Genomic DNA, 1,153,433 nt, shown 5'->3' with positions numbered 1-1,153,433 from the left:
ACTATCACCACCAGAAAAGAAGCTGTCAGTTACGTTCCTTACAAAAGATTTTTAAAAATAGTTTTATATTGTTTATGGCACTTTGAAGTTTGAAAATATAATTTCATTGACTATTGATTTTATTTTGGGCTATTTAACAAGCAGTGATATGTATGGAGATTTATAGAACTAACTTCTCATGCAGTAAGATGAGAAAATAAAAAATCCTGCCATTCTTTTGTTTATCATCCAAAAGTAAAAAAAATAAGTTGGTTCCTTGTGTTTGTTTCCTAAATTATTTATTGCACTTCTTCATATTAGTGTTGATTATTTTATAAATTGAGGTTTTAATAACAAGTGGCAATAATCATAACCAAAGATTGATTCTTAAACCCATCTGAATTAATAAACATAATGATTAATACAAACTAAAATACAGGTTGAGTCTAAGTTACAGAAAAAAGGCACATAAATATATACTTATAAAAACAATGTACTCGAGAAAAAAGGAAAAAAAATAAAAATAAAAAATAAAAACAATGTACTCCAGCCACCAATGATTTTCAGTTCAGTTCAGTTACTCAGTCGTGTCCAACTTTTGCGACCCCATGGACTGCAGGCATTCCAGGCCTCCCTGTCCATCACCAACTCCCGGAGTTTACTCAAACTCATGTCCATTGTGTTGGTGATGCCATCCAGCCATCTCATCCTCTGTTGTCCCCTTCTCCTCCCACCTTCAATCTTTCCCAGCATCAGGGTCGTTTCCAGTGAGTCAGTTCTTCACATCAGGTAACCAAAGTATTGGAGCTTCAGCTTCAGCATCAGTCCTTCCAATGAATATCCCAGACTGATTTCCTTTAGGATGGACTGATTGGATCTCCTTGCAGTCCAAGGATTTTGAGAACACATTATTCTTTTCTTTTTTCTAACTCCATGCATTTTTGGAGTTTTTTACAATATGTAAATATGTACAACAAATGCCAACGTTAGGGAGCCTTACTTAATCTAAGTAAGTAAGTATGTTTCTTCTCTTTGAATGGCAATACTTCCTGCAGCAAACAATTTAGAGTATATTTTTGCCCTGCACAACTGAATAGTTAAAGGTATACAGAAATAGAGTACCTATAATCAACATGTAACTTCACTGCAACAATAAAAGAAATATCAGAAGTGAGCCTTAAAGTATACATCTCTGTTCTTTTATAAATAAACAGGATTATCTAAAGCTTATATGTGCTCTTGAAGTTTCCTAGATGGATTCAAAGAGAAAAACATTTGTTCCAGCAAAACTTCAGCAAGAGCTGGAGAAATCATTTATTCCTGAATAAACACAGTAGAGATGGATTGGACTTTTCTTCACTGTCAATTTGTGGCACAACAATGAAGATAAAAAGGTTAATATTATAACTCTTATCAAGCCCAAAAATCAAAGTAGATTCACTCATTAATAGATTATAGAAAAAAGTCATGCATGCCAATGAATTATATACTGGTTATGATGCAATATTATGTAGAAAGGGTGAAAAGTGAGTTGTATATTGTTAAATAAAATTTTTATTTAAAATGTTGTCATGCCAGTAACTTTCAATTAACTTATTGACAGATTCATGACTTAGAGATATTTAGTTGCCAAATATCAACCAAACAAAACCCACCATATTGTTATTAACCAGGGAGCATTTGTGAAATGAGAAAAATAAATGAAAAGGAAGTCAAGTATAAGCGATCATAATCTGGAGGAAGGTAAACTTTTCAAATAACATATTTATAACACATTAGGGAAAAACAAATATTGCCTTGTTTCATAATGTTCTAAAAATTCAAATCAGGAGGAACTGCCATATTTCATATGGTGTTATGGGTTGAGGTATATCTCTTAAAATTCATGTGTTGAAATCATAACACCCAGGACCTCAACATGTGACTTAATTTTTACTGTATTCACTCTTGCCTGGAATCCCAATCCAGGTGATGATTTGGAAATAAAATTGTAGAGGTAATTAGTTACTTTGAAATAATTACAGAGGGATCTAATCAAATATGACAACTGACTGGATGAGGTCCACACATATATTTGAGAACAAATCCTCTTTATTTAAAGTCTGTTGATTATAAATGTTAATTACATTTGCAAAATATCTTGATACCACCTTCTGCACTAGTGTTTGACAAACAATTAGGCAGAGTAGCCAAATTAAGTCAAAATATACAGTTTACCATCATATAGATCTATTGTGTCCTCCTTTTAGATGCAATCTCAAGATGGGTCATTAGTCAAAGTTACTCTCAGATAATAAAAATTTAGGTTATTGTTCTACAAACAATTCTAATTATTAAAATGTCTATTAACAAAAATTTCAAAACTCAACTAATGTTAATGCTTGTAGACATCCATTTACAGATTAAGGAAATATTGTCCTTTCTGTCTTTCCCTCTTGAGTCCACTTGAATAACAGTAAATAGATTTTAGGATATATATAGTCTAGAAACAAATCCAGAGATGTTGTCTATTTAAAACATAGGTGAGGAAAAATGCAAATTTAAGAACAGTACAGCTAAAAATCAGATAGGAAAAATTATCACCATCCCCTATCTTAGACAAAAATATAAATGTTATTAAAGTGTATTGTTCATATAATCATGGATGGTATCATAAAAGAGCTTCTAGAAGAATATATTAATGGCTTTACATTTGCAGTCAAGAAAATTGTATTCATGATATTGATGTAGGTAAATATATCTTAAGCAGGGTACAAAAGTATGCCATGAGAGAAAATATTGATAATTAAACTGGAATAAAATCAAGAAATTTTTTTCTTCAAGTGACATTGTATGGACATAAAAAGGGAAACATTATATTTTAATATGTATAAGTGACAAAGGACAAATATATACAGCATGTAACTTCAGCAAATAATTTTAAAAGACAACCTAATAGATTAATCTGACAAATACTTGAATGGAAACATCACAAAGAGGATATTTACATAGCTATTAAACACATGAAAATGTACTACTAAAGTTCAAAATCATGGAAAAATGGAAATTAAACCATAATATGAAACTTCTAAGGGCTTCCCAGGAGGTGATCCTGGTAAAGAACCCACTTGCCAATGTAGGAGGCATAAGAGATGTAGGTTTGATCCCTGGGTCAGGAAGCTCTCCTGGAGGAGGGCATGCAACCCACTCCAGTATTCTTGCCTGGAGAAGCCCATGGAGAGGAGAGTCCGATGGGCTAGAGTTGATAGGATCACAAAAAGGCAGACATAACAGGAGCAACTTAACAAGTATGCATGAAGCTTCTAAACATACCCCAGATTGAGAAGGAATCTGACCCCATAAGAATCCCCAAAGAATAAGAAATTGATACATATATATGAAAGTGAGGATGAAAGAATAATTGGTTTCAAGTCAGTTTTGATACTCTTTCATTCCCCATGTATTCAGAGTATTTGCCATTGAATATATTTTGGGTTTATTGTTGATAATTACTGTTTCAGTTACTTTCAACTTTATGTGCATTACAGAGTAATCCAGAGAAACCACTTAGTTTGGGATCTATACATTTTACATATGACTAACCACAAAATTCTTCTAGCCAATGTTCTATAGAACAACAAAAATTCAGGCAATATGGGTATACCCTGCTAAAATTGATTCTTTAGATAAGCTGCCCAGTACACAGGACCCTGATTTACTGTTCATCCATCTGCCTTTCAGGTTCTGTAATTACTATTCCCTTTCCTCCCATTTTCTTTGTCCTTGTGGATTTGTGACTTTTACAGTTGTTCTTGAAGTATAATTTGTCCAGAAAATTTCACAAACCATAAATTTATAGCTGGATAAACTATCTAAACTATCAAAATTTAAGAACCAGAGACTAATGAATTGAACAACACCAGTACCTTAATCCCTTTCAATCACTGTCCCTAGTCTTCCTATCACAGTTAATGTTACTCGCTTTCATTGTTTCAAAAATGAAATCAAATTGTAAATACTTTAAGTGTCTAGATATCTACTTTTGTTCATGTTTCAGTATATTTTGTAATCATTTAAGGTTAATAAAGAGTAAGCCAATTTTATGTATTCTCTCTAATGATGAAAAATTTTTAACTTGGCTGTTATCAAGAAAGCCAATGTTCAAAAGAAGTGTGAACATTTTTGTCACATGTGTTGGTAGAATAATTACTCTATGATGTTGAATTTGAGTTATAGAAAATGTTTCAGTATCGCTCTATCAGATTGACAAATAACTTTCAAAAGTATTTTTTATTAATTTTTGGTTTGAATAGAAAATATATTGATGTTACAGTTGCTCCACAATCAAATATTTACTATGATTAGCCTTTTTACATTGGGGGCAAACTGAGTCATGTTTAGAGGCTTCATGTGTGTGTGCTCGACATTCTTGCCAACACTTGTAATTTATTTTTTCATAAGAATCATTTTAACAGGTTTGAGGTGATATATCATTGTGGTTTTGGTTTGCATGTTCTTTATGATTACTGAAGTTGAGCACTTATTCATGTACTTATTGGCCATATGTATGTCTTTGGAAAAGTTTCAGATCTTCTGCCCATTTTTAATCAACTTGTTTTCTTGCTATTGAGTTGTATGAGTTCTTTATATATTTTGGATATTAGCTCATTAATTGATAATATCATTTGCAAATAATTTCTCTCATTCTATAAAGCATCTCTTCATTTTGGTGGTGATGTCCTTTGTTATGCAGAATATTTTTAGTTTGATATAGTTGCATTTTTCTTTACTTTTGCTTCCATTGCCTTGGGAGGCATATCCACTAAAATATCAACAAGACTGATGTCAATGAGGTTACTGTGTCCGTTTTCTTCTACGAGTTTTATGGTTTCAGGTCTTACATCTAGGTCTTTAGTCTTTGTTGTTCAGTTGCAACTGAAACCTTGAGACCTAATGGACAGCAGCATGCCAGGCTTCCCTGTCCTTCACCATCTCCTGGAACTGTCTCAAAGTCATGTCTGTTTAGTCAGTGATAACATCCACCCATCTCATCTTATGTCATACCCTTCTCCTCCAGCCTTCATCTTTCTCTGCATCAGGGTCTTGATTCAGCTGTTCACATCAGGTGGCCAGAGTATTAGAGCTTCAGCCTCAGTCCTTCCAATGAATATTCAGGATGATTTCTTTAGGATTGACTGGTTTTATCTCCTTGCAGTCCTAGGGATTCTCAAGCGTCTTCTCCAAAACCACAGTTCAAAAGAATCAATCCTTTAGCACTCAGCCTTCCTTATGGTCCAACTCTCACATCCAGACATGACTACTGGAAAAATCATAGCTTTGACCAGATGGAACTTTGTTGGCAAAGTAATATCTCTGCTTTCTAATATTCTATCTACGTTTGTGATAGTTTTACTTCCAAGAAGCAAGCATCTTTTAATTTCTTGACTGCACTCACCATCTGCAGTGATTTTGGAGCACAAAAAAATTAAGTATGTCACTGTTTCCATTGTTCAGTTGAGTTCAGTTGCTCAGTCGAGTCCGACTCTTTGTGACCCCATGAACCACAGCACACCAGACCTCCCTGTCCATCACCAACTCCTGGAGTCCACCCAAAGTCATGTACATTGAGTCATGATGACATCCATCTCTCTCATGCTCTGCCGTCCCCTCCTCCTCCTGCCCTTAATCTTTCCCAGAATCAGGGTCTTTTCATTTGAGTCAGATTTTCACATCAGGTGGCCAAAGTATTGGAGTTTCTGCTTCAACATCAGACCTTCCAAGGAACACTCAGGACTGATCTCCTTTAGGATGGACTGCTTGGATTTCCTTGCAGTCCAAGGGACTCTCAAGAGTCTTCTCCAAGACCACAGTTCAAAAGCATCAATTCTTTGGTGCTCAGCTTTCTTTATAGTTCAACTCTCATATCCATACATGACCACTGGAATAACCATAGCCTTGACTAGATGGACTTTGTTGACAAAGTACTGTCTCTGCTTTTTAATATGCAGTCTAGGCAGGTCATAAGTTTCCTTCCAAGGAGTGTCTTTTAATTTCATGGCTTCAATCACCATCTGCAGTGATTTTGGAGCCCCCCAAAATAAAGTCAGCTACTGTTTCCCCATCTATTTCCCATGAAGTGATGGGACCAGATGCTATGATCTTCGTTTTCTGAATGTTGAGCTTTAAGCCAGCTTTTCCACTCTCCTCTTTCACTATCATCAAGTGGTTCTTTAGTTCTTCTTCACTTTCTGCCATAAGGGTGGTGTCATCTGCCTATCTGAGGTTATTGATATTTCTCCTGGCAATCTTGATTCCAGCTCGTGCTTCCTCCAGCCCAGCATTTCTCATGATATACTCTGAATATAAGTTAAATAAGCAGGGTGACAATATACAGCCTTCACGTACTCCTTTACCTATTTGGAACCAGTATGTTGTTCCATGTCCAGTTCTAACTTCCATTGTATTCCCACCTATTTGCCATGAAATCATGGGACCAGATTCCATGATCTTCGTTTTATGAATGTTGAGTTTTAAGTCACCTTTTCACTATCCTCTTTCACCTTCATCAAGACATTGTTTCATTCCTCTACTTTCTGCCATAAGGGTGGTGTCAACTGCATAACTGAGGTATTGACATTTCTCCCAGCAAACTTGATTCCAGTTTGTGCTTCATCCAGCCTGGGATTTTGCATGAGGTACTCTGCATATAAGTTAAATAAGCAGGGTGACAATATACAGCCTTGACATACTCCTTTTCCAGTTTGGAACCAGTCTGTTGTTCCATGTCCAGTTCTAACTGCTGCTTGTTCACCTGCATACAGGTTGCTCAGGAGGCAGGTGAGGTGTTATAGTATTCCCATCTCTTGAAGAATTGTCTACAGTTTTTTGTGATCTACACAATCAAAGGTTTTAGTATAGTCAGTGAAGCAGAAGTATATTTGTGTATGTGTGTGTGTGTGTGTGTGTGTGTGTAATTATCTTGCTTTTTCTATGATGCAGCGGATGTTGGCAGTTTGATCTCTAGTTCCTCTGCCACCTTGAACATGTGGAAGTTCTGTTTATTTACTGTTGAAGCCTAGCTTGGAGAATGTTGAGCATTACTTTGCTAGCATGTGAAATTAGCACAATTGTACAGTAGTTTGAACATTCTTTGAACTGCCTTTCTTTGGGATTGGTATGAAAGTTTATTTTTTCCAGTCCTGTGGCCACTGCTGAGTTTCCAGTTTGTTGGCATATTGAGTGCAGCACATCCACAGCATCACCTTTTAGGCTTTGAAATAGCTCAGCTGAAATTCCACCACCTCCACTTGCCTTGTTCATAGTGATACTTCCTAAGGGCCACTTGACTCGCACTCCAAGATGTCTGGCTCTAGGTGAGTGGTCATACCATCAAGGTTATCTGGATCATTAAGATCTTTTTTGTATAGTTGTTCTGTGTATTCTTGCCACCTCTTCTTAATATCTTCTGCTTCTGTTAGATTCATTTCTGCCCTTTATTGTGCCCATCTTTACATGAAATGTTCCATTGGTACATCTAATTTTCTTGAAGAAATCTCTAGTCTTTCCCATTCTATTGTTTTCCTCTATTTTCTTAGCATTGTTCACTTCAAATTCTTTCTTATCTCTCCTTGCTCTTCTTTGAAACTCTGTATTCAGCTGGGTATATCTCTCCTTTTCTCCTTTACCTTTTGTTTCTTTTCTTTCTCAGCTATTTGTAAGGCCTCCTCAGACAATCGTTTTGCCTTTTAGTATTTATTTTTCTTGGGTATGAGTTTGATCACTACCTCCTGTGCAGTGTTACGGACCTCTCCACATTCTTCATGCACTCTGTCTGTCAGATCTAATCCCTTGAATCTATTTGTCACTTCCACTGTATAATCGTAAGGAATTTGATTTAGGTCATACCTGAATGGCCCAGTGGTTTTCCCTCCTTTCTTCAGTGTAAGTCTGAATTTGGCAATAAGGAGTTCATGATCTGAGCCTCAATCAGCTCCCAGTCTTGTTTTTGCTGACTGTATAGAGCTTCTCCACCTTTGGCTGCAAAGAATATAAGCCATCTGATTTTGGTATTGACCCTCTGGTGATGTCCATGTGTACAATTGTCTATTGTGTTGTTGGAAGGCAGTGTTTGCTATGAGCTATCCATTCTCTTGGCAAAGCTCTGTTAGTCTTTGTTCTGCTTCATTTACTACTTTAGTCTTTATTCTGCTTTGTGTTAAATTTTGTGTAGGGTGTAAGACAGTAGTCTATTTGCATCATTTTGCATGTGACTGTCCAGTTTTCCCAACACCATTTATTGAAGAGTTTACCCTTTCCCTTTTAAATATTACTGGCTTCTTTTCCCTAATTAAATAACCATATGTGTGTGGGTTTATTTCTCTGCTCTTTGACTTGTTCCATTGATCTCTCTGTATGAAGTGTCCCAATACCATTCTGTTTTGCTTAGTGTGGTTCTGTAATAATTTTGACATTAGTAAGAGTATATTACCTTTGTTATATTGAGGTACCCTCTGTACCCATTCTGTTGTGAGGTTTAGTTAGAAATATATCTTGAGTTTTGTCAAGTGCTTTCTCTGTATCTTCTAAAACCAGTGTTTACTTATTGATTTTATGTCTGAATAATCTATCCATTGATGAAAGTGGAGTATTAGAATCCCCTACTATTATTATATTATAGTATTAGGATCCCTTTAATTCTGTTAATATTTGCTTTATATATTTAGGTGTTCATATGTTTAGGGCATAAGTCTCTACTAATTGTTATAGCTAGCCTCCTGTTGGATTGATTATCACTATGTAATGCTCTTGTCTCTTATTATCATCTTTGTTCTATAATTTATGTCTAATATGAATGTAACTCTATTTTTACATATATTTTGTCTGATATATGCTGCAGACTCTCACGTTGAATCTTTTAGACAAGCCAATAGGCTTGTTTCACATAAAAATGGAGGCTGTATCAGTCTACTATCTGTGAAATGGCTTTGCATGGTAGCCTGCTGAGAACTTTCTCTCCAATTGTTAAATTCTCATGGAATCTGAATCACAAGATTCCCTGGTCAACAGAGCCAGGAAATCAAGGGACATCCCTTATTGGGGAAGCATCAAAATCCTTGCCACCATGCATAAAATCAGGGGCACAAGACGTGTAAAACCTCCTCTCTAGAAGATACTGGCACTCTGGAGAGCAACGGGAGAGCATGAAGTTAGTGTCCACCTTCCAAGGTCTCTGGTAAGACAGCAGTCATCTGTTAGATATGTGATTAATTAGAGCCCTGCCCCTGAGATCACAGCTATGAAGGTAAGCTAATAGGCCTCTTTCATAGAAGGACTTGGCTTCGGGAAGATTTTCTTTGCTCTGCCCTGAGGGAGTAGCTGTTTAAGAACTATATATCTAAGCTTGATTATAGTCCAGTGTGACTGTTGAATGTTAGCCTTGGTGATCACCAGAGCAAGGTAATCTAGAGGTGTCCCCAGATGGCAGCCACAAAAATTACGGGACCACAAGAGGGAAGAGCATATATATAAGTGAGCTGGAATGTGGCAGAGAAGACCACAAAGGTGGTACCTACCAGCTGAAGTGAGGCAGAGGGAGAACACACCAAAGATGGTGACCACCAGCCTCCATTTGCAGAAAATACCCCAGGACGCCCCTAGAGATGTATTAAATTTGATGTTCACCCCTGAGGCTGACACCTTAAGACAAAAAAATAATCTCTTTCACCTAATGTCTGGGTACCTGGGAATCTGTTGTCTCAGTTCTGGTCACAAGGCTAAGTGAGTACCAGCATGCATGCCCTTTAAGAACTGTTTCTTAGTTTACTAAGGCCTTATTGATGTGAACCCCATTGGCTTTCAAAGATACTTGATTTGGAGACTCATCTCTCAAGTGCATGTCTTAAAAGTTGAGGAGCTGAACTATAGTTCAAACTCATCACTCCTCAGGGAGAAGCTCCAGATTTTGAGTTCTTTTCTAATTGCAGGCGTACATCAAGGCTGTATATTGTCACCCTGCTTATTTAACTTATATGCAGAGTACATCATGAGAAACGCAAGGCTGGAAGAGGCACAAGCTGGAATCAAGATTGCCAGGAGAGATATCAATAACCTCAGATATGCAGATGACACCACCCTTATGGCAGAAAGTGAAGAAGAACTAAAAAGCCTCTTGATGAAAGTGAAAGAGGAGAGTAGAAAAAGCTGGCTTAAAGCTCAACATTCAGAAAACTAAGATCAAGACATCTGGTCCCATCACTTCATGGCAAATAGGTGAGGAAACAGTGGAAACAGTGGCGGACTTTATTTTTGGCGGACACTGCAGATAATGATTGCAGCCTTGAAATTAAAAGACACTTACTTATTCAGGTAGCTAGTTCCGTCGCTCCGCGGGGAGGGGCTTGCGCTGCCGGGAACATAGGCAAAACACTCTCCGACATAAATCAAAGCAAGATCCTCTATGACCCACCTCCCAGAATATTGGAAATAAAAGCAAAACTAAACAAATGGGACCTAATGAAACTTAAAAGCTTTTGCACTACAAAGGAAACTATAAGTAAGGTGAAAAGACAGCCCTCAGATTGGGAGAAAATAATAGCAAATGAAGAAACAGACAAAGGATTAATCTCAAAAATATACAAGCAACTCCTGAAGCTCAATTCCAGAAAAATAAATGACCCAATCAAAAAATGGGCCAAAGAACTAAACAGACATTTCTCCAAAGAAGACATACAGATGGCTAACAAACACATGAAAAGATGCTCAACATCACTCATTATTAGAGAAATGCAAATCAAAACCACAATGAGGTACCATTACACACCAGTCAGGATGGCTGCTATCCAAAAGTCTACAAGCAATAAATGCTGGAGAGGGTGTGGAGAAAAGGGAACCCTCCTACACTGTTGGTGGGAATGCAAACTAGTACAGCCGCTATGGAAAACAGTGTGGAGATTTCTTAAAAAACTGGAAATAGAACTGCCATATGAGCCAGCAATCCCACTTCTGGGCATACACACTGAGGAAACCAGATCTGAAAGAGACACGTGCACCCCAATGTTCATCGCAGCACTGTTTATAATAGCCAGGACATGGAAGCAACCTAGATGCCCCTCAGCAGATGAATGGATAAGGAAGCTGTGGTACATATACACCATGGAATATTACTCAGCCATTAAAAAGAATTCATTTGAACCAGTCCTAATGAGATGGATGAAGCTGGAGCCCCTTATACAGAGTGAAGTAAGCCAGAAAGATAAAGAACATTACAGCATACTAACACATATATATGGAATTTAGAAAGATGGTAACGATAACCCTATATGCAGAACAGAAAAAGAGACACAGAAATACAGAACAGACTTTTGAACTTTGTGGGAGAATGTGAGGGTGGGATATTTCAAAAGAACAGCATGTATACTATCTATGGTGAAACAGATCACCAGCCCAGGTGGGATGCACGAGACAAGTGCTCCGGCCTAGTGCACTGGGAAGACCCGGAGGAATCGGGTGGAGAGGGAGGTGGGAGGGGGGATCGGGATTGGGAATACATGTAAATCCATGGCTGATTCATATCAATGTATGACAAAACCCACTGGAAAAAAATAATAATAATAATAAAAAAATGAAAAAAAAAAAAAAGACACTTACTCCTTGGAACGAAAGTTATGACCAACCTAGGCAGCATATTAAAAAGCAGAGACATTACTTTGCCAACAAAGTTCATCTAGTCAAGGCTATGGTTTTTCCAGTGGTCATGTATGGATGTGAGAGTTGGACTATAAAGAAAGCTGAGCGCAGAAGAATTGATGTTTTTGAACCATGGTGCTGCATAAGACTCTTGAGAGTCCCTTGGACTGCAAGGAGATCCAACCAGTCCATCCTAAAGGAAATCAGTCCTGAATATTCATTGAAGGATTGTTGTTTAAGCTGAAGTTCCAATACTTTGGCCACCTGATGTGGAGAGCTGACTCATTTAAAAAGTCCCTGATACTGGGGAAGATTGAGGGCAGGAGGAGAAGGGGATGATAGAGCATGAGATGGTTGGATGGCATTACCAACTCAATGGACATGAGTTTGGGTGACTCTGGGAGTTGTTGATGGACAGGCAGGCCTGGCGTGGTGAGGTTCATGGGGTCACAAAGAGTCAGACACTACTGAGTGACTGAACTGAACTGAACTAATTGTGGGTCAGTTCACCAAGGGTAGGGTTTATGATAAGATTGTATCGCAACCTTTCCTACCTGATTTTTTTTTTTTTCTCATTTTCTGATGTGAAGGAGTTGCTAAGCTAGTTTTCAGATTCTTTTTAGAAGAAATGTTTCCATATGTAGCTGAAGGTAGGTTCAGGATTTTGTTCATTACCAGATTGAACCAGAAACCTGGAGGTTTTTATTTTTGAAGGCTGAGCAAAGCTTGAGTACATTGCTGAAATATAGAAACAGGGGCTGGGCTGTACTAAGGGTCTGTAAATCCCAAAACTAATTATATTTACAGTGTTTCAATGGGTTGAATATTTTTGTCACATTTGAATTCAAATGTTGAAAACTAATGCCCAATGTCATATTTGGAAATGGGACTTTGGGGAGATAATAAGATCATGAGACCTTGATGATGGAATTAGAATTAGTGCAATTATAGGTGTACTTTGGATATGCTGCATGTGTGATTCCAGATCACTGCAGCAAAGCAAATATCACAATAAAGTGAGTCACATAAAATTTTGACTTCCCAAATTTTTAGGCATATAAAAGTTATGTCTATACTAGACTCTATTCTATTAAGTGTGCAGTAGCATTATAATTTAAAAAATGTATATACCTCAGAAATACTTTATAGCTAAACAAAACACTTACCTAAAAAATACTTTATTGCTAAAAAAAAAAAAAAAAAAAAAAAGCACTAATCATTTTCTGAGACTTCAGGAAGTCATAATTTTGTTATAATAGTAATATCAAAGATCACTTATCACAGAAGTGAAATTCACTCAGTGGTGTTTGACTCTGCAACCCCATAGACTTTAGCCTGCCATTCTCTTCTGTCCATGGGATTCTCCAGGCAAGAATAGTGGAGTGGATTGCCGTTTCCTACTCCAGGATATCTTCCCAACCCAGGAATGGAACCTGGGTCTCCTGCATTGCCAGCAGATTCTTTATCATCTGAACCACCAGGGGAGCCCCTTGAAATGTTTTGAGAATTAACAAAATGTGACACAGACATGAAGTGAACAAATGCTTTTGAAAAAATGGCACAATTTTATAAGCATAAGTGCACACTTTTCTTATAAAAAATTAAAGTAGAATTACTGCATTGTAGGGAAAGTATATGGTTACCATCAAATATCACCAAATAATTTCCAACTTAATTGTACAATTCTACAATTACACTATAATAAATGAAAATCCAGTTACTGTACATTCTCAGTAAACATGTATTTCCTTAGTTTTAGGCTTTTTGGTCAATGTGTGTGTCTATCCTATTGTGATTTTAATTTGAATTAAGTAATACTCCAGAACAGCTTTTCCTACATTGGCAACTAGATATCATTTCTTTTGAAGTAACTGCTCAATCATTTTGTCCATCTTAAACTGAGTTGCTTTTTTTTTTTTAATATATCTGTAAAAGTTGAAATACTGTTAGTCAGAATTAGTTTTCAGATATTTGGAGTGTAAGTACCTTATCTCAGTATCTGATTATCACTTGCATAATGTTTTTTTTTTTAATTAAAATACATTTTGAAATTTTTGAGTTCTATTTCTCACTTTATCCAATTTTGTCTTTTGTTATAATCTGTTACTGATATGAGAAAACGTCTTTCCCTAATACCATGAAGATATTTAATCTTTTTTATACATCTATGTAATCCATCTCATATATTTTTTGTGTATGGTGTGAGGTATTGAAAAAAATTTACTTTTTCATTTGTAATCCAGTCATTTCAGCACTATATATTGAAAAGACATTCTTTTACCCAAAGTACTTCCTATCAGTTTGCTAATGACTTATTTTTTCCTTTATTTAAGTCATATTCATTTTAGCATTCTTTTATTATTTAGTCTCTTAATGTGGTGAATTGCATTGATTAACTTTGTATTCTTTGCATATATTTGCCATGTCACAAAATGAAAACATTTTATAATTTTTATTCAGTTTATTAAAATATTAAAAACATTGTGTTTAGGAGGGATACTAATTACAAGACTCATTTATTTTAATATCCATGTTAGGATCTGTTATTTTCATTGTGTTGGCTTCATTACATAAATGGGATGTATTCTGTTCTCTTCTGTTGCCCACAAAAGATGTTCAGGATAGATAATATACTTTTCTCATACATGTTTTGTAAGCTTTAACAATAAAGTCATCTAAACTTGAAAATTCCTTCTTGGTAAGATTGTTAAAGTTTTGACAGATATTGAACTTTTTGTGTTTTTTTTTTTTTTTTTTTGGGTTTTGTCATACATTGATATGAATCAGCCATGGATTTACACGTATTCCCCATCCCGATCCCTGCTCCCACCTCCCTCTCCACCCGATTCCTCTGGGTCTTCCCAGTGCACCAGGCCAGAGCACTTGTCTCATGCATCCAACCTGGGCTGGTGATCTGTTTCACCATAGATAGTATACATGCTGTTCTTTTGAAACATCCCACCCTCACATTCTCCCACAGAGTTCAAAAGTCTCTTCTGTATTTCTGTGTCTCTTTTTCTGTTTTGCATATAGGGTTATCGTTACCATCTTTCTAAATTCCATATATATGTGTTAGTATGCTGTAATGTTCTTTATCTTTCTGGCTTACTTCACTCTGTATAAGGGGCTCCAGCTTCATCCATCTCATTAGGACTGGTTCAAATGAATTCTTTTTAATGGCTGAGTAATATTCCATGGTGTATATGTACCACAGCTTCCTTATCCATTCATCTGCTGATGGGCATCTAGGTTGCTTCCATGTCCTGGCTATTATAAACAGTGCTGCGATATTGAACTTTTTGGATCACCTGTTTCTTCTTGTTTGTATTTTAATAATTGTATGTTTTAAGAATATTTCAGCTTACTCAATATGTCTAATTTATCTGTATGAAATTTTTATAACATTATCTTATTTTATTGTCTATACACTACCTAGTGATTTTTATTTATTTATTTTTTCTATCTTTATAATTTTTTTCTAGATCAGTTTTTCTTGGGAATAATCAGCTCTGTGTTTGTTTTTTTTTTAAATAAAAGTTGACTATATCTACTTTTCTTAGCATTTGTGGTATCTAAAATGAAGAAAGAGAAACATGCAGTAGTTATCATATGTAGATATATATTAAATATTAATTTCTTTTTAAACATCAATTTAGCACCTACAAGCTTTGCTGTTTTATGTTTGCCATATATAATATTTTCTTTTTGATAGTTTGTCTTGTGAGCTATTTTTAAGTATGTGTTTAAATTATTTTGGTATGTTTATTATCCTTGTTTCACTCATTTCTAGCTTTATTTCATTGTGGGAGATAACATACTCTGTGATTTCAGTTTTTTAAAATCTGTTGAAATTGGTTCTAAGGAACTACATATGGCCTATTTAGGTGTATTTTGCAACTGGATTTGAAAATAACTTGTATTATTTAGTGGTTTCAGTATTCTATAACAGAATTTGGATCCACTTGAGGACTGTTAATAATGCAGTTAGTTGTAACATAGAACACACATAGGGGAGAAACAGAAGGTCACAACATGAGCCCTAATCATACCACTGGGATTGAAGAGGATTGATGAATTTTAGAAATGCAAAATTTCATGTCTTTTTAAAATAACCTTCAATGTATAGTTTCCTCAGTCAGAATCCTGCTATTTTGAAATGTTCTCATTCACATGGAGATAAATTTTATATACACGACTTAACATTACTCAAACAGTTACTATGTAAGACATATTCAGTCTTGTTTATCTTATGTTGGTTGCATCCCATATTCTACATCTCATTCTCATCTAGGCCTCCTCACTGTTTTGCACCCATTGCCTATTACCACAATCATCTCATGATAACACCCATATGGTTTCTATAATTTGATGACTTTTAAGGAGGGCAGTTTACTCTGCAATATCTGTCTGCAGTGTCATTGCAACACACAATATCTTTCTTTTATATTCAAAGCAAGAAACCAATGACAAGTGTTGTTTCTCAAAGAAATGAAAAACAATGATTAGTATTTTCCCCAGACAATAAAAGAAAACTTAAAATGTAGACAAAATTGTTTTAGCATACTAATATAATTTAAAATATTGTGTTGGATCCTACTATCAAATGTTCAATTTTTTTGTGAGTTTAGCAAAATTGACTGGCATGTTGACTATATACTATGTTTCATACTTAGATTTTCCTTCAATTCATTGAAATATTCATCATTGTCATTCTTATATGATGGTTCAAATGCACTAATTCATTCACTCAGTGAGTGTTTATTATGTGCAATGTGTCCTGATCGCATTTATTAGCAGTTCTTGACTTATAACCAGGAAAGGTAAATTATATTCTAAAACAATGCTCACTGCTCTGGTAAATGAGTGAAAACACACATATCAGTGAAAATTTCTTGGACATTTTCTTTAATTAACTCATACTATCTTACAAAGTATCTGAAACAGTTAATGTTATCTCATAGTTTCTTTACAGTAAGAACTTGACAACAGCTTAGATTACTGGCTCTCCCTACGAGATTGCTATCAGGCTATCAACCAGTGCTGTAGCTGTCTGATAGTCTGAATAAAGCTAAAGAAGGCTCTCTTCCCAAGATGGCTTACTAACATGGGTGTGGGTTGCTTGTTTCCGTTTCTAATTAGTTGTAGGCAGGAACCCAGTGGACTCTTCTTATGCATGCTCTGGTTTCTTTTTCAAATGGAAGCTCACACCAGCCAGGATGAGAGTTCTAAGAGATCACAATGCCTTTTAGGACTTAACCTTAGAAGTCATATATCATCATTTGTGCCAGTATCTCTTACTCATGGAAATCAATTCTGATATAAAGGAGAGAGGAGATAAAATAAGAACATGAAAACCTGGAAATAGAATCACTGAGGACTATCTTGGTGGTTATCTCTTACAGACTTATCTTTCTTACTTGGGAATATGATCCTCCACTTCTTTGTCCCAAAGAATCCCATGACTTTCCAAGATTCAATGATAAAATCCAAATTACTTGGTCAGATGTAAAAGACCATTTTTGATCAGGATCCCTTATAATGAGTCTCCTTTCCTGCCTTATCAAAGGCTACCTAAATTCACTGATGTAATCACTTTTTCTATATGAACTTATTTAGTCCTCAGAAAATCTATGATATTTGAACTATTATTAGTTCCATTTTAAAGATGAAAAAAATAACACAATGGTTAGATTCACCTAGCTAGTTAGTACAAGAAGATAATTAAGGAAGTCAAATAAATCACATTTAGCTGTACTTTTATTCAACTAATCTTGCCAACTCGTCTCTGTCCTTTTCATAAGCCATTCCTTATTTCTGGAATGATCATGTCAGTTTCTCTTCACTTGGAAAGCTCTAATAACTTGGACATGTTCAAGTCATTTGCTCATCAAAGTTCAACTTAAACATTCTTTTCTGTGATTCCCAAACACAAGCTTATTTATTCTTTCTATTATGTCCTTTTGAATATCTTGCATATCTAATTAATTTACTGAATATTGTTTTTAGTTGTGAGGTTTACTGCAAGGTTATAAATACCTCTCATTTATTTATAAGGGATGAAACATACTCCATCATAAATATTTATTAAATACTTGGAATTATTATTGGAGGAATTGACACTGAATTGGTCTTGTAAGATTGATAGTACTAGAAAAGATTGAGATATAAAACAGTAATGTGTATAAGAATCAGAAAGGCATTTGGAATATAACTAGTAATGGGTGATATATTTTTAATACTTATAAAGTAATAAGTATAGTTCCAAGAAATTTTCAAATATATTATTTATTTTCCCTATCATCCTATGGAATATATAATGTTACTCTCACTATTTTGTTGTTATTGTTGTTTAGTTGTAAATTCATGTCCTATTCTTTGTGACCCCATGGACCATAACCTGACAGTCTCCTCTGTCCTTGTTGAGCCATATATCTAGTGAGTGTTAAAAAGGATTCAAAATCAGGACTCTCAATTATATCTGTATCCTTAGATCGGTGATTTAGCAAGTGATTTGGTAAGTTTTGCTTAAGTTTTGGCCTAGACCTCATTTGATAGATAACAAAAGGCCATGGAAGATATTTTAACATGAGAATGATATGTTTAAGTGATATATTATGAAAATATTGTTTTTGTTATGAAAATTTGGCTGAGTTACAAAGAAGCTTGGGGCAGGGAGAGGGTGCAGTTTATAGGTCACAAATTTATTGTTATTAATATGTATAAGGTAATGTCATTTTAAATTCTGTTTCTCAGCAGACTTATATTTCATTATTCTATGAATCAAGAAGCATAGGATAAAGATAACATACTGAAACATAAAACAATAATACTAGTTCATGTAGGTCAAACAAATTGAGAAAATTGAGGCCCAGATCTTGCTTGAGATCATATGGCAATTTTAATAACAAAGCCTACATAAGGAGAACCCAGTTTTCTCAATGTTAGTATATTTCTTCCAATTAAAACACCAGCAGTGATAAGTAGGAAAGTTCTTGCTATGAAAAGTTTAACTTCTAAATCTATGAAAATATGAAATAATCAAGAAAAGCTGACATTTAGAAAGGATCTTCAGTAAATAATTAATACGATGTCAATTTAGATATCATTCTTTAAACTAAGAAATGTGTCAGTGCATATTAAATATGCATGCTTATGGAAAGTAAATAGGTGATTTTCAAGTACTTTGTTTTGTTTTTAGCATTGTTTCAGTATTTGTATTGAGTTTCTAAATTTTAAAGGCTTTTTAAATTACTGTGTTTATTCTTATATGTTCTGGAGTAGAGAAGACAATTTTGCATTTCATTTATTTACATGTAAAATATCACAAATCCATCATGCTAAAATTGCAGTACAACATCGGATGAGGAATATCTTAATGATTTCCTCACATATATTCTAGCAACCCATTTATTATAATAATGAATCTTATGCAGGAAAACCCAAATCCCAAGTGTAGACCAGATTAAGTCTATTTTCTTCCCTCTCAAGATGCAGAAAATGAAAGTTATTAGGGACATTTGAACTTCTATACTGTCTCTCATTTCTAAGTTATGTTAGTAATACTGAAAAATCCTGTTCCATAAAAGTAAGTCTTTTACAAGATTCATGGACTTTGCTAGTGAGCCTTTCACCTTTCAGACTCTTTCAAATGTGGTTTATATCAATTGTGACACAGAATCATTGTGGAATAACCTTGGTTCATGAGAAGTGAACGGGTGATCTCTGTTAAGAGTCCCCATATAGCAGACTACACAATAAATACCACTACGGCTTGTTTCAACACTGAAGTCAAAGACAGTCTGAATAGAGATGAAATTCTATTACATAACTTGAAGAAACAATCAAATTGCCTCAGCCAAAAGTAATATCTTCTTCATCAAAGTTCTCGCAGTAATTTACCTGCCTAGGTTCTATGGTGCTTCCCACTTCCTCCTACCTTGCAGTTTAGCTATTCATAATCGTATTTTCACACAAATCTTTGAGGGCATGATTTTTATATACCTTGAATTGCGTGGACCACTTAACATAGTTGATCAAAATCATATTTATAACTCTACCAAACTTTGTTAAACATGGTGAATTAATCTTACTAAAATGGAATTTTTTCTGTTGCAAAGAGAAAGAGGGTAATTTCAAATAATACTCATGACCTTTTGATTAAAATGATCATTTTCCACTACAATATTGTAAAGTAATTAGCCTCCAACTAATAAAAATAAATGAAAAAAAATTTTTTTTAATTATCGTTTTCCAAATTGAATCAGAGATCAATGAGAGAAACAGATTCATGAGACACATGTTAAGAGAATCATTGAAAGGGACTGATACATGTGAATGTGAGAACAGGCAAGGTAAATGTAAATTCTGTAGAACACAACATCAGGAACATCATACAGGGGCCTATCCACAGGGGGAATTTCTTTTGCAGGTAAGCCTCAGTCTGCTCTTTAAGATTTTTGAACTAATCTAATCGGACCCATCCAGATTACCTAAAATAATCTCCCTTAAAGTCAACTGACTGTGAAGGTTAATCACATCAGCAGAGTATCTTCACATCAAAACCCAAATTACTTTTTAATTGAATAGCCAGAGATTATAGCTTAGCCAAGTTGATACATTGCATAGGTTACACTGACCATTACATCGGTTGGTGAAAGCAATAGCATTCATTTCAAATACTACATACTAATTAGGAAATGTAAACCAGTTATTTGACTGACATGATCAAAATGCCAGCTCATCTAGAGATCCATCAAATATCTCTTCCACTTAAGATATTATCTAGGGTTAGCCGAACTCTTAAGTTTTCATTTCTCCAGATCACTAAATCTGCCCAAGATTTTGCATACCAGCTGTAAGTTGGAAAGTCCATAGGATTACCCCTACTTTGGAGCGACATATTGTTAAGATATGTTTTCTCATAAGCATGTATGCATGTCTGTAACCCATTTCCCAGTTGATTTTCCTACCTTTAACATCTAGCTAGAAGGTCCTAATTATGTCCTGAGACTACTTGGACATGTGATGAGTAAAATTTTACCCAATGCTCCAGGGTATTTCCAAGTTTCTTTTTGAAATTTTCACTGACAGATTTCTAACCAAGCAATACTGAACATTCCTGTTTATCAATAAGAAGGTCTTTGAATTAACTTTTTTGTTTTTGAAAACTTTGTAAACTGTCTTCCTCAAATATGGACATATCAATATTACAATCCTTAAACATTTTGATTTCTTCAGCCTTGGTGAGCTTTCACCCTAGTTCACTTAAGTCTATATCAGTCATGTCTGACTCTGTGACCCCATGGACTGCAGCACACCAGGCCTCCCTGTCCAAAACCAACTCCCGGAGTTTACCCACACTCATGTTCATTGAGTCGGTGATGTCATCTAACAATTTCATCCTCTGTTGTCCCCTTCTCCTCCTGCCTTCAATCTTTCCCAGCATCAGGGTCTTTTCTAATAAGTCAGCTTTGCATCAGGTGGCCAAAATATCAGAACTTCAGCTTTAAACAGGATCAAATGACTTCAAATCTTGTAATTATTTTCTACTAGTAATTGACTAGACCATTTTTTATAGCAGCAAATAAGTTGTAATAGAATTTGAGCAAGAGTGTTCTTCCTTTGTCTACCATTATTGTCTGCACAATAATGAGCAGAGTATGCCAGCAAATAAGCACTGCAATGATTATTAATACTGTACTATCCCAACAGAACTTTCACATCTCACCATTGAACCTCATGCAGAAGATGAAAACTATTCAATATCAAAAACTGTGTAAAGCTGATGCACTTAGAAGATGATGGACTTATTCATAATTATTTTCTATGCTCCTTTCTGAAACTCCAGTATTTTGGCCACCTGATGCGAAGAGCTGACTCATTTGAAAAGACCCTAATGTTTGGAAAGATTGAAGGGAGGAGGAGAAGGGGATGACAGAGGATGAGATTGTTAGATGGCATCACTGACTCAATGGACATGAGTTTGGGTAAACTCCGGGAGTTGGTGATGGACAGGGAGGCCTGGCGTGCTGTGGTTCATGGGGTCACAAAGAGTCAGACAAGACTGAGTGACTGAACTGAACTGATGCTCCTTTCTGTACAAATTCACAGATATTATATAATATACTACTTTGATTTTATTGTTAGCATTTGAAAAAACTAAAAAATCCAAAGGTTAGGTCTGCTTTCACATACCACACAACATTATCATCTTAGGTGAAAGATCATAGCATGTGAATATCTTTCTAAATATTCTGGGTATTGTTTTCATCTAACCTTTCATAATTGACATTTTTCTGTTTGATCTCAGTGGGAAATTATGTTTTCTGTCTTTATACATTGATATACGAGAATTCATGTTCTTTGTCAATGGTGGAACTGTGTAGCTGGTGATCAGTGTTTGTAAACATAGGCAGAATTAAGAATGCAATTTTTTTCAAAGTATAATATCACTTTATTTCTGGATGAAGGAGTATAATACAGAAGCAAAGTGATTCTGCTCACATAATATATTTTCGTCTTATAGGAGATAGTGATTATATTTAACAAAATTACCCAGTACATAATTGAGACTACAGGAAGAAAGAAAAAGAATATGTTCATATTCACATAGTACATTGTTAGAGATGATGAGATAATTTTAAGACAAAAAAAAATCCCATATTCAGTTTTTAAGAAAGATAAATAAAAACTTCTACTTTATGTTTTCATAGTGCTAATTTTAAAATCTGTTGTCTTGCTTGACCCTTACCAAGAAGACTCCAGTGCTTGAAGTCCATAATTCTACCCCCTCTATTAACAACAGGTAGTAAAATAAACCCAAAAGAATGAAAGACTAGAAAGTGATCTGTATTATGCTGCTGCTACTGTTGCAAAAAGGCAGGCAAAGTTTATCATAACAATACTTGTTCTGATGTAATGGCAAATGGTAGCTTTCACAAAAATATCAATCTTCTCAATGTTAATGTGAATGTATATAATCTGCTGTTTTCTATTCTTATAATTGTTGTTATATTGTCCTCCATGACTTGGATTTTCATCTTATTAATTTCCCTTTCAATGATTAGAAGACTAATGGGTTATTTCTCTTCTATTGTTGTTCACGCTTCTTGCATTCCATCCCAAGTTTACCCACTTAATGCCCACCTCAAGTTTACCAAGATTTTCGCCTAGGTATTTAAAGTTTAGGCTATTACATAGAGATATTTATCAAGGTTCAGATAATTTACATGTATAGCTTCATTTAAGGGTCAAGGTATTGCAGTCATCATCTGCAGTGATTTTGGAGCCCAAGAAAATAACCTCACTGTTTCCATTGTTTCCCCATCTATTTGCCATGAAGATATGGGACCAGATGCCATGATCTTCATTTTTTGAATGTTGAATTTTAAGCCAGCTTTTTCACTCTCCTCTTTCACCTTTATGAAGAGGCATTTTAGTTCTTCTTTGCTTTCTGGTTTAAGGGTGGTGTCATCTGCATATCTGAGGTTATTGATCTTTCTCCTGGCAATCTTGATTCCAGCTTGTGCTTCATCTAGCCCAGCATTTTGCATGATGGTATTATTTGCATATCTGAGGCTGTTGATATTTCTCCTAGCAATCCTAGCAATCTTGGTTATACCTCATGATTCATCCAGCCCTGCATTTTGCATGATGTACCCTGCATAGAAGTTAAGTAAGCAGGGTGACAATATACAGCATTCACGTACTCCTTTTCCAATTTTGAACCAGTCCATTGTTCCATGTCTGGTTCTAACTATTGCTTCTTGACCTGCCTACAGGTTTCTCAGGAGACAGATTGTTGGTCTGGTATTCCCTTCTCTTTAAGAATTTTCCACAGTTTGTTGTGATCCACACAGTCAAACAATTTAGCGTAGTCAACGAAACAGATGTAGATGTTTTTCTGGAATTTGCTTGCTTTTTCTTTGATTCAGTGGATGTTGGCAATTTGATCTCTGGTTCCTCTGCCTTTTTTAGGCTTCCCTGGTGGCTCAGATGGTAAAAAATCTCTTGCAATGTTGGAGACCCTGGATTGGCCTCTGGGTTGGGAAGATCACATGGAGAAGGGAATGGCAACCCTCTTCGGTATTCTTGCCTGGAGAATCCCATGGACAGAGGAGCCTGCTGGACTACAGTCTCTGGGGTTGCAAAGAGTCAGACATGACTGAATGACTACACTTTCTTTACTTTTTCTTTCCTCTGTCTTTTTAAATCCAGCTTTTATATAAATCTGGAAGTTCTCAGTTCACATACTGGTGAAGCCTAGCTTGATGATTGTGAGCATTGCCTTGCTAGCATGTGAAATGAGTGCAATCCTATGGTAATTTGAACATTCTTTGGCATTGTTCTTTGGGATTAGATTGAAAACTGACCTTTTCCATTCCTGTGGCCATTGCTGAGTATTCCAAATTTTCTAACATATTGAGTGCAGCACTTTAACATAAACATCTTTTGGAATTTTAAAGAACTCATCTGGAATTCCTTCACCTCCACTAGCTTTGTTCCTAGGAATGCTTCCTAAGGCCCACTTGACTTCACACTCCAGGTTGCCTGGTTCTGGATGAGTGATCACACCATCATGGTTATCTGGGTCACAAAGATCTTTTTCATATAGTTCTTCTGTGTATTCTTGCCACATCTTCTTAATATCTTCTGCTTCTGTTAGATTCTTGCCATTTCTGTCTTTTATTGTGTCCATCTATGTATGAAATTTTCCCTTGGTATCTCCAATTTTCTTGAAGAAAAGCATTTTTCCATTCTATCGTTTTCCTCTATTTCTTTGCATTGTTTACTTAAAAAGGATTTATTTTCTCTTCTTTCTATTCTCTGGAACTGTGCATTTGGTTGTCCTTTCCTGTAGGCTCAGACAGTAAAGAATCAGCCTGCAATGCAGCAGAATCAGGTTTGAACCCTGGATGGGGAAGATACCTTGGAGAAGGGAACAGCAACCCACTCCAGTATTCTTGCCTGGAGAATTCCATGGACCAAGGATCCTGACAGGCTACAGTCCTTGGGATTGCTAGAGTAGGCCATAACTGAGCTACTGACACTTCCACTTTCAGTGCATTCAGTTGGGTATATCATATCCTTTCCTTTCTCCTTATGCCTTTTGCTTCTTTTTCTCTCAGCTATTTGTAACTCCTCCTCAGACAACCACTTTGCCTTCTTGCACTTCTTTTTCTTTGAGATGATTTTGGTCACTGACTCCTGTACAATGTTATGAAACTCTGTCCATAGTTCTTCAGGCACTCTACCAAATTTAGTCTCATGAATCTGTTCAATCACCTCCACTGTATAATCATAAGGGATTTGATTTAAGTCATATCTGAATGGCCTAGTGGTTTTCCCTGAGTGCATGCTAAGTCGCTTCAGTTGTGTCCAATTGTTTGTGACCCTATGGAGTGTAGCCCACCAGTCTCCTCTGTCCATGTGATTTTCCAGCCAAGAATCCCTCAGTGGGTTTCCATGCCCTCCTCCAGGATATCTTCCAACCCAGGGATCATACCCATATCTAATACTTTCTTGCATTGGCAAATTAGTTCTTTACCAGTAGTACCACCTCAGACTCCTGGTGGTTTTCCCTACTTTTTTTCAATTTAAGCCTGGATTTTGCAATAAGGAGCTCATGATCTGAGCCACAGTCAGCTCCAGATCTTATATTTTACTGACTGTATAGAGCTTCTCCATCTTCAGTTGCAAAGAATACACTCAATCTGATTTCAGTATTGACCATCAGTTGATGTCCATGTGGAGAGCCATCTCTTGTATTGTTGGACAAGAGTGTTTGCTATGACCAACATGTTCTCCTGACAAAACTATTAACCTTTGCTGTGCTTCATTTTGTGCTCCAAGGCCAAACTTGCCTGACATTCCAGGTATTTCTTGACTTCCTACTTTTACATTCCAGTATCCTATGATGAAAAGGAAATCTTTATATATATATATATATATATATATATATATATATATATATATATATACACACACACACACACACACACACACACATACATATAGTTCTAGAAGGTCTTGTCGGTCTCCATAGAACCGTTCAACTTCATCTTCTTTGGCCTTAGTGGTTGGGGCAAAGACTTGGATTACTGTGATACTGAATGGTTTGCCTTGGAAACAAACCAAGACCATTCTTTTGTTTTTGAGATTGCACCCAAGTACTGCATTTCAGATTTTTTTTTGTTGACTATGAGGGCTAATCCATTTCTTCTAAGGGATTCGTGCCCACAGTCATACTTTGTCTAAAATCAGTTGATTATATTCTAAGGATATATTTCTGGCTTCTCAATTCTGTTGCATATATCTATGTCTATTGTTATACCAGCATCACACAGTGTTGATTATTATAATTTTACATTTCATCGTTAAGCTTTGAAATTGGGCAGTGTAAGTTACCAGATTTGTCTTAAAAAGAAGCTACTGATATTTTGATACAGATTTCATTGAACATATATAGCCAACTGGGAGAATTTTATCTTAACAATATTGAGTTTTCTATTTCATGAACATGGAATATGTCTCTACTTATCTAGATCTTCAACTTCTCTTAGTAGTATTTTACTAAGTGATGGAAGTAGGACCCGATGCTGTAAAGAACAATATTGCATAAGAGCCTGGAATGTTAGGTCCATGAATCAAAGTTAATTGGAAGTGGTCCAACAGGAGATGGCAAGACTGAACATAGACATTTTAGGAATCAGTGAACTAAAATGGATGGGAATGGGCAAATTTAATTCAGATGACCATTACATCTACTACCCTAGGCAAAAATCCCTTAGAAGAAATGGAGTAGCCCTCATAGTCAACAAAAGAGTCCAAAATGCAGTTCAGTTTGGTTCCGTTGCTCAGTTGTGTTCAACTCTTTGTGGCCCTATGGACTACAGCACACCAGGCTTCCGTGTCCATCACCAAGTCCAAGAAGTTGCTCAAACTTTTGTCCATCGAGTAGGTGATGCCATCTGACCATCTCATCCTCTGTCGTTCCCTTCTCCTCCTTCCTTCAATATTTCCCAGCATCAGGGTCTTTTCCAATGAGTCAGTTCTTTGCATCAGGTGGCCAAAGTATTGGTGTTTCAACTTCAGCATCAATCCTTCCAATGAATATTCAGGACTGATTTCCTTTAGGATTGATTGACTGTATTCACTTATTCATTGATTGAAATGCAGTACTTGAGTGCAATCTCAAAAAATGATAGCATGATCTCCGTTTGTTTCCAAGGAAAAGCATTCAGTATCACAGAAATCCAAGTCTATGCCCCAATCAGTAATGCCGAAGATGCTGAAGTTGAACGGTTCTAAGTTTGAAGGTAAACCAATCAACAGTGGATTCATTTCTATGAATCACCTTCTAAAACTAGTAAATCAGTAAAAGTCTCATTAAACAACTCTCCCTAGGCTAACATCAGTTTCCTCCTGCCGCAATACAACCAGCCTCAGGACAATTGTTCAACCAAAATATTCATAAAAAATTAAAAGTCTACTTTTTTGAAAAGACTGTGCTTAACCATTGTAGTTTTCCTTCATTTTAAATAACATATTAATCTTATTGTTTCAAATACTGTGTGGTAATCTCTGTCTACAGCTATCTCTATTTAAATAATCACAAGATTGTCTTTATTAATTGATTTTCAAGTGTTAATTATCCATTCATGTGTAATCCCTGTGACCAGAAAGTTATGCATTTTTTTCTTAACATTGCTTCTAACTAGTAGACATGACACAGTCTATTCTTTACTCAGAAAACCATGTATCTTTTTCTTCACTTTGTCTTCCCTCACTTTTCCTCTCCCTTTCCCTTTCTCTCAGTAACCTATGTCAAAGACAAATTGAGCTATTATAGTGTAATTCATATATGGATTTCCATAATACCCCAAGAAAATGATAAATATATAGATATAGCTTAATGCTTACATATTGTATAACAAATTTATATTCACAAATCTGAAACAATTAGGAAGTAACCTATTGTTTCAAAGAAAATGCTCCAGCCATTTCTCAAGAAAAAGGTAAAATATTTTATGAATCAACCTTATAAATGTATAAGAAGTGCAGAAAATTATTATATATCAAAAGAGCTTTAAGAATCTCAAATTATTGTAAAAATATTTAGCAGTTTGTAAAATTTTAGCAGATGATGTGCATCTTATTTCAATGTTTGCACTTATTTTAGATTTTGTGAGGGTGTTTTGAATATTTCTGAGGTAATAAAACAGCTCTTCAGAAGATATTCTTATCAAACAATTGTTAGTCTGAAATATATCTTAAGTCATTGACATACTTGGTTTTTTCATGGCAGAGAGTCCATATCCACTGAATGTAATGTGCTGCTCTAAAGCTTTATTTTTTTTCTCATTTTTCATTATAATTTATCAAATTTAGGAAAGAAGTATGTTTTAGCAATTTATATTAGCATGCTCCCTTTAAAGGATATGAAAGAAAGCATGTAGAATGATTGTATCAACTCAGCAAACAAAATTACCTTGTAGACCATGGCATTATGTACAGAAAAACATCTAATATTTACCATGTGTACTAAAGTGAAGATATAATTAACATACCTGATAACTGGATATTAAAGTACAACATAGCCACAGAAAAATAAATAAAATAGTTACAAAGGACAATTGATAGCATCACTTTATTACAAATTATGAGAATGTGCTTTTTTAATGGGCATGAGAAAAGTTCCTACATTAGATTATTGATCAAATAAACACATTGTAGGTTTCATTAAAAATGATGGCAGAGTAAGTAAACTATGATATATTTTGGGACAGTATGGGTTTTCAAAAAGATTTCTAGATAAGCTTGATTAATTTATACATGGCATATTTTAATTATTCCTGTATAAATGTTATCAGCATAAAGTGTTTCTTTAATCTAAAAAAATTATAAGAATCTTGTTGTATTATGTGATATGTTAAGGAATATCCATCTATCATTTCTCTAAACCATGGGCCCACATCAGTCACTCTTATTGTCAAGCTTGCTTTCTCACAGAGTAAGTTATAACATAGTGGGGATACTACTAAAAGCTCCAATTTGCCACTGCTGTTTCAGTCCCCTTGATTATTTACTTGATAAATATGGAGAAGTAAAACTCAACCCTCTCATTCAAATGGAGTGGCTCTAATATAAAATTAATCTTTAACATTAATTAGCATGTGACTTAAGATCAGATTATTTATAACACCTCTCCCTTACCTCCTGACCATCAGAGAAGAGCTTCATCTTCATGGATACTATACTTAAGGCTACAACATAGGAAATTAAGTATATTTCCACAATCTTGGATCCCTTCTAAATATGTTGTAGTTTAAGTCTTATGATTTTTAGCCTATAATTTAGCATATATAAGATTTAATATGAGTAACTTTATATTAAATAGCTTCTGGTATCTGTTTGCATTACTTGGATAAAGTACATCTACACCTCAAAGTGATTTTTAAAAGAATAAAGAATTTACACTACATCATCTATACAATATAGGGCATTAAGTAAAGGAATAGAAACAACATACACATTCTATGTTGGGGTAATAATAAATAGTGTTCCTGAAAGTATTGTGACATCCACATATTTCAAAGTAGAGATATGTTGCCACTGTGAATGCTAAGACACAGAATTCTCTTTCTTTCCCAAAAGAATTATGATCATGTACAATCTATATTGCTTTGAAGATGAGGAAAGAATATGCCTTAATGAGGACCAGAGATCTTCCCTTGGTCATGAAGTGAAGTTAAGTGAAGCTGCTCGGTCATGTCCGACTCTTTGCGACCCCATGGACTGTAGCCCACCAGGCTTCTCTGTCCATGGGATTTTCCAGGCAAGAATACTGGAGTTGGTTGCCATTTTCTTCTCCAGGGGATCTTCCCAACCCAGGGTTCGAACCCGGGTCTCCCGCATTGCAGGCAGACATTTTAACCCTCTGAGCCACCAGGGAAGCCCCTTGGTCATACTAGCCAACAAATCATTGAATTCTTAGCTAAAATAATTGCAAATTGGTATACAAATTATATATTATATTAGAGGATTGGTTTCAGTTAAGGCTATGTTATCTACATATTATGTCTTATATAATATGGATCTTAAAAAATCAACAGTAATCTTTTAGTGTCTTATATATAGTCCTAAGTTAAATAATTTTTTCAAATAGAATCCTAGATGGCGACCAGAAGAGTTAAACCATTAACTAGTACTCATGTCAGAATTTTGTTGCTTAAACTGGGAAACAGTAGATTTTATAAGTGATAAAAACTTATATAACAATTAAATGTTATATTATACAGCATTTATTGTTCAAAACATGGAATGGATATTATTATTTCCCTGACCATTTTAGAGTAAAAGATAAATCATAAAAGTTAATTGCCCAAGGTCACTGAGTTTATGAAGTAGCAGAGCTAGAAGTTGAATCCAAGCATTCTACCTCAGAACACATGATCATAATCATTACATGAGGCAAGTGACATGGTATTTCAGTGAAATATTTTTATCCTTCAGGTGTGATATAGGCAGAGCATTAGGGGGTCAAGCTCCTCTGAAAGGTAATGAAGATCTATAGGTATAAAAATTGACCTATGGAAAGGAATAACATTTTCCTGTGGAGCCACAGGCTTATCTCTTATGAGGGGAAGAAAGCTATACACTTGGGCAAGAAAAGTCAATGCCTTTTGAGGGAAGATACAGTTGATAAGAGTACAGAGAACTCTAAGATCTAGTTTATAACTTTTATAAGAATAATAGAGGAATCTTGGTCATATAAAGCTTGGTCATATAGAGTTTGAGGCCTTAAACAAAACAGGAATATAGGTATCAAATAAAAACTTAAGGCAATGAAATTATAGGTGATACTCTAGCTACTTCCACGTGTGTTCCTGAACAACAGAATTAATTCTGATTTGTTGAAAATGTAAATTTTCAAGCCCATTTTATACCTGCTGAATTAAAATAGGGGTATGAACATGGAATCTGTGGGTTTCAGAAGCTTTCTAAGTGATTCTATAAAGTCTTAGGCAAAAGTGTTACTTTGAAGTAAAGTAAAGTCTTCTTCAAATAGAAAGCCCTTTATATATTTCTCTGGGGTGAAAACCAGAAACTGCCTTACATGAAATTTCTTGACAGGTGTTATAATCAAGAAATTGTCCATTAACTTGTGAAATATAAAAACACATGCACAGACACACACATACATGAATGACAATAGCCTTAATATAAAAATTTTAAAGGGAAATGTTCGTAACAACTATTAGACATTAAGAGAGTTATTATGAAACTTCATATTGTCTCCAAACTATACAAAAAACCCTGTAGTTTGTAGTTTGCTTGTTTCAAGTTATTATTCACTAAACAGGATCCTCTGATTAAAATCATATTCTGTGTGTAAGCAGAATTTTAAAAACTAAAAAGCAGAATACCATTGAAATCTGATTGCTGTTAAGTTTTTATAATATACATGAATGATACTATATGAACATCTAAGAGAAGCAATGGAGGTTTTAATGAAGATCAAACGTTTCTCTGAAGTAAACTAATTAAGAACCTAAAAGAAACTTTAATATGCTTTAAACTTTCTTCTCTTTTACTATTTTGTTTATGAAAAGATCTATGTTACTACACATGTACTTGATATATTTGTTGTAGGCAATAGTTTGTGTACTTTAAAATACTGATGTACAAAGCCAATATAGGTGATCGTGAAAACTATATCAGGGTTTATCAGATGTGATTGAGACCATATTAGAGTCATTCTTCATATCAAAAAATCTCAGCTGCCCAAATAGGAATAAGGACACTTACTCAATGTTAAATATTAGCACACTGACCAATATCTTGGTCTTCCCAGGTGCCTCAGTGGTAAAGAATCCACCTGCCAATGCAGGAGATGCAGGTTTGATCCCTGGGTCGGGAAGATCCCCTGAAGAATGAAATGGCAACTCACTCCAGTATTCTTGCCTGGGAAATCCCATGGACAGAGGAGCCTGGTGGGCTACAGTCCATGGGGTCACAAAAGAGTTGGCCATGAATTAATGACTAAAACAACAACCAATGTCTTAAGTGCTCCAGTAGATACACAAAGAATATGTAAAATGGAATAAATATCCGCTAAATGTATAACTAAACCAGATGGATTATCAGCCTGAATCTAATTTGAAATACATTATCAGTTTAATTATACATAGTAAAAACATTTTCAAATTAGATTTAGCTTTAGAGTCAGTAGTCAAATTTAAGTATAAAAAGTTTGAGAAGCATATTGTGAAATTACCTACATTATGTGCCTTTAAACATTAACCTCCCTAAAATTAAGAAGATACATGAGAAGTAAATAGTTTTCTAGAAAATAGCTTATAGTTGATTAGAAGGCAGAAATTACTTTGAAATCATCAAATTTGTTCATAGTTCTAATACTTCTAAAATACTTCTAATACATTATTTCCATTTTTTATTTGCTCTATATTGTGTCTTTTATAATATATTTTTCCACATTAAGTGAAATATTTTATGAAAAAAATCTTTGACAATATTTAATAAGATAAAGTATGATAATATCATCCATATTCTTTGCTCATGAATAGTAGAGATGGGAAAGTCCTTTCTTGAAAAGATAGTTTGATACTTTTTGAAAATATGTGCCCCAAAACGTCTTAAATTTATTTCTTAAATAGTGTTAAATGGAAAGAAAAGCAAACATTTCAATAGTTTTCTTTCTGAAAAATTTACCTAATGATTATTTGTTACCTAATTTTAAAAACTATTTTAAAATAGTTACTAATGATATTGTATTATTTTCACCTCTTGCCTTAAGAAGACCCTAAAAAAATTAAAATGTGAATACTACACAGATTTGATGGATTTTTTGAAATCAGAAATATGTATTTCAAACATGCCTGAGACATTCATGTGCAGTGTCAGATTTTATATTATTCTCATTGTTCAGACTCTGACTTATTGTATACCTATGCACAAGTTTTCTCAGCATTAATATGTCAGTGTCATCAAAGCATCTATATTATTAGGTTGGAATTTGTTTAAAGAATAGCTTCTTGGCATATTTTAACATTTTAGTTATGTAATGACTTCTTTTGATACTCTATATGTAATAGGCATTTTTAAAATGTCAAACTTAGAAAAATCTCTAATAATCCATCTATCAACTGGCCACCAATAAGTCCTTGAGTCTATCCATATTCCAAAAGTATAGTGGCTATTTCTTTCTAATAATATATGTTTTGGATGTGAGTAGGTGCACTGGTCTGGACATCAGCGAAAAGAAGAAATGCTATAGAGTGTAACTTGTTTAGGATCACCTTAGAGTGTCAGCCATTCAGCTCACTGTAAGTGCTCACTGAAGCACAACATCTGACAATATGGGACAGTCACCCACTGCTGAGAATCAACAAAAGCAGCAGTGTCAGAACTCACCAGTGCAACTGGCAAATCTTTCAAATTGTCATGCTCCTTTCCCCTCAGGGAGGGCCCTTAGAGCTGGTACATGTTGTCACTTGTAAAATTAGAATTGTCTTATAGAAGTTCATCCTGATGCCATGTTTTTAAGTCAGTTTATTCTTTAAAAAATGAAAGAAAGAAAAAGAAACAACAACAAAAAGAACATATGTTTTTCCAAGAGAACAGACAGAAACAAATTATGAGAGATAAAAAGTAAACAAACATAAGAATATTGTAATCTGTGGAAAGACCTGAGTATGCATTGAAAGGCTCACTAAGTTTCAAGATAGATTAATAAGAAAAGATATACCTGGGCATTTCTGTGAAAATTTTTTGAACTTTAAGCATGAAGAATAAATCATGTGTTTCCAGAGAGAAAGTAGAAATTTTCAGCAAAGTAAAAGGTTTCTTTTACCATTAGACTTCCACCTGCGACACTGGGGAGTGAAGTCGAAGGAAATCACTTCTATAACTAAGATATAGTAACTTGCCCTAAAAGTTGTAAGCCTAGGTAAGGCATTGTTATTCTACTAGTGAGAAATACAGAAAACTATTAGAGGCAAATATTCAGATCTTCTGTCACCCAAGAACCTGATCTGAAGCATATATTTCTGAAATAGCTAATGAAACAACAAATGACATCAAAAGAAATGAAGAGAACAAACCATGGTGATAAATGAATCTTGATAGACATATCTCTGTCTCTACAGCTTACAAGATAGATACAGATATAGATGAACTTAAAGATATGGCAGAATTAAATAAATATAAGGGACATAGTAAAAGTAAGGTTTTAATAAGTGCACAACTAACTTAGCAAAATTTAGGAGTTGAGAAGGGAATTTCAGGAAACCTTTCAAGAAACTCATTGAGGAAACAGTAAAAAAAGGAAACAGAGGAAGGCACGTAAATGTCACCTAGTATTTTAGTGTGTAAGTTGTATGTGGGAGCTTGAATAAGTACATTGTGTGAAGCAAGGTACCCAAAAGGAATAAACAGTCCTGGATTGTATACAAAAAATATTAGAATCATCTGTGTCTACTCAAAACTGCAGAGAAAGTCATTGAATTCATGAGGAAACAAGGTACAAGAATGGAGAACAGCAAGAAAATACCTCTGAGATTTCAGTTATTCTAAATATAACCATGATATTCTGCTGGATAAATAAGAACATGCCTAAGGGTACTGGTCATGAATTTAAAGGCCGGATACCCAGCAGGGCTGCCTTTCTCTAGTTAAAGTCAGCTGTGGAGGCACAGATATGAAATAGACAAGGTTCAGAATTTACCAAAGGCTAAATTTCCAGGAAAAAAAAAAAAACAACATAGTCAAAAGAGCTGAAGATATATACATGGAAGAGATTATAATAGGTTGGCTATAAAATAGGAGATGTAAAAGAGGAAAGAAAGAATGAAAAGGTGGTAGAATAACTGAATTTTAAGTCTTGGTAAAGTACAAATATTAGTGGAGTTGAGGTACTGAAGGATGTTAGCAGGAAAAAAACTAGAATATGATCCTTAAGGATAGGAAAATGAGAGACATCCTGATTTATGCCGCTGTTGATATAAACACAGATTTCAGGATGACGATATGATGAAGCTAGGATGGAAAGATAATTTTAGAAGGTAGGTTTGGTAAGGTGAAAAAGTATGCTAAGCTAACTAGAATATGAGAAAATAAATATGCACTTAAAATTAATTGCATGTCTTCTTTGGAGAAATGTCTGTTTAGTTCTTTGGCCCATTTTTTGATTGGGTCATTTATTTTTCTGGAATTGAGCTGCAGGAGTTGCTTGTATATTTTTGAGATTAATCCTTTGTCTGTTTCTTCATTTGCTATTATTTTCTCCCAATCTGAGGGCTGTCTTTTCACCTTACTTATAGTTTCCTTTGTAGTGCAAAAGCTTTTAAGTTTCATTAGGTCCCATTTGTTTAGTTTTGCTTTTATTTCCAATATTCTGGGAGGTGGGTCATAGAGGATCTTGCTGTGATTTATGTCAGAGAGTGTTTTGCCTATGTTCTCCTCTAGGAGTTTTATAGTTTCTGGTCTTACATTTAGATCTTTAATCCATTTTGTGTTTATTTTTGTGTATGGTGTTAGAAAGTGTTCTAGTTTCATACAGATGGCTAACAAACACATGAAAAGATGCTCAACATCACTCATTATTAGAGAAATGCAAATCAAAACCACAATGAGGTACCATTACACACCAGTCAGGATGGCTGCTATCCAGAAGTCCACAAGCAATAAATGCTGGAGAGGGTATGGAGAAAAGGGAACCCTCTTACACTGTTGGTGGGAATGCAAACTAGTACAGCCGCTATGGAAAACAGTGTGGAGATTTCTTAAAAAACTGGAAATAGAACTGCCATATGACCCAGCAATCCCACTTCTGGGCATACACACTGAGGAAACCAGATCTGAAAGAGACACGTGCACCCCAATGTTCATCGCAGCACTGTTTATAATAGCCAGGACATGGAAGCAACCTAGATGCCCCTCAGCAGATGAATGGATAAGGAAGCTGTGGTACATATACACCATGGAATATTACTCAGCCATTAAAAAGAATTCATTTGAACCAGTCCTAATGAGATGGATGAAGCTGGAGCCCATTATACAGAGTGAAGTAAGCCAGAAAGATAAAGAACATTACAGCATACTGACACATGTATATGGAATTTAGAAAGGTGATAACGATAACCCTATATGCAGAACAGAAAAAGAGACACAGAAATACAGAACAGACTTTTGAACTTTGTGGGAGAATGTGAGGGTGGGATATTTCAAAAGAACAGCATGTATACTATCTATGGTGAAACAGATCACCAGCCCAGGTGGGATGCATGAGACAAGTGCTCCGGCCTGGTGCACTGGGAAGACCCGGAGGAATCGGGTGCAGAGGGAGGTGGGAGGAGGGATGGGGATTGGGAATACATGTGAATCCATGGCTGATTCATGTCAATGTATGACAAAACCCACTGGAAAAAAAAATAATAATAATTAAAAAAAAATAAAAAAATAAAAAAAAAAATTAATTGCAGACATTAATATATTAGACTCAACATTCAATAAACTAAGGTCATGGCATCCAGTCCCATCACTTCAAGGCAAATGTATGTGCTTAGTTGCTCAGTCATGTCCAACTCTTTGCAACCCTGTGGACTGTAGCTTGCCAGGCTCCTCTGTCCATGGGGATTCTCCATGCAAGAATACTGGAGTGGGTTCCCATGCCCTCATCCAGGGGCTATTCCCAACCCAGGGATTGAACCCAGGTCTCCAGCATTCTTTATTGTCTGTGCTATCAGGGAAGCCCTCATGGCAAATACATGGGGAAACAAAGGAAACAGTGACCGACTTATTGGGCTCCAAAATCACTGTGGATGGTGACCATAGCCACAAAATTAAAAGATCTTGCTCCTTGGAAGAAAAGCCATGACAAACCTAGACAGCATATTAAAAACAGAGACATCACTTTGCTGGAAAAGGTCTGTATAATCAAAGCTATGATTTTTTCAGTAGTCATGCTGGAGAAGGGATTGGCACCCACTCCAGTATTCTTGGGCTTTCCTGGTGTCTCAACTGGTAAAGAATCCTTCTGCAAAGAAGGAGACCTGAGTTTGATCCCTGGGTTAGGAAGATCCCCTGGAGAAGGGAAAGGCTACCCACTCCAGTATTCTGGCCTAGAGGATTCTATGGACATTATAGTCCATGGGGTTGCAAAGAGTCAGACATAATTAAGCGACTTTCACTTTCATAGTAATTGCTTTCATGTATGGATGTGAGAGTTGGAACATAAAGAAGTCTGGGCACAAAAGAATTGATGCTTTTGAATTGTAATGCTAGAGAAGACTCTTGAGAGTCCCTTGGACTGCAAGGAGATCAAACCAGTCAACTCTAAAGGAAATCAACCCTGAATATTCATTTGAAGGACTGATGCTGAAGCTCCAGTACTTTGGCCACCTGATGCGAAGGGCTGATGCATTGGAAAAGACCCTGATGCTGGGAAAGATTGAAGGTTGGAAGAGAAGGGTGTAACAGAGGATGAAATGGTTGGATGGCATCACTGAATGAATGGACCTAAATTTGAGCAGACTTTGGGAGACAGTGGAAGACAACATGGGGTGCTGCAGTCCATGGGGTCACAAAGAGTCGGACAGGACTGAGTAACTAAACAACAACAAATACTACAATCTTAAAAAGGCAAAAGAAATATGACATAAAAACCTAGCTAGAAATTTATATATTGCTATTTAAACCAGATGAAAATATCCAAAGTATAATCAAGTAACCAGAGGAATTAGATAACAGTATATTTAATTTATACATAAATTAGCATACTTGTATACCCCATAGAATATATTAATAATTTTTCATGTTGATAGACTATTAGAAAATGATTATAGAAAAATGACTATTGAATGTTTTGTAAAAAATAGTTTAATATTGAGAATTTCTAAAGAAAATAGCATGTTCTAGGGAAATTTTTAAATTACTGCAAATTAGTATATATATTATATATATTTTTTACCTATTTTTATTGTGTGCCTCTTTTAAATCAAAGCCAAATTTAAAAAGTATCCAAATTGAAAAAGAAGTAAAATTGTCACTGTTTGCAGATGATATGATACTATACATAGAAAATCCTATAGATACTATCAGGAAACTACTAGAGCTCATCAGTGAGTTTGGTTAAGTGGCAGGATACAACATTAAAACACAGAAATCTCTTGCATTTTTATACACTAACAACAAAAATAAGAAAGAGAAATTAAACAATCCCATTTACCATTACATCAAAAATGTGGAAAATGCCTAGAAATAAACCTACCTAAGTAGTCAAAAGACCTGTATTTAGAAAACTATAACATTCTGATAAAAGATCAAAGATGAAACAAATATATACTATGTTGTTGGATTAGAAGAATCAATACTGTAAAAATTACTCTACTACCTAAAATCCTCTACAGATTCAAGGCAATATGAATTTGATAAGGATTGCATCGAATCTGTAGAGGATTTTAGGTAGTAGAGTAATCAAATTCAGTGACGTGTTTAACAGAACTATAATTTTTTTTTTTTTTAATTTATATGTAAACACAAAAGACCCTGAGTAGCAAATGCAATCCTTAGAAAGAAAATGGACCTGGAGGAATCAGGCTTCCTTACTTCAAACTGTACTACAAAGAATACAGTCATCAAAACAGTATGATACTGGCACAAAAACAGAAACATATAAAGATAGAACAATAGAACAAGATAGAAAGTCCATAAATAAACCCACACATCTATGGTCAATTAATCTATGATAAGGAAGCAAAAATATACAATGGAAAAAAGACAGCCTCTCAATAAGTGGTGCCGGGAAAATTGGACAGTTACATGTAAAAGAATAAAATTAGAGCATTCTCTAACATCATATACAAAAATTACCTCAAAATGGATTAAAGACCTAAATGTAAGACCACACACCCACTATAAAACTCTTAAATACAAACATAGGTAGAACACACGTCGGATTCACCTCCTAGAGTAATAAAAAATAAAAATGAAAACAAATATAATCCTAGCCAAAAGAAAGAACTAAAACTATTTGCAGCAACATGAATATAGATTATCATACTACATATATTATACTACATAAATCAAACTGAGAAAGACAAATATCATATGGTATCACTTATATGTGAAATCTAAAAAAAAAAAAAAAAAAAAAAGATACAGATGAGGTAGGTTTTAGTCGCTAAGTCGTGTCCAACTCTTGCGACCCCATGGACTGTAGCCTGCCAGGCACCTCTGCCCACGGGATCTCCTAGGCAGGAATACTGGAGTGGGTTGCCATTCCCTTCTCCTGATGACCCAGAGATCACACCTGAGTCTCCTGCACTAGAAGCAGACTCTTGACCAACTGACTTGAGAAGACAGACTTCAAAAATAAACTTATGGTTAGCAAAGATGGGAAAAAGGATAAATTAAGAGTTTGAGATGAAACTATACACAGTACTATATATAAAATAGATAATTAGCAGGGACCTTCTGTACACCACAGGGAATGCTACTCATTATTCTTTAATAACCTATGTGGTAATAGAATCTGAGAAAGAAGGGACGTATGTTTATTTATAACTGAATTACCTTGCCATACATCTGAAACTAACACAATATTGTAAATCAACTATACTCCAATAATAAATAAAAATTAAACGAAGCCAAAACACCTACAGATATAAAATTCTTTTTGTATCTCCATTTCTTGTATCGTCCGCACTTTGTTTTTCCATGCTTTTTCTTTCATCCCAGAGTAATTTTTCGCTAGTCAGCTGGGTTCTTGTTTTCCTTTAGTATCAGTACAGTTCATTAAGTCACACATTAAGTCCATGTGATCCCATGGACTGCAGCACACCAGGCTTCCCTGTCCATCACCAACTCCCAGAGTTTGCTCAAACTCGTGTCCATCGAGTCGGTGATGCCATCCAACCATCTCATCCCCCATCATCCCCTTCAGTCTTTCCCAGCATCAGGGTCATTTCCAGTGAGTCAGTTCGTCACATTAGGTGACCAAAGTATTGGAGTTTCAGCTTCAGCAGCAGTCCTTCCAATGAACACTCAGGACTGATTTCCTTTAAGATTGACTGGTTTGATTTCCTTGTAGTTCAAGGGAATCTCAAGAGTTTTCTCCAACACCACAGTTCAAAGTACCAATTCTTTGGTGCTCAGCTTTGTTTACAGTCCAAATCCCACATCCCTAAATGACTACTAGAAAAACCATAGCTTTGACTAGAGGGACCTTTGTCAGCAAAGTAATGTCTCTGCTTTTTAATATGTTGTCTAAGTTTGTCATAGCTCTTTTTCCGAGGAGCAAGTGCTTTTTAATTTCATGGATGCAGTCACCAACTGTAGTGATTATGGAGCCCAAGAAAATACAGTCTGTCATTGTTTCCATTGTTTCCCCATCTGTTTTGCCATGAAGTGATGGGACTGGAAGCCATGATCTTGGTTTCCTGAATGTTGAGTTTTAAGCCAGTTTTTTCACTCTCTTTCAATTTCATCAAGATGCTCTTTAGTTCCTCTTCTCATTCTGCCATAAGAGTGGTGTCCTCTGCATATCTGAGGTTATTGATCTTTCTCCTGGCAATCTTAATTCCAACTTATGCTTCATCCAGTCTGACATTTTGTATAATGTACTCTGCATATAAATTAAGTACACACGGTGACAATACATATTTGATGTAATCCTTTCACAATTTGGAACCAGTCCATTGTTCCAAGTTTGGCTCTAACTGTTGCTTCTTAACCTGCATACAGATGTCTCAGGATGCAGGTAAGGTGGTCTGGTATGTCCATCTCTTGAAGAATTTTCCACAGTTTGTTGTGATCCACAGTTAAAGGCTTTGACATAGTCAATAATGCAGAAATAGATGCTTTTCTGGAATTCTCTTGCTTTATCTATGATCCAACGGATGTTGGTAATTTGTTCTCTGGTTTCCTTGCCTTTTCTAAATCCAGATTGAACAGCTGGAAGTTCACGGTTCAAGTACTGTTGAAGCCTGACTTGAAAAAATTTGAGCATTACTTTGCTAGTGTGTGAGATGAGTGCAACTGTGAGGTAGTTTGAATATTCTTTGGCTTTGTCCTTCTTTGGGACTGGAATGAAAACTGAACTTTTCCAGTCCTGGGCCACTGATGAGTTTTCCAAATTTGCTGGCATATTATGTGAAGCACTTTCACACTATCATCTTTTAGAATTTGAAATAGTTCAACTGGAATTCCATCACCTCCACTAGCTTTGTTTGTAATGATCCTTCCTAAGGCCCACTTGATTTTGCATTCTAGGATGTCTGGCTCTAGGTGAGTGATCACACCATTGTGGCTATCTGGGTCATGAGGATCTTTTTTGTATAGTTATTCTGTGTATTCTTGCCACCTCTTCTTAACATTTTCTGCTTCTGTTAGGCCCATACCATTTCTGTCTTTATTGTGCCCATCTTTACATAAAAATTTCCCTTGCTATCTCTAATTTCCTTGAAGAGACCCCTAGTCTTTCCAATTCTGTGTTTTCCTCTATTTCTTTGCACTGATCTTTGAGAAAGTCTTATATCTCCTTGCTATTCTTTGGAATTCTGCATTCAAATAGGTATATCTTTCCTTTTCTCTTTTGCCTTTCACTTCTCTTCTTTTCTCAGCTATTTGAAAGGCCTCCTCAGACAGCCATTTTGCCTTTTTTGTGTTTCTTTTTCTTGGGGATGGTCTTGATCACTTCCTCCTGTACAGTGTCACAAACCTCCATCCATAGTTTTTCAGGCACTGTGTCTATCAGATCTAATCCGTTTAAACTGTTATTCACTTCCACTGTATTATCATTGAGGTCATATCTGAATGGTATAGTAGTTTCCCTACTTTCTTCAATTTAAGTATTAATTTGGCAATAAGGAGTTCATGATCTGAGCCACAGTCAGCTCCCAGCCTTCTTTTTGCTGACTGTATAGATCTTCTCTATCTTTGGCTGCTCAGAATATAACCAATCTGATTTTGGTATAGGCCATCTGGTGATGTCCATGTGTAGAGTCTTCTCTTGTGTTTTTGAAATAGGGTGCTTGCTATGACCAGTGTGTTCTCTTGGCAAAAGTCTGTAAGCCTTTGCCCTGCTTCATTCTGTACTCCAAGGTTAAATTTACCTGTTACTCCAGGTATCTCTTGATTTCCTACTTTTACATTCCAGTCCCCTACGATGAAAAGGACATCATTTTGGGTGTTAGTTCTAGAAGGTCTTATAGGTCTTCACAGAACTATGCAGCTTCTTCAGCATTACTGGTTGGGGCATAGACTTGGATTACTGTGATATTGAATGGTTTGCCTTGGAAATGAACAGAGATCATTCTTGTCATTTTTGAGGTTGCACGCAAGTACTGCATTTCGGACTCTTGTTGACTATGAGGGCTACTCCGTTTCTTCTAAAGGAATCTTGCCCACAGTAGTAGGTATAATGGTCATCTGAATTAAATTCACCCATTCTAGTCCATGTTAGTTCACTGATTCCTAAAATGTCAATGTTCAATCTTGCCATCTCCTGTTGGACCACTTCCAGTTTGCCTTGATTCATGGACCTAACATTCCAGGTTCCTATGCAGTGTTGTTCGTTACAGCATTGGACTTTCTTCTAACAGCAGTCACATCTGGGGGTTGTTTTCACTTTGGCTCCATCTCTTTGTTTTTCTGGAGTTATTTCTCCATTGTTCTCCAGTAGCATAGTGGGCATCTACCGACCTGGGGAGTTCATCTTTCATCGTCATATCTTTTTGCCTTTTCATTCTGTTCATGGTTTTCTCAAGGCAAGAATACTGAAGTGATTCACCATCCCCTTTATTTGTATTCTTTAGGATACAAATTATCAAAGCCCTTATAATAAGTAATTTACTTGTTAATATTGTATGTCTCAGGATTTTGTCTGTCCTTTTAGCCTTTAGTTCTTGATAACTGTTTCAAATTTAAGATTAAGAATTCACCCCATAAGTGGCTGCCTGTACTTGTTATTTTTTTTTTTTTCCTTGAAGTGAAATAACAGTGAAGCTCTAGATTACAGTCTCTTCTAGTTATGGCTGCTTTAACTCTTAAGCAGCAGTATCTTGGAAATAGACATACTCTTGAAGGTGAGAAATATAAATTATAAATTTAACATTTATGACTTATACATAAAATTTTTGTTACACTTTCCTCCTCCATTTCTCCTGATTTTCTAAAAATCAGGCATGGTTTTTCCTGTTCTGTTCTCTCTCTTCTTAGTAAATGATGTGTTAGTTTATGATTTCCTATGCTATATCCTTTTCTTCTAGAAAACCTAGTATATTTTCTGTTTAATTGACAAATATTATTACTAATATGGTATTAAATCATCTCATTTTAGCTTACATCCATCTATTCACCTTCTTTTATCTGAGGTACATGTCAGTTAAAGCTCACATTCTCCTTTGACATTTAAAAGTGTGAAATAGTAAGGGGCACTGATACATGTTTGCTCTTAGAATGAAAGGTAGACAAAGTTAATCCATGCAGACATGAAACAGTCTAAAATGCTTAAAGACAAAAAGTTTCCCAGGTTATAAAATCACAAAATACATTATTTATAAACTGATTATTTGTACTGATGGGTAAAAAATACCTTTGATAACCTAGTGTAATTATGTGCTTAATAAATGTATTCCTTACTCCTTAATTATAATCATTTCTAAGGCACTAACTAAAAACACTATCCTGGATAATGTAAATTATAATAAACAAACTTTAATCCAAGCTGGGCATGATGCCCAGAGAACCAGCTTGGTGAAAATAGTCAGCTCCAAAAAAAAGAAGGCTAGTGAAAAAGGGTTGCTAAATATTAAATAACTACAGGTATACACACAATCTATCCATTTGAATAATAATCTTTGAGAAGCATTTTTGTGTACTATGGAGCTCAGCAATTACTTGTTTAAAGCTGGGGTTGTCCTTGACTCAGTTTATAAACCCTTTTTAAGAATGAAACCTAAAATTTAAATTACTATAAATCTGGGGAGATAAAAGTGCAATTTTACAAGAACTGCGGTTTCTATTGAAAGCTTATAATAGTGGGAACACAGGTCTTTATGGGGAGCCATAGCTAGGCACTGTTAGCAACCAGTAGCAAAGAATATCAGAGAAATTTAATTTCCCTCCAGAATCTTAAGGTATCAGGGCAATCTTGTCATTGCTTTTCTTTCCTCACACACTTTGAATGATAGTAGCCTTATTATCAGTGAAATATCTTACAGAAACCACTTGGGAGCAAAGGTTAATCTGAAATGTAATATAAAGGGGGAAATTACAAGAGAGGAACATTAAGTTACTATTATTGGTTCTACATGGAGCTGAATACATTCATATCAAAAACAATGTTTTTAACCTTAGCTACATTGTTACAATTACAACAAATCTTATGCAATGCACAAATGAAGACTTTTGATATAAGCCTTGACTCTAATATAGTTGCAATATGTGAGAAAAGAAAGGAGGAGAGAAAAATGAATGAGGAGGAGAAGGGGGAGTAAGAGTGGCAAAGCACAAAGAAAAGGAAAAAGAAGGAGCAAGGAAGAAGTGAATAGGACAGAGATGTGAATTAAAACACTTAAAAGTACCAAAGATCAGAAATACTAATTACAGGATGTAACTCTAGTAAAAGACAAAAACTAGGAAAGGACTATAGAAATCAAAATTGCCACCAACTACCCCACTGGTTACTAATAAAAAAAAAATAGCATGAATTATGATGCCACAATTTATAAATCAAAAAAGTTAATACTACACAAAATAAAATTATATCCATGTGCCTGAAGCTGCTAGAGATTCTTCAGAGTGAGGGAAATTAGTGCAAGTTAGTATGTCATGTATAGTGTTAGATCTTTCTAGATATTTAACTTAAGTAACCTTTGAAAGACTTTATAGCAAATTTCATGTGAATAATTTTAAATATGTTACTCATTTTTAAGTAGTATTTATATACTAAATACAATCATTTTCTTATTAAATTATATTCATTTTTACTATATTTTCACTAAAATAAAGCAAACCACAATAAGTGAAAGTTTCAAAAATTAAAGCATACCCACCAAGTTGTGAAGTGTTTATATGCAAGACTTTTAATGAGGTACTGAATATCTCATAATGATGTAGCAAACTGTGCTATGAGTGAATATCTCTTAAAATTATTGTGGCTACTGAATCAGAAAAAGCACCAGTTCTTACCACACTATGGGACATGTAGAAGCTTTCTCCTACTGTTAACCATCTCATAGTCCATGTTTAATAACATTAGTTTACTAAAAATAGTTAAAGTGTTACTTTCTGAAAACTCAACATTTTAAAAACAAAAGCTTCAAGTTTAAAACTTAATTTGGACAAAACCATTTGAATCCTTGCCTGTCTGTGATTTTGAGTAATCATTTGAAGGAATTTTCAATCTTGAAATAACCTTCAGGAGCTTACCTATTATCTCTAACAGTGCCCACTGATGTACTGACCAACACTTTTAAAATTAACTGCATAGTTTTCTTCAAAATATTCCTTTCTGAGCTCAGTGATATTTCTAAAATGTTCCACCCAATCTAAAATGCATGAACAATCTGTTAACAATAAAAGGAAAAACGACTTCAGAAATCTTTTACTTCCTCACAAAAATAATTAAATCCCCCCAAAAAACATGTCCTGTATCACCCCAAATTTTGCTGCAGTTACATCAAATGTTCCATGAGTTTCAGCTTCATCTTTAATGCAAATCAAAGGAGAGTCTATGCAGGGAATGTTTCTGTTAAATGCTGGTTAAATTAAACTTAGTTCCACTTTAAATATCAAAGAAAACCAAGAATCTATTTTAAATTGAGACAACTGTCAAAGTTATCTGTTCTTTAATTGCCTTCACAAATGAAAAGTTTCCCACTGCCAGTGAGACAAATTACCACCAATTTAGTGGCTTAAACATAAATTTCTTACCATAGTGTGAGTTTACAAGTCAGAAATTATCTCACTGCCCTTCAAAATCAGGGTTTCATTATGATGTGCTCCACCTCGATATTCTGGGGGAAAAAAACCCTTTTCCTTGCTGCTTTTACCTTTTAGAGGCAGCCTACACTCCTTGGCTTATGTCTCCTTTCCACCTTCCAAGCCAGCAATTGCATTGTTCCATTCTCTGCTACCATGTCACATCTCCCCTGACTCTGATCCTCTTGCCTTTCTCTTCCAACTATAAGGACCCTTGAGAGTATACAAGGCCCACTCAAGTCATCCAGAATAATCTTACCAACTCAAATTTCTTAATTTAACTACATCTATAAATTTCCTTTTTCCATGTAAATTAAAAGATTCATATATTCCAGTATTAGAATATGGACACTTTGGTGGAGATGGGGAGGGGACATTCTGCCTAACAGGATCATTTTCCAGCTATTTAAATTAAAATTTTGTATCTACTGATGCAAATTAATTTATAGTATTAATTTCTGAAATATGTATTCTTTATTTTATTTCAAATTACTTTTATAAGTAAAATGGACTAACCCTGTCTTATTAACAGAAAATAGTGCTTTGAAAGAAATTTAACATTTTATTCGATATTACTTACGAATTTAATATTTTCAAATCACTTATATAAGCAAATTTATCAGCAGTTTCACTGGAAAATCAACATTTATACCATATTTTGAACTATTTAAAGTGCAGGTTTTTATTTCTGAATTTTATCAGAGCTGTTTTGCAAATAGGAATTTTAGAGCTATTAAAGAGTCTTTTCAATAATGAAACTTTGATTTATGTACATTCCATATGAGTTCAAGTATATCATCATTTAAACTAGTATAATCTAGTCATATATTTAATGTACTTAGAAGGCTAATATTGTTTTATATTCAGACACTCATATTCACAAATTTAAAGGGGTCAAAATTCTGGCTTTTTAACTCTACCACACACTATATATCTAAATTGGGAATAAAACAATACATTCAGCTTCTAGATTCAAATACCATAATGTTTAGGAAACTCATGGACATCTGAGACAAGATATTATGATACAGACATTTATTACAATCTAATTTTGAATAGCTTTTGTTATCATTGCAATGGAAATATTAATTCAGACTTAAATTGAAGAAAGTAGGGAAAACCACTGGAACATTGAGGTATGACCTAAATCAAATCCCTTATGATTATACAGAGGAAGTGACAAATAGATTCAAGGGATTAGATCAGATAGACAGGTGCCTGAAGAATTATAGACTGAGGGTCCTAACACTGTACAGGAGTCCATGATCAAAACCATCCCTAACAACAAGAACTGCAAAAAGGCGAAGTGGCTGCCGGAGGAAACCTTACAAATTGCTGAGAAGAGAAGGGACGTGAAAGGCAAAGGAGAAAAGGAAAGATATATCCATCTGAAGGCAGAGTTCCAAAGACTAGCAAGGAGAGATAAGAAAGTCTTTCTCAATGATCAGTGCAAAGAAGTAGAGGAAAACAATAGAATGGGAAAGACTAGAGATCTCTTCAAGAAAATTAGAGATACCAAGGGAACATTTCATGCAATGATGAGCTCAATAAAGGACAGAAATGGTATGGGCCTGACAGAGGCAGAAGCTATTAAAAGAGGTGACAAGCATACACAGAACTATGCAAAAAAAAGGTCTTAATGACTCAGATAAACAAGGTGGTGTGATCTCTTACCTAGAGCCAGACATCTCAGAGTCCAGTCAAGTGGCCTGTAGAAAGCATCACTATGGAAAAAGCTAGTGGATGTGATGGAATTCCAGTGGAGTTATTTCAAATCCCAAAAGATAATGCTGTTAAAGTGCTGCACATAATATGCCAGCAAATTTGGAAAGCTCAGCAGCAGCCACAGTACTGGAAAAGGTCAGTTTTCGTTCCAGTTTGAAAGAAGGGCAATGCCAAAGAGTGTCCAAACTACCACACAATTGCACTCATCTCACACACTAGCAAAGCAATGCTCAAAATTCTCCAATTAGGCTTCAACAGTATGTTAACTGAGAACTTTCAGATGTTCAAGCTGGATTTAGAAAAGGTGGAGGAGCCATAGATCAAACTGCCAATATACATTGGGTCATGAAAAAAGCAAGATAATTCCAGAAAAACATCTACTTCTGCTTCATTGACTATGCTAAAGCCTTTGATTGTGTGGATCACAACAAACTGTGGAAAAATTCTTAAAAAATAGAAATACCAGACCACCTTACCTGCCTCCAGGGAAGTCTGTATGCAGATCAACAAGCAATAGTTAGAACCAGACATGGAAAAATAGACTGGTTAAAAATTGTGAAAAGAGCATGGCAAGACTGTATATTGTCACACTGCTTAGTTAACTTATATGCAGAGTACATCATGGGAAATGCAGAGCTGGATGAAGCACAAGCTGAAATCAAGATTGCTGGAAGAAATATCAATAACCTCAGATATGCAGATGACATCACCCTTATGGCAGAAAGTGAAAAGGAACCAATGAGCCTCTTGATGAAGGTGAAAGATGAGAGTGAAAAACCTAACTTAAAACTAAACATCCAAAAAACTAAGACCATGGCAATTGGTCCCATCACTTCATGGCAAATAGAGAAACAATGGAAACAGTGACAGACTTTATTTTCTTGGGCTCCAAAATCACTGTAGATGGTGACTGCAGCCATGAAATTAAAAGATTCTATATTGTGGAAGAAAAGCTATGGCAAATCTAGACAGCATATTAAAATGCAGAGACATTACTTTGCCAACAAAGGTCCGTTTGGCCAAAGCTATGTTTTTTCCAGTAGTCATGAATACATGTGAGAGTTGGACCATCAAGAAGGCTGAGCACTAAAGAATTGATACTTTATAACTGTGGTGTATAAAGAAAACTGAGCACTGAAGGGTTGATGCTTTTGAACTGTGGTGTTGGAGAAGACTCTTGAGAGTCCCTTGGACTGCAAGGACATCCAACCAGTCCATCCTAAGGCAGATCAGTCCTGGGTGTTCATTGGAAGAACTGATGTTGAAGCTGAAACTCCAATACTTTGGCCACCTGATGTGAAGAACCGAGTCATTTGAAAAGACCCTGATGCTGGGAAAGATTGTGGGCAGGAGGAGAAGGGGATGACAGAGGACGAGATGGTTGGATGGCATCACTGACTCAATGGACATGAATTTGGGTGACCTCTGGGACTTGGTGATGGACAGGGAGGCCTGACGTGCTGTGGTTCACGGAATCACAAAGAGTCAGACATGACTGAGCAACTGAATTGAACTGAACTGAACTGTGATGTTGCAGAAGACTCTTTAGAGTCCCTTGGACAGCAAGGAGTTAAAACCAGTCAATCCTAAATGAAATCAACCCTGAATATTCATTGGAAGGACTAATGCTGTAGCTCCTATACTTTGGCCACCTGAGGCAAAGAACTGACCCATTGGAAAAGACCCTGATGCTGGGAATGATTGAAGGGAGGAAGAGCAGGGGATGACAGAGGATGGGATGTTTGGATAGCATCACTGACTCGATGAACTTGAGTTTGAGCAAGCTCTGGGAGCTGGTGATTGACAGAGTGGCCTGGCTTGCTGCAGTCCATGGGATCACAAAGAGTCGGACATGACTGAGCAACTGAACTGACTGAATTTTAGCATCAAATGAAAAGAGATTGTTATTGTTAATGTTTGTGTCCCCACAAATTCATATGTTGGAATTCTAACACCCAATGTGATGGTGTTAGGAGGTGGGTGCCTTGTGGGGTTGATTAGGTCATGAGGATGGAGCCTTCTTGAATGGTGTTAGTACCCTTGTGAATGAGTCCCCACAAAGCTCCCTAGACCCTTCTGTCGTGTGAGTATATAATGAGAAGTCTGCAACCTGGAGGAGTGCCTTCTTTCAACCATGCTGGCACTCTGATCTCAGACTTCCAGTCTTCTGAACTATGAGAAATAAATATCTGCTGTTTATAAACTATCCTGTATGTGGTATTTTGTTATAGCAGGCAGAACTAAGACAGACATACTTACATGAGCAAACAAGACAGAAGAGGAGACAGAGCAATATCAAGCAAATATATCATAAATGAACTGTCATGTTCAAATAAGTTATACCAATGAATTCAGGGTTTTTTTTTTATAGTTTGAAGTTTCATATTTGAAAGCTTGCTCTATTTATCTTGCTACATAATCAAGAATTATGGCTTATATTTTCCAATTTACATAAATGATTTCATACATTCTTTGACAGCTTTACTGCATTATGTTTCTTGGCACATTTCCTCCTGTTTGGGAATTGAGGGGCACATTGCCTTCTGTTCCCTCACTAAGACAATAGTCATGAAGATGGATTATGTAAATTTTAAATCCCAAAGCACCAGACACTTGTCAGAACCTGAAGGATATGGTCCTTACAAGACTATGTAATGATACATAGAAAATCAGCAGATTGCCCCCAGTAGTAAGAGGCACTTAGCTGATTTAAGGGTGGCCCTGGTGCAGAATTGCTCATAAACATAAACAGGAAAATCCTGGAGGGAAAGCATATTTCTGGCCAGAGCACTTTGGAAAGCAGCCCATGCAAGGAAGAAAGTGTAAGATGAAATGTCCCCCTCCCCCCCCCCCCATTTTCTTTTTCTCTTTTTCCCACATAGGCTAAAAGTCTTCTTTACAAAAATGTCACAGTGACCTACCAAAATTACTTTACTTTTAAAACTCTAATAATTATAATAAACTTTCCCAAGTGTCCAGCCCTGAAATTGATATGCTTGTAGTATTCCAGACTATGAGATTGGCTGAAGTAAAGAGTCGCTTATCTAATGTAATCCTTCAGGGTGTTAGCCCTCCAAACAATTAGAAGATGGTAACATGGATCCTGTCAGCTAGCTGTGGCTGTGTAATAAAACTGTCCATAACTCAGTGACTAGCTTAAAGCAACAGTTTGTTTTACTTACTCAAAATCTGTGCTTTGGTTGAGGAACAGCTGGAATGGCTGGCTGGGCTGCCATGATGTTTCAGTCTGTGGACTTGACTGGATCTGGTTCCTCACTGAGGTGTGGTCTCAGCTCTGTTCCATACATGTCCTGTGGCTAGGCCAAGGGAGCAGCAGGCAACCAGGGAAAGCACTTGTCATGGAGATGGCAGAGGCAGAAGAAAAGGAGCAAAACATGCAAGGCCTCTTAGGGCTGACATTCTGTAAAGGCAAACCTACATGTCCACATCATTCAGTTGGCCAGAGTAAGTTATAGGGCCAAGTGCAAATTTCAAGAGTCAGGGGGCATGCCCTGTCTTCAATGGGAAGGCACCACAAAGTTACATATTAGACGTATGTAAAGTTGTCATTCTCTTCCAACTTTCTACTCACTATGCTACATTTCTGTAGGAACCCTGCTTGATTTTAAAAATGGCTCTTTTATTTAAAAAATAGTGTTTCTCCTTTATAATACTTGGAATTTTAAAACATATTGAGTTTAGAAGGCTAATCTCTTTTGATATCAAAATGAAGTAATATGAAAAATAACAAATCAACCAACTAAACTGTTTGTCTTTTGATACTATTTATCATTCACTTGTTTATATTTAATTTTAATGTTCAAAATATGCATCTGTCATACATTTTTTGTGAATTCTTACAATTTTCAGTTATCTAAATAGGATTCAAAGAGACATAAGGAATAAAAAAATGGACTACATGGGAAAAATAATTGTGTTCTTTTGGTATGACCAACTGCTATTGAGCAACATCCACTCTTACCATTTTTCCCTTCTGTCTAGCCACTTGGTCAGACAAGATTGCTCAGCCTCCCTTTAAGTTAGGTATGATCATGTGTACACATTCTTACAGGAGAGAATTTTAAGGGGAGGTGCAATGAAACTAGGACTGTGGTGGTGGATGTGTAACTGTATGCATTTGTCAAAACTATATACCAAAAAAGAGTAAATGTTTTAATGCAGATTTAAAAGATTAACCAGAATATCAAGGGATTCCAGAATGGAATGCAAACTCTGACTGATGAAACTAACTGCAAATCCCTGACTGAATACAGTTTGGGAAAAATGTGCTAATGGCTGTAGAAAATAGTTTTTTAAGAGTATATTTTAAACTAGAGATAAAAAGAATTGTATACACACTGAACTTGGGGAAAATTTGTTTCCTACAGGTTTGCAATTCTGAAATTGCTTCTCTTGTATTTTAAAGTTGAATAAATAAGAATGTTGCAGGTAATAAAAGCCAGGCCTCTCATTGCCAGAGAAAAATGTTATAAAAAAGCAGGGGAGTAGGAGGAGGGGAACTATCATGAAATATTTTATGATGAGATTTAAGTGGGAGATAGCATGAGTTTATATAAATACACACATAATATATCACTATATACACAGAGAGATACATAAACACATATAGGTATATGTGTGTAAAGATATCAAGATAAAGTTATGTATTTTCTAACTGAGCATGTTGATAGGACCTAGAGGCAATGATAAACCAGGGGCAATGAACACACTCATATGCAAATTTTAGCTTCTAATGCCATTTTCCAAAAAAAGGATTCAAAGTGACTTGGAGACATTGCTGTTTCTAGAGGTGAACATGAAAATTAAAAGATAAGTCTGGTTTATTTTATAGTGTCAGAAAGCAAGAGAATGAGAAAAAAAAATAAAGCATTAAGCAAAAAAGCTTATCAAAATGACATTGTCAACATGAAAGAGCTGCCAATTGCCACAACTATTAATAGAATAATTTCAACAAGAACAAAATGATAATGGTGTCAGAATCTAATTCAAAAAGTAAAATAAGAATCTGTGACCCCTATGCTGATAATATCATGGTTATTTTAAGGGTAGATAGTCTCAGTTTTTAAGCAATACCAAGGGGGGAGCATTTTATGTAATTTTGTCTTTCTTCTTCTTCTTTTTTTTTTTTTTTTTGAGAAAATATACACTAAGAGAGAGAACAGCTTCTATAAATAATTAAAGTGTGATTATTCTGGGCCAAGATGGCAAAAGTTGTTAAAGCTAATGTGACATCTGTGCACGATGATTTTAATAGAAAATATTGTTCTCAAGTAAAGCTTTTTAAGATACTGTTCTAATTAGCAAAACCCCAAAATCACATGGTTAGAACTTTTGCAAATAGACTTAAAAGTAAGAATTTATGAAACATACTTGGGCTTCTCTCTTTTCTCATCATGTCAAGCATTACGCACTAGTGGCTGTCACACCTATATACTTGTATAGACATCATGAGAAAAAAAAATCCTCTGTTTCTGGGTTTCCTGCCCACACTGATTCATGTCAAGGGAGAGAATTTGAAAGTCAGTTTCTAAATGAATTACTTCAATTTGCAGGGAAAATTGATTTACAATGAGGCTCATAACCAGAGAGATTTAACAGAACTATGTTATACATGCTGAGAAGTCTGCACTCTGAATGCAAGGGGCAATACGACCAACACAATTTCCTTCTGATCCATGTCTAAAATGCCCCCAGGTATAAATGACACTAGGTTTCTTTTTATTTTACTTTTTTCCCCAAGAAATGATATATACATGTTTGCAAAAGATCATTTTTATCTTTATTTTATACTTTTCTCAGAGTAAGGAAAAAATACTAAAGCTATTCTTTTTTATTCTCTAGTAGTTTCCCCTAAATATAACTCTGAAAACAGATTTTTTTAGATTCTTCCTGAAATATGTATACACAGATATTCATGTGTGTACCTAGTTAAATATAAACGTACTTTAAATATGGTTCTTCATGTTCTTACTTTTTTTTTTCACATTTTTAATGTATCTTGGAGGTTTTTCCACGTGAACACATACATAGTCATTAGTAGAATGTGATTTTTAACATCTAAAACTAAATGAAACCTCACAGATTTCTTGGTATAGTTTTGTGATCACATCTCTATAAATAGAATGTTGGCAGTTCAGTTGCAGTGTCAAAGGGCAATCATGAGTGCCACTGTAGAGATGGTGGTATAAACCAGCATACTGAATTTGCAAATCATATGAGGGCAGCAACAAGTATGAGAAACAAAAATAAAAACATTGTAAGTGAGAAATGTGGCAGAAACTATTTTAAATAGCAAAATAAGCAGAAGAATTTCTGAAGGGAATGCAGATTGAGCAATTGTGTTTGGAGGTAGCTTCAGTTAGAAGCTGATGTGCCTCTGGATCTAGAAAGAGCCTACAAAGTACATCATTTTTAGCTAAAATCCTGTGCACCACAAATTGGCACTTGCCATGGGGGTGCTTGCCATCTACCTCTATAAGGATTAAATCATATGCTGCTGTAGCTACTGATCTCCAACACCTCCTGAAGGAGCTCAGGATGGAGAGCAGAAATGAGGCACTCTGTGCTCTGGAAAAACTGGCAGGACAGGTCTTTAGATAGTTAGATATTCTCAGGAGCTGATTTTATAAGCCTAATTTTTATATCTCCTCACATCTAGAAAAGCACTAAAAATCCTTCATGGTGATGACCATTTTTTGTGATTAGCAGAGGATTCATGAGACCAGAAGAAACTATCTAAAAAAGAAACAAGCTTGATTGCCCCCCTTTACCAAAATCACATATATATTGTCCTCCCCCCTCCTCACCTCTTTGGAAGAGTTTCTCAGAGCTATCTGAGGTGCTGTCTCCCAGGCTGCAGTCCTCACATTGCCTCAAATAAAACTTAACTCACAACTCACATCATGCACTTTTTTAAGCCAACAAGTCATATCTCAGTGCTCAACACCTAGATCCCATGTTAGCAACAGTGGGAATCAGACACATGTGCAGCCAGTGGAGCTTCTCTAGATATGCTTTGGGCCTGACGATCAGAAGAGGAGTTAAATGATGAATCATAAAACAATAACCATATTTAAAAGCAATATTTCTCTGTAGTGGTAGGATAAAAGATTTTTTGGGGGGAAACCTCTCAATGGCTTGTCTTAATTAACTAGGAAGAAGTGAAAGCAAATGAGTTCAAATATTAAGTTCTGGCTTATGAAAAATTACTTAGCCATCTTGATCCTCTCCTTTGATAAACTTTGAGTTAGACAAAATAAAAAATGGCCATCCAAAAATATCCACACCCTAAACCCTATGACCTGCGAATATACCTTTACATGGTATAGTAGGAACATTGTAGATATGATTAGGGTTACAGATGTTGAGATGGGATGATATGGGTTAACTAAAGTGGGCCCAACTTAGTCACATGAACTTTTTAGAGAACCTTTTCTTCAGGGAGAGATGTGACAGCAGAATAATACAGAAAAAGGTGGGGGGTGCTCACCCAGCCATTTCTGTCTTTGAAGATGGCAGAAGGGACACAAGCCAAAAAATGTGGTGACCTCTAATAACAAGAAAATGCAAGGAAGATTTCCCCTTTAAACATCTAGAAAAGAATGCATTCCTGCTGACATTATGATTTCAGTTCAGTGAGATCTGATTTATACTTGTAAATAAGTATACAATAAAAAACAATACAATAAGAAACAAATCTGTATTGTTTTAAGCCTGTAAGTTTGTGGTCATTTATTATATCCACTATAGAAAACTATCAATTTGCAAGAGCTGAAAAATATTGAACCTATATTGGCTCCCACAAATCACTGCTTCCTTTTCTAGTAGTTCACAATTAATTCCATAGGCCTTTAAGATTTTGGAACAGAATTATGCCATCTTCTACAGGTGATTAGTCGCTTCTGAGAAATAGCTTTTAGCTAGTAATTGAGGTTAGTAGTCTGTGACCATAAACTGTCAAGTTACCATACAACATTAGTTGTCCATCATAAACTGTATGTGATTGGACCTACTAAGCCATAAAGATAGACATGCAAAGCAACATGCAGAACACACTTCCATGAAATAGAAGCAGTGTATACAAGGTTAGGTTTAAACAGGTGCTGACATCACGAATAAATTACTTGAACAAGTGGGGCTAATGGCTACAACACTTATTCCTGAAATGTTGCATTTTCTTTGTCAACATGAATGTATTGTTTTAAGAGGAATTGACTATATGGAATAAAAAATAATTTAAACCTAATTTCTTGATGGCCCTGAACAATATGCAACACTAGCAAAAAGATCCATGGTAGCATTGCAACCTGACTCCAACGGGACCCTTAAAGACAGTTTTGAAGGAAAATTCACTTCATAGGCAGATGTTTTCCATTTAACCTGAAGCTTCAGATCTATTATTGTTCATCTAGTGTGTGCACACTCAGTCGTGTCTGATTCCTCGTGACCCCATGGACTATAGCCCACCAGTCTCCACTGTCCATGGAATTTTCTAGGCGAGAATACTGGAGTGGTTTTGATTTGCATTTCTCTGATAATGAATGATCTTGAGCATCTTTTCATGTGTTTGTTAGCCATCTGCATGTCTTTGGAGAAATGTCTGTTTAGTTCTTTGGCCCATTTTTTGATTGGGTCATTTATTTTTCTGGAATTAAGCTGCAGGAGTTGCTTGTATATTTTTGAGATTAATCCTTTGTCTGTTGCTTCATTTGCTATTATTTTCTCCCATTCTGAAGGCTGTCTTTTCACCTTGCTTATAGTTGCCTTTGTTGTGCAAAAGCTTTTAAGTTTAATTAGGTCCCATTTGTTTATTTTTGCTTTTATTTCCAATATTCTGGGAGGTGGGTCATAGAGGATCCTGCTGTGATTTATGTTGGAGAGTGTTTTGCCTATGTTCCCCTCTAGGAGTTTTATCATTTCTGGTCTTACATTTATATCTTTAATCCATTTTGAGTTTGTTTTTGTGTATGGTGTTAGAAACTGTTCTAGTTTCATTCTTTTACAAGTGATTGACCAGTTTTCCCAGCACCACTTGTTAAAGAGGCTGTCTTTTTTCCATTGTATATCCTTGCCTCCCTTGTCGAAGATAAGGTGTCCATAGGTATGTGGATTTATCTCTGGGCTTTCTGTTCTGTTCCATTGATCTATATTTCTGTCTTTGTGCCAGTACCATACTGTCTTGATGACTGTGGCTTTGTAGTAGAGCCTGAAGTCAGGCAGGTTGTGAATCCAAGTTTTTAAAAAATATACACATTTACAAGTTTGAACATTCTCCCTTTTGAACTTCAATTTCTAAAAAGTGAAGTAAAGATGTTTATTTGAAAAAGAATCAATTTTAAGGATAAATGAGAGGTCATGCTCTGAAGTAGCTATGAATTGTAAGAATAATTTGCAGATGCTGATTATGCAATGAAATAAATTTTTCAAAATATCACATCAAATATTGGCAATATACCTTCAGGGTTCTTTAATTTTTTTGTTTTTTCCTTTGTGGGTTGATGGTTTAATTAAATCATGACATTCACGATATTTCTCATTTGCATTTTGAAACTTTGTGAACATATAGTCTTTCCTCCCTCATTTTTTACCAGAAATTTTCAAGTTTCTCATTCTTCTAAGTTTGTCCTTTATCATAAAATGTTTTTAGAGAAGTTTGGAACACATAAGTGAAAAAGTCATGGTTGACTTGTCATCACTATACATTTTCTCAGTTTGTATAAAGAGTTAACTAAGAAGCTTCTGCTCAGCAAAGAAAATCATCACAAAATGAAATGGCAACTCATCAAATGGGGGAAAAGATTTGAGAATCACATGTATAAGTGATTAGAATAAAAAATATATTACAACACATGCAACTCAATAGCAACAAAGGAATCTTATAAAAAAAAAAAAAAAAAACCTGGAAAGATGTTCTGAATAGACGCTTTTTCAAAGAAGACACACAGATGGCCAACAGGTACATAAAAACATGCTCAACATCATTAACCATAAGGGAAATGCAAATCAAAGCCACAGCAAGATATCACCTCATACTTGTTAGAATGACTATTATCAAAATGACAAAAAATAGCAAGCCTTGGAAAAGATATAGAGAAAAGGAAACCCTGTATATTTTGGTGTAGCCACTATGGAAAGTAGTATGGAGGTTACTTAAAACATTAAAAATGCAACTACCAAGTTGCCCAGCAATTCCACTTTTGTGTATTTATCCAAAGAAAACCAAAACACTGAATCAAAAAGATAAATGATCACTGTAGCACTCTTTACAGTAGACAAGTTATGAAAACAATCTATCTGTCCATCAATGGAGGAATGATAAAGAAGTTGTGATATATGTTAATAGAGAAATGCACATCAAAACCACAATGAGATATCATCTCTCTTCGGTCAGAATGAGCATCATTAAAAAGTCTATAAATAATAAATGCTGAAGATAGTGTGGGAGAAAGGGAAACCTCCTACACTGTTGGTAGGAATACAAATTGGGGCAGCCACTACAGAAAACAGTATGGAAGTTCCTTAAAAAAAAAAAAAAAAAACTAAACACAGAGCTACTGTATGATTCTGCAGTCACACTTCTGGTAGTATATCCAGAGAAAACTATAAATTGGAAATATATATGAACCCCAATATTCATAGCAGCACTATTTACAGTAGCCAAGACACTGAAGCAATTTGAATGTCCATTGACAGATGAATTGATAAAGAAGATATGGTGCATGTATACAATGGTATACTACTCAACCATAAGGGAATGAAAAAAATCCCATTTGCAGCAATATAGATGAACCTAGAGATTATTATACTGAGTAATTGAGAGAGAAAAACAAATATAATGTCACTTTATTTAGAATCTTAAAAAAATGATACAAATGAATGTATTTACAAAACAGAAACAGACTCACAGACATAGAAAATGAACATGATTACCAATGGGGATAGCAGTAGGGGGAGATAAATTAGGATTTGGGGGTTAACAGATGTACACATTCTAGACTAGATGAACAATAAGGACCTACTGTATACCACAGGGAACTATATTCAATATCTTGTATAACCTATAATAGAAAAGAATCTGGAAAGGAACATGTATATATATATATATATATATATATATATATATATATATATTTATATATTTATATAAGTATATATGTATATATGCAATGTAAAATGGAATCACTTTGCTGTACATGCATTTGAAAATAATGCAACATTGCAATTAAATATGCTTTAATTTAAAAAGTTAAAAAATAAATTGTGAATAAATGAATCAAACATACATAATGATATGCAATGCAATATTAATCAGCCAATCTTGCCATTTGTTACAACATGGCTAGACCTTGATAATATTATACTAAGTAAAGTAAGTCAAAAGCAAATGCCTTATGATCTCACTTATATGTGAAATCCAGAAAAACAAAAAGCAGAATGAACAAGCTCATAAACACAAAGGACAGGTGGGTGGTTGCCAGAAACGATGGCGATGGTTGAAAGGTGAGCAAAAGATATCAAAAGAAACTTACAGTTTACAACTTACAGTTAGTTGTGGGAATATAAAGAATGGGATGTTGACGACAGTTAATAATATTGTATTGCATATTTGAAAGTTGCTAAGAGTTTCATCCCAATCTCAAAGAAGGGCAATGCCAAAGAATGTTCAAACTATCACACAATTGCGCTCATTTCACGTGCTAGCAAAATAATGCTCAAAATTCTTCAAGTTAGGCTTCAACAGTATATGTGAGAAGAGAACTTCCAGATATTTAAGCTAGATTTAGAAAAGTCAGAGGAATGAGAGATCAAATTGCCAAAGTCCATTGGATCATAGAAAAAAACAAGATTATTCCAGAAAAACTTCTACTTCTCCTTCATTGACTACACTAAAGTCTTTGCTTGTGTGGATCACAACAAACTGGGAAATTCTTAAAGATATAGGAATACCAGACCACATTGTCTGCCTGAGAAACCTATCATTTGTGTATGTGTATGCAGGTCAACAAGCAACAGTTAGAACCAGACATGAAATAACAGACTTGTTCCAATTTGGGAAAGGAGTACATCAAAGTTATATAGTGTCACTCTGGTTATTTAACTTATATGCAGAGTATATCATGTGAAATGCCGGGCTGGATGAAGCACAAGCTGGAATCAAGATTGCCAGGAGAAATATCAATAACCTCAGATATGCAGATGACACCAGTCTTATGGAAGAAAGTGAAGAGGAACAAAAGAGCCTCGTGATGAAGGTGAAACAGGAGAGTGAAAAAGCTTGCTTAAAACTCAACATTCAGAAAAAAAGATCATGGCATCTGTTCCCATCACTTCAGGGCAATAGACAGGGAAACAATGGAAACAGTGACAGACTTTATTTATTTGGGCTCCAAAATCACTGCAGATGGTGACTGCAGTCATGAAATTAAAAGACGCTTGATCCTTGAAAGAAAAGTTATGACCAACCTAGACAGCATATTAAAAAACAGAGACATTACTTTGCCAACTAATTTCTGTCTCATCAAAGCTATGGTTTTTCCAGTAGTCATGTATAGATATGAGAGTTAGACTACAAAGAAAGCTGAGTGTTGAGGAATTGATGCTTTTGAACTGTGGTGTTGGAGAAGACTCTTGAGAGTCCCTTGGAATGAAAGGAGATCCAACCAGTCCATCTGGAAGGAAATCAGTCCTGAATATTTACTGGAAGGACTGATGCTGAAGCTGAAACCAATACTTTGGCCACCTGATGTGAAGAACTGATTCATTTGAAAAGACCCTGATGCTAGGAAATATTGAAGGCGGAAGGAGAAGGGGATGACAGAGGATGAGATGGTTGGATGGCACCACTGACTCAGGTGACATGAGTTTGAGTAATCTCTGGGAGTTGGTGATGAATAGGGAGGCCTGGCGTGCTGCAGTCCATGTGATCTCAAAGAGTCAGACACAACTGAACTACTGAATTGAACTGAACTGAACATATACAGCATATTGAAAAAACAGACATTAATTTACTGACAAAGTTTGGTATTATCAAAGCTATGGTTTTTCCAGTAGTCATGGTATGGATGTAAGAGTTGGACCATAAAGAAAGCTGAGCACCAAAGAATTGACTGTTTTGAACTGTGGTGTTGGAGAAGATTCTTGAGAGTTCCTTGGACTGCAAGTATATCAAACCAGTCATTCCTAAAGGAAATCAACCCTGAATATTCATTGGAAGTATTGATGCTGAAACTCCAATACTTTGGCCACCTGATGGGAAGAGCCAACTCATTAGAAAAAACTGTGGTGCTAGGAAAGATTGAAGGCAGGTGGAAAAGGGGAAGAAAGAGAATGAGATGGTTAGTTAGCATTCAATAGACATGAGTTTGAGCAAGCTTTGGAAGTTGGTGATGGACAGGGAAGCCTGGCATTCTGCAGTCTGTAAGGTCGCAAAGAGTTGGACATGACTGAGGGACTGAACAACAACAGAAGACAGTTCCCATCATAAGAAAATAAAATTTCAAAACATAAAAAATGAGTCATTCTCCATTTACCATTCTTTTAAAATGGAACATCAGGGCTATTAAAAGTTGGTAACTCATTCTTCTTTAATTACAGAATCAAAAATGTCAAGCAGTTGAGTTTCTGCTTGAGAAAAAAAAAAAGATCTCAAAATGCCCTATACCTTTCTTTCTAACTGCCATGCATATTTTTTTTCCAAAATCAAAATATGATAAAATAAATGCATATATGAAATTTAAATCATCTGCTACTTTTTAGGATCAGAAATGCAGCCTAATGAGCCCATAAACCGTTGCTCTCTCTGGACGTGTTTGATGGCACACAACATAAAGTACTGGATTCAGGCAGGCTGAACACATTGTAGGAAATTTTATCTAGAAGAATGGCATATAAACCTTCAGCACATAACACCAAATATTCTCTAGAATTAAAGTTATTACACCAAATGATTTACACAAGGTTTAATTATGATCAGCATTCTTTAGAGACAAAATCATAAATAAAAATCAATATATGGTGTGGAGTCCTTTGTTTCAATATTATTTTTACTTTAAAGCCATCCTATATAAGTGAATTCACAAACTGAGTAAATCAAGTACAAACAAAACTATTTTTCACATACTTTCCTCACACTCATGCACAACCACTAACAATAAGTTGTACAATAACATCAGAACTTGTGAACTAGTTGTGAATAAACAAGTGTTTTTCAACTTTGACTAAAAATGCAATGGTTAATATGATAAAAAGTGACTTTTGAGCTATGAATTATATATGGCAATAGAATAGTATTTATTATTGATTTCTTATTTTATATTATTTATTATCATTTGATTTATTTTTCTCCTCAGCTTCTATAGGCCCAAGAAAGTAAAGTTTCTGTATGTATGCCTCTTAGGAAATGTTGGGGAGTAGGCCTACCTAGAGTTGCTTTCCAAAATCATATCAGTTCAGTTCAGTTGCGCAGTCGTGTCCGACTCTTTGCGACCCCATGAATCAGCACACCAGGCCTCCCTGTCCATCACCAGCTCCCGGAGTTTACTCAAACTCATGTCCATCGAGTTGGTGATGCCATCCAACCATCTCATCCTCTGTCGTCCCCTTCTCCTCCTGCCCCCAATCCCTCCTAGCATCGGGGTCTTTTCCAATGAGGCAACTCTTCGCATGAGGTGGCCAAAGTATTGGAGTTTCAGCTTCAGCATCAGTCCTTCCAATGAACACCCAGGACTGATCTCCTTTAGGATGGACTGGTTGGATCTCCTTGCAGTCCAAGGGACTCGCAAGAATCTTCTCCAGCACCATAGTTCAAAAACATCAATTTTTCGGTGCTCAGCTTTCTTCACAGTCCAACTCTCACATCCATACATGACCACTGGAAAAATCATAGCCAAAATTGTATACACACCAATAAAAACAGAGTTTAAGGAGAAAGGAGTCTAATGCATTAGAGGAAGATAGAATTTGCATAAAAGACATTTCCTTTAAATTGGAAATCTGTGTTTCCCTGGTTTTGGGGTCAGACAAGTAATTCCTGGGACCTACAGGTGGGGACCCTGAATCCTGCCCTCGGGCAGGGTAATGATGATAGAGCATGAGCTCCCTACTTTGTATCAAAAATGTTGGATTTAACTATGAAAGATTCTTGTGACTCACACATGGCTTCAAATAAAGAGACACTAGTATTAAAATAACTCAGGTAATGATGAGAAACCTGTTAACAAGGCCAAATTCCAGGGCACTTGAAAGAAACCCTGGTACACAGCTTGAGGCTGAATTTCTAAGAGTGGTATGAAAGAAACTCAAAACCAACATTACAATAGACTTAATTGTGAGAAATAAAGACAAAATCTTTCATTCACTCCTAACTTTATAGACTGAGATTCAAACACACATAGAATGGTACTTCAAAGAAAAATAATAATAATAAATAAATACTTGTCAAGCAGATGTATTGGATTATCTAATGCTCCACTAATATTAAAAACACAACTATAGTATGATTAAGCTAGAAAATGCGTAGGAAGTATTTATCAAAGTGTGAGCATTGCTTGTCAGCCTCCTTTTCTTTTCTCTTGCCTTGGTCACACAGGTAGGCAAGATTAGAAAACCTACCTCCACCATCAACCCTGAGACTTCCTCTTCTTAACCTCATAACCTTACATACAATGAAATGTCACCCCTTGATTATGCTATATTCATATGAAAGTGGATTTGGGGGGGAATAAATTAAGATTACTAATCAGTTCACCATAAAATGAGAAGATAATCAGGGTGGGCCAATTCAATAACATAAACTCTGTAAAAACAAAGAGTTTTCTCTGGCTGATAACAGGAGAATTCAGAGAGATTTGAAGCGGGAGAATAGAGTACCACTGACTTGAATTTGGAAAGAGCCATAGTCAAGGACTGAAAAGCAGGCTATGAAAGCTCAGAAAGGAATCCAGATAACAGCCAGCAAGGAAACTGGGACCTTTGTCTTACAGCAGCAGAGAACTGTATTATGCCAACAACCGAAACAAGACTAGAAGTGAATTCACAGCCAAAATCTCCAGATAGGAGGTCAGTTCATTTAACACAATTTTAGGTTTTTGAAACCATGGGTAGTAGACTCATTTAGTCAAATCCCTCTATGACTTCCGACCTATAGAACAATGAGATAATAAATGGGTGTTGTTTTAGATTGCCAATTCTGTGATAATTTGTTACATACCAATAGAAAGCTAACACAAATATTGCCAGATATTTTCAGATACCACCTGGTTTTTCCATTCTGATGAAATTAGCTTCTGAGTGTAGTGCCAGTAAATATGATTTAACCCAATATTAATGAACTACCTAGCTTGCATTTTCAGTGATGTAGCATAATCCTAGTATTCACACACACTAACTTTTTGTTCCATTTATAATGGCTACTTTTTTAAAAAGTTGTTAAAACACTCAATATAAAATTTTGTATATGAACCATTTTTAGGTGTTCGTTTCAGTGTTGTTAACATTGTTCACATTGTTGTGTGACAAATCTCCATAATTTCTTCATCATGCAAAACTGAAACTCTATATCCATTAAACGATTCCCTATTTTCCTTCCCTGAGTCCCTGGCAACCACTATTCTACTTTCTATCTCTGTGACTACTGTTCAGTTCAGTTCAGTTCAGTCACTCAGTTGTGCCCGACTCTTTGTGACCCCATGAATCAGCACACCAGGCCTCCCTGTCCATCACCAACTCCCGGAGATTACTCAAACTCATGTCCATCGAGTCGGTGATGCCATCCAGCTATCTCATCCTCTGTCGTCCCCTTCTCCTCCTGCCCCCAATCCCTCCTAGTATCAGGGTCTTTTCCAATGAGTTAACTCTTTGCACTGCAAATGCCTCTAAATACTTCCTATGACTACTCTAAATGGAATCATGCAGTATCTGTCCTTCTATGACTGGTTTATTATACTTAACATGATGCCCTCAAGACTCATCCATGTTATAGCATATGTCAGAGTTTCCTTTCTGCTGCTGCTGCTGCTGCTAAGTCACTTCAGTCGTGTCCGACTCTGTGCGACCCCATAGACGGCAGCCCACCAGGCTCCCCTGTCCCTGGGATTCTCCAGGCAAGAACACTGGAGTGGGTTGCCATTTCCTTCTCCAATGCATGAAAGTGAAAGTTGGAAGTGAAGTCGTTCAGTCATGACCGACTCTTAGCGACCCCTTGGACTGCAGCCTACCAGGCTCCTCCATCCATGGGATTTTTCAAGCAAGAATACTAGAGTGGGGTGCCATTGCCTTCTCCATTCCTTCCTAATAAAGGATTAACTATATTCTAGTGTATGAATAGGTACATAATACATTTATTTGTTCATCTATTGACAGACATGTGTAGTGCTTTTATGCTTTCACCTCTTGGCTATTGTGAATAATGCTGGCTGTAGATTACATCTGGACAAGTCATTATTATGAGTCATGTCTTATTATGGTCATATCTTAATTATTATTTTTTCCCCAAAGAAATATCTACTTTTTCAAGTGCAAGAAATCCTCTGTTTTCATCTGGGTAGTTTGGGTAAAATTCCAATAATATGCTTAAGTTCTAAATTCAGCAACCTACTAGTAATACAATCACCATTATCAATAATAATTTATCAGTATCACTTACTGACTGCCTACTTTGTGAAACTTAGGTATAAGTAATGTAAATCGGAGCCATGACTTGAAAGCACTTGCAATCTAATAAGAGGACCCGGAAGAAATAAAAAGCAAAAAAGATCAATTATAGCACATAGTACATATTATAACACATACTAGAAATACAATGATGTACAATGATGTATCTTTATTTTATAGTAATTCACTTATATTCATATTTTAATTATCTAAATTTATTCTTTCACATCTTAAATTCATAAATTACAACTTTACTTATCTACTTTTACTTATAATTCAAAAATACTGTTATTCATGATACAGAGAAATATTGATTAATTCTCTAAATCAGCAAATAAATATTGCCTTATATCCAGAATGAGCAATAATTATTTTAATTAGCAAAGTATAGTTTGTATGAGTTACATATTTATTAAGCCAAAACTATCAGAGAAATCTGAAAGCAGTTTACCTTATACCTCAAACAACTCTAGATAATGTAATCCATTTCCCTTATGAAGGCATTTGTAATAGCTATAAAGTCAAAATTCAAATAATGAGAATCTTGCCCTGTACTTGGCAATTCTTCAAGGCTGTGAGTCAGAATATATTATGTGTCTTTGTTTCTATTACATTAAGCCACTGAAACTGCACATGCACAGTAGTTATGAGTGGCTGTACCATATAGGTAGAACAGCTGGTTGCCTGGGGCAGCAAAATATTAGGGGAGTAAAGTGTTTTGTGACTGTTTATTATGTGAGTGATTACTTGCTAGAAGGAGGAGACATTTTTCATATGGCCTGGGGTAGTAAAAATCCTCAAGTTGACATTAGTTCTGTTCCTCTAGTAGGAGACACAAGGCATACAATACATAAACGAACACCGCAACTTGACATTAACTGTTAGTAAGGATGTTAACTTTATGTATTCTGGGTGTGATAAATGGCCCCTGATTAGTTTAATTTTTTAATTTGTCTAAATACCACATGATGAATTCATGTGAATATAAGAAGTGTTACTCTAAAATCTGGAACTTCCATGATGTCTTTCACTTTGAAACTCTGCTGTAATATACTATAAAACCCATAGAATAACAAGAATTTTAAATTTGCCCATAAAAACACTGCAAAGGGGATATGCTTGAGATTTATTTTTAAGCATCTTCTATGCAAAAATTAGTTTTCATTTTTGTAATCCCCTGAACAGTGCCCAGATTTGCTTCTTATGTTGAAATATGCTGACTCATGAGTAAACAAAGGAAAAAAAAAAAAAAAATCACTGTCATCAAAGCCTGCTTCAAAAGGTAGAAATAATGGCATGCGAATGTGTTTTGATTACAACTTTGGAGCTAAAAGATCACTTTCCTACAAAAACAAGATGATTAGACAAGAAACATTTTCTGAGAATAGCTTACAGTAGGAAAAAGATAACTTTGTCTACAAAGTGAAATGCAAGAGGAATACCTAGTTCAGGCCGTGATTCTCTTAACATAGAATGAATTTAAATCTCCAGAGGAAAGGTATTATGTAGGTGTACAGTGTTCACATCAACTGGGAAACTATGGAAAGTATGGAGAAATTATATTTGGAAAAGGAAATTGCTACTTTAGTAAATTTAACTCTTTATCTTATTAAGTATAGATATAATTATCAAAATGCCACTATTATTGTCTAAACAGCAACAACCAAAAAGTTAGATTTTATTTCAAAAGATGTTTATTGGCACCCACCAAAAAGAAAACAATAGCCAAAGTGTTACACATGTGATAAGTAGATGAAGTAGGCATTGAAATATATAAAGATATATATAATCCTAACTATTTTAGTGAGCACCATCTATGAAACATTTTACCTATCTTGCAGGGTGTGTAATTAACAAGGACAAATTACAACTTGCCTTTAAAATATGCATTTTGAAAATGCAGATTGATGAAAAAGACTGCCAATAGTTCATATAAATAGGTCAACAAAAACTGAAGGGACACCACTGAAAAATTCCTACCATGACAGATACTGGCCTGACTGTACATTCTATTTTAGATGAGTACCATGATGATGTTGATAGACAATCAATTCTGTCAGTCATCATGGAAGTGATTGCTGATGGATTTTATTGTCTTGGACTCAGGGACATCATCTTGAAAAAAACTCTCCAGACTGAAATTCTTGACATGCAATCAAAGTTGTAGGAGCACAGAAGACTACTGAAAGAACTGTCACTAAAGAACAATTGCTACAGAATGATCTATAGGATCAGGTCAGGGATTTGTGAAATGTTTACATGAGATGAAATGTCAGGGATCTTTAAGTATTTATGTGCAGCTGAGAAATTTTATTTCTCATAAAAGTATCATTTATCATAAAATTACCATTTATATTTGTGTTAAGATAAAAATTAAAATTCTGAATTTTGTTTGTCAATATTTATCATATAAATGAAACACTATCATAATTGATTCAAAGTTCAGCAATGCTGTGGCATACTAATTATTATTTGCTTAATAAATATTCTAGACATTTGAAAGCAAAATAAGTTTGGCATAATTTATACATTTTAAATTGGCTAATATTAGAGAAATTATATATTAACACACACACACATGTAGCCCCTTCATGGATCATCACCTTGTCATGGTGAAGGGGCTTGTGTAACTCAATGATGCTATAAGCCATGCTGTGTAGAACCACCCAAGATGGACAGGTCATAGGGGAGAGTTCTGACAAAACATGATCCACTGGAAGAGGGAATCAAACTACTCCAGTACACTTGCCACGAGAACTTCATGAACTGTATAAAAGGACAAAAAGATATGACACCAAAGGATGAGTCTCCCTGGGTGAAAAATGTCCAAATTGCTATTGGAGAAGAGAGGAGGACAACTATTAATAGCCCCAGAAAGAATGAAGTGGCTGGAACAAAGCAGAAATGATGCTCAGTTGTGAATGTCTCTGGTGATGAAAGCAAAATTAGATGCTGCAAAGGACAGTATTGCATAGGGACCTAGAATGTTAGGGCCATGAGTCAAGGTAAATTGGACGTGGTCAAGCAGGAAATGGTAAGAATAAATATCGACATCTTAGGAATCAGTGAACTAAAATGGATGGGCATGGGCTAATTTAATTCAGATGACCATTATGTCTACCACTGTGGGCAAGAATCCCATAGAAGAAATGGAGTAACCCTCAGACTCAAGAAAAGACTTTGAAATGCAGTACTTTGCTGCAACCTCAAAAATGACAGAATGATCTCTGTTCATTTCCAAGGCAAGCCATTCAACATCACAATAATTCAAGCATATGCCTGTACCACCGAAGCTGAAGACCTAGAAGGTCTCTGAAGACCTAGAAGACCTCTTAGAACTAACATCAGAAAAAGATGTCTTATTCATCATTGGAGATTAGAATGCTAAAATAGGAAGTCAAGAGATACCTGGAATAACAGGTAAGGTTGGCCGCAAAGTACAAAATGAAGTAGGGCAAAGGCTAACTTAATTCTGCCAAGAGAATGCCTTGGTCATAGCAAACATCCTTTTTCAACAACATAAGAGATGGCTTTACACATGGACATCACCAAATGGTCAATACCAAAATCAAATAGATTACATTTTTTGTAGCTGAAGATGGAGAAAATGTGTAGAGACAGCAAAAGCAAGATCTGGAGCTGACAGTAGCACAAATCCCCAGTTTCTCATAACAAAATCCAGGCTTAAACTACACAGAGTAGAAAAGGCCGCTAGGCCAGCCAGGTACGATTTAAATCAGGTCTCCTATGAATATGCAGTGGAGGTGACAACAGATTCAAGGGCTTAGCTCTATAAAATGGTGTGCCTGAAGAACTGTGGATGGACGTCTGTAATATTGTACAGGTGGCAGTGAGCAAAACCATCCCAAAGAAAAAGAAAAGCAAAAAGGCAAAGTCGTTATCTGAGGAGGCTTTACAAATAGCTGAGGAAAGAAGAGAAGTGAAAAACACAGGATAAAGAGAACCATACATCCACCTAAACTCAGAGTTCCAAAGACTAGCAAGGGGAGAAAAGAAGGCCTTCAATAAACAGGGCATAAACATAGAGGAAAATAATAGAAGGGGAAAGACTAGAGATCTCCTTAGGAAAATAGGAAATAGTTTGCCCAAAGATGGGTACAATAAAGGACAGAAATGGTAGATATCTAATAGATGCTGAAAACATCAAGAAGAGATGGAAAGAATACATGGAAGAACTGTACAAAAAGGATTTTAATGAACCTAATAACTATGATGGTGTGGTCAGTCACCCAGAGCCAGACATTCTGGAGTGTGAAGTCAAGTGGGCCTTAGGAAGCACTGTTATGAATAAAGCTAGTGGATGCAGTGAAATTCCACTAGAGCTATTCAAAACCCTAAAGGATGGTGCTATAAAAGTGTTACACTCAATATGTCAGCAAATCTGGAAGAACCAGCAGTGGCCAAAGGACTGCAAAAGGGCAATCTTCATCCCAATTCCCAAGAAGGGTCATAGTAAAAAATGTTCTAACCATTGGACAATTGCACTCATCTCCCATGCCAGTAAGGTCATGCTTAAAATCTTGTATGCTAGGCTTCAGCATTACATGAACCAAAAACTTCCAGACATCCCCTGGGTTTAGAAAAAGCAGGGGAACCAGAGATCACATTGCCAACATCCTTTGGATCATAGAAAAAGCAAGAGAATTCTAGAAAAAATCTATTTCTGCTTCACTGACTACTCTAAAGCCTTTGACTGTGTGAATCATGACAAACTGTGGAAAATTCTCCAAGAGGTGGGAATACCAGACCACCTTACCTGCCTCCTGAGAAACCTGTAGGTGGGTCTAGAAGCAACAGTTAGAACCCTGTATGGAACAGCTGATTGGTTCAGGATTGAGACAGGAGTATGACAGGGCTGTCTGTTGTCACTATGTTTATTTAATCTATACACGGAAATTCATCAACAAATCATTTGAATGCTGAGCAACTTCCACAAAACAATTTCTGAACACCAGCAGAGGACATCAGACACCCAGAAAGAGGCAGACCATTCTCTTTGAAATGAGGTAGGACAAAATCAAAACAGACAAAAGAGTTAGGGAGGGAGATCTGTCCTGGGGAAGGAGTAGTGAAGGAGAAGTTTTCACACACAGTAGGAAACCCTTTCACAGGTGGGTCTGTGTGTGTGTGTGTGTGAGGGGGGGGAGGGGTTGGAATCTCAGAAGGCAACTTAACTGGGAGAACAACAACAACAACAAAATCACAGAATACAGACCTAACCGCAACTGTGGAAAAGAGAACTTTCCCATGAAAGGCTCCTACAACCTAACCTAAAGCATGGCTGGCTCACAGAACAAAGGTTTGAGCAAATACCAAAGGAGAGTTAGCCTGCTGCTACCAGCCCCTCGCTGCCCAGAGTCAGAAAAGTAGATTGTGACAGCCAGAGCTGCTACTGCAATCTCAGCCCCAGAGATGGCATCTTCCACCGAACTGTGAGCAGGCTTCCAGCTGCTAACCATGTTTTCCTGAGATCCTGGATGGTTGACATCTGCCAGGAGGGTCGCAGCCTGAGATCAGCTCTCCAGAGGAGACATACAGCACACCTGAGACGGTGCTCTCATGGCACACTCAGGAAAGCAAGCAGCCAGCTCCAGGGAGGTGATTAAGACGCACAGCCACCTGGAACACTGTGCTTGCCAAGTACCTGGTTGCCTGAGGTACTCAGACCTGGGAAGGGCACAAAACGGAGGCCCAACCCACAGAGACTGAGCCAGAACTGTGTCTGAGTGTCTCCTGTGGAGGTACATGTCATCAGGGGCCTGCTGCAGGGGTTTGGGGGCAGCAGACCTGGGTATAGCGTAAGCCCTCTTGGAGGTCACCATTAACCCCACTGCAGAACAACCAGAACTTACACAGGACTGGGGAAACAGACTCTTGGAGGGCACAAACAGAACCTTGTCTGCACCAGGACCCAGGAGAAAGGAGCAGTGACCCCGCAAGAAACTGATCCAGACATGCCCATGAGTGTCCAGAGACTCCAGCCGAGGCATGGGTCGGTGGTGGCCTGCTTCAGGAGGCCATTTTGTTTGACCCTTTGGACTGTAGCCTGCCAGGCTTGTCTTTCCATGGGATTCTGCAAGCAAAGTACTGGATTGGTTTGCCATGCCCTCCTCCAGGGGATCTTTCCAACTCAGAGATATAACTTGTGTCTCTTACATCTCCTGCATTGGCAAGTAGATTTTTTACCACTCACATAGGAAGACTTATTTCAGGAAAATGTCTCCAGAAGTATTGTGTTGAAGTTCAGCCTAGAGTATGTTAAGGAGTGAATAGATCATATTATAAAATTATTAATAATGGGGGCTACAGAAAGAGCATAGTGATTGCATCTACATTAAGGTAAAGAGGTCCATAGTATCTGGTAGTATTAACTGTGTATTTCTGTTACAATCAGAAAGTCAATAATTTTGAAATCCTCATTGTAAGAATTGATTAAAACAAAGCATATTAATAGATGCTAAAATAAAATGGGTAAAAGACTGTTGAAAAGATATTCAGAAAGTTTCAAAATCTACTATATAGATTATTATACTCTTCACAAAGTGAAAAAACATATTTTTATGCTATTGGAGAGTTGGTAGTTATCATTTAATCAAATGATCAGACTTAGAATTGCCAGTATTGGAGCATCCTGGCATTATATCTGTCCTGAATAACATGAAACTTGCAACATCATCTATAAAGTATCCTTGCCAAAACTAAGTTAAGAGACATAATGAGGAAAATTTCAGAAAGTGGAATATTCTACACGAAAATTGGCCTAGATTCTTACAGAGTAAGTGAAGTAAAATGTTTAAAGGATGGGACTGTTGTAGATTAAAAGCAACTGTGGAGAATAAACCCTCAAAAATGTAACTCTTGAATCTTGACCAAATCCTGAATTAGGGGAAATAGACACTACAGAGACTTTAGGGGAAAACAGTTACTGAAGTTTAAATATGAAATGGATATTACATGATATTGCATAATTATTTTAAATTTCTCTATGTGTGAAAATGGAATGGTAGGTAAGTATGCTTGTTCTTGGCGGGTGTGTGCTAAACTATCTATGATTTCTGTAACTCATCTTCAAGTAATTCAGAAAAACAAAAAGGAAAAACAAACACGGCAAATATTAACAGTTGTTAAATCTATTAGTGTTTGTTTTACTATTTCAAAATTTTAATTACCTATATTTTTTAACAAGATGAATCACGAAAAAGGTGATATCTAGAATCCCTAAAATTAGTACACCATAGGGTGAGAGAGGTCACTTAAGAATGATCAGGACCAACTCTGCAACGTTTTTACTTTTTTGACATTTAAGATTGAGGGGGAGGTTGAGTATTCACAAAAAAGAAAAGAAAAGGAGAAAGACTTAAGGAGAAGCGGACAGTGGGGCATGTGATGTCATACAGACCAAAAGAAGAAAATATCAAATACTATTGAGAGGATAAGAGGCAAGAGAACAGTAAAAGGTAAATAATTTTAGGATTTGTGTATATTCTACTGGAATATTTGTTAAATATATTGATTATAATTGTCAGCTTAGTTATGAGAACATTCTGATTTACTAAGTTTAGTCTAAAACCAAAAAAGCTATGTGTTTTGTGAAATTGAAGGTAATGTTTAAATTCAGAGAAATTTAAGAGACCACTTTTTTAAGACGGTGATATTCAAAGTAGGTTCCCTGGACCAACAATAGCAGTATCAAATGAAAACTTCTAGAAATGTACATATGATTCCATGCTACACAGTCAGAACAATCTGTGCTCATACAAGCCAGACATGGATACTGAACTTTAAGAACTGTTAGTCGAAGATTTTTCATGGAAAATTTCTTAAAATAGTGGAATTTGAATTAAAACTTACATAGAGATAAAAATTATTTAAGTAAGAAGCACAAGAAAAGAAAACATGTCTGCAAAAATAGGCCAGAATCTAGATGCTGAGCCAGAAATCTCACTGATTAGATCAGTCCCATTCAAGTCTGTAAAATTTAATCTTTTCTTTCTCTGAAGCTCTAAAGAATTTGTAGTTCACATCACATTCCTTGCAGTGTAGTCTATATTATATCTGCCTGCATTATTTTTATTCCCACTGTCAACCCCCCCCGCCCCCCCCCCGCCCAACACAAACACACACACACACACACACACACACACAGATACACAAGACCTCAGCTACACACATATTCTTTAGGAAGTCTGTGGTAGGTTGCTGCCTTTTCCTAAAGCAGCACCTGGGATCAACGATTACAATTCATGTGGGTGGTGGTTTAGCCACTAAGTCCTGTTCAACTTTTGTGATGCCACAGACTGCAATCATCTGGGCTCCCCCATCCATGGGATTTTCCAGGCAAGAATACTGGAATACTGCCATTTCCTTCTCTACGGGATCTTTCTGACCCAGAAGTTGAAACTAGGCCTCATGAATTGCATGCAGAGTCTTCACTGACTGAGCTATAGTGGTCCTATAAAACTATGAACTTTTTCATAGAGAGAAAGTATAATGCATAATGGTAATCAATAAGTGCTTGGTAAAAGAAGGGATGCCATATAATTTATCAAATAAGTATATGCTGACTGGCATGATAATTTTTTTATCAATTCCTCCCACTTTTTGGTCATTTCTGGATAAATTGAGGGCTTTTGATTCAACAGATGTTAAGTAAAAGTAAATTTATTTTGAGTTTATTTATTTTAACTATTTATCAATAATTCCTCAGCCTATTATCTATCAAGGAAGTGTATAGGACTTCCCTGGTTGTCAGTGGTTAGGACTCTGCACCTTCAGGGAGCATGGATTTGATCCATGGTTGAGGAATTTAAGATCCTGCATGCGCCATGGTTTGCCCCTCCCCCCTCCTGAAAAACTGTAGATGGAGAGAAGATTTCAGTTCCTGATACACTGATTAAGTTATAGGACTTAACCAAACATAGCATGACATATGAAGACTAAGGAACTTATTTAAGGAAACAAACATCAGTATATCAAAATTTAAGTTGTTAATCATCAAATTTCAAGGTCACATGTTTGGTTCTCACTGAGGTGATACAGTATAGAGGCAGGAGAACAACTCATACTGAGGTCAAGGAGAGAGACTGCCAAATATTCACTTTGTAAATGCATTCCTTCTTACCTGTTCTAAGGCAACAATTATCATTAAGAGTGATGGTGGTAATGGGGAGAGACTTTAGAATGGAGGCTGTTAGGGCTAACATTTTCTTCTATGCCTTGAAGGGATAAACTAATGACTCAATGACTTCAGAGAGAAAACTAAAACTCTTGAAATAGTAGGATATCTAATATCTGAATATCTAACTAGAATTCATATAGTTGAATTAATCTGCTGAAGCAATTTGTTTAGTTAGGAGAAACTGCATGAAGCATTCAAAGTAAACACTTGAGTTACTTATATGGGCTATGCCTGATTTAAAATTTTATGCATTGTGAGGTTTTTTTTTTTACCTTTTTCCTTTTGCTTTTTCTTACCTTAATTGACTGAAGTGAAATATGAGACTATTGGAATGTTTTCTCTTGATTGGAATCACAGAAATTATTTTTCATCAATTTTAAGACACATATTTTCATTTTAATATTTTATATTTATTGTCCACTTACTCTCCTTTAAAAAAAATAGATTAAGGGATCAATCCAAGAGGAAGACATAACAATTGTAAATATTTATGCACCCCCAACATAGGAGCACCTCAATACAAAACACAAACACTAACAGACATAAAAGGAGAAATTGATAGTAACACAATAATAGTAGGGGATTTTACCACCCCACTGACACCAATGGACAGATCATCAGAAAATAAAATAAAATAAAATAACACAAGCCTTAAATAACACATTAGACCAGATGAATCCCATTGATATGTCTTCAGGACATTTCATCCAAAGGTAGGAGGCGGGGAGCCAGCACGCGAGATCCTACCCATGACAAGGTCATGAGGGAGAAAACCTGATGGGCAAGGCGGATCAGGTTTTCAAGGATTCCAAAAAGGCTAGCTCACGAAATCCCACCTATGACAAGGTCATGGGGAGAAAGCCTGACGGGCAAGACGGATCAGGCTTTCAGGGATTCCGAAAAGTTGCCCCAAAGCTGCCCCCGGCTCTCACCTTAAAGATGATATCTGTCTTTCTGATGCCTGCCTCAATGGACTACTTCCTAATTTCTCTGACACAGGCAGGAAGGCCTTCCCCGATCTCTTTCCAAATAAGAATTAATTTAGAACTTTAATCTATAAGTTTTTAGGGTGGTGGTATTTTATGAGATTATTTAGGGTGAAAGGAGTGTTTTAATTTGAGCTCCTTTGCTGGTAGTTTGTTAGTCAAATGCATTTATGCCCTTGGTACTAATATGCATGATTGCTTATGATATTTTAATCATAGAATAGCATAAAGAACCTGATTATATAAAAGCCCTAATAGATATAGAGCATTTTTGAGGGATGAAGGAGTTTAATTAAAAATATAAGAAAAATTATTATAAAAGTGGTTATTGGGTTAACGTTTGCTTGCTGTGTTTTTGCTTTTAGTGTGCTAAAGCTGTGATATGGTAACCATTGTTAATATAGTTAAAGATCTAGAAAAATAAGAGCTTAGCCCTAGTGTGGTAACAATGAGATGGTTGTTAATTGTCAGTCAGGAGTGCTAGGCAGAAGCTGCCTCACCAAAGTCGCAGAGTCAGTATGGGGTAAACTTCTTAGATAAATGCAACTGACAACTTTTGCAGAAAGATTAATTTTTGTGTTAACAAGAATATAATTCTACTCTGTCCCTATGACACTGTTACCTCTCAGTTAAGGTCACCATAAAAACAGAAAATAGGTTTACATTCACCTGACCTGCAAAAATGTTAATAGGCCCCAAGGCCAGAAGATAATGTACAAGACCCTCATAAACAAAGAAGTATGCAGAAAACACCCTGATTTCGTGAAGGACAAGCTGACATAATGTTAAACTATCTTCCCCTTAGAAATGTACTAAATTAGGGTGTAAAAGCTATGGTAAAAAATAAAGCATTGCCAGGCTCTGCCAGACTCTTCCAGACTCTCTGCACCCCCGTCTGGTCATTTCTCTCTCTCTTTCTCTCTCTCTCTCTCCCTCGCAGACTTGGCCCTATCAAGGCTAGTCTCACGTGTCTTCTATCTCTCGCCGACGCCGTTCATCCTGAGGGTACCCCCTGGATCCTGCCGAGGCTGGACCCCAGCAGTAGAAGAATACACTTTCTTCCTAAGTGCACAGAGAATATTCTCCAGGATAGACCACATCATGGGTCACAAATAAAACCTTGGTAAATTTAAGAAAATAGAGATTATATAAAGCATCTTCTCTGACCAAATGCTATGAGACTAGATACCAATTACAGGGAAAAAACAGTAAAAAACACAAGCACATAGAGATTAAACAATACATTTCTAAATAACAAACAGGTTACTGAAAAAAATCAAAAGGGAAATTAAAAATTTGTAGAAAAAATGATAATGAAAACATGACAACACAAAACCTATGTATGGCATGTGGTGAAAGCAGTTATAAGAGGGAAGTTTATAGCAGTACAATCCTACCTCAAGAAACAAAGAAAACATCGAATAGACAACCTAACTTTACACCTAAAACAACCAAAAAAAGAAGGAAAAAAAAACAAAAACAAAAAACAAAGTTAGCGTAAGGAAAGAAATGGTAAAAATTAGAGCAGAAATAAATGAAAAAGAAATAAACAATAGTAAAGATTAATCAAACTAAAAACTGGTTCTTTGACAAGACAAACAAAATTGACAGACCTTTAGCCAGACTTATCAAGAAAAAAAGAGAGAAGAATCAAATCAACAAAATTAGAAATGAAAAAGGAGAGTTTTGTCTGCAACAGACAATGAGACAATGCAGAATTTGTCTGCAACAGACAACATAGAAATACAAAGGATTATAAGAAAATATTATGAGAAACAATATGGCAATAAAATATACAACCTGAAAGAAATACATAGATTCTTAGAAAACTTCAATCCTCCAAGACTGAACCAAGAAGAAATGGAAATTATGAACAATCTAATTACAAGCACTGAAATAAAAACTGTGATCAAAAATCTCCCAAAAATATTAGAAAAAATATAATTTCAAGCTAGCAATCTTTTGTAAATTTTATATTGTACTATATTTCTTCCAGTATAGGATGCTTATAAAAATAATACTTTAGTGTTATTGAATATAGGGCACAGAGGGAGGAATCCTCAATGCTTCTTCAAAATTATTGTGAAACATAGGAAATTGTCATTAAGCATTTAGGATATATTGATTTCAAATATTTAAAATCAGGTTTACATGTTTAGAAGAGCCTATTTAAATCATCATTATAAAGAGGAAAACTTTGAAAGCCAGCCAAAGGAAAATTGTTGTTAATATAAATTTTTTGACTCTGTTATATACTTAAGCATGTAATTCTGACTGCCATTTATAAATGATGTACAATAATTGTTAATCTAAAGAATAAACATGTATAATTGGAATCATAAAAATTGAAAGATAAACTGCTTTTTAAAAATGAATTTCAAATTATAATAGATATATGTGATATTTGTGAAACTTTTATGGGTTTTTCAAATTTAAACTGTAAATAATAATTTTTTTTCACCTCATCTTGCACATTTTAGCTTGAACACTAAGAGGCAGAGAAAGGAGAACACATTTTATATTATATCAATTGTTTTATTACTAAACATCATTTTAGCTAATGGATAAAAATACTATCCCCTACCACTCTAATGGGAGAAAGTGAAGAGGAACTAAAGAGCCTCTTGTTAAGGGTGAAAGAAGAGAGTGAAAAATCTGGCTTAAAACTCAACATCCAAAAAACAAAGATCATGGCATCACTGACTTTATGCAAATAGATGGGGAAACAATGGGAACAGTGACAGACTTTGTTTTCTTGGGCTCCAAAATCACTGCAGATGGTGACTGCAGTCATGAAATAAAAGATGCTCATTGGAAGAAAAGCTATGACTAAACTAGACAGCATATTAAAAAGCAGAGACATCACTGTGCCAACAAAGGTCCATATAATCAAAGCTATGATATTTCCAATAGTCATGTATGGATGTGAGTGTTGGACCATAAAGAAGACTGAGCACCAAAGAACTGATGCTTTTGAATTGTGGTGTTGGAGAAGACTCCTGAGAGTTCCTTGGACAGCAAGGAGATCAAACCAGTCAATCCTAAAGGAAATCAACCCTGAATATTCCTCGGAAGGACTGATGCTGAAGATTCATAATTTGGCCACCTGGCATGAAGTGCCAACTCATTGGAAAAGACTCTGATGCTGGGAAAGATTGAGGGCAGAGGGAGAAGAATGGTTGGATGGCATCACCAACTCAGGGAACATGAGTTTAAGCAAATTCTGGGAGATAGTGAAGGGTAGGGAGACCTGCCATGCTGCAGACAATGGGGTCACAAAGAGATGGAGATGACTTTGTGACTGAACAGCAGCAGTATCTCCTTTTAAGACTCTGAAGAAAAAAAAATAAAGTTCAAACTATGTTGACCTCTTTATATCATACCATTCCTATTATACATGAAGGATTTTTTTGCACTGACAAGGAGTTCTTCCTTGATCAAAATTTAGTCAGGCTCCTTGAACCCTATTCTGCACTAGAGCTTGTCTTTGGCTAGTGAGTTGTGTTTCAGCAAGAATCCTGCTAATCCATTTTAGGAAGTATCACCTCACCCTTAATATAAAATCAATCTCCTCATCACCACCTTACCTTTGGATCTAATCAAGTTCCTCTTAGTAATTTTCTGTCCTCCTCTGACCCCTTCATTCTGCCCATTGGCTACAAATCCCCACTTGTCCTGGCCATATTCAGAGTTGAGCTCTGTTCTATACTGAAGTTTCTCTCATTGCAATATCTCAAAACCTTCTTTGCTATTTTTAACAAGTATCTGGTACAATTTCTCTTTGACTTCAGCCAATTGAGCTTTGAATATGTGATTTTTTCTCTTTTAACCCACACAGGTTAAATGCAATAGTAATGTACAGTTTTATAAAGAGTAAAGTTATTTAGGAATCAAGTTTAAACAAGAAAACATCCTTCTCTAATCCAGACAGAAGAAATGAAGGAGATCCATCAGTTACTCTCTTTGATTAGTCTGTAAAGACATGGTATAGAAAGTGGAATAACAGGAATAATTTAAGAGTAAGAAGAAAAATTTCATTAAGTATATCAGACAAATTCAGTAACTTTACCTGGTAGAACATTTGCATGGTTCTCTGAAATGACCCCTACGATAGCCTCATGAAACTTTTATCCTGATTCAAGTAAGATTATGTGACTATCATTTGCAAAAAAATTTTGACTTAAAATAAGATATCAATAAGATATCATTTCACTCTAATAAATATAAGATTTTGGAACAAACGGTTTTTTAAACTTCTCAGACACAATTTTAAAATAAATTAAGTATCTGACATACCATTTTTAAGACAAAATATCTTAACAGTTTTAGAATAAATTCCTTGCCTTTTCCTCTTTTTTTTTTTTCTTTTCTGTTTTGACTGCTCATTAATATATTTACTTTTTCTCTCTGTTCAGCTGCTTTTTACTTTCTAATTTTTGCTTCTCTACACACCTGCCTCTCTCCTTCCTTTTGTTAAACAAAACTTTAAACCACAAAAGAAGCTGCTGAAATGCAAATGGATGACATGTTCTAGGCAGGTGTTTTTATTTATTCCACTAAATGCATTGAATATCTAAGACTAAAAAAAAAGAAAATGTCACCTTGTATCCTAGATACAGTGATGTTGATGCTATGTAATGTGTAATGCTACTTGTAATTTGAAAGAAAATGCCCAGCTATTATGCAGTAAGTCCTTTTGAAATTGTGGTAATTATGAAGTAGAGGACCCTTCACTATTACTTTATTATGTAAGGCATATTTACCACAGTGTGTTTAAATAATAATTGTAGGACATTTACCTGTGTAGTCATGTTTACCCTCATGAGATAAGTGATTATTGAAGATGTTTACATCAAAGTTACTATCTAATTTTCATAATTTTATCTCTTTTTTTCAGAAACTTGTGCTGAATAACTCCATATAATGAACATCTGAGAATATGGCTAAAATTTTGAAAATATTTTATTTTGAAATTATGAATCATAATGTCAACATTAATCATAAAAACACCCAAGACCAATGTTCATTTTTAGGCTCTAAGAATTTGGGCAAAGATGGCATCTATTATATTTCCTTATCTATGCTTATCTTCCCCTTTCTCTCACCTTGTATTAAACCCCTTTGCTGACATTTTATCCACTCTCATAAACATAACAGACTTCTTAGACTCAGTTTTGGGCCTTCATTTTTTTTTTTTTTCCCTTACATCCCTTCTGGAATGACTTTTGTTCATTTCACTGACCTCAATTACCATGCACATGATCATCATTCCCAAATGTTAATGTATGACTCAGGCTTCTTTTAGCTCCATTATTGTATATCCTATTACCTTCCTAATATGTCTTCTCAGAATTTTTACAGGTACTTCATCTTCATCCACATTCAAAACTAAATGCATTGATAAATCATTTCCCCTGAATACTCTTCCTCTCTGTGCTTCCCAACACAATGTAAGCTGACTGCTGGGTGAATAGTAGACAGATACTCAGTAAAAACCTATAGACTGAATGAATTATTTCATTGGACCTACTTCCCATTATCCAAACCCTGACTGACTTGAAATCTTCCCGTTTTAAAAACGGTCTCATCATTGTTATTAATTTAAAAAAAAAAAAGGGAAAAAATAGCTTTTCAGAGTCAAGCAGTATATCTGCCATGTAAGAGGCAAGAGTGTTAGAAATTGTGTGTATATTTTTCTACAAGAAGCAAACTCCTATGACATTTATTATTTGAAATGGTAAAGACCATTTCATATTCTTTTACACACATTACTGCTCATGTATCTGAGTCTGCTGGTCTCAGGGTAAAAATTTGGGGTATGGAATATATTAGAAAACATAGATGAGGAATGGTTTCCTATCCCATTCTAGTTAGAAGTAGATTTTGGAATCAGATAAATCTTTCTTTGATTTTGACTTCACATTACTAGTTTTATTATCTTGAACAAGTGACTATGCTTCTGAACATTACATTCCCTATGTCAGAAATCTACCTCATAGCTTAATTGGAAGTACTATAAGGTTTCAATAAGTAATTTCGTAAGTATGAATATAACATGACAAAAAACACGGTCAATGAAAGAATACTGGCATTCCAAATATATTAACAACAACAACAAAATTTTAGGACTGAGAGTCTCTAAGACTAACAGTCTTTGGTTATTAAAATTGGTTTCAAATTTTCTATTGACTTTACACTTTGCAGAGGTGTTTATGGAAATTATGAATGTAAGATACCACACTCAACAGAACATTTTGTATTAAAAAAAGTACAAAGTAAATTGAACTTGAAGAATTGTAAAACACTTAAAAATCAAAATGGTATACTTAAAGTGGGAAAACTGAATGTTTGGGTTTTCGGTGATTAAGTGACAAGATTTAGTGAGATTCACTCAACATGCCTTTTCTAGTCTGTTCTTGGTCTAGAGAATTTCACACAGACCAGTTGTGAAGCATATAAAGCATTTATGTGGACTGCTCAGGTAATCTGACACCAATGTCACTGTACCCCTGTTATAATATTTAAGAAAATAAAAAACAGACTGCAATAGAATCAGTTACACAAATGTTATATATATATATATATATATATATATATATATATGTATGTATGTATATACACACACACACACACACACACACACACACACACATCATATATACATCACTGACTCTATGGACATGAGTTTGAGCAAGCTCCGGGAATTGGTGATGGACAGGAAAGCCCGCAGTGCTGCAGTCCATGGGGTAGCAAAAAGTCAGACATGACTGAGCAACTGAACTGAACTGAATATGTGTGTGTGTATATATATATATATATATATATTTATTTAAAAGATACTTTCACATTTTTGTTTTTTATTATTTTTTAATTGTTCTCTCTTTTTCAATAACTTGCTGCCTTTATTTCATTTTCCCATGTAAGGTATTAACAAAGCAAATTACATTTTAAAATTCTCACTACGAGAAACATTATTCAGGAGGACAGAGTGAGAGGTTTTGCTTTTTAAACAAAACCCCGTGGGCAGTCTCAGGCATGTAACCAATTACTTATTCACTTGCCATATATCTTTTGTTATATGAATATTTTTCACAGTGTGAGCATCTTTAAGACTCACAAAGATGCTTTTGGCAGATCATCAAATATCTGTTCCATTTTTTTAAAAAAGGATAGCTACTTGTAATAGGGGCACTGTAATGTCGATCACTGTACAGGGCCCACTGTGTAGTACAAAACGGGATAGGTGGATACCTATAGCAATTATTTCTGCTCTAAGTATAATAAATTTTAGGATAATTTGGAGAGAGCATATGCAGAGTACACTTGAGTTTCCTCATTTTAGTCATGTGCTCCATAAACTGAGCAGAAAGCAATCTCAAGTGGCAAGACCCAAAAAGAATCTACTTAACTACTGGAGGAAAAGTTTTGAAATTAAGGGAAGAGAAAAAAAGCATAATGATATCTATATCCTCAATTAATATGAGAGGCATATTTTCATCTTGTTTGTACTCAAATCTAATAGTCTAAAAATTTTACTTCACTATCCAGACTCTGTCAAAATTGTCTTTAGGTGAATATTAATGTACTTTTTTATTCTCCTTTTACAGAGTCTCTCTCTCTCTCAACTCACACTCTCTCACACACACGCAACCATTGGAAAGACTGATAAAATCCTGCCTGGTTTTAGTGGCTTCCATAGAGATCAATCTTTAAAAATATGACTATTCATGAAGTCTTTAGATTCTCCTGCATAGATTGGGCCCTACTTCTCATACTCCCCTCTGGTGATTGTCATAGTAGACTTAGCACTTTAAAAAATAATAATGGAGTCACTGGAGCATTTCCCAATAGCTTAATAGAACCATATTCTCTCCTTTTCCCTTCTTTTAGCAAATAATTTAGACTTAATACCCATTTCTTGGGTTTTACCTGTATATGATCCTTTCTAAAATATGCAAATAATCCTTTCTCCAAAAGCAGGTTGTCTGATTATGCTGTATTGCCAAGGGCAAAATAACAAGAAAGGCTAACTAGTTGAAGGGATTTTTAATTAATTCTGTAACTTTTACTCAGGTTGAAATTATTCAGTTTTCTCAAATTACTGAGAAAGCTTAACTCATTTTTCATGAGGAACCAATTCAGAAAAGAACTTTCTGAGCTGAACTTTGCAATTAAAATGTGAAGTTGCTCATTCGCGTGCAACTCTTTGCAATCCCATGGACTTTAGCTTACCAGGCTACTCCGTCCATTGAATTTTCCAGGGAAGAGTACTGGAGTGGGTTGCCATTTCCTTCTCCAGGGGATCTTCCTTAACCAGGGATCGAACCTGGGTCTCCCACATTGCAGGCAGATGCTTTACCCTCTGAGTCACCAAAGCTGGTGGTAAATACCTTTCCTTGGTTCTGATGCCAGGCCATGGTCTCCTGTGAAGTTATCAAACATGCAGTGGAGACTTAACTAATCTCAAAATGCTTTAAAAAATCGGTTTGTTTTTAAATCAGCTTGCATTGTGGTAAAAATATATATATGTATATATATATAAAATACATACATACACTATTAAACGCTTTTTAAGTGTATAGTTCATGGCATTAAGCACATTCATATTGTTGTGCAACCATAACCACAATCTACCTTGGGAACTTTTTTCATCTTCCTCTACCAAAACTTTGTATCCATTAAAAAACAAATCCCCTAAGACTCCCTCATACTAGACCCTGGCCTGGCAATCACCATTGTCTGTCTCCATGAATTTGGCTACTCTAGTTGATTCACATAAGTAGAGTCATACCGTATTTGTCCTTTCGTAACTGTCTTTTTACAGTTAGCAAGATGCCTCAAGTTTCATGTTGTAGCATTTGTTAAGATCTCTTTCCTTTTTAAAGCTGAATAAATTTCTATTGTGATTATATACAGTTTTATACATTGGTTTAGACATTCATCTGTCAATAGGTATGCTACTGTATTTCAAATTCAAATTTCAAGATGGTTAATTTGAAATTTTGCAAAATGTATATATAGCATTCCTGTCCTCTGCATTCACTGTGTCCAAACTGTTTTAAATCTGAAGCATTTCTAATTTTTAAAGTATAAAATGTTTACATACAATTAAGGATTCAAGTAGATAATTAGAAATTACAGGTCACATTATTTATAAAAAGGACAGTCAGAAATCTTATAGACAAATCAAGATTCACAAATCAAGGGCAGCAAATAATATGTATTTAATGAACACCTAGTTCTTGTTTTTATTAGGCAAATTAAACTGAGTTGTCCCTCTTCGTAGGGATGTTTATATCGCAGCAGAATCTATACACTATATTTGGGAGTATAAAAATTTTTAATAGATGTGTGCTTGCTCAGTTACTTCAGTCCTTCCCGACCCTTTGCGACCCTATGGACTGTAGTCCACCAGGCTTCTCTGTTCACTGTATTCTCCAGGCAAGAATATTGGAATGTGTTGTGATGCCCACCTCCAGGGGATCTTCTTGACCCAGGGGCTGAACCCGCATCCCCTCTGCCTAATGAAATGTCAGTCAAGCTAGAGGGACAGAGTGGGGGCAGGGTGGATTTAATCCAATTTGATATTTTCAGACCAAGTCAATAATTTAGATAAACAGTCTCTTTAGAGAGTACTTCTTTTAATTTTAAATCATCTGTTTTGCATTTGTCTCCACGCCTCCCTCTCGCTTCCGTATGTTGGCAGGATATAAGATAGCTGAACCAATTCTAATGGCAGCGGGGGAGAGAGGTTTTGAATATACCTCTGACCATAAGGAAGCCTGAGCGCCAAAGAATTGATATTTTTGAACTGGAGTGTTAGAGAAGACTCTTGAGAGTCCCTTGGACTGCAAGGAGATCAAAGCAGTCAATCCTAAAGGAAGTCAGTCCTGAATATTCATTAGAAGAACTGATGCTAAAGCTGAAGCCCCAATACTTTGGCCACCTGATGTGAAGAGCCAACTTACTGGAAAAGCCCCTGTGCTAGGAAGGATTGAGGGCAGGAGGAGAAGGGGGCAATAGTGGATGAGATGGTTGATGACATCACTGACTCAATGCATATAAGTTTGAGTATACTCTGGGACTTCCCTGGTGGTTCAGACGGTAAGGCATCTGCCTACAATGCGGGAGACCCAGGTTTGATCCCTGGGTCGGCAAGATCTTCTGGAGAAGGAAATGGCAGCCCACTCCAGTACTCTTGCCTGGAAAATCCCATGGACAGAGGAGTGTGGTAGGCTATAGTCCATGGGGTCACAAAGAGTTGGGCACGACTGAGCGACTTCACTATCACTATACTCTGGGAGACGGTGAAGGACAGGGGAGCCTGACATGCAACAGTCCATGGGGTTGAAAAGAGTCCGATACGACTGAGTGACTGAACGGCAACTGATATTCTTCTGGGTTTTGTAGCAGGACTCTCCCTGTCCATGTAATTTATAGGAGATGTGTTGGTAAGTGAAGTCTGCAAATAATTATGTTATGATCTCTTCTCCTGTGTCAGGCAAAGATGGAAAGTTCACCATATAGATTTCCAACACAAAACCACTGGTTAGACTGACCTCCTTTACTGAGGTGCCCTACCAACATTTAGCTAGTTTATCAACCTCCTACAGGGTCACAGAGTAAATTTTCAATACCTTCCTTATCCCATTCCTTGGATCTATTCATACCATATTGCTGATTTTTCTCTGAAGTCTCTCTAGAGATCCAAAGTTAGGCAAAGAAAGTTAGGCAAAGATTCTGTGACCTTGTTATTCCTTTCAAACCTATATACTAGTCTTTGGACCGCAAAGGGACATTAGGATACACACTGCTGTTTAGACAAGATTTTTGGCTCATCTATCCCACCATCTCCTACTAGAAAGAAAGGTGGAGGAGGAATTTTATGAAGGTGGTCAAAAGATACAAACTTTCAGTTATAATACAAACAATTTCTAGGGATATAATACACCAAATGATTCATATAATTAATGCTGCTGTATGTTATACATGAAAATCATTAAGAGAGTAAATACTAAGAGTACTTATTACAAGGAATTTTTTTTTCTTTTCTATGTGCGAGGATAAATGTTCATTAAAATTATTGTGGTAATCTTTTGATAATATATGTAAGTCAAAATTTATGCTCTATACCTTAAATTATACAGGGCTATATGTCAGTGATATCTCAATAAAATGGGAAGAAGAAAAAAAAGAAAACTCCACTACAATTTTAAATAAATCCCATCAATATTAGTAGACTATTCAAATTAAACATAAAGCTCAATATACATCAATCCAATGGCAAGCTTCCAAGAAGTAACGTGGAAATAAATCTGCATAGTGTAATTTTTATAGCAGGTATTTATCAACCTAAATAAAATATAATATTGAAATTTTATTTATTTTTTATAGTTAAGATTTTATTTATTTAGTTTTCCATTTATTTTTATTAGTTGGAGGCTAATTAGTTTGCAATATTGTAGTGGTTTTTGCCATACATTGACATGAATCAGCTATGGATTTACATGTGTTCCCCTTCCTGATCCCCTCTCCCGCCTCCCTCTCCATCCCATCCCTCTGGGTCTTCCCAGTGCACCAGCCCTGAGCACTTGTCTCAGGCATCCAACCTGGGCTGGTGATCTAATATTGAAATTTTAAAAGAAAACAACCACAGTTTATATTCAAGTTATTTTCTGACTTTGGGTGAACTAGTCAATTACAGGAATAAAATAAATCAATTATACTTATATATTTTTATGAATGAAAATAAAGAATCATTTTTATAGATTGTTTTTGATTACTAAAAAATAAACACCTCCTTTACTGAAAATAAATAAAACATCACAAAGCAAATTGTGATATTTTCTGATGCCCAAAATATTACTGACAACCCTCTGTTCAATACAAGAATTGATATTTGGATGGTTCCAACACTCTTCATAAGATAAAAACCACTTTTAGCCAATTAGGCTTTAGTATGAATGAGCTTTCAGTTCTCAAAAGTAAGCATGTGCGTGCATTCAGCAATGGGAAATGATAAACCATTGGCATACTTTTAAAATATTGGTTGATTTAAGCTGATTAGTGATTAAAAATAGTAATGTTTGCTCAAAATAATTTTGATCAAATAAAATCTCAATTGTGGTCTACATCAAGTTGGTTTTGCTTCATATTTCAAAAGTAAGCACCATATTTGAAATATAAATGTATATGACAGTATACAGTAAGTGTATATATTTATAATGTATATATTTATACAGTGCATCAATGTATGTAAGATGATCTGGTGATCATCTTGCATTTTTTTCAAGTCGTATAACTATAATTATTTTCTATTTGCTGGCATTTCTACTTAATAGTCCTGAGATAATAAACACATAAAGCAATATAGCATTACTAAGTGGATTTTGATTTTAGCATTTTTGTTTTGCTTTTGTTCAATACTTCATACTTAGGAAATATTACAAATGTTTTTTGCAATCAGTCTTCTGATTCATTTGTTAAAATTAATTTGACATATATGCTATGCAGTAAACCCAGGGGCAGCTACGATGAACTTTTGACATGTATCTCCTCAAAGTGTAAAGCGTGTTGTTGATATGATGACAAAGTGTTCCTATTATCCTAGATAATCAATACCAATGGAAAGAAATCATTTGCATCAGACATTAAAACACTTCCCCACACACAAGCACACCAGAAACCTTTCCTTATAGATTTGTTCTCAGCAAGGAGATTATCAGTATTCAAATTAGTGTGGTAGCACTTTTTCACTTTTCAGAAGAAAATATGCAAAAATCTAAAAGACTGTGAAATGTATTTTGTTTAGATGTGTACATGTGTGGCTAATAGTATTATATTTCATTTGAAATAGGTGCAGATTGAATGATATATGTAGCAACTCAAAATATAAAATTATTATGAGGTACTTTGCTTATTGAAAAATATTACTAGAATCACAAACCTTCTCTAGGTTCCAAATCCATTACACAAATGCTTGAAGTTGCTAACATTTATCTTTCTTTCCTCCAAGTTATCTTTAATCATTAGGGAATACCTGTCTGATGACTGGGTTGATGCTGTTATCAGTATCAGGCAATAGTAAAACATGTTGGTGACTATTAGACTCAACAACTATTGATTTGCTGAGCCTGAAAAGTACTGCCATACTTAGCTTCACAAGCTTTATTACAATCTTTTGAACCCAGGGTGATTATGCCTTTAGAGAAGAATTTAAATTAGAAAAAGGCAAAGGAAAAAAAAAATTTGTCTTGGGTAACAAGTCATTGGCTAACCCTAACTAAACGGGATATTAAGTATGAGTGAGAAAAGCAAATAGATGTTGATTCTTTTATTTCATTTACAATGATCTTTCTTTAGGGGTACTCTCATGTGGTAAATATTCATTATACTTCCCACAAATTAGTCCAATGATGGAGATTTATAATTTATAAGTCAATTTGTAGACTTTTCAGAAAGAAAAAAAAAAAAAATTCCTCTTCAGAAATGTCCCATTCTTTCAGGTACAGCTTCCCCAACAGCCTTCTCAGGTGTGTTTTCAGGCTGTGTGTGTGTGTGTTTAAAATACTTCTTGCCTGTTAGGCTATTAGCTCAAAGAACTCATTGCTCCCCAGTGACACTTCCAGATCATATCTTTTGTTCTCTCTTCAAATACCCTTCTTTGGGAAGGATTCTATTTCTATTATGCCCATCATCCTCTTTTATACTGTCAATTATTGACATCTCATTGAGGATATTAGAATATGGTTCCATTTCTCTTTCTCCATTCTTATTGCTGTTTTCCTTGTCAGGGTTTATTCTAGCTTTTGATTAACTCTTCAGGACTACAGGTTTCATGATGATCCTCAGCTTTCAGTTTGTATTGAAGATTGAAGCATGTCCAGGAACTTGTGACTGGTTTCCTTTGTGATGATCTAGTGAGCAATGATCTTCCTTCTTTTTCTAAGAGGACACTAGTATGTTAGAGCATCTCATTGGGGCCTTTCAGTCTGAGGTCAACAATTCTCCCTTTGTAGAAACAGTATATATCTGGATGTCAACACATTAGCAGTTGAGTAGAAGAAATTGAAAGTTTGGCTCTTTTGACATGCTTTTTAAACGTGGTATTCCAACACCCACAACTGACCTCTGCTCTGCCAGGCTGTTTCTTCCAATGCCAACACCTGACCTCTGATCTCCCTGGATCTATGTTAATGAAGTTTACCTGAGGAGACTGGCAAGCTTCAATTTTGTGGCTTCACATACTGAAGGAGGAAACGATGTTATCATAATTTTACATTTAAATTTTTACTCAAATTCATTGCTTTAGTCACATGAAACATCCCAAGTTTCCATGATGATTGATGATTTCAGGCTCTCATGGCTTTCTACAAGGTGAGTCCACACCCTTCTTTCAGCAAGTACTTTATGTTTTAGCTTCTTTGCTCATCCAATCAGTTATAACCTGTTGGTTTTCCTTACTTGAAATATATCTTGTGATTTAACCACACTCTTTTTTGTTCTTATATACTTATAGAAATTTAATTCATACATGATTTATTTAGTGTGATGGGGAGATGAGAGTGATAACTGATTTATCTGTCATATTTCTTAAGATCCTGGCCAATAGTTGGCCAATGGTTCAGTAAGCTTTAATTTGAGTAAATAGTTTCATACTATCTAGTATATTATGTTCATTGCTAGAGAAGTCCAATATATGGATCATCAAGAACTGTTTATGGAAATATTGATGTATTGATAATGCCATTATTAAGGATAATTTCTCCACATTGATAACTTTTAGGACATTTAATATACAGTTTGGTTTTCTTGACTTTTTCAGTCTTTTTATTATTTGCTGAAAAATTCTCCCTCATTCACATGCCATTTCCCTGCTTCAAAAATAAAATGTCTCTCCATGTAAATAGAGGCATGTTGTAAAATTTAATAAAATATATTTATTTACCTTTTGCACCCACACCGTTGTTAGAAATACCAGATAAATTTTAACCCTGAGTGGGAGGACAAAAAACACCTTAACTTTGGATTAAATTAATGAGTAAATATTATTTCTTACTAAATGCTTATCACTAAAATGCTTCCTATGACTTGTGATTGAAATTACTTTAATTTTGGATTAATTTCTTACTAAAGTCATAACTCAGTTCTTATACTTTAAGACATTCTCTATCACATGAAACATTATGTCACTCACTCATCAATTCCAGAGCTAAACATGCCCCTTGTAATGAAAATATATATAAAACTTTATTATCTTGATCATCAGTCTTTTGTTTCACAAATAGACATTACTTAAAACCCAAAGTTATATGTATATTTTACAAAGGGTCATATAAAGTATATTTTACATATCCAATCTCTAAACCACTCTCCTTGGACACATTTGTCATTAAAATGATTTAAATATAAAGTATACTATATAAAAGATATCAATATCATCTACTTTCAATATTTGTAAACAGGAAAGTAAAAAATTTCAGATCTGACATGTGAATTCTTAAGGATTGTATTACTCTGTGTCTCAGATTTCATCAACATTAAGCTTTAGGATCTATAGTTCTGTAACCAGAAACCAACTTTAGCAATGAATCAATTTTGAAATCCAGCAGTCCCCCAAATAATTCCAAATGATAAATTCATCAGAAAAAAAAGATCAGGATACAGTTTTGTTACAGCCATGGGGAACAAAAGGAAAACAAGTTCTCAAGCCCAGAAGAGAGATAAAGCAACATGTTTGCCATGGATCCTTTCAGTTTCCCTTAGGAAACAATAACAACTCTAAGGTACCCCTTTCTTATAGATTTTATGGGAAGAAGTACAAATAGAGTATAAATGGGAAAGGCCTGTATAAAGTGACAGAAATTGAACTTATGTTACACTTAGGGCCCTCTCATTCCTCACTTAGGGTACTTCAAGTGGAAAACTGACAGGTAAGAGAAGGTCTCTGTTAGAGTATAAAAATCGAATTTAATGACTGAAAAGAAACAGTATTTGCCTTACTTGAAGCAGAAATTCTTGAACATGAAATATGAAAATTCTAGCTAATGTCTTCATTCTTAATATTCTCAGAGACTGTAAAATGTGAGATAAAGTTATTTCATGCAGTGCCTAGCTTAATGAAACAAAGAGCTTCCAAGGAAATTTTAAGGACAGTAAAGTATATGCATAATTGATAATCTCCCAGATGTCAGTATAGATAGTAATCTAAAGTTTTAATGATTTTATGATTTTAGAGACTATAATATAAAGATTGTCAAACATTGGTAATCATTAAAAAAATGGGGTACCTCTCACCTGAGGTTAGGATTATGAAAGACAATCAGGGGGAATATATTTGCTAGTGATTTTCCATGTAGTTTATCTGCAATGTATAAAAGCAGGAATGGCAGATACATAGTTGTGTGTGCAGAAAGAGAGGAGAAGACAGATATATACCTATTAGTCCAAATCTCATGTCTTTAATGAAAAGTATCTCAAGACAATGTAATGAGCCCCTTCAATAGATCAGTTTTCTATTTAAGAGTTCATATAGTAGAAAAGAGAGGACATTACCATAAATATTTATATGACCCAAAACTTCTGAATCCAAACAGTGATTTTTTAAAAAAAAAAGTAGTTAAATTCTTAACATACTTCTTATTTATAACATTTTTATACCTAAGGCAAAAACTTCCCTCAATTAGTGATGAATTTATAAGTAAGGAAAATTAGAGAATTAAGAAAATTCTTAAATATATTAGTGACAGTACCCTCCACGTTTGGTATTTTTACAATGTTGCAAAGATAGACATTCAAACTTTGCCTTAACATCAAAGATAAGATTTCATTGCCTGATGATAAAGGTGATGTTGTTATGATTAAATTAAACAAATACTTAAACTACTTATAATAAAATCTGAAAATAATATAAATTTATTTCAAAGCATAAGCAAGCATTTATTTCAGGAGATAATCAGGCAATGATTTAAAGTAGAAATGATAAAAGAGCAGTTTCAGAAGTATTATTTAATTCCACAGGCTTATGAATAAAAGAAAATAAATTTAAAATTCTTTATGCCCTCTTTCTTAGCAAATATGTTATAGCTGCAGTTGCAGTGTAGGATTAATTTATATATTTTAAAAGTGTAGCATGACTAGAGAGAAGTTTCTACTGGTTCATACAGAATTACCAAATAATGCTTCCTTCCAAATATACTTGAATCCTGGAATAAGATAACTACCATATATCAAAAATAATAATTACTTGCTTGGATATTATTTAGCTACCCTCACATAGCATTCAATATTACATAATAAAAACAAGTCTGTGTATGCATACATGGGTACTTCTCTCAGTTTTACAGATTATATTTGTTATATAACATTTGAATGACAAATCACTCTAAATTATTTTTACTCAGCAATATATGGCTATATGCATAAAAAAAAAAAAAACACTCCTTTATACCCAAGAGAATTTCTTTATAAATACATTATTTTTACTCAATTCTTGTTGGCTTCTATACCTTTTTTCTCTATCTTCCTGTATATTAACTCAGGACTCTGCAGACCCAGCCCCAGGCAACAGATAGCCAGCCTTTTCTATCCTTCATTAAGCTCCCTATTTCTCAGTACTGTTTTCCAAATTTGTTTCAGTATTAGTCAGGTCTCTTCCACTAACTGAAGAATTCTGCCTGTTTCTTCCATGTCTGAGGGTAGAGGACATTTCTATCATTGTTGGGGAGAACAGTTCACAGTACAGCGGACAAAATCACTGGGAAGAGGCCAGAGGGACTTTCAAAAAGCTAGTGGAAGTTTATTTCGCTCATATTTCAAAATATAGGAAAAATGAGGCTACAATTTGAATTTGGAAAAGCATTTTAACTCCCAGTTCTTGGAAGGCATGAATATATTCTTATTCTTCCTACTGTATTGGTTTGTTCTGTGGTAAGGGATATATGGATTAATATGGTAGAGGAAATACAGATTAATAAAAGAAATATTTACTGGGGTGCAAAACTTTCTGTGGTCAGACTTGCTATCAGTAATGATATAATAAATTTTAACACTAGTACAAGTTGTACATTAGCACTTTCTAGATTTGCAGTTTTTCTAACATTTGCACTCAGTATGCTTAGAGGAGAATTTGCAGAAGACTAGTTTTGTGCTGCAAAATGTAACTCTCTCAATTCTCTCAGAGGTTTATTCTGGTCATTCATAGTCTGAATAAAGGCTTGGAGCTAATTGTATACATTTTGGGAGCAAGTGGATGATGAAAGGTGAATCCATTAACGTCATTTCTAAAGTCTGAAATGTCATTAGGTGAAGAAAATTATTTTACATATAGATTTATATCAGGTGCTTATTATTTTTAATATGCCTGTGCTACACTAAGGCAAATGCTTCAATATGCTTTCTTAATTCAACACAATTATATGAAAGACTGCATGTATATTTGCAATCTTTTGTAAAGTACAATATAATTGTACTTTATATTTCTATAGAATTTATTGGCAGTGGCATCTATCTAAAATATCTAAGAATAGTTTTATATCATAGTTTGAGTTATTTTCATTATAATTTAATTAAAAGCTTGAGGAAGAGGAGATTTTTTGAACGTCCACCTTGTGCCTGATGCTTGATGTACATTATCTTACATAATCTTTGTAACACAAGGGTATTCTTGAAGCAGCTGGGGAATATTTGTCTTGGTTGAAGTAAGAAGTCAATGTAATTAATCATAAACTATGACTTTGACCTAGATATTGCCATGTTGATACTTAAGACAGTAACTTAAAGTTATTTAGGTACTGTTGAGAGTAGCCTCTAAATCTAAGTGTATTTTTACTTGATGCCATTCTCAGAATTGGTCAGAAAAATATGTATTTAGCATACTCCTACTGTCACTTCTTCTTCTGTTGTTCCTCTTTGGCTGAGTCTTCTTGTGGCCTTTTAAGACCATCTCTAGGTATTTTCCTCAATCAATACCCTTTAATGCGGCATCTGTTCTAAAGATGTAGAAAGTTTAGTAATCTGTTTTTCCTTAAGTTTTAATAGAGTGGTTTACCTGTTTTCAATTGCTTTTTGAGTATATTTCATATCACAGATATAACACAGCCTTTTAACTTAACTATAAGGCCTTTTTCAAAATCCTTCAACTTGGTAATGAGCTCTAATTTCAGCTTGACCTCACCAGCCTCAGATATCTGAAAAGATGCTCACTTAGGAACTGTTTTATTTCTTCCACTAGTGAATTAAATTATTTTAGACAGCTGTTTTCTGTACTTTTGTCTGGTGATACCCATGCTATTGTGATATTGATGGGGAAGACCAGAAATCAAAGGGGTAGCAAAAGTAGCTTAGCAAAAAGACTATTTACTGAAGGATTAAGGAAGCGATGAAGAAATGGGGAAGTGTGAAAGGACTAGCAAGAATTGAGAGCTATTATTTACCCTAGGCTGAAGGGGAAAATGGGAAAAAGTGGGGTCATCAGATCCTTGGATAACTGGAACAGAACAAGAGGAGCACCCCAAATGGAGCTTCGGCAGTAGAAGCTGGAAGCCATTATCTGAGTAATGTCAGGTTCTCTGCCACTCTGAAAGCTCTCCATTGGCTGAGGGAGGCTTGGGATCTGAGGCAGGAGCCCAGGAAACATTGTCTATAAATGTGAGTCTCCTGTGGTACAGATTAGGACAGCAAGCTAAGAATACAGATAGCAGGAGAGGGTAGTGAGTGTAAAATAGTCAATGTAATATTCAAATGTGGCTGTCCCACTCAGATCTCACCTCTGACTTTCAGACCTCTATGTTTAACAGTTTACTTGATGCTTCAGAAATCAAATAGGATTCTGTGCTATGTAGAGTTCTAAGATGGTCCTCAAGTTTCCTGCTCTCTGGTGTATCTAACCTGAATAACCCCCTCCTTTTGACTGTGGAGGGTCCTAGGAATGTGATGTGAGAGTTGCACCATTGATTAGGTTATGATATGTTAGAAAGATGATGTCACTCCTTGAGTTTTTTACATCGCATAAGATTGCTTGGTAACTAACTAGAGGTATTCTCCTGCTGGTCTTGAACAAATAACTGCCTGGTCACGGAGAGAACCACCTGGCCTGGAATCCTAGGAGCTGAGAATGGCCAGGGGTTGACAGACACCAAGAGCAGCACATGAGCCCTAGAGTTCGAGAACTGAATTCTGCCTGAATAAACTTTTAAGAGTATGCTGTCTCTAGATGAGAATTCCAGAATGGCAGACACTATGATTTCAGCCTTGTGAGACCCTGAGCAGAGGATTCTGTCAAGTCAAGCCCAGACTTCTGATCTACAGTAACTTTAGGATAATGGGTGCCTCGTGCTTTAAGAGGCTAAGTCTGTAGTAATTTGTTACACAGAGCCAAAAAATCTAGTAATATGTAAGAGGCTGAAAATAAACTCCTGACTTCCACTTTTAAATGGTACTTCTGCTCCTCCTCCAGTTTTCCTTAGGTAACTCCATATTTCAACATACTAAAGTCCCCAAATCCTTATTCAACTTTTTTGATTTGACTCAATATTTCATATTTTACAAAGTTCATCTATAAATTCTGCTGGCTCTATCTTCTAAACATATCTGTAATTCTTTATTCTAAATATGCCTGTTAATATCTTACCCTGTGACCATCACTTGGCTTACTCTGGCCTTCATTCCTTGTTTGGATTTTTTCAGTAATTTCCAAACTGATCTGTCTGCTTTTGTATGTGCCCACCAAAATCAACTCTCCACAAGTAGTGAGACTAAGACTTATAAAACATAAATTGCAAAACTTTTCTGTTCAAAACCTTACAGCGATTTCCAGTATCACTCAAAAAAAAAAAAAAAAAAAGTCTCTATAAATGGTCCATAGACATCAGAACAAATGAAAGTGGGATCTGTGGTCCACAAATTATTCCTGTTCATGCCACTTTCATTACCAAGTTATGGATTATGGATTTTGTAACATTTTTCTTTTTCCCTATGTTATACTTGTTATGCTTGTGGTTACTAAAATTTATTTTTATGTTTACTCCAAAATTTGGGTTGCATTTTAGAGATCTACACTTACTTAATAAATTCATGATCTACAGCCATGAAATTAAAAGATGCTTGCTCCTTGGAAGGAAAGCTATGACAAACCTAGACAGCATGTGAAAAAGCAGAGACAACACTTTGCCAACAAAGGTCCATATAGACAAAGCTATGGTTTTTCCAGGAGTCATGGACGGATGTGAGTTGGACCATAAAGAAGGCTGAGCGCTGAAAGAAATTGATGCTTTCAAATTGTGGTGCTGGAGAAGACTCTTGAGAGTTCCTTGGACAGCAAGAAGATCAAGCCAGTCAATCCTAAGGGAAATCAATCCTGAGTACTCATTGGAAGGACTGATGCTGAAGCTCCCACACCTGATGTGAAGGTTCATCTCACTGGAAAAGACACTGATGCTGGGAAAGATTGAAGGTAAAAGGAGAAGGGGGTGGCAGAGGATGAGATGGTTGGATAGCATCACCGACTCAATGGATATGAACTTGAGCAAACTCTGGGAGACTGGAGTACACAGGAGCTTGGTAAGCTATAGTCCATAGGGTTGCAAAGAGTTGGACACAACTTAGCAACTGAACAACAACACTTACTTTAAATTTGTGTTTCTAGCAAATGAGTTTAACTATAGTTTACAAACAGGGATAGGTTTGTGACAAAACATACCTTAAAAATCTCCAGTTGAACAATTTCTTAACCACATAGAGTTTGAGAACCTCTCAGATTTCCTACCACCCCGTTCCTTGCTTGCTAAGCTCCAGGCTCACTGACCCCTGGATTGTTTTCAAACTCCCCAAGTGTAATACAATCTCTGGTACCCTTGCCTGAAATAGTCTTGTCCCAGATATTCTTAAGGCTTTATCTTTCTCCTCCCTCAGGGGCTCACATCATCATCATGTCACATCATCAAAGAGCTTTTAACAATCACCTTTTTGTTTATCATTACCCTTTTGAAATGCAGCAATTCCTCTCCCCTCTATAATCCTTATTTCCCTTGTTTAATTTTGTTTTTCTCATTTAAAGATGTATTTATTAACATTGTTTATATGCATTTATGTGTGGTCATATATATTGTAAGTAAACATGAATGCATTTCTAGGAATATGTGTACATGTATACATGTATATTAATTATTTTTATTGATGCCATAACAAATGACCACAAACATAGTAGCTTAAAATCAGTTATTTTAATATGTTACTATGTTAAGCCAAGGCTTAGGACATGTATATCTTCTGGTGGCTATTACTCTGTTATAATATGAACATATATAAACAAAAATATTGTTCATTTTTCACCCAAAATACTATGAGTTTGTTAGATGTGGAACTTTGTGTAATCAGTACTTGGGACATTTCCTGGCATGTTTTGTTACTATAAAAAAGTAGTTTTATAAGTATAGACAGTCGCTGATTTGATGAAATTATATTTTACATATATTTCCTAGGCATGTGTATGTGCCTGTGTGTATGTGTGAGTGTGTGTATGTGTATATGAACTAAAAGAATGGCAGAACCTTAAAGGTAGCTAAATGCAAACTTACACAATTATTTTGAACTATTGACTCACATTGATTCTAAACATTTGTCATCGATTCTACATTTCCATTTCATAAACAGTAAAAAAGTTTCAGTTGATGATATATGCCTTTTTAAATAGATTTCAGCCTATTCAAATGACTAATTTACTTCTAATTTTAAACCATTTATGCAAAAAAAAAAAAGGTTTTTACTGAGGCTAACTAATAAATCTTATCCTTTATGGTAATGTTAAAAATTTTTTTAGCCACATAGTAATTTAAAAGACATAGTTATAAAGTGTCAGTATCAATGTTGTAGAGATCCCTCTTCTTTCTTTGTACTAGTAGTTACTTAATCTTATGGGGGAAGAGTATTAAATTTTAGCTCTTCAAATAATATAATCTGGCCATTCTTTTAGGAATATTGTTAGGTATACATAAGCAATTCAAAAAATCTTGTTTGTCAATAATGTACTAATAATATATTTGTAAATACTTTTTAGGTAGCTTTTAGTTTCATTTTCCTTTAATTTTGCTTCTGAATTAAGGAGAATAAGGTGATATGATAATAATTACATGTCAGACTTTCCAAATTTTAGTGCATAATACTCACGCTGTTGCTTTGTGATTAATCAATAAGAAAATAAACTTTGATTAGTACCAAAGATATTCATAATATATTTTTCTCTACTTCTTCAAATTGTGTAATTTAAGCCTCTGCCTTAGGTATTAAAACATTTGTTGGTACTGATATTTATTTACAAATTCTAATAAAATTCACATGGTACTGGAGCAATTTAATGGAATAAATAATACCTCAAGCTTTATACAGGGAACCCTTAGGCAAAAATTTCCTCTGAACACAAAGGAAAGGAGGAAATCCATTCATTTGTTCAACAAAGGCCAGATACTGTCCTAGTACAGCAGAACAACCATGAATCAAAACAGACAAATAGTTTGTTTTTATGGAGCTTATGTCCGAGTGGGGCAGACATCATAAACAAGAAATACGCCTATGTCAAGTGAGGATAAGTGCCGTGAGGAAGAACAAAGGAGGGTTAAGAAGTAGAAAGTGATGGCGATGGGAAATTGTCCTTTATATAAAAAAAGAGGTCTATTTTAGAAAGTGAGATGTAAGTAGAGGTCAGAAAGGAGTGAGATGCTCAGGTATGCGAGCCAAGAGCTTTCCATGCAGAGGAAATTTTTTTTTTAAAAGTTTGTGAAACGATAATAAAGATAATTTTCCATCTTTATGTTTTACTTTCAGGAAAAGTATTTTTAGCATAAAAATAAAACTAGAAATATTTGTGGTAAAGTATGATGAATACAGAGAGATTATTTTTACAGAGGCATATGCCTGAAGGTAAGTTGCAACAAAAATGAACTGCCTAGGCAAAGATCAGCCTCCATTGAGTAACCGCTCAGGCTTGTCAGAGGGAAGTTAGAGAATTTGGGTATGTTCTCATATAATTTTCCAAAGAGGATGGATGTGAACATGAAAGCTGCATTGGCCTCTAACTAATTTCTCAGACCCCTTATGACAACCATTACCTCCAATGCATTGGAATGCACTTCCAACTCTTAATGCAGGACAAAGTTCTCACACATATTCTTTGAAATACTGTCTTTTCCTTGAATTATTTTATCTTTATGCCCACTTCAAGACTAATAATTAGTAGTCGAATTTCTTTGTTTTACATAACAAGACAAGTTTGTTAAATCAGACTCATTTCTCCTGAGTCAGGTCATGCTACCCAGGACAACACTACCTCTGATTTAATATACATCTTAAATTTAAAAACATTCAATTCCTATAGCTTTTCACTTACCCATTTCTCTTCTAAAGAAAAAATATGAAAATATGCTATATAAATTTCCAGTTTGCTACATATTCTTTTTTTCCTGTTTGCTGCCTTTTATATAAATAATTTAGAGTTGAATTTGGTCTAGCAGCATTAATTTTCTTTATCCACACCTAGGGTCCAATCCATTCAATCAATTGCCTGGAAACCAATACATGTATATTAACATGTAATTAACATATTCAAAGCACTTTGGTGGGCACATACTCTAAAGCATATATTACATAACAGTGCTCCTTGAGAGTCATTCTACTTGTCTCCAAACATTGAAAGTAAAATAAAATTTTATGCCTGCCCAATTCTGGAGTTAAAAGAAAAATATACAGATCACCAAAATCCAGGGTAATGTGTTTTTTTTCTAAGTTACAAGAAATTACAGACAGTCATAGTGTTGATCATGGGATGCTGAACTTCAAGACTACAATTATGAGAAAGTCAGATTTAGGGGCAAGTTCAAGATGACAGCATAAAAAGATCTTCAACTCACCTCGTCCCACAGACACATTTAAGCTATCACCACATACAGATTCAGTTCAGTTCAGTCGCTTTTTGTCCGACTCTTTGAGACCCCATGAACCACAGCATGCCCAGACCTCCCTGTCCGTCACCAACTCCCGGAGTCCACCAAAACCCATGTCCATTGAGTCATGAAAATAATTGGAAGAATTAAAGTTGCTCTGTCTTGGTAATACTAAGAAGCACATCCTGGTATCCATCATATTCAGACACAGCTTTTGCTTTATGAGGCAAATAATATGAGAATTATGTAGTTCATACTCTGAGCAGAATAAATATCATTAGGCAAAGGAGGCTGCTCTCATAAAATAATTGCAGAGTTTGTTGAAAAAAAGAAAAAACCTGAAATATTAACAATTATTTTTCCTTAAAACACTCAGTTCAGCTCAGTCACTCTGTCATGTCCGAGTCTTCACGACCCTAAGAACCACAGTACACCAGGCCTCCCTGTCCATCACCAACTCCCGGAGTCTACCCAAACCCATGTCCATTGAGTCAATGATGTGATCCAACCATCTCATCCTCTGTCGACCCCTTCTCCTCCTGCCCTCAATCTTTCCCAGCATCAGGGTCTGTTGAAATGAGTCAGCTCTTCGCATCATGTGGCCAAAATATTGGAGTTTCAGCTTCAACATCAGTCCCTCCAATGAACACCCAGGACTGATCTCTTTAGGATGGACTGGTTGGATCTCCTTGAAGTCCAAGAGTCTCTCAAGAGTCTTCTCCAACACCAAAGTTCAAAAGCATCAATTCTTCAGCACTCAGCTTTCTTTATAGTCCAACTCTCACATCCATATATGACCACTGGAAAAACCATAGCCTTGACTAGAGGGACCTTTGTTGACAAAGTAATGTCTCTGCTTTTTAATATGCTGTCTATGTTTGTAATAACTTTCCTTCCAAGGAGTAAGTGTCTTTTAATTTCATGGCTGCAATCACCATCCGCAGTGATTTTGGAGCCCATAAAAACAGTCAGCCACAGTTTCCACTGTCTCCCCGTCTATTTGCCATGAAGTGATGGGACCTGATGCCATGATCTTGGTTTTCTGAATGTTGAGCTTTCAGCCAACTTGTTCACTCTCTTTCACTTTCATCATACAGAATAATCTCCTCTAAAACAAAGCTGAAAACTAGCTAAGTGACTGCTACACATTAAGAGAGCAAGAAAAACCTATAATGGAATGATTAGGAAAGGCTGAGACATAATATCATTGCACACTTTTCCCCCAATTTGATGACCCACAATCTGCAGGGAACTCAAAACATGGAGCTCCTCCCTAAAAAGCAGTGAAGGGCTTGAACCCCATACCTGGTACTCAAACTTTTAAGACCTGCCCCAGAGAGGAACACTCAAAACATCTACCCTTGAAAGTCAATGGGGATCATGTGCATGAAACTCACAAGGCCATAGTAAACTGAGATGTGATTCTTAACCCACCCAAGTTTCCAGTGCTGAAGCAGCCATTTGAAAAATGCCCAGATACTCTGTAAAGGAGGTTTATTTGCTTACCTTAAAGTGCTGGTCTGAGGGGCAGGCATCTAACTTTAACACGCACTTAGAGAACTGCTGAAGCGGAGGCTGGCAGGAGTCGTTATTGTGCTATTTACCTCACTTCAGCAATGGGTCCCATTTTTTTTTTTTTTTAAAGTCATAGTCTTTTCTCACCTTCAGGAGCCCCATCTTTAAACCTTTCCTCTGCCATGCTTCAGAGAGCCAGTATCCCCTTAGGGGTGCTTTTACATGTATCTGGTGCCCCATTTTTGTGGTTGTCACCTAGAGGAGACCTCTTGATCACCTGGCTCTAGTGACCAGTGTGGCCTGCTATCCTAGATACTATGGGACTATAACAATTGGAGAGACAATTCTTGGCTGGCTACCAAACCCAACTGCACGGACAACCAACTCCAACATACTTCCATTGTCCATGCAAAGAAAAAAAAAAAAAAAAAAAAAATCGCCTATTGGCTTGTCCTGGACCTTCCACCTGAGGCACAAGATTTGGGTTTGGCACAGACCAAGGAGCCTATAGCAGTGTTCTCAGGGAACAGAGACCAGTGGGCATCAACTCTGTGATTTTTATTTTCTTCACTCCAGCTTGTTGTTATCTACCAGAATAAAGTTTATTCCCTGCCAGGAAGCTTGATTATTTTAGCTTCTGTCAGGGGATGCCTTTAAATTGCCTGGCCCTAGTGGCCAGTGGGGCATAATCTTATGTGTCCCATAGGACTGTTACCAACAGAGAAAGTGTTCTTAACTATTACCACCAGAGAATCAGCAACAGGTAACCATCCAAAGAGGCCAGTCTTTCTGTATAAGAGGCCCATTAGCTTGTCTACATGGTTGCAGCCTTAGGCGTAAGCTTCTAATAAAACACTTATCTAAGGGCTGACTCTAATTTGTTTCAGACACCTCAGAAGATGGTGCTATCTTTTCAGGCTCCCTACACTGCACTTAAGAATGCCAATATTGCTAGGAAGGAAGCATTTACATGTGTCTGGTGTCTGGTTTTTATGTGTGGTGCTCTGATCTTTTAATGGCTGCCTCCCAGGTAAGACCCTTTGACCACTTAGTTCTGGTGGTCAGTTGGACTTGTGATCTTGGGTCCCCTGGGACTGTAACAAATGGAGAAACAGTTCTTAGCTGCTACCTACCCAGGACATAGCATGGACAGCAGGCTGAAACATATCCCCAGTCTTTCTATGAAAGAGGCCTATTTGCTTGTCCTGGAATTTCAGGCTGAGGAGCATGCTTTTGGTCTGGCACACATGTAGATAGGGGACTCCTAAAGTGCTCTCTGGGGATGAAGCAGGTAGACACCATCTTTGAACTCTCCATCTGCCTCACTTCAGCTCACCAGTATCTCCTGGAAAGAAGTCTGTGCTGTTGTCTTATAACCTGACTTTTATGACTGACATGCAGGGGACACTTCTAGGTCACCCTGATTTAATGGTCAGAGGGACTTATGTTTATATTCACACAGGACTTCATATATTTGCATTATTTTAAAGCTGCTGCCTAAGGAACTAGCTTCCCATCAGCTTCAGTCTATGTGTTGGTTGAGATCTTCCTCTTTGGGACACTGACAGGATGAGCATACCCTCAAGTATGGGGAGCCACTAAAAATAAAATATATTACTTGGACAATCTCAAAAGTTTGAAAGACAACCAAGAGCTTGGGCAGTGTTGGATTGTAAGGTTTATCTCCTACACAAGGCCACTTCCTCAAAACTGAGAGAGGTAAATCTTTTATCTTATGCAAACAAATACACAGAGAGAGTCAAGGAAAAATGAAGAAGCAAAAGAAATGTTCCAAACCAAAGAACAAGATAAAACTTCAGAAACAGTCCTTAATGAAATGGAGATAGGTGATTTAACTGATAAAGATATTTAAAAAGTTCACAAAGAGCTCACCCAACTTGGGAGAAGAATGGATGAACACAGTGAGAACATTAATAAGGAGGGGTCAGATATGAGAAAGTACCAAACAGAAGTTGCAGGACTAACAGACACAATATCTGAACTGAAAAATACACTAGAGGGTTCAACAATAAACAAGATGAAGCAGAAGAAAAGATCACTGAATATGATCAATGAATCACATTCATATCAGTGATTCATATCAGTGAATCACTGAAAGAATCAAGTGAATATAGTTTAAGAGTCTCATGAGACAATATCAAGTAGACAAACATTAATGTTACAGATGTCTTAGAAGAAGAAGAGAAATAGAAAGGAACAGTAAAGTATTTGAATAAATTAATGGCTGAAAACTTCGCTAATCCAGGAAAGGAAACATACCCATATCCATGAAATCTTGAATGCACCAAATAAGAGGAATTCAAAGAGACTCACATCAATACATAGTATAATTAAAATGTAAAAATTTAAAAACAAAGAGAGAATCTTAAATGCATCAAGAAATAAAAAAAATTGCTATGTTCAAGAGAACCCATATAAGACTATCAGAAGAGTTTTCAGCAGAAACATAGCAAGACAGAAAGAAGTGGCATGATACAATCAGAGTACTTAAAGAAAAAACTCCCAATAAGAATATTTTAGACCCTGCAAAGTTGTCATTCAGAATTGAAAGACAGAACTTCCCAAACAATCAAAAGCTAAAGGAGTACATCACTACTAGACTGGCCTTACCAGAAATGTTAAAGGGGTTTGTTTAAGCTGAAATGATAGGACACTTTAATTAATTTAAAAAAAAAAAAACATGAAAATATAAATCTTACTGGTAGAGCTAAATATGTAGTAAAATTCAGAATAATCTAGGTGGTAAAGGAGGTAATACTCACTTAAAAAGCTAGCGTGAAGACAGAAAGACAAAAGTAGAAAATATAACTGCAACTGTATGCCACTTTATAAAGGGATATATAAAAAAAGATCTAAATTGTGACATCAGGAACACAAAATATTGGGGCTCACAAAATGTAGAGCTGTAGAATGTGGTCAAACTTAAACAATAATCAATAAAAACCGATTTTTTTTAATGCAACCTGTTATATGTAAGCTTCATGGTAACCACAAAGTAAAATCAGTAGATACACAAAATATGGAGAGAAAGATATCAAAACACAGCAGTCCAGAAAACCATCAAATTAGGAGGGAAGAGAAGAAGAAAAGAAACTAGAAGATTACAAAATGTTCAGAAAATAATTGACAAAATAGAAATATGTACATACCTATAAATAATTCCTTTTAATGTTAACAGACTAAAGTCTTCAATCAAAAGACACAATATGACTTACTGGGGAAGAAAGAAGATCCAGTTATATGCTGCCTACCAGAGACTCATTTCATATGCAAGGATACCCATAGACTGAAAGTAAAATACTGGTAAAAAAAAATAGGTGAAGCGAATAGACACCAAAATAAAGATAGGTGATTATACTTAAATCAGATAAAATAGACTTAAAAACAAATATTTTAATGAGATGAAGATCATTACATAATAATAAAGAAGTCAATCCAATAAGAGTATAAAATATTTGTAAGTATTAATGCCCCAAACATAATAGCAACTATATATATATATAACAAATATTAACAGACCTAAAGGGAAAAAATACACAACAGCAAACTAATAGGAGATGTTTAACAGCCTGCTTTCATCAATGGATAGATGATCCAGACATAAAATCAATAAGTAAACATTGGCCTTATTAACACATTCAATCAGACAGATTTAACAGATAACACACAGAACATTCTATCGCAAATCAATAGAATGCACATTCTTCTCAAGTGCATATGGAACATTCTCTGGGCCATATAGTGCTTTAGGTCACAAAACAACTCTTAATATATTTACAGGGTTGAAAACTGAACAAGTGTTTCTTTCTAATCACAACAATATAAAACAAATAAGTTACAAGAAGAAAGCTAGAAAATTCACAAATATGTGAAGATTAAACAGCATGCTACTGAACAACTAATAGGTCAAAAAAGAAATCAAGAAAGATAAAAATATGTTAAGACAAATGGAAATACAATATATCAAAACATGCTATGCAGCAAAAACAGTTATAAGGGGGATAATAATAGTGATAAAATCCTATTTTAAGAAACAAGAAAAATCTCAAAAAACCTAACTTTACAGGTGAAGGAACTAGATAAGGAAGAACAAAGTCTTAAATTAGTAGATGAAAGAAAATCACAAAGATCAGAGCAGAAATAAATGAAACAGACTTTAAAACAAAACAACTGAAAAGATCAATAAAACTGAGATATGAAAGATCATAAAAGACTATGATGAAAAAATTATACACTAACAGATTGGACAGTCTATAAGAAACTGATAAATTTCCAGGCACATGCAATCTATCAAGAATGAATTATGAAGAAATAGAAAATCTGAATAGATAAATTACTAGCAAAGGGTTTGAATCATCAAAGTCTAGAAACAGGTGACTTCACTGTGACTTCTACTAAACATTTAAAGAACACCTATTCTTTTCAAACTTTTCAAAAAACTGAAGAGAGAAAAAAATCTTCCAAATCCATTTTATGAGGCCAGCATTACCCTGACTTCAAAAACAGACAATGATGCCACAAGAAAACTACAGGCCAATACCCTGATAAACATAGACAAAAATTCCTCAAAACAATATTAGCAAACTAAATTCAGTGGTACATTGAAAAGATCATAGGAGAAGAACAAAAAGAAACAAGAGGGACTGCATTAATTTAAAAGCTTTTGCATAGCAAAGAAAACTATTAAATTAAAAGGCAGCTTACCAAATGGGAGAAAACATTTGCTAATCATGTATCTGATAAGGAATTAATATCCAAAATATATGTACAACTCGTACAACACAATAGCAAAAAAAAAAAAAACACTTTAAAATTCAAATAATACTTAGTAGAGAACCTGAATATGCACATTTCCAAAGAAAACATACAGATGACCAACAAGTATATGAAAAGATGCTAAATATCACCAATTGTTATGAAAATGCAAATCAAAATCATGAGATGTCATCTCACACCTGTTAGAATGGCTATTTTCAGTTAGAAAAGAAATTTAAATTTTAATGAGGATGTAGAGTAAAGGAAGTCCTTGTACACCAGTAGTAGCAATGTAAATTGGTGCAACCATTATGCAAAACAGTGTGAATTTTCTCAAAACATTAGAAATAGAGTTGCCATATGGTCCACCAATTCCTCTTCTGAGTATTTATCCCAAGACAATGAAAACACTAACTCAAAAAGTTACATGCATATTCACAGTGGCATTATTTTGTAATAGTGAAGCTATGGAAGCAAACTAAGTGTCCATCAGTGGATGAATAGATAGAGAAATTGTCATATACACAGTGAAACATTAATCAGTCTTTAAAAAGAAGAAAATCACAACATCGATAGACTTTGAGGGCATTGTTTTTGTTTGTTTTAGTTGCTAAGTCATGTCTGACTCTTTTACAACTGCCTGGACTGTAGTCCGGCAGGCTCCTCTGTCCACGGGGTTTCTTGGCAAGATTGAGGGCATTAGGCTGGGTAAACTAAGCCAGACAGAAAAAACAAATACTGAATGATCTCACTTATACTTGAAATCTAAAAACAAATAAACACAAACACAAACACAACTCATAGATTCAGAGAAAAGACTGATAGTTGCCAGAGGCAGGGGGAGTCAGCAAATTGATAAAAAAGGTTAAAAGTACAAACTTCCAGCAATAATATAATCATGAGGTTGTAATACACAGCATTGTGAATATAGTTAATAATACCATATGTATATATTTTGAAAGTTGCTAGGCGAGTCTTAAAAATTTTCATTACAAGAAAAATATTTTGTAACTATACATGTTGATGATTTTTAAATAGATATACTGTGGTGATCACTTCAGAATATAGACAAATATCAAATAACTATGTTGTACACCTGAAATTAATATGATATGTATATTATATCTCAATAAAAATATTAATATGATTAGATGGAAACTCTAAAGGTTATTATGCGTAACAAAGGGCAGATTGTGGAAAATAAAATGATTGCCTTCAAATACTCATTTATCATTAATCTACACTCTTTGCCATAAAAGTTTACAGTATCTCTTGTTAGAGTCAGACTATATTTCCCCAAAGTTGACATATTGACAATATTGACAATCATATTGTTCATATGATTCTGTTTGGTAGATGGGTGGTAAGTGGACTTCGTTAATGGATCAGTTCAGTTCAATTCAGTTACTCAATCGGCCCAACTCTTTGCAAGCCCACGAACTGCAACAGGCCAGGCCTGCCTGTCCATCACCAACTCCCGGAGTTTACTCAAACTTATATCCATTGAGTCGGTGATGCATCCAACCATCTCATCCTCTGTCGACCACTTTTTCTCACGCCTTCAATCTTTCCCACCATGAGGTTCTTTTCCAGTGAGTCAGTTCTTCACATCAGGTGGCCAAATTACTGGAGTTTCAGCTTCAGAGTCAGTCCTTCCATAGAATATTCAGAACTGATTTCCTTTAGGATGGGCTGATTGGATCTCCTTTCAGTCCTAGGGACTCTCAAGAGTCTTCTACAACACCACAGTTCAAAAGTATCAAATCTTCAGTGCTCAACTTTCTTAATAGTCCAACTCTCACATGCATACATGACTACTGGAAAAACCATAGCTTTGACTAGACAAATTTTGTTGGCAAAAGAATGTCTCTGCTTTTAAATAAGCTGTCTAGGTTAGTGATAACTTTTCTTCCAAGGAGCAAGCGTCTTTTAATTTCATGACTGCAATCACCATCTGCAGTGATTTTGGAGCCCCCCAAAATAAAGTCTGCCACCATTTCCACTGTTTCCCCATCTATTTGCCATGAAGTGATGGGACCAGATGCCATGATCTTAGTTTTCTGAATGTTGGTCTTTGAGCCAACTTTTTCACTCTCCTCTTTCACTTTCATCAATAGGCTCTTTAGTTTTCACGCTTTTTTCCATAAAGGTGGTGTCATCTGCATATCTGAGGTTATTGATATTTCTCCCGGCAAGCTTAATTCCAGCTTATGCTTCACTTAGTCCACTATTTTGCATGATGTACTCTGCATATAAGTTAAATAAGCAGGGTGACAATATACAGCCTTGACGTATTCCTTTTCATATTTGGAACCAGTCTGTTGCTCCAGTTCTAACTGTTCCTTCTTGACCTACATACAGATATCTCAGGAGGCAAGTCAGGTGGTCTGGTATTCCCATCTCTTTAAGAGTTTTTCCACAGTTTGTTGTGATCCACACAGACAAAGGCTTTGGCATAGCTGATAAAGCAGAAGTAGATGTTTTTCTAGAACTCTCTTGCTTTTTCTATGATCCAACAGATGTTGGTAATTTGATCTCTGGTTCCTCTATCTTTTCTAAATCCAGCTTGAACATCTGGAGGTTCATGGTTTACATACTATTGAAGCCTCACTTGGAGAATTTTGAACATTATTTTGCTACTGTGTGAGATGAGTGCAATTGTGTGGCAGTTTGAGCATTCTTTTGCATTGCCTTTTTTTGGGATTGGAATGAAAACAGATTTTCCAGTCCTGTGGCCACTGCTGAGTTTTCCAGTTTTACTGGCCTATTGACTGCAGCACTTTCACAGCATCATCTTTTAGGATTTGAAAAAGCTCAACTGGAATCCCATCACCTCCACTAGGTTTGTTCATAGTGATGCTTCCGAAGTCCCACTTGACTTCCCATTCCAGGATGTCTTGCTCTAGGTGAGTGATCACACTATCGTGATTATCTGGGTTGTGAAGATCTTTTTTATATAGTTCTCCTGTGTATTCTTGCCACCTCTTCTTAATATCTTCTCCTTCTGGTAGGCCCATAGCATTTCTGTCCTTTATTGTGCCTGTCTGCATGAAACGTTCCCTTGGTGTCTCTAGTTTTCTTGAAGAGATCTCTATTCTTTCCCAATCTATTTTTTTCTTCTATTTCTTTGCATTGATCACTGAGGAAGGCTTTCTTATCTCTCCTTGCTATTCTTTGGATCTCTGCATTCAAATGGGTACATCTTTCCTTTTCTCCTTTGCCTCTCATTTCTTTCCTTTTCATATCTGTTTTAAGGGCTCCTCAGACAACCCTTTTGCCTTTTTGCATTTCTTTTTCTTGGGGATGGTCTTGATCCTTGTCTCCTGTGCAATGTCATGAACCTCCATCTTCTTCAGGCATTCTGTGTATCAGATCTAATCCCTTGAATCTATTTGTCACTTCCACAGTATAATCATAAGGGATTTGGTTTAGGTCATACCTGAATGGTCTAGTAGTTTTCCCTACTTTTTTCAATTTAAGTCTGAATTTGGCAATAAGGAGTTCATGAGCTGAGCCACAGTCAGCTCCCAGTCTTGTTTTTGCTAACTGTATAGAGCTTCTCCATCTTTGGCTGCAAAGAACATAATCAATCTGACTTTGGTATTGACATCTGGTGACGTCCCTTTATAGAGTCTTCTCTTGTGTTGTTGGAAGAGGTTATTTGCTATGACCAGTGCATCCTCTTGCAAAACTCTTGTTAAACTTTGCCCTGCTTCTTTCTGTACTCCAAGGCCAAATTCGCCTGTTACTCCAGGTATTTCTTGACTTCCTACTTTTGCACTCCAGTCCTCTATAAAGAAAAGGACATCTCTTTAGGGTGTTAGTCCTAGAAGGTCTTGTAAATCTTCATAGAACCGTTCAACTTCAGCATTATTGGATGGGACATAGACTTGGATTATTGTGATACTGAATGGTTTTTCCTTGGAAACAAATAGAGATCATTCTGTCATTTTTGAGAGTGCATCCAAGCACTGCATTTTGTACTGTTTTGTTAACTATGATGGCTACTTCATTTCTTCTAAGGGATTCTTGCCCACAGTAGTATATCTATGGTCATCTGAGTTAAATTCACGCTTTCAAGTACATTTTAGTTCGCTGATTCCCAAAATGTCGATGTTCACTCTTGCCATTTCTTGTTTGACCACTTCCTATTTGCCTTGATTCATGGGGCTAACATTCCAGGTTTCGATGCAGTATTACTCTTTACAGCATCAGACTTTTCTTCTATCACCAATCACAGGTACAACTGGGTGTTGTTTTTGCTTTGGCTCCTTCTATTCATTCTTTCTGGAGTCTCTCCACTGTTCTTTTGTAGCATATTGGGCACCTATCCACCTGGATTTTTCATCTTTCCGTGTACTATCTTTTAGTGTTTTCATACTGTTCATGGGGTTCTCAAGGCAAGAATCCTGAAGTGGTTTGCCATTCCCTTCTGCGGTGAACCACTTTTTGTCAGAACTCTCTGCCATGACCCATCCATCTTGGATGACCCTACCTGGCTTGGCTCATAGTTTCACTGAGTTACACAAGGCTGTGGTCCATGTAATCAGATTGGCTAGTTTTCTTTGATTGTGGTTTTCAGTCTGTCTGCCCTCTGATGGAGAAGGATAAGAGGCTTATGAAAGCTTCCTGATGAGAGAGAATGACTGAGGGGGAAATTGGGTCTTTTTCTGAAGGGCGGGGCCATGCTCACTAAATCTTTAATCCAATTTTCTGTTGAAGAGAGGTGCTGTGTTCCCTCCCTGTTATTTGAGCTGAGACCTAACTATGGTGGAGTTAATGAAGATAATTGTGCCCTTCTTCAAAATGTCTCATGCATGAACTGCTATACTCAGTGCTCCCAACCCTGTAGCAGGCCACCACCAACCAACGCCTCTTCCATTGGTTCTTGGACACTCATGGGCAAGTTTGGGTCATTCACTTGTGGGGTCACTGCTCCTTTCTCCTGGGTCCTGATGCACACAAGGATCTGTTTGTGGCCCCCAGAGTCCGTTTTCCCAGTCCTGTGTAAGTTCTGGCCGCACTATGGTGGGTTAATGAAGACCTCCTCTAAGAGAGCTAATGTCATACCCCTGTCTACTGCACCCAGAGCCCCTGTCCCCACAGCAGTCCACTGCTGACCCATAACTCCTCAGTTCAGTTCAGTTCAGTTGCTCAGTTGCGTCCAACTCTGTGATCCCATGAATCACAGCACACCCAGGCCTCCCTGTCCATCACTAACTCCCAGAGTTTACTCAAACTCATGCCCATTGAGTCAGTGATGCCATCCAGCCATCTCATCCTCTGTCGTCCCCTTCTCCTCCTGCCCTCAATCCTTCATAGCATCAGGGTTTTTCAAATGAGTCAGCTCTCTGCATCAAGTGGCCAGTGTATTGGAGTTTCAGCTTCAACATCAGTCCTTCCAATGAACACCCAGGATTGATCTCCTTCAGGATGGATTGGTTGGATCTCCTTGCAGTCCAAGGGACTCTCAAGAGTCCTCTCCAATACCACAGTTCAAAAGCATCGATTTCTTGGTGCTCAAATTTCTTGATAGTCCAACTCTCACATTCAAACATGACCACTGGAAAAATCATAGCCTTGACTAGATGGACCTCTGCTGGCAAAGTAATGTCTGCTTTTTAATATACTGTCTAGGTTGGTCATAACTGTCCTTCCAAGGAGTAAGCATCTTTTAATTTCATGGCTGAAATTTTAAAAATCACCATCCGCAGTGATTTTTGAATCCAGAAAAATAAAGTCAGCCACTGTTTCCACTGTTGCCCCATCTATGTGCCATGAAGTGAGGGGACCAGATGCCATGATCTTAGTTTTCTGAATGTTGAGCTTTAAGCCAACTTTTTCACTCTCTTCTTTCACTTTCATCAAGAGGCTCTTTAGTTCTTCAATTTCTGCCGTAAGGGTGGTTTCATCTGCATATCTGAGGTCATTGATATTTCTCCTGGCAATCTTGATTCCAGTTTGTGCTTCCTCCAGCCCCCCCCACCATTTCTCATGATGTACACTGCATATAAGTTAAATAAGCAGGGTGACAATATACAGCCTTGATGTACTCCTTTTCCTCTTTGGAACCAGTCTGTTGTTCTCTGTCCAGTTCTAACTGTTTCTTCCTGACCTGCATACAGGTTTCTTAAGAGGCAGGTCAGGTGGTCTGGTATTCCCATCTGTTTCAGAATTTTCCACAATTTATTGTGATCCACACAGTCAAAGGGTTTGGCATAGTCAATAAATCAGAAATATATGTTTTTCTGGAATGCTTTTGCTTTTTTGTGGACAAGGAAATGTAAATCCACTCCAGCATTCTTGCCTAGAGAATTCCATGAACAGTGGAGCCTGGTGGGCTGCTGTCCATGGGATCCCACAGAGTTGGACACGACTGAAGCGACTTAGCATGCATGCATGCAATGGAGAGGGAAATGGCAGCCCACTCCAGTATTCTTGCCTGGAGAATCCCAGGGATGGAGGAGCCTGGTGGGCTGCCGTCTATGGGGTCACATGGAGTCAGACACGAGCATCAGCAAGAGCGGCAGCATCTTGCTCTTTCAATGATCCAGCGGATCTTGAAAATTTGATCTCTGGTTCCTCTGTCTTTTCTAAAACCAGTTGAACATCCTCCTCAGGAGACACCCAAACATAGTTCTGTCTCAGTCTCTGTGGGACCTCTGGGTCTTGGTGTGCACAAGGTATGTTTGAGTGCTCTGAGCATTTCTGGCAGGGATGGCATTTGATTTTAAATGTGATTTCACCCTTCCTACCATCTTTCTGGGGCTTCTCCTTAGCCCTTGGATGTGGGATATCTCCTCAGAATCGCTCCAGTGCTGTGCGGCCGCTGTTCCAGTGCCTACTATCTTGCTGGGGCTTCTCTGTCCTTGGACGTGGAGTATCTCCTCACAGTTTGTAATGGATAGGAACTTTGGAATAAGATTAACTTGAGAGAACTGATTATAAAACGGGACAAATATACTCAAGAACCTTTCCCCCCCTACACCCAGACAAGCTGCACAATGTAACAGACACAGACATATAAAAAAATGTGTAATAGATATAACATTTACACATATATCTACATATATACAAAATATTAGGTTGGTGCAAAAATATTTTCAGTTTTTCATTGTTGAACTATGCTGTTTGATATTGGAATACTTTCCTAAATGTGGTTATGTTATACATCACTTTAAAGCACATTTCCCACTATGTTTTTTTTTTTTTTTTTTTTTTACTAATGACTTATTACTCGATGTGTATTTATTTTAGGTTTATTTTAGATTATGTAAATTATGTTAGACATAAACAAATTTGAGCAATTTTCTTATTCGAGTTAAAAATGGGTCAAAAAGCAGCAGAGACAACTCTCAAAATCAGCAACACATTTGACCCAAGAACTGGTAATGAACATACAGGGCAGTGATGGTTTAAGTAGTTTGCAAAATATATGGGGGCCTTGAAGATGAGGAGCATAGTAGCTGGCCATCAAAAGTTGAAACGACCAATTGAGATCCATCATCAAAGTTTATCCTCTTAAAACTACATGAGAAGTTGCCTTCTTAAGCAATGTCGACCATTGTACATTCATTTGGCATTTAAAGGAAATTGAAAAGGTGAAAAACTTGATAAGTAAGCTTATCTCATGAGTTGACTGCAAATCAAAAAAAAAATCATTTTGTACTGTTGTGTTATCTTATTCTATGCAACAACAATTAATCTTTTCTCTATTGGATTAGACATGCAATGAAAAATGGATTTTATATGACAACCAGTGATGACCAGCTCTGGGGCTGGACTGAGAAGAAGCTCAAAAGCACTTTCTAAAGCCAAATTTGAACCAAAAATGGTCATGATCACTCTTTGGCTGTCTGCTGCCAGTCTGATCCACTACAGCTTTCTGAATCCTGGCAAAACTACTACATCTGAGAAGAATGCTCAGAAAATTGATGAGATGTACCAAAAACTGCTATGCCTGCAACTGGCATTGGTCAACAGAAATGACCCAATTTTTCTCCACAGCAACGCCTGAACCCAGGGAACACGAACAACACTTCAAAAGTTGAACAAATTGGGCTAAAGGGTTTTGCCTCATCTGTCATATTCACCTGACCTCTTGCCGACTGATTATTGCTTCTTCAAGCAACTTTGACAACTATTCTCCTTTGCCTTTTGTTTCTCTTCTTTTATCAGCTATCTGTAAGGCCTTCTCAGACAACCATTTTGCCTTTTTGCATTTCTTTTTCTTGGAGATGGTCCTGATCAATGCTGCCTGTACAATGTAACAAAGCTCCGCCCATAGTTCTTGGGGACTCTATCAGATCTAATCCCTTGAATCTATTTGTCACTTCCACAGTATAATCATAAGGGATTTGATTTAGGTCATACCTGAATGGTCTAGTGGTTTTCCCGGCTTTATTCAACTTAAATCTGAATTTGGCAATAAGGAGTTCATGATTTGAGCCACAGCCAGCTCCTTTTTGCTGACTGTATAGAGCTCCTCCATCTTTGGCTGCAAAAAATATAATCAATCTGATTTCAGTATTGAGCAACTGATGATGTCCATGTGTAGAGTCTTCTCTTGTGTTGTTGGAAGAGGGTGTTTGCTATGGCCAGTGCATTCTCTTGACAAAACTCTGTTAGCCTTTGATCTGCTTTTATACTCCAAGATCAAATTTGCCTGTTACCTGAGGTATCTCTTGACTTCCTACTTTTGCATTCCAGTCCTCTATAATGAAAAGGACATCTCTTTAGGGTGTTAGTTCTAGAAAGTCTTGCAGGTCTTCATAGAACCGTTCAAATTCAGCTTCTTCAGCATTATTCATCGGGGCATAGACTTGGATTACTGTGATATTGAATGTTTTTTCCTTGGAAATGAACAGAGATCATTCTGTCATTTTTTAGAGTGCATCCAAGTATTGAAATTTGGACTCTTGTTAACTATGATGGCTACTCCATTTCTTCTAAGGGATTCTTGCCCACAGTAGTCGATCTAATGGTCATCTGAGTTAAATTCATGCTTTCCAGTCCATCTTAGTTTGCTGATTCCTAAAATGTTAATGTTCACTTTTGCCATTTCCTGTTTGACCACTTCCAATTTTCCTTGATTCATGGAGCTAACATGCCAGGTTCCTATGCAGTATTGCTTTTTACAGCATCAGACTTTACTTCCATCACCATTCATATCCACAACTTGGTGTTGTTTTTGCTTTGGCTCCATCTCTTCATTCTTTCTGGAATTATTTTTCCACTCACCTCCCTTAGCATATTGGGTGCCTACCGACCTTGGAGTTCATCTTTCAGTGTCTTATGTTTTTGCCTTTTTGTGCTATTCATGGAGTCTCAAAGAAAGAATACTGAAGTGGTTTGTCATTCCATTCTCCAGTGGATCACTTTTATCATTACATTGAAAAAAACAAAGAACATTGCTCTGCCAGGCCTGCTGGTCCCAAGAGCATGAGAGACATATGACAATCTAGACACAAAATGTAGCTTGGAGATATCCTAGCCAATTCTACTTAAAATTTTCCAACCTGTACAGATTGTAGATGCAGAAATGAGAATAATCTTGCCTTTTCTTTTGGCCACTAAGCTTTGAGATGTTTAGTTAGGCAGCATTATTTACCAATAACACTAGTAAGTTAATAATTAACTGATCAGTTAATAATTACCTGATACAAAATGTATAGGATAATTTGGAACATGGCAGGAGTCCAATAAATTTTTCTTTTATTATATTCATTGCTTAAGCAAAGTTACATAATTAAAACAATATGATATAAATGAAAATTCTCTTTAAAAAATCAATATAATCATTGAGCAAAATTTACATTATTAGTTGTTTTGTAAACTACATTTACTTTACCAAAATATGTTGCTTATATATTTTATCCATGGTTGCATACTTTAATAGCTGAGACATTTTTTCTATAACAGGATTTAGAAAAACACAATAATATAATATTGTGTGGTTGGGTGAGTAAAAAGTTCTCTTGGGTGAACTTTGTTTCAATATGTCTTATCCTAAAGTTCCTATTCATTTCCAAAGTCTCTAATGAGTAGAGTTTACCCTTTAAGACATCATAGTAATTTTAGATACCCCAATTATTCAATTTAATATTTATTGAGATCTTACTATGTTTAATATATTATGTATGATGTATGTTTACATATGTGCTTATTTATTATTTATATCATGTATTATCCTGGTCAAAGGATTTGAGGCAGCTTCCAGCTATGCACATGCAAAGATATATTTAAAATATAAACACGAAGAAAGTAGATAGAGGACCACTAAAAATAGAAAAATTAATTTAAGTCATATGGTAAGTTTATTAAACATGCATATATTAAGTACTGTATCACTGACATAAGCCATGGATTTGTTCTTAGTAGCTAGAATGAAGATAAATTATGGAATGTTATATGATTGACAGAAGGATTTAATAATATCCATAAATTTTATTAGAAACAGTACAGCTTTTCTGGTAATGAAGTGTGAGAAAGGTCTCCTGTGAGCCTTTTTGAATAGGTCATTCCTCACTAATGCAAGCAGTGGCCTTAAAATTATCCTTATTACAAATATAAATGCAATAATGATCTCCTATGGCTGAATGCTATTATAGGCCTTAATGCAAATACAAGGCATCATGCAATACAATGTGATACATAGCCAATGCATTTGATTTTGTGAGAAATCAATTGGTTTAAATATAGAAATGTCTTGATTTCTGGATACATTGAATTACAAAATTCAAAATGGACATAATGCACAGATTTCAGGTAAGTATCGTGGATATTATTTTCATGATTGTAATTTAATGAAAATTTATTAGCCAAAAAATGTTAAGTTCTTTGTGCCAACTTCAGGTGAGAGAAATTCATATTACTGATCTGTTCATTCAACAAATATTTGTTAAATATTTTACTAATGTCTTTGAAAACAATTACTTGTCTTAGAAAGTCTTGTCCTTGTGGCACTAATGTGCATGTCTAATTGAGTGAGTGAGTGAAAGTCGCTCAGTTGTGTCCAAATCTCTGTGACCTCATGAACTGTAGCCTGCCAGGCTCCTCTGTCCATGTAGTTCTCCAGGCAAGAATACAGCAGTGGGAAGCCATTTCCTTCTCCAGGGGATCTTCCCCACCAAGGAATCGAACCAGGGTCTCCTGCATTGCAGGTGGTTTCTTTACCAGCTGAGCTACCAGGGAAGTTGTACTATTAAAGTGCAAAATATTTTATATACATCTTACATATACTGACTGTTTATCAAAAACATTCACATTTGTAATATATATCTTTCTAGGTAATATTTATTTTTCTTGCACAGATGCATGCGCAAAAAAATGTGTCTTTTATCTTTCAGAGATATTTACTTCTTGCTTGTAACAAACAGCAATAGTAAGAAAAAATAACTACTACTCCTAGCTTTGTGAGCAAGTGAATGTGTTTAATTGTGCTTTTTTTAGCTCAACCATTAGAAACAGAGCCAGAGTTGTTAGACACGGAAGATTGCTTAATACCAGTTTTGTCCCCAATAGGGGTCTCAAAAGACCTTGTTGCCAGGAAACAGAGCCAAGAGTAGCACAACAAGCACAGAATGGGTATGGCTGCTTCCAGTGGGACTCTCTGCCTCTTTATTGCTCCAAGAAGTCTATGTTACCTGCTTATCTATTCCCGTGTTTGCAGCCATTTCTTGTTTTCTCATTATTCATCATAGTTACATGATGCATGTTATTACTCTGCTGGGCATTTCCTAATCAATTCTATGATTTCTATTGTCCTATTTTAATTCACACACTATAGTCAGTTAATTTTCACCTTACTAAAATATCTTAAAACCTTCATTTGTATTGAATTTGTTTTTTTCTAATATATTTTTAAGAGATGTCCAAGTCTAAGTTAGTTTCAAATGTCCATGTCTAAATACATAGCTTTCCTTGACCAAATCTTTTCCACAGTAATTGAAATATTGTATAGTGGAATCATCCACAGATTTTTTGACAGCTTGAGTATATTTGCAGGTGGTAGATAATCATTACTCCTTTTGAAATCTGATTTTATAATGATAATAACTAAGAATTATTTTATTAGCTTTAAATAGAGTATATATACAGTAAATGCAGATTAGTCCAGAAAAATGAAAGCAGAAAAACGTGAGGAGGATCGATTTGTATTTTGTAAGACAGTGACAAGAAAAAATTACCTACAGCAATAATAGTATCAAGTTAATTGGTTGTTTGGAAAATAAATTTGATTTAGATGTATCTCTGAGGAAAAAAGACTATGTCCTTTTGTGTTCAAGTAAATCATTTATTACAGTGCTAGATCTGCCAAAATGCTATTTCAACAATAAAGTGACCCACATTGTATGTAAGAAACTATAAAATGAACTATACAAAAGTCTTTCAAAATAAAGATGAATTTTTAATGCTCTTGAGCATTATTGTACTTAAAAAATTAAAGTTATAATAGAAAAAATGTTTTTCCCAGTTTTCACAATATGTATTTCCCTTGCTCTACAACTATCAATTTTATATTGATATAATTAAACATAATAATAAATCCAACTTATTTTACTACCACAAACCAATTAAAATTCAAATTTCACTAACAAAGTAGAGCTTTTTGTGTAAAGATTAGATTAATATTCATTATATTTATATGAACCAAAGGCACTATCATACAAAAACTAAAATATAGTATCTATTTTAAAACTAATAGTTTTTAAATAAAACAAGACAGTCATCTTAAAAATACAATGGTTACCATAGAAATATGAAATAAAAGGGTTTTGGCAGTAAAGTATTGGTACATTTGATTTCCTTTTGCAAGCTAACTACCAGAAAGACATCTTTCTTTCAGGAAAAGTTATCAATTACTGTACACCTACACAAAATCTTTATTAAATTATATGAGTTGAAAAAATACTTTATTTTTATTGTATTGCTTTATCTGTCCCTAAGACATATTCAACTCTTTGTGATCCTATGGACTGCAGCATGCCAGGCTTTCTTGCCCTTCACTATCTTCTAGAGTTTGCTTAAACTCATGTTCACTGAGTCAGTGATGCCATACAACCATCTTAATTCCTGTCACCCTCTTCTCCTCCTGCCTTCAATCTTTGCCAGCATCAGGGTATTTTCCAGTGAGTTGGCACTTCACATCAGTTGGACAAAGTATTGGAGCTTCAGTTTCAGCATCAGTTCTTCCAATGAATAATCAGGGTTGATTTCCTTTAGGATTGTCTGGTTTGATCTCCCTGCTGTCCAAGGGACTCTCAAGAGTCTTCTCTAGCACCACATTCAAAAGCATCAATTCTTCACCACTTAGTCTTCTTTTATGGTCTAATTCTCATATCGGTGCATGACTGCTGGAGAAAAACTTAGCTTTGACTATACGGACTTTGTCAGCAAAGTGATGTTTCTGCTTTATAATATGCTGTCTAGGTTTGTCATAGTTTTTCTTCCAAAGAGCAAGTGTCTCTTAATTTAATGGCTGCAGTCACTGTTACAGTGATTGTAGAGCCCCAGAAAATAAAATCTGTCACAGTTTCCACTTTCCCCCCATCTATTTGCATTGATGTAATGACACTTGATGCCATAATTTTAGTTTTTTGAAAGTTGAGTATAAGCCAGCTTTTTCAGTCTCCTTTTTCACACTCTTCAAGAGGCTCTTTAGTCCCTCTTTCCTTTCTGTCATTAGGATGGTATCATCTGCAAATCTGAGGCTGTTGATATTTCTCCCAGCAATCTTGATTTCAGCTTGTGAATCATCCAGCCTAGCATTTTGCATGATATACTCTGCATAGAATTTAAATAAGCAGGGTGACAATATATAGCCTCAATGTACTCATTTCCCAATATTGAAGCAGTCCATTATTCCATGTTCTGTTCTAACTGTTTCTTCTTGTCCTGCATACAGAGTTTTCAGGAAAAAGTAACATTGTCTGGTATTCTTGTCTCTTGAAGAACTTTCCACAATTTGTTGTGATTCACACAGTCAAAGGCTTTAGTGTAGTCAATGAGGCAGAAATAGATGTTTATCTGGAATTTTCTTGCTTTCTCTTTGATCCAACTGTTATTGGCAATTTAATCTCTGGTTCCTCTTCCTTTTCTAAATCCAGCATGTACATTGGGAAGTTCTTGGTTCACATACGGTTGAAACCTAGCTTGAAAGATCTTGAACATTACCTTGCTAGCATGTGAAATCACAAGTGTACGGTAGCTTGAACATTCTTTGGCATGCCTTTCTTTGGGATTGGAATAAAAACTGATCTTTTCCAGCCCTGTGGCCACTGCTGAGTTTTCTAAATTTGCTGACATATTGAGTGCAGCACTTTAACAGAATTATCATTTTGGATTTTAAATAGCTCAGCTGGGATTCTACCACCTCCATTAGTTCTGCTATTGCAATGCTTCCTAAGATCCACTTGACTTCCCACTCCAGGATGTCTGGCTCTAGGTTAGTGACAACACCATCGTGGTTATCCAGGTCATTAAGACCTTTTTTGTATAGTTCTCCTGTGTACTATTGACACCTCTCCTTAGTCTCTTCTGCTTCTGTTAGGTCGTTGCCATTTCTGTCCTTTATTGCGCACATCTTTGCATGAAATATTCCCTTGGTATCTCCAATTTTGTTGAAGAGATCTCTAGGCTTTCCCATTCTGTTGCTTACCTCTATTTCTTTGTGTGGTTCACTTAAGAAGGCTTTCTTGTCTTTCCTTGCTATTTTCTGTAACTCTGCATTCAATTGGATATATTTTTCTCTTCCTCCCTTGCTTTTTGCTTCTCTTCTTTCCTCAGCTATTTGTAAAGCCTCCCCAGACAACCATTTTGCCTTCTTGCATTTCTTTTCCTTTGGGATGATTTTGGTAGCACCTCCTCTTCAATGTTATAAGCCTCTGTCCACAGTTCTTCAGTTACTTGGCCCAGCAGATCTAATCCCTCGAATCTGTCACCTCCACTGTATTATTATAAGGGATTAGATGTAGGTATATGTGAATGGCATAAGGGTTTTCCCTACTTTCTTCAATTTAAGCTTGAATTTGCAATAAGGAGCACATAATCAGAGCCACAAGACATTTCCAGATCTTGTTTTTGCTGACTGTATAAAACTTATCCATCTTTGCAGCAAGGAATAGAATTAATCTGATTTTGGTATTGACCATCTGGTGATGTCCATGTGTAGAGTTTTACCTTGTGTTTTTGGAAGACAGTGTCTGCAATGACCACTTTGTTCTCTTGGAAAAACTGTTAGCCTTTGCCCTGCTTCATTTTTTACTCCAAGGCCAAACTTCCCTTTTACTCCTGATATCTCTTGTCTCCCTGCTTTTGCAAAAAGTGAATGAGTTTGATGAGTCCACCAGAAATGGCACATATACTGAGTCGATGTAGAAACCATAGTGAATATTCAAAAGATTTAATGGCTTTGAGAGTTGAAATTTCAATTAAAATTAATATTTTTCATCTTCTCCAGTAAATAAATATTTGTTACTAAAGAAATGGACATAGGTTAGGTACATGAAACAGAATAACCAATAAACTTTAGACAAGAAGTTCAAATCATATTATCTGATTTACCTGACATTAGGAAAAAATAAATCTGGGAATATCAGAGCTAATTCTGCGTGAGCATTTGCTGTCATTGGGATACAAGTAGACCATCAAAGAGTCACACAGATAGTTACACAATACACTTGCCCAATCAAACTATTAACTGATGCATACATGCGTGCACACAGACACATACACAAAGTTAAAAAAAAAATCTGTGAAACAGAGGCACAAAAAGTTGAGTTGTGGCACACCATCTGTTCTGCTGGAAGAGCATCTTTTTAATGAAATCTATGGTGTAACAGACATTGATTTTTACTCTGAGCCTAATATATGTTACCTTGTTGGCCCAGGCCCAGTCTCATGTCATATGGGTCTCTGCTTGTCAGAAGTCAAAATTGGGGCCCTAAAGTATTTCTGAATAAAAACTGAAGTCTTACATTTATGCCACCTCTTTTACACATTAGCAGATGGATCTCTGTGGCTTGAAAATCTGGTAAAGATACATTTCCAAGATGTGGCTGGTTATTGCTTCCAGCTTATATAGAATAGGTAATAGACTAGGAAGCAACCTCCTGTCACTCTTATTGAATAACCTCATTGTTTATGTTATGGCAATGCTGATCTGTACCTTGATTTTTATGAATTTAAGATATTTCTTTAGATATTATTTCTCAACCTTCTTTATATTTTCTAATTATTTTATAATTTTCCTAGACTACAACTTTCTGATATGTGTACTACTCATACATGCAATTCTGCAATGTCATGCCATTTGGGGGTCTGTCATTCAGCAAGACAATCTTCCTTAGTCTCTTGACTTTTGATAGAGGAATAGATGGTTTAGAATCAGAGCGCGCACACACATACACACACACACACACACAGAGGAATAAAACAGACAAAAGTAGACAAAAATGTAAACTGCATGTTTAAATCCTGGCGCTTTAAGAAAGCCTGCTATCAAGTTTATGACTGGCTAAATCTCCAGTTGTAGTTATTAGGGCAGAGATCGCAAATTTAAATGATTGTAGATGAGCATGGAGATATTCAGTTTAGATAAGCAATCACTTAAAATTCTGCTCTTCTTGTTGTCACTCATTCCTGCCATCCTCTCATGCTGTAGTCCTCAAGTTTCAAAAGTAAGTTAAGTCTTAACGGACATTCCTCTAATCCAAAAAACTAGACAAGTTGAAATTCATGCTAATAATTGGAATATAAAGAATATTTGAGAAGTCTTCAATTACTTTTGTTTCTAGAGACAAGAGGGGCTTGATTAAAAAAAAAAAAAAAAAAGATTTAGAGGGACCTCCTTGGTGATCCAGTGGGTAAGAATTTGCCTAGCAATGCAGGGGACATGGTTTGATTCTAGTCTGGGAACTAATATCCTACATGCCACAGAGCAACTAAGCCCCCCCACCACAACTATAGAGTCCATGCTCTGCAACAGAAGATGCCACATGATGCAAACAAGATACCATGTGCTGCAACTAAGACTCAATGCAGCCAAATAAATAAATAATTGGGGAAAAAAATAAAAGATTTAGAGAAATTCAAAAAGTCCTATGTAGGTGTTCCTTATATTAAATAAAATGGATTCTAATGGTTTTTAAATTGAAACATTGAAGACATAGCTACATAGCCAGTAGTTCTATATGGTCCCTACATTTATTAGATAATTCTATTGGAGTTAGAGTGAAGCAGATTTGGATAAAATGTTATAATTTATTGTAGTTTTACTAGAAAGTGCAGAAACTAAGAAAGGGCTAAAATAAGATGAATTTTTAAAAAATCACTATATTTTTAAAAGATACCAACATTCCAGAAAATCCCCAGGCATAGTCTTGTTGGGGGAGTGTGTAATTTCTCAGTTCTGTCTCGCCACAGCAAAAATTTGAAACAGTGGACCAGTGTTACAGCTCGGTTACAGTTCAGTTTTATTTGGCAAGCAAAGGAAAATACATCCTCGAGGTGTGAGGGCAGACCAACCCAAAAGAACATAGAGGTTCAATCTTGGCTCCTTTTCTTATATGTTTTTTTTTTTTTTTTTTTCTCTTCCCCCTGAGCCTGCCCTATGTAAACTGGCTAGTCAGGAGGGCTGTTTGTTTCACCTGAGGTTCTCACTCCGGCCCTCAAAACTTCTTTTGTTCCATGTTCATGGGCTTGTCCCTTCTTTGTCTTTTAGCCACTGCCATTTTGGACTCCTTTTTCCTATTCCAACTACCTAACAAGACTATGTCAAGTATTGCGTATGTAGAAATTTAACACCACTATTAGGAGATTTCTTTTTTATAGTCTGCTGAACCTCAAATTTCAATAAGCCCAAATACTGTGAATTAGTTCAACTTACTTTATTATTGGGAATTCCCTGGTGACTCAGTTGCTAAAGAATCTGCCTGCAGTGCAGGACACCTGAGTTCAATCCTTGGGTTGGGAAGCTCCCCTGGAGAAGGAAATGGCAAATACCCAAATACCATGAATTAGTTCAACTTTTTAAATTATTATTATCAGGATAAAATTGAGAAATATTAGTGGATATTTTCCCATGCCACCTTTCCACATGCCCTTTAAACTCCTGGTACTTCTCTGAACAGTGATGTTTAAGACTGTAATTTCCCCCAAAATGAGTTTTCCACCAAACAAAACATGTAATGGCATTCTTGGCTAAAAGTTAAATCCCATAATCCAGACATAAGACAAAGGGATTTGGGTAGAATATCTTATTATGGATACCCATTTCTCCCTCCCAGAGTCCATTTTGCTTATGTCAACACTTGAACTTTACTGCGGCCTATATACTGAATTATTTGCTGGAAGAAAAGACAAAGTTGGATGTTGAGAAGGTTCTCTAAAAGCTTTTTTCTATCTCATCAATATACCTATACCAAGTTAGATCCAAAAGTGTAGAGATATTAAACATCTGGATACAATTAGTAGTTTGAGAGCAATATAACCTATAATGAACTACCCATCTGGTACTCTGAAAAATGTTTGCTCCCAGAATTTCCCACAGTGGAATGGCATAGGAGCAGGAGAATACACATAGCTAAGGGGTATATCAGGGGCAGGAAGCAGCCATGCTTCCTGCTGCCCTTGAATATCCTGTGAGATTAGGCAAAGACCAAAAGACAAAAGACCCAAAGGGGTCTTGCATTCATGCCTAGGGGTAAATTCTGAATTACCAATTTAAATATAAAATGGCTGAGAAAACAAAGAGAACTGCTCATAACAATACTGCAGACAGGCAAAGGAGAGCTAAGAATAGATTCAGAAACCAAGATAAATAACAAAAAAACTTACTTCAGGTCTGAATATGTGATTTGAAATTGTATATAATTTGTTCCTATTGTGTCTTTGATGTCTTTGTGTATGCTAAATGAATCTTCTCCTATTCCATTTTTTTATTTTATTTTTTTTCCATTTATTTTTATTAGTTGGAGGCTAATTACTTTTCAATATTGTAGTGGTTTTTGCCATACATTAACATGAATCAGCCATGGATTTACAATATTCCATTTTTTTAAATCTCTTGTTAATGGCTTTCTTACACAAGAAGTGTAATGAAGCAATACTGGTGGGCTAGTTAAGAGAATGGCCTAGTCCTCAAAGAAGGTTGGATATCTTTCTTTCCCTGATTGGGTATGCATTGGTTTCCATGTGTTAGGTAGTTGGAACAGGAAAAAGGAGTCCAAAATGGCGGTGGCTAAAAGACAAGGAAGGGAAAAGCCCATGAAAATAGAACAAAGAAAAATCCAAGAACCGGAGTGAGGACCTCAGGTAGAACAAATAGCAGCCCTGGCCAGCCCAATTCACATAGGGCAGGCCCAGGGGGAGGGAAAAATATAAAAGAGGAGCCAAAGTTCCAGGGCCTCTCATGCACATGTGTGCACGTTCTCCCTCTCCCTCTCTCCCTCCCTCTCTCCCTTTCTCTCTCCCCTTTCTGCCTCTCTCTCTCTCTCTGTCTCACTCTGTTTCACTCTCGCTCTCTCTTGGTCTCTCTCTCTCTCTACCCGCCCCCCCCCCCCCCCCCCATGCTCTCTCTGTGTGTCACTCTCTCCCACTCTCTTCTTTTCCCTTTTTGGTCGGCATGTCTCACGCCTTGAGGATGTGTATTTTCCTCTTATTTTCTAAATAAAACTGAGCTGTAACATGGAGCTGTAATGCTGATCTGTCCGAGAGCTGAGACATGGTCTGTCTGAGGGCCCGTTGCTTCAAATTTTTGTTGTGATGAGACATAACCAAGGAAATTACACACTCCCCTGACACATGCATTTCAAAGTTTATCTCCTATCACAGATTAAATTATTTAATCAATGCCTTCCTCATTACTTAGCTGGTTCAGAACCCGCCTGCAATACAGGAGACCTGGGTTTGATCCCTAGGTTGGGAAGATCCTCTGAAGAAGGGAATGGCTACCCACTCCAGTATTCTGGCCTGGAGAATTCCATGGACTATGTAGTCCATGAGGCCCAGAGTCAGAAACAACTCAGTGGTTTTCACTGAGAAGAAACAATATTTTTATGAAGAGTGAAAACTACTCTTCTTGGGAACTCTAGAAAGCTAGAGGTTAAACTGCCTTTTCAGAATAAAGAGAAGAGTGATTCTAGGGAGTATTTAAAGAGAACAATGGAAAAACAGAATCACCTTTATGGAAAAAAATTATAGATTCTATGGGAGTTAAGAAAGTAAAATTTTTCTTCCAAGGGCATAATCATATTATAGTATTCAATTTCCTTAAACTATGAATGGAGAAGAATATGTATGGGAAAATCCATGAATTGAAGGTCATACTCAGTAATTTAATATTAAAAAAAGATAAAAAAGATAATTTTGAATATCCCTTTAAATTTTAAGTTTTTAAACCTGTGATGAATAGAAAGAACTCTTTTGACCTGCCTCAATAGTAATAATAGGTAAACTACTTCATTTGCTTTCTTATCATTGTCTTGCATGCCTGTGTGCTCAGTTGTGTCTGTTTCTGACTCCATGGACTACATACAGCCCTATAGGCTCCTCTGTCCATGGGATTTTCCAGGCAAGAATACTGGAGTGTGTAGCCATTTAGTACTCCAGGGGATAACACTTGTCTCTTCACATCTCCTGCATAGAAAGCAGGATTCCTTACCATTCTTCTGGATTGGCTAAAGGTTCATTCAGCCTTTTCTATAAGATGTTGCAGAACAACCAAAGCAAACCTTTTGGTCAATATAAATATAGTGTTAGTCATTCAGTTTTGTCTGACTCTTTGCGATCCCACGGACTGTAGATCACCAGGCTCCTGTGTCTGTGGGATTCCTCAGGCAAGAATACTGGAGTGGGTTGCCACTCCCTTCTTCAGAGGATCTTCCTGACCTAGGGATTGAATGCTGGTCTTCTATGTTGCAGGCAGATTCTTTACCATCTTAGCTACAACAAAGGGAACTATATTCATATCTTATAATAAGTATTGCTATACAGTAAGTTCTTGTTGCTTAACTATCAATATTTTATTTATAGTTCTTGTATCTGTTAATCCCAGACTCCTAATTTATTCCTCTTCCCTTCCCTTTCCCCTTTGGTAACCATAAGCTTCTTTCTATGTCTATAAATCTGTTTCTTTTTTGTATACAGATTCAGGTGTATTTTTTTTTTTTTTTTTTTTTTGAGTCCACTTGTTAATTTATTTTCAAATACACAAAAGAGAAGGAGTGTTACTGATGTTTCATTGATTAGTTCCTTTAGTTCAGTTCAGTCGCTCAGTCGTGTCTGACTCTTTGCGACCCCATGAATTGCAGAACACCAGGCCTCCCTGTCCATTACCAACGCCTGGAGTTTACTCAGACTCATGTCCTTCTAGTCGGTGATGCCATCCAACCAGCTCATCTTCTGTTTTCCTCTTCTCCTCCTGCCCCCAATCCCTCCCAGCATCAGGGTCTTTTCAAATGAGTCAACACTTCGCATGAGGTGGCCAAAGTACTGCAGTTTCAGCTTCAGCATCAGTCCTTCCAATGAATACCCAGGACTGATCTCCTTTAGGATGGACTGGTTGGATCTCCTTGCAGTCCAAGGGACTCTCAAGAGTCTTCTCCAACACCACAGTTCAAAAGCATCAATTTTTCGGCACTCAGCTTTCTTGATAGTCCAACTCTCACGTCCACACATGACCACTGGGAAAGCCATAGCCTTGACTAGACAGACCTTTGTTGGCAAAGTAGTGTCTCTGCTTTTTAATATGCTATCTAGGTTGGTCATAACTTTCCTTCCAAGGAGTAAGCATCTTTTAATTTCCTTATATGTATGATATTGGGAAAGTAATTATTTTGCATTTATAGATGTGGTATATTTTCCTTACCATATCTCCTTTATCAACAGTTTTATCTTCTCCATCAAGCAAAATAATATTTGTTCATGTAAATAGTAAAATTATAAATATTTACAAAATATTAGATGATAGTAAGAGATAATGTGCTAATTATCAGCCTTTGTTTATACCTGTCATTTGTTGTTCTGTCGCTCAGTCATCTCTGACTCTTTGCAACCCCATGGACTGCAGCATACCAGGCTCCACTGCCACAGAACTAAGCAAATAATTTCATGGATCAGTCTCAAAATGCAGTGCTATCCAAAGTTTTGAGTAAATTCTACCATTTTAATCCTTATTATGTGCCAGTATAATACAGTATACTAAGTTTTAGAAATACAAAGATGAATAGAATGGGCAAATACCATTTGTACACAAGTCCATGAAAGGATTGACAGTCTATTTCTTGTTCACTACTGTATATCCTGTTTTTATACATGGACTGGTACAAATGAGATATTCAATAAAACATTTTGAATTATGTAGTGAAGATTGCATTTACTCAAGTATGAGCTGCATATTTTATTAACTAATATTTTAATATTGGTCGCCTGCTATTTTAATAAGTTGAGATCAATCATCATTAATATCTGTGAAAATATAGAGCTCTTTTAATGATTTATATTGATAACTGAGCAGAAAAGTCATTTGACAAAGATTCTAACATTTAAAAGTTTGAAGTTTCTTCAAGTCTATTTATTTTACTTGTACTATTATCCCTATGTATATATTCATATATATATAGATAGATATATAAACACGTGTAAAAGTTATTCTAAATAACAGTAAAACTAAAAATTCTAAATAAAAAACATAACAAGACTTTACTCTTAAGAAAATGTAGTCTCAGAGATTCATTCAGCAATGGTAATAAATAATTGTACTACTTTGTAAAATATAACAGAATACCAAAGAAGGCTGATGATTACAACACAACTGAAGTAGAAAATAAAGATAAATTTAAAATGTGGGAAAAGTGAATAAAAATTTCTGCCCATAGCATTAACATTGTAGGTAACTATTAAGCTTTTCCTGTAACTCTAAAACAATGACAAATCTCAGGAGGGGAACATGAAGTCAGTGTCCTAACTGTTTCTAGCTCTTAGAAAAGAATAATATACCAGGGACCATCACTCAACTCTGAATATTCCAGAGCCTGGGATATTCCAGAGCCTGTCAAATCCACAGTTGTGCTACCTCCTCTTTTTTCCTTTTGTGCAGACACAGACACTATAATTTTCATATTCCAAACTACAAGAAGAACTTGCAACATTTTTAAATGTTTTTTCATGTACATACAATGTCCCCAAGATAAGAAGTTTAGATTTATACTATAAGTAGAAGTAAAATGTATGACAGCAAAAGTATTAAAACTTAGACAAAATAATTAAAAGAATTATTCAATAACTTATTGAATTCAAAAAATTCAATAATATAATTATTCTTTTAATTATTCAAGATTCTTACTCAAGGCTTGAAATAGACTGTGGTAAGTAAAAGACCTATATTATCAACCAAAATCAACTCCTAAAATAAAAACAAAATATGCTTTAGCTAATAAGCCATCAAAAAAGTTAAACTGAATTTGAAAATGTAGTAAATTAACCCAAAAGAAGTCAAAAAATATGGAAAAGGGGGACAAGGAATAAATGGAATAGAAACCAGATATAAAAATTTAATATTTAAACATGATTATACCAATAGCCTCTTTTTATTGAAATAATCAGGTATTATTGATATATGATATTTAAAGAGACAGGAATACCAGATCATCTTACCTTCCACCTGAGAAATTTATAGACAGGGCAAGAAGCAAGATTTAGAACCAGACATGGAACCATGGACTGGTTCCAAATTGGGAAAGGAGTACATTGAGGCTGTATATTGTCACCCTGCATATTTAACTTATATGCAGAGTACATCATGTGAAATGCCAGGCTGGATAAAGCACAAGATAGAATCAAGATTGCTGTGAGAAATATTAATAACCTCAGATACGCAGATGGCACCACATTTATGGGAGAAAGTGAAGAGGAACTAAAGAGGGTCTTGATGAAAGTGAAAGAGGAGAGTGAAAAAGTTGGCTTAAAACTCAAGATTCAAAAAACTAAGATCATGGCATCCAGCCCCATCACTTCATGGCAAATAGATGGGGAAACAGTGGAAACAGTGACATACTTTACTTTCTTGGGCTCCAAAATCACTGCAGATAGTGACTACAGCCATGAAATTAATAGACACTTGCTCCTTGGAAGAAAAGCTGTGACCAACCTAGACAGCATATTAAAAAGCACAGCCATTACTTTGCTAACAAAGGTCCATCTAGTCAGAGCTATGGTTTTTCCAGTAGTCAGGGAGGGATGTGAGAGTTGGACAAGAAGGCTGAGTGCTGAAGAATTGCCACTTTTGAACTCTGGTGCTGAAGAAGACTTGAGAGTCCCTTGGACTGCAAGGTGATCCAAACAGTCCATCCCAAAGGAAATCAGCCCTGAATATTCATTGGAAGGATTAATGCTGAAGCTGAAATGTCAATCCTTTGGCCACCTGATGAGAAGAACTTACTCATTGGCAAAGACCCTGATGCTGGGAAAGATTGAAGGCAGGAGGAGAAGGGGATGACAGAGGATGAGATAGTTGGATGGCATCAATGACTCAATGTACATGAATTTGAGCAAGCTCTGAGAGCTGGTGATGGACAGGGAAGCCTGGCATACTGCAGTCCATGGGGTCACAAAGATTCAGACACGATGAGCGACTAAACTGAACTTATATCACTAATCATATTAAATATATGTGATATAAACACTATATTAAATACTAGACATTATCAGATGAATAAAAAGAAAACCCAAAAGAATAATATATGTTAAAAGTATGACAAAACCCACTGAAAAAATAAATAAATTAAAAAAAACATATTAATAAATGAATAGATACACTCAAAAAAAAAGAATAATATATGTTAAAAGTAAAATAGTAAAGAAATGTATACTGATACTAATCAAAAGAAAGCTAGAGTAGCTATACTTACATTAGAAAAATTAGATTTCAGAGCAACGAATAATGACAATGATAAGAGGTTACTTTATAAAGATAACAAATTAATTGCATGATGATATCACAATAATCCAAAATATGTATGTGTCTATTAATAAATCTTCAAAATACATATAACAGAAACTAGTAGTACCTCAAACAGAAAAATCCACAAATGTAGTTGAAGATTACAATACTATTCTCTGAATAACTGATATCACAAATAGACAAAAACATAGTAAGGAAATAGAAGACTTGAAAAACATTCTGTTATTTCATATAGCTGACGAAACGAATTTACGTCTAACAGCCGAAAGTATAAAGAAAGCAAAGTCCATCAAGATATGAAGAATAAAGGAATTTCTGAACATTTTACAATGGAATACAGCTTGACAATTAAAAAATACTATTTGTACACAGAACACAACATTGAATCTGAAAATACTCTAAATGAAAGAAGCCTGACCAAAATAAATAATTCTATATTTATGTAATACTCTATCATATGGAATCTAATATGTAGCAACAGAAAGAAGAGAAAGATTGCCTGGCAATAAAGTATAGGGAAATTCAACACAGAGATACAAAGCAGCATGAGGAAAGTTTTGAGGGTGATGGATATGGTTATTATTTTGATTGTGATATTTTTATGATGTATACATTTATCAACATTTATTACATACTATACACTAAATATATGTAACTTATTGTATGTTGGTTATACAATATTTATATATGTATTAAATTGTCAAATTGTTTAGTTATAAGAGGGTTCTATTGGATATTAGTCATTCTTCATACACTATTTCTGAGAATGATGACAATTTTCTGGATCTGGTTTTGGAAATTGATGTATTAAGTGGAGAATTCTTGAGATCAAGAGGTTTTGTAGCTAATATTTTTATTAGGCTATTGTTATGAGCATTAAGGTCATGTAAAGTGATGATGAGACTTTTCTAACACAGAGGGGTATATTGCCAAAATCCTCAAAGAATATGTAGTTGGGAAATGAAGAGGGCACCAAGTTATGACTGCCATAAACAGGGAAGAGATTGGTTTAGTGAAATTTCATGAACTTTGGAAAAATACTGTCGAAAATTCTGAAGGACATGGGATTACCAGACCACCTGACCTCCCTCTTGAGAAACCTGTATGCAGGTCAGGAAGCAACAGTTAGAACTGGACGTGGAACAACAAACTGGTTCCAAATTGGGAAAGGAGTACGTCAAGGCTGTATGTTGTCACCCTGCTTATTTAACTTATATGCAGAGTACATCATGAGAAACGCTGGGCTGGAAGAAGCACAAGCTGGAATTAAGATTGCCGGGAGAAATATCAATAACCTCAGATATGCAGATGACACCACCCTTATGGCAGAAAGTGAAGAGGAACTAAAAAACCTCTTGATGAAACTGAAAGAGGAGAGTGAAAAAGTTGGCTTAAAGCTCAACCTTCAGAAAACTAAGATCATGGCACCTGGTCCCATCACCTCATGGGAAATAGATGGGGAGACAGTGGAAACAGTGTCAGACTTTATTTTTGGAGCTCCAAAATCACTGCGGATGGTGACTGCAGCCATGAAATTAAAAGACACTTACTCCTTGGAAGGAAAGTTATGACCAAACTAGATAGCATATTAAAAAAGCAGAGACATAAAAATAAATAAATAAATAAATAAATAAAATAAAAAGCAGAGACATTACTTTGGCAACAAAGGTTTGTCTGGTCAAGGCTATGGTTTTTCCAGTGGTCATGTATGGATGTGAGAGTTGGACTGTGAAGAAAGCTGAGCACCGAAAAATTGATGCTTTTGAACTGTGGTGTTGGATAAGACTCTTGAGAATCCATTGGACTGCAAGGAGATCCAACCAGTCCATCCTAAAGGAGATCAGTCCTGGGTGTTCATTGGAAGGACTGATGCTGAAGCTGAAACTCCAATACTTTGGCCACCTCATGCGAGGAGTTGACTCATTGGAAAAGACCTTGATGCTGGGAGGGATTGGGGTCAGGCAGAGAAGGGGACGACAGAGGATGAGATGGCTGGATGGCATCACCGACTCGATGGGCATGAGTTTGAGTAAGCTCCGGGGGTTTGTGATGGACAGGGAGGCCTGGCGTGCTGCGATTCATGGGGTCGCAAAGAGTCGGACACGACTGAGCGACTGAACTGAACTGAAAGATATTTATAAAATATTATGGCTTGTGTAGGGTAAGGAAGAATGAGAAACCCTTCAGGGAATTTCAAGTAAAGCAGTAACTATTAGAGATAAGAATAAAGAAGAGTACATTTTGAAGATATTTGAAAATATAAGAGAATGTCTTTGCTTCTAGCCCCATATTGTTATAACTATAAGGAAGTTATCTTCCCATACCAAGGATTTGTAGTCTCACTTAGGATTCCTGAATTATCCAATACCCTCTCACTTTAGTTGACATCTTAATCCTGGATATAAAACTTCAAAAGCTTACCTCAAGCACCCATATTCATTAGACTCTATCATATCAATTTATTCTAATTTAACAATGTAAGGGTTAATTTTTTTCCTCTCACTCTGAATCTGCTTTAATCTCATCATATATGATTGATTATTGGTAGCTTTCCTACCTCTTATTAATTCTCTTTCTAAAGACTGCAAGACATCCACTGAAAAATGCCTATTCGGTCCAATCATCTGGAAGAGCATCTGCCATCAGAATTGTTTATAATTCTGTCCCATCTACCTGCACATGGAGATTATGTAAGAAGTCTGCTCTACCAGCTCAGACACTGCCTGGGTAGCCCAGCTGTTCTCTCTCATTTTAACTCATGTTGCTCTGTCAATGTCTCTAACACTACTATGTCCTTGACTTTAGGACTCTAGCGACATTTTTTCATCCTGTCTCAGGATGAAGACATTTACTTTCTCTAATAAGATTTTAATAGAGACCATTAAGAAGAAAAATTCTGGAAATACCTTTGAAAACAAATTAAACTATCAGATCATCTTTCATCATTACTAGAGCAATATACAGGTTCAAGTAATCTATCCTATAGGTCAATGAATAAAGGAAATAATAAACATTATATATAAATTTGGAGATGATTTTTAAAAAGCTATGAGTGAATGCTGATTTCATGTATATGAAAATCAATGTAATTGAAAATCAGTGTAATTGAACAGGAAAATGACCAACAGAGTTGAGGGGTGTCAAAAAATGTTTTTTTTAATTTGTAGCAAAATCAAAATTAGAGAAAGGATAACTTAGTAGCTTGTGCCAATATAGTGAATTAGTGGTAAAGCAGGAAATAGACCATGGTTTTCTGATTCCTACTATATCTGTAAGTGGTTTACAAAGCTTTTATTTAACAGCACAGGTGAAACTGAGTATCACTGTACATATCTATTTAACAACATAATTCTTCTAATCATACATTTTCTTGTTCTCAGACTTTGTCATATCATTGACTTAGGGACCACAGCTAGGTTAAAACTGGCTTATATATTCAGATAAATTTAGGCTAAATGCTCAGACCTTGCACATCAGGGCTAATATCCTTAAAAAGAATATATAGGCAGATCAGGGGTCAAGAATATTTTGAGGAAAAGTTAACTGAAGTATAAATATCTGAGTCCACATTCTATTTCCATTTATGCTGTTTTGCTAAATTTCATTTGTGTATAGGTTCAGTGACATCTGTTTATTAATTTTATCCTCATTATAATCCAATGAGGTAATTCTTACATTCTCCATTTTTGTGGATGGAAAATTGAGATCTGAGATTTAGACTGAAAGTTAAATGTTAGGAATTGTAACGTGGACTTCTTTTATACCAGAGCCCATTTTCTTTTCATTGCTCTGTGTGTTCAGTCATGTATAACTCTTCGTGACCATATGGACTACATCCCTCCAGGCTCCTCTGTCCATGGAATTTTCCAGGAAATAATACTGGAATGTGTTACTGTTTCTTACTCCAGGAGGTCTTCCCAACACAGGGATCAAACCTGCTTCTCCTGCATTTGCAGGTGATTTCTTTCCCACTGAGCCACCTGGAAAGCTCATTATTCTTTCTATTACATCCTGCTATACCTAAAGTGAACCTTAAAAAAAAAGAGAGAGAGAGAGAGAGAGAGAGAAAGCATCTCTTCATTGATATTAATTCATTTACTTACAGCATCATTTCTCACCTCAGTTATGCTTAAAGTACCTATAAGCAAAATCTGATTACCTTTGAATTTGAGGATGGGTTTCTTGATCAGTTGGTAAAGTCTACAATTTTACTCAGCTCTGTAAGTTTCTATATGTGATTATGGTCAAGTCCTTTAACATCTTCAAACCTCCGTTCATGCATCTGAAAGACAGGGATTAAAATAAATGTTTTGCACACACATATATACACACATACATATATCTCTGGTATTTGAGGTAAATGATGATAGCTCCCCTTGCTCAATCTTACCTAAGTATTTTGCTTAATACATCAATGTCCATATCTTCATAGATGTTTAGAAATGTTATTAATCATAGTGTAACTAATAAGTCTGCAATCCCAAGAAAGATACTAAATTAAAGGATTGTGATATGATAAAAAGAATCTCCTCAACAGATGGCTATTCTCTCAGGGAGAAAAGACCTGTCTAAAAAATTAGTAAGACTAACAATTTCTTTTTTCTTTGACTTCAGTTAATATACTCTCACTCCAACCTACTTTAAAAAATAAAGTTTCCCAAATATTTTCATTCCATTACTCTTCAGTCCACAGAGTCTATTCATACTAAATTAGTTTCTTTCATCTAATGGTAAGAATAAATCAGCTTATTTGCTCATTCCAGTTTTACTACTACAACTTCAATAGCCTTAATCTCTTGAAATATACAAATTCAATACACACTTCTCCTGATTGCCATATCCTGTGGCATTAGACAGAGGTGCCTTGAAACTTCTACTTATTGACCAGAATCTTTGAAATGGATTTATTTATTATGTTAATATTTTTCACTTTAACCAAGGTCATTTTTTTTTTCTGCCTGATAATTACATGGAGAATTTTAACCAGGGTTCCTTTGGTATCAACATGTATTGCATAAAAATATTTCCCTAAATTAACAAGGAAATATTTTGAGATTTTTTCCATGTTTTTTTCTTACAAAGATAAACTTTTAAAAAATGGAAAAATAGAAAAGATAATAACCAAAATGATGTTTAGTCATTATTTATGATTTATACTTATTAATTACAATTTATACATGTTGTCTACTATTTTCTTTATACTTGTAAAATAAAATATTCAGGTAAATTTAAAGTTTGCTTTGACACTCATCCTAGGACCATTCCAAATTCATCTACAAAGGTAAGTTAACATGTTGGTGGTATGGTGGTGAGCATAGCTGCCTTCCAAGGGAATCCTCTTATACTGTTGGTGGGCATGCAAACTGATACAGCCACTATGGAGGACAGTATGAAGATTAAAAAAAATAGAAATAAAACTACCATATGACCCACTGTCCGACTACTGGACATATGAGAAATCTTGAGAAAACCATATTTGAAAAAGACCCATGTACCCCAGTGTTCATCACAGCACTTTTTACAATAGCTGGGACATGGAGGCAGCCGAGATGTCCATCAGCAGATGAATGGATAAAGAAGCTGTGATACATATATGAAATGAAATATTACTCAGCCATAAAAAGAAACACTTTTGAGTCAGTTGTTATGAGGTGGATGAATCTAGAGCCTATCATACAAAATGAAGTAAGTCAGAAAGAGAAAAACAAGTCTCATTTACTAACACATGTGTATGGAATATAGAAAGATGGTACTGATGAACCTATATTCAGGGCAGCGATGGGCATGCAGGATAGAGAACAGACTTGTGGAGATAGCAGGGGAAGAAGAGGGTGGGACGAATGGAGATAGTAGCCTGGAAACATATACACCATCATTTGTGAAATAGATAGCCAGTGGGAATTTGCTCTATGTAGAGGGATGAGATGGGGTGGGAACTGGGAAGGAGGTTCAAGAGGGAAGAGACATATGTATACCTGTTGCTGATTCATGTTGATATATGGCAGAAACCAGCACAATATTGTAAAGCAATTATTCTTCAATTAAAAATGAATTTTAAAATGTTTTACATATAAATAGATAAATAAAACTACATCCTAGTAGAGGAATGGCAGAGTTTAGCCTCAACTTCAAGAATTAAAGGATGCAGAGGTGATGAGCCTTATTTTTTCCTCCATTTAATTTACCACTCTGGCCAAACTAAACCAGAATAATTGTCTTTTTTCTCTGCATATGACCTTGATTCTTAATAATAAAATAAAGACTTTTACACATGAATAGAAGAAAAGAAAATGTTGTGTCTCAAATCTGTGTTATATATGCCTTTCTAGACAAAAAATATATTTTCCAGCCTCACCTACACTAAGATTAAACCATGTGTCTGAGTTCTGGCCAGTTTGACTAAAGGAAGTGAAATCCTATGCAAAACTGTTCATACCTTATTGTTTTTAAAGCAAGTATCACAAGATAAAACCAGTATAACTGAGTCAACACATAACATATTGATACACAGCTGGTTTTGGCCTGATGGAGAAATGAATTTTATGTTTTTCTACTGAAATAATATATTGGGCATTTATTACCAATTAATAGAATACCATAGTTTATTCCCATATAAATTTTCAGTTGATTAGCCCTTATTCTTAAATATCTAAATTGAAATGCATATAATTATATGAGACAGGGAAAAGTAAAACATTTTCAGCTGTAAATATAAAATCCTAACTCTTAATAACATTTGACAAACTTTACCTACAAATTTACATTTACAGGTATTATTAAAATTGCCAGTAGTCAAAATACATTTGTAGTGATTTTAAAATTGGAGTGACTAAATTTCAGGTATTTTCTTGTAATATGAGAAAACACATTTGTAAAGTTGATTAGATTTGTATTCACTCTTATAATGATCAGTATAACTGTTAAATAGAAATAGAAAGTATTATAAAGCAGTGGTTAAGAGCATGGGTTCTAGAATGATACAGATTTGGTTTCTCTATTTGCCCAGCAACTTGCAAAATGCGTACTTTGGAGACATTTATTTGCAATCCATAAAGCTTATCTATTTTTTTTCATCATTATTTCATTAATTTCTGTTAAATCCATTATAGGGATACTCTGGTGCCTCAGTGGTAAAGAATACACCTGCTAATGCAGGAGATTCAGATTTGATCCCTGGGTCAGGAAGATCCCCTGAGAAGGACATATCAACCCACTCCAGTATTCTTCCCTGGGAAATCCCATGGACAGACAGGTTCTGAACCATAAGAATCACAGATTAAATGCTTTAAATACATTATAGGGTTTGGAAAAAATTAGAGAATTAAATACCTTTAACAGTGATTCTGGGATATGGTATTAAATTAGAAACACATGGTATTTAAGTAATAAACTATAGATAAGTTGTAACTATTTAAAACAAATGTTGCAAACAGAGAATCATGCATATACACATGGTAATATGTATTGCTATCATTTTTATAAACCAAAATTGCTTGCATGATTGCAAGTTCTATGATGGTCCAACTTTAAGAGCTTCTTTAGAATTTCCATTTTGTGATACTACAGCCTTAAAAATTGTTATTAAAATCTATAAGGTATTCCAATCAATCTTAAGTATACTGACCACCGATATTAAACATAGGTCTTTAGTTTAGAGTGATCTAGACTAGAGTTCAGTTCAGTTCAGTTCAGGCTCTCAGCTATGTCCAACTCTTTATGACTCCATAGACTGCAGTATGTCAGGCCTCCCTGTCCATCATCAACTACTGGGGTTAACCCAAACTCATGTCCATTGAGTTGGTGATGCCATCCAACCAGCTCATCTTCTGTCTTCCACTTCTCCTCCTGCTCTCAATCTTTCCTAGCATCAGGGTCTTTTCAAATGAGTCAACTCTTCACATCAGGTGGCCAAAGTGTTGGAGTTTCAGCTTCAACATCAGTCCTTCCAATGGATACCTAGGACTGATCTCTAGGATGGACTGGTTGGATCTCCTTGCAGTCCAAGGGACTCTCAGGAGTCTTCTCCAGCACCACAGTTCAAAAGCATCAATTCTTTGGCAATCAGGTTTCTTTATAGTCCAACTCTCATATCAATACATGACCACTGGAAAATCATAGCCTTGACTAGATGGACCATTGTTGGCAAAGTAATGTCTCTGCTTTTTAATATGCTGTCTAGGTTGGTCATAACTTTTCTTCCAAGGAGTAAGCATCTTTTAATTTCATGGCTGCAGTCACCATCCTCAGTGATTTTGGAGCCCAAAAAAACAAAGTCTGTCAAAGTTTCCACTGTTTCCCCATCTATTTGTCATGAATTGATGGGACCAGACACCATGATCTTAGTTTTCTGAATGTTGAGCTTTAAGCCAACTTTTTCACTCTCCTCTTTCACTTTCATCAAGAGGCTGTCTAGGTCTTCTTCACTTTCTGCCATAAGGGTGGTGTCATCTGCATATCTGAGTACTGATATTTCTCCCTGCAAACGACTCCAGCTTGTGCTTCATCCAGCCCCCCATTTCTCATGATGTACTCTGCATATAAGTTAAATAAGCAGAATGACAATATACAGCCTAAGCATACTCCTTTTCCTATTTGGAACCATTCTGTTGTACCCTGTCCAGTTCTAACTGTTGCTTCCTGACCTGCATACAGGTTTCTCAAGAGGCACGTCAGGTGGTCTGGTATTCCCATCTCTTTCAGAATTTTCCACAGTTTATTGTGATCCATATAGGCAAAGGCTTTGGCATAGTCAATAAAGCAGAAATAGATGTTTTTCTGGAACTCCCTTGCTTTTTCGATGATCCAGTGAATATTGGCTATCTGATCTCTGGTTCCTGTGCATTTTCTAAAACCAGTTTGAACATCTGGAAGTTCATGGTTCACGTATTGCTGAAGCCTGTCTTGGAGAATTTTGAGCATTACTTTACTAGCATGTAAGATGAGTACAATGGTATGGTAGTTTAAGCGTTCTTTGGCATTGCCTTTCTTTGGGATTGGAATGAAAATTGACTTTTTCCAATCCTGTGACCACTGCTAAGTTTTCCAAATTTTCTGATATATTGAATGAAGCACTTTCACAGCATCATTTTTTAGGATTTGAAAAAGCTCAACTGGAATTCCATCTCCTCCACTAGCTTTGTTCATAGTGACGCTTCCTAAGACCCATTTGACTTAACATTCCAGGATGTCTGGCTCTAAGTGAGTGTGAGTGATCACACCATCGTAATTATCTGGGTTGTAAGATCTTTTTTGTACAGTTTTTCTGTGTATTCTTGCCACCTCTTCTTAATATCGTTTGCTTCTGTTAGGTCCATACAATTTCTATCCTTTATTGAGACCATCTTTTCATGAAATGTTCCCTTGGTATCTCTAATTTTCTTGAAGAGATCTCTCGTCTTTCCCATTGTATTGTTTTCCTCTATTTCTTTGCATTGATTGCTAAAGAAACCTTTCTTATCTCTCCTTGCTAGTCTTTGGAACTCTGCATTCAAATGGAAATATCTTTCCTTTTCTCCTTTGCTTTTCACTTCTCTTCTTTTTTTTTTTTTATTTTATTTTATTTTTTTTTTTCCAGTGGGTTTTGTCATACATTGATATGAATCAGCCATGGATTTACTTCACAGCTATTTGTAAGGCCTCCTCAGACAGCCATTTTGCTTTATTGCATTTCTTTTTCTTGAGGATGGTCTTGATCCCTGTCTCCTGTACAATGTCACAAACCTCCATCCATCAGGCAGTCTGTCTATCATATCTAGTTCCTTAAATCTGTTTCTCACTTCCACTGTATAGTCATAAGGGATTTGATTTAGGTCATACCTGAATGGTCTAGTGGTTTTCCCTACTTTCTCCAATTTAAGTCTGAATTTGGCAATAAGGAATTCATGATCTGAGCCACAGTCAGCTCTCAGTCTTGTTTTAGCTGACTGTATAGAGCTTCTCCATCTTTGGCTGCACAGAATATAATCAATCTGATTTTGGTATTGACCATCTGGTGATGTCCATGTGTAGAGTCTTCTCTTGTGTTTTTGGAAGAGGGTGTTTGCTATGACCAGTGCATTCTCTTCGCAAAACTCTATTAGCTTTTTCCCTGCTTCATTCTGTACTCCAAGGCCAAATTTTCCTGTTACTGCAGGCATCTCTTGACTTCCTACTTTTGTATTTCAGTCCCCTTTAATGAAAAGGACATCTTTTTTGGTCATCTTATAACACACCATCTCACTATGCCATGCACTTCATAAAGAAAAATGCTGCCAAGGAAGGGCATTTAACAGTTATTCATGGATTTCTCACATCTAACTGACCTCTTTTATTTGTGCTTGGCACAGAATTTTATATGAAAATTACAGCTATGCTGCATCTCATTGCTAGGTAGAGTTGGCCTGTGATACTTCAATCTTGCTGTTCTTGCCTCCAACTATGCCTCTAATGTCACATTAACTCATGATCACAATGGAAAAAACAAAAACAAAAACAAAACAAATGTACCTCTCACTTTTCAAAAAAACTTCATCATTTTACCCTATTTGTCATTTTCTTGAGCATTTAAGTAAACAGCCTCATTAATTTTGGCGAGTGACACTTATACAGAAATCCCTCAATGCTGGTAGTCTTTAAATCTAAATATTAAATGGCATCAATTTACCACAAATAAGTAGAATTATTTTATTCAGTTGATATAAACAGTACAAACTTTATCTTGTTCTCTGAAATAAAATAGTCCTAAAAATAAGATATAACAGTTAGTTTGTGATTTGTCCATTAGTTCTACTCCCAAAAACAGTTGAAGAAGAGGTATGGAAATAAATGATACATAAATTAAACTTCATCAGCTTGAAACAACCTTTAATTTTATTCACAAGCTTTTTGAAACTTGATTCTTTCAGTTTTCAACTTGACACAGGCACTATATACTAAAGATAGGGAAGAAGTTTCATGACCCATTTATTATTTTTACAGTCCAATATTTCTGTCGAGTGCCTAACTTCCATAGTGAGAGGCACTGCAGAGAAACATAGATCAGTGCCACAGACAGGAATATGACCCAAGAATACCAACCAGATTTGCTCTGTTTTGTTGTTTTGTTTTTATAATTTTTACCTGGATAAGGCACCCCTTCTCTTTACAAAATATTATTTCTTTGATTTATCTAAAAGATAAACAAACCTTTCTTATTACTAGGTGTAATTCATAATTTTTATGTATAATGAAAATTCCACCTGTGAAAGATAGTTAAAGAGAACTAGAATTTGACAAATGATACTCTTAGGTTTATATTTTTGTCACCATTTATAATCACAGTAAAGAAGTAATAAAGCAAGTTACTAGTTAACTAACCTCCTAAAAAATATCTAATGAAAAATAACCATCAAGCTTGAAAATATCTCCTTCTGTCACATAGCAAAAAAGGAAAAGAAAAAGATTAGTCTAGTAAAATTAAATATAGAAATAAATTAAAGGAAGAATTCAGTATAAAGAATTAGAATATATTATGTGAAGTTATAAAATAACAAATTTGACTCTATGACTAATACTTTGCATTCCATTTGCTTCCAGTCAATTGTGGGAATGATGCTAATTCTGGTGATCATGAGGCAAGATGATTATTTCTAAGTTCTCATCCTGTTTTTCAATTTTGAAAGTCAATAAGGCATTTTTATTGAAAATCTCTTAATACTTGTCCCCAGGACAATATTATCTCTTGGCTATCACCAACTTGAATGCTTAGGACACTCCTAGGTCTCCTTTAATTGCTTTCCCATGTCTCACAACCACTAAGTTTTAGACAGTGCTTATTTCTGTGTATCCTTTATGCACGCTCACTTTTATGATGATCTTAAGGTTTCCTTGGTGGCTCAGATGGTAAAGCACCTGCCTACAATGCAGGTAGACCCGGGTTCAATCCCTGGGTCGGGAAGATCCTCTGGAGAAGGAAGTGGCAACCCACTCCAGTACTCTTGCCTGGAAAATCCCATGGATAGAGGAGCCTGGTAGGCTACAGTCTATGGGGTCACAGAGAGCTGGACACAACTGAGCAACTTCACTTAATGAATACTGCAATTTTTAATGTGTTCTATAAAACTGCTTTTGTCAAAATGTAAATCCTCTCATGCCCCCTGTTATTGATATCACACTACCCAATCTTAACTGGTTTATTTAACGGTTTTATGACTTTTTCTCTTTTTTTCCCCCAGTTTCATTAAAGTGTATTTTAATCCATTAAATTGATTTTGTAATCCAGGGGGCATGAATTTACTTCCCCTTGAATTTTAACTAACTGGCCATCATAGCTGGAAAAAAAAAAACAAAAACAAGCCACTCTGCATTGCATACCATGACAGATATCCATCCACCTGCGTACCTAAACGTGGGTAGGTTAGAACCCAGAGGATGTGGTTGAGTGAGGGAAGTCATAGTAGAAGCAGCCTCAGCAGAGAAGGTGGTGGCAGGTCTGGCACCTGTTCTGACAGAGGAGATGGAGAGTGAAAGAGGAAGTTGGAGTCTGCCTGGCCACATACACTGTAGCTGGAGGAACTCATTGCTCTGCCTGAGGAGAAAGTACATGACTGGGAGAAGAGAGTTAGGCACACCAACAAAACTGAAGGAAAGCATGTTCTGTTGTTTAGCATCAGATTCTCTCCAGAAGACCACCCATAAACCTCTGGAATCTCCAACTTGAACATGACCTTACCAGATAGTGGGCACATCCAAAGCCCCAAATGCTAAGTACACTCTTACCCCTTCTTGTCTACTACCCCCCTTTCTCTCCTCAACTAGCTTTTCTTGTTTTAGGCACCTATTCCAAACTTAAGAGCAAGTCTGCTCCATCAAGAGAAACCAGAAACATGTGTGTATCACCCCCTTCTAGAAAGGCTCCTAATTACCAACCTACTGAATTGTTAGAAAAAAAGAAAGTCTTTCCTAAAGAAGAAAGGGTTCTGTTCCTTCAAATGTGGCAGCAGGGCACTTTTCATCAAAACCATGAAAAAATCATGGTAATAAAAAAAAAAAAAAAAAGTAAATTTCCAGCAACCAACAAAAAGCAGTTTTAAAGAAATTAAGCTATTATTTTCTCCCAATCTGAGGGCTGTCTTTTCACCTTGCTTATAGTTTCCTTTGTTGTGCAAAAGCTTTTAAGTTTCATCAAGTCCCATTTGTTTATTTTTGCTTTTATTTCCAATATTCTGGGAGGTGGGTTATAGAGGATCCTGCTGTGATTTATGTCGGAGAGTGTTTTGCCTATGTTCTCCTCTAGGAATTTTATAGTTTCTGGTCTTACATTTAGATCTTTAATCCATTTTGAGTTTATTTTTGTGTATGGTGTTAGAAAGTGTTCTAGTTTCATTCTTTTACAAGTGGTTCACCAGTTTTCCCAGCACCAGTTGTTAAAGAGGTTGTCTTTTTCCAATTGTATATCCTTGCCTCCTTTGTTGAAGATAAGGTGTCCATAGGTTCGTGGATTTATCTCTGGGCTTTCTATGCTGTTCCATTGATCTATATTTCTGTCTTTGTGCCAGTACCATACTGTCTTGATGACTGTGGCTTTGTAATAGAGCCTGAAGTCAGGCAGGTTGATTCCTCCAGTTCCATTCTTCTTTCTTAAGATTACTTTGGCTATTCGAGGTTTTTTGTATTTCCATACAAATTGAGAAATTATTTGTTCTAGTTCTGTGAAAAATACCATTGGTAGCTTAATAGGGATTGCATTGAATCTATAGGTTGCTTTGGGTAGAATAGCCATTTTGACAATACTGATTCTTCCAATCCATGAACACGGTATGTTTCTCCATCTGTTTGTGTCCTCTTTGATTTCTCTCTTCAGTGTTTTATAGTTTTCTATGTATAGGTCTTTTGTTTCTTTAGGTAGATATACTCCTAAGTATTTTATTCTTTTTGTTGCAATGGTGAATGGTATTATTTCTTTAATTTCTCTTTCTGTTTTCTCATTGTTAGTGTATAGGAATGCAAGGGATTTCTGTGTGTTAATTTTATATCCTGCAACTTTACTATATTCGTTGATTAGCTCTAGTAATTTTCTGGTAGAGTCTTTAGGGTTTTCTATGTAGAGGACCATGTCATCTGCAAACAGCAAGAGTTTCACTTCTTCTTTTCCTATCTGGATTCCTTTTACTTCTTTTTCTGCTCTGATTACTGTGGCCAAAACTTCCAAAACTATGTTGAATAGTAGTGGTGAGAGTGGGCACCCTTTTCTTGTTCCTGATTTCAGGGGAAATGTTTTCAATTTTTCACCATTGAGGGTAATGCTTGCTGTGGGTTTGTCATATATAGCTTTTATTATGTTGAGGTATGTTCCTTCTATTCCTGCTTTCTGGAGAGTTTTAATCATAAATGGGTGTTGAATTTTGTCAAAGGCTTTCTCTGCATCTATTGAGATAATCATATGTTTTTATCTTTCAATTTGCTAATGTGGTGTATTACATTGATTGATTTGCGGATATACACAAGCAACTCCTGCATCTCAATTCCAGAAAAATAAATGACCCAATCAAAAAATGGGCCAAAGAACTAAACAGACATTTCTCCAAAGGAGACATACAGATGGTTGACAAACACATGAAAAGATGCTCAACATTACTCATCATCAGAGAAATGCAAATCAAAACCACAAGGAGGTACCGTTACATGCCAGTCAGGATGGCTGCTATCCAAAAGTCTACAAGCAATAAATGCTGGAAAGGGTGTGGAGAAAGGGGAACCCTTTTACACTGTTGGTGGGAATGCAAACTAGTACAGCCGCTATGGAGAACAGTGTGGAGATTTCTTAAAAAACTGGAAATATAAAAAAAAAAAAAAAAACTGGAAATAGAATTGCCATATGACCCAGCAATACCACTTCTGGGCATACACACTGAGGAAACCAGATCTGAAAGAGACACGTGCACCCCAATGTTCATCACAGCACTGTTTATAATAGCCAGGACATGGAAGCAACCTAGATGCCCATCAGCAGACGAATGAATAAGGAAGCTGTGGTACATATACACAATAGAATATTACTCAGCCATTAAAAAGAATTCATTTGAATCAGTTCTAATGAGATGGATGAAACTGGAGCCCATTATACAGAGTGAAGTAAGCCAGAAAGATAAAGAACATTACAGCATACTAACACATATATATGGAATTTAGAAAGATGGTAACGATAACCCTATATGCAAAACAGAAAAAGAGACACAGATGTACAGAACAGACTTTTGGACTCTGTGGGAGAAGGGGAGGGTGGGATGTTTCGAGAGAACAGCATCGAAACATGTATATTATCTATAGTGAAACAGATCACCAGCCCAGGTGGGATGCATGAGACAAGTGCTTGGGCCTGGTGCACTGGGAAGTCCCAGAGGGATTGGGTAGAGAGAGAGGTGGGAGGATGGATCGGGATGGGGAATACATATAAATCCATGGCTGATTCATGTCAATGTATGACAAGACCCACTGCAGTATTGTAAAGTGATCAGCCTCCAACTAATAAAAATAAATGAAAATAAATAAATAAATAAATAAAAGAACTTAAGCAAGCAACTCAGAAAGGCATTAGAAATAGACCAGACCAGGTGGAAGAGAAAATAACCAAGTTAGAGGATAGGATTATAAAAATGATTCAGTTTTATGATAAGAGACAGCTAAGATTTTAAACAACTAATAAGCCCTACAAGATCTATCTGACTTCATTAGGAAAGCCAAGATAAATCAATGGATATAGTGAAAGGATATGAGGGGGATAGGAAAAGAGTGAGCATACTTTTAAAAATATATGAAAACTCCCCAAACCTAAAGAAGAACTCAATATATAAGTGCACAAAGTGATAGAACACATTGTAACCTCAGTGCAAAAGACTTCTCTCAGATATATTAAAGAAACTGTCAAAAATCAATAAATCCAGAATTTTAAAGTCAGTCAGTGAGAACATGTGGCTCAGTAGGTAAAGAATCTGCCTGCAGTGCAGGAGACCTGGGTTCGATCTCTGGGTTGGGAAGATCCCCTGGAGAAGGAAATGGCAACCCACTTTAGTATTCTTGCCTGGAGAATCCCATGGACAGAGAAGACTGGTGGGTTATAGTCCATGGGGTCACAGAGTCAGACACGACTTAGCGACTAAACTACCAACCACCAGTGAGAACAAGACAGTAATTTACAAAGGAAATACTCCCCACCTTAGGTTAGCAGCAGATTTTTCAGCAGAAACCCTAGCAGGAGAAAAACTGCCAGCCAAGACTACTCTATCAGAGAAAGTTATCTTCCAGATATAAAGGAAACATAAAGACTTTCTCAGAGTCAGACACGACTTAGCGACTAAACTACCAACCACCAGTGAGAACAAGACAGTAATTTACAAAGGAAATACTCCCCACCTTAGGTTAGCAGCAGATTTTTCAGCAGAAACCCTAGCAGGAGAAAAACTGCCAGCCAAGACTACTCTATCAGAGAAAGTTATCTTCCAGATATAAAGGAAACATAAAGACTTTCTCAGACAAACAAAATCTGAGGGAGTTCACCACCAGATGTGTATTATACAAAATATTAAAAGGAGATTTTCAAGCTGAAACTAATTAAATTACACAAAGCTGTGATCAAAGTGATAAAACAGAATTTAAAATGTGTAACTTTTATTAAGAATCACATATTAAACTCTTAATTATAGCATATAGTTTAAAAGAAAAGCACATTAAAAATAACTATAGCTACTACAAACTGACAATAAAACCACACCATTAAGAGAAAATTGGTGACTTGAAAACATAAAAGGGAAAGAATAAAAAGATGGAAACTTCATAGGCAAATAAAGATATATTCTTGTCAATAGAAAAAAGGACTATTTTATCTTTAAGTTGTTTAAGGAAAACCTCAATATAACCACACAGTCAAAGACTTTAGCATAGTCAATAAAGCAGAAATATATGTTTTTCTGGAACTCTCTTGCCAATGAATGTTGGCAACTTGATCTCTGTGGATCAGCATAAACTGTGGAAAATTCTGAAAGAGATGGGAATACCAGACCACCTGACCTGCCTCTTGACAAATCTGTATGCAAGTCAGGAAGCAACAGTTAGAACTGGACATGAAATGACAGACTGGTTCCAAATAGGAAAACATCAAGGCTGTATATTGTCACCCTGCTTATTTAACTTATATGTAGAGTACATCATGAGAAATGCTGGGCTGGAGGAAGCACAAGCTGGAATCAAGATTGCTGGGGAAATTATCAATAACCTCAGATATGCAGATGTCACCACTCTTATGGTAGAAAACGAAGAAGAACTACAGAGCTTCTTGATGAAAGTGAAAGAGGAGAGGGGAAAACTTGGCTTAAAACTCAACATTCAGAAAACTAAGATTATGGCATCTGGTCCCATCACTTCATGGCAAATAGGTGGGGAAAGAGCGAAACAGTGGCTGACTTTGATTTTTGGGGCTCCAAAAATCTCTGTGTGTGGTGACTGCAGCCATGAAATTAGAAGATGCTTGGTCCTTGGAAGGAAAGTTATGACCAACAGAGACAGCATATTAAAAAGCAGATATATTACTTTGCCAACAAATATCTGTCTAGTCAAGGCTATGGCTTTTCCAGTAGTTGTGTATGGATGTGAGAGTTGGACTATAAAGAAAACTGAGTACCAAAGAATTGATGCTTTTGAACTGTGGTGTTGGAGAAGACTCTTGAAAGTCCCTTGGACTTCAAAGAGATCCTACCAGTCCATCCTAAAGGTGGTCAGTCCTGGGTGTTCATTGGAAAGGCTGATGTTGAAGCTGAAACTTCAACATTTTGGCCATCTGATGCGAAGAACTGAACTCATTTAACAAGACCCTGATGCTGGAAAAGATTGAAGGCAGGAGGAGAAGGGGATGACAAAGGATGAGCTTGTTCGATGGCATCACTGACTCAATGGACATGAGTTTGGGCATACTGAGGGAGTTGGTGATGGACAGTGAAGCCTGGTGTGCTGCAGTCTATGGGGTCGCAAAGAGTCGGACATGACTGAGCGACTGAACTGAATATGATAACCACAAAGCAAAATTCTTAGGCAGAGACAAAACAACAACAACAACAACAAGTTGTGGGGAAGACTGAGCAAGTCATCATGAAACCACCAGCTTACAAACGTGGACAGCAACAGAAGGGAAAAGAAACAATGAAGAAACAAAATAATTAGAAGGGAAAATATAAAATGTTATGTAGTTAATTCTTATATAAAAATAATCACTCTAAATGTAAATGGCTTGAACTCACTAATCAAAAGGAACCAAGTGACTGCATGGATAAAGAAATAAGACCCAACTACATGCTACCTATGAAAGACTCATTCAAGCTCTAAGGGAACACACAGACACAAAATGAAAATATAGAAGATGATATTCCAAGCAAACATAAACAAGAAGGCAGGTGTAAACATACTTTTATTAGGTCAAATAGACTTCAAGTCAAAACCATAATAGGATACAAAGAAGGACATGATATACTAATAAACGGGTCAGTACATGAAGAAGATATATCAATTGTAAATATATACAAGCTCCTAAAACTTGAACATCAAAATATATCATTTGAACAAAAAAAAGATCTTGAAAGAAAAATAGACAACAATAGAATAATTACTGGAGACTTCAGTATTCCACTCAGCAATGGATAGCTTGACCAGACAGAAAATCAACAAAGCAAAATTTGAACTGAACCACACTATAGAACAAACCGACTTAATAGAACACTGCACCCAATAGCAGAATATACATTCTTCTCAAGTGCACATGGAACATTCTCCAGGATATACCATATGATAGGTCACAAAATAAATCTTAGCAAAATTAAGAAGACTGAAATCATGACCATAATCTTCTCTGGCCACTGTGGTGTGTGAAACTAGAAATCAACAATAAGAATAAAGTGAGATCTAAACGTATTTGAAATATAACCATTCAGTCAAAACAGAAATTCAATAACATTTTAAAATATCAAGACAATTAAATGAAATTAAAGAGAAATACAACCTATCATACACTGTCAGTTAAGTTCAATCACTCTGTCGTGTCTGACTCTTTCCGACCCCATAGACACAAAGTCTTCCCTGTCCATCACCAACTCCTGGAGCTTACTCAAACTCTTGTGGGATGCAGCAAATGCAGTTCTCAGAGGAAAGTTTGTAGCAATAATTTCATATATTAAGAAATTAGAAGGATATCAAATAAACAGCCAAACTTTACAACTCAAAGATCTAGAAAAAGAAAAAAATTAATTGTAAATAAAAGGAAGAATGATAAGGTCCAGTGATAGAAAGAATAAAATACATAACAGAAAAACAATAGAAAGGAGGAACATAATTAAGAACAGGTTCTTTGACAAGATAAACAAAATTTGCAAATCTTTAACTAGACTAAAGAAAAAGAGAAAAGACTCAAAATTCACAACAAAAGAGGAGACAGTACAACTTATACCACAGAAATATATAGAATCATATAGACTAGGGACAATTATACGCCAACAAATTACATAACCTAGGATAAAGGGATACATTTTAAAACATACAACCTACCAAGACTGAATCAGGAATAAACTGACCCCAAGGTCTTCCAGGCTCCTCGATACATGGGTTTTTCCAGACAAGAATACTGGAGGGGGTTGCCAGTTCCTTCTCCAGGGAATATTCCTGACCCAGGATTGAACCCAGGTCTCCCCCATTGCAGGAATATTGTTTGCCATCTGAGCCACCAGTTAAGCCCCAAGAAAATTTGAACTGACCAATAATGAACTAAAAGATTGACCCATCCAACAAAAATCTTCCAACACAGAAACTCCAGGAATGAATGGCTTCACTGGAAATTTCTACCAAAAATTTAATGAAGAATTAAGACCAATTCTCCCTAAACTCTTCCAAAATATTGATAAGGGAACACTTTCAAACTCATTTTAGAAAGCTGATTTTATCTGGTTTTGACATCAAAATCAGGTAAAATGCCACAATTAAAACTATAGTCTGGCTTAAAACTATAGAAACTATAGTCAAATATCTCTGATAAGTATAGACACAAAAATTTTCAAAAAGATGTTTGTGCACCATGTCCAAGAATACATTAAAAGGATTATGAACCACAACCAAGCAAGATTTATCCCTGAGATACAATAATGGTTTATCATAAGAAAATCAGTAAATATGTACATCACATCAATACAATTAAAGATGAAAATTACATGATCATTTTAGTAAATACAGAAACAAAACATTTGACCAAATACAACATCCTTTCATGGTAAAATCAATCAATCAATCAATAAACATTTCTTAAGAGACTGGGTATATAATATATATATATACACATATATATATGTGTGTGTGTGTATATATATATATATATATATATATATATATATATAGAGAGAGAGAGAGAGAGAGAGAGAGACTGGGTATAGAAGGAACATACCTCAACATAATAATGGCCATATATAACAAATCTACAGCTAACATTACACTAAGTGGAGAAAAATATAACAGGTTTCCTGTAAGATTAGAAATAAGCATGGCCACTCTCATGACTCCTATTCAATATAGTATTGACTAGTACTGTTGCTTCTGCTGCTAAGTCGCATCAGTCGTGTCTGACTCTGTGCGACTCCATAGACAGCAGTCCACCAGGCTCCTCTGTCCCTGGGATTCCCCAGGCAAGAACACTGGAGTGGGTTGCCAGTTCCTTCTCCAATGCATGAAAGTGAAAAGTGAAAGTGAAGTCGCTCAGTCATGTCGGACTCTTCGTGACCCCATGGACTGCAGCCTACCAGGTTCCTCCATCCATGGGATTTTCCAGGCAAGAGTACTGGAGTGAGGTAACAGTGCCTTCTCCACTGACTAGTACTAACTAGGGCAATAAGATAAGGAAATAAAGGCATTTAAATCAGACAGGATGGTGTAAAATTATCACTATTTGCTGATAATATGATTTTGCACATAGAATATCCCAAAATGGGTAAAAAATAATGAACATTTTCAGTACAGTGGCAGGATATATAATCAACATACACAAATAAATTTCATTCTTTTACACTAATAATGAAGCAATTGAAAAAGAAATTTTATCCCATTCACAGTAGCAACAACAAAATATGTAATACTTAGAAATAAATTTAACCAAGGGAGTGAAAGGTATGTATAATGAAAACTACAAGTATTTGCTGAAAGAAACTGAAGACACAAACAGATGGAAAGACATCTTACATTCTTGGATTATAATAATAATTATTGCTAAAATGGCCATACTATCTAAAGCCATCTACAGGCTTTAATGCAATCCCCATCAAAATACCAAAAGCACTCTTCATACAAATTGAAGAAATAACCTCAAAATGTGTTTGGAATCACAAAAGGCACAGAATAGCCAAAGAGATTCTGAGAAGGAAGGAAAAAATTTAGTAGTATTATGCTTCAAGATTTCAATCTATACTAAAAAGTCATAGTAATCAAAATAGTATGTTACTGGAAGAAATAGACACACTGGCCAATAGATCAGAATATTAACCCAGAGTTAAATCTCAGCATATGCAGTCAACAATACAGTCAAGAGAGTCAAGAATACCCATGTAGGGAAAGGATAATCTTTTCAAATGATGCTTGAAAAATTGGAGAAATAGATGTGGAACAATGGAAGTGGACCCATATCTCAAATCACAAAAAATAGCTCCAAATGAACAAAAGTCTTACACTAAAGATCTGATACCATAAAATCCCTAGAGAAAAACAGGCAAGAAACTCTCTGATATTGGTTGTGGCCATGGTTTTTTAAACATGTCAAAGGCACAAACAATGAAAGCAAAAATCAACAAATAAAACTATGTCAAACTCAAATGTTCTGCACATCAAAATAAACAATCAAAAAATATAGACAAAGAACAGTAGAAAATTTTGCAAATTACATGTAGAATAAGAAGTTAATATTGAAAATATATAAAGAATTCAGTCAACTTAGTAATAGCAACAATAAAAAATGAAATAATCTAGTTAAAAAAAATAGAAGAAGTAAAGAGATACTTTTCAAAGAGGACATCAAAATGGCTGATAAATACATGAAAACATGCATAATATCATTAATCATCATGGAAATCAAATGAAAACCACAGTGGGATATAATTTCACAATAGTTAGAATGGCAGTTTCAAGAAGACAGGAGACAATGGCACTAGAAAATGTAATGAAAGGGGAATAATTATACACTGTAGAGGAGAAAATAACTTGGTCAATCATTTTAGTAAATAATAGTAAATAGAGCTTTCACAAAATTTACAACTCAATCTACCATGTGGTCTCAAAATTTCACTTCTGCATATATACTGAAAGGAAATTAAAACAGGGTTTTAGTGAAAAATATGCGCTCCCAGTCTTTCCAGGTAGTGCTAGTGGTAAAGAATCCACTTGCTAATGCAGGAGACCTAAGAGATGTAAGTACAATCCCTGACTGGGGAAGATCCCCTGGAGGAGGGCGTGGCCACCCACTCCAGTATTCTTGCCTGGAGAATCCCATGGACAGAGGAGCCTGGAAGGCAACAGTCCGTAGGGTTGCACAAAGGTGAACACAGGAACATTTAGAACTAACACCCAAAAAAGATGTCCTTTTCATTATAGGGATTGAAATGCAAAAGTAGGAAGTAAGGAGATACCTGCAGTAACAGGCAAATTTGGCCTTGGAGTACAGAATGAAGCAGGGCAAAGGCTAATGGAGTTTTGCCAAGAGAACACACTGGTCATAGCAAACACCCTCTTCCAAAAACACAAGAGAAGACTCTACACATGGACATCACCAGATGGTCAACACCAAAATCAGATTGACTATATTCTTTGCAGCCAAAGATGGAGAAGCTGTATACAGTCAGCAAAAACAAGACTGAGAGCTGACTGTGGCTCAGATAATGAATTCCTTATTGCCAAATTCAGACTTAAATTGAAGAAGGTAGGGAAAACCACTAGCCCATTCAGGTATGACATAAATCAAATCCCTTATGACTATACAGTGGAAGTGAGAAACAGATTTAAGGGACTAGATCTGATAGACAGACTGCCTGATGAACTATGGATGGAGGTTCATGACATTGTAGAGGAGACAGGGATCAAGACCATTCTCAAGAAAAAGAAATGCAAAAAAGCAAAATGGCTGTCTGAGGAGGCCTTACAAATAGCTGTGAAAAGAAGAGAAGAGAAAAGCAAAGGAGAAAAGGAAGAAAGATATTTCCATTTGAATGCAGAGTTCCAAAAATAGCAAGGAGAGATAAGAAAGCCTTCCTCTGTGATCAATAAACAGAAATAGAGGGGAAAAAAATAGAATAGGAAAAACCAGAGCTCTCTTCAAGAAAATTAGAGATACCAAGGGAACATTTCATGCAAAGATAGGCTCAATAAAGGATAGAAATGGTGTGGACCTAACAGAAGCAGAAGATATTAGGAAGATGTGGCAAGAATACACAGAAGAACTATACAAAAAAATCTTCACGATGCAGATAATCACGATAGTGTGATCACTCACTTAGAGCCAGACATCCTGGAATGTGAAGTCAAGTGGGCCTTAGAAAGTATCACTATGAACAAAGCTAGTGGAGGAGATGGAATTCCAGTTGAGTTATTTCAAATCCTAAAAGATGATGCTGTGAATGTACTGCACTCAATATGTCAGCAAATTTGAAAACTCAGCAGTGGCCATAGGATTGGAAAAGGTCAGTTTTCATTCCAATCTCAAGGAAAGGCAATGCCAAAGAATGCTCAAACTACCACACAATAATTGCACTCATCTCACACGCGAGTAGAGTAATTCTCAAAATTCTCCAAGCCAGACTTCAGCGATACTTAAATGGTGAACTTCCAGATGTTCAAACTGCTTTTAAAAAAGGCAGAGGAACCAGAGATCAAAATGCCAACATTAGCTGGATCATTGAAAAAGCAAAAGAGTTCCAGAAAAATATGTATTTCTGCTTTATTGACTATGTCAAAGCCTTTGACTATGTGAACCACAATAAACAGTGGAAAATTCTGAAGGAGATGGGAATACCAGACCACCTGACCTGCCTCTTAGGAAACCTGTATGCAGGTCATGAAGCAACAGTTAGAACCGGACATGGAACAGCAGACTGTTTCCAAATAGGAAAAGGAGTACGTCAAGGCTGTGTATTGTCACCCTGCTTATGTAACTTATATGCAGTGTACATCATGAGAAACGCTGGGCTGGAAGAAGTACAAACTGGAATCAAGATTGCCGGGGGAAATATCAATAGCCTCAGACATGCAGATGACACCACCCTTATGGCAGAAAGTGTAGAAGAAATAAAGAGCCTCTTGATGAAATTGAAAGAGGAGAGTGAAAAAGTTGGCTTAAAGCTCAACATTCAGAAAACTAAGATCATGGCATCCGGTCCCATCACTTCGTGGCAAATAGATGGGGAAACAGTGGCTGACCTTATTTGTTTGTGCTCCAAAATCACTGCAGATGGTGATTGCAGCCATGAAATTAAAAAACACTTACTCCTTGGAAGGAAAGTTATGACCAACCTAGACAGCATATTAAAAAGCAGAGACATTACATTGTCAACAAAGGTCCGTCTAGTCAGGGTTATTATGTTTTTTCCAGTGGTCATATATGGATGTTAGAGTTGGACTATAAAGAAAGCTGGACACCAAAGAATTGATGCTTTTGAACTGTGATGTGGAGAAGACTCTTGAGAGTCCCTTGGACTGCAAGGAGATCCAACCAGTCCATCCTAAAAGAAATCAGTCCTGGGTGTTTATTGGAGGGACTCATGTTGAAGCTGAAACTTCAATACTTTGGCCACCTGATGCAAAGAGCTGACTCATATGAAAAGACCCTGATGCTGGGAAAGATTGAAAGCAGGAGGAGCAGGGGATGACAGAGAATGAGATAGTTAGATGGCAGCACCGACTCAATGGACATGTGTTTGGGTAAACTCCGGGAGCTGGTGATAGATAGGGAGGCCTGGCGGCTGTCCTTCGTGGGGTTGCAAAGAGTCAGACACGATTGAGTGACTGAACTGAACTGAACTGAAGTGTCTTAGCATGCATATTTACACTCCCACATTTATTGCAGGATTATTCACAATTGCCAAGATATTTAAACAACCCAAAATCTCATTAACATATGAATATGTTAGGCAAAAATCTGGGCATGAGCAATGAGGGGTGGCCTAGCTGAAAAGGATACAAACTGATCTCTAAACCCCAGACTAGACATGCCCAGGAAAGTTCACAGATATGCTACAAAAATAACCACAGAGGCTTTCCAACTCCTGTGCTTGTGCCTCTAGGCACACAGTAGATACAAACTAACCAAAGGGGTTTCTCCAATTCTGGCAAATGCATATCTGATACACAGGAATGTCCTCAACTAACCTTAGGCAACCAGGAGCCCATTAAGGGTTCATAAACATTTCATACTACTGATAGTAACAGACTGAATTATGGGAAAGACATGGATAATAGAGCCTGTCATTATGTAACTTGCATCTTTCAATCAAAGCTCTTAGTCCATGCCAGCCTAGATGAATATGAAAAAGTCCTGTTTTGCATGTATCCAGATACTCCCCCTTCCCTGATTGGCCTTGAGCATATACCCATTTGAATTCCCTTTCCTGATTGGTGGCAAGTATGACTGAGGGCAGGAGGAGAAAGAGATGACAGAGGATCAGATAGTTGGATGGCATCACCAACTCAATGGACGTGAGTTTGAACAAACTCTGGGAGACAGTGAAGGACAGGGAAGCCTGATGTACAGCTGCACATGGGATCACAAATACTCAGACACAACTCAGTGACTGAACGGCAACAACAACAAGCCCTGTTTTGCACAATGCAGAACCAAGAGGAGGAGATGGGAAGTATGAAAAGGAAAGCCAAGATGGAACATTGCCGCTCCTTTGGAGTCAGCCTGCTCCCATGTTTTGGGATGTACTATCTGCTGTCTATTTAATAAAAGTTCTGTCTGCTTGAGCTCTAACTGAGCTGTAACTAGTCTATTGTTTCAAGTTCTTTCTATGATGAGACAAGAGTTGAGAAATCAGCCTGTGTGATCTGCAATTATTCCATCGTTCCAAATCATTGTTAAGATGAGACAAGAACTGAGGGAGAGAAATAAACCAACTTAACAAATGGATATAAAGATGTGGTACATATTCACAAGAAATATTCAGTGATGAGGAAAGAGGCTGTCCTTCCAGTTTTTACAAAATGCTGAGCACTATATGCTAAAGCAAGGTAAGTTACATAGAGAAAGACAAATACTGCATTATATCACTTATATGCGGAATCTAAAAAAGGTAAACTTGGATAAAACAGTAAAATGGTGGTCACCAGGAGATGGAAGAGAATGGATAAGGGTGGATTTTGTTTAAAGATACAAACTTTTAACAAGTAGTAAATAAGCCATAGAGATCTAAGACACTGTACAATGAATATAGATAATAAACCATACTATAATTATGTAATATGATAAATCACAACATTGGCAATGATATTGCAATATAAAAATATATCAGATATGTTGTATACCTTAAAATTACATAGTGTCACAGGTTGTTTATTTTAGTTTTAAATAGGCAAATAAATTTAAAACATTTATATATTAAAATGTGATTTTAATATATATGTAAAAGACCAAATGGCACAAAAAGTTGCTCAAAATATGTGTCATTAGAGAAATGCAAGTTAAAACTACAATGAGATATCACTTCACACCTGCTAGGATGGCTTAATTAAAAAATAGACAAAAAATAGAAAGCGTTAGAAAGCATGTGGGAATTGGAACCCTCGGATATTTCTGGTAGGAATGTAAAATGATTCAGTTTTTCTGGAAAACAGTTGAGCAGTTCCTCAGAAAGATAAACATAATGTTCCATATGGCCCAGAAATTCTATTTCTATAATAGGTATATACCCAGGAGAATTGAAAAATGTAAGTTCCTGCAAAAATGTGAACACAAATATTTATAGCAGCATTACTCATAATGGGAAAAAAGTAAAAATTGACAAATACATATATATGTATATATATATTATTTATACAACAATATATGCTTCAGCTAAAAAAGCAACAAATACATTCTGGAACATGGAAAAATCTGGAAACCATTATACTAAATGAAATAATCCAAATACAAAAGATCATATATTGTAAGATTCTATTGCTATGAAATGTCCAGAAGAATCTAGAGAGACAGATAGCAGATTAATGGTGGAAAAAGACTGGGGAAGGAGGTTGAAATGGACAGTGATTGTTAGAGTTTGTTGAGATCTCTTTACTTGTCTAAGAAAAATGTTCTAGAATTACAAAAAAATGATAGTGGCATAGCTATGTGAAAATAATAAAAATCATTAAATTATAGATATATAAAGGTTATTTTATAGCATACAAACTATATTTCAATTAAATGATGATAAATAACTATCAAATTCACCTACTTGTCATCTACTTGATTAATGTGAAAGTTATTCAGTCGTGTCCAACTCTTTGCAACCCCATGAGCTATATGTGAAAGTGAAGTCACTTAGACCTGTCATACTCTTTGCGGCCCCATAGACTGTAACCTTTCAAGCTCCTCTGACCATGGGATTTCCCAGGCAAGACTGCTGGAGTGGGTTACCATTTTCTTCTCCAGAGGACCTTCCCAACCCAGGAATCAAACCTGGGTCTCCTGAATTGCAGGCAGACACTTTACCATCTGAGCCACAAGGGAAGCCCCATGAGCTATATAGTACATGGAATTCTCCAGACCAGAATACCGGAGTGGGTAGCCTTTCCCTTCTCCAGGAAATCTTCCCAACCCAGGGATCAAACCCAGTCTTCCACCCTGCAGGCTGATTCTTTACCAGCTGAGGCACAAGGGAAGCCCAATAATACTGGAGTGGGTAGCCTATCCCTTCTCCAGGGGATCTTCCCGACTCAGGAATCGAACCGGAGTCTCCTGCATTGCAGCGGATTATTTACCAACTGAGCTATCAGGGAAGCCTACTTGATTATTAGATATATCAAATTTACTTTCTGAAACTCAGTTTTTTGTCTGCAAAAAATATCAATAAACACTAATGACAACAAGGAAATACTCCTTCCAGTTTTTCAAAATTTAGTGACAAGTCTATTTGCCAGTTGTCCAAGTCAAAATCTTAAAAGTATTACTTGCTTCTCTATCATATCGTGATAGTAAATTACAGAAATCTTACCTTTCAAAAATGTCCATTTAAAAAAATTGAAATAAAATCCACATAACATAAAACTAATTTTTCAAGTTAAATAATTTACAGGTTTTTAGTATAGTTAAAAGTTGTGCAATCATCACTATCTAATTACAGAACATTTTCAACAGCAAAATAAAAATAAATAAATTTTAAAAAATTAAAAATAAATAAATAAATAAATAAAAAACTTAGGACTTGCTTGTCCTATTCCTGACTTAGAGGACAAACTTTCATTCTTGCACAATTAAATATATCTTGTATGTGCTCAGTCATGTCTGACTCTTTGCAACCCCATGGACACTAGCCTTCCAGACTTCCTGTCTATGAAATTTTCCAGGTAAGAATCCTGGAGTGGGTTACCCCTTTCTACTCTAGCGCATCTTTCTGACACAGGATCAAACCCACCTCTCTTGATTCTCTTGCATTGGCAGGTGGATTCTTTACAACTGTGTCACCTGGGAAGCCCAAAATATATCTTAGCTCTGAGTTTTTCATGGATGTCCTTTTTCAGGTTGAAGAATTTTCATTTTATTTCTAGTCTGTTGGATATCTTTATCCAGAAATAGTGCTGTGTTTTATCAAATACTTTTTGAATGTATTGAGATAATCATGCATTTTACCCCTAAATACCCATATCTAACTGCTTACTACTTCTCAGCAACTTCCAATTACTACTTGGATCAAACTATTATCATTTATGTAGGCTATGACAATATCCCACTAAGTGAACTTCCTCCTATTTTTGTCCCTCACTACTATGTACTCCTCAAACTACATGTGATACTCTTCTAAAACATAAATCACATTATGTCACTCTTTTCCTTTCATTTTCCAAAGGCTTCTATTTCCCAAAGAGTAAAATCTAAATCCCTTACCACAACCAAAAGACCTTCTGTATTATGCCCCTGTCATCCTCATACCTCACATCCTACAACATTTTATCTCTTAAAATACTGTTCTACAAATGTACTTGTTACTTTACTATACAGGAGTCATTTATTGGATGTTTAGTAAATGTCAAACATCCATGACAATTATTATGAAAGATACAAAAGTTAAAAAGTTCCAGACTCTAAGCTAAAATTATCTTAAGTTTTCATAGTAAACAACTAGATACACAAATAAGTAGTTAAAATAAAACTTAATATACTACAAAAGTTAAAAGTTTTTTTTTAGATATCCTAGAAGTTTAATATAGTGAGAGATTTCCCTAATGGATAAAATCAAGAAAATATTGATTGGCAATAAAATATTTTCAGTTGGCCTGGAAGAATAGGTTGGATGGAAAAAAGAACAAAAATAGCTTATCTCTCATGGATGGAAAACAAGAGATGGACTTTCTTTTTTCTTAATTCTTTGTTCCCCAGAAATTTTTAATGATATAAGAAATATCCTTTGCATAATTTTTAAGTACTGCTGAAAATAATATTATTTTATATGTTTTGGGAATCAACTAAAATAATAAGAGGAATGTAACAGAATATAGAACACAAAGTAATCCTTGAACATATTATTTGTTATTATGAATTATTTACATGGTTATTTCAAAAGCTCTTTCCAAAATGCAAAATTAAGAATACCAATATTAATGAGAAAATATACTTGCATAAAATTATTTTATATTGTTATACAGACAAATCAGAGGACGTTGGTGATGTTATTAATTCACTACTCTCTTTGTGGCATATGTGATAAGAATTTTAGTACAATAATGAAATGAATTTATACTGTACTTTCAGGGCAATATTTCACTAGTTATAAAATATTCACATTTTGGTTTAATAGATTATAATGGGCAGAGTTGTAATGGCAGCATAAATGAAAGGGAATTTTCATTCATACATAATTTCTACACTGTAATTTTGGCTAATATTAAAGTTACTTGAACTGAATTCAAATAAGAATTGAAATTCATTAACTGATCTCATGAATGTGAATGATTATGAGGAAAAGTAAAGATGTATTGAATATGACAATTGGATAAAATTAGCCAAGTAAGAATTGTGTGGTTTAACAAAGTACAATTAGTCGACATTACTTAAGGTTGACAAAAATGGCCATTTTCAAGATTATGTATAGTTATGAAGGAATTACCAGAATAGTGAAAATGGATTTTAAATAATTCTTTGCACCAAGATTTTGCATATTTGCACATGAACTGTTCTTTTTCTGGACTTCCCTTGTCTAAACAAGGTTGATTCTTACAAATAAACACAAGAGTATGTGGCTAGTTCAGGTCACAGAGTTATAGAATGCAGATGGGCATTGCCATGTTGAGGAACAATGAAAGGTTGGCTATATAAGTATTACTGCAATGATCTCCTCTAGAGCCATCTGGCATTGTTTTTCAGATGTACCTCTGGGGATTCATCAGAACCTTAAAGCAGTAACTCGTTTCTCACAATCAAAACTACTGTAATAGAATCTGCTGGTATTTCTATGTCAGTAGTCTTTAGGAAGTTTCCCTTTAAAAATTATATTTTCTAGAGATTGATGCAGGGTTCTATTACCATTTAGGTTTCCCCCTTTAATTCTCATTCCTTCATATTGGGAACCTGATGATGAAATAGAAAGGCCAGTAATAAGGAAGATACTTAGGTATAATGTGACAAGTGTATGTGTTTGTGTATGTGCATGCATCTGAGTACAAATATATGCACATAACACTTTACAACTTAGAGCAATAGAAATTGTGTTAGAAATTTTTATTGTTGAGGGTAACTGAGGGGATTCCTTGAAGAAATACATAGTCTAATTGCTAACATTGAAATCCTACAAAATACAAGTAATGCTATGATAATTTTTTGAATATCTGGATAAAAAAGATATAAAGTTAAATCACTGAAATAAAATAAAGCTGAAAAGTTTACAAAGATATAACTTCCCTTTCTGTGGGTCAACATTATAATCTTATAGGTCTAATATGAAATTGAAAGCATAGATTTTTAAAGCTTTATTTCCAAAGAGTTGGCAAGATTTTTAGGTATAATCAGTTTTGAGGTCTTAATCATAATTCTAAAAGACGCTAAATTTACTTGCTGTCAAGGTAACAAAATGCAAAGAAATCAACATATCATTGCCAAATTTTAACCTTAAATATTCATTCAAGGTTATTACATGGGGTATTTACAACTCTTTAAATAATAGATGATAATGAGCATATATTACTTAAATGAACAATTCTGGGATTACTTAATTAAAAATGTCTATAGGAAAAAATACTACTTCATTGGACTTTATACATAAATGGAAAACAGGTTAAGCACAAAAAGAACTAGAAAATAATAACTCTTAAATTAAGACCTTAGGAACTGTTTGAAGAAAGTTTAAAAAGGAAATAACAGACTCTTAGACAGTGTCAATATCATCTGGAATGGAACGTTTTTTGTTTACTTTTTTATAGAAAAAGTAAAGCTTAAAACCAAAAACAGAAAGAACTGTTTTTACTGTGAGAAAGTTAATATAAAGTCATCTTAAAAAGTGAAAGCAGTATCCAAGTAACAAACCATGAAATATATATTTCATTGAGTATACCAAAATGATTAAAGTTAAAATTCTAAAGTAAGATTTAATGAAATAATGATTCTAAATAAACAGACAGCTATTGGAATCATAATTGAAAAATAATTTTCTGGTAATGAGATATTTAAATGTCTTAAAATTCCTTTAAAATAAACAAAAAAAGATCTTTAGAAAAGTAACAAACACCCGAATTTATATCTATAGTCCAAATTTATAACTATACTCCAAAACAATAGTAATCAAAACAGCATGGTACTGGCACAAAAGCAGATACATACATAAATGGAACAGAAGAGGGAGCCCAGAAATGAACCAACATCTATATGGTCAATTAATCTACCAAAAAGAGGGCAAGAATATTCAATGGATAAAAGACAGCTTCTTCAACAAATGATATAGTGAAAACTGGAAACTTACATGCAAAAGAATCAGACTTAGTTTCTCATGCTATATACAGAAATAAGCTCAAAATGGATGAAATGTAGGACCTGAAACAATACAATGTCTAGAAAAAAATATAGGCAGTAAACTCTTTGATATAGATATTAGCAATATTTTTGGATATGTTTCCTCAGGCAAACAAGAAAAACAGAAGCAAAGGCAAAAATAAATAGAAAAGACATCAAACTAAAAAGTTTTTACACAATGAAGAAAACTACCAATAAAGCAAAAGGCTGACCATTGAATGGGAAAAATTATTTGCAAAATATATGTCTGATAAGGAAATAATATTTATTTATATAATATCCAAAATACACAAAAATTCATTTAGCCCAACATAAAAGAAAGAAATAACCTGATTATAAAATGAGCAGAGGACCTGAATAGACATTAGTCTAAGAAGACATACAGATGGCAAACAAATACGTGAAAAGATTCTCAACATCACTCATTATCAGGGAAACAGAATCAAAACCTCAGTGAGACACCACCTCACACCTATTAGAATGGCTATTATCAAAAGACAAGAAATAGCAAGTGTTGACAAGGATGTGGAGAAAAGGGAACTCTGAAGCACTAATGGTGAGAATGTAAATGTATACAGTTACTATGGAGTTTTCTCAAAGATTGAAAAGCACACTAGTGTATGATTGAATGATTCTACTTCTTTTGGATAATTTTCCAAAAACTTCCCAAAACACTAATTTGAAAAGATATATGCACCCATATGTTCATTGCAGAATAATTCACAGTAGCCAAGATAGGGAAGCAACCTAAGTGCCAATCAATCGAAGAATGTATAAAGATGTGGCATACATATATCACACACATTCACACAATGGAATATTAATCATCCATAGAAAAGAGTGAAAATTTGCCATTTGCAACAACATGGATGTATTGTATTTTGCAAAATGAAATTACTCATAAAAAGACAAACAGAAAAATTTATTTCACCTATATGTGAAATCTAAAAATTTCTCCCCAAAGAGCCACAAGTCAGAGTCCCATATCTGGCTCCCTAGCCCAGGAATCTTATATTGGGAAGTTGAGACCCCAGAACATTTGGATTTAAAGACCAGCAGGGCTTTCTTTCGGGCTTCCCAGGTGGAACTAGTGGTAAAGAATCCACCTGCCAATGTGGGAGACTCAAGAGATGTGGGTTTGCTCCTTAGGTTGGGAAGATCTCCTGGAGTAGCAAATGACACCCCACTCCAGAATCCTTGCCCAGAAAATTCCATGAGGAGAGAACCCTGGCAGGCTACAGTCCATGGGGCTGCAGAGTCAAACAAGGCTGAGTACGACAACAGGGCTCTTTTCTGGGAGACTTGGGGACTCTGGGAGACAAGAGACTCCATTCTTAAATGGCACACAAAATTTTACATAGTCTGGAACCCAGTGTAGAAGCAGTAATTTGAAAGGAGCCAAAGTCAGACCCACCTGCTGATCTTGGAGACTCACTGGAGAGGCAGGAAGCAACTGGAATTTGCCCTGGGGATACATACACTGGTGCCAGCCATTTTTGGAGACTCATTCTATCACAAGAACACTGGTAATAAAAAGTGCCATTCTGTAATCTCCCCTCTAGCTTATTAGTAAATGAACCCATTCCATCCTCCTCCTTTTCTATACCAACATTGGGACACTTCAGGCCAAGCAATAATCTAGATGATTACACGTCCCCACCTATTAGCAGGCATGCTCTCTGTCCCCTGAGCCCACAGCTGTCCTATGATGTGGCAGTGTCCACAAGAGGGCCCATGACCCAGTTCCGTACACCAGTAAGCAGATACTAGTTCTAGGACCTCCAGGACCTTATAGCCAGAGACCCTGTGGCCCAGCTCTGCTCACCAGTGGGCAGGCACCAGTTCCATGGGCCCCAGCCCTGTAGACACACCAACTCCAGATTACCCAAGGCCCTACAAAAGAGGCTCTGGGATATAGCTCTGCCCATTGGTGAGCTGGCACTAGCCCCAGGACCTCCTGCACTAGGACCACTGTAGCCCCATAGCCTGCCTTGTCAGAACCCAACTAACACACCAGCAAGCTGGCATCATCCCTGGAATATCTGGGCCCAGGATCTGCCCACCAGAAGCACATACCAGCTCAGGGACTCCTTAGGCCCCTTAACCAGTGGCTGCAGTATCCAGTCTATCCACCAACAGGCTAACACCAGATTCAGTATCCCCAAGGCCGTGGAGCCAGAGATTCCAGCGTGAGGCTCTGTCTATCATAGAGCTGATACTGGCCCTGGAACCCACTGGGATTCCATAGCTAGCTTTCTCATGACCCTTCCAACTAGCAGTCAGCAACCTCCACAAAAGGCAGGGCCTGGCAACAAACCAGACCAGGGACCCAATCAGGTCTACCATACTGTCTGCAGTAATCAGTCATCCACTATAAAAGGACCCATGCAGCCCATATATGGGATACCCTGAGAGCATATGGCTTTGGTGATTAGACAGAAGCATGCACTTGGATGCCCAGCACATCTCTTACAAAAGAGAAATCTCACATCTCTTTCTCCAAGACTGGGAAACTCAGCAGCTTACCTGATACATAGAAATAAAAAGAGCAAATTAAGCAAAATGAGGCAATAGAGGGACATAGTCCAAATGAAGAAATAAGATAAAACCCCAGAAGGACTAATGAAGTGGAGATAGATAACCTATCCAACAAGAGGTCAAGGTAATGATCATAAAGATGACTGAAGAACTCAGGAGAGGAAAGGATGAAGAGTACAAGATACTAGAAGTTTTCAACAAAGAGTTAGATAGTATGGAGAAAAATCAAATAGAGATGAAGAATATAATAACCGAAATGAAAAATAAACTAGTAGGAAATGAGCGTAGTTCAAATGATGCAGAAGAACAGCTCAATAAACTGAAAAAAAAAAAAAATAAAGATTAGTGGAAATCACTGAAGCTGAGCAGATAAAAGAAAGAAAACTAAAAAGAAACGAAGGCAGTTCAAGAGACCTCTGTGACAGAATCAAGTATATGGTATTTGCATTATAGAGGTCCCAGAAAGAAAAGAGAGATAAAAGGCCAAAAATTATATTTGAAGACATAGAAGTTAAAAACTTCCCTAACCTGAGAAAGGAAACATACAGGTATAGAAATCACAGAGAATCCCAAATGGGATCGACACAAAGAAGACCACACTAAGATACATTTCAATTAATTAAACAAATTAAAGATAAAAAAAATATTAAAAGCAGCAAGATAAACACAAGCTATATATGAGGAAACTACCTTATATAAGGCCCATCTACTTTTCAATAGATTCTACAGGTGAGAAAGAAGTGGCATAAAATCTTAAAATAATGAAAGGGAAAGCCCTACAACCAAGAATACTCTTCTTAAAAAAGCTTTCACACAGATTTTGTGGAAAATTGAAAGATTTAAGATGAGCAAATGAAAAATGAGTTTAGCATCACCACTCTAACTTTACAAGAACGGTTAGAGGAAATTATCTAAGCAAAAAAGGAAAAGATCACAACTAGAAACATAAAAGTAGTGGGGAAAAAAAGCTAATTGTTGAAGGCAAATATACAGCAAATGTAGTAAATCAACCATGTACAAAGCCTACAGAAAGAACAATAGACAAAAGTAGTAAAATTACTATATCAGAAGTAAGCACTTTATTGACACATAAAACAAAAAGACATAATATATACTAACTAAAATGGTAATCATGGAGGAAGGGGAGTAAAAATCAGGATTATCAAAATGTATTTGAAATAAGAAATCAGCAAGTTGAAACACACACACACATACATATCTGTAGATATACATTGCAATTACAAGCCTGAATAAAACTAAAGAGGTAAAAGATCTATATTTGGAAAAACATAGACAATTTTGAAAGGAACTGAAAATGATACAAACACATAGAAAAAATATATTACATCCCTGGAGTGAGAGAATTAAATAACAATAACACTCAAGCCTATCCACAGATTCAATGTAATTCCTTTCAAAATACTGAGTGCACTTTACTCACAACCAGAAAGAATAGTTCTAAAATTTGTTTGGAAACACAGAACATAAATAACCAAGGCAATCTTAAGAAAGAAACACAGATCTGGAGGTATCACACTCCTAGCTTTATGTAACAAAGACAAAGGAATCAAAACAGTATGGTACGAGCACCAAAACAGACATATCAATGAAATGGACTAGCAAGCCCAGCCATAAACGTATGCACTTATGGTAAATTCATTATGACAAAGGGGCACGAATATACAATGGGCAGAAGGCAATTTCTTCAGGAAATGGTGCCAGGAAAACAATACCTGCATGTAAAATTTAGTATGAAATTACAACATTTTCTCACACGATTTACAAAAATAAACTCAAAGTGGACTAAAGACTTAATAATAATTAAGACCCAAAATATCAGAAAATGTCTAGAAGAAAACATATGCAGAACAATCTTTGACAGAAATGGTAGCAATTTTTTTTTTTTTTTTTTTTGGTATCTGTTTTCTAAGGCAAAGGAAACAAACAAACAAAATGAACATATAGGACTTAATTTAGCTTAAAATGTACAGCAAAGGAATCCATCATTAAACAAAAGATAACCTACTGAATGGGAGAAACTATTTGTAAATGACAATGAGTGCATACGGAGTACATACAGCTTAATATCCCAAAATACCAACCCAATTAAAAAATGGGCAGAAGTTGTACATAGGTATTTTTCTTAAGAAGATATGAAGAGTCCAACAAGCTCATGATGAATATTCGACATCACTAATCATTGGAGAAATGCAAACTTAAACCACAATAAACCTGTCAGAATGGCTATCATCAAAACACTACAAGTAAAAAATATTTGCAAGGATGTGGAAAAAAATGAATATTATATATCGTTGTTGTGAGTGTAAATTGGTGCACTTAAGGAAAACAGTATGTAGGTTCCTTAAAAAAAAAAAAAAATATATATATATATATATATATATATATATATATAAATATGGTCCAGAATTTCAATTCCTGGGTATAGATCTGAAGAATACATGCATAATAATTTGAACAGATACATGTATACCAATATTTATAGCAGTATTATTTATAGTTACAAAGATAGGAAAGCAACTAAGTGATCATCAACAGATGAATAGATAAAGAAGATTTATACATATATAATTATACATACACACACACACACACACATACATACACAAAATGAAATAGTATTGATATTTCATCTTCAAAAAAGAATGAAAGTCTGATATTTGCAACAACACGGATGGACCTGAAGGATATAATACCTATTGAAAAAAGTCAGAAAAAAGAAAGAAAATGGTATGTTATCAATTTTATGTGGAATCCAAAAAGTAAAACAAATGAATGTAACAAAAAATATGGTTTCTTCTGGATATATGCCCAGGAGTGAGATTGCTGGACCATATCGTAGTTCTATTTTTAGTTTTTAAGGAATCTCCATACTGTTCTCCATAGTGGCTGTACCACTTTACACTCCTACAAACAGTATAGGAAGGTTTCTTTTTCTTCACATTTTCTCCAGCATTTATTGTTTTGTACATTTTTTGATGATGGCCATTATGACTAGTGTGAGGTAATACCTCATTGTAGTTTTGATTTGCATTCATCTGACGCAAAGAGCCAACTTATTGGAAAAGACGCTGATGCATGGAGGAATTGAAGGCAAAAGGAAAAGGTAGCAGCATAGGAAGAGATGGTTAGTTAGCATCACTGACTCAATGGACACGAATTTGAGCAAACTCTGAGAGATAGTGATGGACACAGGAGCCCGGCATGCTATAGTCCATGAGGTTGCAAAGAGTTGGACAGGACTTAGAGACTGAAAAACAACAACAACAAATAGTTAGTGATGTTTATCATCTTTTCATGTGTTTTTTGACCATCTGTCTGTCTTATTTGGAGAAATGTCTGCTTAGATCTTGTACCCATTTTTTTGATAGAGCTTTTTGGTTTTTTGATATTGAGCTGCGTTAAGTGTTTGTATGTTTTGGAGATTAATTCCTTCTCTAAAACAGACTCACAGATATAGAGAACAAACTGGAGATCTATTATCAGTAGGGAGGGAGGTAATGGATTAAGAGTTACAAACTACTATAAATAAAATAGATGAGATATAAATATATATTGTATAGCCCAGGGAATATGGTCAATATTTTATAATAAATTTAAATGAAATAATATTGAATGACTATGTTGTACACCTGAAACTAATATTGTTAATCAATTATAATTCAATTTATAAAAGGACAAATAGAACAAAACAGAAACAGAGCTATAGATATAGGGAATTTAAAGGTGATTTCTAGAGGGGAGGTGGATGATGGATGAGGAAAATAAAAATTAATAATATATTTAAACTATTTTATATGGGGCATTAATAAAATTAAAGTAATGCCCATCTTTTGATTTTGGGAACAAATACAAAATAATATTTTGAAAGAAAATTTGAATAAAAACTTTGATTATAATACACTACTTTAACAAGACACCATTTATGTATGACTTATGACTCATCAATGATCCCTGTTTGTTAGTTTCAAATATTTTACATAATATATACCTGTGCTTCTTATCAAGTAACTGGCACAACAATTTCCCAGGAAAGGGAATTGATATTGTAATAAAATTTCTTTCTTACTATAAAATTATTAAAAGATCATTTATACATACACACACTGCCAATATATTAACAATGTAGATTTTTGTGGTAAGGCGTTGTGTATTATTTTTATATGGATAATTAGATAGTTAAAACTGAAAGATTTAGGAAAAATAAATTATAAGTTGTGTGCAGGTTTATTTATGGTCTTTTACTCTCATAATATGCAGTGAACATTATTTAAATATATCACTTTTTTATTTTTATTTTTATTTTTTATTTATTTATTTATTTTTTTATTTTTTTATTATTATTATTTTTTTTTCCAGTGGGTTTTGTCATACATTGATATGAATCAGCCATGGATTTACATGTATTCCCAATCCCGATCCCCCCTCCCACCTCCCTCTCCGCCCGATTCCTCTGGGTCTTCCCAGTGCACCAGGCCGGAGCACTTATCTCGTGCATCCCACCTGGGCTGGTGATCTGTTTCACCATAGATAGTATACATGCTGTACTTTTGAAATATCCCACCCTCACATTCTCCCACAAAGTTCAAAAGTCTGTTCTGTATTTCTGTGTCTCTTTTTCTGTTCTGCATATAGGGTTATCGTTACCATCTTTCTAAATTCCATATACATGTTTCAGTATGCTGTAATGTTCTTTATCTTTCTGGCTTACTTCACTCTGTATAAGGGGCTCCAGCTTCATCCATCTCATTAGGACTGGTTCAAATGAATTCTTTTTAATGGCTGAGTAATATTCCATGGTGTATATGTACCACAGCTTCCTTATCCATTCATCTGCTGATGGGCATCTAGGTTGCTTCCATGTCCTGGCTATTATAAACAGTGCTGCAATGAACATTGGGGTGCACATGTCTCTTTCAGATCTGGTTTCCTCAGTGTGTATGCCCAGAAGAGGGATTGCTGGGTCATATGGCAGTTCTATTTCCAGTTTATTAAGAAATCTCCACAAAGACAGAAATATAGATCAATGGAACAGAATAGAAAGCCCAGAGATAAATCCACGAACCTATGGACACCTTATCTTTGACAAAGGAGGCAAGGATATACAATGGAAAAAAGACAACCTCTTTAACAAGTGGTGCTGGGAAAACTGGTCAACCACTTGTAAAAGAATGAAACTAGAACACTTTCTAACACCATACACAAAAATAAACTCAAAATGGATTAAAGATCTAAATGTAAGACCAGAAACTATAAAACTCCTAGAGGAGAACATAGGCAAAACACTCTCTGACATAAATCAAAGCAAGATCCTCTATGACCCACCTCCCAGAATATTGGAAATAAAAGCAAAACTAAACAAATGGGACCTAATGAAACTTAAAAGCTTTTGCACTACAAAGGAAACTATAAGTAAGGTGAAAAGACAGCCCTCAGATTGGGAGAAAATAATAGCAAATGAAGAAACAGACAAAGGATTAATCTCAAAAATATACAAGCAACTCCTGCAGCTCAATTCCAGAAAAATAAATGACCCAATCAAAAAATGGGCCAAAGAACTAAACAGACATTTCTCCAAAGAAGACATACAGATGGCTAACAAACACATGAAAAGATGCTCAACATCACTCATTATTAGAGAAATGCAAATCAAAACCACAATGAGGTACCATTACACACCAGTCAGGATGGCTGCTATCCAAAAGTCTACAAGCAATAAATGCTGGAGAGGGTGTGGAGAAAAGGGAACCCTCTTACACTGTTGGTGGGAATGCAAACTAGTACAGCCGCTATTAAATATATCATTAATCATTTAGTTTATTTTCAATTTTTCATGAGTATCTAGAAATAATCTAAAATAAAATATAAAATGTTATATTTCATGAAATAAATTGGCTTTGAATTCATATTTGAATGGGCAGAATAGATTGGATAAATGGTCAAAATATAATTAGTTTTTCATAAGGAAACATTCTTAATAGGGACTACTATGCTAAGAAATAATAGAGGATACTTAATTTAGCCAGTAATACCAAATTAGCAAAATCAATAAAAGAAAAAGTCATATTAGACTATTTAGCAAAGTATCAATTAATATGTCCATATGTGTAAAAAGTAGGTTGCTCTAGCTATAATAGGAATTACTGGGAGTTGCTGTAAGTTGTGATGGATCTGAAAACCAGAGGAGCAAGCAAGACTTTTAAAGGTATTGGCTTTCTGTAGATGGAGATAAAGGAATAGAGTTTTGGCAACAATATAGAGAAGTTGTATCTGTGTAGTCACAAATTTAGCACTAACACACACACACACACACACACACACACACACACACACCCCAAACTATACCAGTGATAAATACGGGAAGAATTAGCAGTCTTGACTGGTACAAAAATATGTGACATCTTTTAAGTATACACTCTGGTGGCTCAGAGGGTAAAGCGTCTGCTGCAATGCAGTAAACTTGGGTTCGATTCCTGAGTAGGGAAGATCCCCTGGAGAAGGAAATAGCAACCCACTCCAGTACCCTTGCCTGGAAAATCCCATGGATGGAGAAGCCTGGTAGGCTACAGTCCATGGGGTCGCAAAGAGGCAGACACGACTGAGGATTTCACATTCTTTCTTTTTTTCTTTCACTTTCCATAAGGCCATTACCTTCACCAACCTATGATCACAAGAATGATATGATTCCACGTATTCAGTATGCTTGGACAGAAATCTGAGTCAGAAATTCTACAATAACCATGTGCCTACAAACGCATAATAACAACAAACAGCCAGTGAACACAGAATTTAGAAGCTGAAATTCTCCTGTGCAGAGAGAAGCAGATATGAAGAAATGGAAGGAAAGAAGCTGCCTGATCCCTGACACTCTACGTGTCCCTACTATCAGTCCTTTCAAGGTCCAGCTAAATTTCCTCTTCTTTTGTAACATATATCCTTAAGAAAGATAACCTCTGCTTAGGGCTATTTAAACTGGGCTTAGCATACTTCCAACCAAAAGAATCTTTATTCAAACTTTCAACCAGTACAGAGAAAATATGTTAGGGGTGTCTTAATTTGATGACATAAATGAATTCATCCTAAATGTAAAGTGTAAATAATAAATTTAGTATTCCTAAATCTATCCAATTATCCATGAAATATAATAGGATTATAATTTGAAAGTATAGAGAGTGAATACATTTTACATGAAACTGAGAACAGTGATTAATAAACTGAACAAGTGAATTATTCTGTGAACCATATAAGAAATGATACCTGACATTTAATCACGAAGCAGGGGTTGCTCAAAATCTCTAACTTGTGTTTTTCTGAGTATTATTTGGATAAAAATACGTAGCGACAAATGTTATTTTAAGCATGAAGTACAATTCTTTAAGTGTGGGTGATTTCAACAAGTCTCAGATAACTTATGAGGTTCATGTGGGTTTAAAAGTGACTTTCAGAGACATTGTAATGATAATAGGAGCTAATATTGAACCATTTGACCTCTTGATACTATGTAAAAAGTTGCAAAAGGAAGTTTTGCAATATAGTTAACTTTCATAAAAAAATCTATAAATCAAATTTTACTGTTAGTCACCTTCAGCAGAAGACATTGAGGAACAAGAAAGTTTGAGAAACTGATCAGCTAAACAGAAGTTACAAATTATTCAGTCTGAGTTCAAAATTAGAACCCCTGCCTCCCAAGTCAGACTTTTAAAACCCTTAGGCTGTATCTCTTCCTTGATAAAGAACATAGTGTAACAGAAAGATCACTGAGCCTAGAATTAGAACACTTAATTTCCGTTCTTAATTCTGCTAATTACTATTTCTGGGTCTCTAGCAGAAAACTTAATCTCTCTGCTTTAATTTTCTTAATCTGTATACTAGAAACAAGAATTGATCTCTTGAGAATCAAATTGTGACAATATAAGTATAAAGTGTTATATAAAAGAAAAGTTTTATAAAAACAGTTTGTGTTTCCTTTGAAACATCCTAGGTTGTGCCATAGTGTTTAAAATATACAATCTTCATAAATACTGATTTGATTATAAAGACTGTGTTGAAGCAGAGAAAATACACAGCTTTAGCCCAGTTGACAGAAATAAATTTTGTGCCACTAACAGAAAAAGAAAACTAAAAGAGAAAAAAAGTAATTTTTGTGACAACATGTAGAACTGCTATATTGGACAATTTAAAATACAGGGCAAAAGAAGAACTTGTACTGATCATTCTCAAACATTTCCAAAAGATTGAAGAAGAGGGAACACTCCCAAAGTCATACTATGAAGCTATCATCAGCTTGATACCAAAACCAGATAAAGACAATACTAAAAAGGAAAGTTACTAACCAATATCTTTGAAGAATATAGATTCAAAAATTCTCAAGAAATATTAGCAGACCAAATACAACAACATGTAAAAAAATCATGCGTGCTTAGTCACTTCAGTTGTGTCTGACCCTGAGACCCTATGGACTGTAGCCCACCAGTCCATGGGATTCTCCAGGCAAGAATACTGGAGTGGGTTGCCATGCCCTTCACCACAGTCAAGCTGGATTATCCCAGGATCATAAGGATGATTCAACATATACAAATCAATGTGATTCTCCACATCAATAAAGTTCAGTTCAGTTCAGCCACTCAGTTGTGTCTGACTCCTTGTGACCCTATAGACAGCAGCATGCCAGGCCTCCCTGTCTATCATCAACTCCCGAACTTCCTCAAACTCATGTTCATTGAGTCAGTGATGCCATCCAACCATCTCATCCTCTGCCATCCCCTTCATCTCCCACCTTCAATCTTTCCCAGCATCAGGATCTTTTCAAATGAGTCAGCTCTTCCCATCAGGTGGCCAAACTACTGGAGTTTCAGCATCAGTCCTTCCAATGAACACTCAGGACTGATCTCCTTTAGGATGGACTGGTTGGATCTCCTTGCAGTCCGAGGGACTATCAAGAGTCTTCTCCAACAGCACAGTTCAAAAGCATTAATTCTTTGATGCTCAACTTTCTTTGTAGTCCAACTCTCACATCCACACATGACTACTGGAAAAGCCATAGCCTTGACTAGATGGAACTTTGTTGGCAAAGTAATGTCTCTGCTTTTTAATATGCTTAGGTTGGTCATAACTTCCCTGCCAAGGAGTAAGCATCTTTTAATTTCATGGCTGCAATCACCATCTGCAGTGATTTTGGAGCCCAAACAAATAAAGTCAGTCACTGTTTCCCCATCCATTTTCCATGAAGTGATGGGATCGGATGCCATGATCTTAGTTTTCTGAATGTTGGGCTTTAAGCTAACTTTTTCACTCTCCTCTTTCACTTTCATCAAGAAGCTCTTTAGTTCTTCTTCACTTTCTGCCATAACGGTGGTATCATCTGCATATCTGAGGTTATTGATATTTCTCCAGCAATCTTGAGTCCATCTTGTGCTTCATCCAGCCCAGAGTTTCTCATGATGTACTCTGCATATAAGTTAAATAAGCAGGGTGACAATATTCAGCCTTGACAAACTCCTTTCCCGATTTGGAACCAGTCTGTTGTTCCATGTCCAGTTCTAACTGTTGCTTCCTGACCTGCATACAGATTTCTTGATTCTCCACATCAAGAAAAGAAAAGACAAAAATGCATCAACATCTCAATAGATACAGAAAAAGCATTTGAAAAATTCAACATCTATTTATGGTAAAAACTTCTACCAAAGTGGGTATAGACAGAACATATCTCAACGTAATACAAGCCATTCATGACAAACCCACAGCTAATATAATACTCAAGGGTGGAAGTTAAAAGGATGTCCACTCTTATTAAACATAGAATTGGATGTGCTAGCCATAGCTAATACCAAAAAAAAAAAAAAAAAAAAGTTGTGCAAATTAGAAGAAACAAGATAAGATTGTCATTATATTCAAATGACATGATACTGTATAGAGAAAACCCTAAAAACTCCACACAAAATTAGTATAATTGATCAACAAATTCAACAAGGTAGCAAGATACATGATTAACATATAGAAATCTGTTGCATTTCTTTATGCTAACAAGGAAGTATCAGAAAAGGAAAATAATAATAATAATAATAAATCCTTTTAAATCACATCTATCTATCTATCTATCTATCTATCTATCTATCTATCTATCTGTCTATCTATATGCATACACACTTAGGAATAAACCTGACCAAGTAAGTGAAATATTTATATGTTTAGAACTATAAAACAATGATAAAGGAAATAGAAAATTATCCAAAGAAATGGAAAGATGTTCTATGCTCTTAAAATGAAATAATTAATACTGTTAAAATAGGCATGCTGCCCAAAGCAATCAACAGATTTAATGTGATCTCTATAAAATTACCCATGATGGTTTTCACAAATCTAGAACAAATAATCCTAACATTTGTATGAAACCATAAAAGACTCAGAATTGCTTTGAAAATTATTCTTTTGGTAAAATAATAAAGCAGGAGACATAGCCTTCCCAGACTTCAAGTAATACTACATTACTGCAAAGGTGCAGTAACCAAAACATCATGGCATTGGCACAAAAACAGACATACACATCAATGGAAAGAAATAAAGAATCCAGAAATAAACCCATACACCTACAGTCAATTAATCCTTGACAAAGGCAAGAATGTGCAATAGAGTAGAGACAGCCTCTTCAGCAAGTGATATTGTGGAAGTTCGACAGCCTGAAGTCAATGAAGTTAGAACACACCTTCACATTATAACCAAAAATAAAATGGCATAAACATTTAACCATAAAACATGGCACTGAAAACTCCTAGAAGAGAACATAGGCAGTACATTCTCAGACACACATTCTACCAATGTTTTCCTAGGTCGGTCTTCCAAGGCAACAAAAATAAAAGCAAAAAAAAAAAAAAAAAAAAAAAGGAATTAATCAAACCTATAAGCTTTAGGACAGCAGAGGAAACCATAAACAAAACAAAAAGACAACCTAAGGACAGAAAATATTTGACGACAATATGGCTGACAAGGGCTTAATTTCCCAACTACACAAAAAGCTCATACAATGCAATAACAAAAAAAAGCAAATAACCCAATCAAAAAATGGGCAGATGACCTAAATAGACATTTCTTCAAAGACATACATTTGTCCATAGGCACATAAAAAGATGCTCAACATAACTAACCACTAGAGAATACAAGCTATGACAAACCTAGACAGCATTTTAAAAAGCAAAGACATTACTTTGCTGACAAAGGTCTATATGGTCAAAGCTATGGTTTTTCCAGTAGTCATGTATGCATTTGAGAGTTGGACCATAGAGAAGGCTGATTGCTGAAGAACAGATGCTTTTGAACTGTGGTGTTGGAGAAGATTCTTGAAAGTTCCTTTGACTGCAAGAAGACCCAACCAGTCCACCCTAAAGGAAATCAGTCCTGAATATTCATTGAAAAGACTAATGTTGAAGTGAAACTCCAATATTTTGGCCACCTGATGTAAAGAACTGACTCATTGGAAAAAAATCCTGATGCTGGGAAAGATTGAAGGCAGAAGGAGAAGGAGATGAGAGTGGATGAGATATTTGGATAGCATCACCAGCTCAATGGACATGAGTTTGAGCAAGACCTGGGAGATGGTGAGAGACAGGGAAGCCTGGTGTGCAGCAGTCCATGGGGTTGCAAAGAGTCAGATATGACTGAGGAACTGAACAACAACAAAAGAGAATACAAATCAAACTACAATGAGGTATTACCTCACACCAGTTAGAATAGCCATCATTAAAATGTATACAAGTAACCAATGCTGGAGAAGATGTGGAGAAAAGCAAATCCTCCTACACAGTTGGTGGGAATATAATATGATGCAGCCGCTATGGAAAAAATAGTATGGGGGTTCTTAAAAAAATTAAAACTAGAGTTACCCTATGATTCAGCAAACCCAATCCTAGGCATATATCCAGAGAAAATTCTAATTAGAAAAGACACTTGCACCACATTGTTCATAGTGGTGATATTTATAATAGTCAAGATATGGAAGCAAACTAGATGTCCATAAACAGATGAATTAATGGTTAAGATATGATATATTATACACACACAGATACAATGGAATACTAATCAACCATAAAACAGAATAAAATGCCATTTACAGCAACATGGATGGACCTGGAGATTATCATACTAAGTGAAATAAGTCAGATAAGGAGAGACAACCACCATATGATATCACTTACATGCAGAATCTAAAATATGACACAAATGAACTTAATTGCAGAACAGAAACAGACTCATACATATAAAATAAATTTATGGTTGCAAAAGGGGAAAAGGGGTAGGAGAAGGATAAATAAATAAATTAATTAAAAGGTTATAAGTCTGGGTTTAGCAGATACAAACTACTACATATAAAATAAAATAAACAGCAAACTCTTCCTGAATAGCACAGAGGACTATAGTCAATATTCTGTAATAAAACATAACAAATGAGAATATGAAAAAGTATATATGTGAAAAAATATGTGTATATATATTCAAAAAAAGTGTTTATGTGTGGCCTGCCAGGCTCCTCTGTCCATGGAATTCTCCAGACAAGAATACTGGAGTGGGTTGCCATTTCCTATTCCAGGGCATCTTCCTGACCCAGGGACTAAACTCACGTTGTCTCCTGAAGCTTCTGAATTGGCAGATGAAATCTTTACCTCAGCCACTTGGGATGCTAATACACACACACACACACATACATATAACTGAGTCACACTGTTGTACACCAGGAAGTAGCACAGCATTGAAAATCAATTAAGCCTCAATAAAATAAAAATAAATAATAAAATAATAGGAGCAGATATATGTAATTTAAAGAAACTTAAATTTGAGATGCTTGCAAAATATGAGTGAAGCTTCTTGGAGAAATTGATATTGGAGATGGATTTTAAGGCATCAGTGTATAACTAGAATATATTTGCCTAAACTTTTATTTGTTTTCTATTTCTATCAGATAAATTTCCACAAACTTTATGGTATTAAAAATACACCTTTATTATCTCAAAGTTTCCTGGATCATGATTCTGAATATGTGTTAACTGGGTCCTATGCTCAGGATATCACCACACTGAGATAAAGGTCTTGACCAGGGCTGCAATCTGAAATGAAGTTGGCATTCTATTCCATGCTTAGTGGCTGTTGAATTTCTTAAATCTACATAACTGGAAATCTCCATAACTAAACCTTGCCCTGTCCATATGATGATCTCTACAACGTGGGAATTTGTTTCTTCAAGGAAAACAGCAGAACTTTGCTTCTGTTCCTTTTCATTTTAAGGATTTATCTGATTAATTCAAGCCTATCTAGGATTGTTTCCTTTCTGATTAACACAAATTCCCACTGATTAGGGAATTTAGCTACATCTGAAAAACACTATTTTACCATAATATGTAACATAATCATGAGAGTGATATTATATTCATAGGTTCCACATTCATCTAAGGGGAAAGGATTATATAAGGATATCAGGGATCAGGGTTCATCTTAGCATTCTATCACCAGAGAATCAATATTCTTTCATTCTTTTTTTTCTGATCTCTCTGAAAACACAAGTGAAGATAATAGATCATGAGCAAAGAAATCAAATTATTTCAGTAAATAAGAGAAGTCTTCATCTTATGTGAAGTTTATATAATGAGACAATTATAAAACAAAAATAATTTTAATTTTGTTTTATAATCTACCTACAGTTTGATATTTTAATAAATTTTATTTGCAAAGGACATCATAAAATTTTCAATACATTATTAGCAGTACATAATAAAAACTAAGTCTTGGGTTTTGGACATTTTCAATACATTAAAAGTATGGTTTAAAAAGACCTTGAACTGATAATTGGAAAACATTCTATGAAATATGGCTTGTGCATTCAATGAGGAAACTCAATTAACTAAGAAACAGGTGAATTCATATCATTTAAAATATATTTGTTACTTGAATGAAAATTTCAAAAGAAATTAAATAAATGTTCTGAATTAAGCCATGTGTTTTTAAACTTTTTAAAACTGGCTCCAGGACTATATTTATAAAGATGATACTCTGAGTTGACAAAATATTAAAGCAAAGCTACATAGCAAACCTCTTGACAAAAGAAAAAATAAAAGTAAAAAATTACATACATGGATATATAAACAAGCAGGATAGAACTATTAAAGAAAGGAAATATTAAAATACTTTGATGCCTTATGTTATAATGGCTGCTGGAACATATAGAACACTCTAGAAAAACATGAGCAGCACTTAATACCCACCAAATATGATTATGTAAAAAAATACAACTCTACAAAATTCTGAATATCTCACCATTATCATCAATTTGGACAAAGAAACAATGTGGGAAAAGATAAATAGTACACCCCAACTTTCTGTTTGCCACCATGAATATAAAAAGAACTAAAATATAATTATTATTGTATATGCCTTTAATATATAATGTACTATCACAACACTGAAAAATAATTATACAATTATATTTAAAATTTTCCCCTTCATGGATCACTCTCTTGTCATGGCAAAGGAACTGGCTTAAGGCAACCAAGTTATGAGCCATGCAGTGCAGGGGCACCCAAGATGAACGGGTCATATTGGAGAGTTCTGACGTGATCCACTGGAGGAGCGAATGATGAACCACTCCAGTGTACTTGCCATGAGAATCCTAGGAACTGTATAAAAAGTCAAAAGAATGACACCAAAAGATAAGTCTTTCCAGTCAAAAGGTCCAATGTGCTACTGGGAATGAGCTGAGGCAACTACTAATAGCTCCAGAAAGAAGTGACTGGGCCAAAGCAGAAATTATGATCAGTTGTGGATTTGCTTGGTGATGAAAGTAAAATCTGATGCTGTAAAGAACAGTATTGCGTCAGTCAATTCAGTTCAGTTCAGTCGCTCAGTCGTGTCCGACTCTTTGCGACCCCATGAACCGCAGCATACCAGGCCTCATTACCCCATCACCAACTCCTAGAGTCCACCCAAACCCATGTCCATTGAGTCAGTGATGTCAACCAACCATCTCATCCTCTGTTGTCCCCTTCTCCCCCTGCCCTCAATTTTTCCCAGCATCAGGATCTTTTCAAATGAGTCAACACTAGGCATCAGGTGGCCAAAGTATCAGAGCTTCAGCTTCAACATCAGCCCTTCCAGTGAACACCCAGGACTGATCTCCTTTAGGATGGACTGCTTGGATCTCCTTGAAGTCCAAGGGACTCTCAAGAGTCTTCTCCAACACCACAGTGCAAAAGCATCAATTCTTTGGCGCTCAGCTTTCTTTATTGTCCAACTCTCACATCCATACATCACCACTGGAAAAACCATAGCCTTGACTTGACGGACCTTTGTTGACAAAGTAATGTCTCTGCTTTTTAATATGCTGTCTAGGTTGGTCAAAACTTTCCTGCCAAGGAGTAAGCGTCTTTTAATTTCACAGCTTCAGTCACCATCTGCAGTGATTTTGGAGCCCCCAAAAATAAAGTCAGCCATGGTTCTACTATTTCCCCATCTGCTTGCCATGAAGTGACAGGACTGGATGCCATGATCTTAGTTTTCTGAATGTTGAGCTTTAAGCCAACTTTTTTGCTCTCCTCTTTCACTTTCATCAAGAGGCCCTTTAGTTCTTCTTCACTTTATGCCATAAGGGTGGTGTCATCTGCCTATCTGAGGTTATTGATATTTCTCCTAGCAATCTTGTTTCCAGCTTGTGCTTCCTCCAGCCTAGCATTTCTCATGATGTACTCTGCATATAAGTTAAATAAGCAGGGTGACAATATACAGCCTTGATGTATTCCTTTTCCTATTTGGAACCAGTCTGTTGTTCCATGTCCAGTTCTAATGTTGCTTCCTGAGTTGCATACAGATTTCTCATAGGAACCTAAAATGTTAGGTTCATGAATCAAGGTATATTGGACATGGTTAAGCAAGAGATGACAAGATCACATTTTAGGAATCCTTGAACTAAAGTGGATGGGAATGGGTGAATTTAAATCAGATGACCATTGTATCTACCACTGAGGGCAAGAATCCCATAGAAGAAATGGAGTAGCCCTCATAATCAGCAAAACAGTTCTAAATATAGTACTTGGGTGCAATCTCAAAAACAACAGAATGATTTTGGTTCATTTCCAAGGGAAACCATTCAACATCACAGTAATCCAAGTATATGTCCCTACCCCTGATGCCAAAGAAGTTGAAGTTGACTGGTTCTATGAAGACCTAGAAGAACACCTAGAATAAACACACACACACACACATGCACACACACACACGCGCGCGCCTATGATGTTCTATTCATCACGGGGGATTCAAAAACAAAAGAAGGAAATCAAGACATGCCTGAGTAACAGGTAAGTTTGGCCTTGTGTACAAAATGAATCAGGGAAAAGATTAACAGAATTATACCAAGAGAACACGCTGGTCATAGCAAACACTGTTTTCAATGACACAAGAGACGACTTTACACAAGGGCATCACCAAATGGTCAATAATGAAATCAGATTGATTACATTCTTTGTAGTCAAAGATGGAGAATCTGCATACACTCAGCAAAATCTATACTTAGAGCTGTCTGTAGCTCAGATCATCAGCTCCTCCTAGCAAAATGCAGGTTTAAACTAAAGAAAACAGGAAAAACCACTAGGACAGTCAGATACAACTTAAATCAAATCCCATATGCACATACATTGGAGATGACAAATGGATTCAAGGAATTAGATCTAGTAAACAGAGCCAGTTTCTGCTTCATTGACTACACTAAAACCTTTGACTGTCTAGATAACAGTGAACTGTGAAAAATTCTTAAAGAGATGGGAATATCAGACCACCTTACCTGTTTCCTGCAAAACCTGTATGCAAGTCAAGAAGCAACTGTTGGAACCAGACATGGAACAAATAGTTGAGGAAAGTTGAGGAAAGAAGAGAAGCAAAAGGCAAGGGAGAAAAGGAAAGATACACCCAACAAAATTTTACAGTTTCAGAGAACAAGAAGGTCTTATTCAATGAACAGTGCAAAGAAACAGAGGAAAGCAATGGAAGTGGAAAGACTAGAGTTCTCTTCAAGAAAATTTAAAATGTCAAAGTGATATTTAATCCAAAGATGAACACAATAAAGACAGAAACAGTAAAGACCTAATAGAAGCAGAAGAGATCAAGAAGAGATGGCAAGAATACCCAGAAGAACTGTACAAAAAAGATCTTAATGTCCCAGATAATCATGATGGTGCGGTCACTTGTCCAGAGCCAAATATTCTGGAGTGTGAAGCCAATTGGGCCTTAGGAAGCACTGAAGCCAATAAAGTTAGTGGAAGTTATGGAATTCCTGTTCAGCTATTTAGAACAACGGACTAGTTTAAAATTGGAAAAGGAGTACATCAAGGATATATATTGTCAGCCTGCTTATTAAACTTATATGCAGGGTACATCATGTGAAATGCCAGGGTGGATGAAGCACAAACTGGAATAAAGATTACTGGAAGAGATATCAATAAGCTCAGATATGCAGATAACACCACCCTTATGGCAGAAAGCAAAGAAAAATTAAAGAGCCTCTTGATGAAGGTGAAAGAGGAAGGTGAAAACACTGGCTTAAAACTCAACATTAAAAAACAAAGATAGCATCAGTCCTATCACTTCATGCAAACAGATGAGGAAACAATGGAAACAGTGGGAGACTTTATTTTCTTGGGCTCCAAATCACTGCAGATGGTGACTGCAATCATGAAATTAAAAGACGCTTGCTCCTTGGAAGAAAAGATATGACCAACCTAGACAGCATATTAAAAAGCAGACATTACTTTGCCAACAAACATCCATATAGTCAAAGCTATGGTTTTTCCAATAGTCATGTATGGATGGGAGAAATACCAATGACCTCAGATATGCAGATGACACCACCCTTATGGCAGAAAGTGAAGAACTAAAGAGCCTCTTGATGAAAGTGAAAGACGAGAGTGAAAAAGTTGGCTTAAAGCTCAACATTCAGAAAACTAAGATCGTGGTGTCTGGTCCCATTACTTCATGGCAAATAGATGGGGAAACAGTGGCAGACTTTATTTTGGGGGGCTCCAAAATCACTGCAGATGGTGACTGCAGTCATGAAATTAAAAGATGCTTACTCCTTGGAAGAAAAGTTATGACCAACCTAGACCACATATTAAAAAGCAGAAACATTACTTTACCAACAAAAGTCTGTCTAGTCATGGCTACAGTTTTTCTAGTAGTCATGTGTGGATGTGAGAGTTGGACTGTAAAGAAAACTGAGTGCTAAAGAGTTGATGCTTTTGAACTGTGGTGTTGGAGAAGACTCTTGAGACTCCCTTGGACTGCAAGGAGATCCAACCAGTCCATCCTAAAAGAAACCAGTCCTGAGTGTTCATTGGAAGGACTGACATTGAAACTGAAACTCCACTACTTTGGCCACCTGATGTGAAGAGCTGACTCATTGAAAAGACCCTGATGCTGAGAAAGATTGCAGGTGGGAGAAGAAGGGGATGACAGACGATGAGATGGTTGGATGGCATCACTGACTCAATGGACATGGGTTTACGTAGATTCCAGGAGTTGGTGATGGACAGGGAGGCCTGGCGTGCTACAGTCCACGGAGTCGTAAAGAGTCAGACAAGACTGAGCAACTGAACTCAATTGATGTATGGATGTGAGAGTTGGACAGTAAAAAAAAGCTGAGCACTGAATAATTGATGCTTTTGAAATGTGGTGTTGGAGAAGATTCTTGAGAGTCCCTTAGACTTCAAGGAGATCCAATTAGCCAATTCTAAAGGAATTCAATTCTGAATATTCATTGGAAGGACTATGCTGAAGCTGAACCTCCAATACTTTGGCCACCTGATGTGAAGATCTGACTCGCTAGAAAAGACTCCAATGCTGGGAAAGAATGTAGACAGGAAGAGAAGGGGATGAGAGAGAACAAGAGGTTGGATGGCATCATCAACTCAATGGACATGAGTTTGTGCAATCCCAGGAGGTGCTTACAGGAAAGCCTGGTGTGCTGCAGTCCATGGGGTCACAAAAAAAATTGGACATGACTGAGCATCTGAACAACAACAACAACTAAACAGAGTGCCTGAAGAACTATGGGAAAAGGTTCATAACATTGTACAGGAGGCAGAGGATAAAATCATCCCAAAGAAAAATAAATGCAAGAAGGCAAAGTGGCTGTCTGAGAAGTCTTTACAAATAGTTGAGGAAAGAAGAGAAGCAAAAGGCAAGGGAGAAAAGGAAAGATACACCCAACAAAATTTTACAGTTTCAGAGAACAAGAAGGTCTTATTCAATGAACAATGCAAAGAAACAGAGGAAAGCAATGGAAGTGGAAAGACTAGAGTTCTCTTCAAGAAAATTTAAAATGTCAAAGTGATATTTAATCCAAAGATGAACACAATAAAGACAGAAACAGTAAAGACCTAATAGAAGCAGAAGAGATCAAGAAGAGATGGCAAGAATACCCAGAAGAACTGTACAAAAAAGATCTTAATGTCCCAGATAATCATGATGGTGCGGTCACTTGTCCAGAGCCAAATATTCTGGAGTGTGAAGCCAATTGGGCCTTAGGAAGCACTGAAGCCAATAAAGTTAGTGGAAGTTATGGAATTCCTGTTGAGCTATTTAGAATCCTAAAAGATGATGCTAATAAAGTGCTGCACTCAATATGTCAGCAAATTTGTAAAAATCCAGCAGTGGCCACAGGACTGGAAAAGGCCAATCCTCTTCCCAATTCTTAAGAAAGGCAGTACTAAAGACTGTTCAAACCACTGGATAATTATACGTATCCCCCATGCTAGTAAGATTATGCTCAAAATCCTTCGAGCTATGCTTCAGCATTATGTGAACTGAGAATTTCCAGATATTAAAGCTGCATTTTGAAAAGGTAGAGGAACCAGAGATCAACCACCAACATTCACGGAATCATAGAGAAAGCAAGGGAATTCCAGAAAAACATCTACCTCTGTGTCATTGACTACACTAAAGCTTTTGACTGTGTGGATCATAACAAATTGTGTAAAACTCTTAAAGATATGGGAATATCAGGCCATCTTACCTGTCTCCTTAGAAACCTTATGCAGTCCAAGAAGCAACAGTAAGAACCCTGTATGGAACAACTAACTGGCTCAGGATTGAGAAAGGAGTACAAGTCTGTTGATTGTTACCCCGTATATTGAACTTATACGCAAAGCACATCATGTGAAATGCCGGGCTTGGTGAGTTGCAAGCTGGAATCAAGATTGCTGGGAGAGATATCAACAATTTCAGGTATGTGAGTGATACCACTCTAATAGTAGAAAGCAAAGAGGAACTAAAGAGCCTTTTGATGAGTGGGAAGGAGGAGAGTGAAAAAAAAAAAAAAACAGCTTAAAACTCAGTATTAAAAAGAGAGAGAGAGAGAGAGAGAGAGACACTAAGATCATGGCATCAGGTCCCATCATTTTATGGCCAATAGAAGAGGAAAATGTGGAAACAGTGACAGATTTCCTCTTCTTAGGCTCTAAAATCACTGCAGAGGGTGACTGCAGCCATGAAATTAGAACACAATTGCTTCTTCGCAGGAAAGTGTTGACAAGTTTAGATAGTGTGTTAAAAAGCAAAGATATCACTTTACTGACAAAGGTTCATACAGGCTATGATATTTCCAGTAGTTGCGTACAGATGTGAGAGCTGGATCATAAAGAAGGCAGAAGGCCAAAGAATTGATGCTTTTGAACTGTGGAGCTGGAGGAGACTCTTGAGAGTCCCTTGGACTGCAAGGAGATCAAATTCGTTAATCCTAGAGGAAAGCAACCCTGAATATTCAGTGGAAGCTGAAGCTAAGTTCCAATATTTTTGCCACCTGACACAAACATCTGACTCATTGGAAAAGACCCTGATGCTGAGAAAAATTGAAGGCAGAAGGAGAAGAGGCCAACAGAGGTGAGATGGTTGGATGGCAGCACTGATTCAATGGACATGAACTTGGGCAAACTCTGGGAGATGGTGAGGGACAAGGAAGCCTGCTGTTTTTCAGTCTAGGGGGTCATGAAGAGTTGGACACTACCTGATGACTGAACAACATTAATTCTTCTAGAAAGAGATTTTTTTTTTTAAAGGACAATGTACCAATTACCCTTATGAATCAAAATTCTATTACTTTCAATAATGAATAGATTTAAAAATAATTAGAAACTAAAGGGAAAACAAATATGACAGAACTCACAGGGAAGAAAGTTACCAGGTAGCCTGAGGAAAAAGAATGCTATCATTTCCTCACACCATTATGGCTTAATAAAAAATGGCCCCAAACCAAGATGTTAGTCATCATGTACCTGCTGCACTTTTAAATGAGGTGTAGGTTTTATGGAGAGATTTAATGATAAAGGAAAAATAATTCATTGAAATAGACAGTATTTCTAAATCAGAGATACCAGGGATTCCCAGTAAGTAAGAAAATAATCTAACTGAATAGAGATACAAAATATCTCTGAAGAGGTGGAATAAAACCTGGTATAAGAATTTAAACAAAACTGCATAAAAGAGAATAATATTCATATCCAACAAAATGACTATTCACATATTTTCTCCTACAAAATACATACTTATACATCAAGAATCTATTGAATTTGACTCTGTAATGTTAGACAATAGAAAAACAAAACAGAAATTCAGTACTCTCCTTCAAATAAAGAACTGAAGGTAGAAATAACAAATTTTAGGTATGAGAGACATGTGTTCTATAGGAATTCTCCAAATTTAGATCAATGGAAATCAAGAGAGAGACCTTTTTAAATATGACTAAAAGTTAAGACAAATATGGTAAACAAAAATTACTGAGGATAAGAGCATATGATATGAATGCACGCGTGCGCACACACACACACACACACACACACACACACACACACACTCAATAATAGAGTCATTTTACAACACTCTTCTTCATCATAAATTCAGTTCAGTTCAATCACTCAGTTGTGTCCAACTCTTTGCGACCCCGTGAATCACAGCACGGGGCCCCTGTCCATCACGGGGTCCCTGCTGCCCACAGCAGTCCTCCCTGTCCATCAAAACTCCCGGAGTTTACTCAAACTCATGCCCATCAAGTCGGTGATGCCATCCAGCCATCTCATCCTTTGTTGTCCCTTTCTCCTCCTGCCCCCGATCCCTCCCAGCATCAGGGTCTTTTCAAATGAGTCAACTCTTCGCATGAGGTGGCTAAAGCATTGGAGTTTCAGCTTCAATATCACTCCTTCCAGTGAACACCTAGGACTGATCTCCTTTAGGATGGACTGGTTGGATCTCCTTGCAGTCCAAGGGACTCTCAAGAGTCTTCTCCTATACCACAGTTAAAAAGCATCAATTTTTCGGCACTCAGCTTTCTTCACAGTCCAACTCTCACATCCATACATGACTACTGGAAAAACCATAGCCTTGACCAGACGGACCTTTGTTGGCAAAGTAATGTCTCTGCTTTTTAATATGCTATCTATGTTGGTCGTAACTTTTCTTCCAAGGAGTAAGCGTCTTTTAATTTCATGGCTGCAGTCACCATCCGCAGTGATTTTGGAGCTCCAAAAAATAAAGTCTGACACTGTTTCCACAGTCTCCCCATCTATTTCCCATGAGGTGATGGGACCAGATGCCACGATCTTAGTTTTCTGAATGTTAAGCTTTAAGCCAACTTTTTCAGTCTCCTCTTTCACTTTCATCAAGAGGCTTTTTAGATCCTCTCTACTCTCTGCCATAAAGGTGGTGTTATCTGCATATCTGAGGTTCTTGATATTTCTCCCAGCAATCTTGATTCCAGCTTGTGCTTCTTCCAGCCCAGAGTTTCTCATGATGTACTCTGCATATAAGTTAAATAAGCAGGGTGACAATACACAGCCTTGACGTACTCCTTTACCTATTTGGAACCAGTCTATTGTTCCATGTCCAGTTCTAATTGTTGCTTCTTGACCTGCATACAGATTTCTCAAGAGGCAGGTCAGGTGGTCTGGTATTCGCATCGCTTTCAGAATTTTCCACAGTTTATTGTGATCCAGACAGTCAAAGACTTTTGCATATCCATAAAGTAGAAATAGATGTTTTTCTGGAACTTTCTTGCTTTTTCAATGATCCAGCGGATATTGGCAATTTGATCTCTGGTTCCTCTGCCTTTTCTAAAACCAGTCTAAAACCATATAACCCTTATGACTATACAGTGGAAGTGAGAAATAGATTTAAGGGACTAGATCTGATAGACAGAGTGCTTGATGAACTTCTTCACCATAGAAAGTTTTAAATGACAAAATAAAGTAAAACAGAAATGTTAAGCCAACTAAACAGAGATTCAATGAAAATTTCAAGGTTTAAGAAAGGCATTCAAAGGATATTAATATAGAATTGTTAAAGAAAATATAAATAGCAAAAATTTAACCAAACATAGCTTAAAATCAAACTAGTAACATGGAGAATATAGTTCAAATTGTTTTAGAAATTTAGAGAAAAAAATAGAGAAGTCTGTAGATACAAAAGGTAATACAAATCAATAAATGTAAAACAGACTTTTACTGTCTTAGGAAACTTGGAATTGAACAGATTTTCCTTTCTAAATGGAGAAATTGTTTTTAACAAAAGGAAGAATTTATCTTCAAATTAAAAGAATTGATAAAATCTATTACTATCAGGCAAGATTGTTCAACATGAAACAATAAAACAGAAATTTGATTTAAGTCATGACAGAGTAAGTTACATGATTAAATGATAGCCTTCTTACATAGATAATAATAATAATTATATGACACCACAGTTCCTAGACATTGGCTGTTAACACAAGACACATCTCTAAAATAAGTGCCTTAAGACAGTTTAGCATCTCTCTGGGGCAGTTTTCCAACTGCAGTGGAGGGAAGTAGGGTACAAGTAAAGCACTTTTTTTGTTTGTTTGTTTGTTTGATTTTAACTGAAGAGTCAGATGTCAGAGTGTGGGAGTTGTAACACTACTGGAATATGTGAGACTGACAAGAGGAGAGAAAAACTCATAAATGTAGGCTCTACAAGTCTGTGTGGCAGCACCTGATGGGTCTCTGGCTAAGGGTTTGGTTACAAATGCAAATGGAAAACATCATGAGGTGAATCAGATGCAGATGTTATGGGCCTGAGAGGAAACTAGTGCTAGAATGTTGAAAACACACAACACAAAACTAAGTAAATTGAAAACAGAAATAAGCATAGTAATAGACTTTTGTTAACACTGAGATTAAATGACCAAATAAATTATTAATTACTTTTATGTGCTAAGTTTCTTCAGTCATGTCTGACTCTGCGTGACCCTGTGGACTATAGCCCATCAGGCTCCTCTGTCCCTGGGATTCTCCAGGCAAGAATACTGGAGTGGGTTGCCATGCACACCTCCAGGGGCCCTTCCTGATCCAGGGATCAACCCTGCATTTCTTATGTCTCCTACATTGGCAGGTGGGTTCTTTACCACTAGTGCCAATATCATCACATGATTTTTATATAGTTGACAGGATAATGGTACATATAACAACTTCAGAATGAGCACATGGAACTTTCACCAAGACATTTATAATAGCATAAAACCCCATACATACAAATTTTACAAGATTTAAATTATGCAAAGCATATTATTTATCAGAGATGATTCAATCTGGTAACATTAAGGTATTTTTTGAAGCTCTCAAATTTATGGAAGACAACATACACTTAAATAACTAGAGTTCAAAGAAGAACTCACAGTAGATGTATATTTTTAAATGAATGGTATTACAACATAGTATATCAACATTTGTGAGATAGAGTTAACCAGGGAAAAGTAAATGTATAGGTTTAAATGATTATATGAAAAAGAAAAGTTTAAAAACAAAATTCTTACTTTCAGTTCTGGCAATATTGCTGTCACTTTCACTAATTCTTTTGTTCACTACAAAATTGGATGAGATACATGAAACTGTTATTTTCTTACTTGGACCACAGGTAGTATGTGAATGTGATGCAAGAAGAAGGAGGCAAATGAGCTGTGCACAATGAATACCTCAGTATTCTCTGGAGGCATCTTCCAGAATTAAGTATAAGAGAAGGGAATCCAAGAAAAGCATAGTAGCGTTACTGAGTTAACAAGGAAGGGAGCAGAATGTGTTAAGGCTTAGTTCGCTGGAATTGGTGGAATAGAGAATCAACAGGAGGAAATTATGACAGAAACATAGCTCTTCTAGGGCCTTTGCTACATACAAGCTGATCATGGGCATGGTAAAACGCTATAAGACCTTGTATACATGTTCTGGGAAGGTATAAACTAAGCAATTTACAGATTTCACACATTACAATCAAAATTCAAATTCCAACCAGCCAAAGTCAAGTGCTGATTTAATATACAGGGTATTCAGTAGAAAACTCCAGAATGTTCTTGCATCAATAATTGAGCTAAAGTAGCTTTATAGGACAATAAAATGCCACCTTAAGAAAACTTTTCAAAAGGAATTGAAAATAAAACTGATGTGCAAGTTTCTTACATGCCTACTTCAAAACAAGTTCAAACATTTCGTTAAAGGAAGATAGCAAAATCCCATATTCAACAGTGAGACTTCCTTTATACTCAATAAATCGAAGATTACTCAACATGCAAAGAAACAGAAAAAGAACCTCATCCAGGCAGTAAAACTATCCATCATTAGGAAAAGATAGATCTAGAAATGACAGGAAAGAATTTCTCTGACAAAGCTTTTTAAAGCTGTATTATACATAGCTGAAAGATTTAAGAGAAAACATAACCAAATGTGGAGATAAGTGGAAGACATAAAAATTTAAATTGTATAGGTGAAAATTAAATATATATGATTAGAAAAGTAATTGGCATAACACAAGATAAGACACAGCAAAACAAATGAAAACACTATAAAACTGAAGTGTACATGAAAACAATAACCAGGAAAAGAAGTCTCAGCAATCCTAGAGAAGTACACATATTGGAGTGGCAGAAAAGAGGAGTAAGAAAATATGTGATTAATTAATGACAAAACAATTTCCCAATTTCATAAAAACTGTAAACCCAAAAATCCAGCCAGTTCAATAAAAGACCAAGCAAGATAACCACAAGAAACATGACATCAAGGCTTGTGATGATAAAAGTACTAATAAAATAACCTAAAGAAAACAACAGCAGAGTGGGAGTTTTCTGATTTCCCTACAATAAGTTAGGAAATCAAAAGATAAGAATAAGACCAAATTTGTCAGTAGAAATGATACATACCAAAGAAGAAAAATAAAATAAATAAAAAAGGAAAATAAAAAAGCAATAACCACATATGATCAGTATTAGCAATAGAACATATAGGACATGGGGGTGATAAAATTTTGTGCTTTTTTTTTCAATAGTGAGAGATTCAGTTGGAGATTGCAGTATAAGATATACTCTATCAGGTGATGTTTTCATTTGAAAATAGTTAATATTTTAATACCAAAATTTATGTGGCTTTATTTTTTGATCTAAATATATTTTATGTGTCCTAGTATAGTCACATCAGTTCGGTTTAGTTCAGTAACTCAGTCATGTCTGACTCTCTGTGACCCCCTAGACTGCAGCACATCAGTCTTCCCTGTCCATCAGCAACTCCCAGAGCTTGCACAAACTCATGTCCATCCAGTCGGTGATGCCATCCAACCACCTCATCTGTCATCCCCTTCTCCTCCTGCCTTCAGTCTTTCCTAGCATCACGGTCTTTTCCAATGAGTCAGTTCTTTGCATGAGGTGGCCAAAGTATTGAACCTTCAGCTCAGCACCAGCCCTTCCAATGAATATTCAGGATTGATTTCCTTTAGGGTTGACTAGTTGGACCTCCTTGCAATCCAAGGGACTCTTCAAGAGCCTTCTCCAACACCACAGTTCAAAAGCATCAATTCTTCGGCACCCAGCTTTCTCTTTGGTCCAACTCTCACACCCACACATGGCTACTGGAAAAACCACAGCTTTGACTAGACAGACCTTTGCCGGCAAAGTAATATCTCTGCTTTTTAATATGCTGTCTAGGTTGATCATAGCTTTTCTTCCAAGGAGCAAGCATCTTTTAATTTCTTGCCTGCAGTCACCACCTGCAGTGATTTTGGAGCCCAAGAAAATAATCTCTCACAGTTTCCATTGTTTCCCCATCTATTTGCATGAAGTGATGAGACTGGATGGAAAGATGTTAGTTTTTTTAAAATATTGAGTTTTAAGCGGGCTTTTTCACTCTCCTCTTTCACTTTCACCAAGAGGCTCTTTAGTTCCTGTTTGCTTTCTGCCATAAGGGTTGTGCCAGCTGCATATCTGAGGTTAAGGATATTTCCCCTGGTAATCTTGATTCCCGCTTGTACTTCAACCAGCTCTGCATTTCACATGATGTACTCTGGATATAAGTTAAATAAACAGTGTGCCAATATACAGCCTTGCCATACTCCTTTCCCACTTTTGAGAATCCATTGTTCCATGTCTGGTTCTAGCTGTTGTTTTTTTGACCTGCATACAGATTTCTCAGGAACCAGATAAGGTGGTCTGGTATTCCCATCTCTTAAGATTTATTTTTCACAGTTTGTTGTGACCTACACAGTCAAAGGATTTAGTGTAGTATAAAGCAGAAGTATATGTTTTTATGGAACTCCCTTGCTTTTTTGATGAGCCAACAGTTGTTGGAAATTCGATCTCTGGTTCCTTAGCCTTTTCTAAAGCCAGCTTGAACATCTGGAAGTTAAGGATTCACATACTGCTGAAGCCTCACTTGGAGAATTTTGAGCATTACTTTGCTAGCGTGTGAGATGAATGCAATTATGGGTAGTTTGAGCATTCTTTGGCATTGCCTTTCTTTGGGATTGGAATGAAAACTGACCTTTTCCAGTCCTGTGGCCACTGCTGAGTTTTCCAAACTTGCTGACATACTTAGTACAGTGCTTTCACAGCATCATCTTTTAGGATTTGAAGTAGCTCAACTGGGATTCCGTCACCTCCACTAGCTTTGTTCATAGTGATGCTTCCTAAGGCCCTCTTGACTTCACAATCCAAGATGACTGGCTCTAGGAGTGTGATCACACCATCGTGGTTCTCTAGGTCATTAAGATCTTTTTAGCATAGTTCTTCTGTGTATTCTTGCCACCTCTTCTTAATATCTTCTGCTTCTGTTGGGTCCATACCATTTCCGTCCTCTTTTGTGCACATCTTTACATGAAATGTTCCCTTGGTATCTCTAATTTTCTTGAAGAGATCTCTAGTCTTTCCCATTCTATTGTTTTTCTCTGCATTCTCTGTTGTTTTTCTTTGCATTGATCACTAAGGAAGGCTTATTTCTCTTTGCTCTTCTTTGGAACTCTGCATTCAGATGGCTATATCTTTTCTTTTTTCCTTTGCCTTTAGCTACTCTTCCTTTCTAAGTTATTTATAAGGCTTCCTCAGATAACCATTTTGCCTTTTTGCATTCATTTTTCTTAGGGATGGTCTTGATCACTGCCTCCTGTACAATGTCATGGACCTCCATCTAGAGTTCTTCAGGCACTCTATCAAATCTAATCCCTTGAATATATTTGTCACTTCCACTGTATAATTGTAAGGGCTTTGATTTAGGTCATACCTGAGTGAGCTTCTCCATGTTTGGCTGCAAATAGTATAATCAAGCTGATTTCGGTATTGACCATCTGGTGATGTTCATGTGTAGAGTTGTATCTTGTGTTGTTGAAAGAGGGTGTTTTCTATCTCCCTACTGCTATGACCAGTATATTCACATATTAATCATGTAAAACCATTTCATCTATTTCTTTCTCTCTCTCTCTCTCTCTTGCATGGATATATATATATATATATATATATATATATATGTATCCATGCATCTTTGCATATATATATATATATGTATCCATGCATCTTTGCATATATATATATATATATATATCCATGCATATTTGCATATATATATATATATATATCCATGCATATTTGCATATATATATATATATATATATCCATGCATCCTTGCATATTTCTGCTTATTTTTCTATCACTTCCACTCATTCATCTACCCTTATATTCATTCTTTTAGCTGTATATTCATTCAACTGTAAGATACATATATATATGAATTAGCAATGATGTTTTTATAATGATATACTGTTTATGTCTGCATGGTGATATCTTGGAGATTAAATGTTTTACAAAATAATATTCATATTTTCTATTGCTTTTACTCAAGTATGTTAGTTATTACATTTGCAATATTATTAAAATGATTACATTTCTCACATACAATTTTTATTGCCATAGGTGCATGCCTCTCAGGGAAGGGTTACTTTCTGCTTAGTATATGGAACTGTATGTGTCAATATTCCTATTACATATATAGTAATTCACTGCTAAATAGGAAGTGTGTTTTTAGAAGATGTCACTCAGAGGGAAAATGTATTAAACAAACCCATTAAGGTTAGACAAACTAGCTGTGATGAGACTGTGCTTCTGAATATTTCTGCAAGAACTCCTCAGAAGCTTAGTATCCCATGCTGTTCAACATCTTGGCTAAAATGATATTAATACTTGATTTTTACCTGCTCTGGAAATATAAACAAACTTATTTTAGCTGCCTGATATAAATACCTTTATATTCTAAGAAATTTTAATTCCACACTGAAGAGGAAAATTAAAGGGTGAAACTACTGATAAATATGCCTCGTGCTCATATTTATTGATATGTAAACTGAATTTGGTCCATAAGACATTTTCTCCCTAAGAAAGTAAATCTATTTTAACCCTGTCAATGTTAGTAAAATGTCTAAAACATGCTATTTATGAGAGGCTAACATTGCCATTTCTTGTAATTATGCTATTTAACCAAGTAACCTCAACTTAGAGAAAGGTTGCTTACCTGGAAGTTTAGACTATAGCTCTGTTCAGTTTCTAGGGATATTTATAATACTGAAAATGTGATGAAGGGCTACACCACATGTCGAGTTCTTCAGTATAATTTGCCACTAGCTGTGGGCCTTATGCAGGGAGGCTTGATGAAAACCTTGTATCGTCTTTACGAATGATTTTTAGTCACGGATTCTTACAATCTTCCCCAAATGACTTGTAGTGCTCTTATTTTCATCTAACTGCAGCAATTTGCAGCCCTGAACTAGTTATTTTCAGCACATGCTTTGCCTGGCACTATTATTTTAAACAATGAGTTTGGATTTCCTATTTATTTCTGTAGTGTTTAAGGATATTGTTGAAAGAAGCCTCATCTATCCTGTCAGGAGGAAAATCTACGCCCAGTGAAATAACATCCTAAACTGATTATTGATGGTGACTAGACAACACGACTAGATATTTCTTACTTCACAGCACATTATTCGTGATTAGCAACAATATTAAGGTTTCTTTTTTTAAATTACAGATGAAGTGAGGTTGCCATTAATTTTCTACTGAGATTTAGTGGCAACCACTCAACGTGGTTTAAAAAAGGCAGACACTATTATCAAACTGACTAGATTTGGAATTCGATTTCATCTTATCTTCTCTTTGTGGAACTAGACAGTTTGGCTAAAACTCAACTTTCAGAAAATTAAGATCATGGCATCTGGTCCCATCACTTTATGGCAAATAGATGGGGAAGCAGTGGACACAGTGACAGAGTTTATTTTGGTGGGGTGGGGGGTGGTGTGCTCCAAAATCACTGCAGATGGTGGCCGCAGTCATGAAATTAAAAGACATTTGCTCCTTGGAAGAAAAGTTATGACCAACCTAGGCAGCATATTAAAAAGCAGAGACATTACTTTGCCAACAAAGGTCCATCTAGTAAAGGCTATGGTTTTTCCAGTAGTCATGTATGGATGTGAGAGTTGAACTATAAAGAAAGCTGAGCACTGAAGAACTGATGCTTTTGAACTGTAGTATTGGTGAATACTCTTGTGAGCCCCTTGGACTGCAAGGAGATCCAACCAGTCCATCCTAAAGGAAATCAGTCCTGAATATTCATTGGAAGGACTGATGCTGAAGCTGAAACTACAATGCTTTTGCCACCTGATGCTAAGAACTGACTCATTTGAAAAGACCCTGATGCTGAGAATGATTGAAGACAGGAACAGAAGAAGATGACAGAGGATGAGATAGTTGGATTGCATCACCGACTCAATGGACATGAGTTTGAGTAGGCTCTGGGAGTTGGTGATGGACAGGGGAGACTGGCGTGCTGCAGTCTGTAGGGTTACAAAGAGCTGGACATGACTGAGTGACTGAGCTGAACTGAGACAACTTACTGAGCCTTATTTGTGATTTGATTTCCTCATCTTTAAACTGGGAGTAAATTTCTTTTTGTACAAGTATATGCAGGTATATGCTGTAATACATATAATCACCACAGGTATATGCTGTGGTGATTACATGTATTAATTCATTTTAAAATGTCTAGTTCTATATGTCTCTGTGTTAACTAAAAATAAGCTCTAAGATTGATTTATCTGTCACTTATTTTTACCAAATATGCTAACCTATTCCAGAAATTATAAAACTAAGCCAAGATTTATGCCCTAAAATTAAAGAAATAAGGATTGCTACCCAAATATATTCACTCTCATAATTCCATCTGAATAAATACTAATACAAAGAAAATCCTTCTTTGGCACTTGACAGATATAGAGCTCTGAGACTTACCTCTTTAGAGCTCAATGAAAATTATTTGATTTAGTAAAGATGACCCAACTATTATTTCAATACCCACTGGAATAACTTCAATATCTTTGAAAAATGATTCTCTTTGTATTTAAATATTAATAGATGGAGGAAATAAAGACATTTTTAATTTATAGAATTTCTTTCATCCTTTGGAAGCTCTGTAACTGTGGTTGCAATGATTTATAAAATTGCCTGTGATACAAATGTTACAGAAAACCTACACCTTCTTAATATGTTTACTGACTTGTGACAAAAAATAGTATCTAATTCCTAAGGAACATAATTTTGTGGGAGTTTAATGCAATCATCGCCTTCATGGATCATAGCCTTGTGGTGGTAAAGGGGCTTTGTAATTCAATGAAACCATGTAAAGAACGATATTGCAGAGGAACCTGGAATGTTTGGTCCATGAATCAAGATAAATTGGACATGATCAAGCAGCATATGACAAGAGTGAAGAATGACATCTTACGAATCAGTGAACTAAAATGGATGGGAATGGGAGAATTTAATGGTCATTCTGATGATCATTATATCTACTACTGTGGGAAAGAGAAGAAATGGAGTAGACCTCACAGTCATCAAAGAGTCTGAAATGCAGTACTTGGGTGCAATCTTAAAAATGACAAAATGAGCTTGGTTCATTTCCAAAATAAACCATTCGCATCACAGTAACTCATGTCTATGCCCCAACCACCAATCCTGAAACAAACAAAGTTGAACGGTTCTATGAGGAGCAACTCAAGACCTTCTAGAACTAGCACACACACAAAAAAGTCCTTTTCTTCTTAGGGGAGTAAAAAAGAAGTAAGTCAAAAGATACGTGGAGTAACAGGCAAGTTTGGCCTTGGAGTACAAATTGAAACATGACAAGGCTAACAGAGGTTTGTCAAGACTGGTCATAGCAAACACACTTTTCAAACAACACAAGAGGGGAATTTATACATGGACATCACCAGATGGTCAATACCGAAATCAGATTGATTATATTATTTGTAGTCAAAAATGGAGAAATTCTATACAGTCAGCTAAAACAAGACCTGGAGCTGACTGTGGCTCAGATCATGAGCTCCTTATTGCAAAATTTGGGCTTAGATTAAAGAGAGTAAGGAAAACTACTGGACCATTCAGGTATGACCTAAATCAAATCCCTTATGATTACACAGTGGAGGTGACTAATAGATTCAAGAGATTACAGCTGGTAGACAGAGTGCTTGAAAAACTATGGACAGAGGTTTACAACATTGTACAAGAAGCTGTGACTAAAACCATCTGCAAGAAAGCAAGGTGGTTGTCTGAGGAGGCTTTACAAATAGTTGAGGAAAGAAAAGAAATGAAAAGCAAGGGGAAAGAGAAGGATATGTCCAACTGAATGCAGAGTTTCAGAGAATAGCAAAGAGAGATAAGAAAGCTTTCTTAAGTGAACAGTGTGAAGAAATAGAGGAAAACAATAGAATGGGAAAGACTAGAGATCTCTTCAAGGAAATCGGAGCTGTCAAGGGAACATTTCTGGCAAGGATGCACAGATAAGGGTAGAAAATGTAAGGACCTAACAGAGGCAGAAGAGATTAAGAAGAGGTGGCAAGACTACTCAGAAGAATTGTACAAAAATGTCTTAAAGACCCAGATAACCATAATGGTGTGGTCAGTTGTCCAGAGCCAGATATCCTGGAGTGTGAAGTCAAGTGGGCCTTAGGAAGCATTGCTACAAACAAAGCTAGTGAAGGTGACAGGATTCTGGTAGAGCTTTAAAGTCCTAAAAGATGAAGCTGCTAAAGTACTAATCTCAATATGCCAGCAAATGTGGAAAACTCAGCAATGGCCACAGGACTGGAAAAGGTCAATTTTCACTCCAATTCAAAATAAATGCAGTGCTGAAGAATGTTCTAACTACTGGACAATTGTGCTTATCTTGCATACTAGCAAGGTAATGCTCAAAATCCTTCAAGTTATCCTTCAATAGTATATGGACTGAGAGTTTCCACGTGTTTAAGGTGGATTTAGAAAAGGCAGAGGAAGAAGAGATCAAATTGCCAACACTTGTTGGATCATAGAGAAAGCAAGGGAATTTCAGAAGAAAAAAAAAAATCTACCTCTGCTTCATTGATTATGCTAAGCTTTCAACTGTGTAGATCACAACAAACTTGGGAAAACTTCAAGAGATGGGAATACCAGACCACTTTACCTGTCACCTAAGAAACCTACATGCAAGTCAAGAAGCAACAATTAGAACTGAACATGGAACAATGGACTGCTTCAAAACTGGTGGAAAAGTATGTTAAGGCTGTATATTGTCACCATGCTTATTTAACTTATCTACAGAGTACATCATGCATAATGTTGGGTTGGATGACACACAGCCAGAATCAAGATTTCCAGGAGAAATATCAATAACCTCAGATAACTCTCTAATGGCAGAAAGTGAAGAGAAAATAAAGGGCCTCTTGAGGGTAAAAGAGGAGAAGTGAAAAACCTGCCTGAAAATTCAACATTCAAAAACCTAAAATCATGGTATCCAGCCCTATCACTTCATGGGAAATAAAAGTGAATAAGTAGAAGCAGTGACATTTTATTTTCTTGGGCTCTGAAATCAATGTGGATGGTGACTGCAGCCATGAAATTAAAGACATTTCCTCCTTGGACATCAATTTGCCAACAAAGGTCCATATAGTCAAAGCTGCTTTTTCCGGTAGTCATGTACAGATGTGAGAGTTGGACCATTAAAGAAGGCTGAGCACCGAACAACTGATGCTTTTAAATTGTGCTCTGAAGACTCTTGAGAGTTCCTTGGACAGCAAGGAGATCAAATCAGTCAATTCTAAAGGAAATTAACCCTGAATATTCATCGGAAGGACTGATACTGAAGCTGAAGCTCCAATACTTTGGTCACCTGATGCAGAGTTGACTCATTGTAAAAGACTCTTATGCATGGAAAGATTGAGGGCTGGAGGAAAAGAGAGCAGCAGAGAATGAGATAGTTAGATGGCATCACCGAGTCAATGGACATGAGTTTGATCAAACTGCAGGAGGCAGTGAATGACAGGGAAGACTGGTGTGCTGTGATCCATGGGATCTCAAAGAGTCAGGCATAACTTTTAGTTAGTATTATAATTTTTACTCATTGGACCATTTCTATCTGCAAAATATTTGCCTTAAATTTTCACTATTCTTTTTTTATTTTTATTTTAGGATAAAGCAATTATTATGCATGAATGCATAAGTTAAAACAATTCTTTCATTTACCTGTGTGTAGAGACTGATGACTAAAAATAACTAGTTTCAATCAAGATTAGAGGTACATAAGCTTGTCCAAAATACTAAAACCCAACAATACATTCTCTGTGCAGCCTAAACCATCATAAAGTTGAATACTACTGTAATTAGATGATACATTACACTTACTGATTTAAAGATGTTGTTATATCTTGAATTCCAGAGATAAACTCCCAATTTGGTATGATGTATTATCATTATTATACACTGATGGATTCAATTTTGCCTCTTTATTAACATGAAATATTAGTGTATAGCTTGTATTCTTATGATGACTTTGTCTGATTTTGCAATTAACATGAGACTTCACTATTTTCCACAGGATTGTGAAATAGTATTATTTTTCCTAAGATGTTTCTGACAGAAATAATTAAGACATACAAGCCTAGAGTTTTCTTTGTAGAAATGCTTTTAATTTTAAATATAATTGCTTATATGATTTACAATTGTTTTATTTCCCTCCCTCCAGGGAGAGGATAAGTAAATCTTGATTTTTTTCTTAAACTAATTCATCAAGGTTGTCAAATTCATTGGCATAAAATACTTCACAAGTGTCTTTTTATTATTTTATTTTCTGAGAAGTCTGTAGTGATGTCCTCTATGTCATTCCTGATTATGGCAATTTGTGTCTTTCCTTTTATCTTGCAAGTCTGAAAAGATCTCTAGGTGTTATTATTTTTTCACAAAGAACAAGTTTTTGGCATTATTTTATTTTCTATTGATATTCTATTTCATTTATTTCTGTCCCAACTTTGCATGTTTCTCACATCTGTTTCTTTTTTAATGTCATTTTTATGTTAAATTATTATGTTGGACATGTATAGAAACCTTTGTTTCTAGTAAAATCTTTCATAACTATATATTTTCACCTATGCATAGATTTGGCTACTTCCTAAATATCTTGACATATTTAGTTCAAAATATATTCTAATGTTACTTGTCATTTCTCACATCTCATCCAATGTTAGAATTATTTATGGTACATCTATGCACATTATAAATTGTACAATACACAATATTATAATTATTACTCTTAAATAAATATACTTAATACATAAGTTAATGGTGCAAAAATATTTATTTTTGTACTGATTCAGATATTTATCATTTCTGACGTTTCTCATTCTTTTCCAAGGATATGAGTTTTCATGTCATTATATATGACTGTGAAGAATTGCCTTACCTTGCCTATAGTGGAGGTCTACTCCTGATTAATTGTTAATTTTCTTTTATCTATTTCACCTTCATTCATGAAAGACATTTTTTCTGGATGTTTTTCCTTTGCTTTTGTGTTTTTTGAAGTTGTTTTTCCACTATGCCTGGCTCTATGTTTTCTTTTTTAATACGTTACCCATTACCTGGATCATTGTTGCCCTCTACGTAACACTGATTTTTCTCTTTCTTCTTCCAAGCTTTATTATGTGTTTTTTGGCCTTCAACAGTTTAAATATGATGTTTCTCAGCCTGAAACTTATTTGCATTCATGCTGCTTGGTGTTAATCTTGTGTTTGCAACTTTCTTTCAACAAATTTGGAGAAATTATGAGTACTTATTTTTTCCAATTTTTCCCCATTCTTGCTGTCTTCCCCATTGTTTTTCCAGTTATAAATATGCCTGATCTTCTGATATCATCTGATACTCTGTTAATATTTTCATTGTTTCTATCTATATTCTTCACCCTAGATTATGTCTGTTGATACACATTCAGTTTACACTTTCCTTTGTCATGGGTACTTAGCACTAAGTCCATCCAGGGAATATATTTTTCAAAAATTTCCATTTCCAGCTCAGGAATCTGTTCAATTCTTTTCATTGTTTCTTTCTTGAAGGTTCCTTCTTTTTTACTGACATCTCATGCATTAAAAATATATGTTCTTTTTAATGGCTGAGTAATATTCCATGGTGTATATGTACCACAGCTTCCTTATCCATTCGTCTGCTGATGGGCATCTAGGTTGCTTCCATGTCCTGGCTATTATAAACAGTGCTGCGATGAACAAAAGGTAGAGAGGGAAGTGGGAGGGGGGATCGGGATGGAGAATGCATGTAAATCCATGGCTGATTCATGTCAATGTATGACAAAAACCACTGCAATATTGTAAAGTAATTAGCCTCTAACTAATAAAAATAAATGGAAAAAAAAAAAGAAAGAAATGGAAGAAAAGAAAAAGAAAAAAGTGTATGAAGAAAATTTAAAATATATATATATATATGTTCTTAAAAAAAAATATATATATATACACACACACATACATACATATATGTGTGTGTGTGTGTGTGTGTTTAACTAACTGAATACAGTTGTAACAACCACTTGAATCACTTAGTTCTAATGGCTGATTCTTCACATGGCCAGTCTTGATTGCTCTTCTTTATCTTGGTATGTGTTCTGTACTCCTGACTCTTTGTATCTTGAGCAATTTTGGATTTTATTTTAGATATTCTGCATAAACATCATTTCTTCTTTTTAGTTGCAGAGATTTATTATTGTTGTTATATTTTATTCAGTGAATATTCTTTCAGCATGTAATTTTGTTCACCTGGTTTGATAGTGTACTCTCTCCTCTGTTAAGCATAAATTTTATCTTTAGTTGGGACTGCTTGGGTCTGTTGGAAAAAAAATACAAGACTACTGGGTTAGATAGAGGTGTGGGTGAACACAGCTTGTGGATCTTCACCTTTTTTTTTTCCCCCTTAAAGTATTTTTCCTACTCTGTTAAGTGTCATGTCAGGCCCCTGCCATTCCCCAAGCCAGAAAAACTGTGAGCTTTTGACATGTGCCCTCATATGAAGTTGTGTGAGATATGTGTACTATCCATGGCCACAGGCTAAAAGCCAAGGATGTGGGAGCTTTCATGTACAGCTCCATCTCTCCCCTTCCTCAGACAAGTATGCGCTCCCAATAGAGTCTGTCAGTTTTTGTTCATTCTCCAGTACCTTTGGACAGTCACATTTTGCCCTATAGGTGGAGGGGTCTAATAGTAGAGTCTTAGCCTGTCAGATGAAGAAACAGGACCAGCCTCAAATAATATTCTGTGAATTTAAAAAATTCATACTCTATGTTATTAATTAACTTTACATAATTGAAATATAGCTCACAAGTTTTTAATGTGCATCAAATTAAATGATAATGTAGTCAGATTGTAGAAAAAATAAAATACCCTATGCAAAAAGAAGAGGTAATAGTCATCAGTCATCATAACATGTGAAGGTAACATTTTTGAGATTTTTGGTGTTTAATTCTCCTTTCTAGTTTTTCTGTGAATTATATCTTATATTTTCTCCTTATTGGTATACTTTAATAGTATGAATATCCTATTTTCCTTTTAACTCAATTGCAGCAAATATCGAGTTATGTTTAAACATTAATTTCAACTTCAATGCATTAACACATTTACCATAAATACATATATAGTTATATATGTTTCATAAGATATGCAGCAATGCCAAATTCCTATCTTTGACATTAAATACTCAAGCTGATTAGTGTGAAATTTGTTGCGCTAAATAGCCTGAGAAGAGGAGAGCATGAAATTGACTTGACATGTTAATATCATATTTTACAGTGAGCCACATTATAATTAAATGGGAAGTTCATTGTAAATACACATGGTGCCTTTGCCTTCAGAAACTACTTTGATTTTAAATAATTCTTTGGGAATATTAGTGGTCCCCAAAGGAGATACGCTTATTTGAAAACTACTGAAGTTTCCAAGATTTACATATGTCCAAATTTAGAGAAGATCCATAGTGTTTAATTATTCATAGTGTGAATGGAAAATAAACTAATGAGAAAATCAGAGCAAGTGGTGTTTAAACAAATGATACCTGTATTTTTAAACTGAAGCTGGTAAATATTTTATGCCTGATCTAGGAAATTTACCTGTTTCAGAATAAATGCTAAAGTGATACCTAAAGTTAATGTCCAAACTGAAACCACCAGCCATTAATGAAAATAAGAATATAATTAAGCTTGCATCATTTTAACAATGAGGGAATTGTCCAGTTTCCTAAATTTTTGCTCCCTCTCTAGTCAAATTTGAATTAACTTTTTTTTTAATATTTGTAAAACCAGGCTTACTATCTAATTTGTATGGAACTGTGTATACATGTATTTTTTACATAGGAATCAGATGACATTTTAGTTACAGTCTGTATCATTATAAAAAGGGTTACATTTATTACAACAATTCCTCTGCTCATAATTAGAAGCATGCAAATAATGTTGACAGCTGGGTTTAATGCCTTTTTATTTGATTTTAATGGGTTTATCCCTAAGAACAAAGTGATGATCAAAGAAGTTTTAATTTTGTCAAGGTCACAAATTGATTTGCACATGGTTTTGGTGCCAAGTCATAAGTTCAATCCCAAATTTTTCATTCCCATCTCCCCAAATCCTTAAAAATCTCTTGTTAACTGCACTCAGTAAAATTATATCTTCAAAATCCATAAATATGGGCTGATTTCTTCATAAGAATGCTATGTTGAGTAGCATCTATGAATTGAATATTTTCATGACAGGGTTTTTAAGTTCAATATAAATGAATGGTAGCTGCATAGTTTTTGTTTGTTTGTTTCTGCAGTCAGCTAATGGCTTATTCATTGTGGAAGAACAATACAATGTAGTGGTTAGAGCATCATCTCTGGAGAAGCATTATCTAGATTTAAAGCTTTGATCTGTGAATTACTATCAGTTTGATACAAGGCAAGTTATACCAAAATCACTATGGATGATGACTGCAACTTTGAAATTAAAAGGCCTATGCTCCTTGGAAGGAAAGCTATGACAAAACTAGACAAAGTAGTATAAAAAGCAAATAAATCACTTTGCCAACAAAGGTCCGTATAATCAAAGCTATAGTTTTTCCAGTAGTTATATACAGATATGAGAGCTGAAGAGACCATAAAGAGAGCTGAAGAATTAAAGCTTTCAAATTGTGGTGCTGGAGAAGACGCTTGAGAGTCCGTTGGACATCAAGAAGATCAAACCAGAAAGGAAATCAACCCTGAATACTCATCAGAAGGACTGTTGCTGAAGCTGATGCTCCCATACTTTGGCCACCTGATGGGCAGAGCTGCCTCTTTGGAAAAGGTCCTGATATTGGGAAAGATGGAAGGCAAAAGAAGGGGGTGGCAGAGGATGAGATGGTTAGATAACATCACCGACTCGTTCGACATGAATTTGAGCAAGCTCTGGGAGTTAGTGATGGACAGGGAAGCCTGGTGTGCTGCAATCCATGAGGCTACAATGAGTTGGACCACTAAGCGACTGAATAACAGCAACTAGTTACACTGTGCTCAATTTTCCTATCATCAAAATAACACAAACATAGACACATCAAAAATTTATGTAGGTTTTGGGGAATTAATATTTAGAAAGCATATAGAACGGTAAATAGTGCTATTCCTATTATCAAGCATACATGGTATGACAAATATTATTATGTCTTGCTTGCTCTTTTAACCATTGCATATCCCCAGATATTTTATAAAATCTCCAATGAGCAATTACCATTTACAATGATAAATTACTTGCTTACAAAAAAGTGGCTAAATATTTGATGATCCCATTCTATTTTGATATCCAAAAGTCTCTGTTCCTAGTGAATTTAAAAAAGTATTAAATAAGATACACCCTTACACTTGACAGAAGAAACAGCTTAATTCAGTACAATCTGAATAATGGAAGACAGAAAATTTAAAATAGAGTATCAAAGAGAAAAACAAAGGAGGACTATCTTTCAACACTATCAGATAGAACTCTGTGGATGTATTTGTGGGTGTGGAAAGCTAGTCAATATTTCTGTATTCACTCAAGAACTCTGCATTGCAGTGGCTGCATGCCCAGATAATAAAGTCTGGAAACAGTTGGACTTAAAACTTCAAGGCTACATCTGGTTTGCAATAAATTGAAGTCACCAAAAACAAAACAAATCAACAAAACAGCTTTTTTTGGCAATGACACACACGAAATTATATGAAAGAATATGTAAGAGATTGTATGGATCAAACGGCTAATTGAAGACAGTATATTGTGCCTAGTTTTTTCTTTTTTGGCTTTCTGTTTAGGTAGCCAAAAACAGTCATCCAACATTTTTGAGGATCTGGAGAATAAAAAATTTCTAAAGTTGATTTAAGACAGATGCTTGGAAAATATTGTACTGAGCAAAACCAGGAGAACACATAATTTTTCTTCTTGATTGAAAAGACTCACTATTAAATATTATTCATAAAATGGACATTGGTGATATAATATAAACATCAATTTAAACATTGAAAATACTTGCCCCTCAGTCACAACAGAGAACTACTGCTTTGATGGAAAGTCTATTTAATTAATGAAATGATTCTGCTGGCTTGAGTCTTCTTTTTTTTTTTTTTGCCTTTGAAAGTCGGGTTGAATTTCTATGTTGAAATAGAGACATGAACATAAACTGAAATTATGATTTCAATATAATCAAATTTGGCATTTGAAGATCTATAAATATGCAGGCTTACATTTATATGTTTCAAAGAAAATTATCACTTTAAAATTATTAACCTGCTTTTCTATAAGTGAGCAACATCAGGAATTTAAATCTTAGAAGTTTATTAAAATTATCCAGTTATTATTTAAAACAAATTCTGCTTATAGTTATTGTTCTCAGCATTGGGAATAAACAGAATGATTCTGGTTCTATCCTGTGGACATTGCCATATGTAACACCAGCAGTTTCATAATGTGAGCATGAACACTCTCTAAATTTTTGAAAATTTTTAAATTTGAAAATTCATTATTTAAAATTTGAGCCAAGATTTTTTCTTTCCAAACTCATTTGTTCACTTGAACTACAAATTACTTCATATTATGATGGAAATGCCAAACTATATCTGCTTAGAAAGGTATTAAATTTATCATAACTAATTAATGTCTGAAAGTCTTAGGGAAACTATTTAAATAAAACTCACAATGACCCATATTGCAAGTCAGAGTAAAAATGTTTACAAACAGAAACATGTCCAAAAAATGACAACTTAATGCAGTAAAATAAGGATAATAGTGGAAAACATAGAGCAATGAATAAAAAGTGAATGAAGAGCACCTAGGGTCACACCCAGTTTATTCATTTATATATTCATTTGACAAATATTTATAAGGGGCTGATTACATGACAAAATCTTTGCTAAGTACTGATGACATGGGATGGAGAATATATGTGCGTGTTTACCTCTTCATAAAATGCAATACCTAATGAAGAAGGGTTTTGCAGAGTGGCAAAAACATGAAACAGAAACATATATTTCACACAGGTGGTTATGTGTTTCTTTTACTGGTTTATCTTCTGATTTTTAAATGGACGGCATTTGGTCAATATATGCTAAAAATGCCTGGCAACCTGGTGAACATATAAGTCGAGTTTAGAATCATAAAGAAAATTTTGCTTCTCTAGAGGAATTTGCTTATTTTTTTCTTAAGATTAATAGTAGTTAAAATTATTATTATTGTATAATTAGTCTACTTTAGATTGGTCTTTAGTAAGTTCAAAGACAATTATATGGAATAATTTATAGAGACCTTTTGTAACATGTATTTTCTACATATAATCTCCCAGACTTCATCTGACTGCTTTTTATCTTAATTATGTATTTTATTTAAAAGTTATCATGTTGTATGTATACATTTATATAAAATTTTTATTTTAGAGTAGACTTAAATTTTGATAAAAATGATAAGGCTAATACAGAAAACTTCCATATACTCCATACCCAGTTTTTTCTTATTGTTAATATCTTAATATCTCATAATCACATGAGATATTTTTCACCACTGATGTATTTCTCACCACTGATGAGCGAATATCAGTACCTTAATGTTTGTAAAGGTCATGGTTAATTCAGATTTTGTTAGTTTTTATCTATTATATTTTACCTGTTCCAGAATCTCATGCAGAATCCCACATTACATATTGTTTCCTTCATTTCCTTTTGGCTGTGGCAATTTCTCTGGCATTCTTTGTTCTGATATTCTTGACAATATTGAGAGATTTTGGTCAGGTTTTTAGAATGTCCTTCAACTGGGATTTATCTCATTTTTTCTATAATTAAAACTGGGTTTTTGTGAGCTAGTCCATAGAGAAATACAGTTCTGTTCTTGAGACATTCTTCCAAGGGTACATACCTGTCTCATGAACCATCACTGTAGATTTTAAGTCTGGTCAGCTGGCTGAGGTGGTTATTAGATTTCCCCACTCTAAACTTTCCATGTTCTCACATTGTACTCTTTGGAAAAAAGACACTATGAGCATCTCACACTTAAGGAATGGAAGGTTATACTTCACATCCTTAAGAGTCAAATATCTACATAAACCCATTTGGAAGTATTCTTCACAGGAGATATGTCTATTCCCTTCCATTTATTTATTTATTCAACCATTTATTTATATCAATATGGACTATTAATTTTGTGTTTTGGATTAAAATTCAACTTAGTTTCTCTGTTCTCTCTCTCTATTTTGTTCAAATGGTTCATCCTTGGTCACTCAAATTCTTCCATGGACTGCTGTATGCTTTTACCTTACTTCCCCCCTCTTCATCTGAACACTTTCTTACTTTCTGATCTAGATTCATCATGCTTATTTACTATCCCAGTCCTAAAATTTGCCAAGGAGCTCTGTTTTTAATGAAAGAATAGTACTAGAAACCAAGAGTTGAATGTTCATTGTGTTCATTTCTCCTGGGGTGTCATTGTCTTCATGTCCTCTCAAGTGGCCAAGCAAGGAGATGTAAATATGAAAGCCAACCTGTGTATAGATACATATCTGTAATTATTTCTACATGTGACCATCTGCGTCTATATTAAGCTACACATAAGTTCATACTGGTACCTCTAACCCTGATCCATTACCATGTACATCATTCTAGCCTCTTTCCTTAGCTCATCTGAACTTCCCACATCTACAGTGATACTTCTGGCTCCAGCCATTCATGAGTCATTTAATTGAGTGTTCAGTTCCAGTATACATATATAATAGTTTCAGAGTTGCTAACCTACACCATGTGGGACGAAACTTCACAAGCACAATACAGTGCTTATGCACAATTCCTTTTGTGATTAGTCTTACAGACTCCATTCATTTCCCAAGTCAAAAAGGTCAGCACCTTATTCTCCAACTCCCTTCACTAAGAAAGTTTCATATAATTTTAATACATTTAAATAGTTTGCCACATCCTGAATTCCCTTCCTGGATCCTCTGACCTCATAAATGATTTTTAAAAATTTTCATTTATGAATGAGTATTCTTTGTGCTGTAAGTTCAATGAATTTTGACAAATCTACATTTTATATTCACCATAACAGTAGTAAAAAGAACAATTCCACTGCTCTTATAAAAATGCCCTGTACTTCACCTATTCCATCCCCCTGCCTTCTACAATCCCAATCTCCATTATATGTGCCCCCCTACACCTGACAACCACTGACCTAATATCTTTAGATGTATTTTCCAGAATAGTATGTGCTGGGAATCACACAGTATGTAGATACTTCAAAATTTCCTCTTATTTAGAAATATGCACTTTTGATTCATCCATCCATTTTTGTGGTTTGATAACTCATTTCTTTTTATCACTTCACAATATTTTATTCTCTAAATGTTCCAGAGTTTATTTGCCTATTTCCTTCACCTATTGAGGAAAATTTTAATTGTTTCCAATTTGGGACATAATGAACAAGCTGCTATGAATATTTATGTGCATACTTTTATGCTCAGACATTTTTAATAAGTTGGGTAAACATTTAGAATTGTGATTGCTGAATCTTACAGTAAAAACTAAGTTTACTTTTATTAGAAACTGCAAAATTGTCATTGAAAATAAGAGTACTATGCTTTATCCTACCAGCAATGAATGAGAGTTTTTTAAGAATGTTCAGTATTGTCAGATTATTTGGATTTGAGTTACTCTAATAGGTACATACTTGCATTTGCCTAATGACATTATACTAAGCACCATTTTATGTGCTTGTCATTTGTACATCTCTTTTAGTGAGGTGTCTGTTAAGATAATCAATTCATTTTAGGTACATTTATAGAGATGATTTTTAAAAACTCTATATATTCTGTATATAATTCCTTACTAGATACGTATTTTACAGATATTTTCTCCCAGGTTCTCTCCTATTATTTCATTCTCTTCAGAGTGTCTTGTTCACAATGGAAGTTTCTAATTTTAATAGAGCTCAATTTTCATTTTTTCTCTAAGTTATATATCTGATATATCATCATCAAAACCAAGATTATGTAGTTATTGTTATGCTTTCTTCTGGATATTTTATCTGTCTGTAGTTTATATTTAGGTCTATGATTCATTTTGAGTTGAGTTTTCAAAAAGGGTGAGGTCTGTGTCCAGACTTCTTCTTCTTTTTTTAATATGAATATATCATTGTTCTCGCACCATTTATTTAAAAGACTTTTATTTCACAAGTGACTTATTTTTGTCCAAATTATCAGCTGACTATATTTACATCAGTCTATTCTATACTTTCTATTCTGTTGCACTCAGAATACAATGTGTCTATTTTTTTTCCCAATATCAATCTTACTTAATTAATATAGCTTCATTTTAAGTCTTAAAATCAGGTGTTTCAAACCAACTTTCTTATTCTTCAATATCGTGTTGGCTATTCTGAGATTTTTTCTCCATATAAACTTTAGAATCAGGTGGTCAATAACCACTAAAGTAACTTCCTGAGGTTTTGTGTGAGATTGCATTGAATTTCTAAATGAAGCTGGAAAAGCATGACAGCTCAACAATTTTAAATCTTCCTTTTCATAACCACGGACTAGTTCTTTGTTTATATTGAATCTTTTATTCCTATCATCAGTGTTTCATTGCTTTCTGCATAGATTCTATACATATTTTATTGGATTTATACATACATAACTTTGGTATTATTATAAATGGTATTTTTTACTAATTTCTAATTTCAATTGCTCATTAGTGATATATTGAAAATAAGCTCAATTTTTAAAAAATTTACATTCTGTTACACTGTTATGTCATTTATTAGTTTCAGGAATATGTTTTTAGATTCTGCTTTGTAGATATTCAATGTTGCCATCTATGAATAAATCCAATTTTATATCTTTACTCTCTACCTCTGATTTATTTTGTATTAAGTGAAGGGTGCTGAAGTGTTCAGCTGTAACTGCCAATTTGTCTATCCTTTATTTCAGTTCTATTAATTTTTGTCTCATGTATTATTGTGCTCTGCTGTTACTAATGCATACCTAGTTAAGATGATTATATATGTTGGAAGACTGACACTTTTATCATTACTGAATATCTTTTTCATCCCTCATAATTTTCCTTCTTCTGAAGTTTGCTTTGACTGAAATTAATATTACAACTCCAATATTACAATTACTTTCTTTTAATTAATGCTAGCATGTATGTCTTTTATCATTCCTGACAGGCAAGCCTGGCATGCTGCAGTCCATGAGGTCACAAAGAGTTGGACATGACTGACTGACTGAACCAAACTGAATGCTCAACATATCTGAGACCCAGCATTTAAAGTGGATATTTTGTAGAGGAGAGATGAGGATGGTGGAATATGAGGACACTGAGCTCACTTCCCCCCATAAACACATCAAAATACATCTATAGTAAAGATAACTCTTGCTAAACACAACTTCAGTTCAGTTCAGTCGCTCAGCTGTGTCTGACTCTTTTGTGACTCCATGGACTGTAGCACCCCAGGCTTCCCTGTCCACCTCAACTCCCAGATCTTACTCAAACTCATGTCCATCGAGTCAGTGATGCCATCCGACCATCTCATTCTGTGTTGGCCCCTTCTCCTCCCACCTTCAATCTTTCCCAGCATCAGGGTCTTTTCCAATGAGTCAGTTCTTTGCATCAGGTGGCCAAAGTATTGGAGTTTCAGCTTCATCATCAGTCCTTCCAATGAATATTCAGGACTGATTTCCTTTAGGGTGGGCTGACTGGATCTCCTTGCAGTCCAAGGGACTCTCAAGAGTCTTTTCCAACACCACAGTTAAAAAGCATCAATTCTTCAGCGTTCAGCCTTCTTTATAGTCCAACTCTCACATCCATTCATGACTACTGGAAAAACAATAACTTTGACTAGACAGACCTTTGTTGGCAACTTGGAGACTGGCATAAAGGCTTTTCTACAATCAAGATTGTAAAGAAAGATCCTCATGGAGTCAGGGAGGAAAGGAAGAACAATAGGGTCACGGACCTCTGTCACCAGCAGGGGACACAAATGAAGAAGGGGATATCATGGGCTTAAAGATCTTCTCTGAAGAGTGAGGGGTTGAGTCACACATTGGGTATCCCAGAGGTCTGACACCAAGAAGATAAGTATCCTGAGTTGGCTTGAAAACCAATGGGACTTATCAAAGGGCTGTAAGAAACCAAGACTTTAGTTGTTAAGAGTGCATGCATATGCTTACTTCCTTCCAGGTGTAGCATGGAAGATGCATATTGAAAACTGCAGGGGTTTCTGGCCATTTTCCCCTGACAGTCTTAGCAAGCACCCAGCTTGCATTGGGTGTTTAGCCCCTTTGCTCTGGCACTTCTCTCCACTAGGGAAGAAGTGCTGTTGTCAAGAAGAGTGTGCATATTTAAAGGGAATTGGGTTGGCTTGAACCCAATCCTGCCCCTGAACAAGGTCAAGGAAAGCAGTATCAGTGTGCAAAGAAAGAGAAGTTTGAAAACTGCCTGTGGCTCTGAGTGGCTTGATGAACCATCCCAGAACACACCCCAGCCTGTGCTGGATCCTGCTCCAGCACCTCTTGGTACAGCTCTGCCTTCTACTAGGGTAAAGGCTGCTGTTGCCAAGCAGAGTGTATATACCAATACTTAGAGGGAACAAATCCAGGTTAGACTGAAACCTAAGAGCTTCTGCTTCAGTACCTTGGGCTCTGAACTCATACCTTGTAGAGTGATGACTGACACTGAATACAGGAAGAGTCTTGGATCACAACCAGCTCTGGCTGTAGGTCCTCTATCTCCAATCTATCTTTGACTGAGGATAGTGTCTGCCAGCATGTCCCAGGGAAAGAAATGACTCATAGTCACTTCAGCTCCAGCTTTCCCACCAAAACCATTGGGCATACACTGACTACATAGGATGATCACCTCCAAGGACATTCTTGCAAGACTAGGATAGATATCAGTTTCACCTGCTTTCATAGAGACAGATAAAGTGAAACAATAAGAGATAACAGAGGAATATGTCTCAAGTGAAAGAATAAGGAAAAAACCCTGAAAATGCCTATAATGTAATAGATACATTATTTATCAGATAAAGAGTTCAAAGCAATATTAAGATTACTAACTGAACTTTGGAAAAGAACAGATGAACATGGTGAGAATTTTAACAAGGAAAAGGAGGAACCAGGGACTGAAAGCTGAAGAACAGAATAACTAAGATGAAAAATACACTAGATGGTATCAATATTAATAGCAGACTAGGTGACTCAGAAGAATGCACAAGTGATCTAGAAAATAGAATAATGAAAGTCACCAAATCAGAACAGCAAAAAAAGAAAACAAATTTAAAAAATAAGTGTAGCGTAAAGGACCTCAATCAACATAAAGTACTAACATTTGCATTATTGGGGGTCCCAGAAAAAGAAGAGGGAGAAAAAAGGATTGGAAATATATTTGACAAAATTATGGTTGAAGACTTCCTTAAACTGAAGAAAGAAACAGACTTTTAGGAATCATAGAGAATTCCTATAAAGATGAACCCAAAGAGATCCACATCAAGACATATCATAATTAAAAAGGAAAAAGTTAAAGAAAAGATTTTTAATGACAGCAAGAGAAAAATAGACCCTCACATGAGGGGATTCCCATAAGGCTATCAGTTCATTTTTCTGCAGAAAATGTGCAGGCCAGAAGAAAGTGTCATGATATATTTAAAGTGATGAAAGGGAAAAACATACAACCTAGGATAAGGAAAGGTTATTACTCAAAATTTAAAAAGAGATAAAGAACTTATTTGTCAAGCAAAACTAAAAGAGTTCATCAGTACTAAACTTACAAGAAGTATTGAAAGGTCTTGTTTAAGAGAAAACAGTAAGAATTTATAGGAAAAAATTCACTAATTAATGCAAATGTATAGTAAAGGCTGTGGATCAACCACTTAAATAAGCTAGTGTGACAATTAAAAGACAAATATTATGAAATCAACTGTAACTACAATTAACAGTTAAGAGATAAACACAAAGATGTAAAAATATATATTAAAAAAAACATGAGAAAGTAAAAAATGTAAATCTTTAAGAATATGCTTGAACTTAAAAGACTATCAGTCTAAAATAAGTTGATGCATTTATAGATCAATATATACAAACTCTATGGCAAACACAAATCAAAAACTTATAATAAGATACACAAGAACTAGAGAGAAAAGACCACAAGTTATAAAGAAAATCTTTAAACCACATGGGGAGAAATCAAAAGAAGAAATTAGCATAGAGCTAATGAATGAATTCAATAAAGTTGCAGGATAAAGATCACTATTAATATACAGATAATATGATTTTTCTTTAGATAAATAATGAACTGTCAGAAAAAAAAATCAAATAAACCGTTCCATTTAAAATTACATGAAAAAGAATAAGATATCAGAAACAAACCTAACCAAAGATATTAAAGACTTCAACTTTGAAAAACATGAAACATTAATTAAGGAAACTAAAGGTGATACAAAGAAATGAAAAGATACCATTTTCATGGATTGGAAGAATATTTTAAAGATGTCCTTACTACTCAAAGCATAGCTTTAATGCAATCCCCAACAAATTTCACATTTCATTTTTCACAGAACTAGAACAAACATATATGGAAATAAAAAGACCTTAAATAGCCAAAACATTCTTAAAAAAAAAAAGAAAGAGGAAAGATAAGGGTAAGATAAGAAGTAAAGCTATTATATACAAATTAAATAAGATACCATCATATATTACACATAACAGGAAATATATATTCAATATTAAAAGAATAAGCCAAAGATACCAACTTTTTTATTTTGTTTTTAATTTGTTATTATAGTATAGTTGACTTATTAGTTTCAAGTGTATAACATACTAATTGAATATCCCAGCTGTTGTCAGCTACAGAATGCTTGGCCACTCCTTGAAGAGTCATTCTTGTCTATAACATTATTCTGATCTAAGTGTTGGTAAGTTTGATAAATTCTTTTTCAATCCCTCAGATGCCATGGCTTGCCATTTCTTTGATCTATTTATCTATAATGCTCTAGTCTTCACCCTCTTCAGCTATATAATTCATTTTTCAGCTTCCTGACTTTGCCATTGTTAGACATCATTTCTAATGTGAATTATAATTCTACATTTTGACATCCACTTTATTTTCTTTAATGTTGTCAATCTCAACAAATTTTGACTTCTAATTTATAGACTATAACACTTTAATTTTTTCTCATTCCTTTAATGGTCTTGCTTTCTTCTTAGTCAAGTTAGACTGCTGCCATCTGATAAATCAGTCAGTTCAGTCACTCAGTTGTGTCCGACACTTGTGACCCCATAGACTATAGCAGGCCAGGCCTCCCTGTCCAACACCAACTTCCAGAGTTTACTCAAATTCATGTCCATTTAGTCTGTGATGCCATCCAACCATCTCATCTTCTGTCTTCCCCTTCTCCTCCCACCTGCAATCTTTCACATCATCAGAGTCTTCTCAAATGGGTCAGTTCTTTGCATCAGGTGACCAAAGTATGGGAGCTTCAGTTTCAGCATCAGTCCTTCCAATGAATACTCAGGACTGATTTCCTTTAGGATAGACTGGTTGGATCTCCTTGCAGTCTAAGAGACTCGTGAGAGCCTTCTTCAACACCACAGTTCAAAAGCATCAATACCTTGGTGCTCAGGTTTCTTTGTAGTCCAACTCTCACATCCATACATGACCACTGGAAAAAACTATAGACTTGACTAGATGGAGCTTTGTTGGCAAAGTAATGTCTCTGCTTTTTAATATGCTATCTAGGTTGGTCATAACTTTTCCTCCAAGGAGTAAGCGTCTTAATTTCATGGCTGCAATCACCATCTGCAGTGATTTTGGAGTCCAAAAAATTAGTCTGTCACTGTTTACACTGTTTCCTCATCTATTTGCCATGAAATGATAGGACCGGATGCCATGATCATAGTTTTCTGAATGTTGGGCTTTAAGCCAACTTTTTCACTCTCCTCTTTCATTTTCATCAAGAGGCTCTTTAGTTCTTCACTTTCTGCCATAAGGATGGTCTCATCTGTATATCTGAGGTTATTGATATTTCTCCTGGCAATCTTGATTCCAGTTTGTGCTTCATCCAGCCCAGCATTTCTCATGATGTCCTCTGCATTTAAATTAAATAAGCAGGGTTACACTAAACAGCCTTGAAGTACTCCTTTCACTATTTGGAATCAATATGTTCCAAGTACAGTTATAACTGTTGCTTCTTGACTTGCATACAAGTTTCTCAAGAGGCAGGTCAGGTGGTCTGGTATTTCCATCACTTTCAGAATTTCCCACAGTTTGTTGTGGTCCACACAGTCAAAGGGTTTGGTGTAGTCAATAAAGCAGAGGTAGATGTTTTTTTCTGGAACTCTCTTGCTTTTTTGATGATCCAATGGATGTTAGCAATTTGATCTCTTGTTCCTCTACCTTTTCTAAAACCAGCTTGGATATATGGAAGTTCACAGTTCATGTACTGTTGAAGCCTGGCTTGGAGAATTTTTTTTTCTTTCCATTTATTTTTATTAGTTGGAGGCTAATTACTTCACAACATTGCAGTGGGTTTTGTCATACATTGACATGAATCCTGGCTTCGAGAATTTTGAGCATTACTTTACTAGCATGTGAGATGAGTGCAATTGTGCAGTAGTTTGAGCATTCTTTGGGATTGCCTTTCTTTGGGATTGGAATGAAAACTGACCTTTTCCAGTCCTGTGGCCACTGCTGAGTTTTCCAAATTTGCTGGCATATTGAGTGCAGCACTTTCACAGCATCATCTTTCAGGATTTGAAATAGCTCAACTGGAATTCCATCACCTGCATTAGCTTTGATCGTAGTGATGCTTCCTAAGGCCCACTTGGCTTCACATTACAGGGTGTCTGACTCTAGGTGATTGATCATTGTGATTATCTGGGTTGTGAAGACTTTTTTTTTTTTTTTTATTTAATAGTTCTGTGTATTCTTGCCACCTCTTCTTAATATCTTCTGCTTCTGTCAGGTCCATACCATTTCTGTCCTTTATTGAGCCCATCTTTGCATGAAATGTTCCCTTGGTATCTCTAGTTTTCTTGAAGACATCTCTAGTCTTTCCCATTCTATTTTTTCCCTCTATTTCTTTGCATTGATGGCTGAGGAAGGCTTTCTTATCTCTCCTTGCTATTCTTTGGAACTCTGCATTCAAATGGGTATATATTTCCTTATCTCCCTTGCTTTTAGCTTCTCTTCTTTTCTCAGCTATTTATTAAGACCTCCTCAGACAGCCATTTTGCTCTTTTTGCATTTCTTTTTCTTGGGTATGATCTTGATCCCTGTCTCCTGTGTAATGTCATGAACCTCCATCCATTGTTCTTTCAGGCACTCTGTGTCTCAGATTTAATCCCTTGAATCTATTTCTCACTTCCACTGTATAATCATAAAGGATTTGATTTAGGTCATACCTGATTTGTCTAATGGTTTTCCCTACTTTCTTCAGTTTAAGTCTGAATTTGGCAATAAGGAGGTCATGATCTGAGCCACAGTCAGCTCTCAGTCTTGTTTTTGCTGCTTGTATAGAGCTTCTTCTTGTTTAGCTGCAAAGAATATAATCAATCTGATTTTAGTATTGTCCTTTTGGTTATGTCCATGCATAGAGTCTTCTCTTGTGTTGCTGGAAGAGGGTATTTGCTATGACCGGTGCGTTTTCTTGGAAAAACTCTGTTAGACTTTGTCCTGTTTCATTCTGTTTTCCAAGGCCGAATTTTCCTGTTACTCCAGGTATTTCTTGAATTCCTACTTTTGCATTCCAGTCCTCTATAATGAAGAGGATATCTTTTTGGGGTATTAGTTCTAAGGCCCTGTGGGTTTTTATAGAGCTGTTCAACTTCAGCTTCTTCAGCATTACTGGTCAGGGCATAGACTTGGATTATTGTGATATTGAATAGTTTGCCCTGGAAATGAACAGTGATCATTCTGTTGTTTTTGAGATTGCATCCAAATACTGATAAATGAATATGCCTTCTAAATTCACGAATTCACCAATTGTATAACACTTGTCCATTAAAAATACAATAATGATCTGCAGTCTATTTCACTATTAGAGAATGCAAAAGTAAAAATGCAGAAAAAATATTCACAATGTTCTGAGTGGATGAAAGTTGAAGAAATGGAGGGCATAAATAATTGGAAGTGATGTCCTTATAAAGAAATAGCTCATATATACCAATGGGATGGGGGATGGAGAATAGATGGGCACACATTCAGGGAGTAAAGGAGATAAAAGTATTTAATAAATTTGTGTGAAATGTGATTTGGAGTTAAATTTCTAATGTTTAGGATTACACTAGGGTTAAAGAGCAAATTATATATATTGGAGCTATAGGCATTGCTATGTAGTAATTCTTCATAATGTTTGGTAGACTGGGAACAGAAAAAAATCAAACAAAGAATTGTGACTGCCTGGATTTTGTGGACTGGAAAAAAAATGACAAAATTTACAAAATGTAAGCTCTCTATATATTATATATATCTACATAGTATCATTTAAAAAAATCTGCTGACTGATCCATGAAATTCAATCTTTTGAATCTTATTTGGGGGGAAAATAAAATCAAACATTGGTAGTTTGATAGAAATAATAACAAAAAATGAAGTAATAAAATTCAGAAGATTAAAGGTCAAGAGAGAGTATATTATTGAAATGATCTAAGTGAATTTTGTGTTCCACTTCTGTACAAGGCACTTAAGCTCTGTCAAAGTTTTGGGATGTGGATGTTGCAGTCTGAACCAATGATTTATAAGGATCAGTTTCAGTGAATTTGAAGCTTGCCTAGCCATCTGGGCTTGTCAATTCCTTGAATGGAGATTATATTTTATAAGATTATGCAAATAATTCACAATTTTTCTGTCTGATAATATTGCCACTCTATTGAAACAAAACCACATAGTTCATAATTTGACCCTGAACTATGTCAAATATGAGTTTCCCTGGTGGCTCAGATGGTAAAGAATCTGCCTGTAGTGCAGGAGACCCGGGTTCAATCCTTGGATCAGGAAGATACCCTAGAGAAGGAAATTGCTACCCAAGTCCAGTATTCTTGCCTGGAGAATTCCATGGACAGAGTTGCTTGGCAGGCTACAGTCCACAGGGTTGAAAAGAGTTGGATATGACTTAGTGGCTAAACGACAATATCTCAAATATGTACACCTAATACAAACTCAAGTTCAGAATTAGAGAAAGCATGATTCATCCACATACCTTACTTAATAAATAAAGGCTTTATATAACTGGCACCTGTAAAGTTGTTCAACACCACTAATCATCAAAAAATCTAAATCAAAGCCATAATGAGATCCTACTTCTAACCTATAAGAATGGCTATCATCAAAAAGTAAGCAAATACCAAATGCTGGCAAGGAAGAGAAGAAAAGGGAGCCCTCACACACTACAGGTGGTAATGTAAATTTGTGCAGCCACTGTGGAAAATGGGAAGCTTTCTAAAGGGGTGGGGAGGAAACTAAACTAAAAATAGAAATATGATGTAAACCAGCAAGTCCACTCCTGGATGTATCTCTGAATAAAAAACAAAAACACTAATCTAAAGAAAGATACATAGACCTCAATGTTCATAGCAGCATTATTTACAATTGCTAAGACATGAAACAACCTTAATGTCGTACAACAGGTGAATGGGATACATACAGATATATGTGTGTGTGTATATACATATATATGTATATAATGGAATACTACTCATCCACAAAAAGAATGAAATTTTGCCATTTGCAGAAGCACTGATGGGCTTTGAGGGAATTAGGCAAAGTGATTTAAGTCAGAAATAAAATATATATTACTTATATGTGGAATCTAAGAAGTACAACAAACCAATGAATATAACAAAAATGAAGCAGATTCACACATCTAGAGAATAAACTAGTGGTTACCATGGAAAGAGTGAAGAAGAAGGGAAAATATAGGTGTAGGAGATTAAGAGTTACAAACTATTATGGATAAAATAAGCTACAGAGATAAATTGTACAATACATGGAATATAGCCAATATTTTATAAAACCTATACATGGAGCATAATCTTTAAAAATTGTAAAACCCTGTATTACATACTTATGTAATATTATACATCAACTACATTTCAATTAAAAAGTCTTATGTGTGTCATCAAGTATATCCAATATTATGTAAAACTCATATGTGAACTATCAAATTAATTATGAACCTAGCTGAATTCACAGTTGTTTAACTTAGCATGTTTAGAATACCAATATTCTTGACAAGAGAGATAAAAACTCACAAATGCACTCACATAACTTTTTAAAACGTCATCTTTCTCAACAATAATTTCTTTTTACAAAAAATACACTTGAAAAATTAGCACACTGAAATGTAGACTTCATCAAAGGCAGCTTCCCTAGGTCTGAATTACATTAGTCCAAGTTCTAGTGGTAATTATTAGAGATGGGTCATTTGACTGGCCTGCAATTAGAATACCAATGAGCCAGTTCTTTTAGAAAATTTCCCTACCGTAGACAGACACCTCTTCAATTTGAATATTTTAGTCATAAAAGCTGCTCTCTATTCAAGGTATATTATTTTCCAGATTGAAAAAGGAAAATGTGTAAGCAGGCCATCCTTATAACCCCTTAGGAAAATCACCCTAGGTATTCTAATGCATTTTTTCAGCCATTAGGTAGAACTGACAAACTTAGACAACTGATAGACCAAAGTTTTCTGGGCAAAGAGTTCCATTTTAAGGAGTTAGGAGGAGGGTGATTATGATACATTGTATCATTCATTAGACCCACGATCTAGGGTAAATGACATGATGAATGTCAGCTCTCCTGGGATCAGTGGGAAAAAGAATTCTGGTGAGCAATAATTAATCTAGCTTGAAAATCAGATTTAAATAATATTTGAGTCAAATCTCGATAAATGTATTTTTTCTAGACATTTGATACTTTGCAGTTATGAGTGCTTGAATAAATGATGTATTGAAATGAAAATGTATATATATAGCTCAGAATGATTTCTCACAATAACAGTTTTTCAGGCTAATTTATTTATACATTCTCTTTCTCTCCTTCCTTTTTTCTCTCTTTCCATTCTTTCTTCTGTATTCTGTTTCTGTATCTGTATGTGTGTGTGTCTGTGTTTTGCTTTTTCACTTCAGTCTTAAATGCAATGAAGCAGGCACAGAATAAAAATGGTTAGCATCTACTCACTCTAGAGGCACCATAAATTCAATTTATATAGACTATGTTTTGGCCCAGTTCTTCCCATGTCCAATTCTAGGTTTGACCTTTCATTTGGTTCTGAGACCCTCTCCTACCATCACCATCATCATCATCACCACCACCATCATCACCTTTAGTAGATTTCCCTATTGCATAATTTAATTGGAGCCACCCTTTATAACAACCAAATAATCTGAGTGATTCTAGGGTGTTTGATTGGCTGGTTATATACATTTTTAATATCATATAAAATGAATGCATATGCCCACCTTTAAGGCAAGAGTTTTGTAAATCTTTTCTCAAAAACTTTTCCTGTAATTTGAATTGCTATAGATAGAATGAGACATTCTATGCTGTGGCATAGGGATAAGCTGTATAACAAAATCAACATATCATTTTTTTTATTACGTTCTAACATAATCTGATCACTCCCATTTATTTGCCATATGTAATACTTGCTATTCTATTTGCATAAGGATTTATCGCTACCTTTGTAAACAACTGACCAAGATAGTTTAATGTATTTAATTTTCAATGTAAAATAGCATCTTTTTACAAAAAAGGATTTAAGATTTTCTAATGGAAAAGAGTTAGCAAATTATATTATTTTAAAGTAATCCAGAAATCAAAAAATGAGAAAAAAAAAAAAAAAATCTCTGGGTATAGATACCAGAGCAGCAGCACTAGAGACTGCTAGGGGCAAAAAAAAAAAAAAAAAATCTGGGCAAGAGTTATTAAGATGTATTTCTAGTAAGTGTGTTAGTCACTTGGTCATGTCTGACTCTTTAGGACCACATAGACTGTAGCCCGCCAGGCTCCTCTGTCCATGGAATTCTCCAGCTTAGAATACTAGAGTAGGTTGCCATTCCCTTCCCAGATTCTTAGTGAAATCCTGCATAATTATCCTCTGTTCCAATGAGTTACTCTATCTTTTTGCTTAATGGTTATTTGCCAGGGTATATAAAATCCTAAAAGAACACCCTTTCTGTCTGTCTACTACCTAGTTCTTCTGATGACAAGTCAGAAAAGGTGGCTGCAGGGATTCTCTTGGCAATATTCTCTGTTTGAAAGTTTTACTTTATCTGAGTCAAATCCCTTATGGTGAATGTCAGGCACATGCCCTCATTTTGTCTCCAGAAGGAGGAAAATTCTTAAAGCATAATTTTCAAGAACAGTTGCAATATTGTAGTGGTTAAGAGCACCAGTTTCTAGAGTCAAAACCTTACTTCTTTCTTGTGTTATCTTTGTGATTTTATGCGATCTGTTTCACCTATTGAAGCCTTCATTTTTCATATGTAAGGCAAGAATATTAAAGACAACTACTACATTCAGGAATTTGTTATGGTTAACTGCATAATATATGTAAAATAATCAGTACACTAAATGGCATGACTCTGCTTTTATATGATTTTTTATACATTAATTTTAATTGTATTTATGTAGCCTGTATTTATATAGACAGGCTGCCCGGCGCTGTAGCAGCTGAGAGGAGATATCCCACATTCAAAGTTAGGAGCAAACACTTGTAAATCCATGGATGATTCATGTCAATGTGTGGCAAAAACCACTACAATATTGTAAAATAATTAGCCTCCAACTAATAAAAATAAATGAAGGAAAAAAAAAAAAAAAAAAAACAAAGTCAGGAGCAGCAGCTGTCAGGGGATAGCCCACGCCCAAGGTCAAAAAACCCCAGTAAGATGGTAGACACTGGAGCGGCTGTGAGGAGATACTCCACATTCAAGGACAAAGGAGAAGCCCTGGTAAGATGGTAGGAGTCGTGAATTCGCATTTAGAATCAAACCCTATTCCTGCCAGAGATGCTCTGAGGGCTAAAACAAATCTTGTGTGCACCAGGACCCAGGACCCCACAGAGACTGAGACAGAACGGTGTTTGAGCATCTCCTGTGAGGTACGGGTCAGCAGTGGTCTGCCGCAGGGACAGGGGCTCTGGGTGTGGGTAAGGCATAAGTCCTCTTGGAGGAGGTCACCATTAACCCTACTATAGAGCTGCCAGAACTTACATAGAACTGGGAAATAGACTCTTGGAGGGCACAACAGAAACTTGTTCACCAGGACCCAGAAGAAAGGAACAGTGACCCCACAGGAGATTTGCCTGTGGGTGTCCAGGCGTCTCTGGTGAAGGCGTGGGTTGGTGGTGGCCTGCTGCAGGTTTGGGGGTATGGACTGTGGCAGTGCCTGCCTGGGATCTTTTGCGGGATGTTACCATTAACTTCATTACCTCCACCATAGTTTGGCCCCAGGTAAATAGCAGGGAGGGAACACAGCTCCACTCATCAACAGAAAATTGGATTAAAGATTTAATGAGCATGGCCCTGCCCATGAGAACAAGACCTAGTATCCCCTCACTCAGTATATCCCATCAGGAAGCTTTCATAAGCCTCTTATTCTTCTCCATCAGAGGACAGAGAGAGTAAAACCACCATCACAGACAACTAACCAATCTAATCACATGGACCATAGCCTTGTCTAATTGAAAGAAGCTATGAGACATGCTGAGTAGGGCCACCCAAGACAGACAGGTCATGGTGGAGAGGTCTGACAGAGTGTGGTCCACTGGAGAAGGGAATGGCAACCCACTTCAGTATTCTTGCCTTGAGAACCCCATGAACAGTATGAAAAGGCAAGAAGATAGGACACTGAAAGATGAACTACCCAGGTTGGTAGGTGCCCAATACGCTACTGGAGATCAGCGGAGAAATAACTCCAGAGAGAAAGAAGAGACGGAGCCAAAGAAAAAACAACACTCAATTGTGGATGTGACTGGTGATGAAAGCAAAGCCCAATGTTATAAAGAGCAATACTGCATAGGAACCTGGAATGTTAGGTCCATGAATCAAGGCAAATTGGAAGTGATCAAACAGGAGATGACAACAGTGAACATCAACATTTTAGGAATCAGCGAACTAAAATGGACTGGAAAGAGTGAATTTAACTCAGATGACCATTATATCTACTACTGTGGGCTAAAATCCCTTAGAAGAAATGCAGTAGCCCTCATAGTCAACAAAAGAGTCTGAAATGCAGAACTTGGATGCAATCTCAAAAACAACAGAATGATCTCTGTTCATTTCCAAGGCAAACCATTCAATATCATGGTAATCCAAGTCTATGCCCTGACCAGTAATACTGAAGAAGCTGAAGTTGAATGGTTCTATGAAGACCTACAAGACCTTCTAGAAGTAACACCCAAAAAAGATGTCCTTTTCATTATAGGAGACTGGAATGCAAAAGTAGGAAGTCAAGAAACAGCTGGAGTAACAGGCAAATTTGGCCTTGGAGTACAGAAAGAAGCAGGGCAAAGGCTAATAGAGTTCTGCCAAGGGAATGCACTGGTCATAGCAAACACCCTCTTCCAACAACACAAGAGAAGACTATGCATGGACATCACCGGATGGTCAACACCGAAATCAGATTGATTATATTCTATGCAGCCAAAGATGGAAAAGCTCTATACAGTCAGCAAAAATAAGACCAGGAGCTGACTGTGGCTCAGATCATGAACTCCTTACTGCCAAATTCAGACTTAAATTGAAGGAAGTAGGGAAAATCACTAGACCATTCACAGATTTCCTAAATCAAATCTCTAATGATTATACAGTGGAAATGAGAAATATATTTAAGGGACTAGATCTGATAGACAGAGTGCCTGATGAACTATGGATGGAGGTTTGTGACATTGTAGAGGAGACAGGGATCAAGACCATCCCCATGGAAAAGAAATGCCAAAAAGCAAAATGGCTGTCTGAGGAGGCCTTACAAATAGCTTTGAAAAGAAGAGAAGTCAAAAGCAAAGGAGAAAAGGAAAGATATATCCATTTGAATGCAGAGTTCCAAAGAATAGCAAGGAGAAATAAGAAAGACTGCCTCAGTGATCAGTGCAAAGAAATAAAGGAAAACAATAGAACAGGAAAGACTAGAGATCTCTTCCAGAAAATTCGAGATACCAAGGGAACATTTCATGCAAAGATGGGCTCAATAAAGGACAGAAATGGTATGGACCTGATAGAAGCAGAAGATATTAAGAAGAGGTGGTAAGAATACAAAGAAGAACTGTACAAAAAAGATCATGACCCAGAAAATCACCATGGTGTGATCACTCACCTAGAGCCAGACATCCTGGAATGTGAAGTCAAGGGGGCCTTAGGAAGAATCACTATGAACAAAGCTAGTGGAGGTGAAGGAATTCGAGTTGAGCTATTTCAAATCCTGAAAGATGATGCTGTGAAAGTGCTGCACTCAATATGTCAGCAAATATGGAAAACTGAGCAGTGGCCACAGGACTGGAAAAGGTCAGTTTTCATTCCAATGCCTAAGAAAGGCCATGACAAAGAATGCTCAAACTACTGCACAATTGCACTCATCTCACATGCTAGCAAAGTAATGCTCAAAATTCTCCAAACCAGGCTTAAATAATACGTGAACCATGAACTTCCAGATGTTCAAGCTGGTTTTAGAAAGGGCAGAGGAACCACAGATCAAATAGCCAACATCTGTCGGATCATCAAGAAAGCAAGAGAGTTCAAGAAAAACATCTAGTTCTGGTTTATTGACTATGCCAAAGCCTTTGACTGTGCAGATGACAGTGAACTCTGGAAAATTCTGAAATTAAAAAAAAAAAAAAGAAAGAAAGAAAGAAAGAAAAGAAAATTCTGAAATAGATGGGAATACCAGATGACCTGACCTGTTTCTTGAGAAATGTGTATATAGGTCAGGAAGCAACAGTTAGAACTGGACATGGAACAACAGACTGGTTCTAAATAGGAAAAGGAGTGTTAAGGCTGTATACTGTTACCGTCCTTACTTAACTTATATGCAGAGTACATCATGAGAAATGCTGGGCTGGATGAAGCAAAAGCTGGAATCAAGATTTCTGGGAGAAATATCAGTAACCTCAGATATGCAGATGACACCACCCTTATGGCAGAAAGTGAGAAGAACTAAAGAGCCAGTTGATGAAAGTGAAAGAAGAGAGTGAAAAAGTTGGCTTACAACTCAACATTCAGAAAACTAAGACCATGGCATCTGGTCCCATTACTTCATGTCAAACAGATGGGGAAACAGTGGAAACAAAGGCAGACTTTATTTTCTTGGGTTCCAATAATACTGCAGATGGTGATTGCAGCCGTGAAATTAAAAGACACTTACTCCTTGGAAGAAAAATTATGACCAACCTATACAGCATGTTAAAAAGCAGAGACATACTTTGCCAACAAAGGTCTGTCTGTCAATTCTATGGTTTCTCCAGTAGTCATGTATGGATGTGAGATTTGGACTACAAAGAAAGGTGAGCACCAAATAATTGATGCTTTTGAACTGTGGTGTTGGAGAAGAGTCTTGAGAGTCCCTTGGACTGCAAGGAGATCCAACCAGTCCATCCTAAAGGAATCAGTCTTGAATGTTCATTAGAAGGACTGATATTGAAGCTGAAACTCTAATACTTTGCCTACCTGATGCAAAAAACTGACTCGTTGGAAAAGACCCTGATGCTGGAAAGATTGAAGGCAGGAGGAGAAGGGGACGACAGAGGATGAGATGGTTGGTGGCATCACTGACTCGATGTACATGAGTTTGAATAAACCCGGGGAGTGGTGATGGACAGGGAGGCCTGGCGTCCTGCAGTCCATGAGGTAGCAAAGAGTCGGACATGACTGAGCAACTGAACTGAACTGAAATGAGCCTGTAATAAAATATGAATCAGATATTTTTATTATGCTAAAATATTCACTAAAAAGACAATATAGGTAAAATGTGTTTTTCTTTCAACAACACAAACATTTAAGTATCTCCTGTGTAATAATACTGTTAGAATTAATGAAATTTCATAGAGGAAAAGTAGATCATACATGAAAATATCTAACATAATTGGCTGATTTTTAAGAGGAGTAATTACTAACATCAATTAGGTCTATTTGGTTTGCAATTCTCAAACAATTTGATGAGCAGCTGTTGAACAAGAACAGCATAAATTTCTAACCCAGTATTTTTTTTTTTCTAAACCAAAGGACATTACACATTTTACCTGCTATAACACTATAAAGCCTTTTGAATACAAAGCCTCTAGTGCATGAAATGATTGATGATGGTACTTCTGATGTTGTAAAGTTATAATCTGTCTCTTGTTCAAATGGGATGCCAAGACAACTAATAAATTTCCCAACACAGAAGAGAAAGGCCTGTGGCATGTAGAGGGTCAGTTGGAAGAGAACAGATTCCTTTTCTCAGCTTGCTCAAAGTACAGATCCAAAATCCATAATTCACAAAAACGTTTTTCATAAATTTGTTGCAATCTTATTTGGCAGCCAAACCTGATGGGAAAGATGAGAGGATTGCAGTCTTTAGTCTATAGTCCTTGTGGTAAATATAATATTGATGTTTTTTTATTAGTGTGCTGCTATAGACTCCACCAAGAATGTTACAGAGTATCTAGTTTATATATTACATTGCCTTTAAAAAGTGAAAAATGTTTAATTCTAGAGTATAACTGGACTCAAGGGTTCTAAATAAGTAATTGTGAACTTTTTTAAGAAACTGGAAATGTTCTTTTCTTCTTCTAAATTTTGCTTTCCCATATTTGTCAGTCACTACATCTGTGTGTTCATGTTTTAAAGATATTTCATATATAGATATACAAGATATGCTATACATGTTTTAATATTCAAATAGATATATATTTTTACAATATTCTTATAAAATGAGTGTAAAAATACAGAGTTTTATAGTTCATGAATCTAGTAATAAACTGTTTCAGGAAATTCATATCATTTTTATAGCCTTGATTATTATAAATGTGATTGCATATTTTTCAATATATTTCTAGGATTTTTATTAAAATAGAATTTTTTTATACTCCAGTAATTTACATTTTGTCTTTGTGCCTATTTCACACATATAACTTGCCCTGTTTTAGGTCAATAGCCATTTATCAATTTTATTATTTTACAGTTATATTACTTCAATATGTGTATTACAATTTTTAAATAATATTTGTGAATACAGATATGCACTACACATATTTGGATAGAAAAAATAAAAAAAAAATTCTCCCTTAAAGTGTATATTTTGAGGTTTTTACACAGATTTCAGTTAGTTACCAACAGATCTCTTTCTTATGCTAAAGATTGCTAACTTTAGCTATTTTAACAATGCTGATATTTACTCCTGTGTAAAATGTGAAGGGAAAGAATTATATTTTCCTCAAATAATTAATTTCCCAGAGGTCTTTAGTTTTCATTTAGAGTTCTTATTTAGTTAAATCACTATACTTTTAAAATTAGGAGAGGCAATGCTAATGGACTTTATCTTTTATGCCAGTTTTGATCAAATGACTGCAAATATGCAATATGGTAAGAATAATTGGAGTTCCATGTCAAGAATCAGCAGCAGAGAGTGCCAGGATGAATTAGCCAACCCTCATTGATGAAAGATAGGAAACTATTGACAGTTACCTGTATTTAAAAATACAAGTTTAGGAGTTTCATTTCTGCTTCTTTTTTTCCAAATTTTTGATTAGTATCAAATCTTGGGCCAGCACTATTATATTGGTTGTTAAATTTTCCATTTTATTTAATATCTAGTGTTAAAATTATCACATTTTCTTTTTCTCAATATTTTTTTTCAGTTCTCATATTTCATACTTTAAAATAAGCTTTAGATTAATAATATGCATTGAAATGCATTTTAACTAATATATAGCAGAGAATGTGATTAAAATGTCTTTAAATCTGCTGTTGTTCTTCTTCAGTAGATAAATCTTGTCCAATTCTTCGTGACCTCATGAACTGAAGAATGCCTGGCTTCGCTGTCCTTCACTATCACCTGGAATTTGCTCAAACTCATGTCAATTGAGTCAGTGATGCCATCCAACCATCTCATCCTCCGTCACCCCCTTCTCCTCTTGCCTTCAATCTTTCCCAGCATCAAGGTCTTTTCCTGTGAGTCAGCTCTTCGCATCAGGTGGCCAAAGTATTGGAGTTTCAGGTTCAGCATCAGTCTTTCCAATGAATATTCAGGATTGATTTCCTTTAGGATTCACTAATTTGATCCTTTTGCAGTCCAAGGGACTCTCAAGAGTCTTCTCCAGCACCACAGTGCAAAAGCATCAGTTCTTCAGTATTTAGCCTTCTTTAATTGTCCAACACTCACACCCATCAGTTCAGTTCAATCGCTCAGTCATGTCTGACTTTTTGCAACCCCATGGACTGCAGCATGCCAGGCTTCCCTGTCCATCACCAACTTCTAAAGCCTTCTCAAACTCATGTCCATCAAGTCAGTGATGCCATCCAACCATCTCATCCTCTGTCATCCCCTTCTCCTCCTGCCTTCAATCTTTCCCAGCATCAGGGTCTTCTCAAATGAGTCAGTTCTTCAGATAAGGTGGCTGAAAAATTGGAGTTTCAGTTTCAGCGTCAGTCCTTCCAATGAATATTCAGGACTGATTTCCTTTAGGATGGACTGATTTGATCTCCTTGCAGTCCAAGGGACTCACAAGAGTCTTCTCCAACATCATAGTTCAAAATCATCAATTCTTCAGTGCTCACCTTTCTTTATAGTCCAACTCTCACATCCATACATGACTACTAAAAAACCAAAATTTTGACTATCAGGATGTTAGTTAGCAAAGTGATGTCTCTGCTTTTTAACATCCTGTTTTAGGTTTGTCATAGCTTTTCTTCCAAGGAACAACAGTCTTTTAATTTCATGGCTGTAGTCACCATCTGTAGTGATTTTGGAGCCCAAGAAAATATATTCTGTCACTATTTCTCTTGACTCCCCTTCTATTTGCCATTAAGTGATGGGACCAGATGCCATGATCTTATTTTTGTGTGTGTTGTTTTAAGCCAGCTTTTTCACTGTCATCTTTAACCCTCATCAAGAGGCTCTTTAGTTCCTCTTCTCTTTCTGCCATAAAGTGGTATCCTCTGGATATCTGAGGAGGTTTATATTTCTCCTGTGTTCCAGCTTGTGAGTCATCCAACCTGGCATTTTGCATGATGTACTCCACGTTTAAGTTAAAGAAACAGGGTGACAATATACAGCCTTGATGTATATCTGCTACTCCATCCATTTTCACTATCTCTTCCTCTCATGCTCTGCCAAAATAGAAACAGTCTGTGTATTCTGTCTTTCTTCAGAGGTGTTGAACATTCTTTGGAATTCAGTCATTTTAGTTGCATGGTGACCTTAACTCTCTGAGAATTTAGAAATAGTATGATGTTGTAGGTTGTTTGGTTTTCTCCATTATTAGAATAGATACAATGTTAGTTTTTTTTCTGTACTTGAAGCAGAACTCTACATGTTTATGGCATAATTTTTCATTAAAGTTTGTGCAGAATATTTTCTAATTTTCATTGAGATTATTATTCATAGTCAAGCTATTTATGTACTTATTATTTAATTTCAAAATATAAGAGGATTTTCAAATTATAATTTGGTTTTTCTGTTGTGATTGTTTCTGGTTTAATTCCACTATGCATTTCAATACTTTCATACTTGTTGAGACTAGCTTTTTGTAATAGAATTTGGCTAAATTTTCTCATTATTTGGTGTGTTTAGACAGTCACACACACACACACATATATATAGTGTGTATGTCTATGTGTGTATATATATATATATATATATATATACACATTATATACTGAATATACATATACATATATACATATACATATATACTGAATACATATATATTCAGTTACATACACAAGAGGAGAGAAATTGCTATCCTAAATCAACAATCAGGTAAACTTTTGTATGTGAATGATTACTGTGTTATTTGCATAGCTTTTACTTTCAAGATAACCAAGTCTAGATGTCACATCATTTAATGAATTAAACTATCAAACTGCTGTTTATAACATGTGAATGCACTTAAACACTGAGTCGAATAATGCTATAATTATGATTTGTAAGATTTCTGATAAAAGTTGAAAACAAAACTTGACAATGAAATTTCAGCTTACACTTGGAGCACAAATTTAAAAATAGTAAAAAATGGATTAGCCCTTGAAACCAGTTGTACTCTTTACTTTTCCATGGTTCTAACAACAGCCAAGAAAATTTATTTTTCCTAAGTTAATTCAAGTTGAGTTTTTCATTTGCAAGCAGAGCTCTTCTTAGTCAAGTGGCTATACAACATGTGAAAATCCCTTTATGCTTCAGGTAGCCATATAATTTATCATCTAGGCTGGGATACTTGTGAGAATGAAAGGGAATGCTACTGATAATTTATACTTGGAAATAGGTATAAACCCAAGCTGTTCAAGGGAAACTGGAATGTCTTTACCTATAATCAGACACCATCAGCTCTAATAGTGGCAACGATATATTTTACCACCAACATTAATATTTCTCTTTTACTACTGAAACACACATATAAGTTGAAGTTGCCTAACTAACTTAATAAATCTTAATTAAAATGAACTCACAAATGAGACATTTATTATTTCTGCTTCTGATTCCTCTTCTACCTTTAAAGTTCATGTCAGCATTGTTTCTAGTGACCTCCCTTGATTACTCTAATTTAGGGTGATGGAGATTTTCTAGGCATGCTAGGATTCAGGTAGATCCTTGTTTTGTATGGAAGTAATGTTATGATACCATTAAGATCTATTTCTATTCTGAACGCCTTAATAAAATTTTTATTAAGGTGGCTAACAGTTATTCTGAAATTACACAAATAGAATCAACAATGTGATAGTTAATTATATGCATAAGCAAGCCAAGCATTACATGTCTTTAAGTATGAAATGCCATAAATAACTTAGTAATTGAAAGTTTGCTATATGACAGTCGCTATTTTAAGTACTAGGTGTATAAATCAATTGGTCTTAGACCACCATATTTTAAAACTCCTGGAAACATCATTTACATGAGAATGGTACCTTTAGACTTACACAATTGTGTGGTCTTATTTAACTTTCCTAAAAACCCTGTAAGTTGGTACGCCTACCATTCTTATTTTATGAATTAGTATAGTACAACTGGAAACATGTAAATGTCTTGTTCCAAGTATTTGGGCTAGTAAGTTGTGGAGCTAGTTTCAAAGTTTACATTTTAAATATGTTCACTCATCAAAACATTGTTTATTAAGCACCTCCTTCACTCAAGGCACTATACTAAGCACTGAGAATATGATTGGGATGTGTTGTTAGAATGGGATCTCTCTCTCTATTCTCCAGCAAAAATTGTGTTACTAGTGTATAAAAGGGATTTTCTTGAATAGGTTTAATAATTTAATTTAAATCACTGTATTGAGTCCATGATTGAAATTCAAAATATAAATATATCAGATTTTAGAATTGTATTTACAAAGTATATAGAATGTATACATACATCAGCAATGTCCCATTTCTCTCTTTTTTTTTTTCACTTCTGACATTTCTATTTTAATGTAAAATATTACAGAAAAAAATTACATCCTGAGAAAATATCACTGTAATTGAGTGGGGCAGAAAATATTGCATGTAAATTTGTTTGGTTTTAGTTTGTGTTTTGGGATTTGATAATGGCTTTATTGAAATTTAAAGTAAGATTCCAAGATCATTTATTTAGTAAGAAGAAATGTCATGCAAAATATTATTTGTCATAAATAACACATTACACTGAAAATACTTGCTTCTTGAACCTGTAATTTGAACAAATCAATTACTTCTAAGTAACGTATTGTTCAAGGAACAATTGCTAAATATTTCCACTATGTTTTGCCATAGTCGTAATTTTTCTAATTTATATGTTTTTTTCTGTAAAAATATGTGAAAATAAGGCATTTTATTTTTTTGTAATAATTGCAAGAGTGCTTCAGTAATGTTTGATATAGAGTTATATAAAAACTCAGGTAAATGGAATTATCCTTTTCTTCCTTGAAATCTTTACAAAATAGGAAATTATTTTGGATTTGAAATGTGATAAATTGTCTGAAACAACATGCTACATTATTATTGGTATTTGAAAATCTTCCTATCAAATTTATAAAGATCTTCGTCTTCTTAAATGTGTATTATTAACCTTTGTATGATCCGGTGCCTGAAAGCTGGTTAGCCACAATACATACCAGCTGCAATTCCTTTTGAAATGCATTCAATGACTCAGTTCATTTTTCTTTTCTAATACAAATTAGAAGCAGATTATTGGCAATTTCCAGTTATTGCGCTTTGTCAAATCCCTCATTGACTACAATTTGTTAAATTTTCACTTTAGATGCAGACAGAGTAGGCCTGGGGAAAGTATACCAATAGTTATTTTTCATGATAATTATGGAAAAAGTATAGTTTATTAAAATGTAGTACCTTGATAGACTAAATTCCTGTATAGGGATATCACTTTAAGTAATTTATTAAATGTCAGTTTAGAAATAATACTAAGTGCATGGTATAAAACTTAAACTTTCTTATAATATTTCCCAATACTATCAATAATTTATTCAATAGTTTTAAATATTTTTTATAGTTAAAAGACATGGAAGAGAACTAGAAAGAGAGACATAGAAAAACTCAAAAGTTTCCAAAACTTCTTGTCATTATTACTATGTGGAAAGCATTCTAATACTATACTTTCCTACTCTCAGTTGTTTCATTTTGTAAAATGCTACTTATGATAAATTAATTTCATGATGAATGCCTATAACAGTTATTATAGGCTATTACCAAAATATGTAGGCCTGTGATAAACATATGTGGAATTGAATTGATCTTGGATGTTAAAAATTTTTCATTTTCCATAGCAAAAATGTAAATAGTATTTTCTTCCCAAATGTTAATTTTTAAATTTATGTATTTGTATATTAACTCCAGGTATATTTATTAAATATCTAACATATTCCCTTCTATAAATGCATCATAGTAAGATTTCAACTTCTTCACCAAGTCTACAAAGCAGACTTCATTACAATAACTTAAAGATAATAATGATTTTCATTTACTATGGGTCATTAAGCAATACAAATTTATCTAAAATATGGAGTTAAAGTGAATCAGTTCTACTTACAGGTTAAAAGTATTAATTTTTATAGGGAGATTTCCCTAGATCTTAAAAATATAAAAGGACAAAAAATGCTTTAAGCTTTTATACAGCACAGACGTTACATATTGGTATTGTTCATGTCTATAATTTTCAATAGCTTTCAATTAAATATCCCTTTCATATACTCTCTCAAAATAATGAAATAAATGCAAAATAATAAGAAATGTGTCACATGTATGCACAAGGAAGGAAACCAAATTTATTTTTGGAAAAATATTCTAAGAATTGAAACACAAGAGACTAGAATTAAGAAAAAAGGTATCAATTAGTCTGTGATTTGGCACAAATTAAATAGGGCCCAAATGGAATCCCAGAAAAGATTTTAATACATGGAGGATTAAAAATATGATTTTGAAGGGGGAAGATGGATGAGAACTAAAGGGAAAAGCATTTCCTTAATTAAGTAAATTTTAAAATAAACATACCTAAACACATACTGTTGACAACATTAAGATATAATTCCATCCACACAATACTTATGCCATGCGGTACTCAGTTGCTTTAGTCATGTCCAGCTCTTTGTAATCTCATGGACTGTAGCCCACCAGGCTCCTCTGTCCATAGAATTTTTGATGCAACAATACTGGAGTGGGTTGCCATGCCCTCCTCCAGGGGATCTTCTGACCTAGGGATCTAGCTCACAATTCTGTGTCTCCTGAATTGCAGGCGGACTCTTTACCACTGAGCCACTGGGAAGTCCACACAATACATATATACATACATAAAGTACAGCATCATCTGTTATGCTACCCACCATGGTTCTACTTTTATGTAATATGAAGCCCAAAGTAACTGAGGCAGTGTACCCAGCTCTATTAGTCAGTAAAGATAAAATTCTTAAACACCAAATCCTACCTCTCTTATCTTCTCAAATGTAGGCAATTCAGAGTTGCTGACAATATAGGAAAGCCCAATCAACATAGACATGCTTATTATACATATATTTGCTTTATGTTTTACAGCTGTATATGTGTCACTTAACAATCTAGTTGAGTTTCACTTATCTTACAAGAATGGAGTTATTCTTTGTGTACTCTTTGGTCATTTGCTTTTCTTGCATAATATTTTGTAGAGAGATTGCTTTGTGCAGTTGTTTGTGTGAATCATTCATTATCTTTGCTGTGTTGCATTATTTGTGAGAATATGCCACATTTTATTTTCTATTCTCATATAGTTGAATTGTTTCTATTTTGAAACTATTGCAAATTTTTCTCTGATGAACATTCTTATATGAGTATGGGCATAAAAGACATTTGTGCTTTTTCAGACACACACACACACACACACACACAAATCAAGGTCTTTCAGAAGATACAAAGACAAAATATTTATGAGAAGAACAAAATTAGATGACAGATATTTTCTGACTTTAAGACTTACTGTAAAGCTCTAGTAATCAAGACAGTGTGGTATTAGAGAAAGAATAGATATATCAATGGAGCAAACTTGAGAGCTCAGAAATAGATTCTCATAAATATAATCAATTGCTCTTTGACAAAGGAGCAAAGGCAATAAAATGGAGAAAAGATAGTCTTTTCAACAAATGATGCTGGAAAAACTATATACCCTGGTGCAAAAACATGAATCTCAATGCAAAACTTATACCCTTCTAAAAAATTAAGAAATTGTATCTCAAGCTAAATGTAAAATGAATAGCTGTAAAACTCCCAGGAGATAACATAGGAGAAAACCTAGATGGCCTTGAGTATGGTAATGACTTTTAGATATAACACCAAAGACAAAATCCGTGAAGGATATAATTGATAAGCTAGACTTCATTAATATTAATATTTTTTATTCCATAAAAGATACTGTTAAGAGAATGAAAAAAACAAGTCAGACTAAGAGAAACTATTTAATATATATAAAATTTTCACTTATCCAATCAAAGATTGTTATCCAATATATACAAAGAACTCTTTAAACTCCAAATAAGAAAACAAGATTTTTTTAAAAATGGCCCCAAATTCTTAACAGTCACCACATCAAATAATATACATAGATGGGAAATAAGTGTATGAAAAGATACTTCACATTATTTGTCATCAGATAAACAAAAAAAACAACAACACAATACTACTACACACCTATTAGAATGGCCAAAATCCAGAACACTTATGTTAAATGTTGGTGAGAATGTGGTGTAACAGGAATTCCCTTTCACTTACAGTGGGAATGCAAAATGGAACAGCCTCTTCAGAAGACTATTTGGAGGTTTCTTACAAAGTTAAAATGCTCTTAAAGTATAATTAAGCAATCTTGCTCCTTGGTATTTTCCCAAAATTTGGGAACTTCCTTTGTACCTCCATACAAAACCTTGCATACAGATGTCTACAGAAGTTTTACGCATTATTGCTAAAATACAGAAGCAACCAAGATGTTTTTCAGCAGGTGAATGGATAAATAAACTGTGGTACATTCAAACAGTGGTCTATTACCCACACTAAAAATAAACGAGCTATCAAATATTGAAAAAAAACACAGAGAAATTTTAAATGCATATTAGTAAGTAAAAGAAGCCAATCTGAAAAGATTACACACTGTAGGATTCCAATTATCCATTTCAGAAAAAGCAAAACCACCTAGACAATAAAAATATCAGTGGGTTCCAGATGTTATGGGGGGGCGGAGACATGAATAGACAGAGCACAGAGCATTGTTTGGACAGTGCAATTTTTCTGTATGTTATTGTAACAGTGGACACACGTCATTATATATTTGTCCAAAACCATAGAATGTACAACACCTAGAGTGAACCCTGATGCAAACTATACATTTTGAGTGATAGTCATGTCAAAGTAGATTCATCAATTATAATAAATATATCACTCTGGTGGGGATGTCTATAATGGGGGATGCTCTGCATGTATGGAGGCAAGGGGTATATGTGAAACCTCTGTACTTTATGCTCAGTGTTGATTGCTGTAATTGTAAAATTGCTTTAAAAATAAACTCCATGTTAAAAAAAAGTTGCAAAGATTTTGTACTCTCATTGGTATCCATTTTTGAATGTTCTAACATACAGAAAATTTTTAAATACCAAGAGAAAATTTTAAAAATTGGGACAACATTCATTGAGAGATGATGTTCTTTCCTCTCAAAGCTCAATGAAATGTACAATGATTTGATCAACAGAATGTGGTGGGAGATGAGCAATAGAAAGTGATATAAACTCCACTTCATTTTCTCTCAGAACACACTTTAGAAGCTCTAATCCTAAAATATGAGAATTTAGTCCATTCCAACCATGATGACCAGATCACCAGTTAATATTCTCCTCTATTTAATATACAATAATATGGTATGATATATAACATAATATAATATATCACTGTATTTCACAAGGCTTCAACAGAAATTGCCTTTCCACAAAATATTCTTAGAAAATGTTCAGGAAATATTCTGAATTTTGTAAATTAGAATGGAACATTGAGAGGAACAGATTACGTAAAGGTAACATAAAGAGAAAAATTGACATTATAAACTGTGAATCAGAGGGAAGAGAAAACTAAACTAAAATTTATGTTTAGATTAACATTCCAAATGGCCATGTTAAAATTGCAATTCAACATTATAAAATAAGCTCAGATACCTGTAAGAATTCAAAGATATCAAAAACATCATGTCTCATTTCAAATAATGGCTGCTGCAAATATTTTCCTGTGGTTCACAATCTAAATTTTGCTTTTACAAGCCTTCCTTTAAATAGCTGATAAACTCAGATTCCTGTGTTTATACTAACCACTAGGCAATTCATTCTCTTACACATATTTCTTTATTGAGCGATATTTTTCTTTACCCTTCTCAGAGATAGTCAGCACATATTCATGTGACTTAAGTATAACATACTCAGGTTTATTACTGCCACGGTGACATACATTGGTTCAGTGGGCTAAAGGGTGTGTTCAGTCACGTCCGACTCTTTTGGAAATACTATGGACTGCCACCTGCCAGGCTCCACTGTCCATGGAATTTTTCAGGCAAGAATACTAGAGTTGGTTGCCATTTCCTCCTCCGGGGAGTCTTGCTGACCCAGGGACTGAATCCACATCTCCTGCGTCTCCTACATTGACAGGAGTATTCTTTACCACTGAACCACCTAGGAAGCCCCTTCAGTGGAATAGTGCTATTCAAAATTAAATTTCTCTTAATGATGATCATTTTATAGTTGTCAGCCTGACCATGAAATGTCAGTAAATGCTACTGACCTACATATTTTCTGCATCATAATGTCCCTGAGTCTTAGTAGTCAACTATATGCTAACTAGAAAAATAAAAACATTTGAAAACTTTTAAATAAAGACTTTTAAAAGGATATGTATTTTTTCAAAACTGATGAAAAAGCTGTCATATTGCTAGTATTAGGACTGAACAGCATAAATCTTTAGAAAGCAGTATGAAAATATGCATCCATAAAAATTATTATATTTGTACTCATTTCTGGTAATTTGACATTAGACAATAATGAAAAAATGCATAAATATATTTGTCAGAATTTTAATAAGATATATATGAAATTTATTATATATATTTTACTGTAATATAATTTTTAAAAACTCATATTTTGAGAGAGTAGATGATACACGAGAGAGGAGTAAAATGTGTAGAATATATATTTTCTTTAAAACATGGTTACAATTTATTTACTTAATTTTAAGTATAAATAATTTGCAGAAATGATATTTTAACTGAGAAAGTAGAACTTTCTATAAATACTCAGTGACATATGGACTCAGATTGGAAGGCATGAGCATAATACGTTAGTGTGTTAGAATTTTTGTAATAGTTTCTTCCTATTTCTAGATATCCTAAAAAATAAAGAATTGAATTTTAAGCTATTTTAATTATCTCAAATTCTTCAAAACAAAAAAAATTGTATGATTAAAAATAAAAGTGTTTCTTCTTATTATTATTTGCCAAAAATTGATGGTGTAAAACAATAGTAATTAATTATCTCATAAATCTGGAGGTTGGAAGTCCAAAGTCGAGGTGTTGACAGAGTTAGTTTATTCTGAAAGTTATGAGGGAAAGACCTGTTTTAAGCCTCTCTCCTCAGCTTATAAAAAGAATTCTTTAGCCTCTCTCCTCCTGATAGAATGAATTCTTTATCTTCATACTATCTTCCCTCTATGCATGTCTGTATCTGTATCCAAACTTCCTCTTTTACAAGGATATCATATTGGACTAGGGTCTACCCTAATGATATCTTAATTATATTTGCAATGACACATAAATAATGTCACATTCCAAGGTACTGGGGATTAGGGCTTTGTTATATGAATTTGGAGTAAGACAGCATTCAACCCATAGCACTATGCTTTCTTGCCCCCTAATACTTATGCCCTTTTAATGTGCAAACTGCATTCACCTCATCCCAACATTTCCCAAAGTCTTAACCCATTCTAAATCAGCTCCAAGTCTGAAATCTCATCTAAATAGCACTTAAATCAGGTATGAATGAGACGTAAGTCATAAACCATCTTGAAGCTAAATTCCATTTCATCTGTGAACCTACAAAATCAGACAAGTTGTTTGCTTTGAAAATGAAAAGGTGAGACAGGCCTAGGATAGACATTGCAATTCCAAAAGAGATAAATCCGAAGAAACAACGGGGTCATAGACCCTAAGCAAGTGTAAAATCTAGCAGGCACATTCTGTTTGATCGTAAGGCTTGAAATTAATGTTTTAAGCTTGCTGCTCTGTTCTCAGGTCCAAAAGCATGGGAATCAGTGAATTAAGCCCACTTGAACTTACGGAGAGATAGCCCAGTTTTTCAGGCCGATCTCCAGGTCTGAGTCTTTTTGCAGTGGTAACCTTCCTCACTCTGATTTCTGAATTAACTTTGCAGTCATTCTTTCCTTTTTTTTTTTTTTTTTTTTTCTTTTTTAAGGATAACACATGTTCATGACTGACAACCCCATTAATTCATTTTCTGTCTATAGACAGAAATTTCATTTTCTTTTCTATGCTGGAAATTCAAGACCCTTCTTCTATTTTGTTCCACCTTTTTTCCCTTCAGTCAAAGCTAGAAGCATTGCTGCTAAGATGATTGATTAGATCCACAAGTCACATACCAAATCTCTAGCAAACTCATCCACTCAAACCCTTGGCATTCTCTCCCGAAATATATTCATTCATTTGTTGGATATGCATAGGTTAAGGATTTCCAAATAATCGGTTTAATTTTGTTTAATAGCTTCTTTTAAAATTTATCTCTATCCTCTGGTATTGCCCCGCTTTATTTTGTACTCCAAGGCCAAATTTGCCTGTTACTCCAGGTATTTCTTCACTTCCTACTTTTACATTCCAGTCCCCTAGAATGAAAAGGACATCTTTCTTGGGTATTAGTTCTAAAAGGTCTTGTAGGTCTTCATAGAACTATTCAACTTCAGCTTCTTCAGCGTTACTGGTTGGGGCATAGACTTGGATTACTCTAATATTGAATGGTTTGTCTTGGAAACAAATGGAGATCATTCTGCCATTATTGAGACTGCACCCAAGAACTTCATTTTGGACTCTTTGTTGACTGAGGGCTACTCCATTTCTTCTAAGGGATTCTTGCCCACAGTAGTAGATATAATGGTCATCTGAATTAAATTCACCCATTCCAGTATACTTTAGTTCACTGATTCCTAGAATGTCAATGTTCACTCTTGCCATCTCCTGTTTGACCACTTCTAGTTACCTTGACGCATGGACCTAACATTCCAGGTTCCTATGCAATATTGTCCTTTACCGCATCGGACTTTACCTTCCATCATCAGTCACATCCACAGGTGGGTGTTGTTTTAGCTTTGGCTCTGTCTCTATATTCTTTCTGGAGTTATTTCTCCACTCTTCTCCAGTAGTGTATTGGGCATCTACTGACCTGGGTAGTTCATCTTTCAGTGTCCTATCTCTTTGCCTTTTCATACTATTCATGGTATTCTCAAGGCAAGAATACTGATGTGGTTTGCTATCCTCTTCTCCAGTGGACCACATTTTTTCATAACTCTCCATGACCAGTCTGCCTTGGGTAGTGCTACATGACATGACTCAGTTTCATTGAGTTAGACAAAGCCATGGTCAGTGTGATCAATTTGATTATTTTTCTGTGATTGTGGTTTTCATTCTGTCTGCCCTCTTATGGAGAAGGATAATAGGCTTACTGAAACTTCCTGATGGAAAAGACTGACTGAGGGGGAAACTGAATCTTGTTCTGATGGAAGGGGCCATGCTCAGTAAATATTTAATCCAATTTTCTGTTGATGGGTGGGGCTGTGTTCCCTCCCTGTTTTTGACTTGAGACCAAACTATGGAGGAGGTAATGAATATAATGTCAACCTCTTTCAAAAGGTCCTGTCAACACTCTGCCACACTCAGTGCCCCCAACCTTGCAGCAGCCCACCGCTGCCCCCACACCTCTGCAGGAGCCTCCTGGACACTCACAGGCAAGTCTGGGTCAGCCCCTTGTGGGGTCACTGCTCCTTTCTCCTGGGTCCTGGCACAAACAAGGTTTTGCTTGTGCCCTCCAAGAGTCTGTTTCCCCAGTCCTGTGTAAGTTCTGGTGGCTCTGTGACAGGGTTAATGGCCAACTCCTCCAAGAGGGCTTATGAAATACCAGGTCTGCTGCACCCAGAGCCCCTTCCCCTGAGGCATGTCACTGATGACCTGTAACTCCACAGGAGACACTCAAACATTCAAGGGCAGGTCTGGTGCAGTCTCTGTGGGGTCTTCAGGTGCACACAAGGTTTTGATTGAGCCATCTGAGCATCTCTGGTAGGTAAGGGGCTTGATTTTAGATACAATTTTGCCCCTCCTATCATATTTCTGGGGTTTCTCCTTTTCCCTTGGACATGGGGTATCTTTTTTTCATGGAATACAACATTCTCCTCTAAATGGTTGTTCTGCAGCAAGTTTTAATTTTGGAGTTCTTGCAGGAGAAGATGAGTGCACATCCTTCTACTCCGCCATCAGTTCAGTTCAGTTCAGTCGCTCGGTTGTGTCCAACTCTTTGTGACCCCATGAATCGCAGTATGCTAGGTCTCCCTGTCCATCACCAACTCCCAGAGTTTACGCAAACTCACGTCCATCGAGTTGGTGATACCATCCAGCCATCTCATCCTCTGTCGTCCCCTTCTCCTCCTGCCCACAATCCCTCCCAGCATCAAGGTCTTTTCCAATGAGTCAACTCTTTGCATGAGGTGGCCAAAGTATTGGAGTTTCAGCTTCAGCATCAGTCCTTCCAATGAACACCCAGGACTGATCTCCTTCAGGATGGACTGGTTGGATCTCCTTGCAGTCCAAGGGACTCTCAAGAGTCTTCTCCAACACCATAGTTCAGAAGCATCAATTCTTCAGCGATCAGCTTCTCTTCACAGTCTAACTCTCACATCCATACATGACCACTGGAAAAACCATAGCCTTGACTAGACGGACCTTTCTTGGCAAAGTAATGTCTCTGCTTTTTAACATGCTGTCTAGGTTGGTCATAACTTTCCTTCCAAGGAGTAAGTGTCTTTTAATTTCATGGCTGCAATCACCATCTGCAGTGATTTTGGAGCCCAAAAAAGTAGTCCACCACTGTTTCCACTCTTTCCCCATCTATTTGCCATGAAGTGATGGGACCAGATGCCATGATCTTAGTTTTCTGAATGTTGAGCTTTAAGCCAACATATTCACCCTCCTCTTTCACTTTCATCAAGAGATTTTTTAATTCCTCTTCACTTTCTGCCATAAGGGTGGTCTCATCCATATATCAGAGGTTATTAATATTTCTCCTAGCAATTTTGATTCCAGTTTGTGCTTCTTCTAGGCCAGCGTTTCTCATGATGTACACATGATGTGCATATAAGTTAAATAAGCAGGGTGACAATATACAGCATTGAGTTACTCCTTTTCCTATTTGGAACCAGTCTGTTGTTCAAGTCCAGTTCTAACTGTTGCTTCCTGACCTGAATAGAGATTTCTCAAGGGGCAGGTCAGGTGACCTGGTATGCCCATCTCTTTCAGAATTTTCCACAGTTTATTGTGATCCACATAGTCAAAGGCTTTGCATAGTCAATAAAGCAGAAATAGATGTGTTTCTGGAACTCTCTTATTTTTTTGATGATCCAGTGGATATTGGAAATTTGATCTCTGGTTCCTCTGCCTTTTCTAAAGCCAGCTTGAACATCTGGAAGTTCACGGTTCTTGTATTGCTGAAGCCTGGCTTGGAGACATTTGAGCATTATTTTACTAGCGTGTGAGATTACTGCAATTGTGTGGTAGTTTAAGCACTCTTTGGCATTGCCTTTTTTAAGCACTGGAATGAAAACTGACCTTTTCCAGTCCTGTGGCCACTGCTGGGTTTTCCAAATTTGCTGGCATATTGAGTGTGGCACTTTCACAGGATCATCTTTCAGGATTTGAAATAGCTCAACTGGAATTCCATCTCCTCCACTAGCTTTCTTTGTAGTGATGCTTTCTAAGGCCCAGTTGACTTCACATTCCAGGATGTCTAGCTCTAGGTGAGTGATCACACCATCGTGATTATCTGGGTCATGAAGATCTTTTTTTTTTTTTTTTTATACAGTTCTTCTGTGTATTCTTGCCACCTCTTCTTAGTATCTTCTGCTTCTGTTAGGTCCACACCATTTCTGTCCTTTATCGAGCCCATCTTTGCATGAAATGTTCCCTTGATATCTCTAATTTTCTTGAAGAGATCTCTAGTCTTTCCCATTCTGTTGTTTTCCTCCATTTCTTTGCATTGATCGCTGAGGAAGGCTTTCTTATCTCTCCTGGCTATTCTTTGGAACTCTGCATTCAGATGGTAATATCTTTCCTTTTCTCCTTTTCTTTTCACTTCTCTTCTTTTCATAGCTATTTGTAAGGCCTCCTCAGACAGCCATTTTGCTTCTTGGCATTTCTTTTCCATGGGGATGATCTTGATCCCTGTCTCCTGTACAATGTCATGAACCTCCATCAATAGTTCATCAGGCACTCTGTCTATCATATCTAGTCCCTTAAATTTGCTTCTTACTTCCACTGTGTAATCATAAGGGATTTGATTTAGGTCATACCTGAATGGTCTAGGGGGTTTCCCTACTTTCTTCAACTAAAGTCTGAATTTGGCAATAAGGAGTTCATGACCTGAGCCACAGTCAGCTCCTGGTCTTGCTTTTGCTGACTGTATAGAATATCTCCATCTTTGGCTGCAAAGAATATAATTAATCTGATTTCAGTGTTGACCATCTGGTGATGTCCATGTGTAGAATCTTTTCTTGCGTTGTTGGAAGAGGGTGTTTGCTATGACCAGTGTGTTCTCTTGGCAAAACTCTATTAGCCTTTGCCCTGCTTCATACCATACTCCAAGGCCACATTTGCCTGTTACTCCAGGTGTTTCTTGACTTCCTACTTTTGCATTCCAGTCCCCTATAATGAAAAGGACATCTTTTTTGGGTGTTAGTTCTATAAGGTCTTGTAGGTCTTCATAGAACCATTCAACTTCAGCTTTCAGCATTACTGGTACTCTGCCATATCCATTGCCTAATCCCTGATGCTGGAAAGATTAAAGGCAGGAGGACAGGGGCACGACAGAGGATGAGATGGTTGGATGGCATCACTGACTCAATGGATATGAGTTTGAGCAAGCTCCAGGAGTTGGTGATGGACAGGGAAGCCAGGTGTGCTGCAGTCTGTGGAGTTGCAGTCAGACATGAGTGGGTGACTGAACTGACTCTGGGTTTTCACTGTAAGTAGCCCAGGGAAAAGGGCTTCACCTTTCAACAGTTTGCTTGGAAATATCCTCAGCTATATATGTAAGTTTATCACTTACAAATTTTACTTTCCATTCAACAGAACACTATTCAGTCAAATTTATTGCCAACTTATGACAGCGTTTATTTAAGCAAATACTCTTTACCAAAGAAAGGTACAAAGCACGTTGTATAACATTTTCTGAAAGTACAATTAAGTTTTAGTTGTTTGTTCTTTTCTTTAGGAGCTCCAAACACTCTTTGCATTAAAGATGCACTCAAGGAAAATGTACTGATAGGTAAGAGGGAGAGACTATTAGTCATAGATAACACCTACTCACAAGAAATCTGTCAAACTAAAGGACAGACGGCTGTCAAGTTCACTTAGGAAGTAAGATTTAGATACCGTTAATAAAGGTCTTCCCTGATGATAAATGGGATTCCCTAATAGCTCAGTTGGTAAAGAATCCACCTGCAATGCAGGAGACCCCAGTTTGATGCCTGGATCAGGAAGATCTGCTGGAGAAGCTTAGGCTACCCACTCCAGTATTCTTGGGCTTCCCTTGTGGCTCAACTGATAAGGAATCCACCTGCAATGTGGGAGACCTGGGTCTGATTCCTGGGTCAGGAAGATCTGCTGGAGGAGGAAAAGGCTACCCAGTCCAGTATTCTGGCCTAGAGAATCCCAAGGACCGTATAACCCCTGGGGTCACAAAGAATCGGACACAACTGAGCCACTTTCACTTTCAATAAAGGTATGGGGTACAATCTTGGCTAGATTCTTATTTCATACTCATGAAAATTCAGACACTGTAAAACATTCTGGTCAACCCACAAGCTATGAATATCCAATTTCAGTGTGTACCTATTCTAAAAATTATTATAACAATCAATAGGTCATTACTTTTAACTCCATCAATATTCACACATTATAGACATTCACAGAACTGATTAACCATCTCATTGATAGAAACTAAAGGAAGCTGAGGTGCTTATAGTACTAGAGTCTAACCTCTTTCCTTCTTTATAAAATGATGGAATCCTCTGATGTTCAAATATGAATTCTTGATGCGAAAGTCACTGTGCCAGAGCATAATTTTAAGCAATATCCATATATATAGTGTCACACTATCTTGAAGGGTTTTAACATAAATTATTGTTATAATGAAATTATTGAAACTGATGAGTCTAAGAAATAATATAAATGATGTTAGGGAAAATGTATCGAAAAGAATGCATTTTATGAGAAAGGAATAGAGCAATAACTACAAAATATGGAGATGATAAATCTAAAATAAATTTTAACAGGTGATTTATTAGTCTACATATATGTATGTCCTGGCTTAACACTTGATGGCTAGCCACAAAATTAATTTTTGTAACATATGATCCGACTCCTTCATTATCAAGCTTTGATATAACACTTTTGGCAGCATGGAGACTGGTTGTTTTGAAAAGGTAGTACAATCTTTCACCTACTACAACATTTTTTAATAGTCTGTCTTCTATAAAGTTAACACTCTATTTTGAAGATGAGTATAATTTAATCTTGAGGCAGGGGTCAAATTCAAATATTTTTTTTAAGTTTAAAGTGTCTCATATTTTAAATTTATGCTTCCCTAAATTTAGTCAGACAGTGAAGAAGAACTAAAGAGCCTCTTGATGAAAGTGAAAGAGAAGAGTGAAAAAGTTGGCTTAAAGCTCAATATTCAGAAAACTAACATCATGGTATCTGGTCCCATTACTTTATGGCAAATAGACGGGGAAACTGGAAACAGTGGTCGACTATTTATTTGGGCTCCAAAATAACTGCAGATGGTGACTGCAGCCATACATTAAAAGACACTTACTTCTTGGAAGGAAAGTTATGACCAACCTAGACAGCATGTTAAAAAGCAGAGACGTTACTTTGCCAAGAAAGGTCCATCTAGTCAAGGCTGTGGTTTTTTCAGTAGTCATGTATGGATGTGAGAATTGGACCACAAAGAAAGCTGATCGCCAAAAAACTGATGCTTCTGAACTATGGTGTTGGAGAAGACTCTTGAGAGTCCTTTGGACTGCAGGGAGATCCAACTAGTCCATCATAAAGGAAATCACTCCTGAATATCCATTAGAAGAACTGATGTTGAAGCTGAAATTCCAACAGTTTGACCATCTGATGGTAAGAACTGACTCATTGGAAAAGACCCTGATACTGGGAAAGATTGAGGGCAGGAGAAGAAGGGGATGACAAATGATGAGATGGTTGGATGGCATCACCGACTCTATGGACATGAGTTTGGGTAAACTCTGGGAGTTGATGATGGACAGGGAGGCCTGGCGTGTTGTAGTCCATGGGGTCACAAAGAGTTGGACATGACTGGGCAACTGAACTGAACTGAAATATTGACACACTTCTCTTGCAGTACTAAAGATTATATTGTAGCATTTTGAGATTATTTTCCTGGAAGTAGTTATTAATAATTTTCATTGTATCTGACATTCTACTTTTTTGTTCCTGATTCCCACATTATTGAAATGAGCATTTTATTTATAAATAGATGCATTTTTAAACAATTTGCATAAATGTCTGTTTATTCTATTAAAATGAAACAATTCCCATAGAAGAATTGAAAACTTGTGGAATATATTAACAAAGGGAAAGTTTATGTAAATTAACCTATGTATCTATAGAGTTTTATATTATTCTTACAAACAGATGAAAAACACATCAAAAAATGATTAAACAGAACCTTGCAAAAATCAGTATCAAAAGACAGCTTTATATTTTTATGACTAACAACCATATTAAATGTGACTAGAATGTAATAATACACTTTGATCCTAGTTGCTTAACTTTAATAAAACTGTAAATGTGGCATGCAATTATTGACTGAAGTCATTATATTAAGTTGGTTGAAAAGTAATTCTGGTTTTGCATTGTTGAATTTTGCCATTTGATATTGAAATGCATTCTTAAATAAATGTTGATAATGTTATACATCATTTTAACATGTATTTCTTGCTGTATGCTTTTTACTAATAAATTATTACTTGATGTTCATTTTATATGTATTTTAGACTATGGAAATGATGTTACAAGTAAGCAGTTTCAAGTGATTTTCTTATTCTAATTCAAAATGGGTTAAAAAGCAATGGAGACAACTTGTAACATCAACAACACGTCTGCCCCAGGAACTGCTAATGACAATAAAGTGCAGTGGTGGTTCACGAAGTTTTGCAAAGGAAACTAGAGCGTTGAAGATGAGGAGTGCAGTGGCTGGCCATTGGAAGTTGACAATGACCGACAAAGAGGATCATCAAAGCTGATTCTCTTACAACTACGCGAGAAGTTGCCCAAGAACTCAGCATCAACCTTTCTATGGTCGTCTGGCATTTGAAGCAAATTGCAATGGTGAAAAAACTCAGTAAGTGGGTGCATCATGAGCAGACTGCAAACCAAAAAAGTCATCATTTTTGAAGTATCATCTTCTCTTATTCTTCACAACAACAACAAACCATTTCTCAATTGGATTGTGATGTGCAATGAAAAGTGGATTTTATATGACAACCAGCTCAGTGGTTGGACCAAGAAGCTTCAAAGCACTTACAAAAGCCACACTTGCACCACACACACACACACACACACACACAAATCATGGTCACCTTTGGTGGTCTGCTGCCTGTCTGCTGCGTGTCTGCTGCTGCTGCTAAGTTGCTGTGGTCGTGTCTGAGTCTGTGTGACCCCATAGAAGGCAGCCCACCAGGCTCCCCCATCCCTGAGATTCTCTAGGCAAGAACATTGGAGTGGGTTGCCATGTCCTTCGCCAATGCTGCCTGTTTGAGCCACTACAACTTTCTGAATCCAGCAAAACTATTACATCTGAGAGTATGCGCAGCAAATCGATGAAGTGTGCGGAAAACTGCAACACCTGCAGCTGGCACTGAACAACAGAAAGGGCCTGATTCTTCTCTGTAACAAGGGCTGACCATACATCACAAAACCAACACTTCCAAAGTTGAACGAATTAGGCTACCAAGTTTTGCCTCATCTGCCATATTCATTTGACCTCTCACCAACTGACTACCATTTCTTCAAGCATCTCGACAACATTTTGATGAGAAAATGATTCCACAACCTGCCAGATATAGCAAATGCTTTCTAAGAGTCAGTCAAATGCTGAAGCACGAATTTTTATTGCTACAGGAATAAACAAATTCATTTCTCATTTGCAAAACAATTTTATTTGCAAAAAAAAAAAAATTTGCAAAACAAGTTTATTGTAATGATTCTTATTTTGATTAATAAAGATGTGTTTGAGCCTTGTTATAATGATTTTAAATTAAGGCTCCAGAACCGTAATTACTTTTGCACCAACATAATTTTTATAGAAGCTATTGTAGACATGTATTAATAAATTCAAGTAAGGACAATATGACTAAATTGTTTTGCGTTATTTGAGTTAATGGTATTCTTTGTTAGAATTATATTCTGAGCATAGACTTGACTCAATTTTGGCTAGAAATACAGATTTTATTCTATATAAAAATTGAATATTATACAAATATATTTTATCTTAACTTATGCAATTACTAGGTTCAATTACACTTTTGATTTCATATTTCTAATAAAGTTGTGTCCATCCACTTCAACTGTCATAGCTTGGGAATGTTTTTGGGAAAATGTTATCTATCCATCCATCCATCCATCCATCTATCAATAATGAATCTTGCTATAAGTAATGCATCAATGCTATAATTTATAACTTGAATTTTAATTGCAGAAAGGAGTAGAATCAAATTAAATTATTGCAGGTTGGTGCTGACCTTTCTTTAGCAAGCAAAGCTTCAGCATGTAAACCTCCCCTGTTATATTCTTTATTAAGCAGAAGTTAAATTAGTTAATTTAGTATATTTATAAAAGATTACATATAAAATTCAATAATATTATAATTGCTTAAGAGCATTTCTGCCAAATTAAAGAGTAAAGTCCATATTATATATTATTTTCTTTTAAGATGGCTATGTGAGAAAATCCTGATTGTGCTTCAGAATTCTTTTGGGAGACAGTTGCATGCTGGATTACATTGGCTAACTCTTTTAGTACATTACCTTAGAGCTGTATTCCCAGCCAATGCAGCCTGAGGATTGAAAAATACATCCCTAGATAACAGCTTCTTGATTACAAGGAAGCAATTAGTATTAGAATCTACATTTACATTCCTTAGACAGAGAGATAAAAAACTTATGAGCATAATTCAGTAAGCTGCATTTCTAAGAAAGCCATACCTACAAGCACAAAATGCTTGCAGGGGAAGAAAATAATGTGTAATATCATCAGTGTATTTAGGTACATTTATTTAAATTTATCTCAAATTTATTTTTCCATGATATTTTAATATAATATATTAGAACAATTAAGGTTGAAATTCAATGTAAACCATAATATAAATTATTTGATTACATATATATTCCATTATTTTGAGGAATTATCTATCATTGTAAAGTATTACACTTTTCATTTTGTTTTCAAAAAATTAAGAATTTCTACAAAGAAATAAGAGAACATCTGCAAAACATAAAGAAACAAAAAATCTCTATTCAACCATATGCTAAATAAAGACTATTAATTTTCCCATACACTTTATTAAGAGCATATTAAGGATTTAAGTCACAAGAATTTTTTTAAAACTAAGAATTATCCTAAAAGATCAGTGGAATTAGTGATTTATTTAATGAGGTATCCCACTGATCTTGCCAGATTATTTTCATCTTTTTAAATGAAAAATTCATTTCATGGAAAAATGGTGGTACCTATTCTATCTTAAAGGTTTTTTTGTTGAGTACCAATTTACATAATAAATGTCAAATTGATTACTCCAACATAAGTTACTGTTCATAGGTTGAGGAGGTATTTTACCTCCATCATTTTTTCTACTTTATAAACATAAATCAACATCCTTTAAGGTTATATTATTATGACCATGTTGTGAGTGTGAAAATAAGATTATTTAGCTAATTATTCAGTCAATTAGGATCACAATGGGATTCAAGCAATTTGTATACCAAAAAAAACGATACAGGGCTGAGAGCTTGTATTGCTCCACCTCTTTACTGGGGTTTATTGCCAAGCATCTAACATATTGGCCTCCATTTAATGTCCTCCTTTCTCAACCGATTGTTCACATTTCAAACGACTGTGACCTAGAGTTGCCCAACTACCTCTCTGAAACTATTCATATTGACATTATTTAGCTGTTCAAATACAGATGACCCAACAAATTATTTTTTCAACTTTTAAGTTACTCATTCTCATTAAATTGTAATGCTTTCAGCCACACTCTCTTTATTAAGGAAAACAAATATCTCTTATATTTCTATAATATTTCTCTTGATTCTCAATCTAAATTTCCAACGAGGCCTTCCTTGTGGACTATATTTTTCAAATATCGAATGTTTAGTGGTTAGTGTTCCCTACATTTCTCTGCTCACTCCTGGCACATCCAGCAGTGAAATATTCCAAAGAAGGCCACGATTAATAAATTACATTATTATAACTCCTTTTTTTTTTTTTTAATAGCCAATGGAGAGTATCTCACTGGAATCCATATATATGTTTTTGTCTTTCCCCTACATACATCTACTGTATGGCCAAAAGGAGACTCAGTCATATTCCAAATTGATTTTCATATTTTCTTGATAGTTCTAAAACCTGTTCTCTCTGATTTATTGGATTATACTGCCATCTACCTAATCCAAACCCATGAAAGGTGAGATGATATTATTACATGCATATTTATTGTAACAGATAGATCATCCAGAAATCTTAAAACATCCTTAAATAGTTTTATACCTCTCAGTTACTGTTATAATATCCATCTATGTATTTGGTATACTTATAAATGATAAAAGATTCAAGTTAAAGTAAAATTTAGTGTATTACAAAATAGAAAGTAAAACTTATTTTTTAATATTATATTTTCAAGATAAGAATGCATTGACTATAAATTTATATAAACAAAACAATTCTATAGCACAGAATGTACCATTAATTGGTGAAAATCTTTTCACATTATTTTAGCCTTTGTACAAATTCTTCCCTCTTACTTAAAATATAGTGAATTAAGAAATGTGTCAAATTGATTTAACGGTTAGGGCAGTCAGTTCTCTGCAGATGTGAGTACTGCTGTAAAAATGCTGCTTTTCTATCCCTGAAAAGTCATATTTTTTGACAAGCTTGACATTTCTTATTGTGGGTTTTGCATTTCTTCAGACAGTATCAAATACTCAAAGATTTGATATAAATCTACTTGCATATCTTTAAACCAATTTAATTCAAATGGGTGAAAAAGGCAATCCCTGAAAAATAAATGCTTCTCCCTGGCTTTTGGCATTTGATGAAAAGAGACTGTGCATATCTCAAATAAATATACACAAGAGACAAATTTTCAAATGAATCAATCAAGGGCCTTAGGATGTGTGATGTACATTTCTACTTTGAGAAAGCCATGTATAGAGATAAAATGGTTGGGTTTGTAAAAAGTTAGATGACAGTAATGTCCCTTTCTCCTGGCTACCTCACAAATTTTGTCTTAATCAAAGCTCCAAGAGGATAGCAGATGAGATTAAACAGATGACTATTCAACAAACTGTTCAAGTCACAAACTGTTTTGTTTTACAGTTCACTTTTCCTAGCTGTCCCTATCCAATCCATCAAAAGAGTTTGATTATCTCTATATGCAAAGCAATCACAAAGGTGTCCCCTTCTCATCAGCTTAACCATTACCTCCCTAGCTCAAGTCATCACTATCTCTCTCTTGAACTGCTACAATAGCCTCTGTGCTGTGCTGTGCTTAGATGCTCAGCTGTATCCGACTCTTTGCAACCCTATGCACTGTAGTCTGCCAGGCTCCTCTGTCCACTGGATTCTCCAGGCAAGAATAATGGAGTGGGTTGCCATGCCCTCCTCCATGGGATCTACCCAACCCAGGGATGGAACCCAGGTCTCCCACATTGCAGATAGATTCTTTACCAGCTAAGCCACCAGGGAAGCCACAATAGTCTCTAGAGGTAGATAACCCTACTGCTACTTATAAATTACTAAAGACCATTCTTCACACTGCTGCCAATGTGATCTTGAAAATAATCAGATACTCTTATTCCCTGGTCATGGTTTCTACCAGAATCAACATGAACAGTGGTAGGACACAGTCCAGGGCAAGATTATAAGTGGTGGCAAAGATACCATGTATCAAAATTTGCCTGAATATTTTAAAGTTATTTGTAATGCCAATAACATGTTAAATAAACTACATTATCTGCCTGGCTTGATAATATGTCATTGTAAAGGTTTGATTTTGAAGCTTGTGGATTCTTTAGCATTCTGAATGTGGTCTTATGGGACAAGGTGTTCACCAGACACCAAGACTCTGACCCAAGCTCTCCCCCACTTTTCCCCCACACTCTTACTTTGTTTCAGGTCTCAAGGCATATCCTGTGCCTGAATTTGGACATCCCATCTCTTACATCCAAGCTCTGTCCATATTCCGTGTCCAAGGGGTACTATTTTGGCCACTCATTGAGACTGAAGTAAGCACACACTCTACAGAGTACACCTTCCAAATAATGGACCTGAGTAGACCTCTGAGGCCAACTACATAGACAGAAAATTCTGGAGTCTTGGGTACCTGAAGTATGTAATGGGTAGGTCAAGAAGAGTACCCAGGACGAAGCCCACCTTTGATCAAATGTATGTATTTCTCAACTTTTAATGAGTAGCACAACTGGGAGAGACAGAAGGGACCTTTTGAAAAAACAAGGGAATGGCAAGAGGCCTCTTCAGCTTGGATTATGAACAACACCTAGAATAAAATACAAACTCTTTACCAGGGTCTACACACCATACTTGATATGACTCTTCTCCATCTCTCAAACCTGTTTATAACACTGTGTATTACTTACTTGCTGAAAATATCTGTGAATCTGGAATTCTGGTCATGGCTAAGCTAGGTAATTTGCTTAGATCTCAAGAAGCTGCAAAAATGTATCAGCTTCATTTTCATCTAGAAATGAGAATTTGTGAATTTAATGGTGTAAGTGGACAACATAATAAGAGACTGTTGGAATCCTGTAAGATATGGGGACAGTTTCTGGTTGAAAGTCAGCGAAGAATTTAATTCTGCCAATAATCTCAATGAGTTTGTAAGTGGATCCCTCCAAAATCAAGCATCCCAATGAGAATGCAGTTTAGCCAACAACTTGATTGTAGTCTCATGAGACCCTGAGCAATGAATCAGCTAAGAGGTGCCAGATTCCTTACCCAGGATTCTGAAACAATAATTGTATTTATTTTAAACTGCTAAATGTTGTAATTTATTATGAAGAAATAGAAAATGAACATAGACAGTGTTTTACTTTTACTTTTCTTCTCTTTTGTGTACTTCCATTCCTGATTGCATTTCTTTCCTTCATCTTTCCAAAAACATTGCTAAATATCCTTTATGTGCCTGCTTATTTTGAAGTCCTGGAGGTGTTGAGATTTGGACCAGGCATTGGGAATTTTCTAACAACTTTAGTCTCAGTAATCTACTTTTACTCTACTTAACTCTTGAAGGATTTAAGGAAATTAACAATGAAAAGACATATTTCAGTACAAGACAACAACAACAGGGTTGGGGTCACAGAGTATAGTATGCATTGGACCTTTTGAAGGAGCTCTGCATTATCTGCATTATCCATTATCTGCATTACCTCCTCCATAGTTTGGCCTCAGGTCAAACAACAGGGAGGGAACACAGCTCCACCCATCAAAAGAAAATTGGAGCAAAGATTTAATAAGCATGGTCCCACCCATCAGAACAAAACCCAGTTTACCCCACAGTCTTCAGTCTCTCCAATCAGGAAGCTTCGATAAGTCTCTAATCCTTCTCCATCAGAGGGCAGATAGAATGAAAACCACAGTCACAGAAAACTAATCAAACTGATCACATGGACCACAACCTTGTCTAACTCAATGAAACTCTGAGCCATGTCACTTAAGGCCACCCAAGACAGACTGGTCATGGAGGAGAGTTCTGAAAATGTGGTCCACTGGAAAAGGGAATGGCAAACCACTTGAGTATTCTTGCCTTGAGAACCCCACGAACAGTATAAAAAGGCAAAGAGATAGGACACTAAAAGATGGCCTCCCCAGGTCAGTAGGTACCCAATATGCTACTGGACAAGAATGGAGCAATAACTCCAGAAAGAATGAAGAGACAGAGCCAAAGCAAAAATAACACCCAGTTGTGGATGTGATTGGTGATGGAAGTAAAGACTGATGTTGTAAAGAATGATATTGCATAGGAACCTGGAATGCTAGGTCCACGAACAAAAGAAAATTTGATGTGGTGAAACAGGAGACAGCAAGAGTGAACATCGACATTTTAGGAATCAGCAAACTAAAATGGACTGGAATGGGTGAATTTAACTCAGATGACCATTATATCTACTACTATGGGCAAGAATCCCTTAGAAGAAATGGAGTAGCCATCACAGCCAACAAAAGAGTCCAAAATGCAGTATTTGGATAGTCTCAAAAATGACAGAATTTCTTTCTTCCTTTCCAAGGCAAACCATTCAATATCACAGGAATCCAAGACAGTGCCCCGACCAGGAATGCTGAAGAAGCTGAAGCTGAATGGTTCTATGAAGGCCTACAAGACCTTCTAGAACAAACATTGAAAACAGATGTCCTTTCCATTATAGGGGACAGGAATGCAAAAGTAAGAAGTCAAGAGATACCTAGAGTAACAGGAAAATTTGGCCTTGGTGTACAGAATTAAGCAGGGCAAAGGTTAACAGAGTTTGGCCAAGAGCATGCACTGGTCATAGCAAATACCCTCTTCCAACACACAAGAGAAGAATCTATGCATGGACATCACCAGATTGATTATATACAGAAATCAGATGGATTATATTCTTTGCAGCCAAAGATGAAGAAGCTCTATACAGTCAGCAAAAACAAGACTGGGAGCTGACTGTGGCTCAGATCATGAACTCCTTGTTGCCAAATTCAGACTTAAATTAAATAAAGTAGGGAAACCACTAGATCATTTAGATATGACCTAAATCTAATCCCTTATGATTAGATGTAAGTGACAAATGGATTCAAGGGATTAGGTCGATAGACAGAGGGCTTTAAGAACTATAGACAGAGGTTCATGACATTTTACAGGAGGCAGTGATCAAGATCATCCCCAAGAAAAAGAAATTCAAAACAGCAAAATGGTTGTCTGATGAGGATTTACAAATAGCTGAGAAAAGGAGAGAAGTGAAAGGCAAAGGAGAAAAGGAAAGATATATACCCATTTGAATGCAGAGGTCCAAAGATTAGACAGGAGAGATATGAAAGCTTTCTTCAGTGATCAATGCAGAGAGATAGAGGAAAACCACAGAATGAGAATGATTAGAGATCCCTTCAAGAAAATACAGACACCAAGTAAGACAGTAGGTGTTGCGAGAGGGCATCAGAGGGCAGACACACTGAAACCATAACCACAGACAACTAGCCAATCTGATCACAGGACCGCAGTCTTGTCTAACTCAATGACACTAAGCCATGCCGTGTGGGGCCACCTAAGATGTATGGGTCATGGTGGAGAGGTCTGACAGAATGTGGTCCACTGGACAAGGGAATGGCAAATCACTTCGGTATTCTTGCCTTGAGAAACCCATAAATAGTATGAAAAGGCAAAATGACAGGATACTGAAAGAGGAACTCCCCAGGTCAACAGGTGTCCAATAGGCTACAGGAGATCAGGGGAGAAATAACTCCAGTAAGAATGAAGGCATGGAGCCAAAGAAAAACAATACCCAGTTGTGGATGGGACTGGTGATAGAAGCAAGGTCCAATGCTGTAAAGAGCAATACTGCATAGGAACCTGGGATGTTAGGTCCATGAATCAAGGCAAATTGGAAATGGTCAAACAAGAAATAGCAAGAGTGAATGTCAACATCTAGGAAACAGCAAAGTAAAATGGACTGGAATGGGTGAATTTAACTCAGATGACCATTATATCTACTACTGTGGGCAGGAATCCCTTAGAGGAAATGGAGTAGCCATCATGGTCAACAAAAGAGTATGAAATGCAGTACTTGGATGCAATCTCAAAAACGACAGAATGATCTCTGTTCATTTCCAAGGCAAACCATTCAATATCACGGTAATCCAAGCCTATGCCCCAATCAGTAATCAAATAAGTTGAATGACTCTATGAAGACTTACAAGACCTTTTAGAACTAACACCCCAAAAGGGTGTCCTTTTCATTATAGGGGACTGGAATGCAAAAGTAGGAAGTCAAGAAACACCTAGAGTAACAGGCAAATTTGACCTTGAAGTACAGAATGAAACAGAGCAAAGGTTAATAGAGTTTTGCCAAGAGAATGCACTGGTCATAGCAAACACACTCTTCCAACAACACAAGAGAAGACTCTACACATGGCATTACCAGATGGTCAACACCAAAACCAGATTGATTATATTCTTTGCAGCTAAAGATGGAAAAGCTCTATACAGTCAGCAAAAATAAGACCAGGAGCTGACTGTGGCTCAGGTCATGAACTCCTTATTGCCAAATTCAGACTGAAATTGAAGAAAGTAGGAAAACACACTAGACCATTCAGGTATGACCTAAATCAAATCCCTGATGATTATATTGTGGAAGTGAGAAATAGATTTAAGGGACTAGATCTGATAGACAGAGTGCCTGAAGAACTATGGACAGAGGTTCGTGACATTGCACAGGAGACAGGGATCAAGACCATCCCCAAGAAAAAGAAATGCCAAGAAGCAAAATGGCTGTCTGAGGAGGCCTTACAAATAGCTGTGAAAAGAAGACAAGCAAAAAGCAAAGGAGAAAAAGAAAGATATATCTATTTGAATGCAGACTTCCAAAGAATAGCCAGGAGAGATAAGAAAGCCTTCCTCAGCGATCAATGCAAAGAAATAGAGGAAAACAACAGAATGGGAAACACTAGAGATCTCTTCAAGAAAATTGGAGATACCAAGGGAATATTTCATGCAAGACGGGCTCAATAAGGGACAGAAATGGTGTGTACCTAACAGAAGCAGAAGATATTAAGAAGAGGTGGCAAGAACACAGAAGAACTGTACAAAAAAGATCTCCATGACCTAGATAATCACGATGGTGTGATCAATCACCTAGAGCTAGACATCCTGGAATGTGAAGTGAAATGGGCCTTAGGAAGAATCACTAAGAACAAAGTTAGTGGAGGTGATGGAATTCCAGTTGAGCTATTTCAAATCCTGAAAGATGATGCTGTGAAAGTGTTACACTCAATATGCCAGCAAATTTGGACAACTCAGCAGTGGCCACAAGACTAGAAAACATCAGTTTTCATTTCAGTCCCAAAGACTGCTCAAACTACTGCACAATTGCACTCATCTAACATGATAGTAAAGTAATGCTCAAAATTCTCCAAGCCAAGCTTCAGCAATATGTGAACCATGAAATTCCACATGTTCAAGCTGGTTTTAGAAAGGGCAGAGGAACCAGAGATCAAATTGCCAACATCCGCTGGATCATAGAAAAAGCAAGAGAGTTCCAGAAAAACATCTATTTCTGCTTTATTGACTATGCACAAGTCTTTGCCTGTGTGGATCACAATAAACTGTGGAAAATTCTGAAGGAGATGGGAATACCAGACCACCTGACCTGCCTCTTGAGAAACCTATATGCAGGTCAGGAAGCAACAGTTAGAACTGGACTTGAACAACAGACTGGTTCCAAATAGGAAAAGGAGTACCTCAGTGCTGTATATTGTAACTCTGCTTATTTAACTTATATGCAGAGTACATCATGAAAAATGCGGGGCTGGAAGAAGCACAACTGGAATCAAGATTGCTGGGAGAAATATCAATAACCTCAGATATGCAGATGATACCACCCTTGTGGTAGAAAGTGAAGAAGAACTAAAAAGCCTCCTGATGAAAGTGAAAGAGGAGAGTGAAAAAGTTGGCTTAAAGCTCAACATTCAGAAAACTAAGATCATGGCATCTGGTCCCATCACTTCATGGCAAATAGATGGGGAAACTGTGGAAACAGTGGCTGACTTTATTTGTGCTCCAAAATCACTGCAGATGGTGACTGCAGCCATGAAATTAAAAGAGGCTTACTCCTTGGAAGGAAAGTTATGACCAACCTAGATAGCATATTAAAAAGCAGAGACATTACTTTGCCAACAAAAGTCCGTCTGGTCGAGTCTATGGGTTTTCCATTGGTCATGTATCGATGTGAGAGTTGGACGGTGAAGAAAGCTGAGCACAGAAGAATTGATGCTTTTGAACTGTAGTGTTGGAGAAGACTCTTGAGAGCCCCCTGGACTGCAAGGAGATCCAACCAGTCCATCCTAAAGGAGATCAGTCCTGGGTGTTCATTGGAGGGACTGATGTTGAAGCTGAAACTCCAATACTTTGGCCACTTCATGCGAAGCGTTGACTCATTGGAAAAGACCCTGATGCTGGGAGGGATTGTAGGCAGGAGGAGAAGGGGACGATAGAGGATGAGATGCCTGGATGGTATCAGCGACTCTATGAACATGAGTTTGAGTAAACTCCGGGAGTTGGTGATGAACAGGGAGGCCTGGTGTGCTGTGATTCAGCGGGTAGCAAAGGGTTGGACACGACTGAGCGCCTGAACTGAAGGAAATATTTCATGCAAATATGGGCACAATAAAGGACAGATATGGACCTAACAGAAGCAGAAGATATTAAGAAGAGGTGGCAAGAATACACAGAAGAAGTACACAAAAAGTATCTTCATGACCCAGATCACCATAATGGTGTGATCATACACCTAAACTGGATATCCTTGGATACAAAGTCAAGTGGGCCTTAGGGAGTATCAACACAAACAAAGCTAGTGGAGGTGATGAAATTCCAGTTGAGTTATTTCAAATCCTAAAAGATGATGCTGTGTGAGCTGAAAGAGACATGTGCACCCCAATGTTCATCGCAGCACTGTTTATAATAGCCAGGATATGGAAGCAACCTAGATGCCCATCAGCAGACAAATGGATAAGGAAGCTGTGGTACATATACACCATGGAATATTACTCAGCTGTTAAAAAGAATTCATTTGAATCAGTCCTAATGAGATGGATGAAACTGGAGCCCATTATACAGAGTGAAGTAAGCCAGAAAGATAAAGAACATTACAGCATACTAACACATATATATGGAATTTAGAAGGATGGTAATGATAACCCTATATGCAAAACAGAAAAAGAGACACAGATGTACAGAACAGACTTTTGGACTCTGTGGGAGAAGGTGAGGGTGGGATGTTTCGAGAGAACAGCATGTATATTATCTATAGTGAAACAGATCACCAGCCCAGGTGGGATGCATGAGACAAGTGCTCAGGCCTGGTGCACTGGGAAGACCCAGAGGAATCGGGTGGAGAGGGAGGTGGGAGGGGGGATCGGGATGGGGAATACATGTAACCCCATGGCTGATTCATGTCAATGTATGACAAAACCCACTGCAATGTTGTGAAGTAATTAGCCTCCAACTAATAAAAATAATTGAAAAGAAAAAATAAATAAATAAAATCAGTTAAGAGGAAAGAAAATCTGTATTTAAACTGTATCTTATAGTTAGATACCTTTTCCTGTGGTATTTGTTTTTCATGTTAATTTGAATTACCATTTGGGGATGCTTGCTTTCAGTCTGAAAAAATTCCTTTAGCATTTCTTATAGGATATTTGAATTTTTTATTTCTCATAAAACGATTTGTTCTACCAAAAAAAAAAGATGATGCTGTGTGAGTCCTGCACTTAATATGCCAGCACCTTTGGAAAACTCAGCAGTGGCCACAGGACTGGAAAAGGTCAGTTTTCATTCCAATCTTTAAGAAAGACATTGTGAAAGAATGCTCAAACTAATGCACAGTTGGGCTCATCTCACACAACAGCAAAGTGATGCTCAAAATTCTCCAATCCAGGCTTCAATTGTATGTGAACTGTGAACTTCCAGATGTTCAAGCTGGTTTTAGAAAAGGCAGCGGAACCAGAGATCAAATTGCCAATATCCTCTGGATCATCAAAAAAGCAAGAGAGTTACGGAAAAACATCTATTTCTGCTTTATTGATTACACCAATGCATTTGACTGTGTGGATCAAAGCAAACTGTGGAAAATTCTGAAAAAGATGAGAACACTAGACCACCTGACCTGCCTCCTGAGCAATCTGTATGCAGGTCAAGAACAACAGTTAGAACTGGACTTGGAACAACAGACTGGTTCCAAATTGGGAAAGGAGTACACCAAGGCTGTATATTGTCATCACGCTTATTTAACTTATATGCAGAGTACATCAGGTGAAATGCCAGGATGGATGAAGCACTGTCTGGAAACAAGACTGCCAGGAGAAATAACAGCAACCTCAGATATGGAGATGATACCACCCTTATGGCAGAATGCACAAAGGAACCAAAGAGACTTTTGATGAAAGTAAAAAAGTTGGCTTACAACTCAACATTCAGAAAACTTAGATCATGGCATCTGGTCCCATCACTTCATGGCAAATAGATGGGGAAACAGTGGAAACATTGACAGACTATTTTTGGGGGGGCTTCAAAATCACTGCAAATGGTGACTGCAGCCATGAAATTAAAAGACACTTGCTCCTTGGAAGAAAATTTATGTCCAACCTAGACAGCATATTAAAAAGCAGAGATATTACTTTGCCAAGAAATGTCCACCTAGTCAAAGCCATGATTTTTCCAGTAGTCATGTATGGATGTGAGAGTTGGACTATAAAGAAAGCTGAGCACCAAAGAATTGATGCTTTTGAACTGTGGTGCTGGAGAAAACTCTTGAGAGTACCTTGGACTGCAAGAAGGTCCAACCAGTCCATCCCAAAGGAAATCGGTCCTCAATATTCATCAGAAAGACTGATGCTGAAGCTGAAACTCCAATACTTTGGCCAACTTATGGGAAAAACTGACTCATTTGAAAAGATCCTGATGCTGGGAAAGATTGAAGGCAGAATGAGAAGGGGCTAACAGAGAATGAGATGGTTGGATGGCATCACTGACTTGATGGACATGAGTTTGGGTAAGCTCCATGTGTTGGTGATGGACATGGATGACTGGCATGCTACAGTCCACAGGATTGCAAAGAGTCCAACACAACTGATTGACTGAACTGAACTGAACAGTAATCACAATTAAAATAACACATAAATCAGGACTATTACTGAGAAGTATTATTTATTAATCTACTTAGAGAGATTAATTATATGAGTCATACTAGTTTGAAAATTCTACTACTATATGAAGTTTTATGTTTCCAAAATTTTGTAAATTTAACCTTGTATGCATCTTCAATGATCTATTAGAATTTTAAAACCTTGCCTTTGTTTTTCTTTTTTTGGTGCTAAGTTTCTATTATTTTGATGTAAAATATTTTCACAAGTTGTGCCATTCTAGACCTTACAACAAAATTGGGATAATTTTTTCTCAATAATGAATCAATACCCTCTTATTGAGTTTTATTTTACTCAAAACAAAAGATTCGCTTCAGGGATATCCTAATTCATGTGGATATTTGAAACTGAGTTTAAAACCCACTGAGTCTGTATAAATCAAAGAAGCGACATGGAATACTAGAAAAGGTAGGAAATTCATTGTCTTAAGGTTTGCATTCTGTCTCAGTGTAAGTCACTTATTAGCATTGTAACTTGGGATACTGTTTTAATTCACTGGAGCCTTGTTTTTTCATCTATAAAAGATTAAATTTAACATCCACAAAATTGCTTTAAATTTGTATGCAAATTCAAAATATAAGTAATGAAATACTGAACTAACCATATTACCTATAAATCAGGATTTTGTTTAAAATGCTATTTAAATGCCTCCAAATTTGTCGCTCCTTAGAGGTAAAAGTCAGTGTAAATCTTACTCTGGTTACTTAAGAAATATCAATAGGGATGAATTAGGATGTCAATTAGGAAATTTTGAAGCCTGCTTGACAGCACACTTTTATGAATCTAGAAAAAAGGGAGTGACCCTTCTTTTACTTAAACTGATGACTGATTACTTAGTATGGAAATCTGACTGACAAGAGGACTAGGCCATTCAAATTGGCAGAGTGAACTCTTGAGAGATAAGACTTAGAACTTAGGGCTTGATGGGGTTACTAGAAAAACAGATATGGCAATCCTCAAAGTTACTAGCAATTTCAGTTGATTTTTCTGCTTGAAAGGCTCTCGCTGATGACCACAAATCAATTATAGTTAACTTATTTTTCCCCACTGTTCGAAGATTAGACTTGAACAGCAAGGGTCTTGTTTCTATGAACAGAGGGTATGACGAACAATTGGGAAAATTACTCTCTCAGTAGGGAGCATTGGTAAATTGAAATAGTTACAGGGGGGGAAAAAGCCTTCAAAAAAACTTAGGGAAAATTCTGGACACTTTATTTCAAGAAATATCTAAGCATTTCTTTAGAAAATTTGTGAAGATATACTCAGTATATAAATCAATCTCAAATTCCATCTTTACCAGTATCTATATATCTGAATGTATTAAGCATAAGAGCCACATTTTTAGAAAAACATATGCACTGCAAGAAAATGGCTTGTTTGCCAAAATATTTCTAAAATAATATAGTCATGGCATGGCACATTTAGAATTTTAAAAAAGAGTACTTTCAGATATCTGATAACATGGTATTAGCTAGAGGTCATAAAGTGAAATATTTGGTATTTTATTCATTTATTCCTATGTTTAGAGATTTTAAAAAATTAAATATTCAGAATTATGCTGAGACCTTAATTCAAAGTACACACGTGTACATAGTAGAATGTGGGTGCAGATTTGGAGGAAAGAGAATTAAAGTAAGAAGATTAAGCAGAGTATTCCTCTTATTCAATATTGCCTATGTGATGGTCATTTTACATTTCCAAATCTCAGTTATCTATAAGATAGATATGCAGACAATTATTTTCCAATAGAATTACCACATTGCAATAGTAGTGTAAGGTCATTATAACTAGAAAAATACACCAGATATACTAATTTTCAAAGGTTATACATTTTACACAAGCATTTATGGAACTGTTAATACACTGTTGTTGTTGTTCAGTTGCTAAGTCATGTCCAGTCCTTAGCAACACCATGGACTGCAGCGCTTCAGGCTTCTATGTCCTTCACCATCTCCCAGAGTTTGCACAAACTCAAGTCCATTGATTCGGTGGTGCATCCAACCATCTTGTCCTCTGTCATCCCATTCTTTGCCTGTCTTCAATCTTTCCCAGCATCAGGGTCATTTCCAACGAATCAACTGTTCATATAATGTGTCCAACATATTGGAGCTTCAGTTTCAGCATCAGTCCTTCCAATGAATATTCATGATTGATTTCCTTTAGGATTGACTCATTTGCTCTCCTTGCTGTCCAAGTGATCCTCAACAGTCTTCTCCAACACCACAGTTCAAAAGCATCAGTTCTTTGGTGCTCACCCTTCTTTATGGCCCAACCCTCATATTCATACATGACTACTGAAAAAACCATAGCTTTGACTAGGTGGACCTTTGTTGGCAAAATAATGTCTCTGCTTTTTAATATGCTGTCTAGGTTTCTCATAGCTTTTCTTGCAAAGAGCAGGCACCTTTTAATTTCATGGCTGAAGTCACCATCCACAGTGATTTCAGAGCCCCAGAAAATAAAGTTTGTCACTGTTTCCACTGTTTCCCCATCTATTTGCCATGAAGTTATGGGATCAGATGCCATGATCTTAGTTTTCTGAATGTTGAGTTTTAAGCCAGCTTTTTCACTCTCTTCTTTCTTCTTCATCATGAGGCTCTTTAGTTTCTCTTCACTTTCTGCCATAAGGGTGATGATGTCATCCGCATATCTGAGGTTATTGATATTTCTCCCAGCAATCTTTATTCCAGCCTGTGCTTCATTCAGCATGTCATATTACATGATGTATTCTGTATATAAGTTAAATAAGCAGGGTGACCGTGTTCAGCCTTGACATACTTCTTTCCCATAATGGAACTAGTCTGTTGTTCCATATCTTGTAATAACTGTGGCATCTTTATCTGCATACAGGTTTCTCAGGAGGCAGTTAAGCTCGTCTGGTAGTCCCATCTCTAAAAATTTTCCACAGTTTGTTGTGATCCACACAAAGGCTTCAGTGTACCCAGTGAAAGAGAACTAGATGTTTTTCTGGAATGGCCTTGTTGTATGATCCAACTGCTGCTGCTGCGTCATGCTGCTTTAGTCGTGTCCGACTCTGTGCAACCCCATATATGGCAGCCCACCAGGTTCCGCCGTTCCTGGGGTTTTCCAGGCAAGAACACTGGAGTGGGTTGCCATTTCCTTCTCCAACGCATGAAAAGTGAAAGCGAAGCCACTCAGTCGTGTCTGACTTTTCGTGACCCCATGGACTGCGGCCCACCAGGCTCCTCCATCCATGGGTTTCCCAGGCAAGAGTACTGGACTCGGGTGTCATTGCTTTCTCCGTACGATCCAACAGATGCTGGCAATTTGATATCTGGTTCCTCTGCCTTTTCTAAATCCAGATGTTCATTTGGAAGTTCTTGGTTCATGTACTGTTGAAGCCTAGCTTGAAGGATTTTGAGCATGACCTTGCTTGTACATGAAATGAGTGCAGTAGTTTAAACATTCTTTGGCATTGTCCTTTTTTGAGATTGGAATGAACATTGACCTCTTCCAGTCCTGTGGCCACTGCTGAGTTTTCCAAATTTGCTGGCATATTGAGTGCAGCACTATAACAGGATCATCATTTAGGATTTGAAATAGCTCAGCTGGAATTGCATCACATCTCCTAACTTTGTTCATATGATACTTCCTAAGGGCCACATGGCTTTGCACTCCAGGATGTCTGTCCCTCGATGAGTGATCATTGTAGTTATCCAGGTCATTATGCTTTTTTTAGTATAGTTCTGTGTATTCTTGTCATCTTTCTTAATATCTTCTGGTTCTATTAGGTTCATACGATTTCTCTCCTTTATTGTGCCCATCTTTACATGAAATGTTCCCTTGGAATCTCTAACTTTCTTGAAGAGATCTCTAGTATTTCCCATTGTATTGTTTTCCTCTATTTCTTTGTATTTTCACTTAGGAAGGTTTTCTTATCTCTCCTTATGTTCTTTGGAACTCTGCATTCAGATGGATGCATCTTTCCTTTTCTACTTTGCCTATTCTCTTCTTTTCTCAGTTATTTATATGGCCTATTCAGACAACCAGTTTGCCTTTTTGCATTTCTTTTTCTTATACATAGTTCTCTTTTTTATCTAGGTATGATAATTCATGATTGGAATTTTCAGGCTCTTGCCTTCATTAGTGTATGTTTTTCTGATAATTTCATCAGTCATTATACCCTATTAGAACAATTTGATATTCAGGAAAAGAGTCAGAATTTATAAGCAGTTATATAACTTTAATAACTATAGTAACAGTATTAACAAACTTCATATGAGGCTTGAGAATAGCCAAAAGTGTTCATATAGTCTATATTTAAACAATAAATATGTAACATTATGACCATTACTATAATGAAAAGAGATGCATTTTCATTTTCTCATGTTGGTTGACAAAATACAATCTTGAAAAATCTGCTGCTAAGGGAATGAAAATGAAGAATATAATTTGTATAAACACTTTGAAAATACTCTTTGATATGTTAACTGGGACAAAATGAAAAATTGTATTTCAAATAAGTTTATTTTAATTGTTTAAAACATGTTTTTTACCATAAATAGTATCTTCAGGAAATATGTGAAGAGAACTACTAACGCTTTTTGTCATATATTGGTTTCCACATAAACAACATTTAGATATTTAGTTGTGTCTAGATATATATGAGCTACAGTCCATGAGTTCACAAAGAGTAGGACATGACTGAAGTGATTTAGAGAATAAGCATGCAAGCAGATATATTTTGGTACTGCATCTTTTTTTTAATGACTGGGGAGATAAAAGAAATGCAAGCATAGACATTTTATTTTTATCTTAAAATATTCCCAGAAGTAACAAGATAGCACTTCAAGTTTCACAAAAGTAAAAATGAGAGAAAAGTTGCTCTCAAAATTGATAATTACTCCTCTGCTGCGAAGTTATAATTTCAGTTGACAATTTTTAGTAGACAACTGATAACAATATTATCTCAGCAAATGCATCTGTAGTATGCAATTTGAAGGATTTGTTTTTATAACAGTTATTGTTAGCAGAAAAAGAAAAAAAAAAACTAAGTAATTATATTAATGGATTGAATCCAACCTGCCTTACATCCTCCTCACTGTTAACCTTCATATTCCAAAAGTCTTCTCTGTTGTAAGAAGATAACATGGTTCATAACTGAGTATCACATCTATACTAAATTGGTTTAAAAAACTGTTAAAAACAATTTTAATATTTTAATTTTTCATTCATTATTACAGGATACTTAAATTATGAAAACAGGTATCGATGATAGACTTAAAAATAGAGATGAATACACTGTTTCTCAGTATTTTTTCTCATATTCTAAGATAAACTTTTGGCCAGGAAATATGGCCAGAGTGGCTCTGACTTATAGGTAAAACTAAAAAACATGTAGCTAAATATATGGGTTTATGACATTCTGTAGAAATAATATGTAATATTATATATTTGATTGATTATAACCTACTTGTATAAGGTCCTTTCCCTGAATGTAATCCACTTGTAAAGCAACGTTGAAATTTGTAGTTTTAAGATATGACTGATATTTGGGAGACTTATAGAATCAGTATTTAACTTATAATCACAGTTTCTTTGAGGTAGATGATACAAGATATTTTAAAATATTTCGTATAATCTATTGTAACATTATTGACTCTGATTCTAATAAAAATGTAATTTTAGAAGGTGTTAATGTATTTCTGAGTGCTTTTGGATAAATTACTTTTATATTTAAGATACTGCCATTTAATCACAATAGAAAATAATCCAAGTAAGTAAAGTTGTTTAGAGGTTAAAGGTCTTAGTTATAACAATAAGAAAATTAGTTGCACCTGATAGACTTATTCAACATGCTTGACAGTTGCTATTAAACATTCAAGACCCTGGTATTTTGATAACAAGGAATAATATGAACAATGGGCAGTATTCTGTTTGAATGTCAAGGGTGAAGATGGTTAATTAAGCTGTCCAGATATCTACAGAGCAGATGAAGCAAAATCAAAATGAATAGGTGCAAACAATAAAACATATTCTAGGGAGAAGTTCATGTAATTACTCTTCATAAATACAGGCCAAGAGTAACATTAGCCAATATTCCTTTGGGGAATAATGTTAGAAAAATTACACCAAAAATGTTTAAAAAGCAGATATCTATTCATTAAATCCATAGTCAAGACCTCAAGGAACATTTATTGATGCTTTCAAAATAAATAAGAAGGAATCTGTGATAATAATGTTAAAGATAAAAGAGTAAAATCTTAAGAACTTATTTTCCAATGCAGAAACCATTTAAGTATCACTTATTTAAGCATCACTAATTTCAAAGTAAGGGTTTAAGAAACTCATCATTAACAAAGAGAATATATACAGAGCATTTTATTTAAAACAAATAGTAACAGCACAAACTCATAAGAGGTTTAGAATTCAGGGCAAATAAATTATTAGGAAATGGAATTAACTATCATAACATAATGTGTGTAGAATTAATATACACTTTTTAATAGCTCTTTAGAGTTGGAGTCTATAGATAGAAAAACCTGAGAACAAGGAAAATAAACTATTTACCTAAAATCACAGTTAGTCAATTGTGGAACAAAGACAAAAATCCATATTAGAAATTCATTAAAGAAAATTAACAGTTATTGAGTACCTTATGAAAGAAAGGTGGTAGGGACTTGGGACAGAAAGATGGCTAAGATAAAAGAGAAAGCCTCAAGAGTTACTTTGGCAAGTAACATCCAACAAAGTATCATAAAATGATATATGAATGGACTTCCACTTCTGAAAAGACAGGATATACCAAAATTTTCCTGTTCCTCACATAAAGTACTACATAAAACTCTAAGTTACAGCATACACTCACATACACATGACTGGAAAGTGGAAAATGAACAAATATAGAATAAGTAGCAACTTTAAAACACAAAGAAAAGCATGTCTTTTTGTATTCCCTTCATTTTTGTTTGTTTCATTTATTACAGACATTGTACTGAAGAAGCCAGGAACCGATAAATGTCAATGAGCACAAACTCAAAAAATCCACGACAAAGTCTGCTGACTCAAGTCAAAGGACCTATACAGGAGATCCTAGCAATGAGACAGTATCTCATTATGGCCCTGATTTGCATTTCCCTGATGACTAGTAATGTTGAGCAACTTTTCATATGTTTGTTGGTCAGTTATATATCTCCAGAAAAATTTCTATATCAGCTCTTTGCTCATTTTTTAATTAGGCCCTTTTGTTGTTCTTGTTCAACAGTAGGAGTTCTTTATATACTGTGGATTTAAAACTCAAAGTATGATTTGCAAATATTTTCTCCCATTTCATTGGTTGCTTCTTCACTCTGTTGGTTATGTCCTTTATTGCACAGAAGATTTTAAGTTTGATGTACTCCCACATTTGTCTACTTTTTCTTTCACTGGCTGTGTTTCTGGTGTTAATAACCAAGAAATCGTCCTAGGTTTAATCCTAAGTATTTTCTTCTTTTTGATATGATTGTAATGGGGATTGTTTTATTAATCATTTTTTTAGATTATTTCTAATGTATAGAAGCAGAACTGATTTTTGTGTATTGATTTTATATCACATAACTTCACTGAATTTGCTTATTTGTTCCACCAGTTTTGAGTGGGATCTTTAGGGTTTTCTAAGATCATGTCATCTTTGGGTAGAGAATAATTTATTTGTTGCCATTTTAGATGTCTTTCATTTCTTATTTTTCCTAATTACTCTAATTAGGACTTCAATACTATATAATGAGGTAATGAAAGTGGTCATTCTCAGAAAGATAGTTTTCAGGATTTCACCACTGAATTTGATGCTAGTTATGGGCTTGTTTTGGTGACTTAAAAAACATATTGTATTGTTGAGAAGTGTGAATCAATTATACATATATTGACTCTTATTTAGATTATTCTTCCCTGTAGACCATTACAAAGTACTGAGTGGAGTTCCTTGTGCTGTACAATAGGTTCTTAGCTATCTATTTTATATCTGGTAATGTGTCTATGTCAATCCCAGACTCCTAATTTGTCCCTCCCTGTCATTACCTCCTGGTAACCATAAGCTTGTTTTCTACATCTCTGATTCTACTCCTGTTTGATAAATAAGTGAATCTGTACCTTTTCTTAAGATGTCACATGTAAGCAATATATGCTTGTCTTTCTCTGACTTACTTCATTCAGTGTAACAATCTCTAGGTCTATCCATATTCCTGCAAATGTCACTTTCTGTTCCTTTTATGGCTGAGTAACATTCCATTGTACAGAAGATAGGTTCAAGATGGCACAGTAGAAGGACATGTGCTCATCTCCTTCGTGAGAGCACTGAAGTCGCAGTTGGAACCCACCGAAAAGGATATCCCACACCCAAATATAAAGGAGAAGCTGCAGCAAGACTTTTAATTGAGGTATATAATTTAAAAGTTAAAAGCACTTTGAATGTATAATCTCACTCCCTGCTTTGTACTATTTTTGATAAGAAATTTGCAGATAATCTTACGAGAATTCCCTTCTATGTGACAAGTTTTTCTCTCTTGCTGCTGTCAAGATTTTCTCTTTGCTTTTGGTTTTTTGCCAGTTTGGTTACAGTGGGTCTCAGTGTGGGCTTCTTTAAGTTTATACTGGCTGGGATTCTTTAATGGTCTTGAATGTGTGTGTCTACTTCCTTCTGAGTTTTGGGATATCTTTGACCAATATTTCTTCAAATTTTCTTTCAGTGTCTCTTTCTCCCACTTTTCCATCTTGAATTTCCATAATGCTTATATTAATCTTCATAATAAGGTTCCACAAGTCCTTTTGGGTTTCTTCACTTTAATTCTTTTACTCCTTCCAATTCTATAATTTCAGATTACCTATCTTTGAGATCACTTGTATTTACCTTCTGCTTGATTATGTCTGCTGTTGCAAAACTCCAGTGAATTTTTCAATTCTGTTATTGTATTTTTTCAGCTCTAGAATTCTCTTTGGTTCTTTTTATAGTTTCAATTTCTTTGTTGATATTTTCATTACGTTCATGCGTAAGTTTTCAGATTTTATCTGAAATTTTTAGATTTTATTAAGATTTTATTTATGCTCTCTAGTCTCTTGATAAAGGTGAAAGAAGAGAGTGAAAAAGTTGGCTTAGAACTCAACATTCAGCAAACTAATGATCATGGCATCTGGTCCCATCACTTCATGGCAAATAGATGGGGAAACAATGGAAACAGTGACAGACTATTTTGGGGGGATCCAAAATTGCTGCAGGTGGTGACTGCAGCCATGAAATTAAAAGACACTTGCTCCTTGGAAGAAAAGTTATGACCAACCTAGACAGCATATTAAAAAGCAGAGACATTACTTTGCCAACAAATGGTTGTCTAGTCAAAGCTATGGTTTTTCCAATAGTCATGTATGGATGTGAGAGTTGGACTGTAAAGCTGAGTGCCAAAGAATTGATGTTTCTGAATTGTGGTGTTGGAGGAGACTCTTGAGAGTCCCTTAGACAGCAAGGAGATCCAACCAGTCCTTCCTAAAGGAAATCAGTTCTGTATATTCATTGGAAGGACTGATGCTGATGCTGAAGCTCTAATACTTTGGCCACCTGATGTGAAGAACTGACTCATTTGTACAGACCCTGATGCTGGGAAAGATTGAAGGTGGGAGGAGAAGGGGCTGACAGAAGATGAGATGGTTGGATGGCATCTCATGGGACCGACTCAATGGATATGAGTTTCAGTAAGCTCTGGGATGGACAGGGAAGCCTGGTGTACTGCAGTCCGTGGGGTCACAAATAGTCAGACACGACTGAGCGACTGAACTGAACTGAGTGCCACACTGAACATCTTCAACATGAATATTTTTTAAATTCTTTATCACATAAATCATAGATGCTAAATTTCTTTAGGTCTAGTTTTTGCAGATTGTTGTTTTGCATGGGCTATGATTTCTTGTTTTCTTCTGTGCCTTGTTATATTTGTAGTGATTTGTGCATTTGAAAAAAAGACACCTCTCCCAAGCTTTTGTCTTCATATAAAGAAAGAACTTCACCAACCATTTCATCTTGAGATTCTGATAGCTTCTCAAACATTTTGTTCAGATGTATCTTTTCTGGGCTTGTTTGTAACTTCCCAATTAGAGAAATTTGCCAGTTTTTTTTTTTTTTTTCCTTTCCCCCACATGCTTGGCATCTCTTGCTCTATCAAGGTCTCTGGGCTGGGCTGCAAAAAGCCACCCAGGTACATTTTTTTTTTGTTGTTGTTGTTCTTAGCATCCCCCAGGCATTTAAAATATGTCAATTCCCTGTCAGTGCTCTGAGTTGGGCAAGACAGAACCCAATCCTTCTTGAGACTCCCAGATAGGCTGGAATGTGTGATATATATTCTATACAATGTTTCCCAAGGGAGAAGCTACAAGCTGGATACTTTCTCCTGATTGTTTTAAGCTTTGCCAGTGTGGAGGAAGGACTGACATGGGTGAAATGGATCACCTTTATTTATCCACTTAATTGTGGATGTTCTTGGCTTTGAGCTTACCTGGGGCATTGTTATTTCTTAAAGTTTTCTCTAATTCTTATAATTGCTTTTTGGATCATATATTATTAATTCAGCATGGAGAAATGAGGTCTGGGTCTTCCTGTCCTACCACTTTCCACTTAAAATTGACTTGATAAATGTGCAAAATTAACTCAAGGCGGGGGGAAGATAAGATTTTAACAAATGTTGCTGGAGAAACTAGACATCTTCAAAACAACAAACCTAAATAGAAGTCTCACACATATATATAAATAGATCACTGTTATGAACTGAATGCTTTTGTTCCTCCAGATTTCATTTTTAAAATCCCACCCCTGAATGCGATATTATTAGGAAGTAGCACGTTTGAGGATAGCTGGATTAGATGAGGTCACAAACTCAGATCTCTAATGAATGTGATTAGTGCCTTAATAAGAGTCATGAGAAAACTTCTGGCCCTCTGCTCTCTGCCATGTGAAGATATAAGGGAAAATGAGTAGTCTGTAGAAGAGCCTTCACCAGAACTAGACATTGCTGTTTCCTGATCTTGGATTTCCAGACTCCAGGACTGTGAGAAATAATTTCTGTTGTTTATAAACCACCCGCTTTATGGCATTTCTGATACAGCAGCTCAAACAGATGGAGACAATCATGTCATTACATAGAATGTAAAACTAAAACTTGGATAAAAATTATTGGAGAAAATTTCCCTTATCTAGGACTAAGCTAAGAATTCTTAGATACAAACCAAAAATGTAATCAATAAAAGAAAAGTTTGATAATTTAGGCTTTCTCAAAATCAAAGAAAAAGGTTTTGCTCTGTGAAAGACCCTTTAAACAGGAGAAAAATACAAGCGTCTTTTGACTGAAAACTGGACATTAGATATTAAGCGTTGTTGTGGTTCTAGGCTCTATTTTGTGCTCTCTGTGGTTTCCTTGCTCTTAGGGAAGTTACTCTTCGATTCTCAGTTGATCTACCAGCCTCAGGATCTGTCTTCTGACATCTCCAACCGGTAAGATTTCTATTGACAATGGCCCAGCTGTTGCACAATTGGGAAATGCACTCATATGAAATACAAGATGAAGCAACAAAACCCAGATTTTACCCCATGCAACTGTACATTTAAAAAGCACAGTCCTCGTTTCCTTTTAGCTAAAATTTGCTGTTCCTCCTGCTGTCGTTCCCATGATTCTGAAGTTCAGATACCAGCCAGGAATATGGTCAAACTTACACACGGATTTTGGATCTTACTCTTTTTGCCATTCTCTAGCTGCCACAATTTGTCCTTTCACTTCTCAGTTATTCTTCTGGCACTAACCTCTGTTTACTAGTATCTTCAGTGGATAAAAATGAAGTTTTCTCTGCTTATTGTTTTAACAGCCTTGGGGGTTGGGGAGAGCACTCAGGCCAGAGAACCAGAGACTTACAATTCTCCTCCCTTGAGTTGCAGTACTTTAAAGAATAAGCTCTCTGGTAACTATTTCTCTTTTGATTCCATGATTTTTGTCTTTTTAAAGTTTATATGTGGGAGGGTTCAAACTATCAATGTTACTAGAAGTTCTGCAAGTATAAATTTTTATGCCAAGAATTTTTTTAAATCCTCATTTTTATTGATTCAGCAAATAGTAGAATATATTTTGCTTAGTAGTCTTCTGGAAATGAGAGGTAAGAAATACTTATGTCCTAAAATAAGTTGTTAAAATTTACTGATAAAAATAAGAAGAATTTGCACATTATATGAAACCCAGTACAGTGAATTTTTAGGTCCCTGTCTGGAAGAGATGCACTGCAAGTAAAAGGACATTACAGCTTCCTTACAGCTGTAGTGTGGAGGTATTCATTTTTCTCCCTGTGTTCCTGTAAGGAAGGGTCTAAAAATATTAACTTATGCCTGTTGCTACTGGCACCTCAAGATCTACAAAGAAAACTGCTATATTAAAGTAAGCATATAAATAGAAGAAGATAAGGAAATAAAACATTTAGACACTCTTTTTTTTTTTTTTTTTTCATTTATTAGTTGTAGGCTAATTACTTTACAATATTGTAGTGGTTTTTGTCATACATTGACATGAATCAGCCATGGATGGGGAATACACGTAGACACTCTTTTCTAATGCTGCCTCCCTTTCACCACTATCTCTTTCCCAAGTCTATTGGCAATTTTTTCACAAGTGCCCCAGTCCTCTTCACACAATAAATTTGCTGAACTTGTACTGCTAGTATCTTCTGAAAGTTATAAAAATGCATGTATCATGTTTTTATGTTCAGGATGTGCAACTGACTGATGACCCTAGCTAATGCACTTTAATAACTATCACTGTGTTTACACAAAAGCCATACTTCCCGTGGCCAACTTTTAGCCAATGACTGAGCACAGAAGAGATACTAAGGCCCACCCATTCCTAGGATATGGAACTTTGCTGATGGGCAGCTTTGATTTGAAGACTCTCTAATGATTTTGCTCACAGATCAAATACCTACACTGCAGGCTAAGTATCTCCTCCTCCTTTCTTCACTTCCTCCTCCTTTCTTCTCTTTCATATAGAGTCAAGCCTGAATCATAATTTAATGGCTCTTAAAATCTGACCTGGATTCCACCCTATTGTCTCGAATACTTACCTTGCACACCTAAGCCTATCTTGGTATCTACTTCTTAAAAGATCCAAAGTAATGTAGATCTTAATCTATACCAGCCACCATGGAAAAATTCACCAGATAAGGTATATTTTTAATGTTATTATTTTTTTTTTCTTTCTTATTCCCCACATATAGGGAAAAACAAACCAAAAAATAGGTAGAATATAGAGGGGAGAATTAATGGAGTGACAACAAGAGAAAACATTTTAAATTTTGTTTATATTTCCAAAATACTGACAGTAAAATTCTCAAAGTGATGTGTATTTGTTTAATTTTAGAAAAACATTAGGGAAATTATGAGGAAAAAAAATCTCAGTTTTTCAGTGAATGAAATTTTTAGGAAGTTGACCAGTTCCTGAATTTAAAATAATAAAATAGAGAGATTCTTGGGACATTTGCAATGAAATAAGATACACCTTATTACTTTGATCACTCACAATTACATAAATTTTCCTCATATATTTATTTTCGGAAATAGTCTTTACTATGTTCTTAGTAACTAGTCAAAATTAAACTACCATCCAAAACCGACATGACTATGAATGCTGATAAAAGCATCACACATAAGTTCTGTTTCTGTTTGGTTAAAAATATGATCGCCCCCAGATTATCCAGATTCCATTAGTATATTTCAAGGGTAAAATCATTTTAGACAACACAAAATAAACAAGAATATAATAGTAGACCTATATGTATGCAAGGACTGTAATTTTAAACCAATGTCTTGGAATTGAGGCCATTTCTAAATCCAAACTCTTCATGATGTGGCTACCATTTCCTTTTCTAAACTTAGGTTCTGTCTGAAAGCAGGAAATGTTCAAGAAAATCATAGTACATGAACTATTCCATAAGAACTGATATTATAAAATATTAAATGATACATAAATGTAATTTTTGCTGAAAAAAATTGAACTAAAACCTTGTTTAATTATATTATCTTAACTATATAAAATATTAAAATGGTCCTAATCACTGCTGACGAGATTAAGAAATTCTTCCTATTTTCAGAGTATAGATTTTTCATCTCCTTGGTTAAATTTCTTCTTAGGTATTTTATTCTTTAGATGTGATTTTAAAAGTGATTTTTAAACTTTCTGTTTGTGATAGTTCATTATTTGTATATTGAAAATCAATAGGTTTCTCAATTAATTTTGTATCCTGAAACTTTGCTGAACTCAGTTATTAGTTCTAATAGTTTTTCAGTGGAGATTTTAGGATTTTCTATGTAAAATATCCAGTTTTACTTTTTGCCTTTCAATTTGGATGCCTTTTATTATTTTTTTTTTCTTTTCTGGTTGCTGTGGCTAGGATTTCCACTACTATGTTAAATAGATCTGGCAAGAGTAAGCATGCTTGTCTTGTTCCTAATTTTAAAGGAGAGGTTATTAGCTTTTTGAGTACAATGTTCGCTGTGAATCTGTCATAAATGACCCTTTATATTGAAACATGTTCCCTCTATACCCTCTTTATTGAGAGTATTTATCAAGAATGAAGGTTGAATTTTGTCAATTTTTTTGTCTATTGAGATGATCATCTGATTTTTATCCTTCATTTCATTAATGTGATGTATCACATTGATTGATTTGTGAGTGTTGAAACATTCTTGTGACCCTATGGTATATGGTCCTTTATATGTATTGTTGTATTCAGTTTCTTAATACTTTGCTGAAGATTTTTGCATCTATATTCAAATATATAGGTCTATAGTTTTCATTTTTGTAGTATCTTTGTCTGATTTTGGTATCAGGGTAATGGCCTTACAGAATGATTTTAGGAGTGTTTCATCCTCAAGTTTTTTGGAATAGCTTGAGAAGGATCTATATTAGCTCTTCTTTATATGCTTGGTAGAATTCCTGTCTGAAGCTGTCAAGAACTGGATTTTTGTTTGCTGAGCGTTTTCTTCTTTATTTCAATTTTAGTACAAGTGATTAGTCTTTTAAAATTGTGTTCCTTCTTGATTCATCTCAGCAGGTTATTTGTCTTTAGAAATTTATTTCTCCCAAGTTATCTGATTTGTTGACATAGCTGATCATAGTATTCTCATGATTTTTTAATGCCTATGTGGTATCAGTTGTTATTTCCCTTCTTTCACTTCTTCCTTTGCTTTTTGGATCTTTCCTTTCTTGATGGGACTGGGTAAGATGAATTTTACCTATTTTAAAAACTGGTTCTTGGTTTAATTGATCTTTTCTATTATTTTTATTGATCTCTCTTTTTATTTCTTCTCTGATCTTAATTATTTCCTGTCTTCTGCTCACTTTGCACTTTGGTCTTTTTTCTACTTCTGTTAAGTAGTATGTTAGATTGTTTACTTAAGTCTTTCTTGCTTCTTGAGGAAGGCCAGTGTCCCTGTAAATTTCTCTCTTAGAACTACTTTTGCTGCATCTTAGATTTTTGGAGTATTGCATGTTGATTTTCATTTGTCTTGAGGTGTTTTCTGATTTCCTCTTTGATTTCTGCATTGACCCACTGGTTTTTTAGTAGCATGTTGTTTATTCTCTACCTGCTTGTTCTTTTCCCATTTCTTTCTGTAATTTCTGGTTTCATACATTTGTCTCAAAAAATGTTTGATATAGTTTCTAATTTCTTAAATTTGTCAATGCTGGCTTTGTGGCCTAGCATGTGCTTTATCCTAGAGAATGTCCTATGGATTTGAAAAAAATGTGTATCCTGCTGATTTTGGTTTTAATATCCTGAAGATATCTATTAAGTCCAAGGGGTATGCTTTGTCATTTAAGATATTTGCTCATATTTTAAATTGTTTTCCAAGTTTTAAAAAAATTTGTTCCAAAAGTATTTAAAATTTTTAATTAATTGATGAAATGTCATCATTTCCAGGAGTGTTATAGGATGGAATACCAGTGTGCTTGCTGTACTCAAGATTTTTGTAACCCTGTAATTACATTTCCGAGAAAAGCATTTAAGTAATTCATGTCATTTATTCAACAGGAAAAAACATTTATATTGTGGGAATGAGAATGGTTGGAACTTTATAAGACAAGTTAATTGTGAATGCATTTTTTCATGTCACCACACTTTTTCTTTCACTCATGAAGAGTGTAAAAATGTAGAAGTGTAATGTCTCACAGAAAAACAAATCTTTTCTTAAGCCTAAATAGCATTATTCTTTGTTTGAACAGTAGAAAAGGGGCAAAGCAGGTCAGGCCAAAGAAACTTTTATAAAACATAGTCTATATATAATCAGAGGCTGGAAACTATTTAATTATCTTATGACAATGTATTATTTTATATTTGTCTTGGTGGTAATACACAAATGGTAGTGTGGAAGGCCAATACAAATTCAGATACTTATTACTGGCATTTTACTATATTTCAGTTAACACTGCTGCAATAAGACAAACGTCTTATTTCAGTTTTGTTTTGCTTTTATCTTGTTTTTCTCTACTTATTTTGAAGATATTTTATCTGAGAGCAAAAATACTTTAATATTTGATCACATAGTCTTTACTCAAGTACTCCTGGGCAATTTACACTTGGTAGATGTGGATCACTGAGCGAGGAAAAAAATAGTTAAGGCATTAATAAAAATAATTGGATGAATTTTCTTGAAGTCTTATTCAGCTGTAAATATGACAGCTCAGTTCATTTGGTGCAAACATAGCCTTCAGTGGTGGCTGTATTACAAGGTCTGATTCAGATTGATAACTCAAAGAGTGTTAGACAGTTCAACATTTACTTTAGAAATATCAAAAGCAATTAGGTCAAGAGTTTAGCATTTCATTAAAGCATAGTCTATTTGAACTTTTTACACACATAAGAGAAGGATCTGCAATCAATAGAAATCTATTTTATTAAGCTCTGGAAATTCCTACTGATTTTCTCTGAGAAATAATCAGAAGAAAAAATAGAAAATAAATTATAATTATAAAAACATTTTAGGATACAGTATTTGCTATTCATTTCACCTTTATTTGGTTTACTATGAAGAACTAGAGATAAAATTGGATATAGGAACATATGCTTCTATAACATGAGATGATTATCAATACTAATGTCATTTTTTACAGCATCCTACTCTGAAATACCTAAAAGAACTTAAATGTTATGTCTTAGAAGATTATAAGAATTGGAAACTTGCCTTCCTACCAACATCTTCAAAAGTACACCTGGGGCAGATTTTCAAGATATGATCATGTCGAAAACCTGAGAGAAACATGCAGAATGCTAGCAGATGGAGCTTCAAAGTCAAAGAAGGCAGAAGGCAAGAAAATAGGTAAGAAATCTAGACTATAGCCATATCTAAGCCAACATCCAAAGTCACTAAAAACTATAATTTTCCTAGTGGATAAAGCAAAGTTTCTGCAGCATGCATTCATTATCAGTTATATGCATTTTCAGCTACAAGTTAGAAGTGGAATTTATGGTGGATGACTCTACTCCTATGCCTTTGTATACTCTCAAGATGATGCAATGCACAAGAACCAAGTTATACATGTACAGTGTAATCCTATCCCACAGGGAGATTGACCAGGCTTGAATGACAATGAGCCAGTGTTGCTCTAATATGTCACATAAACTTAGTAGAAAAGATACAGAGCATAGAATTAGATCCAAACCCAGCAATCATGGTACGGAGTGCCTTTATCAGGAGATAGATAGTGTTGGAGATACTGGGATGGTAAAACATTCAAGAAGGTTCTTTCTTCAGAAGACTGGAACTATCCTTTCCTGGTGGAGAAAATATTGTCCTTACCCTTGTGAGCTAGGACAAATGTGGTGTATAATTGTCTGCAACCCTGTGGAATTTCTAAAGAAAGTTTAACTGTTTGTTTTAAAAGAAAGGAAGTCTAATAAGAAATAGATGGAATGGAAGGGAGGACACAGACAAGTTTCAGTCCCACTTACTTTGCAACATTCATTTATATTCTGGTATAAATAACAGGATAAGCAATGCAACCTGGGCTGAACACTTCTGCTAAATATACATGCAAAACATTCACAGGCAGTGTCTAATAAAGGAAGAGGGAGATAATTGGGATTAAACAACAAAGAACCATGTTACAGGAATTAAATGATCAGGAAAAAAATGTAGGTAGGCTTTCAAGCTTTATAGTGCACATTATTGAGAAGCTTCATTAAGCAAAATGTAGGGAAAGAAATTTATCTGGGATTGATAAGTTCCTGGCCCTTGAGCAGAGTAAAAACACTGAGGAAACAGTATATTGTCAAATAGCCTGAGGAATTATGATGCTCTAGTCTGTAAATGAACATGGAAATCTTTATTATGGGTACTAGAAAAGAGTTGCTAGAACACCTTTAGGAGAATATCAATCAAATACTACTGGACCTACCTATGCTAGGACTGAGTAGCAAATATCTTATGTCAGAAGCCTAAGACCCACACATTAGCCTCTTTTCCCCCCACACACAAAGGCATGTGCACCTTACTCTGGGAATAATGTGTTTTTTAATTAAAAAAAAAAAAGGCTGTTAGGCAGATATGGAAATCTTCAGAATATAGATCAAGTTTGGAAGATTCTGGCTTTTGGAGTAAATGTGGCTCACTACATGTTTTGGGAAGCAAAATTATATTGGAACATAACCATGCTCTATTATTGCCTATTGTCTATGGAGGCATTTGTGTTATAATGGCAGAGCTGAATAGTTATGACAGAGACTGCATAGATCCAAAAGTTCTAAACTATTTATTATCTATCCCTTTATAGACAAAGTTTGCCAATTCATGTATAAGATGGTAGGGTCAAGCAGTAGTTTGAGTCCAAAGCTCAAACTGGAAAAAGTCTCATATTCATGTGCTACTTAACCCAAAAGGCACTGGATCTCTACTATGGGATTCTTGGTCTAGGGATAAGAAGTTGCTAAGGATACTATGGTTTTACTTTCTAATTTTTAATGACTAGGAGAGAATCTCAGCTGCTCTTGACCTACTTGGGGTAGGACGGAAGGAAGTAGATGGGGAGTATCTTACTTTGCACAGCTAAGTTAAGGAGTAATACCCAACCAGCAGGTAATATCTACATCGTGGGTAATAAGAACAATGCAGCACATCATTTTGAATCTGCTATCACTAACTACATAACACAATAACTCCAAACTTAGTGACTTAAAAATTGCAACCATTAATTTTAATCATGATTCTGTGAACTTGCAAGTTTAACCAGATTCAGCTAGCTCATCCCGCAGCTTTCATTCATGGGTCTGCAGACAACTGAGAGTCAATGGTCTCTCTCCATCTGATGGCTAACAGGGATACATGCTCTTCTACAAGTTAATCCAGGCTTGTTCTTATGCTTATGATCACAGGGCTCCAGGGAGAGAGAAAATCTCAAAATTAAGCACTTATAAGTCTTTGTTTCCATCAGCTTGCTGCAGTTTTATGGATCAAAGGTCAGACAAGTGGCCAGACCAAGAATAAATGTGGGTTAGGACCACCCAAAGGTGTGGATTATTGCAACAATTTAGCACATAGTGATTTTCTAATAAGGCACTAAATTTTTTAGACTAGTGAAAGAAACTTGTTTTAATGAATACAAGTTAGTGTTATTTACCCACTGAGGAAGATAAGGGGATGGCAGACCCATACGAGTGCAACGTAGTATCATAATCTGATTAACAGGTAGCACCTCACAGCCCAGACAGAAGCCTCTCCCTCACACTGACAAATGATAATGACCAGGAAGGAAGTGCTAAATGTCTCTATGGGGATGGCGGCAGAGGGAAATGTGACAGTATTTTAGCACTGGGAGGCAGAGTTTTCTCTTAAATTTTTTAATCCAAGGTTCTCAGAATTTAGCTAGTTTAGAAACTCTGTTCAGAAACCCTCTTCCAACAATACAAGAGAAGACTCTACACATGGCCATCACCAGATGGTCAATATCAAAATCAGTTGGTTATATTATTTGCAGCCAAAGATGGAGACACTCTATACAATCAGATAAAACAAGACTGGGAACTGACCATGGTAGATCATGAACATATTGCAAAATTCAACTTAAATTGAAGTAGGGAAAACCACTAAACAATTCAGGTATCACTGGATCAAATCCCTTAGATCATACAGTGGAAGTGGCAAAGATTAAAGGTGCTCGATTTGGTAGATAGGCTGCCTGAAGAATGATGGTCCGAGGTTGGTAACATTGTACAGGAGGCAGTAATCAAAACAATTCTCAGAAGAAGAAATGCAAAAAGGCAAAATGATTGTCTAAAGAGGCCTTACAAATAGTTGAGAAAAGGAGAGAAGTGAAAGGCAAAGAGAAAAGGAAAGATATATCCATCTTAATGCAGAATTTCAAAGAATAGCAAGAAGAGACAAGAAAGCCTTTCTAAGTGATCGTTGCAAAGAAATAGAGGAAAACCATAGAATGAGAAAGATTAGAGATCTGCTCAAGAAAATTAGAGATACTAAGGCAACATTGCATGCAAAGATGGATACAATGAAGGACATAAATGACATGGACCCAACAGAAGCAGAAGATATTAAGAAAAGGTGGCAAGAATACACAGAAGAACTATACAAAAAAGACCTTCATGACCCAGATAACCACGATTCACCCACCTAGAGCCAGACATCCTGGAGTGTGAAGTCAAGTGGGCCTTAGGGCACATAACTATGAACAAGGCTAGTGGAGGTGATAGAATTCCAGCTGAGCTATTTCAACTCCTAAAAGATGAAGCTGTTAAAGTTCTGCACTCAATATGCCATCAAGTTTGGAAAACTCAGCATGGGACACAGAACTGGAAAGGGTCAGTTTTCATTCCAATCTCAAAGAAGGGAAATGCCAAAGAATGTTAAAACTACCACACAATTGCAGTCATCTCACATGATAGCAAAGTAATGCTAAAAATTCTTCAAGGTAAGCTTCAACAGTACATGAATTGAGGACTTCCTGATGTACAAGTTGGATTTAGAAAAAGCAAAGGAACCAGAGATCAAATTGCCAGCATCCACTGGATCATAGAAAAAGCAAGGGGATTCCAGAAAAACATCTAATTCTGTTTCATTGAGTATATTAAAGCCTTTGACTGTGTGGATCACAGCAAACTGTGGAAAATTCTTAAAGAGATGGGAATACCAGACCACCTTACCTGCCTCCTGAGCAACCTATATGTGGGTCAAAAAGCAACAGTTAGATCCAGACTTGGAACTTCAGACTGGATCAAAATTGGGGAAGGAGTCAAGGCTGTATATTGTTACCCTGCTTATTTAACTTGTAGGCAAAGTGCATCATGCTAAATGCTGGGTTGGATGAAGCACAAGCTGAAATCAAGATTGCTGAGAGAAATATCAATAAGCTCAAATATGCAGATGATACCTTCTTAATGGCAGAAAGTGAACAGGAACTAAAGAGCCTCTTGATGAAGGTGAAAGAGGAGAGTGAAAGTAGTGGCTCCAGCCCCAATACTTTGGTCACTTTGATGCAAAGAGCTGACTCATTGCAAAAGACCCTGATGCTTGGAAAGATTGAGGGTAGGAGGAGAAAGGGGGGACAGAGGATGAGATGGTTGGATGGTATCATTGACTCAATCAACATGAGTTGAAGCGATCTCCAGGAGATGGTGAAGGACAACGAAGCTTGGCATGTGGCAGTTTCTGGGTTCACAAAGAGTAGGACATCCCTGAGCAACTGAACAAGAACAAGGAATACACAAGTAGTAAAAAAAGAAATCTGTAAGTATTTACCTGTCACTATTTTTACTTCTTTACTATCATTATCTAGAACTCCACCTTTAGATGTACTGATCTAGTTGTTGTGGAATGGGGTCTGAAAGCCTATGAATGTTTTAAAACACCATGCTGTGTAATTCTAACTTGTAATCATCTAAATTAATCCTCATCATATTTTATTCAGGAGACACTATTACATTCTCTTTTAAAGATGTGAAAACTGAAGTAGAATGAACTAATGAATATGCCACAGATGCACTAGTTCATTATAAAACATCTTCCATTATAGAACATCTTCCATTATAGAACTGGTACATGTCAGCTTCAGGATTTGAACCTAGGGATCCTGATTCCATATAGCCTTGGCTAATACTTTCTCCTAACTAGAAATGTTTAACTCAAAACTATTTGCTCTTCTGACAGCACTACTTTCTAAAAATAAGTGAACTGAAGTGATGGTCACTTAGTCGTGTCGGGTTCTTTACAAGTCCATGGACTATAGCCCACCAGGTTCCTTTGTCCATGGAATTCTCCAGGCAAGAATACTGGAGTGGGTTGCCATTCCCTTCTCCAGGTAATCTATATGGCCTAGTGATTGAACCCAGGTCTCCTGCATTGCAGGCAGATTCTTTACCATATAAGTTCTAAATAGTAAGGCCTAGACAGTTTGAACACTGAGTAATATATTTCTGAGTTAAGAGTTGTGTCAATTTCTTCTCTGACCAGGACTGGAACAGGCACTGGAAATTTGGAAATCTGCAGACCATAGCTTTAATCATCTTGTCTTTATGGTAGTACCGCAGAAAGTCTGCTGATAGAATAGCATCCCTTAGTAGCAAACAGGCTTTGGATCACAAAGTGTTGCCTAGTAGGTAGCATAGATTTTAAATAGTTGTGTTTTTTCTCAGAAAGATGACCTTAGGAATTGTAACCCCAAGCTAGACAAAGATTTGGAAAGCATACAGAATTCAATTGCATATAGTCTTAACATTCATAAGATCATTAAAGGTAAAATGACAAAAAAATGAATGAAGTATAAACAGATTATTTAAATACAATTAAATGTTACAAGAAATAGGGTTGGATTTACATACTCTAATTTGATTTGAGAAGTAATGATGACTCAAATATGGGGATATGACCACATATTTCTTCCTATATTTTAGTCCATGATATGATGAATGTAACACACTCAGCACTCAGCGCTTAGAGTCATGAGAAAAAATGTGTTTATATTCATAATTAAAAACTATAGTACAGACTGAATCTCTGAACAATAAAAATCTCAGAAAGCCCCCAAAATTTGCTTGAGAAGGCCAACAGTTCTCAGGATCTTACTTTTTTAAAATGAGTCAGTATTATTAACTTCTGGGAGACTTAGAATTTAGTGTAGAAATGGATTTAAAAAAATCTATAATGTTAGTATTATTTGTGTTAAGTTTAGAAATCATGTATATTTTCTACTTAAGTATGAGTGATCCATGTTAAAATCTGACATTTTATCAAATGTCTTAGTCTTATAATTCCGATTAGTCTTTTTTTTTTTTACTTTTTTTTTTTTTTTTCCCAGTGGGTTTTGTCATACATTGATATGAATCAGCCATGGATTTACATGTATTCCCAATCCCGATCCCCCCTCCCACCTCCCTCTCCACCCGATTCCTCTGGGTCTTCCCAGTGCACCAGGCCGGAGCACTTATCTCGTGCATCCCACCTGGGCTGGTGATCTGTTTCACCATAGATAGCATACATGCTGTTCTTTTGAAATATCCCACCCTCACATTCTCCCACAAAGTTCAAAAGTCTGTTCTGTATTTCTGTGTCTCTTTTTCTGTTCTGCATATAGGGTTATCGTTATCACCTTTCTAAATTCCATATACATGTGTCAGTATGCTGTAATGTTCTTTATCTTTCTGGCTTACTTCACTCTGTATAATGGGCTCCAGCTTCATCCATCTCATTAGGACTGGTTCAAAAAAAAGAGTCAATTACAAATGAATAATGCAATGAATGAGATCAAAAACACTTTGGAGGGAACCAAGAGTAGAATAACGGAGGCAGAAGATAGGATAAGTGAGGTAGAAGATAAAATGGTGGAAATAAATGAAGCAGAGAGGAAAAAAGAAAAAAGGATCAAAAGAAATGAGGACAACCTCAGGGACCTCTGGGACACTGTGAAACGCCCCAACATTCGAATCATAGGAGTTCCAGAAGAAGAAGACAAAAAGAAAGGCCATGAGAAAATACTCGAGGAGATAATAGCTGAAAACTTCCCTAAAATGGGGAAGGAAATAGCCACCCAAATCCAAGAAACCCAGAGAGTCCCAAACAGGATAAACCCAAGGCGAAACACCCCAAGACACATATTAATCAAATTAACAAAGATCAAACACAAAGAACAAATATTAAAAGCGGCAAGGGAAAAACAACAAATAACACACAAAGGGATTCCCATAAGGATAACAGCTGATCTATCAATAGAAACCCTCCAGGCCAGAAGGGAATGGCAGGACGTACTGAAAGTAATGAAAGAGAATAACCTACAACCTAGATTACTGTATCCAGCAAGGATCTCATTCAGATATGAAGGAGAACTCAAAAGCTTTACAGATAAGCAAAAGCTGAGAGAATTCAGCACCACCAAACCAGCTCTTCAACAAATGCTAAAGGATCTTCTCTAGACAGGAAATGCAGAAAGGTTGTATAAACGTGAACCCAAAACAACAAAGTAAATGGCAACGATTAGTCTTATAATTCCAATTTCAACAAGTGAAATTGAGAAATTAATATAGATTTTTCTAATTTTATATTCATTGTTGTAACAATTAAGAGAATTTATAGCTTCATTTACCATATTAAACTTATATGTTATTTAAGTATTCAGGAAGGTTTTATTTAATTAGACAATTGGAATACTTAAAAAGAAATTGAATATATTAAATTTATGAATGTTGTTTAAACTTTTGAAGGTATTTAATTAACTAGGTTTGTAAATGGGACCAATCACTATTTAAAGACCCGTTAAAGTAGGTGGTAAAATTTTACTAGATTTAGAAATATAATTTTCTTATGGAGAACTTAAAAGCTTAAGGAAGAACTAGTTCTGGGATTTGCAAATTTAATAAATTGAATACTAGTTTATGAAAGCTAAGTAAACTCTAAATGATATTCTTAACATCAAAATATCATTTGAGATTATTAATAAAATGAATTTTATAGTGTTACTTAATTTTGTAGTGTTTTGGGGTAACACATGACATGGTAGCTTTGCCTTCTGGCTAGTTTTTCCCTCTAGTTGCTAGTATATATTCCCATTCCATCAATGAAAAAAGGCTTCCCTGGTAACTCAGCTGGTAAAGGATCCACCTGCAATGCAGGAGACCCTAGTTCGATTCCTGGGTCAGAAAGACCTGCTGGAGAAGGGTTAGGCCACCCACTCCAGTATTCTGGCCCAGAGAGTTCCATGGGCTGTATAGTCCATAGGATTTCAAAGAGTAGGTCATGACTAAGCAACTTGCACTTCCATTCCATCAATGCACAGAAAGCCCTGTGCTAAACTCCGCACCGGGCTTCAGATCGAATGCCAAGCTTTTAACTATTCTTCCTAGAAGATCTGATGATTCTTGTACTCTCCAGAAGGTAACTGACTCCCTGCTTCAAAGTGAATTAAGCCTAATGGAACCAGAACTTTTCCACCTATTCACTAGCTCATTGATTTGTAAATGCTTGAAGGCATACCCTGTCAAGCACATCCATCATGCTAGAAGCAAGTGGTTTCCTGAGTCTGGAGGGAACCAAATCAATTTCAGTGCCATCGTTTTTATCCCACTTGTCTCTTCTTGCTCATCCTTTATGCCTTCTGCTTTGATTCTCTTTTCCCCCATGACACATTCAGATGTCCTTTGATTGAGGCTTTGGTATGATTGATATCTGTGATCTTAATAGAAAAAAATTTTTTTTCCAGAAATGTTAATATAAATGAAGACTTTATCATCATATCAAGCTTTGCATAATTTCTGTGCCTGGGCTTGAGAGAAGTAATCCATCTTTAGTGTCACCAGTTTAGTCCAAGTGATCTCTCTATCTTGATCTAGAACATACTAATGGTCTACTAGTTGGATTTAACTAGTTTTCTCATTTTCATTTTTGATCAATTCAACACAAAATCAGTTCTTCATACAGATGAAGTTTACTGTTTTAACAATTCTTTTCTGTTCATAATATTCTTACATTTAAAACAGCTTAATAATCATTAAGCCTCCATCTCCTTTTTACTAGGAATTCCAAAATCATTTGAGGGCCTACAGTATTTGGCACACATCAACACGTCTAAACTTCCTGCTTGTCACATCACCCGTGGTTGTTTTTGAATATCTTCAGTGACTATGCTTCCAACCCTTCCGACTAAACTCTCAGACAAAAGGGACATTATAGATATTCCTTCTGGATGACTTGACAGATATTAGAAATATACCTGCCTCCAGGAGGCAAGCTGAATGTCATCATAGATATACTGATACCTATGGCAAAGTTAAAAGTGATGAAATGAAAGAAATAAAGGGAGAGGGGAATTTTCAGACCTACTGTCATCTATTTTCATTTGTCAACAGAGAAAGATGTATCAACACTGTCCATTGACCTTAGAATTGGTGATATAACAAAAACAAGAATCCCTGGCAGCTCAGCTGGTAAAGAATCCACCTGCAATGCAAGAGACCCTGATTTGATTCTTGGGTTGGGAGGATCCCCTGGAGAAGGGAAAGGCTACCCACTCCAGTATTCAGGTATGGAGAATTCCATGAACTGTATAGTTCATGAGGTTGCAATGAGTCAGACACACCTGAGCACCTTTTAATTTCATAGAATGCTTTAGTTAAAAAATTAATGTTATATGGTAAATCTATTTTTAGTATATTGTCTTGGTTTCAAAAGAATATTTGCCTTCAAAACATTGAAATTTATAGGTTATACTAGCTAGTAGATAATTATTTTGAGAGTATGAGTAAGACAGACAGATATAAATATTTTTTTCTTTATTCTTATTTTTAATTTATTTTATTGAAGTATAGTTAATTTTAATGTGTTAATTTCTATTATTTAGCAAAATGGTCTAATTATGCATATAACATATTCTTCCTTATATTCTTTTCCATTATAGTTTATCACAGGATATTGAATACAGTTCCCATGCTATATAGTATGACATTGTTGTTTATCCATTCTATGTGTAATCATTTGCATCCGCTAAGCCCAAACTTCAAATATATTTTTAAATTATTAAAATGAAGAAAATAAAGATTATTTTTCTGGTTTAAATGGTAACTGAAGTTTACAGTCAAAATGTTCCTGCAAGCCATCATAAACCTCATTAGGAATGAGCAATTATTTAATCTTATTGAAAATGTATTTAGATTTATTTTCACCCTGCTATCAATCTCTGGATAAAATTGTATAATTTGATGAGATGAGCTATTTCATTAAAAGTTACATTGAACCAAAATCATAGGACTAGGATAAATCCCCAACTGATTTGGATTTCATGAATTAATGATAGGTGATAATATAAATAGCTTGAATATGCATAATTAAAAATAAAGTGTACTTAAAAATTAATGTACATGATATAGGAGGAAAAATAATTAAAGTGGAAATTATTTTTCTAGTTCTTGGTGATTTTCATTTGTATAAGAGTAATGTGTTATTTTACATAACTATTTAGTGTTCAATGAAATTAAAAGACACTTACTCCTTGAAAGGAAAGTTATGACCAACCTAGATAGCATATTAAAAAGCAGAGACATTACATTGCCATCAAAGGTCCATCTAGTCAAGGCTATGGTTTTTCCAGTGGTCATGTATGGATGTGAGAGTTGGACTGTGAAGAAAGCTGAGTGCCGAAAAATTGATGCTTTTGAACTGTGGTGTTGGAGAAGACTCTTGTGAGTCCCTTGGACTGCAAGGAGGTCCAGCCAGTCCATTCTAAAGGAGATCAATCCTGGGTGTTCATTGGGAGGACTGATGTTGAAGCTGAAACTCCAATACTTTGGCCACCTCATGGGAAGAGTTGACTTATTGGAAAAGACCCTGATGCTGGGAAAGATTGAGGGCAGGAGGAGAAGGGAACGACAGAGGATGAGATGGCTGGATGGCATCACCGACTAAATACACATGAGTTTGAGTAAACTCCAGGAGTTGGTGATGGACAGGGAGGCCTGGCATGCTGCAATTCATGGGGTTGCAAAGAGTCAGACATGACTGAGTGACTGAACTGAACTAAACTGAACTGAAAGTTGTATATCTGCAGAATATTCTTTTGTCAAGAAGTTGTTAGCTGTTTGTTTGCTCTTGATATTTGAAATAAGGAAACAACACTAACATACTAATTTTAATATATTATATACTTCAAACTTATGTTTATCCCAGTTATCTAAATTGACTCTGATATTTCATTTCTGACCTGATGTTATTCCTATCTAGTGTCACTTAATGTTCTGACTTTAAGAAATAACTCCTAGTTACAAAACACCAGTAAAATTGTATAGGCATAATATATTTATGTATAAAACATCGATGCTATTTAAACATTGTTTCAATTAAAAAATGTCTTAATAATGTTACACTGTGTAAATATGATTTTGATATACTATATTAACTGTGCTTTATTTTTAAAATTTGGTATTTCAGGTTATTTTCATTACCATTTGCTGTCCTTCTGCAGTTTTCACGAGGTGGACTGGTTTCAGGAACTACTATACCTGTAACAAAATTTATGATGCTAAACAAAGTGTGGATCAAAATAAACTGTGGAAAATTCTGAAAGAGATGGGAATATCAGACCACCTGACCTGCCTCTTGAGAAACCTATATGCAGGTCAGGAAGCAACAATGAGAGCTGGACATGGAACAACAGACTGGTTCCAAATAGGAAAAGGAATACGTCAAGGCTGTATATTGTCACCCTGCTAATTTAACTTATATGCAGAGTACATCATGAGAAATGCTGGGCTGGAAGAAGCACAAGCTAGAATCAAGATTGCCGGGAGAAATGTCAATAATATCAGATATGCAAATGACACCACTCTTATGGCAGGAAGTGAAGAAGAACTAAAGAGCCTCTTGATGAAAGTGAAAGAGGAGTGTGAAAAAGTTGGCTTAAAGCTCAACATTTAGAAAACTAAGATCATGGCATCCAGTCCCATCACCTCATGGCAAATAGATGGGGAAACAGTGGCTGACTTTATTTTGGGGGGCTCCAAAATCACTGCAGATGGTGAATGCAGATATGAAATTAAAAGATGCTTACTCCTTGGAAGGAAAGTTATGACCAACCTGGATAGCATATTAAAAAGCAAAGACATTACTTTGTCAACAAAGGTCCGTCTAGTCAAGGCCATGGTTTTTCCAGTGGTCGTGTATGTATGTGAGAGTTGGACTATAAAGAAAGCTGAGTGCCAAAGAATTGATGCTTTTGAACTGTGGTGTGAAGAAGACTCTTGAGAGTCCCTTGGACTGCAAGGAGGTCCAACCAGTCCATCCTGAAGGAGATCAGTCCTGGGTCTTCATTGGTAGGACTGATGTTGAAGCTGAAACTCCAATACTTTGGCCACCTGATGCGAAGAGCTGACTCATTGGAAAATACCCTGATGCTGGGAAAGATTGAGGGCAGGAGGAGAAGGGGACGACAGAGGATGAGATGGTTGGATGGCATCATTGACTCAAAGGACATGGGTTTGGGTGGACTCTGGGAGTTGGTGATGGGCAGGGAGGCCTGGCGTGCTGCAGTTCATGGGGTCACAAAGAGTTGGACACGACTGAGCAACTGAACTGAACTGAAAGGAAGTGAAAGTGAAAGTTGCTCAGTCATGTCCAACTCTCTGCGACCCCATGGACTATACAGTCCACTGAATTCTCCAGGCCAGAATACTGGAGTGGGTAGCCTTTCCCTTCTCCAGGGGATCTTCGCAACCCAGGGATCCAACCCAGGTCTTCTGCGTTGCAAGTTGAGCCACAGGGGAAGCCCATGATGCTAAAGTCCCTTACTAAAATGATGTAATACAGTCAACCTTCTGGATTCAAGGGTTTTGCCAGTGTGCTTTAAACTGACTGAGAATGGAAATTTCAGTCCGTGCTTGGTTGAATATGTGTATGTGAAACTCAAGAATACAGAGTGCTAACTGCATACTTATTGGGGGGTGGGGAATCCAAGTATCAATGGACCCACACAGTTTGAACCCTTATTTTTCAAGGGGTAACTCAATTTAGTTTCACTGTCAAGGAAAAAAAAAAAAAAAAGGTACTTTCATGAAAGTTAATTCTTTATTTTTTTAGAAGAATTTAGAGAATATATTACATTTTGAAGTTTCACTAGTAAATGGGTTCCTTGAAAATTCTCTTGTAGCTCTAAATTACCTATGCCAAATATACTAAGATCTAATCCATAGACCCGGATACTGGGAAAGATTGAAGGTGGGAGGTGAAGGGGACAACAGAAGATGAGATGGTTGGATGGCATCACTGACTGACTCAATGGACATGAGTTTGAGTAAACTCCAGGAGTTGGTGATGGCCAAGGAGGCCTTGCATGCTGCAGTCCATGGGGTCGCAAAGAGTTGGACACGACTGAGCTACTGAACTAAATCCATAGTATGGCATTTTCCTAGTGGTTCTATGGATATATCTTGCTGGAAAATGGAGCAGGAAATGGAATGTTGTTATAGTTAGTTTAGTTGCTCAGTTGTTATAAGTTGTTATAATCATCTTTAAAATTAAATTGTTGAAAGCTTAACTCCTAATTGCCATATATTTAGGAATAAAATGAATCCTGGGTGAGTAAAGTAAAATTTATAGAGTATTATTTTCATTATTATTAAAAACTAATACTGAGGAATGTCCATTGTGAATGAAGATAAATTTGTGTATTAAACAGACTGCTTAGGTTTATACTTTAAATGCAAAAAATAAGTTGATCATTTTTTAAATTTATGGGTCTATGCAAGAAAGAATCTCAAGAGGGAGTTACTGGAAACCTTAAGAAGCAAAATAAAAGAGTTCCAATTTTCTATACCTGGAATGTATGGATATTTTATAATTCATTAAAATAGAATAAAATAACATTAAAATTATTAACATATTCATTAAATAGAATAAAATAACATTAAATTTAATAACATTAAAATAAAATAAAATAACATAAGAAGAATAACCAAGAAAAGATGACATAGGAAAGGGAAGGCCTAGTTTTGGGGATTGACTGTATCTGGATTTGAATCACTACCACTTACTAAAGCAAATTATTTAACCTAAACAATTACATTTTGAAAAATAAACTAACTTCCAAGAAAACTGGAGATAACAAGGCTACATTTCATGCAAAGATGGGCACAATAAAGGACAGAGACAGTAAGAACCTAGCAGGATCAGAAGAGGTTAAGGAGAGATGGCAAGAATACACAGAACAACTGTACAAAAAAGATCTTAATGACCTGGATAGCCATGATGGTGTGGTCATTCACCTAGAGCCAGACATTCTGGAGTGTGAAGTCAAGTGGACCTTAGGAAGTATTACTATGAACAAAGCTAGTGGAGGTGATGGAAATCCAGTTGAGCTATTTCAAATCCTAAAAGATGATGCTGTTAATGATGCTGCATTCAATGCGTCAGCAAATTTGGAAAACTCAGCAAGATGGGGAAAGGTCAGTTTTCATTCCAATCCCAAAGAAGGGTGATACTAAAGGTGTTCAAACAACTGTACAATTGTGCACATTTCACATGCTAGCAAGATTTTGTTCAAAATCCTTCAAGCTAGGCCCCAGCAGTATGTGAACCAAGAACTTCCAAATGTACAAACTGGATTTAGAAAGGCAGAGGAACCAGAGATCAAATTGCCAAAATTCACTGGATCATAGAAACTGAAAGATCATAGAATCTTTTCCAGCATCAGGGTCTTTTCCAGTGAGTTGATTCTTTGCATCAGGTCGCCAAAGAATTAGAGTTTCAGCTTCAGCATCAGTCATTCCTATGAAAACTCAGGACTGATTTCTTTTAGATGGAATGGCTGGATCTCCTTACAGTTCAAGGGACTCTCCAGAGTCTTCTCCAACACCACAGTTCAAAAGCATCAATTCTTCAGTGCTCATCTTTCCTTATGGTCCAACTCTCACATCCATACCTGACTACTGGAAAAACCATAGCTTTGGCTAGATGGACTTTGTTGGCAAAGTAATGTCTCTGCTTTCTAATATGCTGTCTAGGTTGGTCATAATTTTTCTTCCAAGGAGTAAGTATCCTTTTAATTTCATGGCTGCAGTGATCTTGGAGCCCCTCAAAATAAAGTCTCTTGTTGTTCCCATTGTTTCCCCATCTATTTACCATGAAGTGATGGGACCAGATTTCACAATATTAGTTTTCTGAATGTTGAGTTTTAAGCCAACTTTGTCAGTCTCCTCTTGCACTTTCATCAAGAAGCTCTTTAGTTCTTCTTAACTTTATGCCATAAGGATGGTGTCATCTGCATATCTGAGGTTATTGGTATTTCTCCTAGCAATCTTGATTCCAGCTTGTGCTTCATCCAGCCCAACATTTTGCATGATATACTCTGCATAAAACCTAAATAAGCAGGGTGGCAATCAAGATTACCAGGAGAAGTATCAACAACCTCAGATATGCAAATGATACCCAGTGGCAGAAAGTGAAGAGGAACTAAAGAGTCTTTTGATGAAGGTGAAAGAAGAGAATGAAAAAAATTAGCTTAAAATTCAACATCTAAAACACTAAATAGATGGGGAAACAGTAGAAACAGTGGCAAACTTTATTTTGGGGAGGCTCCAAAATCACTGCAGATGGTGACTGCAGTCATGAAACTAAAAGATGCTTACTCCTTGTAAGAAAAGTTATGACCAACCTAGACAGCATGTTAAAAAGCAGAGACATTACTTTGCCAACAAAGGTCTGTCTAGTCAAGGCTATGGTTTTTCCAGTAGTCATGTATGGATGTGAGAGTTGGACTGTAAAGAAAGATGAGTGCCAAAGAATTGATGCCTTTGACCTGTGGTGTTGGAGAAGACTCGAGAGTCCCTTGGACTGCAAGGAGATCCAACCAGTCCATCCTAAAGGAGATCAGTTCTGTGTGTTCATTGGAAGGACTGATGTTGAAGCTGAAACTCCAATACTTTGGTCACCCTATGTGAAGAGCTGACTCATTTGAAAGACCCTGATGCTGGGAAAGATTTAAGGCAGGACAAGAAGGGGATGACAGAAGATAAGATGGTTGGATGGCAAGACTAACTCAATGAACTTGAATTTGGGTAAACCCCAAGGATTGGTTATGGACAGGGAATGCAGTCCACAGGGTCACAAAGATTCGGACACGACTGAGTGACTGAACTGAACTGAAAACACTAAGACCATGGCATCTGATCCTATAGGGATAGGTGGGGAAATAGATGGGGATAAAGTAGAAATATATGGGGAAATGCAGAAATATGACAAGTTTTATTTTCTTGGGCTCCAAAATCATTAAAAATGGTGACTACAATCATAAAATTAAAATATACTTGTCCTCTGGAAGAAAAGCTGTGACAAACCTAGACAGCATACTAAAAAGCCGATACTTTACTTTGCTAACAAAATTCCATCTAGTCAAAGCTGTTTTTTTTTTTTTTGTTTTTTGTGTTTTTTTTTTTTTTTCCCCAGTAGTCATGTAAGGATGTGAGAGTTGGACCATAAAGAAGGCTGAGCAGTGAAGAATCGCTGCTTCTGAATTGTGGTGCTGGAGAAGATTCTTGAGTGCCCCTTGGACAGGAGGGAAATCAAGCCAGTCAATCCTAAAGGAAATCAACCCTGAATTTTCATTGCAAGGACAGATGCGGAAGCTGAAGCTCCAATACTTTGGTCAGCTGATGTGAAGAGCTGACTCCTTAGAAGAGACCCTGAGGCTGGGAAAGATTGAAGGCAAAAGGAGGAGAGGGAAGAAGAGGATGAGATGTTTGGATTATATCACTAACTCAATGGGCATGAGTATAAGCAAACTCAGGGAGATAATGAAGGACAGGGAAGCCTGGCATGCTACAGTTCATGGGGTTGCAAAGGGTCAAACACAACTTAGTGACTGAGCAAGAGCTTTAGTTCGTGAACCAGAAATTATCTTAAGACCATTAGAATATATTAAGCAAAACTTTAAATACGAAAACATTGTTAGAGAAAGATTTTTCTTTTTTTCTCCTTAAAGAGGTGGAGCAGAAAAACAACAACCACAAAAGCTCAATATTGAGTCATGTGGTACATTTTGGCTTTGTTCCTTGTCTGTTGTGTCCATCAAAGAGTAATGTTTTCATTCCAACTATATTTATTAGTCATGTAGACAGCAAATTAAAAAGCAGAGACATTATTTTGTCAACAAAGGTCTGTCTAGCCAAGGCTATAATTTTTCCAGTAGTCATGTATGAATGTGAGAGTTGGACTATAGAAAAAGCTGATCGCTGAAGAACTGATGCTTTTGAACTGTGGTGTTGAACTCTTGAGAGTCCCTTGGACTGCAAGGAGATCCAACCAGTCAATCCTAAAGATCAGTCCTGGGTGTTCACTGGTAGGACTGATGTTGAAGCTGAAACTCTAGTAGTTTGGCCACCTGATGCAAAGAGCTGACTCATTTGAAAAGACCTCAATGCTGGGAAAGATTGAGGGCAGGAGAAGAAGGGGATGCCAGAGGATGAGATGGTTGGATGGCATCATTGACTCAATGGACATGGGTTTGGGTGGACTCTGGGAGTTGGTGATGGACAGGGAGGCCTGGCATGCTGCAGTTCATGGGGTTGCAAAGAGTCAGACACGACTGAGTGACTGAATTGTACTTGATTCTGTAATATCTACCCTTTGCACATATTGTAGACATGCCTTTTCTTGGACAACCCAGTTATATACCAAAGTTTCCTTGCTTGGTTACTCCCTTCCACAGGAATTATCCTCCTCCTGGGGGATGTTTTTCAAATACAAACCAACCAATCCAGGATCCATACCTCTACCCACTTCCGCTGTTGGGCTCTCACACTCTGAGGCACTATACTGTAACTGCCCTGATCATCCCAGGGCCAGGTACATCCAGGGACAGTCCCTAGCAGCAGAGACTGCTGAAACTGACACTAGCCAATCCTAAACCTGTTTATTATATTTCACCTTTTCAATCCTGTGGAAACCACAATCAACACTCTTGCCCACAGTCCACCTACCCTCTGGCTGCAATCACCCTCTGTGTTCTCCAAAATGGCCCTGTTATCTAGATGTGCCCTCTTCTTGCAAGAACTCTGAGTAATAAACTGTTTCTTTTAGAAGCAATTGTCTGATTTTGTAGTCTCACTGTATCTCAGATGTTTTATTGACACACTAGCTTTTAAAACAATGATATGATTTTTTTATCTCTTGCTCTATATCAAAGGCTATAAAGAACATGAAACCAGTCAGCTCTCATAATGCAAATATTTTCTTTAACTCTGTTTTTAATTTAGCCTACCTTTGACTTAGTTGATAGAGGAAGAACTAATTAGATTTCTAGTCTTAATAGTTTTTCTTAAATATATTCCTTTATTAGCTTTTAATTTTTTAAGTATGTATGAGTTAGACTACATATGATATAGGCTACATATAAGTCAGCCCATAGAAGACGGACTTATCCTAGTAGCTAAGAGTTTATCCTTGAGGGCAATTTGGACAGAGGAAAATTAAGTATTACTGCTGCCTTGGGAGATCTGTCTGGTAACCAGTTAAGAGCATTGTTCATTTAAAATATTTCAGAAATAATTGAGACAAAATTAGAATTACCATTATCCAAAATAGGCATTCAATATTGTGATTATCATTCCTATTATTCTTGTTATGATCACTATATCAGGTTTAATTCTGATTGGTATATGGGATTATTCACCAAGTAATTTCTACACAATCACATTGGTTATTCTGTTCTATATTGTCATTGTTCCTAAATACTTTAGACTGATTGTTTTTCCAATATACATTGTAATATATTGTTTACATATGAATAGAACACATATTGATTTGTTTACAAACATTACAAAAAGACCATCACTGCAACACATGATAAAAGACAATATTAGTATTGTGGGTCTAAATGTTAAAGAGTCCATAGAGTCTGATCCTCTATACTTTCTTATATTATATTAGAAAGTATAATATCTGAAATGATTTAACAGGTTTTTCTTTGAAAGTTAACCTTGAAAGTCTAAACAAGACAATTGAATAAGAGTTTCTGAAGCATAATGATCTGCCAATATTCACTGGAGAATTCTACCAAACATACAAAGAATTTACACTGATCCTTCTTAAACTCTTCCAAAAGACTGACTAGGAGGGAACACTCCCAAAGTCATTCTATGACACCACCATCAGACTGATAACAAAACCAAATAAAAACACTACCCCCAAAAAACAAAGAAAATAACAGGTCAATGTATTTGATGAATATAGATACAACAATCCTCAACAAAATATTTGCAAATTGAATCTAAAACATGAAAAGGATCATAAACCATGATCAAGTTGGATTCATCCCAGGATCACAAGGATGATTCAGTATACATAAAACAATGTGATACACCACATCAAAAGAAGAAGAGACACAAACCACATCATCATCTCAATTGATGCAGTAAAAGCATTTGATAAAATTCAACATCCATTTATGATAAAAACTCTTACCAAAGTGGGTATAGGGGGAACACACCTCTAGCATAATAAAAGCTATTTATGATGAAACCACAACCAAGATAATAGTCAATGATAAAAAGCTGAAAATCTTCCTGCTAAAATCTGGAACAGGATAAAGATGCCCACTCTTACCTCTTCTATTTAACATAGCATTGGAAGTCCTCACCACAGCAATCAGACAACAAAAATAAATAATAAATATCCAAATTGGAAAGAAAGAGGTAAAAATGTCATTATATTCAGATCACATATATAGAAAATCTATATATAGAAAACCTATGGACTCCACACAAAAACTATTAAACAAATTCAGCCTGGTAGCAGAATATAGCATTAACAGAGAAATCTGTCACATTTCTTTACACTAACAATGGAATATCAAACAGAAAAAAAAAAAAAAAAAACCTTTTAAAATTGCACCAAAAAAATAAAATGCTTAAGAATAAACCTGACGAAGGAGATGAAAGACTTACAGGGTGAGAACTATGAAACAGGAATAAAAGTACTTAAAGATTATTCAAGGTAGTGGAGAGATATCCCATGTTCTTGGGATGAAAAAATTAATATGATTAAAATGGCCATATTTCCCAAAGCAGTCTACAGATTTAATATGATCTTTATCAAATTAGCCTTGACAATTTTCATAGAACTAGAAGAAATAATCCTGAAATTTATATAGAACCATAAGGCCACCTGATGTGAAGAGCTGACTCAATTGAAAAGACCCTGATGCTGGGAAAGATTGCGGGCAGTAGGAGAAGCGGACGGCAGAGAATGAGATGGTTGGATGGCATCACTGACTCAATGGATATGAGTTTGGGTAGGCTCTGGGAGTTGGTGATGGACAGGGAGGCCTGGCATGCTGCAGTTGATGGGGTCACAAACAGTGGTACATGACTGAGTGACTGAACTGAACTGATGAGAAACCTAGAAGTGCTAAGGCAATCCTGAGGAAAAAGAACAAATTAGGAGGCATAACCCTCTTAGACCTCAGATAATACTACACAGCTACAGTAAACAAAACAGTGTGGTACTAGCATGAAAACAGACATACGGATCAATAGATTAGAATAGAGAATCCAGAAATAAACCCATATACCTATGGGCAACGGATCTTCAACAAAAAAGGAAAGAATATACAATGGGAAAAAAGACAATCTCTTGAGCAAGTAGTGCTGGGAAATTTGGGTAGCTGCATGTTAATCAATAAAATGAGAACACACCCTCACACTGTACACAAAAATAAATTCAAAGTGGCTTAAAGACAAACATAAAACATGCCACCATAGAACTCCTACAAGAGATCATAGGCAAAACATCCCCTGGCACAAATCAGACTAATACTTTCTAAGGTAATTCTCCCATGGCAGTAGAAATAAAGGCAAATGACAAAAACAGCAAAACAATCAAACACACACCAAAAACCAAAAAAAAAATAAAAAAACAACAAAAAACCTACAAATGTGATCTAAGCAGACTTAAAAGCTTTTTCATAGCAAAAGAAATCATAAACAGAATTCTCAGTTCAGTTCAGTTGCTGTCGTGTCTGACTCCTTGTGACCCATGGACTGCAGCACACCAGGCTTTCCTGTCCATCACTAACTCCTGGAGATTATTCAAAATCATGTCCATGGAGTCGGTGATGTAATCCAACCATCTCATCCTCTGTCACCCCATTCTCCTTCTTCCCTCAATCTTTCCCAGCATCACGGTCTTTTCAAATGAGTTGTTCTTCACATCAGGTGGCCAAAATATTGGAGTTTCAGCTTCAGCATCAGTCCTTCCAATGAATATTCAGGACTGATTTCTTCTAGGATTGACTGGTTGGATCTCCTTGCAGTCCAAGGGACTCTCAAGAGTCTTCTCCAACACCACAGTTCAAAAGCATCAATTCTTTGTCACTCAGCCTTCTTTATAGTCCAACTCTCACATTTATATATGACTACTGAAAAAAACATAGCTTTTACTAGACGGACCTTGTTGGCAAAGTGATGTCTCTGCTTTTTAATATGCTATCTAGGTTGGTCATAGTTTTTCTTCCAAGGAGTAAGTGTCTTTTAATTTCATGGCTGCAGTCACCACCTGCAGTGATTTTGGAGGCATCCCTTCCCCCACCCCCCAAAAAAGCAAAACAAAATGGAATCATAGGTGGCAACAAAGTATGTACTTAAATAGCAATATCATGAGATGGTATTTAATATTTCTTGTGACTGGTGGGTGGTTAAAGATGAATTCTTTGTGTGTGTGAGGTACCATCATGAATCCTTCCCTATCATCACTAGTGGTCTCTCACAAACTATCCGACTAATTTGGGAGAATGGCCACATAGAGCTCTTTCATACTTGGAAGTCCAAATGAACTACTCCTCTTCTGGGTTTCATCTCCCCTCTAAGTAATCCTCTTGGAGGCAGTATGGAACAATCCCAGACCAGATCTCTTTCACACACATGGCCTGCATATGGTACATGTAAAATACTAATGGGTTTTATCTAAACAAGCTCTTAGAGAACATTCCACACCAAAGATTTTATTTCAAGGAAGCAATTCTGCCACATGTATACAGATTTGTTAAGCATATCTGACATCAGCCTATTAACCCAAGATGTAGAAAGCAATGTCACACTCATTGAGTGGTATTATAAATATTTAGAAATTAATATGATATATATATATAATAAGCAGTTATATAGTATTAATATTATATATTTAATAAATATAATAAAAGTAGTATCTATTACAATTTTGTACTAAAAATGTCTAAGGAAAACACTTTCAGAAAACAGTTCCATGTAATGGCCAATGATTTCATTTTGCACTTCAATGTTATTTTCAATGTTATAGTAAAATAGATTTTATTGCATTGAGATAGACATTTCACCCTTAAAGAACAACATGGTAGTTTTCCTATGAGGTTGAATTACATAGACTCCCCCAGGAAATAGAAAATGAATTAAATTCTATTTCTTAGCGTGATAAAAACAAATGTTATCTATCTTGGCTCTGTATAGCTAGCAGTTTTGTGCCTTTAAGAAAATATTGGTTTGACCCATTACTATGAGTCTATATTAATATCAATTACATACACATATATGTATATATACAAACATATATCATGTCTCAATGTAAATATCTATTTAAAGCTAGAAAAGTACTCAGGCTTTAAGAGCACCTTAACTTTAAAAAATAAGATTTTAAAATTAATATTATTATATAGATGGAAAATTTGGTAACTTGTTAGCAATGCATGGTTACTCTAATAAATCAATATGTGAAAGAAAGTAATTTTCCATGGCAAGGGTTTTAAGTCCATTGTAAACATGGTCTTAAATAAAAATTGGCAATTTTCTTAAAGAACAGGAAAACATACAGGAAGGAAAAACAAAATCTTCCCAGATGGCTTTTACAATATAAAAATGACATCTTCAAATATGGCAAATCACCTTGTAGACACACACAGATAGAGAAACATCAATGCTTTTATCTATAAAATTTGAAATTGGTATATTCATAGATGGAACAATTTTTATCTGTACAAAATTAAGCAAATAAATCTCAATAAAATATAATTGTAATATGAATATGCAATATTTAGCTGAACATATTAAATCTTTAGTCTATTAGCTCATTAAAATAATATTTTTATAATTTAGTCCTTTGAAAGACAAGTGCTAATAATAATGGTGTTGGAACATCTTTAATAAGATGTTAACTAAAGAGTACATAAAGCATCTTCACAATTCTCTTGTGTGGTAGTATTTTGATATACAAACTTGCAATGTGTCTGTGCTGGTTTATATTATAGTATATAAGTCATAAACATAATTAGTTCTTTAAATAATACTAATAACATTTTAATAAGTGTACAGTAATCCATCATATATGATTGGTTTTATCAAAGGTAGTATAATAAATACTATTGCAAGTGGTATAGATATTTATTCATTTCTCATTTTCTCCTCATAAGAATGATTCCTATAAATGGAAGAAGTACTGTGTCATAGAGTAAAAATTTATGGATGCCTCTTCTGTATTGCCAAATTTCTTTTAAGAAAGGATGTACCAATTTAGATGTCCAAATATAAAGTAAATATTCTTGTAGCACAGGGACATCACACATTGTATATGAAAGGTAACATGTGCACTTCTCTGAGCACTGAACAAATGAGAACAAGAGAGAATTTCATCTGTGAATTATCCTGCTTTCATTGCTGTTTTTTGATTATACCAGTTTTGCTATTGATTTATTATTGTATTTTTAATGTCTAAACTTTGCTATAACCTGCTTAAAATACAGAATGCTTTTCAGATATATAATTTAAAAGGGAATTAAGCAAAATTTAACAATACATAATAAAGAAAATGGCTTCTTAAAAAACATTATGATTCGGTTCTTTGTTTTATCAATAAACTCTTAGGAGTTATTATGGAAAATTATTGCCTTCAAAATAGCAATAACAACAAAAATAAAATAGATATATGTGGTAATAAATGAGCAGAAATTATGACTCACGTTAAAAATTGGAAAAGTAATGACAATTATTTAATATTTTGAGAAAATTTAAACATAAAAAAATAACAGATTTTCTTAATCCTCAATGTGTAGACTTAACAATTGCACCTTGCTAAACACCTTTATTTTTTTCTGATGATCCCTGTTAAATTGAAAGTTAGTAGATGTATAAAAACAAACAAAAACAAACAAAGAAAACAGAGAAATGATAAATTTAATTGTAAGAATTATAATGAGTAGTATCCCAACTGTGATAGCCAAACAGTAACACATTTGAAAGGAATTAAACAATATACTTTACGTAAGTAGTAGACAACAATTGAAATTAAAAGGTCTATAGATAAAACATAATGTAGGAAAGGTTCACTTAGCAGAGGAAACAAAGACTAGATAAAAGATGATAGTGGAGGAAATTTACAAGGAAACATTTAAAAAGTGCATTATTTCATCAGGCCTCAATTTCTAGATTGATTTTTTAGCCAAATATAGACTCATTTGCACTTAAACTCAAAAATAAAGTTTATCACAGAAAATCTACCTTCAGGGTAAAGTGAAGCCTGAACAGCAAGAATACTTTGTAATGCATGGAAATTATATATGTGGAAAATGGATTAAAATTCATTTAAAAAATGCCATCTGTCCATTTCTTTTAATTGGTGTATGTATGAAAAGCAGAACATTTTGTCTTCATGCTAATAAGTGCACAATTCAAAAAATATTTCGCATGTGACAGTCTCTGACAAGAAACTGCTTTTTTGAGTAAACTGAAGCATGTGTCCTTCAAATGTTGAACTGTTAAAATGTGGCTCCATTAGCTTAATATTTTGGGTAAAAAATTTTTATCAGTCTTAAAAAGGGAAAATAAAAGACTTCTGTCCAACAGTACAGCTAAAAGATTTTCTGATAAAGAAACAAATTTATTTTTACTTTATTGATTATTTTAAAGAAAGTAGCCCACATTATGATACTTTACCACTAAGAGGTTTACCATTCATATCTAAAAAAGGAGAAACATTTTTTAATACAAACAAAATACAAATAATACAGTCTATGTTTTTCCCCCCAATTATCCCTTAACTATCTTTTTAATCATTAACTTCAGTGTTGATATTTTGACCATTAGAAGATTTATTTAGAAATGAATTGGACTTCACTGAAACACATTTCAGATCTAAGACCAATGGATAGAAGTTACCATCATATAGTCATATTTCTGCCTATTTTGAAGAATTTTCCAGAATTACAATGACCTGCCTAGTAAAACAGTACATTTCTATGTGCTGTGCTATGCTTAGGTGCCCAGTCATGTCCAGCTCTTTCCCACTCCATGGACTGTAGCCTGCCAGCCTCTGCTATCCACTGGGATTCTCCAGGCAAGAACACTGGAGCAGACTGCCATGCCTTCCTTCTGGGCATCTTCCCAATCCAGGGATCGAACCCAGGTTTCTGCCATTGCAGGAGGATTCTTTACCATCTAAGCCACAAGGGAAGCCCAAGAACACTGAAGTGGGTAGCCTATCCCTTCTCCAGAGGAATTTCCAGACCCAGGAATCAAACAGGGGTCTCCTGCATTGCAGGCAGATTCTTTGCCAGCTGAGCTACAAGGGAAGCCCAGTAAGTTTGCATATATTTAAGCAAAAGCTGTCTGGCCACTTGTAAGGAAAAAAGTAGTGAATATTAGTCAACCTAGATGAGAAGTTGAGCAAAAGTGCCTTCACTTCCATGCTAAGGGTCAATGATTTTGTGGAAAGTGTCATTGCTATATTTCTTCCGTTTCCCATGATTAAAGTAGCTTTAAAATATGTAAGGCAAGTGAACTGTTACATTATATTTAAAAATTAAATGTTAACATAAATACAATGCCATTGTTTCACTTATTTTTCACTAAGTTAGAAACACTTCATTGTATCTTTTCTTACATGAGATATACAAAATTTTAAAAATAGTTAATTCTCTGGCCTGAAACCACCAGAACAAAATGTGTGTGTGGGATGTGTGTGTGTGTGTGTGTGTGTGTGTGTGTGTGTGTGTGTGTGTTTTATCTTAGTAGAGGGAGAAAAAAAGAGAGAGAGATCTACATAGATCATGATGACTGGCAAAGAATCACCTTCATGTAACCATTGGAGTACTCATCAATAAATATGTGAATAAACTACCAAGTAAAGATGCACATGAATAATTCAGATAAAATGTCACATTCACAGGGCTGGGAGTAGTTCCTGCTCCATCAGCCAGACTGGAAAACCTAACAATTCATCAGGCATGGGGTAGAGTACACAAGAGGGTTGTCTTCATATCAGGAAATAGTAAACCTATAAGGAGCACTGTTCTAGTCCTCCCTAAGTTTTCTTAACAGGAAGATCTCAAAGGATCAAATGCTCCAAGAAACTTACACTACCCAAAAATAAAGTCAACAAAGTATAAAAATATAAAAATAAAGATTCTAACAAGGCAAAATTCATGCTCTTTGCAGTTTAATAATACTTTAGAAGGTAACCATGGAGCATAAAAAGTACAAAACATAATAAAGAGATATATCACTTAGATGAACATTCAAAATTGAAAAAGATAATAGAATTTTCAGAAAAACATGTTAAAAGTCACTGGAACTTTATGTGTTTAAACAATTGAGAGATTTAAAATACACACAGGGGCCAAATTTAATTTCTTCAGGTGAAAAGTACTCTGCATATGATAAAGAATACTCTGAAGGAGATAATTAGAGGAAATCATTGGAAAAAAATGAATAAACTTGAAGACATAGAAATATTTTTTCCTATCAAAACAGAGACATGGCGGTTTAGTTGCTAAGTCATGTCTGACTCTTGTGACCCCATGAACTGTAGCCTGCCAGACTTCTCTGTCCATGGGATTCTCCAAGCAAGAATATTGGAGCGGGTTGCCATTCCCTTCTCCAGGGGATCTTCCCCACCCAGGGATCGAACGCAGGTCTCCTGCACTGCAGGTGGACACTTAATAGACTGAGCTATATAGACAAAGCACCAGAGAGATGTGAGACCATTAAAGTGGTATGTGTAACTGGGATCCTTGAAGGAGAAGTAAAGGAGAAGAGAGGTGGAAGTAAAAAGGACAAAAAAAAGAAAAAAAAGAAAAGAAAAAAAAATAGATCTTTGGATCTTTGTGACTTTCACTTCAGTTCAGTTCAGTCCCTCAGTCGTGTCCTACGCTGTGACGCCATGAATCGCAGCAGGCCAGGCCTCCCTGTCCATCACCAACTCCCGGAGTTTACTCAAATTCATGTCTATTGAGTCGGTGATGCCATCCAACCATCTCATCCTCTGCTGTCCCTTTCTCCTCCTGCCCTCAATCCCTCCAAGCATCAGGATCTTTTCCAATAAGTCAACTCTTTACATGAGGTGGCCAAAGTATTGGAGTTTCAGCTTCAGCATCAGTCCTTCCAATGAACACCCAGGACTGATCTCCTTTAAATGAACTGGTTGGATCTCCTTGCAGTCCAAGGGGCTCTCAAGAGTCTTCTCCAACACCACAGTTCAAAATCATCAATTCTTCGGCACTCAGCTTTCTTCACAGTCCAACTCTCACATCTGTACATGACCATTGGACAAACCATTGCCTTTACTAGACAGACCTTTGTTGGCAAAGTAATGCCTCTGCTTTTTAATATGCTATCTATGTTGGTCATAACTTTCCTTCCAAGGAGTAAGCGTCTTTTAATTTCATGGCTTTAGTACATTCTAAATTTCAGTGTATATCAGATCTAATCTCTTGAATCTATTTCTCACATCCACTGTATAATCATAAAGGATTTGATTTAGGTCATACCTGAATGGTCTAGTGGTTTTCCCTACTTACTTCAATTTAATTCTGAATTTGGCAATAAGAAGTTCATTATCTGAGCCATAGCCAGCTCCCAATCTTGTTTTTGCTGACTCTCCATCTTTGGCTGCAAAGAATAAACTCAATCTGATTTCAATATTGACCATCTGGTGATGTCCATGTGTAGAGTCTACTCTTGTGTTGTTGGAAGAGGGTATTTGCTATGGCCAGTGTGTTCTCTTGGCAAAACTCTATTAGCCTTTGTCCTACTTCATTCTGTACTCCAAGGCCAAATTTGCCTGTTACTCCAGGTATCTCTTGACTTTCTACTTTTGCATTCCAGTCCCCTATAATGAAAAGGACATCTTTTGTAGGTATAAGTTATAGAAGGTCTTGTAGGTCCTCATAGAAGCATGAAACTTCAGCTTCTTCAGCATTACTGTTTGGGTCATAGACTTGGATTACTGTGATATCGAATGGTTCTCTGGGTTGACAAATAGATTAAAGGGATTAGATTTGGTAGAAAGGGTACCTGAAGAACTGTGGATGGAGCTTTGTGACATTGTCCACGAAGCAGGAATCAAAAATATCCCCAAGAAAAATAAATGCAAAAAAGCAAAATGCTTGTCTGAGGAGACCTTACAAATAGCTGTGAAAAGAAGACAAGTGAAAGGCAGCAGAGAAAATGAAAGATATACCCGTTTGAATGCAGAATTCCAAAGAGTAGCAAGGAGAGATAAGAAAGCCTTCCTCAGTGATCAGTGCAAAGAAATAGAGGAAAACAATAGAATGGGAAAGATTAGAGATCTCTTCAACAAAATTAGAGATAACAAAGGAACATTTCATGCAAAGAAGAGCACAATAAAGGGCAGAAATTGTATGGACCTAATAGAAGCAAAATATAGAGGTGGCAAGAATACATAGAAGGAGTATACAAAAAAGATCTTCACAACCCAGAAAATCAAGATGGTGGATCACCCACCTAGAGCCAGACATCCTAGAATATGCAGTCAAGTGGGCCTTAGGAAGCATCACTGTGAAAAAAGCTAGTGGAGGTGATGGAATTCCAGTTGAGCTATTTCAAATCCTAAAAGATAATGCTGTAAAAGCACTACACTCAATATGCCAGCACATTTCTCAAACTCAGAAGTGGACACAGGATTGGAAAAGATCAGTTTTAATTCCAATCCTGAAGACAGACAAATGCAAAGAATGCTTGAATACCACAGAATTGCACTTATCTCACATACTAGTAAAGTAGTGCTCAAAATTCTTCAAGCAAGGCTGCAACAGTACGTGAACTGTGAACTTCCAGATGTTCAAGCCAGATTTAGAAAATGCAAAGAAACCAGAGATAAAATTGCCAACATCCATTGGATCATCAAAAAAGCAAGAGAGTTCCAGAAAAAAACATCTACTTCTTCTTTATTGACTATGCCAAATCCTTTGACTGTGCGGATCACAAAACATTGTGGGAAATTCTTCAAGAAATGTAATACAATACCACCTGACCTGCCTCTTGAGAAATTTGTATGCAGGTCAGGAAGCAACAGTTAGAACTGAACATGGAACAACGGACTGGTTTCAAATAGGGAAAGGAGTACGTTAAGGCTGTATATTGTCACCCTGCTTAAATATAACTTATATGCAGAGTTCATTGTGCAAAATGCAGGGCTGGATGAAGCACAAGCTGGAATCAAGATTGCCAGGAGAAATATCAATAACTTCAGATGTTTAGATGATATCACCCTAAGGGCAGAAAGTGAAGAAGAATTAAAGAGCTTCTTGTTGAAAATGAAAAGAGGAGAGTGAAAACGTTGGCTTAAAGTTCAAAATTCAGAAAACTAAGATCACGGCATCTGGTCCCATCACTTCATGGCAAATAGATGGGGAAACAATGGAAACAGCAGCAGGCTGTATTTTCTTGGGCTCCAAAGTCACTGCAGATGGTGACTGCAGCCATGAAATTAAAAAACACTTGCTCCTTGGAAGAAATGTTATGACCAACCTAGATACCATATTAAAAATCAAAGACATTACTTTGCCAACAAAGGCCCATCAAGTCAAGGCTATCGTTTTTCCAGTAGTCATGCATGGATAAATGAGTTGGGCTATAAAGAAAGCTGAGCACCAAAAATTGATACTTTTGAACTGTGGTGTTGGAGAAGACTCTTGAGAGTCCCTTGGACTGCAAGGAATTTCAACCAGCCCATCCTAAAGATAATCAGTCCTGTATATTCATTGGAAGGAAGGATGCTGAAGCTGAAGCTCCAATTCTTTGGCCACCTGATGTGAAGAACTGACTCATTTGAAAAGACCCTGATGCTGGGAAAGATTGAAGGCGGGAGCAGAAGAGGATGACAGAGGATGAGATGGCTGGATGACATCACTGACCCAAAGAACATGAGTTTGAGTATACTCCAGGTGTTGTTGATAGTCAGGGAGGCCTGAGGTGCTGCAGTCCATGGGGTCACAAAGAGTTGGACACAACTGAGCGACTGAACTGAACTAAGTGAAATTTCAATGTATTCAAATCCTTATAATAAAGAAAAAACTATACAACACATCTTAATCATATTGCTTAAAACAAACCAAAAAAAACCAGGTGTTGTTTGCCAAGGAAGAAATATAGGAAAGACATATTTCTCATTGAAAAAAAAATGTAAGCAGAAAAAAAACTAAGAAAATAAATACTGAAAGAAAACAAAAGCCAGTCTAGAATTCTATATGTAGCAAAAAGATCTTTCCAACTTGGATTAAGAAAATAGATTTTATGCACACAAAGGCTAATATAAATATGTATATGTCATGTATATATACACATATGCATATAAATATGTGCATAAGAAGAGGATACTATAATATATAGGAAGTCTTTTAGTCTTGAAAAATTAATAACAGAAAAGAATCTAGGTTAATATAAAAGAAAGAATAGGCAATAATAATTAAACAGTTTAAAAATTAAGTAATAGAAGTATACTAATGCAAATACACTATTGTTGTCCCACAACATACAGCATGAAATAATACAGTATGAATGAAGACTAAGATAAGTTACTGCTATACACTATATACTACAAACCATAAAACAATCATTAAAATAAGCAAATAGCTAACAAACAATAAGGTGTTATTAATTTTACATTAACTTTGCATAAATAATACTAAATTAGGCAGAAAACAGGTATTAGAAAAAGATGCCTGATAGAAAACAAAGACAAAATTATATAACAAAGATAAAGTGATACAATGGAATCTAATCACATTAAATATAACAGTCTAAATCTCCAGTTAAATGGCAGAGATTGCCAGATTTGATTCTTTCAGAAAGGAAGATACAACTATATGTTATCCAAGGAAACACACAAATAAGTTGAAAATGAAAGAATGGTAAAAAAATTTACTAATCAAAAGAAAGCTAGAATGTCTCTTAATAACATAATCAATTTCTGAGAAAAGGATATTACCACTAATAATGAAAGTCATTTAATAAGGATAGAGGGACCAAATTATTTATAATGCAAATAATCCTAAATATTTATCTACCTAAAAATATTTTCAAAATACATGAAGCAAAATTAATAAACTGACAAGGAAAATAGACAAATTCACACTACAGCTGGATATTTCAGTAGCCTTCTCTTAGTTAACTAGGGAAGTAGAGTGTAGCAAATCAATGAGATTATAGAAGATAGAGTGTTGAACATTATTAAACTAAGCTAAATGACATTAATAGAACACTATATTCAACAATACCACAATACAGATTCTTTTAAAAAAGCATAATATTTTTTACTAAAGGGAAGTTATATTAAATTTAAAGCATTCAACTAATAAAGAATGTTCTTTGGCAAATTGGTGTTACACATAAATGACAGACATACTATTTCTTGAATTTGACCATATATTTGGAAACTAAGTAATGTAATTCATAATTGCATGGGAGTCAAAGAAGAAAACTATTAAAAAAAACATGAAAATAAGGATACCATAATATAGGACATGCCTTTAGAATATTATATAGGAAATATGTATAACACAAAATAACTATGAAAAGATTAAAGGCTTCTAATCAATGAATTCTATTCTGAGAATTTGAATAAATAGGACAAATTTAAAGAAATTAGAAGAAAGAAAAGTATCAGAGTCAAAAATCAGTGACATAGAGCACAGAGTATTTTTTAATAAATCAAGACCTATTTTGTTGAACATATCAGTAAAACTCATATATCCACAGAATATTAAAGGGGAAAATAAAAGATACACAAAACCATAGGGAATAAAGCAAGTTATATCACTGAGACACATATAGATATTAAAAGGATAGTAAAGGCATATTATATATAAACTCATGCCAATAAAATGACATATTAAATGTACAAGTTTCTTGAAAGAAACAAATTGACAAAGCTTATTCAAGAATAATTGTCCTGAATAGTCAATTGGTACAAAACCATTTGAGTATGCAGATAAAATCACTCTCATACAGAAAATTCCAAATCTACAAATGTTTAAAGAAAATTATAAAAATGTCACAAAAACTTATCCAGAATCTAAGAGATAAGTTTCCAACTAATTTATCATTACCATGATACCAAAACCATATAGACAGTACAAGAAAATTTCAGAGAAGTGATTTTTATAAACATAAATAAATTAGCAAATTGCATCCATGAAAACACTAAAGTATTCATACACCATGACCAAATGGGATTTATCCCATTTATGCAAGAGTTCAAAAATCTAAGATTAATGTAATACAGCATAACAACAGACTAAAAAAGAAAGTACACACTAATATATCAATAGGTGCAAAAGAATTATTTTTAAAAGTCCAACACCTATTTATGATTAAAAAAAAAAAAAAAAACCTCTTAGAAAACTAGAAATAGAGAGAAACTTTTGCAACTTGTTAAGGACTAAGAAAACTCTGCAATTAACATTACAATTAAAGGTGGAAAACTGACATAGCCACTAAAACCAAGTACAAGGTGAGGATGTCACCTCTTACCACTCCTTTTCAACATCATAGTTGAACTCCTTACTATTTTAACAAGGCAATAAAAGGAAATAAAATGTATAGAACTTAGATAGGAAGACATTAAACATCATTTTTTGATGATGACATACATCTACATACAAAATTTTAAAGAACTGACAAAACACTCAATATTTTTACAATATTCAAATCTCCCCAAATTGTGATTAGATTTAATGCAATTCTATTTAAAATCCAAGTTGGCATATCTTTTTAAATAAATTGACAGTTATTATAAAATTAATAAAAAAAATTCAAGTGATCTAGCATAACTTAAACAACTTTAAAAGAGGATAACAATTTTGGAGTACTACCTACCTGAATCAAAGATCTATTATAAAGCTACGGTAGTTCACAGAGTATGGTATAAAGGTAAGCAAACAGAACAGTGAAACAGAATTCAGTGTCCAGAAATTGCCCCACACATATAGGAAATTGATATCAGATAGGTGCAAAGGCAATTCAGAAAAGAAATGTCAATCTCCAACAAATTTCCTGATAGTTTGGACAACCATATGAAGAGAAGAAAACTTGTATCTATACTTAACAACATAAAAACTTTAACTCAAAATATTATTGACACAAATTTTTAAAATTCTGACCCTAAAAGCATTATTCATAAATGAACCAATTATTGAACTGGACCTCAAGTTAAAGCCTTCTGCTATGTGAAAGACACTCGTAAGGCTACATAAAGGTAAACCACAGATTGAGAGAAAATATTTGGAAAGCATATATCTGAAGATCTATTCAATATATTAAAATGTACTCTGAACGTAAAAGAAAAGCACTATAATAATTTTAAAAAATGGTCAAAATGGTTTACCAGTCATTTTACTACAGAAGATTGGCAGCCTGAAGTAGGTGGAAAGATGCTCAATACCAATAGAGAAATGAAAAAATATAATTTAAATTTGATACTGCTACACATTATAGAATGTCAAAAATTTAAGATTATACCAACTATCAGGCATTACACGGAGAAACTGGAATTCTTGTAAAGAGTGGCAGAAATGTAAAATGATGCAACCAATTTGAAAAACTGTTTAATAGTGTCTTAAAAGTTAAATACTTAACTAAAACATGATTCAAAAACGCCACTCCTAGGTATTATTCATTGAAAATGAAGGCATATGTCCATACAAAATCTTGAACATGAATGTTCATAGCAGCACCTTCATAAAATATGAAAAAAAAAGATGCCTTTCATCAAGTAAATAAACAAAATGATAAGCAAAATGTGGTGAACCAATAGAATGTGCTATTTCTCACAAATAAAGTCATGACCACATAGACCACCACCTTCTCTAACTCAATGAAACTATGAGCCATGCCATGTAGGACAGAAGGGTCATCATGGAGAGTTCTGACAAAAAGTGGTCCACTGGAGGAGGGAATGGCAAACCACTAAACTATGCTTGCCTTGAGAACCCCATGGAACAGTATGAAAGGGCAAAAAGATAGAACACTGAAAGATGAACTACCCAGGCTGGTAGGTGTCCAATATGCTACTGGAGAAACAACCCCAGAAAGAATGAAGAGACAGAGCCACAGCAACACCACCACCCAGTTGTGGATGTGACTGATGACGGAAGTAAAGTCCGATGCTGTAAGAGCAATACTGCATAGGACCCTGGAATGTTAGGCCCATGAATCAAGGCAAATTGAAAGCGGTCAAATAAGAGATGGCAAGAGTGAACATCGACATTTTCAGAATCAGCAAACTAAAATGGACTGGAATAGGTGAATTAATTCAGATGACCATTATATCTACTGCTGTGGGCAAGAATCCCTTAGAAGAAATGGAGCCGCCATCATAGTCAACAAAAGAGTCTGAAATGCAGTATATTTGGATGCAATCTCAAAGATGACAGAATGAACTCTGTTCATTTCCAAGGCAAACCACTCAATATCATAGTAATGCAACTCTATGCCCTGACCAGTAATGCTGAAGAAGATGACGTTGCACGGTTCTATGAAGAACTACAAGATCTTCTAGAACTAACTCCCCAAAAGATGTCCTTTTCACTATAGGGGACTGGAATGCAAAAGTAGGAAGTGAAGATATACTTGGAGGAACATTAAATTTGGTCTTGGAGTACAAAATGAAGCAGGGAAAAGGCTAATAGAGTTTTGCCAAGAGAACACACTGGCCATAGCAAACACCCTCTTCCAATAACACAAGAGAAGACTCTATACATGGACATCACCAGATGGTCAACACCAAAATCAGATTATTATATCCTTTGCAGCCAAAATGGAAAACTCTATACAGTCAGCAAAAGCAAGATCAGGAGCTGATTGTGGCTCAGATCATGGACTCCTTATTGCCAAATTCAGACTTAAATTGAAGAAAGTAGGGAAAACCACTAGACCATTCAGGTATGAACTAAATCAACCCCCTTACGATTATACAGTGGAAGTGACAAATGGATTGAAGGGATTAGATCTGATAGACAGAGTATGTGAAGAACTATGGATGGAGGTCCATGACATTGTACAGGAGACAGAGATCAATACTATCCCCAAGGGAAAAAGGCAAAATGGCTGCCTAAGAAGGCCTTACAAATAGCTGTTTAAAAAAGAGAGGGGAAAGGCAAAGAAGAAAATGAAAGATAAGCTTTTGAATGCAGAGTTCCAAAGAATAGCAAGGAGAGATAAGAAAGCCTTCCTCAGTGATCAGTGCAAAGAAATAGAGGAAAGCAATAAAATGGGAAAGACTTAGAGATCTCAACAAAATTAGAGATACCAAAGGAACATTTCATGCAATGATAGGCACAATAAAGAACAAAAATGGTATGGACCTAACAGAAGCAGAAGATATTAAGAAGAGGTGGCAAGAATACACAGAAGAACTATACAAACTAGATCTTCACGATCCAGATAACCACAGTGGTGTGATCACTTGCCTAGAACCAGACATCCTGGAATGTGAAGTCAAGTGGGCCTTAGGAAGCATCACTATGAACAAAGCTAGTAGAGGTGATGGAATTCCAGTTGAGCTATTTCAAATCCTAAAAGATGATGCTGTGAAAGTGCTGCCCTCAATATGCCAGCAAATTTGAAAAACTCAGCAGTGGCCACAGGACTGGAAAAGGTCAGTTTTCATTCCAATCCCAAAGAAAGGCAATGCCAAAGAGTGCTCAAACTACTGCCCAATTGCACTCATTTCAAGTGCTAGTAATGCTCAAAATTTTCCAAGCCAGGCTTCAACAGTGCATGAACCATGAACTTCCAGATGTTCAAACTGGATTTAGAAAAGGCAGAGGAACCAGAGATCAAATTGTCAATGTCTGTTAAATCATTGTAAAAGCAAGAGTTCCAGAAAAACATCTACTTCTGCTTTTTTGACTACCCTAAAGCCTTTGACTATGTGCATCACAATAAACTGTGGAAAATTCTTAAAGAGATGGGAATACCAGACCACCTGACCTGCCTCCTGAGAAATCCGTATGCAGGTCATGAACAACAGTTAGAACTGTACATTGAACAACAGACTGGTTCCAAATCGGAAGAGAGTACATCAAGGCTGTTTATTGACACTCTGCTTATTTAACTTGTATACAGTGCTGGACTGTCTGAAGCACAAGCTGGAATCAAGATTGCTGGGGGAAATATCAATAACCTCAGACATGCAGATGACATACAGTGGAAGTGACAAATAGATTCAACGGATTAGATCTGATAGAGTGACTGAAGAACTATGGATGGAGATTCGTGGCATTGTACATTGTACATTGACACCACACTTATCGCAGAAAGTGAAGAACTAGAGAGCCTCTTAATGAAAATGAAAGAGGAGAGTGAAAACGTTGGCTTAAAGCTCAACATCCAGAAAACTAAGATCATGGCATCTGGTCCCATCACTTCATGGCAAACAGATGGGGAAACAATGGAAACAGTGGAAGACTGTATTTCTTTGGACTCCAAAATCACTGCAGATGGTGACTGCAGCCTTGAAATTAAAAGACCCTGCTCCTTGGAAGGAAAGTTATGACCAACCTAGACAGCATCTTAAAAAGCAGAGACATTACTTTGTCAACAAAGATCTGTCTAGTCAAAGCTATGGTTTTTCCAGTAGTCATGTATGGATGTGAGAGTTGGACTATAAAGAAAGCTGAGCACTGAAGAATTGATGCTTTTGAAATGTGGTGTTGAAGACAACTCTTGAGAGTCCCTTGGACTGCAAGGAGATCAAACCAGTCCTAAAGGAAATCAGTTTCAAATATTCATTGGAGGGACTGATGCAGAAGCTCCAATACTTTGGCCACCTTTTGCGAAGAACTGACTCATTTGATAAAACCCTGATGCTGGGAAAGATTGAAGGCGGGAGGAGAAGGGGACGACAGAGGATGAGATGGTTGGATGGCATCACTGACTCAATGGACATGAGTCTGAGTAAACTCCTCAAGTTAGTGATGGAATGGGAGGCCTCGCATGTTGTAGTCCATGGGGTCACAAAGAGTTGGACATGACTGAGTGACTGAACTGAACTGAAAGTCATGAATCATAATACATACTGCAATTTGAAAGAATTTTAAAATAACTTTGCTAATGAAAGAGAAACAAAAGACAGCACACATTTTTTTCCCATTTACATTAACTTCTAATATATATTTTTATAAATCCTGTCCAAAGAATTTAAAAAACCCTATCAATTTTTCCTAGAGAGTACTGCACTATAGCCTCAGGTGTTCTTAAGTGCTAGGAAGGAATAGAATCAGCTGGTGGAGAATTGCTACTATCTGAAAGTTTCTCAGAAGTCAGTTTAGAATTAGATTTTTGCTTTGGTTTCCATCACCACCACAGAAGAAAAGAAATAGCTTTCACTTTTGAATTGTCACTGTTTCCATTACTTTAAAACCTTATCCAAACACAAAGATTTTGGCAAGTTGTAATCCAAATAAGCAATAAAACAAAACAAGTTTTAGCACTTAAGGGTACATTTAACAGTGTAGAAGCCTAAACTAAGTTTATTGCGTTGGAGTGATGTATCATCACCATGATTTTGTTAATTGAAACCCGGCACCAAAAAAATATATGAGGGAAATTTAGAATATATTTAGACATCATTTAAATATCTTTAAGAGTCCTGGGGAAAGAGAGAGCGAGATAATAATCCAATTCAGCCAGAAATTCTTCTGTTTTCAAATACATATTTTTAAAGAAGTCAGTGAAATAATACAGGACAAACACTGAGGAAATGGTACTGAAATTACATAAAATAAAAGTAGAAGTACTTCTATAGTTGAAAGTGGGTGATGCAAACTTACTTCTTGAAACTAATATTCACATTAAATAGTTTTTAAAATAATTTAACTGGTAATTAAGAATTGGGCTTTCCTCGTGGTTCAGTGGTAGAGAACCTTCCTGCCAATGGAGCAGACACAGGTTTGATCCCCGGGTTGGAAGGCCCCTTGCAGAAGGAAATGGCAACCCACCCCAATGTTGCCTGGGAAATCCCATGGACAGTGGAGCCTGGTGGGCTACAGTCCATAGGGTCACAAGAGTTGGATGTGACTTAGCAACAAACCAACAGCACAACAACAGGTTGAGAGTTAAGTGAAGGAATTAGCCATGCTTTGGGAGTGAAGTTTTAGATAAAATCAGTCAGAAGAAACAGGTCGTCATACACACTGAAGTCAGAAAATAGATTTTGAAGCCAACCCTTTTTGAAGATACTTGCTTAAAATATGCATGCATGTCTAGAAAAAGAATAACTGAGAAAAGATATATTTTTTAGATCCAATATGAACATCCCAGCTTAAGTTTTGTGTATTAATATACAAAAACACAAGAGGCCTGGGGATCAGGTTTTAAAAAATTAAGGTGTATATTAATTTTCTATTACTGAGTAACAACTTACCAGTAAATTAGTTGCTTAAAGTAACACCCCTTTAGTAATTCAGTTTGTATGTCAGAAATCCAGGTGGACTTGAGAGTTTTCGGCTTAGAATCTCATAAGACCAAAATCAGGGTCTCAACCAGGCTGGATTCTTATCTGGAGTATCCAGAGAACTTGCTTGAAAACTTACTCCAGTTGTTGGTAAGATCCAGTTCTTTGGGGTTTACTGAGGGCTCCATTTCTTAGTTGCTTTTAACATGGTGTGCAGTTAGTTCTAAATGCTATCAGTCCCAGTTCTTTTTCATAGAGCCCCCTCCATCTTTAAAGCCAAACAACAGCGTAGTGAATCATTCTTGCACCTTGACTCTGTTTAACCTTTCCTTCTGCCAACAGGTGTAGGTAGTTCTCTGCTTTTAAGAGCCCTTGTGATTAGCTCAAGCCTACCAGATACTCTGCTTTTTTTAAAGGTCAACTGTGCAATGTAACATAATCGTGAATGCAATATCTCCTCATGCTCTCAGTGTTTAGGGATTAGGGTCTCGTATCTTTAGAAGACATTTTACAAATAATGTGTTCTAGGGAGGTAGGAACTGGGCTTGGAAGCTGAATTAGTATCATTCATCAATACCAACAGTCTTAACCTAGAATACAATTTAGAATCAATCACTACTCCTGCTTGAGTTCTTTCTTAGAACAACGAAATTAGAATTTCTGAGGGTGGAGACTAGGTGTCAGCACGAAGCTTTCCAATCACCCTAATGTGATGATGGTATCAGCAGTTGCAGGTTAACTTACTTAGGGTGATATATGTAGCAGCAAAAACAAACAGTTCGAACTAACACCAGATTTTCTCAATCTCATATGACTTTAACTGATGATTTCCCAGTGTCTCTTTCTAATTTCAAAGATCCTGAGTGTTCTAATTAGGTTGAATATCTGTGTGCCCATTATGGCCCACATATGAACAGTGCACATGTGCACATAGGAATCACTCTACAGATGGACAAGCAGGGCTTGCCAAATTTGGAAAATCATTTAAAAACATTCAAAACCTGCTGAAGCATAAAATCATGTTCAAAGGTGGTTTATGCATCAGGAATATCAGGTTTCTGTGTGAGACAGTAGACCCATTAAATATATCTACAAAGCCTGTAAGCATTAGGAATATTATTTGATATTTTAGAAAGGTATATGCAAACCTTTGTAAAACTGAAAGTCTTTCAGCTTAAATTTTTCTATAGTTATATTTACATAAAGTCAGAGATTATTATTGTAATAACTAAATGATTCCAAATTATTCCCTAAATATAGTGAAGCTCATCTGATCATTCATAAATAATGAATTTATTTCAAAATGATCAATTTCTAAGGAAACATCTGAAAGCACCACTAACAATGGCCATAACATAAAAAAATAAATATATTGACTATATTAAAATATTTACATCCTTGTTATATTTGAATCTGAATATATGTCCCATATTACAAATATATAACTGACCTGTTCAAACTGTGAAAATTATTCTAAGTTTCTGAAAAATTAAAAGACAATTATTATGCTTAAGGACCTCAGCAATCCAATGTGGGAGGCAGAAACACTAATGAACAATGACACTAATAGTAAGAATAATTAAGTGAGTGATATTGGTTGAAAGGTTCAAAAACATTAACTAATTGAATCCTCATACCCCTCTGTGGCCTTGATATTTTTGTTTTTCAAATCTCATTTCATAAGAAAATGAAGCCCAGAGAGTTCCAATAACATGGCTAAGATTATACAATTTTTTTAGACACTGTGGGAGTAGGATTTTAACTCAAGTGGTAAAGCTGCAAAAAGCATACTTGTAGCCACTTTGCTCTACAGACTCCCAGAGTGGTAGGACTGCCTCTAACAAAACTACGATTTGGAGGAAGATGCATGAAGGCTACATGCAAATGTGTATTATTTATTTAGATCTGAGACACGACATTTGAATTGAAGGTAGAATTTCATCAGTTATGAAATTTAAGGAGGGAGAGGATTCAAGACATTGGAAGTATCATGTAGTGTTAATTAGTAGTTTGAAGCACTGAGATAGCATTGTTATCTTTCTTTTATCAATCTCAAAGGGGTGTTCATTATCTGCTTCCTTTATGACAACATCTTGTTGTTGTCTATTTGCTAAGTTGTGTCTGACTCTTCTGTGACCCCATGGACTATAGCCGGTTAGGCCCCTCTGTCCATGGGATTTCCCAGGCAAGAATACTGGAGTGGGTTGCCATTTCCTTCTCCAGGGGATCTTTCTGATCCAAGGATTGACCCTGGGTCTCCTACATTGGCAATCAGATTCTTTACCACTGAACCATTCTTAAAATATTTTAATTGACTTTTAACAATTTCATATAAATATTTCCTCCCCATTATCTTTCTCCACTTTATTAAAATCATTGGGTAAAATTCCATAAAATTTTATTGTCAAATTACATGACACAGAAATCATATATATTTGCAAACCTATCATAAGCATACAAGGAACCTAAATGCCAGAATTTAAAAACATTTCAACATTTAAAGTTACTAATTATTACCTTATTTTGATGACTTCTTTTAGAATGGAAGTTTCTTAATATAATAAAGGCATACATATACACTACAACTAACAACTACCTAGTGGTAAACTATTAAACACTTCCCATTATAATTGGAAACAAAAATTATGTTAAATTTACGACTTCAATTTAAAATTTTACTGGAGTATCTAGTCAGCATAATGACAAAAAATACATAAGGATTCAATGAGATATTTTCTGGTCCCTTGCATTCAAAGGATTGTGTTTTGAACTGAGCTATTGTGTCCTCTAGAACAAGATTGCACCATGCTGGAAAGTAGGGTAGGGGAGACAATAAGTAAAACTGATATGAAATTCCTTACTATTTTCAATGTGGTTTTTTTCCTTGAGTAGGTATTCACTTGGCTGCTGTAGACCTTTAAGTTTTTTCCAGAGTTCTTATAAAATAACTTTAGTCTCTAGTTTAGTAATTTTTGTTTATTTGTTCAGTTTCAGTTCAGTAAATCTGAACTTAAAGCTTCCTAATCCACCATTTCAGTTCAGTTCAGTTGCTCAGTCATGTCTGACTCCTTGCGACCCATGAATCGCAGCACACCAGACCTCAATGTCCATCACCAACTCCCGGAGTTTACTCAAACCCATGTCCATCAAGTCGGTGATGCCATCCAGCCATCTCATCCTCTGTCGTCCCCTTCCCTGCCCCCAATTCCTCCTAGCATCAGGGTCTTTTCCAATGAGTCAACTCTTTGCATGAGGTGGCCAAGGTATTGGAGTTTCAGCTTCAGCATCAGTCCTTCCAATGAATACCCAGGACTGATCTCCTTTAGGATGGACTGGTTGGATCTCCAACTTTTTCACTCTCCTCTTTCAATTTCATCAAGAGGCTTTTTAGTTCCTCTTCACTTTCTGCCATAAGGGTGGTGTCATCTGCATATCTGAGGTTATTAATATTTCTCCCAGCAGTCTTGATTCCAGCTTGTGCTTCTTCTAGCCCAGTGTTTCTCATGATGTACTCTGCATATAAGTTAAATAAGCAGGGTGACAATATACAGCATTGACGTACTCCTTTTCCTACTTGGAACCAGTGTGTTGGTCCATGTCCAGTTCTCACTGTTGCCTCCTTACCTGCATATAGTTTTCTCAAGAGGTGGGTCAGGTGGTCTGGTATTCCCACCCCTTTCAGAATTTTCCACAGTTTATTGTGATCCACACAGTCGAAGGCTTTGGCATAGTCAATAAAGCAGAAAAAGACTTTTTTCTGGAACTCTCTTGTTTTTCAATGATCCAGTGGATGTTGGCAATTATATCTGGTTCCTCTGCCTTTTTAAAACCAGCTTGAACATCTGGAAGTTCACAGTTCACATACTGCTGAAGACTGGCTTGGAGAATTTTGAGCATTATTTTACTAGTGTGTGAGATGAGTGCAATTGTGCGGTAGTTGAGCATTCTTTGGGATTGCCTTTCTTTGGGATTGGAATGAAAACTGACCTTTTCCAGTCCTGTGGCCGCTGCTGAGTTTTCCATATTTGCTGACATTTTTTTTTTTTTTTTTTGGTTGCTATCAAAGACTTTTTTTTTTTTTTTTTTTATTAGTTGGAGGCCAATCACTTCACAACATTTCAGTGGGTTTTGTCATACATTGATATGAATCAGCCATGGATTTACACGTATTCCCCATCCCGATCCTCCCTCCCACCTCCCTCTCCACCCGATTCCTCTGGGTCTTCCCAGTGCACCAGGCCCGAGCACTTGTCTCATGCATCCCACCTGGGCTGGTGATCTGTTTCACCATAGATAGTATACATGCTGTTCTTTTGAAATATCCCACCCTCACATTCTCCCACAGAGTTCAAAAGTCTGTTCTGTATTTCTGTGTCTTTTTTTCTGTTTTGCATATAGGGTTATCGTTACCATCTTTCTAAATTCCATATATATGTGTTAGTATGCTGTAATGTTCTTTATCTTTCTGGCTTACTTCACTCTGTATATGGGCTCCAGCTTCATCCATCTCATTAGGACTGGTTCAAATGAATTCTTTTTAATGGCTGAGTAATATTCCATGGTGTATGTGTACCACAGCTTCCTTTTCCATTCGTCTGCTGATGGGCATCTAGGTTGCTTCCACGTCCTGGCTATTATAAACAGTGCTGCGATGAACATTGGGGTGCACGTGTCTCTTTCAGATCTGGTTTCCTCAGTGTGTATGCCCAGAAGTGGGATTGCTGGGTCATATGGCAGTTCTATTTCCAGTTTTTTTAAGAAATCTCCACACTGTTTTCCATAGCGGCTGTACTAGTTTGCATTCCCACCAACAGTGTAAGAGGGTTCCCTTTTCTCCACACCCTCTCCAGCATTTATTGCTTGTAGACTTTTGGATAGCAGCCATCCTGACTGGTGTGTAATGGTACCTCATTGTGGTTTTGATTTGCATTTCTCTAATACTGAGTGATGTTGAGCATCTTTTCATGTGTTTGTTAGCCATCTATATGTCTTCTTTGGAGAAATGTCTGTTTAGTTCTTTGGCCCATTTTTTGATTGGGTCATTTATTTCTCTGGAATTGAGCTTCAGGAGTTGCTTGTATATTTTTGAGATTAATCCTTTGTCTGTTTCTTCATTTGCTATTATTTTCTCCCAATCTGAGGGCTGTCTTTTCACCTTACTTATAGTTTCCTTTGTAGTGCAAAAGCTTTTAAGTTTCATTAGGTCCCATTTGTTTAGTTTTGCTTTTATTTCCAATATTCTGGGAGGTGGGTCATAGAGGATCTTGCTGTGATTTATGTCGGAGAGTGTTTTGCCTATGTTCTCCTCTAGGAGTTTTATAGTTTCTGGTCTTACATTTAGATCTTTAATCCATTTTGAGTTTATTTTTGTGTATGGTGTTAGAAAGTGTTCTAGTTTCATTCTTTTACAAGTGGTTGACCAGTTTTCCCAGCACCACTTGTTAAAGAGGTTGTCTTTTTTCCATTGTATATCCTTGCCTCCTTTGTCAAAGATAAGGTGTCCATAAGTTCGTGGATTTATCTCTGGGCTTTCTATTCTGTTCCATTGATCTATATTTCTGTCTTTGTGCCAGTACCATACTGTCTTGATGACTGTGGCTTTGTAGTAGAGTCTGAAGTCAGGCAGGTTGATTCCTCCAGCTCCATTCTTCTTTCTCAAGATTACTTTGGCTATTCGAGGTTTTTTGTATTTCCATACAAATTGTGAAATTCTTTGGTCTAGTTCTGTGAAAAATACCGTTGGTAGCTTGATAGGGATTGCATTGAATCTATAGACTGCTTTGGGTAGAATAGCCATTTTGACAATATTAATTCTTCCAATCCATGAACACGGTATGTTTCTCCATCTGTTTGTGTCCTCTTTGATTTCTTTCATCAGTGTTTTATAGTTTTCTATGTATAGGTCTTTTGTTTCTTTAGGTAGATATACTCCTAAGTATCTTATTCTTTTTGTTGCAATGGTGAATGGTATTGTTTCCTTAATTTCTCTGTTTGTTTCTTCATTGTTAGTATATAGGAATGCAAGGGATTTCTGTGTGTTAATTTTATATCCTGCAACTTTACTATATTCATTGATTAGCTCTAGTAATTTTCTGGTAGAATCTTTAGCGTTTTCTATGTAGAGGATCATGTCATCTGCAAACAGTGAGAGTTTCACTTCTTCTTTTCCTATCTGGATTCCTTTTACTTCTTTTTCTGCTCTGATTGCTGTGGCCAGAACTTCCAACACTATGTTGAATAGTAGTGGTGAGAGTGGGCACCCTTTTCTTGTTCCTGATTTCAGGGGAAATGCTTTCAATTTTTCACCATTGAGGGTGATGCTTGCTGTGGGTTTGTCATATATAGCTTTTATTATGTTGAGGTATGTTCCTTCTATTCCTGCTTTTTGGAGAGTTTTAATCATAAATGAGTGTTGAATTTTGTCAAAGGCTTTCTCTGCATCTATTGAGATAATCATATGGTTTTTATCTTTCAATTTGTTAATGTGGTGTATTACATTGATTGATTTGCGGATATTAAAGAATCCTTGCATTCCTGGGATAAAGCCCACTTGGTCATGGTGTATGATTTTTTTAATATGTTGTTGGATTCTGTTTGCTAGTATTTTGTTAAGGATTTTTGCATCTATGTTCATCAGTGATATTGGCCTGTAGTTTTCTTTTTTTTTGTGGCATCTTTGTCTGGTTTTGGAATTAGGGTGATGGTGGCCTCATAGAATGAGTTTGGAAGCTTACCTTCATCTGCAATTTTCTGGAAGAGTTTGAGTAAGATAGGTGTTAGCTCTTCTCTAAATTTTTGGTAGAATTCAGCTGTGAAGCCATCTGGTCCTGGGCTTTTGTTTGCTGGAAGATTTTTGATTACAGTTTCGATTTCCTTGCTTGTGATGGGTCTGTTAAGATTTTCTATTTCTTCCTGGTTCAGTTTTGGAAAGTTATACTTTTCTAAGAATTTGTCCATTTCTTCCAAGTTGTCCATTTTATTGGCATAGAGCTGCTGGTAGTAGTCTCTTATGATCCTTTGTATTTCAGTGTTGTCTGTTGTGATCTCTCCATTTTCATTTCTAATTTTGTTAATTTGGTTCTTCTCTCTTTGTTTCTTAATGAGTCTTGCTAATGGTTTGTCAATTTTGTTTATTTTTTCAAAAAACCAGCTTTTAGCTTTGTTGACTTTTGCTATGGTCTCTTTAGTTTCTTTTGCATTTATTTCTACCCTGATTTTTAAGATTTCTTTCCTTCTGCTAACCCCGGGGTTCTTCATTTCTTCCTTCTCTAATTGCTTTAGGTGTAGAGTTAGGTTATTTATTTGGTTTTTTTCTTGTTTCTTGATGTAAGCCTGTAATGCTATGAACCTTCCCCTTAGCACTGCTTTTACAGTGTCCCATAGGTTTTGGGTTGTTGTATTTTCATTTTCATTCATTTCTATACATATTTTGATTTCTTTTTTGATTTCTTCTATGATTTGTTGGTTATTCAGAAGCGTGTTATTTAGCCTCCATATGTTTGAAGTTTTAACAATTTTTTTCCTGTAATTGAGATCTAATCTTACTGCACTGTGGTCAGAAAAGATGACTGGAATGATTTCAATTTTTTTGAATTTTCCAAGACCAGATTTATGGCCCAGGATGTGATCTATTCTGGAGAAGGTTCCGTGTGCACTTGAGAAAAAGGTGAAGTTGATTGTTTTGGGGTGAAATGTCCTATAGATATCAATTAGGTCTAGCTGGTCCATTGTGTCATTTAAGGTTTGTGTTTCCTTGTTAATTTTCTGTTTAGTTGATCTATCCATAGTTGTGAGTGGGGTATTAAAGTCTCCCACTATTATTGTGTTACTATTAATTTCCTCTTTCATACTCGTTAGTGTTTGCCGCACATATTGTGGTGCTCCTATGTTGGGTGCATATATATTTATAATTGTTATATCTTCTTCTTTGATTGATCCTTTGATCATTATGTAGTGTCCTTCTTTGTCTCTTTTCACAGCCTTTATTTGAAAGTCTATTTTATCTGATATGAGTATTGCGACTCCTGCTTTCTTTTGGTCTCCGTTTGCATGAAATATTTTTTTCCAGCCCTTCACTTTTAGTCTGTATGTGTCTCTTGTTTTGAGGTGGGTCTCTTGTAGACAGCATATATAGGGGTCTTGTTTTGTATCCATTCAGCCAATCTTTGTCTTTTGGTTGGGGCATTCAACCCATTTACATTTAGGGTAATTATTGATAGGTGTGGTCCCATTGCCATTTACTTTGTTGTTTTGGGTTCACGTTTATACAACCTTTCTGCATTTCCTGTCTAGAGAAGATCCTTTAGCATTTGTTGAAGAGCTGGTTTGGTGGTGCTGTTGCTGACATATTGAATGCAACACTTTCACAGCATCATCTTTTAGGATTTAAAATAGCTCAATTGGAATTCCATCACCTGCACTAGCTTTGTTCGTAGTGATGCTGTCTAAGGCCCACCTGACTTCACATTACAGATGTCTGGCTCTGGGTGAGTGGTCACACCATCATGATTATCTGGGTCGTGAAGATCTTTTTTGTACAGTTCTTCTGTGTATTCTTGCCACCTCTTCTTAATATCTTCTGCTTCTGTTAGGTCCATACCATTTCTGTATTTAGCTAATACAATACTAGAAACCTAGAACTTCCTGATATGGTTTATTTCTTAATAAATTTTGAGAATTATTTAAAAGAATTAATACTATGATATTCTATTTAATGTAAATCAGGTATGACATTAACATTACCAATTTTGTTAATCCTTCAAATCTCAGATGAAGAAAAGGTAAAGGTGCAAATAATTAAAGCATTTTTTTTCTAATATTAACTTTCTCTGTAACTTACTGACAATACTGGGGATTTTTCTTTGTGTATATTTCATAGGATCATTTTATTAATGCCATGATTATTGAATTTAAGTTCAGTTTCTATGATATTGCTATTGTTCAATCCTTTGAAATTGCTACTGTTATTTTTATGTGAGTATACTAAAAGATCCATATTTCATAGTCAATTGGCTCCAAAGTATGGATTTTTTACTAAGCCATATTTTGGGCCAATATTTAACATGATGTTGTAGCATCTAATATTACTCTCTAAGATAGTAAGGCAATATTAATGTGGTATGATCTAGCAGCCATGTTGATGTCAAACACTGGTAAACATAGCCCTCAATTTTTAATTTCCACTTGTATAACTTTAACAAAAAATTATGGTGAAAGAAGTTACAAAAGCACTTTTTTAAGTGGGGAAGAAGCTGTAAAGGAGAAGGGTGAAAATTTATTTAGAATATTATTATTTCTACAGGTATATTTTCTGAGAACTTCCTAGCAAAAGAAAGAAATATTATGATCAACATTGTCATTTTAATTTTTTCTAAGGTACATATTTTCCTGCAAGCAAGCTATAATTCTGTCAGGCAAAAAAGAAAATATGTTGAATAGTTTTATTACATTTTGCATGAATATACTCCATGTATTTTCCAGGTCTCTGTGCATTTAAAATGCTAAGAAAATTTTAAAAGATAAAACAGACAAATACAAACATATTTAATTCATACACTCTTGAAATGCAAATAAACTTTGGATAAATGAGCAAACTATGCTACTTGCTACTAACTCATCTATTTTAACATATTCTGAAGTTCTAAATTTGGATATTTTCTATATTCTAGATGTGTAAATATTCAAGTCAAATAAATATACAAACACAAATCTTTTAAAATCTACTCTTATATGCAATACTACATATTTGGCATTTAAAACTAAAATGATTCAAATCAATTAAGTTGTTGCTGTTCATTGTTGCTGTTCAGCCACCCAGTCATGTCCGACTCTTTGTGACCCCACGGACTACAGAACACCAGGCCTTTCTCTCCATCACTGTCTCCTGAAGTTTTCTCAAGTTCATGTCCAGTGCACTGATGATGCCATTCAGCCATCTCATCCTCTCATGCCCTGGTCTCCTTCAGGCCTCAGTCTTTCCCAGCATCAGAGACATTTCCAGTGAGTCAGCTGTTGGCACTAAATGACCAAAATACTGGAGTTTCAGCTTCAGCATCAGTATTTCCATGGAGCATTCCTTGATTTACTGAACATGGCCCCACCTGTCAGAACAAGACCCAGTTTCGCCCAGTCAGTCTCTCCCATCAGGAAGATTCCATAAGTCTCTTATCCTTATCTCTCAGAAAGCAGACAGAATGAAAACCACAATCACAGAAAACTAACCAAACTGATCACATGGATCACAGCTTTGTCTAACTCAATGAAACTATGAGCCACGACATGTAGGACCACCCAAGATGGATGGTCCATGGTGGGGAGTTATAACAAAATATGGTTCACTTGAGAAGGGAATGGTAAATCACTTCAATATTCTTGCCTTGAGAACCCCATGAACAGTGTGAAAAGGCAAAAAGATATGACACTGAAAGAAGAACTCCCCAGGTCAGTAGGTACCCAATATGCTAATGGAGAAGAGTGGAGAAATAACTCCAGAAAGAATGAAGAGGCAGAGCCAAAGCAAAAACAATACCCAATTGTGGATGTGACTGGTGGTGGAGGTAAAGTCCAATGATGTGAATAATAATATTGCATAGGAAACGGGAATGAATCAAGATAAATTAGAAGTGGTCAAATAGGAGAAGGCAAGAATGAACATCGACATTTTAGGAATCAGCAAACTAAAATGGACTGGAATGGGTGAATTCAATTCAGATAACCATTATATCTACTACTGGGGGCAAGAATCCCTTAGAAGAAATGGATTAGCCCTCATAATCAACAAAAGAGTCTGAAATGCAGTTCTTGGGTGCAATCTCAAAAACAACAGAATGATCTCCGTTCATTTCCAAGGCAAACCATTCAATATCACAGTGATCTAAGTCTATGCATGAACCTGTAATGCTGAAGAAGCTGAAGTTGAGTAGTTCTATGAGAACATACAGGACCTTCTAGAACTAACACCCAAAAGATGCCCCTTTCATTATAGGGGATTGGAATGCAAAAGTAGGAAATCAAGAGATACCTGGAATAACAGGCAAATTTGGCCTTGGAGTACAGAATGAAGCAGGGCAAAGGCTAACAGAGTTTTGCCAAGAGAACACACTTGTCATAGCAAACACACTCTTCCAACAACATAAGAGAAGTCTCTACACCAGATGATCAATACCGAAATCATATTGATTATATCCTTTGCAGCCAAAATGGAGAAACTCTATAAAGTCAGCAAAAACAAGACCACAAGCTAGCTGTGGCTCAGATCATGGACTCCTTATTGACAAATGCAGAATTAAATTCAAGAAAGTAGGGAAAACCACTAGACCATTCAGGTATGACCTAAATCAAATCCCTTATGATTATACAGTGGAAGCGACAAATAGATTCAAGAAATTAGTTCTGATAGACAGAATGCCTGAATAACTACGGACAGAGGTTCGTGACATTGTATAGGAAGCAGCAATTAAGACCATCCCAAAGAAAAATAAATGCAGAAAGGGAAAATGATTGTCTGATGAGGCCTTACAAATAACTAAGAAAAGAAGAGAAGCTAGAGGCAAAGGAGAAAAAGGATACATCCATTTGAATGCAGAGTTCCAAAGAATAGAAGGAGAGATAAGAAAGCCTTCTTCAAAAAAAAAAAAAAAAAAAGAAAGAAAGAAAGCCTTCTTCAGTGATCAGTGCAAGAAGATAGAGGAAAACAATAAAATAGGAAAGACCAGAGATCTCTTCAAGAAAATTAGAGATATCAAGGGAACATATCATGCAAAGATGGGCACAATAAAGGACAGAAATTGTATGGACCTAACAGAAACAGAAGATATTAAGGAGAGATGGCAAGAATACACAGAAGTATACAAAAAAAAAAAAAAAACCTTCATGACCCAGATCACCACAATGATGTGATCACTCACCTAGAGCCAGACATCCTGGAATGTGAAGTCAAGTGGGCCTATGAGCAAAGCTAGTGGAGGTGATGATATTCCAGTTGAGCTATTTCAAATCCTAAAAGATGATGCTGTGAAAGGGCTGTACTCAATATGCCAGAAAATTTGGAAAACTCAACAGTGGCCACAGGACTGGAAAAGGTCAGCTTTCATTCCAATCCCAAAGAAAGGTAATGCCAAAGAGTGTTCAAACTACTGTAAAACTTCACTCATCTTACACACTAGCAAAGTAATGTTCAAATTTGTCCAAACCAGGCTTCAACAGGACATGAACTAAGAACTTCCAGATGTTCAAGCTGGATTTAGAAATGTCAGAGGAACCATAGATCAAATTTCTAACATCCAATGGATCATCAAAAAAGCAAAAGGGTTCCAGAAAAACACCTACTTCTGCTTTATTGACTACACCAAACCTTTTGACTGTGTGCATCACAACATATTATGGAAAATTCTTCAAGATATGGGAATACCAGACCATCTTACCTGCCTCCTGACTATCTGTATGCAGGTCAAGAACAACAGTTAGAACTGAACATGGAACAACAGACTGGTTCCAAATCAGGAAAGGAATATGTCAAGGCTGTATACTGTCACCCTGCTTATTTAGCTTACATGCAGAGTACATCATGCAAAATGTGTGGCTCGATGAAGCACAAGCTGGAATCAAGATTGCTGGGAGAAATATCAATAACCTCAGATATGCAGATGGCACAACCCTTATGGCAGAAAGTAAAGAAGAGCCTCTTGATGAAATTGAAAGAGGAGCATGAAAAAGTTGGCTTAAAGCTCAACATTCAGAAAGCTAAGATCATGGGGAAACAGTGGAAACTGTGGGTGACTTTATTTTGTGGGGCTCCAAAATCACTGCAGATGGTGATTGCAGTCATGAAATTAAAAGACACTTACTCCTTGGAAGGAAAGTTATCAACAACCTAGACAGCATATTAAAAAGCAGAGACATTACATTGTTAACAAAGGTCTGTCTAGTCAAGGCTATGGTTTCTCCAGTAATCATGTATGGATATGAGAGTTTGACTATAAAGAAAGCTGAGCACAAAAGAACTGATACTTTTGAACTATGGTGTTGGAGAAGACTCTTGAGAGTCCCTTGGACTGCAAGGAGATTCAACCAGTTCATCCTAAAATAGATCAGTCCTGGGTGTTCATGGGTAGGACTGATGTTGAAGCTGAAACTCCAATACTTTGGCCACCTGATGTGAAGAGCTGACTCATTTGAAAAGACCCTGATGCTGGGAAAGATTGAGGGCAGGAGGAGAAGGGGACGACAGAGGATGAGATGATTGGATGGCATCACCGACTCAATGGACATGGGTTTGGGTGAACCCCGGGAGTTGGTGATGGACAGAGAGGCCTGATGTGCTGCGGTTCATGGGGTCGCAAGGAGCCATACATGACTGAGCAACTGAACTGAACTGAGGGAATTCCAAAAATACACCTACCTCTATAACATTGACTACATCAAAGCCTTTGACTGTGTGCATCATAACAAACTGTGTAAGGCTCTTGAAGAGGTGGGAATACCATACCATCTTACCTGTCTCCTGAGAAACCTGCATTGGGCCAAGAAGCAAAAATCAGAATGCTGTATGGAAGAACTGATTGGTTCAAGATTGAGAAAGCAATTGTCTGGGCTGTCCTCTGTTAGCCTGTTTATTAATCTATACGCTGAGCACACCATAAGAAATGCCAGACTGGATGAGTTACAAGCAATTAACACATATAATACCTCTATTTCTATGTGAAGCTTTTATGAAATAAATAATTGCTTAAAATTGTTCGGATAAACAGAGAACACCATTTTTATGGTGGCTGAACTTTATGAATGCTATTAAAATCAATTCAAGTTCTAAATGGAGTTAATTATGACACTGAGTCATAATGGTGTTTCTTTTTGTAAGATGGCAGAGAAGTGTTGTTAATAATAGAGATGTGAAGAACTTGACAGTAGTTGTTAAGAGTTAAAAGTACCCTTTAAAACTACAGTCCAATTTTCTCTTGGCTCAGAAATTTTAAGTGACTCTCCTAAACTTCTCAAGGTGTCATTGAATACTGGATTAGAGTCCAGCACTTTTCTTTTTTCACAAAAATATTTTGTCTTTAAATGATGTGCTTCTTTTACTTCCTCCAAATATTTTTATGAAATTATTGGGTAATGAGTATACTTAATATGTAGGTAAACAGTGAAAGATGAACCGCTCACCAGCTTTACTGTTTGATTTTTCCTTCTCAAAACCAGCCAAAGAAGAATCTGTCCCCATGTGTCTATTTAGTCTATATATGTTAAGGAGACAAAATATCCCTAAGTGACAATGATCAATTCAAGATTTTCATTTTATCATCTTACTTGTTTTTCAGCAGTATTTGAAACAATTGATCAGTCCTACTTTCCACTAAGTTCCCTTTTACTTCCCTGTTACTTCTTTATGTTTTTAATTTCCTGAATCATCCTCCTTGTCTCAAACCCTAAATGATAGAAAACTTCACAGTGTATCTTTCGAGCACTTTTATTTTTCATCTATGGTCTACTGAAATATTCAAGCCTTATGGATTTAATTAGCATGTATTCGCTAATTTCCAAATCCTTTTATCAACCCTCAGTTACCAATTTTAGGTGTTTTTGTGTAATTACTTATAATACACAGCTTACATTAATAATAGAGATGGATCTACTCTTAAAATATAGCTTGAACTTAACCATATGGCACCATGCATAGGTATAATCCTTGCCCAGGCCCTCATTTCCTTTGATCTAAAGTCCATATCTTTTTTCTATTCAATACCCTCATAACTAATCTCCTACTTACACTAACAACTCTATGTTGTCTATTCTCCATTAATCAGCAAAGCATATTGTATTGTTTTCCTGCTTAACATGTTCTGTGGGTTCCTACGCTAGAAACCTACTAGAAAGTTAGAACAAAATTAAAAGTACTATCAGGCTCTAGATAATATGGTCTCACAGTTTCATATTACTACTGTAACAAACAAGTTTGAGCAAACTACATGAAACAGTGAAGGGCAGGAAAGCCTGGTGTGCTGTAGTTTATGGGGTCACAAACAGCTGGACACAACTGAGCAACTAAACAACAACTGTAACAAAGTACCAGAGATTTATTGACTTCAAACAATACAAAATTGTTATCTTGTAGTCCTGGAGATTAGAAGTCCAAATTGGGTCACTGGGCTAAAATCAAGTGGTCTGGAGTGTTGTGTTACTTCTGGACACTATAGGGAAGGATTTATATATATATATATATATATATATATATATATATATATATATATATAATTTTTTTTTTTTTTACTTTATCTCAAGAAAAACCCTTGGGAGTCCCTTGGACAGCAAGGAGATCAAAGGGCTAAAATCAAGTGGTCTGGAGTGTTGTGTTACTTCTGGATACTATAGGGAAGGATTTATATATATATATATATATATATATATATATAATTTTTTTTTTTTTTACTTTATCTCAAGAAAAACCCTTGGGAGTCCCTTGGACAGCAAGGAGATCAAACCAGTTAATCCTAAAGGAAAACAACTCTGAATATTCATTGGAAGGACTGATGCTGAAGCTGAAGCTCCAATACTTTGGCCACCTGATGTGAAGGGCTGACTCATTGGAAAGGACCCTGATGCTGGAAAAGATTGAAGGCAAAAGGAGAAGGGGGAGGGCAGAGGATTAGATGATTAGTTAGCATCACCAACTCAATGGGCATGAATTTGAGCAAACTCTGGAAGGTAGTGGAGCTGGCATACTACCGTCCATGGGGTTGCAAAGAGTTTGGACATAACCTAGGGGCTGAACAACAACTTTCTTTCATCTTCCCACATTTCTTGACTTATAGCCACTTTTCATCTTTAAAACCGACAGTGGCTAGTTGAGTATTTCTTATTTGTATCACTGACACTAATGCTTCTGCCTCACTCTTTTAATAAGGATCTTTGTGATTACAGTTGGCCAACAAAGATAATCCAGCAGAATTATCTCATCACAAAGTTAGCTGACAATAACCACAATTTTGTTTGCAATCTTAATTCTCTTTTGCCATGTAATGTAACACATTCAAAGATTCTAGTAATTAGGATGTGAACAACTTTGTTGGGCCATTATTCTGACTAGTCCATCGTCCTTGGCTACATCCACACTCCTAATCCAAAATACTCCTCCTGCTTTATTCCACACATTAATGCTAATAACCATAATTTTCTTCTAACATATCAAGTTTGCTCCTATATCAGGGAATGTAAATGTCTGCTACTTTCTACTTGGAACAGTCTTCCCACATGCTTTCAAATAATTTTTTCTTCTTTCACTCAGATTCTATCCAAATTCACATCTCAAGAAGTTTTCCTTTATCATTCTACTTATAATTTGCTTTGATCTCTTCAGTCTTTTTCCAGTTAGCCATCTTTATTATTTATGTGTAGCTTGTGGGGCTTCCCAGGTGGTGCTAGTGGTAAAGAACCCACCTGCCAATGCAGGAGACATAAGAGATGCAGATTCATTTCCTGGGCCAGGAAGATCCCCTGCAGGAGGAAATGGAAACACACTCCAGTATTCCTCCCTGGAGAACCCAAAGGACAGAGGAGCCTGGTGAGTTACAGTCCGTAGGGTCGTGAAGAGTCAGACTCGACTGAAGCCACTTAGCACTCACACACGCACATATCTACAAGTATCTATCGATCATTACATTGTATTTTTATATAATAGTGTATCTATGTGTGTGTATATATATTTTTTTCTGAATTCCCAAATTGGGATATAAACTAACTGAAGTTGAAAAATAATTTCATATTACTTATCAACATCTTGTCAGTAATTGAGATAGTGCTTGGGACCTGATAGGTGCTCCATAAACATTTATCGAATAAAGAAAATACCTTTAAAAATCCTTTGTAATTACAGGCTTTGTTATTATTTATTTGCTAAGACGTGGCTGACTCTTTGTGACCCACGGACTGTAGCCCAACAGGTTCCTCTGTCCATGGGATTTCCGAGACAAGAATACTGGAGTGGGTTGCCATGTCCTTCTCTAGGGGAACTTCCCAAACTAGGGATCCAACTCTCATCTTCTACATTGGCAGGCAGATTTTTTTTACTATAGAGCTACCAGGGAAGCCCTGATTATAGACTACTGAGAGGGTAACAGGCAGGAAGGCCAGTGGTCTTCAAACGGAGGAAATAGGCTGCAAGTGCCAGACATTCTTATTTCTCTTAAGCGGCAGGAGGAACCAAGCTAGGGATATATATATATATATATATATATATATATATATATATATATATATATATATTTTTTTTTTTTTTTTTTCCTTCCTTCTCTATACAAATTTAAAAGGAGGTTTCTCTTCAAATGCTGTTTTGCCATGACACCTGGTTTCTCCTGAAGCTAACTATTCTCAAACCTTAAGCTAACCAATATATTTTTTCTTATGGAAATATTTGTCTTAAGCTATGTTAATGTACCCCAGACTCTGTCTTCAAGTTCCACTAAATGGCTCAGAACCTCTTTGACAAACCAGTATGTTATACTCAGATATCGTTCCCCTAATGTATGTAAACGAAACTATTTGTATGGTAATCTGCTTGAATCTTCTATAAGATTCAAGTCAATCATTTTATGGCCTGGGATGAATCATCTGGTGCCAGGATTATCACAAAATGCAATTTATGGATGAGGGGCCTGGGGCCATTCTGAGTTTTAAGACATTCCTTTCTTTTCATTAACAGACTGCTATTGACTATATAACATCCAGAGGAAGACTAGCAGGGGGGTCTCTTTCTGCCCCCTTGTGATGCCTATGTCAGAAGCTTTCTCTATCTCCTTTATACTTGAATAAAACTTTATTACACAAAAGCTCTGAGCGATCCAGCCTCGTCTCTAGCCCCGGATTGAATCCATCTCCTCCGGAGGCCAAGAATCCTGGCATCTTATTGTTCAGCAACAACCTTTCACTACCATCTGTTAATCTGCACTATCCATTTTATACCCTTCAAGAAAAAGATATTTTTTGTTTCCAAGAAGAAATATTACAAGTTACTGAAGTACTAGAATTGGGAGACTAATATTTTGAAGTGTTGCTCAAATTTACATCAGTTCATGTCTGGGATATAACTCTTACTTTTTTGCTTTAAGCATCTCAGAAAATTTTAAATGTAACACTTTGTAATTAGATCATTGCTAATGTTAACTTTTATTCAATGGCTTCCTTCATAGTTCAGTTGGTCAAGAATCTGCCTACAATGCAGGAAACCCCAGTTCAATTCCTAGGTCAGAAAGATACCCTGGAAAAGGGATAGGCTACCCATTCTAGTATTCTTGGGCTAACTGTGTGGCTCAGCTGGTAAAGAATCCGTCTGCAATGCGGGAAACCTGGGTTCAATCCCTGGGTTGGCAAGACACCCTGGATAAGAGAAAGGCTACCCACTCCAGTATTCTGGCCTGGAGAATTCCATGGACTGTATAGACCATCGGGTCCAAAGAGTTGGATGTGACACAACACTTTATAATTTGATCATTTTTAATGTTGACTTTTACTCAATATGGCAAATTCAAGTTTGTGTGAAAGACTCTTAGTTTGTCTCTTTTAATTTTGTCTCTCAAAAGATATAGCAGTTAATATACAATCATTTTAGGGAAAAAAAAAAAAAAAAGTTTAAACCAGAAAAGAAAATATTACAAAATCAGAAAGATAAAACAGAAATCATAGTATCACAGCTGATATTTGTGAATAGGACTTAAATGCAAAGAAATCACAGGTAAATCATAATTGTACACATACCCAAACAATTAGAAATTGGGATGTATAGGGACAAGAAACAAGTACTTTACTTTTGCTGTGAAGTCTGGATAAGTGTCATCACATAAAGGCAGTATTTAAAATTAGCACATCACCAAAATTAAATTCAGAACTCCTTGCTGACCATTCAGGATTAGAAGTAAAGAGACAGAGAAATCAGAACCTTAAGTACGCATCATTCTTGGAAATCAATTCTAAATTTATATTACCTAAAGGGTGAAAAAACTTCAGATACATTTGCATGACACTATGTTATGACCTTGTATAGTAATCTCTAATAAGTTAAAATGTGAGCACAGGGGACTGGGATAAATAAAAATTATATCATTATAAGGTTGAACTAAAAGTAAAAAAAAAAAATAAAAATAAAAATAACAATTACAGCAGAGTCAGGTTATTCAAAAAACAAATAAAATGTATTTCATCAAAAGAATGAGCAATAATGGAAATTTTAAAGAGTCATTGAAATCAGTATTTTCAAAATTTTCACAGATATAGTATCACTCATAACTTAAAAATTGATTATGAAAAATAATCTATAATTTTTTATGTATATCTGAATAAGACTAAGATTACAGAAGTTAACATATATATTCACTTAAAGGAGAATTCTGAGAAGATGGCAAAGTAGGAAGCCTGAGGAAATTGTTTCCCTACTGGATAATTGCAATGGCAAAATCTCTCTGATGTAATTATTTTGGAGCTCAAAATCCTACTGAAGGTTTTCAACTTCCAAAGAAAAGATGTGGATGGTAAACTGCACTTAATTTTGGTGAATTTTAGCTCTTAGCATAGTAGGAATTTTCTATGTCCCACCCCCAGACCTGTGACAGGCATCTGTTCACTGGTCACTGGAGAGATCAGTGCAGGAGCCAAGATAGGTGAAAAAAGGGCCTTGTCCTCCAAATATCTAGTCAGTGCTCTGATAACTGGTTCCTGCTTCTGATCACAGAAATACCAACTAAAGTCTCAGCAGCCGTTGTTCTGCTTCCCCACATTGTGGCAGGTTCCTCTGTCTTTCGCTAAAGTGATTCCCAGGAGACCGAAATGGTCAGTGCTCTTTCCTGCCCTTCATTTTTCTCTTTTCTTCTTTCAGAAAGCCAGAGATTCCAAAACAACTGCCTATATACCGGGAAAATAAAAAGTGACCATACGTGCTCAGGATAAGGTGAAGACTCGGCAAAGACCAGAAAAGACCTTAAATTTACACTTCAGGTTGATTCTTTTTTTTTTTTTCCATTAGTTGGAGGCTAATTACTTCACAACATTTCAGTGGGTTTTGTCATACATTGATATGAATCAGCCATAGATTTACACGTATTCCCCATCCCGATCCCCGCTCCCACCTCCCTCTCTACCCGATTCCTCTGGGTCTTCCCAGTGCACCAGGCTCGAGCACTTGTCTCATGCTTCCAACCTGGGCTGGTCATCTGTTACACCATAGATAATATACATGCTGTTCTTTCGAAATATCCCACCCTCACATTCTCCCACAGAGTTCAAAAGTCTGTTCTGTACTTCTGCGTCTCTTTTTCTGTTTTGCATATAGGGTTGTCGTTACCATCTTTCTAAATTCCATATATATGTGTCAGTATGCTGTAATGTTCTTTATCTTTCTGGCTTACTTCACTCTGTATAATGGGCTCCAGTTTCATCCATCTCATTAGAACTGGTTCAAATGAATTCTTTTTAACGGCTGAGTAATATTCCATGGTGTATATGTACCACAGCTTCCTTATCCATTCATCTGCTGATGGGCATCTAGGTTGCTTTCATGTCCTGGCTATTATAAACAGTGCTGCGATGAACATTGGGGTGCACGTGTCTCTTTCAGATCTGGTTTCCTCAGTGTATATGCCCAGAAGTGGGATTGCTGGGTCATATGGCAGTTCTATATCCATTTTTTTAAGAAATCTCCACACTGTTTTCCATAGCGGCTGTACTAGATTGCATTCCCACCAACAGTGTAAGAGGGTTCCCTTTTCTCCACACCCTCTCCAGCATTTATTGCTTGTAGACTTTTGGATAGCAGCCTTCCTGACTGGCATATAATGGTACCTCATTGTGGTTTTGATTTGCATTTCTCTGATAATGAGTGATGTTGAGCATCTTTTCATGTGTTTGTTAGCCATCTGTATGTCTTCTATGGAGAAATGTCTGTTTAGTTCTTTGGCCCATTTTTTGACTGGGTCATTTATTTCTCTGGAATTGAGCTTCAAGGTTTGCTTGTATATTTTTGAGATTAATCCTTTGTCTGTTTCTTCATTTGCTATTATTTTCTCCCAATCTGAGGGCTGTCTTTTCACCTTACTTATAGTTTCCTTTGTAGTGCAAAAGCTTTTAAGTTTCATTAGGTCCCATTTGTTTAGTTTTGCTTTTATTTCCAATATTCTGGGAGGTGGGTCATAGAGGATCTTGCTGTGATTTATGTCGGAGAGTGTTTTGCCTATGTTCTCCTCTAGGAGTTTTATAGTTTCTGGTCTTACATTTAGATCTTTAATCCATTTTGAGTTTATTTTTGTGTATGGTGTTAGAAAGTGTTCTAGTTTCATTCTTTTACAAGTGGTTGACCAGTTTTCCCAGCACCACTTGTTAAAGAGGTTGTCTTTTTTCCATTGTATATCCTTGCCTCCTTTGTCAAAGATAAGGTGTCCATAAGTTCGTGGATTTATCTCTGGGCTTTCTATTCTGTTCCATTGATCTATATTTCTGTTAAACTAGAAACAGCCTATAACAAAAAAGAAAAAGAAAAAAACTGGGCAAGGAGGAGAGTCTGATTACCAGAGCTATCAGATTTAAATGTCCAGTTTTGTACAACATCAACAAAAATCACAAGGAATTCAAAGAAATAAGAAGGCAAAAGTCAACAGAAACTTCCCCTGGAAAAGACCTGATAACATATATACTAGATAAGAAATTTAAAATAACTGTCTTAGCAATGCTGAAAGAACTAAGGGAAGAGGAAGAGAAATTCAAGAAAACAATGTTCTAACAAAATAAAAATATCAATAAAGAAATAGAAACCCTAAAAATAGGAAACAAAAAGAAATTCTGGAGCTAAAAATTATCATAATTGAAATTTTAAAAATTACTAAAAGAATTCAAACACTGAGTTGAGCAGGAAGAAGAAATGATTCACAGGCTTGAAGATAGGACAAAGGAAGTTGTTGAGTCTGAGGAACAACAACAATAAAATCTAATTCAAATATAAGCAAAAGAGGTGAATTGACATGTCTCCAAAAAGAAATAGAAATGGCAGTAAGCATGTGAAAAGATGCTTAACATCTAATCATCAGCAAAATGAAAATTAAAACTACAGAGACATAGGAGTTCACTCCTATTAGAAAGACCACTATCAAAAAAAAAAAAAAAAGAAAACTATGAGAATTTGGAACCCTTGTGCATTGTTGGTGGAAATGCAAAATGGTATATATATATATATATATATATATATATATTTTTTTTTTTAATTAACGTGGAACTAACAAATGATCCAGCAATTCCACTTCTTGTTATATATCCTAAAGAATTTAAAGCAAGTTATCAAAGAGATATTTGTGTACCCACGTTCACAGTATTCACAATAGCGTCAATGTGGCAGTAACCCTGTGTTCACTGATGGATGAAAGGATAAGCAAAAGGTGGTATATAGATACAATGGAATGTTAGTTAGCCCTAACAAGAAAGGAAATTCTGACATATGCAATTACATGGATGAACCCTGAGAATGTGCTAAGTGAAATGATAGCCACAAAAAGATAGATACTGTACAAGTCTACCTATATGAAGTGTTTAGAATGGTCAAAAATCATAAAGACAGAAAGTAGAATGGTGGTTGCTAGGGAGCAAAAGAGAGTGTTAACTCTTTAAGTTTAAAGACATCTTTAAGTTTCAAGTTCATAATATTAGTATTTTACAATATGAAAAGAATTTATGGAGATGAATGTGGTAATGGTTACATAATGTTTTGAACGTATTTAACACTACTGAAGTATATGCTTAAAAATAAGATTTTTTTTTTAATTTTTTTTTTTTTTTTTTATTAGTTGGAGGCTAATTACTTCACAACATTTCAGTGGGTTTTGTCATACATTGACTTGAATCAGCCATAGAGTTACACGTATTCCCCATCCCGATCCCCCCTCCCACCTCCCTCTCCACCCGATTCCTCTGGGTCTTCCCAGTGCACCAGGCCTGAGCACTTGTCTCATGCATCCAACCTGGGCTGGTGATCTGTTTCACCCTGGATAATATACATGTTTCGATGCTGTTCTCTCGAAACACCCCACCCTCACCTTCTCCCACAGAGTTCAAAAGTCTGTTCTGTACTTCTGCGTCTCTTTTTCTGTTTGTATATAGGGTTATCATTACCATCTTTCTAAATTCCATATATATGTGTCAGTATGCTGTAATGTTCTTTATCTTTCTGGCTTACTTCACTCTGTATAATGGGCTCCAGTTTCATCCATCTCATTAGAACTGATTCAAATGAATTCTTTTTAACGGCTGAGTAATATTCCATGGTGTATATGTACCACAGCTTCCTTATCCATTCATCTGCTGATGGGCATCTAGGTTGCTTCCATATCCTGGCTATTATAAACAGTGCTGTGATGAACATTGGGGTGCATGTGTCTCTTTGAGATCTGGTTTCCTCGGTGTGTATGCCCAGGAGTGGGATTGCTGGGTCACTAGTACAGCCACTGTGGAGAACAGTGTGGAGATTTCTTAAAAAACTGGAAATAGAACTGCCATATGACCCCAAAATAAGATTTTAAATGCTATGTTTCTTTATCTTACTATAGGTGAATATATAAGTAGATATATGTATGTATATATCTGTATATTCATTGATACTAAAAAGACACTGGATAAATTAAAACACATACAAGTGAATGTATACCTATACTTCCCTTGCTAATCAAAGTTTCCCTACCTGTCATTCATAGGTAATAAGACATTCTTTACCTGGATTAATGGCTCTCACTGGCCTTGTCTCCAGAAGTTGCATACAAATAGAAAGCCAAACCACAAGCCCCACTGTCATTATCCCTTAGAGTTAAATTCTAGAATGCTTCAGGAGGCCAATAAAGCCTGAGGAGATACAAACTACCAAAAAAAAAAAAAAAAGAAAGAAACAAAAAAAGCAAGACATGACTAATTTATAGGAGCTCATTTATGAAGAATATTTGTGGATACGTAGTTAAGCAATGGTGGACCACAAGGTGAAAAAAAAAAATGTTTTGGCTGAATATATTGATTTAATTCAGTAATTCTCATTCAGACATGATTTTGCCCTCAAGGAGACTTTCAGTAAATTCTGGAAGCATTTTTGTTTGTCAAAACTAGGGGAGTTTATAATTGTCATCCAGTGGGTAGAAGCCAGGCATGCAGCTAAATATCTTATAATGAACAAGGCTGATGTCCTACAATAAAGAATTTTCAAGCCCCGAGTGTCAAATGTGCCCAGATTAAGGAAATGTGACATAGATGTGTTTGCTACACAATTTAGATTTAATATGTAAACCTAAGCAGCTAGTCCTAATTGTTTATTTGGTTGGTTCAATGTGAGGATATGAAACAAGATTGAGTTATCATAAAATCCTTAGAATGATGTGATAAATATCAATAAAAACTATTGAAATAGGTTATAATATAATAACTATTATATAACTTATTCCATAACTATTCCACTACCATACTGTTCAACTTAAAGACTGAGAAGATTATTTTACCATCAAGGCATTGAGAAATTAAGCACTGTTATGACAATTTCTTATAGGCTAAGGATATTGGTAGATATGGTAGTAAAAATGGAAGATATTTCAAGGGAAATGATTTGACCTAAGAGTGGCAGGGACATACTAAAACACTTATCTGACAGAGTTAAGATATTGGACAGAAAGATCAAAATAATGATCAAAGAGTCTACCCTGTAAGGACAAAACCTGGTATATAAAAATTAACCAGGGTTCCACTAGGACCAAAATATGGATATCTTGTTTAAGTTCCTATTTTAATTTCTACAACCAAAAGAAAATGCTACATTTTGATGATTAAAATGGTCAGGCTTGAGTTACCAAGGCTTTTGGAATGATTTTACCTAAATTCTAGATCTGACTCATTTCAGAGCCTCAGGGCCTTTCAAATGAAAGGGGAAAGAAATATTGAAAAAGAAACCTGAAATGATATGACTGGTATGTATAATGCATTTCCAACCTATTTCACATCTGCAAAGAGACCTGCAGCAATTTAGCAGTTTGCATGATAAAACAAAAGGGGAAAAATTTTGAAATAAAAGTATTGCCATGTGGAGCAGATTCATAATATTCCTGAGAATATAATGACTTGTATAAGGATGTCAGTCATCCAACTTCCCCTATAGCCTCGGGCTTGCTGAGGTCTTGAGACAAATAAAATGAAGTTAGTCTAATAGTACAGTGGAGACTATTCAGAAACTTATCAAAAGAGACTTCACCTCACCAAGAGGGATCCCATCCACTATTGAAGGCACAGTACCTCATCTTCAAGTCTCTCCAATGGATCATAACTCAGGATTTGTTGACAGATGAAATTGGCATGGTAACCCACTCCAGTATTCTTTTCTGGAGATTCCCATGGACAGAGGAGTCCATTGGGCTATGGTCCACAGGATTGCAAAAAGTCAGACACAACTGAAGCAATTTAGCATGCATGCATGAACGAATTTTACCCATTTTTCAAATCACACATGGGATTTATTTATTCAGTAAATATTCATTTAAATAAAGTAATGAATTCATTCCATAAAGTAGGGACTTTCCTGGTGGCTCAGATGGTAAAAGAGTCTGCCTACAATGCCTGAGACCTGGGTTTGATCCCTGGGTTGGGAAGATCCCCTAGAGAAGGAAATGGCAACCCACTCCAATACTCTTGCCTGGAAAATCCCATGGATGGAGGAGCCTGGTAGGTAGCCTATGTCCCCTGCCCAGTCCATGGGGGCACAAAGAGTCAGACATGACTGAGCAACTTCACTAAATATTCATTTAACCCCCAGTTACATATAAAAGATAGCTCTGATTTGAGGTGGCTCAGATTATAAAGAATCTGCCTGGGATGTAGGAGACCCAGGTTGGATTCCAGGGTCAGGAAAATCACCTAGAGAAGGGAAGGACAACCCACTCCAGTATTCTTCCCTGGAGAATTCCATGGACAGAAGACTCTTGTGGGCTACAGTCCATGGGGTCACAAAGAGTCAGACACTGGCTGAGTGACTTTCACAGCAACAGAGAAAATGCAATAAAAATAATCAAAAGTCTTTTCTTTGTAGAAAGACTTGCTCTTGCTGGAGTGCAAGGCAAAAATAAGCAATGAGTATCATAAAAAACTCAGTTATATATTGTAAGCCAATAAATATGATGGAGGACAAAAGTAAATCTGAGTTAGAGAATTTTATTGTGTCTGTTGCTGAGATAGGGTAATTAGGGTAGTCAACTCTGAGATCATATTTGAATAAAGATTTGAAGGATACTGGTACTGAATCAGGTGGATAATTGGAAAAACATTGTTTTGAGCAGACGGACCTTTTCATGTAGTTGGTGCATGAATAAGAATGACACGGAGACCAACATAATGGGGTGAGAATAAGGAGATAAGGGGGATAGTCAAAGGAGAAGTCAAGTCAGAGAGGTAAAATGAGCACATGGCAGGGACCTGTATTCCTACTATATTCCTGAAACACTGGATGCCAGAAATAATCAGCAAGTAGTACTGGGGGCAGGAGAAGAAGGGGGCGACAGAGGATGAGATGGCTGGATGGCATCACCGACTCAATGGACGTAAGTCTGAGTAAACTCCGGGAGTTGGTGATGGACAGGGAGGCCAGGCCTGCTGCGATTCACGGGGTCGCAAAGAGTCGGACAGGACTGAGCGACTGAAATGAACTGAACTGAACTGAGTACCGGTGACTACCACTGTGTGGTCTTCTGTTTTCCCAATACTTCACTCACTTCTCTCCTCTTCTTCCTTATAGCTAGATATGGCATCAGCCTCAAAATCCATGTCCTGTGTATGCTGTGTGGTAGTCTTGCTATCCAGTCTAGGTGCCCCTCTGTTAGATTCTATGGCCATGAATTGAGAGGACAAGCTATGCCCTCAGACATCCCAAACACAATAGTGAAATAAGGACAATATGACTACACTATGCAATTTCCATCATAGGAAAAGGGTAAGACATACACAGTGACAAGCTAGTGTCAGAAAATATTGACTTCCAAGTCCAAACTATTAAATTTGCAAGAAATTTGTCAGTTAACATTGCATTGGTAGTTTGAAATTGGCTGTGGTGGGTATACTTCTACCAGGGAAATCAGCAAATACTAAAAATCAGGGTTATATTTCCCCAGGGAGCTGGTTGTCAAATATTTACTTATCAATAAAAAACTGAGGCCTTCCACAGTCATTTAAAAAAATTTAACAGTATATAGTTTGGGAGTGTTCATTACCCTGGGGATAGGAGTGATCTCTTGTTAATCTTTGATTCTGCTTCTGGAAATTAGAGAAGACCACACTCCCTCTGTGACGGCAGATTACTCAGTTCGCTTTCTGGAAATTCAGGGCTAGGGGAACAGGGGTAACTTTTGGCCTCAAATTGTCCAGACCACTGCTTCTTGAGAAAGCACACTGCTTTCAAAAATCCAGAGGCATCATTCTTCTTTAATTCCAATATATTCTTCATGCCAGAAATAATACACAATACTATTTTTGAGATACAAATTTTACATCTCTCTATTTTTTGGATTGCTAACTCATATGTCTTTTTCTCTATTTCTTTCCAGTTATCTTGAAACTCTTAAGCTTTAGTGAGAAAGTCACATACCTATTCTTTTTTTTCCCTGAGGCATTTTGTACATTTGAAAGGATATAAATTCAAGTAGGCTCTACATTCTTAACTTGATCTTTGCACTGAGACACTTTAATCTATTCATTGGTTTTTAAAAGTGACAGAAAGCAGGTCAGCAGTTGCCTGGTGAGGCTGTAGAGGAGGGGTGGATTACAAACAGCACAAGAAAACTTTAGGGGGAGCTGGCATTGGTCCTATTCCTGTTTGTGGCAGTGGTTTCTTGGATTGTATACATATGTCAAATCTCATCTTCATATATACTTTGAAATATGCAGGTTATCATATTTCATAGTAATAAATGTGAAGTGTATATTGTTTACAAAAAGCTTTTGCAGTTTTATCTTTTTCTGGTTGTGTGGGGCATGGAAGGGTTGGGGAGTAAAAAATGCCCACTCCTTAGTGTTCCTGTAGACTTTATACTTATTGCGAATGAGCTAATCGTTTTTTAAAGTCATCTTTCCCTTGTCAGTGCCAAAAGTAACCAATACACACTATTTTTTATAAATGTTCTATTATTTTTTTTTTAAATCTTCAGCTATATTTAGGTCTTTGATCTTTTTTTGAGATCATTTTTGTGTATAATGTTAGAGAATGTTCTAATTTCATTCTTTTATATAACCAGTTTTCCCAGCACTACTTCTTGAAGAAACTGTTTTTTTTTCCCCCATTGTATATTCTTGCCTCCCTTATTAAATATTATGTAACCATCAATGTGTTGTTTTATCTCTGGACTTTCTATCCTGCTCAATTTGTAAACTCAAAATGAATTAAATACCTAAGTGTAAGACTGGACACTATAAAACTCTTAGAGGAAAACATGGTAGATCACTCTCTGACATAAATTGCAGTAAGATCTTTTTTGATCTGCCTCCTAGAGTAATACAAATAAGCAAATAGGACTGAAGTAAACTTAAAAGTTTATGCACAGCAAAGGAAACCATAAACAAAATGAAAAGGGATCCCACAGAAGGGAGAAAATATTTGCAAACAATGCAAATGACAAGGGATTCATCTCCAAAATTTGCAAATAACTCATGTGATTCAATATCCAAAAAAACAAATATTCCAATCAAAAAATAGGCAGAAGACCTAAATAGACATGTCTCCAAAGAAGAAATACAGATGGGTAAGAGTCACATGAATAAATGCTCAACCTTGTCAATTAGTAGAGAAATGCAAATCAAGAACTGTAATGAGGTATCACCTCACACAAGTCAGAATGGCCAACATCAAAAACTTTACAAACAATAGAAGGTGTGGAGAAAAGGGAACCCTCCTGCACTGTCGGTAGGATGTAAGGCTGGTACATCACCATGGAGAACAGTATGAAGGTGCATGTGCAGTAAGTCGCCTCAGTCATGTGTGACTCTGTGCAACCCCATGGACTGTAGCCAGCCAGGCTCCTCTGTCCATGGCATTCTCCAGGCAAGGATACTGGAGTGGGTTGCCATGCCCATCTCCTGGGGATCTTCCTGACCCAGGGGTCAAACCAGCATCTTTTACATCTTATGCATTGGCAGGCGTGTTCTTTACCATAAACACCACCTGGGAGAACCCTATGAAGTTTCCTTAAAAAACTAAGTATAGAACTACCATGTTAGCCAGCAATCTCATAACTGGGCATATATCTGAAGAAAACCATAATTTGAAAAGATATAAGCACCCCAAAATTTATTGCAGCACTAGTTACAATAGCCAGGACATGTAAGCAACCTAAACATCCATCAACAGAAGAATGGGTAAAGATGTTGTACATATCTACAATGGAATATTACTCAGTCATAAAAAAGAACACAATAATGTCATTTGCAGTAACATGGATAGACCAAGAGTTTGCCATATTGAATAAAATAAATTAGACAAAGACAAATATCATATGATATCCCTTATATGTGGAATCTAAAAAAAAATGGTAAAAATGAACCTATTTACAAAACAAAAACAGAGTCACATATATAGAAAACAAGCTTATGGTTACCAAGAGGGGAATGAGGAAGGGATAAATTGGGAGATTGGAATTGACATATACAGACTACCATAGATATAATAGGTAACTAGCAAAGTGTTGTGTTAGTCACTCAGTCATGTCTAACTCATTGCAACCCCATGGAATGGAGCCCACCAGGCTCCTCTGTCCATGGAATTCTCCAGGTAAGAAAATAATACTGGAGTGGGCTGCCATGCCCTTGTCAAGGGGAGCTTCCCAACCTAGGGATTGAACCCAGGTCTCCTGCCCTGTAGGCAGATTATTTCCTGTTTGAGCTACCCAGGAAGCCCTACTGTATAGCACAAGAAACTCTACTTAATACTATATAATGCAAATAGAATCTAAAAGAGTTTATATATATATATATATATATATATATATATATATATATATATATATATATATATATATTATATATATATATGTATAACTGATTCACTTTGCAGAAATAAACACAGTATTGTAAATCAACTATCCTCCAATAAAACTTCATTTAGCAAAACTCTTCACCTAAATCTGTATTTCATTAAGTCAAATATTTAACTACTGACTAACACCTGCAAGCCTCTAGTATCTTCATTTTCTTTTGCCAGGTCTCTAAGCCACAGTCATGTAAAGATAGTTTTATGTCACATTACACTTCTAGGAGAACATTTATTTTTCAGTCATAATAGTCTAGGTTATTCAGTGTAGCAAATAACTTCCCTGATATTAATTATTTTAAACATCATGAAATTATATCTTACTAACTTTTGCAGTTAGTGTAGTGGCCTTAGAGTAAGCATTTGCCAAGCAGAGAGCAAAACAATAAAGAGGATTCATGCAAGTACAACAGTGGATTGGCAGAGAATTAACTACTCGTCTTTACTCTGAGATTCAAGTTACCAGACCAAGTGCTTTGTGGAACTATGTCAATAACTCCCTGTACAGGCAAGTAGTAGAGATAGATTTGTTGCATGAGAAAGTAAGAAATAATAGGTGGTGTTTGGGGTGTAAGAATGCTTGTAACTGTGATTATGGAAGCCTTCTGAATATTGGCAATGACAAGGTCTAGAGTATGATCATGGTGGACATAGAACAATCAGAGGACAAGATCATTAGTCAAGAGTATTTCAAACAACTGAAAAACCAACGCATTGGACTTTTCATCTAGGTGTGTAATGACATTGCTAAAAATTAGTTCTGGAGTAGAACTGGAGACAGCAACATAAACCATGAGCTAAAATTATTAAGAAAGGAAATGAAGTGAATTGAGCTCACAAATATTCTCTGTTGCCTTGAGGAAAAAATAAAGTATAAGCACAATGATGATAGCTACTCATATTTTTTTTTTTTATCAGTAGTGTGTTACCAGTATAACTATATTTTAACAAATTTTACATTTATATTAAAGTATTCCCCACTAACTTTTACACAATTTAGGTCATGATCAAATTTACATTTTGGTTCGTTGATGACAATATATTGATATGTGATCATAAAGTGACATAAAGGAGAATGGAAAATTGTAGAGAAAATAATCTGATAAACTTTAGAGTTGAAGAGAAAGAGAGTGTATTTCCATTTGTGCTGGTAATGGTATATTATATAGAGAAAGATCTCAAAAGAAACATGTCTAAATTGTTGAATTGTATTGAGTCTTTCATCAGTCAGGGACCTGAAGGTTTGAAACTACTTTTTATTGAGAAATGTTGCACATTATCAGAATTCATGGAAGGTATAGTCTATATCCCACTATGGAATGAAAAAGGATACTGCTCATCCTTTCTTGCACATTGGACAATATGGGATACTATGTTTCCATTAAGAAGGGAGAGGGAAGCATCTTTTCAGATAGGGCACAGCAATATTCAAAAGTCTCAAGAATTCAGTGGAAGTGGTTGTAAAGCTCATTTCTGGTGTCCAGTGTTAGTGGTATTGACCATGCAGATAACAAACTGTCATATTCAGCAATGGTGGCAAGGTTCTCTCTCGCCTTCTTTTGTGGCATGCTCTTTTCTGCCATTGCTTCACTCTCTTGTACTTATACTCATCTACTGATTTTTATTTTTCTGCCTCCTTAAGTCAGAATTTTTTTTTTCTTTTCCTTAACTCAGACAGTTTTTTTCACTTGCAATTAAGAACACTAACTGTAAGGAGTCTCAGAGATATAACAAACAGAATGGGAGGGGAGAAATCCTCATAGAAATCAAGTCTGAGCATTATCTCAAATAGAAGAAAGACATGAGTCCTTAATTTAAAAGATCACATCAAGTTTTAAGTAAGAAATACAAAAATACTTTCACCTGAGACTCATCAGACTGAAATTACAGAATATCAAAGAAAAAAAAAAAAAAAGGACTTCTTTAAAAAGACTGAAAGACTGGCAGATTTCTCATTTGGAACAATAGATTCCAGAGACAGTAGAATAATGCATTCAAAATAATATATTCAAAATAACTGTCAATCTAGAATCTGATTCTTTTTTTATCAACCATTCAAGGATAAGAAGAATTAAAAGTCTTTTTTTAGGCTAAAATTATAATGTTACCCCTCATAGGCCTTTACTAAGAAAAGTGCTACAGTATAAATTTCAAAAAAGAAAACAATTAATACAAGATGATTCAAAATTAATGATGATTTTTTAAAAAAATGATAAAATTGATATTATGTGGTAAATAAGTATTCAGAGCAACGATTAAAAATAATGCTTTTAAAAAATAATGTTTAAATACAGCTTACAATCTAAAGTGTATCTACTTTGAAGTATATATTTAATATAGTTTGAAAATTTTTATGATGGTTTATAATCACCAGAACAATAGAGACAAAAGCATTGCCATCAACCCAAAAGCTCCTTTATGTCGCATTTCTGTCAATTCCTGTGTAGTGACATAGAAGTAAATAATCTGCTCAGCTCTTTCAAGAGAACATGTTAGAGGGAACGTGGTTGTGTCCTCTCTGGATCCACAAATGCTCTCATGACAAGATTATGCTTCCAGGAGGCTACTCTCAGCAAAAGATTAAGCACTGCAGAAATGCTAATACTGTCCCTTTCCTGGAGGTTGTGGGACACCTCCAATAATGTCCACACTAGGCTGGTAACAAATGAAAGCTCATCAGCAGTCACCTGTGACCCTTCCTACCCACCTTACTTACAACGTCTCCTTCCCCTTAGTCTTAACAGGCATTTCCTCTGTTAATATCTTTCACATCAATTCCCACTTGGTGTTTGCCACTCAGTTCAGTTCAGTCGCTCAGTTGTGTCCAACTCTTTGTGACCCCATGAACCACAGCACGCCAGGCCTCCCTGTCCATCACTAACTCCCAGAGTCCACCCAAACCCATATCCATTGAGTCGGTGATGCCATCCAACCATCTCATCCTCTGTCGTCCCCTTCTCCTCCTGCCCTCAACCTTTCCCGTCACCAGGGTCTTTTCCAATGAGTCAACTATTCGCATGAGGTGGCCAAAGTATTGGAGTTTCAGCTTCAACATTAGCCCTTCCAAAGAACACCTAGGACTGACCTCCTTTAGGATGGACTGGTTGGATCTCCTTGCAGTCCAAGGGACTCTCAAGAGTCTTCTCCAACACCACAGTTCAAAAGCATCAATTCTTAGGCATTCAGCTTTCATTGTAGTCCAACTCTCACATCCATATATGACCACTGGATAAACCATAGCCTTGACTAGATGGAACTTTGTTGACAAAGTAGTGTCTCTGCTTTTTAATATGTTGTCTAGGTTTGTCATAACTTTGCTTCCAAGGAGTAAGTGTCTTTTAATTTCATGGCTGCAATCACCATCTGCAGTGATTTTGGAGCCCCACAAAATAAAGTCAGCCACTGTTTCTACTGTTTCCCCATCCATTCGCCATGAAGTGATGGGACCAGATGTCATGATCTTAGTTTTCTGAATGTTGAGCTTTAAGCCAACTTTTTCTCTCTCCTCTTTCACTTTCATCAAGAGGCTCTTTAATTCTTCTTCACTTTCTGCCATAAGGGTGATGTCATCTGCAGATCTGAGTTTCTTGATATTTCTCCTGGAAATCTTGATTCCAGCTTGTACTTCATCCAGCCCAGCATTTCTCATGATGTACTCTGCATATAAGTTAAATAAGCAGGGTGACAATACACAGCCTTGACGTACTGCTTTACCTATTTGGAACCAGTCTGTTGTTCCCTGTCCAGTTTTAACTGTTGCTTCCTGACTTGCATATAGGTTTCTCAAGAGATGTGTCAGGTGGTCTGTTATTCCCATGTCTTTCACAGTTTTCCACAGTTTATTGTGATCCACACAGTCAAATGCTTTGGCATAGTCAATAAAGCAGAAATATATGTTTTTCTGGAACTCTTGCTTTTTTGATGATCCAGCAGATGTTGGCAATTTGATCTCTGGTTCCTCTGCCTTTTCTAAAACCAGCTTGAACATCTGGAAGTTCACAGTTCACGTATTGCTGAAGTCAGGCTTGGAGAATTTTGAGCATTACTTTACTAGCATGTGAGATAAGTGCAATTGTGTGGTAGTTTCAACATTCTTTGGCATTGCTTTTCTTTGGGATTGGAATGAAAACAGACCTTTTCCAGTCCTGTAGCCATTGCTGAGTTTTCCAAATTTGCTGACATATTGAGTGCAGCACTTTCACAGCATCATGTTTTAGTATTTGAAATAACTCAACTGGAATTCCATCACCTCCACTAGCTTTGTTTGTAGTGATGCTTCCTAAGACCCACTTGATTTCACATTCCAGGATGTCTGGCTCTAGGTGAATGTGAGTGATCATACCATCGGGATTATCTGGGTCACGAAGATCTTTTTTATACAGTTCTTCTTCTTGCCACCTGTTCTTAATATCTTCTGCCTCTGTTAGTTCCATACCATTTCTGTCCTTTTTTGAGCCCATCTTTGCATGAAATATTCCCTTGGAATCTCTAATTTTCTTGAAGAGATCTCTAGTCTTTCCCATTCTATTGTTTTCCTCTATTTCTTTGCATGATCGCTGAGAAAGGATTTCTTATCTCTCCTTGCCGCTCAGAGGACTCAAAGTCATACGAATGTAAAGAGAGGGACCCAAGAAACAGTTTGTAAAATTAGATTTTGAAACTGACTCATTTATCTGTCTGGAACACCATGTTTAGATTTGCTTTCTATAATTTTAGAGTTCTATACACATATACACTTTATATTATTGAATCTGCTTCTCTAAATTATGCATGACCCATAATTCCAATATCTCAGATTTAGATAAGCCCACATATTGCTCCCCAGCAAACTCCGAAGGAGCACTCTTTCCCCAGTGTACTTGATGGTTAATAATTATTCTGTTAAGATATTTCCTCCAATGAAAGTAGTGACTAAGTAAATAAACTTAGTGTAGCAAAAATCCCTGAAAGAATGTTATGACAATTAATTTTAAATGATTCAGCTGTATTTTTTATTCTCAGTTAGCTTTTAAAGGCTAGGCTATATTGTCCTGCAGTTTCTCTTCTTTTGTCAGTTATTATTGTAATGGACGATGAATCACTGTGAACCCACATCCAAAGCTGGTTGTGTATGTACATGTTACATAAGCAGTTGATTTGGTATTCATAATTGACAGTTCTGGAAAGCAATTTATGCAGTTTTTCTTGCCAGTCCATACTGATACTTGAGTTTTAGGGTCTTATTATTTTTGTTTAAGGTTTGTTTTTCCTTACATCAGAAGTAAACTGGAAGTCAAATCACTGCAAGTCATTCTAAATACTTACACCTAAGGACAAAATAGAAGGCTGGAGAGAGCAAAAGAAAGCGCTATTACTGAATAGCGACTTCAATAATGTAGAAAAAGTAGCTTGGAAGCAAGACAATAGCAAAACACTATTCGCAGCAACAAGAGAAATATCACTAGTCCGCTTAGTACTGGCCCTTTTTGTATTTTACTTTGTTGAAAACAAATTTGCAATTTCTTAAAAAAAAAAAATATGTTTTGAGCTTCCTTGGTGGCTCAGTTGGTAAGGAGCCCACCCGCAATGCAGGAGACCGCCTGCAATCCAAGAGACATGGTTTCAATCCCAGGGTTGGGAAGATCCCCTGGAGAAGGAAATGGCAACCCACTCCAGTATTTTCTTGCCTGAGAAATCCCATGGATAGAGGAGCCTGGCGTCCATGGGGTCACAAGAATTGGAATGACTTAGCGACTAAACCACCACCAAAAAAAAAAAAAAAAAATGTTTTGAAGATTGTTTTATAAGAATCAACTTCGTTTGTTTCCATTTAAACATAATTTTTTTGGTTGAAAACATAACCTTCATATTTCCTGGAAATAAACGACTAAAATAAAAGTCTCTACTTCTAAAATTAAGTAAAACAATATATTCTAAAATAGCTAAAAATAGTGATATTCATCTTATAGTTAAACATAGCACGCTGCTTTTTATAAAAGAGTTGGGTTCCCTCATGATAAATACTGCAAAAAAAATTCATGTTCCGGCTAGAAGAAAATTGGCAATAAAGATTAAACTCACATTATACTAGAAAGGCAAGGGATTTCAACTTAAGCCTCAAGCAACTAGAAGTTCTAGTTAGAAATATGTCAGTAAGATTAAATGGTTCAAGCTTTCCTCTGGGTAATGTGGACAGGACTGAATTTTCAAACATACTTTATTGTTAAAGAATGGGAGCAGATATTGGAAAGTAACTTTTGTTCAATAAATACTAATAAGTCCTTATTACATGCTAGGAACAGTTCTAGGTTTATAGCAGCAAACAAAAGCAAACAAAACCTCTACATTACACAGCTTAAATTTTAGTAAGTCAACTTCTAAGTCTGGACGTAAAAATTTCCAGTGTAAGGAACTTCATATACTCTTTTTTGAGTATTTATATTTAAATTTGGATAACAAACAGATTCCCAAGGCTGTGATGAAAATATAACTCTTGCATTTATTTATTATAAAACCAAAAATTTCCCTCTTGTCTAAACATAATTAGGTGCCACTCAAACAAAAATTAAAATTTCCTTGGAAACGTTTTATCATGTGTGTGTGCACGTCTGTGTAACTGACTGAATTACAACTTAGTGCTTTTTAAAAAATTATTGTAAAATGTAGAACTAAAAAGGAATTCCATAAGAACATTACATAGTTCAAAATCCCTGTATCACCTAATGAATATTTTGAGGTAATCAGTTCATTTTTATTTCCCCAGTAAAATATTTTTGTTTATTGTAAAATGGTATAAACTTAATTTTCTGAACAGCTGCTATGTTCCATGAAAACATCTGAATTAGTACTAAAAATTAGAAATTTTAAAAGATTCTATTCAAATATCAGGTTGTCTATGAGTAACAGTAAAGTTGATTTTTAAATTATTTCACTGCTAGTAGTACAGTTTTTTTTTAATTAAATTAAGCCTCAGAATTATAATAAAATTTATTTATAGATCTGTAGGATAATTTTCTACTCTAGGTAACTCTGCAATATTTCAGCTTGTAAACTAGGCTTTTACAGGTCTTTACTTGGCTAAGAAATATGAACCATTCAATTCATGAGAAAATGTATTATTTGCAACCATCATTATTAGCTTATGATTAATACCAGGTCATATTTATTTGAATCTAAGTTTGTTCCCATAATAATCAAGTAAATATTAAAAATTAAACTACAGGAATATAGGCAAATAGCAAATGAACATATCTCATTGAAGGAATATTGCTCCAGTATAGATATTGATTTTGAGGTCATTTATACAATATACCTAAAAGCCTTTCTAAGTTAGCTGGTATGGTTAACGATGGAGTTTAAACTTAACTCTACATTTCCTTGCTGCTCTGATTTCCATTTAGACCTTTAACATCATTTCAACACTATTGTTTTGGTTCAGTACCTTCTTGCTAAGCAGCTCAGAATTTCCATCAGGGTTCCTATGAGCTCAAAGCAGGACCCACTAAAACCTTCTTTGACAAATAACCTTCTGGTAAGTGTGACTTGTGTGGTAAAAGCACACTTATTCATGGCTGACATAGTCTTGTGTCAAAAGAACATAAAATTGAAGTTATAGTTAATAACCTGCCACTTGGTATTACACCTGAATTTTTGGTCTTTTTACAGCTAAGGTTGTAAGAGTATTTCCATTAAAAATTGATTTTCAGTGGTTTGTAACTTAACTGCAAATGATCTGTCCATGAGAGATGAAAACTGATATATGAATGCATCCCTTAGGAGCCAATGCATAATTAAATTTGCATGGTTGTTTTAAAGTTAAATCACAGTAGGTTAAGGGTAATATAAAAAAGCCATGGATTTAGGGGAATATTGTAAATTAAATTTAGGTTACATTCCTTTAATTTTTAATTAGCAAATACTATTAATTTAAATAATAATTTGATTTCATAGAAATTATAAAAATATCAAAGTGCATAACATTTTCGCCTTTAAGAATGTGGAGGTTCAACCACTTGTTGGTTATCAATATTAGGAACATTCTACAAAGAACATGCTTTGGATTTTGCTGTTGATATTCACTTTATACAAATTAACATTATATATAACTTTAAAAAGCACTTATTATTTGAACCAATAGATAACTATCACTTACTTTCTCTGCACAAGATACTATACCAGTTGTGGAGGCTTCACAAATAAATAATACTGTATCTGCATGAAGGAGATAACAGTCTGTCATGGTGGAAAAGAAAATCACACTTAATAGAGTGATAAAGGCATACAGAAATGGTCTCAGAAGAGGAAGTCAGGACTGGAAGTTGGAGGGTAGAGGATTTTAACTATTTGTCCACAAAACAAGTGAATTTGGAGATAATAGATTCACCAAAGCCATAAATGGAAATGTAAGCTTCTTTTTGAATGATCTAGGGACAAACTACAGGAAAGGAAAAATCAGGATAAAAATCAGGCATAGGGCCACATTTCATTACTAGGCAATAGAACATCACTGACTGTGTTTAAGCAGAATTTTGTCAATGTCAGAAGACTATCTGAGCAAAATTAATCTGGAAATACTATAAATTGGCATTATCATATTTTGTCTGAGTGTGGACTTAGGTCAGATTCCTGTGCTTCAATTCTAGAAGCAATATTCCCTTGCTATGTGAATTTGGAAAAACCTTTTATCTCTCTGGTCTACAAGTGGTTTACTGCTGAAGTGCAGAAAATAAAAAATAAAATACCATACCTCTTGTGTGCTATTGTAAGAATTAAATGAGAAAATACACAAAAGCACATGGTGCTATGCTTAAATATATGATAAGTACTAGCTATTATTATTATTATCAAGGTGAATGAACAGAAAGAAAGAAAATAAATAAGACAAAAAATTTGGAAATAAATACAATTGTTCAAGATAGAATTACTGATGAGCCTGAATGACAATTTTACTCAACAAGAATCAAAACAAAATTATGCATTAAATATATAAAGTGTGAAGGTGAAATAAGCAAGACTAGGAAATAGATTGGATTTGGGTGATGAAAGAATTGTGAGTAAAAGAATTATGTCCAGATTTCAAGCCTGGATGACAGGGAGTGTGAAGGTAGTTTCATGACCATAGAAGGGCATCATTAATCATAACGATATGGTTACAGGATGAGTTTAAATATAAATGTTAAAGCTCCATGTGTTCATTGGATATATAACTATCTAGAAGGTAGCTGTAAATATGATGAGGAACTTTAGTATAAAGTTTCCTTTAAAATATATAAGAAAAAATTTAAGTTTACAACTGCAGTATATAGAGAAACACAATCACCATTCTAATTCTTCATTGCCCATGTTCATTATCCTTGCATTATAATGCACATAAATAAAAGTAATATGGAAATTTAAAAAATATACATGTATAATACCAAAGATGGCAATGTGTTTAGTAAATTGGAAATATATAAATAGGTCTCCAAAATTTGGGAAGAGGTAATAATGTAAATTACAAAGATGAAATAAAAGTATAAACAAAACACAGTCAAAAAAATCCTTGACTTTCCTAGGAACAAGAAATGCAAAGCAATAGGATATATTTGCATATATAAGACTTAAAAATGACTGTCTTCAATAAATAATATCTACAGTTTTCAAGATTATAGGGAAAGCAATGTTATCCTCCAACACAATATTCTGAATATATTAGTAATGCAACTATAGTATTAGTCCTGAATCTTTTATTATCCTTTTTGATATAATTTTGCTATATCTTCTTTCATTTCATGGGGGTATTACTAAATCAGTTGAGGAATATGCATCAGGTTCTGTTATTCATGTATTTCAGGAAGGAATTAAAGATTCTGTGACTGCCATATGGGTGATTTACTGTTTGAAAGTTTACCAGTTTTCTTGGTCAAACTATATTTTTACCACTACATGTTCCATGTGGTCATTAATTCTTGAGCCAGGCTCTTGTGTCTCAGGGGAGGCTGGGAGACAACAGCTTTTCTACAAATAAGAGGCAGGCAGAATACATGGGCCAGGTTGGAGGGATGTGGGTCTGTCTAGGAAAGATTCCATAGAATCTGGTTTGGTTACATTATTATCTTTTCTTTCAGCAGCAAATGTGAGTTCTTTAAATTATCTTGTGATCTTAATTTATTTCCCAGCACCAGTGTTTGGAGAATATTTTCTTTAAGATCTATATTGAATCATCCCTTAGTTTCCATTATGAATCCTACCACAAAATATAGGTGTTTTAAACTAATGGATAATTACAAGTATTTTTACACTTTTCTTCATCCCTCTAAAATGTCCTTTATCCAATATATTTTTCATTCTGTTCTGAGAACAATATTTCTAAAAATTCCCAAAGGTTAAATAATGTATTCTTCAATAATAACATGCATGTTGTATAGAGAGGAACCAAGAAACATCAAAAAGGAAAGACTTCTTTGGCATATTTATTCCCCTTGAGATAATACTAATTATAATAATACTGGTAATATTTCTAATAATAATAATTTTACTGAAAAATATATGCCCTTTTATGCATAGAGAGTAACAATGAGGAAGATATATTATTGATCAAAAAATTATGGCTAAGGGAACCAAACATGTAGAAAAATTTCCCTTTGCTCTTATCAACTATGATCTTACAGTACCTATTTCTTATCTAAATCTAGTCACTTCATTGGATGGCAGATACCGGTGAAGCATGGAGAAAAGCCAGTCAATCATTAAAGAGAGAAAAAATGCAATGAATAAACCCTCAATGAGCAAAACAAAACAGAAATAATTTTTGACCATCAAACACACACACATTCACATACACACACACACACACACACACACACAAACAGGATTTAAATTGAACTCAAGTTCCACATCAATAGTTTGTATATATCACCCATCTAACATAATATAGCACAGTGAAACACCTGCAGAAGGTAAAAATATGCAGGAAGTATAGTGAAAAGAAAGAAACATTTCTTAAGAAATAAAATAATTGAGAGACAGGTAATATATGAAATTGCTATTACTTTCTAATAGAAATTGCAGTTAGTGGTCATCAAATAAATGTGTGTGGGGAGGTAATGAACCGTGAATATAAAAATGGACATCAGAAAACAGAATAAGTCAAAGTAACAGAACACAGATGGGTAGTGTAGAAAGAACACAAGTTTGGAGACAAAAAATATGATTTTGAGTTGCTGTTTCACTGCATATTTACTGTATAAGCCTGGGGAATTCACATCCTTTCTTTTACTATCTATTTCCAAATCTATAATATAAAGTGTTAAAAGTATGGTTTATCTATCTAGAAATACACTGAGGTATGGAGGAAGAGGGTGTGGCAACCCATTCCAATATTCTTCCCTGGAGAACCCCATGAACAGAGGAACCTTGCAGGCTACCATCCATAGAATTGCAAAGAGTTGGACATGACTGAAGCGACCTAGCCTGCCTATGGAGTTAAATCCAGGTGCCATAGCAATATCACAGCCAAGACAGGGCCTAGGTTGGTCTTCTTCCAAAGTCTGTGCTTTCTATTACTGTAAACAACAATGACTAAAGCAACAGGAAGAAAAAGTTTACATCAAAAATGTGCAGATCTAAGTGGACAGCACAGATCACTTGGCCACCGGCCAAGGTGTCCAGGTATTAATTTGTTAGTTCACTCACTAAACATTTATTAAACTTTTATTAAACATTTGTCACTCACTAAACATTTATTACCATAAACCAAACATTGGATCAGACAGCAGACGGGGAATCTGATGATTTCAAACTACTGAAAGAAAAGGATTCATGATCAGTAAAAGACTGTAAAATAGTAGTCACAGAAATGACACATGAAAGACTGATATTAGAAGAGACAACATTGGCAATGAGGACTTCAGGAGGGTGAGAAGGACTGTGACAACTGTAATGGAAGTTTTGAATTCCTTTAAAGGCATCTTGGGAAGTAACTGAGATTATGCATTACTGGGCTTCAAAAGTACATGAACTGTGAACATCCAGATGTTCAAGCTGGATTTAGAAAAGACAGAGGAACCAGAGATCAAATTCACAACATCCATTGGATCATACAAAAAGCAAGAGAATTCCAGAAAAACATCTATTTCCATTTTATTGAGTATGCTAAAGCCTTTGTGTGGATCATAACAAACTGTGGAATATTCTTAAAGAGATGGGAATACCAGACCATCTTCCCTGCTTCCTGAGAAATCTGTGTACAGGTCAAGAAGCAATAGTGAGAAGTGGATGTGGAACAATGGACTGGTTCCAAATTGGGAAAGGAGTATGCCAAGGCTACATATTGTCACCTTGCTTATTTAACTTATATGCAGAGTACCTCATGCAAAATGCCGGGCTGGATGAAGCTCAAGTGAGAAACAAGATTGACGGGAGAAATATCAACAACCTCAGATATGCAGATGACACCACTCTGATGGCAGAAAGCCTCTTGATAAATGTGAAAGAACCTCTTGATGAAAGTGAAAGAGGAGAGTGCAAAAGCTGGCCTAAAATTTAACATTCAAAAAACTATCATCATGGCATTGGTCCCATCACTTCATGGCAAATAGATGGGGAAACAATGGAAACAGTGAGAGACTATTTTCTTGGGCTCCAAAATCACTGCAGATGGTGACTGCAGCCATGAAATTAAAAGATGCTTGCTCCTTAGAAGAAAGTCTATAAACAACCTAGACAGCATATTGAAAAGCAGAGACATCACTTTGCTGACAAAGGTCTGTATAGTCAAAGCTATGGTTTTTCCAGTAATTACATATGGATGTGAGAGTTGGACCGTAAAGAAACTGAGAGCTGAAGAATTAATGCTTTTGAACTGTAGTGTTGGAGAAGACTTTTGAGAGTCCCTTGGACTGCAAGAATATCAAATCAATCAATCCTAAAGGAAATAAGTCCTAAATATTCATTGGAAGGACTGATGTTGAAGCTGAAATTCCAATACTTTGGCCACCTGATGGGAAGATCTGACTCATTGGAGAAGACCCTAATGCTGGGAAAGATTGAAGGCAGGAGGAGAAGAGGGCAACAGAAGATGAGATGGCTCGATTCAATCACCGAGTTAATGGACATGAGTCTGAGCAAGCTCTGGGAGTTGGTGATGGACAGGAAAGTCTGGCATGCTGCAGCCCATAAGGTTGCAAACAGTCAGACATGACTGAGCAACTGAACTGAATTGAAACTGAGAGTTGTCTTCTTTTAATTCTTAAGGTACGTTTATCAAGTAAGCATTACTTTTGTGCTTATGATAATATACTGAAATATTGAGAAAATCATAGTGTTTAAGTTGTCTAGTTTTGAATATTTTATGAAAAATAGCAATAAATAAGCAAAAAAAAGAGACTCCAGATATCAAAGAAACTATCTTGTGAAGAGAGCATATTTTGCTAAAACAAGAAACAAGAATAAATAAAACTTTATCAGTATAGACCTTCAGAAAATCATAATTACAAATGCTATTAAGGAGAGTGTGTTATAGATAAATTACATTCCAAATAGAAGATTCATCTAGTGATTTATAAGAATTTATTCATGTGTTTCAAACATAAATTTTTTGATGTTATTACCACTAATGTTTTTGCAATCCAAGAGCTCATAGTTGGACATTACATTGCTGCTAAATATGTTGCAACTAGACCTTTTGTGATATCTACATTCTTCCTGTTAATTTGTAACATCACATTGTTCTTTAAATATTTTACACACGAAAGTTCATATATCCCATTCCTCCTTATTATTCTCTATAAATTTGTTACTGTTTTCATTCTTCCTACCATTTTTTTTGGTATGCAAAACTAATATTTTCAATGGGTTGAGGAAATTTCCATGCAACTAAACTTTATATGGAGGGAAAATCAGATGTGGAATTACTTGACTTTAACCAGTTAGGTTAGCTGTAAGTCTCCTTTTAATTATTGTCCTAATCCTGTCAATTCTAAGTAAGACCTGGTTTTTAATATTATACTCCTCGACTTTTAACTTTTGTTCCAGCATTCATTTTTTTTTATTAACCTTTATGTCAACATTTGATACTTTCCTCTCTGCATTTTAAGTACTTTTTTTTTTTTCAGATGTGGCACAAAATGTCAACACATTTCCATTTACACATCACAGCTGCCATCTCCCTATTTCACATTAAAAAATAATTTTTCTATGGCCAACTCAAAACCATGGCATAATCAGGACGCTCCAATGATTAAAATATTCTAGAAACAAAATCTATAGTATATCCCTGATATTCTTTCTCTAATACTACTTCATTGAGAAAAAAAGTGATTTTAAGTCACTTTATTATCCAACTTAAAAGCATTTATTAATAGTTTCTCCCTCTCATTTCTCATTTTATTATTTTTCTAGTCATTTGTCCTTTGGACATATCCTGATATGGCAAAAATATCTGCAACTGGTAAAGGATATTTTGCTTTTGGAATAATCTTCATATTTTCCTATATATTGATTTACCTTCCTGTAAAATAGATAATAATATGTGACTAACTTGCATGGCCAGCAGGCTTCTTTGACTTTACTAAGGTCTTTGAGGCACTTGAATGCAAAAAGAAATTGAAATCCAGGACGTTATTACTGTTGTTATGTAGAAAAATGATATTAAAATACAACTGTATCTTTATACTTCCCCTGGGCCATTGTCCTTTATGTTTTCACTTTATTCACTTTTCTCTGTGTTAGACTGCCATGAATATAAATTTCATAGGAGATCAAAGGCTACTAAGCACAATGCGTGTACTTGAAACACCCCCTGTAAGGCAAGAATTAGTTAAGCTTTTTGGTCTCCTCCTCCTAAATCTATATAAAGGCCTATGCCTTTGGTAAGTATATTTTATTTTCATGGGACTATGATTTAGTCGGTGTATGTATAACTACATGGAGATACTGAATGTGTTGGAAAGATAAAATATGTTAGCTTAAAATCTAATTTTTCACATGAATTACTTGCCTTAGTAGAGTGGATGGCGCTTTCTTAAATCATGCATGACAGAAATTTATTTTCTCTTTTCAGTCATTTACAATAAATGTTTTGTCTTGTGATGGTTTTAATGTTAGTCTAAGTGTAAAATGAAATTTAAAAAAAATACATCTGAGAGAGGAAAGTATACGGATGTGCATATTTTCAGGTTACTTTTTGACCCACATTTTCCAGAGATGATATATGACATTTACATTCCCCTGGTTTCCTTTCAGAGCAATGGGTCATGATTGTTTGGAACAAAGTGATACAGCTTGGTGTAAAATCAGTTGCCATGTTGCTTGGATAAGGACAGCAATCTCAAGACTCCTGAGACTTTCCAACAAGGTTAAAATGTGCTTACAGATGTCAAAAGCATGTATACAAATTAGGGAAGAAAGAGAGTGAAAAAATGTGCAAAGAGTTTTAGTGGTGATAGACACTAAAATTTTACATCAGCAACTGTTTTGAGGGCTCCAATTACATAACTTTCAGAGGAAACAAAATTATCCTAAACGTTAAAAATTAACACAAAGACCTGAAGTTTGTAACTGATTTCCCTTTGTGTTTAACATTCAATAATTTGAGGTCAGAAAAAAGTGCTTATCCTTTCAGGAAAAAAAATGTAATTGCTATAAATTTATTATTTATTTTTTCTCTTCAGTATTTCTGACATAATTTCAAGTTCATTAAAAAGTTATAAGAATCATACAAATTATTCCATTAATTCCCTTCCCCAAATGTTAGCATCTTAATACACTTGAAAATAAGTTTCAGGTATATTGTTCCTTTACCAATAAACTGTGGAAAATTCTGAAAGATATGGGAATACCAGACCACCTGACCTGCCTCTTGAGAAATCAGTATGCAGGTCATGAAGCAACAGTTAGAACTGGACGTGGAACAACAGACTGATACCAAGTTGGGAAAGGAGTATTTCAAGGCTGTATATCAAGGCTGTATATTGTCACCCTGCTTATTTCACTTATATGCAGGAAACCTATAAACATCCCATAAACATGAGAAACACTGGGCTGGATGAAGCACAAGCTGGAATCAAGATTACCAGGAGAGATATCAATAACCTCAGATATGCAGATGACATCACCCTTATGGCAGAAAGTGAAGAAGAATTAAAGAGTCTTTTGATGAAAGTGAAAGAAAAGAGTGAAAAAGTTGGCTTAAAACTCAACATTCAGAAAACTAAGATCATGGCATCCGGTCCCATCACTTCATGGCGAATGGATGGGGAAACAGTGGAAATAGTGGCTGACTTTATTTTTCTGGGCTCCAAAATCACTGCAGAGGGTGACTGCAGCCGTGAAATTAAAAGATGTATACTCCTTAGCAGGAAAGTAATGACCAACCTAGACAGCATATTAAAAAGCAGAGACATTACTTTGCCAACAAAGGTCCACCTAGTTAAGGCTATGGTTTTTCCAGTGGTCACGTATGGATATGAGAGTTTGACTATAAAGAAAGCTGAGCATGAAAAATTGATGCTTTTGAACTGTGGTGTTGGAGAAGACTCTTGAGAGTCCCTTGGACTGCAAGGAGATCCAACCAGTCCATCCTAAAGGAGATCAGTCCTGAGTGTTCATTGGAAGGACAGATGTTGAAGCTGAAACTCCAATACTTTGGCTATCTGATATGAAGAGCTGACTCACTTGAAAAGACCCTGATGCTGGGAAAGATTGAGGGCAGGAAGAGAAGGGGACGACAGAGGATGAGATGGTTGGATGGCATCACATACTTGATGGACATGAGTTTGAGTGGACTCTTGGAGTTGGTGATGGACAGGGAGGCCTGGCGTGCTGAGATTCATGGGGTCACAAAGAGTCTGACATGACTGAGTGACTGAACTGAACTGAACTGAACCTCTAAATGCTTTAGTATATTTCCTAAGAACCTGGGCCAATAATAAGATTAATCTCTTTTCTGTTATCGCAGTACAAGCAACAATTTCAGGAAGTTAACTTCATTATGCTCCCCACATGGCTCAGTGGTAAAGAATCTGCCATTGCAGAAGACATAGTTTCAATCCCTGGGTTGGGAAGATTCCCTGGAGAAGAAAATGGCAACCCACGCCAGTACTCTTGTCAGGGAAACCCCTTGGACAGCCTGGCGGGCTACAGTCCATGCAGTCAAAAAAGAGTCTGACATGACTTAGCAACCAAACGACCACCTCAATATGGTACTGTTATCTAACATACATACGTTATTAATATTTCATCAATTGTCCTGACAATGTCCTTTCGAGCAAAATACAATGTAGGATTACGTATTGCCATCAATTGTCATGTCTCTTTATTATTTTAATCTGGACTAGTTCCTCAGTTTTTAATTGTTTCATGCATTGATATTTTTAAAGCTAATAGTCCATACATTTTGTACAGCGTCTCTCAATTTGGGTTTGTCTTATATTTTAACACGATTATATTCAAAGCATACAGTTTTGTCAGGAATACTTGTAAACATTACTGTCATTTTCTCTTAGCAGGCTATGGAATTTTTTTGTTCCTTTTCTGGTGATGTTACAACTGATCACTGGGGTAAGATGGTGCAAGATTTCTCCTGATATAAAGTTAAATGCAACCAGGCTTCCCAGGTTGCACAGTAGTAAAGAATTTGCCTGCCAAAGAAGGAGATGAAAGATACTCTGATTTGATCCCTGGATTGGGAAGATCCTCTGGAGAAGTAAAGGGCAACCCACTCCAGTATTCTTGTCTAGAAAACTTTATGGACAAAGGAGCCTGGAGAGCTACAGTCCAATGGGTCGCAAAGAGTTAGACCCAACTGAAGAACTGAGCAGGCACGCACACAAGGTTAAATGTAAACATTTGTACATAGACTGTTTGTATATAAGATTTGCCAAGTTTCCATTATCACTTTCAGTAAAGTCTTACCTGTTTGTTTTCCCAAAGTGTATGTAAAGGTAAGGTACATGAAATATATTTTTAAGAATAATAACGTGAAATACACAAAAGAAAAAAAAAAAAAAAGAGAGAGAGACAAAAGGAAGAAGAAAAGGGAGAGAGGAAAGGAGGAAGAAAAACAAAATGGCTTTTGCCTCAGGCAGATCTGTGCTTAGAATGTCATTTTGAAGTGTATTCTAAGTTTTGTTTTGTCTTCTGAAATACATGGATACAATTTTTACCTTGCTTGGTTGTTTTAGATTAAAAATAAAATATATATTGGCACAAAGAGGGCAAGTACTCATTGTAGGTTAGATAGCAAACATATTGTAAGCTCTGATCAATTACCCAAAATAATTAGGAGTTAGTGTGAATTTCTATTAGAATCCAAAGAAGACAAAGTAACCTGCAAATATAATATCTGATAAAGCTCATAGTAGGCCCTTCCCTGATGGGTCTGATGGCAAAGAATCTGGTTCAAACCCTGGGTTGAGAAGATCCCCTGGAGAAAGGAATGTCTACCCACTCCAGTATTCTTGCCTAGAGAATTCCATGGACAGTGGAACCTGGCGGGCTACAATCCATGAGTCGGACATGACTGAGCAATTAACACACGAAGCACATATTAGTTGTGGAATCCTTGGTCTCGATCATTCAAGCTAGAAAAAGAATATGTGATGAGCAAAGTCCTCTGCCAATTATTTTTTATTTAAGTCTTCTGCTGTATCTGACTTGTTGAAATATACCAAAATATGCAAGTCATTCCATACTTCATATTATTACATTGTCAAATTCTCATGATAACTATCTTTCAGACATTAATAACAATATATTCTCTTACTTTAATTTTTATCTTGGTACTTCAGAAAAAAAAAGATGGTACAAAACTTTGAGAGTATTATTGTCTATGATAAAAATACTGAAAATGTAAATATTATTTCAAAAGTAATAGAATAGCAGCTCATTGTAATAATGTTAAAAAACATGCAATTGAGCTCTATTTTAGATCTCAAAGATAAAATATATAGAACATGTACATTGTTAGATGCATTCTGTTCTCCAGAAATCATTTTATTATCTCAAATAAATTAACAAATGCATTATACTTCTTAATTATTTGGATAATCCAAAATTTTTATTTCATTGCATTTAATTTATATGGGAGAATACATTTTGTTTAAGAGTAAATGTTTTGTTTAGAAAATTGAACAAATGATTATTGTAGTAGTGTTTAATCTAGAATTCCTCTGAAACAAATGACTACTTTCAGTTGAACTATATGTAGCAGAAAAAAGTTATTGCAGAATTTATCAAAATGGTAGACTTTCACATATATTTTTCAATGTTTCCTTGAGGATATTTTATAGCATATATTGTTGGTAGCTTTCTAAGCATCCTCCATCCTCTTTCTTCCTTGTTACCAAAAAATTTATTTTATATGCCAGGTGGCTATATCTTTCAAGGCAACTTTCTGGCCTCAGGAAGTAAGTTTGATCAATCTAAACTACAACAGATATATTAGGAATAGGAATATGCCATAAGTATGAGGATATGGTGTATTTCTCAAAAGCAGGTCAGGAGAAGGTATCTGATAAGGCCTTTTAGAAAACAGATGGAAGGAATAATGTTTGATTATGACCGTACCTCCAAAGTTGATATTTTTGTGATGATGAGAGCAAGCTAGATCATAAAATCTACTCATTAAGGATGATAGGGAAAAAAAAGAAAATAAAAGAAATCTGAGTACTTGATAATATTGTAAAACTTCAATTAATCAATCTTGGAATTGCAGGCTTTTTCTTATGTTTAAGAAGTAATGTAGCTTTATTAAGTCATTTGTGGTTTGTTTTTATGTTAACTGCAGCCCCAACAATCCTATTTGTGTTGCTTTGATAGGAAAGTAAAGAGATAAATAACATTGTTCATTCATTAAATAATATTTTGAGCATTTAATGTAACTCCAAATCACTGTGCTGGGTAATAAAAATACCTTTAGATTAAGACATGCTTCTAGCCATTAGTTGATTTTCATAATATTTTAAAATATTTAAAGTAAAAAACGAGTACTCATTAAAAATTAAAACACGCACATACACTTCAATGAACAAATACAACATTAACTGTACATTATCTTAACTAGCTCTCTGCGTGTGCTTGGTCGCTCAGCCCTGTTTGACTCTTTGTGACATCATGGACTGTAGCCCACTAGTCTGCTCTCTCCATGGGGATTCTCTAGGCAAGAATTCTGGAGTGGGTTGCCATATCCCCCTCCAGGGGAAGTTCCAAACTCCAGGATCAAACCCAGGTCTCCCACACTGCAGGCAGAGTCTTTGTTGTCTGATCCACCAGTGAACTCACTCTAAGAGGAGTCCAATGAGATAATCCTGCAAAATTCCAGGCAGATCTTGGCACATGGTAAGCCCTGATGACTTAATTAATAGTAGTAATATTTAAGTGTAAATATTACTAGAAAAAGGCTTTGATATAATTACATATTCTGAATTGTAATAAAACATCTTTTTTAAATATGAGGATAAGTTATGTAAAACAGTAAACAATTGTTTAATTTTTATTTCAAATCAAATGCTTTTGAAAGAAAAAAAATCATCACTTGAAACTGCACTTAAAAACATCCAACTATTTAACACTTAAACACTGCAATAAAAATGAACAACTTCTTAAATTAGGGTGGTGTTATTGTGCTACTATATGAAGTTCCAAGAATCTGAAAATTATAGAACTCTATGCCTTTACAATAGAATCCATGCATTTGTGGTTATTCTCAGGGAGCCCTGCTTTGTGTAAGCAATATATTAACCTTCTTCAAAATGTTTTTCCAAAATCTTGCTTAAGCAAGTGAAATTAAGCCATTCTCTGATGCTAGCAAAGAAGAAAGTAGTGTCATGAAAATGGTAATATCAATGAATTTTAACAAAATGTTAATAAATCACTAGCCCATGGGTAGAAAGGTAATCCTACCACATATTCTTAAATCCTTCATCAGAACAGCCCAAACATCTGAATTTCCATTTCTGTTTACATTTCCCTCCACCATAATTGCTAGTTTGTCACTATTTTTTACTTGCTTGGAGGCATTATTCTAAATGAATACATTCTGTGTGTAGAGACGAATCTTCACTCATCAAGACTGTCAATTTTGCCACTTTTTCTTTTAGTTATTCTTGTTAGTTACTCTCCTTCTGCTTTTACTTACTTAAGACATGTCACTCATTCAGCAGATGCACTGACAGATAGTTGACTGACATGTAAATTTATTCACAGAAAAGAAAAGAACATTTTTGTTCTGATGTTTTATTTTTATCTCTGTGTGCCATCTTTATTTGACAGATTATAAAGCCATATTCATATTAAAAAGCATCTTTAAATAAAGAGCAATTTGTCATATCAATATTGTCTTCCCACTTCTTTTATTTCCATGGCCTTAGAAGGCTTACTGAAAATAACACTTCTCACATGCAGAGATGATAATCCAAGTAATGGTGACTAGCCACTGTTCCTATCTTTTCAAAATTCATTTCTGGTTTATTCAGTGTACACAGGGAAAAAATGTATCATCTTTCTACACATGGAAACAAGTGGACTGGCATATATGCTGCTTGTCCTTTTCTGAAATGCTGGAAGAGACTGTAACTTATGGGCAGTAGGAAAAAAAGTAATAGTCAATTCCAATAACCTAGGAATAGGAATCAAGAAGAAAGTCTCTTGCATTTAAGAAAGACCCTATACAGAAATGACAAGCTCTCCTTTGCATGTCAGTGAAATGAGAAAAGGGGGGGTCCTTAAAATTAAAGTGTATTTATTTCCTTTAACAGCTTAGGCATTGAAATCTCATAGCTCGTTGGTGAAATGGAGTCTAAATATATATATTTTTAATATTAAAAGTACATATATTTAGTATAATCTTTTTTAAGGAAAAAAAAATTAACAGTCTTCTCAGCTGTTAGAAATGAGCCACTAGTCATGCTTAACGAGCACATGCCAAGTCAAAAGCCACCCACACACAGCACTCATGGACAGCCTAGTAGCAGTTTTAGACACAAATGAAGTAGATGCTATGAATGTCTGTCAGATGCTGTACATGACACTTTGTCCCATTAAACTTATTCTTTCCATGACTATGATTGCTCAAATGGTTCTTAAAAGCTAGATGGTCTCCATTTGAAAGGTCACTTAATTGTTTCTAAATAACTTAGGGGATATTCATGTCAATATAATAATGGGGGTGAAATAATGGGAACTCTCCCTTTCTGCAGTAGGCTATTAGTATTTGTTGGGTATGTAAGAGTTTACCACTTATGAAACCTTTCTCAGATATTTACTAGTGCAGTATATTTATTTGATACTGTTGTAAGTCTAGAAGTGATATACTAGAACCAAAAGTTGTTCAAAACTTCAAAGAAATACTTCACATTACAATGTGGATTTTGGAGAGAGGAGTCCAAAAGAAAAATATGTGAGAAAAATTAATATGAATAAATGTAAGAGTTTGAAAATGAATAAAAAGAGACTAATGGAAAGTTTTTTTTTAATAAATTGCATGAAGGTTAAAATTCATTGTTTTGCTTAACATTAGATCCTGAGTGTCTAATGCAGATGTTGCTAGCATGTAGTGAATACTTAATGATTGCTGAGTGAATGAATGAATACCCAAGTGCTACAGTTTGAAAAGACCCATACGAGCCACTACTTTAGCTAAATTCTTAATATTTTCATCTTTTCAATTTGCAACTGTGAATTGCTTTTAAACCTAAGTTTAAAAAATCATCAGTTTATAACTTTCAATTGGGTGTTTCGGTAACAAGAAGGTATGTACTCTTTTCAAAAGAGTTCTGTTATCTCTGATGTGTGTTAGTCACTCAGTCATGTCTGACTCTTCACAACCTCGTGGACTATAGCCCACCATACTCCTCTGTCCATGGAATTATCCAGGCAAGAATACTGGAGTGTGGTGCCATGCCCTCCTCCAGGGGATCATCCCGACCCAGGGAACAATCCTGGGTCTTCTAGATTGCAGGCAAGTTCTTTATTGTCTGAGCTACCAGAGGCACTTATCTCTGGTACTCTTAACATGAAGTTAAAAATCACTGCTCCAATAACTACTCATCCACATTTCATGTACCTAGTTGACCTATTTTTCAGAATTCTTGAAAATAAAGGATCAAGCACACTTGACTATATATTGACATGAGCTAATACAAGGCAAGGAAAACTTGTTATTAATGAACACAAACAGTTTTCCAGCTCTGAAATGGTAAAAGAATTTGCACCTCGGTTTTTAATTGAATTTTTTTTCCCTATTACCGGGGGGACACCATTATGAGCTGACACTGGTTGGAAGAAGTTTGCTTGACCCTTTCAGCTCTTTCTTCTGTTGCATTCATAGCCAGTTGCCAGATATGCTCATTGGACAACTGATTGCCTGGGCTTGGCTATAAATGCTTCATCTTGCACTTGGATATGAATTTTACATACAAAATACTGAGGCAGTCATTTCTTTGGCATGAAAAAATATGAATCCAAAACCTCACTGCTTCGTGACAAACCAAGATGACTGATGAATCATAATTTCTCTGAAAAGTTGACTTGAACAAAATAAATGTACCTCAGGACACTTATGCATTCCCAGTTCCCTGGTATTTATGCCTTTCTGTCCCAAATGTCTGGGATAAATTCATCTCATTTGTGACTATTTCCATAGACAAGAACCCTAGATAGAGTCTAATTTCCTTTTGTCAACATTGTTTTAATACTATTTGTTCAACGTCTCTTTAGTATTGACAGTTCTGTTTAATGTTTCTATAACAGTTCTTCCACAGGAAGCTATTTTCTGAATAACTTGAGAAATATTTTAAAAATTAATGGCCTCATGAAGAAAGAAAACATTGGTCTTATAAAGAAGTTGAATGATTTATGTGGGTTAATGTGACATTTTAACTTTTATTGCAGAATATTTATTCATTGTAGAATATGAGAATAACGAAGAAAGTAGTAAGGAAAAAATTGGGGCATTCACCGTATTTGCTCTATTTTTATTCTATGTGTAGACTTCTAAAAAATATACCTCTGTAAATGTGTAAGTGGATATATCTCACATGCAATGTATTATCATTTTTCCATGTTATTGTACATTTCCATCAGTTTCTATTTTAAAAATTTTATAGCACAATTGCTATGTATGCTACAAACCTTTTTCTAGCCTTATTCAATGTCCAGCAACTTGTCCATTTCTTTTCTAATGAAAACTATGGTTTTAAATTTTGTACCATTTTTATTCCTGGAAATTCCACTCTCTTCAACTTGTCTTATTTTTGTGATAATTTAAAAATGCACATGAAATATATTTAATTAGATGGGTCAATAACAATTCTAGGTGAGTTGTTATATGTAACTTTCTTTTTTATTTTTCCTTACACTAGGTTATATAGCCTACTGCTATTTTGAATATAATATTTAACATAGTATATTATCACTGGTAACATAATGTATGAAAATTGTTTGCTTTGTGTTTATTATTTTTGAATTTATCTTATTAATCAGATTCATATTTCACTTGATTATTATAGATTTTTTGGACATAAACTCATATAAAGTGCAAATAATATTAAACTTCCTCTTTTTTTTTATACAGTATTTATCACTGTTCAAAAGACTATTTTTAGCTTTTACTGCCTAAGTGTAAATGAAAGTCACTCAGTTGTGTCTGACTCCTTGTGACCCCATGGTCTGGAATTCTGCAGGCCAGAATAATGGACTGGGAACGCCACTGGTTGGGATCTTCCCAACCCAGGCATCAAACCCAAGTCTCCCGCATTGCAGGTGATTTCTTTACCAGCTGAGCCACAAGGGAAGCCCTTTACTGCCTAAGTTCACACTTAATATAATACCCATCTTCTGTACCTGTTTATTTTGTGAATTGGGAAGCTGAATTGCTTCTCTGCCTGGAATGTGAGTATTCCACCTCTCAAAACTGAGAAGTATAGTGCAATTTATGTGCAAAGGAACCCATCTTTATAGATAAACTTGCAAAATGAAACACAAGTGAGAGCACTTATTCATAAGATTGGTATGCTACCCCCACACATAGAGAACAAACATCATTTTGCCAGCCCAGTCAGTATGCCTTTGTCCTTTTCTTGCTATCTATAGAACAATATTCCCTCAGAAGTAGTTATAAACTTGCTCCATCACACACAGTTCTATCGAGAATGCCAATAAAGGCACTCATCCCACTCTGGCAAAATGATGGGCAAAGAACACAGGCAAGAACAATCAGTGTCTCTTGACCCTGAGAATCAGGATCTTCCAGCTATATAAGGCTGGAAAATGATGGGTTTGTTTCAGTAATCTAAGTTCCCAGAAACATTTCCTGCTAACTATAGTCCCTTTCCTGACCATTGAAGTTCATAAGTGTTTTTGAATCCACTGAGATGTTTTCTACTTTTCAAAAATTTCTCTTTTCTCTTTTTTAAAATGTTTATACAAAACTAAGCCACACATGGTATCTGGTGCTTAAACAGGGAGGACCCTGAAATAATTTGTAAGAAAAATTTTAGAAAAAAATGTAATAACTGTAATCATTTAAGGTTAACTCCATATTTCTTACACTAATAATTTGAGACGTGTTTTGAAAATAACTCAAGAAGAAAATATTGATTACTAAATAACAAGATTCTATTTTTAATTTTTAAGATTTTTTTAATGTACATATACACACATACTTGTTTGTATGTGTGTGTGTATAACATATATAGATAGATCTATATTGTCAGATGTGCTTAATAGTGTTAAATAATAATGTTAAAAATTCTATAATTTTATATGTCATATATTATTATATACTATACAATTATATGTGCTATTATATATTATTATATATTACATATATTATATGTATACATACAGACACACAAGTTTGCATTTTTTTTTTTACAAGTTTGCATTATTAAACACACAATTTTATAGCCTGTTCTTTTAATATAATAAATAATGTATTGTGTAATTTAACCTCTTAACATTGTTTCTGGGCTTCCCTGGTGACTCAGTGGTAAAGAATCCACATGCTAACACAGGAGATGAGGGTTCAATTCCTGGGTCAAGAAGATCCCCTGAAGAAGGAAACAGCAGCCCACTCCAGAATTCTAGCGTAGGAAATCCAATGGACCAGAAAGTCTGGCAGGCTGCAGTCCAAGGGGTCTCAAAAGAGTTGGACATGACGTAGTGACTAAACAAACAAACATTGCTTCTACAGACACTTATTGTTAAAAGTTTTATGTGTATTATAATATCACTAAGTAATTCCTAACCAGGAATATTTGGAATATTTAAAAATATAGTTAAACATTTTATTTTCTACCAATGCTGTAATTAATATTAAATGGTAAAACTAATTAGTTCTATGTCTCACAATTTTCTTTGAAAATTGATTAGAAAGTGAATTATTTAGTTTATAAGAAAATATTTTCTAATTTAAATAATGAATGTAAGATTCTGATCCCACACATGAAGGATCAATGCTAGGTACATTATAGGTAAGTCTTTTATATTTTTGTATATTGGGACAAATAATATAAGGGGGAAGATGAGGCAAATATTTTTTATAATTTTAGTTTCTTTAAGAACTTAATCAAATTCTTCAAAGAACTTTAAAACAGGCATTTACGTAAATAAACATGCTTTTAACTTGTAACTTTACATTATATTAAAAGAAAAAAGAAAACCTTTGTGAACAGCAATTCAGTTCAAATTAGATTTTTCCATTAGTCTAAAGGGAATAAAAACATTAGGTTTGATTTGCCAATCATTAGCCAGCTCTTCTGTATGTGGCTCTATGTACTTTTACCAAATTATATTTTCAAATTAGTTTAATTATAGGGTATTCTCAACAATATTAAGTGTTACATAAAAATAATAGCAATCAGAAATTAGATTTTCACAAAAAGAGATGAACAACATTTACCAGCAAGCAAATCATAAGCTGTCTTCAACCAGTGCCTCAGGCCATAGGGACTGTTGAAAACTTATTTTTAGATTCTTTTCAGAAACTTTGCATCTGGATTCCATAGTTCATGTTCATATAGGCATTCATACTCTTCTCCAAAGTTTTCAAATCTCTCTATATAGAAATATCTTTTTTCAGAAAGCATTATTTTTTTAAGGAATATGTTGCAAATACTGTGTTCCTGTCTGTCTGGTGGTTCTGCCTCAGGCCTGCCTATTAAACCACCAATTTCTACACTGAAAAGGCTTTCCCATGATGAAATGTTATTGTTTCATGTATGCTAATGACTTTTCTTGAAGGGTACCAAGTAAAAATAAAAATGAGCTACCCATTCCTGGTATATATATGCATAAAGGCTTTCCAATTAAATGTCTTCTCCAAATGACTCCTGTGTAATTTACCGAAGCTATATTTTCTGATCAGGTTCGACCTTTACATTGATTTGATCTCTCAACATGAAATAAAATTCACCTTTGACCAAACAGAAACTTGAAGAAAATAAGAGTTCTATAAGCCAGTAGCCAGACAGTGTGTGTCTGTATAAAGGTTTGACAAAGGATTGATACTGTCAGTCAGCTTTCTAATTAAGGAATAGAACAATGTGGGGAAAAAAGTTTTTGTGAGTCTTTATTTTTCCTTCAAAGTTTTCTATATGGATTCTTGTTATGGGGTGATGTGAAAGACAGAGAAAGAGATGATTATGAAAAATCATTCAACTTTTCCACCCAATATTTCAAGACTTTGGATTACAACTGTCAGTTAAAATCCATTTACTTATATTTTAGTCTTGAAAAAAACTTTCACATAGAAGTATCAATTATTTTTAATTGTACAGAAAATATTAATTATATTAATTTAGTATCTCATAAATATTGATTAAACTAAAATTTTATAAATATACCAAGCTGGCTCATTAACGTGAGATATATGTTTCTTTCCTCCATTTTAGCATTATGTTTTAAATTATGATGGTACACTTCTAATATTTTCTTATCTGTTACCATAAAACAAAAGTCTGAAAAGAAAGAACTCTCACCTTAATATTAATATTAAGGAGAGTATATATATGGAAGATCTCTAAAAATCACTGTTATTGAAATACATTTACTGTGCAAAAATGTTTAGCTTTGAAATTGATATTAAAAAGCTGCTATTTGTGTATTGTTGTGACCCAATAGGGAAAACACATAGGCTGCCTATCAGTAAATAATTAATAAGGTTAATCTGATTATTATTTTATTTTATAAATTACAGAAAAAGACTTTAAAATATGATTATGGTGCCTATAATTCAAGATTCTGCTATAAATGTCTAAATATATTTTTCAAATGTGATTATATCAAGAAACCAGATTAACCTAGCTAAACTGCTACATTTTATATTTTTATTTTTTTTCCATTTATTTTTATTAGTTGGAGGCTAATTACTTTACAATATTGTAATGGTTTTTGTCATACATTGACATGAATCAGCCATGGATTTACATGTATTCCCCATCCCGATCCCCCCTCCCACCTCCCTCTCTACCCGATCCCTCTGGGTCTTCCCAGTGCACCAGGCCGGAGCACTTGTCTCATGCATCCCACCTGGGCTGGTGATCTGTTTCACCATAGATAATATACATGTTTAGATGCTATTCTCTCGAAACATCCCACCTTTGCCTTCTCCCACAGTGTCCAAAATCTGTTCTGTACATCTGTGTCTCTTTTTCTGTTTTGCATATAGGGTTATCATTATGCATCTTTCTAAATTCCATATATATGTGTTAGTATGCTGTAATGTTCTTTATCTTTCTGGCTTACTTCACTCTGTATAATGGGCTCCAGTTTCATCCATCTCATTAGAACTAATTCAAATGAATTCTTTTTAATGGCTGAGTAATATTCCTTGTTGTATATACAGCTTCCTTATCCATTCATCTGCTACCGTTTAGAAACCACTCACTTCTTTATCAAATATTAATTGAAATCTAATATTTACCAGTGATCATATAGGACTCTGGAGATACAGGAATAAGTGGGCTAAACAAAGCAGGAGACACATAGAGTAAATTTTCCACCAGGATCATATAGAAAAGAAACATAAGAAAACTGTGGCAATTTTAGATGATAAAAGTGATATTAAAGAAAGAAATTTTAGACCATTTAGGCATTGTAGGCTGAGAATTAATTTATAGAGCTTGATAACAAAATTTCTGTCTGTATAGAACTGAAACTTAAATGGCAAAAGACAAGAGGTGAAAATTGTTCTAGCAGAAAGAATCGCAAGATCAAAGATCCTGACATAGATTTATGTGCAGTATTCTTAAGGCACTGTTACAAGAAGGATTTGGCTGGAATCTCATGAACAAGAGAGGAAAATGATAGGAACTGACATTGGAGATATAGCCTGGGATCAGATTAGGTGAGGCATTTTAGGCTTTGGTCTGGGATTTAGAATTTGTTGTATGATATAAGCCCAAGAGGAAGGGAGAGCTTTAAGTCAAGCTTTAGGTGGTTTGTACTGGGATGTTTCACAGCGGAGCTTATGAGAAGTTTTAAGATTCTAGATAAAGTTTGAAGCTATTAGCATTTGATGTAGAGACAAATATGACCAAAAGTAGGGTTGGAACACTTAGCAAATAGTATGCCCATGTAATTTTTAGAATATACGTATATCATATTATTTGTTGTTTTTCTGAAATTCCATTTTGTTTAGGTACACTAAATTTTATCTGGGAAACCTAAAATCTCTGACATTCTTTTGAGCATTTTGGGAAAGGAAGGTCCCGTGGACTTGGAAGGGGAAGACTAGAAAAGAGCATTGGTCTGGAGCTGGGAAGGTGGGGGACAGAACACATAATTCCATGCTGAAGATGTTCTGTATGAGAAGTTGACTAGCCATGCAAATGGAGATGCTTGAGAAAAGCTCAAAAAAGAAAAGAGGGTTGGAGATATGTTAGTCATCAGCATACAGTTGCTATTTAAAGTTTGGGGAATACCTGAAAGAAAATTGCTGGAGAAGGTCACAAGAGAACCAGGAGGCAGAAGAAATCTCGAGGATGTGGTTTCACAGAAATCTAGGGAAAGTGATCAACAGCTAAATGGGGAGGGGAAATTTAGTAAAATAAGAACAGAAAGCAGACTACTGGACTTCACAAAAGGTGGCTGTTGATGTTTAAGTGGAGTGATAAGGAAAGACCCCCAACTGAGGTGTGTTAGGATGGAAAGGGGGTGAATAAGAGGAATATAAACCATGTTGAGAAATTGGGCCACAATTGGAGAGAAAGAGAGTGGGGTCAGAGTAGATCACAGGGGATCATGGGATCAAGAAAATTTTATTTTTTTCAAAGTGAGTATGATTAATGCATTTTCTCATGTGGATGATAATTTTTTGTTAGCAGTAGAGGCTGAGGCAGCCTCAATATACAATGTGTGTGGGCCAGTACATGTGAAATCCAGAGCTCAGATAGAGGACGTATCTCCAAGAGAGAATCAAAAAAGTGCTTTTGTTGTTCCGGCAGAAAATGCAGACTAAGGAGGAATAAATCGGTAAGATAGTGACGAGTGGTCAGAAGCAAAATAGTTCTCATCTCATCATACGTATCTACTAAAAGATAATGCTATACCGTTCGAGGATTGTAGAGTGAATTAAAAAAAAACAAAAACAAAAAACAACCAAAACAACAACATCTTAGGGACACACACACACTTCATGTCTTCATCTCATCTTTAAGTCTGGTTCAGAGAACTCTCTATGGAGCTTTTAAAACTCTTCTCAATACAAAAAACTTTGTACTTTAATTTCCATTCTATTAACACAGAGTAAGGATATTTAGTATTCTCTTCATAACCCTGGTTATGCCATTAGCCTTTAGAAATTTTAGTGTATGATAAATATGTGATGAATGAAGGAATTAAAATTTTAACAAAGGTAAAATGAATACATGTGTCTCTGGAATTTTAGGCAAATCACTGTTTACCCTACAGCCTCTAAATAAATTTTTTTTATAACATTTGGAAAAGTAAAAGTAGCATGTGCATTGTGTATCTTTGACAAATCACTTTTCTTTTCTGTGTTTTAACAATTTGACAAACTTAAAAAGAACTTTAGAAAGTACTCTAACTAAAATTATATCATTTGCCATTTGTGGAGTTTTATCATCTAATGCTTCTTTAGACAAACCAATTATATACAAAAATAGTCTTAAATTTCAAATCAGTTCAGTTCAGTTCAGTTGCTCAGTCATGTCCAGCTCTTTGTGACTCCATGGACTGCAGCACGCCAGGCCTCCCAGTCCATCACCAGCTCCCGAAGTTTACTCAAACTCATGTCCATTGAGTCGGTGATGCCATCCAGCCGTCTCAACCTCTGTCATCCCCTTCTCTTCCCTCCTTCAATCTTTCTCAGCATTGGGGTCTTTTCAAATGAATCAGTTCTTCACATCAGGTAGCCAAAGTATTGGAGCTTCAGCATCAGTCCTTCCAATGAATATTCAGGACTGATTTCCTTTAGGATGGACTGGTTGGATCTCCTTGCAGTCCAAGGGACTCTCAAGAGTCTTCTCCAACACCACGGTTCAAAAGCATTAATTCTTCGGCTCTCAGCTTTCCTTAATAGTCCAATTCTCACATTTATACATGACTACTGGGAAAGCCATAGCTGTGACTAGACAGACCTTTGTTGGCAAAGTAATGTCTCTGATTTTTAATATGCTGTTTAAGTTGGTCATAAATTTTCTTCCAAGGAGCATTTAATTTCATGGCTACAGTCACCATTTGCAGTGATTTTGAATTTCAGTGATTTTGAATTTAAAGTGGTATTGTTCAAATTTATGGTGATAGAAAATCAGAATCTAAAAAATAAAAAAAAAATTAAAAAAAAAAAAAAGAAAATCAGAATCTAGAGTGTTATTTTCCATTGAGTGACATTATGGTGTTTAAATACTGAACTATTTTAATTAATGAATGCCAGGTTCTATTGATGCTTTCTTTGCTAGAACATATCTTCTAGGGATATGTATTGTATCAATGGTGATCTAAATTGAAAAGGTTTAGAAGTCACTACATGATGTTTTTCTTAATTTTTCAGAAATACATTATGGTACCCTCTGAAACAAAATAAATATTTAAAATAGAAGGATACTTATAGAATATCTAGTTTATGTGACTTTAACCTACATCTATACAATATTGAGACAAAGTATATTCATATTTACCTTACATCACACTAAACTGTCATTATTATTAGAATTTGAAAGAAGTTACAAAAGGCATGTTTGAGGGCAAAAGCCTGAAAAAATTCAAAATTCAAATTTTTTCCTTTTTATTTGATATAAAAGATATGAATTTTTTCTTGAAATTCCAATGAGAATGATTCATGGTATTTAAATACTGAAATTAATTTAGCAGTGTTATGATTATGTATATTACTATTTAGTATTTCAGAGACGTGAGACATTTTTTAATCTGATATTTTGAAAACTTAAATTCATTCTGGGACTGTATTTTTTTCAAAAAAATTTCATAATAACATGAATTAGTGATTAATTTTAAATGTTATCCAAACTTATAAGCAAAATAAGAAATATATGTTCTTTTAATAAATTATCATTTATTTAACCTCAGCACCTTAAGGTGAAAGAAAATATAAGTGTGTGATCTGCCAATTTCCCTTCCTGGTTATGAGTGGTGGTTTTGTTTTATCATTTACAGCTACTCATGTAGGCAGTCTCTCAAAGTACACTGCCCACTGTTCTAAGTCACTTCACTGGCAGTGCTTGATGACTAAGTAAATTTTGCTGCCTAGAAATCTTTGGATATTTCACAGCATCACTCAGAATACTTATATTTACTTTGTTCATACTCAGTTTATGTTGGCATTTTAGATTTTACATTATAATCATATCTGGACTATCACTTTATTTGGATCATTATTTGATAGAAATGATATTTGAATCATTTACATAAATTGAATCTCCATTACTAATTTAGAAGAGTATCTAACTCATAATTCCAATTACATCACTGTGCACCTTAAGAATTGGTCTCTCATGTTGAGGTATGGTTTCTGGTTTAGTCAGAATTGCTACAGCGTTCTCATTAAGAACAGATGAGACATATGTATAATATATATACTATATATATATATATGAAAACTATAAAGTGAATAGTTGAAAGACAATATCCTATAGTATTATATCATCTTTTCTGATAGAGATCAGTGACTTGAAATTTCCAGTAGAATTTTAATTAAAGCTTGATCATTATACTTAACCTTATTGCTGTTTTTATTAGCATTTAATTGTTCCATTTATTGGCATAACTCCTTTCATTTTGTATAAAAATATTCATTTTGTGTAAAATTATTCCATCTAGATCAGATTTGAATCCTATTAGACTTTTTGTGATCTTTTCTTATCATTAATCATTAATGTTCAACACATTCTAGTTAGTCTAATTAACATAATTCCACATAATTACAGGTGTGGAACTGACACAAGTTATTTCCAAGTTACTTTACTCATAACATATCAAAGGAAATCCTAAAATAATGTCATATCTCAATTTAACTATATAAGAATATTTGAATTTTTAAATGTGTTTTTTTGATTACATAATTTTTTCTCATAGGCAAGAAACTGGAGCAATAATTTTACATATAACAAAATTAATATTAAATTATTTTCCTCAAATTTTAAGGAATCAGTTTTATGTAAGAAATGAGGATAAGAACTTTTTTTCTAGTCAACCAGGTACACTTTTTCCCCTACAAACATATACTGCATTTTGTCTATCAGTTAAAATTTCAAAATATAAGGTCATAACAGAAATGATTTAGTGCAACCTACTGTAATTCTGTTCAAGCTCTGATACTTAGGAGGAATCGAATAGGGATTTCTAGTGGTAATCATTTTTTCAAACTACTATTTCTCAGACTGCTAAGTGAAAGGAAAAAGACAACTGCGACTTTGTAGGTATGATACAGACTAGAAAAGAGAAAACTGAAAGGTTTATTTCTGATTTTATTTTAGGTTAATGATACTTGTTCATGTTAATGGATTGAAAGTATTTTCACCATTTTTAGAGACCACCCTTAAACAGCCCATCACCCAAAAAAGAAACAATACACCATGTAACTTAATTATAAAATGTCAAAGCTTAAGAGCGAGTGTTCACAAAGCACCATTATGAGATTTCAATAGCACTGAGACCTGTTCAGGTTAACCTGCCAACTATGTCCTATTTGCAAGTAAAATTTGCCCTCTTTCCTAATCAACTGCTCTAGAGTTGATTATTTCCCATTTATTTAATGCTATCTGCCAGGCCTCCTGAATGTTTTAGTCCTTATTTTAGACCATCTCAGACTCATTAGCCTTTTGCCTGACAGTGCCAATGTGACTGTCTGACAGCCTGAAACTTGGAGATGTTATGCCATTGAGTGTCAAGATCTTTCCAGGAAAAAGGTGGTTTTTGTTTTTTTTTAAATGAACATATATTTAAATAATGCCAATTTATGCAGCAAGTTAGAAAAGCCAAATATTTAAAATTATGTCTGATATGCCAGAATATTATTTTTTCAAATGCAAATAGAATAAATTGATTTTTTTTTCCCATGATTCTGAAAGCAAGATCCCTTCTGAAATTTTTCATGACTATGTATCTATGTATTCCTTTTGCTGTAAACTATATGCTATGAATAGTTTCAGGATAATAATCTTTGAGCATATTTAAACATTAATTTTTCATTTTTGATATTTTCCCTACATAATCAAAGAGCAGCACTTTTATATGGTTTAATTTAATATAATATATATATAAGGTACTATATTATAGAAACACATTTTTCACATTGATAGATAAATTTTGTTTACAAGACAAATTAAATCTCCTATTTTCTGTTGTATATTTCTCAAATAATCAAAATTAATTCATCAGTGATTTAAACCAGCAAGGTCTAAACTAGTAAAGGAAAAAAGAAAGTCTTCTCTAATTGTGAAAACATATTTTGACCAAAAAGTAATTTTAATATTGATCCAAATCTGTAGAAATTAGCCATGTATCTAATTAATTTTGATTGGGTTTTCATGCTGTTTTGAGCGCCACCTGCATTAGCTTGGATTGGTACCCTACATTGACTAGGTCACCTTAGGGAAAACCTAAACCCTCTAAGACCACTATGATCTGGAGAAAAATAAATCAACTGAAGAAAGGTAAAGAGAATGTTATATCATAAATTTACATAAAAGAGCCTTAAAAATCCCATTATCTTATAACTTTATGCCAGGCACTTTGAACATAATTATGTAAAGCTTCAGAAACGGTAAAAAAAAATCTATTAGAAGTCATACAGGTAATCTTGATAGCTGAAGATCCAGGCGATCCCAAAGCCTTGGATTCCCACTTTATCTCACCCTGATTTCTTAAAACCCCAGGGTGTGCATCTGTTGAGTGTTTAGCTAAACTACAACTTGGGATTGGAGTCTCGTGTCTATTTTGTTTGACCACTGGGCTTGCAGGGATCTTAAACCGACATTAGACTCCTCATGTAAGCTCATGCCCTAGATACAAGCAAATGTAAGTCACTGAGATGACTTCCTCCACAACCCTTTTGGTCAACAATCTCTCTTACTTCCCAGCACCTGTATGTCCTATGTGGTCCTTGCAGGATTTACCAAAACTCCACTCTTTTGGTTTGAATTGACCTGTCAGTTCAGAGCCACAGTATCAATCCCCAATGCCGGCAGAGATGGACACTAAAAAAGTCTTGTATCCCTAGTCCTGTCTTTGTCTGCATTCTGCCTTGACCTTTCCTTGTGGCCCCTCACGGCATCCCTTTAATTCTTCCAGGATTTAAGAACTGTGTGCAATAAACCTCTATTTCAAATTTTCTTTTGGTCTATTTGTAAACCCATGGTTCACCATCAGACACCCTGTGCTCCATTTAACAAATGTTTATTTAATAAAGCCATACAGTATGTTATTATTATTATATTAAAGGGGGAAATCAATGGACCTGACAACTACTATAAATATATATACTATCTATATCTATATACCTATATACATATATGCATAATCATTTTGGTTTATTAAATACTTTTATAACAAGATTTTTGCTTGTTATAAACTACAGATCATGTACTAGTGATATATTGGTATATAATTTCAATTACTAGATAAAAGTCATTGGTTAACACATGTTCCAAAAAATCACTTTCATATGGGAAAATAGATTTCAAATTAAAAAAAAATATGTAAAATTGTCAGGCAAATAGAACAAAAATAAATCTTAATTCATTACTGGGAGCCAAAGCAAGACCAACATAAATTTAGGATGCCATAGTTAACAGTGTTAAAAATTGTATAAGAGAACAATCCCAAAATAGCTGTTTCAATATGGTTCCAAGATGGCTGGCACATAAATGTCACCATACACCTCTGAAAACACTCTTGTAATCTTTAACAGCAGAGAATTTAAAGTTTATTTTATAAACAAGATCAAATGAAAAAACAAGTAAAAGCTTAAGGAAAGGAAGAAAGTAGTCAAGGTTACTATTAAAAGATTTTAAATAATGAAAGTCATCATTAATTTGAAGGAAAGTAGTTCTTAAGTAGAGTGTGAAAAGTAAAATATGTCAACATATTTCAAATTTATTTTAATAGGCACACACATATATATTACATCTACATATAAATATCTTTCTATACAAATCTATATCTATACATTTACATATAATCTCTGGAATAAAGGGAAATATAATGATCATTTTCAAGTCTGATCAAATCTAAGAATCCTTCAAGAAAAAGCAATCCAATGTCTTTCAACACATAGATTGCAAAAACATTTATCAGGGTCATACTAACAGTATTTGGCAATATATTATATTTATAATATCTAAACTATAAAACTGACAGAAAAAAGTTATGGACCTTGCCTTTAACATGTTCCAGAGGCAATAACCCAGAGAAATTGATTCCAACATTATAGACTTTTAAAAATATGGCCCCTTTTCTACAAGATTTTTGTGATTTCATTCTACTTCATTTCCCCTTTCTCATTATAGTTCATGCCATTGCTTAGAACTGTGTTATGACTTTATTTCCCTCTTGTGAAAATTATGTACCAGCTCTGGGTAGATTTTTGGTGTTCCCTGTCCTTCATCGTTTCTTTTGGAAAATAAGCTAGACTTTTGCTATCAGGTCATGAGGTTGGGGGGGGGGGGGTGGCGGGGGTGGGAAGGCTACAGACAAACTGACCTTTCTGCTCCCTGCATAGGCATTATAGATGGGCTTACAGCAAGTTCAGCCTAGAGAGCTGTGATCCCCTGCTCCCACACTGAGAACAAAGTCACCTTCGCAGTATGCAGAGAACTTCTGCTGCTCTTTCTGTCCCTCTCTGTGGGGAGAAACCTCACTAGTGAGCCTTCTGAACCTGACCTTCCAGCATGACAAAACAATCTTCAGGATACCATGCTGCTTAGATGGCTGAAACCACTGTTTCACACTGTTCAGAATTTCACCCTTTGACCCACTACACAATCTTTAAAGTCTAGAAATTTAGTCTTAAAATGGTCTTGGCTTTCTTCAAATTAGTTCAAGTTATGTCTTTTGCCTTTCTTAACTTTAGCGGTAGCTAGAGTATTTCACATCTCAGCAGCATGATTCTCAACTTAATAGGTAAGAAGATACACGACTGTGGCAAATAACATATTTCCTTATCCTTCTTTCTTTATCATTTACTTTAATTTTTTAAATTAAAAAAATACAACTAAATAAATATTTGATACCAATGAAGAGACAGTAACAGAGGTTATATTTATACTTTTCCCTGTAACAAACAAAGCAAACATTAAAACAGATGAAAACATTTAATTTAATGGTTTTCAAGACAATGGACATCAAACAACAGAAGACATTGAACACGTGGATACTGGAAAGAGATGAGGTAAGCCCTAACAGTCTATTTTGGGAAAGTTTTAAAAATGGTACCAGGAAAAGAAATCTAAGTAGAACCCAGAAATTATAATATTTGAAGAGACAGAGTCAAGAGTGCAGCGAACCAAAGTAGACAGAGTTGTAGGATATAGTTCCATTTACTAAAAAGTGGTACAGAGAAAGAAAGCTGCAGACATTCAGCAGAATGTACGTCTTAAGTACTCAGCAGAATGTTGATCGTTGTACTGCATATAGTAAAACTCCTTGAAAACATTTATTTATGAATATTTGTGTCTCCTGAATGTTCATGTTGAAATTTAATCCCCAGTGTGATGCTATTAGGAGACAGCGCCTTTGGGAGGTACACAGGTCATGAGGGTCGAATCCTCAAAAATGGAAGCAGTGCTTTTAGAAAAAGAGGCCAGTGAGCTAGTTTTCTCTCTATCCTTCTTGTGAGAATACAGGAGTCTACAGTCTGTAATCTGGTAGAGAGTCCACACCAAAAATCATACAATTTCAGCACACTAATTTTGGACTTCTAGCCTCCAGAACTATGAGAAAAAATTGTTTATTGTTTAAGCCACTCAATGTATGGTAACTTGTTATTGTAGTACAAACTAATCTGGAAAATGGTAATAAGAAGTAGGGTGTTGATGTAAGAAATAACTAAAAATGTGGAAGCAGCTTTGGAACTGGGTAGTGAGAACAGAATGAAGCAGGGCAAAGGCTCAGAGAGTTTTGCAAAGAAAACGCACTGGTCACAGCCAACACCCTCTTCAAACCACACAAGAAAACTCTTAACACATGGACATCACCATATAGTCAATACCAAAATCAGATTGATTATATTCTTTGCAGCCAAAGATGGAGAAGTTCTATACAGTCAACAAAAACAAGACCAGGAGCTGACTGTGGCACAGACCATGAACTCCTTATTGCCAAATACATACTTAAATTGAAGAAAGTAGAGAAAACCACTAGACCATTCAGGTATGATGTAAATCAAATCACTTACAATTATACAGTGGAAGTGAAAAATAGATTTAAGGGATTAGGTCTGATAGAGTACCTGAAGAATTATGGATGGACGTTCCTGACATTGTACAGGAGGCAAGGATCAAGACCATCCCCAAGGAAAAAAATAAAAAAAGGAAAAATGGTTGTCTGAGGAGGCCTTACAAATAGCTGTGAAAAGAAGGGAAGTGAAAGGCAAAGGAGAAAAGGAAGGAAATACCCATTTGAATGCAGAGTTCCAAAGAATAACAAGGAGAGATAAGAAAGCCTTCCTCAGGAATCAGTGCAAAGCAATAGAGGAAAACAAGAGAATGGGAAAGTCTAGAGAGCTCTTCAAGAAAATTAGAGATACTAAGGGAACATTTCAGGTGAAAATGGACACAATAAAGGATAGAAATGGTATGGACCTAACAGAAGCAGAAGATATTAAGAGAGGTGTCAAGAATACACAGAAGTATACAAAAAAGATCTTCACGACCCAGATAATCACAATGATGTGATCACCAACCTAGAGCAAGACATCCTGGAATAAGTCAAGTGGGCCTTAGGAAGCATCACTATGAACAAAGCTAGTGGAGGTGATGGGATTCCATGAAATAGTTGAGCTATTTCAAAACCTAAAAGATGATGGTGTGAAACTACTGCACTCAATGTGGCAGCAAATTTGGAAAACTCAGCAGTGGCCACAGAACTGGAAAATGTCAGTTTTCATTCCAATCCCAAAGAAAGGCAATGCCAAAGAATGCTCAAGCTACCACACAATTGCATCCATCTCTCATGCAGTAAAGTAATGCTCAAAATTCTCCAAGCCAGGCTTCAACAATATGTGAACCATGAACATCCAGAGGTTCAAGCTGGACTTAGAAAAGGCAGAGGAACCAGAAGTCAAATTGCCAACATCTACTGGATCATAGAAAGAGCAAGAGAGTTCCAGAAAAAAAAATCTACTTCTGCTTTATTGACTATGCCAAAGCCTTTGACTGCATGGACCACAACAAACTCTGGAAAATACTTAAAGAGATGGGAATACCAGACGACCAACCCACCTTTTGAGAAATCTGTATGCAGGTCAAGAAGCAACAGTTAGAACTGGACATGGAACAACAGACTGGTTCTGAATAGGGAAAGGAGTATGTCAAGGCTGTATATTGTCACCCTGCTTATTTAACTTACATGCAGAGTACATCTGAGAAATGCTGGGCTGGATGAAGCACAAGCTAGAATCAAGATTGCTGGGAGAAACATCAATAATGTCAGATATGCAGATGATACTACCCTTATGGCAGAAAGTGAAGCAGAACTAAAGAGCCTCTTAATGAAAGTGAAAGAGGAGAGTGAAAAAGTTGGGTTGAGGCTCAACATTCAGAAAACTAAGATCATGGCATCTGGTCCCATCACTTCATGGCAAATAGATAGGGAGACATGGAAACAGTGACACACTTTATTTTGGGGGTCTCCAAAATCACTGCAGATGGTGACTGAAGCCATGAAATTAAAAGACCCTTGCTCCTTGAAAGAAAAGCTATGACCAACCTAGATAGCATATTAAGAAGTAGAGACATTACTTTGGCAGTAAAAGTCCATCTAGTGAAAGGTATAATTTTTCCAGTAGTTGTATATGGATGTGAGAGTTGGACTATAAAGAAAGCTGAGCACCAAAGAACTGATGCTTTTGAACTGTGGTATTGGAGAAGACTCTTGAGGGTCCCTTGGATTGCAAGGAGATCCAACCAGTCCATCTGAAAGGAAATCAGTCCTGAGTATTTATTGGAAGGACTGAAGCTGAAGCCAGAACTCCAATACTTTGGCTACCTGATGTGAAGAACTGATTCATTTGAAAAGACCTTGGTGCTGGGAAAGATTGAAGGTGGGAGGAGAAGTGGGCCATAGAGGATGAGATGGCATCACCGACTCAATGGACATGAGTTTGAATAAACTCTGGGAGTTGGCAATGGACAGGGAGGCCTGGCGGGCTGCCATCCATGGGGTTGCAAAGATCAGACATGACTGAATGACTGAACTGAGTGTGAACAGGTTGGAAAAGAATTGAAAATAACTCTAGTAGAAGCCAAGGTTGTTGTAAAGGAATTTTTAAAAGCAAATCTGAAGAGGTCTGAAAAATGTAAACAAAACTGATGTTTTCTTACAGACCATATAATCATATACCAAATATTGATAGAAACATGGACAATAAATGTTATTTTAATGAAGTCTCAGGAAGAAATGATGGACTCTTATTGGACAATAAAGAAAAAGCTTCAGAAGGGAATGGCAACCCATTCCAGTATTCTTGCCTGGAGAACCCCCTGGACAGAGAGGTCTGGCAGCTACAGTCCACACAGCTGCAAAGAGTCGGTTCGCCTGAGTGACTAACCCACACACTCACAAAGAAAAGGTGACCCTTTTTAAAAAGTAGCAAAGAAATTGGCCAAATTGTGTTCTTGTTCCTGTATTTTGTGGAAGGTAAAATTTGCAAGCAATGAAAGTAGACATTTAGGAGAGGAGAAAATTATTGAAGGAGCACTTTGGTCCTCCTGAAGGCTTATAGTGAAGCACAAGAAGAGGGAAATGACTTGAAGATTGAACTATTGAGAGGAACTGGACCTTAAATTTGGAAAATTCTCAGTCTACCCATATTGCAAAAAAATGAAGAAGCATATTCAGAAGAGAATACTAAGGGTATGGCTAAGCAACTACTTGATAAGGACATTTGGATACTTATGAACCCTGGATATAACCAATTACCTTAAAAAGAAAACTACAGATTCAGCTAAAGAGGAAGGAGACAAGACAGAATTAAGAATGGCTTTCAGACTTCAGAAGTTTATAGGGTGGGAACACAGAGCTATTTGGCTATGAACATACTCTATTTTTTAATTTAAGAGAAGAATGACCCCTAAGAGACTCAGTAGTTATCAGAGTTGCTTCTTCAGTTTCAGAAGTGGGGACCATTGCCTCATTTTCAATAGGGCAGTCAATCTCTGCCCAGTTATGGGGGCTTGACCCCCACTCAGCAGAGATATAGGCCAGGAATCTCTCTTGCTGCACTGTGGCAGCTGGACTGCTACCATAGTGAGCCTGAAGGGAAGAGCAAGGAGCAAAACAGTTTATTCTCAATATTTAATATCTCATGCCTTGCTAGTTTTGTACTTGTTTGGGACCATCATCATTTTCTTCTTCCTTGTTTATCCCTTTGGAATGGGAATGTCTAACCTATTCCTGTTCTATCATTTCATTTTGGAAGCATATAACTTGCTTGGTTTTGTAAGTTGACAGCTGGGGAGAAATTTTGACTCAAGATGAATCATACCTTGAGTTTCATCCATGTCTAATTTAGAATATATTTTAGATGAGACTTCAGATTTTAGACTTAATGCTGGAATGAGTCAAGACTGTTGGGAATATTGGGCTGGAATGAATGTAATTTTTAACATGAGAAGGACATGAATTTTAGTTACCAAGGGCAGAATTTTATGGGCTATTTATGTCCCTTTAAAATTAATATGCTGAAATTTGATTTCTAAAACCATGGCATTATGAAGTGGAGATCATGATAGTAGAGTCCTCATGAATGGGATGAGTGTCCTTACAAGACCAGATAACTAGCTTTCTGTTTTTCTGCCACTTGATGATACAAGGATAAGTCTGCAATCTGTAAAGTCATAGAGAGGTCTCACCAGAACTTGACCATGCTGACACCCGGTTTCACATTTTTAGCATCCAGAACTGTGAGAAAATATTCTTTTTTTTTTTTTTTTAACTAAGCCATCCACTCTCTGGTACTTTGTTATTGTAGACAAGGCTGACTAAGACACATAGAAAGAACTATACAAAATAATTAAAAAGAATAGTATCTGGCACTCACAAAAGAAAGCTTCAAAATTCACAGAAAACTGGGAAAACTACCCATAATGGTCCCCTCAGTCGGGGTTGGGGGGAATGATTAACTCTAAAGTTCTTGTCCCACTTAACAACTGCTAAAAGCAAGAAAGATTAAGCATAACTATGTTCCAGAGCAAAGCTCTGTAATAACTGCAGCACTACAAAATATCCAACGCAAAAAAGTGCAATACACAGTGTCTGGTGTATTAGTTAGGGTTCTCCTTAGAAACAGAACAGGATGTGTGTATATTTGCCTATTTATTTATGTATGTATTTATCGAGAGATTTTAAGGAATTGTCTTAAGTGATTGTAGAGTCAATCACTTGTTTGGTAAATCTAAAATCTGCCATGGGGACTGGTAGGTTGGAATCCCAGAGAAAAGTTGCAACTCAAATCTAGCAGATCTCCTTCTTGCTTGAGGGAGGTCAGTCTTTGTTCTGTTTAGGCCTTCAACTGACTGTATGGTACTCATCCATATTGCATAGGATACCATATGTAATACTTTACATAACATCCACTGATTTAAATGTTAATCTTATGCAAAGAAACACCTTTACAAAGGCATCCAAAGTAATGTTTGTCCAAGTATCTGGACACTGCTGCCTACCTATTTTGACACATAAAATTAACTATCACATTAGGCAATCAATGATATAATATTCAGAATGCAAAGAAGCAGGAAAATATGATGCCATTAGGCAGAAAAATGTAATCAATTGAAATCATCCCAGAATTGACACATATCAAAATCAACTCTCAAGAATATTAAAAGAATGTATATCACTATTGTGTGTTTACATACATACACACACATAAACACACACACACATATAATTTATTTTTAATTGAAGGATGATTGCTTTACAGTATTGCATTGGTTTTTACCAAACATCAACATGAATCAGCCATAGGTTTACCTATGTCTCGAGCTTCCCTCCCACTTCCAGCCCCATCCCACCCCTCTAGATTGTTACTGAGCCCTGGTTTGAGTTCCCTGAGTCATAGAGCAAATTCCCATTGGCTATCTATTTTACAGATGGTAATGCATGTTTCCACGTCACTCTCTCCATAGATCCCACCCTCTCCTTCCTTGTTGGTCCTTTAATGGACCGGAACCTGGTGGCCGGGAGAGTAAGAGAGAGAAAGGCTGCTGTCCCCTGGTTTACGGGAAAGCCAATAGAGCCCCGTTCTTAGGGCTCGCGCTGGTGCACGGAGGCGCCGGGCGCCCTCTGAGCGGGTGAAGGCGCAGGGCGCCTTCTCTAGAGGGTCTCAGAAGCCCGGGCAAGAGAGTGAGCTCAGCGGGCCTCCGCGCTCCAGGGAATTAGCCAGAAATAGAGAGAGAGAAAGACAGAAAGAATAGAAACAAAGAAAGAAAGACACGGGGACCAAAGCTCTGATGGAGCAAAAGTGTTTTAATCAACATGGCGTGGGCATACACACTGTCTTACAAGGTGGTTATTCTCAGCAAAGATAAAGATTAAAATTCCAGACTTACAAAACAGAAGACAATCCCAATCAAAGAGAGAATTACAAATAATCACCTTTTACCGTTTAGCTCATAAAAAGGAAGAGGGTACTTATCACCGTAATGAGAAATGCCTGGATTCCTCAACCCAGGGAAAGGCGTGCCTCTCCTTTTAATTCCTGAATATTCAGGAATTAATAAGGGCCAGAGGGTTCCTGACAGATCCAAAACAGCACACAGAAAGCCTCTTGCTAAATGCTTCCTGACACTTCCTCCTCTTCCAGCCATGTTTATAAGTCTCTTCTCTATGTCTATGTCTCCATTGTTGCTCTGCAAATAGGTTCATCAGTACCATCTTTCTAGATTCCATATCTATGCATTAGTTTTATTGTATATTTTTAAGTTAAATAGATTTTGAAAATATAAATTAAATTGATAAGCCTCTAGCTTGGTTAAGAAAAAAAAGGACATTAAATTGCTAATACCAGAAAAATGAGACGTCATAATTACCAGATCCCATGGACATTAAAAGTATAATACCTGAATAATATAAATAATTCTATGTCCACAAATTTGATAACATAGATTACCAAAAACCCCACAGCTAACTCCCTACTTAATTGTAAGAAACTGGAAGCTTCCCCTCTAAAATCAGTAACAAGGCAAAGATATATTCTGTCAACACTACTTTTCAACCTTGTACTGGAAGTATTAGCTAATGTAATAAGACAAAAGAAGGAAATAAAAAGTATACAGATTGGAAAGGAATAAATAAAACTAGATTTGCTTGCAGATTGTATGATAGTCTAAATAGAAAATCAGAAAGAATTGACAAACATCCCTGGAACTAATAAGCAAATACAGCATAGTTGAAAGACACAAATTTAATAAACAAAATCAATTTTGTTTGTATCTTTATAAGGACAACTATAAACTCTATGAACAAAACCAAAGAACTAAATAAATGAAGAGACATTACATTTTCATGGTTAGGAAGAATCAGTATTGTCAAGATGTCAGTTTTTCCTAACTTGATCTATACATTCAATGCAAACCTTATCAAAATCCCAGCAAGTTATTTTATGGATATCTATTTTTTTCCCTAAAAAATGGTGTGGCAGCAGATTCAGTACAGTAGGCAATATTGAATGAGATGAGCAAATTTGGAGGAGAGACATTACCTGACTTCAAGACTGTAAAGCTACAGTTATTAAGATAGTGCAGTATTGGAGAGGTAATAGACAGGTAGACCAATGGAACAAAATAGAGAGTCCAGGAATAGACCCCTTTAAATACAGTCAAATGGCATTTGATATAGGAGCTCAATGGAGTAAAAGAATGTATCTCCAAAAAATGGTTCTATACCATCTGGCTACAAACATGCAAAACAGTGTATCTAGACACATATTTTAAGCCTTTCATAAAATTAACTAACAGATGAAAAAACTAAATGTAAAATCAGTTGCATAACTATAAAGCTCCTAGAAGATAACATTGGAAAAAACCTAGATAACATTGGGTATGGCAATGGATTTTTAGATACAACAATAAAGACATGTTCCTTTAGCTCTGCAAAAGGTAATGTCAAGGGAATGAAAAGATAAACAACAGAATGAGATTAATTATTTGCAAAGATATGTATGATAAAGAACTATTGTCCAAAATACACAAAGAACTATTAACACTCAAAAACCAAAATCTGGATTAAAAATTGGCAAAAGAATGAATAGACACCTCACCAAAGAAGATATACCAATGACAAATAATCATATTAAAATATCCCCTACAGTTTATGTCACCAGGGAAATGAAAATTAAGACAAAGACGAGAACTACTATACATCCGTTAGATGGTCAAAATCCTAAACTCTGACATCATCATCTGCTCATGAGGATTTGGAGCAATAGACTCTCTCATTTGTTGCTGGCAGCAATGCAGAGCAGTACAGCCTCTTTAAAAATAAGTTTGATACTTTCTAACAAAATGAAGCAGAATCTTATATAGCCTGGTTATTACACTCCTTGGTATTTACCAAGAAGCTGAAAGCTTATATCTACATAAAATCATCATAAGAATGTTTATAATAGCTTTATTCATAATTATCCATCTCAGAAGCAACCAAGATTTTAGGTGAATGGTTAAATAAACTGTAGTATACTCAGATCATTGTACACTATTAAGAGCTAAAAAGAGATGAGTTATCAAGATGTGAAAAGACATGGAGGAATGTTAAATTTGTATCGTTAAGTGAGAGAAACCATTCTGTAAAGACTGCATACTGTATATTTCCAACATTATATGACATTCTAGAAAAGGTAAAACTAAGAAGAAAATAAATATATCAGTGATTATTAGAGGGTGACGCAAGGTAAGATGTTTAGGTGAAACCCAGGATTTTCAGGGCATTGAAAATACTCTGTGTGATACTATTATGATGGATGAACCTCATCATGAAAACAGTTAGTTGCTCGGTCATGTCCAATTCTGCAACCCCATGGCCTGGAGCCTGCCACATTCCTCTGTCTGTGGAATTCTCCAGGTAAGAATAATGAAGTGTGTAGCCATTCCCATCACCAGGGGATCTTTCCCACCCAGTGATCGGACCCAGGCCTCCTGAATTGCAGGCAGATTCTTTACCATCTTAGCTATCAGGGAAGTCCGACATGTAATCATGCATTAGTCCAAATCCCTAGACTGTACAGCACCAAGAGTGAACCCTAACATAAACTATGGTCTTTGGTTGAATTTGATGTGTCAGTGTAGTTTCATCAATTATAAAATATATACCTCTCTGGAAAGGGATATTGATAATGGGGAAGCTATGTATGTGGGGGAGCAGAAGCTATATGAAAAATCTCTGCACCTTGCCCTCATATTTGCTCTGAATCTAAAACCACTCAAAGAGAAAAATAATGTCTTAAATAAGAACCACTCATATGCAGTGATTCATAGGTATATAAAGAAGGAACTTCAACTTGAAAAAAAAGATATCTATGAAATGTAAGAATTTCATAGTTTATAATTAATGAAGATTTTCTAAGTTCTATAGCAAACATGTTTGCTAAATCTTACATGTGTTTGTGGGTGCATGCTTTCATAGTTTCTAATTCCTTCAGAGGTCTGAGTAAAATAATAATAACTTGATTTTCCTGTAAATTTTTTATTTTAGAACTAGTTTTAGATCTTCACTAAAATTCACAAAATCTTTGAAGTTTTATCGTGAAAATAATGAAACTTAACAAATAGTTTCCTTGACTACAAGGCAAATTTTATGGACATGAAAATAAAGTTTAAATTTAAAATAGAATTATTGGATAATTTTAGAAGAGAAAATGGATTAATATATCTTTTTGTCTGCTCTGCATTGTACTTTTTGATCTATGTATCATTACTTCAGTTGACTGCTATTTATTGAAGATTTAAAAGCAAAAAACTAGAAATTATTCTCAGGAGTTCTGTATGAAGCACTGAACGAATGCTATTGGAGCATCTACCATGACCCAGAAACTAAGCAACAGAAAGAAAATCAGATCATTTTATTGACATGTGCTTCACATTATCTGATACACAATCTGAATCCCATATTGAGATACCATATGTGTGACATTTTCTGCTGTTTGTCCTTTTATAAAGTCTTCGAAAGACTAATCAAAATATCAGGATTATATAAAGGATTGTCAGCTGTAAGAAAATGCATTTCAGTTGAGTTCATATTTCTTTAGGGGAAAAATAATCATCTGAATCATATTATGCATATTTGTCACCAAAGCCACTATGAGGATTTTTACTGGTGATGATTATTAATGCCCTCTACATGAGTTGGAAACTGAAGTGATTGACAAGATTTTTTTTCTAGAACCACAACTGTCAGATGTTTAAGAAGAAAAGACATAGTTATGAATATGTTTCTTTGTATTTTCAAAATAAATAAATCCATATCATTGAGACAGTTAAGTTTTTTTTTTAAGTTTTCTGCTTAAATGGGACAATTTACACTTTAAGTTGAAGTTTCTAAAACTTAAATGTTTGAATAAAAATTTCCATTTGAAGTGAGCTCCTTTTCCCCTATCTTTAACATTCACACTCTGCCTTTCAACTTCTCCAGGCCCAGAAACAGTGGGAAGCAAATAGGAAAGCTTTGTCTCTTTTCCTGTTTTTCTTCAAATTTGAGTGACCTGGAATATTTCATATTCAATGAGAAGTCACAAACTACTTAATGAAATCAATGAAACAGTAATGAATCAAGAACATGTGAAGAGGAAAAAACAAAAGAACAACAACAAAACGCTGGGCTAGAAAGTGAGGAATCTGGTTCCTGGCTCAAGAGCTTGTGTGTGTTTTTTTAGGCCTGACTACATGCAATTACAGAGGCTGTACCTGGCAGGCTTCAAGGGCCACCAGACTCACACACGGACTTTGCCTTGCCTTCTCCAAAGGGAGTTGCAATCAAGGATTCAGAGTCCCCAGCTGGCCAGGCTATTATACATATCTGATATATATATAATATGTATACATATTTATACATAATAAGACATATGTAATATGTATAATATACATATTATACCTATTATACATATTCCTTCCCCCTGATGCTTTTGCTCTAGAACATTTTAGAGAGGGAACTGGAGGGAAACTTAGAGACATGTTTCTCTACTCTTACTCAACATCAAGCAGTTTTCTAGTCTTAGTCCTTACTTCTGGCCTTTCCCACTGACCATCAGATGTCACTTGAAAGTGAAAAGATCCCCGTGTTTGTGCTGCCTGGACCTGGCATTGTGCCATGGTGGAAAATGGATGTGGGGAGAGCCAACAATTTCTTAGGTTTGGCCACTTGCTTACACCGTGGGAGTAAGTGATTAGAAACTGGAGGGTTTTCATTTTGGTTCATTGTTACAATACTGACTATTCCTACACCAAGCCGCTTAGCTCTCAAGTTCATTCTAAAATTTCCATTTGGGTTTTCATTATATATTTATCTTTTGTTGAAATGTTCCATATTTTATTCTGAGACATATTTTTTCACTCATTTCAGGCATATTCATAATTGCTGGTCAAAGCATCTTTATGGTATCTTAAAAAAAAATCTTTGTCAGATAATTTTAGCATCTTTTGTTATCTGGGGTTTGGCAATGACTGACTATCTTTTGTGTTCAGCTTGAGATCTTCCTGGTTGACAGTATTGAAATCATCACATGTCACGCAGCTTTCTCTGACCCTGTACACAAGTGACATCTACCTATAGCCCAGTGACAATAAAAGCTCAAGTTTGCCACTCCGCCAGAAAAAGGGGACTCCTCATCATTGCTGGGTGGGAATAAATGTTTCGTCTCCCATATAGTCATCCACTGATACCTCTTTGGCTGTGAGAGATGGGGGTTCCTTGTTACATTCCCAAAATGACTTTCTCTGACACCAATGTGAGGGAAGTATGCCAGGGAGGGGTGAAAATCCAGGTTCCTTAATTTTTAGTCTTCTCTGATCCTATTCTGGTTGGATGAGAGGTTTGCAGAGGGTGGAGGGTACTTCTTTATTGGCCTGGTGGCTCAGACAATAAAGAATCTGCTTGCAATGCAGGAGACCTGGATTTGACCCCTGGGTTGGGAAGACTCCCTTCGTGAAGGGAATGGCTACCCACTCTAGTGCTCTTGCCTGGAGAATCCCATGGACAGAGGATCCTGTTGGGCTACAGATCATAGGTTTGCAAAAAGTCAGACACGACTGAAGCAACTAACACTATATTGACCAGGAAAAGTTGAAATCTGTGCTTATCCCCTGGCCATTGGTGTTTTGGGTCTGGGTGGTCCAGAGTTTGCTGTGTTTAGTTTGTTTGTTTCTGTATGTTTTGGGGGTATTTGGCTATAATGGTGCAGTCATTTTCTAAAGGTTGCTGGTTTAGATAAGTTCCCGATTTCATGGTCTTTGGATATGAAAAGCAGGATTTGTTTGGACCACTTATTTTCTGTGTCTATTGGTACTTCCAAGTTATTGGCTTCTTTAGCACCCATTTTGGTTAACTGAGGCAAAATGAAAAGCTTTCCTGTGTCTGTTCAGTTGCTGACTGATGTCCGTCTCTATGCAGTCCTACAAATTGTAGCATCCACATTGTTCTGTCCTTCAGTAATATCTCCCAGAGTTCGTTCAAATTCATGGCCATTAAGTAGGTGATGATATACAACCATCTCATCCTCTGCTGTCCCCTCTTCCTTTTACCTTCCATCTTTCCCAGGATCAGGGCCATTTCCAATGAATCAGCTCTTTGTATCAGATGGCCTAAGTATTGAGGCTTCAGCTTCAGCATCAGTCCTTCTAATGAATATTCAGGGTTGATTTCCTATAGGGTTGACTGGTTTGATCTCCTTACTGTCCAAGGGGCTCTCAAGGGTCTTCTCCAGCACCAAATTCAGAAGCATCAATTTCTCAGTGCTCAGCCTTCTTTATGGTCCTACTTTCACATCCATACATAACTACTGGAAAAACCATAGCTTTGACTATATGGACCTTTGTTGACAAAGTGATGTCTCTGCCTTCTAATATGTTATCTATTTTATTGTAGCTTTCCTTCCAAAGAACAAGTATCTTTTAATTTTGTGGCTGCAGTGACTTTGGAGTCCAAGAAAATAAAGTTTCTCAATGCTTCCATTTTTTCCCTCATCTATTTGCTATGAAGTGATGGGACTGGACGTCAAAATCTTACTTTTTTTTTTTTTCTTTTTCTTTTTTAGCATTGAGTTTTAAGCCAGCATTTTCATTCTCCTCTTTCACTCATCAAGAAGCTCTTTAGTTCCTCTTCATGTTCTGCCATTAGGGTGGTCATCTGCATATCTGAGGTTGTTGATATTTCTCCCAGCAATCTTTATTCGAATTTGTGATTCATCCAGCCCAGCATTTGCATAATGTACTCTGCAAAGAAGTGAAATAAGCAGTGACAATATACAGCCTTGTTGTATTCCTTTCCCAGTTTTGAAGAAGTCCATTTTTCCATGTCTTGATCTAACTTGCTTCCTGATTTCTCTGGAGACAGGTAATGTGTTCTGGTATTCCCATCTCTTTAAGAATTTTCCAGTTTGTTGTGATCCACACAAAGGCTGTAGCATAGTCAATGAAGCAGAAGTAGATGTTTTTCTGGAATTCCCTTGCTTTCTCTATGATTCAGTGGATGTTGGCAATTTGATCACTGGTTCTTCTGCATTTTCTAAACCCAGTTTGTACATCTGGAAGTTCTCAGCTCATGTACTGCTAAAGCCTGGTGTGAAGAATTTTGAGTGTAACCTTATTAGCATGTGAAATAAGTGCAATGTACTATAGTCTGAAAAGCTAGGGAATTCAAAATCATATTTGTGTTTATGCACAGAGGTCACTAATTTTTCTTTTTTCTTTCCAATTTTTTTTTTACTCTGTTATGTTTGTTTTACACATAATATCCAAGATTTTTATACTAGCAGGCAGGATATATTTGTTTGTATTATTTTCTACTATGCAGAAATGTATGGAGAAATAATATGGAGAAATGTATCTGCTCTATCTTTCTGAAAGGAAGCGCCAACACATAGTTTTGCTTTTTTTGTTTGTTTGTTTTCTCTTTAGTCAAAACTGTTAATTCAGAGCAATTATATTTAAATATAATAATTTATTATTTTGGATGAAAATTTTAACATCATTTCATGTGTGTTGAAGGATGACAACGTCCTTAGGGTAATTACAAATGAATATAGTGAAAGCTAAAAATTTGCAGAAGTATTTTATTTCTGTTATGCTATGTGTATATATATATATAAAAAACATATTTATATATATATTTTTTAAATTACTTCATAGAATATTTTCAATTCCTTTGTTAGCTCTATGTACTTTGCATGAGAGATAAAAAAAGAAAATACTTCTTCTCTATTTGCATTGATATTGGTAATGAGAACAAAAGACTTCATCAGCATTTTCTGGTCTATTTTAGAAGGTGAAGCACTCCTTACTTCCATTTAGAATTATCTCACAACTAATCAGGTAAAAAATTGGAAATCTATTATGGAACTGAGCCAGATTTTCCTATTCATAGTTTCTCTCTTGTTTGAGACCACATAAATCTCCCTACTTTCTCCTGCCACTATTCAATTTTAAGTGTAGTGACTTTCACCTTTTGAAGTAAGAAATAAGGAAAACACTGCCATTTTAACAACAACAAAAAATGTTACTATTTTGCTTTAATTTAGCAACATACTATAAATAACAGGTGCATCTAATTTGGTTTTATTTATAATAACTAGAACACATTGAAAGATACACTGAAGTTTTATAAATCAAATCCAAATGAAATGATAATATATGGAAAACTATTTTACCCTTTATGCATGAACACATAATTTCCACTTTTGTTTGGTATTTATTTGATACTTCAGTCCTTTGATCAGAACAGAGAAATGTGTGTTTAACTTGATCACACGTTTGAAAATAATTTCCAACATGTTTTATGTGTGACTGGTGGAGTTTATTATGTACTTCTGAATGTGAATCAAAGTTTTAAAGCTAATAACTATAATAAAAATCATTATGCCTTTGACATCATAGTAATCACTGGTATTTTGGGTATTACCAGCACATAATATAAAGCAGAAAAAAAATACACAAATGCATAAAGACCTACTGTAGTGAAATATCTGACTATAGAACCTGGAGCAGGGATATATATTATATGCAACTTCATCTAGTCAAGTTTTCCCACTCCAGTTCCTGATTGTTGAAACAAGTTTCTGATCTATGTGGCTTACATATGCCTGTCAATGTTGAAAACATTTTACTTTTAAGACATATTTTCTACTCTCATCATTGTTCTAATGTTCATGTCACCATTGGAAAGAAATTTAATCATCCTAGGACTCAGCATCATCTGTCAATAGGAGGGTTTTAGATAACCAATGAGACCTTCTTACTGTGTCTAGCAGTCTCCGATACCTATGGGACTCAGTCAAGGTAAGAATTTTTGATCTCTTTACATGTAGTACTTTTCAAGCTTATAAAACCTTTCATTCCTTTTGTATAACAAATATTTTGTAACATTCCTTACATGGAATAACAGTCAGCGATACCATAACCAATCTGCACAAGTCATTTCAGAAAAATCCACATCAATTTAACAGTGTACCAGTAAAATAGAGAAGGTAAAGGAGGAAGATAATTGAAAGTAAAACAACGTGAATTCCAATAGCCAAGTGTTCTAGTAGAAAATATAATGACAGGGTGAAATGCTTACACCTAATTCTACAGTACTATGCAGAGATATGTGTTGTTCTGATGATGCAAGTATAACGAGCATTGTTGCTGTCCATGGCATGACTCTACCAAATAGGAATAAACTCAAAGGGCATCTGAACAGAATCAAATACAAATTATCCTTGGTTTTAGTCCAGTTTTGGAAATTCTATGTATATCTTAAAATTGTGCAAAAACATTTGACTAGTAAGTACAAATTATTGTCTTCTAGTCTTATTCAGCAACATTTCACACACATGGCTAACAATTGTTTGTTAAGATAGCCCACCGTCATCACTGCAAGGTGTCCAGCAATATGCCCTTCAATTGATGCTCATCAGAAACTGCTCGCAAAACTCTAAAGTGTCCTTTGGGTAGCTGCACTAACCCCTTCTGAAGCTGTTATTCTAATGGGACACACAGTCTGCAATTCAGAGAGATTCTGGATAAAGGTATTATAAAAAAGCATAGTCAGAAAAATTTAAATGAAACTGAATATCCAGGAAAGGAGTGTTTTTATGTTCTATCTTGTATGTGTTATCCATCTTGGAGTAGACTTCTATGTATCAGTACTTCCTAAATTGAATATCCAAATCTTCACTACATACAGTAGTTGTTTATATATTGTGTTAAATAAGTTTCTGGTCACCCAAGTGTTAAAACCCCTTATAAAATTTTTTTCTGAAACACTGAGGACTCTTCTGTACTGGTCATGCCTCAAGGATGGAATTTAAACTAGTCCCATTTATCCAATATGATCTTTGAGCCTCCAACATAAGAGGAGCATCTACTTTAAAACATACTGCTTGGGGAAAAAAAATAAATTAAAAGGAGAGTGAGAAGGAGAAGAAAAAGGAGAAGGAAGAGAAGTTATAATCAAAGGAGCTACAGAAGGAGAAATAGCACAGAACACATGTGTGTATACATATGTATGTATATATCTGGTTAGAAAGATACATTTTCAAAATTATTTCTGAAAAGTACTATAGTGGAAGATTACACTTCCCCATAAAGACTTATGGGCAAACAAGTTTAAGACCTTCAGAATATGAAATGCTTTCTGAGGTGCCACACCAAGTTTATACTCATGAATCTGAATACTCTCTCCACTCAATCCTGTGTTTCTCTCTTACTTTCAACCAACTGGCTGTCTCAGTTTTATGCATGCCTATTTGCCGCGCTGTATCACATCAGCATATGAAGCCAGGGATCCTACTTGTTTCATCTTACCGATACACCAGGCCCATGGAATCCTGCTTTATATTCAGCAAGTAAAACATGCTAGATTTAAAGTGAGTTGTGTGTGTGTTTAGTCACTCAGTTGTGTCTGACTTTTTGTGACACCATAGACTGTAGCCCAACAGCATATGCTGTCCATGGAATTGACCAGGCAAGAATACTGGGGTGGGTTGCCATCTCCAACTCCTGGGGATTTTCCTGACCCAGGGACTGAACCACAGTCTCTTGCATCTCCTGCAATATCAGGCAGATTCTTTCCCACTACACCTGCTGGGAAGCCCATTAAAGTGATTCTGAAGATGTCAAATCCAATGTCTTCTCCTTTGCTCAGAATATAGGAGCAGTATGCCAACTGATTGGTCTCATCACCTGCCCCACTCTTGACAACGGTCAAGATGAAACAGTATCTCTGGGGCCAACACATCTGATGAATGAAGCTCCTAACTATGCATCCTGACCTCTTAAAATAACATTTTAAACACTTTAACCAGATTAAGTTGCTTAACAAAGAGTTTATTAATCACAGTATGCCTTATGTAAATAAAGTAATTGAGGGACAGAATAAGCCTATTTAAAATTCTCTCAGTGTAAAAAGCATGGGAAGAAGGTAGTAGGATGTGCTAAATTTCTGTAGCAAGTGTTAGAAAATACTGCATTTAAAAGAGACTGCAGATCTCCTAACGTAAGTATAGAGATAATCTCAATGAAATTGTTCTTTCTTTTTCTCCACTTTCTTACATACGTTTATATAATAGAACCTACTTACCTTGACTTGCCAAAGATGAGTGGCTGAGAGAAGGGAAGTAATAAGAATCCTGAAAGACTTTGAACACTTTCTGCTTTGTGTTGCAATTCATTTCTTTCACTAACTTCCCAACTCTAAGAGAACTAAAACTTTTAATGATTATAGAGCAATATTTTCTTTCTGTACGAACTAACCCACATTTTTCTTTTTTCCCACTGAGAGCTTTGGTTTTGCATTTTTGCAACACCTTTGCTTCAAGGATCTCAAGGTATTATATAAAATATGTCAGTAAGTCTAAAAACCATGGAGCATATGGGGGTGGTAATGTGTGTATTTCTGTGCTTTCCAGAGATTCCGTTTACAATCTCTAGGCATTATTTTTGGCTGTCTAAATCTCTGTAACCTCCCTCTCTCTGTCTCTCTCTCCCTCTCTCTCTCTCAATCTCTATTTGTTCTCAATCTATTCTGAATATGAGAAAGGAGAATGTAGATTCTAAAAAAGAAAACACTCAGTCCCCAAATAGCCACCCCTGATTCTTAAACTTGCTAATGCTTAACCCTTAATTGTATTCTTTCTTGCTGCAACCAAGTTTTAATCCTGTGATTCCAACTGTAGCTTCAGCAGAATTATGTGTGGCCACATAACTGATTCAAAATAGAAAACTTGGCTTTCATCACTTCAGTTAATTACTACTACCCAAGTGATCCTGGGTTTCCAAGTCTTTTATGGAGGTGTGCCCCTTATTAAATTGCCAGGGAAAGTCCACATGCCTATGTTTAGAATTGGATTTTTTCCATGGTTCACTTGTCTTTCCATGTTTGATTTATTTACATTATTGTTTGAGGAAAGCAAGATACTGGTGACCTTAAAAGACTCTTAAATAGGTAGTATCCCTCTTGCCAAGTAAGCAAAAAGGCATTTTTATTAATCATATTAAAAGCCAAATTGGCATGTCACAAGTTTTACTTATAAAGTGTTGTTGTTTTTGTTTTTGTTTTTGTTTTTTCCTGCTTATATAAGGGTTCAAGTTTTTGGCCTTACTTTTCAACAATATCCTACTAATTCATGCAGCTCTGTCAAATAAATCTTCTCCTATCAGTGTTGCTTATTCATATAATTTCTAATTATAAACACAAATGCTTTTCTTTAATATTTCTTGCCTAAGACAATTCACAAACTTAAAAATAACAATGCTATCTAAATAGGGGAAAGGATGAAGATAGATACAAATTGTTTTAAGGGCTGTGTGAAAGTTCAGAGTTACTCAGATTTGTAGTTAACTATATATGTAGAGTTAAAATATATGTTATGATATAAAATTTCATAATAGGAGTCTGTTGTCTATTTGATACTAGAATTTAAATGCATAGTTTTATATGTCCCTCCAGTCAAAGAGGGCTTTCCAGGGGGCTCAGTGGTAAAGAATCTCCCTGCAATGCAGACAAGGGTATGATCCCTGAATCAGGAAGATCCCCTGAAGGAGGCAGTGGCAACCCACTCCAGTTTCTTATCTGGAGAATCCCATGGACAGAAGAGCCTGATGGGCAAAAGTCCATAGGGTCACAAAGAGTCAGACATGACTTAGCAACTAACATACACACACAATCAGTTTATCTGACACTGATATTTTGAAAACTATTTAGTTAATTTGACTAAACTTATGACATTATCTACAGAAAGAAGGAAGAGATGGAGCCGAAAAGAAAGCAACATCTGTTTGTGGAGGTGACAGTGATAGAAGTTCGATGCTGTAAAGAAAAATATTGCATAGGAATCTGGAAATTTAGGTCCATGAATCAAGGTAAATTGGAAGTGGTCAAACAGGAGATGGCAAGAGTGAATATCAACATTTTATTAATTAGTGAGCTAAAATCAACCAGAATGGGGGAATTTAAATCAGATGACCATTAAATCTACCACTGTGGGCAAGAATCCCTTCAAAGAAATGGAGCAGCCCTCAGAGTCAACAAAAGAGTCTGAAATGCAGTACTTGGGTGCAGTTTCAAAAATGACAGAATGATTTATGTTCATTTCCAAGGCAAGCCATTCAATATCAGAGTAATCCAAGTCAATGCCCCAACAATAATGCTGAAGAAGCTGAAGTTGAATGGTTTTACGATGACGTACAAGATTTTCTAGAACTAACATAAAAAACAGATGTCCTTTTCATGATAGGGAACTGGAATGCAAAGGTAGGAATTCAAGACATATCTGGAGTAATAGGCAAGTTTGTCCTTGAAGTACAAAATGAAGCTGAGCAAAGGCTAACAGTTTTGTCAAGAGAATGCACTGGTCATAGCAAACACCCTCTTCCAACAACACAAAGGAAGACTCTACACATGGACATCACCAGATGGTCAATACTGAAATCAGGTTGATTATATTTTTTGCAGCTGAACATGAAGAAACTCTATATAGTCAGTAAAAACAAGACCGGGAGCTGACTGGGGCTCAAGTCATGAACTCCTTATTGCCAAATTCAGACTTAAATTGAATAAAGAAGGGAAAACTACTATTTAGGTATGACCTTATACAGTGAAAGTGACAAATAAGTTCAAGGAATTGGATCTGATAGACAGAGTGCCTGAAGAACTATGGAAAGACATTTGTGACATTGTACAGGAGGCTGTGATCAAGATCATACCCAAGAAAAATAAATGCATAAAGGCAAAGAGGTTGTCTGAGGAGGTCTTACAAATAGCCGAGAAAAAAATCGAAGTGATACACCAAGGAGGAAAGGAAAGATATACCCATCTGGAGGCAAAGTTCCAAAGAATAGCAAAGAGTGATAAGAAAGCTTTCTTAAGTGAACGATGCAAAGAAATAGAGGAAAACAATAGAATGGGAAAGACTAAAGATCTCTTCAAGAAAATGTGAGATACCAAGGAAATATTTCATGCAGAGATGGGCACAATAAAGGACATAATCAGTAAGGAACTAACGGAAGCAGATGATATTAAGAAGTGACAAGAATACACAGAAGAGCTAAACAAAAAAGACCAGATAACCACAATGATGTGGTCACTCTCCTAGAACCAGACATCCTGGAATGCGATGGGCCTTGTTAAGCATCACAATGAACAAAGTTAGTGGAGGTGGTGGAATTCCAGTTGAGCTATCTCAAATCCTAAAAGATGATGCTATGAAAGTGCTGCACTCATTATGCCAGCAAATTTGGAAAATTCAGCAGTGGCCAAAGAATGTTCAAACTACTGCACAATGGCACTCATCTCAAACGCTAGCAAAGTAGTGCTCAAAATTCTCCACTGAGGTTTCAACAGTATGTCAACTGTGAACTTCCAGATGTTCAAGCTGGTTTTAGAAAAGACAGAGGAACCAGAGATCAAATTGCCAACATCTTTTCGATCATAGAAAAAGCAAGAGAATTCCAGAAAAACATCTACTTTGTTGACTATGTCAAAGCTTTTGACTGCATCGATCACAGCAAACTGTGGAAAATCCTCCAAGAGATGGGACTATCAGACCACCTGACCTGCCTCCTGAGAAATTTGAATCCAGATCAAGAAGCAACAGTGAGAACTGGATATGAAGCAATAGACTGGATCCAAATTGGGAAAGAAATATTTCAAGGCTTCATATTGTCACCTTGCTTATTTAACTTCTATGCCGAGTACATCATGTAAAATGCTAGGTTGGATGAAGCACAAGCTGAAATCAAGATTGCCAGGAGAAACAGCAATAATCTCTGACATTCAGATGACACCACCCTTATGGCAGAAATCAAAAATGAACTGAAGAGCCTCTTGATGAAAGTGAAAGAAGAGAGTGAAAAAGCTGGTTTAAAACTCAATATTCAAAAAATTAAGATCATGGCCGCTGGTCCCATCAAATCATGGCAAATATCTGGGGAAGCAATGGAAACAGTGACAGACTTTATTTTCTTGGACTCCAAAATCACTGCAGATGGTGACTGCAGCCATGAAATTAAAAGACGCTTATTCCTTGGAAGAAAAGCTATGACCAGTCTAGACAGCATATGAAAAAGCAGAGACATTACTTTGCCGACTAGACAAGTCAAAGCTATGCTTTTTTCTGGTAGTCATGTACGGATACGAGATTTGGACCATAAAGAAAGCTGAGTGCCAAAAAATTGAAGATTTCCAACTGTGGTGTTGGAGTAGACTCTTAATTAAGAGTCCCTTGGACTACAAGAGATGAAACTAGTCCATCCTAAAGGAAATCAATCCTGAATATTCATTGTAAGGACTGATGCTGAAGCTGCAATACTCTGACCACCTGATGCAAAGAACTGACTCAACAGAAAAGACTCTGATTCTGGGAACGTTTGAAGGCAGGAGAAGAAGGAGATGACAGAGGATGAGATGGTTGGATGGCATCACCCACTCAATGGACATGAATCTGAGCAAGCTCCAGGAGTTGGTGAAGGACAGGGAAGCCTGGCTTGCTGTCATCCATGGGGTCGCAATGAGTTGGACACAGCTGAATGACTGAACTGAACTAAACCGATGACATCATCTAAATGGAGCCTGATGTGTAAGTGGTCTTATGTCATATGGTGATCAAATATTAGTGGAAAAGAACATCAGTTATGGGTTCCTTTGAATTATGTCCTCTTAATTTGACTTTCATTTTCTGCTATAGGAAAAAGGAAAAAAGCTTTAGATAAGACCTGGTGACATGTGGATGTTTTTGCTTATGATCACAAATTGCATACTCCTCCAAATACAAAAATATTTTCCAAGTGAAGGCTTTACAAATTTCAGAATTTTAATTGTGTATGTAGTATATGCAAGTGGATGATTTCTCTTATCTTTAATGCAATGATTGACCATCTCTACCTGTCACCAGAGACTTTTGGTGCCTTAGTATGCTTGACTGATGTAATATTAAAAATGGCAATCTCATAAAAAGCATAAAAATAATCTGAATACTTTGGTTCTTTCTCCTATTTCTTTAGTAGTAGTAGTACACAATCCATAACTGTCCTAAACTACTATGATCTCTTGTGAAAAGAAAAGTATTTCTAATGGGTGAATCAGGTAAAAAATAGAAGCTGCTTGATACTATAAAGTGGCATCAGAATGTATATTCAGAAGTTAAATTTACTAAACACAGAAAATATAAATGGATAAAGTAGGAAAAGGGAAAACAAGACATCTTATAGTACCACAAAGAACTACAGCTTTAGTGTTAATTCTTCCTTACAATATGCCCACTGAGACACAGTAATTTGATCCTGAGTGCCTCTCACAATGAAGGTGGAATAGAAGTAGCAATGGATATGATCAATGGCAGCCTCTGGCATATTGTTTCTGCCCACATACAATTGTTTCAAAGTACAGGGTGTGCTAACTTCGAATGAACTTTTAAGGTGCATAAAACACAGACATTTGAAACTAATGTTAAAAGAGAATTTATTTTCAAGAAAAAGCAAGTGTTAGAACCAAGACCTAAAACATACTAAATGTTGGCCTTTTTAAAGCACAGACAAGAAAACTGTTGTGAATTGGCTTCCTACAGAGAGTGATATATCTAAAAAAATATTTACAGTATACACAGTTAGTATCTGCTAAATGCTATAGTAGTTGTATTATTAAAACACTCTGCATGGAAGTACACAAAGGAAATATCACATTTTATGTGTGTGTTAAAATATTTTAAGCAGTTATCAAATCCCACCAAGCTGCATCTTCCAACAATGACTGACTTAAAATACACGAAGAGTCACACTGATATCACCTAATTTACCAACAGTCAGAAAAAATTCTCAATTCATTGGTTCCATGCCAAAGAAGGTATCTACTTTTTGTCAAGATATCTACTTTCCCATAGAGAACAAAATAAAAATCAAAAAGATCTGTAGGGAGAAACTTTTTATGTTGACAGTTCTAGGACACGCTTGATTTTCTTTCAACCTTTAATATGAAGAGATCCAGTAATGTATGACAGGTGTAACTCAGCTAATTAAAGGATTTAACCCTACCATCTCATAAATCAATATTCAGGAAATGTTAAGACTATATTTGAGAAATCTATTCATAAATCAACTTCTAGTTTGCTTGCAAAGTAAAACTAACCAATATTTCTTTTGCTGTGTTGAAAACTGCATGCTAATGAGTGATAGTTTAATACTTTTGGATGGTGAGAAAGCTAATTTATTTTATCTGGAGAAAACTGAATAACAACTACTGTAATATGTTATATAGAAATACTGCAAAACCCTAAACCAAAGGTCAGCAAGCATATTCAGTAAAGGGCCAAGCGGGAAACTCTTTAGGTTTGTAGCCCAAGAGGGGAAATTGAAACTCAAACTCTTATGTAGACACTTACATAACAAGAGATTCAAAAACATATTCCTTTTTCCTTCAAAAAAAAAAAAAAAACAAACAAAACAGTTTACACTAGGTATTTAATATGAAAACTTAGCATCTACAGGTTTTTTTTCCCTTTGTCATTCTGTTAAATATCCTTCCATCCTGATAGAGATGGATTTGTGTATATCTATTTATAATTCTGTGGTTTGTCTTTATATATAAGAACTGAAGAAAGAAAAAATAAATATATTTTTAATTACAGATGATAGCTATTTTTGTCTAACTTTAGGTACTCTTGTCAGGGTTCCTTATGTTACAGTTCTGATAGACCACAAGAGGACAATCAGCTAGAGTAAGTGATAGCTTAATAATTGATACTGTTAGTAAATATCTTATGAAAATTTTCCAGTAATCACTTTAAGATGAGCTTTGCAAAATATATTGTGTATGCCATATGTATTAAAAGAAATAAGTTGACCTTTTAGTACTAAAGTGATTCTCTGCATTTTATTTTCTCAAGTGTTTTTGATACTTTGAAACTCACCTAATCTTTGGAGGGTATCATTTCATTGTGGGTGAGGTTTGCTATATTTCTTGTTTACTAAAATAACATGAAAGAGAATAGACTTATATAAATTCAAGGTCACTAAAATTTGCCAGTTGAATGAGCTTCAGAGTTTTAACTTGCTTTATTCCATGTAGTTACCTTAATTAAACTTGAAATTTTTAAAGCATTCAATTTATTTTTAAAAACTGACATTGTAAGATTAACTGCTTGGGTACCATTGTGGATAACTGGCCTTTCTAAATAACATGTTTTCTTCCCAGAATTACCTTTGAATTATTGGAATAAATTTTCTGAAAATAATTTAGCAGAAATTGTAATTAAAAAAATTAAATTTGCTTTGTTCCAAAAGATACTGACCATAAGAAAGTTCAACTTTCTGTTTGCCTTTTATAGTATGTGTTCTTTCTACCTTCTGAAATGTTTTTTTACATAGTGTCTCAAATGTTTGAACAGATGCTTTTAAGGAGCCTTGTGTGTGCACTAGTTACTCAGTTGTGTCCGACTGTTTGCGACCCCATGGACTATAGCCCACCAGTCTCCTCTGTCCATGGAATTCTCCAGGTAAGATTACTGGAGTGGGCTGCCATGTCCTTCTCCAGGGGATCTTCCCAACCCAGGAATTGAACCTGGGTCTCCTGCACTGCAGACAGATTCTTTACCATTTGAGCTACCCAGGAATACCTTTAAATAGCCATCATGTCTGACTCTCTGTGACCGCATGAACCGCAGCATGCCAGGCCTCCCTGTCCATCACCAACTCCCAGAGTCCACCCAAAGCCATGTCCATTGAGTCGGTGATAACATCCAACCATTTCATCCTCAGTCGTCCCCTTCTCCTCCTGCCCTCAATCTTTCCCAGCATCAGGGTCTTTTCAAATGAGTCAGCTTTTCGCATCAGGTGGCCAAAGTTTCGGAGTTTCAGCTTCAGCATCAGTCCTTCCAATGAACACCCAGGACTGATCTCCTTTAGCATGGACTGGTTGGATCTCCTTGCAGTCCAAGGAACTCTCAAGAGTCTTCTCCAACACCACAGTTCAAAAGCATCAATTCTTCAGTGCTCAGCTTTCTTTATAGTCCAACTCTCACATCCATAGGTGACCACTGGATAAACCATAGCCTTAACTAGACAGATCTTTGTTGACAAAGTAGTGTCTCTGCTTTTTTAATATGTTGTCTAGGTTGGTGATAACTTTCCTTCCAAGGAGTGAGCATCTTTTAATTTCATGGCTGCAGTCACCACCTGCAGTGATTTTGGAGCCCAGAAAAATAAAGTCAGCCACTGTTTCCACTGTTTCCCCATCTATTTGCCATGAAGTGATGGGACTGGATGCCATGATCTTAGTTTTCTAAATGTTTAGCTTTAAGCCAACTTTTTCACTCTCCTCTTTCACTTTCATCAAGAGGCTCTTTAGTTCTTCTTCACTTTCTGCCATAAGGGTGGTATCATCTGCATATCTGAGTTTATTGATATTTATCCCAGCAATCTTGATTCCAGCTTGTGCTTCATCCAGCCCAGCATTTCTCATGATGTACTCTGCATATGAGTTAAGTAAGCAGGGTGACAATATACAGCCTTGACGTACTCCTTTTCCTATTTGGAACCAGTCTGTTGTTCCATGTTCACTTCTAACTGTTGCTGCCTGACCTGCATACAGGTTTCTCAAGAGGCAGGTAAGGCGGTCTGGTAGGTAACTCCAAACAAAAAGACATGAATTGTTAAGGACACACCTAATGCTTGGTGATATTAATAAATGCAATATTAAAAATTTCCAAGAAAAAAAATGTTTTATATAAAATCCACTTTAAAATACTGCCTTCCTGAAATTTTAGTTTAAATAAATTATCCCCCTTCTAAGCTCTACAATTCCAAACAGTATTTATACTTTTAATAAACTATGGGGTTCTTAAAAACATATTTTTTAAGAACATTATAAAAACACATGATTGTATATGTTTATTCCTGTTTTTTATTGGTTTTCTAGAAAGCATAATGCCTCCATACTCTGTATCCTTTTCTTCCTTTCTAGCATATTTGGGGGTTCTTTTTCACAATTTCTGAAAATTCTGCCTTCTTATTGGTGTCTACAATGCTTGTCCTGCTAGCATTTATAAAAAGTGTCTAAAGAATTGATGCTCTTGAACTGTGGTGTTGGAGAAGACTCTTGAGAGTCCCTTGGACTGCAAGGAGATCCAACCAGTCCATCCTAAATGAGATCAGTTTTGATTCATTGGAAGACTGATGCTGAAGCTGAAACTCCAATACTTTGGTCACTTGATGCGAAGAGCTGACTCATTTGAAAAGACCCTGATGCTGGGAAAGATTGAGGGCAGGAGGAGAAGGGGATGACAGAGGATGAGACGTTTGGTTGGTATCACTGACTCAATGGACATGGGTTTGGGTGAACTCCAGGAGTTGATGATGGACAGGGAGGCATGGCGTGCTGTGGTTCATGGGGTCACAAAGAGTCAGACATGACTGAGCAACTAACTGAACTGAACACATAGAAAGAGCTTAATACATATTTACTGTGGTAGGAAGAACTTGAATGAATGATGAAAAATTAAATTTCAAGGTAAAAATAAAAGCTGTGCAGAAAGGAAGTGATATTTGGCAGAAATCTAAATAAGATGATTCTGTAGATAATAATATATTATTTTTTGTTTTACTTGGGATTCGTCATCTTTTCAGGAAAATGGGAAGAGAAGGTGATAAAAATATAGATTGTTCTATTAGGCTCTGGGGGAGAAAAGAATCTGTGGTGTGTATAGTGAATTCCTTGAATTCCTTGGCCTATATTCCTTACTCTGCTCTCAACTATACCAGCTTCCAGGCTGAAATCCCATCACAGCTGGGCTCATAAAATTACACACTCTCTAACAGGGATATTTCTAAGGCATCTTGTATATTTTGTTGTCTGGTTAACATCTTCACTTGGATATCTAGAGGGCATTTCAAATTTTATATCATAATAATTAAATTCTTGCTACCCCACTCAGATTGCAAACTTACTGCTTCCTGTTCTACCACATCCCAATTGTTAGCAATTTCATGTTTTAGTTTTTGGATCAAAAACATCACATATGTCTTTGACACTGAATGCCTATTCAGTCAGTAAATCTTTTATTTGCTCTAATATTTTTCTTAGATCTGACTATTCATCTTTACCACTACCACCTCCTGAATCTACAGTACTTTTATGGGTTGAACTCTGTCCTCTTCAAATTCCGATGTGCAAGCCCCAACCCCAAGTACTTCACAATGGGACTCTATTTGGGAATAGGGACTTTAAAGATTTGACAAAATTAGGTTGAAACCATTAGTCTGGGTCGTAATTCAATTGGACTGGTGTCCTTGTAAGAGAAGAAGATAAAACACGCAGAGAGACACCAGGAAGTATGACCACAAAGGAAAATCCTTGGAAAGACACAGCTAGAAAGTGACCATCTGCAAGCCAAGGGAAGGGCTTCAGAGGAAACCAGACCTGACAGCACTTTAATTTTAGACATCTATCCTCTGAAACTGTGAGAAAATAAATTTTAGTCATATAAACCAACCAATCTGTTGTTGTGGGGAAAATAGCATGTGGCTAAATGGTGCCAGTAAGGCTGTCTCACCCCATGTTCTCACGCCCTCTCACCCCGCAATCTGTAAACAATGACTTTGCATAGTTATGTAATAGCTGAGATCACTTATACCCACTGTGCATGCACTTCACATTGGACTTGCTTGGCCACGGCCACCTTTTTTCTGTACAGGTATATAAGTCCCACCCGAGGAAGCTCCTTTTAGAGTTGCCTGGAGAGAATATACATGTCTATGGTTCCTACATCTCCTCAAGTTTTCTTCCAGCTTTCCTGCCTACCACCTTGCCTACCCGGGGTTCAGCAAACAGTGTGAAACAGTGAGACAATGGTACTTCGTGATAGCAGCCCTAACAAACTAAAAAAGACACTATTATCTCCTACCCAACTGTTGCAAGGGTGCCTGCTGTTCCTGTTTTTCTGGAACTCTCTGTATTACTCACCACACAATATTGACATTCATTCTTTCCAAACAAATTTTAATACAGGACTTTTCAGCTCAAGGGGGTGTGAGTATTTCCCATCTCACTCAGAATAAAATATGTAATTTATTCCTTTGAATTGCTGATGTGTTTAATCTCTCCCAGATCTACTCCTCTGGCCTAGGCTTCTTCCAACACCCCCTCCTCTCCTTACACAAACCACAATGGATCCCTAGTGTAACCAAGAAGGACCCCACAGGGCCTTCCCAGGACAGATACCTCCATGCCCTCTGCTTGCCTCTTCTTGTTTATAGGAAAACATTAGCTTCCTAGGTCTTTCGAAGTTCCAAAAAATGCCTGTACTTAGAGAAGGGAGAAAATGCAGAAATAAAGAAAAAGAGTTAAGCAAAACAAAATAAAAGTCCAGCCACTAAACAAAGTCAAGGACCTTCACATCCTCCTCAAGGGCCACAGATAATCTTCTGAGCCAAATCCTCTGAGCTATTCTGTAGATACTGAAAACCCCATCTGGTGGATCAAGTTAACTGTATGCTGCCCACAGCAGGTAGACCCCCACTCTGGATGGAACTAGAAGGTTGATGATTTTGATTCCCAATTACCTCACCACTGATTAATCAGGAGAATGTCCACAGACTGATCACACACACCACAACCCCTCTCACCTCATCTTTAGGAACTTTTCCCTGAAAGCCACTTGGGAATTTGGGTCTTTTAAGCACTAGTTGCCTGGACTACTTGGTTGGCACCCTCCAATAAATGCTATAATTTCCTTAACCAAAACTCCACATCATTAGATTGATTTTACTGTGAGCAGACAGTGGTTTGGTTCAGTGAAGTGAAGGGAAATTTGCTCAGTCGTGTCTGACTCTTTGTGACCCCATGGATGACACAGTCCATGGAATTCTTCAGGCCAGAATACTGGAGTGGGTAGCCTTTCCCTTCTCCAGGGGATCTTCCCAACCCAGGAATTGAACCCAGGTCTCCCACATTGCAAGAGATTCTTTACCAGCTGAGCCACAAGGAAAGCCCAAAAATACTGGAGTGGGTAGCTGATCCCTTCCCCAGCAGATCTTCCATACCCAGGAACTGAACTAGGGTCTCCTGCATTGCAGGCAGATTCTTTACCAACTGAGCTATCAGGGAATCCTTTTGGTTCAGTAATGCTAGCTATTATTTTAACACAGCTAGCATGCTTTTGTCTCAGGGCCTTTTCACATATGGTTCTATCTGCTTTTAACTCTTTTCCCACAGTTTTCCATACTCTGCACCTTGACCTTCTTTCATATTTCTATTCTAATATAAACTTATCTGAGAGACCTTTCCTGACAACTCTCTTTAAAATAATATCTACCTTTCTATACCACTTCCCATTTTATACTTCTTTTCCAGTTCATTATCTTCACAGCAAAAATATTTACATGTGTCTGGACTCTTCCATCACCAAACATAAGCTGCATTCCCAGTATTTAGTGTAGTTCATAGCACATAGGGTGGCTCAGCAATAAAGAATCCACCTGCTAATTAGGAAATTCAGGTTCCATCCTTAGGGTCGGGGAGATCCCCTGGGGAAGGAAATGGCAACCCACTCCAGTATTCTTGCCTAGGAAACCCCATGGACAGAGAAGCCTGGTGGGTTAGAGACCATGGAGTCTCAAGAGTCAGACATGACTTAGCACTAATACAAATACCATTGTCAAATATATAAATTATCCAAATAGTTTCTTAAGAAAAGGTATCAATACAGATCACCGTGTTTATTGTTTGGCCTATTTCTCTTAGTTGTTAAGTCTGCCCTTACTTCTGTAGTCTGATTACTATGTAGTTTTTCCCCCTCCTATTTCTATTTTTTCTAGTGTTGAGTTTCATGCTTTTACATAGTCTTATTTTTTTTTTCCTTCTGTAGCAATTTGCAATCTGTTCCTGGTATTGCTTGTCTCCTCAGTCACAATTACTTGTAACTGTAAAATATGATCTTAACTCTCATTCATTTAATTATCTAAAATTTATTTTGTAACAATGTTTATCATCAAAATAGTTTTTCAGTTCTAGTCTTTTGTCTATTTTTGTTGTTGCTATTGTTACCTGTTCCTTTTGTTTTCTTCAAAAGATATCAAGTATTTGATTAGACAGAAAATGGGGAGTGACTGGAGATGGTTAACTAAAATACAATATATCCCTTTTTTCTCTCTTCATCCAGTATCATCTGATATAACCTATCTTACAAACATTTCAATTTCCTTATGCTGCTTCCTAGCTCAGGATTGTTTCCAACATCCATCACTTTTGGCACATGTCTCCTTACTTGTATTTAGTATCCCTTAAAGGAAATATAAAAGTGTTGCACATACAAAAGTTGTGTCTAATCCTAAGAAGAAATCTGAGAGATGACTATTTAGTTTAAAGATAACAATTGTGAAATACTTGGTGCAAGTAAATATACTGTGTGATGTAGGTCTGACCTGAGGCTGACACCTATTTCCTGTTTACATTTCAGTGTCTCCTGAAATTGAGATTTTATTACAAAAGAAAAGTGAAACTCGGGAATGTACTTTTGCTGAAAATTAAATTCTTAGCCTATCAAAAGTAGCAAATGTTTTGCTGGTATTACTATATTCTGATCTCTTGCTTTCATAATAACAAATATGAATCATTTTTATCTAATTTATTTGGTTTCACATTTCAAATAATGTTGCATCCTGTAACTGCATTATATCACTGAGTTTTACACATGGATGATAAAAAATAAAATAGCTTATATAAGCAGCAAGTTAAAAATATCCCTCAGAAGTTTAAATTTTCAGATTGAAAGCTCAGCCACATCAAACACAATATGACAAATGAGTTCCATAATTAATCGCCCACAAAATCATGACAACCACAGCAGCCAAAATATAAGACTCCTAGAAAAAAGACTTCTAAGTAATTCAGGGCATGACTGACTTCACATATTACATTAGTTTCCTAGTGCTACTGTAACAAATTATCTCAAATTTAATGACTTAAAACAGCACACATTTATTTTCTTAGAGTTCTGAAAGTCAGAAGTCTCCAATCACAGTGTCAATTGGGTTGCATTCTCTCTAGAAGCTTGAGGAAAAAATTGTTTCCTTGTCTTTTCCAGTTCTTCCAGGCTACCTGTATTTCTTGACTGCTTCTTAGCATCACTACAACTTTGAGTCCTAGCTTCTAATACCAGCTGACTCAGTTGCCTCATTCTTAAAAGAATGCTAGTGGTTACGTTGGGTCCACTTAGATAATCCAGGAAAATTGTATCTCCAATCCTTAACCTTAATCCCTCATACCTGCAAAGTCCTTTTTACCATTGAGGTAACATATTCACATGCTCTAGGCAGTGGAAGGTAGCTATAATTGGGAAGAGTATATTCTCTCCACCACACATGCAAATAAAATTTGAATATACACACACATGGGTATGTGTAACTGTTTATGGATATATATCAAATTGCCCCAATGAAGCACTGGATATATTCAGTTGATTCAGCTGCATTATGGAGTACTAGCAGATAAAAATGCCAAAAACAGATAATCTTTTTTGGGAGTTCTGTACAAAATATTTTGCATTCTTCTTAGAATCAGCAAGTCTGCAAATGATTTTCTGTTTTCTTTTTTTGGTCTCTGACAGTCTCATTGACAATTTTCTTGTTTGTGCTGGGAGAATTTTAGTGTTGCCTTCTAGGCACACTGGGTAGTCAGACACATTGGTCACTGTCTGGTATTGATTACATTTCACTCTATCAAAACTCACAGTATATCTCAGCTCCTAGATTTCAGCACATCACCATGTTGAGGCTACTTCAACAATCTTGTCATTTCAATTTTTCACACTTTTTCATTTGTTTGTTATTTTGACAATCATATATCGCAACACATACCAATAGGTAATACTGTAGAAAAATATGAAAAACTTCAGTATCAAAATTGCTCAACTTCAAGTCATAGATAAAATCACTTAAAAAAAAACAGTGGTTCAGGAGTATTTCAGAATCATGTATTTGATAAGCTTCTCTTAATTTATTATACTTTTTACCACTCTGTTATTAGTGGAGAGGAGCACTTTCAACCTGAATATCAATGTCTCTTCTTTCCATTCCGTCTTATGTTCATTTAAAAGTTCGCAGTTTGGCAGACTATAGTCAGGCCAATTCTTCCCATGACCCCTTGTTTAAATATTGACCATGACTGTTTTTGCCCTATAGAGACAAAGTTAAGCAGTTGCAACAGAGACCATCTATCTAGATAGTTTCTATCTGGTCCTTTACAGATGATTTTGCTGATCCTTGTTTAAAAGGATTAAATCTCAGCATTGAGTAGGCAGTGATGTTTTTAAGGCATTTAAACTGTATTTGTTAGACACATTTATACATATACATACATACATATATATATATATATACACACATTATATTTGATGCCAAGTGATAATTTATTAGCACAATACCAAATAGTAAAAACAGCTTAATGTAGTTGAATATGCTCAAGTCCAAGCTAGTAATCAAGCAAGTGGCAAATTTGTATCTATTCCTATCTGTACCACTGTGCTCTGTCATCAGTTCAGATCTCCTGATCGGCACAGATGTAGAGAATGGACTTGTGGACACAGCAGGGGAAGGAGAAGCTGGGAAGAATCGAGAGAGCAGCATCAACAGTTGTATACACCACCACGTGCGAAATAGACAGCTAGTGGGGATTTGCCGTTTAACACCAGGAGCTCAGCTCAGTGCTGTGTGCAACCTGAAGGGGTGGAATTAGGAGGTGAGAGGGGGGATCAAGATGGAGAGGATAAATGTATGCATACAGTTGATTCACGCTGTTGTGCATCAGAAACTAATACAGCACAGTAAAGCAATTATTAAAAATAATAATAATAATCTGCCCTGGTCCTGTCTGGGGTTGATTGGGAAACAGAATAACTTTTGACAAGATATCGATAGAGGTGGAGATAGAAACAGAGGTAGAGGTGATAGAGATATATATTCTACATTACCCTTCATTTCCTCTCTTAAGAATCAGGTTGAAACCAATATTGTCTTTCAAATATACTGTTACACATCCACTTTGTAATCCTCTAACTATTGCCATAGAAAGCCAATATATACCTCATAAAACTCAAAGCTGATGCTTTCACTTCTCTTTGCTTAAAACTCTTGAGTGGGTTTTGTTGTTGCTAGGATAAAATTAAAATGATGAGGATGACCTACAAGCTTCTGAACTTGAAACCTACTCACATTTCACTCCTCACTCAACTATGTTTAAGGTACACTGTCCATCTATTACTTCCTAGAATGATCTAATCTCTTTTTACTCCTTAGAGACTTCTTTCTGCTCATGCTTCAGGTCTTAAATTTCAGAGAAGGAAAAGTGCTTTATTTTATTGACCAATATGCATTAAATCACTCCACTGATTTTTCTCATAACATTCTATTATTTTCCTCCACAGCACTTAATATAATTTATAATATTGTTTATATGTGTCTATTTCTTTATTTAATGTCAGTATTCCCCAGGAGACATCCCAGAGTAGATCATAAACTTAACAAGGAAAAAAGCCAAGTCTGGCCTACACTATCCCCAACTCCTTGCCAAGACCTGGCATAAGGCACAATAGCTGGCTGACATTCAATAAATAATTCTTGAATATTTCTTTGTTATATTTATCTAGTGTTTTCTGGTTTTACTACTTTATGTTTGATGTTTTAGAAATTGTTTTCATTCCTCAACAAATTTCTCTCCTTTTATTTTTGGACTTTGTCATCTGCTTAGCTTTCAGAATGGCCTTCTCAGCCCATGTGAACTATTGGCTATCTTAGAAACCCTACCACTACACGTTAACTGTATCTATGTTTCTCAGCTCATTTAATACAAATTAGAGATATATTACAGAGTCAGAGATATATTTCTTCTTTTCTCTCAATAAAGCGACTGAAATCACACCCAAAGAGCACAACTGAAATTATTTCTCAATTGACTTGTTCGAAAGAAAGACAAAAATTAAATACATAAATAAATAAATAAATAAAAGCAGTTAGCCTAGTGTAGTCCAGAACAACAGACAGACCAGATATTTCTCATCCTGATTCATCCATTGAGTAGACATAGTACAAATTTGCTAATCAGTTATAAAAGAGAAAGGAGATGAGAAAGAAAGACCAGTATATATAGTGGACCTATTAACTTAAGTATAATCACCCAGACCAAAAAATTGTTACTCTAATTAATATCTGTAGATACAGCACCATACATTCAATAATTACAGTACTCCAAAGTAAATCTCTATGGCTAACAAATGATAAATCATAAATATAAAGTATAAATAATATATAAAATATAAATCTATGTTATATAAATGATATATACATTTATTTTATATAAATAAAATATAAATAATATAATATTTTATATTATAATATTTATAATATAAAAGGAGTTTAATTTTATGGTTCTTACTTATTTGTTTTATGCCAGAGAGCAAGTTCTAAGAAAGTAAGGATTTTTATTTACATTGTGTACTTTTATATCCAACGTCAGTGGAACAATAACTGATACATAGTGGATATTCAATGCTTTTTTGAATTATTGAATCAATACTATTTTTGACATATTTAATATTTTATCTGTTTCAAAGGAAAAATCTTTTTAGCTAGGAGAAAAATTAAGCTTCACAAGTCAACAAACAAACCCCCTTTTTCCATAATTCTATTTAGAACATTTCTCATACAAATTAATTTCAATTTTAGAGAAACCTGAAACAAGTTGAAAATGTAATCTATGAGCCTGTAACACTAAGTTTTCCTTTGTTTCCACAAAGTAAAATATTCCTGAAATCTATCAGTATGATTTAAAGTTTCAATAATCTAAAAAGAATGCCAACTTTTCTAGGAACTATGAACTTTGATAATTATTTTGATTTCTTTTGATTCCCTCCTTTTCACTGAGTTCTGATGTCTTTATCTAGATTTGGGTGATCTGAGGACAAAGAGGAGGTATTTTCACATCTTCTATTTAAAATGTTTCCCTGAATGTCTTAAGCAATGGCATTTCATATGGAATTCTTACCCACACAAGTCCTATAAATAAACTGTGCCTATAAAGTGCCAATATGACTTGTTGCACAGTTTAAAAAAATGACTTTTTTGCATGACACAACAGATTTTCAAAATGCGAAAAAAAAATGTTTTGCAGTCCTCAGAGATGTTACTCGTATGTTAATAATTCAGAAAGTACTCAAATAATAGAATCCATTAAAAAAGTGTCCTCTCTTTGCCAGGGTACAGAGTGGAGAGAATTTTAACAGTCAAACATGAACAAAGAAAATGTATGTGACAATATCAGAAGATAAAGATCTCTCGGATGTAAGAATAAGAGAAGTGCACTGAGATGAGTACGTAGGGCAGGTACTCCTGAGTTTCTGCCCTGGACGCTGATGAGGGATGAAAGAACATGGGAGCAGCCACAAGGGCTATGGCTCACCACCCAAAAGTGGAATCCAGAAGTTAGGCAGTTAAATCCCCTTGAATTGAAAATTGTGTCCCTAGTTATTTCAGAAACTTTGCTACAAGTTATTTTACCAACGCGAGTCTCTACAGTACATTCTGGGCCTCAACCCCCCATCTTTGGTGATAAGAATGTGTCTTCCTCTCTGGTATCAAGAGGGCATCTTTCTCACAAGGGTTTTATCTCCTGCTTTCGGGAAGACAAAGGATAGTTCAGAGAACCCTTCTTACACCTGCTGTTTTCTAAGTGTCTTTAGCTCAAAATAATCTTTATGCCATAGTGATATATTTTAGGGTAACAAATTCCATCACCTTTCAACCCATTGCACAATATATTCACAGGTCCCAGTGACAGTGGACATTTTTGGGGAGTGCCAGTGTTTTATCAACACTGGTAAAGCTGAAGATTTGGCGTATGTTACTCTCAATTTGTACTTTTTCTGTGAATGCTTTATTTACTGTTTTTGCTATTTTATTAGAGAGGTGATAACTTTCTTCTTGATTTTTAAATGTATCTTTAAAATATATGTTAACCCTGTTTACACACCTTTTCCTTGAAATTTTTCATTCACCTTTTAATTCTGTCATATTCTTACACTCTTAAAAATATGGTTCTATACATTGATTTCCACTGCTTTTAATTACACTTTTGGTTACTCATCTCTAGTTTTCCCTTTATTGCCACATTTAATATCATAATAGTACTTATTTTCTTCCTATTTTTAATCATCTTCTTCTAATTTCTTTTAATTCTATCTGTAAAGTCTTCATCCAGAACACATAACTATTGAAAATTTCCAATATTTGCACAGCAATGTTTTCTTTATGAATAAAGCATTTGCAGATGTAGATAATATTCATCTTAAGAATACATTGCTTCAACTTTTATTATGTTCTTTTTGTCTGATACACAACTTTAGTCTTTTAATTAGTTTGAAGTTCATTAAGTATATAAGATGTATCTTCAATTTTGTTTTTATTCCTTCTGTTTCTTGGTAAACAATGTTCACATAAGAGTTGTATTGACATATAGAAAAATACTAACAGATTCACAGGATTTTAGCTAAAATGTGGTAACAAATTTCACAGTTACTGTCAGAAGTAACACCAAATCACACAGCAACAAAGTGGTGTGATATCTTTGTGTCTGTCATGATTATGTTAATAAGACACCAGGAGAGTAAATTTGAATAGCATTTATTTAAGGTTTAAGCTGAGAAATTGAAATGCAAATGAATTATATATTTTCAAATGTAGGTGGTCTTCTGAAGTGAATATTGTCATTCTTAGTTGATTTTATTATAATTTAGAATTAATTTAGTTCAACAAGAACTTATCTTAGAAATTAAAAATCTAGCACATTAATTTAATATATATGCATTTTAAGTTTAGAATTGACTTTTGGAAAGTAGTGTGTTGTGTATAAAACAGTCATATTGCAAATATGTTTATTGAAATCATATCACTTTGCAAGCTTTTAGGTTATTACTCTAGCTTCTTCCCAATTGTTTCAGTATGACTCATATGTTCCATTAATTAAATTTCTCAGGTTATCTTCATGGCTAGTTATTAATAGTATAATCAATACCATTGGTCAAGAGTATAAAGCTACACTACAACTATCTTCTCATTTTTAACATGTCTTTTTTGGTTCCATTTTTAATTTTGTTAATTCAGTAAATTTGTTCTTTGTGTGGTTTAAAGGAATAGTCATAATTATCCTCTGACTTGAAAATGAAGAGATGAGAGAATTAGTTTCAGCCCAACGTACTAGATTTCTCTGAGTACTGTAGCATGCTCAAAACACATCCTATGTGATATTTATTACAACTGGAATAGGTAAATAGCAGAAGTTTCAGAAAATTTCCCTGAATGAGAATTTAAATATGATTTTAACCACATTAGTGTGCTTGTGTGTGCAAATTTAAAAAAAAAGTCTACACACAGATATAATTCATTTTCATGAAAAATTTAAAACCATAAATGGATAAATTCATTTAACAATAAATATTTATTTATTGTATCAGTGACACAGTCTGCATCCTAGTGATAAAAACAACATAAATATTTAGAATATAATTTGGAAAAAAAACAGGGTTATGAATACAGAACTCTGTAAGTATGAGGACTGTTTGATTTGTAAATCAAAAATGGTCTTGTATTAGCCTGAGACTTCAATGAAGTAAATACAAGGAAAAAGTTGTTGAGCTAGAAGTACAAGAGATTTATTGGGGATTATACCTGATAAAAGTTAATGAGTAGATAGGGCAGAAGTTGTTAGAACTTCAGACTGTGATGAAGATCTGACCCCTGTGAAGTAGAGGGGGAAGAAAGGAAGATTGATTGGAGTAGCTTCAGTATTGAATGCATGTCTGAGAGGGCCTAACCACCCTAAGAGTTGGCTCCAGTGCAAAGATTGTCCATGAGGGTGTCAGTGGGGCCAGGAACTAGAATTTCTACTGTGTACAGTCATTGGAAACTGGGGAGAGGATGGCCTCACCTCCAATGCTAGGATGAATCCACGAAGTGCTACAGCTGAAGACTATTGGCTAATTGCAATCTGTGTAGCAGGTTATCTCTTGAAGAAAGTTCAATGCTTTGCATCTTCATGGTTGCTGTAGATTTGTAGAAAATGTGGCTCTAAATTTAATCTTCCCACATTAACAATCATTTGTTGAATACCTATCCCATGTCAGATAATGGAAACATTTCTCCAAGTTGTTCATCTGTTCTATAACGGGTACAAAGGAGTTCATAAAGAGGAACTACATGCATCATCAGTGTTATTGAAGGCTTCCTACTGTATTGCGTGGCCTATAACTTAGTGTGATTGGATAAGGCATGGGATAATAAGTTATAAGCACAGGTTAACTTTATATGATGGAGGGGGCTTATACTCAGTGCTAAAAACTTTGGCTTTTATTCCAAAGATAATTGTAAACAATTTTACCAGCAATGTGACAAAATCAGATTTGGTTTTAATAACAATGTAGTTGTCTAGAGAATTGAGCTGAGAGAGAGGAAAAGGATAGTTGTGTGAAAATCAATTAAAAGGTATTATTCCAGAAACAAGAAATATAGGAAACATCTGAGGGGAAACAAAGAGAAGATAAGGACTAGAGAAATGTGCAGGACTTAGCAAATGGATATGTAACACTCTAACTAAAGAGGAGATAGAGAAAGTAGCAGGTCTGTTCTGAATCTTTTTCAACCAGCAACTGCATCTTCTTCATTATCATCAATAATCTTTGACTGAGGTGTGGGCAAGATGAAGGAAATTAGTCTTTTGATACAGTGAGTTTGAATGACAATTTGAATGAGTTTGAATAGAGTTAGGTGGAGATGCAAGTAGGCAGTTGAAAATACAGTGTGCCTTAAAGTAGGCATTTGATAATATGTTTGGCAAACTTTCCTTCATAATGATAATTACATGGCACTTTGGGAATAGATACAATTATCTAGGGAATCTAGAGAGAAAAGATAAATATTAGAAACAGAACTCGAAAGAGTTTTTACATATGCAGAGAATCAAGAGTGGAGTAGTAATTAAAGAGAGCACTGGGGAGCCCTTTGGAATGTTCTCATCATGGCGGTAGACATTGAGGATCAGCAGTTGAAGGGTGAAGAAATCAAAGTACATGATCCTTTCTGAAATTTAACAGTAAGCATTAAAAAAATATATAGTTCATTGTATACTGGTGTAGAGTAAAAGTTAAATGCTAAGTCTGTTAATTTTATTATTGTTACTATAATTATTGTAGTTGAGGATAAAATTTCTTGAGTATACAAGTAACCTGAGAGGGAGGAATTCATGGAAGACAGATTATAAATACAAAACAGAAAAGGATGATTAATAAATGAAACTCTAGAAGAGATAAATTAGAAAGTTTCACAAATGTAAATAAATGTGTCCTCACATTTTAAATACTTCCTTTTTCCTTTTTTTCCCCAATGATCATTTCATGTGAAGAAAAGATCTGGATTCTGTTCTCAGTAAAAACCAACATTAGGTTATATCATAGCACCTTGAAATTTTATGATGTGTGTTCATACCATAGTAATCTGTGCATATGTGTTCAGTCACTCAGTGGTATTTGACTCTGTGACCCCATAGACGGTAGCCTGCTAGGCTCCTGTGTCCTTGGGATTTTCCATCCAAGAACACTGAAGTGGGTTGCCATTTCCTCCTCCAGGGTATCTTCTAACCCAGGGATCAAATCTGTGCCTCTTGTGTCTCCTGCATTACAAGAAGATTCTTTATCACTGAACCACCAGGGAAGCCCTTAATATATGCATAATACCAAGAATTTCTGTGAAGAAACTGTGTTTCAGATTCCTCAGGTATAAAATAGGGATAAAAATATAACTATATATAAATTATTAAAATATAACTTTAATCTATATATGTTCAGTTCAGTTCACTTTAGTCACTGTTGTGTCCGACTCTTTGCGACCCCATGAACCACAGCACGCCAGGCCTCCCTGTCCATCACCAACTCCCGGAGTCCACCCAAACCCACGTCCATTGAGTTGATGCCATCCAGCCATCTCATTCTCTGTCATCCCCCTTTCCTCCTGCCCTTAATCTTTCCCAGCATCAGGGTCTTTTCAAATGAGTCAGCTCTTTGCATCAGGTGGCCAAAGTATTGGAGTTTCAGCTTCAGCACCCGTCCTTCCAATGAACACCCAGGACTGATCTCCTTTAGCATGGACTGGTTGGATCTCCTTGCAGTCCAAGGGACTCTCAAGAGTCTTCTCCAACACCACAGTGTATATGTTAAATTCATATGTATAGGGATAAATCATATATATATATTTTAATAAATTTTACTTAAAATATTTTTTAAATTATCAGTAAGTGCACTGCTTTAGTAGTTCAGTGACATAATTTAATGATTTTTAAGACATTTTATTTTGAGGTTGAATGGATGGGTTTAATGCCTCTTACACTGATAACAATGTATGATTTTGCTACACGACTGAAATGTGTTATTTTCATACCCTAGATAATATGTCAGGGAATCAAGTGCTGAATCAGAATCATATTCAGTTCTGAATATTCATTGGAAAGACTGATGCTGAAGCTGAAACTCCAATACTTTGGCCACCTGATGAGAAGAACTGATTCATTTGAAAAGACTGATGCTGGGAAAGATTGAAGGTGGAAGGAGAAGGGGACAACAGAGGATGAGATGGCAGTATGACATCACCAACTTGATGGACATGAATTTGAGTAAACTCTGGGAGTTGGTGATGGACAGGGAGGCTTGGCATGTTGCAGTCCATGGGGTCACAGTCAGACACAACAGAGCAACTGAACTGAACTAGATTTTGTACAACTTGAGTGAAAACAATCCAAAAATATCATACATTGCAAATTTTGCCAAAGTATTTTTTGCCAGATTATTTTTAACAATATACGAACATGTAAATACAACTGAAGTTTGAATTTTGCTAACTCAGTGTCATGTCTGCCTCTGTGGGAATCATTTATTTTGTCCCAGGACTGCTTTTCTTAAGCTATGTATTTTCCCAAAACTCCGGCTGCTTGAGAGCAGATTATAATGTAATTTTTAGTGCTGCTCTTGGTAAAGATAGAAACAAGAGACATAATTCTTTGACATCTTTAATTTACTACTATTCCAGTGTTGAGTCTGCTAAGGATATAAAATGAGCAACTTATTTGTGTGACATCTTTGATTTACCACCATTTAAGTGAGTTCATTTGAAGAATATTATTAGTATATACACAGTAAATAATTTTCAATTTCATCAAGGTGGTAGGGATGTCATTTCATTTGACTCCTTTCTAACTAAACTGGTGTGTCATATTTCTCCAAGGTAAATGAAATTTTTATTAAATGTTTAGAATTTTCCAGTGTGATATATCTTTTTTCTTTTAATATGGGGGAAATGATACACAAAGCATTTAACAGCTAAAACTGTTGAGTGATATCAGACTAAGACCAAAATTAAGAATATTAAGAGAATGGGAGGTAATAGAGAGGTAGAATTACCTGCAGGACACAAGAATAAAGTTTTGTGAGTACAAAATAAGGAGTCTGAAGAATTCTAAGGAAGAAAAATAGGTACTATTGTTGCTCTATATTCCTGAGCAATAGAGAAAAGTATTAAAAGGATACTGTCTTTACCAATGACACACACAAATCTGATGTCGTCAAACAAATGCCATTCATACATCACCTGACACATCAAATAAACAAAACTGAACACTTGAAATAAAGTAAAATTCAATTTATAAACATAATACTACTTATTTTCTGCCAGATTCTTTGCTAGCTGTGGTTCGGCTGCAGTAAAATCCTATAAGGCAAGGGTTAACATTTTCTTCTGTTGGGGTTATTAGGATATTGTTCTATTCTGAAAGATTCATGTGTGAGTTCTTTAAAAAAAAGCTAATGAATGATTTCTACAGAAATATCAGTAGGCATTTATCTTGTTCCTATTTATTTTTTTTTGTTTCAACTTTTGCCTTTTTAACAGAAGAGCATACACTAAAACAGCAATGGTTTTCCATTAGTAAAAATCATAGATCGTATTTTACCACTGGACCTGCTATTAGGTTATTAAATCTATATACTCTGTAGGGCAAGGTAGTTTAAATAGATAATGTGATTACACTTCCCCTTGTCTTTTTTTAATCAAATGCTCCCAGCAAGAGAGAGACATTTAAATAGTGTGCATTATAAATTATAATATTCACTGTTAGATACGTTTAAATTACTTTTATATTTTCATTTAAGTTTTGCCAGTCACTTGCTGTGTGACCTTAGGCAAGATACTTTTTTCTTAAATAAGAAAAAATTCTATGTATTTGCCAATGCATTTGAGTACCTTTTTTTTTTTTTTCTGATGGAATGCAAGGCAGTGTTTTAGTGTAAATGGTATTCATTTCTGTGGATTGATGGAGCTGCACTATTATATAAGCTCTTGGGTGACTAGAAAGCATGGGAATGAGTATAGAGTTTTATGTTCAGTTGTGTTGGGTTTGAAATTTAGCTTCAGTACTTATTAAATCTGTGATTTTGGAAAAGTTTGTTAACCTAAATGGAGAATATGTTTTCTGTAAAATACGGGAATTATAACAGGTATCATGAAGATTAAATAAGCTTAAGTATGAGAGTTCAGTTAAAAGTCATTAGGTCTCATTGCTACAAAATCCTATACCCTATATAAAATATAATTTATAAAGAAAAGTATTGATTTTTCCTTTGATTTAAACTATATTGATTATAGAGAAGAACAAAGAGTTGGAGAATAAAAAGGTCATTTTTTTCCCCCAGAAATTTCTATCCCATCTTTCTCATGAAAAAGATTGTGCATGGGATATTTTCCTGGTTAAAAAACAAAAAACAAAACAAGCCTGCTAAGATATCTCAGAGTATATTTATAGGCCCCCCAATTCAGTATCTCTTTGGGAGCAAAAATGACTTAGAATATAATCACCTATTATTTAGGAGAGAGATGCTACATAGATTTTTATCTCCTCTCTTTTTTTTTCCTGATAAGACATCTGTAAAAATTCATCTTTCTCCTGCAAGTAAATGCTATTAGAAATAACAAAACACAATCTATAGGGTCTCTTACTTACTTAAAGATAAGTGCTAAAAATTAGAATGTATTTTTCATTGTTAACTTAATAGTATCTGTTTCTATAATTCTTTTGTGTTCAGCATGGAAATTTACTAGGTTGGAACCATAGGAAACTGCTTTTTAGCCTTGGAATGGAAAAACTATTCTTAGAATTTTAAAGGAAGATGTCACTCAATTCTGTATGTCAAATTTGTTCTCAGGCACAGAATTCTTTAGTAACTTAAATCTGGCTAGTCCTGCTTCTACTTCTTGCATATTTACTTAATTTTAAACTCCAGTGTAAATGAATGTTATATAAATATTTAGAGTGCTATGATTGGTGATGGCCATAACTCAATCTTACATCAAGAAGATATGGCATTTGATGGGTACCAATTAAGATCAATGTCAACACTTGGCTTTCCAGAAAATGACATGGTAAATCCTTGGCAGAATAACAAGCAATGCCTCCCATTCTTCACTGAAAAGACATGTATTTCCTTGCAAGCTGCTTTGAGTGCAAATCTAATAATGCACTGTCCAAGTCCATTTTTAGTTAACCATTGGTCAATGACAAGAGAGATTGTTAAAAATAATATGGTATTTCTTGAATTATATGATCAACTAAGTTAATTTCTATATTCAAAGCTAATTTGAAGTCATAAGGAAACACGATATTGTATGTTAACAAAATTAAGCTCTTTGAACTAATCCACCATATTTATGAACACAGTTATGGGAAAGTGGCAATAACATCAAAACATACTGAGATTTAATAAAATCTGACTGAGTAGGAAAAATGCATGGGTATTTTTATAAGAGAGCTGGTTGAAGATAGTTATGAAAGAGAGAAGAAAGGATGAAATCTTTCTGAAAATAAGACCAGATAACCAACACCATTTTTCTAGGAATCTCTTTCTTAATTCAATCCAATATTCATGTAGCATACTTGTACCCTTACTCTCTTTATAGCCTACATCTAAGATTTGAAGGATTGGAGCTGTGAAAAGAAATGAGATGTATGAAAATGCATATAGAAATAGGGAGTGCAAAAGGGTAAAGAAATTAAATCATTTAAAGCTTTATCCCATTTTTAAACCCAGTAAAATCACCTTTCTGGACTCTCTATTTCTGCTCTTTTCCTTTCTGACTAGAAAGCTTAAAGTTTTCATAGAAATTTAAAAAGTTTTCCCTTAACATTAAAAAAATGCTGTTTATTTTTAAAATGAGTTTTTTCTCTAAGCATTCTTCTCATATTTGTTATCTTTAATTCTTCAATGTGCATTTAATTCTACCTTTTATATTTAGGATTATTTTTTCCACAATTCAGGAACAGTTATACAATGGTTGAAAACAATAGTAATTTCATTGTTCCATTAGACTTCAATTTGTAAGTTAAAGTATGAAGGAAACAAAATTATCTGTGTTTTTCTGCTACCTTTTAAAGCTCGGTATTAATTTTTTAAAAATTTCCAGAAGTAAATAAAGGGTTATTATTGAGATATATTTACTATATTAATATACTGTTTTCAAAAATGTTTTCCTCTCACACAAAGATGTGTGTGCTCAGTTGCTAAGTTGTGTCTGACTCTGTGACCCCATGGACTGTAGTGATAAATCCATGTTAATATATAATTTCAGCAAAAAGGACAGTGAATGATATAATTTGGTAAGTGGTTAGTAGGTGAGCCAAAGTATCACAATACCTGCCTTAAGATTAGAACTAGACTTTTGTGCTTCATTTTATGAAATGATCTCCAATGTGAAGACAGTATTGAGAAACCCCAAATAAATCTGTGCTGAAAATTTAAGGGCTGGTGAATATGGAAAAAAAATATGTGTCATTGGTACACAAGTCACTTTTGTTACATATCATACATTTTATTACAAAAAGTTTACATAAAATATGATTAAGTGATTTGTGAACCAGGCATTTGATAGATTAAAACATGATTGAGGTGAATTACTTATTTGGGTATCTGACAATCATAGCAGTTTTTTCTACTGGGATTCAACATAGGTCCTTATCAAAGCAGGTTTGCAATAGAGCAATATATTTTTATATGCAGCCCCCACCCTAATTAGCACATTTTAATCTAGCTTTAAAGAAAACCATAAGTAGCATATGGCTTAAAACATTTTATTGTTAACAACTGAGCAGTATGCCTTACCGTAAGATGAAAATTAAATCTTTCTTTGCTTTGATTGAGCCATGCTCCCTGACATTTTATTTTCATCAGATAATTAAATAAACAAGATGAAATGAGTTACTTAATTTTGTTAGAAATTAGAGGTAATTTAGATTTGAGAAACTACTTTTGTAAGTATCAGAATGCTTTCCTCATGTCAACTCTCCTGACCTTGCTAGTATCTAATTTATTTTATTTCTGACATTTAGATCAAATACATATTGTACTGAATACTTTTATAGTAAGTGAATGTATTTATGTTTAGATTGTCTTTAAAAAATCTATTTAATATCCTAAGACTGTATCACTTTTAAAATAATCATCAAATATGAAGAATAGCCTGTAATAAGCTTTATTTTATAGCATGCTTCCCTGGTGGCTCAGATGGTAAAGAAATTGCCTGAAATGCAGGAGGCTTGGGTTCGATCCCTGGGTCAGGAAGATTCCTGGAGAAGAGAATGGCAACCCACTCCAGTGTTCTTGCCTGGAGAATTCCATGGACAGTGAAGCCTGGTAGACTACAGTCCGTGGGGTTGCAAAGAGTCAGACACAACTGAGTAACTAATGCTTTAGCTTTTTTTTTTTTTTTTGGATAAACAAACAAACAACTCAAAGTACCAATTTTATATGTTGGTATTAGATAAATATATTCATGCATTGAGGGTCTGCATCATTGAGAGAGTATGCTGATGCAGGTATGATGGATGACCTGAGAAAAACAAGCTGTACAGAGAGCCAGTCATGAAACCATAGAAGTCCTTTTTTCCTTGGTCTCCCTCCAATTTTCTAATTTTCCATGCTCTGCCAAGGTTACTGCTTCTTTGTTCTATCACCTTCTGTTCAGGCCATGGAGAGAGCTGACCTACTCCCTTTTCCAATTTTGGAGGGCAGTGGTGGACTATACAGTTGTTTAAGACTGAAGTGTTTATAAAGAAAAGAAATCAACTTCTCATTTGCTAATATTGATCACTAATCCTTACGTTATTAAAGAAAAATTCTCCTTCACACTGGAACTGAAGGTATTGAGAAAAAGAGTGTATGCCACTTTCCCTTTGGTAGAATAATTCAAATCATAGTAAAAGAGAGTGATGCTTCTTACTTTCTTTTTAAATACAAAAGTCAGGAGTATAATACGACTGTGTTCTCCAGACGAGGCTGTATTTAGCTGTCCAGGTGGACACAATTCTGTGGACACAATTGGTTTTAGGTGATGATGAATCTTAAGGAATCTCCAATTGCATCTGCATAAGTAGTCCTCCAGAGTCTTTGTTTGGACACCAATAGATTATCTGCATTCTCACTCTCATACCATTACCTTGAAAGTTTGAGGTCTTTTGATTAAGGTTAAGAGAGAGGCACTGATATGCCATAGTGGTGTTGGAGAAGACTCTTGAGAGTCCCTTGGACATCAAGGAGATCCCACCAGTCCATCCGAAAGGAGATCAGTCCTGGGTGTTCATTGGAAGGACTGATGCTGAAGCTGAAATGCCAATACTTTGGCCACCTGGTGTGAAGAACTGACTCATTTGAAAAGACCCTGATGCTGAGATAGATCGAAGGTGAGAGGAGTTGGGGATGACAGAGGATGAGATGGTTGGATGGCATCACTGACTCGACGGACATGAGTCTGAGTAAACTCCAGGAGTTGGTGATGGACAGGGAGTTCTGGCGCGCTGCAATCCATGGGGTTGCAGAGAGTCGGACACAGCTGAGCAGCTGAACTGAACTGAACTGATATTCCAGTAAAACAGCGCAAATGACCCAAATTCCCACAAACTTGGAGAATATGGCATTTGTGTTTTTCCCTCACCCTCTTCCTCTCTCCACTAAAGATGGTTTGCTAATCCTTTTGCTGTCCAGTGATTAGGTGAGTTCTATTTTTCCCTTTAATTCTGTAAGGGAAATGTTGCAATGCAATATTGTATCAGTTATGTATGGTGGGACTTTATATACTGGTAATACATATTATGCTTTCTTCTAATAAACCACTAACATATATCTACTTATTGCCTAGAGCATGAGTCTACTGAAAAGATTCTTCTATATCCACCTATCCAAAACAGAGTGTTTTTCTTTGTGGTCCTATGCCAAGCTGTTAGAGCCATCAACTAATAAAGATTGCCTCTCATTAGGTAAAGTTCTTCGAGTCTTCATCCTTAATACTAACACCAATATGGGAGACTAGTAAGCAACCCAAGATCTTCTCCTGCATTAAGTATCATAAAGGAAGGATTTCTGTTACCAGAAACAAAAGACTATTTGAACCACTTCTACTGAAAACAATGAGAAGTGCTAAATAAAATATTTTCTAAATCCTTTAAGCATATTTAAGACATATCCTGCATTAATAAATGCAGGATAAAAAGAAACTATTTGTCAAAAAAGAAAAAAAAATATAAGTATAGAGATTGTATGAAAAGATCTAAATGATAAACTCTTTTGTCTTGAGAGCATCTGTTGAAAAGGCTTTCTTGAACTTAATATGATGTCTACATGAGAAAAGGAGATGGCATAAAGGTTATGCAACTTCCCAAAGAGTTTAGTTTAATAGAAGACTACAGCATATTAAAATGGGATATTAATGCATGTTTTTAAGATAATGATAAAAGACAAGCAAACCTGACCTCTGACACCCAAACATAATTTTGCCCTGTCGCTGAGAAAAACAGGGGTCATAAAGGGGAGGGAAAAAGGATTCTGAAATGCTGTGGAAATAACTGGCTCTTCTATATATTAGCAGTTTTGATTTCCCTCACCAGGGAGGTCCAGGTGACCTTAAACTGTGAGCTGGGTTGAGGATCCAACTGATTTGGTAGTGCCAAGCTGTTTAGTAGAAGCAAGTAAAAATCCACCCTGGAGAAAAGTACTTCTGACATAGGTTTCAAATTATTGTTCAAAGGTAATAAGTGTACTGCAACAGCAAAGTGATATATCATACATGGAAACAAAGTGCGAGGAATCAAGATAACCAGAAACATTATAGGGAAAGACTTTAGATACTACAATTATCAGTCACATCTTATAAGCTATTACACTGAATATGGCAAAAGAAGCAAAATGAAAACTTCAAAATATCAATAAGGAATCTGACAGGATAAAAGGCTGTAGTAGAAAGACAAAGAATCAGATAGACCTTCCAGAAATAAAAAATACAATTTTCAAAATGAAACATTTAAAAATTGGATTTAACAAGGTGTTAGATGCAATTGAAGAAGAGAATTTATACTAGAGTTTACATCAGAAGAAAGGTAGTGCACAAAAAATAGAGTCTAGTTTTAATGGACATTCCAAAAAATGAGACAGATAAGGAGGAAAGAGGTAATAGTAGAAATTATAATGGCTGAGTTTTTCCATGACTATCAAAAAACACCAAACAACAACCTGAGAAATCAAGTTAATCTCAAAGAGAAAAGTAAAAGTAAACCCACATGTGATCATATTGTAATAAAAATGATAAAACCCAGAGCAAAAGAGAAAATCTTGAGAACAGGCAGGAAAAAAAGATTATCTTCAAAGGATACACAGCAGACTGACAACTGATTCTCAAGATCAACAAAAAAGTGAGTAAAAGAATTCAGTTCAGTTCAGTTCAGTCTCTCAGTCGTGTCTGACTCTTTGCGACCCCATGAATCTCAGCACACCAGGCCTCTCTGTCCATCACCAACTCCTGGAGTTTACTCAAACTCATGTTTATCGAGTCAGTGATGCCACCCAGCCATCTCATCCTCTGTCGTCCCCTTTTCTTCCTGCCCCCAATCCCTCCCAGCATCAGGGTCTTTTCCAGTGAGTCAACTCTTGGCATGAGGAATTAAAATAAATTTAAATTTAAATTATTTAAATTAAAATAAAATTTTAAAAAATTAAATACTCAAAAATAAATTAACTATCAATCTGGAATACTTTACTCCAGAAAGGTACCATTCCCAAATTAAAACAAAATAGAAAATTCACCAAGAAAACCTGAGATTTCCCCACAAAGAAAGCTCCTTAAGAATAAATTCTGATGAAATGATTTTAGACAACATTTCAGATAAAAAAAATTAAGATGAGAGAAGAAATAAATAATCCACATACAAAATAATGAATTCAGACTTCTATCTTATACTACATACCAAAAGTAACTCAAAATGAATCAGAGATCCAGATATGAGAGGAAAGGAAATACAATGGAGCAAAGACATTCTTTTAAAAAAATGGTGTCAGAAATACTGAACATACAGATGCAAAAAGAAAATAATCTAGATACAGATATTATAACCCTCAAAAAAAAGTAAATCAAAATGTATCATGGGCCTAAATGTAAAATACAAAACTATGAAACTCCTAGAAGATAACATTGGATAAAATATCTATATGAAATTGAGTATGGCAATAAGTTTTAAAATGTCATAACAAATGCACCATGAAAGAAATAAATGATAAGCTGGACTTCATTAAAATTAAAAACTGCTGCTTTGCCAAAGACAATGCCAGGAGAATAAAAAGACAAGTCATAGTTTGGGAGAAGACACTTCCAAAAAACACATCTGATAAAAGACTGGTGTCTAAAACATACAAAGAAATCTTAAAACTCAACAGTAAGAAAGCAACCAACCTGATTAAAAATAAAGGGAAATGAATGTACATCACTCCAAAGAAGATATACATTAATAGAAGGCAAGTAAACATATATTATTAGGGAATCACAAATTAAAGCAATTAGATACCACTGAACACCTATTGTGATAAATTGCTTCAGTTGTGTCAGACTCTTTGAAACCACATGGACTGTAGCCCACCAGGTTCCTCTGTCCTTGGGATTTTCCAGGTAAGAATACTGGAGTGGGTTGCCATTATCTTCTCCTGGGGATATTCCCAACCCAAGGATCAAATCCTAGTGTATTATGTCTCCTGCATTGGCAGATGCATTCTTTACCACTAGCACCATCTGGGAAGCCCAAACACCTATTAGAAAGGCTAAAATCCTAAAAAGAGAACAGACTCTGTATGATTTCAATACCTTCAGAACGTGAAATTTCTGCACCTGGTTGTATGTGTCGAGATGTGTCCCAGCGTCTCCTAGTTTATTGTCTATGGGAACTTGAATAGAATTTGTATCCTACTGTTGTGTGAAAATTGTATCAATCTTAGTTATGTCATATTGGATCACAATGCTTTTCAGATCTACTATATTCTTCTACTTGTCCATACAATCATTCTATTATTTTCTGAGTTTTTGATATTGAAACTCAAAACTAAAGATCTTAATTTTTCTACTTAAAACAAGCCATTGTAATATATAGTAGGCTATATGTAACTTTGTTCTGTATTTTCCAAGTCTCTTGAAAATGTGCTATCATATTTTCATAATTTAAAAAATAAAAAAGAAGGATAGAAAAGGCTAAAACCCAAAAATGCTGACCATACCAAGTGCTGTCAGGATTTTAATTAACAGGTGCTTTCATTCTCTGATGGTGGTAATGCAAAAGGTACAGACACTTTGTTAAACAAAATGGCAGTTTCTGACTAAATACAGTCTTACCATACAATTATGATCATTGCTATTTATCCAAATGAATTGGAAATGTATACACACAAAAACCTGCCCGATAGATGTTTATAGAAGCTTTATTCAAATTGTTCAATCTTAAAAGTGTTCAACATGTCTTTAGTAGGTGAAAGGATAAACCATGATACACCAAGACAGTGTAATATTCAGCACTAAAAGGAATGAGCTATCAAATCATAAAAATATGTGGAGGAACTTTAAATGCATATTACTAAGTCAGAGAAATCAATTTGAAAAGACCACATACCTCTTGATTCCAACTATATGACATTTTGGAAAAGGCAAAACTATAGAAACAATAAAAGAATCAGTGGTTGTTTGGGGTTACAGGGGAGAAAAAGATTAACTGTCAGAGAACAGAGACTTTTTAAGACAGTGAAATTACTCTGTATCAGTGCAATAATGTCACTATACATTTGTACAAAAACATAGACTCTACAAAACCAAGAGTGAGCCCATATGAACTGTGGACTTCATATGATAAAGATTTATCAGTATAGATTAGTTAATTATAACAAATGTATCAACAGTGAGGGATATCAATATTGAGGGAGACTGTTCATCTGCTAGACTAGGAATATATGGAAGGGGATATGGAAACTCTCTGTACTTTCTGCTCAGTTTTATTGTGAACCTAAAGCTTCTCTAAAAAATTTTAAAAAAATGCTTATTAAATTTTTTTAAAAAGTAAGGGAACTGCTTGTACACACAACAACATGGATGAATCTCAAAATAGCTATGCTGAATGGAAGAATTCAGACAAAAAAAAGTACACACAAAGGGCTGCATTTATGTAAACTCTAGAAGAACAAATTAATCTACTGCTTAGAAATGAGAAAGGAGGGGATAAATGCATTCCTAATATGCACTTCATAAACATCTTGCCAGTTTCCTCAGTGTGCCTCCAGAATTTTAATTAGGATTGCATTTTGCCTAGTCCAATTTAAAGAAATGTGGAAATTTAACAATATTGACTACAAGGTTATTTAAATTCCACTCCCAAATATGGAAAACCTACATGATGGATCATTGAAAGAATCAGAAATGTAACAAGAAGGGCCACTTCCCCTACTTCTATTCAGAACTTCACTGGAAATCCTAAGCAGTAAAGTAAAGCAAGAAAACAATTGGAAATATAAGAAATATCAGGAAATAAATAAGACTGCCATTATTTGCAGATAATATGGTTTTGTTCAGAGGAAAATCCAAAGATCTGCAGATAAATTATTATCATAATAAAGTTTATCAGGGATGCTAGATAAAAAATCAATGTAGATATATATTTTTTTCTACCCATGAAAATATTAAAGATACTATTCACAATATTAGAAAAATATGAATTATCTGGAAATAAATGTCACCATATATGTATGAATGTTCTATGGGAAAAATCATAAAACTTTATTGAGAAACATTTAAAAAGGTCTAATTATATAGAAAAACACAGCATGCTTATGGATTGTAAAATTATTTCCAAACTGATTTATAGATGCAATGCAATCACATAGAAAACCTAGTTTGTTTTTTTTTTTTTTTAAGAGACTATCCAATATTTTTCTTGAAGAACAACATGGAACATTCACTTTTTTTATCGGCTAAAATGTTTAGTATTAAGCTATAATAATAACATACCATGGTGCTGATTTAGGAAAAAATAAATAGAACAGATTAAAAAGCCCAGTTCAGCCATAGCCTTCTCCAGGAGATCGTCCCAACCCAGGGATGGAACCCCAGGTCTCCTGCATTGCAGGTGGATTCTTTACATTCTGAACCACCAGGGAAGCCCAAACTATAATAATTAACATACCTAGGTGTTGGTTCAGGGAAAAATAAATAGAGCAGATTTTAAAAAACCCAGATACAGACACCCAGGGATATGAAAACAATATCCAACAGAGACCACATCACAAACCAGTGAAGAAAAGACAAATTTTTCAATAAATGAAATGATGGAATTGATTTTCCTTATGTGATAATATGTACCTTGAATAGTGTCTTACATCACAAGCAACAATAACAGAAACAAAGATAAAGACATAAATGTCTCTTACAGCTTTCCTTGAGTTTAGAGCTGGCCCATAGTTTTGTTTGTTCATTTTTTTCAAGGCAATTTCAAGGCAATTAACAGGCATTGGATATGGCCCAATGGACTATAGCCCACCAGGCTCCTCTGTCCATGGGGATTCTCCAGGCAAGAATACTGGAGTGGGTTGCCATGCCCTCCTCCAGGGGATCTTCCCAACCCAGGGATGGAACCCGTGTCTCTTACATCTCTTGCACTGGGAGATGGGTTCTTTTCCACTAGTGAGGGTGACCTATAGGCAATGGAGATTTACTTCTCATAGTTCTGGAGGTTGGAAGTCTGCGATAAGCTTCAGTTATGGTTGGATGAGGACTTTTCCAGGTTGCAGGCTTCTTACATCCTAACATGATAGAAGGTGAGAGGGATCTCTCTGAGACGTCTTTTACAAAGGCATTAATCCCACAACAAATCCCACTCATGAGGTTTCTGTCTTCAGGACCCAATTGCTTCCCAAAGGCATCACCTTGGGCATTAACTTATCAGTAAATGAATTTTAGGAGAATACAAATGCTCAGTTGCTGCTTGCCAATGAGCTATCTAGTTCTAGAATTCCATCCTGAGGGTGTATTTTTTAGAGTTACTTTTCTATGGTTTCTCTTAAAGTAAACAAGATCTCTGTGTTATTGCTTTATTTTGAGAACTGATCCCTACATAGAAGAATGAGATACCAGCTAGCATAAAACGAGAAAGAAGGAAGCCAGTTGAAAGCCGGGCAATCAAGCTGTTAACAGCTGTGTGGAAATAGGACTCTACTTTCCACGGGGATTCTCTGAGGAGTGATTTTGAATGTGTCTTATAATTTTTCTCTCAGGCAGGGTTTGGGAGATAAAATACAGAGTACTAGGTAAATCTGAACTTCAGATAAACAACAATTTAAAAATAAATCCAAAATAAAAATAAATCCAAATGTTGCATGGAATTTACTTATGGTAAAATTTCCTTTTGTTGTGCAAAAGCTTTTAAGTTTCATTAGGTCCCATTTGTTTAGTTTTGCTTTTATTTCCAATATTCTGGGAGGTGGGTCATAGAGGATCTTGCTTTGATTTATGTCGGAGAGTGTTTTGCCTATGTTCTCCTCTAGGAGTTTTATAGTTTCTGGTCTTACATTTAGATCTTTAATCCATTTTGAGTTTATTTTTGTGTATGGTGTTAGAAAGTGTTCTAGTTTCATTCTTTTACAAGTGGTTGACCAGTTTTCCCAGCACCACTTGTTAAAGAGGTTGTCTTTTTTCCAATGTATATCCTTGCCTCCTTTGTCAAAAATAAGGTGTCCATAGGTTCGTGGATTTATCTCTGGGCTTTCTATTCTGTTCCATTGATCTATATTTCTGTCTTTGTGCCAGTACCATACTGTCTTGATGACTGTGGCTTTGTAGTAGAGTCTGAAGTCAGGCAGGTTGATTCCTCCAGTTCCATTCTTCTTTCTCAAGATTACTTTGGCTATTCGAGGTTTTTTGTATTTCCATACAAATTGTGAAATTCTTTGGTCTAGTTCTGTGAAAAATACCGTTGGTAGCTTGATAGGGATTGCATTGAATCTATAGACTGCTTTGGGTAGAATAGCCATTTTGACAATATTAATTCTTCCAATCCATGAACACGGTATGTTTCTCCATCTGTTTGTGTCCTCTTTGATTTCTTTCATCAGTGTTTTATAGTTTTCTATGTATAGGTCCTTTGTTTCTTTAGGTAGATATACTCCTAAGTATTTTATTCTTTTTGTTGCAATGGTGAATGGTATTGTTTCCTTAATTTCTCTTTCTGTTTTTTCATTGTTAGTATATAGGAATGCAAGGGATTTCTGTGTGTTAATTTTATATCCTGCAACTTTACTGTATTCATTGATTAGCTCTAGTAATTTTCTGGTAGTAGACAATCCAAATTTAATTGGTGTCTGATATTTTTATTTGCTAACCTTGGCAACTTTGCTTGCAAGAAACACAAAAGATATATGAGCGTCTGCTCTCAACTGGTCACTGGCTGCCCCTTACAGTGTCAATTCCCTGGAATTTCCAGGCTAACCAATGAGTTGGAATTCTTGAACAGATTCTTACAGGTATTCCACCAAGAGAAGCCCCCGAGCAGAAAGCAAGAGGCATCTAACACAGCTGAAGTCAAATGCAGTCAAGTACCTTCTGAACATGACTACCTTGGTACTTACAATGGGAACAAAATCCATGTGAACTTGAGCACTAGGTTTACCTCCCATAGACATCTAAAATCCAAACCATTCATTGCAAACAGCATTGTTTTGTGGGTCAGATTTCTAGCAAGAGACATTTTCTTCTTATGGCCCAGCCAGGTGACATGCTTCTGTGATATGTTCCCAGACACAGTTGTAGAGTTTTCTAGGCCAACTGACTGATTATACAAGCTTTCACAGGCCTCAGCTTTATCAGGAGACCTCTGTTCTAACTCTCTGAGCATCTGGGATTGCTTTCTGAACTCTCCACGCCCTGTAACCCTGGGATCATAGCTAGATGGTTGTCAGTTTTGCGTCACTGCTGATTTCAATTCTCCCTGACTATTGTGACTTGGAGTCAGCTTTTTGTTTCTTTCAGCTTAGCTTTTTTTTTTTTCTTATTTCCTGCTATGAAGGTTGACCAAGAATTTGTGTATATGTAGGGTTTTCCTGATAGTGACATTTTTCTGCTATCAATTCTGTGTGGTTGAAATGGGAAGGTTTCCTTTCCATTTTGGCTCAGCCTTGCATAACAACAAAACATTCATGTTTATTTCTAGTTTATCTTTGTTGTGATCCAAGACTCCAAAAGAAGTCCTTGAGTTGCCAGGTGGGGCTTGCTTGGAGTCGTTTTGGCAGCAAGAATTCAGACTGTTGTGCCTGTTGGCCCAGCTGTCTGATCCTAGAGCCCAAGTCCATTCCCTCAGTTATAGCTCCAGCCCTCTTGGTTTTCTCTCAATATTGCAGAGGAGTCTCTAAAGACAGAATAGATCCTTCTTGTCTCTCCTGGTAAAACTATTTGGGTGCAATTGCTAAGGATGCTCACTCCATCTAAAAGTGTCAGAGCAAGGAAATGAAGCGCCTGGCTGTGAGGAAGTTCTGAAAACAATGAAATATACATTTCACTTCTTAAAGAGAGAACCTCACATGGGGGCTCTGAAATTTCTTTTATCTGGGCCTTTTACCTGCTGCCTTAACTTTCACCTTTTATTCTTTTTTTTTTTTTTTAAGACCTTATTTTTTATTTATGTTTTGACCCAGGCTGACAGCAGTTCAAGTCCTGAGTCCTAACCACTGGTCTCAGGGAATTACCAATATTTTATCATTATATTTTGTTTATGCTTGTGGCTGCACCAGGCAGCATGTATGATCTTAGTTCCCTGACCAGGGATCAAACCTGTGCCCTTGCATTGGAAGCACAGAGTCTTAACCACTGGACTTCCAGGGACGTGCCCAACTCTCACATTTTTAGAGTATCATTGCTGGTCCTGTTATGGGCATTTTAGATAAGTAACTGGATCATTAGATTCAGTAGTGTGACTACGCGAAGACAATAAATTCATCTTGCCAATACTAGTAATCTTTCATGATATAAAACTGGTGATTATCTTGCTAAAATTCTCTCTCTGCCAAAGAATATTGGGGAGGCATAAAAAGCTCTAATAGGGACAAGTATTTCATACTATTCTGTGAAATCACGTTTGTGTATGTGTGTATGTATGCAGTTAGTACATGTATAAGTGAAGTAGAAACAGTCTGTTGAAATCTATTTTATCACTTTCAATTTTCCATCTCTGTATCATTTGTTTTAACCTCAGAAATAGTGTTTAAAATTCTTAAATGCATTGTTTTGCCATAAATTCCTATTTTACCCAAATTATTGCTGAAATTTAGAAATTCTAGGACTTCGTCATTATACATAATTTTGAGATGCAAAAAAGTTCTAAGAGCCAAGTATCTAAAAAGAAGGAACGGCCTGTTTTCCTCCAGTGCTTGGTCTGGGACCTGTACCAGGAACTTGACTGATGCTAGTGGCTGGAATAATACTTGAAACAAGAGTTGTGGAGAGTACAGGTGATTTTTTAACCTTTATTGTGTCAAAATTGTTAATCACAGTAAGTTTTTCAGTACCAAGGAATGACAAGCCTTCTGGAACATTAGAGGTGAGGGAGAGCAACAACAGTTTCTTTCTTTTAAAATGTATCATTCACAAAGTTGAGAATATATTACGTTGTTTTTCTTTAGTCTCATACACACACACACACACACACACACACTCTAGAGGAAGCAAATTAGATGGCTTTCTCCATATCTCGTGCTACGGAGAATAAGACCTGAACTATAGAATTGGAAGTAGGATTAGGTCTAAAAGTGTGGGATTCGGAGCTGGAATTGAAAGAATTGTTAACAAATTAGATATCATCTTAAGGTAAGAAGAAAAACTGAAGATAAATTCTGTGTTTGAGTTTGGGGAAGATACAATCTAGCTATGTTTTTGTCCATGTATTATCAAAGGAAGGATGTCAGGGGAATTAACAAGCTTAGTTTTGAATAGCCTATATAAAAATGACTCAGAAATAAAAATATGTACTATAAAAGCAAGCACAAAAATTTAGTTAGGTAGAAGAAACTCTACTCCCATTTGGTCATTCATCTGAGACTATGTACTCATACTTTAAAATATATATATGGAGATAGATAGATAGATATAAAATGCAATTACCTTGTTCCTACTACAAGTACATTTTTAGGAGATGAAAATACCAGTAAATATATAAAACCACAATTGTTAATAACTAAATAATTAAGGTTGTTGTTTAGTTACTAAGTCATGTCTGACTCTTTTGGGCCCCCATAGACTGTGGGCTTCCCTCATAGCTCAGTTGGTAAAGAATCTGCCTGAGATGCAGGAGACCCCGGTTCAATTCCTGGGTCAGGCAGATCCACTGGAGAAAGGATAAGCTACCCACTCCAGTATTCTTGGGCTTCCCTTGTGGCTCAGCTGGTAAAGAATCCATGTGCAATGTGGGAGACCTGGGTTTGAGCCCTGCGTTGGGAAGATCCCCTGGGGAAGGGAAAGGCTACCCGCTCTACTATTCTGGCTTGGAGAATTCCAGGGACTGTACAGTTCAGGGGGTCGCAAAGAGTCAGACACGACTGAGTGACTTTCACTTTCTTTCACTTTCAGACTGTAACCTGCCAGGCTCCACTGTCCATGGGATTTCCCAGGCAAGAATACTGGAGTGGATTGCTATTTCCTTCTCCAAGGGATCTTCTGGACCCAGGGTCAAACCCATGTCTCCTGCATAGCAGTTGAATTCTTTACCACTGAGCCATCAAGGAAGCCTCCTATGTATTAATAGTTATAACAGCTTTGACTGGTTAATAATAAATCATTCTTATTGAAAGTTTAATATAAAACTATACTTATTAAAATGTTTATATATATTTAGTAATTTCTTACACATCTATGATGTAATTAACCTTATCTCCATTTTACAAATAGGGAAACTAAGGTAACAAGATGCTAAATAAGTTGGTCAAAATTCCATAGACAAGACCTAATGTTTAATGTCTCTCTTCAAACACAAAACAAATCTATCATAACTTCAAAAAACCACAGTTATTTTTGTTGTTGTTGTTGTTCTACTACCTACAGTAGCTTTAGAAGGAACTGCATTTCTATAAAAGAGAAACACTATTATGTATAGTAAATTCCTAAATGAATAATTCTTGTTAGAATATGGTTTAGCTCATGAAAAATAATATCATAACAATTAGAAAGTAGATGAATAGACTAAAATACTGCCATAAAGGAGAAATAATAATTCAAGAAGATCTGGCAACCTATGGCCACTTGGTGTAAGGGACCAACAGCTCTATCAACATCTACAGTCTCTGGCACATCATTATCTTTGTAAAACATGAAAGTAAAGTTTATAAAGTATATCCAGAGTTGAGGAAATAGTTTAAATTACATCCACAATATGATATTTAAGAAAATAGAGGCAAGATTTATACATTCAAAACCTATTAATGAAAAGCCCTGCCACTCACTTCTTATTGGAGAAAATTGCTTAAGATCCATGTGAGTTTCCTGCAGTTGCTGTAGCCACAATTTCGTGGCTTAAAATAACAAACATTATTGTCTCATGATTCTGGACCAGAAATTCAAAATCAAGTTGTCAGCAGGGCTGCACTCCCTTCAAAGGGCCTAGGGGAGAAGCTTTTGTGTCTCTTCCAGGTTCTGGTTGACGAAAAACATTTCTCACAGCTCTGTCACTCTAATCTCTGTCTCTGTCTCCACATGCCCTTCCCCTGTGTCTGTATTTTCATTTCTGTCTCTCATACAAATGCCTGTCATTGGATTTGGGACCCACCAGGACAATGGAGATTGATCTCATCCTGAGATCTCTAGTTTAATTCATCTGCAAAGACCTTTTTTCTAAATGAGGTCACACGCACAGTTCCTGTGGACAAATCTTTTTTGGGGCCACTATCCAAGCCACTGTGATATAGTTTAGATAGTAGAAGCAACACAGAAAGCAGTCAAACTAAATCAAATGGGAAGATATTGTTATAATGATACATATGAAGCTATGAGAGTTTTAACAAGACTATAATAGGGTAGGCTGAAGAGAATCGAGCAGGAGAGCAGTTTTAGATTCACACTGGCCCAAGTCACCCTAGAGGGAGAAGGTCACGAGTCACTGACTGTTCTAATCTTTTGCATATATGTTTCTATTGACAATATGTATGTCTGCTTTATTCATCACACTTTGAATTGACTTATTCTGCTTGCTCACAGACTTTGTTTTCCCATTAGTTTGTCTTTTACATGATGTATCATAGTCTCCCCAATCATGCATTTACACATATTATTTTATCCTCTTACTTTTAAGTAGACAGTTCTTTCTTAGATTCTGAATTTAGCTTTCTGAATTAGAGAATCTGATTGTCTCAACTTACCTTGTCAAGTGAGGATGAAGTGGCTAGATGATATAGGTTAGATTTTGCCTTCTAGTTTAGTTAATTAGCTGTGGTTGGGAGTGAAAAGTGGATAACTTTATGGTACAAAGTCTTTCTACTGCAGAAGCAAGACTTGAGGATCAGGAATTGAAATCTGGCCAGGATACGTAGCAATGCTTTGACACCCATAGTAAAAAGAAAAATAATCGGTTCTTTGAACATTATATGAAACCTTAAATTTCTTTATAACATTACATGAATAGTATTAAAAATTCATTTCAGCATGATGGAAATGATGTTTTCCCATCATAATAATAATTTGTGCTGTTTTAAAATTTTATAGAGGAGAGAAAAAATGGAAGTTCTAATACATGATCAATTTCAAATTTTTAAATATAAGATAAAATATGTGTATTATAGACCATTAGGAAACTATTCAACATATATTTTTCAAGAATTTGAGCTTATTTATAAAGGAATAACAATAACATCAAAAACAACACAAATTTGGTCTCAAGATTATGTCTTAACTTGAAAGTAATATTAAAACACATGCCAGTGCTTAACTTTAGCTTTTAAGGTACAAAAAAAAAGATATTTTAATCATTTTCAATAATTTGATTGCTAAAAGTTTGTTTGCATATCAAAAAATGCAGTTTTGATAACTGCTTTAACAAGAGGTGGCAAGAATACACAGAAGGACTGTAAAAAAAGATCTTCATGACCCAGATAATCATAATGGTGTGATCACTCACCTAGAGCCAGACATCCTGGAATGTGAAGTCAGGTGGGCCTTAGAAAGCATCACTATGAACAAAGCTAGTGGAGGTGATGGAATGCCAGTTGAACTATTTCACACCCTAAAGATGATGCTGTGAAAGGGTTACACTCAATATGCCAGCAAATTTGGAAAACTCAGGCCACAGGATAGGAAAAGGTGAGTTTTCATTCCAATACCAAAGAAAGGCAATCCCAAAGAATGCTCAAATTACTGCACATTGCACTCATCTCACATGCTAGTAAAGTAATGCTCAAAATTCTCCAAGCAAGGCTTCAGCAATACATGAACCATGAACTTCCAGATGTTCAAGCTCGTTTTAGAAAAGGCAGAGGAACCAGAGATCAAATTACCAACATCTGCTAGATCAACGAAAAAGCAAGAGAGTTCCAGAAAAACATCTATTTCTGCTTTATTGACTATGCCAAAACCTTTGACTGTGTGGGTCACAATAAACTGTGGAAAATTCTGAAAGAGATGGGAATACCAGACCACCTGACCCACCTCTTGAGAAACCTATATGCAGGTCAGGAATCAACAGTGAGAACTGGACATGGACCAACAGACTGGTTCCAAATAGGAAAAGGAGTGCATCAAGGCTGTATATTGTCACCCTGTTTATTTAACTTATATGCAGAGTACATCATGAGAAACGCTGGGCTGGAAGAAGCACAAGCTGGAATCAAGATTGCTGGGAGAAATATCAATAACCTCAGATATGCAGATAACATCACCCTTATAGCAGAAAGTGAAGAGGAACTAAAAAGCCTCTTGATGAAAGTGAAGGAGGAGAGTGAAAAAGTTGGCTTAAATCTCAACATTCAGAAAACTAAGATCATGGCATCTGGTCCCATCACTTCATGGGAAATAGTTGGGGAAAGAGTGGAAGCAGTGTCAGACTTTATTTTTTGGGGCTTCAAAATCACTGCAGATGGTGATTGCAGCCATGAAATTAAAATACACTTACTCCTTGGAAGGAAAGTTATGACTAACCTAGACAGCATATTAAAAAGCAGAGACATTACTTTGCCAACAAATGTCGGTCTAGTCAAGGCTATGGGTTTTCCAGTGTCATGTGTGGATGTGAGAGTTGGACTGTGAAGAAAGCTGAGTGCCAAAAAATTGATGCTTTTGAAACTCTGGTCCATGCTAAAGGTCCATGCTAAAGGAGATCAGTCCTGGGTGTTCATTGGAAGGACTGATGATGAAGCTGAAACTCCTATACTTTGGCCACCTCATGGAAAGAGTTGACTCATTGGAAAAGACCCTGATGCTAGGAGGGAATGGGGGTAGGAGAAGAAGGGGATGACAGAGGATAAGATGGCTGGATGGCATCACCGACTCGATGGAAATGAGTTTGAGTAAACTCCAGGAGCTGGTGATGGGCAGGGAGGCCTGGCTTGCTGCGATTCATGGGGTCACAAAGAGTCGGACACGACTGAGTGACTAAACTGAACTGAACTTAATTATTTAGTAAAATTTTTAAAAAGTTTTAAGCATAACATGTTGATAGAGATTTAAGAAAAGACACTACAGAAGATATTTAATTCCAAAACTGTATAAAATCCTTTTGGGAAAAATATGACATTTCATATGCTTTCCTTGCCTTGGAATTTAGGCATATTTTCCACAACCTTGGAATTTTTCCCTCTTTAATATAACTTTAAAATTTCCATTTAATGCTTTTGTACGCCAAGTCAAATAGCTGGCACATAGAATGTGCTCAATAAATTCCTGATGAATCAGTATTATTCTCTAACCTGTATCCTTAGTATTTCATAAAAATCTGTGTCCCATCTCTATTTCCTAATTTTCTTAACCAACCCTTATTGTTTTCCTCAACTAGTTCCTTTTCATATGCTTTAAATGTCAAATATTTCAAGAAAATTGGAATAAAGAAATATATACTGTACTACTAAATATGGGCCAGTTGAAATTAGTTTGATGTTAATTTCCTATGTAATTTTTTCCCTATATACCATGGACTCTCTTAACTATTACTTTTTCCTCCTCTATCATAATTGAGAGTATTACACAAAGAACAATTCTATGTCCTTAGTTTTTACCATTAGTTTTTAAAAACATCTTATGTTATCAGACACTGATAAACAAAATGAATAATTTTATTTAAAGTCTGAAAGTTCCTAAATCTCTGAGAATGTGGGTTATAAAATCAGCTTATACCAGATCACATCAAATAATTGTCAAACAATCTGGAAAAAATGGACAGCTTCCACGTAATACCTAACTCTGCCATGCTATTATTAAAAATGATTTAACAAAATTGGTATTCCCACTAAGGAGAAAGGAGAGTAAGACCGAAAACAAGTACCTGAAAAGGGACTTTTTAGAACTCATTAGTTAAAAGCACATTGACTCCAGTGGAATAACAATCAGGCTTCTAAAGACATGATAAGGATGAGGAACGATTTGTCACACTTACTGTTCCATGGATTAAATGTATTTTATGACTTTCCAACATCCTCCCCCTTGTTCAAGTCTTTCAAAGTAACCTCCCACTCAATAATTCTTCCTCTCAAATAATTTAGTTGAAATCAAATGAAAAAGTACGTCCTAAGAGCTTACTACAAAGCAGATACTATTCAAGGCAGAGGTGTTACATCCTTGCCTTCATGTAGTTTATATACTAATATGAGATTATGGGTAATAAACAATTGATTAAATATATTAGCAAAGTATATACCATCTTAGAGAATAGTGTTATGGAAAAATGAGGTCAGAATGAGGGATCATCTTGGGTGTGGTTTGGTAAGGAGCTGTAATTTAAAATGAACCTGTCTGGGTGTTCTCATTCCAAAGGTACATTTTAGGTAAAGTCCTAAAGTAAGTGGGAGAGAAAGTCACGTAGATATTGGAAGAAAGAGAGTTTGGTGAAACGAGGCGAACGAAGGCTGAGGAATGTGTATTAGGTGAGTGTCTGGTGTTCATGTGAACAACAGGGAAGCCAGGGCAGCAGGAGAGGAGATGGTGAGGGTGAGTGGAGAGTCTTTCTCAACAGAGGAGGTCAGGGTGGATGACGGAGAGCCAGGCCATACAGAGCCCCGGATGCCATGAGGAGACTGGTTTTCACTCTGAGAGTAGGAGGAGGTTATAGGGCGTTTTAAGTAGAGAACTGACATTCTATGTGAGGTTTTAATTTATTATTGAGAAAGAGGGTGGCCAATAGCATAGCATTCTGGATTCTCATATCAATCGTTTGTTTAATTAAATCTTAGTGTTTCTAGCTCACGAAACTCTCTAAGGTCATTGATAAGACCAACTTTTCGTAAGTGAAATTACATGAGTCAGACTGTGGACTCTAGAAAATGCTCAACTACATTGCTACTTAAAGTATGGCAAATGGGACTTCAGCTTGGGAAATAACTTGGAATTTATTTGAAATGTAACATTTTAGGTGTTATCCTAAACCTTCTGAAATATTTGGAAAAATATTCTTGATAAGCATCAAGATCCCCAGGGGGTTCTTTGGCACATTACATTTTTAGGAGCTCTGCTCTGAAATAGTTGTATTCTTTGAAATATCTTGACAGGCATCCAGTTTTTGTGGGAATACAATTTCATTTATCACAAAAATCTCAGAAGCTTGCTCACTGGATACTTCAACTGGTTCACAAAGGTATCCCAACACCGTACCACACTCTGATCTTCCCATAACAATTTTTTTTTTAATTTTTCTAATCATGCTTGAGGCATGTAGTAGTATCAGAATAAAACTAGATGTTCTGTCACTCGAGTAGCCACTCAGGAGTAAGACACCTATCACCCAGTTTACCCTATTTAGGTTGCCATGTTCAGCCAATTAAAATGCAGGAAGCCCAGATAAACTTGAAGTTTTAGGTGAATAATAGCTTGTTTATTATAAGCATGTCCCAAATATTGCACAGAACATGTTTGAAATACAAACATTCTGTTATTCATCAGAAAGCCATAGTTAACTAGGCTTTCTGTATCTTATCTGACAATCCTACTATCATCTTTTCTCCAGGACTTTCTAATTTCTGCAGATGACGTTCTTGGATCTTTCTTCAGTTGGCTCTGGATAGGAAAAAATCACATGAGAGAAGGAAATACTATACATTGTGTGATATTAGTATTCTTCAAAAAAGAGCGACATGATTGTTTTCACTCCTTATTTTCTGAGGAGAGCTTAGGGATATGGCTAATAATAGAGCTATTTCTCTCAACTCCCAGTAAGGCCTTTAACAGAGTGACTGATTCCTATTTTGGAAAAAGGGCCTTTCAAGATATCCTCCTCAGCACCGTGCTTTAGTTGTGATTACTGGACAATATACTCACATATCCCACCGGAATGTACAATATCTCCCCATATTGGAGCATTCATTATTTTGGAAAATAGTCCCAGTTTTTAATTCAGACAGACAAGAGATAATTCATTTATTGTATAAAACATCTCCCAAATTCATAATTCATGATATTTCTACTCAGTAAGATGACAAGTAAATATTATCATCTTTCTTTTGATTTTCAGGGTGTCTCCAAGTCTTATTAAAGCTTTCCTCTTAATTTTTCACATAGCTGACATTAGTCTGCATTGCTTTAGCCCTAAACCAGCGTTCTTATTCAGCCAAACTCAGCCTGAAACTAAAAGTCTATAAAGTGATTCCTTTTCTAACCTCTTCAGCCCCAGCTTCTGCTCCTCTAATCTATTACACCCAGCAGCAACAGAAATCATCTCTTGAGAGTGTCATTTTGATAATGTCACTCTTTTACTAAGATTCTGAAGTACACCAGGCCAGTTTTTGAAGTAAAGGAGTATAACTCTGAACTATGATAAGTTTTGTAAATTGTGTCTACTGTACTAAAATGCCCTGTTTGTGCAATCTGAAAGGATCTTTTGAACAATTATTGGTCATCAAGAACCATTAGTCAGTCACAAGCCTTCCACTAAGAATCAAAATCAGCTTCATAAGAACTGCAAGTACCTATTAGAAACAGCTTCACAAGGAAAACGCAAGTTACCTTTTCCAAAGTGATTTTGAGCAATACCTGCAAGATACAGTCACAATGTGAGCATTTGTTGTTCTGTCAAGGGTAAAGGATGGTTCTGTCACTAACAATCAAATAGTTTTCCATGTACCTAAAAGAAAATCGATCATCAGGTAGTATTCTAGTGCTATCTTTTCATTCTTACTGAAAAGAAGGCAACCATAAGCTGGTTCTGATTGCATGCATATCTTCAAGATATTGATAGAGAATTATCCATAATAGTATTATCTGGGTAAGAAAAATATTTATTTTAAATGGCTGCTTCTTTCTACAATTATCCATGATACTAGATAGTTCATATTTAAAATATGCAGAAATGATTCACCTACTGAGAACACTAGGAGAACAACATGGCAACCTACTCCAGTATTCTTACCTGGGAAATCTCATGGAGAGAGGTACCTGGTGGGCTACAATTCATGGTGTTGCAAGAGTCGGACACAACTTAGCAACTAAACCAGCACCACCACTGAGAACACTGGTGGACTGAGTTATTCTATATAAGTGATTTTTCGTACAACAGAAAATGACTAAGTTCCAATTAGTTTTTAATGTGTTAATGTATAAATATGGGGTTTGCTCTAACATATATTGGATGCATCCCTGCTTTATTACATTTAATATATTAGACATAGTTTTGTATTTCTGGCATTTTCATGATGATATTATAATAGTAAGTCTGAATTATTATGCTCTGTGAAAATATATAAATCACTGCAGAGTCTACATAGCATTGAGTCCCTTCACTAAAAGTTGACTCACTGGCATCACTTTTTGATATTTAAAACAGTCTTTTACTTTTCCCCAGTCTTCTCTATTTTTTTTTTTTTTTTTTCAGCTTTTATTCATTTTGTTAAAACATCTACCTCTGGAATTTTTACCATAACACTTTTTATCTCACCATTATACATGTCAAGTGAATAAACTCTGGGCCTAATTTTTGGCCTGAGGTGATAACTAGTGAGTAAGTTTGTACAATAATTGAATTCATAATGCTTTCAGATGGCCTTTGCGGGGGGTGGAAAAAAGGCTTATCTGCATTAGTCAGTAAAGTCTACCTAGTCTAGATGCTTCCTTAAAATTACATGAAGAACTGTTTTCAGCTATAATATGTAAAGTCAGCTTGAAAGTCATCACTCCTGTTCTTACAACAACAACAGAAAAGCTGACAAATTATAAATCAAATACTTTTCTTGGATCTATCAAACTGTCAATCTGTCACCCCAAAATCTGGAGTGTCAGGTGAATACAAAGACTCACAACTGAGATCTGCTTCCCTGGAGAAGCAGCTGCTAAAGCAGCTTAAATAGTGGAAACACTTAAATGCTAATTTTGACAATTTGCTGAAGGCTGAGTCTGGACTAGTCTGTAGCACTGAAGAATTGACACTTTTGAACTGTGGTGTTGGAGAATGCTCTTGAGAGTCCCTTGGATTGCAAAGAGATCCAACCAGTCCATCCAAAAGAAAATCAGTCCTGAATATTCATTGGAAGGACTGATGTTGAAACTGATACTCCAATATTTTGGCCACCTGGTGAGAAGAACTGATTCATTTGAAAAGACCCTGATGCTGGGAAAGATTGAAGGCAGGAGAAGGGAACAACAGTAGATGAGATGGTTAGATGGCATCACCAACTCAATGGACATGAGTTTGACTAAACTTCAGGAGTTGGTGATGGACAGGGAGGCCTGGCATGCTGCCGCCCATGGGATCGCAGAGTCAGACAAGATGGAGCAATTGAACTGAACTGAACTGAGTCTTGACTAGTATGAAAATGATAAAATTCTGGGGGCCTCAGTCTTAGGGGGACCTCCACTTATTCATGAGTCCTATCTCCAGGAACCCCATCAAGTCTTGAAAAATATCCTTATATTTCTGGAAAGGGTAGGAAAACCACTTTAAAGTATAGTCAGAAAAAATAAAATAAAATAAAATATACCCAGAGCATTATCCATAACACAGCTCTACTTTTCAGGGAAAAAGTTTCCATCAGAATCTTGTTTATCTGGAAACAAGTGATGTCAGTAAGAACAAAGGCAACATGAGTAACACACAAGCACTGTACCCTAGTAGATGCAATTGTTTTCCACAGGTGAAATGGTTGACAATTCTGATACAGATATATAAATGTACTGGAAGCACAGACTCAAGGAAATGGATTGGAGATTGAGGGAGCCAGGTACTCAGTACTGGAGTGGGAATTTTTAGATAAGTAAAAGTAGTAGGCTAGAATGATCCATATGGTAGTGAAAGAGTTAATTCTTAGGTAGGTTGATAACAAGTCCAGGGTCCCAGAGGAGGGGAAAGGGGTCTGGGGCTCAAAAGGAAGAGAAAAGGACAAATGTCTTGTTTGTTTGTTTTTTATTTTGTTTTTTTCTACATTGCTTTGTCTTAGTCACTTAAGCTTATTTTCTTTAAGCCCAGAGCATTCAGGTATCAGCTAAATCAAATCCCTTATGACTATAGAGTGGAAGTGAGAAATAGATATAAGGGACTAGATCTGATAGACAGAGAGCCTGATGAACTATGGACGGAGGTTCGTGACATTGTACAGGAAACATGGATCAAGACCATCCCCATGGAAAAGAAATGCAAAAAGGCAAAATGGTTGCTTGAGGAGGCCTTACAAATAGCTGTGAAAAGATGAGAAGCAAAAAGCAAAGGAGAAAAGGAAATATATTCCCATTTGGATGCAGAGTTCCAAAGAATAGCCAGGAGAGATAAGAAAGCCTTCCTCATTGATCAATGCAAAGAAATAGAGGAAAATAACAGAATGGGAAAGACTAGAGATCTCTTCAAGAAAATTAGAGATACCAAGGGAACATTTCAGACAAAGATGGGTTTGATAAAGGACAGAAATGATATGGACCTAACAGAAGCAGAAGATATTAAGAAGAGGTGGCAGGAATACACAGAAGAACTGTACAAAAAAGATCTTCACGACCCAGATAATCACAATGGTGTGATCACTCACCTAGAATCAGACATCCTGGAATGTGAAGTCAAATGGGCCTTAGAAAGCATCACTACAAACAAAGCTAGTGGAGGTGATGGAATTCCAGTTGAGCTATATCAAATCCTGAAAGATGATGCTGTGAAAGTGCTGCACTCAATATGCCAGCAAATTTGGAAAACTCAGCAGTGGCCACAGGATGGAAAAGGTCAGTTTTCATTCCAATGCCAAAGAAAGGCAAAGCCAAAGAATGCTCAAACTACCGCACAATTGCACTCATCTCACACGCCAGTAAATTAACGCTCAAAAGTCTCCAAGCCAGGCTTCAGCAATACATGAACCGAAAACTTTCAGATGTTCAAGCTGGTTTTAGAAAAGGCAGAGGAACTAGAGATCAAATGCTAACATCCACTGGATGATGGAAAAAGCAAGAGAGTTCCAGAAAAACATCTATTTCTGCTTTATTGACTATGCCAAAGCCTTCGACTGTGTGGATCACAATAAACAGTGCAAAATTCTGAAAGAGATGGGAATACCAGAGCACCTGACCTGCCTGTTGAGAAATCTGTATGCAGGTCAGGAAGCAACAGTTAGAACTGGACATGGAACAACAGATTGGTTCCAAAGAGGAAAAGGAGTACCTCAAGGCTGTATATTGTCACCCTGCTTATTTAACTTATATGCAGAGTACATCATGAGAAACGCTGGACTGGAAGAAGCACAAGCTGGAATCAAGATTGCCAGGAGAAATATCAATGACCTCAGATATGCAGATGACACCACCCTTATGGCAGAAAGTGAAGAGGAACTAAAAAGCCTCTTGATGAAAGTGAAAGAGGAGAGTGAAAAAGTTGGCTTAAAGCTCAACATTCAGAAAACTAAGATCATGGCATCTGGTCCCATCACCTCATGGGAAATAGATGGGTAGACAGTTGAAACAGTGTCAGACTTTATTTTTGGGGGGCTCCGAAATCACTGCAGATGGTGACTGCTGTCATGAAATTAAAAGACGCTTACTCCTTGGAAGGAAAGTTATGACTAACCTAGATAGCATATTAAAAAGCAGAGGCATTACTTTGCCAACAAAGTTTGTCTAGTCGAGGCTATGGTTTTTCCAGTGGTCATGTATGGATGTGAGATTTGAATTGTGAAGAAAGCTGAGTGCTGAAAAATTGATGCCTTTGAACTGTTTTGTTGGAGAAGACTCTTGAGAGTCCCTTGGATTGCAAGGAGATCCAACCAGTCCATCAACCAGTCCATCCTAAAGGAGATCAGTCCTGGGTGTTCATTGGAAGGACTGATGCTGATGCTGAAACTCCAGTACTTTGGCCACCTCATGCAGAGTTGACTCATTGGAAAAGACCCTGATGCTGGGAGGGATTGGGGGCAGGAGGAGAAGGGGACGACAGAGGATGAGATGGCTGGATGGCATCACTGACTTGATGGGCATGAGTTTGAGTAAATTCCAGGAATTGGTGATGGACAGGGAGGCCTGGAGTGCTGCGATTCATGGGGTTGCAAAGAGTGGGACAGAACTGAGGGACTAAACTGAACTGAACTGAATGATTATACAACAAAACAACTCATCTTGCTCAAGGGTATGTTTTTCCTTAAGCTCTGTACTAATGATTATATAAAACATGTTATCTTGATTGAGGAGGACAAGTTTCTCCTTCTTAACAAGAACCTTTTGATTAATACTACCTTAAGACTTTGTTGTGGGACTGGGTCTGGTAAGCCCTTTCTATTGCTAGTCCCAATCTTGTTAATTTAAGATCTGTGTTATGGGAGTGGGTCTGGTAAATGTATATAAGGCCTTGATAAGACTAGGGAGCAGGGGCACTCTCCATCCCTCTTCTTATAGTAATTAATATTGTCATAAAAACAAGGAAATTCTGAAAAACTGTTCCAGTCAGGAGAAGCCTAAGGAAATATGACTAAACTAACTAAATGCAATATGGTGTTTTGGATGAGATCCTATAAAAGAAAAATAAAATAATAAAAAAAAAGAAAACTAAGGAAATCTAAACCATGAACTTTAAAAATAATATATTAATACCAGCTCAGCAATTGTAGCAAAATTATTATACTAAAGTAAGATGTTAATAAGATAAACTGGATTTTATGTTTATAAAAACTATAATTATTTCTCTATTTTCTTGAAATTTAGGATTGTACTAAACAAAGTCAACCAAAAAGATGATGTTCTTTTGGTTAAGGTCTTCATAAAGTAGTTGAAAGACTGGGTATACATGGAGAATGAACTATTTATGATTTACTGGAACATTAAATGAAAAATGTATTTTTATACATATATATGCATATATGTATGTGTTTTATGTGTATACATACATACATACATATATATGTATTCATATGTGTGTGTAGGTATATGAGCGAATATTGTAGCCTCTGTTTGGAAGGGTGAAGTGTTCATCTAATTCAACAAGCTATTGAAATAAGTCAATAGATAAACTGAAATAAATAGTAAACATAAGGAGAAAAACCTTGGGAGTAACTGGAAGGGGCATTTAATAGTGGTTGGATGGAGGTTGGGGGCTCAGGATATCCAAGCTAGGAAATGATTACAGTCTGAGTAGAAGAAATTCATCAGACAGAAGATTACAGAGGTAGAACAGAGAGATAGAACCATGTCAAGATGGGGAAGATGTAAGAGTTTTAGCTTAATGAGAGAAAGTTGAAGCCTTTTCTGTTTGATTACTTCCTTACTATCTTTGAATTAAGACTGTAAATCATTGGATGAGAATCAATAGGGATATCACAGGGTTAGAAGTTTAAAAAAGTGAAAAATGATTTAATAAGATAGTAGTGCTGTCGAGGGATTAGAGAAGATTATTAGGTAGAAGAAAAGGTGAACAGAGTAACTAAGTTAAGGGAGCCAAAAGGACATGAAATTTTTAAGTGAGATGGGTAATGTGATTCTGATACCAATTACAATGTGTTTCCTCTCCCCCCAACTCAATGAACACCAAGCAATTCTTAGACACCAGTGGGCTCTCTTATAATTCAATTCCATTCTGAGACCCCACAGCTTAAGGCTTTAGTCCTATAAGACTGGCTCCCCCACACCCACTTCACACACCAATCTCAAGGCCAGATTGTCACTTGCACTTCCTTGTATCTATCACCTGTGCTGACTGCCTGGCTATAGACTGGAAGTTCCCGAGATCCCTCATTGGGTTTGATTAATTTACTAGAGAGTTTCACAGACTCTGAGAATATTTTTTTCTAGATTACCGATTTATTTCAAAAGGATCTAACTCAAGGATAGCCAAATGGAAAAGATGCATAGGGCAAGGCAAGGGAAAGACTGAGGAGCTTCCATATCTTCTCCAAATGCATGGCTTTCCCCAAATCTCCAAGAGTTCACCAACCAGGTTCTCTGAACACCATCCTTGTTCTCCTTTTTATGGAGGCTTCATTACCCTCACATGATTGATTAAATCAGCCTCTGGTGGCTGAACTCAATCTTCAGCCCTTCCCCTCTTCTTGAATGGAGAGGGGGTGAGGTGAGACTGAAAGTTTCAACCTTCTGGTGACATGATTGGTTCCACTGACAATCAGCCTTCATCTTTCCATTTGACCCAAAAGCCATCATTAACATAACAAGGGACACCTTAATCACTCTCATTACAGAAGATTCTAAGGTCTTAGAAACTCTATGCCAGAAATGGGGATGGCCGGAAGAACAACTACATACAATAGACTCCCACCTGCCTCTATAAGGATTAAGTCACAATATACTATAGTCACTGATCTTTAACACATCCTGAGAGGAGTTTAGAATGAAGAACAAGAATGAGGCATTGGGTACACTGGCAAAAACTGACAGAACAGGTCTTCCAATATTTAGGTATTTCCAGGAGATTTTATGAGCCCAATCCTTGCATCTCCTCATATTGAGAAAAGCATGAAAATCATAAATGATGGCACCTGCTCTTTGTGACTAGCAATAACCTTCAGGAAGCTAGCAGCATCACTCTTCTGCAAAAATGTATGCTTGATTGTATGTACCCCCTTCACCAAAATCATGTATATACTGACCTCCCTCAACTATCTCTTGGGAGCTGTCCTTCAGAGCTATCTGAGATGTTGTCTTCTGTTGTATAGTCCTCATTTTGCCTTAAATAAAACAACTCACAACTCTCACATTGTGTGAGGCTTTTTTTTTTCTTCTTTAGTCTTCAAAGCGCTACAAAGTAGATATTGGTGTGTCTGTGTATGAGGGCTGTCTAGCTATCTATCATTTTTGTCTATTTATGTTTCCCCAAAACATTAATTGTATGTAAAATACTTTGAAAATTGTAATCCACTTTTAATATTCTAGGTATTTAACATTACTGAAAGGTAATAGGAAACCTGGGAAATATTATATTTTGTGTTTATCTTTAGCACGTTGTCAAATATGCTGAAGCCAAACTATGTACTTAAGCTGCTTGTGCCATAATTACATAAGTTAAAATAAAGTTACAATTTGGGTGGTTTATATTATGATTAAATTATTTTTCAAACTCTCTTTAAATAAGTTGAAAATGGCCATAGACTTTGTTTCTCAGTAAAATCACCACTTGTCCAGTTACATAAAGGATGTCATTGAAAGCAAACTCAGAGACTCATCAAAAAGGATTATTTCTTCCAATTTAATTCATCATAGAGTCAGTGTGACTTTTATAGTGACATTAAATTTTTTAGCAGCAGTGAACAAAGATCATCAGATTTTTTAAAAAATAAAAAAAAGATGCCTTTGGGTAATTAGAAATTCGAAAAGTATGTGAATACCTACAGAGCTGGCAAGCCTTTTCTATTCTCGCTTTACCATACTTCATAGAAAAGTTCCCAAGATGTTTTAAGCTATTACATTAGTTCTTGACTGGGTAAACTGGCATGTCAACTGGATTTAAAAGTAAATCTTTCACACTCTCCTCTTTGACTTACATCACCTTGTTTCTTAAGCATTTTGACTTTTCTGGTGGTTAATAATTCTTCAAAGTTAAACCAGCTTGTCTTCATTGATTCTTTTCCCCATCAGCTGCTCTTGCTGCTCTCCTGTGCTTTTTGGGTTGTTTCTGTGAACTGTTATGGCCTTAAGGTGATCAACTTGAAAGAAACGGGAAATGAATGCTTGAATTTTCTACTAAATAAAAATGAATCTGGCTTTTCTCCTGTGCTGTGCCTACCTTTTGTTTTCCACAGGGCTTTATTACTTTCCTTGGTCTTTCATCCTTTTCCAGGTTTCAGGTTTTATTTTTTCCTTCTCCTCCTATGTGTTTTATCTGTTCCAGGAAGAATTGTACAGTGATCTGACTGACATGCTTAGCTTTCCTTCACTGCAGTGCTGAGCCAGGTCAAGCATTTATTTTATGTTTGTCTTTTTGCTTTCAATAGCTTGCAGCCAATGCAGCCTTGTTTGATTTGACAACTGCTTTCAGAAGTATATCTAGCAGAGAGCAATTTTGCAAAATCAGCTCAGACCCCAGACTCTTGAGAGCTCCATGTTGTTGAATCCTATCTAGTCACTGAAAGAGTCACTTTGCAAAGACAGCTTTGCAAGCTGACGGTAAAAAAAAAAAAAAAAATCAGGTGGATGTTATCTGAACGTTTTCAAAATCAATCCAGAAACTGCTATCATTGTGAGAACAAAGAAACTCTTTCTTGTTAATACATAGATGTCAGATTTCCCGCTCTGTGAATTATTTGCTTTCTTTATAGTTGTTACTGATGTTAATTTTAACTAGATTTTACTCATATCCAATAGGTAGGGTAGGAGGAATGCTCAGGATCTTCACAGTGTGATTTGCTCCAGTTTCTGTTATTCTTAGAGATGATGCTTAGTCTCTACCATACTATTGTTTTCCTGTAAGTTAATTTTCATTTTCTTTATTTCTGCGTTAGTACTTCTGTATATAACATCATCACCTTTAACATAAATAGGTACCACAAACTCATAACTAGTTTCCCCAACTCCAATTTCTCTTTTCATCATTGCTAGACTATTTCTTTAAAAAAAAGAAAAAATTCAGAAAAATTCTAAAAATTTCATTGCTCAGAAACTTTTATTTAATTTTTATTTCCAATCATTAATTTCAGTACATCTTTACTCTTAACATAGCGTCTAACCTTATTTCACCTTACCTACCTGAATATATTTCAGATTTATTTTTTGTTCATAACAACTTAATATCCTTCTTGCTCTAGACATATACCTCCTCATTATACATTCATGAGTTTTAGTGCATTCACCTGTGAGTTTCTCTGTCCAACCCTCTGCCTATCTAAATCCTATATATTCCCAAGCCCCCCAGAAAATCTCTATGTAACCCCTCCCACTAATTCAGTGCTTATTAACCTTCCCCTCCCTGAATACTTAGTTAAAATCATTGGGGCACAAAGTTTAGCAAATTGATATCTGTTTATTCTGTTCTTGAATAGTTTAAGTGGTTGTTGGATCCACGATTATATATTATGCTCTTTAATATAACAGTCTCATGTCTTACCTTTTTGTCTGGAGACTTGTCTATATGCATTGTACAGATCTTGCTGAAGGTGAACAACATACCATTTATAATGTTGTCTACTCATTTAAAATATATTTTTCTGTATATTATTTCAATTATTCCTCACAGAATTTGGGCCAGGTTAGTAATATCAATTCCATTCTATATCTTGGAAAGAGTCTGAAGGAAGTTGAGTGAATTACCCAGAACCTAGGGTTAGAACTTAGCCAATAAGTAATTACATTCCGAGTAATCATCTTAGAAAAGCAAAGGCCACTGTGTTTTCACTAGAAGAAAAAAAATAAATAAACCTAGTTTTATGTAGGACTTAATTTTAGGCACTTTAACTGTTAACATCAATTTCTTAAAAATTGAATGTGTCAAATATAAAATACATTATTCCTTTTCCACTTTATCCCCTATCTTAAGGAAAATATGAAGCCACTTTTTCTCTTTGTTTTCTACAATGTCTGACCTAATAAGATGGAATGACAAATGTGAAATATTAAAGAAAGACAGCCTCCCAGTAAGACTTGAACATTTCCTGTTTCCCGGTTGTCCGATATGTGTGCTGGAATTTTAGCCCTGGTCACAGCCAGTGAGAGCGCTTCAAGTGGCAACATCTCAGCATCAGTGAGCAAACCCGCAATGAAGGTTGTAAGGAAGCTCCAGAAGCTATTCAACTGACACAGAGTTCAATGGCAGCTTGACATTGAGCTGAAAAGGTATGCGTATCAGCTCAGCTGGAGAGAGTTGTGTGGGAAGAGCTTTGGATAGCCTCATATTCCCTTAGGGAATGACATAGGGATTATCCACTTTTACAATATAAAGCTGCAGAAGCAGGAGATTTTCTATACCCTGTAAGATCTGACTAAACAAAGTGTACAGTGGAGTTTCTGAAAGATGACTGCGCATGCCACGGAATGATTAAGTTTGGACCACATGACCTCAGCAGTTCTCAGTTCCTCAGAAAAATGTCTTTTCTTTATTTGTACTTTACAGGGTGTATTTTTTTTTTTTTAATTTTTATTATAATTATTTTTTTTTCCAGTGGGTTTTGTCATACATTGATATGAATCAGCCATGGATTTACATGTATTCCCAATCCCGATCCCCCCTCCCACCTCCCTCTCCACCCGATTCCTCTGGGTCTTCCCAGTGCACCAGGCCGGAGCACTTATCTCGTGCATCCCACCTGGGCTGGTGATCTGTTTCACCATAGATAGTATACATGCTGTTCTTTTGAAATATCCCACCCTCACATTCTCCCACAAAGTTCAAAAGTCTGTTCTGTATTTCTGTGTCTCTTTTTCTGTTCTGCATATAGGGTTATCGTTATCACCTTTCTAAATTCCATATACATGTGTCAGTATGCTGTAATGTTCTTTATCTTTCTGGCTTACTTCACTCTGTATAATGGGCTCCAGCTTCATCCATCTCATTAGGACTGGTTCAAATGAATTCTTTTTAATGGCTGAGTAATATTCCATGGTGTATATGTACCACAGCTTCCTTATCCATTCATCTGCTGATGGGCATCTAGGTTGCTTCCATGTCCTGGCTATTATAAACAGTGCTGCGATGAACATTGGGGTGCACGTGTCTCTTTCAGATCTGGTTTCCTCAGTGTGTATGCCCAGAAGTGGGATTGCTGGCTCATATGGCAGTTCTATTTCCAGTTTTTTAAGAAATCTCCACACTGTTTTCCATAGCGGCTGTACTAGTTTGCATTCCCACCAACAGTGTAAGAGGGTTCCCTTTTCTCCATACCCTCTCCAGCATTTATTGCTTGTAGACTTTTGGATAGCAGCCATCCTGACTGGTGTGTAATGGTACCTCATTGTGGTTTTGATTTGCATTTCTCTAATACTGAGTGATGTTGAGCATCTTTTCATGTGTTTGTTAGCCATCTATATGTCTTCTTTGGAGAAATGTCTGTTTAGTTCTTTGGCCCATTTTTTGATTGGGTCATTTATTTTTCTGGAATTGAGCTTCAGGAGTTGCTTGTATATTTTTGAGATTAATCCTTTGTCTGTTTCTTCATTTGCTATTATTTTCTCCCAATCTGAGGGCTGTCTTTTCACCTTACTTATAGTTTCCTTTGTAGTGCAAAAGCTTTTAAGTTTCATTAGGTCCCATTTGTTTAGTTTTGCTTTTATTTCCAATATTCTGGGAGGTGGGTCATAGAGGATCTTGCTGTGATTTATGTCGGAGAGTGTTTTGCCTATGTTCTCCTCTAGGAGTTTTATAGTTTCTGGTCTTACATTTAGATCTTTAATCCATTTTGAGTTTATTTTTGTGTATGGTGTTAGAAAGTGTTCTAGTTTCATTCTTTTACAAGTGGTTGACCAGTTTTCCCAGCACCACTTGTTAAAGAGGTTGTCTTTTTTCCATTGTATATCCTTGCCTCCTTTGTCAAAGATAAGGTGTCCATAGGTTCGTGGATTTATCTCTGGGCTTTCTATTCTGTTCCATTGATCTATATTTCTGTCTTTGTGCCAGTACCATACTGTCTTGATGACTGTGGCTTTGTAGTAGAGTCTGAAGTCAGGCATTCACCATTGCAACAAAAAGAATAAAATACTTAGGAGTATATCTACCTAAAGAAACAAAGGACCTATACATAGAAAACTATAAAACACTGATGAAAGAAATCAAAGAGGACACAAACAGATGGAGAAACATACCGTGTTCGTGGATTGGAAGAATTAATATTGTCAAAATGGCTATTCTACCCAAAGCAGTCTATAGATTCAATGCAATCCCTATCAAGCTACCAACGGTATTTTTCACAGAACTAGACCAAAGAATTTCACAATTTGTATGGAAATACAAAAAACCTAGAATAGCCAAAGTAATCTTGAGAAAGAAGAATGGAACTGGAGGAATCAACCTACAGGGTGTATTTTTAACAACAGTTGACTGCATTTGTGTGTGGCTTCATGGGCTACCAAGTGTTTTCATAGGCACTTTCCCTTGAGAAGTAGGTAGGGCAGGGATTCTTAATCATGTTTCTTATACACTGGAACAGAATACAGGAGGGCGATTAAATTTGTTTCAGCGTCACAAAGAAATAATTTAACTTATATCCTTTGGTTTCAAATTCAATACTCCTCCCCCATGAATGGGATATTTCTAATGTAACTGCCACTAACTCTTGCCTGAGCAAAATTCTAGCTTGAATATAATAAAAAGTATTTAAAATTTTCATTTACTGGGAATTCATTTTGATGAGAAATCCCACTGTAGCACTAAATGGAATGTGAAACTATGCCTAGAAACTCAATAATTGATTGTTGATTTTAAAAACTATGTATCAAACAGATAATTTAAAATCAGATAAAAAAGCAAAATATCTAATTAGTAGACCTATGTAGTTTTAATGTAGGAAATCCAGAGATAGAGAGCAAATTCCTCTCACACAGTGCATAAAAATTACCTGCCTTTCCAAAAAATTAAAGTATGTGAATATATTAAGCAAAAAAAAAGGAGGAGAATCAGAGGAAATTACCTTACTTTGACAGGTAAGGAGAAAAACTGATAATAGCCAGCAATAAAGCTTTTAACTTTGGAAGGAACCTGTTACCTGGAACAGGGAATGAGAATCAGGCTAAAATGAGAAAATATCTCCTGGAAAAATTGGAAGAATTCAAATCAGAACCTCCTCGTGTCATGTGTCTTGAGGGTAATTAAGGAAATGTCAGATGTCATTGATGAGCCATTTGCCATTATCTTGAGGAAACCATGCAGGACAAGGAGTCCCTGAGGACTGGAGAAAGGAAAATGTTGTGTCCATTCTTATTTTTTCTTAATGACCCTGTTATATATTGATCAGCTGAAAATCCATTCCACAATAAATCATTAATCCCAAAGATTTCAGTCAAGTTTTCTTGGAAAATCATAGACTGCATGTCTAACAAGATAAATACTAAAAAATTCTATTATTTGATATTCTGTGCAAGAGCATGATTTGTGAAACAAATGTCTTTAAAAGTAATTTTTGAATAGAAATTGAGAGACACATATCTGCACTAAATATTCTGACTGACATAATCTGAACTTTCAAATAAAATTTACAAAATGCACCAAAAGGTTTATAGGTTGATTAATAAGCAGACAATTCTTATATCTTGGAAAATATTTTAAAAACACAGATGTTTTAGTTGTAAATTTTATTAACAAAAACCCAACTGCAAATAATAGGAAAGTACAAATAAACTAAGAATTATATCTGAACCTAATTCCTGCAATCATTAAAATAAATTTATAAATTTTAGAAGCTGCTAATTAAATGCATTTATATAAGGGAAACTAAAGTGAGATATGATCCATGAATCCCTACTTTAGCTAAGTATGTATGTAAAAATCTATTTACAATGATAGTAATATAAGTGTGTAATATCTTCATGTATATTAGAAACTGCCACAAAATATATGGCCTTGGAAAATGCATATCATACAAAAGAATGTTTCCTTAAAATGGATATAGAAATCAGAGAGAATCTAGAAGACAAAACTAAATTCAGATACTATTTATAGAGTCAAAGGAACTACATGTATAGGTTGACTTTCTAAGTTAAAAAAGAAATTTATTTATTGTAATCATGATTTTCATTATTGAATGAAATAGTACATGAGGATGTCACAGGTTTGGTTTTAGACCACCACAATAAAGCAACTATTACACTAAATCAAGTCATGCAAAATTTTTGTTTTCCCAATGTATTTAAAAGTTATGTTTATACTATATTTTAGTCTATTAAGGGTGCAGCAGCATTATGTCTAAAATACACATACTTTAAAAGTGCTTTATTGCTAAAAAATGCTAACCATTATCTGAGATTTCATCAAGTCATAATCTGCTTGCAATAGTACATCTACAATCACTGATCTCAGATCGCCATAACAGATACACTAATAATGAAAAAGTCTATAATATTGTGAGAGTTACCAAAATGTGACACAGAAACATGAAGTGAGCAAATACTGTTGGAAAAATGGTGCCAAGAGTCTTACTTGAGGTAGGGGTGCCCTAAACCTTCAATCTGTTAAAAGCACCAGGTCAAGTGCAATAAACCGAAGCATGCCAGTACTAACTAAATGGTGATGATTTTTATTATTTTTTTCCTTTATGATAACTGTCAGATAGCATAGACAAGAACAAAGCAATCAATTGAATTGAATTCTAGAAATCTGAATAGGTGCTTACTTTGATGGTCTTAGTAGCTTTCATATTGACTTTTGTTTCAAACTGTTTTTATTTTACCAACAAAACTTTGACCTAGCTTCTAAGTCTGCTCATAGAAGACTGTGGGAACATTTGATGATGAATATGATGCATTCTTGCCTCTCAGATGTCTCTGACACACACTCTTATGCTTTGTTCATACAAAGAGAATAGACACCTTCATATGCCATCCACTTTCACACTTCATATTTCAGACTCTGTTAGAATTCACACATGGTTTTAGTCTCCTGCTTGGAAGTTTAGTAGCATTTTTGTATGGCTAATCAGAAATCACTATGTAAATCTGTGCCTATTACAACAAAATTGTTAACAACTCTGCTTATTCAGATTCTGGACAGTATCCTTGGTGTTGATCTCTACTTATTAGTTCTGAGAATAGTGACTCTGGTGATCAGAAATGGGCAATAATGCTGAACTGGAAGAGTGGTTGCGGGTAGCCAAGCATCACCTCAAGATCAAAAATTGTGTAGTATTCAACAGGATACATTATTTTCATTCAGTGACAATATCTAGATGATGTGGATAAAGGAATTGCCAATATGCTAAATTCACAGATAATAGTACTGTGTTATATAGCTAATGTTTCTAAAAGCTTTTAAAAAACTAACCTACATTACCTTTAAGATTTAGTTAGCTATTCAAAATACAATAAATAAAATCCATTAGAGATAAACACAAGGTCACCTATTTAAAAACAGGAAGTAATGTTACCTAGGACAAGCTGTTGCCGCTGTTGCTGCTGAGTCGCTTCAGTCGAGTCTGACTCTATGGACCCCACAGACGGCAGCCCACCAGGCTCCCTCGTCCCTGGGATTCTCCAGGCAAGAACACTGGAGTGGGTTACCATTACCTTCTCCACCTAAGACAGGCAGAGATAGTAAAGCAAGAAAGTTTTAAAACTGAATACAAATAACTAATATAATATTTTTATAACTTCTAAACATATATTCAGAAAAATAGAGTAAACTAAATGATGGTGTAATTTGAAAAATGTTTAATAAAAAAGAAAATTTTGTCATGATTGCTTTATGTTAATAGTAAAAAGTAAAATATTACTGATAAGGTTGAAATCAAATTTGCAATTATACCAATTCCTTTTTCCTCTCTTCTTTCATTACCATAGTCTACCACTACTATGAATTTGGTGTGTGAAGTCTATGCTTTGTGTCATATTGCATATACACATGCATGTACAAATTTCAAAAGAACTGATAACACTATTAATATTATACAAATTTCCATAAATGTTATCATACCATATATGTCTTTCTGAAAGATGCTGTTTCACTCATGTTATGATTTTGAGATTTATCTATATGATTCATACAACTAAGCTTAATTTTAGAAGCAATATTTCTTTATGAATGAGCCATATTTTTCTTAATGTTTTCTATGCTCCTTAAATTCTTTTGGTTTCTGCAAAAATTTCTAAAGATAATCCTCAATTAAAGAGTCAAGAGACTAGAAGAGATTTGACACCCTATAATGATAGAAGAGCCCATCAGGATAAAAACTTCCTCTTCTTTCTTGGTAAGATCTCAGGCAATGAGGAGTCATAAATTCTTGATTGCTTTAGTTTTATTAGATGGAGCAGAAGTAGTTTAGGGTTCAATTTGCCCCACTATTAGAACAATACATCTAAGTTGTTATTATTCAGCCACTAAGTTGTGCCCGACTCTTTGCGATCACATGGATTACAGCATGCCAGATTCCCTGTCCTTCACTAACTCCCAGAGTTTGCTCAAACTCATGTCCATTGAGTCAGTGATGTCATCTGACTACCTTATCCTCTGCTGCCCCCTTCTCCTTTTGCCTTCAATCTTTCCTAGTATCAGGGTCTTTTCCAATGAGTCAACTTTTTGCATTAGGTGGCCAAAGTGTTGGAGCTTCAGTTTCAGCATCAGTCCTTCCAGTGAATATTCAGGGTTGATTTCCTTTAGGGAAAATTTTTTCCTTGCAGTTCAAGAGACTCTCAAGAGTCTTCTCCAGCACCACGGTTTGAAAGCATCAATTCTTTGGTGCTCAGCCATTTTTATGGTCCTGCCTTCACATCTGTACATGACTACTGGTTCTGTGTGAGCAAGGTGACTCCATCTGCTGCTTTTGGGTGCTTATTTCTTCAGTATTGGTTCATGTCCTGACCCACATGCGCTGATACTTTTTAACTGAATATTAAGAGAAGAACCCTGAAGATCTCTCAAACTCTTTCTGGAGCTCTTTGCTTTCTGGCTCACTGTCTTGCAAACATTATCTGTTCATCCTCCCTGAATTATTTTCAGTTTGATCCCCTTAACACATAAATCCTGACAGGTTCCTCCTGGCTTCCACCTCCATGTGATGTGACCTGGAGCTCTCTGCATCAGTATCTTGGGCCAATCATAGCACTCATTTTATTTGTTTTGCCTCTGTCATGGGTTAGAGTCCCGAACCACCTGATAAATCATATCTAAAAATCATTGTTTCCTATAAATTTTCCAAATTTTAAGTGGGTTCATGCAAAAAGTAAATGTGGTCCCTGTTACTGTCTTGGCCAGAAGAAGAAATCAATCGTGAATTTTTCCATAAGTGAATTATAATTCAATAGACCTAACTATAAAAAATAAATAAGTAACTAGTTAAAAACTATATATATATATATTTATATTTGGCTATGTCAAATATAATCGGCTATATATATATATAATATATTGGCTATGTCAAATATATTTGGCTATATACATATATTTGTCATGCCATCTGGGATGTTAGTTGCCAAACCAGGGATCGAACCTATGTCCCCTGCATTAGAAATGTGGTGTCTTAACCACTTGACACCAGAAATGTCCCAGTAAATGTTTTCATTGAAAGAAGGGAAGATGTTAACTCCTTTAATGTTGCTATAAAGAAGAATTTTTTGAAGACCTGTTTGAAAACTCTTTGGCAATAAAATGTATACATTTTATTGAGAAGAGATATATATGAAAGATGCACAAGGACTGGATGGCTAAATTCAGCTGTGCTTAGCTTTCAGAAATGAATTTTAATAGCATAAAAGAAAGTGCTTAGAGCATAATTTCAAGGACATAGGAAATTACCCAGATTCAATATAAGATTTTTTGGGCCAGAATACTGTTTCTCATTAAATAAGCAAACATATCCTAGATATTTAAACCTATCAATTCTTGCCACTTAAATGCTGATTCATTATTTACTGCACATAAAAATAATATATTTTTTTGAAAATTAATTTAATGTAGTACCAAATGAAGTGAATTTTATCAAGGAGAGAGACAGTGAAGAGTGGACTGTTTTTGCAAGCAGCCAAAGTTGTGGGCTTGGGCGGGTAAAGGAGAGAATTAGAGAGGTTAGATAGAAATCCATGAAGGGGGTTAAAGTCTGTTTTAAACCCCACAACTTTTCCAGGAACTTTGACAGGAAGAATATGTCCACTGACTTGCATTTCTCAGAAAATCTGCAGCACCAGCCACAAATCGTTTACCAGCTCAAGGTTTTGAACTCCTGGGGTCAGTATCTGTGTCCTGACCCTCTTATTTATCTCCTTTTAAAAATGTAGTAAATCACAACTGCAGTTCCGTCCGTCTCGCCATACAAGGAAGACATGCTTGCTATTAGTAATATATCGTAGGAAGTGTATAAAAAAAAATTAGTTACTGGACAATATTTTCCCTGTGCCACCACAGAAATAGCTATTATTGTGTGTCTCCACTCTAGCATAAATAATTGTTGCACTTATATTGTACATGCACTTTATATCCTGAATATTACAGTCATTATGACAATTTCTTACAGCATGTATACATTTCACAAACATTTTAATGACTGCACAATCATCCACCTTCTATTTCTGGACACTTAGATTGTTTTCATTTTCCAGTGTTATGAATAAACGTGTGATAACCTATAAATCTTCATTTCTACATCCCTTTCTTAATATGAAAATTTGTACATGCCATTTAGAATCTGATAGAGTTTCTGGGGTAATTTCCAGGTTATCATTATATTGTACTATCTTCAGGTATTATATTTTTCTCATTTGTGATTACATGTGAGTTTACCTTTGAGTATTTAATGAGGTTATTTTAAAAATAATTTGCATAGAACTTTCATATAAATTAAAAACTCTGCACCACTAAATAACAACTTGCCTTTTGTGTCTTGGATCACCTTTATTACAAAGTTAATGTCACTGCTCTTGAGATTTTCTACAACCATTGACAATTAACATTAGAAAGAATTCTGATCCACACAAGTAAACAATCTCATAACTTTGGAGGCATTGTTTTTGAATTTAAATAGGATTGTGGATTTTGGTAAGAACTCTTAGCTATTTGAAAAAGTGAAAGTCATCTTTCAAAAATAAAAAGCTGGTGGTAACAACATTCTGGTAGCCGATAAGTTTTGGTAGAACAAACACTTTCAAAGGGCCACTCTCTAAAATAGTTCTATAAAGTTAGCATACTTATAGCTCCCATAGCAATTACTTGAAGGGGATAAAAGTTTACAAGAATGTGTAGAAGTTTGTGTGTTTGTTCATGCCGCTCATTTATAATATTGCAACGTTTAGTGGTATTACAAACTATAAGAATTAACGTGGCATAAGTTAAGTACATTTAACTCAATCTCTTGAAAATTGCAGTTGTGCGATTAAATAAGGAAAGTAGATACTTGCAACATTCTAAACTGCTTGAGTGCCTATTTGTAGAGGTTTCTTGCTTTTTTGTTTTTTTTTACCCTGGATCTCATTAAAGAAATTACTGTTTTTTAGCCTATTCATTGTTTCTGGGTGCCTACCCCACTACCTTTGGAAAGACAAGTCCCAAAGAAAGCAGGACAATTGTGTAGCTCAATGAGTGGTGAGAATAAATAACTCCCACTGAATCATTTTATACAGCATCATTACACATCTCTAATTTGGCTAAAGGAGAAGAGGGGAAAAAAAATCCATTTTGGATATCTAATTTTCTCCCTCTTATTTTGCTCAAAGAATTCTGTTTGTTTTACCTAAAATATAAGCATCAATATATTCAGATATCTTAACAAATCATTTTGATATATTTTAATGAACTCTGCTTTTAAAAATTGTCATAAACCTTATAAACTCTGTTTCCTTAATTTGGACTCAAATACAATGAGAGTTCCCAAGAGAACTGTACACATTTTCTAAGATAATTATCAATATTAATGAATTCTAGTGCTAATATTAAGTGTTGACTTTGAGAAACAGAACGTTTGTTGTGGTGAGAGATTATGAATGTTTTGGTTTTCTCTCACATCCATATAGGGCATTTCTAAACATTAAAACACAAATTTATTAAAAAACAGTAAACAACTTACGTTATAGGTAAATTGAGCAGTTAAATACAAATTTAGTGACTGCTGACAAGTAAACTTACTTGAGAACTAGGCTTTAGAGTTAATCCAGAGTAAACCATTTAAAATATTGTAAAAGGATAACATAATCAGGAGGAAACAGCACACTTTATTAGATATGCAATTAGGTATAGTCATGCTATTCTCTATTTTCTCTTATCATAACTGAATTTTAATATGACCATATATAACAGTCATATAATATTAAATGGTAATAGTAAAAAGATGGTTTGATGGCATCACTGACTCAATGGACATGAGTTTAAGAAGCTCTAGGAGATGGTGAAGGAAAGGGAAGCCTGGCGTGCTGCAATGCACAGGGTCGCAAAGAGTCAGACACGAGTGAATAACAATAATAGTAACATTATCCCTTGGGAGATAGAGTGTCACATGAATGTGACTGGAAAGAGGACAATGATAAGGATTTCTTTTGAGTAATCTTAAGGGCAGAGACTTAGAAAAACTCAAGGAGATTGTGAGGGACAGGGAGACCTGGCATGCTGCAGTCCATGTGGTTGCAAGGAGTTGAGAAGGGATAAGCTACTACTCCGGTATTCTTGGGCTCCACTGTGGCTCAGATGATAAAGGATCCACCTGCAATGCGGGAGACCTGGGTTCGATCCCTGACTTGGGAAGATTCGCTGGAGGAGGGCTTGGCAACTCCTCTAGTATTCTTGTCTGGAGAATCCCCAAGGACAGAGGAACCTGGTGGGCTGCTGTCCATGGGGTTGTAAAGAGTTGAACCCGACTGAGGGACTAAATACAGCACAGCATGTTCATGTTCAAGTGCAGTCTGAGTGCAAGACACCCATCAACTTCAAGTCACAAAGGTAGTCTAGCTGAAAATTGATCACCTAATTCTCTATCAGCTTCCAGTGAATGTTTCTCCCACATTCCTCCTTCACCCAACCAATATTAAGTTCTCCCTTTTTTAGTTCCAAAGTAACATAAATACTCACTAATTACATTTTGACAATGGTTTGTTTACTTTCAATGTATTAGTTGCTTATTTAAAACATTTTACTGTTCAACTGATTTTTCTTTCTCTTGGCTAAAATCATTTGGATATTTTGGGTTCAATCATAATTTCTTCCTCTAAAATTTATGGAAGTGTTTTATACATTTAATGGATTTTTAGTTTGTACCAGATATCTCAGAAACAAAGTTTAAAAAATGAGAGGTGGTCATCACTTTAGCACAAAATAAAACAGTAAAACTAGCAATTCACTTAAGTTGCCAAGGAAAATGTGTGTTCATGCTAGGCAGTCTTGGGAGAAAACAATGCTGTATTCTTGAGGGCAAAATTCCAGAAATATTAGCATAAGTATAACTTTGATGTTTGTAGAATAAATATTCAGTTCCATTCAACATTCAATAAATAAAAAGGCAATTTCACTAATATAATGAACTACCGAAGTCTTCTGTTTATAAAATTCAAAATCCATTGCTTCGGATACAATGCCCCAGGTACACATTGAAATTCATAGCACTATTTGTTATATCCTGCTCCAACCATGAGGTTCCTAATTATTCCTTGAACATATTAGTTAGGAGGCACACTCTTGCTTTGGCACCTTTGTTTAGATGTTCCCTCTTCTACCAAATATCCATTTGATTTACTCTATTACTTCCCTCAAGAATTTGTTGATATTAACTTCTAAAATAAAACCTATGAAGACCATCAGTTAATATTTCAACTTGAACCTGCCTCATCCTGTCTAGCATTCCTAATCCTCTTTTCCTGTTCTATGTTTTATTTTTCAATAGAATGTATCACTGTGTAACATACTATATACCTAAGAGTTATCTTATACTATAGCTTTTACAAAAAGACTTACTGTGGATAATAATGTCTATTGTTTAATACCTGTCTTCCTCGTTGGAATGTAATCTCACTGAGAGGATAAATTGTTGCCTTTTTATTAATTCACATAGTTCAAGCATTCAATAAATATTTGTTGGCTAAATGAATGAACAGACTACTTAGAATAATGGGCAACTAGATTTTGTTTACCTATATTTATCAATCCCTCTCTATTGTTTAGGATCTAATATGTAATAGAATAAACATTGAGATTAAAGAGAAAGTTTAATATAGAATCCCGGATAATAGTAGACAAAAATATATTTGTTTAACTTGACCCAGAAAATGAATTTAGATTTCCAAGTTAACAATAAATTGAATACCTATTTTTATTTATTCCCTTGTGATACTCAAGTTGAGAGGAAAAAAAACAAAAACAAAAACAAACCTCTCCTCACTGCCAAAAATGTATAAGGATATAAAAACATATGAGGAATATTTGGGGCAATGATAATGATATAAATAAATTAGCCAAATAAAATAAAATAACTGAACACCAAACCAGAACAAATGAATTATAATATGAAGTAACTTTAGTCTCCTCATAGAACCTCCCTAGTAGCCAGGGCTTTGTATGCTCCTATTAACTGGGGAAATAATAATATTGAAGCATTGACATATATGCATATCATGTGTCAAACACACGCTAGTGGGAAGCTATTGCATAGAACAGGAAGTTCAAGTTTGTGCTCTCTGACTCTAGGGGGGTGGGGAGGGGGTAAGAGGGAGGCTTTTGAGACAGGGGATACATGTTTACATACAGTTAGAGACTAATCATACTTCAGTTTAAAAATAATATTGAAACATTATTTGTAAACATGAAGGCCATAATCACACGCAATAACTAAAACTGATGAGAATCTTTCTATCCAGGGAGTGAAAATAGAGTGGAATGGACAAAACTCATAAATATTATTTGAATTTTTAAATCATTGTATATTTTATTTGGTAAAATAGTAAAAATGTAACTGTTAAGGCAGAACAAAAGAGGAAATAACTAGACTTTTAAGATTATAGGACTATAATACATTTCAAGCTTTACTTTAAGCAATTTTTACAATATTTATTCATTAGCACCAGTGGCATAAGTTGAACTAGCAGTTAATTTTTTTTTTTAACTGGAAACAAGATTCTTTCCAGTTTTTTTCCCACAATAATAAAACTCTCAGTTGAAATTGACTCCAATGATGATCTAATCATTTGAAAATGCTTTGGTAGAATTATATTTCCATTTCCTTATTTACATTGATAGCCACAAGTATGTCATGATATTTAGTTGCTGACAATGATCATATAGCATAGTTTTTGTGGCTTTCTCCAACTTATGTAAAAAAATAATTCATATTTTTATAATTGATCACTTTCTTTTTGTTAGCAATAACATTAATTTTCCAGTATAGTTATCAGTTGTGCTGTTTATTATAATGGAAAATGCTCAATTGGTAACTCTTTTTGAAGACTGGTGAATAGAGATGGTATTTGCAATATTCTGGAGACATTAATTTAATGTGGGGGAGAATTATATACCTAATATTTTAAATTTGATAATATTTCTCTTCCTACATATGATTCAACATAGTATTTCATTCCCTTCAGACTTGGTAATTCCAGCCACTCAAACTCCTCTTCTCAGACTATTTTAAGGAATGTCTTCCAATTAAGCATTATGGAAAGACCAAACACATTTTTTTTTTACAAATATCAGCATGAAACAACACATCTTTGTGCAATTTATAACACATTTTAATTGGATACAAAACAATGAAGCATAAATATGCATCAGGATCATGAATATGAGCTGTTCTTGCCTCGAGGGAAGGTAAGAATATAGATTGATTCATAAAGTGCAATGTTAATGGACTAACTCCTAGAGGATAAAAATGCATATTATTTTAGTTGTTTTTAAGCAAATTTGGCAAGATTAAATTAACAAAGTTTAGAGAATGCATTTGGATCTTTCAGATAAAAAATAGTAGGAGTGCATTAAAATTGATATGTTTAGTATATTTTGAAACTCCTCTCATAATATTCTGTCTCTGTACTAAAATAACTAATTAACTTGTAGGGTGATGTTAATATCATCTTCTTTAATAATGTAGCACTAAATTTTCTTTGTGAATGCCAAAGGACAGTAGGAAATATGATGATAACTGATTTTTTTTAACCCAAGTGATATACCAGATTTGGTATCTAGGAACAGGAAGAAGAAGCAATAATTCAAAAAGACTCCTTAGCTGGAATTCAAGGGCAGCATATTGTTTAGTGCCCTGATTTAAGGGCAGATGCACCAAACTTCCCAAACAGAGTTTTGTATAACTTTACTGATATTTCTATTTTTGCACTTAGGAAGTGGTATTGTATAGTTTGTTATAGACTTTTCAGTGTCTTCTACTTTCTTTTCTGAGATTAAGAAATACATCCCTAATGTCTTTGAATTCATAAAAATTAAACCAGTGATTTTATGTAATAGGTACATATAAAAGCTAGGCTAAGGAAGAAAAGTTAATAGGGAATGATATTTTGGAGATGGGTAGTTTATATTAGAAACTTTCTAGTATTTTAATCTTCAAAAATAGCAATATAAATATTATTTAGATCTAGATTTCAGTCACAAAATATCTGACAATTGTATTTGAATTTTTCACTTAATATCTTTGAAGATCTCTTTTCAAAGTGAACAAAGATCCCATTTAGCCAAATCAAACAAATAACTTACTGTCTTAAATATGTTTCACCAACATATTACAGTATAGATGATCAGTCATTTGGTCTTTTCTAAATATTTTTTTATCTTAGCATCTTTGACTTAACTTTTTAGGCTTTTTTGGCCTCTGTTGCTGACTTTTACTCTGTTAAATATTGCATTGCACCAGGACTTATTATGAACCTTTTGATTTTCTCTATATAAATTATTTTTCTTTCTGGAATCATTCTTGGCCTTGCTGTAAGTCATTTTCATTGATGACTCTTACCCTTCTCTTTCAGATAGCAGCAACATTGATTTGACCTCTCTATTCCTAAATCTAACATGTTTCTCAAACTTACCATGCTTGGGGAAAAAAACAAAAAAAAAAGATCATTAGATTACCAAGACCACCCCTTATTTTTTCTCTAAATATTTTTATCTCAAGAGATGCTATCACTATACACCCTGTTGTTTGAGATTAAAACCCAGGAGTCATTCTTAATTTCCCTCTTTTCTCATTCCTCCTACCAAGTCTTCTAGATTCTATCTTATATGCCAAACTCAAATCCATCCCCTTCTCTAGTCCTGCCACTACCACTGAACTCAAGTTAAAATGTTTCTCACATGAACCTTAGAAACTTTGTCCTAGTCACATTCCCTGCTTCAGTTTTTGCCCCATCCTTTGACCTATTTTCTATATAGAGGCTAGAGAATTTATTGTATAAGTCAGACAGCATCTTTCTAGCTTACAACCTCTTAAGAGATATATGATACACTCAGAATATAGTCCATGTTCCTTACCTGGAGGGTTCTATATAGGCATATTTCATTGTATTGCACTTTGCTTTATTGTACTTCTCAGAGTTGTATTTTATAAACTGAAGGCAACTCTACTTTGAGCAAGTCTATTGGTGATATTTTTCTAGCAGTACTTGATCATATCATGTCTCTGTGTCACATTTTGGTAATTTTTGCAATATTTCAAACTTCATTTTTATTACATTTGTTATGATAATCTGTGATCAGTGATTTTTTATTTTACTAGTATAATTGCTTTGCGGTACCACAAACCACACCCATATAATATGGTGAACTTGATTAATAAAATTGTGTGTGTGTGTTCTGACTACTCCACTAACCATTCCCCTATCTGTCTCTCTCCTCTCAGGGCTTCATATTCCCTGAGACACAATGATATTGAAATCAGGCCAAGTAATAACTAAAATGACCTCTAAGTGTTCAAGCGAGAGGAAGAGACACACATCTTTCAATTTAAATCAAAGGCTGGAATTGATTAAGCTTAATGAGCAAGGCACATCCAAAACAGAGAGAGGTCAAACACTATGATTATTGTGCCAAACAGTCAAATTGTTAATCCCAAAGAAAGGAAATTAAAAGTGCTACTCCAGTGAACACATAAATGGTAAGAAAATGAAACAGACTTATTGCTGATAAAGAGAAAGTTTTAGTGGATAAATAAGTCACAATAGTCCCTTTAGCCAAAGTCTAATCCAGAATAAAGCCCTAACTCTCTTTAATTTCATGAAGCCTGAAAGAGCTGAGGCAGTTAGAAGAAAGGCTGAAGATATCCAAGATTATTTTGTGAGATATAGGAAAAGAAAGCCCTCTCCATAACACAAAAATACAAAGGGAAGCAGCAAGTGCTAATAAAGCTTTCCTAGTAAGTTATCCAGCAGATCTAGATAATTAATTAAGATGGTTAAGCTAAACAAGAGATATTCATTGCAGACAAAATAGCATTATATCAGAAGAGCATGCCATATAGGACTTCCATAGCTAGAGAGGAGAAGCCAATGCCTGACTTCAAAGGACAGGCTTACTCTCTTTTTTGGGGCTAAAGCAGCTGGTGATTTGAAGTTGAAACCAATGCTCATTTACCATTCTGAAAATCCTAGGGTTCTTAAGAATTTTGCTAAATCTACTCTGTGCTCTATAAATGGAACAACAAAGCCTGAATGCTAGCACATCTGCTCACAACACAGTTTACTGAATATTTAAGCCCAATGTTGAGGACTACTAGTCAGGAAAAAAAAAATTATTTCAAAATATGACTGCTCACTGACAATGTGCCTGGTCACCCAAGGGCTCTGATGGAGATGTGCAACAAGATTCATGTTGTTTCCAGGTTTGCTAACACAACATCCATTTTGCAGCTCATGAATTAAAGAATCATTATTACTTTGAAGTTGTGTTATTTAAGAAATGCATTTTATAAGGCTCTAGCTGCCACAGTAGTGATTTCTCTGATGAATCTGGGTAAAGTCAATTGAAAACCTCTGGAAATGAGTTACCATCTAAGATCATTAAGGACATTCATGATTCATGGAAGGAGCTCAAAATATGAACAATAACAGGAGTTTGGAAGAGATTAATTCTAACTCTCGTGGATGCTTTGAGGGGTTCAAACTAGTTGAGAAAGTACCCACAGATGAAGTGGATGCAGCAAGAGAAGAATAATTAAATTGGAGTCTGAAGATGTGACTGAATTGCTACAATCTCATGAAAAACTTGAATGGACTATAGAATAGCTTCTTATGTATGAACCAAGAAAGTGGTTTGCTGAGATGAAATCTACTCTTGGTAAAATTGTTGCAAATATTTTAAAAATGGCAAAAAAGGATTTAGAATACTACAGAAACTTCCTTGATAAAGCTATAGAAAAAAATTAGAAGATTAACTCCAATTTTGAAATATGTTCCACTGTAGGTAAAATGCCATCAAACAGCATTGCTTCGTACAGAGAAATCATTTGTGAAAGGAAGAACAAATCCATGCAACAAACTTCAGTACTGTCTTATATTAAGAAATTACCACAGCCACCCCAATCTTCAGCAGCCATCATCCTGATCAGTTAGCAGCCATCAAAGCTGAGGCAAGTCCCTTCAACCAGCAGAAAGATTATGACTCATTGAAGGCTCAGATGATAGAAGTTTTAGTAACAAAGTATTTTAATTAAGGCATGTACATTGCTGTTTTACTCATAATGCTATTGCATGCTTAGTAGATTACAGTAGAGTGTGAATATAACGTTTATATATACTAGGAAACCAAAAATTCCTGGAACTCAATTTATTGTGATATTTGCTTTATTGTGGTGGTCTAGAATAAAATCTATGATATCTCCAAGGTTCGTCTATACTTTCTGGCTTTGCTTATCTCTCTAACATCATCTTGAACCGTCATTATCTTCACTTACCAAGATCAAAGCACAATGGCACATTTATTTAGCCAGCTTAGTCTGAAGCAAAACCTTTCTGGATTCAGACACATCAGTTCAGTTCAGCTCAATCACTCAGTCGTGTCCAACTCTTTGCGACCCCATGGACTGCAGCACGCCAGGCTTCCCTGTCCATCACCAACATCCGGAGTTTACTCAAGCTCATGTCCATCGAGTCAGTGATGCCATCCAACCATCTCAACCTGTCATCCCCTTCTCCTCCCGCCTTCAATCTTTCCTAACATCAGGGTGTTTTTCAATGAGTCAGTTCTTCTCATCAGGTGGCCAAAGTATTGGAGTTTCAGCTTCAGTATCAGTCCTTCCAATGAATATTGTGGACTGATTTCCTTTAGGATTGACTGGTTGGATCTCCTTGCAGTCCAAGGGACTCTCAAGAGTCTTCTCCAACACCACAGTTCAAAAGCATCAATTCTTCCACTCTCAGCTTTCTTTACAGTCCAACTCTCATATACATACATGACTACTGAAAAAAACCATAGATTTGACTAGATAGACCTTTGTTGGCTAAGTAATGTCTCTGCTTTTTAATATGCTGTCTAGGTTGATCATAGCTTTTCTTCCAAGGAGCAAGTATCTTTTAATTTCATGGCTGCAGTCACCATCTGCAGTGATTTTGGAGCCCAGAAAAACAATCTCTCACTGTTTCTACTGTTTCCCCATCTATTTGCCATGAAGTGATGGGACCGGATGTCATGATCTTAGTTTTCTGAATGTTGAGTTTTAAGGCAAACTTTCACTCTCTGCTTTCACTTTCCTCAAGAGGCTCTTTAGTTCTTCTTCACTTTCTGCCATAAGGGTGGTGTCATCTGCATATCTTCAGACACTTACCTGATCCATTGGATGTTTTGTGTCTGGATTGTTTAGTTGGAATTTTCATTTCATTCAAGTCTTAGTTTCAATGTCACCTCTGTTACAATTGCCAGCTAAAATACAGGATGCCTAGTTGAACTTGAGATTAACAATAATTTTTACTGTAGAAGTGCTACAACTATTGCACAGGATACAAATATACAAATAAAAAATATGTTGGCTGTTTTAAATTAAATATAAATGATGACCTGTATTTTATTTGTTCAATCTGGTTATCCAACTCTCAGAGGCCTTCTGTGGCCTCCTGCATCACACCCTGAGTATTGCTTTTATTGTGCTTAGCACATCTTGTGATTGCTTTGTTTATATATTTACCTCAGTAGATTACAAAGACCCAGGGGGACAGTGACTTTTTCAAATTTAATTGGGTCCGCCAGAGACAGACACTGCCTTAAGCCATATAAGGTCACCATAAAATCACAGGTTGGGGCCCACTCAAGACTCTGTAGCTGTGAAGGCCATGAAGCCACACAAGTGCCCTGGAATGAGAACAAACCAGGGGCTCACTCACACACACATTCAGACCAGAGTTTATCACAGTGCCTCCCCTCTCTGGGAAGGTCCCTAACTTGTGGTCTTCTTACTGAAGACCGTAGGAGGTGATCAAACTCCTCTTCCACCCAGAGATGGGACCTGACTTGGTTTTGTCTTATATGTGGAGTATAATAAACAAAGAAATAACAAGATAAACATAATAAATAACAGATTGTTGCTTTTGAAAGGCAGATGGTGGGGGTAGCAGGCAGAGAAATGAGTAAACTTGTGTGTGTGCATGTTTTTTTTTCTTAATTTAATTTTAAAATAACCTCTTATTAACTAATCTAATGGCAACTTTTCCAATTCTGTTTTGATTTTTCCCCTAGTCTTATTGAGATATAACTGATATAAATCAATAAATTGCACAATTCCCACAATAAGCTTAGCTAGCATTCATCATCTCACATAGATACAATAAAAAGAGAAAAAAAAAAGAATCATTTTTGTGATGAGAAATTTTAGAATTTTTTTCTTAATTTTCTTTTGCATTATATATAAGTATTAACTGTAGTCATCATGCTGTATATTACATCCCTACTACTTATTTATCCTATCCCTGAAAGTTTGTACCTTTGACCACTCTCCTCCAATTCCCCCTCACCCAACCCCAGACACTATTTTCCTGAATTCCTAGAAGCATTCCACAATGTTAACTACATAAGAATACTGATAATGAATATATAGTGGTAATTTTTAAAAGGCCAATTTGTCTGGTGGTATCCAATATATGAGAAGATATAAGTTGCACCTTAATGCAGTTCAAGACTAAAGATATAACTTTACTAGATGAAAAAAAAATCTGTGAAATACTATTTAAAGAAAAGTTAAACTGCTTTTCATTTTCTTTAATTTCTCCACTATTATCTCAAATATAAGCAACTAAGGTTGTGTGAAACTGAATCGAAAGCAGTATGTTTTTCGGAATCTTCATTAGTCATTGGGGGGATGAGTGCCACACTAAAATTTTAGTTCAATCAGTAGAATAACAAACTTCTGTCAATGTGTGAGCATCACAGATCTGCAGCAAAGAGGAAAGGTGCTGTTGTTAAAACCCCCTGGAGCCCAGAAGAGATGAGTCTATAGCAAAGATGTACAGTCACATGTTCCCATATCCTCTGGGCTACTTTCCAACTAAACTTGCGGAACGAGACAGCTGTGCCCTTTAATCTGTTCCCTATTGCCTCTTTACATGGTTAGTTCCAAATGCGATATTTTGCCTGGTGCTTGGATTGTCACTTTATGGATTCATGTCTAGTTTTGTGAAAGCACAATGTGTTGGTTTTAATATTTATTGATCTTTCACAATATGTTAGGAGTGATGCAGAAAATACGTCCAACATGGTCTTCAATTTCTAGGAATTTATATTTGAAAGTATTACATATATTGGTTACAAATAAATACTACAGACACAAACCTGCTCTACTTTTTTTGTCAGTGACTATTTGTAAAGTGTATTTATCTGATATGACATAAGTACTTCGGAAAAAATGGTTGGTCAATAGTTTTAATGATACCAATCTCTTCAGCCAAGGCAGTTAAACTGTGATGGCTTGCTGCCAAAATATTTTTGATGTAATTTATATCGGAGAGCATTCATTTGGTAAATGTTTCATCAAAAAAACAAATAAACCAAATATCTTTCCTTCAATATCTTTGGATGCTAGACAATTTTCTTCTTAAGGAATTTATTCTTAAGGTACAGAATTTAAAAAGAAAAGCTGAAACTGTTTTTTAATGGATGTATTTAACAAATTAAAATGTGAAAAGGTAAATGTCCATGTCTCAGTACTTTGGTTAGTTCTCTAAGACATTAATTGATGTATTTATCCCTCACTCCCTTAGGTAAATATGATGATCACATTTATATAGAAAAGGTAACTAAAGTTTTTCAAAATTAAGTAAATTATTAATATTTTCAAACTGTTTGCAGAGCCAAAAATCAAAACACAAATCTTGATGATTCCAACCCAAAATTATTAATGAGTTCTCTCCTAAAGAAGCATAAAAGATCTGATAACATCGTGGTCTGAAAGCTAGAACTGAATGAGTAATGTATCTTGTGTGTGCTGTCTCTTTAGTCGTGTCTGACTCTGTGACCCAATGAACTGTAGTCAGCCAGGCTCCTCTGTCCATGGGATGGGATTCTCCAGGCAAGAATACTGAAGCAGGTTGCCAGGACCTCCTCCAGGGAATCTTCCAGACCCAGAGATCTAACCTGTGTCTCCCATGGCTACTGCATTACAGGCAGATTCATTACCAATGAGCCCATAGTTGTAAAGGGCTTCCCAGGTGGAGCTAGTGATAAAGAATCTGGACATAAAAGACACTGGTATAAGGGACTATCTCCTGAAGTAGTAAATGTCAACTCATTCCAGTATTTTTTGCCTGGAAAATTCCATGGACAGAGGAACCTGATGGGCTACAGTTCATGGGGCTGCAAAACGTCAGACACAACTGAGCAACTGAGCGTGTGCGTGTGCGCGTGGAAGCTCATGCACACACAAACACACACACATGCACACTAGTTTAAAAAGCAAATGGACGGTTGGAGAAAAATGGTTATTCAATTTATGTTTATAAATTTCCTCAAATCCCCTTACAGAAACAATTGAGCAGTTAGGATGTCAATAAAGAAAAATATTTCAATAAAACTAGTGGCATAGTATGCTCAAGCACCTTAGAAGGAAGGGGGTCTTCTAAATCACTTATAACAAGATCGGTAAGATCCACACTGTACAGAATAATGAAAGGAAGGTAAAGACGAGCCCTTCAGCCTTTCCCTAATGCATTCAGACATTAGGGAAAACGATATCAAATGGTGGACACTGGTATAAGGCCACATCCTAGCCACACAAGAAGCTGTCTCTTGGCTGCTGCGATCCCTGAGCTTTCAGCAGACCACTTCATTGTTCTGTAAATACAGTTGTTACTGGATAATGGAACATGTGGTAGGATCAGTGAATTCCATGGACCCATTGATAGCTGACATTTTGTTTTGTAAAATGTGTTATTTGCACTCACAGAGGCAACATTATGAGATACCATAGCAATGAATAGGCATTTCTGTAAGCTTATAGATGATAACGCTGAAAAGAATTGAGAACCACAGAAAAAATTCATATCTGGAATCAACTTTTAAACCCATATGGAAAAAACTACCCTCACCAGTATAATGATTTCTAACATAATTCATTTTGCACAGTAACCATAAGAAAAAATTAAGTGGAAACCAATGAATGTAACTTTTAAATCAATAGCATCATAATAACACATAGAATTATTTCATGATTGTATATTCTTATTGATATTTACACTAAAGCAATAGCTAAAAAAATTCTTAAACTGTATCATGTTCTTAATTTTAGTAAAGACAATGATATTATGAAATATTACAAGTTAAAGCAAATAGGAATTAAGTAAATGTCATTAGAAGAAAACATTTTGTAGGTACACAAAAACAAATATAAAATATAAGAAATTAATTCAACTTAGATCTGAATTAGAAAGAAAACACATTTTTTCCTATTTTCTAAAAAGTAACTTTTTAGCTCTGTCTTTATAAACATTTTAGAATCATGACAGACAATAAGCACATGGAAAATTTAGATTGAGATCTTTAAGTATGATTTTTCACCAAAAGAACAAGAAATGGGTGAATCTAGGTCTATGTCAGAAAATATACAAGATCAGCCTGGAGTATTTTATTTTGCCAGAAAGCATGGAAAATATCAATGTCCTTAAAAGAACATAAAAGTCAAGTTGAAGAGGCAGTCACTGGCCATGGCTGACAGGTGGAGCATCAAACAAAATAAGGACTGTAACTCACTGAAACACATGTAATTAGCAATTCTGAAAATGATAAATGCATGACTGTAATCAAGCATTGATACTGCATTTCCTGTACAACTCAATTTCAGGATAACTATAGCTGATGAGTGAGAGTTCTTAAATGAAGGACTCCAAGTAATAATTGCAGAAGCACGGATAGGATTAGAAAATCATCATTGCATCATTTACAACCAAATAATTAATCTAGGCAAACACATCAATTGTTAGCAAAACTAGTTGGAGAAAAAGTAAGAGGACAATGGATGAATTAGGATAACATCAGAAATTATTGATCAAACTGTACTTGAGTAAGTGTCAGAAAATCAGACATGATGTGCCACCTGATTTGCTGAAACACAGCATAAACGGATTTGTTAAAGTGCTTTGCTGCTAAAATTGTTAAAAATTTTAATCAGGCCTCCATAAAAAAATGGCTTGTAATAAATATAGAAAATAGAAGTATATGTTAGAAAACTCCACAAAGTTGAAATTCGTCAAATTCTACACAGCAAATTATCTAACTTTTTCAACCAAAAACTAGGAGTAAGAGGAAGGGAAGATGTTACAGGATGGAAGAGATATGAAATACATCAGACCCATTTAAAAAGTCATATAAATGGCCAACAGGTATATGAGAAGCTGCTCAACATCACTGTCAGAGAAATGCAGATATTAATGATCATGGGATGTCACCTCACACCTTTCAGAAGGGCTATTGTCATAAAGACAAGCGATAACAAATGCTGAGAGGATATGGAGAAAAGGGAATCCTTGTACACCAATGGTGGGAATGTAAATTGGTTCAGCCACTAGGGAAAATGGTATGAAAGTTCTTCAGGAAGTTAAAATTAGAACTAACATATGACCTAGCAATTCCATTTCTGAGTATATATTCAAAGGAAACAAAACTATATCTCAAAGATATATCTGTACTCCCATATTCACTCTAATAGTCACGATAGTCAAGGTCTGGAAACAACCTAAGTATTCATCAATAGATGAATACATCAAGAAAATTATCTATGTATATATGTGTAGATATATATGTTATATATATAATGTCCATGTATGAGTATGGAGATATTTGTATGTGAATACATAAATATATACAGATATATTTATGTAAACATAAATAAAATATTTTTTAGCCTTAAACAAGATGGATATCCTGTCATTTGTGACAAATAAATAGGTTGACCTAGGTTGCATTATGTAGCTAAAAAAGCCAAACATAAAAAAAAAAAAATAACGCATGGTATCACTTATATATAGAATCCAATATTTTTAAAGAAAAAACAGATGAACTCATAGAAACAGAGTAGAAAAGTAGTCACCAGGGACTGGATGCTTGTGGAATAGGAGGAGACTGTTAAAAAGTTTCAAACATTCAGATACAAGATGAGTAAGTTCTGAGGGTCTAATATATAACATGGTGACTGCAGTTGAAAATACTGTAGTGTATAACTGAAATTTACTAAGAGAACAGAATTTAAATGCTTTCACCAAAAGAAAAAAGCAAATATGTGAGAAGAGGAATGTGATAATTAGCTCAATGGGGGGAGTACTGCCACCAAATAAATTCATATCCGGTTTCCATGCTGTATATATAAATATCTTACAATTTCATTTGTCAATTATATCTCAATAAAACTGAAGAGAAAGATACATATCAAGCAAACACAACTCATTTAGCTCTAACTTCAAATATCTACTGCAAATAAATTTTCACAAATGAAAGAAATACAGAAATTTGAATGGAAACAAGGTTTTAGAAAGTGTTGAGTAAATATTAACTAGCTCAGTTCAATAACTTCATTGACATTATTTTAACAAAATATTTATTTGAGGTGAATGTCGCAATATGCATGGGAAAAATAAAGTCATATCTATTATTTTTAGGACCAAAATGTCAAAATGATGATAATAATAATGCTTGGAATTTGTTGAAGATTTGCAAGTAGTGGTAACTGTGAAAGCTGAGTGATGAGGGGTCACAATACACCTATCTAATTTACAATTTTATAAAATATACAAAATATAATAGAAAATATAAAACTATAATAAATAAGAATCAGGATGTGCCTCTCTATTGGCACATCTTTCTAAAGTTGCATCTTCATAGCGTTACTCAAGTTAATACACACACAAGTACATCCACATTTCAGGGATGTTTAGGGAGTTTAGGGAAAAAAAAACAACTTAAGATTTAGAAAAGTTTATAGAGAAAGTCTGTAGAATCCAGAGTTCATAAAAATGTTAAGAAAATAAGGATATAATGTCTTCCCATGTATATACTTTAATTACTAGCTCTTAACTTATTACTGGTCATGTAAGTTGTGAATAGAGAACTAGTGAAACTACTCTTGACAGTACCGCAATGCTAATGCACGTGTTTATTGGGCTTTGGCTATTGGCAGACTTGCTTTGACCTCACTCTTACTCATTATTAAGCCACAGTTTCTTCACACTATTTTTATCTACACCCTGCACTTTTTTGAGTTTAAGACTCACCACTTTTATGAACTATTTCCTGATTAGCACAATTAACATTATTCTCCACTTTGGGGGATCTTACACAAATAATTATTTCACTATTTGCCATATAACTACATATTGTCTTATTTTAACAGTTTGTGCACTTTCTTACTAAAAGAACCATAAAGTTAGTATTTAATCTATAGTGCTTATTTTGTATCAAAATTGCGTGTACATTAGGTTCTTTTCTCTATTCTAGAGCCTTCATACATGTATTTGAGTTTATCTTCTTTATTATCTGGGACTTTCCTGGTGGCTCAAAGGGTAAAGTGTCTGCCTTCAATGCAGGAGACCTGGGTTTGATCCCTGGGTGGGGAAGATCCCCTGGAGAAGGAAATGGCATCTTTATTATCTAGCTTCATATTAGGTTTTCAATGAAATTTATTAATTGAATAAATTTTAACAGTTTGGAAGAAAGGAAACCAAAATATACTGAACCCTAATATGCCAAGCATCATGCTAGGTTCTTAATATATAAGTACTATTATGTTATTTTCCCAAGTTTAGAGAAGAGAAAACTAACTTGCAGAAAATGTTGTTTTCTAAGTTGCTAATAAGTGGAGTGATTGAGATGTGAACCCAACATTTTAGTCACTACATTTTTTTTTTATTGTTTTTGTTGTTTCTGTGGAAGTAAACTTTTTTTTTACTTTTACTTTACTTTTACTTCCACTCCTGTGGAAGTAAAAACTAATACAAAAATAGAGATGATAATAACATGAACACTTCCAAATGAATTGGTTTTCTTATTTAAGAATGTTTTGTTCTATTTTCACACACATTTTTTTTTTTCTCTTCAAGAATTTTACTTCCTTCTTAGTGGCTTTCTCTCTGAAACCTGGTTTCCACCTTATCTGTGTACCATTCTCTAGTCTTGTGTGTGGTCATTGATACATCACAGGAATGTATGGGAGTGAGCTCTTCTGATTTTTAAATAAAAATTGTGTTTGCAGTCAAGCCCTAAGAGATTAACACTCTCATGCCAAAACCCAGAACAGTGTGATCATCACTAGTGTCTTCTCTTTAGTTATGTGTCCACTATGTTGTCTACAACATTTTCACTCATTTGAAGTGTTTCTGTAGGAAAGCACCCCTAGTTTCCTTACCAGCAGGGAAATGAGTAATGCAAGAAAGTTAAAATTGCTTCATGAAAGACACTCAGAAACACCTAGCTTTTCTTCTGGGATTGTCTAGTAATCTGAATAAGGAACCCTGCTATGCCACCCAAGAAATGTATTCAACCAACTTCACTCTCCTCCTGTCAAATCAATTTTACCTTTGACAGAAGGCATGCCATCCTGCCACATCACTGTCCCCTTACTTGGTTCAGTAGGAAAGTGCTATTATTACTCTTGTTTGTCTTCTGCTATACTCAGTACTTCTGGCTCTTCATAGGGCAGGATTATTGCCACCAAGTTGTCTATGAGAACAGACCAGGAGGAATGACAGTATATAACTGAGAAAAAAAAAAAAAAAAAAGGAGACAATGTTCTTCCATTTTTATCTCTATAATTGTATTAAGAAGTTTCAAAAGCATGGCTACTACTTATTTTCTCCCATATTTTTTTCACTATTTCCTATAGCTGCTCCATTATGTTTATTTCCCTTCACCCCAACCTTTTTTTGACAATTTTTACCTGCAATTATTAGGAACATTAGACGCATGTAATTTTCCTTCACCTTTTGTAATACATCAAAACAAAACCTGATATGAAGAGAAAAGATTCATTATGTCATTTAAAATGTTTATATGAAATTAATATCATCCAACTATTGTAGGAGAGCCACAGAAGAATTGAACATAAATAAAATGTAGCTTGGATTATCACTGTAGCAATGGTTTTGAAAATTCATCTGAAAAACTGAATAGGTTTTCAATGACCTATTCCTTCTCCCAACATCAAAATTCATGTTTTTCATTTATCAGTAAACTTCTGAATTTTCAGGGAAGATAGAATACAGTATCAATTTTAATCTTGATACTTTTGTAAGTAATTCTTCAAATCCATTTACAAAAAAAAAAAATTTCTATGTTCCAGCCTATCTAACACCTTACTCAGACCCAGGACCATTCTTCTCTTTCATCCCCATCACATCAAGGCTCTGTGAGTTTCTACTTGAAGCAGGCTCAAGGAGAAAGATCTCTCCCATTACCCACAACATGTAGGAAGCACCTTAAACATGTTAGAGATTAGCAAATATAGAATTAATACATGATACCATCTTTAAGTGTCTGTCTCTTGGTAAGAAAATCTGTTTTAGTGTATTTGCAATTCATTGTGTAGTGGGAAATTACACAATAAATATGAAAAATGAAGACTGCTAGAAATAGCACTTTGGGACATTTCCTGAATCATGATGTTTTGATAGTAAATGTGTATTCCATTTCTGTTTTCTATATTATGTCTGTGACACTGACCAACTGAACACATTTGTTCCCAACAGTAAAGAAGACATTTTCCCAGCATAGATCCTGTCCTAGCTATTTAAGGTATATTTTGACCTCTGTGGGTTTTCTTTTGCCTATTTTATGAAATTTTTGTGTGTTTTGAACAGGTAAAATTTTTAACTCATTTGTATTCTCTCCATCAATATAGCTTCATGCAATTGATAAAGAAGACACTCAATATTTATTGATAGAATACATGCATTTAAAAAGTCAAGTAAATATCACTTGTCAAATTTTCTGTTAAGTCAAAAAAAATCTTTAATATATTTGCATATTTAAGATTATATTATATTATAGAAAAAGTCTCTAACATATTTAGTTGATGACATGTATACATTTTATACCTAAATTATTAGTGTTCCAAGTAGTCTGCTGATGGCTAGCTTTTTGCTCTACCATCAAAATTTAAGTTATCTACAAAAGGAATCTATGATGCATATTTATAACCCTATAAAGATACTTTAAATATTACTTAAACTTTTTAAGAGTCACTCTTGTGTACATATTTCATCTTTATAGTGTGAAAAAGCAAATATAACTATTGCTTTTTGGCACTGTTATTTACTAAAATATTCCTATGGGAAATTAAGAGACATTTTCCCAGTATATTCATAATACAGAATTTCAAGTTTTTATTTCAAAGTTATTTAATAATATCTACAAAGATGTATATGCCTATGTAGTATACTATCCTGTTTAGCACCAAAAATTTTGGTACTTTTTCCTAGAGTTATAAAATAACATTGTCAGTTGAAGATTCACTTTGCTTTATAAACTCTCACTTTAGAAAATACCATAATAAGCTGTACTAACAAATTTTAAACAAGCTTACAATAGATAGTGTTAATATTTTTTTCAAAAGTACAAATGCAGTATACCTTTGATATTGATAAGTCTGGAGAAACTTAAGTACCAGAGCAAAACTGCTGATATGAATTTAAAACCAGCTCCAATGGATATTTTGACTATAGTTTATTTGTTAGATAAGATTGTACCAATAATAAATTTTCTGTTTATAAAATACTATATATTTTTATGAATTTTTGTTGGTGTATAATTGATTTACAATTTTGTATTAGTTTCTGCTGTACACCAAAGTGGATCGATTATACATATATCCACTCTTTCTTTTTAGATTCTTTTCCCCATAGGTCATTGCAGAGCATTGAGTAGAGTTCCCTGTGCTACACAACAGGTTATGAGTGATATATTTCATGTATAGTAGTGTGGACATGTCAGTCCCAATCTACCAATTTATCCCTCACCCACTTTCCCCTTTGAGTAGTATATAATTTAAATACTAAAGTATTAAGATGTTTGCAAGTAGTTTCAAATGATCCAGCAAAACAACAGAGAAATCAAGAGAGAAAGAGAAAAGTGTGAATATCAGTGAAGGTATGCTTATACCTTTTTTTTTCCCCACTGTTTTGCAGGTTTGAAAATTTTTCAAGTAAAATGCTGGGTAGAAAAGCATAAATTATTTATCTAGAATATTGTGTGAAAATAAGGGCCACTGTTGTATTAATTTTTCATTTGCTTGGTAACATTTACTAATTGCACATCACAGAATCTGTTAATGAAGAGTGCTACTGAATTTTCTTTTTTTAGAATATATATTGAATTAGCACAATAGTTATTGCAGAAAGTAAGCAGCAGGTTTTTTCCCACAATTCTGGGTATAGATACCTTACATTTTGCTAATATTTTTTTCTCATATTGAAGAACTGTTAGAGAAATCACTCTTCATAATCCCCCACTGTATTTCACACAAGTCAGTCTAAATAAACTTGGGAGCCTATTGTATATATTAAGTTACACATTACATTATAGGCAGATGGATATTTGACACATGGCCACATTATAATGAAAGCATGCAAATCTAGGTAATAAATAAGTCAGACTTTCTTGGAGTTTGACATTGGAGTAAGAAGGAGAGACTGAAATAACAGGCTGGTAATATTCTCCCATGCTTAGATGGAGACTAGGACCTAATATTCCAAAAAGCATTGCAACATTTGTTAGCTCTTTACAGGGCACTCTGAACATGGTATATATTTTTGAAAGGAATCTCAGAGGTCTGCTGTTGAATCTCAGTGTTCGTATTTATAGATTAAGGCATTAGACCAAATAATTTCTTATTAAAAAAAGAAAACCTCTATTTTTAATAAATGTAATCCTACGAGCTATAGTAATAATAGTAGGCATATACTTGCCGCTATGCTGTGCTGGGCTTAGTCACTTGGTCCTGTTCAGCTCTTTGCAACCCCTTGGACTATAGCCTGCCAGGCTCCTCTGTCCATGGATTCTTCAGACACGAACACTGGAGTGGGCTGCCATGCCCTCCTCACTTGCCATTATGGGAATACTTTTATTCAATATAAACTGAGAATATGTTTGAAAACCTACTGTGAGCTACACTTCAAAGTATTTTTTCTTATGTCCTCTTTATACAGCTCTGTGGGTTCTACTTATTCTCCTCATTTTCCAGTTAAGAAAACTTAATTGCAAAGAAAAAGAATAGTTTGCAGAAAAATCTCACAGTATGTTAGTGGAGGACTTGGAATTTAAACCTGAATGTATCTGGTTGCAAAGGAATAAAGGCATATATTCACATAGTTTCTATAACATAAAATCATCCATCCCTTTAGATCCTAGGGCATACTCTATTTACTTCACAATTAGAAATTCATTCTTCTCTATCTAGTTCTGAAAGCATTTAATGTGTTTGCTTAGAAATTACAGCAATAGCTTAACTTCCTTTCCAGCCCATAGCACCTAACACAGAACTGAGCTAAGAGCAGCCATTAAATAAACAATTGATGATTAAATTAATTGTTTCCATTGCTATTTCAACACCAGAGGAGGTGGCTCTCCTGATTATGTTTTAGTGTTATCCTTTCAGGCAGTTTTAGATACAATAAGCCATCTCTCTCTCTTTCTCTCTCTCTCTCTTTTTTTTTTTTTTTTAACAGTTCAGAGATTTGTGTTTTTAAATATCAAACTGTCAGCCAATTGCTAATCAACAAATATATACAGAATGACCTCAGGGTACATTATCAGAATCTTCAACAGTAATTTCCATAAAAATATAAATTTCTCCAAAAATAGATGTAAATTTCCTTACTGGTCCAAACTTGCTTTTCCCAACAGATCAGCACTTTTCCTATGTACTTATATAGATGTTTATTTGAAATAACTGCCTTACTTCTAAATCATGTTACCCTAGCTCTCTGCATGTCCTTGAGATTCCTTTATCATCCGCATCATTGTGCTGCATGTTCAGCCCTATTAGTTTTGAGCTTAATGCTGTGCAGTTTAGCTTGCTGATAAAAGCCTTATTGTAGTGTTTTTAATACCTACAGCGCCTCTGTGATTTTGCACAAATTAATTGTTCTTTTGTAGCTATTTTAGCTTTTTAGTACTTTGAAGCTGTTACTGAGGAGATAGACAAGGGGGAACTGTGGTTTACAGCACGACAGCTTAATTTACATAGGCAATGTGAAGTGGAATGATGAGGAAATTAAATCAAGGAAGAAGAGAAAAAAAAAAAAAAAACTGCACAATTGAAAAACATTTGTATTTGACCTGAATGATCCAGCTTGAAAAACTACCTAAAGAGAACTACCTAGATGATTGCTGTGGCCTTCAGTTAAGTTTATCTGAATAATAGACTGAAAGACTAAAAGCTCATATTTCTTTAAAAAACAGAAACAAACAAGATTTATGATCTTAAGAAACACTCAATTTGAATGAGAGGGTAGGAAGATAATTTATCATATATGAATATTATCCAGAAAATGATAAAGGAATTATCTGAGCCTGGGTACCATCCACGTACAAGAGAAATAGAAAGGGCATTTTTCCAATCACCTCTTTTATTTAATGAGTCTGATGAATTCCTCACATGCTCTCTCCCTATGTATGTGACTCTGAACTAATCCTTTTCAGATTTTATTATTTGTGCTTTCTCATCTCTTGCTTTATTGTAAGGGACTAAATAGTCAATCACATGGAATGTTTTAGTACTCTTTATACCATTAAGAATTCTTGCAATGCATTTTTTAATTAAGCAAACAAACCACTTAGGTGTTTAAACTTGGAGCTAGGAAGAAAGGAATGAGCAGAAGCAGCAAAAACCTACCTTAGGGGAGCTTATAAATGACATAAACATAAACACAAAGTATGAATACACAATTGCAAATTAAAACATAAAAAAATTATAAGTATTGATATTAACTATTTCAATTCAATATTATTAAAATTATGGCTGCAGAGATTATGGAATCATGGAGAAGTTAGGAAGAATGAACTTACTGGCTGAGGTGATTTCCCACATGTGATTTGGAAGTAGATGGTATTAGAGAAGAGGCCAGGATATGAACCACTCTGGGCCTCCCTGCCGCTTTGCTTTTGTTGAATTGGTTTGCTGTTGCTGTCGTTTAGTCGCTAAGTCTGTCCAGCTCTTTACCACCCCATGGACTGGGGCACACCAGGCTCCTCTATCCTCCACTGTCTCCCAGAGTTTGCTCAAATTCGTGTTCATTGAGTTGACTTAGCACATCCTTATCATTTTAATCACTGTTAGTTGGTTCTTCCCTTACATACAATGAAAGTAGTTTAGCCATCTGTTTAATGTTAAGTAGTACAATTAGAATTAAACCATTAATATTAACATTTTTTAATTATAGGAATCCAATTTTACAGTTTGCCATTTGTGAAACACTAAACTTAGAAAACATATTTAAGGGCAGGGCTTATTCTCCAAAGATTCTTGTTTTATAAAAAGGATTATTCAGAAAGATTTGCTTCATTTAACAGTAACCTGTGTGTACATCATAACCTGTGGGCATGTTACACCAAAAATAACTTTCCCTTACTTAAACATTTTGTATGATTTTTTGAGGGGCTTCTAATATACCAGAAATGTCTGGGATCAACCAGAATTTAATTCATATAAAGAGTCATAATCATGAGACTAAAACTCTGAAGCATGATTGCTCCTTAGTCATCTTTTGTTTCTAGAACCCTGGGGACTGTGTGGAACTGGTTCATTTACTTTCAGGACTGGAAAGAAAGTGAAGAAAGAGATGGTGGTGGGAAAGAGACTTAAAGAAAAGGTAGATACATAGAGAAAGAAAGAAAGAGGAATACAGAAAGAGAAGGAAGAAGGAGACAAGAATGAAAGAAAGAGGGAGGGAGAGGGATGGAGAGAATTTATTGGGAAAGATTGGCAGTGATTAAGGATTAGGGCAAAGCTGAAATGAAAATTCTGTAGGAAGATATCTAATATTATGCTACCTGATATATAGGTTTTCCAGTACAATTTTATTGATACTATCACCACTTACTATTTTCTTGTTTCTGACTCCCCAAGATACAACATTATAAAGAACTGTTGGAAGCACAGCAAGTTCACTGAGGCAAGGATGAAATAAAGAAAGAATAGCTGACAGTATCAATGACTATCAAAAGCATTATTTTTTAATGAATATTTGTTCTTAGAAAAAGAAATTCTTTTCATAATATTAATGGTCATTCATTCAATTTTTCTAGATCTGGACACCAAAGAGTCATCTAAATACTATGAAGTAGCTAATGTATTGATTTCAAAATCTGTTTTGGTTCTGATATGAATCAGATTTTTAAATTTCTTTTTAAACTATATGTCAGGTTTTAATAGTAGCAGAACACTCTGAACAACCTAATGTGAAACTCCTACATTTATTTTCACAACTTTTAAAAACTTTTCAGTTCTCTAATATTCTGTCACATTAATTATATTTTAACATAATTTTACTTCTATGAATTTATGGCAAAGATCAAATTAAAAAAAAAAAAAAAAGATCAGGAGTAGGCCAACATTTTCCATAAAGAGCTGCTGCTGCTGCTGCTGCTAAGTCGCTTCAGCCGTGTCCGACTCTGTGTTACCCCACAGACGGCAGCCCACCAGGCTCCCCCGTCCCTGGGATTCTCCAGGCAGGAACACTGGAGTGGGTTGCCATTTCCTTCTCCAATGCATGAAAGTGAAAAGTGAAAGTGAAGTCGTCAGTCGTGTCCGACTCTTTGCGACCCCATGGATTGCAGTCTACCGGGCTCCTCCGTCCATGGGATTTTCCAGGCAAGAGTACTGGAGTGAGGCCATAAACAACTAGAGAGTAAATACTTGAAGCTTTGCACATTTATAAGGTTTCATCAGAAGTATTCAGCTCCATGAGTATATCATAGAGTAGCCACAGGCAATACCTCAGCAAATGGTCTGTGTTTCGCTAGAAGTTTATTTACAAAAGCAGGAGACATATTGGACTTAGTGCACAGGCCCTGGAAACGTCTGGATTGGATTCAGTCCTATTCTGACAACTTATTAACCAACTACCTGTAAACTTTTACCTGAAAATTTTACGTATTTGTAAACACATATTTTATTTACTGCCGCTGCTATTTAGTCACTAAGTCATGTCTACTCTTCGTGACCTCATAGACTGAAGACCTCCAGGTGACTCTACCACAGGATTTCCCAGGCAGAATACTGTAGTAGGGTGCTATTTTTTATCCAGTGGGTCTTCTTGACCCAGGGATCAAACACACGTCTTCTGCTGGCCGGTAGATTCTTTACCACTGAGCCACCTGGGAAATTCATTTATATACCTCAGTTCAGTTCAGTCACTCAGTCGTCTCTGACACTTTGTGACCCCATAAACCGCAGCACGCCAGGCCTCCCTGTCCATCACCACTTCCAGTAGTCCACCAAAACCCATGTCCATTGTGTCAGTGATGCTATCCAACCATCTCATCCTCTGTCGTCCCCTTCTCCTGCCCTCAATATTTACCAGCCCCAGGGTCTCTTCAAATGAGTCAGCTCTCCGCATCAGGTGGCCAAAGAATTGGAGTTTGAACTTCAACATCCGTCCCTCCAATGAACACCCAGGACTAATATCCATTAGGATGGACTGGTTGGATCTCCTTGCAGCCCAAGGGCTCTCAAGAGTGTTCTCCAACACCACAGTTCAAAAGCATCAAACTTCTGCTATCAGCTTTCTTTATAGTCCAACTCTCACATCCGTACACCACTAGTGGAAAATCCATAGCCTTGACTAAACGGACCTTTATTGGCAAAGTAATGTGTCTGCTTTTAAATATGCTATCTAGGTTGGTCATAACTTTCCTTCTGAGGAGCAAGCATCTTTTAATTTCATGGCTGCAATCATGATCTGCAGTGATTTTGGAGCCCCCCCAAATAAGTCAGCCACTGTTTCCCCATCTATTTGCCATGAAGTGACACAGGACTGGATGCCATGATAGTTTCCTGAATATTGGGCTTTAAGCCAACTTTTTCACTCTCCTCTTTCACTTTCATCAAGAGGCTCTTTAGTTCTTCTTCACTTTCTGTCATAAGGGTGATGCCATCTGCATATCTGAGGTTATTGATATTTCTCCTGGCAATCTTGATTCCAGCTTGTGCTTCCTCCAGCCCAGCGTTTCTCATGATGTACTCTGCATGTAAGTTAAATAAGCAGGGTGACAATATATAGCCTTGATGTACTCCTTTTTCTATTTGGAACCAGTCTGTTATTCCATGTTCAGTTCTAACTGTTGCTTCCTGACCTGTATACAGGTTTCTCAAGAGGCTGTTCAGGTGGTCTGGTAGTCCCATCTCTCAGAATTTTCCACAGTTTCTTGTGATCCACACAGTCAAAGGCTTTGGCATTGTCAATAATGCAGAAATAGATGTTTTTCTGGAACTCTATGCTTTTTCATTGATCTAGCAGATGTTGGCAATTTGATCTCTGGTTCCTCTGCCTTTTCTAAAACCAGCTTGAACATCTGGAAGTTCACAGTTCATATATTGCTGAAGACTGGCTTGGAGAATTTTGAGCATTACTTTACTAGCGTGTGAGATGAGTGCAATTGTGCAGTAGTTTGAGCATTCTTTGGGATTGCCTTTCTTAGGGATTGGAACGAAAACTGACCTTTTCCAGTCTTATGGCCACTGCTGAGTTTTCCAAATTTGCTGGCATATTGAGTGCAGCACTTTCACAGCATCATCTTTTAGAATTTGAATTAGCTCAACAGGCATTCCATCACCTCCACTAGTTTTGTTCGTAGTGATGCTTCCCATGGCCCATCTGACTTCACATTTCAGGATGTCCAGCTCTAGGTGAGTGTGAGTGGTCACACCATGATTATCTGGGTCGTGAAGAACTTTTTTGTACAGCTCTTCTATGTATTCTTGCCACCTCTTCTAAATATCTTCTGCTTCTTTTAGGTACATATGATTTCTGTCCCTTATTAAGCCAATCTTTGCATGAAGTATTACCTTGGCATCTCTAATATTCTTGAAGGGATCTCTAGTCTTTCCTGTTCTATTGTTTTTCTCTATTTCCTAGCATTGATCACTGAGGAAGACTTTCTTATCTCTCCTTGCTATTTTTGGAACTCTGCATTCAAATGAGAATATCTTTCCTTTTCTCCTTTGCTTTTCCCTTCTCTTCTTTTCACAGCTATTTGTAAGGCCTCCTCAGACAGCCATTATGCTTTTTTGCATTTCTTTTTCTTGGGGTGGTCTTGCTCCCTGTCTCCTGTACAATGTCATGAACGTCCATCCATAGTTCATCAGGCACTCTGTCTATCAGATCTTGTCCCTTAAATCTATTTCTCACTTCTTCTGTATAGTCATAAGGGATTTGATTTAGGTCATACCTGAATGGTATAGTGGTTTCCCCCACTTTCTTCAATTTCAGTCTGAATTTGGCAATAAGGAGTTCATGATCTGAGCCACAGTCAGCTCCCAATCTTGTTTATGCTGACTGTATAGAGCTTCTCCATCTTTGGCTGCAAAGGATATAATCAATCTGATTTTGGTGTTGACCATCTGGTGATGTCCATGTGTAGAGTCTTCTCCTGTGTTGTTGGAAGAGGGTGTTTGCTTACTTTTAGATTATTTCTCATTACGTGAGATATGCAAGAGAATACTATTTGGATACCAGGTGATAAAAAGAAATAACATTTTAGACAAAATTAAACAGTGTTGAATTCCTTAAAAAGAAAAACAGTTGGAAACATGCACAAACTAAATTGTTTTGTTCATTAACTCAAGCTATTAATATTTTTGACATTTTATTTCACATGTTTTATATAACAAATCTTTTTTTCATGTATTACTCTGCAATGGTTATACATCTTTCATGTTTTAATGATTTCTAGGGTTTTATGTTAATAAGGTAGTTCATACATGTTTTGGAGTTAATTTCCTGTAATAAAGAAGATCTATAATGGATAAAAGAGCCTGACAGACTGCAGTGCATGGGGTTACCAAAGAGTCAGATATGACTGAAGAGACTAAACTATAAAAAAGATAAGTCTATCATTGACGTTTGATCAATATTTGTTGCACAATATGCTACTGGAGATCAGTGGAGAAATAAACCCAGAAAGAATGAAAGGATGGAGGTAAAGCAAAAACAACAACCAGTTGTGGATGTGACTGGTGATAGAAGCAAGGTTTGATGCTGTAAAGAGCAATATTGCATAGGAACCTGGATGTTAGGTCTATGAATCAAGGCAAATTGGAAGTGGTCAAACATAAGATGACAAGGGTGAACATCGACATTCTAGGAATCAGCAAACTAAGATGGACTGGAATGTGTGAATTTAACTCAGATGACCATTATATCTACTACTGTGGGCAGGAATCCATTAGAAGAAATGGAGTAGCCATCATCGTCAACAAAGGAGTCTGAAATGTAATACTTGGATACAATCTTAAAAATTACAGAATTATCTCTGTTCATTTCCAAGGCAAGCCATTCATATCACAGTAATCCAAGTCTATACCCCGACCAGTAACACTGAAGAAGTTGATGCTGAACAGTTCTATGAACACCTACAAGACCTTCTAGAATTAACACCCCTAAAAGAAGTCCTTTTCATTATAGGGGACTGGAATGCAAAAGTATGAAGTCAAGAAACACCTGAATAACAGGCAAATTTGGCTTTGGATAAATTTGGCTTTGGAATGAAGCAGGCAAATGCTAATAGAGTTATGCCAAGAGAATGCACTGGTCATAACAAATACCCTCTTCCAACAACACAGGAGAAGACTCTACATGTGGATATCACCAGATGGTCAACACTGAAATCAGATTGATTATATCCTTTGCAGCCAAAGATGGAGAAGCTCTATACAGTCAGCAAAAACAAGACGAGGAGCTGCATGTGGCTCAGATAAGGAACTCCTTATTGCCAAATTCAGATTGAAATGGAAGAAACTGGAGAAAACCACTAGACCATTCAGGTATGGCCTAAATCAAATCCCTTATGACTACACAGAGGAAATGAGAAATAGATTTAAGGGACTAGGTCTGATAGAGAGTGCCTGATGAACTACAGACGGAGGTTTGTGACACTGTACAGGAGACAGGGAGCAAGACCATCCCTAAGAAGAAGTGCAAAGAAGCAAAATGGCTGTCTGAGGAGGCCTTACAAATAGCTGTGAAAAGAAAGGAAGTGAAAAGCAAAGGAGAAAAGGAAAGATATATGCATTTGAATGCAGAGTTCCAAAGAATAGCAAGGAGTGATAAGAATGGCTTCCTCAGCGATCCATGCAAAGAAATAGAGGAAAACAATAGAATGAGAAAGACTAGAGATCTCTTCAAGAATATTAGAGATATCAAGGGACCATTTCATGCAAAGATGGGCTCAATAAGGGACATAATTGGCATTGACCTAACAGAAACAGAAGATACTTAGAAGAGGTGGCAAGAATACACATAAAAGCTGTACAAAAAAGTTCTTCACAACCCAGAAAATCACGATGGTGTGATCACTCACCTAGAGCCAGACATCCTGAAATGTGAAGTGAAATGTGCCTTAGGAAGCATCACTATGAACAAAGCTAATGGAGGTGATGGAATGCCAGTTGAGCTATTTCAAATCCTGAAAGATGATGCTGTGAAAATGCTATACTCAATATGCCAAGAAATTTGGAAAACTTAGCAGTGGCCACAGGACTGGAAAAGGTCAGTTTTAATTCTAATCCCTAAGAAAGGCAATCCCAAAGAATGCTCAAACTACCGCACAGTTGCACTCATCTCACACTCTAGTAAAGTAATGCTTAAAATTCTTCAAGCCAGGCTTCAGCAATGCATGAACCATGAACTTCCAGATGTTCAGGCGGGTTTTAGAAAAGGCAGAGGAACCAGAGATCAGATTGGTAACATCCACTGTATCATAAAAAAAAAAAAAAAAAAAAAAAAAAAAAAAAAAACAAGAGAGTTCCAGAGAAACATCTATTTCTGCTTTATTGACTATGCCAAAGACTTTGACTGTGTGGATCACACAAAAAAAATGTGGAAACTTCTAAAATAGATGGGAATGCCATACCACCTGACCTGCCTCTTGAGAAATGTGTATGCAGGTCAGGAAGCACCAATTAGAACTTGGACATGGAACAACAGACTAGTTCCAAATAGGAAAAGGAGTACATCAAGGCTGTATATTGTCACCCTGCTAATTTAACTTATATACAGAGTACATCATGAGAAACTCTGGGCTGGAGGAAGCACAAGCTGGAATCAAGATTGCCAGGAGAAATATCAATAACCTTAGATATGCAGATGACACCACCCTTATGGCAGAAAGTGAAGAAGAACTAAAGAGCCTCTTGATGAAAGCTAAAGAGGAGAGTGAAAAATTTGGCTTCAAGCTCAATACTCAGAAAACTATGATCATGGCATCCAGTCCTGTCACTTCATGGCAAATAGACGGGGAAACAGTGGAAACAGTAGCTGACTTTATTTTGGGGGGCTCCAAAATCACTGCAGATGGTGATTGCAGCCATGAAATTAAAAGATGCTTACTCCTCGGAAGGAAAGTTATGACCAACCTAGATAGCATATTAAAAAGCAGAGACTTTACTTAGTCAACAAAGCTCCATCTAATCAAGGCTATGGTTTTTCCTTTGGTCACGCATGGATGTGAGAGTTGGAGTATAAAGAAACCTGAGTGCCGAAGAATTGATGCTTTTGAGCTGTGGTGTAGGAGAAGACTCTTGAGAGTTCCTTGGACTGCAAGGAGACCCAACCAGTCTATCCTAAAGGAGATCAGTCCTGGGTGTTCATTGGTAGAACTGATGTTGAAGCTGAAACTCCAATATTTTGGCCACCTGATGCGAAGAGCTGACTCATTTGAAAAGACCCTGATGCTGGGAAAGATTGAGGGTAGGAGGATAAGGGCATGATTGAAGATGAGATGGTTGGATGGCACCACCAACTCAATGGACATGGGTTTGGGTGGACTCTGGGAGCTGGTGGTGGACAGGGAGGCTGGTGTGCTGCAGTTCATGGGGTCGCAAAGAGTCAGACACGACTGAGTGACTGACAAATGTTTGATCGTTTCATCTTAGGTTGACTCCCTGGTTCCCTCTCTGCTTCTTGCACACCTGCCATCTTACCATCTTTGGGACTTATAAGAAAGATCACCCATGTATGCCCTTTGGTTTTGCGGGCGGGTGGAAAGGTCAGAAAGCACAGCTTCTAGCCTTCTTGAGAATCCACATTATGGTTCCACTTCCTACCCGCGATCAAAACTCTGATGCTACCCTTCTCTTATTTTCGTCTTCAGATGTTAGAGTGAATTTCCCTCCTGGGAACCCTCAACTTGATATGAGCACGGTTGCTTTAGTTGCTCGCTCATGTCTGACTCTTGAGATCCCATGGACTGTAGTGCACTAGGTTCCTCTATCCTCGTAATTTTCCAGGCATGAATATTGAAGTGGCTTCCCATTTCCTTTTCCAGGGAATCTTCCTGACCCAGGGATTGAACCTGGGTATCCTGCATTGCAGGCTTATTCTTTACCAACTGCACTACCAAGGGAAGCCTGATAAGAGCACAAAAGGCATTTTATTTTTACTTACTGGTGATTAATTTGTATCACCTCTCTTTTCATCCACATAAATTACAGGATGTGTGACCATGCCAGCTTTTAGGCTGAGTTATCAAAACATTCACTTATATCAAAGGATCTCCTAATTTCAAACTCTTTGCAAATGATCCTCCATCTGTCTGGGACTTTTCTGCATCTGAGAGTCGAATGTCTTCTACCTCTTTTTTCTGGTATCTGTTCAATTGTCCCATTATTAGAGAACATTCCTGACCATCTTCTATAAAACAGTAACCCCCAAAGAGCTCTCTTCCTCACCAGAACTCTTACCATCTTCAAATATATGCCTTACATTTATTTACTTGCTTTTTGACCCTTTTAGATTATATGCTTCATAATGACATTTTCAGTTTTGTTTGTTGCCAAAACTCTAGCATCTAGAACATATTACATATGTTAATATGTCCTTCATAAGTTAATAATTCTAAACATGAGAGCACTGAGGTTGCATTTATTTTTGTTATATATCTCTCTAATATCCCTGTGATATTCTAATATTATAGTGTATATTTAAAACATAAGTATAAGGACTGAAACATGAGATAGCTTTTAGATGTACTTGGTCATTCAGTCATATCTGACTCTGCAACCCCATGGACTGTAGCCCACCAGGCTTCTTTGTCCATGGGATGCATCAGACAATAAAACTGGAGTGGGTTGTCATACTCTCTGCCAGGGTGTCTTTCCAGCCCAGGAATTGAACCCACTTCTCATGTCTCCTGCACTGGAAGGCAAGTTCTTTACCACTAGCGCTACCTGGGAAGACCCTAGCTTTTAGATATGAGGTAATAAATTTAGAAATCCCCAGTAATATCACATCCATTTATTCTCTACTTGGTGGTGCAAATTTCTTTATAAATTTTGGTTCAGTGCATTATTTTATCACATGTCTTAAGATGTAATGTACTCAACTACTTCCAACATACATCGTTAAACCAATTACACTGCTTCCTCTTCATACCTAAAATTAAATAACTTATTTTATTCTGAAAGTTACTGCAGCAAAATGCTTTCAGAAATAACTACTAGGCTTTCTTCTTCCCATATATTACCTTAATTTATGACATAATTCAATTGTTTTAATAACATCAATGATGCTTTAAATTATAAAATATATCATCATCATATATGACAATTAAAACATGATATGATGCTTTCATTAGAAAGTAATTGTAAGTAATTGCATTTGTCATAATAATATATGGTCAAGAGAGCTATTTTAGTTTTATTTGCATAATGTTAGATGTATATAAGTAAATATTATTAATAGAGATGGGAAATAAATTGGATGGGGAATCCCTAAAACATCTTTTGAATCTTATCTTCTAAGCATTTTTCTACTTAGCATTGTTGAATTTATATTTCTTCAGAAGATATTCTCTGTGTATCAGGATGCAGAATTTCTGCAAAGTTTTACATTACTGTCAACTGGAATTTTTTCCAAACTGTAACTCTCATTCAGCAAATTTTGGAAGATCACTTTACTTATCAGACCAGAAAATTTCATCAGAATGCATTTAAACAATAACCAGGATTCATGTTACTTTTTCAGATGATGCTTAAATTGTGTGTTGACTGAATCTATAAGAGTTTGCCTTTATCCATTTGTGAAAAGTACCCTAGTTTATGCAATTACAAGCAACAGCAATTACAAAATGGTTGCCCCTGAACAAGAGCAAGGGGAATTCAGAGATGTTAATATGAGAGGTCTTCAAATGGGCCACATATGTCATACCACAAGTCATTAATTTCATGAACCCAAAAGATTATATGCTAGAACCCAGGCACATGAGGGAATTCTTGCCTGCCCAAATTAATTTGTCTGTAAGTAACTGACCTAGGACTAACTTTAAATCCTATATTGCTACATGATACTTTGGAATAAATTATGAATATACTTAAGTTATTTGAGTTATAATGCAAAGTTTTGCAAAGTTATATGCAAAGATTTGTTTGTATTTAGATTTTTCTCATGTTACAATTGTAAAAATATGCAATCCCAATGATGTTTCTCTAGGACTTTGAAATTTTTGAAATTCTACTTTTCCTATTGTTTGAAGCCTTTTTAAACTACTGATTAGATTATGAAACAGACGTGGAACTTTACTTTTTTTGTTTTAAATATCAGTGAAAAGAAATATATTTGACTTGTAAAAATCCCTTACTTATTTTTAATCTAGATGTTTGATTTAATGGCAAAAACATAACCTTAACCAGAGTAACCAACCTTTGTTAAAATTGCTCTCTAAGCAGAGACAACTTTGTATACCTTCATTCGTGGGTAAAAGTAAAGTATTTTACAAACAGAAAGTATTTTCCAGATATATGATCTGTAGAAGAATTTATCATTTTTTCAGTGAAAAATCTGTGAACTAAAAGGTAAATAACCTTCTCAGTGTCACAATGCTGATTAGTGTCTGTATCCAAATAAAATCCAAGTCCTTGAAACAGAATTTGCTTGTTCTTCCTAGTACTTTATGTGGGGTGGATTATGTTTGTGGATTTTGAGTCCCATGACTGAAAGTATTTCATATTTTTCCTCTATATATCCCTTTGCCTAGCACAATGCACTGTTATGAAGTAGGTATTCTTAGATTTTCAGATCAATGAACTTAACCATTAGATCCCAAACTAGAGTTTAAATGGGACAAATACTTTAGGAATAGCAACACATTTTGTCTAAATAACATTTTTTTATTTTTAAACATAGATTTTGGGGCTATTTTGCCATTGCCTAACTGTAAAAATAGCCACATCAGTTATATATGATATATATACACATATAAATATATGTATATATGTATATATATATATATAGTATTTATCTTTCTACATAGTGTATATGTGTGTACACACATACACTAAAAATCTGGTGTAAAAATGCAAGACTAAATCCAAAAGTTTCTACACAATCTTCCAGTTGCCCTGTAACAGAGTGGATAGAGTCCAGAACCCATATACAAGATATAAGAGCAAATAAATAGATTGATAGGTAGATATAGATATACATAGTTATGTTATCTATATAGATATAACATGTGTCAACCTCTCAGAGAGGCCAGGCCTCTCTGTCCCTCACCATCTCCTGAAGTTAGCCCAAGTTCATGTCCATTGCATCAGTAATGTCATCCAGTCATCTTATCCACTGATGCTCTCTTCTCCTTCTGCCTCAATTTTTCCCAGCATCAAGGACTTTTCCAATGAGTTAGCTGCTTGCATCAGATTCTGTTGCTGCTGCTAAGTCACTTCAGTCGTGTCCAACTCTGTGGGACTCCAAAGGTGGCAGACCACTAGGCTCCTCTGTCCCTGGGATTTTCCAGGCAAGAGTACTGGAGTGGGCTGCCATTGCCTTCTCCCAGTTCTGTTAGGTTACTTAAAAAAAAAAAAAAATCAATTAAAAAATTGAATATGTTACTCTTATTTTTGAGGGTATAGTCTTAGTTGGTATCAGTCTCTAATCCAGACTGATTATTATATAGGTATAATAGATGTGTGTGTACATGCCCCCCCACACAAACACATACACAGTTTATCATTTTTTATGCTATTATTGGCACATCAATTGGAGAACAGAGAATGCTATGTATTTTACTAAAATCAAGTAAAAAGTGATTACTTTCTCTGAAATAATATTGAATCAATACCATGATTTAACTGTGTGAATAGTGGTTATGCAAATATAGTTTCCAAAGTTATTATCAATCTGTTAAGCTCTTATCAGTTAAATAAAACAAATCTCACTGCCCAAGTATATTTTTAATGTTTTTTGCAATATATAATTAAAATTGCAACATCTTTCATCAGACTATAAGCAGTTCATCAATCAAGTGTTAATTTAGTAAGTTTATGTTTCTATGAAACTATTTTCAACAAAAGTTATTGCATTAGTGTCTCTGTAGTTCTGAGGGCATATCAAGGTTTTGAACAGCAATTATGAGGAACACCTTGAGTTAAGTGCAGTGGAGGTTGACTTTGAGATTCCCTCAGTCAAGCTTAAAATTAGCCACCTATTTAATCATATTAAAAGGAAAAGAAAACTGTATTTTGTTTAAAAATCTAAGGTATCAACATTTAAAAAAAAATATAGCAAGGTAGATATCACAGGAAAAATCACTCTTTAATATATTTAACAGTTCTTAGTCTCTCTATTGACATGTTTTACTAAGTATTATGCTGAAATAATTTTGAAAATATTCTTTCCATAAATATTTGTTATATTAAAGTGATGTTTCAACCATAAAGAAGGCTGAGCAGCAAAGAATTGACCCTTTCAAATTGAGGTGCAGGAGAAGACTTTTTAGAGTCCCTTGGACAGCAAGGAGATAAAACTAGTCAATCCTAAAGGAAATCAATCCTGAATATTCATTGGAAGGACTGATGCTGCAGCAGAAGCTCCAATACTTTGGCCACCTGATGTGAAGAGCTGACTCACTGGAAAAAATCCTTGATGCTGGGAAAAATGGAGGGAAGGAAGAGAAGGGAGTGACAGAGGTTGAGATGGTTGGATGGCATCGCTGAATCAATGCACTTGAGTTTGGGGAAACTCCAGAGACAGTGAAGGGCAGAGAAGCCTGGCATGCTGCAGTTCATGATGTCACAAACAGTTGGACACTACTTAGTGACTGAACAACAACAATTCATGTCAATGTACAAAGTAAGTAGCATTTTCTTAAATATGCATTTGTTAGAAAAGTTAGGCAGAAAATAATTAGATTGGTTGTTTGAAATTTATGGTGAGGAATAATGAAAAATAAAAAAGAATTCTGAGTGCCTTGCAGATGTGGTTATGCATAAAAAAACTATGGCTTACCAGTCACATCTGGCTTTCTACCTGGTTTGCTAAAGTATGTTTTATTGGAACACAGTCATATGCATACAATTTGATATTTTTCTATAATTGCTTTTGTACTATACTGACACAATTGAGTAGGTAAGACATATACCATGTGTGCCCCACAGAGACTGAAATATTTACTATCAGTTCTTTACATAAACATTTTGCCAAGCCCATGGTAGGAATCTGAGGAAAAGAGATGTAAAGAGTATCCCTCATTTGGGCTAACACTGCCTTTTTAAAAGTATGGCCCTTGCATTCTTACAGGAACATTACCTTTGGTTTCCATCTTTCTATTGAAGTTATTTTGAACTGCTCTTTCTTTGGCTATCTGAATAGCTCACTTACTTCCTAATTCAGGTCACCACAAAAATCTCCCAGTCAGGCCTTTCTGAAAGATCACACTTAAAATGTTGTCTACACACTTGCCCCTATTATATATATATATATATATATATATATATATATATAAAAGAAAGTGTCACATATTGCTGAGACAAAGTTAGATGTTCACCAAATCTATTTCTTATTCCCTGTGGGTGTGAAGATCTTATTTCTCAGTGTTTCTTGTACTTAACAAGTCACTAATGAAATACAGCTGAAGGGATTCAGGGCTGGTTTCCAGAATCAGAAGTTTCTAGAAGGCACAATTCTCCAGATGCCTTCTCCTTTTTCTATCTACCAGGCAAATGAGGAATCTATAAAAACCATAGAACCACACAGTTACAGAGCCTGGGTGCTAAATGACTGTTCAGAGAAGAGAGCACACCTCACCTTGCCTGCCATTGCCCAGCATTATTTGTGACATGATTGAAAAATAAACTGTTTTATTTCAAGCTCTGAGATGATGATGTTGTTTGTCAGTTGATGCCTACCCCAAAGTTTACCACTTGAAATTGTATGTATTTATTACTTCACTATTTGCTCCTATAAGTAAAATGTATGCTTCATGAAGCCAGGATCTATTTCTGTTTACTACTATATCACTGTCTGGCATGTAATAGGTGCCCTATAAATGTATTCAATTTGTTTGTGGAATAAATAATTGAATAAATGCATGAAGGAGGTTAAACATCAGAATCACTCTGAGGATTTGTTCCAAATGCATGAGGAAAATTGCAAAGAGTTTACTGTGCTCTCTTGAAAGTGTTCTTCCTTTTTGATCATTGTTATCACAAGAAAGTGTTCCTGCTGATAGTGAAGGTACTGGTAACAGCAGCAACAGGAAACATTTACTGAGTATTTACCAGACACCAGATACTTTCTAAGTCCTTTCATACATTATCTCATTTAATCTTTATAATACATAGCAATGTAGGAAACATAACTCCATTTTATATATGGGTAAACTGAGCTGAAGTGGCCCCTAAGTAAGTCTGTCTTAGATTACACAGCTAATAAGTGGCCAAGCCAGAATTTTAACTGAGGCAATCTGGATATACTGTATTCTTAATTGATGAACTTAGATGATGAAAGTTCATTAAGTAAAATGGGAAAAATATTACACTGGTTATAAATTACAACTATTCAGAAATACAAGGGAACCATGGGGATGGTTTCATTTTAATTTTCTTTACCTTTTTAAACTAAACTTAACCAACACAAAAAAGAATCTGCCTGCCAATGAAGGAGACACAAGAGACGTGGGTTTGATCCCTGAGTTGGGAAGATTCCCTGGAACAGGAAATGGCAACCCATTGTAGTATTCTTGTTTGAAAATTCCATGGACAGAGGATCCTGGAGGGCTACAGTCCATAGTGTCACAAAGAGCCGGACATGACTGAGTGCACACGTACACACAACCAACACAAGCTTTTTTCGCTGTTTAGTGGCAATAGGATAATTTTATTAAAGTGGGATAGTTACTCACACTCTTGTCATAAACTTAGTTTCTTTCAGTGAGTTCAGGGTTTTTTTGTTTGTTTGTTTGTTTTGCTTTGTTTTAATAATCTGTTTGGCTCCAAAAAGTTTCATCAAAGACAACTGCCCACGTTCAAGTCTTGTCTGGATTCACTGCCCTAGCTCTTTCTCTCTTTTTCTCCACTGCTTAATACTCATTGTATGTGGGGGCGGTCCCAAGATGGCTGAGGAATAGGACAGGGAAACCATTTTTGCCCCAACAGATTCATCAAAAGATCATTTGAGTGCTGAGCAACTTGCACAGAACAACTTCTGAACACAGGTGGAGGACACCAGGCACCCAGAAAAGCAGCTCATTCTCTTCTGAAGGAGGTAGGACAAAATATAAAAGACAAAAAGAGAGACAAAAGAGTTAGGGATGAAGACCGGTCCTGGGTAGGGAGTCATGAAGGAAGAGAAGTTTCCACACAGTAGGAAACCCTCTCACAGGTGGGTCTGTGGGGCAGTTTTGGAATCTCAGAAGGCAACATAACCAGGAGAGAAAACAAAACAAAACAAAACACAGAATAGGTGCCTAACCACAACTGCCAGCAGAGAAGTAGCTCAGATGCTCACGTCTGCCACCAGCAAGGGGGGCTGGACAGGGAGGTGCGGGCTGCATAATCAGGGCTCAGGGTAAGGACCAGGCCTGAATGCCCTGAGGACAATCTGAGCAAGCTAACGTGAGAGGTCTACCCAAATTGTGGGATCACCAGAGAGAGAGAAAAAAAAAAAAAAAAGAAGAAGAAGAAGAACTTTCCTATGAAAGGCTCTAATGTGCAGCCTGACCCACTCACAGAACAAAGGATTGAGTAAATACCAAGGAGAGCTAGCTGGCTGCATACAGGCCCCTCCCCCAAGCCAGAGGCAGAGAGACAGGTGTGTGACAGCCAGAGCCAGAAGGCAAGGGGCAATCTCGGCCCCAGAGACCTGCATTCTCCACCAAACTGTGAGCAGGCTCCCAGTTGCTGACCTCTTCTTCCTGGGATCACGGATGGTTGACATCTGCCAGGAGGGTCACAGCCTGAGATCAGCTCCCAGAGGAGACACATGGCACACCTGAGACGGTGCTCTAGCGGCACACTGGGAAACCAAATGACTGGGACCAGGGAGGTGATTAAGACCCACAGCCCACCTGGGACAGTGTGCTTGCCAAGCACCTGGTTGCCTGAGTTGCTTGGACCTGGGAAGGGAAAAAATGCATGCCCAACCATGTCTGTGCCCTTGTGGAGTACCTGAGAATCTGAGTGGCTTAGACCTGGGAAGTGCACTAATAGCAGGGCCCACTTTGGACAGTGCCCCTGAAGAGCACCCTGGAGCCTGAGCAGTGTAGACATAGAAAGCACACACAGCCTTGAGCTGGGGCAAACCCAGTGTACTCCATACACTGCGAGCATGCCCCACACATGACAGCAACATTTGTTTGCAGTATCCCTCCCTCCACACAACACAACTGAACAAGTGAGCCTACATAAGTGACCACCCTTATCCCTCTGTGTCAGGGCAGAAATTAGACATTGAAGAGACTTGCAAACAGAGGAAGCCAAAATAAATAAACAAAAGGGAACTGCTCTGGAAGTGACAGGTGCAACAGATTAAAATCCTGTAAACATTGACTAAGCATTGGGAGGGGCCTATAGACCTTGAGAACAAGTACAAGCTGGAAGAGGGAACTATCTGAAACTGAACTGATACCACACTGCCCTCAACAGCTCCAGAGAAATTCCTAGATATATGTTTTTCTATTATCACTTTAATTTTTTTCTAATTAAGTTCCTTATTACTCCTTTAATTTTCATTTTATAACCTACTATTACCTTCCAAGGAGAAGGCAATGGTACCCCACTCCAGTACTCTTGCCTGGAAAATCCCATGGATGGAGGAGCCTGGTAGGCTGCAGTCCATGGGGTCGCTAAGAGTCGGACATGACTGAGCGACTTCACTTTCATTTTTCACTTTCATGCATTGGAGGAGGAAATGGCAACCCACTCCAGTATTCTTGCCTGGAGAACCCCAGGGGCGGCAGAGCCTGAAGGGCTGCCGTCTATGGGGTCGCACAGAGTCAGACACGACTGAAGTGACTTAGCAGCAGCAGCATTACTTCCAAAAAAAAAAAAGGACTCTATTTTTAAAACTAAATTTCATATATATATATTTTATATATATATATAAATATATATATATAATTTATATATATATATATATATATTATATATATATATAAATATATATATATAATTTTTGTGATTGATTTTGTTTTGTGTTTTTAATATTGTATTTTTGAGAATCTAACCTCTACTCTAGATTTTTAATTTTTGCTTTTTAGTATTTGTTATCAATTTTGTTCCTTTAAGAATCTAATCTTCAATATCCATGTTCACTTAAGGGTGTGATTACTGGCTTGATTACTCTCTCCCCTTTTGACTCCCCCTCTTCCCTCTTCTCTTCTCCATGTAACTCTGTGAAACTCTCTAGGTGTCCCTTGCTGTGGTGAAGTTGTATCACCATTAACCTAGATGATTTATCATTTGTGCCACATGAATGCAGAAGTCTTAAGGCTACTGTAAGAATAAGACTGAAAGCAAGAGGCTGGAGGCTTAACTACAAAACTTGAGAACATCAGAGAACTTCTGATTCCAGGGAACATTAGTAGACAAGAGCTCACCCAAAAGCCTTCACTGCTACACTGAAACCAAGCTCCACCCAAGAGCCAGCAAGTTCCAGAGCAAGGCATACTATGCTAATTCTCCAACAAAGCAGGAACACAGGCCTGAGCATTAAAAGACAGTCTTCCTAAAGCCATGCCAAACCCATAGACACCCCAAAAACTCCCTACTGGACACTTCATTGCACTTCAGAGAGAAGAGATCCATCTCCACCCACCAGAGCACAGACACAAGCTCCCCTCACCAGGAAACCTTGACAAACCACTAGTCCACCCCCCTCCAACACACACGCACACAGGGAGCAGGCTCCAAAATAAAGAGGAACCATAAACTTCCAGGCTATAGAAAGGGCACCCCAAACACAGCAATCTGAACAAAATGAAAAGGTAGAGAATATTCAGCAGGTAAAAGAGCATAGTAAATGCCCACCAAACCAATCAAAAGAGAAGGAGATAGGGAGTCTACCTGAAAAATAATTCAGAATAATGATAGGAAAGATGATCCAAAATCTTGAAAACAAAAATGGAGTTACAGATAAATAGTCTGGAGACAAGGATTGAGAAGATGCAAGAAATGCTTAACAAGAACCTAGAAGAAATAAAGATGAGTTGATCAATAATGAATAATGCAATAACTGAGATCAAAAGCACTCCAGAGGCAACCAACAGTAAAATAACTGAGGTAGAAGATAGGATAAGTGAGATGGAAGATAGAATGGTGGAAATAAGTGCAACATAGAGGAAAAAAGAAAAAAAGAATTAAAAGAAATGAGGACAACCTCAGAGACCTCTGGGACAATGTGAAACATCCCAACATTTGAATCATAGGAGTCTAAAAAGAAGAAGACAAAAAGAAAGGGAATGAGAAAATACTTGAGGAGATAATATTTGAAAACTTCCCTAAAATGGGGAAGGAAATAGCCACCAAATCCAAGAAACCCATAAAGTCCCAAATAGGATAAACCCAAGGTGAAACACCCAGAGACACATATTAATCAAACTAAAGAAGACCAAACACAAAGAGCAAATATTAAAAGCAGGAAGGGAAAAGTAACAAATAACACAAAAGGGGATGTCCTTAAGGATAACAGTGGCTCTTTCAATAGAAACTCTTCAGGCCAGAAGGGAATGGCAGAAAATACTTAAAGTGAAGATAGAGGAAAAACCTACAACCCAGATTACTATACCCAGCAAGAATCTCATTCAAATATGAAGGAGAAATCAAAAGCTTTACAGACAAGCAAAAACTGGGAGAAGTCAGCACCACCAAACCAGCTCTTCAACAAATGCTCAAGGATCTTCTCTAGACAGGAAACACAGAAAAAGTTTATTAACTTGAACTCAAAACAACAAAGTAAATGGGAACATGATCATACTTATCAATAATTACCTTAAATGTAAATGTGTTGAATGCCCCAACAAAAAGACAAAGACTGGATGAATGGATACAAAAACGAGACCCCTATATATGCTGTCTATGAGACACCCACCCCAAATCAAGGGACATATACAGACTGAAAGCAAAGGGCTGGAAAAAGACATCTCATGCAAATGGATAATAAAAGAAAGCAGGAGTAGCAATACTTATAAAATAAACCCTGATAAAATAAACAAATTAATTAATTAAAAATAAATAAATAGAATAGACCCTGAAAGAAAGGCCGTGACAAGAGATAAAGAAGGAAAATACATAATGATCAAAGGGCCAATCCAAGGAGAAGATATAACAATTATAAATATATATGCACCCAACACAGGAGCACCTCAATATGTAAGGCAAATACTAACAAGTTAGAAAGGGGAAATTATTAGTAACATAATAATAGTGGGAGACTTTAATACCCTACTCACACCTATGGATAGATTAGCTAAACAGAAAATTAGCAAGGAAACACAAAATTTAAATGATACAATGGACCAATTAGACCTAATTGATATCTATAGGACATTTCACCCCAAAACATTGAATTTCATCTTTTTCTCAAGTACATACAGAACATTCTCCAGGACAGATCACATCCTGGGCCATAAATTCAGCCTTGGTATATTCAAAAAAATTGAAATCATTTCAAACATCTTCCCTGATCACAATGCAGTAAAATTGTCAACTACAGGAAAAAAAAAAAAAGCTATTAAAAATACAAACATATGGATGCTAAACAACATGCTACTGAATAACGAACAAATCATGGAAGGAATCAAAAAGGAAATAAAATATGCATAGAAACAAATGAAAATGAAAACACAGCAACCCAAAACCTATGGGATTCAGTAAAAGCAGAGCTAAGGGGAAGGTTCATAGCAATATAAGTTTACTTCAAGAAACAAGATAAAAATCAAATAAATAACCTAACTTTACACATAGGGCACCTAGAAAAAGAAGAACCCCAGGGTTAGTAGAAGCAATGAAATAATAAAAATTAGAGCAGAAATAATTAAAAAGAAACAAAGGAGACTATAGCAAAAATCAGAACAATTAAAAGATAGTTCTTTGAGAAGATAAATAAAATAGACAGCCATTAGCCAGACTTATCAAGAAAAAAAGAGAGAAGAGTCAAATCAACAAAATTAGAAATGAAAATGGAGAAATCACAACAGCCAACACAAAAATACAGAAGATCATAAGAGACTACTATCAGCAACTATATGCCAATATAGAGGACAACTTGGAAGGAACGCACAAATTCTTAGGAAAGTATAACCTTCCAAAACTGAACCAGGAAGAAACAGAAAATCTTAACAGACATATCACAAGCACAGAAATCAAAACTAATCAAAAATCTTCCAACAAACAAAAGCCCAGGACCAGATGGCTTCACAGCTGAACTCTACCAAAAATTTAGAGAAGAGCTAACACCAATCCTACTCAGATTCTTCCAGAAAATTGTAGAGGAAGGTAAACTCCCAAACTCATTCTATGAGGCCACCATCACCCTAATACCAAAACCAGACAAAGACAAAAAAAAAAAAAAAAAAAAAAAGAAAAAAGAAAAAAGGAAAAGAAAAGAAAAAAGAAAGAAATCTACAGGCCAATATCACTTATGAACATAGATGCAAAAATTGTCAAAAAAAATTCTAGCAAACAGTATGCAACAACATATTAAAAAGATCACACATCATTACCAAATGGGCTTTATCCTAGGGATGCAAGGATACTTCAATATTTGCAAATCAATCAATGTGATATATCACATTAACAAATTGAAAGGTAAAAACCATATGATTATCGCAATAGATGCAGAGAAAGCCTTTGACAAAATTCAACACCCATTTATGATGAAAACTCTCTGGAAAGCAGGCATAGAAGGAACATATTTCAACATAATAAGAGCTATATATGTTAAACCTATAGCAAACATTATCTCAATGGCAAAAATTAGAAGCATTTCTGCTAAAGTCAGGAACAAGACAAGCGTGCCCACTCTCACCATTACTATTTAACACAGTTTTGGAAGTTTTAGCCACAACAATCAGAGAAGAAGAAGAAATAAAAGGAATCCAGATTGGAAAAGAAGTAAAACTCTCACTGTTTGCAGATGACATGATCCTCTACATAGAAAACCCGAAAGACACCACCAGAAAATTACTAGAGCTAATCAATGAATATAGCAAACTTCTAGGATATAAAATTAATGCACAGAAATCCCTTTCATTCCTATACACTAATAATGAAAAAACAGAAAGAGAAATTAAGGAAACAATCCCATTTACCAATATGATAAAAACAATAAAATACTTAAGAATAAATCTACCTAAAGAAACAAAAGACCTATATATAGAAAACTATAAAACACTGATGAAAGAAATAAAAGATGACTCAAATAGACGGAGAAATATACCATGTTCATGGATTGGAGGACTCAGTATAGTGAAAATGAGTATACTACCCAAAGCAATCTATAAATTCAGTGCAAACCCTTTCAAGCTACCAACTGTATTTTTCACAGAATTAGAACAAATAATTTCACAATTTGTATGGAAAATCAAAAAACCTAGAACAGCCAAAGCAATTTTGAGAAAGAAAAATGGAACTGGAGGAATCAACCTGCCTGACTTCAGACTATACTACAAAGCCAGTCATCAAGACATACGGTACTGAGACAGAATGGTACCTATGGTACAAAGACAGAAATATAGAACGGAACAAAATAGAAAGCTCAGAGATAAATCCACATGGCTATGGACACCTTATCTTTGACAAAGGAGGCAAGAATATACAATGGAGAAAAGACAATTTCTTTAACAAATAGTGCTGGGAAAACTAGTCAACCACTGTAAAAGAATGAAACTAGAACACATTCTAACAGCACACACAAAAATAAACTCAAAATGGATTAAAGATCTAAATGTAATACCATAAACTATAAAACTCCTAGAGGAAAACACAGGTAAAACTCTCTGACAGAAATCACAGCAAGTTCCTATATGACCCACCTCCCAGAGTAATGGAAATAAAAGCAAAAATAAACAAATGGGACCTAATTAAACTTAAAAGCTTTTGCACAATGAAGGAAACTATAAGCAAGGGGAAAAGACAGCCTTCAGAATGGGAGAAAAAAATATCAAATGAAGCAACTGACAAAGAATTAAACTCAAAACTATACAAGCAGCACATGCTGCTCAATTTTAGAAAAATAAATGACCCAATCAAAAAGTGGGCCAAAGAACTAAATAGACATTTCTCCAAGGAAGACATGCAGATGGCTAACAAGCACATGAAAAGATGTTCAACATCACTCATTATCAGAGAAACGCAAATCAAAAAACCACAATGAGGTATCATCTCACACCAGTCCAATTGGCTGCTATCAAAGTCTACAAACGATAAATGCTGGAAAGGGTGTGGAGAAAAGGGAACCCTCTTACACTCTTGGTGGGAATGCAAACTAGTACAGTCACTACAGAGAGCAGTATGGAGATTCCTTAAAAACCTGGAAATAGAACTCCCATATGACCCAGCAATCCCACTGCTGGGCATACACACTGAGGAAACCAGAATTGAAAGACACACATGTACCCCAATGTTCATCGCAGCATGGTTTACAATAGCCAGGACATGGAAGAAACCTAGATGTCCATTGGCAGATGAATGGATAAGAAAGCTGTGGTACATATACACAATGGAATATTACTCAGCTATTAAAAAGAACACATTTGCATCAGTTCTAATGAAGTGAATGAAACTGGAGCCTATTGTACAGAGTGAAGTAAGTCAGAAAGAAAAACACCAGTACAGTATATTAACATGTATATATGGAATTTTGAAAGATGTAAGACAGCAAAAGAGACGCAGATATTAAGAACAGACTTTTGAACTTGATGGGAGAAAGCGAGGGTGAGATGATTTGAGAGAATAACATTGAAACATGTATGTTACCATATGTGAAATAGATAACCAGTCCAAGGTCAATGCATGAAACAGGGCACTCAAAGCCGGTGCACTGGGACAACCCTGAGGGATGGGATGGGGAGGGAGGTCAGAGAGGGTTTGGAATGGGGGACACATGTACACCTATGACTGATTCATGTGAATGTATGGCAAAAACCACCACAATATTGTAATTAGCCTCCAATTATAATAAATTAATTTAAAAATGCTCATTGTATTTATCTTCTGAATTCCTCAGTGTCTTATTTCTTATCTGGTCAAGAGTCTGTACGTATCACTCAGTGGTCTCCTTACCCTGACTATGAAACTCTTAAAATCTACAGACAGTCTCCATGTAACACTGACACCCTTTTGGTAAACATTGGGGAATTTCTGAGCACTCTCATGTAACTACAAATCTGTAATAAATTCAGATAGATGACCATGCCATATCATATGTAGTCTATTGTTATTGAATCATGCAAGTTGTGAGGGGATTCTGGAACCTTGCTGATTTTCTCAATCCTATATGGGAAACAATGTTCAGAATTCCTCTGTACCAACTCCAAAATTTAATTGAGGATTTCATCCTATCTTTGGGTTTTTTACTTCTTTGTGAGTCACAAAATCATTCCCAGAACTTCTCCTAGGGGACTTTCATCAGCATCTAAGTATATCTGATTCTTGCCTTTTGCTTTCATCTTCTAGAATCTGATTTCATCTCTGGAAAGGAAAGATTGCCTTTTGTTTAGACCTTTTGAATGTCAAAATTCAATATCACCTTTTATTTTTCTCTGCAAAATATGATGTAACAACCAAGACCAGTGAGCATAGACACCCTCTCCCCTCATCTTCCTAAATGGGATAGGGTTTCTGTTATCAGAATATTTCTGAAACAAAAGGAAATATTAATCTTGTAAAACAATATCAGACCACAGACCAAAGAATCTATGGTATTCATCCAACTGATATGAAAATCTTATCTGTTAGGAGACAGGAGTTATCTATGTTTTAATTCTATTCAGAATTTTAAGAATAAACAATAGCTCTAAATAACTTCCATAAGTGGAAGCCATATATATATATGGCATACATGTAAATGTAAATAGCAAAGATATTGTGAATATGAAATAGAAATCAAGGGGAATAAACAATTGCAAAGCCAGCTATCAGCCCACATCTAAGCACTTTTATATAGGGCATCATCTACCCCTTAAAACCATCCTTCACAGTGGATTCTCTTGTCCTCATATTATATGTAAGAATGGAAAGAAAAGATAGATTTAGGACTTTAACCAGGCCTTCCTAAAATTAAACTCTGAGCTTATGCTGTCTTTGAACACTCAATTAAAAATTGATCAACAATGGCAACTTTTGTTCAACATAATTCCTTAAAACTATAAAGAACCATTGCATGTTGAGTCTAAGGAGATTGAATAAAAGACAATAATTTTATTTTGAAGGAATATATTGAAATTGTTCATGACTTTAAAAGGAAGTAGAGTACTGTAAAAAAATGATGAACATTGGTCTAATTGATTCAAATTCTTACACTAAAATTTACCACTTATGTGATCTTGGGAAATAATCCACACTATAAAATGTATTCTGCTTTTTAACATATGGGAATAATAATAATAATTATATATGTGTGTATGTGTGTGTGTGTGTATTAGATACTGAGTTTAAGTTTTTAAGATGGTGTCTGACTCATTGGAAGCACTCTTTCAATGTTAATTACTGATATTATTAACTCAAAATGTAATTAATCTTTCTATAGCAGCACTTTAATTTCTTATTCTGTCCAGTGATACTTCCAACCATCAAGAACCTCTAACAGATGGATACTTCATCTCTAGGTGGTGGTGGCCATGGCAAGTAACATGATTAGTCTGAACAAGGGCATTATCACATTTCATGTATTTCTTCAGGGCTCTCTTATCCTGTGTCAGCTTCAGTTGACTATATGTTCAACTCTGTGACTTTTTATTGCCAATATTTTACCAGTATTTTGTTTACACTGCTATTTTTTCACTTCAGAATATCCCCTAGATACATGTTTACTATATAAAGCATAATGTAATCTATATCAGTTCAGTAGGCCTCTTCTCTCTTTCTTGGACACTTGCTTGGCACTGTTCTAATTTCAGCAACATGAAATATTCACATAAAAAGTAAAATTTAAAAAAAAAAAACACACTAGTTTTCAAATCCCTTTAATGAAGTGGACTCTCTTTTCAAGATATCTTGATCAGAAAAAAACAACACTAACATGGCTGAGATAGAAGGGCAGATCTTGAGTTTGGCTGTTGTGTTTCCCCTTTCAGTTTCTGCCTAGCATCTGAGGCATCCTGAGTTGCCCAAGAGACAAAGTTTAAAAACCAGTGCTCTAAGTCTACCCCTGCTTTTCCCAGTGGACTTCTGCTATCTGCTCCTTCAACTTCCTTTATATTACCACCAAGAACAAAGAACTCTTAAAGTGTTTCTGGCCAATTCATATGTAAAGGGGTTGGGACATAAAAATGCTTATCTTATGGACTGACTAATACCTAGCCCTCAGTTTACATTATCATCATCAATTATAAATCCATATGTATATTTACCTTAACACTTTTTCAATAAGTAGATAATTTTATCTTGCATGGACAAAGTTATCACTTTGAACAATTTTTTTTTTTTTTTTTCTCAAAGTTCACCATCCTATAATTTAGGTATGTATTATGTCTGGAGGCAACTTGTGAAACTTCTCAATCTAACTTTCTCTGTCAATAGGCAGTAAAGTAAGGTTTTTTAATTAGGAAATAACAAAGATCACAAAAACATGATGATTTATTAATTATTTTCATCTACAGTAAGGAGGGAATGCTAACAGATTTCTAAAACTTGCATTCCATCATAGTTCTAAAATTCAAACTTGGTGCTTGATAGAGCCCCATAAGTAGACACCGTGGCTTAGGGGAACAAATGTTCTCATAACACTTTACTGTTCATAAGCACTCTGTTTACATTGTCCAATTTTACCTTTAACATAACCTTTTGGTATAGATCAGAAACACATTAATATTTTAAACCGAGGTATAATGAAATTGATTTTCAGACAGTTTAAGTGTCATGCTTAAAAGCATTTACCTGCTAAGAGATAACACTTAGGTGACCTAAATCCACTAAATCCAGTATCCTTGTTCTTTTTACTAGAGCATCCTGCCAATTAAGTCTTACATATTCAGCTAAAACTAGGTGAGCTTTCAAACTCACAAAAAGAGAAGGCAATTAAGTATAATTTTGAATAGTCCATCTAAGGAAAACACATTTTCTTAATTTGTTAAAAACAAGACAAGTTGATTGAGACAAAGAAGAATGTGCATAAGGATAGAAAGCTGACTGTGTTAATAGTACCAAGTAATCATATTATATAAATATTTTTTTTTCTTGAGCAAAGACTTTTACCAGATATTCATACAAAAAAAAATGCATCTAGGAAATAAACATATGGTTACCAAAGGGGAAGCTGGGGAGGGATAAATTAGGAGGTTGGGATTAACATTTAGACACTACTATACATAATACCCTGGTGGCTCAGTGGTAAAGAATCCACCTGCCAATGCACGGGATACGAGTCTGAGACTTTGATCCTTGGGTTGAGAAGATCTCTGGGAGAAAAAATGGCAACCCACTCCAGTAATCTTGCCTGGGAAATCTTATGGACAGAGGAGCCTGGGGGCTACAGTCTACAGGGATGCAAAGAGTCAGTCACAGTTTAGTGACTGATCATAATGACAATGTTACATAACCAACAAGGATGTACTGTATAGCACCGGGAATTATACTCAATACTTTACAATAATCTATGAGGGAAATGAACCTGAAAAAGAAGATATACATATATCTGAATCACTCTGCTGGACACCTGAAATTAACACGATATTTGAATCAACTTCCCTGGTGTCTCAAACGGTTAAGAATCCACCTGCAATGTGGGAGACCTTGGATTGATCCCTGAGTTGGAAAGATTCCTGGGAGAAGGACATGGCAACCCACTCTAGTATCCTTGCCTGAAGAATCCCTGTGGACAGAGGAGTGCGGTGGGCCACAGTCCATGGGCTCACAGAGAATCGGACACTACTGAGCAATTAAACAAGCACACACTTCAATTAAAAAAAAAGTGGTGTATATGTTCAGCTTTGCCATTTTTTAATCTAAGAGGAGCAATAAAATTGCTGTGTCATTCTTTTCATTTCATCTGTATATATTTACATCCTACTCTAAGCCAAGTAGTAAGCTAGAATCTTTGCTTTAAAAATTAATAAACCAAAGTGTTTCGTGGAGCACCTTGCCAGAGCCATCAAACCTCAAATCCTCCTCCTCTTAACCACAGAGCTAGGTGTGTCTGAGTTTTCTAGCCTTTAGGTGTGGTCTTGCGGCTAAATTCTCTACAATAGAATGTAAATGGAAATCAGATGGCTAACCATCTTGTTTAGAATTAAGGTGATTCTCAGGATATGGGAATTTAAGTGCAGAATTCACAAAAGAGGCAAGCAAAACTGAGTTGCGGTTGTCTCCTAAAGTGGAAATGATGTCTCCTGCTCTCTGGCCTGGTCTCTAAGAACCTTTTCTATGATCTTCTCTATGTTCTTTCCCCTTTCCAGCTGGTGGGCATGGAGATAACTGTGGTGACCTCAACAGCCACAGTTGAATAAAGTCCACACTTTGACAGCCTGGACCCCTGTGTGACCACATGGAGCAAGGCAACCACAGATGAGGAGCCTCAAATCTAGAATCCCCAGTGTAGACTTGTTACAAATAATAGCGGTAAATTACTTTTTGTAAGTCACTACAATTTGTGTGTACTTTTTAACCACATCTAACCTTGCCAAAATAAGATAAAGATCTTTAACTTAAATTTCTAACAGTCATAATGTCAAAAAAAAAAAAAAAAAAGGCAGAGTAGATGGCTATAAAAAGAGAGTGAAAATAGTAACAAGTTGAACTTTTCATTTAGTGACACTTAAAATTGAAATGGAATTGTTTTATTATATATCCAAACATTTAAAAGGACTTTTCTGGAAACATGATTACTTAAATAGATGATGGATGTATTCACTAAAAGAAAGGTACAATTTTGCCTACTTTAAAAAAAATAATAATAAAGAATGCAAATGAAGGAGCTATAAGTAGACTCTTGAGCATCCCTTGGACAGCAAGGAGATCAAACCAGTCAATCCTAAAGGAAATTGGTCCTGGATATTTATTGGAAGTATGGATGCTGAAGCTGAAACTCCAACACTTTGGCCACCTGATGTGAAGAACTGTCTCACTGGAAAAGACCCAAGGTCTGGAAAATATTGAAGTCAGGAGGAGAAGGAGATGACAGAGGATGAGATGGTTGGCTGGCATCACTGACTCAATGGCCTTGAGTTTGAGCAAGCTCCGGGAGCTGGTGATGGACAGGGAAGCCTGGTGTGCTGCAGTCCATGGGGTTGCAAAGAGTTGGACACGACTGAGCGACTGAGCTAAACAGTGAAGTTTTGTTCTTTTGTTCCTACAACCAAAGCACTGTTAAAACAACAAAGGAAAACAGCGCTTTGATTTAAACTAGGAATAATCTTATAAACTCCACTTCATTTTGATCTATGGTTCTTTTATTGGCAGTATAAATAAAAAGAGAGTCCAAGAAAAAGAAATGCAAAAAAGCAAAATGGCTGTCTGAGGAGGCCTTACAAATAGCTGTGAAAAGACCAGAAGAAAAAGCAAAGGAAAAAAGGAAAGATATACCCATTTGAATGCAGAGTTCCAAAGAATAGCCAGAAGAGATAAAAAAGCCTTCCTCAGTGATCAATGCAAAGAAATAGAGGGAAGCAATAGAATGGAAAAGACTAGAGATCTCTTGAAGAAAACTCGAGATACCAAGGAAATATTTCATGCAAAGATGGACTCAATAAAGGACAGAAATGGGACGGACCTAACAGAAGCAGAAGATATTAAGAAGAGGTGGCAAGAATACACAGAAGAACTGTACAAAAAAGATCTTCATGACCCAGATAATCACAATGGTGTCATCACTCACCTAGAGCTAGACATCCTGGAATGTGAACTCAAGTGGGCCTTAGGAAGCATCACTATGAGCAAAGCTAGTGGAGGTGATGGAATTCGAGTTGAGCTATTTCAAATCCTGAAAGATGATGCTGTGAAAGTGCTGCACTCAGTATGCCAGCAAATATGGAAAACTCAGCAGTGGCCACAGGATGGAAAAGGTCAGTTTTCATTCCAATCACAAAGAAAAGCAATCCCAAAGAATGCTCAAACTACCGCACAATTGTACTCATCTCACACGATAGTAAAGTAATGCTTAAAATTCTCCAAGACAGGCTTCAGCAATACGTGAACCAAGAACTTCCAGATGTTCAAGCTGTTTTTAGAAAAGGCAGAGGAACCAGAGATCAAATTGCCAACATCCACTGGATCACCGAAAAAGCAAGAAATTTCCAGAAAAACATCTATTTCTGCTTTATTGACTATGCCAAAGCCTTTGTCTGTGTGAATCACAATAAAATGTGGGTAATTCTGAAAGAGATGGGCATACCAGACCACTCGACCTGCCTCTTGAGAAACCAGTATACAGGTCAGAAAGTAACAGTTAGAACTGGACATGGAACAACAGATTGGTTCCAAAGAGGAAAAGGAGTACGTCAAGGATGTATATGGTCACCCTGCTTATTTAACTTATATGCAGAGTACATCATGAGAAACGCTGGGCTGGAGGAAGCACAAGCTGGAATCAAGATTGCCAGGAGAAGTATAAGTAACCTCAGATATGCATATGACACCACCCTTATGGCAGAAAGTGAAGAAGAACTAAAGAGCCTCTTGATGAAAGTGAAAGAGGAGAGTGAAAAAGTTGGCTTAAAGCTCAACATTCAGAAAACTAAGATCATGGCATCTGGTCCCATCACTTCTTGGCAGATTGATGGGGAGACAGTGGAAATGGTGGCTGACTTTATTTTTATGGGCTCCAAAATCACTGCAGGTGGTGACTGCAGCCATGAAATTAAAAGATGCTTACTCCTTGGAAGGAAAGTTATGACCAACCTAGACAACATATTAAAAAGCAGAGACATTACTTTGCCAACAAAGGTCCATCTAGTCAAGGCTATGGTTTTTCCATTAGTCATGTATGGATGTGAGAGTTGGACTATAAAGAAAGCTGAGTTCTGAAGAATTGATGTTTTTGAACTGTGGTGTTGGAGAAGACTCTTGAGAGTCCCTTGGACTACAAGGAGATCTAACCAGTCCATCCTAAAGAGATCAGTCCTGGGTGTTCATTGGAGAGCCTGATGTTGAAGCTGAAACTCCAATATTTTGGCTACCTGATGCGAAGAGCTGACTCATTGGAAAAGACCCTGATGCTGGGAAAGATTGAGGGCAGGAGGAGAAGGGGTCGACAGAGGATGAGATGCTTGGATCGCATCATTGACTCAATGGACACGGGTTTGGGTAGACTCCAGGAGTTGGTGATGGACAGGGAGGCCTGGTGTGCTGCAATTCTTAAGGTCATGAAGACTCGCACACGATTGAGTGACTGAACTGAACTGAATGTTTTAAGGAAAAATAATTGTTAATATTTCAGGTTTTTTCTTTTTTCCAAAAAACTCTGCAATTATTTCGTGACAGCGGCCTCCTTTGCCTAATGCTACTTATTCTCCTCAGAGTATGAACTACATAATTCTCATATTAGTTGCCTCATAAAGCAAAAGCTGTGTCTGAATATGATGGATACCAGGATATGCTTCTTAGTATTACCAAGACAGAGCAACTTTAATTCTTCCAATTATTTTCCTAACCATGGGAATTGATTTCTTTAATTTCAAACAAACTGGGTATTGCACTGAAATGTTGGATTTATCTTCTGTGGTCAGGAACAGCCCTGTACAAAATTTGATTCCGCTTATTTAGAAGAGAATTTCATAAAGACCTATCACCAAAGAATAATTAAATGTGACCTAAGAAAGAGATTTACATGGACTTCTGATAATTCAAAACACTTACTAAGTATTGATCCACAATTATATCTCATGTAGTCACTTTCAGATCATTTTTAATCAAAAATCAACAGATAAGGTTGATATATCTTAAGCAGATTAATGGTTGATTTCCTCTATTAAACTATAGATATTTAGCTTTTCTCATAATGAGTAACTATGGACTATGAAATCATTAATATATGACTGCTTTCTCAAAATACTAAATGCATTACTGATTCATCTAAAAACAAGACAAACAAAAGTATGTAATGAGAAAATCTTTGGAACAATCAAATAGCCACTGGTATATTTTTCTTATCATCAAAACTCTAAATAGAATCCTTTACTGAGCATTAACTTATAAAATACATTTGCTGGAGAAGGAAATGGCAGCCCATTCCAGTATTCTTGCCTGGAAAAGTCCATGGACAGAGGAGCTTGGCGGGCTGCAGTCCATGGGGTTACAAGACTGAGCACGTGTGCACGAGGGTGGAGGGAGATGGGTTGGTAGCAATAAACTGGTAGAACTAAAAAATATAAATAAATAAATAAAATAAAATACATTTGCTCCTCAAACATACTTTCTTTCAGGATACACTGGTGAAAATAGGGCAAGCATGAGTCTAGGTAGCTCATGAGAACTGAGATGGGTTTTTATGCATATGATCTTTGACCTTGGTGGATTTTCTCTGAATTGATTATGTCCATGTACATGTTGCACAGTACCTCAGAATATAAATAATACAGCAAAGAGCTTTGAACAATTTTCAAGTTGTAGAAATTATTTAAGAAGCAGAGACTAAAAATAAGGATGATACATCAAGGTATGTGAAAATTTAAGTTTTACAATGAATACTACTATTAACCTGAAAAATAAAACACTATGTTTTCAATTAAAATACCAGAAAACATAAAAAATATATTAATCTGCAATCACAAGTGCAATTAATAAATCACCTATAGATCAAGATATGAAAGTTCAGTTAGTTAGGGCTGATAAAAAGAATTTAATATAATTAGTCTGGAGCCATCATATACATTTGCCAAATGAAATAAATCTCAGTATTAGTAAATATAAAAGGAAAAATTATAATTTTACATTGAAGACAAACTTTTCTCTCTCTCTCTCTCGCTCTCTCTCGCTTTCTCTATATAAACAAACCATAATTGGAATGTAATATAAAGTTCAGAAAGATTAACTAGAAATAAAGAGTTCCTAGCTAGCAAAAATATATCAGCACTTATTTGTAAAGAAATATTTTCTATTTGCTAAGAGATTATAGATGTTTTAAATAGAATGTTTTATTTCATCTAAAACCAATATAAAGTTAGAATAACAAATTAATATTCAGAGAAATTATTATTTTACTATAGATCTTTCTTGTAATATAAATTGTGTTTATAAATTTTATTTTCCTTTTTGTTTATGAATTCTCATTAACAAAGTCAAAACATAAATGTAAAAACACTTCTCTACACTGAAAAGCTGAATGGTCTCTGAAGTAGCTTGCAAAATTTATTTGCATATTTACATTATAATATGTAATTTATATTATGGATACCATCTAAGATATAATATCACTAACTAAACCTCTTCTTAAGCTCTAACAAATAAATTCCATTGAGTTTAGCTTCATTATGTCTATGTAAGTTGATCTTCCATAAATTAAAACACAACCAAATTACAGATAATTCTAATGGTATATATGACAATTAAAACCAAATATTAAAATCTTACAACTAGTCATCTAAATAATACAATTCTGAGGAAAAAGAAAAAACAAATTGAAATGAAGCATTTTCTATTGCAGAGAGGTGTTTCTGTAAATTAACTGGTTAAATTATATGTGAACTTAATGTAGCTCACTTTCATTGTTGAGGTATGAAATATCAGCATAAGTTTGTTTTTTATCAATGTGAATTTACACACTTTCTCTCTCCACACAGTCACATTTTGCTACAAGAAAATTGCCTTTAAATATAAAACACTAACATAAGTATTGGAAGCAAGGAAAGGTATAAGAAGTTTTCTGGAGAATTTACATATAGATAGCTAAGTTGGATAACAGAAATCTAAGCAACCATTTCCTAAAAAACAATTTGTTTTCCTGAATTAATCTGGATAATTGTCTTAATTTCCCTCCAGTTTTGTAGAAATATTTCAGAATTTTTGTGAACCATTTTGCATATAAGAAAAAAAAAAAAAAAAGTCTTTTAAAATTCAGTGCACCGGTTTAACTCAGACTGTATCTAAATATTTTAACTTTTCAAATGTGTTTGGGCAGAAGAAAATTATTTTTATTGAAATATACTTTTCAGTCAACAGAGTCAATAAGAATGTGAAAGCCCTAAAATATTGGTACATCACATTTTTGGACAGTAAGTGGATATGATTATTAAAACACTGTATTTGGGGGATAGAAGCCTTGCATTATGGCACTCATTTTAAAATGAGTTTTATTTTATTTAAAATGGAAACCAGACACCAGATACTGTGCCAGGGACTCTAGCATGAGGGAATATATGTGGTTGGGAGAAGGGAAACAGAGAGAAATTACTTAGAAATACAAAAGTTTTCTCAGCAAAAGATCAAATGATAATGTTTACAGAGTATGTACTTAGAAAATAGAAGGTAGGAGGTGGAGTACTTTCTTAAGCTTTATTTTAGCCTTATTTTAAAATAACAGATGAGTAGCTTTATAAGAATTCAAGATTATTTAATCACAAAATGATTCATTTTGATAATCTGATGGTGGCAACACAGGACTGGAAAAGGTCAGTTTTCATTCCAATCCCAAAGAAGGGCAATGGCAAAGAATGTCCAAAATACTGCACAAGTGTACTCATTTCACATGCTAGCAAGGTAATGCTCAAAATGCTGCAAATTAGGCTTCAACAGTATGTAAACTGAGAACTTCCAGATGTACAAGAGTGATTCAGAAAAGGCAGAGGAACCAGACATCAAATTGCCAACATCAATTGAATCATAGAAAAGGCAAGGGAATTCCAGAAAAACATCTACTTCTTCATTGACTACACTAAAGCCTTTGTGTGGGTCAAAACAAACTGTGGAAAATTCTTAAGGAGATGGGAATACCAGAGCACCTTACCTGTCTCCAGAGAAACCTATATGCAGGTCAAAAAGCAACAGTTAGAACTGGACATGGAACAATGGACTGGTTCCAAATTGGGAAAGGGGTGTGTCAAGGCTGTATATTGTCACCTTGCTTGTTTAACTTAACTCAACTTATATGTAATATGTATCAAATGATATGCCGGACTGGATGAAACTCAAGCTGGAATCAAGATTGCCAGGAGAAATATCAATAACCTCGGATATGCAGATAATATGACCTGCATGGTGGCAGAAAGTGAAGAGGACCTAAAGAGCTTCTTGATGAAGGTCAAAGAGGAGAATGAAAAAGCTGGCCTAAAACTCAACATTCAAAAAGATAAGATCATGGCATCTGGTCTTGTCACATCATGGCAAATAGATGGGGAAACAATGGAAACAGTGGCAGACTTTATTTTCTTGGGCTCCAAAAATCACTGTGGACAGTGATGGTAGCCATAAAATTTAAAGACATTTGCTTCTTGGAAAAAAAAAAAAAGCGATGACAAACCTAGACAGCAAATTAAAAGGCAGAGGCATCACTTTGCTTACAAAAGTCTGTATGTCAAAGTTTTGATTTTTCCAGTAGTCATGTACAGATGTGAGAGTTGGACCATAAAGAAGGCTGAGCACCAAAGAGTTTCTGCCTTCAAACTGTGGTGCTGAAGAAAATTCTTGAGCCCCTTGGATAGCAAGTAGATCAAATCAGTCAATCCTAAAGGAAATCAACCCTGAATATTCATTGGAAGGACTGATGCTGAAGCTAAAGCTCCAACACTTGGCTACTTGATGCGAAGAGTTGACTCATTAGAAAAAACTCTAGTGCTAGGAGAATTGAAGACAGGAGAAGAGGATAACAGAGAATGAGATGGTTGAATCGCATCACCATTTCAACACAAAGAGTCAGAAACAGCTGAGAGACTCAACAACAAAAACAAATTTACCAAATTAATATGCTGTAATAGAATAATTCTATGTTTTCTGCCAGAAAAAAAGAACAAAAACTTTAGGTATATATAAGTAGTATGAAGTGTTTTACTTCTAAATAAAATATTCCCTTTATATATTGTTGCATTAAATAATCACATGCATGTCAATGAGTTTAAAGTAGAACATTTTCAAACTTTCCCCTCAACTTAACTTCAAAATGTAAAGAATAAGTAGCTCTTCAACTACAAAAGTATTTTATTTTATTTTTTTTGGTCTCAAACAAATACATTAGAAACAATTTTTCATATAAACTTCAGATTTAGCTACAGTACTTCTGTAAATAAAGATATTTGTGAATAAAAGACAAGATAAAAGTTATCAGTTGTTTTCTTTTCTTTGTCTCTATGGAGTACAACGAAGGAAAAAATCCTCAGGGAAAGCAAATGGCCACAATCCAACAGGACACATTCAAGATGGATTTATGAGATAAATATTAAGAAATTAAATAAAAATTACTAAAAGATAATGTAAGTAAATATTCATCCAGTCCCAAAAGAGGAAGGGAGCTTCTGTGTGAAATCAAGAAAAATACAATATGTTTGGGGTTATAAAATATTAAACTATACATAAGAACATCTAATTGAAAATAGAAGATGAGCAGAAAAGCAAAAATACTTATGAAATGTATGTAATACATTAAACTTGCTAATATATATCATAAATAGTGATTAATAATATATCATAAACCTCATTTGAAACAAGGAAACAGATGAAAAGTACACATTATTAGCAATGAAAAATGTATTTTCTAGATATCTTGTACTAAATTAGTATATTTAAAACCAAGAAGAGTGCTTTAAAATAGAAAATTTATGTTGGGAGTAATGGCAAAATAAAATAAGTGACTAAATAGCACGAGTTTTTCATAAAACAACAACAAAAAAAGGCATTGAAAAGTACCTTGAAATAAGATCATTTTTCAATCTGTTCTTCTAGAGTTCTGAGAGACCCTCACACTTTCACTTTGGTTTCTTAACCATTCATTTGAATACAACATTGTTATTCCAGGCCTCAAGAGATAGTAGTACCAGTTGCTTAGAACTAGGAAATGCTCATTTTTCTCCACCACCAGCCAGAGATCAATAACAATAACAATAGAGAGATAACTCTCTGAAGGAATTACCTTGTTGCTAAGCATGTTTTATTCACCATGCTAACAAAGTCCAACAGTTTGTGTTTAGAATGTGCATTTGCTTCTTTATGAAGAAATAGTTCTTCTGCCTTTTCTTTTTTAATAATAGTAGTATATCCAAAGTCTTTGAAGGCAAGGAAGCTCTGAGGGCTAGAAACTAGACTTGGGACAGGTATGTTTCGATGCCAGGCATACAAGAATGAAAATGACAAATCTTCAGTGCTGTGGCACAGCCAAGGTGGTGGGGAGGATGTCCAGATCTTGGATGATATAGTGCCTGAGACAAAGGATTAATGAGAGAGGTAGTGTGCTACAGCTTCAAGCATGTAGTGAAAGGAAACACCAGATTCACATCACTCGACCTTGGGTATAGTGATTAATTTTCCTGAGTTTGTCTAGCCATGTGGAAAATATATATAGTAACATTTAGCATTGCATAACCATTATGTGCAAAAACTTCCAGACAGCCTGAGTCCAAATGCCAGATCTACCTCTTACTACCAGAATAACGGTGGGCACCTTACTTAAGCGCTTTGTACATAAGTTCCCTTCTCCACAATGTGAGATAATAATAAAGGTATTTCACAAGGAGGTGAGACAAATTAGTTTATGCATTTAAAGTGCTGGGAAGAGTACCTGGCAGCCATTAAGTACTTAATAAATATTAGCTATTTTATGAGTAGTCTTGGTCAGAAAATTTCTTGAAATTGCCTTCAATTCATGATCAGTGTTTCTATGTATCTGAGAAATTAATAAAATGTCAGGATGCACTTATGGAAGACTTACAGGGAGTGATCACCAAACGAAATTATCAATGAAGTCTGCCTTAGTTTTCTGTCTAGGCACGGTTTTGAAGCTGATTAGACAATGCATTGTCTTATATGCTATAATTTTGCTTTACTCAAACTGACTTTGTGCTCATAGATGAGAACTGCTGCAACTGAACTTTTGTTAAGCTACTATTTCAGTGCAATGCAGTTTCTTGTGTGGTTTCAGAAATCACAACACGACTCTGTCCAAAGTCTCAAGGTCAAATACAATTGAAAGCTGAGGTATAGAAAAGATATTTTACTTCCTGAAAAAATAAAACATATGATATCAACATTGAATTGGTTTCTCAGCTTCCACTATAATATCACAGTGAGATTTTTAAGACATTGTTACTTGGATAACATTTAACTTCCTAATGTATGAGTGTTTTATTTCTCAGTCAATAGACACAGTCAGTGACTACATAAAATGTAACACTCCTAAAGTTATAATTTAGATAGTCTAACTATAATACATGTTTCTTTTCCTTATGGATTCCAGGAGATGCTTATTCAGTAGGTTTGTGGTGGGACCTAAGCACACACATTTTTAAGCAGTTCTTTAGAAGTTTTGCATCTGTACCCCTGGTTGGAAACCCTGACCTATGTGATTTGCTTCAAAACCACTGAGATATTATAATTAACTGATTCATGTCTGCCTTAAAAATACCTTAACTATTTTCAGTTTTATTATACACACATCCAGTTGTGGGCAATCCCTATCACTTTTATTTCCCATGACTCCTGTCTATTTTTAAAGGAATTAGGGAGAAATCTTTTTCCCTTTTTCACTCTGCATGTCATTGTTTTGACATCTGTAGCTAAGTTTGAAAGATATAAATGTATGTCAGTGGGCAGAAAAGCTACAAGTAACCATTGTTTGTATTTTACTTACAAGAAAGCTTTATTTAGGGAAAAATTATATTTAAAACATATCATCAAGAGAGGATAATTTGATTATGTCAGAAACACATTTCAAAGACAATATGGAAGAAGTGTATATAAAAGCTTCAGAGGCAGTATTAATTTGAGAGTAATTTCAAACTGAGTTGATAAAGCAGTTAGCCAACACAGAGATGCAATAATAAAAAATCTCATAAATTTGACACCATATTGATTTAAATGTATTTTGAAAATTTTGTTTAAATGTTCCAAGAGACAGAAACAACAAGACAACTATCACACATCTGAGATGAAAACAATTAACTTGACTTGATTGAAAGCTATTATGGGAATGTTCTGAAATGGTTTTGTGAAAGTAGAATTAACTTTGAAATATTTTAGATTAATACTTTGTAAATACAATATTTAGTTAATAAATTTTCAAATAAATTTTCAAATAATATGGAAATAATATTTACAAAAAGCTTTATAAGAAAAATTCAGTTCAGTGCAGTTGCTCAGTCATGTCCGACTCTCTGCGACCCCATGGACCACAGCATGCCAGGCACCCCTGTCCCTCACCAACTCCTGGAGTTTACCCAAACTCATGTCCATTGAGTTGGTGATGCCATCCAACCATCTGATCCTCTGTTGTTCCCTTCTCCTCCCACCTTCAATCTTTCCCAGAATCAGGGTCTTTTCAAATGAGTCAGTTCTTCGTATAAGGTGGCCAAAGTATCGGAGCTTCAGCATCAGTCTTTCTAATGACTTCAGGACTGATTTCCTTTAGGGCTGGTTTGATCTCCTTGCAGTCCAAGGGATTCTCAAGAGTCTTCTCCAACTCCACAGTTCAACAGCATCAATTCTTCAGTGCTCAGCTTTCTTTATACTCCAATTCTCACATCCATGACCACTGGAAAGACTATAGCCTTGACTGGATGGAACTTTATTGGCAAAGTAGTGTCTCTGCTTTTTAATATGCTGTCTAGGTTGGTGATAACTTTCCTTCCAAGGAGTAAGCATCTTTTTATTTAATGGCTGCAGTCATCATCTGCAGTGATTTTGGAGCCCCCCAAAATAAAGCCAGCCACTGTTTCCACTGTTTCTCCATCTATTTGCCATGAAGTGATGGGACCAGATGCCACGATCTTAGTTTTCTGAATGTTGAGATTTAAGTCAACTTTTTCACTCTCCTCTTTCACTTTCATCAAAAGGCTCTTTAGTTCTTCATTTTCTGCCATAAGGTTGGTGTCATCTGCATATCTGAGGTTCTTGATATTTCTCCTGGCAATCTTGATTCCAATTTGTGTTTCATCCAGCCTGGTGTTTAGCAAATCATTAAATATAGTTTAAAATGCAGAACTTTTCTGAGATTCTATATGCTTTGATAAAGCAAATTGATCTCTTAAAAATGTTAAATGATAGAATATTTTTATTATATGTTGGCATTCATTCTGCTTTTAAAAATTTTTGATAAGAAACTTGGATGAAACTTTAGTTCATTTAAATGTATGTAGAAAGACCACACATAATATATGTTTAAAATTTAAAAAATATTAAATGGTAGAAATGGAAAAATGATATGGAATTTAATCTTAATATGCGAAAAAAATAAGATATTTACCTTATTAAAAACAGTTGTTCTATTTATGATTTTTTTTGTTTTCATTTTCTCACATTACCAAATGGTGATACTATTGCTTCAAATTTCTGAATTTATAATCAGTTATTGATAACAAATCAAATCATTGTAATCCTTACCCAGGCTTATTGTTTTACTTACAAGATTTTAATGATTTCAGAGCCACTTATAGAAGTAAGTACTAAGAAATCTTTTTAACTGAATCTTTAATTCATTCATATAAAGATGTATTAAGATGCAAATATCTTCAAGGAACTTATATCTTTTCAAGAGAGATGAGATATTATTTTTGAATAATTATTCTTGTGTTTGGCATTGTATATAGCATTGGAGCAGAGAAGGCAATGGCATGCCACTCCAGTACTCTTGCCTGGAAAATCCCATGGATGGAGGAGCCTGGTAGGCTGCAGTCTATGGGATCGCTAAGAGTCGGACATGACTGAGTGACTTCACTTTCACTTTTCACTTTCATGCATTGGAGAAGGAAATGGCAATCCACTCCAGTGTTCTTGCCTAGAGAATCCCATGGACAGAGGAGCCTGGTGGGCTGCCATCTATGGGGTCGCACAGAGTCGGACATGACTGAAGTGACTTAGCAGCAGCAACAGCATAGCATTGGAGATACAATGTTCCTTTGTTAAGCTAAAGGTATTAAGATCAAAGGATTTATACAATTTAACTAAAAATTTAAGAGATATTAGATTAGTTGCAATAAAAATGATAAATGACCAAAATGTTTGGGTTAAGATATTGGTGGTCGCCAGTAAACATATATAACATAACCTTTTATTAGCAAAATTAAATAGCATTTTACTCTTCTCATACCCTGAATATATATTGCTGCTTGACTTTATCATTTCATTTCTGGGAAGTAAGAAATTAAAATGAGTAACATGTAGAGCTTTAAAATACTCTGAGTTTTCATTATAGTTTCTATTTACAAGTTACATGAAATTGAAAAAGTGACTTAACCTAAGCCCCAATCAATTCATTTGTACAGTGGGGCAGGAGTACCAATGGGCATCTAATTGCCATATATCTAGTTTAAAAGTGATAAATAAAATTCAAAAACTGCTAAATAACATGTTTTATTCTTCTACCATCATAAACACAGTACACCACTACAACTTGCAAGGTCAGCTTTCTGTTTAAAATTCTGAGGTCTCTCAAGAGTTCTATGCCATTTGTAGTAGGTTAGGGAAGCTGGTCCTCAGCTTACCTCACTTTTTTTGGACACCTAGTTCTGTCTTTGACCTTGTAGCTTCTTTCAAGACGTGAGGAATACCTCAGCCAGAACCTCCAATCTCCATCCAGTTGCCTCAAGCAGCTGCCCCTTCATCATCATGTGCACCCCAAATCTGGCAAGATAGTAAGTACTGGGAGAATGGACACCAGAAAGAGGCTTACACACACCGTAAAAGTGAACATGGGTAATTTCAGAGAGAGAGTTTCAGATTCTGGGTTTCCTCAGAGCATAGTCTGGGATGAGAAATATGAGCTACAGGTAGCCACATACCACTGAGCCCTCAGACCCTTTGCCCTTTGGAGAGGGGTGTGTCCAGAAGAGGGACAGAGGAGGCTGGCAAAACACTGGCCTCAGGGTATAGGTCCCCTCCCCACAAAATGGTGATGATTATAGTTAACTCAAGGAATTTTTGAAATAATAAATGAGATAATGGATTCAAATGATGCTTGCTATAAGAGAATGAAACTGAAAGTTGCCCAGTTGTATTCGACTCTTTGCAACCCCAAGGACTGTAGTCCATGGAATTCTCCAGGCCAGAATACTGAAGAGGGTAGACTTTCCCTTCACCATGGGATCTTCCCAATGCAGGGATTGAACCCAGATCTCCCACACTGCAGGCAGATAAGTTCTAAGGGAAGCCCAAGAGTACTGGAGTGGGTAGGCTATCCCTCCCCCAGCAGATCTTCCTGACCCAGGAAACAAACCTGGGTCTCCTGCATTGCAGGCAGATTCATACCAGCTTATATATCAGGGAATGATACATGTTAAATGTTTATCAAATAACAGCTTATTTTCACACCTGATTTATATAGGTGTGTGCTCTTATTTCTGGATAACTGTCTTTAAACACCCATATGTTTATTGCAGTATGATTTATTTTTATCTTCTAGTTATAAGACTTAGGACATAATAGAATAAAACTTATATGAAAATGTCTGGATTTTCATTTGGTAAGAGAACAGGTATCAAAATTCAACATCTAAGAGAATTTTATAAACAAAATAAAGCTCCTTATGTCATTAAAATGTTTTAATTGCCTGTTTAGAAAGTATTGTTGTTTGTTCAAAATATACAACTATAAGATCAGATTTTCAATATTTTATCAGAGCCCGAGAAAACTGCCTACTTATTTTTATTTTATGCTATTCTCAATTGACTGATTTTCTTTTTTTTTAATTATTGGAGTGTAGAATAGAAGATGGTGGAGGAATAGGATGGGGAGACCACCTTCTCCCCCACAAATTCATCAAAAAATCATCTGAACGCTGAGCAAATACCACAAAACAATTTCTGAATGTTGGCAGAGGACACCAGACACCCAGAAAAGCAGCTCATTGTCTTTGAAAGGAGGTAGGAAAAAATATAAAAGATAAAAAGAGAGGCAAAAGAGTTAGGGATGGAGACCCATCCTAGGGAAGGAGTTGTAAAAGAGGAGAAGTTCCCAAACACCAGGAAACCCTCTCACCAGCAGGTCTGCGGGGAGTTTTGGAATCTCAGAGAGCAACATAACCGGGAGGAAAAAATAAATAAATAAAACCCACAGATTACACACCTAACTGCAACTCCCAGTGGAGAAGTAGCCCAGATGCTCGCATCCACCACCAGCAAATGTTTGCTGAACAGGGAGGCACGGACTGCATTCCTTAGGGTAAGGACCAGGCCTGAATGCCCTGAGGACAATCTGAGGGAGCTAACGTGAGGGAGCTAATATCCCCAATCTGTGGGATAGCCAGAGAGAGAGGGAAAAAAAAAAAAAAAAAGAAAGGAAAGAAAGAGAGAGAGAACTTTCCCTGAAAAGCTCTAACCTAAGGCACTGCCCGCCTGCTCACAGAACAAAGAGCTGAGAGAATACCAGAGGAGAGCTAGCCGGCAGCAGACCAGCGCATCCCCCACCCGCCAGGGCAAACTTGGCCCCAGAGATGGCATCCTCTTCCAAACTGTGAGCAGGCTCCCAGTGGCTAACCAAATCTTCCTAGGATCCTGGATGGTTGATATCTGCCAGGAGGGTCGCAGCAGACATCAGCTCCCCAGAGGAGACACACGACCCACCTGAGACGATGTTCCCACTGCGCACCCAGGAAACTGAGTGGCCAGACCGGGAAGGTGATGAGACGCACCACACCTGGGGAGAGTGCGCTCGCCAAGCACATGGTCACCTGGGCTGTCCGGACCTGGGAAGGGCACAAAACGCAGGCCCAACCGAGTCTGTGCCTTTGTGGAGTACCCAAGAACCTGAACCTGAGCAGCATAGACCTGGGAAGTGCACGCAATCCCGGGCCCACCTTAGACAGTTCCCCTGCAGAGCAACCTGGAGCCTGAGCAGTGTAGACCGGGAAAACACACACGTCATGAATGGGGGCAAACCCAGTGTGGCTGAGACACTGCGAGGGCTCCCCACACATGCCAGTGATACTGGTTTGCAGTGCTCCTCCCTCTCCACAGCACGACTGAACAAATGAGCCTAAATAAGTGACCACCTTCACCCCCTTATGTCAGGGCAGAAGTTAGATACTGAAGAGACTTGCAAACAGAGGAAGCCAAAATAAACAAACAAGAGGGAACTGCTTTGGAAGTGACAGCTGCAACAGATTAAAGCCCTGTAGTTAGCACCGGCTACATTGGAAAGGACCTGCAGACCTTGAGAAGAAGTATAAGCTGGAACAAGGAACTATCTGAAACTGAATTGACCCCACACTGACCTCAGAGCTCCAGAGAAACTCCTAAATATATTTTACTATTATCATTTTTTTTTTTTTACTTTTTCTTTAATTTTTAAGTTCTTTATTACTTCTTTAATTTTAATTTTTAAAATCTACTATTACCTTGTTTTAAAAAATACCCTATTTTTAAAGCAAATTTCATATTTTTTTTATAACTTTTGTGACTTTGTTTTGTTTTTTAATATTGTATTTTTGAAAGTCTAACCTCTACTCAAGATTTTTAATCTTTGCTTTTTGGTATTTGTTATCAATTCTGTACCTTTAAGAATCCAATCTTCAGTACCCATTTTTACTTAGGAGTGTGATTACTGGCTTGATTGCTCTCTTTCCTTTTGACTCTCCTTTTTCTCCCCCAGGTCACCTCTATCTCCTCCCTCCACCCTCTCATTTCTACTTAACTCTGTGAATCTCTTTGGGTGTTCCAGGCTGTAGAGAACACATAGGGAACTGATCACAGGCTAGATTGGTCTCTTTTCTTTGGACACCTCCTCCTCTACTCCTGGTCACCTTTATCTCCTTCCTCCCTCTTCTCTTCTCTATGGAACTCCATGAAACTCTCTGAGTGTTCCAGACTGTGGAGAGCAAATAGGGAATTGATTACTGGCTAGATTGCTCTCTCCCCTTTTGATCCCTCCTCTTCTCCTCCTGATCACCTCTATCTCCCACCTCCCTCTTCTCTTCTCCATTTAACTCTGTGAACCCCTCTGGGTGTCCCCCACTGTTGAGAATCTTGTCACCATTAACCTAGATGTTTTATCATCAATGCTGTATGGATGGAGAAGTCTTGAGGGTACTGTAGGAACAAGACTGAAAGCCAGAGGCAGGAGGCTTAAATACAAAACTTGAGAACACCAGAAAACTCCTGACTTCAGGGAACATTAATTGACAAGAACTCATCCAAAGCCTTTATACCTACACTGAAACCTAGCTCCACCCAAGAGCCAACAAGTTTCAGATCAAGACATACCAAGCTAATTCTCTAACAAAGCAGGAACATAATCCTGAGCAAAAACTACAGGTGGCCCAAAGTCATACCAAACCCATAGACACCTCAAGCCTCATTACTGGACATTTCATTGCACTCCAGAGAGAAGAGATCCAGCTGAAGCCACTAGGACACCAATGCAAGCTTTCCTAAGCAGGAAACCTTGACAAGCCACTCATTCAACCCCACCCCCAGGGAGGAACCTCCACAATAAAGAGGAACCACAAACTTCCAGCATACAGAAAAGCCACCCCAAACACAGCACCCTAAACCAAGATAAAAAGGCAGAGAAATACTCAGCAGGTAAAGGAACATGATAAAAGCCCACCAAACAGAACAAAAGCAGAGGAGATAGGGAGTCTAACTGAAAAAGAATTCAGAATAATGATAGGAAAAGTGGAACTGAAAGTGAAGTCATTCAGTCATATCTGACTCTTTGTGACCCTATGGTCTGTAGCCCACCAGGCTTCACCATCCATGGGACTTTCCAGGAAAGAATACTGGAGTGGGTTGCCATTTCCTTCCCCAGGGGATCTTCCTGACCCAAGGATTGAACCCGGGTCTCCCGCATTGTAGGCAGATGCTTTGTAGTCTGAGCCACCAGAGAAGTGATAGGAAATATGATCCAAAATCTTGAAAACAAAATGGAGTTACAGATAAATAGTCTGGAGACAAGGATTGAGAAGATGCAAGAACAAGGAACTAGAAGAAATAAAAAAGACTCAATTAATAATGAATAATGTAATAACTGAGATCAAAAGCACTCTGGAGGGAACCAACAATAGAATAACTGAGGCAGAAGATAGGATAAGTGAAGTGGAATATAGAATGTTGGAAGTAAATGAAACATAGAGGGGGAAAAAAAAAGAATTAAAAGGAATGGGGACAACCTCAGAGACCTCTGGGACAATGTTAAACACCCCAACATTCGAATCATAGGAGTCCCAGAGGAAGAAGACAGAAAGAAAGGCCATGAGAAAATACTTGAGGAGATAATAGTTGAAAATTTCCCTATAATGGGGAAGGAAATAGTCACCCAAGTCCAAGAAACCCACAGAGTCCCAAACATGATAAACCCAAGATAAACACCCCAAGACACATATTAATCAAATTAATGAAGATCAAACACAAAGAACATCTATAAAAAGCAGCAAGGAAAAAACAACAAATAACTCACAAGGGGATCCCCATAAGGATAACAACGAACCTTTCAATAGAAACTCTTCAAGCCAGAAGGGAATGGCAGGACATACTTAAAGTGATGAAAGAGAAAAACCTACAACCCAGATTACTGTACCCAGCAAGGATCTCATTCAAATATGAAGAAAGCAAAAGCTTTACAGACAAGCAAAAGCTGGGAGAATTCAGCACCACAAAACCAGCTCTTCAACAAATGCTCAAGGATCTTTTCTAGACAGGAAACACAGAAAAGGTTTACAAACTCGAACCTAAAACAAAGTAAATGGCAGCAGGATCATACTTATCAATAATTACCTTAAATGCAAATAGATTGAATGCCCCAACCAAAAGAAAACTCTTTGAATGGATACAAAAAAAAAGACCCCTATATATGCTGTCTACAAGAAACCCACCTCAAAACAAGGGACACATACAGACTGAAAGTGAAGGACTGGAAAAAAATATTTCATGCAAATGTAGACCAGGAGTAGCAATACTCATATGAGATAAAATGGACTTTGAAATAAAGACCATGAAAAGAGACAAAGAAGGACATTACATAATGATCAAAGGATCAATTCAAGAAGAAATTATAACAATTATAAATATATATGCACCCAACATAGGAGCACTGCAATATGTAAGGCAAATGTTATCAAGTATGAAAGTGGAAATTAACAGAAACACAATAATAGTGACAGACTTTAATACCCCACTCATATCTATGGATAGATCAACTAAACAGGAAATTAGCAAGGAAACACAAACATTAAATGATACAATGGACCAGTTAGACCTAATTGATAGCTATAGGACATTTCATCCCAAAACAATGAATTCCACCTTTTTCTCAAGTGCACACTGAACCTTCTCCAGTATAGATCACATCCTGGGCCATAAATCTAGCCTTGGTAAATTCAAAAAATTTGAAATAATCATAATCTTCCCTTCTGATCACAATGCAGTAAGATTAGATGTCAACTACAGGAAAAAAAAAAAAGTATTGAAAATACAAACATATGGAGGCTAAACAACACATTTCTGAATAACCAACAAATCACAGAAGAAATCAAAAAAGAAATCAAAATATTCATAGAAATGAATGAAAATGAAAACACAACAACCCAAAACTTATGGGATTCAGTAAAAGCAGTGCTAAGGGAAAGGTTCATAGCAACACAAGCCTACCTCAAGAAACAGGAGAGAAATCAAATAAATAACCTAACTCTTCACCTAAAGCAGCTAGAAAAAGAAATGAAGAACCCCTGGATTAGTAGAAGGAAAGAAATTATTAAAAATTAGGGCAGAAATAAATGCAAAAGAAACAAAGGAGACCATAGCCAAAATCAACAAAGCTAAAAGCTGGTTCTTTGAGAAGATAAATAAAATAGACAAACCATTAGCCAGACTCATCAAGAAACAAAGGGAGAAGATTCAAATCAACAAAATTAGAAATGAAAATGGAGAAATCACAACAAACAATGCAGAAATACAAAGGATCACAAGAGTCTATTACCAACAATTATATGCCAATACAATGGACAAATTGGAAGAAATGAACGAATTCTTAGAAAAGTATAACTTTCCAAAACTGAGCCAGGAAGAAATAGAAGATCTTAACAGACCCATCACAAGCACAGTAATTGAAACTGTAATCAGAAATCTTCCAACAAAAAAAAGCCCAGGACCAGATAGCTTCACAACTGAATTCTACCAAAAATTAAGAGAAGAGCTAACACCTATCCTATTCACACTCCTCCAAAAAATGGTAGAGGAAGGTAAATTTCCAATTCACTCTATGAGGCCACCATCACCCTAATACCAAAGCTAGACAAAGATGCCACAAAAAAAAGAAAACTATGGCCAATATCATGGATGGACATAGGTGCAAAAATCCTTAACAAAATTCTAGCAAACAGAATCCAACAACATATTAAAAAGATCATACATCATGACCAAGTGGGCTTCATCCCCAGGATGCAAGGATTCTTCAATATTCGCAAACCAATCAGTGTGAAACATCACATTAACAAACTGAAAGATAAAAGCCATATGATTATCTCAAGAGATGCAGAGAAAGCCTTTGACAAAATTCAACATCCATTTATGATAAAAACCCTCCAGAAAGCAGGCATAGAAGGAACATTCCTCAACATAATAAGAGCCATATATGATAAACCCACAGCAAACATTACCCTCAATGGTGAAAAATTGAAAGCATTTCCCCTAAACTCAGGAACAAGAAAAGGATACCCACTCTCACCTCTACTATTCAACATAGCTTTGGAAGTTTTAGCCACTGCACTCAGAGAAGAAAAAGAAATAAAAGGAATCCAGATTGGAAAAGAAGAAGTAAAACCCTCACTGTTTGCAGATGACATGATCTTCTACATAGAAAACCCTAAAGACTCTACCAGAAAATTACTAGAGCTAATCAACGAATACAGTAAAGTTGCAAGATATAAAATTAACACACAGAAATCCCTTGCATCCCTATACACTAACAATGAGAAAACAGAAATTAAGGAAACAATTCCATTCATCATTGCAATGAAAAGAATAAAATACATAGGAATAAATCTACCTAAAGAAACAAAAGACCTATATATAGAAAACAATAAAACACTTATGAAAGAAGTCAAAGATGACACAAATAGATGGAGAAATATACCATGCTCATGGGTTGGAAGAATCAATATAGTGAAAATGAGTATACTACTCAAAACAATCTATAGATTCAATGCAATCCCTATCAAGCTATCAACAGTATTTTTCAGAGAATTAAAACAAATAATTTCACAATTTATATGGAAATACAAAAAAACTCGAATAGCCAAAGCAATCTTGAGAAAGAAGAATGGAACTGGAGGAGTCAACCTGCCTGACTTCAGTTTCTACTACAAAGCAACAGTCATCAAGACAGTAAGGTACTGGCACAAAGACAGAAACAGATTAACGGAACGAAATAGAAAGCCCAGAGATAAATCCATACACCTATGGACACCTTATCTTTGGCAAAGGAGGCCAGAATATAGAATAGAGAAAAGATACTCTCTTTAACAAGTGGTGCTGGGAAAACTGGGCAACCAATTGTAAAAGAATGAAACTAGAACACTTTCTAACATCAATCACAAAAAATAAACTCAAAATGTGTTAAAGGTCTAAATGTAAGACCAGAAAGTATAAAACTCCTAGAGGAAAATAAGAAAAACACTCTATGACATAAATCATAGCAGAATCCTCTGTGACCCACCTCCCAGAATAATGGAAATAAAAGCAAAAATAAACAAATGGGACCTAATTAAACTTAAAAGCATTTGCACAATGAAGGAAACTATAAGCAAGGGGAAAAGACAGCCTTCAGAATAGGAGAAAATAATAGTAAATGAAGCAACTGACAAATAATTAATCTCAAAAATATATAAGGAACTCCTGCTGCTCAATTCCAGAGAAATAAGCGACCCAAACAACAAATGGGCCAAAGAACTAAACAGACATTTCTCCAAGGAAGACAAACAGATGGCTAACAGACACATGAAAATATCTTCAACGTCACTCATTGTCAGAGAAATGCAAATCAAAACCACAATGAGGTACCATCTCACACTGGTCCGAGTGGGTGCTATCAAAGTCTACAAACAATAAATGCTGGAGAGGTTGTGGAGAAAAGGGAACCCTCTTATACTGTTGGTGGGAATGTAAACTATCACAGCCACTATGGAGGTTGGTGTGGAGATTCCTTAAAAACCTGGAAATAGAACTGCCATATGACCCAGCAATCCCACTTCTGGGCATACACACTGAGGAAACAAAAATTGAAAGAGATATGTGTAGCCCAGTGTTCATTGCAGCACTGTTTACAACAGCCAGGACATGGAAACAACCTAGATGTCCACTGGCAGATGAATGGATAAGAAAGCTGTGGTACATATACACAGTGGAATATTACTCAGCTATTAAAAAGAACACATTTGCATCAGTTCTAATGAGGTGGATGAAACTGGAGCCTATTATACAGAGTGAAGTAAGTCAGGAAAAAAAAAACAAAAACACCAGTACAGTATATTAACACATATATATGGAATTTTGAAAGATGGTAACGATGACCCCATATGCAAGACAGGAAAAGAGACACAGATATTGAGAACAGACTTTTGGACTCGGTGGGAGAAGGCGAGGGTGGGATGATTTGAGAGAATGGCATTGAAACATGTATATTATCATATGTGAAATAGATCGTCAGTCCAGGTTCAATGCATGAGGCAGGGTACTCATGGCTGGTGCACTGGCATGACCCTGAGGGATGGGATGGGGAGGGAGGTGGGAGGGAGGGTAAGGATGGGGAACACATCTACACCCATGGCTGATTCATGTGAATGTATGGCAAAAACCACCACAATATTGTAAAGCAATTAGCCTCCAATTAAAATAAATAAGAACAAAAAAATAAAAATAAAACAAACAAAAAAAATTTTGAAGTATAGTTGATTTACAATGTGGTGTTAGAACAAGTATTTTTTAACAACTTATTTTATTATTGTCAATTTTGTTTTTTAAATATTTTTCAAAGGAAAAAAAAAAAACAACTTACCAGTTACAAGGGGCTAAGAACAACAGTGTTATTTCTCACTTATGTCTGTTGCCTGTCTTGATTCTCTTATGGTTTTGGTACAACTTGTCTGTACTCAAAGATCTGAATTAATGGAGCCCTCTTTCTTCAGAGTACTTATTTTGTTATGATACACAGAGATTTGCAAATTGCATTTCAGTTCCTAAATGTTCAAAGGGAAAGCAAGACATATGGCTACAACTAGATTTAAGTGGAAGGGAACATCACTCTACTGTATCACATAACTAGAGCCTTAGTATATATGCAAACACTGAGCTTATGAGTCTGTGGATCAGCTGGGTGATGGCTGATTTAGGCTGGCCTGGCCGGAGAGCTCTGCTGTTTATGTTGGGTTCATTGATATCTCAGACCTCAGCTCTTACTCAGATATTTATATTCCTTGTCCTGGGTCACAGGCCTGTTCAGGCAAGTTCTGCTTTTAATAATAGTAGAAATCCAGGGAGGTAAGCATATGTATGAAAGTCCTCCTAACACCTAGACTTGGAACTGGCACAATGACATTTCTATTTTATTCAAATGTCCACAACAAGTCATAAGCCCAAACATAAATTCAGAGACTGGAAAATATGTTCTTCCTATTTAGTAGGAGAAAATGACATTGCATGGCAAAGATTGCAGATACATGAAGGGGTAAAAAATGGCAACCATTATTGTAGTCTACCACACCCGGCATGTGCCCAATGGAAGGAAGTAGAAATATCTGCCAATAACCCTTTACCTACAACAGTGTACTTTTCCCCTATAAAATAAAGAATATTAAAATAGATTCACCAATATTCAAGTAAAGCATATTTCTACCAAATAATAAATGCATTCTTAAAGAATGTCTCCTTACAAATTGATGAATCATGTAATTTCCACACCATTAATATAAATATGTAGAAGGGGGGCGATTTTATCTCATGTAGTATTCTTTTGATTGCAAATGGCAGAAAACCTGACAAGCTTCTGATATGTGAAAAATCAGTTTCTTTTGCAATCCAGAACATCTTCTAAAATGGATAATATAAAGAATATCCCTTGTGGGATTCTTCTTTCAGGGTCTACTGCTCTTTAATAGGCCACTGACTGTGGCCTGGGACTTTCAATGTGTCTAGTAATAACTGCTCTACCTATGACTTGATAGCTTTGTGACTTCTGCCCCCAGGGTAACTTGAAATCATGGCCAGGGGTGGTAGGCACCATTGCCTCCTTGACTACATAATGCATTCATCAGCATTCTTTTGGGTGATGAAAGCAAACTTTATGTGATACATTAATCTTTATGGGCAGAAAGCTAGTTGGAAAAGATATTCAGACCTAAGAATGACATAATCTCCAATGTCTTCTTCAGCTTTATCCAAAGAAGGCAGTAGGGGGAAACAACAACAACAACAACTAATCTTCCAGAGGGCAAAACCAAGAACTGATTACAGGGAATAAAATCTGGGCATTATAAAACAACATTTTATACCACCAAGAGAGAAGGTCCTCAAAACATCTGCCCAGCAGTATTTTAACCTTGCTATGCAGCTCTATTGTCTACTCTTTTATAGAATATGGCAAAGTGTTTATGGTAGTTATCTGACCCTCCTGGACCATTCTGTGTTATCATATTTTTGTTCCTAGGTATGTAAATCGAGTGAAGATATAACCAGACCTGATGTATGGATTATCTTGACATTCTAGACTTTGAATCTGAGTCTTGATGGGGTGGAAATTTTGACATCTTCCTTGAGTATATGTAGATATGTTTTGTATACAGAGATAGGAAATGAATATATGAAAACAAAACAGTAGACAGTATATTATATTACTGTTTATAGTTATTTACTTTCTTACCATGAAAAAGATTATATATTCCTGGTCATTCCCACATCCATGTAATATACTTCTCCCCCTTGTGATCATGTGACTTGATTAGGTGTCCAATAGAAAAGAGGAAGTAGAAGTAAGGTATGCCATATCCAATCAGTAGATTTAAGAGCCATTATGTGCTTTATTAATGGCTTTTTTCCTTCTGTCACAAAACCCTTTAGATTGAATCCCAAATTAAAGGATAAGTGAATCAAAGCTACAAAGCTGCAGCCAATGTATAGTCAACACGTCATATGAATGAGCTTCAAATATCTGCTAAATGTATGATACTGAATTTTAAGGATTGTTACCATAGCCTAATATCCTTTGCCTCTTTAAAAAATAAAATCATCTCTATAATAAGAACTACTTTTAGGAATTTGTCTCTTTCTATGAAAAACTTCACAAAAAATAAAAAAATTGAAACTACAAGAAACTAACTTCCTGACCTTTTTCTACTGAGTATTCTAATGCTATAGACACAGTAGGCACAGGATTCTGGGCCCTGAGTACTATGGAAAATAGCAAAACAATTATTTTGTTAGTGTACAAAAACAGAATTATTTCTCTGTTATAGAAATAGTTTTGCTTCTTTCAGTTCAATCACTCAGTCATGTCCAACTCTTTGTGACCCCATGGACTATAGCCTACCAGGCTCCTCCATCCATAGGGTTTTCCAGGAAATAGTACTGGTTGGGTTGCCATTTCCTTCTCCAGGGGATCTTCCCGACCCAGGGATCAAACCCGGGTCTCCCACATTGTAGACAGATGCTTTACCATCTGAGCCACCAGGGAATTCCTAACCCTACTTAATCTCAGTCAGTTTTACATTTTGGCACATGTCATTTACCATTAAAATAATATTAATGTATTTACTTGGAAAACTGATATAAAAATACATGATAAGAAATATGGAGAACATAGCAATAACTGAGGAAGGCAAATTATAAGTGATCTTAAAATATGTTTGATTTAGATGTAATATTCTTTCATATCTATTAAATGTCTTTCATTTTCTCATCTCTTGTAACTATATTTTAATGTCTAAATCCTAGTCTATTTTTGCCCTAATAGATTATTCTTGTGATATTAGATATAAAATTATTACTTTGCCCATTCCAGTTTTAAGTTTGTGCTACTGTATTAATTTTTTATTGTGCTTACCTAGGAAAGTAATTTTTGGCACATGCTAGAAATCTAAACTCTAAAATTTAGGAGGAATATTCCTATTTTAACTTGCTTACAAAGTGCTTCACTTTAAAATACATGATTTGGGTTTAATTTTTATCTTGAATACTGAAAGTGTGTGAGACATTGACAGAAATTTTATTTGGAGACTTAGTCATTATCTCTTTAAAATGGAATTACAATTCAGCTTATAGGGTGGTATTATGAGAAGCGAATGATAAAACGTTTCTTAAAGAACTAACTTGATGTCTGATATATTATGAGCCTTCAACTTTTGTAAGGACAACTGTTTCCATTAAAAACAATAATGACATATTTGTAGCTCAGTTTGTAATAGGAAGTCAACAACACACTTGAAAGGTAAGTCTAACTTTCAAAAATGGCTCAAGTCTCAGGGAAACCTGCTCAGAAGACAACACAAAGATATAAAACCAGGGAATTGATTCCAGGTAAGGCCAGCAACAAAGCAAGTGGGATGCAATCATCAACAGTCTAACAATGCAGGAACTAAGTTCTTGGGAGATATAGGTGGGAAAGAAGTGGTGTGGGGATTTTAGAAATAGTGGGGAGCTAAGCAGAACTCAAAGGTAAGGATGCAGACAAAAGTTTAAAAACAAATTAACAAGCAAATGAAAAATAGGTGATGAAAGTGGTAAAAAATCTGCCTGTCAATGCAGGAGACTTAAGAGCTGCTAGTTAAATCCCTGTGTTGGGGGTTCCTGGGTTGGGAAGATTGCCTGGTGAAGGACATGGCAACCCACTCAAGTATTTCTTGCCTGGGAAATTCCATGGGTAGAGAAGTCTGGTGGGCTACAGTCCACAGGGTCGCAAAGATTCGGACACCAATGAGCATGCACACGCTAGACTAACAAGCAAGTGAAAAATAGGTTTGCACACAGGAATTAGAGTGCAAGGTATGGGTCTGGCACTGGGGATCTTTGCAAAACCTTATTTATAAGAACCAGGTTAAAAAATGAAGGCCAAGCCTATTATAAGACAAATTAGATGCTAACATTATAAGCTACTGATATAAAGGTCCATATACTTTTCTCCACTTAAAACTAGTTCAACTATATTTCAATAAAAATTAAAAAAACATAAAAAAAAAAAAAATAGTTCCAGTTTCAAAGATTAAGCAGTTCCTTGGAATAATCTCTTTTGCCTTTACTCATTGTCATGTATAATCATTGGTTAATGTGTCTTTGTTGACATGCTCCACAGGTAATGGATTTTCCCTCACCTCATTTCAAATAAAAATTGCTCCAAATAATCCAGATAGCTGTTTTTTCTATTAATATTTACACAGATATATATAATGTGTATGTATAAGTGTGTATTTGAATGATGGGAAAATTTATGAGGGAGATTGAGAGAAATAATGCAGATTTGGTGTGTGTGTGTGTGTGTGACAGAGAAATTGAGAGAGATGAACTTTAGAAACAACATGAAGTAACCCAGTTCACTCATCATCCACCCAGTATACCAAGTCACACTACAACAATTCTGGCAGTTCATGTGCCACCTCTAAGTTGAGGAAGTCAAAAAGGCAAGTTTAAGAAACATGCCTTCAATTTCTGAACAGTTCTGATACTAGAAAGCAGCCTTTTGTTTTATAACAGAAATTTCCTTCCTGCAATACTTCACATCATCTTAGCTATACACTTCCAAACTATCTGGATATTTTTTAATGTGGCAACTCTTCAAATACTCGAAGTCTGCACTCATATACCCATGTACTTTCCTCACTAAATTTTATACATTAAACAGTCCCATTATTTTCTATGTATTTCAATATCATAACATCATAAATCTTTATCCTGGATTCCATTTCTAGAATGGCCCTACTTTGAGTTATTTTTAAAATGTAATAGCCCAAAGTGAGAAATGGTCCAAATATAGCCAAATTTTTAAACTATTATGAAATTATTTCCTTCATTTGGAACCCTAAATATATGCAAATCCAAGCTAGATTTTTTTGTTTAATTTTTTGGCAGTCATCACACTGTTGACTCATATTGATCTTGTAATCAATACAACACTCTGTCATCCATTAGATTTCCCTTTAAATCATTGACATACACATACATTATAGCACTTTTCCTATTTTATGGTAGTTATTTACATCTATCTTCCCTACTAGACTGCGAGTTTCTCAAAGGTAGAAGCTATGCCTTATTCATTTTGGACATAGTAATTTGATAATCTAATGTTTGTTGAATAAGAAAAGAAATACAAAATTTTGAGGGGCACATTTTATCTTTTTTTTTAATTCAACACAATGAATACATTTATCATGATAGCACAAGAACATACACCTAGAGATCTCCCCTCAGGTTAATGTTCATCCTTAAAAACCGTCTTTTTAAAAGCCTTTTAATAATTCCTAAGTATATCTAACTATTCATGCATATGTACAAAATGTACCCCAAAACATGAAGATTTTTGAAATCATTGTCCCATACCTCAAACATTCTCTTGAACTAGGAATCTGACAGTGTATTGAAAAACAAAAAAGGAAAGGAGATTAAAAATTGCATGGTTTTTGAGAATGCATTTGATCACTTGTAGTTTTCCTATTTCTTTTCTATTTCTTATTTTTACTATGTTCCCCAATTGTCACATAAGCTCCATTTAATGAACAATTCTAGAGTTTCACTATAGAAGAGTAACAATTTACTGAATTCACCATATCCTTCTCTGAAAATTATAGCATCTTATTCTTCTTCTGGATCCTTCACTACTACTTAAGAAAACAATATAGCTTGGCAGAATGTAGCTTATGTGGAGGATAAAAGTACAAAATGAACTCAGATAATTTAGACTGTATTCTTCCTTCCTTTTCTTTCTTTTAAATCAGGAAAGGATTTTGGCCTTTAAATTGTAAGAAATCTCTAAATTTCAGTCTAGTTCCATGTCCATCTGCTCTAATATTTAAATCTAAGTATCTCTTTTAAAATGATCCCCAAAATAGGTGGTGTTTCTTTCAGTCACTCAGTGTTTAATCCCATGGGCTTCTAAAGATTGTTTCCCTGAGTAGTTCTTGCTCATGTTACAAATACAATTAACTTCCTCAGTGGTTGAATACATAATCACATTTTATTTTAGTCTTCTTGCCATTATTTCAATGTCTTGTGATTTTTTTTTTAAACTATACCTGTATATGCTGAGCCACTGTCTAACAGGCAAGCATTTGATGTTAGCCCTTGCAGCTTTATTCTCAAGGAAAAACTGCATATTCTCACAATACGCTATGTTCAGAGGCTCCCTTGCCCCAATAAAAATGGGGAAATGAAATCTCTGGGACAAAGGAATGAACTGTGATACTTGTCTTTTCAAATATCTCCTACAGAGGTTGACAATGGCAGAGATTAAGGGCAGAGGTTTGCCTGTAATCTTGCAGAAGCACATAGGCTACATGATGAAGGGATTAATCAGAAGATCTTTATAAAAACTGGAATTAATCTGACCTTTTAAAGGGAAAGTGATCTTGGATAGGACCCAAGTGATGGAGTATAGGGAACATTCAAGTTATACTTGCAGATATCTTTGGGGATGGGCAGAGATGGTGTTAATGCAGATATGTAGGTGTTGAGAGTATTGCTTAGACGTAGACATTCCTACAAATATAGAATACCTGTCCTCACTGAGAGGTGAAGCCCATGAGACATTAGTTATATACCAAATTATGAAGAGCTGCCTTTTGGAGATGAGGTTGAAGTGCCAAAAGAGCATAACTGTGATCCCTTCTTGCATAGTTTTTATTCTTTGATAGTTTGCTATAGGTATTTAAGGAACTTTGATTTTGATTACATGTCTATAGCAATACTGACCTTACTGCATAAACCTTATTTGAGATTTTACTTACTATCATGGCTACTGTGAACAAGAACTAGAATGATCTGCTGTTTGAATTCCTGGACAGTTTTGACCATCATTTCTTTCCCTACTGGTCTGAGCTAGAAATGCCAGATCTATATCTGTTGGCTATTTACCGTCAGTAGAGATGGCACTCTTTATCTTACCAAGATGATGTGTCACAATAAAAAAAAGGACCTTCAGCAATGTTTTTCTAGAAGGTGTATTGCCTAGTAAAACAAGTATTTTCATTTTATAACTCTAATTAGTTACCTAACTCTCTAACTATGCAAAATAAGCATACTAATAATATCTAGTTTATATGCCTGGCATTATAAGAGCATAGTGACTTTTAATAAGGGTGCAATAAATGATAGCTCTCATTACTCACCTACAATTTCTTGTGTGTTTTTTCAAAATTCAACATCTTCTTCCACAGCTAAGAAAGAAGAAACAAATAATGTACTTAGTTTGGTTGAAATGATCTGTTTTAGAATCAAAGGGACAGAGGAAGACTAAAAATATTTTAAAATTAAATTGCACTCTTCTACTCACATTGATTCTGAAATGTACATGCATATTTACCTAAATATTGCAAAGGTGTAAGCACATTGGAAGAGGAAATGGCGCCTCACTCCGGTATTCCGGCCGGGAGAATCCCATGAACAGAGGAACCTGGCAGGCCACAGTTCATGGGGTTGTAAAGAGTTGTACACATGTGAGACACAAACACATTAATAAAAGTATGTTTTCTGTTTTAGAATATACAAGAATCTCACTTTGTATAAAGTATAATACTTTCATATGTTTCTAGATAAGCCATTTCCTTAATAGATATTTATTGAGTACCTGGTATGTGATGAATGAAATAAACATGGTCCTTACTTTCATGGATTGCGCTTTCTAACAAAGGAGACGTAAAATAGTCAAAAATCTCAAATAAAAAGAAACTTGCAAATTAATATAAATTACAGAGAGGGAATAATTAAGATACTAGTAAATTGCAGAAGAAGCAATCTAATTTGGACTTAGGAAGGCCAGGTGATAAAGAGGTGGGAACTGAAAATTTATGGGCTACAGGTTTGCACCCTATGCCTATACTATGTCTTATGGAACATTCTTTTGTGATGAAAATGCTATTTAATTTTTATTATGAAAATATATTTTTGAAGTCCATGTATATGTGTGTTTCTCATATATGCAAATGTGAGAAATGAAAAAGACAGGCTTTTGTACTTCCTGAAACTTAGAAACTTTGGAGATTTAATATTGCGAGAGTTGTTTTTTTCTATGCCTTGGTAAATGAAAGCATTATTTATCAACAGTGCAAGAATTAATTAGCAAATGTTTGTAATGTTTTGAATAGCTGATTAGTGCTAACACCACTATTTATAATGTAGTCTTGCTAAAATTAACTTGAAATTGTACGCTTTGTTCCCAGGCTAGTTGCTAGAGGATCTAAAACTTTCTCAGTCTCTGTGAACACACTGTACTTAGCTGACAGGTCACCTGTCATTTATAATTAATGTCAGAAAAGCAATAAAACAAAATGACGAGTCTTGCTCCTGATATAACTTATCTTCTGTCAGGTCTCTCCTTAAATCTCTTATTGCTTTTTATCTTCACTGACATTTACTTTCTACATTTTGCTTCATATTGTGTTGGTTAAAAAAAAAAATCTTTAGCCATTTGATTTTATTTATTTGTGTTGTGCTTTGGTATCATGCAACAACATTTTCTTAATTAAGAAATAATTAAATTCAGATGTCATTTACAAATACCCACTTCTTATTTCTTCTTGTACTTCACTGGAGAAGACAATCTGTTGAAACAGCTGCATGAACCATAAAATAGTCTTTGTACTTAGAGGCTAAACTATTTTAACAGCAATGAAAGTTGCACTACAATTGCCAATACCCAGAAGGACATTTTGTTTCATGGTCTTATCTATTTTATATCTCTCTGAGTAGCAGGAGATCTCAACACCCCTGTGCCAGACCTCATTTCCATTTTGCCAGCCTTTCTCAAAAGCTTTAGAAAATCAGCAATGGAAACTAAATTCAAAATAACAAGATGAGAATTTAAAATAAAGGGTAGGGGAAATATGCCTGAGAAATAAAAATATCTGACGCGAAGATAGCACATATCTGAAAAAAGCAGCGGATAAAAAAGACACTTAAGAGATATTAGAAAATATGCCAATCTCTTGATGCACTTTAGGTAATTTTCATCTGTCAGCGGATATATCACTTTCCCCAGATGGAATACCATTCGCAAAACTAAAAAGAAAAGAGAAAAACAAGATATCACCACCAGCAGAAATCAAATCCCAATCTCTAATGTAAGTAAAGGTGAATAGAGAAGAAAATGTAAACATCTAGAAAGAAAATTAGTCATAAATATTAGCTTATTAAAATGAGATTTTATGTTAACCAAAACCACGCCTCACACCAGTTGGAGGACTATCATCAAAAAGACAAGTGATTTCAAGTGTTGGCAAGAATGTAGGAAAAAGGGATACACTGTGCAGGTTGATGGGAATGTAAATTGGTGCAACCACTATAAACAGTGCGGAAAAAAAAATGCTGATTTTGAGGTGCCTCAAAAAAGTTAAAAATAGAACAATCATATGATTCATTGATTCCTCAGGGTGTATGACCAAACAAAACAAAATCAATATCTTGAAGACGTATCTAGATTCATATCTGTTGCAGCATTATTTATAATAGCCAAGGCATGGAAACAATCTAAATGTCTGTCAATGGATGAGTGAATAAAGATGTGAGACTTATGTATTCAATAGCATATTATTAAGCCACAGGAAAAAGGAAATCCTGCCATTTGTGACAACCTGGCTGGATCTTGAGGGCTTTATGCTAAGCTAAAGAAACCATATAGAGAAAGACAAATACTGTGTGGTATCACTTATACATGGAATCTGAAAAAAGTAAAATTTATAACAACAGAGATTAGAAAAGTGGGTGCCAAGGGCCGGTGGTGGGGGAATTAGGAAGAGGTTGGTAACAGGATACAAACTTTCAACTATAGAATAAATCAAGACTTATGTATAACATGATGACTATAGTTGATAACCAGCTTCCCTGGCGTCTCAGGTGGTAAAGAATCCACCTGCACTGCGGAACGTCTGTGTTTGATCCCTGGGTTGGGAAGATCCCCTGGAGGAGGGCATGGGAACCCACCCCAGTATTCTTGCCTGGAGAATCCACTGGACCGTGTAGCCTGGAAGGCTATAGTTCATGGGGTCACAAAGAGTCAGACATGACAGAGCGACTAAGCATAGCACATGGTTGATAACACTGTATTATATAATTGAGATTTGCTAAGGGTGTAGAACTTAAATGTTCACACACACACACACACACACACACAGATTAATGTGTGAGAAATGTGAGCTGATGGATGCATTAATTAACTAGTTGGGAAATTCTTTCTATATATATCTATATATCTATCTATATATATATATCTCAAATTATCACAATGTACACTTTAAATATCTTACAAATTTGTTAATTATACTTCAATAATTATTTTTCACTGAAAATTTGAGATTTTAATTCTTTGCAATAAGGCCTAGTAGGTTGCAGTTTATTGTTTAACTTCAGTGAAAATCTATGTAAGCTGTTTGAAATAGATAGACTTGGATTAAATACGTACTCAGTACTCAGAAAGAAGAGAGTTGAGGTAAACTAGATAAATGAATTATACTTTTATGTGAGACTAAAAAGGCCAAGAATATACTGACTTTCTCTAAACACAGGTTTTTAGTAGGAAGTGTAGGGATTAATGTAAAAAAAAATTCTTTTTTCTTCAATGAATCACAGTCACATTGGTGAGATGGCTAAGCTCAGTGACTTCTAAAATTCTATGTACAGGTCAGTATTTAATATTTTTACATATCAAATTTATACATAAAATTAAACCTTCCAGCCAGGAAAATAATGTCACAGTAGTATTCAGAGAAGAAAATCATGACTATTCACATGATTTGAAGGTTTATATTTTGATTATTTCATTCTCTATGCACTTTCAGTGAACTGCTGGAGATAATATTCTGTGTACTGAGCATTATAATTTCAAATCACATATATATCCCCAAATACTAATCTCTTAAATGAATTTAATTGCTTGCTTCCTTTCAAACACATAAATTTTTTATCCCTAATTGGTCTGCAAGTGTTTCAATATCAACATCCTTAAATATCTTCCTTTTGTATTACCTCTACTAAATATTTTGGAAATAGTATGTGTATAGCAAATAGTAATACTATTACTTGAGTGAAATTGGATACTAAATTTTTGAACACTTTCACAAATTCTGAGTACAAATTTTGTTAATATCACATTAAGTTATTATGGGAGAGCAAGATCACCTAAAGCTCACATCAGTGTTAATACAATACAAAGATATGAAGGTTTTATTTGAAAGATACACTACAATTGTTTGAGGTTATTTAGACATGAAGGCAATTTCTGTTTTTTGGAAAGAAAATATTAATTATTCAAATTAAGAGAGTATAAAGAGAATATGTTTAGGATTAAGTTAAATATTAAAAATTCATATCCTGTTTTAAATTTTGTTAGTTATTAACATCATATGGAAGCTCCTATTTTATTTTTAACAGTCAATTAAGATATGTCTATTGTAGCAATATTTCAGCAGAGTGCCAAAGTTGGTCAGTAACCATCAATCTGAATTCTGCTGTGTAGCCAATTGAATGTGTTCAGGGGTTACTCAGTACTAAGCGCCATCAACCCTTTGAGCTATATCTCTCAAGGCATAATTTCTCAAGGCATAATTCTTCTGCCAGAGCTCCAGATGGAAGTCCATTTAATCATAATGTATCTTATAATTATCACAACTGACACTTTGACATTCCATTTTGGCCTGGAAGATTGACCCAGCTGTACAGTATATGATCTTTTCAGCATATCCTCTCTAATTTTTGTGGCATGGAAAAATAGCATCTCTAAATTCTCTAACTCACTGTGTGCTTGACAAATAATATTCTAACATCTGCAGTCTTGCTGTAAAAAGCAGGTACATGGGTGACAGCAGTTTCAATCAAATCATCTACCAATTACTCTCAACTAGATGCTAGATTCTAGAACAATTTCAATGCTAATAAATGGGCACAGATTGACAAATGTGGAGGTTGAAGCTCTCTCTGCCTCATTCCCGGAACAACAAAAGCCAAGCTTGCCCATCATCTTGGTAAAGTGCAGAATTCATTCATTACAGAATATGCTTCATTTTTGAGCAAGATTTTGTGAGTGATTATATTTTACTATACAGCTATTTGACTACATTGGACTACAGAGTAAATTAATCACAGTTTCATTAAGTAGAATTGACCACTAATCTAATATCTTCACTGCATGTCTATAAGGTCCTCACTGAAACTTTCCCCCAAAAGAGAAATCTCCTTCAGTCAAAATCTGAAGTCTTTGAGATTTTACCATACTTGCAGACTAACAACTTATCCCACCGTGGTGTCAGAGATGATGGCAGAGGACATCAGACTTCTGGGTCAGAGATAAATGACTTCAGTACCTATAGCACAACAAATGCCATATGTTTTATGTTTACATGGTCTCCCTTACCTGATAGTCCCATGGTGGGGAGTGGTGCAGATAAAAATCAGAAGAATGCTATAAAAAAACATTCTTAAAAAGATATTCTAGGGAAAAAGTTATCACAAGATATATAGAAATACATTGAATAAGCATCCCCTCCCCATACCTTTCTATATGAAAAAAATAATTCACTATACACGAGATTTCAAAAAATTATATTGTTGTTCCATCCCTAAGCCCTGTCTTTCTGCAACTTCATGAACTGCAGCATGCCAGGCTTCCCTGTCCTTCACTATTTCCCAGAGTTTGTGCAAACTCAACCTCTGTCACCCCCTTCACCTGCTGCCTTCAATCTTTCCAAGCATCAGGGTACTTTTCCAATGAGTCAGTCCTTTGCATCAAGTGGCCAAAGTATTGGACCTTCAGCTTCAGCATCAGTCTTTCCAATGAGTATTCAGGGTTGATTTCCTTTAGGATTGACTGATTTGATCTTCTTGAAGTCCAAGGGACTCTCAAGAGTCTTCTCCAACACCACAATTTGAAACCATCAATTCTTTGGCACTCTTCCTTCTTAATGGTTCAACACTCACAGCCATACATGGCCACTGGGAAAAACCATAGCTTTGACTATATGGACCTTTGCTGGCAAAGTGATATCTTTGCTTTTTAATATGCTGCCTAGGTTTGTCATAACTTTTTTTCCCAAGGAGCAAGAGTCTTTTAATTTCATGTCTGCAGTCACCATCTGTAGTAATTTTGGAGACCAAGGAAATAAAACCTGTCATTGTTCCCACTTTTTCTCCATCTATTTGCCATGATGTGATGGGACTGGATGCCATGATCTTAGTTTTATGAATGTTGAGTTTTAAGCCAACTTTTTTCATTCTCCTCTTTCACCCTTATCAAGAGGCTCTTTAGTTCTTCTTCTCTTTCTGTCATTAGGGTGGTATCATCTGCATATCTGTGGTTGTTGATATTTCTCCTAGCAATCTTGATTCCAGCTTGTGTTTCATCCAGCCTGGATTTCTCATGATGTACTCTGCATTAAGTTAAATAAGCAAGGTGACAATAAACAGCCTTGACACACTCCTTTCCCAATTTGGAAGAGTTTGTTATTCCATATCCAGTTCTAACTATTGCTTCTTGACTTGAATACAGGTTTCTCAGAAGATAAGTAAGGTTGTCTGATATTCCCATCAATTTAAGAGTTTTCCACAGTTTGTGGTGACCCACACAGTCAAAGACTTTAGCACAGTCAATGAAGCAGAACTAGATAATTTTATGGAATTGCCTTGCTTTTTCTATGATTCAATGGATGTTGGCAATTTGATCTCTGATTCCTCTGCCTTTTCTAAATCCAGCTTGCACATCTGGAAGTTCTTGGTTCACATACTGCTAAAGCCTAGCTTGAAATTTTTGGAGTATTACCTTGCTATCATGTGGAATGAGCACAATTGTGAGGTACTCTGAACAGTCTTTGGCATTGTTCTTCTTTGGGATTAGGATGAAAACAGACCTTTTCTAGTCCTGTGACCACTGCTGAGTTTTCCAAATTTGCTAGCATGTTGAGTGCAGCACTTTATCAGCATCATCTATTGGGATTTTAAATAGCTCAGCTGGAATTCTATTGCCTCCGATAGCTTTGTTTGCAGTGATACTTCCTAAGACCCACTTGACCTCACACTACAGGATATCTGGCTCTAGGTGAGTGACAATGGCATTGTGGTTATTCAGTCATTAAGATCTTTTTTGTGTAGACATTTTGTGTATTCTTACCACCTCTTCTGACAAAACATGGTCCACTGGAGAAGGGAATGTCAAACCACTTATGAATGCTCAAAACCATAAAATAACATTCTGAGAAAAATAACTTTTTTAATACTTTGCAATAGGAAAAGTAGAAAAATATGGAGATAAAGCCATAAGAAGAAGAAAATTATCTCCATAAAATAAGAAGAGAGTATTTCATTTCATTTACAATGTTAATATATGGAAGTATATTTGGAAGAATAAGAATATAGTCTGCTAGATAAAAATGAATTGGAAGAAGGAAAGAGAAGAAATGTCTTTTAATGTTTGTGATTCTGTCATTTAATTCCAACTTTGGGTGGAAGAAAGGGTCATTGAAAATGTCTTTATACATTCAGAGGTAAAGATGACAGCAATTTCAGATTATTGGTGTCTTTTTGTACTAATCGTAGGAACTCATAACAAATTTGGCAACATTTCAAGCTCATTCCAGTCCAATGTTTTATGAAACAAAGAAAAATAATTCACCCTTTCACTTCTGAAATACTCTGCACAGAAACATCTTTGTTTTCTAAATTCTCAAAATCTATATGGACTGGCTCTCTTCCGAGATGATTTCATATCTTTATATGTAAAAGAAGTCCTTAAAGAAACATTAGGTATATTTAGTCAGATCAGTTTCCCTATCTCTATACTCATATTAAGTTTTTTTTCTTTTTTTCTCCCATATATTGTCTTCTTTCTCTAAGATGCCCTTGCTTCTTCTCTGTTGGAAAAGATCCTGATGATGAGAGAGACTGAAGGCAAAAGGAAAAAGGGGAGGCATAGGATAAGTTGCTTAAATAGCATCACTGACTCGGTGGACATGAATCTGAGAAAACTCTAGGAGTTAGTGAAGGACAGAGGAGCCTGGCATGCTACAGTCCATGAGGCAGCAAAGAGTCAGACACAAATGAGCAACTGAACGACAACAAACCAACCTACCGAGTAAATTTCCTTCATGAAGCCATTACTTAGCGCTCCGACTCTTCACTGAGCAGGCTTTTACCTAGAGGTCTTACCCTTCACTGAGCAGTAGTGTACTAATATATAGTTGTTGTTCAATTGCTAAATCCTATAGAACTCTTGTGACCCCATGGACTGTAGACTGCCAGGCTCCTCTGTCCATGGAATTTTCCAGGTGAGAATACTGGAGGAAGTTGCCATTTCCTACTCCAGGGGATCTCCCCGACCCTTGGAATCAAACCCCCCATCTCTTGAATATCCAGCACTGGCAGGTACTACACCATCTGTGAAGACCACCTAATATATAGTAATATATAATATTAACAAAGAGTTACTGTGTAACAAAAATGAAATTACTTTAATACACAACTTTATTGTTTTTAATTTTCTTATCCTGTCTATCCAAAGATTATAAATTATTGAGTAGAGGATACTATGTTGGTTCTATGAAAATCTGAGCATATTAGAGTTAGTTGTAGAATAGTATTTGAGTAATTCTAATATTTTATGTGATATTGTATTCAATAGATGTTAATTTTCCTAAACCTTTTACTTATTTTCCAAATTTTCAAATTTTTACTTAAATATAATTTTAAAAGATTATTAAAAATTGAGAATGCTGACATCTTTGATATAATAAAAATAACTCCTCAACAAGAATACTTAATTAAGAGAATGATCCCTGCCTTTTTCAGTTATTTTCTTAAAAGAGTCCAATAAATGATACAGAGGTTCTTTGTAATATTTCTGCCGTATACCATGTATGATAAATTTTATGTCACCTAAAGACTAAATTCCAAGTGATATACAAAAATTAATTCAGGAGCATCTGCCTCCTTACAGATAAGAAGCTTCTTTTATATCTCTGCTTTATGAAAGTGTTGACTGGTAAAATGATATTATTTCTTAATATCAATTTAAATAGAAATGTCCTTTTAAAATTTTTACTTCCTTTCTAGTTTATTCCAACTTATGTTGGACTATTTCAGGGCTATTCTTTCAATTAATTTGAATTGAAGTTGAAAAATAATTTTGGAAGATTTGACCATTTTCTAGAAGTTATTGAAAACTTTAATGGGTAGAACTTATGGCAAATCAACATTATTACAGTTTCTTTAATTATATAAAGTATAAGTAAAAAAGATAATAGTTTTGCTGTGACAGAAGTGAAGAATTTCATAAATCACTTTTGGAAACATATAATATTATCACTTCTATTTTGGCATACTTTTCTAAATTTGTCAGTATATACTTGGGAATTAATTAGATATCAAAAGAGGTGTTTTTTGAATGAATTTTCTCAAAAGTGAATACTTTGATACCTACTAAATATTGCCTTTTCAGCTAAGTAAAATCAGAAAGAAGTCTATGCTTAAAATTCACTTTAATTTCTAATTTAGTTTTATCTTCATGCAATGTATACAATAAAATAACTTTATAATGAATGTGAAACAAGAAGCAAAAGAGTAAATCAAAAATATATAAAAATAGTTGAAAATACCTTCAAAACAGTCTCTCAGGGAGCACTCCTAAATTATTTTTCAGGCTATCATTGTAAAATATATTTTTATTTTATTTTTAATAAACAAATATGATGAAAACAGTAGCATGTGTTTTTTACATTAAACTTATACCAATATGCTGAAATACCAAAGAATGACATGTCCTTTATTCAAGAACTTTCCTGGCACATGAGTGTTTTATTGAACTCGGTGAAAGGCAGATGAGTAAAATATGGCCTATTTAAACCTCTGAATCAAACTGCTCAGTCAAACAGTGGTTTCTGTATATTTGGCATGCTGTTCATTATATGCCAGATTTATGTTTCTGTCATACAACCAAACTCAATCAGACAACAGTAAGCATTCTTTAAAAAAGTGAACTTGACTTTAAACTGGGGATTCAGACACAATGGGAAGCTCATTCGACTTCCATGTGGATTAAGTTTGACCCTTTCAAATGATCGCCAATCATTATTCCTCCTACATGGAATGTTGCTGTGTGCTTCTCATCTGAGTAGGCTGCTGGGGTACTGGTGTTCTGTCCAGACTGCTGCCTACACTGACAGGGAGCAGTTCATAAGGCAACAGCTTGATGTTTGGATCTTGAATAGCTAAGAAGGAAAAGTAAACGTGCCAGTGGACTGTTTGCCAGAAACTGAAGTAGTAATAGAGCCCTGTTGACAGACTCATCTTTTCCCTGTCCCACCTGTTTTCAAGGTAGTACTGGGAAGTATTCCAAAATATCGCTCAAGAAAGGAAGTGTTAAAACTATCTCACCAAGCAGGGCTCTTCATTTTGAAACGTTGCCACCAGCCCCATCAAAATTGGCTTTTAATACAAATGGTTATGACAAGCAAAACAAGGAAGTAAAGAGAGATACCATTGGGGTCTAAGTACACCAGTTAACTGCTGTAGTTTCCAAAAATATACTCATAAGCAAGTATCTATTCAACTACTAACACTGACTGAGTACTTTCTAGGTCTAGGAACTGCAGATGCAGAAATTAATAAACAAATAGAACATGAAACAGAATCCAGAGTTGGGATTTATTATATATAAACTATTATATATTGTGAAAGCATGTACTACATTTTCACATTTTAGGATAATTATCTCCAAGTGGTCTATAAAGCTGAGTTTATTAACTAATTGACATTATCCTCCTCTGGTCCAATGAAAAATCACATCCGTTGACTTCATGATATACTATCCCAAAGAACCAGGCAGGTGTTGAGCATTTGGCAACTTGAGCTAATACTTTCTACTTAGGATTCAATGTTCTAATTTACAACTGCAATTATTATGTTCTCCTGTTGGCTATATATATATATACATATATATATACACACACACACATATACACACACACAGAGAGAAACAAAATTGTTTATACATATTTGCAAGAGGGAGAAGGAAGTTATTGAAATACATGAAAATATTTGATTTAGATTTTATTATATAGATGGGCTTCCTGGTGGCTCAGACAATAAAGAATCCACCTGCAAGGGAGAGACCTGGGTCTGAAAGCTGGGTTGGGAAGATACCCTGGAGGAGGGCATGGCAACCCACTCCAGTATTCTTGCCTGGAAGAATCTCATGGATAGAGGAACCTGGTGGGCTACAGTCCATGGAGTTGCAAAGAGTTGGACATGACTGAGCAACTAAGCATATATAGGTATGTGTTTGTAACTCCTGTATACCATTGACATTTGCTATACAATTCATATATTTCTTGTCAAACAATCTAAAATAAAATTTCTCAAGATGGTATAAGAAGAACCCATGTAATTGCTAAAAGCATTGAAATGCAGATCACATCTGTCCTAATTAAATTTACATTTCCAGGTGTAGGTATTAGAGACCTTCTTCCAAACAATGCCTTGAGAAATGCTTAGGCAATCTGAAGTATGAAATTAAACAGAGATTTAGTATAGTAACAGGGAGTCATATGAGGTTATTTAACTAAGTTTTAAATTTCTACTTCCTAATTTGAACCAAGGACATTTCATTAGCTGCCACAGAATTTCTCTCCCATATAAGAACTTATGTAACAGATTTCTTTATAAGGTAAAGCTATATTGATTGGCTGTTTGAGAATAGATAGAGAAGGATTAGACATGGTAAGAAAAGCAGATGATTAAAATTCAGATTACATAGTGCCTGTGGTAGAAAGATGCCATTTCTGCAGTTTAAAACTGGTGCCGATGGACTGCTCACTGAAGTGCCTGAAAGGGTTTTCTGACTCCTTGCGCAGAGCTGCAAGAAATATTTTTCCTTTGCCAAGTAATTTCAGAGATTCTCTGTAAAGCACACATATGCCTATCATTGAGCTATTGGATTTCCTGCATTAGGATATGAAATGGGTGCAGCCATTAACATATTCTGACTGCTTGAATCTAACTGTTAAAGTGTGGATATGCAAATGAACAGCAGGCAGTGGGTTATTTCAGGTGAAGAGTTTTCCTTTTTATATGCAAAGTTCTCTAATTACCAGTTTTATATTCAAGTTGAAATGCATTTCTAAGTATATTTTACTCTAATGGCATCTAGATTAATTTTTCACTCAAGAAAAATCAGCTGAATGAATATTGCATAATTTTGAGAGCATTCCGGAGACTGAAGCCAAGAGAGAAATCAATGCCCCTTGCTCCCAGACCATCCCTCTGAAGCATACAATCATGAGAATCCAAATGTTGGGAAGTCCAAATTGAGTCAAAAGCAGAGAACAACAGATTTTTTTGAAAAATGAGCCTCCTGGGTGCCTAGGGAAGCCCTTCTGCTTGAGCAAGCCTGGAAGTGTAAGGGAATTCACACCTATAAGCACTCCCTGAGTAGAAAAGAATAGAAACTTAGATCCATTTTCTGTTTTTTGTGTAGACAGTTCTAAAGTTCATGCCAAGTCTCTTTGGAAGGTCTAAATGGGGATGAACCCATTTATCCCAGCAGCAACCAACTCTTTCACACACCTTTTGTTGTCCCTATTTGTATCCTTCATTCTTCAAGGTCCCCAACTCTTTTCTCATGATATTACTGAGGCAGGAGGTAGATAGCCCCACACCCCAGGCTAAGGCGAATGGAGATTCATTCCTTGTGGATGGAAATTTAATACAAGAAGAGCAGAACAGTTGAGAAAGGGGGCTTGACCCTGCCCAGAGCATATATTTCTCATTCTCAAAGACAGGAGAGCTCCCAGACTACACACGCACAGAAAGGCTCCTTTGAGGTCAAAAGGGGAGTGATGCCAAGGCATGTTCTACCCATATGCCTTTTTGGTAGAATCCATCTTGGCTAAGAGATGAGTGCACACACGTGGGAGAATCTTGAGATATATCAGATATGGATTCTGAATCAGGCAAATGAAAATGATTGGTCAGAGGAAAACCAGAAGAAATAGCTGATAAAAGTAATTCAAACTGCTATGAGGGCATGACTCAGTGACTCTTTCTCTGTCTGAGTCTGCCCATGTGTCTGTCCAAACATATTGCACTCTTTTTCCTCCTAATAAATACTTTACTTGCTTCACTACTTTCTATCTTTGTGGGAATTCTTTTTATGCAGAGCCAGAGGGCCAGGACCTTGTTACTGACCACTGGTCTAGCAGCTAGGATTTGGTGCTCTCACCACCCTGACCCAACCTCAATCTCTGGCTGGTGGACTGAAGCCCTACAGGCCAAGGCCACCAGAGATCATTATTTACCAAAATAAACACATATCACTCATGTTCTTATTATTTTCAACCCACAAAAATACTTGCATTTTATTATCCTTTTCAAATTCACACTTGACACATATATCTTAAAAATCTTTTCTTATATATGTATTTTTCTCTATATTATCTGTTGACTTAATTTTTTTTTTCACAACTTAAAAGTTGAGAGTTATATTTTATTCCATGGGAATTTTTAAGACTTCAAGCCCAGTAGACAGCATTGCAAGTGACCCTGAGAGAACTGCTCCAAGGAGGTGAGAGGAGGAACCAGGTTATATGGAAGTTTTGCAGCAAAGGGCAGGTAGTCTTAACATCAAAATGTTATTGTTAATCAAAGAAAATGAGATATCCCAAGTGAAGGAATTTAGTGCTTTTCTGTATATGGGAGTATGCAAGAGTCTGAGCTCACTGAAATCATTCATTTCATATTCACCTCATCTTTTGGAGCCAGTATCCTGTGTTTGTAACACCCTGAGCTTTCTTGTGGCTCGCCATAAGGAATGGCTGCAGTCTGATGGCCGGTATTTTTCTCCATTGAAAGTGCCCTTAGGGCACACTAGCTTACATTGAAACGTTGCAAATACTGATGACTGTGACATTCTTGTTTACTGATAGGGCAGAAAACATTTCAGAGCTCATATCCCAAAAGTGATAGTAGTTGTTTAAGTACAGGCACAGATTATGTGTGTATGATAATACATCACAAATTGATGAAGGTCACATTTGCAGTACTATGATGATGTTCTACTAAGAATGCACAAATCAATGTTAAAGCAAGAAATTAACATATTATTATGATGCATAGCATATGCCAATAGGTGGCTCAGTGATAAAGAATCCATCTGCAATGCAGGGGATGTAGGTTCATCCCTGGGTTAGGAAGATACCCTGGGGTAGGAAATGTCACATCCTCCAGTATTCTTGCTTGGAGAATTCCATGGACAGAGGAGCTTGGCAGGCCACAGTCCATGGTGCTGCAAAGAGTTGGACACGACTGAGAGACCGAGTAAACATACATAGCAAATACTATTACTTGAGTGAAGTTACACCCTAAATTTCTGAACATTTTCATTTGGCTGGGTCCGAAACTTAAACTGATAAAGACAGATTAACAGAAGAAAAGCATACAAACCTTCTTAAAGTTTTACATGTACAAGGAAGCCTTCATAAGAGAATGATGACCCAAAGAAGAGACCAGCTCAGGAAGCTGAGAAATTATAGATTTGTGAAGAATTGACAAGACCTGGCAGTTTGGTCTCTGGGTAGTCTGAGTAGGTCTACTTGGTCCTTACTTTACCTAACTAGAAAGATAAGAGTGAGTTTAGCATGGATTGCTTCCTTTCAGATTCCCTTGACACCCTCTCCTAACAAGAGTCTAGGCAAAAAAAAAAAAAAAAAAAAAAAATCCTACCTTTAAACACAAAAGTGAAAGTGGAGTCGCTCAGTCCTGTCTGACTCTTTGCAACCCCGTGGACTGTAGCCCACCAGGCTCCTCTGTCCATGGGATTCTCCAGGCAAGAATACTGGAGTGGGTTGCCATTTCTTTCTCCAGGGGATCTTCCTGATGCAGGGATCGAACCTAGGTCTCCCGCATTGCAGGCAGACACTTTAACCTCTGAGCCGCCTTCAGCTCAAAATAATTTCTATGTCAAAGAGGCATATTTCTGGATGACATATTCTGGTTTCCTTCAGTAGGGAGGCAAGAACACTAATAAGTGAATCAGTTAGAGTTATATCATGGATACTGAGATGATGGATGACCATGGATAAAGTTAGTGATAGTAAAAATATAAAGCATGCATAGGTTCAAGATAGGGGCTTTCCTTGTAGCTCAGCTGGTAAAGAATCCGCCTGCAATGCAGGAGACCCCAGTTTTATTCCTGGGTCTGGAGGATGCCCTGGAGAAGGGACAAGCTACCCACTCAGTATTCTGAGTCCACAGGGGCTCAGAGTCAGACACTACTGAGCAGCTAAGCACAGCACATAGGTTCAAGATATACTGGCAAGAAGTCCATAGAACCTGCTGATATTTTGGCTAAGAGGAGAGATACTTAAGCTTCAAAAGAGACCTGAGAGAAGGAAGACTAGAGAAATATTCTAGGTGGTTGGATAAAGTCAAAGATTCTAATTTAACCTTAGCAAATTTGACATGCCTATGAAACATCTAAGTGGATATAACAAGCAAGTGGTATGGCCAAAAGTCTGGAGCTTAGAAGAGTGAACAGGCTGAAATTAAAAATTTGAAAGTCAATGATGCATAGAAAATACTTAAAGTTGTGAGAATGGATATAATATCGAAGCAGAATCAAAAAAAGAAGGCATCTCTGGAAGGAAAATATGTATAAAGAAAAATGCTGTTCAGAACAACCAGCAATTTAAAACTTTTGAATTATTTATTTCTAGAATTTTTCATTTAATACAATCAGACCGTGGTTGACCATTGGCAACTGAAACTGTGGAAAACAAAACTGCAGATAAGGGGTCACTTTTGTATCTTAAAGTACAAATATAATATGCAAGGCTTAGTTTCATGTCAAACAATTGGCTATGTAAATTATGTGTCACCATATATCCACATATATGAGATGAAGATACAATTAGAAAAATCTGTCTAGCAGTATTCTTCTCCAATATGTTAAATGTTTTTCTAATGCAGTAAAATTAGTAACACAAAAAGCTAGACTATGGAAAAGTTAAAGACTACATTTAACAAAAATAAGGATACTTATGACTAAACTTTTGTTCAAGTACTGAGTTTACTGTGCATTTAAAGAACTTAAAAAAATAGCATGTGTATCCAAATAACATCACATAAATATAAAATCAATTTGAACATGTATGATCTTAGGTCTGATTAAGCATATTTACTTTCAGTTCAACTGTTCTTGTTGTTATTTTAAGGGAAAATAAAGATTTTAACACAGAAGGTAACAAATGCAAGTAAAACAATAAATGAATGCTATGTATGTTAAGTGAAGATTCAACAAAATCATTGTCCTTAAATTTACATGAAAAAGTACTTTCATTTAAGTATTCATAATGTTCCCATTACAAAATTTTTTGTGGTAGTAACAAAATATTAAAGTAATGTGTCCATTTAAATGTTAAGATATTATTCCAAATTTCTTGAACTTGAATTGTGTTTTTCAGTAGGGTTTATAGAAGTTAAATATGTCCTGTCGGTCTACAAAATAATCCAGAAATTCTAGTCCTTCCCTGTATTCTTGTAAGTAAATAACAATTACCTGAATTTCAATTTTATGTATAACTAAAGACTAATTCCTGGTAGCCTATAGCGTGAGTTAGGGTATTCTAAAAGTTATTATTCATACATTAAGTTACTATTTTGGTACGGTTTCCTGAGACCTCTAAACCAGCATTTTGCCAAGAAATCTGTCCACCATTTGGCAAAGTATTTTCCATACGTGTGTATCACAATAAGGCAGATGATTCAGAGAAGAGTTAGGATAAAAGTGCATTATTTTAAATGGACTGTGGTATTCTCATTTTGCAATGTTTATATTAAACATATTTTAGGGATAAAAGATTTTTTGTTTTCTATCTCCTTGTTATTTTTTATATGCTCCATTTGAACACACTGATAATTCTGTTGATAACCATTCAACATGTCAGGTCTTCTCTATTCTCTTTTTCACTACTTTTCAAGCAAAATGTATTGTTTTTGGATTTCTTTTGCCCTTCTTAAGCAGACCATGGTCAAAAGCTTCTCTTGAGTAAAAAAAGAATTTGCAAGAACACTGAGATTTCCCTGACCAACTATGACTTCTTATATTTCATTTAGTAAGATTTGGCATCTGGCAAGTCAGCGGTAGAATAGGAGATAACATACAGTTTGCTGTTGGTTGCTGCTATTACCAAACCCAAAGTAAATGCATTTCTTCATAGTCAAAGCTATTAGAATATAAACTATAGAAGAGCTTACACTTACTCCTTGCAGCCTTTTGAAGTGTGACTCAGGTTATTTTTCTCTATGATTGCCCTACTGAAAACCATTCAATGGCTTTTCTTCTTTTTTTAACATGATGGATTTATTACACATGGATGTAGCAGATGTCTTCTGCCTCTTTCTTTCTCTGGCCATGCCACTCAGCATGCAGGATTTTAGTTCCCTGACTAGGGATCAAATCCACATCCACTACATTGGAAGTGTGGAGTCTTAATCACTGGACCCCCAGGGCAGTCCCAAATGACCCCCAGCCCCATAATTAATATAACGTCTAAAACTCTCGCCATTGGCTTGCCACGTTCCCCCTGACATGGAAATAAATCTCCTGGACTTAACCTCATACCTACAATTCTCCGGCCTTTTTTCTCTCTTCTCTGGTAATTTTTCACAGATAGGCAAAGCATTTTTCCAACTCAACACTGCTGACCTTGCTGTGCCCTTTTCCACAAGTGCTCTTCTCCATATATATAACTCCTATATCTTCAACTTCGGAGATTACTGCTCTCATTGCTTCAATGTCCCTCTTCTAAAAGAACTCCCCTGACCATCATCAAAAAAAAGCACCTCCCCATCATATTTTACCCCATATTTTTCTCTTGTTTTTCCTCCATAGCACAGTTTACTACATGACATTCAATTCTGAGTTATATTTTTAGTGTCTTTTTCACTACATTGCCACCCCCTGGGGGCAGGCACTCCTGTATTCTTAGCACATAGCTCCGTGCCCCACAAAAATCTGCTAATGAAACCTGTGCCTAACGGAGGAAGAAATTGCTTAATATTTAGAGTTTTGCACACTCTTATGAATAGTCTTAAGAAATATTTGTAAAATATTGAAAGTACTCAATGAGTCAACAACTATCAATGTCTAGGAAGCAGCCACTCACCCCTTCATTTTCCTTCATATTTTGTTTAAAAGGCAAGAAACAGATATAATATCATCTTACCCAAATTCACTTGTACATTTCCTAGGCCTGTTTGTGAATATAAGTGTGAATTAGTGAATGTAAGTGTACTTAATGAGGAACATCCATGAGAAAAATTATTGTTTCAAAATTGTTTCATTTCTGGTTCATGTTATTCTGCACTGTCTCTTCTGAAGGTCAGGCTGGTCTCTCTGTTTTTTTTTTTTTTTTGATACTCTCAATTCCTGATATTGATACTTCTAGGAGTGTGGCTCCATTTTAATATCAGCTCATGTGAATATCAAATGAGTGTTCATAAGCTTCTCCCACAGCAGAGTTTTGACATTAAGAAAATTAAAATATGCCTTAATCATAGAATGTTTTAAATGTTGTCTGACATTTTAAAGGATTTTCTCATGAATTTCAGAATAGATTATACTCCTGCTTGGCTTCTTGGGTATAAAAAATAATCTTCTAAGTGATTTAAACTTTATTTCTAATTTATAATAGAAAAAGTATAAGAGAAAGAGAGACAGAGAGGTAGTGACAGAGATAGAGAATCCGTATGAAGAGGAGCTTTCTTTGTCTATGTATTTGCCTTTTTGCCTCACAGGGAGCAAGGATTTTTTTCTATTATAAAATCATATATAGCTTGTTATTACAATTAACTTGAGTCCTGCAGGGACATAATAGACTTATTTTAACGTGAATACACTTAGGTCTTTGCAAGGGCTCCAAGGAGAAAAAAAAAATTCTGTTTTTTTAACACTTTTGTATGAGGCCAGACATTTAATTATCCTTAGGGTATTTTTTTTCTTACAGGGGAAGGAGTTCACATTTTAAATATTTCTCTCTAACCATAGTTAAGCAAGCTGAGGTAGATGTTCATGCGGCAATTTTACACCTCTGAGTAACACTTACTATTTAAGAGTATTAATATTTGTCACTTGACATACATTTTTCATATTTTAAGGTAAGCCTTGGGTTTTCCACTTATTTATTTAAGATAAATGTATTCCTTGTATTTGGCACATGGAGTCAGAATGGACTTTGTACTATTTTAGAGTGATTTCTCTCCAGTCTTGCTATTCCAGCTCATGTATTCTACCAGTTCAACCACTTCAATTTTCCAGACTGTCATATGGCTGCTGCTTTGCTATATATTCGATAAATATTTATTGAGCAATGACTATATATGTGAGACACTACTTTCGGCATTTGGCATACATGAATAAAAAAAAAAAAAAAAGCAGGAAAAAAATTCCTGACTTTATGTAGCTTAAAATCTTGGGCGTAGGTGACATTGTAGACAAAAATATAATAATAATAAAAATACTAAATAAGTATTTTGCATACTATGTAAATAAGTAGTAAATGTGCCTACTAAATGTGTCAAAAACAGAGTGTGGATAAAGGGACTATGAGTACCATAAGGGGAATTTTGTGACTTAAATTCAGGTGATCAATTTGGATAGCATTGAGAAGGTAGAATTTAATAAAACATTAAAAAAATAAGTAAAAATCATGTAAAGAAAAGCAGATAGACCATTAAGTCCAACAGTGCAAAAAATAAATCTAGTTGTCATGTCTGAGGGAAAACAGAACATTCTGGGTGGAGTCAGGGGAGGAGGGGAGGTTCACAGAGGTCCTTTTAAGAACGTTGGTATATATGGGATATTTTGTCATTAATGTATAAAATGTCAACATCACAAATGAACTCTACAAAAATTTCCTCTTTTTTCCCCTGCCTTCTCTGTTGGACCATGATATGAACTTTTCTAAATTAAAGAGTTTTCAACTGTATTAAGTTGGAACATTCTTTTAAATAGCCAATATCAAAATTTCAAATAACTACATGGTAATTTCTCAAATTATATGTGCACTATTTTATAAAAGTAAAGCATCATTATAGAGATAAAGGACATTTGCACATGAATTCCTACCATGTGTAAGACTTTGTTACTAAACCTTCATACCTTTTTATCTGTAAAATGGGAATAATTTTAGTTTCGTTTCAGAGTTTTTGTGAACTTCAAGTGGGAACTGAAAATAGCACCTGGAATATAAGAATGTAGTAAATGTGAGTAGTCAAATTTAACCCTTAAATTTTCATTTCTTATAATGTGTTTCAGGCAGACTTCTAACATTTGATAAAAATGCATTTTTGTCTTCATATTAACTAAAATTTAAATATTTTGTTTCAGTTAGAATCACATAATCCATAGCTATGTTAAATGTTACAATTTATTTGAAATAAAAGAATTTGTAAAATTGAACCTAAAATATTGTGGTTATTTTTAACTGGGCATTATTTTTGTTATATACTTGATATCAAAAGTAATCTTAAGAGCAGTCTCTTTCAGAATCTATCAAATTTATAACAAGTGAGCTTTTTTCTACTAACAATTTTGACAGTATTTCTGAATAAAAATTATTAAAATGTTTTCTTCTATGCTGAAAAATTTGGTAGATAAGAGGCCCTTTAAAATATTTATCTACTTTTGTCTAAGTATATTGAAAGAAACTTGCAAAATATTTACCTATGCATTACCTTAACCTAACAAAAATGTGAGCACATAGTTATAATTAATTTTTTAATTTCTAGCACCTAGATATTTTTACATCTTCTAAGCATTTAGAGCATTATTGTGCTTTCATCCTTGGATCTATATGGTTGCTATAAAAAGGAAGAGTCTAGTAGAAAAACTAGGCAAAAGGGGTTTGATGTCAGAGAAATAGAATTTAGATCTCTGATCCCTGTATTACTTTTATTTTGACTAAGCCACAATCCTGATTAAATCCAACTTTCCTCCTATCCTGTAAGTGTGTGCATGCTTTGAAACAAGGCTAAAGCAAAAAGTGATAATACTGTGCTGACTGGTATTTGTTTATAAGCACTTATATCTGTTATCATGTGTTTCAAGTAGGTCTTAATGTCGCCAGGCAATCATATTACATAACCCTAGTTCTTTCACCTTCCTAAATACCTATTTTATAACTTCTCCTCTCTCCTCAAACTTCCAGCTTCCCTTACTCCAGTTTTAATCTCTGTTAATGAGTTTTTCATCCCATTATATTAGGAAAAAAAAAAGAAATAAAATAAGGATTTTTATAATCTGCAGCCATATCTATCCACTTATCTGATTTGAATGCATGCATCCCATCTTTAGATGAGCTTTCCACACTCTATTTAAGATAAATTTCTATATTTGTCCACTTGAATATAATCACTTTTTGCTGACTTAAGGTCATGATTTCAGCAACTCTTTTTAAAATTTCTTTTTACTTCAAAATTCCCCAGTCTAGAAACTCATTCCTATTAATAATAAAATGTGTTCCCACATTAAAACAAATTGTTCCAATTCTTTCTTCAACTAATTCCATAATTCTTTTCATTCATTTGGAGAAAAACACCGAGAAGGAGTTCTTTTTTATTCACTGTTTCCAATTTTTCCCCTCTTTGTCTCCTTTAAACTTCTTTTGATAAGGTTTTCACTCTCAACTGCCAAGGATTCACATTAATTCTGTGTTGTTAAAGGTTCTTTTTCAGGGTTCATCTCATGTGGCATATTAGCAGACATTTACATAGTTAATCACTGTATCTTCTGTTTTCCTTCTATATTCTGGATATTCTCTGGAAGTTTCATGTACTGACCCTATATCATCTCCCCAGTCTCTAACTCTGCAAATACCAAACAGTGCCATACTTTTGTCTACTCTTCACTGGCTACACTCTAAGTAATAAAATGTAATTTTATACTTGTAAATATCACAGAAGTAGATATATAGATATGTGATTATATAGGTGAATTTTATATACTATATATAATAGATACACACATATATATATAGAGAGAGAAACAATTGATAGATAAGTCTAAGTTGATATCACCAGAATAGAATGCTGTCCTGAACTTGACACATTTTTTCCACATTGATAGCCTCACTTGGATGTTTAATAGAAATCTCAGCCTCAACACTTCTACAATTGAGCTCCCATTAGTCCATATCCAAACATGCTTCTCTTTCAACCTTTCACATCTTAGTTAACATAAAATCCATCTTCATAGTTGTTTAGGCCAAAAATATTGTTGTATACCATCTTATCACTCCTTTCATGATGAGTATCATCAAATTCTGTTAGCACCAGCTTCAAAATATACCCAGCATTAGAACACATCAATTAAATCAGGAAAATTGCAGGATACAAAATTAGTATATGGAAGTCTATTGTATTTCTATATATTAACATGAAATATCAGAAAGAGAAATTAAGAAAAAAAACCCATTCATTGCAACCAGGAGTAAGTTACCTAGAAATAAACCCACCTAAGATTCTGTATCCAGAAAACTAAAAGACTGATGAAAGAAACTGAAAAAAGAAACAGATGAAAAGATGTACCATATTCTTAGATTGAAATAATTAATATTGCTAAAATGAGCATATTACCCAAGGCATTCTACAGATTCAATGCAATCCCTATCAAAATACTGGTAGAATTTTTTACATAAATAGGCAAATAATTTTAAAATTTTTCTGGAAACACAAAGACCCCGAGTAGCCAAACTAATCTTGAGAAAGAAGAATAGAACTAGAAAAATCAGGCTCTTTGACTTCAGACTATACTACAAAGCTATGATCTTCACAACAGTATAGTACAGGCACAAAAAGAGACACATAGATCAATGGAACAGAATAGAGTCCAGAAATGAACTCAGGAACTTACGGTCAATCAATTTATGACACAGCAGACAAGAATTTACAATGTAGAAAATACAGTCTCTTCAATAAGTGGTTCTGGGAAAACTGGACAGCTACAGGTTAAACACACACACACACATGAAGCTAGAGCATTCTTTAACAAAATATATAGAAATAAATACAAAATGGATTAAAGTCCTAAATGTACAACCAGATACTGTCAAATTCTTAGAGGAAAGCATTGGAAGGAAACACTTTGATATAAAGTGCAGCAATATGTTTTATGATCTATCCTCTAAAGTAGTGGAAATAAAAGCAAAAGTAAACAAATGGGGCCTAATTAAACTTGAAAGCTTTTGCATAGCAAAGGAAATCATAAACAAGATGAAAAGACAATGGACTGGGAGAAAATATTTGCAAAAGGTGCTACTAACAAGGGATTAATTTTCAAAAGATATAAAAAGCTCATATAGTTTAATATAAAAAAATTCAATTAAAAAAATGGACAGAAGATCTGAATAGATTTTTTCCAAAGAAGAAATATAAATAGCTGGCCAAAGAAGCATATGAAAAAAAAATGCTTGATCTTGCTAATAATCAGAGAAATAAATGTGAATCAAAATCACAAATATATATCACCTCACACCTATCAGAATGGCTGTCATGAAAAAGAAAATAAAAATAAATGCTGGTGAGCATGTGGAGAAAAGTGAAACTTGTACACTGTTGGTGGAAATGTAAACTGGTACAGTCACTGTGGAAAATGTTATGGAGATTTCTCAAAAAAAAAAAAAAAAAAAACTAAAAATGGAACTACTGTATGATCCAACAATTCAACTCCTGGGTATGTGTGTGTGTATATACATACATATATAAACTAATTCAAAAGATAAGTGTATCCCAATGTTCATGGCAGTATTATTTACAGTTGCCAAGATATGGAAGCAGCCTAAAATGTCCACCAGTAGATGACTGGATAAGAAGTGGTATACACACACGTACACACTCACATACAATGCAATACTACTCAGTCATAAAAAAATGAAACTTTGATGTTTGCAATAACATGGATGGACTTGGAGGGTATTATGCTAAGTGAAATAAATCAGAGAAACACAAATACTACATGAGAACACTTATATATGGAATCTAAACAAACAAAAAAACTAGTGAGTATAACAAAAAAGGATCAGACTCACAGATGTAGAGGACAAATTATTGGTTACCAGTTGTGAGAGGGAAAAGTGAAGTGAAGTGAAGTCGCTCAGTTGTGTCCGATTCTTTGCGACCCCATGGACTGTGGCCCACCAGTCTCCTCGGTCCATGGGATTTTCCAGGCATGAATACTGGAGCAGGCTGCCATTTCCTTCTCCAGGGGATCTTCCCAACCCAGGGATCAAACCCAGGTCTCCTGCATTGTAGGCAGACACTTTACTGTCTGAGCTACCAGGGAAGCCCCATGAGAGGGAAAAAGGAGGACTAAAGGAGGGCCAAAAAAAAGTGTCGGAGATTTAAGAGACACAAAAGTAAAAGTGAAGGGTGTTAGTTGCTCAACTGTGTCTGACTCTTTGCAACCCACTGACTGTAGCCTGCCAGGCTCTTCTGTCCATGGGAATTTCCAGGGCAAGTATACTGGAGTGGGTTGACATTTCCTTCTCCAGGGGATCTTCTCAACCCTGAGATCAAACCCACATCTCTTGTGTCTGCCTGTATTGGCAGCTAGGTTCTTTACCCCTGGCACCACCTGAATGGGTAGCGCAGCCATTCCCATTCTTTCTCCAGGGGATCTTCCTGACTCAGGAATTGAACTTGGTTCTCCTGCATTCCAGGCAGATTCTGTACTACAGGAGCCACCAGAAAAGCCCAAATTATTATGTATAAAATAAGCTATAAGAGTATATTGTAAAACACAGGGAAGATAATATAGCCAATATTTTATAATAATCATAAATAGAATAGAACCTTTAAAAACTGACTGTGAATCACTATACTGTACATCTGTAACTTATTGTAATCCCATGGACTGTAGCTTGCCAGGTTCCTCTATCCATGGAATTCTACAGTAAGGATAATGGAGTGGCTAGCCTTTCCTTCCTCCAGGGCACCTTCCCAGCCCAGGGGTCGGATCTGTGTCTCCTGCATTGCAGACTTATTCCTTACATATTCCTTACCAGAGAAAACCTGTATCAACTATACTTCAGTTAAAAAAAAAACAAAAACAACCAGCACACGCCCACTTCTCAGCATCCTTGCTACTATCGTCTTGGTCCAAAGCACTGTGATCTCACAATTCGATTAATGAATGAGCCCCCAACAGGTCTCCCTGAATTTGCCTTGTTCCTGGTATGCTCTGTTCTCAACACTGAAGACAGAAAGAATTTTTGCCAGCTCTTATTAAAGTATTTACACTTTAAAAACCTGCATGTAAAGTGTTCAGCTGGATATGGTTCAGCATACGTATCAGTTCAGTTCAGTTCAGTTGACCAGTCATGTCTGACTCTTTGCAACCCCATGGACTGTAGCACACCATGCATCCCTATCTGTCACCAACTCCAGGAGCTTGGTCAAACTCATCTCCCTTGAGTGAGTGATGCCATCCAACCATCTCATCCTCTGTCATCCCCTTCTCCTCTTGCCTTCAATCTTTCCCACCATCAGGGTCTTTTCCAGTGAGTCAGTTCTTCACAGCAGGTGGCCAAAGTATTGGAGTTTCAGATTCAGCATCAGTCCTTCCAATGAGTATTCAGGACTTTAGGATGAACTGGTTGGATCTCCTTGCTGTCCAAGGGACTCTCAAGAATCTTCTCCAACATCACAGTTCAAAAGAATCAATTATTCTGTGCTCAATTGTCTTTGTAGTCCACCTCTCATAACCATGCATAACTACTGGAAAAACCATAGCTTTGACGAGATGGACATTTGTTGGCAAAGTAATATCTCTGCTTTTCAATATACTGCATAGGTTGGTCATAGCTTTTCTTCCAAGGAGCAAGTGTCTTTTGCAGTCACCATCGGCAGTGATTTTGGAGCCCCAAAACATACAGTCTGTCACTGTTTCCATTGTTTCCCCATCTAATTGCCATGACGTGATGAGACTGGATACAATGATCTTTGTTTTTTGAATGTTGATTTTAAGTCGGGTCTTTAACTCTCCTCTTTCAATTACATCAAAAGGCTTACATCTTCAGTTCTTCTTTGCTTTCTGCCATACAGGTGGTGTCATATGCTTATCTGAGGTTATTGATAACTCTCCTGGCAATCTTGATTCCAGCTTGTGCATTATGCATTCTGTCATTTCAATGGTGTACTCTGAATGTAAGTTAAATAAGCAAGGTGACAATATGAAGCCTTGGCATAATCCTTTCCCAATTTGGAACTAGTCCGTTGTTCCATGTCCAGTTCTAACTGTTTTGACCTGCATACAGATTTCTCAAGAAGTAGGTAAGGTGGTCTGGTATTCCCATCTCTTGAAGAATTTGCTACAGTTTGTTGTGATCTACACAGTTAAAGGCTTTGGCATAATCAATAAATCATAAGTAGATGTTTTCCTGGTATTCTCTTGCTTTTTCTGTGATCCAACAGATGTTGGCAAGTTGATCTCTGGTTCCTCTGCCTTTTGTAAATCCAGCTTGAACATCTGGAAGTTCACAGTTCATGTACTGTTGAAATCTGGCTTGGAGAATTTTGAGCATAACTTTGCTAGTATGTGAGATGAGTGCAATTGTGTGGTAGCTTAAACATTCTTTGGCATTGCCTTTCTTTGGGGTTGGAGTGAAAACTGACCTTTTCCAGTCCTGTGGCCACTGCCGAGTTTTCCAAATTTGCTGGCATATTGAGTGCAGCACTTTCACAGCATCATCTTTTAGGATTTGAAATAGCTCAACTGGAATTCTATCACCTCCACTAGATTTGTTTATAGTGATGCTCACTAAGGACTTCACATTCCAGGATGTCTGGTTCTGGGTGATTAGTCACACCATCATGGTTATCTGGGTCATGAAGATCTTTTTTGTGTAGATCTTCTGTGTATTCTTGCCACCTTTTCTTAATATCTTCTGCTTCTGTTAGGTCCATAGCATTTCTGTCCTTTATTGTGCCCATCTTTGCATGAAATGTTTCCTTGGTACCTCTAATTTTCTTGAAGAGATTTCTAGTCTTTTCCATTCTGTTGTTTTTTTCTGTATTTATTTGCATTGATCACTGAGGAAGGCTTCCTTGTCTCTCCTTGCTATTGTTTGGAACTCTGCATTCAAATGGGTATATCTTCCTTTTCTCCTTTGCCTTTAGCTTCCCTTCTTTTCTTAGCTATTTGTAAGGCCTCATCAGACAATCATTTTGCCTTTTTGATTTCTTTTTCTTGGGGATGGCCTTGATCACTGCCTCCTGTACAATGTCATGAACCTCCCTCCTTAGTTCTTCAGGCACTCTGTCTTTCAGCTCTAATCCCTTGAATCTATTTGACACTTCCACTGTATAATTGTAAGGGATCTAATTTAGGTCATACCTGAATGGTTTAGTGGTTTTCCCTACTTTCTTCAATTTAAGTCAGAATTTGACAATAAGGCGTTCATGATCTGAGCCACAGTCAGCTCCCGGTCTTGTTTTTGCTGATTGTATAGAGCTTCTCCATTTTTGGCTGCAAAGAATAAAATCAATCTGATTTTGGTATTAACCATCTGGTGATGTCCACGTATAGAGTCTTCTCTTGTGTTGTTGGAAGAGGGTGTTTGCTATCACCAGTATGTTCTCTCGGCAAATCATATAGCACATGTATACATTCATGAAAACATCACAACAATCGACATGCCACTATCAACTTCAAATGTTTTCAACAATTTATGTTTAAAACATAAATCATGTTCCTCATGTGCTTTCCTCTTCACACAGTAAAAGTCAGAATCCTTTGAGCTAGGAGGACTACATCATTTGACTTATAACTGTTGAATCATGTCCCATCCCAGGTCACTCTTCCTCCTCCATGGCTCTAACAAAATTGCCCACTACTCTTTCTCAAACATACTCTACCCACTCACAGCCCATCTCCTTGCTGCTCAAGCACCTAAAATACTATATTCCCACATTGTATAGAGCTAGTTCCTCACTGTCCCCATGTTTTTATTCAAAATGATACCTTCTGGTACCATCATATTCACTTTGAAGTCTCACTGCCTTTCTCTATTTTGTGCCTCTGCTTAACAGGTAACACCATCTATATTACTATATATTTGCTGCATATAGTAACTCTATATAAATTTCTAATATAGGCTTTATTGGGTTGACCAAAAATTTGTCTGGGTCTTTTTGTAAGAGGGTATGGAAAAACCAGAACAAATTTTTTGGCCAAACCAGTATTTGAATAGGCTATATAAATTACTATTCATTTTGCTTAACTAACTTGCTCCTTCTCACTCCTCCATCTAGAAAGTAAGGTCCATAAAAACATGTGCTTTGGTTTGCTTTACTCCTTGTCTCTTTCTGAAGTACCTAGAGTAGGGTGTGTGCATAGTAAGCACATACTTAATATTTGAATAATTAGTCAAAACTTCACAGGTAAATTATCTAGAGTGTTAGACATGCATTCTTTACACATAATTATAATTGTGTCTAGTATCTATTTTTACAAAGCAGTATTTTACTCTTCTGCTATCACTTCTGGGATAACTGTTACACAGTTTGCCAGGAATCGTATTTGTATTTTTGTAGCTCTCCCTACCTACCAGTACTACTAGTGCCTATCTTGCCACTCATCTTACTTCTTCTCTTTTATTTTATTTTCATGTCCATCTGTTACTACTGTTTTAGACTACTGACAAAACATAGTGGGATGAGTCAGAAGTTCTATTATACCTTGTATATAAAACATACATCCTTATTATTATTTCTATAATTCCCAGAAAGAACAGAGAAATAATCATAAACTCTTCAAAGTCATGGCCTTATCACGACTTTAATCACATCATATTCAAATTATTCACCTTATGCAGATTTTTTGTTAGTGCAAAATTGCTAATATAACTTTAGAATATTTTTAAACATTTTCCAGATTTGCTTTCCATGGTTTGATTTGTGTGTTGTTTCCCTGATTTGAAATAAACAGGATTACTCAGAACATATTTTATAACTTTTCTTTCATAAATTAAATACTAAATGTTTAGTCTGTACCTTCTGTGAGCTTTAGAGGGTCCCCTGACAGAGAACTATCATTTGGAACTTTGGTCAAACTTGAACCCTCACTGAAAAAAGTGAGAAAATGTTAGGCTAAACTCTATAGTAATTCCACTCTACCTATCATTGAAATAAGGTGTGAATGGACAGCAGAAATTGTCTATCACTCTTCCATACAGTATGTCTGTGAAACAGTATACTTATGACTGAGGCACTTGGAAAATGGCAGGGCCATTCTTCAAGATTTTTGTGGTCCTTTATATATTTTTCTATTATTTATTTCCTTTCAAATTTTATTTCCTTCTTTGATTACATTCAAAATTTAAAGTAGGAGCTTTGCTTCAAATCACTCATTTTTTCAGTGATCACAGAATCAGATAAATACATGAAAAATAATCCTTGTATAAAATAAAAGGAAAAGTATATCTGAAATATTGAAATACTGACACTTGGTTATTGAGAAACTACACAAGAAATTGTAAAATTCTGTATTCAAAATTAAAGCATGCTATAAATAATTGTCTAAGAGACTAAATACTTACTGTGTATTACATGTCATAATTTATCTTATATTTAAATTTATCAGCTTATTTTCTACCAAAAATTTAGCAAAATGAGAATGACACATTTTTATAGTATGGTTTTGTCAATTTTAACTATGAGAAAGATGCACAGACAAAAGCACAGAGGAGACTATAGACTCTAAAAAGTGAAAATGTTACTCAGTTGTGTCCAACTCTTTGCAACCCAATGGACTATAGTCTGTCAAGCTCCTATGGGATTCTCTAGGCAAGAATACTGGAGTGGGTAGCCATTCTCTTCTCTGGGGGATCTTTCTGACCCAGGGATCAAACCTGGTCTTCTGCATTGAAGGCAGATTCTTTACCATCTGAGCCAACAGGGAAGCCCCATAGATGATGGATAAATGCAAATAGAATTCCAAAAGCTTCCTGAAGTAGAAAATCTCAGAAAAAAAAAAAAAAAAAGCCTACAGGGAATGATGCCTTGTACCTACTTTTTGGAGAAAGAAAATAAAGTCTATAGGTTTCTGGGATAAAAATACTAATATTTGGAGTCTCTGTTTAAATTTTTTTTTTTTGAAAAAAAATTCACTGAAGCATTCTTTAAAAAATTCTGGGCCACAAAAGAAATAATTTTAAGATGATATATGTTCCATTTAATACTTATATCTATGTATACATAAATACATACATAGCAAGTAGCACTTTAGAAATGAAAGAATACTGTATTTCTAGCACATTGTCATCAAAAGATATAAATATAATAAAATTACAATGATAACAAATCATTTTATTAGAAATTAACAGAAAACTCATTCCTTTATTCTAAGTGTATATAAATATTATAGGTGGTAATTGATTAAATTAGGATCCAGCCCCCTTCCCTCAGAAAAGTCAAGAATTTTTACTTTAAAAAATTTTTGTTTATTCAAAGTATATTTAGAAATTAGTTGAGTGTCTGGCTCATAAATGCTCAATAAATATTTGTGGACTAGATGAATGAACCTAGAAGACTTGGAGCAGTGAAAGCCTTGAAGCATTGGGAAGAAAACAAAGGAATGAAGAAAATCAAATTACTTTTATCATCTAATTTTCACAATGCATACATGCTTCAGAAGTATTTGACTCTTTGCAACCCTATGAAGTGTAGCCTGCCAGGCTTCCCTGTCCAAGGAATTCTCCAGACAAAATACTGGAGTGGGCTGTCATTTCCTCCTCCCGGGGTCTTCCTGACCCAGGGATTTACCCCTTGTCTTTTATGTCTCCTCCATTAGCAGGCTGGTTCTTTATCACTAGGGCCACCTGGGATTTTCACAAGGGTCAATTCTAAACAGAAATAAAATATATACAAAAACATATTAATAGATAAAAGGAAGACCATGGGTTTTCATGACTTCAATCTATTCTCAGTATACAAGGCCTGATGACAACAGGCGATTCTTTTGACCAAAGAGGTGGGACTGGACACAATGCATGAAAACACAAAATAAAAGAAATAAGGAGGTTTCCACTTTGCATTATTTACAGGTATTCAAGACAATATGTATTCTCTATTAATATTGCTACTCCTTTACCTGCTGGAATTCACTTACTATTAATCCCTATCAGTTCAGTTCAGTTGCTCAGTCGTGTCCGACTCTCTGCGACCCCATGAATCGCAGCACACCAGGCCTCCCTGTCCATCACAAACTCCCAGAGTTTACTCAAACTCATGTCCATCGAGTCGGTGATGCCATCCAGCCATCTCATCCTCTGTCGTCCCCTTCTCCTCCTGCCCCCAATCCCTCCAAGCATCAGGGTCTTTTCCAAGGAGTCAGCTCTTCGCATGAGGTGGCCAAAGTATTGGAGTTTCAGCTTCAGCATCAGTCCTTCCAATGAACACCCAGGACTGATCTCTTTAGGATAGACTGGTTGGATCTCCTTGCAGTCCAAGGGACTCTCAAGAGTCTCCTCCAACACCGCAGTTCAAAAGCATCAATTTTTCGGCGCTCAGCTTTCTTCACAGTTCAACTCTCACATCCATACATGACCACTGGAAAAACCATAGCCTTGACTAGACAGACCTTTGTTGGCAAAGTAATGTCTCTGCTTTTTAATATGCTGTCTAGGTTGGTCATAACTTTCCTTCCAAGGAGTAAGTGTCTTTTAATTGCATGGCTGCAACCACCATCTGCAGTGATTTTGGAGCCCAAAAAATTAAATTCTGACACTGTTTCCACTGTCTCCCCATCTATTTCCCATGAAGTGATGGCACCAGATGCTATGATCTTAGTTTTCTGAATGTTCAGCTTTAAGCCTTTTTCACTCTCCTCTTTCACTTTCATCAAGAGGCTTTTTGATTCATCTTCTATATTTACTCCTAAAAATACAACACATTTTTTTTCATAAGCAACCACTTGTGGCATTTCTGTTATTTTAATAATAGCTAAGGTTAGGCATGTGTTCATCACAGTCATAAACACAATTTCCCTCAACTGGTTTATTTATACTTTGTGTTTATTCATATTTGTACTGTTGAATATTCATACACATATGTGTATGAATACACACACACACACATATACATATACATATATAATTATTTAAGGTCTTCCCTGGTGGCCCACGGGAGACTCAGGTTTGATCCCTGGGTTGGGAAGATCTCCTGGAGAAAGGAATGGTAATCCACTCCAATATTCTTTCCTTTCCACTCCAATATAATTCCATGGACAGAGGATCCTGGAGGGTGGGCTACAATCTGTGGGGTCACAAAGGGTTGGACACGACTGGACACTAACACTTCCATTTTTACTTTCATACACACACACACACACATGTTTGTGTTTACACACATGTGTGTCTCATATATGTGCATATGTGTACATATGTGTGTGCATGTGTGTATATGCATGTATGTTGACACATGTGCATGTGTGTCTAAAAAATCACAACTAGTCAGAAAAGCTTCCACAAGACCTCCATAGACTCCACATTTGCCACTTCATAAACAGCAAACCAGAGAAAGCCCTGCCTGTTTTCAGCAGTTAAAAAGAAACCCCCTCTGATTTGCTCAAAACAGTAGCTTTAGAGAACAAAAAGCTTTGGTAAGCTTTCAACACCATTACAAAATTAATAAGATTTCTTAAAGCTCTCTGACCATTTTATTCTTTTAACATTTTTGACTCAACTATGGAGTGTAAACTATATGAGAGCCAGCAAAATAAATATCATCTGAGGCAGTAATCTTTCACTGGTGCCAAGCTGAAAGTCAGTTGTTTGGGGAGATTGAATCTGTCATAATACTGAACTGCTTTCTTATCAACAAGCCATTCCTTTTTAATAGGAGTAGAATCTTAAAAGGCATGGAAACAAATTAAAAGAGGTTTATCAGTACTCCCTTCAAGATGTTATTGCACAGTCTTCATTTGGGGACAATTTCAAAAGAGAAAGCAAACAGAATGTTGCATCTGAAAGAAGTAATTAAATCCTCAATTTGCCTACAATCATTTATTTGTAATGGTAGCAATTCCAAATTTGATTAATAGCATGATCTCCTTCTGGTAATTAAACGTTCTGCCAAATTTCCTAAAATTAAGATGTTTACAAAAAGCCACACAGACTTCCAATATGCTTCAAGAAGAATTTTTCAAGACTGATGTTCTAATAAAGGGTTTCAGAACTCCCATATCACTATGTACGTTTAGAGAACAGCAAGACAACTGACGTTGAGGCTGATGTACATGTTCATTACTCCATATGACTTTTCCCTCTGACTGCAACATCATGCAGCCCAGATATCAGAAGTGGTTCTGATAATATCATTGGGTTTAAAAATGGTGGTGGTATTAGCAGGATAGAAACATGTACAAACATCTTGCCATGTGTAGAAACATGGTTGGATCTGGAGATTGTTATACTAGGTGAAGTGAGTCAGACATAGAAAGACAAATATCATATGATGTCACTGATATGTAAAATCTAAAGAAAAGATACAGATGAATTTATTTACAAAAGAGAAGTAGTGTCATGGATGTAAGCAATAAACTTCTGGATACCAGGAGATAAGGGGTGGAGGGATAAATTGGGAGACTGAAATTGACATATACACAGTACTGTATATAACACAGATAACTAATAAGAACCTGCTGTAGAGCACAGGGAACTCTACTCAATTCTCTGCAATGGCCTATATGGGAAGAGAATCTAAAACAATAAAAGGATAGTGGAAATACATATATGTATAACTGACTCACTTTGTTGCACACCTGAAAATAACACAGCATTGTAAATCAACTATACTCCAATAGAAACTATAACGAAATCTTACATTTGGCCCAATTAATGGTCACTTTCTTAAGCTTTGTAATGATTTTTAAATCATATAGTTCCATAATTTTTTTCAATATCACTAAGATAGGTAATTTTGAAAAAGATAGACATCTGACCTGAACCCATCTTTGCAGAGCAGTATTGAATGATGGAGAAAAAGCAGGAATATGAAGCCTCAGAAAACAAAGACAGAATAAAAGAGTCAGAGAGAAAGTATGAATGAAGAAAGCAGGAGCTAGAGTATTAAAAAAAAAAAAAAGAGTAGAAAGGAAAAGGAAAAAATCAAGGACACATAATGTAAAATGAGACCAAGAGTCTCATTCGGTCTTCATGGATTCAGCCTAGAAATATTTATCTCAGCAGGTATACTAATGAGTTATCAACCACCTAGTAAAATTGCTTATAAACAGTTAATTGAAGAAAGAAGGCATTGACATAAAAATTTTGTTTATAAAAATACTTTCAAAATAGTTAATATAAGCATAGGAATATAAAATTCTATAGATACAGGTTTATTATATGTTAGCAATTCTACTTTTTCTATTTTATGATTAAAAGGTAGACTTTTAAATAGGTCATCTAATGGACAGCTTTAAAGAGAAGTGTTTGCATAAGTGAAAATATAATTATGAAGGGGCTGAAATGCATGAATTAAAACATAATTATGGAAAATAAAATTTCTTAATATCTAATGTGAAGATTGATACCTAACAACAAATATAATTAATTTTGAATTTATGCTCCTAAACAGCAATGGTTAATGTCAAACTAGGAAAGAAATGAACTTGCTTTGGGTTCAGAATACTCCCTTCCCACTTCCTATACTTTATTTCTGCTCAGTTAATTCTTGGTTATCTGTACTAAAGAAGGAAAGAATTTCTGCAGAAAATATAATTGATATATATTCTGGTATGTATTTTCCACATCAAAATCTAGAAATTAGCAATGACATATTATTAAAACTATTCATAATAGAATACGTGTAAATCTATGGCTGATTCATATCAATGTATGACAAAACCCACTGAAATGTTGTGAAGTAATTAGCCTCCAACTAATAAAAAAAAAAAAAAAACTATTCATAATAGTTATCTATTGTAGCATCAAAAAGTCATAAAACTTAAAGACCTAAAACAACAAATATATTTTATTTTCACAATTTCTGTGGGTCAGGAAACTGGCTTAGCTGGGTCTACAGTCATAATGTTGCAGTCAAGGTATTCTCTTGGGCTGTGGTCTCATCTAAAGAATCAGTTGAGTGAGGGCCTGTTTCCACGCCCACTCACATGATTGTTGACAGATTGTTAAACTAAGGAACTCAGTTCCACACTGGCTATTGGTCAGGCTTCCCTCATATCTTTGCCAAATGAGCCTCTCCAAAGAGCAGATGACAACCTGGGGCCCTCTTCCACCAGAATGAGAAAGTAAGATAGCAAGTGATGAACAATATGGAAGACCCATTCTCTTTGTAACCTAATCTTGAGAAAGGCATGCTATCACTTTTGCCATATTGTTTTCATTAGAATGTGAAATTGTTAATCACTCAGTTGTATCTGACCCTTTGCGACCCCATGGACTATAGCCCACCAGGCTCTGTCCATGGACTATTCCAGGGAAGAATACTGGAGTGGGTAGCCATTTCCTTCTCCAGGAGATCTTCTCGACTCAGGGATCAAACCCTGGTCTCCTGCATTGAATACAGATTCTTTACTGTCTGAGTCACCAGGTAAGCCTTGCCATATTGTTTTCATTAGAAGTGAGATTTTAAGTCCAGGTCACACTGAAAGGAAGAGATTGAATTAGGATGTTAATCCTATATACCCTCTAAGGTGAGGGTATGTCCCATATCATTTAATCTTTATTCTCTCTTCAAATTTTATCAAGGGTATAAATAATGTCATTTATAGCAAGAAGTTCCCATTTAGTATTATCCATTGCAGTTAAATGTCTTGTTTCCCTAGTCTCTTTCAGTACAGAATATTTCTTCAATCTTTCCTTGATTTTCATGAGTCTGACACTTTTGAAGGCTATAGGTAATTTACTTTGTAGAGGGTGCTTCTACTTGGGTTTCTCTAATATTTCCTTAAGATTTACGTTATGCAAGTTAGGAAGAAATATCAACCAATGATGGCACATTTTTTTCACTGTTTCCATCAAGTGATACATAATATCAGTTTGTCTCCTTACTGATGATGTTCTCTTGGATCACTTATGGTTTTACTTGCCAGGGTTCTCCACTATAAAGTTACTTTTTTACCCCTTTGTAATTAATACAATTTTTACAGAGTGATGTTTTTAATCTATACATATAGATTACCATTCCTATACCATTGCTTATCAAACAATCTTATTTATTCCCTTACTTACATTTGTATGGACTCATGATTTTCTTTCTTATTCACTACAAAATAAAATCTGTTATTACTATTATTTTGATACTCGTTATTCCCAATTGGCCAGAGGGAACCAACAAAACTGGTTTTTGTGTTATTTAAATATAACTCCTTAAATCTTTAAACACTCATATTTAGGGGTATGAAAATAGGTTAGAGGCTCATTTTCCTGTCATTTCCCTGGCTCAGCCTCCAAATTAGTCATTTCTATAAAGCCCTAGTTTCTTTTCCAATGAAATATTTTTACTCATTGCTATTGAGATTATTCCCAAACTTTCTAAATGAACAGATCTACATTTTATATGTGTGTGTGTATCCACGTATTCACCCATATGCACAAATATACACATATATGTATATCTTTATGTGTTCAAAAATATATAGAAATATATCCAACAAATACATGTATCTAACAAATATATACTATCACAATTAATGTATATTTTATACCTTTCTTTATCTACTAGTTCTTCCTTCAACAGTAAGAAATCTGGCTTACATTATACTTGTTATACTTAATTTCTTGATTAATTCTCTCATATGTAACAAATGTCCTGTTTTCACTGTCACCACTTCCCCTATGTAGTTACTCTTCTTCCTCTGCTTGGGCTTTGACCTCTTATGCAGACCACGCACCACTTAGACACCCTCCTGACCTTGCTTAGACCCTGAAATTCACACCATTAAATCTCTATGGGAAAGTCTTCCTCACCCTTCTCAGTCTCTGGAACTGCATATCAGCCTCGCTAATGTATGAATGACTTTCTCATCTCATTTGAGCTCCAAGTCACCATACCAGTCTGATCATACACTCTAAACCCACCCACCCTATTACAACCCAAATCTGACAATTCTAGGAGGCATCTCTTCTTTTGATCAAGTTACAACAAGTTACAGATCACTGGCTCCATACAGATACCCCTATGCTCACTTCTTGAACTCTAGTATCACAAAACGGTCGTCATTCTCCCAACATGCAGCCCTTCCTCATGGTGCTTTGATGTGACACCTCAAACCAGGCCACCATCTTCACATTCTACTTTTTTCACATGGACTGCCCATTCTTCGGTGTGGACACCCACCCCACCCTCTTCAAGGCCTTACCTCCTGCTCTAGGTCTGTGGTTTCTGTGGTCCCCATGTCCCTGAACCATGGGCATTTATCTTACTTTGCTTCTACTAATACATTTGGGACTGAATTGTTCAGGATAGGAAGAAACAAAAAGATAACGGAAACGAAAGGAAGGCAAGAGGAAAAGAAAAAATATATATATTGAAGTTTTTGTTGAATATTTTATGAAAACAGAGAGATATGGAACCCAGTGATTTCACACAGGGAAGAGGATCACCACAAATGCCTGCATTTGTATGAATACTTCAAAGTGTTCATTATTGTAAAGTAATTAATTATTAAGTTTAAAATATTGTTTGTGAAGGAATGGAAATTAAAGTAAAATCATATATCCATCTGGCCTTTCAGAGGATCTATTAAGAGCAGTTCCCATTAATGTTCACTCAGTGATAAATCATTCCCAAGAGCTCTGCTGGTGATGACAACAGGCTTTGTAAATCGATACAACATATAACTTCAATTTCTTTTTTTTTCAAATGCCCCAAGAAGACATACATCCTTTTACCAATATAACACATCAAGAAATTGGTTCTGAGGAAATTATTCAACAATTGAACAATTTATACATTGCATTGATAGCTAATTGAGAATATGGGATCACCAAAACAATTATGTTATATATGTATAACATAATGCTAGGAACTTATTAAAATTATCATGTAAATATATATTAAATCATAGAGATGATAGTTTACAATTTTGTTACAAAGATATAAGTAAGAAAAGAATATGTAAATTGTATTAGATATTTTTTAACGATCATATACCTAAACAGATTCTGTGAGATTATTCATCAATTTGTGTGTATGCTTAACCCCAAGATGTTTCTACCTACCTTACCTCCTATTTTAGATATGTTAACTTATCTAATCTCTTTCCTTTTGCTACTTGATTTAAGTTACATCGATTAACTACAAGATTCAAGATTTAATTTGAGTTGGAGAGGCTTTTTGTTCCATGCTCTCAAAAATACAATATCCATTAATGTTCTCGGAGGTTACTATTGCATCATACTAATTTCTCACATGACCCACAAGAAATCCACCTTTACTTAATTCCATACTTGATAATTGAAAGCATATCAGTCTTAAGAGCACTATACCACCACACATGGATAGAAATAAATTAAGTTTATGTTTAAAAAGGGAGTGGGTGGGGAAAAATGATGGGAAAGATGGTTTGCAAATTAACAGTAAAGTTTGGAAATAAAACTTAACATTTATTCTTATTAATTTGTTGTTTATGACAACAAAACAATGGTTGAACCCTGGAGAATAATTGGTTAATTAATGTGGATTGTATTTTGCATTTTTAACTTCTCATGACATTTGAATTTTTGTCACATTATATCCTAAACATTTTTATGGTGTATTCCAGTGCAGTAAAAAAGAACAACATAATTATAGAATTTTTTGGAATAATTGTGTATTTAGAAGTCCAAATGATATTTTGATATATTTGAAGAGTTTACAAAGGACTAGTACCAAACATCTTTTTGGTGAGGGGAGGGGTATTATTGTGATGGCAATTATGGCATCTCAGGGAAGAAAATATGAAGTCTCCTATATTATCTAAGCCCTGCTCATGATACTGCAGAAGCTTCTGTTAAGAGTGGTTTCCAGGAAGCATTCATAAGAGCTATATTGGATCAAAAGGTGATAGTTACCCTGGTTGGGCTTAAAGGCAGCTTAGTCACAAAAGTCCAAGTAATACTCTAAAGAAAAAGGGAAGTGGTATCAAACTTTGGGACTATGCAATGTATGAAATATTGAGGAGTGAGAGAATGAGGTCAAAGCCTGAGAATAATGATTAAGTTATGAGGCATACTTGATGTTAATCTTGGAGGCAATGAATACCCAGCGAAGTTCCAAGTGGGTGGCACTTGAGTCACCACCGTTCTTTGTTATTTATGTTAGTACTTAATATTCTTCTTTAGGTAAATTTTTCTTCAAAATTATTTTATGATAAATATATTTTGATGAAAATTAATTTTAGAAATCCAGTAACTCTATGTTTCTAGAGTTAGAAATCTAGAAATCCATATAATCATCTCAAAATCTATAAAGCCATATTTTTTAAATTGTAAAATCATTACATAGGGTTATAAATGTTTTAGACTAGATATTTGTGAATGCACACCAACTCAGGAATGATTCAGAAATCTTGCTGTCCATCTAAACTTCCTGTTTAGTAAGCTGCTCAGTTTGACCAGGTTTAGTAGATTGCTTGATTGGGTTGTGCCACTTAGATTCTTACATTTTAGAAGATGGAGGGTTTGGGGAAAGTATAATGTCTATGGAAAAAAGCTACCCTATTTCCTTACTTCCCTAAAGAAATTGGACATGGCACTTCTAAATTGTAGATAGTACTTCTTTGGAGTAGGAAATGGCAACTCATTCCAGTATTCTTGCCTGCAGATTCCATGAACAGAGGAGTCTGGTGGGTCATCGTCCATTAGGTTGCAAATAGTAGGATACCACTGAGCAACTGAGCATGCTCCCACACCCAGGGAAGGAGAACTTTAAGAAAAACATCTGGAATTTCTGATTGCCTTTCAAAAGCTAGGATCAACACCTTACTCCATTTAGATGTATGTTTATGTACAGCATGGGCTAATCTGTGTAGGAAAAGGACAGTGTCGACAAAAAACTGTGCTGTAATGAGGCAGGGAGAGGGAAGACATCAATTCTGACTCTCATGTCTTAAAAAGGTAAGGAAAATGTATTCTCTCTTTGCTGGCTGTGCCCTGAACTGGAAACCTGGAAGATGGTTGAGATCAGGGAGTGTGGAATCAGTAGGAATTGAGCCTATCTGAGTAATGTGGTGTGATGTCACCATGTGGAAAACAGTCAGATAATGCAGTCATATCTCTGAAAGAACCACCAAATCCTAGGGAGATGTTCACCAGCAAGACCTGTTAGGACCTCTCTACACTATACACAACCATGGACTGAGCCATAAACTATGAAACCACTGGGATGAATACCAAAAGTCAGCAACCCTGCCTTCACAGCTTTGAAATTACTCACAAAGTAAGCAACATTTATTACTGACCTGAAAGATAACCTACTCCCTAAGAGTGCTGGTATAAGAAATCTTCTTTTCTTTTCCCCCTCCTCTCACCAGGAGACAGGAGAAAATCCTAGAGAAGTGGAAGGAATTGAACGAGAATAACAACTGCATATCCTCAGTCCAGAGCTATGGGTCTCACCTATGCTGGAGTAGGAGGGATTAGTTAAAAGATCAATATTAGATTGAAATCTAATTGACCACACTAAATTCCAGACCTAAGTTACTATTCAAAAAAGGAATCAAACTGAAATTTTATCCAGGGCATTCATTTTCTACCACCAAAGAGAATTTTACATTGGATAGCTATGATATGAGAAAAAGCAATGCATTTCTATCTGGATGTCTCCAATGAGTTGAAAGACCTCTGTCGAATCAATTACAAGAATTTACTGAGAGGTGATTCATTAGTACTAACTGCCTTCATTTATCCCAATTGCAACCCCTTTTATTTATCAATTTTCCAACTGGTATAAATAGCAGGACACGACTGGGTGGCTGAACAACAACAACATAAATGGCATTATCACGTATGGGGTAACAGTCTTAAGATATATGGTTGAACTCTTTTTGATAAAAATGAACTGACTTAAAGGAAAATAAGTTATTACAAAGAAAATACAGTTTAAAAAGCCTTTACCTACTTATGGAATGGAAACACAATTGCTCAGTAAGAGGACTTGAGGGTTATCATTTAGCCCTCTTGTGGCAGGCAAATCCTTCTGCTCTTGAAAGACTGTGATTCAATTTCTTACACTTCTCTCACATCAGTCACAAGAGATACAATAGAAATGACTCGTTGCTCTAAAGGCCCAAGCAAGGAGGTAACATTTTTGAATGGGTCTTTCAAAGAATAAAGCTGTAAAAGAAGTGAGGAGGAGGAGGAAGGAGCTTTATACAGAGACATGCGGTACCCACTGCTCTATTAGGAGACTGGAAGGCAGGAATATCCACCTTACGGAAACCTGAAAGATCCTCACAAGGCCAAGTCCCTGTTGAGCAGGCTCACATCTTTCAGAAGGGACATGATGAAGAATTCATTAAGCATGTGAGAATAAAACAAGTGTTCCAAGTGTTAAATGCAAACAGCATGAGGGAAATAATTGAACATTTTAAAGTAATTTTAGGCATTTTACAAAATACTCTGATAATGACCCATTCAATGTATGCTATTCTAATAATTTTTAAAGATTTTTTTTAAGATTATGTGTACTTCTTATTGCTTAAAAAATTTTCCAAGCTTTGTTGAGGCATGATTGACAATAAAAATTGAATATATTTAGGAAAGAGAAGAAATAAATTAAACTACAGTATAAACACGGCTGTCAGAGAGCTGTAACTGTGAAAATGAAGCCAATGGCTTAATGCATTTATTTTAGGATTTGGAAATACTTAAGCATTAAGGATCTGCATCCTGCCATTTTGTAATGTATTTTTATATTCTAGATTTCTCTAAAGCATAATTAAATGCATAACAATTTAATATGTCACCACCAATATTGTTTATATTTTAGTTGCATAATCGGATTAGCAAATTCATTATCTGCTGATTAAGAATGTATGCATCTTTAACTTTCCTAAAATTTAAAACTGTCAGTCTTTCCATTGTTAATAATAAAGGTAATAAGAAGAAGAAGAACAAAACTTGGATGAATTTCTATATGAAGTGACAGTTTCCAAAAATGAAAGGATAAAGTGCTGGACAGTACAAAAATTTTAAATAAAAAATGAAGAGTGGGAAGTGATAGGAAATATCATTTGGGAGGAAACATTTTAAGGTTGAACCGCTTCTGCGAATCCATTCAAGGTTCCTAAGGAAATTATTTTCAAGGTAACCTTTGGGAAGTAGTGCCCTAGTAATTTCGTCAGTGTCCTCTGTGACTACACTCTCCATGTAACTGAAGAAAATTTCACCTACTCCAGATGGTTTCGGTCAATTAGATGTTATAAGTTATTTTCTTATTTTCCCAAAATGCCTCAATCCTTCTAACACCCCAATCTTTGATTCCTCTTCTCTCACCAATGCTAGCTGATGAATTTCTTTTTTGTTGTTGTTCAACCCAGAGATCCCTTGAATTGAATGTGCCATGTATTCCCAATGCCGTGGCTAGAATTTAGTAAAGAGGAACTATTACCTTCCTACTCCCTGATATGATTGCTCTCCATATGAAGTCTCAAATTGTATTAGATTTTGTCACTGTATAACATTATATTGTAATGCCTCCTGTGCCTTCTGTGTTCACACATGTCTTACTTCAAATGTAGGATTTTCAGGGGCACTAGTTTTCAGTTAATTCATTTTATGTGTGTGTGCATATGTGTGTGCACTTTCATACTGTTAAAGCTGAGAGTGACTTTACACTGTGTTATATATAAAAGTTTCTAAGAAATAGAAGTCTTCTCATGTCCTCAGGCATTCTTTCTAAAACATAAATGGCAATTAATAGACTGTCCACATCTCATTATGTGATAACAATCATATTAAGTGTGTGATAGTTTACCTTACTTGTTCTTTTATACATAGAAGTTCCATCTTTTTTGCTTAAACTTATACATTGGCTAAAATATACACTCTGATAAAAGAATTATATTCAATCCTGCTATTTCCTCAAATCATCCCCAATATTTGCTTCTCTCTTTTATGGCATAAAGTGAAGAAGAACTAAAGAGCCTCTTGATGAAAGTGAAAGAGGAGAGTGAAAAAGTTGGCTCAAAGCTCAACATTTAGAAAACGAGGATCATGGCATTTGGTCCCATCACTTCATGGCAAATAGATGGGGAAAGAGTGGCTGACTTTATTTTTCTCGGCTCCAAAATCACTGCAGATGGTGGCTGCAGCCATGAAATTAAAAGACACTTACTCCTTGGAAGGAAAGTTATGACCAACCTAGACAGCATATTAAAAAGCAGAGACATTACTTTGTCAACAAAGGTCCGTCTAGTCTAGGCTATGCTTTTTCCACTAGTCATGTATAGATGTGAGAGTTGAACTATAAAGAAAGCTGAGCACCAAAGAATTGATGCTTTTGAACTGCGGTGTTGGAGAAGACTCTTGAGAGTCCCTTGGACTGCAAGGAGATCCAACCAGTCCATCCTGAAGGAGATCAGTCCTGAGTGTTCATTGGAAGGACTGGTGATGCTGAAGCTGAAACTCCAATCCTTTGGCCATCTGATGAGAAGAGCTGACTCATTGGAAAAGACCCTGATGCTGGGAAAGATTGAGGGCAGGAGGAGAAGGGGACTGCAGAGGATGACATGGCTGGATGGTATCACTGACACAATGGACATGGGTTTGGGTAGACTCTGGGAGCTGGTGATGGACAGGGAGGCCTGGCGTGCTGCGGTTCATGGGGTCACAAAGAGTTGGACACAACTGAGTGACTGAACTGAACTGAAATTAGTAATAAAAGTTCTTAAAATAATGTTTGTTAATTTATATTATCTCTAAATGTATCCATCCAAAGACGTACGTTCTACTATCAAGCAGATATGAGAATAATACTGAGACTACAAAGATAAAAAGACAAAATCTCTGTCCTGAGTGAAATTACAATTAAGTAAGAAACACTCAGGGATAGTACAGGGTAACTCTTTGAGATATTGTCTTTTTCTCCAGCTCTTGTAAGAAATCTCTATGGTAGTTTTAAAAATGCATATCAAATTACCACAATCAGCAGTTTAAAAAATACCCGTTTATTGTCTCACAATTTCTGTAGGTCAGATGTCTGTATGCTGCGGAACTAGGTCTTCTGGTCAGACTTCAACAAAAGTGAAATCAATGTCAAACAAGCCATGTTCTTATCTAGAGTTCAGGATCCTTTCTAAGCTTACTGACTGCTTTTAAATTTTATTTCCTTGAAGTTTAAGGATGAAAGTCCCTGTTTTATTGTTAGTTATCAGCTTCCCAGATGGTGCTAGTAGTAAAGAATCTGCCTGCCAAAGCAGAAGACATAAGAGACGCAGGTTCGATTCCTGGATTGGGAAGATCCCCTAGAAGAGGGGATGGCAACTCACTAGAGTATTCTTGCCTGGAGAACTCCCTGGATAGAGGAGCCTGGTGGGCTATGGTCCATAGGTTGCTAAGAGTTGGGTGCACCTGAAGTAATGTAGCTTAGCCTATCCTAGCCTATCTGCTGAGAGTCACTCTGAGATCCTTAAGAATGCTCACAGTAGCCCACCACACAGCCCTCTTCATAATGCAGCAGTTTGCTCATTTAAGATCTGCAGAAGAGCATCTGATGCCACTTTAAATCTCTCTGATTTCCCATGTCTCTGAATTATGACCTTCTTTTAGAATGTTTTTCACCTGATTAGGTCAGGCTCACTGATACTTAAGTGGAGAGAATTATACAACTGTCCACACCAAGGAGAAGGAATCATGGGATCATCTAAGAATTCTGTTTTCAACATGTCCATCCTAACAAGATTGCTAATGTTTTTTTGTTTTTGTTTTTTTCTTTCCCCACAGAGGTTGTTAACAAATTTTACTTTTGAGGAACAAAAGGAAAAGTCAGAAAGTATCTAAAATTTAACCCCTACCCAGATTAATAAAGCAGATGGAATTCAAGAAGGCAAACATGCTGAAGTTTAGAAGTGACAGAATGATGTCAATTTGAAGGGGAAAAAAATTAAGTAATTTTCTTGAGGCAGGGTGGCTATGTGGCTCAGTAATAGCTGGGAAGTGACGTGTATGAGATACCAGGCAACCAAGGTTCAGTGAATTACTAAAGGAAACTGAATTTTAGGCATCAAGCTTCTGGCTTCAGCTAAGACATCCCTGTCCAAGCTTGAGAGAGAGCAGTGGAACCTCTCCCAATTCAAATAGAGAGGGATTTTTCTTCAATGTGTTTGATCTCATAGGAATCTTTCCTAGCTTTAAGGAGGAGGAAGTTCTTTAAACAAGGAAGCTCTTTAACAAGCCTAGAGTTGTAGTTCCCTCTGGATAGGAAGTTGCAGCACTGGAACAAATGATATGAATTAAAGATCAAATTTAGAGATACAAAGAAATTAAACACTTCCTACTGCTGCATATTATAAAAATTCATCCCCACTATATATGTGAAACAAAACATGTAACATATTAAAAAAAAAAACACACAAACACATAACTCAGTGTATAATGGCTATAACACAAACAGCCACATAAAAACTTGGGAATACAAAAAGCTCCAAGAGTGACTCTAGAACATATCCTCCTAAAGGAAATAATAAATCTCAACTTTAAAATGAAGAGAAAGTAAGGGATAGATAGAAGTAATGAAGATGAAAATGGAGGTAATGAAGTAGGGAAAGAAGATCTTTGCATCTAATTATTTTACACTTACAGATATAGACATAAAGTTTCAAAAAGTTGGGAGTAAGAGGACTACATGGCCAAATGGTGATGCTAGAATGGCCATCCCATGATTGAGAAGTTTTTAGAAAGAGACTTGTGTAGAAACAACAACTTATATAAACAGAGGTTCCATTTAAACACTTCTGTTTTATAAAGATTTTGAAAGATTTAAAGTGTTGAATGTTTTCAAGTATTTTGAATTAATACATACCAATGGGAGATATTGTCTTATCAATAAACATGTTAATTGCGCTTAGCTGACAGTTGAGAGAGGAAGATATGTAATAGGGGTCACAAACTCAAATACCCACAGGACCATGCTGTTAATGCAAATTGCAGAAACATCTAAGTTCAAATATAATGCAAAGGAGGCTAGAAGAGGCTCTGTAAACTGGGGACCACATGACCTTTCTAGAGGAGCAGCTTCTAGTCAGTCCTCAACAATCACTGTCATGTGGGAAGGCAGAAATAACAGGCTAAAAGTTGCTAATTGCTTCTAAGAAAAGCTGTAAATCTAGATTTAAGAACTAGTATTTGCTGCCAATTTGTGTTTCCACAGTGCAAGCACCAGGCAAACATCTAAGAACTGCATGTTGTGTGGAGCCAATGGTTTATGACCTCTTTTAGAAAACATTGAAATATGATATAATTTCTTGGACAGCAAGGAGACCAGACCTGTCAACCCTAAAGGAAATAAACCCTGAATATTCATCGGAAGGACTGATGCTGAAGTTGAAGCTCCAATACTTTGGGCACCTGATGCGAAGAGCCGACTCATTGGAAAAGATCCTGATGCTGGGAAAGATTGAGGGCAAGAGGATAAGGGGGTGACAGAGGGTGAGACAGTTGGATGGCCTCACCGACTCGATGAACATGAGTTTGAACAAACTTTGGAAGAAAGTGAAGGACAGGAAAGTCTGGTGTGCTTCAGACAAATTTAGTGACTGAACAACAATAGTGATATAATTTGCATGAGTTGGGGGGATTTATAAAAGAGTTTGGGGTAGTGTAGACAAAGGGCAAGTAGTCTGAGAGGAATGAGAGATTGATAAGGAGAGAGGAGAATGCCAGAAATAAACTTCATATACACCAGTGCCATCTACCAAGAAAAAATTAAAGGTTTATTACAATCTGTGTTATGATCCAAGCTTTCTAGACCAAATTATCAATGGAACACATTGCAATTTTGTCAGGCAAGTAATAGTAAAATCTATTTATTCTCATATCAAATCTAAACATGATGTCTGGTGGAATGTTTCATGAGCACTATCTCTGCCCCTGAAATGAACAGAATTGGAATATCGGATCCAGCAAAAATGATTACATGCTTAACATTTTGTGTGTGTGTGTGTGTGTCCACATGCAAACATGTTTATCTATAATTCTCAATTCTCTTAGGAAAAACTTAAATATCTGCTTATGTATACATAATTAAAATAACAATATTACAGTCTTCTCTTACTTTGTTATGATTCCATATGCTGCATAAAGACATACGACTGCATAAAGACAAAGCAAATAATTTATGCTTCTAACTAGTCCATTTTGGCAGCCAGAGTAAAGTGAGATTTGTTTACTCTCCTCTGTCAAAATCACAGGGGCATTTGTTTGTCTGACCAAAAATAATTCACTAAACTTTAGGTATTATTTGTTTCATAGGACTGCAAATTAGAAGAAACATCAATATCAGCTCTGGTTTACTGAAAATACAAAAAAGTGTTGGACTAAATAAATAAGACCTAGTTCAAAAAGTGTGGTATTTGGATGAGAAAATCATGTGGTTTTCTTTCACAGAAAGTTATTATATTTTTTTCAGCATAAGTAGAGTTTTTAGGAAAGTCAGAAAAAGTTGACTTTAGAATTTCCAGGCTGGATTCTTCAGAAGATAATGTTTGGAGAGTCCCATTTCTGTCAAAGATTAGTCTCTTTCTCAGCTTAATCAGACATTTTGCCTTCTATAGCACATTTGTTGCCTCTGCTAAGCTCAGATGCTGTTGAAATCCTGCCTCGTTTATTTGCTTCATCTCATTGGTAGGTAAGAAAGCCATCTATTTTTAACATACTTCGTTGTTGTTTAGTCATTAAGTTCTGTCAGACTTTTTGTGACCCCATGGACTGTATCCCACCAGACTCTTGTCCATGGGATTTCCCAGGCAAGAATATTGGAGTGAGTTTCCATTTCCTTCCTTATTAATATAGTTCAGTTCAGTTCAGTCGCTCAGTCATGTCCGACTATTTGCGACCCCAAGAATCGCAGCACGCCAGGCCTCCCTGTCCATCACAAACTCCCGGAGTTTACTCAAACTCATGCCCATTGAGTCTGTGATGCCATCCAGCCATCTCATCCTCTGTCGTCCCCTTCTCCTCCTGCCCCCAATCCCTCCCAGCATCAGGGTCTTTCCCAATGAGTCAACGCTTCGCATGCGGTGGCCAAAGTACTGGAGTTTCAGCTTCAGCATCAGTCCTTCCAATGAACACCCAGGACTGATCTCCTCTAGGATTAACATAGTTAGGTGGTATTAATTTGATAAATGATATATATAATAGAAAGAATAGTCTTACACTGCTTCATTTCATTAGTATATCTTATGGTGGGGCAGGGCATTTATTTTTAAAATAGTGGCAAAAGTGACACATTGACATTAAAATCTTTTTAAAGAAACAAAGTATTGCTAAGTAAGTAAACTGATCTGAAGGGGTTATTAGAATTTCTAAGATCAGTGTTTTTCAAAACAGGATTCAAACCACTGAAGAGGGATAAAAGGAGACAGAGAAAGGTTTCAAACAACTTAGAGAATGACTGCAAGAGGGGCTGGAGTTATGGAGAAACTCTGGAACTCATCTATCTGTCCAGTGTTTTTCCTGTCACCAACACATTAGCTTTGGGATTCCCTCGATGAAAACAGATTCAAGGCCCTGACCCCATAGTCCTATTGGGGATCTTGCAGATGACGGGGAAGTTAGTAGGTGACTTCAGTAAACTTCTGGCTTTGAGACTCTGACTGCTTCCTGTTGACATTCTAGGAAGAAATTTGATAGGAATTGGAGCCCTAAGCATGACTGCATTAAGCCACTTTGCATCCATTTTTACATGGCTTCCCTGGTGGCTTAGATGATAAAGAATCTGCCTGCAATTCAGGAGACCTGGGTTCAGGGTGTGGGTCAGGAAGATCCCCTGGAGAAGGGAATGGCAAAACCCACTCCAGTATCCTTGCCTGGAGAATTCCAGGGACAGAGGAGCTTGGTGGGCTATAGTCCACAGGATCACAAAGAGTTGGACACGACTGAGTGACTAACACCTTCACTTTCACTTTTACATGGATAGAAGATCCAGGCTCTAGTCCCCAATTTCACATGGTAAAATTGACTTTGGTGACCTATAATCTCGGGAGGAACATTTCAGTTCTCAACTATGCCACAGATAATGACCTCCTGGCCTCTCTTTTCTGCCTCAAGTCTTGCCCTCCAGCCTCAGGCATTAGCCTTATCTTGTTGAGTTTCTATTTCTGATTCACTAGGATGTTTAACTTATTTTGGAGTATGGTCTTATATTCTTTTTTCTTTTAAAAAATAAATCATTTATTATTTATACATGTTGAAAGGAAGGGGAATTTTTACAGCACATTTCAACACCATCTGGGCTAAAAGGTTAACATGTTTTTCTGATAGATAACTGCAAAAAAGTTCACTTCCTTTCTTTTTTATCTTGGAAGAATGGCTTTATATTTGAAAGGATTGTATCAGGTATATGCGCCTTTATTTTGTTAACTACCTGAAAGTGTTTCAGGGCAAAATAATTTGCTAAACCTGGGCTCCATCTATAAATAAAATAAGCTGAACATAGTGTGTATCAATAATGCTAAAAATATTAAATTTCTCTATAAAGTGTGTTTCCACAATATTAATAGTATTAAAAGTCAGTAGCAATTAAAAATTTAAACATGCCCTGTGGCAAACACTGCAGGTTGCATCCTGCTCTACTTTAACAAAGGAATCTTAGCATAGTTTTGGGTACCAATGTGCTCAGGTAGAAAATTGCACCTACGGGCATCCTTGCAGGTAGTGGTGGCCATGTGATATGATTCTAAACATCAAGATCTAAGCATAAATCTCCAGAGGAAGGCTTCTGTGAAAGCTATTTCTTTTTCTCCTGATAAAAGAAAACAGTCATCAACCATCTTTACCATTTACCCTTTTCCCTTTGTGTCTGATGCAGAATCTCACACCTGTAGTGCAGCTACCATCTTATAACCATGGCGATGAAAGATGCAGGCTAAGAATAGTGAAGAAGAAAGATAAAAGGAGCCTGGGACTTTGAGCAGCTATTCCAGTCCTGTAATACCTACCTTCCAAGTACTTGTAACATGAGAAAGACAAACCTAATTACCCATTTTACCCGTTTGTCATTTTATGTCAGGTATTCATTATAGGCAGCTGAACTCTATCCTAATTTATCTGTGTTTTTATTTTGATCTGGTACACATAAGATCAAGCTATCATTCAATACCCTTCAGTTATATATAGTTGATATATATTTATATATTTTATTTATATATATTTATATGTAGTTTATATATATATATATCTCGTTAATTTTTCTATGATGTCAATGTTGAGTTTATGTAAAATTACAGTCACTTTTAAAACTGTCAGATGTATTTAACTTCTATAAATGTTCTTATTAAGAATATAGGAACAAGTAACAATAGGGCAAACAAAGGATTTATTAAAATTGTATTCTCTGATAGCATGACATCAGAGAACAAAGTTGTGTTAAATACAGAGTTGCACCTCTCTTTCCAAGGAAGGATTTGTTGTACAGTTGAGGAGAGCAGAAAGTACTCATTCTCCAGATGTGGCCCTCCTGGAACTGTCTCAGCTACAGAGATCTCAGAGCACCCCACATCTTGTGGCTGAGAGGAGTGCCACAAGGGTTGGGTTTGATGTCCTGGCTTGATGTAGGAATATCTACCGGGCTCTTAGTCACATGGATCAAGATGGGGGTGGGGGTTGCAGAACTGAAGCTCAACTACTTCTTCTGCCCAATAATATTTCTTTCATCTTCCTTCCATTGGTTATGATCTCTAATAACAACCTTACACTTTAAACTGAATCTTAGTATCTGCTGCTAGAGAATGCAACTTGCAATATTTGCACTGGGAGTACATGGTTCAAGGAAGCAAATGATAAAATGAGGTCTTAGAGTTGGATGATTCACCACGTGGCTGGCAGTAAGGACTGTATGACTATTGATAGATGAAGTTCAGGCAGTCACTGGCACAGTTTGGCAGTCCAATTGTTAAAACTTTCACCAGTGATGAATTATGAAGCTATTCTTGTGGAAGAGAGTGCACTAGCCCACGTGATATCAGACATTAGAAATGTATTGAAAATACAGTAGCTATAAGGATAAGGGATTGAAAGAGTATTGTGAGGCACCCCAGCTCTCTATTTAAAGACAATGAAGAACAGAGGGTGGGTGACTGGCAACTGAAAGCCAGGAATAAAAGCCAGACTCCTCCTTACACAGAAAGAAGCTTATCTCCTCTAGTGAGAAGTCAAAGGATAAAGAATACCAACAATAAAACTGGAGAGATTTTTTTTTTTTTAACTTGGGGAGCCTCTCCAAAGAGAAAATATTTAACATCATGGCAGAGACCCCAGGAAATGGTGTCAATTCATTATTAAGGTGCTTCTTAGATGCATGGAAAAAGCGACGCTAATTTCACTGAGTAAACTGAAACACCAGAATTGCCATGGCAAATGCTAAAGAATGGTGTGAAAAACTTTGGGTAATGAGGCATGCACCTAATTATACTTCTTATTTTCTTACATCCCTAGGAAGTTCTTCAATTCCAAAACACTCCAAAAAATTTATATGAGAGACTGTTATAGAATATAGCTTAAAGGAAGCATAGGGAAGATAGAACACAGAAACAATAGAAATATTTAACATCCAGAAGTCCAGGGGTTGGGGTGTCACAATTATTTTAACAATTTACAAGGTCTAAGTGACACCCCAAAAGTTCTGACCTACAGAGAATTATGGAGATGTCTAATGAATCATATTGTCCTTTATGGCAAAATAAATGGACAGTTGACAAGCGTAATACTATGCAGGAAAAAATCAAGGATAAGTGATTGGATAGTTGAGGCCATATACCCAATACGAAACTATGATTTTTTGTTCAGTTTCCACAACTGAGCCATTTGACTACTGTGGAATCTATTAACTGAACATGTGGCTGGGTATTCAGGAGGAGAGATCCTATTACAATATGGCAAGTGTAAAAAATAATGGATCTTTCAGTAATGTCCTCAAAATTATGTATGGCCATTTACATAGGTGCTAAGTATACAGTGAGCAAGGAAAAATACCCAGACATCGTGAAGATTCATAGATACTCAAACTGGGAGGACATTCATAGCCAGTACCGTTATCATGGTACCTTTGGAGTGTGAGTACATAGGGCTGGGACAATAAAGGGAGTCCTGACCAAAGTCTGATTGGCAGTGTATACTTTCATTTTGCAAAGACAACTGGTGATCATTTTCCTGATCCCCAAATAGATAATTAGCACAATCTCTATACTGGGTTCATAGTCTTAGGGTATAGGCTAAGAAGTCTTTGAGATTACATACATCCAGGCAAGATAGTAAATAAAAACCAAGATCTTATCCTGGTTAGTCTTTGGCAAAAAGTAGTGGTACTCTTAAGGATCCAAAGTATTCAGGTGGTGTAATCTGTCCAGTCTTCATTTATTTCACCAGTGTGATCCCTGCAAAAGCAAGATGGCTGCTGGAGAATGATTATAGACAATTTTAAGTTCTACAATATTGTATCCCCGACTGTAGCCAGCATGCTATAGGTGGTATTTTTGCTAGAAGATATTAAAAATCCTCAGATAAGTCATTTTAGCCATTGATTTGAAAACTGAACTCTTCTATCCTTATAAGAAAGGACAATTAGATACTGTAGCACTAATGTGAAGCAGCTAGAAGTACACATTTTCATTTTCCTCCCAAGGACACATTAATTTTCCACCCTGCCCTCTGTTACAATACAATACAAAGTGACCCTGAGAGTCTGAATATCTTAAAGAATATCATATTGATCTCATATTGATGACAGTGTATTGATTGGGTAGGCCAAGCAATAATTGGACAGACTGCAAATCTTGGTAAGATGCATACACTCCAGAGACCAGGAGATTAATCCTTGGAATACCCAAGCATCTGTTATAGTCATAAAATTTGTAAGGGTCTAGTGGGCATGTAACAGTGAAGACAATGGCAACCCACTCCAGTATTCTTGCCTGGAAAATCCCATGGATGGAGGAGCCTGGTGGGTGGAGGCTGCCGTCTATGGGGTCGCACAGAGTGGGACATGACTGAAGCGACTTAGCAGCAGCAGTGGCAGTGGGCACATAAAACTATAATCTATGAAACAAAAGACAAATTATTGCACCTTGTACTTCCTACCACAAAGAAGGAAGCACAATTTCTGGTGGACCTCTTCTAGTACTAGAAATAGAAACTTCACACCTGGGGTATGCTCTGGCTATTTACCAGGCAAGCAAAAGACTTCCAGCTTCAGGTGGGACCTAAAGAGGGAAAGGGCTCTGCAATAGCTCCAAGGTATTGGACGAGCATTCCTGCCACTGTGGCCATATTGTCTGTCACATCACATGAACTTGGTGAGAGTTTGTGGCAAGAATATTAGAAACATTATGACACAGGCTATAGTTTCTGAAGGAAGGCCATAAAATTTCCACCAGAGAATTATATACCTTTGGAGAAACAACACTTTGTATGTCTTTAGACCAACAGTCCCCAATCTTTTTGGCACCAGGGACCAGATTTATGGAAGACGAGTTTTCTATGGACCAGGGGTTGGATGGGATGGGGTGAGGTGGGGATGGTTTCAGGATGATTCAAGCACATTACATTTATTGTGCACTTTATTTCTATTATTAATACATCAGCTCCACCTCAGATCACCAGGCACTAGATCCTGGCGTCTGGGGACCTCTGCTCTAGACCCAGATAAGCAGAGAAGACTTGATCAGTCAGTCAGTCAGTTCAGTTGCTCAGTCATGTCTGACTTTTTGTGACCCCATGGACTGCAGCACGCCGGACCTCCCTGTCCAACGCCAGCTCCCGGAGTTTACTCAAACTCATTTCCATTGAGTCGGTGATGCCATCTAACCATTTCATCCTCTGTCGTCCCCTTCTCCTCCTGCCTTTTCCAGCATCAGGGTCTTTTTGAAAGAGTCAGCTCTTCGCATCAGGTGGCCAAAGTATTGGAATTTCAGCTTCAGCATCAGTCCTTCCAATGAATATTCAGGGATGATTTCCTTTAGGATGAACTGGTTGGATCTCCTTGCAGTCCAAGGGACTCTCAAGAGTCTTCTCCAACACCACAGTTCAAAAGCATCAATTCTTCAGCACTCAGTTTTCTTTATAGTCCAACTCTCACATCCATACATAACTACTGGATAAACCATAGCCTTGACTAGATGGCCCTTTATTGGCAAAGTAATGTCTCTGCTTTTTAATATGCTGTCTAGGTTGGCCATAGCTTTTCTTTCAAGGAACAAGTGTCTTTTAATTTCATGGCTACAGTCACCATCTGCAGTGATTTTGAAGACTTAATCATGGGACACTAAATGACCAATTGCCATCATGAACTGGATTCTGTCAGACGTACCAACCCATGTCCCAGCAATAATAGATTTCAAGATAAAGTAGTAAAAGCATAAAGAAAATAAGCTGTTGTAAGTATTATGACATCAACCATCTTTGCACCAGTAATCTTCCCTCAATATCAGCCTATGTTTTTATGGAAGAATGCCATATGGCCAGTTGAAGGAAGAAGAAACAAGCTTAGTTTACAAATGTGAGTACTAACTGAAATAGACAAAGGCTGTATTCTACTGAGTTAGTTAGTCAGTCAGTTCAGTCGCTCAGTCATGTCTGACTCTTTGCAACCCCATGAATCACAGCACACCAGGCCTCCCTGTCCATCACCAAATCCCGGAGTTCACTCAAACTCATGCCCATTGAGTCGGTGATGCCATCCAACCATCTCATCCTCTGTTGTCCCCTTCTCCTCCTGCCCCCAATCCCTCCCAGCATCAGGGTCTTTTCCAATGAGTCAACTCTTCACATGAGGTGGCCAAAGTACTGGAGTTTCAGCTTCAGCATCAGTCCTTCCAATGAGAGGTGACCATAAAAGCATTATCAAAGGGAAATTCTCCTAAAGACTGGGAAACAAGGAAGATTGGGGTGAAATCATGTGTGGGCATATATGAGTGGGTATAAAAGTAAATTGGCATTACATTACCTTTCTAATGCTCACTAGAAAGCATCCATCATAGAAAAGGTAAAATGATTTAGACCATTAAAATAAACTATTCAGTCACTGTGCAACCCAGTTCATTGTAATGGATACATTACATGTATATAGTGTGAAGTGGCCACTGTGACAGAGAAGGACTCTACCATGTTTGATACCATGAATCTATGCTTTTCTAAAGTGAACCATTTCTGCTGATACCAAACTGCCAGCAACAAAGAGCAGTGCTGAGCCCCTGTTATGGCACAATTCCTTAAAGAGACCAACAATTACATAGTTTAAGCTGTTCTCATTTGGAATCTCCCATCCTGGACTAGTAGCACTTTATTCTCATAGAGATCATCACATATTCCATCCATGCCTTGACCTCCTCTGATTGCAGGGCCCAGTAAGCACTACAATATGAGAACCTGTGGAAGTGTTTGCTCTTTTAACATGGAATCTCACATAAGATCACTTCATACTTGTGCTAAGTTGCTTCAGTTGTGTTTGGGTCTTTGTGACCCTATCGACTGTAACCCAACAGGTTCCTCTATCAGTGGCATTCTCCAGGCAAGAATACTGGAGTGGGTTGCTGTGGCCTCCTCTAGGGGATCTTCCCAACCCAGGGATCAAACCAGCATCTCTTACATCTTCTGCATTGAGAGGTAGGGGCTTAGTTGCTCCACAGCATGTGGGATCTTCCTGGATCAGGGATCAAACCCATGTCTCCTGCATTGGCTGGCAGATTCCTTACCATTGAGCCACCAGGGAACCCCCAGTGTGGTTTCTTAACATACATCTTTTATCTGAAATTCTATCTCAGCATCTCCTGGAGAGCATAACCTGTGACAGAATCTTCAGTAATATTTTTGCTCATGAGTAAAGGGATAATCCAGCTGTTAGGGAATAGTTATAGGCAGCCTTGTATAGGTGCAAACTGTGCAAAATGCTGTGAATTATATATAGGAATAGTATAGTATCATATACTGTTCTTTGCTTAAAGATGATATGACTCTTCCAATAGTCAGTATTGAATATACAACTGGATATCACAGGGAAACTATGGAGTCATGAAAATGAAGGATGAGTAAAAGAAAATAACAGGTAAGAGTTGAAAATCTAACTCTGGAAGGCTTATTAAGATGTTTTTTGTTTTAATAAGCATGTATTCAATTTGCATTTTTAATTCACAAATTAAAGAAGATGTTCTTATACCTCTCACATAGTCCTATAAGATATAAAGAAGAATCATGATTGTGATTATTCTAAATGGCACCAATTACTTTAAAAGTAGTATTAGAGCTTTAGTTTCATTCCTTTTACATTCCAAATCCTAATATACTTTGTAGTAAGCCTTCTGTTGCCTCTCTTTTAGATCTTTAAATTAATGACTATAATAATTTTCACACCCAATATGCTAAATGTAGCATGAGGCCCATCTGTTACAGATTATTTCTCATACTATATAACATGAACATTCAGTATGGAGCTACAGAGGTATTGAAGAGAACCTTAAAATAATTTACTAACATAAGCAAAACCCAAAGTATTTTCTCACCCAGTAAAGTTAATCCTATAGAGTCTCTTCTTTCTTCATGACTATTTTTTTCCCAAAAACTGTTGAACAAAGCTATCATTGGAAAATTTCCAGTAATTTTCTCCTTGCTTCTTATCCATTCACTTATTACTCTGCATGTAAAACTCTAAATAGACAAATTACTCAATTTTTTATTCTCTTTTTTGTTTGGTTTTTCCTTTTCTGCAGGTAGCTAATATACAGTAAGTGGAGCGATTCTAGGAATATTGCTTGATACAAACAGCTTTGTATATATCCATGATATGGCATAGTTTCAGTATTCCAAAAGATATCACTATCTCACTTAAAATCAACACCCAACAAAAAATGATCAGTTTTCTAATGTGGGATCATAGAAAAAGCCAGAGAGTTCAAAAAAAAACATCTACTTCTGCTTTATTGACTACACCAAAACCTTAGACTGTGTGGATCATAGCAAACTGTGGAAATTCTTAAAAAGATAGGAATATCAGACTGCCTTACCTGCCTCCTGAGAAATCTGTATGCAGGTCAAGAAGCAACAGAACTAGACATGGAACAACAGACTGGTTCCAAATTGGGAAAGGAGTACATCAAGGCTGTATATTGTCACCCTGCTTATTTAACTAACATGCAAAGTACATATGCAAAATGCCAGGCTGGATGAAGCACAAGCTGGAATCAAGATTGCCGGGAGAAATATCAATAACCTCAGATATGCAGATGACACCACCCTTATGGCAGAAAGTGAATAGGAACTAAAGAGCCTCTTGATGAAAGTGAAAGAGGAGAGTGAAAAGACTTGCTTAAAACTCAACATTCAAAAAACTAAGATCACGGCATGCTGTCCCATCACTTCACAGCAAATAGATGGGGAAACAATGGAAACAGTAACAGACTTTATTTTCTTGGGCTCCAAAATCACTGCAGATGGTGACTGCAGCCATGAAATTAAAAGATACTTGTTCCTTGAAAGAAAAGCTATGACCAACCTAGACAGCATATCAAAAAGCACAGACATTACTTTACCAACAAATGCCCATCTGGTCAAAGTTATGGTTTTTCCAGTAGTCATGTATGGATGTGAGAGTTGAACCATAAAGGAAGCTGAGCATTGAAGAATTGATACTTTTGAACTTTGGTGTTGGAGAAGACTCTTGAGAGTCCCTTGGACTGCAGGGAAATCAAACTAGTCAATTCTACAGGAAATCAGTCCTGAATATTCATTGGAAGGACTGATGCTGAAGCTGAAACTCCAATACTTCGGCCACCTGATGCAAAGAATCGACTCATTTGAAAAGACCCTGATGCTGGGAAAGATTGAAGGCAGGAGGAAAAAGGGATGACAGAGGATGAGATGGTTGGACTCGATGGTGATGGACCCATCACCGACTCGATGGACATGAGTTTGAGTAAGCTTTGGGTGTTGGTGATGGACAGGGAATCCGGCCAGCTGCAGTTCATGGGTTTACAAAGAGTTGGACATGACTGAGCGACTAAACTGAACTGATCATAAATACCCTCATTTTCTCTCATCTTTTTTTCATATATTTTTAAAATTTATTTTTCTCTTTATGTTTTATTCTCGATAGTACTTTGTCCAATTTAGTTTTATTTTCAACACTTTTATTTTCATTCTATGTATTCTAATTGATTTTTTTACAAACTGCTTTGTACTTTTATATTTTTCTGCAGAATCGTCATTACCATATTAACTATATTACTTATTCAGTTTGTTTACTTGTGTTTTTGTCTTTCTGGAGCTAGTAGAATGTAAGCGGTAGGAAAGCAGCGTTCTTATGATTAGTACATAGATACAGCTCCTGACTAGAACAGATCTATTTTCATAGTCCATACTAATTTTTTAATAATGTGTGGGTCAATTAATAAAATTTTCTTGGACATCTTCATGTCTCAGCACCATTCTAGTTGAAAGATCGTTTACCTCATCTCAAATACTAGCACAATCTTTTGACTTGTGCCTCCCTTCTTTTGTTTCTTCCACACCTAAATCCATTCTATAGTGCTGCACCCAGGTTATTTGCCTCTCTGTTTGAAATCTTTTAAACCCTTAATATTTCTCTTAAAATAATAAAATTTTAACATATCCTACAAACCTCACACAGTTGGATATCTGGGTGTTTCTCCAACCTCACTCTATGCCACAATACTAGTGACTTTTTAAAGTTCCTGTGAAGTACCAGTTTCCACCTGTTCAAGCATCTTGTTTCTTGGTCATCCAAACTAACCTCTAGGCTCATTATTTTCCATTAATATTTTGTTACAGTTCTCATTAAGATTGTAAATTTTCTGAGGAATTCTTAAACACATAGTTATTCAGCTTTCAAAACCAACATTTCTCAAACTTATCATGGACTACCTATTAACTTCACACAAAAGATTGGGAAAGACATTCCATTTCTGTCTATGAATCCATACAATTTTCCATACTCAGTAACTCAGGTATGACAGCCACAGGATGTATCAGAATATGCCTGATAATCTAATAATCCAATTAATCATAAACATGTATATTTAGAACAATGAAAGCAATAGAACTTAAAAGTCTTTTGTATTAAAGTGACTGCATCATACTGTGATTTTGATGAAAGTTAATTCATATCCAGCACACATACATTTACTTATTTATTCTCATTTTTGTTACACATCCTCAAAAACTCCCTTTTCCCCTTTCTGTTTCTTCCTTTTTTTAGAGCTGATGTCTTCTTTTCAGGGCCTGAGACCCTGGAGAATGTAGTGTATATTTGGATTTCTCTGAATGGCTAAAATCAAGTAGAGTACAATTGATATTATTGATAAAGTTAAAAAAACAAGCCGTGATGCTGACATTTGTGGAACACCTTGCCAATAGACATGGGTAAAGATTTCCTATTCTTAGCAGAGGTGAATCATGATATTGTGCTTGCTATGCAGAGGAGTTTTGATATTCTGCCCTCCAATAGCCTACAAGAAGGATAAGTTTTGAGAAACTCTTCTGAAGTTGGTGTTGATTGTCTCATGGTGAATATCACTGTTTTACTGACTATTGTGGATTACAGTTATTACCATTTATTTTAAGAATATCTGCAGTGAAACATGGTCCTGCTCACAGTATAAAAGTTATAGGGTGTGGACCCTGTGTGCTTTGGAATTCTTCATTAGTGATGAAATATTTTATTTATTATCTCTCTCTTTTCCTCTGCTTTTTCACATATAACACTATTTTCTCTCATGCTTCCTACATTTTGTCTCATCACTTGTTCTTACATCATAAATTTTCCTCCAGACTTCTTCATATCACACTAGAAGCATTTTATAAGATACTGGAAACACTGCTGCTTCCATAGAAGCCCCTTATTCATTGATTGATCCTGGTTTGTTTCTTATACATCTATCCTCTTAGCTAAAGATCCACCTAACTGGAAGAATCAGAAGCGCTTACTGTCACAAAGAATGTATATATGCAGGTTAGTAGATGGATGAAGCCAAAGCAGCTGAAATGAGTTTCAAGGAGCCCAAATCAGGAGCAACACTTTTTCTCCTCTTACTATATGTTATTTTTATACAACTGGCACCTACAAGCCAGATGTATACAAATATTAATATTTTTATTACACAAACTTCTTCTAAAGGTACTCATTACTTTTGGCAATGACAGTAAGATAGATAATTTTAAGTTAAGGGTTTTATGCTTTCAGTCTAAATCTAGTATTTCTTGGACAAGGTCTGTAATCAAATTCAAGAACTAACATTATAGCATTAAAACAAGTACATTACCATATGTAAAATAGATGATCAGTGCAAGTTGGATGCATGAAGCAGGGCACCCAAAGCTGATGCTCTGTGATGACCCTGAAGGATAGAGTGGAAGGGAGATGGGAGGGGGTTCAAGATGCAGGAAACACATGGATACCTGTGGCCAATTCATGTTGATGTATGGCAAAAACAATCACAATACTGTAAATTAATTATCCCTCAATTAAAATAAATAAACTCCTTAAAAAATAAGGAACAACTGTTAGGAAAAAAAAAGAAAGCTAACATTGAAGTCATGATTAGAAATGCCCTTGCTGAGTTTTCACTTCTTCTGAAGAGCTCTTCTGCTCATCTGTCCTCCCTCTTTCTGGCCCATCCCAAAAGGAAACAGGGAGAGAGATATAGGGAGAGATTGCTGGAACACACAATCGTCATAGGAGACCCACATCTGGTCTTGCAGTTCTTAGCGGGCTTTCTCTGCTAGTGTTCCCATCAAATCCCAGCTAAGACTGGGTGATGTTCAGGAGCTTAGGCTCTGCTGTCATACTCTCATGGATCAAAAGGACAACCAGTGATTCCTCTGTATTGAGACCACCTTTGGGAGAAGCTTAGGAGACCTTGCCAGGCAGTCTCCTTAGTGGAAGACTAGTATCTTCATGAACCCAAGTAACTTTTATATCTACTCAAGCTAATGAGGAACCATATCCTCATCATAATCCTTTGGTGAAAAAAAAAAAAAAGTAATTCTGGATATGCCAGCAGATTTTTCCAGATAACAATTTCCAAATGGGAAGTGGCCAATTTCATAGTATAAACATTATTCTTTTTTTTTTTTTTCCAGAAGTGATCTTTGGGAGCGTTCTCATTTTTGTAGATTGATGTAATATTCTTCAACAGTTTCCTCTCTACCTTCTTTTCCAACTCTTCTTTAGCTCTCTTTCAATATGAAGGTTTTCACTTAATTCTTTCATAAATTAAATTCCTGTGTGTATGTGTGATTTTTTCTTTGCAGCTTTCTATTACAATTCATGGGTCTATTTGTTGATGAAAGTGAAAGTACTAGTCACTCAGTCATGTCTGACTGTACAATCCTATGGACTGTAGTCTGCCAGGCTCCTCTGTCCATGGAATTCAACAGGAAAGACTCCAGTGTGGAGTGGATATATTTGTCTATCCTGAGCCTTAAAACCCTGTAAAACAAATCCTCAAATTTTGTTCTTTTTCAAATATACCTTAACTATGTTTTGTCATTTTCATCTAATACATTTTAGAAATAATTTTTAGCGATGTTTATATCAGCTTTGTCCATCATAATCAAAAAATGAAAATGGTCAGGAATCCATCAGTAGCCACCTTACCTGCCTCCTGAGAAACATGTATGCTGGTCAAGAAGCAACAGAACCGGAGATGGAAAAACAGACTGGTTCAAAATCAGGAAAGAGGTACATAAGGCTGTATATTGTCACCCTACTTATTTAACTTATATGCAGAGTGTGAAATACCAGGCCAGGAAAAGCTCATACTCAAATCAAGATTGCCTGGAGAAATATCAATAGCCTCAGATATGCAGATGACACCATTGTAATGGCAGAAAGCTAAGAGGAACTAAAGAACTTGATGAAGGTGAAAGAGGAGAATGAAAAAGCTGGCTTACAAGTCAATATTCAAAAAATTAAGATCATGACATCCAGTCCCATCACTTCATGGCAAACAGATGGGGAAAAATTGAAAATAGTGGCAGACTTTATTTTCTTTGGCTCCAAAGCTACTGCAGACAGTGACAAGAGCCATGGAATTAAAAGATGCTTACTCCTTGGAAGAAAAGCTATGACCAAGCTAGACAGCATATTAAAAAGCAGAGACATTACTTTGTGACAAAGGTCTGTATAGTCAAGTCTATGGTTTTTCCAGTAGTCATATGCGGATGTGAGAGTTTTACCATCAAGAAGTCTGACTGCCAAAGAAGTGATACTTTCAAACTGTGGTCCTGGAGAAGACTCTTGAGAGTCTCTTGGACCACAAGGGGATCAAACCAGTCAATCCTGAAGAAATCAACCCTGAATATTCATTGGAAGGATGGATGCTGAAGCTGGAATGACAACACTTTGGCCACCTGCACAACTCATTGGAAAAAAACCTATGAATAGAAGGCTAGATTTTTAATTTAAAAAAAAGATATGCAACTACAACAAAGCTTTCCTGTATAGCACAGGGAACTATATTCAATATCTTCTGATAACCTATAATAGAACATAATTTAAAAAATAATATATGTGTGTATGTAAAACTGAATCACACATACAAAAAGAATTCTACTCTTTGAAATTTAGTAATGTTCATCTTTTTGCCAGTTTTTCTAAATGTCATATGGACATCCAATAACAATGTATGACAAAATTTAAATATATTTGTGTAGGACATAAGATTAATATAAATTCATTAAATATAAATCTGTGCTGTGCTTAGTCACTCAGCCATGTCCAAATCGTTGAGACCCAGGGGACTGTAGCCTGCCAGGCTCTTCTGTCCATGGGGATTCTCTAGGCAAGAATACTGGAGTGCATTGCCATGCCCTCTTCCAGAGGATCTTCCCAGCCCAAGGATTGAACCCAGGTCTCCTGGATTGCCATCTGAGCCACCAAGGAAGTCCTCTGTTATATTTAAATTACTAGTGACATCAATCAAGATACTCCTATTCTTATTTTTTCTGGACTTGATAAAATATTCTCAGAGGAATGTTAATATGTCCCACTATGTTTATATATTTTTTCTTTTTGTAGTTAATATGTTTCACTATGTTTATGCTTCTTCTGATTTTTGCTTTATGTATTCGTTTCTATGTTGTTAGGTGTCTAATGGTTTATAATGTCAATCTTCTGTGTGAATTTTATTTTTTATATTAAAAGTATTCATCTTTGCTCTTTGTTTCATTTAAAATAAATAAATAAATAGATTTAAATGGCTAAAAAAAGAAAAGAAAAAAAAAAGAATCTGCCCTCAGTGCAGGAGATGCAGGTTCAATCCCTGGGTTGGGACTATGCCCTGAAGGAGGAAATGGCAACCCACTCCAGTATTCTTCCCTGGAGAATACTATGGACAGAGGAGCTTGATGGACTATAAGTCCATAGGGTCACTGAGTTGGACACAACTGAATCAAATTAGCCCAAAGACTTATCATGATCATTTTGTAATATACAAAAATATCAAATCAATTTGCTGTACACTTGAAACTAATATAATGTTGTAAGTCAATTATATTTCAGTTAAAAATATTTTAAAAAATGAGTATTTATACTGGGAAAAAGCAGAGATTGATTAGAAGGGGCTAATGTTCTATACTTTGATAGGGTTACAGTTGCACAGGTTTATACATTTGTCAAAACTTGCTGAATATTCACTTATGATTTGTAGTATTCAATAAATGCAAGTTTTACCCAATAGAAAAATGTATGTAAAAATTGATCTCTGGTTAACAGCATGCATGCTAATTAGGGAGAACTATACTGATGTCTAAAATTCACTTTCAAATGCATCAAAAATAAGATGGGTTGATGGCTAGATAGAGGAATATTTAGATATTTATGTGATAAAACAAAGTATGGTAAAATATTAGTGATGAGTATTATTAGGTAATATTAGGTAAAATATTAGGTGATGAGTATATGAGTGTTCATTATAAAATTCTTTTTACTTTTCTATATATTTTAAATGTTCATAATAAATTGAATAAAATTTTTAGATTTTCTATATACCATTGTGCTAGCTTGGATAAGTTGTAAGATTCTCTAGGAATTTGTTCATCTAAGCTTTCAAGATATTGTCATTAGGCTTATCCAAGTATTCTTTTACTATACTGCTAACATATCCAGGATCTAGAGGAATTAGTCTCTTTTAATCCCTGATCTTGATTGTATTGTCCTATCACTGTTCATCAGTCTTAGTATGCTCAAGAAGCTGTAATACAGCTTTGTTAATTTTTTTATTAGATGATTAATTTTGTTACTTTTTTCATACATATGTTTATTTATATATATAAATAACATCAATTTTATGTTTATAATTTTTCTAACATATGTATTTGAGGTTTTAAGTATATCTCATAATTTTTATATTTACCTTCATACAAAAAATATTTGGATGTTATATTTTCATTAACTATCTGTTTCAAATTATTTCAGATTTCAGTGGTGCTTTTTTCTTTTGCCATGAGTTACTGAGCATCAGGAAGAGCCCATGGAGAAGGAAATGGCAACCCACTCCAGTATTCTTGCTTGGAAAATCCCATGGACAGAGGAGCCTGATAGGCTATAGTCCAAACAGTCTCAAAAAGTCAGACATGACTGAGTGACTAAGGAACAACAACTGCAAACAATAACTTCATATTGAAACCTGTAATGGATTTATATTTTTATTTGTTCATTTAAATTTAGTTTATTTCTGTATTCCATTTACTGGTTACTAAAGTCTTAATTTTAGCTAATATATTAATATATAGTTTTTATTTAATACTTTTTCAAAGTTGCTATTACCATTTTATGGATTCCAACTTTCTGTTGAAATATTTAGATGTTTAAGTCATTGAATAAAAAAAGCAGAGTGTTGTTTAAGTCAGTTGTCTGAAAATTCCAATATCTGGATCCATTGTTTGTGGACGATACTGTATTTAAGAAATCGTAGAAATAATTTGAGATCTGGGATGATGTTTTACTCCCCTAAAGAAGATTCTTAATTTGCTTCTGACAGATGCTCAAAGACAATAAAGGCAAGCTTCTTGCCAAGGGTTAAATTGTCTTGGGTCACCCTGATGACTCATGGAGAAACTCCAGTCAATTTTTTTAATCTCCCCTTATTTCTAGGATATAGGTTTTAAAATTTCATTCCAAAATGATGAGAGTTCACTATGGCATTTCCTGTATTTTATGTCCTACTAGATCTTCAAGACTGTCAAAAGAACTGTACAATTTTAATCCATGTCTTTGAGATCAGTAATTCACCAAAGGCAAAAATGGCCCTAATCCAAATTGATAAAAACTTTGGATTTCTATCCAGTTCTCAATTTGGACCAGTATTTATTTGCTATCTGGTTAGTTTGCCAGTTCTCTCAGGCAGGCATTTCTAATATTTCACACATTTTATTCTAAATGTCCTCTAAAAGGGAGTTGGTCTGTGTCATTGAGTCTTTCATTTTAAGTGTATTTACTACAGTGTGTTGATGTTTAAAAATATATTGAATGTCACAGCTCTTTTTCAATGCTTTGATTATACCAATAAAGAATCTAAAGTCCAGATTTTATAAATACCCTAATTCACACAGTGAATTTGTGACACTTTCAGGACTCACAGGAAATGCTGTTTATACTGCAAAAATCAGTTTTGTTACTGCTTCTACTTTTGGAAATAATCTTGTAAGCTTCTATCTTTCTATTAAGGTTGTCTTTATAAAAAAGAAAGAATGTCAAACAAATGTCATGATGCACCTTCTTCATTCTTCAGTAGCCAAGAGAAAAATTTATTGTCTGTTACGGTTTGCACATTTTTGATCTTTTGATATAAAACATATATTTTATATCATAAGGGGTAATAGTAAATGAATGTGTGTTGTACATACTATATATGTTTATAGTATAGAATGTATTTACGTTGTGTGCATTCACACCTACGTGAAAGATATATATATGTGTTTGTTTCTGTATATGTGTACATAGCTGTGTATGTGTGTGTGTGAGGCTGTTTATATTACTTGAATAGAAAAAAAAAAATCTAAGGAAAAAATAGTAGATGTCAACATTTAAATTTATGCCATTACAGTTATCAAGTAATTCATTTTTCTACATTTACCTTAAAACACAATGTCATAATAGTCTAAGTATATAACTACAGTTAACCTTTGAACAATGCAGGAGTTAGGAGCACAGACTGTGCTGCCAAAAATCTACATATAACTTTACACTTAACCCGCTTGGTTTCATTGTGGAACCAGACAATCATGGATTGTGTAGTACTGCAGTATTTACTATAGAAAGAATTTGTGTATAAATGGATGCCCACAGTTCAAACCCATGCTTTCCAAGGGTAACTGTATAATAAAAACATTAATTTGCCTATAAACATATTGCAGAGTACATGGAAAATATACTGCATTATAGACTACATGTAATAATCTGAAAAAAGTGAAATTACTCAGAATATCATGTCATGTTGTAAAGAAAACTGCAAATAAAATTATGGGTTTACTGACAAAAAAAAAAAACAAAACTGCAGTCTATATTAACCAAAATAAATAAATAAATAAACACACAAATATTTTTCACTTTTCAAATTATATCATAAAACATTTCTTTGGTATATGAAAATAACAGTCAGTCAGTTCAGTTGCTCAGTCGTGTCTGACTCTTTATAACCCCATGGACTGCAGCACGACAGGCCTCCCTGTCCATCATCAACTCCCGGAGTTTACTCAAACTCATGTCCATCGAGTCAGTGATGCCATCCAACCATCTTATCCTCTACCGTCCCCTTCTTCTCCTGCCTTCAATCTTTCCCAGCATCAGGGTCTTTTCAAACTAGTCAGTTCTTTGCATCAGGTGGCCAAAGTATTGGAGTTTCAGCTTCAACATCAGTCCTTCCTATGAATATTCAGGACTGATTTCCTTTAGAGGGGACTGGTTGTATCTCCTTGCCGTCCAAGAGACTCTCAAGAGTCTTCTCCAACACCACAGTTCAAAAGCATCAGTTCTTTGTGTTCAGCTTTCTTTATGGTCCAACTCTCATATGCATACATGACTACTGAAAAAACCATAGCCTTGACTAGATAGACCTTTGCTGGCAGAAAATAAAAAATAATGGCTAATATAAAAATGTTACATCTTTCTGATTTAGAAAAATTTACCCAATGTATCTTAAAAAGAAGACAAAAGCCATTTAAACATGTAGACAAAATAATCAAGCTAATTAAACCATGGTTTTCAGGGCTTCTGCACATGGTCCTTCTACCTTTCAACTTCAGCTGTGGTCCCTGATTATAGTGAATCATTACAAACCTCGAGAATGCTAAATCACTAATGGACAACTTTTAAATGATATATGAAGTGTTTAAAATTTAAAATTATATAAAATATCTAAGGTGTTTTATATAATTTACAAAATGATGAGTGAGTATTACACATGGTACTTAAAATTTTGTTCATTCCAAGTTCTAAGGCAATAAAAATTATTTAAAAATCAAGATTAATATTTCATAAGTAGAAAGGCCAAAGACAGCATTCTGAGTGATCATAATGCATTTATTGTCACAGTCTTTAGCTGTGATCATGGTTCAATTATTGGATTATAAGTTACTTCAACTGTAACACTGCATTAAAAGTAATTTGCATCTAGATATTTTAAATACATGTTTTTAAAAATCTTCAGTGATACAAATTAAATTTTATTTGGCTATCAATCACACAAAATAACTAAGGAACAATGATATTCATGTTTGTTTCACCATGATCATAAACATAAATGACCTTTATATATTTTAGATGACATATGTTTGGTTTATTTTTAAAATGTATTTTTAATTGGAGAATAATTGCTTTATGATGTTGGGTTGATTTCTGCAGTATAACAATGTGTGTGTTTCTTAGTCACTCAATTGTGTCCAAGTCTTTGCAACCCCATGGACTGTAGCTCGCCAGGCTGCTCTGTCCATGGGATTCTCCAGGCAAGAATACTGCAGTGAGTAGCCATTCCATTCTCCAGGGTATCTTCCAAACTCAGGGGTCAAACCTGTGTTTTCCACATTAGTGATTCATAAGTATACATATATTCCTTCCGTCTTCAGCTTCTCTCTTTCTGCCTGATAAAAATTAATGGAGATTACATTTTATCCAATCCATTCTAATTGAAGCAGAAGAAATTTCTCAAAACCTTATAATGCTAGTTATTTTTATACACAGGGTACAAAGGTACTTGGGTTAAAAAACTTATCTCTTTCTGCTATTAGGATACAACATAGAGATTGCAGAAATATGATTGAAATATCTGAGTGACTGGAAAATTGAATTTTCTTGGGAGAGAGGCCAAGTCAATCTTGCTATCCCATATAACACCTAAAATAGATGTTTCTTGTTAAAAACTATAATAACAATTTTATTTAACTAACAGAAGGGAAAAGGGAGGAAAGATGCAGGTCTAAAATAAAATAGTTAATAAACTTACTATTAATGACCTCAACACACTGTAAGATTTGAGAGTAATTTATAAAGTATGAAAGAATGTATATGAACCATATGTGTTCTTAGTGTTACAATATTTGCATGATCTCTTATTTGTTAGAAAATAATTCATGTATAGATTATGATTATGCTAAGCCTATTAACAGGAAAACTTGAACCTGACTGCCTCATCCCCTACCAGATCAAAGAAAAAATGCAATTATATTTAGTGTGTTTAGAAAAAAAGTCATTGATAAGAATTTGGTTCAATGGTATCAGCGTGGTGTTATTTAAAAGAGGAAAGTCTTGGTACTTAAAAGAGGAAAATAATATTTCTGGTAAGGGGGAAATATGATTCAAAAAGTGATAAGAATACATGTGGTCAGAAATAACTAAGACCAGATCCTGGATGAAAGAAAAATCAACTATCGCCTCAATAGTGACTATAAATAAAGAATAGAGACCATTTTATACCCAAGCCATCAAAACCAAAAATATTTTTAAAGTACTAAACAATTATTATGATCCTAGAAATACTGCCCTGGTGAATATTCTTTCAAACAATGGGAAGTCCTATTAAAAATATCAATTATCAACTAACACTCCTTTTGAAGCAGAGATAAGCAAACTTCATCTCATACATAGGCAACAGAGAAATTGAATGGCAAGGTTACTAAATCAAATGATATTTTAACAGAAATTATGTTTTCTGACTTGAAATCAATTTTTTTTCTGATAAAATCTCTGGAAGTATATTATGAATTAAAATTATTAACATATACAGGTGATTGCATCTTAGAGCATGAAAATCCACCAACATAGTTTGTTCAATTTTAGCTTGAAATAGGACACATTTGCACTCTAAAAGTAAGCACAAAAAAGAAGCTCTTCATATAAAAGCAATAACCAAACTAGAAAGTATACTTAGATCTCCAAAATGATTTCATGTCAGTTCCAACTTACATATAAAGCAAATATTGTTTATATTAGAAAATGTAGAATAGCATTTAAAAATTAATTTCTGACTCTTGAATAAGAATATAGTTCTGAATGTTCATGAATAAGTTAGTCTAATTTCAAAGTTATTTTTATGTGTGTTTTTACATGTTATTACACAAGCCAACCCAGAAGACACAGCAGGGCATAGATTATGTATGTGTAGACAAACCGACCAAAAGGAAAAGCATATTTCATTTCTTTAAGGTTTAAAGCATTATACAAATATTCTGATTCAGATTGACCAATTGTACATGAAGAATTTGATAATACAGTCTCACTTTTTTCAAATGTCTATATCAATGCTTCTAGAGCATATTATCACTTTTGTTTGAAGGTTTCCTATCAAGGTTTCCTTAATCAAGAGATTAAGTTCAAACATCTGATATCTAGTGGATGGTGGGCGATAGCAATTTAACTTATAATGTTGAGAATGTAGGACTTACTGGCTCTGACAAGTAGGAAACAAAAGATAACATCTGCTACCCTTATTTTCCTATTCTATTCTCTTTTGTTAATATGATCCTTTATAATATTCATCTTCTCCCAGAAATAATTTCCACACTGAGTAATTTGCATATTTTCATGCACAATCAACATTTTTTTACCTTTTTAAAATTCTGAACTACCCTAGATATCATTGGCACACAATTCAATTATGTTGGTGTTTGCTTCTCCTTAACTGGTTTACTAGATTAATTTCATCTTCTAAGATGCAATTGGAATGATCTGCTCAACACACTATAGAGAAGTTTCATACTGAACAAATATCCTTTATCCTTTCCTCCCTTGTCTTCTCTTAACCATCAGTATCCACCTTATGGGCTATTTTTATGTCCTATTCTTTTAATATTCAGTTTGCCTGCTAAATGGTCCCATGATCTTTACTCATCTGCTGCTACCGTTGTTCACATGCTCATTCTCTCACAATGGACACTGATACTAGCCTTGTAACTCAGTCTCTTCCCTTCTCAAGTCTATCAAGTACAGCCAGGTAAATTAACCTTCTTAAAATATGGTGTTGATACTGTCACTCCAACTTCTTTGATTTTTCATTGTCTACCAAATAGAGATTTCCTCCCTAGCTTCCGATTTCTGTTACATTGGATTTTTTTTTTTTTTTTTTACATTTTATTCATGTAACCAAAATTTGTTACAGGAAAGATAGAGTGATGGATTCTGGCTGTCCAAGATGAAAAAATAGGATTATTCATCTTAAAAAATTTAACATGTATTGAGAGAAGCAGACATATGTAGTGCTAATTTTTAGATGATAAACACTAGTCCACTATTATAAATAAAGGGAATAATTAAATCTGTTTCAAACAACAACAACAACAAAAATTTAGTTAGACTTGCATATTTAGTTGGGAAAGTTTAGTACATATGGTTAGTATTCTATATGTTATTTAAAGAATGCATCTCTTTTTCATATGTGTCATTTTACTATCTTTACTAGCTTAGTGTTCCCTCAAATCGAGATACTATTTTCTTAACTTGTCTCCATGGAAATTATTTCTCCTTTACCATTTTGCAAACTTCGGGATGGAAGTTAGCCTGCTTTGTATTCTCCAACTTTAGAGCCCCTGGAGTTCTTAGTACAATGCCTTGTATTTAATGAATACTCATTGAGATAAATGTTGAATAAATTTAAAACACATGTAAAATGAGGTCTCCTTGTGGTTTTAATTTCCATATATTTGATTACCAAAGAGAGTAAACTTTGTTATTTTTATCCTCCTTTACTTTATTGTTTCCTCTTCTGGAAAAAAAAAAAAACAAACCCTCATATCCTTTGACTCTTCCCATCTATTTTTCATATTGATTTGTAGGACAGCTTTAGAGATCTGACCCAATACTTTTATTAGTTACACATCTTACATGTTTCTTTTTCTCCCAGCCACACACATTTTTGGGTGGTGTTCTATAAACACAAGTTTTGTTTAACAATAATTTTCATTTCATTCATTTTATTTTGAATGATTTTTATACATTTAAGAAATTTTGCAGCTATTATCTTTTTGAATATTTGTTCTCTGTAATTCTCTTTACCATTCAGTTCTGGAATTCTCTTTTAATATACGTTGTACTCCATTTTAGTCTTCATGATTCTGAACATGACTGAATTATATGGAGTAATTTTTAGGTGTATCTTTAAGTCTACCAATTCTTTCTTAATCTTTGATTACTATTTAAACTAGCCCCCCCCCCGCCCCCTCCCCCCACCATTGCTGTTTCAATCACTGCAGGATTTCCTAACCTTGGATAGATAAATACATTCTGCCTTGTCTGGCCCACTAAACACAACTTTTAAGTATCACCATGGAGTTATATTTTGCCTTTAAAAATAAGTAATATCAAATGGATCAGAAAAGAAGACCAGAATTCAAAGTACTACTCAATGGGCATGAAATTATCAGGAGGGAAAGAAAGTAACAGAGAAAAGTTAGGAAATTAATGATAAGTAAATAATTAAATATTGAAGTTTTCTGATTGAAAGTTTTACAAAATTTATAACAAAGAAGATTATAAAATGATAAAGCCCTGGGTATAATACTAAACATATAAATAGGGTTTCTGACAAGTTACCATACATCTTTTAAATAATAGGAATTAACACTTCCCTGGTGGTTCAGTGGTTAAGAATTCATACTCTCAAAGCAGGGTAAACAGGTTTAATCCCTAGTAAAGGAAATAGATCCTGCAGGCCACAACTAAAAATCCCCCAGATGACAACAAAAAATTATGTGTCACAACTAAGACTCAATGCAGACAAATAATTTTTAAAAACCTAAATAAATAATTGGAATCAATACATTTAAATGGATATAGCATAAGTAATAGTGTTTATAAAATTATGGGGAAAGAATGTCAATTCCAAATACTTCTATATCTAATCTGAATATCATTCAATTATTATATAGTTAAGAAGTATAAATGTTTTCAGACATGTAAGGAAGAAGAGAAGATATCAACATACACTCTCTCCAAGAGCAATATTTAAGAGTTTAATCCAAAATAAATACACAACAAATTAGGTATGGGTAAATAGGAAAAAAGAAAAAATTAATGTGAGCATGAACTTTGTAAAAAATAGATAAATCAAAATAAGTAACTATATCACTTTGAATATATAAAATATTAGTAACTTGGTAATATTGGTGTGTTTGAAATCTAAATAAATATGAACAGTGGCATGGCATCTGTTAAAAATATAGCTTACTAAGGATTTTTGATACAGAAGAGACATAATTCAAGAGAAAATATAATGTGCTCTGAAACTAAAATTAGAAAATTATTATAATAAAATCTAAAGGTTAAACGGCTAGAGAAGGGGCAAAAGAATGTAAAAATCACCATTTATCAGCATGAACATAAGGAAACAATGAGGAAAAAGGTCTTCTCCATGAAGGATTAGGAAAAAAAAGAAGGAAATAATCAAAACAATAAAGAGTAAAAGAAAAAGTTAAATATATCAATCATTGCAGTATACATAAATAGATTATCTTCTCTAACAGAGACTTTCAGTAAAAAATTGAAACCTAACTCTATGCTAGTAAAAGAAAATTCTGAAAAAAGGATGAAGTAAGTTTATAAATACAAGCTGAATAAAGAGATACTAGACAAATTCATGACAAATGGATACTAGACAAATGGAGAAGGAAATGGCAACCCACTCCAGTATTCTTGCCTGGAAAATCCCTTGGATGGAGGAACCTGGTGGGCTACAGTCCAAGAGGTTGCAAAGAGTCACACACAACTGAGAGACTTCACTTTCAGACAGATTCAAATAAAGAGAAAGAAGCAGAGGCAATAATGAATAATGCTAAAGATGAATTTTAAGTATCACTAAACAGAAAATAGTGACATATGTAGACAGAATAGTCAAACATGTAAACGGCAATTAAGAAAAAAAGAAAAAACTGTTAGATAACTAACCTGTTCAGATCCAATCCTGAAAAACAAAGACAGAGAAAGAGAGAGAATTGCTCACAATTCCCACGCAATGTAATTGTGAAAGAAAGAAATCAGATATGCATCCCATCAACAGTACAGAAAACTAGAAAACAGTGAAATACTTACACACTGATGGGAGAAAATGATGCTAAGGCTCTAAAAGCCACAAAGATGTAATAGCAACAATGTCTCTACAGGAAAAGTGGGACAAAGAGATGAAGGAAAGAGAACTCAACACTCCAAAGACTTAATAGCGTTGTGTCATAAAATTTACACTTCTCCAAGATGTGGAACAAACTTCACATCCGTGTTGTCTGCTGCATGAATGGTAGGTAGTTCCTTGGCTGATGGCAGTATCACCATAGATCTGGTTGGTTTCCAAAAGGCAAATTGGGTGATTATAAATAAAGGATCTTACTGACAAACTATTTCTAGATTAATTGTGCTTCTGTAGAGGAGCCTGGTGGGCTGCAGTCCATGGGGTTACGAAGAGTCAGACACGACTGAGTGACCTCACTTTCACTTTTCACTTTCATGCACTGGAGAAGGAAATGGCAACCCACTCCAGTGTTCTTGCCTGGAGAATCCCAGGGACGGAGGAGCCTGGTGGGCTGTTGTCTATGGGGTCGCACAGAGTCGGACACTACTGAGGCGACTTAGCAGCAGCAGCAGTACAGAAGAGAATCTTTGCTCTATGAAATACCCAACAAGAATATTTTTTTTTTCCACTGGATAGGGAGAAGTCGAATAAGAACCAAAACACATAACTGTGCCCCAAGAAATATCCCAGCCTGAAACAGGACCCTGATACTTCACTACCACCAAGTTAAATAATAGTTATCAGCACGTCCCTGATGGTTCAGTGGTTTTATTCTCCTACTCAAAATAAAAGCAGAACACAAATGAAACATTCCCCACAAATAAAGTTGACATTACAGGAAAATAAGTAAGATAGAGGTCATAGGAAACAAAGCAAGGTGTCCCAAAATATAGATATCCTAAAAAGATTAACTGAATCAAAGAGAAGCTGGTAGATATAGAAGATGGGAAAAGAATGACCTACATATATGAACATAAATGGGATCTTCAAAAAGAGAGCAGAATAACAGAACAAATCATGAAAGTACAACAAGAAAAGACAGATGCAAATTTTTCAAAATATAAGTGGGAGATCCATCTGGCCTCAGATTTCTCCATAGTAATGTTCAATACTTGAAGAAAACTTGGGAAATTATTTGTAAAAATTTCAACTGAGAAGCATATCTACTAAAGATTTTATACCTAAACTACCACTCAAGCATAAAGTCAAGAAACGGCAACACTGGATAGACAAGAACTGATGAATACTGCTCTTGTAATAATATGTTGAGGATATTAAAATAGGATAAACTCTGGACAATCAAGAGATGTGTGGAGACAGTTGGTCAAAAGAGATGTTTATGAGACTTCATTGGAACTGGAAAATTCAGGGGAAAAATAAAACTGCTTGTGGGGATTAGGATAACAGAACAGAGGAACAAATAAAATAATCTTTATAATGATATTATTTTTAAATCTGGAAGATCCAAATGAATCAACTGAGAAACTAATAGAAGTTTAAAGAGTGGTGTGAAAACAATATATAGACATCAATATGTTATATATTCAAATTAAACATACACAAATTGTAAGAAAATTAGGATTCTCAAAAATCATAAACATGCTCTTTAACCTACGAATAATATCAAGAAGTGAAAAAAAAGTGAAATTTTAAAATGCTTCTGAAGGATTAAAATTCTCTTCACAGATTAAAAAAAAAAAACAGGCCATCTTCTTGGATGAAAGAAAAATCTATGCAGAAAAATTATTCTAAGAAAATTAAGACAATGAACAAATCAGAAAAACATGATATGTACAACCCTTATTAAAGACAAGGGTGCCTATTTACCATAAATTGCACCATAACATTAACAAAATCTAAATGAAAACATGGAAAGTTCTTTGGGCTAGAAAAGATTCTAAAGTTTTATGGAAAAAGAAAATTATATATATCTTGAAAATTATGAAAGTCTTCCCTTTCATAAACAGATAAACAGGAGGGTCTTCTTATTAGTTATAAAGTCACAGAAATGTAAAGAACATTCTAATGGCATATGGATAAACAAATAGGTCCATGGAACATAGTTTAAAGTCCATGAAAAAGCCAAAATATACTTTCACATTTTCTTTTTAATAAACACACCTCAAGTCATTGAGGGGCTTCTCTGGTAGCTCAGATGGTAAAGAATCCTCCTGCAATGCAAGAGACCTGAGTTCAATCCTTGGGTTGGGAAGATCCCCTGGAGAAGGGCATGGCAACCCACTTCAGTATACTTGCCTGGAAAATCCCCATGGACAGAGGAGCCTGGCAGGCTACAGTCCATGCGGTCACAAAGAGTCTGACATGACTGAACGACTAAGCACAAGTCATTGAAGGAATAAATGATATAGGAATATCTGATCGAAGAACTGATGTAAAGCTAAGTACCCTGCCGTATATAGTGAGTGAAGTGAAGTCGCTCAGTCGTGTCCAACTCTTTGTGACTCCATGGACTGTAGCCCACCAGGCTCCTCCGTCTATGGGATTTTCCAGGCAAGAACACCCGAGTGGGGTGCCATTTCCTTCTTCAGGAGATCTTCCCAATCCGGGATTGAACCCAGATCTCCTGCATTGAACCCAGATCTCCTGCATTGTAGGCTGACGCTTTATCATCTGAGCCACCAGGGAAGTCATATATAGTACACCTGATCAATTCAAAAAGGATTTAAATCTTAGATATATAAAACATTCATAAAATACTAGAAAAAATCATGGCGGCATTGTTATATAAGTCTCCCTAGTGTCTCAGAGAGTAAAGAATCTGCCTGCAATGCAGGAGACCCCAGTTCAGTCCCAGGGTTGGGAAGATCCCATTGGAGAAAGGAATGGCTACAAACTCCAATATTCTCCCTTGGAGATTCCCATGCACAGACGAGTCTGATGGGCTACGGTCCTCGGGGTGGTAAAGAATCAGACATAACTGAGCAACTTTCACCATCATCCCATCCAGGTAATAAAGGTTTTTCTAGCTTCCACACAAATCCCAGACGCTATAAAAAAGACTGGTGAAAACAACTGCATACAATTTTAAAACTCTGCATAAAAATTATCATGAGACAGATTACATGAGTAAAAACACTAGGAAAATTATTTACCACACTTACATCACAGCTATGTCTCTAACTTTTCCATATCAAACACCCTTGGGTAAATGGACTAGTTGATTGAGGTTCAACCAGGAACCCAAGAATCTTGGATACAAGAAAATTAAGACACAGATAAATCTTGTTACCCCATTCCAGGCTGCTACTGGAATGCAACCAGCATACCGAGTGGAAAGTTCTTTAGTACAGAGCTCCCACATTAGGCTAATAAAAATATGAACACCTCAATACGGAAAAAAAGACAAGAATATATACATTATAGAAGACAAATTTACAGAGAACAGGGTTAAAAGGGAGGATTGTCAATATATTACCTTCCATATATTTTGAATTTTGAACTTAAATGCAAAAGAAAAAAAATTAAATATGTTTCTGACTATGCCTAATTAAAACTGTAATAAAAACTGAAAATATATACTATCTAGGATCTCAGTACAACGTAGATATTAACACACTAACTGGTTTTCCTAAGTTCTAATATGCCACCTATTAAGTGTGTGAGCTTGGGCAATTTTTTTTTAAATGTCCAAGCTTTAGTTTTATATTCGCAAGATGGGAAAAATAACACATACTGCAAAAAGATTTTCTAAGGATTTACTAAAATAATACATATAAAATGCTAAAAGAATATCTGATCCATAAATACAAACTTAGCAAGCAGTGAAATTAATATTTCATATAAAAATGGGTCACAATAAAGCTTAAGCTCTTAAGTTGTTCCCAGAAGAAAATGTATAACCTTAAGTATTTTTCTCAATTAAAGAAAGGAAACTAGAGTCATTTTTATTTACATATATTTGGAATTAAATATTTAAGTACAATTTGAATGTTTGCCTGGTCTTTTGTCAAAACTCTCATTCACCAGTTTGTTCATCAGTAGTCAGCTTGCTTCATTTCTATAGCAGGAGTGTGATAAATAGGCTTTCCACCATAATGTAGGTATATTGTTTTATTGCAGTACAATTAGAGAGAACATTTTTGCTATATACACATAATACATAGACATGCTTGTGACTTTTCAAATCTTTGTGGAAAAGAAAATAGTATACCTAAGTTCAAATTGTAGAAAAAAATATGTACCAGCCTACAGCACAATGAAATATTATCTATTAATATCTGGAATTTAAATTGAAAGTTAAACTCCTGTAATATACTAAATATTTAGCATTTTTGTTCTTTACAATTATTATGTAATAATACATGATTATAAAAATCTTTAAATCTAAGAAATTAACTAAAAAGAGTTATGTAAATTCCATAATTCAGAAGTAACCAGTATTAATATTTTAGTATATATACTTCCCTGATGGCTCAGCAGGTAGAGAGGCCATCTGCAATGCAGGAAACACAGAAGACATGGTTTCAATCCCTGGTTGGGAAGATCCCCTGAAGGAGGAAATGGCAACTCAGTCCAGTATTCTTGCCTGAAAATTCCCATAGATAGAGGAACCTGGTAGGCTACAGTCCAAAGGATCACAAAGAGTCAGACTTGACTGAGCAGCTAAGCTTGCATATATAGTTTTAGACTCTTCCAATCTATGGGGAAAAAAAAAAAATCTATAAATCCACATATTATAGAATTAAATGCTTTTAATTGAATAACTTCTGCTTAAATATGAACATATATATATATATATATACACACACACATGTGATTGTAAGACTGAATTATGGGAAGACATACACAACAGAGTCTGTTGTTATACAACTTGAAATTGTCAGTTGGCTTTGAGCATACACCCATTTGAATTCTCTTTCTTGACTGGTGGTGGGAACAAGCCCTGTTTTGCATAAGGCACAACCAAAAGGAAGAGATGGGATGTGTAAAAGGGGGAAGAAAAGAAGGATTGTTAAAATGACTCCTTTGGGGTTGTCCTGCATCCATGTCTTGGGAAAAGTAAAAGTGAAAGTCGCTCAATTGTGTCTGACTCTTTGCCAGAATTCTCCAGGCCAGATTACCGGAGTGGGTAGCCTTTCACTTCTCCAGGGAATCTTCCCAACCCAGGGATTAAACCCAGGTCTCCCACATTACAGGCAGATTCTTTACCAGGTGAGCCACAAGGGAAGTCCATGTCTTGGGAAGGTCTGTATAGTAAAAGATTTGTCTGCTTGAGCTGTAACTGAGCTATAACTTGCCTGTTTTTTTGTTTTCTTTTTTTAAACCCTTTAGTCCACATTCCAAATTTTTGTTACAATGAGACAAGAACTAGGGGAGAGAAATAGACCAACCTGACAGAATTATTATAGGTTTGGTTCCAGACAACTGCAATAAAGTGAATATCACAATAAAGTAAACCATACAAATTTTATTTGCAATATACCATAGTCTATTAAGTGTTCTATAGTACTATGCTTTAAAAAACAACTTGTGTACATTAATTAAAAAATATAACTGTTAAAACATACTAACATCATCTATGCCTTCATTGAGTTATAATCTTTTATATAACCTACTGGCAGATAATTTGAAATACTGCAAGAATTACCAAAATACGGCACAGAGGCACAATGTGAATAAATGCTGTGTGAAAAATGGAATTAGTAAGCCTGCTCAACATATGGTTGCCACAAACTTCCAATCTGAAAAAAATACAATACCTGTGAAGCTCACTAAAGTAAAGAACAATAAAATGAGGTATGTCTGTAAATTGATTTGAATATTTATCTAGAGTTACACTGGGCAATTATCTAAAACTAAATTTTGAAAATAATATACAGATTAGCTTAATTCTATTAGCATTTAGCACATAAAGAACAAAAACAATTTTTTCTACATTTTCAAAATAAGAATGTTATTCTCAAGCCATTAAAATTTCAAACATTAACATTATTATATTCTAATACAAAATATTTAAAATGATATATCTATTGTAGTTTTTCAAATGCAAAAAATCATCCAAATTCAATTATTTCACATAGAGAATAGTATTCTAATTTTAGAAATGGAGAAAGTTGAAGAAAACTACCAATATGATACTTATTGTGGTATTTATTAGTTTTTGTGGTAGGCAAAATATGTTGCTTATAATTTGAATATTGACAGATAATGTTGTGGATGTCACTCATAAGAAAGCTAGATTTCTTTCAGATGGCATTTTGATTATAGACAAAGAAAATAGGTAATAACTATAATATTGTAACATGCATGGTTTATGAATAAACACTGAATTTTTCAGTAAAACAGTAGATTACCATTGAGTTAAACAGCTAAAGGCAGATATGGCATTTCTCCAAGAAATATTCTTGTAGAGAGAGAAAATATTGAAGCAGGGACTTAGAGGTCTGATTTCTTTTCATTTAACTCCTCTGAAGAAGGTAGAGCAATAATTCTAATTTATAGCAATAATCTCTTATATGATTAACTAATGGTAGATAACTCAGGAGGGTGTATAGTTGTTTATGATGCAAATGTGGCAGAACGAGAGTAACAAAACTCACCAGCCTGTGATGTCAATTATTGTTTTAAAGCATAAGTCTACTATCATTATATTGTCCTTTTAGGATTTGCATCTAGAGATTAATTTACAAGAAATAATTGCCACTGAAGTTAACTACATCATAAAGCTGAAAATTATCCCTCTATAGAAACATATCCATAGATTTATGTACTTAAAATGAGAAGGGACCAACAGAATTAGAAAGGAAAATACACACGCCTTATTGCAGCATTGCCACTTGACTTCAATAACACAGAACTTTCATTTAAAAAAAATTGGGAGGCTTCCCCAGTAGCTCACTGGTAAAGAATCCACCTGCCAATGCGGAAGAAATGGATCCATTACTGATCTGGGAAGATCTCACAGGCTGCAGAGCAGCAAAGCCCGTGGGCCACAACTATGAAGCTCATGGGCCCTGGAGCCCATGCTCCACAGCAAAAGAAGCCGCCCCAAAGGGAAGCCCACACACCGCACAGAGCAGCCCCCACTCACCGCAACTAGAGAAAGTCCACCCAGCAATGAAGACACAGCACAGACAAAAATAAGTATATTTTTTTTAAAGAAGACTCTTTAAAGAAAAAAAAAATCTGACCTGAAGGTAGATTTATGAATCAGTATCTCAAGGAGAAAGACTGAGCAATCTGTATGTGATCCTTGTGCCCGAGAATGTTTGCAACACTGTTGATAGTGACAAAGTGAAAATGTTAGTTGCTCACTTGTGTCCAACTCTTTGTGATCCCATGGCTCCTGTGTCTATCGAATTCTCCAGACAAGAATAGTGGAGTTGGTAGCCATTCCCGTCTCCAGGGTATCTTCTCAATCCAGGGATAGAACCCAGGTCTCCTGCATTGCAGGTGGATTCTTGACCATCTGAGCCACTAGGGAAGTCTCTTGCAATACTGTCTTCTATAGCAATTCTTAAAAATACCCTTCGTTTAAGATTTTACAACATCACTTAGCAATCCATTACAGAGTTTCAGAAACTTGATGAAAGATTCATTTTTTTCTTTAACCTCTATTAATCTATTATCTGACATTTATTTATTTTTCTATTTCTCACAGAAACAGACAAGAACACTTTTTTCCCCCATCAAACCCAAGATAATGTCAGCAACTTCACAATATCATCATTTAAAAAAAAAAAAAAGCAATATGCATTTTCCCATTCCTTCCATTATTCAACAATTTCTATTAATTATTTCTGGTAAACCTTTGCTTTTGTATCTGAAATAGACACTTCTGTAGGTATAGTAGAGATTCCCAGCACTTGCTTGCCTCCAGTTCTCTTTTATTGCTCACAGAAGGCTTGCGCTTTTTTGACCCTTTGAAGTTAGGCGATCATATGACTATATCTGAACAACCGACTCTGACAGGAAGAGGTGTATGTTACTTCTGAGTCAAAACATTTGATTGTCAGCGAGAGGCTCTCCAGAATTCTCTTTACCTGCTATCTTGCCGCAAAAGCAGAATCATGTGTTGAGACGCAGGTGCTATAGGACTGAAGCATCTTAAATCAATGAGCTCTAACTTCAAGGCCAGCTGTGCTGGAGAGTTGCTCAGACCTATGGCATAAATGTGTGAGCAAGTATGTTTACTGTGTTTACTATTAAGATATTGGAGTATATTACTGTAGCATAACCTAGGTTATCCTGTAAATAAATTAACAGCATGCCATTATACAATCACAGCAAAACTTCAAATGAATAGACAACAATTTTTCAATGTCCTCTCAGTTATTCTTTCCAAATGAAGGAGTGACTAAACTCAATCCCCTTTGTACACACACATAGCTAAGTACAGAATCTGTGTGCCACTGAACAGTTCACATCCTTCCCTGGCTGCCAACATCATTTCATCTGTTCCCAGGGCCTTGAGAGTCTGTACTGTGCTGTCAAATTCCTCCCCTGAATCACAGGAGACAGTGACAGCGAGAAATGGTAGAACCTTATGTCACAGGCAGGAATTACTAGGACTGCCTACAGTGTGACTGCTGCTCTCAATATGCTTTTCCAAAGTGTAAGGGCATGATAATTTCATCTCGCCTCCTTCCAACCTAAATGCAAGGGGACTTTCAGTAACTCGGTGAGGCTCACAGTGAGAATTTTCTCTTTTCCTTATTTATATCCTCCTTAAACTTATTTCTTCTTTTGCACTATATCAATTCTGTACTAAATATATAACCAGATTATTTTACCACTTCTTATCATTTAAAGAAGAATGGAGGAGGGAAGTGAGAGAAGAACCTGTTTGATTGATTTTACTATTAATATAATTACCATTTTTGAAAATATTATGATATTATGAGATAAATGTAAATTGTGTAAGGAATTATGCTGTGCTGTGCTTGGCTGTGTTCAACTCTTCGCAATCCCATGGACTGTAGCCCTCCAGGCTCCTCTGTCCATGGGGATTCTCCAGGCAAGAATACTGAAGTGGGTTGCCATGCCCTTCTCCAGCAGATCTTCCCAACCCAGGGATCAAACCCAAATCGCTACATTGCAGGTGGATTCTTTACCATCTGAGTCACCAAGGAAGCCCAAAAATATTGGAATAGGTAGACTATCCCTTCTCCAGGGGAACTTTCTGACCCAGGAATCAAACTGGGATCTTGTGCATTGCAGGTGGATTCTTTACCAGCTGAGCTACCAAGGAAGCCTGTGAGGAATTATAGCTATGCCAAATTTCAGGCTTTTCAAATTTGCATGTAACTCAAGTTTCTTGGGTCAAAAAGAAAGACTAGATTAGTATGATACCTAAGATACTTCTATTACTTTTCCTCCATTATGTCTGTGATCTATAATAAATTATGGGTTTCCCAAGTGACACTAGTGGTAAAGAACCTGACTGCCAATGCAAGAGACGAAAGAGACACGGGTTTGACCTGGGTAAGGAAGATCCCCTGGAGGACGGCACGGTAACCCACTCCAGTATTCTTGTCTGAAGAACTCCATGGACAGAGGAGCCTGGTGAGCTATAGTCCATAGGGTCGCAAAGAGTTGGACATAACTAAAGCAGCTTAGTATACATGCACATCATAAATTGTGCATTTCTTGTGCATTTTACAAGATAAATGCTCATGTTGTTAACAATCTATCTGATTAAGTTTAATTTACAAATTTTGGGCCCATTCCATTTTTTTATTTTCAGTAAAGTTGATTCTCTAACCATATTTAAGATTATGTATGAGAAATGTGGATGAAATCTCTGTAAGCTTTCTTAGGTGCATATCAGCTTTTGGACTTCACTGCTGATACATCAAGGGTTGCACTGTAATTTGTGGCAGGCAATATAATGTGTTCTTCTACAAGAGTTTCAACTTCTTCAGGAAAAAGAAAAAATCCCCATGATCTTGATTTGAAAAAGAGAAACGGTACTTTTTGGAAAAGAAGATGCTTGAATTGTGGCATTCTAGGAGTAGAACAAGGAAAATGACATGGTTGTGCATTACTTATAGCTTCCACCAAACTCTTTGGTTTAAGACTCATATACTTTATTTTATCATCCATCCATCCATGCATTTATGCTCAGTAGCATCTGACTCTGTGACCCCATGGACTGTCGCCCACCAAGCTTGCTGCTTATGGAATTTTCCAGGCAAGAACATTGGGTGGATTGCCATTTCCTCCTCTAGGGTATCTTCTTAACCCAGAGATCGAACCCGTGTCTCCTATGTCTCCTTCATTGGCAGGCAGATTCTTACCACTGAGTCACCTGGGAAGCCTCACTCTTACTTCATCAGGATAAACACCCTCTTTATTTTATTCCTTTATTTTTTGTGTGAGTTTTAGAGAGAAAATAATGAGTATAATCAGTTTAATATGTTTTACTGAGAATCCTTTCTAGTTTAATTACTTTTCTTTTTCTTTTTGAAAAGGATCCCATTCAGTGAGTGCATTTCTTATTTTTGCTAAGAAATAGACTATTCAAAAGGCAATGAAATTCCTTGCCTAATAACTCATTTTTATTTATCTTAAATTAACCTATGTCTCCATTTTCCATTAGTTCTATATCTATCTAACTCCATAAGGGGATTTTTTGAGAAAAAATTTAACAAGTTGAAATTTTAAAAAATATCAAGGAATATAAACTTAGATAAACGGCTGCAAATTGGATATTTTATGAAATATTGCCTATATATTTGATAAAGGGAAGACTTTAGACTGGAATATGTAGATAATACATATCAGATGCTTTGCTTGCCTGTCCAAAGGACCCAGGAAATGCTGTTGTTTACCAGCTAGGTAGACACTTTCTTTCCCCCCTAAGATTTAAAGTTCTATCGTTTGTGGATTTCCATTTCCAGCTCCTTACATAAGAGGCTAGGGGTTTACCACTTGTCCTAAAAACAAATGAAAAAACTGACCAGACTGAAAAACAAACACCTCTACTCCAATCTATAAGAAGGAAAAACATAGGACAAACCACTATCCTTAAAACTGGAGAGCCAGAAAGGCAACAGAACACTGGGCTTTGTGGCTTATCAGCACAGCTGCTCACAGGTGGAAGTCCGTGGGAGCCAGTGCCAAGGTAGGGAAACTCAAACTGTAATTGACAATTTGCTGGAGTCTCAGCATGCCCATGTCTGAGAGTTAAAATCTCCATGGGCAACCAGGCATAGGGGAACCCTCACACTATCATGAAATTTACCACCAGAAGCCTGACCAGATGCCCACAGTAGTTATCTGAGAAAAATCCCCTCAGTTTCTGGCAAGGGAAAGGGAAAAAGAGAACCATTCTGAAACACACTGTGTTTAACAAGTCCTGCCCTAAGGGAAAACTAGTTAACCTGCTGGGTATTATCAGAGCCTAACTAAACTGAGGGAAAGAAAATACCCAACTCTAGCCTATTCTAGCCATGCTGTTTCACTTAAAGGGAAAAATGACTAAGAAACTCTTGTGGAATTCAAAGTCCAGAGACATAGATTCACTGAAGACTGAGACCTGATCATAATATTACACTATGGAATTCTGATCTCTCTGGATGTAGCTCTAGGTGCCTAAATAGATTATGATGACGTAAGTGTAAAGCCTTGACTAAATTGGGACCAGAAAAAAATTAGGCTGTGATTTCTGAGAGCTGGAAGAACATATACATCTTGCATATGACTGAATTTTACATATGAAACACATTACTAGATCTGTGTCTCTTTCAGGGCTATGAAGAAGAGTGAAGATTAAACACGACAGGACTTCTATATGCAACTGACTCAAGCAATTGTATATAAATTAAAAAAGCAGTATATTCACTTAAATATCATTGTAAGCTCTGAAGGAAAAGGTAGTGGTATTTAATTGCTCCTTGATGTCAGGGACTATATCTCTATATAATGAACACATCATGAACACTCAGTGCATGCTTATTAAATAAATGAATAAAGGAACAAATGAATGAAGAAGAATGATAACTGGCTTTCTATCATATTTTACACAGAACCATATATAATTATTAGTCATGAGAGACATGCAGAGAATGCTAGGAGATTTTTAGATTCTGAGGAGGTATGCTATGAGGAATTTACCCTTGTGATGTATTATTACATGACTAAGGCATTTCAAAGCAAGTTTAATATTGATTACAGTACTCACCCAGAAAATAAGGGATAAACAGTGGAAGCTAATGAGTTTGGAGTTTCCTCTCAGAATTTTAATAAACACAAAGAAATTTCTGGGAATCAGAGACTATTTTAAATGTTTCATGAAGGGAAATTTTGTTTGGGTGTTGTATCTTGCTGGTCTTTCACTTGGACTTTTAAAGTAAAAACTAGGCTTAGAAACCCACTTACAACAATATTAGTTGTATTACTTTTTAACAATTACTAGTTGTATTACTTTCTTTTGAATTGTCTTCTGAGATCCCAGGCTAATAAAAAACATTTGAACTTCTTTGCTATTCTTTGGTTTTTAAAAACAACATATCAGACAAGTATCCATGGAACTAGAGGAAAAGTTTAGTTAGCAGGGTAAGACTCAGTGAAAAAACAAAACTCATGTTGAAGTTTTAAGATTTTACGATAGTATACTTAGGAGAATATCTTGTAGAAATTAGCAAATGTTGGATTTTTTAATACAGAAGAAAGGTGTTAGTCGTCTTTCAGATGTAATTATATTCGTTTGTTTGCTTGTTTTTTGACTTACTAGTGCTAAATGTATGGACCAAGTTTCAACGTTCCATGCTCATTTCAGCTTTTTCTCTTTTCTCTTTTATAGGTTTCCTACTTCCTTTCAAAAAAATCTTATGTACTTCTAACTGCCTCAGTGTCTGCTTCACGATCTTCCTGCATGACCCAACTAAATCAGGAAGAAAGATTATAGGCTTTAGTGTTGTACATTCCTTTGAGACACTTACAAACTTGAACAGATAGGACATCGAAAAGACAGTATGAAGTAGATACAATTAGGCTTAGATAAAATGACAAGAGGTTGAAGGGGTGGGCAAGATGTGCATGGATGTCATGATAGTAGACAATAGGACAGTCTTAGTCAACACCAAGGATGTTTCAGAGCAAAGATGATCTAATAGAAGAGTCCAGCATTATGCAGAAATAAGTCAGCATGAAGATGCCCATCACACTGGCCAGTTGGTTAGGGGTGCCCCAGAAGAGTTCAACCCCTGCTCAAAAGCTGAAGCAGGTCCCAATGGTTCAAACACATAGAGGCTAACTAAACTCCTTGCAGCGAACAGCAGTCTATGCTTTGAAGGAAGTTACAGTGATACAAGTGATACAGCTTCTCAGGTGGGGCAGCCGTCTGCCTGCTAATGCAGGAGAGGTTGGTTTGGTCCCTGGGTCAGGAAGATCCTCTGGAGCAGGAAATGCAACTCACTCCATTATTCTTGCCTGGAGAATTCCATGGACAGAGGAGCCTAGTGGTCTACAGTCCATGGGATCGCAAAGGGTAGGACACAACTGAGTGACTGAGCGTGCATGCACAAGTGATGTAACCCCATAACTGACATGTCTCCAGCCTCAAGGATGCCTGAAACTTTGCGTCTTGGTTAAACTTTCAGTATCAGCTCAGTTAATGTATAGAAATGCACCAGATCTAAAATAAGCAAGGACTTTTTTTCTTGCTATGTAGTCTACACTATTCTAAATTAGAGCACAAACACAATGTACTTGAGGATTTTGAGATTGTTTATTTTATAACCTGTACTGAAGAGCAAAAGGTGAAAGCTGAAAGAACACCACTGGTTTGTTTTTCTGAGCTGAGATAGGTCTTGCCTCAATTACTCATCTGCCGAGACAAAGCATACCTCTGAACAATGTCTGCTTGGGTTCTAGAGATGCATTTGAGAGTCATAAGACTGCCATTGCATTGATGCTATGATGCATTGATGATGGGATTCTTAACTTGGCCATTTTTTTTTTAAACAGACCACTGTTTTCAAATAAGATGCAGCAACTATGTCAGGTTTCCTCTCCAACCTGAAGCAGAAATCCTACAGGAGGCTTGATAAACAACTGTAGTAAATTCATATCATGGAATAGTCTTTCCAAACAAAAAGGAATAAAATACTAATTCATACACCAACCTGGCTGAATGCTCACACATTCATGCTGAGAAGCTAGACTCAAATAGTACCCACTATATGACTGAACACAAATAATGTTTTGGAAAAAACAACTTTTATCCAGTATGATAAGAGTAAGAAGAGTAGAGAAGGTAAGAACAGAATGTGAAAGGGTAAGAAGAAACATCATCTTGATAGGCATGTAGATTACTCAGATGGAAGCATTTGTCAAAAATCAAACTGTACATTTATGATTATTTATGCATTTCACTGAATACAATTTATACCTCAATTTAAAATAAAGTTTCTCTAAAACCATCTATTGAATGGCCCTAGAATAGCATTCAAACTTTTGACTTTTAATAATATCCATTTGTGTGGTACCTAAAATGTTGAGTCATTGAGATTATCAACAATTTTAACTTTAATGTATGATAATAGCCCTAATTCCTAAAATTATCTCTGTTTGAATAGCTTATGTATTTTATTTCAAATTAATATTTATTATGTATATCCCAATGTGCTTCAACATCAGGAATAGAGAGAATTCAAATAAGAGGACTAATATACATGTAGAATTATATTTGAATCATTTTTTTGAGATGAATATACAATTTTTGTATTGTTGGAAATGTTCAGCCATTGGTTCTCACAGTTTTCTTCTCTATAACAATTAGCAGGAGGACACTTTAAATAATTATGAAAATTGAAATAAATAACATATTATTGATAATAAGGGACATCTTTAAAATGGAGCAGTTCCTTGGAACCGAATGATAAAATGGATTTAAAGAAGGACATCACTGTAGGCAGACTGGAACATACATAGCACCCATAAACATGCCGAAGCTCTGTCTTTTGAACTGACGATAGAACTTCCAGAAAAACTGATAGCCTCTCTAGGTGAATCTAAATGCTGTTATTCCCTTTCTTCTAGACCAAACGAAGCTGCCCAGTTTATTGATGGAACTTCCTGAGCCTGAAAGAGGTAAATCTTTCATCATTTTCAGAGCAGACACTGAAACTTTGTTGAAAAGGGTATGGCGATTCTGTACAACAGGCATAAGAAAAGGCATCAGACTGGTTGTGTGTCCTAATTGGACTCTTCATTTTGGTTTTATCCAGAATAGATACTTATTCTATTTTGTGCAACACCTACCCTGTAATCCAAGTGACAGTTGAGAGAAATAATTAGGAGTTTGCAATAATGGATTGTGGACAAATTCTACTACCTCTTAAGATTACATTTCAGTAGAAAAACATATATTTTACCACTCCACAGGACAAAAACTTAACTAGGAAGCACAATATCATTGGCAATCACCTGTCCTACCACTGGTATGGTAGCAATTTGATTGAGAAGCAGAATTAAGTAGCTCAATAAAAATAGATGGGCAAAAACTGGAAACAATGTCCTTTCTTAGGTGAAATAATGCAGAAGAGAGTATATGTGTATGAGTGTGTGTGTGTGTGTGTGTGGTGGTGGTGGTGGTGGTGATGGAGGCATTCAAAGAGTGAAAATCATTTCAGAAAATTTGTAATATAGGGTATATGGCCACAGTAAACTGATTTTCTATACAGGGAAATCCGAAGCCGTATTGTATGGTTCAGATTTTGATGATCATTAATATTTTACCATACTTCTTTTCATGAATCAAATATTATAAAATTTGCTGTTACAGAAATAATAAGTATGCATGAGAAAATTATAAATGTTTAACCAGTCATCTGGTTGAATAAAGGCCACCCTGATGGCTCAGCGGTAAAGAATCCACCTGCAATGCCGGAGATGCAGGAGACACAGGTTTGATCCCTGAGTTGGGAAGATCCCCTGGAGGAGGAAATGGTAACCTGCTTCAGTATTCTTGCTTGGAAAATCTATGAACGGAGGAACCTAGCAGGCTACAGTCCATGGGGTTGCAAAGAGTTAGACATGATGGAAGTGACTGAGCACTCACACATGGTGATTGAATAAAATTAATTAAAATATTAAAAGCAGCATTGTTTCCTTCCCTCTCAGCGATACCTGATAATTTGACCTTTAACTAGCAGTTGGTTACATCATTGACTTGAGAGATATATCATAGAGAGTGCTGTTCTGTATTCAGTTGTACCTGACTCTCTGCGACCCCATGGACTCTAGCCCACCAGGTTCTTCCATCCATAGAATTCTCCAAGCAAGTATACTGGAGTGTGTTACCATTTCCTACTCCAGGGGATTTTTCTAAGCCACAGATCAAATCCTTGTCTCTTCTGTCTCCTTCACTGGCAAGCAGATTCTTTACCATTGTGACATCCGGGAAACCCCATAACGGAGTGTGGACTAAGGTAAATGAAGGTCTTGTGGAGGGTGCTATATTCTGTGAGCTATTCCAACAATAACCCAAGCACACAGTACTACCTGGCTGTCAGTATTGTTTGCTGTAGCGTACATGAAATAAAATGCAACTGCAACACATCCCAGAAAGAAAGCTTGTCACATGACCCTGAGGGAACTGTATGATTAGGGTTTTAAAAGTCAAAGGGGAGACAGCTGTTATCCAATCTGAACTGAGGTAGTCTATACTCAAATCAGTCTCATTTCTTAGGAGTTATAAGAAACTGCATCTAAGAATCAGAAATGGGTTGATTTTAAGAAATTCTTCATGAGCCGGAGGGCAACCCTCTGACAAGAAGATGAAGGTGCTAAGTTATTGGGTATAAATGTAGCCAAGGGTAAAGGAACCCAAAAGAATAGAAGCAGAATTTCGAGGCCACTGCATCAAATTCAGCAGAGCAAAAGCCAAGATACTAAAGGTTGACACTTCCTACTCCATCAGACTCATGGACAATTTTTCACCAAGTTCTATTGATTTTATTTCTTCAGTACCCCTCCAATCTATACACTTTTCTCTCCTGCTGCTACCTAAGTACTACAGCACACAACTTAAATGGATTTCAGCAATATGTTCAGAATTAATCCACTCATGAGTTTTGCCCTTCCTTAGTCAAATTTGCAAACCTCACCCAAAAACATATTTTCAAATTTATAATCACAACATCTCCTTGCTTCCATAACTCATCTCCTTTTCCTCCTTCTGTTGAAACGTTTTGATGGTTTTCTATTGCCCGAAGGTAGGGACCAACCTCTATGATATCCTACAGTGGCTTAGATCCAAACCTCTAGCTCATTCACTATCATGCTAACCTGTGTTATTTTTTTGACCCAGACCCACCATACTTCTTTAAGTCCCTCATATGAACAGCGAGCAGTAGTAATTGTTGATCACTGAGACTTGCTTTTACTGAATGAGTCTCTTTTATTGAGAAATTCTACCATCCTCACTTGACTTGTTTATTTCCTGCTTAGTCTCAGATGAAAATAGGACTATCACTTCCTCAGTGAAGTCATTCCAGACCTCTGCTTCATTTCACTGAAGGTGTGTGTGTGTGAATATATGTGTGTACATATGTATGAATGTGTGTGTATTTTTAGATTAACATTTTTGTTCACTTGGAACTTTATGTGATACAGTATTAGGAAAAATTGTGTCTGGTAATGCTTACAACATAATCCCCAGTACCAAGCATAGTCCCTGGATTACACATTCTATAAATTAGCAATGGTCAATAGAGATTTGACTTAAAGAGATGAATGAACAGCATCATTTATTTGTGTATTGTATTTCTAGTATGTCTTTCCCATAGTTATTATATCCCTGATCATTTGCATTCTGAGAGCACCTTGTAGGCAAGTGACTTACTATGTTGATGACTACTTATTGTTCCAATTTCATTTTTTTAATGTTCTTAGTGCTTTTAATAAAAGTTATCATTTCCTTACTTTCATATTTTTTAAATTGTTTTTCACACAGTCTGCCAATTACCTTTCTTTCTCATTCTACATTATTATCTTCTCTTTAACTCACAATTCAGAGTTAAATATTGCAGTCTAAATTTATTTCTTATTCCTTTAGGAAATACTTTCACAAGTATGTTTTCAACCACTTATTGAGTTCTATGTGTCTTATTTCTTTATGGTATAGAATTTTTCACAAATGTATCAGCATTTCCCTAGTTATTTCTGAATGAACAATGATAATTCTATCTAGACTTGAGTAACTTTTTCTCACTAATATAAGCAGATTTGGTCCATCACTCTACCCTAGTGTCCTGATCCTTTTATTCTAGATATAAGTAAATATTCAGAGGTTCAAATGAAACAGGTAAATAAGAGAAAGTTAAAGACACAAATATCCAAAGAGGAAAATTCTAAAGCTTAGCACTTTTATCTCTTGTTTGGGTGAAAATACTGTGAAAATGTCAAGCCAAGTGTAGTTTCCTTTATCCTGCTGCCTGGTGTTATATCACATATTTGATTTGATCTTGCTGAGGTGGTTTGTGGAAACCTAGCCAAGAGTTACCTTGTAACCAGTCTTGCTGATGATATTCCCAAGCCTTGGACACAGCTGTCCTATTCCCTTGGTTTTTGTTACTAGTCTTGCTGTCTTTTTCTCTTCTGCTTTTGAGGAAAATGTCAGCTTCTCAAATGTCATTATTACTTCAATGATACTTTGGGTAATATTTTATACTGTAAGGGATGCTAAAATAAAACACCACAGACTGGGTGGCTTAAACCACACAAGAATTTTCTTATTTTTAGAGGGTGTAATTCCAAGATCCAGTGGTCATGCATGGATGTGAGAGTTGGACTGTGAAGAAAGCTGAGCACCGAAAAATTGATGCTTTTGAACTGTGGTGTTGGAGAAGACTCTTGAGAGTCCCTTGGACTGCAAGGAGATCCAAGCAGTCCATCCTAAAGGAGATCAGTCCTGGGTGTTCATTGGAAGGACTGATGCTGAAGCTGAAACTCCAATACTTTGGCCACCTCATGCAAAGAGTTGACTCTTTGGAAAAGACCCTGATGCTGGGAGGGATTGGGGGCAGGAGGAGAAGGGGACGACAGAGGATGAGATGGCTGGATGGCATCACCAACTCGATGGGCATGAGTTTGAGTAAACTCCGGGAGTTGGTGATGGACAGGGAGGCCTGGCGTGCTGCGATTCATGGGGTCGCAAAGAGTTGGACATGACTGAGCGACTGAACTGAACTGAACTGAATTCCAAGATCAAGTTGTATGACTGGCTTCTGCCTCGAGAAGAAGGCTTGTCTCTCTGGCTTGCAGATGCCACCTTCTTGCCTTGTCCTCACATGGTCTTTCTACTGTGCCCACACTGGATGTCTTCTCCTCGCTTCATAAGGACACAAATCCCATTGGATTAGGGTCATAAATTCATGACCACCTTAATCACCAAATATAGTCACATTGGAGATTAGGGTTGCAATCTATAAATTTGGGGGGGGACAAACAATTCAGTTCATAAGAGGTAACTGCCATATTTTTCAGTAGTACAGTGGCCTAACAATGCTCCATGACCTTTGACTAGATAATTCAACTGTTGAAATAGAAAAGAGTTTTACAGAATAATTTCCCAAGTCACCGATATCCTTTGGCCTGGAATAGTATTTTGTGACTCTGATACAACACATTGTATATATAATAGCTATTATACATAACTATTGTAAAACTGCATACACAATGGTTCTGTTTAAATCACACTAAGAAAAAGTCATGGAATGATCAACTTTTATGACTTACCATCATCACCATCTCTCATCCTACTAAAATAGGTGGTATTTAACTCAATAACTGCTCCATTTGTTTTGTCTGACTTATTGTCAGGAAGGTAAATTACAAGTTGACTTTATTAGCTTGGTTTTTATCATTTATTATATAAATAATGGCAATCTGAAATTCCTTAAAATTCAAAACTTTTGGATCTACCTACCTGCCATTAGATTCTACCTCTGATTTTTTCACTTAAAATTCCTGTATCATTGTGTTTTTCTTTATTATTTATTTGAAATGAGAAAGTGCTGGAAAGATAAATGACAATTCTTAAATTCATCTTGGATTATCTGTCACTTTTATTTCATTTTCTCTTGTGCTTTTCAGGTTAGATTTTAAACTTTATGCAAGAAAATCCCCATCTTTTTTGTCATTCCCCAAGAGCACTTAGCGAAATTTTGTAAAATGATAACAAAATAGTAGACATGTTTGTACAAAATAAGAGTCCTTGATTAATTTAAATTTAATAATATAACTATTCAAATTACAATATAGATCAGTTGAATGCCAAAATTGAAGCTCATAATGTTTCAAAGAGATGTTTCATTAGTTGATTTGATGGGAAAAAGACACAAAAATGGATCTCTAATGTTTATAAAGCAATTTTAACATTTCTTATTCTCTTGATTCTATGATTCTGTTCTATACTTTGAACGAGGATTTTTTTCCTAGTTTTACAGAAGATGTAACTGAGGTTCTTAGGGAGGTATGGATTTCCTAACACTATGTGGGAAACAAAGGGTATAGCTCAGACTCAAACACAGTTTCTCTGACTGTAAATCCCCTGGACTTGTCACTAGAATTTGATACTCCAACATTTCACACAGAAAAGAAAGAAAGCTCTCTTTGAACCTAGAGAAAAATGAGGAACGTGTATTTCTGGTTGATTCATTAAGTCATACTGGAAATACAAATCTATAAGGAGTACTGTTGGACTTAGTCCGCAGTTCAAGGGAATTTAGGGAAAGAAAGTATTTATTTGGGAAATATAGTAGCATGAATAAGACAAGCATGAGGCATGAGATTTAGAAGTGCGACATGAGAAGAAACACATTCAACATTGGTATAACTATGAGAAGACAAGTTTCTTTTGGGGCAATATGGATGCATGAGCCTTGTTCTCCTCTTAATTCAAGGTTGAACTTATTTAGACTCTAAACTATTAAGTTCCAGTTGGAATGTCAGGTACTATTGTAGTTGTTGGCATTACAGAACTGAACAGAAAAAAAAAAACAAAAAAACAAAAAACCAAAAAAAAAAAAAAAAAAAAAAAAAAACAAAAAAAAAAAAAAAAAAAAAAAAAAAAACAAAAAACCTCTGTTTTAAGTACTGTTCACATTTTACTGGGGTTGGTATAAGCAATGGCTTTTAGGTAATGATAAAAGCAAAGATAATAAAATGAGGCAGAAAAAGGAAGAAAGGAGGGGACACATCCATCGAAATTCTTCTTTTGCAATTAGATAACTACTTTAACCCCAAAATTGCACTCTGCTAAATAGGTTTCTCAGGAAACCTGAGACCTGGGTTCCATCCCTGGGATGGGAAGATCTCCTGAAAGGAAAGGCTATCCACTCCAGTATTCTGGCCTGGAGAATTCCATGGACTGTGTAGTCCATGGGGTTGCAAAAAGTCAGACATGACTGAACAACTTCACTTTCACTTTCAAATAGGTTTCATTTTCCTACCAGCCTACATGACAGTCTCAAAAGCAGTCCTTATTTAGGCATGAAATATTGAAGAGCCTTCTTAGAATGGAAAAAAAGAAAGGGGGGCGGGTTGGCGGTAATTTAGAAATGCTACACTTAGTTTTGGGCTTCCCTGTTGCTCAATTGGGCTTCCCAGGTTGGTGCTAGTGGTAAAGAACCTTCCTGGCAATGCAGGAGATGTGGGAGACACAGGTTCAATCCCTGGGTCGCAAAGATCTCCTAGAGGAGAGCATGGCAACCCAGTCCAGTATCCTTACCTGGAGAATGCCATGGACAGAAGAGCCTGGTAGGCTATAGTCCATAGGGTCGCGCAGAGTCAGAAATGACTGAAGTGACTTAGCATGCAGTTGGTAAAGAATCTGCCTGCAATAGGGTTCGATCCTCACGTCAGGAAGATCCCCTGAAGAAGGAAATGGCAACCCACTCCAGTATTCTTGTCTGTGAAATCCCACAGACAGAGGAGCCTGGTGGCCTACAGTCTCTGGGAGCACAGAGACAAACATGCATTGGTAACTAAGCCATACTGAGTTTATAAAATTATTTAGCTAATCATCTAGCAAAGGTAATAGTAAATCAGTAAATTTTTACTAGAAGGATAGGAAAAAAAAGGGAAAAGAAAATGAATTATTTTACAATAGCTGATAGTTTAGTATGAATGTAATTCAAAAACAAAGGATAGATATTACTTCCATCTTAGAAAAGTGTTTCTGAACCTGCAGAGGTGAGTCAATGCTTATGAAATCCAACCTGCATCACCATGTTGCTCTGATATTTTATCTTCATATTCTCTTTTAATCTCTCTAATTATGGTAGTTTTTGTGAATCAACATCCCTTTTGATGTTTATATCTAAGCCTATGTTCTATTGTCTACAATACTCTACAATTTAAAAGGAAAGAATTTGCAGCAACATGTTAGTTGAGCCATTAATTTTTCGTTATTAATGAATTGGCCCTTTGAATTTATGCATGACACAATCAGGTGTATAGTAAGGGAAAAGTAAATTCTCCCTAGGAATTGTTGTAAATCAGAATTATTTGTATTTTGCCCATAAATCTCTAATTTGAGGAGAATATTTAAAGTTCTGAAGGAAATGGTGCAGAAGATGCTTTATGAATCTGATCCTTACTGTGTAATATAACTCATGGAGAATAATTAAGGCATCAAATAGTCTCAAGGTATTTGTTTGTCATTTTTATTGGGACCAAAGCAATTAAGACAATTTTAATGAAAGACTTAATTATACACACCTAGTTATGAGTATTTCAAAGAAATAAAAGTACCAAAAATGGAGTCCTTATAAGGCTAATAACAATCATTTTAAACCATAATCAAAGATTTTTTAGGTGATTCAGCAAGAAACTTTCAAAAGGGATCGCTCTAATCTGCAATTTGGCAAGAAAGAGAAAAACAACAATTTATTCCTACAGACAGCTTCAGTGAGTAAATAACACAATCAAATGTAAATATAAATATATTTTTAACAAGAAAGGAAATAGAAAAACAAATTAATTTACCCACTTTAAAAATGGCAGATTATATGAATTTTCTGAAAAGTTTGCAATCAATTTTACATCTTTCTGTACCATGACCTGCAAGAATATAGGGTTCAGGCAAAGTAGTTTTTATGTTACAAATGTGCTCAAAATCAATGAACTTGGTAGAAATTAGAGAGTGTGTATGTATGTGTGTGTGTGTGTGTGTGTGTGTGTGTGTATATATGCTGCTGCTAAGTCACTTCAGTTGTGTCCAACTTTGTGCGACCCCATAGACGGCAGCTCACCAGGCTCCCCCATTCCTGGGATTCTCCAGGCAAGAACACTGGAGTGAGTTGCCATTTCCTTCTCCAATGCATGAAAGTGAAAAGGGAAAGTGAAGTCGCTCAGTCGTGTCCGACTCTTAGTGACCCCATGGACTGTGGCCTACCAGGCTCCTCCATCCATGGGATTCTCCAGGCAAGAGTACTGGAGTGGGGTGCCATAAGGATTTCTGTAAGCAGTATTAAAAAATACACTAAATAAATCTGAAATTTTAAGTCTTAGAATAGCATTACTCTGATATCCTATAGCATAATTGAAGAAAAAATATCACAAAGTTATATAAATGTCAAAAACATTGTATACTGTGTATTGAAACAAACAAACACAAAGAAGAGCATACAGTGTTGACCAGGAATCTAAGGAAAAAATATAAATGCCTTTCTCTGTATTGAGTAAGTTTCCTATTTTTATTTCAACGAAAACAAATCACTTTGGTGGGTAGCAACACGGCTCAAATAAACACTGAATGTAATTTGGATGAAACAGATTTAGGGAATTTAGAGGTTTCACATCCTCTCAGTTTTGTAAGTTGAAGAATCAGAGTATAATATGTCTAGGTCTCTAGTCATAAGAGAATTTGATGCAGTCACACTAGAAATAAATGTATCTTGTTATGTGAATGTTTCCAAAACATTTGAGTTTTTATAGGTATAAATACATTGTTAAGATTTGGGTTGGGAAAATTACTATGATGGGATTTATAATTTTAAGATATGTGGTTCAATATAATCTTATTTTAGGGGAAAATACACTAAGAAGTTTACCATTATAGTTTTACATATAACTTAAACTCTCTCACACACATATATAAAGGGAAGAATAAAAACAAACAAAAACATTCAGAAACAGAAAAAAAAAAATTCAGAAACAGACTGGAAGTAAAAGCATGCTCTGGAGATTCGTTGTTACACAATGTGTCAAACTTAGAAAATAATCAGTGATAGAAAAGTAAATAACTGTGGTACTTGAAATATATCATTTAGAGAATTAACTGTAGGTCATAGAGAAAAATAAGTTCATGTATGATAAAGGAAGCAGAAAGTAGTAACTGAAAGAAAATAGGTATGCAGTAAAAATTTTATTTATAATGATTGACACAAGGATCTAGACTGGAGACAAACTGTCTATTAACATACAGGACAAGTCAAAATGTGGAAAATATAAAAATATCAAAATTGCCTTCAAGGATATATATGTATCTGTGTATGTATCTATCATCATTTATTTACTCCTCAGTCCATCTTTACTTGTAGAGGGGAAAAAGGAAAGATTACACACTCAGAAATTCAGATTTGTTTAGTTTCAGAAAATAGGGAAAATTCAAGCTATTTAATTTTGTAATATGAAAACAATATGTATATTTCCAATTTATCAGTATAAAGTTATATCAAATAGAAGATATCTGAATATTTAATATATATGTTCAAATCCATATCCTTCTCTTGTGAAGCTCTACCTTTGCAATTAACATTGTTGTACAGTGACTTTTTAAATGAGTTAGCACAAATTTTTCTTATAAATAAAATTAATACAATTGCAAAGTGATAGCCTGATTTACTTTGTGCTATTTGTTCATTATTTGAAGTGATTAAGGAGCAAGAACACATGTAAAGTTGGAAAGTGAATAGATAAAGAAGGTAATTTGCATTGTTTCATTTCATTGTTTGAACAAAGGAAATCACATGTTCTTAGCACACTGTTTACAATAGTCAAGACATAAAAACCACCTAAGTGCCCATCAACAGATGATGTGGTATATATTTCCAATGGAATATTACCCAGTCACAAAAAAATGAAATATTATCATTTGCAGCAACATAGATGGGCCTAGAGAATATTATGTTTAGTGAAATAAGTTAGAATAAGAAAAATACTATATGATATCACTTATATGTAGAATCTAAAACATTACACAAGTGAATCTATATACAAAACCAGCATACAGACATAGAAAACAAACGCATGGCGACCAAAGGGGAGAGTGAGAGAAGTCAATCAGGAGCATGGGATTAACAGATATAAACTAATGCACATAATATAGATAAGCAACAAGGATTTACTATACAACACAAGGAATTGTATTCATTATCTTTTAAAAACCTATGATAGAATATAATTCACACAAAACTGGAAATACAAAGTAACTGAATCACTATGCTGTTCTTCTGAAGCTAAGGCAAAGTTATATACCAACTATACTTGAAAAAGAAAACAGTGAGATTACAAAGCAAATATTCCCTTAGAAAAATATGTGGAAGGGCTGGAATTTTATCTTTTTTTCATATTCATGGTTGCGTGAGTTAGGATAAGGAGGGGATATTATTTTCTGGGTATAGGATGTATAAGCTTCTGGAATTATTGGCACAAGTTTGAAGATCCACTATCATTTTCTCTAGTTCACCACTAAATTTCCTGAGTCAGTCTCAAAAGACTACATATGGAAGAGAATATTTCTAAATTATGGTATCCAGGGTAACCTTCCTAATCGTCCCCACACTTAAGACAACTCTATAAAGAGATAATATTGTAAGTCAGGTTGCTTAAGGACAGCATAGGCTCTGATTTACAAAGAAGAGAAAAATGGGAATTTAAGAAAAGGATTTTTCAGGGTTCTGAGGAAAAGAAAATAGTCTCCAGGTTTATGGTCCTTTATACATCCTAAAGTTGTACATTTGAAGCTCCTCAAGATATCTTATTTTGCTAATAATCATGTATACATATCCTATTATGTTTTCTATGTAATTGGATGTGAAAATGTAATAATTTTTATTTGATTTTTATTTAATTATTTGTAATAATTTTTTTAACTTTTATTGTGAATTATTTTAAATAATTCACAATAAAGAATGATGAACAGAAAAAGTTCACCTTTTATCTGAGAAGAGTGACAAGTAGTGGTAGAGAAATCAGCAAAGCAGAAAACAGGTAGTTTCAGTGTATTGCAGTGATTCCACTAACTTCAACAAAGAGATTCAGCAGACATCATGGCTCCCTCTGAGTCTTGCTCTAATTTACTCTGTGACCTTGACCTTGACTAGCTTACTTGGATTTTCTTGTTTCATAGTTTTCTCAATAAATTAAAAAGAAAAGAATAAATGGAAAAAGGATTACTAAGTCTTATCACTATATAACATTATGGAGGGCATTAAGAAATACAGTTAAAACTCATCATGCCTCCAATGAAAACTCCTTGTAAAGATTTAGTATATCATTTTTTATCTGTGGCATTTTCCCCTTGTTGTTGTTTTGGAACTCTTTTGAACGTAGATCTCCATGATTGGCAATTTGTGCAGTACATGGGTGATTTCTGGAACCACTATACTTCCCATTTGTAAGTCAATATAAGTAAATGTGACCTTCAGGTCTTCAGAGATGAAAAGAGACAGACTTAAAGTTAATTTGCTATGTCACCTAACCTCTCTCCCCTTCAGGTAGAAAAAGATATTGAGTCTTCTATTTTAGCAAATTTAAATGTGTCACAGATAAAGGGCATTTTGCATGACATATTAAATGCATTTCTAGTTGAACTTTAATACTGGTAAATTCTATTTAATATTGTATGCTTAAATAGCAAAGAGTCTTCTGATAAAAAATAGGTTGAAAATATAAAATTAAGATGCTTATACACACACACAAACTTAAATAAATATGTATCATTACTAAGATGGTCTTTGGAATAAAAACCTTATCACATTAAGCAATAATGAGGCATGACATTTAATCCTTAACTCTTTAAAAGTGTCTCAAAATGAAACAGTAGTATTCTCTTTGACAGAATTATATACAGTGGAAAAGACAATGCTGAGTAGATGAGTTATTTATTTTTGCTGACTCAGTTAATTTTTTCCCTTTCCTTTTTAATGTTTGCCATTCAAATTGCTTCAGAATATGATCTTCATTAGATATGTCAGTGTCAGCAATAAGGATAAAAAAGATTGGAAAGATTAGTTAGACTTCACAGAAAATGTGGTGATAATGCAAGAAGCAGGTGATAGAATACTACTGAAATGCATCTTATGCTAATATATGCAGGTAGTAGTAGAAATAAAAAGTAAAAACTAAAATGATTATTGCTTAAATAATTATACAGAGTAGTACTTTTTATATAGACTGCCTTACTTGAATCATGTAATACAGAAAAATAATATACATTATCACTACTTTATATGTTAGAGAAAGTTATTTTAAAGATCCAGTAAAGAAGATGATTCTATATAAGCAAAACTGCACTAAGTCCATTTAGATATATTGTCTCTTGTCATTAACATAAGTCAGTGGGTAAGTTCTCAATCTTTTTCTTTCACACATGTGGAAACAGGGCTCAAGGAAATATGTTATTTTTCCCAAATCATACAGTACATAAAAAAGTCAAGCTAGGATTTAAAATAAAATCTACTCACTTTAGACAGTCTCTTTCCATTAATCTATATTGTCTATAAACATATTTTCTATTTCTATAAACTCTTCTCATTAAGTTGGAAATACTTATGGATAATTATAAGCTTCAGCAGTTATCTTAAATAAAGGACAGCTTTGTTTAACTACCTGGCTGATTGTGTTACTAAACATGCTGTATTCTGAATCCTGTCATCTTCAGACATGCCTACCTGGTCACAGACAGTCCAACTTCATGAACAGGTAGAAGTTATTGTTTGTATGTATTAAATAGGAGAGAGAGAGCTGTCCATCTCCTTATACAATAATTAGCTTTCAAGATGTTTCCCAGCCATATTTCTGAGAATCCACATCTCCAAAAGATTCATTTCTTAGCACATATTTTTCTCGCTTTGTGATGAACCCTTTTTTTTTTTTTTAGAGAAATACATACAGGACCTTCCCCCGTAGCTCAGTTGGTGAAGAATCTGCCTGCACTGCAGAAGATCTGGGTTCTATTCCTGATTTAGGAAGATCCCCTGGAGGAGGGCACGGCAACCCACTCCACTATTCTTGCCTGGAGAATCCCACCGACAGAGGAGCCTGGTAGGCTAGAGTCCATGGGTTTGCAAGAGTCGGACATGACTTAGCAACTAAACCACCACAACTACCACCATACATGCATACGTGCTAAGTCACTTCAGTCGTGTCCAACTCTTTGTGACCCTGTGGACTGTAACCTGCCAGGCTTCTCTGTCCATGGGATTATTTTGGCAAGAATACTGGAGTGCGTTGCCATGCCCTCCTCTGGGGATCTTCCCAACCCAAGAGAGAAAACCCACATCTCATAATGTCTCCTACAATGGCAGGCCAGTTCCACACCACTAGTGCCATCTGGGAAGCCTACATAAATACATATATAAATATATACATGGGCTTCCCTGGCGGCTCATGTGGTCGAGAATCCGCCTCTAGTGCAGGAGACCCATGTTTGATCCCTGGGCCCGGAAGATCCCCTGGAGAAGGGAATGGCTACCCACTCCAGTATACATAGGTATAATACATATATATGTATATACATAAATACATATAGCTAGAGAGTCAAAGAATTGCTCAGAGAATAACTCAGAAATTACTATTTTCATATAATAGCATAGAGACTTACTCTGACATAAAGCATAGTGCAGTTGAAGTTTACTCACAAATGAAGATCAATTGTGTAGATTGTCTCACTGACAAAACAGCAAAGACTGGTTTAAAAGGCTTATGCACAGATGATCTGTGGAAATAGGTCTTGCTTTGGTTCATTTTGTTTTATTTTCCCTCTGAGTAAACTGACTGCTTGGAAATCAAGAAGGGCAGTTTGTCCTTGATCAGACTGAGTGAGGGAAGGCACTTTCAGATATATTTCCTGAAGAAGGATTTCATTCAATCTATGAAGTAAATGACATGCTCTTGGCTAGTAATAATGGCTGCTATTGCCTTTTATGGTCCCTTCCACTTACTTAATCTGGGTTTGCACCAAGATGCTTTTTCTTGAGTTGCCAGTGTATGTGTTTTTGAGTAGTACCACTTTCTTTCCCCCACCACCCCCAAGTACCCAATAGGTGTTTTTTTAAGAAGACGAGATTCCCTGAAATAGAATGCTGAGATAAACCATTCAGTTCATCCCATACTTTAGGTAGCTCTATGGAGAAATTGTAAGCCACACTGCTAGTGGATAATTTATGAGCCATAACTTGTTTTGTTTTGAACCCCATAATATTCTAACTCAAAAGGGGGGTCTACAGAATAGCTCTCTTTTTAATATTTTTCCTGTGTGTTGCCTCTTTCTTTAAATAAAATTTCTATCTGACTTTACTTTAAAAATGCTTTGATTTTTCATAAGGCTTAATTTTTTCAGAGTTTTAAGTTCATAGCAAAGTGAAAAGAGATACAGAAATTTCCCATATGCCCCCAGCTCCCACAAATGTATAGCCCTCTTCATTATCAATTCCCCCCACCAAAGTGACACATTTGTTACAACTGTTGAACCTCCATTATAATTACCAAATATCTGTAGTTTACATTATAGTTCAATCATGGTTTTCAACCCTGGTGTATATTTTATGAGCTTGGACAAATGTATAATGACATGTATCTATTATTATATACCATCTGCATATTGTTGTTTCACTTGCTAAGTTGTGTCCAACTCCTTCTGGCCCCATGGACTGTAGCCCACCAGGCTCCTCTGTCTGTGAGATTTCCCAGGCAAGAATACAGGAGTGGGTTGCTATTTCCTTCTCCAGGGGATATTATTGATCCAGGGATCAAACCCATTTGTCCTACATTTGCAGGCTTTACTATCTTCATATTATAGCTTTGCATTTTACAGAATGTCTTACAGTTGGAATCATGCAATATGAAGTATTTTTCAGTCGGTTTATTTCCCTTAGTAATGTGCATTTAAATTTCTTCTATGTCTTTTCTGGCTTAATAGCTTGTTTCTTTTGAGCCCTGAATAATATTCCATTGCCTGGAAGTACCAGAGTTTGTTTATCTATTCCCATACTGAAGGGCATTTTGATTGGCTCCAACTCTGAGCAATTGTGATTAAATCTGCTATAAACATACATGGGCAGGTTTTTGTGTGGACATAAATTTTCAAATCTTTTCAGTAAATACCAGAAAGTATAATTGGTGAAGCATATGGTAAGAGTATGTTTAGTTTTATAAGAAACTGCCAAATTGTCTTCCAGTGTAGCTGTGCCATTTTGCATTCCCATTAGCAGCGAGGGAGAGTTCCCATTGCACCACATCTTTACCAGCATTTGGTGTTTTCAGCTTTCCTGATTTTGACCATTATAGATAGTGGTATCTCATTGCTATTTTATTTGCATTTTTCTGAAGACATATGATGTGGAGCATCTTTTCACATGCTTACTTGCCATCTGTATGTTGTTTTGGTGAGGTATCTGTTAAGAACTTTGGCTCATTTATAATTGTGTTGCTTTATTTTCTTATTGTTGAGTTTAAAAAAATGTTTTTTAATTTTTTTGTATTTTGGATTGCAGTCTGTTATCAGAAATGTCTTTTTCAAATAGTTTCTCCCAATCTGTGGCTTGTCTTCACATTCTCTTGACAGTATCTTTCACAGAGCAGACATTTTGAATTTTAATGGACTTCAGTGTTCAATTATGGAACTTTCATGGATCATGGCTTTGATGTTGTATCTAAAAAATCATGACTTTTTCTCGGGTCATCTAGGTTTTCTTCTTTGTTATCTTCTAGGAGTTTTACATTTTACACTGATGTTGGTGATCCAGTTTGAGTTCATTTTTGTGAAGGGTATAAGGTCTGTGTTTAGATTCATTTTCTTGTATGTGGATGTCTAATTGTTCCAGCACTATTTGTTGAAGAGATTGTCTTGACTCCACTGCTTTGTCTTTGCTCCTTTGTCAAAGATCAGTTGACAGTATACATGGAAATCTATTTCTGGGCTTCCTATTCCATTCCATTGATTTGTCTGTTCTTTCGCCAATACCACACTGTCTTGATTACTAGAGCTGCATACTAAGTCTGAAGTTGAGAGGGTGTCAGTATTCTAATTTTGTTCTTCTGATTTAGCATTATTTTAATAACTCTGGGTCTTTTACCTCTCCACATAAATTTTTGAATCAATTTGAAAATATTCACAAACCACTTTCTTTTTAATATCTAAACCTTATAAAATGTATGTATCTATCAATACATTTTTCAGGGTTTTTTTTTTAATATTTATGCAAAAGTATGTGCTAGCAGAGTCTTGAGTTACTTTCCTTATACAATTAGTAGAGCAACAAAATAACAAGCAATTTTTAAATCACCAAGTGTCAACAAAAGAAATATGTTACTAGATCTAGGAGAGAACATATGCCATCTTCCTATCTGCAAAGCAATACTTGTTAATTCCCAGACTGATTAGTGATCAGGAAATGATTATTTAAATGTTTCTTCTTAGTTTCATGAAGTCTTCTCACCATTAGAGATTACTATCTTTAAGATGCTTCATATAACTGCTTTCTACTACTCAATTAGCTGGATCTCTATGGAGCAAAACCATATTCCAAAATTAGAATTTTGTAACACTTGTTTTAAGTTGAAGAAACAAAGCAGTCTGGGGAAACCTGTGGCAAAACAGATTATTAACCTAAGGGGTACCTGCACAACAGCTGATGTGCCAAGGGACATGTGGCAAATCCAGTTTCAGTAGACCCAATAGGCCTTTTTGCCATTTACCATTTGGCAATGTCTTATTTGTCTCTGAACAAATGGAATTTTAAAACTCTTATGAGGAAAACATGACACTAAGCTATTCAATCCTCATGAGATAATATACAAAAACTATAATTAAAAAAAAGAACAGAAATTTTTATGTATTTTAACTATGCCATGAGAATTTTTATGTTTGCTATTTTGTGATAATACAATTAGATAATAGAACTTTGTATATGAATAAGAAATAAAACACTGTTATGATTGTCATTTTCATCAATTCTTAAGTATAAATAAAGGGTGCATGTTAATCCCAAACATTAGGGAAGCACTGAACAGTTGCTATTCATGGACCTTGACCCTAGATTAACATATCTATTTATCCCCTTTTTAAGGAGATATGGAAGGAAGGGGAGGCTTTGCAGCATTTCGCAGACCCATGAAGCAGTTCAGGAGAAGAAGTCTCCCAGCAAAGAGTGAATTCATATTTATTATTATCATGAATAGAAAATAAAAAGACAGTGGGGAAAAGCCCTTCTAAATGATGTCTATCACTTAAGACCTCTGATCATGTTTATTCACTGCCTTATACAAACAAATCTACCAATTATTTGTGGATTAGAAAATAGAATTCTCCCTCAGTATTTGGTAAAAAAAAACTCCTTTAAAAGTTGGAATCCTTTAAAAGTTTAAGTGCAATCAGTGTTTCCCTTAAATACTTCTAGACAATCGGGAGGTCTCAGGAAATGAGTAAATAGTAACACACAAATTAATTTATTCTTAAAACACCTACTGAATATCTTCCATATAAATGGTGCAATGGGTATAAAACAGTGGAAAAAATAAAAACCTAAACTTTCATGGAGCTTACATTCTAGAGTATTTTCTACCACATTTTCTCTCTGATTCTTTGCTATTCACTTGTAATATCTTCTGCTCTTTTTTTTTCTCCCTTAAAGAAACAGTATGGTATTTCCCACCAAGGTGAGGAGACAGGAAATTAGATAGGCAATAGGAAATCAAGAAGACTATCATGTGAGTCAATTTGCTTGGGGAAAAAATAAAGAGCTATATAAATTATTATACAACATCATAATATATATTTTAATGGAAATCTCGGTGCAAAAACAAATATTTTAAGGAAAGAGAAATAAATAGAAAATTAGAAAACAAATAACAGAAAATGGAAGAACAGTGTTGATGCTTCAGTCTGTGGTTGCATTTCTTCTAAAAATTCCCAGAGTGCTGTAGCTCATTACTTTAGTGAATATTATTTTAGAATATTTGTTTCAGAAGATTTCATTTAGAAATTTCAGTTTTCAAAAAGTCAAATCTAATAAACTTTGTTTCTCTTGCAAGTACTTCTGATGAATTCTTCATGATGATTTCCCAGTATGTCTATATTTAGACAATTAAAGACTCTTTTTGTGAGAGAAGAAAAAAATCAGATTGGAACTGCATAAAACATTCCCAAAATGAAAGCCCAGAAATAAAAATAAATTTATCCTGGGTCAAGAAATCACCTATATTTCTGGAATACAGTAAAACTCATGCATAGATTGGAAATAAATATATGGTAATAAGCTGCAGTATTGTCTAGGAATTTTGCTTCAGTAATCAATGTGTAATGATGGTAAAATGTTTACTACTGGATCCTCCTGGATCTCTATTAGTTTTATCTGTTATTATCTATTTTACTTAAGTAATTTTATAATGTAAGGTTGTTCAAAGTTTTAACATGTGACTAGAAATCAATTATATTCTAAATTTCAGCAAAAACTTCTATTAACAAAGTTGTTTAATTAGTTAATTCTATACAGAACCAATTGGAAGCTAAGATATTATTTTCCTTACAATTCCAAATTGTAAATTTGTTGCACATAACAAAAGTTAGGAACCTTTCAAAGCCTGAATCTTTATTTGTCTCATTAGATGGACTAATTTAGTTTCTATTTAGGAAAGTTTTTCAACAGATTAAACACAACACTGTAGGATTTTTTGAAAAGGTGAAAGATGTTGAAAGGTATCTGCCAACTCTCTTCTATTAGTTTTCAACAACTTCTGTCCCAAAGATTTATTAAGATTATTACTTCAGAATACAGTAAAAGTGGATTAAAAAAATAAGAATTAAAAAAAAAAAAAAATTTGCACTTCTGACCCCCAAACAATTCTTGCAATATACAATGTAAGGAAGAAGTATGTGATAAATTTGAATTTTTATATCTAGGTAGAGGGTTTAGGGTATACATGAACAATTAGCAGGCTGAGAAGTTCTTCCAAATTCTGAAATTTTATTCAAGTATACTACTTTCTAAATACAATGAACCACAAAGTGAAGACATGGAATTGAATACCTGAAATCTTTTATTTTTGCGAAGAACTGTCATCATTGAAATAGAGAAAGATGAAGTAGCTAATTAACCTTCAAAAGGCTTTTCAATCCAGACCTAGTAAAAAATCTTTACAGTACTCTGATTTATAATGCTTCCTTAGTCTTTGAAAAATGATGTAGAAAGTTTAACTGTGATATAGAATTTGAGTTTGTGTGACTGTGATACCAAGTTTGTGTTTTCCTTTATGACATTCCATCATATGCTGGATGATAGCTTTATATCAGCAGTTCTTCTCAAGTCAACTCACATCACTTCCTTATTTCTATTAAAAACCCCATCTCCCTTTCCCTACCTATCTTTCCTCTTAACAGCAGAATTCCTGTCCTAATCTCCTCAATTAAGTGTATTGCTCACCCTGTAATTCTATTATGTATCTGAGTGTGTATGTATGGGGGGGGGGGGGGGGTTCTTTACAAATTTCTGTGATTTGTGGCTTTTTCTTCCATACATTAGTTCCCACCACCGCATGCCCAGGGGCCATTGCCTGGCATTGTCACATGCTGGGATCATTGGGGAAGTATAGTGAAATTCATTGTCCTCTGTTTTGGAGAGTCTTATTTTTGCATAAGTAGTCCATCCTATACAGATTGCTAACTAACTGTGTATTCCCCTTGCCCCTATGGCTGCTGGTGTAAATAAACTGCATCTCCTCATTGGTAAATGATGACAATAAACAAGATTTTAAAAATGAAAAAAAAAAAAACCCATCTCAGTTAAATAGAATGAAAATACTTCTGCTGAGCTTGCTCAACCCTTTTTTCCTCTTTTTATGTTTAAAAAAGCAGACAAATGTTGCTTTGCTTTATTTTGCTTTGACAGTTTTCCTGTAATTGTTGAAGTGCAAAGTTGCTATAACCAAATGATGCCATATAAGGTTGCATTGGTATCTGATGCTATGTGGAACTTTCTTTGTTTCTCTGTTATTTGATGTCATGCTATGGGATTTTTTTTTTTTAAGTGAAAAATCAGTTCTAGTAGGAACAGTGAATATTGCTTTAACTGTGCTGTTTTTTTCCTATAAACCTAAAGCTTTGAGGTGTGAATGACTTCCACAAGATCACCAAGATATTAATAGGCAAAGAGTGGAGATTGACCTCCTATTCCAAGTAAAATGTTCTCTTAACCTTTGGTTAGTCATAACACGGAATGTTAATGAGGAGACAACAACATCCCAACTCCTTAAAATATTCCTTTTAACTAACTGAATAGTTACCCTCAACATGGAAATATACATGAATGCCTAAAATATGCTGAGATATTTTCCTTCATTAGCATATAAAATGTCCCCTCTTAACGCAATAATAAATTCATTTTTTACTTCTTTCCCTGTTTTAAAATTTCTTTTGTTGTGATTATTGCTATCTTACTGTTCCATAGCATTGACTATTTCACTTGACTGACTCCTTTGTTGCAGTTGTAATAACTGCATTTATTTTTAACTTTTTTTAATCTGAGGAGAAAAAATATTATTGTCCCGTTCTCAATCAGTTAATCAGAATGTCTACAAATAAAGACGTCTTTGAGAAACTTTATTTCTACAATTTCCTCTTAACTTTAATGCCAAATACAGTGAAAGTGAAGATTTTTCTTTTCAGTAAAAGATACATTTTCTTTGTATATTTTAAAAGCCACTTTAGCTCACCTTTAAGAAAAAAAAAAATGTCTTTATGTTTGAATAGAATTCTCTTGTCTTCATTTATTCATCATTAGGCCAAGTGCTGGAAGGAAATCCTTTGTGATTTATTCATTTTAAATCATCTTTTATTAATTAAGGTGGAAGTACATTTACAACAATCACTGGTAAATGATGTGAAAAAATATTTAGCCCACTTTTCTTGATTGTAATATATTTGTTGAAGACTTTTCATGGTTTTCAAATTGGCATTTAGAAACTGCTTGGTTTAAGTGATGAATGTTTTGCTTGATATAAAAATACAGGCGCTAACCTGGTGTCTTCCCCTTCCCAATTTTCAGAACAGATTTTCTAAGTGCTGACTGCTTACTCCTTGAAATGACAAAGGAGAGGACATGCAGAGAATATTTAACATTGGGAAAGCTTAAGTCCCAATTTACAGAACTATCATCCGGATTAAATAACCTTTTAAATGCCAAGGGTAATTTTATATTATTTTCTTTACTTGAATCTGATCTCATCTCTTTTATTTTTATTTGTTTACACCCAAATTCATACCTGATGTCATTCAGATAAAGATATCAGGCAAGCTACTTTATTTAAGCCCTTAACTATCATAGCAGGTGTCTCCTCTGTGAAAGGAGAATGGAATATTGAGCCTTGAGCAGGAACATCTAGTGATACAATAAGGCACATGTTTGAAACAGAAATAGTCTCATTAGTTGTGTGAATTTTTATCAAATAGCAACTAACCTGTTATAATAACTATCTAGTTTAGGCAGCTGAGTTTTTAAAAGGAGTATGTTTACCTATATTGTTAAGATCATTATTTATTTAGAGTAACTGGCAGTTTATTGTTGATCTCAAAAAAATTGCCTCTTATGTCTGGATTGTCTTAAGCTACTTCTTGCTACCCATTATACTTAGATTTCTCCATCTTATCCAAAGGTCACAGACACTGTGAAACTGATCAATACAGTTCCTATCAGAGTCAACAGGAATTATATAGAGCTACAATTCTGTGACTTTGTGAAAACGCTAAATTATAGTCAGTAAAGAAAAGATCAAAAGTCTGCTCTGAAAAAATGATTTTATCTTAATTTGTCTAAAGCAGCTAGTTACCTCAGTGGAGGCAATATCTGAAATCTAGGATGTAAAACGAAAACAGAAAGTCTTAATTCAAAGTTTCCTCTTGTTTTTTATCATGAAAACGAGACCTATCAGTGTTTAAGAAATGATTACACCACACTGCTTTTGAATTTGTCATTTTAATAAAATTTATTTTTGTTCTCTAGGATCCAAACAATTCATTAAAATATGTTTTTCAAAAAACCAGTGGCTGAACTCATATGTTGCAAAATTGTGGTTGTTTCTAGCACTTCATTCCATTTGCTAAAGTTCTGCTAAAGTTATTTAATCATTCACACCAACTTTCTTTTTCCTATCTAAAAGTTCTTCAAACTATTCAAGAATTTTAAAAGAAGATGAGTTTTTATAAAATATATCTTTCTTTATAAAACATTTAATGTATAGAAAATACATACTTTTTCCTCCAAATGTATTAATAACTATTGATATTAATAAATTATTAGAGCCTTTGTGACCTAGTACCTGTGCTTCTGTGCCTTACAAAAAAACAAAAGATAATATAAATCCATTTTCTTGGCTCTGTTATATATTACTCAATTGAATTCAGGGTAATTTCCAAATAGCCTGCCTGCATAGCAACCTGGGACAAGCTGTTAGGTTTTAATACAAGTGATTTTTTTTCCTTATAACAACATTTTGTTTCATGGAGAGATAAGTACAGAGCCTTTCTGATTTGGGGAAAAAAAATTGCTCACTATCTGAGTTTAGAAAATAATTTTGCAACTTCTGTTCATTTTTTTTTTTCAAAGAAACTCAGATTCTATACTCTGACAGTTTTTTATCAAAATGTTTCTTAGGTTAGGCTATGAGAAATAAAAATGCTTTGGCAATTAAGGAAATTATTTTACTCAGGTTATTACAATTGGGTGGTTTTCATTAATGGGAAATAATTCAAAGAGAATGAAAGGAACCTGAGTTGTTATAGAGGCAAGTACAATGAGGAGGTATATACAGGTAATTCATGAGAGTCTTGAAAAATAGTGAAGACAGGATACAGGTGATAAATTCTTAGGATATGCAGAAACACCTTTTCAATTTGAATTTTCTCAGAATACAACAGTCTGTTATATTACTCAGCTATCCGTGAAATTCAGTATTTATGGGGCTATACTGGGGCTTCCCAGGTGGGTGCTAGTGGTAAAGAACCTGCCTGCCAGTGCAGGAGATTTAAGACACTTGAGCTTGATCCCTGGGTTGGGAACATCCCCTAGAGGAGGGCATGGCAACCCACTCCAGTATTCTTGCCTGGAGAATCCCCATGAACAGAGGAGCCTGGAGGGCTACTGTCCATATAGTCACAATGAGTTGAACTTGACTGAAGCGACTTAACACACACACACACACACACAACACACACAGGGCCATATTATATCTGAATGGAGTAGAAAATGACAACTCCCTCCAGTATTCTTGCCTGGTAAATTCCATGGAAAGAGGAGCCTGGCAGGCTACAGTCCACGGGGATTGTAAAGAATTTTAGCTCTTTCAAAACTGAGACCTTTGTTCTCAGAAGTAACTGAGGACATGATCAATCAACATAAAGCTCAGACAATTCTTCCGCTAAAGACACGGAGTCTTTTCTCCCATTTCATCATTTGAGATGTGGAGGCAAATTATCCTTGCTAAATTGTACTCTTTCTTGGTTCAAACAACTTTCAGTTTTCACTTTAAATATTTACTTGAACAGCTTTAGTACCCTTTTAAATAACATCTTTGCATGACTTTTTATAAGTCATGTTTATAAGAAAATCATGAGTGTTTCGCATTTGCAATATTCCTTCTCTTCCATAGGATGACAAATGTTTGTTTGAAGGGGATTTATTGCATTCTGATGGTTAGATAGCATCACCGACTTAATGGACATGAATTTGAGCAAACTCTGGGAAATAGTGAAGGACGGGGAAGCTTGGTGCGCTGCAGTCCATGGGGTCACAAAGAGTCAGACACAACTTAGTGACTGAGCTTCAACAACACGGCTGCAGGGAGCTATGTGCTGGTCCCTGGACACTTGGTGAGCTCTACTTTAGACTAAGTAGACTGGTCCACTCCATGGATTGGTTGCTGCCCTGCACTCTCTGGATAGTATGGGTAGGTATATTTTCCACAGCTCTCAGACTTCTGCCTCTTCTTTCTAACCCCAAAACTCTGCACCCATTCTAGTCTGAGCACCTCCATGGCTCTTTCCTGGGAAACACCAGGACTTCTGGGATCCCTGTATACTAACACGATTGTAAGAGGGACCAGAATGATTCATCAGAATGGTGACTCAAGCCCATCTATCATTTAACCTCTCACTGCTATCTTCAAGTCAGGATGTATAAATATTTATATGTCAGTCTATACTTACAAAGACTGAATCAGATAGAACCTTTCTGACAGACAGATCCACCTACTCACAACTCTTGTCGCCTCTCAAAGAAAGCCAAGAGAACCATTTCAGACTACAACAAAGGATAAGCTATCTTTTTCTTCTGGAATTGACTTCTATCTTGAACTTCTCCAGGTGCATACTCAGAATGACAAGTGCTTGTCACAAGTCTGACATTTTCCTTGTTATTTCTTCCCCAGAACAAGGTTAGACATTTTCCCCAATAGCATACATTGTTCACATTTCCCGATCATAAGATAGCCTCTTTGTACTCTATAACACACACTTTGTGTAAAATAAAGTTATCTCTCAGTTGAACTGGAAGAGTTCTATGCTCATTTTGGGTGATATCCAGAAGCCTAGTTCAGACTCTTGGTCAAGATAAGATTATGGAGTTAGGTGAAAATCTATAATCTGCCGTTTAAAGTTCAGAGTTCCCCTGGTGGTACTGAGAGTCAGTGTTTTTGTTTTGTTTTTTTACATTGTTTGAGGATGGTGGCTTATTCCTATTTTAATGCTTCATGTTTGGCTTGGCTACCTAATCAATTGTACAAAAAAATCCCATAGAGTATGGTTTTTCCCATGTCTCTTTAAACCAAGATTCCCTGCATATATCTTGGTCCTACAAAATCCAGAGGTGAAACACTGTCTGTGCAATTATTAAAGGATCCTGAACTCTGGGCCAGCAATTCTTGCCTGTGCTTCCTTTCTCTTAATATATTATAACTTTATCTTGGTTGAAGTCTTTATATAAGTACATCTTGTGGAGTCTTGTGAGTCCTTTCAATTATCTGTACAGATACAGTCACTGGGCTCTTTAACTATGATCCCATCTCTTAAATCAAGGCATAATAACACAGAGAAATAACACTGAAAAACCTATCACCCCAAAAATTAAATCAGATTTTTAAGGATATGGTAAGACAGAGAAAAACTTTCTTCTCTGGGATTATAAAGAGCAATGATGTAGTTCTAAAATACTTTTACAGCAATGTTCTCAACTTTACCATCTTCATGGAATTTATCTTTAGCAAGTCAAAGGTGGTTAGGATAACATGCAAAGAAATTATAAATTCTGAAGGAAAGATACAATGAGATGACAGAAACAGAGAAAAGCCTATAATAAATGCAGAAGACTTTTTTTCTTTTTTAGGGTTTTTAAATTTTTTTTTTAATTGAAGGATAATTGCTTTACAGAATTTTGTGGCTTTCTATTATGCATCAACAAGAATCAGCCATAGGTACACCCATGTCCCCTCCCTCTCAGACCTCCCTTCCACCTCCCTCCCCACCACACCCCATCCTTCAGCCTGTCACAGAGTCCCTGTTTGAGTTCCCATTAGCTATCTGTTTTATACATGGTATTGTAAATTTCTATGTTACTCTCTTCATAAATCTCCCCTTCTCCCTTCTCTCCTCCCATCTTGTCCATAGGTCTGTTCTCTATGTCTGCTTCTCCACTGCTGCCCTGAAAATAACTTCATCAGTACCATCTCTTCAGATTCCATATATATGTGTCAGTGTATGATACTTATATTTCTCTTTCTGACTTACTTCACTCTGTATAATGGGCTCTAGTTTCATGCACCTCATTAAACAGATTCAAATGTGTTCCTTTTTATGGCTGAGTAGTATTCCATTGTATATATGTACCATAGCTTCTTTATCCATTCTTCTGTCGTTGGACGTCTAGGTTGCATCCATGTTCTAGCTATTTTAAATAGTGCTGCAGTAAACACTGGGGTTCATGTGTCATTTTCAGTTTTGATTTCCTCAGGGTATATGCCTAGGAGTGTGATTGCTGGGTCATATGGTGGTTTTATTCCTAGCTTCTCAAGGAGTCTCCATACTGTCTTCCACAGTGGCTGTATCAGTTTACATTCCCACCAGCAATGCAAAAGTATTCCCTTTTCTCCACACCCTCTCCAGCATTTATTGTTTGTATACTTTTTGATGATGGCCATTCTGACAGGTGTGAAGTGGTGTCTCCTTGTAGTTTTGATTTTCATTTCTCTGATAATGAGTGATGTTGAGCATCTTTCCATGTCCTTGTTAGATATCTGTATGTATTCCTTGGGGAAATTTTCTCTTTAGGTCCATTTCCCACTTTTTGATTGGATTGTTTGTTTTTCTGGTATTGAGTTGTAATAGCTACTTGTATATTTTAGAAATTAATTTTTTATCAGTTGTCTCCCTTGCTAGTATTATCTCCCGTTCTGAGGGTTGTCTTTTCACCTTGTTTGTAGTTTTCTTTGCTGTGCAAAAGTTTGTAAGTTTAGTTAGGTCCCACTTGTTTATTTTTGTTTTTATTTCCATTACTCTAGGAGGTGGGTCAATGAAGATCTTGCTTTGATTTATGTCATGTGTTCTGCCTATGTTCTCCTCTAAGAGTTTAATTGTTTCTGGTCTTACATTTAGGTCTCTAAGCGATTTTGAGTTTATCTTTTTGTATGGAGTTAGGTAGTGATCTAATTTCATTCTTTTGCACGTAGCTGTCCAGTTTTCTCAGCACCACTTATTGAAGAGGCTATCTTTGCCCCATTGTATATTCTTGCTTCCTTTGTCAAAAATAAGGTACCCATAGGTGTGTAGGTTTATTTCTGAGACCCAGAAGTCTTAAAATTAGCTTTATTGCTGGACTCTTCAGTTATTTGAATGATAAATTCTCATTTATGTTTAAGTAGCATGAGTGGTGTTTCTGTCACATTTAATCAAAATAATTTTGACCAGTACATTATTAAAAAAAAAAAATCATTATTTATTTATATATGCATCCCAAATTTTAGCATAATGCCTGGCATATTTTAGGTAAGGTACTTAGTAAATGTTGTATCAAAGAATAAAACTAATAAATGTCTTAAGACCATCTTAGATGAATACTTTTATATGTTCCCAAGTTAATGAATGATAAACTGAATTCAGTCTGCAAATCTCCATTAAAACAGACATAGGCTGATAATATCGAATTTAAAGCAATTTGGGCTATGTATACTAGAGATATATTAAGTCTGCAATCCAGTGAATAAGCATTGCCTTTGGATGAGTATCCAGGAACTACTATTAACTCTCCTTTTCATTTTAATTAATTTGTTAGGCTAATTCATGAATATTTCTAGAAGAAATTTTAGGGAGATTCCATAGTTTCTAATCACTCCCTGTCAAAAAATATCCTCTGATCAAAAGTTAATAAGTCTCCAAAACACTGGGATTACTAAACTGGCGAGAATGTGGAGCAACAGTGACTCTCGTTCAGCACTGGTGGGAATGCAAAATGACACAGCCACTTTGGAAAACAATTGGACAATTTCTTAAAACACTAAATGTGCCCTTTCCACAGGATCCAGAAATTATACTTCCCAGAATGTACCCAAGTAAATTAAAGATTTATATCCATACAAAAACCACTACTTGGATATTTGTAGAAGCTTTATGCATAATGACCCAAATTTGAAAGCAACCATGATGTCCTTCATTAGATGAATAGAAAATAATCAGTGGTACATGCAGACCACATTACTATTGAATGTTAAAATAAGTTGAGCTATCAAGCCATGAAAAGACATGAAAGAAACTTAAATGCATGTCACTAAGTGAAAGAAGTCAATCTGAAAGATATACCTTCTGTGTGATTCTTATTATGTGACATTCTAAAAGAGACAAAAGTGTGGAAACAACAAAGGATCAGTACTTGCCAAAGGTTAGGAAGTGGGAGACATGATTAGCATGGAAAATTGTTATGGCAGTGAAACCCTTCTTCATGATACTATAATGGTAGATGCAAGTCATTATACATTTGTCAAAAGCCATAGAATATATAGCACCAAGAGTGAACATTAATGAACATGTGGACTTTGGATGATAATGATGTGTCAATGTAGGACCATCAACTGTAGCAAATGTACCACTCTAGTATGGACCATTGATAGTGAAGTAGGTTGTAGGTGTGTAGAGAGAGCAAATTTAGGGGAACTCTCCATAACCTCTGCTCAGTTTTGCTGTGAATCTAAAACTGCTCTAAAATAAAAACATTAAAAGTAATGACTATATTCATTACTTTTAAAATAATGAATATTTTGAACTTCATTTCAAGGCAAAACTTTCCCATTCCCCCAAGACAGACTTGATAAGCCTTACTATGCATGGTGAAGTGGAGTGGAAGCTGATTATTTTATCTTGTTCCACTTTCCAAATCTAAGCTCGTTCATTCACTTGCCAATTTCTATTTTATATCCCTTCAGGATAGAGAGGGACAAAAGAGCATAAAAGATTCACAGGGGGAGACAGGGAGGAACAGGAGAGAAAAGTGGACAAAAAGTTCCAGCTTGTTTAAAATTGTAGGGGTACAATGTCATCAACTCTGGTTGACTATTTTTGAAAGCTAGCTTAACAATGGAATTCATTTGTAAGTTTTTCTTTTGCAGTGATCATTTGTAGTTCCATTGTCTACTATGGCTGGTGGCTCACTCTTGCCTTAGGCAGTGAAAACCCAGAGTCAGATGTAGCTTCTTTTTTGTTGAGGTCCATTTGCCATGGAAGTTGTACTCTTGGAGAGCAACTGAATGTATTGTATGCCTTGCTGGTATGTGCAATACACAATTTCTCCTCCAGGCATGGTCATACATTCTTGGCACAGGATTATTCTGGGGATGCAAATTTCCCTGCCCCATTGTGTTTGCAGGCATGAATTAAATACCAATCTGCAGAAGACAATTTTGAAACTTTCTGAATTGTCACTATAAAGGTCAAATTGTTTCTTGAACAAGTATACAGAGAAATAAATCCATACGGAGGGCAAGATTTGGCTCTCACTTAAACTTCACTTAAAAAAACAAAACAGAACAGAACAAATTTTTGTCATCCTCCAGTGTCACCACAGTTTGTATGTCTGGTGTGGATGAAAAGATTTAAGCATACAATATTAGGCTTGTACTGTGCTTTTTGAGCCTACTGCTAGTGCCTAGAAAATTTAGTTTGTTGTTGGGTTTCAGTGGAAAATTCTACTTGAACATGACATTGTGTCTGCAAGAAAAAAATAACTTCATAAAAATCTTGTTTCACAAAGAGTTTAGAAGCTTAGGTTCTGAAAAGAGACAATATGAGTTCAAATCCACCATTTTTTTTTTTTTAATCAGATTTGTGATAAAACTGTTGGTTCACAGTTTAAAGATACTAAGCCTCATTTTTCATCCCAAAAGTGGAGGATAGAACAGTACATTATCTCATGGTATATTGATAAGATAAAATAATTTAAAAGCCAATGTATCTGTAACATGGTAAAATCTCAATAAATGTTAATTAAATAATCATCAGTTATCATTAAAATTCTCCTTCTGGTCCATATATACAACTCAGATGTACTTTATTCTGAACAGTATTTTACTCAGAATGTGATAAAGGAAACAAAACTAAAAGAACACTGTCATTATTCAAACTAATGCAATTTGAAGAATAAAATATTTCTGTGATACTTCAATATGCATTTCAGTTTTTCACCTCTTTCCTTTTGTATTTTCCATCTGTTATTTCTGTATCCCTTTATTTTATTTTAAACTTTTTCTGTCTTCTCGTTATTTGCCTTATTTTCAAATATCTTCTTTCTCTTCTGTCCCTTACATATAAACTCTATCCATGCTTAGGTATAAGTCAAGAAATCCTGCAGCTTTTAAAAGTTGTTAGCAAGTACTTATATTTTGAAAATTTTTTGAAAACTCTAATAAACTGAAAATGTCTGTGAGCTCTATGTCTTGCCTGAGAACACAACTATTTACAAACAAGACTCATCAGCTATGGATAAGACAGAAAAAAAAACAACAACAGTTTAATTCTTATTAGATCTAAATGTAAAGTTAGATACTCATATGGCAAAGAAGTCCCATTTATTTCATAAAAACTCTAACATCTACTGTCTGTCTCTGAAAGCTGTCTGAACTGATCACAATAAACATAAGAGTTTAGCAGAATGAATGTCTTTCATAATCATGCTTTACATGGTTGTTGGAATAGGGTGATAACTTCCTGTTCTATTCTATTTTATAGGAACAGGAGAAATTACATGGATGAAAGGGATCAAGTAGATTATTCTCTTTAGTTCTCCTAAATTTCTTATATTTAAGTATGGTATAAGACAGGGAGATGGAAATAATCAAGTTAGACACAACATTGAAAGCATAGCACACTACAAGAAGAAATCTTTATGATCAAAGCTGAGGAAAATTTTGCAGACAAGAAGTATGATAACAAATGACCAAGTCATTTAACAGAGTTTCAAAATTTATACTGCCCAGAGCTAGATAAGGAAGAGGGTATAGAATTTTCTTTCTTCTTCCAAAGAACAGAATTTAACTAATCCTTCCCCCAAACAATCCCTAACCTACATTTTAAGTAACAATGTTTATCTTCAGCTGCTTCCATCCAACATGTCCCCATGTTTTATTCTCATTAGAAAACATATTTAACAGTTCAAAAAAAACAAGTCACCTTAGGGGAGACAGCAATGCAAACAGTTCTGTGCCATCAATGATTTGTAAGTAATAATTATAAATAAGGGCTTTGGTCTTTTCCCATTTCTACTCAATTGATATTGATCAGTTTTTAATATCCATATTCATACTGCCCTAAAGGTAAATGCATGATTTATAGCCACATTGATTTCTTTTCTTCCATTCTTTCTCCTTTCTGGATCAATGCAAAAAGAGCTAGATTGACAGGGATATATAGATAGATAGATAGATAGTTGTTTAAGCTGAAAAAGAGGAACCCTATAGGTATTCATCTGTGAGCTTATGTATGCAGTGTCCCTCTTTTCTTCTAAAGGAAGAAGAGAAACTCAATCTCCTTGATGAAAATAAATTGCCTTTGGGGAAAAAAAACAGGAGGAACCCTGGTTCTTACTCTTGGAATGTAAATAAATCTTTCTAGGGAAAGATAGGCAGAAAGATAAGGCATTCAAACCTTGGAATGTTTCTGGATTTATCCCCCTTTGACGTTTAGTGAAAAATGCACTTTCACAAATGTAAAAAACCCTTACTGTCTATTCAGTCATCATCAACAAAATGATTGTCATTTAATTCAGGTCCCAAATTTCTGTTTTAGTTCTGTTCAGAAAGCCCTAACTGTACAGCAACATGAAAACATTTTCTCTACAATTTCACAAATATCACATATCCTATATCATTCTTTTATACACATTTTTGTTATTCACTTTTTTAAAAATTCTGACTTTTTTCCTCTCATATTGACACTCACTTTTTGTTGATCAAAAAGTTAACTTTTCATTGTAGATGTCTCTGGTCTTTGCAAAAGCTCTTCTTTTAGCTCAGTGTGTAAAGCTCAAAGGCTTAGGAGATTTCTCTTGTTGCTGTTGTTCTAATGCTATCAGAGAGGAGAGGAGTTGAAGGCATCAAGTTAAGTAGAAAGAGTAGAATTAAAAGGCTACCCAGTGCAACTGAAAGTGACCTGATCTCAATACTTCATCTAGGAAAACGGTAGAAGGAGAGATGTAGTGATGAGGTAATTTGTCTGGGAAGTTTGTTTTGTGAGCTTTCAGTGTCATTCTTACATGCTACTCAGGATAAGTAAAAAATAATATATCAATAGAATAATATTACATTCAGAACATTCTGTTTCAGTCGTAAAACTTAAAGATTATAACAAGTAAAAAAGTTTACCCCAAATTATCTAAAAATAAAGTAAGAAATTATATCATCAGCTAATGGATTGGGCATTGTGCCAGTAACCTAAAAGCCTGATACACTCTTCCATTGAGTAGGAAAAGAAGACAAACTTACACCCACAGAGGCATAGTTCTGTCAACTTTTTCAGTGATTACTCATAGGGACTTTTATCCTAGCTGGTGTCCAAAGGACATCATATATATTAATATTAATCTCTCCTCTAACTCTAATTCTTCACACTAATTCTCTCCATATATTAATATTCTTCAAATACTCTTTCCATATACTAACAAACTACAATATCAGTAAGTACTTCTGAAGTGCTGGGCATGGTTCTGGTACTTGATGTGCTTTACAAACTAATTATTCACAATTAATTATTATCCCCATTTACAGATAAAGCTCAAGGAGACTAAATAATGTACTCACCATCCCTCAGCTAATTGGAACTTGGTTGGAGGTTATGTGTCCCCAGAGCCCATAGCCCTCATCAGTATGCCATACTGACTGTCATTAAACACAAGCCCAAAGTAAGGTTAGTAAATACATTGTACCAACTCAGACCAACTGGTAGAGGACAATATAAAATAAATATTTCAGATGAATTGTAACATCAGAGATCTTAACAAGCAATAACTTCTAAGTTTCATACAAGCAGTTTCAAAACTGGACAATGCTTTTTTTAATTGCTGGAAAAATGGCAGTCTTTCACAGAAAGTAATTTGTCTGGGGAAAAGAGGCAAAAGTTTCAATCCATGAGGGTTATATAAACTTTGCTTTTCTCACCTCTTGCAACATGATCAACGATCTCTTAAAATTCTTCTTAAATGTGTTATAGATAGTTTTATACTGTTAATATCACTCACATCATTAAATTCTGCATTTGTACTTAAGACAATATTCTCTCAACATTTTAAATTGTATTTCCCATAGCATGTTGTTTTATGATACATTTTAACACAAAATTATCAGAATTATTCACATGCAAAAGATATTCAGTCATGTACACAATCATTTACCTCATTAAAAATATTTAAGTATTAATACCTCCTTCATGCAGGAATTGGCCTTAGAAATATAATGCTAAAAAAGGTGAACAAAGTCTCTGCATTATGGAGCCCATAGAGTGAGTGAGTGTGGGAAGAATTGAAGAATATTGCTAAAAAAAATAAAAATGAAGAGTGGAAATCAGTGTATGTTATTACACTAGGGACAATTGTATAAATTTTGGTAATATTCTAACAAAACGAAAATACAAATGACATATATTCTCTATGGCGGGGGGAGGGGGGGGGCGGTGGCAAATAAGATTGTTGATATTGCCAGAACAGAGTCTTAGATTATTTAACCATTGACCACATAGACTGTCTAACAAATATGATGTTAACCTTAAGAAAAGATTTTTCTTAAAAGTCTATGAGTTAAGAATTGTCAATTCTTAATTATCTGTGAGCAATGCGGGAGACCTTGGCTTGATCCCTGGGTTGGAAAGATCCCCTGGAGAAGGGAAAGGCTACCCACTCAAGTATCCTGGCCTGGAGAATTCCATGGACTGTATAGTCCCTGGGGTCACAAAGAGTCTGATACAACTGAGTGACTTTCACTTTCAATTTATGAACTGACCTAGCTAAGGTTACAATATTGACTTATATAGAGGCAAAAATGATACTGCTGTTAAACCGCTGTACTCAATACATCAGCAAATTTGGAAAATTTAGCAGTAGCCACAAGACTAGAAAAGGTCAGTGTTCATTCAAATCTGAAAGAAGGCTAATAGCAAACAGTGTTCAAACTACCATAAAGCTGTGTATGATTCACAGCCTAGCAAGGCTATAGTCAAAATCTTTCAAGCTAGACTTTAGCAGTACATGAATCAAGAACTTCCAGATGTAAAATCTGGGTTTAGAAAAGCCAGAGGAAACAGAGGTCAAATTGCCAACATTCACTGGATCATAGAGAAAGCAAGGGAATTTCAGAAAAACATCTACTTCTGTTTCATCGACTATGTGAATGTTTTTCACTGTGTGGATCACAACAAGCTGCGGAAAATTCTTAAAGAGATGGAGATACCAGATCACCTTATCTGACTCCTGAGAAACCTGTATGCAGATCAAGATGAAATAGAACTAGCCATGGAACAATGGACTGGTTCAAATAGAGAAAGGAGTATGTCAAGCCTGTATACTTTCACCCTACTTATTTAACTTATGTGCAGAATACATCCTGTGAAATGCTGGGTTAGATGAATCACAAGAGGGAATCAGGATTGCTGGGAGGAATATCAACAACTTCAGAAATGCAGATGATACTATCCTAATGTGAGAAAGTGAAGAGGAGCTAAAGAGCCTCTTGATGAGAATTAAAGAGAAGACTGAAAAAGCTGGCTTAAAATCAACATTCAAAAAACTAAGATCATGGCATCTGGTCCCATCACTTCATGGCAAATAGAAGGGGAAAAAGTGGAAGCAGTGACAAATTTTACTTTCTTGGGCCTCAAAATCACTGCAGACAGGGACTGCAGCCATGAAATTTAAAAGACTCTTGCTCCTTGGAAGGAAAGCTATGACAAATCTAGACAGCATATTAAAAAGCAGAGACATTACTTTGCTGACAAAAGTTCATATAGTCAAAGCTATTCTTTTTTCCAGTAGGCATGTATGGATATGAGAGCTGGACCATAAAGAAGGCTGAGTGCTGAAGAATTGTTGATTTTGAATTGTGGAGTTGGATAAGACTCTGGAGAGTCCCTTGGACTGCAAGGAGATCCAATCAGTCAATCCTAAAGGAAATCAGCCCTGAATATTCATTGGAAGGACTGATGCTGAAGCTGAAACTCTAACACTTTGGCCACCTGATAAGAACTGACCTACTGGAAAGACCCTGAAGCTGGGAAAGATTGACAGCAAAAGGAGAAGTGGGTAGCAGAGGATGCGATGATTACATAGCATCACTGACTCAATGGACCTAAATTTGAGCAAACTCCAGGAGATAGGGATAAGAAAGCCTGGTATGCTGCAGTCTGTGGGGTTGCAGAGTTGGACACAGCTTAGTGACTGAACACAACAGAGGTAAAAATGCAAAGGAAAATGTCAGAAAATCATCTGAATCAAGCACTATTACTAAACCTAAATGTAACCCAATGCAGAAGGCAGTTGTTGCCTTTTTCCTCCTACTAAGTTTCTGTACTCCACTCAACCTAAAGCAAGAACAATTACTTGAATACATGAAGCATTCCAAAGTATCAGGCTGAACCTCTTCTTGTGTGTGTATACATATATATATACAAACACATACATAAATGTACATATATTCACAAGTATACATATATGTATAAGTATAAACATATGTGAAACTAGGAGAGAAGGAGGGGTGGATGAAGAGGCAATTGTGAGTGGAAATTCTTTCCCTGTCTTCCAAGCTTGAGTAGAAGTCTCTCTAGCTATCCTTAACCTAAATTCAACATTTCCCACTCCAGTTCGTCCTGTAGGCTTCTGGTCAACCCAAGGTGCTTCACTCTTTTTTCACTTCTCATAAGAAGATATGCTGGGGCAGGGTCTGTATCTGGAATATTAAATTAAGAATACACAGATTATGAACCTAGTGAATGAAAGGGCACAATCCACCCACACAGAATGGACAGGTGGCTCCCCCAGCACCTGAGTTCCCACTTTGGGGAAATGAAACTCATGAGGTTTTGAAAAAAGCGCAGTTTTCACACACTCTTACAAAGGAAGAAGCCCCATGGTTTTTACTTACAGAAAGGGATGATGTGGTAGTTTGGACACAATGAGCTGGGAGGCGGACAATCAAGTGACTAAGAGATAAGTGAGAGCAGGGTAGCAATTACCTGCTACTTGGAAGGGGGTTGGGGTGGTGGTTTTTGAGACTTTAAATCTAAGTAGGTATTTTAAGAGATGCCCTGGGAAAAGCACAATGGGAACTGATGGCAGGAACTCTATACTTAAGTTCTTATCTATGTGTTCAGACTCTGGGTGTGAGCAGGGTTATCATATTCTAAAATGCCTACCCAGCAACTCAGAAAAACAAAAATTATTTTTCTTATCATAGAAGAACCTGTACTTTTTTTTATGTCTAAAGTCAAGGTATTTTCCTGTTCTCCTTACTAAATTAGGGTCTCCTCTGCCTTAGGACTCTTTTTCAGAAACATAACCTCTATGTGCAACTAGGCATTTTGCACAGCACGTGACTCTCTTACTTACAGTGTATTTCTGGAAGGATATTGCCTTCTATACTGACTTTGATCTATGAGCAAAATTATTGTGGGGCAAATCTGATATCCTCATTTTATTTATTGGAGAAAAATAAAAAGGCCATGTAAGGATTAATAAAATTCTTAATGGATAAAAACGAAATGGAAAGGAAAAGAAAAAGAAAATCGCTTGATTAGCATTGAAGGAAAAATGTGGATGGAATGGTGAGAATCTTTATAGGGGGAAAAACATTTTATCAATATTTTTGGGTGTCACTGATATTTCAAAATCAGCCTTTGCAACAAAACTGTATCTTGGCTTGGGGAAGTATTTTACTTCATCAGCTCAATTGTTGGACAAATGAATCACAGTTGAAATGTATAGTTGAATACATAGGAAGGCTGAGGCCAATAAAATTACAAAGTATAATAAAAATATTTTGGAATAAGGACTTCTATATGATAAGACATCAAAATTTTAAGAGTTGTGGACATTGCTGTTGTCTTGAAATGATTATTTCTTCAATAATAGTTTTAACTTTTAGCTAATTGTTATCTTTTTATTTTGAAATAATTTCAAATTTTAAGAAGAGTCATGCATATAGTATAACAAATTCCATAGACTCCTTACCCCAATAAATTCAGTAACTGTTAATATTTTGCCACATGCCCTCTCTCCTCACCTTCTAGTTTTCTTTCATAATATTGACTTCTTGGGGGATTACAGGTGAGTTGTTTTGTGGGTTATATCATAATTTGATTTGAGTTTGTCTAATGCTTATTCATGACTACATTTAGGTAGTTAATATTTGCAGGAATACTCATGGTGTTTTCACTCATTCTTACCATTTCTCTCTCTGTGTGTACACGCACACATATACATTACTGAATTAGTAGTAGACATGTCATCACTTTACCCATAATTCTGCATTAAAAAAAACTAAACAGAATGTAAGGGTATATTCTTTTATATTTGGTACAATAATTTTTTTTACATTCAATGTATAAGTTTGTTTCAGTGTTCTTTATGGTAATTTTCCCTCACTCATGATTCAATATATCACACATTGTATTTAGTCAAAATGCCTCATGTAAGGGATTATATTCCTACTGAAAACATAAGAATTAATGAATAAATAGGAAGGGAGGGAGAGAACTTTATTATATTAGAATTTCAAGTTATAAATATTGAGAAGAACAGAGTTAGAAAGTCATCATTTTGCAGCACTCAGAGCATCAGTCGACTCAGGCAAGAACCATCAACAGTTAATAAAACATTTGGATAAAAATTTGAAGAGAAACATGATACTTACAAAGTCTAGAAGCATTTCTCATACATTACATATTAATTGTAAGGATAAAAATGATAATATTATGGTGTAAAATCTAATGAGCCAATTTGACCAAGCAATCAAAATTAACATCATGACAAAATGTCCCTTTTGAATGTGATACACTGAGAAACATTTATTCCTGCCAAATATATTTGATCTGATTCTACTGATGAGGAAATATATGTAATCATTTGTCTAGAGGGATAGAATGTTGTCAAGATGGTCAAAACAGTTACCCTAATGGAGCCCATACAATGAGGCATTGGGAAGAACAGAGGAAAGCTGCTTGAGGAAAATGAAATTGGAAAATTAAAAATCAAAGTATGAATAATGACTTCCCTGGTGGCTCAGATGGTAAAGCCTCTGCCTACAATGCAGGAGACCCAGGTTCAATACCTGGGTCAGGAAGATCTCCTGGAGAAGGAAATAGCAACCCATTCCAGTATTCTTGCCTGGAAAATTCCGTGGACGGAGAAGCCTGGTAGGCTACAGTCCATGGGGTCGCAAAGAGTCGGACATGACTGAGCGACTTCACTTCACTTAATAATGTAATACCATAGCAACAAAGAATAAACATAATGAAACTTATACCCTGCTACAGTTCAAGTCTGATTACTGAGGATAGTATATCTGATAAACGAATTGAGGGGTATATGCAAAATTATGACATGCAATCTTCAAATCTGTCAATATGATAGAAAATGGCAAAAGGCTGAGGGCTTTACTCCATGATTTATCAAATTTATCTATAACCACAATCTCAAAAAGTTAAGTAGAAATTAATTCATAATGAGTAAAACTTTCTTAGAAATAACCATTCTTATAGCAAGTTTCAATTAAAGTAGGCATACCCACAGTTCAGTATCAAGGTTTTGATGATATTATAAATATGTTAACATTTTGTTTTGTTTGGCAATGATATTTTACAAGTCTTTTAATGCGCTATAATCCTGGAGATCTTGATTCATCTAATAATTATACTGTGCATAATTATCACACATTGAATTTTTTCAATAGAAATATTAATTTTCAGATTTTATTTATGAAAAATATCTTAATAGTAAATTACAATAAATGAGAAGAGATGTAATGTTTATTAGTGCTTATTTCTATTTAAGATCTAAGATATAAATAATTGTATTTTTATTAGGAATATAGCTACATTTATAAAAATAGATTTACAGTCATGTAAATAAAATTACTTTTAAGTTAAAACATGAATAGTGAATAAAGTAATACATATTTTTTATAAATGTATATGATGGTTAAGTACCAAATCTAGTCAAGTTAAGTAAGTGGTTTGTGAAAGAAATTGATAGGAACTCTTAAGAAAGTTGCAATCTCATTCTCTAGTTCAAAAAGAGGGTTAAGTACTCAGGTATGTGCATCTAAACAAAGCATAATAAACAACCTGCTATTTACTTTTTGATACAGAGTTTCCATTTTTCAACAATTTACTCAAAAAGAAAGTTCCAGGTATTATCATAGAGGGAACATTTTGGAAATGTATAGAATCATTTTTGGTTGACACAACAATTGGTATGGCTCCAGAAATGTCAAATAATTTTACTAAGTATTCATGTGGTTACAAAGACTATGTATACAATTTGTACTTTATTTGGTTTAGAACTTTATATATCCCAATTTCAAAATATCAGGTCATCATCAGATTGATGTTGTCATTTGAGTTGCCAACACACAAACTAGTACATATATACACTTCTATCAATTTTTATTTAAAATTCTTGAATATGCAATCATTTCATATTCAGATAAAAACATTTGATTGTTCAGTTATACAACTTTTTGTGCAGAGATAGACAAACTAAGATCCAGGCCAAAGCAAGCCCGTGATCTAAATTTGCAAATAAAGTTTTATTGGAACATGACACTGTTGTTAATTCGCCTATTGTCTATGGCTTTCTTTTCTGCTAAAATGCCAGAGTCATACAGTTACAACAGAGACTGATTGGCTGGCAAAGCTAAAAATTATTTAGTAACTGACCCTTTATTGAAAAAGTAGGTACACTTATGTTGTATTCCATCATTTCTCTAGCATTTACATATTTTAAATTTATATTATTTCCATAAAATTTATCTTTCCTTTATTTCGCCACTATATTAGAGTACGATATACAGATTTTTAAAATTGCTATGCAGTTTTCTTATAGTATGTGTGAATTTCATTATAGGATACAAAAGGAGGCATTATGAAATAAATATATCATACATAAAAGAAGTTTGGGGACTGAATTGTAAGTATACTAACAAAAGCATCAGAGATAAACAAAAGCAATTAAGTACAAGATTATTACAATAATTATTATTTAGTTTGCAAACACTGGAGAATATGAGGAACTCCAATATTTAAAGCATGCCTGTCCATACATGGACATTTATGACATGTCCATATAATGGGAAAATCTGCCCATTCAAGTATAATCTTTATAATGTATTATAAAAAGCCATGTCTGACTTTGTATGACCCCATGGACTATAGCCTACCAGGTGCCTCTGTCCATGGAATTCTCCAGGTAAGAATATTGAAATGGGTAGTCATTCCCTTTTCTAGGAGATCTTCCTAACCCAAGGATCAAACCTAGATCTTCTGCATTGCAGGCAAATTCTTTACCATCTGAGTCACTAGGGAAGCCCATAATATATTCAAAAACTTGAAATTATATGCATAATGGCTCGGATGCTAAAGAATCTGCCTGTGATGCAGGAAACTTGAGTTCTATTACTGGGTCGGGAAGATCCCCTGGAAAAGGGAATGGCTACCCACTCCAATATTCTTGCCTGGAGAATTCCATGGACTGAGGAACCTGGAGGTTGCAGAGTCCATGAGGTCACCAAAAGTCAGACACAATTGAGTAATTAACACATTTTTCAACAAAAGACTTGGAATTATATATATACTCATTTTATATATATATATGGAAGTATATATATATATATATATATTTATGTATATTATACTCATTTAATTTTTAAAATAATTTAAGGTATTACTATGTTCATGTTGTTATATAACAGATTTCTAGAACGTTTTCATCTTGCACAACCAAAACTCTTTACCTATTAACCAATCTCTTTCACCATTTCTCTCTCTGTCCAATCCATAGAAACCAATATTTTATTTCCTGTCTCTATGAGTTTGATTACTTCAGATAAGTCATATAAGTGGAGTCATGTGATATTTTTTTAATGTCACTGACTTACTTCACTTAGCATAGTGTTGTCAAAATTCATCTACTGTTGGAGCACAGATTTCCTACATTTTACGGCTGAATAATATTCCATTCTATGTGTATATCACATTTTCCTTATATATTCATCCATGTAGATGTAAGATGTTTTTATGTCTTGGCTACTGTAAATAAGGCTGCAATGAACATGCATATGGAAATACTTCTTTAAAATTTTATTTTTAATTATTTTGGTTACATACCTAGAATGAGACTTTTGGCTCATATGATAGATAAGTTTACTTTTAATTTTTTGAGGAACCTTCATATGGTTTTCCATACTAGCTTCATTTTACAAGCCTAACAACAGTACACAGGTGTTTTAATTTCTCCACTTCCTTACCGGCACTTATTTTCTTTTTCTTTCTTTAACATTGTTCACCCTAATGCATGTCAGATGATATCTCATTATGATTTTGATATGTACTTTGATGATTAGTCATGTTGAGCACTTTTCTGTATGCTTGCTGATTATTTGTATATTTTTTTTTGGAGAAAAATCTCTTTGATGTTCCAGCAGCAAACCACCCCACTCTTTGCTCTCAGAACTCCCTCGGCATCAAAAGTATGCTGGCTGGCTGTCTTCATGTGGGTCAGTTGAGAGAGATACCAGTCTCTCTTTAAAGCTAGAACACAAGAAATATGCTCCCCTTTTCTCCTTCATGGGAGAAGCCAGAAGTTGAGTGCTTTCATATAACCTCACTGAGATATGCCAACATCTATCTATAGTATAGAGGGCCCTCTGGTGCCACAAGCAAATCACTTTCTCTCTCCCCCATTTCTGCAGGCCTTGGACATACAAAACTATGCCAGTTCCATTCATATGTTGACTCAGATGAAACAAACTGATCCCTTAGGCAGTCAGGATTTGGAACTCACATTTCACTCTTCTCTTTCTTCCTCAAGGGAAAACCTACAATCCGAACAGAGGTATAACAGCTTTGGGACAATGATGGGTAAAAATGCTGTTTTATCTATTTTAATGTGATTATTCTCAGATTTGTATGTACCTATTCTTGCCTGGAGAATCCCATGGATGGAGGAGCCTGGTGGGCTACAGTCCACGGTATCACAAAGAGTTGAACACGACTGAGTGACTTCACTTCACTATTTTCGTATGTAATGAAACTTAATTCATTTCTGCAGTTATCCTAAAGGTATTTTGTTCCATACATATTCTTAAATCAGGTCAGTTCACTCAGTCATGTCCGACTCTTTGTGACCCCACGGACTGCAGCACATGAGGCCTCCCTGTCCATCACCAACTCCCGGAGTTTACTCAAACTTATGTCCATAGAGTCGGCCATGCCATCCAACCATCTGATCTTCTGTCGTCCCTTTCTCCTCCCGCCTTCAATCTTTCCCAGCATCAGGGTCTTTTCAAATGAGTAAGTTCTTCACACCAGGTGGCCAAAGTATTGGAGTTTCAGCATCAGCATCAGTCCTTCCAATGAATATTCAGGACTAATTCTCTTTAGGATGGACTGGTTGGATCTCCTGGCAGTCTGAGGGACTCTCAAGAGTCTTCTCTAACACCACAGTTCAAAAGTATCAATTCTTTGATGCTCAGCTTTCTTTATAGTCCAACTCTCACATCCATACATGACTACTGGAAAAACCATGGCCTTGACTAGACGGACCTTTGTTGGCAAAGTAATGTCTCTGCTTTTTAATAAAGCTGTCTAGGTTGGTCATAACTTTTCTTCCAAGGAGTAAGCATCTTTTAATTTCATGCCTGCAGTCACCATCTGCAGTGATTTTGGAGCCCCCCCAAAATAAAGTCTGTCACTGTTTCCATTGTTTCCCCATCTATTTGCCATGAAAGGATGGGACCAGATGCCATGACCTTAGTCTTTTGAATGTTGAGTTTTAAGCCAACTTTTTCACTCTCCTCTTTCACTTTCATCAAAAGACTCTTTAGTTCTTCTTCACTTTCTGCCATAAGGGTGGTGTCATCTGCATATCTGAGGTTATCGATATTTCTCCTGGAAATCTTGATTCCAGCTTGTACTTCATCCAGCCTATAATTTCTCATGATGTACTCTGCATATAAGTTAAATAAGCAGGGTGACAATATACAGCCTTGATGTACTCTTTTTCCTATTTGGAACCAGTCTGTTGTTCCATGTCCAGTTCTAACTGTTCCTTCCTAACCTGCATACAGATTTCTCAAGAGGCAGGTCAGGTGGTCTGGTATTCCCATCTCATTAAGAATTTTCCACAGTTTGTTGTGATCCACACAGTCAAAGGCTTTGGCATAGTCAATAAAGCAAAAATTGATGTTTTTCTGGAACTGTCTTGTTTCATTCTTAAATCAGTGACTCTAAAGTCAGCACTGGGGAACAACAGCTGGGACCTTCTAATCTGCCTCTTTCTGATATCACTTTTCCCACATGATGTACTTTTCAAATCACAATTGTATTGGTGATACACCAAAACATATACTTTCTCACTCACAGAACATTCTTCACTATAATTCCTGGGTTATAGAAAATCCCAGAAATCGAGAATTTTATTTCCTTCTACTTCTTAATACGTTCTATCAGGATCATTTGTTACTTTTGCAAAGAAATTAATGTTTTTTGGATATCTAATACGTGGTAAAGAATCTACCTGCCAATGTAGGAGATGTGGGTTTGATCCCTGGATGGGGAAGATCCCCTGGAGAAAGAAATGGCTACCTACTCCAGTACTTTTGCCTGGAGAATTCCACGGACAGAGGAGCCTGGCGGGCTACAGTCCATGGAGTCGCAATGAGTCGAACACGATTTAGCGACTAAGCACCCAATATAGTATCAGATGTCAAATTGAATTCATGATCTTCCCCTTGAATTGAATTGAATTTATGTACAAAAAAATCTCCTACATTCACAGTCTTCCCATATAAGTTGATTTATATGCAATCCTATCATTTCAGTTGCTCAAGTGAGAGAACTTAAAGTTATCCTTGGAACATTTTCTTCTTTTATACTCCATACCTAGTCTTTCAGGAAACCGTTTTGACTCCATATGTAAAATATATCTAAATACAACTAATTCATGCTGCTTCCATTGCTCCCACTTTGTTTCAAAGCAGCAACATCTCTAGCCTGATTGCAGGAATAAGAGTAAACAGGACTCTAGACAAGGAAAGCCTTCAAAAGTTTCTAAATTGGATCATGCTCTAGAAATACTTTATGCCAAACCTCTCTTGATTAGACTCACAGTAATAACCAAAGTCCTTACAATGGTCTGCCTAATTTCTCCATGATCTAGACTCCCACTACATTAACTCACTTTGTCCTTCTTCCTCTTCCTGTTCCTAGATTGTGGCAGCACATATTTCATCTCAGGCATTTCATTCTAGCTGTTCTCTCTGCTTGGATGTTCTTTCTCCATTTAACCCTTGGTTTTCTCCCTAGCCTGCAAGTTTTCCACAAGTATCACCTTCTCAAGGAGGCTGACACACAAATGTCTATACATTACTACACATTGTCCTCTATTCAGGATGCTTATTTATCTAGATGTACACTTTTTTCTTCTCACAGTTAAACAACAACAAAATCAACATCTATTATACTATTCTAATGGAAAGAAGAAACTGGCACATTTTATATGCAATCCTACCCTGAAACTTGTTTTTAATTGCATTATTTTAAAAACAGATCAAAATTGTTAATGGCATTTTACTTTGATTAACAATAAACTAGTTTATAATCATTGTGTGTATCACATCTGATAATGGGCAAGCATGTATCCATGGCTGCTACAGTATAGTAGACATGAATCAATCAGAAAGTTAGTATCTGTGAATAATCATTAAGGATATATCAGTGTCTACAGGCTAAACAGCTTTCTGTAGTAGACAGGAATATACCAGATGATTTAAAATATTCTCTATGTTAGTAAACCACCAAGAAGATAATCCATGCAGGGATATTTAAGTATCTAATAAGTGATAAAATGCTCTAACAAGTTATTTTTTCTTAAATACCTATAAGCTTCAGATACACCTATGCTGATTCCTATGACAGTAAATTAATGTTTCAGTTTCTGAAGGAAAAAAGAAAAGCATGTGGTAAATATCAATAATACCTATCATTCTGATAATTAATTCAATGGACTTATTGAGCATCTAGTGATGCGAAGAGCTGACTCATTTGAAAAGACCCTGATGCTGGGAAAGATTGAGGGCAGGAGAAGAAGGAGACGACAGAGGATGAGATGGTTGGATGGCATCACTGACTCGATGGGCATGAGTTTGAGTAAACTCCGGGAGTTGGTGATGGACAGGGGGGCCTGGAGTGCTGCAGTTCTTGGGGTCACAAAGAGTCGGACATGACTGAGTGAACTGAGTTTAGAAGAGTTATTGAGACAGATAAAAATATTGGTACAATTAGGGAGGTCATGAGCTAGGAGGGAAACAGATCTACACAAAACTGTTTCAAAAGTAACAAAAGGTTCTAACTAACAATGTGAATACAGTAGTAAGGGACCATAAAGTGGACAAATGACAGAATGATGTGACAGACTTATAAACATTTTAAGTTTCCCCACAAGATCCAAGAAACAATAATGTTATTCAACATCACTGTTTATCATTTATCTTAATCATCCTTTCCCCCTCTTAAGTTAGTGTTTTATTATACATTAGTTTTTTTCACTGTCTTGTAGCTATTAAAGAAAATGGACATCATTTAGTGACCAAAGGAAATATTGATTTTAGGAAAAGAAGGTACTAAATTCCACCTAGGAAGAAAATGCAGACATTCCAGCAGTGTTGTTAGCTAGAAAATCAATAGACATCTCATCTCATGTCATTGTGGGACCTTGGCTATGCATGTGACTACATGTGGTTTCCATAGACTGAATACTTTGATGAAGCCTGAGTGCCATATATTTAAGATGACAGCCGTGTATTTACCCTGTCATAAATTCCAGGTTCAATATCTGGTTCACTTAGTAACTTCATATTACTGCTACTGTGATATGATAGAAAACTCAAAACGGCATATGGTAGAACAGTGATCCTTTCTTGAAGGTATCTGGAAAATAAGATATATCAAAGGGAGATGATATCCAATGGACTGTTTTCTGTGAAATGAGTTACCCTAATATATTTTGATGACTACAATTTGTTAATACTTTCTGATAACTGAGTTTATCAATGAAAGCAAAATATATCAGATTAGTGAAAAAATAAAATTGAATTTTTTTAAAGCAGTTTTTCTGTAGCTTCAAAATTATATTCTTGCAAAAGAATAAGGGAAGTAAATGCCTCTTTCTCCTCCAACTTTCAGAGCTGAACTCTTTGATATATAATTTAAATTTTATTTCCAGTGTTTTCTGGTTGAACAGGAATTTTCCATAGACAAGAAAAAAGGCATATCCTTATTTTTTTTTCCTCCCTTGCAAGACTTTTTTTTTTTTCCCCTTGCAAGACTCTTAAACTGAGAATTAGAATTACATTTTAGAAGCAATCTATTAATTGTTAATCGACATATAGATTCTAATTCCATTGCTAATCTTCCAGGGAGATTTCTAATGACTTTACAAGGTCATTAAAGATTTATATAAGCTTTTTTTTTTTCTAAGTTAGCATTTAAAACTCCACAATCATATCATTAACGTTTAGCCCACCTAAAGAGTCAGAACATTTTTTTTAATCCTATATATGACAAGAGATCATAGTAAGAGAATTTTCAAATCAAAAGAGTCAGAAAACCTTAAATAGAGACTACTTATAGCATATTAAATTGTGTCCTTAACAAAGACTGACTTACTCTACATTCAAGTGTGATTTTATTTAGATTGAATTGGACATCTAAATGACATCACTATAGTTCTCTACAAAAAAAAAAAAAAAAAGAATGCCTTTTAATTTCTGAAAACTTATTTACCCCAAGAAAACCTATAGGATTTTAGGAACAAATGTTTTTCTTTTTTTTAATTTTATTTCTTTTTAATTGAAGGATAATTGCTTTACAGAATTTTGGTGTTCTTACTTTGCTGGGTTATTTCCTCCTCCTCACCCATGAATGATGTGTCAAATTTAATTAGTAGGAAGGCACAAACTCAGAAATGTGCACAAAGTTGGATTCAAGTATAGAAGTAATTGGTAAATATACTCAGGAGTATGAATTTTATATATTTGAATTAGAGAGACTGAAAAATTTGAACAGAGGACCAATGTGATTAATTTACATTCTGGCCAGATTAAATTTGAATTATCTGTTACTCATCCAAGTGAAATATGAAGTAGTAAGTCAGAAAACCAGTCTGAGAGCCTGTGCATCTCTGCTTAATCCTGTTTGGTTCTTTGTGACCCCATGGACTGTGGCCTGCAAGGCTCCTCTATCCATAGAATTCTCTAAGCAAGAATATTGGAGTACCCTACTATTTTCTACTCCAGGGGATCCTCCCAACCCAGGGATCGAACCCTGTCTCCTGCATTGGCAGGTGAATTCTTTACCACTGAGCCACCTGGGAAGCCCAGTCTTAGAGTAATTTCATTAAAAACTCATTTCAGTAGTTAAAATAAAATTAAGTTTGATTTAAAAAAAATTAAAAAGATAACACCCTATTGGATTAGAGCAGCATGTTTTACAAATTTGAAGTAAACTTATTTGGCTTTATTCCTGTATCACCCTAGAGGTCTTAGGAATTCATACTCTTCTCATTAGTAGTACAATCATGAGTGGGTTTTCAGCATCGTGGTTTCATAATTTTGCTTTGCAACCTTTTAAAGCAATTAATTTTGTGTCATTTTCTAAAATAACAGTCTTCTTTCTGTACAACCAGGTAGAATTAATAGTCTATTTGTTCGAAAGTTATCTATATAGAATATTTTATTTCTCTCCTAAGTGAATATGAAGATATCCACTAGCATAAACCACATTTTTCAGTTATGGATATGATTATCTGTGATTCTCCACAAAGAGAGAAAAACAGAGACTTTTTCTTTATTATTAGACAAAGTTGTGAACCATATTGCACCCTTGCTTGGTATTTCCAATCTTTTAAAAAAAAATAAATGCTAGTAAAATTTTATCAAAATTCAGTAAGTACATGAAGACAATCGTTTACTATATATCATATCATATAGCATCTACATTAGTGCATGGGCACTGTGTTGACAAAGAAAATCCTGTGATCCACAAACAACTATTTTTCCTTTATAGCAAATCCCTATTTAGGTGGTTCACACACACACATGGACACACAGACTTCTTTTTAAAGAACGTTTGTGAGAAAACACTAAAAATCAAGTCCAGAGTGATTCCTAACTTTGGATCTTACAAGAAAAAATGACCTTGGGCAAGACATATAACCTCTGTCAGGCTTATTTCCATAATGAAGTAATGAGATAAGATGGATGTCTCCTGTACTGCAATATGCTCAAGAATAAATTGACTCAAAATACAAAAAATATTGATGATATTGTGGGCTGATGTTGTGAGAAACAATTATTTAATTTATTTAGGGTATATTATTAATCACAACATTTAGTGCTTATTTCAGGCATGTAATTCCAGCAGTGACTAAATGAGACAGTTTCTGCCCTCATTGTCCTTATATTCTAGTGAGAGGAAACAAACAACAAAGAAATATGCAATATGTGAGATGGTGATAATATATGGGAAGGGGAAGACAGCATTGGGCAGTTGGGTGATATTTCAAATTGAGTAGGGTAGTCTGGGAAACTTCCACAGATGTTATTAATACAACGCTTGAGGAAAAATCTGTTGGAAGTAAAAGAGTAAACCACGCAAAGGCCTTAGTTAGGGGCCTGCTTCCACCTCAAAGGAACCCTGACAGAAACCAGAAGAGCTAGATTAAATTAAGTGAGGAGATAATGATAGAAAATTAATCCAGAGCAAAAGCAAGGCTAGAGAAACTGGAATACAATCAGATTACTGTGAAGACTTGTTCTTTAGCTATGAATTAATTAATCATCAATAGAAGGGTTGGAAAAGGAATGATCTGCTCTCACTTTCATCTTAAACGGGTATTCTGGCATCTGTATGGAAAATAGAATGAAAGAAGAAGAGATTATTCAAGCCTCACTAGTAGGATCATCATTTTGACTTAGAAAATGATCCTAAACAATGAAAATCAATTATATTATGCAACAACTACTGTATTAAGGTCTTAAAATTTTCTACAATAACTAAGTTAATGCTGGTATTGATGTAAAGTTATACACATCCAGAATAGAGAGTATAGATGCAAACCCAAATGTATATAGTCAATTGATATTAGAAAATGGCACCAAATCAATTTATACATATTGCTGGAACAGATGAATATATGTGCTAAAAAACCAAAAATATCTCACTCCAGATGATTTAATTTGAGATGAGGCATAAACCTAAATGTAAAACCAAAAATCTTAAAGCCTTTAGGAAGAACCCCAAGAGAACTGCAACACAGTTTCCCATGGGTCTCCTCTTCTCACAAATCTTGTAAGGAGAACCACTCGCCGCTCTTCATTTTGCACTACGCTTTAAAGGATGCTTGTACAGTGATCAGTCTTAGAGGTCGTTTCTCCCTCTGAAACAAAGGTCAGGTTTGTTTATGTCTCAAAAGATAAAGATAATATATCCTTCTGGAACAAAGGCATGGTCACTGTTAGTATAATGAAGTTAAGGTTTTCTCCAGAATACAGGGCTGGCAAGATTACTGCCTACTATAAAAGATTCAGATTTCCTAAGTGTGGAGTTTCTTTCTTATAACTCAACCCTCTGAGTGTATAAATTCCAATCTTGGCCCTTCCATAATACGAACATGGAATTTGGGGCCAGAATATCCTAGAAAAATATGTTAATGTCCATGCTGTTTACTGTTTCTTGACTATTAAAGTTTTTGTGTCTGACCCAAGTACAGGATATTCTAATAGCATCCATGAAACTGTAGTGATTTAATTTATCAGACTGCAACAGGGTAAAATCTCAAACTCTTGATAGTTCTTAAAAAGAATACCTTTATAGCTACAGGGTAGGCAAAACAATCTTTTTTCCCATCAGAACAGTAGCAATAACAAAAAAATCCCTAGCCTAAAAGACAAAAATAATAGATAAACTGAATGTCTTCAGAATTGACTATTTCTCCTCATTAAAAAATATATTTGACACAATTATTAAAGAAGGCAGAGACTGAACAATTTCATATGACATCTCTCTCACAAATATGCATTCAGTACATCATAAAATCCTAAAAAGCATCCAGGAAAAGATAACTTTATTTTTAAAAAGGCCAGAAGTGAAGGGCTATAACACTAAGTAAAATACATGAATGGCCAATAAGCACATGAAAAGATGCTAATCATCATTAGCCACTGAGGAAATATTAATTAAAACTACAATGAAATTTCATTTCATAGTCACTATGATGGGGAAACAAAACCTGACAATGTCAACTGTTGAACAGGGTCTGGAGTGACTGGAAGTCTCATACATTGCTAATGGAAATGCAAAATAGTAACAAGCAATTTGAAGGATTGTTTTGGAAGTTTCTTATCAAAATAACTCTAATCCTATTTACTAAAGGGAAACACAAGCACCATTAATGTAAAGACTTGTACAAAGATGTTAAAGCCTCTTTATTCATAGCAACTAAAAAACCAAAGAAAGAAAGAAAGAAAACCAAATATTCCTCAACAGAAAACAGAATAAGCAAATATTGGTATGTCCATATAATGGAAAAATAGTAGGCAATAAAAAGAATGAACTGCTAATACACCCACCTCATCAAATTGAATAGTTATAGTCTGAGAATTTTATTGTATGCTTCTTTTATTTCAATAAAAATACCTTTTTCTGAAACACAAAATAATATGAGACCATAAATAATATTTTTATAGAATAAATATGAACATACCACATACCCTCACTGAGCTTTAGTTTCTTCATCTGTAATATAAAAGAGAAAACAGCAAAAATGTAATATTTGCTTAGTTACATATTGTGATCAGGGATTATTTATTTATTTATTTATTTTTTATTAGTTGGAGGCTAATTACTTCACAACATTTCAGTGGGTTTTGTCATACATTGAAATGAATCAGCCATAGAGTTACACGTATTCCCCATCCCGATCCCCCCTCCCACCTCCCTCTCCACCCGATTCCTCTGTGTCTTCCCAGTGCACCAGGCCCGAGCACTTGTCTCATGCATCCCACCTGGGCTGGTGATCTGTTTCACCATAGATAGTATACATGCTGTTCTTTTGAAACATCCCACCCTCACCTTCTCCCACAGAGTTCAAAAGTCTGTTCTGTATTTCTGTGTCTTTTTCTGTTTTGCATATAGGGTTATCGTTACCATCTTTCTAAATTTCATATATATGTGTTAGTATGCTATAATGTTCTCTATCTTCTGGCTTACTTCACTCTGTATAATGGGCTCCAGTTTCATCCATCTCATTAGAACTGATTCAAATAAATTCTTTTTAATGGCTGAGTAATATTCCATGGTGTATATGTACCACAGCTTCCTTATCCATTCATCTGCTGATGGGCATCTAGCCACTATGGAAAACAGTGTGGAGATTTCTTAAAAAACTGGAAATAGAACTGCCATATGACCCAGCAATCCCACTTCGGGGCATACACACTGAGGAAACCAGATCTGAAAGAGACACATGCACCCCAATGTTCATCGCAGCACTGTTTATAATAGCCAGGACATGGAAGCAACCTAGGGATTATTTATTTTTAAGGAACACATATAATTCAAACTGACTTTGGAATGAAACTAACTAGAGAATGCAGGAGGAGGGGAATGGCATGCCACAATGCCATGCAACAAAGTGGCCAAATGAAACTAGAATCAGGGCACACTTTTTCTTAAATCCAAATTTAATCATCTAAGATATGGGAAACAGAGGCAACCTTAACTTGTATATTGCTTTTTAGTCATTGTATTCTCCGATGGGTGATTTATTTATTGTTCCTGAAGCAAATGATGTTTGAAATAATATCTAAAACTACTGATAATTTTCTAAAGCTTAGACTTTCTTTAGAAGAATTAAAAATACAGCTTTGCATTTTTTGAGCCCAGATATATTTATTTAAGCCATTCTAAACAAAATGAAATCTGCTTATTTTTGTGTAGGCACATGAAACAACTGTTTTACTATGATAGAAAAATATCTCCTGTGTTCAAACAGAAAATTTGTGTCCCACTTTGTATTATATACCATTAATCTTCAAAAGTAAACTGTGAATAAATTGCCAAATCAATACCAAGAAGTCTATGATGAGGTTAATGCAGAATTGAAAGGTGACTTAATAACTTTCAGTTAAGTACAAAGCTAAGTTAAATATAGAAAATAACATATATTAACCTAATTTATCTCAGTTTCATTTAATCTGAAAGTTTCTATGTAATAGATTCAATTTATATATGAATATGATTTAATAGGAAAGAAGTCATCATTTAGGAACAAAAAGAGTACTGCTTGATTTAAAAGAAACTTTGCAGTCTTCTGGATCATCTACAGTTTGAATACTTGAATATATTACCTTTACAGTTTGAATAGTGCTAGCATGTGGAAATTCTCTACCTCCTCAAGCAATTCACTTTCTCTCCAGAATGCTCTGGGTTACATGTTAGAGCATCAGCAAAATAGGGTCAAAAACATGATGATGTTTTCTGAAATAATTCAAATGCTGATGTATCAAAGAAATAGTATTAATAGTAACAGGAAAATACAATCATTTTTGTCTTCTAGTCACACTTTCCATGTTTCAAAGCTGATATATTTTGAATTACATATGAAAGCCGTGGTTCCATAAAGTGCTTGGGGCCTCTGAGGTTCATCAATTCAGTTCAGTTGCTCAGTCGTGTCTGACTCTGCGACCCCATGGACTGCAGCGCGCCAGGCCTCCCTGTCCATCACCAACTCCCGGAGTTTACTCAAACTCATGCCCATCGAGTCGGTGATGCCATCCAGCCATATCATCCTCTGTCGTCCCCTTCTCCTCCTGCCCTCAATCTTTCCCAGCATCAGGGTCTTTTCAAATGAGTCAGCTCTTCGCATCAGGTAGCCAAAGTATTGGAGTTTCAGCATCAACATCAGTCCTTCCAATGAACACCCAGGACTGACCTCCTTTAGGATGGACTGGTTGGATCTCCTTGCAGTCCAAGGGACTCCCGAGAGTCTTCTCCAACACTGCAGTTCAAAAGCATCAATTTTTCAGCACTCAGCTTTCTTTACAGTCAAACTCACATCTATACATGACTACTGGAAAAACCACAGCCTTGACTAGATGGACCTTTGTTGGCAAAGTAATGTCTCTGCTTTTTAATATGCTATCTAGGTTGGTCATAACTTTCCTTCCAAGGAGTAAATGTATTTTAATTTCATGGCTGCAATCACCATCTGCAGTGATTTTGGAGCCCCCCAAAATAGAGTCAGCCACTGTTTCCCCATCTATTTGCCAGGAAGTGAAGGGACCAGATGCCATGATCTTAGTTTTCTGAATGTTGAGCTTTAAGCAATTTTTTCACTCTCCTCTTTCACTTTCATCAAGAGGCTCTTTAGTTCTTCACTTTCTGCCATAAGGGTGGTGTCATTTGCATATCTGAGGTCATTGATATTTCTCCTGGCAATTTGGATTCCAGCTTGTGCCTCATCCAGCCCAGCGTTTCTCATGATGTACTCTGCATATGAGTTAAATAAGCAGGGTGACAATCTACAGCCTTGACATACTCCTTTTCCTATTTAGAACTAGTCTGTTGCTCCATGTCCAGTTCTAACTGTTGTTTCCTGACCTGCATACATGTTTCTCAAGAGGCAGATCAGGTGGTCTGGTATTCCCATGTCTTTCAGAATTTTCCAGTTTATTGTGATCCATAGAGTCAAAGGCTTTGGCATGGTCAATAAAGCAGAAATAGATGTTTTTCTGGAACTCTTGCTTTATCGATGATCCAGCAGATGTTGGCTATTTGATCTCTGGTTCCTCTGCCTTTTCTAAAACAGCTTGAACATCTGGAAGATCACAGTTCACGTATTGCTGAAGACTGGCTTGGGGAATTTCATAATGTGGATATATCTGCGGCCCCCTAATTTTCCAATTTTTATAGTAAATATTCCTACTCCTTTACAACATTCCTCATATGCCACTGCTACAAGTCCATTCAAAGCACTGGCCACTTGTCTCTGAATGTGCATCATGTTTTTTACTTTTAAACTGTCATACAATAGAATGGAACACAGAGTTCCATTTTTGGTCTGACAACAGATTGTGCAAGGTGGAGTGGGACTATCACTTCCCACCAATTATTACTAATAACGAAGCCTAAGATTGTATCAATTTGGCAACCAGACTGCTGCTGGCTCATATTAACTTCCCAGTCAGAAAGCCTCCAAATGTATTTATATGTATGTATTCTGGGCTCTCACATACTACATTGTACAGATGGATATTTTGAATACAAATCTGATACTCAATTATTTCTATTAAACTTCATTTTGTTACACTCAATTCTCTAGCACATCTCTGACTTCTTTTTGATTGCTGATTCTGTTACAATTTGTAACCAAAAAGCAAGAAGATAGAAAGAAAGAAAAAAATAACACATTCTTCTAAAAATAACACATTAGTCAGTTGGTTATGACTTGATTCTTCTATGAATCACAAGAATTAAAAAGTCCAATCCACATTCTTCAACTTGTAACCAAAAATCCAAACTTGTAACCAAATATAAGTGGATAATTACAAATTTATTTCATGTGAGTTAATTACATAAAGTTACCTAATATTTAATCAATACCTTTTGGAGAGGAATTACTATGGCTCTAAAATTTGAAGTTCTCTCTTAACTGCTTCATCTCTTTTTAAATAGAATCCAAAGCTTTCATCTCCATAGGATGAAAGTTAGAACAGAAGCTATATTCCTAGTTCTGTGACCATGCCTTTCTGCTAATAAGATGTTGCAAAAGGCTCTTTAACTAAAAAATAAAAACATTGAGGACTAACAAAAGAATGAGGTGAAAATTATCTTTATAACACAATGAAAATAAGTTGGTTAGAACAAAAATATATAAATTCCAACTACATTTTAGGTCAAATAGGGCTTTTGGGGTTAACCTATAGATATTAATAAAATAACAATGTATTTTTAAGAAAAACATGTCTTAGTTTTTAAATCACTTTTGGGTTAGTACCCTTTTACTTTGAAGGTCATATTTAAGTACATAATAATATATATTCTAGCATATTTAGGTGTCACTGCTAGCTTTTAATTACAGAACTCTGACAGGTTTTAGTAGTTTTTAGCTTCCCTATAGCTTCTTCACAGCAGGATTATTGGCTTGATCTTACATTCTCCTCCCACATCTATAGTTTTACAGCTTTTCTTCCCCCACTTAAGAGTCTATTTCTAAAAATTTTACCTTCTTGAAAAGCAAAGCTAGATTTTCTTTGCATTAATAATCACTTGGCTGCTCAAAGTGACCTTCCACCATCAGAATATGTCTTGTGTTCTGCATAAATTAGTGTGATCTTTACAGTTAAAAGGGACATTCCCTGGATGCTTATTTTACAATCAGACTTCATTTGTTGGTTTTGTTTCTTTCTTTCTTTCTTTTTTAATATTTAAGATGACCCTAATTTTCCTTCAGAGAAAGTAATTCTCCCTAGTGGGATGACTCATGTACATCTAAGCAAGAGTAGCTGTTTTTAAAATGACCTCCTGCCATGTTTGCTCAGAGGTCCATGAAGTGCCTGCTCTCTTTGGACACTGGGCCTAGATGCTTCCTCTGTGTAGAGCCGCCTGAATGGACTGATATTGAAGTCAAGCTCTGTTAAATAGAGCACTACCTTTCTATGAAAAGATTTCTCCTTCAGATCTCCTGCTTCCTCTTCTGGGGGAGCTCATTCTCTGATCTGCACTTGAATATGTGTTGACCTCCAGGTCTCCGTAGGTGGATCTGTCTCCATTCACTATTAGTTTTCTTCTGGTATGATGTTGCTTTTATCACATTTTCAGGGAAAAAAAAAAAAAAGCCAGTTTTTCATCTTCCTTTTCTCTGCTGAATGTGTCAGATCCTAGGAACATTTCCCTGAAGCGGTGTTACGGAGACCTCTGGTGTCACCATCTCATCCTGAATGACCACAGAAAGGAAATGTTTCTTTTTGTCTACAAGAGTTGAATTAAGTTACTTTAAAAGTAGCACATGAACTTGTTGAAAAACATTATGTCAACTGAGGTCCAAGTAAAACAGGGCATGTTGTAAATACCTACTGTAGGGAGAATAGGAAGTGGACCAGTCATTTTGAAGAAACAGCTGCAAGTAATAACAGTATGCTTATGGCCCAGGTGGAAAAGAATCCGCCTGCAATGTGGGAGACCTGGGTTCTATCCCTGTTTGGGGATGATCCCCTCTGAAGGGAAAGCCTACCCACTCCAGTATTCTGGCCTGGAGAATCCCATGGCCTGTATAGTCCATGGGGCTGCAAAGAGTCGGACATGACTGAGCAACTTTCACTTTCTTTCACTTTCAGGATATTTAAGCATCTGGCAAAAAAGAGGACTTCTAAGTTGTATTATACAACAATGTCAGGAGAGATTAAATATACAGGGGACATCTCATAGAACATGGCAACAAAATTGTCTCTTCTCTTCAGAGCTATTTCCAGAAGTCATTTGGAAGAAACCATTGCATTGCATCATATGAAAGATATGTTTTTGCTCTTTTTCTTGTTGAAAGCAAAATATTTAATTTACTCTATGAAATGAGTACAATAGATTGACCAAAATTAAACAAACAAGAAAACCTCTTTGTTCTTCATTTCTATCTCAAACCTCAGTTCTCCTGCTTAAAGAAGACTTCTTTTTCTGAATCTCCTGCCTTACTTCTTACAGTGAGTTACAAACACTGCCAATTTAATCTCCAAAATGCTGCCTTTGTTCTCACTGCACTTTTATTAACAAAATATCAACCAAGCTAAAATAAAGAAGATGCACTTAAAGGAATCAATGACAAAATTATCAGAATATGAAAAGAGAGGGTATAATACACTATTTAAACAAACTTCTATATTTGAAAAAGAGCCATAAATGGATTTATCCAAAACTTTTATCATAGCATCAAATTGCCAGATGATAGAAAGAGTAACTGTATAAGCCTGCATTTTCTTCCTGTTGTTTCTGTCTATTCTATTGATAATATTCTTTTAAAAGTAAGAGCTAACCTATGTGAAGGATAGAATGATTGCACATAGATTTGCTGCAGGTAAAATTTTCAGTCAAAATGTATCTTAACCTCTGGAATTCATCACTGTATGCCCTATCCTTAGGATTCTCCAGATGATTATACTGGAGTGGGTAGTCATTTCCTTTTCCAGGGGATCTTCCTGACCCAGCAACTGAACCTGGGTCTCTCGTATTTCAGGCCAATTTTTTACTGACTAAGTCACCAGGGATGCCCCGTAGAATTCATAGGTAAGATAAATTATGTTTGATCATTAACTTCTGTGTCTGAGGAAACTTGAAGAGCCAAAGATTTTCTCCCTATATTTTCTTTCTTAGTTAATAGCACAACCATTTTACCCAGAAGTCCAAGTCAAAAAACTAGGAAATATCCTCTACTTATTTATTTTCTTCTTGATACTTAACAAAATATATTTGCTAAATTTCCCTTTGTGATTCCATTTCCTGTTTTAGTTGCAATGGCTTGACATAAACACAGGAACTGCAATGCTGTGATACACTTTGTTTATTGTTTGTCTGCTAATATACCTTATAGTCAACAAAAGAGTCCTAAATGCAGTACTTGGGTGTTCACTTCCAAGGCAAATGATTCAATATCACACTAATCCAAGTGTATGCCCCAAACACTAATGTAGAAGAAGCTGAAGTTGAATGGTTCTGTGAAACCTATAACACCTTCTAGAACTAACACACACACATGCACAAAAGTGTCCTTTTCATCATAGAGGACTGGAATGCAAAAGAAGAAAGTCAAGAGACACCTGGAATAACAGCCTAGTTTGGTCTTGGAGTACAAAGGCTAACAGTGGTTTTTCCAAGAGACCACACTGGTCATAGCAAACACCATCTTCCAACAACACAAGAGATGACTCTACATATGAGCATCACCAGCTAGACAATACCAAAATCAAATTGTTTGTATTCTTTGCAGTTGAAGACAGAGAAACTGTATACAGTCAGCAAAAGCAAGAGCAGGAGCTGATTGCGGCTCAGATCATGAACTCCTTACTGCAAACCTCAGAGTTAAATTGAAGAAAGTTGGGAAAATCACAAGGCCATTCAGGTAAGACCTAAATCAAATACCTTGTGATTATAGAGTGAAAGTAACAAATGGATTTGAGGGACTATATCTGATAGACAGAGTGCCAGAAGAACTATGGACAGAGGCTTGTAATGCTGTATAGGAGGTGGTGACCATACCCCCCAAAAAGAAATGCAAAAAGGCAAAATGGTTGTCTGAGGAGGCCTTACACACAGCTGAGAAAAGAAGAGAGGCAAAAGGCAAAGGAGATAAGGAAAGATATAACCATATGAATGTGGAGTTCCAAATAATAGCAAGGAGAGAGAAGAAAGCATTCATTAGTGATCAGTTCAGTCACTCAGTCATGTCCTACTCTTTGCGAACCCAAGGACTGCAGCACTCCAGGATTCCCTGTCCATCACCAATTCCCAGAGCTTGCTCAACTCATGTCTCACTGTTTCCATCGTTTCCCCATCTATTTGCCATGAAGCGATGGGACTGGATCCTATGATCTTAGCTTTCTGAATGGTGAGTTTTAAGTCAACTCTTTCACTCCCCTCTTTCACTTTCATCAAGAGGTCTTTAGTTCTTCACTTTCTGTCATAAGGGTGGTGTCATCTGCATATCTGAGGTTATTGATATTTATCCTGGCAATCTTGATTCCAGTTTGTGCTTCATCCAGCCTGGCACTTCTCATGATATACTCTGTATATAAGTTAAATAAGCAGGTTGACAATATAAAGCCTTGACATACTGCTTTCCCAATTTGGAACCAGTCTGCTATTCCATGTCCAGTTCTAAGTGTTGCTTCTTGACCTGCATACAGATTTCTCAGGAGGGAGGCAAGATAGTCTTGTGTTCCCATCTCTTGAAGAATTTTCCACCATTTGTTGTGATCCACACAATCAAAGGCATTGACATAGTCAATAAAGTAGAAGTGGATTTTTTCTGGAACTCTCTTGCTTTTTCAATGATCCATCAGATGTCAGCAATGCAAACAAACCTCAGTGATCAATGCAAACAAATAGAGGAAAACAATAGAATGGGAAAGACTGGAGAATGTTTCAAGAAAATTAGAGATACCAAGGGAACATTTCATGCAAAAATGGGCACAATAAAGGACATAAACAGTATGTACCTAACAGAAACAGAAGATTAAGAGGTGGAAAAAAATATAAGAATAATCATATGAAAAGGATCTTCATGACTCAGATAATTAAGTGTGGTCACTCACCTAGAGCCAGACATGTTGGAGTGTGACGTCAAGTTGGCCTTAGGAAGCATCACTACAAACAAAGCTAGTGGAGGTGATAGAATTCCAACTGAGATATTTCAAATCCTAAAAGATGATTCTTTTAAAGTATTGCACTCAATAAGCCAGCAAATTTGGAAAACTCAGCAGTGGCCACAGGACTGGAAAAAGTCAGTTTTCATTCCAATCCCAAAGAAAAGCAATGCCAAAGAACATTCAAACTATCACACAATTGTACTCATTTCACATGCTAGCGAAGTAATGTTCAAAATTCTCCAAGTTCAGCTTCAACAATATGTGAACTGAGACCATCCAGATATCCACGCTGAATTTAGAAAAGGCAGAGGAACCAGAGATTAAGTTGTCAATATTCATTGAATCATAGAAAAAGCAAGAGAATTCCAGAAAAACATCTACTTCTGCTTCATTGACTGTGCTAAAGCCTTTGACAGTGTGGATCACAAAAAAAGAAAAAAAAAAAAAAAGAAACTTGGAAATTTCTTAAAGAGATGGGAACACCAGATCACCTTCCATGCCTCCTGCAAAGCCTGTATTCAGGTCAAGAAGCAATAGTTAGAACTGGACATGGAACAATAGACTGGTTCCAAATTGGGAAAGGAGTATGTCAAGGCTGTATATTGTCACTCTGTTTATTTAAATTATATGCAGTGTCCATCATGTGAAATGCCGGGCTGGAGGAAGCTCAAGCTGAAGTCAAGTTTTCTGGGAGAAATATCAATAACTTCAGGTATGCAGATGACACTATTCTTATGGCAGAAAGTGAGAGGGACTAAAGAGTCTCTTGATGAAGGTGAAAGTGGAGAGTGAAAAAAAAAAAGAAAAAAAAAAAAAAAACTGGTTTAAAACTCAACATCCAAGTAACAAAGATGAGGGCATCCTGTTCCATCACTTCACGGCAAATAGATGGGGAAATAATGCAAACAGGGCAGACTTTAGTTTCTTGAACTCCAAAATCACTGCAGATGCTGAAAGTAGCTGTGAAATTAAAAGACATTTGCTCTTTGGAAGAAAAGCTATTACAAACCTAGATAGTATATTAAAAAACAGAGACATCACTTTGCTGACAATGGTCTATAGAGTCAAAGCTCTGGTTTTTCACAGGTTTGAGAATTGGATCATAAAGAAGGCTGAACACAAAAGAATTGGTGCTTTTAAACTGTGTTGTTGGAAAAGACTCTTGAGAATTCCTTGGACTGAAAGATCAGACCAGTCAATCCTAAAGGAAATCATTCCTGAAGATTCATTGGAGGTACTGATGTTGAGACTAAAGCTCCAATTCTTTGGCCACCTGATGTGAAGACCTGACTCATTGGAAAAGATCCTGATGCTGGACAAGATTGAAGGCAGGAGGAGAAGGGATGACAGAGAAGGAGATGGTTGGGTGGCATCACCAACTCAATGGACATGAATTTGAGCAAGCTCAGGAGAGAGTGAAGGACAAGGAAATCTGATGTGCTGCAGTCTGTGGGATCACAGAGTTAGACACAACTGGAAGAACAACAGCCACAAATATATCAGCCACTGTTCTAATGTTGTACACATACTGGTAAGAAAAATTAGCCACGTCTGCATTCATGGAGCTTTAAAGGTGTTTTTTGTCACACAGTCTTGTATCTTTCACTACATTCCATATATTGCTGTCACAGTTATCACTGCCCAACTTGAAATCAACTGAGTATGTTACCCAATGCATTTTAGAACTGTGAGTATTGGTTAATAGTAGTGAAAAATAACATTTAAAACTGTAGATTCAAGAAAATACAAACCAAAAACAAACAAACAAACCATAAAACAACTCTAAGTACTGTGTTGGCTTCATTTTTGTCCAATATAGTGAAAATGATGATGATCGTGATGAAAACTATGATATACTCTTTGTTAATATATCAAAATTCATCTTCTACAAAGATTGTACAAATATTCTGTGTTTGAAATTTTCTAGAAATAGTGTGATAAATTGTTTCCTTGTTCTTTAAAATCTGTCATATAATTGCCTCCCCTAATATTCCTTGCCAACTCACAAAATTCAACATAAATGTTATTATGTTGGTAATTTTCTCCTACCTACAACATCTGTTGGCTGGATTAGAATCTTTCTGTGTTTCTGCAACTCCTTAGACATATATAAATACAGAATATGATATGTTCTATTATAATTTTATTTATAAAAGTATTACTCACAAATTTATAGAGTCTTTGAATGGAAGAATAATGTCTGATACATGGGTACATAATCCCTTATCCAGTATGTTGCATACATTAAGTAGATCTGTAATAAATCTTGATTGAAGAAGTGAATCAGTGAATAAATTCAACAAGTAAACTCTGACTCCATTTTTCTTTTGTCCTAGAAATCTGACACCTCTTATTAAATTTCTCAAGGCTACTGGGGTCAATTTGTTTTTATAAATCATTTACAAACACACTATTTCTCAATGATCAATTCTAATTTCTATGCACAAAATAGCGTGTTGCACAATATTGGCATGCACACCATTTCTTCAGTTCTTACAGTGGAAATAGATGTGTAAAATAAAACTATTTGGGTTAGGAATTAACAACACTCATTAATCCTATCCAATTTTCAAGACATTCTGGAATTTCAGAGGCAAAACTCTTTTTGCATGTATTAGAAATATTAGTTTCTTATTCTATTTAGATATCAGAATGTAGGAAAAACACTTGTATAGCATCTTGCTCACAATAAAGTGTCAATTTATTTCATTGAGTTAAATGACTAACTCTTAAAGAAACTGATTAAGTGATACTCTTTACGTTTTATTTTTATTACTTTACTTTAAGTAAAGAACTCATATTTAAGGTGAAGTATCTATACATTTTCCAGGATTAGCTATTCAGATTTTACCTCATATTTTCCAAATTTTATTTTGAAGTTACACATATAAAATACACTTAAGAAGACGTTCCATTAAAGCATTATATATTTTAAATGCTTTTGTAAGTATTCTATTTTGTCAAGAATGTGGTTTCTTTTTTAGCAATTTCAGACTTTTAAGTAGGGCAGTTTGGCTGAAAGCTGTTACTTGTATGATTAATCACTATTGAAAATTAATTCATGCTGTATAGTTATATTAATTTTTTTTAAATAAAAAGACCAGTGAAAAATGAAATAAATTCATTAAAAGTTAATCACCAGGATGGTGTTTTTTCAACATAAATATATGTGGTTTCTTCTGTAACCAATCAATCAATGAATAAACAAGACTGACACATGTTGAAAGAAATTTGATGGGGGATTACTTCAATAAGATTTCTTAAGCACACACACCAGCTCATGATGGCATTTAAAAATTCAGGCTGTTTTGAAAGAGTAAGAATCCTAAATCTGCCTTTGGAGCACACTGATAACTGATTCTTTGGGTTCAATGGTATTCATAGAATTGGCCTGAGTTATAGGTAATCATGGAGATAATTAATTCTCATTCATTAAACTTTTAAATGACCTTGTATAACACAGAAACTAACTCCATGCTCTAAGAAGGGCAAAGTTGCTCCTTTTTGGAGGCATATTAATTCATACAATCCACAAGAGGCCCCTGAAACTACTGTGAAACATAATCAGTACAGTTAAAATAGGATAGCTTGATGCATTATAACCTCCCTTCACTCCATTCTAATAATTACCTACGGTATTTGGGCATTGGAACTACATACACATGGAAAGATTTCTCTACCAGTTTCTTGTTCAATGTGATATGATACAGAGCCCATTAAAATCACAGCAGAAATTTAAATGTAAAAAAAAATATGTGGGGGGAAATATATATTTTTAACTGATAAATAAAAAGAGGTTTGTTATCAAGTTCAAGCTCACTCTGCTCACCACACAACAGGCCAAGTCACTCAGAGAAAAGATGTTGAGGCAAGGAATACTACTTTATTCAGAAAGCTGGCTGACCCAGAGGATGACAGACTAACGTCTTAAAAGAACCATCTTATCAGGGTCTGGATGCCAGGTTCTTTTATAGAATAGAGATGGGGGGAGGTGAGGAAATAAAGTAAAAAAAGCAATTAGTCTTGCAAATGTCTCCTAGAATGCCACCTTCATGAATGGGATGTATTAATTTCTTCTTCCCTGCCACCCACACATAGACAGGGCCCTAAACAAAGGTACTTTAGTTTACCAGTCAGGCGGAGGCACAGGATTTTCTGAGGCAAGGTATTTTGCACGATTATAATAACAAAAGCAAGTCACAAAAATAGTTCCAACATACAGTCAGAATTGGCTCAGCCCTGCAACAGTCTGTGAGTGTCCAACCTGATGAAATTATGGCCACATCCAGATTACTAAATAGTGACCTTTACCATGCTTAAAGTTTATCAAATAAACCAGAAAGCAATACTGTGCTTTAAAAATGTATATAAGTAACATTTTTTGCTCCTTCTGTTTAATTTCATGTTCTCAAATTAGTAAAATAGCTATTATTATTAAAAAAAAATGTTGAGAGGAGGATGAGGGTAGAAAGATTCCTTCTAAAGTTTCAGAAACAAGCTTTAGACTCTGAAAATTAGAATGCATTATATTTCTTTTATATACAGAAAAAGTTCTCTGGTCTTATCTTGGTAGTAGTTTATATAGCTACAGTTAACTATTAGGTGTTATTCCAGCCACTTTCTGGTCATAGTTTTGTCTCTACTATTTTTTTTTTAATGTAAAATCTCTCATTATGCAATTAAGAAAGTGATGACTACTGAATTCAAAGTTGTACCGTTAGGGGTTTTAATTTCAACTAACTGAAACTAACATTGCCCAAATATCCCTGTAAAAGGAATTTATAATTTTCCCTCTCTGCATTTTGAAGTCCACAGAAATCTGTTAACAAATGAAATATAACTGAGAATGTCATGAAATCTAATATGAACTTAAAATGAATCTAATATGAACTTAGAATGAAATGATTCAATAAAACAAAGACTATAAATAAAATTACATGGAGGTAAAATTTACCCATAGATCTTACATATTGAGTTGAATGGTCAACTGTGTGTGTATGTTTTTTAGGTTGTCATTTAGCACTTTTACTCTGCTATTTAAAGAGAGTCTTGATATTGGCAAAGAACATCTACATTTTATATCACTGTTTAGCTTGATAGTGTCATTTCACATAAGAGGGGGAAAATCAAATGTAAAGAATTTGAATTCTGGCTGGGATTCTGTATTTTCCTTTGTTATCTAAATATATATGAAAGTGAAAGAGAATAAAGACATGGTAAAATTGAAAGGTACAACTTATAAAATGAATGATACTTGAGTCCTTGAGGGAGCTTTCAAAGCCAAAAACAAGAGTCAATTTTCATTCAGAGAGTGAGAAAATTGAGTTAAACCTGTTAAGAGATTATGTTGCAAAGTTAAGCAATTAGGAAAAAGCACAGGCAGAAGAAAATAGAAAATAGTCTCTCTTTCTGAGAACATAGCTTCAGTGCAATGAATTTTTTTTTTCAGAAATCTAAGCTAATCGTGATACGATAGTTACCCGATATATATTGGAATGGCAGCGTTTTAAAGATTAATCAAATCAGTCAAAAAAATTACCAAAATTCTAGGTATTAAAATATACATCTTCCTTTGACTTTCCTGCCACTTTTTCTCTCTCCTCCCATTATTTTTCGTTTGAACTTCTCCAGTTTTATCCTGATGGCTTACTTCACTGACATAATCTCCACTTAACCTTTAATATCATTAAAATGAAATCAACATCACTCAATTTGTCTGAGAGAACAAAGGTAAGATGGAAAAGAAAACATGCAGAGGAAATGTGTGTTAAGAATATGATAATTGAACAGATGTCAACCTACATCAGAAAAGATCAAAATGTATTAATAAATCAACCAAACAGAAGTCATCCAAACATAAAGTAAAAAGGTGTTGTTTTAGCTGGGTAAACATCCCTTCTTTTCCATTTTTTTTTTTTTTTTTAATCCAGGTTAAATATAGGCAACTCCTTAAAATGTATATGTTTTCTAACTGATAAATACAGAACTACATTTGTAGTCTTTGCTAATACCTAATGTGTGAAACAAATGCTAGAAAAAACAAACAAAAAACCCTTTATCTCCTAAGACCATACAGTGATTATAACCAACAAAAGTTGTACCAATCGTTAAAATGATCAAATATTTCTTTATCGATTGATTTGCAGAGTTTTGGCCACAGTGGCAGTTAATAGGACTTGAAAAAGATGCTACTAGTTGTTGCTAAGTGTTTTAAGATGACAGGTGACACAGTCAAATGCATATGCTGTGTCCACCCATATTGTTCCAAGGAAGTTTAACTTCATGGGGGCAATGCAGCAGATGACAAAGCAGGCAGCATCTTTGGAAGCGTTATCAGTAATCACCAAGGTCTTTCTGAGACCAGTCATTATGTGAAGCACTCACAAAATGTATATGCACCATATTGGACAGCTGTCATTGCACCTGGGTGCCCTCTGGTACAACAAAGGCAAGAAGCTTGGAAAATCAGAGCATAGGTTTCTTTTACACAACTTATTTTATCACACTGGGCCCAGATAAGGGCATGTTTTACTTAGTGATGTCACTTCATATAATTTTTAAAAATAAAAAAATGATCTGAAAATTATTAGAAAGATTTCTTGAGTTATTTCCACTGCAGAGTATACCTTTGATAATCAGTTTCTGATATATGTAGTTCATTTTTTAAAAGTGTGCTGTCTAATATGGGAGGCACCAATCACATATGGTGATTTAAATTTTAAATGAATTGGAGTTAAATCAAATTAAAATTTATTTCCTGAAATATATTAGCTATATTTCAAATGTTCAGTAGCCACATGTGGGTAGTGCCTACCATACTGTATGTGAAAAAACATTTCTATCATTGTAAACAGTTTTCTTAGGCAAAAATGATTTAAAGAGTAAAATGGAATATGCTGTTATTTGTATACAGCATCATAAATTGATTTACAGTTCCAATTAGTAACAATTTAATATATCCTTGTAATAAACAATGATACTATTTCAGAGAGAAGAATTGTCTGAAATATTTTCAAAACATAAGAAGACAGTGAAGAATTATCTGAAATATTTTCAAAACATAAGAAGAAAGCATTTCTGAAGTCTGTTATGCTGCATAAATACATCTATAAAATATCTGTATTCATTAGCAGAACTCAGTATATCAAATTACAATTTGGAAATGTTAGCACCTCACTCACTCTTTGAAAAAAATAAGTCTTCAGAGCTTCAACATATTTATTTTTCCACTATTTAAATTATGGCCTCTGCATTAAAGTCACTATTTTGAATGTTATTTATTATCTTATATACATGTTAGTAAGTGACATACTATTTGCTAAAAAGCTAATTATTGCTTGATCTGATATCATAATAAGAATCTATTAAATCTCAGAATAAGTACAATTATTATCCAGATACCAAACTTTCATTTCTATAAAAATTATTCTTTCAAATATTCTATATGGCCTAAGGCAGTCTACAGATTCAATACAATCCCTATCAAATTATCAGTGGCATTTTTCACAAAACTAGAACTTTCTTTTTTTAATTTATATGGAAACACAGAAGAGACTGAGTAGCCAAAGCAATCTTGGGAAAGAAAAACAGAGGTGGAGGAATCAGACTTCCTGATTTCAGAATATACTACAAAGCTACAGTCATCAACACAGTATGGTACTGGCACAAAAACAGAAATATAGATCAACAGAATAGTATAGAAAGCCTAGAAATAAACCCACACATCTATGCTCAATGAATATATGATAAAGAGGTAAGGATGCACAATGGAAAGAAGATATTCTCTTTAATAAGTGATTCTGAAAAATGTGGGCAGTTACATGGAAAAGAATAAAATCACAACATTGTTTAATACCATACACAAAAACAAACCCAAAATGGATCAAATACCTAAATTTAAGGCCAGACTTTATAAAACCCTTAGAGAAAAACATAAGCAGAACACTCTTTGACATAAATCACAGCAAGATCATTCTTAATCCACTGTCTAGATTTATGAAAATAAAAACAAACAAATGGAACTTATTCAAACTTAAAGGCTTTTGCACAGCAAATGAAACCATATATAAAGCAAAAATACAACCCTCAGAATGGGAGAAAATATTTGAAAACAAAGCAACTTACAAAGTATTAACCTCCAAAATATGTGAACAGTTCATACAGCTCAGTATAAAAAACAAACAAACAACCCAATCATAATATGGGCAGACAATCTAAGTAGATATTTATCCAAAGAAGACATATAAATGGCCTGAACACACATGAAATGATGTTCTATATCACCAATTATCAGAGAAATGCAAATCAAAACTACAATCAGGTATATAAATTCATACTTGTCAGAATAGCCATCATCAAAAACTCTTCAAAGAATAAATGCAAGGAAGGTGTGGAAAAAAGGGAACCTTCCTACGCTGTTGGTGCAGATGTAAACTGGTGCAACTGCTATGGAGAACAGTATGGAGATTCCTTAAAAACTAAAAATAGAACTAAACAGATGATCCAACAATCACATTCCTGGGCATATATATGGAGAAAACTGTACTTTGAGAAGAAACATGTACCACAATGTTCATTGTAGCATTATATACAACAGCCAAGAGGTGGAACCAACCTAATGGAAGCCTGGCATGCTGCACTCCATGGGGTCGCAAAGAGTAGGACATGACTGAGTGACTGAACTGAATTTAACTATGAGTATACATACTAGCCGGAGAAGGAAATGGCAACCCACTCCAGTACTCTTGCCTGGAGAATCCCATGGACAGGGGGCCTGCCTGGCTGCAGTCCACGGGGTGGCAAAGAGTCGGACAGGACTGAGCGACTTCACTCACTTCACTTCACTCACTCACTCATACATACTAGTCATTGTCCTCATCTTCTTAGATGCCCCATAGATGGTCATTCTAAAACAGTTTGGATTTCAGAGCAGGGAACACTGGATGATAAAACCAGCTCATTGTGCACAGACTCAAGGGAACTTCAGTTCTAACTGATTCATGGATAAGATTGTTTTTCTTTTTCAGTTGCTAAGTCATGTGTGACTCTTTGTAACCTCATGAACTGCAGTATGCCAGGCATCCTTGTCCTTCACTATCCTCTGAAGTTTGGCCAAACTCATGTCCACCTAATCAGTGATGCCATCCAACTACCTCATCCTCTTGACCTCAATTTTTCGCAGCATTGGGTCTTTTGAATGAGTCAGCTCTTCGCAGTTCAGTTAAGTTCAGTTGCTCAGTCATGTCTGACTCTTTGTGACCTCATGGACTGCAGCACACCAGGAATCCCTGTCCATCATCAACTCATGGACTTTCCTCAAATTCAAGCCCATTGAGTCGGTGACACCATCTAACCATCTCATCCTCTGTCGTCCCCTTCTCCTCCTGCCTTCAATCTTTCCCAGCATCAGGGTCTTTCCAAATGAGTCAGATCTTTTCATCAGGTGGACCAGAAGGAGAAGGAGATGGCAACCCACTCCAGTATTCTTGCCTGGAGAATCCCATGGACAGAGGAGCCTGGTGGGCTGCTGTCCATAGGGCCGCACAGAGTCAGGCATGACTGAAGTGACTTAGCATGCATGCATGCATGCATTGGAGAAGGAAAATGGCAACCCAGTTTAAAGAGCTTCTTGATGAGGGTGAAAGAGGAGAGTGAAAAAGTTGTCTTAAAACTCAACATTCAAAAAATGAAGATCATGGCATCTGGCCCTATAACTTCATGGCAAATAGATGGGGAAAAAGTGGAAGCAGTGACACATTTTATTTGGGGGGGGGCTCCAAAATCACTGTGGATGGCCACTGTAGCCACAAAATTGAGATGAATGCTCCTCTAAGGAAAGCTATGACAAACCTAGACAGCATATTCAAAAGCAGAGACATCATTTTGCCGACAAAGGTCCATATAATTCAAGCTATGATTTTTTCAGTAGTCATGTATGGATGTGAAAGCAGGACCATAAAGAAGGCTGAGCACTGAAGAATTAATGCTTTCAAATTGTGGTATTGGAGAAGACTCTTGAGAGTCCCTTGGACAGCAAAGATATCCAACCAGTCAATCCTAAAAGAAATCAAACCTGAATATTCATTGGAAGAACTGATCCTGAATTTCCAATACTTTGGCCACTTGATGTGAAGAGCCAACTCAATGCAAAAGACCCTGATTTGGGGAAAGACTGAGGGCAGGAGAAGAAGGGGGTGACAGAGGATGAGGTGATTCGATAGCATCACTGACTACAGGGACATGAGCTTGAGCAAACTCCGGGAGATAATGAAGGGCAGGGAAACCTGGCATGCTGTCATTCCTGCAGTTGCAAAAAGTCAGACACAAATTAGCAACCGAGCAACAACAAATTCACTGTCATAGGTCTTTTGCTACTTTGCTGCCAACTCACAGCATGAGTCCATCAGCATCTCCTACTCTGACCCTCTGTTTCATTTCCCAAAGGAGAGGGTTGGATAGGACTAGGCTGCTCGATAGTTTCACTCAATACAACCAAGATTTAATCTTTTCTTAGTAGTTTCTTTAAGAAAAAAACATATGTCCTTACATCCCGAGATTACATACTTATTGATTTTGCCTTTTTTAAAATTTTTAACTGTGAGGTCACTCTTAAAAATTAGTTTCATCACTATGTAAAATCTTATGCCATTTTCTCAAGATGACCTGTTTGGGCTTGGTTAGCTGATGTTTCTGTTCCACTGTTTGTGTGTTTTTGGCCACACCTCAGCTTATGGGAAGGAAATGGCAACCCATTCCAGTATTCTTGCCTGGAGAATCTCATGGAGGAGCCTGGTAGGCTACAGTCCATGGGGTCGCAAAGAGTTGGACACGACTGAGCGACTTCACTTTCAGCTTATGGGATCTTAGTTCTCCAAGCAGGGATTAAGCCCAGGCCTTCCACAGTGAAAGCATAGAGTCCTAACCATGGAACAACCAAGGAATTCCCTATATCGTATATTATTTTTTTAATCATGTCATGGAGCATTAATATGACTCTTATCTGTTACTCTATTGAATCAGGTGTTCAGCAATAATATGAAAAACCAGATTTGGGAGCACTGGATATAATTCCTCAGTTAGCAATTGTATAGGACCCATGCATGTTAGTGTACATTTCAATTTTAATTCTTAAATGTTGTTGTATTTTGTATTCTTTGAACTGTATCTTTCCCACATTTAGAATGACCAATTGATCAATACTGTTCTATGTTGTCTGTAGAGCAAAATATCTCTTCCTCTGTTTCTCACTTAGGGAGTTCAGAAGCTCCAAAACCACTTGGCAGGGAGCAAATGCCTGATATGTAATCTTTCCCAGTCCTTTTCCATATCCCCCGGTGTCTTTTAAGCCACAATAAGTATTAATGTAGATGTTCCAGATGCTTACAGTGGACAAAGGTTAGTGATGCAGCAAAGCGCAAGGCACTGTAAACTGATTCCTCACTAGGTCAACAGCTGTTGACCAGTTGGTCAGTTTGCTGTTAGCGCAGGACTCTCATAGGGAGGGATACGCCACAAGAAAGGTGAGTTTGAGAAACAAGGAAGAAAAAAAAAAGAAATCTTACCTGTCTGTAGTTAGCATGGACTTTATACAAACAGAGCCATTCATTTTTAAAAATATATATGAATTTAAAATATATATGTATTTTCCTGTATTTATTGATTTAAACATGAAAAAAGCCCTTCCATAGTTCCTAGACACTCATTGTATAATGTATAATTGTATAGTCCAGAAATATATAATTATATAGTCCAGAGATAGTCTACTCCCATCCCTTCCCTATACTCGCAGGCAATCAGGATTGGTCTAATATGTCTCATGCATGTGGCTTTTCACACTTCCAACATGGCAGTACAAGAATGTAATACCTGATTCCTTCTATCCAGTAGGTCTGAATCACAGAATAGAATTCAGTCTAGGACCAAGCTGAGAGCTTCAAAAAGTAGTCTGTGTTGTTCCAGAAAAAGAAATGGCTTTAAAATATTATTCTGGCATGATAATAGTGATCTGTATTTAACATCTTTCATCATAGTTCTGTGATTTTCTGTAAAGTATTTTTTAAAAATAATAATAATAAAGACCAGGGAAACTGACAGATGCTGAAGTGGAATTAAAGAATGCTCTTCACTGTGATTCAGTTTCCAAATCTGTAAAACATTTACTGTATTGCTTGAATGCTAAAATTCTTCCAAGATGTAGATATTTAGAAATCTCTGTGCTTAGGATAGGGCTTCTCGGGTAGCGCTAGTGGGAAAGAACCTGCCTGCCAATGCAGGAGACTTAAGTGATGTGGGTTCCATCCCTGGGTCAGGAAGATCCCCTGGAGGAGGGAACGGCAACCCACTCCAGTATTCTAGCCTGGAGAATTCCATGGACAAAGAAGCCTGGTGGGCTACAGTCCTCGGGGTCACAAAGAGCGGGACATGACTGAAGCATCTTGGTACAACATGGCACACAGTTAGGCTATGTTAATCAGAATTTATTTGAATCATCATTGTAAAACGTATACAGAATATTTTCCTAGTCAGATAGCCAATGTTAAATTATTTTTATTATAAATTAGTGCTCAAGATGAACAGACTATTGAAGAACATTCTTCAAAGATTATGCCAAGGGTGCCAGTTACGATAGGAAGCTATATAGTAGTTTATACAAAAGTTATCCTCATCCCCAGATGTCTCATCTACAAACTCAGCTTTAAATCCCAGTTCTTGCCATACATTGACATGAATCAGCCATGGATTTACATGTGTTCCCCATCCCGATCCCCCCTCCCACATCCCTCTCCATCCCGTCCCTCTGGGTCTTCCCAGTGCACCAGCCCTGAGCACTTGTCTCATGCATCCAGCCTGGGCTGGTGATCTGTTTCACCCTTGATAGTATACTTGTTTCAATGCTGTTCTCTCAAAACATCCCACCCTCGTCTTCTCCCACAGAGTCCCAAAGTCTGTTCTGTACATCTGTACAATATTGTAAAGTAACTAGCCTCCAACTAATAAAAATAAATGGAAAAAAAAAAAATAAATCCCAGTTCTGAGCCTCAGGGCTGAGTATTGAGAAGATTAAAAGAGAATTCAGAAATAAAATGCTAAACACAGTAATCAACCCAAGTTATGAAAGGAAAAAAAAGTTTTATCTCATCACTTTTTCCATTTCTGTGCTTTTTCACATTTTTTCCTAGTTTTCACCATGAGTGCCTTCTCAGTGGTCACCTACAATGGCCACTGTGGAAGAAATGTTTCTTTACTTTTTTTCCTCATCAGTATTCACTTTAAATGTGACAGAAAGGAAGATTTCTCTCTCTCTTTTTTTGGCTGCAACATGCAGCTTGTGGGATTTTACTTCCTTGACCAGTGATTGAAATATCTTCCTCAGTCTGGCCACTGTGCCCATATTTTTCAGCCCATTCATGTTTTCAAGATCTAGATTTTATTTAATGCTACTGTTAAATAAAAGACATAGAAATCCTTTGAAATGGCAGTAAGAGTAAGAGAGAGAGTATAAGAATTGACCCACAGGTTGAGATTTTTATGAATTGTTACTTCATCATTTTTTTAAGAATATTTCTTAAAACAAAATCACACTATGATGTGTATCATATTATTATCCTAGAAACTTCATTTAACCCTTCATGCCAATTTATTTTCCTATATATCACATACTTTAAAGCATATTTGATAAAGAATTAATACTCTAATTTAATTATGTTCTATAATTGTATTACTAAATATATTTTGCTATAATTTAATAATATTAAGCTCTCTATAATTTTATTTCCTTCTTTTGGTTATTATAAAAAATGCTGTGAAAAATATTCTTACAAATAGTTTCTAATTACTTTTAAAAGGATATCGCCAGGGAAGAAAAAATTTCAAGTTGAAGACTATGGACATTATGAAATCTTTTATAATATTGCCAAATTCCTGTAAAAAACATGTATAATCATATAAAGTCACCAAAGTTTAGGAAAAGTAGTTTTAGCACTCCATTTCACAATTTATGTTCATATTTCTTAAAGTGGAACATAAATTTTAAACAGGTATATAAGAATTTTGCATTTATAAAAAGTTATTTGTTAACTTTTTGGCCTTATTGCCATTGGAGAATTATCCCTGCTTTACTGATATATAAGACTATTTTAATAGAGATCATATATTTCAAATATTTCTTTCTAATTTGCCATTGATGTATTAAATTAATTTTGATGCTTAATATTAAGCCATATGAAAAATATACTTAGGCAAAAACTTTTCAAGTCTTTATATACCTTTCCTCTGAATCTTTGCCTTTTATTGAAACTTTAACCTGAAACCTGTAATCCACAGCTAAACAAAGACATCAAATCACTAACAGCAAACTAATCATAGTTTGTCTTGGCCAACACACATCTATTGAACCTATCTGCAGTGCTGGAGGGGGGATCGGGATGGGGAATACATGTAACTCCATGGCTGATTCATGTCAATGTATGACAAAACCCACTGCAATGTTGTGAAGTAATTAGCCTCCAACTAATAAAAAAAAATGAAAAAATAAAATAAAATAAAATTCAAAGATCAGATGCAAATTTAAATTCTTTCCAACTTGAAATTTCTTGCTTTAGAAATTTATAACCAAAAATATTTTGTTAATGTAATAATAAGTCCAGCTTTTGGCAATACATAGATAGCTTTCTCTCAAAGTCCTTAATGACATCTTGTCCTAAAGTGATTCCTACTACTATTTTTACAAAACTTTATCATTTTAGAAAAGATTTAGTTTCTCCATAAAATTGAAAGGAAGAGATTTCTAGTATACCCCAGGCCAGCATTCATAGGTCTCCATTATCAACATGGAGATAATGCTGGTATAAGCGTACCTACCAGAATGGTACATTTGTTACAATTGATGAACCTAAACTGACACGTTATGAACATACCAAGTCCATTTATGTTAGAGTTTACTTTTGATATAGTACAACCGGTCTATTGTTCCATGTCCAATTCTAACTGTTGCTTCTTGACTTGCATACAGGTTTCTCAAGAGGCAGGTCAGGTGGTCTGATATTACCATCTCTTTCAGAATTTTTCACAGTTTATTGTGATCCACACAGTTAAAGGCTTTGACATAGTCAATAAAGCAGAAATAGATGTTTTTTGGAACTCTCTTGCTTTTTCGATGATCCATCAGATGTTGGCAGTTTGATCTCTGGTTCCTCTGCCTTTTCTAAAACCAGCTTGAACATCTGGAAGTTCTCAGTTCACATATTGTTGAAGCCTGGCTTGGAGAATTTTGAGCATTACTTTGCTAGTGTGTGAGATGAGTGCAATTGTGTGGTAGTTTGAGCATTCTTTGGCATTTCTGTTCTTTGCGATTGGAATGAAAACTAACCTTTTCCAGTCCTATGGCCACTCCCGAGTTTTCCAAATTTTCTGGCATATTGAGTGCAGCACTTTCACAGCATCATCTTTTAGGATTTGAAATAGTTCAACTGGAATTCCATCACCTCCACTAGCTTTATTCATAGTGATGCTTTCTAAGGCCCACTTGACTTCACATGCCAGGGTGTCTGGCTGTAGGTGAGTGATCACACCATTGTGATTATCTGGGTTGTGAGGATCTTTTTTGTGCAGTTCTTCTGTGTATTCTTGCCACCTCTTCTTAATATCTCTGCTTCTGTTAGGTCCGTACCATTTCTGTCCTTTATTGAGCCCATCTTAGCATGAAATATTCCCTTGGTATATCGAATTTTCTTAAAGAGATCTCTAGTCTTTCCCATTCTATTGCTTTCCTCTATTTCTTTGCATTGATCACTGAGGAAGGCTTTCTTATCTCTCCTTGCTATTCTTTGGAACTCTGTATTCAAATGGGTATATCTTTCCTTTTCTCCTTGGCTTTTCGCTTCTCTTCTTTTCACAGCTATTTGTAAGGCCTCCTCAGACAGCCATTTTACTTTTTTGCATTTCTTTATCTTGGGGATGGCCTTGCTTCCTGTCTCCTGTACAATGTCATAAACCTCTGTCCATAGTTCATCAGGCACTCTGTCTAGCAGATCTAGTCCCTAAAATCTATTTCTCACTTCCACTGTATAAGGGACTTGATTTAGATCATACCTAATGATTTTCCCTACTTTCTTCAATTTTGTCTGAATTTGGCAATAAGGAGTTCATGCTATGAGCTACAGTCAGCTCCTGATCTTGTTTTTGCTGACTGTATAGAGCGTCTCCATCTTTGGCTGCAAAGAATATAATCAATCTGATTTTGGCATTGACCATCTGGTGATGTCCATGTGTAGAGTCTTCTCTTGTGTTGTTGAAAGAGGGTGTTTGCTATGACCAGTGTATTCTTTTGGCAAAACTCTATTAGCCTTTGCCCTGCTCCATTCCATACTCCAAGGCCAAATTTGCCTGTTCCTCCAGGTGTTTCTTCACTTCCTACTTTTGCATTCCAGTCCCCTATAATAAAAAGGACATCTTTTGGGGCTGTTAGTTCTAAAAGGTCTTGTAGGCCTTCATAGAACTGTTCAACTTCAGCTTCTTCAGTATTACTGGTTGGGACATACACTTGGATTACCGTGATGTTGAATGGTTTGCCTTGGAAATGAACAGAGATCATTCTGTCATTTTTGAGAATGCATCCAATCCAACTTGGCTGCTTCCAAGTTTTGACAATTACAAATAAGGCAGATATAAATATTCAAGTACATGTTTTTCCTTGGTTATTTCCTTTGGGTAAACACCAAGAAGCATGGTTGCTTGTCTGTAAGGTAAGAACATCTTTAGCTTTGTAAGAAACTGCCAAACTGTATTCCAAAATGACTGCTCAATTTTGCATTCCCATCAGCAATGTCTAAGAGCTCCTTTTGTCCACATCTTAGCCAGCACTTGGTATTGTCAGTGTTCCAGACTGTGACCATTCTAGTAGATGCATTTCATTGTTATTTTAAATTGCATTTCCCTGATTTTGCATGATGTGGAACATCTTTTCATATGCTTTTTTTGACATCTGAATATTTTCTTTAGTGAGGTATCTGTTATAAGATTATATTTTTCTCCTTTCTTAGCATATCATTTAACTTCTTTGATGTTTTTCCTTTCTTTATGGTGATCTTAAGTTTCTGACATATTTTCCTTCTAACTAGAGAATTTCATTTAACATTTCTTTCAAGGCAGATCTACTGGCAGTACATTCCTCCAGTTCTTCTGCATCTGAGTCTGTATTTATTTCAATTTTAAGGGTAATATCACAGAAAACAGAGAATTCTATGTTGATAGCTCTGTTCTCACAATAAGTATCTCACACCTCTCTCTTCTTGCATGATTTCTGAGGAATCAGGTGTAATTCTTATCTTTGTTTCTCTGTAAGTAAAGGGGTTTTTTTGTTGTTGTTGTTATTTTTTTTCCCCATTCTGGTTTATTTTGAGATTTTTTCTCCTTTGATTTCTACAGCTTAAAAGTAACTTTCCTAGGTGTAGGTTTTTCTGTTATTTTTTATGTTTATCCTGCTTAACATTCTCTGAGTTTCTTGAATCTGTGAATTGGCATCTGACATTTATTTGGTGACATTCTTAGTCACTATTGTTTTGAATATTTATTTTGCCTTTTTGTCTTTCTTCTCTTTCTGGTATTTCCATTATATGTATTGTAGCCTTTGCAATTATACCATAATTTTTGAATATATATATATTTAATTTTTGTTCTCTTTGCTTTTCAGTTTGGGAGGTTTGTATGGTGATACCTTCAAGCTCAGAGATTCCTTCCTCAGCCATGTCCAGTCCACTAATAAGCTAGTCAAAGTAATTTAATATTTCATTACTATTATAGAGTGTTTTTGATCTTAAGCATTTCTTTTGATTTTTTCTTAGAATTTCTAACTCCTGCTTACTTTGTCCATCTCTTCCTGCAGGTTATTTTATCCATTAGAGCCTTTAGGATATTAACAGCTATTTTAAACACCCAGTCCAATATCCCTGCCATGTCTGGTTCTGGTGCTTTCCCTGTCTCTTCAAATTGTCTCTGAATTCTAAAATTATATTTAAATTCTAAAAAAAAAAAAAAGAAAAAAGTGAATGCTGTCCTATGACTTGGTCCCCCTGGAGTTCTTAGCTCTCAGATATGCCTGCACTGAGCCTCCAGCAATATGTCAATTACATTTCAGATTTTCCTAGCTGGGCACTAGTTCCCCTGGTGACTTCCCCTTGTAAGTCCCTGCTATGACTTCCTATGTTCACATGTCTATCTCTCCAATATTGAGGAAAACAATTTGTCCTGTACCCTTCTCTTTTGGATCCAAAATGAGTTGTTTACTTTTCAGTCTGTTCAGTTTTTCATTTGTTCAAATGAAATTGCCACTTCCAAGCTACTTACATGTGGAACGGGAAGGTTCTACTGTATCTCTGTTAGCACAGGATCAGTTAAATTCTTCATTTGTCAGGAGATACTTCATCTAGAGTGCAGAGTCACCCCAAAGCTCTTGGGCTTTCTGGTCAATATAATAGTCTGCAAAAATTGACTGAAACCTTTTTATTATGGAATGTGGTATCATGTGTTTACAAACAATTTTTTAAATAGTTTCATTATTTACACAAGAGGAAATATATAGTCTTTAAATATATATATATGTTTAATAATATATTAGAATATAGGCATCTGGCTATACAATTAGATAATCTGTCTTTAAAGCCAAGATTATTCAAATAATCACTTTGAATTTTTCTTCCTTTTGTTCTTCCTTCCTTTCTGTAATTCATGTTTCCATAGTACTTATGCATTATTTATCTTTAACTTTGTTTTCAGAATGCCTATTACAAGTCAACATATTGGGAGGAAAAGCTGAAAATGAACATATTCCTGGGCTTAGGAAAGGATGAATACTTCTTATCTATATAGATGAACTGTATTTAAGGCATGATCTTCCCAATTCTACTACTGGCTCTTGGAAAAACTCTGGAAGAACTAAGCTTTTCTGTAGGAACACTCTCACACTTTTATTTTATTTTATTTTATTTTGTCTTATTGATAATGCTTTATGACTTTTTAAAAACAAAACAGCATTCATGTACCCAATGAGTTTAGGTGAGACAGCTACATATATTCATTTATCCATGAAAATATCCAGTCTACACATCACTGCTCTTACCAATGTGCTCAATCACTCAGTCGTGTTCGACTCTTCATGGCTCCATGGACTGTAGTCCGCCAGGCACCTCTGTCCAAAGAATTTTTCAGACAAGAATACTGGAGTCAGTGGCCACTTCCTACTCTAGTTGGTCTTCCCAACACAGGGACTGAACCCAAGTCTCTTGCGTCTCCTGCACTGGCAGGCAGGTTCTACCACTAGCGCCACCTGGAAAACCCGAACTTACCAATATGACCCCATATATGGGACATATTCTAACGTTCCTCTGTTCATATCTGTTTATTTTGTGTTCATCTCCCTTTGAGCAAACACTGCAATAAATTAATCAACTACTAAGTTGAAAAAGATGATACTAGATTAGTTGCTATCCTTTAGTGGCAGCATTTTACCCCTGTAGCAGGATATTTGCCTGTTTATTTTCCTGGATTTGCAATGCCTTCATCCAGAGGAACCAATCTTCTGATAGAAAGTTAAAGCAAAACCAGTCATTTGGTTGAACTGAGGGAATTGGTATCTGTCGACTCACAGCATGTGAGTAGCTGCCACAATCTTGCTTCCTGCTCTGAAGCTTCCTTTTGAAGAAGAGCAGCATTAATATTCTCCAGGAAAAATAATTATCGTGCTCCACCAATACAACATACAAATGTGCCATTTTTACTGTTCTGCGTCAGTAACAATACCTTGAACACCTGTAAGACAGCTCACCTTCTCACACTAAGGAATGAATCAGATTTGCTGTATAGAGGTGATTATCCCTTTCTATTTTTTCCTCCACTATCATTTAAGTCTAAGGCCAGCATATATCCTCCCTGTCATTTTTCTGTAGGAAATCCTCAGTGATAAGGTGACAGAGTTTGACAATCCATTTACCTCCCTGGTTACTATCACTCATTTTACTGAATGCTCTGTCTTTATTGTAGAGATATGTAGGTAATTGCCTCTTTCTTGAAGATTTTGCAAGATAATCTTGAGATACTGAACAAAAAATCACAAATGAGACTCCTAGTTCTAACCACTTACTTTCTCAATGTAACTTCAGAATTATTCTCATACTACAACACTTTAAAATTTTTAATATTATAGATAAATAGATGAGATCTTCACAAAAACATGAAGAGTATACAAAAAATTTTGCATTTCTCAATTTTTAAAAATCAAATTAATCAGTAATTTAGAAAAGAACAGAAAATATTCACCTCATCCTTATCATCATCATTCCCTGATAAGTTTACTCATGTGTTAAAGCATGTAATTTCCAAAGCTATATTAGCTTTTCTCATTGTAAAGTTCTTAGCCACAGAGATTTGAAATGTGGTTATTTTAAATAGCACATTGTTTCAAATATATTTATATGTTTATTATCTAAATACATTACTTAACAATAAAGTATTTGAAACTAAAACTTAGAATATCTGTATTTCTCTATCTAGACCTTTATTACATTTTGCACATTATATGTTTATTTGCACATATATAGCAACCATAACATCTATATTAGCTCATGGAATCTCAGACTCATCTACATTTTAAACACAAACTAATATTTTTATCCATTGTGATCAAAATAATCAAACCAACCTACTTTTGTCTGAATTAGCTGGTGATTTAGAATAACTGAATGTTAAAATAATCAAATCAGTTGTGTAAGAACTAAATCCCACTGTTAATGTAACTTGTAAATAAACAGGAAAAAATTCTCACTTGTCAAGAAAAGCTAAGTTCATAAGGTTTGTTTTGGGTATTAGAGCTCAAAAAGATTTCTTCATTATGAGAAGAAAGAAACATATTTCTACTACAAAGATGATTTAAAATGCTTATATGATATTTGTGTTTTCTTTGGTATGTGTGTTCTATGTTTTAAAATTTTAATTTCCATGAAGAGAATACTTTGCAAAATTGCAGTTAGCTCTCATAACTCAGTCCTCTTTGAGAACTGTCTATCCTCTGATAAAATTGGTCCTAGTCTCCATATTAAAACAAAACAAAACAAACAAAACACTTTTTACGGACTCACATCTAATCACCCACCCAGAACTGTTATGGCAGAAACCTGAATCAAGATAATGCAATCAGATTGTCTCTGCAAGTAAATTAGAATTAGAATCCTGCTACTTGATGCTGAATCTCATGAGTGAGAGATCAGAAAGTAAAAATATCTGGTGACATTAACAAGACTAGTGATGCTAAAAGGAGAGTCAAAAGTTAAGTATAAGTGAAGCCAAAAACATACGTGAGACGACATAGAGGAAAAGAGAAAATAATCACGGACTGAAACTTGCTGATTCCTATTTCTTGGATGTACTTGCATGCAGAAAATGATTTCCATTTTATAGATAGCAACTGCTAATTTTATGTTAACTAATGTGAAAAAATGTAAGTTTATTATTGCTTTATAATAATCTAATATCTTAAGTTCCATTTATGATATTCATGATATATTTAGTCACTTCTTGCTTAAATTGCTATATTTGTTGAGTTATCACTGTATTCAATTCAGGATTTTCCTTCTTACATACCTCCTAGATTTCTACCTGATGGTGATTAACGTTAAGGCATACTGACATGTTGCTTTGGTATTGAAAATGAAGCCTACGACAGACACTCTCAGTCATTCCAGTTCTCCAAAGTTTTCCAATTGTGGAATTTCCATCTAAGCCAGGCAGTTCACTTTCCTTACATACCTCTGCATTTTCCACAGCTCAGTAATTCTTGGGTTAAACTGAGTGTTCAACTTTTGAATTGTTGGTCATCAGAACACTGCTTTTGGACTTGTCTCACAGCCTGGCCTTTGCAAACTCAAAGCACTTTGACTTTCAAGGCTATTGACTCTGTGATGATCTTCAAGAGGCTATTTGATAACTTGGTTCTTAACAGTAGCTGTCTCCTCTTGAAATCAGCACTTACAGAATTCCATGGCTGCTCCAGAATCGCTGAAGTAATAGTGGCAGTGTTGTGAAAGGACTAGAGGGACAGGAAGTAAATAATGTCTTAAAAAATTATCTCAAAACATATTTTTCACTGGATATGTATTGTTATAAGTTTGTCCAAATCCATTATTTGAACTATGACCCTGGGTGAGTCATAGTGAACTATGGACTATGGATTATGATATGGCAATGTAGATCCATCAGTTGTAACAAATGTGCCTCTCTGGTGGAGGATGTTGATAATGGGAGAAACTATGCAACTGGGAGAGCTTTAGGTGAGTTCTCTGCACTTTTGCATTAAATCTTGCTGTGAACCAAAAACTACTCTAAAATAAAGTCTATTAAAATTATGCTTTAATATTATCACTAAAATTAAGTACACTTATCATAAAGCTCAGAATCTGGTATACAGTAGCAGTTCTTTAAATGTTTGCTGACAGTCTAGAGGCATAAACAAATTGGTGGATAGATTCAAGAATAAAATAAGATCAGACAAAGACATGCATAAATTCAAGAAAGAAGCAATAATTTTAGTAGTAAGCAAGTAAAGGATAAGTATTTTCCTGTAAAGAGTAATGGGGAGATCACAATAAAAAAAAAAAAAAATGGGATGAAGTACAAGTAAAATGACTCAGACTAGCATCTTTCCTGGTATAAATGTTCAAGTCTATTTCCAAAAGTCAGACAATAGTAGGTGCTGTAAATCTATGCATGTGTATTCATTTCAAATTATTTGATATCAGTACATCTAATTCCTAGGTTGCATATAGTAAGAGATTTTCACTTTATTTTTAATGCAAATAGAGTAGAACATTCTGCCCCCACATACACGTGGATAGAGTAGATAGATACAAATGGATAGAGTAAGTGCTCTCAATATTTCTTTAGACATAATTTCATTTAAAAATAACCCATTTGGAGTAAAGAGCTTCCCAAGTTCCTTCCAATTTTAACAGTTCATTACTAACAATATGAGCTCTGGGTAAATAGCAGATAATTGTAAAACTGATGCAAATTTTATCCCCTTGAATTTTAATTTTCTTAAATGTTTAAATTTTTGAATACATTCAGTATTACATAATTAAGTACTATCAGGGGACATAAAATATGTGAGAATGATTATGGAGAGAAACAGTGTTGGCGTTATAGATGCAACAGAGAACTAAGTTTTATATTATTGTTTCCTTTTGACACTCCTTGGTGAATGTAAAATGTCTTCTACTATAGAAAGCACAAAAATAAATTCAAAATAGATCAAAGACCTAAAAGTAAGGTCGGATACTATAAAATTCTCGGAGGAAAACATAGAACACTCTTTGACATAAATTAAAAGAAGACCTTTTTCTATCCACCTCCCAGAGTTATCACATTAAAAACATAAATTAAAAATGGGGACCTAATTAAACAAATCTTTTGTACAGCAAAGGTAACCATAGGCAAAACGAAAAGAAAACCTGCAGAATGGGAGAAAACATTTGCAAACAGAGCAACTGACAATGGGTAAGCTTCAAAATGTACAAAGAGCTCGCCTAGCTCAATAGAAAAAAAACAAAAACAAAAAAAAAAAACCAAAAAAACAAATTGCTCAATCAAAAAATGGGCAGAAGATCTAAATAGACATTTCTTCAAAGATGTACAGATGGCCAAAAAGCACATGGAAAGATGCTCAACATCACTAGTTATTAGAGAATGAAATTGAAAACCACATTGAGGTATATCATCTTACACCAGTCAGAATGGTCATCATCAAAAAGTCTACAAGTAATAAAGGTTGGAGAATATGTGGAGAAAAGGACACCCTCTTTCACTATTGATTAGAATGTAAATTACTGTAGCCACTATGGACAGCAGTATGGAGTCTCTTTTGAAAAATAAAAATGGAGTTACCTTATGATCCAGCAACCCTACTCCTGGGCATATATCCAGAGAAAACCCAAATTTAAAAAGATACATGCACCCCAATATTCACTGCAGGACTATTTGCAATTGCCAGGACATGGAAGTCCATCAACAGAGGGATGATTAAAAAAAATGTGCTCATATACACAATAGAACATTACTCAGCCATTAAAAAAAAAAAAAAGAATAAAATAATGTCATTTGCAGCAACATGGATGGACCTAGAGATCGTCACCCTGAGTGAAGTCAGACAGAGAAATATCACATAATGTCACTCATATGTGGAATCTAAAAAAGGGGGATACAAGTGGACTTATCTACAAAGCAGAAATAAAATTATAGATATAGAAGACGAATGCATAATTATCAGAAGGTAAGGGAAGAGGATAAATTCGGAGATTGGGTAAGGCGTATACATAGCTTAGCTCAGTTCAGTTGCTCAGTCGTGTCCGACTCTTTGTGACCCCATGGACTGTAGCATGCCAGGTCTCCCTGTCCATCACCAACTTCCGGAGTTTACCCAAACTCATGCCCATTGAGTCGGTGATGCCATCAAGCATCACATCCTCTGTCGTCCCCTTCTCCTCCTGCCTTCAATCTTTCCCAGCATCAGGGTCTTTTCAAATGAGTCAGCTCTTCGCATCAGGTGGCCAAAGTACTGGAGTTTCAGCTTCAACATCAATCCTTCCAATGAACACCCAGGACTGATGCCCTTTAGGATGGACTGGTTGGATCTCTTTGCGGTCCAAGGGACTCTCAAGAGTCTTCTCCAACACCACAGTTCAAAAGCATCAATCCTTCAGCTCTCAGCTTTCTTTACAGTCCAAATCTCACATCCATACATAACTACTGGAAAAACCACAGCCTTGACTAGACGGACATTTGTTGGCAAAGTAATGTCTCTGCTTTTTAATATGCTGTCTAGGTTGGTTATAACTTTCCTTCCAAGGAGTAAGCATCTTTTAATTTATGGCCACAGTCACCATCTGTACTGATTTTGAAGCTCCCAAAAATAAAGTCAGCCACTGTTTCCCCATCTATTTGCCATGAAGTGATGGGACCAGATGCCATAATCTTAGTTTTCTGAATGTTGAGCTTTAAGCCAACTTTTTCACTCTCCTCTTTCAGTCTCATCAATAGACTCTTTAGTTCTTCTTCACTTTCTGCCATAAAGGTGGTGTCATCTGCATATCTGAGGTTATTGATATTTCTCCCAGCAATCTTGATTCCAGCTTGTGCTTCATCCAGCCCAGCGTTTCTCATGATGTACTCTGCATATAAGTTAAATAAGCAGGGTGACAATAAACAGCCTTGACGTACTCCTTTTCCTATTTGGAACCAATCTGCTGTTCCATGTCCAGTGGTAAGTCTTGCTTCCTGACCTGTATACAGATTTCTCAAGAGGCAGGTCAGGTGGTCTAGTATGCCCATCCCTTGAACAATTTTCCACAGTTTATTGTGATCCACAAGGTCAAAGGCTTTGGCACAGTCATTAAAGCAGAAATAGATTTTTTTTCTGGAACTCTCTTGCTTTTCTGATGATTCAGTGGATGTTGGCAATTTGATCTCTGGTTCCTCTGCCTTTTCTAAATACAGCTTAAACATCTAGAAGTTCACGGTTCTCATGTTGCTGAAGCCTGGCTTGGAGAATTTTGAGCATTACTTTGCTAGTGTGTGAGATAAGTGCAATTGTGTGGTAGTTTGAGCATTCTTTGGCATTGCCTTTCTTTGGGATTGGAATGAAACCTGACCTTTTCCAGTCCCATGACCACTGCTGAGTTTTCCAAATTTGTTGGCATATTGAGTGCAGAACTTTCACAGCATCATCTGTTAGGATTTGAAATAGCTCAACTGGGATTCCATCACCTCCACTAGCCTTGTTCATAGTGATGCTTCCTAAGGCCCACTTGACTTCACATTCCAGGATATCTGGCTCTAGTTGAGTGATCACACCATCGTGACTATCTGGGTTGTGAAGATCTTTTTTGTGCAGTTCTTCTGTGTATTCTTGCCACTTCCTCTTAATATCTTCTGCTTTTGTTAGGTCCATACCATTTCTGTCCTTTATTGAGTCCATCTTTGCATGAAATATTCCCTTGGTATCTCTAACTTTCCTAAAGAGATCTCTAATCTTCCCCATTCTACTATATATAAAATAGATGATAACTAATAAGGACAGCATAGCTAACTCTACTCAAAACTCTGTAATGGTCTATATGGTGAAAGAATCTAAAAAAGAGTTGATATATGTATATGCATAACTGAATCACTTTGCTCTACACCTGAAATTAACATGCAAATTAATTCTATTTCAATAAAATATTAAAATATATAAACAAAAATATTTCTCCCTCCTCCCCTCAAAAGACAAATGGGCCATGACCTACTTTGCATAAGTTTACTATTCAGTAAGCCCCTTTTATATCACATAACTTTTTCTCTGCCATCCCAGCAGGATGATTCATTACCAACAGAGAAATTACATCACACTCACAATAGTGTCATGATCACTGCACACTAAAAGAGAGGAGGATGAACATGCTGTGAATCCAGGGTTAGGTATCTGGGTACCATCACCACTGGAAGCAGCTATGAGACTGTTATGATCAGCAAGCACTGAACACTACAAAGTCTGTAGTTTTTAGATGTGTACATAGTACTGCCTTCAAGGCTTTTTTTTTTTAAATTATTTGTCAAACCTGGACATGTGTTATGAGCTGATAAACTATTAGATGAGAAATACTACATCTGCAATATCTAATAGAAGACCATATGCTTCAGGGTCTTTTCTGATTTCCAGTCACAAAATAAATGTTTTCTTTGATTTTTCTTTTAAACATTGAAGTGAAAGCATATTGAGATTCAATAATCACAAAAATAGGCCAATACAGTTTCAAAAGTTAGCTATTCATTTGTCCATTACTGCTCTTCAATTGAAGCCAAGTTAAAGCATTGGTTATTCGGGAGGAAATAGACATTCATCTTCTAGCTTGTTACCCTATCTCTCAAATTCAGGACAGTTAATCTCCTAATCTTATATTTTCATCCCTGAGTATTCTATTCCATCTCAACGTTCTTATGCATCAATTTTCCCTGAGAATATTTTAGAGTATCCCATACTTTGCAATCATTTTTAGATACTAATTATCTTTTGGAGCTTACCTGTTTCCAAATTCATCTTTCTTCTTTTATATTCTTTGGTCTTTTCAGTCTTCACTTCAAAATATTACTCTGAAATAACTCATGCATGCAAACTCAGTAAGGTAGTACTTTAAGTATCTTCTTTCTTTTTCTATCACTAAAGTCATTATCGTCTGTCTCAATAATTAATCTTACCTTATCCTTGACCTTCAATTTCACTCCTCTATAAAATAAATCTAAAATATATGACTTTTTCTTATCTCCCAATATAAAATTTTATTCAGAAAGTTGGGCATCTTTAATTTTGTCTTGCCATCTGCCTGTCCTTACTCTGCATTTTGAAATAATAAAATGCAGTTTTTAGGATGTTGATTAAAATGAAATGAACAACCATACTCTACACTTCAGGTTAATACAATTCTATACAAAATTGTTTTACAAAGAAATTTACTGAGAAAATTTTAACTGTATATTAATACACACTAAAACCTTATGAGTTTTAGACAGAATTAAAAGATGGTTTTATAAGTAGATGTGATATTTATAGGGATTCCCCAGTGGTTCAGTGGTAAAGAACCCTCCTGCCAATGCAGGAGACACAGGTTCAATCCTTGGGTTGGGACGATCCCTGGAGGAGCATGTGGAAACCCCCACCAATATTCTTGCCTGGAAAATCCCATGGACAGAGGAGTCTGGTGGGCTACTACTCATAGGGTTGAAAAGAGTTGGACATAACTGAGCGACTGAGCATGCATATGATATTATGCCCAGTTATTAAATAAGAAACTATTGTCCTTCTCTCGCCTGTTATCATAGTCTTATTTGAACTAACCTGTCCTTCTTTCAGTTTCCTCTTGTCTTAGACTTTTCGCTTTGATCTAACTTTCCTGTAAGATCCATATGTTTCTATCATTAAATTCTGTTACTGTTTTCTACATTAGTGATGTTAATTATATTAAAATTCAATACAAAAATTTGAGACTATCTTGTGCTAAATACTCATGACTGACAAATCTATAAGCATTGAAAAAGTATTGATATAAATGTATAAAGAGATATGTATTGTGAAATATAAATTTTCAAGGAAATCAACTTTAATATGAACATTTTCTATGATACCTTTCATTGCTTTTTCAATGGACTTAAAAACATCTTCAAATGATTGATGCTGTTTAATTATGTTTTCACATTTAATAATATAAGGTGACATACTAATATTTAAGGCTACTGAGCATATAAAGAAAATCAGTAACAAATATAAGACTATATTTGCTATAAAATAAAAGAAAACTAGTCTGACTACCACATATGTTGATAATAATTCTCCATATTTATTAAAGTAAGGGATATTATATTACCTCTTAAAGTCTGTATTTTGGTTGTTATAAGAATAAATAATCAATGAAAAAGTTGAATATAAAGATTTAGAAAGTTCAAAAGCTACATTGCCACATTCCTAACGTATGAAGAAAAAGGACTTAATAGAAGGTAAGATTTTACTATAACACTTATTTTGCTTTTTTCTTTCAATAACACTGCAAACATAGTTTTGTTCATCCCACTGAGAATATATTGTATATGAAAATAAAACCCACTTGTATGATTTTTGTAAGTGATAAAACATTAAATTGGCATCTTCTTATACAAAGAAAACCAGTTATAATACTTGAAGCTACTGCAACAGTCTCACTGCCCACCAAGCTCCTCCTATGTATCAGCTAGCAAATGATTCTGCTCTTTATTAACTTGGTTCAAGCTTCTGCTGTGACTTTTAAAACATGATCCCTCATAGCTCAGTCAGTAAAGAATCAGCCTGCAAATCAGGGGACACAGGTTTGATTCCTGGGTCGGGAAGATCATCTGGAGAAGGAAATGGCAACCCACTCCAGTATTCTTACCTGGAGAATCCCATGGACAGGGAAGCCTGACAGGCTACAGTCTATGGGGTCACAATAGTCAGACACGACTCAGCGGATATGTAGTGTAGTGTATATCATTTAAAAGGTAACAGGGAAAACTTTTTCATTACTTTAAATTAAAAGTATTTATAAAGAATATCATTTTGGAAAAAAAAAAAGAGAATATCATTTTGTCCTTCAGCAAAGATTGTTGCATTCTTACTATTGTTAGAAAACGATGCCTATTTATTTAAAATATTATTAAATATTATCTATTAAATATGAATAAATATTATTAAAAATAAATCTTTTACATTTATTTTGATCCCACTGAGATACTTGTTTAACAACAATGCTTTCTTAAATCTCATTATTTGATGATGTGATTGACATATTGAATTTCATTGAGATAACATGATTGGAATTTATGTATATTCTATACTCCTATTGTTTTTAAACTGTCATAAAAATAAAAATTTCCTTTGAGAATGATGTTTCATTTAAAAGTAAACCAATATCAGTCACTTTTGAAATAGTTATTGAACAATTTTAGGTAAACATTTTTCTCTCACCATCAGGATTTCTTATAAGCTCTGTTGATACATAAGATTATATGAGACATACTACACAGAATATTGCAGTTGATTAAATTCATGCATATGTCATGATAGCAAATCATAGGTAAATACTAACTAGACATATCATTGTATTTTGCTCATGTCAAACTAAAAGTTTATACATTTACACATGCATATGCTCTAAATTTCAGATTACCTCACCTTACCTATTTCTTACAGTACAAACATGTACATGTTATTAAAAACTTGAGTGTCTGTCCATTAAACTGAACATTTTTTCTATTGTGAGATTCTATCTTAATGAGAAGTATTAAAACAAACAGTCTGAAGTAATTTTATTTATAAATGTGTTGCATAGAAATCTATAAACATTCTCTAGAATTTTTAATAGAAAAGTCTCTTGCCTACCCTATGTCTCCTTCCAATATATTTGGTGGAACATGCTTCAGCTGGTAGTCTAGGTATTTTTCCAGGCTGCAGGTTTTTCCTACAAGTATATAGTACAATTTTAAGACAGTGGCTAGTATACTTTCTTCCACTGGTTTGCAGAGTTCTTTCTGTTTCTGAGAGAGTAGGGAGGAGAGGTTGAGTGGTGAGCAGAGTATGAAACTGTTTCATAAGGCTTAGAATTGTACAAATCCAGTTACAAATGCCCACCAGGAAAATGTAAATTTTCTACGATATGAACAACAGAACCACAAGTTTGCATGATTGTATGGGATGTGTATGGGGTTTGGTGGTGAGCAGTCTGTCAAAGAGACTAATGAACTCAGTTCCCTGAGTGTTCTTTGGGTTTCTAATAGCCCTACATCTGCAGGAGGCCTCCCCACTGTTCTGTCCCTGATGTTGCCTAGCTATATCCCTGTGTCAACCTAGTTTTAAAACATTGCCTCTCCACAAGAATTTCAATCACCTCAAGACTTTTCTAGAAACACTGAAGATTTCAGAAACAGGAGGGAGGAATCTCTGGTATAGCAATCAGCAATCTGTAGCCTGACTCTCCCTCCAATGTTCTGGCTCTTTCTGAAACCTCCACCTGCCCCTTGCCCTAGGTCCCAACTCTTTTCATTTTGTTATGTAGAGTTCCTTCCATCTTGCCTGGGATCCTGGCAGTCAGCCATCACCTGACCTCTGTACTTCAACGAATAAGCCTAGAAAGGTCAGTAAGGCTTAATCTCGACTTTGGCAAGCACATTGCTATGAGAAATGATCAAGGTGACTCCCTAAGGAAAATAATTTTAACTCTTCATGTAAATAAAGATTTGATTCAAAGCATATTTAAAATCTGATTTCTTTTCACAATTTCCAAGTCACCACATTTGTGATATTATAATTTATGTGTATAAGAAACATATATTTAGTCTTAGTACACCGTTCCTGGAACAGAGCTCCTAAATCCACTGGGATTTTCTAAGTGAGGAGAGTGATAAAGAAGAGTGCGTTTTATATGTTAATGAGATCATTTGGGAAGCTCATAGCCTTATCACCCTCTCTTTAAGATGACAGAGTAGAAAGACATGTGCTCATTTTCTCCTGAGAGAACTCCAAAATTACAACTCGCTACTGAACAACCTGGCTTCCCTGGTAGCTCAGAGGTTAAAACGTCTGCCTGCAATGCGGGGGACCTGGGTTTGATCCCTGGGCTGGGAAGATCCCCTGGAGAAGGAAATGGGAACCCACTCCAGTATTCTTGCCTGGAGAATCCCATGGTCGGAGGAGCCTGGTGGGCTACAGTCCACGGGGTCGCAGAGAGTCGGACACGACTGAGCGACTTAACTTTCACTTTCACTGAACAACCATAGACAGGAGAATGTTGGATCCCACCAAAAAGAGATACCCCATGTCCGGGGGCAAAGGAGAAGCCCCAGAAAGACAGTGAGAGGGGCAAAATTGCATTTAGAATCAAACCCATACCCACCAGAGATGCTTGGAGGGCTCAAACAAACCTTGTGCGCATTTCGACCCAGAGACCCCACAGAAAGTGAGGCAGAATTGTGTCTGAGTGTCTCCTGCAGAGTATGGGTCAGCAGTGGCCTGTCACAGGAGCAGGGTCTCTGAGTGAGGCAGACCTGGGTATGGCATAAGCCATCTTGGAAGAGGCTGCCATTAACCCTACCATAGAGCCACCAGAGATAACACAGGACTGGCGAAACAGACTCTTGGAGGGAACAAACAAAATCTTGTGTGCACCAGGACCCAGGAGAAAGGAGCAGTGACACCACAAAAGACTGACCCAGACTTGCCTGTGAGTGTCCAGGAGGCTCTGCTGGAGGTGTGGGTCGGCAGTGGCCTGCTGCAAGGTTGGGAGTACTAAACGCAGCAGTGTGTGCATGCAACATTTTGAAGGAGGTTGCAATTATCTTCATTACCTCCACCATAGTTTGGCCTCAGGTCAAACAACAGGGAGGAAACACAGCCCCATTTATCAACAGAAAGTTGGATTAAAGATTTACTGAGCATGGACCCACCTTTGGAACAAGACCCAGTTTCCTCCTCAGTCAGTCTCAAACAAGACTGGGAGCTGACGATGGCTCAGATCATGAACTCCTTATTGCCAAATTCAGACGTAAATTGGAGAAAGTAAGGAAAACCACTAGACCATTCAGGCATGACCTAAATCAAATCCATTTCCATTATACAGCGGAAGTGACAAATAGATTCAAAGGATTAGATCTGATAGACAGAGTCCCTGAAGAGCTATGGACGGAGGTTTGTGACACTGTACAGGAGGCAGTGATCAAGACCATCCCCAAGAAAAGGAAATGCAAAAAGGCAAAATGGTGGTCTGAGGAGGCCTTACAAATAGCTGGGAAAAGAAGAAAAGCAACAGGCAAAGGAGATAAGGAAAGACATAAGCATCTGAATGCAGAGTTCCAAAGAACAGCAAGGAGAGATAAGAAAGTTTTCCTCAGTGATCAATGCAAAGAAATAGAGGAAAGCACTAGAATGGGAAAGACTAGAGATACCCTCAAGAAAATTAGAGATACCAAGGAACAGTTTCATCCAAAGATGGGCACCTAAAGGACAGAAATGGTCTGGACCTAACAGAAACAGAAGATATTAAGAGGTGGCAAGAATACACAGAAGAACTGTACAAAAAGTATCTTCATAACCCAGATAACCACGATGGTGCGATCACTCACCTAGAACCAGACATCCTGGAATGTGAAGTCAAGTGAGCCTTAGGGAGCATCACTACAAACAAAGCAAGTGAGGTGATGGAATTCCAGTTGAGCTATTTCAAATCCTAAAGATGATGCTGTGAAAATGCAGCACTCAATATGCAGCAAATTTTGAAAACTCAGCAGTGGCCACAGGACTGGAAAAGGTCAGTTTCATTCCAGTTCCAAAGAAAGACAATGCCAAAGAATGCTCAAACTACCACACACTTGCACTCATCTCACATGCTAGCAAAGTAATGGTCAAAATTCTCCAAGCCAGTCTTCAACAGTACATGAACTGTAAACCTCCAGATGTTCAAGCTGGATTTAGAAAAGGCAGAGGAACCAGAGATCAAATTGCCAACATCCACTGGATCGAGGAAAAAGCAAGAGAGGTCCAGAAAAACAGCTACTTCTGCTTTATTGAATATGCCAAAGCCTTTGACTGTGTGGATCATAATAAACGGTGGAAAATTTTTGAAGACATGGGAATACCAGACCACCTGACCTGCCTCCTGAGAAACCTGCATGCAGGTCAGGAAGCAACAGTTAGAACCAGACATAGAGCAATAGACTGGTTCCCAATTGGGAAAGGAGTTCATCAAGGCTGTTTATTATCACCCTGCTTATTTAACTTATATGCAGATACATCATGTGAAATGCTGAGCTCGATGAAGCACAAGCTGGAATCAAGATTGCTGGGAGAAATATAAATAACCTCAGATAAGCAGATGACACTACCCTTATAGCAGAAAGTGAAGAAAAACTAAAGAGCCACTTAATTAAAGTGAAAGAGGAGGCTGAAAAAGTTGGCCTAAAACTCAACATTCAGAAAAGTAAGATCATGGCATCTAGTCACATCATTTCATGGCAAATAGACAAACAATGTAAACAGTGACAGACTTTATTTTGGGGGACTCCAAAATCACTGCAGATGGTGACTGCAGCCATGAAATTAAAAGACACTTGCTCCTTGAAAGAAAAGCTATGACCCACCTAGAGAGCATATTAAAAAGCAGAGACTTTACTTTGCCAACAAAGGTTTGTCTAGACAAAGCTATGGTTTTTTCAGTACTCATGTACAGATGTGACAGTTGGACTATATAGAAAGCTGAGTGCCAAAGAATTGATGCTTTTCAACTGTGTTGTTGGAGAAGACTCTTGAGAGTCCCTTGGACTGCAAGGAGATTCAACCAGTCCATCCTAAAGGGAATCAGTCCTGAATATTCATTGGAAGGAGTGATGCTGAAGCTGAAACTCCAATACTTTGGCCACCTGCTGTGAAGAACTGACTCATTGGAAAAGACCCTGATGCTTTTTACGGCAGGAGAAGGGGACGACAGAGGATGACATGGTTGGATGGCATCACCAACTCAATGGACATGAATTTGAATATGCTCTGGGAGTTGGTGATGGACAGGGAAGCCTGGTGTGCTGCAGTCCTTGTGGTCACAAAGAGTTGGACACTACTGAGTGACTGAACTGAACTAGGTCACCTAGAAGTGTGGGCTGATTGCCAGCATCACCAACCATTTGATCAGTGATTTGGAAGTTTTAGTCTTACCCCGGAAAGAGGAGAAGGACTGGAGATTGATTTTAAATCCAAATGGATACTGATTTGACTAATCATGCATATGTGATGAAAGCTCCATAAAACCCCAAAAGGATAGGGTTCAGTGAACTTCTAAGGTGATGACCACGTGGAGATCTGGGGAGAATGGAGGATATAGAGAGAGCATGAAAACTCCAGGTCTGTTTCCCATATCTTGCCCTATGCATATCTTACAAGTGACTGCTCCTGAGTTATATTCTTTTTTTAAATAAACCTGTGATGTAGGTAGTAAAATGTTTCTCTGAGTTCTGTGCACTGCTCTAGCAAATTAATCATACCCCAGGAAAGGGTCCTTGGAACTTCCAATCTACAAATAGCTAGTGAGTCAGAAGTACAGGTGAAAATCTGGACTTGCAGTTGGCATCTGATGGGGGTTGGGAGGGAGTTTTGTAAGGACTGAGCCCTTCACCTGTGGGATCTGAAGCTATTTCCAGGTATGTAGTGTCAGAATTGAGGTGAATTGTAGCACACCCTGCTTGTGTTGCTAAATAGGTGGGTGGGTGTGTGTTTGGGGGTGGGGGGAGAACACCCATCAGAAATGGTGTCAGAATCGTACACATCTGCTAATGGCTTTGCTTTCTTCTTGTCTTACCTCTTACCTCTAAGCCACACATGGTGACCTTAGAGACTACCCTCATGAAATGAAAGACAAGTAATGTCCCTGTTATGTAAAAGATGTCACTGGTGTCCTATTTTACCCAGAGTAGAAGAAAATGTGTCTTTGTTTTTCCTTCTCTGCTACTACACCCTTGCTTATGCCAGTGTAACCTCACTTTGCATCATCTACCACATCAACTCATTCCTACCAGAGCCTCTGGATCTGCTGTTCCATCCCTATAATGCTTTTTCTCAAGCCATCTGCATAGGTTACTCCCTCTATCATGTTTCATGACTCATTGTCATCTTCACAGTGAGGACAGCAAATAATAGCAAGCAATCCTCTACATCCCACCAGCCCACAGACTCACAAATGCACTCATATGCCAATCTTCCTTAACCTATTTTATTTCTCTTCCTAACACTTATCACTAACCTTTAATCATAAACTAGTATCTTAATAAATGCCAGCTGAGTATTGACTTAAATCTCAGATTTCTTTCTTTGCAAATAGAATATAAAATATTCTTGCAATGCATGCAACATGCATTTTATTTACTTATTCATTTACTCTGCAAATTACTTAGTTTCTGTATGCCTCAGTTTATTCAACTATAAAATTGAAAAAATATTTAGCAACTGTTATTTACAGTGTGTTAAGTAATACAAATTAGAAGATAAATTTAACTAATTGGCTTAGTGCCTTAGATTAAATTACCAATCAATATTGATCAATATTGTAATTTTACTAATGACAAATAATTACATTAATAGCAAATAAATGATAATATCTATTTCTATTAGTAGGTGCTTTAAGGTCTTAAGAAGCATTCCCTGAGATGGGGATTCTTGTTAGGAAGAAGAATTGGAGGGACACACTCAGAAGAGAAAGTGAGGAAAGTAGGATGAAGTGGCAGTGTTGGGGGAGCTAAGTTATGTGGCGTCTGTGAGAATAACTCAGGCTTGATCCCACAGGGAACACTGATGCACAAGTTACACCACAGAATCCCACCTAGAGGCAAAGGGGTCAAATCTTTGTACACATATGACAGTCAATTATGGTCACAGGGGACATGGGGCCCTCAGAATAGAGGCTCCCTGGAAAGGTAGCCCACCTCTGCCCGAAAATGATTGTCTTGAGAAGAGAGTATCTGTGAGTTGCTAGTGGCCAACACTCACAACTACCAAAGGATAGGTGCATGCCTGCTAACGAGATCTGGATAGGTGTGGAGTGAAGGGTGGTGGTGATGCTGGTTTAGTGGCTCAGTCGTGTCCGACTCTCATGACCCCATGGACAGTAGCCTGCCAGGCTCCTCTGTCCATGGGGTTCTCCAGCTAGAATATTGGAGTGGGTTGCCATTTCCTTCTCCAGGAGGGAAGGACAAATTATAATTTAGTTTTATTGGAAAACAAATATGCAGTTTGAAATGGGTTTGAGGCAAATTGATCCCTAAGCAGATTTTTAATAAATGGTGAAACCAATGTTTAAAAAGCAAGTAACAATAAAATATACGTTTCTAGTAAAGGACCAGAAGTACAAAAAAATAGTGTACAAGTCCCTGGATAACGCACCTGTTTTGCAATAGTGCATCACACAGTCCCCAACTCTACACTTCCACAGGGACAGGCTGATGGTTCCTAAAGCCCAGATGTTCCCTTATTTGACCAATTCTAACTTTGTGCAGGAACGTTTAACAGTGTACAGAGTAAGACACATGCAACATATTACTTGATCATACAACATATTACTTTTCTAAAACAAGGTTTTGGGACAATGATAGTAAGATAAGGGAAGAAACACTGCCCACAACTTCCAAAATTTTATCATAATTTCAGAAATTAAAGATACTGTACTCAGAGTTTGAAATCCATTTATGAATGTCTCCATATACGGTTCAGTAGCCCTTTCTACTCTCTTCCTACCTTGTAATTGAACTCCAGTTTTAGATTGGTGATCACACTCAATTTTCTAGCCTCCCAGGAATCCCTGAAACTAGTGGAGTATGCTGTGGGATGGTGATTGATTTCTTTGGGTTTGTTTATCTGAAATTTCAAGGAGATTAACAGATGGAATGTCAGATTCAAATGAAGTTTTATTGCTTCAAGTGAAGGAGCAGCAATTAGATTGTTGTCTAAGTAGATTAACACTCTGAACCCCTCCCTACCTGTTCCAAATACTTAGCATTAGGACGTGCAACTATAGATTCTAGGCAGCTGAAACAGCAGCGAAAAAAACATCCTCAGCCATTGATAAAACTTTTTCTCCTTGAATTATACTTTCTGTTGAATCCCTCTGCCAATAATAATAGCTCTTCTGTTATTTATTGCCCAAATATATGCTGAATAGAATCCATTTTAAAGATTTTGATGTTCTGTGTTAAAATATGATAAACTGAGAAATGTTTAATGATTAAAGTGTTAACAATTGCAATGCAGACCATAAAGCACTTGTTGTAGCAAATAAATAATAGAAATAGCCCCTGGATTATTGAGAAGTCAGGAGTATTTTAAAAGGTCCATTTTAAAATAATTAACAATCCACTAAGATTTAGCACCTCATGAACCTCTTCTTGTCTCAAGCTTAGCTCTTTGGTTTTATAGAAATAGATGTAGTGAAAAGGGTTTACAATAGTTCGTACTATTGTATATTTTACATCACTTCCAGATAGATGGCCATTCTTTATCTGATTTACTGGTCAACAATTCTTGCTAAAGAAATCTATGATATGCTTCTTTCAAAAGACACATAGAATCAATAGTGCAAAGAGTGACAAAATGAAATTCATGAGCATAATTATATACATACCGTTGATAGAATTATTATAACTACTTGCCAAGTATTGAATTAAAAGTGGCTAAATACATGCAGTATCTTAGAGCAGGGTTTCTCAAACTTGGCACGTCTGAAATCTGGGAAAGATAATTCTTTACTGTAGGAGGCTACTCTGCACATTGTAAGTCTGTGGGTATATATATATATTTTTTATCCCTACTCACTTGATACTTATCAGCAGTCTTCTCCCCAAGTTGTGACAATCAAAAATGTCTCCAGATATTACCAAATGTCATAGAGGGGAAACCCCCACATGAAGACTGCTGCCTATTAATATTCTCTGTCTGATGATATATATAAAATTATGTTAATTATTGAGGATACAGAAGAGGCTTGTGGGTTTAGGGCTCAGCACTACTACTGCTTATTCCAAGGCTTGTTTATTTCAAGGCTATGAGAGACTCTGGGCTGCTAAAGATTTAATCTTAGGTAAATTGAACAGTCAAGGAAGGCTGGCTGGTAGAGACGGCTTAGGAGAGGATATTTAGTTTACTTTCTTATGAGCCAAACAATGTGCAGCCCAACTCCCCAGAAGCACCTCTCAGGCAAAGAAAATAAGCAACCTTACTGCATTAACAGGATTCACTATCATGTTATGAACAACATGTAGACAACTTAGGAAGCTGTCTATTATTTATATATGTGTGTGTGTGTGTGTATAACTATAACATCTCTGACCTCCAACCACTCCTGACTGTATGGACAAGTCTGTATGGATCATGTTCTGTGAACTCACGGTTGTAATGCATGCTTGTGTGTGTTTGTGTATAACTAAAGGAAGTTTTAATTTCCTAGATTCCTGTCTTAACTCTCAGCACAAAAGTTCTTTATGCAGAAGTTTTTTAGTACCTATATATTAGGTAATTAAAATATATGAGAGAATATTAAATTTTCTTTCCCAATATTTCATTAGAATGCTAAAGGGCATCCCATAACAGTTTTAGAAATCTAGGAAAAATTTTCAGGAGTCGGTCACATTTTCACATGTCTTGCCTCCAGAGATATTGACTACACTTATTCCAGATTATCTTTCCATTGATATTTGGATAGTGAAATCCCTTAGAAGGTATAGCTAATGTCTTCATGCAGGGACAAGAAGAGGCCATCTATCCTGATCTTCCTAGACTTTTCCAAGTTTAGCACTGAAGATTTCACATCTAAAGAAATACTCAGGTCTTGGAGAAACAAGGACATGTGGTCACCCTACAATGCATAAGCAAATTTACTCTTCCTTCTTTTTCTTTTTCTTTTCTTATCTTTCTTATTTTCTTTCGTTCTTCTCCTCCACTTCCTTCTCTTCCCTCTTTCCTCTCTCTCCTTATTTCTTTCCTTTTTTCATCCTATTTAATTATTCAATCAGAGTTTTAAAAAGAAGACAAAGAGCTAGCTTCACATGTTGGTCATCAATAAGATATACCTTTAGAATAGGAACAGTGGGTTTCATAATTAATTGAGAAACTGCTGGGAACAAATTCTTGATTTAATAATTTTTATCTTTACTATAAAATATTTGCTGACTATATTTGTGGGAGAGTTTGATCCTCATCTCATTCACTGGATTTGAATATGTGATTTGAATGCTTCTTTCTGGGGGATGGGGGGTAGAGCTTCTCATTTCATTGAAATTAGAATTGCCTCTCTGATTTATCTTTCTTTTTTTTTTTCTTTTTCTTTTTATTAGTTGGATGATCTGAGAGAATAGCATTGAAGCATGTATATTATCAAGTGTGAAACAGATCACCAGCCCAGGTTGGATGCATGAGACAAGTACTCAGGGCTGGTGCACTGGGGAGACCCAGAGGGATGGGATGGGGAGGGAGGTGGGATGGGGGGATCAGGATGTGGAACACATGTAAATCCATGGCTGATTCATGTCGATGTATGATTTATTTTTCTTTAGCCAAGAAAATGTGGGTAAAACGACACATAGCCCTTTCCAAAGAAAACTTTCAACAGCTGGAAAATTATTTCACCAGTGCCCTTTGTCATTTGCTCCCAGATTGGCAATGTCTCACATAGGGCCAATGTCAAAATCAGAACCAGTTATCTGTCTCCTGTACATTGATATAAATACACAAAATTATAAAGATATCAACTTCACTCTTTGTTAATATCTTTCTCATTCTCTATCCATTTTAGCTTGGGCAAGGAAAGTTATTTACCACATGTAACAGTTAGTATTTCTGATAAATTAGTTACCAAAGATTGGTAACACAAGTCCAGGAAAGATTCTGTACCTGATTTTTTTTAAATTGATTTTTTTAATCATGTCATATTTTTGTAATGTAATTTATATTGTAAGATATATTTTTTTCCTGGACTACTCTATGTATTTGAGGAAATTCAGTCTCTGAGCCATACAAAAATTAAGAAAACAGAGATAATCAATGCTGTGTTGTCAAATTTTAGTTGAGACTAATTTAAGAAAATCATTATAGTACTGATATCTATAATAAATTATGACAATATATTTATGATGAAAATAATATAATAATGGGAGGAAACAAATACACAGAAAGAGTATGTTCATGTATGTGCAGTCATGTCTGACTTTTTGTGACCTATGGACTGTAGCTGCCAGACTCCTGTGTCCATGGGATTCTCCAGCAAGAATACTGGAGTGGGTTGCCATTTCCTTCTCTGGGAAGAGAGAGTATGGAAATTACTAATATCAAAAATGAAATAAGCAACATCATGATAGCTCCCATGGACATTAAAAGAATAACAAAGGAATACTGGGAATGACTTCATGCACACAAACTTGATAACCTAGGTGAAATGGACCAACTTATGGAAAGAGACAATCTTCCAAAATGCACAAAAAATTAATATACAATATGAAGAGAAAGTTCCAGGAACAGATAAGTTCACTGGTGAATTGTACCAAATGTTTAGGGAAAACGTACCTATTCTCTACAATCTGTTTTAGAGGAGAAAAGCAGAGGGACGACTTCTCTCATGCTATGAGTCCAGATTTATCCTAACATAAAACAAGACAAGACATGTCTTAAAACATTGTAAGAAAACTTATTGGGAAAGACCCTGATGCTGGGAAACATTAGAGGCAAAAGGCAAAGAGGGCAGCAGAGGACGAGATGGTCAGAATAGCATCACTGACTCAAAGAACATGAACTTGAGCAAACTCCAGGAGATAGTGGAGGATAGGGAAGCCTAGCAAGCTGCAGTCCATGGGGCTGCAGACAGTCAAAAATGACTGGGCGACTAAGCAACAGCAACTGTAAACAACAGACCAATGTCTCACATGAACATAGATGTAAAAGTCCTTAACAAAATATTAGCAAATTAAATCCAAGGGGCTTCCAGGTTGTGTCTGTGGTAAAGAACCTGCCTGCCAGTGCAGGACACATAAGAGACACGGGTTCGATCCCTGGGTTGGGATGATCCCCTGGAGAAGGAAATGGCAACCCTCTCCAGTATTCTTGCCTGGAGAACCCCAAGGACAGAGGAATCTGGCAGGCTATGGTCCATGGGGTCACAAAGAGTTGGACATGACTGAAATGACTTAGCACACACACAGGATTTATCCCAGGTATACAACTCTGATTTAACATTTGAAAGTCAACTAATGTAACTCCACACATCAACATGCTAAAAAAGAACAGTCACATAATCATATAAATTGATACCAAAAAAAATTATTTGGCAAGATCCAACATCCATCCATGATAAAAGCTCTCAGTAAAGTAGAAGTAAAAGGTAATTTTCTCAACTTGATAAAGAATATAAGTGCAACAACATCTACAGCTAATATGTATATAATAGTGAGAAACTTAGAATTTTCCACTAAGATCAGGATCTAGGCAAGGGTGTCCTCTCTCACCAATGTTTTTCAACTTTGTGCTGGAAGTCTTAGCCAATGAAGTAAAACAGGAAAGGACTTACTAGGAATATATATTGAGAAGAAATGATTAAAACTATTTTTTTTCCATGGATGACATATCATTTGATTCAGAAAATCCCAAAGTCTTGACAAAAACAAAAACTCCTGGAACTAAAGCAATTATAGCAAGGTTACAGGATACAAGGTTAGCATGCAAAAGTCAATCTCTTTCCTGCATTTCGGCAATGAACAAGTAGAATTTGGAATTAAAAGCAAAATCCCATTGTGTATATGTGTCACATCTTCTTAATCCATTCCTCTGTTGATGGACATTTAGTTTGCCTTCTATAAACATGGAGGTATATGTATCTTTTCAAATTGTGATTTCTGCCTGGATATATGCAATGCGATATTACTCAGACATAAAAAAGAATGAAATAATGCCATTAGCAGCAATATGGATAGACCTAGAACTTATCATACTGAGTGAAGTATAGCAGGCAGAGAAATATAAATAACATACGATAGAGCTTATAGATAGAATCTTAAAAAAAAAGTACAAATGAACTCATCAACAAAGCAGAAATAAAGTTATAGATGTAGTACACAAACTTATGGCTAACAGGATGAGTGGAGAGGGGATAAATTGGAAGATTGGGGTTGACATATACATACTCCTCTACATAAAATAGATAACCGATAAGGACTTATGGTATGGCACAGGGAACTCTACTCGATACTCTAAAGTGGCCTATATGGAGAAAGAATGCAAAAATGAGTGATATATGTATGTATAATACTGATTCACTTTGCTATACACCTGAAATTAACACAACATTGTAAATCAACTATATTCCAATATTTTTTATAATATCATCTACATTCTCAACCTCCCAAATGAAATATCTAGGTATATAATTATTTATTAACAAAATATATATAAAATCTCTATGAGAAAATTTATAGGACTCTGATGAAAGAAAGCAAAGAATAGCTAAATCATTTGAGATATACTAATGGTCTTGAAAGGAAAGACTCAATATTGCCAAGATGTCAGTTCTTTCCAACTTAATCTAGACTCAATGCAATTGCAATCAATCAAAATCTCAGAAGTTATCTGTGGATAACATTGAGTTGATTCTAAAGATTACATGGAGAGGCAGAAGACCCAGAATGATTGACATAATATTAAAAGAGAACAAAGTTGTATACACACACACACACAGTTGTTTCCAGGGGTTAGAGAAGAGGGATGGATGATTAGATGGACTATAGAGGATTTTAGAGCAGTGTAACTACTCAGTGTAGTGAAGTGGACCTGTTCAGTAACCTGTAGCCTTCCTTGGTGGCTCAGAGGTTAAAGCATCTGCCTGCAATGTGGGAGACCCAGGTTCGATCCCTGTGTTGGGAAGATCCCCTGGAGAAGGAAATGGCAACCCACTCCAGTATTCTTGCCTGGAGAACCCCAAGGACAGAGGAGCCTGGCAGGCTATGGTCCATGGGGTCTCAAAGAGTTGGACATGACTGAAATGACTTAGCACACACACAGGATTTATCCCAGGTATACAACTCTGATTTAACATTTGAAAGTCAACTAATGTAACTCCACACATCAACATGTTAAAAAAGAACAGTCACATAATCATATAAATTGATACCAAAAAAAATTATTTGGCAAGATCCAACATCCATCCATGATAAAAGCTCTCAGTAAAGTAGAAATAAAAGGTAATTTTCTCAACTTGATAAAGAATATAAGTGCAACAACATCTACAGCTAATATGTATATAATAGTGAGAAACTTAGAATTTTCCACTAAGATCAGGATCTAGGCAAGGGTGTCCTCTCTCACCAATGTTTTTCAACTTTGTGCTGGAAGTCTTAGCCAATGAAGTAAAACAGGAAAGGACTTACTAGGAATATATATTGAGAAGAAATGATTAAAACTATTTTTTTTCCCATGGATGACATATCATTTGATTCAGAAAATCCCAAAGTCTTGACAAAAACAAAAACTCCTGGAACTAAAGCAATTATAGCAAGGTTACAGGATACAAGGTTAGCATGCAAAAGTCAATCTCTTTCCTGCATTTTGGCAATGAACAAGTAGAATTTGAAATTAAAAGCAAAATCCCATTGTGTATATGTGTCACATCTTCTTAATCCATTCCTCTGTTGATGGACATTTAGTTTGCCTTCTTGTCCTGACTATTATAAACAGCGCTGCTATAAACATGGAGGTATATGTATCTTTTCAAATTGTGATTTCTGCCTGGATATATGCAATGCGATATTACTCAGACATAAAAAAGAATGAAATAATGCCATTAGCAGCAATATGGATAGACCTAGAACTTATCATACTGAGTGAAGTATAGTAGGCAGAGAAATATAAATAACATATGATATAGCTTATAGATAGAATCTTAAAAAAAAGTACAAATGAACTCATCAACAAAGCAGAAATAAAGTTATAGATGTAGTACACAAACTTATGGCTAACAGGATGAGTGGAGAGGGGATAAATTGGAAGATTGGGGTTGACATATACATACTCCTCTACATAAAATAGATAACCAATAAGGACTTACTGTATAGCACAGGGAACTCTACTCAATGGTCTAAAATGGCCTATATGGGGAAAGAATGCAAAAATGAGTGATATATGTATGTATAAAACTGATTCACTTTGCTATACACCTGAAATTAACACAACATTGTAAATCAACTATATTCCAATATTTTTTATAATATTATCTACATTCTCAACCCCCCAAATGAAATGTCTAGGTATATAATTATTTATTAACAAAATATATATAAAATCTCTATGAGAAAGTTTATAGGACTCTGATGAAAGAAAGCAAAGAATAGCTAAATCATTTGAGAGATATACTAATGGTCTTGAAAGGAAAGACTCAATATTGCCAAGATGTCAGTTTTTCCCAACTTAATCTAGGCTCAATGCAATTGCAATCAATCGAAATCTCAGAAGTTATCTGTGGATAACATTGAGTTGATTCTAAAGATTACACGGAGAGGCAGAAGACCCAGAATGATTGACATAATATTAAAAGAGAACAAAGTTGGATACACACACACACAGTGGTTTCCAGGGGTTAGAGAAGAGGGATGGATGATTAGATGGACTATAGAGGATTTTAGAGCAGTGTAACTACTCAGTGTAGTGAAGTGGACCTGTTCAGTAACCTGTAGCCTTCCTTGGTGGCTCAGAGGTTAAAGCATCTGCCTGCAATGTGGGAGACCCAGGTTCGATCCCTGTGTTGGGAAGATCCCCTGGAGAAGGAAATGGCAACCCACTCCAGTATTCTTGCCTGGAGAAGCCCATGGACAGAGGAGCCTGGCAAGCTACAGTCCATGGGGTCACAAAGAGTCAGACACGACTGAGCAACTTCACTCACTCACTTATAATCTATAATGGTAGATACATGTCACTATATATTTGTTCCACCTCACACAGAATGTACAACACTAGGAGTGAACCCATTGTGAACTACGGACTGTAGGTGACTATGATTTGTCAGTGTAGGTTCATTAATTGTAAGGAATGTACCATGCTGGTGGGAGATATTGATAAGGGAGACTATACATAGATGGGGGCAGGAGGCATAGGGGTAACCCCTGTACCTTCCACTCAAATTTGCTGTGAACTTAAACCTGCTCAAAAGAAAAAAAAAAATACATAGTCTCAACACACAGTACTGACAGCCTGGATACCTGATGCTGTCCTTGTTTGCCATAATTAGCTGTTTGATTATATGTAAATCACAACAGATTTCTGTATTTATTTCCTTATTGAAAGGTGAAATGATTAAGAAGGTCACTAAAGTTCCTTTAGAGTCGGACTTGAGTTAGCAACTGAACAACAAAGTTTTCTTCAATTATAACACTCAGTAATCTCCACTTCAATAAAAGTATTAACTTTTATGACAGTAATTTTTTGCTTTTATAATCAGAATATATATTTTTAAATGCTATGTTCTGAAATTGGAGTTATCCTGCCTTTCTCTAAAACTCTTGAGTGTTCAAGTTTACTTTATCCATTGGTATAAGTAGTCAGTGCTATTAATGCGAAATATACCATTTAGGACTGTTTTCAATATCATTGTTGTTCAACTAGTGTAGATAGACAGAGTAGCTGATAAGTTCAAGACCAAATATTGTTCTTTACTATTTGGACATATTTTTACACAGAGTTCAAACTCTGCTATCACCATTGTTAAGATTAAATGAAGATGTAAGAATTCAATAGGATTCATCATGTCATTCTGAAGAAACACAGTTGTCATGAGTCACCATTTGAGTCGAAACTAATTAAGGCTCAAATTACTACCTTCCTAAATGGCATGCTGGCTCTCCATGGGGAGAAACAATAGGCTGTATAAATGAGGAGTCGATTTAACTCTCACTATGTGTGATAAGAACCATTCTACTGTAAAAAGAATAAAAATTAAGGTACATTTAGTTCTTTCTCCAGATCATAGATGGCTAGAGACTCCAAATGAGGTGTTCTTCCAAAGATTAGAAACTAGTAGGAAATTTCACTCTGATATTGAAGCTGGAAAGATTCAACATAAATTAATGAGATTAGCCATCTGCAGAAGTGACCTATTCTAACAGATGGTTCCTAAATGTGAGAATGATTACACAAGGGGGCTTCTCAAATCTCATTAAAGAGACTCAAATAAAGCCAATATAAGATAAACTGTGACCTAATTAATTGTAACTTCTTCTATGTAATGTCAGAAGAAGGCTAAAGCAGGACTGAAGTCTTTGGGAAAGAAATGGAGAGCCAAGGGGCCAGAATTTGACACTGGCATCCATTCAGGCAGCATTTCTTGAGAGTCTACTTTGGGCCAAGCGTTTAGCAATATGTTGGCTCTTAGCTAGAGAATAGGAACCACAACACTGAAGATAAATGTTTGTATTTGCTTGGCAAATATGTTTTATTTTTGTTTGTAAAGTGTTGAATTAAACTACCAGATTTTATTAATGCTACTAATTAAAAATCTCAAATTTCCTCCAGTCAGATCTTTTAATAAGATAAACTGATCAACCAGTATAAATATTTTGTTTACTTATTTTTTTTTAAATCTCATCATATTGAATTCAATTATTATTTTATTGAAAAAAATACTTAGTAGAAGACACCTTGCATAAATCTATGGAGAATGCAAGAATTGATCTGTCAGTGTCTTATTTACTATCTTCAGAGTGTATAATCATAGGGGAAATAAATCCATGAAAATATAGCTATAATATTAAATGAAAGGATAAAGAAAAGAAATAATAATTCTTCATTTGGTATTTGGAAACTGGGGGTAGAATAGGGGAAACTTTCATGAAAGGAATAATATTAGCTGAATCTGAAAAGACTCAAATAGCTCTTGCAAAGAGAAATGGCTTGCCAAGTGGAGGGTATAATGTAGTTAATTCATAAAAGGAAAAGGAAAAACTGGAAAAAAAGTTCTGGAATATAGCAGGTATGGAGAGAAGTAATTACAAATAAGTGGACAAATATGTTCAAAATAAGGTCACTGAGTGTTACATGCCAAGATAAATATAATAAACTTAACTCTTTAGCATGCAGGAAGCTATTAAAATATTGAGTTAGCACATAAACAGAGATCATGATTAAACATTTGGAGGTCTCCATGCACAGTTGTAAAATTGCTTTCTGACTTTCAAATTAGTCTACTGTTATTTGGATGAATATACTAGCACACGAACATCCCTAGATAGACTGATAAAAATCAATATCCAGATTATAAAATACCAAGAAACAGACTCTGGTCCCATGATATAAATGTCTCATGAAGTCATAAGATAACAAAAAAATTGTTGTAGATATTTTTACTCAATCATTTTCCTTTAGACTATGGTAAAGCCCATATTTTTATATGCTGAATTATCACTGAATTAAAAACTGAATTTAGTCAAACTAACATTAATTTACTGAAATAATAAGTCTTCATTAAAATAAAACTTTTTTCTCCCTCAAAACTACTTAGATAATTACATTGCTATACATGTATTCTCCTTAGAATTTGAAATTTCACATACTTTGAGATTAGAATGTTATTTCAGCTATCTCCTTTTTAATGGAAAAAAAAATCTTTTGAGAGTAACTTTTAAATATATATTTTAATTTGTACTTCAAGTCAGAGATTATAAAGTACTTCTCCATTTGTTTTATTCAATGAAAATTTTTAATATTGACATTAATAATTTTTACCTAGCTACTTTTCTTCCTCAATGTATCCCTGAATGAGAGACTTAAGTGTCAAGTTATGTGCTCCTAGAGTTCTTTTTTCAGGGAATCATCATGAACTCTAAAAAAAACAAAAATAACAAATTTATTAACTTCAATGTAAATGGAATACTTTTCTTTTCTATTCTTTTAATTACTTGATTCAATATCTAAATGAAAACTCTCCTTGATATCATAGATTTTAATACAAAGTTAAACTGAGAATCATTTCATACTTACGTATCACTTGGCTATGTGTGTGCTAAGTCACTTCAGTTGTGTCCAACTCTTTGGGACCCTATGGACCATAGCCCGCCAGACTCCTCTGTCCATGGGACTCTCCAGGCAAGATTACTGGAGTGCGTTGCCATGCCCTTCTCCAGAGGATCTTCCCAACCCAGGGATTGAACCCACATCTCTTACATCTCCTGAATTGGCAGATGGGTTCTTTACCACTAACACCACCTGGGAAGCACTTCACTTGGTTATACATTATAGCATAAACAGTATGTTTGTCTGGAAGCACTTTTTAACTACCTAATGAAAGGATACTGGTATATTGTTCTTTTCTTCTATATAAGCTAGTGTATATCACTATAGTGATTTTTACAGAAATAAGAAACAAAAACAGAAAATTAAAAATCTAAAAGTACTTCCATACCACCAAAATAAGGGGTGAAATAAGAGTCTCTCATAAGATCATGTAATATTAAGCTGCCAGAACAGTGCTAATGCTATGATTTTGGTGAACTGTCACTCATGTCAGAAGTAGGATTACTTTAGAGCTCACGTTCTTCAACAACTCATTGCTAACCCTTGGACTTGAGCCACACGTGTGGGCTAAAAGAGGTCACCCCCATTTGATTTCAACCAGGTGGCCTATCTAACTTCCACAACATTCAGGAGCCGTTACCCTTACCGCTTCTGCAAGTTCCATGTCGAACATCAGGCAGTCATCCAAGAATAGTATTCTAGACTGAACTATGACTCTCTAAAATGTCTTGGAGTCCTAATGCCCAGTAGCCGTGACCGTGACCTTATTTTGAAATAGAAGCTTTGCAGGAGATCAAGTTAAGATGAATTCATTAGGATGAACACTAATCCAATATGTCTGTGTCCATCCACAGAGGGTAAATTTGGACACAGACACTGAGAGACAGAGAAAATGTCATAGGGAAACTGTAATTACATTGCCACAAGCCAAATAAGACCAAAGATTGCCAGCAAACCACCAGAAACTAGGAGACAAGCAAGGTACAGTTTCTCCCTCATAGTCCTTGGAAGAAAAAATCCTAGTCCCTAAAGGAGTGAGATAATAAATTTCTGTTGATTAATCCATATAGTTTGTAGTTCTTTGTTATGGAAGGCCTGTGAAACTAATACAAGTGACCACAACTGTCTCCTCTGAGAGAATAAGACAGTTGCTCCACAATACTAACCAGTCTTAAAATCAATGTGGCCATTTCCAGCATTTCCTAGAGTGGTCTTAAACTCTTCTGGATAAAGGACAAACACTCTTATTTATTATCTCTTCTGATGGTGGGTGCAAAAGACACAGGTGCAGTTAAAATTGGAAAGGATTCCAACCTAGAAACGCAATGGTTATGGTCTAAAGACCTTCAGAGTGATATTTTTGGAAGATGTGTTATTCTATGCTAATTTTATAAAATTCTAAATAGTTAACTTATCATGACCAAAAACTGAATTATTGTTCACAATTTTCTATTCAGGGTAAGACTAGATTTGTGGGTACCATCAGCAAACACAGCAACAATTTTTAAGAGTCATCAGGAGTCAGCTTCTATGGGCAGTGCTATAGACAACCAACATAATGAGTAAAGATGAAACCCTAGAAATATATAAATATTAAAAAAGAAATGTAAAGGCAAAAAGATTCATATGGCTTCAACAGACAAATTTTGTATTGAATATAGAGGTATGGAACAGTTAGTATCAGCCAAGTATCTATCTTTTTCTTGTGATGAGATATATCAGATAAGCCAGTTGCTGTAGAATCTCTGTGTTTCCCCCTAATTCATATGTTGAAATCTAATCCCCAATGTGATGATGTTTGGTAGTAGGCTTTGGAGATGTGGTTATGTCATGAGGGCAGAGTCCTTATGAACGGAGTTAGTGCCCTTATTACGGATCTCAGAGTGCTCCTTCAGCCCTTCATTCATATGAGGACCCAGGGAGAATACTGCCATCTGTAAGCTAGGAAGTGGGCCCTTACCAGATGTTGCACCTACTGGTACATTGATCTTGGATTTTCTAGCCTCTAGAACTATAAAAAATAAATATTCATTGTTTAAGCTACCCAGTCTATGCTTTATTTGTCACAGCAGCCAAAATGGACTAAAACAACCAGACATGATGCATTTACAAATAAAGAATGCAGAGAGATGATTCTTGGACCTGAATAAGAAGAGATGGTACTTGAATATTCTCGTACACTGGAGATTAAATGTGTAAGTACCTCTTTTATAACTATTATTCTAAATCTTCACTGATAAATTGCTACTTCTCACAAGAGCTCATAGACTGTAGGCATCCCAGGGGGCTCTGTAGCAGAGAGTCTCCCTGCCAATTCAGGAGCTACAGGGGACATGGGTTCAATCCCTCCATGGGGCAGGAAGATCCCGTGGAGAAGGAATTGGCAACCCATTCCAGCATTCTTGCCTGGAAAATTCCATGGGCAGAGGAGCCTGGCAGTCTACAGTACATGTGGTCACAAAGATTCAGACACAACTGAGCAACTGAGCACATAGATCTTATACCACATTTTTTTTAACCAGGCTATTTGTACAACAAAATGTGTTAGAAGTGATGGTTGCTAGTAGGCAATGGGTGGGGAGAGTGTTCCTCCAGAAACAGGGCCAGTATTTTATGTTACAAGATCAAGATAGATCACAAGAATTAGTGATCCTTTGAAAATTATTCCCACATCTCCTTGGCTGCCCTCATAAGCATCCATTCCCCTAATCTTCTCTGCACTAGAAAGCACCTGACATGTGCCACTTTAAAATTTCTAAGTGTCAGTTTGTTGGTTGCAAACTAGGATTTATCTTTGGGAGATACTGGTGGAAAATTGGAGGGTTGAGGACAAACTTCAGGCTACTCCCGTCACAGTTTCAGCCTTTGATGGCTTTCTGGGCAAGGCTGCTTCCTCTCTGTGGTTTCAGCTCCCACTAGGTAAGTCCACTGTGTGCATGTTTCACTATCCCCAGGGCTTTAGAGATACTTCCTCCATTCAGTTTCTCTCTAGCTTAAGGGTATCAAGTGAAAAGTGAAAATGAAAATCACTCAGTCATGTCCAACTCTTTGCCATCCATGGACTGTAGCCCTCCAGGCTCCTCTATCCATGGGACTTCCCAGGCAAGAGTACTGGAGTTGGTTGCCATTGCTAAATGGTCACCTGAGATACAAATCTCTGGAGGACCTCAAAGTGTTTCAGACATCAGCTTTTGATTATGCAAATAACCAATTCCTTGAATAAATTCCATTATAAATATTTGTGGCAATCCCCTTATTTATCCACACCAGTAGTATTTATGTACTCCTACGCTGAAGCTGAAACTCCAATACTTTGGCCACCTCATGCGAAGAGTTAACTCATTGGAAAAGACCCTGATGCTGGGAGGGATTGGGGGCAGGAGGAGAAGGGGACAACAGAGGATGAGATGGCTGGATGGCATCACCGACTCGATGGACATGAGTTTGAGTAAACTCCGGGAGTTGGTGATGGACAGGGAGGCCTGGCGTGCTGCGATTCATGGGGTCGCAGAGTCAGACACAACTGAGCGACTGAACTGAACTGAACTAAACTGTCTGATGGTGCCTTCATTTTCCATGTGGTACACCAACTGTGGCAAATCAAGTCCTGTTTCTGGATTTTTTTTCCATGCATTCTTTTAAGTCTACCAATTCTGCACCCATGGCCCTGAGTATGGCATGGACAGGACAGGAGCCCCACTTGAAGGTGGTATTATCTGAAAGGATATAAATGTCAATAAGGCCCAGAACAACACAAGGGCTCTTGTAACTAACTAGTCCCAGGTACCCAGAAGATGCAGACTCCATGTACCCATGACAGTGTAGCACTGACAGTTTCCTTTTCACTTGTGCTAATGGACAGCTGAAAACGGGTGAGAGAATTCCATCTTAGAACATTTTTCTGTTAGTTGATGCTGTTTTTCACAGCCATTTCTTTTAGAGATGGGGGGGGGGGGGGGGGAGGGGCGCGGTGTAGCTGAAGTGAATGGATATCAGTCCCCTTTTAAGAAAGACCAGAGCAGCACTATCCTTTTTCCCTAAATGTTTTTGGGTCTTGGGAGATGAAAGGTTGATTGGTGACATGGCAAAATCACTCCTTGACTTGACAACTGCAATGATGATTTAGTAAAGTTCATAGGAGAAGTCTGCCTGGCTGGATTGAATAGGTTAAACCATCACTGATTCGCCTGCTTTGGTGTAGATGGCTGTCGTCCACTTGGGGTGGTTCACTGCCAAGGTTGATTCCAAACAAAATGGTAGGCTAGTCAGAGAAAAATGGCAATACACTGGCTAGTGTGAGGATGCTGTATGTTAAAAAGAAAGTGTTTGTTGCAGGGATAAATCTGTATGCCATGTTTAGTTCGGAAAGGAATTCTTCTCTGGCTACTGAAACTCTTATTATGCCAAAATAAAACAACAGGATATTTGCTTTTCTTCATTCCTGTCTTGAGACAGAAGTATGTGCAAAACTACACACAAATTATAGGTATGTCTTTCAATTTTATTTCTAATAGTAGAAAACTACAGTTTTCTCTGTAAAAATAAGAAAAAAATCAAGGAGACATAAGACAAAATTCAGTAATTAAAATTTTCACAAAGGAATCAAATAGGAACAAATAACTCTTACACTATCAGGAAAATATGAAATTTTCTCATTCATATTCCAAATAATATTAATATTTCCTCTTTGAAATAAGAAACACCAGCCATACAGAATGACAAAATAACTACTGTGGTGAGCAATGACTTTTCACTCTCCCTTTCCTGTCTTTTATTTTTAGGGCTAGTGGCTATGGATGGTCAATTACTCCAGCTTTGAAGATATTTTGTACTTTTCGGTGCCTAACAGTGTTAGTTATTTCCTGTTGTGCTGCTCAAAGATGAAGCATTCTGTACCTCTTCAGGGCTTTGTTTGTTTTCTTGTTTTGTGTTGTTTTGTTTGGGATTTGTTCCAGGGTCAGATGGTGGTGGTAGAACAGATCTTCCACAGTTAATGTGTTTTCACAGCACACTGGGTTGCTGCTTGTAGCACCGCAGGGTCTCCCAGCCTTCTTCTTTAAAATCCAGTAATTTAATGATACATTTCTGCAGTTCCATATCACAATTCTTTAATTTGGCAATTGAAGTCATTCATAAATAATGATCAGCATAGGATGGAAAGTGTCTGTTCAACATTAAAATGATCTCAACTTCAGGTCTCTGAAAATTGCTGATGATATAGCTGTCTTGACTAAACTCTGAAGTTTAATTTATCAAACATAGTTTCTATAAGCAATCTGGTTGTGAAAACAATATTTTTCTCTTTATAAATCAATACATACATGATATTTTTTCTGTGTTAACAGTCAGAGGTTATAAGGTGTATTTTCCCTGTAAGAACTTCAGAGAATAGTCATTCTGTCTTGTCTATATTCTCTAGAAGAAAACTGTGTTCAAACTGAAGCCCCAGTAATGAAAGTTTTGATTTTTTTTTTTTTTTTTCCACTGTTACAGAGAGGTCATTTTTAAGGAGGTATCACAGACGGAAACTAGTCTATGGCACCGAATCCTTTAAGAAACTAGCCCTGGAGCCTGAGATAGACGTTTCCATCCTGAACTTCTCAATGATTTTGGGGGGACTGTTTCTCAAAATTCAACTTATCTATCAGCAAGTACCAGTTGAGCTCCAACAAACCTAAGACTAGGCTCAGTAATGTAGAGAATATAAAGAAAATGTCAGTTTCAATTCAAATTCTTCAGTAGCCCTTGAGAGTTCTCTTAGCTGACTCCCTTACTCTTTTATCACTTCTTTAGACAAAATTGTATCAGAGATGATGAAGACTACAAGTTTGGAGGCATCAACATTTCTCTCCTAATTCTGGAAATCCTAAAGATTCGGTTTCAGGTAAGTACTTATAATTCACATGTGTTCCTAGTTTCTAGAGGTGATGAGTGATTTTCTGAATATGTCTAAACACTGTCAACTTCCTTGTCACAGATACTCACTTTTAACCACTTTGTTACCACTACATAATGTAAACTAACAATGTAAAGTAATGAGTCAGTTCCCAAATATTTGAAAATCAGGAGACTATGATTTCCAGTTACTTAAGGAGAATTTAGGTACATAATTTTGTGGAATCCTTATTATTCAAAGAACAAGCATTAAATATAATTGACATATATATTATGATATATATGATATATAATTGACATATACTATACTACATCTTTATTTATATAAATGTAGTATATATTTATATATACTACATATATATACTACATTTATATATATATATACACACACATCTTTGATATATAAATACATTCATGTACTAAGTTACCTCAGTCATGTCTAACTCTTTGCAACCCTATGGACTTTAGCTCACCAGGCTCCTCTGTCCATGGGGTTCTCCAGGCAAGAATACTGGAGTGGGTTGTCATCTCCTCCTCCAGGGGATCTTCCCAAACCAGGGATTGTACTAGCATCTCTTAAATCTCCTGCATTGGCAGGCAGGTTCTTAACCACTAGTGCCACCTGGCATGTTATAAAATGTACATCATTCAGAGAATTTAGATTTTTAACTCTACCTTGACACAGATTGTAAATTCTCAAATACCTTGACACTCTTTTCTCTTCTCTAAAATAAAGAAATAAACTTGGCAAATTTTCATATTCTTTATTGATTTTATGTACAGAAAATCATTTGGTGATAGCTATTTGTACCTAAAGTCCTGGAAGCTCAATTGGCCAAAAATATCTATAATAATCACAGATACCACTGGAAATGGTCAAAACTAAGCAATATGGCTCAGTCTTGGCTACTTAAACCTTATCCCTAGCTTCAGCTCATATTTGAAATAATTACTTATAATTTGTATCCTCAATTAGATTGAAGACATGCCAGCAACAATATTTGTTAAATAAATTATGATATATAGTTGATGGAATATCTCTTTAGCAATTAGTAAGGATGTGCCAGGATGTGGATTGATGACATTATGTCATCACATACATGTTTCTGGTGAGTAGAATATGGCTCCTCAAAGATGTTCATGTCCTAATCCCAGGAATCTGTAAATATGTTACCTTTCCTGGATAAAGAGACTTTGCATATGTGATTAAAAGTTAAGGATTTGGGATAAGAAGATAATCCTGGATTATTCATGTGGGCCCAACATAATCACAAGGGTCCTTATAAGAAAGAGGCAGGAGAGTGAGAGGAGCTGTGACAATTAAGCGGATGTAGTGTGATTCAGCCATTAGCCAAGGAGTCCAAGCAGCCTCCGTAAGCTGGAAAAGGTAGGGAATAGATTTGTCCCTAGAATCTCCAGAAGAAACTCAACAGTGCTAAGACTTTTAGTCCCATAAGACTCATTTTCAGACTTTTCTACTCAAAGTTACAATATTTGTATTGCCATAAGGCACTAAGTTTGTGGCAGTTTGTTACAGCAACAGGAAACTAATACATTCTTTGGTTTCAGAAAAATCATGCTAGAAAGTTTTGAAGTTAGCAGAAAGAGCAACCTTATCTGCCCTCTAGTTCCCCCTAACCTGTTATGCCATGAATTAAAAAGTATTAAAGTCTGTAACAGGGAAGAGTACAGTTTTCACAGCAAGGATGGGTCATTAACATGCAAACAAAATTTAAAATATATCTGACAGGTTGAAAATTAAGGCATACAAAAAGAGAAGAAGTTGCAATTTTGCACAAAAATACAAGATAGCAAGAGAAGAGGTGGGAGGTTATTATTTTTTCTTTTTTTTAAAGCCCATGACTTTGGGACTGGTAAGATTTGACAGTGGGAACTAGTAGGGCAGAAAATGGACTGTGGTGTTCTGTGGTAAAATTTGCTAAGTCATTTGGCCCAACTCAGCCTCCATCCACCAACTCAGCTTAAATAGAGCTTCAGCACCAGATGCTTTTCTTAAGGAAAATACTGGAGTTGTGTTCATGGAATCTGAATGGCTAGGAGAACAAAAAAAAAAAACAAAATCTTTTCTAAGATCAAGTTAGGACTTCAGAGTTATTTCATCTCATTTGAAGTTTGCAGGGCAAGGATATGAGAAATAGCATTACTGCTTTTGGTTTCAACATACCATTACCAAAGCTTGCCTGAAAGTCCCACGGCTCTCCCCAATATCTTCATCTGCCAGTCCTGGATGTAGGCCTTTGGAGAAACTAAACTTCAATACATAACAACAAAGGAAGCCCAAGACACCTATTTATATTGATCAACATGCAAATACTGTTAAAGTATTTCTAGCAGATTGAATAACAAGGCACACATATTGAGAAACTTATTCCAATAGAGGAAGCTATGATCCAAAGTGAAAATTGGTCAGTCGTGTCTGACTCTTTGCAACCCCCTCGACTGTAGCCTGCCAGGCTCCTCTGTCCATGGAATTCTCCAGGCCAGAATATGGAGTAGATAGCTGTTCCCTTCGCCAGGGGATCTTCATATCCCAGGGATCAAATCCAGGTCTCCCTCATTGCAGTAGGATTCTTACTGCCTGAGCCACCAGAGAAAACCAACAGATTGGATAACAAAGCACACATACTGAGAAATTTATCCAAATAGAAGAATCTGTGTTCCAAACTAAGTCTTTATTCTTGGATATTAACAGAAAGCCAAAGTCACTGGGTCTTTGAGAAAATAGTACTTTGGATAACAAGGAAAAAAACTAGGGAAATTTTTACAATTTTAAGTTTGTATCCTCAAAGCTGTTTGATAAGTTGTTGAGACCATAAAATATAAACAAGAAAAGTTTGTTGTAAAATTGTGGAAAGCAAACGAAATTTGCAAATTTGGGATATATAATATATATAAGTAAATATAGTCCTGTTGGAGTAATGGCAAAGAGGAAGAATGTGAAAAAAAGTTTAAAAAATAGATTGATCAAGGAAGATAACACTCACCTAACAAAATAAATAAAGAGAAAAAATTAAAAATAAGCAAATAATGCACCCAAATACTAAAAGGACTTTCCAAATTTAACAGGACACCAAGTTCCTAGTGGAGTGGATAGTCTTTCCTTTCTCACTACCCACGCCAGTATTCTGGCCTGGAGAGTTCCATGGACTGTAAAGTCCATATGGGGTCACAAAGAGTTGGACACAACTGAGCGACTTTCACTCACACCAAGTTCCTAGAGAGTGAAGTATCAGAAAATCAAAAGAGAACCAAGTCCAACAGCAACAACGAAAAAAGAGAAGATTCCAACTGGTATCACATATTTTTGTAGTTCATGTACAAGAAACTTTAAAATGATAAATGATAAACTTATTGTTGGAAATAGCTTTTAGTAACATCTAAACAAGTTCAATAGCTTTCTAAGCAATTGTTATTAACATACTGCAGCTAAATGCGTCTCTCTAACACTTGGCCCTATCTCTCCTCACTTTCCCACAATCTGCCTCACCTGTGTCTGGTTCCCAACCTGAATGTTGCCTCTTGTTTATCATCAAGCTTTGTCCCTCTTGTCATCCACACATGTTTACTCAGCAGGTTCCAGGTTACTCTCAAGGACTCTGGATCAACTTCGCACACTGACCTTTCCCCACTGTGAATCACTTCTGAGGGCCCCAGACTCTCATATCCTGCCAGCCCAATAAGCAACCAGTAAATCCCTTACTTTGGGGAGGATGGAAAAATCTTAGGATTTTTTTTTTTAATAGCCAAATTTATTTTAATCCATCAGGTGCATGTGACAAATTTTTGATGAGGAGCAGGTTCTTATTCTTCTTGCTTTGATTTTAGTTTATCCCCTCAGTTATTGAAATGACATATATTTTTTCTTGTAGTATTTCTGTCAATTTTCTTTCAGTCATCCAGAGTTTGCTCACTATAAAGTATGTTTTTGAGCCATCTGCAGCTACAATTCACAGCCCATTTATGTCCAGATCAGCAAAATGTATTTCAGTAGACATAAGTTGAATGATGATAGATTCAGAAATGACACTAATGGAAAAGCTCCAAATACAAGATTTGTTGCCTGTCGCATGGCCAAAAATTACAGCCATAATGAAAATTAGGTATGCATGTGGCACAAGTCCTCAAAGCCTAAAAAGTTTCTCATCCTAAGATGGTTTATAATAAAATGCTACATGATTTAAAAATGCGATCATTCATGAACCCAGGCAAGAAAGTGATGTGACAACTATTGTGTGCAATTTTATATGTAACCATAGCAGTCTCTTGTTACTGAAGGAATGAGGTGGTAGAGACCTTCCCAAGAAGAGATCCTGAGTGGCTCAGAAGTCTAAAATCAGCGCTTACCCATGTTTTTAATAGCACTTTGATTCCACTATTGATTGAGTTTATTGAAAGTTCCCACTGGCCACTTTTAAGTATCAAGTTAAATTGAAAGCTCCCAGTGGTGTTCCTGAAATCTACCACTAGCAGGCACCCTTGGTTTTTCAGAGAGCCAATGACCCTAACTATCACTGGCTGCTTAAAACCCTTGGCAAGCAGCCAGAGGATTTCTGAAATTAGCTGCTTTTCTGGCCTGTTTTCATTGAATTAAAAAAAAAAAAAAGCTTTATAGAAAGTAATTACAAAGTCTTTACATTAATTCTAGTAATTAAATGTGACGACACCTATTATTATCAGCTTCTGTTCTTTGCTGCATTACTATAGTCAAAGGGAGTTCAACATAAGAGTTTATGCCTGGCTGGGCATGAATTATTTAAATCAAATAAATGGACATATTACAAATGTATTCTATTCGAATAACTTGGAAAAGTGAGAAGTTGTATTTTGAGTGTAAAGAGTTATTAATATCATAATGAAAGCAAAGTGGTGTGACCAGGCCAAAGAACACTAAAATGACCAAATCCCATTTCCTGGTTCAAGTATTTTTTAAAGATAAAACTAGTGTCAAGAATATCAGGAAATCAGAGACTGACAGAACTGGATTCTCTTTCCTAAACTATCTATCTTAATTTGGAAAACAGCACTCTGGAGAAAAAAAATGTATGTCTTCCCTTTGCTCTCTTCATATGGTGTTTATGGCATTTTGACTAATGTTCATGTACTTAAGAACATCTTCCAGAACATTTTAGCATAAGATGAATGAACAAAAACAAGATTCAGAAGACCTTTTTATTTTTTAATTTTTTTCATTTATTTATATTAGTTGGAGGCTAATTACTTTACAGTATTGTAGTGGTTTTTGCCATACACTGACATGAATCAGCCATGGATTTACATGTGTTCCCCACCCTGAACCCCCTCCCACCTCCCTCCCCATCCCATCCCTCTGGGTCTTCCCAGTGCACCAGCCCTGAGCACTTGTCTCATGCATCCAACCTGGACTGACGATCTGTTTCACACTTGATAATATACATGTTTCAGTGCTATTCTCTCAGATCATCCCCACCCTCGCCTTCTCCCACAGAGTCCAAAAGTCTGTTCTATACATCTGTGTCTCTTTTTCTGTCTTGCGTATAAGGTTATTGTTACTATCTTTCTAAATTCCATATATATGCGTTAGTATACTGTATTGGTGCTTTTCTTTCTGGCTTACTTCACTCTCTATAATGGTCTCCAGTTTCATCCACCTCATTAGAATTGATTCAAATGAATTCTTTTTAATGACTGAGTAATATTCCATAGTGTATATGTACCATAGCTTTCTTATCCATTCATCTGCTGATGGGCATCTAGGTTGCTTCCATGTCCTGGCTATTATAAACAGTGCTGTGATGAACATTGGGGTGCACGTGTCTCTTTCAGATCTGGTTTCCTCAGTGTTTATGCCCAGAAGTGGGATTGCTGGGTCATATGGCAGTTCTATTTCCAGTTTTTTAAGGAATCTCCACACTGTTCTCCCTAGTGGCTGCACTAGTTTGCATTCCCACCAACAGTGTAAGAGGGTTCCCTTTTCTCCACACCCTCTCCAGCATTTCTTGCTTGTAGACTTTTGTATAGCAACCATTCTGACTGGCGTGAAATGGTACCTCATTGTGGTTTTGATTTGCATTTCTCTAATAATGAGTGATGTTGAGCATCTTTTCATGTGTTTGTTAGCCATCTGTATGTAGAAGGCCCCTTTATATGGTCATTTTATGATAGCTGAATTAATATCTACAAAGTAGTTGTTTCTATGACATCCATTAAGTCCAGTATGGAGAAGCAAAAGCAATTTATGTAATATTTTAATAATTATTTATTTATTATTTATCTCATCTTGGCTTTAAACTATTTAAAATTAGAGCATTTGACATGATATTCTCAGAAGGAGACAGTAGGAGATTAATAATTGCAGTGGATACGTGTTTGTTTCCTTCCAAGCACACATTGTTACTACTTACTGTTTACCATGGTCCCAGTTTATTATCATCCCTAGTTTCTAAGTGCTATTCCAGGTAGGTTAACCAAACTCCCATCTAGGGAAATAAGCATGAATCCTTGACTGTAGTAATCAACACAATCCCTTCTGTGATCACAAGTATTTACTTCAGTGATGAGAATGTGTTTTAAGTTAAGATAAAAATGTGTGGTCCAATCAAAGTGAAACATAAAAATTCTGCTCACAATTCTGATATATATATATACTCTCCCCAATCAAGATGATATACTGGAAGATGAACTACAGCCATTTTGCTATAAAGTAAAAGGCAATCTTCAGATGAATTTGATATATGGAGAAGGCAGAGCTTTAGAAAACATTGAATGGTTGAGATGGAACCTAGACTAGGCCAATCTTGGATCCCACCTCTTTTATTTATTTATTTTGCAAACTCTTAAATCAGTTTGACTTGGATTATGTTCTTGTAATCAAGAGTCTTGACTGTTACAGTGATAGGAGGAGATAATAAGAAAGTAAGTTCCCTGTGAAATTAACAAAACATTTTTAAACCAAAAGAAATGGAGTAGAACAAATATTCTTGACACAGAGCTACTCAGAGTACCATCTAACGGTAATGAATCCCAAGACCTCCACAGTCCTATCAATAAATTTTAGTTAATACATAATGTGTATTTTGGTAAAATTGAGTATATTCATTGTTTTGATGAAACATAAAACACTTTTTATGCTACACATAGGTTTTGTCAGTTGCTTGTAGACTTAATCAAGAATTTGAACTCCAAGTGTGTTCTGTTACAATTAAATGTAGAAAAATTTAAATTTGGGAGTAGTGACTAAAAGCACTTCTACTACCCATATCTCAAACAATACTATGCTTTTTCCAAACAGAATAATAAATCTTAGAAATATGTCTCTATTGGTAAAATATAACTAATGGCTTGTTAATCACCATGATGTATAGTTATTAGCAAGGGGTTGTCAGCTGAAGTAATAGTATTCAAGGTATGTAAACTGACTAAAATAATTAAGAACCACTCCTCATCTTTGCATTATTAAAGCATAAAATTCTCACAAAACTTGATCATCAAATGGTTGGTCTTATGTTCAACCATTGAATTCAAAATTTCTAATTTTTGTTACCAACTAAAAGAGAATTTTATCTCTCTAGAATAGTAGCATGTCTTCCTTCTGCGATGCTTCATGGTGTAGCTGAAGCATCAAAAGGTCAGAGAGCTGGGGTTTCACTGAATTTACAAAATAAGTGGCATGAACTCTTTTATATCTACCTATTCATGTTTGCAGAGAAGGAAATGGCAAGCCACTCCAGTGTTCTTGCCTGGAGAATCCCAGGGACGGCGGAGCCTGGTGGGCTGTCGCCTATGGGGTCGCACAGAGTCAGACAGACTGAAGCGACTTAGCAGCGGCAGCAGCATTCATGTTTGCTTTGCTTAATTAATTTCTGTATATGTGGCTGAAATTGACCTAAGAGTTTCTTTCCATTTAACAATATAGCAAGATTCTAGGGGTAGAGCTAATCTTCACCTGGCTCAAAATTCTTCAGAGGTTATCATTATCCAGCAAAAAGAACCTAAGCTTTGTGAAGGGCCAAAATGACCTAGAGCATTTTTTAACACCTATTGTTAAAGCAGCGTCTCTTAGATAACACTGTGATGCATGCCTTTGATGATACAGTTTAGAGTGAGACACCACCTATTTCAAGACATAGATAAGAGTTATAATCTGGTCAAAATTATGTAGAACTGCAAATAGTTATATTCTAATGCTGACTTAAAGCTAAATGGTAACTAAATGAACATTAGGCCTGGGGTTATCTTTTTTTTTTTTTTTAATCAAAGCTATTATTGTATTATCTTAAGCTAATTTGTAAACAAAAATTCTAGTAATCTAAATAACATAATTTTCATAGAAAAATATTAAACTATTGTACCTAAGAATAAAGTCACAAATATTGCTTTTAATACCACCAGTCTTGGTCTCATTATTGATTACTAATAGCTGTTCATCCCTCATAATTATTTCTATGTATTTACAAATACACACACACACACACACACACACACACACACACACGAGGTCATGGGAAATAGACACATTATTTAGGAGGAAAGAAGAAAAGTTAAGAAAATAGTATATTCTTTTTCATCTAGAATTGTCTTAGCAATGTAATGCACAAAATTCTAACATTGTTCTTAATCTAATCATATTAATTGCCATTTATTTATTTTATTTTTCTATTACAAACAATGCTGTTATAAATATCATTGTGATTTCTTCCTGGGTTAACGAATTTAAGCAAACTCTGGGAAATGGTGGAGAACAGTGGAACCTGGCATGCTGCAGTCCATGAGGTTACAAAGAATTGGACAAGCCTTAGTGATTGAACAATTTGTTTTTATGTTAATATAGCAGTATTTCTCCTAGTCTAAATTCCAATAATTTGAAGTAAAATTGCTAAGCCATAGAGAATGTATTTGTAAAATTTTAATGGATGTTGCCATTGTCCTTTAAGTGATTTAGTAGGTGAGAGAACCCATTTCCATATACTGTCAATAGTTGATATTGTCATATTTTAATTGTTTGCTAATATCACAAAAAAATCAGTATCCCATTCATGCTTCAATTAGCAATTCTTTGCTTTCTTGCAAGGTTACAAACTGTTTTTTTCCGCTTCTATAAATTCCTTGCTCATATTTCTAGCCTAGAAATGCTTTCATAGGAACTTTGAAAATTGTACACAGAACTGGTAATTAATAATGATTTCCAACTCGTTTGATGTTTTGACACTTTTAATTCCTCAGTGGTATCACATATTGAAACAATCTAGTGTTTTAATGATTCACAACAAAAATATTATTGTGAATCACTACTAAAATTTAGTAAATATTTACATAAATTCATACATCTATAATAAAAATTTGCTCAGTGTCCGTGAAGAGGAATTATGGGAGGAAACCACTAACATTTTGTTCTTTTTAAAATATATTTTATATCCAAAGGCAGGAAAAAACAGAAGTAATTTGTTTCTAAATCCCAAACAACAAATTACAGGTATGAAAGGTCTATTTCTCAGAAAAAGACATGACCAGAAATTTCTTATTTTAATGTAAAAAAATGCATCCAGAAAGAAAGAATATTCAGTAATTTCATTTTATCCACAGTTCAGTAATACCAAAATATTTGTATCAAAATATTAGTATTTGGAGTCTTACTTAATTCTAATTTTTCTTCTATGCCTTAAGCAAATAGTTTAACCTGTCTGGTTTTCATTGTCCTTGTTTGCAAAGTGGTAAAATATTTATTCCATGTTGTTTTAAATCATTGCACTAAAAATAGAAAAAGTAATAATTATATAAGGATGTAGAATTAATTAAATATTAATATTAAAATATTATAATTTGAGAGTAAGACAGAAGCAAAAAACCCCTTCATTATATTTTAGAAGGTTTTAAAAATATGAGGAAGTAAACCTTAGTGGGGGAAGAAAAAGATATATTCTTCCTTAACTTTCATCATCATCTCTAAAAATTCTGGATAATTTTGTCTTTTTAAAAGTTTTAGATTTTTAAAAAACATGGCTGTCAGGTACATTCTAACACATTTTGTGCTAGTATTTCCTTAAGACATTTTGTCTGAATTTTCTTAGAATATTTCATAAAAGAGATACTACAGCATGGATACTGTAATATCTTACAGACTTATGTAATAGGAATTCGAATTTAGGGTTCAATTAGGAAATCATCAACAAATGGCTGATTCGTATCAATGTATGACAAAACCCACTGAAAAAATAAATAAATAAATAAATAAAGGGAAAAAAAAAAACAAATTTCGTCAACAAATCGTCATACAATTTCATGTATCTCTATATTTCTTCCTCCTTTTGCAAACAATGCCATCTTCTTACCAAAAAAAAAATAATAATAATAATAATAATAAAGTCCAATTATTTTATTATCCAACACAAAAATATCCATTTTCAACCTATTACTTTTGCTCTTTTGTGGTCTCCTAAAGTCATTGTCTCCATTTTTATAGGTTTACAGTATTTAATTAGGTACTACCATAGGAAGTATGATGTTTTCTTTTTGAAAGAGGCAGTTTGTTGCAAGTTTTAGCCTGTAGGTAATTTCCCTACCTCTGTTTTAATATTCCTATGCTCTCCATTCTGCAAGATTTCTGATTATTAGAATCAATGGTACTCTTATAGTTTGTTTGAGGAGCATTGATTTATCAGTCATGCAACCATTTTTTAAGAGTGTCTCTGACTGTTCAGAGTGATTTCCAAGGAAATTCACTGTTTTAGAGCTGTTTAAAACAACATGAATAAAAGTTCTTCTCTATGGTTCAATATACCAAGCTGATATCTCTATAGATTTTTAGGAAAATGATTAGGAGAGTTGTGAAAGCAATTTAAGTTTTGCCTCCCGCTCTCCGTAATTTTTTTCTCACTTTCAATAATATATTTGGTTGAAAAATCTTTGACTATGCCAGGAACTTACAGAATAGCTAGGGAAGTTATACAAATAGGTTTTAAGTTAGACTTGAAAAATATAGTTAGGAATTAACTTATTACCCTTTAGTTTGACTTAATTAAACAGAAAGTTAAATTCATGGGGTCGCAAAGAGTCAGACATGATTGAGAAACTGAACTGAACTAAACTGAATACCAGTAGGAAAACTAAATCCTCACTGTAACATAATATCAAATTATTAAAGGAAAATTATAAAAATACAATGATGTCTTTATTATCTGCTACCAGTAGGCATCCATAAATGGCCTAAAAACACTTCCTTATAAAATATTATATTAAATTATCACTAGTGATTGTCCCTCACTGAGATATCTGGAAAAGATGCTTCAGAGATAGGAATGTTACTTACAAATGTCTGAGACAGGCATTATTCACAGAAGGTTTTTAGAAGATTATGTATTGTCCCATTAGAATACCTGACCAATGAATGACTTGCTTATATTTCAGACAGAGAAAGTGATACTTTCTAACTTTATGTGTAAATTGTCTTTTCTATAAATTTAGGCTTCATGTATGCTATTCTTGAAAAGAATATATTGTCATTACTCCCTAAATAATTTTTTTAAGGACATGATATTATCACATGATAAATGCAGTTATTTTGTTTTCTTTCAGATTTTTCCTTAATTTTTTTAAAAAATTAAGCTTTTTTTTATTATTTACTTTTGCAGGAGGCAGAGAAAACCTGGAGAAAAGGTCCATGCTGGAAACTAACATGTTTGCCAAAATAATTTTGTTATTCAGAAATAAAAATAATATACTATTTTTCAGATGTTTTCTATGTTGGAGTTTTAATTATAGCATTGGTGGCAGCAACTTACTTTGTTTTTCTTGTTCTTATACAGGACCTAGGAAGTGATAAACTAGAAATAGAAAATATTAATGAATAAATAGATTATTTATTTTATTTATATTCTTGCTGAAATTACAGAGACTGATGATTTTACATGATTCTAATATAATGGCTTTTGACTTCATAAGTGAAAATTGCTCAGTCATGTCCAACTCTTTGCAACCGCATGGATTTTAGCCTGCCAGACTCCTCTGTCCATGGAATTCTCCAGGCCAGAATACTGGAGTGAGTCGCAGTTCCCTTCTCCAGGGGATCTTCCCAACCCAGAGGTCAAACCCAGGTCTCCTGCATTGGAGGCCGATTCTTAACCAACTGAGCCAACTGAAAGGTGAAAATAATTAATCTAGATAAGTCTAGAAGTGTACTAAATTATACAACAAGATCAGAAGACAAATCCATTTTTAAAAGTGGCATCATGAAGATTTCATTTCAGTCAGACTCTTTCCTAGTCTTATTTGGATAACAAAGAAGTTTGCTTTAAGAACTATTGTTTTTTATATGCTGTTTTGAATGCTGCATTTTACCCAAAAACTTTTAAATATATAACAGAATATAAGCATATAAAGAGTTCATTTTAGAAGATCAGTCCTTACATATTTTGGGCTTCCCTGGAGGCTCAGTGGTAAAGAATCCACCTACCAATGCAGGAGACAGGGCTCAATCCCTGGGTTGGCAAGTTCCCCTAGAGAAGGAAATGGCAACTCCAGTATTCTTGCCTGGGAAATCCTGTGGACAGAAGACCATGGCAGGCTACAGGCATGGTGTCACAAAAGAGTTGGATACAACTTAGTGGCTAAACAACAACAACAATCTTGTATATTTGGGTGTGCGCAGACCAAGAATGGCTCTTAGGGTACAAAATATCACCCAGTTGAACACTTATTAAGTTCCAAGAGTCCTAGGCTAAGTGGTGAGGAAACAAGGCCATTAGTATGTACCCAGTCTAATCGGCCATCCAGTCTAACTGGGCACCCAGTCCAATAATAGTGCATACCACATAAAAGAAGAGATGGGTTTGTAAGCAATTAACAACATAAGTGTTATAACCTAACCCTATAACTGAAGTAGTTATAGAATCATAGAGGAAGAGCTAAATTAATTTCTGAGTAGAAAGACTTCATAGAAAAGATGGGCCTTAAAGGATGACTGGCATTTCTTCAAGTAAAGGGTAAGAAGGATAGGAAGATGTTCTAGGCAGAAAGAGGAACACATCTAGGTGCAAAGAGCATCTGGAGTCACAGGACCCTCAAGGAACAGTTATAGGAAAGGAGGCCAGATTTTGAATGCCAATACATTCATCTGGACTGTGATTAGCCACAGAGGGAATGATGTGTTACAGTAAGTGATGATAATCATTGTGGGTATTGGAGAGGGAAGGACTGGAAGCAAGGTTGTCATTAGGAGAGCCCTGAAATAATGTTGAGTAAAAGATGATATCATCCGGATAAAGACAAGTAGAAGGGGAATGAACATAAGTCCTTAGGGGCACTATCAGTTCAGTTCAGTTCAGTTCAGTTCAGTCGTTCAGTCATGTCCGACTTTGCGACCCCATGAATCACAGCACGCCAGGCCTCCCTGTCCATCACAAACTCCCGGAGTTTACTCAAACGCATGTCCATCGAGTCGGTGATGCCTTTAGACATGAATTTACAGGGTCTGGGGTAAAATTGCATCTAGAGAGTGAAGCAAAGGAATAAAAAAGCCACAAGTGTGTCTGTTGGATTCCTGGGTACATGGGAATATATTACATTAACTGAAATAAGAAACCCAGAAAAAGGAATTTGTGAGGGTGAGTACAAGTGAATATACTCCTAGTTGAACTTGGTACACTTGACAAGAAGACCACATGTACCCAGGTGGAGACAGTCAGTTGAAATTGGACATATGCATCTGAATTTGACAAAATTGTTTGATCCTGCAGCTAGTGCTAGTGCTTTGGGAATCATTGGCATACTGGCAGTGATTGAAAAGGGCTCAGCTTAAGTGTCAATACTTCGGATAAGAGATAGAAGGTCTCAGCTGAAAGCTTGAGAACTTTACCAGGAGCTCTCTTTCATTGCTCAGCAGGTACTCTCATCTTTCTCCTAACTCTGGACTGCTGAAATTTCTGCTTAGCTTTTGAACCTTTTAATGGTGCTTTTAGTCTTGTTTCTTGGAATCTGGCCCCAGATATGTAGCTTTATATTCAAGTTATTGACCTTTTAAGCCTTGACTGCTTCCATAGCCCTGAATCCAATAGTTTTCTACTCAGCTCAGTGAGATACCACAAGCTTGAGGCTGTTACTTCCTCTGCAGGTCTGTTTCTTGTAGTGAATAAACAAAATTCTGTGACAGGAAATGTCTACAGAAAAATTCAGCTCACCACAACATATTTTCCTTCTCTCTGGTATATTGACTACTAAATTCTTGGCTTTTTTTTTTTAGTTTTCTTTTTTTTTATCATTTATTTTTATTAGTTGGAGGCTAATTACTTTACAATATTGTAGTGGTTTTTGTCATACATTGACCTGAATCAGCCATGGATTTGCATGTGTTGCCCATCCCGATCCCCCCTCCCACCTCCCTCTCCACCCGATTCCTCTGGGTCTTCCCAGTGCACCCTAACCCTAAATTTTCTAATGGCTTCAAATAGTCATTTTTTGAAACAATATTATATCTAGATTCTGTAGTTTGTCATGATGGGATGATTGATCTGGTAACAAGGATTCTATCACAGGCAGAGGTGAAAGTCGCCCCTGTAGAATCTTGTATGTAGCTATTAAAGAACCACTGCAATATTCTTTAGTTATAGCTATAACTCTTTCTCTTACTAGACTTAAGGACAGGGAATTGTTATTTACTTTATCATATTTTAATTCATGGGCCTTCCTAGGTAGTGCTAGTAGTAAATGCAGGTAGAAGTGAAGAGATGTGGTTTGATCCCTGGAGGGGGGCACAGCAACCCACTCCAGTAGTCTTGCCTCAAGAATCCCATGGACAGAGGAGCCTAGCAGGTTACAGATCATGGGGTCACAAAGAGTCGGACACAACTGAAATGACTTAGCACACAGGCTCTCATTTTACGTTATATCTTCTTTCTAGTTCCAGCATGTAGTATCTGGCATTGATAAATAATACAGGGGTAAATAATGAGCTTTGAAGAGTACATAAAATTTTCTGAGAGCTATAGGGTAAGGAGATCGTCTGACCCTGGTGTTTAAAAAAAAAAAAACAAAACAAAACCCATCTTTAAGGAGAACATAGGCAAAACACTCTCCGACATAAATCAAAGCAAGATCCTCTATGACCCACCTCCCAGAATATTGGAAATAAAAGCAAAACTAAACAAATGGGACCTAATGAAACTTAAAAGCTTTTGCACTACAAAGGAAACTATAAGTAAGGTGAAAAGACAGCCCTCAGATTGGGAGAAAATAATAGCAAATGAAGAAACAGACAAAGGATTAATCTCAAAAATATACAAGCAACTCCTGAAGCTCAATTCCAGAAAAATAAATGACCCAATCAAAAAATGGGCCAAAGAACTAAACAGACATTTCTCCAAAGGAGACATACAGATGGCTAACAAACACATGAAAAGATGCTCAACATCACTCATTATTAGAGAAATGCAAATCAAAACCACAATGAGGTACCATTACACGCCAGTCAGGATGGCTGCTATCCAAAAGTCTACAAGCAATAAATGCTGGAGAGGGTGTGGAGAAAAGGGAACCCTCTTACACTGTTGGTGGGAATGCAAACTAGTACAGCCGCTATGGAAAACAGTGTGGAGATTTCTTAAAAAACTGGAAATAGAACTGCCATATGAGCCAGCAATCCCACTTCTGGGCATACACACTGAGGAAACCAGATCTGAAAGAGACACGTGCACCCCAATGTTCATCGCAGCACTGTTTATAATAGCCAGGACATGGAAGCAACCTAGATGCCCATCAGCAGATGAATGGATAAGGAAGCTGTGGTACATATACACCATGGAATATTACTCAGCCATTAAAAAGAATTCATTTGAACCAGTCCTAATGAGATGGATGAAGCTGGAGCCCATTATACAGAGTGAAGTAAGCCAGAAAGATAAAGAACATTACAGCATACTGACACATGTATATGGAATTTAGAAAGGTGATAACGATAACCCTATATGCAGAACAGAAAAAGAGACACAGAAATACAGAACAGACTTTTGAACTTTGTGGGAGAATGTGAGGGTGGGATATTTCAAAAGAACAGCATGTATGCTATCTATGGTGAAACAGATCACCAGCCCAGGTGGGATGCATGAGACAAGTGCTCCAGCCTGGTGCACTGGGAAGACCCAGAGGAATCAGGTGGAGAGGAAGGTGGGAGAGGGGATCGGGATTGGGAATACATGTAAATCCATGGCTGATTCATATCAATGTATGACAAAACCCACTGGAAAAAAAATAATAATAAAAAATAAAAATAAAAAAAATAAAAAATAAATAAATAAATTCAAAAAAAATAAAATAAAATTGTGTAACCTAATTATAACTTTAAAAAAAAAAAAAAAACCCATCTTTACATTTCCCTTATTCTAAACTTTCTGATGGCACCTTCCTACCACCCTGTCTTTTAGCCACATTTTATTGATATAAAATAATCTATTTTGCTTTTCTTTATCTCTCTATTAAATTCCTTTTCCTTCTTTAAATTCTGGCTAAGCAACATCTCCTTGGTGAAGGCATCCTCAGCCTTCTCCCTTCCTTGTGCTACTTTAATATTTTTAATTTTTACTGTTACACTTACTATGGCTGACATGCTTGACTCTCCTGTAGAGATAACTGAATGTGGTGGAGTTTGTACTAACCGTTCCCAAACTCATGGGACTGTCTTTAGCCAGTCTCCATGTAGGACTTGTAGGCTATGGATGAGTTTGCTTGTTTTTCCCTTTAAATTTTACACACAGAGACACATACACACAGACACATACTTTGATGTATGGATTATTAGGTTCATTTTATAAAAGAAAAAAACTGAGGTTCAGAGAATTCAGGAAAACTATCCAAGTCAATAAAGATAGTAAGCAACATAACAGGTATCAAAACACTTTTTGTTAATTTCTATTCTTGCTCCTCATGGTGGTGTCTGGCACTAGGTAAACACTATATAAATCTTGTGGAACAGAATATATCTACTTTATCATATCATATTAATTACACTATTGTGCTATATTATGTTAACATTATATTGCATTACTTTGTAATGAGATATGTCAGGATTATTTTATCATCAAGGTTACCCATTTGTAGGTTAATCACCAAGCAATGAGTCTGATTTATCATCAGTTATTTTAGGCAAAACAATGAAAAGACAGCAATGAATCATTTACTCAAGAAAATCAATCACATGAAAACCAGAACATTTAATAGGTTATATAGATATGCAGTTTTCTTAAAATTGTAGAACTTCCAGATACAAGGAACATGTTAGTAAAATGTATTACTTCAACAATTTGAAAAACCTGGGTGAAGGTAAGTTATAAACTGACTTCATTTATAGTTCAACAAAAGCTCCATCATTGAAATAACATAAGAGATGACTACTTGTGACAACATATGAATGCAGGTAAGAGATTTGGGGCTCAAGTTTTAGCAATGCCTCCTGAACCTTAGTGGACTTTATTAGTCACATTAGTCATTTGCATTGGCTGCTGAAGGAATTTTTCATGTTAAAGAATGTTAGAATTATTTTTTGAGAAACAGCTAAAGCTAGGCAAAGGAAAGAGTTTTCCCTCCATGAGACTAGAATAAGAATCATATTACCATAAGCTCAACAGAAAGAATCATCAGAGAGTAGTGAGTTATCTTCATGAAAAATCTACTATAATTAATCATGTATTATATACACGATTATGTACACATAATACAAAATACAACTTAAGTACATGATACAAAGGATGCTAAAGAGCTATGCTATTCCCTGAATCACTTTTGATATCATCACATATTGAACTGCATAGTAAAAAAAAAAAAAAAAAAAAAGTGGTAATACATAGTATTTCAGGATCAGAATTAAAGGACATACAATCAATAGGCTTACACTCACACACACACGTGTGTGTGCAGACTCTGCACCTTTCTTGGTGAAAGGTCAGCAGTTTAGTATGTTAGTTTGTTCTTTTTGCACTGTGACCTAGCACTTTCCCAGGCTGTCTTGTTCCCTACTTATTTTGTGTATATTGAAAGAATTTGAAATAATTTCAACCATTTGAGAACTAATTTACTCAGGTAAATTATAAAACACCACCTAAAGTAAATAGAAAGAGTCTGATTATCAAAGCTCATTTTTATGTACTTATCAATGAATCCACTTTATGAAGAGATTAGCAAGCTACATGTAAGCAGTGCTAGTGGTAGTTTCCAAAGTTTCACACAAGCTGCTCCCAGGTTTGAGTTTGAAAAGAAAGATAAAATAAACAGCACATGTGAATCAATTTTCAAGTTGCCTTCATTTCTTGCATTAATTGGGTTGCATACCTCATTAACGGATGGAGACAAGACTCATTGATACTTTACCACTGAGGCACCTGGAAATCTCCATATATATGTGTATTATATGTGTATATTCTTTGTGGCTGTGTATTATATGTGTATATTCAGCAGTATACATATGTGAATATACATATATATATAGACTTTCCACATGGCTCAGTGGTAAAGAATCTGCCTGCCAATGCAGGAGACTTAGGAGATGTAAGTTCAATACCAGGGTTGGGAAGATTCCCTGAAGAAGGAAATGACAATCCATTTCAGTTTCCTTGCCTGGGAAATCCCATGGAGAGAGACACCTGGGGGAGGGGCGGCACTACAGACTTAGACATGACTAAGCAGGCTAGAGTCCATGGGATGGAAAAAGAGTCAAACATGAATATATTAATATTATTGGCTCCCTTTTCTACATACCACCTCTAGGCCAATGCTAGGAACAAATATGAGAACATCAATATAAAGAAATCAATGTGGCACAGAGAACATGGTAATCAAAGTACCTTCCTTCCTTTGAGCACTACTTTCTCAAGTGATACTGACTTGAAGTGGACTATGGATTCCTCTCAGTAGACCTTTGCTTTGGAAAGTGAAGGCAGATTTGGATATGACACAAGCTGCAATGAAGGCATCACAGGTACAGATTTAGAGAGACAGAGGTGAAGGAAGAAATCAGAAGGCTTCCATGATATCAAGGACATGTAAGAATAGGAAAGTAAATAGGATTCAGCAGAAACACTAGAATTTTCAGAAAGTTACATTTAACTGACTCTTGTTTTTAGTTTTCAAAGGAGGCCTTATAAATAGCTGTGAAAAGAAGAGAAGTGAAAAGCAAAGGAGAAAAGGAAAGATATACCCATATGAATGGAGAGTTCCAAAGAATAGCCAGGAGAGATAAGAAAGCCTTCCTGAGTGATGGCTGCAAATAAATAGAGGAAAACAACAGAATGGGAAAGACTAGAGATCTCTTCAAGAAAATTAGAGATACCAAGGGAACATTTCATGCAAAGGTGGGCTCAATAAAGGACGGAAATGGTAGGGACCTAACAGAAGCAGAAGATATTAAGAAGAAGTGGCAAGAATACACAGATGAATGGTACAAAAGGGACCTTCATGAACCAGATGATCACGATGGTGTGATCACCAACCTAGAGCCAGACTTCCTGGAATGAGAAGTCATGTGGGCCTTAGGAAGCAAAACTACAAACAAAACTAGTGGAGGTGATGGAATTCCAGCTGAGGTATTTAAAATCCTAAAAGATGATGCTGTTAAAGTGCTTCACTCAACATTCTAGGAAATTTGGATAGTTCAGCATGGCCACAGGACTGGAAAAGGTGAGTTTTCATTCCAGTCTCTAAGAAAGGCAATGCCAAAGAATGCTAAAACTACCACACAATTGCACTCATCTCACATGCTAGTAAAGCAATGCTCAAAATTCTCGAAAACAGGCTTAAACAATACATAAACTGTTAACTTCCAGATGTTCAACCTGGATTTAGAAAAGCAAAGGAACCAGAGATCAAATTGCCATCTGCTGGATCATCAAAAAAGCAAGAGAGCTCCAGAAAAACATCTATTTCTGCTTTATTGACTATGCCAAAGCCTTTGACTGTGTGGATCACAATAAACTGTGGAAAATTCTGAAAGAGATGGGAATACCAGACCACCTGACCTGCCTCCTGAGAAACCTATATGCAGGTCAAGAAGCAACAGTTAGAACTGGACATGTAACAACAGACTGGGTCCAAATAGGAAAAGGAGTGCATCAAGGCTGTATATTGTCACCCTGCTTATTTAACTTATATGCAGAGAAACATCATGAGAAACATTGGGCTGGATGAAGCACAAGCTGGAATCAAGATTGCCGGGAGAAATATCAATAACCTCAGATATGCAGATGACACCACCCTTATGGCAGAAAGTGAAGAAGAACTAAAGAGCCTCTTGATGAAAGTGAAAGAGGAGAGTGAAAAAGCTGACTTAAAGCTCAACATTCAGAAAACTAAGATCATGTCATCCAGTCACATCACTTCATGGCAAATAGATGGGGAAACAGTGGCTGACTTTATTTTGGGGGGCTCCAAAATCACTGCAGATGGTGATTGCAGCCAGGAAATTAAAAGACGTTTACTCCTGGGCAGGAAAGTTATGACCAGCCTAGACAGCATATTAAAAAGTAGAGACATTACTTTGTCAACAAAGGTCTGTCTAGTCAAGGCTATGGTTTTTCCAGTAGTCATATATGGATATGAGAGTTGAACTATAAAGAAAGCTGAGTGCCAAAGAACTGATACTTTTGAACTGTGGTGTTGGAAAAGACTCTTGAGAGTCCCTTGGACTGCAAGGAGATCCAACCAGTCCATCCTAAAGGAGGTCAGTCCTAAGTGTTCATTGGAAGGACTGATGCTGAAGCTGAAACTCCAATACTTTGGCCACCTGATGTGAAGAGCTTACTTATTTGAAAAGACCCTGAAGCTGGGAAAGATTGAAGGCAGGAGGAAAAGGGGATGACAGAGGATGATATGGTTGGATGGCATCACCAACTCAATGGGCATGAGTCTGAGTAAACTCCAGGAGTTGGTGATGGTCAGGGAAGCCTGGCGTGCTGCGGTCCATGTGGTCTCAAAGAGTTGAACACGACTGAGCGACTGAACTGAACTGAACTGAATTTTAACAGCTGGGGTATTGGGGGGAAAAGTCAAAATAAAACAGTCCTAGAGCCTTGAAAACTCCAGAAATTACTTCATACCAAGAATTTCTTAAAGTTAAAGAAATACATAGTAAATTTGCCATATATTTATCATGTCTATAACATACAAACTTTTTGCAAAGGCCCTATGTGGCAAATATCTTTTGAATACAGAATAATGTCCCTAGAATTTATATGTTTATGTTTATGACCCTGATCACAAACAAAATAAAATATGCTTAAACTAAAATTCTTAAATCATACAGTGAGGTTAGGCAAGAGCAAAACATAAGACATGCAGGTAGAAACTCTTCATTATGCCTAAATGGGTTTCCCATGTGGCTCAGCTGGTAAAGAATCCACCTGCAATGTGGGAGATCTGGGCTCGATCCATGAGTTGGGAAGATCCCCCGGAGAAGGGAAAGGTTACCCACTCAGTATTCTGACCTGTAAAATTTCATGGACTATACTGTCCATGGGGTCGCAAAGAGTCCGATGCGAATGAGAGAATTTCACTTCACTTTATGGCTGTATATTTTCACAATTGCTTCAAAATGTTTCTTTAATTCTTTGCATACATGAAAATGTATTGTTTGTTCTTCTTTGTTGTTCATATTTTATAGTGCTAACATTAACACAGCCACAATGAATAACTTAATATAGGACAAGGCTGTCCATTAATGTTTCTAAATTTGCCAAACATATTTTGTTACACCACTAAAACTAGATAAAATGTTAGAGACAGCTTTATGAGCTACATTTAGTGATCATTTACTACACATGAGCCATAGACATAGTGTACTATGTATTCTCTACATATTCTTTCAGTTCCGTTCAGTTACCCAGTAGTGTCCTACTCTGCGACCCCATGGACTGCAGTACTCCAAGCTTTCCAGTTCGTCACCAACTCCAGGAGTTTGCTCAAATTCACGTCCAAGGAGTCAGTGATGCCATCCAACCATCTCAGCCTCTGTCATCCCCTTCTCCTCCTGCCTTCAATCTTCCCCAGCATCAGAGTCTTTTCAAATAAGTCAGTTCTTCGCATCAGGTGGCCAAGGTATTGGAGTTTCAGCTTCAGTCTCAGTCCTTCCAATGAATATTCAGGGTCGATTTCCTTTAGGATTGACTGGTTTGATCTCCTTGAAGTCCAAGGGACTCTCAAGAGTCTTCTCCAATACCACAGTTCAAAAACATCAATTCTTCAGCACTCTGCTTTCTTTATAGTCCAACTCTCACATCTATACGTGATTACTGGAAAAACCATAACTGACTAGATGGACCTCTGTTGGCAAAGTTATATCATACTCCTTAAAAAGTCATTAAAAAAAAAAAAAACTCTTTAAAAAGTCATACATACTCTTTAAAAAGTCAAAAACCCAAGGGGAAAAATAAGATAAAATAAGACTATATTTTCTTTTTATAGAGCATCTAGTGTAAGTTCATACAGCCAGCCAGTGAACATAACAACACCCTGAGTGTAAAATCTTCACTCTTATTACTCTAAAAAATCTACATTGATAACTTCTGTTTATATAGTATATACTGCATAGCCATGTGTTTTGATTATATTTTCCTTTTATTTTTCAGATCACAAAATTCAATAAAATCAAATATTGAGGGTTAGAGATTTCAAGTTCCAGTGATCTGGTGAAAGTTCCAGTGACTTTCCTGGCAATTAATATGAAACTTTTAAGTTTAATAACTGACTGAAATAATACAGGACTGAACTTTTAAAACTCAATCACTAAAGAAAAATATATTTATCATTATGAAAATATTATGAAATATTTATCATTTTCTTATGTTAAACTGCTAAACTAAATTCTGCAGTCTTTTATTATATAAAATAGATAATTAATAAGAAACTTTAGTCAAAGACCTATATGGGAAAAGAATCTTAAAATGAGTTAATTATATATATATATACATATATATATATATATGTATATATATATTCACTTTGTTGTACACCTGAAACTAACATTCTAAATCAACTATACTCTATACTCTCTCTCTCTCTCTCTATATATATATATATACTATACTCTAATAAAAACTTTAAAGCATTAAAAAAATTGAATAAAAATCGACGGTTGTTTTCTACTTTTACAAGTTTATTGTAGAAGAAGAACAGTGAGAGCAATTCCACATTCTTTGGAAATGATACGTGGGGATGATATCAGATATCTGGACTGCTTTCACACACTGTATTATAATGAAATTATATTAGGTAAAGTGAATCAGGGTAAGGAATCCCAGTCAAGTTTAACAGTAAGGGCATACTTTGACAAGCAGAAAGACAAAACCCTAACCTGGGGTGCAAATAGCATTAATCACAATTTAGATGTCAGTAGGTTTCACCTACGCCAAATCTTGAAAGACAGATTGTGTTGGGGAGGTAGGTAATTGTGAGGAAGAACTAATTTTAAGTTAAAATGAGTTACATATATTTTGGGGACAATATCTAAAATAATTGTCCTGGCAGGTTACTATCATTATAAAGTATAAAAGGAAAATGGCAGTATAAAAGATCCCTATGCTGTGTGATAATAAAACACCTGGAGAGGAAAGAATAAAGTTATTTATAACATATTCATTAGACATTAAAATTACAGAGTGGAAAAAAATTGTTCAAGTTTAATAATAAAGTAACAAAACACAATGGAGAAGAACTGAAATACCATGCTGCTACCCCCTTAATTTTCCAAGCTCTCTTTCTTCAGAAAAATGTGGCATCATGTAAGGAAGATTCATCTCCACTTTAGATCTGTGATGGCCCACTTAGAGGTCACTACGCACACAGTATCATGGGTTATCTTAGAGCCTTGCAGTCAACATATCATCCCAGAGATTAGGTTTATCATTCTGAAAATATCTTTAAAATTCAGTTTCATTCTATTCTTTCTCAAAATCAAGACCATGAACCCAGACCTAAAAAGTGAACTCTAAAGATTTCAAGAAAAATGAGAAACATTTTTTTTTTCTTCCAAGAAAAGGAAGTGATTATCATTTCAGTTACTTTTCAGACTCAAAGTAAAACTTGAAGGCAGAAGAAAGCCCTGATATATTTAATCAGGATCATTAATACCTGAATAGAAACCAAAAATTGAGAGAAAATTTTTAATTAATTCTACTGATATGACACATGGATGAATATTCTTCAAAACAGATAAAATTTAGGTTATTTAAATAAAAAATTTAATTCCTCTACATTTAGAATACATTTAGAGATTTAGAATACAATCTCTAAATTTTTTCTTTTTCCTTTTTTTTTTTTTTTTTTTTTTTTTGCTACAAGGAGTGTCATGTGGATTTGCAAGTTCACATTCTATAGTTATAGAGTGTGACTAGCTGTTAGGTGCTTAGATGCTTCCTATGGAGGTTGAGGGTGGATATAAGTGAGAATTTAGGATGAAAACTATATTAATATTAATTTGACAAGGAAACTAGTCTAACTGACTGATGACTCTTATTTAGATAGGGCAGATTCACTTCCAAAAGAATTTATAAACATGGAAAATATAGTTTTAATTAGAAATGACATAAAGCACTGTATTTACACTATGATAAGAGACTTATATTAGACTTTAAGAGTTAATATTTCTTATTTTTCTAGAAGACTGGACATGTATAAAAGTAAAAAAGATACTTGGAAAATGTGTTTAGAGGACTTGATTTTTTACAAAAGCTAACAAAATATGCATGCTATTGGTCTGGGTTGTAAATTATTCATTAATCATATTTGTTAGAAATACATAAAAAACTTCCATATCATTGGATGCAGATAAAGAAAACCCATCATATTTTTCTGACAAATAATAAACATAACAATAAATTCTGTAGCACCTACATAAATCACTTTGTAATTTATTCCTTCAGATATAATATATTGTGCTCAAAATATTCTATTAGCTATTCTACAATTAAGTGGCTGATTTTTAAATGCAGATTATATTTTCATATAGTCTCTATTTATATAGAGTAATTCTTGAAGCAGAAATATATATTGTAATATGAACCTTCTGTTTCTCCTATTAAAGATTGTTCACAATTTTTCTGAATAAAATACAAATACTATAGTATATTAACATATGTTATTTTCACCACAGCTTATAATTGGCATTTCAAAATGAAGTGAATATGAGTGTTTCTCATTATTTTATACTAAAATAAACATTAAGACTTCTGTCAATGATATACCTCTTCTATTTTATTTACTCTAATTTGGGTCCACACTTATTACATAGATTTGTCAGAAGTACCTTTTGCTTCTTATGGAACAGCAGCATCTCTTTCTCTCTCTCTTTTTCTTTCCTAAATTATTCCTATTCTTTGACTATACATTGAAGTATTATGCATATAAGTAGTTGTGTCTTTTTTAATGAAAATTCTGGGCACTAAATATAGATTAAAGGACACATTCCCTTAGGCAACAGTGTCGTAGCAACCAAAGTTCTAAACTAAAGCAATCAGAATGGCAAAATGATGTGATCTGGACAAGTATTTCAGAACAAATGTGTATGACAGTCATAGCTCACCATCAAACTTGCTGAGTTTACACTCCATGCATAGATCCTCCATGAAGAGGCAATTTTCAATCCTAGGATTTCAAACACATTCCTGGATTCTAGAATGATGGAGACTATAAAGCTGGAAGCTTATGTCTCCCTAACTATGGTCTAATTTAAGATGGAGGGATCTGATTGATATACACATGTCAAAGTCATCACTGCTTTTAATCCCAGATACAAATTACTTTTCTAATGGGAAAAAAGTCTATTTAATATCATGAAAGAAAAAGCCAGAAAATTCAATTCATTTATCTGTCTCTATTATTCATGTGTATATATATATATATATATATATATATATATATATATATATATATAGAGAGAGAGAGAGAGAGAGAGAGAGAGAGAAGTGGCTTCCAGAATGAAAATGCTTCATTCTATTCATTTTGGGACTTTAGTTTCTTCACTTTGTTTTGCAAGTCATGCATTACAAACTAAACAGTCTTTTAGAAAACAAATTTTCTAAAATGGGCAGTCAAAGGGAGGAAGCATGGAGGAGTGAGTACATAAGATAAAAGAAACCATTCCAAAATGAAGCTAACAAACTGAAGGTGGTCACAGATGTTTAGAAGCAAAGAAAACAGTTCCATTTCCAATATGTCTCAAATAATTAGGAAAAAAAAAAAAGCTAGCACTATTTTAATTTTCCTTTTCTGACTCTCTAGAGACTCAAGATACATCTGCTTCATCACTTTAGAATGATGTAGGATGCCACAATTATCAATGATCAATCAGTCACAATACCCAAGAATCTTAAATTTTACCCGTTTGTTATTTTTTTCTATTTCTAAAAAAAAAAAAAAAAAAAAAGAGTATTCAAATGAACTCAGCTGCCTATTAACAATGCTAACAAAGTGAATTTGTTGCCATGTCATACTTTGTATCAAAAGTTGTTAATTGTTGCCTGACCGAGAATTGGTAAAAGTATATTACCCATTTTATTATCAGTATTATCAATGTAGCATTACCAATATTACAAGTACTGAGTAAAATAATTTAAATGGGGCAGAAAATCTGAAAAATTAGCCTGAGAGTTCAGAGATGGAATTAACCAGAGGATGGATTCCCAGAGCCCACTGATGATAGAGGAGAGGAAAAAGATAGGCTGAAAATACATTCCCCTGATCTTTCATTCCACCCATCACTCTGAATTACTTTATAATGTTGTTTTTATGTGTGTCTTACTGCTTTTAACTCTTCTTCTCAGAATCCTTTTTGAATTTCTGCTGTACAGTCTATTACATAAATGTTGGTGCTCCTGGGATTTCTGCTCTTGACCTTTCTCCCTTATCACTTCATATTCTCTCCTTCAGTAGCCTAATCCACCATCACAATTACAAATATTGCGGTGATTTACTTAAAGATCATTTAATTCAAGTGCCCATCATTGAACTAGTTATCTAACCACCAAAAATGTTTCCCTCCCCTATATTCCTCACTTGGGTACAAGATTCCATGATCAATTTGGTTGCTCAAATTGAAAAAAGGATGACAGAATTTCATTAATTTCCTTTAACAAAGAAGTCTAAGTTCTTAGGTGGCACAACCAGTAAAGAATCTGCCTGCAATACAGGAGACCCAGGTTCAAACCCTGAGTCAGGAAGATCCCCTGAAGAAGGAAATGGCAACCCACTCCAATACTCCTGCCTGGATAACTCCATGGACAGAGGAGCCTGGGAGGCTACAGACCATGCGATTGCAGAGTTGGACACAACTGAGCAATTTTCTTTCTTTCTTTTATTTTTTTCCTGAGTTCTTATGCTTCCATGACAGCTTATTTTAATTCTGTTTCTTCTTTGCCATTATTATTATCTTTGCTTGATGTTTCTTATGTTAAATACCACAGTGTCCTTCAGAAAATACTTCATATGCCTTTAACTTTAAAATGCTTTCCAGTTTATACTCCACTCTCCCACCCCAAAGCCAGAGGGATGTTTCTAAAATGCATAATTATGATACTTCTCTACTTTAAATTTCTTCAACACTCCACTTGCATATAGGATAAAGTTCAAATGCCTTTGCATAAAATGAAAAGGTTTTTACCACAGTCATACAGAGCAATCTCGTTTTTCCTAAATAGACTACATAACATCTTCCACCTGTTTCTTATGTCCTTAATGACATTTTATACGCATCAAGGCTGATTTACAAACATAAAACCATTCTTCAAACTGCAACTTATTTGACACCTACTCAAGGAAAACACTCTTGCTTCTCCAGTTAAGTATTTCCTCTTGTGAAATTTCCTAACCACTTGATTATGGCCTTTATAACACTTCTCACATTAGTGAGGATTTATAATAATATACTGTGTGCCATCCATCTATGTATTCTTGGTCATTAGTGGTATTTTAATAAATTATGGCAAAGAAAAGTAGGGAAAGGAGAGTGGAGAGAAGGAGAAATAAGAACAAAGGAGTTTTACCATTAATTCTAATTTCAGATTGCTCTTAACTCTCCTCTAATTCTACTAGCATTAATGTTTGACATTATTTCTATCACATATATACATTGTGGTAATTAATTTTATATGTCAGTTTGATTGGGCCACAGGGTGTCCAGACACAGTCAAATGTTATTATGGGGATGTCTGTGAGGGTATTTCTGGATGAGATTAACATTTGAAAGTATAGACTGAATAAAGTCCATTACCCTCCCTAATATGGGCAAGCCAATTTAATCAGCTGAAGACTTAGAACAGAAAGGCAGTTATTCCCATAAGGAGAATTTTCCCCCTGCTTGACTGCCCCAATCTGGGATATCATTACTTTGTATTTTTTTGTTTGTTTGTTTGTTTTGGTTTACCTGTTTTTTTTTTTTTTAACCACCATTAGACTTTAACTGATCATCAGCTCTTATTGAATCTTAAACCTGAAGGCATTTGGACTACAACTGTACCATTCACTCTCCTGGGTTTCCGGTTTGCTGCCTGCAGATGTTAGGAGTTGTCAGCCTAGATATCAAGGGGATTAATTTCTTATGATCAATCTCTATAACCTTCCTACTACTATAAACACACTTTATTCATGCTACTTACTTTAGTTAACAATTTCCTTAAAAGATTATACTATCATTATTTCCAATATATAGATAGGTTGAAGCTTCCCCAGTGGCTTTGCGGTAAAGAATCTGCCTGCAAGGCAGGAGAAGCAGCAGAAGCCAAGGGTTTGATCCCTGGGTTGGGAAGATTCCCTGCAGAAGGAAATGGCAATCTACTCTAGTATTTCTTGACTGGAAAATCCCAGGGACAGAGGAGCCTGGCAGGCTATAGTCCATGGGATTGCAAAAGAATTGGACACGACTTAGTGACTGAACAAAACAACGAACAGGTTTTTCTAAGGCGCAGAAAGTTAAGGAAAATTTTCTAACTAGTTCATAGAACTAGAGAAAAGTAGAAACTAGTTTCAGTTTGGGGCCTGTGTTCTCATGATTATTCAATTCTACTGCTCACATTGTATTAAAAAGCCAAGCAAGTAGGCACCTGCCCGCAAAGACAAATAACAAGGAAAAAGAGCACTGTTTTCAGGATTTCACAAATACTACATATTTAAATATTATTACAATAAGTGAGTATGTTCAAGTCAATATCCCATTTCTGTCAATAGATGGAGAAATATAAAGTGTTTCTATTTCCACTAAAGGATATTACTTTCAAATGGAAATTTACTATTTTTTTAAGACCTTTCTGACTCATGTTGCCTGCCCCCTTCTCCCCCCACCTAGATATGTAGTGAATATTTAAGAAAGATGTTCCCAATGGATAGTCTGTGAAGAGTGCCAATTTATGGCAGTTTATCCTGATTAAGGTATCTGTCCCAAAGTGCAAAGGAGTAGACAAATCATTATTTTCATGACAAATTGCTGACAAAATTACATGGCAGGGGATTTTTTAACCAGGGGGTAAAAACAAAGTGGCAGATAGAGAGAGTCAGCAACTGATGCATGTGAAAAAATCAGCTTCATAATACCCTCAGGTTATCACAGGTTCATTTCCTTGCAATTGCAGAACTCATGATCACTTTCTTCTTTAAAGTCAGTGGAAGAATCTCTGTAATTCTGAGTTTCTGACTTCTAGACTCTTTTAAAGGGATCACCTTTTGTTTAACAGGCATAAATACTCTGCCTTGATTTAATATCAGCTTTGATTAAGGTCAATTGATTTGGAACCTTAGTACATTTGTATAATTCTTTCACAATTTTTTTTTTTTTTTTTTTGGTTAGAAGGAACAAACTTCAGAGAAGTGGATTATTCAAGGGAATTTGTCATTGGGAGGGGCCATCTGGGAATTCTTCCAGCCTATATATACCAAGAGAAGTGGACTGATCAATTAATACAAAGAATTTTCATCTCCAGGTGCTTTCCTGTCTAGCCCAGATACAAACTGAACTAATGCTAGTTAAAGCTTCTTACTTTTAATAGGTAAATTACAGGTCTCTTCTCTTGTCAATACTGCCAATTAAGTCTATGCTATTATATTCTGACTTTCATGGTAACAGGAAATAATCAGTATTTTCTTAAAATACTCCCTTATTTATTTCTAGCTTCAAATTTTCTTGATATCACTAATAGATTACATTTTTCATGTAAACACACTTTTCCATTTGTTTTATATTGGTCCTTCCAGCTTTTCAAAATGTCTTTTAAGTAAGTTGAAACCTCAACTGAATATGAGGTGAGCCTAAGAGGGCTTAATATATGTTTGCATTCTAACAAACACACTTTCTGGGATTTATAAATAGTAGTATAGGGCTAATATATTTTCAACTTACATTGCATTCAGGAAGTAAATACTTTACTGGTATTATCAGTACAAACTATTTTTCAATTTGTATTTGTTAAATATTAACTTATACCATTTTAAAATGTTTTGTGATGATTTTTTCCTAATATTTTACAAGAGTTTAGTATGCTAACCCTATCCTTAAAGAGTACACTTTCCAAGCTGTTATCTAGGTCATGAATGAAAATGTTAAATAGAACTGGGCCAAGTCTCTATAGAGCATTTCTTATTATGTCTTCCAGTCTCACCCTGAACTATTGATAATGATATTTTAGATAAACCAGCCACACTTATTCTACAACTGCATTTTTGTCTAATAGTTCAGTTGAACAATGTGCCTTTTCCCAGTCTATTGATGAATAAGTCATGTGGAACAAAATGAAAACTCCTGTTATTATGAAGACTGATTACATTTATTGTTTTTCTTGGATATTCTGAAGCCATAGTATGGTATGACTAGAGTATTTAATCTTAAAATATCCTACAGTGCATCTTTCTTTAACTACTAGAAAAATTTTTATTTTGTTGGTTAAATTGCAAGCACAAAAGATAAACTTCCCCTTTAAGCAGAAGTTCTTTGTTTTTTATTTTAGTTATATCTAAAGGCTTCTCAGATATCTTGCTGATCCTCAATGAGTGATAAGAAACATCTGTTAGCTCTTTTCATGTTTCAAATAGTCAGTGCCTAATACATTTAATATGCCCAGGATTTGTACATTTTTATACTGTGCTTGCTCTAGCTCATTCCTTTCCACGTTGCATCTTGGTTCTTTGCCTTCTTTCTCTATGGGTCCCCATTTTAATTGCTTTTAATGGCCCAAGTTAAAATAATCAACATTAGATATCTTTGCCTTTTGAAAGTGTTACCTGTTATTAGCTTTACCTGTTTTTTTTTCCTAACTCTTGCAACCCTGCTCCATGAAAACAATGTTTTACAATTCCCTTTATGTCCTGTGTAATTGCATCTCATTTAGTTTTCTTTTTATATTTTTTCCTCTTCAAACATTCACTAATTCATTTGCATTTTTTTTCTTTGATAACACATCTCTTTTAGCAGTCGAGTTAAGCTCTTACTATTGTGGATTTAATCGAAAGGTTTTATCATATCATTTTATTGGTACAATGATTGAGTCCATACAGTACATCCTTTCTAAATAATAACAGTGGTTTGAATCAAAGTGTTTTCAAAGTTTAGTGAAACTGGAGGATAAAAATCTTATTCAGTAAGACAGTGTTTTGCAACTTTGAAGAAAAAGGATGGTGACATGTTTAGTAAAACTATGAATTTTGTTTAATCTTCAATATATATATCACCAATGAAATTAAATACTTTTGCTATGCCAAATTATGTATTGATTTCCATGTAAACAAAGCCTTCCATATCTAAGGCAATGTGATAAAAATTCAAATAAGGAAGAGAAAATATCGATTTCTGACTTCCTCTAGGACAAGATAATTTTTTTCATCATTGGGTATGCATATATCTATCTTTATTAGATAATGTTAAAATGTATATCAATATTTTATACCAAGTATTACTCCCACCAGCATTACCTGGTATCACCAGATATACAGTATTACCTATATCCTTATCCAAATATATGTTTGTCAGATTTGAAATTTTAGCCTATCCTATAGTATCTGTTTCTGCTTTATTGACTATGCCAAAGCCTTTGACTATGTGGATCACAATAAAGTGTGGAAAATTCTGAAAGAGATGGGAATACCAGACCACCTTACCTGCCTTTTGAGAAAGCTGTATGCAGGTCAGGAAGCAACAGTTAGAACTGGACATGGAACAACAGACTGGTTCCAAATAGGAAAAGAAGTACGTCAAGGCTGTATATTGTCACCCTGCTTATTTAACTTATATGCAGAGTACATCATGAGAAATGCTCAGCTGGAGGAAACACAAGCTGGAATCAAGATTGCCAGGAGAAATATCAGTGACCTCAGATATGCAGATGACACCACCCTTATGGCAGAAAGTGAAGAGGAACTAAAAAGCCTCTTGATGAAAGTAAAAGAGGAGAGTGAAAAAGTTGGCTTAAAGCTCAACATTCAGAAAACTAAGATCATGGCATCTGGTCCCATCACCTCATGGCAAATAGATGGGGAAATAGTGGAAACCGTGTCAGACTTTATTTTGGGAGGCTCCAAAATCACTGCAGATGGTGATTGCAGCCATGAAATTAAAAGACGCTTACTCCTTGGAAGGAAAGTTATGTCCAACCTAGATAGCATATTAAAAAGCAGAGACATTACTTTGCCAACAAAGGTCCGTTTCGTCAGGGCTATGGTTTTTCCAGTGGTCATGTATGGATGTGAGAGTTGGACGGTGAAGAAAGCTGAGCACTGAAGAATTGATGCTTTTGAACTGTGGTGTTGGAGAAGACTCTTGAGAGTCCGTTGGACTGCAAGGAGATCCAACCAGCCCATCCTAAAGAAGATCAGTCCTGGGTGCTCCTTGGAAGGACTGATGCTGAAGCTGAAATTCCAGTACTTTGGCCACCTCATGCGAAGAGCTGACTCATTGGAAAAGACCCTGATGCTGGGAGGGATTGGGGGCAGGAGGAGAAGGGGATGACAGAGGATGAGATGGCTGGATGGCATCACCAACTCGATGGGCATGAGTCTGAGTAAACTCCGGGAGTTGGTGATGGACAGGGAGGCCTGGCGTGCTGCGGTTCATGGGGTAGCAAAGAGTGGGACACGGCTTAGACTGAACTGAACTGATGGTATCTCATACTTGTAATTTGCATTTTCCTGATGACTATTGAGGTTAAGCATTTTTATACATATATTCTTATAATTCCTATCAAACTTTTTCTTTTCTATAAGTAATGTCCTCTTCATAATCTTGGTTTATTTCCAATTGGCTTGTTGAAAAACAATTAAAAAATTGTCCAGTTTATCTTGTACTGAATCTGAATAACAGCCCTTGCAGGCTGTCAGATCTTCTGAAACTTTGTTTATGCTTTACTTCCTCTGTGCTATTATTTCAATTTAAATATAATTAAATTTAGCAACATGTCTTTTACAGTCAGTGATGTTTGTGAATGTGTGTCTTGCTTATAAATCCCAATCCCAATGAGTTAAAAGTACTTTCATGGTTTCTTATAAGTATAAAAACACTTATACTTCTTTTAAATATTTGTATTTAGCTCTTTAATATATCTAGAATATGTTTCAATGAATTAGGGATGTAACTTTATTTTTCTAAAGACATAGCCACATGTCTGATATTTATCAAAAAACTCATCTTTTCCTCACCGGTTTATAATGCTGCATCTGTCATATGTCAAATGACTCTGTATGCTTTGGTGTCAGTTTTGGGGCATTCTATTTTGTTTATTTGATGTATTTGTCTATCTATGTGAAATAAATAATTTTAATTAACATAGCTTCAACTTGCTATTTAGTTTTGCTCATAAACCACATTATTCTTAATACTCTCTTAGATATTTTTAACCCACAAGTACTTCATATTTATTTTAGGATCTTCATTCAAATTACAAATATTTTAAAATGATAGGATTGTGTTTGGACTAGCTTTGAATTTATTAATTCAGAGAGAATTGATACCTTAAAATATTGAAATTTCCCATTCATGTGTGTACCACATATTTGTATGTATTATATTTTCCAGTTCTTTTAAGGAAGTTTTCACTATTAATTCATAACATTTTTATGTCTTGTTACATCTGATCTTATATGCCTTACATTCTTGTTACTAATGTAAAAAGAATCTTTTTAAAATTATATTTTTTAGCTATTTGTTGCTTGTGAGAACACAACTGCCTTTTATATACTAAGTTTGAATCTAGCAAACTTGTGTTTATTAACTCTGATTTTCTTCTGTATATTTTTAAACATAACTATTTATTTCTTTTCAATATTTATGAACTTGCTACAATATTTCTTTGTAATCTGCTGGACAGAACATCAAATACAACAGTGAATAGAAGGTGTAATAACTCAAAACCCCTTATGTTATTTCTAATTGTAAATAGAAATACTTGTAATTTCACCCTTGTATATAAAGTTTACTGAAGGATTTTTGCTACTCTATAAGACTTTCTAGAATCTCATGTAATTTTTTTCTATTGCTGAATTTGCCATTTTAATATTTTATTTAGGGTTTTTGCATGTATTTATATCAATGAGATTTTCCTTTAAATCAGCTCTTATAATGTACTTAAAAGTTATTAATATCAAATACATACTAGCTTCCTAAAATAAACTAGGTAGGTTTACCAAATTTTTCTATTCTTTAGAAAATGTTATATAGTATAGGAAACAAATGCTCTTCCTTGAACATTTGATAGAATTAACTCATAACAATTTAGAATTGACTGACAGAATGATTAGTATATTTACCAATGCAGAAGTATGGAGATTTTTTTTTTACATATTACTGAGTTTTTATAGATTTATTCAGATATTCTCTTTAGTAAATTTTGGAATCTACATTTTTTTTCTTACAATTGTTCAACTTTTTAATATCTTTCAAATATATTGAAATTTTAGAATACTTATAGGAATATAGAATACTTATCAATGTTATCTTGTTTATTTCATACTTTGATAATACATATTTATGCCTTCTATTGCATATTGCTGTACCAGTAAGATTGTAGTTTTGTCTTTAAAGAAACTTCTCTGTGAAATGTTACATGGTTTTCTTAATTTTCTCCTGTTTTTCATTTTATCTCAATTTCTACTCTGACTTTCATTATTTTACTTTCATCAAGCCAACTCTATAATTTCTTAATATAATGAATTGAGCAACTTACTCACTTTCAGTCTTTCTTCTTTGCAATGTATTCATTAATGATTTTAAACTACCTTTAAAATATGCCTTATCTATATCCTTGAAGTTTTGTCATATAGGGTTTCCTCTTTCTTGGGTCTGAATAGTACGTAATTCTATTATAATTTATTCTTTAACAAATATACTGAATTTTATTACTTTTCAAATATATGACTAATTGTTAATTAGTTATTTTTGAATTTTTTTATCCATAGAAAACTTAAATAATATTCAATAAATTCTTGCTTTTTGGCCCTAGGCACAAAAAAATTCTGTACTGTTACATTTGTGCTTGAAAATAAGTAAAATAAAATAAATCAAAATAAATTAAAAAGATGTACTTCATCCTAACATGCAATGTATAGATTATTTCCCTCTTTTGTGTTCTCATACCAACATATCAAGGTTTCCATTCCAGTGCTTTTCACACCATATTATAATAACCTGTTACATATTCATTCCCTTCACCACATTTTGAGTTTTATATATGTTGGGGACCATAGTATGTGGTCCACTCATGTATCTTCAGTGTCTAAAATTTTCCAAAAATTATCTATAAATATCAATTGTATTAATAAATTAAGAATAAATATTCCATGCTCAATTGAAAGCTAGGTAAGTACCAGACCTACAATTTCCCCGCACGTGTTTATAATATCAGTCACTTGAATTTGTAACATAATGTGTATATCTAGTGCTATTATGAATTATTTGTCTATTTCTTAGTCTATCTATACAGAGAGCTTTCAAAGGAAAAATCATTTGTTTTTTCATATTTTCACTCTGCCCAGTGTCTGACACACACTAGGTTTAATAATTATCTATTGATTAAATTACTATGAATTTTGCATTTGTAATTTTTTCATATTATATTATTTCTTCTTCTTCCATGTTATCATTATCATCCTTACCTAGTGTTTAATCACCCATTTGTATTATTGCTGTATATTTTTAATTGCTCTTCCTTTCTCTGCTTTCTCACCTTCCAGTTTATTCCACATACAGCTAATCAGATGATAACATGAAAAAATTTTCTAAAAACCCACTTTTCTAATGTCATAACTCAACTCGGGAACTATACATCTTTTAAGACAAATTCTAAGCTCCTTAATATATCTTGAATTTCAAAACCTTCTATTGACCATATTCCTTGCTGGCTATGGGGTAAGTAACCATGCACTTTATTTATAATTATCCATGCCTGTACATAGTATTTAACCAAGCATATCATGATTGCTTAGTGAGAACTTATGAATGATAAATGTGTTTATTGACACTGTGCTCCCTAAATGACCCCATGGAAAACATTTGTACATGACTAAGAACTTATGTCTTTAAAGATGTCTATTCAGAAGTAACTTAATTTGCAACTTCTACAAGATGATTTTTATAAGTGAAAAAGACAAACATTTGCGTAGCACTTACCTTGATTTAGAAAAACTGTAAGAAGACCCATTCACTGGTTTAATTATTAGCATCAATATAACATCATTTAAACTTCAGCTTGGATGATATTTTGTACACTAGATAAATGATTAACTGTCTGTTTAGAATATCACTATGAAAAGAAGAGAAAATAGATGGAAACAGAAATAATCTAAGAAGCTTTGACATAGGAGACCAACATCAATAGGTAGGAAGATACTAATCAAAAATAGCCAAGCTCCAGATAAATATTCCAGACCATTTGTGAATGAGAGGATGTTCATGAAATATTGTGAAGCAGTTCATAACCAGTTGGGAAGAAAGCAAAACAAATATGCAGATTTTATCTTTACTTCACAAGTTACACAAAAGGATATATCAAGTAAAAGGTTATAAGAAACTAAATGAAAGGGAAGTAAATTTATGAAATTATGAAAGATGAAAGTAAATTTATTATATGCCAGGTAAGGAATTTCTAAATTCAAATACTACTGGCTAAATCATAAAGAAATATTGCTTGACTATAACAAATGTATAGTTTTCTTTGTTAAAATATGAAGTCAAATATCTCATACTTGCTACAAAAATTACAGAAAAAAGCTTAAAATTATAATATGAATGTCACTAATACTGATGCCTGAGAAACATATTGGTAGTTCAAATAGAAACATGGAGCTTAGCCAGAGACTTCCCTTATAATAACAAATACAAAAGGTAAACAAATATATGATAAAATTTCTTCATAGCCAATAATCATAGAAATGAAAAATAAAATATAAATTATTTTTTCTCATATAGCATAATAACAAAACTTGAAAAATCATAAAACCCAAATCTGACAAACATCAGATAAACTACTTTAAAAAAATCACTAGAAGCAGCATAAATAAGGAAAGCTTATTTAGGAAACATTTATAGATATCTTTAATTATCTTATTATAATATGGTTGTTATAGCTCTCTCTCTATATATATATATACATATATATATATAGAAAACATGTATTATTAACTTATAAAAGAGGGCTCACTGGGATTTGATTGATACTGCACTGATAATTGTCATTTTAATGTTAAGTGTTCTCTGTGTGTATATGGTTGTCTCTCTATAGTTTAAGTCCGCTTTACTCTCTCATCAGTGTTTTGCATTTTTCTATTTAAATTGCCTACACGTATTTTTTCAGATATATAACTATTTTATACTTTGATATAAACTGCAATATTTTGTCAATTTGCTCATCTCATGTATTATGTTTAAGAGCTTTTTTTTATCGCTTTCGTTGGATTTCTAAATAAACAATCATGTTGTCTGAGAAGGAAGACAATTTCTGTATTTCCTGCCAATCCAGAGGTATTTTATTTCTTTTATTTGCTATGTTGAATGGTGAGGATTATTAGTACAATAATATTGTACTAACTATTGTACAAATTATTTGTACAAATATTATTTGTACAAATAATATTGTACAAAATTAGTACAATAAAGTGATGAGACCAGTCATTTTAAGGTTGGAAGATGACCCCCAAAATAAATAAATTAAAAAATGTTGTTTGCCATTTATAGAGAAAGAATTTGAAATGTTATTGAGTTATACAAAATCCCCACATTATTAAAAACACTAAGTTAAAATCTATAGCAATTTTAACTTCAAATCCAAGGAACTGTGTATAAGCTGTGGATTTCCGACAGTTGAACTGATTTATGAAAGGAAGCACTATTTTTAATAGAAAGAAAAAAACACTAAAATATGCCGTAAAATCGAAGTGTTAATATCTTACCCTAACTTTGTGTGTGTGTGAGCTTTGGTCTGACTCTTTGCGACCTCATGTACTGTACCCCACCAGGCTCCTCTGTCCATGGGATTCTCCAGGCAAGAATACTGGAGTGGATACCCATTCCCCTCTCCAAGGGATCTTCCCAACCCAAAGATCAAACCTAGGTCTCCTGCATTTTAGACAGATTCTTTACCATCTGAGCCACCAGGAAAGCCCTAACTTTAGTAACTGGAATATCAGTATTACGGAATTTAGGTAAAAGAGTCTTTAAAATTAAGCTAGTTTTACAGCCATTTAATAACTGAATTCCCTCTGCAAAGTATTTCAATATGTTCATTGACAAAAAAATTTTCTATGACTAGAATATCTATCTTTGGGTTTCACTGTTTGTTAACATAGTCATTGTTAAATCTTCTGTTGAAAATGTCTCTCTTAGCATATTTTAATCCACTGATCCTTTTTCTAGTCTTTTTTATTATCTGAGACATCTGTTTTCTATGTAAAAGTTAATACATGATAGCAAATATTCTTACGATATAGTTCTAGACCCCCTCCCTATCCTGATCTATCTTCTGAACAAAATTTAATGTTTTTTAACCCATTATAAAAGTGTCATGTGAAAAATTGATTCCACTTTACATATGGAAAATAAAAGAATCCCCAGTTCTTTGAAACAGAATAGCAATTTGACATATATGTGTTCTGCAGTGTCTTTGCTCCATATCTGCTCTTTTCAGTGGGGGGAAAAAATCTTTCTGATATCAGCCTATCCTATTCAAGTGAAAATAGTGATTTCATCTTTGGCTAATTTATATGGGGTTGTGGGTGTAATGATTGTTCATTCACTCATGAAGTATTTACTGTGCTTAAATTAAACAAGCTCTGAATCAAACCCTCAGTTCAGTTCAGTTCGCTCATTCAGTCATGTCTGACTCTTTGTGACCCCATGGACTACAGCATGCCAGTCTTCCCTGTCAATCACCAACTATTGGAGTCCACCCAAACTCATGTTCACTGAGTCAATGATGCCATTCAACCATCTCATCCGCTGTTATCCCCTTCTCCTGCCTTCAATCTTTCCCAGCATCAGGGTCTTTTCCAATGAGTCAATTCTTCACATCAGGTGACCAAAGTATTAGAGCTTCAGCTTCAGCATCAGTCCTTCCAATTAATATTCAGGACTGATTTCCTTTAGGATTGACTGGTTGGATCTCCTTGTTGTCTAAAGGACTCTCAAGAGCCTTGTCCAACACCACAGTTCAAAAGCATCAATTCTTTGGTGCTCAGCTTTCTTTGTGGTCCAGTTCCCACATCCATACATAACCACTGGAAAAACCATAGCTTGGACCAGACAGACCTTTGTCAGCAAAGTAATTTCTTTGCTCTTTAATATGCTGTCTAGGTTGGTCATAGCTTTTCTTCCAAGGAGCAATCATCTTTTAATTTCATTGCTGCAGTCAGCATCTGAAGTGATTTTGGAGCCCCGCCCCCCAAAAAAAATAAAATAAAATCTCTCACCGTTTCCATTATTTCCCCATCTATTTGCCATGAAGTAATGGGACTGAATGACATGATCTTAGTTTTCTGAGCACTAGAATTACCAAATGAAGAAAGCAAGTTCATACTCTCAGAGGTTCATAAGATAGGGGCCTTTACATTTCAATACATAAGTGTGACATAGAAGTATATATGGAAAGTTAATAATAAATAGACAAGAGACTATTTAAGCCTGACTAAGAACCTAGAAGAAGATGTAACATTTCATCTCAAGAATGCTTAGGAATGATTAGAAGTAACTGAGTTGGAAATGGATGGAAGGGCATTCCAGGCCAGGGAGCTGTGTTGACATGGAAATTGAGTTACAGCAACTTTAAGAGTTATAAGACCTGGGTCCTGAGTTATTTTATACTTCATAATTGAATTTTTAAGCTTTTTCTTTTGTTTGGTTTGGATATGAGTCTCTGTCTTTGGAAAATACTTGAGGACTAGCTATTTTCCCACCTTTATTCATGGACTAACATGTGGAGGAATTTTGGTGTGTCTAAGTACAGCCTATTTGTAAGTTTTAAAAAATGTTCTTCACTGACATAATACACACATCAGGAAAGATAGTAGCCTGAGTTCTAACACTTTAATTAAATGGTGCAAATGCTAAACTAGACAAAACAGTGACACTGACAGAGGCCATGTTAAGAATCTAATTGAGATTGGCAATGTCACTGGATTGATGAAACATGTTGGCACCGTTTTACATTAATAAAAATAAAAGTCTTTGTGAAAAGCTTTAGCATTAGTACTTTTAGTAAAAACATCTGTTGTGTCTGTCTTTGCTTTAGCAGCTGTTTCATGTAGGTGACAGGCTGACAGGAGAACAATCAGGGGTTTATTTCTGGTAGAATTTTTAGTTTCTTCTTTCATTTGTGGGTTATTGTTTGAAAAGAAGTGTACCCATATTCTCTGCTTTGTCAGCAGTCTTCCTTTTCAAGTTTTTGAAGCTTGTCATAGATAGCTCGCAAACAACTGAAATTTTTAAAGCTTTCTATTATATGTGCATGATGTCCTCTGTGACTTTGAGTTTGAAATAAGTAAAATGAAGTTATCCATGCTTAAAAATTGGGTTTGGGCATATATGTAGCAAAACTAGCTTAACCTGCATAATAACTGGTATCCTTGTAGAACTGTACCTCTCTGGCTTACCCAGTGCACTATTGCCACACAATCAGTATTGGAATAAATCATAATAATGGGATTTCGAATCTGATTAGAATTAGAGTAATCCTGTCTTATTTTGAGGATTTACTTTTAAGTGTATAAGTGATTGAAGTGATTTATTTTTAAGTGTATAATTGCTAACCCCACATCTTCATTAGCTGGCAAACTTTTTCTTACGAATTTTTTTCCAAGTAGATTAAGACATTTTTGAAATACATTAATGCTCTTAGTCTAGAGTACCAGTTAACTCACTACAGAGGTATTTTTCCAAGTGATATCCTAGCTCACTAAAAGAGTTAATATGCCTAAGCATTTCTAAAATCAACAATTCTGACTGGAAGTTCCTGGATATTTCCTAATAATTATTAAAAACAGTATAGCTTAAAACTAAAAATCTTGCTTAATATAGGTTTATTTATAAGTCAGGAATGATGGGTAATAATTCCTTCTAAGATCTCATAAAGCTCAGGGAAACCTTTAGAGGAATATTAAACCTATACAGACTTGGCAAGGAAGGGATTGCCATGATATTACACAATGCAGATTATTCCACAAAATAGAAAAAAAAAAAAAAACAACAACACACACATATGCTCTTACTGTGAATAATGGGCACAATATTTCTCATTACTTTGAAATGACACTTACTGGGTGCTTATTATGTATGATGTACATACTTTAAATGCATCACCTCATTTAGTTACTATAAGAAATAAAAGCTAGGAAATTAATTATCTTTATTTAATAGATAAATAATTGTTTTTCAGAGAGGTTAAGTAAACTAAGATTGATTGCAACTACTGCCAATGATTTTAAGGATTAAAAAAATTGCTGAGCACAGGGTCAATGATCTTATATAAATTCTTTTTGCTATTTGATTAAGAAAACACTTGCCAACTAGCAATATTTTTTGATACATTATTCAGTTACCAAGCATTCATTGGGCAGCATTAAACTTGTTGATAGACAACCCAAAGAGGTTCACAAAACTTTATAGTCATATAATTCTAAAAAACAAAAAAGTGAATAGCCCAAGAAGAGTAAATTCTTAGGACAGCTAAGTTTTCAGTGAGTTTACCATTCTTATTAGAAGGGACTTGGAAACGAATGTCCTGGAATATTAAAATGTATTTTAGGCTATTAAATTGGTAATGCATTATTTCCATCATAGCATTCAAAGAATGAGTATATTTAAAGTACATTTTATTTTTATTTTATAACCCATTCAATAATTAAGAAAAGAATACTATAATATACTTCTTTCACACATGCAAAGCTTTTCCTTTCCAGCTGAAAGAATAGTCATAAATACTTTAAAACCAGCTGAAAGTAGGAATAGCATATGAATGAACTAGGTTGATGATAATGGGGACAGAAAGATTGGAGAGCTTTAAAAATATAACTAGCTCACAGTGGTATAACAACAAATATTATAGCCTGCTTCATCTCAGTTATATTGTAAAATGAAAACATGCAGAAATGCTAAATTTGGGTTAATCAATAGTTATGGTGTAGTACTTGTGCATTAGGGTGCTCCAGAGAAGCAGAACCCATAGGATATAAATAAACAAGATTCTCTGCAAAGAGATTTTATATATATATATAATTTTATTAAGTCATCTGATATATATATATACACATATACGTACATATATATATATGTATATATATATAACATACATATGAGCATCTATCAGCCAGTCAATCTGACACATTAAAAATTAACCATCACAACATGTTAATTGAAAACAGTTTCATCAGACTATACAAGGGTAATCACAGTTAACATTTTTCTGTACATCATTTATCTATGGGTGTGAAACTATTTGTAGATCACTTACAATGTGCATGCATTCTACCAGTCAACAGGAACATATTCCTGCCCTCACAGATACTACATTTTGGCGGGAAGCCTAGGCACGTCTACAGACAGCTTGATAAGTCTGTGGATAGAATTGCAGTAATGCTTGGAATGAGACCCTAACCCAGATTTTCTGACCATCAAGAGATTTCTGAATCAAATGATGCCAAAACTAAAACCCAGTGATTATAGCTCAGGGGAAGGACCAGAAAAGGAGACAGAAGAAACAGAAGAAATGTTTCTCACACAGAGAATATTATATGCAGAGATCTAGAGATGAGGGAGAATAGCACTGTATTCAAGAAAATCTGTTTTAAAGTTCAGTTTCTTTTTTGTTTACATTTTACTTTTTTATTTTATTATTAATATAAATATTCACTTACATGCACTTATTATTTATATAATATATTTATTATCATTAAATATATGCTATGTATAGGACATATAAGTGGTGGTCTTCATTTAAACTTGCTTGGTATAATTTGTTTTTGTTTAGCAATTTCTGAACTTTCTTCACTTTAAGAAAATTCTTATCTCTTATCAATTCAAGTATTGTCACTTCCTGTGTCTGCTAAAGTTCAGTTTCTATAACAAAGTTTTCTAAAAGTGAAGTGGAAGGAAATAAGACTAGAGAGATAAATATGAGAAAGTTCACATAGGGTTTTTTAAGTGATAATAAGAACTTTGAATTTCATTCTAAAAGCAATGGGATCACAATAGACTTTTGAATAGGCAAGTAACTGTGAGGAGATTCACATTTTGGAGGGATTATGTTGCAGGATGCTAAACAGTGCGCAGTCAGGTCACTGAGAAAGCTGAAGCAATAATTCAAGTAAGAGACTGTAATGACTTGAACTAGGTTGATGGGGACAGAAAGAGATGGATCTATTGGAGAGCTTACCTTTTGGTTTAAGAAAAATGTATTGTTGAGATGTAGGAGAGAGAGAAATAAATCAAAAAGGAAGACAAGGCTTTTGATGTGGCATCTGGGTAAATAAAGTCACCATTGGATGAGATAGGTCATCTAGAAGGATAATCAGATTTAGTAAGAAAATTGATAATTCAGTATTAGAGATGCTAAATTTGAGCTTTTGATATTCTAGTAGCCACATCAGCAGATAATTGAAGGTATGGATCAGGATCCAAGCATCAGTGACATAATTACCAGATTTGTTATTAGGAAGAATGGGGAGGATGAGAAAAGAACATAGGCCATATTTAGGGCTGGGCAGATGTAAAAGAAATTATGATGTTATTGTTAAAATGTTAGAGAGATCCACCCAATTATTTTCTATATACTTATTGGACATCTGAGAGATGGGCACTGTTTTCAGATGTTGTTGTTCGGTCACTAAGTCATGTCCAACTCTTTGTGACCTCATGGACTAAAGCACACCAGCCTCCTCCATCCTCAATTATCTCCCAGAGCCTGCTCAAATTCATGTCCACTGAGTTGGTGATGCTATCTAAAAATCTCATCCTCTGCCACTCCCTTCTCCTTTTTAGGTGTTAGGGAACTGTAATAGTCTGAGATTCCTGTCCTTAATGCGGGATATGCAAATCAAGAAAGAGGACACAGTGCCTCAGGAAGCAAATGGTTGATATTTAAGTTTTAAAAAACTATATAGTAATCTTTCCAAATATTCCAGTCTTACTCATTCAACAATAGGAGTCTATCAAAATCTGGTATTTTCTAGATTTAGAATGACTGGACTCCTTAGATGCCCTCACATTTATGCTAGATTAGGTTAGATCCCTCAGATCCTCTTAGAGGACCTACTGATATTAGTTTAAATATCTTTGGCAATGTTTGGGGGCTGGGGGAGCTGTATTGTCTGCAAGAGAATGTCATCTTTGTATATGTCATCTCTCTGTTTGCAAAAGACCTTATACTGGGAACTTTTATTGACTTGGATCCCTCTAGAACATAGCGTGTCTGTGTCTGCAGAAAACTCCCTGCCCTCATGTTTTCTAAATGGCTGTACCACTGGTCTTCCTCCTGCTACTATTACCAATCTGCTTATCTTTTTTTTTTTTTTTCATTTATTTTTATTAATTGGAGGCTAATTACTTTACAATATTGTAGTGGCTTTTGCCATACATTGACATGAATCAGCCATGGATTTACATGTGCTCCCCATCCCATTCCCTCCTCCCGCCTCCCTCCCCATCCCATCCCTCTGGACCAGCCCAGGTTGGATGCATGAGACAAGTGCTCAGGGCTGGTGCACCGGGAAGACCCAATCTGCTTATCTTTAAGGGCAAAGACAATCCAGGAGGAATGTTCATCACACTGCCAGTACTAATGGTCTCTTTGTCTTTCAAACTCTATGGCTAAATTTTCCTCTACTCACTTCTTGTGATATTGTGCTCCTTTCTCAGGAAAACAATATTTCATTTGGCTTTCTCTATTGTGATGCTGCACCCAGTTACATGTGGGGGGAGGCAATTTTCCTGTGCCACCAAGAAATTCTAGAATACTAGCTGTCTGTCCTATAATTCAATTCAGACTCTACATAAAGATAGCATCAGGTCCCCCAGGTGAAGAGTCCTACATGATGGCCCCCTACTCCACTTTATATGACAGTCTCGAATCTAGGTTTACACCTGTGCCTCTGACCCACCAGCTGAAGACTGGGGGTTCTAATGACACCCTCCTTGGTTTTAATTTGCTATATCTGCTCTCAGAACTTAGAAACACATTTTGCTTACTAGATTACCAGTTTATTACAAAAGAATGTAATTCAGAAGAGCCAGGTAAAAGATATGCTTAGGGCAATATGGGGAAAGGGCACAGAACTCCCAAGCTCTCCCCAGACACAACATTATCCCCAAATCTACAGTTCATCAACAAAGAACCTCTCTGAACCAAAACCTTTTGGGTTTTGTAGAGGCTTATTCCATAGGCATGATTGATTAATTCATTGGCTAGTGGCAACCAATTCAACCTCCAGCCTTTCTTCACACTCCAGAGATCAGGCGGCAAGACTGAAATCTCCAACCCTCCAATCATGTGATTGGTTCTCTTGGCAAACAACTAAAATTACCCTACTAACATAACAAAAGACACCTTTATGCTCTCATCCCTTAAGAAATTCCAATGCTTTTAGAAGCTTGGTGCCAGAAAGGATGAAGACTAGCTATATAATTATTATAAATCACATAGCAAAACTATTTGAAAACCTTGATATTTCAAGCACAGCCATGATAAATGAACTTTGTTTCTGAAATGGGCCATGTTCTTCTCCCCTTATTTTCAATTTTTTAAAACATATCAGTGTTAAATCCTGCTTCAATATTGAATAATAGATAGATTAGGAGGTGAAAGAAGAAAACTCATAAGTTTGTTTTTTATAGTGTTTTTGATAAATATTCTTTATTTATTTAAATTGATTTTTTTCTTTTCTTTTTTTTTTCCCCATTTATTTTTATTAGTTGGAGGCTAATTACTTTACAGTATTGTAGTGGGTTTTGTCATACATTGACATGAATCAGCCATGGATTTACATGTATTCCCCATCCCGATCCCCCCTCCCACATCCCTCTCCACCTGATTCCTCTGGGTCTTCCCAGTGAACCAGGCCCGAGCACTTGGCTCATGCATCCAGCCTGGGCTGGTGATCTGTTTCACCCTAGATAATATACATGTTTTGATGCTGTTCTCTCGAAATATTCCACCCTCACCTTCTCCCACAGAGTCCAAAATTCTGTTCTGTACATCTGTGTCTCTTTTTCTGTTTTGCATATAGGGTTATTGTTACCATCTTTCTAAATTCCATATATATGCGTTAGTATACTCTATTGGTCTTTATCTTTCTGGCTTACTTCACTCTGTATGATGGGCTCCAGTTTCATCCATCTCATTAGAACTGATTCAAATGAAGTGAAACTCATAAGTTCTTAAGCTACTTTAAATTCCTCAAATTGGGAGGGGGGATCGGGATGGGGAACACATGTAAATCCATGGCTGATTCATGTCAATGTATGGCAAAAACCACTACAATATTGTAAAGTAATTAGCCTCCAACTAATAAAAATAAATGGAAAAAAATAATAAATTCAAAAAAAAATAATAAATTCCTCAAATTACCACAAAATTGACAAAAAAAAATTTGAACACCAATAGGTACATCAGTTAAGAATTCATTCAAAATATCAGAGACAACAAGAATTTGATATTTCAAAGGTAATACAATTTATATTAAGTTATATAAGAAGTAGCCTCTCTTATATTCTACATAAATATCAACTTACCATAAAAATTTAGCACAGCTTCACCCACTACCATGACATTCAGGAACACACTGCACAATTTTGCCCCCAGAGCCACTGCATCTTGAACACAGGCAAGGATTACTCTCAGTTCAGTTCAATTGCTCAGTAGCGTCTGACTCTTTTTGACCCCATAGACTGTAGCATGCCAGGCTTCCCTGTCCATCACCAACTACTGGAGTTTACTCAAACTCATGTGTATCAAGTTGGTGATGCCATCCAACTATCTCATCCTCGGTCATCCACTTCACCTTCTGCCTTCAATATTTCCCAGCATCAGGGTCTTTTCCAATGAGTCAGTTCATCACATCAGGTGACCAAAGTACTGGAGCTTCAGCTTCAGCATCAGTCCTTCCAATGAATATTCAGGACTGATTTACCTTAGGATTGACTGGTTGGATCTCTTTGCAGTCCAAGGGATTCTTAACAGTCTTCTCCAAAACCATAGTAGAAAATCATCAGTTCTTTGGTGCTCAGCTTTCTTTATAGTCCAAATCTCACATCCGTACATGACTACTGGAAAAACCATAGCTTTGACTAGATGGACCTCTGTTGGCAAAGTAATGTATCAGCTTTTTAATATGCTGTCTAGTTTTGAGATAAATCCTCTCTCAAAGAGCAATTGTCTTTTAATTTCTTGGCTGCAGTCACAATCTGCAGTGATTTTGGAGCCAAAAAATTGAAATCTTTCACTGTTTCTATTGTTTCCCTATCTATTTGCAATAAATCAATGGGACTAGATGCCATAATCTTAGTTTTCTGAATGCTGAGTACGTTGGGCCAACTTTTTCACTCTCTTCTTTCACTTTCATCAGGAGGTTCTTTAGTTCTTCACTTTCTGCCGTAAGGGTGGTGTCATCTGCATATCTGAGGTTGTTGATATTTCTCCCAGCAATCTTGATTCCAGCTTGTGCTTCATCCAGTCTGGCATTTCACATGATGTACTCTGCATATAAGTTAAATAAGCAGGGTGACACTATACAATCTTGACCTATTCTTTTCCTAATTTAGAACCAGTCTGTTGTTCAATGTCCAGTTCTAACTGTTGCTTCTTGATCTGCATACAGATTTCTCAAGAGGTAGGTCAGGTGGTCTGGTATTCCCATATCTTTAAGAATTTTCCACAGTTTGCTGTGATCTACACAGTCAAAGGCTTTAACCTAGTCAATAAAGCAGAAATAGATGTTTTTTTTTTCTGGAACTCTCTTGCATTTTTGATTACCCAGCGGATGTTGGCAAGTTGATCTCTGTAGCCTACCTTTTCCAAATCCAGTTTGTACATGTGGAAGTTCAAGGTTCATGTACTATTGAAGCCTGGCTTGGAGAATTTTGAGCATTAATTTGCAAGCATGTCAGATGAGTGCAATTGTACAGTAGTTTGAACATTCTTTGGCATTGCCTTTCTTAGGGGTTGGAATGAAAACTGACCTTTTCCTAGTCACTGCTGAGTTTTCTGAAATTGCTGGCATATTGAGTGCATCACTGTCACAGCATCATCTTTTAGGATTTGAAATAGCTCAACTGGAATTCCATCACCTCCACTACTTTTGTTCACAATGATGCTTCCTAAGGCCCACTTGACTTCACATTCCAAGATGTCTGGCTCTGGGTGAGTGATCACACCATCGTGGTTATCTGGGTCATGTAGATCTTTTTTGTACAGTTCTTCTGTGTATTATTTCCACCTCTTCTTAATATCTTCTGCTTCTGTTATGTCCATACCATTTCTGTCCTTTATTGCATCCATCTTTACATGAAATACTCCTTGTTTTCTTTAATTTTCTTGAAGACATCTCTAGTCTTTCTCATTCTGTTGTTTTCCTTTATTTCTCTGCATTGATCACTAAAGAAGGCTTTCTTATCTCTCCTTGTTACTCTTTGGAACTCTGCATTCAATGGGTATCTTTCCTTTTCTCCTTTGCCTTTCACTTCTCTTCTTTGATCAACTATTTGTAAGTTGATCAAACAACCATTTTGCCTCTTTGCATTTCTTTTTCTTGGGGATGGTCTTGATCACTGCCTCCTGTACAGTGTCACAAACCTCCATCCATAGTTCTTCAGCACTCTGCCTATCAGATCTAATCCCTTGAATCTATTTATCATTTCCACTGTATAATTGTAAGGGATTTGATTTAGGTCATACTGAATGGTCTAGTGGTTTTCTCTACTTTCTTCAATTTAAGTCTGAATTTGGCAATAAGGAGACCATGATCTGAGCCACAGTCAACTCCTGGTCTTGTTTTTGCTGACCGTACAGAGCTTCTCCATCTTTGACCACAAAGAATATAATCAATCTGATTTCTGTGTTGACATCTGGTGATGCCCTATGGAGTCTTCTCTTGTGTTGTTGGAAAAGGGTGTTTGCTATGACCAGTGTGTCCTCTTGGCAAAATTCTGTTATCATTTTCCCTGATTCTTACTGTACTCCAAAGCCAAATTTGCCTGTTATTCCAGCTACTTTTTGACTTCCTACTTTTGCATTCCAGTCCCCTATAATGAAAAGGACATCTTTTTTTGGTGTTACTTCTACAAGGTCTTGTAGTTCTTCATAGAACTGTTCAGCTTCAGCTTCATAATTACTCTATCTCATCCCTTAAAGAGTTTGTTGCAAACTCTATCACCTTTTCAGAGAAGCCTGTCCAAACAACCTTCTATTTATTCATTATATTATCACAGACTGGTCTACTATACATTTATTTGTTTATATTATTTCTACATCTACCAGTTTCATACTTCAAGATAAAAGCATTCTGGTTATTTCAGTGATTGATCTACTCACAGTGTCAAGAACAGAGCTTGGCTCATTGTCATCACTCAAAAAATTGTTGAGTGAACCAATAAGTCATTTATCTCCTATTGTATATATCACTTGGCACAATGTTATTATTCCAGTTAAATAAACAAAACATAAGACTGCTAAAGATGGTTACATTTTACTTTTTCTTAAACAGTTATTACCTTTATATACATATCATCTGCTTCTTGGAGAACAGGGAGAACCAAAATCTTCATGAAAAAATGTAGGAAAATGTTTAAAATGTATATAACATTAAAAAAACAGCCTACTCAAACTTCTCAATAATTTTATCATGTTTAGTTGTTATCACTTGAGCTTTAGCCCTGATTTCTCAGCTGTGTTTCATGTACCCTTTCTCTGCAAGAGACTCCAAGGTCTGCTCCCATTTATTTACTCAGATTTTATGCACAAGGATAAGTTATAACTCCTTGATACAGAGCATCTCATTTTCCAAGACACCCCACAGATATCAGCAATTACACTGTTACACAAAAGGTTTCCATCCAAGCAAATAATTTGTTTTCTAGTGAGGAATAAAGGATATCTCACCTCTGAAGAGAGATTTTGTTTGTTTGTTTGTTTTGTAACTGTGAATGACCTGTGAGACCCACCTGGTCTTTCCACAAATGAAACAAAGAAAATCCTTCAAGGGTAAAATATTACTTATTCTATGAGAAAACAATTTTACATAAGAAAAAGAAAAGAAAGTGTTTGCCTTGTATCACGACATGTGCCTGATTTGAATCACTTTCAGCTACTACTGTTGTACCACTTAAAATATTTTTGTTGTGTAATACATATGTAAAAGGAATAAAATATTTTATTTCAGAATAAGCATTTGCAATAAGCATGAAAACCATTCTCACATTATCAGAGTAAATGAAATATTGTGCATGAATATTTTATAGCTTACTAACAAATAAAGTCAAATAATGCCTTTGCACCTATACACATTTTTTTCTATGAAAAAGTTCCAAAATTATACTGAAATATATCTCTTCCTTATATAAAGGATGGAAATCGTAAGTCAGCCATTTTGCAGAATACATAAAATTGAATGAGCCAAAATAAAACATAGTGCTTCCATGATTGTGGAAACACATAAAATAGTTTTAATTAGTTTAATTTTAAATGTCTTTCACTGGATTATTTATGCACCTAGGTAATAATTTTTCATCAAGTATTGCTTCGGTTAATTCTGTAGGAGCTCAACATTTTAGGTCACATGATTAAAAGACATTCACATTTTATGCCAAAGCATTTGTTTCTCTTCCTTTCACAGGACGTCCTTGGCTCTAATCTCTATTATATTATATCTGGATATTTTAATCATCTCCCAACTTATGCTGCCAATAATTTCAACTCAATTCAAGTGCTATTCAACACCACTTTTAGATAAATCTCTAATATAGTGGAAAATGTAGTACTGAATCAAGCTGTATATAATTTTAGAAACCTTTTCTAGATGCATGACTTTAGATAAATCAACTAACCTTTTTGATTCAGTATCCTTGTCTGTAAATGAAAGATGATATCAGCTCTGGGATTTCTATGAAAATAAAATAAGGTACAATTTGGTAGAAAGTATCAGATGTTGAACATGACAAGTGTTAACAATGCTAGCTCTGTTTCTTTTCCTTCCTGGGACATAAAACCACTCAAGTCCACTCACTGGTGTCTTCCCATCTCCTTCATAATAAACTTCAAAATCACTAAGGCACACAAGCTCTCCATAATATACCAATATTCCCAACATCATTTCTCCTTATATTTTCTTCAGAATGCACCGGATGCAACAGTAATAGGTAGGGCTATGCAGCTACACAAGATTATTTTTTGTGCTTTTAAAAAAAATAATCTGCAAGTTCTTTGTAAGGAGACACTGTATTTTGCTACTTAAAATCTGTCCAAATTCAGAACTTCCCACTGTTGCTGATTAACTAGAAAGCTATCTCCTTAAAATGATTCTTGCCTACTTATCCTTTGTGATACTTCATGCAGTCTCAAGGTACCCTTACCTCAGTTTGAAGAATAAGCCAACAGTATTATTTCCACAGATAGTACACACAATATAATGGCATAATAATGTTAAAATATCAAATGATATGAAATAGGCTTTGGACAAATTAACTTATCTGCAATACAGAAATTGAGTCACAGATGTAGAAAACAGATTTATGGTTACCAGGAGGTAAGGGATGGGAGAGAGAGTTAAATAGGAAGATAGAGATTAGCATGTATACACTACTATACAAAAAATAGATAATAAGGGCCTACTGTATTAGCACAAGTAACTCTATGCAATAGCCTGTAACGGCCTACAGTGAAAAAGAGTCTAAAAAAAGAAGTGAAATATGTATATGGGTAACTGATTCAGGGCTTCCCTGGCAGCTCAGTTGGTGAAGAATCCACCTGCATTGCAAGAGACAAGGGTTCGATCCCTGGGTTGGGAAGATTCCCTGGAGAAGGAAATGGCAACCCACTCAAGTATTCTTGCCTGGGAAATCCCATGGACAGAGGAGCCTGGTGGGCTCTAGTCCATTGAGTTGCAAGAGTTGGACACAACTTAGTGACTAAACCTCCACCACCCACAACTGATTCACTTTGCTATATGGCATAAAGTACCACACCATTGTAAATCAACTATATGCCAACCAAAATTATAAAAAAAAAAATCAGATGTATGCTTAAGGATGGCAATTAAAATATTTTACTAGTTTTCTCCACAGAAGACAAACCATAAACTATAGATATTTTAGTACATTTTCAAGTTAGTTGTGTTAATAGTAACAGACATTATAAAAATCACTTAATACTTCTGGTATCCCAGATAGTTTCAATGTAACTTTCAAAACACATCATCCACAGAAAGAGACTATTTCCACAAACCCTAAATAGAGGCTAGCCCTGTGGCTTGCTTTGGCCAATAGAACATTTCTGTGAAATTCTAAGTGGGGATCTCATTTCTAAGTGGGGATCTTTAATACTTCTACCCAGAACCTGGCCACTGCCAACTTAACAAATCCAGGAAAGCCTGTTATATTATGAGGTGATGTGGAGAAGATTCTAACTGTCACAGACGAGGAAATCAAAGATTTATATAAAGATATGTGACACTTGAACATAGGACATGGCTCTTCAAAAATTAGTAGAGCTGGGCACTCAAAACAAGGTTGACACTGAAGTCAGCCCAGATAGCAACCAGGTGATCTATAGACTTGTGAACACTAATGAATTTTTTACACTGCTGTAATTTCAGGTGATAACTATTCAACTTTGTACACTGTTCATTCACATTATTCACCCAGACTATATGTAATACAACACTCCAAGAACCATTGCGAGGAAATTTTTAAAATGTGAAAATAAATTTCATATTTATCTCCTTATACCAATGCAAAATATTTTAGCCATATGTACATTTTACATTGACTCCTTACTATACTTTATAATGCTTTCTTCTGTTCTTTATTATGGTTTATACTGCTTCAGTTGTCAGCTCACACTGGATACAGAAATAAATGTCTTGGCAATCACAGTAATTTATTCAAAAGATATGTATTGAGCCCTTGCTGAAGACAGAGGCAGCCTATTCTATATCAAGAGTAGAGAGGTTAAACAGTAACCATCTTAAGATATCCCACCAATGAATGAATCTTTTTACTCAGGACAGTCAAGAAGTATATGCTGTCCTTGGCTTTGGTAACTGGAAAATCATTTTCATTTCACACTCCAACTAGGACTTTCCATTTCCTACCCCCAAAAGGCTAACAACATCCTCATCCCTCACTGTCCTGTGACATGCTGTTGTTTACACCAGAATATGACAGAGCACACCACTTCAGGGCATGATGTTCAACTCAAATCAGACAGATACCACTATAGCTCCAATTATCCTTCCCAGGATATAGAAGAAAAGCTAGAATTTAGCAGCATGGAATGTATGACATAAGAAGGAAAGTCTTCTATAACAATGTCATTGTTGTTTATCACATATCATTAAGGATTGTGGTGTAGGAAGATGTGAACCCAGTTTAAAACACATAAAAACAGATGAGCAGAATTTGGAGAATTCCAGAAAAAGATGATCAATATACACTGTACAAGACTATTGTCTCGATCAGAATGGCTTAAGGATTTTCAAAGAACAAATCATAAATAATACCATTGAGGAAAACGTGAGAAATTTTATAGCACAGAATCTATACTTTGTTGTATTTAAACTTAAATTAACAGAGTAGTAAAGTTATACTTATATTATAAAACTGATTTTAAAGTACAGCATGACTTTTCTAAAAGCTTGGATTGTCATCGTACAGTTTTGAACCAACTCAGCTTTCCAGGTAAACTACAGATACCTATACCAGTTGTATGTTGATAACAATTATTAAGAGGACCCTTCAAGAAATACTGTTTGATAAGGTTTCTTTATTTGTTTATTTCTGTGTGTGATATCACATGTTACATAATCCACAAGCTGGGCAATGACAAAAAAGGATTAACATGACACAATGCCCTGTACTCAGAGACTTGCAATCTAGCTTTGAGGCTTCAAGAATATTGGCATTACAGTTAGAAAAGGCCTAGACTAGTAATAGTATTAAGAAGCACTTTATAGTACTTAGCATGCCTCAGGTTCCAATTGAAGTGCTTTATCTAGGTACACTCATTGAATTATCACAACAAATTTGTGAGCTAGACCACTTTTAAGCTTATTTTGCAAATGAGGAAAGTAAGGCACACATAAGTAATTGCCATTAGAAACTTAGCTAGAAAGTAAATAAAATGGAACTCGAAGCCAGCCAATCTGGTTCCAGTGTGAGTGCCCTTAAACACTGTACTATAGAGACTCTCTTGCACCTTTAAAGTACCTTGGAGAGCAGTCATTTGCTGCAATTTGTTAAGAGTCATTCTAGGCTGGCACCTTCATACCTCACAGTCTATATTGCTAAAAAGCTCTTTAAGAGCATCTCAGTCTATAAAAATATTTTATTTATTTATACAACTCACATCAGGATAAATTATGCAGGATATCTTAATATGGTTAAGCAAGGAAATAGTTTTTTGATACATAGTCTGAATAAGAGGCATGTTTTCCTTCACTGGATCTGGAAATGAGATTTAAATGTATAAGCAGTCCAATGAGGCTAATTTTCAAGTTGTTACATGTTTGTACCCTAAACTTGAAATGAACTATCAAATGACAAAAGTAGATTTTATATTCCCTTTCAGATTTTGAGCATTTTTTCTCTTCCTTTAGCTTCTTCTCTATTCTGCTTTTTCTCTGACCATGTTTGACATTAAAAAATATATATATTTTTCTTTTTTCATGGATTTATAATTTATCTGGAAACAACATACAGGCATAGGACTCTAAAAATATGCCTTATGCTCTAGGAATTAAGAGAAGATCAAAATTATCAAATAAATTAAGAATCATTTTAAGATTGAACTTATTGAACACTTCAAGTATTGCAATACATACAAATATATAGAAGATTGAAAATCCAGCTAGGTTTTCTGAAGCCAATAGTTTGCACTGTGATAGAAGGGCTCTTAAGATTATACTAGTAGTATAGAATGAGATCACAAGGGCTATGTAAAATATTTCGAAGAATTTGAGACCAGTTAGCAAAACTTTAAAATTTGCTATTTTAGTATAAAATATTTATACATGTACTATATATTTAGTTATTTATATAATATTATTGCATTGATATAAATATTTTCAAAGACAGTGTATCATGTTCATTATAAATATATACAAATATAGAAATTAATATTATCACATACAGAGGAGTTAAGTAACATTTTAAAATATGAAGCCATACATGATGTTACCAGTAGCTCAAATTCCATTTAAACTTAGGGAAAATTTGTAATTGTAAATATTCAGTATACCTCCTGAGAATTTCTATTTCAGGGATGAATTATTTTCATATAGCATTGTCTTATATTAACAACGTACTGGCTGAATTCATAAACAGTGCTTAGTGTAATGTTAGATCTGCTTATTTCTTGTTCAAAACTCTGTTGATTCAAGCTGCTAACTAGAGGAATCATCTTAGAAAATATCAACATTCTATGATGAGAATTATTCTGAAAATATATAATATACACTTAAAACTTACTTCACTGGATATGGTTAAATTATAATACATAGAAATCCACTTAAAAGAAAAGAATGGAGGTATCACTATCAAGCCCTCTGTGGTGTGAAAACTCAAACATTCTTCCACATGCCTGTGATACCTTGTGTTATACATACAAAAGCATTAATATTTATGTAACTTATATAAAATAATTATAGATTTTAAGTCAAAACGTTGAGGTAAAGATAAATTCTAATTTTTCCTTTCCACACTTGTAGAGGTAGACTGGGTAACCAGGGTTTAATGCAACCAAATTTAACATCAAACTTTAGAAGGAAACAATATAAGATGTACAGGTTACTAAGGCTTCAGACAACAGAGCAGTTATAAGAAATTTATAAGAAGATAGAGTCTCCTGTTAAAAACTGTCATGTGACTTGAGGGAAAAGTGCTCAGGAAAAAGAAAAGTTGAGTAATCAGTGCTCAGCTGATTCCTGCCTGATGATGCTTTTGCTTTGCCCACTTTTTCCTGACTGTTTATTTTCCCTAAGGTTGCTGACATTAGCATGCCTTCCCCAATTCTACAAGGAATATTGAACCCCATTTGTAATTTTAGCCTGGGATCTTCAATTTAAAGTCATATTCATGAAATTATAGAAAAATCATTAAAATGGCATAATCCACAAAGACAAAGAGACTAGAAGATGATCTAGATGCAGAAAACAATGTTTGGGCTGTGTCAATGACTTTGGATTTGAGGAAAGTTGGCAAAACAGCTTTTATTCTTCTCCAGGTAGAGAAAAATTTTTGATGAAATAAAGGAAGGGGAAAGACATGGTTCAGGTTTTAGTCTAATTAATTTAGATTAATTCATTTAAACTAATTAATTCAAAGTTTAGAGAAAAAGCAAAATGAGAGTTCAGAGGACAAAGAAGTTAATGAGATGTCTAAACACATAACAGAGGTAGAAAAAGAAGAAAAAAGGGGCAAAGAAAGAATATGAAAAGGAGAAAAACACATTCTAGATTTAGAACCCATTTAGGACAAGGTTAAGAATGGGGTCTTGAATGTGTTTGATAATGTGTGTTAAATTGAAATCAGAAAAAGTTCTTTGCTTTTACTCCCATAATTATATGAGTTTTAACTTCTCTCCACTGGATGACTCAGTTTACCAATAAAATTTGGCAGAAGTGATGCCCTGGGCTTGCTATTTGTTGCTGCTCGATTACTCAGTCAAGTCTGACTCTTTGCAACCCCATGGGCTGCAGTATGCTAGGCTTCCCTATCCTTCACCACCTCCCAGAGCTTGCTCAAACTTACGCTCATTGAGTCGGTGATATCATCCAACCAGCTCATCCTCTGTCATCTCCTTCTCCTCCTGCCTTCAGTCTTTCCCATCATCAGGGTCTTTTACAGTGAGCTGGCTCTTCACATCAGGTGGCCAAAGTATTGGAGCTTCAGTTTCAGCATCAGTCCTTCCATGAATGTTCAGAGTTGAATAACTTTAGGATTCACTGGTTTGATGTCCTTGCTGTCCAAGGGACCCTCAAGAGTCTTCTCCAGCACCACAGTTCAAAAGCATCAATTCTTCAGCACTCAGCCTTCTTTATAGTCCAACTCTCATGTTCATACATGACTACTGGAAAAACCATAGCTTTGACTACACAGACATTTATTGGCAAAGTGATGTTTCTGTTTTTTAATACATTGTCTAGGTTTGTCATAGCTTTGTTCCAAAGGAGCAAGGTCTGTTAATTCCATGGCTTCAATTACCATCAACAGTGATTTAGGAGCTGAAGAAAATAAAATCTGTCACTGTTTCCACTTTTGCCATCTATTTGTCATGAAATTTGGGACCAGATGGCATGATTTTAGTTTTTTAAATGTTGAGTTTTAAACCAGCTTTTTCACTCTCCTCTTTCATCTTCATCAAGAGGTTCTTTAGTTCCTCTTCATTTTATGCCATTAAAATAGTATCATTTGAATATTTGAGGTTGTTGGTATTTCTCTTAGCAATCTTGATTCCAGCCTGTGTTTCATCCAGTTCAGCGTTTCACATGATGAACTCAGCATATAAGTTAAATAAGCAGGGTGACAATACAGAGTCTTGACATACTCCTTTCTGAATTTTGAAACAGTCCATTGTTCCATGTTTGGTTCTAACGGTGCTTCTTGACATGCATACAGGTTTCTCAGGAGGAAGGTAAAGTGCTCTGGTATTCCCATACCTTGAAGAATTTTCCAAAGTTTGTTATGATTCACAACGTCAAAGGCTTTAGCATAGTCAGTGAAGCAGAAGTAGATGTTTTTTCTGGAATTCACTTTCTTTGTCTATGATCCAGTGGATGTTGACAATTTGATGACTGGTTCCTGTACCTTTTCTATATCCAGGTTGTACATCTGTAAGTTCTTGTTTCACATATTGTTAGTGCCTATCTTGAAGGATTTTGAGCATTACCTTGCTAGCATGTGAAATAATTGCAACTGTATGGTAGTTTGAATTTTTTTTTTTTTTTTTTTGCATTGCCTTTCTTTGGGATTGGAATGAAACTGACTTTTCCAGCCCTGTGGTCACTGCTGAGTTTTCCAAAGTTGCTGACATACTGAGTGTAGCACATTAACACATCATATTTTAGGATTTGAAATAGCTCAGCTGGAATTCCATCACCTCCACTAAGTTTGTTTGTAGTAATGCTTCCTAAGGGCCACTTGACTTTACACTCCAGGATGTCTAGCTCTAGGTGAGTGACCACACCCTCATGGTTATCTGTGTACTAAGACCTTTTTGTCCAGTTATGTGTATTCTTGCAACCTCGTCTTGCTTTCTCTTCAACTTCTGTTAGATCTTTGTCGTTTCTGTCCTTTACTGTACTCATCTTTGCATGAAGTGTTCACTTGGTACCTCCAATGTTCTTGAAAAGATCGCTAGTCTTTCCCACTCTATTGTTTTCCTTTATTTCTTTACATTTTTCACTTAAGATGGTTTTCTTATTTCTCCCTGCTATTCTCTGGTACTTTGCATTCAGTTTGGTATACATTTTTATTTCTCCTTTGCCTTTTCATTGTCTCCCAGAGTTTGCTCAAATTCATGTCCATTGAATTAGTGATGCTATCTAACCATCTCATTCTCTTTCACCCCCTTCTCCTCTTGTGCTAAATCTTTCCCAGCATCAGGGTCTTTTCCAATGAGTCAGCTCTTCACATCAGGTAGTATTTGGAGCTTCAGCCTGAGTTCTTCCAATATATTTAGGGTTGATTTCCTTTAGGATTGAGTGGTTTGATCTTCTTGCTGCACAAGGGACTCTCAAGAGTCTTCAGCACCACAATTCAAAAGCATCAATCCTTCAGCACTCAACCTTCTTTATGGTCCATCTCTCACATCATGCAAATAGGTCTTCCAGCTCTACTGAGTCATTCTAATTTATGCTACAGAAGGCCATATATCTTACAAGCCATATATTTTGCTCAATTCTTGAGACCTAGCACAGTGACACATAGAAAACATTTAATGTATATCATCAATTGATTGAATGAACACAAATACAATGTTGTACAATGAAGTATGCTTAAAGGCATGTTTCACTGACCAGTTGATCTTTATAAATAAGAAATAAGTTATCACTCACAAATCTCAAGAGGAGTTTCTCCCCTTCAACCTTCAAACTTATCTCAGATTTTAAGTTTCACTTTGTTGTGGCACAGGAACCACAACATGGCCATTTTGATAATGTGGCCATTTAGAAATAGAGCATAAAATACTTAAAAGAAGACTGTTTTCATTGATGACTGTTTCCACTCATCAGTCAGAATTGGCACTCTAGTAGAAGCTAATAACCAACTTGACCAAGATTCTAGAATATGACTATTAGAAAAAAAAAATTAATGTACTTTATGCATCTTGAGGATATTAAGTTGTAGCTCTAAAAATCCCCACCCCTTTTTCATTAGGTTCTGGAGAAAGAAATTAGAATACATAGCTTCCCAGTAACTCAGAATGTAAAGACTCTACCTGCAATGCAGGAGACATAGGAGATATAGGTTCAGTCCCTGGATTGGGAAGATCCCCTAGAAAAATCCCATGGCCAGAGGAACCTGGCAGGCTACAGTCCATAGAGTCACAAAGAGTCAGACACAACTGAGTAAGCATGTAATGAATTATAAAGCTTTTTTTATTTTATGGTTTAATAAATGTATTTTCTCCTGAAAATTGTGTCTTCATTAAAAATAAATTTAGACTTCTAAAGCTGATATTTGAATCCTAGGTGTCACATTTTTCAATGTAACATAAACATTTGTGTTTAAAGTGTACATTTTTAAAACTTTAAAAAGTTAAAACCAGGTTTTATTCTTTCAAATATTATCTTTGTTCATACCTATGAAGGCACTTCATGAAGCCAGATTCTACTAGGAAATGTGAAATGAAATATAATTTGTCAGTATTTAATACTGCAAAGTATAAATTATTATTCAAATGTATAAATGTCCTACTGAGGATGATGACTAGTACACTATGGATAGGATTTCACAGCATAAAATTTGTATTTTATTTAAAATGCTTTGCAAACTAAAAAGTATAGATAGTTTAACATAGAGATATAATGTCTCAAGAAAAGGCAAAGTGTAGATACTATTCATGCCTATTCTAGCCTTTTTGTACATTTTCTCCATTCAACATGCTACTACAACCAATTAATTCAAACTTCCCTGCACATGGCCGTGTTTTTCAAAGTTCAGGTCATGAACTTATCATGATCTGTGAAACAAGTACAGTAGCAAATCTTATTTATACTACTACTAACAATTAAAATACTTTTTGGTCTCATAATAATAATACTTTAAATATAGGATAAAAATAGAGTGAATCATAGTAACTGCAAATGTGCCTTTAGGAACTTTTGCTTCACTGTGTGTGTGCTGATATCATGTACTATGAGTAAGTTACAGTGAAGAAAATGAGAGCCATTGTATTGTAGAATGATAGCAGGTTGAACTGGATATTCTGTCTGTTATTAGAATTAGAACTTGTGCCAAAGCCAAGATTTCACTGAACAGAAGTCAGCTGATACCCATTACTGAGTTTCTTGTTCTTAGAGAGGAAAGATTACCACTTCTTATTAGGTATGATTTAGTCTATTTCCGCACTTCAAATATTTAAAGAGACTACTTTCAGGGTTGCTTTGTAATTAAGTGATACACTACTTCAATCTGGTAATCTTTAGACTAGTTGTGAAGTTCTTGGAAGTGTCATCATGCTTCAGATACTTTCACCTCCATCAAGACTGAAGTCATCCAGTAGAAAAATCCCCAGAGCCCAAAAGGGAAGAGGAGGCAAGCAGGGCATTCCAGCTCCTAGTCAAGGCTTCCAGAATAGGCTAGCTGCCTCAACATGCCTTTTATCATAAAGGCACTGAATTAAAGGACAAAGTCAGCAATGAGAAATGTTACATGAATTATATGGAAAGGAGTTCATAAGAAAACAGAAGATAATAAATTTGGATAAGCTTAATTTAGGCTATTAAATTGATGTAGACACTAAAATACATTTCAAAATGAAAGATAGAGGTAAGCGTTGATGAAAATATAATAAACTCTGGCCTTGAAGTTATGGGAATCCACAATCACTCATTTTATATTTTACTCAAGAAATATTAAAGACTAAATATCCCAAGGAGAATATAATGATGAAAATTCTAATTTGAAGGAGGTTTTGATAAAAATATGATAGAAATATGAGCCAAGTACATGTAATCCCCAAAAAGCCTAGCTACCTGCAGTCAATTCTGAGCTTCATGTAAAATTCAAAGAAATGTGAATCAATTCAAGATCTAATAAGGATATGAAAGGCATTAACGAATATTTACTGTTCCTTAAAAAATCCAAATATAACTTATTATAAAATCAATTTTGCAATTTATCATGGTTATGAAAACTTATCTACCATATATTCATATCTTTCTTTCCTTAATTTCTCTAAAACTTTCCCCCAAACTAAGCACATACTGATTCCAATCTTCTCTGTTCATCTCATCTTTAAATCTGTTAACTGATCTTCTGACTGAGATAGTCTGTACTTGCCTATTTATTTATTTAATTGGAGGATAACTGTTTTAAAATGTTGTGCTGTTTTCTTTTTCTGCCATACAATAATGCAAATCAGCCATAAATTTATATATATATGTACATCTCATCTGTCTTAGGCCTCTGCTCTTGCCTATTTAAAACTACCAAAGTTATAAATGATTATATATACTTCCTATTTTATATAAAAATAAAGAAAATAAAGTATGGGAAAATTATATACTAATAGAAATAAAGGTTATTAAAAAGTAAAGTTGAAAGAGAGATTAATTCAGTGACAGAGGCATTAATGCAAGTTGTTGGTAAAATTCAAAATGTATATTTCCAAAGAATACTTTCAACTGTTGGGTAAAACCTTTAGAGAGAGGCTACAGTTGAGGTAAAACATTTGGATTTGTAAGAACAGAGAGGGCTTCCCAGGTGGCTAAGTGGTATAGAGTCTGCCTGTCAAGCATGAGATGTTGAGTTTGATCCTTGGGGCAGAAAGATCCCCTGGACAAGGAAATGGCAACCCACTCCAGTATTCTTGTCTGGAAAATCCCATGGGCAGAGGAACCTGGAGGAATACAGTCCATGGGGTCGCAAAAGACTTGGACGTGACTAAACAACAGCAAGAATAGGGAAGTATTGTTATATCACGAAGTGTGTGAGACTGCCAGGAGTGAGAATTTTGGTGACGAAAAGACAAGCTTTAAGAAAGATTCCTGGGAAACAACTCTATGAAGTGAATAAGACAAGGAGAATGTGTCAGATAACATGGAAAGAAGAAAAGAAGACTGAGAAATGCTGCGTCAGGTAACAAAAACATTAAAAACAACAGATACCACAAAGAGGTCAAGGCGTGCAGTGTTATAGGGCTATATAATATATACAATGAGGCTACTCTTCTGCTATGGGTAAAATTTCCCTTGAAACACATAAGAAATGTTATCAGGAAATTGTTCTTTTTTTTCCAAAGTATTAAAAACAATTTTGCTTACTTTTGAGAAAACTGATTGTAGAATATGAACTGTATGCTGACTAAAATGAAAATTACAATATAGTAATGCCATATTGTATGAATGCACTTGGTAAATGTTTTGCTTGCTTGCTTAACAGTGGTTTCTTTTTAAAAATTAAGATTAGTTATCAAAGAAGAAAAGATGTACAATTACACCTAAATAAGTCTGCTTAGAAAATAATATAAAAAACTATCTCTTTGACTCAAAAAATATGTTAGTGCATATTTTCTGGGAAAGAATTAATATAGATACAGGAATTGCTGTTTTGTCTTTTTTCTATAAGTAAGCATTCAATTCAGTTCAGTCACTCAGTTGTGTTCACTCTTTGTGATCCCATGGACTGCAGCATGCCAGGCCTCCCTGTCCATCAACAACTCCTGGAGTTTACACAAACTCATGTCCATTGAGTCAGTGATGTCATCTAATCATCGCATCCTCTGTCGTCCCCTTCTCCTCCTGCCTTCAATCTTTCCCAACATCAGGGTCTTTCTCAATGAGTCAGTTCTTGACATCAGGTGGCCAAAGTAGTGAAATTTCAGCTTTAGCATCAGTCCTTGAATATTCAGGACTGATTTACTTTAGGATGAACTAGTTGGGTCTCCTTGCAGTCCAAGAGACTCTCAAGAGTCTTCTCCAACACCACAATTCAAAAACATAAATTCTTCAACATTCAGCTTTCTTTATAGTCCAACTCTCACATCCATACATGACTAAAGGAAAAACCATAGCTTTGACTAGATGGACATTTGTTGGTAAAGTAATGTCTCTACTTTTTAATATGCTGTCTAGGTTGGTCATAGCTTTTCTTCCAAGCTTTTAATTTCATGGCTGCATCACCATCTACAGTGATTTTTGAGCCCCCCCCCCCCCCACCAAAAAACAAACAAAGTCTGTCACTGTTTCCATTGTTTCCCCATCTATTTGCCATGAAGTGATGGGACCTGATGCCATGATCTTAGTTTTCTGAATGTTGAGTTTTAAGCCAACATTTTCAATCTCCTTTTTCACTTTCATCAAAAGGCTCTTAATTCCCATTCTCTTTCTGCCATAATGTGGTGTCATCTGTGTATCTGAGGTTATTGATATTTCTCCCAGCAGTCTTGATTCCAGCTTGTGCTTCATCCAGCCCAGCATTTCTCATGATGTACTCTGCAGTTAAGTTAAATAAACAAGGGACAATATGCAGTCTTGACGTAATCTTTTCCCTATTTGGAACCAGTCTGTTGTTCCATGTCTAGTTCTAACTGTTGCTTCCTTACCTGCATATAGATTTCTCAGGAGGCAGGTCAGGTGCTCTGGTATTCCCATCTCTTTCAGAATTTTCCACAGTTTGTGGCGATCCACAAAGTTAAAGCTTTAGCATATTCGATAAAGCAGAAGTATATGTTTCTCTGGAACTCTCTTGCTTTTTTGATGATCCAACAGATGTTAGCAATTTGATCTCTGGTTCCTCTGCCTTTTCTAAAACCAGCTTGAACATCTGGAAGTTCATGGTTCATGTACTGTTCAAGCTGTGATCCATGTGATCAGATTTGTTAGTCAAGTAAGCTATAGTAAATGCAATTTCATATTCAATTTTACATCAAACAATAATTGACAAACTTAGATCCAATCAATCCTAAGTGAATTCAGCCTTGAATATTCATTGGAGGGATTGATGTTGAGGCTGAAATTCCAACACTTTGGCCAACTGATGGCAAGAACTGACTCACTGGAAAGGACCCTGATGCTGGAAAAGATTGAAGGCAGGAGAAGGGGACAACAGAGGATGAGATGGTTGGATGGCATCACCGACTCGATGGACATGAGTTTGAATACTCCGGGAGTTGGTGATGGACAAGGAAGCCTGGCGTGCTGCTGTCCATGGGGTAGCAAAGAGTTGGATATGACTGAGTAACTGAACTGAACTGAACTTTTCCTACGTCCCCCTTTTGCTACATTTATTTCATATGGAATAATAAATAATAGAAATTAATAAAATAGTTATACCTCTTTACTTACTCTAATATGTGAAACACTCAATTTAAGCAATAAAGTAACTTATATCTAAAAATATTACTTCTCTGACTTGTTAAAATCAGTGGCTTCTTAGGTTATCAGATGGACTTATAGAAGATAAACAGCTGAGCAACTCTCATGTGGTATCTAACAGTTAAGGACTGCAAAATGACATCTGTTGGGTTTCATTCACCACAGTGAGACAAACTGTAAACAAAGCCAAGGAAGAGTGAAAACATGGGGCAACAGACTGGCTTCAAATTGGGAAAGGTGTACATCAATGCTGTATATCATCACCTTGCTTATTTAACTTATATGCAGAGTACATCATGTGAAATGCTGGGGTGGATGAGGCACAAGCTGGAATCAAAATTGCCGGGAGAAATATCAGTAACCTCAGATATGCAGATGACACCACCCTTATGGCAGAAAGAGAAGAGGAATTAAGAGCCTTTTGATGAAAGTAAAAAAGGATATTGAAAATGTTGGCTTGAAACTTGACATTCAGAAAACTAAGATCATGGCATCTGGTCCCATCACTTCATGGCAAATAGATGGGGAAACAATGGAAACAGTGACAGACTTTGGGGGAGGGGGGTTGGGGGAAGGGGTGAGGGTGGGGCTCCAAAATCACTGCAGATGGTGATGCAACCATGAAATTAAAAGATGCTTGCTCCTTGAAAGAAAAGCTATGACCAACCTAGACAGCATATTAAAAAGCAGAGACATTAATTTGCCAACAAAGGTTCATCTAAGCAAAGCTATGGTTTTCCCAGTAGTCATGTTTGGATGTGAGAACTGGACCATAAAGGAAGCTGCGCGCCAAAGAATTAATACTTTTGAACTGTAGTGTTGAAGAAGACTCTTAACAGTCCCTTGGACTGCAAGGAGATCCAATCATTCAATCCTAAAGGAAATCAGTCCTGAATATTAATTGGAAGGACTGATGCTGAAGCTAAAACTCCAATACTTTGGCCACCTGATGCTAAGAACTGACTCATTGGAAAAGACCCTGATGCTGGGAAAGATTGAAGGCAGAAGAAGGGGATGACAGAGGATAAGATGGTTGGATGGCATCACCGACTCGATACACATGAGTTTGAGCAAACTCTGGGTGTTGGTGATGGACAGGAAAGCCTGGTGTGTTGCAGTTCATGGGGTTACAAAAGAGTTGGACAATACTGAGCAACTGAACTAAAGAGTGAAAAATAAGAAATTTTCTCCTAATCTAAGTAAACATAAAACCCTGAAGCTAGGAACTACTGCAGAAAACTAATTCTTCTTATTTTTTTCCTGGGTTTTCAGGTTTGGTTAGCTGAGCTGGTCTGAGTCAATTTTAAGATTAATCCAGGTAGGGTTTAACTGACCAGATGATGACTGAAAGTCTTTGGTAAACAAAGGGTCCAAGAATTAGAAAGTGAAAAGTTCAGTACTACTAGGCAAATTTAAACTAGGTAATTTAAACATTTTCTACAATAGCTCCTTATAAATATAAATATACATATATTTATAAAACCTTATGTGCTATGTATTTGCACTTATAAAAAGTTAATGATATTTTATTGAAAAAAAAATGATTACATGAATACATTCTTATAGTTTATGTACCCTTTGAAGAATGTCATGTTTCAAGTTTTTGTTTTTACGTTATTAGCTTTTAAGCTCTTTTTTTTTTTTTAACCCATATTATTTCACTTTTGTCTTTCTAACACTTTGGTTTTGCCTCAGTGGGATTCAAACTTTTCAAGTTTATACCTGTCATAACACACTAACCTATAAAGCCTCCATATCCATCTAGTTATCTGGACCTCAGGTTGTCAATTATAGGTGCAATTTACGATGCATCTACTTTTTAAAAAATTTTACCAGCACCAGTAAATTATACTTCAGTATTACTCTATGTCATTTTTTTCCCATGTTATTTTCCCTAATTACTTACCTGGAATCCAAATAATTGAGATAACCTGTTCAAAAGTCAAAAGTTTGAAATCATTTTTACCCCCCATTGAGGTAAAGGGTTTTAGGAAAGCTCTGAAGGCATTCTTAAAAAGTAGTAATATCAACCTGTCTCGTGCATTCCATATGTCTCCAGTGATACTAGATTTTAAACCTGACATGTTATAGCAGGCAACCAACTTTATTGAAACTTGTTAACAAAGAATCTAATGCCTATGTAACCAGAAAATGATTTGATTTTTGTTTTCAGTCTAATCCCTAATATTCTTATTTTACCAATCTCCCCTTCAGTAAGCATGAAGTCATTCTACTACTTTCAAAGTTACTAGTTACAGGATGTCTTTTCTTTTGCTTCATGAATAAATTTATTCATTTAAGTAAAAAAATATTCAATTTCTCTCAATCTAATGCATTATCATTCAGCATAAAAGGATTGAAACTGTGAATTTAACATTTAAAAGGGGGCTTGAGAAATAATAACTAAAAGGTAAATGTCACATTTGGACCTTATGCCAGAAGGCCCACAACTTTTACTCTCCTACATGAGGGGAAATCATATATAAAAATATCATCAGTTCTAACAAGTAAATGAACAGTCATATGCTGAGAAAAGTGTTGTTAAAGAAATGATGATGGTTTCACAAGACATTATTTTAAAATCTTGATTCATTTTGGGAGGAAAGAATAGGAAAGCTGACTCTAGGAAATGAGCATTGTCCTGGATTTGGAGAGTGAACTTACTACCTCAGTGAAGTTATCTCAATTATATTTCCTTACACAAATGCATAACTTTTAAAGAACTTATAACACAATACATGTAAGGAGGGTTTTAAAAATAGGGTGATATGTTACCCAGGACTCTCTCAGCTTCAAGAATGAGAACACAGTTCTTATCATTAGGCTGAAAAGAAGCAACAGTATGTTAACAGTTGAGATCCACCTGTTGAATCCAACTGCCAAGATTAATCCCCTGCTTCTTGTGAAATCCTAAAAGAAACACTTACTGTGGTAGACACAGTTATGTATCATCCAGGTCCCCATTCACCTGATGGACTTGAGGCCCCGTCTGGGGAGACTGCCCCTGGCAGCAGCTTTCAACTGTTAATCCCTCCAAGAATTGTCTCAAGTGAAGAGATCCACATTGTCTCAAGTACCACCCTCTTCCCTAGATGACTCAAAACTAAGAACTGATGAAGTGGGTTATAAAGAACCAAAATCTTGCCCAACAGCACATCTTTGTAGTAGTATCATGACCCCAGAGCTCCTGGAGACAACTCGACGACTGCCTTTAGGTCTACACTACAGTTTAACTTCTCTGTCTTCCCACTAGTACTTGCTACCCTTCACTTCCACAAGGATTAGTCTCAAGAGCCCTCCTTAATAAACAGCCTGAATGCTGAAGTCCATACAAGATGCTGTTCCCTGGGAAATGCCATCTGGGACACCTATACTCTCTGACCTCTATTTCCTATCTACAGAAAGAGAATAATAGAACATTTCTCCCTGGATTGTCATGAAATTTCATTGAGGACACTCACAGAAAGTACTCAGTCTGATGATTTATATACAGTGTACAGTACACTTTATATGCAGTACATTTATATAGAGTCTATACACTTTATGATGTTGATGATTATGATGATCGGGGAAGAGAAACTGGGATGTGCAGGTATGGTTGAATTCAAGATTCCAAATGATATCATTATCTTCTATCACTTTCTTGCTCTCTCCATTTTAATTTTTTTTAATGAGTAACCATATGTTCTCAGCTTTGTGTGTTTCCCTCATTTGCTCTAACTACCAGCCAGCACCATCCAAGTGGTAAGAAAAGGCAAGACATGAACTGAATGACAACATAAATCTCTTCTTGCTCCACTCCAGATGGGATGTACTTTGATTTTAAACCTAACCTAGTTCATCTAATGTTGTGTATTACCCTCTAACCTTTACCAGAACTCAAGATAAAATCTACCTGAAATGTTGACAATGGTCAAATTTTTTTTCTGAAAAGTTAAGGCTTTTGTCCTTTTTGAAGTAGTCATCTTCCATAAAGAACTAATTTTTTACATAGTTTAAGAGATGAATGAAACTTTTTCTCAGTTTGTTTCCTGAGAGAAGATGCTAACAAAGAGAGTAAAGCAGAGAAATGAAGGGTTTCCCATACGGAAGGTCTGGAAATAGGGGGAAGGGAAAAGAACTAAGAAGCTTAGAACTCCTAAAAATACATGCCCTATTCTTGAAAATACAGAATTGGGCTAGTATTATATCACACTGTCAAATAAAAATATTTGAGCATGAATATGTTCTTCCTTGATGGTGACATCAAAATTTGTATTACTATTATAAAATACAATAACAACATATTCAAAAGATGTTTATCTGTTAGGTATTTGGAAAACAACCCGTGAAATAATATAATAAAATGGAAAGATATAAATAAAAAGTGTGTCTTTTTCCTCTTCACAGTCATAAAGTGAGGACACTGGAGGAGAAAGGTGATATTACAAGAGAACTCAAGAACCCTGACCTGTCTTTCAATTTAAGGACCCAGAGGAGACTGTTCCCTTGTTGAAGGAGATGCTAGATTAGAGGAAGATAAAAACAAAATCTCTGGACATAGACATTCAAATTTGTCTTTCAAAAATAAAAATTCCTAAATTGCAAAGTATTTTTTATCTTGGACTCTGGTGGTTTGGCTTTCTACCTCAGTAAATCATGTAATTTAGCTTGCCCAGCAGAATAAAGCTTTGTTACTATTGTTTAGTTGCTACATCATGTCTGACTCTTTTGTGACCACGTGGACTGTAGCCCACCAGGCTTCTCTGCCCTTGGGATTTCCCAGGCAAGAATACTGGAGTGGGTTGCCATCTCCTTCTCCAGGGGATGTTTCTGACCCAGGGATCAAACCTGCGTCTCCTGCTTGGCAGGCAGACTCTTTCCCACTAAACCACCTGGGAAGCTGGCAGAACAGAGCAGCCTCAGGTTAAAAGAAAAGTCTTTATTCCATTCACACATCTGAGCACTCAAATTTCCTCAATTAGCATTTTGTATTTGCCTCTTGACTTAACTTTCTGTACACCTAGATAGACAAGTCTTTTTTTTTAATTTTAAAATTTAATTATAAAAACTATTAAACATAATTAGGATGCCAGAAGAAAATGATTAAAATAATTATAATCCAACAATCTTACTATAACTCTTCCTATTATTTTAATATATCATTTCCTGGTCATTTTCTTCCTCCAAAGCATATTATTGTCATTGAATGATATTTTGTATCCTGCATTTTTGCACAAGTAAATGCTTATTATTAAGATGTTAAATTTTATAATAAGTATTGTGTAATACTTATAATATTTGTGTATTTACCAAGGTTTTATAACCCACTTTTAATGGTTGCAATTATTCTATCAAACAAATTTATTATTATTTTCCTAATTTCCCATTATTAGACAGTTTGATATTTTCCAACATCCACAAATATAATTAATACTTACCTGGCAAAAATTTTTAAGCACACAGGGTTTTTTCTATATTTTGTATTATTTCTTCTTCAGGATATAGAAGAAATATATCTAATTAGATATTGCTGAATAAATTTATAAGTGTTTTAAAATAGGTGAGAAAAAATTGTGTATGTGTAAAAGTTCCAAACCTCAGAGTAACATTTCCTTTTAAGGTGAAAGCTCAGTGGTCAGAGACACCATCCTGTGTTCTCAAGCACTGCTTACAGCCAGTCTGCCTGCAAGCTATTCTCCTTTCTTTGGAAGTTTCTCTCTTACAGTCTCAGAACACCCTCCCCTCAACCTGATGCTGCTCTTCCTGGGGGAACTTGGTTTCCTACTCAGGGCACAGAGGCAAGCCTCAGTTCCTTCTATGCTGCACATTTCACTGAAAGCTTAGGAGAAAAAAAAAAAAAAAACTTAATTACAATAAAAATATAAAAACATTAAATAGGGCTTCCTTCAGAGTCTAAAGGCCCAACACATCCTATAAAATTTCCCACAGATTTTCAGCTTTTTCTGAGCTTCTGTCTTGTTTCACTGAAGCAGATCACAATCACATCTGGTCAGCATTCCCATCCATGGTGAGGAAGGCCCTGGGCATCAATTCCCCCTGTTATGGTTCAAGAACCCATCTCTCCAAAGAGTAGAGAGAGGCAACTCTTCACCCTTCACTCCAATGGAGTCTTACCCTCCAAGTATTAATCTCTTCCTAGAGAATTAGCTTTGGACACAAGAGGGATCATCAGGTGACCGTAAACACCACCTCCAGCCTCAAGAGTATGGTTATAAAAGGACAAATGTTTAACCTCCAAAGTTTACAAACAGCTCATAAAACTCAACAAAATAAAGAACCCAATTGAAAATATGTAGAAGATCTAAAGAGACAATTCTACAAAGACACACAGATGGCACATGAAAAGATGCTCAATACTGCTAATTATTAGAGGAATGCAAATCAAAACACCACCTCAACCAGTCATAATGGCCATCATTAAAAAAATCTACAAATAACAAATGCTGGATAGGGTGAGAAGAAAAGGAAACCCTCCTACATTGTTGGTGGGAATGTAAATTGGTGCAGTCACTAGGGAAAACTGTATCTCAGAGGTTCTTCAAAAAAAAAATCAAAATAGAGTTACCAGCAATTCCACTTCTAGGCATGTATCCCAACAAAAGTATAATTAAAAAATATACTTGCACCCCTATGTTCATAACAATGTTCACAATAGCCAAAACATGAATGCAACCTAAATGTCTATCAACAGATTTGATAAACAAGATGTGGCACATAAATACGATGGAATACTGAGTGCATGTTCAGTCTACTTAGCCATAGAAAAGGATGAAATGTTGCCATTTTCAGCAACATGGATAGACCTAGAGATTATCATATTAAGTCAGTCAGAAAGAGAAAGACAAATATCACATAATTTCACTTATATATGGAATCTAAAGTGAAAAGTGAAGTCTCTCAGTCGTGTATGACTTTTTGAGATCCCATGGACTGTAACCTACCAGGCTCCTCAGTCCATGGGATTTTCCAGGCAAGAGTACTGGAGTGGGTTGCCATTTCCTTCTCCAGGGGATCTTCCCAACCCACAGATTGAACCTGGGTTTCCTGCATTGCAGGCAGACGCTTTACCGTCTGAGCCACCAGGGAAGCTGTGGAATCTAAAACATGACACAAATTAACTTATCTATGAACAAGAAAGGTTTACAGACACACAGAAGAGACTTGTGGTTGCCAAGGGTACGGGTGACTGGGAGAGGGATGGGTTGGTATTTTGGGATTAGCAGATGCAAACTGTTATATATAGAAAGGATAAACAACAAGGTCTTACTGTATAGCACAGGGAACTAGATCCAACATCATGTGGTAAATCATAATGGAACAAAATATGAAAAACTGTATATGTGTGTGTGTGTGTGTGTGTGTGTGTGTGTGTAATTGAATCACTTTGCCATGCAGCAGAAATGAATATAACATTATAAATCAACTATACATCAATAAAATTATTTTTTGTTAAAAAAAAATTATGGTTACAAAAGGAAATAAAAAATCCAGTCCAATTTCAAGGCATTTACAATGGTCTAAGTTATTTGGTGTGAAACAATGACATAGGACTTCACAGTATAATCCCTATTGCACTGAGGAAGGCTATTTTCTGCTTCCATTTGGTTTTTTCCAGGCTTTAGGTAAGAGCCTGGTATGGCTCTATATGTCTTCTGCCAGCTTCTCCCTGTGATGGTCCAAGTAATGACATGCAAAACCTGAATACAGATATGATCATGCATAATCATGGCACTTGTGGGGAGGCAAGGTGTGACTCTATATTTTTAAAACACAGTTATACACCATGAACATAATCTATCAAGGGAAAATTACCTTAAAATACAACTAATTATTTTACTAAACAGAACTTAATTCCTTAAGAAGAGCCTTTGCTATTGTTTAAATTTTACATGCACTTAATTCAGAAGGTCATTCAAAATTTTTTTAAATAAGTGTGAGACAATTGGCTCCAAAGTTAAAAAAAAAAAAAAAAAAAACTACTCTTAGAAAGCAGAAGCTGCTAGCAAATTTATTTTCTTTTTACTTTTTAAAAAATTGTTCCTGGAATATAGTTGATATACAATGTTGTGTCAGTTTCAGGCATACAGTAAAGTGTCAAGCTTTTTCTTTCACATTTTTATTGCTATTTCTGAACATGTTTGAAAGTTAATAACAACAACAATGAAGACATCCTGCTATATTGGGACTTTTCCACATAGATATCTGAGAAATTTGAAGTTTTAAAATGAATAGCTATCTGGAAATGTTAAATAGAGGTGATGAAAGCTGCAAAGTTTGAATGAAGAGTGCTGAAGTTTTCAATATATTAGAATGTTTTAAAGGGTGATATTCACTCATTTGAGGACTAACTGGGTTAAAGACAGTTCTTAGGTTTGGGGTAGGCTGTGGCTGTCAATTATAAGGCAGATAAAATGACTTATATACACCAACACTTTGCTGTCAAATTGTAATTAAAACATATATAAGACCAAAGTTTGCCACATTTTTATCATACAAACATTTGTTAAGCAATATTAGTAAGAATGATTAACAAATGTTTGTACAATAAAAATGTGGCAAACTTTGGTGTAAGTCATATTTTGATTATAATTTGGCAGCAAAGTGGTGGGAAGATAAGTAAGAACATGGACTTCCCAGGTGGTGCTAGTGGTAAAGAATCTGCCTTCCATTTCAGGAGACTCAGGAGATGCAGGTTTGATCTCTAAGTCAGGAAGATCCCCTGGAGGAGGAAATGGCAAACCACTCCAGTATTCTTGCCTAGAAAATTCTATGGACAGAGAAGCCTGGGGGGCTACAGTCCATGGGGTGGCAAAGAGACGGACATGACTGAGCGTCTGAGCACCATGAGTAAGAATGTACACAAAATAATGTATTTTGCTCTATATATTATATAAAGTCAGATTTTGGTCATTTAAGTTGCTCTGAACATTACCTTGTTTTTTATGCCTTTTATTTATTTCAGACTTACCAGTCAATGCTTTAAAAGGAGGACTCTGCTACATTTATAGTTGACAATAGGCATTCAGTGTATTCAACATTCTCAGCCAAACAAATTTATTTGGGAATTGAATTTGGAGTATCAATATGTTAGTAAATTTGGAAAACTCAGCAGTGGCCACAGGACTGGAAAAGGTCAGTTTTCAACCAATCCCAAAGAAAGGCAATCCCAAAGAATGCTCAAACTACTGCACAATTGCACTCATCTCACATGCTAGTAAAGTAATGCTCAAAATTCTCCAAGTCAGGCTTCAGCAATACGTGAACCATGAACTTTCAGAAGTTCAAGCTGGTTTTAGAAAGGGCAGAGGAACCAGAGATCAAATTGCCAACATCTGCTGGATCATCGAAAAAGCAAGAGAGTTCCAGAAAAAATATCTATTTCTGCTTTATTGACTATGCCAAAGCCTTTGACTGTGTGGATCACAGTAAACTGTGGAAAATTCTTAAACAGGTGGGAATACCAGATCACCTGACCTGCTTCTTGAGAAACCTGTATGCAGGTCAGAAAGCAACAGCTAGAACTGAACATGGAACAACAGACTGGTTCCAAATAAGAATAGAAGTAACTCAAGGCTGTACATTGTCACCCTGCTTATTTAACTTGTATGCAGAGTACATCATGAGAAACGCTGGGTTGGAGGAAGCACAAGCTGGAATCAAGATTTCCAGGAGAAATATCAATAACCTCAGATATGCACGTGACACCACCTTTAAGGCATTAAAAGTGAAGAGGAACTAAAGAGCCTCTTGATGAAAGGGAAAGAGGAGAGTGAAAATATTGGCTTAAAGCTCAACATTCAGAAAACTAAGATCATGGCATCTGGTCCCATCACTTCATGGCAAATAAATGGGGAGACAGTGGAAACAGTGGCTGACTTTATTTTTGGGGGCTCCAAAATCACTGCAGATGGTGATTGCAGCCATGAAATTAAAAAACACTTACTCCTTGGAAGGAAAGTTATGACCAACCTAGAGAGAATATTAAAAAGTAGAGACATTACTTTGTCAACAAAGGTCCATCTAGTCAAGGCTATGGTTTTTGCAGTGGTCATGTATGGATGTGAGAGTTGGACTATAAAGAAAGCTGAATGCCAAAGAATTGATGCTTTTGAACTGTGGTGTTGGAGACTTTTGAGAGTCCCGTGGGCTGCAAGGAGATCCAACCAGTTTGTCCTAAAGAAGATCAGTCCTGGGTGTTCATTGGAAGGACTGATGTTGAAGTTGAAACTCCAATATTTTGGCCATCTGATGCGAAGAGCTCACTCATTTGAAAAGACCCTGATGCTGGGGAAAATTGAAGGGAGGAGGAGAAGGGGATGACAGAGGATCAGATGGTTAGATGGCATCACCAACTCAATGGATATGAGTTTGGGTAAACTCGGGGAGTTGGTGATGGACAGGGAAGCCTGGCGTGCTGTGGTTCATGGGGTCGCAACAAGTCAGACACGACTGAGTGACTGAAATGAACTGAATTTGTAGTATCATCCTTAAAAATATATGATATGTGCCTAGCAGAATTGTTTGTCCCTTTAATGTAATATTTGGGGGTGGGGGATCTGTAAGATACTTCAGTCATTCAAATATGTAGAAATACCACTCACTTCATACATGAATGTCCAATTCTAACATTTGTTACATTAATTAGCAAAGCCTTGCTTTTGATTGAGATATGGATTACACATCTCCATACGGGCTTCCCTGGTGGCTCAGGTGGTAATGAGTCCACCTGCAATGTGGTATACCTGGGTTCTTTTCCTGGGTTGAGAATATACCCCGGAGGAGGGCATGGCAACCCACTCCAGAATTCTTGCCTGAAGAATCACCACAGACAGAAGATCCTGGCGGGCTACAGTCTATGGGGTCACAAAGAGTCAGACATGACTCAATGACTAAGCACACAGCACATGCATTACAAAAGCAATTCTTTATAGCTACCTGTGGATTAGATAGATCACTACATAACTTTGTCTGAAATGTGATTGCCTTTTGATGAATTTTAATATGAGTTAAGTCCTCCAACTTTGTTATTTTCTCAAAGTTGTTTTAGCTGTTCTAGACCCTTATACTTCTACATGAATACTAGAATCAGTTTGTTGGTTTCTACAAAAAAAAAAAATGCTTAATAGGGTTTTGATTTAGATAACTATGAGTCTAAACATTAATTTGGAGAAAATTAACAGTTTAACAACATTGAATTTTCTGATCCATGAACATATCACACACTGCCATTTATTTATTCTTTGATATACCCCAGAAATAATTGGTATATTTCAGTGCATAATTTTGCAGTCTTTTAAATCATGTTTATCCCAAAGTATTTAATATTTTTGATACTAATGTAAATTAGATTGAATATTAATTTTGATAGCCTAGTGTTCCCTGCTAGTACACAAAAACAATTTGAGTATATGAATATTTTACCCCATAAAACTATTAGTTTCTACTACTATTAATACTAAAATATTGTTATTTTAGCAGTTTTTTGTTGATTCCATACAATTTGTCTATAGATGACTTTCTGAGAATAAAAATAACTTTTACTCCTTTTACCAAATTTCTTTTTTTCACTGCAATGTTGAATAGAAGTTTCAGGAGAAAATGTCAGGCTTTTACTTTCATCTTTTTAATTTCAGTTTTACTGAAGTATAATTGACATACAAAATTTTAAGGTATTTAACTACAATCATGGCATCTAGTCCCATCACCTCATGGGAAATAAATGGGGAGACAGTGGAAACAGTGTCAGACTTTTATTTTTCTGGGCTCCAAAATCACTGCAGATGGTGATTGCAGCCATGAAATTAAAAGACGCTTACTCCTTGGAAGAAAAGTTATGACCAACCTAGACAGCATATTAAAAAATAGAGACATTACTTTGCCAACAAATGTCCGTCTCGTCAGGGCTATGGTTTTTCCAGTGGTCATGTATGGATATGAGAGTTGGACTGTGAAGAAAGCTGAGCGCCGAAAAATTGATGCTTTTGAACTGTGGTGTTGGAGAAGACTCCTGAGAGTCCCTTGGACTGCAAGGAGATCCAACCAGTCCATCCTAAAGCAGATCAGTCCTGGGTGTTCATTGGAAGGACTGATGCTGAAGCTGAAACTCCAGTATTTTGGCCACCTCATGCGAAGAGTTGACTCATTGGAAAAGACCCTGATGCTGGGAGGGATTGGGGGCAGGAGGAGAAGGTGATGACAGAGGATGAGATAGTTTGATGGCATCACCGACTCGATGGGCATGAGTTTGAGTCAACTCCGGGAGTTGGCGATGGACAGGGAGGCCTGGCGTGCTGCGATTCATAGGGTTGCAAAGAGTCGGACATGACTGAGCGACTGAACTGAACTGAACTGAAAGTATCATCATTGATTTGATATGTGAGTACATTGTGAAATTAATATTTCTAATTAATAGTTAATTTTTAATAGTTAATTGACATACCCACCAGCTAACATAATCCTTTTTCTTTCCCTTTTTCTATCTTTTATTTTCTTTTTATTTTTGGTGAGAACAGTTAAGTTCTATTCTCTTACAAAACTTCACTTACATGGTACAGTTTTGTCAACTATTGCAATAATGTTTTACATTAAATCCTCAGACCTTATTCATATTATGTTTTTCTATTAATTTTGAGTGAAAAAAATCATTCTTTCACAATTAAATATATTTGCTTGTGTGCTAAGTCACTTCATTTTTATGACTCTGCCACCTTAGAGACTGTAGCCCACCAGGCTCCTCTGTCCATGGAATTCTCCAGGCAAGAATACTGGAGTGGGTTGCCATGCCTTCCTCCAGAAATGTGATAATAAATAGATTTACTTTATGAGACAGAATTTTATCTTTTATTCACAGATTGCTGGGATTTTTTAATCAGTTATTTTTTCTGCCTCTAGTGAAATGACCACATGCATTCCCATTTGCATTCTTTGAATGGCAAACTATCTTTGCATTCCTGGAATAATCCTCACTTACTTGGGATATAGAATCAATTTGCTGTATTGTTGAATTCAATTTGTTAAGATTTTATTTAAAAATGTTATACCTACTTCTGCTTCATTGACTACACTAAAGCCTTTGACTGTGTGGATCACAACAAATTGTGGAAAATTCTTAAAGAGATGGGGATATCAGACTACCAGACCACCTGATCTGCCTCCTGAGAAATCTATATGCAGAAGAAGCAACAGAATTGGACATGGAACAACAGACTGGTTCAAAATTGGGAAAGGAGTACGTCAAAGATGTATATTGTCAGCTTGTTTATATAATTTATATGCAGAATACACCATGCAAAATACTGGGCTGGATGAATCACAAGCTGGAATCAGGACTGCCAGGAGAAATATCAATGACCTCAGATATGCAGATGATATTACCCTAATGGCAGAAAGTGAACAGGAACTAAAGAACCTCTTGACAAAGGTGAAAGGGGAGAGTGAAAAAGCTGGCTCAACATTCAAAAAACTAAGATCATCGTACCTGGTCTCATCATTTCATGGCAAATAGATGGGAAAACAATGGAAACAATGACAGACTTGGGGAGCTCCAAAATCACTGTGGATGGTGACTGCAACCATGAAACTAAAAGATGCTTACTCCTGGAAGAAAAGCTGTGACAAACCTAGATAGCATATTAAAAAGCAGAGACATCATTTTGTTGACAAAGGTCCATATAGTCAAAGCGATGTTTTTCTCCAGTAATCATGTATGGATGTGAGAGTTGGACCATAAGGAAGGCTGAGTGCCAAAGAATTGATGCTTTCAAAATTGATTCTGGAGAAGATGGAGATCAAACCTGTAAATCCTAAAGGAAATCCACCCTAAATAATCATTGGATGGACTGATGCTGAAGCAGAAGCTCCAATATTTAGGCCACCTTATGGGGAGATCTGACTCATTTGAAAAGATCCTGACACTGGAAAAGATTGAAAGCAGGAGGAGATGGGGTCAACAGAGGATGAGATGGTTGGATGGAATCATTGACTCAATGGACATGAGTTTGAGCAATCTCTGGGAGATTGTGAAGGACCGGGAAGCCCGATGTGCTGCAGTCCAAGGGTTTGCAAAGGGTTGGATATGACTTAGTGACTGAACAATGACAAAATGTCTTTTTTGATGATGTGTATTTATTCTCCAGTTTTCTTATAAAACCTTTGCATTGTTTTTGTATCAGGTTAAATTCTGGCCTCATAGAGTTAAGTTGGGAAGCATTCTATCCTCTGCAATTTTCTGCAAGAGTCTGTTTAGAATTGTTTTATTTAATTCTTTCTTAGATGTTTATTTCATAGCATTTGACAAAGGTAACCTGTTGGTATTAATTTACATATTCTAAAGAAATCATGGCTGTTTTACTTGCCATTATATCTTTAGAGTCTCAAAGAATGCTGACTTCATATAAGCAGCCCGGGAAATATTTATGGATTGTATAAAAGATTAAAACAAACAAACAAACAAAATAAATGACTCTCTTACCATGTTCTTTGCTGCTGATTTAGGAAACAGAATTTTTATCTTAATATTAATTCAAAATTCTGTTACCATTAATTAATTTCAAAAAGTACACCTGAGGTCTTATTTTATACATTTATTTACTTTTTATAGCTGGCATACTTTTAATAATTTAATGGTAAAATTACTTACTGAAAGTAATTAGCAGCTTCAATATGTAGACATTTAAGATACCTATAATCTTTTCTGCCTTTTTCAAATAACAGCATTAGTCTGATTATTGTATTTATATCTTACTAAAAAGGACATAATATGTTTAAATGCTTACATATTTCCCATTGCACATGCCAAAGAACAAGTGGTTTAATAGTGTTTTCTCAGCTCCATGTTTGTAGTTCAACAACATCCAATGTTTCTGTTCAATTTCATTACTAAGTATAAATTTGCAACTTCAACCTGGTATTTACTAATTATCCAGCACCCTGACATCTAATTTTTTAAAATAATTTGAATTTCTAAATCACTTCAAAACCTAATGGAACTCAAATGCTATTACAGCTGAAACCACTTAATAGAGCCCTGTTAATAAAGACAATCTAGTTAAATTAGGCACTTTTACTGAATATATTTTATCTTGGCCACTTAATGTAATCCAAAATAATAATAATGGCTAATAAGTACATCTTGATAATAGCACATTTTCTCCATTAACCATTTGCCTGGACTGTTGGGATTTTTCTGCTTCAGAGTTAATAAGAATCATTGATTTGAGTGATTCCTTTATAAATTGTAATTTGTAGTTTACAGAAAACAAGTACTCATAATTCAGGGATATCAGTATAATTTAGGTATGTATACAAAAGCCTCCTCAGTAATATGTAACTGTCATACCCCTTCCTAGAAAACTAACATATATTGCTCTTGAAATAAGTCATTGTTATTTTTATTTTACCTCTATTAGGTATCAGAATTGAAATATCACAAACTTTCATGAACATTATTTTACATGGGTGAAACATTTTGCAAACTGCAATATTATAGCTATTAACTTTAAGCTATTTAAGATAAAACACAAGGTTATAGTACAGCTAACAGTTCAAGCACAAGCTAGAATCAAGATTGCCAGGAGAAATATCAATAACCTCAGATATGCAGATAACACCACCCTTATGGCAGAAGGTGAAGAGAAACTAAAAAGCCTCTTGATGAAAGTAAAAGAGGAGAGTGAAAAAGTTGATTTAAAGCTCAACATTCAGAAAACTAAGATCATGGCATCTGGTCCCATCACTTCATGGCAAATAGATGAGGAAACAGTGGAAACAGTGACAGACTTTATTTTGGGGGGGCTCCAAAATCACTGCAGATGGTGATTGCAGCCATGAAATTAAAAGACGCTTACTCCTTAGAAGGAAAGTTATGACCAACTTAGATAGTATATTAAAAAGCAGAGACATTACTTTGCCAACAAAGGTCCGTCTGGTCAAGGCTATGATTTTTCCAGTGGTCATGTATGGAGGTGAGAGTTGGACGGTGAAGAAGGCTGAGCACCGAAGAATTGATGCTTTTGAACTGTGGTGTTGGAGAAGAATCTTGAGAGTCCCTTGGACTGCCAGGAGATCCAACCAGTTCATCCTAAAGAAGATCAGTCCTGGGTGTTCATTGGAAGGACTGATGCTGAAGCTGAAACTCCAATACTTTGGCCACCTCATGTGGAGAGTTGACTCGTTGGAAAAGACCCTGATGCTGGGAGGGATTGGAGGCAGGAGGAGAAGGCGATGACAGAGGATGAGATGGTTGGATGGCACCACCGACTCGATGGACATGAGTTTGAGTAAACTCCAGGAGTTGGTGATGGACAGGGAGGCCTAGCGTGCTGCGATTCATGGGGTCGCAAAAAGTTGGACACCACTGAGTGACTGAACTGAACTGAACAGTTCCAAAAGTTATCACAAACACTGAAAATCATAGTGTCATAGTATGTCATATGTGTCATAGTAGCATAGTTTTTCTATCTGTTCAGTGTAATTTAGTCAAAGATTAAGCTGCTTTTGTAAACAGTGTGACACTTCACTAAAGCACATTTTATATATTCTGTTAAAGAAGGATAAAGGAGTCACGTCATTCAAACAAACGTTTTGCTGAATATCATATAGCCCTTTAGTTTTCTTATTCTAAAATTTCTTGAATCTTTAAACTAATTTTTACAACTATTTCCTTACCAGAGCTGATTTTTCTTTAATTCCCTCAATATTTATCAAGTACTAACTATATGTTAAATATTATGCTATCTTTCAATAGCATAAATATGAATATTGCAAAATTTTCTATTGTCAAGTTGGCATTATTCTGCCTATGATTTATTCTCTCCAACAGGGGAGAAGTTTAGAACTACCTTTATCTGAATTATTTTACACTATTATTCTGGGTTAGATCTACCAATGAGGGGGTTTCTACTCATTTTTCTATAGCTGTGCTGTGTTCAGACAGTTAAGATCTTCTACAATGTCTTCTCCTAGCTTTCAAGGGTCCTTCTGGAAATCACTGTTTTGAGAATCTAACTAACATCTCCAATGTAGACTTCTCTAGGATTCCAAATTGATAAGGTGGTTACTCTGGAAAATCACTCACTAAGGGGGTTTAGGTGGCTGACACCACTAAAAAAAACATGCCAGCAATTTTTGCACCATAAGATATCTTGGAAAACACTTTTCTGATCTTAGGTTCCAAACCTCCCAAAGATTGTATAATTTCTAATTCCTGTTTTAAATTATTTTTCTGTTTAAGCTTTTAGTTAAAATAGGGCAACATGAATTCACCCTCTCATCTAAAATTAAAAAATGAGATAAACTATAAAGCATGTTTTTCAAGGATTGTGTACCAGGCAGTTAAAAACCATCTTTGAGAGACAGATCATAAACAGAATCCAATGTTCGGCTCACTGTACTGTCTAGAGAGTATTTTCCAGTCACCAAGGATAGGGAGCACAGATGGACCTGGGTGGTATCCCTGAGCTGAGAATATGGAGAAAAGTATTCACATACTTACCAAAAACTTGATGACTTCAGTTTGCAAAGCAGCATACCAAAGAAGAGAGACTGACGCAGCCTCTCTGGAGGCTTCTCCAGAGATCTACAGAGGATCCCTTTTGAATCTTTAGTTTACTACAGGTGAGCGCACATATGTGAAAAAATTACCTGAGATCTACCTAAAAGGAACATGTAGAGTTATCCCCAAAACTTAGGTAGGGCTGATCTCAGATAACCTAGAATCTTTTTTGTTTTTTTTCAACACAGGAAGTAAATGTATGATTACCAAAGGGAAAAGGTAGGGTGGGGGAAGATAAATTAGCTTGGGGCCAACATATATACACTACTGTGTATAAAATCATAACTAATAAAGACCTATTGTATAGTACAGATAACTATACTCAATATTCTGTAATAAATAAGTGACAAAAGTCTGAAAAAGTACATGTGTGATACACATGCACGCACATACACACACACACACACACATACTCTCTATATATATTATAGAGAGAGAGAGAGAGCTTTCCAGGTGGCGCAGATGGTAAAGAATCTGCCTGCCATTGTAGGAGACACAAGAGACAGAAGTTCAATTCCTCTGTTGCAAAGATCCCCTTGGAGTAGGAAATGGCAACCCTCTCCAGTATCCTTGCCTGGAAAATCCATGGACAGAGCAACCTGGAAGGCTATAGTCCCTGATGTCGTAAAGTTGGATACGACTGAGCAATTGAGCATGCGCGCGCGCGCGCGCGCGCGCGCACACACACACACACACACACACACACACACACACACACATGAATAACTTTGCTGTATGCCTGAAACTAACACATTTTAAATCAACTATATTTCAATTAAAAAAAAAAAAAAAAACCCTAAGGAAAACAGTTTTTATTGAATCCAGAGAGATGTACAGGCTCAATAGTAGAAGTAAGAAATATAACTAGCTATATATACAAACGTGTACAACACAGTAAGTTACAACAGTAGTCTGAAGAATATGAGCATAGGCAACTAAGTTCTAAAAATAGATAGTCAATAGGGAGAAAGTAAATAGCTCAGCATAGCCAACATAGAGGAGGAGAGTATAGAAAAAATAAAAAGCTCAATAGATAAATATGAAACCAAACATGAGCATCATTTTTTTTTATTATTATTATTACTTTTTTCCAGTGGGTTTTGTCATACATTGATATGAATCAGCCATGGATTTACATGTATTCCCAATCCCGATCCCCCCTCCCACCTCCCTCTCCACCCAATTCCTCTGGGTCTTCCCAGTGCACCAGGCCGGAGCACTTGTCTCGTGCATCCCACCTGGGCTGGTGATCTGTTTCACCATAGATAGTATACATGCTGTTCTTTTGAAATATCCCACCCTCACATTCTCCCACAAAGTTCAAAAGTCTGTTCTGTATTTCTGTGTCTCTTTTTCTGTTCTGCATATAGGGTTATCGTTATCACCTTTCTAAATTCCATATACATGTGTCAGTATGCTGTAATGTTCTTTATCTTTCTGGCTTACTTCACTCTGTATAATGGGCTCCAGCTTCATCCATCTCATTAGGACTGGTTCAAATGAATTCTTTTTAATGGCTGAGTAATATTCCATGGTGTATATGTACCACAGCTTCCTTATCCATTCATCTGCTGATGGGCATCTAGGTTGCTTCCATGTCCTGGCTATTATAAACAGTGCTGCGATGAACATTGGGGTGCACGTGTCTCTTTCAGATCTGGTTTCCTCAGTGTGTATGCCCAGAAGTGGGATTGCTGGGTCATATGGCAGTTCTATTTCCAGTTTTTTAAGAAATCTCCACACTGTTTTCCATAGCGGCTGTACTAGTTTGCATTCCCACCAACAGTGTAAGAGGGTTCCCTTTTCTCCACACCCGCTCCAGCATTTCTTGCTTGTAGACTTTTGGATAGCAGCCATCCTGACTGGCGTGTAATGGTACCTCATTGTGGTTTTGATTTGCATTTCTCTAATAAGATGTTGAGCATCTTTTCATGTGTGTTTGTTAGCCATCTGTATGTCTTCTTTGGAGAAATGTCTGTTTAGTTCTTTGGCCCATTTTTTGATTGGGTCATTTATTTTTCTGGAATTGAGCTGCAGGAGTTGCTTGTATATTTTTGAGATTAATCCTTTGTCTGTTTCTTCATTTGCTATTATTTTCTCCCAATCTGAGGGCTGTCTTTTCACCTTACTTATAGTTTCCTTTGTAGTGCAAAAGCTTTTAAGTTTCATTAGGTCCCATTTGTTTATTTTTGCTTTTATTTCCAATATTCTGGGAGGTGGGTCATAGAGGATCTTGCTGTGGTTTATGTCGGAGAGGGTTTTGCCTATGTTCTCCTCTAGGAGTTTTATAGTTTCTGGTCTTACATTTAGATCTTTAATCCATTTTGAGTTTATTTTTGTGTATGGTGTTAGAAAGTGTTCTAGTTTCATTCTTTTACAAGTGGTTGACCAGTTTTCCCAGCACCACTTGTTAAAGAGGTTGTCTTTTTTCCATTGTATATCCTTGCCTCCTTTGTCAAAGATAAGGTGTCCATAGGTTCGTGGATTTATCTCTGGGCTTTCTATTCTGTTCCATTGATCTATATTTCTGTCTTTGTGCCAGTACCATACTGTCTTGATGACTGTGGCTTTGTAGTAGAGTCTGAAGTCAGGCAGGTTGATTCCTCCAGCTCCATTCTTCTTTCTCAAGATTACTTTGGCTATTCGAGGTTTTTTGTATTTCCATACAAATTGTGAAATTCTTTGGTCTAGTTCTGTGAAAAATACCATTGGTAGCTTGATAGGGATTGCATTGAATCTATAGACTGCTTTGGGTAGAATAGCCATTTCGACAATATTAATTCTTCCAATCCATGAACACAGTATGTTTCTCCATCTGTTTGTGTCCTCTTTGATTTCTTTCATCAGTGTTTTATAGTTTTCAATGTATAGGTCCTTTGTTTCTTTAGGTAGATATACTCCTAAGTATTTTATTCTTTTTGTTGCAATGGTGAATGGTATTGTTTCCTTAATTTCTCTGTCTGTTTTTTCATTGTTAGTATATAGGAATGCAAGGGATTTCTGTGTGTTAATTTTATATCCTGCAACTTTACTATATTCGTTGATTAACTCTAGTAATTTTCTGGTAGAGTCTTTAGGGTTTTCTATGTAGAGGATCATGTCATCTGCAAACAGTGAGAGTTTTAGTTCTTCTTTTCCTATCTGGATTCCTTTTACTTCTTTTTCTGCTCTGATTGCTGTGGCCAGAACTTCCAACACTATGTTGAATAGTAGTGGTGAGAGTGGGCACCCTTGTCTTGTTCCTGATTTCAGGGGAAATGCCTTCAATTTTTCACCATTGAGGGTGATGCTTGCTGTGGGTTTGTCATATATAGCTTTTATTATGTTGAGGTATGTTCCTTCTATTCCTGCTTTTTGGAGAGTTTTAATCATAAATGAGTGTTGAATTTTGTCAAAGGCTTTCTCTGCATCTATTGAGATAATCATATGGTTTTTATCTTTCAATTTGTTAATGTGGTGTATTACATTGATTGATTTGAGCATCATTTTGGTACAAAGAAGGTTTATAGGTATTAAGAAATCATACAGGATGTTTGTAGGAAAGCAACATGGAGGTATATAATTAAGATAAATGTAGAAATATTAACTGTAATTTAGAAACTTTCAGCTGAAAGTAACAGAAAATTCCTCAAATTGTCTTAGACAAATAAATTTTAAAATGTTATTGGCTCATATATTGTTTAAATTTACTTTTAACTTGAAGATAACTGCTTTACAATGTTGCCATACAACGACATGAATTAGCCAATAAGCACACATATTTACCCTCCCTCTTGAAACTTCCTCCCACCACATTCCCCATCCCAGTCCTCTAGGTCATCACAGAGCACCAGGTTGAGTTCCCTGTGTTATATAGCAACTTCCCACTACCTATCTATTTTACACATAGTAATATATATGTCAATGATACTGCCTCAATTTGTCCCACACTCTCTCTCCCCTACTGTGTCCACAGTCTAGTTTCTACATCTGTGTCTCTATTCCTGCCCTGCAAAATAGGTTCATCAGTACTGTTTTTCTAGATTCCATATATATTCATTAATAGACAATATCATATACTTTAAAATGAACTATTTGGCTAAATGACTGCTTGATTCAGAGACTAAACTGATGTCTCTGGATAGTGTTTCTCTCCATTATTTTTCTCTTCAATCTCCAAGCTGACTTCCTTCTCAATCTCAATTTAGTATTAAGATGATCTACCAGTAATTCTCATTCTACAAATTCCAAGGAGTAAAACCAGTAGGAAAATGTTCATGTTTCCTGTCCAGTAGTCCTAAAAAACATTTATTTGACTCTCAATAGCATTGACTGAATCAAAGATCTATGGATCAATTATAGACTTCTATGTCAAGATAATGATATAAGTAAAGTAAGCAAAGTAAAGCTCAAAATTCTCCAAGCCAGGCTTCAACAGTAAGTGAACCATGAACTTCCAGGTGTTCAAGCTGGATTTAGAAAAGGCAGAGGAACCAGAGATTAAATTGCCAACATCCACTGGATCATCAAAATATCAAGAGAGTTCCAAAAAAACATTTACTTCTGTTTCTTCACTACACTAACACCTTTGACTGTGTGGATCACAACAAACTGGAAAATTCTTAAAGAGATGGGAATACCAGACCACCTGACCACTTCCTGAGAAATCTGTATGCAGGTCAAGAAGCCACAGTTAGAACTGGACATGGAACAACAGACTGGTTCCAAATAGGAAAAGGAGTACGTCAGGGCTATATATTGTCACCCTGCTTATTTAATTTATGCGGAGTACATCATGAGAAATGCTGGGCTGGATGAAGCACAAGCTAGAATCAAGATTGCCGGGAGAAATATCAATAACCTCAGATACGCAGATGACACCACCCTTATGACAGAAAGCAAAGAGGAAATGAAAAGCCTCTTGGTGAAAGTGAAAGAGGAGAGTGAAAAAGTTGGCTTAAAGCTCAACATTCAGAAAACTAAGATCATGGCATCGATCCCATCACTTTATGGCAAATATGGGGAAATAATGGAAACAGTGAGAGACTTTATTTTCTTGGACCCCCGAATCACTGCAGATGGTGACTGCAGCCATGAAATTAAAAGATGCTTGTTCCTTGGAAGAAAAGCTGTGACCAACCTAGACAGCATATTAAAAAGCAGAGACCCAGAGGGATCGGGTAGAGAGGGAGGTGGGAGGGGGGATCGGGATGGGGAATACAGGTAAATCCATGGCTGATTCATGTCAATGTATGACAAAACCCACTACAATATTGTAAAGTAATTAGCCTCCAACTAATAAAAATTTAAAAAAAAAAAAAAAAAACTAAAATTAAAAAAAAAAAAGCAGAGACATTACTTTGCCAACAAAGGTCCATCTAGGCAAAGCTATGATTTTTCCAGTAGTCATGTATGAATGTGAGAGTTGGGCTATAAAGAAAGCTGAGCATGGAAGAATGGATGCTTTTGAACTGTGATGTTGGAGAAGACTCTTGGAAGTCCCTTGGACAGCAAGGAGATCCAACCAATCAATCTTAAAGGAAATCAATCCTGAATATTCATTGGAAGGACTGATGCTAAAGCTGAAACTCCAGTACTTTGGCCACTTGATGCGAAGAACTGACTCACTGGGGAAAAAAAAAAAACAACCTGATGCTGGGAAAGATTGAAGGCAGGAGGAAGAGAGGACAACAGAGGCTGAGATGGTTGGATGACACCGCTGACTCGATGGACATGAGTTTGAGTAACCTCTGGGAATTGGTGATGGACAGAGAGGCCTGGCGTGCTTCAGTCCATGGAATCTCAAAGAGTCAGACAGGACTGAGTGACTGAACTGAACTGATGTCAAGATAGTGCAAAGCTCTGATCGTCTAACTTGCAAACAAATCATATACCTATACCTGTTAGGCTAAGGGATGTAGTGGTTGCACAGAGGGAAATTTGGATAATATCAGTAGACAAATGGAAATGAGATGCAAATGAAAAAAACAATAGGGATAAATAAAAGCTTCTTAGGGCGGAAAATGTGTAATGAGTGCATGTGTAAAGGCATCTCTAGCTCCAGGGACTGTTACCTGTGGGCTGTAACTTCCTTTTCTTGGTGCTCTCTGGGAAGGTGACAAATATTATTTCAAAAAATATTTATTGAGTGCCCATTGAGAGCTAGTAATTTTGCTATGTACTAAAGACACTAAGTCAAACAAGATGTGGTTTCCGCACTCAATAAATTTATAGCTTAGTATAGGATATAAGTAAGTTTGTTAAATACTACAGAAAAAGTGTGTAAGGGGTCACAGGAGCTCAAGAAGAACTTCAAAATCATATTGGGAGTTTGCATGGTTGATACTTAAGCCAAATTTGGAAGAGCAGGAGTTAATTAAATGAAACAGTGCCACAGAGTAGGAAAAATAAGAGTATTATAGCAGAGGGATCAATGGGAAGAGAGAGATGAAAATAGTTAAAGGCTTGGCATATTAAGGGCACTGATGTAGAGAATAGTGGAGTGTGGGAATATGAGAGTAAATGAAGTTAGACATATAGGCAGCATATCAACAAAGACTGTAACTAAGCTAAGAAATTTGAATCTTTTATGAAAAATATTGTGAACCTACCAAATTATTGCAGTGAGGAAAGATATAATCAGAGTGACATTATAGAAAGGCCCTTTTGACAACTGATTGGAAAATATATTGAAGAAGGTCCATAGTGTCAACCGGGAGATTCTCTAAAACGTTTTGGCAATAATTAAGATGAGTGACAGAGGCAGCTGAGCAGGTATTAAAGTAAAAGACACTATACTCTATGGGAGAATGGAGGCTTTGGTGATTTCATTTTTATATCAGTCTAATATAATGCCCTGGAGAAGGAAATGACAACCCACTCCAGTATACTTGCCTGGAGAATTCCATGGACATAGGAGCCTGATGGACTACAGTTTTTGGGGTCACAAAGAGTTGGACATGACTGAGTGACTAATACACACAATATAGTGCTCATCAATTGTATTGGTCTTTCAAGGAAACATTTCAATAATTTCTATTTTATATCTGTATTCTATTTAATTCATTTCTTCTCTAATGATTATTTTCTTCCATTTATTTTTTATTTATTCCATTGTTCTTTTTGTATTTTTCTGAGATGGAAGTTTATTAATTTTCCACCCCATATTTGTAAAATTTCTGACTTGCTAAAGTTTATTTGTTAATAGATTACAGGCTGAGTGTTTGTGTTCCTCCAAATATCTGTACATTAAAACCTAATCCCCAGTGAAATGGCATTTCAAATTGGGGTCTTTGAGAAATGATTAGGTCATGACGGGGAAATGCTATGAAGATAATTAGTGCTCTTATAAAAGACACTTCAGAGAGTTTTCTCAGCTATTCTACCACAGGAGGAGGATGCAACAAAAAGACATCAATCTGTGAACTAGGAAGTAACTCTCACCAGATATTGAATCTGCCAACACCTTGATCTTGAACTTCCTAGCCTCCAGAATTGTCAAAAATAAATTTCTATTGTTGCTAAGTCACCCAGTCTATGATAGTCTGTTACAAGAGCTAGAGAGACTAAGACATAACTCTCAAATCAATACTTCTGGTGTTTTTGTAATCACTGTGGAAATGCACAAAGATGTGAAATAGTTGAATCTCTTGTGTACATGTTTCCAGTTGAATGAAATGAAATGACATTCTGCACCCTTGTTTCAGTTCTCATGCTTAAATAATTGCCCTTTTCGAGGTCTATTTAAATGTCTCATCTTGGTATCATATTTTACCTGTTTTTGCTTTTTGTAGGTGATGTTGCTGTTTAAATTACCCACAAGTAGATGGAAAATGATACTTCATGCAAACAGGAATGACAGGAAAGTGGGGGTCGTGACACACATATCAGACAAAATAGACTTTAAAACAAAATTTATAAAGAAAGATAAAGACATTATAAAAGAGAAAGACAAATACTATATGATAACATTCATATGTGGAATCTAAAATATGGCACAAATAAACCTATCTATAAAACAGAAACAGACTCATAGACATAGAGAACAGACTTGTGGTTGCCAAGGTAGCTGAGTGAGGAAGTGGGAGAGAGGGATGGATTGGGCGTTTGGAGTTTAGTAGACGGAAACTATTACATTTAGAATGGAAAAGCAATAAGGTCCTACTGTATAGCACAGGGAACTATGTACAATATCCTGTGATAAACCATAATGGAAAATAATATTTAAAAAGAATGTATATATGTGTATAACTGACACTTTGCTGTACAACAGAGATTGGCACAGCATTTTAAATCAACAATACTTCAATAAAAAAACAGAAATAAAAAGAAAGGCATTACATGATAACAAAAGAATACAAGAAGAGGATATTACATTTGTCAATATATATGCACCCAACATGAGCACCCAAATATATTAAACAAATACTAACAGACATAAAAGGAGAAATTGATAGGATATGATAATAGTAAGAGATTTTAACATATTAATCACACATATTAATGGACAGATTTTCTAGATGAAAAATCAGTAAGGCAAGAGAGATCCTATGTGATACAACACAACAGAGAGACTTAACTGATATTTGTAGGACATTACATCAAAAAACACCCAGAATACACATTCTTTTTCAAGTGCGTATGGAGCATTCTCTAAGACTGACCACATTTTTCATTGTTGTTTAAACACTAAGTCATGTCTGACTCCTTTGTGACCCCATGAACTGAAGCCCACCAGGCTTCTCTGTTCATGAGAATTTTCCAAGCAAGAATGCTGGAGTGGATTGCCATTTCCTTCTTCAAGGCATCTTCCCCACAGGGATTGAACTGGAGTCTCCTGCATCATAGGAAGATTACCACTGAGCCACCGGGGAAGGGCCACATACAAGGGCACAAAACAAGTCTCAACAAAGGTAAGAATATAGACATTATTTCAAATATCTTTTCAAACAAAATGGCATGAAACTAGAGGTGAACTACATAAAAAGAAATGAGAAAAAAAAATTCCGTGGAGACTAAACAACGTAATACTAAAAAACCAATAGGTCACTGATGAAATCACAGGAGAAATTAAAATGTCCCCCAAGTATAGTGCTGAAATGCTACTTAGTATTCCTAAGCATAAGAAGGCTCTCATGTGCCTTACAGAGATAATAAGTGTGTTAGATAATGTTTATTCAAGCATGAGCTATGAATAAAGTGCTAAGTCACTTCAGTCATGTCCAGCTCTGTGCATGGACTGTAGCCTACCAGACTCCTCTTGTCCATGGGTTTCTCCAGGCAAGAATACTGGAGTGGGTTGCCATGCCCTCCTCCAGGGGATCTTCCCCACCCAGGGATTGAAACTGTGTCTCTTACGTCTCCTACACTGAAAGGTGGGTTCTTTACCACTAGTGCCACCTGGAAATCATGAGCTGTAGAGCTTTTGATTACAAGTTTAATGTTAATATGTATTAAAGCGTTGTTAAAGGGAACCAGGACTGCATATAGAAGATGGTGGAGAAGAAAAGTATGTCCTTATCTTCTCCTGCGAGAACTCCAAAATCACAACTCACTGCTGAACAACCCAAACAGGAGGATGTTGGATCCCACCAAAAAAGATACCCCACATCCAAGGGCAAAGAAGAAGCCCCCAAAAGATGGTAGGAGGGGCAACATCATATTTAGAATCAAATCCCATTACTGCCAGAGATGCTCAGGGGGCTCCAACAAACCCTTGTGCTCACCAGCACCCAGAAACCCCACAGAGATGGAGCCAGATCTGCCTTTGAGTGTTTGAGTGTCTCCTGAGGAGGCATAGGCCAGCAGTGGCCTGCTGTGGGGAAAGGGGCTCTGGCTGCAGTAGAACTGGGAGCTGTGGGGTGTGGCATAAGTCCTCTTGGAGGAGGTCGTCATTAGCCCAACCACAGAGCCGCCGAGCAGAGGACCCATGAAGTAGAGAACAACTATACCAAATAAGTTCTTGCACTGCTGCAAAGGCTCTGGGGCCCACAACAGATTTTCCAACCTGGGAGATATGGCAAAGGGACTGAAAATCTCCAGGGAATTTGACTTTGAAGGACAGTGGGGTTTGATTACAGAACTGCCATAAAACGTGGTGAACAGTCTCTTGGAGGGCACAAGCAGGATCCAGTAGAAAGGAGCACTGACCCCACAAGAGACTGAGGCAGATGTGCCTATGAGTGTCCAGGAGTCTCTGACGGAAACGTGGGTCAAAAGTGGCTGGCCACGGGGTCAGGGGTACGGAATACAACAGTCCTGGGAGCCTAAATCATCTCCTTCTGCTTTATTGACTACACTAACACCATTGACTCTGTGGATCAGAATAAACTGCAGAAAATCCTTAAAGAGATGAGAATACCAGACCACATTACATGCCTCCTGAGAAATCTGTATGCAGGTCAAGTAGAAAGTTAGAACTGGACATGGAACAACAAACCAGTTCCAAATTGGGAAAGATGTACGTCAAGACTGCTTATTTAACTTATATGCAGAGTACATCATGTGAAATGCCAGGCTGGATGAAGCACAAGCTGGAATCAAGATTGCTGGGAGACATATCAATAACCTCAGATGATACCACCCTTATGGCAGAAAGTGAAGAAGAACTAGAGTCTCTTGATGAAAGTGAAAGAGGAGAGTGAAAAAGCTGACTTAAAACTCAACATTCAAAAAACTAAGATCATGGCATCACTTCATGCCAAATAGATGGGGAAACAATGGAAACAGTGAGAGACATTTTTTTTGGGGGGGGTGGGGGCTCTAAAATCACTGCAGATGGTGACTGCAGCCATGAAATTAAAAGACGTTTGCTCCTTGGAAGAAAAGTTATGACCAACTTAGACAGCATATTAAAAAGCAGAGACATTATTTTGCCAACAAAGGTCCATCCATTCAACAAAGCTCTGGTTTTTCCAGTAGTCATGTATGGATGTGAGAGTTGGACTATAAAGAAAGCTGAGCACTGAAGAATTGATGCTTTTGAACTGTGGTGTTGGAGAAAACTCTTGAGAGTCCTTTGGACAGCAAGGAGATCCAACCAGTCAATTTTAAAGGAAATCAATCCTGAATTTTCATTTGAAGGACTGATGCTGAAGCTGAAACTCCAGTACTTTGGCCACCTGATGTGAAGAACTGACTCGCTGGAAAAAACCCTGATGCTGGGAAAGATTGAAGGCAGGAGGAGAAGTGGATGACACAGGCTGAGATGGTTGGATGACATCACCAATTCGATGGACATGAGTTTGAGCAAACTCCAGAAGTTGGTGATGGACAGGGAAGCCTGGCCTGCTGCAGTCCATAGGGTCACCAAGAGTCAGACACAACTGAGCAACTGAACTGAACTGAACTGAGAAAAAAATAGAAAGGGCTTCTCAGGAGACACTAGTGATAAAGAACCACTGGCCAATGCAGGAGACATAAGAGACAGGAGTTTGATCCTTGGGTCAGAAACAAGATCTCCTGGAGAAGGAATTGGTAACCCACTCCAGTATTCTTGCCTGTAAACTTCCACGAAAGGAGGAGCCTAATGGGCTACAGTCTATGGGGTCACAAAGAGTCAGACACGGCTGAGCATGCACACTTACCCTACAATGAGAAACACATAAGACAGGGTTATATATTGATAATCTGATGAAAATATGGCCAAGGGCTTAGGAGAACCTAATCCTGTATTTCCCTTTGGAAAAGTGGTTTAGTATTCACCAATTCAGTGATTAAGAATATTTTTAGAAAACAACTTCTATGAAAAATTAAAATCTACTGTTAAAACTTAAGTATTACTTTCAAGAAGTCTTCTATGTATTTTTCTTTCTTTTCTCTTTGTTTTATTCTAGATATTTTCTTCTGATTTATCAGTTCAGTTCAGTCGCTCGGTCATGCTTGACTCTTTGCAACCCCATGGACTGCAGCACGCAAGGCTTCCCTGTCCATCACCAACTCCCAGAGCTTGCTCAAACTCATGTCCATTGAGTCAGTGATGCCATCCAACCATCTCAACCTCTGTCGTCCCCTTCTCCCACCTGCAATATTTTCCAGCATCAGGGTCTTTTCCAGTGAGTCAGTTCTTCCCATCAAGTGGCCAAAGAATTGGAGTTTCAGCTTCAGCATCAGTCCTTCAGATGAATATTCAGGAATGATTTCCTTTAGGATGGACTGGTTGGATCCCCTTGCTGTCCAAGGGACTCTCAAGAGTCTTCTCCAACACCACAGTTCAAAAGTATCAATTCTTCAGCACTCAGCTTTCTTTATAGTCCAACTCTCACATCCATACATGACCACTGGAAAAACCATAGTTTTGACTAGACAGACCTTTGTTGTCAAAGTAATGTCTCTGCTTTTTAGTATATTGTCTTGGTTGGTCATAGCTTTTCTTCCAAGGAGCAAGCATCTTTTAATTCCATGGCTGCAGTCACCATCTGCTGTGACTTTGGAGCACAGAAAATTAAAGTCTCTCACTGTTTTCATTATTTCCCCATATTTGCCATGAAGGAATGGGACCAGATGCCATCACCTTAGTTTTGTGAATGTTGAGTTTTAAGCCAACTTTTTCATTCTCTTCTTTCATCAAGAGGCTCTTTAGTTCCTCTTTGCTTTCTGCCATAAGGGTGGTATCATCTGCATATCTGAAGTTATTGATATTTCTCTCGGCAGTCTGGATTACTGCTTGTGCTTCATCAGCCCAGCATTCTGCATGATGTACTCTGCATATAAGTTAAATAAGCAGGGTGACAATATGCAGTCTTGATGTACTTCTTTCCTGATTTGGAACTAGTCTCTTGTTCCATGTCCAGTTCTAGCTGTTGCTTCTTGACTTCCATACACATTTCTCAGGAGACATATTAGGTAGTCTGGTATTCCAATCTCTTTAGGAATTTTCCACTGTTTTTTTGTGGTCCACACAGTCAAAGGCTTTGGTGTAGTCAATCACCTCTTGAACACATAATTCATTTATCTTACTTTCTGGTCATAGAATATCTAAACTTGTTGCATTTCCTTTTATATAATTGTAATTTATCTGGAAATTTCTCAAGGTTGAATTTTTTATTGAATATGTTAATTAAAAAAAATCTATATCTGATAATTCCAAATAACAGCAACTCTCATGTGCCTGTGTTTACTGGCTCTTGTTTCACCTCTCACTCACTGTATTATTTCATTGGATGGTTTTTGTTGTTTCTTTATTGTTATTGTTTGCAGGACACGGCATTTCAAAAATTACAAAAATGATTTTAAGACCCAGGATAATGTAATTTCAAAGAGGTTTTTTTTTTTTTTCTTTCTTTTCCCTCTCACAGGTTCCTGGGGATTTGTAGTAGTTGCTGTTGTTCAGTTGCTAAGTCGTGTCCGACTCTGTGACCCAGTGGGCTATAGCCTGCCAGGCTCCTCTGTCCATGGCATTTCCCAGGCAAGAATACTGGAATAAGTTGCCATTTCTTTCTCCAGGGGATCTTCCTTACCCAGGGATTGAATCTGTGTCTCCTGCATTATAGTGGAATTTTTTTACTGCAAAGCCACCAGGGAAGCTCCCTCCTGGGCAAATAGGAATGCCCTATGACCTGAATCCAGTTTCAAAGATTGAGATGATTCAGATTTGGTCTGTAGTCCCTATGGAGACTGAACTACTTGAGATTCACAGTTATTTCTATTGTATACTTCTTTGGAGTCCTTGTCAGGCACCAGTATTCAGCTTGTATCTTGCTACAGCAGAAGGCTGACAAAAACACCATGCAGCTTCTTACTCTCTCAACCGCCAATTGTGACGTCAGCAGTCATCCCTAGGTGAAAAGTGGCTCCAAACATCAGACTTGTCTCTCTAAATTTTCATCTTATTTCAGATATTGGCTTTTAAAAGGCTGTTTTAAAATGTGTATTTTGCACATAAGAAGCCTGTGAATTATTGTGGCAGGGGCAAGCAATAACAGATTCCAAGTTCTTAAGATGGTCACATTAACAGATACCCATTCCCACTTGCTTTTCTCATAATATAACAGATACCTTTTGTTTTTCCTTTTTTTTTAAACTTTTTATTTTGTATTGGAGTATAGATGATTAATAATGCTGTAACAGTTTCAGGTGAAAAATAAAGGGATGCAAGTCATACATATACAGAAATATATTTTGATCAGAGTGATAAAATTGGCAGAAAAATACCTAGTCAATCATTACTGGATTTTTTTTCAATATTCAAGTATTTATTACTTCCAGATTCTCTAATATTTATTAAACTCATTTAGTTTAATAATTTTATTATCTTTTACTTTCACTCACTTATATTTTTATTTAGATTAAAATATTTATCTTATGTTCTATGATTTTACAGTTTCTTAATTTTGTTACTTCTGATGACTCCTGATCATATTGGCTTATTACTTTTGGGTTTAGCAACTTTTAATTATAAACTTATATTTCTTTGAAAACTATTCAGGAGAATCTTATTATATTTGTGTTTAAACTATATTACTAAACAGACAGTTTGATTTGATCCAGTACTTTTCTTTTTTTAAATAGCAATATAATGAAAAATGCCTATATTTAAACATTTGCTTACAAGTTTAATTATTTTCTTAGGACAAAATACATTTGGGATTACTGGGTCAAAGTAGTATATATTACATTTTAATATGTATTGCCAAATTTATGTTCTAAAGGTCACTGTAATTTATATTGCAGCAATATTTGGACTCTGTATTTTAAGATGAATATTGGCAAAATTACTTATCCTGAAAAGGGTAACTAGGGTGATGATAAAACTGAAGCCCAAGCTCCATATAAAAAGATAAAAAAGAATATCAGTGTATATACTATTATATATTTTTTACCTGCTAACTTTTTCAAACATAAATCTAGGCAATAAACACGCCAAGTTTAGGGTAAATTCCCTTTGTATGTATTGAATAATACACTTGCTTATTCATTTAATAATATTTTCTGAATGACTAATATATGTCAGTCCATAAACTAGACATGAGGAATTTAACTACAATTTAGTATGGAATTTACAATCTAGTGGAGGAGGTTCTTAATAAGCAGGTTAAAACCAAAAGATATAAAATGAATTTTTTTAAAAAGGTACAGAACACTAGAGTAGAGACTCCTGTTAGTTTGCTTACCTAGAGTTGTTAGAGAAACTCTCTGGTACTAAGCATCACATAAGTGTGTGTAGGTGATGCATTAATGGTAGAAGCCAACCCCCAGAAAAAATATGAAGTTCCTGAAGAAAGATGCTTGCATGGTGACAAACTTAGTGATAGAGTGACATGAGGTTAATTTGCAAAAGAAAAGCAGTGATGAAGTTAAGCAAAATTCCATAGATCAAGGTAAGGAATTTGGATATAATTCTCAAGATTCCAAAGCATTTTTGAAGGTTGTTTTTAGCAGATTTATCATACAAGCTGACTTTAAACTTTTTTTTTTTCCCCCAAGAATGGCTTGTTGACCATCAGGAGTGGAAGCAGGAAGACAAAGTAGGAAATTATTACAGCATTCTAATTGAGAGATGATAATGGCTTTGAATGCATAGCTTGGAGGGAGACTGAAAAATATGAATGCATTCAAAATACACTTTAGAGTATACGCAGCAAATCTAAATGATAGATTTAGGCTTTAGATAGATAGGCTAAGGGAGTGAGGAAAAAGGTAGGATCAAGAAAGATTCTGTTTTCCAGCTTGAACAACTGACTACATAATGGTTTAAATGAATGATATGGAAACAGAAAGAGAGGCACCTAGAATCCTGTATGCCACCCTATTCCCTTGTTTATGTCTGTCCAACACAATGGTCTAAGCTTCTCCTGGACAGGAATTTTCTTGACCTATTCTTGCATCCCTATCGCCTAGCACAATGACTAACATAGGTAATGCAACCTGTAAGTACTTGATGAATGATGGGTGAATAAATTATTAAGAGAAAAAATTATTATCCTTTGTCTTTTCATACTGGACAACTAGAAGTAATGGCTCATAATTACAGGAAGACAGATTTCAGTTCTATGTAAATATTGCCAGATAATTAGAACTCCACAAATGGAAGAGTTTGATTTCAGAATAGCATGTTCTCTGATAACGAGAAATATTTAAACAGAGTTTTGTTGAAAATATGACAGGTGTCTAATTTTGAAATACAATTGGAAATTAATTCAGGCAGAAAATATTAATTCTTCTAACCTTCTACTTAATCCTTCTTTGAGTTCAGAATACTTTTCATTGTCCATACCTCTGAACAATGACTTTTTATTTCCTGTTAATTGAGTTAGTGAACTTATGCTAAAAGAATGTCTTCAAATGCCAGAAGGAAAATTAAAATAACTGCTTTCTCTTTTTAGATATATAAAATGTAGGGCTTATATTTTTCAGTGTTTGGCCAGGGTACGGAGATGTCTGGCCCAACTGATCTTAACTAAAGAGAAAGTATGAGGCTTTTGCTTGTTCCTCCTAAGATTTTTTTTCCATGCCTTACCAAGTAATAAAGATAAAGGGAGTTAGGGCATTTTGTTTAGAAGATTGCTAGGACTGTAGGACTGTACTTAATAAGTTTGTAGGTTTTTTTTTTTTTTTCTTTTTGAGTTTAGGAAATTTTGCATAAGCTTCTATTTTATAATACACTGGACCTAAGACTCTGCTTCAAGAAGGAAATGACAACCCACTAAGGAATTCTCACCTAGAGAATTCCATAAACAGAGGAGCCTGGAGGGCTACAGTCATGGGGTCACAAAGAGTCAGACAGGACTGAGTGACTAACACACTAAGACTCTGCTTAAGCCCCATAACACAGAGAAGGCAAAGGACCTAAAAATATCTAATTCTTCCAGAAAGAGTATATCTTTCTCTTGTATTCTTATTTATAAAATCTGGGGACCACAGCTATGAAAATAAATAGGTCTTGGTAACCATGATTCTGGTTGAATATCAGAATGTTCTTTAGATGGTGGGGGAGGGGACAATAGAGTGAATGGGATCCCAAGGAGCCTCCAACTCTTTCATCTCAGTCAGTCTTTACAGTCAGCGTATTTTGCAGAAAAGAACTATACCTAGAAAGAGTCTCAACACCAGTGGATGGTTTCACTGATGTGACATTTTATATCATGAATGTCCATGGACATGTCTCACTATTCAACTTACCTAACTACTCAGGCAGCATGGCCTTTCTATACTGAGTACTTTGATGCTTTGATTCAGATATATAGAATGTAGAAAATAAATTAGAATTACATGTTATTTCACTCTTATCAAATTTAATCAGGAATTTTTAGAAACTCTGCATAAAAGAGGGAGCCCCCAAAATTCAGCACTTTAAATTCTGGCATACTGAGATGAAATTCCTCTACATCAAGAGTGTGAAGTAAGTACGTCTTAAAATGGTCTTCGTGCAGCTGTGTTACTCTGGTTTTGTGAATTAGTAGAGTTGATTTTTTTAGATCATCTAAACTTTAAGTTTTTTATCATGATGTTAAAAAAGTTTTCCAGATGTTCCTTTATATAACAAGATTTTGCCTAGTTTTTAAACTATATTTTAATCACATATAAAAAGCATGAATAGACACAAGGAACATAATGAAAAGCTACCAATGTCATCTCTCCATAGCCAGTCAGCCACATATTGCAACATGTTTATGGGTAAGCTCTTTATAATTACTTTTAGAGTGATTGAAAAAGGATTCCCTTTTTTTTTTTTCCTTTGTTATTACCTACTTGTAATATTTTAAATTCTCTCCTAATCTCATTTTACTTTTGTAGTCCTGGTCCTACATTTAGCTTTTCTCCTTTTATCTATGCCATTAATATATCTCCTTATCACACCCTTCCATGGAACTGGCAATACCCTATAGGAATGTTTAATAAGGATTTTTCTTAACCTTTGAAATATGTGTCCCATTCCTAAACACATTTTCCTCTGCAGAAGACAGTTATTATACAAATTTTTATAGTTATTATAAAAATAACAGTGAAAATTAGGAAGCTCTGAAAAAAATTGTCTTGAAATTACCCTTGTCAAAATGCCTGGATCAAACACAAGTAGCCTGAGAATTACAGCAACAATGATAATCAAAATATCACTAAACAGCAAATATAGTGTGCATTAGTTAATTAATTCATTGATTCATTTATTCAACAAACACATATAAAAAACACCTTTTATATCAGTACACCCTTAGATGTTAGGGATACAGTAGTGATCATTTCCCACTTACTAAATCTTTATAATCTAAAGAGACAAGACAGAAAAGGAAGGAAAATAATATGATTTCAGTCAAAAATCAATAAAGAAAATAAAGCAAGGTCTTGGTAAGGAGGATCACAAAGAGATTGATAATTATGCCTGGTAGAATGGTTAAGAAGTCCTGTCATCCGGACAAGTCTTATCTTAAATAGCCTTTGCCTGACTCCACTGAGTTTATTCCTACCATAAGAAAATAAAGAATGTTTCATAATAGAGTCACTGTAAAAAGATATGAGTTGGAAAGAGGAGATAGAGCAATAATCTCTGAACAATCATTTCTGAAAAGCTGGGCAGTGTCCATATACAGACTAAACCTGACTGTAGAATGCACTTACTTTTATATTACACAAATATTTTCCCAAACAGCAACTTAATATTCCAGATCCATATTGGAGGGAAGTGATGGAAAGAGACTTTCATCAGGAGAAGCATCTTGCTGATCAATGCTTGGTTCTTCGCAGATTCCAAGGTGCCCAAGCCCAACATAGGAAAGCATACACCCTACAGTTTGTGGATCTGATAATAGAAAGTGGTCATTTTAAACTTTTCTACAGTTTTTGAAGGCATTTCTTTAGTATAACTTTGCTAAATCAAAATCAGGGAAAATTCTCAGGGCTTTGGCGACATCAGTTCAGTCGCTCAGTCATGTCTGACACTTCGTGACCTTATGGACTGAATGAAGCATGCCAGGCTTCCCTTTCAATCACCAACTCCCAGAGCTTCCTCAAACTTATGTCCCTCAAGTTAGTGATCCCATCCAACCATCACATCCTCTGTCATCCCCTTTTCCTCTTTCCCTCAATCCTTATAAGCATCAGGGTCTTTTCAAATGAGTCAGTTCTTTGCATCATGTGACCAAAGTATTGGAGTTTCAGCTTCAACATCAGCCCTTCCAATGAATATTCAAATTGATTTCCTTTACAATTGACTGGTTGGATCTCTTTGCTGTCCAAGGGACTCAAGAATCTTCTCCAAGATCACAGTTCAAAAGCATCAATTCATTGGCACTCAGCTTTCTTTATGGTCCAGCTCTCACATCCATACATGACTAGTGGAAAAACCATAGCTTTGACTAGATGGATCTTTGTTGGCAAAGTAATGTCTCTGCTTTTTAATATGCTGTCTAGGTTGGTCATAGCTTGTCTTCCAAGGAACAAGCATCTTTTAATTTCATGGCTTGCAGTAACCATCTGCAGTGATTTTGGAGTCAAAGAAAATAAAATCTGCCACTGTTTCCATTGTTTACCCACCTATTTGCCATGAAGTGATGGGACTGGATGTCATGATCTTAGTTTTTTGAATGTTGAGTTTAAACCAAATTTTCACTCTCTTCTTTCACTTTCATCAAGAGGCTCTTCAGTTCCTCTTCACTTTCAGCCATAAGGGTGTGTCATCTGCATATCTGAGGTTATTGATATTTCTCCCGGCAATCTTGATTCCAGCTTGTGCTTCATCAAGCCCAGCATTTCCCATGATGTACTCTGCATATAAGTTAAATAAGCAAGGTGACAATATATAGCATTAACGTACTTCTTTCCCAATTTTGAATCAGTCCATTGTTCCACGTCCAATTCTAACTGTTGCTTCTTGACCTACATACAGATTCCTCAGGAGGTAGGTAAGGTGGTCTGGTATTCCCATTTCTTCAAGAATTTTCCACAGCTTGTTGTGATCCACACAGTCAAAGTTTTGACATCATCAATAAAGTAGAAGTAGATGCTTTTTTTAGAACTCTCTTTCTTTTTTGATGATCCAACGGATGTTGACAATTTTATCTCTGTTTCCTCTGGCTTTTCTAAATCCAACTTAAACATCTGGAAGTTCATGGTTCATGTACTATTGAATCCTTGCCTGGAGAATTTTGAGTATTAATTTGCTAACCTGTGAGATGAGTGCAACTGTGGGGTAGTTTGAACATTCTTTGGCATTGCCTTTCTTTGGGGTTGGAATGAAAACTGACCTTTTCCAGTCCCGTGGCCATGCTGAGTTTTCCAAATTTGCTGACATATTGAGTGCAGCACTTTAACAGCATCATCTTTTATGACTTGAAATGGCTCAGCTAGAATTCCATCATCTCCACTAGCTTTGTTCATAGTGATGCTTCCTAAGGCCCACCTTTGCATTCCAGAATGTCTCACTCTAGGTGAGTGATCACACCATTGTGGCTATCTGGGTCATTAAGATCTTTTTTGTACAGTTTGTATAGTCTTTGGTATTAGTGTTTTCCAGTTTGTGAGTTGCCCACTTAGTCAGTATAGGATTTGATTTTATCTCAATTGTTTCCCTTCTACAATTTCATTGTGGTTTCTCCTTTGTCCTTGAATGAGGTGTATCTTTTTTGGTGGGTTCCAGTATCTTCCTATCTATGGTTGTTCAGCAACTAGTTGCAATTTTGGTGCTCTGTCAGGAGAAGATAAGCACATGTCCTTCTACTCCATCATCTTAATATGTCTCCTATTCACTTTTAAAGAAGTGACTAGTTAAAGTAAGATCATTAGGACAGGCTCTAAAGCAATCTGACTGATATTCTTAAGAGAAAACTTAAACACGCAAAGGACATCCAGGGACACACAGGCACAGAGGAAACACCAGATGAGGACACAGTAAGCAGGTGGCTATCTGTAAGGGGAGCGTCCTCAGAAGATAGCAACTCTGCCAAAAACTTGACTTTATTCATGTGGTCTATAGGGCTTTGAAAATGTTTCTATTGTTTAAGCCATCCAGTGTATGGTGTTTTGTTATGGCAGTCCTAGAAAACTAGTACAGAGCAGAATCATAGAACAGGTTCACAAAGCTCTCTCAACCCAAAATAGCACTCATTGAAAATCACTCTCTGGCTGGACAATTATTTTGGCCAACACTACACATACTGCTTTAAAATAGTATTGCACTGTTATTTTATTCATATTCATATTATTTTTAATTCTCCCCAGTAATCATCACTGTGTCTTGCACAGTCTTCCACAGTTGTATTTTTTAAATTGATCTTGCCCTACCCCACCACTATTTCTTACCTGTGAAATGAGTTTTTTAAAATTAAAAAAAAAATAGACTTGTGTAGCATTCAAATATTTTCTCATTCCTATGACAAGTGTAGCTCAAGGATAAATGGATATAAAAGATATGCAAGAAAGATTTTATTATTAGAAATGTCTAAAGGAGAGAGTCAAAGCAAAAGAATATGTATCTACCAGATCATTTATTAAAACCTGTTTTAGAATTAAACTATTTGGGTATTTGACATCCTGTGTTCAAGCATCTATTAACTTTAAATATTTTAGAGCTAATCTCATGTTACATAAACTCTCTTTTCTTTTCTCAGCTTAGTGTTTATGAGAGCTATTATACATGCAAGACCTATAGCTAATCATCTTCCTAGAATCCCTCATTGGAGTACAATCTACTTAGGTTTCAGAACAGATCTGGTCTAAGCCAGAGTATCTGCAGTGAGTACTACTTAACACTAGGTAAAATACAGATTTTCATGCTAATTTACAATAGTGTATACCCAATCTTTTCCTTCATGATTGGTTTTTCACTCACAGTTTGTTAGTGTGACTTTAAGATTCAAATAAGTCTTTTAGTTCTATTCACTGGCAGTCCAAAAGACTTTATAATGGTTTAAAAACACTTCAGTTATATCTTAATAGGCTTTTTCTTAAGAAGCTTTCAGAAATATTTGACTCCAGGCAAGTCTAACAATTTGCCGTATTTCAACAGGGTAGAACCAACCAATACAAGTAAATGTTAGACAAATGACCCACAGAAGAGCTGCAGAAATTCACTGTTAATAAGGCATTGTACAGAATGTTCTACATAGACAAGATTCAATAAATTCTGTTTTCTTATGTACCTGATCATAAATTTTTCTATTAACTCTATCCTCTCTGGAGATAAAACTTTTATTATCATTACTAAGTCATTATTTGTTTTGAAATAAAACCTTTCTGTTCAAAGTTGTTTTTCATGAACTATAAGCATCAATATCACCTGAGAGCTGGTTAGAAACAGAATCTCAACCTTCTTAAATGAGTGGAATGAGAATCTTCATTTTTAATCATGTTTCCAAGTACTTAGTCTGCACCTTCATATCTGAGAAACACTCAATGGAAGAATTTAGTCTTGGTATCCAATAAACAGTCCTGAAATTTAAATTTAAACAGATATCTTATCATTCAAATATAGAAAATAATAAAAGAATGAAAAATAATTTAAAATTTGATGTTAAAACAAAAAGAAGAGAGATGTCCATTTGGGTTAAATTCACTGGGAGCTGCTAATATTAAAAACAACTTTGTGATCTAACTTAAATAAATATATATTTAAGTTAGATTGCATGCTATTTATGTAAAATATAAAACAAAGTTTCTTCATTAAAATGAAGGAAAGCAGAAATTCTGCCTCTCTCGTAAGTCTTAGTCTCTACCTCTGTCTCTGTCTGTCCATCCCTCTCACACACACGTGCACATGGATATTCCTGATGAATACAGTAAACCAATGTGACAGTCCTATCCTCTTTCTTATGCCATTTAACATCTGTCCCTCTATGGCATTAACACTTGATCTCTTTAAAAATTTTTATAAAGTTAAAAATGTTATATATCCCCTGTAGCAATATTTATCATAGTACTTTTTCTTTCTCCTTTCAGAACTGACACATTATAAGTTAATATACTGAACATTTTTCAGCTTTGCAAGAATGAGAAAGAAGGTAAAACAGGGTTAGAGTTACTATTTATACAAAAAATGAATGAACATTCTTTGTCTGTTTTATTCTTGGAAAGTCAAATGCCTAGTCATAAGAATGGTTGCTGTTTGATTTCAGGTTCTTTTCTCTTTCTGTAATGAAAAGAAAAAGTACATATATCAGAAATTGTCAGTTTATAAACTCTCTTTCTCTCTCCACATACACATATTCTATATACACATATATACACACACCCTAAATTTGTCTACTTATATGTACATACTAAATATATAGTATAGATAGTAGTATGTATATATTTATAAAAATAAATACACATTGTATAGATATACACATACACACATATATTGTACATATGTACATGTATACCTACATATACACAGTAACTATATACTTTCTAGGACTTCCCTGGCAGTCCAATGGTTAAGACTCCATGCTTCCAATGCAGGGGTTGCAGGTTCAATCCCTGGTCAGAAAACTAAGATCCCACATGCTGCATGGCAAAACCAAAAGAAAAGAAAATGTGTGTGTGTGTGTGTATATAGATAGACTCTCTCTCTCTCTCTCTCTCTCTCTATATATATATGTATGTATGTATGTATGTAGACTCATACACTCGAGAAAATTACCAGTAAATTAAGAGTATTTAAAATTGAAACTTACATTTAAAATGAAGCAATATAAGATGTATGTAATCGATTTTAAAACAAATAAAAATAGGGCAAAATTAAATGTACTAACATTATAAATCTTTGACCACTTTGCTTTGTAGTATGTGAGTAGTTTCTAATGCACTAACAACATTGCAAAGATAGGGCATTTCAAGTTGTTGTCATGAACACTTCGGGGAGGAGAGAACCAAGGTCAGCCAAGCAAGAAAAACAGTTAAACATGTAAACTGAACACAACTGTGATTCAGCAGCCCATCTAAGTGGCTGATTATAGTTTGTCTGCCTACTTAAACTTGCAGCTGTGCTTGGGGGAAAAAAGTAGGGAGGGAGTGGAACAGCTATGGAAAAATCCTAAATAGACTGCTTTTGAAAGTGAGATTTATCCTATACCTAGGCAAGTTTCTTTATGTGCTTTCAGAAGGAAATGTCTGATCAAGGAATATATAAGTGATCTTAGCAATGTAGTGAGACCTGATGCAACAAAGCTTTATCCCAGCATCATGGACTAAATTCCTTTCATAGGAATCACAAAAGCCATTCTCATTTGAAAACCAAAGTGTTTCAGTTCTGTGTTTCATTTTACTTATCATACTATGAGAAGTCTCATGAAATTTAATTCTTTTTTTTAATTGTGCTTTTAATTTAATTATTTCTCACTATAGACCATTTTGAATATGCTTAGAATTACAAGTATGTGTATGGCTGGGGTGGGCATAGTTGTGTGCTGTGGCTAGGGAGAGAACAGGGTTGGACAGAAATGGGTAAGACAATTTCACAATATAAACAGACTATTAACATTGGATAGAGGCTTAAAGACTACTTAGTTCCACTAGTCAAGGGCATAGGCTAAATAGGTAAATACCCTCATGTACATACATGCCATAATTATTTAATAGTCAAACCAGAACTAAATTCTAGCTTCGCACTTTCTAATCCTGAGGTTCTGTACACTGCTTTAATCTTTCCAGGTCTTGAATTTTTTTTTTTTTTTTATCTTCAAGAAAGGAAGGTAAGAAAGATGTAGAATTCTTTACTGTCAAGGTTCTTTCCACTTTCATTTTATGATTCTACAAAGTTAATCAAATTATGACTCCCAATTAAAGTGAATGAGAGAGTTAACTCTTCTTAAGTATCAAATCTCCATCCATCATTTATTTAAAAGGTTAATATCTTAATGAATTTAGCTTACCAATAATGTCATTATCATCAATTCCTTTTGATAAATATGAAATTTACCACTGAAATCAATTACATAACTTGAGATATATCAGTTATAAATAGAAGATCAATTATTTAAATCCAATTCATTCCATCAGACACTAAAAGCCATCAGATGCTTTTCCCATTAGCTCAAACTGCTTTGTCTGAATGTCAGCCCCACTTACAAGAAAAAAGTGTGATAGTGTGGAACCATGGTAGATACCACTGAATATATCACTGATCAATCCATTCATTCCTTCATTAAATATTCTATCAGGTGTCTCCTATGTGATCACAAATATATCAATATCCTACCTTCAAGAAAGTTATGAGTGGAACTTCCCTGGTGGTCTAGGGGCTAAGACTCAGGGTTCCCAAGGCAGTGGGCTCAAGTTCAATCGCTGGTCAGGGAGCTAGATCCCACATGCCACAACTAAAGATCTGGCTTGCCACAGCTGAGACCTGGCACAGCCAAATAAATAAAAATAAATACTAAAACTTTTTAAAAAGTAAGTTGTGATCTAGTAAATTTCACTGAATGGACTCCAGGCCAGCACTGTAGCTGTGAATACTCAAGAATATCTTAGGTTTGTCAAACTACAGCCAATGGGGCAAATCTAGCCTGCTGTCTGTTTTTATTAAAAATAATTTTTAGAGTGTGTTTATATGATTGCTTTTGAGCAGAGTGGAATGTTACTAGAGATATTATGACACATACAGTTTAAAATATCTACTATCACATACAGATGGCCAATAAACACATGTAAAGATGCTAAACATCACTAATAACTAGAGAACTGCCAAGCAAAACTAAAATGAATGATATATTACCTCACACCAGGCAGAATGCCCATCATCAAAAAACTTACAAACAATAAATGCTGGACAGGGTGTGGAGAAAAGGGAACCATTTTACGCTGCTGGTGGGAATTTAAATTGATACAGCCACTATCAAGAACAGTATGGCAGTTCCTTAAAAAACTAAAAATAGAGCTAATATATGACCCAGCGTACATCACCTAATTTCCCTTATCACCCCAGGTGATATATCATTCTATGACAATACATTCATGGCTTATATTTGAATGAATCACTTGCTAGGTAAATCTGCCCTCAGTTTCAATAGTTACATGAATTGGATATCTCTGATAAAAAAAAATTGACTTATGAGAAAATATGTGAAAAATTTTAAATATGTATAAACAAATATGTTAAAATATAGTTATTCTTTAAATATGGTTCATATATATATACTTTATATGTCTATATATATATGGTTCATATGTGTGTGTGTGTGTGTATATATATATATATACATATATATAGATACACTTTAAAGTCAAAGTCATATGCCTTTGTCTCTTTTTTTCCGTTAACCATCATTATATCATGGAATTCCCAATGGAACTAAACTTTATTATATTCTCCCCTGAATCACTTAAACCAATGCATGTGCTATGCTGTGCTTAGATGCTGAGTAGTATCCAACTCTTTGCGACCCCTGGTTCATAGCCCACCAGGTTCCTCTATCTATGGGATTCTCCAGGCAAAAATACTAGAGTGGGCTGCCATGCCCTCCTCCAGGGTATCTTCCCAATCCGGGGATCAAATCCAGGTTTCCCACATTGCAGGCAGATTCTCTTCACCATCTGAGCCACCAGGGAAGGCCAAACCAATGTATATACGTATATGTGTTAGTCGCTCAGTCATGTCCAACTCTTTGCAACCCTGTGAACTATATAGCCTGCCAGGCTCCTCTGTCCATGGAATTCTCCAGGCAAGAAGTCCATGGAGCTTCCCAGGTGGCACAGTGGTAAAGAATCCACCTGCAAATGCAGGACACACAACAGATGTGGGTTAGATCCCTGGGTCAGGAAGATTCCCTGAAGCAGGAAATGGCTGTATTCTTGCCTGGAGAATTCCATGGATGGAGGAGCCTGGTGGGCTACAGTCCATGGGGTCACAAAGAGTCGGACACGACCGAGAGACTGATTACACATGCAAGGTATACAGCATTACACAGAGGAATCAAGTTTATGATGACAGGGAAGTAATAAAGTGTTTTATAGCCAAACAAAATGAAGTCAGAAGTTGAATACTTGACTCTTAAACAACAGGTTCGAACTAAGTTCACTACAGTACTATCATGATAATAAATACTACTATGATAATATAGTGCTAGCCATCATACTATAGTATGATAATATAGCTATAAATAATAACTTCTAGTTATTTTAATAGTGGATTTGAAATCAAGGATATGAAGGCCTATTATAAGCTTTATGCAACTTTTTGATAACGCGAACTCCCATGTTGTTCAAGCGTCAACTGTACATGTTTGAAATTCCTTAAGGAAAATGTTTACTACTCTGGTCTAAATTCTTTGTCAGTATGAACTACTATTTTTATTTATTCTCTTCTCCCATCTCATCTCCCATCTACCATTTATTCCTTGCTTTGTTTAAATAAGATTATTAATATTTTTCATCTTCCCAACATGAACGATTTAAAGCCTTCTTAAGTAAGTTGACCTACATAAAATGTCAAGCTGAGTGATATCCAAGTTAAATATAAGCATGCCTAGCTGGTTAGTAGATCATATAGTTTCTTATATCACCTCAACTAATATTTTAAATATCAAAAGCCAATGATATTAGGATTTTTAAGACATTATGAAACTGCTAATATCTCTGTTTTTGTAAATAGTACCATTAATCTCTCAGCAGATCATGTTTAAATTTTTGTATTATCATTGATTCCATGCATTCCTTTCCCTCAAGCATGACACAAATAATACAATACTGTTTTCTAGGTCTTCAAATTATCTTTTTGTTACTAATTGTTTATGTTAGATCATATATGTAACAATAGTCTCTTAATTAGGATAATTAAAATGAAAGATTTTTGTACTTGGCAATCTTTTCATTTACATAAAATAAGATATATCAAAGAAGTACTCTAACTCAATTTAGCTTTCAAAAAGTTTGCTGAAATATATATTACACTACTCAGAAATAAAATGTGAGTGTTGTTTCATGAATTTTGATAAATGAAAATTTTTTCTAAAATAAGAAAGTAGATTCAAATATCTCTATCTTAAATTTTGATTTTTTTTTTCCCACTTATTTATTTTATTACTTATTGACTCCAGTTTTGGACCACAGCACCTTATCTATTGGTATTTCACATAATTTAAAGATGTTGAAATGTATTCAAAAATGTTTACATTCAGAAAGAAAATCTGTGTATTTATCTGCTTGATTAATAAATATAAGTACCATTAGCTATCAATGATTTTAGCAAATAATTCTCAAAAAGTTTTTACCTTCTGACATCTATCTAATGGATCACTTTAGTAATTGACTACATGCCTGCTAAGTCATTTCAGTCAGGTCTGACTCTGTGACCCCATGGTCTGTAGCCCACCAGGTTCTCTGTCCATGGAATTCTCCCTACAAGAATACTGGAATGGGTTGCCATTTCCTACTCCAGGAAATCTTCCCAACTCAGGGATTGAACCCACATCTCTTGTGTCTCCTGCATTAGTAAGTGGGTTTTTTTACCACTAACACCACCTGGGAAGCCCTAAACACCCTCAAACAACTATAAAATATCCCCTTACATATACCAGACATCAGAACTTCACCCCTTCATTTCACAATACTCATCATTTAGTGGGTGCAATAATAAGCTGATGAAACAATTATCTGAGTAGTAAGTACAGCAAAACATGCAGTGGAAATATATTCTATTTGAAGAATTTTGCTGTAAAATAATGCATGATTATATGGTATTTTGTTTGAACAAAACATCAATCAAAACATCACTATCTTCAGTCTGCAAATTCATAATAAGAATTCTTTTATAAAATGTAGAAGTATGAAAAAAAAATGTAGAAGTATGAAATACAGAAAAATATCTAGTATATTCAATTTTAGTGTTACTTGATTATCAAATGTGATGGGAGACAAATGTGTATATGACATATTTTTTTTCTTTTTTTTTTCCATTCATTTTTATTAGTTAGAGGCTAATTACTTTACAGTATTGTAGCGGTTTTTGCCATACACTGACATGAATCAGCCATGGATTTACATGTGTTCCCCATCCTGAACCCCTCTCCCACCTCCCTCCCCATCCCATCCCTCTGGGTCATATTTATGAAGCTCCAGTGTGTCACAGGAAACAATGCATTGTTGTAAAGTACTTGGTGTGAGAAGCAAAGAAAGTGTATGTCTGAGACAGTCTCTGTGACTTCATGTAGGAATTATGTGTCATCCCTCCAAAGCAAAGCAAAAAATTCTTGCAAACTCTATTTTGCAATTTCTTCTTAACCAATGCAATGAAATAAAAAAATAAGTGCTTTTCAAACTTTCAAAGTCCCAGATTCAATTAAAAATAAAACAGAGCAGTTCCCTAGAGCTAAGAATTGTCCATTATTGAGCTTGCACATCAACAAAGAAAGAAACCGCCCAAAGAATAAAATTAGAATATGGAAACTGAGCAGAAAAAAAGTTTAAAATTTCTGCTATAAATAGGCTACTTGCAGAAGCTAGTTTTCTTTTATAGCCAATTTACTTGAGTTTCTTACCTTTTCTAGAAGGAATGCAGAAAGGATATTGGACAACAATTAATATGTTTTTTCTTTCTAGTTCTGATTTTTCCTTTCATTTAACTTCTTCCCATAATTTTTTTTTTCCATTTATTTTTATTAGTTGGAGGCTAATTATTTCACAATATTGTAGTGGGTTTTGTCATACACTGACATGAATCAGCCATGGATTTACATGTATTCCCCATCCCAATCCCCCCTCCCACCTCCCTCCCCACCCCATCCCTCTGGGTCTTCCCAGTGCACCAGGCCTGAGCACTTGTCTCATGCATCCAATCTGGGCTGGCGATCTGTTTCACCCTTGATAATATACATGTTTCGATGCTGTTCTCTCGAAACATCCCACCCTCGCCTTCTCCCACAGAGTTCAAAAGTCTGTTCTGTGCATCTGTGTCTCTTTCTGTTTTGCATATAGGGTTATCATTACCATATTTCTAAATTCCATATATATGTGTTAGTATGCTGTACTGGTCTTTATCTTTCTAGCTTACTTCACTCTGTATCATGGGCTCCAGTTTCATCCACCTTATTAGAACTGATTCAAATGAATTCTTTTTAATGGCTGAGTAATATTCCATGGTGTATATGTACCACAGCTTCCTTATCCATTCGTCTGATGATGGACATCTAGTTGCTTCCATGCCCTGGCTATTATAAACAGTGCTGCGATGAAAAATGGGGTGCATGTGTCTCTTTCAGATCTAGTTTCCTCAGTGTGTATGCCCAGAAGTGGGATTGTTGGGTCATATGGCAGTTCTATTTCCAGTTTTTTAAGAAATCTCCACACTGTTCTCCATAGAAGCTGTACTAGTTTGCATTCCCACCAACAGTGTAAGAGGGTTCCCTTTTCTCCACACCCTCTCCAGCATTTCTTGCTTGTAGACTTTTGGATAGCAGCCATCCTGACTGGCGTGTAATGGTACCTCATTGTGGTTTTGATTTGCATTTCTCTGACGATGAGTGATGTTGAGCATCTTTTCATGTGTTTGTTAGCCATCTGTATGTCTTCTTTGGAGAAATGTCTGTTTAGTTCTTTGGCCCATTTTTTAATTGGGTCATTTATTTTTCTGGAATTGAGCTGCAGGAGTTGCTTGTATATTTTTGAGGTTAATCCTTTGTCTGTTGCTTTGCTGTTATTTTCTCCCAATCTGAGGGCTGTCTTTTCACCTTGCTTATAGTTTCCTTTGTTGTGCAAAAGCTTTTAAGTTTCATTAGGTCCCATTTGTTTATTTTTGCTTTTATTTCCAATATTCTGGGAGGTAGGTCATAGAGGATCCTGCTGTGATTTATGTCAGAAAGTGTTTTGCTTATGTTCTCCTCTAGGAGTTTTATAGTTTCTGGTCTTACATTTCGATCTTTAATCCATTTTAAGTTTATTTTTGTGTATGGTGTTAGAAAGTGTTCTAGTTTCATTCTTTTACAAGTGGTTGACCAGTTTTCCCAGCACCACTTGTTAAAGAGGTTGTCTTTTTTCCATTGTATATTCTTGCCTCCTTTGTCAAAGATAAGGTGTCCATAGGTTTGTGGATTTATCTCTGGGCTTTCTATTCTGTTCCATTGATCTATATTTCTGTCTTTGTGCCAGTACCATACTGTCTTGATGACTGTGGCTTTGTAGTATAGTCTGAAGTCAGGCAGGTTGATTCTTCCAGTTCCATTCCCTATAAGCTACCAACGGTATTTTTCACAGAACTAGAACAAATAATTTCACAATTTGTATGGAAATACAAAAAACCTAGAATAACCAAAGTAATCTTGAGAAAGAAGAATGGAACTGGAAGAATGTTTCCATAATTTTATTGTGTATAAAATGGGGTTTACAACTAAATTTTTCATAACGACAAAATCTTTGAACTTGTTTTTCTTCCTTATTCACATGATTTTCTTAGGTCATTTTATAGTCTCACTTTATATAGTCCCTTTAATTTGCCACCAAAAATACATTAAATAAAACCTGTTCTCTCAGCTCCATATTTGACTATTAACTCAAGTACCCAATGGTCTCAACTTAAGTACCCAGTGTCTCAAACTAACTTATACAAAAAGAAACTCTTGCCTGCAACCTCAGTGTTCCTCATCTGCCCAGTACATTGACAATAACACAGTAGGTAACTTTGAAATGTCAACATCATACTTGTCTATTTTTCCTCGTATCTCATGGCAGGGATGACAAACTCTCCCATAATGATTCATTTCTCATTTAGCTGCCCAAGAAGCAACTTGTAATCCCCAGCCCCTGTGAATATAATTTAGGGCAGAGTAGCTCATTTTGATCTACTGGAAAGCGATGTTTCCCTAAGAAAAGAACATGATTAAGAAGTGAATGTGCCATCTCCACTCATTCTTTTTGAATCAGCCAGCTGGATATCAACAACCAGGCAGCCATGGAAGCTACATGTTGAGGTTAGCAGGGTCTCCATCACCTTGCTTCCCTGAATGACTGTGTGGCAAGTCCTCACCCTAGCCACTATCACCACCACTCACACACTGACCAGAAACATCCACAGTGGACTGTTTAGAGAGCAAAAGGAAACTTTAGTTATTCTAAGCCACTGTCAAAATGGAGTGTGTCTATTACAAAGATGGTGTTTCACTGACCAACATACCTCATATATAGGGAATTGAAGTCACTCAGTTGTATCTGACTCTCTGCGACCCCGTGGACTGTAGCCTACAGGGCTACTCTGTCCATTGGAGTTTCCAGGCAAGGGTACTGGAGTGGGATGCCTTCTCCAGGGGATCTTCCTGACCCAGGGGTCAAACCCAGGTTTCCCTAATTGCAGGCGGACACTTTACCATCTGAACCACCAGGGAAGCCCACCTCATGTATAACCCAACAGCAAATCCTTCAAAACATATACCAAATACAGGCATCTCTTTCCACTTCACACAACACTGGTCCAATAGTCCAAGCCACCAAGAATCTTCACCTAAATTACTGCAATAGTCTACTAACTGGCCTCCTTGCTTTGACTTTTAGCTGTTTTTATCTTGAATCCATTCAGTAGCTAAAGTAAATCTTTTGAAACAGAAATATGCTTGTGTAACTTTTCTGCTTGAAATATTTCAGTGTGTTTCTAGTACATCTAGAATGGAATGACAAATGCTAACATGATTGCAAGATCCTATGTGATCTGAGTCCAGCTGCATCTATAGTATCACCTCTTTCATGTCTCCTCTCTTCTAGCTCATCCTCAAACAGTTCACACTGCTCTCACTCTAGATCTTTGCATTCACAACCTCTTCCTTCAGGTCCATATGACTTGTTTCCTTACTTAGTTCATGTCTTCATTCCATTCTCACTTCATTAGAAGATAATTTCCTGATTTAAATGGCCATCTTATCTTATGAAGCATTGCAGCACAAATATACCACCAAAGAGATATTTATTTACATCTACTACTTGTGCTTAGTTTCTTTTCCCCCTGCCTTTGAAAAGAGCTCCCATAATCATGTCATGCCATGGAGTTTTTTTCTTACATTTGATCTTTAGTCTCAACAATATAATATTCTGGAAAAGGTAAAACTATGCAGATAGTAATAAGATCAAAAAGGTTAGCAGAGACTTGGGAGAAGGGAAAGATAAATCAATGGCACACAGGTAATTTTTAGGGCAGTAAAAATATTCTATATGATACAAAAACTATAGGTATATGTCATTATATATTTTTCAAAGTCTATTGAATTGCATAAAGATGGACCCTAATGTAAACTATAGACTTTATTTAATAATAATGGATCAATATTGTTTCATTGATTGAAAAAATGTACCACATATTTTCCTCTCTGTCACAAAGCAATAATTAGGACAAAATTTCCTTTTACCAATTGGATTTTTACTGTTTATCTCCATTCACCATTAATAAATAAAAACCAAGCTTTTTATCTGCCCTCTTCTTTCTCTCCTACATGCTTCCATCAGAAATAAAAAAGCTAACCTGTCTAGATTATTAACCAAATAGCAATAATAATTCATAAAAAATACAAGATGCATTATCTGATGCTTAGTTCTTAAAAGTATGCATCAAAAAACTGTTATATTTGATAGTAAGAAAAAGATCCTTAGCTTAAAACATGACATGTGGGCTTTTTGTACTCAACGTACTTTTTAATTCTAGAGTCTTATTTTAAGGTCTTATGAAAGAAAGATGCCATAAAGCTAAGTAATTCATTTTTAATCATAAGGTACATTAAATTAAAAAAAAATTGTTCATTGTAAACAGCCTCATTTTGTATAGTGTCTATGACAGAAAGGATTGATATTTATTTTCTTAAAAGTATGTTGACTTATTCAATTTAAACTTTTATATTAACCACTTTTATAACAGTTAATCTAAGTGAATGACCTCACAGGTTTGTCATGATTCTTCAAAAATATTTGCATTGCTTCTTTTAAACTATTATTTCTATAGGATAATCCTTTGCCATGTCAAATTCCATGAAGCAAAGAACAAAGCATATAAGAAATACCAGTTAACAGTATACACACAGTGATACTCAGAAATGGTCTCATATCCTTAAATATACACATAGCAGGTATAGATATGTGAAAAGGTATACATATTAATATGTCTGTTATATTTAATATAAGTAGAATGATTGGAACTACTTTAATCATCTAATTTAAAACATGCTTACTTAATTTATATCACTTATTTTAATCAGCTTTTAGTCCCTAGCAAAAACCTCACAATTTACCATACATCACTAATTTCTTGTTTTCTTCCCAAATTGAAGTGAAACAATTATATCAGCTCCTTTAAAAAGCTCCACAAAGTAAGACAAAAATTGATTTTGTCATTTAGTGGGCACCTACTATTGTGTCCAACTTAAAAACCATTAGTAGTCATGATTTCTAAGAGGCGTCTTGCGTTTTTCCTTGATTTTCAATTTTATTGTGTTCCAGCGTCATTGATTAATATGTTTGATATACAACATGCGTGCTGTACTAAGTCGCTCAGTCATGTCTGACTCTTTGTGACCCCATGGACTGTAGCCTGCCAGGCTCCTCTGTCCATGAGATTTTCCAGGCAAGAATACCAGAGCGGGTTGCCATTTCCTTCTCCAGCGGTAGAACCCATGTCTCTTAAATCTCCTAGATTGGTAGGCAGTGTCTTTACCAGTAGTGCCACCTGGGAAGCTCAATATACAGCATACTTTCCCTTACCTCAGAAAAAAATATTACATTAAAATAGTATAAATAAGGCCTCTTTCGTAATTTAAATGAATTGTATTCACATTCAAGATCAATTTTTAAAAACAAAATGGGGCTATTTTTTTAGAAGATGTAAAATAAATTCAGTAGAACAAATGTGTCTTAGATTAACCCAAGTTTAAAATAACTGTCCTGTATCCAGTAACATTGATATGTGAAAATTCCTCTTTATTCCTACCTCTGCAATTTGATTATAAATTAGGCCCTCAGTTCACGTGAGACCAAGTGAATGAGACAGTTGATAAATGTATAGCTTATTTATTTTAATTGGAATCTAACTACTTTACAATATTGTGTGGATTTGCCATACTTTGACATGAATCAGCAAATGTTATAATTTAAGAGTAAAGAATCAAAGCATGCTCATCTATTTGTTCCATCTAAATGAGTTAAGTCCAATCATTTTAAACCAGAACCATTTTTTGTTTTGTTTTGTTTTAAGATATTACTGATCTCAATCAATTAATCAGACATAATATAAATCAGATAATCATAGTAACACTGAAAACTAATTAAATTCAAAACTATATACAGAGGTATATTAAGGGTTCATGAATTTCCTTCTAGATGCTTTGATACCTCACTCAGTATCTAAAAAACCAAGCAAGAAACAAAAATCATGATGTAAATGATCAGATTTCATCTTATTTTTCTATGTTTGTCGATTATTTTCAGAACTTCTGTTGATTCCTGAATAGCCTTTCCCCTTTAAGAAGGTGACTCTAAAAAGCTGACTGTTGCTGCCTGTGGGACTGAGTGCCTACGAAATCAGGCCTGGCTGCCAGTGATCTTGGAACCCAAAGGTGAGAAGAGGAGAGATGTCACTCTTCCTCACGCAGACTTCCCCTTTGCCCCACCAGTCTCAGTGAGACACTTTACAATCTACACCTGTTGTCCCTTAGTCCATAGGCCTCCTGGTTCAATATCTCCACAGGATAAAGCTCCTGGATCCTTTTGAAGTAAGGAATGAAGAATAATGTATGGCTATGAAGAATGTGATGACAGTCCAAGGCCCTATACATTTATAAATACTTTTAATAAATCTTTCAATTTCATCCCCATGTCCTTTCCTTACTCCAAAGCTCCACCAACTATAGGAGGCACGTGGTGCTTTAGATTTGAGCCTTTCCTCATTCAATTCATTTCAGTTCAGTCATTCAGTTGTGTCCAACTCTTTGCAACCCCAGGACCCGCACCAAGCCAGGCCTCCCTATCCATTACCAAATCCCAGGGCTTACCCAAATTCATGTCCATTGAATCAGTAATGCCATCCAACCATCTCATCCTCTGTTGTCCCCTTCTCCTCCTGCCTTCGATCTTTCCCAGCATCAGGGTCTTTTCAAATGAGTCAGCTCTTCGCATCAGGTGGCCAAAGTATTGGAGTTTCAGCTTCAACATCAGTCCTTCCAATGAACACCCAGGAATGATGCCCTTTAGGATGGACTGGTTGGATCTCCTTGCAGTCCAAGGGACTCTCAAGAGTCTTCTCAAGCACCACAGTTCAAAAGCATCAATTCTTCATGGCTCAGCTTTCTTCACAGTCCACCTATCACATCCATACATGGCTACTGGAAAAACCGTAGCTTTGACTAAATGGACTTTTGTTGGCAAAGTGATGTCTCTGCTTTTTAATATGCTGTCTAGGTTGGTCATAACCTTCCTTCCAAGGAGTATGCATCTTTTAACTTCATGGCTGCAATCACCATCTGCAGAGATTTTGGAGCCCCAAAAAGTAAAGTCAGCCACTGTTTCCCCATCTGTTTGCCATGAAGTGATGGGACCAGATGCCATGATCTTAGTTTTCTGAATGCTGAGCTTTAAGCCAACTTTTTCACTCTCCTCTTTCACTTTTTAGTTCTTTGATTTCTTCAGTAAGGGTGGTGTCATCTGCATATCTGAGGTTATTGATATTTCTCCCAGCAATCTTGATTCCAGCTTGTGCTTCATCCAGTCCAGCATTTCTCATGATGTACTCTGCATATAAGTTAAATAAGCAGGGTGACAATATACAGTCTTGACATACTCCTTTTCCTATTTGGAACCAGTTATTGTTCCATGTCCAGTTCTAACTGTTGCTTCTTGATCTGCATACAGATTTCTCAAGAGGAAGGCCAGGTGGTCTGGTATTCCCATCTCTTTCAGAATTTTCCACAGTTCATTGTGATCCACACAGTCAAAGGCTTTGGCATAGTTAATAAAGCAGAAATAAATGGTTTTCTGGAACTCTCTTGCTTTCTTGATGATCCAGCAGATGTTGGCAATTTGACTCTGCCTTTTCTAAAACCAGCTTGAACATCTGCAAGTTCACGATTCACATATTGCTGATGGCTGGCTTGAAGAATTTTGAGCATTACTTTACTAGCATGTGAGATGAGTGCAATTGTGCGTTAATTTGAGCATTCTCTGGCATTGCCTTTCTTTAGGATTGCAATGAAAACTGACCTTTTCCAGTCCTGTGGCCACTGCTGAGTTTTCCAAGTTTGCTTGCATATTGGGTGCAACACTTTCACTTTTCTCAATACCACAGCATAAATGGGTTTATGTATTGACTTTTCCAAAGTTCCACTCCTACTTGCTTTACCCATTCATCTGTTGATGGATGCTTAGGCGGCTTCCGTGCCTCAGCTATTGTAAATAGTGCTGCTGTGATCATAGGGTGCATGTATCTCTTCCAATCATAGTATTGTCTGGATATATACCTATGAGTTGTATTACTAGATTGTATGGTAGCTCTACTTTTAGCTTTTAAAGGAGCTTCCATATCCATAGTTGTGGTGCCAATTTATATTCCCATCAACAACGTAGGAAGACTCCCTTTTCTCCACACCCTCTCCATCATTTGTTATTTATAGAATTTTTGATGATGGTCATTCTGGCTAGTGTGAAGTGATAATCTCATTGAAGTTTTGATTTGCATTTTCCTAGTAATCAGTGATACTGATTTTCATATTTTCATGAGGCTGTTGGCAAATTGTATGTCTTCTTTGGAGAAATATCTATTTAGGTCTCCAAACACTAATAGTCACAGTGTAACACAAAGAGGGGCAAGTGATGTTGCAGTGGGTTATATAAAATGAGAGGGATTTTTGAGTTTAGGGGGCCCCACTTTTTCATAATATCCAGAAAGATTGCCTGAATTTTGTCTTGAAGATATTTTCTTTACTACTCTGTCAGGAAATAAGTCTACTCTGTAGGCAAGAGGGACACATGGCTTCTGACTTATAAGGCTATCTATAAACATACTTGAACAGTTAGTCCAGAAAGGATTCAGTGATTCTACTCACAAGATGGATAGAAAAGGAAGAAATCAACTGAGAATTGTCTCCTAATGCCTTTATGTACCCATTAACATTCTGATGCATATACAAAGGACAGTCACAATAGCAGGAAACTGAAGACTTTGGAGTATAAGACTAGCAGTATCTTTCAGTCACTTATCAGTCTAATTAATATTTATAAAGTGTCTCCCACAGCCCAGACACTGATCAAAGTTCTGGTGATTGAGTAGTGAACAAAACAGCGTTTCTGCCTTCTTAAATTTTACATTTTACAAAGAGAAGAGTCAGCTTGATTCCAAAATTTCTAGTCTAATCAATTATAAGCAGGAAAAACCAGTCAGCAAGATACTACATAATCACCCATTTTAATTATACTCTTATACTCTGCCACTATATATTTCTGAAGGCATACTTTTTCAATATTATCTTATCATGTTCCATATTTTTCATTAAATTCCCTGCAATCATCAAAGTACTTAGAAAGCTCCAAGCAAACTCTATTAAGTGTAGGATGTTCTAGATTCTAATTTTTATGTTGAAATGTATAAATATTTTAACCCAAGTATTTTCATAGGTACTATCTTTTCACTTGCATTAAAAAGGCTCTTTGACAAATGTTTTGCAAAATAATATTTTTCAAATAAATTATCTATATCAATTATTTTGCATACTATGCCAATTTGAGGCTAAAAATTCATAGGAATTCTCAAGTTAATTCCATTTTTATAAGAATATATCTTTATACTAGCAAAACAGAAATTCTATAAAATATTTTCCTACAAATGGAGATATTTTAAAATAAAATCATAGGATTTTAGTGGCTCAAATACTTCTAAATTATAATAAACACCATACAGAGAAAGTTTATACTGCCAACACTGAAAGAGGTTTTCACTCTGAGACAATCTAGAGGGGCGGGATAGGGAGAGAGGGAGACTCAAGAAGGAGGGGACATATGTACACATACGGCTGTTTCATGCTGATGTATGGCAGAAACCAGCACACTATTGTAAATCAACTATCCTCCAATGGAAAATACATTTATAAAAAACATAAGCTTTCCACAAATATATTATAGTATGTATAAAAACATTTCTTCGGTAGCCATAGTTTCTATTTCAGTTGGTAGAACATCATCTCTGTGTCAATTCAGGTCATTTGAAAAGGAGAAGCCAAAACAGGGTAGATGTGCAAGGCAATTCTTAGGAATCACCAGTGAAGCCTAAAAGGCAGAGAACAAGGGGAGGCAGGAGAGCTTTAGACACCAATGCAGATCTGACACATGGGAAAGAAAAGCATAAAGGAAGTAGGACTGGGTAGAAAAAGCTTCAGTCGATACTTTCGCTGCAGTTTTGAGAGTCTCATTCAGGCCAGTGGTGATGGGGGGGTGGGGTGGGCAGGGGTGTTCTTGAGTAAAGACTGCTCAAAGGAGCTGACCTGCACTGGAGAGGAACTGTCTGGCTTCAGTACCACCTCCATGTTCAGAAACTCGTTGGACAAAGTTGGGATCAGGGAGCAGGGCTTTGACAGGAAGATCCCAATGAATCTGAGGAAGCATAGATTCAACGATACTCCCCACAGCAGGTTCTCTTGAAGGGAGAGCTGAGCAGTGTACCTCAGTTTCCATGGCCTCTGATTGGAATTAATTGGTATTCTTTATGAAATGTAAGGTAACATTGAGAAAAACCTTTCACTCCTTAACTCTTTTCAGATATTTTATTCTGCTTTTGGAGTCAACTAAGCAAGTGCTGTAACTTCGATTTATATGTGAATGAAGAAAGATTGGCATCAACAATTAACAAAATTAATTTAGAAGAACATTTTTTGTACTAACTGAAATATGTTTCACAGAGTGATAAGTAAACACAGCTTCTTCAGCTGCATGTGTTAAATTGTCATCTCTAAGCACATCCTTCTGAAATAACTGATTTTTGTAGTAGAAGCTTGCATTTCTTGAACAGATTTGTGTCTTCTGGTTCTCTTGTGGGCACTATGCTCCTTATGTTGGATCATAAATGTTAAGATACATTTTGTGCGAGTTAATTTTTCTTCATCAAAACATCCTTACTCTTAAATTATAAAAACCATTTTCATTTTTCTTATTACTTACTGATGGCAAATGGGGGGGGGGGTTCATTACCAAATATAAAGCATTACTAAACACTAAAATTAATTGTTGTAGACTCATATCTGCAGTGAGAGTAAGTTTGCTTTCTATACAACCACATCATAACTGCTGCTCAGACTTTATCCTTCATTCATGTTTCATGTACATCTAACCTGTCATTTACCAAATTTTCCAATGATCCCATCAACTGTTGGCTGTGTATGGATCACTGCTAGCCCTTGCATGGATCACAGCAACCAGCTGTTACATACACAGTCAACAAGACTACATTAACAACCATTTCTCTCATCACTGCCACATACCAGACAAAGTTAGCTGTCCCCACTTCTCTTACATAAGCATCTTTCCTTCCATTAATGTGCGTCCTGCATGCTCTCTTGAAAGAAAGAGTTTAGCTAAATAAAGTTTGAAAACGGTCAGAAAAAGAGAGACAGCTATTCTTTCAGATTAAACCATATGTTAGAAGAAGTGAGAATTATGTTCACCACATATGAACAACACAAATTACTAAATGATATTATGACAAAAAACTAGAATTACATGGCAAAGGTCTCACTAACCTATCCCAGCTCATTTTCATGGAACTATTAATCATAATAGCACATTGTTAAAAAATAAAGAATTCAGGAAAAATCCTAATGAAAATAGTACACTGAAACAGGCATAAGCCAAGACTGCATCTGGCAAACTGAGACATAATCACTCTAGGAGAACCAACATTTCCTGGACAGGAAATACATATATTCAATAGCAATTGAGGATAATTTTGAACACTGCCCATACTAAAGAAGGATTTAAGAAGGAATAATGATAGTAGCAAGCTTCCAACCGAGACTTTTATTCTGAAAAGAAAAAGTCAATCAGAAAACCCTAGCATGTTTGAAAGAGATTTAAAAGTAAATGATGTGGAGGAGGAGATAAAGATGGCAGAGTAGGAGGATGCAGAACACACCTCCCCCCAGGAATACATCAAAAATACATCTACACTGGAACAATTTTCACTGAAAACTGACAGAAAAACTCCTAGCCAAAGCTGTAAGAAAGATCCACAAAAATCAGGCAGGAAGGGAAAAATTGGTCAGATCAGGACCTAAGCCCGTGGGAGGGGACTCAGAGGGAAAAATGGATTACATGGGTAGAGATCCTCCTCACAATGAGCTCTTAGCATCACATTTTCAGTGCCCCAGCCCTGAGATCTGACACAGAGGGGATGAGTCTCCTGTGTTGGTTGAAGAGCTAATGGGACTAACAGAGGGCTATGGAAAGCTTAGACTTTGGTCATGAGAGGTGCTTGCACAATTTGCTTGCTCCCAAAGAAGGGGGAGAGGACAGATTGAAAACTGCTCCTGCACCTGGCCAGCTTCCTGCAACACCCCCCCCGACCCCCACCCCCGCCATGTGCCAAGTGAACACTCCAGCCCCACTTGCTTCACGACTCAGCTCCACCCTAAGGTCAGGATTCAGCTGTGAGACTCAGGGGAGGATCAGGTCTGAAGTAGCATCTGGGCAGGGTGGGGCAGCCATTACTGGTGCTTGCTCTGTGCTGAGTCATTCAGGCTTGTCTGACTCTTTGTGGTCCAAAGGACTGTAGTCCACCACGCTCCTCTGTCCATGGAATTTTCCAGACAAGAATACTGGAGCAGGTTTTCAGTGCATGCTCCAGTGGTTCTTCCTGACCCAGGGATCAAACCTGAATCTCTTATGTCTCCTGTATCGGCAAACTGATTATCACTAGTACCACCGGGGAAGTCCTTACTGGTTTCTACATAGTGCCAACTGGGCTTCCCTGCTGACTCTGATGATAAAGAATCTACCTGCAATGCAGGAGACCTGGGTTCAATCCCTGAAGCAAGAAGATCCCCTGAAGAAAGCAATGGTTACCCACTCCAGTATTCTTGCATAAGAGAATCCCATGCCCAAAGGAGCCTGGCAGGCTACAATCCACGGGGTCACAAAGTCAGACATAAATGAGTGACTAGCACTTTCTCTTTCACATAGTGCCAAAATCAGCTTGGGTCTTTGTTCCAAAACTGTATCCTGACTCAGGGCAAGTACCCATGCTGGTCCCTCTTACTCTAGCGCAGCTCCCTCCTAGGGCAAGGGTTTCAGTGCTGGAAAAGGGGGGAGCATACAATTATAGGGAAAGAACCAGCTCAGACAAGACCCTCAGGCCTTCTACTCCAACAACCTGGAGGCTGATCACACTCCTGATAAGATGGTTATGGCCACTGAGCAAGGGGGAAGCTCTGGTTCACACAAGGCTCTAGTCTTGGCCCCTCCACCTCAGCCCACCTCCTACCAAGGTAATAGAGTGTAAGCACGCACTGAGGAAAGATGTGACTTGTGAACACAACAGATTCAGTTCTCTCACCAAAGTCATTGCACACACAGAGACTGTATAGTGACACTCCCAAATAAGGACACATTTTCAGTCCTGCAATAGTTAACTATTTCACCTAATTTCATTGAGACAGAGAGAGTAAACCAAAATTAGAAGACAAAGCAATTTGTCTCAAAAATACTGAAAAAAACACAATGAAATAGAAATAGAAATATATCAAGGATTTTTTCCCCTACCACAGTGATATGTAACTAGGAACCACCTACAGAAAAAAAGAAAAAGAAAAAAGAAAGAAACAGAACAAACATATGGAGACTAAACAACATGCTTCTAAAAAACAAATGGGTCAATGATGTATTCAAGGGGAAATCAGAAAGTACCTCAAGACAAAGGAAAATAGAAACACAACTTTCTAAAATCTATAGGTTAAAACAAAAGTAGTTGCAAGAGGGAAGTTCACAGTAATAGAAACTTTATCAATAAACATGAAAAATCTCAAATAAGCAATTTAACATACCTAAAAGGATTAAAAGAGGTATAACAAAGCCCAAAGTCAACCAAAGCAAGGAAATAAGGAAGATCAGAGAGGAAACAAATAAAATAGAGATAAAAAACATAGAAGATCAATGAAACCAAAAGCTCTTTTTGTTTTAAGATAAACAAAATTGATAAATCTTTAGTCAGGTACACCAAGGAGAAAAGAGATAGGACATAAATAAACAAAATTAAAGAGGAGAAATAACAAATGATACCTCAGGGAATCAAAAATTCATAAGTAAATAATATGAACAGTCACATGTCAAGAAATTAGACAATCCAGAAAAGATGAAGAAATTACTAGAAATATAGAAGATCCCAAGACTGAATCAGGAAGAAACAGACAATCCAAACAGACTGATCAATAGTAGTGAAATTAAATTTACACACACACAAACTTCCCAGGAAATGAAAGTCCAGGACTAAACAGATTTACAGGGAGATTCCACCAAAAATGTAAAGAAGAGCTAATAATTATCTTCCAATACTACTCTGAAAATTGAAGAGTATGGAACATTCCCAAATTCACTCTATGATGCCAAAATACTCTAATAGCAAAATCAAGAAACATACAAAAAATAAATTTATAGGCAAATAGCTCTGATGAATATGGGCACAAATATCCACTACAAAATATTAGCAAATCATTTTCGACAATGTACTGAAAGGATAATATACCATAATCAAGTGGGATTTATTCCAGGGGTGTAAGAATATTTCAAAATTCACATCAATCAGTGTGATATAACACATTAGCAAAAGAGAGGATAAAAATCACATGTTCATCTCAATATATGCCTGAAAAGCATTTGACAAAATTGAATATCCATTCATGATGAAAATTTTCATTAAAGTAGGTGTAGGGGGAAGATATATCAACATAATAAAGGTTATTTATGACAAACCTATATCATACACAAAGATGAAAATGAGAAAGAAGTCTTTCCTCTAAAATCAGAATTAAAACAAGGATATACATTCTCACCAATTCTATATAATATAGTATTGGAAGTCCTAACCAGCAGTCCAACAAGAAAAATAAATAAAAACAATCAAATTTGGAAGGGAAGAGGCAAAACTGTTACTATTTGCATTTGACATGATATATCTAGAGAAATCCCTAAAGTCTCCACATAAAAACTATTACAACTAATAAACTAATTCAGTGAAGTTGCAGAATACATGATGAATATGGAGAAATCTGTTCCTTTTCTATAAACTAATAATGAACTATCACAAACAAAAAGTAAAAAAATAATCATAATAATCCATTTAAAATTCACTGAAAAAGAATAAAATATCTAGGAATAAACCTACTCAAAGCAGTGTAAAACTAAAAGCAATACAACATTGATGAAGAAGTCTGAAAATAATACAAAGAAATGGAATGGTCAGTCAGTCAGTCAGTTCAGTTGCTCAGTCATGTCCAGCTCTTGGCAACCCCATGGACTGCACCATTCCAGGCCTCCCTGTCCATCACCAACTCCCAGAGTGTACTCAAAATCATGCCCATGGAGTTGGTGATGCCATCCAACCATTTCACCCTCTGTCATCCCCTTCTCCTCCCACCTTCAATCTTTCCCAGCATCAAGGTCTTTTGAAATGAGTTAGTTCTTCACATCAGGTGACCAAAGTATTGGAGCTTAAGTTTCAGCATCAGTCCTTCCAAAGAATATTCAGGACTGCTGGAGAGGGTGTGGAGAAAAGGAAACCCTCTTACACTGTTTGTGGGAATGCAAACTAGTACAGCCACTATGGAGAACAGTGTAGAGATTCCTTAAAAAACTGGAAATAGAACTGCCAAATGACCCAGCAATCCCACTGCTGGGCATACACACCGAGGAAACCAGATCTGAAAGAGACATATATACCCCAATGTTCCTCGCAGCACTGTTTATAATAGCCAGGACGTGGAAGCAACCTAGTTGCCCATCAGCAGATGAATGGATAAGAAAGTTATGGTACATATACACAATGGAATGTTACTGAGCCATTAAAAAGAATACATTTGAATCAGTTCTAATGAGATGGATGAAACTGGAGTCCATTATACAGAATGAAGTAAGCCAGAAAGATAAAGACCATTACAGTATACTAACACATATATATGGAATTTAAAAAGATGGTAACAATAACCCTATATGCAGAACAGAAAAAAAGACACAGATGTATAGAACAGACTTTTGGGCTCTGTGGGAGAAGACGAGGGTGGGATGATCTGAGAGAACATCATTGAAACATGTATATTATCAAGTGTGAAACAGATCACCAGCCCAGGTTGGATGCATGAGACAAGTGTTCAGGGCTGGTGCACTGGGAAGACCCAGAGGGATGGGATGGGGAGGGAGGTGGGAGGGGAATCAGGATGGGAAACACATGTAAATCCATGGCTGATTCATGTCAGTGTATAGCAAAAACCACTACAATATTGTAAAATAATTAGCCTCCAACTAATAAAAATAAATGGAAGAAAAAAAAAACAAAAACCCAAACTGCGACTCTGCAGATTTAGATATTCAGCAGAACTTCTCTTGAAAACCAAGTGAGCTTGTCACTTCAAGGAACACAACTGACAGTATTTGTTGCTAATGATGAAATTAAACCTTTAAAGAAAAAAGAATTTTGGAAAACTTATCCTCTTTGAGCTTGACAACTTCCGAATACTTAAAATGCTTTTCTAATTAGATTGGTGGTAATTTAAAAAATAATGAAATATGTAAAAAAAAAAAAAAAACTGACAGAGGTCATGCATTCAGTAAATGATTTCATATTGAAAGTTTGAGATCACCCAATCACTGTGAAGGAATTCTAAAAATTCTATCCTTGTAAAGATTCCACATCTTCTAGTGTGCAGTAATAATTAAGAGTCTTGTAACAAAATCTAGTTTAGCAAGACTTTGTAAGGACCATCCAGTGCAATATCATATGGATCATTCAGTTTGAACAATAATTTTTCACCTGATATCCTCTGCAGCCAGCCTTTCACATAACAATGCATCTTTGGTCCAGTCTCATGCTCTACTGGCTTTCAAATGTCTTGCACTACTGGCTTTCTGAATTTAACTGATGTATCTCTAGTGTTAAGGAAATTCGCAGAGGATGTGACTTTTTGCATAATATTGCTTCTTTAAACCAACTTACACAAAACTTCAGTCCCTAGGTTCTCATCAAGCAAACATGTTTTACTGCCATTAACACATTGATGTTAAAGCTCTGCAAGACTAAGAACAAGAATAATAACTACCTTTATTTAAAGCTTACTGTTTGCTGTTGTCTTTAGTGCTGACCTTTCTCATCTCACTATTTTCTACACATTTTGCATAAGTGAATTGAAGCTTAAAGAGGAGAAGTAATTTGGAAGAGATCATGGATCAGTAAGTTGTGAAGCTTGGATCATAGGAATGCAGTCATGACTTCAAAGTTTGTACTCATCAGACCACCCACCTCTTCAGACCACCTGCCACTCTTATTTTGTGCTCATCTTTCTGACATCCAAAGAAAATAGTCTCAACATACTAAAGAAGAAAGAAACATATAATTTAATTTTAAAATAGTGATTCATAGTCTTATGAGAAGCAGATGGTTGTTCATTCCCCAAGTCATGTCTGACTCTTTGTGACTCCAGGCACTCCAGGCTTCCTTGTCCTTCATTACCTCCCAGAGTTTGCTCAGACTCATGTCCATTGAGTCCATGATGCCATCCAACCATCTCATCTTCTATGGCCCCTTTCTCTTCCTGCCCTCAATGCATGAGAAGGCAGAAGTGAAACCATTTCCATGTTTAAGGGTTAGTATAGGTGCTGTTTTGGAGAAGGAAATGGCGACCCACTCGTCTTCTTGCCTAGAGAATCCTATGGACAGAGGAGCCTGGTGGGCTGCTGTCCATAGGGCCGCACAGAGTCAGACACGACCGAAGCGACTTAGCAGCAGCAGCATCATAGGCGCTGTTTCTCAACACAGTTTTCAGTGTTGCTTTCCACAAGATTTTTTACTTAACTTTTTCCGGAATTGACCTCTCCATCCTCTTGAGATTAAATACCAAGGATCAAGACTTTGCCTACTTGGACTCACTTTGGAGGACCAAAACTGTATTACTGAGCAAGTGGGCTGGTTGCGTGTCACACAATGGAATGACCAAATACTGAGGCAATGGTCTATAGAGATAAAAAGTCTTTATTTCAGGATCATCAATCAAGAGGACAGGAGACAAACCTCAGATGGCTCTCCAATTGGCTGTTAAGTGGGGTATTTATCATGGAAGCATGAATTAACAGAGGGAGGGGCCTCAGAAATGATTGTTAGAAAGTCATTTGGAAGTTTTAAGAGTTCTCTGACCAGGTGCAACTGCTCTTCATGACATTTCATGGGTTACATGTGAAAATTTGGGAATGTTCTGTATGTAACATACAGTGGATTTTCTGCCAGTGAGATCAAAAGTTCACCATCAGTCATCCTGGGCCCTAGTTCTTACTCCATCTGCATGATACTCAGTCAAAGGGGCTATGAGTAAGTTGTTTCCACACCTGTGGTTTCCCTGGTACTCTGCAAGAGTGGTGTTCTTGGTATATCATTTTGTTTCTGCCTTATAAGCCTTGTAACTTATAGGGTACAGTTTCAACTACTGTAATAAGATTGTTTTTATTCCACCCCCAAGTCAGTTTTTTTCTCTTGGGAAGGAGAGGATATCCCCATTGATACAGAGTCAATAGTGTTGCTACTTATGGAGGCTGCCATTAAAGTTGGCTCATCCTGTTCGCCTAGGGCACCAGCTGCTCTTGCAGCTTTGGCAGTTCCTGATACATTTCCTCTTCGTTTCCTCCTTTCTTCCTTCTTCTATCTACCCTAGGTCAAGTACACGTACAATTCTGTTCACAAAAGGCAATAACATACTCTACATATCTCCCATAACATCAAGGTTGCAGGAGGTAAGAGAGAGGCACATAGATTCTAGTTCATCCTTTTGGATTTCATTCTTGCAAATTCCAGTTTATCATCATTTTCCTCATCTTCATGTCCATCTTTGTTTTTCCTACTGCTGACTCTGTTGACTTCAGGCCCAACACAAGAGGAGGAGCAAGACCCTGAATGGAATGGTTTAACCTCCTCCCACAAGTGGATAAGGACAAATACTTGTGATACATGGCTTATTACATATTACTCCCAGGTGTTTTCTTTTTGTCTGGATAGAATGCTACTTAAAAATAGGTGATGGTTTTACAATTTATCAACTTAAATACATTAGAATGGATATAAATAACATTCTCAGTTCTCCTTCCTTTCATTACCTCTCCTAAATTCTTATTAAATTAAGTCACTAAAATAATTAACTAAAAAAGGGGTGGGGAGAGAAAATCTCTGTATACATACAGCCTCACTTTGCTCTTCATGTAATTATTTCCATTTTTTTCCAGTATTTAATACATGGTTCCAATGTCATTAGCACATTCAAAATGATTTAGAGAAGAAACATTTTTTGATACACATGTTCTTTCTAATTACAACACCATTTGTCACCAGTGTTTGTAAAATTACTCTTTCATCTCTCAGTTTATCTTGCACGTGAAAGTATTTTAAATTAAATGGATCTCAATTTGCGTTATTTCTCATTGAACAGTAATATAAACCCTTTTCTGTTTTCCTTCCTCACACTCCTGGGACACAAGGGTTGGATAAAAATTATTTATCTCAGTGTTTAACTGTTTCTTCAAATCATTCATGATCTTCAAGATTACCCAATGGCTACAATAAAATAACAAAAGATAATAAGAAATAAAAAATAAAAGACATTTCCTAGGAAGTAAGATATAAGATCAAATGAGTTGGACAAAGAAAAGAAAATGCTTTCTCATTTCTATGAGGAATCAGTCTAATATGAAGAAAACATGTGTAAATCTCTCTGAATGATAACTCCTAGTCTCATTCTCAGGGTGAGAATCTCTGTTCCAATGGTATCTACTGAATGAAAAATGTATAATATAAGATGGGATATGATTTTCATATGGTTTGTGTTTTCATACAGTTTGAATGTGTAATCAAAAATTAAAATAAATGAATTTATTTAAATAGTAATCATCAAAATAAATACATCTGTGTTTATTGCAAATGCTAGAAATACTCAAACTTTTAAGAAGCTATTATGAATTCTACTCTTTGGTACACTGTTTAAAATTGCTCAAAAATATTGAAGATACCCTTCAAAATATTGTATGTGTGTATGTATACATATATACACATATGTATATAAATGTGTGTTATTATAGAAACAAAAAATTTCAATATGATTTAATTTTATCTTAGTCAAAGTTTTACAAATCAACTAAGATATTCTATTATTTTTCTGAGTAAAGGAAATTTAAAACATATCATGTCCAGATAATTGTATTCTTAGAAAAGTTGTCTAACTATTAAGGCTTTTGATGGCTAAGTCAAAGATCTCTCTTGGTGAAAGTCATATTGCACATTAAAATATGTAGGTTATTTTCAGATATCTTTTTATATTGATTTCTAACATAATTCCACAGTAATAAATAGAACAGATTCTGTATGATTTCAGTACCTTTAAACCACAAAATTTTTGCACCTTGTTTTATGTCCTTGGATATGTTCCAGTAACTCCTAGCTGACAGTCTATGGGAACTTGAATAGAATTTGCATCCTACTGTTGTGTGAAAACTGTATAAATCTTAATTATGCTGAATTGATTCATAGTGCTTTTCAGATCTACTATATCCTTCTACTTCTCTGTATATTCATTCTATTAATTTTTGAGAGTTTGATATTGAAACTCCAACTAAAAATCTTAATTTATCTACTTAAAAATTAATTATGATATAAAAGTTATCATTAAGATTAATCTCTGCTCTTTCCTAATTATGACATCTTTCTTTCAATATGCTGTTGTTAGAGCACATACCTTTAGACCCAATTTTCAAACATATGAAAAATGTGCCTTGAAACTTAGTGTTAATATTTGAGCTACTTGTCCTTTCATTATATAATATGTCAGCAATTATGAAATAAAACTATTAAGATATGTCAGTGGAAATTTTAGCTAGCAAAGTAGCATACAGGCTCTTTTTCCTCAAGAAAAAAAAAATAGAACATTTGTTGTTATTGCTTCTTTACTCATTAAAAGAGAGATTCCAATTATCATAGTCCTAGAGGGAAATCTATTTGTGAAAATAAAAACAAAAATAATCTCTTTGCAAAACCATTTTGGATTATGCTATAAGCAACTAAAGAAGTTCGCTTTTCAAACTCACTTCAATTTGTTTAAAATACACATAACAATTACATTATTTTTCCTATAACTCTATTCTAAAACTACATTTTACTATGACTCTGATTTTTGTACATTTACTCCTTAATTATCCTAAAAGTACTTATCCTATTCTTTCCCAAAACTCAATTTGAGTAAATCGAACATGTCAAATACCTTTTCCCCAGAGTTTCTCATAGACAGAAATTAAATCAGATAGCTCACCAAGAATTGAAAATGTGGTCAATGCTATATATGTGTTAGCACGGTCACAAAGATAATACAAAGCAACACTTAGCTTCAGGGAGTTTTAAAACAGGTACTTCCTGGCAATAGCTTCACAGACAGTACCTACCTTCTATGAGCAAGTGTAATGACCAGCCCAGTGTTTCTGCACTTGACCAAGAGAGGTGTATTGTAACAATGAGAGCCAAAGCAAATAACGTACCAGTGGTCTGGACAAGGAGACCCAAGACTAGACACAGTGTGGGTCAAGGAACCTACACCACAATATGCTTCCTTGTGGATGACAATGTGACCACACACTTACACATTTACAATCATAGAAATGCAAATACAAATAGTAGAGTTTTCACTGATTTTTATTTCACTCAGTTTAAAAGATTATTAATAATACATGTACATTTCTTCAAATAAAACATCTGGCACATAGTTCTAAAAGTACATTTAGTTCATCTAAATGTAAAATCAACCAATGACTTGACTCTCATCATTACTCCTAACACTTTATTCATTTTATATTTTCTGAGACCTCAACTGGAAGACTTGAAAGCTGAGGTCTGGGTTATTTTAAGATTTGTTCAATCATGTTTGACAGATGATGGTGGCTGTTGGCCTGGCTCCTCATTTCCTCTCTGTGACCTTTCTTTATGGTCTAGCTTGGGTTTCTTCACAGCATAGTAGCTTGATTCCCAAGTCAAGTTTCCCAAAGGAGAATCATATGTATCTTTTATTCTCTTTTATTGCCTAGTTTTACAAGTCATATAGCATGATTCCTGCTGTACCTTATTGGTCAGACCAATAATAACCCTTCAAACAGACGCAAGGTTAAAAAAAAAAGAAAGACCTTAATTCTCAGTGAGATCTGAGAATGAGGGGTAGATCAACTTGAAAGGATAGGTTGAGTGGCAGGTGGTATTACAGTTTTTTTTTTTTTTTTATATATAATCTGTCACAACAGTTAGGAGGTACCATATAAAGTCTAAAACTGGAAATTATCCTTCTTTCAATGAATCTCTTCAAACTCATTCTCACATCTTTTTCCTCTGTTCACTGTAAGTCTTCAAACAGTAAAATGATTAATTTATATATCTCTAATTACGACATTACTTGGTTGACTTATTTCTGCTTGAAGAAGTATAATTCTAATCCACATAAAGAAAAATAAGTTTTAATTTTAGAATATCCCATGCAATATTTATGAACATATCATGTGATGTGCTGTGTGACTGACTATTGTGGGGCTATAGTCAAATCATGTAATTTTAACAGCATTTAAGTTTTGAGATTTTAGTTATTTAAAGTGAAATACTTTAGAACACAAATTTTTTAGGATCAACACCATTTATGAGACAAAGAACAAAATGCAAGCAGCCTTGGTTTTGAGGGATAGATTTGAATTTTTGCCAAATTAAGAAGTTACGGTTTTCTGATCTGCCCCGGGACAATCTGCAGGGCATTTTGTCCTGGAAGTGGGGCATTTATTCCCTTTTCTTTGTAGAAGTAGTCACCTTCTTGATGTATATGCTTATACAGCCCCTTCTTTTGGACATAAGCATCATGGAGATGTCTTGGATTGCATATATTTATCACCCAAAAGATAGGTAGGTATATAGCAGCATTGTCAATGACAAATTTCTGGTGAGTTCTAGAAAAGGAACTCTGGGATCAGAGATCTAGTCACAGATAGCAACCTGCTCATCTGTTTCAGAGACACTGCCTACCTGCCTCCTAGGCAAGCAGTGAAGGAAATCAGTGGACCCTAGAGGTTATGACAGTTGACAGTATCACTGAATTTGTGGGAGTGGACTGGACTGCAAAAAAGAGTGCAGAGAGAAGAGACAAAGACTTAAGGGCAGACATTCAGGCAATTCATACATTTAGAGAGGTGGAAAAAAAGGAGGTGCATTCATAATTGTAGACAATCTCATGGGCTAAGATAACACTTAGCTTGCAATAGAACTATTTGACTCTGGAGTAATGACCATCTATGTTAAAAGCATAAACTATGGCCTGAGCTTAAAAACAAATGCAAAGTGTAAATTTTCTGTGATTAATTCTCATTTTCGTACTTATGCCAGGGAAGGAGAACAAAAATGAATGAGTAAAATAACCTTATATTCATCTTTATTCCTGATTTGCTTATGATAATGAAGATAATTTGACAATCTTATTACTTTTTTAAAAAAGCTTATAAGCCAATAAACTGATGGAATATATTCATGGCTAAATTCTCATGTGATCTAAAGTAAAAAAATAAACACCAGCCAAATAAACTATAGATAATTTCATTTTAAAAGAAAACTTAAGAAAAAGGGTTTTTCTAAATTTAAATTGTAATCTTTCTCTACCAAATTCCCTATGTTGAAAAGAAGCCAACAGTCTGAAAAAATAAAAATCAAAACTCTGCTTATATCTCCAGGTTTTTTTTTTTTTTCTTCTGCTGTTTAGAGAGCCTCACTTAAACCATAACAAAAAGGGAACTCTGAACATGACTTGCCAAAATGTTTAAAAAATAAAAGAGCATGAAAGAGCCATCAGTCCAATGTCAACTTTCTAATGTGATGGTAGGCTACTTAAGTCACCAAAAGACAATTAGCAGTAGGAGAAGAATCCTTGGTGTTCAGGTTTCCTTCTGAAAGTAAAAATAAGGTTTGTTGGACTCTTCACAACTGTCAAGCATTTTATCACCAATCTTTGCAACATGGGCAAGGAAAACTTTAAAACAGAACAATGTAGATTAACATCCCTCATGCAAGTTTTTTTAATGTGTCACCATCAGGAAAAAAGCAGGCTAGTATGTCAATATTCAAATAGAAAACTACATTTTATTAATATATAAAAGATAGTCAGATGGATATAGATAGATACTGTGATGTTATACCTAAGCCATAGCATTATTTTGTGGAATTAAAAAGTATGCTTTTAAGTTAGGACACTACATGTTGAATTCATTCTACTTGCTCCGTCTAAAGGGTTGTATCACTAGCATATTTTTGGACTTTCCAAATTTATATACTCTGAATGCAGGAACTGTAAGTCCAGAATCTGCTCTTTGTGATTTTATAGAGAAGGGTGTTCTGTCGCTGTCAGTAATATTAATAACTATGCATGCATGCTTAATCATTCAGTCATGTCTGATTCTTTGCAACCCCATCGACTGTAGCCCACCAGGCTCCTCAGTCCATGGAATTTTCCAGGCAAGAATACCGAAGTGGGTTGTCATTTCTTTCTCCTTGGGATCTCCCCAACCTAGGGACCAAACCTGCATCTCTTCATTGGCAGGTGTATTCTTTACCACTGAAACACCTTGGAATTATTAATAAGTATATTGGTTTATTCAATAATAAATTCTTTAGGCCAAAAACTATTAAGGTAAAACATAAAGTCTAAAAGACTTTTCTAAGTGTGAGGTCTTATTATTAATTTGCAGGGTTCTGAACAGTGACAACCCTGATGAGATAGAGCTTTGTACATAGAAAGTCACTAATGCCATGTGTCATGCCTGTCTGGGTACATGTAAATGTATTTTTTTTAAAAAAATGAGCAAAGGATGAGCATGATCTAAATAAACTGTGCCTGGTTAAATGAACAAGCAGAAATTCAAGGCAGAAGTCATGCGTGAATATACCCTAAAAAGTAAACATGCTATTGTGAAGCCAGCTACTTCAAGAAAGCTGGCAGTGATCACACAGAAAAGGACTGTAATAGTGTGATAATCTGCCGTTTCACTGGCTTTTCTATCTACCTTGTCCTTGCTATCATCTTCCTCAGCCTTTTATAGATGTCATCACATCTTTCTTCCTTATGATTTTCCAATACATCTTTGTGTGCCTTTATTATGTTGCAGTTTCTCCTACACTATAATTTAATGAGGTACAAGCAAAAAGAAATGGAAAGGAAACCATTCAGCTTTTGAACATTATTTAGTATGCCCTAAATTGGTGGGTATTGGACAATTAACAACAAAACTAGAGGAAAACAGAAATTTTCAGTGGTTTATCTACTGAGCTAAATTATATTGTTTGAAGTATTTCTGGACTAGGAAAGGGTAACAGGCTTAGAATCCACACAAAACTGAAGGAGCGATATTTGGGGAGTTATACGGCAGTCGTCAATGTGAAAACGGCCAAGCACCCATAAGCTCTGTGCCTATTTGTTCTGCTATTTTAGAGGATGATTTAGTCTCTGCCTGAATCTAAGTTGCTCTATTGTAGTTGTTCATGATTTTAAAAGACACCCACGTTTACTTTCTTGGTGTGCGCACAGAGCAAACAAACATTTAGGTATTTACTCTGCACCGCTCAAATCCATGGCTCTTCTACTGTCAATACCCCAAATCCATTAGGCAAATGCCTGGAAAAGAATGGAAAGTAAGCAGCTAGAATCATCAACAAACAAGTACAAAACTCCGTGGAAAGATGCTTATTTTGACCTTCTAGTTTACTGCATAATATCAGGCTGGTGAACAGAGCAATGGACAAACTAATGTTCTCTGAGGATGAGCAAGGATTCCTCTGATTAATCTTTTGGAGCCTTATTAGCTGCAGTTACTGGGTTCTATAAACAATGTCTCTTGTGCCAGCACGTTTTCACATGCCCAACACATTATCCAAGAATAGGCGGAATAATTGACATTTCAATTTAACCTCTGCCTATCTAGCCTTTAGTTTCTGAATAGTTTCTACTGCCAAACTCCTGAGGTTTCTCATGCCCCTGGCCTCCAAGTGTTTTCATTGCTTGAGCTTTGCTTGCCAGTTCCAAGCTTACATGACTTATAAGGTTTTACAAGGTTATGTAAAATAATGTGAACATACAGATAAAAGGTTATTGAGCAACTAATAAGTTCTAGTATATGTGATCTAGCATATATGATTATGTATGCATTGTCTCATTTATACATTACTCAAATCTTTTCAGAGAGATATTATCCTCATTTCATAGATAAGGAATTCATGAGATTAAGGGACAGGGCAGGTACAGTAGCAAAGCTGACTGACATAAGAAACAAAATCCCTGAAGATATGTCTCTAAGACTTCTACTTTTTCTGCTCTACCAACCTGAGAAACAAATGAATACCTTGTAATGTGTCCTATCCTGTAATGTGTACCTTAAGTTGGTACACTTTCTGTCAGATTGGGGATTTCATGGCGGCTCAGACTGTAAAGAATTTGCCAGCAGTGCAAGAGATGCAAGTTTAATCCCTGGGTTGGGAAGATCTCCTGGAGAAGGGAATGGCTGCTGACTCCAGTATTCTTGCCTGGAGAATTCCATGGACTATAGCCTGGTGGGCTGTACACCATGGGTCACAAAGAATTGGACACGACTGAGTAACTAACATTTTCTCTTTCTGTCAGATTAGAAAGGAAAAAAAAAAAGGAAGAGAGCAGAGGTGGCATCTGACTCCAGGAAAGTCAGTCCTCAGAGATGATAGTGTTTCTGTTTTGCATTCCTTTCCTCTTCTCTAGGTGAATGAAGCCTGGGCAGAGCCTTCCATTTCCTTTCTCTCTCCCCAGTCACACCGGTGGCCAGCTTTCCTCCTTGTTTTCTGTCATTGGGTTCTGTCGTGTTTTCTAGAGCCCATATTACTTTTAATGTATTGAATTACAATCTCCCCAAATTCATATGTTGAAGCCCAACCTGAAGTACCTCAGAGTGTGACTGTATTTGGAAACAGGTCTTTTTTTATTTTTTTTATTAGTTGGAGGCTAATTACTTTACAATATTGTAGTGGTTTTTGTCATACATTGACATGAATCAGCCATGGATTTACATGTATTCCCCATCCCGATCCCCCCTCCCACCTCCCTCCCCACCCGATTCCTCTGGGTCTTCCCAGTGCACCAGGCCCGAGCACTTGTCTCATGCATCCAGCCTGGGCTGGCGATCTGAAACAGGTCTTTTAAGGAGGTAATTAATTTAAGATGAGGCCTGGTATCATTGTAAGAGGAAGATTGGTATACTTATAAGAGGAGGAAATTAGGACACGGCAGAATGTATGCAGAGAGGAATCACCATGTGAGGACACAGCAAGAAAGCAGCCATCTGCAAGGCTAGAAGAGAGGTGTCAGGAGAAACCAGCGCTGCTGACGCCTGGACTTTGGACTTCAGGCCTCTAAAATTACGACAAATAAATTTTTGTTGTTTAAGCCACCTAGCTTGGGGTATTTTGTTATGGCAGCCCTAGCAGGCGCATACACTGGTTTTAAACACAGGGCTTACCCAGGTTGAAAACAGAAGGGAAGAGAAGTAGGAAGCTCCCCTGTGGATGCGTTGTTAGTCAGATACTTCTCTCAAGAGCTCTGAATGAGGTTAGAGACATCTGTGTGTGGCTGAGAGGTAATGGTTGATAATTTATAAAGACATCATCCCTAGCATTTTTCTACAGGCTTCTGGAAAATCATCCTAACCTTGAGGAAAGTTATGAAGGATTTCTCTTTGGATACTTTCCCTGGAAGAAGTGTGAGAAAAAAAAATTTGAAAGGAGGAAGGGCTCCCCAAATTAATTTTATTCTGTCTATGGCATCTGGTTGTATCTTCATAAAAAAATGCTGAAAGTAAGTAGAATGAAGGGAAAATCTATTATGATTTCCAAGTCTGATGAAACTATGATCAAGGAACTCAGAGGATAACAGAAAAGTAAAGACACATTTTTAAAGATTCCCAAATAATAGCTAGAGGCATAATAAAAGGAGAGTGTCCCTGTAGTTCTCCCAAAGCAGGTATTGTTGCAAGGACTTTGGTGTAGGCAGTCTGTTTGGGAAGTAATTCAGAAAAATACATAGAATGGGAGGCACGGTAGGTAAAAAAAAAAAAAAAAAAAAAGCCAAAAAGGTATAGATCAGCTGGAACTCCACTTCACAGGCAATAGCCCTAAGGAAACTGGAGCATCTATCTTGAGTCCCATCCTCTAGGCATTGAGGACTGCCCCCAGGTATGTTAAAAATTCCTAAAATGCTGCACAAATCCTTTATTAGAAAAGAGTGACAGACATGCCCTTGAGATGGGAAGCTGTAAGTTCATAGTGAACTATCCACAATTACAAGCAAACCCAGGTGGATCAAGAGACTGGGGGCCACAGCATCAAAGGCATTTGATAAATTGGCTGTACTCCAGTTTTATAAATTAGCTAAATTATGGGCAATCACAGAGGTTTTTATTATTATTAAAGTGTTATGCAAAATGATTATGGTCTATTTAAAAGAATCTACAATTGAATATCTCCATTTTATATGGAAATGACAAGGTCAGTAGAGTAAGATATGTAAGGTTGAATAATGTTGCTTGAGCAACAAGAGATCCATGAAAATGTTCACATCTAATGATATTCATCAGGTCTAGTCATCTTAGGTCATTATTTACAATGCTTTAATTTATATGGCCTGGTACAAACTACATGGGAAAGGGGGAAAAATTAGCTACATGATACAATAGTGGCAATGTATGTAAGTGTGAATCACAACTCATTATTTTATTGGCCAGTTCTATTGCCTGGGTTCTTAGTTTGGGCTTTGTGGGAGGCAAGGGAAAGTGTGTATTATTAATGAAATAAAGATATGTACAAGAAAGTAAAAAAATTGTAATCACATGCTACAATACATTTCTATAAGATGAATACCTACTTACGAAACCCTCACCCATAACATGAAGTTTAACAGGATCAGCACCACAGAAATCCCCTCATCCTTCTTTTCAGTCATTCCTACAGAAAGGGGAATGACCATTTCAACTTTCAACATCACAGATTAGTTTTATCTATTTTTGAGCATGATGTAAGTGGAACTACAAGTATATACTTTTCAGTTCCTTGTTTTGTTCACTCAGGAGAATTTCTGTGAGATTTATCCATATTGTTGCATGTGGGTGTAGTTCATTTATCCTCTTTATAACTTGGAATTCCATTGTGAGAATACAGTAATTTACCAATTTTTCTGAACAAATGTGAAGTGTTATCACATAGAAGTGCACTGGTTCATGGGAAATTTGAATTTTACATTTTAGAACAAAATTAGTCTACCATTGTTTTTAGAGCTACATGCAATCATAAGAAATGTCCATTTCTTGCTAAATTGAAACTATCATGACTTTTCACTATGATTAATACTCCCCATTTTTTTTTTTACTTTCACATGTATGAAATTATACATTTTGTTTGTTAAATTTACCAAGTCATTCCCTCAATATATAAATAATTTTGAGCACCTACTGTAGGCAAGTGATTTTGTTATGTATTAGAGCCATGATAGGGCTCAGCAGTAAAGAATCCACCTGCAATGAAGGAACAGCAGGAGATGTGGGTTCAGGAAGATCCCCTGGGGGAGGGCATGGAAACCCACTCCAGTATTCTTGTCTGGAGAATTCCATGGACAGAGGAGCCTGGTGGGCTACAGTCCATGGGATTGCAAAAAACCAGACTTGACTGAAGCAATTGAGCACCCAGTCACGATAAAGAAAAGAAAATCTGGTGCTAGTCTTTCCTGAAATAAATTTATCTGAAAGGGCACATACAAAAACAGCAAGATAGCCATCATGACCCAATGTGTTAATCAAAAAATAATAATAAAAATAATGAGACACAGCACTCTCAATGACAGGGGCCTAAGTTAGATTTCAGCTCAAGGAACTAGAACCCACATGCCCTAACCAAGAGTTTGCATGCTGCAACAAAGATTTAAGATCCTGAGTATCTCAACTAAGACCCAGTGGAGCCAAATAAATTTAAAAAATAAATAAAAATTAAAAAAAAAACTGAAACTGATGTCCAGTTTGCTCTGGAAAAACAAAGAGAGTGCTAATCCACATTTGTTGGAAGGCAGAGTTCAGAAAAAGGAGTACGTCAAGGCTGTATATGGTCATCCTGCTTATTTAACTTACCTGCAGAGTGTATCATGTGAAATGCTGGGCTGGATGAAGCACAAGCTGGAATCAAGATTGCCGGGACAAATATCAATAACCTCAGATACGCAGATGATACCACCCTTATGACAGAGAGCGAAGAAGAACTAAAGAGCCTCTTGATGAAAGTGGAAGAGGAGAGTCAAAAAGCTGGCTTAAAACTCAACATTCATAAATCTAAGATCATGGCATCCAGTCCCATAACCTCATAGTAAATAGATGGGAAAACAATGGAAACAGTAACAGACTTTATTTTCTTTGACTACCAAATTACTGCAGATGGTGACTGCAGCCATGAAATTAAAAGTTGTGTGTTCCTTGGAAGAAAAGCTATGACCAACCTAGACAGCATATTAAAAAGCAGAGACATTGCTTTGCAACAAAGATCCATCTAGTCAAAGCTATAGTTTTCCCAGTAGTCAGGTATGGATGTGAGAGTTGGACTAAACAGAATGCTGAGCGCTGAAGAACTGATGCTTTCGAACTATGGTGTTGGAGAAGACTCTTGAGAGTCCCTTGGGCTGCAAGGAGAACCAACCACTCCATCCTAAAGGAAATCAGTCTTGAATATGCATTGGAAGGACTGATGCTGAAGCTGAAACTCCCATATTCTGGCCACCTGATGGGAAGAACTTACTCACTGGAAAAGACCCTGATGCTGAGAAAGATTGAAGGCAGGAGGAGAAGGGAACAACAGAGGATGAGATGGTTGGATGGCATCACTGACTCAATGGACATGAGTTTGAGCAAACCCTGGGAGTTCATGATGGACAGAGAAGACTGGGATGCTGCAATCCATGGAGTTGCAAAGAGTAGGACACGACTGAGTGACTGAACTGAACTGAGGGTTCAGGGAAAGCTTCCTGGAGGAAGAGAAAAGCTTAGAGTTACTTAAACAAGCTGGAATATGTTCAGGAAAGAGCAACATCAAGTGCTCAGGTCCTAAAGTGAGAAAGTAAAATGTTGAAGAAAATGAGAGCCCTTCAGTTTGTTTGGGACTTAGGGTCATTTATTTTTCTCATTCATAAAAGAAATAGATTAAGTGAGCAATAAGCACTCATCTTATGCCAATATTTGTAGAAATGCTACAAATGCTAATGGGATGATGTGAAATACACAGAGGTCCAGCCAGTGTTGTTTAATGATTTATGGAACAAAAATAAATTTCCACGAAGTTTATTAGACGAAGTTGTCTTATCTCAGTTTTGATGATCATATACTTAAGGATTATGTAAGGTCCTCAAAATTTTTGATATACATGAACAAATTTGTTCATTTCAGTAGAACAACAAAATCTAATTATTTGTCTAGCTTTCAAGTGATCATGGGGAAGACGTGGAGAGCAAGAGAGACAGGACTAAAAGAGACCCTCACTGGAGTGGTGGATGACTAGCAGAGGTTTTCATTAAAGTGACCACTTCATGACAGAAACAAAAGCATGCTTCATTTCATAAATAACTTTAAAGAAAGCTGAGCCCCAAAGAATTGATGCTTTTGGACTGTGGTGTTGGAGAAGACTCTTGAGAGTCCCTTGGACTGCAAGGAGATCCAACCAGTCCATCCTAAAGGAGATCAGTCCTGGGTGTTCATTGGAAGGACTGATGTTGAAGCTGAAACTCTAATAAATACTTTGGCCACCTGATGTGAAGAGCTGACTCATTTGAAAAGACCCTGATGCTGGGAAAGATTGAGGGCAGGAGGAGAAGGGGACGACAGAGGATGAGATTGTTGGACGGCATCACCAACTCAGTGGACATGGGTTTGGGTGGACTCCAGGAGTTGGTGATGGACAGGGAGGCCTGGCATGCTGCGGTTCATGTGGTCGCAAAGAGTAGGACATGACTGAGCAACTGAACTGAACTGAACACTTAAAGAGACCAATCATGAGCCAAATAGAGAACACTGTTAAAAGAAACATGGCTAATGCTTTGGACAGTTTTGTGAATCACTTTTGTTAAGGGCTGGATCAGAATAATAGCTCCCTTTCCACTCACTTTGCCCCTACACTCACACACATTTGGGAGCATTTATGAATTGTCCTTGAGACTTACTGAACAGAAGGTGCTATGAGCCTCCCTATCAAATTCAACAAATTCATAAACAACTTATAAAGGAAATAGAGAAATTCCATAGCTTCTGTGCATACATTAAATTTTCTTTATTTATACACTGTTAGACTTGTTTGAGAAGATTCTCAATTTGTCCAAAAGACAAAAAACATATTAGTATCCTACTAGACTTTTCTTCTGTATATAAGAAAGACATCATACTCCCTAATCCCTATTTCATGCATATTGGGTCCGTGTCATGAAAATATGTAGGCATGTTAACTTTGCCACCCTATTAATCTACTTCTAAAATAAATATATATTTGTTTTTTATATACATAAATATGATTTGTTTCATTTCTGATCATAAAATAAACAGTATCAATGTACATATTTAAACATTTTATTTTTTAATTAGTGGAAAATTGCTTTAAAATTTGGTGTTGGTTTCTCCCATGCAATAATATGAATTGGTCATAATTATATATATATCCCTTCCCTCCTGAGCCTACCTCCCCTCCCCCAACCCACTTCTCTAGGTCATCACAGCACCAGGCTGGGTTCCCTCTGTTATTTAGTAACTTCTCCCTATCTATCTATTTTGGGCTTCCCTCACAGCTCAGTTGGTAAAGAATCTTCCTGCAATGCAGGAGACCCAAGTTCAATTCCTGGTTTGGGAAGATCCCCTGGAGAAGGAAATGGCCAGTATTTCTGCCTGAAGAATCCCATGGACAGAGGAGCCTGGTGGTCTACACTCCACGGGGCCACAAGAGTCAGACATGACATAGCAACTAAACCATCATCTATCTATTTTACACATGACAGTGTATATATGTCAATGCTACTTTCTCAACTAGTCCCACCCTCACCTTCTCCCACTGTGACCGCAAGTCCATTTTCTACGAGGCTCATCAGCACCATTTTTCTTGATTCCATATGTGTGTGTGTGTGAATATATGATACTTGTTTTTCTCTTTCTAACTTACTCCACTCTATATAAGAGACTCTAGATTCATCTAGCTCAGTACAAATGACTAAAATTGGTTCCTTTTTATGGTTGAGTAATATTGCATTGTAGAAATGTACCATGACTTCTTTATCCATTCATCTGTCAATAGACATCTAGTTTTCTTCCATGTCCTGACTATTGTAAGTACTGTTGCAATGAACATTGGGGTACATTGTCTTTTAGAATTGTGGTTTTCTCAGGGTATATGACTCAGTAGTGAGACCACTGGGTCATATGGTAGATTTATTCCTAGATTTTTAAGGAATCTCCATTCTGTTTTCCATAATGGCTATATCAGTTTACCACCAACAGTACAGAAGGGCTCCCTTTCCTCCACATCCTCTCCAGTATTTATTTTTTGTAGATTTTTTGATGATGGCCATTCTGACTGGTGTGAGGTGATACCTCACTATAATTTTGATTTGAATTTCTCTAATAATGAGTGATACTATTAGAGCTTTCTTTTCATGAGTTTATTGGCCATCTGTTAAGTCTTTGGAAAAACTGTACATTCTAAAATGTGTCAGACAGACAATTTTTCAAATTGTCTATAATTATAACATGCTAAAATTTCTAAAATTAATTTTTGGTGTGTTTTCTCTTAATAACTAATTTATTAATTGATTTGAAGAATTGGGATCTATATTTGTTCAGAAGCATGCAGTGGAAACTGATTACAGTGGCTTAAAAGGGAAGATGTGTTTCTTAACTTTTCCCAACTTTTTGCTATTATTCTATTTTGCTTTGGCATAACAGCCAGTACAAATATAGGCGGTCCAGGGTTGCTACAGTGCCTCCAGATACTGTGATGCACTGTGCTAATTCACTTCAGTCATGTCCAACTCTGCAACACCATGAACTGTAGCTACACCAGACTCCTCTGTCCATGGGATTCTCCAGGCAAGAATACTGGAGTAGGTTGCCTTTTCCTTCTCCAGGGGATCCTCTCAACACAGGGATTGAACCTGCATCTCTTACATCTCCCACATTGGCAGGTAGGTTCATTACCACTAGCGCCACCTAGGAAGCCCATTCTATATACAATTTTCTCAAATTCAAAAATTTTATAAACATTATTGCAATGGCTGCATGTCTGTGCAATCACTTATTCAATCCATTATTTTTGAACATAATTTTTTCTTTTAATATTAATTTACTATATTTGTGGCCCCTTGATGTTTTATGCAAAGGATTATGTCAATTAACAAGTTGGTATTTTAGACTTTTAGGTTTGATTTTAGATTCTGTTCTTTTTCCAGTAACATAAGAAAATATACTATCTTAATTTTAAAAAAATCATTTTTCCAGTAAATTTTCTATATGTGTATTTCTTTGTCTAGCCTTATCCTTAGCTTTCACATTATTTTAAATCATGGTCTTAATGATTACCCTTTAAAATTGAGTTGGGATGGGCAAACTTCAAAAAGACTGGTGTTTTGTTTTACCACAATTAAATATAGAACCCATGTATTAAAAATGTATACTATGATTTAAAATCTTGTATTAGCTGGAACCTCGGTAGAATCACTAATATTAGATAAAGGGAATATGAAAATAAGAGCTAATCTGTCCTTTTATTATAAAAGGAAAATGAAAAATCTTTCAATTGAGATTTCAACTGTTTTTAATAAATGATAATTAAAAATTTTAGTGCTCTTTTTATTACTAATGATTGAGAGATTAAATATGAAATCAAGAAATTAAAAGCAACAAAATTCCTTGCCCTATATTAATGCCTGGCCAGGTATACTTTCCTGTCCCTGTGTTAAAGAATGCTGGGACCAAGTACTAATAAAATAACTTATCTTCTTGATGCATAAAATATCAACTACTATAAGCTAAGATTATAGTAACTAAAGAGTTTACTTAATGGCTTGCTCCTCAGTTCTCTTCTTGTAAAACCTCACCTTTCAGTATCCACCAATCCAAAGCCGCTGCTGCTAAGTCGCTTCTGTAGTGTCCGACTCTGTGCGACCCCAGAGACGGCAGCCCATCAGGCTCCCCCATCCCTGGGATTCTCCAGGCATGGGTTGCCATTTCCTTCTCCAGTGCATGAAAATGAAAAGTGAAAGTGAAGTCGTTCAGTCATGTCCAACTCTTCACGACCCCATGGACTGCAGCCTACCAGGCTCCTCCATCCATGGGATTTTCCAGGCAAGAGTACTGCAGTGGGTCACCATTGCCTTCTCCAGTCCAAAGCTACTATATCCTAGACTTTGACTAATCCCTGCAAATTCCCAATCTTCCAAGACCTGACTTAACATTACCTAGCTCAGGCCCTCAGACTCTAATATATCTTCCACTTATATCCTACTTTGAGATACTAAGTCTCTGTCAAGATGCTGTTCTTGCTCACTGCTACGAATCTATTAATACTAAATTTAACTCTCCCTGATTCACAGAATTTTATGATGACTCCTGGAGTGACAATAGTAATCACTGCATAAGTTTATGGCCTGGGATCGAAAATATCAAAAACATCTAATGTCATATGATTAAACACAGATTTACCTTAAACCTAGATCACTTCACTTAGTAATTACCTGGTGCTGATTAGCAATAAAAATCTTAGGGTGACCACTAGGAAAACTGATAAAGGCAGCGTTGTATTTGTTTTCCAAAAACTAACAAAAACTCTGACTTTTTAGCATATTTTGATCATTCAGAATGCAATCTTGATCAGTAACAATAATGAACTCCCCCATTCAATATTAAACAAAAAGTGGCAAAAATAAGCCAAAAACCAAAATTGGTAAAGATCTTTACAACACAGTATTTTTTTAAATTAATAGAACACTGCAATAGTTTAGATTTAAGAGATGATGTTTATACTGTTTGGATACTATAAACTGGAGTGAAAAGTTTGACAGGCCATTTGGCGCTTTTGTAGCATTCCAAGTCAACTTTCTCTGAACTGGTAAAGCAAGCTACCCTGACATAAGGAAAGAGAATGCATAGCTCCCCCTCAGTGGGTATCTTGTGTTTAATAACCATCACTATCAGAAATGTCTGCTTTCCACCAAATTAATTTCCTGCTTGGTGCCTTCTGACAAGCTGATTTTCTCTCATTCTAACATCAGAAGGCAGTGGTATCAATCTCTGAAGATCTCTTTGCGGTAGGACACATGGGAACGTTTTGGCAGGGTAACGTTTCATTCTGGATCGAAATGGTGAAAGGATAGATAGAAAGGAAAGAACAGGGGAAAAAATTAGATAGAGGAGCCCTGAATGCACTATCAGAAGGTGAGATAAAGGAAATTCTGGGAAAGTTGCCCACACTCACAGACATTCTATCATCCCCTCCCCCCACCCTCCCCCATTTTCTCTTATTTAAAGACAATGGAACAGAAATCAAAATTGCCTTTGAGAAAGGTTAATTCATTTTGACTCAATTACAAAGCTTCTATATAACTTGAATTCCATTAATAAGACAGTCTTTAACCTTCCAACCTTCCCCTTAGACTAAGGAATTCAAATTCCTTTCTTCGTTGTTTTGCTCTATCCCCCAGGCTTATCAATATTCTCTATCTGCATCCAACTCTTCAGCAAAAAATCAGAGAGTCTTCCAAAGGCCTAACTAGATTAGAGGCATGTACTCCTTTTTCTATATTGGTGTCCCCTTTTGTTTCGCTCTTGCAGAATATATATACAAATATATGTTTCCAGGGGTAGCATCATAGCATGTGGCTATGTTGATTTCCTCCTGAAACCAGCAGTCCAAGTTCATACAGCATGTATCTGGAGCAGGATAGAATAGGAGCAGGTTGTCTTTCTAAGATAACTGTGTCTAGCATTTCTTGGAAACATTCAAAAGTGCATCCTTAGAGAAGGCTCTAGGTTAATAGGCGACATGCTACTGAGCTATCTAATCAAAAGAAGCTCTTGAAAACATGCTCTTCTGTTTCTACTGTAAATGTTAGCATAATTCATTAAAAAAAAAAGTAAAAAAAAAAAAAAAATTACCCACCCCTGTTTTTGCAGATAATTTAAACTCTATGGAAATCAATACAACACAGAAAAACAGGTGAAAAAAACACTGTGTTAACATAATGACTTCTTAAATCACAGATCTAATATTGTTCCTGAGAACTCTGGCAAGAGGAAAAAAGTATCAAGAAATTTGGATAATAACTTTTTTGCTAGTGGACTGCAGCAAAAATTGACTGCCATAAGGTGAATGAAAACATGTATCTTTAATTAAACATTAATAAAAAGTCTGAATATAGTCCAAAACATGAAGAGTACCTAAATAAAATGCCTGAATGCATGGTTGCCTTGTTAAAGGCTCTCTTCAACTCAAATGATATGTTAAAACCCAAAATATATCAAAGTCGGAGGTGATATTTCTCTTAAAAATTTACATACAAAGGAAGACTGAAAGTGAAAGTTGCTTAGTCGTGTCCAACTCTTTGCAACCCCATGAACTATAGCCTGCCAGACTCCTCTGTCCATGGAATTCTCCAAGCAAAAACACTGGAGTGGGTAGCCTATCCCTCCTCCAGGGGCTTTTCCCAATCCAGGAATCAAACTGAGGTTTCCTGCATTGCAGGTGAATTCTTTACCAGCTGAGCTCCCAGGAAAGCCTAGATCCTGCCATAATCAATAATACTGGAATTAGATATAAGTGTCTCAGTTGTGGGAAACCCTATCTGATCAGCTAGCCCTTAACAAACTGTGAGCTATTTACCCACATAGACTAAGACAAAGCTCCGTGGACTAAAACTTCCTTCATAAGATCCCTCATCAAAATTCTTACATTCAGAAGGGATTGGGCAATTCACAAACTATAAATACAACTACAGGCATATACAGTGAAAAATATTCAATCTTACTATAACCAGAGAAATAGAAATTAATAAAATAAGGAGAAGCTGTTTCCATCTATTGCCTTGGAAAATTTATATGACAGTACCCAATGCTGATTTGGGAAAGAAAATTGGTAATATGCATCAAGAGTTGTAAATATGTTCATATTCTTTAACTTTAATAATCATAGTAAAAGTATATGACTCAACATCTTTATTGCCTGAGATTTATCTCCAAATCAAGAAGCTGTGCATTTCCAAGGAATTGGTTTGATTTCATTTTATAATACTGGTAATTGAATAACTAAATCTCTATATGCTAACCAACACTCCCTATCCCCTAGTTGACTATTAAAATCTCAAAATCTAATTTGTTGTACATTTCTAATGAATGTGTAGAACTTGACAGTATGCATTTCATACTTCTTGCTCCAATTTTCTCTATTTTTTCTATCCTTATTTTCTCATCTCACAGATTTCTCAGGTGCTCTTTTCATTATGTTATTTTATACTTTTTGTAATCTATTTTATGTAAAGACTATTGAGAATAAAACAGGATCTGAATAATTGTTCATCAAATAAGGTGCTCTGTGGAAAATAATTTTAATAGTACCCAAAGTATGTCTGAAATATAAGAAATGTCTGAAAACTTGAGTTAAAAGATAAGAGATTATCTCATTCCACTTGCATATGGAATATAAACAAAAAAAGAAAAAGAAAGGAAAAAACTGAACTCAGAACAGGTTAGTGGCTGGCAGAGTTGGGAGAGTGGCAAAAATTGGTGAAGGTGGTCAAAAGGTACCAATTTCCAGTTGTAAGATAAATCCTGGGGATGCATTGTAGAGCATGGTATATAATTAGATATTATTAACTATTGTCAGTCAAGATTATTAATACTTTTTTGTGTATTTAAAAGTTGCTAAGAGTAGATATTAAAAGTTCTCTTTACAAGAAAGTAAGATTGTAGTAACTACATATGGTGATGGATGCAATTAGACTTGTAATATATACATATACCGGAGAAGGCAATGGCAACCCACTGCAGTCCTCTTGCCTGGAAAATCCCATGCAGCCTGGTAGGCCGCGGTCCATGGGGTCGCTGCGAGTCGGACACGACTGAGCGACTTTGCTTTCACTTTTCACTTTCATGCATTGGAGAAGGAAATGGCAACCCACTCCAGTGTTCTTGCCTGGAGAATCCCAGGGACGGGGGAGCCTGGTGGGCTGCTGTCTATGGGGTCGCACAGAGTCGGACACGACTGAAGAGACTTAGCATCAGCGGCATATACATATATCAAATTGTTATGTTGTATACCTGAAACTAGCTTAACCTTATATGTTAGTTACATATTAAAAGTAAAGCTTTAAAAACTTACAAAGAAAGCCATTAATAGAATGCAATATAACCTGTAAAAACTAAGATAAACATAGAAATAAAATGGAACATTTACAATAAAAAATTTAAACTGATAGAAATCATAATATAAATTTAAGTGAAAACATAGGTGGTAAGTAGAAGTACACAAGTTTGTGCATTTGAGAGAGAGGGAAAAAGAAAAGAGAGAATATATGTCCATGTGGACCTACAAGAAGAAATACTTGAAAATGTCAACATTCTTATTAAAAGAGATTTGCTTGCTGTTTTATTATAGTTTCAAATACTGTTTCCACACGATTGCCATAACATAAAATCTTCTCTCTTTTTAACAGAATTAAATGTTGTCAAATTTTGTTAAACGTTGAATATTTTTACCTTACTTTTATAATGAAGTGAATTTAATAACTTTTACCTGGCCAAGGCCACGGTCCTTAGGCAGACAAATTCTACAATTTACATTTTATTAATGAGGCATTTGAGACCCGGATCATCAAAGAGACTTCCTGAGGCCAGAAACGTTGCTCAAGCTAGGCAGAAATTAGAGCTCCAGAACCCTGGCAGATTTCCGTTCTTATGGCAGTGCTTTTTCTACTGCAATTAGGCTCCCTGTCTCTTCTTAGGCCTGTCTCCTAAGCCTGCTCCCAGATAACCTTTGAATCAGACTTACACATGATGTAGGCATATTTGTAATGCTTATTTTCACAAAGTTTAAATTAATTTGAAGCTTAGTTGAACCACACTGTCAAGTATATGTTGGAGGAACCCCTGACATTCATTCAGAATTTCATCCTCTGTTTGGAGGAGACCTGTAATCACTCCACGGAGATGAGAGTGGGCACAGACCAAGGAGGTGCGCGACCGTTAAACTGGGAGGCGTGAGTGGGCAGAGGGGGTATGTTTGAGAACCTCTGAAGCTCCTAACAGAGACAGGAGGCCAGCGAAAGGGAGAAGGGAAGTGGCGAGGTCTGGCGTCAGGCCGACAGCAGAAATGTGAGGGGAATCTGTTCAAGTCTGCTCAGGCTGAAGGCAGCTGGACGCTGACAGGGAAGCCGCAAGGGTCGCTGCCCACACGGCACTTGTGTGTGACTGAGGGAGCTGCGGGGCCCGGAAGAGAGAACGCAGCTGAGCTGCGAGGTGGATCCGAGTGCGGAGGCAGGAAGCAGGCCGTCACAGGAGGAGGAAGCGACGAGGCCCGTGCTGTGGAGCATCTGCCCCCTCAGGCCGGCCCCTGTGGAAAGGCTCTAGGAAGATTAACATGGAGGGGGAAAAGCATTTATTCTGACTAATCATCCTCGAAAACAATTTTGACACCTAACAATGCAGTAAGGCAGGGCTACTGTGGACAACAAAGCAAGAAATGTAGATTTCTCCAGGGCTAAGTTGTCTCAGAAAGAACGATGGCTGCACACACACGTCCATGAAAGATGAGGTGGTCAGGGAGGAATCCTTCCCTTACTTCTGACTGTTCAATTGACTGATATGCGCCTCCAAGCAAGCTGCTAAATCTTTTCGAACCTATCTTCCTATTGTTTAAAAAAAAAAAAAAAAAAAATGGATATCTGGCTATTAAACACATTCCACTTTCCAGAGAGTAAAAGTTCCCAAACAGAAAAACTACATATGCAAAATACTCACTTTCAAGAGACAATGTATTTGTGTTGTTGTTACATATACAATTAAAATGAAATCCTCTTAATATATATATTTTTTATCTCTAAGAGCACATTCTGAATTATTGAATGGAACCAGCCATGTTGTTTTTTGTTTTTACTTTAAACAATTTCTATTATATTTAGAAATAGAGAAAATCAGACTTGTAAAACTCCCTTCATGTTGGCTATTTTAATGGAGATAAGTAAAAAGCACATTTCAAATTATTCCTTCCCACATACCCAAGGAAGATAAAATTTTAGAATGTGCTGTCTATAGAGACTAAAACATTCTGTTGTTTTGATGAGAAGGTCCTAGTCTCATTGCAACATAGATACACTTTTGACCAAAAAATAAATAAATAAATATAAAACAGAAAGGCAGAGCCATTGTTATACTTACTAGGAAAAAGGTGAAATAAACTGAACATGAACTATGTCATTCTTGCAGTTTTGTGCATTTTTAGGGAAATATTTAAAATAAAGAAACTGTTACTTTCAATGAAGCAGTACTACACACACAGAGGACTACTTTAAGCCCACTCCTGTATTAACTTCTTCTAAAGTGTTTGCCAAACTTAACTAATATTGCACACAAATTTCCAAATTCCCACACCATAAATTCTGAATCAGTACATCTCAGGTAGGGCAAAGTAATCTGTATTTTTAACAAGTACCATAGGGAACAAGGAAGTTTAAGAAGCTTTGCTGTAAAAGACCACTTGGTCCTGCAGTAGGTAAATAACTCAATTCACCTAGACTGTGTCTAAGAACAGACCATCTGTGACAGTACTAATAAATTGTGCATGAAATTGATTTCATCTATATTGGAGACATAATTTGTCCTGCAGGACGTCCTATATACTTTTGATTCACACTTTCATTTCAGTTGTTGTTCGTTTGTTCTCTGATCTTGTGTATAACCTCACTTACAGAGAGGATTTTAATTTTTCTCAATTACAGAGTTTGCTTTTCTCATTCCCTTCTGTTTACTGATTTTTTTTTCCCAGTGAAGAGATCTCCAGTCCTGGAATCCAATTTCTTCTAACTGATTTCAGTCCAAAGTAAAAGCTTAAACCCAAACAAAGCTCACTGCAAAGAACATGGCCAGAGCAGAATGGAAGTTGCACTTTTGATAATCCTATCTTTTGTTTTCTGCTTTGTAAATACCTTTTCACTTAATGTAAATTAGAATGGATGTTTGAGTGAAGTTTAGACACAAATAGTGTGGTCACCCTCTTATTATCATTGCCACCTTGCTCATTGGTGCTCTATTATAATAGGATTAGACTAAAACAAGAAATAGCCATTTGAGTTTGTTTCCTTGTTTTACAACCTTTTCACATTCCAGCTTCTTCACATAAAAGGATTAACGGAACAGAGTGCACTGTACCAGAATACTAAATGTCCTCACATTCTATGTCCTTGAGCAAATTTGAACTGGGGGAGAAAGAAAAAAAAAAAAAAATTTTTGTTAAAAGAAATACAATGAAGTAACAGGCATATGCACAAAGCTAAATTCTGTAACTCACTATCTCATCTCAACTATGTATTCTGAATAAATAAAACACTTAAAGAAACCACACAAACTCCTTTGATCACTAGGTTTCCATTCTGTAAGTTGCTGCTGTGAATTTACATTCTACCTAATTTACAACCAGTGAAGATGTAAAGCAATGAGAGAATGGAGTCATATTCCGATTGTCATATAGGTGCTCATCCAAGTTATGCATTATGTTTGAAACTATTTTTCTTACAAAGATAAAGGTAGAACAATCATATCATTTGTTATTACTAAGAGGATTGTGAATGTTAAATCAGTTGAGATTTGTCCAAATAACTAAGTTTTAAGATTTGTGAAAGAAAGGTTCATTTATTTTCAGTAATAATAAATAAAGCATCTTTTAACCAAAACTACAGTTTTTATTTCTTGAATATCTATAAAGTAAAAAAGCATGAAGAAATCGTCAATAAAATAGTCCATTACAGTTATAAAAATAAAGCTGAAACAGTATCATTCTAAATTCTCACAACATGAGAGAAAAAAAAAAAAATTGTTGCTAAAAGAAGTATGCAAACCACAAACATAGAAGAAAAATATGGACTTTAAATTACAAATTCTTCCCTTTAATTCCCTAAGAAAACTTTAAATTACAATTTCTTCCCTTTAATTCCCTAAGAAAACATAAATATTTAAAACCCAAAATAAATTATATTTAAGGATATATTTTCTAAATAAAATATATGTAAATATTAAGTGATCTCAAGAGTAGTTTTAGAAGCCACAGTAATACTTTTATTTTATTTTATTTGTGACTCTGATAAGGCCAAAGGATGAATAGATTTTTTTGACATTCAGTACCAACAAAATTTTTTATGAAACTTGACAGGCTGATTTTAAAATATATATGAAAGAGTAAAGTGTCAAGAATAGCCAAGAAATTTTTGCAGGAAAAAAAAAGAGTGGGAACTTTCTCTACCAGATATCATGGCTTATTAAAAGCTATAATAAATAGGGTAGTGTAATCTTGTGCTGGGAATTTACAAACTAATAGTTTAAATAAAATAAAGAGCATAGAGACACAGATTCAAATATGGAAATGATATATGAGAATGGCGGCATGCAAGATCAGTTGAAAATGAAAAATATTCAGTTAGTGGAACTGAAGAAAAATGACCATCTGTATGTAAAATATTGTAGAAAATTAGATCCATATCTCATATTTTACATATAAGCAAATCTACATAGATAAAGAACATACATATTAAAAGCTAAGTTTTAACTTTTAGTATAAGATACAGATTAATATCTTCCTGACCTCAGGACAAAGAAGGTTTTCTCACATAAGACAGGAAAAAGGGTTAGATAGGATATTACTGATAAAACTGACTATTTAAGTTAAGAATTTCAGTTTATTCAAAAGGTACCTTAAAATAGGAGAAAATACTAAGTAAAAACTTGTAGGATATATTTGCAATAACGTAACTGACAAGGGAATAGGGTCAAGGATATATTGAAAGGAAAGGAACTTTTCTAAAAATCAATTAAAAAAAGACAAATGATGCAATAAAAAAATAGGTAAAATATATGAATATGAAACACAGATGACCTTTAAGGATATGAAGACATGCTTAATCTCTTTCTGGTCAAGGAAATGCAAAGTGAGGCCACAATGAGATATCATTTCTTATTCATTTGGTCGACAAAAATTAAAAATTTTGATAACACTACATGCTAGTGTGGTTAGCTTCAACCCTGGAAACAGGATCTTCACAGAAATAAATAAGGTAAAATGAAGTCATTACAGTAAGCACTAATCCAATATCACTGATATTCTTCCTTATGAGAAGAGGAAATTTGAAAACAGACATATGCAGAGGAAAGAGCATGTGAAGATACTGAGAAAGGACAACCATCTCTGAGAAAAAGAAAAACACTTCAGAAGAAAGCAAGCCTGCCAACATTTTTGACTCTGGACTTTCAGCCTTCAAGACTGTGAGGAAATAAATTTTTGTTGGTTAAGCCACTGAGTCTGTGGTATTTTGTTACGGCAGCCCTAGAAAGCTAATACAACACACAAAACTTGATCTTAGGTAGAAAGCAAGGTGTTCAGGGAGAATTGATGATTCCAGGTCACAGAAAACCATTACGACTAAATTCCAATACAAAATACAGAAGGGCAACTGGTGGACGTACAACTAACTTGTCAATATCTTTTCAAATCCAACTCAGACATACAAATCAGATACATCTATCCTCATTAGGAACACAGGCCTGACGTTGAGAGGAATTGGCAGTTTTCGTTCAAGAATTCCTTAAACTTTCATATAAATGCAGATCAATTTTCAGGATCCACAATGCCACACCACCATAGGAACAAGACACTTATATTTCTTGCTTATTTGTTTTGTCTGTTCCCATCTCACATCCACTTTATTTCTTAAACTGTCCCTCAGACTTCAAGATCTGGTGTCACTTAGCCAAATACATGGGCATGTGACATAAAGGCCATGAGATGCTTCTTATCAGGAAATAAATCTTTTCCAGTGACAACAGGTACAAATATTATGACTTTCATTGGCCCCATTGATTTTGTGGTCCTTTTCTTTAATTAAAAAGATAATTATATTCTGCAACTATGTCAGCATAATGATAAATATTATATGAGCTAGATTATATTAATTTTTTCTTCTCATTTAAAAAAAAATTTTGTGGGCATTTAATAGCTTTGTGCTTGGTAGGTAAGTTAGCCTTACCCAGAAGTCTAGAGAAGGAAGGAATTCACTCTCTATGCTAAGGTGATCTAAGAAGAATCCTTGCCTTGACCTTTACCAGAGCTCCTACTTTTTAGCCTTATAGAGTATTTTAAATTGCCTTTTCAAGTCAGAATGATGTGCTTTTAGACTCCTATCTTGTCCTTTAAAAGTGGAATTAAGCCTTCACAGTCTATGCATCCTAAAACAAGTTTGCTAGTACAGAATGCTCCTGCTATCTGACACCAATCAGTATTTTAAGCACCAGAGTTGTTTCTGAATTTAGAGGAGACTGTATCATTTTCAAACCACACACCATGTAAGTGAACCCTCAGTTTGGTTTAAAAAATATATTATCTTTATCAAGTGTTCTCTTAGGTATCAATAAAAACATCAGTTCAATTCAGTTCAGTCCCTCAGTCGTGTCCAACTCTTTGCAACCCCAGGGACTGCACGATGTCAGACTTCCCTCTCCATCACCATCTCTCGGAGCTTGCTCAAACTCATGTCCATTGAGTTGGTGGTACTATCCAACCATCTCATCCTCTGTCATCACCTTTTCCTTCTGCTTTCAATCTTTCCCAGCATCAGGATTTTTTCCAATGAGTCAGTTCGTCACATCAGGTGGCCAAAGTACCAGAGTTTCAGCTTTAGCACTTGTCCTTCCAATGAATATTCAGGACTGATTTCCTTTAGGGTGGACTAGCTGGATCTCCTTGCAGTTCAAGGGATTCTCAAGAGTCTTCTCCAACACCACAGTTCAAAAGCATCAATTCTTTGTCACTCAGTTTTCCCTATGGTCCAACTCTCACATTCATATATGACTACTGGAAAATCATAGCTTTGACTGGAGGAAACTTTGTTGGCAAAGTAATGTCTCTGCTTTTTAATATGCTGACTACATTGATCATAGCTTTTCTTCCAAGGAGCAAGTTTCATGGCTGCAGTCACCACCTGCAGTGATTTGGGAACCCAAGAAAATAAAGTCTCTCACTGTTTCCATTGTTCCCCATCTATTCGCCATGTAGTGATGGAACTGGATGCCATGATCTTAGTTTTCTGGATTTTGAGGTTTAAGCCAGCTTTTTCACTCTTCTCTTTCACTTTCATCAAAAGGTTCTTAATTTCTCTTTGCTTTCTGCCATAAGGGTGGTGTCATCTGCATAGCCGACTTTATTGATATTTCTCCCAGCAATCTTGATTCCAGCTTGTGCTTCATCCAACCTGGCATTTTGCATGATGTACTCTGCATATAAGTTAAATAAGCAGGGTGACAATATATGGCCTTGATGTATTCCTTTCCCAACTTGGAACCAGTCTGTCCAATTCTACCTGTTGCTTCTTGACCTGCATACAGATTTTTCAGGAGGCAGGTCAGCTAGTCTAGTATGTCCATCTCTTTAAGAATTTTCCATAGTTTGCTGTGATCCACACAGACTCTGGTGTAGTCAATAAAGCAGAAGTGGATGTTTTTCTGAAACTCTCTTATTTTTTCAATGATCTAGCATGTTGGCAATTTGATCTAAGTTTCCTCTGACTTTTCTAAATCCATCTTGAACATCTGGAAGCTTTGGTTCACATACTGTTGAAGTCTCACTTGGAGAATTTTGAACATTACTTTGCTAGTGTGTGTAATGGGTGCAGTTGTGAGGTAGTCTGAACATTCTTTGGCATTGGCTTTCTTTGGGATTGGAATGAAAACTGACCTTTTCCAGTCCTGCTTGTGGCCACTGTTGAGTTTTCCAAATTTGCTGGCATACTGAGTGCAGCACTTTAACAGCATCATCTTCTGGGATTTGAAATAGCTCAACTGGAATTCCATCATCTCCACTAGCTTTGTTCATAGTGAGGCTTCCTAAGGCCCATAGTCAAAAAGAAAGCAAATCTTCAAATACTTATTATTTTCTGAAAAATCATATGTTAAGACAATTTAGCACCCAAACACCCCCAACTCATGAGAAATACAAATAGAATGAAAAATGAACAGCATCACAATTTTTTTTTTCCCCATATGAGCAAGGTGACCTAACACTAAACACTAATGCATCGGCTTTATTTCAAAAGCAATTATACTTCTACAGTACCTGGTGGTCTAACAATAATACAAATATAAGTCAAAGGGCTGAGATTAAGGTGAGGAGGAATGAGGAACCTGAATGAAAATTTTCAATGGAGACCCAGGGCCATATAATTGCTAAAATATAAATTTTACTTTATAATTTCAGGCTAACCCTGACCCTGAAATTAAATAAATACATGCTTAAAATTTATACTTTAGACCCCTCACTTTCCTTATCTTCGTCCCAGTCCTCATAAGCCAACATGTTAGCATACTCACAGAGGCAAAGACAAAATATGGTTGTAATACTTGATTCAGTATTTTTAAAGCCTTTCAAAAATTTGCTTTAAAATCAATTTCCTATTCTCTAGAAGCTGGAGATGAAGAAAAAATAATGACTAGTCATATTCTTGCAAATCTTTTCGAATACAGTAAGATAAAGAGGTATTAACTATATAGCCTGATTTATCCTTTTTCTTCAAGTCTTCATGCTCCCAACACTTGCATCTCTCATACCTTTTTAAAGTTATTTTATTCTCTGCCAGGTGGCTCAGATGGTAAAGTGTCTGCCTGCAATGCGGGAGACCTGGGTTCGATCCCTGGGTCAGGAAGATCCCCTAGAGAAGGAAATGGCAACCCACTCCAGTACTCTTGCCTGGAAAATTCCATGGATGGAGGAGCCTGGTAGGCTACATACAGTCCATGGGGTCGCAAAGAGTCAGACAGGACTCACCGACTTCACTTTCACTTTTATTCTCTGTGGTCTTCTCAGAAGTTACATTGGCTTAACTATGTAACAAATATTGCTGAATTGTAGATGAAGAAAATCACTAAACTATAAAATGTCTACATTAATTTATAACCTTTGTTGTGAATATGTAGTTCAGCCCAAAAAATCAAGTGTTAAAAAATAGCATTTTCTTTACTTTTCTGTTGTGGAAATTAGTTTCTGACTCTGTGCCTCTGTGTGCCTAATAGAAAAAATTTAGTCTTACTCATGCTTCAGTACCTCCCTTCACCAACCCCAGGATTGCTCACTAATTCTAGGATCTCAAACAGTGCCAAAGCTTTCAGGTAGGGTTGGAGCACTGATACAAGGTCAACAATCAGAGTTCACAGAGTTTATCCAGGCTTAACCTTAAAAACAATACCATTTTCAATATAAACACAACACAATCAAATAATATATCTTAAGAGGTATTATTACAGGGTCAATACTAGTGAAAAGCTCTTTGATAAAAAAGATGCATTATCAAAGAGAATTCATTGTTAACCAATAAACAAAGTGAAGAAAAGATATAACTGAGAAATTATCAATAAAGAAGAGAGGTCAACAGCTAATTGAGGCATTAAGCAAAGACCAATCATGGAAAATGATTGCAATTTCCCAAATATTGCTAAAACAAAATCTCTGTTTCTGCTTCACCACGCCACAGCTAATTAATTTTCATGCCAGAAGGAGAATTTAGGTGAATGAGCATTTTTAACTCAAATTTTAGTTCCACTAATCAGGGTGTACTTCAGAGTTGACCTCTAAGAAAAGTTCAAAATGGTGGGAGAAACAGGAGAGGAAAATTTCTCCATTAATGTAAGAAACAGCCTGAGGGTTTAATTCAGTTTCTTGCTTTTCAAAGGCAAGGGCACTTAGGAAAGGATTAAAGAGAAAGCAAGTAAAGTAGGATCCATCTCTTGCTACCAGTCTTGTAATCTCATTTGACATTGCCTCTTTCCACTGAAAGTCCCACCTGATTTCTAAATATAAGGAACTTTGCCTGTTGATTTCCAAACAGGTATCCTAAATTTGCCTTTTTTATTGCATTGATTCTAACATTTTAAATGGATAACAGAGAATACTCTTGATTGTTCATAGTTCTTTTGAAGAACTACTTTAGAAATAATTTCCTAATCTGCAGGGAAAAAAGGAGAAGAAAGCATTAGGCATACTTGAGCTGATTTAAACATAATCTAAGTCAAAGACATGAGTTTCCTCTGAGACAAACTACTTTTAAGAGAACATTTCGATCTCTGCTCACTTCCTATCATAAATAATTAAATCAAAGATTCAGTAAAATGGCAACTTCCATTTAGTTCGTATTAATCACTACTACAGAGTAGTGAAAAAGTGACATGTGGTTTTAAAACTATGATGTGATTTTGCTTTATAAAAATGTATAAGTACCATGGTTTGGTTATAACAGCCTTCATGTAAGTGTATGAAAGCAGAGAAACACCAAACTTCAGAAGTAACATTTCATAATAGGCTATAAACAAAATTTATTAAAAATCATTACAACATCAGAAACTCAAAAACACTTTTTTTCATTATAAACAATAATTTAAATGCAATTTTATACATGTATAGACACATACTTATAAATGCATACACACACATGAATATTAATATAACAGGTGGAACTTTTTAGGTTATCATCACAAATATTGCATTCTGTAGTCACTGTTATTCTGGAGTTATCTCCTGAAAATAACTTTAAAGCAAAGATACTTGAACAAAGTTTAAAAAACAAAAGTGAAACAGGAGGGAAGAGGGCAGGGCACAGCCTTTAAAAGGTTGTTCTTTTAAAAGGTATGTCATGGCCATAGTAAAGTAAAGTAAAGTTGCTCAATGGTGTCTGACTCTTTGTGACCCCACGGACTGTAGCCTACCAGGCTCCTCTGTCCATGGGATTTTGCAGGCAAGAGTACTGGAGTGGGTTGCCATTTCCTTCTCCAGGGGATCTTCCCGACCCAGGGATCAAACCCAGGTCTCCAGCATTGCAGGCAGAAGCTTTACCGTATGAGCCACCAGGACGCCCATGTCATGGCCATAGGACATGACAAAGACTGGTTAAAACCAGCTGGATCCAAGATGGCAGAAGAGTCAACTTCCATTAGACCTTGAGCCTCATCACAGGCTATAAAATATTAGCATGCTGAAAAAAAAAAAAAAAATATATATATATATATATATATATATATATATATATTAGCATGCTAATGGTATGCTCACTAGGGCCATGACAGTTTGGAGGCTGATCATAAAAGGCCAAAAAGTGGGTGGTGGCCCAACTCCTGGGAATCTCCACTGAGCTGTGCTGAGTTGCTCAAGTCTAGTCGGACTCTTTGCAACCCTATGGACTGTAGCCTGCCAGCCTTCTCTGTCCATGGGGATTCTCCAGGTAAGAATGCTGGAGAGGGTAGCCTAGCCATTCTCCAGGGGATCTTTCCAACCCAGGAACAAAACCAGGGTCTCCTACATCGGAGGCAGATTCCTTACCAGCTAAACTACCAGGGAAGCACAGGAAATCTCCACTCCTTCCCCCAAATAACTGGAATTGTGCTCCCATTCTGACTCAGTGGGCATGAGTTTGAGCAAACTCTGGGAGACACTGAAAGACTGCAGGCATGCTGCAGTCTCAAAGAGCCAGACACGACTTAGCGACTGAACGACAACAGTATCCTCTCATTCATTAACCTATAAAATTGCCTGGCCCGTAGGAACTAACCACAGTCATATCTCGAGGCCTTCTTGCTATCACGTGTGCACATGAGGTCAGTCCCTCTCTCTCTCTGTCTGCCTCTTCCTCTCTCCCTCCCAAGTGCTCTCTCACTTTCTGAGGTGGCCCTCACTCTGTCTGTGGAGTGTGTGCCTTACGCTGCTGAAAATGGGGAGAAAAGAAATCTGCTAGGCATTTTCCAACTTTCCCACTAGGTCTTCCACTTCTTACTGTTACATATGTGTAGAGCATGTCAGGGAAACTTTCTAGCCATGCTCACAGGCAGTTAGGCCTCTGGGTTTGCCTTACCCACCATTTAATTAACTGTTAACAGGTCCAAATGTTTAAAATATGAAATGCAGCCTTACTTAGAGCTTGTACAATAATTACAACAGCTACAATCCCTTTAGGAGCTCCCTCGAGTGAAAGGCAGTCTGTGTGTGCACACCCCTGGGTATTAGGAGAGGGATGGTCCTGTGTCCTGGCGTTGGGACACATGGCGTTGGGACCATCATTCACCGTTGGTTTCCTGATGTTTTGCTGAGCTCCCTCCTGCGCCTCCCTTGACTCCACCTCCACTCTGCCCTTTCAGGGTGGGGCATGTGACTCAGTGGCTTCCCAAGTGGCTCAAGTGGTAAAGAATCTGCCCGGCAATACTGGAGTTGCTAGCTGGATCCCTGGGTTGGAAGATCCCCTTGATGAGGAAATGGCAATGGGCTTCAGTATTGTTGCCTGGGAAATCCTATGGACAGAGAAGCCTGATAGGCTACAGTCCAGGGGGTCATAAGAAAGTAGTTAAGTACCCCTTAACTACAGTCATGGTACCTCCACCTTGCCTGCCACATACACCCCCGTACCCAGCCCCACAGCCCAATGGCCGAAACACGTGTGGGAATGGCTGAGGGGAATGATGGCATCAAGGCCCCAAGAGTGCCACTCACAAAATGGAAAGTAAAACAGAGGTGTTTTTTGTTTTTGTGTTTGTTTTTTCCACAAACCATCTCCTTTAATGGCCAGTGCCTATTTTTGAAAACTTAGAGAAAAAGGCTGGGACTTACAGGTCTTACAGCCATGACAATGTCCATTACAGGGAAACATATCCTGGAACAAGGGATTCATCTATGGCATCTTTACACAGGCCTTCAGGAGAGTCTCCACCCAGATACAGCAGATGCCAGGATAGGGCACAGGCCCCAGAACACTGGAGTCAAGAGGACCACCTTGGAGAGGAGATAATCCCCAAAGTCAACAGGACTAGGTAGATGGGGATGCCTGAAACCCATCTTGTCTTATAGCACCCCCACAGGACCTCATCATCCTCACACTCCTCTCTGGTACAGGAGCATCCTGTCCCTGAAGGAATGAAGGCAAACACCTCCTCTATTCCCAACAACTCACCCCTTGGGTGCATTTTAAGTCACTGGCACAAGTTTTCTCTAGACTAAAATGAATAAGAAGCTCATCTGCTTTCGAAACAAAGCCTGACCCCACTATAAACTTCAGGACAATGAGGCCTGGCCAGAAAATAAGCACCTCAACTATAATACCATTCTACAGTTAGACATCTTTTGCAAAAGGCAGGACAAATGAAACGAAGTTCTTTATGTACAGGTTTTTACAACCCTGAGAGAAAACAGAATTGTGTAAGTCCTATGCTAGGGAACCTTGCTGGCTGGAACCCAATCAGGCTGCACAAAAGCCCACTCTATTGGCAGCCCTGGAAGACAGGAGCCCCAGACAGAAGACCCAAGCCTCAAAACTCTTTCACCATCTTCAGCATCACCTGATGAGCCTCTTTACCCTTCTGTACCAGAAATGCAGCCAGAGCCTCTTTACTCCCTTCAGGAAGTAGTAGCTGTGCCTTAGGGAATTACTGGAGTTCGCACCCCTTTTTCTTTGTCTGAACTTAATCAATCCTGTTCCCACTTAGGCAGATTCTCGGAGGGCCCTAGCCAGTTCACCAAAGAATTCCAGGCCAAAAGCTTGTCATGGGACCCCAAACCCCACTCAACAGTCTTACTGACAGAGCCTTCAGTATTTTTAACTGAAGGAGGAAAAGACTCCAGACTCAGGAGGAAAAGAAGAAACAGTGTGACTTAAGGAAGGAACGACAGCAAGACAGGCTTTTGGTGGCTGTCACCACAAGACCTAACTCACTTCTTGTTCACCCCAAAAGTACTCCCAGAAGACCTCCATCAGGGAAGAGAGCCAGTTTCAGCCATGGGAGTCCAAAACACTGAAGCATGGAATTTTCAGGAAACAGGTCCCAGCCTACACACAAAATGCGATGCCCACATCAAGAAGATGAGTCTCTAGAAGAGGGAATTCCCCCAGCTCAGAAGGGAGTGAGGAACTTCTCCCACACTAGTCATGGCAGTGGCTGACAGACCCAGGAACACACAAAGCACCCAAGAAGACAGTTATCATCACAAGTGAGGAACACAAATGACCACCGACATGACAGATAAGCTTGTCCAATTTCTTGTGGACATGGGAGCCAGTTTCTCTATCTTGACTTCTCATACCGGGTCCCTCGCCCCTGAAACCTCCTCTATTGTCAGGATCAAAAAGGATGCCAAAACTAAAACATTTAATTACTCCTCTAACTTACAGGAAAGACTCATATTGAATAACTCACAGTTTCTTGTCATGGCTGAATTCCCCAGCCCACTATTGGGGAGGAATTTTTCTCTCAGCCTTGGTAGAAATTCTTACTCTTTCTAAAGATCAAAGCCAAGGACTGCTTTGTGAGCTACATTTTATACAGGGGCCTCCCAGGTGACACCAGTGGTAAAGAACAGTCAATGCAGAAGCCATAAGAGATGTGGGTTCTATCCCTGGGCTGGGAAGACCCCCTGGAGGAAGGCATGGGAACACACTGGAGAATCACCATGGCCAGAGGAGCCTGATAGGTTACAGTCCATAGAGTCACAAAGAGTTGGACATGACTGAAGCAACTTAGCATGTACACATGTATTATACAAAACATGGACAGTCCAACCCAAAATATTCCCTCAGAAACTGAAAAACTTATAGATCTGCAGGTCTGGAATCAGGGAATCCAGGGGAAGACAAAGTTTGTCACTCCTATAAAAATCACCTTAAAGGAAACTAATACATTCCTATAAAAGTCACCTTAAAGGAAACTAACAACTTCCCTCCCAGGTCCCAATACCCCATAAAATCAGAGGCTTAACAAGGCCTTCAATCCCTAATATCAAAATTCATTAAAATTTGGTGCCATGCAAATCTCCCTGATATACTCCAATCCTACCTACTTTTCATCAGGAACCCTTACCTCTGCCATCTTTTTAAAATGTAAATTTTGAAAAAGGGGGCAAAATTATTCATAATTTGACTTGTCAAGGATAAATAGAAATTCTATCTGTCTTTTCTGTAAACATTGATAAAAATACTTTAGCCATCTAGACAGGTGACCTTGATTTATTCCAACTGCCAGAAGTCAAATTTGAATCCAACTCCTTATAACTGATGAGTTTTACATTTTTGTACATGACATAGGGCTGAAATTTTGAAATGAGAACTATGAGGTCTTTGTTTATTTCTTTGTATGTATCATGTGTGGTATAGATGTATGGTATTGCCAAAATTAATTCACAAAAGAGCTTTATTAAATTGACTTAAAGGATATTAAGTGCTTATAAATACTGAGAAATACAGAACTGACCAAAATGAATTTCAAGTTCATGTCATCTGGGAAATATTCAATATTAAACTATTATCTTGTATTTAAGGTGATTTAAGCTTATTGGTCAGATCAACATAGACATGACTTTAGAGTCATCAACTTAACTTGTACCTAGGTTTGCATGTGCATGCTTGTTTGCTAAGTCTTACTAACTCTTTGCATTGGTAGACTGTAGCCCACGAGGCTCCACTGTGCATGGAATTTTCCAGGCAAAATATTGGAGTTGGTTGCCATTTCCTTCTCCAGGGGATCTTCTGGATCCTGGGACTGAACCGTGTCTCCTGCATCTACTGCATTGGCAGGCAAGTTCTTTACCATTGAGCCACTTGGGAAGCCCCTGTACCTAGGTTTTTTAAGGTCAAATAAGACCTCATTCTATCTCTTACGAATCTGTCACAAGAAAAGTAACTCAATGTGAAAATTTAAGGAAAATAGGTTGTGTGAAAGAATCTACTTCCCTGAAAAAAGGGTGTTTGAATAGTCTGGGTTGACTAAGTTTAGAATAAATTTAATTTAGTAAATTGGCCATTCTATTAAAAGGACAAGTTTTTGTTTGTTTGTTTTTAATGTTGAGCTACCCTTTGAGATAACAGATTTTAAGTTTCATTACTTTTTAAATGATCTATTCTGTATTTGCCTTTGAAATTTTTTATTGTCACTTTGGTTAAGGAAGAAATACTGTTTCACAGTGACCTTGATTTTATTTGACCAAATGCTATATTAAAACTTTTTGACAAACTTCCTAAATATCAAATTTTAGTGAAAGTTCTTTTGATTTACAGCTAACTTTGAGTGCTTTAGGAGGCCCCTGGGCTTCCCCGGTGGCTCGGATGATAAAGAATCTGCCTGTAATGAAAGAGACTCGAATTCTATCCTTAGGTAAAGAAGATCCCCTGGAGAAGAGAATGGCTACCCACTCCAGTATTCTTGCCTGGGAAATCCCATGGACAGAGAAGGCTTGCAAGCTACAGTCCATGGGGTCACAAAGGGTCAGACACAACTGAGTGACTAACAATTTCACTTCCTTTGGTATATTAAATGTAATCAGTCATAATTCTGGTTATTATAACCAAGTTTCTTTATCCATCACACTGTAATCAGATGTTTATTCATATCTGTTAAGTCTTTTTGTCATTTACAGATATTTTTGTATTCTGATGCTCTTATAAGAAGTGCTTCACATGAAGAAGAATCATAGAAAGGCTATGGAAGTTATTACATATCAAGTTCCACTTGACACAGTTCCATATCAGGATAATGGTATGCAAAGATATCACCCCATACTGACATAAAGCAAAGAGCTGCCTGCTTCTGATGATCCTAGATGAGGCATCCAAAGAGTTTACTCCTTGACAGACAGTATCAACACCCCTAGTCAGCCTTGAAGCAGTTACAGGAAATAGAATGTCACCCTTTTGCTTCCCATAAGAATATGGGAGTAAAATCTCTTAGGTGGGAATAAAACAGGAAGGAAGGGGTCAGGGCACAACCTTTAAAAGAATGACATGACCACAGCACATGATAAAGACTGCTTAGAACCAACGGGGTCCAAGATGGTGGAAAAGTCAACTTCTAGTAGACTTTGAGCCTCATCATATGTTCATTGTAATACATTAGCATGTTACATGATACACCCACCAGGGCTGTAAGAGTCCTAAAGTGAAAGTGAAAGTTGCATCTGACTCTTTGAGACCGCATGGACTATACAGTCCATGGGATTCTCCAGGCCAGAATACTGGAGAGGGCAGCCATTCCTTTCTCCAGGGCATCTTCCCAACCCAGGGATTGAACCCAGGTCTCCTGTATTGGCAGGCAGATTCTTTACCAGTTGAGCCACAAGGGAAGCCCACAAGGCTATCATAAAAGGTCAAAAAGTGGGTGGTGGCCCAATTCCTGGCAATCTCTGTCCCTTCCTCAAAAAAAAAAAAAAAAGAATAAGCTAACCCTAACACCAAACTTCAAGGCCCTTTCACTCCCTCTCCCAAGCTCTCTCTTATCTTCTGAAATGGCCCCATACCCTGTTTGTGGAGTGTGCTGCTCTCTCAATAAATTCACTTCTTACCCATCACTCATGTAGTCTCCAGATTCTTTCATGATGAAGCAAGAAGGTCAAATTCACTGGCAACAAAAGTAATAATATAGAAAGAATATGTTGTGTATATATATGTGTGTGTGTGTGTGTGTGTGTGTGTATAGTTGTTACTAGTGTAAATAAGGGAAGCATGAGAAGGAATAGAAAGAATGTTGCAGCATGTTACTCATTAAAGCATCATCTGCTCATCCTGCTGCTTACATTTCAGAAAAAAATATCTAATTATGAGGTGAAAAATAAGTAGTATCTATTCTTCCATGGATCTGTCAAATTTTAATATAAGTATATTGAGGTGGAAGAGTTGGTGGAGGTTACCTTAAGGTTTTAGTGTTTGTTGGAACCACGTATATCACTTATATTATTAAAATGAATACCCTCATCTCTACTCCAGAGTTATAAACTCATTTCTTGGAGTTGAACTTAGAAATCAGAATTTTTAAAAAGCAATAAGTGTTACTCATGTATACCAAAGTTGGAGAATGACTTATCTCTATGTTTTACTCTATCTTTTAATGAAAGATTTACATAGTTTGATTCAAATACAACTAGACTCAGAATATCATTGCTAAAGCAACTGAATATCTTACTGGCAGACCAATTCGGGAGGAGCAGAAAGAAATTCATAATAAATATATTTTGAAGTCACTTCTTATCAAAACTACTACTACCAATTTAAAAATGTCTAAAGTCAATTAAAGCATGCTTCAAGTATTTTGCGTATTATTCTGTGACAATAAACTTCAGAGAATACAATCCTCTGGAGACTATGGTTTACTTATATAATAGCCAAACTAAGGTATCTAAAGTAACTACAGACATATTTGATCCAGATGTATTTGTTAACTGATTTTGTATGGACACAACCCATGTCCATTATTGGGATTGTTCTTTTGACATGGGAATTGTCACTGGCCCTATGGGATACCCTTTAACTTGGTGTTAGTTCTTAAGACTAAGGTATATAGATGAAGATAAGAAAAGATAAACTTCAGAGAGATAAAAAACTTTTACATAGAAGTTGATCATGTCAGTAAAAAATCTAGAGCAATTCTTTACCTCAAGGCTGAAAGAAAAAATACACTATATGGATTCAGAATTTGTGGAGACCATATGATTTTTTCAATCTATGATCTTGAAATCACAAACTCTTGAGATCGTTGGTGTTTATCCACAAGATATTCTATTACTAAGAACTATTGCCATAATGAATAACCATTATGAACTATTTATTTTGTAGTAAAATATTCATAACACAGACTTTACCATTTTAAGCATTTTTAAGTGTACATTTGTGTAAAGTACATTCTCACTGCAGTGTATAGGCATCATGAACTATTAAAAATAAAGGTATTTTGACCTTGAATCCAGAGTGTCTAACAGTAGGTCATCATTTACAAGTATGCATCTCCTTTCTTAAAAATTGTTCTACAGGTGACTGACAGACAACCACACATTACAGACACTAATTTAATTCCTTCAATTAACTCACTCACTTAATCTCTTGATCATTTATTGGAACAACTGCAATTTGTCAGAGTCTGAACTAAGTATTGAGTACACTAAAACTATAATTAGCATTATCCTTGGCATTTTGGTTCAGAATCCACCTGCAATGCAGGAGACCTGGGTTCAGTCTTTGGGTTGGGAAGATCCTGTGGAGAAGGGAAAGGCTACCCATTCAAGTATTCTAGCCTGGAGAATTCCTGGGGTCACAATGAGTCGGACACGACTAAGCAACTTTCACTTTTGTCATTTATTAAGTGCAAATGATATATCAGTTGTTATTCTGAAGGAAATATATATTTAATCTATGTATTTGATTTAATAGCATGACCAATAGAAAGGAGTTTTTAAAATATATTAATTATATTTAGTTCTTGAATTTATAGAAAGCAAAAATTGGTACAATTATATTACATAACATTAGAAAGGTGTATTTATCTTTTCACACCAGAGAAAAGTTTTATGCATTCCCAGAAATGGGAATACCTAAGCCATTGGTAACAAAGGATAATGCTGCTGATAGAAGGAGTCCTTGTAAATTTTAAAAGTTTTTCTTCTCTGCTGCTAGCTATTAATATTTTGGGATGATACCAGTCCAGTGGAAAAAATTCAGAACATATAATGCACATAGAATAAAACTTAGAACTTAATAAAAACAGATGCATGTTTTGTATCAAAAAATAAAAAAAAAAAAGACAGCTCTATCAATGCAAATTTCCTGCAAAGTCATAATATAAATGAAAAACTATTAAAATTAAAAAGTCTATAAATGCCTCCTAAACCTGGTACATACAAAGATAATGACAAACATATGTTTTTGACCCTTACATATACTTTCCAACTAAGGAATTATTATCCCATTTTTAAGATATCTAAGAAACTTGCACAAGATCAAAGAAGTAGTACTAAAGAAAACAAGCCTTTGCATCTCCATAGTCAATGTTCTTTCTGTTGTTGCAAAGATTGTACAGTATGGCTGTGTGATGCTCACTCTATGTTAGATTATAAGAAATGTGAACACATGACCATTATGAAAAATAGAGGAGGCACAGAAAAGGAAATGAAGAATTTGTGTAATTCAGAGAATGTGTCTCATAGAATTCTTAATCTGAGAGCTATGGGATATATTACACATTTCTGAGGACTGGAGAAAAATGGTTATTAAAGCAGATGGACCAGCCTATGTAAAATTCTGGAATCATAAAATGACAAGATTCAGAAAAACAGTAAATAGTTGAGTCTGACTACAACGTGAAGTTTAGGTAGGGAAGCAGGAGCTGTTAAGAGAAGCAGGTAGAGTTGAATATGTAGATAACACTGTTGGCAATTAAACTCTGATAGCACTTTTATTCATAGGACCAATAAGAACAAGTATACATTTTTAGAAAGATCATTTTGGTGCCTCTGTGCAGAACAGAATGTAGGAAGAGACTCTGGGAGTTGGGAGGTCACATAGTCTACTTAAATAGTATGTGAGACAGAAAAGAAAGGAAACTTTAAGGTGTCAACTACAAATTGGTGCTTGACAGAATGAAAACCACAATCACAGAAAATTAATCAAACAGATCACATGGACCACAGTCTTGTCTAGCTCAGTGAACTATGAGCCATGCCATATAGGGCCACCCAAGACAGACAGGTCATGGCAGAGAGTTCTGACAAAACATGGCCACTGGAGAAGGAAACGGCAAACCACGTCAGTATTCTCACCTTAAGAACCCCATAAACAGTGTGAAAAGGCAAAAGGGTATGACACTGAAAGATGAACTCCCCAAGTCAGTAGGGGCCCTAGATGCTCCTGGAGAAGAGTGGAGAAATAACTCCAGAAAGCATAAAGAGATGGAGCCAAAGCAAAAACAACACCCAGTTGTGGATGTGACTACTGATGGAAAGAAAGTCCGATGTCATAAGAGCAATATGGCATGGGATGTTGGGTCCATGAACCAAGGCAAATTGGAAGTGGACAAACAGCAGATGGCAAGAATGAACATTGACAATTGAGGTATAAGTGAACTAAAATGGACTAGAATGGGTGAATTTAACTCAGATGACCTTTATATCTACTACTGTGGGCAGGAATCCCTTAGAAGAAATGAAGTAGCCATCACAGTCACCAAAAGAGTCTAAAATGCAGTACTTGTTTGCAATCTCAAAAATGACAGAATGATCTCTGTTCATTTCCAAGGCAAACCATTCAATATAGCAGCAATCCAAGTCAAACCAGAAAGAATGAAGAAGCTGAAGTTGAACAGTTCTATGAAGACCTACAAGACCTTCTAGAACTAACACCGAAAAAAGATCTTCTCCAATATAGGGGACTGGAATGCAAAAGTAGGAAGTCAAGAGATTTCTGGAGTAACAGGCAAATTTGGCCTCGGATTACAAAGTGAAACAGGTCAAAGGCTAACAGAGTTTTGCCAAAAGAATGCACTGGTCATAGCAAACACCCTCTTCCAACAACACAAGAGAAGACTCTACACATGGACATCACCAGGTGGTCAATACAGAAATCAGATTGATTATATTCTTTGCAGCCAAAGATAGAGAAGCTCTATACAGTTAGCAAAAACAAGACTGGGAGCTGACTGTGGCTCAAATCATGAACTCCTTATTGCCAAATTCAGATTTAAATGGAAGAAAGTAGGGAAAACCACTAGACCATGGTATGATCTAATCATGTATGACCTAAATCAAATCCCTTATGATTATACAGTGGAAGTGACAAATAGATTCAAGGGATTAGATCTGATAGACAGAGTGCCTGAAGACCTGTGGACGGTGGTTCCTGACATTGTACAGGAGGCAGTGACCAAGACCATCCCCCCAAAAAAGAAATGCAAAAAGGCAAAATGGTTGTCTGAGAAGGCTTTACAAATAACTATGAAAAGAAGAGAAGTGAAAGGCAAAGGAGAAAAGGAAAGATATACCCATTTGAATGCAGAGTTCCAAAGAATAGCAAGAAATAAGAGATAAGAGAGATAAGAAAGACTTCCTCAGTAATCAGTGCAAAAAAATAGAGGAAAACAATAGAATAGGAAAGACTAGATATATCTTCAAGAAAATTAGAGATCCAAGGGAACACTTCATGCAAGGATGGGCTCAATGAAGGACAGAAATTGGTATGGACCTGACAGAAGCAGAAGATATTAAGAAGAGGTGGCAAGAATACACAGAAGAACTGTACAAAAAACATCTCCACTACCCAGATAACCATGATGGTGTGATCCCTCACCTAGAGCCAGACATTCTGGAATGTGAAGTCAAGTGGTCCTTAAGAAGCATCACTACAACCAAAGCTAGTGGAGGTGATGGAATTCCTCCATCACCTATTTGAGCTATTTGAAACCCTAAAATATGATGCTATGAAAGTGTTGCTATAAATATGTCAGCAAATCTGGAAAACGCAGCAGTGGTCACAGGACTGGAAAAGTCAGTTTTCATTCCAATTCCAAAGAAAGGCAATGTCAAAAAATGCTCAAACTACCACACAATTGCACTCATCTCACACACTAGTAAAGTAATGCTCAAAATTCTCCAAGCCAGGCTTCAGCAGTATGTGAACTGTGAACTTCCAGATGTTCAAGATGAATTTAGAAAAGCCGGAGAAACCAGAGATGAAATTGCTAACGTCTGCTGGATCATCGAAAAAGGAAGAGAGTTCCAGAAAAACATCTACTCTTGCTTTATTGACCACGCCAAAGTCTTTGACTCTGTGCATCACAACAAACTGTGGAAAATTCTGAAAGAGATGGGAATATCAGACCACCTGACTTCCCTCCTGAGAAGTCTGTATGCGAGTCGAGAAGCAACAGTTAGAACTGGACATGGAAAAATAGACTGGTTCCAAATTGGGAAAGGAGTATGTCAAGGCTGTATATTGTCACCCTGCTTATTTCATTATATGCAGAGTACATCATGAGAAACCCTGGGCTGGATGAAGAACAAACTGGAATCAAGATTGCCAGGAGAAATATCAATAACCTCAAATACATAGATGACACCACACTTGTGGCAGAAAGCGAAGCAGAATGAAAGAGCCTCTTGATAAAAGTGAGAGTGAAAAAGTTGGCTTAAACCTCAACATTCAGAAAACTAAGATCATGGCATCCAGTCCCCTCACTCCATGGCAAATAGATGGGAAAACAATGGAAACAGTGAGAAACTTTATTTTCTTGGGCTCCGAAATCACTGCAGATGGTGACTGCATGAAATTAAAAGACAACTCCTCCTTGGAAGGAAAGCTAGGACCAACCTAGACAACATATTTAAAAGGAGAGACATTACTTTGCCAACAAAGTTCCATCTAGTGAAAGCTATGGTTTTTCCTGTAGTCATGTATGGATATGAGAGTTGGACTATGAAGAAAGTTGAGCGCCAAAGAATTGATACTTTTGTGGTCTTGAAGAAGACTCTTGAGAGTCCCTTGGACTGCAAGGATTCCAATCAGTCCATCTAAAAGGAATCAGTCCTGAATATTCATTGGAAGGACTGATGCTGAAGCTGAAACTCCAATATTTTGGCCACCTGATGGGAAAAACTGACTCATTGGAAAATACCCTGATTCTGGGAAAGGTTGAAGGTGGAAGGAAAAGTGGACGACAGAGGATGAGCTGGTTGGATGGCATCACCAACATGATGGACATGATTTTGATTAGGCTCCAGGCATTGGTGATGGGCTGGGAAGCCTGACGTGCTGCACTTCATGGGGTCACAAAGAGTCAGACAAAACTGAAAAACTGAACTGAACTGAAGGATATTTGCCATCTGCCTCTACAGAGATTATCTCTTCCCTATTGGCTCATTAGGTAAAGAGTCTGCCTGCAGTGTGGGAGACCCAGCTTTGATCTCTGGGTCGAGAAGATCCCCTGGGCAAGAAAATGGCAACCCATTCCGGTGTTCTTGCATGGAGAATCCCATGGATAGAGGATCCTTGCAGGCTACAGTTCATGGGATTGCAAAGAGTTGGACAGGACTGAGTGATGGAAACCAGCCAGTCTGCAGAGATTAAATCTTTTGCTACTGTAGCTGTTGACATTTGACATGACCTAAGGGCATGCTGTGATTCATGGGGTCTCAGAGAGTTGGACACGACTAAGCGACTGAACTGAACTGAACTGAACCGAAGGGAATTTAGGTTGGAGAATGAGGCATTTGTCCTCCAGGGAAACTGGTGGAACAGTTTACCAGTAAATTTTCAGGAACTGATTTCATGCTCCCAACCCTTGTCTCTCTCATATCTAGAAAAGCATAAATCCCTTCACGGTGACATCAACTGCTCATGACTAGCAGAAAACCTTTTTATTTGATTGCATTGAACTCCTCTTTCACCAAAATCTTATATATTGACTTTTACCCACTACCTCTTTGTAGCAGTTTCTCACAGTTATCTGAGAAGCTGTCTCCTGGGTGGCAGTCCTCACTTGCCCCAAATAAAACTCAACTCATAGCTCTCACATTTTGTATCATTTTTTGTCGACAAAGGTATGTAAAGATGATAGGATTGTTAGAAATCAGAAAATTATTTCTTGTGAAAGTATTTGAGTAAAAAGAATGTATGGTAATTGCAAGAATAGGGTTGGACAATTGGGTTGTTGGTTATGATATCAGAATTGAGAATATAGGTGAAGACAATGGTTTAGGGGAAAATAATTCAGTAATATATTTATTAAGTATAAATATATAAAGTATATATATATATGTATATAAAAAAGTACTTATATATAAGTATAAATAGATAAAGTACTTGCATTAAAGCAAGGTACAAAATGTCTCATAAAAAGGTGACAAAGCATGTCTGGAACTCAAGGGATGATCTGAGTCACAGATGTAAATTTGATGCTATTGACATGTAGGAGATAATGGAAACCATGAAGAAGAGTAAAACCAACAACTAAAAAGGTCTGGAAGAGTTGTGAACAAATGTCATGTATCTGAGAAAAAGATATAATGATTGATTTATGACTCAAGTCACAAGTACAAACTAAATTTTCAGAGTCGTCTCTAGCATATGTCAGTGATCAAGATTTAAAATAAATGAGTAGAACTCGCAAACCATAAAGAACCATGTGTTTGTTAATTTTACTTTATTCATCTCCTTTAAGTAATCACAAAAAGAATCCCCTATTGAAAAACACAATGGCTTTTCTGATGAAAGAGAAAAATGTGAGTATTGAAAATGAACAGGACCTTGGGCAGGCTCCTGGGCAGAGAAGCTTTTCAAACTGTTGCTTCTCAGGGAAGGGAAGGGATGCAGAGACAAGTAAGGAGCAGCCAAGAAATAATAGTGCAGCCTTGGGGCAGGATCCTAGTTCTACCTCAAGATATGCATGCCTGCTCAGTTCAGTTGCTCAGTTGAGACTTACTCTTTACAATCCCATGGACTGCAGCACACCGGGCTTCTTTAGGACCCTGTGGACTATACCCCTCTAGGTTCCTCTGTCCATGGGAAATTTCAAAGTAGGAATATTGTAGTGGGTTATCATTTCCTACGTCAGGGGATCTCTAGACTCAGGGATCAAACCCACACCTCCTGCATCTCCTATGTTGGCAGGTGGCTTCTTTACCACTGTGCCACCTGGGAAGCCCCACCTCAAGGTACACAAATAACAATATCTTGGAGCTCTTTAAAACCCACAACAAATAGAAGGTGTTAGCATTCTTCATTCCAGAGAAGACCACCTGAGGCCAAATTAAAGGAATGCAGGCCCTTCACAGATCCTAGTCCTTACTAGCAACCCTCTTGAATCATTGCTATAAATTGTTGGGGCTTCCCTGGTCGTCTCAGACAATAAAAGATCTGGCTGCAATACAGGTGACCTGGGCAACCCTGCTCTTGAACCATTGCTACAAAAACTCCTCATCAAATCTTCCCAGATTGGGACACACAGTTTTTGAGGGCATGGAGCCTGCTGTGTTCTTGTTTTCCTGGCAAAGCAATAAAGCTGTTCTTTTCTACTTCATCCAAAACTCTGTCTCCAAGATTCAATTTGGTGCCAGTATACAGAGGCTAAGTTTTCAGCATCAGTATTCATACATGTTTAGTAGAAGTCAATGTCATGGGAAAATGTACAGCTTAAGGGACATGAATGAGGAAAATAAAGCACATGAATCGTAAATGTCTTGGGTAAAGTAACATTCCTAGTTAGTGCCAGCCATCAGGGTTTACTCTTAAGTTGCAAAATAATTTCATTACTAATATATTTATTTCTTAGGATCCAGGATATAGCTTAATTAAAACAACAGGAAAAAGTATCCAATGTGACTACTGCCTTACAATTTGTCTCTACAAAACTAATCTTTTTTTCTGACCTAATGTAGAGAATAATAGAGTTCCACCAGTAGATTAATCCTCTTAACTCAGTATAATAAGCCCAAGAATAAAGACACAAAGAATACATTTGCTGCACCAGGAGGGAATTGCATAATCGCTGAATGGGCAGTGGGGTTTTGCCAGCTACCTAAAGAATTACATCATGCAAGCAACAAAAAGTAAGATATTCCATTAAAAAGAAGGTAGATATGTGGTTTTCAGTATTTCATTTAGCAAAAGTGAGACTGCAACTTTTATAGAAATTTTCTCAGTGAACAAAGAATTAAAAACAGAAACCCATAGGGTTTATATATTAATATTTTTGGTGGTCCATATATCACAACTTTTTTCTTAAATATAGTGATGTTTCTTATGCCTTTAAAATATTTGGTATTCCAATTGTACATAAGATAATATAAAGTGTGTATTTACATGAAGACAGGTATAATGGCCTAAGATCATAAATTTAATCCTGATTTTCGAGGGTTTTCTTCACAGCATATCAGTAATAAGTTTTGGGGCTTGCTTTGTTTGTTTGCTTTGGTACCTGAATTTCACCAAATAGAAAAGTAGGGATTAATAAAAGCCACCTAAGAAAGAAATACTTAAGTTTATCATCACAGATATGGATTTCATATCAGAAATTTGGACACTGTGGAAAGTAAATCACTATGCAAATAACCATTTTTTGTCCTCATAGTAAAGAAAGAAGTAAGGACCACATCCTTATTACATTAAAATAAGAGTCATGAAATGACAGTGACCTACATGTAAGATGTGCCCAAGTCAAAGCCTGAAGAAGTGGAGAGCACAAACCTCACCCACTGATACAGCCCCAGTTGCATTGAGAAGATGTTGGATGTATTCACTGAACAAAATAATCAAAGGCACATAATGATGATAGAAATAAGTTTCTAGATCAGACTAATTAGATCTAGTGTAGTTAGATCAATTCAAGTGAATTTCTAATTAGTTGTCTAAGACTATGAGATATAAATTATACAAGGAAAGAAATATAATATTTGGACTGAAGAACAATATGGCCTAGTAATTATTTATGAAATATATGAAGCTGTAAATCCAGAATATGTAAAATAAATAAAATCAAACAAGAAGATTAAAAGATTGCCATTAAATTTATCCCATTATTGCTGAATTCCCCACTACATAACTATTTGTAATAATGTTTTATTTACTCCTAATTTTACCTGTTTTTTCTTTGTAAAGAGAAATATGTATAAGTATATTGAATTACGATAATATTTTATTGAAATTTATCAAAAATTTAAAGTTGTGATTTAACATTTTTACACCTCTCAGCACTCTGACTACAACCAACTTACAGAGTTGATTAAGATCTATTCATATTCTTGATATGTTTCCTCTTATTCCAGTGGACAAAATTTGAAAAGTTTAACTAAAATGTTGAAAGGTCTTAAAATAGCTGTCTCAAGTACAGTAACTTGAAAGAAGCACTCATGTTTCCCAATTATCTTGCTTGTATGTTAATTCATCCAATATATTTTATATATTGAAATAAAAAGGTACACATAAACATTGATCTAAACAAGACAGTTCAGGTTGTGGGGGGGACAAATGCAGGGACAATTACAACAGTTTTTGTCATGGTCAATGCACTGGTTGGAAAGGAATTTCCAGACAGGAGGTAGAATGAAAGGAGAATAAAATTTATTAAGAGCGGGGTTGGGGCTAGGATTGCTGTCAGTACAGTGACCTGACTTCCTGATAACCAGGGAGACCTGGCCTTGAAGGGTCCTTGGTCTGTTTATTTTAACCAGGGGATGAGGAGTAGGTTAGGGGTCTTGTGAGTCATTTGCTGATTGGGTGAGTTATGTATACTGGGTGGGAGAAGAGTAAGGCAAATAGTTTTTTTCTTATACATGGTAGGAGGGGAGACAGGCCATACTACCCAAGAGGGCTCAAAAATTCTGCAAGGGTTATAATCTGGACTGGGACTGGGGGGAAGCGATAAGGGTCTGTTTTTTTTGTTTTGTTTTTTTTTCTGTTCCTGCATTCTTAGACCCTTCCTGTTCACCTGTTCTTTCACCCTTGGGGTACCACAGTTTTGATGTTGGAGGGACAGAGAATGTCTGTGGAAGACAAAAGAGGGGGAATAGGATTGGGCAGACCTGACAAAAACTCAACAAAGCCATTGGAAACCTCTGAGTGTGCCTTGGGTAACCGGGGCTCAGCCATTGGCTGAGTGAAGGGAGCCTCCTGAGAAGAACTTGGCCTTGGCACAAATGCTGAATGGGATTCCAAAGATGCTATAGCTGGAAAAGTGTGAGCTAATTGCTCTCCACAGGTGAAAGGCAAGTGCTTTCTTGTTAAACCAAATAATAAAGCATTCTTGCATTAGTAAAGTTTTCTTAGAGACTTGATCAACTCTACCTCATACAAAACTTCAGATAGGAATTTTTCAGTAACAGTTAGGACATCAACATTCCCTAAAACTTCTACATCACTCATCAAGTAGTCATAGAAATCATTTCTACAAACAAAATCTTATAGGAAACTCTCATACTATTTTTAAGATTTTTTGAAGATTGACTTTATTAGTATAAATTCATTCCTAAATTCAAATTTACATATATTTACTGTAAATTTAATTAATGAGAACCATAAGGCTACCTCAGTGAACAAAAAACATTTGGAATTGGAGGTTATATATGACAATTATAGTAATATAAGCCCTTCAAATCCAGTGTAATCTTAGATTTCACTTCCATTGCACAAAATCCAGGAAATTTGATAATTAGTTGGAACTGATCATTGTTTTTACTTCTTTCTTAATAATTGCAGAACATAATTCAATAAGGTTAGCAAGAGAATTTTCAGTGCAGATAAAATAATACATCGGTAGTTTCTAAATTGTAAACATTTGAGGGTTCACAAGCTCAACATTCAGAAAATTAAGATCATGGCATCCAGTCCCATGACTTCAAGGCAAATAGATGGGGAAACAGTGGAAACAGTGGCTAACTTTATTTTTGGGGACTCCAAAATCACTGCAGACGGTGACTGCAGCCATGAAATTAAAAGACACTTACTCCTTGGAAAGAAAGTTATGACCAACCTAGACAGCATATTAAAAAGCAGAGACGTTACTTTGTCAACAAAGGTCAGTCTAGTCAAGACTATGCTTTTTCCAATAGTCACATATGGATGTGCTGCTGCTGCTGTTAAGTCTCGTCAGTCATGTCTGACTCTGTGTGACCCCATAGACAGCAGCCCACCAGGCTCCTCTGTCCCTGGGATTCTCCAGGAAAGAACACTGGAGTGGGTTGCCATTTCCTTCTCCAATGCATGAAAGTGAAAAGTGAAAGTGAAGTCGCTCAGTTGCATCCAACTCTTCACTACCCCATGGACTGTAGCCTACCAGGTTCCTCCATCCACGGGATTTTCCAGGCAAGAGTACTGGAATGGGTTGCCATTGCCCTCTTCGGTATGGATGTGAGAGTTGGACTACAAAGAAAGCTGAGCGCAGAAGAATTGATGCTTTTAAACTGTGGTGTTGGAGAAGACTCTTGAGAGTCCCTTGGACTGTAAGAAGATCCAACCAGTCCATCCTAAAGGAGATGAGTCCTGGGTGTTCATTGGAAGGACTGATGCTGAAGCTGAAACTCCAATTCTTTGGCCACCTGATGCAAAGAGCTGACTCATTGGAAAAGACCCTGATGCTGGGAAAGATCGAGGGCAGGAGGAGAAGGGGACAACAGAGGATGAGATGGTTGGATGGCATCACCAACTCAATGGACATGGATTTGGGTAGACTCCAGCAGTTGGTGATAGATAGGGAAGCTTGGCGTGCTGCAGATCATGGGGTCATGAAAAGTCAGACATGACTGAGCAACTCAACTGAACTGAACTGAGGGTTCACATTAATTATGCTATAAGTTTTAATTATTGAGGTATATGCATGTATATACATATATATGTGTATATATATATATGGATTCTTTACCATCTGAGCATATAAATATATGTATATATATATGGATTCTTTACTGTCTGAGCCATATGGGCTTCCCTGGTAGCTCAGATGGTAAAGAATCAACCTTCAATGCAGGAGACCTGGGCTTGATCCCTGGGCCAGGAAGTATATAGATATGAAAATCAGATTAAAAATATACAGAATCTCTGAAGCACACAGCTTCAGAGAAAAGTTTGAAAATTATTACTCTTAGTTATAATAGTTTCATAGCAATAGCTTTTCTAATTTGCAAGTATTAAAAAGTCTTGAATACTCCTGAATTAGTAGTAATTTACATTCCAAAAGAAATTGATAAAATAAGTAGTCAATAAATTTCTCCACTTCTCTTAGGCTGCACCAGATCTTTTAAGTATTGTTTTTAATTTAGCAACCAAATAAAGACAGAGAGCATAAGAGAGGGGTGTAGGCATATTCTTAAAGCATCTAAAATTAAATCTGATTTTCTCAGACATCTATAATTATTATGGCAAAAAAATAAGATACATTCATGGTTGTCAAGATAGGGAAAAAAAAATAAGATACATGTCTGCTTTGATATTTCTATACATTTAAAGAACACTGTTCTGCTTTCTTTTTTCTCCTTATATTGTTACAAGTAAGACTTCTTGTTTTTCTTTTTAATTATCATTTTCTACATTTGGAGAATCCCTAGTATACATTTTCTCCAAATAAATCTCTGTTCACTAATAAATAAAGGGTCATAAACTCATCTATGTCTATATAAGATATGAGCCTCAACAGTGATTTCTTAATTGCAGACAACTTTCTTAAGGAATGAATAGAAAAATAAAAGAAAGAGATTATAAGCTTGTAAATGTGTGTTACCTGAGTAACTAGGGGTTGCCCATTTCTTTGATTTCAACTTCATAGGTAGATCAGTGGACTTCTAGAGATCTTGCCCAGTGGGCAGGACTGGTGGAGAAGGGGAGATTCTTAAGAAAATTACCTATTGAAACCAAACTTTGATAGTAATGGGAGGTCACAGCAGAAAGGTGAATTTCTGTGACCCCCACTGCCCTTTCACCCCCTCAACTGCAAAGGCACACTTTCTCTCTCTGTCCCCCACACACACACCCCAAACACAAACACCCACACATTTTCCCACCAAATTTGTTCTCATGATTTTATCCTACTTATTTTCTGACATGTTGCAAAGGAGAGCTAATCAATAGGTTTTGAGTGTGCAAGAGCTATTTATCTCTTTAGCATTAGGACAGAGGTGGGACCTGGGGCAATCCCATCTAATGAAACTTCCATGTACCACAATGAACATATGAATACTTCCACTTTCCATGTTGATATTAACTTGAGAAAACTTTGTAAACATTGGAGAGTATCAGCTTATCCGGGAGATCTATTTATTTGTTTAAGTATTTAGTTCTCTGTTTTACTTTAAATTTTATACATTGTGTTAGAAATAGGAAAGTTAATACAAGTTAGAAATAACTATAGGCATATTTCCTTAATATTGATTATTGCATAAGTTACAAAAATCAGATTCTAGAAGAGTGCATTTTTTGAATACTTCCTGGAAGTATGAATGCTAGTTTTCTGTCATGGAAAAATTAAATACTGTGATCATTTTTTAATGATTTTTCTTACTAAGAAGACTGTAATATTACATAAATTTTAATAATAGAAAAGTGGACTAAAATCTCCATTAATTCATTACTTTAGCACATTTTTATTTCACTTACTTGTAATACACTTTTTCTTTGAATATACATAGTTTTTCCTAAAATTTCAACCATTGTATGCATACAAATCTATATATTGCTTTTGTCAAAGTTGAATCACTTTATAAATATTTTGTTTCTAGATGTGTATTTTGCCTAACTGGACCTATTAATGACTGCATAATAATCCATCACAGCATATTAAAAAGTTACAAAATAAAAAGCAGAGACATTACTTTGCCAACAAAGATCCATCTAGTCAAGGCTATGGTTTTTCCAGTGGTCATGTATGGTTGTGAGAGTTGGACTATAAAGAAAGCTGAGCAATGAAGAATTGATGCTTTTGAACTGTGGTGTTGGAGAAGACTCTTGAGAGTCCCTTGAACTGCAAGGAGATCCAACCAGTCCATCCTAAAGGAGATCAGCCCTGGGTGTTCATTGGAAAGATTGATGTTGAAGCTGAAACTCCAGTACTTTGGCCACCTGATGTGAAGAGCTGACTCATTGGAAAAGACCCTGATGCTGGGAAAGATTGAAGGCAGGAGGAGAAGGGGACAACAGAGGATGAGATGGCTGGATGGCATCACCAACTCAATGGACATGGATTTGGGTGGACTCCAGGAGTTGGTGATGGACAGGGAGGCCTGGTATGCTGCTATTCATTAGGTCGCAAAGAGTCAGACATGACTGAGCAGCTGAACCGAACTGAATAATCTACCAAGTTGATATACCTGGTTTTATTAATCATGGAACAAATATTTCTAAGCCAATGTATGTTTACTTAGTTTCAATTTTCCCAATATATAACCTCAACATGAGTGTTTGATTCTGTGTAGATGGCACCACACACATACCAAAATGAATGAACATATAGATGGTTCTTGATAGCTTTTGTCACAATGTTTTCCAAAGAACTGTGCTGAATTTCACTGTCACAAGTGACGTATGAGATAATATTTTAATGGCACTCATGTCATCAGTTAGTCTTTGCTGTTAACTCTTGGATTATGTTTAGCTTTAAGAAGACTTGTAGTAAACATGAATTGAATTCTTCCTTCTTTTCTCATACCCCATGCTGAATTTGTGCATTGGTCTTGTTCTCTGATTATTCATCATAGCAAGAGCAGCAAGAATGCTCCTTTTACTTCCTTATAATCAAATTAGTTTTCCCATCTTGAGTTGTCTGAGAAGCCAGACTAATGTCAGCTGGACTGTGGGGGATGCTGAGCAGCAGCAGGAGGAGACCAGGAAAGACCAGGTAGCAAGCACAGAGATGCCTCACTTTGCAAAGGTAAGTTTCTTCTCCTCTAGGATTTGTCAATTTTGATTTTGCAACTCAGTCAGCAATGCCATGTGCTGTTTGCCTCCTGTCTGAGTTACGAAATAAAGAGTCATTTTCTCTTCCAAGGTGACAAGTTTGAAAAAAAAAAATGAAAGCCTCAATCTCTCTGTATCTATTATATTTTCTACCTGAATGACGTAAACTTTTGAAACATGTGAACCCTAGAAACTGAAGAAAAGGAGCATGTTACAGCATCTTTTGCTGCATCAACAAAACTCAACTCACATATTATTGGTCACCATTATAACTATTATATGATGATGGTGGGTAATGAGATAAAATGTAGTGAATGAGAACAGATTTTCTTATGATTCATTATTAATATCAAAATCTGAAATTTTAAAAAGTAATGTAACTAGTCTAAATAGGAGCATGTTATCAGCAATCACTAATAGAAGGATAAAAGTTTTAATACAGATCTTATGACATTTTCTTCTGGGCTTGCTTGCTCATATGCTGTTTATATTCTAATTTTTAAGATTCTGTTCCTCTTTGTTTCTATTATTGTTATTTTCAACATAGTTTTTAATTGTTAATATCACACATCATATATATATATATATTGTCAAAATATTCACAAATGCATTATTTTTATGATTGCCTATTTATTAATAAATGAGATCTTTGTTTTTAATAAGTGAATCTCATTTAAAAAGGCTAAACAGGTTTGCATGTTTATAGAATATCTGTATTATTTTATTAATTTTAATATACATAAGGACTTTCTTTCATTTCATTAATACAATCAATAAAGTAAATCTCAACTATGGTAACAAACCATTGATTTCAACCTCCTGGAGCCCTGGACCTCAGCCCTACCCACCAGTGGTTCAATACCAGCTCTGAGACTCTGAAGTCCAGCAACCAGAGAACCCACAACACTCATCCATCCATCAGTGCTTGGGCATCAGCCCTGGGGTCCCCTGGGCCTCAGTGCCACTAACTAGCAGGCAGACATCAGACCCAGAACCACCATAGTACCACAGCCAGCCATGTGAGGAACTATCCCAAACCTCAGCAGGATTATAGTAGCTTTGTGACTATCTGGCCTCTGGCCTGGCCCACCAGCAATACAACACCAGCTCTGAGACACTTTGGCTCCCTCAGCCATCTAGCCTGTGATCCAACCACCCACCCCCTGCAGGCTGACACCACCTTTGGGACACTCCAGACACTGCAGCCATCTGTTTCAGGAGCTGACTCAACAGTGGGCTGTAGACAGAGATTCTAAGACCTGACTTTGTCAACCAAAAGGGTAGACACCAGCCCTGGGACCCCCTGGGGCCCTGGCCCCACCCACCAGCAAGCCAACACAAACTTTGCAATACCCTGGACGTGCAGCCTGCCATATTAGAGAGCACCCTTGCAAATAGGCAAACATCCTTGAAAGCAGGCCAACACTAGATCCTGGACCCCTGAACTCACAACCATCCACCTCACCAAAAATCTACTAGAGCTCATCAGCGAATTTCGTGAGGTTTCAGGATAAAAAACTAACATACAGAAATCTACTGCATTTCTGGACACTGGCAACTATCAGAAAAATAAGAAAATAATCTCATTTATAATCACATCAAAAAGCATAACACACCTAGAAATAAGTCTAAGGTAGGAAAGACCTGTAGTCAAAAAATTATGAGACATTGACCAAAGAAATTAAAGATGATTTAAAAAGATGGAAAGATATAACATATTTATGGATTGAAATAATTAATATCATTAAAATGATCATAAAATGACCCAAAGCAATATTCAGATTCAATGCAATTCCTATCAAAATACAAATGATATTATTCATAGAACTAGAACAAATTTTCTAAAATTTGCATGGAACCCCAAAACACCCTAAAGAGGCAAAATAATCTTGAGGAAAATGAACAAAGCTGGAGGTATCACTCTCCCTTATTTCAAAATATACTAAAAAGCTACAATAATTAAAACAGTATAGTACTGGCACAAGAAAAATAGATACATAAATCAAAAATCAGTAGGACAGAATAGACAGCCCAGAAATGAACCCATGCTTATACTGACAAATAATCTATAGCAAATGAGGCAAGAATATACAATGGAGAAAAGATATCCTCTTCAATAATGGTGTTGTGAAAACTGGAAAGCTATATTAAAAAAATCAAACTATTCTCTCACACCATGCACAAAAATAACTTAAAATGTATTACAGACTTAAATATAAGATCTGAAATCATAAAACTTCTAAAACAAAATATGTACAGTGCATTCTTTGACATAGTCTATGTAATATTTTTTGGATATGTCTTTCCAGGCAAGGGAAACAAAAGCAAAAATAAACAAATGGGACTACATCAAACTCAGAAGCTTTTGCACAGCAAAGGAAACTATCAACAAAATGAGGGGAAGATATTTTCAAATAATATATCTGATAAGGAGTTAATATCCAAAATGTGTGAAGAGCTCATACAACTCAACAACAACAAAAAACTAACCAATCAATTGAAAACTGGGAAGATCGGAATAGACATATTACCAAAGAAGACATACAGATGGCCAGCCATCACATGAAAAGATGCTCAAGTCCACTAATCAGGGAAATGAAAACCATACTCACTCAACCACAGTGAGGTATCTCCTCACACCTGTCAGAATAGTTGTTATAAAAAAGACAACAAATAACAAGTGTTGGTAAGGACATAGAGAAAAGAGAACCCTCTGCACTGTTTATAGGAGTATAAACTGATACAGCCACTATAGAAAACAGTATGAAGATTCTTCAAAAAATTAAAAATGGAAATACCACATGATTCAGCAATTCTACTACTGGGTATTTATTTGAAGAAAATAAAAACACAAATTCTAAAAGATATGTGCACCCTTTGTTCATTGCAGCATAATGTATGATAGTCAATATGTGGGAGCAATTTATCAATTAATGGATAAAGATGTGGTATATATATATTCAATCAAATATTAACCAGCCATTAAAGGGATGAAATCTTTCCCTTTGCAACAGGAATGCACCTACAGGGTTTTATGCTAAATGAAATAAGGCAGACAGAGAATGAGAAATACTGTTTGACATCACTTATATGTAAAATCTGAAAGGAAAAAAACACAAATGAACAAACAAAAGAGAAACAGAATTTAGACACAGAAAAAACAAGGGGTTGGCAAAGGGGAGGGCATGGGGAGAGGGAAGAAACAGATGAAGAAGATTAAGAGGCAAAGTTGTTAATTGCAATGTAAATGAGTCAGGGGCATGAAATATACAGTCTATAGGGAATCTAGTCAACAAGTATGTACTATCTTTGTAGGTTGACGAATCATAACTAAACTTATCATCATGATCATTTTGAAATGTATAGAAATATCAAATCATTATTTTGTGTAATAGTAGCTAACACAGAATTATAGGTCAGCTTTATTTCAAAAACAAACCCTTAGAAAAGAAAATCAAATTTGTGATTACCAGAAGCAGTCTAAAGCTACTTTCAGTTATAAGTTAAGTACTTGGGATATAATGTATAACATGATAAATATAATTAACTCTATGTTATATGTGAAAGTTGTTAAGAGAGTAAATCCAAAGATTTTATCAGAAGACAAAAATTTGAATAAATAGATAATGGATATTCACTCAGCTTATTGTGATAATCATTTAATAATGTATGTAGATCAAATCATTATGCTGTACACCTTAAACTAACATAATGCTGTATTTCAATTATATCTCAATAAAACTGGAAGAAAAAGAGTTGATAACATCCCATTTAATGTGATTCCTTGAGGTTCGTAATCCACTAACAGTATTCAAAGGGGTAGAGTTCAAGAAAGCCATATTCAGAAATATAGAAAAACTACCTTTGGCACAGGTAGCAATGAAAAAACAGAGTACTGCCCTTATTTTGGTTGTTACGATTAAAATGTTAGTGCTCATCTAGAACGCACTTATTCTAAAAATCTGAATTTTTATATTCAATTAATGCCTTAAACATAAGCAAGTACCAATGATACCATGTCATGTATGTCTCCAAAGAAGATGTGTCCCAATTTCCTCTGTTAATTATCTCGGAAACTTTTTGTGTTAATTTTAATTGCTATTTCAAAATGTTTTCATATTTCATAGTTTAGTAATTATGTGATGACTTATCAAAATGGACCAGATTTTCATTTGCTGGTTTAGTAAGAAAATATGTGAAAATGTAGCTTGTGCAAAATCATGTTTTAAAGCAAAGAACTTGTTTTGATATGAAATATTGACAAGAACCTTTCTAATCTTACTAGCTAGCGTAGTCTGATTATAAAAAAAGAGTAGTAAACTTTTCTGTTTTTAAACATTCTCTTGAAGAAATAGCTAGAAATATATTTCCTTTTTTTTCATTCTGGGATAGACTCTAGGTTATTGATGAAATGTAATTGTCATAAATGAATGATAAGAAATGCTCACCTCTGGTGTTATAGGTGAGCCCCAGTTAAATCTACCTTTAATACTGAGGAAAGTTCTTATTTCTCATGCAATAGCTGTAAGAAAGAAGGGAAGGAAAGGAGAGGAGAGGAAAGGTGAGGAGAGAGAAGGAGAAATAGGGGACCAGAAGGGAGGAGGTGAAAGAAGGTAGGGGAGGAAAGAGGCAAGGAAGAGGCAGGGAGAGGTGAAGCCAAGAGGAAATAAAACCAAGTGCCAACGTATAATTTATACATGGGTGTCACTTTCAAGAAATAATGACAGGATTTAGAAATGGTATACTTTTTACAAGCATAAAACTAGTCTCCAGTAACTAACTAGTAAATTTTTTGTTAAAAAAAATAGCCCACAGACTTATTTTTTCTATGTATGAGATCCAACAACTTGTACTCCATTTATTCTCCCTTTTTGCCTGACTGTCTGGTGTGGTTATCCTCAGGCAAAATTGGCTAATTTGACTTCAGTTCCCTTTGAGATTCCTTGTGAATTATCTCTTGTATATTCCAGGAACCTTGCCAGAAACTTTTAGCTGATCCTTCACTGTGTAGAACACCTCATTCACAGAACTCTTTAAAAGGACAAAAAACAAACAAAAAAACTTTGTTATAAACTTCTTCTTTAGAATCATAGGGTAGGAGAGGCCTTTGGATTAATCAGAAAGATTAAGTGATTTACTCAAGATTGTGTGACCACTAAGAAATCAGGGATTCTGATTTTATGTTCTTTGTTCTTTGTGGGTCTTTACCCTCAACATATCATACTCACAAATCTTTTGTCCATAAGACCATTGCACCAGTGTATTATCATATTGGAATGTATCAGAAAAAAATCATTTATGGCAAGCAGAAATGACTGATAATATAAAATGCGATACTTGCCAGTGATATATTTTTATTTTAACCCAGGGTAACTGATTACACCATAGTGGGCAGTTAGTCAAGTCAAAAACATTAGTTTATTAATGTATAAATTAACAATGCTTTTTAAATACTGTTATTTCTAATTAAGCTTACTAAGAGGAGATATCAGTCAAAGAGAGAGAGACTCAGATCACTCATTAATTCTGTTTTATAGTAATGTTACTGAGGAAAAATGGTGAATTTAAAGCTAAAATGAAGTAGACAATACTGTAACTTCAATATTTATCGACCCAGTGGACAGGAGTTTGGGTAGTCTCTGGGAGTTAGTGATGGACAGGGAGGCCTGGAGTGCTACAGTTCATGGGGTCGCAAAGAGTTGGACACGACTGAGCAACTGACCTGAACTGAACTGAATATTTATCTAATCCTTCTTACATTTAATATGATTAACTGGAAATTCCTTGTAGTTTATTTCATATAATCATTTTTACAAACCTTATTTTTTCTTTGAATTACAGCTGGAAACTAAGTGACCTCTGACCTTACCAGGCTGTAACAAAAGTGGGTTCATGATGACATTTATTTTCCCTTCCACTGGATCTTACTTAGCTCATCATTTTTCTGCCTGAAGTCGCCCCCCTGCTATTTCAGGGAGTCTACAAAAATCCCTCTCAGTTGCAGTCTCCTTAAGTGTCCACCATTCAACTTCTCTTCTTGCTCAAACTTTGTCTTCCATGTCTTCTGCCCATGAAACAGCATCTGTCACTGAAAGGATTCCAGTGTCCACACCAAAGGTGCTATTCCCTCCTATAAACAAGGCCACCCGTGCCCTGGGTGCCAGGAGATGACTGAACTTCATGCAGCAGTAGAGAAAATACGTCTCTCTTCTCTTCACTCTGTGTAACACTTTTCATCCAGATGCTAAAGCAGCTGAGTTTATGTTCACATTACCACAAATCTTATAAAATTACCATCATCACCCTCACTCTGTAGAGGATTGAATAGTGGTCAACAAAAAATCTACTCAAGTCATAACCTCTGGATCCTATCAAAAGTGATCTTACTTAAAAAATGAATTTTGCTGCTGTGATTTATTGAAAGATACTGAGATGAACTCATCCTAGATTTAGCATGGACCCTAAATCCATTGACAGATATTTTTGTAAGAAAAAGGAAAGAGAAATCTGAGACCCAAGAACAGATGAAAAAAAGCTGAGATTAGACAACTTCTGTGCAGACAGAAACTGGGATTAGAGTCATGCTGAGCAAACCAAGAAACTACATCAGAAACTACAAGAGGTAAGAAGAGATTGTCCCCTAGAAGCTTCAGAGGGAGCACTGCCTTGCCAAGATTTAATTTTAAACTTCTAAAACTGTGATAGAATAAATCTGTATTGTTTTAAGCCTCAAAGTTTGTAATCATCTTTTGTGGCTGGAACCTAATACCCACTCCTCTTAGGACACAAACCTAGGCAAAGGAGCAGGGCAGGGAGAAGATGGCATGCTTCCATTCAGTTATTTATTTATTAAATAAAATTTCTATTGGACAGCTAATAAGTCCTAAAACTAAGACTTCATGAGTAAGATAAACATAGCTGTTTCCCTAAAGAAGCAATCAATCCACAAGGAGGGAAACACTAATATAGTGAACACTGAATTAGAACACGACTCCCTTTATGACAAAGGAATAGAGTATTATGGGACATTAAAAGAGCAAGAAAGACTTTGGAAAGAAGTAATATTGGCATTGAGACCTAAAAGCTTATTGTTGTCGTTGTTTAGTTACATCGGACCCTTGCGACCCCATGACTATAGCCCACCAGGCTCCTCTGTGGAATTTCCCAGGCAAGAATACTAGAGTGGGTTGCCATGCCCTTCTCTGGGGGATCTTCCCAACCCAGGGATCAAACCGGGGTCTCCTGCTTTGGCAGACAGATTCTTTACCACTGAGCCACCAGGGAAGCCCTAAAAGCTGATTTGTGGTTTGGTGGTTTAGTCGCCAAGTCGTGTCTGACTCTTGCGATCCCATGGACTGTAGCCTGTCAGGCTCCTCTGTCCATGGGATTCTCCTGGCAAGAATACTGGAGTGGGTTGCCATTTCCTTCTCCAGGGGATATTCTCCATCCAGGAATCGAACCCAGGTCTCCTGCATTGCAGGCAGATTTACCAAGTGAGCTATGAGGGAAAGCTGATTAGGAATAGTCAAATGAAGTATTTGGGGTGGAGATATGTCCAGAAGTGGGGGTGCTAGCATTACAGTGAGGAGAACTGAGAAGGCTTGGGGTGAAAGAAAAGAGAAATTATGACATTTTGAGGAACTGATATGTACCTACTGTTGCTTCATAATAGAGCAAGAAGGGAAACATTAGAAATGTAGAAACTGGAAAGATACACAGAGCCCAGACCTAAAAGGCTTTACAATCCACCTAAAAAGTACAATATGAATCTTAGAATAATGAAAATCTGTATTTGATTTCTAGTTTCCTAGATCTGTTGTAACCAAGTACCACAAACTGAGTGGCTTAAAACAAAACTTGTATTGTCTTTCATTCAGTTCTGGAAGTCTGAAATCTAAGATGGTGATTGTCAGCAAGGCCATGCTTCCTCTGCAGATCCCGGGTAGGCACTGTCTTCCATGCCTCTCTCCTAGTGTCTGGTGGCCATTTGTCTTGGAGATTGTTGTTTTAGGCGCTAAGTCCTGTCCAACTCTTTTGTAACACATCACCACAATGCTCTGTCTTCACGTGGCCTTCTCCCTGTGTGTCCTCATATGTCTTCCTTCGCTGTGTGTGTCTGTCTCTGAATTCAGATTTCCCTTTTTTCTAAGAATACCAGTCATACTGCGTTAGAGCCCACACTGGGTGCTTCCCCACTGGCTCAGCAGGGAAAGAATCTGCCTGCAATCCAGGAGACACAGAAGACCGGAGATTTGATCCTTGGATCAGGAAGATCCCCTGGAGGAGAAAATGGCAGCCCACTCCAATATTATTGCCTAGAAGCCCCATGGACAGGGGATCCTGGTGAGCTACAGTCCATGGAGTTGCAGAGTCAGACACAACTGATCGACTTCCACTGTGTTAGTCGTTCAGCTGCGTCTGACTCTTTGTGGCCCATAGACTGTAGCCCACCAGGCTACACAGGGTTTCTCAGGCAAGAATACTGGAGTGGGTAGCCATTCCCTTCTCCGGACGATCTTCCCAACCCAGGGACTGAACCCGATCTCCCAAATTGTAGGCAGATTCTGTACAGTCTGAGCTGCCAGGGAAGCCCAGGGCCCACCATCATGACTTCCTTTTTACTTCACTACTTCTGTAAAGACCCTATTTCCAAATAAGGACATATTCTGTGGTACTTGAGTTTGGCATTTCAACCTATCTTCTTTGGGGGTATAATTTGAATAATAATAACTGAAATTTAAGAAATATTTTAAGAAAGAAATAAATGACTGGATTACTAAAAGATGGCTGTGACTATAGGGAATTCTAATATTAGAAAAGAGTGATTCCAAGGGGATTACTAGAGGCTTCTAAACTTAGTTCCTATGCAATATGATGAACCCCCCCCCGCCCAGGTAATGCCTAAATTTTCCTTCTTACTCAAGACCCCATCCCCCCAAAAAATGCACTGTGTTGTTTGCTTTGTCACTCAGCCATGTCTGACTGTTTGCAACCTCATGAATTGTAGCCCACCAGGCTCTTCAGACCTTGGGAATTCTCCAGGAAAGATTGCTGGAGTGCGTTGCCATGCCTTCCTCCAGGGGATCTTCCCAACCCAGGGATCAAACCCAGATCTTCCACATTGCAGGCAGGTTCTTTACCATCTGAGTCACCAGGAAACCTAGAAAAATGCACCTCCTGCCCTAATTACAAAACAAAACTCCACAACTACCAGTGATTGCTAAGAAATCAGCCTACATAGAGGGGAAGGAAAGAGGAGAGAATGTTATCGATATTAGTATCACTAGAGTCTTTAGATTAATTTTCAAACAGTATGAAAATTCTGTTCCCTTATAGTTTATCAATAAAAGTTGTTTGGTTCAGTATTCTAAATATATTCTAAGCTTATAGCTATTTTAACCAATATTAACATATTAAACCAAGTCTAAAATGTGATTATCACTCAGGAAAAGGAACTTCTCCTACATGATTTTCTTACTTAAAGGATTATGTCATTTCAAGATTATCTTCTTGAAGATGGAAAGCATTTTGGATTCATGTCATGCCACTTGTCATTCATTTCAACATAATAAAATGGTCATTTTCTGTTTGTATTAGTGTGTGTATATGAACTAGAGGATATTACAATATTCAGGGAGTAGACACAAATGCACAACCATGTTAGGGAGGTGTCCAATTTATAGGAAGATAATGAAATGTATGTTTTATGAAGGGCAAGTGAATTTTCTCAAGGCTTATTCTTAAGGGAATCATGTCTGCCTGAAAGAGTACACTCAGAAAGCAAAATCTATACTGTTCTACAGCAGACACTATAAAAATGCAAATTAAGTTTGAAACATGCCTTATTCATGAATTTCTTAAAGTATTGAATTTGAATCTCTTAAAAATACAAAGCTAAAAATGGTTTTCGTTTTAAAAGCTAAAAAATAAAATATGTATTTAAAGGGATAAATTATACATAAGCATGATTTATAATTTATTGCCCATAAAACTTTTATCAAAGAAACAAGGAGAGTGGTATGTATGCAAATATAGGGATGCAAAATAAACATAGTTCTATAAGCTGTGCACCAGAGAAGAAAGGGCACTTGACTTGTATTGGTTTTCTCTTTCAAATGTGGCTACAGTCCAAATATTTTTTTAAATCGTAAAGCTTAAGGTACTGCTAAAACCAGAGATGTGCTTTTTTGTGCTTGTGCTTTGGTATTAAATCAAAATATTTTGCTTGAGTAGGGGTACCTTCTGTTCTGTTTCACATAATCTAGTTAGTGGCAGCAACATATGCATTTATGAAGTCTTTAAAGGCAACTTATTTTCTGTTGTTTGAACATTTCTTGAGCCCTTATTTTTTCCTGACTTATTTCCATAAATGTCTCATGCTTGACAGTCCCACATATTTAATAGTCAAGGAGGATATCAGAACCATAAAGCAAGCTTAGATTTTCTAATCCACTACGTCTGGCCTTTTAATAAGCGCCTTTGTGAGAACTATGCCAACTACGTCTGTAACTTTCCACTTTCAATCTCTTCTTCAGGTTTATGATAATGAAAAAATGTAGTCTGTATCTGGATCTGTTACAGAAAATTATAACCATAGTTTGAAACTTAATGGACTATAGCATCAGTTCAGATTCACTCAGGATTTGTTATCAGCTTCAAGAGATTTGTTATATGTAATACACTATCACACATCCATTTTGACAATATTGAATAAATAGAGAGAACATAAATAAAACCATTAACTATTTTTAAACTTATATTTCCTCCTATCATAACATGAGTAAATTTTCAGGATCTCAAACATGCTATAAAGAGAATACATGTGCATCAAAAAAAAAAAAGCCTTCCTTGAAGTGTATTTATCAAACTCTCTGTCTTCAAAGGGTATATTGCCCATGAAAAGTATATATTCCATTCCAAATAAAAAATGCATCAACTGCTGCCAACTTTGAACATGAAAATAGATGGCACTAAAAAAAAAAAAAAGAAAAAGAAAATAGATGGCACTTAGAAACTGTCAGAAAGAAATACATAAATTACAGAGCAATAACAGCAAAAAATTTATCTTCCCTATAGTAAGTGTTGAAAAGAAAAAGAAGAAACCAACTGACAGAGCCTTTTCTAATTACAGTGCTTATTCCCTAATATATTCCCTAATATATTTCTTTGTTTAATTATGATTGCTCATAATTTTTCCTAGCATTACTGTAGTCAAATATCCAGATAAGTTTCCCAATTAGGCTAATTTTATAATTTGACTAAAATGATATTTGCAAGACTCACCTGGTCTTAGATACTATATGCTCACTATTCTTAATAATTCATTTTACTTCATCATACTGTCTGAAGTTTTACCATAAACTTATCCATATATGGCCTGTTTTACAGTGTCATAACCCATAGTCATCAGTTACATATTAGCCAATCTCATGAACAGTCCCATGATATAAATAATACTGAGGGAGTGAGGTATTTGATGAGGGAGGACAAGGCAATTTAATAGCTTGGGAGGGTATGGGGTGGGAGTAGGAATGAAAGCTGAGAAAAAGCTGAATGTGATATGTAAACATGTACTGGGATAGAATAATTAGGGGCATGGCACCTGAAGATTATGAGATGAAAATTCTAAAAAGTTGGATAGCACACAAAATTGAGTGAACAGGAAAATACTATATTATGTCTAACATCAAATTTCCATAAGCATGTCTTTGAATTATTTGCAGTATCCATTGATTAATACCAAATCTCATTTGTACAAGGCCTTGTTCCTATTTCCCCACATTATTCTGCAATTTTATTTTTTTGCCCGCTAGATTGCCATCACATTTTGTGTTATTGGTCAATTTACTGTGGTTCTTCAATTATTATTCACATATTATTAATGAGAATGATGACCCTGAGTATATATGAATGAACAGAAAACATGCATAACCAAATGCCTTGCCTTTTGTGTCATAAATATAATCTATAATGAATTTAAAAAGATATTTTAAATAGATCTTCATTGTTTAGTTTTAATTACTAAAAAATTGTCATTTCTCCCAAGAAAATCTTGCAGAAAATGCGGCTAAGTATCATAGTTTGACCGATCTCGATAAGGATCACCTCTCTGCTGAAAACAAACTAAAACAAACAAACAAAAAATCTCCACTTTCATTTCCACTTTAAGTAATTGTTTCATTCTATTTAACATTGTTATCAGGTTGCAATCTCTTTTAAAGTATAATTATAAACAGAGGGATGATGACAGCAATAATAAAGAAAGGATGATAGTAATAACTGTCTACATTTGAGTCTCTCTAAATTATTTACAATTGATTTATCTACATTATTTTGTTTCATTATTATAAGATCACTATGAAAGAGGCAGGAAAATTACTATTGTATCTAGTTAATAAGTAAGTAAAGCTTGCAGGGATTTAAATTATCTGATCTAGGGAGTCAGTTCAGTTCAGTCACTCATTTGTGTCAGACTCTTTGTGACCCTATGGACCGCATCATGCCAGGCCTCCCTATCCATCACCAGTTCCTGGAGTTTACCCAATCTCATGTCCATTGAGTCAGTGATGCCATCCAACTATCTCATCCTCTGTTGTTCCCTTCTCCTCCTGTCTTCAATCTTTCCCAGCATCAGGGTCTTTTCAAATGAGTCAGCTCTTCACATCAGGTGGCCAAAGTATTGGAGTTTCAACTTCAGCATCAATCCTTCCAATGAGCACCCAAACTGATATACTTTAGGATGGACTGGTTGGATCTCCTTGCAGTCCAAGGGACTCTCAAGAGTCTTTTCCAACATCACAGTTCAAAAGAATCAGTTCTTCAGTGCTCAGCGTTCTTTATAGTCCAACTCTCACATTCATACATGACTACTGGAAAAACCATAGCTTTGACTAGACAGATCTTTGTGGGCAAAGTAATGTCTCTGCTTTTTAATATGCTGTCTAGGTTGGTCATAACTTTCCTTACAAGGAGTAAGTGTCTTTTAATGTCTTTTAATTCCATGGCTGCAGTCACCATCTGCAGTGATTTTGGAGCCCAAAAAAATAAATTCAGCCACTGTTTCCACTGTTTCCCCATCTATTTGCCATGAAGTGATGGACCGGATGCCATGATCTTAATTTTCTGAATGTTGAGCTTTAAGCCAACTTTTTCACTCTCCTCTTTCACTTTCATCAAGGGACTCTTTAGTTCTTCTTCACTTTCTGCCATAAGGGTGGTGTCATCTGCATATCTGAGGTTATTGATATTTCTCCCAGCAATCTTGATTCCAGCTTGTGCTTCTTCCAGTCCAGCATTTCTCATGATGTACTCTGCATATAAGTTAAATAAGCAAGGTGACAATATACAGCCTTGACATACTCCTTTCCCTATCTGGAACCAGTCTGTTGCTCCATGTCCAGTTCTCACTGTTGCTTCCTGACCTGCATACAGGTCTCTCGCATTGGCAGGTGGATTCTTTGCCTCTAGCACCACCTGGGAAGCCCGATCTAGGGAATAACATACAAATAAAGCAGGTCCAAACTTAGGCCAATTATTTGATGCTCTACTACAAGGTCCTCTTTACCTTGCTGGTGTGTCCAAATATCTTATTTAAGGTCAAGAAAGAATCAGTGGGGATGCCTGGTGTTTAGTTTTACTACCATCTGGAAAAAAGGAAAGGGCCCTGAGAGGGGAGATATATCAAAGATGAATTTTGTTATCTTTTCAATTTACTAAGACAAGTCTTTTGGGCTCTTACAAAAAGCATATATATATATATATATATATATATATGTATATATATATATGCACGTCTATGTTTATAACAGCACTATTCACAATAGCCAAGTCATGGAAAAATGTAAATGTCATCAACACATGAATGGATAAAGAAGATGTAGTACACATATATAGTAGAATACTACTCAGCCATTTGAAAGAACACAATAATACCATTTGCAACAACCTGGATGGAACTAGAGATTATCATATTAAGTGAAAGTAAGTCAGAAAGAGAAAGGCAAATACCATATGATATTCCTTATATGTGGAATCTAAAATAAGACACAAATGAACATATTATAAAACAGAAACAGACTCACAGTCAGGGAACAGACTTGTGGTTGCCAAGGAGTGGGGGGCGGGGGGCTGGAGGAGGGATAGACTGGGAATTTGAGATCAGCAGATGTACAGTATAATTTATAGTATGTTTTGATAAAAAAAAAAATAAGGTCCTACTGTATAGCACAGGAAACTCTATTCAATATCCTGAGAGAAGCCATTATGGAAAAGAATATTTTAAAAAATATTTATATGTAAAATTTTCTTTCTGCCCCACATCAGAAATGAACACAACATTGATTGCATTGGCCAAAATGTTCATTCAAGTTTTTCCATAATACATTATAGGAAAAAAAATGAAGAAACTTTTTGCCAACCCAATAAATCAACTATACTTCAATTTAAAAAAAGACTAACGAACTTTCAAAAAAATAGAAGCATAAGAGGACATGTTATTTATTATATTATAGTATATCATTTTATTGACTCATTCAGCCTGATACTGTCCTGATTCTTCCCCTCAAAATTCCAGAAAAGTGATTATACCATCTCTTCCTGTTCAGTTGCTAAGTCCAACACTTTGTGTCCCCATGAACTGCAGAACACCAGGCTTCCCTCTTCACTCTCTCCTAGAGATTCTTCAGACTCTTGTCCATTGAGTCGCTGGTGCCATCCAACCATCTCATCCTGTTATCCACTTCTCCTCCTCTGTTGTCCACTTCTCCTAGCCTCAATCTTTCACAGAATCAGTCTTTTCCAGTGAGTCAGCAATTCACAGCAGGGGGCCAGAGTACTGGAGCTTCTACATCAGTCCTTACAATGAATGTTTAGGGTTTATTTCCTTTTTGGGATTGACTGGTTGATCAACTTGCTGTCCAAAGGCTCTCAAGAGTCTTCTCTAGTACCACATTTTTAAAATTAATTATTCTAATTGGAGGCTAATTACTATAAATATTGAGGTGGATTTTGCCATACAATGACATGATTTAAGGGACTAGATCTGATAGACAGCATGCCTGATGAACTATGGACAGAGGTTTGTGACACTGTACAGGAGACAAGGATCAAGACCATCCCCGAGAAAAAAAATGCAAAAAAGCAAAATGGCTGTCTGAGCAGGCCTTACAAATAGCTATGAAAAGAAGAGAAGTAAAAAGCAAAGGAGAAAATGAAAGATACACCCATTTGAAGTCAGAGTTCCAAAGAATAGCAAGGAGAGATAAGAAAGCCTTCCTCAGCGATTAATGCAAAGAAAGGGAGGAAAACAATAGAATGGGAAAGATTAGAGATCTCTTCAAGAAAATTAGAGATACAAGGGAATATTTCATTCAAAGATGGGCTCAATAAAGGACATAAATGGTATGGACCTGACAGAAGCAGAAGACATTAAGAAGAGGTGGCAAGAATACACATAGGAACTGTACAAAAAAGATCTTCATGATCCAGATAATCACAACGGTGTGACAACTCACCTGCAGCCAGACATCCTGGAATGTGAAGTCAAGTGGGCCTTAGGAAGTATCACTACAAACAAAAGCTAGTAGAGGTGATGGAGTTCCAGTTGAGCTATTTCAAATCCTAAAAGATGATGCTGTGAAAGTGCTGCACTCAATATGTGAGCAAATTTGGAAAACTCAGCAGTGGCCACAGGATTGGAAAAGGTCAGTTTTAATTCCAATCCCAAAGAAAGGCAATGCCAAAGAATGCTCAATCTACTTCACAATTGCATTCATCTCACATGCTAGTAAAGTAATGCTCAAAATTCTCCAAGCCAGCCTTCAGCAGTACATGAACCCTGAACTTCCAGATGTTCAAGCTGGTTTTCAAAAAGGCAGAGGAACCAGAGATCAAATTGCTAACATCTGCTGGATCATCAAAAAAGCAAGAGAGCTCTAGAAACACATCTATTTTTGCTTTATTGACTATGTCAAAGGCTTTGACTGTGTGGATCACAATAAATTGTGAAAAATTCTGAAAGAGATGGGAATACCAGACCACCCATCCTGCTTCTTGAGTAACCTATGTACAGATAAGGAAGCAACAGAACTGGACATGGAACAATAGACTGGTTCCAAATAGGAAAAGGAGTACATCAAGGCTGTATATTGTCACCCTGCTTATTTAACTTATATGAGAGTACATCATGAGAAATGCTGGGCTGGAGGAAGCACAAGCTGGAATCAAGATTGCTGGGAGAAATACCAACAACCTCTGATATGCAGATGACACCACCCTTATGGCAGAAAGTGAAGAGGAACTAAAGAGCCTCTTGATGAAAGTGGAAGAGGAGAGAGAAAAAGTTGGCTTAAAGCTCAACACTCAGAAAATTAAGATCATGGCATCCGGTCCCATCACTTCATGGCAAATAGATGGGGAAACAGTGGAAACAGTGGCTGAATTTATTTTTTTGGGCTCCAAAATCACTGCAGAAGGTGACTGCAGCCATGGAATTAAAAGACATTAAAAGACACTTACTCCTTGTAAGGAAAGTTATGACCAACCTAGACAGCATATTAAAAAGCAGAGACATTACTTTGCCCACAAAGATCTGTCTAGTCAAGGCTATGGCTTTCCAGTAGTCATGTATGAATGTGAGAGTTGGACTATAAAGAAAGCTGAGAGCTGAAGAATTGGTGTTTTTGAACTGTGGTGTTGGAGAAGACTCTTGAGAGTCCCTTGGACTGCAAGGAGATCCAACCAGTCCATCCTAAAGGAAATCAGTCCTGGGTGTTCATTGGAAGGACTGACGCTGAAGCTGAAACTCCAATACTTTGGCCACCCGATGTAAAGAGCTGACCTATTTGAAACAACCCTGATGCTGGGAAAGATTGAGGGCAGGAGGAGAAGGGGACGGCAGAAGATGAGATGGTTGGATGGCATCACTGACTCAATGGACTTGAGTATGGGTATGCTCCAGCAATTGGTGACAGACAGGGAGGCCTGGTGTGCTGCAGTTCATGCGGTCACAAAGAGTCGCACACGACTGAGTGACTGAACTGAACTGACATGAATTAGTCACATGTATACATGTGTTTCCCATCCCAAACCACCCTCCCATCCCTATGCGATCCCTCTGGCTGTCCCAGTGCACCAGCTTTGAGTTTCATGCATCAAACTCGGACTGGTCATCTATTTCACATATGGTAATATATATGTTTCAATGCTCTTCTCTCAAATCATCCCACCCTCGCCTCCTCCCACAGAGTCCAGAAGCCTGTTCTTTACATCTGTCTCTCTTTTGCTTTCCTACATATAGGGTCATCATTACCATCTTCCTAAATTCCACATATATGTATTAATATGCTGTATTGATGTTTTTCTTTATGACTTACTTCACTCTGTATAATAGGCTCTAGTTTCATCCACCTCATTAGAACCAACTCAAATGTGTTCTTTTTTATAGCTGAGTAATATTCTACTGTGTATATATACCACAAATTTCTTATCCATTCATCTGCTGATGGACCTAGGTTGCTTCTGTGTCCTAGCTACTGTAAACAGTGCTTCAGTGAACATTGGGGTTTTCATGTCTTTTTCAATTCTGGTTTCCTTGCTGTGTATGCCCAGCATTGGGACTGCTGGGTCATATGGCAGTTCTATTTCCAGTTTTTTAAGGAATCTCCACACTGTTCTCCATAGTGACTGTACTAGTTTGCATTCCCATGAACAGTGTAAGAGGATTCCCTTTTCTCCACACCCTCTCCAGCATTTATTGTTTGTAGACTTTTTGATGGCAGCCATTCTGACCAGTATGATATGGTACCTCATTGTGGTTTTGATTAGCATTTCTTTGATAATGACTGATGCTGAGCATCTTTTCATGTGTTTGTTAGCCATCTGTATGTCTTCTTTGGGGAAATGTCTGTTTAGTTCTTTGGCCCATTTTTTGATTGGAATAAAGGAAACTGTAAGCAAGGTGAAAAGGCAGCTGTCAGAATGGGAGAAAATAATAGCAAATGAAACAGCTGACAAAGAATTAATCTCCAAAATATACAAACAGTTCATGAAGTTCAATTCTAGTAACACATTTGGGAAGCATCAATTCTTTGGCACTTAGCCACCTTTATGGTCCAGCTCTTACATCCATACATGACTACTTTGACTATATGAACCTTTGTTGGCAAAGTGATGTCTCTGCTTCTTAATATGCTGTCTGCATGGCTTCAATAATGGGAAGCATCCCACCTCAAATGAAGCCCATGATACTTTGAAGTATTTGCAATTATTAGATAGTTTCTTATCAAAATGAGAGCAAGTCTGCTATCTTTGTTATAACTACTTTCTGGAGATAACTAAATATATACTTTCAAACTCTCATATTCTGTCTCCAGGCCTTCACTTGACAAGTTTATTTAAAAGCTTCAAGCTTTTTATTTAAATTTAACCAGTCAAACAACATCTTGGAAGCTTGATGAGGCCTAACAGTCTCTATCACAGAAACTCTCTTTGGGTTCTGTGGTGTTCTAGTCACACAGATTTTGCCAGGAAATTTTTCTGTAGCAAAAATCTCCAAATTTTAGGCATCAGAGGTCAAGAATCAACCTGCTAATGTGTTTTGATTCCTGGGTCAGGAAGATCATCTGGAGAAGGAAATGGCAACCTACTCCAGTATTCTTGCTGGAAAATTCCATCCTGCCAGGCTACAATTTATGGGTCCACAGAGAGTTGGGTGCAATTGGGTGACTAAGCACAACATAGCACAGGCTTATTTATTCCTCACATTATACTTCATCTAGGCACCTATAGCAGGTCTTTTGCCATGTTTCCTATGGTCTGCTTCCTGGATCTAGGCTGATATGCAGATCCTATCTTGTTCTTGCAGGGGAGGAAAAAATGAGGTGGCTGAACCTCCTAATAGCCTTGTGGGGGAAGACCCTTTTTTCCAGTGTCTCATGTCACTTCACTTGCATTCTATTGGCTAAAGTAAGCCCCATGGCTACCCTTTAAAAAAAGAACACCATGGGTTTGCCTGGTGGCTCAGTGGTAAAATATCCACCTGTCAATGTGGGAGACAAGAGTGCGATCCTAGTCAGAGAAGATCCCTCATGCCACAGAGCCACAAAACCTGTGTACCACAACTATTGAACATGTACTCTAGAGCCCAGGAACTGCAACTATTGAGCCCATATGCCACAAGTACTGAAGCCTATGTGCCCAAAAGCCTGGGCTCAGCAACAAGAGAAGACAGTGCAATGAGAAACCCATGCACCTAATGAAGAGCAGCCCCCACTCACCACAACTAGAGAAAGTTCGTGCAGCAGTGAAGAGGGAGCACAATCCAAAGTAAATAAATAAATAAAAAAAAATTTTTTAAGAAAATAATATAGCTCACATGGAGACATTGCAAATCATGTGACTCTCCAGGGGAAGGAACTATACATCTTTACTGGTTGCTGTGTGACTGCTGTGTCTACCTGTGAGAGATGCACCTTAAATGTCAGAGATGATTTTTCTGATAATTGGGAACAATATGTAATCTACCACAGTTAGAAATTGTCAGAAAAATCATTTCTGACATTTAAGGTATGTTATTGATAATTCCTGGCTTCCCTGCAGCAACTCACCTATTGTCACTTTAATTATGTTGTTCCCTCTGGGCAGCCTAAGTCTCAACTGATAACATCTGTGACTAAAAGACATTTCTTGAGCAAAGTTGTCATTTGATGGGCATGGATTTCAAATACACAGAGTTTCCTTCCAGCATCATTTATATACGTAGGCCCCAGTGAGTCACTGACTGTGTCCTACTCACCAATATCTCAAGCCTTGATATTTGCCACTTCTTCCATACAATGATTAACTGTGCTTCAATATATATTTCACTGGAATGTTTCATGTAGTACTTTTATTTCAATATGCTAAGTAATCTTTACTATGATTCCATTCCCTTAAAATGTCATAAAAACTGGACACACAGTAGAAGAGAGGAAGTTTATTTTATACATGATGCACTATATTTTTAGTGTATATTTTAGTGTATATTTTTACTGCATCCCAAATTTATTCATGATGATCACAATATAGCCTTGTCTTGTTCTATACTAATCTCCCTCAATGCATCCTAAATTCATTTGTGGAAATCACAGGTCATATTAACTTGTGTTGTTGGACCTTAGGATTATCCAGGTACTCAAAATAAATTTTACCTAAAATGACATTAATTCATTGATTTTAATTTCATTGTAACTGAGGTGTTTTTTTTTTTTTTTAATGCGAATTTTTAGACTAAGTGTGGATCTTTGCTTTATCCATTCAATTTCTTCTTGTTTGGTTCAGGCCATTCTTTAAACTTGGCAAGATCTTTACAATCCAAATCTTGCTGGCAATGCATTAACTAGATAACCTAGATTTGTGTCACCCACAAATACGATGACCATGACTTTTGTGTGTTCAGAAAAGCTGTTGATAAAACTGTTGAATGGGCCATTTTCAAAGGAACAGAATTCCAAAACATATTGCTTGAGACCTTATCACAGTAGACAAAGATCCATTAATCAGCAATCAGCTGTCTTTCAATCCACAGCCCTTTACTAGCATTCTGTGTGTTTCTGCATCTTATCCACAGAGATACGGTGACAGGGCTGTGAAGCTGTTGAGCTGTAACCATCCTATCTATTGTCAGAATCAGTTCTGTTGCTTTAATAGACACTAGAGATATTTCCCGTCCCCCCTGCTCTGTGTTCTTTCCAAAGCTGTGTATACACTTAATGGAAGAGGACAATCTTTCAAATGCTCACAAATTACCATGTTAAATGCATTGCTCACATTCATATTTATTATGTGTAACTTTCCTTAAACTACCAATCAGAAATGAAAATAAGATTAGTCTATAACGAACTCACAAACTATTTCTTTAATAATGATTGAATGGTCCTTTGATTTTTGCCATCCTACTGATTACAAATTTGGATGTTACTGTCTATTAACATAACCCAACCCTTGTCAAGTTCATGGTATTTTTTAATTTCATAGTTTTATTTATTAACTGAAAAATGTTTAACTGCCTGATTGGAATTCAAACTACCACATCACAGTTCATTCACCAAGCTGGCAATTATTTTTTTTCAATTTACTAGAATTATTTGTGATGAAATGCAATTTGTTTAATCTAGGTTTTCCCCAAAGTGTTAGCTACTTCTGTCCTAGTTTTATAAATGTTATATTATACAATCAAAATGCATGATATATACCCAGAATTCAGGAAAATATACCCAGAATAAAGGCAGGGCATTGCTGGAACTAGACCCAGGCTTGTTGGGACTCAGGCTAAGCAAGATCATTTATACTCAGGACTGGATATCTGGATGCAAGACAAGTAGCAGGCACAGCTAAATGGCCTGATCAGACTGATAAAAGGCTGAACACCCAGCTAAGAGGAAAACAACCAAACAAAATTTACCAAGAGGGCTAAAACAGAAGAGTATCAAGACATGTGCAAGCCCCCAGAGCCAGACCTATATGACTGAACTATCTACTCAAAACCTACAGAGATTTTTTGTAGTTCTATTTCATGTTGAAGTGAGCTATTCCCATTCATCTAGGAAATGTTGTTCTCTTTATAGGGAAATGAAGCCTATTTCCATGGACTAACCGCAAAGGTAATCGATTACTTCTAGTTTCTTTTTTCATATGTAAATTTATTTCTTTATTTTTGGCTGTGCTGGGTCTTTGCTGTTGCATGGCATCTCTAGATGCCATGAGAGGGGGCTACTCTAGTTGCAGTGGCTTCTCTTGTTGCGGAGCACAGGCTCTAGGGTGTGCATATTTCAGTAGTTGAGGTGGGTGGGCTCAGGTGTTGCCACACGTGGGCTTAGCTGCCCCAGGGCACGTGGGATCTTCCCTAATCAGGGGTCAAACTGAGGTCCCCTGAATTGCAAGGTGGATTCTTAAACACTGGACCACCAGTGAAGCCCTACTTCTCATTTCTGAGGACATGACCTACTTAGGGTTGGAATAATTATCTTTGCGTTCCCCCCCCCCCCTCTTAAAATTCCCTTTCTTAGATTCCTGTGCTGACCTGACCTGCCTAAAACTCAGACTCTTATAGAACAAATGTTACATCGTTGCATGATAACTAAAGTATTAATTATTTTTGTCCCTTACAAGCAATTCTTTCACAAATATAAGGCTTGGATTTTGATTTACCTTAATATTTAACTTTTAATTGTTTTCCAAATATATACTTATTATACATTTATAATTATTTAATATAATACATATACATAAATATAGATGTATATAGACATATAAATATATATGTGTGTATACATATATTGTGGGTGTGCATGTGTGTGTGTATATATATATATGAGAGGCATTACACTCTTTGGATATATTATTGCATTTCTATTAAGTGAATATGTTCATTAGTGTACTTTAACTAATTTATTGTAAAGATGAGAAATGGATGTTCAGAACATTTTTAATATATTCAGTGTCTTACACTTAGTATTAATACCTATGAATGCCACAGTCCACAGCTTTTTTCACAAAAGCAAAATCTTTAAAAACTATTAGACTTTCCGATATCATTCACTTTTACATTCCACTGATAGAAATGTATAACATTTCTTGAGAGTCATTTGGCAATATGTAACAAAAGATATAAAAAATTTGGTGAAGCTGTGACAAACTGCCAAATTATGTCAAGTATTTGACAAAATCGCACGGAGAAAAGTTAAGGAAAAAGAAGCTGACCTCAGTAAGCATTAGAGTCTCTGCTTTCAAATGTCTTAAGGAAAAAAAAAAAAAAAAAACACACAAAGGAGTTCAAATGAAATAAGCAAGATTTTTTAGAAGAATTTTTCACAGAAATAGAACAAACAATCCTAAAATTTTTATGGACCATAAAGACCTTGAATGCAACCTTGAGAAAGAATGACAAAGCTGTAGCCATAGATTTCAAACTATATTACCAAAGTATAGTAATAAAAATAGTAAGGTATTGGTATAAAAACAGATATATTTCAATGGAATAGGATGTGCCACATCATTAATCACGGAAATGTAATCCAAGCCACAATGAGATTATGACCTCAAACCTGTTAGAATGGTTGTTATTAAAAAGACAAATGCTGGTGAGGATGTAGAGAAAACACCTCTGCACTATTGGTGGAACTAAATTCATACAGCCAGTGTGGAAAACAGTGTGGAGTTTTCTCAAAAAATTAAAAATGGAGCTATCATATGATCCAATTTTACTTCTGAGTATTAATCTGAAGAAAACAAAAACACTACCTTGAAAAGATGTATGCACCCCAATGTTTATTGTAACAGTATTTACATAGCCAAGATATGGAAACAATTTAAGTATCCACCAGTGAATGAAAGGATAAGGAAAACGTGATATACACACTCTCAGGAATATTATTCAGCCATAAAACAAAAAATGAAATCTTGCCATTTGTAACAACATGGATGAACTTCAAAGGTATTATACTGAGTGAAACATGTCAGAGAGAGAAAGAAAAACACTGTATGATCTCTCTAACACATAGAATTTATAAACAGACTAAAAAATAAATGAACAGTAAACCAAGCTGATACAGAGAATAGATTGTCAGTTGCCAAAAGTGGGGGATAGAGGGTAAAAAAAATGCATGAACTGTGTTTTTTTTTTAAGTTTAAAAAGGCCTAACAAATAAACAAACAGAAATAATTAATTTTGTAACACAGCTAATGCAAGAAAAAATCTGAAAGGCAACTAAGAGCAACCTCACAAATATTGGAAGGAATTGTTTTATGGAGCTAGAATTTAGTCTGTGGAAGCTAATAACCAACTGGGCTATATTTATTAGCACATGTGGGATTGGGGGGCTTTGCTGGTAGCTTAGCTGGTACAGAATCCACCTTCTATGCAGGAAAAGCCAGTTCAATTCCTGGGTCAGGAATATCCCCTGGAGAAGGGATGGGCTACCCACTCCAGTATTCATGGGCTTCCCTGGTGGCCCAGATGGTAAAGAATCTGCCTACAATGCAGACCTGAGTTTGATCCCTGGATTGGGAAGTTCTCATGGAGGAGGGCGTGACAACCCACTCCAGTATTCTTGCCTGGAGAATCCCCATGGACAGAGGAGCCTGGCGGCCTACAGTCCATATGGTCACAAAGAGTCAGACATGACTGAGCAATTAAGCAGAGCACAGCATATGTTGGATTGTTTTCCCATTTCCACAACCCAGTCTTTCAACTATACCATAGTAAACTTACAAAGCAGAAACAAAGCGTGCTGTTAAGAGGCAAAGGGTAAATACAAAGAACTTACTCTGTGTCATGCCCAGAGCTAAGCACATTGATGATATTAACACCTTCAGTTCAGTTCAGTTCAGTTTCTCTGTCGTGTCCAACTCTTTGTGACCCCATGAACCGCAGCACGCCAGGCCTCCCTGTCCATCACCAACTCCCGGAGTCTGCCCAAACCCATGTCCACTGAGTTGATGATACCATCCAACCATCTCAACCATCTCATCCCTTCTCCTCCTGCCTTCACTCTTTCCCAGCATCAGGGTCTGTTCAAATGAGTCAGCTCTTCACATGAGGTGGCCAAAGTGCTGGAGTTTCAGCTTCAACATCAATCTTTCCAATGAACACCCAGGGCTGATCTCCTTTAGGATGGACTGGTTCGATCACTTTTCAGTCCAAGGAACTCTCAAGAGTCTTCTCCAACACCACAGTTCAAAAGCATCAATTCTTCAGTGCTCAGCTTGCTTTATAGTCCAACTCTCACATCCATACATTACCACTGGAAAAACCATAGCCTTGACTAGACAGAACTTTGTTGCTAAAGCAATGTCTCTGCTTTTTAATATGCTGTCTAGGTTGGTCATAACTTTCCTTCCAAGGAGTAAGCGTCTTTTACTTTCATGGCTGCAATCACCATCTGCAGGACTTTTGGAGCCCAAAAAATAAAGTCAGCCACTCTTTCCACTGTTACCCCATCTATTTGCCATGAAGTGATGGGACCACTTGCCATGATCTTAGTTTTCTCAATGTTGAGCTTTTTTTTTTCATTTATTTTTATTAGTTGGAGGCTAATTACTTTACAATCAATGTTGAGCTTTAAGCCAACTTTTTCACTCTCCTCTTTCACTTTCATCAAGAGGCTCTTGGTTCTTCTTCACTTTCTGCTATAAGGGTAGTGTCGTCTGCATATCTGAGGTTATCGGTATTTCTCCTGGCAATCTTGATTCCAGCTTGTGCTTCCTCCAGACCAGCGTTTCTCAGGATGTACTCTGCATATAAGTTAAATAATCAGGGTGACAATATACAGCCTTGATGTACTCCTTTTCCTATTTGGAACCAGTCTGTTGTTCCATGTCCAGTTCTAACTGTTGCTTCCTGACCTGCATACAGGTCTCTCAAGAGGCAGGTCAGGTGGTCTGGTATTCCCATCTCCTTCAGAATTTTCCACAGTTTATTGTGATCCACACAGGCAAAGGCTTTGGCATAGTCAATAAAGCAGAAATAGATGTGTTTCTGCAACTCTCTTGCTTTTTTGATGATCTGGTGGATGCTGTCAATTTGATCTCTGGTTCCTCTGCCTTTTCTAAAACTAGCTTGAACATCTGGAAGTTCACGGTTCACATATTGCTGAAGGCCGGCTTGGAGAATTTTGAGCATTACTTTACTAGCGTGTGAGAGGAGTGCAATTGTGCAGTAGTTTGAGCATTCTTTGGCATTGCCTTTCTTTGGGATTGGGATGAAAACTGACCTTTTCCAGTCCTGCGGCCACTGCTGAGTTTTCCAAATTTGCTGGTATATTGAGTGCAGCACTTTCACCTTAACACTGTAATTAGAATTAACACCTTAATTCTACAGAAAACAAGGCAAACTCTAATAGGTGTATATTGATCACATCCTCTTTTTATTCAAGAGGGAAACAAGTTGACTGAAGTCAAACAGGAATACTTTGGAAAACTGAAATTTGAATCCAGATCTGCCTCACTCAAAAACTCAAATTCTTAATTGCTATGCTATGAATAATTTCCTATTAATCATGATTTATCTATTAATGATAAAAGAGTCATAATATATTTTGGCTCTATGATATTTAAATCTTAAATGCCATTCTGGAAAACAAAATACCTTTAAAAGAAAAAAAGTGCCTACTTTTTCTAGACTCCAAGGATAATTTTCTTGGGTAAAACCCATTATATATATGTATATATATATATATATATTTGATTATATTGCAATGTAAATTTGATGGACATATGTTGTTTTATTTAAATAATGTGATTGATGACTGTACTACTCAAAAATTATCAAAAGGATTTAATCATAATTATAACCAAATCCAATCACTCTGCCACTAAAATCTATAATACATTCATGTTATGGTCACCATATTTTATATTTCTGTGTTTCTTTTTTTCCATTTCTTTCTCTAATTTAAGGCTGAGTGCTTGTCACTTTACTGAAGTGCTTGACACTTCACTTGTCATATCAGTGTCCATAACTGATTGACCATATGGTAACAAACTCTAAATGATACGCAGTTTAGACATTGAATTAATGGCTATGTAAATAAGGTGCTTTTACTCCTACGTAAGTATAATCTTACACAATTATGAAACATAAGTTGTACACATGCAACCAAATACAGAAATACATGTTCTTTTTGTGTTATTACTCATATCAGTGTTCAGGTAAAGAACACTGCCTACCTTCCTTTCCATTTCTCTAAGTTCTTTCCTTTCTTGTGGGTCAAATTCTTACCTCATTCACAAAGATTTTCTAGACCCCTTCTAGTCTACCTAATTGACACTTAACATTGACTATCTTATATTCTTTCTTAAGTGTTAATAATGATACTACTAACTATGCATTAGCTTTTGTGAAGTAATTACTGATTATATGTGAGGGCAATTGTTTAATCCTCTTGAGAGATTTGAGAACATCTGCTATTGCTACTTGCCTTTCTTCCTTTTTCAGTATTTCTGCATATACCAATCTTCCCTTTAATTATCATGACACAAGGTGGAAAAATCAGTGGATATAATTAGCATCAAAATAAATTTAGAAATAAATGAGCATTCCTTTCATCCATGCCAATTTCACCTTCATAATTAGCTAATATTTTAAAATAAAATCTAATATATAGATTCTAAGAATCTTAATTTTAATTCTACTTTGTCCTCATGTCAAGAAATATAACTTTAGCAATATTCCTCACTTTTCAATATATTATTTTTATTTGTGTATATTATTTATATTTTTGGACTAATTGAAAGCTTATTAATCCAAAATTTTAAATTATTCATTTCTTTGTTTTGGGTTAGTGTAAAAATGTCAGAAAGATTTTTTTCTCAGCTGAAAAGCATGTAGTACATGCCAGAAAGAATTTCAATAAATACGGCTAACATTTTGAAATATTGGTGTTTAAAGTGGTAAGATTCAGAATTTACAAAATTGCCAATGTTTATTAGCTTAGTCCCTGATGGCATCAGATCAGTGAGACAGAATTTATATATTGGTATATGTAACTTTAATTCTTTGCAAATACTGTACAATCTAATGACTTAGCTGGCAACAGAATTCTCCATACTTCTACAAATCCATTCTAGTTATTTTTATTACTAAAAATGTGCATTTTTTATAATTACAGAATGATATCTAGCACAAAGTAAATTAGATTTATTTTATCTATATGCCACAAAAGGTCAAATTCCATCTGTGCATGTTCTCTCTTTTCTGAAATGAAAAGTATTTAGATTTCCAAAAGATAATCAGATGTTGACAGCCTTTGGGAAACCTAAGTTTTTGTTTTCTCAACAATTCTTAGGCACTTATTAAATGGCTTTGACATGGACATGGGAGAGCATGAGTTCCCTTTATGGTCAGTATCGGCATCTTAGTAGTGGATATAATAAAAGACACACAAATGTTTTATTCATTATGATGTACTCATTGTTTTAATGAACAGAAATAAGAGAGCAAGTGAAAACCATGTTCCATAACAAAATGCTGCTTCAAGTAATGTAGTTCATTATGAGCTCACTAAGCATATTAGGTTACAAATTTGCACATAGAATTCTTTTTTTTTTTTTTTTTTCAGTTTGTAACATTAGTATTTTAACAGTGGCCATAGGTGTAGTGGGGAAAATTTAGTGGCAGTATGAGGCTTTTATCTAGGTAAATAGATAACATTTAGCTTGTTTTTAAGATTGATGTCCCTGAATTTCACTTTGTGAGGGAAACTTGGTACATACTGGTAACTCAAGAAAAAAATCAGAAGTTAATTTTATATTCTGTGTCACTTCATCTTGATTTCCATCAATGTGGATGACATGTGAACAAAAGCAGATGAGGAGTACTATCATAAATTCAGCACATTAATAAAAATAAGCTTATTAATAAGCCCTAAATAGTTTTCCCTTCATTTGCATACTGTCATACCTACTTAGCAACACGTTACCTGCTCCAAATATGTTTATATAATGATGTCCAGTGATCTTATATACTATATGAGACAAGTTATCCAATAATAACATATTACCTGAAAAGACGTATCTCTGAAGATTCATTCTGATCAAACTTTCAAAAAATATTGCATTTTAAAGACTAGTTATCTCACAAGTAATGACAATAGAAGACATGGTCCTGCCTTGGACAAGTTTTTATATTGGTGGAGAAAACAGATAAATACAAATGTATTCATTTCAGTATCTTTATATGACACAATAAAATGTTATTTATTTATATCATTATTAAATTTTTAGTGATTCAGATAATCAGACCCAGATGAAGTAAAGCAGAGAAGTTTCATGTGATGGTGATACTTAACTAAATTTGGTTGTAGAGGAAAAACACACTATTTTCCCCCCACACTATGTTTCCTCCACTATGTAGAGGAAACACACCGCTTCAAAATCCCCTGGCAACAAACTTTGCTTGTTTTTTAATGGTTGTGTTTACTGGGCATCATTTATGAAGCATATCTTTTTCTGTACACTAGGTTAGTCAAAATCAGTAAGAAGGATTTCTGGTTTCTGGTCCAGCATGAAAGAAGCTTAGAAGTTGCAACTTAATCCTAATAATGAGTAAAATGACAAGCTGAAAAAGCAACAATTTTTCTTAGATTCGTAAGAGGAGTGCGGTCACATGGAAAAATATTTCCCCAAAACTGAAGAGACCAGTAAGCGAATACAGAAAATTGCCACTTATAAGAGCAAAAGCTTATTAGAAAAGATTTCTTCAGGAGCCACTGACAGGTAGATCAGGTCTGGCTATCAAGTCAAAACTCAAGACATATTAAAAGACAAAAACACAGCATGGAGAGACAAAGCAGGCATCAGAACAAGACTGAAATGGCAAAGGTATATTGGGATTACAAGACTAGAAATTTAAAGCAACTATGATTTACTTTGCATGGCAGCTGCAACTATTTGCAGGTCAGCAATAGAAATGCAGACATAGAGAACAGACTTGTGGAAACAGTGAGAAAAGAGGAGGGTGAGACAAATAGAGAGAGTAGCATTGAAACATATACCTTACATATGTAAAATAGGTAGTCAGTGTGAATTTGCTGTGTGAGGCAGGGAGTTCCAATTTTGTGCCCTGGGATAACTAGATGGGAAGGATTATGTGGGAGCTGGGAGAGAGGTTCAAAAGAGAGGGAACCTATGTAAGCTTATGGCTGATTCATGGTGATAAATGGCAGAAATCAACACAATATTGTAAAGCAATTATTCTCCAATTAAAAATAAATAAAATTTTAAAAAGAAAATAAGAGAAGAAATAACAACAACAACAAAAAACTGTTGATCAATGTAGGCGAGAAATCAAAATTCTAAGAAAGAATTGTAAAGAAATGTTAGGATCAAAACCATTGTAACAAAAATTTTAAAATGCTTTTTATGGGTTTATTAGTAAACTGGACATGGCTGAAAAAAGAATAATCTCTAGGCTTAAACATATTTCAATTAAAAAAAAATGAAAAGAGAAAAAAGACCAAAGGAACATAACAAAATATCCAGGAATTATGAGGTAACAACTAGAGGTATAATATATGTATACTGGGAATATCAGGGGAAAGAGAGGAACAGAAAATAATTTGAAACAATAATCACTGAGAATTTCCCCAAATAAATGTCAGACACCACACCAGAGATCCAGGAAGTTCAGATAAGAGAAAACCTACATATCAATGTACCATTAAAAAAAAACAACAAAAAAAAAACCTTACAATTTTGTCAGTTATACCTCAATAAAGTTGGATTTTTTTTAAGTCAGCCTTCGAGGTCAATGCCTTCCCTGGTGGCTCAAATGGTAAAAGTGTCTGCCTACAATGCGGGAGACCTGGGTTTGATCCCAGGTGAGAAGGAAATGGCAACCCACTCCAGTACTCTTGCCTGGAAAATCCCAGAGAAGGAGGAGCCTGGTAGGTGACTGAGCAACTTCACTTTCTTCTTTCTTTCATTCTTTGGGGTCAATAGGAAATGTTCATTTATTATATAACCAAATACATATGTATATATACAAACATACACATATGGGTGTATATACTTATATACATATATTTATATATTCAAACTACCACACAATGGCACTCATTTCACACAATAGCAAAGCAATGCTCAAAATTCTCCAACCTAGGATTCAAAGTACATGAGCTGAGAACTTCCAGATGTTCAAGCTGAATTCAGAAAAAGCAGAGAACCAGAGATCAAATTGCCAACATCTGTTGGATCATAGAAAAAGCAAGAGAATTCCAGAAAAACATCTACTTTTGTTTCATTGATTATGCTAAAACCTTAACTGTGTGGATCATAGCAAACTGTGGAAAATTCTTAAAGAGATGGGAATACCAGACTGCCTGACCTGCCTCCTGTGAAACCTGTGTGCAGGTCAAGAAGCAACAGTTAGAATCAGACATGGAAGAACAGACTGGTTCTAAGTTGGGAAAGGAGTACTCAAGGCTCTATGTTGTCACCCTGCTTATTTAACTTATATGTAGAGTACATCAAGCAAAATGCCAGGCTGATGAAGCACAGTCTGGAATCAAGATTGTTGGGAGAAATATCAATAACCTCAGGTATGCAGATGATACCACGTTCGTGGCAGAAAGTGAAGGGGAACTAAAGACCCTCTTGATGAAGGTGAAAGAGGAGAGTGAAAAAACTGGATTTAAAGTTAATGCATGGGTCAAAGAAGAATATCAAGAGAAACTTTTAAATATTTTGTACTAAAGGACATAGAAAGAACAACTTATAATTTGTGGGATGCAGTGAAAGCAATACAGAGAGAGGATGTTCAAAGCACTGAATGCATATATCAGAAAAGAAGAAAGATCTAAAATCAATGATCCAAGCATCCACCCTAAAAATTAGAAAAAGAAGAGAAAATTAAATCCAAAGAGAGCAGGAAAAAAGAAATAGCTTTAAAATTGATTTAATGAAACTCAGAAACTCAGTTGAGAAAAATCAATAAAAGTGACAGGTGGTTCTAGGAAATGATCAATAAAATCAATAAGCCCCTAAGCTAAATAATAATAAAAGAAAGAAGACATAAATTACTATTAATGATAGTAATTCAGAAATGAAAGAGAGAAACATCACTACATTTCCCATGAACAAGAAAAAATAATAAAGGTAAACTATGAACAAGTCTATGTCCACAAATTTCATAACCTAGATGAAATGGTTATGAAAGACATAATCCACAAAAGTTACACAGGAATAAAAATACACAATCTCAATGTATCTATATCTATCTTTTGACTTAATTAATTCAACAACCTTTCAAAACAAACAAAAAATTCTACCAAATATTTAAGGAAAAAAAAAATTATATCAGTTCTCTACAATCTCAGGTGACAGAATCAGAGATTATGTCCTCATTTATTCTAGGAGGCCAGTGTTATCCTAACACAAAAACAGAGATATCATAAAAAATAAAAAACCATAAACCCGTATCTCTCATGAATATAGATGCAGAAATCCTCAGCAAAATATTAGAAAAATTGAATTAAAAAATGTATAAAAAGAACGATATACCATGATTAACTGAGATCCTTGGTATGCAAGACTGAACATTTAAAAAAAGCAATTAATATAATGCAGCTGCTCAGTTCAGTCGCTCAGTCGTGTCCAACTCCTTGCAACCAGATGAACCGCAGCACACCAGACATCACTGTTCATCACCAACTCCCGGAGTTTACCCAAACTCATGTCCATTGAGTCAGTGATGGCATCTAACCATCTCATCCTCTGTCGTCCCCTTCTCCTCCTGCATTCAGTGTTTACCAACATTAGGGTCTGTTCAAATGAGTCAGCTCTTTGCATCAGGTGGCGAAAGATTTGGAGTTTCAGCTTCAGCATCAGTCCTTCCAATGAAAACCCAGGACTGATATTCCCGTAGGATGGACTGGTTGGAGCTCCTTGCAGTCCAAGGCACTCTCAGAAGTCTTCTCCAACACCACAGTTCAAAAGCATCAATTCTTCTGCACTCAACTTTCTTTATAGTGCAACTCTCGTGTTCATACATGACCACTGGAAAAACCATAGCCTTACTAGATGGACCTTTGTTGACAAAGTAATGTCTGCTTTTTAATATGCTAGGTTAGTCTAGGTTGGTCGTAACTTTCCTACAAGGAGTAAGAACCTTTAATTTCATGACTGCAATCACCATCTGCAGTGATTTTGGAGCTCCCCAAAATAAAGTCAGCCACAGTTTCCACTGTTTCCGCATCTGTTTGCCATGAAGTGATGGGACCAGATGACAAGATCTTAGTTTTCTGAATGTTGAGCTTTAAGCCAACTTTTTCACTCTCCTCTTTCACTTTTATCAAGTGGCTCTATAGTTCTTCTTCACTTTCTGCCATAAGGGTGGTGTCATCTGCATATCTGAGGTTATTGATATTTCTCCCAGCAATCTTGATTCCAGCTGGTGCTTCCTCCAGCCCAGCATTTCTCATGATGTATTCTGCATGTGACTTAAATAAGCAGGGTGACAATATACAGCCTTGATGTACTCCTTCTCCTATTTGGATCCAGTCTGTTGGTGCATGTCCAGTTCTAACTGTTGCTTCCTGACCTGCATATAGGTTTCTCAAGAGGCAGGACAGATGGTCTGGTATTCCCATCTCTTTCAGAATTTTCCACAGTTTATTGTGATCCACACAGTCAAAGGCTTTGACATAGTCAATATAGCAGAAATAGATGTGTTTCTGGAACTCTCTTGCTTTTTTGATGATCCAGCGGATGTTGGCAATTTGATCTTTGGTTCCTCTGCCTTTTCTAAAACTAGATTGAACATCTGAAAGTTCATGGTTCACGTTTTGCCAAAGCCTGGCTTGGAGAATTTTGAGCATTACTTTACCAGCATGTGAGATGAGTACAATTGTGTGGTAGTTTGAGCATTCTTTGGCATTGCCTTTCTTTGGGATTGGAATGAAAACTGACCTTTTCCAGTTCTGTGGCCACTGCTGAGTTTTCCAAATTTGTTGGCATATTGAGTGCAGCATTTTCACAGCATCATCTTTCAGGATTTGAAATAGCTCAACTGGAATTCCATCACCTCCACTAGCTTTTTCATTGGGATACTTCCTAAGGCCCACTTGACTTCACATTCCAGATGTCTGGCTCTAGGTGAGTGATCATACCATCATGATTATCTGGGTTGTGAAGATCTGTTTTGTACAGTCCTGTGTATTCTTGCCACCTCTTCTTAATATCTTCTGCTTCTGTTAGGTCCATACCACTTCTTTCCTTTATTGAGCCCATCTTTGCATGAAATGTTCCCATGGTATCTCTAATTTTCTTGAAGAGATCTCTAGTTGTTCCTATTCTATTGTTTTCCTCTATTTCTTTGCATTGATCGCTGAGGAAGGTTCTCTTATCTCTCCTTGCTTTTCTTTGGAACTCTGCACTCAAATGGGTATGTCTTTCCTTTTCTCCTTTGCTTTTCACTTCCCTTATTTTCACAGCTATTTGTAAGGCCTCCTCACACAGCCATTTTGATTTTTTTACAATTCTTTTTCTTGGGCATCATCTTAATCCCTGTCTCCTCTACAATGTCATGAACCTCCATCCATAGTTCATCAAGCACTCTGTCTATTAGATCTAGTCCCTTGAATCTATTCCTCATTTCCACTGTACAATCATAAAGGGTTTGATTTAGGTCATACCTGAATGGTCTAGTGGTTTTCTCCACTTTCTTCAATTTAAGTCTGAGTTTGGCAATAAGGAGTTCATGATCTGAGCCACAGTCAGCTCCAGGGCTTGGTTTTGCTGACTGTATAGAGCGCCTCCATCTTTGGCTGCAAAGAATATAATCAGTCTGATTTCAGTGTTGATCATCTGGTGATGTCCATATGTAGAGTCTTCTTTTGTTGTTGGAAGAGGGTGTTTGCTATGACCAGTGCGTTCTCTTGGCGAAACTCTATTAGCCTTTGCCCTGCTTCATTCTGTACTCCAAGGCCTAATTTGCCTGTTACTGCAGGTATTTCTTGACTTCCTACTTTCACATTCCAGTCCTCTATAATGAAAAGGACATCTTTTGGGGGGTTAGTTCTAAAAGGTCTTGTAGATCTTTCATAAAACCATTCAACTTCAGCTTCTTTAGTGTTACTGGTCGGGGCATAGACTTGGATTACCATGATATTGAATGGTTTGCCTTGCAAACGAGCAGAGATCATTCTGTCGTTTTTGAGATTGCATTCAAGTACTGCATTTTAGACTCTTTTTGTTGACCATGATGGCTACTCCATTTCTTCTAAGTGATTCTTGATCACAGTAGTAGATATAATGGTCATCTGAGTTAAATTTACCCATTACAGTCCATCTTAGTTTGCTGATTCTTAGAATGTCGATGATCACTCTTGCCATCTCCTGTTTGACCACTTCCAATTTGCCTTGATTTATGGACCTAACATTCCATGTTCCTATGCAATATTGCTCTTTACAGCATTGGACCTTGCTTCTATCAACAGTCCCATCCACAACTGGGTATTGTTTTTGCTTTGGCTCTATCCCTTCATTCTTTCTGGAGTTATTTCTCCACTGTTCTCCAGAAGCATATTGGGCACCTACCGACCTGGGGAGTTCATCTTTCAGTGTCTTATCTTTTTGCCTGTTCCTACTGTTCATGGGGTTCTCAAGGAAGGAAAGAATGCTGAAGTGGTTTGCCATCCCCTTCTCTGGTAGACCACATTCTGTCAGACCTCTCCACCATGACCCATCTCTCTTAGGTGGCCCCACATGGCATGGCTCAGTTTCATTGAGTTAGACAAGCTGTGGTCCATGTGATCAGATTGGCCAACTAGCCAATGTAATGTATCACAACAGATTAAAGAAAAAATTATATGATTGTATCAATAGACACAGAAAAAGTATTTGTCAAAATACAATACTCATTCACAATAACAAATCTCAGTAACCTAGAAATAGAGCGAAACTTTTTCCACATGATAAAGAATATCTAGAAAAATGTACAACTGACATCACATTTAAATGTTGAGAAACTAACAGCTTTCTCACTAAAATCAAGAAAACAGTAAGGATGTTCCCTTTTCTGCCATTTTTCAACATCATACTGGAAGTACTAGTGAATTCCGTAAGCCAAAAATTGAACATAAACAGATTGGGAAGGAAGAAATAAAATTGTCTTCATCTGCAGATGATATTATCATACATGCAGAAAGTCCAAAACAATTTATTTTTAAAACTATGGAACTAGTAAGCAATTACATAAATGTTGCAGGATGTAAGGTTGATATAGAAACATCAAGTGCTTTCCTATATATCAGCAATGAACAAGTTAATTTGAAATTAAAAACACTATACTGTTACATTAGTACCCTCTGTGCAGTTCTTAGTCACTCAGTCATGTCTGATTCTTTGAGACCCTATGGACTGTTCCCCTCCAGGTTCCTTTGTCCTTGGGGATTCTCCAGGCAAGAATACTGGAGTGGGTTGCCATGCCCTCCTCCAGCAGAACTTCCCAATCCAGGGATTGAACCCAGGTCACTTATAATGTAGGCAGATTCTTTACCATCTGAGCTACCAGGGAAGTCCAAGAATACTGGAGCGGGTAGCCTATCCCTTCTTCAAGGGATCTTCCCGACCTAGGAATAGAACTGGGGTCTCCTTCATTGCAGGCAGATTCTTCACCAGCTGAGCTTCCAGGGAAGCCCATGAATATGTTAATTTGATATTAAAAACAGAATACTGTTTATATTGGTACCCTTAAAAAGGTATAAATCTAACAAGACATGCACATGGTTAATATAAGGAAAGCTACAAAACTCTAATGAAGGAAATAAAATAAGAACAATAATCAGAGAGATATTTTATGTTCACGGATAGGAAGACTCAAAATTGTTAAGGTGTTGGTTCTTAACTTGATGCATAAGTTCAATGCAATTCTATTCAAAATCCCAGCAAGTTATTTTGCTGATATCAACAAACCAACTGTAAAGCATATGTGTGCTTAGTCGCTTTTGACTTTTTGAGACCCCATGGACTGTTCCCTGCTAGGTTCCGTGGTTCATGGGCTTCTCCAGGTAAGAATACTGGAGTGGGCTGCCATGCCTTCCTTCAGGAGATCTTCCTGACCTTGGGATCAAACCTCTGTCTCTTGTGTCTCCTTCATTGCAAGGGTTTTCTTTATTTCAAAGCCACTGGGGAAACCTATAGGGAGAGGCAAAATAATATCAGCCAATGTAATGCTGAAGGAGAACAACAAAGTTGAAGAATTGACATTCCCCAAATTTCAGACTACAGTAAAGCTACAGTAATGAAAACAGTGTAGTATTGACTGAAGAATAAGCAAACAGATCCATGGAACAGAACAGAGAGCCCAGAAAGAGATCTGCATATAGTCAATTGATATTAGACAAAGGAGAAAAAACAATACAATGAAACAAAGCCTTTTCAACAAGTAGTATGGGAACAGCTGAACATCCACATTTAAAAAAGAAAAAAAAAAAAAAAGAATCTAGGTACAGACTCTATATCCTTCACAAAAATTAGTTCAAAATGAATCACAGACCTAAAATGTAGAAAACAAAACTATAAAACTCCTACAAGATAACCGGAGAAAACCTAGATGACTTTGGGCATGGTGATAACTTTATGTATACTAACATGAAAGCCAAAAGATATGAATGGAATAAATAATAAGCTGGATTTCTTTAAAGTTAGAAATTTCTTCTCTGTGAGAGACATCATCAAGAGAATGAAAAGATAAGCCATAATCTGGGAGAAAATATTTGCAAAAGATACATCTGATAAAACATTGTTATCCAAAATATATAAAGAACTCTTTAAATTCAACAGTAACAAATAATATGATTGAAAAATGAGCCAAGACCTTAATAGACACAAAAGATATACAGTTGCCAAATAATATGAAAAGATATTCCATATCATATGTCATCAGGGAAATGGAAATTGAAACAACAAAACTTTACCACACACCTATTAGAATGGCCAAAATCAGCAACACTGACATCCTCAAATGCGGATGAGACTGTGAAGGAACAGAAACTTCTCATTCATTTCCAGTGGGAATATTAAATGCTTCTGTCAGTTTGAAAGGCAGTTTGGCTCTTTTTTTAAATAAAACTACATGTATTCTTACAATGTGCATGTGTGTTAAGTCACTTCAGTTGTATCCAACTCTGTGAGACCCTATATGACCCAGAAATCATATTATTTGACATTTACCCAAGACAGGTGAAATCTTATGTTGAACCTGCACATGAATGTTTATAGCAGCTTTATTCATAATCCATCAAAAGCTAGAAACAATCAATATGTCCTTCAGTAAATGAGTGAATAAGCAAATTGTGGTACTTCTAAATAATGGAATACTATTGAGTGTTAATTGATCTATCAAGCCACAAAAAGACAAACATGTGCATGCTCAGTCATGTCTGACACTGCTATTCCATGGACTGTAGCCCACCAAGCTCTCTGTCCATGGGATTTTCCAGGCAAGAATACTGGAGTGGGTTGTCATTTCCTCCTCCAGGGGATCTTCTGGATCCAGGGATTGAACCTGCATCTCCTGTGTCTCCTGAACTGCAGGCAGATTCTTTATCACTTGATCCATCAGGAAAGCCCTTCTATGTAACATGTAATAATTCCACCTATTCACTTTGTGTTAGAAAATGGGAATTCCATCCATTTCATTACGGGCCTAATTGGATTAAATAGAATGACAACTGGCACATAGCAAATATTAGGTATTCTCTTCTACTTACATGAAGGAAACATAAATGCATATTACTAAGTGAACAACAAAAGTCCATCTAGTCAAAGCTTTGGTTTCTCCAGTAGTCATGTATGGATGTGAGAGTTGGACTATAAATAAAGCTGAGCGCTGAAAAATTGATGCTTTTGAACTGTGGTGTTGGAGAAGACTCTTGAGAGTCCCTTGGACTGCAAGGAGATCCAACCAGTCCATCCTAAAGGAGATCAGTCCTAGGTGTTCATTGGAAGGACTGATGTTGAACCTGAAGCTCCAATACTTTGGTCACCTGATGTGAAGAACTGACTCATTGGAAAGGACCCTGATGCTGGGAAAGATTGAAGGTGGGAGTAGAAGTGGATGACAGAGGATGAGATGGTTGGATGGCATTGCTGATGTGATGGACGTAAGTTTGAGTAGACTCCAGGAATCGGGAATGGACAGGGAAGTCTGGCATGCTACAGTCCATGGGGTCGCAAAGAGTTAGACATGACTGAGTGACTGGACTGACTGACTAAAGTGAAAAAAGCCAATCTGAAAAATCTATTACTGTATAATTACAATTACATGACATTCTATAAAAGGCAAACCTATGAAGACAGTAAAAAAATCAGTGATAGCCAGAGACTGGAGTGGGGGAGGAATGAATAGGTGGACCACGAAGGTTTTTTAGGTAGTGAAATTTTCTGTGTGATGTTACAATAGTGGCTATTATAAATTCATGCAGACTCACAGAATGTAACATACCAAGAATGAATCTCAATGTAAACTATGGAATTTGAATAATAATGACAAGTCAATGTAGGCTTACTGATTATGCCAAATGCACCACTCTGGTGAAGGATGCTAACAGAGACATGCATTTGTAAGAGACAGGCTTACGGGAAATCTCTGTGCCTTCTGCTCAATTTTGCTCTGATCCCAAAATTGCTCTAAAAAATAAAGTCTACTAAAAAAATTCAGTAAGATATGATACCTATACTTTAAAAAAAAATAGCTTTCTATAAGCTATAATAGAATGAAACTTGTTTACATATTAGGGGAATAAATGGAAAGCAGTACTATTGTTTTGATGATATAGATCAAGTCAATTCATATTAATATTTGCATTTATACAATTTTATATTTTATTATGATTCTTATGATTATAGTTAGAAGTTTTTTTACTTAAATTATTATCATCTTCATCTTACAAGTGAAATGAAGTTGAAATGAGCTTCAATAGTGAAGTTCAGAGTATTGAGAGGAAACTAGAAATTGTAAGAGTTTGAATTTAAGCTTTTTGATTCCTGATTTTATTGGGAAAATGCCCTCATATGCCCTGGCCATGAGAAGAGAAGAGTCTGGAAATACCTCTTTAATTTGATCAAGAAATCAAATGAACTCTTAAAAACCAGAAGGCCCAATGGAAATCTATTAATGCACATAATTAGTCAAGCAACAAACTAGCTTTCTTCTCCCTTGGGGATCCCTTATTCTGTCTGATTGTTTCAAATTCTACTGAGATGTTATTGTATGCCATTTTATATGGTCCCTTTGTTTCTTTCATAAATTTTTTGTTAGATGATCGAAAGTAGTTGACAAAATTAGGCATAACCAAGAAGATTGTGCTGTGAATTTTCACCTTAAAGTATCCATTTCCTGTTCTCTGGGGGGGGGGGGGGGGGGGGGGCGGCAGTTTTTGTAATATACCCTTGTTGAAATGCAGAGGTGATTTAGTATGCACATGAGTTTCAATGTGACATCCTGATACCTGGATTAGAAAAAACATATTCTAAGCCTATCACTCATAAAAATAAATACCTCACTGCTACTGCAGAGGTATGCAATTCTTTTCCTACCACTGCTCATATTCAGAGGGAGTTAGTTGACCTAAGCCTAAAATGTCAAAACACATTCTGTTTTAGCATCAGCATGAACCTGGCATTACACCCCTGAAAGATGTAATGTGTTGTTTGGGAGGAGTCAGGAAAGAGTAATGTGTTATTGCTAACCAAGTTTTCTATTTAATCTCATGTTGAAGAGAAACTTGACTGCTGCTTTTGAGCTTCACACACTAGGAGACAAGACTTTGGCAGAAGTTAGAAGCACAACGTGAAAGTCTATCAAGCATAGTCTAGCTTATTTTAATGCATTAATTTGTAATTCATACATCATTACAAAATTAAAAAATCAGAACAATTTCTAGGAAAAAAGAGCACAACAAGTGTTCACTGGATTGTCCCAGGTAAATCAGGATATGTGGTTTACTCTGACCATCAAAACACTTTATGATAATACTTTTGGCAAGAGAAAGACTCAGAAAGAAATAGTGACATGATATACTTAGGGTAGGCACAGTACTGGGGTTCCAGGCTTGTCATAAATTCCTGGAGACCATGCTGGGCATGGTCACTATCTCAGTCCAAAAATGATTTGTGGGAACTTAAAGAAAATCACATCTTATGTATAATTAGAAAAGTACAATATAAATAATCTATTTTTCCAACAAAATACAAAGTGCTCTGGATAAGGTATGAAAACCAAATGGTCTATCTCTGAAAGTCTTTGCAAAGTTTGGTTGGTAACTATCTAGAATATTTCTTCACAGGCAACTCTGAATTCAGCTGTATTGCTGCATGCATAAGCTTCCAAAAATTAGAATCTGTAGTCAATTTTAAGTGTCACAACTTGGCCTGGTTTTGTTTAATAGAAATCTATCATACCTCACACATTGCCTAAATTAAGAAAGATGACTTTTCAACATGTACATGCCTTTTATTTATTTATTCACTAACATCTTGCCTAGTTCTATAAAATATCTGAGGCAACCACATGCACGTACATAATTTTTTTAGTATTAGCATATTTTCAGGTTAGTGGAGCAGATTGGACAGAACTAAAACCATGCGTATTTCCTTTGTTTCTTATAAATGTAGAATAACAGAGATAATAGTTACTCATTCAGAATTCGAATTGAGATTGGACAGACAAATTATGGAATCTGGCCCATTTAACAGCACCTTTACTATATTGATAAATGTATCAAATATATTCAATTTTAATCAGTTCTCTAAAATCATATCAAACGTGTTTAATGTAATAATCAGAAAACTGAATTGGTGAGACAGGGTAAATTTAGATTTAGTAATTTAGACTAATTTTTGACCTGTTAAAAAGTAAGATAGAACCCATATCGACTTTAGATTGATCATCTCTTTAAGTCTCATAAGCAAATAAGTTTTTTTACATAATACAATTATTATGGGTTGAACAGTGTCCCCTTCAATAAGAGATGCTCAGATCCTAACTTCCAGTACCTTAGAAGGCAACCTTATTTGGCAATAGAATCATCACAAATGTAGTTAATCAGGATGAAGTCACATAGGAGTAGAGTGGGTTCTTAATTCAGTATGACTGGTATCCTTGTAAGAAGAGGAGACAGACACAGAGAAAGAGAATGACCACATATAGACAGATGCACAGATTAGAATTATGCAAGTCCAAGGAAAGCCTGAACTACCAGGAGCCCGAAGAGGCAAGGTAGAGCCTTTCCCTAGAGGCTTCCAAGGGATCATGACCCCCAGGGGAGGGACATTATTTAATATGTTTAACTGAATTGATCTTGTGCTTTGATACACTGTTTTCTCTTCATGAATTTATCCATTTTCAACAATTTCAGACAACCATAGATGTCCCATATGTATTAGGGATTATCACCTGTGTTCACTTGGGTTGCATAACTTCTCTTTCAAAATAGTCTTTTGCTTTCTGCTGCTGCTAAGTCACTTCAGTTGTGTCTGACTCTATGCGATCCCCTAGATGGCAGCCCACCAGGCTCCCCTGTCCCTGGGATTCTCCAGGCAAGAACACTGGAGTGGCTTGCCATTTCCTTCTCCAATGCATGAAAGTGAAAAGTGAAAGTGAAGTTGCTCATTCCTGTCCAACTCTTAGTGACCCCATGGACTGCAGCCCACCAGGATCCTCCATCCATGGGATTTTCCAGGCAAGAGTACTGGAGTGGGGTGCCATTGCCTTCTCCACTTTGCTTTCTAATAGTTACATAAAAGAGAAGACAGACAAATTTAAGAAATTTTGCTCTTAAGAAAACTTCTAAATGTATATGCCTCATTTTGTGGAGGTTTGTGTTTCTATATGCACAAATATTAAATATATATTCATGTATAAATTGTCAATCATATAATCATTTAGATTGACCAAAGTTCTATTATTAAAAACTTAAAATTGTGTCACATATATATCCCTTTGAATTTATCTTTGAAATAATCTTTGGATAAAAATTTACACATTTTCCCAAGATCTAAGGAAGCTCCATTGAGTGGATATTTCTTTCATTCAATTGTGTCAGCATGCAGCCTTTGGGGGTGGGGGATTTGTGTGTGCATTCAGAATTCCAGCTCTACTTAAAGAAACTAATAGCAGAGTTATTGAAACGCACCTGAGCCACATGTGTGGGCTTGGGCAGGAAAATTTTTTAAAACAATTACAAAATTAATTTCTAGCCAAACAATAGGCATCTGGCCACTGGGAGTGGAAGTTTCAAGATGTTACAAAATGAAGAAATTATCAACAGTGGATCTTGTATCTGGCTATCGACTTTTTGATGATATGTGGGAAAGTAGTACTCAATGCATGCAAAAAAAAAAAAAAGCATATAAACACATTCATTTGTGATTGTTCTAAAAATTATTCCAAGTTTAGGTCATTTTTTTCTTTTTATCCCTTCAAAACAATGGCAGAATGAGCTCTAGATCTTTTCTTATAAACACAGTATATTCTTTGCTGAGAAATATCACTTTCTGTAGTAGGCAGAATAATGCACCCCATGCCCAGACCCTACACACAAAATGATCACCAGGAATCTAAGCATATGTTACCTTACATGGCAAAAGGACTTTGCAAATATGATTAGGTTAGAGACTTGAGACAGGGTGATTATCCTAAATTTTCCAGATGTATCCTTAAAATGAGTCCTTAAAATCAGTAAATCTTTCAAGGGCATGGTCACAGAGAAGGAGAGGTGACTACAGAAGGAAGACCAGAGAGATACAACATCACTGTCTTTGAAGTTGGAGGAAGGGGCCCACAGGCCAAGGAATGCAGGTAGCCTCTAGAAGCTGAAAAAGGCAAGCTACCAATTTCTCCCAAAAATCTGTAGGAAGCCCAGCTGATACCTTGACTTTAGCTCATTGAGACATTGATACTTTGGGGGTGATTAGATTATGAGGGTGGAGTCCTTATGAATTGGATTCAGTTCAGTCATTCAGTCATGTCCAACTCTTCCCAACCCCATGGACTGTAGCATGCCAGGCATTCCTGTCCATCACCAACTTCTGGAGCTTACTCAAACTCATGTCTACTGAGTCAGTGATGCCATACAACCATCTCATCCTCTGTAATCCCCTTCTCCTCCTGCCTTCAATCTTTCCCAGCATCAGGGTGTTTCCCAATAAGTCAGTTCTTCCCATCAGGTGGCCAAAGTATTGGAGTTTCAGCTTCAGCATTAGTCCTTCCAATGAATATTCAGGACTGATTTCCTTTAGGATGGACTGTTTGGATCTCCTTGCAGTGCAAGGGATTCTCAAGAGTCTTCTCCAACACCACAAAAGCACCAGTTCTTCGGTGCTCAGCTTTCTTTAGAGTCCAACTCTCACATCCATACATGACTACTGGAAAAACCATAGCTTTTACTAGACAGACCTTTGTCAGCAAAGTAATGTGTCTGTTTTTCAATATGCTGTCTAGCTTGGTCATAGCTTGGAGCAAGCATCTTTTAATTTCATGGCTGCAGTCACCATCTGCAGTGATTTTGGAGCCCCCCAAATTAAAGTCTCTCACTGACTTTAAAGTCTCTCACTCGTTGTTTTCCCATCTATTTGTCACAAAGTGATGGAACCGGATGCCATGATATTAGATTTCTGAATGTTGAGTTTTAAGCCAACTTTTTCACTCTTCTCTTTCACTTTCATCAAGAGGCTCTTTAGTTCTTATTTGCTTTCTGCCATAAGGGTGGTGTCACCTGCATATCTGAGGTTATTGATATATTGGTCCTGTAAAAGAGACCAAGAGCTCTTTCTTGGTCATGTGAGGACACAGCAATAAGACAGTCATCTATGAATTAGGAATGGGTCTTCAGAGATCAAATCTGCACCTTGATCTTGGACTTCCCAGACTTCAGAACTATGAGAAATAACTATTTTTCATTTAAGCCAGCTAGTCTGTCATATTTTATTACAACAGCCAAAATGATCTTAGACAATGGATCACCAAAAATCTCCCATTGTAAAATTTTTAGTAAACTGAAATTACTGAACAAAAGCTTACAAGTAGACAGTAAAATTTTCTGTGAAAGCATGGGAGGAACTGAACACATTAAAAGTTGAAAATACAAATAGTATATATAATTTTGAGAATTCTGTATTCTGTGATTCAGAATATATCTTATAATTCATGAAAATGATTTTTTGATGGAGCTTCTTTTGAAAATTTATATGCACAACTAAAACAGAATAAAAATTGGTTTCCTAAAAAACTGTGTATGTGAATTTGACAAATCATTTAGATGAACCATAAATAAGTGAAAACTTATTCTGACAAGTTTTATCTTCAAAAATGTATATCAAAGAAAAGGTTTTCATTGGATTTAAAAGACTTTACCTATGAAAATACTTGGTCTGAAATAAGAACAAATTTCAATGTGAAAAGGCTGAGAGTTTGAGAATAGCTTCCACTGAGCAAAATGTTCATCAACCTTGCATGCACCTCTGTACCAGTGGAAAGAGCATTTCCTCAATTCAACATAATCCAATTTATAGAGAAATCACTTAAACATATGAATATGGGGAATTATAATTAAGCAAGTAATAGGAAAATTAAAGAGATTTTCAGAAAAATGCTAATAACTAAGGATTAGAGATAGAAATGAATTTAAATATACGCATATATACCAAAAAAAAAAAAAAATCATGCTATTTTTGATGTACAGATAATCAATATAAAGGAGATTGTTTTTAAACTTGACTTTAATGTACCTGGTACATATAACTTTTATTTTTTAGAAAAAACTTTAATATGAATATTTTTTTTTTACATAAAACTATTTGAAGGGTCAATCAATGTTGTGAACTGGTTAATCCATAGGTACATATTACAAAACATGAATTAATTTTTTCATACCAGGTTTTACTCACAATCATCTGTTTGCATGATGTATAGTGTTTTCTGTGACTTTTAGATATGCTGACCTATAACACCTTTCACCGAAGATAGTCCCCCTTTCCTCCTTTGGTAATCCTAAAAGCAGTCACGATTTGCTAGACTGTATCCTCCTCTCCTCACAAACCCAGCCACTCCACTATCACCTCCATTATGTCCCTGAGCATTAGTTCCCCAGTGGAGTCTGAATTTGGAAAATTGTAGAGAGAATTGTTGACCTCAGGGAGCTTCTGCATTTGAGTTAACAGTGACCACATGGTTCATTGGTTTAGAAGAGGAAGAATGAAACGTAGTGAGAGAGTAATTCTTAGGTAGGTTGATAAGGAGTCAGGGGCCCTCAAGGAGGAAGGGGTCCAGGGTCCTCAAGGAAGAGAAAGGGACAACTTTTTTTTTCTATATTGCTTTGTCTTAGTCACATAGTTTTTTCTTAAACTCTGAGTTGTTATGACAACAATCTTTAAGACTAACTTTCTTTAAGCCCAGAGCTAATGATTACACAACAAAACAACTCATCTTGCTCAAGGGTATGTTTTTCCTTAAGCTCTGTACCACTGACTGAAGGCAGGAGGAGAAGGGGATGACAGAGGATGAGATGGTTGGATGGCATCACCGACTTGATGGACATGAGTTTGAGTAATCTCCAGGAGTTGGCGATGGACAGGGAAGTCTGGTGTGCTACAGTCCATGGGGTCACAAACAGTTGGACCAGACTGAGGGACTGAACTGAATGATTATATGACAGAGATGTCATTGAAAAACAGACTGGTTCCAAACAGGAAAAGGAGTATGTCAAGGCTGTATATTGTCACCGTGCTTATTTAACTTATATGCAGAGTACATCATGAGAAATGCTGGGCTGGAAGAAGCACAAGCTGAAATCAAGATTGCCGGGAGAAATATCAATAACCTCAGATATGCAGATGACACCACCCTTATGGCAGAAAGTGAAGAGGAACTAAAGAGCCTCTTGATGAAAGTGAAAGAGGAGAGTGAAAAAGTTGGCTTAAAGCTTAACATTCAGAAAACTAAGATCTTGGCATCTGGTCCCATCATCTCATGGGAAATAGATGGGGAGACAGTGGAAACAGTGTCAGACTTTATTTTTTGGGGCTCCAAAATCACTGCAGATGGTGACTGCCTCCATGAAATTAAAAGACACTTTCTCCTTGGAAGGAAAGTTATGACCAACCTAGCATATTAAAAAGCAGAAACATTACTTTGCCAACAAAGTTCCGTCTGGTCAAGGCTATGGTTTTTCCAGTGGTCATGTATGGATGTGAGAGTTGGACTGTGAGGAAAGCTGAGCACTGAAAAATTGATGATTTTGAATTATGGTGTTGGAGAAGACTCTTGAGAGTCCCTCGGACTGCAAGGAGATCCAACCAGTCCATCCTAAAGCAGATCAGTCCTGGGTTTTCACTGGAAGGACTGATGCTGAAGCTGAAACTCCAGTATTTTGGCCACCTCATGCGAAGAGTTGACTCATTGGAAAAGACCCTGATGCTGGGAGGGATTGGGGGCAGGAGGAGAAGGGGACGACAGAGGATGAGATGGCTGGATGGCATCACCAACTCTATGGGCATGAGTTTGAGTAAACTCCGGGAGTTGGTGATGGACAGGGAGGCCTGGCGTGCTGTGATTCATGGGGTCACAAAGATAGGAGTGAGTGACTGAACTGAACTGAACATATATTGCTTTAGGACATGTTTCTCTTTCTTAACAAAAACATTCTGACTAATGTTATCTTGTTTGAGTGGGTTTGGTAAAATCTTTCTATTGTTAGTTCTAATCTTGTTAATTTAAGATCTGTGTTTTGGGAGTGGGTCTGGTTAAAGGATATAAGGTCCCTTCTGATGTCTGTCAGAAGATTTCTCTGTCCTTTTTCACTGTAATAAAACTTCTGCCACACAAAAGCTCTGAGTGATCAAGCCTGGTCTCTGATCCCAAAGCTAAATCTTCAGAGATCATGAATCTGACATTATTCACTCCAAATTATCAGTAGGAGAGTTGTAGAAATTAATGTCATATATTATGCTGCATATTTGTAGCCATAAAACAATTCCTTACTTGCTTTGCAGTCTTTTTTTTTTTTTTCAAATAGCTAACTCGTTCCCTTCATTTTTGCAACCTTCCCCTCCACCACCTTGAGGTTCTTGGGAGTGGCCCAGATTGGAGTCATAACTCTAATTTAAGAAATTCTATTTTCAATTTACAGTCTCACTTTTTTTCCCAGTAAGAATTCTTTCTGTGATATTTAGGTTAAAATAAATGCTAAATAAGATGTGCTAAAAAAAAGGGGTTTATGATATCCCAGCAGAACTGCAGAGCTGATGTAAATAGCTACAGCAATTGTTGATTTTAAGGAAATACCTTGCTGACTTATGATAGAATGATGGGAATCACCTTCGTTATAATGCAGATATACTCAAGCTGAGTGACAGTCTTTGTAGTAGAAACATATCTTGTCCACATAAGGTCATTACCAAATTCATCAGCAACATTCTGTTTATACTCTATTATACCAAATCTTTTGCATCGTAATATTTATGTATATGGCTGTCTTTCCCAGTAGACTCTGAGCTGTTTAAGAATTGAGATTTTATCTTATTAATTTCTATGTCCCCAGGGCCCAGTATAGTCTGGACACAAAATAGGCACTCAATGAGTAATTGCTGAATGAAGAAATCATGAATTAAATCATGTCTACAAATTCTCATATAACAAATATTGCAAAGGCTTGAAGAATGTAATGAATTATTCACATCATTGTTACATGGTCTGTTGCAAATCATCTGTCATGAGGAAGCCTTTCTTTTGTTTTATTAGCATTATTAAACAATGTTCATACAACCTGCACCTATTTTCCGAGTGACCAAGATCCTACCTTATAAAATTCAAACATTCCTTTTAGTACTTTTTCTTCCTATCCAGTAACCTTGTAACCCAAGTTGCAATGTAATTTAATGTATAAAAACATAGTGACACGGAAAATATTTAACTTCCCAAGATTCAGGATGCTTTAAAGATCAATCACCTAGTATAACCCCCTCAAGTAACAGATGAATCAACTCTTATCCCCTTAAGTGGATGACTTAAGTCATCCACTTTCACACAGTTGGTTAGTAATAACATTGTTTACCTTTACCCAGTGTATGATTACCCAAGTAAATGGCCCTTTGTGTAAGGACTTCGAGCTTCCCTCGTGGCTCAGCGGTACAGAATCTGCCTGCAGTGCAGGAGACACTGATAGACATGGGTTCAATCCCTAGGTAGGGACGATCCCCTGGAGGAGAAAATGGCAACCCCCTCCAGTATTCTTGGCTGGGAAATCCCATGGACAAAGGAGCCTGGTGGACTACAGTCCATGAAGTTGCAAAGGGTTGGGCATGACTGAGCATGCATGCTTGTAAGGACTTCGTATCTTTATAGCATGGTACATTTGCTTTCCAAGTCCCTTCTGGAAAACTGGCCATTCCTTTGGTCAATGTAATCTGGAACTTAAAGTTTGCAAGAGATTGTGACATTTTACAGAGGCAAAAACCTTCAGCCTCCTGATCATCTATCTTTGAAATCTTTTGAATTTAAAAAAAAAAAAAAATCAATATCTTTGTCAGCTACTCATTTATGTTTACCAAGCTTGCCATGTTCTAACAATTATCTCTATATTGTCACGTGAGTCAGCCCCTGGCTGCCACTCTGACCTTGCTGCACTGACACCTCCCTTATATTATTTCAGAATTCTGTATTTTCCATTTTGTCAGATATATTCCACGTCCTTAGATGTTAATGTCAACACTTTTTCTCTTTCTAGTGTCATGTAGTGTCATGTACTGGCCATCAATCCTGGACTTCAGAGGACAGTCAACACTGATCTTCATAACAACGTGGGAGACTTTCAGCTTACTGAGGAAAGCAGAATGTCCTCCAGGCACCTGCAGAACATAGTCAGCTAGTGAGTTTGCAGGCCTTATGCAGTTTATCTACTCCAGTAGGCAATTCTTTGACTCTTTATTTTTATCTTTTCTTCCACTATATGCCATTTCAGTTTTGGCATTTATATCTCACTTAGTGAGAGCTATCACTTTCTCCAACTTCCAAAAGCCCATCTAGCAGTGTGTTAATACTGTCTTCTCTCATCCTCATCAAAGTATATAACCTGTATTATTATGGGAGAGTGCTTGCAATTGGTCTAGCTCCTTCAAGCTCTGATCCCGTGCATATACAATTCCTGCCACTACTATTAAATTAGTAAACCCTGCCTTTCAACCTCTTTCTTTTTCAGCAAACTTAGGACATATCTGTCCAGACTTTACTGTCACTTAATACTAGTTTTTAGTTTCTGGCCAGGACTGGGATTAGACTAAATCTAAGAAGGTGAAATGTATATTGTCTTTCAAGACAGAAAATAACATTGTCTTCAAGAAATAGAGAAAGACTGACTTTTAATATGAGAGGGTAGACTACTTCTAAAGAATTAATCAACACAGAAATCTCTCTGGTGGAAAGTTTTCCAAGTGCACTGACATAGATTTTTTCATCTCAAGATTTTGGGGAGAGGAGGACAGTAATGTCATATGGATGACAAAATAGGTCATTCCCAATTTCAGTCCCCTTCATGAGAAGACAAACTAGAAACTATTTATACGTAAGACACCATTGTGAAAATCTCAGAACCCAGTGATAAGGCTGAAGCATACCCCTGGACCACAGAGACCAAGACAGACCAATAAAAAGGGTAAGCAGAGCAGCTGCAGTCTGATATAGCATTCCTTTTCTATGTTTGCACATGATCCACATTGTGCCATTGCTTCATACTTAGAGGGAACAGAGCCAGTTCAGACAGGACCCTCAGGGATTTTGCTGTAGCCAACTTGGAACCCAAACTCAGTCTTGATAGGTGTCACCACAGCCATGGAGCATAGGAAAGACCCCAGCTCACACTTGGCTTTGGTTCCAGCTCCTATATTTCCAGCCCCAGCTCCCACCAAGGTGACAGCTGCCAGCACACAGGGCGAAGATGCAACCAATGATTACTTCAGATTCAGCTCGCCCACCAAGGCCACTGGACACATATAGACTTCATAGGGAAGCTTCCCACAAAGCTACCCCTTCAAGGCCAGGATATGTAACTGTTTCATCTAATTTCATACAATCAGATAAAGTTAAGCAAAAATGGGAACAGAGAATCTGTTCAAGTGAATGAACAGGAAAAACCTAAAGAAACAAGTAATGAAACAAAGGTAATGATTTGCCAAAGAAAGAGTTCAAAGCATTAGTAATAAAACTGCTAATTGAATTATGAAAAATAATAGATGAGCATAGTGAGAATTTTAACAGGGAACTAGAAAATATAAAAAAGAGCCAGTCATAGCTAAGGAATATAAGAATTGGAGTAAAAAAACCCACTAAAAGGAATGAATAGAAGACTAGGTGATAAAAAAGAAAGCATAAGTTCTTCTCATGATCTGGAAGATAAAATAATGGAAATCAACCAATCAGAACTGCAAAAAGAAAAACAAATTTTAAAAAAGTGAGAAGAGTCTAAGGAATCACTGAAACAACTTCTTTATAAGGATCCCAGAAGGATAAGGGAGAAACAGAGGAGGGTGAAAATGTATGTGATGAAATTATGGCTGAAAATTTTCTAAACCTGAAGAATGAAAATGACATTAAGGTAGAGTAATCACCAAGAGTCCCAAAGAAGATGAACCCAAAGAGACCCACACCACAGAGGTCTATCATAGTTAAAATAGCAAAAGTTAAAGAGAAAATTCTAAATACAGCAAGAGAAAGACAGAGTCACATACATGGGAACTAAATATAGCTATCAGCTGATTTTTCTGCAGAAACTCAGCAGGCAAGAAAAGAATGTCATTATATATTTAAAGTACTGAAAGAGAAAAGTCTAAAACCTAGGATTCTCTCCTCAGCAAGATTGCTATTCAGAATTGAAGAAGAGAGATAATGAACTTCTCAGACAAACATAAACTAAGAGAATTCATAGATACTAAACTGACTCTAAAATAAACATTAAAAGATTTTTTAAATGGAAAAGAAAAGGCCACAACAAAGAAGAATTTATATAAGGGGAAAAAAAACCTCACTAGTGAATGCAAATATATATTGTAAAGGCTGTGGATCAACCACTTAAGTAAGCTTATACAAAGATTAAAACACAAAAATTGCAAAATCAACTATAATAAATAGTTAAAGAATAAACATGAAGAGGTAAAGTATGACATCAAAAGCACAAAATGTGAGGGAGTAAAAATTCATAGATCTTTTAGAAAATGTTTGAAATTAAATGACTATCAGTTTAAAATAAGTAGATATGGCTATAGATCAATATATATGACCCCCATGGTAATGATAAATCTAACATCTACAATAGATACACAAAATTAGACAGAAAGGAAAGCAACCTTACCAGTAAAGAAAATCAAAATCAAGCACAAGTAAAGAAACTATAAGAAGACTAGAGCAGAAAACAGCTACAGAAATAACCAGGAAACAAGTAACAAATGGAAATAAATACATTACTACCAATAATCATTTCAAATGTTAATTGACAGAGTAAATGTTTCAATCAAAAGACAACACAAAGAGTTCATGAATAAAAACAAAACAAAACAAGACTCATCTGTCTCTATGCTGCTTACAAGAGACTCACTTCAGAGGTAAAGTGAGGGGATGGATAAAGATATTCCATGCAAACGGAAATGACAAGAAAGCTGGGGTAGCAATACTTGTATCAGACAAAGCAGACTTTAAAAACAAAGCCTACAACCAAAGACAAAGAAGGGCTTTACATGATGATAAAGAGGTTAAAGCAAAAGAGGAACATATATTAATAAATATATAAAGCAAATATTAATAGACATAAAGGGAGAAATTGATAGTAACATGATAATAGTAAGGGACTTTAATACCCCACTCACATCAATGGACAGGTCATCCACACAGAAAAACATCAATAAGGTAACAGAGATCCTAATGGACACAATATACCAGCTAGAAAAAGAGACACAGAAATACAGAACAGACTTTTGAACTTTGTGGGAGAATGTGAGGGTGGGATATTTCAAAAGAACAGCATGTATACTATCTGTGGTGAAACAGATCACCAGCCCAGGTGGGATGCATGAGACAAGTGCTCCGGCCTGGTGCACTGGGAGGACCCAGAGGAATCGGGCGGAGAGGGAGGTGGGAGGGGGGATCGGGATTGGGAATACATGTAAATCCATGGCTGATTCATATCAATGTATGACAAAACCCACTGGGGAAAAAAATAATAATAATAATAATAAAAAAATACAATATTAAAAACAAAAACACAAAAAATTTTAGAAATAAATATGAAGTTCGATTAAAAAAAAAAAAAAGTTATAGGACATTCCATCCAAAAACAATAGAATGCACATTATTTTCAACTGTACATAGAACATTTTCCAGAATAGATCACATGCTGAGCCATAAAACAACTCCCAACAAATTTCAACAAATTTAAGAGGCTATAAATTATATCGAGCATTTTTTGCAACCACAATTATATGAAACTAGAAATCAATTCCAGGAAAAATACAAGCAGATGGAGACTAAACACCATGCTACTGAGAAACCAATGGGTCAATGAAGAAATCAAATATAAAAAAGATGAAGGAAATTCTGTCATGTGTTGAATCTTGAATGCATAATGTAGGGTAAAATAACTTATACAGAAAAATATGAATACTGTATGGTCTTATATATTTATATATGTGGAATCCTGGAAAAAAAATGAATTCAAAGAAACAGAGAGTATATTGGTGATTGCTTGGGGGTGGGGAAATGGTGAGATGTTGGTCAAAGGGTATGAGCTTCCAGTTATAAGAGGAATAAGTAGTGGGGACCTAATACATAACTGGGTAACTATAATTAGCAATACTGTATAGTATACTTGGAGGTTGTTAAGAAGTAGGTCTTAAAAATTCTTACCATAAAAACAAATAATTGTGTGATGTGATGGCTGTATTAACTTATTATGGAAATCATTTTATAATATATATGTATATCAAAACCATCACACTGACACCTTAAACTCACATAAATGCTGTATGCAATTCTATCGCAATAAAGCTGGGGGAGAAAAGAGGGGTCTCACTCTTTGCCAATCAAGACCCTAACCTTGGCATAGTATATTTGCTGAAGTTGATAATTCAGTCTTCTCTAAAGCTCTGATCTTCTTGTAGTTAAGTTCTGGGTCTGATCTTGTGCTTTTTACATCTGGCTGTAGGGGATGAAAGTCTCTTCAGGTTCTATAGAGGAAACTGCCTGGTTTTCACATTTCACTTTAAATTGGTGATTGATAGCCTACTCCTTTGTCTGTCTTTCCCAGTAACTTGATGACATTCAGCAGCAGCCATTCAATTCTATTGTCCTATATTTACTGCCTGCTCTGAGCTTCTCTGATTTCCTTTAGGATTAGCTGGTTTGGTCTCCAGGCCTGAATATTCAATGGAAAGACTAATGCTGAAATTGAAGCTCCAATACCTTGGCCACCTAATGCGAAGAACTGACTCATTAGAAAAGACCCTGATGCTGGGAAAGATTGAAGGCAGGAGGAGAAGGGGATGACAGAGGATGAGATGGTTGGATGGCATCACCGACTCAATGGACATGAGTTTGAGCAAACTCCAGAAGTTGGTGATGGACAGGGAAGCCTGGCGTAGTGCGGTCCATGGGGCCGCAATGAGTCAGACACAACTAAATGACTGAACTGACTGAGTGACTGAGCTTCTCAATCACCAGTTATTGCACCCATCAATGCCTTCCCTTCTACTGGTGTGTATCTTAGTTCATCATTGGTAAAAACTTGACAAATTGCACAATTACATCATATCAAGGAATATGTCTTGACATATGTCATCACACATAATGAAGTATGCATCGTCATCTGACTGGCAGGTGATCAAGCCCCAAAATCTTTTAGAATCTGTTTCCTTAGACCATCCAAATTTGGGTACCAACTCTTAGGCTTCATTCACTGTGGAACAGAACCTGGGATTAGAGATTTGAATTCAAGAAATTTAATGTGATTGAGATTAACACCCATGGAGGAGTAAGGCAAGTAGGAATGGACCAAGAAAAAATCTAAGCTACAATGCTGTTTTAACAAGAGACAATCAATTCTACGAGACTTCTGAAGTTGCAATGGTTCACAGTTGTATCCAAAAAACACAAGGGGACCACATAGTTTATTCCCAACATGATTCAATCAAGATATATGCCTCAGGGAAGATAAGCATGTGTGAGGCAAATTCCTTTGTCTGAGAGCAATTCCTGAGGGTAGAATTAGCTATGAATAGTAACTCTTGTGTCATTACGGGAACTGATCCCTGAAATGAGATCTAGGTGACACACAACAGCATTCAATACAAATACCTTGGTGAAAACTTTTTATAAATATAAGTGATAATCTCCAAATTTATTACATCTCCAAGTGCTGCATTTGTTTAAAGGATATCTATTTTAAACTTCTTTTTGAAGTTATATAAACTCCAACCAAATGAAAATCACTTTTGGTTTGTAATGTAATCCCTCTAAGATGTATTAAAATTGTTTATGACTCATAATAATAATTTTAAAGACTTCTTTATGTTTTATTAGGAGTAAAGAACCAAAGAACAGAGCTCTTATCAATGAAAACACTATGAATTCTTCAAGAAATAGTGTGAAACTCAGCTTCTGTTGTTAATTAGTATATTTTCACTGATATTTTCAAACATACAAACATTCAAAATTGAGAAATCCCACTCTTTATTAGGATTTAAAATATATCTGTATGGAGCATAATAAAGTTTAAAGTAGAACAATAGATTGATTTTTTTTTTTCTAAACACCTCCTTTTTCAATGAAAAACATTTTCTAAGATTAACCACTGTAGTTATTAGGCCTTTTGAGAGCACTCTGAGGGCTGAGAAAAGTTAAACAGGAAGGTGGGAAAAAGAAAAATAAAGATTTCTCATTAGAAACTTTAGTTTCTGAATCCTAATTTAAAAAATGTGAGTATATGTAAGTTTAGGATCCATTTCCCATGACATATGTCTCGCACCACTGTAAAACCACTCTCACAAGACCCTTTTATCATGAAGTCAGATAATTGTCTGTACTATATTTTCATGGTTTTCTGCCTTCTCCAGAGTTCAGAGTCTCTTAAGGCTGTAGGAGTGTTTTGTCTTTGTTAGTGACTGTACTTGCAAGATTCAGTCTAAGCCTTCCATTAAAAAAAAATTTAAAAAAAGTTCTGACCATTTCCAGTTTTCCTATGTTAACTGGAGAAGTTCAAATCCAGTGCCCTAAGTCGGATAGGAATAGACACCATTCCATCCCTCTTTTTTTTTTTTTTTTTTTAAAGAAGTTCCCATAGATATAGATATCAATAAATGCAAAATGATAATGGAGGAAAAAGAACATCCAAGAAAGAATGGGAAACCTAAAGAAGACAGAGTCCACTCTGTTTTGCTCTCCCCAATAAATTTCTGTGTAAAAAATTCTGACATAGACATAGAATTTCTCAGATAAAAGAGAAAACAGATGAAGATGTTCCCTACCCTTAATTAGGGGCCACCAGGGAAACCCCTAAGAGTGGTGACAGATAAACCTAAACTAAACTAACCTAAACTCAGTACACCCCAGGGAGATAGCCAATGCTGTCAAAATTCTGAGACCTCATGAAAAGTGAAAGTGTTAGTCACACAGTCGTGTCCTATGCTTTGCCATCCCATGGACTGTAGCCCGGCAGGCTTCTTTGTCCATGGAATTCTGCACGCAAGAATACTGGAATGAGTAACCATTCTCTTCTTCAGGGGATCTTCCCAACCCAGGGATCAAACCCACGTCTCCTGCATTTCAGGCAGATTCTTTACCATCTGAGCCATGAGGGAAGTCCCCATGCTCAGTAGTAATAAGTCTCAGGGCCCCATGCTTAGCAGTAATAAATAAGCATATAACCCAATTCCATCAAAGAAGTATCATGTAAACATTAGTGAAGCAGACCATTCCACCCCAAACCAGACTGCAGAGTGAACCAATCTCTCTACCCACAGAATGACTGAGGTTGAGGATTTAGGTTACAGTGCTTTTAAAGGGAGGCTTTGCACTCATCGCACACGCTAGTAAAGTAATGCTCAAAATTCTCCAAGCCAGGCTTCAACAGTATGTGAACTGTGAACTTCCAGATGTTCAAGCTGGTTTTAGAAAAGGCAGAGGAACCAGAGATCAAATTTTAAACATTCGCTGGATCATTGAAAAAGCAAGAGAGTTCCAGAAAAATGCATATTTCTGCTTTATTGACTATGCCAAAGCCTTTGACTATGTGGATCACAATAAACTGTGGAAATTCTGAAAGATGGGCATACCAGACCATCTGACCTGCCTCTTGAGAAACCTATATGCAGGCCAGGAAGCAACAGTTAGAACTGGACATGGAACAACAGACTGGTTCCAAATAGGAAAAGGAGTATGTCAAGGCTGTATATTTGTCACCCTACTTATTTAACTTATATGCAGAGTACATCATGAGCAACGCTGGGTTAGATGAAGCACAAGCTGGAACCAAGATTGCTAGGAGAAATATCAATAATCTCAGATATGCAGATGATACCACCCTTATGGCAGAAAGTGAAGAGGAACTAAAAAGGCTCTTGATGAAAGTGAAAGAGGAGAGTGAAAAAATTGGCTGAAAGCTCAACATTCAGAAAACTAAGATCACGGCATCTGGCCCCATCACTTCATGGGAAATAGATGGGGAAATAGTGAAAACAATGTCAGACTTTATTTTTTTGAGCTCCAAAATCACTGCAGATGGTGATTGCAGCCAAGAAATTAAAAGATGCTTACTCCTTGGAAGGAAAGTTATGACCAACCTAGATAGCATATTAAATAGCAGAGACATTACTTTGCCAACAAAAGTCTGTCTACTCAAGTGGTCAGGTATGGATGTGAGAGTTGGACTGTGAAGAAAGCTGAGCACTGAAGAATTGATGCTTTTGAACTATGGTGTTGGAGAAGACTCTTGAGAGTCCCTTGGACTGCAAGGAGATCCAACCAGTCCATCCTAAAGCAGATCAGTCCTGGGTGTTCATTGGAAGGACTGATGCTGAAGCTGAAACTCCAATACTTTGGCCACCTCAAGTGAAGTGTTGACTCATTGGAAAAGACCCTGATGCTGGGAGGGATTGGGGGCAGGAGGAGAAGGGGATGACAGAGGATGAGATGGCTGGATGGCATCACCGACACGATGGACATGTGTTTGAGTAAACTCCAGGAGTTTGTGATGGACAGGGAGGCCTGGCGTGCTGCAATTCATGGGGCTGCAAAGCGTAGGACACGACTGAGCGACTGAACTGAACTGAACTGAACTGAAAGGGAGCCTTACAACCAACATATAAGCAAGCTCAGGCTATCCTGCTGGGCAATGAAAGACGGAGGAGAGAGACTCCAGCCATTCCAAACAAGGCAAGTAAACCAAACAACTACAAGGAATATTGTCTTAAAGATAGGTGAGTTCAGATAAACCTGGTTCATTGCAAAATGACACTCAAAATTTCTAACCCATAAAATCATCAATTAAATAAATTGTTACTGTTTTAAGCCATTAAGTTTTGGGTTAGCTTGCTATACCACAAAATGTAACTAATATGTCTACAATGAAATTGTTTTGTTATATATTTTATCAGATTTTAGGCATAGGTACTAGTTACCTAGTGCCCTATCATCAGAAGAGGAAATCACTGAAAAACGCTAATATTTAAAATGTTTAAGTTTGCAAGTCTAAAACAACTTTGAGTGGAAAGCTTTTGTAAGGTTAAAGTTAGAATGACTAGGTACAGAACATATATATTCAAAACAAATTGTGCTCGTGTCCATAAATTCTTGAACCTTGGTGACTATTGATCTCAAATCCTCTAAATCACTAAATAACAAACTTCAAATATATATTCTACATAAGTACATGTACAGTGTACTAATTGTTATTCCCCTTTACCCACTCCAGTATTCTTGGGCTCCTCTTGTGGCTCAGCTAGTAAATAATCTACCTGCAACGTGAGAGACCTGAATTCGATCCCTGGGTTGGGAAGATCCCCTGGAGAAGGGACAGGCTACCTACTCTAGTATTCTGGCCTAGAGAATTCCTTGGACGTCCACAGGGTTGCAAAGAGTCAGACTTGACTGAATGACTTCCACTTTCACTTTGAGTTTCAAAGTCATTGTTAAAATGTTGAGAAATATACACTGCAGGCAAACCCTTACTGTCTGAGCCACGAGGGAAGACCATATATATTTTTATTTTACTTTAACGAGTTAAGAAAAAATCATACAATAGAAAAGGTACCTAGTGAGAAATTTTCTTCACTATTTCCACAAAGGACTTCAATGTTAAATGTCCAGAAAATCAATAAACATGCTTCTCTCTTTGAACTAAGGAACATCCTCATGAAAAAAGATGTAGGGAAGAATCTACTTGAAGAGAAAATTAAAGCAAGTAGTTGTTGAAACACAGAAAATAAAAGTATTCCAAATGACTGGTACCTCTTATTTTATGATATTTCATGCAATATTCTAATATTGCAGGTTCAATCTGACACATCAACATCCTAGACTTTAAATAATTAAGGACAAAAAGCAGTAAGAATTAACAGTATAGCTAGCTTGCCTACAGGAGGTAAAATAAAAATCCATAACTTTGACTCATTTCAATGTTAATAAAAATGGCTAGTATAATTATACATTAGTTTATGTTAGAAATGTGAATCTCATCACCACTGGATAACCTGTTATTGGTATGAAAAAGATATATCTAGTACACATTTTTTAACACCATATCAGAAGCAGTAATTCATTGACTACCCATATCATTTACAAGCTCTAATTTAGGTTGTAAGAACAATTGCTTCCATTATAATTAATTCTAGCCAGGGAGTTAATCAGGCATTCATCTTTATTGGTTCACGACATGATTAATATGTTCTTGTTTGTTAGGGTGAAAGAAGACAGCATGTCTGATTTGGACAGGTCAGATCTTATGGCTCTTATGTCAAGTTTTAAAACAGACCAATAAAAAGGGTTATTTTTACTTTATGTGAAAATTATGGGGGAAGTATTTCTGAAAAGCATATGAAAAGAAGAGGTCACTGAAAAACGTACTTCAGATTTCAAGTGAAGGATTGAGAAGAAAGATATTCCCCATAAATTATATGATGAAAGGAAAGAAAAGTGACATTGGTATGTAGATGAGTTTGAATCCTTTATAACTGCCATATCAGAAAACATAGCCTTGTTCATAGAAATAATTAGGTCTAAAATATGGAGTTGGAGTGGGAGAGGGGTAAAGGCACTATAATGGGTCCTAATAGTTTTTAATGTTTGAAGGATGCCAACAAAGTAATGTTGAAAGGTGAGTTATTCCATTCATCCTACTAACTAACTCACATGTGGGCTTCACTAGGAATCCTGCTGAATATATCTAGAAGTTTTCAAGTGAAATCAAAGCAAATTAATTCTCACAGGGTGGTAATTTTTCTTTGCATTTATTTTCCCCAGCATAACACTCTTCCCATCAAACACTTTGGAGGCAGGCCTATTGAGGGCTATAATGTATTCTCACATCACAAGACAGTCAGTACATGTAGATAGATATGAGTTCACAGAGATCATTTATTTATTTCACTAATGATCTGTCAACTCCTCTCCCTATTGTAATAAATGGCTAAGTGGTTACCTAAGCAACAGACTAAAGATTTTTCAGGAAGGGTGTGACCACCTTGTCCATTTTAAAGATATCTGGAAGCAAATATATTACTCCAGGTTTGATATAATCCTAATAACAGATCAATTAACAAGTGATTACCTGCTTTACATAGCTTTTATTGCCTCATTAATTTTTTGAAAAATGTTCAGGCAATGTAATATCTTTTTTCATTTGTTACTGTTATAAAAGTAGTCAATTAACTTTTAAATCACTCAGAATAATTTAATGTTATCATCCAGGAGTTATATTATAGTTGCTAGTATTTTCAGTGTTTTAATTAAGGTATCTATATAATCCCAGAAATCTTTCTATTTGTGATTTATACCAACAAATGCCAACAACATACAGGTGAAACATAATTTTTTTAAGTATCCTTTTTCAGATTAATTATTAGGAATATATGTTAATACACAATAGGGCATTAAAAGAATTCAGCTATTCAGGTAATGTTTTTAGCATCAACTATGAATAAAAATCTAACAACTCTTGGGGAAAGAAGATTGATCAGGCCCAGAAAAGCTTTAAAAGAGCCACACAATTAGGGGGCATTTAAGGGTAACTTTAGACAACAAGACTAATAAATACTGGAATTTCAGACTTATAAATACAGCAGTTGAAAGGTAAGATAGTGCGTAAGGAACTGGAGAAACAGAACAAAAAAAAAAAAAAAAAGAAGAAGAAGAAGAAAACGAACTATGAGTAGCAGTCTAATCCAAAACTATATCTGAGTCTCACTATTTTTGTATCATTTTAAATTGCTCTTAATGCAGGGACTTTTAATCTTTCATCCCAGGTTAGTCATTTATTTTGCCTACCAAGATAGAATTTAAGCTATACCATGCTGTTCCTCACTCCAGTATTTTGGTCATCTGATGCAAACAGCTGACTCATTGGAAAAGTCCCTGATGCTGGGAAAGATTGAGGGCAGACGGAGAAGCGGGTGTCAAAGGATGAAATGACTGGATAGCATCACCAGTGCAATGGACATGAACTTGGGCAAACTTTGGGAGATGGTGAGGGACAAGGCGGTCTGGCGTGCTGCAGTCCATGGGGTCACAAAGTGTTGGACACAACTGGGTGATTTAATAACAAATGCTGTTCCTTGATCTAGTTAATATTCCATGCAAAATTCAAATAACAACATATCGTCTTTATGGAGTAAGTTTACATCATGTCAAGCTGTGGGTAATACTTCAGAAAAAATATAACTTCAATCTCTGAGTAAACTATATCTGCATCCCTATCTTGGAATACTTGCTAATAGTTTGGTAAATGAGCTGTATTAGTGAATCATTACTAACAAATCATGTTGTTTCCTATCTAGCCTTAGGTCAAATTAGTACAATAAATCCTCTAATCTATGCCAACCAAGAACATGTTATCTATTACACGGTAAGACATTTGTTCATCACTTTCATTTCAAATGTATTGAACAACCGGACAACAAACAATTGTTTGTTAAACCTGTAGGAATAGAATGTACTTTTTATGTAATTGCCTTGTAGAAAAATGGCAACATAATATGAAAGTCTCAAATGAAAATTACTTTTAGTAATCTTAGTTACAGATGCCAAAGAATGAAAATTACTTTTAGTAATCTTAGTTACAGATGCCAAAGTCTCAGTTGAACTATTCCTTTGCAGAGCCACACATTTTCCAGGGACTTAATGAAAAACCAAGCTTAGAAATGGCTGCAAGGTGTTCTTTGGCTTTATGATGTTTAAAATCAAGACTATGAAAATAATAAAGTAAAATCTTAGAATAAGAAAATTAATATAATTAGTTGTGCTATTTCAAATAATTTTCAAAACAAAATTCTTTCATACTTGGAATTGGGAGAAATGTTAAGAGCATATTCAAGAAAAACTTTTTTTAAATTATATTTGTAAGTCAGATTTTACAAAGTGAGCGCAACCATGGTTAAACTGTCACTTAAAATAACTTTAAAAAGTGGGTTGTATTGATTTCTGCATGGCATCTGTTAAATGTTTTATTTGAGAATATTCTAAAATGTATTGTTTTATGAATTGTTATGTGAAGAATCTCTTCCTTTGCAATGAATAACCAGGTAATAAGCAAAAATTTATTTGACAAATATTTAATGATATTATCACATCTTTCTAGAATTAAGACTATTGAAAAAAAATTTTTGTTACTTGCTAAAACATGAAAATATTTTTTTTTGGACAAATCACTTCCTGTTTAATCTACTTCTTTTGTTATAAATAAAATCACCTTCTGTATATCTTATACTCAGAAGTTGCATCTGTTTTGACAGAGACATTAGAGAAAAATAAGCATCAAAAAGAGAATTGATAATGGATTTGTCAATACATGGAAGAACAAAAAAGTAACCTAGTTCCATGTTCAAACTCAAAGAAAAGGATGGACCTATAATAGCAAAATTTCATGGATTTCTTCAATCATGAAATATCCTGTTCTCATAAAAGACGGCACAAAGAATTCCATTATATCGTATGCACATCTTTAACTTTTCCATTTTCAAAGTAGGCTTAAAAAGAACAAAGGACTTAGAACTGTTCAATGACATTATGCCAGAGGAAGTACTGTACTTGGGGTTCCATTCTGCCATCTCAAAGAGATTTTTTTTTTTTTAGCTGTCAGAGTGCTTTTTAGCCTGTAGATAGTGTATGAGCAGGGAGAATTCTGTTTGTTCTTTTAAAAATAGTCCAAAACATTTCAGTCTTTGTGAAAATTTCTTGAAGCTTAAATAGGAAATAAATTCAAAGTCAAATTCCCTATTAAGCTATCCATGTTACTTGTTTCTTATTCCACTGAGAACAGTATATCATAGTTCTACTGAGACTAAAATAAGCTCAGTATAAAAATGGGAATAAACTATAGAAAAGTCTTTAATTTTACCTGAAAGTCAAACAGATCTTGAAGTTATACAAGGACACTTCTAGTTTTTTCTTTTGTTTTTAAGGTTACGAAAATATTACAGTTGCCTATTTTAGTGGCCATGTCTTACTTAAAATCACCTTATAGGAAAAAAATAAAACTTGCCTACACACCTTTGTATGCATTTATATATAGATATGTGTGTGCATAAATTTGGAGACCTATGGAAAATATACACAAAAATTTGCCATTCATTTATGAAATATTTCACTGAAATATCATTTCTTAATTGTTGGGAAAAATCAGTGGGAAAATAGAATTGCTGGGTCAGTGGAGTTAACTTCAAATAACAAAACTTTTATTTTGACATTCTTAATGTATCAAAGACTCAATTTTAATATTTAATGTGGTCAATTCTAAGGTTTTGTGTATGACTGGATTTTTGGAATTCTGAAAGATTTCATTATCATATACTATACAAAGAAAATAAAATTAAAAGATTAACTTGATAAAAATTTGATACATCATTTCTGGTCATGCAATATTTCATTCTACTTAATAGTGATAATATGAAGATTCATATCATCTACTTCTGAATAGCATTGGAATGTCCTTATGAAAAAGAGAAGTAAATTAATATATTTTCTGTAGGTCATGACACAATTTTTAAAAAATAGTAAATAACACTTTTTCAGATCTTAGATGTTGGTCATGGTATTTTATCTCCAAGGGAGTATTAACATACAATTCTGAGGTGCAAAGAGCCCAATGACTATCAAGCTTCAAATATAGGAGATTAAATGTTATCTGAAATTAGAAAAAGAGTCTTAATTTTATTGCATAAATGTATTTCCTGAGAAAGGTGGTATTAGAATATTTTAATGGTATCATTCATACTTCATCACAATTTTGCTGATTTCTAATATTTTCTCCTTCTCATCCTCTCACAAACACACACACACACACATGTGCATACACATTGACAGCAGGAGTCGGTATTTTGTTCTGATATTTTTCCAACAGCAAACTTTGTCTCTTTTTAAAAATCTCTTTAAATTTTAGAATACTTTAAAGGACTTCTTTATTACTACTGCACTTCATAATTTTTACATCATATAACATTTAAGACATTCACAAAATATTCAAAAAACTTACATAAGGAATTATCAAAGGATAATAACAAAACGAACACTGTCAGTTGCCACTCAGCACAGCATGAGAACTTTCATTACCTATGTATTCGTTCCCTAGTCTCATGTGTGTACTCTTTTCCTAGTCCAGCCCCCATATCCTTCCATTTTAGGAAAAAATCCACTGCTCAACTATCCAAGAACATTTCAGACTGATTTTCTAAGTAATTGAACAAATTTAAATTTCCAAAGAAAATGAATTGAATTCTACTTTACTCTGTATCAGCATTTGTTATTTTCAGATGTTTACATTTTTTCAATATACTGATTTGCATTTTTCTGAAGACTAAGTAGGTTAAGTATATTTGGGCCATACGCTTTTCAAGTTCAGTAAAATACATGTTGTAGTAGTTACCTATAGCTGTGTAACAGCTCACCACAAACTTAAGTCATTTAAAAAAAAAACATTATCTCAGCATTCCCATGGGTCACAAGTCTAGGCAAGGCTTAGCTAGTTCCTCTGCTTAGAGTTTCACAATGCAAAGTGATGGCCAACCTGCATTTTCAACTGGATACTTAAAATTGGGGAAGAATTCATTTCCAAGTTCATCCACACTATTGGCGTTCTTCATCTTATATGACTATAGGACCGAGGGCCTAGGTTCCTTGACGACTGTCAGGGGAAGACACCTATAGTCCCTAGAAGTTATCCTAGTTGCTAAAGTATGCCGACATTTCTCTGTCATAAGGACTTTCTCAGAATGGTAGTTTACTTCGTTAAATATGCAAGAAGTCTCCAGCACGTCTGCTAGCAATCTTATGTAAAATAATCCTGAGATTGACATTTCATCACATTTGCCATATGCTGTTGGTTAGAAGTAATTCACGGGCCCTGCCCATACTCAGAAGGAGGGGATTGCACAATGCTTGAATACAAGGAGGCAGGAATGTTGGCAGGGGCCACCCTAGCACAGGTCTGCCATAACTGTTCATGTTTTTAGCCTATTATTTTATATGATATTTTTATTCTTGGAAGTTTATTTATTTTTGTAGCTATTGTTATTTTGTCAGTTATTTATGTTGCACATATTCACTGCTAGCATGTGACTTATCTTTCTACTTTTTGATGAAGAAAATTCTTAATCTTAATGTAGTCAAATTCATCAATTATTTTTCTATAATTATTGCTCTTTGAAAAGGAAAGATAACCAAAATATTTCTTTAAAAATTAAGTTTTGAATTTTAATTTGAATTGATGTTTCTAAATTCTATCATCTGTTCTGTGGGTCAGAATATACAGCCATTGGCTTAATGTTATACTATATTAGCTTTATAAGAAGCTTTGATAACAGATAAGGAAAATCTTTTTTTTTTTTTTTTTTTATTTTTCAGTTAGCAGTTTCAGTTAGCTATTGTTAGCAGTTTCCTCTGTAATATACATTTTATAACTTATTGTTTTTCAGTCACTAAATCATGTCCAACTCTTTGCAACCCCATAAACTGTATCACACCAGACTTCCCTGTCCTTCACTATCTCCTGGAGTCTGCTCCAACTCATGTCCATCAAGTCGGTGATCCCATCCAACCATCTCATCCTCTGTCATCCCCTTCTCCTCCTGCTTTCAACCTTTCATCAGGGTCTTTTCCAATGAGTCAATTCTTCACATCAGGTGGCCAAAAGGATTGGAGCTTCAGCATCCTTTCTTCCAGTGAGTAAAAGGGTTGATTTCCTTTATTGACTGATTTGAACTCCTTGCTGCTCAAGGGACTCTCAAGAGTCTTCTGCAACATCACAACTAGAAGGCATCGATTCTTTGATACTCAGCCTTCTTTGAAGCCCAACTCTTAGAATTCTTAATCTTAGAATTAATATCTTGTTACTATCTACCATCTTTTAACATTTCAGTTGAGTTATGTCAAATATATAGGTCAAACAGGAAGACAAAAATTTTGTTATGGAGTCTTTTCATGAACATATAATATTACTTAATTTAAATCTCCTTTAAAGTTTTTTGATGTAATTTTATAATTTTTATTCAGTTTCAGGCATATGCTTTAGTTTTAATTTAACATAATATTGTTATCATTGTAAACTTTTTTATTTAATTTTTTTTCTTTTTATGGATTGTGATATCTGAAGCAAAATCGCAAAAGACATTGAGGCTTCTGTCTTGTTATCTTAAATTACTTGCTCTAGGGCAAACCAACTTCAATACTATGAAGACACTTAAGCTAGCCTGTGGAGAAATCCACCCAGAGAGGAACTAAAGCCTCTTGCCAACAGCCACCAGCAAAGAATGCTGTCTGCTAATAGTCCCATGAGTGAGTCATCACGGAAGTGGATCCTCCAGGCCCAGTCAAGCCTTTTATCCCAAGGCAGCATCTTGACTACAGCATTTTGAGAGTATTTGATCCAGAAACACCCAATGAAGCTACCTCTGAATACCTTACCCAAAGAAACTCTAAGCTCATAAATGTTATTGTTTTAAGCTACTAAGTTTGAGGGTAATTCATTATACATCTTTCAAATAGGTTAGCAAATATTAAAAGAAACAAAATAAGATAAAAATCACATGAGAAATTAATCACCTTTATTCAATGAAATCTAAATTTATACAACAATAACATAGAAGTTTTAGCTATCATATGACACATTGAAATATGTAGGGGTGTACATAAACAGACATTTTCATGCATTGCTGATGGTGATATAAATCATAGAATCCTCTGAGAAAAAGCCTTAACACATGTATACTGACTTCTGGTTCAACTGGTTCAACTCTGATTCAACTAAGTACATGTGTTAAATTTTCTCCCTTTATAATCAAAATGCCAATCAGCAAATGGGGCAGAGTGCTCAAACTAATTTCAGCCTACTGCAAAAAAAAAAAAAAAAAAGGAAAAAGAAAACCTTCAGACAACAATGAAGATCCCTTACAGATAGACACCAAGAGCTGAAGCTCCTTCCTTGCTTCCCTTAGGCAACCAGACTTTTAGTGTGGCAAATTCAGACTCCAGCAAATCTCAACTTTCTCTTCTCCTTTCATCATGAACACACTTGAACAGGGACTCACACTGTCATGGAACCAATTTATTTTGACTCCATTTCTGAACACAGGCCTCCTCTGCTCTATTATATATAAGCAAACAGAGACCAACTCAGATACATGAACGGAGCCAATCTGAGAAGCAAAACAAATATTTCCCTATGAGATAACCCTGTTTTACTTGAAGAAGCAGAAGAAAACTTTATCAAATCTATGGTAAATCCCAACCTTCTTAGGAATATCTCAGGTTTAATCTGAAATAGGCCCCCAAATGTGGAAGGCAGAGAGAGATGGAAGAAAGAGCAAATTACTGTATACTGGCAGGTGGCAGGTTAAATAAGCAAGGGAATTTACATGTGACATTTGTTTTGGGTAATTACAAGATGAGTAGATCTCCACATCTGTCCATCAAATCTCAGAAATTTATGTCGAGGCCTTAACTGGATTCGGTTGTGCCTACCATCCAGATGTCCAATGTGTATACACAATGTTCTGTGACTCAGTTCAGTTCAGTCGCTCAGTCGTGTCTGACTCTGCGACCCCATGAATCGCAGCACGCCAGGCCTCCCTGTCCATCACCAACTCCCGGAGTTTACTCAAACTCATGTCCATTGAGTTGGTGATGCCATCCAGCCATCTCATCCTCTGGTGTCCCCTTCTCTTCCTGCCCCCAATCCCTCCCAGCATCAGGGTCTTTTCCAATGAGTCAACTCCTCGCATCAGGTGGCTAAAGTATTGGAGTTTCAGCTTCAGCATCAGTCCTTCCAATGAACACCCAAGACTGATCTGCTTTAGGATGGACTGGTTGGATCTCCTTGAAGTCCAAGGGACTCTCGAGAGTCTTCTCCAACACCACAGTTCAAAAGCATCAATTCTTCAGTGCTCAGCTTTCTTCACATTCAAACTCTCACATCCATACATGACCACTGAAAAAAGCATAGCTTTGACTAGATGGACCTTTGTTGGCAAAGTAATGTCTCTGCTTTTTAATATGCTGTCTAGGTTGGTCATAACTTTCCTTCCAAGTTGTGTGTCTCAACATCACATTATTATCTCAAGGCTGTATCCTTGGGATAACTTCTGGGGATGAAAAGGCAAGAGGTATCTCCTATTCTCCAGGTCCAGGTAGAAGGTCAGTTAGCAGCTATGTGTTCTCAAAGATTTCTCCCAACACTATATTAACTATGACTTCACAGACTTTAGCAATCAAAGAAACCACCATATCCTGGCCTTTCAAATTGCTAAATGATTTTAAATGTTATTGTCCTGTGTTGGGATAAAAGAAACTCTTAGTCAATATCATTTGGAGAAAAAAAAATGGCATGTTCTTAAATTTATAATCTATAAAATAATCATATTTCTTGATCCAGCAACTGTACTTTTAGGAATTTATCATTATAGACTCATCAGCAAGACACACTAAAATATATGTACAAGATAGACTAAAATACAAATGCAATATTTATTGTATAAATAAAGTGCCTAACATTAGCACATCAGTAAATATATGACAGTATTGAAATGCCACCCATATAATTTTCATTTGATTGAAACTATCCATGGTCTCATCCCAGCTTCTGAAATCATAGTCCCTTTTCTCTGAGTCTGCCTAATCACAATTCCAATCCTCTCCTAGTTGGCTGACCCCTTAGCATTTTCTCCTCCCTTTCTAATATGAGATTCAAGGGGCCTCAACTGTTTTCCCTGGAATTCTCAAGACTTTATACATAGATCCCTTTTCTTACTATGGCTCAAATGGTGTTAGGTACTGGGATACATATGAAAACTCACAGCCCTGCAGCCCTAATAATTCTACCTTGGCAAGCCTTCTGCTCAGGGCCCTATCACACGCACAGGCAGAGATTTAATGCTAGAAGAGGGCAGCAGCAAGATTATTGTTTGCTTCACCGTCATGCTCTTAAATATTCTGTCCCTTGCCAATTAGCTGTAGTTATATCATATTGGAAGGGAAAGAACTCTTAAAGAAATTACTCTATAGTTTATTTCATAAAATCTCACTTTATGTCTTCCAGACACTGCCTTGTTGGAACCTAGGAATCCTATTCTGCATTATCAAAGCCTGGTACTTACAAATAAAAGCTTCATGCTCAATATTGTAATACATTTCAAATCTTATTTTGCACTTGAGTTAAGAAAATGTTTTAGGCTGTATATAACCTCATATTCAGGGCAGGAGGCATTTAAAGCTAATCCTACCATCTGAAAGGTGTTGTGGGATAAAGTGATAAAGAAAGATGGGGGAGAAGCAATCTTTTCTTATTTCATTCATGCAAACTCATACAGAAATGAGAATGAAAGAAACTATGCTAAACCATTCATAGGGGTTATCTGTGTATATAGTCTATTTTTATTTTCTGGTTTTCTATAGTGAATATGTTTTCCATGTGATCTGATAAAATTATTATCAAAGATATTTATTTTGTATAACAGTTCTGAGGAATATCTTAGCTTCACTCTTTCTGATATTGTTATTGTTCATCATTAGAATTCCTAGTTCCTTTTTCAAGATCAGTTCTTGCTCCTTTCTTCATCATTTGCACCTGATTGTTTTTGGGCCTGGATCCTACCTGATGTACTCTAACTGGGAGCTTAGTTTCTAGTTAAGTTTTTTTCCCATCAACTCTTTGCTTTTAGTTTTTTCATGCTCTTATTCTTTTTCAATCAAGTAGAATGCCCAATCTTCCGTGATTTTATCATTTGAAGGCTGTACAGCCAAGACCCACCATGAAAAGAAGATAGAGGCTATTAAAATCCCTATTCCCTATTTCAACAGAGGCTGGACATAAAAACATTCAGGAAGAAATTCAATACCTCTTTCTTTGAAGTATGTTTTTGTTTCTCTTAAAATACTCCATTTCCCTGGGGTCCCCAGAGTTTCTTGAACAATACCCAAGAGAGTATTTTTAAGTAACCAGTGTGTTTCTTATTTGTTGACTGCTGTTGGAGCTTTCCTTTTTAAATTCAAGATGGCTAAGAACAACTTTCTTCAAGACAACAGGGAATTTGCTTTATTTGAAAGGAGAATATCGAATTTTAGTGTATGATTTTGATGGAAAAACCAAAGGAAAGAAACTCTAATACATACTGAAAATATGTTTGGATCTACTATCTTGCAGCAGAATGATGCCTCATCCTACTGAGGCTGAAGGTTGGCTGCCTTCTTTCTCTTTAAAATAATGTATTTTGTGTTAATCATTTAAGTTAACTAAAATGTTTTCAAAATATTGGATAGAACTTGTATTGCAAACATTTAGGTGTGACATAACATGTAGGGCACATGGTAGACATTTTTCCCTCTATTATGCTACAAATATATATTATTTTCCAAAGACTCTTTTGGAAGGTGGATATTTTATTTCTATTTCTTTTTTAAAATCTTGGTAAATAAAGGGAAAAGCATTTTTTAGAGATTCTAGTGTTGTTTTTCAGATGAAGTTATCCCAACCCTCTTGTTAAAATTTAGTGAAAGCTAGAACTAGAGAAGCATCTTGATATTTGGATCATTGTACGAAAACTGATTTCTGGAAAATGCCAAGACTGTTTATGTTATACAAACTCCTATTCTTCTTCTTCTTCTTTTTTTTAATGAATAGTGGAAGCTCTTGATTCTCCCCCATTCCATGTTTTGTAGCTGATTCACATTTTTTTATTTACAAGACACCTGCCTCCCACTTTATGCATCTTTGAAGCAAAAATCAGGGGATAACAAAGTCCAATTTTAAATTCAATCAGCACACAAGCCATTTGATGCAATAGATTCCATTTCAGCCACTGTCTCTGCCTGCATCCCCCATGTGGTTAAAATAAAAACAAAAACCACAAAACTTCCTCTCAGAGTTGAGCATGTACACAGATGGCTAAAATTCAATTTAAGTCTGCCCGGGTGTCAGATTACTGGCAGTAGTGTGGTCTCGGTGATGAGCTTAACCCCTCACAGCCTCCTCTGTGCCCTCAAGAATGCCAACAGGTGATATTTTAACTTCCCTGAGCTCCAAATTTTAGATACCAAAGGGCTTTACAGAGAGACTACTACACAATTACAAATATATGAAATATCTGCATGGCTCTTGGAAATTAAACTGTGCTGTGAGCTTTCTATGAAAACATAATTTTATAGAGATCTCTAGAGAAAACAGGATAGAAATGGGGACAAATAAAGCAGTCACTTGCTAAAAGAGAGAAATTATGCTTAGATATATGATTACTTCTAAAAGCAGAATTGATTTCTTTAAGTTCTTCATTTTTATAACTCTAAACCTAACTCAAATGTGTTACACAGTAGTCACAATCTAAATTGGCTTTTTAAAGAAGATACAGGTTTGGAGACCTATTGTTGGCACATAAACTGACATTCTGTCTTCTATTTTGAATAACTCAGAAGGCCAGAATCTCTCACTAAGAATGTAGCTGATTGGAGAAATTCCACAAAGTGAGTAGAAATGACAACTCCTGTTGCCTTTCCACAGGTGGAAGACTTTAATTACTATGGAAACACTATTTCCCATTGCCCACAGAGGAGCCCAAGAAGAACCTGATCCCAGCCTTTCCCTCAATCTCTAAGCCATTTCTGCACCTGCCTCTGTGTTCACAGATATTTCTGAAGTCAGTTCACAGAGCAACTCAATAGAAGGCAAGTTGGAATTAAATTAAAAAAAAAAAAAAAAAAAAAACAGCCTCTTTCAGGGATTCAGCTGGGTCACGATTTAAATTTCAAGGAATATAAAATCAAATACTGACTGTGAAACTTCATCTTCTTTTTGATTTTCTAATGTTCCATGTCAATCTAGAAACTTATTCAGTCAAGCTGAAATAACTATAAAGGAGAAAAAGTTTCACCAGGCTATGTTCAGAGAAGGAGAGGGTTGGGATAAATTCCTTAGCAACTAGTTTGGTACACTGAATAAAATATATCACTTTTCCTCTATATAAACACATCAGCAAAATAATTTTATAAAACACTGATGAATGACTATAGAGATCTGGAAATTTTCACTTAATATATAATTTTAGAACTTTAATAAAAATTAGTCTTGAAATATCTGTAATCTAGTAACAAATTAGTTTATATTATATTAATAATTTAACCCCAATCATAAAATCTATTATAAAGTGTATTATAAAGTGTGGCAGCCTGTAATCAAAAAGCTAAGACAGGTAGTAATATCCTCTAGTACAGAGTCAGCATTTAACCACCCACAACAGAATTATTTTCAACAGTTTATTTTTTTCTTCTCATAGCTTTTAAAATTTTATAAGAATGGTAAATTTAGAAAGTAGGCCAAGATGGCGGAGGAGTAGGACGGGGAGACCACTTTCTCTCCTACAAATTCATCAAAAGAATAACTGAACGCAGAGCAAACTTCGCAAAACAACTTCTGATCACTAGCTGAGGTCATCAGGCGCCCAGAAAAGCAGCCCATTGTCTTCGAAAGGAGGTAGGACAAAATATAAAGATAAAAAGTGAGACAAAAGAGCTAAGGACGGAGATCCGTCCTGGGAAGGGAGTCTTAGGCGGCATTGCTTGGGGTAGGGTCCGGGCCTGAGTGCCCTGAGGACAATCGGAGGGAGCTTTTGTGAGTTGCCAACTTGAACTGTGGGAGACCAAAAGAGAGAGAGAAAATTAACCGGCCGGAACACACTGCCGGCCGTTCGCAGAACAAAGGGACCGACAAAGTCCAGAGAAGAGCTCGCAGGCTGCGGACCGGCCCAGCCCCGCCGGAGGCAGGAGGCAGGGGGGAGGGGAAGGTCGCGGCGAGACACAGGGCGCAGGCACCCGACCGGCGCGGGCGGGGACTGGGGCTGGGGACGCGGAGGGCAGAGGGCGCGCGCACCCGACTGGCGCCAGCGGAAACTGAGACTGGGTCCGCGGAAGGGCGGGGGCGCGCCACACCTGGGGAGAGTGCGCCCACCGAGCCCCTGGCTGCCTGGACAGCTCTGACGGGGAAGGCACAGAGAGCAGGCGCAGCTTTTCGTTCCGCGCTTTTGTGGAACACCCGAGGGCTGGAACCTCGCGCAGCGCGGGGCGCGCTCCATATAGAGCAGCCGGGAGCCTGAGCAGCGCAGACGGAGAAAACAGCGTCAGCCCCTCCCGGCAGCGCCAGCCCCGCCCCACGGCGCCAGCCCCGCCCCGCGGAGCGACGGAACTAACTACCTGAATAAGAGTCCACCTCCGCCCGCCTGTGTCAGGGCGGAAATGAGGCTCTGAAGAGACCGGCAAACAGAAGCCAAATAAACAAAGGGAACCGCTTCAGAAGGGACTGGTGCAACAAATTAAAATCCCTCTAGAAAACACCGACTACACCGGAAGGGGCCTGTAGATATCGAGAAGTGTAAGCTGGAACGAGGCGCTATCTGAAACTGAGTCGAACCCACACTAACCGCAACAGCTCCAGAGAAACTCCTAGATATAATTTTACTTTTTTCTCTTTTTTTTTTCTTTTTTTTTCTTTTTTATTTTTTCTCTTTTATTTTCCTTTAAAATTCCCTATTACTCCCCCATTACTCCTTAACTTTCATTTCCATAGATTTTTACGATTTTTTTAATTAGGGGAAAAAAATTTTTTTTTCTTTTTTTTTTTCTTTTTCTTTTTTCTTCTTTTCTTTCCTTTTTCTCTTCTATTTTCTATTTTTCTTTTTCTCTTATTTCTTTTAAAGTCCTCTAGTACTCCTCTACTACTCCTTAATTTTCATTTTTGATACACTACAACCTTGCAAAAAAATAAAAAAAGAAGAGAAGCCCTATTTTTAAACCAAAGATTATTCTCTCCCAATCTTGACGCTCTGTTTTCTACCTCAGAACACCTCTATTTCCTCCTTTCCCCTTCTCTTCCCAATCCAATTCTGTGAATCTTTGTAGGTGGCTGGGCTACGGAGAACACTCTGGGAACAGACAGCTGCGTAGATCTGTCTCTCTCCTCTTGAGTCCCCCTTTTTCTCCTCCTGCTCATCTCTATCTCCCTCCTCCCTCTCCTCTTCTTTATGTAACTCTGTGAACCTTTCTGGGTGTCCCTAATGGGGGAGAATCTTTTCGCCATTAACCTAGAAGTTTTCTTATCAGTGCTGTATAGTTGAAGTCCTGAGACTACAGGAAGAATAAAACTGAAATCCAGAGGCAGGAGACTTAAGCCCAAAACCTGAGAACACCAGAAAACTCCTGACTACATGGAACTTTAAGTAATAAGTGACCGTCCAAAAGCCTCCATACCTACACTGAAACCAACCACCGCCCAAGAGCCAATAAGTTTTAGAGCAAGACATACCACGCAAGTTCTCCAGCAACGCAGGAACATAGCCCTGAACGTCAACATACAGGCTGCCCAAGGTCACACCTAACACATAGACCCATCTCAAAACGCATTACTGGGCACTCCATTGCTCTCCAAAGAGAAGAAATCAAGTTCCATGCACCAGAACACTGACGCAAGCTTCCCTAACCAGGAAACCTTGACAAGCCAATCGTCTAACCCCACCCACTAGGTAAATCCTCCACAATAAAAAGGAAGCACAGACCTCCAGAACAGAGAAATCCCACTCCAGACACAGCAATCTAAACAAGATGAAAAGGCAAAGAAATACCCAACAGGTAAAGGAACATGAAAAATGCCCACCAAGTCAAACAAAAGAGGAGGAGATAGGGAATCTACCAGAAAAAGAATTTAGAATAATGATAATAAAAATGATCCAAAATCTTGAAAACAAAATGGAGTTACAGATAAATAGCCTGGAAACAAAGACTGAAAAGATTCAAGAACTGTTTAATAAAGACCTAGAAGAAATAAAAAAGAGTCAATTAAAAATGAATAATGCAATGAATCAGATCAAAAACACTTTGGAGGGAACCAAGAGTAGAATAACGGAGGCAGAAGATAGGATAAGTGAGGTAGAAGATAAAATGGTGGAAATAAATGAAGCAGAGAGGAAAAAGAAAAAAGGATCAAAAGAAATGAGGACAACCTCAGGGACCTCTGGGACACTGTGAAACGCCCCAACATTCGAATCATAGGAGTTCCAGAAGAAGAAGACAAAAAGAAAGGCCATGAGAAAATACTCGAGGAGATAATAGCTGAAAACTTCCCTAAAATGGGGAAGGAAATAGCCACCCAAGTCCAAGAAACTCAGAGAGTCCCAAACGGGATAAACCCAAGGCGAAACACCCCAAGACACATATTAATCAAATTAACAAAGATCAAACACAAAGAACAAATATTAAAAGCAGCAAGGGAGAAACAACAAATAACACACAAAGGGATTCCCATAAGGATATCAATAGAAACCCTCCAGGCCAGAAGGGAATGGCAGGACGTACTGAAAGTAATGAAAGAGAATAACCTACAACCTAGATTACTATATCCAGCAAGGATTTCATTCAGATATGAAGGAGAATTTAAAAGCTTTACAGATAAGCAAAAGCTGAGAGAATTCAGCACCACCAAACCAGCTCTTCAACAAATGCTAAAGGATCGTCTCTAGACAGGAAATGCAGAAAGGTTGTATAAACGTGAACCCAAAACAACAAAGTAAATGGCAATGGGACCACACCTATCAATAATTACCCTAAATGTAAATGGGTTGAATGCCCCAACCAAAAGACAAAGATTGGCTGAATGGATACAAAAACAAGACCCCTATATATGCTGTCTACAAGAGACCCACCTCAAAACAAGAGACACATACAGACTAAAAGTGAAGGGCTGGAAAAAAATATTTCATCCAAACAGAGACCAAAAGAAAGCAGGAGTCACAATACTCATATCAGATAAAATAGACTTTCAAATAAAGGATGTGAAAAGAGACAAAGAAGGACACTACATAATGATCAAAGGATCAATCCAAGAAGAAGATATAACAATTATAAATATATATGCACCCAACATAGGAGCACCGCAATATGTACAGCAAACACTAACGAGTATGAAAGAGGAAATTAATAGTAACACAATAATAGTGGGAGACTTTAATACCCCACTCACAACTATGGATAGATCAACTAAACAGAAAATTAACAAGGAAACACAAACCTTAAAGGACACAATGGACCAGCTAGACCTAATTGATATCTATAGGACATTTCATCCCAAAACAGTCAACCTCAACTTTTTCTCAAGTGCACACGAAACCTTCTCCAGAATAGATCACATCCTGGGCCATAAATCTGGTCTTGGAAAATTCAAAAAAATTGAAATTATTCCAGTCATCTTTTCTGACCACAGTGCAGTAAGATTAGATCTCAATTACAGGAAGAAAATTGTTAAAAATTCAAACATATGGAGGCTAAATAACACACTTCTGAATAACCAACAAATCATAGAAGAAATCAAAACAGAAATCAAAATATGTATAGAAATGAATGAAAATGAAAACACAACAACCCAAAACCTATGGGACACTGTAAAAGCAGTGCTAAGGGGAAGGTTCATAGCATTACAGGCTTACATCAAGAAACAGGAAAAAAACCAATTAAATAACCTAACTCTACACCTAAAGCAATTAGAGAAGGAAGAAATGAAGAACCCCAGGGTTAGCAGAAGGAAAGAAATCTTAAAAATCAGGGCAGAAATAAATGCAAAAGAAACTAAAGAGACCATAGCAAAAATCAACAAAGCTAAAAGCTGGTTTTTTGAAAAAATAAACAAAATTGACAAACCATTAGCAAGACTCATTAAGAAACAAAGAGAGAAGAACCAAATTAACAAAATTAGAAGTGAAAATGGAGAGATCACAACAGACAACACGGAAATACAAAGGATCATAAGAGACTACTACCAGCAGCTCTATGCCAATAAAATGGACAACTTGGATGAAATGGACAAATTCTTAGAAAAGTATAACTTTCCAAAACTGAATCAGGAAGAAATAGAAGATCTTAACAGACCCATCACAAGCAAGGAAATCGAAACTGTAATCAAAAATCTTCCAGCAAACCAAAGCCCAGGACCAGATGGCTTCACAGCTGAATTCTACCAAAAATTTAGAGAAGAGCTAACACCTATCTTACTCAAACTCTTCCAGAAAATTGCAGATGAAGGTAAGCTTCCAAACTCATTCTTTGAGGCCACCATCACCCTAATTCCAAAACCAGACAAAGATGCCACAAAAAAAGAAAGCTACAGGCCAATATCACTGATGAACATAGATGCAAAAATCCTTAACAAAATTCTAGCAAACAGAATCCAAAAACATATTAAAAAAATCATACACCATGACCAAGTGGGCTTTATCCCAGGAATGCAAGGATTCTTCAATATCCGCAAATCAATCAATGTAATACACCACATTAACAAATTGAAAGATAAAAACCATATGATTCTCTCATTAGATGCAGAGAAAGCCTTTGACAAAATTCAACACTCATTTATGATTAAAACTCTCCAAAAAGCAGGAATAGAAGGAATATACCTCAACATAATAAAAGCTATATATGACAAACCCACAGCAAGCATCACCCTCAATGGTGAAAAATTGAAAGCATTTCCCCTGAAATCAGGAACAAGACAAGGGTGCCCACTCTCACCACTACTATTCAACATAGTGTTGGAAGTTCTGGCCACAGCAATCAGAGCAGAAAAAGAAGTAAAAGGAATCCAGATAGGAAAAGAAGAAGTGAAACTCTCACTGTTTGCAGATGACATGATCCTCTACATAGAAAACCCTAAAGACTCTACCAGAAAATTACTAGAGCTAATCAATGAATATAGTAAAGTTGCAGGATATAAAATTAACACACAGAAATCCCTTGCATTCCTATATACTAACAATGAAAAAACAGAAAGAGAAATTAAGGAAACAGTACCATTTACCATTGCAACAAAAAGAATAAAATACTTAGGAGTATATCTACCTAAAGAAACAAAGAACCTATACATAGAAAACTATAAAACACTGATGAAAGAAATCAAAGAGGACACAAACAGATGGAGAAACATACCGTGTTCATGGATTGGAAGAATCAATATTGTCAAAATGGCTATTCTATCCAAAGCAATCTATAGATTCAATGCAATCCCTATCAAGCTACCAACGGTATTTTTTCACAGAACTAGACCAAAGAATTTCACAATTTGTATGGAAATACAAAAAACCTCGAATAGCCAAAGTAATCTTGAGAAAGAAGAATGGAACTGGAGGAATCAACCTGCCTGACTTCAGACTCTACTACAAAGCCACAGTCATCAAGACAGTATGGTACTGGCACAAAGACAGAAATATAGATCAATGGAACAGAATAGAAAGCCCAGAGATAAATCCATGAACCTATGGACAGCTTATCTTTGACAAAGGAGGCCAGGATATACAATGGAAAAAAGACAACCTCTTTAACAAGTAGTGCTGGGAAAACTGGTCAACCACTTGTAAAAGAATGAAACTAGAACACTTTCTAACACCATACACAAAAATAAACTCAAAATGCATTAAAGATCTAAATGTAAGACCAGACACTATAAAACTCCTAGAGGAGAACATAGGCAAAACAGTCTCCGACATAAATCACAGCAAGATCCTCTATGACCCACCTCCCAGAATATTGGAAATAAAAGCAAAACTAAACAAATGGGACCTAATGAAACTTAAAAGCTTTTGCACTACAAAGGAAACTATAAGTAAGGTGAAAAGACAGCCCTCAGATTGGGAGAAAATAATAGCAAATGAAGAAACAGACAAAGGATTAATCTCAAAAATATACAAGCAACTCCTGCAGCTCAATTCCAGAAAAATAAATGACCCAATCAAAAAATGGGCCAAAGAACTAAACAGACATTTCTCCAAAGAAGACATACAGATGGCTAACAAACACATGAAAAGATGCTCAACATCACTCATTATTAGAGAAATGCAAATCAAAACCACAATGAGGTACCATTACACGCCAGTCAGGATGGCTGCTATCCAAAAGTCTACAAGCAATAAATGCTGGAGAGGGTGTGGAGAAAAGGGAACCCTCTTACACTGTTGGTGGGAATGCAAACTAGTACAGCCGCTATGGAAAACAGTGTGGAGATTTCTTAAAAAACTGGAAATAGAACTGCCATATGACCCAGCAATCCCACTTCTGGGCATACACACTGAGGAAACCAGATCTGAAAGAGACACGTGCACCCCAATGTTCATCGCAGCACTGTTTATAATAGCCAGGACATGGAAGCAACCTAGATGCCCATCAGCAGATGAATGGATAAGGAAGCTGTGGTACATATACACCATGGAATATTACTCAGCCGTCAAAAAGAATTCATTTGAACCAGTCCTAATGAGATGGATGAAGCTGGAGCCCCTTATACAGAGTGAAGTAAAGCCAGAAAGATAAAGAACATTACAGCATACTGACACATGTATATGGAATTTAGAAAGGTGATAACGATAACCCTATACGCAGAACAGAAAAAGAGACACAGAAATACAGAACAGACTTTTGAACTCTGTGGGAGAATGTGAGGGTGGGATATTTCAAAAGAAGAGCATGTATACTATCTATGGTGAAACAGATCACCAGCCCAGGTGGGATGCATGAGACAAGTGCTCGGGCCTGGTGCACTGGGAAGACCCAGAGGAATCGGGTGGAGAGGGAGGTGGGAGGGGGGATCGGGATGGGGAATACGTGTAAATCTATGGCTGATTCATATCAATGTATGACAAAACCCACTGAAATGTCGTGAAGTAATTAGCCTCCAACTAATAAAAAAAATAATAATAAGATAATAATTAAAAAAAAAAAAGAATGGTAAATTTAGGGGAAAAAACCAATTAAACATCTATTTAGGACTGTGAAACTGCAGAAGAATGTAAGAAACAGCAACTAATTTTTACCAAAGGTTTGTATGGCATTCAGTAGAAGCAAACAAACCATCATAACTTTTTGCCTCACTGATTTGTAGTTTAAACAACTAAAGAAAAAAATTGAGATGGGGTGGATTTGAATTACATTTAACCTTGAATAACTATGGTTTAAAAAGCACCTGTCTTATACTTAGATCCTGATGCAAGAACTGACTCATTGGAAAAGAGCCTGATGCTGCGAAAGATTGAGGGCAGGAGGAGAAGGAGACGACAGAGGATGAGATGGTTGGATGGCATCACTGACTCGATGGACATAGTATTAGCAAGCTCCGAAAGTTGGTGATGGACAGGGAGTCCTGGCGTGCTGCATGCCATGGGGTTGCAGAGTGTCTGACATGACTGAATGACTGAACTTGCATGGTTGGTGGTTTAGTCGCTATGTTCTGGGCAACTCTTTGCGACCCCATGGAGAGTAGCCCCAGGCTCCTCTGTCCACGGACTTTCCAGGCAAGAATACTGGAGAGGGTAGCCATTCCCTTCTAAAGGAGATCTTCCCCACCCAGGGATCGAACTTGGATTTCCTACATTGCAAGTGAATTCTTTACCAACTAAGCTACACCAGGGAAGCCCTATACTTGCATACCAAATGCATTAAAAAATTTTATTTTAAAAAAATGAATCTTGGTTCAATATAATACCAAGATCTTACAAGATCTTCAAAATAATACCAAGATCTTACAGCCATCAGTGATTTTCACTTTCAGAAAGCAGGGACTTGTGCCAGAGAAGAGATCAATTTAGATGGATAAATAGACAGACAGCCAGACTGGCAGGAATGGCTAGAGCCAGGGTTAAAAAAAAAAAAAAAAAAGACAAGATTTTTCATTTTAACTAGATATTAAACAGTTTACTTCTTGTGAAAACTAAGCAAAGGAGAATGCAAATGTTAAAGACATTAAATTTCAGGCTATATACATTCAGTTCAAAAGCTTTACCAAAAGACAGATTTTAAAATGTGATCTTTAGCTCTTTATTTTCTCAGAGATATTGATATATGGAGTTGTGGTTTTCAACCAAACACAGAAAATTTCAGATGGAAAGCAACCCCTTGGTTCAGCAAGGGTGTGCAATGACTCCTGGCAGTTATACCAACTGCTTGTTTTTTTAAGACTGACTTATTTTTTATTTTTATTTTTTGGCTGCACTGGTCTTCATTGCTGCTAGAGGGCTTTCTCTTGCTGCTGGTGAGCAGGGCCTACTCTTTCATCACACGACACAGGCTTCTCCTTGTGGTGGCTTCTCCTATTGTGGAGCATGGGCTCTAGAGCGCTAGCTTAGTAGTGGCACACGGGCTTAGCTACTCCATGGCATGTGGGATCTTCCTGGACCAGGGATTGAACTGGTGTCCGTTGCATTGCAAGGCAGATTCTTAAAACACTGGGCCACCAGGGAAGCCCTCCCATTTCTTGTAGACTTATTGTATTTGTACATATCCTGCTTCTATTTACCATACTTTGAACATTGGTGGTGGTTTAGTCGCTAAGTCATGTCCGACTCTTGCGACCCCCTGGACTGTAGCCCACCAGGCTCCTCTGTCCATGGGATTCTCCAGGCAAGAGTACTGGAGTGGGTTGTCATGTCCTTCTCCATGGGATCTTCCTGACCCAGGAATTGAACCCAGGTCTTCTGCCTTGCAGGCAGATTCTTTACTGACTAAGAGGGAACTATGAACATGAAATGTTTTCAACTCTAAGCCTTTTCTTCACTAAACTAAATAATTCCCATTGTATCTAGTGTTTATAAATCTACTTCCTCAAATCTTCATTACTTGGGTCATCAATGAAATTTTACTTTAACAGTAAAATGTATTAGAGTATTAGAATAAGCATTGCTGTTTATCAACACTTGATCATCTGGTTTTGCATAGAATTATATTAAAATATTTGATATCTGTCAGGGTAATTACATCAGAGCAGACTCCTGTCCAATCAGCCATAATCAGGCCCTGCACAAGAGCATGGCAGATAAACATGAATCTGATGTTGAATACTAAATTATGTATACATGCACACATGTAATTATGAACACACATGAACACATATCTTGATAAATTGTAGAATGCTTCTTGCAGTGTCATGTAACTCTTATTTTTTGAGTTATATGTATTACACATTGGCTTGATGAAAAGCCAATCAAGAAAGACCATTAAATTATACAAGTATCATTAGCACCCTTCTAAAAAATTGACTGATACCTTTATTTGTAAAAAATTGTGTTGTGCACACATGGAGGGTTCTTATTTCATTCTGAAGGCTTTTTACATGTTCTCCAGATGATTAATGGAATTGGTTCAGCTAATATGTGATATGTAGATCTTTCAACACCTGGCAGGTATCTTCAACCATGTTTTAAGTATAATACATTTAGATTTATGTGAACATACTAATATTATGACTATCATTTTCTTTTAAAATTCATTCAAAGCCATAATTCATTCATTGAGATTCCATGAGGTATTTATTTCAGATCTTGATGCTCTACCAGTTATAAACCATTAATCTTACTAATAAAAGACATAAACATAATCATTCTATACAATTTGTCACAGTCTAGAATCTTGAGTTTTAAAGTTGACATTTATAAACTTACTAATAGCCATTTTTAAATGGCCATTGGTAACACATGAGAGCCCACTAGTTTTTTTTCTCTATAATTATGTTGTTCAAAGCAGGTTTGCCACTAGCTATTTCTGCAGAAGAATCTTGAATGTTTTAGAACTATAGCTTCATCCTATACATGTGATCTTTTCAAGTCCCATAATTATTTGAAGGAAGGTTTTTGCTTTAAAAAAAACAAAAACAAAAAAACCCAGTGGTACTGCCTTGGCCAGGTTGCAATTGATTAAAACTGGGCTCTTAATTGAGTGCATTTGTTAAAGTTTTCTATTTAAAATAATTGAGATATGGCCCTGTAAGCAGTGGGCCATATCATCTATGTCATATTATAAATGGAATGGAGCTCATGTCACGGTTGCTTTGGGATAATTTGTGCAATTGTCTCTGAAGTGCTGCTAGACAATTTCTGTGAGTGACTATTTTTGTCTTTTCATTCAAATATGCTTCATAATAGGCTATTAAGCTTGTTTTTTTGAAGATACACATCAATAATTTAAATAGAACTTTCATCAAAACTGACCCATCACTTGTTGTTAGCATTACATCTTTCTAAAAATTTAATTTTTAATAAATTCACTGGATGAGATCAACTAAATATAGAAAAACCCACAATCCCTGTCCCAGCAGAACTGAAGCACATTTAGTAATATAAGGGAAAGATACAATAAAAGGCTACCTAACAAAAGACAGAGCAAAAGTTACCACACACACTGAAGTAAAAAAAAAAAAAAAAAAGCAACTATTTTTACCAGAAAAAAAAAAGTCTTTAAAGGTTCTTCAAATTTGAAATAATTGGGCTTTTACCATGTTCTGATCTTCACTGCTCACATTCTAAAAATCTCACATTTTTCCCCCACCCCACTGAGAGCTTCCCTGTCCTGTTTTTAGTCAGAGGTAATTTTCCACTGGGGCTATGAAACCTTTAAAACAGCTTTTTATTATTTATGATCCACAGATGTGCATCAGAGGCATTGTTCAGTGCGGCACATTGACACCTCACATAACGATACCTCGGATTACCCTGAGATTATCAATGCTCTCCTAAGAGCTGTCTTCAAATCATTCTGGAAGCATGTGCAGTAAATATTTCACTATTGACCTAACTGTGATTAAACAGATTGCTATTATTGAACAGAGTAGTCAGCTGCCTTAAAGTCTGAATTCTTCCCCAAATAATGAGGTGCCCTTGATCACCTTTGACCAGCTCCGTGTTTTAGGAAAGGTCTTAGGGTCATCAGTGAACAAATAAAGCTTTTGAGACAGGGATATGGATAAATTGTCTTCTCTATCATTAGGACAATTTCTGTTTTGACAGGATGAGCATATTGAAAGCTAATTGATAGCCTTGGCAAGATCTGTAAGCATTTTCTGATCAGTTAATTTGGAGTTGGGTGTTCCATCAGGTGGACTTCCTGAGCTCCCCACAGAGGCACAAAAGCCGCCAAGCTGAACTGTTAGAGGTGCCGACTGACACGGTGCCGCAGACGCTGTCATGGAACACAGCTTTCATCTTACCACAAGCGTGACTGAGGAAAATTTTAAAGCTTTGTGAGACGTGGTGATTTCAGTTCACAGAACTTTAAGATAAACTCTTTTTTTTTCCCTACAAATGAGGCTTTTCATGTAATTTGAGGGTTCTAATAAATTTAAACCCTCAAAAGAAAATTTGGCAGCCATATGCCTGTTTGTGGGAGATGTCTACTGACTTTGATACAATTTAGCCTTGAGCATGTGTAACTGAGCAGGGCCTGTGGGGCCTTCCCAGAACACAGTCACCTCTCACCCCCTACCCTCTGCTTATCTTTGAAGGAAGGTTTTTGCTTTAAAAAAAACTACTGTAGAAAAACAGTAGTCATTGAATGAATTTCATCAGAGAAGTTAAAAAATGCAGAAAGTAAAACAGTCGAGAAAGACAAAATAATAATAGTTTTATCATTAAACACTGTCAAGGACCTTCAGTTTCTCCTCAAGGGCTATAGATAATATTCCGAGCTGTTACACAAATACTGAAAACCCCACCGGGTGGAAGAAGTTAACTGTATACTGCCCACAAGCATGTAGACACTAGGCCAGTTGGAACCAGAAGGTTGATGATGGTGTTGAGTCCTGATTACCTCACCATCAACTAATCAGAAGAATGTCAATGAGCTGATTACAGGCTCCATAATCCCCTTCCCTCTCACCTCGCCTTTAAAACCCTCTCCCTAAAAGCTTTCAAGCAGTTCATGCCTTTTAAGCACTAGCTGCCTGGACTCCTTGCTTGTGCCCTGCAATAAACACTGCACTCCACCACAACCCAGTGTCCGCGGACTGGCTTTATTGTGCATGGGCAAGCAGACCCAAGTTTGGCTCAGGAATGCATGTACACCAGATAAATTATGGGGCTATTACTTTCAAAAACTATCAGGGAATTACATCAGTCATACTCCCCGAAAATGCTTTTTTTTTTGGCCAATCATATACATTCAATAATTAGAGTTCACTGAGCCTAAGCTGATTTTCAAAAGATGATTGATTTCCTTTTACTGTTAGCAAATTATTTCTCTCCCTCCACTTCATGTGAAGCAAAGGTCAATTTGTGAGGGGCTGGGGGAAGTAAGAGATTAAAATTCTTGATGCTTTAAAAAAATGTTATTTTGCTTTAGGTGCTAGATAATTCAGTAAACAGACATTGGGTTCGCCTTAACAACTGCCTACATGATCTTTTGAAGGAATTACACTAGTTAAATGTCATGTCAGGAAATGTAGAAGAAATTTGGATGAAAATTAGCCTGTACATAACCTTGTATACTCTCAAAGGAAGCAATTACCTGCCCCCCAACCCTGCCCCGCCCCACTCCAACCCAATACACTGGTGAACACAATCTTGATCAGTGTGTTGATGGACTGATTCATTACAAACTCACCTGCCTGAGCAAAGGGTCATGAGATTCTGTGGTGAAACACTTGTGCTTAGAAACTATTAGGGTTTCTTATGCAGATAGATGCCCTGCATGTGACCCTAAAACAAATTGCCCCTTCTTCCAGAAGGGAAACTGCCCTGAGATAGATTGTGCACTTACTCACCCACTCTCTAAACCGCTGTGCACCAATTGAAAATTCCAGGGCATGACTTTTCCCGGAGCTGTCCTCTGTCTTAATTTTAGCTGTCCAGAAAAAGACAGGGCATCTAAGGTTTCCCATTCCCTCCTCTGCAGTCCCATGGAGACTGCTGTCGTTGTGTTACTTTCTGCTGGCCAGGCAGGTATGAGACTTCCACTGAGGGGTATGTTAAAACAGCCACATGGGTCAGCAGGCAGATGGAGAAGAGGAGGAGGGATAGCAAAACAGAGCATGCTTTTTAAAGGATAGCATACCATGGGGTCACACATGTGGTGCTGGTGATCTGACACTGCAGCAGTGACAGTTGTTGGAGAGAATTTAAAAGCTGGATGTTTTTCTAAGTTATTTTGGCTAGTTTGGGGCTTCCAGATTATGTTATAGGGTACTCTGACATATTAGTAAAACATCTTAACTAAAATTTCCTTTGACGACCTGATGAAGATAGAGAAACTCTTTAACAAACCAGTTGATCCCACTTTTATTAGAATAATTTCAGAATTGAGAGTTCCTTGCTGAATCATTTAAGTGAAACTACAAAAATAGGGAAGTGAAGAAGACGTATAGGAGAAGAAAAAATTGCACATACAAGGAAATTATTGGGTAACCAGTCTCAATCTGAATTCAGTAAATGTGGTCCTTAAGCTCTAAGGGAACAGTAAGTCTCAGAAGAACTGGAAAGTATTTGTCTCTTTGACAATTCAGCCTTACTTATGCTGTTCTCCAATGTCAGAATTAGAAATCCAATTTCCAATACCCAATCCTCTTCCATACTCTAGGGCCTCTGAAAGATAACATGCTTTTAGGAACTCAACTATGTAACCTCAAGGACAGCAATTCTTTATGAGCAAGTCTCATCCTTTATCTGCTACAGTTTTTCCAACAGGTAGATTCAAAAATATTCTCTCAGACCTGGGTGACTCAATGGCTGCTTTTATGTACAGGTAGAGGATAAAGCAATTGGAGATTCATTCCCTGTGAACTGAAACTCTAAGATGAGGATAACAGGACAAGGGGGAGGAGGCTGGACCCTGCCCAGACCACACATTTCTTTTCCCAAAGTCAAGAGACCTCCTGACACCACACACACAGAAAAGGCTCCTTGGAGGCTAAAGGGAAGCTATGTCAAGGGATGTTCCCTACTCATATGCCTTTTTGGTAAAATCCATCTAGGCTAAGAGATTTGTGTGCACACATGGACGGATACAGAGTTGTTCTAAATATGAACTGTGAACCAGAAAAATCAAAATGACTACCCAAAGGAAAAGTGGAAGAAATGCCCCAAAAGAGTAATTCAAACTGCCACGAGGGCACAACTCAGCAACTCTCCCTGAGTTTACCCATGTGTCTGTCCTACAGGTACTGCACTCTTTTTTCCTCTTTATAAGCACTTTGTTTCACTACTTTCTGTCTTTGTGGAAATTCTTTTCTGCAAAGCCAAAGGACCAGGACCTTTGTCACTGACCACTGGTTTAGTGGCTAGGATCTGGTGCTTTCACTGCCACGACCCAGCCTAGTCTCTGGCTGGGAACCCAAAGCCCTCTCCAAGCTGCTACAGGCTGAGGCCACCCAAGATCAACAAGAAGACAATGTATTACGCCATTATCACTCATCAACTCAGTTCCCTGTATCAGTCAGGTCCAACCAAAGAAACAGAACCAGCAGGTACTTTATATTAAGAGTTATATTGAAAAGAATTGACTTACATGATTGTGGTGAATGGCGAGGCAACTCTGAAATCTAGAGGACAGGTCCTTACGAAGGAAAGGCTGGAAATGCTTCTCAGGCATAAGCAGAAGCTGCTCACAGGTAGAATGTCCTCTTCAGGGAAGCGTCAGTTCGACTCAACACTTTTCACCTGATTCAATCAGGCCTCTGGTCTGCTTTATAAGACCTTTCACCTGATTCAATCAGGCCTACCCAGTCTACAATAATCTTCCTTGTTTAAAGTCAGCTAATTATAGGCTTTAAACACATCTACAAAATACTTTCACAGCAATATTTTGATTAACATTTGATTAAAATAATTACCAACTAGACTATAGCTTACTCAAGATGATACATAAAACGGACCATCAGAGTTCTCTACCAAAAAGGCAAAAAAAAAAGCAAAAATAACTAGTGGTTCAGTTTTTTGATTAAAGAACAAAGCTAAATGCTAGGAAAGAAGAGTCAGTCACATCCTGTGACATTTGATTTTATGCATCAGCTTGAGTGGGCCATGGGATGTCTAGATATTTGGTTAAAGATTGTTTATGGCATGTCTGTGAGCATGTTCTTGAAGAACATTAACATTTGAATTGGTTGACTGAGTAAGGCAGATGGCCCTCATTGATATAGGTCCTGAATAGAACAACAAGTCAGAGGAAGGGTGAATTCATTCTGCCTGAGTGTTGAGCTGAGAAATTGATCTTACCTTCTCATTGCTCCCGGTTCTCAAGCCTTCCAATTCCTACTGGAAACTACCCATCAGATCTCCAGTTTTCAGGCTCTGGAACTAAACTACACTGCCAATTTTCTGAGTCTACAGCTTACAGATGGCAGTTCATGGAATTTCTAAACCTTCATGTATCCCAATATCTTATAACAGATCTTTTCACAGATAAATAGGTAAATAAAAGATTATCTAACCGTGTCTCTATATCTTCTATGGGTTCTATTTTTCTGGAGAATTCTGACCAATGCACACCCCATGTATTATGAGTAAGCTAGATCCTTATTCAGAAATAGAAAATAGATGTAATAAAATTAGTGATAATGTAGCTAAAAGATGAAATGACTCAAACTCTAAAGTGGATATACCACTTGTTCGGTCAGACCACTCAAGATGGCTGATCTTTTGCTCTTTGCATATCCCCTGCTCCACCAATCCCTGCTCCACCTACCCCCTTCTGCACACTAATCACAGGAGCATGCTTGGCCCCTCCCCCAGCTAATGACTGTTCTAATCCTTAGGCCAGAATGGTTCCACCTGCTAGTTTATTAAAGGGAAACATTTGCCCTTGTGATGGTTATTAACATGAGGGCTGTAACAGACATGACCTAGCTGCTGGTTTCCCTGGAAATGGGTAAGCTAGCCTGAAATCAGTTCCCCGTTTAAATGGTAGTCTAGCCACCACCCCCCCCCACCCCCCACCAGTAGGGAAGACTGTTCCTTTATCCTGTCTGCCTTCTCCATTATACAGTGGGGTGTTGTTCCAGAACCTTTTGCTTCTGACCTATAATATCTCCCATCAAATAAACCACTGATGTCTCTGTCACTGTCTCCCAGCTCTTTCTTTGGTCTCAAAGTTGGGTAATCACAAAGCATGCAGGCCTGTGGGCCCAACACCAGTATATTTGATAAAGCAGGAAAACAATTTAGTCGTGTGATTTTGTTCCCCATCATTTTCATTTCCCCAAACTCCTTTCTGTTCTCTGTCCCTCCAAATGAGAAATTTGGAAGAAAAACAATCTGCTAGGGACCATGTCCTCTCATCTACTTCCCAAATTCCAAAGTTAATTAAAAATTTTTAAAGATACTAAGGAAAAGCCCAGAAGAGGAAGAGAGAAAGGAGAGAAAAAGAAGTTAAAACCTTGGTAGGACTATGACTAACACCCCAAAACCCTCTCTGTTGAGTTCTAAATCAAGAGGGATTGAAGTCACTTAGTCATGTCCAACTCTCTGTGACCCCATGGACTATAGCCTACAAGGCTACTCTGTCCATTGGATTTTCCAGACAAGCATACTGGAATGGGTTGCCATTTCCTTCTCCAGGGGATCTTCCCAACCCAGGGATCAAACTCAGGTTTCCGGCATTGCAGGCAGGCAGACACTTTACCATCTGAGCCACCAGGGAAGCCCTGGTGGTCAAGAGGGAAGGAATGATAAATAGTTTCAGTTCAGTTCAGTCACTCAGTCATGTCTAACTCTTTGCAACCCCATGAATCACAGCACACTAGGCCTCCCTGTCCATCACCAACTCCCGGAGTTCATTCAAACTCATGTCCATCGAGTCAGTGATACCAACCAGCCATCTCATCCTCTGTTGTCCCCTTCTCCTCCTGCCCCCAATCCCTCCCATCATGAGGGTCTTTTCTAATGAGTCAACTTTTCGCATGAGGTGGCCAAAGTATTGGAGTTTCAGCTTCAGCGTCAGTCCTTCCAATGAACACCCAGGACTAAGCTCCTTTAGGATAGACGGGTTGGATCTCCTTGCAGTCCAAGGGATTCTCAAGAGTCTTCTCCAAAACCACAGTTCAAAAGCATCAATTCTTTGGCTCTCAGCTTTCTTCACAGTCCAACTCTCACATCCACACATGATCACTGGAAAAACCATAGCCTTGACTAGACGGACCTTAGTTTAGAGGATCTAAAAGCATAAAGACCTGTCTCATCCACTTTATCAGATCTATCCACAGAAAACCCATACTCTTTCTGTATCTGACACAGGAAGGATCAGAAACACATGAAGAACAGGACTGAGACCACTACAGAGTCTGCTGTAGAAGAGAACAGCATTCTCATAGAGAGATTTCATTTGGTTAGATAATTGAATGATTTTTAGGAAAACTAGCTTTTGCTTTGTGGACTGTTTTGTCATTTATTGTCCTGGAACTAGCTTAACTTCAAAAACGTGTTAAATCAGTGTTCCTGCTACCAACCGTTCCCACAGAACATCTATGGCTGATGTGTCTTCACTACCTTACTCTATAACTAATATATATATATATATATATATATATATATATATATATATATATATATATACCATTTATATATATATATATGTATATGTATAAACTGTATGAACTATATATATACTTTTATCATTAACTAATCATACCAAAGTCTGATCCTGGGACTTCTCATTAGATGCCCTAATCACTCCATTCTGTATTTCCATGGCTTAAACCTCACAAAAACGGTTATACTGTGGAATTTCAGTAAGCTAAATTCATGCCACACTTTTGTTCCAGAGAAAGAACAGGTGTAAGAACTCTCAGACTGCATGTGCTATCAGTAAGATGCAGGTCTCAGAGTCATAAAGGCCTGACAACACATAGGCCTTGGAGTGTGAACTGTAATTTGATGACATGTTACTGCCATCCTCTACCTGTTCATTTTCTACCTGATGCTCTGACTTAACAAGACCTGTTATATCCTGGTCCAAGTTTGCATCACTGAGAACTCACTACCAAGGAAACCAAACCTTGTTGAAACTCTCAGTTCTTCACCATTAATGGCAGATTCAGATTGCCTGTGGGGTTGCAGCTGATGTATAACCTCTGCCTCACTCAAGCATATTGTTAGTCCATAGCCCTGAGTGCCGAAATAATTGACAACCTGCTCCATCTCCTTCCGTATAAGCCTGCAGGGCATAGTCATCCACATTAAACAACTGCTAGGTGACTGCTTCAAATATTGCAGGCTTCTACTGAATCCTGCTCAAGGGCAAGAACTTTCTGGAGGAGGAAAAGGAAATCTTTATACCAATGTTCAAGTTGCTGGTTGCATCACCAATTGGAACTACAGAAAGATGGGACATCCTAAAGTCAAGAGCAAAGCTGTCTAAATCCACTGGACATAAAGAAAGTGGGGCTACGCACATCTCAGCATATAATGTTGAGCAGTCTTTCATCCATGTATTATAGATATATGGTGTTTCTTTTGAATGAATTCATGTATAAGGAGAACCAGATGATAGACCAAAATTAACCTTTCTACTTTTAATAACTTAATTTAAATATTTTCCCTTTTCAAGTTTTCTCAATATTGTAGAAATATTTTGCCAGGGATATAGCATTATTTTATTTATTTTTGGTCCCTATTCTGGTTATCTACTAGTCCATAACAAGCCATTCCAATACTTGGCTGATAAAAAAGATTTATCAGTGAAGATAAATCTTCCCATAAGCCTCTGGTGCCGCAGTCCCCAAACTTTTTCACACCAGGGACTGGTTTCATGGAAGACTGTTTTTCTACAGTTGGGGATAGGGGAGATGTTTCAGGATGACTCAAGCACTTTACATTTATTGTGCACTTTATTTCTATTATTATTACATCAGCTCCACCTCAGTTCATCAGGCATTAGATTCCAGGGGTTGGGGACCCCTGTGAACATCCACTTACATTTTATAGGCCAAAGGTTAGGACAGACACTCACGCAAAACCAGGGCCAGACTCCATTTTTACTCAACTCAAGAGGCCTCTATTTGATACAATATCTTAAGTGAGAGAAAAAATGAGAGACTAGCTTTTGTAGGCAATAAATCATATCTATACAATGAGTTTTCCACTTATTTGTATTAGAGAATGACATTTTTTTAATCATAGTTTACAATGAGGATAGTAGTCTTCTATATAAGATGCTAAATGACCTAGTGCTGTTTCTGAGGGGTTAGTGCTTCTTGGGACTTCCTGGTGGCTCAGACGGTAAAGCATCTGCCTACAATGCGGGAGACCCGGGTTCCATCCCTGGATGGGAAAGATCCCCTGGAGAAGGAAATGGCAACCCACTCCAGTACTTCTTGCCCAGAAAATCCCATAGACAGGGGAGTGTGGTAGGCTACAATCCACGGGATCGCAAAGAATCAGACATGACTGAGCGACTTCACTTTCCGTGCTTCTTGATTTCCAAACTGCAAGTTGCCAACTTTCTTTTATAGGAGGCATTTATTTGGCAGAGTTCTAAAATCTACTGATGTATAATTTCTGAGAGGGCTTTAATTAATTTTTCCCCACAATAGGTGTGGGCTAAAAAGTGAAGGTAATCCATCAATACAATACCCATAGCCCTCCAGAGTGGCAAACCTTTGGTCTTTATGTCCTTAGGAACTCTATTGCTTCTGTCCCCTCCCTCTAACGTATGAAATTGGGATTCAGCGATCCCTAACTTGTGTAGAATCAGCAAGGCTCTAGTATGGCCTGATTACCTCTGGCCAACACAATCACATACTTAAATTACAAAGTCATACAATGTCCATCCAAAGCCAATCCCTACATCTGCGAGCTAGTTCCCAATGAGATAATGAAGGCAAATTTGGTAGCTAAGAAAAAGATCCCTAGGCTACTTTTGCAGAATGATTTATTCAGTAAATTCAAGGTAACAGCTTTGATAAATATCCTTAACTCTCATCTCCTGGGCCACACTTTCGGTAGGATTGTTAAAGATCATTGAAAATCTAAGGTTTTTATAACTGGCTTAAATGCTCAACTAGGATTTTCAAACTCTCCACTGTTTTATTAGAGTTCCTGGAAAATAATTGTTATTTTTCTTGGTGAATTCCATATTTTAAAAAAATTGTATATCTATGCCTTCCTCTGTTGACTTGAATTAGAATTGGAAAGTACTGGACTGTACTGTGTACTGATGACCCATTTTTCACCCAACAAGTATGTTCTGACCATTAACTCTGTGTGGAGACCTTGCTCAGCATCGAGACAGATAGGGTCTTTCCCCTCACAGAATAGGGAATTAATGAAATCAAGTCTGAAGACTGTAAAAAGATGGGAAAAAAAAAAAAAAAGAACTTTAAGGGAGGGAAGAGTCAGTTAAATATATATATTGTGTGTATATATTTTATATAGTATAATTATAGAATATATACTTATATATATATTTCATACATATAAAATATATATAGTGTGCATATATATATATATTACATAGTCAAAATATACAGTCAAGGCAGAAATTTGGGAGTGTTAAGTAAATGTTGATGTGAGGACTGAATGACTAGGAAACATCAAGGTCCTTAGGTGAAGGGCCATTTAAACAGATAGAAGACAAAATATTTTAATGTGTCACACAGGTCCTTTATGAGTTGAAACAAAAATTGAAACCAGAATTTGTTTTCAAAAATGCAAGTAAAACTAATAACTATCAAAATGATAATGAGATGATTAGATTTAAAAAGGAAAAATTAAAAGATTAACATCTACATACCATACAAGAGCCTTTCTGATAGGTTCTACATAAGTTAGGCAACTCTGAATCCCAATTTCACATGTTAGGAATTGATAAAGCTATCTTAAAATAATGAATGGGCAGGAACAGAGAAAAAAATCTAGGTATGCATATTTTGACAGAGATACCAAGTAAATTGTACTTTGCACTTTAAAAAACATGTTTAGATTGGTATCCAAAAAAAAAAAAAAAAAACTAGCTTACAGAAATTGCTGAGCACCTCATAAACTATTTCTCAGAAAATTGATCAGGTGGTAGATGGAGGGGACCTTCACTGTCAAAGGATTAAACTATTTATATTGATCTTAGTTTCCTCCTTTTCTCCCTCTCCTTATTTCTGATCCTAAGAGCCATGGCCTTATTTACGTAAAACTTCAAGAAGTACAAAGGTTTTAAGAAGGCAGACATTTGACAGTAGTTAATGAAGCCAAACTCCTTCCCTAGAGATAATTCTCAGATTTTTGATTGCCCAGCCCTGAGCATCTGCATCTTTGCTTTACTTAGGGGTTTGAAAAAGGCCTTACACAGGATCTGTTGACCAGGAGGCTGACAGAATGCTAAATATGCAGAGAGAGCACAATTCATTTTTTCTCTTCAAGTTCTACCTGGCTTGCTTAATCCCCAATTCTCCTCCCTGCCACCATGTGCATGCAGCAGAAGAGGCTGATAATTAATGTCTGCAACCCTCCAGACACAGTGCTGCCCTAGATACCCCAAGGCAACTGCACATGCACTTTGCGAAGCTTAGCGACCTTCCTGAGCAGCCTAAGAAGGAAATGCAGATGAGGGGCTGCTTTCAAACACTACAGGGACCATCTAGCCTCAAGACCTCCGCAGATGACATTTGAACAGTAGTGACTGATTACTTTCCAGGGCAGCAGCAGCCATCTGGAATGGAAAGCAGGTGTTTCTGCAGGGATGAAAGGAAGGTAGCAAAATGGTGGAACACACTGAACCCTGACAATGTACTATCATTAGTAAATTGGTGTCTTTAATGGTAAGTACATAATCTCCATGTCGAAAAGCCTGGATAATAAATATAACTACCTATGCTTTATCTTTAAACAATTTACATAATTCAATAACTCAGTTTAGGTGAATCTGTCACAGAAGGAATAACTTTGGTTCACAAATAAAAGCAAATTTTACAAATACCTGAATAATAAGCAGCTAGGTAACATTAAAATATTGCTTCAGTGAGTTCTGTGATTACTTCAAAAATTCTCAAACTAATTTAACCATTTGATATCTAGATATATGTAGAGTTTTAAACTTCCCTTAAAGCAACATTTGTAGTTTATATGACTTATAAAGGAACCTGACAAATGTTATATATACATATTAGCAGCTGTTCCTGGTAGAAGACAGCTGCTGGAAGGCAAAACAAAAGTTTTTAGTGACTAAAAAATTCAAAGAATTGTTCATTTATAATAAAATATCACAATTGGCTTTGCAGATTTATGTGTTTGGGCAAACTGTAAGAAAACCTGTTTTATTTGGGTACTACATGGTGAAGATGTCAAAACCCATAGAGTAATGGTCTGTGCGGTTATTTGGTAATTTTAACATAAATAGAAAAAAATGACAATAGGTAAAGAACAAAATTAAATTTATGAAAACATTTACCATCAAATATTTGCTAGTATTAGAACTGACCAGAAAAAATTTGAATTAGCTATTTTTAAAATAATGTTTGATACATTTTAAAGCAAATAATTTAAATGTGCAGCTATACTCACTCTTGAAAACTAATTTACTGATGTTATTCTTCCTGCAGACACAAATGTGACTGTGAGTAGCAAATTAAAATCTGAAAACTGAGAGAGAAAATGTTCTTTCCCAGCAAATAAACATCATAAATGTCTAATTTAATGAACCCTGACCTGATTTCCATATACATCACTTCTACTTCTGGCATTTTGAATAATTTGGTGATCCAGGAAAAATCAATTAGCCTTTTGGAACTCAGGTTCCTCATCAGTTTTTAAAAGAAGGAAAATGGAATAGATAGTCTCTTACTGTATCCAGTAACTGTGGCAAGGAATTTCCACTTAATATCTACAACAAATCTGTCATGTAGGTACTATTTCTATCCTCAGTAACAAGTGAGGAAAATAAGGCTTAGAAAATTTCAATAACTTCTCCAAGAAGACAAAATTCAAGTCACACAGTTGGGATGACCTTTAAGCTCCCTTACACATCTTCCATTAAAATGGAAGAATAGTACTTAAATAAATACTGAATTTAAATACTAGAATTAAATTCAGTTTTAAAATTTGAACTTAAATACTAATTGAATTTAAATGGAGCTATTTAATACCAATGTATACATAACACTGTTTTCACAGCAAAGCATCATTTTCAGAATGTTTGCTTTGAAACTCATGGTTTCCATAATTTCCAAGACAGACCCATATTATACTAAATGGCACCAAACTGGTGCATGTTGGAGCTATACCAAATGCCCAACCATGAACTGATTTTCAGTCTACTGGTTCTCACTCAAAGTAGTTTTAAGTAGATTTAAGTATCATTATTTAATTAACATCTAGTTTTAAACTGTAGAATGCCCAAATATCAATAAGATTTGGGATTCCAAAACTGCATCTCACTTTGATGACCCAAGACAATAAGGAAAATAAAAACAATATCACTTATTGGAAGATTAAAGAGGTAGATTTAAAGGCAACACAAACTGGGTGGAATGAGAAAGTGTTAGTCACTCAGTCCTGTCCAACTCTTTGTGACCCCATGGACTGTAGTCCACCAGGCTCCTGTGTCCATGGAATTCTCCAGGCAAGAATAAATTGAGTGGGTAGCCATTCCCTTCTCCAAAGGATCTTCCCAACCCAGGGATCAAACATGGGTCTCCTACATTGCAGGCGGTTTCTTTACCATCTAAGCCACCAGGGAAAGCCAGAGAATAGCGAAAGAAAAACCTGTGGTTGTTTTCTGCCAAAGATTCTCAAGCCCTTTAAAGAAACTATGGTTCAGAGCAAACTGATCAAATTACAGATCAATGGACAGGATAAGAATGGTTCCCAGAGTAAGCCCCACCCCCCAAAAAAAAAACAATGACAAACCTGTACTATCAGGTTCTTGTCCAATATTAGATACAATTCTTTCATAAAGCATTGTATATGATGTTCTTACTAAAGAAAAATTTTATTTATTTAGCTTTGGCTTTACTTCCACTTCTAGGCAGCAAGAATACTAGAAAATGCTACCATTATAAATGATACTTTTAATATAACAAAACAAGAAAATCTAGTTTTCTGAACATTTGGTATGCAATATCCTATATATAATTGCTTAACTGTCATGTTTTTTCTCCTAAAAAGATTAGAATATGTTATGGGAATGGTAATGATACATAATACATATTTAAGTGTTTAATAATTTACATTTTGTTAATTATTTTGACTGATTTTGGGTAAAGATTGTTACAACACACAAGCAGACCATCTGCTGCTGTTAGAATTATTAATAAATACTCCCTGAACTAAGTATTTTAATTAAAAATAAAATGCTGCATTCATTAAGGCCCATCTTAAGTGGCATGCTCCAAAAGGAATTAATAGTGTACCCAGCTGCCAATCTCTAAATAGTTTGAAAATATTACAAACTTTTATTCATGAGAAACTACATGGATTTGGATGATTAGGGAACAATCTGTTGAATCCTCTAAAGCCTTCTGCTGTGTGGGATCCAAGAGTATATGAATCAATGAAAATGACACCCTCTATACTCTTCCACAAATTTACCAAGGAGTCAGGCTAGTGCAAATGCTTTCTTCTTAACTATATCTTTTTGATGTTTATCCTGGAAAGGGGAGGAATAGACACTCCTCATCTGATAAACTTACTTAAGATGGTGTTCTATTAAAGCAGGTCTTAGGGCTTCCCTGGTGGCTCAGACGGTAAAGCGTCTGCCTGCAATGTGGGAGACCAGGGTTCGATCCCTGAGTCAGGAAGATCCCCTGGAGAAGGCAATGGCAACCCACTCCAGTACTCTTGCCTGAAAAATCCCATGGATGGAGGAGCCTGGTGGGGAACAGATCATGGGGTTGCAAAGAGTCGGACACGATTAAGCGACTTCACTTCACTGGATCCAGATGGCCTAGGCTTAAATCCTATTTCCTATTTTCTGGCTGTGAGACCCTGAGCAATTTACTCAACATTTCTGTGCCTTCATACTCACATTAGTAAAATGAGGATAGTAGTGGTATCACCTTCATACAGTTACTATGAGAATTAATGTTAGTATTAATATTAAAATCTGCATTAAGCACCAGAAGAGTGCTTAATACAGTGTTAATTAATGATGACTCTTAGAATTATGACTTCGTTATTGTCTTTAATACTGAAATACATCTTTTTGACTTTTCTTTGAAGATTACCTTCAAAAGGTGATTCACTTTCTTTCACATTTTCCTTAAGGATGTTGCATCTTCAGTTTTTGAAATTTGAACAGACTTTTCCCTTGAAACTAAATGTTGATTGGGGCAATTATAGAGGGAAGTCAGGAAGCTTGGTAATGTCATTTTTCATCAAAAAGGATACCTGGCAAGTAAGGAAATATGTGTACAGTTTCTAAATATCCAATAAAGAATGCTATACACATGCATGTGTACCAATCTCTTTCCAAATACAAGTTCAACATGTGGAATGAGGAAGCAAATAATAAGGAAAAGTGGGAATGAAGGGAAACAGAGAGAAATTAAGAAAAGAATAAATATAAAGGAGATTCAAGAAGCTTACTGAAATGTTCAAAATGCTAAATAAAATCTCTAAAAGGAAAAATAAGAGTTTACCTTCTTTTATGTTAGTCCTCTTGCTGTGAAAATCAGGGATTGAAAGTTTAAGTGATACACTTGGTAATGCTGTGAACACGTGTGGACTCTGACCTCTCACACACTTCAGCAAGTCCCTGCTCATGATTACAAGACTTCACTAGAACATGGTGCTTATTTTTCATTCTTCTCGTTCATTCACCTAGGAACAACCAGGCTTCATGGAGCAACTGAACTTGAGATACTCAAACCTCAAGATACTCAAGGCCATGGTTTCTGCCCCCAAAGCCCCCTTGAAACACAGGGAGAACTGGGGAGGTTCTCTCCGATCAAGTCCTTCAACTGCACAAGGCACATTCACTCATATCAACTGATTAGATCATCAGAGGCACTTTTCAAAAAATTGCTATTATTTTTGTGTATGGTGTTAGAAAGTGTTCTAGTTTCATTCTTTTACAAGTGGTTGACCAGTTTTCCCAGCACCACTTGTTAAAGAGGATGTCTTTTTTCCATTGTATATCCTTGCCTCCTTTGTCAAAGATAAGGTGTCCATAGGTTCATGAATTTATCTCTGGGCTTTCTATTCTCTTCCATTGATCTATATTTCTGTCTTTGTGCCAGTACCATACTGTCTTGATGACTGTGGCTTTGTAGTAGAGTCTGAAGTCAGGCAGGTTGATTCCTCCAGTTCCATTCTTCTTTCTCAAGATTACTTTGGCTATTCGAGGTTTTTCGTATTTCCATACAAATTGTGAAATTCTTTGGTCTAGTTCTGTGAAAAAATACCGTTGGTAGCTTGATAGGGATTGCATTGAATCTATAGATTGCTTTGGATAGAATAGCCATTTTGACAATATTGATTCTTCCAATCCATGAACACGGTATGTTTCTCCATCTGTTTGTGTCCTCTTTGATTTCTTTCATCAGTGTTTTATAGTTTTCTATGTATAGGTCTTTTGTTTCTTTAGGTAGATATACTCCTAAGTATTTTATTCTTTTTGTTGCAATGGTGAATGGTACTGTTTCCTTAATTTCTCTTTCTGTTTTTTCATTGTTAGTATATAGGAATGCAAGGGATTTCTGTGTGTTAATTTTATATCCTGCAACTTTACTATATTCATTGATTAGCTCTAGTAATTTTCTGGTAGAGTCTTTAGGGTTTTCTATGGGAAAACTGGTCAACCACTTGTAAAAGAATGAAACTAGAACACTTTCTAACACCATTCACAAAAATAAACTCAAAATGCATTAAAGATCTAAATGTAAGACCAGACACTATAAAACTCCTAGAGGAGAACATAAGCAAAACAGTCTCCAACATAAATCACAGCAAGATCCTCTATGACCCACCTCCCAGAATATTGGAAATAAAAGCAAAACTAAACAAATGGGACCTAATGAAACTTAAAAGCTTTTGCACTACAAAGGAAACTATAAGTAAGGTGAAAAGACAGCCCTCAGAGTGGGAGAAAATAATAGCAAATGAAGAAACAGACAAAGGATTAATCTCAAAAATATACAAGCAACTCCTGAAGCTCAATTCCAGAAAAATAAATGACCCAATCAAAAAATGGGCCAAAGAACTAAACAGACATTTCTCCAAAGGAGACATACAGATGGCTAACAAACACATGAAAAGATGCTCAACATCACTCATTATTAGAGAAATGCAAATCAAAACCACAATGAAGTACCATTACAAGCCAGTCAGGATGGCTGCTATCCAAAAGTCTACAAGCAATAAATGCTGGAGAGGGTGTGGAGAAAAGAGAACCCTCTTACACTGTTGGTGGGAATGCAATCTAGTACAGCCGCTATGGAAAACAGTGTGGAGATTTCTTAAAAAACTGGAAATAGAACTGCCATATGACCCAGCAATCCCACTTCTGGGCATACACACTGAGGAAACCAGATCTGAAAGAGACACGTGCACCCCAATGTTCATCGCAGCACTGTTTATAATAGCCAGGACATGGAAGCAACCTAGATGCCCATCAGCAGATGAATGGATAAGGAAGCTGTGGTACATATACACCATGGAATATTACTCAGCCGTCAAAAAGAATTCATTTGAACCAGTCCTAATGAGATGGATGAAACTGGAGCCCCTTATACAGAGTGAAGTAAGCCAGAAAGACAAAGAACATTACAGCATACTAACACATATATATGGAATTTAGAAAGACGGTAATGATAACCCTATACGCAAAACAGAAAAAGAGACACGGAAATACAGAACAGACTTTTGAACTCTGTGGGAGAATGTGAGGGTGGGATATTTCAAAAGAAGAGCATGTATACTATCTATGGTGAAACAGATCACCAGCCCAGGTGGGATGCATGAGACAAGTGCTCGGGCCTGGTGCACTGGGAAGACCCAGAGGAATCGGGTGGAGAGGGAGGTGGGAGGGGGGATCGGGATGGGGAATACGTGTAAATCTATGGCTGATTCATATCAATGTATGACAAAACCCACTGAAATGTTGTGAAGTAATTAGCCTCCAACTAATTTAAAAAAAAAAAAAAAAAATTGCTATTATGTCCCAGTTGTATAGATTAGTCAACTGAGCCTCAAGAAACAAGTGGTATTTCTTCAGGTGGCAGGACCAGAAAGTGCAAGGGTCAAGAGTCACCATGGAATTCAAAGTGAACTACTTTTTGTCAACCCCAGTGGTTTTCAAACTGAGAAATGTACATCCTTGGGTTCCATTTTAGAATCTTAAGGAGTAGCACAAACGGGAGGAGTTTCCTAAGCAGACCACAGTGTCTCTCCAACCCCTCTCCTTCTCTTGCTTCCATAGACAGCTCTAGTGATGGGTTTTGGACATCATAGTTCACAGTAAGACTTTTTTTTTTTTTTTTTTAAAGGCATTTTACTTTTAAGAATTTTATTTTTCAAAGTTAATCATGAAATCCTTTCACTAGAAAGAGTCCCTAAGCCCTTATCTTTAAATTTATCTGTATATGTCTAATTCATTCCCTAATGTCAAAGGTATGTTGACAAAATATGTGTAATTTTGTCTGACTCTTTGTAGCTCCATGGACTGTAGCCTGCCAGGCTCCTCTGTTCATGGGGTTCTCCAGGCAAGAATACTGTAGTGGGTTGCCATTCCCTTCACCAGAGGATCTTTCTGACCCAGAGATCAAACCCAGGTCTCCTGTATTGCAAGCAGATTATTTACCACCTAATTGAATAAATGTCAATTATTCATGTCTAAAATTCCATACAACCATGGTGATGCCATCCAACCAGCTCATCCTCTGTCATCCTCTTCTCCTGCCCTCGATCTTTCCCAGCATCAGGGTCTTTTCAAATGAGTCAGCTCTTCACATCAGGTGGCGAAAGTATTGGAGTTTCAGTTTCAGCATCAGTCCTTCCAGTGAACACCCAGGACTGATCTCCTTTAGGTTGGACTGGTTGGATCTCCTTGCAGTCCAAGGGACTCTCAAGAGTCTTCTCCAACACCACAGTCCAAAACCATCAAATCTTCAGCTCTCAGCTTTGTTCAGAATCCAACTCTCATATCCATACATGACTACTGGAAAAACCATAGCCTTGACTAGATAGACCTTTGTTGACATCTAGAAGCATTTATTTTTAGAAATGGATATGTGTACACAAAAAGTGCACACATTACCTATGCTGAACAATGCCAAGAAACAATATACTGAAGCAACAGTTGTCTTTAAAAATGAACATAAAAACAGAGCCCAGACTGGCAAACAAAAGCAAAACATTTGTTTCCCAATAACACAATGCTGAAAATTGTCAGTAATCCTAAAGCACCTCCCATTTTTCTTATAAAGCTGCCAAAGTTACCTATTTTAAAAACTGACTTTTTTTTTTTTTAATCAGTAATAAAAATCTGAACACAACATTATAAAACCAAATGCTGGAGTCTTTACTCCTTTAAAATTATGAATATTCCAACATAATCACAGGTGTAAAATTTGCTGTATTTCAGTTCGGGCACCTCTAATTTACCATTTCTAATGAAAACACATCTTCCACTATACTCCCTCCTCAGCTAATACTAGTCAAGACTCTGTATTGTTAACACAGCAAAAAGGCCACACCCCAAAAAAGAAAAAAAAAAAAAAAAAAAGGCAATTTTAAGAAGAAATAAAAGGAGGAGCAATGGAAGGGAAGAGAAAATGTTGTGTCTGTGTTTCAGAAAGTTCCAAGCATTCATCAGTTTTAGAAGCTTTAGATATAATTGCATTTGGGATCTCAGAAAAATTTTATCATGATCTCTCTTTTCCTATCATGATCTCTCTCTTCCTATCCTTTAGCTTCATTTATTCTTCTGATTAAAATCCTGTTTTTTCATACAGAATAAAATTCAAACTTCTGAGATCAGTGCATTCACTCTGCCATGAAGGATTCTGATCACTATGCTTTGCATACCTTGACATACATGATATGCAATCCTCAGGACATCTATCAGAATCAATTTTCCAAGGAATTTCTGAGTCTAATTATTTTTAAATCCCTGAAATTTACTTTACAAACACTACTTTACCTCACAAACATCCTTCTCCTTGTCTATCTGCCAGACTATCTACAGGACTTCTTCCCTGAGGTGACTAACTCTGACCGCTCTATCTCTTTCAAACCTTTTAACTCTACCAGAAGCAACACCAGTCATCCTCAGTGGCTTCCCATTACATTCCTGCCTAACAGAAACTTGGCTTTTCCTGAGGATACAATTTCTCATATAACCCTTTCAATTGGAAGACACTCACTCTCAGAGATTCCACGCATTCCAGAGTTGTTAGATAAAGAGACAACCTTTCTAGCTTTTCACCATTTCTGGGACATTATTCAGTCATGATGAGTCTAAATCACTGCTACATGGAGATGTATGACATCTGACAAAAATAACCTCTTCATCTCCTCAGCTAAAAATCCTTGTTCTTTTCATTACTGGGGACCTTAGTACCAGAATCATTCATTTTCTTCCCACTTATGCTGGGCCATGGTCCTGAATTATTTCAATGTCTATGAGTAAGACCCAGCCAGGGCCCTAGTCTTTCAATTACCTTCTTTAATGCTAGTGACTTTATCTCAACTCCTCTGAAATTCCCCACTCCTGTAGCAGTGACTTGAATTACTCATGCACCCAAAATTTACATTCAAATAACTTTACTCTGCAACCAAATTCCATCATCATTTTTACTCTCTCTAAACCCCATGGCACTTTTCTTTGTTCTTATGGGGATTACCAGTTCCCAAGCCTCTCTATTTTATTCCTATCAGCACTTTTTTTTCTGTTAACCTTCTTAACTAGGTACTTAGATGCCATTAAAACTACACCTCCTTCAATATCAACTTTTTCTTTCCCCTGTTGTTCTGTAATTTTTTTGTTCCAGAAAAATGTAAGTGGACTGAATCCAACACAGTCTTTTTTGGGCCTCTATCCAGTTTCCTGAAAATTACCAGGAAATTGAAGTTTTCCTCCAAAGTTTAACCAGCAAACTGGTCACCATTCCCACCAAACTCTAGACTATTGTAGTGTTTATTTCACAGAAAGAGTATTTCATTTCATTTTGTGTTTGGTCTGTTTATACATGTTTCTCTCTAGACACATTGAGAGCAGAGAACAGGTCTTAGTTACTTTCTCATTCCTGGTGTCTAGAACATTATAGTTGTTGAATAAAAGTTAAATAAGTGCTATATTGTGGCATACTAATTTTTCTTGCAGCGGGGTATACTTTTCATATTTAAATGAAAAACAATAGAAGTTGTTATTATTCAAAATGTTAACTTTGAATTTATAGTAGCATAATTAGAACTATTATTTTTATTAAGGAAAACCATTGTGGTTTTGTCAAATGATTAAAATTATTTTAATACAAATGTATTTGGTTAATTAATACAGAGTAGATTTGGTGCAAGAGCAAACATACTAGAATGTCAAAAACAGACCTATAAAGAATAGTCACCAGATTCACAGCAAAGTTGACACTGTGTTACAGTAGAGAAAGGATGCTCTCTTTAATAAATGATGTGCGCTCAACTGGACTTCTGTCCCACAAAGCACAATAACTAATTCCAGATAGAGGCCAGATCTATGTCTGGAAGTATAAAATAAATAAAATAAATCATTTAGAGGAAAATAGAACGTCTTCAAAGTTGCCTTAAGACACAGAAAAAGCTAATTGTTAAAGGAAAAAAATATTAAATTGGACTGTATTAAATTGAATAACCTCTATTCATTTAAAGACTATTAAGAGAATAATCAGTTCAATTCAGTTCAGTTGCTCAGTTGTGTCCAACTCTTTGTGACCCGATGGACTGCAGCACACCAGGCCTCCCTGCCCATTATCAACTCCTGGAGTTTACTCAAACTAATGTTCACTGAGTCGGTGATGACATCCAACCATCTCATCCTCTGGTCTCCCCTTCTTTTCCCACCTTCAATCTTTCTTAGTATCAGGGTCTTTTCCAATCAGTTAGTTCTTCATATCAGGTGGCCAAAGTATTGGAGTTTCAGCTTCAACATCAGTCTTTCCAATGAACATTCAGGACTGATCTCCTTTAGGATGGACTGGTTGGATCTCCTTGCAGTCCAAGGGACTCTCCAGAGTCTTCTCCAACACCACAGTTCAAAAAGCATCAATTCTTCAGCTCTCAGCTTTCTTTATAGTCCAACTCTCACATCCATACACGACTACTGGAAAAACCAGAGCTTTGACTAGATGGACCTTTGTTGGTAAAGTAATGTCTCTGCTTTTCAATATGCTGTCTAAGTTGGTCATAGCGTTTCTTCCAAGGAGCAAGCATCTTTTAATTTCATGGCTGCAGTCATCATCTGCTGTGATTTTGGAGCCACCCCCCCCCCCCAAATAAAGTCTGTCACTGTTTCCTTTATTTTCCATATATTTAACATGAAGTGATGGGACTGGATGCCATGATCTTAGTTTTCTGAATGCTGAGTTTCTAGCCAACTTTTTCACTCTCCTCTTTTGCTTTCATCAAGAGGCTCTTTAGTTCTTCTTCACTTTCTGCCATAAGGGTGATGTCATCTGAGTATCTGAGGCTATTGATATTTCTCCCAGCAATCTTGAATCCAGCTTGTGCTTCATCCAGCCCAGCATTTTGCATGACATATTATGCATATAAGTTGAATACTCAGGGTGACAATATACAGTCTTGATGTACTCCTTTCACGATTTGGAACCAGTCTGCTGTTCCATATCCAGTTCTAACTGTTGCTTCTTGACCTGCATACAGATTTCTCAGGAGGCAGGTCAGGTGGTCTGGTATCCCCATCTCTTTAAGAATTTTCCACATTTTGCTGTGATCTACATAGTCAAAGGCTTTGGCTTAGTCAATAAAGCAGAAGTAGAGGTTTTTCTGGAGCTCTCTTGCTTTCTTGATGATCCAGAGGATGTTGGCAATCTGATCTCTGGCTACTCTGCCTTTTCTAAATCCACCGTGAACATCTAGAAGTTCACCATTCATGTACTGCTGAAGCCTGACGTGGAGAATTTTTTGAGCGTTACTTTGCTAGCACGTGAGATGAGTGCAATTGTGCAGTACTTTATCTTTGGCATTGCCTTTCCTTCGGATTATATAAAGTGGAAACTGACCTTTTCCAGTCTTGTGGTCTCTGCTGAATTTTCCAAATTTGCTGTCATACTGAGTGCAGCACTTTAACAGCACCATCTTTTAAGAATTTGAATAGCTTAGCTAGAACTCCATCATCTCTACTAGCTTTGTCATAATGATGCTTCATAAGGCCCACTTGACTTCACACTCCAAGATGTCTGGCTCTAGGTGAGGGATCACATCATGTGGTTATCTGGGTCAGGAAGATCTTTTTGTACAGTTCTGTGTATTCTTGCCACCTCTTCTTAATATCTTCTGCTTCTGTTAGGTCTATACCATTTCTGTCATTTATTGTGCCCATCTTGAATAAAATGATCCCTTGTTATCTCGAATTTTCTTGACAAGATCTCTATAGTCTTTCACATTTTGTTTTTTCTATTTCTTTGCATTGATAGCTGTGGAAGGCTTTCTTATCTCTCCTTGCTATTCTTTGAAACTCTGCATTCAAATGGGTATATCTTTCCTTTTCTCCTTCGCCTTTAGCTTCTTTTCTTTCTCAGCTATTTGTAAGTCTTCCCCAGAGAACATTTTGCTTTTTTGCATTTCTTTTTCTTTGGGATGGTCTTGATCACTGCCTCCTGTAAAATGTCACAAACCTCCATCCATAGTTCTTCAGGAACTCTGTCTATCACATCTAATCCCTTGAATCTATTTTTCACTTCTACGGTATAATCATAAGGGATTTGATTTAGGTCATACATAATTAGGTCATACCATGGTCTAGAGGTTTTCCCTACTTTCTTCAATTAAACAACCCAAAGTATGGGAGAAAATATTCATCATACATATAACCATGAAAATATTAATATTTAGGTTATATTTTTTAAATCCTATAAAACAGTTAAGATTCCCATGAATCAATTTTTAAATACAGCTATTTTTCTTATGCAGGTCAGGAAACAACAGTTAGAACTGGATATGGAACAGCAGACTGGTTCCAAATAAGAAGAGTATGTCAATGATGTATATAGTCACCCTGCTTATTTAACTTATATGCAGAGTACATCATGAGAAATGCTGGGTTGGATGAAGCACAAGCTGAAATCAAGATTGCTATGAGAAATATCAATAACCTCAGATATGCAGATGGCATCACCCTTATGGCAGAAAGTGAAGAAGAATTAAAGAGCCTCTTGACGAAAGCAAAAGATGAGAGTGGAAAAGTTGGCTTAAAGCTTGACATTCAGAAAACAAAGATCATGGCATCTGGTTCCATCAGTTCATGGCAAATAGATGGGGAAACAGTGATAGACTTTATTTTTCTGGGCTCCAAAATTACTGCAGATGGTGACTGCAGCCATGAAATAAAGAGACACTTGCTCTTTGGAAGAAAAGTTATGACCAACCTAGACAGCATATTAAAAGTCAGAGACATTACTTTGCCAACAAAGGTCCAGCTAGTCAAAGCTATGACTTTTCCAGTAATCATGTATGGATATGAGAGTTGGACTATAAAGAAAGCTGAGAGCTGAAGAATTGGTGTTTTTGAACTGTGGTGTTGGAGAAGACTCTGGAGAGTCCCTTGGACTGCAAGGAGATCCAACCAGTCCGTCCTAAAGGAGATCAGTCCTGGGTGTTCATTGGAAGGACTGATGTTGAAGCTGAAACTCCAATACTTTAGCCGCATGATGTGAAGAGCTGACTCATTTGAAAAGACCCTGATGCTGGGAAGGATTGAAGGCTAGAGAAGAAGGGGATGACAGAGGATGAGATGGTTGGATGGCATCACTGACTCAATGGACATGAGTTTGAGTAAACTCCAGGAGTTGGTGATGGACAGGGCGGCCTGGTGTGCTGCAGTCCATGGATTAGCAGAGTCGGACATGTCTGAGTGACTGAACTGAACTGAACTGAATTCTTCTTAATAAATCACTTGAACATACAGATACACTTCACCAAGTAAGTTAAACCAATGGCCAAAAACATATTGAATGGTGCTTAACCTCATTAGTTATCTGTGTTACACACTGACCTAAAAGAGTTAAATCAATGAGACAAAATTCTAAGATTGCAAAGATGTAGAGCCACTGGAATTACTGTTAATTATTACTGGAAGTCTTAATTGGCACAGCCATTTGGAAAATTTTTAGCACCTGTTAAAACTAAACATAATCATATCAAATGACTCAGCAGTGCCAATACTAAAATTGTCTTTTGATGTTCACCAAAAGTTATATAAAAGAATGTTTATGGTCACACAAGTTATAAAAGACTTAAATTGAATAGATACTTAGTAACAATGGAATTGATAAATGAGTCACAGTATATTTACACAACAGATGACAGAGCAAGTAGAACAAATGATATGACAGTATGCAACAATGGGGGTGAATCTCCCAAATATAAAATTGAGTGAAAGAGGCCACACAAAGGAGGTCATGTCTGATTCCATTTATATAAAATATACAAACAGGGATATAAAATATATCAATATACATTGGTACAAATCAGGACAATGGTTGGCATTGTTGGGAAAGAGAATAGTTTAATCTCTGGAAGGAGTATGAGGATGATTTCAGCAATGCTAAATATGTTCAGAAATTCACGAAGGTGTGCAATTATGTTACATACAATTTATGTTTATTATGGCGGTACTTAGGTATTTTGGGGAAGAGATAGAATAAAAAATAATAATAAAAGTGAAAATTCAGGGAGTACAAATTCAGAAAGAGTGTACTCTTGTAAATTAAATATGAAGGTCTATAGCTTAATCACTCATGGAAATATAAACTATTTGAAATTAAATCACAGATTTCTGTAGTTTCTGCTCTATGACCTCCTTCAACATTAGTTGACAGTATTGTGTACTGACTCCTAAAAATATTTTTTTATCAGTGCATTCTAAGGGCCTTTCACAGTAGAATAAACATAGTTTTGTAATTTACTATGTTCTTTTGTCTTTACCTCAACAGTATAAACTGTTCTGTGTTGTCCTGGGTGATCATTTAGCAGTTCTTTTTGCTTATAATTATCTTTATACACAAGGTTTCCTAGAATATTGTTAGTACTCATAAACAAAATTTGGATGTCAGAAGCAGCACTTCCTTTCTAAAAGTATGTTTGCTTCCTAATTGAAAAATTATATTGCTTTTGGCACAAACTGAAAAGAAAAGTCATCAAATGAGATGTCGCTAGTGTTAAATGACTGAAGATTATAAAAAGCTTTTATAACCTGGAATCCCAAGTTACACACTAGCTAAAATGCATTCAAGGAATGTGGCACTTTATGGTAAAATGTGAGAAAAGAGTATTATATTAAAGCAATTTATTTTCTTTTTCTTTTTGTTCTGCACTCATCTGTGATAAATGCAGGAAGACAATAGACTACAGGTGGCACATGGTTATTTAATAGGCAGAAATGTCAAAACTAAACCATCCACTTCTGCAAAACACCTTTAGGTAAAAGAAAAGTCTTATTATCATTGAGACTAACATTAAACTCATTAATGATTACCTTAATATTGTGCCTTAGCCATTAGACATTCTAACAGCAGTGACTGTTAGCTTTTCTAACATTTCTGCAAAACAGATTCCATAGAAGAAGATAAAATTTTATAATATGTATAATATGTACATTTTACACTCAGATGTATAGCAGATATACAAAGTCATAGATTTTAGTTTTCGACCAAGTTTATAATCTGGGACAATAACAAGAGTTATTATATAAGCATTTTTATAGGACAGATACTCTGCTAACTATATAATATGAATTGTCACCTTTCAAAATTATAAAAAGTTCTTCAAGTTCATGTGGTAATAATCTCCAAAAATAGATACCATCATTTCTTTCTCTCCCTATATAAGCATACTGCCCAACCAAAGAGATGTGGTCTAATTCTTTCTTATTAAACCTGGCCTGGCTTTGTGATGTACCTTTGATAAATAGAAATGTGACTGACAAGGTCATAGGAAGCCTTGGAACTTCTTTCTGGGTCTTTTAGATTGTATGTTCTTGGGATGTTTCTTCTCAGAATCTACCCATTTTTATTCTGAGAAGCCCTAGCCTAGGAATATAGGAATAGGTTCATAAACATGCAAACTCTGCTGTCATTGTTTTGAAATTCTTTATATATATATATATATACACACACACACACAAATTTTAACAAGACATCCTGTACTTTCATTCTGCACTGAGTCTTGCAAATACTGGAACTGGTCTTGCCCAAGCCATGTAGACAAGTTTAGCCCTAGACTCAACATTACCCACCAGTCATGTGAGTGAGCTATATTAGACATTCAGCACACTTGAGCGTTTAAATGGTCATAAGTGAAGTGAAGTCACTCAGTCATATCCGACTCTTGTGACCCCATGGACTATAGTCTACCAGGCTCCTCTGTCCATGGGATTCTCCAGGCAAGAATACTGGAGTGGGTTGCCATTTCCTTCTCCAGGGGATCTTCCCGACCCAAGAATCGAACCCGGGTTTCCCACATTGCAGGCAGACGCTTTACCCTCTGAGCCACCAAGGAAGCCCCATAGTCCCAGTCAATATGAGAGATCCCAAATGAGAAATATTCAGCTAAGCCCAGACAGCCCTCAGAACTATGAAAAAAGAATAAATTACTTCTTAAATCATTGAGTTTTGGCATGGTTTGTGTATTGCCCAACAAAAGATAAGTGAGACAAGTAGGTATTATTATTATCTCACATCTTCCTTATATTAAGCCTATGAAGGAATTACTAATAATCATCTTTGGGAGCATGTATTATAGAAGCAACTTTTCTAAGATCACACAATTAAGTGGTGAGAGAACTAAGACAGAAATTCAAGGATCATCAAAATGCGTAGCTTAAGATCTAGATTGCTATTTCTTATAATAAATATCTAGTACACAGCAATATTCCTTGGTATTTCCATTTTCAATGTGATTTTTTTTTCTATTTTTGTTCTATTAGAATAGTTTGTCAGATTTCACCCCTAACAATTTTGTTTAAATATGATTCCAAAGCATCACTGATGAGATTTCAAGAGCAATTTCTAGGTTTGCACCTGCTTGTACTTCCCCCTTTCCTCAAGAAACCTCCAAACCACAATAATTATAGATACCTCCATTTTAATGTTAGCCAATTATGCTAATGGGAGTTCATTACTCATTCCTACTGATGTATGTTCAACTTTTATGATTATGTCCTCTTCTATACCCTGCAAGGTCATCATTAATTCCTAATTGCTCAAAATTATTTTCCCACACATACACACCCATGAGGTCCTTGTAATGGGAATTCATTTCTCAAAAGGGAATTTAAGACCAAGTCTCAGATGTTCAAAAACTGGTGAACCAGGTAGTTGACCTGAATCAGTTAATTAAGCTATAGAAAGTCACCTGGGAAAGAAAAGGCACATCATTAGGTTCATTTTGTTGAAAAGTAACAATTTCAGAGCTCCTGGGAAAGCAAAGAAACATCTTAAAAATAATTTCTTGAAATTTTGTTCCAATCTATGATTCAACTTTTCTGTTTCTGGTATTAACCTAAAGCACTTAAGTGAGACACTCAATAAACCACTTCTTTATTAAAATTGCTAATTAACTATTAGCCTGAAAGTGAACTCCAAATTATTCTTTTGTTTGAGTTTGAATTTTTTCAAATTAAGTTGAATGAGTGTTAAAGAAAAAAAAAAAAAAAAACTTTTTTGGAAACAATTTCACTTCTAACTAAGACCTTCAGATAACATAATTCATGCTTGAAACCTATCTGTACTCAAATACAAAGCATAATCCATAAGGCAAATGCATATACAGTTTTGTAAAGAACAACCAGAAGTCTATAATAGCAATGTATATAATAATTTTAATTGAGGTAAATACTGACTCCTATTTATAAAGCCAAAATTAATTAATAAAATTTATTATTGGCTGGCCAATATATTCTAGGCTTCTTAATATTACTTATTTAACTATTCTTCTATAGATTGTAAACTATTGACCCTCAAAATACTTCTAATCTACCTTATTTTCCCCTTAAATGAATATACATTTTAAAATCAAAGAACATAGTAGCATCTCATTTCTCATAGTTTCCTCTTGTGAACTCATTAAATGCTAAAAGTTAAAATACATATTTTTTCAATAAAAATATTTAATTACATTTTCTGTTGTGAGTTTATAAAATAAAGTATAATTAAAATATTTTAAACTTTTTAAATGATAAGGAACTGCCAGTTTAAGTCATTTTTGCATCTTCTAATATAATAATGTTAGAGGGGTATGGAAGTATGTAGGTGATATTTGATAAATGCTTCTAGAATGAATGAATTAATTAATGAAAGTCTGGTTATAACTCCACAATTTCTCCAAAATCAAAGGAATTTTGAAATTTTTACTCAGTTTTCTTCTCCCCATACTGAGAAAGCAGCCAGCTCCTTGCCAGAACCTGAGAGAGAACTGATCAATAGAAAAAACTACAGAAAATATAATTTTTGTATGGTATGTAAGTAGATAAAAATAAAAATAAGCAACTCTATTTAATTTTAATTGAACATTAAAATTCATTGATATGTAGAGTAAATTTCATGGAGAAATGTATCATTTGTTATTGTATCTCCAGTTCTTAGTACAGTGGCCAGCACATTTATTTGCTCAATTAATATTTGCTGATTAATAAGCACACAAGTGAGTCATTTTATTATTGTAAGACTTTAAAAATATAGTCTAAAATATTATTCTATCTATCAAATTATGAGGCGCTTTCAGAATGTCATGGTATCTCTGTTCTCTGATCATTGTTAGCTACTATATACAGTAATCACTGTCAATTATTATCCTTAGAGGAAACCATTATAGATTATTTAAAACATGGCTTTTGGGAAAACAGGAAATTGAGATGTTTTCCTCTTTTTGCTATTGGTGTATCAGCTTATTCAATTGTATTAATTGTCCATTGCTCCCTAACAAATCATCTCAAGCTTCATGATTTAAAACTTATTGTCTCTAACAGCTTATGCAGGTCAAGAATTCAGAAAGGTATGGGTGTCTCAATTGAGTCTGAGGTTAACTGGGGCTGTAGTCATCTGAAGGCTTGTCTGGGACTGGCAGAGTCACTTCCAACATGTTTTACTCTCAAGACTACCAAGCTGGTTCCTCTCCATGTGGACTACTCTGGTGTCTTCATGACATGGAGCTGGCTTGTCCCAGAGTGAGCAAAAGAGGCCAAGGAAGAAACTACAATGCCTCTTATAAACTAGCCTTGAAAGGCATATGCTGTAACTTTTGCAGTATTCCCTTGGCCATTCAATCATCCTTGATTCAACTGGTATAAAGAGAAAAGCATGAACACTCAGAGACAAGTTTATTTAGGACAAGCTTATTTATTTATTTAAATACCTTGTTTAAATAAAGTCAAGTTTATTTATTTATTTAAATACCTTGGAGACTGCCCACCATACCAACTGCATATGTAAAAATATAAAGCCAGGTAAGCATTTAAATTATTTGACCTAGGACAAAAAAGCATTTGCCATTAACTCTAGTAAATGCTTCTTCATCTATATTGCCACATACCTTGACAATTTTGGCTTTAAGTCAGTCTTAAAAGGTCTGCCATGAACTTTTAGTTTCATAGTATTGAAATAACAGTTTAATCATAGTTAATGCATTATTTGCTGTTTCTTTATTTTCATCTCTTCTCTCACTGATTCAATTCCAATAAATTTACATTTGACATATACAGAATAATAAAACCATTGAATTTTTCATAGAAATCATTTGGGTATGAATAAGGTCATTTCTCTTTAAAGTATATTACCCAAATTGTTTCCACTTAACCTTTTGATTGAAGCGGAGGCAGACTAAGTTCCTAGACTACTTTCATAGAAAGAGAAGGCAAATTTAACATAGAGGAGAGGAAATGAAGAAGGAAATGGGACACCAGGTAGAATTATAAATTGTTGGAATGTGAGGTTAAAGAAACAATATAAGGAAAGCTGGAAGGTATGGGAGGAACTAGTGTGGTTTTAACACTTCAATATGGAAGAACTTTCTCCAAAGGGCTTAGGACTTATCCTCAGTTAGCCTTTAGTTAGTTAGTTAGTTAAGTCGCTCAGTCGTGTCCGACTCTTTGCAACCCCGTGGACTGTAGCCCACCAGGCTCCTCCATCCATGGAATTCTCCAGGCAAGAATACTGGAGTAGGTTGCCATTTCCTTCTCCAGGGGATCTTCCCGACCCAGGGATCGAACCCAGGTCTCCCACATTGCAGGCAGATGCTTTAACCTCTGAGCCACCAGGGAAGCCTACTTAGCAGGCCCAAATGCAGTGTCTTGAGCCTAGTCTCTGAGAATAATGGCTATATTTGTGGACTTGCCATTTCAATTTTACATTAAAATGAAGATGTTGCTATAACTTAGTTGTAATTTCTCATCAACATCATCAAATAAAGTATATTATTCCAAGTAATTTGCCACGCTAATGTGCTATTTTGGTTATTGTTGTTCCATGGCAAAGTCAGGTCCAACACTTTGCAACTCCATTTGCTATGCTTAGTAGCTAAGTCATGTCTGACTCTTTGTGGCCCTATGGACTGCAGCCCACCAGGCTCCTATGTCGATGGTGATTCTCCATGGAAAAGAATTCTAGGCAAGAACACTAGAGTGGGTTGCTGGGCCCTCCTCCAGGGGATCTTCCCAACCCAGGGATCAAACCCAGATCTCCCACATCACAGGCAGATTCTTTACCTTCTGAGCCACCGGGGAAGTCCTTGCAACCCCATGTACTGTAGCAAGCCAGGCTCCTCTGTCCTCCATTATCTCCAGGAGTTTGCTCAAATTCATGTCCATTGAGTCAGTAATGCTAACCAATCACCTCATCCTCTGTCGTCCCCTCATCCTCCTGCTTTCAATCTTTTCCAGCATCAGGATCTTTTCCATTAAGTCTGCTCTTTGCATCAGGTGGCCAAAGTATTGGACCTTCAGCTTCAACATCAGTCCTTCCAATGAATATTCAGAACTGATTTCTTTTAGGATTGAATGGCTTGATCTCCTTGCAGTCCAAGGGACTCTCAAGTATCTTCTCCAGCATCACAATTTGAAACTCTTCAGCACTCAGCCTTCTTATGGTCAAAATCTTACACACATACATGACTATAGGAAAAACCATACCTTTAACTATATGGACCTTTGTCAGCAAATTGATGTCTCTGCTTTTTAATATGCTATCTAGGTTTGTCATACCTTTCCTTCCAAGAGCAAGTATCTTTTAATTTCATGGCTGCAGTCACCGTCCACAGTGATTATGAAGCCCAATAAAATCTGTCACTGTTTCCACTTTTCCCCTTCTATTTGCCATGAAGTGATGGGATCACATTCCATGATCTTGGTTTTTTGAATGCTGAGTTTCAGGCTAACTTTTTTACTCTTCTCTTTCATCCTCATCAAGAGGTTCTTTAGTTCCTCTTCACTTTCTGCTACTAGAGGGATATCATCTGCATATCTAAGACTGTTGATATTTCTCCCAGCAATTTTGATTTCAGCTTGTGATTTATCCACCCTGACATCTCACATGATTTACTCTGCATTTAAGTTCAATAAGCAGGGTAACAGTAATCAGCCTTGAAGTACTCCATTCCCAATTTAGAACCAGTCAGTTATTCCATGTCCAGTTCTAACCTTTGCTCCTTGACCCACATCCAGGTATATCAGGAGACAAGTAAGGCAGTCTGGTATTCCTATCTCTTGAAGAATTTTCCACAGTTTGTTGTGATCCACACAATCAAAGGCTTTAGCATAGTCAATGATGCAGAAATAAATGTTTTTCTGGAACTCCCTTGTTTTCTCCATGATCCTTGGAATGTTGGCAATTTGATCTCTGCTTCCTCTACCTCTTCAAAACCCAGCTTGTACATCTGGAAGTTCTCAGTTGACATTTTGCTGAAGCCTGGCTTGAAGGATTTTGAGCATAACCTTCCTTGCACATGAAATGGGTGCAGTTGTGTGGTAGTTGGAACATTCCTTTGCATTGCCCCTCTTTGAGACTGGAAAGAAAACTGACCTTTTCCAGTTCTGTGGCCATTGCTGAGCTTTCCAAACTGCTGACATATTGAGTATAGCACTTTAACAGCATCATCTTTTAGGATTTGAAATAACTCAACTGAACTAGTACAGCCGCTATGGAAAACAGTGTGGAGATTTCTTAAAAAACTGGAAATAGAACTGCCATATGACCCAGCAATCCCACTTCTGGGCATACACACTGAGGAAACCAGATCTGAAAGAGACACGTGCACCCCAATGTTCATCGCAGCACTGTTTATAATAGCCAGGACATGGAAGCAACCTAGATGCCCATCAGCAGATGAATGGATAAGGAAGCTGTGGTACATACACACCATGGAATATTACTCAGCCGTCAAAAAGAATTCATTTGAACCAGTCCTAATGAGATGGATGAAGCTGGAGCCCCTTATACAGAGTGAAGTGAGCCAGAAAGATAAAGAACATTACAGCATACTGACACATGTATATGGAATTTAGAAAGGTGATAACGATAACCCTATATGCAGAACAGAAAAAGAGACACAGAAATACAGAACAGACTTTTGAACTTTGTGGGAGAATGTGAGGGTGGGATATTTCAAAAGAACAGCATGTATACTATCTATGGTGAAACAGATCACCAGCCCAGGTGGGATGCACGAGACAAGTGCTCCGGCCTGGTGCACTGGGAAGACCCAGAGGAATCGGGTGGAGAGGGAGGTGGGAGGGGGGATCGGGATTGGGAATACATGTAAATCCATGGCTGATTCATATCAATGTATGACAAAACCCACTGGGAAAAAAAAATAATAATAATAATAAAAATTAAAAAAGAAAAAAAAAAAAAAAGAAATAACTCAACTGGAATTCCATCACCTCACCTCCACTAGCTTTGTTCATAGTAATTCTTCCTAATGCCCACTTGAATTCATATTCCAAGATGTCTGGCTCTAGGTGAGAGACTGCACCATCATGGTTATCCAGGTCATAAAGACTTATTTTGTATAGTTCTTCTGTGTATCCTTGCCACCTTTTCTTAACCTCCTCTGCTTCTGTTATGTCCTTACCATTTCATGAAATGTTCCCTTGATATCTCCAATTGTCTTGAAGAGATCTCTAGTCTTTCCCATTCTACTGTCTTCCTCTATTTCTTTGCATTTTTTTCATTTAGTAAGGACTTCTTGTCTCTACTTGCTATTCTTTGGAACTCTGCATTCAGTTGGGAATATCTTTTGCTTTCTCCCTTGCCTTTACTTTTCTTCTTTCCTTAACTATTTGCATAGCCTCCTCAGAAAATAACTTCGCCTTCTGCGTTTCTTTTCACTGGGATGGTTTTGGTTACTGCCTCTTGTACAGTGTTACAAACTTTCATCCATAGTTCTTCAGGCACTCTGTCTACCAGATCTAATCCCTTGCATCTATTCATAATTTCCACTGTGTAATCAGGGAATTTGATTTAGATCATATATGAATGGCCTAGTGGTTTTCACTACTTTCTTCAATTTAAGCCTGAATTTTGCAAGAAGGAGCTCATAATTTGAGCCACTGTCATCCCCAGGTCTTGTTTTTGCTGACTGTATAGAGCTTCTCCACCTTCGGCTGCAAAGAATGTAATCAATCTGATTTCAGTATTGATCACCCGGTGATGTCCATTTGTAGTCTTCTCTTGGGTTTTTGGGAAAGATTGTCTGCTATGACCAGCACGTTCTCTTAACATGTTAGCCTTTGCCCTGCTTTATTGTGTACTTTGAGACCAAACTTGCCTGTCATTCCAGGTATCTCTTAACTTCCTACTTTTGCATTCCAGTCCCCTATGATGAAAAGGACATCATTTTTTGGTGTTAGTTCTAAAAGGTCTTGTAGGTCTTCATAGAACTGATCAACTTCTGCTTCTTTGGCATCAATGGTTGGGGCATAGATTTGGATTATTGTGATGTTGAATGGTTTGCCTTGGAAATGACAGATCATTCTATGGTTTTTTGAGGTTGCACCCAAGTACTGAATTTTGGATTCTTTTGTTAACTATGGGGATTACTCCATTTCTTCTAAGGGATTCTTGCCCACAGTAGTAGATGTAATTATCATCTGAATTAAATTTGCCCATTTCCATCCATTTTAGTTCACTATTCCTGAGATGTCGATGTTCAATCTTACCATCTACTGCTTGACTACATCCAATTTACCTTGATTCGTGGATCTAACATTCCAGGTTCCTATGCAATATTGTTCTTCACAGCATCGGATCTTATTTTCACCACCAGACACGTCCACAACTGAGTGTCATTTCCACTTTTGCCCAGCCACTTCATTCTTTCTGGAGCTATTAGTAATTGCCCTTAGCTCTTCCCCAGTAGCATATGGAACACCTTCCAACATGAAAGGCTCATCTTCCTGTATCATACCTTTTTGCCTTTTCATATTGTTCATGAGGTTCTCCTGGCAAGAATACTGGGGTGGTTTGCAATTTCCTCCTCCAGTGGACCGTGTTTTGTCAGAATCTTCACTATGTCCCATCTGTCTTGGGTATCCTTGCTTTATTCCAAAGACATGTACCACCATTTACTAAAACAAATAAATGTTGTCTTGGGGAATAGTTGGCAAAAGTCACCTAAGCCTTCAGAAATTTGGCTGGATGAAAACGTGACATCAGTTTCTATAAATTTTCAAAAAATAAGTTTGGTTCCTGGGAGCTGTTTATGTTATAGTGGGTAAAACTTGACTGACAAAACATATGGATGTTTTCCTACTCACTAGTTATTCAACCATGGGCCAGCTATTTATGCTTTCTTTGCCTAATACACCAAATGGAAATAATATTGATCTCACAGAATTCTTATAAAGATTCAATATGATAATACATATAAACTGCCTCTTATAAATATATAAATAAATATATAAACTATTATACTAGATGGGCTTCCCAGCTGACACTAGTGGTAAAGAACCTACTGCCAATGCAGGAGACACAAGAGATATGGGTTCCATCTCTGGATCAGGAAGATCCCTCGGAGGAAGGCTTGGCAACCCACTCCAGTTTTATTGCCTGGAGAATCCCATGGACAGAGGAGCCTGCCAGGCTCCATAGAGTAGCAAAGTGTCAGACATTACGGAAGCAACTTAACACTCACATATGCACATGTGCTAAGTCACTTCAGTCATGTCTGATTCTGTGTGACCCTATGGACTGTAGCCTAGTATGTTCCTCTGTCCATGGAATTCTCCAGGCAAGAGTACTGGAGTGGAGTGCCATGCCCTTCTCCAAGCACTCACATATAGTACATACCTATTAAATTTTTGTTCCCTTTTCTCCTTTGCCTTTTATTTGTTCTCAATATGAACACTATTTCCTGATAATATCAAGTCAATTTGCTGGCAGCCAATATTTAATCCTTCAGTGAAAGATTTTCCTAAAGTCCACATCCTGAGGATTGCATGTTTTGCTTATAACTTTATTTTATGTTTAGAAAAGCAAAGCCAGTAGTACTTTCTCATGTTTTATGTCTAATCCTTTTCATGAAATATTTTTAAAAAATTCACCATCATAATTCTTCAGATAATCCTTAATATAAGCTTTTAATAATTTGTCAAAAATTTTGTCCTGTTAATTATTAATTGACCATCTTTGGGGTTGCTTATTTTACGTGAAATAATATTGGAATCTTATGTGATAAAGCTGTCATTAATATTTTCATTTTCAATTGCTTTACCCTTCTCTCTTAAGTAAAAAAATCAATATAGTGTGAATGTAATGTAGTATGCTGCTGCTGCTGCTACTGCTAAATCGCTTCAGTCGTGTCTGACTCTGTGTGACCCCACAGACGGCAGCCCACCAGGCTCCACCATCCCTGGGATTCTCCAGGCAAGAACACTGGAGTGGGTTGCCATTACCTTCTCCAATGCATGAAAGTGAACAGTGAAAGTAAAGTCGCTCGGTTGTGTCCAACTCTTTGCGTAATGTAGTATAAGAAGAAAAAAAATCTGCTCATTTAGCTTCTTTAATCCTTTTGCACTTACTACTCCCATTTGTGAAAATATTTTTCAGTGATTCTATTACCCCTATTTGCATATCCTAATAAAATCTAAAACATAATTATTTCCCTTCTTATTCTACAAAACTTTTAAATTCAAAAGTGAGAATTTTATCTAATCTATAGTTAAATACATAGGTGTTAAGTATCATTATAAATTTATTTTTTCCAATTTCCAGTTACTGTTTTCCTCCTCCAATTTCACCAATGGAATTTTAACGGAAGTAATGTATATATGAATTTACAAGTACTACTACATCATTATTTTCTATGAGAGAATTTGTTGAAAGAATGACCCACCCAGTCTTTCCTAATGTGTTATATTAGATACAAACATGTTTCTTGTGATAAAGCAGCTCACAAGATTAATTTTTTGAAAGTACAAGTTGTTTTTGAGAATTCCCATACTAATTTCACTTCTAATATTTTCTCTAGCATCATGTTTTGTTTTGCTTTATTTTTGTCTCTATCAATTGACATTTGAAAATCCTATACCAGTATTCTGGTTTCACTGATATTTAAATAATGAATCACAAATTAAATTTATGGCTTTTTTGATAAGAAAAAATAAAATAATATAAATTAATTATATTTACTCCTTCCTTATTTGAAACATCTTGCACTGTTTGCTAATTCTATGATGATGGCCTAATAAACAATAAAATGTCATGGCACATGACATTTGTAGGGCCCCATAACCTAGCATTAACCTACATTTATTTTTTTTTTTTTAATTTTTATTTTTTTTTTCCAGTGGGTTTTGTCATACATTGATATGAATCAGCCATGGATTTACATGTATTCCCAATCCCGATCCCCCCTCCCACCTCCCTCTCCACCCGATTCCTCTGGGTCTTCCCAGTGCACCAGGCCGGAGCACTTGTCTCGTGCATCCCACCTGGGCTGGTGATCTGTTTCACCATAGATAGCATACATGCTGTTCTTTTGAAATATCCCACCCTCACATTCTCCCACAGAGTTCAAAAGTCTGTTCTGTATTTCTGTGTCTCTTTTTCTGTTCTGCATATAGGGTTATCGTTATCACCTTTCTAAATTCCATATACATGTGTCAGTATGCTGTAATGTTCTTTATCTTTCTGGCTTACTTCACTCTGTATAAGGGGCTCCAGCTTCATCCATCTCATTAGGACTGGTTCCAATGAATTTTTTTTAATGGCTGAGTAATATTCCATGGTGTATATGTACCACAGCTTCCTTATCCATTCATCTGCTGATGGACATCTAGGTTGCTTCCATGTCCTGGCTATTATAAACAGTGCTGCGATGAACATTGGGGTGCACGTGTCTCTTTCAGATCTGGTTTCCTCAGTGTGTATGCCCAGAAGTGGGATTGCTGGGTCATATGGCAGTTCTATGTCCAGTTTTTTAAGAAATCTCCACACTGTTTTCCATAGCGGCTGTACTAGTTTGCATTCCCACCAACAGTGTAAGAGGGTTCCCTTTTCTCCACACCCTCTCCAGCATTTATTGCTTGTAGACTTTTGGATAGCAGCCATCCTGACTGGTGTGTAATGGTACCTCATTGTGGTTTTGATTTGCATTTCTCTAATAATGAGTGATGTTGAGCATCTTTTCATGTGTTTGTTAGCCATCTGTAGGTCTTCTTTGGAGAAATGTCTGTTTAGTTCTTTGGCCCATTTTTTGATTGGGTCATTTATTTTTCTGGAATTGAGCTGCAGGAGTTGCTTGTATATTTTTGAGATTAATCCTTTGTCTGTTTCTTCATTTGCTATTATTTTCTCCCAATCTGAGGGCTGTCTTTTCACCTTACTTATAGTTTCCTTTGTAGTGCAAAAGCTTTTAAGTTTCATTAGGTCCCATTTGTTTAGTTTTGCTTTTATTTCCAATATTCTGGGAGGTGGGTCATAGAGGATCTTGCTTTGATTTATGTCGGAGAGTGTTTTGCCTATGTTCTCCTCTAGGAGTTTTATAGTTTCTGGTCTTACATTTAGATTTTTAATCCATTTTGAGTTTATTTTTGTGTATGGTGTTAGAAAGTGTTCTAGTTTCATTCTTTTACAAGTGGTTGACCAGTTTTCCCAGCACCACTTGTTAAAGAGGTTGTCTTTTTTCCATTGTATATCCTTGCCTCCTTTGTCAAAGATAAGGTGTCCATAGGTTCGTGGATTTATCTCTGGGCTTTCTATTCTGTTCCATTGATCTATATTTCTGTCTTTGTGCCAGTACCATACTGTCTTGATGACTGTGGCTTTGTAGTAGAGTCTGAAGTCAGGCAGGTTGATTCCTCCAGCTCCATTCTTCTTTCTCAAGATTACTTTGGCTATTCGAGGTTTTTTGTATTTCCATACAAATTGTGAAATTCTTTGGTCTAGTTCTGTGAAAAATACCGTTGGTAGCTTGATAGGGATTGCATTGAATCTATAGACTGCTTTGGGTAGAATAGCCATTTTGACAATATTAATTCTTCCAATCCATGAACACGGTATGTTTCTCCATCTGTTTGTGTCCTCTTTGATTTCTTTCATCAGTGTTTTATAGTTTTCTATGTATAGGTCCTTTGTTTCTTTAGGTAGATATACTCCTAAGTATTTTATTCTTTTTGTTGCAATGGTGAATGGTATTGTTTCCTTAATTTCTCTTTCTGTTTTTTCATTGTTAGTATATAGGAATGCAAGGGATTTCTGTGTGTTAATTTTATATCCTGCAACTTTACTATATTCATTGATTAGCTCTAGTAATTTTCTGGTAGAGTCTTTAGGGTTTTCTATGTAGAGGATCATGTCATCTGCAAACAGTGAGAGTTTTACTTCTTCTTTTCCTATCTGGATTCCTTTTACTTCTTTTTCTGCTCTGATTGCTGTGGCCAGAACTTCCAACACTATGTTGAATAGTAGTGGTGAGAGTGGGCACCCTTGTCTTGTTCCTGATTTCAGGGGAAATGCCTTCAATTTTTCACCATTGAGGGTGATGCTTACTGTGGGTTTGTCATATATAGCTTTTATTATGTTGAGGTATGTTCCTTCTATTCCTGCTTTTTGGAGAGTTTTAATCATAAATGAGTGTTGAATTTTGTCAAAGGCTTTCTCTGCATCTATTGAGATAATCATATGGTTTTTATCTTTCAATTTGTTAATGTGGTGTATTACATTGATTGATTTGCGGATATTAAAGAATCCTTGCATTCCTGGGATAAAGCCCACTTGGTCATGGTGTATGATTTTTTTAATATGTTGTTGGATTCTGTTTGCTAGAATTTTGTTAAGGATTTTTGCATCTATGTTCATCAGTGATATTGGCCTGTAGTTTTCTTTTTTTGTGGCATCTTTGTCTGGTTTTGGAATTAGGGTGATGGTGGCCTCATAGAATGAGTTTGGAAGCTTACCTTCTTCTGCAATTTTCTGGAAGAGTTTGAGTAAGATAGGTGTTAGCTCTTCTCTAAATTTTTGGTAGAATTCAGCTGTGAAGCCATCTGGTCCTGGGCTTTGGTTTGCTGGAAGATTTTTGATGACAGTTTCGATTTCCTTGCTTGTGATGGGTCTGTTAAGATCTTTTATTTCTTCCTGGTTCAGTTTTGGAAAGTTATACTTTTCTAAGAATTTGTCCATTTCATCCAAGTTGTCCATTTTATTGGCATAGAGCTGCTGGTAGTAGTCTCTTATGATCCTTTGTATTTCAGTGTTGTCTGTTGTGATCTCTCCATTTTCATTTCTAATTTTGTTAATTTGGTTTTTCTCTCTTTGTTTCTTAATGAGTCTTGCTAATGGTTTGTCAATTTTGTTTATTTTTTCAAAAAACCAGCTTTTAGCTTTGTTGATTTTTGCTATGGTCTCTTTAGTTTCTTTTGCATTTATTTCTGCCCTGATTTTTAAGATTTCTTTCCTTCTGCTAACTCTGGGGTTCTTCATTTCTTCCTTCTCTAATTGCTTTAGGTGTAGAGTTAGGTTATTTAATTGGTTTTTTTCCTGTTTCTTGATTTAAGCCTGTAATGCTATGAACCTTCCCCTTAGCACTGCTTTTACAGTGTCCCATAGGTTTGGGGTTGTTGTGTTTTCATTTTCATTCATTTCTATACATATTTTGATTTCTTTTTTGATTTCTTCTATGATTTGTTGGTTATTCAGAAGCGTGTTATTTAGCCTCCATATGTTTGAAGTTTTAACAATTTTTTCCCTGTAATTGAGATCTAATCTTACTGCACTGTGGTCAGAAAAGATGACTGGAATGATTTCAATTTTTTTGAATTTTCCAAGACCAGATTTATGGCCCAGGATGTGATCTATTCTGGAGAATGTTCCGTGTGCACTTGAGAAAAAGGTGAAGTTGATTGTTTTGGGGTGAAATGTCCTATAGATATCAATTAGGTCTAGCTGGTCCATTGTGTCCTTTAAGGTTTGTGTTTCCTTGTTAATTTTCTGTTTAGTTGATCTATCCATAGTTGTGAGTGGGGTATTAAAGTCTCCCACTATTATTGTGTTACTATTAATTTCCTCTTTCATACTCGTTAGCGTTTGCCGTACATATTGTGGTGCTCCTATGTTGGGTGCATATATATTTATAATTGTTATATCTTCTTTTTTGATTGATCCTTTGATCATTATGTAGTGTCCTTCTTTGTCTCTTTTCACTTCCTTTATTTGAAAGTCTATTTTATCTGATATGAGTATTGCGACTCCTGCTTTCTTTTGGTCTCCGTTTGCATGAAATATTTTTTTCCAGCCCTTCACTTTTAGTCTGTATGTGTCTCTTGTTTTGAGGTGGGTCTCTTGTAGACAGCATATATAGGGGTCTTGTTTTTGTATCCATTCAGCCAATCTTTGTCTTTTGGTTGGGGCATTCAACCCATTTACATTTAGGGTAATTATTGATAGGTGTGGTCCCGTTGCCATTTACTTTGTTGTTTTGGGTTCACGTTTATACAACCTTTCTGCATTTCCTGTCTAGAGAAGATCCTTTAGCATTTGTTGAAGAGCTGGTTTGGTGGTGCTGAATTCTCTCAGCTTTTGCTTATCTGTAAAGCTTTTGAATTCTCCTTCATATCTGAATGAGATCCTTGCTGGATACAGTAATCTAGGTTGTAGGTTATTCTCTTTCATTACTTTCAGTATGTCCTGCCATTCCCTTCTGGCCTGGAGGGTTTCTATTGATAGATCAGCTGTTATCCTTATGGGAATCCCTTTGTGTGTTATTTGTTGTTTTTCCCTTGCTGCTTTTAATATTTGTTCTTTGTGTTTGATCTTTGTTAATTTGATTAATATGTGTCTTGGGGTGTTTCGCCTTGGGTTTATCCTGTTTGGGACTCTCTGGGTTTCTTGGACTTGGGTGGCTATTTCCTTCCCCATTTTAGGGAAGTTTTCAGCTATTATCTCCTCGAGTATTTTCTCATGGCCTTTCTTTTTGTCTTCTTCTTCTGGGACTCCTATGATTCGAATGTTGGGGCGTTTCACAGTGTCCCAGAGGTCCCTGAGGTTGTCCTCATTTCTTTTGATCCTTTTTTCTTTTTTCCTCTCTCCTTCATTTATTTCCACCATTTTATCTTCTACCTCACTTATCCTATCTTCTGCCTCCGTTATTCTACTCTTGGTTCCCTCCAAAGTGTTTTTGATCTCATTCATTGCATTATTCATTTGTAACTGACTCTTTTTTATTTCTTCTAGGTCTTTATTAAACAGTTCTTGAATCTTTTCAATCTTTGTTTCCAGGCTATTTATCTGTAACTCCATTTTGTTTTCAAGATTTTGGATCATTTTTATTATCATTATTCTAAATTCTTTTTCAGGTAGATTCCCTATCTCCTCCTCTTTTGTTTGACTTGGTGGGCATTTTTCATGTTCCTTTACCTGTTGGGTATTTCTTTGCCTTTTCATCTTGTTTAGATTGCTGTATCTGGAGTGGGCTTTCTGTATTCTGGAGGTCTGTGGTTCCTTTTTGTTGTGGAGGATTAACCCAGTGGGTGGGGTTAGACGATTGGCTTGCCGAGATTTCCTGGTTAGGGAAGCTTGCGTCAGTGTTCTGGTGCATGCAACTTGATTTCTTCTCTTTGGAGAGCAATGGAGTGCCCAGTAATGAGTTTTGAGATGGATCTATGTGTTAGGTGTGACCTTGGGCAGCCTGTATGTTGATGTTCAGGGCTATGTTCCTGCGTTGCTGGAGAATTTGCGTGGTATGTCTTGCTCTAAAACTTATTGGCTCTTGTGTGGTGGTTGGTTTCAGTGTAGGTATGGAGGCTTTTGGACAGTCACTTATTACTTAAAGTTCCTTGTAGTCAGGAGTTTTCTGGTGTTCTCAGGTTTTGGGCTTAAGTCTCCTGCCTCTGGATTTCAGTTTTATTCTTCCTGTAGTCTCAGGACTTCTCCAACTATACAGCCCTCCTTTCGAAGACAATGGGCTGCTTTTCTGGGCGCCTGATGACCTCAGCTAGCGATCAGAAGTTGTTTTGCGAAGTTTGCTCTGTGTTCAGTTATTCTTTTGATGAATTTGTAGGAGAGAAAGTGGTCTCCCCGTCCTACTCCTCCGCCATCTTGGCTCCTCCCTAACCTACATTTAAAATCATATCTCTAGTCACATACCTATATACAGACATTGAAAGAAAGGAAATTGCATGAAGAATGTTAGAAAACCACAGAAGGAATATAGAAATGTCAGGACTAAGTTCAGTGCAGGAAATACAGCTGACAATGAATGAGTACTTTATGTAAGACACACAAGCATACACATCTTGACTTGGGATCTACTTACCCGTCTAGTTTTCTCTCTTTCTACTATAACTTTTTCACAGCATGCATTTCTGCAGTTTTAATAATCATGTTTTCTCTTTCATCCTGATATTTATATTTGTTAATCACCCTTCCTGTGCCCTTTTCTCCCTTACATCAGCCTCATTTCCACACCTACACCCACCCATCACACCACTTTCATGGATAGTTCCTACCTGAACTATGTGACTCAGTTATTTTATCTCTTATCCTGATAAGCCTTCCCTGGCCAGTTCAAAATCTGTACTCTACCTGCATACTTTCCTTCATCTTTAGCATTCATTGCACAATTTTGTCATAGTTAGTTGGCTTGTCTGGATCTCCACTCTAAACTCCTTGAAAATAGAAATTTCATGTTAGTTTTTGGACTCTCCAGAGCACACAGAATGACTGAAATGAAACAATAACTCAGTATGTGTTTGGTGAGTGAATGAATGAGTGCATGAATGATATCTGAAACCGAGAAAAACCTGGGAGTACATGATGAAGAACAAACAGAGGAAAATGCCAGGCCAATGGAAAGGCCCTAAATAGGTCTTTCCAATTTAGCTTAGCTGCATGTGATTGTGAAGCTCTGGAATCAATGAAAACTGGTACAAACGGAGCTGTACCTCCCAACCAGGTAACCAAAGGCGGCGACAAGAACATATGGTTGGGAGTAAAGGATTGGATAAATTGCATAGCATAGGCCAAAGCAGGTTTGTATTTAGTCTCACTAGCTATGAGGAAAAATGAGAAATGCAACTGATAAACATGAATCATAGTAGGATCAGAATCTAGGTGGATAGCAAGAAAGAAGGGAAATGCAGAAAATAAAGGTCAGGTGATGCAGAAGGCAGTTTCATAGACAGATGAATTATAATTATAAAATCACCACATCAAAAGATTATATAATCTTTGCTTAGAAAAATATTGAGGCCAGAGAATTAGGAGCCAGAGATTTAACAGAAAAGCAGGTGCAGTTGCAATGTTATAAAACATCAATGACTATAGTAGGTGTATGATTTAGACTCTAAACTTTTATGGAATTCCTACTAAAGCTGAAATAACTCCTACGTGACTAGCCAAGGTCATAAGCTCTAGGAGGGCAGGCCTATAACTGTGTGACTGACTGCTTTATCTACAGCCTAGCACCTTGTAGACACAAATCTGACACTTGGATAATAAAATGATGGGTCCTTCATTCCAAAGACATATCAACTTTTCTTCACTCTCCCTTCTCAGTGTTGCCATTCATCCACTTGCCCAAGCAAGAAGCCATGAATCAAAAAAAAAAAAAAAGAAGCCATGAATCACCATAAACTTTCTCTACCTTACTCACTCTCCCAACATAATTATCAATAAGCAACTCTTATGGATTCTGCTTCCAGAACTCAATTTAGTGAATCTGTGAATTTTAGTTAATTTTCAATGAATTTTTTTCTCCTAATTCTGTCTAACCATTCTTCTAATTATTCTGCTAGAATCAGTGCTCCAAATTACCACCAAACTAATGCTAATAAGTATTGTGGGTTGTATTATGTTCCCTCAAAATGTATGTTCAAGTGCTGACCCCCAAAACCTATGAATGTAACCTTATTTATAAATAACTTAACATGAAGCCATACCAGGTTAGGACTGGCCCTAATTCAATAACTGGTGTCCTTATGAAAAGTGGAAAATTTAGCCACAGGTGGGAAAAGAAGAATAAGGAGAATATGACAAGACAATGGAGAGATGATTGAGGCAGAGACTGGATACATCTACAAGCCAAGGGACACCAAGCATTGTCATAAACCAAGAGCAGACAGGAAGAGGCAAGGAGGGACCCTCTCCTAGAGCCTTCACAGAGAGCATGGCCCTGCCTGCTGACACCTTGGTTTCAGACCTTTAGCCTCCAGAACTTTAAGAATATATTTTTTGTTGTCTTAAGCCACCCAGTTTATAGGTACCTATTACAGCAGTCCTTGGAAACAAATACAATTTAAAAAAAAAAAATTTCAATCAAGTCACCCTATTGCTTAACACCCTTCTTTATCTTCTTCCAATAGAATACAAATTCTTTCATAAATCCTAAATAAGCCCACAATCTGAATCCTTCTAACTCTCTGGATTACCCTCTTGACAATTTTATTTTCCAGGTTTGCCATGTTTCAGAGATGCAGAACTTTCTTGCTTTCATCCAATATGCCTCAACTTTCAGGCCTTCACACACACTTGTTCTTTTGCCTAAGCCTCCCCTTTCTTCCCTCTCCCCTTCTCCAGTTATCATAACTTTGATGTTTTCTTACCTCACAGCCTCATTTCATTGGGGAGTCCTCTCAAGATGTTGAAATTCATTTAGGCTTACCTGCTGTGTTGGTACAGACTATTCTAAGTATTGAATTAACTTTCTGTTTTCCCTCTGTAAGCTATGGGTTCCTTAAAATAGGAGCAACATCTTTCTTGGGTATTTCCTGTATATAGTATAATGCATTGCACATTACTATGATTACTTTATTATTACTATCAGATCACAATTACCACTGCTATTACTACTAGTAATAATAAAGAGCTGACATTGAGAACTTATTTATACCAGGAATTTTGCAAATAGTTAAAAATATGTCACATCATTTACTATTATCATCTAATGGTGATTACACAATAAACACCATTATTTTTAAGCTATAGCTGAGAAAAGTGAATTGTAGAGTGGTTGAATTACTAATGCAAGGTCATATCACTCTGAAGTGATAGAATGAGAACTCATCTCAGTTGTTTTTGACTTCAAGAGACCATATTCTTAATGATTTTGCTCATTAAATATTTGTTGACATTCCAGCAGAGAGCAATACAAATAAAGACCAGGTGTTGAAATTAGCACAACTGTGTTTGAGGAAAACTGAGACAGAGATTTAACTTCTAGTAATAAAGGAAAAAGGTTTGTTGTACATAAAGTCCAGATTTAAAAAAAATTTTTTGAAGAAGATAATTGTGATGCTAGGATTAGGTTTAAAATGGTTTTTAGGAAGATAGAATAGGAAGAAGCAAAGGTGTATTAATTGCTAAATCAATGATGACAATATCTCCTCCAAAGGTGCCAACCCATTCAAAACAGCACTATTTTAAAAAAAAAAAGTAAATTAATTCAGTCTCATCAATAATTTTTTTTAAGTTACAGGAAATTGAGCAAAGGACAGGAATGAAAAATATAGGTCTTGCGGGGAGGCAGGGGTGGTTGGAAGGAATTTTATATGTTAGACTAGAAAGGAAGGAGTAACAGGAATCACCTTGCAATCATATTAGGAGGACACGCTAAGAAGAGATGAAATACTTTTGGAAAACATAATTAGGGATAATTAATGAAAATCTTGAAGGGCTATAAGTAGGTTGGAGGGGCCCACATTTATGGGGGCCTACTAACCACGTCAAATTGAGGGACCTATATCATTTGATTAAACTGAAAGACAGAAATGGTGAAATGATGAAAAAGAAAAGTTTACTGGAGATCATGTATCTTCTGTGCTTTGCTTAAAAAAGGTATATGGATGATTTAAGTGAAGAGAATTTAGCGTTCTGGTGCTCAAATATCCATGTGCATGAGGATCTCAAAAAATTATTGTCAAAAATGCAAATTCTGGGCCCCAACGGCCAATCTTCTATGAACACGTGTAGATGGTGTGCCACCTTTATTTTTAAAGACAACATAGGTTGCCTGCCTTTAACCTCTCAAGAGGAGAATCCTTGCCACTCTGAAAATATTGTGTGTGTGCATGCTCAGTCATGTCCGACTCTTTGCAACCCCATGGACTGTAGCCCACCAGACTCCTCTGTCCATGGGATTTCCCAGGCAAGACTACTGGAGCGGATTGCCATTTCCTCTTGCAGGGGATCTTCCCATCCTAGGGGTCGAACCCGCATCTCCTTCATCGCCTGCATTGGCCGGTGAGTTCTTTACCACTAGTGCCACTTGGGAAGCCAAAAATTTAAAGAACATTTTAAAAGATGGATATTAATTTCAGTGAGAAAGATTAAAGAAGTTAACTTTAGTTTATGGCACAGAAGACAAGGAATGATTTAAAAACCATCTCCCAAGTATGTTAAGTGTATATAAAAGAAGGTAGCTGAGCAATTTTTCTCCATTTCCATTGTTGCCTACACAAGAGGAAATTGACTTGGATTCAAGTAAAAACTCATTTACAAGGAAAGATTTCTTCACCTAAATAATGATTATAGGCTAGGATGTTCATGAAGGATGTTTTGGAGAATCTATATTCCTGTTTTGCCTTGTCTTGCTTAAAAAAAATAAAAAAACAAAAACCTTCCTCCTCATCCTCATTATCTGTTAGTTCTAGCTATTTTAGGGTTTGTCCCTTTACCAATATTGGAAATAGGGTCATTGACCACAGGCTATTGTAAGGTCTTTCCTGGTTCTATGCTCAAACATTTAATAAGGATATATTGCTCTTTGAGGCGGCTATGTGAGAGTCATTAACTGTGACTAATATGCTATCCTCAAGATGTACCAGAGCAGCCTCATTAATCACATCAAATTGCTGCTAAAGACATTTTGCGTGAATATGTGTGTGAGCATGTGCAGGAGTGTGTGTGTGTGTGTGTGTGTGTGTGTGTTTGTGTGTGTGGTCATTTATTAAACTCCTTTGGAGTTCTAGAATAAAGATAATGACTTAATTGAAAGCCTAACCCTGTTCATTTTCTTTAACCTCTCCCCTAATGTCTCAGGATCAGTCCTGTAACCAGGCGGGTCTTTTCCCTAGCCAGCATTTGTGCATGCTAAGTGGTGCAGAGTTGCTCAGGCAAACAGGATGGACTTCCACCTGCTTCGCTCTCTCTGCTACAATGAGAGAGCAGTTTGGTTTCAGCAGCCCTCCCATGCTGCAATAAGCCGTTAAAAAAAAAAAAAAAAAAAAAAAAAAAGACAGCTAGAGCGACTACAGATGTTGTGTGAAATAGCCAGTATGTTTTCCACCTGTCTGTATTTGCCTAAGGGGTCAGGGACAATCAAATTAAAGCAGTATGCAAAATGTGACAGATGTTTGTCCTATTGAGATAAATCTCAGCAAGTTGCAGAAAGGTAGAATAAATGTAATACATAAAACAAAACATAGAAACCACTTTGGAAGGTGTCCTGAGAATAACAACATTTCTAAATAAAGGCCCATTACCTTACATCCTTCCCTCCTAATTAGACCCATAATTGAACACTTTATAGTATCTAGTGGAAACATAATTAGTCATTCTTTTTATAGCAGTGTAATTCATTGGGAGTTAGATTGTTGAAGTGGAAGAAGGGTCATTTTTGGAGATTTTTTATCTCCTTTTCAGCAACAGGTAATAACACGGTGCATTGCGCATTTTGTCGGAAGAACTTGGGTGCTGTGTTTCTCCATCAGATTAATGTCCTCCGATATATCTTATGTTCCTCTCAAAATATAGGATGATGGTCTGTATCTCTGAGGCTAATGCCAGGTAATGAAATAGCCTTTCAATAACTTATTGACTGGAACATTGCTAACATGTCAAGATCAGGGAAAAGGGAGTTAGATGTGACATTATGATTATATATGTCTTGAAACAAAACACCAATATGGAGCATTTTTCTTTTGTGTCACACTGGCTAGATGTCTCTGGTCAAACAGACAATATATGTTTTTGGTAAAGTTCTTTTTTGGTCTTTCTTTTCCTATCTTAAACTACTTTATGCTCTGAAATTTCAGCAACTGCTCTTGAAAATTATTAGACTTAAAAAATATGAGTGGGCCAGCAAAAGCATAAAACCAATCAACCATTGGACATTAACTATTTTGAAGGTTGTAAAACCTTACCAGACATGATGAACAAGCAGTCATTGCATTTTGTGAAAAGAATAATCGGTTCCAATTCAAGTCATTTGTAAATACCTTCAGAGACATAGTAGAGGGTTGTGTGTTTTTAGCTTTAAGGCAAAAGACTATTATGATTACTATGTGTATATTAATACACACAGTATTACACTAGGTGTATATTATTCCCTAATTTCATTGTCATAACCTGATACACGAGTCTGAATACAGGTAACCCACTTCTGGTCTCAGTTGCTGCTAACCATAAGTTGATTTAGAAGACAACCTGTGTAGCTGTAGTGAAGGCCAATGGAAATTACATAAACCATACTTTCTTTCTTTACTGAGGTTTCCAAACTCTCAATCACAAGGCAAGCAAGAAAGTCTAATTGAGATTTAAATGCCTGCTGCTTGTTGCAACTTCCTCTTTGTCAACAAGGAAGGACTATTCTCTGTGAACCTTGCACAGACTGGTTCCAAATAGGAAAAGGAGTATGGCAAGGCTGTATATTGTCACCCTGCTTATTTAACTTATATGTAGAGTACATCATGAGAAACACTGGGCTGGATGAAGCACAAGCTGGTAGCAAGATTGCTGGGAGAAATATCAATAACCTCAGATATGCAATACCCACATTGGGTAGTGAAGCACTGTTAGTACTGATGGGGTCTTTCTCAAGAAAACACCAATATTTTTTAAATTAACCTAGTGGATCTGTAAAGTAAAGTAATGCTAGTAAAATAATGCTCAAAATTCTCCAAGCCAGGCTTCAGCAATACATGAACCATGAACTTCTAGATGTTCAGGCTGGTTTTAGAAAAGGCAGAGGAACCAGAGATCAAATTGCCAACAACCAATGGATCATCAAAAAAGCAAGAGAGTTCCAGGAAAACATCTATTTTTGCTGTATTGACTATGCCAAAGCCTTGGACTGTGTGGGTCACAATAAACTGGAAACTTCTGAAAGAGATGGGACTACCAGACCACCTGACCTACCTCTTGAGAAATCTGTATGCAGGTCAGGAAGCAACAGTGAGAACTGGACATGGAACAACAGACTGGTTCCAAATAGGAAAAGGAGTATGTCAAGGCTATAGATTGTCACCCTGCTAATTTAACGTACATGCAGAGTATGTCATGAGAAATGCTGGGTTGGATGAAGCACAAGCTGGAATCAAGATTTCCGGAAGAAATATCAATAACCTCAGATATGCAGATGACACCATGTTTACGGCAGAAAGTGAAGAAAAAGAGCCTTCTGATGAAAGTGAAAGAGGAGAGTGAAAAAGTTGGCTTTAAACTCAACATTCAGAAAACTAAGATCAAGTGATCACCCCATCACTTCATGTCAAATAGATGGGGAAACAGTGGAAACAGTGGCTGACTTTATTTTTCTGGGCTCCAAAATCACTGCAGATGGTGACTGCAGCCATGAAATTAAAAGACGCTTACTCCTTGGAAGGAAAGTTATGACCAAACTAGACAGCATATTAAAAAGCAGAGACATTACTTTGCCAACAAAGGTCCATCTAGCCAAGGCTATGGTTTTTCCAGTAGTCATGTATGGATGTGAAAGTTGAGAGCCAAAGAACTGATGCTTTTGAGCAGTGGTGTTGGAGAAGACTCTTGAGAGTCTCTTGGACTGCAAGGAGATCCAACCAGTCCATCCTAAAGGAGATCAGTCCTGGATGTTCATTGGAAGGACTGATGCTGAAGCTGAAACTCCAATACTTTGGCCACCTGATGTGAAGAGCTGACTCATTTGAAAAGACCCTGATGCTAGGAAAGATTGAGGGCAGGAGAAAGGGACAGCAGAGGATGAAATGGTTGGATGGCATCACTGACTCAATGGACATGGGTTTGGGTATACTCCAGCAGCTGGTGATGGACAGGGAGGCCTGGCATGCTGTGGTTCATGGGGTCACAAAGAGTCAGACACGACTGAGCCACTGAACTGAACTGAGCTGATTTGTGATTTATCAATGTAATTTGAAGTGCTTATTTGTCAGGCACTGTAGTATGACTAGGCTTTCTCCTTACCAAGCTCTTTCTGTTGCTGGGACTATAATACTGGAATTACCTCATCAATGGTGGTACGGAATACAAGGCATTCCATTCTCTCATTCAGTCTTTGCAGGAACAAGATGTATAGATCATCAGAACTTCCATGAGAGAAGGGAATGCACCCAGAGGAGTCTAAGCTTCTGTAGGTATTATTAGTGAACATCATGTGCATTTATGGAAGCCAAGATATGTGGCCCCCCAAAAAAGTGCAAAGATGATGAATGAGGATGCCTCAGGCAAAGAGATATTAAGATGAGTGATTGCTCATTGTTCCATCAACCAACTTTTCAATCACATGGCACATAGGAAAATGTGCCTGCCAACACAAATGAAATTGCTGGACTAATTTAACAAGCACTAATCAACTAACTCAGGTGGAAATTTCAGTGAGATTGTACTGATGAGTATACATTGACAATAGGTTAATTTTTAGGGCAGTTCAGGCATTAGAAAATTCCTTGGCTAATAAAATCAACGGATTTATGTGTTTTTCCTGTGTTCCTCATGTTTGAAAGAACACCATAGCCTCAAAATCCACTTTGAAAAATTAAAAAGTATTGTTTTTCCCCCTAAGAAAAAAGCTGTTGTAATTGTTTTGTAATTGTATTGTAATTTAATCATTTAACTCATAATAGATGGACTACTTCACTCACAGTTTAGACCATAACATTTTCACAATTGTATTTTATGTACACAGATTTATTTCTTACTGTACAATTAATGATTTATTTGCATTATTGTTGAGGCTTACATATATTTGACACTTATCTACACTATTAAAAGGAAGAAATTTTAAGACATGGAGGAAGCTTAAACGTGTATTACTAAGTGAAAGAAGCCAATCTGCAAAGGCTCCATTACTGTATGATTTCAATTATATGACATTCTGAAAAAGGCAAAATTAGAGAGGTAATTAAAAAAAGCTCAGTTGCTGCTAGGGGTATGTTTATGTAGTGGTGGGCAGAGGGAGGATAAATAAGTAGATCATAGAGGATTTTTAGGGTGATGAAAATACTTTGCATGATAGTATAATGAAGGATATGTCATTATGTGGGAGTGTGTATGTGCATGTGTCTGTTAGTTGTTCAGTCATATCCAACTCCTTGTGACCCCATGGACTGTAGTCCACCAGGCTCCTCTGTCCATGGAATTCTCCAGGCAAGCATACTGGAGTGGGTAGCCATTCCCTTCTCTAGGGAATCTTCCCGACCCAGGATTTGAACCTGGATCTCCTGTACTGCAGGCAGATTCTTTACCATCTGAGCCACCAGGGAAGCCCCATGTGTCATTATAGATTTGTCTAAACCCATAGAAGGCACAACCCAAGAGTGAATCTTAATGTAAACTATAGACTTTGGGATCATAATGTTTCAATGCAGGTTCATTTGTCGTAACAAATGTACCATTCCAGTGAGTGATGTTGATAATGGGGGAGGTTATGTAACTATTGGGGGGATGGTTTATGAAAAATCTCTATCATCCTCTCAATTTTGTTGTAAATGTAAAACTTCTATAAAAAATAAAATTAAAAGAATCCCACCCCCACAAAAAATGAAAAATTCTTATGATTCAACTAAGACATGTTATATAATTGGTCTTTGGAAAATCTGTGTAAAAGCTTTTATAACCTCAAGTCAATTTATTTACTAAATAATGTAGATAGTTTATATATATCATATATATATTCATATATATATATGAAATTATAGAAGTTTATACCTCAAAGAGACCCTAAAAGTCATTTGAAAATTGGAATAAAATTGTGGAATAAGGAGATTCAAACATATCAAACTAAAGGTAGAGATCCATGTGATTACATTTCCCTTGAATGCAAAGGTAGTAATGTATTTTCCTGTATATAACTGGTCCCACATATATCACCATGCCCTACCTACCTACTGCCCTCATCGTAGTTTTCTTAAAAAAAAAAGCAAGCAAAATACATGAGTGGTTAATAAAATTATTTTGTAGGTTATAAGTGAAGTTGATTGCAACGTTTCTCTTAAAAATGGAAATAATATATTAATAAATAAATAAGCTACACCATATTAGTTTTACTTTATAAATGAGAGGTATGTATTATCAATGCAGTTTATGAAGGATGAAGTGTTCCTAGACATCATGACAACCAGATGGGTAACATTTTAATATCTAAACAAGAATGTGCTCAATTTTGCTTTCTTTATATGGGTTTCCAAAGATGAAAAAAAAATTTTTTTTTTTTTAAAGAAATGCTGTCAGTGTCCTGTTTACAGTGTCCATGAGCAAAGATTCCTTAGGAGATTGATCCTCACGTCTAGTGTGCAAGATCAGTACTTAACAAGTGACTGAATAAGTTTGGGGATATAAAGTACTGCATGGTGACTATAGTTAAATACTACTGTAATCGATACTTGAACTTTCCTAAGAAAGGAGCTATTTACTCATTTTTATCACACACGCAAAATGGTAATTGTGTGAGGGGATGGATATGTTAAATGGATTTTGGTATTCATTTCATAATGTATATGCATATCAAATAATCACATTGCAGACTTCAAATATGTAATTTTTATTTGTTACTATATGTTGTTTTTTAAAAAAGTAGTTGAGAAATGGACTCCTCGAGGCCAATGGCTCTAAACCTTACCAGACCTAGCAATTGCTTGTCATAACAAAATTTTGTCTATAACAAAACTTGAAATGAAATTTTTAGATAATATAACTACCCTGTACACATTCACTTATATATTTGTATGCATATAACAATTGCACTACAAAATAAAGAGAAAAGTTACTAATAAGTACAACTACATTAACAGATTTCATAGAGTTGATTAATGCTTGTACCTACTTACAATGATTATCTGGATTTAAGAGAAGTAAGATCCGGAGCCATTTCATACATAAGGGACAAGAAAATGAAAAATCTGAGTCTAGTTGAGACTCTGGTTTAAAGGGCAAAAAACACAAAAGTATTAAAATGACTATAGTAAATTATTAATGGATACACAAGGTGAAATGTAAATTGTGACATCAAAATCATAAATGTGGGGGAAGAGGGGATAAAAAATATACAGCTTTAGAATGCATTCAAAGTTAAGTTGTTAAAATTTTAAAACAGACTTAATTGGAAGCATATAACATATATAGTTTGTCTTCTTCTTAAAGAGTAAAGAATTAAATGCCCTTTGGTAGAGAGTGGGGTAGAGTAAATAAAAATGGAATTTTAATGGAAAAAGTTTGCTAGAATCTAGGTGGTTTTTCATTGCATGGTCTCTGGCTTGTGTTAACTATTCAATGAAGTAAAGACAGTCTCTTCAGCAAGTGATACTGGGAATATTTGACAACCACATATAAATGCATGAAATTAGAACACACCCTCATGCCAAATACAAAAGGAAACTCAAAATGGCTTAAAGTCATAAATAAAAGACATGACACATAAAACTAGAAGAAAGCATAGACAAAACATTCTCTGACATAAATCCTACTAATATTATCTTAGGTCAGTCTCTCAAGGCAATAGAAATAAAAGCAAAAATAAATAAATGAGACCTAATCAAACTTGCAAGCTTTGTACAACAAAAAACAAACAAAATACAAAAACCATAAACAAAATGAAAGACAACTTGGGAGAGAATGTTTGCTAAATGATGTGACCAACAGGGCTTAATATCCAAAATACACAAACATCTCATACAACTCAGTAACAAATAAACCCACACAATTCATCTGAAAAATGAGCAGAAGACCTAAACAAACATTACTCCAAAAAAGTTATTCAAATGGCCAATAGGCACATAAGAAGTTGCTCAACATTGCTGAGAAACACAAATCAAACTACACTGAGGTACCATCTCACACTGTTCAGAATGGTCATCATCAAAAAGTCTACAAATAACAAATGTTGGAGAGGATGTGGAGAAAAGAGAACCTTCCTACACTGGGGTGGGAATGTAAGTTGCTGCAGCTTCTATGGGAAATAGCATGGAGGTTCCTTACCAAACTGAAAATAGAGTTGGCATATGGTTCAGCAAGGGCTTTCCAAGCGGTGTTCATGATAAAGAACCTGCTGGTCAACACAGGAGACATAAGAGATGCAGGTTCAATCCGTGAGTAGGAAAGACCCCCTGGAAGGAGGCCTGGCAACCCACTCCAGTATTTTTGCCTGGAGAAGCACATGGACAGAGGAGCCTGGTGACTACTGTAGTCCACTGGGTCACACAGAATCGGACATAACTTAAGCAAATGAGCATGCATGCATGCATGATCCAGTGATTCCACTCCTGGGCATATATCCATACAAAACTATAATTGAAAAAGATACAAGTACCCCTATGTCCAAAGCAGCAATGTCCACAATAGAACACATGAAAACAACTTAGTGTCCGTGAACAAATGAATGGTTAAAGCAGGTGTGGTACACTTTAAAAAATGTTAAAATTCCAGAAATAATATTTATGTGTGATCATAATACAAATTTTGAATCAAATATTCTGTTGATACAATTAAAACTGCTCTTGCTAAATTAAGGATTGCTGTGTACTTTATATATTCATAATTTTATAATATTTTGGCTCTAAAATTTTATGCTGTTAGAAATAAAACATCTCCACAGTGATTTTTTAATCACTGAAGCCCAGTTCTCAGAGAAATGGCAGAGTGAAGTGAGTGAGACATAGAAACAGCCATGTTACAGCTTTGGGATATTTCCCTAAATGGTCAATGGAATGACCCAGGTGTCCACCAGTTGTGGTGATAAAAATCTTGCTGTTACATTACTTCTAGAAGGTGTGAAAATATAAGAGTGCAAATAAAAATGGCAATTAAAAAATATGTAGGACAGTTAGCCAGACAAAATTGGCACAGAAAAAATCCTTTGCTGCCACAAAAAAATAAAATAATCAAATGCTCCAGATTCTAGTGTCAGCTTTCATCTGAGGCTATTTAATAGAAAGCATGAGTCTACAAAGCAGATATCCAAGTTGTAGCAAATAGTTGCCTGTGAGGATGTGGCCAATAGATAGAACTAGGTATATCCTATTTCACTTTTTTTATATTTTGTGCTTTTTTAAATTTTAATGATTTACAGTTTGAAGTTAAAGGTTCTGGATGTCTTTGTACTTGGAGAGACATAAGTGTCAGAAATTATTTGGAAATTCTTGACAAAGCTTAAGAATCAGAAAAATAAAATTTGATGTTCTTCTTTCAGTTAAGAGGGCAAAATATTCTTACAGTTAGGATAGAATATATTGCAAAACTTTATGGCATTTTTTGAGGATCCAGAAGAAGAAAAAGTTTATAGCAGTTACTCTGTTTCAACCAAAACTGTTTGAATAGTTCATATACAGATAAAAAACTCAAGAAGAACATAAATCTTGTCTGCTGTGTTCACGGAAGGCAGTTAGTAAGTACTTGATATATATTTTTTCAAATTAAAAAATAGGGTATATAAAAATTTTACAACTGAACATAATGGCTTATTTTACATGATTTTGTCTTAAAATTTCTAAAGAGTTCTAGTCTAACATTGAAACTTTATTTTTAAAAAAGAAAAAATTAGATTAGAACTTGGGTTGAATTTTTTAAAAAACAAATTCTGAGTTTTCTGATTCATATGGTAACACTGGGTTGATTGACTGAACCTCCCCTGTCATCCTCTCTCTCTCATGCCTTTATTTTAAAGCTCATAAAAGTTAAAAACTCAACTACTCAAGCTCCAGCTTTCCAAATTTCCTCACTGCTAAAGGTTTCCATGTTCTCACTTTTCCTATTAACAAATGTAGATAGATGCCTGCTGACCCTGTCTTTTCTCCTCAATGTTTCTTTTGACTGGAAAATGATGCTAGGCCTAGAAATATAGCAGCATTTTTGTGACATGAGGCAATAGGCTGTGTATGTAAAGGCCTACCTATGTAAGTGAAGGCCTAAGAAAGATCCTGGGTCCCTGTTGACAAAATTGAGAGACTATTTCAACCTTGGAATGAAGACCTTCAAATTTGTTATGTTAGACAACTCTGTATTTGAACTTTTGTGTGTGTGTGTGTGTGTGTGTGTGTGTGTGTGTGTGTGTATAGGATTTTCTATTACTTGCCAGAGAAGGCAATGGCAAGCCACTCCAGTACTCTTGCCTGGAAAAGCCCATGGATGGAGGAGCCTGGTAGGCTGCAGTCCATGGGGTCGCTAGGAGTCGGACACGACTGAGCGACTTCACTTTCACTTTTCACTTTCATGCCTTGGAGAAGGAAGTGGCAACCCACTCCAATATTCTTGCCTGGAGAATTCCAGGGACGGGGGAGCCTGGTGGGCTGCTGTCTACGGGGTCGCACAGAGTCAGACACGACTGAAGCGACTTAGCGGCAGCAGCAGCAGCTCTTATTTGCAGCTGAATACATACCTAACTGATAGAGGTCACACATTATTTAGTTATATATCTTTTTAAGTCAGCTGTGTTTCTTGGTTTGGAATTTCAGAGGCAGATTCCAGGACACAGATTTAAGTGCAAGTAATTTATTTCTGATGTGATTCCAGGAAATATCAATGGGGAGGAGTGAAGGAATAAGAGAAGGGAAAGAAGTCAGTAGAAGGACATTATCCATTATCAGAGATATGAATAGAACTAGCTTCTGGACTAGCTTCTTAAAGGTTCAGTTTAAGTTCTACCATGCTGCAAATTTCTGAAAAATACTTTATGGTGGGATCAGTAAATCCCATGCTCTGTACCGATTCTCATAAAGTGAAAGCAATATTATGTGCAATCGCAAATCCTTGAACATTGGTTCTACTTGAGTTATTGCAGGCAGAAAAGGAAAACTATATTGGAGATATTTTCCAATGCCAGCAAGGATGACTTGTCTCTTCCTTTAGTGTGTAAGGGGTTCAATGCAATCATCCTGTCATTAAGTGACTGATTGGTCTCTAGTGGACAGCATTGTATTGAGAACACTCTATCACTTCCAGTTATATACCTAGGAATTGGTGCTTTCCCCTTCCTGTTACTTTAGGCCCCAGAGAATTAGATACCCTGTATTTACTAAATATCAAGACCTCCTGGTTGTTACTCTGAACTTACTGCCTACTACTAGAATTGTATCTATACATCTGATTGTGAAGTACTATTATATGGCCTCTACGATTATGAATTACCATTATACTCATTCCTTACATAAACTTGTCTACAGACGATAGCTCCTACTTCTCAACAATATTGATGTGCCCTTTACTATCACATTCCCTATTGTTTTAGATAAAGGAGCACCCTCTGGACAGGGGAGCCAGGCGGGTGGGAGATTTGGGACATCTGGACAGCATGGCACAGGTTCACATGCTCTTGTCCTATCCCCAGCATCTTGGCCAGACGAAGGTACTTACAGATCCCCATGTTCAGCTACTTGGTCTTCTTATCATCTGCTCTGGAGAAGGAAATGGCATCTTACTCCAGTATTCTCGCCTGGAAAATCCCATGGATGGAGGAACCTGGTAGGCTACAGTCCATGGGGTCACAAAAAGTTGGACACAACTGAGTGACTTCACTTCTGAACCCCACCAGAGAACAGAATTAATTTCTTGATTCTATAGTATTACATAGTAAAGCCCTTATAACAACCCACATTACTGAAACACTTAATCCCTTCTTTAATGCTTTTCAAGAAAGTTCTGGCAAATCCACCTTGTTTACCATGGGCTGTCATTTCTCCCAAATGCTAAGGAGCCACTGCAACAGATTATTAGAACTAGTTTGCAGAGTCTCTTCCATGACCTTAACTTTGAATCTCAGGAGACCACATGTCAATAAACTCTGCCTTTTCCTGCCTTATAATCCACTCCCCATCCTTTATCACAGCCTAGCATTTTAGCCTTCATCCTCAAGCACATGTTCCCAGTCCCTACTAAACATACTACCTAGGTTCTATAATCCATTTGGTGGATATTTTCCCCTAATCTTCATCCCAAGTCTCAATGCCCATTCTTTCCCTGACAGGCCCCTGACACCAAGATAGGAATCTTGCCAGGTCTCTGAATTCAGCTCACCGAGAAAAGGAATATTTCATAAAAAGATGGGCTCAATAAAGGACAAAAATGGTATGGAGCTAACAGAAGCAGAAGATATTAAGAAGAGGTGGCAGGAATACACAGAAGAACTATACAAAAAAGATCTTTACAACCCAGTAATCATGATGGTGTGATCCCTCACCTAGAACCAGACATCCTGGAATGTGAAGTCAAATGGGCCTTAGGAAGCATCACTATGAACAAAGCCAGTGGAGGTGGTGGAATTCCAGTTGAGCTATATCAAATCCTGAAAGATGATGCTGTGAAAGTGCTGCAGTCAATATGCCAGCAAATTTGGAAAACCCAGCAGTGGCCACAGGACTGGAAAAGGTCCATTTTCATTCCAATCTCAAAGAAAGGCAATGCCAAAGAATGCTCAAACTACCACACAATTGCACTCATCTCACATGCTAGAAAAGTAATGCTGAAAATTCTCCAAGCCAGGCTTCAGTAATACGTGAGTCATGAACTTCCAGATATTCAACCTGGCTTTAGAAAAGGGAGAGGAACCAGAGATCAAGTTGCAAACATCTGGTGGATCATTGAAAAAGCAAGAGAATTCTGGAAAGACATCTATTTCTGCTTTATTGACTATGTCAAAGCCTTTGACTTTGTGGATCACAATAAACTGTGAAAAATTCTGAAAGAGATAGGAATAACAGACCACCTGACCTGCCTCTTGAGAAACCTGTATGTGGGTCAGGAAGCAATAGTGAGAACTGGACATGGAACAACAGACTGGTTCCAAATAGGAAAAGGTGTACGTCAAGGCTGTAGATTGTCACCCTGCTTATTTAACTTATATGCAGAGTACATCATGAGAAACCCTGGGCTGGATGAAGCACAAGCTGGAATCAAGATTGCTGGGAGAAATATCAATAACCTTGGATATGCAGATGATATCACCCTTATGGAAGAAAGTGAAGAAGAACTAAAAAGCCTCTTGATGAAAGTGAAGGAGGAGAGAGAAAAAATTGCCTTAAAGCTCAACATTCAGAAAACTAAGGTTATGGCATCTGGTCCCATCACTTCATAGCAAATAGATGGGGAAACAGTGGAAACAGTGGCTGACTTTATTTTTCTGGGCTCCAAAATCACTGCAGATGGTGACTGCAGCCATGAAATTAAAAGACACTTACCCCTTGGAAGGAAAGTTATGACCAACCTAGACAGCATATTAAAAAGCAGAGACATTACTTTGCCAACAAAGGTCTGTCTAGTCAAGGCTATGGTTTTTTCAGTAGTCAAGTATGGATGTGAGAGTTGGACTATAAAGAAAACTGAACGCTGAAGAATTGATGCTTTTGAGCTGTGGTACTGGAGAAGACTCTTGAGAGTCCCTTGGACTGCAAAGAGATCCAACCAGTCCATCCTAAAGGAGATCAGTCCTGGGTGTTCATTGGTGGGACTGATGCTGAAGCTGAAACTCCAATACTTTGGCCACCTGATGCAAAGAGCTGACTCATTTGAAAAGACCCTGATGCTAGGAAAGATTGAGGGCAGGAGGAGAAGGGGACGACAGAGGATGAGTTGGTTGAATGGCTTCACTGACTCGATGGACATGGGTTGTGTCAACTCCGGGAGTTGGTGATGGACAGGGAGGCCTGGCGTGCTGTGTGGTTCATGGGGTCACAAAGAGTCGGACACGACTGAGCAACTGAACTGAACTGAATGATATTGCTGTCAGCCATTTGCCTTCTCACTGTTGGAGGACAGGGTCTTTGCATCATACCAAGCCTGGGGTTGTTAGTTACCTGCCTCAGATCTGTCACTTTTATCCTATAAGATTCTATCACAGCTATCATACACCAATCAATGTCATATCCTTATAATTATCATAACCCTCTGTTTCCCAAGAAATTGACTGAACTAAGGCATCTCCCTCCCCTCTAACCCAACCCAATACACCTCAGGTAAGGATATGAACCTCACTGCCACCTGGCTGATGACTAATCAAGTTCCAGAATTTTGCCATGAGAGTCGGCTTCTATGACCATCTTTGGCACCGTCTGTTTAGATTCCCCCAGAAGCAACTGCTAAAACAAGGATTCAAGGGTAGGTAATTTATGAGGTGGTCCCAGGAAGCAACCTTAGGAGAGTGAAACAGTTTAACGGGAAGGGGAAGAAAACCAATAAAAGGTAGGTTATCAGTCTAGGTACCAATTTGGGGAAGGGGGCTCAATACTTTTAGGGCACTCAGAGGAGATGATATCATCCCAATCAAGGGGTGAGAAAGCTAAGGTATTTACCCACTAAGTCTCACTCTGTCATTCCTCAGAGCATTAACCCCAGCCCTTTCGGCTTGCCTTGTATACAGAGCATAGCAACACTGAAGCCCTCAGAGAGTTCATAAGCATTCACATTAAGCAGCCTTCAGGGTGTAGGTATCCGTACAGAGAAGATGTGGGAGGGGCACTGGATACATCTGCTCCAACAAGGAACATCTTTTCTTTCTCAAAAGGCTAGGAAGGGTACCATTATGCCTGGTAGAGAAATCTACCACTAGCCACATGCCTAGGCAAAACAGGGAATTGTATATATACAATGTGATAAAAAAGTGCCCTAAGACTGATTTCTCTAAATATGTTGTATCAACTAGCCCCTTGCTCTAATATCTGAAATTTCTCCATTTTTTAAAATTCCTATAGCCTAGATTCTTGATATCCTTTGTTCAAGAGTAGATTACATCTAGAAAGCATCATGCACTAAGCCATTATATCAATAAAATATGATGTATAAATAGAAAAATGATAGTGTCATTTAGCTACTAAACTGAAGGTAGGTTGGCAGAGTCTGGCACTGAGGCACAAAAATCACAGTATCTTTTTGAAAGCCAAACATCTGGACACCTTCCTAAGTCTATGTGGATCCCTATCCCAAGGCCACAGGTGGGAGGCCTTGCACCAAGACCACCGATATAGAGCCCAGAACAAAAGTCACCTCTGAAGCTGACTAAGCCCCTTTGTAACTGTTGCCAAGAGCCCCCCTGATACTTACCAGCCAGCTTCCTGACCCCTTATTAGGCAAAAATGCCCACACTTGTGTTCACCCTATGCCACCCTAACCCATCACCTAATGCTACCCTCCCAGCAGGAATTTTCTTTGTCTTGAGTCTATAAAGACTGACTACTAACCAATGAAAAATGTCACTCACAGGTCAGCCCACTGTGCTCGTAGCACCCACATTATCTCTGTTCTTTGTTCTTAACAGACTCACTCCTTTCTGCAATACTTTGTGTCTGGAGAATCTTTTCCAACCTGCGAAGACAAGGGAGTAAAAACCCTGATCTCACTCTCCTTTCCTACTTGCCTCCCACCTGGGCTTTCTGTTGGCTGACCTCAGCTAAAGCCAGACAATAAGAGGTGGGTTGATGGAGGGCATAGAGCAGGTGTAAAAAGGTGGCGAGTGGATCTGAAAGAACAGAGAACTACTTCCAGACCACTGCCCCTGTGTAGCTTTGAGGGAAACCACCAAGATATTCATCTGGGAAAATGTAGGGACCACCTTCCAATAAACCAGCTAGAAAATCAGACATTTTTTTTTTTCTCTCTGATTCCCGGAATCTAGGCTTCTTCAATCGGATGCTCATGCCAGGGAAACAGAACAATTTTAGAACTGATTCTGGCTGCATGAGGGAAGTGGCCAGGTGGTGCCAGCAACAGCCTCGTGGAGCCAGTGACAGAATCCAAGGTCCAGCAGTCACAGCCTTGGCCCCCTGTCCACGAGTGTTTCCTTAGATTACCTGGCCTGTGCTTCTAGCAAGTTAGGTTTTTGAGTCTTTTTGAGCCTAGTTCTCTAGATTTCCCATTACAGCTGCTTTTTTTATTCATTCCCCCAAATCACTTGCTTGGCAGATTAAATTCACCAGAGATCATTTGTGGTTTCTGAAATAAAGAATTCTGTGGGAGGAAAAATAACACCATGAAGATATTGTGAAGGGAACCCTGGAGTAGCTGCCATGCTTCAATGGGGAGGGCAGGGTTATATTCCCAGTGGTTTAACCTTTAGTAGTCTTGGGTAAGTAAGAAGAAATCTGAAATTAATCTTGCTTAATTGGGACTGAAAACAAACCAAAAGTTTATCCACTATTCTAAGAGAAGAATCTCAACATCCTGCAAGAAGACACAGCACATCTACAATTCATATTTCACCTATCGTAATCTGGAACAAATATGCTCGTTGAAGGCACTGGGAAACAGTTCCTGCCACAGAAGAGTACAGCAGGAAGGAGGCATTCAAGGACTGGAGGGTGAGCAGATGCTTCTAATGGCACCGGATATTTATAGGAAAACAAGGAGCCGCAGCCCAAATCCTCAAATTCTTGGCTCAAGTAAAAGACTGAAACCCAGGAAATGTCCACCAAAGTGTATTTGATCCTTTGCAATGGCAGAGCTGAGCCAGGGAGGGAAATGCACAGTTGAGGTTGCAGCTAATATGTCCTTTTAAATCATCATTTCATTGCTGCCTGTCCCACATTTCCTAACTCTTTACCTTCCCTCTTCCCATCCCTTTCTTTCTTTAAGTAGAAATCTGACAATAAGGGGTATTATCAAAAAAGAGCAGTGAGGATAGGCTTTATGCATGTAATGTGTGCTAAATTGCTTCAGTCATATCCAACTCTATGCGACCCTATGGACTGTAGCCTGCCAGGCCCCTCGGTCCATGGGATTCTCCAGGAAAGAATACTGGAGTGAATTAGTGAATTGCTGTGTCCTCCTTCAGTACTCTTGCCTGAAAAATCCCATGGATGGAAGAGCCTGAGGCTACAGTCCATGGCGTCGCAAAGAGTCCGATACGACTGAGTGACTTCACCTTCACCTCCAGGGAATCTAGGCTTTAAGGGCAGGGTGAAAGTACAGGGGAGGGGGGTCACAGGCCACTGAGGTGAAGGTGGCAGGGACCAGGACAGGACCAAAAAGAAAGCTGGAAATATCTATTGCCAAGGATGACTGAAAAGAGGGCCACTTGTATGTATGCAGGAAATTGTTTTATGTGAGTAAGGAATTTCCTAAAAGGAATAAGAAAAAAAAATGGAAAAGGAGAAGATAAATATTTTCTCACCATTAGGTTTTCTCCCTGAATTTATCTAAATATACCACGGTATTTCTGTAAGCTTCTTATAAGATTTTTAAATGGCTACTGTAGACAAAAAGTTTTACTTATGGAGATTTCAGAAAATAATCTTTTCATTTATTTGCCAGTTTCTCCATAAAATCAAGCTGTATTTTGTTCTTTAATAAAACGGTGCCCCTAATGATAGTCTTCTAAAATTTAGGTGTCCCAGTGTTATTGTCTTTTACAGATTCCTCATTTTTCAATGTTTTCCTTTAAAATGAGTACCGATTTTATAGTATTACAAAAACACTCATGGACAAATTCTATTGTAGCCAGTTGTCAAGAGATAATCCCAGAATAGTGTAATCACTAAATTTATGTGGTAGAAAATTACATGTACACATATCTCTAAAATTGGTATGAACAAAATTAAAATGTAAAATGCTTGTATGTATAACTTTAGTTCCTAGTGAAAAGGGGAGAGGGAGGTAAATCCTTCAATAAGGGGAATGTTACAACTGAATATTCAATGTTAGTTTTAAATGTGTGGTGGATTTGAAATAGCAGTGATATGTCAACAAAATTCAGATGTTCTGAAACTGAACTTTTTTCAACTTAATCCAAGCCCTTGACCACCCTACTTCATATAGACATCTTCACTGAATCCACTTGAGGTTTTCATTCTCTCTGGCTCCAGTGTGTTTAAAGCAGTCACCATCTCTTTAAAGTCCATCTCAAGGTGTTTACAAGGCTGTCTTAATTGCCTCATTTGGGCCCTGACTGGGCACTCCTGGGAGCTCATCTGGCTGCCTGGGGACCTACAATTAGAACTAGACACTGCTCCACCTTTCTGCCCTGAGCTATTCCTGGTGGAAAAGTCTCTGGTTCAGATCTGGGATGATCATTTATGGCAGAGGAGAGTTCCTGGGTTTGTGAGAGCGCGGGTCCCTTGCTTCCCACGTGCTTAGCTGGCGGCTTTCCCTGTTACTTTCTGGAGATTTCAATGAGATTCTTTGTCCATGTGGCTTTTAGTTCCCAAACAGCACATTACCCATACTCTCAGCACCCTAGGATTTAACAGATTTCTAGAAACTCAGGGGGTGATCTTGAATCCCTCTTATGTCCAGACCCCCTGACCATGCTCCCATCTTTCTTGCTCTCTCATCCATATCAGTGTGGTAGAACATCTCTATGGGTTGCCATTCTCAAACTCAGTTGTCAAATAGAACCCCAGTTTCCTCTTGTTCTGGAACCCCACAACTATATGAGGAACTCCAGAATATCTCCCCTTTCTTTAGAAGAATCACTGAGTGAAGGCAAGATACACGTCTCCTGCACTTCCTTATCCTTCCTCAGAAGTCTACACCAGAATTTCTCAAGAGCCTCACCATTGACATTTTGAGCTGGATAACACTCTGCTGTGAGTACAAAAATCCTGTGACTTAGTGGATGCTTAGCATTCTGGGTTTTTGCTCACTAGATGATAGGACATGTCCCCAGTTTGACAATCAAATGTCCCCAGACGTTGCCAAATGTCCCCTGGAGGAGGGAAAACTGCCCTCCCCTGAGAACCACAGCTCAACACTGACTCCACCAGTATACAGATCTTTTGTATATCTGCAGTATGGATTGAGGGGGAAGGTGGAAACATGCTTTGTCTATTAAAAATCTCTGCACACTGGACTGCCTCATTGCTCAGTGGTATCAGCTGAAACCTAGTGCTTAAAAAGATCTGGGGATTCTCTTTTCTCAGCAGTGGACTGTGTCCACAGAAATAGACTTCCATTTAACTTCAGTAAGGGACAACACATGATCCAGAAAACCAGGTTAAGAGCACCATCAGTTAGTACTTCACATCCTATCCTGCCCTGGAGCTAGCATACGCAAGCTGTGACTCAAGAGAAAGAGATACACACTGTAGTAGCTGTTTGTGCCTCACTGAGGATTATAACAACTTTATTTAGCCTGGATGTTGCTGCCTTCCTAAAGTATGAACCTTAAATCCCCAAGTCTAAAATTATGGCAGTAAGTTGTTAGATAATATGTGTAACTTTTGAAAATTTCCTCAAAGAATACACATCCTCTCAATGACTCTAGCCACCACTCTTTTGCAACTTAAGTCACAAAACTTTGAAAAGGAGGCTAGGCTCATTGCTTTCCCTTCCTCACTTCCTTTCACTCCTTGACCCGCTGCAGTATAATTCTTTTAATCCCACCCACAAAAAGTGCTGTTATTAAGATCAACACCTATAATCACCAACATACATTCCATAGGCTTTATCTTCATGTTTATTGGCCTCTCCGTGATGTTTTATATTATGACCTGTCTGATCTTCCATGAGGGACCCAACACCAAGCTCTTCTCTAATAATAACTGCGTTAACTCCTTCTCATTTTCTTTCCAGGGCTGATGCTGCCCAGCTTTCTACTTCCAAAGACTCTCTCTTGTCTTGTTTGGAGCCCTCTGCCTGTGGCAGGCATCCCTTGATGCCTCTCTGATGAATATCTTCCACTCCTTCTTCCAGGTTGACTCCCACTCTCTCTGTTTTGTTCTGTGCCCTAAGAAGCAGATCTATAGGGACTATATCATTGAGCTTCCATGTACTCTGGCTTCTTCTGACCAGGTTTGGCTAGTGGGAATCACTAGCAACTAGCAACAGTTAGGGAGAGAGAAGAGAATCAGGTCACAGAATAGAGCTTGTGAGGTCTCCACAAGTTGGCTCTGTCTCTCAACAGATGCTCACTATTTCACCCTGGTGATCTGTTTTCCTTGCATCTTCACATCTAGCTTTGGGTGGCCTTTAACTTCTTCTATCCACCTGTGTCTAGAAGTTGTGACAGCTTTATTGCTGTCAGTCACCAATTACCACAATATCCTTTTGGTTTTCTTTGATCCTCCCCACACTTCTGTAATCCACCTCTTTGTAATACACCCTCCAGGAATGATTTTAATTATTACTGAGTGTGCCTTTGGTTTCCTGTTGGGACCCTGAATGATATGTTCACCAACATATTATCATGGTTCTGTCCTTTTTTCCAAGGTCACAACACATACACATGATTTTCTCCTGGACTTATACAGGCTGTGTGTCTGTTGGTTTAGTCACTATGTCATATCCAAAACTTTGTGACTCCATGGACCATAGCTCCTTAGGCTCCTCAGTCCTTGGGATTTCCCAGGCAAGAATACTGGAGTCAGTTGCCATTTCCTTCTCCAGGGGATCTTCCCGACTCAGGGGTCAAACCCGCATCTCTTACAGTGGCAGGCAGATTCTTTACTGCTGAGGCACCAGGGAAGCCCCGTAGACTATATACTCAACAGGAACTTCAAAGTCACACTCTTGGAAGCCAATTGACTCATTCTCACTGGTCATGTTATTTAATCACTAGATCTTACTGAAATGGCCCTCAACCTGTCCTACTTTCCATCTTTACCACCTCTCACTCAGGTTAAGCATTATAGCATTTCTCACTTAAACTGTGAAATGAATCTTTTAAATATTAATAATTTCCTGGTCATCTGCCTCACTACTACTAAATTTGTTTTCCACTCTAGTACTGTGAACTACTATCCTACCTTGCAAAGCTGACCCCAAAACATTGCTCAGGTACTCTTTCATCAAAATAACAAAATTCCAATTATCTTTACAAGTATCTTTCTCGTTAACTTCAACTTCAATTATCTTACTACTCATCTCTTGACATGATTGCCCTGTAGTCTCATAACTATCCAAGTCCTTCCTTCTTTAATTTCTGAAAGTGCCATATTCACATTCCTCTGAACATGTCATATTAGTTTACTTCTCCATGTCTTTGTATATGTTGTTTTTATATGCTGTATTCATTATAGAGCAATATCTCCTTATGTTCTATTTATTCATATATCGACTCTTCTTTTATGAAACCTTCCTGATTCTAAATCAACTTTACTACCCATTCCTTTGAATGCCTGCAATACAGAGACCCAGGTTCCATCCCTGGGTCAGAAAGAACCCCTGGAGGAGGGAATAGCTACCAACTCCAGTATTCTTGCCCAGAGAATTCCATGGGTAAATATGACTATATATGTAAATGTAATAAACAAGATAATATACTTAAATTACTTACATTATTTTTACTTATTGCTAAACTTAAACTCCTCAAAAGTAGAGGCTGTTTAAAAATATCACTTCAAGTTTAATGGAACTACCATATCATAAAGTATTGATCCATCACATTATTTACTCTTTTCACATAAAGAATATATTTTTAAAAGTAAAAGTTCTACATTTAATTTTTAAACATCAACAAATCATATTTGAGTGTATTGTCTTTAAACAATTCTCCAGGCTATGTAATAATAACCAAAATGGCAACCTTATTTTCCTCTTAGACAAAGAGAAATTTTTGACTGCAAGCCAGAGAAAAAATCAGTATCATAGACATGATGGCTCCTTAAAATTTTTTTCTCTCTCTATTCTGGCTGTGCCTATACTATAAAATGTTACATGTCAGTAATCATAATTCACTTGCCTAGGGGCATCTATTGCAATAAAATTAAGGATTACATTTCTATGTATTCAAGTTCTTATTAAATTAAAACCAGAATCAGTACTATTTAGACACATTTTTGTCTGTTTTTAGTTACTAGATTAAACTTAACTCCCATCCACTATTGATTATCAGTAAATGAAAGCTTTTCACAGTTTTAAAGTATTCCTGAATTTCATAAATCTTGCACACTTTGTTAACTCTTTCTCAGAGACACCGTGCTAATCAAGATATTAAACATAATTGATTCAAGCTAGTGACTGAGCAACTTTACTTTCACTTTCACTTTCATGCGTTGGAGAAGGAAATGGCAACCCACTCCAGTGTTCTTGCCTGGAGAATCCCAGGGACGGGGGAGCCTGATGGGCTTCCCTCTATGGGGTCGCACAGAGTCAGACACGACTGAAGCGACTTAGCAGCAGCAGCAGCATCCTTTGTCTTTGCATTTAAAGCATAAACAGAAAATAATTTGTGAGTAGCAAACACACATTGGGCTTCCCAGGTGTGCTAGTGATAAAGAAGCACCCTGTCCATGCAGAAGACCCAGGAGACATGGGTTTGATCCCTGAGTCAGGAAGATCTCCTGGAGGAGGGCATGGCAACCCACTCTGGTATTCTTGTCTGAAGAGTCCCATGGACAGAGAAGCCTGGCAGGCTACAGCCCATAGGGTCACAAAGAACTGGACACAATTGCAGTGATTTTGCATGCATGCAAGCACATATTATACAGATTAATATAATCATTTACAACTAAAATACAATACTGTTCTCTAAAGTAGCAAATAAAATTAAACAGAAAGCAATCCTGTGTTGTACAGATATTTAAAACTATTTAGATATCCTTTATTAATTTCAAAGACCAATTTCAAGTGACTCTAAACTTGAAGTTTAGGAATCCATTTATAAGTTTTCTTCAGAGAAGATTCATGATTCCTCATGACCAGTATTTAACTATAAATCATAAACTGGAAAACTGGAAAATTTCAAGAAAGTATTATACAAAGGTATCCTGTTATCACAAAACCTTAATTAATAACTGCATGAAACTGTGAATATGGCAAATTTTAGAAGTGATTATGCAAACATTGAAGGAAGAGCATCAGACTTCTTATTTCTTTTTGTGAATAAAGCATCAAGAGTCTTGGCTAGAAATTATATAGTGAAAAGCACCATCAAACAAGCAAATTAAAAACTGCTTGAAGCTCTCTCAAGGTTGCATTCTAATATCCTTGAAAGGAGACACTTGAAAAATATAAGATTTCCTGAAATTGACAGTCTGTGTTATACTATTAACCTACTAAATAGACAGATGAAAACATTTGCACAGAAAGTGTTTTGAAACTTGTTATATCAAAACAAATGTATATATTATGAAGTGCAATTCAACATTTTCATGATTTAAAAAAATAATAATAAAACAAGAGACCTCCAAAGATTGCACACCCAGAACCAAATCCCCAGAAACAGAATATAGAGTAGTTTTAGAAGGCAGGCCCTGCAGTCTCATGCACAAGAGTTTCAGTTTCACCACCGCTAATTCATTCATTGTGAGCCTCACTTTCCACATCTCATGCCAAAATAACTCATGAAGACTGTGACAATCAGCTGAGATAGTTAATGTAAAGCACAGAGCTCAATCAATTCTAATCAGTTGATAAATGTTTATTATTATTATAGCAATGATAGATATTGTGGTGGTATTTCCTTCTCTAGAGTCAGAGATTCCCCTGTGCCATTGAGGTCTTTTGGTGAAAAGTTTAAGAAGTTTTGATACACAGAAGCATAAGATATTTCTCCAAATATCTTATTCACTTTTCTGGTAATCAGGTTATATTTTCACACGCTGAATCCATTATCTAAGAAGCATTTCCTACCATCCCAATCTTTGAAACACTACATGTTCTACTGTTAGGTTCTCTTTCTGTTTTAGCTTCTTCCCTGATTACATGAGGTAAAAGTAACTTCTCCTTCCTCTACTGCAGGAATGGTGTTTCATTTACAATTTTAAGTGCTTATAATTATCTAGAAATAAGCACTGTCTCCTTTTCTCCTAACAAACAGTCTAATAAAATGAATATTACTATCAGTACCATTTTTCAGGTGAAGAAAATTAGGGTTGTATATGGTATATTTATTGCCCAAAGTCACCAGAAAGGAAGTAGCTAAAAAGTGGCTGAGACAGTAATAACCTCCTACCATATCCACTTTCCAAAATCACTCTTTCCTAATGGCTGTCTCAGATATGCCACTAAGAGACCATCTTGTGTTGCCACTATTTCTATCCATGGCTTTTTTCCCTTATTCTGAGCTCCAAGAATTCCAAAATTCTTATGCTGATCATTATCTAAAACAATAGGAACCAGAGATAGGGGAAAAAATTGCTTTTTATCTGACCTCGCTGAACATAAGAAATGCTAACATTCTCAAGGGAAATGTGCATGGAGAGATTTAAAGACTATAAAAATTCAGAGAATTGTCTTAACTTTCAGAAGTGATGCCAAAGAAATCTGAATCTTTGGCATGTCACTATTGATGACACATGTCAACTTTCACAGGGTCACGAGATAAATCGTAACCTGAACCACTTGTTTCCAAAGCTTTTGTTTCCTCTGAAGGCTGACATGGTGTGTTGTATGAAATCACAGGTCCCGTTATACCTACTGCAATCAATACTGCAATTAAAGGGAACTAGTACCTGAAGGAATTGATCAGACAGATGCAAGTCTATTTTCTCTACTTTCTATAAATTCAAAACAACAAAATAGCAAAGAAAATATATTTCACACACACAAAAAAAAACCCTGATGCTTCCTAACAGAAAGAGTTCATTAAGATATAAATCAAAAAAATAAAGTTTTATACAGATGACAAACATTTATAAATAGCCATTTGCAAGAAAAAAAGCAAACATTGCTTTTAGTCAACAGTGTCTACATCTTTCATATTTTACACATTCAGTTGTTCAACACAGAACTGACATAGTGCTTTGCACTTTTAGATTTGTCAATAAGATTAAGATATCAATGTCAAGTTAACATACAGTTGAGATCAGCTTTTACTAGCTACATGAGAGGAGGTCTTTGATTTGCCTGGGCAAATTCAATAGCAACTCATTAGGTGTAACTATGACTTATTACTTGGTTTCTTAGAAGATAATGCCTCAATATTTTGCCCTATGAAATAAAGCAAACTATTTCATGTAGTCTTAGAATTGAAGTGCATTTCAAATATCACTGTAGAAAGTGCCTTAGGGGTTCTAGTAAAGGATTCACAGAGTTTGAAGACAAAGTCAAATAAAGGTTACCCTCTGAAACTGAAAGTTATAAAGACCATAACATTTTAATATCATATTTAATTAAATATATTAAGTGCATTCTATACAATTTACATGTGTCCTCATATTGATTGTCCTTACTAATGGATTATATTATTATTTAGGGAGATATCTTTGTTGTGAGCAACAGAAATGACTCAAGCTTAAGCAAAAAAAGGAGAAAAATATTGTGAAAAAAATGGAAAGAAACAGTATTATGAAAACCACAGAGGATTGCAGATGAACCTCAGACACTGACTAAAGCTTGGAAAAGTAAACTATTAAGCATTTTTCTTTCTGTCAGTGATGTTTATTTTGCATAACTTCATTATTCTTCTCTATTTTTTATCCATATAGGATATCATGGCCATATCTCAGCTCCTAATTCATGTTAAATGTTGTCTATAAGCCAGACTCATTTGCTGTCTTATTCCAATTCTAAAGTCCAAGAAAAAAAGAGAGAATCTAGTTAGCATCAATCGTTTCATGTGTCCAATCCAAACAAATCATCAGTGCCTCAGAGGCAACATTGCCTGCCCTATGTGGCTACCATGAATTACTTGTGGTAAATAGAGTCAATACAATTATTAATTGGAAAGATAACCCAAACCGTATTAAACTATATTAACCCATTTACAGTAGTAACCTATCCAAAGAGCCAAGGCATTCTACCCAATCCAATTAAAGAAATCAACCACACCTAAATTTCCTGGAAAACTATAAGCCACTCGATTCTTTTGCAGTGTGTCTGAGGCAGTTTCCCTATTTCAAAACAAAATAGCTGTGGTCTGCATGGAAGTTAAGAATAGCTTATACATTAAAAATGAGAACATCCTAAGCAGCTTTGTGTAAGAAAGTTATTTTGTTGCTAGGTCATGTGACCCCAGAGACTGCAGTACAGCATGCTTCTCTGTCCTTCACTATTTCCCAGAGCTTGCTCAAACTCATGTCCATTGAGTTGCTGGTGACATCCAACCATACCATCCTCTCTCAACCCCTTCTCCTCCTGCCCTCAATCTTTCCCAACATCAGAGTCTTTTCCAGTGAGTTGGCTCTTTGCACCAAGTGGCCAAAGTATTGGAGCTTCAGCTTCAGCATCAGTCCTTCCAGTGAATACTCAGGGTTGATTTCCTTTAGGGTTGACGAATATGATCTCCCTGCTGTCCAAAGGACTCCCAAGAGTCTTCTCCAGCACCACAATTCCAAAGCATCAATTCTTCAGCACTCAGCCTTCTTTATGGTCCAAATCTCACAACCATACATGATTACTGCAAAAACCATAGCTTTGACTATATGGACCTTTACTGACGTCTCTGCTTTTTAATACACTATCTAGGTTTGTTATATCTTTTGTTCCAAGGAGCAAGTGTCTTTTAATTCCATGTCTTTAGAGAATGGCCATCATGAATATTCAAGCAACTAAACAGATATCTTTCATAGTGTAATGTACAAAATGAGAATTTACCTCATCCTGGATTAAATATTATTTCTTAAGACCACCCAGCTCTTTACTTTCATGAATACCTGACAGTCATTTAACATACAAGTTCAATTACCCTAGTAGCTTCATATAAGGAAAATATTGACCTGAAACACAGACACAGGATTTCTCATCACTAGCAAAGCATTATCACAACTGTGAACCAACCTATATCTAATTTATAAATGAGTAATATACTGTTTATTGTAACCCAGTACTTTAAAAAATGATCACCTTTGAATGAACTATCCCTAAACCATTGCTGTTTTAAGTAAAAGAAAATATTCAATCACAGAAAAAGGAAAACACATTCTCAAGAAATGTCTCTTATCTAGCTGATCCAGACCAATCACAATTATTTAACATTTACTGAAGCTGGAAAAATTACTCTCTTATAATAACACTCTCTCAAAAAAAAAAAAAAAAAAACAGGTTTTAGTAGATCATTTAAGGCATTATATTTCAAAATGTGATTGAGTCTAATATTCATTGACAAGATATGTAAGTGAAAATTCTTATAGCAAGGGTGCTCATACAATTAACGTACCATGTGTGTGTTATAATGAAAGCTCTATAATGGAATTTAAAATGACTACCTCAAAATTGCACCACACCTACTTGAAATGTTAATAAATTACTTTTGAAAAAATAATTTGCAACTATACAAGTGTACATACATTATATGGAATCTACTTTTGAGCAGCTGAAGAAGAAAGACATAAATTGTGATTGAAATGGTAGCTCCAATTTATTCTCTTCACTAATGTTGAGATTTGACTTTAGTATGATTAATGATGATTATAAACAAGGAATTTAAAGGGTCATCAGGTGAAAAAGTCCAATCAGGGAACTTCAGAATACTTTAAATTACTGGTTTCCACTTCTCTGTTACTTGAAGAACACTTTTTTTTCTCTTTTAAGTTTAAATATAGGTCAAACCCAATATGTAAAACTAATATAACCAGAGTATGTTCTGACTAATATTAAAGATGAGAAGCATAGGCCCACCCTATTAAATCCTTCTGTCTTGGTGTAAGCTGACTTTTATTTATCTCCTTATAACTCTAAAGCCTTCAAACCATTGTTGAAAGTATGTTTCTTCTTATGGCTTCCATTATTTTTTACAACAAATTCCAGACACATCAATACCAACATTTATAGCATTTGCAGCATTTAAAGGAGCTGCATCCTACTTTCTGGAGTACATTTTTTTCTAAACTACTCCTTGATTTGTGATCATTTAGTTTCTTCCCATGAGATGGTTTATAGTTATCTGGTGAGCGCCATCGTTTCATAACACCTTCCACTATCATGATCAAACAGATCCAGGCTAGAACTTCTTTTCCTTCACTTGTAACTGAGAAGAGTGTTTACATTAGTTGAGGAAGATCAAGGTGACTTACCAATATGTCTGTTTACTGTTTCTTGTTACTGGAACACGTTTTCATCCATTCAGGAAGTCCTGCAAAACATCACTATTGATTACTTCAATTTACTACATTCAAGTGATAGAGTATTTGAGGCCATGATATAATGGCAGTATATTTAGCATAATAGCAATGTTGTGCTCTATCTTTCCTGTTCTTTATTTGACAAATAATGTTAACAAATAAGATAATAATGCCACATTTATTAGAGTTACTGACTTACCTAAATTCTTAATAACAATACTCATAAATATCCCCCCAACATCCAGTTATAATATTCCTGTTTATTTACTATCATTAATAAAGTAGGAAATTTAACTGCATATCCTCCAGAATATACAGGAAAAGATATATATGCTGGAAGAGAAAAAAAAAGGAGGAGGAGGAGGAACACAAGCAGAGGATGCTGTTTATAGTCTACTTTATTGCTTTAAAAATATATAATTATGAAAAGAGATGACAAGTCACAGAGAAAAAATAATTGCAAAAGGTATATCTGATAAAGGACTATTATCCAAAATGTACAAATGTACTTGAAATTTGGCAATTAGATAATAAAAGCAACTTTTAAAAGGGTCAAAGACTTTGACACAAGAAGATATAGAGACGGCAAATAAGCGTATGAAAACATGTTCAACATCATAAGTCATCAGGGAAATGCGAATTAAAACACCACCAAGATACCACCACATATCTATTTCAATGGCCAAAATCAACAACACTGGCAACACCAAATCCTGGCTAACATGTTGCGTAAAAGGAATTCTCATTTATTATGGGGAGGAATGCAAAATTGTACAGCCATTTATTGTCGAAAGCAGTTTGCCAGTTTCTTCCAAAACTAAATGTAATTTTACCATAATCCATTAATCACACTACAGTTAACCCTTGAACAACATGGGTTTGAACTCTGTGGGTTCCCTTATACACAGATATTTTCCATAAATATTGAAAATATTTATTGAAAAATTTTTGGAGATTTTTGACAGTTTGAAAAAACAGCTAAACTGTGGACCCTAGAAATATTCAAAATATTAAGAAAAAGTGTGTCATGAATGCATAAAATATATGTAGATAGTAGTCGATCCTTACTTAGGTATAGGTGAGTGATACTTAATATAAAATTTAAAACATGTTAGTTTTTTTTACTGGTTGATAACTTTGCTTTCAAAGAATTATATGATCTTGCAGGATGCCCCTCTTTCTGGTAATTGGAGAAAATAACTTATCATCACAAAGTGTTTTTCTCAAAGAAACATTTCCAATACTTAATTATGACTATGACTGTAATACTGTATGCCATAAAAGCATTACAACCATTTTTTCATTAATTTATAGGTTAGCTATCATGAAGTAACCATATTGCTGCTTCTTTATTATCAAAGCATGAGTCATTACACCTATACAGAAATATAAATTTCTTGTTTACATTGTATTTTTATTTTATGTCAATGTTACTAATTTGCATAACATCTATATTGTTTTGTATCATATAATACAATACTGATGTATGTACTGACAGAAGTTTTGTCTTGTAAACAGACAATGTAAACTACAACTCAATAAATACAGTATACTACTGCCGATATATTTTTTCCTCCTTATGATTTTTAATAATATTTTCTTTTCCCTGGCTTACTTTAGTGTAAGAATACAGTACATGATAGGTATAACATACAAAATGTGTTCAGTTCAGTTCAGTCGCTCAGGCGTGTCCGACTCTTCGCGACCCCATGAACCACAACATGCCAGGCCTCCCTGTCCATCACCAACTCCCGGAGTTTACCCAGACTCATGTCCATTGAGTTGGTCATGCCAGCTAACCATCTCGTCCTCTGTCATCCACTTCTCCTCCTGCCTTCAATCTTTCCCAGCATCAGGGTCTTTTCAAATGAGTCAGTTCTTCACATCAGGTGGCCAAAATATTGGAGTTTCAGCTTCAACATCAATCCTTCCAATGAACACCCAGGACTGATCTCCTTTAGCATGGACTGGTTAGATCTCCTTGCTGTCCAAGGGACTCTCAAGAGTCTTCTCCATCACCACAGTTCAAAAGCATCAATTCTTCTGTGCTCAGCTTTCTTTATAGTCCAACTCTCACATCCATACATGACTACTAGAAAAACCATAGCTTTGACTAGAGGGACCTTTTTTGGCAAAGTGATGTCTTTGCTTTTTAATATGCTGTCTAGGTTGGTCATAACTTTTCTTCCAAGGAGTAAGCATCTTTTAATTTCATGGCTGCAGTCATCATCTGCTGTGATCTTGGAGCCCGAAATCCACAGGACTGGAGGCAACTCACTGCTAAATGAGTGAATGATGTCATAATCAGTGCATATAATGATGTCATAATCAGTGCATAATCAGTGCAAATCAAGTGACAGCTTGCTATTCCCATCAGGGATGGGGAAGTAATGACAGAAAAACAAAACTTTAGTTTTAACAGGATGAAGGTACAGTGTTAACCAGAGATCTCAAAGTTTTTATAGGAAGCAAATTGATAGTCTTTTAAATTACTCCTAATCTACATTATTATTCAAGTTCTAAAGGATGGGTTTAAAGAAAGATATCACATAATTGCTTATGATTTTTTTTCTATTAAGCATCAACTTCTTAGAGAACAAAAAAGGTCTTGCAGCACCAATCTGGGTATCTGAAGGTGTCTGCTTATTGAGATAGTCTTAGTCCTACTCTGGTTATTAAAAGGAAGGTGGTAATATTGGCAGATCTTCAATGTAAGTCAGAACTAATAGAAGCAATGCCCCAAGAGTCACTTGACCAGAAAGCTGAAATTAAAAATAAACTGTTATATTTAGATCCTTATGTTGATTTTTGTTCAAAAGTATGATTTTTTATTTTTTTATTTATAATAATTAGTAGTTAAATTAGTCAGGATCACTCCCTTAATAGTACACCTCCCAACCTTTCAGAATATCCTCCTTGTACTGTACTCATTGCCAAACTTCAGGTCCAGTTACTCCCCTAAGCCAGGGGTCAAGCCACTTCAATTTCTATTTTTTAGCTCAGTGATTTATCAGTAGTTTTGCATCATCTATCTAAGATTACTTTTTATAAACTAAAAAATAATTTGGTTGACATTTATGATCTTATCTACTATCTATTTGGTTGAATCTTCCTTTTTGCATTGCAAGAGGAAAATAAAGAAAATTCAGGGTGATAATAAACTGCCTTTTTTCTCTCAGCAATAAAGTTCAACTACCTGAGGTGAGGTGTCATTTCAACAATATTTACCAATTTTGTTTACATATAAAGTACAGCACCAGCCAAGCCTACTAGTGATTACTGCTTTAATGAATTATTTTGATTGCTTTTTCAGAAAAGCTCTCTGTTTTACTCAATACCTTAAATCCTCTTCAATTATTGAAATGCTGATTTAAATTCTCTCTCACAGACTTGTAGATTTTTCTTAAATCATCCTCACTGTTTCCTAATAGTATGTGTTTATCTAACAGAGGAATACCTGCCTTGTCTCAGTGTAATTATTCAGGCCACTCAAGTAAATTTAAAATTACTCTCTTCTGGTTAAATTACACATTTTAAAAATTTAACTGAAAACCAGCTGTGAGAACACCCTTTCTTTATTATCATAACATTTTATTTTTTAATTGCTTAAAAGTTGTTGCTAGTGAGAAATATAGAGTCTGCCTTCTTCGAATTAAGCAAGCAACACCCATAACAAATATTCAAACGTGTCATCACTTCATCATTTATTAAATGCAGGATACTATAACCAGAAATGTATTCTTTTTAAAAAATAACTTTTTTTCCAATATAATCAGTTGTCTTTTGAATATGAGTGCTTATTCTTAGAAATATAAGAAAGTAAATAAGAGAGTAAACTTTAGTTATAATCTCACACCAGCGATATAATTTGCAATACTTTGATGTCTATGTTTCCATTCTATTTTTATATACACACATTTTTATGCCTACATATTCAACCTTAGAAAGAAAGCTGGAGTCAAGTTTATGATATTGTTTTACATTCAGCTCCTTTGTCAGTATCATATCCTAAGACTACAGGAGAAGAAGTCTTCGAGCCTCTCATGCTTGAAGTAAGATCACAGCCAACCTTAGGTGTCAAATTACTCCTTAACTTGTAAACACTCAAAGATCACTCCTTAACCAAAGAACACTCAAATGCTGCTCAGACCTCCCAGACCAGCATCCATCAGCCATTTCACAAAGAGCTGAATTCACAGAGAATAAGAGCATCTCTAGCCAGGCTTCCATTATACCTTCTACAGAAGTCAAAAGGGGTTCTTGATCATCCTCCTCTACTGTCCCTTCCTCACTCAAAGCTTTATCATCACTGCTTGCCTTAAGATCACCAGCACAAGTCCCATTATGTCACTTTTCCCTTTCTCTTGCTTTTGTTGTTGTGATTTAGTCATTTAGATGTGTCCAACTCTTTGCAACTCATGGGCTTCAGCCCATCAGGTCCATGAGATTTCCCAGGCAAGAATACTGGAGTGGGTTGCCATTTCCTACTCCAAGGATCTTCCTGACCCAGGGATGGAACCGCATCTCCTGAATTGGCTGGTGAATTCTTTACCACTGAGCTGCCAAGGAAGTCCTATCTCTATTTGCTGCAAAAGGAGAACCCCCCCGCCCCCCCCCCCCCCGCCCCACCGCCACCTCCTACTTCTAGGCTCCATGTGAGAAAACTGAAAGTGAAAGTCACTTAGTCATGTCTGACCCTCATGGAATTCTCTAGGCCAGACTACTGGAGTGGGTAGCCATTTCCTTTTCCAGGGGATCTTCCCAACCCAGGGATCAAACCCAGGTCTCCTGCATTGCAGGCAGATTCTTTACCAGCTGAGCCACAAGGGAAGCCCAAGAATACTGGGGTGGGTAGCCTATCCCTTCTCCAGGGGAATCTTCCCAACCCAGGAATCCAACCAGGGTCTCCTTGCATTGCAGGTGGATTCTTAACCAACTGAGCTATCAAGAAGGCCTCTTGTCTCCTCCATACAGCTCTCTTTATATCCTCTATCCTCCCCCCAGATCCTACCACTCCCCCATTTGTAAAACTCTCTCATTGTCATTCTGGAGCTCACCATCAATCAGCAGCAAAATCTTCTGCAATCTCAATTTGTTCTCTAGTTCCTTCTTTCCACCTTAAGGACCGTGAACTCCACTGAAGGAAAGGAATTCTCTGCAGCCCCCTATAGTGGTAGTCACCTTATCCCCCACAGTCTTTTTAGCACTGGGCCTGAAGTGAGAAGGTTTCCTTACCCTTATTGCCATTTTCAGACTCTTCCCTCTTGCCTTCACTATCTCCAGCTTTGAATATTGTGTCATTAGGCTACAAGAAATGGTGCAGTTATCTACTGGTCCCTCTTATTTATGGACAATTTTAACTTTCTCTGAGATAGTTAGACAACATCACCAACTCAATGAACATGAAATTTGAGTCAACTCCAGAAGATTATGGAGAACAGAGGAGTCTGCTGTGCTGCAGTCCATGGAGTCACAAAGAATGGGACATGGCTTAGTGACTGAACAACACCTGTATTATTATCTTCATCTTTTATGATTTTAATATCCATGTAGGTAATACTTTCAACACACTAGCATTTTGATTTATTTTGAATGATCTCTACTCACATTAATCATTAATTCCTCTGGCTACAACTTTGCCTTTGTCACTACCAATTAGTGCAAACCTATGATCTCAGTTTCAAGAATTCCATTCTTTGGATAATGAGTGAAAGTCACACAGTCATGTCTGACTCTTTGCAACCCCCTGGACTATACAGTCCATGGCATTCTCCAGGCCAAAATATGGGAGTGGCTAGCTGTTCCCTTTTCCAGGGGATCTTCCCAACCCAGGGGTTGAACCCAGGTCTCCCAGTTTGCAGGTGGATTCTTTACCAGCTGAGTCACAAAGGAAGCCCAAGGCTCTCTGTTAATCTGTGATATTTGGTAAGGCCCCAACACTCTGCAAATGCAAGGCTTCCCAGGTGACATTAGTGAAAAAGAATCCACCTTCAGTGCAGAAAACCTGGGTTCGATCCCTGGGTCAGAAGATCCCCTGAAGGAGTGTATGGCAACCCATTCCAGTATTCTTGCCTGAAGAATCCCATGAACAGAGAAGCCTGGCGGGCTACAGTCCATAAGGTCACAAAAAGTCAGACAGGACTGAAGCAACTTAGCACATATACAGCACAACATTCTGTACCATATTTTGAACCTGAATCTGAGTAAAGAAAATGTGAAACTGTACAAGTTGGTTTCACTTTAAATCCATGCCTGGAATATTGACGAGTCCTACTGTTTCTTGATAATTATGACACATATCTGTAATTCATTCATTTTTGACCCTGCTAGGTACACATGACTCTTTCAAGAATCATCTTTTCCATCTTTGTTTTCAATACAATCTGTTGAGAAAACTTAAGTGAGCAGAAGACTGCTTCTACAAGACATAAAATTGACTCACCTATTCATAGGCTCTGCCTTCTTTCAGTTTAGTTCAGTCGCTCGGTCATGTCTGACTCTTTGCAACCCCATGAACTGCAGCACACCAGGCCTCCCTGTCTATCACCAACTCCCGGAGGTTACCCAAACTCATGTCCATTGAGTCACTGATGCCACCCAACCATCTCATCCTCTGTCGTCTCCTTCTCCTCCTGCCTTCAATCTTTCCCAACATCAGGGTCTTTTCAAATGAGTCAGCTCTTGACATCAGGTGGTCAGAATATTGGAGTTTCAGCTTCAGCATCAGTCCTTCCAATGAACACCCAGGACTGATCTCCTTTAGAATGGACTGGTTGGATCTCCTTGTAGTCCAAGGGACTCTCAAGAGTCTTCTCCGATACCGCAGTTCAAAAGCATCCATTCTTCAGCTCTCAGCTTTCTTTATAGTCCAACTCTCACACCCACGCATGACTACTGGAAAAACCATAGCCTTGACTAGATGGACCTTTGTTGACAATGTAATGTCTCTGCTTTTTAATATGCTGTCTAGGTTGGTCATAACTTTTCTTCCAAGGAGTAAGTGTCTTTTAATTTCATGGCAGCAATAATCATCTTCAGTGATTTTAGAACCCCAAAATTAAAGTCAACCACTGTTTCCACTGTTTCCCCATCTATTTCCCATGAAGTGATGGGACCAGAGGTTGTGATCTTAGTTTTCTGAATGTTGAGCTTTAAGCCAACTTCTTCACTCTCTTCTTTCACTTTTGTCAAGAGGGTCTTTAGTTCTTCTTCTCTTTCTGCCATAAGGGTGGTGTCATCTGCATATCTGAGGTTATTGATATTTCTCCCAGCAATCTTGATTCCAGCTTGTGCTTCATCCAGCCCAGTGTTTCTCATGATATATTCTTCATATAAGTTAAATAAGCAGTGTGACAATATACAGCCTTGACATACTCCTTTTCCTATTTGGAAAACAGTCTGTTGTTTCATGTCCAGCTCGAAGTGTTACTTCCTGACCTGCATACAGGTTTCTCAAGAGGCAGGTCAGGCGGTCTGGTATTCCCATCTCTTTCAGAATTTTCCACAGTTTATTGTGATCCACACAGTCAAAGGCTTTGGCATAGTCAATACAGCAGATATAGATGTTTTTCTGGAACTCTCTTGCTTTTTCGATGATCATAGTAATTAAATGTCACAATTTAAGGCCTCCACTGGTGCACTGGATTGCATCTTCTTGCCAACCCAAAGACATTGTCCCACAGATGATACTTTTCTCCTGCATCATGACTGTTTCCCTCTCCACTAGATCATCCCATCAGCTGAAATGCATATTACTTTTATTTCATCTTAAAAACAAAATAATAATTATTCTAATCATGTTTACTTCCTGCTACTGCTTCATTTCTTGGCTCTTTACAACAAAATATCCCTTTAATATGTATTACCTCCAATTCTTGCCTGGAGAATCCTATGGACAGAGGAGCCTGGAAGGCTACAGTCCATACAGTCACAAAGAGTCTGACATGACCCAAGCGACTTGTATGCATGCACACATACTCATAATTCCCAAACGTTATCTCTAGCTCTGACTTTCCCCCTGAACCCTAGACTCAGAAATCCAATTGCATACCACCACCACCATGTGTAAAAGTTAACTTGAATTTAACATTCTTCCTGTAACTTAGTTAATTTATTGCCGACGGGATAACACATACTGGGGACAATACTCATTTAACAATATTGTTGGATAGCAATTATATATAAATATATATAAAAATATAATTGCTATCCAACAATATTGTTATATATATATAGTTATATATATATATATGCACACACACATAAATAATTATGTATGTATTTATAATGAATTGGACAGTCTGTTTTTTACCCTCCAAGATCTAGATAAGATTTGGTGGTTTGAGGTTTGAGAATTATCTGTTCATTTAATTATGTGGAAGAGTTCGCTTATTAAACCACTGATGTCCAAAGAACATTTTTTGTGGGTAATTATTGCAGGTCAGGTCCATCTGACTGGTTTTATTGTTTTTATTATATGTTTATTTTTCTGCTGTCCCTCGCTCATGATTTCCTGATTTGTGTGCATGTTGCGATTCTTTACTAAGATCTTATGTTCTTTGGAACTCAAGCAATAGGACATTTTATTGATCTGGTTTGGAAATGCAATTTTCTAGAAGGAATTGTATTTCTTTCTGCCAATCACCATGGCCACTCCAATCCAGAATCACTCTAAATTATTTGCTAAAGCAGTTCAGATTACACCAGTTTTGTGAATTTAGTCCTCATTCTAGCATAAAAGTAAGTTTATTTCCATAAACACTCAAGGATGATTTTAGTTTTACCACCATCCAGCACTGAGGTTAAGAAAGCCAAGTTTCTCTGAGACTTTCTGCATACCAGGTGTAATAATAGCTCGCTTTTATTCTAGAGTCTCCTGTATGATCACAATCTTTAGCTAGGTAACTACCAAAACAGAAGTTCAAATTCCACCAGGAGTGATGGATATAGCTACAGCAAAAACTAGCAATGGTTTGGATGATGTAAATTATGCCAAACCTTACCATAGCATCTTTTTTCATTTGATAACCAAGCTGACACCAGCTTTTGTATTACTGAGTCTTTATTAGCATTTTAATGAGAAGGTGGTAGACAGCATATTTGTTATGGCATGTATGTTAAAATGTTGATTTACTTTGGAGATACTTGTTTTCATCTTTAATCCATATCATGGATCAGTTTGGGTTCTCTTTTCAAACTTCCACAATAATGAACTCATACCAAATAGTTATCTGTTTTGGGGGTCCCCCAACACCCACTACTGGGTGATTTGTTAGAAAGACTCACAAGACTCATTAGTACATCTATGTCTATTAGTACATCTATTAGTACATAAATGTCAGTCATTAGTACATCTATGTACTAATGTACATAATGTACATAGATGACATTTATTTAGAGACAGTAAAGATCACAGTCAGATCTGAAAGAGAAAATGACATCTGGTACAGATAGGAGGTATCCACGGGAATCTATCTTCTCCCTCATGTGAGAGGTCACAGAAAGCACACTCTCCCTTTAGCCAAAAAAAGAAAAAAAGACAGAGACATGTGTGTAATGTTTCCACAAAAGAAGGTTCATTTTAAACTTTAGGGGTGTTATTGGAGACTGATCACATAGGCATCTTCTGCCTAACAACTATCAAAATACCAACTCACAGAAGGAAAGCAGATGTCACCATAAATTATATTGTTTGCACAGAGTCTAGCCCAAGCAAAATTACCATATCAGTTATGCAATTTTTCAAAAGCCAAGTTCTCAAACATGAGCCAGGCTTGCAAATAAGCCTCATAAAGAGACTAGCCTCAGATCTACTTTTTTTGCACATAGCATACAAAAACTTTCGACACTCTAATCTTTTCATTTTGATTCACTTTTGTTGATTCTATCAAAAAATAATGAATGAGAATAAATTATGATTGGTTAATGATTATAAAAACTGGTTATGTCTAGAATGTGTATTTTAAAATAAATCTATTTTGATTTAGCTAACAAAACCAAATTGTATGAGCCATTTATTTTTTACTTATGTCTCTTTTCATTTCTGCAGTAAAATACTAAGAAATCCATCTTGCTGTTTGCAAATTCTGTATTCTATGCAATATTGTTCCAAGCAACCATTAAAGTGTTTAATGAAGTCACTGCATTAGGTAACATGAGCATGTTAGTTGCTCAGCTGTATCTGACTCTTTGCAACCCCATGGGCTATAGCCTGCCAGACTCCTCTGTCCATGAAATTCCCCAGGCAAGAATACTGGAGTGGATTGCCATTCCCTTCTCCAGGGGATCTTCCCAACCCAGGGATCAAACACAGATCTCCTTCATTGCAGGCAGATTCCTTTCTGTCTGAGCCACTAGGGAAGTGCCTTAGGTAACCCAATATGTTTTAAAATAATATTATTAACATTAGTTACCTGAAGAAGAAATATAATATATTAATATCATGGATGGATTGGAAAAGGAAAAGGAAATTCAATGATTTATGACAGAATCCATTTTGTACAATTTCTAAACTCTGATATTCACAAATGTGAGGATATACTAATAACTGCTCTTTGTTCATCAAATGTTTTCTCTGTGCCTAGTTTGTTAGAAGAACAGTTGTCTACTCAGAATTTTAACACAGCTCTGGAAACTACTTGTCCGGGAGACCAAACAAGTATGGTCTGATGTGACTTTTTGATGTATGAAAATACAGTAGGTGCTCTGTAATACATGACTCAAGCACTCTCCTACAGAGATGGCGACCTTTCAAGAGTCCTCATAGAAACTGAAAATAGAGATAGATATTCACAATCTATTTTATTCACACAATTGATTTTATTATAATTAAATCGGCCGTAAAATAAAAAGAAGAAAATTCCTTATTTAGTGCAAAAAGAACCAAGGTCATCTGAGGTGCTGCATTTTTGCCAACAGTCAGGAAGCAAGTCTGTTTTATCCTTCCTCTCACATACACTGTACTTTGGCTGTGTGATAACTCATGAAAGGAGAAAAACAGTCCAGAATTTTCGAGTCAAATAAGATTTTCTCTTTGAATTGTGTATTATAATTGGCCAATCTCTAGCAGCTGCCTTTTAGAAATTGTATTTTCTAAATGTTAATAGGCCCCAAGTTAGCAATAAATGTGAACATTTAGTCAAAATCTTTTGTTTCGTTTGGTTTTATTGGGGCACACATAAAATTCTTGCTTTCACGGTAATGTTCTTGTCATTCACCAAACTAATTCTATGCCGTGTGTCACATAGTAAGCGTTCTTCTGTTAACTAGTTTTTAAGCCAGTAAGTTAGTTATTATTTCAAATATCAAAAGCCAGTTCATCTAAAACAGGGAGTTTTATCCCCCAAAATGACATTATTTAAAATATGTATTTTATATGTGGAAATATTTATCTAAGTTTTATCTACCTACATTTGGGTCAGATCCATTCAAAAACACAGACAAAGAGAATGCTACCATGCTTATTCTTTTTTTAATGCAGTAATTATCCTCACAATTGGAACCCAGATGGAATTATTCTTCCCTAAGTCTTTCTGCAGTATTGGCTAAACTACCATCATAAAATATTACTTCGACCATAACAAGCCTCTCCAGAAAATGCCTATTTGTTAAAGTAAAAATGTTCATTTTTAAAACACAAAAATAAAATCAATTTCTTCCAAGTATATGTTTACTTAAATTTTTTTTTAAAACCTCATAAGGAACATTCCACATACTTAAAAGGATCATGACACTGCATTTATGAACAGAATGAAAGCATAATGTAGGAATTTGATTAGCTTTCCTTTTTTGAATTAACATTCTAATTTCTGCCAGGAGTGGCTAACTAAACTTGGCACTGTGGACACTTTCCTTGCTATTCAGAATTTTCCACTGTATTTAAAACAGATCATATCCACCTCCTCTGAATCAACATACTAACTAGTCAATGGAAATCAAAATACAACCGAAATAGACACTTTATACTGCTGCCAAGAGAAGAGGTTTCAGAGCAAAAGGTGTAATTAAAAAGTATGAATCAGCAGACAGTGTCACATGAAGAAACTTCTCACAAAACAGAAGGGATAAAGGAAGTAAGTGCCCCCCAAACATGATATTACCATCTCTGCCTGAATCACTTGAGCTCTAGAATCTCAGCTTTCTGGTATAGGACCCAGTTGCTATAGAAACTTACAACTGGGAGCTAAATAAAGTAATTTCTATGCTACTGTTGGTGTCTATAACTTCAGCACCTGATGCTAACCAAATTGCGCTCAATAAACAAATTTAAACTTTAAAAGCCTGCAATGCGATCACAATGCTTTCTATACAACTGATTAATCTCAATTGATCTTGGCTCAGAGCACAAGAACATAAGAAATCTCAGAAACAGAAAAAGACTACTTAAGGCCAATATGCTTGCATCCTTTGTTTTTCTTATCTGATTTCCTACTTTATCCCCATACCTCTATCCTGTCTTAGTTTTAAAATAAAAAGTCAGCTAGCTCACTCTTGAACTCATCGATAATCCTGCTTTCACTGATCCCTTTTAGACAATTTATTCTATATTAAACCACTCCCTCTTGGCCTCCCCCTTTTCATTTATCCTACTCTAAACCTGAAGAACAAAGAGATCAGGCAGTCCAATAGATACTTAGTCCTTAATCCCCCCGGCTGGGTCTGTTATTGCTGCACATTTGATTATAAGATTATTCACTATTTGGCAAGAAATCAAAACCCTGAAGCAGCCCCTTGATGCCCCTGTTTGTGTGGGCATGTCAGCCCCCTACTCATTATGTCACAAAGCAGTGTGGTTGGCTTTGGTAATGCTCTTTTATTAAGAGAAATGAGACCGCAGGGTCTCAATATATCCCTTTGCATCTTTCTCCAGCATCACTTTAGAAAGAAACAATGTTGGCAGAGACTGCATAAGCCCTTTGTTCTCCTCCAGTGGGCCCACACATTCAGGTCAATGTCACTGTGAGGATTTAAAGTATGAAAAAATTCATCTGAAAGTATGACCTTATTAAAGGATATGAATGTCTTGCTATGTAGTATTTGCAACATATATTGCTATATGTATTTGTAAGTTTGTTTATTCTGATCAGAGATACGTAGTGATAAGCATTTGAGGGTACACGTTTATCTGTAAATTATTGCATTTATTTCACATTTTATAAAGGTCTTGACTTCAGTCCCAGTGTACACTTTGGAGGCTTAAATGAGTCTATGAATTTAAGATCTCAAAGCCAAGTTCAGCCCAGGGCAGAGGATTTGATACTGATAGGAAAGATATGTTGTCTAACTATGAAGAAAATAGGTCAGATGGCACAATATTCGAGAACTAATTATTTATATTTCTACCAATAATCAGTATTACATGAATAAAGAAAGGAAGGAAGGAAGGGTAGAAAGAAGAAAGAAAGAAAAAAGAAGTTCGTCCAACTTCCCTACAATTAAGTATTTTTTAGTTCTTTAGTTTGAAATGAAGATGCAAGTTTTGGGAGGTGATATTTTCTTCTAATTATCAAGACACTCACAAACACCAGGAGAGAATTTGAAACCAAAATAGGAACTGATAATATACTCTCACCATGCCTTCAGAAACCTCTCCCCCTGGGTTTCTCTGGATTCTAACCGCTACTTTGGCTTTTTGCCAATGAGCTTTTAAAAGCAAAGAGGAAATGCAGGGGGGTTGAACTTAAGGACTGACCTGCTCCTACAACTCAGTGTTTTGACCAAAATTGTCATTAGGAAACAACATGGACTCATCTTTAGCTGCAAAAAGGCACCCAAGAGAATAACAGAAATATATTAGGCTAACTGTCGGATGCACGGGGCTGCCTGTATACCAAAACAAAAACATCCTGAGAGAGAGATGAGCTATGTCAGAAACAGAATCAGCTAACAACTGTCAGCTGGGATTGTTGAATAGCATTTAAATTCACCAAGCAACATTTGGGAGCAGGTGACTTCTAAGAAGGATGGGGAGATGAAATTTTGTTAGCTGCAGGAATGAAATTTGGTAACTCTTTTTTTTTTTCTTATTTTTTTTTAATGTTTGAGAGACTTTCTTTCACTTTTCCCTGCATGGGAAATCTCAGTTCTCACATATTTGCGTAGATACAAATAGCAGGCTCTATCCTCACACAATAGGAAACACTTAATAGGCAATTTATGAATTTTTGTTTTACACAGAAAGGAAAGGAAGAAGGAAGCACATGAAGGAAGAAGAAAGGAATCAACCCTGAATTAACTCTCACTGAGAAAAAGAACTGGGAGCAGAAGTGAGTTCAGAGGAGGCTGAGGTTAGGCATCAGAATGCTTATATATTAGCCTCAAGCTGTAAGTGGCAGCTGGCTGCATGGCCCTGGCCAGGTGGCCAGTCAGCACTGCTAGTAGAATTTGGCATTCAAGACAGGCAGCTGCAAAGCGGAAACAGCCCAGCAGCTTTGTAGAAACAGAGGTATGGCTCTTTTCTGGCTCCAGGCTCCCGGCCAATCACCATAGGCAAGGGCTGGGACACCTGCCGTGCCTGTGATGGGAAGAGCAGAGCTGATCTCCAGTACAGACCACCCAGCAGAAAAGACCACGTTCTAGGGTTTCAACAAGTATCCCAGGTTAAAGAGAGGGGGGAAAATCATCTGGGAACCCTGGCATGCTTTTGAGAAAAGATCAACAAGAGTGAACAGGACTTTGGAGGCAATCCTCCACCCTCCCACACCCCCAGTAGTTTCACATGATGATCCACACAGTAAACTCGTGACAAAGCGGGAGCTAAATGATAGATCTGCTGATTCTTAGCGCAAAGTTCCGCTATAACCACTGGATCAAGACAAATAATTCCCATTTCACCACCCTTGCTTTGTTTGTAGGTGTACCAAAACTGTCAAACTAATCTTTAATTTTCTCTTCTACTGAAATAATCTAAAGTGCTTTTCCTAAATAAACATCGAAAAATAGAAATTGCCTTGCTGTAATGACAATCTTTCCATTTTAGCGTTCAAAATGTTATAACTACCAGGAACAATTCAGAAAGAATTATAACAGACTTTGTCTCTGCCTTCTGGATTAGTTTCTAAAATGAGAGATGCCAATTATGGTTATGATACTGAAATGTGCTCCAAAAATTTAACCCTATAATTTCATTTGCCACCAATTTATTTCCAGTCTTTAAACACTTACTATACTTTGTTTAACTATATCTAGAGATTTGGGGCAAGGATTATTCAATATGTCTCAGTAAATCTTTTAAATTCTCATTTGGACTGCAAGTGTTCAAGGAGACTGATACACAACATCAACAGAATATAAACTAACAAAGGGACAAAATGAGAAGTCAAATGAATGAGCCAGGGTAAGGATTAAAAAATAAAATTTTTATTCTCTCTTTCTTTAATTGAGATACAATTGATATACATTATATTAGTTTCAGGTGTGTGACCCAATAATTGAATATACTTATATATTGTGAAATGATCAACAAAATAAGTCTATTTAACATCCATCACCACACAGTTGCATTTTTTCTTTCTTGTGATAAGAACTTTTAAGATCCACTCTCTTAGCAAATTTTCAAATATGCACTACAGTAGTATAAATTATAGTCACCATGCTGTACATTAAATCCCCACAATTTATTTAATAACTAGAAGTTTTTACCTTTTGACCACCTTCACCCATTTTACCCACCCACCCCCACCTCTGGCAACCACCAATCTGTTCTCTGTATCTATAGGTTCAATTTTTGGTTTTTGCCTTCATTTTAAGATTCCATATAAAAGTGAGATCAGGGTATTTGTCTTTCTCTGCCTCACTTATTTCACTAAGCATAATGCCCTCAAGGTCCATCCATGTTTTCACAAGTGACAAGATTTTATTCTTTTTAACGACTGGATAATATTCCACTTATTCATTTATGCATCAGTGAACACAGGTTGTTTCCATTTCTTTTGTTTGTCGTTCAGTTGCTAAATGCTGTTCGATTCTTTATGACCTCATGGACTGCAGCATGCCAGGCTTCCCTGTCCTTCACTATCTCCCAGAGTTTGCTCAAACTCATCTCCATTGTGTCTGTGATGCCATCTAAACGCCTCATCCTCTTTTACCTCCTTCTCCTTTTGCCTTCACTCTTTCCCAGTATCAAGGTCTTTTCCAATGAATTGGCTCATCACATCAGGTGGCCAAAGTATTGGAGCTTCAGCTTCAGCACCAGTCCTTCCCAGGAATATTTAGGGTTGATTTCCTTTAGGATTGGCTGGTTTGATCTCCTTGCAGTTCAAGGGACTTTCACGAGTCTTCTCTGGCACCACAGTTAGAGAGCATCAGTTCTTTACCCCTCATCCTTCTTTACGGTTCACCTCTCACATTCACACATGACTACTGGAAACGCAATAGCTTTGACTATATGGACCTTTGTTTTCAAAGCAATGTCTCTGCTTTTTAATACACTATCTAGGTTTGTCATAGCTTTCCTTCCACATCTTGACTATTGTAAATAATGCTGCAATGAACACAGAAGTACAGATATCTTTTCAGGTTAGTGGTTTCATTTCCTTTGGATGAATATCTGCAGTGGAAGTGCTGGATCATATGGTAGTTCTATTTTTAAATTTTTGATAAACCTCCATATTCTTTCATTGTAACTGCATCAATTTGCATTCGTACCAACAGTGCAGTGTACAAAGGTTCTCTTTCCTCTGCATCCCCACCCAAACTTGTTGTTGCTTGGTTTTTTTTTATAATAGCCATTCTAACAGATGTGAAGTGATATCTCATTGTGGTTTTAATTTGCATTTCCCTGATGATTAGTGATGTTGAACATCTTATTATATACCTGTTGGCCATCTGTATGCCTTCTTTGAATAATGTTCAAAGATTCAAAAAATATCCAGTTCCTCTGTCCAGTTTGTTTGGCTTTGTTCTGAGTTGCATAATTTCTTTATATATCTTGGATAAGCTTTTGAATATGCATTTGTATATATTATTTATAATATTCAGTCCTCCACTCTCATTAGTGTTTTAACAGAGATTTCCACTTATTTGTGGAAGTAAACACAATTTTGAGCATCATTTATGTCTGTTATAGCATGATGAACAGGGCACTGAATTTATCATAGGTTGATTATTTTCTTATCCTTTTTGCCTCATGCATAAGGAGGAATGTATATAATGAATATGCTTGGTTTAAAACAACAATAAAATTTTACTTCTAGGTATCCACCGTACAGTTTAAGAAACAGAATTTTATCAAGCTTCCTGGGTATCTTCTCCCCAATCCTTCTCTCTCTACTGCAGAGGAATTTTTTAATCCATCAACTTTTTGTTTTCCCTTGCAGTTTTATAATATATATTTGTGTTCCTAAATAATACATTTTTTTTCATTTTGCCTATTTTGAATTCCATATTAACAGAATCATATTTTTATATTTTTGGAAATTTTCATCCAACATCATATTTTTGAGGGTTATCCATGTTGATAGCTATAGATGTATTTTATTTATATCTATTGCTTTATGATTTTCCATTGGTTATACATACCAAAATCAGTTTATTTAAACTTCTTGCACTTGAGTACCTTCTAGGGTTGTTTTTCTTTATTCAAAATAATGCTACCATCTATATCTATGCTTATATTTCTTAGGACAAATTTAATTTCTTCTTCTATTAACCGAGGATAACAAGACCTTCATTTCATTCCAGGGTTCTTCCTAATAATTCCAATATTCAGTTTCTTACTCTATAGAACAAATAATTGTCATTCTTATCATTAAGTGAGGATATGTATAAGTACATAGAACAACGACTAGCTCATAGTAGGTGTTCTGTAAATCCTTCTTCATTCTCCACTAAGGATTAAGAGATTATTTTAATCATAGATAGAAGTGCTTTATAGAGAACGCCATGTGAGCTGTAGGTGCAAAAGCTTCTGATTCGATACTCAGGATGACTATCTGGCCTCTGACAAGTGCAGATATGCACGGTTTAGTTATTACCACATGTCAAACTGACAAAGAGACTTTTAGGAGAGATGGTGATATCACATAGCACATGGTGAGAGAGGAGCAGTTGCTTTTTGCTTTCCTGGGATTTATCAGCATCATCTTTCTGGATAGAGTCCAGCTGACTCAAGCTGTCCGAGGCAAAGACAAAGTGCATTCTTCTGACACAGAAAAAGCCTACAGATATGGAAAAGTGCATCACTGTCTTTTGTGGGTCACCTCGAATTCATGTGCTAGCGGTGTGACCCAGTTTTCTTCCTTCCAGAAATGCCACTGCTCTTTGAGCCAGAAGAAAATACTACAGGTTATTTATATTATTATTGCATTGATGCCGCACACCCTAACATCCTCCCTCTAAGTAAGAAACAAGAAAGACGTGACAGGGAAAATGGTGATTGCATACTTTCTTAGAAGTTTGAAAAAAGTAATGGGAGATAGTTCTTTCTTTTCAATCAGTCTTCTTCATACAAATTTTACTAAGTGAAACATCTGGTCTCCAGAATTTCACCTCCTACCTGTTTTCTTTCCTAACTCACTACTCTTCTAAACGTTTCTGTAAAACAGTATCTAGCATTGTATAAACTTAAGATTGATTACTAACAATTAGCCATTAAATTTCCTTAAAGAAGGAGAAGAATAGGGATTTTCTGTAGGTGAAATGACTAAAATAAATACATCAAAATTCTAAATTTATGTTTTCTATTACTAAAAGACTTCCCACCTTATTTTCAATGTTTTCTTCCATTTATTTGCCATTCAGTCATATGGGATGGCAGGTGTAAAAGTCAGATTCCCTGAAATGCAGCTCATGAAGGAAGAAAAGAAAGCAAGGAAAGAAACTGTAGGTATAGATACATTTTTTTGTATTCAGAAATCCACTTTGAAAACATCATGAGTGTTGCACTCAGTTCGATTCCAGTTCACTTTGGTTGTTTGCTTTCTTGGCCTTTCCAAAGAATCCGTGGGTAAACATTAGAAATAGGATACAACAACAAATATTTCTCTTCAGAGGCTGCTTCCAAGTGTTTTATACTTGAAAAAATAAATGGCAAAAGTGCATAGATATTTGATATGGATAACCTTCCAAGCTGATGATGATTGGAAAAAATTTTCTTGTGATACACAAATCACCTTCCATCTAGGGGATAATAAAAACAAAAACATGAAAAAACTTCATCTCCAAACACCATAGTCAACACCAAATTCCACCATGGTGTGTGGCGGACCCTGCTTCAGTGACAATATGCAAAACAATGTATATGAAGACATATATATCTTCATATATAATTTCAACAATATAAATATGAAGAAATAATGGAACAGAAGAGCCAATTAACCTCAGGGTTGGCTTGACCCAGGGAAAGAAATTTGAGATTTTGTAAAACAGCACAGTGAATGCTCATGGAAAGTTCAGACATTGCCTGTTAGCTGTTTTCTCAGCACTAATAACGGATTTTATTACACAGTAGTGTGTTATAAGTTATTAATGACCAGTGGAATGCTGTGAGGAAAGGAGGCACAAGGGAACTACACTAGAACTGGCCATGGGCACCCCTTACTTAAAACTAATAGGCCTAATGTGAAAGCCTTACATCAACCCCAATGAAAGGAAGTTTTGCCAACTTGAAGGCAGATAATGAAAACTAGAGTGAGAGGCAGGCTGACATTAACACTGTTCAGTCTCATCAAGTGGCTGATGAGGATGAGGATGCTACATTGTTCCCTGAGGATAGAAATGAACCAAATAATGACAGCATGTGGGAGAGAAACAATTGGAAGGATGCAGAGAGCATGACAATTAGATCTCAGTGTCTGATGAGGGGAATAATGCAAACGAACCACTTAATATGAATAAGCCAACAGACATCAAAATGTATTACGTACAGTGTAAGGTGGTGCTAGTGGTAAAGAACCTGCCTTCCAGTGCAGGAGACATAAGAGATGCGGATTCATCCCTGGGTTGGGAAGATCTCCTGGAGGAGGGCATGATCCAAGATCCCCTGGAAAGGGAAATGGCAACCCACTTCAGTATTCTTGCCTGGAGGATCCCAGGAACAGAGGAGCCTGGTGGGCTACAGCCCATGGGGTCACAAAGAGTCAGACACAACTGGAATGACTTAGCACACAGACGCCTGGTGATCAGAGTCTGGGACCAGGGAAATCTTCCGTGGCTATATATAGAACCAGCATTTACATAGCAAGCTATGAGCTAGGGTTGTTGTAGTTCAGTCACTAAGTCTGACTCTTGTGATCCCATGGACTGTAGCCTGCCAGGCTCCTCTATCCATGAGATTCTTCAGACAAGAACACTGGAATGGGTTGCCATTTTCCTCTCCAGGGGATCTTCCTGATCCAGGGCACAAATTCACATCTCCTGAATTACCAGAGGATTCTTTACCACTGGGAAGCCCATGAGCTAGGGAGAGAAGGCAAAAACGCAAGCCAAAAGACTTAGTCTTTACAGTATTTGACATTTAAATTTATATAGAAATTGTTTAGATCGTTGGAAGAATGAACAATCAAAATGGGAACACTGAACTAACACAGAAATAGTAAGAAAAGAATACATCAATCACCCTTAGAATGTGAGGAACAAAGGAAGAAATTGAGATTATCAAGTCCATCAAGAGGAGGTTTTGAGAAAATATGACCTAGATCCCTCAGAAGTGAGACATTTGGAACACAACTGGTGTCTTTAAAACTCTAAGAAGGTGCCCTGCTAATTTGGATGAGAAGATGTTACCAGATAGTTTCTGCAAAGAAATATCATGAGGTTGGTTCTAAGAACAAGGGGAAAGTAAGAAATTGGAACCCATGGGCACTTCAGAATTTAGAAGCTACTCTTGAAATGAGGCTGATGGGAGAAGTAGATACCGCAGAAGAAGCAACTGTCTTCTCCCTTCACTGCTTTTCAGGTACTTCAGTGTCTTCCATTGACATAACTAACAGGAAAATAGCTGGCAAGGAAGAAATGCAGTTTGTAGAGCCTCCAGCATCACAGAACTGAAATACAGTAGTTAATAACTGTCACCACAAACTTATAACCTTGAACCTAAGGGCCAGAGTATATCAAAAGGATTTATTAGAAGAGGCTAACAGTGCTATAATTTCAGTTTGTAGTATAATGAAAAGAGAACATTTTTTATATCCTCCTTATATGTTTATGCATCTGAAAGAACATTGTAATAAGTCTAAGTTTACCTATAAAATGCAATAAACTCAGCTGTTTGTCTTAATAAGGTAGAGAGTAAGATGGAGTATGCAGAGTTTAGTTAATTCAGAAGTTTCATCATTTCCTGAAGTCTCAATTATCTCTTTCACCACACTTTTTACCAGAGATGTTAATAAAAAGCAAAATGAATCGTTAATGGACTGAGAAATATTTAAATGTAGGGAGAAGAGAGGAAATAAAAACAATGTGAATAGTCTAGAACAGGATAATTGACCTCAGAATAATTAAGTCAATTCTATGGAAGCATTTTCCCTAGGAATCCTTATTTTTATGGCAATACATCGAAATGACAATGAAGTCACAAAGGAATCAAGTACAAAACAGATTTAATTGCCTCAGTGGTTATAAAAAATCCTAGTGAAAAGAGCATTACTTTCAAGAAAAACAGAAAGAAAATATATGATGGATGTCCCTTATTCCAGTTTGTATTGTAAAAGGAGTTATAATAGTTTACTAACAGATTTTATTTTCTTGGGCTCCAAAATCACTGTGGATGGTGACTGCACCCATGAATTAAAAGACTCTTGCTTCTTTGAAGGAAAGCTATAACAAACTTAGAGTATTAAAAAGCAGAGATATCACTCTGCTGACAAAGGTCTGTTTATCTTCCCATTTGACCTATATATTTGACATAATCCAATTGAAATGTTAAAAGATGGTAGATACTAACAACATGTTAATCCTAAAATTGAGAGTTGTAAGAATTGGACCTTAAAGAAGGCTGAGCACTAAAGAATTGATGCCTATGCACTGTGGTGTTGCAGAAGACTCTTGAGAGTCCCTTGGACAGCAAGGAGACCAAATTAGTCAATAAAGGAAATCAACCCTTTTTATTCACTGGAAGAACTGATGTTGAAGCTCCAGTACTTTGGCCACCTGATGTGAAGAGCTGACTCATAGGAAATGACCCGAGTTATTAGAAAAAATCCTGATGCTGGGAAATATTGAGAGCAGGAGGAGAAGGGGGCAATAGAGGATGAGCTGGTTGGATAGCATCACCAACTCAATGTACATAAATTTAAGCAAACTCTGGGAGATAGTGAAGGAGAGGGAAGCCTGGCACACTGTAGTCCATTGGGTCGCAAGGAGTCGGACACAACTTAGCGACTGAACAATAACAACATGTCATACTGCTGCTGCTGCTAAGTCTCTTCAGTCGTGTCCAACTCTGCGACCCCATAGACGGCAGCCCACCAGGCTGCGCCGCCCCTGGGATTCTCCAGGCAAGAACACTGGAGTGGGTTGCCATTTCCTTCTCCAATGCATGAAAGTGAAAAGTGAAAGTGAAGTCGCTCAGTCGTGTCCAACTCTTCACGACTCCATGGACTGCAGCCCACCAGGCTCCTCCATCCATGGGATTTTCCAGGCAAGAGTACTGGAGTGGGTTGCCATTGCCTTCTCCGAACATGTCATGAATCAGACCAAAAATGCACACATAGGAATCATGTTAAGAAAAATGATGCAGACACATCTAGATAAAATTAAGCAAAGTAGTATAAAGCACATTAAAATATCTTGCCTTGCTATTGGGTGTCACACATGGTATACATTTTATGGATTTTGTATATGTGATGCTTTAAGGTGGTCACAAAAGAAATAGAGTTAGTTTTTGTTTCAGGTAGCAATTGTTCAAAAATACTGCCTAAAAAATGGATATAAAATTCAGGGGCTCAAAATAAAACTGATGATTCATATGAATCTGCAGGTTGGCTAATTGAGGGTAGGCATGGTTGGTGGATCTTCTGTCCCCCGTGGCTTCTGGGGCTCATCTGTTTCCAATGGCATTTGTTTGGCTCAACCATAATGGCTCTCTTCTACAGGCCTTCCATCCCCTCTACCAGCAGGCTGTCTGAGCCTTCTTTTCTTTGTGGTAATGTCAGAGGTGTGAAAGGGTAAGTGGAAAATGCATGGGGCTTTTTATAATAGAACACAGTGTAGAACACTCCCATCAGTGGGCCACTGGTCAAAGCACATCCCAACTCTGAGTCCCAAGTCAAAGGTCAGGAAAATACTCTGCCCATGAAGAAACCAAGGTGAAAATGTGGGTGCCAGGAGGGGTGAAAAGTGGTGACCCATCTTTCCTTCTTCAGCAAGTTTGATCTCTATTTCCAAAAGAAAAGAAAAAGGCCTTATGTTCTATATGCAAGAAGAATCCTTATTCGTTGAGTATTTCATCTGAAGGAATTCTACAATGAAGGTTATCAGTGGAATGTGTCTTTCCTGAAGACAGAAACAAGACTTTAAAAAAAGAACCTGAAAATTGTTTTAAAAGGAAAAATATATGCTAAATGGAGAGCAAGTCATCAGGATGAATAAGAAAACCTCTGTTGCAGAACATCAGCCCAAGACAAAGATTATAGGAAATTATGAGTAGATGTAAAGGTTATAGCTGGCCCACACTGGATTTCTGAGTGAATTAGGAAAAGGCTCTTCCTCTGGATTAGGATAAGTCATAAATACATTCAGGATTTGGTGAATAGAGGCACGGATTGGATTTCAGCTTCCAGCTAACTCTTAGCCAGGTTGCATTGTTTAGGGGAAATGCAACGCCGGTGGAAGAAAAGAAAGCAAAAAGGTACTCAAGGATTTTATTAATTTTGTTGCTGTGCCTCACTGTGTTGCTAATCATATATTTCTGATGGATTCCTCTTAATAATTCTTTAAAATGGTAGCCATTCTTTTCTTCCTTCCTTTCGGCCTTCCTGTCTTTCTTCCGCAAATATGTACTGAATTTCTCCTGTGTGTGTAAAGTAAGTTCCTGGCAGGTAAGATAGAGCAGGAACAAAATAAACAAAATCCCTGCACTCATAGGCTTTATAATGTAGTAGGAGAGGCAGACAATGAATGATAAACATGGCAAACTAGTGGATTGTGTAATGATAGAGAATGATAAGAGCTGTAGAGAAAAGAGGAAAGGAGAAGTGAGGGGAGAGGAGGAGAGAGAGGGAGAGGAAGAGAAGGGAGGAGGGAAGGAAGGGAAGGAGGAGGAGAGGAGGAGAAGGGAGGAGGGAAGGAAGGGAAGGAGGAGGAGAGGAGGAGAAGGGAGGAGGGATGGAAGGGAAGGGGGAGGAGAGGAGGAGAAGAGAGAAGCGGAGGGAGAAGGGGAGTGGGGGGTGTGGGAAGGGAAGAAAACAGGGAGGCATGGAAGCAAAAGGAAGAGAGGATAAGGGAACAGGACAAGAGGAAGATTGTTTCAAGGTGTAATAAACAGAAAAAATAGTCTTTGAAGTAATAGGTTTTTGCTACTCTTTTTTTTTTTTTTGTATGGAATAAGATATTATTATCATACCTGTTTGAACACACTTTTACCACTGTATATCCATGGTTGATGGTACAAAGAGAAAAATGACCATTTCCTAATTTACTCACATCTCAATTCTGATTGTTAAAACTATTCTTCCTAAGATTTGCAAGACTAAACCTAAGAAAAAGTCAAGTCAGAAGATGAATTCTGATAAAACATAAAAAATAAATTTATGCCCTTATATTTGGTTTATCTAGTTTCACTTTTTTAATATAATAACAACTATGGCTAAAGGAAGTGAAAAATTGGCAGAATTTTACAGAAGATTATTAAAACAAATGTACCTGTAGTGTAAACTATATCATAGCTTATGTAGTTCATGTAATATTTTGTCATTTAAAAAATTTTATATGTATGCTTATTGAGTTAAATAAAAGATACATTTATTTATAACATTTTGTGTTTGCCATAGTGCTTAATAAATAGTCTTAAAGTCTAGAAAATCTCTCCCTTGGCTATGAATTAATCTATTGAGCATTCAAAATGGTTGAATATGCAAGTTGGGAAAATAAGCACATTTGTTACAGTAATAATCCTCTAATGAATTATGGTCTTAAGTTGTTTTTGCAAGTTTTTTATTTAAAAATGGTCTTGATCAGTGGTCCAGTTTTCTGATTAAAAAAGGATTATTGAAACAAAACTTAACTACAGGTAATTACTTAATCTTTGTGTCTCTACCAAATTAGGATAACTACATTGAAAAGTCTGGATTATAATTGTGCTCCTACAATACTTATTCTTGGCTTTTTGAACTGTGAAACTTCTAAATTTTTATTATAAGTTCAGAGGCACTCTCAGTGTGCTACTTGTGAAATACATAGCACTATCTTCATGAGAATTCTTTGAAAAACTATTTGGAATCTGCATAATCTTAAAATCATGGAATTATAATACTGCTCTCCTTTCCCTTGATTTGGTATGTAGCATGATGGCGTATACAGTAAGAGAATTTCCCTCCCTTAATCTTCCCTGATTGCTCTCAGTTGGTTGATAAATGAATGCTGAGAAGAGTGAAATATATGTCTCACTTTAAATACCTTAGGTTGGCTTATGTGCAAATGCAATGTCCAGCTGACTACGTGTAATTGAAATGGAATGAAATGGAATTGAAATCATCTCTAGTGAGTTAATACTTCTCTCCTGTGTTGGCTTGTTGGCAACTTTCTAGGTTGCTGAAAATCCATCAATAAAAGATTGGGAAAAAAAAAAAAAAAGATTGGGAGATGAGAAACTTTTGATAAGATATATGCTTAATCTTGAATTTTAATCTCTGTATTACAGACTTTTTAAACACTCTGCCTCATTACCTAATACAAGTTCAATAAATGTTACTTGCATGGCCTCATATATATTTCATGTAGGCAAATCATTATATATTTTATTATAATAAATGAGGGCTAGGTTTTCTGCTTGTATCTTATAGAACAGAGGTCAGCACTTTTTTTCTTTTTAAAGTTCAGATAATAAATATTCTAGGCTTATAAGCCATACAGTCTCTATCACAACTAATCAACTCTGCTACTGTAGCACAAAAAACAATACATAAAAAAAAGCCTCTGCTCTACTGAAACTTTATTTACAAAAGGTGGTAGGCAGGATTTAACCCATGGGCTATAGTTCACCCTTGATACAGACCATTTAAAATTCCACATGCAGGCTGAACTATAGAATGTTCTATAACTCAACTATAAACTCAAGGAAATTTGGTTGAACATATCATTCAAAAAGCACACCTATAGACTTTCTGAAAATCTATGAGTTATTTTTGACTCATTAAAGAAAGTAATTGGCTAAATTTTAATATATCCAATGTTTAAATAATGTAGTATTTAAAATATAAAATAAGGGAATCTGTTTCACATTGTCCATTTGATCCAAAACACACGAATACAACTAGACATGGAAATTTACTACTATGACTGGCAAGCAAGTTCACAAATGGAACTAATTTGAAGCCAAATCCTTGTCTCTATTTACAACTGATGTATTCATTTCATCAAGTTATTAACTGTATTAATCAGTAAAATGAGAAAGATATCAACTTCATTTCATTAATCTGTAAAATGGGAAGAATAAACTGGCACAACAACCTTCAGTGAATGAAGGGAAAATACATTTTTAAAAAATTGGTTTGGATCTCTCAAGTCAAATTTTTTAGTGTGACCTGATTGAGTATTTTGATGCCTCCGTCTTAAAGGCAAGTTGATGTAGGCAAGATCCTCCAACATATCAAACTGTATTCAGCCTAAATGTCTGAGAAAACAGTATCAGCAGAATTTACAGTGCTTCTTTTGAAAGCAAATAAATGAATGAATCAAATTTTATGAATCAAAGAAAAAATTATTATAAAGCATTTATAAGCAAAGTGTTCTCTAAATAATAATATTTCTGCTCATGGCTTTCCTCTCCTAGAAGTCTACTTATCATTCGATTTCTTTGCTGTATCACCAGTGTATTTTAGCTCTTCCTAGTATCCCTCAGATGTCATTCAGTGAGTAAGAACCATTTGGCAGGCAGCCATACACTACCTGTAACAAAGAGTAGTAATTTTACTTACATTCTATATCTTAAAGAGAATTGTCATCTCTGTGTCAGACGAAATGGTTCTGCAAAGCTTACCAGTGTAACTCTCTTAATGCATATGTTTATTTCTCATAACATGAATAGTGGAGCCAACTAAATCTATGAACACAACCATGGACTGCTTCTAATAACACTATGCCCTAGACAGGTATCTTATCTTGCTTATGCTTAATAAATCTTTGAATAGCTAATTTATGACTCGTCAATGCTATGTCCATGTTTTATTGCCTCCAGTTAAAGCAGAAAGCTTCTTTTTACAGATGGTGAAAATGAAAAATAGATTTGCAAAAGCAAGACACACTTGGGAGTGCAAGCCAAAGTCAGATCATGGAAGAATCTCTTTGATCCTAATTCCCTGAATCACATACAGGTGTCGGACCTTCTTAAACTCTACTGATATTAACTAGGCAAGACAAGAGGTGACTTGTATGCCCAGCTTCTGCTGTTCCAGACTCCTTCCTACAGCAGTTCTTCAACCTGTCACAGTGTATAAAAAGGCCTCTGAGAGCAATAGCATGAGCATCTTGTGCTTAATGCACAACAGAGACAACTAGAAATGATGAGTTTATTTTGCAAATTTAACTTAAGAGGTCTTTACACTGTGTGCACACATCTTTCTCTGAAAGTCACAAGCAAAGTATTAGATTTCTTTCAGTCCCAACTAAATACAAATTTTGCTGAAACCCAGTTAAGAAATGCAGATGTGTAAGAATCGAACCACATTAAAGAGAATGCCAGCAATGAGTTCATTGTGTGTGACAATAGTTTAGACTTGTGTAGAATTATATGCATGAATAAAACTTTTCCAACTCCTGGGGTCTATCTTTAATGATGTTTTCTCCTGCACATAAATAGTGTTGCCAGGACATAAACAAGCCAAAAAAGCCTACTTTAATGTAACATAATAGTTATGATCATTGGAATTAAAAAATATGATCTAGATTTAAATCTCTGTTCTACCACTTACTTTGTGTCCTTGATAAACTACTTAATTATAAACCTCAATTTCCATATTTGTAAAAATGAGTTAATGTACCTTTCTTATAGAATTATTATGGGGATTAGATAAAATATTTATATAAAACTGGTACTCCAGATCCTTGAGCACATAATGAACTGATTCTTAAAAGAGTCTTTGGATTAGAGCAGGAGAAATGAGTTTGTTAAAAATCATCCCCTGACCACCCATCTGGCCCAATCAAATTGTTCCCTCAGCAACTCCAAGCATTTTATTAGATAATGAAAGAAGAGAAGTCTGTCCATTTAGAGCAGAATGACTACTAGTCCCCAGCTCCTAAGGTTGTTCAACAGAAGTTCTTTTCAGTCTCTTATTATATATTTTGATCTAAGACCCAGTCAGAGATGGGAAGGGATGAAGTTGAGGATGGAAAAGGGTACTCATTGTTGGTTCAACTACTTTTTTTTTTATTTCTTATGACTGTGTGGAATTAAAACATGACCATTTCTGTTCAAGCAGGAAAAATAAATTATTCTAGATCTAAATCAAAACATAGAGGATAAATTTTACTTCTCCTTCTTACAGAAATAAGAGAAGGATTTTTAAAAATCCTGTAAAGTATCTCCCAGACTCACACTGATGCCTGATCTTCCTTTAAAAAATCACTTTTTTAACGCTCAATAGATATTAGGGGTTATGCACCATTAACATTTGCCTACCCCTGTAAATTTTACCAGATAATATGATATTGAGAAATTCAATTGGCCTCCTAAGTAAAGGTATTAAGCTTTGTTTTGAAAGATTCATTTTATACCAACAACAGTATAGATTGAACATTTGCTTTTACTACCTTCGAGTTTGCATGAATTACAAAATTACTTTTCACTGTTACTGAAGTCTCAAAAATATGCCTATGAATCATAATTAATTTTTTAAATACTTATGGTTTTACAATTACTCGTGTCTTTTTAGCTCTCTAATTTTCTCACTCAGTACTAACAGATCAACACACTAGTGTTATTCTTGAAGAGACATGAAACAGAGAAACAAACCAGGAATAACACAAAAAGTTTGCTAGCCACTTGTTAAAGAAAACAATATTCAGTGACACTTGTTAAAACACAGTAAGGAAGAATTTATTTGAAAGGGGCCTTAGAGAAATGTGTAAGGACTCTCCTCACAATAGAATCTTACAGCGAGGGAGAGAGATTGGACTCAACTTCAAATACAGAATGAACAAAAGGGAATTTATAATCAAGGCGCAGGGTGGGGATCAGTGGATAAAAAGTACTAAGAGGAAACATCAGTAGAAAGGGAATTCCGGCTAAACCAATCTAAGACAAGACATCACCTGGCAGATGGTGGAAGATAAGGAAACTGATTAGATAAGGAGGGTGACTTTTCTTCTAAATTGCTCAGTTGTAACCAACTCTTAGCGACCCTGTGAACTGGACTGGAGCCTGCCAGGCTCCTATATGCATGGGATTCTCTAGGCAAGAATACTGGAGTGGGTTGCCATTGCAGGGTTCTTACTGAAATTGGACAGTGCAGAGACTAACATGGGAGTCCAAAAGTCAGGTTGAGTTGAAAAAAGGACTCAGGGGAACCTGAGTAGAATTTGGTTAATGAGAGAATCTTTGTCATGCAGACTAATTTAATATTCCCCGAGAAGCTATTATCTCAGCCTATAAGAACAATCCTATTTCACCCAAATATTTTAGAGATATTTTTATAAACTTTCCTTTCCTTCCTCCACCTACTATATACAGGGGGCTACCATGCAGGACACTGAGATGGACTTGCCTATAGTGAATGTACTATGACTCAGTCAGAGCCACTATATGATGAGCTCTCTCCCTAGCTAATTCCCATTTAAAAGCAAGACTCAAGTTAGATTTAATCTTTTCCTTAAAGATATGTTAATATCTCACATTTCTCTGCTCCCCTATAATAATCTATTCAACCCTGTAGCATAACATTATGACAGATTAATTATCAGCTGGTCATTGACTAGTGTCCCCTGAGAACAAAGACTCCTGGAGGACTGAATGGAGTAGTATTCATCTTTTCATCCCTGACCCCATACACAATTTCTGGCACCCAGCAGACACTCAAAGTTTATGAATAGTTGAGTTAATAAGTGAGTTAAGGATCTTCAACAACAAATGAGATATACCAATGTGGCATAAATATAACAGAAACCAACATTCATGGGCATCACCGCTTTCTTTTAGTAGCTTCTCATCTTTTCACAATTTTATTTTAAAAAGTTGCCCTGGGGCAAAAACTTTAAGCATTTATCCACCTCATGATAATTGTAAAATCAATAACCAATATTTTCAGAAGATCCATAAAAATGAGGTTTACAAAAGAGAAAAAAAAAAAAGAATTGCCAGTCAGAAAAGAGAAACTGGAAGAAAGTGAGTTCTGCTCTACCCGAGTTGATGGTAATATATGTCTCCTATCAATTTCTCTTTCCTCCCAAGCCAAGGCTCTCCTTTTGTCATCGTGATTACTTACGCACAATAGACCGCTGGTTAAATGATGAGCCTGACACACAGGCACACCAGCATTGTAAATCCTTTACCCTTAAGGCCTTTACCTGTCCAGGTACACAGTATACAGCTAAGCTTGGTCTCCTGGGAACACTTCTTAATTCCTTTATTTCACATTCCTCTTCTAAGTTAGCAGAAGCATTTAATCCTACTGGGCGTGTGTGCATGTGTGTGTTAGTCATTCAGTCACGTCCGACTCTTTGGGACACCATGGACTGTAGCCTGCCAGGCTCCTCAGTCTTCTGTCCATTCTCCAGGCAAGAATACTGGAGTGGGTTGCCATTACCTTCTCCAGGGGATCTTCTTGACCCAGGGATCGAATCCAGGTCTCCCTCATTGCAGGCAGATTCTTTACCATCTGAACCAGCAAGGAAGCCCTCCTGTTGGGCATATCCAACATGTTTCCTGTTTGTTGCTACATCTCCATTAGAAATAATACTAAATACAGATGTTCTTGACTTAGGACGGTTCAACATATGATTTTTCAGCTTTATGAAAATTTGATCTTTTTCCACCTAGTGATACACAGCAAGATACTCTCTCGTAATGCTGGGAAACAGCAACTGAGCCACAGCTCCCAGTTAGCCACATGATCATGAGGATAAATAACTGATACACTTACAACTATTCTGTGCCCATATGACCTTTCTGCTTTTCACTTTCAGTATCTTATTCAATACATTGTGTGTGCTGTCCTTGACTCTTCACGACCCTTTAGACTGTAGCCCACCAGGCTCCTCTGTCCATGGAATTCTCCAAGCAAGAATACTGGAGAGGGTTGCCATTTTCTTCTGCAGGGGATCTTTCTGGCCCATGTATCGAACCCATTTCTCCTACACTGCAGGCAGATTCTTTACATGTCAGAATCACCAGGGAAGCCCATGATATTCAAAGTAGGTTAGGTATATTTTCAACTTATGATATTTTCAATTTATGATGAGTTTATCTGGACATGTCCTCATCATTAAGTTGAGGAAGATTTTTATTAAAAACAAAATTTGAGAATCTATAATCTTATAATTCTTGATAAAATGAATTTTCAAAAATCAAATAATGTTTCTAAAAAGTTCACCAAGCTACCTACATGAATGTAACTATATAGATGTTACAAAAGAAAGTGAAAAGACTTCTTCCTTTCTACCTCAAAGAACTTGCAATCTTATTTTATAGTGTTCCTGTGAATTGTGAAGTTGTAAATCAGCTACTTTTCTGAGGTCAACCCAAACTGGTTTTCACCCACCATTGTATTCAAGATAAGAACTAATGAAAGGTAGATTTATTTTTAAGGAATAACCACCTTTTTTTATCTTGTTTTACTATCTTGTCTAATGGCTCTCGACCCACCTTGCAATTTCTGTGACAGTGTGGGCCCCCTGACCTATGCACCTGCTCTCCAAGCATTTCCCCATGTGCCCTGCTACAGCATGAGACATTGATAAATTCTCTCTGAGATACAAGGAACGATAGGTGATTTGAAATGTATGTATTTTCCTCTGTTCCCACTTGTTTCTGAGAAGTCTTTCATTCTATTTCTGAGTTGAGCTGATTGATTCTGAACTAGTTGAAACTCAAGGTCCAGAGCAACAAGCTGAGAAAAAAAATGATAGAAATATGTTTTAAAAGTGCCTTGGTTTTATCTTCTGATTCATTCAATAGAAAAGCTCTTTTATGGATAAAAGTCCCTTTTTATAAGCTGTAGTACTCTCAGTTACTACTGGAGTGAAGCATTACAAAAGAGGACAAAATGGTGAAATGCTGAAAATTTAATACACACTAAACGTAAAAGTGAATGTTGAACAAGAAAGACTCAGGCTTAGTGATATTTCTGTTGTATTTCCTCTCTCTCTCTTGCTCTCTCTCTTCCTCCCTCCTCCCCTTGTTGCTTAATTAGTTTTATAAGTGAAGGATAAAGCCTTAACTGTGAGTAGTGAGTGCATAATAGATAAATATAGGGAGGTTTAAAAACAAATTCAACCTTGAATAAAGTTAATAAAAAGGTGAATTTTTCTTCCTGTTCATGTAATAAGGGTACTTCAGCGCTACTTTTAAGTGAAATGACTACCTGGTAAAATCTTAAGATTCTCTTCAAAAGATATCTTTATCTAACTGATGTCTTGAACCTCATCAAGAACCCCATCAAGAAATGTCCCACCTTCCTTTTGAGGCTTTAATCTTCAAATAAATAAAAATCTCCCCTATGAGGGGTAAAATGTTGAGACTTTCCAATTCAACATTCACATTTCTGAAGAGGAACTCAGGCCATGGAATGCCTTTGAGAATGGAGCCTCTAGTTGGAAGACAAAGATTGTCAACACATCAAATAGTTATATAGCAGACTATCACATTTGTAGAGAACATGTGGTGGGAAGTTCCAACAGTCTTCTGGCTCTTTGATACTTCTAGTTTGTATACTAAAGTGATTTATGATATGTTTTTACAAAAGCACATTTTTTAGCAATAAAAGACTGACTTTTTAAGACTTAATCATTCCATAACTAATTTATTGCTACCTAACACAATGGAAAGTGCCTTGATTTATGAATCTGAAGGATATATCTATATTTTTCTCCTCCTTCTGATCACCTACACTGATATCAGATGTCATGGAACTCAAGTGCTTATAGTACAAGAACTATTATTTAGGTCACCTATTGTACCTGTATAAGTATTATTGTTGTTCAGTTGCTAAGTCATGTCCGACTCCTTGAGACACCATGGACTACAGCATGCCAGGCTTCCCTGTCCTTCACTGTCTACCAGAGTTTGCTCAAACTCACGACCGTTGAGTCGGAGATGCGATCCAACCATTCTGTCCTCTGTTGCCCCCTTCTCCTCTTGCCCTCAATCTTTCCCAGTATCAGGATCTTTTCTAGTCAGTCGGCTCTTCACATCAGGTGACCAAAATATTGGAGGTTCATCTTCAGCATCAGTCCTTCCAATGAATAGTCAGGGTGGATTTCCTTTAGCATTGCCTGGTTTAATCTCCTTGCTGTCCAAGGGACTCTCAAGAGTCTTCTCCAGCACCACAGTTCCAAAGCATCAATTCTTCAGTGCTCAGCCTTCTTTATGGAGCAACTGTAACATTCATACATGACAATTGGAAAAAACATAGCTTTGACTGTACTGACCTTTGTAGGCAAAGTGATGTCTCTGCTTTTTAATACTCTGTCTAGATTCATCACAGAGAAGGCAATGGCAACCCACTCCAGTACTCTTGCCTGGAGAATCCCATGGATGGAGGAGCCTGGTAGGCTGCAACCCGTGGGGTCACTAAGAGTCGAACACAACTGAGCAACTTCACTTTCACTTTTCACTTTCATGTATTGGAGAAGGAAATGGCAACCTACTCCAGTGTTCTTGCCTGGAGAATCCCAGGGGTGGCAGAACCTGGTGGGCTGCCTTCTATGGGGTCATACAGAGTCGGACACACCTGAAGTGACTTAGCAGCAGCAGCAGCTAGATTCATCATAGCTTTCCTTCCAAGGAGGAAGCATCTTTTAATTTTGTGGCTGCAGTCACCATCAGCAGTGATTTTGAAGCCAAAAAAAAAAAAAAATAAAGTCAGCCCCTGTTTCCACTGTTTCCCCATCTATTTGCCATGAAGTGAAGGGACCAGATGCCTTGATCTTAGTTTGATATATGTTGAGTTTTAAGTCAGCTTTTTCTTTCTGCTTTCACCTTTATCAAGAGACTCTTTAGTTCCTCTTCACTTTTTGCCATTAGAGTAGTATCATCTTCATATCTGAGGTTGTTAATATTTCTCTCAGCAATCTTGAGTCCAGCTGGTGTTTCATACATCCCAGCATTTCACATGATGTATTTTGCATAGAAGTTAAATAAACAGGGTGACAATATACAGCCTTGACATACTCCTTTCCCAGTTTTGAGCCAGTCTACTGTTCCATGTACAATTTTAACTGTTGTTTCTTGTCCTGCATACAGGTTTCTCAGTAGGCATGTAAGGTGGTCTGGCATTCCCATCTCTTGAAGAATTTTCCACAGTTTGTTGAGATCCACACAGTCAAAGGCTTTAGGGTAGACAAAGAAGCAGTTTATTTATTTTTTTTTAAATTCCCTTGCTTTCTCTTTGATCCAGCAAATGTTAGCCATTTGCTCTCTGGTTCCTCTGCCTTTTCTAAATCCAGCTTGTAAGTCTGGAATTTCTCAGTTCACATACTGTTGAAGACTAGCTTGAAGGATTTTGAACATAATTTGCTAGCAAGTGAAATGAGTGCAATTGTGCTATAGCTTGAAAAATTTTTGGCATTGCCTTTCTTTGGGATCGGGGCAAAAACTGACATTTTCCAGCCCTGTGGCCAATGACGAGTTTTCCACATTTGCTGGCATATTAAGTATAGAACTTTAACAGCATCATCTTTTAGGATTTGAAATAGCTCAGCTGGAATTCCATCATGTCCACTAGCTTTCTTCATAGTAATGCTTTCTAAAGCCCACTTGACTTTGCATTCCAGGATGTCTGGTTCTAGGTGACTGATTACACCATTGTGGTATGTGGGTCATTAAGACCTTTTTTGTATATATGTATATAGATACTTCACTTAACCTTTTGATGTCAGTGAATCCCTGTGATTAAGATAGATTCCTACTTAACCCTTCACTTCAACACCACCCACCACTGCCAGCCCCAAGTAGATTCTTGGAGATTATACAGAAAATATTGTTTCATTCATTCAAGAAATAATTTTTGTTTCTACTATTTACATGGGCATTACTAAGGAGATTTTAAGAAATATTACCTGTCACAAAAAGCTCCCCATGTGTCACTAGTGGTAAAAAACCCAACTAGTGGTAAAGCCTCCCAACACAGGAGACAAGAGACTTGGATTCGATCCCTGAGTCTGGAAAATCCTCTGGAGGATGGCACAGCAACTGACTCCAGTATTCTTGCCTGGAGAATCTCATGGACAGAGCAGCCAGGCAGGCTACAGTCCATAGGGTTGCAAAGAGTCAGACATGACCAAAGTGACTTAGCATGTATGCATGCACCTAACATGTATTCTAATACTATATATTCTTTCCATCTAAACTGGATCATCTCCCCATTAAATCTCTATTCCCTTATTCTGTTTTACTTTTGCTCTACTGTATTTATCACCACTCAAAATTATATCATGTTTTATTTTTGCATTGTCTGTCTCCCTTCTCTAGAATATGACCTCCATGAGCATGGTGAATTTGTATCATTCACTGCTTAATTCCCAATACCTGAAACCATGTTTAGGCCATTGTAGATACTCAGTACTTGTCAAGTGACTGGTCAAATCAATCAATTAGTTAGTCTCAATTTCAGAGACTTTTCAGTTCTTCACCACACCATGTAGGAAGGCTATGTTACAAATGGAATCTTGCCATTAGTCTCAGGTCTATTGTAAATGAATGACACTTCAGAAGCAGTGGTAGAGACCAACAGTCACCAAAGATAATGGAATATCTATTTCAACTCTTCTTGGCAGTCATTAAGCTCTTGCTTCACAGAGATACAATTACTTAGACATACAGATGGCTAACAAACACATGAAAAGATGCTCAACATTACTCATTATCAGAGAAATGCAAATCAAAACCACAATGAGGTACCATTACACGCCAGTCAGGATGGCTGCTATCCAAAAGTCTACAAGCAAGAAATGCTGGAGAGGGTGTGGAGAAAAGGGAACCCTCTTACACTGTTGGTGGGAATGCAAACTAGTATAGCCGCTATGGAGAACAGTGTGGAGATTCTTTAAAAAACTGGAAATAGAACTGCCATATGACCCAGCAATCCCACTTCTGGACATACACACTGAGGAAACCAGATCTGAAAGAGACACGTGCACCCCAATGTTCATCGTAGCACTGTTTATAATAGCCAGGACATGGAAGCAACCTAGATGCCCATCAGCAGATGAATGGATAAGGAAGCTGTGGTACATATACACCATGGAATATTACTCAGCCATTAAAAAGAATTCATTTGAACCAGTTCTAATGAGTTGGATGAAACTGGAGCCCATTATACAGAGTGAAGTAAGCCAGAAAGATAAAGAACATTACAGCATAGTAACACATATCTATGGAATTTAGAAAGATGATAATGATAACCCTATATGCAAAACAAAAAAAGAGACACAGATGTACAGAACAGACTTTTGAACTCTGTGGGAGAAGGCGAGGGTGGGATGTTTCGAAAGAACAGCATGTATATTATCTATAGTGAAACAGATCACCAGCCCAGGTGGGATGCATGAGACAAGTGCTCGGGCCTGGTGCACTGGGAAGACCCAGAGGAATCGGGTGGAGAGGGAGGTGGGAGGGGGGATCGGGATGGGGAATACATGTAAATCCATGGCTGATTCATGTCAATGTATGACAAAACCCACTGAAATGTTGTGAAGTAATTAGCCTCCAACTAATAAAAATAAATGAAAAAAAAAAAAAATTGGGGCATAGTTGCTTCATAATCTTGTTGGTTTCTTCTGTACAACAAAGTGAGTCAGCTATATGTACACATACATCCTCTCCCTCCTACCCCATCCCACCCATCTAGGTCACGACAGAGCACTGAGATGAGCTTCCTGCTCTGGATGGCAGGTTTCCACCAGCTATTTAGTTTACTCTTCATTATAACTAATGTGTAGATGTGAAGATCTGACTCATCAGAGAAGACCCTGATGCTGGGAAAGGTTGAAGGCAGGAGGAGAAGAGAATGACAGAGGATGAGATGGTTGGATGGCATCACAGACCTAATGGATATTAGTTTGAGCAAGCTCCAGGAGACGGTGAAGGACAGGAAAGCCTGGCATGCTGCAGTCCATGGGGTCACAAAGAGTCAGACATGACTTAGCAACTGAACAAAGGTGTAGCTAGTAACTGAAAATAACTTGAAGGAAATTTTTCATTGTCTATTATCAAGAAACTTAGCATATTTGTATCTTGACGTGTTGACACCTAAAAATGTGGGTCTTCTTACAAATGATAACTATAGGTCTATAGAATCTTAAAGAAAACATCATTAAAAATATAAAGCCACATAAAGTTTTTTAGTCATCTAAAATGAAAAAATGTGTGCATATGAAGTCCTAACAAATCTGTCTCTAGAAGGATGTGTTACCAAAACTGTGGTGGCAAAGACTGAAATGCTTTGGAGCATTCTTAGAATATCTCCCCGCCCTGCTCTCGGTAGTGAACAAGGAGGAAGCAGGGACAGGGACCGCAGTGGCCAGAGGGGAGGGGCTGTCCTTAAGAATCAATGGAGGGCATTATCTGCATAATTGGCAAATGTTTTCAAGTGCAGCAAATGTTTAAAATGGTTCATTTTGATCATCACTGTCAGTTTTGTTGAATTTTATATTTTTTAAAGACATGAAATAGAGATTTAAACTATAGGGGGGCAATACTTCTCCCCACCCTCCACCCCCGCCCTTTCCCAGTTATTCCCTGGTCTAATAATTGACATAATACAGGTTAACAGGAGAGAAAAAAAATTCACACATATGGGAGCTCATAGAAGAGCACAAAAAGTGACAAAAGTAGGCAGTTTGTATACCTACTAGACAAAGAAACAATAAATTTGTGAAGCATTGTTCAAGACAAAGAAGGTTTGGTTTAGGGTAGTAAATTAGTGAAGTAAAAAGCCTTGGTTGTACAGCCTTCTCAGCCCTGAATTCCCTGTCTATGGCGATAAGCATGCCTTCTACCCTCCTGGTACAGGGAACGTTACCTTTCACATAGGAGATTTATTTCCTGCTTTCAAAGGGACAAATGAGGGTCAAAGTGTCCTTCTTGCATCGGCTGTTTCTTAAGTAATTTTAATTCAAAATAATCAATGTACCAAAATGGCATATTTGGGACTGGCATATTCTGCTCCTCTTCAAAAGCAAAAGATGGTTTTGTTTAAAATGCAGTAAATCTTAGAAATGTGCTTGAAAAATTGTTGTGAAAAACATGAAATCACGAAAGGACTACCATAACACACATCCTGATCCGAGTGAGTAATTATGATCACGGAGCTATATGAGCATCTCGAAACCTCCTCCTCGTTTTTATTTCACTCACTTCCTGCCAAAAGCTAACAACCAAGGGACAAGGGGAGGGGAAGCGCTAGATGCCATGGTTAAAAAAGGAACAGAGTTTTAAATTAGGGGTTGCATCAAATGGTCTTCTTAAAACATACCATGAGTAGGTGATTTCTAAGACATGGAACGTTTCTTATAGTATTATAACAAAATTTTAGTGCGGTTAATACAAATGCACATGAAATGTCCGTTCTATTGTTTGTAATTCAACGAAGCAGTAACACCTAACAGATAAGAAGCACTGAAGTGGGCGTTGAGAAGCTGAATTCTAAAAATGTTTGCCTTTTTCTTTAAACCATTTCACGTGTTTTTGTTTTAGCATCTCTTTTTTAAAGACAGAGAAGATAAACCTTTTCTAAGAGTAACCTGAGGATATACAAAAGGGACAAAGGTTACAGCTCTGTTATTTTAAGTATTACCAATCTTGATTACCAGGCATAGCCAATAAAAATTACTCTTGATAGGTAGTGCAAGAGAATAACCAAAAAAAAATGGTAATTATAAAAATGGATCTTGGATCTTTCAGCTTAGATGTGCATAAAATTTACAACAATAATATAAGCAAATTTAAAAAATAGTCCAAGAAGCCCAAGTCTATTTTTGGTAGTAGACAGGAGAGAAAAAAAATGTACACATTCAATTTTTAGCCAAGAATTTTCCCTCAAAGTGGAATGTGTGATGTTTTAATTTGTAGCATGAATCAGAAGTGTTTTCTACCTGTTTTCTAGAGATAGAAAGAACTAACCTCTGGTGAGTACCAGTCACTGCTGACATACTATTTATATATGTTAAATTGTTTTCTCTTCATATTAATCTTATGAGTCAAGTGATTTTATTGATGAGAAAATAAAGGTCAAATTATATTTTTACTCAGTGGCATACAGCTAGTAATTAGAGGAAGCAGGATTTTGAACCCATTTCTGTGTGCCTCTAAAGCCTTGGTTATTTCTACTATGTTCTCCATAGTCTTTTCAAAGGAATCCATAAGCATCAGATTCTCCCAGGAGCTTTGTTTCTGAGAACAGAACCACTTAATCTCTTCTCAGTGTCCCTTTCCTGCTCTTGGGTCCCGTCAAACATTAAGATTCACATTTACATCCTCAGGTTCCATAATATAGTATTACACCCAGGATTGTCTTTAGTATTGTCACTTGGCTTGTTCCCAACCATATCTCATAATTTGGATCAATGAACCCTGCCATAAATCCCTTCAGGGTGGTTAATTTGTTAATTCCTAAGCAATGAATTCATATTCAATTATTTGTAAGGTCACAACTTAAAGATCACTCCTCTAGTTCTGATTTACTTTTCAGTATTGCTTTGGCAATTCAGGGTCTTTTGTGTTTCCATACAAATTGTGAAATTTTTTTCTAGTTCTGTGAAAAATGCCGTTAGTAATTTGATAGAGATTACATTGAATCTGAATCTGAATCTGATACTGTAGTCATTTTCACAATATTGATTCTTCCAATCCAAGAACATGGTATATCTCTCCCTCTGTCTGTGTCATCTTTGATTTCTTTCATCAGTGACTTACAGTTTTCTGCATACTGGTCTTTTTTCTCTTTAGATTTATTTATTCCTAGGTATTTTATTCTTTTTGTTGCAATGGTGAATGGGATTGTTTCCTTAACTTCTCTTTCTGATTTTTTATTGTTCGTGTATAGGAATGCAAGGGATTTCTGTGTATTGATTTTACATCCTGCAGCCACTGTAGAGAACAATATGGAGATTCCTTAAAAAAACAGGAATGGAACTACCATATGACTCAACAATCCCATTGGGCATGTAGTCTGAGAAAACCATAACTGAAAGAGACACATGTACCCCAATGTTTGCCGTAGCACTATTTATAATAGCTAGGACATGGAAGCAACCTATACGTCAATTGGCAGGCTAATGGATAAAAAAGTTGTGGTACATATACGCAATGGAATACGTGACTCAGATGGTAAAGAATGTGCCTGCAAGGCAGGAGACCTGGGTTTGATCCCTCAGTTGGGAATATCCCCTTGAGAAGGGAATGGCTGTCTGTCAGGAAGCATTTAACAAAAGGCTTCCTGTGTGCTATTTTGGATCTGTCAGGAACGCTCTGGCCCTTATTGATTCCTGAATATTCAGGAATTAAGAGGAGAGGCACACCTTTCCCGCCTTTCCCGGGGCTGAGGAATCCAGGCATTTCTCATTACAGTGATAAGTACCCTCTTCCTTCTTATGAAAAGGTGATTGTCTGTAACTCTCTCTTTGATAGGGATTGTCTTATGTTTTGTAAGTCTGGAATTTTAATCTTGATCTTTGCTGAGAATAACGACCTTGTAAGACAGTATATATGCCCACGCCATGTTGATTAAAACACTTTTGCTCCATCAGAGCTTTGGTCCCGTGTCTTTCTTTCTTTCTTTCTTTCTATTCTTTCCATCTTTCTCTCTCTCTTTCTATTTCAGGCTAATTCCTTGGAGCGCGGAGGCCCGCTGAGCTCACTTTCTTGCCCAGGCTTCTGAGACCCTCTCGAGAAGGCACCCTGTGCCTTCACCCACCCCAGAGGGCGCCCGGTGCCTCCGTGCAGCAGCGCGGGCCCTAAGAACAGGGCTCTATTGGCTTTCCCGTAAACCAGGGGGTATCAGCCTCTTTCTCTCTCTTACTTTCTTATCGTCCACTCCGGACCACCAGGTTCTGGTCCATTAAAGGACCAACAGCTATCCACTCCAGTACTCTTGCTTGGAGAAATCTTTGGACAGAGGAGTCTGGCAGGCTCCAAGCTAGGACATGGAAGCAACCTAGATGTCCATCAGCAGATGAACGGATAAAGAAATTGTGTCACATATAAATGATGAAATATTACTCAGCCATAAAAAGAATGCATTTGAGTCAGTGCTAATGAGGTGGACGAACCTAGAGCCCATTATACAGAGTAAAGTCAGTCAGAAAGAGAAACACAAATATATATTAACACATATATATGGAATCTAGAAAAATGGTACTGATGAGCCTATTTGCAGGGCAGCAATAGAGATGCAGGCACAGAGAAAAGACTTGTGGACACAGTAAGGGAAGGAGAGGGTGGGACAAACTGAGAGAATAACATGGAAACATGTACATTACCATATGTAAAATACATATCCAGTGAAAATTTGCTGTATGATGCAGGGAGTTCAAATAAGGTGATCTGTGACAACCTAGAGAGGTGGAATGGGGTGGGAGGTGGGAGGGAAGTTCAAGAGAGAGGGGATATATATATATACCTATGGCTGATTCATGCTGATCTATGGCAGAAATCAACACAGTATTGTAAAGCAATTGTCCTCCAATTAAAAAATTTTTAAAAAGGGTCTTTCACATTTTTTTAAAAGAGGATTCTAGAGATTCATTCATTCTTCATACTTTGAACAAACGTACTGAGTACTTCCTTGATACATACAAGCACCAGCTGTGGAAAATTGAAAAATGAATACAAAACACACTCTCTGCCTTCAATGAGACAACAGTCTAGTCCAGTGAAAGAGATTATGATTCTAGTAAATTGTGGTTCAGCTGGTTAAAACCTGTCTGCAATGTGGGAGACCTGGGTTTGATACCTAGGTTGGGAAGATCCCCCGGAGAAGGGGACAGCTACCCACTCCAGTATTCTGGCCTAGAGAATTCCATAGACTGTACAGTCCATGGGGTCGCAAAGAATTGGACATGACTGAGCAACTTTCACTTTCAAATTAAATATTACTATAGCTCAGCATGTGAAAAGTGAAAGTGAAAGCCACTCAGTCGTGTCCGACTCTTTGTGACCCTATGGACTTTAGCCCACCAGGCTGCTCTGTCCATGATGAGAAAGACTGAAGGAAAAAGGGAAAGGGACAACAGAGGATGAGATGACTGGATGGCATCCCCAATTCAATGGACATGAGTTTAAGTGAACTCTGGGAAATAGTGAAGTACAGGGAGGCCTGGCATGCTGCAGTTCATGGGGCATCAAAAAATCAGACACGACTGAGTGACTGTACAACAAATGGGGTGTACCAAGTCTTAACTAAACACATGGATGCTTAAGGTGGAAATATTCAATAAGTGAAACTTTGTGTTTTGTTTTCCATAAAGAACTGCAAGCATTTCTCTAGCCGTACTGTGTAGGTAGATTATTTCACTTGCTTCTTTGGAGTCAAAGTGACCATTAATTAACTCTACTTCTAATTATGATATTATTTCACTAGTATTTGATTAATGATATTTCAGGATTTTTTCATTATAAGAATCACCCTTTCTCGAGAGAGACATCTAGTTCTTCAAGCACAATTACTGTGTTTGAGACTCTTGATAACTTGAAGAATTAAAATGTTTTACTTGGTCTTAAATTTTATCTGACGTCTTATTAATATATATGTGTGCATACATGGTAAGTCACTTCAGTCTCCAGGTGAGACTACTGGAATGGGTTGCCATGCCCTCCTCCAGGGGATCTTCCCAACCCAGGGATCGAACCCATGTCTCTAATGTCTCCTGCATTGGCAGGTGGGTTCTTTACCAGTAGCACCACCTGGGAAGCCCTATATATACATATACATATATACTTATACATACACACACACACACACATGCACATATAAATATATATATATATATATATATACACACACACATATAACATATATATATACACACACACACACACACACATATATATATATATATGACTGAGGATCCCTGTAGACAGAGGAGCCTGGAGGACTCCGGTCCATAGAGTTGCAACGAGTTGGACATGACTGAAGCGACCTAGCATGCACCCACACACACATATATCTATATCTACATGTATGTGTGTATTTATATATATATATATATAAACCTTATTTAAAGCTACAAGAAAGGAGTATCACAACCAGGAAATACATTTCTTAGATTCTTTGGTGTCACTTTCTGCTTTCCATGAACTGGGGTAACAAGAGAGTCCCTCTGTGCTCCCTGCTCTTATAAGTCTGCCAAGCAATTAGCATCTCTTAACATTTCCAGGCAGCTGCCTAATGAAATGCCTGTTTCTCCAGAAAGCCATTTTGCATATAAAACTCTGTCTGATCCTCTGAAACTAACAAAGGTATTTCTAGTCCAAAAGACACTCTGACATTGCCAAAACAAATGTTCAGATATTTTAAAAATCTCTTCCAAAATTTACACTAGGCCTATCTATAGACTATTAGTTAAAACAGGGTGACCATTAAAAAACAAAGTGGTATCTACAAAGATTTTTCCTCCCTTTCAAAATATCTTCATTCCATAGTTCTTTCAGTGTATTATGAATTCCCAGGTACATTTCTTCATTTGCTTTCTGAAATAGTTCCTTAGAGAGAAATCAGAACCATGAAGAGGATGTAAATGAGGAAAAAAAGTGCTATTTAAGCTTTTTCCAGCTGTTCTTATCTCCATCTTTTTATAGCGAGTAGACCTTTGCCTCCTTCTTTAGGCTTGTGGAAGATGAACAGATTTCTGCCCACTCTTAAAGAAGTTTCTTTTCTAAGTATTTAGAGTTCCATTTTCAGGACCCAAGTTCAATTCACTTATCTTTTTATTTATGCATGCCAGCCTAGAAAGGTTTGAGGCTTAACTCTAAGAAAATACAAGTCCCTGCAATAGGAAGATGCAGTATTCTGACTCTTCTGCCTTGACTGCATGCACAATTAAGCTAAAAGCTTCAGACTTCACCTCTTTTCATTCATTGCATATGTACTTGCAAATTTTTGCAGTATTTGGCAAGGATGGGGTATTTCTTAGAGGTTAGGGCAGAGAGTCATTCAGTATAGTGATTGTCAGGATGTATTAAGGTTGTAGAGAGCACGCCTTGACAACTGATAACACACTAGAGTTATCGTCAAGGCCCAGAACCTGAAATAATCTGATCTTTGAAAAAGGTTAAAAAGACAGAACTATTCCTGGTGTCAGAACATGAGCAATAGGATGTTCCTAGGAACAGAGCAAAGAAATCTGCCTCATCGTCTTGCTGTAATCAGACTATGCCACATTCAGAGTCAGATGGAACGTTTTCCCAATTCCCCACCTGCTCTCAGATACCAATCATGTCATAAACACAGGACCAAGCAAAGTGAATTGCGTTGTAACTTCTAACACAGACTTTTATAGCTGTTATATCCCAAAGGCAAAGAAACCTCAAGAGAAACCAAGAACAATAAAAGAAATAGAGGAAGAGAACAAGAGAGAGAGAGAAACTTATCAGGAAATGGATCAAAATTGGGTACCAATCCCAGTATTTTCAACTCTAAGATCAATGATGCTTGGGTTTGAATTGGATAGGTTATATTTTGGTGACAGAGATAATGAATAGGAATCCTGGGTTTTAATGTATTAAAAAAAAAAAAAAAAAACCTTTAGACTGACCACGGTTCTCTTGATTCAATACATTCATAGGAAAGAAATGACTTTTCAATTTTTTCTATCCTGGTATTTAAAGAAATGTAAAGACAAAGTTTCTCCATATAGCAACATATAAGTACATCACAACACACACATATACACACACAAATGACTGGCTGTCTTCATTTTGTCCTTTTCAAATGAACTGAAAGCTTCAGAACTTGTCAAAAGGTCTTAATATTTTTGTTAACACACACAAAACCTGACATACAATTTGTTCAAAATGTCTCAGCTGGAAATTTACTTGAACTCTATTGGCTAATATTGAATGGAACATTCCCAAATGGTCATAGTTTTGCAGTGGCTCAACCTGGAATTCTTAGGAAATAAATTTTAAGAGCAGAGAAAGTTTTGTAGTATGATGTAGTCAAGGAAGAAAGGTACCATATGCTTTAACTAAAAGTAATTATTAACTAGAAGTTAATCATGTTGGTTCTTCTGTTCCAGTTTCACTAGAGTCACATTCATCTTAACACTTCAAAAAAAGTTAGTGATGGCATATTTATAGCAATATCTAACACAAAATACTATGCCACACACATACAAGCCCCTCCCTCTACTTCAAAACAGCCCATTATATGAAAACTTCAAAGTAGTTGATATAAAATTCTCATGTTTCAATTACTTTGCAGATCATGCAGGTTTTCTCAATATATTTTTATACAGTGGTAGAAAATATGACAATTATTAAAGGTTTTAAAATGTCAAAAGCTGACGGATCTTTCCTATGTATTTAATTTTATAATTAGTAAGTCCTACAGAAGCAATATTTGTTAGACAATATTTTTGCCTTACCATAGCCCTAAGCAACATCCCATGTATCATATACTTAGCAATTGAAGTACACTTGCAGGTGCCAAAGCTACCAGTGAATTTGGCCAAACTCTTGACTAAACAGTCCCTGAAGTCAAATAATAAGTCATGCAGGTTGACATTGATCAGTTCATTTAGTCAAAACAGTCCATCTGGAGCATAAAAACACAGCATAAACAGAAAGAAAAAGGGGGGAAAAAAAGGAGGAGGAGATTATCCAGCTTGTATCTAGCATTTTGTACTTTCAAATATTTTATTATTGATTAGAATTTTTAGTATTATTTTGGAGAAAATGGACATATGGCGAGCTAAGAATTTTTATTAAGAAAGATATTTACACAAAAATATTTAAAGATGAGATGATAGAAAGTCTAGCATTTGCTTCAAAATAATTCAGTGCCAGGGGGTTGGGAGGGACAATTAGTAAGGTAGATAGATAGGAAGGCCATATAATTCATTTCCCAAATTGAAGCAACTTGGAGAGATTAATGCAAGGTTAAGATAATTAGCAATCACATATTGATTTAGATGTGAAATGTGGAGATGGAAATGTGGTCAAACTAAGTTTAGCAGAAACAAGATTTTAAAATTGTGGAACCTGGGTGAGTGGTACATAGGAAGTTTATTATGCTATTCTCTTAAATTTGCAAATGGTCTGGACTTTTCAATAATGAAGGTTCAGTAGCATAAAGAGCATTGCATGTGTCTATGTGTGTGTGTGTGTGTGTGTGTGTGTGTGTGTGTGTTAGTCACTCAGTCATGTCTGTTTCTTTGCAACTGCATGGACTGTAGCCCACCAGGCTCCTCTGTCCATGGAATGCTACCAGCAAGAATACTGGAGTGGATTGCCAGTCCCTTTTCCAGGAGATCTTTCCAACCCAGAGTTTGAACCCAGGTCTCCTGCATTGCAGGTAGGTTCTTTATCATCTGAGCCATAAAGGAAGCCCTAAAGAATATTACATATCTGGTATTAAAGAATTAAAGATGATATGACTTTGATTAGTTCCTTTTCTGTATTGATTGGTCTCCATGTAATGGAAAATGTTCCTTTTCTGAAATAATGAAAGCCAACAGTAAGGAGAGTTAAACCTGACTTGAATCAGAGTGAAAATGATATGGAATATGAAGCGAAGAATAGGAGGGCTTATTCCATAACACCATTACTAGCAGATTTTAATGGCATCCTGAAAAATAGAAATGAGTAGTCGTTAATGAGCAGTAAAAATAGAAATGAGAGGAGGAGGAGGAGGAGTAATACCACGAGCACCATCTAGGGCTTCCCAGGTGACGCTAGTGATAAAGAATCTGCCTACCAATGCAGGCGACATCAGAGGCATGGGTTTGATCCCTTGATGGGAAAGATACCTTGGAGAGGGGCATGGCAACCCGCTCAAGTATTCTTGCCTGGAGAATCCCATGGACAGAGGAGCCTGGTGGGCTACAGTTGATAGGAGTGCAAAGAGTCGGACACGACTGAAGCGACTCAACACACACAGTAGTTAAATTAGCGTCCTGTAGAAAGGCATCATTAAGGTGAGTCCTAGAGAGAAGAAAAATAAAAGACAAAAACTAAATGTCTCCTCTCTCCATGGGTAAATAATAGTTCTGTGAACCCAGTAAGCATGGGGCAAGTAGCACTGATGGGATGAGACATAAGCATCAGTTAAGCTGCATCTCTGTATAAGAAATAACCAACCAGAGCAGCGCAGGCACAAACCTTATGGGTTTCCTTGGCCAGATATCATCATCAATACGGATCACTACTGCTCTTTCCATCCTGGAGTGATCTGTGTTGATTGTAGAGGCCAGGCTGAATCTATTGTGCTATGGTTTGTTTTTCCCCAGCTGTGACCATGAGTATCATTAATTAAACATGGCAGTCTTATGACTTCTTGGACGATAGCTCATCCTTGTATCTATTACTCATTCATACGTATAATTGTATGAATTAATTTGGGCTTCCCAGGTGGCTCAGAGGTAAAGAATTTGCCTGTGATGTGGAAGACGCAAGAGATGCCACTGATTCCATTCCTGGGTCACGAAGATCCCCTGGAGGAGGACATGGCAATCCACTCCAGTATTCTTGCCTTGGAGAATCCCACGGACAGTGGAGCCTGGAAGGCTACAGTTCATCGGGTTGCACAGAGTCGGACACAACTGAAGCGACTGAGCACCCATGCATGAACTAATTCATTGGTCATGAAGGGAATGTTAAAGAACCCAGTAGTCTAAGAATACCATTGGGAAAAGCAAGTTTGCATAAGCTTTTTATCTTAAATTCTAATTCCCCCACAATGTGGAAATAGGTCACACACTCCAAATATAACAACTTAGCAGGGCTCAAGTAAATAAGTGGTCTTTCCTAGTTTATCATTTAATCCACAGCACAACTCTATACCTATATTAGATATAAGCTATCCACTATTACCATCATCATTTTACTGATGAGAATATGACACACAGAAATGCTAGTAATTTGTCATCTGACTGGCTAGTTGCAAAGCAAGGATTTGAATACAGGCATCCTGACTCCCACACTATGCTCTTACCCTCAAAATCTATCTTGTTGCTACTGGTAAGTCACTTCAGTCATGTCCGACTCTGTGCAACCCCATAGACGGCAGCCCACCAGGCTCCCCGTCCCTGGGATTCTCCAGGCAAGAGTACTGGAGTGGGTTGCCATTGCCTTCTCTGCAAAATCTATCTTAGAATGTGGCGTTTCTAAGTGAGTAGTCATGACAAGCTGTACCATAAGTGACTCAGGATTACAGAAGGTGAGTGCTGTAGTTACGTTGACCACATGTTGCCTTCCAACAAATATCAAAATTCTTCCTTTGTTAAAAAGGGAGGAATACGGTTCAAGTTTAAATTGGTCAGAAGTTATATATGTATATATAACATATACATATACATAACATATAACATATACATATATTAGTCTAAGTCAGGGGTTAGCAAACTATGGCCCTTGGGTCAATTCTGACACTGTCTATTTTTATGAAAATGTTTCACTGGGACACAGGCACACTCATCCATTGCTATCTATAAATGCTTTGGGGCCATAATGAGTTTAGTTCAGTAGCTCAGCCGTGTCCAACTCTTTGTGACCCCATGAACCACAGCACGCCAGACCTCCCTGTCCATCACCAACTCCCAGGGTCCACTCAAACCCATGTCCATTGAGTCAGTGATGCCATCAAACCGTCTCATCCTCTGTCGTCCTCTTCTCCTCCGGCCCTCAGTCTTTCCCAGCATTAGGGTAGTTTCAAATGAGTCAGCTCTTTGCATCTGGTGGCCAAAGTATTGGAGTTTCAACTTCAACATCAGTCCTTCCATTGAACACCCAGGACTGATCTCCTTTAGCAGGGACTGGCTGGATCTCCTTGTAGTCCAAGGGACTCTCAGGAGTCTTCTCCAACACCACAGTTCAAAAGCATCAATTCTTTGGCTCTCAGCTTTCTTTATAGTCCAACTCTCACATCCATACATGACTACTGGAAAAACCATAGCCTTGACTAGATGGACCTTTGTTGGCAAAGTAATGTCTCTGCTTTTTAATATGCTGTCCTGGTTGGTCATAACTTTCCTTCCAAGGAGTAAGTGTCTTTTAATTTCATGGCTGCAATCACCATCTGCGGGGATTTTGGAGCCCAGAAAAATAAAGTCTGACACTGTTTCCACTGTTTCCCCATCTATTAGCCATGAAGTGATGGGACCAGAGTGCCATGATCTCAGTTTTCTGAATGTTGAGCTTTAAGCCAACTTTTTCACTCTCCTCTTTCACTTTCATCAAGAGGCTTTTTAGTTCTTCTTCACTTTCTGCCATAAGGGTGGTGTCATCTGCATATCTTAAGTTATTGATATTTCTCCCGACAATCTTGATTCCAGCTTGTACTTCATCCAGCCCAGTGTTTCTCATGATATACTCTGAATATAAGTTAATTAAGCAGGGTGACAATATACAGCCTTGACGTACTCCTTTACCTATTTGGAACCAGTCTGTCATGAGTAGTTGCAATAAAAACTATACATCCTACAAAGCCTAAAATATTTTCTGATTTTTTTTTTAATTTTTTAAAATTTATTTATTTATTTTTGGTTGTGCAGGGTCTTTGTTGCTGCACGTGTGTGGGCTTCTCATTGTGGTAGCTTCTTTTGTTGCAGAGCACAGGCTCTAGAGTGCTCAGGCTTCAGCAATTATTACACGTGGGCTCAATAGTTACAACCCCTGGGCTCTAGAGCATAGGCTCAATTGTTGTGGTGCAAGGGCTTAGTTGCTCCAAGGCATGTGGAATCTTCCTGGATCAGAGATCAAACCCATGTCTCCTGTATTGGCAGGCAGATTCTTTACCACTGAGCCACCAGGGAAGCCTTCAGAAGCCATCTGATTCTTTATAACCGAAGTTTGCCAATCCCTAGTCTCTGTCAATCACAATAATTCCATTTCCCTTATTGTGATTGTTTTAAGCAAAGGCAAGTGACACTTGTCAATGAGATGCTTGGGCATGTCTATTATGTGTGACATAGGAGCACTTGGAAAAGAATACTCTTCAAAAAGAAAATAATAGAGAAGTATTTATTCTCTCAGCTTTTGAATATTGTTGAATGAGGATATGCTGCAAGGGCTTTGTTATGGATTGAATTATGTTCCCCACAAAATGATATCTTGAAGTCTTAGCCCATATAACTCAGAATATAACTTTATTTGGAAATAGGGATATTGCAGATGTAATTAGTTAAGATAAGGTCATCCTGGAGTAGGGTGAATCTTTAACCAAATATGACTACTATCTTTATAAGAAGATGGCCATGTGGAGACAGAGACACAGGGATAACACCATGTAGCAATGAAGGCAGAGATTGAAATAATGCAACTGTCAGGGATGCCAAAGGATGCCAAAGACTGCCAGAAAATCACCAGAAGCTAAAGGAGACACATGGAACAGATTTTCCCTCACATCTCTCAGAAAGACTCAAACTTGCTAAAACTTTTATTTCAAACTTCTAGCCTCCAGAACGGTAAGACAATAAATTTCTGTTGTTTAAGTCCCCCTCTCTGTGATCCTTTGTTAAAGAAGCTCTGGGAAACTAATATGGAGTTGCTGCAGAACATTTATATTAATGAGGGAAGCAGGCTGAGGATACGAGTCAAGACACTGAGGATGACAGGACACAGAAGAAAAGTTGGTACAAACCTAAGTCTTTGATTTAACCCTCTGAGGTGACCAAACCTAAAATTATGCCTTGAGATTTATTAATGGGATAATAAATCCTCTTATTACTTAGGAAATTTTTCATAATGTCTTCTCTTACTTGTAGCCAAAAGTATAAAAAATTACATACCTCATAGCCTGCATTATCTGAAGAAATTCTGATTTCAAATATCCTATTTCACTGTCTACACAAGTACTGTCAAACTTAGTAGCAATTAATTTATTGTCTTTTGTTCAGAAAATAAGTTGATACCACAGTACTGGGAAATAAGTAGAAATGCAAAAGGGAAGGAGAGATTTTAAAGACCAAAGCTGAGACAGCAAGGAAGAGAACCACAGAGAGTAGGGCAGCCAGGCCACTGAGTAGTTAGCACAAGTACCAGCTATTACAATCCAGTCATTAAGAGATGTGATGAAGCAGAGTAGTAAATTTTGAAAAGAAAGTAAATTTGTTATCAAAACTAATTAAGAATTCCCCAATGAATAATAATCTGTTTTCTTATATGCTAATTTATTTTGAAATCGGGCTTCCCTGGTGGCTCAGTGGTAAAAAATCTGCCTGCCAGTGTAGGAGATGCAGGTTTGATCCCTGGGTCGGGAAGATTCCCCTGGAGAAGGAAATGACAGCATCCTTCAGTGAATATTCTGCCTGGGCATTCCCATGGACAGAGGAGCCTGGTGGGCTACATCCATGGGGCTGCAAAAGAGTTGAACATGACTTAGCAGCTAAACCGCAATAGCAAATTTAAAATCATCAATTGAAAATAACACAGGCACTTTCACTAAACAATATAAACTGGCAAGATTTTAAATGCAAACATTAGCAGCCTAAGTAGCTCTCTGTGCATATTTCACTACACACATTTGCATGGATACTAAAGGATAGGGTACAACAAACTATGCAGCGACAGGATATGTCTGTAGATAGAAAACGTCGATAACAATTGAAGCATGTACAGGGCTTCCCAGGTGGCACTCTTGGTAAAGAACCTGCCTACTAATGCAGGAGACCTAAGAGACGAGGTTCAAACCCTGGGTGGGAAGATCCCTGGGTCTGGAAGATCCCCTAGGGGAGGGTATGGCAACCCACTCCAGTATTCTTGCATGGAGAATCCCATGGACAGAGGAGCCTGGGGGACTATGGTCCATAGGGGTCACAAAGAGTTGGAATGACTGAAGTGACTTAGCATGCACACATGCACATGTTACATACAAATGGGCCATGGCCAGACCATATATATATATATAAATGAAACTCTGACCCACAATCCACAGCAAGATTCCCAAGAAATTAACCCCTTACCATCAGTAAACAGCCTAGGAAGCCAACTCACTGTAAGGCAGACTTTGGAGGAAGCCAGACTGCTATTTAGTGATAATGAAGAAAGGTAATATACCTCTGTAACAGTCCAGTATGGCCAGGATTTGATTAAAAACTGATGGCTTCCCTAGTTTTTGTTCCCACTTCCAACTTAGGACTAATCAGAGAAAGTCGAGAATTGCCTCCCTAACCAATTACAGAGGATGCCCTGCTTCTAGTTATCCTACCTACAGCTTCTCCTACAACCTCCAATCAGGGCACACATGAAGCTGGTTTTAAGAAACCTTAAAGCTTTCATCAGTCCTCTGCCTGCCCTTGAGTCTTAACCAAACACAAGTGATCGTGGCCGACTTCCTTCTTATGCTCCGAATAAATAGCCTTTGCTTTCCTCATTCAGTTGATCTGTATTTATTTCCACATAAACAAACTATGAAGAAACTCCATTCACCTCCCCACAAAATTCCATAAGTCAATGATATTTAGGATTGTAGAGTTAAGGGGAAATTCAGGATTCCAAACTAATACTTGTAGAGCTTTTGGAAATGATACAGCCCTCACCACCATTCAGCACTCGTATCAGACTCTCAGAACTCTATCTATGGCCAGGCCAATGCTGACAGCAAGCAGAGGAGAACCATTAAGCACTATTTTTAGCTGAAAAGTGAAGTATCCTTCAAACTAGGTTCAAAGACCTCTCAGAAAAAGAATCATTTTCATGGTGGGGGTGATAATCTGATTTATATGTTGCTAACACTTCATTATGATTCAGAGTGCGTGATACATAGGAAAAGAATGAAGAGAAAGATTTCTTTTTATTTTCATTGAGATATTTCTCCAAAACTGACATTTCCTTTAATCTCACATAACTCCACAAGCATTTCTACACCCCATAACCTGCTTAAAAAGGCAACAATATCTCTTACGGACTTGACTTCATAAGGCACTGCCCTGACAAGTCACTGAAATACTGAGCTCATCAAAAAATTTATACAGACAATTAAGATTTGATGCAGAAGTTAGCACTTCCTCTCCATTTCTATAGACCATGCTCTTATGCCTTCATGCTTGAATTATTCAACTGAACATTTGGTATCCCTGACCATATTTCTATAAACAGTTACCAAACTAGTCTTCTTTAAATGCCATTTTCATGCCTTCCATCATGTCCAGTGTCTCCCTATTGTCTTTCTATACCAAGTCCAAATACCTAATCCTTGATCGATTTCTCTAGTATCATATCTCAGTTCTTTATACATCATTTTACACTCCAACTATATGAAGTATTCAGTTGCTCTAAATAGTATTTACATTTTTTTCATACCATACATCTTTTCATACCACAAATAAATGTTTTCTTATTGAAATTTAGAGATACAGTCTCCTTCAAGACTCAGTTAAAATTCATCTGTTTCTAAAGGCCTTCTGCTGCATGGCAGTCCAATTTTGATAGCTGCCTGACTATTTTTTCTGCACCTAGATATGTGTATTACATTTGCCAGGATGCTTTCTGCCTTCGAATTCTTGTCAAGTGTATATATTTGGTTTTATTCTCCATGCAAGATTGGAAACCCCTCAAGGGCAGTAATCTTGCCTTCTCTTCTTATGAATTGTCCTCAATTCCTGTCAGTGCCACACAAGATGAGAACTTATAATTGTGTGCTGACTGAACACAGGCTTTCATCTGAATGTATTAAGCTCATCAGCAGCTGGTTAAGCATGCTGACTTGAAAAGCTGCTCCAGTGTATATAATAAGTGATACATTTCATGTTTGGAGAATAACTGCTCCCACTTTAAAACTCTAAAGTCGAGCATAAAAATAGCACATGACAAGGCTGTCCATCTGGAAGTAGCGTTCTGTGCATTACAAAGTGAGCAGACACTAAATCCTGAAGAGGACTCAAATTGGAGAGACCAGTGAAGTGTTTTGCCAACAGGAAAGGAAGATGATTGCTTTTCTCAAACTGTGCCATGTTGCCAAGTATAGGAATCCAGCTGTTGTGTGAGATTTATACTCATTTCACTTAACTATAAATGCATCATACATCATTTTTCTTTAATTACACAGATTAGCTGGGTAGGTGTAGGTGATGTACTGAGGTCTGAGCGTAATCAAAATGAGCTACTGTGATAAAATAAAAGGAAAATATTTTGTAGTTAATGGAAGAAAAAAAGATGTTTATGTGAAAAAAATTCAGATCTTGTCACTGCAACAATCTAATTAGTTGTTAAAATCTCTTTAGTTCTCTCGGACTGAGAATCTTCCAATTA

This window comes from Dama dama, chromosome 31 (assembly GCF_033118175.1).
Source record: "Dama dama isolate Ldn47 chromosome 31, ASM3311817v1, whole genome shotgun sequence".
Taxonomy (NCBI): Eukaryota; Metazoa; Chordata; class Mammalia; order Artiodactyla; family Cervidae; genus Dama; species Dama dama.
This window is presented reverse-complemented; position numbering follows the sequence as displayed.